The 1,153,433-nt window shown below is 39.0% G+C and overlaps 3 protein-coding genes and 1 non-coding gene across 16 annotated transcripts; 2 read left to right on the plus strand and 2 right to left on the minus strand.

The window, feature by feature from the left end:
* The first annotated feature begins 41,396 nt into the window (after window positions 1-41,396).
* On the plus strand, window positions 41,397-931,636 carry MACROD2 (mono-ADP ribosylhydrolase 2). Of its 7 annotated transcripts, none has more exons than XM_051613305.1 (19): window positions 41,398-41,652; window positions 46,051-46,167; window positions 66,297-66,404; window positions 233,177-233,206; window positions 315,667-315,783; window positions 558,435-558,556; window positions 634,228-634,258; window positions 661,540-661,613; window positions 838,403-838,484; window positions 852,629-852,670; window positions 859,703-859,786; window positions 872,666-872,728; window positions 876,095-876,163; window positions 885,858-885,935; window positions 887,888-887,962; window positions 888,580-888,681; window positions 918,763-918,846; window positions 925,660-925,728; window positions 927,648-931,636. In XM_051613305.1, exons 1-18 carry the CDS (start codon window positions 41,607-41,609, stop codon window positions 925,719-925,721), a joined length of 1,386 nt encoding a protein of 461 aa, XP_051469265.1. In that variant the 5' UTR covers window positions 41,398-41,606; the 3' UTR covers window positions 925,722-925,728; window positions 927,648-931,636. The 7 variants fall into 7 exon arrangements, with proteins under 7 accessions (XP_051469268.1, XP_051469269.1, XP_051469272.1 ...); XM_051613306.1 differs by having other exon boundaries at window positions 927,652-931,636; XM_051613308.1 differs by lacking the exon at window positions 859,703-859,786 and having other exon boundaries at window positions 41,397-41,652.
* Window positions 145,875-158,036, minus strand: FLRT3 (fibronectin leucine rich transmembrane protein 3). 2 transcript variants are annotated; one of them, XM_051613301.1, is made up of 3 exons: window positions 157,903-158,036; window positions 149,546-150,289; window positions 145,875-148,455 (listed from the first exon to the last, which is right to left on the minus strand). In XM_051613301.1, exon 3 carries the CDS (start codon window positions 148,408-148,410, stop codon window positions 146,461-146,463), a length of 1,950 nt encoding a protein of 649 aa, XP_051469261.1. In that variant the 5' UTR covers window positions 148,411-148,455; window positions 149,546-150,289; window positions 157,903-158,036; the 3' UTR covers window positions 145,875-146,460. The 2 variants fall into 2 exon arrangements, with proteins under 2 accessions (XP_051469261.1, XP_051469262.1); XM_051613302.1 differs by lacking the exon at window positions 157,903-158,036 and having other exon boundaries at window positions 149,546-151,153.
* LOC127383429 (U2 spliceosomal RNA) lies at window positions 449,186-449,377 on the plus strand. The gene has a single exon (XR_007889197.1). It is a non-coding gene; the product is annotated as a U2 spliceosomal RNA (small nuclear RNA).
* Window positions 931,637-1,009,704: 78,068 nt separating the features above from the next.
* Window positions 1,009,705-1,147,826, minus strand: KIF16B (kinesin family member 16B). 6 transcript variants are annotated; one of them, XM_051613296.1, is made up of 27 exons: window positions 1,147,730-1,147,826; window positions 1,134,107-1,134,176; window positions 1,133,100-1,133,213; window positions 1,128,866-1,128,982; window positions 1,124,627-1,124,724; window positions 1,124,031-1,124,140; window positions 1,123,269-1,123,411; window positions 1,121,746-1,121,914; window positions 1,121,431-1,121,562; window positions 1,118,014-1,118,189; window positions 1,115,907-1,115,972; window positions 1,112,855-1,112,914; window positions 1,086,917-1,087,036; window positions 1,086,335-1,086,386; window positions 1,084,978-1,085,115; window positions 1,081,925-1,082,007; window positions 1,081,635-1,081,723; window positions 1,074,908-1,074,940; window positions 1,074,509-1,074,562; window positions 1,071,626-1,072,981; window positions 1,068,121-1,068,279; window positions 1,067,168-1,067,273; window positions 1,066,735-1,066,785; window positions 1,059,314-1,059,436; window positions 1,052,235-1,052,324; window positions 1,029,106-1,029,189; window positions 1,009,705-1,011,119 (listed from the first exon to the last, which is right to left on the minus strand). In XM_051613296.1, exons 1-27 carry the CDS (start codon window positions 1,147,774-1,147,776, stop codon window positions 1,010,961-1,010,963), a joined length of 3,999 nt encoding a protein of 1,332 aa, XP_051469256.1. In that variant the 5' UTR covers window positions 1,147,777-1,147,826; the 3' UTR covers window positions 1,009,705-1,010,960. The 6 variants fall into 6 exon arrangements, 5 of the variants coding, with proteins under 5 accessions (XP_051469256.1, XP_051469257.1, XP_051469258.1 ...); XR_007888883.1 differs by lacking the exon at window positions 1,009,705-1,011,119 and adding an exon at window positions 1,047,268-1,047,389 and having other exon boundaries at window positions 1,029,133-1,029,189; XM_051613297.1 differs by lacking the exon at window positions 1,074,908-1,074,940.
* Between the last annotated feature and the right edge of the window lie 5,607 nt (window positions 1,147,827-1,153,433).

Genomic DNA, 1,153,433 nt, shown 5'->3' on the forward strand with positions numbered 1-1,153,433 from the left:
GCAGATTTCTGTGCTGCCCCCCACCCCCGGCGGAAGGATTGTGACAGCAGTGTCTGCTGTGTTGGAGGATGCTCTTCATGGCTGTGATGGTTTTTCTTGGTGAGATTGAGCTGCTTCACAGTCCTGCTGTAAGGGTGGGGATCACTGCTGCTCCACGCATAGCTTTTATTTTGTAGGCTTGCTCCTTCCCAAGGGATGAGGTGTGTTTCTTGGGGAGCTGCTTCTTGCTCCACTCTAAGTGTTGCTGGATTCACAGCTCAGCAGCATTGGAGGAAACTATTGTCGTGTGCTGGAAGGATTAAGACAGGCAGATGTGTGTGTGATGCGCTTGGAGCCCTGCCCAGTGAACACAAAGCAGATGATGGATTGGTGAGCTGCTGGATAAGCCACGAGCCCTTCCTTCTTCCTGTGCCTCTATGGTCTGGCTCTGGCAGAGCTGGAATTAGTAGCTGTGCAGAGGCTTGGGTGAATTCAGCACAGCCCCAGCTGCTCAGCTGAGATCAGTGGCTGGTCATAGCAGCAAAACAGACCCAAAAGTCATGTTAAATAGAAACTGAAGCATGATGAAGAAATTGAGGTGCTCTTCTTTTCACCCCCCTTATTTTTATGGTAGCCTGGCAGCTGCTCTAAGTTACGCTGGGGTGGCCATGGCCCAGACGGAGGTAGCTGGGATGTCCAACACTCCGGTGTTCCATCGTGCCTATCCATACCCATCCCCGCTCGAGAGACACCACTAGGGGCCAGCATTGGTCATCTGCATTTAGGAGCTGGTGCCTGGTGGTATTCATCCATCTGCCGACAGAGCTGGACAAAAGCTGAGGTTTTGGGACAAATCTTCAGATCCATTTGAACATGAGACTCAAAGAAGGAGCCAAATGGGTGAGATCCTTGGCTGGGCTCCACAAATTCGTTTGACTTCCACTGGTGAAGGAGCAGGAGATACCTGACTCTTTTCCTTTTTATCATCCTCCACTGTTAATTAAGAGATTTATCTTATTCTATCATGTAGGTTCTGCTTCCTGTTCAACTTACAAAGAGGTTTGATAATGCATGTCTGGAGAGAGGAGACAGAAAAGTTGCTGCTGGGGAGGCATGATCAGTTTTGCTGAGAAGGAAAACTTCACAGTACTGGAGTGATTTCCCTTTTGGAGTGAGGAGCAGCACTGTTGTGGAATATGCTGGAGAGGAAGCTCCGAGGGTCTTGTGCCTTTCCTGCTCTAAGCCACATGTGCAGCTGGAACAGCTTCAGCCCTGGCTGCATTTCAGGGCAGGTTAGAAAAACTAATTGGATCCAAATGCCCTGATTTGTCCCCTCTGAATCTGGAGTATCTGAAACCCAATGGGTGGTTTGGAGAGGTGAATGCCTCTTGTACAGGTCTGAGTCCTGCAGGTGAAGGACTGGACCTGGCTGAGGGTCCAGCAGGGACTCTGCCCTGCATGCCCAGCATCTCAGGTGGGGTTTAACCTTTTGCTAAGGAAACTCCAATCCAGGGTGTGTAATGGTTGGCAACACAAATCTCTAGATGGTTTTGGAAATAGTGGTCTGCTTTCATTTGTGAGTGCCCTTTTTTAAATTATTTTATTTTTTTAAATAAAAAAATCAACCAGCCTTATGAAGTGTTAATCTGAACCATCTCTTTCCTACCAGCTTAGGGGAAGGGCAGCCTTTGGGGCATTTGCTGTAGCAACTCCTTGCTTTTGTTTTTTACTTTCTTATTTCACACCTCTGGGAAGATTGTCTTCTAATGCTCTTGTTTTGTTTTTGATGAAATGGAGTTGATGGCAGAAGCAAGCAAGAGTAATATTTTCTTGATCATGGCTTAGGCAGAAGAATGCTGCAAGTGACTGACTCAGTGATGAGCACTCCTATTTCTGAAGAAATGTGTGTTACTGGTGTCCAGCCTTTGGTGTCGGGTTCCCTTGGAAATCCTATAAAAAGCTTCCTTGAAGGAATTTGAGAAATGCAGGAAACTTGCAGATACCTTGGGGATACTTGTAGGAAAGCAGTGCATGGTTTCTAACTGTGGATAATGGATGTGGAGGCTTCAGTGTGTCATGCTGGGACCTCTGTCCCTCTGAGCAACTGCCTGGTGGCCCCTGTCACACCAGATGGGTCCAGAGCTGGGTCCTGCTGCCAGAGCAGCCTGTCTGCAGCAACTCATCTGCAGGAAAGGATTAACAGTTTCCTTGGCAGGTGCTCTTGAAATCACCACAAATCTCTTTGTATCACTTTGGATGTGCTCCTCATATTTATTCAGCATTGCTGGCCGGCTCTAGCAGCGTGTCCTCCAAGGCTGCGTGTATGTTGGGGGAGCATGTGAGCATTCTTAGCTCTATCTCTGACCTCCTTCCCACCTAGATTAATCTCATGACCTCAGACTTAAATCTTTTTCCCCTTATCCATGTGCCTGCACAGCTTTCAGAATGGTGCTGCGACCTGAAGGGCACAAAAAGGTTGCTGTGCAGCTACAAAACTGTGGAGGTGGTGTACCCTGCCTGTGAAGATCTCTTTGGGATTAGATCGGTTCATGTTCTTCTGAGCAAAGTCTGTGCCTAATTTCCAGTTTGTGTCTTAATTCAGCAGCATTGAATTAGTAAGCAACTGCCTAAAAGCTTGACCATGTGTCACTAAAGTGATGGGGGTTTAGTAATTTCGTTACAAGACTCAAGATCTTGGGTTTTTTTTATGAGGATCAGAGCTGTGAAGGATGATCCCCAGATCAGGGCTCCAAGTGAGCCTCGTTCAAAACAGGCTGGTCCCTGTAGAAGAGCAGGGGATCCACTGGTAACAGCGAGGTTTGCGGAAAGTTCTCAGATTTATATAGGTTTGTGTGCATAGTTACCAAGGCAAATGCAAGAGAAGGGTAAGAAGCACACACAGACATTGTGTCCTGAGGAAGTGTTTGGTTTGACTTTTTGTGGCTTGTTTGTAGGGCTCTGTGAGAACTTCTCTGCCTTTGGATGAGTGTGGTCTGAAAAGGGGGAGAATTTCCTGTGCCAAGTGAAACCACTGGTTGACAGAAAGCTCTCCTGCATGGTAGGTATGGTCAGGGTCACTTGGGTGATGACACTGGTGCTCTGACTCTTCCCTTGTAAGAGCTGTTGACAGCTTCATTTGTTAGAAGTGACTTCCCAGCTCTGGATCCCAAAGGAAGGGGTTGGTTAGAGAGTGGTTGCTCAAACACCAAGGCCAGTTCTCTTGAGAGAGTCCTTCTTCTATGCTCCTGTGCCATTCTTGATGGATGTATGGGCCTGAATGTTGCCTTTTAAAAGAGCTAAGTTTTATGTTGTATGGCATCCATTAGCTACGTTCAAGCCAGGGGCTTACTAGCAAGTAGGAAAACTAAGTCATCAAGAAGCTGCTTCAAGTGGCCTCAGTCACTTGGGTCATTCTAAGAGATTCCCCAAAAGACAGGAACCATGCTGTAACTCAATAATCACAACTACTGGAGGGATTTTCTTCCCTGGACTTGTAAAACCTTGCCCCATGTGTGCAGACTGCAGCTCACACAGAAGCTTTGCATGCTCCAGGATGGGGGGGAGCCCTGAGGGGTGTGTATGGGGGAAGGAAACAAAGACAACCAACAATCTGCTGAAGCTGAATTGCTTCAAATAGTAATTTGAGTAAATTAATGTGATAATCTGTGTGGATAAATTTAGCCCATGTGAAGGGAGGTGTGGCTTCTCATCCACACTGGCCCCTTCCTGATCTGTGTTTGGTGGCAGGTCTGTGCTGTCCAGGGGGTACAGGCCAGGGGGATGTTCTCTTCCCCTGGAAGATGAGTTGTACCAAGGCAGTGTTTGTGCTCTCCAGGCTAACTGAGCTGCACACTGAACATTCTTGTCTCACATGTTCAGTGTGGCAGGCAGGTGTCACAGCCCTGCAGCATCTCTCTGCTAAAAGCAGATGCTATTTCAGCCCTGGCTGTGGTTTTTTTTTGTTTGTTTGTTTGTTTGTTTTTTTTGTCAGTGTTGTTTTTTTCCCTGTGTTATCTGGCTTCATTTACAGACACACATGCCTAGCTGGGCCTAGATTTGAGTTCTTGGGCTTCAGCATCTTCCTGAGAAAATATCTGTCTTCACCATAACCAAAACACTGGGTTGTCACACTTGGCAGAGGTGCTCTGGTTGGGCAGCTCCCAGGGAAGGAGGTGGAAGGACCTTACAGGGCAGCAGTGCAAGTTCTGAGCTTGCTGTTCTTCTCCAGCAGCAATTTAATCCCTTCTGCTTGCCATCTGAGACACACAGACTGATGTTGGCTCTGATTATGGCTGAGACTCTCATAGTGCAGTATGCCTGTGTGACAGCCTCTCACCTGGGCAGAACCAGGCTCCACAAGAGCAGGAGCAAACCTGGGGTCTGCAAACACCCTTCAGAGCTCAGGTCTGAGCTGTTCCTCTGGACAAGAGTGGACTTCAGGGGAACATCCTGGTCTTCATGCTCAGCCTCCAGATTCAGATCATTAACCCTGAGGTTGTCTCTTCCCCATAGCACATCCTGGACTTCAGCTCAGCTACATGTAATACACCTGGTGCAGCTTTTCCAGAGGGAGCAAATGGCTTGGTGCAATGTTTGGGTCATGACCCTGTTTGAACACTGCAAAAATCAGACTGAACATCATCCAACAGCACACAATCACAGGACAAGGGGAAATGGGCACAAGCTGGAGCACAGGAGATTCAAGTTAAACATAAGGAAAACCTTATTTACTGTGAGAGTAACAGCACACTGGGACAGGCTGCCCAGAGAGATTGTGGAATCTCCTTCTCTGGAGACATTCCAAACCTATCTGGATGTGTTCCTGTGGGATCTACTGTAGATGATCTTGCTCTAGAAGGGGGGTCAGACTAGATGATCTTCAGAGGTCCCTACCCCACCCTGACCACTCTGTGATTATGTGATGAAACCAAGTGGGCAGAGTATTTTGGCCACAGTGCTGGAGATCCCAGCCTGGAGCTAACTGGGAGGTGCTGGTCTCTGCCTGTACTTGGGTTTTGGGCTTGCCTTGTGTCAGGTTTTGTCTGGGGCTTCACACCTGTGGAGAAAGGGCAAGTGGGATGTTGTGAGGAGAATGCCCCTGCTGATAAAACCCTCTTCCCCTTGTGTTCAAGTCCTTAACCTGAGTATGGTGCCTTCACAGCACTTTTGTGCTCTGGGAATAACATGAAGTTTTGACTCTCTGACTAATACTTAAGGCTGCTCTCCCTGCCAGCCTGGTTGCTCTCCCTTCATTTTTTATTTCTTTTTTTTTATTTCAACTGATCCCAAATCTAGTCCTTGCCTTGTGCAGAGTGACTATGGTGGGTGGTAACTCCAGTGCTGGTGTTTCTCTTGCTTGTATGAGTACCAGAGGTGTTGGAGCTGTGCAGGATGCTCAAGGTTTGCTGCCTAAATATTGACCTGATTATTTGAAAGGTCTGAAGTGGTCTACAGGGCTCGGAGCTTCTGGGACTCAGGGCAGACAGCCTTGGTGTGGGACAGGACCCGTGTCTGGGCTCTGCTCTGGTTACAAGACCAGGAGCATCACCACTGAGGTGCATGTAAGCCCTGTAGACTGGATGTGTCTGCTGGAGAAATCTAAGTGGAAAATGTTGTGTTGAACTGGTAATCTTGCAGTGAAAAATTACCATCCTTCCAGGGACATATTGACTAATGCCTTAAGAAAATTATTATTAGGTAAAATGTGATATTATTTGTACTTTGGTAGCAGCAAGGCTCTACTTAGCTCTGGTACTCCTCACTGGCAGACACATGAAGTAAAAACAACAGGATGAGGCTGGACCACAAATGCTTGTAATTCTATTAGCTTGTTGCTGAGGAAGCAAAAGGGTGAACTTCAGGGCTGGGGAGGTAGGAGGTGAACAATTTTCTCTGGAGAGCTTTCCAAGCATGGCCTTTGGATATCAGAAATACAAGCACCCCCTCAGGGTGGTCACAAGGTGGCCTCACTCTTTTCAGTGTGCACCTTGCCACCACATGTCCTGGTGCTCTCCTTGCTCTGACATCTCTGAGTTACCAGCCGGAAGGGAAGGTGCCATGGCATTCCTGGAGGATTAGTTTGGAGACAACATGAGAAACTGTAACCCCACATTACTTGAAAGCCACAAACTCTAGGATTTATGGTGGGGTTTCCAGGAAACCTACCACAGCAGAGTCCCATGCATGTATTGTAACATGCTGGGGGATGAAAGAAGTGCAGGAAAATTGTGAAAGCTCCAATTCTGAAGCATGTTGCTCTGCACATGGGGAATAGCATCTCTGACTTCCTTGAGAAGGTTTGTATGGATGTAATGACACATGTGATTAAGATCTTTGGAAGATTCAACTCACAACAGAGTATGTTGTGTTGCTTAGTCAGTGTGAGCTGTGGGAGTCTTGCAAGAGTCATTACACCAAAAGCTGCACTAAAATAACTCCCCAGGCTGGATCATTTCCAGGCAAAATCACACTGAGTCACAAGGAATAGCTCAAGCTATACGGTCTTTTCAAATGTATTTATTCATAAACACTTGGGGTATCCTGGTTCTTACTCAGTATCTAGAGCAAAGCATCCTGTAGGGCTTCCAAGGGGCTTGCTCCAGCTGGGACTGGAGGTGTGTAGATCTACTACAGTGGGTTTATTTTTTACTACCAGGGTGTTTATAAACATGAGAGTTGAAGTGGGGGGTATGAGAGACTGTGATGTAGAGGACAACTAGTGGTGGATGGGATGTGATCAGCACAGGTTCATGCCTTGCCTTCTCATCTCAGCACCTTTAGAAGTATTTGGAGTTATGTGATGGTACCTGGTGGCCTGGGCAGGATCTTGACTAACTGTTCTTGGGCCATTGTAGTTTATCTTATGGTTCAACTTTCAGTGGATCCAAAGCCCCATGAAGACAATGGATGGGCATCAGTCAGCTTCACCTGATGTCAGATCAAGACCATCCTGGGATAAAAAGGAAAAAGCCCTTGTTTGAGCCATTTGTTTCTTCTGTTGGCTTTTCACTGTGCCCCCAGTAACTCAGCCAGGGTTTCTGTCCTTCCCAGGTTCCCAAATTCCTTTTTCTGCCTCTTCTGTTGATCTCTTATTCTTCCAGCTCTCTCACCCATGATCATCACTTTCCCTCTTTAACACACAGCTTCCAAGTTCACATGTATGGGGAGGAGTTTGGGTTGGAAGCAGTTCATGGAGAACTTCAAACAGTAAAAATCAGATGAATTAATGGATGAATGAATGAATGCATAAAGGGTGGTGTTGTTGCTCTTACCTTTTCATCAGTTTTATTTTGCTCCCAGCAGTTCATTTTGCAGCTGCTGGTTTCCTGCTGAGGGTCAAACTGAAGTCCTTCTGAAGATGAGAACAAACCGCTGTCGAGTTGCATAGGCCTGGTAAGGTCTGAGGTTGACTGCTGGCAGAGTAACACTCATTTCTCTTGATGTTCTTAAACTGAGAAATACAGAAACCTTGGAGGCAGGAAATTCCTGACCTGAGGATCCCCCAGCAAGACTAAGCTAAGATTGTAAAATACAGCATTAAGATACATTCAGTGGTGGTTGTCACCTTCCTTGGAGACATGGGTGTGGTCCCCGCGGGACATGGGGAGGAGGAAGGAGCATCAGCTGCTGCTGTCTTCCTAACCTAGATGAGCAGCTTTCAGTGCTTTGCGTCTATTTGGTTGTAGAAAAATAGATGCACTGGTTCAACTGAACTATCCTGTGTCAGTGCAAGAGGATGTGGTCTCTATCTTGAGCCCACTGTGTACGAGACCCTTCCACTGACACGGATGTGCTGTGAACTGGCCTTGTGCTGCAGGAACCTGTGTGCCTGCCAGATGCTGGAAAAGATACGCTGCATGGGTTCTTTGTCCAGAGTGAAGAGCTGGGGCTGTTCAGCCTGAAGAAGAGAAGGCTCCAGGGAGACCTTAGAGCACTTCCAGTACCTGAAGGGGCTATAGGAAAGCTGGGGAGGAGCTTTTGACAAGGGTGTGTAGTGATAGGATGAGAATGGCATCCACAATTAACACAGGTTGGTGTGGCATACTGGACTGACATTAAGGTCAGAGACCCATCTTGAACCAGAAATGTTTTTCAGGAAGAAATATACCAATTCAAATTAGTAAAGATTCCATAGGCACACTTGGCAAATTCTGATGAAGAATGGGAAAAGAATTAATAGGGTGATGGTGAAATCTAAGTCCCTCCTCTGTACAAATTATCTTTTTCATTAAAAACCAACCTATCAAACAAACAAACCCAACACAAAACCATCGAGTATTTGATGTACTCTAGAATAAAAATGTTCTTGACATCTCAATAACAATGGCCTTATTTCCTGTGTAGGCTACTGTGAACTGGACGTAGTCCAGTAAACTGGTTGCAATGGCTCAGAAATTGACATAATCACGTAAACATAAAGGTCAGGAACCCACAGATTAAGCCTGAAATGGAAACGGATATGGAATCTGGGATATGTAAGTTTTGCCATGTATTCCAGCTTTTTTCAGTAGCTACCATCTGGAATTAAAAACATCAGTGATGATTTCAAGATTGGAAGGGAAAAATCTACAGCAGCCCCTGCAGATACTATAGCAAAGCTCTTTCCATATACCTAAGGAAGAAGTACTGTACCACGTGTAAAATATTCTTAGAAGTATTTTTTTTTACTTTTGATTTGAGTTTAATCTTCTGTAGATAATGTATTTTTTTGTAAGGAAGAAACAGTTCTTCAGAGCCTTTAAAATGGATTAAGGGGAAAGATGAGTGAATTATTCACGTATCATTTACAGCCCACCATCCTGCACAAGAGGGAAAGTTCAGAGGAAAAAAAAACAAACCACAACAAAACAAACACATGTACAGTTTGAAAGAAGATGCTGGGATGTGAAATAAGGAAGAGATAGAACTTCATTTCCATAGTTTGCGCTCTGAAATGTTAGTCAAGTATAAAGGAGAAACATGCTGAAGTACTTGAGGGACTCTTGACCAAGGCAGTGAAAGCTTCATAGTTGAGAGTCACAATATCTAAAGATGACTGCAGTATGGCACACTGTTTCTTGCACAGCTATAGCAAACTGCTGTCCTAACAATCTGTTATTATACAATTGCAGCTTAAATTGGTACCTAGTACAGAACTCCTTGTTGGTCATGACATTTTGTTTCTTATTGATTTTCTCTACTTTAAAACTACAGGAAATGTCTCAAAGGAATTACAGGAAAAGAAACTTTATTTTTCAGGTTGTCTGCAGGAGACTTGAGCAGGCTGCCAAGGAAAAGCTTCAAAAGAAGCCTTGCTATGTGAGGTACTATAGGAGTGTGGAGCAGCTGTGGAACAGAGAATTACCATTACACAAACCTTCTACTTTCTGGAAGTAAAATTTTAAAAGCAGTTGTGATTATTTAGTCGTTACTGAAAAAATGCCTGGCAGAATAAAGGCTACCAGTCAATACTGTGAAAATTGTTCAGTCACACTTGTCGTTAAAAGTAATAAATACTTTCCAAAAGCAGGTATGTGTTTTGGATGATGGAGGTAGAGAGGATAAAGGGAAAGTCAGACACAGCAATAATGAACTTCTTTAAGTGGTCATCCATTTATTGGCTTTCATCACTTACCAAATATGCCTTAAACTAACCTTTCAGTTATTTTAGTATTGTGACCCCTCACTGAGACTCATTACAGCTGAAGAGTCAGTTTGCTGCAGTTCAAGGAGCCCAATGGTGAGACCACTGCAGTTTCAACAACCGTTTTATAAGCTTGGCATGTGTTCTGCTGATTTGTTTTCAGCATCAGTGGGTATCATCAATGAACCTTGCTGGAAACTTTTGATGATGTAGAGTACTCTTTAGGCAAGGCTGCATGTTCTGCTGTGGGCTGGTGGTTGTAGAACAAGCTCGCTTTCTGTCACTGCCCTCTTCTGGAGCTCACCGGGTCACATCTGTATTTCTTTGTTCCTTTCATAACCTTTCTCTTTTCTGGTTGTTTAGGCTATATCTTCACAATCCTATGAGGCCTCAGTCCACAGTGCATCACCCCATCTTAATCCTTAACCCAGGCTTGGACCCTGTGCGGGGGGCAGGACTCATGCAGTTGTATGGAGCAAACTGAGTGCTAGAGTTGGCACAGAAGTGTGAATGGCAGGACACACAAGTTCCCCTTTTCAGCAGAGATGTGTTATATACTGGACTTGGCTGGACATCACTGGAATTGCTGGAAGTGTTAGGGATCTCTTGGTAGTTCCTTATCTAGCAAAGCATTTTAGGCGTATCAGTAATCTGCACGAAATTAAGATGTTGTCCATTGATTTTGGCTTAATTTTCAGTAACATTTATTTTTTTAATTCCTCAATGAACTGCAACAAGACCAATAAAACAAATAACCAAATGTTATGCCTTTTAAAAAACTAATTTCCTGACTCTGATTATGATCTGTGTCATGCTTTCTATAAGTCTGAGTATTCCTAGTGAATACCAAGGACCATTGTTGCTGAATTTAAATGATACCTGAAATGAAAAAAATATGACACAAATGGGGAACTTGAAAGAAGCAGAAGACCAACTTTTTTTTGTGTAACTCGTGGAGCTAAGAAGGATGGGAGAGAATGGTTCTTGAGTATCGACTAAGGCCAGTGCAGGGACATGGTTGAAGGAAAGAAATGCATGACAAATCTTAAAAATATCTAGTGAATTTGGAATAAGAGGAATTTAGATATGCCCCTTGAAAAGCAGGAAGCTGTGCTTGTTAAAATTGGTTGTTGCTTTGAGTTGCATTTCTTGGCACTACTTGGCACTACAGCTTGGCCAAGTAGTGTCATGGCACAAGATGAATTTCACCACAAAGTGGTTTTCTCTGCAGCTCAGTGTTGAGGGGAAACAGCTTCACTTCTGCCTAAAGGTCAGCCTGCAGAGGGTGATGTTAGAAAAGACTCTGCTTAAGCAAGTTCATTAAAATTTGTCTGGGTGTCAATAAAATGTTTCAGCTTTGCCCTGAGCAGCCCCTTCCTTTGAAGTTATTGTAGCTTCATCATACAAAGTTTGTTACTGGGAGAAGTATTTAGAATACACACATTTATAAGGCAATTTTGATGCTACAAAAAACTCTCAGGAAGTGAGATACTAAGGTTTATATAAAAATGAGGACTCTGCTTCCATAACCAGGTTTATGGGATAAAAGTATAATTTGTCTTAATGGGTTTAGTCTGTATTTTCCTGTGCAATCTCCATCTTCTTTCAACTTTAATAAAATCTTTGTCCATTCTAATTCAGGTTCAAACTGCAGAGAAATTTTGCTTCTCATTCCATCATCCCATCAAGTGGAAATAAGAGTTATTTAAAACTCTGGATTATGCTTTAGCTGTGGGAGTAGCTAGTAAAAATGGCCTGCAAATCAAGGCTTCCTTAAAATATACTCTCAGATGTTTGTTCAAGTTGGACCTCCAGTAGGTAGCAAAACTGAGGGATGAACAGTGCAAAAGAGACTCAAGCTTCTAGTGTCTGAAACTTTCATAGGTGGAAGAAATAGCTGGGGTTTTGGTAGCAGCTTTTTTCTTAATGTTTGTTTCCTACCCTCCCCCTTAGTTCTACCTCTAGTTTAGGGACATGTGTCCTATCATGAGTTCAATCTGAAGAACAAGGTTTTTTCAAGGGCATGTAAGGATTGGACAAGGGGGAATGGTTTTAAACTGAAAGAGGGGAGATTTAGTTTAGATCTTAGGAAGAAATTCTTTCCAGTGAGGGTGATGAGAATTGTTCAACAGGAAGTGGAGCAACTTGGTCTAGTGGGAGGTGTTCCTGCCCATAGCAGGGGGGTTGGATCTAGATGATCTTTGAGGTCCCTTCCAACCCAAACCATTCTATGACTGAGAACAAGACAGATTTCTTGTAGAAACTGTAGTTACAAGCTAATGCAGATCACTAATATGTGTGACAAGGAAGTGTCACAGCAAAGTGGGAAAAGGCATCCAGTGTCAGAGCTGTGGCAGGATGAAACCAAGAGGGGCAGCTGCCCCAGGTGTCTGTTTATGGGATGCATCAAATGAAATGTAGGTAAGTGAAATTGTTTAATGACAAAAAAACCTGGTGCACAGAAAGTTGAATGGACAAGTCTGACTTCAAGGTTTAAAGGGAAAGAAGCAAACGGTACTGGGCCAATAGGTGCCTTCTTTCCACCCAATGCCATACAAGGCAATTTGCACCAACTCCTTTGTAGTGGTATGCAGTCACAGGGTACCAAACCAAGCCAGGTGTGATATCCCACTCCTTTGAAATGCAAGCTTCATGTGGAAAAGCAAAAGGCAAAATGAGTGGAGAGCGAGCCCTCACTTTGGAAAAGAAATTGTTGCTCAATCCAAGAGTGGGCAAAATTGATACAAATCTTTGTTTGATTAGCATGTACATGAGTAATTTACAGTAATTTGTCTGCCTTTTCCCTAGTGCTTTTGTTCTAAATTGTTATTTTGCTCTGGAAAAGTGAGGCAGCGATCAGCTGCTCCTCTGTTATCCTCTGAAGAAAGAGTTCTGCAGATGCTGAATTGCACTCAGAACACTGGAGAATGATCACCATGATTTACAAGGAAGCTTCAGGTCAATACCCGGCAGAAGAAGGGAAGGAACAAGTTCTGATCAGAAAAAGATAACTGTGTCTGCCTGCAAGTTAGACAGGTGCCCTTGAGGGGACAACACACAGGGATCACAAGTTCAATCAGCTCCAGAGATGTGGTAATGACTAGATGGGTCATTTACCTAAGTAGTCTATCAGTAGCAATAACTGTTAATTACTGCAGAGCTATCAAAATGATGGTCCTCTTTTTTTTCCTTCTTTTCATAGGCTTCCATCCCTTAGCGTATTAGAGAGCAAAACAGGAAAGCCATTCTATTTAATAGCTCTTAAATAAGGTGGAACAATGAGCTTGGTTATAAGTAGTGTTTATAAATGGTATTAAAGAATAAAAAAAACCCCACAGAGGACAGTCTACAGCTATTAACAGAAATTATTTCCACTCATGGGCTTGGAAAGTTCTTAGTCCAAATGAGCATAACTTCTTACATTGGAGTGAGTGGTGTCACAGGAGATTGATAGTCTTTCCTTTTGAGCACAGGAATAAAAGAAGAAAGATGGGCATTCAAATCAGGGTCATCAAATGAAGGGTAGACTCATGCCTAACAAATCTGGAAGTTGAACCTGCCTGAAACAGAACCTGGCACAATGGTCAAAACAAGTTATTCAAAGCTGCATGGTTAAAGAGGATAAGAAGGCAGACAGTTGACACCCATTAAAGAGAGAGCTGTTCCGGTGTTGATAAAACTGGTCTGTTCTCTCCAACATTCAGCTGGGATGCAAAAGACTTTTATTGGTTCCCAGTTTTATAAAGACAGCCCAGGCTGCCTGGGCAATTAGTTATTCAAACTCTTCTGTGATTCCTGTGTGAGAAACTGGTGTAATAGTTCCTTTGCTCACAGTCATGTGCTGGTAACCAATGGAAAAGATCACTACTCAGGTGCTTTAACTCCAAGCTCCATCCACTAAGAGATAGTTCAGAGAAACAAGAATGGATGTTGACTTTCTGTAAGATTTGCTTATGAAATATGTTCTCACTGGAAGCCATTGAGCAAAACATAGTTTGATGCGCGGTTATTTGCTTGATCTAACGTTTATTGAAGTCAGCAGAAATCTTTCACTGGATGTTTAATGTCTTCCACCTCCTTCTTGCTGTGATGCTTTATGGACAGGTGACCAGCTAAGGAAAAATGCTTGAGAGTAAAAGCCTTTGGGAAGAGGCAACAAGAATCCAGAAAAACTAATCTGCAGAGTTACATAGTTTGTAGTTTAAAAGTAGTCATAACCCTACTGTTAAGAGACAGTGTTAGTTTAAGTACCGTTGCAGCCATTATGATTCAAAGATAGAAGGGAAATAAGATTTATTTAAGATTTATTAATTTATTTTGCGAGGCCCACTTTAAATGTATTTATTCTTACTTCTCTTGTACTTATCCCCATAAGTCAGAACTGCAGAATAGAGTGCCCAAGAACCTGAATGCTGACCCAATAAATCTGTGTTTCATCAGGTAAAGCAATTGAACTGTGCAGTTGTAATTGCCATTATTTGAACTTCTGGAATTCTTTGCTTGAGACACAGCCTTCACTAGATAACACTGTCTTAAATTTGTCTTATTTTCCTACAAAGGTTGATAATAGCCTAGAATACAGTCTGTAGGTAAGAAACTGAAGCAGGAGCAGCATGTGGTACAAGAGTGTTGTGTCCAGCTGCAGCCCACCCAGTTTTACTCCAGCACAAGTAATGGTTGTCTTAGCAGATTGCTTGTTGAGAGCTCAACACCTTAACCTCTACATGGTGAGTCTCACTCTGAGGACACCATGTGTCCTCCTTAATGTGCACGGATGTGGGCAACACTGAGTGAAGCCAGGGAAGTATCCTGAAATCGCAGGATTTTGTTTTGATGGGAATGAAGAGGATTTCAGTTTTCACCTCTCCTGTAAAATAAATAAATAACTAGTGTAGTCTTCTTTATCTCCCACTCCTGTTCTGTGATTCACATATTCTGACTTATTTTATTATAAATAAGAGCTACACGATGAACTTCTCTGGTCGTCCTTTTGTGTGTTCAGCCTTTTTTCACATCAGTGCTTATTTAGGAAATACCTGGAACACAATGTGTAATTACTGCAACAAATTCCACAGTATATCCACAGTGTTTGAAGGGAATTTATTATAATCTATTAATTTTATCTTTCTGCTAATAGTTTCTATAGTGATGTTTATGCCTTTAAGATAAATTAACTGATGAACCTTGTTTGAAAACTACTAAAGACCAAAATTCCTAAAAGGCCTTCAAATTCTACAGTTATAGGATTTTTTCTGAATGAAGTAAGGAGCAGCACACAGAGCTCTTCAGGTAAGACCCTTTCTGTACTGCGTTTATCATCAGAAAATGTCTTTAGAAGTCTGCCCTCACTTGGTATTTATTCTACTATCCATTATGTGTTATCTTTAGAACTGTGTTTTCTATACCATATTATTGCGCAGTGATAAATGGTTAAATATAATGATATATAGGAATTATATATATGTTGCCATGGCTTGTCTGGTTTGTACAGATAAGGAAATACATGAAATATATTGTGTTCTGTTACTTTCGACATTACCATACTCACAGTTTAACAGCAGCATTTTTGTTGTGTAGATTTTGTACCAGGGAAGTTGCTTAGCAACCTTAACTCCCAAGATAACGATGTCTTGCCGCCTGCAATTAAAGAATGTTTTTTTCTCTATTCTGCTTATGATATATCTAGCTTACTTATTTGCTTGTTTGCAAACTCTGTTTCTTATTTTTCATTCCAAATATAGGAAGGTATGTGTACATTCCTTGAATAATTTTATATCTTAAATTCACCACATAGTCACCTACTCAAGCGAATGCAAATAGCACAATGGTATCATGGAAAAACCCACACTGCACAGTAATGCAAAGAACATAAAATGGAGAAGCAGTCTTTAGAACTACTACTGATACTGCTGAATAAATCCTTAAAACCTTTTCAGCAGAAGTGCCTTGCTAATAACCGTGGATAATGCTTTAGTTCTCTTGATTTAATTCTCATCTTAAATAAATAAATAGAAAGCTATGGGACTTGCCCATATGCAATGCTATACTTTGGAACTGGTCCAAAAAATGAAAGACTATACTTTAAGTGGTAGCAAATGCCTCTTGATACTGTGAGTAGATGGATCAATTAGTTTAATGGGATTTATGTTAAGTCTGCTGGACCTCAACACTAACTGTATTCCAAGCTAGTATCTGAAGGATGGCACACATAAAAATGGATATTGGGTGATATTATCCATTTAATATATTTTGAATTATTCTGTTAATTCTATTTAGCTTGTCACCATAGTTACCATTACAGAAATTAAACAAACAGGAAAAAAATTAAAATTAATCCATCCTGAATAAGATTCAGGTGGGATCCAGAGTATTATGCAGTATCTCATCTAAGCATTGCGAGCTATGTTGAAGAGTGACAGCTCTTCAGCTAATAGTATAACCCAAGTCAACAGGCATGGAAGCAGAGGTTCTCTCCCCAGATTTGGTGTCTCTATCATAAATTGCTTTCCAGATAGAACCATGTAGGAAGTGGTGGTTTTGGAATGGAGGCCTAGATAGGAGATGGTGATGTAGATTGTCTGCTTCCAATTGACTGGAATTAAATCACTCATACTTCACAGCATGGAGATTTGTAACCAAATTACTAATATTGGTATGGAACTACATGTATGAGACAGCACCAAAAGTTAAAGCAAAGTGTTACAAGACTGAGGCTCATGTTGACCTCTCAGCACACTGCACCCAGGACACTGTACCCAGGACACTGTACCCAGTAATGATGTTGAGGAATATACTGTTTAAATCCAAACGAAGAAGACTGCACTATGATACGAGCACAGCACCAGTGCTTCCTCAGTGCAAGCCCCTCCATCCTAAACCCAGGAGGATAGAAACAAATTGCAGCATATCACTGTTGTGGTTTTAACCCGACAGGCCACTAAACACCACACTGGTGCTCACTTGCTCTCCCCGCCAACATGGGTCAATGGCTTGTTTTGTGCTTCAATATTGCTTGCATTCTAAATCTAATTAACTTCATCCAAGAGATGCGAACAACTCCTGTAAGTATGACATTTACCTATGGTTTGGAAGGGCTTCTAATATATCAAGTTGCATGCGTTTCCTAGCCATTTATTTTTATTTTAACATCATTGCTTAGAAATGCAGGAATTCTGATCTAACCGAGCATTTGGAGTAGGTTTTAGTTACTGAACTTGATTGTAGTGTTGGGTGTGTGAAGATGTTACAGAAGGCAGGAGGGCAAGGTATCTGTAGCATGCAATTATGGTACTATCTATAGCAAACTTATTGTTACAGTAGTTTCCTTAGGCCAATAATGTAAAATCTCAGCATTTTGCAGAGAATTCCTGCTGGATCAGTCTGGTATTTCTTGGGTATTTTTGTAAAGAATACTTTAAAAACCAGTGCTGCTTCAGTAGAAGTTGGAGGTTTTCCCATGTAGGATGTAGTCCCTCTACATGAAGCACTAGTTTGAAATGTCTGCCTTTCAGGTGTGTAACAAATTTGAGACTGTTTGGTGCTTGGTTTGAACTGGAAACCCTCTCTGCTCGTCCTATCATTTCTATAGTTGCCAGGGGATGTGGGGCAAATTAGAAGTGTTCTTCACAAGAGAATTCATGCAAGCAACATGCAATACCAAGGCATAACAGGAATATACAGAAAGGTAAATTAAAATACTCTCTTAGTGATGAGGAAATCTGGTAAGTTTTGTTCACGTTTACTTTGTCTCTTACACCAAATAAACATGGTTATACTGGTAAATCTTTGGCATCTGGAGATCCCCCTTTGCTTGAAATGAAGCATCAATTAAAATGCTTTAGCTTATGCTGGACTAAATATTAGTCTGTACAAAACAGTATGCTGAGAAGCATCCAGGAAGTTACTAACAGATGTACAAGACTGAGGATCTCATCCATGATAATTATGAATGAGATTAATAGAATCTGGAGCATCTGATTTCTTTTTGTAATGAGATCCCCAGTGAGGACTTCACAGTGGTGATGTTGGCTGGATCTGGAGTTGGAAATTACACTGAATTATAGTGAATTGTAATGGGACGTGAATCTTGTGTGAATCACTAGGAAACAGCAACTGGGAATGACACCGTATTTTTAAGGGAATCCCTATAACCCATATAGTTAGTGCGTATCTAGTCACAAAGGAATTTAATGCAGCCCAAAATACTACTAAATGATATCTGGTATGTAAGAAACTTGAGCAAATCAGAGAGGCTGCATTGTGATAAGTTAAAATATTTTCAATTATAGCAGGAAAATATTTCCCGCAGGAAAACATTTCAACATTGGTAGGATTTAAAGACAAACTTGCAGCTTTAATAGCTTAATCTAGTTTTCAGTAGTAGTGTAAGAACATCTGAAATACCATAGAAAAAAACCCTCTTACATCATACACTCACTCAAAATTCAGGTTTAAAAACTTCATGGGGAATCATATTTAATATTTAGTTACACACTGCCAATTATCTTTGGAACCACAGAATAAAATGGAACTCTAGTACTTGTCACAAAAAGTGACATGAAACAGCCTATTCCAATATGAATGAAGCTCTGAACATAAGTAATCCTTCTGAAGAATAAGAAGGAAGTACCTTAAGGGTTCAGTGACTCTCATTAAAATTAGTTATTCCCAACACTGATCAGGAAATACGATCCTTTTAAAATGATCTCAAAGAGGATACTGTCATTTTGATGATTACACATTACCCCAATTTATACTAAGATACATGTAAAAATAAGCTACATCTTACTACTATTCAAATATTTATTAGCTTTCCAGATGAGCAGTGCTAATTAAAACTTTATACACTTAAAAAGAAAATTTAGAATAGTACTTTTAGCTTGGCTTTTATAAAAAGCATTTTTTTTCACCAAAATGTCATATAGCAGCACAGCTGCAGTTGCATTATGTGCAGAAGGGCATAATAACTGACGAGTAAATCAGGAGCTACTATTTCCACTGAATTCAGATTTCTCATTACTTATTTAATTGGCATCAGTGAAGTGTAATTCAGAATTGTGGGGTTCAAATTAAATTATTTAATTTGGATTTTTCCCGAGGCCTTTGAAAGTCAGATAGAGAGAGCAGAAAGAGTATAGAGCACTGGTCTGAACACCAATTGCAATTTGTTCCACTGGCTGGGAGCTAACTGCAGTACATTTTTTTTGGCAACAGAGATCTTTAAAGTTCTGCTTTTCTTCTCACACTCTGAGCAATAGGTTCAACTTAATGTGACTATTACTTGATAACATTAAAATTAACTTCAGGTTAGGGTTAATAACATTAAAGGAATAAAAAATATTAGCTAGAAGGTTACTTTTAGAGAGAAAATGTCTAGTTCAGGCTTACATAAAGCCTCTGGTGAGAGGCACTTTGCATTTATTAAAGCCAGAATTGGATTTACACTGAAACCTAAAGGAAGCCACCGGAAAGGCCAGTAAAAGACTGTCAGATTACTGATAACTGGGATCAACCTTTACACCAGTGGAAGGGGAGGATGTTGTGAGGTAAGAGCAAGCAACTGAGGTACAGATGACTCTTTCTTTTGGCACCAATGCACTGCCAGCTTAAACTTTGTGAGACTATATGATGGTTTACTTTGGTACATAGGAAATTCTGCTTGAGGAATAACCGGAAGAGAAAGAAACATTTTCCTCCATTTCACCTAAATTCATCACCAGTAATTCCTCTGGTTGAAAACATATTGTTCGGAAGCCTGATATCTGGGTCGAAAGGGTGTGGCTTTGAAAGCCTTGTTTCTACCAGCCCCATGGAGTTTTTCTTCGAGGAGAAAGACAACAGAGTGTGTACACATGTATGCGTGCCCCTGTGTGTGTGTGCTACACAACTGCCTTGTGCTTTCATAGTCAGGTGGGCTGTTCTGGGGAATAAATGTAAAAGACATATAGACATGATGCTTAGGGACATGGTTTAGTATTGGACTGGGTAGTGGACATTAGCTTAATGGTTTAACTTGATATTAAGTGTCTTTTCTGTTTCTGAAAAGGAAGAATAGATGTCAGATGCCCTGAAGCTGCTGGTTTCAAATGTTTGTCACTAACTACAACAAAATTGCTCATTGTTGCTATTACTCAATAGAGGTGACAATAGACAACAGTACTGCAAAAGTTTAAGTGGAGGTGTGTTTTTCCTCTTGCAGGGTGCTACCGCCACAAGTGCTCTCTCTGTAGAGCATGCTGTGTGTCAGACAGCAGCTCTTTATCAGACAGTGCCTTAGGTACTAAAATCTTTCACAGCAAGTCTTATATTCTTTTTAAGCATGCTAGATACTTACATTTCTTTCCATAATAAAGATGAGTGAGGGTATGCCACCATAAAATATTTCTTGAATTGTTTAGTAGATGTTTGTGCTGCAAATGGCTGCTAGAGAAGTACAAATTGGTGTCTTATTATGAACATCACCCTTCTCAATCTACCTTCCCTCATCTTCCAGTTCTAAATGAAATTTTCAGCTATTTTTGTGTACTTTTTTAACGATTAAAGGTTAACATTACCCTGTATATTTATTTGGTTTTGTTATGTTAAAACCTATAACTATTTTAAGCAGGGCTTATATAAAGGATTAGTACTTATAAAATCTATTAAAGTTAAATGTAATATTTTATTCAGGTATTTCTGTGCTTATCTTTTTTTTAGCTAAGCCAATTTTAATTGAATGCCACTGGTTTTAAAAAGCTTTATTTCAATACATAGTCTTTGGCATATTTAATGTCTTGTTTTCATAGAGTTATTTAATTTGTAATAGTAGTACGTTGATGCAATACAAATTAATAGCATTATTTATAATTTGGGCAATCACACGAAGATAATTGCATAAAGTAACATTATCTTATGGATTTATATTCTAAAATGTCACATCTTATCATCACATTCACTATTCAGTTTATACCATATTTGATTTTTGAGAATGGTCGTGTAGCTCAGCCCACAGATTGGGAGGTCCCAGACCACTGTCCAGTGTTCACCAGCTCATGTATACTTGAAGAAAGCAGTTCAGTGCGGTCAATGCTCATCTGGATCTATTCCAGTTCCTTGGGTTTTTTTACTTTTTCTGTACTTTTTGATTTTCCTTTCCACCTTTTCTTTTTCCTATAATTATTTGATTCTTCCTGCCTTGCTTAGGGAAGACACTTCAGCCTTGGGAGCAGACTTCTGCTTCTCCTTAAGAGGACACTCAAAAGATGAGTTAAGAATGTTTCTGAAAGTTTACGACCAAATTAAGTATGTAGAATACTTTCTAGCCTCCATTTACTGAGTAGCACAGAGACTTCTTGACCTGAGTGTCTGAGTGTTTAATAACCCTCAGTGGTTTTATTTTCTGTGAAGTCGTCAGGTCTCCCCTAGCACTCGTTAGCTGTGGCACTCATGGTACCTTTTGGCAAGTAGTTAAACCTAACTCTCTGATATTCAAAAAAACCTGTTTTGTTTGTTTTCAGCATAGCTCCTAATAGCTTAGTTGGTCTCCCACAGTTTTTGCTTGGAAGAGGCAATGAATACATGGTCTCTGTCCAACCTCTCTATACCATTCATGATTATGCAGAGCTTTGTCATATCCCTTCTTCATTATCACTTTTCCAGACTAGGAAAAAAGATGTATTCGACAAATTAAAAAGAAACAAAAACAAACAAAAACAACTTATTAAAAAGTTTCTAAAACTTCGTGAAAACACTACTGCTTATGAAAGACACTATCCATTCTGTAGAATGATGAACAGGATTCTGCTTTTCTCCATGATTAATAGATGGTGGGGTTATCTGCTTTTGTTTAATAGCCTTTATCATCACTAGCAGGGGACTGTCACTTCTACTTGCATGGGTTACTCCTTAGCCTAATGAGGTTTGCTGTGGTCTGCTAGGCAGTTCTGGAGACAAGCAGAACCACCCAGATAAATTACAGCACTACTAATAGCTAAGAGACATTTTCTTTTTCCCTATCTAATATCTTACTGAAGCAGCTTTAGTAAGAAATAGTGAACAGAAACAGACTTTTCAATGTGTTCAAAAGTGCTGTCAATCACAATAGGAGCAATGTCTCTCTATCCAACTATCTGTAATTACTATTCAGAAAATGACATGTTAATTGAATCTTCTTAAAGACACAGAAGTCTTTGCTGAACTGGGAAATAACCTGCAATCTCAGCACATGACAGTAAAGTAGAAACAAGCAAACAAACAGCATCAACTTGAAATAATGAGAAGAATTGCACTGGCAATGTGTTACTTGGAAAAATCCAGCAGTTCATTTAAGTAAGAGATTATTATTTTTTGGGGGGTACTTCAGTATAGATTAGATTACATTAAGGGAGAAAGACTGTGATTCTGGCTTTTGTCTTTTTTAATAGCAGTAATTGCCTTTCTTTGCTTAATTTCACCATAAAATCACAGAATGGATGAGGTTGTGTGGGACCTCTGAAGCTCACTTAGTCCAACACCCCTGCTCAGGCATGGTCCCACAGAGCAGGTTGCCCAGGACCCTGTCCCGTTAGGTTTTGAATATCTCCCAAGGATGGAGCTTCCACAACATGTTCAAACACCTTCACACAAATAAGCATTTTCTTGTATTCACACAGAGTTTCCTCTTGTCCTGTCTAGATACCACTGATAAGATTGTGGCACAGTTTTCTTTATAGAAGGTCAGTTGTAACAGGAAAGACTGAAGTGTTGAGTAACTTGGTCTTTGTTGTGTCCTTTGTGAGCAGCTGTCTCATGTTTTCCCTAGGCTTCTTTGTGCTGCTGATCTGTTTGTAGAAGCCCATCTTTTGGCACTTCACGTCCTTCAACAGATTCAACTCCAGATGAGTCTTGGCTTAAAAGTAACATATGATTTTAGATAGATTTAGCTAATTCCGAAGCCTCTTGCAAAATAGCCTGGTTGTAGTAGAGGTTTCAGGAGGTTTCAAGTTTTACAGATACTACTTGGTACTTCAAGGACCAGAAGTTTAAGAAAAGTAAAAATGCAATTTGCAAACCAACACAATTGTTGCTTTGGACCTGTTTCCTGAAATGTAGAAAATGAATTTATTTTCAAATTAATTTATGCCAGCAGAGCAAATCAGGCTCTCCTGGGCCTGCTAGAGCTGACAAAGCACTTTAGAAATGTAATGACCCATATGAAAACTGAAGTAACTCATCATATTGTTCAAACTGTCCAACTCTGGTTTTTGCCTCTCTGTAATTTGCCCTTAAAAGAATGCATGATACTTCCTGAGGAGACAAAATGTCATTATCACTCAACTTAGCCAGAGCATATGTGAAACAGGCAGCTTACTAGAATTAGCTTGTATTTAACATAAACTTTGCTAACTATAAATAATTGATTATTGATTAGGCAGTAAAAAAAAAATAGTATAGATGTTTTGGCGCTCTACAAATGCTAGGACAAAAAATTCCATTGCCTTACAAATCCTTCCGACATCCTACAGCACTGAAAATTACTATTGACCAAACATAGATCTAAAATCTCTGCATGTCATGGTTAAAATGTTATTTTTTTAAGAGTTTAAGAAATTGTCATGTTTTTCCTCTGTGACTATTTTTTCATTGTGATGTGCTGACAGCACATACTCCCTCACTGAGTCATTTATACCATGAAACAATCTATAATTTTATTTTTTAAAAACCCTTCTGTAAAATACATATTATACTCCAAATGGCAAATTAAGTAAACAATGATGAATCGGGCCCACATTCAAAAAAACACTCAATGAAAAGTTTAAGCAAATGCTTAAACATTTTATCATATGGAAACACCTGTAAGAAAGAATTCAAAATTAACCCTGTTGGGGATTCACATGCTGAACTGGGAAAAGCAGGTCATGTTTGTAGGGCAAAAATGTGAGTGCTTACAAGTTGAGTGTAACGCTTCTGTTTACTGATGGATTGATTCATTGTCCTCTTTCACAGTGATGGTAAGGAAGATGAGATTGGGGAACACAGTCCTCCACACTGGAAAAGAGGTATTCCCATCTGTACTTATATCTATACTTATATCTATACATATATGCTTTTCTTGTAACTTGTAGTTGATTGGTGCATGCATGAAAATTTTTATGTACATGTGTGTGGAATGACTGTTTGCTATGATTTTCATGGTGACAATCCTCATTTTGATATCATTAAATTGTTAATAAATACTGATTTAACTACAAAGGATATCTGGAGCTGACATACAAAGCAGAAGTTTGAGAAAGTGAAACTTTGTTAAAGACTGTGCTTTACATTTTTTAAAGACATCCGTTTTAGAAAATATTTGCAATGCCATTGTCTTATGCTGTCACCATGCTTTACATAAGCCAAACAGCATGTGAGGACAACTAATTCTTTCAGCCAAGGCTGTTAACTTGCAGAGGGGTTATGTTTTTCATTCTTAATCTTTGGATTTCATTCAGTCTGTCCTGGGTATGAGAAGAGAAGAAAAGAAACTATGCACCATTTCTTTACAAACCGTTTTTATTTTTGAGGTATACGTATATTTGTGGGTATTTCTAGAGATCATACATCATTCAGAAGAGCCATAACTGAAGTGAAATGTCACTCAGTTCTTGACTTTTGTTCTTAATATATAGGGTATAAATTAAACAGTCTTGTTATGCTGCTGTGTGAGCTACTGAGTTGTATTTGCAACATTTGTTAAGACTGAAATCCCATAAATAAAACATCTAAGACTTCAGCTTATCTGCTTTTGAGATGGCACAAATACATGCACATATTGTACAAACTGAAGGAACCTGAGCTTCTTAGATTGAAGAAAAGTAGGTTTTAATCGGTAGCAGCAAATAGTGTGATCATCAATAAAATGTACACTGTATGTATTGACTTTTAATAAACAAGAAGAATGGCCCATTTTCTGTTGAGCAGAAGGGACTTCAATAAGTATTAAAAGTTTCTGCTTTATTAGCACTAGAAATTTAGTAATAACAGGTATGAGAACTCCAGTGTTACCTTTTAATGATATTTAACATTTGTTAGATTTCACAGAAAACAAAAAAACAAAAGAAGGAACAATTGTGTAGTAAAAATTTACATCTTCCATTGGTTACCACTAATAATTTTGCATCTGCAGAGTTTTTTTGGTTTTGTTTTGTTTTCTTGATTCTTGAATTATTCTCATTTGAGGAGCCTGCCCTTTTCCAGACTAACGTGTTTGTTTACATTTAGCACCACATTATTTCATCCAATCGACAAGTTTCTAGACTTTACAGTCATGTCAGGAGCACTTTCTCTGAGGAGGTGGGTTGGTCAGAGTTTACTACTTAGTAATGTGTTGTGAAATATCACCATGTCTCTACCTAAATTCTAAAGCCCCAAGTGAAACTATTCCCCGTGCCATCGTAGCTGGGCCACCACAGAGGTTCTTGGCCCTGGCCACTTGCAGCAAGCTAAACTTCTAGCCCAGGTGGTTAATGTTTGCAGGTTTAGAGGACTTTGCTCTAGTCCATTTAGCTAAACCTGTGATGTGAAATGTCCTCACTTCAGAGCAAGAGGATTTTTTTGGAGTAGTGTTCAAATGATTCCTTTGGCAATTATTAATTTTGTTTAACGTGGTATCAAAATAGTGTATTTAAAAGTGAAGATCAACCTTTTTATGATCTGTTTTCTTCTACTTAAAAACACTGTGTATCTTCTTTTCAGTACAGTCAAGAGCCTCTGACTTAAAGACACCATATAGCTGTGAGTTAAAATTTCTTAGGTAGGGAATTTTCAAAGACAGAATAACTGATATCTACTCTATTGTTACTGACTTATATCAGTCCTTACAAGCATGACAGGCACTGTGTAAAAATGTTCCCACACACTGTGTGAAATGTTGCCCACATTTGGTGACATCCTTCATGTGTTTCAAGAGTCTTACATTCCTGATTAAAGTTCACTGAAATGCTCCCAAACTATTGTTCCATTTACTGTAAGTGCCATGGCCATCACAATCACTGAAATGTTTTTTTCTAAATGTTTGCATGATTGTATTTCACATTAGCCTGACTTAACTTACCCACATCAGAAAAGTTTTGTCAGGTTTCATTCACTGCAAGTCAGTATAGCCTCTGCTGACAACCTGGGGATATATACAGATCTAGTGAAAGAAGATATATGCCTTGATTTATTATTGCTGGAATTTGACCTATAAGAAACCTTCTGTTTTTATCCTGCAGAAGCCAAGGAACCCAAATTCTTTTTTTCCTTATAGTTATTTTCTTTCTCTCATATGAGCTGAGAGCTGACTTCTGAAATATTTCTGTGGTTCTGAACAGCAGTGTTGTTTCCTTTTATCAAAACAATACACACGGTTTCCCACCCTCAACCCCCTCCACACACTGAAATGCTGTCCATGACTATTGATAGTCTTGTTAATGGTACATTGTCACTTCCTGTTTATAGCTAGTCTTTATCTGCTTTTTCTTCCAGAAGGAAAAATCTTTTCTATAAAGGGTGAATATTGTAATTCTCTGAAGAAATAAAATGTCAGCATCCTCATTATCATTTCAACAGAATTTGAAGGACAACATCTTGTGTTCAGGTAGTTCTTTATCCCATTGGTTATGCCAGTTCCTTATGCAATACCTTTCAAGGTACTAACTACTCTGTGAATTGGAACTTGACATCACTTTTAAAATTACATTTAGGACCATGGATGGTATTCAACCAGCATTAAAGGCAGACGGCACTTTTGTCTGCAGCAGCGACCCTTTGGGACTAAAAACCTGTCCAGACTTCTCACTAATCCTGCTCAGATGCAGGAATTTACTGTAAGAATCTGACAAGACTCGAACATCAGACCAGTTTTGACAGTTTTATACAGTTTTCTTATGTTAGGCTAGCATACAAAAATGTGTCAGGTTCATGCCAGTGTTATAAACCCGTAGATATTATTGCTGAATCACAGCAGTATTTCATTTTAATAGCATAATATGAAAGTTCATATAGAAGACAATGGCAAATTAAACGTAGAAGGAAATGGAGACAGATCTATGAGGCTGGATAATACATATGAAAAAATCTGCTGGCAGACTTATATAAGTAAATGAGCATTTTGGCAAGAATCAACATTACTGCTTCATCAAGCAGTCAGTTGTACTGACAAAAGCACTTTGATGTCAGCCTTGTTGTGTCTATACTGGAAGGATAGTGGAGAATTAAAAATAAAATAAAATTCCCTAGTGTTTCTAAGTTGGAACTTTTTTTAGAGTGAGTTTAAATTGATTTTGCCCTAAATAATTACTGCTTGGATTTTTACTGTCTGGGCTTTCATTTCCTCCTCCTGTTCATGATTTGCATTCTACTGGCCTCCTTAATCTAGTCTTTAAATTTCTATCAAACTAAGATCAAACTTTCATCTTGGTATTGTAATATTAATATGCTTTGTTGTTTTCAGCTTGGAAGTCTTGTTCAAGAATATGTGTCATTTATATTCAGGTAAGACTTTGCTTGCACCAAGAAGTTCAAGTGCAGCACCTTTTCTATTCTTCCCTGCAATGTTTTTTACATTTTAAGCATGTAATCATTCCAGATCACCTCTTCTGTGGCTTGTGTAAGTCTATTAAAATCAAACTTGCTCTAGGTAATAAAGCTGAAATACTGACTGTGACCCTTTGGAAAGATGTAAAGAATTTATCAGGAAGTGTTGTGTTCCTTTGGCAATGTCACAATTAATTTTCCTTGTGACATTGTATATCTAGCATCTATACTGCCATCAAGTGGCCAGGGTGAACTAAAATACATTCTGTTATTCCGTATTTCATACAGAAACTATTGTGAAGTTAAGCAGATATTGTCATTATAGAAAGGGGAAAATTGCAGAACTTTACTGCAGAACTCTGCTAAGGCAAATATAGACATATATTTGGAAGTCCACTGTTAATCTAGCATTTTAACTTCTCATCAATGCTACAGTGTATACCTTTTGATGTTCCCTTAAGCTGTACGTTTAAGCAGAAAAACAGAAGTATAAATCACAGTTTATCTACAAGTTAATTGTAGCTGATGTTGTGATTGTTTGAGGTGAATTTTACCTGCTGCATCTATATATATTGCTTAGTGTTGGGAGACTGATAGAGAGTTGTTCTGGCAGCTCTACTTGAACTAACCTCATTACTCTTGGATTTTTCCCTGAGGCTATTTCTACCCCATTTTGTGCAACTAGAGCAATATGAAGAGACTGAAGTTTTGCAGAGACTTGAGTCTATGACATGAACTACTAATTTACCTAACTTTTTTTGGTCTAAGTAGCTGTTTCTTCTTACAACTCACCAACTTGTCCAATTAGGTTGTCAGAAGGAACATTTTATTAAGGTCTGGGAAGGCATGTTCAAGGTGTTTCTTTTGTGTTTGATTCAATTATTTTTTGATTCAACTCTTTGTGTTTGACTCAACTATTTTTTGTAAAAATTAATGTTATTTCATATTTTTTTACAAATTTTAGTTAAAAATAAATCTCAAAAAAGAAATAATAATGAAAATGGTTTTGTTACTTTTATAGTCTATAATGGTATCATTTTTTAAAATTAGAATCTATATTTTGTACACAGAAAGCTGTTACTATTTAATGAACTACTAAAGTCCTTAATGATGACTATAGCATTTATGTTTCTGTTTACAATGGCATCTACCTATCCAGAAAAGTTAGCCTTGTTTTCAAAATGTAACTTGAGCAATTTCCAAAGACCTAACTAAATTACACACTGGTTTATGTGGATCGTCTATTGATAAATTTGTTTATGACTCCACATGTAAAACATCAGCCAAAAAAATGTTCAGTTTAAAATATGCACAAGTCTATAGCAGAAAAAAAGAAGCAATAAAAAGCTTATGGAGCACAGCCTGATTATACTGTTCATAGATAAGAACCTTCTTTGATTGTTTCTTACTTCAAATAAAAACACTGAAATGCAACTGGATTTAGACATAATATAATATTTCAAAAATTCACTGCTAAAATCATTACATCTGGAAGCAAATATTTGATAAGCACTTCTTACATGCATCACAGCTATAGTTAACTTGAACTTGAACTCAGGAAGTGGCACTTTCACAAATCAGGTCTATGGGATATTGATTTGGATATGAAAAATGAGCAGATACAAAATTAATGACCACTTTGCAAAATGCAGTTGCTTTCAAATATTGTGGGGCAATTCTGGCTGTATTTGGTGAATTTCTGATTCCACCTGATAGCTAGTTTAAAAACCTGGACTGATTTATCAGCCTTTTAAGTACTTTTCAGTTTCTTGCCCTATCGGTAGCAAGAAACAAGATACTGACACTATTTGCTGTTATGTATCACAGCAGCTTATTGTATTCTAATTTTTCCAATAATAATTATATGTTTCACCACAATTATTATACAATAATTTTAAGAAATTTATTGAAAATTGTGGTTTGCAACCAGCTCATGAGAGAACACTTACTGTAAGAAACAGATTTTAAGTCATAGGATTTAAAAATTACCTCTCATTTGTTCTATGTATTTTAAATGCTGTGTTCAAAGGTGTTTCGCTGACTGCTGATGTACTGGTGACCAGCTTCCAGAAAGATGGATGGAAGATGAGAGATGTTTGTGGCTCAGCTAGTTACTAGTGAGTCCATCTGTAGTAAGATGTGTGGTTATGGGAAGGAGCATAATTTCTGTAAGGTAGTGGCCATTTACCAGATTCCTTGCTGGGGTCCTAGGGACAAATGCCAGGCAGTTTATCCCACTGACGGCCCTTCTCACCCCAGAGTACATGACACAGTGAGTGGGCTTTGCTGCTGTGAAATGCAGACTTGCCATTGCCTGCTATTTCTGGTGACAAATCACTTGGGAACTCGGGGCCCTCAGTGTGTGTGGTGGCCATTGTTGGACAGCCAAACTGTGAATGCAGGCAGCTGCACACTTGAGCGTTTCTTTAGCTTGTTTCTTTAGCACCTTTTGCACATGTAAGCTTCTGCATGGAAGCTGCCCTCCAGAGACACGTATCAGTTCTCTCCCACTACTCTGATAATTTATAACAGCTGTGGGTGTCTCCAGGGCTATCAGCTGATCTCTGTCTTGTTCCTGTCTGCTGTTTCCCCAATGATCATCTTGGTGCCAGATGGAACACTAACCCTCTAAGTCAGGCTTAAGTCGAGAAACATGTTTCCCTGCAGTGTGCCCCAGAGAGTGACTAGAATTACTGTCATTGCTTTGTTATCTTCCAGACCTGGAAGGCTCTGCGAGTTGTTAATACAAGTGTCAGCCATGCTGTTTGCTGAAGGATGCCTCCATCCAGGAAATTCAGGATGCACACTGTGCCTGCCCCTCGCTTTCTGCCATCGCTCATTTACATGAATATGAATGGTGTGTGCTTCTTCCTGCCAAGCTTGGCCAACCTCAGTACAGTGGCACACACTGGACTATTAAACCAGGTTCTCAGTTCCTGCTGGTCTCCACAGCGTTGCTTTGGGTCGCTCCAGATACCACCACAGCCTGCCTTGAGCCTCCTGAAAGCCGCTTCCCAGGTAGGCACTTAGTGCCCAGGTCTGAAGGTTCCCTGAATTGTCAATGTGTGGGACTCCTGCCTGTCCTCACTACCTTTCAATAACTGGGCAGATGTGCTCTGGGTGTTAGTAAAAAATAATGGTATTAAAATTTTTTTTTCAGATTTATTGGGAGATAATGTCCCCATTTATAATGGATATACAACACAGTTTGTGACTGTGTTGGAGGGACTAAACCTTCATCCTGATAAATTATGCTTTGAAATGTATTTACTTGTTTTGAAACATTATATCTCTGTGGTTTTCAAAAGAATGTTTTCTGATTCTGAAAATAAACAAGTTAGGAGTAAGAGGGTACATTCTGTTATAAAACTGTTTTGTTTCTTTTCAAACATAATGTATTTGGGAGACAAATTTTCTTAATTTGCTAACTAATAATGTCATTCTTTTTCTTTAGAGATAATTCTAATTACTTAATAACCCCGTAGGATGCTTATGAAAATCTAAGATATTAGATTCTAAGAAGCACAATACAGACCTCCAAAAGCTGAAATTCATTTTCCAACCTATAACAGAAGGCAGAATGTAGTACACAGCTGTAACCACCTCCATGAATAACTATAAAGTAGTGTTTCCTGGTTAGCCAGCCATTTAGCCCCTAGACTGCTATGCATGAGAAGGGAGAAAGTCTGCATTTTTCCCAGAATGGATGATTTGGAGACTGAACTATAAATCAGCCTTACCTGTACTACTTCTTGTATTTAAGTCCTGATGGAATTGCAACAAGGATATCAGGATCTTTGCAAGCTTGTAGGTAACTCATGGAAGAGGATACAAAATGCAACACCTTCTGCCTTACTGTACAGCCAGAAAATGATCTGGTGGGAGGAACACAGCATTGTAGAGCTGTGGTGATAAGGCTACCAGATCACAGAGGTCATCAGAGGAGAATGAACTGTGACCAGCATTATAGTCCTACCCAGCTCTTAGCAGGAGTGAAATGTTTTATACTCCCTGCTTTCTCTAACACTGTGAGCACCTAGACTTTGGATTCACTGTAATAAATGAAATTCTGTATCCATGGTAAATAATTCACTCTCAGTCAAAATAAAAGGTTTTCCTGGTAAGTTCAATATGAGCAGAATAGAGCTCATAATACTGTTCTTGACCAACTTGAGGTAGGGGAAATAATAACAAACCTGTTTCTGACAGGTCAGGAAATAACCTGTGGATTAGGTTTCGCTACTGAAAAAATTAGCACTGACTTGGGAACATTAGGAAAAGCCATTAATATACTAGCAAAAAAAATAATGTAATAAGGTAAAATGTATATTAAAGCTAAAGGTGATGACTACTGTAAAAACATGAAAGTTAAATTTAAACATTTTGTAGGAATTGTGATATAAGTATCCTGCTTTCCTAGCATGTCGTACACTATAACATCAATGACACAGTAATGTGCTATTTAGTAATGCAAAGCAATAAAGCACAATTAATGGGGAGATGAAAGAAGAATATGGAAAGGAAAATGTATATATGCTTCTGCAGTGCTGGAAGCATTATAAGAAAATGAGCACGACTGTGTTGTATTTACAGGGGATAAAAATAGAGTGTACTGCTAATGGAAAAGTGAGCAATAAACAACATGAAAGGTTAGCTGAAGCAAACAAAACGCAAGAGAAGACAAAGAGTAAAATAAAATGAGGAAGAAAAATGATCTGAAAAACAACCATGCCATTCCTGTAACAAATTTGAAGGACAACTGCCACCCCTCCCCCCCCCCCGCTTTTTTTTTTTCCATGTTGGATTTCATGCCAGAAAAAAGATACAGTTCCTTGCCTAAAAGCCGTGCAGCCCAGTGTGAAGTCCAAAGCAAAAGACAAAATGATGTAGTGCAAGAAAGGTATAGAGTAATGGTGATGTGTTCATCTAATTCTATGTATTGTGGTACATCAGTCAATTGAACTGAAACTCTTTAAACTGTTTGGGTGTTTTTGTTGGTTGGTTGGTTGTTTTTTGTTGTTGTTGTTTGTTTGTTTTTTAAACTAGATTCTAGATGAAAATGCAAGAAGGATGGTGATAAACAACAGCAAACCCAGCAGGAGTTGGAACAGGTTGGCCAAAGAGGCTGTAGGTTCTCTGTCCTCAGAGGCTTTCAGCACCCTGATGAAAATTCAGTGTGACTTTGCTTTAGGCCCAAACTTGGACTACAGACCTCCCGTGGGACCCTCCAGCCATGATGAGAATTTGTGATCCCTTAATTTTGTACAACTTATGATTCTGTATATATTGCAAGCATTCTTTTGCTCATGTTAATTAGCAGATGTACTTTTGTAATTGAAAAATGCCTTGAGAAGAGGTTTGCCTCCGATCTACAAAAGGTGCATAGGAACTGATTAATTTAAAACAACAGGATCAATCAGAAATGATGAGAATAGGTAGCCATGAATAGGTGTCATCATTTGGAGGGGAAGAAAAGCCAAAACAAACAAAATGGAAACTCGATTAGTTAAAAAATGAATTGTTATTTATTGTTATGTATGGACTAAACATATATTTATAATGATATAATTCCACTGATTGTGATGATGCATGATATCTCTTAAAGCAAAAATAGTAAGTGCATAATGCTTACATTCAAGTTAGCCTAGATTTCATCCCTATTTTTTACTAGCTTTGCATTATATATAATTTTAAAATTTTGACTTGTCTTTCCAATTCTTACATCTTTTATGTACTCTCTGTGGTGATTCTTTCAACTCTCAATCATATCTCTTAGCTTTTTTCTGTCTGGCTAAAATTGTTGTAAAAGACAAAACAGGTAAAATAGCAGAATAACAAAAGTGGATGTCCCCTCTGGTGACATCTGGATTGCCTCAGTGGAGAATATATAAGCTTCTTTCATTTTTGACACTTGAAAGCTTTCTTTAATAAAATCATTTCAGTCTAATTCTATATAGTCAGCATGTTAGATGTCTTTTAAAAGCACTCCTGCCTTTTATTGTTTTTAGCAACCAATTAGTTCCTGGCCCAACCAATCACAGTTGCTCAGCTGTATACTGGGGATTTGGCAGGCACAGCAGGTTGCAATAAATCACTCGCTTTCTGCCCCTTGCAGTCTTAAAATACAAATCAAAACATAGATGTAGATGTGTTCAGTGACAGCGGAAGAACCAAAACAACAAAAGGCATCTGTTTACCTCTTCTTATAATCACCCCATGTAAACCTTTCTAATGCCAGGATGTTGTTTTTCTGGAAAGAAAATAAGCAACCATGTAAGGAATTTTATAATTAGGAAATATTTCTACTGCTACCGCAGATTAATACTATACTTTCCTCTGCTAGATCTGATCACATTTAATTACCTTCTGTCCCTGCAAAGCCACTTGATGGTGTAAGTTTCTTTGTTGTTAGAAGGTTGTACACAGCCAGCAGAGGTCAAGTTCCCAACAGTGACAGTACATCAGCAGTGTCAGTTGAAGTCAACAGAATTACTTTTACATACTTAAAAGTATGAGCACATGGTTAAGCTCTGTTTTTTTCTTTTTTTTTTGTCCACTCTTCTTTATTAAGGTCACTACGACTGTTTCATGCTATTTGTGCTTTCAATCTCCATTTTTTACTGAGGACATTGTAGGCTGAACAGAAATTCCACATTTTCAAGTGGCATACTGAAAAGTAATTTCCTGCTTAAAAGCTTTCCTCTTTAATAAGCACTTTCTGGATTACATCTGAGTTTGTTCTGATATAGAATGACTGAGACTGAAAAGTAGTTCTGTTTCCACCAGCCACTGGCAGAGGCCTGAAAAGGTGTGTGCAAGCACTGCCATTACAAGTACAAACATCAGAACTGTGGCAAACTGGCTAGTAGCTGAGACCAGGGTGCAAGTTCAGCATTCCACGATCCACTCCATTGAGTCAGCTCCAAGGTGGGACACACTGCTTCCTCTCTGAACCAGGAATTGTTGCAGGAGCAGAGCACAGTTTCAGCCTAGATCAACTTTTACCTTGTGTTTTTATCCCTTCTACATGATGCTTCCCAGAGAGGAGCCCAAGTTGAACATCCCGTTCCCTTTCTTTTGGGTCTTCTGCTGCACATAGAAATTTGGGTCACAGTGGTTCTTTTGGAAATGCTGGAAAGCCCCTTCTCCTTTACAAATGGGGATTTTGATCACAGGATATGGCTGGTTAACATTCACCATATTGCAGCAGTCAGCTACAACACAGTAGCCAATGCACTAATTAAAACATGGATCAGTCTCACATGGCATACATAATCACATCTGATACTTCTGAACTGTAATTAAGTTTTGGGACTTCTGCAGAGTTTGCAAACATGCTCCATTTGCCCTGGTTTCAGCTGTGATAGAGCTGATTTTCTTGTTAGTAGCTGGAATAGTGTTGTGTTTCAGATTTAGTATGGGATTTGGTATGAGAAGAATGTTGCTAATACACTGATGGTTTTAGTTGTTGCTAAGAAATCAAGGACTTTTCAACTTCCCGTGCTTTGCTAGTGTGTAGGTGCACAAAAGCTGGGAGGGAGCATAGACAGAGTGACAGATCCTAATTGGCCAATGGGATATTCCATATCATGCAATATAATGCTCAGTATATAGATGAGAGTTGGCTGGGAGGTCTGGCTCACTCTCTCTTCTGGGATTGCAGTTTTGGGATTTCCTCTCCTCTGGGATTGATAATCAAAGATGACCTGGGCGCTGATCAGTGAGTGGTGAGTTGTACTGTGCATCACTTATTGTTGTTGTTGTTATTATTACATTTCAATTATTCAATAGTTTTCATATCAACCCAAAAATGTCTATCTCACCAATTCTCTCCCCCACTCCCCAGGGGGACAGGGGAGGGTGAGAGAGCAGCTGTGTGGAATTTAGCACCCTACTGGGTTAAAACCACAACAACATTGTAAGATCGAACTGTGTTAGGATTCTCCTGTATTGGAACAAAGTTTTCTAAAATACTTGACTTTAAAGCAGGCCTGACTTCAAAGGAGCTACAAATTTCTCTTCCAAGTGTTTGTGGTGGTCCAGCTAGTCAACTAAAGACAAGTGTATACCTAAATACTAGAAAAGGGTAGAGGGTAGAGGGATTTAGGTTAGGCATGAGGAAGAAATTATTTAGTGAGAAGGTGGTGAGACACTAGAACAGGTAACCCAGGGAAGTTGTGGCTGCCCCATCCCTGGAAGTGTTCCAAGCCAAACTGGATGGTGCTTGGAGCAATGTGGTCTAGTGCCATGGCAGGGAGGTTGGAACTAGATGATCTTTGAGGTCCCTTTCAACACAAACTGTTCCATGATTCGATGAAAATAAGAGTCCCTTAAAAATGTGTCTGTATTAGATTATATAAATAATTATCCCAAATTATTTGTTGATTGTTTTACTTCTCTACTATAAAAAATGACCATTTCTAGATACAAGTATAAACTTAGTGGATAAAAGATGTTACACTAAAATGCCATGCATCTGTCTACTCCTGAAATAATACCCATAGTAAATCATATAAACAAACAGATCAACAGTACAGAATCACTTTTCTCTTTGTTTGAATAGTTTAGTTACCACATTATTTGATGGATCAAAATGTATTTCCCTGACAAAATGGATTAAAATCATAAAGCTGTAAGTCACGCATGAGTATACTGCCTTTCATCTTTCTCTCCAGTCACCCAGTTGGAGAAATGGGGCTTGCAGTTACTTGCCCCCTCTTTAGCTCATTTGCCCAAGGCAACAAACCAGAGAGATTGCAGGTAACAGTTTATCAAATGCTTGTAGTCAGTTAATTTCCTCTCTACCTGTCACTAAGCATCATTTTATTAATGGGACCTTGACCCAGATGCGCTAGTAGCTCGAATGTTCAGAAGTTAGGATGCCACTGTCAAGCAAAAGATGGATGATGTGCATTCTATGTTTTAAATGCACGTTAGCCTATCTGAGAGTGAATGTGCTGATAAAAGGTGACATTTTATCAACGATAGTGCGGAAGCCTTGTGAAAAAAACTCGGAGCAGTTTTACCAGGTGATATGACTGGACTGGAGGAGAGACTTCATGGTTAATGTACAGGGGCTGTAAGTCTGCATTTGCATCTCCTGGGGTGAAAGTGAGCATTAGCACAGGATTTAATCAAAATTAACAAGACCGTGCATAACACGCAGCTTGCTAACACAAGTATGCTTTGATAAGTAAGAATAATGATGGTTGAAATACATTTTTATTAAATATAAATAATGTATAAACCAATTTTAGTTTTTTATCTTGTTCTGTTATTGATGTAATGAATCCGTTTTGTTTAATAGCTACTGAAATTATACATTTAAAAATGTATTTTCACATACATGAAGATGGCATTTTGTCTTAACATGTGAAACTGTCCATAATGATCTGGTCGACTATTTTTTTTTTATGAGGTAGAAATTGAGGAAAATAATCTTAATCTCAATGAAAATTTGCATTTAAAATGTTTATCAGTTAATTAAAATTATACTTATGAAAACTGAAAAATATTTAAGATTTTTAAAGATATCCTAATTTAATCTCTACCTTTTCTACTGTATTCAATGAAAAATTGAATAAACAGTGTAAATACTGATGAAATAAAGGACCACTTTCTTTTGTAGGCAATGGAAAGGAGTTACAATTAAATGGACTGCTTTCTGTTCTTCTAATTTATCTTAATTTCAGATTTTTTGTTTGTTTGTTTCATGCCCCAGCATTTAACTTTATAGCAGTTTAAGAAGCTCATGAAATTAATTCATAACCATGACAGCTTCTAGTTAAAAAAGACAAAAAAGTAACATTTTAGTTAAAAAGGTTGAAAAAACAGTTCACCTGTGGATTCTGTTTGCAGCTTGTGTATTATTTTTTCTTTAGATTTTTATATAATAATAAAGAAAAAAATATATAAAATCTGAAAAACATGAGGCACACATGACCATACAATCATTTCAATGCATTATTTAAAAAACAAACCAGAGAAACAATACTATTTTTTTTGGTAGAATTTCCTGCAAATATGTGAGTTTTATTATCTGTATAAATACGCTTTTTGATGTATAAGGAAGTAAGAATTTATTCATGTGACATGACCTTTGAAATTAACGTACCTACTTTACAGGTAATGGGTAGTTCATGGGCTTATTTGAAACTGTTTAGTGCAGCAGCAGCTTCTGACAGCTGCTTCTGTGAGTAAGAAGATACACATTTTCTTCTTGCAGCATCAGTTTGCCACACCTTAAGTGCCCTTCTCTCTTTTTCACAGAATTTTTCAAATGTTTTTAAAACTATGAAGGTCTGGAATGACTGACTTCCATTCCCATCCTCTCCATTTCACCAGCAACTGGTATTTTCATTCTTCCTTTAAGATCTGCATCTCAGACCAAACCTTCCTCTCTTTTGGAGTGCCTTGTACCCCACACCACAACTGACCCCCACAGAGCCATCGCTCATCCAGTGGCCACAAACTGCCTCCTCCAGGGACCAAAATCTGCTTGGCTTTGTTCTGCTTTAGGCTCAGCATAGGATCTGCCATGACACTGCCTTTCTTTCACTCAGGGTGGCTGATTGCGATTGTAATGCTGCGTAGGTACCTTAATGCTAGTTTGGATGGATGATCCAGCAGTTTAAATTGAAGCTCTAGCTCTCCTTTGGTACATTTATTAACTTATATAGTGTCATATTCACTCTTGTATTAATTTACATTTCTTATTGGATCACTAACGGGAACTCTCTAACCAGTCATTACTTTATCCATCTGTTAAATGTTCATTTTACAGCTATTAGTAGAAACCTATATTCTGCCCAGGCTATATATTTCTGAAATGCTATTTTTGACATTTCCCAGTATTCCTGTCTTTTTCTGTAGAATGTCACCAGTGTGTTCACTAGGTTTTGGATGGACTAGATACACCAAATCATTAGAGAAATACCTCTTTCCTACAGTCTCATTTTCATGTGGTTTCAACAAGAAATTTCTAAACTTTCCAAGTATTGCTTTAGCTTAGCATCTATACAGCTCACCACAGTCTTCTCAGAAAAATGATCTCCTGTTTGGCAGCCTGACTGGCTTTCATCCAAGAACAGAAATGCTCCTTTTTAGATAATTTTTCCAACCACATTTGATACTGCTGATCACTGCTCTCAGAATCTTCTCAAAGATCACTGTCTTTGACTTCCATGCTTCCATGCTAGTGTTCCTGCTCTTTTCTAGCCATGGAACTGGTGGTTTTTGTGTAGACTTGTCCTCTGCTCTTCTCCATTAGCATCTCCTGGGATTTCTGTTCATGCTCACTCTATGTCTTTGCTGTAAACGTAGCAGTGTTGTCCTTGAACAATCTCATCCATTTCCATGGACAGTTAAGTGTCTGCCTAGAGTTAATTGCTGGATTGTGTTACACAAAATTAGCATTGTGACTTAGCATCACCCTGCGTTTAGAACACTATCTGTTGGGAGACAGTCCATGCTCGGTAACAATGGGCAAACTTTCCATTTCAGGTTACATTTCTGATCACAATGTTATGAAAAAGAAAATAAAATGTACTTACATTTCATGTTATGACTCTGTGTGTGCTGATCTGTTGCAGGAAGAAAAAGACAAAGTCTATGTTTTGTCCCCTGCTTTCCTTAGATTTCATGGCAGTGTGCTTGTCTGCTGCCAGCACCTCAGGAGCAGGATTATTATTCCTGTCATGTGGACATTTTCTTTCCTCCCTTGACTGAGAGCCACAAACTTGACAGAAAGTCTTTGTGCTTTTGTCCCTTTAAAATTCATTCATGGTGGGCATTACAGGGAAAGTCATTACAGCCAACTAGGGGAAAACATCTTTATGAAGAAATTTGGTGTGTTCCCCAAACAGCATTTTCTACCACCTGATTTCCCATATAGTATTCTAGTGCTGGCTGTGGGTATTGCATGCTGGGAGACAGCTGTGGAATGATTATTCCTGTTTCATATCTACAAAGCTGAACATTTATTTCCAATTCAGGAACAGCGTGGAAGACCTACCCAAGTTAGCTGTGAAATTAATTATAATCTTACTTGACCTGGAGGATCAGTGATCTTTGGAAGGTTTAAGGCCTCCAGAATCAACAAGTGTAAGAAACAAAGGACAGGTCATGTTCACATTGAAGCCACTGACATAATTTCTTATTGGAATAGATTGAACCACCAGCAACTGAGGGAAAAAAATAGTAAAATGTAGTTAAAATTTTCTTACTGGAATTGAAACATTTGAACATGTTTATTTTTAAGTTGAAGAAAGTTTCACTCCTATCTTTTAACTGGTCAACCATTTTGGTGTTGGTGTAAATACCAAAGCCTAGTAAAGACCAGGCTTCATAATTTCTTTCTTTTTATATGTGTACATACTTTATTTTCCAAAATGATGACTACTATAGCAGCTTTTACAGATGAAACTTAAGAATCCATACAGATATCCTTTACAGGAAGAGAATTTTCTGTCTCTTCCCTTCTGGTCGAATAAACATTGATTTATAAAATGTGGGACAGATCCCACAGGACACTGGGATATTCAGTGACTTCATAAATATGCAGTGATGTGGGATATGGGTTCAAATATATGCTCCCCACCACGTAAGCAAGCATGATTCAATCTAGCATCTCTTTCTTCAATGCCTCTCTACTTGTTGGCTTCTTTCTCATTTTTACCATCAAGAGGAGACAATCTGCTTGGGCTACCAAAGCATTTCACCTGTGCAAAGTGAAGAAACCAAATGGAGATAGAAGGTAACAACACACCCTTAGGAGGTGACCTAATAGAAATATTGAAATATGTGTTGTAAAGAGGAATCTTCGCCTGATTTGTAACTGGTTAAAAGGTAAACTCTGAACGCTGCTTCACACACATCTCTAAGTGCCATAAGACAAAGATTTTGCTGTTAGGAATAGTACCATGGCCTAAGATTAATGGTAGCAGTACAGGTGCTAGCTAATGTGTTTACCAGAAACCATGAGAGAAGCTGAAATGTTGCTACGTCGCACCTCACCTTTCTTTGTTACAGGTCAGCCAAAAAGTGCATCACCAAAGAAAAGCCTGTTCTTGACCAGAAGGCGTATGTAAGATGTTTCTCATGTGCTTTAGCTGCATATTTCATGTGGCCACCGTCATGTGTCCTTGACTTCAACCAGACACCGATGTCCCACCGTAAACTACTCTTTATAGAGCTGTGCTGGCTCGTAAGTGCTCGGGGGCAGAGGAGGGTCGTGAGGGGGTTCCCGTTGTGCCTGCCCCCCGTAACTCCCGTGGAGCTGCACCTCCCAGCTCCCGCCGCGTTCCAGGGCCAAATCCCTTCCCTGCCGCGAGGAAGGGCCTTTGCCTCCACTAGGATGTGCGTGAAGCTTAGAGGATCCGTACAGCTGCAGGGAAGCTTTTAATATTTATTTATGTAGTCAGTCCACGGGAGTCTGCCTGTTGCTTTAGAGGAGGGAAAACATGACCCGGGTAAGGCAGGCGGAGGCTGGAAGAGAGACCGAGGCTGCTTCCTTGACCTTCGGCCCCGGGCAGGACGCGGGTGCGCAGCGCTGAAAGGCGTTTCTGGCGGCAGCGGGACCAGCGGGTCCCGGCCCGCGGAGCCCCCCGCAGGCGCTGCACCCAGCCCGGCGCCTGTGTTCCAACGCAGCGCCGCGACCGCTTCCCGCTCGTCCCGAGGCGCCGGAGCCGGCTGCGCTTCCCTTCCCGCGGCGGCGAACGGGGCTTGGGGGGGTTGGAGGGGAACGCGGCGGACGCTGGCGGGAGGGAGCGCCCGGCCAGGCGGGGCGGGGCGGGGCGGGGCGGGCTGGGCCGCCCCTCGGGCCCGACCCCCGAGCCCGACCCCGCCGGGCCCCGACGCGGTCGCTTAGCAACGGCCCCCGGCCAATCGGCGGCGCGCTCGGTACCGGCCGGCAACCCGGAAGCAGAGGGCGCTGTGCCCCGCCCCCCCGGGAGGAGGCGGGGCGGGGGGCGGGGCGTGGGGAGGGGCGTTCCCCGCGCGCGCTGCCTGGCCGCGGGGCACCGGGCGCTGCCGGCGGCGCCGGGCGGAGCGGCCGCTGTCGCACCCAAGCACCCCCCGCCCCTGCCCGCGTTCCCCCCCCCCCTCCCCCCGTTCCTCCCGCCACACACACGCAGAACTCAGCGCCGCCGCTCGCCTCTGCCGCTCAGGCTCCTCCCGGCCGGTGCGTTCGCGGGCCCGGTCCGGCGGCGGCGGCGGCGGGCGGAGGAGGGGGCTGCTGAGCGGCGTCTGCCGGAGCCAACGGGCGGCGGGGAGTGGGGCGGGCGCTGCGGGGGTGTCGGGTTGGAGCGAGGCGTGCCCCATCTGACGGGCGCCGTGTGGAGCCGGGCGGCGGGCACGGAGCGGGGAGCGGCGGCGGAGCGCGGCGCAGAGGCGTCGGTAGCGGTCGGCTCTGGCTCTGGCTCTGGCGCGGCGTCTGACCCACCCCCTCGTGAGCCTGGGGAACCTGCAGCTCAGAGGCGCCGCCAGCCACACCACCATGTACCCCGGCAATAAGCGGAAAAAGCTCTGGCGGGAGGAGAAAGGTATTAACGCCCTCCCGGCACCGGGCCCGGGCCGCCCCCTCACGGTTCTACCTCGCGCCGACCCACGAAGGGGGCTAGAGGGGGAGCCCCGTCCCCTCGGAGCCGGCGCCCGCCCGGGGGTGCCCGGTAGCACTTCCCGGGGCTGAAGGGGCGGGCGGGGGGTGCGCCCCGCGCTCCGCTCCTGCCCCCCCGGCTCTCCCACCTGAAACACCCCCCGGTGCGGCTGCCGCGGAGGGGGTGGGGGGGGGGACGCGCCGGGCGTGCGGAACTGGGGGTGTCTGCCCCCCCCACTCCGCTTATCGCCGGTGAACTTCGTGAGGAGACGGGCCCCGGGGCTGAGGGGAGCGGGGCGGGGCGGGGGAGGGAACAGCCCCTCTCCTGAGGGCTGCCCGCCCCCGAGTCACCTTGTGGAAGTGTTTCAGGCCGAAAAGTTAAGCGCATGCACTTACAAACTGCGTTTTCTTATTTTCAATGCGTATGTTTTCCAGGAAATCTATGGTTTAGTGGCACTATTGGCGTCATGCACCTGAGTTTAGCTGCTAGGGTGGATCACCCAGGGTGAAATGTTTGGGGTCTGTGGGCTCTCAAACACCCCCCTGCCCCATAATAAATATTTACGCCTTATTATTTTTTTAAGGGTCCCCACCGGTGTAGTTTCAGTTTATAAAACCCCCCCTGTCAGACTCCAGAGCATGAAAACCGTGGGACAAGCATTTTATGCAGACCTTGCCATTTCGATACTTTTTATTGATTACTGTGGAGAGCAACGTAAACGTTAAGAGAAACTGATGCAGTGGAAGTATAATATTTACATTGGCTAGGAGGAAAGCTTCTTGCCTGCTGTGTTCACAAATACTCTAGAAATATACAAGGAGGAGAGGAAGAAAAACAAAAACACATCAGTGGGTCATGTTTTGTTTCTTGTCTTCCATCATAGCTATGATTGTGTTTCAAGCCAAGAAGGCAGAAGACTAATTTGAAGGACAGGATTCATCCTTTTTGTCTGTGGCAGAAATCAAGTGCACGTTTCTGAGGAAGAATTCTTGAAACGCAAATATATTTATCTTTTTGTAGGTTAGCTGCTCCTGTCAAACTCTTCTCAAAGGAAGTGAGTTTTCTTGTTTGCTTCTTTCTGTCATAACTGCCTCACAGAGCACGTTTCAGTAGTTGAGATGAGGCAGAAAATTTTTATCAGACATCTAACTTTGTTTTCAACAGAGAATATAGAGCTAAATCTTTTCAGGCATTGCTTGCGTGTGATCAGCTATAACTGTCTTGTCTCTTTTTACGTTCAAAAAATGGTGGTTTTGCGCAGGGGGCAGATGGGGAAGGGGTTCTGGTAGGCTCTGGTGAGCGTTCCCATTACTCCTACATGTCTGTTCCAGCTCTTCCGCTGTCTCTGTGAATTCATAGCCTGGCATTTGAACTTGAACTCTGGATGTGGAGGGGCTGGAGGGTAAGCTGGAAATGTGAGCTGTTGGCATTGGTTGTCTTAGCCACCTGTGAGGCTGGTGGTCTCTGTCAGTATGGGGATGTTACTGGATGCAAATCAGAGCTCATGACTGCTAGTGAGATTTTTCTGTCTGGGGAAGCATGTTTGTGAGTGCTAGCTGGCCAGAACTCTGTGTCCCTTTGCTTAGTGAGAATGAACAGCATTTGCCAGTCTTCTGCTCCAGTAACTGTTTCTCAGAGCCTTGCTGATGATTCTGGCCCTGGGTATTTTGAGTGAGGAGGGCAGAAAAAACTTTGGTATTTGTTGTCATTCCTCTTTAGCTTGTAGCCCTCTGTGACTGTTCTTGCCAAGTACCTCCTTTACTAGAGAGGAAAACTACAGAAACTTCTGTTCTCACTACCCAGATTATAATTTTAAAATAAAATCTCTTGTTAGGTGTGCCTTTGCCTTTTGCAGGTGCTTCTGACCCCCTGTAAAGCTGGCTGTGCTCACTGGTTCTACTCTTCCCATTGAGATCTGAGTGCCATTGTTCTCTGCCTTTTATATTCTGAAAAACTTCCTTTCTAAAAAGAAAAGGCACTGACTGCTAAATATTAAATTCAAACCCACTGATAATACACTTGCTTCTCTTAATTACCTTCTTGGTAATTAAGGGTTGGTCCATGTTCTCCCAGGGTGGATCTTTCTTGAGGACTGATGAAACAGAGTAGGAATAGGACTGGAGTGGATTTCAGAGTCTTAGGGCACAGGACTGGTCTGCCTGCAAACTTTTGAAGCCACTTTGTAAGGCTACAAGCTGAAAACTACTTGCAGCTGAGGCTGTTGGAAGTGTCTTCCAGGAGGTTTGTGTGTAATTAAAACTTGGTTTCCAATCTTACTGCTGACTCGTGAGAGCAAAGTTCTAATAGAAGCTTTCTGTAGAGAGGAATGTGTTTTGAAGGTACAGAAGTGGCTCTGTAACCCCTTCAGCAGTCAAGGCAGTCAAATTTACCCTGCTTGTCAATCCCTCAAACCTGACATGCACAAACACACAACCTCTCAGCTTTGCCCTTCTGTAGTACTTCTGATGTGCATGTTAAATACTTTGTGTTTTGTATGCTTGAAGATTAAGTGCATATCTGTTGTGCATAGTGGTGATCCTAATCACATTAGTTTTACTTTTGCATTTGTAAATATATATTAAGATGCCCAAGCCTAAAAATGGGAGAGAAATGTGTGCTCAAGACCTGCCTTTGATTATTGGACTGTGCTGATTGCAGCCTGCATAATGAAGAAACTTTGTTTTGCAACTAAACAAAGAAATGCAAAGCCATTGAAAGTTATTTTCTATCTTTTCTTTTTTTCAAGGTTTGATCTGAGAAGCCGTTCCCATGTTCAACTTGCTCACTGCTCCTTTCAGCTTCCTGTGAAAAGATGTTTGTCTGTTTAGTCCTTTATGCTAAGGGCGAATAATATGGGTCTAGCCCTCTCCTATACCCTTAAAAACCCTTGAATAATCAAAGAGCATTTTTTACTGATTCATATGTCAAGAACCATTAGTATGGTAGTAGTAGGACAGTGTCACTGGTAAAAACAGGCCCAGAAACTTGATTAGTGTGTTAAAGTCCTGATATACTCTATTGTTCTGGTGTTTTTTGTTTTTTTTTCCCTTCCTTTTGGAAGGGGAAAAGCTCTGCAACTTGTGTTGTACTAAGTGTTGATGAGCTGGGGAGGGAGAAGTATGTAGCTGCAAAAAATTGGTCTAAGGTCTTGCTGAAGTGTTGGTTTTATCTGCAGTGTTGGGTCATTGGGATGGGTTTTTTTTGTATCTTAGAACTTAATCCATTTATAGCAAGATCTGAAGAAGAGTGAAGTTGGCAGTAGCCGTCATAATTGTACAGTCTTTCAGGCTTTACTTTTCACTGGATGCCTGAAAAAAAGATGTGATGACTTGCTCAGGAGAAAACAACCATCCATATGTGTTTTAGCGTGGTAACCAACTGTGTCATATTAACGCTCGGTAGAATAAGAAGCTCTAAAGCTTAACCCATGCTGCTCACTTTAGACTCAAGTTCTCTTTTGTAGCACTTTAAATCCAGCAGATGCAGTTCATGCTGCTCCTGCTCTGCTTTTTAGAAATGTGTTTAACCAGTGGAGGGCAGGGGGCTTTCCTGGCACTTGGCATTATGTTCAACCCAAGTCTGTCAAACTTACATTCTTGTATTAATTGCTCTCGGGTATCTAACAGATACCTTAGTGTTTTATACAGCTACTGTTTTTTGGTCCACAGTGGGATTAAATACCACTGGAAGCAAATGACAGCAGTTTTCTCATGCTGAAAATGACATTGTTTGCAGCACAAAAAAGCCAACCAAACAAAAATGCCTTTCTTATCATTCCAGCCATCTAGAAAGTGACATAACGTTTGCTTTAGCTCTAATTTCTTTTGTAATGTAGTGGTGCTCTGTTAATTTTGTGCCATGCTCCCTGCCTTTGCTTGCTGGCATCTGTAAACTTGTTTCAGTAAAAATGTTTCAAAATGGATCTTCCTAACTTTTTTTTTTTAAAGTTCTGGTTTACAAATACAGAAGCTAAGGAGTAGACTTCAATACCTGAAAAAGTTCTATAAAACAACAATTCCTTAATAAACTTGCTGTTAGTTACCCTTGAATTAAAGTGTCAGGAAGAAGAGGCATAGTAGTGATGTGGGGAGCAAGTCTGGATAATTGAGAGTGGTGAAGAGGGTTTTCTTGCTGAACTGGGATATCCAGAAATAGGTGCATTCAGTTGTTTAGATGCATAGTGTTCAGCTGCTGTTACTTGTAACTTACTGAATCACCTGTGCTTGGTTCCCTCAAATGGGACCTAATTGTAGGAGGGAACACTGATTGGTCACTACTTGGTCAATGTGCAAGAATATATGAAGGCCTGTAAAACTTTTTTGTATTCCTCTCTGCCCCAAACAGAGCGCTTGCTGAAGATGACCTTGGAAGAAAGGCGCAAAGAGTACTCAAGGGAATATGTTGCATTGAAAACTATTCCGACATGGATGGAAGACTTAAAAAATAAAAGTGAAAATGATGGTAAGAAATATTTTTAAATGAACCGTTCTGCTTCCTCTGTCTGAAGTTATTTCTAGGAGGGAAGAGACTTAGAATCAGTGTTGTTACTGGCAGTGGCAGCCTGACATGGGGACGAGTACTTTGTGGGAAGGGAGGGAAAAACCCCAACAAAATTTCTTAAAGCCTTGTTGGAGTCCTCAAATTCTGTGGCAGAGTCCTAATAATACTGATACCCTTAAGTGTGTAAAATAGCAGTTGTCTTAATTTCCAGATACTCCAACAGTTGGCCATGTCTAATGAACTTTGTCTTTGAAACTTAGTGAGTACAGGGACTCTGAACAAAACAGTGTGCTTGCAGGTGCCTGAAAAGCAGAGGGGGAGTGTGCTAGTTGTGTTCTTTTCGTAAAAATCCAGAAGTGGGTGAAGATTGGATTTGGAGTTTCTCTTGAGAACAGCAGTTCGTACTCATGGTCCTACCTACTCTCTTGGGCTAAGGAACATCAGCCTGACCTGGATTAACCCCGCTTCTCTTAGAATGTGTAGTGTTACCACAGTTATCACCAGTAAAATTGTGCAAGTACTTGCAGTGAAGGCTGACCAAAAATAAGAATCTGGTTCACTTTCACTGAACTCTGTATTCTGTAATCAAGTAATTGAATTCTGACACTAATTCTTTAACAGTGCCTCATTCTCTGTCTAGTTCTCTTTCAGCCACGAAAGTGTGTGTGTGTAGTGAGGGACTTTTTTCGAGCTGGTTTTGTCCTCTTTTTTTTTTTTTTTTGGTCTTGTTATCGTACTTGGCTGAAGGGTATTATTTTTTGGATTTTTGTTGAGTTTTTTTGTTTGCCTTTTTTTGAGGGGGCTTGAAATAGGAGACCTCAAATGTTTTCTGCTGCTGTAGATAGAGGATTAGTTTTCTGACCCTTTTATTGTCATTAAGGGCAAATACTGGCCCTCCCATGTGAACAGGTGTGTAGGGTAGTCTTGTGGCTGCGGGTGAACATGGTCTTTATGATAATTCTCCAGGTGAAAAGAGGCCTGGAGCTAATCACCTGTTTTTAATAAAATGGAAAAGCTGTAACACCTTTTTTTAGCACAATCTGGAGGAGATGACATATTTGCAGATGCTATTGTAATAAACAACTAATGCTATTGTCTACTCCTAAGAGGATCTTTAATGACTTTTGAAGTGAAAATATGTCAGATTGCTGAGGTCTTCAGTGCTGTTGAGTAGTTGTATTGCAACTGTATCTGTAGACCTCTTTCTCCTGTTAAAGTAGGTCTTCTATATCTTACAACATAAAGAAGCTTGTTCATCTAGAAAACAAAGGCTGCAAAAAATAAAAAATTACCTCACTTCTCCAAAGTTCATTTTGAAGGCCTTCAATTCATAGGGATATGCAGTGTATCATGTGTAGGCTCTCTATCTGTTCTAGCCCAAACTATGTTTTTATTGTGACTACTCTCAAGTTCTGTATAACATGCTAAAAATTCCCAGATCTTGTGTTACTTGGGCTGCTGAACATGACAGGGTGTGGATTTACACTGGGATTGCTGTTACACTTCCCATAAGCAAAATGTTGGTGTCTAATATGTGGGTATTGTAGTAGTGGTGGATTTCTTTTCTTGTTGTTGCTCTTGCATTCTTTTTGTTAGTACCCAGTACACTGCAAAAAATGCTGGAAGGCAAAAGTTGTGCTGAAACACACTTTCTTCTGTGCTACTTGAGGCTTTTGTTAGACTGTACATTCAGGAGAAAATATCCATAGTCACTTGTTTTCTTTGATGTGCTTGTTGTAAATAAACCATGTGGAATAGTGAACTAGAGGGTTAGGATGCTGAAATGCCTCTGCACTTTAAGTGATCAGTGCAATTAAATATATATAAAAATGTGGGTGTTACTGCATCTGAAGCTTTATTTCCTTTAAATGTTGACCCTGCTCTGAAAGTGTAAGAGGTGTCTTTTTAACCGGAAATACTGAAAAAATAAGGATTTAAATCTTCTTGCTGATGAGAACTGGGACATACTGAGGGCAACTGGTACAACCTAAATGAGATTCTTGAGAGAGCAGGTTGAGCCCCAGGTATGATGAAGTTGGTGATGACTTGACAGTGTCATACCCAAGTTCTGATAATCTTTTCAAGTGAAAAGCTGCTTCTTGCAGTGACAAGCTAAAGAGGTCTAGAGGGGGGAGATAAATAAAAAAAATACTCTGTAGGCCTGACAAACCAGAACAGCAATTGATGGGAAATGTGGAAAAAGTTCTTTACCATTTACTTCCATCAGTGTATACAGTGAAAAAATGACAGATTGATTAGCAAAGTGTGGAGTGGCTGTTCAGGAAGAGTGATGAGGAGAAATCAAGAAGAGAACCAAGAACAAATAAAGTGAAGCAGGTGCAATCAATCAGCCACTGCAGTAAGAAGCTGTAGAAGGGGCAACATCTGGGCTGGCAACAGTCCCCGTAGATACTCAACTGAAGATTAAGGGTGTTTAGTACTGCACATATTTTTGTACTGACTGTTAGGAAAAATTGCATGAACAATACAAAAGCTTTATGGTACTCATTTTTAAATGTGAATGACTCACTGGAGGGTGTTAGGAGATTCCAGTTAGGCACACATTTTTGTTATATGGAAATTTAGCAGAAGGTTATTGAAAAGTCTGTACCAAATAGTGGGAACTGAAATGACCCAAAAGCTTAATGTTGGGAAGGAACCAGTCTGACCACTGTGATACCTCTGCATGCTCTTCATTGATGAGCTTGAGCAATGTACCTTAGCTTGTGGAGGACAGTGTTTCTTTTCTTCGCTTTGGTATGAAATGGTGTTCAGAACTGAATTCTGAAGAAAACTATTAAAGCTTGGACTAAGCTGATGTTAAGGTAAGTTTTGGCAAAGCTGGAAGGCTGTATAACAGAGGGAAGTGTAATGTAGTGGCTTCTGAGGAGTGAACTTAGGGAATTCTGAAGGGCAGCTGGCAAGGGCATTGTCTTTTTTTATAACAGCAAAGGTGTTTGAAAATATTTGGAAGTTGAAAGCAGCTGTGTATTGTTTTTGCCTTTGTTTTGCTTTTCTGTGACTAAAACAAAAACCTAGGATTTTTGCAGGTTTTAAGTTAATGTGTGGGTTTTTTTGTGTGTGTGTTTTTTTTTGTTTAGTTTTTTTTTTTTTTTTTTTTTTTTTTTTGTGCCTGTGTGAGAGCAATGTGGGTTGCAGGGACTACGCCTAGGGCCTGCCACTCAAACTGTGGGAAGCCACCTGATGTGGGCATGTTCATTTCCAGAAGGATTATGTTGTAAACATCCCTGGGTTTTGGTATGCATCTTGCCAGGCTGTTCAAGTGGACCTCAGAAAGCAAATATCAGTTCTTTTTCCTTGCACTGCTGTTACTGACAATTGGTCCTCTTCAATACTGGAGCAGATGGTAGGAGTGGAAACAAGTTCTAGTTCTTGAAGTAGTTGTGTAAATATAAAAGCTTCCTTTGTTTTTACCACATTTATTAAGGAAATTGGAGCTGTCCACTTCGGAAATGAAGAATAATCTTGTTATGCAGGGCTGCATAGCACATATGTATAGTAAGTCATTGTTCTTCCCATTTCCTATCCCTCAAACATACCAAAGATAGATACATCTTGTATCTTCTGTTATGTACTTCAAAGCAGCTTTCCCCCCTGCCAGCGTGCAAATAATGGACTTTTTTTTTTTCCTCTGGAGTTTGTGTATCTTTATTTAAGTGCTATTTAATATATACCACTTTAAGCTAGACACTCATCATGTACAGCCATACTTATGTTTTGTGATGCTTGGTGGAAAAAAATGCCACTGTGTAGATTAATAATTAAGAGAGTTTTTTGAGGTTAAATATGTATACTAGCTTTTTCTTGGGTACATAGTTATTCCCAAAGACATATTTACTCTTCAGTGGGAATGTGAGAGATGACTTCAGAAAACTTTCTTGAAAGCTTTTTGAAAAATGAGGGTCTTGGGAATTCTGTTGTCACAGCGTTTTGTGTGTCACAGATAGAAAAGTGTTTTGTTGCATTAATGGGATAATTCAGAAAATGGAATGAATTAGGTAGGTAGTAAACTCAAGGCAGCTGACAATCCTGCTTACTTTCAGAGGCTCTGGGATTCATTGGTATAGCAGTGGTGCCAAGAAAATAGCAAATTCAGGTGATGGTTTAAAGATCTTTTCTAATGGTAAGAACCACTTTTGGATGAAGTCACAATGGATGGACACGGTAACTGTTTTTTATTTTTAAGATGAAGGGACATGAAATGTCTGCAGGCTTGCTTTGTTTTTTTAAGCAAGTCTCTATGTTTAGATGTTTTGCCAGCCTTTGGATTTTCTTAATCTGCTGTATTTTTAGAAAATAATATGGTTCAAACTGTATTCAAATTAATACACTTTAACACTGAGGGGTTTATGTATAATAGTGAGATTTAGATTTTAAAAAGTGCCTCTGTACTACAAATCTGTAGCTTTCTAAGTATTCACAGTGAATTGACACAAGATAATAAAGATGAAGCGTCTAGATGACCCACTCAAAATGCTTCATGCTGGAAAGAGAAAGTGTGGAGCTCCATTGACCAGCCTTTCTTGAGATGGTTAACTAACCACAGGTAATACTGGGTTCTTCAGGCCATTTCTGTGTGTCCCTGTTTGATACCATGTGATCTTTCCTGGAGGAACCAGGATTCAAGGTGGTTCTCATCAAACAGCCTTTGGAAAGTAGTGCCATTACTTAAGCTGCAGCCAGATGTCTACAAGTGAGAAATAGCATCTCTCTAAACAGCTCGTTATTTCCAGGGAGTTATACAGAAGAAGAAATAATGTTCTACTAGAACATCAAGATTGTCGCAAGTTGCCCAGCAATCAAGGAGTTAGCCTTGAAGCAGCTTTGTGAAACTAGTACACTTCAAGACCGTTCCCTCACCAAAAAACCTCCATCAGCTTGCATTATTTTTTTTCCTTATGGTGACTTTAATAAAAAACAGATTTCTAGCTGAGTGACAAAGGTGAAAGTAAATCGAGACATCTTAGCTCAGTATGATGCTTATTATCTGTCAGTCAAAGAAAATGGTGGTTTTGCTACTGCAACTCTTTTGTTTGGTGACAGTTCAGCAGGGTTTTTTTCTGCTGAGTTCATGCAGAAAACTGCAGTAACTTGCATGCCCTGGTTCACGGTCTCCTGCTTTTAGTTGTGGCCTTGAATGTGAGATCCAGCTTCTCTTAAATGCTGTAGTTGGTTTTGTCCTCACTTTCAATATATTGGCATGCCACGCAAGGTCTTTTGAAGAGTTTTGTGTTTAAGGTTAGAAAGTTATGTCATGTAAATTCATGTGGAGATCACTGCTTATTAATAGCTTTGTGTAATAGCTGGGGGAGCTCCACAAAAAAACGGACGTCTGTGGCTTCCGTGAATTATGTGGAGATCATAGTTAAGAAGTATTTTGAATACTTAGGTAATTCTGTGTTTTTTGTGGAAATAGCTATAAACCTGTTTTCCCATTTCTGTTGTCTGTCCATTTTATGCATGTATTGAGGAAGCAGCAAAGGAACTAGATTGGTAACAAGAGCAAACCATGTTTGCAACTTACTAGTCTGTTCTAAAGGTGTCCAGGAGTCTGTCCTGTGGCATAGTGCAGAGTGACTTTAAGGCTGAGGAGGCTTATGTTTGGCTACAAAAGATATCGAAGGCAGCCAGAGCAATAGGGAGTAACTGGAGCTCTGTGTGTTCTGCTTCTCGCAGGTTGTTGGCAGCCCTCTGGGGATCTGTCCTGAACAGATGCAAAGCTGCAGAATGTTGCAAATCTGACCATGGGATCTACTGACCCCACACACATTTCTGTCTTCCTAAACATACACTTCATATGCTTTTCCAAATATACCTTTGCACAGCACAGAAATGGGAAAAACTCTTCAGGTGCAAACTTACTAGAGTGTAAACTTAAAAGTAACCTGCGGGGTGTGTGGTGGTTTGTTTTTGAAGGAAAGTATTTGTACCTAGTTAGTAATATCCTTGATATAAGTCAATACAGAAGTGTGTTTAATATGGCGGGGCAAAAAACTACAGTAAACAAAAGAACCAATATGTATTTGATTGACCTTGTAATTCCCTGGTGAGCTGCATACATATAACCTTTATAGGATGGATTAACTGTCAGAGAAATGGTGCTTGTGTTAGTTTTCTATAAAGTACTGTGGGGGGGAAAGAAAAACCTGGCTTTCAGTAAGTGTGAGAGGCTATTATTAAAATGTAAAAAAACCAGCTCTGTTTACACAGTTTAAGAACACATAATCCACTGTGGCTAATCCTTTCTCTAAGAAAGTAAATCACTTGTCTTTGATGTAATTAAGATGATGACTTCTTTTTAAGCTGCTGTTTCATGTTTTTTTAAGACGTTAATTTTCACAATGTTAAGCTTATAGAGGTCCTTGATAGAGTTATCATTTTGTGGCCCTTTTGCATGCAGCTGAGAACCCTCTTATCTACAGTGGCAGCCAGCTCCTTGAGGGGCAAGACTTAAGCAAAGGAAAGGATCCTGCTGTCAACAATAAATCTCAAAATAAGTATCCTTATAGAAGCTCCACAAGCTCTCAACATGTTTTAGAGGGTAATAATAAGTGGAGATGCAAGGGGAAGTTAAGCACTTATTTCCAGAAAGAGTATTTCTAATGTTGTGAGTGCTGGTGCCACAGGTCTGGACCAGATTTAAAACTTCTGAGCTTCTGTCCTATGCAAAATGAGAAACAATCCGTTTTTTTATTTTGTGTAGCTACTGAACATGGCTCTGCACTGAAGTGTTGTACAAAGGTCCCTAAGGAAGTCCTAACCAGAGTTAGAAAGTCCAGATGATGCAGTGTGCTGTCAGCTGGCAGGCTCATTCAGAGTGTGAGGAAGGATGGCTTTAGCACGTGATGATGTGTTGTCAGTCAGTATGTGCTGTTCCTCAGAAATTGCTGAGAAAGTGTAGGGTTTCTCAAGGTCTAGCTTGGGTTTTTTTAATGGCTGACTTGTCTCGTATGCAAGACTACTAAGTGAAAGAAGAAAAATGGCAGCTATTTGAGTGGGATAGCTTAATGTATATAGGGAAAAGTAATAGCCTACGTCTTGGTTTCCAGTAGTTTGTCTTTATGTACATGTCTGCCTTTGCTCCTTTATTTTTTTTTCTTCCCCATTCCACTTCTTTGTGTATAAAGGTTGTGGTCCTTTTGAGCTTGGGGAGCTCCTTTTGAGCATAGAGGATTGCAAGATCAAATCCCCAAATCAATTTCTTGCTCTACAAAGACAGTTTAAGTCGTCTAGTTTTGTTCACTGTGGTACCTTGGCTAAAGCCATAATCTATAATTTATGATGGATTGTAGCATATGTCCTCACAGTCTTTTGCAGACAGATGTGAGCCAGTGTGCCAGCCTGACTAGAAACCATGCGTCTGTGATTAGATTGAGGCCAAGATCAAGCTGTTAAGTTGTACCCTTGTCACAGCTTACTATTATAGACATGTTGCCCTTTTGACTGGCTACTTAACTTTTGGATATCTTCAAGTGCAGAAGGAAAAAGCTGATGTCTTCCTGCAGAAGACTGGGAGCCTCTTTTGATAAAACAAGTAAGTGACTAGTGTGGCTTGTAGTTTAGATGTGACAGGTATTTCTAAATGTGCTGAGCTATTGATTGAACTAGGATTTGCTGTCTGGGGCTAATATTAATTAGTGATCATACAGGGTAGGCCTATCAACTGCTGCTTGCTGGATGTGGGAGACTTGCATTAAGTCTGAAAGTTCACCACTACCTGAGGGTACTGGTTTAACTCACTTGATAAGATAGGGGGATCACTGATGCAGTTTAAGCTCATTGAGATCTCTGGTTCATATTAACCAGCTTTCATGCATAGCTGCATTTGCTTCGTGCACAGTTAAATAGTTGATTATACATGTGTTAAAAACCCAATCACTGGAAACCAGAGAAGCTTGGCTTCCTATTTCATTTCATGAGAGCCTGACTGATCAACACATAGAAATGTTTCTAACAAATCAACTAATGTCTGAATAAGTTGTTGTAGTTCTTCCCATGTGATGTGGCTCTCTCTGTGAGAGGGCACCTAGCTGATGTGCAGCTGAAAACTCCAGCTGACATAGAATTCCTCAGCCCTGTAGGAGGTTCTGCATAAATGTAAAGTTATATTTGGCACAGCTTTAAAAACTGTGGAAGTTACCTTTTTTTGTGTGGCTCCATTTAATGAAGAGACATTTCTTTAAATAGGGAGGAGAGGGAAGCATAATATTTATACACAGAACAGGTACTGAGACTTGCAGCTGTTACATGTTGGCTTGGCATGTTTGCAGAAGTGTGTGTCACAAGCACCTTTACCAAAGTTTCCAGATGTTTTATTTTGTGGATGGGATGCTCTAGAATGCACGTACCGCAACTCTTAAGCGTTGTGCTGTTATAGCCAATAAGTTTATTTCTGAAAGTGGAAGTAGTGATCTATATGCACCTTTTCCCTAATAGCATCTCTAGGTGTTCATGATCAAACACTGAGTTAGAGGAGACTGCTTCATAGTTTACCAAGAGGATCCTGTCCAGAAGACTCATTCCATCTGTAATGCAGATATGAAGAAAGTGTAGAACTGGTTGCACAGCTGTCTTCTTTTAAAACATTAACTATCTTATCCTTCCCTTTGCTTTTTCACAGAGCTTGTTTATGCAAATACGGGCCTTTTTTATTGTCTCTTTGGTACTGATGGATAGTCTGTAAAGGTGTAAAAGTTACATGTTTTTAATTTACTGCACAAATATGACTTGTAGTCAAAGTTCAGCCTGCATTGGATTTAATCCTGTATGCTTAATGTCATAGTTTCTGTATGAGTAAGGTAATCTTTAAAAAAGACACTCCTCCCATGCAAACACACCAGTGCTATCCTTTCATGGGAATACTTAATGAATCTACATCAACTGAAAGCAACCCCCAGGCTTCATGTAACTGTCACTGAAGGGATGGATCAGTTATATTTAGAGAAGTAGAGTTCCATTTTTCCCCTTTTTGCATTGCTCCTGGAAGTCTTGGAGGAGACTTTTTGTATGTGTATCACAAATAACTAAACCTAGACAGAATAGGTGATGCACACCAATGTGTGCCTTATATTGACTGAAGAAAGGCTTTGAGGTTTGGTGTATGTTTTTCCAGGTAGACATGTGGAAGAGGATAGGGCTCAGTCTCCTAGCGAGTCTCTTAACGGCTTGTGAGTTTGTATTATTTTGTTTTTCAAGTCCTTCAAGTATGCAAGTATGACTGAAAATGCTAGAGGGTCTTGGTGGAGTCCTCTTCAAATACTGAAGGTTTTTCTTACCTTGCTGTTTGGATTGAAGCCCTCTGGTTTCTTAGGGTAGCAAATTATATGTGGTATCTTGGGAAATAGGAAAGGGGAAATGCTGGAAGGTAAGCACTACCCACCATGCCTAATGTCATATTGTTGAAAGCATTATCTTTTGTGCTTGCATAAAACTTACCTACCTGTCCCCTGGTACTCGAAAACTGAAGTTCCTGCTCCCATCTGTAAGCAGTTGTCACTATATATTGTGCAGAGAGGTTCTTGCATGACAATGCCATGTAATATTTGCTGACAATTTTGCAGAAGCTTCATAGCTTGCTGGTAGTAACTTGTTGTTTCCAAGCTGCACAGCAAGTACTACGAAAGACTCTAATGCTCAACTAGAGAAGCTGTTGCTTAGCAATGGTGTAGGGAATTAAAAAAAGCAGAGAATGTAGAGTAAAAACTGTCTGACTTCTTAGTAAGCTAATGAATGAAAGTTAATGAATTTGTGGTTTCTCACTGTAAACTTAGTTAATTCTGCTTGATGCTCTGTGCTATGCACTCCTGTTAAAAATGGGTTTTCACTTCTTAGTGAATAAGCAGGTACTGCTGAAGAACTGATTCCTGGTTGCTTATGAAAAGGCATTCATTTTCCAGCCAGTTTCTAAAGCTGAGTGAAGGAATACTGTGCTGCTGATAGTCTAGGTTTTGGATGATGTGTGATGCGATGAACAGTGGTCTAAAAGAGTGAAGTTTGCTTTTCCTCCCAATTTTTGAACTTCCATTCTTAATGAAAAGCTCTCTGTAGTAGAGGAAAGTTAGAAAGTAGGAAGTGAATCAGAGATGACACAGTGTAGTTCTTGCCTCAATGAGACCTTAGTTGACCATTTAATGTATTTCTCTACAAGGCACACTACTGTTCTGGAAGAAGGATCTGTGTACTGAAATTCTTGTTATCCCTCAAATTGAGGTACTCATAATCGGGCTTTGCCAGGAACTTAGCAAATATGCTGTCTGAGGGCATTTTTCTTCCAGTGTATAGTCACAAAGTCTCAAATGCCTCTGAAGGTTCACATAAAAAAAAACCCCAAAACAAACAAACATAAAAACCACAATAAAGCCTCTAAACCAAAGAAGACAGTGACTGAGTTTCTTTAAATATACAAAGCACAGCTCCTTCTGGGTCCTAGCTAAACCAGCAGCAGTTCCTGTGGACCCTAAATCGTGAAATCTCAAACCAACAGAAGCAAGCATAGCAGCTGGATGCTGAATATCCAAGTAAACACACAAATACGCTGAGGCTTCAGCTTACTTACGTTGTGTCTTTGCTGTCACTGTGTATGCCATTGAAGTGAGAAGACTTTGATTTATGAATCGACAATTGCGTGTCCCTGCAGACCTGGCTGCATCACAAATAAGAATCGAAAATGTATTCCTTTTCTTGTTCTCCTTGTTTGTTAGTAGTGCTTTCTCAAACTTTGGTCATGGGTACTTTTTCACTCCATACCAAGTCTTCCATTGCTTTACAAAAACTTCAGAAAAAGGACATGCTTCCTCCATTCTCTCTCCTTCCTCTTCTCCTGGACTTAAATAGATTTTTTTTGTCTCTCTGTTTCGTTCTTAGGGGACATAGAGAGTTGTGTGGGATAGAGGAAAAGGTTAGAACGTAACACTGTAAGGACTATGCAAGACCTCTGGACACAAGAATAACTGCATTTTGCATGAGCCTTGTGTGGATAGCTAGGGTTGACTAGCAATTTCTAAAATAAATTTTCATGGTGCACCACTCTTCAATGTGTAACTGTGTTTGATGGCTCTAATTCAATCATGTGACTGATAGGTAGAGGCTTGTATTTACAGCCTTGTTTGTGGGCTGCTGATAACCATATCACTACATTCAACTGGGTCCAGGTGAGTTAGTTCTCGGCTTTTCGTGGCAGCTTTAGAAGGGAGTATTGTAGCACTTTTGGACTTGGTTATGGTGTGGTTTGTTGGAGGTAGGCTCCTCAGTTAACCAGGAGGCATCAAGTCCATGTCCAAATGGAGATATACCTTCTGAAAAACCTTGAATGGGAGGTACCATGACCTCCTAACCTTGAAAATGAGGCAGAGTGCAACCTCATCAAATTTTTGAGGGGTGCAAAAATGGGAAGTGGATGCATCAGATGAGCCACAAAGATGATTAAGGGGCTGGAGCATCTCTCCTGCAAGGAGAGCCTGAGAGAGCTGGGGTTTAGCCTGAAGACAAAATGCCCCAGATGGGATCTCATCAATGTTTATAAATAAATGATGGAGACTGTGAAGAAGATAGCTCCAGACTCTTCTCAGTCATACACAGTGGCAGTACAAGAAGCAATGGGTGCAAATTGAAAGAGGAAATTCTTTCTGCGCCTAAGAAAGCACATACGTACTGTGAGAGTGTCTGAGTACTGGAACAGGTTGCTCAGAGAGGTGGTGGAGTCTCTGGAGATGCTAAAAAATTCAACTGGGAAAGGGTTTTGGGCAACTTACTGTACATGACCCTGCTTTGAGTGGGAGGCTGGGCTTAATGATCTCTAGAGGTCCCATCAGACCTCATCTGTTCTGTGATTTGTGGTGTCTGTATGCCTCATAAGCTTCATGCTTGGCTATAGTCCTTGGCTAATCCAATTATGCCACTTTGTAATTAGCTGAAACGGAGCATATTGGCAGAGTGTGCCGCCAGGGAGAAGGTGGTGGTGTTCATCATCAAGAGCTTTTGACTTGCATGATGTGCTGCATTTTTGGCTAGGTAGAAAGTGATTAGTCTGCAACAGATGTTTCGTCCTTGTGCTCAGGTTTGGATCTCGCTTAAGTCCAAAAAGTGATAGAACAAATGTGTACTACAAATCTGAAGTACTAGAGTGCATCTGTGAATGCTTCCCCCCTGGTGATGGAACATATGGAAATAATGCTTATCTTGATTTAGATAAGCAATTGCCTTTCCTGTATAACCATCCATGGTTAGTAGGAGTAGGAGCAGGCACGTAATCTTAAAATCTGTCTTCTGTAATGCTCTACAAGCTTATGCAGAAACAAATGGAATGGAAAGCTTTGTTAAATGTGAGGTTAGTAATTGCTAATAATTTGTAATTTTTAATCTGCACAGGACACTTGTAAAAACAAAGCAGTAAAAAAAAAAAAAAAGCACTAAAGGGAAGAGCACACAGAGTGTTTAGCCAAATAGCTGCTGTACCTTTCTCTCTCTGTGGTCAGATGCACTCTTAAAGCTCACTCAGCTCCTTTGGGTGTTTTTTTAGCAGCCCAAGAGAAGTGGAGCAATGTCCCAGTCCAGCCTTTGCTGAGGATTCTCCTAGGAGTGGAAGAGCTGGCTCTTGTCTAGGGTTGATGTTTGGACTCTTGTCCCTTGCTCAGGTTTTTTTCACAGTGCTGTTTCCAGATCATGTTGTAGACTACTGTTGGAGAAGCCTTCCTTGTGGGAATACATATTTCTACTAGTAGCTGTTGTAGCAGGGATGAGATAACAGGCAGACTTATTATTTATTTTTAACTTGGAATTAATTTGCTTCCTTCAGCTGTGAATTCTAAAGCTGACTGTACATGGTGAAACTCTCCCGTTTTCAGCTTTGTTTCTTGCAGTTCAGTCTGTTACTCTTGTTTTTATGAACTAGAGGAGAAAAAACGTTAAGTTGCCTGACTTGTTAAACAGAATTTCATTTTAATTCCACAAGCCTGTGGGTGTAGCTGCTATAAATCCTTTTCACAGGTTCTTTGATTTCCCCCCCTTATCTGCTTTTGCTCATGGAGTGCCAAGAGCCGTTTTCTTTGTCATAGGTATTGCTTTATACTATGGGCTTTTAATAACTTTTTTTAATATTTTGTGTGCGTGCTCTACTCTTTCATTATCAAATAGTTTTAAAATTAAAAAATGCCTTTAACAGAATCTCTTCCAGCTGTAGGTTTTTCTCCTGTCTTTGCTTGCAAGCTCTTTGGTATTGCTGTAGGGATTTCTGTAATTGGATGTCTTGAGACCTGCTTCAAAAATTAAGGTACTTTATACTAGGCTTTTAAAACCTGGGTATTTTAGCAGTGACTGAGTTTCAAAGTTGATGATACAATTAAGTTAAAAATGAATGTGCCATCCTTTTTTATCGCACCAGCCAAGCACATTCATGCCTTTTATGGGGACTCCCTCTAGTGAGCTGTTCTGAAATTACTTTTTCCCCTTAGTTCTGATGAACTTTGCATTTTCTGTCCAAGTCCAATGTTTGTTCACTAAATCTGATGCGATTTTCTGCATATAAGGTCTAAGGGTACTTTTCCTTTAACTTGAGCTAGAAAGACCTGTAAGTAAAGCCGGAGGGACAGGACTGCCTATTCGTTGTGCTTGGTGTTAAGATGTCAGCTGATGAACTTCATCATGCTTCAAGAAAAAATTGCCTAGAAGGAGCTGAGAGACACTTGGAGCTTGATTAAAGGCCCAAAGGATGTAACCTAGGAGAAAAAGCTGAGGTTGAGTTGGGTAGATGGGGATGGAACATGGTGGATCTGTAGAGAAAAATGGTGGGGGGGGACAAACATTTTCAGCTGGTTTATGTTGAAGATATTCAACTTCAGTATGTTCCTGAGGCAAGGTGTGGGGGAAGACGAGGATGTAGAACATTTTTGGTGTCTCTGCTGTTTTGTGTCTTAAACAGCCAAAACAAAACAGATTTTGGGAAGGATGAAACAGGATCAACTCCATCCTTTGTGCCTGTGTTTACATAGATGATTTAGTGGCCATTGACTTTGCTTTCTGATAGGAGCTACAGTAAGCTTGTTTACAATACTAAAGTTTAAATAAAATAATCCAAAGCAACCTGTCTATTTATGCTTCAGTTATGTGTTTGATTTTTTTCAGTATTTTGCTATGTTTCCCTAGCAGATGATGCTTCTTGATTTTTTTTTTTTTTTTTTTCCTGTCAAAATCGCCTCAGAGAAGGGATGGGTAAGTTCTGAATTAAGGCTAGTTAGGCAGAGGAAGAAAGTCTGAGAATTATTGAGATCAGAAAACTGGCAGAGAGGCTGAGTACCCACTAGGGAAAAAATTCAAAGCTAAGTCTTATGAACTACTTTCATGTTAGGTGTTTCCTTAGGGTTCCTTTAGGTCTTCACCTGCTTGTGAATATGCAGATTTTTTTGCATGCTAGTGAAGTTGCTTTACACATCAATGCCTCACTTTGTATATTTAATTTATTTCAAATGAATAGACTTGAAAAGTCTGTAGTTATGTCTGCTGTCACTTTATGGTAGTTTCTATTGTGTGACGGGAGTGAAATTTAGAAAGGCATTTGAAAACTTTGCGAATATTTCATTTGTCCTCCTCTTTAATAGTTTTCTATGTACCAGTTAATTAATTTATCTTTATATGCTTTTGTCATGCACACATAATTGTTATGAAATATGTGAAATATTAACGTGCTTAAAATGCCGTTTGAGTCCATTCATAAACCTCATAGTTCACACAATGTACATAACTTTGCACAAATATGACTTAAGGAAGAAAAACTAATAATAAAAATTCTCTGTGGGAGAGTTGGGAGAGAATAAAGATGGCTGAACAAGTGTTGATCATCTCTACTTTGCGGGGGTTTCTCTCTTTTTATGAGGGTCTGCCACTAAAAGCCTTTATTTTTACTTTTTCAGTGGCGATGGACATGGGCTAGAGGTAGGGGTGAAGTCCTGCTCCAGAGGGAACAAAAGCCCAAGAAATGGTCTCCCTGGGGGTGTACAAGCATAATACCCCCCAAATAGCAGAAGCTATTGCTCATACTTAAGCCTGGCATGGTCCTATTTTGACAGCTGTTTTAGCATTTTACTAATCCTGGCTTGATGAAAACTGGTGATCTGAAGGCATTGAGGCTGCTTTGTGTGCATTTGGTTTTTCTTGTGAGTCAGGAGAGCTATGGCAATGAAGGAGATGAGGGCAGTTCTTCCAGCAGGGAGGAGCCTTTATTCCAGCAGGGAGGAGCGAGCCTTCCTTCCTCAGCGTTCTTTGTTGTGCGGCTGGATGATCTTAAATATCTTCTAATGCCTCTTGAATTTTTGTATAGCTGTGTTTGGATTCCTCTGGAGATACTTCAGAAAGATCAGTCTTCTATTCTGCTTGCTTGTCCTGAAAGCTACTTATATTCACAGTCACAGACCAAACAAAATATTTTCATGTCTGTGGTGGCTCCATCTATAAGTGAGACGGACTTTTGTTTTGAGGTAGTGTGTTTTGGGGTTTGTTTGGTTTTTGGAGTTTTTTGTTTAGTTTTTTTTGTAGGACTGGAGTATATCTGAATTTTCCTGGCTTTCCAGCTGTTCTGCCTTCAAGGGACATTCTGGACAACGAATGTGGGGACAAATTCAAAAGTTCTATTATCTTGGCAAGTAGGCTTTCTTATCTCTAAAAACTTGGGCCTAAGAGAAAGCCAGGTCCAGTCAGCATGGGTTTTTGAAAGGCAAGTCCTGTTTGAACCTGATCTCTTTCTATGACAAGATGACCTGCCTGGTTGATAAGGGAAAGGCTGTGGATGTTGTCTGCCTTGGCTTCTGTAAAGCCTTTGACACTGTCTCCCACAGCATTCTCATGAAAAAACTGGCTGCTCGTGGCTTGGACAGGTGTGTGCTCTGCTGGGTAAAACACTGGCTGGATGGCCGGGCACAGAGAGTGGTGGTGAATGGAGTTACATCCAGCTGGTGGCCGGTCATAAGTTGGGTTCCTCAGGGTTCATTGTTGGGATCACTTCTTTTTAACATCTTTATCAGTGAGCTCGATGAGGAGATAGAACGCACCCTCAGTAAGTTTGCAAATGTTGGGAGGAAATGTTGATCTGGCTGAGGGCAGGGAGGCTCTACAGAGAGACTTGTACAGACTAGATCAGTGGGCCAAGGTCAGTTATATGAGCTTCAGCAAGGCCAAGTGCTGAGTCCTGCACTTGGGCCACAACAACCCCATGCAATCCTACAGGCTTGGGGAAGAGTGGCTGGAAAGCTGTCCAGCAGAAATGGACCTGGGGGTTCTGATGGACAAGTGTCTGGATAGGATCAAACAGTGCTCAGGTGGCCAAGAAGGTCACTGGCATCCTGGCCTGTATTTGAAATAGTGTGACCAGCAGGATGAGGGAGGTCATCGTCCCTTTGTATTCAGCATAGGCGAGGCTACACCTCTAATACTGTGTCCAGTTTTGGGCACCTCAAAACAAGAAAGACGTTGAGGTGCTGGAACATGTCCAAGAAGGGCACCACCAAAGCTGGTGAAAGGCCTTGAGAAACAAGTCTTATGAGGAGCAGCTGAGGGAACTGGGGCTATTTAGTATGAAGAAAAGGAAGCTGAGGGAAGACCTTATCATCCTCTACAACTACCTGAAAGGATGTTGTAAAGAGGCGCTGGTCTCTTTTCACAAGTAGCTGGTGATAGAACAAGATGGAATGGCCTCAAGCTGCACCAGGGGAGGTTTGGACTTGACATTAGCAAGAACTTTGTCACTGAAAGGGTTGCCAGACATTGGAACAGGCTGCCCAGGGAGGTGGTTGAGTCACCATCCCTAGATACGTTTAGAAGTCATCTAGATGTGGTGCTTGGGGATATGGCTTAGTGCTGGACTTGGTAGAGCAGGATTAGTGGCTGGACTCAATGATCTTAAAGGTCTTTTCCAACCTAAGTGATTCTGTGACTCAACTCCTGCTTTGTGTCTTGTGCTGAGTAGTAGGTTATGTAGCAACCACTTCAGAGGATTTATTTGTTGAGGATGTATGTAAAGCTGTTTCATTAATAAGAGCAAGGAATAATCTCATTGCGCTACAAGTGCAAGGTAAATCTGTCACTGCCAGGATTTTTATTAATGCGCTAGTACATTCTCATGGTGGTATGTCCTTTGCAAAATAAGCAACGTCTTGGAATTGCTAGTTTGTCCTCACTTAGTTCAGCTACCATGGATTACAGGATAATACCTACAGCATTTCAGTTTCTTGGGTATATTTGAGGACTTGGTGTACTTTGAGGACTTACTGCACTTACAATTCTGAAGTTCTTAGTTACTTTGCGAAGAGGCTTTGAACTGAATGAGTGCAGATTGTGCAGGGTGGGTTGTTGTTTTTTTTTCTTTTAATCTGACAAGCAGACAGACATGTGTTTTGTGAAGGAAAAGATGGGAGACAAAGGTGGGAAGCAAATGTAATGGCCAGGAATGACTTCACTGTCCTTGCCAGGATGACTAAATCAGCTACAGGAGAAGAAAATATCCCAAATCAGATATCTGTTTTGACTTTGTTAGAAAACGTTGTCTGCCAGCCCCAGGGATCTGACAGATGGCAAAAGAAAAACAGGCCTCTCTCCTCCTGTATCAATTTGGATGGTATTGGGATTACTTTTGGAACCAGCAGCATATCAGTGGGCTTGTTGACTGTCTTTGTGAAAAAGACTTGGGTCTCCATGATTTCTATAATGTTGAACATCCTTCTGTAACAACCAGAATGCAGCAAAGCAAGCGTGAGCTCAAATCCTCTGTTAAATCAGATTTTTACAGACAGAAATTAGGGTAATCTATCAAAGATGTACAAGGCAGCACATGGTTGTGCTGCTGAACTGTATTAAAGATGCGGTCATCAGGGCTCTTCCAAGAACTGTGGGGCAGGAAAGGGACTTAATGAAGAGGATGTGGTAGATAATACCGAAGTATTGTTGGGGTTTTTTGGTAATTTTTTTTCTTTAATGCATTTCCGTGGGGAAGAAGTCTCAGGAAAACCACTCTCAAATCTATTGAGTATTTGCAAAGAGGGAGAACTAGAGGCAAACTTGTGAAGGCTGTGGAAGACAGAAAGTAGGGAGGCGGTGCCAGTGTGAGCAATGTTAGGTGACCTTGCTGGTGAATTGACTATGGGACATCTTTATTTTCCCTCTAACTCAGAAATCGGGGATAATGAGAATTAGCTTTTTTTTTTTTTCTTTAATTGTGTGGTAACTGTTTTGTTCCTGGTGGATTGTTTCTGTGAGTTCATATCATATTGACACAAATACTGTAATACCTAAACTGTAATTTCTGTTTAAATTGTTTTAGTTCGGAGAATTCAAAGTGTTAGATTTGATGTTAACTAGTATTGCACTAACTCGAGCAGAAGGCGGAGGATGACAGTGTACATTTTAAATTTGGCAGGGCTCCAGCAGGGTGCTCACTGGGGAGGGATGGGGAAAAAATTCTCCTACTTGCTGGCAGAATGCAGTTAATGTGAAAGCAGATAATAAATCAGACTCTGTAAATTGGGCATAGAGGCTGATTTTTATGTTAATGCAACTCAACAGCTAACTGCAATGGTTACCTTCTGTGGGGAAAATGGTTCAATACTATAACATTTAGGTTGGAGTGATAAAAATTTCTTATTATGATAATAAACACTTGATACCTTTCCACTGAAACACTCTTCACTTTGGTTAAGACACTGAGGGTGATCTGGTGGCAATGGAATAGTTGCTTTAGGAGCCAAGCACAGAAATTAAACTCCTGAAATACACACACTTGAATACAAGACTACCTTTATGCTAATGCACAACATAGTGGCAACATCTCTTTAGCTGGAGGTGGCATGGGTTTTGCATTAGACAGGTGACAGCTGATCTAAAGTAGCATTGAGTGAGGCAAGTTATTTTGGAGTGGTTGAGATTAAACTATTTCTGATACAAGCGATTTATGCTGAAGTTAGAAGAGCAAGATCTGATATAAATGTCTTATTTCTACTTATGGTTGCTTGTAATACTGACAAATTTGAGTAGGTAAATTTGGATTGGTGGAAATTGATTAAAATTGAGGTTGATGTAAAATCTAAAGGGCCAACTTTGGATCTGTGATGTCTTTTTACATTTAAATAAATTTCATTTGTTTTGAATATTGATAACTATTTTCCAGTTAAGTTGTCACTTTAGCAATTCAGTTCAATTTCTGGCCAATATAAGAACTCAAACCTCTCAAGACTTGGCTTGTGTCAGAATTAATTAAAAAAAGCAAAACACACCAATTAGGCAATCTTTCCTTCTCTGTTTAGTTATTTGCTAATGATGTAGATGCCTAACAATGTAAGACTATGTTAAGCTTTTGGCCAGTATGTCTATGTAGAAGTGTTAGAGGTAAATGAGCTGTTATGTAGATTGATTATGATGCAAATGAAGTGAATTGGTGATACAAAAATTAAGAGCTTACCAGAATAGAGACTATTATAACACTGTTAAGGTAGCAAATTTTTTGAAAGCTGATGTATGTTGTGGCTTTATTTCCCTTCTAGTTGAACAGTTTAAGGTGGCAGTGCGCCAAGTTCAAATTTGCTGGTGTTTTTGTTCACTTTTCTTCTCTCTACTACCAGCTGCCAGGGCTAGTCGTGAATTTTGGGGCTGTTGGCAGTTGATGTGCTTATGTGTTGTTGTAGGCATTCAGAATAATTCTGGGTCGGATGGAAGTACTGCTTCAGTAGGAGGATTATTTTAACTAACTTTTCTTTTTTGTAATTTATGCTGCTGCAGTTACCAAAGAAAATTATGTGATGGTTCTAGCTCAAAAAAAGTGCATATTTACATATTTGTTTTAAATCTAATGGTAAGTAGGCAAGGAACCGGTGCTTCATAAAGAGTTGTATTTGAAAACAAAAAGCAAGTGGTGTGATTTTCAGGTGAACGCTGTGATCTTTGTGGGTTACCGGTGCCCTCTCGAGGTGAAACTGAAAAATGCAGCAGTCTGACAGCAACAGAGCAAGTGGAACGGCGGGTACCTGCCCTGGGATTTAAGGAGTCATCTCGGCCCCGTGTTTGTAATCCGGTTTTACTGCTTTCTTGTTTTGTAGGTGAAAACGCTAAAGAAGATCTGCAGGGGAAGAAAAATCTGAGCGAGAAAGTCTCTCTGTATAGAGGTGATATCACCCTGCTCGAGGTGGATGCCATTGTTAATGCTGGTAGGTGGTTACCTGTTTTACATTGTTACATCTCATGTTCTTTACAGTGCCACATGGAAAGTTTGAATTTTGCAAAGTTGCATAAAATTGGTGTGTCCTCTGGAAGTCTGTTGGAAACTACATACTATTTCCCATATGTTTCTATATTGCATCTGTTCATCGTGTGGCAGGGATTACTGTGAAACTTTATTAGCATGGTCACCAAGAAAAAAAATAGTGCTCTTATATCCATCTTTTGACTTAACTCGAGTAGCTGAGACTTCACACTTCATACTGTAGAAGACTGAACTTTGATAGTAAGCTCCTACAGTACATTCCAGTTTGTTTTTAGAAATGAAGCCATTTGTGGACTAGGTAATGTGAAAATCTTAACAATAAGGTGATGGGAAAACTGAATTTGTATTGTATGTGGGTTGAATATTTGTTTTCTTCTAGGGAGATTGTATCTTTACAATTTTTGGTCATGACCTGCAGGGTTCTAAGTATTTTAGTTACCTCTCCTCACTTAGCGACCATGTCTGCTTGTATGCAGCTGAGGTGAAGAACTGTGTGTAGCATCTTCTTGTGACAAAAGCAGGGAGGGGAAATACCCATGTAATTAATTTCTTTGTTCATTAAATTATAATAAGGTAATTTGGCTGGTTGGGCGAGACTATAAGGAAGTTTACCCCCACACACACGTCCCAGCCAAATCTTGCCTGCACTCCTGACCCCCAAGAGAATATGGTTTGTGTGTCTTGAGAGTGGAATTTTTTTCCCCTTAGTATTTGGCTGATACTGTCCTTCGTTTTTAGGAGTATGATTAATTTTCATTACCTAATTTTTGATGGTATTCATTGATTGGAGGAAACATACTGTAGTGTCTTCTCTGAGGTGGAATGAAATGCAGCCATTCCCAAGGTTGTATTGGCCAAAACTGTGTTTGCTTCCTACAGTAAAAATCTGTGTGGAGACTGGCTCATCTCTGTAAAGAGTGGAGAAAGGTTTGCTTGTACAGTGTGGAAGCTGTTAAGCAACTCTCTTGGATTGTTTGATGTTGTTTCTCTCTGCCTAACTCCCCTCTTGACAGTAGATGCCCTGCTGGGTTTTGTGGAGTAGAGGTAGAGTTCTTAGTTATCTGGAAGTGCAGTTATGCACTCCATTAAGTAATGAGGATGGTATTTCCATGCAAAAATTCTTAAATTATCTTCTAGTTAATTGATGCACAAAAGCCTTTCCAAGTTGAAGACAAACAATACAGTAGCATCCCTGTAGTAACAGGATTCCCCCTTCACAGTGTTGGCAAAGCCTCTGAAGCTTTAGTCCTTTAATTTCTGCCCCCTCCCCCCAATTCTTTCAAGATGACATTTACAATGGTGCTCTCACTGAGTTCCTTACTTTATTACTCTACAGTAAATCAATATTAGCATGCTTCTCTCAGTTTATATTTAGATTCTTTGTTCCTGGGCCTCCCTTGAATTACAGGCTAGAGCTGGTTGCAGATTAGCTTCAGAATGGGAATGCTTTGCTTTTCTTGATTTAAAAAGAGAGGGAGAAAACCCCTTTATATGTCCTGCATATAAGGCTACATCCCAGGCTGCCAGTGACATTATCTACCTGTAAACTTGTTTTCCATCCTGGTAAGGGACACATCTGAATACAAATGAAATATAGACCCCAATTAAAATCAAAATATATTCATTCATATGTAATTTTGAGGAAGTTATTTAAGATCACTCAAAACCACACAGTAAAGCTGGGTTGAAAAGACCTAAAGGGGGTCATAAGACTCTTCAACTATGTAGAATGTGACTGGCAAGAAGAAAGTTGTTGCTTCTGATGTCTTCTGTGAGTTAAAGAGAAGTTTGATTTGGGCATAATGAGAGATTCAGATTAGACTTTGGCAAAACTGTGCTTATTGGAAGGGACAGTGATACTCCACGGTACAGGGCTGATAAATAGCAGGAGCCAAGGCATTGGTATGGGTAGGTTTTTGAGATTGTTCTAGCCCTTTTTCTGCATTTTTTAATAGTGCCTGAAGTCTGTACAGTACATTAACGATTACAAATTTTTAATATGCTTATATTAAAATAGTAGCCTGTTGTTACCTTGAAAAATCAAATATTCTTTATGTGGCAATGCAATAATTAAAATGTAAGTGTAAGCCTTTGGTTTGCTCATGGTTTCAGGTTTTTTATTGTTTTTTTTTTAAGTTAAACCTTCTAAAGTTGTTGTGGAGGATAGCTGGAAAGCTAAATGAAAAAGAGGATGTTTGAGTTCAAGAGCCATGTTATTTAGGTAAAAAATCCAGTTGCTGCACTGAGTTTTTTTTTTTTTAAACAATGTTTAAGTGAAATTGTAGTGTCTCTTGGATGTTATCTGAAAACACACTTCTGGGTTCGGCAGCACTTTTGCAAAGAACTCCATTATTTTTGCTTCTGCAATTTAAATTAAGCCTCAAAATGATAAGGCAAAAAGTAGTCACAGTATTAGCTTCTGTCTGTAAATAGAATAAAATATGCAGCCTGTTGAACATGGAGTAGGAGACAGACCTTTTGGAGGTAAATATGTGCACATTCTCTTTATACTTAAAGCCCTTTGGCTACCCTGAATGCTAACGATGGACACAGGAGGAAGATTGAATATACCTTCTTTCTTGAGACTTTCTCTCTGAATGTAGGAATTCCATTAACTATCTCCTGTAATAAATAGTTTAACGTACAGTAAGTCATAGGCAGATGAAAGCCACAGGAAGATGCTTTGAGCTGGAATGTTTTCATTTACATTTCCTTACACAAACAACAAAATCTGCCTTAATTAAAGGGATAGTATGGCAAATTCTGGGCCTGTAGTTCCAGGTAGTTCAAATTGTCTCCAGATTTGTGTACAAACACATTGGCAAAACCCCCTTGTATTTTTCTAGTACCTGCCTGTGAGGGGTAAATGAGGCATAAGTGGATTTGCCTGATTTAACAGGGATGTGAGAATATGTGTGGTAACTTGCCTGTAGCTCTGACTTGGTACAATGTTGTCCTCCATTGGGCATCCAGCTAACTCAGTTCAGAATATGGCCAAGTTTTATTTCTGAGGTATACTATATAAACACTTATGTTAAATTTAGTAGCTTATCTTATGGTCTGAATTCTGTTTCCCATTTGGATTTTTCATATATAAACGAGACAGTGATAGCTGAATTTCTTTTGTTTGGCTGACAAAGATGTTAATGGTGGTATTATCTAGCTAAATGCCAAGACATCACTGATGAACCCTACTACAGAGGGATCCCCTTTTCTCCAAATTGAGTGTTACTTCACATAAATGTTTTACAGCTCTTTTATCCTAAAAGAGGACAGTTATGGAAACAGTGGAAGTAAAAGTTTGTGTCTTTGCTCACTCAAAGCAGCCACTTTGACATCATTTGTGATCTATTTTGAGGATCTGTTTTATGGCCTCTGAAGAGAGTAAGAGTTAACCTGAGATGCAGTGTGATAGAAGACAGCTGAAAAAGGGAGCTGATATGCCATTTTGCTAAAATTGATGTCTATTATCTACCCTTGTAAATGTGTTCTTTCCAGAATGGTTCCCTATAACTTCTTAGCTACTGATTGCATTGCAGACAGGCATTAAATTAACTTCATGTTTTGCCTAAGGTGCCCCACTATGTTAATTTATTTTCCCCCTTTTTTAAAAGGGTTCAGATAAGATTTGTAAAAAAACCTTGCGTTTATATCCTTTTTTGCGCTTTCAGTATCATGCTCTAAGGATGGGAGCAGGCTGGCCCTGAGGCATGTACTTGCTGTATAAATCCATGATAACTGGCCTTTTTAACAAATGTTTCTGGATGTTGCTGCATCCTGATGCCAAAAGTGCTTCAAGCACTTGGAAGCCAGATAACCACAATTAACTGACTTCCAAATAACCTTTGAGAATTGAACTTGGGCTGTTGTGTTAAGGGAAGGGAGTGGAGGGTCATTCAGTCCATCTAGCCCTTTCCTCTGAGCTCTTTTAACACTTGCTTTATTTATACTGCAGGCATTTCCTAATAGAAAGTATTTAAGTGAAATACTAAAGCCACAAGATTTGTAATACTACCGCTGCTGCCTCACCAGCTCCCTCTACCTTTGTTTTTTTTATGTGCTTTCTCCAAGGTATGATACGGATTTAGGGAGCATGCCTTTCCGCTGGTGGTTAGTTTAGCAGCAGTCCAAAATAAATGGTACATGTCTTGAGTTTTGACTCTAACAAAACCAAAGGGTTTCTCTCTGAGTCTGCCTGCCTGCTGCCTCTGCTTGCTTAAAGTTTGGATGGTATGATGTGGCTTAAGTGAGTCTGTTGTAGAAACACTGGTCATAACTGAAGCTTTTGGGGCGTACTGGAAAAATAAAAAGTATTAGTTCACCAGTCATGGAGCTTATTCTTCTTGCTTACAGGCCTCTTCAACTATGTTGTTCTTACAGAGCAGCTAATCCCAAATCCAGAAACAAGCAGTGAAATTTCAGAAGGTTTGAAAAATAAATTGTACAATATTTGTAGTATCAGCTTTTGTAGTGTCAGTAAATGCTAAATTTCCTCTGCCTTTTTAATAAATGTAGGGAAAGATGTCTTTTTATGTCATATGCAGTAACTTTTAAATCTTAAGTAAATAAGGGAGTTGCATTTTTTGGAGTGATAGTGATAAATAAGTCTATCAAAGAAACTTTGTGGCTCCCTTTGAACTGTACTTGGTTCCAGGAATCATATCTAAGCATACCAAATTTGGGGAGAAACTATAACTTTTTTAAGGGAATATTTTTTTCCATATGAGAAAACAAATGAAATAAAATCTTACTCAGATGAATAGTAGAAAGAGTTAGTGAAGAAAATAAGTATTCAACTTTTAATATCCTGTAGTTACTAACCTCAGATGCTGGAATTTACTTACTGAACCTCATGCTGTTTAAGAAGAGGTTTCCTCTACAGGAAACCATCCGTGAATCTGTAGTGAGCCACTTCCACTGGGAGTGCTGGTGAGGCAGGCACCCGCTGAACAGGTTTCATAGCTTCCTGGGCACTTTATGCAGGAGCGTAAGGGCCAGTCAAGGAACGCACAGGGGAGGATCTCTTGGCTCTTAAGAAGCAAAGATGTTTTCCAGGAGTGAATTACATCGGAGTCTTACAAACAAATTTGTAAGAGTTTGAAATGCTTGTCCTGCTGTACCTCCTTGTTCCAGTACTGGAACTGTGTGGAATTGGAAAATCATCAGTTAGGAATACACCATGTTTGCTTTGCTTGTTGCAGAACTGGTTTTGACTGGAGCCTCTGCAGATGATGGAATAGCTGGTTTTGTATTAAGGGTCAACTTCCCTAACACAACTGTGTTTAAGTGTTCTAGTGTAACAGCAGTGTCTTCCTCCACCTTTTCCTAACTGGAGAAAGCAACAACTTTTTTTTTTTTCTGGATTCTTCTTTTCCCAGCTTTGGCCTTGAAGTATAATCCAATTGTTTGATTTTATGAGGCATCCCATTTTTCTTAAGTCCAGAATTACACATCTAGGTAGAAGTAGTACATATTGAAACTGGGAACTGAATATATTATCAGTGAATTACCCTTAAACCAGTGTGTAAGTATAGATAGTGGCTGAACTATGCCTTTCCACATAAACAGCTTGTTAATGTGCAATCAGTCACTGCAGTTGCCTTGAACTTGGTGCTTAATGAACAGGTGGGGAAAAAGGATGGATTCTAATCTGGAACAGATATGACATAAGGCAGTTTCACTGATTGCTAATCCATTTCATTTGGCAACTTAATTTATCACACAAAATTCTCATCTTGTAGCTTCTGAAGTAGAAATTACTTCAGAAGCAGCCTGACTGCATATTATGAAGGTCTTTGAGTCAGTCTCTGGGCCTGAACTAGTATTGTGTATGTACTTACTCTCCCTGTTTTTATTTTGCAGTGACCAATAGTTCTTCCTCAGGAGCTTCTTTGAAGTTCTCCTTCAGCTCTGAATTCACTATAAAAATAAGTTCTTGCTATTGAAAGTGGACTCAAGAAAAATGTAAATCAGCCCCCTAAGTTTCTTGTAGGATTTTTCCATGGGATGTTTGCATTTATGAACATTGACTTTGTAGAAGTTTTTTGGTTTTCTTTTTTCCAACTAACTAAACACGAATGGTTGCTTTTTCTGGACACTTCCTAGTGAGTTTGAGGTCTAGTAGTGTTTTTTGTAAGCATGTTTTAAATGCTTTATCTCTAGTGTACAGATAAACTGAAAACTTGTATTGAAATATCTTGCATGGAGTCATCTGGCATCTGCCTATGTAAATTACACTGTTGTAATTTCCTCTAGGAGTAGAACCAATAATGCTAACAAAGTGTTGTTAATTTGGTTTTCATCTTTAGTGCAAGCAGACTGTGGTGTTAATCAAAGGTTTCTCAAGTTAATTTACATTTGGTGGCAATTACACTTGTGTGTAAAGCCCCGGACTAATTTATATATAGTCCCTACTTATTCATCAGAAGAGTCAATGTTAATAGTTGAGGGAATCATTCATTCTCAATTATGACATCTGTGAGTGAGTTTGTTACTGCTTTCTGTGGAAAATACTTTAAGCATTGCTGGAAAGCAGTAGGCATGGTTAAACTTGCCCTCTGCTTTTGGTTTAATCTGACTTCAGTGTTGTTCATCCCTTTAGTGTAATACTCATTTGGATGAAAACTAAGAATCTGTGTAAAGCGAGAGTGATCAAGAAAATGAAACCACAGGGAAGTACAGCTAGAGGCTAAGTTTAATTTAGGTGGATTACTTTAGCTGCTGTCTCAGTCAAACACCATTTGCTCAAAGGATGTAGCAAAGGCTTAAGATAGCGAAGACTAACTCAGAAATATACTGCAGCAAGATTGTGACAATATTCTTTGAAAATGTTTTGGGTATAATTAGTATGACTCAAAAAGAAAGGCAAAAGAAAAAGAAAGGATTAGCAGTGCTGCAGATGCATGGCAGAAAAGAGTTGGGTTTTTTTCCTAGTTCTGCTGTGCTTTGGGAGGGGAGAATCAATGGTGGTGAAATGTTTTCAGTACCAATATATGTCACCAGTGTGCTTGCAGTTACATTCCTTAGCTAAAGGTGATGGCTTCTGGGTGAGTCTGAGCCTCAGACATGGGCTTGTGTGTTATTCTGCAGAATCATATTTTCACCTGTGACCTGAGAGTCTCATGGAATTCTCATGGAATGAAGACCTAAACCTGGCATACCTACAAGAAAAGCTTTGCTGATCAGCTTGCCATATGGCCAGACACCGCAAGCAGATAGGCACTTCATGTTAAGAAGCAGTGGGAGCTGAACATTCAGTGACTTATTGAGAAGCCATAAAAGAAGCAATAGAGAAGAAAATATACTTCCCTTTGGAACAATGCACTCAAGAGGTTCCTTAAACTAATGGGTTGTGGACTGAGTCATCAGATGCACAGCAAGTTGAGGTTCAGAGCAATGCTATTTCACTTTACATGTTATTCCATGCTGGTATAAAAGCCTAAGTAGAGTGAGATGAGTGTGCATCTAAGAATCTAATATCTAAATATCTAAAACAGACTCCCCAGAGAAGTTGTGGATGACCCATCATCATTGGAAGTGTTTAAGGTCAGGCTCGATAGGACTTTGAGCAACCAGATGTAGTGGAAGTTGTCCCACAGAGCAGTGGGGTTGGAACTAGATGATACTTAAAGGTCCATTCCAACCCAAACCATTCTGTGATTCTATGAAATAACCTGGCCCGAAGTTAGATGGCCATCTGTCCGCTTTGACTGGTTTCAGCATACTCTCTTAGTCTTCTGAGGATCTAACATAAAATGGGCAAGGTAGACATTCTAGTAGCCTGATCTAATCTCATAGTCTATGATACGTGGATTTATTTGACCATCTTGCCATCTTCAGTGTTTATGCTTTCAGGCCACTGTTTTACGCAGGCTAGTTCTCTATATTTCTTTATGCATCCATTATTGAACGATTTATTGTCTCTGATTATTTCTAGGCTCCGTGGGCAGTAATTGTATAAACCATGTGTGGCTGATATTTTTGTTCATAAGAAACCCTAAAAAATGCAAACTGCTTAAGGGCTTTATGAGTACAAATAATAAATTTCAAGTAACTGTGGCACTTTCTGGAGTAGAGAAAGAATGAGTGGAAGTGGAGGACACTACTTGCAACATTTGTGACTTCTCAGGTTTAGAAGTAATTAATTGTATTGTAGTGTTTGTGCTTGAGCTCTTTGATGCTCAAGTTTGTGCTTGGCCGTTCAAACTTAGCACGTTTTATCTCTCTACAATCAGGGACTGTACATGTTGCAAGTAGTACAGTCAGAGCTGTGTGGGCTCTGCTGGAGATCCAGGTTTCTATCAGTGTTGGGTAATTAAGGGGAACAGTAACAAGCTGTGAAATGTCAGGCATTTCACTGTATTGTCTTTGCTATTAGCTTTTCTGTCCTCTGGCACTGCTTTATTTTATCTCTTGTGGGGTGCTAAGTTGAAATCCTTATTCCTGTTAGTAGAACTTCCTTCCTATATTCCAGGACTGTGACTAACCATCAGACCAATTTGATTATTTATCTTTTATGCCACGGTTACCCTGGACCTTTTTTGTCTACACCCTTTCTAGAGAAAAGTAGCAAATTATAGGCAGAGCACCTGCAAATTTGCATTTCCGAAGTCTTTAACTTCGTGTAGTTGCTAAGTATGACGTGTGTGGGATGCCATGAAGACTTTCTGACTGCAGGTGGCAATAGTGCCACTGTTATAGTGAAATTACTTTTTGCCTGTATACCTTAATTTTCCTGGACATAAAATCAGTAATGACTTGAGCAGAGGAAACAAAATGCATGGATTCTAGGACTGCTTGTTGGACAGGCCATCGATACAGCTCGTACTTACTAAGTGTCTACTCCATTTAATTACTTGTGTTTAGTGTGTTTGAAATAGGAGACAGACATGGTTTGGAAGAACTGTAAGCATCTGTTTTACTTAATAAAGGAAAATACTCAGGAAGGACCTTGCTATCAGCCCATATCATCCTACGTTTGACAGTGCAACTGTCATCTAGAGTGCACTGAGGGAGCAGTGTGTTGTAAGAAACTCAAGGTCATTTTGAAAAATTCTTCTTTGTTTAATAGTATTAAATCCACTTTTAATCAGGACTTGTGTGTGTGTGTGGAGATTATCCAAAGGGTTGTGGGTTAAGTCAGCAGTTGCAGCAGTGTGTTATACATCCAGGTAGGCATGCAATATGGTGTTTTTTCAAGCTTTTGCATGTTAAAGAACCCAAACCAGTTGAGCTTCTAGTAGTTGCAGAAGTGTAAGGACACACAAGAGAAGACTTCTTTGAAGTCTCTTTCTGTGATACCTATAAAATCTTGGCAGCAGCTGGTCAGCTGCTAGGCTAAGATTATCCATGTAGTGTTAATATTGCCCCCTCATACTTCTCTGTTGGGATGGATATTTGCTCTTTCCTACCTTTCTGTTGTAGCTATAAACACGTTGGGATGGAGTAGGTTGTTCTGGGTTTGCACAGATATTAGCTTAACATGATCCTGGACAGTGTAAGTAATACAGTAAAGTTAACATGGAAATTAGTATTTCTATGTATACGGTAATCCCACTAAATATATGCAGCTAAGTATTGAATAGGGGAAGGTAAAATTTGATTTGAGCAAGTAAACCTTAGGTTTATTATATCTATCTCACTAGATAATGGGAATTGATATTAAAAAATGCTGTTGTGTAGCAGTCTGGCTAGCCCTGTCTTCTCTTCCTTGTCTTTTGGCAGGAGGCATTGCTTTTGCTTAATTCTCTTAGCTGCTGAGTAGAAGACTGATGCTGTGTCTTCCACCCTTTGTTATGACTTCAGATTTGTGTAGTGTTTTGCCCTTTGCTGCAGATTTTGAGGAAGCTTTTCAGAAATGTTAGTCACTTGAAATACGGTTTAGCTACTTTTTACATAAATAATTAGGGAATGTGAAATATAGTTTAGGTTTTGTTTTGACGTGTGGCTATTAGAAACTGACTTTTCTGACAAAAGGAAGACATTTCTGTGGCAAAGCCAGAAGTTGCTTTCTTTAGGAATTCAGAATGTCTCGCTTAAAAATTAGCATTAAGGGGACAGCTCGGCTTTAAAAATCTGGACTCCAACCCCCTTTGTGTCACCTGTTGCAGTCATAAAAATTAGTAATGGCAGCTAAATAGACATCAAAGCATGGTGAAGGCTTGTGAAAGTGATATTTGCTTGTTAAACCAAACACAATGGCTGGTGTTGTTTGCATCATGTGCAAGTAATAGACACTTGTACGTTTATAGATGGTTGTTTAGAGTTCCTTCTGAAACATGCTGTGTTGTTCGGATGTATGTGGGAATTGTTTTAATTCCAGTATTGAGGATGATGCAAAGCCCTATGCTTGCTTCACAGCAGTGGGATGATGAGCTACTGCTGCTCCTATACACCTTTGATTGGCTCAGAGGTGACAAGAACATTCAGGTTTAATTTTAGTATCTCCTGCCTAGATTGTCACTTGCACAACATGCTCGAACGACAGAAAGGGGACACGAGTGGTTCCACTCCTTCCTCCTTTCGGGTACCCTGTCCCGAACACGGGCGTGCAGGCTGCAGAGGAGCTATTTGAAGCTTTGCGGTTTCTCCCTTGAGCTCTGCTGGAGGGCTGGCGGTCTCATAAAGAAGAGATTACTTGGCTCTTGTAGGAGATATGTTGAAATGGCCGTTGTTCTCAGCTGGCTTCAGCAGGGATGCCTTGAAGTCTGGGGCTTTTATTGCTTTTTGTGTTTGAGTAGTAGAAATTTGTGGAAAAATACTGATACAGGAAACTTTTTACGTTTAGTGCTCCTTCTCTCTTTGGTCTTTTGCATGTCTATACTACAGTAACTTTAATCTGGTGTACAACGTGAATCACTTAAGTATGTCTCTAGCACCCTCATTTTATGCTTTAAAGTTGGCTCCTGTAGAGTAATAAATAGTTAATATCTGGTATGTTTACTTGTAGGCTGTCTCAAAAAGGTGGCACTGTCAGCTATATTTGATTTGTATGTAGAATGTTTTGCATTGCAAATTCATGTTAGAAATGCTTTTAAATTTAAAGTGTGAACCATATTGCTTTTTTCCAGGAGAACTCTACTCTTGTGTCATGTGAAATGACTTTTTAATTAAGAACAAGATGGTACTGCTTTCAGTTGTATCAAACCAGGTTATAGAAGAATGTAAGGTCTTCCCAGTGACTTGATATGCTAGATAATATTAACTGGCAACCTGTTTCCTTTATGTTTCTAAGAATTTGTGGTGCATAGCCTATTTCAGAGAAACTCGTTTGTTTGTTTGTTTGTTTTGTGTTGGTTTCAGTTCTCTTCGAAGTGATTACATTGAGCAATGTGGTCTGGGTCACTACTGGACTAGTTCTGAATTTCTGCAAGTTGAGCCCTGATATTACTCTTTTTGAAATAAAAATAAAATTTTATAATGACTTCCAGAATAGTCAGTGAAAAAGTGATGGGTTTTATCTGCAGAGTTCGTTCCCAACTATATTGGGAAAAGTAACAGAAATCCAGAATTTATGCATAACCTCTTACTTCTGAGGTTTTGCAACCATTTTCATTTTAGGTCGGCCTTTACTTTAAAAAATTAATCTGCCCTGGGAGAACAGTGGACTAGGACAAATACAGCAGTTTTGAGTTTTCATTTGTTTCCTTGGGTGAAGGCAAATGCTCCAAATGCTGGAGGCCAGATGATTTTTGCCTTGAGTCACAGCAGAGCCTTGCCTACCAGCAGTTCTAGCCTAGGCCCTGAGCCAGCTAGTTGTAGTTTCTTCCCCCCCCCAACTCTTTCTTTCCCTATTAGATGGCAAAACCCAGCATTTCAGAGAGGTGAGTAACGAGCACTAGGGCTGCTTCACCACAGTGAGCAATTTCTCTACCTTGCGTAAAAATGAACCTGCTTAGGAGGCCCAAACTTGGTGTATTGATAGGGCTTGGAGCCCAAAGGCTCTTCAGATCAGGAGTTTACAGCTTCAGAGACTGAAACTCCAGACTAGTCCCCAGCACCAGTGATGGATGAGATAAAATTAAAGAAGTAATTTTTATTTTAAAGTGACTCACCTGACAGACAGCACAAGGAATCTTTTCAGGTGGGAGTGTTTCTCCCTGTTATCAGACCTCTTTACCAAGGACACAGTGCAAGGTTTCAGTTCCCTAGTCTTTTTTTAGCGCCTGCGTTGCAGGGTTAAGTTATATCTGGCTTCTTTTCCTCCATACTGGCAGCATCAGACTCAAAACAGGATTTGGGCTGTGAAAGTACAGTTTAGCAATATCTCTACTGCCTTCTGTTTCCCACCCCTTGTGCTAGCACCCAGCAGAGCAGCTGGTGTTGGCTATAGCCTCCTTTTCTACCCTTTCCACCATTTTCCATCTTAGGGAGGAGGGCGTAAGGTGGAAGCACACACAGTGTTGCCTTTTCCTTGTGTCTGTGAGCTGTTACCAGATGTAGCCTCATCGCTGCAAACATGTCTCAAATTATGACCTTCAACTCTTGGTTTCAGCAGCCATGGCCACCAGCAGTTGGGGAATCTGTGCTGGTGTTTTAAAATCACTTTTTCTTATTTGTGCTAGTGCCAATTGTCTAGGAAATCTGAGTTTTATTCTTACTTCTTGTTGGCCTCTTTTAGAGATCCAAGGCTGTTCTGCTCTGCCTGGGGGTGAGAGTGAGATGGATGGCTCCTCGGTGTCTTTGCTATAGACACTGTGCCTTGAGACCCTGCCCTGAGCACTGCTGGAGTCACTTCGTATTTCATAATCCCCTGCTGACAATTAAGTCAATTTGCTGGTGCAGGCGTGATGGAGCTAAGCTAGGACATGTTCCTTTTTCAGTCAGGATATGGAGTGAAAGACTTACTCTTCTGCTTTGATTGAATTGAAAACTGAAGCATATCATTATCTGTCTCTCGCTTGGCATGTGGATCAGATTTATCAATGGCATTGCCACCCTTCCTGTACTCCCTGCTTGAGGGATCAAGGCAGGCATGCATTGAGTTTGGTGTAGATGGATGATGAAGCATCACCACTCAGCAAGAAAAGATCCCACCGTGAGCTGGGGAGCCTGGAGCTCTAGCTAAGGACCTGCTTGTGGGAGTGGGGGAAGGATGTGGCCTCAAGATTCAGGGCTTCAGGAAAAAGGGACAAGCAGTTTGGATTTCTGCAAAATAAATAGTCTTTTGTCCAATGTGGTCTCTAACTGGATCAAGGGATTTAAAAAAAAATAAAAAAAAAATCCCTGGCCAAATGCAACATTCCTCCTCCTATACGTATTGCTTTGGCTTTGATTTTTTTGTTAAACATTATCTTACATAGTCTTGCTAAGTATATAATTTAGTTAATATTTTCTTGTTGTGGCTTGAGTTTAATTTTTCTTCAATCCTGGCATTAATACAGTGCTGTGAATTTGGAAATAGTCTGGTGAAATGGTGAAGAGTTTAAAGATAAGTGGAATTTTGGGTGCTTTCTGGTTGTGATGAAATTGGTTCATGAATTGACTTACATCTTTTTCACTTGGGGTTATGTTTTTGGACACAGGATCTTTTTAGTTGATGTTTATACACTTTTAGCCTAGTAATGCATTCTCAATACCTCTACTGCAACATGTAAAGTGTGTGTATACTTGCAGTCATTGTTTCTTGTCTTTGATTTTTTATTTTTATTTTTATTTAGCACAGGTTTAAGTGTTTTTTTCCAGACTACCTAGGTAAATAGTCTGCACTATGAGCAGGCTCTTGTGTCACTGGGTAGATTTGAGTTTTATCCTTTAACCTGGGAAAAGCTGCACAGTTTCTTAAATTCTAGTGTAGGCGTAGTCAGGTTCACTTTGAAAGGGTTGTTCACATGCAGTTTAAGGACATATGCAAGTCTTGAAAAATGTGTTAAAGGGCTATTTCTCATTGAAGTTTTTTTTTCCCCCCCAGTATTTAATAAAAAGGCACTAACTTTTGTTCTCTTTAAAAGCTGCTCTCTAATCACTGTAGTTCATTATTTCAGCTTCAAAGTGTAGTCTGTACAGAGAGGCAATGAGGTGTATCCACATCTAGAAATTAAGCAATAATCATGTAGTTTGGTGTTTCAACAGGCTTTGTTCATTAGTAAGTACAATGATCCATTGTAAGTACTTGCTGTAGTCATGATGTTCTTAACAGTCTGAAACTTAAACTCTCCAGAATTATTTTAAATATATTGTCCTGAATGAAGCACTACTACCAAGTGAACCAAAAGCAAATCTGCGTGTCTTACTGTAATGGTAACTGTTCTGCAGAGTCATTATGGGAAGGATGTCTGAAATCTCAAATGGGCATGGCATAATCCTTAGAAAAGCTTCTTTAACTAAAACATATTTGAAGAAATTGAAGCAAGAGAAGAAAAAATGAAAGCACACCAAACATCATGAAAAACAGCAAAGGGGAGAAATAAAACCAAAGTGCTGCAAAGTAGTAGGAGAAGGAAGTTGACACTCAAATATAGGTGGGCACATGGAGAATAAATTGTTAACGATTTGGTGGGATTTAATTATTGAAGCTCATTTTGCAACTCAAAGGACCCAATGCTTAATGAGTAAGACAGTGCTTATAGATTGTGAAGCTTGATCAATAAGGCCATAGGAGATGAATAAATGGATGCTTTCAGAATATGAGAAGATGAAGGAATGTCTAGATGTGCGAAAGATGTGAGTGGGAGGAAGTGAGAGAAGGTCACTTGACTGGGGTGTTGTGGACTTGGATTATAATTATACAGAAATTTGCAAGTTTCTCAGCAATAAAAACAATTAACACTGTACTCTGAGAAGGATCTGTGTGCTTTAACTCCTCCCCTGGAAACTGCCAACCCAAGACTATCCTGGGCAAGTGCATGAAAATGTGGAAGTCAGACATTTGGTGAAATTTGTCACCTTTCTGACTGTAGTGAAATACTGTATGTAAACAGTTATTATTGGTAGTGTGTGCAAGGCAATTAAGAAGTGCTTACACAGGTGAAGAGGGGGAGAAGTAGCCTGTGGTTTCAGTTATTTTTGGTTTGCCAAAGGACTGTGATTTGCAGTAACTATCCATCTGTGAAACTGAACCACCTGCAAATAAGCTGCTGATTTTCAGCTATGTTTTACTGTGCAGACTGTACTTGTAACCTAGAAACTGTTCAAGAAGATGCCATGATCTGCAAAGAAGATTTCTTTAATCTGATGGTTTTTTGGAGGGGAGTGTCCTGGTGCAGCCCTGCTGGACCTGGTGTGCTGCATGTGCTGCTGTGGCTTCTGCAGGCAGGTACAACGCTGTTGTCTGCTGCGTGTTGGTTCTCAGCCAGTAAGACAGAGCGTGAAGCCCTAACTCCTGAATGATTAACTATCTGTGTTTAAATCTGATCCAAAGAGACAGCAACTTGCATAATAACCACAGTTGCCTACATGTTATATTGGGAGCAAAAGGTCGGTGATCTCAGACCAACGCTGGTCTTTCCTTGGCCTCCTAACAGGCATTAAATGTTTTATAAATGGAGGCAGAGTTCAAATTACTGCTGTTTGGTTGTGGGTTTTTTCCTTTTTTTTTTTTTTTTTTTCTCCTCTCAGTGAGTGCAGCACTGAATGTATTTAGTTTTATTGTGGAAGCTTTGTGTCACTAGAGTGTGCTGCACGCCCAGCCCTGCGCAGCGTGGGCCGCCTGCGAGCTGTTCCAGTGCTTTCCCTGCTGCTGGGCGACTGGGCATTTTTCGTTATGTTGCTTTGCTGTCGCCTGGGCAACTTGAGCAAAATCCCCTGGTATTTTCTTTGTGTTACACCCTACTTCCCTGCCAATGAACAGAGCTGGTGGCTTGTTAGCCTGATACCTGGGAGCCCCAGGAGGACATCATATCATTAAGCATTATAACGTCCCTATGGCTGCCTTTATTTTGCCGAGTTAGGAGCCTATACGAGGTTGCCACGCTGATGGCTTATAAAGAGCTGGTATCAACAGCATTTAATTAAACCCTTTATAGGTGCTGTGGTGTAATGTTTATGGAGTTGGGTTTTTGAGCTTTGTGGTGGTGAATGTGGGGAGGAAAACACAGATGTGCTGAATAGGGCTATGCCTTGAAGAAAGCATGCCATGTATACAGTGCTTGGACATTTGTTTTCTTTACCAGAAAGTCTTAGTTCAGCCTTTTTAAAATAAATGTGGTCTTTTTTCCATGTTTCTGCAAGTTATTCTTTGATGGAGACGCACAAATTGAAAGGGGGCGGGGGGGGGGATTGTGGGGTTGTTTTTTTTTTTTTTTGACATTCAATGCTTTTCTGCTTGGTCAGGAAGACTTTGTACAGTTGAATTCTTTTCATATTTTTGGTGAAGGCTGAGGCAGTCTGGATGTCTAGCTTGAGGACAAATCCAAAACTGTAGAAATGTAATTAAAAGATTTTTTATTGCTTCAGCTGTCCTGTCTTATTTTAATTAAGTTCATCCTCTGAGGAAAATTGCACTCTGAAATATAGTGGGAAATCCATAATGTCTTCTCTTCTTCTTGGATGAGGATCACGGTTGACAATTCTCCTCTGTGGACATACTGTCAATTTCTGCCATAAGAATAAAAGCTCAGCTGTGCAGGGGGCAGTTTGTCCATGGCTGAAGTTGTGAAGCTTCATACAGAAACGAGGGCAATTGGCTTCCATCTCAAGTGTGAGATTAGCCTGTATTCTGTATAAGTAAATGTGTATTTTTAAAGTAATTACCTTCCAAAACCAAAAGCCTGCCAAGAAAAATACTCTTATGTGTACGTTTCTGTACCTATACACTCTGCAAAGAATGAAACAAATTGCAAAATTCTGCATGTTGCTTACTGGTCTACTGGAAGACAAGCTAATCCGAGGGCAGCATCTGTCTGAGGATCCCTATGTACAGAGCAGGATTACCAGCAGTTCCTTGCATCAGGTTATTGTCAGGACAACCTCTTGTTTTACCTGTAGCTGCGTGTGCTGTTGCATGCTCAATCTCCTAGCTCATTCTGTGAAGCTGGCAGGCCACCTTGTGCAGTTGAACAGAAGACTGTGGGAAATACGAGTGTGGATTAGGACAGCTAGGAAAAAAAACCTTCTGCTGAAGGGTCTCCTTTCCTGCCCCCTCTGATAATTTTGACTTAGGCAAAACCAGGTTGTTCAGCTATTTTCTCTCTCCACTGAGCATGTGGATGAAGTGACCAAATCAGACTGGCAGACTCTTTAAGTGGGGTTAGTGTTTTATAGCAACGTGATAACATTGTTTAATCTGGAAGTAGTTATGGCTGCTAATATGTCTGGAATTTGTGCCAGATGGTCATTTTCTTGTCTAGAATGATTCAAGCTAAACCTGAAAAAAAAAAAAAAAAAGAAACCCAACCCTACAAACAGGTCTAGCAGCTTCACTGCTCATACAATACATGGAGCTGTTTTGTCTGGTGTCTTTAATTGAACGTGGTGAATGTAGGTTTGGGGCACCAGCTCTTGAAAAGTAAAAATTCTCTTTTCAGGCCAGTGAGGGATGAGTCTTTCTTGCTAATTTTTGCTTCTCTAATATGAGAAGTAATTTTTTAAATTATTATTATTGTTGAGCTATATGGTAAGGTTGGAAATCTTCTTGGAAAGCTAGCAAATGGAACATACTTGTGAAGAGATTAAAGTAATTATACTGCAATGCTCCACTAGTAACAGAGAGCAGTCTGGGGTAAAATTATTTGGAGAGATGCCAAAGCCGAGTTTGGTTCCATTTTAAGCTAAAACTAATTAAAGTTGTCAGGTCTTACAGTGGTCAAAGGTTGCTTGGCTGCTACTTGAAATAAATGAATCTTGTTTTCAATCAGTAACTCAGCCACATGTTTGCAGCTGTCTTCCTAATAAAAAGTACTCCAAGAACCTTCTAGTTGTTGTGTGTATGTTTACCTTTTTGTATGTCTATTTTAGCATGTCAAGTGGGATGTTCTGGCCACAATATGGAGTTACCTGTCTTGCCAGATCTACCTATTAGTCTTTTTGTCTGTGCCTGCTTGTGCCTTTGTTAATTCATTTGTGAGGAGGAATTCTTATGAAGAAACTTCATCAAGAGGCTGCTTTAAGACTTGCTGTTTCAGAAGAGCTGCTTTCTGTATGTTTAAAACAACTCTACGAGATTCAGGAGAACACATATGGATACCTAGAATGTAAAGTCTTATAGACTGTTAAATTTTATAAAATATTCCAAACTTTTCAAATGTCATATACCAAATACAGTTGTACCTCAGAAATTCTGTTGAATGAGATACCAAAAAGACAGCAATGAGCTTGCTAATTCCAAGGGGTGTAACTATTCTGAAACTGGGTTTGTTTATTTATTTATTTATTTAAATTTCTAAATCATGCTAAATTTGTTCCTCCCTTGTGCAAATACTGATACATAATCATTCAAAAAAATACTTATGCCACTTTCAGGAGTTGAGAGCCTTTACTCACTGCCAGCAGTTTTTGTGCAAATCTGTGTAGGGGATATAATACTACATGTAATGAGAACACATTGCCCATATTTTCCTAAAAATCTGAAGTGATTTAAAAACAATGGAGCTGGTGTTTTGTGGTTTTTTTTTTTTTTTTTTTTTTTCTGTAACTTGTGCATTGAGGTGGAGCTAGGTGTACATACTCAAGGTTTGATCTCAGAATGTTAAAACTGAATTTTGCAGTCTTGCGTTGTGTAATTGGGACGTAAAAAGTTTGAAAAATGCATTTTCCAGTGTCCAACTTGATGCATTTACATACCCAGTTCTGGCTTTCTGTGACACAAACCAGCACAAACCTTTGGAAGCCTCTTCACATAAACGTGTGGGCACACACACACATGTTGAAAAAACATAGCCAAGCACGGCATTCTTTCATGCTTTTCTTGCATGAGATGTAAAATCTAAGCACTGTTTTTCCATCATAGTAGGGCTCAGGAATGGTGCTGGGCAAATATTTGAGTGACATTGATGGGTTTGCCTGAAAAATAATGTAGAAATAAATTTGTTTGTATTGCTTATTAGTCTTAAGGGTTTTCCCTCCAAAAAGAAAAAAAAAAAAGTGATAATTTTTAGAAAGTCCTTTGAAGTTACACTATTACATTTAGTTGGATTTTTTTGTACATGGGGAGGATAGAGGTCTGAGAAGATGCGGAGTAAAGAGGCTGATACCAACCACAGCTACTTGGTAAAACGCTGGATGTATTTCACTTTTACATACCACTTTGAATAAATGAACTTTTACCTCTAAAGTTTCACCTAGTTCTTCTGTACACTTACCATGAAATTTAGATGTCAGGCTTGACTGGCTAAATTCCAACTGGGATAATTAATAATTTGCCCTTGAAAAGGCATTTGTATATATATATTTTTTCTCACCACCAGCCCCTCCAGCCTCCCCCCAGCCTGAGCAGCTTTGAAGTGACACTTCCAGGTATACTGTGTGTGTGTGTTTTACTATGTGGTATCTATTGTGTATGAGTATAATGAGAAGTGTTGGGACAAGCTTGAAAGCATGATGTCAGTTGACTTCCTGTGCTTTTGGATGTCTCAACCCTGGTATTTCACGCAAAGTCAGTTTAACCCAATACCTTTTGTATTAGTCTTAGGGAGTTAAAAAAAAAAAAAGGCAAAGTCAGTGGATATTGCAGGTTGCAAACAGGTGCTCTTATGGCTGTTAACTACCTTTTCATATATGAAAATTGTACACATCTGAGATCAAACAGGTTGTGTAAGACTTGCTTTGATTTTATAGCGTCTGTGTATAATTTTAGCAATAATGTTTAAGCACAATTATGAAATAATACTGTTTCCTTTCCCGTGAATTTTTGTTGTTGTAGAGCTTACCCTTATAGTGAGCTTCTATATCTGTCACTACTCCCAACAAGCTTTCAACACCAATTACAGAGGAGAACTATTCAGCCAGACTGGAATGGCAATCTAAAGCGACGCTAATGAACCCTGTGGGATTGGGATAACTCTTAGTTATAGAAGGTGCTTGCAAGGCTGGGCTTTAGCAATTTCTTGCCTCAAACGCCAAGGAAGGCAAGCCATTTGAGCAGAATGTCAGTTTATGAACCTTCCATGGAGATGACTCCAGAGTGGTCAGTGTGTAATGTTAAAAACTAACAAAACCTTTTTACTGAAAAGGCAACAGTGTACTTGACCAAGTGTGTTGAGAAAAGCAGGGAAGTGCAATTGCTGTATTTAATTTTTTGGTAGGAGAATCTTAAAAATATGTATTAACAATTTAAAAAGCTGTACTAGAAGCATGTTAGATGGGATGCTGTCTGCATGTTACCCTGCTGAGGGAGTTACCCACTGCTCAGCTGTGGCAGCTCCTCCGTGTCTCTGTTTTCTCCCTTTGCCCTTGCAGGAGAAAGGCATGGTTTGACCATAGTGTCTGTGTGTGACCTGTGTTTATAGATGTGGGGAACCTGGGCTTCTAGCATTGAGCAGCAGCCTCTAAATGCCAAGTTTCTTAATGCAAAGTGTATTTTAAATTGTTTGCTGCTGTTGCTGTAAAATTCCTGGACCAACTTCTTACTAAACTGCTATGCTTTGTGCTCAAGTGCTGTGGGAGGGAGGCCTGGCTGCCCTTAGCCCTTCAGAAGAATGGTGGTAGCTTTGGTGTTAAACTCCTCAACCTCTAAATCTTCTTGTAAAAGTGATTAGACAGATTCATAGTCAATGGGTCATAAATAGATAGTAAAAGGACTGGACATAAATGTATGTTCTAGCATCCTTAATGGAGCAGTTACAGATGCAGGGGGAGTGCAAGGGGAAGGGACTGCAGGCACTTGCTAGGCTGTCATGTTCTCCCTGAATGTTGTCCCCTGTTGCTCCCATCAGGGAGAAAATCCTGGGCTAGACAGACCATTAGTCTTACCCGGTAGGACACGTCTTCCTCTTAATAGTATTTTGGAGTAGGCATCTCTTGCTCTTAAAAACTAGACTGCTCAGGACAGGTTTGTTTCCCCTCTTTGCCTCTGTCATCAGGAATAAATTTGAATTTGCATAAAAATAAGGAAGAAAAGCTTCTGCACTTACTTCTGATAGCACTGACATAGGAATAAATGTCTTAAGCTAAGTCCGCCTTCTCTAAATATTTTATTTTTCCTTTTATGTTCACAAGCTGCCTCGTAATGACTGACAGTTCAATTATTTCAGCAACATGTAGCTATTTGGAATGTCATGGAGTGGCATGTGTATTTATATAGCTACACTCTAGTAAAGCAGTGACGTGAAGCTGTATGCTCTGTTCCTAGAAACAGGAATATCTAAGCAGGTATAATTTAGTGAGCTGAATGTGGTACCTGTTGGGGATTTGCTGTTGGGTATATTAGTAAGCAATAACTATTAAAATAGATGTGCAGCCACATGCACACACATGCATTTTTCAACACAGCATTTTAGTCAAGTGCTGAGTATGTAGGAGAAAGTATTACATTGTTTCTGTGTACGTAGTGCTAGAGTATTTTCTTGCAAAGTTCACAGTGAATTGACAGATATTTTTTTTTTCCAAATTTGCTTTCAAAGCAGCACCATGACAAATTGCACTTGCCAGTCTGAGTTGCTAGTGATATCTGGAAACCTTATGTTAATCACTAAGACCCACAAACCCCTGAACAAGCAAAGAAATCAAATAAGTAATGGATTAGCTTGTTATGCTGTCCTGGATAACTCGTTTTCCAGTGTGCTTATGGGGATTGGTTTCTGCTGCCCACCAGTTATTTAATCCTGTTTTTAACAAGGAAATTTGGTGGAAAAAGCCAAGTCTCCTTTTCTAAATCAGGTCTTTATTGTTTATCATGGAACAATTAAAATGAATGTGAATATCTGTTTATGAAGGTACTAAAGCTTGTAATAGCTTTCTTGTTTTATTTGTGGTTTAGGATTTTTGAGGCCTACCAATGCCAGGTAGGAAATAAAAGACTTCTGAAGCAGAAATTGCATGTTGGTGTTCTGTAATTTTTGTTGTGTTTTTGGAATTTTGGGATTAAACTATGATTATCAAGGAGACAGGCCTTCCAACAGTGCCAAAACCGGTAACTCTGGTGTTTAAATGGCATGTTTTGTTTCATCAGTATAATTCTTTAACTTTGAATACTCACATGTCAAAAAAAAATTTTTGAGAGATATTACATGCACATAGATTATTGTTTTTATCCCAGACTACTTCAATGTAAGTATTGAGTATTTCACACTGAGACACAGGCTTTTTGTTTACTACTGGTAAACAGTAAATATTACTTCATGTTTCATACCAGTGCTTGAACAAATAAGGTTCTACTGCTTTATGGTGAAAATGCCCCAAAGCTTCCAGGTTGCAGCTAGTGAGAAAGGTCATGTTTGTCCCTGAGAACAGATTCTTTGGCACTTACGGCTTCGATATAATTCTGTTATTACCCATCAGCTGATCAGTACCTTGCAAACAGAAAAATCCCAGGCTGAGGCAGAAGTGAAACTTGCACTTTCACTGGTCAGCCTTAAATGAGGTGGCTGCTGCCTGTCTTGAACAGAAATGCCTTTGCTTTCATCTGTGGTCTGCAGTGGAAGGACAAAAGGGGGGAGGCTTTCAAAAGCCATAATGAGAATCAGGAGCTGAAATCCCATTGACTTTTAATGAAGGTTAGAGGCAGACACTTTTGTTGTGCATCAGAAACTTCCCTCTTCTTTCAGAATTGTCCAAGTTGCTGATGGTGGACAAATGTGCCTCTGCTGTCTTCTGGACTCCTTGAGGAACAAAAGTGATCTTGAGTTATTTTGTTAGCTATCTTGCCCGATCTGAAACACAGATTCCCTTTGCTTTTTTTCATGAAGAGCAGTCTGTAATCGCACACACATCTCCATCTCTCTGCTGTATGTGTTACTGAGCCATGTCTCTCTATAGTAAAGCCACTTGAAAAATAAAAGCATGAAGTACTCACTGCCTGGTTACTTTGTGCAGGAGCACTGGATACCATGAGAAAACAGTTAAGGTTTTTCTGAAGGTATCTTGTTGTTCTGTTCTATGGGATAAGTTTTATCTGGTGGCCTGCAAAAGATACTGTGAAGATCTCTTTCAAGCAGAGTTGGAAGTGCCTTCCATGTACCTACATATAGCTGTGCTTACAGGAAAGGTAGCTGAATACATTTCAAATGCTTCTTCATTCTTGGAATGGCTGGAAAGGTCACGTCCCTTTTTTTCTTTGATAATATGTGAGAATACTGTTGCAATTCATATGTTTTACAATACTAGCAGTCACAACGTGGGAAAAAATACTGCTAGCATACAGAAGCATTTAGAAAAATGTTTTTAAACTTTTGGATCCTTGTCTCCAGTTATGCTTTTTCCATGCTAAAGGAATTTGCTCCCATGACAGGGTCTGGTTAACACACATGCTTGCACAATTCACCATGAAGTGTCCAAGCAACTTACTGACTGTCTCTGGTGCTTATGGAGTAGGGTCACAGCCTCTCTGTGTAAAGGGATGCGATGGAGCAGTATTGTTGTTAAGGGGAGTATATGGGAAATGCAAAGACTGATTTCTGTGGGACTTTAAAGTATTCCTGGATACAGCAGGGATTTAAACCTAGTTTTAAATGTTCTTTTTTGTGCTCTCTGAATGATCAGCTCGTTCCTCTGTCTCTGCCTCTGCGGGCGTGTTGTGCATTGTGTGCCATAATCTCTGAGAATTCAGGACCAAAAGAGATTCTTAGCTACTTTTGATAAGATTTCTGATCTCTCATTTTGTGTTTGAAGAGATTTGTTTGTTGTTTGTTTTTTTCTTTTTTTGTATCATTATAAGTGCCACATTTGGTTTTAAACCATGAAAATATCTGAAATTAGTTGAACTGTGGAGAGTCTGTTCTCTTTCAGCGTTATTTTGGGAGTTGAGCAGGAGATGGATCTGCATGTAACCCTCATGTATTTTGAAAAAGGTCTTTAGATGCATCATGGATGAAGCTAGAGAGAGTGTGCTTTTTAAAAAGTTTATCTTGCATAGTTACCCCATGGATGGATGTACGATCTATACTTCTTGCAATGACTAGACTCTTGTCCACCGTTGTGCTTGTGGCTTTCCTCCACAATTTGATAGTTGTCTTCTTTATTGTGCATATATGAAATGATGAATGATTACTTTATAAACCTCTGCCAATTATATCGTTAAAAATTATTGGAAGCAATGTCTGCTCACCGTTTATCTTAAGTTGGACTTCACAAATGCTGTTGTCCTGCCTGAACTGATATTTGCCGAAGCTGCTCTTCCACATGGACCATAAAGAAAGGTCTTCTTGCGGGTGCGTCTGCTTACCTTCGTGTGTATGTTGCCTGTGGATTTTCTTTTATTGTATCAGAAAATTTGGTATCATCAGAGCCACATGTACCTTCTATAACATTATGAAGTAATCTGCATCGCTGGTTGTTCTTCCTAGAGGTTAGAGTACATTTCTATATCTTGAACAGTTACTACAGGAAAACTAAGCTGAGGTCTCTGATTCTGGCTATTAATATTACACCCTTCAGCTGTTCTGTCTGTGTCTTTATAGTTATGTAACTTTATTTTTGGTTTATTCTTTCCATTATATAAACTTTTGTCATTTTTAAGAACAGATTATGAAAGCACAAATCAGAAGAAAATAGTCTTGGATGCTTCTGGAAGAAGCTGAACATAAGGGCAAAAGTATGGTAATATCTTTATCACTGATTTAAAAAAAAAAAAAAAAAAAGATTGGAAAGGAGGAGACAGGGAACAGTTTCAACCACCTGAGCAATGTTTTCTTTGCTACAGCCAGTGGTGTCTTTATACTGAAAACGGACTGTAACCTCCTGTGTTATCTGAGTAATCTGTGCCTTATGTAACATTTGCCCAAAACCTAAACCATTTTCTGAGTGTTTTGATAACTGAGAATATGACAGAAGGTTATTAAAAAGTAGAGATCTTTAAAGTCTCCAGAATAATTAAAATGCATAAACCACAAGTAAGTAGCAGATGGCAAGCAAGTGGTTGAATTAAACCAATAACTCTTTAAATACATAACCTTAACAGCTAACCTTACAGACATGGCAGACTGTAGTGCAGTTCCTACCAGCATTGTTTTAATGATGGCAAGAGCTAAAATGCAGTTTTAGAGACAATATTAAAGAAAAAAGTCATTAGCTTAGTGAGTTTTAGATATGATCACATCTTCCCTCACCCATTTCACTTGGTTTTTGTTCTTCTGGCTGGTGTTTTTCAAACTTACATCAGCTGAAGAATGGAGATTTGCTTTCTGTTAGCTGGTGAAATTTAAAATTACAAGATGGGCAGAGTGAGCCCTAAGAAGGCTTTAGGCTGAGGCATTGTTTGCTGCCTTTATGCCTAGCTGGTTATTGTATTTATATTCTTACATGTTTATACAGTGATTTTTTTCTGATTTTCATGTGAGAAGGCAATGACATACATGCAGTTTCAGCGGCTAGTGTGTTATTTTAGCATTTATTTTGGTTTTGGACTTTGCACAGTAGCATTATGGGCTAAAAGATGATACTATTATTTCTGTTCTTTCTAAGATGGCTCTAACAGAGGGCCTGCTTCCAGGAGTGGTATCTGGTGGATTAATCGATTGCTATGACAGCACATATGGTGTAATAACTGTTCCCTGCCTCTCCAGACTGGAATGTGCAAACATAACTGTGCTGTACATGTACTTGTGAGTAGGAGAAACAAATTTTTTGCTAATTCTTCAGTTCAAACTATAGAATAAACAATTTAATGCTACTGCAGCCATTAACACTATATATATTGTCACAGTAACAAGAACACCTGAAATAATGCAAGTATAACCTGAATTTTTTTAATAAAAATGTTTTAATGGAATTTTATCTACTCCTTACCTCCATAGCTTATTGAGAAGTAAACTCTGAGAAGATGCTTTTGCTGAACCCACCTCTTGTCTGCCAGGTCCCCGTTCTTTCTAGCCTTGTTGACTCCTTTGGGTATCCTCATCATGCTGTGTTGTGTTTTTGATCCGTCCCATACCAGTCTTCAGGACAGATGCCGCACTCATTTTTATGTATATAATTTCAGCATGAGGAGAAAGAAGGGGAGGAGTAAAGGAAAGATTTCTATCTATCCATGTGTGAATTCTTTTATATGCATGTGAGCATTAATTTTCTCACCTTTGTTTCCTCCTTTCAGTCACTTCACTAAAAAATACGATTTTATTAAAGACAAAAATCTTGAAGGTAGTACAATAAGTTTTCCTCAAGGCTTTTATGATTTTTTTGGGGGGTGGTAACTTGAGCTGAGCATAATTCTTTGATCTTGTTACATGTCATAATTAATGGGATTTATCTGGAAGCCAGACAGGTAGCCAGGGTTTTGGAAGCAGAAAACCTTTGTAAGGGAGAAGTTAATGAGACAGAGACAAGGAGAAATGTGGTAGCAGAAGCATCTGGTATAGTTTGTAGCAGTTTTCTTTGTGCTAGTGCTGCTCTCTGCTTCCCTTCCAGTCCAGGGTGCTGTGCCAAAAGGAAGAGAAAACATGGTTTAAACCCCAACCTCCTTTGTGTTTCTGCCTCTTAGGAAAAACGAGGAGCTCAATCTGGTCACAATGCAGTTTCCTCAAAACAGAGATATTTTGGTAGAATGGTAATTTTTAAGACATTTTTTCTTAAAGTTTGTATTACTTAATAAGAAATCTAACCTTTCCAAATGAGAACAGGATTTGTGACTACACGTGTGCTTCTCTTAGAGAAATCTTTTCAACTTCAGACTTCTTGGTGCTTTTGCAAGAAATCAACAACAGAAATGTCTGAATAATTTAAAACCATCTTTAAAGTAATACATATTATGACAATTTCCTGTTCAAAATTTCTGTAGCAAAGCAAGACCGTACTCTTAGAACTGTGATGCACAAGTTCAGTACAATACCAAGGTGCTGCCCCAGCATATGTTAACTGAAAGCTAGCACCAAGTAGTGCTTCTGTTATGACACTATTAAAAATTACACAAATATTTCCTATTCTCTCTAGTGGAAACTCTTATTTTTGCTACCTCACAATAGGAATGCTTAACGAGTCATAACAATATCATTGCCAGATACTTTGAATAAATTGTTTTCCTTGAGAAGGAAAATGTTATCAACAAATTCAAGTGTGTTCTGTTATGCCAGACATGCAAGTAAGAAATTTGAATATGCATAAATAATTTCCCTTGGATTCCTAGTGAAGCTGACAGGCAAGAAAACAAATGGCATGCGTTTTTATTCATTAAACTCATTATTTAATTGAAGAATTATTAAAAACTTTTGATACAATGACTACTTCTTGAACCTTATATTTGTATCTGTCTCTTAAGTGTCTTTAATTCTATGTAACCCTTTTATTCCCCAGCCTCTTTAAGTATTGTGCGTTATCTGAATCCAGATCTGTGGGATCTGAGTTATGCTGAATGTGTTCTTCTGGTGTTCTCTGTGCTTTTGGCCATATGGGCATCTTTATTTTTCTTTTGTTAGTCTGTTGGAAAGCCTTACCTCTTACTGTAAACAAGACACTTGCTTTTTTCTTAATGTATTAATTTTCACTTCTCTATAGATGTTAAAATCCACACAAATGGAGAAAAAAAGTTTATTCCTCCATGATGTCGGTGGAGGTGAGATTACATTGTATTGAAAGCCCAGGAATTCTAGAGACTCATCCTAGGCAACCCTGGAAATTTGCCCCTTGGAGTTAGGAAAAAAGTTCAATATTTTATTTTATCTTAATATACTAAGAAAGTACCTGTTAGCATTTAGAACATAAACATCTTGATATAGCTGCAGTTTACTGAGCTTGTTTGACAGCTGTATATAAGCTAGATTTTCCTCTTCATTCATAGATCTTGTTTTCTTCTTGGTCTCTCTTCCTCGGTGAGATTATGAAGTGGCATGTTTATATATGGCCAACATTGCATTAGGATGTAAATACAAAGAAAAAATTCCTTTACAACTGAGCTAGATTTGAGATTGCAGTGTAATGAAGGGGGATGGGAATAATGGTAGAACTTGGTCTTTTTAAAATCATGTTGGATTTTCTTGTAGCTGCTTTGTATTTTAATGTTTTGGCTTGGTTAAAATGAAGCTAAAGGCGCACTTGATTCTCCTTCAAATCTCCTCCTGGCCTTCTGGAAAGCTTTTGTTAACTAGTGTTTGGTTAGCTGATAACTGCAAAACTCTGGCTTTCAGGTAAGCATGTGCAGACTGTTAGCTGAGCCTCAGTGCTCAGTGGTCTGCATCAGTAGCAAGCCTCAGGATGAAGTTCCCTAGTGCCTTGGTGGTGGTGAATTTCCCTCTGTCAGGTTTTTCTTGCCTCTTTGTGTTTTAACCGTTTTGTACAAGTAACCACATTCTTTTGAGCTACCTGTGGTTTGAATTCCAAGTGTTCGGAAGTCACCATGGTAGTTTTATTCTGAAAATATGCAGTTGTCTGGGTGACAGCCTGGAGAGGTGTTCCTGAGATGAGAGGCGGAGGGTGAAGGTACATTGTGGATATAACGAAGCTGGGGTGCACATCCACGCATTTTTTACAAGCATGCGTGCAAAGAGAAGTTTCGGTTTGGAAATGGGAATAAATTTGAGAGAGCAAAAGTGTCAACTAGATGATGGGAGCTTTCTCCTGAGCAAAATAGTTGTAGCAATAATGTGAAAGAAAATGCAACATGCTGCTTGCACCAGCTCTGAGCCAAGGCATGATCTGACCTAGTACAACTTCTGCATCTAAAGCAGCTGGGCAGGCTAATGGCATTTGCATTTTTTGCCTTGAATAGCAAGTTATTCAACACACACGTTTGTAATTTTGGAGTGCTTATTAATAATGGAGTCAAAACTACTCCATGGAAAGCAATTTGCTACAAGGTGCTGCTGTTGTAAGGAAGGAAATTCAAATACAAGACTACGGTTCTGTTCTTTCATCATTTAACCTGTTACAGGGTTGAGCTCTGGCTTGATTTGACGGATGAGATGGTCATTAGCCAGGTCTTCATAAAGCATAACAGCAAGTGAAGTTCTGTATATCATAAGCAGAAATAGTGTCCCTTCTCAGGCAACTTCCCAGACTTCTTGTGAGCCACCAGGTTCTTAAATGAGTCTTGAAACAGTGCAGTGCTGAAGGAATTTATGGGATAGGTTTATAATCAACTGGTAATTTAATTAATGTAGCATCTTAAATACTTATTTTCAATTTAATTTTTTCCAGATGTTTGATTTTAATGGAAGTCTCTTTAGTGACTCATGAAGAAGGTAACATCTGGGGAGAGCAGTTAGGGCAAGCTTCCGTGTGGAAGTAAAGCAGTGCTCCCTTAGTCACAGGCAATCCTGAGATTTGGGCAGGTTGCAAGTATTTTTACACATATACATGTATATACACATAAGAATAAAAAAAAACAAACTACTTTGTTTTAAGTATTATGTAGATTTTTAGAACAAAAAACCCCTACAACTGTCACTAGGCCAGTGTTAATTGCAGTTTGTACTGGCAGTGATTTTGTGTGGACTTGGACAAAAGCACAGTGGTTGGTTACAAGTGACATACACAGAGGTCAGCTTTCAAATCGGTCAGCTTGGCCTAAATACAGCTAAGCTTACTCCAGTGTTACAGTAAGAGTTAGCCCATAAAGCAGGAGAGCTTATCTGAAGTACTGCAAATAGGATGCAAACCAAAACCAGAGGTGTTGGATTTTCTCTTGCTGTAAACTCTTCTTTTAATGTGCCTTAAAGGTCCCTGTGATAGAGGCACGTGAGCTGCTCATTTGGGAGTCTGGATGAGAGCTGGCAGCAGCCGGGGCAGCTAATGTGATTGAAAGACACTTGGCCTGCGTCTGTAGCGGTCACTTTAAGAGAATGTTTCATTTATTGTGTTCACTCTATTCAGATGAAAGATTGAAAAGCAGAGTCTTTATGGCAATACCTCAGCAAGCTTTTGCTTTTACATTACATTGTAGAATTATAGGACAAGTTATCTGCATTTTCTATCCATATGCAAATACTTTAAAAAAAAGCCTTGCAATATTGATTATCAGTCTTAGATGATCCAGCTGCCGTTTCTGTAGTTTGTGTGGCAAAGTGATTTTATTTGTATGGGATTCATGTTCTAGGAGAGGCGGTGTTAGGGCTTGTAAATGGTAGCGCCAACCTCAAAAACTAGTAGGAAGTGCTTTCCTGAAGTCCTTTACGAATGGGATAAGCAAAGCACTTCCAGATATGTTAGAAGTGTTAATACAAAGCCGGGGGAAGTAAAAAAAAAAAAAAAAAATCAGTTTTAAAAAAGGTTTTTGTAAAAAGCATATTTGTCCATATGTTTTAGATAGGCTATCTATATTTTTGTAGAAAACTGATATTAAATGGAAATTCAAGCCTTGGCAGCTTTCTTAACAAAAGACACTTGTGGTCTTGAGCTCTGAGGTCCCAGGACGGTTCCATTACTGTAATTCCACAGCGTGAGCTTTAAACGTATCTGGAGATTTTAATGGATCACATGGGAAGTAAATCTCTTTGTACCTGCCTTAAGCCATATGTTAGTGATACAAGATGTTGAGCTGCCTATCTCTTTCACTCGATCGCAGCTGTGAGCTTCCATATGGGTTGGTTTTTTGAGCTGTAAAGGGAAGTTTCAGATTCCATTCTTCTCCCCCATTCTAGGCAATCTCATGCCTTGTAACTTCAATAGTTTAATTTTCCAGAAAAGGAATTTTTTTTGATACAGTTCTAAATCTAATGATGTTTTAAAAAGTGCTTTATGACTTTTAATGTGGTTGCTTCGTTCTTTTGTTTTTGTATGCTTTCCCTGTTGTTGATCGAGTTCCTTTGTTCTTACTCTTTAAATAGCATGCACAAAACCTATTTGCTCCCAATTGATATTGCTGAATATCGACACAAAGTAAAATTAAACATTAGGTTTGAATAATGGACTTGTTTTTCATACTCCTTGTTTTATTGTTTTCTAATATAACTGTAATCAGTGAATATTGTAAACAATTCATATAACTGTGAGATAAATAAAACAGGATTGAAATTTTATGCATGATGGGACACACAGACTGTTAATGTCTGAGATGCAATTTATTTTTAATAAACTCACAAGTCCCATCTGCAACTCTAACCACTCTTCTGAACGCTGCTTGTGGCTTTTATTTGTTTTTCAGAAGTCCATACCAGTTACTTCACGGTTCCTTCAGGGATGCTTTAAATCACTGGTTGCACTCCTACCCGGGAAATTTGAGGACTGGTGTTCTTCCTCAATAACCTGGACTTTCTCTGTTTGCAATTCCTGGAAAAATTATTTATGGCCAGTAATTAGCAAATCTATCATGATAAAGGAAGGCTTCTTCCAACCAGAGTATCTTGGTAATAGCTGTAAACCCAGTCTGTCTCCTACATGTAAGTGGCATAGGAACTCAAGGCAGTTAAAAATCTTTTTAGGCTCTTTTCTCCCCTCACCCCACTATTGGTTGAAGAGTGTATTTAAAAAAAACGAAGGGGGTGAGGAGGTGGTGGTGAAGGAAGTGCTTAGAAATACACTTCACACAGACTGCAGGTAGCAGGAAGCTCCTTTCTCAATACCGTATTTTAAATATCAGAGAGAAGGAACCTTTATAGAGAAATTTTTAAATACAGTGATGACATCAGGGGCTAATTTTTTTTAATCCTTTTTTTCTTGGTAAGGAGGAAATAGCTTTGTTGAGAAGATGTCAGTGAATGAAGAAAAAAAACCAAAACAAATAGTGAGGAGGAGTATGATGAGGCAAAAATGGCTAAGGGGGGAAGGGGAACCGAACAGGTCAGATAAAGGATGAATGTTGGTGAGGAGGTTTAGAGAAGAAAAGAGGTTGATGAAGTTTACTTCATTCTTAAGGATGAGGTTATTTCAGCCAAAGATGCAAAAGCTCTTTTTTTTTTTTTTTGGTGACTTCTGTTTCAGGGAAGAATGGCTGGAAACTTTTGTTTCTGTAGAAGTCTTAATTTCTTTTAGCATTAAGCAATATGAAGCTTATCCTTTTAAAAAGAAAATCAATGCTGTTATTACTCCTTTCAGCAAGATGCAAATCATATGCAGTATTACCAATAGAGTTTATATAGGATGCTCTGTACTCATTGTCTTAGGTTTAATGAGCTGGACTAATTATACCATGCTATTACTAACCAAGTAATAACAAAATTGAATATTTTTTTTTCATCTATAAGATGCTATGGGCTTTTTCTCAGATTTAATATAGCCATGTAATTGCACAGTGTTGTAGTTCTGCAAGTCATTGGAGAGTATATAGGCTGTAACTGTTGTTGAAAGATTGTGCAGCTTCTTCTCCACTTTGTCCACACTATCAAGTCTGTACTTTGACTTCTGAGGAATAACCTTGACTGAAAATAAGCACAGAGTTGCTGAATTTCAGTTGTCTGGTGCATGTGGGAAAGAAACCTTTCTCAGTTTCACATTTTCATTTCCTGTTTTATTTAGATGAGGCAAAGGCAAGCTATGATGTTTCTGTACTGATGTACCTTTTTCTGTAGGCAAAATAGTATGGATGGAATTTACCTCAATTCCAGCTCTCCAAGTCAGCTGCTTCGACAGGTAGTGGCACAAGAGTGCACCTCCCAAAGGCAATCCAATCTTTCCTACAACAGGTGCCTCACAGCTGAGGTGGCATCTCCTTTGGAATTACTGATGTTTCTCCATTCCCTGTAAACACAGATGGAAGCTGTTTAATGAAAATATCTAATTTAGACCTTTGTCTTAGTCTGAATGCATTAAATGTAGCTTCTTTCACTTCTTCACCTTCAGTGAAGGTCTGCAACAACTGTCTGTTTCAGTCTTATTTCTATTTAGTTGAACTGGGCTTCAGTGGATGTTACTGTGTTTCCATTGAGATAAGTGGCTGTTTCTTCAGGAACACCACAGCCTTTGAACTGGGACGCTTTAACATTTGTTCTCCAGGTACCTAGAGGGTGGCAGGTAGACTGGTGTGAGCAGGTACACGTGGAAGGGTCACAGAGGGGCTCAGATGTGGCTGGTGGTAACCAGGAAATCTGTCCTACAGTAGGGATTTTGAAGAACTTGAGTCTGTAGGGTCAGGAGGCTTGTGTGTTTTTCTGGCTTTGATCTGGAAGTCTGTGTTAGTTGATGTGCCTTGTGCTATTGCTCTTGAGACAAACATGTGATGCTCAGTCCTGGTAATGTGCTGTTGCGGGGTAGTTTTGCTCTTAGCTCTGTGTGAGCCAACTTAAAAGTCTTTTTTCTGTAGCTTAGATTAAGATTAATGATTTTGTCATATTTTCTGTTACTTCCCTTTAAGCGGGAAGTAAAACAAAAAAGCAATACCCTGTAAAATATAATCTTTCTTTATTTCCTTTTAAATAAGAGTTTGTGGAGCAGCCAAGGTTATTTAAAATACGTCAAAGAATGTATCATGCAGGAAGAAAAGCCACCAAATAAGTGGATTTAGAACAGTAATTTAACCAGCAGTCAGTTCCTTTTGAATGTTGACCGATTAATAACAGTCTGAAGTGTAAAACAAAGCAAAAATTGCTTCCTTTTTCAGATGTTGTATGAAATGGTTTAGGTTTAAATTTTGAAACACACTATATTCTTTCTTCATTGAGGTAGAATCGGTAAGCCAAAGGGCAAGTTGGCCATTATAGCTGTCTTTTTAATCAGCTGAAGAAGGCTTAATTTTAGCAGCAGTATAATTTGTCTGGATCTTTTTCTCCCCACTTCCTTGAAGAGTTGGCAGAATATGAATGACAGATACTCTGCAAATAGGTACCTTGTATTTCACACCATTAGAACTAATGCTGCTGTTGCCATAATGTTACAAATATGCCTTCGATGCATCTGTTTTCCTGGGACTGAATTCCAGATGTTAATTTACTGTCTGCCATCTGTTTGGTTTTGGTAGTTTTGTCAAGTTACAGGTCAAAATTACGACTTGCTTGCTGTCAAGAGAAGGCCAGCATTTTAAACACCCTTATCTTACACTGAATGTTTTTCTGTAATTGCAGTCTAACTGGCAATTTTGCCTTTACTTGCTGGATGAAAAGCATGCATAGCTTGAATCTGCTGTAATTGTGTGTGACCTGTCTTGTGTGTGTATTCTCTTTGGCTTCTAGTGTGCAAATCTTACAGGATAAGCAGCTCTGAATTTTATTCTTTCTCAGCTTGTAGAGTAAGTATGGTAATGCTGGGAAGCAGACGATGACCTTCTCATTTTGGAGAAGTGTTGAAACTCCTCCTTGATGCAGCGATCAAAAGCAGTGTGTCACCTCGATTCTATGACTGTAGTAAATGTTGGGTTTATTGCTAAGTGAAAACGTTTTCAGCTATTAACTATGGAATTGTAAACTACACTTCCGTGACAGCAACAATGAATGTCAGGCTTACTCTGAAACATGGCTGAATGATATGTGCTAACAAATAAGCCAGGATGATTTTTTTTTTCTTCCTAAAAGCTTGCATTTGAATTTATGTAATATTAGTGACATGAAGCCTTACTTGGAAGCTCATTATAGTTCAATCATTACCTGATGGTTCAAAAGATAAGTGCCCTTAATCTCTTTTCTGACCTATGTTGGTAGTTTTTTTTCTCTCCAGAATTTTTCTCTGCCCACCCCCCCTTTTTTTTTGTTGTTGTTGTTTTTGTTCATAGTCAGATGAAAAAGTAGCAAAGAAAGGGAATAGTTGAAGAACCAGATGTTTCTGTGCTGTCATTTTTGCCCTGAGGACTGTTGGAGTCTGTGCTGCTCCAAAAGTGTTAAGTCCTGAGGTCAGGTGCAGCAGACGTGCATTCATGAGCAAAGCAGTGCATATGCACGACTAATGGGAGTAGTAACAGCTCCTTTAATTTAGCTTATGAGCAAGTCTTCACTGTAATTTATCATCCTAGCATTGCAATAAATCCTGTTGCTGAAATTCTTTAAAGCTGCAAAGCAGCAGCTGAGGATGCTCAGTGCTGACAGGCCTGGGTTGTTTCTCACTTGGTGCTAAGCACTTCTTAAGAAGTGACTGACTTCACTTTTGCAAGATTTGAATCCATTTTATCTCTGCAATATAATGCCACACATTGAATTTTAAAAATATTGTGTTACAAACACTACAGACAGTTAAAAACACTTTAGTAGTTTTTAACATTTAGCTTCCAGAAACTTGAATTTACAACATGCCTCTTTTTAGACATATTCTTTTTTTCCTGGCCAGAAATATGTTCCAATATTTTAACTTAATTTCCCTTTCATTTAGAAAGTTGATATTTGAAACACTATTTTGAAATGGACAAAAGTCTTGCTTAGAAACCCTCAATAGTAATCAGTTTTGGTGGGTGCTTTTAACACATCTCTCTGCCATTGAGTTAACTTAATTCATATATATATATTGGTGGTGTGAATGGTTGTGTAAGAAAATTTTTCCTTCCATTAAAACACTTTATGCTTAATGTAACTGTGCAAATGAAATAATGTGAGTGACAATTCTTTGCATCTGAATTTTTTTAAAAGGGAAAAAGCAGTAGAGCAGTAATGTGTCTCTAATGTATTAGGGAATGAAGGATTGTGTTGCGATGTGTTGCAAAAGAATGTGTTTCTCAAAAGGCAACAAAAAACTTCTCTATCACTACTTCTATAAACAAAAATCTGGGTAAGCAGGTGTTCAGAACAGGAAAGCACTTACAACAGTATAATCAGCATTTACCTTTTCCTGTTTCTAGGTAAGAAACTAATACTTGTTTTGATGTAGTTAAAATGGGATTTTTTTTTTCCAGAAAAGCTGAAACACTGGTAAAATAGGACCTTGTTTTCCTTCTATAGGTTTACTTCCATCCTTCAGGTTTAGTCTGAATTTTGATATTCTTGCTGTTACTCTTATTCTTAGCAAACTTCTTAAAACTCTTACCACCATAAAACCTTCTGCATTGGGTTTCACTGGCAGCTAAGAATCAAAACTTGGAGCGATCTGTATGGAAGGTTTGTGGGATCTGCCTCCAAATTTGCTGGTGGTGTTTGTCAGGAGCTGCGCTCCTGCTTCCTCTTGCTGGGCAGCCATGGTGCCATGCTCTGGGTTCATCTCCTTTGACTGGGATGGTTCCTGACTGTTGCAGGTTCAGGCTGAGCATCTGGCTTCCAGTGCTTTGTGATGCTGTGAACACCTTGTGTAACCTTGTTCCTTAAAAGTTTTCCTCCACTGAACCTGTGATACTCGATCTCAGCTTTGCTCTGTTGCACCTTCATGCAGTAGCATTCTGCTAAAAATGCCTGTGGGTGACTAATGGTTCCATGTTAAAACCCTGCAAAGAGATGGAGGAGTTCTGGCCTGCTGAGGCATCTTGTGTCCCATGAAGCAGGTCAGGATGATTTGAAATTTATCTCCATATAAACTGTGGTCATATACAGATACTGGCACCAAATTCAGTTATCTTGTGCATGTAGTGGTTTATCCAAATGTATATATACTGATAATTGCCAGTACTGACTTAATTGTTATTTCCAGATTATTAAGAGCTAAAATCCACTTGTAATTCTTAGGATTAGACTGGGGATGTCAGTTATTAGGCAGCAAAAACCCCCAAACATCTAAGTTTTCACTTAAACAATTGTATGCACTTTCAAACCCAAATAAGATGAATAAATCTCCATGTAACCTACATTTTCCTGCAATGTTGCAAGAACGATGAGATTTCTAATGTGGTTTTTGTTTTTCTCTCCTACTGTATGTTCATTGTATGTTGCATTAAGTGTAAGCAACACTTGTTTAAAGAATTAAAAACCCCCAGATCATGGAACTAGAAAAAGTTATCCAAAGAAATGAGGTGCTTGTTGCAGGGAGTACTTTCTTCCTTCCATTTAGCTCTTTTCTGGAACACAACTGTTCAGTGCTGGATGGCAGTGCTCTTACTCTTGTTCAGGATTTCAGAGTGGGGATGGTGGAGATGAGAAATCCAAGATGATGAAGAAGGTGGACAGGTGTCCCTGCCTCTGCTTCCCTTTGCTTCAGTTGTTTAATTTTCCCCCTTAGATCGTAAGGGTCTTAGTCCTGCTGGTTTCTGCCAGTGTTTATGTGGGCATTTGAAGGCCTAATATTTGTAACCTTTTCCATACCTTGTTACGGCCAAGTTTTCAGTTCTGTAATAGAATCTGATCAAGAAAGCTTGTATAAGCTTTAAATAAATTCATACACAAGGAGGCATTTGTTCTAAGTGTTGAGGAAAAACCCCAATAATTTAGTAATGTTCTCCCCTGCTCATTCTCCCTAATTTACTCTTGCTTGTTTTCCACAGCTACCAAACACTGTGTTACAAAGCAAAAAACAAGGCTTGGACACCAGGAATCAGGGCCTCAGGGTTATTGTTGAAACACTTTACCATGTGTCTGTGTCCACCACTAAGTTAGATGGAATTTGGTTTCGGTTGTGAAACAGGAATTTGTTAGCCTCTTGTTTTGCATTTTTGTGCTTTTCATGACATTTTGCTTCATCATGGTAATTTCCACAGATTGATTTTAGGTTTGTTTTGATATTTTGTTTCCTAGAGCTAAAATGAAACCAAATTCTCTTCTTATGTATCTTGTTATGTTGCCAAGTAAGTATAAAAGTTAGTAAACAGTTTTCAGATCAGACAGCTTTCTCTTGGTGAGCATGAGCAGAAGCTGTCATCAGGAGCTGCTAGAGCTTTTCAGTGGTGATTGTGACACATAAAAAGCTTCAAGTATTGTGTATTTTTTGGCAAAAAAAAACCCCACAGACTTTTCTGAGGGCTCTTACTGATGTCCCTAATGGTGCTGCTACCAGCCAGAGGGTTGGGGTAATACTCCTCTTTGCTGAACGTTTTTCAGATAGAATTTGCTTGAGAAAAAAACTTGTTTGCTGGTTCTAGTGCATCCTAGTCTGTTGGTTTGTAGAAACTGCATAAATGGTCCTGTGAGTGCAAAGGGAGAGGAGCATGCCAGATACCTAATGTTTAAACTTCAATTAACAATTGTTAGTGTTTTTCCTTTTTTTTTTTTTCTTTTTTTAAGAAATAATGAGGGGGGTTGAAGAATCTTAAAGTATTGGTGACTAAACAGTATTACAAAAATGTTTGGATTTTATATGAAGAGAAATATAAAAGTAGTCTTTTTTTTAATTATTATTATTTTTTTCTTTCCCATAAAAGCGGCTGGTACTGCTTGTGCCAGAGAACCTGGTGCCAAAGAGAAGTTCCAGCAAACCCTACTGAACAAAAACAGTAGGGGAGAGAAAGGATGACTCATAGCAAGTTACAGTAGTAATAAAAAGGAAAGGCAACTCTCCCGAACTTGAGTGAGAACATTTTGAGACAGGGATGTTCCTCAAGGTGCCGTGATGCTGATCCCCATGAAATACCTTAATAGTGTTCAGCTTCTTTGGGAACCTGTGGAGAATGCATTTAATGACTATGGATATGTGGATGCAGCATTTGTCTTTAAAGAAGTAAGGCTATGTAGTATTAAATCAGTATGAAATGTTACTTTAAACTCTTAAGTTTCTTAAGAGTTTTTACAGACAGGTACAAGAAAGGTTGAAGGTAGTGGGTGTGTTTATGGGGGCGGGCAGGGAGGGTACTGAAGTGGGAACTGAATTTTATCAAAATCCCTGAAGACTCAGCGAGGTATTCATAAGATTTGACAGAATGATCCCACGTAGGGTAGGCGCTAGCAAAACCCTGAAGTGCCACATCTAGGGGATGTGACAAAACATGGCAGATTTCTAATGGTCTATAAAAATAGATACTGAGAGGCAGCGTATGCTGGTGACTAGATCAGTGAATTTCTCCTCCCTTAATAACGGTGCCCTGAAGGCACCAGTCAGCTTAGTTTCAAAATGGTCATGATCATTAAAAGCAACAAGCTGCTTCAGAAGTATATTGAAATTTAGGATGCTGTATTTCAAAACAAGTAAAGAAATTACAAGGCTAGAGCAAACAAGCCAGGGGGTGCAGTACCAGGTTGTAACTCTTCTTCCTTATGAAACAGTCCTTGATGGAGCTTTTCAAGTGCAGCCTAACAGCATATTATTTCCCATAAAGCGTCAGTCAGTAAAGAATGCTTTGACAATAATGAAATCATTACCTTACTAGAATTGAAAAATGCACAAGGGAAAGTTATTTTCTGAAATAAGTTGATTTAGAAAAAACCCAATTTAATGCATTGTGCGACAGGTGATGTTACACTTGCAGTACAAATGCCTAAATACTGAATTTAGCATGAAATAGTTGTATAAAGCAGATGAGAGGAATAGTATTAAGGTAAGCTAAGTCTGTGACACACAGAGGACAGCTTATGGAGTGTTTACATTAGAATTATTCCTATATATGTCTGTAAATATATTAAAAATGTGTAAGACAATGGTTATAACACCCAGAAATGGCATGATGGTTATGATTCTCAGTTAATTGTTTGATATTATCACTTTTGCAGTATAACTTTTTAAATTTCAAGTGTTTTAAACAGAAAGTCACTGGAATGTTTGTTCTTGCACAAAGTGCATGAGTGCTAATTAAAATAGCAAACTTGCAGACAGTGTTTATATGACAGCAGTATTCATGTTGAAGGTAGTACCATTAATCTGTAATGGCTGCTTTTGGTTTTGAAGCTTGATTACTACAAGGGCTTGCGTAATTTGAAGAGCAGTAGCTTCTTTTACCACACGTAACTTCTGTTACACATCTAATTAGTAATAACAATAGATGCATCAGCATTTTAAAATAAACGTTGTAGTATCTTTTGAAAGAAATTAAAATTTCCCTTGATACAAATGTTAAACTTTTCTTAGGCTGCTTAGTGTATTACAGACAGTGAAAATTTGTTTTAGAGTTTATTAATTGGGTAAATAATGATTGGTTGACTAGTCAGAACTGTTGCCTTTTATATCCGTAGGGTACCAGAGTTACCAGCAGCTTGTTGCAGCGTTTCCCTCTGCAAGATCACACGCTGATCAGCTCAATTCAGCAAAGCATTTTGATAACACTTACAAGCATTGTCAAAACCATGTGTACAATAGCTTATTTTTTACCGTGGTGTCTGTTACGGTTCTAAATTAATGAATTTTCTGAAGGAAGTTTCTTACCTGCAAGTAAATGCACAGTGTTGATGTGTGACAGTGCTCCTGCAGCACTGCTTTGGCATCTTTAGACAGGGAATACTACCCCTAGGGACTACTCAGCAGTTGAAGAAAAATCAGTTGTCTTATATATGTTTAAACTTGTAAAAGCCATCCTAGAAACATGAGATATTTTAACTTTCTCAACAATTTTATTGGAATTCCTATTTTATCTGTCTTGCAGCAACTCTAGGTAGTAGCACCTGGAATTGATGGTAATTTGATGTATCCTGGACTCTTAAATGTGAGTGAGATGTTTATCGTGTGTATGCCTTTAGTTTTCGAATCTTTTGGGGTTTGTGGATGTGTAGTCAGTCTGTTCTAGAAGCGTTTAAAGTTGGTCAGTCAACAGTTTGCAGGATGCAGAAGGGTGGTAAAATCAAGGTGTAATGGGTAATATAAGTAATATAAGAGGGTTTTCCAGTTCTTAATGATCTAAAATCTCCAGGAATTTCTCTCTGGAGTGTTCATTCAGAGGTGCATTGACGTATGTATGTTCTTATACCCAGATGTTAGAGTGCATGTTTCCATCCCTATGTCTCCAAAATGGCACCTTTATGCCTTTCCTTCTCTTTTTTTTTACCCCTGGTTACTAACTGGGCAAGAGATGTCTATTCAATCCTGGCAGATGCTGGTGCATGTATGCTACTTTGTAAAACCAGCAAGATGTTAAACTAGGTCTCTGTAATCCACACGGACTTGGTGTCTTGTTGCCAAACGTATAACTAAATACCTTTTAATCTCCGTGCTGCTGAAGTTGCTTAACAAGCTTGAAAGTTAGTACAGGGGGGAATGATCACAGAAGTCACCTTCCTTAGGGAAAAAGATTATGCTGCCAACAGCTTTGCTTGTTCTATGGTCTAATACTTTTCTATCAATCAGAAGTGTATTGTTTTATAAAGTATTACAGCTCACTCAGGCATAGGTGTTTATTTACTGCTTTGTGTTTAGGATCACTGTGCTATTCAAATACTCTTTTTCTGCTCTTTTTGACCCTGGTTGCAGCTGAAGTTCTGAATGTGAAGACCTGCTTCAGTTTGGACTAATATTGATTGCTGCTGCTCTTGTGTGGTGTACTTGCTTCCAAATGGAATAAAATATAGGAGGTTGTTTCTTAGACCTGGCTTATCTCTTGATACAACTATTTTCAAGACCATGATGAAAAACAGCTGTTCTGAACTGCCTTGGCCAATATCTTTCTCTTCTTTCCATGGGGTAATTTTAGAAGGTGAGGATCCCGAAGACTGCCAGTAGCTAGAGTTCTAGAAAATGCAAAAACAATATGTATCTCCAAATTTACTACTTAAAAGCAAAAGAAGATCATTACTAACAGTTGTTAGTTCTATATTTAAGAACATGGTTGCTGTTTTTGCAAATGATTTCTGGAGGAAAAAATCATTACAGTTGAAAATGTACATTATTAAATATCTACTGAATACTCAATTGTATGTGTGTTTTGCAGGAAGAGGACATTTTAAAAAGCTTAATGCTGTAAAGTTCATGATTTGTCCTCATGGTTTCCAGGCTCTTTCACTTATATATTTTGTCATTCGTCAAAATTCTCAATTATCTCTAATGTTTTTGTAATTCCTAAGGGAATAGGGGATACAGCGCTGATTGTGGCCCTGGATCTTACTCCTGTTCATGCATAAAAATTTCTATTTCCCTTTCTGAGGGAAAAGTTTATCAAACTTTTTCAGCATTAGTTTAGGAAAATTTCTGATACTTAGTCCACCAGATTATTTTCTCCAGTATCATCAAATGTCATGAAATTTTCCTTCCTCAGATGGTCCTGAGGAGAATCTGTGGATTTTTTTCAATAGCCGGGTCAATTTATATGTCTCAAGACCTTGTATCTCTCAAGCTTGTTTGGCTTTCATAGTCATGCCAACATATTTATCAAGGTAGTTACAGAATTATTATTATTATTATTATTATTATTATTATTATTATTATTATTATTATTATTATTATTATTATTATTATTATTATTTTCACTTCAGAGTTACTTTTATTCCTCTGAGGGAAAAAGCAGAAGAAACAAAGCAGAGGAAACTGACAATATTCCACAAAACCCTGAAAATAAAACAGCTGCAGCATGTTCATGTGTTACAGGAACTCTTGGCTTTATGAATTAACTCCTTTACCAAACTGTTGAAACTGATTTATTACCTATGAGAAGTACTGACCAAGACTGTAAAAATCTGAGGTCTTATTTCTGTAATGCAGTAAAATATGTGGTTATGAATAAGCTCATGAATTTACCTTCCCCCTCCTCCAGGGCATTTAAAGATAACAGTGTGTCTAATTTCTCTTGGTAGCTTTGTCTGTCAGGTAGCTCAGGGGCAAAAATACTTAATTTGTTGACTGTAGTATGTATATAATATCTAGTTTGTGGAAATGGGCATGTCAGTTTAGTAAAAATGAGTCCAAGATCATCAATTTTATTCCTTACCATCTGTTAAATCAGCTTCTTTGTTTACCATGCTATGTCTAGGAAATAGAAGTGTAAGAAGCTGGAAAGCTGTTAGAAATCTTAATGTCAATCAAATAAAAATAACATAATTCTATTGCTGCAACAAAAATTAAAGCTTAAGTCCTGGTATGCCTAATTGATCAGTGCAAATACATTTATCCAGGAGCCACGACTGTAGCAGCAGTAGCTTGTTGTAGTGAAGATGGGTCAATTCCTTCCTCAAGTCAGCATTTCTCTGGACATATGGTGGGACATATGGCTCTTGCAGGACTCCATGCCTGGGTGTTAGCTGGTGATAGGTGATGAGCTCTGGATGTGCAAGAGCGAGGTACAAACTGCACCTCTACCTCTGATGGCTTTTTCTTTCCCCACACCATCAAGGGAAAGTCTTAACTTGAATTCCTCAGTTGCTCTTTTTTTGGCAAGAGAGAAGAAGGCACCAAGATAGCTGAGACAATCTCTAACTGGCCTTGGTAACTGGTTCTACCGTCCCTGTGGCAGCAAGCTCTGGGGGTCCCCGGTGTGCTGGGTGAAGAATTGTTTTACTTGTCTTAAATGAACATTTTCATAGGATTAAATGCCTTTAGCTTTGTGCTGTGCTTTCGGCCTCTCTACTACCTGTGCTGCTTTACAAACCTGGACTGTGTAGCACCTCCACCTTTTCCTTTCCAGTCTGCAGAGTCCCAGCCTTCCCAGTCCTGTTGTGGCAGCATGACTGTATGTTTCAGCCACATAGTTTAAAAATTACAGCTTGCTAGGTATTGTACAGGACTTGGGCAGCATTTAAAGTCAGTGTTTGCTGGGAGATAGCAGCAGTCAGACTAAACCTTTTCACCTAAGAGAATAAAAGCCCTTATAGAGTTATACTTTAGAGATTTGTCAAGAATTAAAAATTGCTTTTAGGGAAAACTCAGGAGATTTCAGATGGTGAAAACATAATGTAAGAGTGAGGCTAAGCCACTCTGTGTACATTTCTAGAGTTATTCTCAAAAAAGCTTCTGTGGCTCTGGGGTTCTTAAAACCTGAAAAACATTCATGGAAGTGGTTGTGTTAGACATTAAACTGTCTGGCATCTCTATAATTTTCCCCAGCACATCCCTCAGATATCAGGTATTGCATTATGTGCACAAGAAAGCCCGGACCCTTTTGTGGCTGTTTTCCCACAGAATACTGAAGGCAGACAACCTGTAGAACTGTGTCTGATCTACAGTGAGTTGCACAATTTGAGGTTTAAATTATTAGTTTTGTTTCAGTCTAAAACATGCCTGCCTTTGGACAGTTTTACATCAAATCTTACAACCAGCTTTTTTTGAGGAATTTTGTTTCTTTGCTGCCCTTCTCTTGTGAAAAATGCTTGTTTTGGTTGTTGTAGTTTTGTTAAATTTATCTCTCTTATATCCCAAAAGCCAGGTGGCCAATGACTAACTGGGTAGTCTGCAGGAAGAGAGTCAGCAGGTCAGTGAGACAGGGTTCTTGTCAGCTGTTTTGAGTGAGGCTTGTGTGTCATGCAAGTCAGTATCTTCTCAATTTCTAGCAGATTTCTGGGGGTTTTATTCTGGTCTTAGGGGGTTATAATTGTAGTGCATTAATTTTTACAATAATTTTATATCTGAGCGGATTAACAAACATACTTTTCACTTATTGCATTCACTTCTTTTTTTACTCTTCTTTTATCTTAAGCCTTCTTCTATTTGTCTCTCTACTTCCAGTCTTGTCTTGCTGTGTACTTAACTCTCCCTTCACTGTCTTTTTCTTTGGCAGTGACTTCATCCGTTTTCCTGCATTCCAAGTTATTTTAACCAGACGTTTCATTCTCCATTTCTTCATAAACTGGCAATTTATACTTCACATTCTGAAACTTTCCCAAAATACATGTTTGCTAAACCTCTTACCGTTGTCTGTGCTCCTTTCACTGTTCATCAGGCCTGAACACGCTTACATCCTCTCATGTATATCAATAGTGCTTCTGATTTTCTAGCTCCAAATACTGTTTTGCTCTGGTTCCCTCCTGCTCTGCTCCACTTCTCTCTAATCTTATGGAGGAGTGATGTTAGATTGGCTTTCTATGCAAGCTCCTTTCTCTAATTTCTTCCCAAGAGAAGTGAGGAAGAGCAGAAATGGATTTTAGCCTCTTGAGGAACCTCTGTATCTGTGGAAAAACTAGCTCAGCTTCAGGACTTATTAAGGTTTTGCTGATTGACCAAATGGAGAGCCTTGCCCTGTAACTCACTTGGTCTGTCAGGGAAAGCTTTTTCCAAACATGCTTGACATTGGAAAATGTGAAAAACTTTTGCATGAAAACATATTTTACATTATGAGATATAAAGATAGGTTCTAGATTATTTGCATAAAAGTAGATAAAAAAATTGAGAAGAAAGAATCCTCTACCTTATATGATAATTTGTTTTAAGATAGGATAGAAATTACAGATCTAGATGAATTTTATGTATTCATTACTAACTGATCAAGTTGTAAGTTGCTTCTCTCCCTTCTGGATAGGCTAGGTTCCATTCAGAAATTTTTATTACTAATATTAATTTTTCTTCTGGAAAGCCTATTCAATGGACTTTGAGATGCATTAAAAACTTAACATTAGGGCTTGATTTTTATTGGTTTTGTTGTTGTTGGGATTTTAATTTCTTAATATTTCTTTTTTTTTACTAAAAAGGCTGTAGGCATGTTGGTTTTAGGGTCCTGCTGCAGGGCAGAGCTTTGAGTTGGGTCTGCACAGGCTGTGATGAAGGTTGGAAGACTTTGAAACAGGAAAAAAAGGCATGTTTTACTATAATATAAACAAGAATAATTGACTGTTCAGACAGAAGGCATGGGAAGGTGTGAAATAAATTAAGATGTTCACATAAAAATCCCTCCTTGACCATTGTGTCATGGTGAGTGGAATAATTCTCCCAGCCTTGATTTCAATTGCTTGCTGGCTTTGTGGTGGCAAGCCCTTACCTGGAGATATGGTGTGCACTTCTTTTAGTCTTCTAGTTTTTAATAAGGATGTGTGAAGAGTTATACTGGTCAGTCTGTGATGGACTGCTGTGGGATGCTGAGCAGAGAGCACACACAGTAATATATTTTCCTGGAGCAGTCTTTCAGCCTCTTCTGCCGGGTAGCTCAGAGACTGCTTGAGGAGTACAGGTGGTCTCTCTGGTTTTAGTGTTTGTCATTTTTCTGCTGTGAATTTATCCAGCCACTTTTTGAGCCTATACTACAGCTGAGCTGTGTACCCAGTGGTTTCTTTTGAACCACTTTTTACTGATCAGGTGAGAAAAGAGTAAATATTAGCAAACATATCTAATTGTAGTCTTTTTCGGGTTTTGGTTTATTTTCTTCTGAACTTTCTTTGCTTAGCTCTTAAGCTTTTGAAAGGTGGTTTGTTTTTAGTGTGTGTTTAACACGAGTTGATGAGGAAATGCAGCCATCTGAAAAGGACTGGAAACTGAGAAAACCTAATACATTGAGACAGAAAGGAAAGAGAATGAGTTCTGTTTCTTCCCCTCCTTGACTCAGCTTTCTACTTCAGTAGTAAATTGCAATAACAATGCGAAAGCAGAGCAGCAGCACTAGAAAGAAGGAAAACTAATTTGGTGAAAATTATTCTCCTTTTGGTAAATAACTGTGTCAAAATACAATTCCAAATCAGAAAGGCATCTGGTGTCATGGCAGCAATGCAAGCAGCATACATCTAAGAGGAAAATACACAACTTATCTGAGGGACTCGATCCCTTCTCTGTCAAATGCAGACTGTTTTATGTATTTGCATTGGGTATTTTGTTCTTAGTAAAATAAATGTGTTTAGCAATTTTTTTTTGGTGAAACAGCAGCCTTATAGGCAGCTTTGCAATTACAGATCGACAGTGTCCCTATTCAGCAAGATTATGTACTTTGTTGCATTTACTGGAGTGACAATACTATAATGTGTCTTTTTGTCCAAAGCATTCTGAGAAGTGCTTAATCATGTAATTGGTGTATACAAGGGATAACTGTAGTCTTGAGTAAAGAATTTATTAAATTATCATAATTTTAAACTCTTCTGAAGGTAATTTAGTGAATATTTTAACACTAGGAAATGCTAGGAATAAGTAATGTCTTTCTCTGAAATTTCTACTTATTTCTTAAAATTTTGGAGGGAATGACTTCTTTTTTACATGGCAAATTCATTGTATTCCTTGTAAATACAAATACAGCCTTTCCTATTGTGAAATGGGCTCTTTGGCACTTTAAATGCATGTTTTGTCTTCTGTGAGTTTGGAGAGAAACATTTGTTTTTTCAAGTAAAATGATACATTTGAAATGGGCAACAGATAACATTATTTTTCCTTTAAAATAAGTAACAAACCCCCCAATCTGCAGGTATTTTTTTTACTTTGAATTGTCTTTGGGAAAGAGGAGAGAAAACACACAGATATCTTCAATATATCAGTATATCTGATCACAAAATATCAGATGCATTGAAGCAGAATAAGAGGTCATCTTTGTTTCTAGCCATTTTCTGCCACTCTTCTCAATTAATATGCTAACACCACAAAAAATTGTCACTGACACACTTTAAAAATCTTCAGCTGGAGGCCTGTTCTTATTTAATTCATTTCCCCTTAAATAACAGCATCTAATTATGAGCTATATTAAAGTTTATATAAAAGAGGAAAACTCTGATGTAGATGAAATAAAGATTTCATTTTATAGGCTTTCTGGGGGCTACTGTTGAAACGGAATAAGAGTAATGACAATCAAAAAAACCGCTCTGACTTCAGGGGTCTTTTCTAACACTGGGAGCTGGACATATTGAAGTTGAAAGGACTTTTCCAATTAATGTATTTTGCTCATGTGTCGGACAATGCACTAAATAGCCAATTAATTACAGATGTTTCAGCTTGTGTGGGTTTAGGTCAAATAATAGGGGAAGCTCATGCCTCTTTTTTTTTTCTCCTCTAAAAGCCTAGTGAGAAAATAAGCACTCCAGTGAGGGTAGGGGTAGGTTAGTTAGGTGTCCTGGACCTAGAAGTCACATTTGCAGTATTGGGCTAAAATGGTTCTGTTGTGTATGTGAGGGTTTTTGCTCTTTGGTGACTTCTTTGCAATGACCTTGTTCCTAGTCTGGACAAAGGTTTGAAGAGCAAGAGTAACACTGAATTAGGGAATTAGGATAGGTAAAAATCTGCAACTTATGGGCACAAGATGGAGCCTAGAAGGTTTAAATAAAGCTAAGGAAAAACTTGTGAGGGTAACAATGCTAGAACAGGCTGCTCAGAGAGGTTGTGAAGTCTCCTCTGGAGGCATTCAAAACCTTTCTGGACATGTTCCTGTGTGGTCTGCTGTAGGTGATAATGCTCTAGCAGTGTGGTTGGACTAGGCGATCTTCAGAGGTCCTTTCCAGCTCTGACAACTCTGACTGTATCTTAAAGTGGTTTTTAGAAAACTCTGCACGGGATAATTCCTCATTATTTCTCTTCATCAAAAACTTATTGTATTTGAGCTTTTTCATCATAAGATCTTACCTTTTGAGTGAGAGTTGCCATATGGATGTAGCAGTTATACTGCCCTGCCTATTTGCAGCCTCGAAAATAGCTGAGCTTTGATAATGTTGTCTACAGATTTAGGGAAGAATCCTAATATCTTTGAGGTATGAAGTTGGCTGCCAGCCACTTCAGCCTGCGTTCGTACCTGAAATTGAAAATAACATGAATGAAGGTGTTAAAAAAATAGGCTGAATGTTCAGAGAACTTTCTACATCTTATTGGTATTTTTTTCAGAAAGTATCATCCTCCCAAACTGTCTGGGAGCCCAAAATAAAGGCTGTTAGTTTTTACATATTTATTGCATGCCCTGCCTCACCCAAAGGCTCTGTCTCAGGAGAAATACTTGAATTTTTTTCTTCTTGCAGTATGACTGTTTGCAAGGCTAGCAATTCCCTGGATGCTGACTATACTTTTCACTTGGCCTATAAACTATATTTTGCACCCACAGAGCTAAAATATGTGCACCTTCTGCACCTAGGTACAGTTTCCAACTCTCATTAGCGAAGACATTTGGTTTTTTTAAAAAAAATGCTGCTGTGAAATAGGATTTTTGGGTTTTTTTAACTTTAACTGGTGCATAATATTCTCCTCTACCCTTCAAACTTTGAGGAAAGTTTCCAGTTGGTGGCAGATGGCTGATTAGGTAGAAAATGTGTGAATGATCCATATTAATAGAACTGTTTGTGGCTGAATCACATTAGTACTGAACTAGCTTGTTGTGATCCTGAGAGAGGTTCATAATGCTTGTTATGAAATGTTGAAGTGGCAAATTAGCCGTTAGGATTTTATAGCTGACATTTTTATTAAATGCTTGTTGCGGGGTGTATTGGCCTCAGAAATTGATGCGCTAAGGGTATAGTGTTACTGTTGTCTTTAGCCACCTGAGAATGTTATTCTTAGGATGGGGGTGGGGAGAATCAGTGATCATCTAATTAGATGCAATATCTTAAAAGTGATGCTTGGGATATCAATATATACTTGTATTTTTGCTCAATTTGAGAGGGACAGTTACATCCTGTTCCCCTGAAGATGTGGCTGGGCTTTGTTTAGGAGACACAGGTGGGGAATTCATGTATTTCCCTGCAAGATCAAGCTATAGGACTGTTAGGGCATGGGATGAGGTTGCTGAGCAGAGGTTCTCTGTTTGAACCGGAAAACACAAGTGTCAGAGCTGCTTTTCCCTCTGTTTTGTCCTGTGGGCTGGGCAAGGCTGGGGACAGCAGTAGACAGCTATATCGTGCGTTGCTGACCACTCAAAACAAAACTATGTGGATGTCTAAAGCTGCTATGATCAACAGCGGATGCAAAGGTGTGGTTTCCAAATTGTTGATTACTGTGGAGATCGGTTGGTGATTTCAGGACCTTTTTTATTTGTTGTCTTTATTGTGTGAGGAGCTATTTAGCTGATGATTGTGGATATTGGAAAAAGCTTGGAGTTCCCAGTTGCTTTTCTTTCTGTAATGGAAAAGCAGGGTAAAGGGCTCAGGAGTGATTCTGGATCTGAAAAATTGTGTTGGAACAAATTAAGTGCCTCTCAAGTGCAAAATAAATAGGTATATATTGACGTCATCTACTATTAAGCTAATAAAAATATGTCTGCTGCTCAAAACCCGTTTTATTTTCTTATATCTGTACCTTCTAAATAGGTCTGGCTTCAATTTATTTTGTTAACTTAAAAAAAATTGTTTATTTGGACATTAAAAATTGAATTGTCAATTCCATTATCCTCCTTGTGCACTTCAATTTCAGGCTTATTTGCATTGATGAAGAAGTGTTCCAGGAGTTGTTTTTTTTTTTTAATTGTAAAAGATCTATTGTTACATGCAAAACCTATGCAGAAAGTTGCATAGTTGCTAATAATCTGGGATTTCCCCAGTGTATGTTTTTTGCTTGCTTAGAGTATTTGCAATTAGAAGTCTCCATCTCGATGGGATAATTAAAACATAATTTACCACTTGGAAGGAATGGGTCTCTTTGGGCAATCTGCACTACTATTGGTTAATTATTACTAATTTTGGGTTATCTGATACAGTTCTTCCTGACTTGACATCTGTATAATGTACAAGCTAATGAGAACAGAAATTAAGCCTGATAGTTGACATGTCCTCTCTTTGATTTGAGAGAGTAAGGTGAAAAGAGATGAAACATAATTGTCAAAGTGGGACTTCAGCATTACCGGAACCTTTATAATATGCACAAAATTTGTATATAGATACATATGTAGAGAAAGATACATGTGATTTAGCAGCCCTTCACTTGCTTTTTTGTCACATTAGACTACAAAATCTGAGTGTTATGGTGGACTCTGCATAAGTTTAAAACCTAGTTGCTGCGGGACTTCCTGTATAATCTAATGTTTTCGCCTTTCTTTGCAATAAATAAGGGGTTTACCTTTACTGTTCCTATGAAAAAAATTCCATTTAATGATACACAATGATGTTTTTTATATTATTCGCTTAATGTATCTGATTAACTTCTTCATTTACAAACCAGGCTGGATTGTCAACCCCTCCCATTTACTGTATATGGTTCAAGGAGGTGAGACCCTGTGGCAACTCCCCTGGGTCACTCCTGTTGCACCACTCGAGTCCTTGCCTGGTGTTACACCTCGTGAGGTTTCAACACTTCTCTTGGTCCCTAAATGTTTAGCTTTGTCAATATTTGTCTTTGTCAAAGTTGGAACTACTCCTGGAGCTTATATTGAGCCATGGTGAGGGTGGAGATTATGGGATCTAAAAAGATTTCAAAGTATTCCCTGTGTTATAACGTGCTGGCCTTTTTTGTGATGGGTGGCAGGCAAGGGGAGGGAAGAAAAAATAGTCTAAAAGTTTGCATCGTATCAATTCCAGCAAACTCAAGCATCAGTGTGAGCTATTGGGGTGGAAAAAATTTTTGGGTAGCCAGAGGTCAAGGGGAGAAGCAGAATTTGGGCCCTTAAAATCAATGGCAATGAGCTGCTGTTCTGGTAGCCAAAGGGTATTTCTGGTATTTATTGATTTATTTTTATATAAGTTTTTGTATCTAACGAAAGTCTTAAGTGGCTCCTGAGCACGTAGAGACTGGGAGTAAATAAATGGAGTGCATGTGCAAAATAAATTGTATGTGATTATTTTAAAGCAAGTAAGTGAGATACATGAGAAGACCATTATGGGAAATACTGATCTGATGTTCAGCCTGGCTCTTGCAGCTCTTATATGGTGGTAAAAGGTTGTTTTATTTAACTGAGAACAGGTTATTCCAATTAGCTGTGAACATGGACAGGTTTACTCACAGGCAAAAGGCCACCTAGCACATTTCGGCAGTAGTCTGCCTATGTAACTGTGACCTTTATTGATCCAGAAGCATTATTCCATTTTTAAAACATGCTCTATTTTGCCTTTGTTGACTGCAGAGCAATAAAATCATGTTACACTCTGAATTTTTCTTAATGAGAAAATAGCCATATCCCAATTGTGAGAGGATTATTATGATAAATGGGCAAAATCTGCTCTGATCTCAAAAAACTAGTTTTGTTTGGTTTGTTGTGGTTTTTTGTTTGTTTGTTTGTTTTTTCTATTCAGCAGCCACACAACTCACAAAATATGCTGGCAGATGCAAACAAGCAAGTTAAAAAGCCCATACAGTAAGATTGCAGCAGAACTTTTAAAAAAGGGGGGAGAGCAGCATATGAAATGCAGCCATCTGTCTCTGTGTTACAAAGCATTCAGTCCCTTGGAGAATGTAATCATGGGTCTGGCTTTTTTGTTGCTGGATTTTTATACAAAATTGTCCCCAAGAAAAATAGAATTAATTCAGAATAATATAAAATGACTAACTTGTGCTACTGTAAATTCCCTGGAGTACAGCCACAGAGTTTTAACTTCCATTGCTGTTCTCCATCTCTCCAATGGCATTAGGTGAACAGTGGTATCTGTGGTAGCGGTTTACTTAACCCAGTGGCTTGTCGTTAAAAAAAGCTCTTTCATGCTTTTGTCAAATAGTTCAGTATATTGGAACAATTCTTTTTGAAATGTCAGGTAGATTCTCAGTCCTGCTGCTAAAGTGATAAATTGCTTTTGGGCTTGCCAAATATTAATTATAACTTTTAAATAAAATTGAAAGACCAACTGAATTGTATTTCTTACAAGGGGAAATTTCAGTATTTAGCTTAGAATTCTGGAATATAATTTTTAACCTATTTTTAGATAAAATAATTGCTGTTTTGAATAATACACGCAAGTATATGTGAATAATTCAAATTACCGGTCTCTTGTTCCACTTAGTAATAAACGACTTAGTAAAAATAAGTTTTAAGACTTAGTGTTATAGTGGAACTGAATCAGGTCATTTTTACTTGGACCATGGCTCAATTACATTGCTGTTCTCAAGACAGGATTCATGGTGTTGCACTGCTCTGTATAAACTATTTTATTGCTTAAGTAAATTAACTTCTTTAAAAATGAGGCTTCTCAAATAAATACAACATAAACAGAATCTTCTTGTTTGGAAATAAGATTGCTTTTACGTCCTTATACTGGTTTTAAACTTTTACGTTTCTGGATGCGGGTGGTGTCAAGTTTGGAAGTGGTACTAGGATGTGTCTTGGCAAAGAACCTAATCATGTAGTTAAAGGAAACATAGAGGGAGTGAAGTACAATGATCTTGAAGTGCTTTTTACTCAAAGAACTTGGTAGCATTCAGCATGTTATTAAAAAATAAAGAAGTTGGGTGTTATTTTGTATGTAGCTATTATTCCCCCTGAATAATTCTGTCATTTATGTTAAGAGTTTCACATCAATCTCCTGCCCTGTGTTCAGACTGCATACTGTCAGGGTTTTCTATTCCTAAAGTTTAATGGGGTATCTGTAGTAATCATACTCCCTGAAGTAATAATATTCACTATCTAAAATTCCTGTCCAGCTGTTTAGATTTGCTTAGCAGCTTTTTCTCAGCTTACAGCTGTGCACCCTCCATGCATGTTTTCTCCTTTCAGTACTGGGCTGGAGGCACAGTAAGCCCAGGGAGGTTATATGGGATGGAGGAGAGAGAATGGGAGGCCTTTAAAACATCGATGAACTAATCTGTCTCAAATTCCAGTATCAGCCTTTGCCTGACTTCGGGTGACCAAACATCTTTTGGTTGACAGTAAGAAGAAAGATCTCCCTTTTCTCCCCATGCATTCAGAATCTTTTGGCTGCTACGAAATTGATCACAGAATCCTAGGGGTTGGAAGGGACCTCAAAAGATAATCTAGTCCAACCCCCATGCTAGAGCAGGATCACCCAGAGCACATCACACAGGAACATGTCCAGGTGGGTTTTGAATGTCTCCAGCGAAGGAGACTCCACAACCTCTCTGGGCAGCCTTTTCCAGTGCCCTGTCACTCTCACAGTAAAGAAGTTCTTCCTGATATTCACATGGAACCTCCTGTGCTCCAGTTTGCACCCATTGCCCCTTGTCCTGTCACTGGACATCACTGAAAAAAAGCCTGGCTCCATCCTCCTGACAAACCCCCTGTATTTGTAAACATTGATGAGGTCACCCCTCAGTCTCCGCTTCTCCAAGCTAAAGAGACCCAGCTTCCTCAGCCTTTCCTCATCAGGGAGATGTTCCACTCCCTTAATCATCTTTGTGCCTCTGCACTGGACTCTTTCAAGCAGTTCCCTGTCCTTGAACTGAGGGGCCCAGAACTGGACGCAATACTCCAGATGCGGCCTCACCAAGGCAGAATAGAGGGGGAGGAGAACCTCTCTTGACCTACTAACCACCCCCTTTCTAATGCACCCCAGGATGCCATTGGCCTTCTTAGCCACAAGGTCACATTGCTGGCTCATGGTCATCCTCCTGTCTACCAGGACCCCCAGGTCCCTTTCTCCTACACTGCTCTCCAGCAGGTCAGCCCCCAACCTGTACTGGTACATGGGGTTGTTCTTCCCCAGATGCAAGACTCCACACTTGCCCTTGTTGAACTTCATCAGGTTTTTCCCTGCCCAAGTGTCCAGCCTGTCTAAGTCTCTCTGAATGGCAGCACAGCCTTCTGGTGTGTCAGCCACTCCTCCCAGCTTGGTGTCATCAGCAAACTTGCTGAGGGTACATTCCATACCCTCATCCAGGTCGTTGACGAAGATGTTGAACAAGACCCGTCCTAGTACCGACCCTGAGGGCCTCCACTAGTCACAGACCTCCAACTAGATTCTGTCCCATTGATTACAGCTCTGACTTCTTCCTTTCAACCAGTTCATGATCCACCTCACTACCTGATCACCAAGCCCATACTTCATCAGCTTATGTACAAGGATGCTGTGGGAGACAGTGTCAAATGCTTTACTGAAATCGAGATAAACCACATCTACCGCTCTACCATCATCTATCCACCTAGTTACTTCCTCAAAGAAGGCTATAAGGTTGGTCAAACATGACTTACCCTTGGTAAAATCATGTTGACTGCTCTTAATGACCCCCTCATCCTTGATATGCCTAGAGATAGTGCCAAGAACAAGTTGTTCCATCGCCTTTCCAGGGATGGAGGTGAGGCTGACTGGTCTATAGATACCCAGGTCCTCCTTCTTGCCCTTCTTCTAGACTGGAGTGACATTTGCTGTCCTCCAGTCCTCAGGCACCTCTCCTGTTGCCCACGACTTACCAAAGATGATGGAGAGTGGTCTAGCAATGACCTCCGCCAGCTCCCTCAGCACCCTTGGGTGCATTCCATCCGGACCCATCAATTTATGGATGTCCAGATTGCTCAACTGATCCCTAACCCAATCCTCATCTACCAAGGCAAACTCCTCCTTTATCCTGACTTCTTCTGGGGCTTTAGGGATCTGGGGCTCCTGGGCAGAGCCTGCAGGAGTAAAGACAGAGGCAAAGAAGGCATTCAGTACCTCTGCCTTCTTTATATCCTCTGTCTCTAGGGTACCCACCTCATTCGTCAGTGGGCCTATATTGCCTCTAGTGTTATTTTTATCTGCTATGTATTTGAAAAAGCCCTTTCTATTGTCCTTGACCTCACTTGCAAGGTTAAGTTCCAAGGAGGCCTTAGCTTTCCTAATTGCCTCCCTACATCCTCTGACAACAGTCCTATATTCCTCCCAAGTGGCCAGCCCCTCCTTCCATGATCTGTAGATTCTCTTTTTCCACTTGAGTTTACCCAGCAGTTCCTTGTTTAACCATGTGGGTCTCCTAGCTCCCTTACTTGATTTCCTACCCAAATTGATGGTTGGCTTTGATCTGTATTTTAAATATTTGCCCATGAGTTGGGCAGTGAAACAATTTCCAGTCTTTCTTTCCAGTCACTCGTAAAAGTTTTCTCTTGGTCTTGCCCTGACTAGGCTTGGTTTTAATGTCCTCATTAGCTTATGGTAGACAGACAGATGCTGGTGATCTGCAGCCTTCCTTTTCCTTGAAAAATCATGTCACTTTTGGTGGGGTCTGCTTGTATGCTCTCTTCCAGTCTTCCAGTAGCAGATGCTTATTTTAAAAACAAATATTAATACATTAGTATGCAATGCTCAGAGTGGCAATTTGAGAACACAGTTAATGTAATTTTCCTGTTCTGTAACACTTGTTTCTCTTGTATGCAAACTCTGGTGGAGCAACTGTGACAATCTTCTCAGTCGAAGTTTGAATATTAATTCTGCACAGTGTATAGGAGCTGGTAACAATGTAGCCTTTAATAAGGCTGGCATTCAGAAGCATTGAAGCATAACTGGCACTGTCTTGAGAAAAGATGAAATCTCTCACGTCACCAAGGGGTAGCTGAAGTCAAGAAGAATCTTGCCAGCTTTTATTATCTCCTTGGCAGTGTCTTTGAGTTGGTTTTGTTGGGCTTGATCAATATTCCTCAGGAACAGGCAGGGTTTCTTGCATTCACCAGTTAAGATTTTCTTATTAATTCAGTTTGCCTTTTTTTTTAAGAGACAAAATCAGAACACCCTTTGTGAATCTCAGGGAAACAGTCCCCTGCCATTAGAGAGTTTGAGTTACATAAATGCTAAAGGGAGCAGAGGTTAATTGTTACGTAGCTTCTCTTTGCTGACAGCAAACAAGATATTCTGTACCAAAGATGTATCAGTAAGGATGTTTGGACACTGAACTCCGTCCAGTGCTGAGGTGAAACTTGTTTTATATGATAATTATTATACTTCTGCACTGGCTACTCTCAATATTTTATTTCTGTGTTGTCATGTTCCAGTTAACTTAGACAAATTGATGCTTAACAGTACATTAAATTATTTGACAGTAAGTTTTGTCTTTTAGTGTGAATTTTACCAGTAGTTTGCTTTTTTCTGGAAGTTATACAGTTATTATTATTATTCACAACTGTTCTTAAAAAAAACGAAAACAGCAACAACCTCACCCCCCCCAAACTAACAAAGTAATAAACCCCTAACTCCCCTCTCACCACGAGTAAAAGTCTTTGCAACATGACCAAAAGTAAGCAAGCAAAAAGCAAATACCCAGTACTGTTCTTTAAAGGACCTTTTTCAGTCTTTGGGAGACTTTCAGTGATACCGGCAATAGAGCCATAATTTTCAGTGTATTAGTAGGCATTTTTTAAAGTTTTTTTTTAAAATTTTTTTTTAAGAAGCTTCATCAGACAGGTTTTCAACCTAACCAGTTAAGGAAACTGGGGTGATTTCTGAGTGCTTTCTACCGTTAGTGATTCCTTCCAGTGACTGGAGCTGCTTACCTGGAGAAAAAAGCAAGCAGAATTTGGTCTGTTACGAATTTATAAAAAAATTAAAGGACTGAGTCTTAGCAAAACGTGTGCTCTGTCGACAAGTGCAGAAAGGGAAACCTTTGGGTGCAGATTTGGGTGGAAAAGGGACAGTATTTGCATGATACCATCAACAGATTTCCTGCAGGACATTTGGGATTAGTTGATTCTTGTTCTGCTAAAGCTGTAGCAATGTTCTGATTGGTTACAGCACTGCTTGGAAGAAAACCAAAGGCTTGAATTATTGAGAAATCTCTGAAAGGATTCTCAATTTGAATTGAAGATAGTCAGGCCAAAAGATTTTCTGCACTCTTTCCAAATGTGTATTGATTTCCTGCTCCCCATGCGGAATATGAAAGCTGCAGTCATTTCTTAGTTACACGGAGTATTGGCCTACATTCAGAACAGGACAGATGACTGACAGTGGAGCAGAGCTAATCTGTACTGTAACACGTGGCTTGTTCTTTACAAAAACAGGCAAGTAAGTGATCTGTTGAGTAAGTTAGGAGAAGAGAAGTCAAGGGACTTAAATTACTACCAGCAGCTCTGCTTTTAACTCGTGCCGCTTGGTACAAGTGACTTCAATTCAGAGTGAAATACTGTTTTAATTAGATCGAAGGTAAATTCTCTTGGTTTCCGTGGAGCATGGTTTCATGCTCTGTAGTTTCTTGTTTTTTTCAAATCTGATTCACAGGTGAAACAAATAATATAATATTGAACATCATCAACATTATTACACTGCTACCAGCAGAGAAGCAAATAAAACCAGTTGTGGCTATATGCATTAGGGCTTTCTTTATACTGATGCTTTACTTGGTTATTGAATAATATTGCATTTTCTCATTTCCACTTTAAAATCCATTGTTTTAGTGACATTTTATTGACTTCTTAGAGTTTAAAATATTTGCTTTCTGATGAATTTTCCAGTGGTATTTGTACACACACAACTCTAAAGTACTTGTGTGATGCTATCTTTTGCTTACTGAAAAGAAAACAAATACTGAAACTTTTTCAGGAAGTACATGTAGTAAATTACTTAATGCTGTAAGTACATAATTAGTCTTACCAACTATCAGGAAAAATTAATACATTCTAATCTCTGTACAAGTGTTTCCAGAATATGATGTGATAAACAATAGACTTGGGTTCCCCAAATTAAGGTATATCCAATAAAATGCTATTGAAGATGATTGAGAAATTGCTGGTGGTAGAGGGTGGAGCTTTGCTGTAGGTAAATCTTATAGCAGTTTATATGAATTTGTAAATAAAACCCATCTTTTCCTTCTCTGCTCTCCTAGCCTGTAGTGCAGTCTAGGCAAGTCCAACTGGTCTTTCTTCTGCTGTTGCACATCTGTTTCTAGGCTCCAGCTAAATTTCACAGTATGCAAAAAGTACTTTACTTCCAACTCTGAGAAATAAAGAGAGGAGAGGTTTGCAGGTGCCAATCTACAAGTTTTTAGGGTGAAAACAAAGTTATTAATTGTTACCAAGGAAAATAATAATCTAATTTTTCATAGTGTGGTAGCTTTCAGTTACTGCTAACTGTTGCCTGCTTTGAACAAACCACATAGAAGTAAACAATTATGTATAGAAATATTCAGTATTGCAATTTTGTTTTTCCCTAATCCTTTATTTGATTTGCTATTTCATGTTATAGAAATGTTTGAGATTACAGAAACTTAGAACTGTGTAAGTAGGCAGGTTTTACAAATTCCTGTGTAATCTTTTTTGCATGATGGCTTTACTAATACGTGCTTAATGTCTGTTGTGGAGTTCATTGCATTATCAACTATGCCTGTGCTCTTGAAATGTTTTGCTGAGCTTTTTTTTTTTTTTTTTACCTTTCTACTGGCTTTTGCTTCCCTTTTCTAGCCAGTCTGTGCCAGGTATCAGTTGTCATATTCAGGAGGAAACAGCCGCATCATTGCTGGGATGCCAGAGAAGAATGCCAGCAGTTTGTATTGCAGCATGATAATATGATGGGAATCAGTCCATCGCTGGTAAAAGAAGTGGGCTGGGTTCTAGTTTTATTATAAGGCTGCTAAGGCAATCTTCTCCCACTTGTTGACTTTTAAAGTTTGAAGAAAAGCTGCTTTGCTAAGAATATTTGAATCTACTCTTCTTATTTTTATAACAAAATAATTTTAAAATCAACACTGCCAACACAGTTCTAGGAAAAAGTGGTGTTATGTATTTCATTATAAGTATCTTGAATAGGTGAAATGCATGTTTATTTCAGAGATTGACTGGGTGAGGAGGCAAAATAGTGGCAGAAAAACTTCTTAATAGACAGAACAAAGTCTCACACCCAGCCTCTTTCTCCAGTAGTTTTCAAACTGCTAAGTTTTGTTAAAGAGTTCACTGGGGCTGACTGGTGCAGAGATGCTTCTATCACAGATGGCACTACTTGTGTCTGCATTCAGAAGTGAGGTTTCTGTAGAAATCTTTCAGGCAAATGAGTATTTCCTTTCAAAGTGCCTCTTGGGATTAGTATCTTCCAAAGAGGATCATGCTGAAAACCACCTGTGTGGTGGTTTTAGCTCTCTCCTGGGGAAAAGGGTTTCCTGGATTCCCCTGTCCCTGGAGGCATTTAAACATTTTTGCCTTTAACTACATCAACTGGATATAAAAGAAAGTATTAATACATTTTATTATCCTTTTTGACAAAATGAAGGAATAAAAGTAAAGCCTACTCAGATAAGGGTTTGCCATGTTGTAGTTGTAGGGAAAGTAAAAGAAAATCCATGAATGAAATTTGTGGTTTTGTATTTTCTTCCCAATGTAAAGGCTAATCTCTTTGAATTGACAACTTGCTGCCTCACCGAGAAGAGATTAGTCTTTTTGAATTCCAAGTCCTTTGTCTTGGAGATGTATTTTATATAAATATTCTTCAATTTAAGCTATTGGCTGGAAGGTTGTAATATGCCATTTAGAAAACAATGCTGGTGAAAATACTGGGTTTTTAAATAAATATGCCTGCCAGTATGGCCATGTATTGGACTTTGTGCACAGCAGTCTGGTGCAACTTCAAAGCTCTTTCATGTGCAGCCTTAAAGGATAAGAGATTAATCTTTTTCCTGATAGACAAAGAGTTCTTATTTTTTCATCTTTTTATGGGACCTTATCTAAAAGTCATCAAAGTCTATGGAAATCGCTCTATTTACTTCAATGGGAATTCAATGAGGAACATGATTTCTGTGGTCCAGTGTTTTTAAAAAAAAAAACAGCACAACAAAACCTTTGCAGCACAGTCATAATTGCATCCAGATGAGTTTCTTTAAGCAGTTGTGAAGCAGCTGGTGGAAACGCCTTGATCTGACCAAAATTCAACATGCCACTTGTTTCTGTATGTGGGAAAATCTGACACAATCTGGAAGTAATTAGTCTGGAACCACCAGCCCCCCCTGAGCAGTGCTTTTTAAATGAATGGCAAAAGGACTAGAAAATTCTTAATACAGAGTATATAATCTGGCGTGTGCTGTGGAAGATGTTTTTATCAGTAACTTGGCTTTTAGGGTTTTTTAATGTGTTTTTCTGTTTGTTTGCATCAAGCTGTATGTGCAACATGTTGAACAAGGGTGGTTGTCTTCCTGTCATTCTGCTTTATTCTAGTCTTCTGCATGTGATACACATTACTGAGTGTTTGGGGCAAAACCCTCAGTTTGCATTAATATATAGGACACCAGACTTGAATTTCTAAACAAGACTCTAGTTTGATGACAGGGGCACAGAAAAGCCTTTGCTTTGCTCTGGACAGTTTTCCAGACCCTAACTGGACCCTTTTTTGTGTTTCTGCTGAGGAAATAAGAAATACGAATGGGACACTCATGAATTAAACTAAGCAAAACCAGTTTGATGGTGAAATGGAGATAAACATGTACGTAAGGTTCCACAGGAGGCTTATTCCTTGTGCTACTCCTCTGTGATGGGATACGTGATGATTCATCCCCCAGCACAGCAGTCATGGGGCAGAGCATCATCCTGCCTCTGACAGTGTTCAGTAGGAGCTGTTTAAGGAAGACAATAAAAAAGACAAAAAGCTAGTAATAGCTCACCAGAATTATGTTCTTATTTTCCAAAACGGGCCATAAATGTATCTCCCCAATTTAACTGAAATTATTTGTGCTGGTTCAAGTAAGGGAAATATGAAGGCAGTGGACCTATATCTTTTTTTCAATTAGGTCAGTGCTGAACTGCTGAGCTGTTATTGCTTGACCAGAGACCCTGAAAAAATTGGTTTGAGCAAAAGTAAGAAGCAGCAAAAAATGTAAAATTATATGATTTTTTGAGAGGCATTATGCACAAGAATGGAAGCATTTTTAGATAGGTTTTTTTCAGTAGTAATGGGACATAGGAGATGTATTTCATAATATAAAATGGGAAGAGAGAACAAAACAGGAATTTGAGAAAAATGCCCTGATGGAAAACCAGCAAGATCTCGTATACTCTCAAGCTTATGAAACAGAGAAACAAAATTAACTTTTTTAATTCTGTCATGATTAGCTGAGCTGTAATGTAATACAGTAAATCTCTCAGCATTATGTAATAAAATTAGTCAAAAGATGACAAAAGCATAAGCAATGTCCTAATGAAAAAACCTTGCAGGACTCCTATTTAAATTGGATTGTGCCTGTTTGATTTATGCTGCTGTGTAAGTACAGTTGGCTCAAGTGGTTGTGGAAGCACAGACAGTAACCTCTTGCTCTGCATTTGCGGTTCCTTTTCTGTATTTATTTGAAGTTTGAAAATAAATTATTAAATATTTTAGCAGGATTTTCAATTATATGGTACTGGGAATAGAGAGGTCTGTTGTGCAGTCTGAGAATATAATTAGGAACAAGCAAAAAGTAATATTTTACTGTAAAATGGTAGAATTGCTGAATTGTCTTGAGCTCACTTGGCTCAGCTTAGATGAACATAAAACCCATCAGCAGAAAACTTTTCACTTGAGCAGTATCAATGCATTTTAAAAGGAAGCATTCCCCTGTTGTAATTTGGATTGCAGGCCAGGGCTCTGCATGTGTTGATATTTCAAAAACCAAAAAAATGCAGATATCTTTTTTTTTTTCAACATCATTTCTGTTGCTGTGATACTACTGATGGTGGTGACTGCTTTGCTCATGCATACCCTGCCGAAGCCTGCAAGCCGTGCAAACCCCGTTAGCCACTTTTTGAAATAAACCTCAAACCAAGTTATACAGATGAATATTTAATTTATAGCTGTGAAAAATGAGAGGAAACAGAAGTGGCTTCTGTTCTATGCCAGTTCCTTGCTTTGTGTATTTCTGCCTCCCCGTGTGCTGATAGAAATACCACTTGATGCTCCATCACTATGTTGTTTTCAGCTGTAGTGTGCAAATACCGTGAGTGGTTTTGGTTTCCAAGACTCTAGAGTGCTTAGCTCTTTCCTATTTTGATTTGATATGACAGATAGGCTTGAAGCCTCTGTTCTGAACAAAAGCTCGTGGATGTTGGAAGCTGCTCTACTGTGCAAGTTATAAAGAAAATAGCATAATGCAGTGGAAAAGATAAAAGAAGAAATACATGAAAACTGAGTGCTTCTTTGTAAAATACAATAAATTTAAATGAGGAAAAAAAGAGGATTGACTATAACCAGACATAATGCTACCTGCTCTGGGGTGGAATAGGATGGATGGTGTGCTCAGATGTCTTCCTGCTTTCAGTTTGCTTGAAAAACTATTAGACTTACACAGACTTACAGAATGGTATGGGTTGGAAGGGACCTCTGGAGGTCATCAGGTCCAACCCCCATTCTAGAGCAGAATTGCCTAGAGCAGATTACACAGAAACACGTCCAGACAGGTTTTGAATATTTCCAGGGTTGGAAACTCCCACAACCTCACTGAGCTCTGTTACTCTCAAACTAAAGAATTATCCCAGGTCTGTTAGCCTTTCTTCATAAGGCAGATGCTCCAGTCTCTTAATCATCTTAGTAGCCCTGTGCTGGACTCTTTTCAGTAGTTCCTTGTCCTTCTTGAACTGGGGAGTCCAAAACTTCACACAGTACTCCAGGTGGGGCTTCACCAGGGCAGAATAGAGGGGGAGGAGAACCTGCCTCAACCTACTGGACATGCTCTTCTTAATACAACCCAGGATACCCTAGGCCCTCTTGGCTGTGAGGACATGTTGTTGGCTCATGGTCAGCATGTTGTCCACCATGACTCCCAGGTCTTCTTCCTCAGAGCTGCTTTCCAGCAGGTCAGTCCCTAACATGTACTGGTGCATGGGGTTGTTCTTCCCCAGAGGGAGTACTCTATACTTGCCCTTAGTGAACTTCATTAGGTTTCTTCCCACCCAGCTCTCCAGCCTGTCCAGGTCACACTGGATGACAGCACAGCCTTCTGGTGTGTTGGTCACTCTGCCCAGTTTTTGTATCAACGAACTTGCTAAGGATACACTCTATCCCTTCGCCAAGGTCATTGATGAATGTATTGAACAGGACTGGACCCAGTACTGACCCCTGACCCCTGCAGGACACAACTAATCACAGGCTTCCAGCTGGACTCAGCCCTACTGACCACAACTCTCTGGGCTCTGTCCTTCCTTTCTACCTTGCTCTCCAGGCAGGCCAGGAAATTCTGTGTGGTCGCAGCAGAGCAGTTAGGACTTGCACCACTGTCCCGACTGACAGGGGATGTCTGTAATCTCATTGCAGAAGGCACACCTGTATGGTTTTAGGGCTGCATCTTAAATGGAGCAAGTATGGGACTCGCTGTTGGGTACTATGTGCTCTGTGGGAGGTGGGGATCCCTCATGCCCCAGCACGCCGAGTGCTGTGGTATTCCGAGTGGCGTGTCCCAGCACAGCCCATCCTCACGTTGCCACCATCTGCCAGGCGAGTACCTGAACGGGAGCGGGTGAGAGGCAGCGTCTGGCTGAAGATGCTTTCTGGAACAGTGCAGGGAATGAGGTAACCTGGCAGGATATAATGGGATCCATGTGACTGGAGTTGCTGATTCCAATATGCTGACTTACATGCTGATGTACATGACAAGCTCCCAGCCTCCTTTGAACCCTCCACCCTGGCCTGCGTTGCAGAAATGCAACGAGTTAATGCTTATCCCTTCGTGGTCTTGGTCCAGCCACCTGCACCGTATGCATAATTTTTCCATAAAGGATGACTGTCAGTAGGTATATATGATCTGAGTTGAAGACAGTTGCTTGTATGCTGATTTTTCATATACAACTGCTTAGCTAAGTAATTTCTCTAATGAAAGCTAGTGGTTGAATTAGGCTAATTGTTGAATTAGGCTATTTGTTGTGTTTTGAGAATATTTCTTAATGAAGGCTCTGATAACTGGTATCTTATTTTCCTATTGTTTGATTTCCTTGGATATCTTGTGTTTGTTAATATAAATGCTCTTAAGGAATATTTTTTTGTAGTATGACAATACTGTTTACATACCAAGTTACAGATAAGTGTTTGACTTTTTATGAGTGCTCATTGTTGGGTGAATCCCGTTTAAAGTCGGTGGTAAATCCTTTATTATCAAAACTAGTGCAGTTAAGGCAACATACAAGCACTTTTGAAAATTGTGCTAAGAAGGTGTCTGCTTGCACAACTGACAGGATAACAAGCTCATTGCTTCTATTACAATGCTAGAATTCGGCTATTTGCATAAAATAAGCAGTAACACTAATTTACAATTCATGAATAAGCCTTTCAGGCAGTGGTTTCAGACACGACTGAAATTTGTGAATGCTTCTCAAGTAAATTGCTGGTTTTGAGCACATTTTGTTATTTATCTGGAAGCTGAAATTGTACTCTGATGCCCAAGCCCAAAAACAGAATGCAATTTGACATTTATGCATAAATGGTTCCTGAACAAGGATGGTCGGGAGGCGCTGAAACGATTCTCTATTTAGTTGTGCATATAATAGGTAAATTCTGCACTTGCATTCTAAATGTATCCGTTTCATTAATTAGGTGGCTATAAAGAGAAAAGGCCACAGTTAAGAAGCGTGAATCAAGATGGACCTTTTTTTTTCAGTCAGTATTTAGGAGTGTTGTTAGTACTGGAGAAGTCCTGCTTGCTTTAGAGCTTTAAGATACTCTGGTAGGTTTAATAGGAACTCCTGTGCAACCTCTACGTGACTAAATGATATTGTAGGAACTTTTTCTGTGGTTGCTGTGCTGGTCTTCTGGATAAAATGTAAGATAAAGCATGAGGTGGGGCCTGGGAAGTGTCAGGTGGTGGCGTTCATAGGCTGCATCAACCTGTCTCCCAACAGCGGGATTGTGATATTCCCTGATGCCAGGAAAGTAGTGTGAAGATGAATGTAGGAGTAGTGGCAGATGTGCTGACTAAAGAGCTGCATCAGGAGATGAAGAGCTGAAATACAGATAGGAGCTAAAGTCATGTATGATGTCTATGTGATAAACATGATAAAAACTTGCTGAGGAGCAGCTTGGATTACAAAGAACTTTCTGCCTCTTTAATTTCTCATGATAATGAAATGGTTCTTTTTTATTCAACATCTTTCAAATAGGGTTCTAATTAAGCAATAACTAATGAAATATGAGATAAAGCTTCAACAAATCTCTGGGGGTGAGACACGTGTCCAGGGCAAAGTCCAAAATAGTTTTATAAAATCTGTGTTTGACACGAAGCAAAAATAGTTGTGGGAGAAACAGGAGACAGATTCTGTGAGTGCAAATGCAGGTTGAATTAATTTTCTTAGTGTTATCCTGAAGTGAAAAGAGTAAAATTAAATGTATATCCTTTTTAATGTGGTTGCTTATATCACCACAAATTTTTTAAAAATGCGTCTGTAACCAGATAAGAAGATACTATCAGGCACTTTTCATTTTAATTAAGGTTTGACCTATTGGGGTAATATATATATTTAAAGAATTAATTAAAATGCTGTTCACTGTATAAGAGATATCGGTATAGGAAATTACTTAATTGCGGTATCATAGGGGATCTGTGCTTTGCAGGCTGTTTTGTGATACTAAAAAAGCATATGGATGTGGATGATTGGAACCTCTCGGGAGAACCAGGATGGCCGCCTTTTCACTTGAGTTTGAATAAAAGTAGTCATTGGTCTTGCTGCATCTGTGTGTGTCAAAAGAATTTTATTTCAGTTTTTGTTTTTCTTCAGGGTGGGTGGCTGGCACAAATGCTCAAAATACTTGAGATAATTTGGCATAATTTGATTGCATCATGGTGATTCTGTATCCTGCAAGAAGGGTTTTTAAGGTGGTTAAAATACCTTTAAAGACTAAAGTCTTTCAACACTGTTATTCTTGATAAGCTTGTATCACTGCAAGTTTATTTTTTTCATTCTGCTGAACATAGGAGGTTACTGTTGGAGTTTTTCAAGGATCTAAGTGATGCCTTATTTAACATTTTCATTACAAACCTTTACAGAAGAATTAGAAGTATGCTTAATATATTTGCCAACTCCAAAGCTGAGAGATGTTGGCAAAGCCAGGTGAGGGCTGGATTATTACGTGAGAACAACTGCTTTCCTCTGCTTTTAATTGGTTTCAGGAGAATGTTGTGTACTTAAGGACGCATGATAGTAATTTCTTCAATAAGCTCAGCTTCATCATTTTGGTGCAGAAAAGAACTAAGGTGTCCTGCTTGTATTTAGGAAGATGAGTTTAAACTGCCACAGGTCAAGGAAGGGTAATTAGGATGCTGGTGGAAAGGCTGACCAGCCTTTTTATGAGTATCCTGGAAAAGACTGGCTTCAGCCTAGAGAAACAAAACCCGAGAGGAGGCAGGAATGCTCTCCATATGTATATGAAAAGAGAGGAAAAAACAAAACAAAACACAAAGTTATTTAAGCTAAAGAACAGTTTCAGGGGGAGGCTTTGGGTCTAAATATGGAATCCACTTAGGCTGACGGGCAGGTTATTTCTCACCCCCAGTTTGGTGCTTCCCCTTGGACACAGTGCCTTGAGCATTAACTAGTCTTGGCAAACCCCAAGGTCAAGTGGTGGAAGTAACTCTTGTGAGAGCACATTGATCAGGGAGCTTGCTTTAAACAATTTCTTTAAAGAGAAAGAACAAAGCTTCTAGGGGAGAAGTATTTAAAAGTTAACATAACTTATAGGCAGCCCTGTCTTCCTTAAGGATTTAGTGCTGCTCTTTGTGGTTGCATGGATGCGCCAGACTTCTTCTGACACCTCTGAGTAGGTGCCAGTCTGTCAGATTAGCTCAACTAAAATAAACCTTTCTCCCACTCCCTGCCTGCTATCGGCCCTTTGAGAGAGAATTACCTTTGAAAATGTGTTTGTGGGGCATTTATTCTGGGGTTTTAAGCTGTTTTTTAAATTAGCAGAAAGGAGGTGAAAAGTGTTGGTGGCTTTTAATACTGTCATTTAATGATCTCATTCTTTGAGCCAGTGTTTGTGGATGGTTTATCTTGAGCCATTCTCTCCTTTCCTTGCCTGTTTTCTATGAAAGTCTCTCCTATTGTGTTAATCCAATAACTCTTTTAATGTACGTCAGTGCAGAGTATTAATGAGCTTTTATACTATGCTTATTAGTGTTACACACATTTATTTCTTAAAGGGGGGGGGGGGAAGGGAGTGAAATAGAAAATATTGCCTTGATTTGTTCTTTTATTTCCAACAGTAGATGTGTGGAAGTTGATTTTCTTATAGAAAAAAACAAATAAATAAACCTTTGATTAATCAGAGCCTTTTAAAATGCAATTCCAAAGACCAAATGTTGTGGTACTTGCCTTCAAAAGCACTTGCTGTAGGAAAATTTTAAAAATGAAGTTGCTGTGAGATAGGTGTACCCATAATGAGAATTTTACAGGACAACTTGCAAATAAAAGGAGAGCTTTTACTTATCTTGTGCATCCTCACTATGTTCAGAAGTGCTGATGAGCCTCTGCCTGCAGCACAGCAATGCGAGTTTTATCGTTGCCTCAAAAGGCACCAAAATTAGTGCTGATGGTTGTAAATGTAACAGGCTTGGCTTACACATGCTGGACTTGGTGTAATATGTCCAAGTCTCCATATGGGTGGCAGGTATAAGAAAACTTCTTGCATAGCCTAGAAGGCAAATAGTAGGAAAGGTACACAAGGGGTTCAGTGAGAGGAGGGTGGTGGCAGTTCTGCGAGGCTCTCAATCTTGCCTTCTTGAGCATCTGGATTGCAGAGCACTCTAGTAATGCTCTCCTTTGGAGTTTTTGCTATTTAATTTCCTCTGGCAGCAACCACTCCAGCACAGTGTTACTTCTGGGAAGATAAGGTAGCCCTAGTGCCATCACTTCCATTTTGTTTTTAGCCACAGTTATCTTAGCAAACAAATGGTTGAACACTGCAGTTTTGCTTTATCAAATGATCCTGTAATGCTGCAAACAAGGAAAAGGGGAAAGCTGAACACATTTGAAAGTAGCTTAATAAATGAATATTGTAATTTTCTCAGTCTTTACTTTTGGATTTTGGCTACTTACCACAAATTACTTGGAAGAGCTATTCATTTTACCATAAGAAAATGGTGCTGTATACAGAAAAATACCTGACCATGTGTTTGTATCCTACTAATGAAATTTAATTTAAAGGGAAAAAAAAATTAATATACATTATACTTTGAAGAATATGGAGAATATGGAGAGTAGATGGATTTAGAGCCCTAATTTTCTCATTTGCACGATGGCAGTGCATAATACATGCTTTTCAGAGTTCAGGGTAAGTGTCATCTGAAGAGGGCTCTTGAATGGAAAAGTAAATACCACAAATTTTGCAGTGTTAAACAGGTGATCTGATACAGATTTGCATGGATTTAAGTATTTTACAGCTGTTTTCTAATCTGGTCAGTACATTTTATGTTCTTCTGTCATATTGTGCTGATGCCTTCCATTGCTGCTACCTTTCAGCTAAGACTTACTGTCAGGCTGTAAGGTCTCTTTCAAACAGATTACTTTTTAAAATCACTAGTGAAGAAGCAATATTGCAAAAAGGCCTTAAAAAGGATATTTATTTTTTTTTTTAAAAGAACTTTTTCTGGACACAAAGTGATTTAGTTCCATACTCCAGTTCAATTTTAAAACCCTGGAAGTTAGTCACTATGATGGGCAGGAGTTTTTTTTCTTTCTTTTTCCTTTTAATTTCCTGCTAGTTTTAGTCTAGTGTGAAACACCTGCGATTACCATCTTTGCCTTTCACCATGTAGGGCATGTTTTTCTTGGGGCAGGTACAATGATTACACCTGCAAAACTGACAATTTAGCAACACCCCCCCAGCATTTTGCAGGATTCAAAGAACTTGCATCATCAGCATATAAATATGTACCACAGGTATTAAGTAGGTGGCAATTCTTTGACTATTAGAGAAATAGCCAAATCTGTGTTAGCCCCCAGGAGAATAAGATTTTAAAGCTCTTGGATGACTTTCTACTTACCCATGTATCAATTGGCTGCCTCCCTGTTGTGCTTCAGCAGTTCAGAGAAACGCTGGAAGATTTTCATATGCTGTGAGTTCTGTGCTGAGGTTTCTTGTCTGTGGACTCGCAGTGCTGTTGTGCTCTTTCAAAACAGAGAGATGCTTCAGATCGGTGTGTGGTGTCTTAGGATTGTTGATGGGGCTGCTCTTCAGATATCTACTGTGTGCCTTGATTGGGTGATGCCTTAAATTTATAGCATTTACTCATATTAGGTCAACGGGAGGCATAATGCCCTAGAATAACCTTGGTGTTCCTCTTTAATTTTTCTGTGAAGAGACCTAAAACAAGAGGGAAAGGGAATAAAATTAAGCCTTGTAGGAATTGGGTCTTCTCTTTCAGCAGTGTCTAAAAATCCTGGGAGGAGCTGAGGGCCACTCCTTGCCTTCCTGCTCTCACTGCTATTGAGCCTGAGGTCCTTTTAATATAGTGCAAATGTGCTCAGCCACATGGTAGGTGTCATGGAGATACCTTCATGTTTGCCTTTTTTTGTGAGTGTGTGAGGTAAAGCAAACTTCAGCAATCCCTCATGGAGAATACATGTGACATTTCTTTTGGACATACTCCTTATCCTCTTTCTTATTCCTTTTTGTTTTCAGGACATAAGTGACACTAATTTGTACTTTCACAGTTGTTCTATCTTGATTACTGAGCAGGCAGGATGATATGAAGATTAGCAATGACGTTTTGGAAGACCAGATGCTTGCCAGTGTCTTTAAAATTCTCTACTTTTTCGTCCTTGTCTGATCAAGCCCCAGGGTGAGACGTCAGAGGCAGCTTCCTACAAATGCAAAAGCAGTAGAAAATGTGATCCCTGGCTTGTTCATCAGATTAAATTTCATCCTAATTTTTTGTTTGTAAATGAAAGCTGTGCGTTGACCAAATCTAGCACAGGTCACACCACCTGCTGGAGTTGCTTCTGGGCAGGGAAAAGAAAATATTTTCCCTCTCAGTTCCATCATTGTAGCAGGTTGTGAGACATGGGAACAAATGCCTTGGCAGGTCTCCATTGCCCCTTGATGCTTGGCATGATTATTTCTCTATCTTCAGAAATGCTGCTTCATTCCAGGGAAGGTTTGAACGTGTCCTAGATGCATTCATCAGCTGATGGTGGTGGACCCAAGCATACCCAGATATGAACTGTGTTTTAAGACATTACTGTTGTAAGACATTTTCCTATTTATTGTCTTTAAGCACCAGTTTATGGCAGGGCTGTAGAGATTTCTGTGAATGACTGACTGTGCCTTTTTTATTCACTAACTTGTGAACCTTAGAGAGGGCTGTGACTTGGGCATTTGACATAGGATCATGCTGGACCTACTAAGCAAAACAAAAAAAAATATTTTTAAGAGCCATATATTGCTTATCCTGAAATTATTTTGCCTCTGAAATCTGCATCAGCCAATCGCTGCAGAAGTTTTGCGTAATCCAAACCAGGCTTGTGTTAATACTTCACAAGTATCCTTTCAGCCTCCCGAATGAGTTTTAATTGATCTGGAGGGATTAGACTGAAGGATAAAGTTAGTCTTTGTTAGCAGGAGGAGAACAATAGGTAATTTTTTTTTTTAAAGTAAAATAGTACTTAATGTGGCAGTGAGTGCTCTCTGTAGCATTAGGTATTTTGTGGAGGAAAAATAGAATACCTGTCAAAAAAGTGTTGATCACTGCAGCTTGCCCAGAGCTAAACTCACTGTAATAAAGCTTCCCAGACCAGAACAGTGTGCCGTTCATACTGTCTGCCTCCTGAGTTGTTTTTGCAGCATATAAACCCAAACCAACATCTGTCAGATCACAAATGTCTGAAGAGTGGTGTGGTGAGGCACCATCGAGCTGCTGGAGCTCCTGTCCTTTGGAGGAGGTAACAGCAACAGAGCCTGGAGGAGCTGAAAGAGTGGAATTAAAAGAGCTTACATCCTTTCAATTTGTACCACATCAGTGGATTGAAATCACTTTGATAGATGCTTTTTGAGGATTTCGCAGGCTTGGTTGTTGTTTGATTTGCTTGTTGTTGTGGTTTGTTTTGGTTTTTGTTATTTATTGGTTTGGTCTTTTTTTTTTTTTTAATCTTGGGAACTGTACATTGGGTTTCATGCCCTGAAGCTTTGCAGCAACACTAGCATTGTGTATGAAGTGGACATTAAGACAATCAAAGCTATACTTACCGTATCAGCAGGGTGCTCCTTCACTGGACACAAAATACAACCCTCAAATCAATATCAAAAGAAGAGACTCCCTGCCCTTACCAAAGTGATGAAGTTGCTTTGAAAACAAGGTGCCTTTCTTGCATGAGCAGCTCCACAGGTCCTTTTGTGAAGATAGCTGGGTTTGGGAAGGTCTGGGGGTTTTTTCCCATCAGTAGAACAAGGAATCTACCTGCAGCGTATCACAGCACACTTATTTTCCTAATGAGCATCCTAGCTAATGTCTCTCCTTCCTTTCACTTTTCTTCCAGCTGTAATAGCCTGAAAACTCAAACTGTCAAATCTCTTTTTGTGCATTTCATATGAAATGACCAAAATGATACAAATGTTAAAAAGTCCCTCATAACACAGGGAAAATGGGAAGATGTTGAACCGTGCTGTACAGACTCCCATTTTCTTCTATGCAGAGTATGTATTGAAAAATACCAAGGGGGAGGAAGGCCTTAATTAAAATGTGCTTATGATACATAGCACTGGGTATGAATTCAAACAGGCAAAATCTCTAAAATTTATTTTGCAGGTAAAAGTGGGTATTATGTCAAATCATCCATGCTTGAAAACTAGGGCATTTGTTTTTTGTGTGTTTTTTGGTTTTTTTGGTGGTTTTTTTTGTGTGTTTTTTTGTGTGTGTGTGGTTTTTTTTGGTTGGTTGTTTTTTTTGTGTGTGGTTTTTTTTGTTTTGTTTTGTTTGTTTGTTTGGTGTTTTTTTTTTGGGACCAAGTCTTTTGGACAAGAAACTTGGGACAAACTTTTTTACAAGACCAGTCCTCGTTGCTGCTGTCCTCAGAAATTTGGGTGCATTTGGCTCCTCTTAATGCCTCTGACAACACCCAGGTGCACTGATCGGTGCAGCCCCATTGTCATCTGTTGGGTTCCCAAGCCAGCAAATGATGAAAAAGACCTGAGCACTTACTGAGAAATACAAGCCATGATAAACCAAGTAGTTATTCTTATTTTCAGTATAAGTCTATTTTCAGCAGTAAGGATGTTGTTTAGTGGTATTGCATCTCTCCCCCAAATTTCTGTTTAATTGACCTTGCTCATTTGGACTGCATCCATATAAATATAGGGCAGAGGAAAACAGCATTTCAGAACAGCTTCATAGGAATATATGATTTTCTCTTTTTTTTCTTTTTCCCTTAACATCTGGTATTTTTAAGCTCTGGTAATAATGGAGACTTCCAAGGTAAATATTTTGTGATGTGCCTATCTTGGATTTAATTGCAAATTCTTAAGGTGGGTGTTTAGCATCGTTCCACTGTGTATCAATAAGTACAATTAGCAATTAAGAGGTTCTTACATGCAAATCAGTCATGTTTACCGAGCAAACTCTCTCAATAAGCTTTACTTAAAAAAATAAAAGCCTAGAAGTAGTTATAGGCCTGCTGCTACTCAACCTTCTTGACCCTTCAAGGTCCTGACAGTTTTTGTTGTAGTCAAAAGCAGCAAGATGCGTAACTGGGAGAGTGGAGGGGTCTGGCTGAGACAGCTGTGGATAAACTGCTTATGTCCTATGTGCAGTTCCATCGCTGCCTTTTCTCATTTATCTAAGGAAATTGTGTGAGGTCAGCAATTTACCCCCCCACACTGGGGTTCTGTACCTGACTTTTCACTTCATTTGGCTGCCAAGTGCTCTATTTCAGCAGCCAAAACAACTCCCAAGATCTGGGAACGCTGTGAGGATTTTTCTTAATTTTTGTTTTATTACGTTGTAGTCCTTTCCCTATCGGGGAGAAATGAAAATTATTTTAGTGGATGAAGTAGGTAACATGCTATTAAGGAGCTGTTAGAATAAAATAATTGCTTTAAAGACATTAGACCCAGAGGTTCAGCATTATCAGCTAATGCCCTACAATTATGTTTACTTGCAGAGTTAGCACTTTCCCTGTATGTGGCTTTCTATCTGTTAATGAGCTCCTGTTCCTTGTGGGCAGTAAACTTTTCTTGTCATGCTTCAAAAAATAAGTATCTTCAGACACTTCTTGTGAGGATTATTGGAACCAGGTAAACAAACAAAAGACCCCAGATTCCATAGTTGTCCACATTATCGTGTATTTATTTAGACTGTGTAGAAAATGAAAACAAACTGAGTTTCAAGTTTATTTTCTATTAGCAGAATGCAATGAAAATAACTTCTGTTTCTAATTCAGGTAACTTAAATAGGGGATGAACATATACATGGAATCAAAAAAATATGTATTTATACTGGCTTAGGTTTTGCATCTACTTCTGGAGTAAGTTATAATGTGACTTCTTCAATCAGCATTCCTGGGTAGAAGAGTTTACCTTTTTTAAAAAAAATATTTACCATTGAATCCATGCAAAAACAGCACTTAAATTTAAGGCAGCCAAAGTAGCACCACTTCGTGTGGTAGCTGAGGATGATGTGTAGGCAAGGATGCTTTCTCTTGCTCTCTGTTTGAGCTGCTACTGCTCGTTCTAATTAGGAGACAATTTAGCAGGCTGAGTTGGACAAAGACTTAGATTTTATGTGGCCTGGTGTGCATTACCCAGCCTGAAAGATTTCTGCTTCTATTCCATAACTATGTGTGTAAATACAGCTGCTTACGTGCATCTCAAAAGTAAAAGTGTCTCAAATTTTGAGTGGGATCTTACAGTGGTGAAAACTGCTCTTATTACCCTAGTGCAATTCTTGCAATAAAAGCAAAATTTCAGGTTAAAATCCTGGAAGGTGTTATTGTGAGGAGAGATGGAAGAGGACAGGTTATGGGGAGTTCTTTTACTTCACCAGCGCCTGCCTTAAATATGTAGTGATGTGGGATAGGTGTTCACTTAAAATCATCAACCAATTCACTTTTGTATCCAATGAAAACGGGAAGATTTGGAGTGAAATAATTTTATACCTCTTAATTAAAAAACAACAAAACAAAACAAACAAAACCAACAAAAAAACCCACAACAAAACAAACAAAACCCAAACCCAAACAAAAAAACAAAACAAAAACACCAAAAAAAAACCACAACAGAAAACAATTCAAAAGTCCCAAACTAAATAAATCCAATCACCACACTCCCAGAAAACATGTGTTTTCATTTGGCAGGGGATAGGACCACTGGATGAAATCAGTATTACATAAAGCAGATGTGCCTAAATTAAAAGAAGTTAAGCTGTGCATAATATGTACATTGTTGCAGGCTTTTGTCAATGATGTTCCCACAGTTCATGATTAAAGAACATCACACAGTCCCTTGATTTTGAACAATTAAACCTTCCATGGCTGCGTCTATAGATAGATATTCCTTAAGCTTAGTAAGGGGACAGGAGCGTGCACTAGCACTTGGCTAGGATCCTCTCCCTTTTTTTGATTACTTAAGAGGGCTATTCAGGACAGAGTATCAGCCTATATGAATACTATCAACCAGCTTGAACAAGTCAGATTATTTAATTAGCCCTAATAAGATGCTTCTATTTTTATAACTTATTTCTGTGTGCTCTTGCTAAGAGTAGAAGGTCCAGTTTCAGATTTCAAATTTTTCAGCTCATGTTGTTAATTTTGAGGGGTTTTATACCATGACTCCACTGTGTGCTCATGCTAAGAAAACACAAAGGGGCTCTGAAAAACAGTTGAAGTTGGGTAATAAACTTCTGCAGTCCTGACCTGCAGGTTTCAGGTGTAGGATATTTATGATGTTCATGCATGGTGAACATTTGCTGTTTCCAAAAGGTGTGTTGTGCACTTTTGCCTTAGACCACTGATAATCCAGAGGATGGTTATTTCTTTATCACCCATTTTGTTCAGATGTTTTTCTTGCCCCTAGGGCAGGAATGTTCCCCAGCCGTCATTTGAAGACTGCTGTAAAATTAGTGTCTTGCTTGATGTCAGGTGCTGTTAAAATGCAGCTGATACTTATTTTGAGCTAGATGCTCTGTCAGTGTTTTACCGAGGTCCATATACTTAATGTAGTTTTATGTAATTATTTTTTGAAAGGAGCAGGAAATAATTTTGTGAAGTAACAATTAAATCAGATGCACATATTTAAAACAAAATCTTTTAGAGCAGCTGTGTCCAAAATCTGATACCTGTGTCATGAATGTACCTTCAGTGTGTTTGAAAGGGCTCTGATTTAATCACAAGGGTGGGACTCCTGCTCTGCCCCCCCCCAAAAAAAAAATTAAATTCATTTGCAAAGAAAAAATATGCTTTCAAGTGTCAAATTTTCAGGTCTGAATTCAGTCAATGGGTTTTTCTTTTCTGGCTAAACTACTCCTGACTAGTTTCAAAGAATAAACTCCCCAGTTAAGGAGTAATTTCGTGCTTTGTAAAAAAAAACCACAAAAACCAAACCACCAAACTTCACTGGTGGTAAATGCTGGTTTGTGGCTTGAAGCTTTGGCTGTTGTTCTGGTGTCAGTGAAGAAACAGTTAATTAAACAAAGATCAGTCCCAAGGTGATGCTGAAACAGTATATGCATTTGGAAGCAAAGTTAGGGTGTTTCAAAAGCAGAGGGTATCTTTGTGAATTATGGTTTCAGCCAATACTGTCCAAAACAAATGTGGTTTGGATAAATCCAGGCAGATGACATCTGCCAGGTCACATTTCAAGATCTTCTCCAACCTTAGTTGCAGGTGAACAAGCAAAGAAGCATCCTCTTACTTAGCAGAGAAGTCTATGTACATGCTTAGAGTGTTGTGTCATAAATAAATTATTTTTATAGCAAATAAGGCTTTATAACTTTTGCTCTTGCTTTATTGCATTTGCTGCTCTACATTCAATATGTACAGCATTGGCACAATATAGCTTGCATGCTGGCTACTGCATTAGCAGAAGAAATAAAAACTGTTCCAAGACTGTGATACTTTGATACTGGTATTGTTAAATACCAGGAGAAAAAAAAACAAACAAAAAAACCCCCAACAGTTGTTGCATTTCAGGCTGTTGTACAAAATTAGGAAATAATAGCTTATAAATAAAGCAAGTTTAGTTCTGGAAGATACCAAGATGAGACAAAATTACTGTGGTTTCCAAAGTACCAAGGTTGTTGGTTTTTTTTGAGTCAGCTTTCATGTTAAAACAGAACTGTGAGCAAATCAGGATTAACAATATAAATAAATGAAAAAACAAGGGGCTTAGGGGGTGGAGAAGAGGGGCAATAATAAAGAATGAAAATATACTTGTACTATTTTAATATGGAGGATGCTGATTAAATTAACTCTGCACCTAGGTTTAGGCAATGTTGAAAAAAATTCCCCTCCTTGCTTCACAATTGAACATTGAGCCATACACTGAAATAACATGGAATTAAAAAATTATTTGAGAGAAATTTAATGTAGATTAATGTTGTTTTGACAAATGTGTTGAGTAAACTGCTCAATGTAGTAATCCGATTTGCCTACGTATGTAACTGTCTAATAAAACAGATTTATGCGTGGTGCTAGAGAGCACTGCATGCAGTAACTGCAGCACTATGATAAGCAGGAGAGCCTTCAAGAGATAGGCATGACATGGAATAGAATAAAAATAATTTCTGTTAAGTATCAAAAGAAAAAAATGAAGGAGTCTAGTTTAAAATTAATAATTCACTTGCCAGTTTCAAGCACATTTCAATATTACGCATGTTGCATTAAAGTTGCTGTAGAATGCAAGGAAGGTCTTGGATGCATGATGTGCCATTTTTTCCCATGGACATAAATTGTGGTAGGTGGATACTAGCTCTCCCTGCAAAACTGGCCTGTTGCTTTGCAGTGGACTGAATCCCTTGTCTAGTTTTTTAACCTCTTTCCGGTGGAGATGAACCAGCAATAACTGAGCCAACCTGCTGAAGTTGCTTTGGATTTGTCTCACAGTACATAAATTTTACATGAAAGGTCCTCATACTTAACCTTCATATGCAATTAGCTCCTCCTCAAACGGCAACCTTTTTATAGCCAATATGATCTTTGAGTGGCATAACCCAAGACGTGCAGCAGATGGTACATACCATTACTGGGCTACCTCCACTGAGGTGACTCAGAAGAGGTGTGGAAGAGTACTCATTGAGTTTTCTTTTACCCCTTTTACAACACAAATTTGGAGTAAAGTAGGAGAGAGGTTTTCATGTAAATAGCTTGAAAATCCAGCAAAACTTAGTGACTTTTGTTATGGGAGAGCTGATGGCAAAGAACTAGTAACCTTTTGCCAGTGACCCAGCCATTAAGTGAATCTTTGACAGAAGAGGTTCCCTGTATTCTAGCTTAGATGAAAACCAGATCTGTCTTCTCCACCTATGCTTGTTTTCCTTTCCTGCTTACTGCTTGGGAAGCCTTTTGCGGAAGAACATAATAAGGCTCCTCATACTTATTGTTGGCTTTCTTACCTTTCCCTGGATTTGCACCTGATGGGAAAACAAAGCAAAAATATTTTTTAGTGCATTACACTGAACTGAGCACATAATTGCTTAGTTTAACATGCTCCTTTCTGTTACTTTTGGTATATTGGATCCAATCAATGCTCCATTTCAAGGAGAAGACATGATCTGTGTATGGTTGGTAGGGAAGCACAGTGCTGTTCCTCCACCTGGGGCTCCTCCACTGCTCAGGAACTGCAGGAGGCATTTCGGAAGGTGAGGTTAAGGAAATATTACTGTGGCACAGGGGGTTTAGAAAGAAACTTCTCTAGGCACATACGGAAAATGAGGATCAATAGAACTATGTTACTGGTAGTTTTGGGTATGTGCAGTTAGATGGAGCCCTGGCAGGAGACTGTTTGCAGATTGCTGAAACCATCAGTCTTGGTGTTGGTCACTGTTTTTTCTTGTCATCTTCCATCTTTTGTGACTCTTACGGAAACACACAGGCCAAATATTGCTGAAATTCTCAATTAGAGAATTTTATATTAGCGCATAGAGAATAGAATTGTGTTTGGTATACATTCCTTCTTTCCAAGTTATTGTTCAAAATATTAAGCCTTTTTTCTTTATATTTGCGTTTTCTGTTGGAAAAAAACAAACATCTCAAAATAATCTCAGAGACTTGTAACTCTGTGCCTTCTATCCCTTTCATTATTGACACACTTGAAAGTTGTGAAAACTTGTTTCCAAACAATTAATAAAAGAAACCCTGCAAGTGTGATACTGTCAAGCTGATCACAGAAAAAGGTGAAGCTCATGACCTGAAAAGTAGTAGCTTCGGAGTAAGTCTCCTGTCAGTGCACTGAAGAGGTGCAGCATTATTTTGAATTTTTCAACTTTATTAATCAATAAGACCAATATTTTTCATAGTGAAGTTAAGTATGAAAAAATGGGTATTTTATTTTTTTCCTTTTTCCTTTTTTAGTTTTTAAAAGCTTGATACATGTAGCGTTGGATCAAGGCACATACAAGACTGGCCAAAGGGCGTACAAAGCACTTTGGTTTTTAGTTGAGAAACAAATGATTATGGCAACAAAGAATGGCTTGGGGTTTAAACATGAAATAGCTCATAGTTCAGTAGGAAGGCAGAAAGAAACATGTTACTTTACAGATTTATCAAGGAATTTCTGACAAGTGACAGTAATGGGCAGTATTCCTGACTGTAATGGCAGTATATAGAACACATACCTGTATACTGTTTGTGTATACACTTTCAAACATATTTATTCCCCAACTGTCTGTTTACCTTCATGACTACAGATTTTGAGATCTTGCTTATATTGCCTGGGTGGTCTTTTCTTGTCCTGTTCCTTTTTAATTTCTGAACTGCACTTCAGCCCTTTTTCTGTTTAAAGCAGGTTTTAAGTGTTGTCTCTCTCCTCCTGCCCTTGCCTCCCAAATGCCTGTGACCATCCATCACTGTTTTCTCTGTAATAAGCAGACCACTGGTTTTAATAACCAGAAATTGATCCCTAAACGATATCCACCCCCTTGGTTTGTAGAGTCTAGTGCATAAAAAAAAAATAAAAATCCGTGATAGGAATTTGATTATGCTTTCCTCCAGGGATCAATTTCCACCCCCCCTCCATGTGTCAATAGCTTCAGTCTCATGCATGTCATCGATTTGATTATTTTCTTTTAAATTGGATTTCACCATTCTTGAATGGATATATCCAGACAGCTGATATTGCCCATTACTACACGCATTTTTGTTTATTGAATATTGTTGTGGTTTACAGATTTAATAGACCCAACATTAGAAGTTCTCTGTGTCTTTGCAACCACTTCTTGATTTTCCTGATTTGCCAGGTTCAACATTATTTTATTGATACCAAAGTGAAAAATGGCCTGTGCTTACACTTACAAGGATCTCAGATGAATGTTCTGACTGCTCAACACGGCAAGAAAATTCACTTTCACAGTCAACAAGTCATCTTACTCAGTAGAACACAAAAGTTAAATGGTCTGTAACTTCAATATTAGCAAGGAAAATACAGTACAAATTACTAAAAAATACTAAAATATAGAATTGTGGTCAGGTTTCCCCACTACATTAATCGCAGCAGTAGCCTGAAATTTGAAACTTTTAATAAAAAGTTCTTAAATATAAATTATATGGCAAATGTACAGTACATTGCTTTGTCAGTCTTTTAATCCAGTGTTTTGCAGTAGAACAGCAACCATTAAGTCAGTCTTTTCTCGTTTTCTTTAAAAAACAAAACAAAACCAAAAAAACTAACAAAACCCAAACCAGTCTTTTGTGTCCTTCAGTATCATGAGTGTGAATGATCTGAATCTGGAATACCACTGTCTCTGTAGCTCCTGTTACTACTGCTTTCACTGTGGCTGTTCTTGTACAGATTCATGCCGTTAGGTGGGAAAATGGTGTGTATTACAAATTCCTCCTTGGACACTTGGTCGTTGGTTATTGGTATCATCTGGAAAGAAGTCTCCCTGATTTCTAGGATGGAGTTATCCTTCTTGGTTCCTGCTTCGGCGTAGTCGTCTTTTCTCCGGCGTCCCTTGCTGTAGGTGCAGTTCCGGGAGAACAGGGACCCGTTTCTGTGGATGTACCAGCAGACCAGGGCCAGCAGCGCGATGGCCACCAGTGCTACCGCACCACCGATGATGGCAGCCAAGGGCAAGCTGGAGTTTTTGTAAGGTTCTTTCTCCTGCTCCCGGTTGAGGGTTGTGGTAGGGTTGTACATCTTAAGAGGTGCTGTCTCAGTCTCGATGCATTCGGGTGTTTCGTCGGAGAGATAGATGTTGCTGGTTTCCATGGGAACCATGCACACACGGTATGGTGATTCTGGTTCAAGAGCTGTGAGCAAATAGTCATTTCTGTCACCTGTAACTATAGTTTCAGTTATAGATCCAAAGGCAGGGCTGTGACCCATCTTGAGCCAGCTGAGTCTTAAAGCAGTCATTGGTAGTGCAACTTTCCAAGAGATGTGAATTGTCTCCGTGCTTACAGATTTCACAAATATAGTAATGACTTTGCGTACTGGGCTTGCTGTGGTTCTGTAGTTTTTATTTAGGTTGGGAGTCTTGATGTCTGGTTGTTTGGTCACAGATACTGGCCAGTGTCCCTGGGCTGGGTACAGTGTGTTTGGTACCGCAGTAGTGATTTGGATGGTGCTTATCACGCCATCGTCCTTACAATCAAATAGTTCTGTGTTGAGGTCTTTGATAGCCATTCCACGGACTTTCTCTGGTGCCTGACACATCAGTCCCCGTACGTTAACTTTTAAAGGCAATGACTGTAACCAGTCGCGCACCCATTTCATTTTGCACCCACAGTGCCAAGGGTTGTTGCGAAGAAACAGTTGAGTTATGTTGTCCAGATCATCAAAGACACCCTGAGGTAAATTGCTAATATTATTGTTGGACATATCTAGTCGATACAACTGCCTTAAGTAAGAGAAAGCATTGGCCGGCACACGGTTGATGTGGTTCTCTTGAAGATAAAGCTTTCTTAAGTTTGTTCCTGGCAAATTTACCGGGGCAGCTGTGAGCGAATTGCGGACCAATGACAGTTCTGTAAGATTGACGAGATTCATGAAGACTTTGTCTCCTAATCCATGATTATTTAGAAGATTTCCGTCTAAAACAAGGCGTTTTAGATTTGTAAGGTCTTGAAGGGACGGCTCTGAAATTGTGGAAATACGATTATCATCCAAGCGTAGCTCTTCTATCGTTTTAGGCAAACCCCAGGGAATGGTGCTAAGGTGATTTCGAGAGAGAAAAAGAAGTCTGAGATAGATGTTGTCCCGGAAGGCTCCATCCTCGATGCTAACCGCAGAAACGGAATTATCATCCAAATGCAGTTCTTCCAGATAAGGAATTTGTGAAAGTGAATCATAAGTAATGGTCCTTATGTTATTCTCCTGCAAATGCAGTTCCTTAACATACTTAGGGAGGTTAGTGGGGAATTCATCTAGGCTGTTGTGGTATAAATAAATTCTTTCCACCCTAAGCAAGTTCTTCAGTTCTGAAGGAATCCCAGCATTATTTATTTGATTGTTCTGAAGGAAGAGGGTAGTAGCATCCTCTGGGATTCCTGTAGGAATAGACGTCAAATCGCGATCATTACAATATATGAAACCCACATCACAGCGACATACTGAAGGGCATGGTTTGGCACTAACAGAATGAAGTGCCATGTCAAGGAACAGCCCTATTTTAGTCCAAACTAGGAAGATGCTCCACGTTACACTAATCATGGTCAGGAATGATGAGATTTGTATACAGTTCTGATCTTCAACAATCTAAAAAAACCAAACAAACAAAATTATCCAGATCATCAGTGAAGAAACTGCAATGAAAATTCAACATTACAGCAGACATCTGAAACAGACATATTAAACCAAAATTCAAGCTTGCAGACATGTTTTTACTTTCTTTTCCTTACATCAATAAGTGTACCACTACTTATACTAATTCAATAAAGTTAAAAGGTTAATCTGCATAGTAAATTGACTTAAAGTAAATTGTTTTGCTTAAGCGAAGGCTCTTTCTAAGGATTCCTTCACATTTCATGTGTAGAGACAATCTTTGTTCACAGATACCAGTTAAGTACAGAGCTGAAGTCACACCAGAGTTCAAGTAAACCATTCTATATCTGAAAGATAAGAAGTAATTCCTAAGCCAGCTAACTACCCCAGGAGCCCTGAAGTGAACTATAAACTCCTTACCAAACCCACAAGTTTAGTGGTAGATATTTTGGAGGTTCAAAAAAGTCCTTAATGGCAAGGCATTAAATGCAGACAAAAGAGCAAGGGTCAGCTAAAGACTTTTTTCCCCAAGGTTTTCCAAGTGGTCAACATCATGTTGTCTGTCTTAGAAATACTGCAGCCTGGTTTACTTGGTTTTTGAGCTGGAATGTTCAGAAAGGTGAATATTACAACTGGTAGGTAGCTAACAAACTGACGTAGCTGGTAGAGCTAGGGCTTTCTAGTTGACTGGATGGAATATTTTGTGACATGCCTAATTTAATGTTTAAATATTTGCCATTCTCAGAAGTCTTCTTACTAAGCAGTACACAATAAGAGTCTATCTGGCAGGTTTAACCACATTTTCCCATCTTATTAGTTCAACCTGTGCAGGGTAGGGTAATATAAATTAACTCTTGAGACTGAAATTTGTAGTCTGTTTGTATACTGAGCTCAGATAATTAGCATTTTTATAGCTTTTAAGACAACATCATTCAATTACTATTGTAATTAGGGTTGTGAGAACTTCTGCAAGATGACCTATGCATGAAGCAGTGTCATGACCTCTTTCTCTTGTGGGTTCATATATTAATTGAACTTTATTCTCCGAGGCACAGAAAAGGAAATAAATTAATATTGATCCTACCGTATTTAAAAGTATGAGTAAATTTTGTGCTTGAGGATATCCAGTAAAGGAGTGTCTTTCTCGTGAGGCACTCTTTTGGTTTACTCCATGGAGCTGTTTTTGTCTCAACTGTGTTTACTCAGATGGTCCTTCTCGGTGGTGTGTTTCCTGGCTCCTGGCACGATACTCAATGAGCATTCCAACCAAGATTTATCATGGTACATAAGCACACCAGGACAGGGTGGAGAAAAGCTTCAGCTTCCCTCTATTTTTGTCCTCGTGTAAAGTCTGTGAATGAAGAGCCTCTTTTGTTTGGTTTAATGCCTTTAGCAGGAATTACTTTCTTTGTAGCTCTTACGAACTCTTCTTTGCAGCGTAGTAGTCGGAGGTGGTAACTTCACTGCCCCGTGATGGAAACTATTCATTATGCTGAGGCTTGAAGGATGGTAGCCCCTTCAGAAGGTCAGGAAAGAGGCTACTTTTTCCTCTCCAGAATTATCCAAGTATAAACTTTGTACAGTAGCTACATCCTGATAAATCCACACAGCGAGAGAACCATTTTCTGACTCTCACTTTTTTAACACTTCTTCCAAATTCGTAATGCAGGAAAGAATTACTCCTGTGCTGCAAGAATGCAAGTTACTCTACTGCAGAAACAATTCAGATGGTTTTCTTCATTAAAAAAACCAACAGAACAAACACACAAAAAATATTTTCTTCCCAGAAAACTCCCCTTTTATAGCTTTCCTTGAACTCTTAGATTTCCTGCAAAAGTAAAAACAAACAAAAAAATTGGAATTAGTAACAACCAGAGGACACTAGTATTCAGAGTTATGTTGCATCCCCTATATAAATAATTATATGCTTACTGACTAGCACATCTTCTTTTCCCACAATACTGGTATTTCAGAAAGATACAGAGCTCTTAAGTAAAATGTTTTGCTGTTCAGTCTCAATTTACAGCATTTTTTGCTGGAACAATATTTTGCTTTATTTCAGTAGCAAATAAAGTCATCCTGAATTGACAGACAGTTAAAAAGTATTTGTAAATGATGGTTCCCACCTGATTACAAATGTCAGCCCTGCCTCCTTGGAGGAGGCCAGAATGGTTGCTTCCTTTGTGTTCTTGGTAAACTGAGGTAGGTGATGATGTTTTCCTTGGTTTTAACTGTAAAGGGAGCTAATTACCATTCAGTAGTTACTGGATGAACAGGGAAATGGTTTGGCTAAAATATGGTATTAATGTTTTACATTTGCAGGAGGTTGATTTTGAATTTGGGGACTAGCTAAGTAAGCTTCTGCATCAACTCTTTGACAACAGAGATACATACATGGATTTTGTCCATTAAATGGCCTTCACTTGTGGTCTGAACTTCTACACTATTGTACGTCAGTTTGCACTGTGTAAGTGGTGTTAGATTAGTATTTTAGCTGATTTTTCTAACTTAAAGAAAAAATACAAAAAAATTAATCTTGGCTGTTCCTATTTCTTGAAGAACTCTTCATTACTTGGTTATTTTTTATGGTATTTTTAACCGGGGCTACTTCGTATCACTACTCCAGAAAGCATCCAGTGAGATAACAAGTCTGTGTTCCCTGAGAGCATGTGGTTTCTATGTCTGAAATAGAAGTGGGTGAATCTAAAATGAAAAAAATCCTTAAACCTTATTTGCTTCTCTTTTGTGACAGCATGGTGTCCAGAGAACTGAGCACAATCCTTGGGAAGAAACAGCATGCTGAGTAATGCTTGCTTAGCTGCCTTCCTAGGAGCTTAACTGGAGTAGCTTCTGGTCCTTCAGAAAATGTTAAGACTTAAAAAGAAATAGTCTGTTTAAAAACACTCTTTTTTGCAACTTGAAGCAGGTCCATCATGAAATAGCTCAGTCATACTCCTGTAGCAGCAGGAAACACGCAATGATACAAAATTATTTACATAGATAAAAATTATGCTGCTCTTTTTAAGATTAAAAAAGTTTACCATTACAAAGGGGGGGGAAGAAAAAGCCCCATACTTAGAGATGGTGTGGCTGTCGAGTGAGGGAGGGGTAAAGCCTTTTTTCCTCCTGATGCTGTCTTCATGCTCATCAGAGCTTTGTTTTTGCACCTTGTTTTCAGCAATAGTGTAATGAAAATAGTAACTTAAAATGACAGAACCCCCACTGTGACATAAATAAGTAATGTATGCTTTATTTAAGGCAAAAACTCAAGTCTGTGTGGCTACATTTTAGAATATAAGGGAATGCTTTTTTGTTGTTACTTACGTAATTTGGGTAAATTATGCAATCATTGTAAAATAAACCAAAAAGGCTCCATATTCTTGCAGGGTCCAGTTTTCTTGGTGTCTATTACTGAAGTGGGCAAAGAAGTTCAAGCTCTATTCCTGAAACTTTATTACAAACAGCTGCGTAAGAGTCTCTGAGGAACTAAGGTGAAGTTGTGATAAGAGGGTATTTTCTGAAAGTATATTGTGAAGCAGGAATACGGATTTCTTAAATAGGCATTTGAAGGTTACAATACCTTTTGAGTACTTGCTAAAAAAAAGCCAAACCCAAACATGAATTTTCTTCAGAGCTTTTAGAGCTGCAAGAAACATCTTAGTCTTAAGCAAAACAGAAGCTCTAGTATGCATATATTATATATACACACACAGAAGAGAAACTGAGTTCATTTGTTTTACCTTCCCAGCACATAAAATGTTTCCTCTTTGCTCCATTTGATAGTCATGCTTTCATTTATTGCCACTATTATAATAGCAGTAATGTGTAGGATTAAAATAAAAGCACTAAAGCTCATTAAGTTCTTGGAATTTTTTTATCCCTTCTCTCAAAATTACATGAAAACAAGAGAAAGAAAAATAAAGGCAGGTCTCTTTGGAGAAGACAACAGTGTTTCAAAAATGTGGATTAAGACTATACCCCCCACTCCCTTTTTTTAAACTTAGAATAGTTTTCTTCAGGTTTTGATTGTTTGATATCTAGCACTTCCCTTTTATATCTCAAGCCATAGCTGAAAACAATGTTTTTGCATATCAAAGGCTCCAGGGATCTGTCTACAGAGAAGGGAATCCTGCTGCCATGCTCCAACTTTCCTCTTTTTCAGCTGTCTCTAAATATTCCCTGACATCCAAGTCATTATAGCTGATCCGGCAGGATGAAAAGAAAAGTGACCCCCACTGGTACAGACACTGTCCAGGTTTCTGCAGCATCAAATTGGGAGGCTTCATGGACACATGGTTTTGAAAGAAGCCATTGTTTTTGAACAGAGCAGATTTTAGAAAGTATGTGCTAATATTCCCTTTTAAAAGCAAAAAAATGACATTTTGGTAACAAAAGTAACACTAGAGCAACCAAACAGCAGCTTTTTTTGCTTATCTTTATGGCAAGTTGAATGTTTTCATGAACTTTCCTGAACTGCATGGTTAAATTACTTTTCCTGGGACATTGCGTAAGCAAGTGTATTACTACAGATAGTGGTAATGTGTGAGCATCATGCCTGCACTTACTGCCGTGGTACAGCTAAGCAGGGAGACATCTTATTTTGAAAAGTTCAAAGTGATTTGCACTATACAAGAAAAATATACCAAAGAATATTGCATTTACTAGAAGATACTGAGTCTGCCTGCACTCCCTGGCCTGCAGGCAATGGTCAAAAAAAAAAAAAAAAAAAAAAAAAAAAGGGAATAGTTTTTGTATATTTGAAAAGTTAGGAGTTAAAAAAAAAAATAGTAATTGCCAAACTATCTGTTCTTTCCATGCTGATAAAAATTGCATAAAATCAAGACCTGCCTCACCTGAGGTCACACAATGCTTATTTGAATTTCTAATCTACCTCTGTGTTCTCCAGCAGGAACTTGGGTAGTTCAGTGGCTTCTTGCAAACCATCAAAGTATCAGGGAAAAAGGAAACAGCCCGGTATTTTTAGTTTGTAAGTGACAAGAGTATCACTTCAAGTTAATATCAGAATATGCATACTTGATAAGCCTAACAATTTTGCTTAACCTGTGTACTTACATTCCAGAATTACCTCTCTATTTGTTTATAATCAGAATGTATCAGAAGCATAAAATATGCTTACCATCTTTTAAAATACTTGTGAAGTCTGTCTACTGCATATATTGTCAGTTTAGCTTACAGTGGTCGTCAACCTGCCTCTTAAATAGTTTCACCAACTTTTGTTTTTAAAGTTTTTAAGTGCTAATCTACACTTAAAAACAATGCCCATGCTTTGTTTTCTTTAAGTGTATTACTCAGGTTAGTTGATAGTGACAGCAAAATGCTTTCTAAGCACCCTGTCTAGGAGCTGCAATTTCCACGATCATCATATTTCAGGAAGGTGCCCCAGTCTTTTGTTTGGTGCTAGGCAAGCAGAAGGTCCTCTAGATGTCTTTCCAAGGGGTAAAGAATGCAAGGGATTTTGTTAAAGTGAGAGTGAGTCTTTCAGTCAGGTTGCATCTCTGTTCTGGTGAAATTTGAAGGTTTTTTCTTCTGCTGGAGAAGGTTTTATTTACTTGTAGAAAACTGTATTCCCCCCTTGTCTAGTAGTTAAATATTGCTTTTGTCTTCTTAGTTCTAACTCAGGTGTCTTAAAAATGCGAATTTTGATGTGATCTTCCCTCAAATGCAAGTGACTGACTGAGAAATGAATTCTGAATAAAAGCTTGACTCCACGCCTAATATGAGCCAAACCAGTATTTGCTGTAGAGGATGAAAATTAACTGAAGAGTTTTTCTCTTCTGAAGTTTACTTTTAAAACATCTCCTGGTTTTGAAGATGCTAGGTTGAGAAGATCCAGACTATTATGATATTCCCCCTCCCCCCCACTCTCTTGTTTTGACTACTCTGCTTCTGCAAAGGTTGCAGGTTCAAAAAGCACTTTGAGGGGGAGTGTTTCTTGTTTGGTGTTTTAGTGCTCTGAGTTTAGCCAATTATGGCTTCTAGGTTTTCTTTTGAGAGCTGCTGCTGAGGTAACTTGCCAGTGCTTAAAATACAAGAATAGAGAACAAATGCTCCTATTGTTTCAAGGTAATGTTAGGGTTTTTTCCCTCTTGACAAGTTTAGGTGGAATTATACCTGATAGGGAGGTCCTGGCACAAAACGTCTGGCATGTAAAAATAACTACTCCAACCCTGGATACATTTTCACTAGTTTTCTTTCACTTTTAAAACAATTTCTTGCTTATCTCCTGGTTACTAAACTTGCTCCTCAAAACACAAGACTTGGAAAAGAGTGAAGCTGTGAGATTGCTTGAATTCTTACAGCTCCTGAAAGGGGAGAACAGTGTTTGTGGTGATGTAATATATTTACTGAACACTCCTCGAGGTGCCTGCCCCGAGTGATATTTGGTCATTTATTAAAAATAAATGTAAGCAATCACATATTAATTCTTCTGTGCACTCCTTTACTTTGAAGTGATTAAGGAAAAGAACTTCAGAAATAAGTAGCCATTAGCATCCATGCTTCCTGCTAAAAGGAGACAAAAGATGGCCATCTACCAACTAAAGCCACTTCAAATAATTGCAATGCCAAGTTTGCAAACTCCAGCTATGGGTTTGATTACTCACTGTTGCTTTACATAATATCTTTCAACTTCAAATTACTGGTTACAAAGGGAAAATGAAAAACAAAACAAAACCCCAAACAAAACAGAAACCTAAACCAAAACCCACCCAACCCAGAAATGTGTCTTTATTTTGTTCTTGCTATAAAACGTATACACTTTATTTCTGGATATTAAAAGCTTGCTGAGAGTTTACTACAGAGTTTTTTTGCCCACTGGGGGGTGTTACACGCTACAAAAACTGCTTTTAAGGGCCACAAGTCAGATGGTTTTTGCTGCTGTCCAGTTTTCTCTGCTTTAATTACAACAAAGACTCCTGTTGAGAAGAACAGAGGCAGTTTCCAAAGGAGGGGGAATAAAAATAAAAAAATTCAAAAGAATCACTCTTTCAGAGTTTGCAACAATCTTATTTCCCATGCTGATTGTATTAACTACGGTATTTATCTGATCGCTCTCCAGTTAAAGCAAGTGGTACGAATGTGCAAAATAAAGAATTAGCATTTAAAATATATGCCATGGGTTGTCACTGATTCTGGTATACAGGAGGAACACAGAAGGGAGGAAAAAAATGCAGCTTTTAGAAGTGATTAAACGTAGATGGAAAAATAGAAAAGCTTGATAGCAGCATGAATAGAAGGATTAGAATAACCTCAGTATATTTTAAGATAATTGGCTTTTTATAAACCCAGGTATACATTTTGTTTATGAAATATTTGAAAACCTATCTTAAACAGGGCTGTATTGTATGCTTTGGAATAAATTAAAGGAAACTCAAGAGTTTTTGTGGTTTTTTTTTGTTTGTTTTAGGATGTTTTTTTGGTGTGGTTTAGTTTGTTTGTTTTTTTTAAGGAAGGGCACTGAAACCTCTTAAATATGACCTAACGTGTGTCATATATTGAGAAGGAATATACATACTGATCTTTCTGTTTTATAGCAGATAATTCTTTTCTTTGTACACTTGAATTGACAAACGCATTTTTCACTCTAATTCAAAGAAATGTTCATTAGGACGCCATATCCCCAGGCAGTAGATGGTGAGCATAATTGATGCTTCTATCTTTTTGGGCAGTACATTTTAGGCAAGGAAATTGGGGTCAGGATAATGAACTACTGGTTTTCCATTTATTATTTTTTTTTTAAGTCTGAACATTTCCAACCTCTTGTTTCTATACTTTTTTTTTTTTTTGTCTGCTCAGAGGATTTAATTGAAAATCAAAAACGTGCATAATCTTTTTTTAAGTGGCAATAAGAAGAGGCATTCAGCAGACGTGCTCGTTTGCGGAAAAATACGATTTAATTGTAATGTAATTCTGCATTTCGGTGCGAACCTGGTGTACAAAATACTCCGCTGAGCTCTGTTAACTGACCAGAATTGATCCCTTGAAGAAGGGAAGCGACTTGCCTTCAGTCCCAATTAGCAACCCATGGCTCACAGCACTCCACGAATTAGTTAATTACACGCGCTCCTCGTCGCGTTTTGCAACACTCCTCGCAAGTTGGGAGTGGATGCGCCAGGGTTGTGCTCAAACCCCTTTGCGGCCGGAGAGATGAAAATTTAGGCGACCTCAAAGAGAAGGACTAAGCCAGGAAGGCAACTGTCTGTGCAAGGAGCGGAGCTTTTATTCCTCAAAGGGGTGATCTTGAAAACTAGGCAGGAACCAAAAAAAAACCCCAAACCAACCAACCCACGAAGAAGAAAACAAAACCCAAAAACCAACCCCCAAACCAACAAGCTGTGCCTGGATGCCGTACGCTATGGCAGATGCTGGGAAGCAGGAGCGCTGCGCTGGGAAATGCAGGGCTATTCGGGCTCGGCTGTAGCAACTAAGTTGCAGCTCCGAATTGTGTTGGAGGGAACCGGGAAATCGGGAAAAGGGAAAGACTCCGGCACGTCTCCCCGTCGTGAAACGGTTTTCGGGGCGAGGATAACACAGAGATGAGGTGTGCAAAGGAAGGAGTGGGCGAAACATTTATTGGCGACCCATTTATAACTGAATTTGCCGCTCCTGTAGGCGGGCAGACAATTCCTTTATAAACGGAAAACAGCAGAAAAAGTTGGTTAAAACTAGGCAGGGCCCTTCAGGATGTCAAGGAGGATCAGCCGCCAGCTCTTCTCCCCAAAGAAAGTGGGGCGTCTTGGAAGGAATTTGGGCCTGTTGCATTCTTTCTTTTAACGTATGTGCGACCATTTTGTTCCCCATCTCCTCGCCCGCAGACTTTGTGCGTGAGGAGAGACAGCACCACCGCGCTCGCCCCCCGCCCCCCCCCCCTCCCTTTTTTTTTTTTTTTAATTTATGCAGCAAGGAGGGGGGGAAGTTTTACAAACCAGGGGAGAAATGCGGGGTAGGGGCAGGAAGAGACCTTCATCCCCTACCTCGCCCCATCGAAACGAAGGGCTTGGGTCCCAGGGCCGGCGGAGCGCAAGGAGCCCCGCGGGGTAGCTCTGCGCGGTCCCTCCGCGCTTCTCTCCGCTCCCGCGGAAGGCGGCTTTGGGATCTTGCTCCCGGGCAAGGCTGGCACCGCGCGGCCGGTTTCAGGAGCAGCCCGAAGTGCGCGGCGGAGCTGGGTGGGCAGAGGCCGGCCGGCTGCTGCCCCCGCCGTGCCCGCAGGGGTGGCCGCGGCGTTCCGCGCTCCTGCGCGCCCTGCCGCGCAGCCGGCGGGCAGCTCCCCGCCGCAGCGCCGCGCTCGCACCCCGCAGCTGGCGAGGGGGTGTGCGCGTCTGCCCAAACTTCCCGCCGCACCCTCCTCCAGCTCCTCTCATCCCCTCCCGTAGCCCGATCGGCGCAGCTCCCGCGGAGAAAGGGCTTCTCTCCCGCACTTACCTGCGGGGGCGCGGAAAAAGGGGGCGATCCCTGCTTTACAGCGCGGCCGCCGCGGTAATTCCAGTGACGGCTGGAGCAGGCTGAGGGCAGGACGGAGCGGCGGGCGCGGTGCGGGGCGCGGAGCGGGGCGCGGAGCGGTGGCTGCGCTGGCGCGGGGCAGCCGCGGAGCTCGGCGCGCGCCCTCAAGTCGCGGCGGCAGGCGCGAGCCGTCGGGGGGCGGGGCCAGACGTCACCGGGGGCGGGGCCGGCGGCGGGGGCGGGGCCGGCGGCGGGGCGGCCGCTAGGGGGCGCAGCAGGCGGCGCCACGGGCGCGCGGGGCGGGGGGAGGGGCGGCGGCGGCGCCCGGTCCCTGCGGGACCCGGGGAAGCGGGACCCGGGGGGGGCCGGGGCGGCTGCGCCTGCGGGGCTGTCCTGGCTGCTGCTTCGTTCCCCTGCCTTGTTTGTCGGCGGAGCGGCGGCGGCGGCGCCGCTGCTGGCTGTGCTGGGCGGCCGGCGCGGGCGCCCCGTCCCCTCAGCGCTGCCCGTTCCTCCCCGGGGGCGGGAGTCGGGGTCCCCGCCGGGACCCTCAGCCCGCCCGCCGCCGGGCGCTGGATCGTCGGAGGGCGGGGGGGGGGGTGGCTGTGAGGGGTACACGGGCTTTTCCAAAGAGAAACGCCGCTAAGTCGGTGTCGCCCTGCTCAGCCGCTGCGGGGAGAGCCGGCCCGGAGCGCCGCCCTCCAGACGCGGTGGCCGCGCCGCAGCTCCTCGCTGGCGGCGTGGCAGGCTGCGGAGGCGGCTGCGGCGGGTTTAAAGGTTTGTCGTGAGGTATCAGCACCTCGTGCCTTTGGAAATCAGCGAGTGGATAAGCAGAGCCTGGCTTTGGTGCCCCACCCGGGACGGCGCTCCCTTGGAGATACCTTATCACGCCTGGCGAGACGGAGACCCAGGAGGGCAGGGGCCGGGCCTGGCAGGCGTCCTCAGGGATTTTCCGCTGGGAAATAAACTTTCTGCTCTTCTAACGAAAGTAAAGCTTCACAGCAGTCCCAGGACAAGCTAGAAAATATATTCCCCAGATGTTTTTTTTTCTTCATAAAACATATTTTTACTTTATTCGTAGCTTACTGACTTAGAGAAGTAGCATTGAATTTGGCAGATGCAGTTGATGTTTTCCATCAAAATGGGGCTTTCTTGCAAGGTAGACAGCCACTGCCTCCACCAGAGTCCTGTTCTCCTTAGCACTTAGGTGGTGTTGGCCATCTGCTGCTTCAACGTGGTGTTCTTCCCTAGCACCAGGAGCTGATGTCCAGGGAATGGCAGGCTCCTGGAAACCGTCTCGGCTGGCCCCAGTTGTGCTGTGGTTGCACTTTTTGCTGGTATCAAGATGTTAAATCTAGAGAGAGCTTGGTTTCCTTAAGGCCTATGGAAATCAAGAGAAAGTTGCATTTTCTGTATAATGTTTGCATATTTAAATTCCCTTTGTTTGCCTTTTGAAAAAAACAAATACAGACAAACTAGAAACTGTCAAATCTTTTATCAATAATACTTTTCATAGATTTTTGAATGCTGCGTGGTGTATTTGATATTTAGATGTTTGAAATATTATGTGCATGCTGTATTTATTCAGCTAATTAAAAAAAAAAATAAAAGATCCCAGATTGATTTTACTTGAAGAATGAGGGAAAATACTTTTTTTCTGTCTAGCACTTCAATTCTAATCTTTCCCCAAGGAGAGTAAAACCTAATAATAAAATTGACTTCAAGTTAAGGTACAATTGTCTGTATTGATAGTTCTGGCAGAGTGAGCTGTGCCCTAACCAGCTCAGTATATACAACTGTATTACATAAAGATCTTATATGTGTGGCTGTATGGATACGTATGTACATGTACCAGACAAATATGGGTACCCTTGGTTTTACAGCGTCTTGTCGTGTGGGCAGAAAAGTGGGCTATGGTAATGCAGAAGGCCTTTTGAGATGCTGTGAATATCCTATAGATTTTTTTTTTTTTAACTGAGATTCTGTTAAGATTATAGTAGCATTTAAAAAAAATAATCACGTATTTGGTATTTCTCATGCCTTCCTTAGTTGTATTAGTTAACAGATTCCAACATTATGTTGCTGTGCCATTTTTCTAAGCCATAATTTATATCTGTGGGATATTCATAAGATAGAGATATATATGGTGAGGATTCAGCTGTCTCCGTTTTATTCTAAGGCTGGCCCAGTGCTTATGGCACTGGTTAGAAATTACAGTAAATATTCCTGGAGAATTCCAACAAACGTGAGAAATAATTAGATTTTACCAGGTCACAGCTGCACTAGAGTACTGAAAGGTCTTTAATGTGCTGTTGCAAGCAGATTTTTTACTGTATTCCTTTGTGTAAACTCCATAAATATATTTCTTAAGAACATGGATAGCCTTTAAAATACTCTTCACAAAAAAAACCCAACCCTGTTGGATGTGGAAAGCTGGACTATGTTCTTTATCTTCCTCATGAAAGACAGAAATTCAGGGCCTCTTGAATTCTAGGAGAATGGAGAAACTTCTCCATTGGAGTTACTCATATGTGGGGAATAAAAATATACACGTGGAATACAGATGTATCAAACCTTAGGAATATAATGAGATACTTTAATTGAATTTCTGAGTTAAAATTGTCTTTTAACTGTATTTTGTTTATAAAATTAATTAATGCTACTGACACAGAGATTGAAGTTCTTGTCAGACCTATAGGGAAATTGCCTTTCAAGGACACCAATCTTGTTAACTAACACTTGGTGGGCTGAGAGAGTTTAAAAGGTGACAGATGGGAAATTCAGAGTACTTACACTACATAATGTGTTTCAAAGAGTTTTAATGCAAGTTTATAACACACATTTGTAAGGTGTTATTAGGTCAATGTCATAATGATACTGCTGCTGTGGGTTTTTTTTTACTGAGCACCCTGATGGTAGGAGAAGAATCACAGTTCTGGGAACTCCCTCAGCCAAAGGTTGACCTAAGTGGCTCTTGCTGTGACTTGACAGGCGTTTTGGATCTACTTTGTCTTGCTGTAAATCAGGTTCCAGTCATAAACGTTTCTGGGCAGGACATTTATGAAATGTTAAGAAACCAAACACATTGACCAGCAAGGGAAATTGAATCTGAGATCACTCATCCTCAGCACAGAGAAGGGGAGGGCTGACTTCAAACATTGAAACTGAACCATTGCTTCTTCAAGCTTCTCAAGGACAGATTTCTTATAGATAAAGCTGAGAGTAATAGTTTGATAGTCAATGAAGTACCCTGAAATGAATGTTAGTGGTTTTTAGCTTTAGTCTTTTATCAGGCTATATTGATTTTTCAAAGCAGGCTGTCCCAAATCCAAGCCAGGCATTGGTTGATTTGTAGAGACATCTAAGAAAAGAAAGCTCTTTAATATATGAATCTTAGTATGTTACATGTCCTGTAAGGTTTTCTGGTATTTTCTAATTACAGTTTATTGGGAAATACAAATTCCAGTTTTTATTAGAGTTTAATCTTTAAATGTTCTGAAACAATTCAAGATTAGAATCCAGTTTTGGATGCATTCCTTCAAAAATAAATGCTGGTCAAATACAGCTTTCAGCATTGTGTCAGTATATAGAGTACTTTCTCAAAGTTGGTGCAGCAGCTCTGTGTCAAATGTAACGAAAATGAGAAGGTAATCATGCAAGTCAGTTCACAGGGGAGCTAAAGAGGTATGAAGAATCCAAAGCTAAATACTTGTTTAAAATTAGGTGGGCTCAAGAGTGCTTTTTTACTTTTTTTTTCCCTGAACCAGCAGTGTTTAAGAGATAATAGTTGTGATTATTCTTTTGAGCTGTCTGTAAGGGAGATGAGACCACTGCACCTGTGCTTTCTGCCATTTCTCCCTCTCTCCATTCTCACTCCCTGTGCTTCTTTCCAGCTCTCCTAAACAGCCCAAGGGAAGAGCCCTGTCAACTCAGAAACACCCCTGATGCAACCACATCTCTATTTTTCCTAAGGCAAATAAACACTTTTGCTTATCAGATCATGTGCTATTGATAGCAAAATTAAGAAACTTAATAGGGTACTTTAAATTGCAAAGCCTATGAGTAAGGTATTTATTTTTTATTATTTACAGAACATACAGAACTGGTTAAAGAAAACTGTCTGGGTGAAGTCCATACCAAGAAAGCTGGCTCCTAATGCTTAAGGCTCATTGCTTTTTGTGTTTAGAAGGCAATTTTCTCGATTTGTTAATTGTGAAACCATGAAGTCACCATGACAAAGTTTTTGGGAGGAAAAGAGAGAACTCCCTTCACAGATACGAAGGATATTGAGTTTACGCTTGCAAACTTTACAAATAAGTGATGGACTTTCTGTATGCTTTTACTTTCTCACAGAAAGGAAAAATTGTGTTCCCCGAAAACCTAGAGGTTCTTAGTAACATCTAGTATGTGTGAGGAAGAATCCTGTAGAGGACAAATCTGCTGTCCTTCTTCCCTGAGGGTATTTTTTTATATTTGCAGATTCAAGTTTTTATGGATGCAGCCTATACTGAGCCAAAAAAAGCAGGAAATCCATTTGTGTGCCTGCCTCTATATGTCTCTCAGTAGTAGAGAAATACTTTTCCTTTTTTTTTTTTTAATTCCAGAAATATCAAAAGAAAAAAAAAATTAGTGCAGCTTTTGTCCTGAATTCTTTTTCTTGGAGTTTTAATTGCTCCTTATGTGACAGCTGCCCAAAGCTGGCCTTCAAGAATAGAGGTATGCAAAGCAGCAGTGATTTGTGGCTTGCTAAGAAGGGGCTTGGGGTGGATGACTTTTTCCTGTCCGTGTTCCTGTTTAGCCTGTTGGTTTTGTGGTTTCTTTACTGCTCCGGCTGTTGAATGTTTCTAAATACTGAGTGGGCATGCGTTTGGTGACAGTTCATGTTTCTTGTTGGATTCTTTGGATCTAGCAAGTGTATATCTGTTTAAAGATTGAATCTGCTTTCTCCATTACTCAAGGAATTGGGCAGTTTTCAGGAGACATTTTGGATGAAAAATCTGGGCGCTGGAAGTTAAATTATAAAATATGAAGAAGTTATCCAAAGTGCACTTAGATTACAAGTTGTCTTGAAGTCTTAGTTACCTAGATGTGAGGGTTATTTGACTGAGTGTGATTTCACTTCACAAAATTAAGACCAGTTCTCAAATTAAATATCTTGATGCAAAATGAGATGCTCTTAAACAAAGAAGTATTTTCACAGCTAAGGTTAGGCTCTCTTGGTGATGGATTTTATGGTGGAATTTTGCCTCTTCTGAGGTAGATGTTTAAAAAAATGCATGTAGTTAAAAGAACAGTTGTATTTTCATATGCAGTTTTCATAAACCTCAGTTCTTCATAGCTATATAATGAAGCTTGAAATCTTGGAAGTTATTTTCAGGACACCAAAATGTTTTTTTTCATGGTCCTTTCTTTTTATTTTGTTTTACTTCCCCATAGCCCCAGAGTTTTTGCTGCCTCTCTCTTTCTTCCCACCATTGTCAGCCTCTTTCTGCCAGTCTCTCTGCATATGCCCTGCCTCACCCACCTCCTCCTGCAATGCCCAGTAGCTGTTGTTCTGCACATCAAACCCACACAGGAGTGTTTGCATTCCAGCTCTTTGTGCATTGATCTGCTTGCTATGAGAAGCTACTTCTGCCCAACTCTCTTCTCTCCCTCATTGTCCTTCTCCTTTGGCCTCCTTTTACATGCTAAAAAGTTCCTAATTTTCTGTCCTTCTCCTTTTGGTCCCAAATTAGGTGAGCAGTTTCACAAAGGCCTAATCTTTTAAAATTACAGTGTCCAAGGTTTATGCAGATCTATAATGTATTAGTTACTCAGTTTGAGTATTTAGGATTCTTCATAAACTTAAAGCAATTCTGTGGGTATAGTGCTAGTGAAGGGTTTTGGTGGTGATCTATTATCTCTAAAAAAATGTATACCCCTCCACTTTGCATGTAAATAAAATAAAAGCATTAGCATGCTATTTGGGCCAAATGCACCACCTGAGTTGTTTGTGCTGTTTGTGTCTCGTCTGTGTTAACATCTAGCAATAAGCTGGAGTCTGTGCAGTTGCTGATTTGCTTGTGTAATGCCTGGGTTTGAAATTACGAAAGGCTATGTGCCAGTGTTGAATATATGAATAACTCAAAAGTGTTTATTCTCAGGAAGGACTAAGTTTACATTGTCTGAACAGATTTCGTTTAGTCCTAAGTAGGGGTGATTATTCTGTCTATTCAGCAAGAGGGGGCGTTTCAGAAAGGGCTTTGCACGGCAGCAGTTAATGCCGTTGGCAGAAAGTTGCAAGTTGATTAAAAATGAGTTAACAGAGATTTTGAAATTTCCCTGGCCATGAGGAGTGTCGTTACATTTGATGAGATTCTGACTCAGAAAAAGGCTATATATGCAGAAACTTTATCTCGGTTGAGAAGACAAGCCCCTCTGGTATGAGAATCGACTCCGCCAGCACCATCTGTGTGAACCTGTGGAAGCTGGCTTGTCTTCAGCATCTGCTGGCTGAATGTACTGTGGAAAGCTCCTTGAAGCTAAACAGAAATAAAAGTAGTTGTAAGGCATGTGTGTATTCTTTCACATTTGCTTTTCCTAGTTATAGATTACTCGTCCTGATTTTACTTTTTACCAGTTAAATTTTCTCTAGAATGTAACTGGAATGTAAAGCACATTTAATTTCTAAAGTGTCTGCAGGCTCAGCGGAGGCATACTGTCTCCTCTGAGTCTCAGAAGCACATTTGTGTTGGAGGGCTTCCCAGGTATTGCTGGAGCAGTCCAGCTTCAGTTTTCATCCATGTCCCTGTTGCAACACCTGGAGACAATGAATGGGAACACTGATGAGTGGAGAGAAGCTCTCCCCTGCCTGGTGTCTGCCCAGAGCCTGCTGGTAAGCAGGGAAGTGAGGAGAAGGTCGGTGACCTGGGAATTACTTGGAGCAGCTGACGGGCACACGCTATTTACTTGGTATACCTTGCTGCTACTGAGGATGAAATTCCTTGAAGTGGTGAGAGACTGAATTGTCATGGGAAACGGGATCTAAAAGTTATTTCAAGCTTAGTATCTGGAGCAGTGTTCTACATTTTTTTCCTTCCTTAATCCATTTTTAATCTCCTTCCTCTTTTTTGGTTTTTGGCTTTTGGTGAACACACACTAATTGCTTCTGCCAATCCCAAGGCCTCAGGGGAAATGTTGGGAATCCTGAAGAGAAACAACCTGTAGAAACCCATAATAATAGAATCACAAAATTACCAAGACTGGAAAAGACCTTTAAGATCATCAAGTCCAGCCTATGACCGACACCACCACATTGGCTAGACCATGACACTAAGTGCCACATGCAGCCTTTCCTTGAACACATCCAGGGACGATGCCTCTCCCACTTCGCTGGGAAGTCCATTCCAATATCTAATCACCCTCTCTGTGAGGAAGTACTTCCTAATATCCAACCTAAACCTCCGTTGGAGCAGCTTGAGGCTATGCCCTGTTGTCTTGTTGCTAGTTACCTGGAAAAAGAGACCAGCCCCCACCTGACTACAACCTCCCTTCAGGTAGTTGAAGAGAATGATAAGGTCTCCCCTGAGTCTCCACTTCTCCAGGCTAAACAACCCCAGCTCCCTCAGCCTATCAGTCCTTTCACCAGCTTTGTTGGTCTCCTCTGGACCTGCTCCAGCACCTCAATATCCTTCTTGAAGTGAGAGGCCCAGAATTGTACACAGTACTTGAGGTGAGGTCTCACTAGTGCTGTGTAAAGGACCTTCAGCTCTGTGACACAGGAGAACAAAGACATTTTGGCTGAGCTGAGGTTGTATGTGGCCATCTGTGATGTGTGGCATGCAAGACAGATGTCTTGTCTGAGACAGTGACAGCAATGGCTTTGTTACTGACAGGGTCTTTCTGACTGTGGATGGTTCAGACAAGTAAGAGATTGCAGAAGGCAGGATGGAAATTGTGAGATGCAGCAGCTGTGCATTTGCTGAACATTTTCATCAATGTCTTGTATTTTTTCTGAGTTTCTTGTTTTTTGCTTCTCCTTAAAAGAAAAACAGGCATACCCTACCTTTCACATGCGTAGTAGAGCATTTTTTTGGCTCTCCTAAGAGTGGTTACATTATAGTAGCTTGTACCAAATTCATTGATGGGGACGAAGATTTTCAGAGCTGCTTCCCAGTCCCTCACCCGTTTGCTCCTCCCTCATAAAATCCACAGCTCTCCATTGAAGGCTTGTGGCACCAGTGCTGGAGGCTTCATCTTCTTTCCCTTTGGAAAGGAGTTGGAAAGAAGGTAAAAGGCAGACCCCAAGGTCTGCCAACCTGGCAGATAAAGTGAAAGGCCTGTAGTACAGTCAAATAAGTGATGCCATGAAATAGAGAGATCAGTGATACATGCTCTTAGGTGTTTGGCTTTTTATTTCTTTGCTAGGTTGTCTGGATGGGTCATAAAATCAGAATATAAATACATTTCTAATTTTCTGGTATTATGACAAAACTTGTAAGTGCAAAACTCAGTTATACATGTTGCTATGAAAGCAAAAACTACTTGGTGGTGTCAACCTAGGGCAAGTTGGACCTATGATTTTAGTCAAATATGATATGTCCATGGTCCTAATTAAAGTGTTAATCTATCTGTTTACAGATAATCAGGCTTTCAGCTACAGTAACGTGTGTGAGAAATATTTAATTTCCATTTACTGATGAGAAAAAGGAATCTTCTTTTGAATGGAAGAACAGACCAAATCCCCTAATTAAAACTGGAGTAGTTCTTGACCTTAACAATAGTTTTAAAATAATGCATTTCTAAAAGCACCAGGAGTGCCTGAATTAACACATTTTTTATAGTTGTTGATCACCTGATACATATCTCTGTATGTCTTCTGATAGATTAAAAAACATGCAAGATGCTCGTCTGAATAGCAATGCAAATTTATACATGAAACTTGAAACATGTTACAAGTAAAATGACCATACCGTCCCCTGGGATGCAAAGTCTGATTATTGGAAGCAGTGCTTGAAACATTTGCTTTTGTAGTTTTAAAGCACTAAAACCAGAAGTTTGCCTTGCAAATGCCAGCAGATGCAACACCCAAACTCCAAGAGAAGCTCAGGAAGAGCTGTTAACAGCTGCACTGGGAAATTACCTTCATATTTAAATATGAACACATCTAAAAATAACCCCAATGAGAAATGAAAACGCTATTTGTTGTTAGCTTGCCTAGCATTTGTCTTTATTTCTATTTTATGTTATTTCATGTTATTGTTCGTGGATATAACAAAGCCCGTTTCATTTCTTCCTGATCATTTTTCCCAGGGGATGTAGAGAGGCTCTGATTGCAGTTGTAAATTCTTTAGCGAACAAGTAATGATTACTATGGATTGTTCAACCACAATCATTTCAGGCCTGTGCCGGGCCAGCTCTGTGCTCTCTGCACACCGTGGAGCCTAGAAGCATATAACAGCAGCGATTCAGGTTATTGAGTTCAGATCCCTGATATTCCAGGCAAGCACATCCAAAAATGGGCTTTAACAATACAGCTGGGCTGTTATAATGGCTGGCTGCTACCACAGAGGGCAGCCCCAGCTCTGCTTTTCCATCAGTACTTGTGTTTGGCCAACCCTTCAGTTAGCTCTGCTGCCAGAAAATCAGGCTTCCTCCCAAAATAAAACATGTTCTGCCCGAGCTGCTTTTCCATCCAGCTCGTGATGGAGCCAGGCAAGTGCTGGTGTCTGTGCCACTGCAAAAAGCAAGCAGGACAATCCTCATCCACTGCAACTTGGTGGTTAGGACAGGCATGCTTTGCTGTGGAGCTGAAGCGTGCTTTTGTGGTTGGCTTAATAGTCCTGCAGGTATGCTTTTCAGAAAGATGAAGAGTCAAGTTTCAGATCTGAGTAGAGGCTCTGCTTAGTATCTGCAGATTTAGTGGCAATCCTCTGCATGTGTGTGTGCGTGGAATGGTTTCAAGGGGAATACATCAGCTGGAAGAGCAGATGATCCAGCTCTGAATGACAGCCAGTGACAGAGCACGTCACAAATTGCTGCTGGCTCAGTTTTACTTATTTGTTTGTTTACTTCAGCATTCTGTGCTGCCTGCAAAACAACTGCCAAGCACGGCTGCTTACTAGTTAGCTGTGGTCTTCACCCAGCATCAGTGTGCACAATGTGACTTCAGCACTGCATCTGTGAACTTCTGCCTTAGAGCTCTTGTATAAACTTGTTCATAGGAAGCGTGCAAGTGTGGCATATGCAGCTATCAACTTTCTTATGGTTGATGTCACCTGTCATATTACTACAAAAACAGTTTTCTTCTTTGCTTTTTAATTTCTGAAACTAAAAAATACTCCTTTCTGTAACCTGTAAAGCTACGTCTGCCATATTTTTTTAAGTGATGGATACCAAAATATGCTGGAGCTGTTACTGTGGAATTACTTTGTTGTTTTCCTGATGGTCTTGAAGGTTTTAATATGTTGGCAAAAGGCCTCGTCGAAGGGATTGTGGTATTGGCATGGAAACTGGCAGTTTCATCAATCTGTGTGGCAGCTGTTCATTTTTTCATGACTAGCAACGCTTTGCTCTCTCGCAATGTGGTGCTTACGTTCCTTAAGATTTCAAATAGAAACAGTCTCGTGGGACTATTGATGAAACATGGAGCGTTTATTATGGTAGTCACCTGAGCAGTGGGGCTTCTGCTTGGTAGCTGAGGTCAGTACAGTTCATTAATCCTATATAGCCAATACGAAATCCAACTGCTTTCTCATCCAAGGGTGTGCAGGGCTCTTTTCCCTCTTAAAGATGAAGAGAAGTTATTAACATGGACCATTAGTTCACATAATCACAGAATGGTTTGGTTTGGAAGGGACCTTCAAAGGTCATCTAGCCCAACCCCCCTGTTTTTAGAGTGACTGCTGGAAAAACATGACTGTAACCAGTGTAAACCTGGAAACGCTATGGAGAAATGCAGGAAACTAGCAGTTTGTCTCGCTGCCAGATCCCAATCTGTAGAGGACTGTAGAGCATATTTATATATGTTGCAAAGAGCCAGGAGAATATGGTATGTTTCTTGCATTGTCAGTTCAGCTAGAAAACACGTTAATGTGTTGTGTTTGTGGTAAAAAGCAGAGGTAGATGAGAAGGAAGGCAGCCGTGGCAGACAAACCGTAAGTCATTTACAAGAATAATGATGAGGCATCGCTGTAACAGGCACTGACCTGTTGCTGGCCTGGGAAGGATTGTGCCTTTCCCCTTTGAAGCTGTACACGTTGAAGAGTTTTTACCTGAAAACTTGAGAATTCTGTTGAATATCCTTGTAACAGTGTAGATAGATTTGCATTTATTTTTGTTTCATCTCATGGCAGGAATATGTTGGCCTGGTTTATAGACATCTTTTTGAAATTGCAAATTAAAGTTCCTTTAAAGTGTTTGGATTTACAGATTGCGAGAAGCCTTTTCGAGTTTGCTTCAAAAGTGGGTGTTGTAAATTTTGCAGGCATTAGTGTGTTGTTTGGAAGACAGATGTTATTAGATATCTTCAAATCATCTGACATTTTCTGGGTTAAGAGGGAGAGCACTGCAGACAAAGGACTTTTAAAGCCTGTGCTGTCAATCTGTGTGTCCCATTGCCTGCCAGCTTCTTCACCTCTTTCTACATGGTTTAGTCATCCACATAGTGGCGTGTCTCTTTTAATGTGGGTTTTGTGTCTGTTATTTGAAAAAGAGTTAATAGAATAAGCCTTTTAAAATTTTAAAACAATTACTTTGTAATAGTATATTGCAGTCATCTGCAGCACAGAAAACAAATTGGTTAGGAGTACAGGAGTAAATAATCTGCTAGAATAAGGAAAGAAAAAAAAATAGAAGAAAAATGGAAATATTTTATGGCTTCTAGAACTTTTTTTTTTTTTTTTTAAATTGGGTGTAACTACTTTCCTCCCTGCCTCTGCTCTGCACACATATGCACATATACTTTTTCCTTACATTCCAAATGTTTCTGATCAGAGCAGCTAGTTGGAGGCAAAAATGTTGTTAGGAAAATACCAATCCTAGAAATGGCAGCTATTGAAAGATTAGAAGTGACTGAAAACAAAATCTTGTAAAAGAATTTCTAATGTATTTGTAACATAATTTGCTGCTGTTTTGCTCTGCTATGGCATGGTTAAGTACTGAATTTGAATCAGCTTTTAAAAGAAAATGCTTAGTTTCATTCCACAGCACAATTGGCAACTAAATAAAAGTTCAGACTGGATTTTTTTTTCCAGCCCTCTTTTCACACAGAAAGAAAAATGTACATAGTGTCTTTTGTATTTTGCAGAGAGGAAGTGTAGCACAATAGACTGTTGGGGGAAAGCAATTCCAATAATCAGTTTTCTGTACTACTTATTACGACTGGTCAGGACTGGGTTTTAATTAAATTTTAGGGATAAAGGACAATAGTGTGCACTAAGGATGGCGAGTCAGCTTAAACTTAGAATTTCCTGGCTTTTATCCATTTCTGTGCCAACTCAGTAGTTAAATGTATGACTTCAGATGGGATTCGCTTGTGTAGAAAGTAATAACTGCAGAGGTTTTAGAGTTTTTCAAAGAGTCTCTTTTGACTTCCAGAGTAAGTATTTGTTCATGGGTGGGTATTAGGAGTGTGGCACCTGGTAATGTCCCCCTTCTGTGCCAAACCTCAGCACTCTGTGCTTGTAAAATAAGTTGGCAATTTTGTTAGTTTTAACATAAACTTAAAACACAGTAATTTCAAAAGGATAGTTTGTTAAGAGCCAATGCTTTTTTACTCTTACATGTTTTCTGTCAGATTCAGAGATGATGGAAGTAACTTAGTGTGCTGTTAGGACATTGAGTGTGACCTCTCCAGTTTTTTAATTTTTTTTTAAATTTTGTTTTGTATCAGAGCTGTCACAGGCACAACTTCAAAAAGCATCTGACCTTCCAACGTGAAATGAGGAATCTACATATATCTTAAATACTAACTGTTGATTGCCCTCCAAACTGCCCTTGCTATTAGAATCTGTTCCTCCAGTTTGTGAGTTGTCTGGCTTCGGTAGCACTGGGTGCTCTCTGCAAGATGAGGAATCTACTTGATGATAGTTCTCATGCGTTCTGGGTTTTAATGGCTGCAGGCAAATTCCTCTTAACTTGCTGTTGGATGTGTGTATTGATTACATTCCTTCACTTGCCCCTCCTGAAGCAAATTTCCTAGGTTTGTAATTTCTTCTTAGAGAGCTTTTCTAGTGCTTTTCTAGAGCCATCGACATGCTTTCCCCAGGCTGGATACAGCTGCAGCAGGCATAGCTTCAGATAGTGCTCTACCAACAGACCATTTGAATTCTTTACTGATAGCATCCCTACTTTTTGCACAATTTTTGCCATGCTTTCTTGTCAAGCTGACAGTCTACATCCTTTGTTAAAACCAGTTTTGTAGAATTCTGACTCTCAGATACAGCTAGAGTATTAAAAAACCAAAAGCAAAGAGGGCTTTCTTACAGACAGGGTGGAATTTTGCTATTGTATTCTTGAACAATCACAAGAATATTGTAGAGTCTCGAACTGGTACTCCTGTGTGTTTTATTAACGAACAAGCACCAGTGTTTCAGCATCTACTTCATGGAGCATGATATTTATTAGAAAACTGAATTAAATAAACCAATTTTGGAGAACCGCAAAACACAATATTGGAATCTATTTAATATACACACTGAGAAAGAGGACACGGCTCTGAAGACTCTCCCTTTATACTTTTATAGGTAATACGCTCAGCTAAACTGGCAGGTTATGTACTTGCTATGCTCTCCATGTGCATTATATTAGTTTTCCAGCAATGATGTGAGAAATGAAAAAAAAAAAAAAACATGACAAGTCAGTACACGTGTTAGATCTTTTTTGTCTTTTGGCTTTTGAGCTGGTGTTATAGGTCACATTAGTGGTCCTAAACAGTATGGGTGGGGATACCTAAAATTTGAAAGGCTTTTAGACTTAAAGACAATTTTTTGTATATTAGTTAATTTTAAGCTAGAATTATTTTCATTGACTGTGTTGTAAACCACTTGAAAAAATGGAGGCACCTATGAATGCTTCTGACACATCCTTAAAGTGAATACTGCTAGCTTCAACCTACGTAATTGTATAAACGATGTTAATAAGCCTAATTATTAAGACTGTAAATATTTAGATTAGTATTTGTCATAGCATTTTGTTAGGGCGAGTTCCTATACGGTATTTATTCTGAATCTAAGGCATATGCTGCTTTTGCACAGATGTTCAAAATCAGTGTATTCAGGTTGCTTATTCCCACTTACTTTCATGAATCATTTGAAAAGGGAGGACGGAAAACACTGACAATTTTATCAAATGCAATCCCGGAAACAGAGTAATAAATAGTTTCTGCACACCCCCAAAAGCTTATATTAACAATAAACCTGGAGTGAGAATATTAAATTGATACCTGCTACCCATTTTTTCCTGTGTTTGTGCTGTAAATGTTACATGGAAAGCTACTGAGTAATTTTGCTCAATGATGGGTTATATATATTTGCTTTTAGAGAGACCAATTTTCTACTTTAGACAACAAAAGCTCTACTATTTTTTATTATTATTATTCTAATAGCTGAAAAATTATTTCAGCTACTCTTGCTTATCATATAACAATAAAGCTCTAGGGCAATTGACCTGCTGACCTTAATTCCCAGGAAACTGTCACATTTCTTCTTTATTCCTTTGTTCAGCCTAACAATGTAACCCAAAATACTACTGAGCTTTAGAGTTTCTCAGCGTTGTAAGGTCAAGCTTTGGTCGCCATAGTTACAGTTCAGCTTGGCGGGTCAGAGGGCAAATAGATTAATGATGTCAGACACATCTTTAAATGGTTCTTACACCGCTTCGCCGTGCGGTAAGCAGCTGAGCATATTTGATATGACAAAGGCCTTCTTAAGTCTTGCTAATAGGAGGATCCTTGGAGACATCTGATGGAAAGGTCCTTTCCGCTGTGTGCCAGCGTTCAATATTGAGCGGCGGTGGGCATCGACAGGCTCTTTTGGGTCACACTGTCAGAAGAATATTGCAAAGAGTGGATAAATAGCCACTGCTCCCCTACGCCTTTCTTTCTGGGCATCCAATTCTTTTGTCCAGGATTCAGTCCAGTGGTTAAAAGCCCCAAAGAGGATGTAAAATAGTAAGCTGGAGGAATATATTAGCATTCTTGATGAAAGACGTGGTCTCTCCTTCTCAGCGGTGAGGTGAGGCTCAAGCCAAGAGTGATGTGGTTTGTGTGCCTGCTTTCTCTTAGTTATTAAAAAAAAGCCCTTGTTCATACATGTAATAGTTGCACAGATATTAAAAACATACCTAAGTTCTTCCTTGAGATAATGAGACTTTTTAAATTAAAAAAGGAAATATGGCTCACTTGATGAATTATACGGGTTCCTCACGGAATAGGCCTTGGTGGTTTGGTCTAACATAGCACGTTTGTATCAGAATTCAACCAGACTACGCAGCTATATGATCATTTAAATTTACAAGCAAGAAGCTTTTTCCTTTTATTACTCCTCTTACTACTTGCACACCTGCACTACTGCAATGTTTTTTTTCTGAGAATGGTGCATGTTGCACAGAAATGAGAAGCTGTGGATGACCTTATGTCATTGCTATTTCAGTTGAAAAAAAGAAAAGCACAAACCAGAAAACCTCCCAAAACAAAGCAAAGTTCTTCCCTGTGCACTTTATCTGAGTATCTTCAGCAACCACCTGATTTTGAAACACTGTGTGAACCCTAGGTTTATTCTTGAGATTAAAATGTAACTAATAGCACATGTAAGTCACCAAAATGAATAAAAGGAATAAAATTGTTTATTGTGAAGTATGTAAATAAAATTAATATTTTCCATTACAAACACATTCTACCCTTAATCAAAGTGCATCATCAATTCATCATTGGGATAAGTGACAGCAGGAAAGTAAGGACTGTTGATACTAAACACATTTAGATTAAGAGTGGGGTCAGAGCCTTTCTTCAGCTGAGTGTGCTGATGCTGGTGGATTGAAAAGTAGCATCAATTCTGAGAGAGTCTTGGTTTCACAGCCTTTTCTTGTGATTGGTGGAACTGTGTTCTGTCTGTGTTTCTTTTCAATCCACTGGAGTTACTTGTAGCGGAAGAATTTGAAAACTTGATGATCAGCAAAATGAATGCTGAACTGTCAGGGCTTATTCTATTGTGTCATATTAGGGGAATAAAAAAAAATAAAAATCTTTGTTCTTTAAAATAACAGTCATTAATACATCTGCCTCTGAAAGTTGTTGCTTTTAGGATAGTTTTCCTAAACCTTTTTTGTCTTCATATTTGTTATTTAACAGATTGCATTCCTTTCAATCTGAAGTTCCATGAATGTAAAGTTGTCTTTATACTAATGATAATGAAGAATATCCCACTCTAGTCAGGTTAAAATACTTTGTTGTTGCTGTTTTAAAGGAAAAGAAGGGACTCATTTTCTGTTACTGCTTTTCCAGCCCCATAGGATATGTTATAATCTCTTTCTTTATAGCTTTCTGATTGACTTGGCCCAGTGCAGTTTCCTTTTCTTCCACAGAACAGTAATGTAGTACTTGACAGTTATATGCTGTCCCCTGTTTCTTCTGGTCGCAGTGCTCTTCTCCCCCCAGCCCAAGTTCTTTCATTGGTGTTCTCACATCTTCCCTGGTGAAAGCACTCTGGTTTAGCACCTTTTTTTCCAGACCCCTCTGGAAGTAAGTTTCAGTTCCTTCAACTCTTCTGTTGTATGAATTCTTGCAGTTTTAGTAGAGTTTTGAAGGCTTTCAAATGTCAGCTGAGCTTAAAAAGTTAACTGCTTTGTCTTTGCCTTGGGAAAACTGCAGGGTCTCATGTATTTGACATACCTGGATGTACTGAAAGCTGTACAACTGTGACTTAGCCCATGATACACAACCGAAGCGGAAGAGAATATTTTAATGCATTATATTTGGGGCAGTGATGTCAACACAGAAATACAATTTGCATCGATTGCCAATTTTTGATAGAGCACTATGTACTGAAGGACCATTACTGTTCTTTCTACTGGGACATCTACAGGTGCCATCCTGGGACAGGGAGAATTGGTTTTAGTGTTGATCTCTTAATGCAAAGATAGTCTCTTGGAAGATGAAGAAAAAGGAGCTGCTGTAAACTCCTTCTCTGGTTTCCTTATAGCTCTGTACACCTTTCAATGCTTTATCAATAGAGCAGCTCAATAATGGTATTTCTTAATGTGTCAGATACTGAGCTCATGGTCCTTGTGTCCTCAGGAAGTTGTCAGATACTGTTGCTGCAGTTATGTTTGGCTGCAATCATTTGGTGATCAGTAATGACACTGTTCTTCATTATCATCATTTTGAATGAGTTTTACGTGATTGACAGACTCATATAATTAAAAAAGAAAAAAAACACCAACCCCCAAACTTTAAACACTACCCAGCTACTGTAACGTGCTTGTTATGTGGAAAAATTTAAACATTAAATTCTTTTTTATATGGACGTTGAAAATGTAACCTAAGATCCATTGATTTCTAGAACCTTACCATATGTGCTTCACTGGATAACCTATTTGTATTGCTAGGAACTATGTCTAAAATAGTAGTATTATTCCATAACACTAGAAGAGAAAAAAGGTAAGCCTTAGTTCCTAGTAATAAAATGTATTAAAGGAATTTGCATCTCCTTAGTTGATGAAGAGTAATTCCCTGCTGGAGGCAGACTACTGGGATATAATACAAGAATTGTAAACCTGATAAATATTACAAGAGGAAAAAAAACGTAGTAGGGATCTCTGGCTACAAATTTGTGTGCCATATCCTTCCAATATAGCCACTAAATCAGGGTAATATGCTAACTTAATAGTGAGCTTGTTTGCTAGATTTTGATTAATTTGTTTTGACACACATCATAGCCACATGTTCTGATGGACTTTTTGTCTTCATTAAACACCCATATCCTTCACTGGTTTCAGCCACTGTATGAGAAATGGCAGCATGCACATTTGCCAAACTCCCTTTGTGCTGCTCAGTCATAGAATCATTAAGGTTGGAAAAGGCCTCTAAGGTCATCAAGTCCAACCGTCAACCCAACATCACCATGCACACTAAACCATGTCCTGAACTGCCACATCTACATGTTTTTTTAACACCTCCAGGGATGGTGACTCCACCACTTCCCTGGGCAGCCTGTTCCAATGCTCGACCACACTTTCAGTAAAGAAATTTTTCCCAATATCCAGTCTACTCAAGAGATTCCTTGAAGTGACTGACAGCAGAGCATGCTTTCCCTTATTGGCTGTCCCCTGCTTTGAACAGAATCATGGTCCATTCTTTTGCAGCCACTTTTATTTTAGCTCTATGAAGCCCCTGTTCTTCTCATCCTCTTTAATATTTCCCCATCGATAGTCCCCAAGTGTGAGCTTTGATTTCCAGTGAAACTCAAGTCACTGTTACTAGCCTACATCTTCCCCTATGTGCAAATAATTCTTCCTTGTGGTCTCTGGGACAGCCTGTGCTCATCACTTCAAAGGTCTGGTTTCTTTCAGGGAAACAGTTGATAGGGATGGAAATTTCCACAGTCCTTTCCTGATATTAGTAGATGAGCTCTGATTTATGTGAAATACAATTCTTCTAGTTTTAAGATTTACCATTTGTGAAGTCATTTGTGACCAGGGTATTATTAGATTAGGTATCCATTTTCTTAATAAAAAACTTGGATAAGAGGAGACTCAACATGAAGATTCAGAAAGGGAACTGTTAAAAAAATACTGAGTAGTATAATTACTTTTTCAGGATATTTGGTTTTATACTAATCTTACTGTGCAAAATGGAATTGCTCAAGCACAACTAACAGTGAATTTTAGTCTACTTCTGAAGAAGAATTTTAATGTGTTGTAATGAAGTAACTTCTGATATCTCCATGTTATCAAGTACTATGATTTTCTTTTTACATTTTTGCCACAGCAAAGGCGATCATCCCTAATTTTTCTGTAACAAACCACTGCTGTCCTCATCACTGCAGGAGAGGAAACCAGTTGAAATAAAGTTTTTACAATTTGTGCATCTCTAAAATTTTATTTGGGAAGCTCAAAATGAAGACTTTTCAATGTGAAGCACATTGTAATTGCTCTGGACTTAGAAAGTGGTACAAAAGTAGTGATTTCCTAGAAAATCGGGCCTGTGTGGCTGCATGTGAGGTGTTGGTACGTGGATGATTGTGTACAGCAACTTTAAAGCTGTTTACCAATTTAAGACAAATGTCAATTACATGATGGGGGGAAACCTGTAGTAGCCAAATATACTGACTTGCTGCTTTTTTAATATGAAGTTTAAAAAGCCACTTGAGTGTCGTGTCTGATCTGATTGTCTGCTGTTATAAATGGTGTGTGGCAGAGTGGATGTAATTTGTGTATAAAAATGAAATGAGTGCTTAAGGGTAGAAAGTACTGTGGCTTTTTTAATATAAACACAAGCATAATTCAGGCTTCTTGTTGAGGCCTCTCTTTTTTCTATATTCAATCTCATAATTTACTGTGCACCACTACTTAGGTAGTGTTTCATTTTAATTCCATTCATAGCTAACATCTTCATTTTTGGAAAGCGTGTGAGATTTCTTTCTGCTGAAGAGCTCTTTTGAAGTGCCCGGGAATATTACTTGCAGCTGCATAAATGGTTTGGCATTGGTAATTTGGTAATTATGATCTCATTTCTCAAAGGTATACAAGGGGGGAAACAAAAGGGGGCTTTCCCTAATCCTGCTTACATCCAAGAATGGCCAAAATAAATCAGAGACTATAAAAACAATAGTAGCATAAAAAGAGAAAGTCAAGAGTTGGCAAGGAGTTGCGGTAGGTACATTTCTTTGCAGATGTTTAGAGTAGAAACTAAATAGTGACATACCTAGTATTAAAAACTCCAATATTTAAAAAGTTGATTTAGAAGCAGAGTAAGAAACAGGAAGCATTTTTCCCTCGATATAGCTGGAGATAGGGTAATCATCTTAGAGAAGGCTTGAAAATCAAAATGCATAAACAAAGTTCAATTTAGTTGTGCATGTGTGTCCTTTCAGCTGGTAGACCAAATTATTCTGATTGTTCCTCATCAGATTTTAGTCCTTCTGTTCTGTGCTGTTTATATTAACTTCCATTAACCTACATGTTTTGAGTGAAAGTTTAAAATGGGCTATGAAAATTGCTTTCATCACTTCTGAATTTTAAAATAAGCATCAACACTGGATTACTCTGTTCCTATAATAGATTAGTTTTAATCCACAGTAACGTAACCCAGAATGACTGCATGCTTTTAGATGGGCATTTAAATGTTTAATTTTTTATTTCTCTCAGTGATTTTAATAGATTTGCAGCACATGGAAGAAGGAGTTGTGTTTATCGAATCCTAGAAATTAGATATTTAGGAGTTGTTGCTTTTGCCATTGAGATATCTTGTTGCACTTTAAATGCACTTACAATAGTAAATCTATAAATTGAATTGCCTGAACTTGCTGCTTCTACGTACAGGTTAGCTTTGAGTTTGAGTCCACTTCCCATTCTTTCAAAAGAATCAGTGATGAATATAGTCTGAGGATGAAGGTATATGTATATGCATGTATTTTAAGCATTGTTGTTGGCTGAATAATTCATGTGAAAGCTGCTCATAAAGCTTGGCTAGTAATGTACCTTTGAAGGTATTACCATCAATATCTGACATGACTTTGATTTCCACTAATGATATGTAACCAGGAAGACTGCTTAATCTGTCACTGTGTATAAATCACTGCATTTGGGTGGTCAAGGAGACCACTGTATTTGGTAGTTTGGGAATGTAAATCCTTAATCCATCACTGGCAAACTGGATTTCTAAGTGCTGCCTTTATATGTTCTGTTGTAGGTCTTTGTTTATAATGTGTTCGATGGGTTTGGATCTAGTAAGAGGTGAAACTGAGCAGAAAAGCATTTATTTAATGCTGAAATGCCAGCATGTAATGCTCATTTGAATGAAGAGAACTAAAACATAGAGCAACAAAAGGTGAATAAACTATAAATGAGCTATGAGCTACTAACCAGCTGTTAAATTCCATTTTAGAAGCAAAACAACATAATGCAAAGGAAAAAAAATCCTAGGCTGCTCCTGTTGGAAGAGAGCAAGAGGAATGAAGAGGATTAAGATTTCAAGTTTTACTAACAGTAAAGAAAATAGCCTTAATGTTTTTATCTAGTAGAAACTGTCTTTTGTTTCCAACTAAATATAACACCTTGGAAGGAGACACAAAGAAGCCAGAGGAGAACAGAGCTGTGAGCAGTAAGTGGGCTGAGCTTGAAATAATTAAACTTTGTTGGAAAAAGATACTTTTGGAGGTTATTACAAAAGTTTTGCACAAAGATGTAGGATAGTCTAAATGAATTCAAGCCTTCTGTATGTGTCACACAAAATAAGTCTCCTGAAAAATAAATTGCTGTTAAGTACTGTTTGACACTCTGCAATGTATTGAAAACTGGTTAAAGAATCACAAGGAGACTAGTTGAACACAATGCAGTCAGTCCATGGATCAATTGGCCATTTGCATTTTTCAGAGATTTATCATTATATATGTTGTTTCACTGCATCAGGCTGAAATGACGGATGATAAGTAAACTTGTTTACTTTGAAGATAACACTTAGTTTGAAGAGTTCAAAAAAAGCTGAGGTATAAAACAAAGTTAAGGAATTAGAAAAGGAATTGTTTTCCTTTGTGGAAAGTGCTTTTTGCATCCAGGGGAATAACAAATGCTTGGTGAATAAAAAAAAAACAGGGTAGCAAGTGCTCAGTAGAGATGGTGAAAAGAGACTTACGTAGTAAATGATCAAAACAATGAGATTAACTTCACAACTTGGTTGTTCTACAAAGCTTTTAATGTTGGAACATTTTTCCATAGCAGCAAAAAGAATTCAGATACTCGTTATACAAGCCTAACAGGCGCTTTCCATGCTGAAATAGGCTACTGAAACATACAAAGGAGTCTACCGCCATAACTAGCCAAAACTTCTGGAGCTTCCCATTTCTCAGACTCAAGACACTAGGAAATTAATTCCTAGCTCCGAGATCTGCAGTAATATCTTGTCTCTTCCCCCATCTCTATGAAGGGGAAGATGGTCTGAAGGTAGTGTACAAACGGAAAATTGCCAACTGAAGCCCTCTTTGGAAAAGAGCTACAACTATTGACTATTTACATCCAGTTGAAAAGTGAAGTTCTTGTGTCCAGGGCTAAAAGTGAGCTAATATGAATTTTTCTTTAGAAATGAGAGGGTGAAGGATGTTAAGACATGGATAAAGAAAAAGTATTGAACAAAACTTAAAAAGCAAAACAACAGTGCAGTGTCTTAATTGAATCCTATAAAAACATTTACTTCAGTGTGGTAGTTACCCTTTTATTGTTGTTTTGCAGTTTCTAAGATGTTACAGAGAAGCCATTTAATTTCTATGCTAGAAACATAGCATAGGTTTTCTGTTTTATGATTTGTATTACTGCTTCACTCTATTGAAATCTTGTCTAAGTTCTTTAACCAGCACAGATCTGTTGAAATCTAAAAATCAGGTCTCTAAACAAAGAAAGGACAAATACATTTTCCAGTATGCTAAAGCAAACATCGATTAAGTAGATGCATGGCAGTAGAAAACCTGAAGTGAGAAAATGTTTCTGATTTTGAGATGCTCTTCTTTTGGTCTGTAGGGGTATTTAGCAGTTTGCGGGAGTGGAGATTGTGAGGCTGTGTATGTGAAAGCAAAACCTGAGCACAGGTTACTTGGTTCTCACACCTTTCTGACTTGAAGTGAAATTATTTGCATGTCTCAAAGAACCAAAAATTAATAGGCCAGATTTCCTTGGTTTTAATAAAAGTGGACTGCTTTTTTAATTTTATTTTTTTTTTTTAAGTGACTGATCTATACATATCTCCTTTTACAGTATTAATAGAAGATTTAAAAAATAGAATATTTTCTTCCCTCTGTTCTAAAGCTGTGTTTGGAGTGACTTTCTGCGAGGTCTTCAAAGACCTATGGTGCATGGTTGACCCCTCGCTCTACCTGTGCAAAGCTCATGTACTGCTCCCATTTTCAGCTTCCTCTTTGTATTTGTAATGTGAACTTGTAACAGAGCTAAGAGTGCAATTTTACACAGACATTTGGCTGGCTTTTTTCCCCTGCTTAAACAGAAACAAATATTCCTTCTGAAGTTGGTGACAAGGTGCTGTGTGTATCATGTAAGTACTAGTTCACAACAGTAATTGCTACTGTGTGACAGTTTGTGAAATGAAACCATGATTTGCCAGGTTTTCATGGACTTTGAAATTATACTGGATCACCAGTCACTGCTGATTAGTGCTTCGCAGTGCAGAATTTTAAGAAGAAACAAGGCAAAGATGGGGTTTCTTGTGACAGTGAGATCTGAGCTGCATTAGCTCATATTCAAGGCAGGCTGGTGAAGTGTTCTGGAGGAGCTTATTTCTGCCCCTGGTGAGCTGCTTAGTTGAATGAATACATGATTCAGTTCTTGACAGCTGTCAATCATGATGTCTCCTTCTGAACCTCTGTTTTGCCTCAGCAATCTTCATCTCTGGTTTTGTTCAATTTTTTTTTGTTGTTGCTTTGTCTCCTGTGCTCATTTAAGTTCTCCTCTCTGTGTTGCCTCTTCCTTTAGAGTGGTAAACCTCTGATCTCTTTCCTGAAGTCTCCTCCAAAGATATAAGTAGTCTGCTGTTCTTATATTCTATTTTTTTTTTTTTTTTTCTTTTTTAAAATACAGAATCTGCAGGACAGATGATATATTTGAAAATCTGAAAAAGTGGTCTAAAGATGAATAATGAAGTTCCCTTTGTCCAGAATGACTAATGAAAGATAAATAGAGATTTATATAAAAGATACCTCAATTGGGAACTGACTGGCTGAAAATCAAGATGAAATTGTTAAAATGGCTATGAATGTATCTGTCCAAACAAATTTTTAAATGCACTTTGACCATCACGTAAACTGAATTTTGCTGACTTTTTTTTTTCGAGGAAAAAACAAACAAACAAACAAACAAACAGGAGAAGGGTTGTCTTTGAACGTTTCCCGGAGATGTAGCCCAGATTAAACTTTTTGTATGCACACATCACAGAACCTGCTCTGCAGCTTATAAATAAAGTATTGTTTTTGTAATGCCTAAAAAGTGGAAATCTACAATAGTTTCCAGGCTATTAACTGAAATTAGAGATGTTTAATACTTAATTCTTTTAGGCTGATTCTCAGGGTACTGTAGTAGATTAATCTTGCAATTTTTGTAAAGAACTAAAATTATATACATCATGCTATTTATTGAACTGGATGTCACATGCATTGTTTGTATAGATAACACTACTTATACACTAAATACATCTTAAAAGAGAAATAAGTTTACTCCAATGCTAGAACACTAAAGCCAGGAGGCCTCGAGTCTGTCCTCATATGTGCTGTAATTTTCTGACCTGTTGTGTGCAGACTGTTAATGTTCATTTCCTTGGCTTAAGGAAGTGTGGGTGGGTAGGTAACATTTAAGTATTTAACAGAGAAATTAATTAAATGAGTAGCACACTGTAATTATATGTACATCTAATGATGTTAATTTTTTTATAATACTTTACTTGCTATCTCAGAAAAAAACTGAATGTTATTGAGGGGAACTGGGCTTAAAGCCTTAAAGTCTGTCCATTTATTCATAATAAAGGACTGCCTTTTCTATTACTGCACACAAGAGATCAGGCAAAGCATAGTCACCTTACATTTAATTTTGAAGTTCAGCATAATATTCAGTATCTTTGGTTGATTCTGATTTATAGAAGATGAAATTAGCAGCTACACAAAGAAACACCCACCCTATATTTATTCAAAACTTGAGTATGCAATTTAAAAATAATGTGTGTGTTCTGTTGTAAGCGTTACAGTATTTCTAAAATAACAGAGAATTCTTGTGCCTGTGGAATCTTTGAAATGGAAAAGGAGATTTTATCTCTCCTCCTGTTCTGATGCTTATGCACTCCTCTGTGTCAGATTTGCAAATGTGTCAGATCTGGTACTGGGTGTTGCTAGGTGGCACAGATGATAAAAGATGAATTTTCAGTATTTCTCTAAAAGATTGTGTTTGTGGTTGAACTGTGTGTATTGGTGTGTTTTTTTGTTTTTTTTCTGGGGGTGGTGTGATGGTGGGGAGGAGGAGAGGTGCTAAATTCAGGTTTATAAAGCAAATAATAAAATATGTTCACACTTTCAAAAATATAATAAAAATGGTAGTTTGGCCAAAAGTGTGGTTGTTTTGCAAATTTCTCTAACATGTTTATTTGAGAGTAGAGTGAGCTTTTTCTCTTGAGTGTAAATTGTCAAAACTAAGGTGACATAAGTCTTGGAATTGCTTTCCTGTAGATGACTACAGATTATAGTTTTACAATACATGATGCTGTTTTCTGAAATGATGGGCACAGAATACATAAGGTTGAAGGGGACTTCTAGAGTCCTGTTCCATCCAAGTTCAGTTAGATCAGGTTGCTGAGGGCTGTGTCCAGCTCAGCTTCCCATGTCTTTAAGGATGGAGATTTTACAACCTTTCTGGGCAACCTTTTCTAATACTTAACTGGTCAAATGATGAAAAGTTTTGCCTTATAACTCACAGAAACACCCAATTTATGGAAATCTAAGGTGGCAAGTACCAGGATGTCTTGCAGAGGATGGATAAATGCACACCAGAGTGTTTCTTACTGGTCCAGTTCCATTCTTTATGGCATGTGAGGTTTCTTGTCAGAGCAATGAGGTAAATGGTTTGATAGTCCATGTTCAGCATCTGCTCTTTTGGCTTCTTTGTTACGGGGAGAAGATTGGTTGCACTCCAGCTAAGTTGATCATAAAAGGAATGGAAGTCCTTTTTATTCCTGAAGTCATGACCAGCTCGACTCAGGAATGCTGCATCAGGTCCTTGACACATGTCTGTGAGAGTTTTGGGATTTGAGTGGTAGGATCCACTGATCATCAGTCCAAGTGATTTTGCTGCCTGCACTATCTATGATAGTCATCAATTGTCAGATCAGGTCATGTTCCTGCTGTAGATGCTGCTTCTCCATGCTCTCATTATTCAAACCTAAATGATTTCAGTGTATGTGTTTATAGCAAGACGATGTTTTTTTCTGGCATCATGATCTGTGTATTTTCGTGGAACTGCATTTCCACAGTTCTTAAATAGCTCGAGCTTGCTGGGGTGGATACTTTGCCTCTCAAACTCATGCTTTTGGATGAAACAGTTTAGTTCAAGGTAAGATCTGTCTTACCTCTCCCTCTGTGTCTAACCTTTAAGCACCTAAATGTGAGCTACGCATCTCTCAGCTTTCTATTGCAACCGAAGGAGAGAAATAAATCACAGCGAACAATTCAGCTTGATCAAATTAGGAAAAGAAGATAAGTTAGAGTAATTGCTGTCCTAAGCCATTTGTTCCTTTCCATTATCTATAGGAAACTTTGACAGTTACATTAGCTTGTGGAAACCTTGCCTTCAGTGACTGAAATCCCACCTTGCTGTTTTGTACTGCACTTCATGTATTCTGCTTGCTTAATTATGGATGCTGCTTTTAGCAGGCAGCAGTTCTCTCTGCTTCATGTCACAAATTAAGTGACAGATATGATTTGGAAAGAGATTTTGGGGTGAGCGATGTGTTATGAATTAAATGATTGAATGTATTTTGATGTGACAGTTACATTGTCTAACTAGAAATCAGTATTTTCTGAGTTCTGAGGAAAAACATGCTGAAGAAGGACAAAAGATAGCACTGTGTAAAGGTAGCTGAGAGCCCATCAGTGGTTTGAAATTTCCAGACACAAAGACTATGCAAATGTTGACAAAACATTAAAATAAGAACTTGTGAAATGGTGTACTTGGTCTGGATAAAAATCAGACTGGGTTTAGCTAAGCTATTTCCACTTGATGCCAGACTTGTAAAGAGAAGATATGGCAGGTTTTGTGTATTTGATGGTTTTTGCTTTTCTTTTTTTAGGCAGCTAATCTTCTGAACTGCTGACACTAGTAGTCAAAAAAGTATTTGTTTGAAACATGGAGACTGGCCAGTATTTTTTATTTAGGAGTAAAGGAGAAAGAAAACATAATGTAGAAGCCTGAATCTATTATAGGTTGTTTGGGGCATTATTTATTTATTTATTTATTTTTTCCTTTCATAATATTGTCAACTTGGTGGATTGATGGCATGGAAACTGCATTGTGTAAGGAATAAAAAAATTAGATGACCAGTTGCTACTCAGAGGCAGAAAGAAGGTGCACCCAGTGCTAATAATTTATGAGATAATTCCCTGCAAACTCTGGACTTAAAACTGTACTTTGAGATTGGGGTAAGGTTGCTGCAATGCTCCATTGTTCAGGAGGAAAGAGATTCTGACTTGTGGTTAGGATTTTATGTTTATTTTAGAGCTCTTTAAGAGTATGATAGTATTTGGAAGATACTTTAGTAGCAAGTGAGGCTGTCACATATACATGATAAAATGCATTTTATTATGTGCTTTTGCAATTCACCAAATGGATAACCCTATGTTAAGTGTAGAATTTATAGGTAGAAAAGCATTGCAAGAATATAGCTCAATATTCAGAAGTACACCATCTATAAGAGGCAATGAAAACATGTCTCAGTGTTCAGAACTGCATTCATTCATAGTTCATCATCAGCAATTGTGAAAGTAACTTTTACTGAAACACTCTGATTCTTTTCCATATTAGGATGTAAGGCCTCCTAAAAATTTATGTCACTTTAACGTTTTTGCAGTTTTCCATTCTGTCTTCAGTAACTTACAGGGAGGTATATTTTTTTTCTCTTTTCCTCGTGGATGTTTTCTTTACCAGGAAGGAAGTGTTGTGCTCTCAAAATGTTAACCTTTCCAGCATCCCTTTGTGATATTCATGCATGAAGATTGTCTCAGTGTATAGTCACCTTATCCCCCAGGAGCTACAAGAAGATATTGTAAGAACTTGGACTAAAGCTCCTGAGTCCATTGTTATAAAGCTGGTGTTCAGGAAGGCAGACAATGCTTTTCCATACACTGGCAGGCTTTTTTGGGCTGAGTCAAGGTGTGCTGGTCACAGGAGAACTGTTTTGACTAGGAACATCTCCAATCAAAGACATCTCTGAAGGTGTAACTTTTGTGTTTCTGAATGAAGAATGATCAAATCAAAGCTTATGGTGAGTTCTTGATTCATTCCATGACAAAACATCCTCTGACTTCACTGAGGTCAGATTACATTTCAGGTATTAATAAAATCCCTAAAAATTCCTACCTTTTTATACGTTTCAAAAACTAAATTGAGACTAATAAACACATTTTTATCACGGTGGCAATATAAATTAGAGATTAAAAAGGTAGATGGCTTTTCTATTTTATGTTAGTATTTAACTGACTCCACAGATTTTTGTATATATAATAAATGAAGGGGGTTGTCTGAAAGATTCAGCTCAGGATTTTTGTAGTTCCTACTTGGAAATTTTCTATACTGGATTTAATATTGGAACAAGAGTAATAAAGTAATTTTAAGTAGCATTACAATTTTGTGATGTCCTTTATTTTTTTTTCCAATGCCCTAAGAGTAACCTTTCACTGCTTAAGAAAAAAAAAAAAAAAAGGAAAAATAAAGTACCTGCCACAGAAAAGTAAAAGCCATCTACTGTATTTAGATGTGTTTTAAAGTCATCCAGATAGAACAGCCTTTTTTCTTCTCTTGGTCTGCAAGATAAATACATTGTAAACTTTTGTTGTTTAGTTTCATTACTGGAGTTTGCCTTGTAAACTTATAGATGGTGACAATGCCTTAAAGATGCTTTTAATTTACCTATTAGTGAAACCTCAATCTCATTCTGACTACACATTTCCGGATTAGTCTGAAGTTTATTGAGCTGCTTTATTTTAGGGAAAAGTAGCATGTGGTCCTTTCAAACAACACATGTAGCAAATATGATTTTTTATTTACTGGTTGTGCAAAAAATAAAGCATATGCAGTTGAGTATATTAGCTCAGTTTTGTAAATGGTTCCAGGTGGTGAAGTTGTGGAAAGAGAAAGTGCTCCATGATTCTTCCTGGGGGAAAATGATGAGCTTTGCAAGTTACCTCTCCCTAAGTTACCTCTTCCCTCCCCTATACAGTTGTTAGGATAGTTTGGTTATTTTTTTTTGTAGTATTTGCCTGTTTTCTTTAGGTTTTGTTTGTTCTAATTGGAACCAGTGGAAGCTTTCCCCTTTCTGTTGGTAAGAGGAAATTGTTGACTTTTTACAGTGCTTCCATTTATCTCTTCAGCTCTTGCCTGGGGGTGTGTGTATGTGCATGTGTATATTCCTTTGCAGATCTGAATTATATTTTCTGTCTGGAGATCATAAGTTTTTTTGAAGGCAAAACAAAATTATTAAACTGAAGTCAACTACATTATTTGAAGCTGCTGTATGTGTTTATCCTTGTAGTGTTTAATCCTTGACTTTGCCTCAGGCTACTAACCCTGGCTGGTTATTAATTCCTTAAAAGTGCCCTGAGCCTAAGTTGCTGCTGTTATGACTTGTTTGGGGCTGAAATGAAGTTGACGTTTTTCTTAGCTATAACATCTTCTCGCTATAGTGTCACAGGATCAATTGGTTACGGCACTGTTGCTATTTCACCACGTGCCTTGAAACATTTATTTCTCTGACAGAATCTGTTTAGACTTCTCAAGTTAAAGTTTAGTCTATCAGGGATGTAACCTATTTCAGATCTTTTGGAAATACTTTCACTCTACAGATCCTAAGTGGCCTGTTATGAAGAAACCAAATTTTGTGCTATACGAAACAGAAAGAAACCCATCAGCAAGATCAGACACTTAGGTCATTACACTGTAGAAAGAAGAAAACTGTGAAATTGGGGTGAAACACAGTACTGTTTTAAGTGTTATAAACTCCTTTCTGTATGCATTTTGGGGCTGACTTCATGAACTGCTTTAAAATGCTCTTAGGGGAGAAAAGTTGGGCCATTTTGTTTTAGTCTGAGATTTTCCTCTGCTGAATGTGTAGATAAGCTTCTTCCAAGCTGGAATGTAGAGTTTTCTGTTTTAATAGAAGCCTTCCTATAGAAATTGAGTAACGTGCTGTAAAATTACTGATTAGCTTCAGGAGCAGCAAAACAGCTTGGTGAATTATCTCCTAGAGCTAGAGCCATTCCCTTCCTCGTCAGCTGGCACTGTGGGGTGGCCGGCGTAGCGCAGGCGATTTGTGCTGCCCGGCACCCAGCTTGACTCCGGTTGACTCAGCGGTCATGGGGGGGACGTGTCAGAGGAAGGATGAGTCTGAAAGATGTGACAGTGCATGGAGCCTCTCCTCTCCCTTGCCTGGCACGCAGCTGAGCTGACGTCCTGGGAAATTCCTGCTGCTGTGGGAAGCCTGTGGATCAGCGTGTGGCTCTGTGAAAGCCCTGTGTAGGATAAGGGGCAGAGCCTAGCTGCTGAAATGCTTTTATGAATGTACACGCTGTGTGTGTTAGACATCTGTTTCCATGGGATCTTTGAGACGTTCTCTTGTTTTTTGGGATGAGGTAAAAACATCTTTAAAAGTGGGGGGATCACTTAAACACCTTCAAAAACCAAAACATACCCTTCCCCCCAGCCTAAATTTTTTATTAAAAAGGAAGTTTTGTCTCTGAATTCCTGTTTCCAGAATGAGTGCCTGGAAAGCTTGCTGAAGAAATAAAATCCCAAACTGCTTCTGCTGCCTTCCAGGAAATCATGCCTAGCAGACATCTTGGAAGAAAAATCACTTTATTAAAAAACAACAACAGAAGGAGGCTATCCATTACCACCAACAGTAACATTTAGCAATATACTACTCCCATAGTCAAAGATGACCAAAATATATCATACTTTTAAGTGTCCTGTCATCTCTAGCCACCAGACCATCTTCTAGGTCATGTTACAGACTTGGCAGATAACTTGGTTTCTAATCCTTTTGTGAGGGAAAACACGGAATGTTATTTCAGTGCATCTTTATATCAATCTAAGAGGAAGACTTAAGTATTTGATGAAAGCTTTTAGTCTGATACTTTACATTTCTTATATTTCATTGACCTATTTGCGTCTTGTTCTATTTGTATCACATAACTGTAAAGCTCCCTCTGTTCTTGTAGTGCCAGAAATGTTTCATATTACCATTTAAATGGTAGCGTTAATAATTATAGATAATTAAAGCAAAGCCTGTGTGAAAAACGCTGGATTTCTGTGAATATTAAGCCAAGAAATTATTTAATGCAATATTACGGTAATGAATATAATATGAAGTAATTTCAACCATGCTAAACAACTTTATTAACTATAATCCATATTTGGTATCATCTCACCATTTTCCCTGTTATGACACTTGTGGGAGACAAAGCTAACAAGATGGTCAGCAGTCTGTAATTAAGAGGCAAGTAGTGCTCTGGCATGGGACTTCCCAAGCAGCTATTTTTCAGTCAGTGAATATAATTTCTACTTTTAAGTTTGTTTTCAACATTTTATTTTTAATGTTGTTCAACAGCAGTGTAATAGCTCCCTGAAGTCAAAATGTGAGATGCATAATGCTATTGGTATGAAAGCCTTTCTGAAATTAAAAGGAGACATCCAATGGCCTTTTCTCTGGAGGAAAGGAAAAGAGTGTCTCCTTTCATAGCTGCATACATTTTCCTTAGACCAGAGCAAATAACTTCATTGCATGGGAGGAGAAGGGTCTGGACCAGATCTGTAATGCCTCCTGAAACTCCTCTGCCCACCACACAGCGTGGAGCTGCTTCTGCCACCACCATCCTGCAGCAAACTTTCTCTTTTGGGTGGTGGCGATCCCAAAACAAATTAGGGAAGCCCGGATCGAGGTGATAGAGGCTGTAAAAGTGATGAAGAGGCTAATTCAGATAGCTGTTATTTCTTATGCATTAAAAGCTGTGCATTAAATGCTGAAAATGAAAGATCTTAATCTTAAGAAAGTAGAACAGATTCAGTTTCAGTGCTGAGTTTGCTTCTCCTGGCTGCACAGAGAAATCTGTGAAGATTTTCAGCAGAACTGGGCTCGGTGTCAAGACATTCTGGAGTTTGACTTGAGCTATGCTGATCTTGTTTCAGCAAAGTTCCCTGCTGCAAATTGAGGTCCAGCTCCCTGAAATGTGCAGCACAGCCTGCGATACCGAACGGAATTAGCGAAGGGTTAAGAAGCAGGAGTGGTCCGGTAGAATAGCTAAAATTTCCGTAGTGCTTCTTGTGTTGTCAGAGCCACATTTACAGCATTTATGCTGGCGTGGGAGAAGGCAGGGAGCTACTGGCAGGGAGACAGCACATCACAGCTACTCACAGTGTGACCTAACTCTGCACGGTGGGTGGGGGCAGGGACGAGAGGGATGACACACATACGTTGCTTTAAAGCTCTGCTAGTGGGGGGGGGGGGAAGTGAGTAATTTTAGTCCTGTCCCCACCCCTACCCTTCACAGCCCCTCTCCGCTGCCTTGCTTCAAGCGCAGCCCTGGAGGCACAATCCAGTTGTTTCAGGAGGAGTTCTGCTCTGGAAAACATCCTCTTTCTTACTCGATGGTGCTGCCAAAGATTACGGAAAGCCTGTATCTGCTGACTCCAGAGACAATTTCTTTTACGTTTTCCACTATCAATTTCTATGGTGATGCATGGGCAAAAAAGAACACATCTTGACTTTCAGCTCCAGATCTATTTTTACAAGGCCGGCTGTTAAAGACAAACAACAGAATGCATTTTCTTTTTAAACTGAATGTATGTGACATTGAAGGTCAATGGGATGTAATACAACCAGAACACTGATGTCTATGTACACAGTTGCTTGTGGAGGAAATTAAATGATTTAATGACCTGACGACTTCCTCTTCTATCTTCCCCAAATGAAATATAACCCTCTTCACCGCTTCATGTGCCTCTCAGCCCATCCCTTCACCCAAAACCCCCTGAAGGATTTTGTCTGTGAAATCTGCATCTTCCATTACAATTGCCAGGTGCAGCAACTGGAATTCCTGAAATGTGATTCAGGGGCATTGTGTGACCACTGCTGCCGTTATGCAAATGGACATTCCTTCCTTTGCTCATTAATATCAAGCAACTAAGAGAAAGATTAAAAGGTACCATGTGCCTCAAAGCCTTTTTTTTTTTCTTTTTCTTTTTTTCTTTTTCTTCCCCCTCCATTATACTGTCTGAAAGAAGGAAAAAATAGTGCTGGAAACTATTGATGCTTCAAACCCTCCTCCAAGGAGAGGGAGAGGAAGGGAGGGAGGGGGAAAGAGAGGTGTGGATTTTTTTATCAGAAGGTGCTTTTCTCGAGGTGCCGGAGATAAAGAGACTGACATTCTTGCAGTGCTCTAAAGGGGTTGGAAGAGTAACTGGATTCTGAATTAGGTAGTTCACTAATGTGAGTGTTTTTTCCAGTCCAAGTAGTTCTGCCTAGTGTCTCGGGCTTCTGCAACGGTGTTTTTATGCCACTTAATGTCTCAGATTGGTACTTTTCAAACCAAAGAAGATGTGAGTTTTGTAATATCTTCATCGTCCCTGCTTTTTTTTTTTTTTTTTTTTTTAATAAGAGGTTCAGTCCAAGTGATGCTTTTGATTTTTGGGAGGTTTTTTTGGAATAATCCTAATTGTGTTATTATATGGTTAAATTTATTTAGATGGAAATAATGTAATGCAGCACAGAATGTATTGAGATGCTGGTATTTTTTTTTTTTGTCGAGTTTACAGTCTCTTTTCCAATGAAGGCTATGGTTTCATTACAGTAAGTTCCTGCTTTGGATGCAGAGACTTACGTCAGATCCACCAGCTGCTGCTCTCTCTACAGAGGCAGTGTGCCAGTACCAAGGATTAGCTGGGTTACTGTTTGTCCCACCAGTTGTTTTTAAAATCTTTAGCTGCAGAAACATTCTTGTGTGTCATCCCTGCTACTCAGTGCCTGATGCCCTCTGTTCCCATCCTCCTTTTTTTCCCCCCAGGTGATCCATGTTGCTCCCACTTTTGGTATTCAGTTATTTGCTTTGGAAAATACTTTTGTAACTGTATTTGTGTTTTATTATAAGCTAACAAATTTCAATATAAATATCTTTCATATCTTGTCCTGGAGGATGACTTTTTGGGAATGGGTTTCCTTTGCCTATCATAATGGCTACCGTATTCAGATACTGTCATTAAAATGCTTATCATAGGGGGTGAGTGACTCACTGATAATTATAGAATCACAGAATGGTTTGGGTTGGAAGAAACCTTAAAGATCATCTAGTTTCAACACCCCTGCATGGACAGGGACACCTCCCGCTAGACCAGGTTGCTCAAAGGCACATCCAACCTGGCCTTGGACACTTCCAGGGATGGAGCATGGCTCTATTGCAGCCGAGGCTGGCAGGGATTTGCCTTACAGGGGCTGCCTGAAGTACCAAGTGTGTGTGTTTTCCCAGAGGAGCTGATGCTGCAAGTGGAGGATCCCAGAGCTGAGCTCCTGTGTGGCGGGGCTGGAAGCAGAGCTATACCCCTCTTAGTGTTTGCCAGCTATTTGTGTGCTCCCCCGAGAGCACCTTGGGACATGTCGTGTGTTTCTTTCTACTTAAGATGCTTCTGCAGTCTTCAGCTCTCCCCCTTGCCCAAGTTAATTGTGACAGTTTTGGAGCAGGCAAATCCTTTAGGGCAAACAGCATGAAAGTTAACGGAGACCATGAACACTTGGATGCATTTGCCGCTGTGCTCCCTGCAAAGGTGACGGGTTTTAGCCCAAGTTTAAAAAAGAAATAGGAATTGCAACTGCAGTCCAAGCCAGAGCAGTCAGTCTCGACTGACTTATACCAAAGGTGATAGTGTTGAGCCAAAACACATGTAGGAGCTGAGGTGAACCATAGCTGAGGGAAGAGAGGCTGCAGTGCTGTTCCTCTGCTCCAGGGCAGCTGCTTCCCTCCAGGCTACGGGATTTAACTTCATTAGCCACACTAGGTCAATCGAAGCGTGCCTTTAAAGATCTACTGAAGATTTATTCTCAAAAGGAGGAAGAGCATTTTGAGGCCTATAAGATCCATGCTGTGAGCATAAAGAAGAGGGGTGTCTGGCAGGAGGAAGAGCATAGCCTGGCTGGGGAAGAAAACATGACAGGTTTAAGATTATGGTTTCCCGCTTTCCCCCTAAAACCCCTTTATTCAAACCATGTTGTTTTTTTATCCCAGTGCACAATGTCACCAGGTGAGTACAATTGTGATGTTGGGAGCCGCATCATCTTCAGTTTCAATCTTTGTCAGCAGCCATATGTGATAGTGGGATGTGTTTATATTTAGACTATGTTAGTATGTGTCCTGAGTGAATGAAAAGAAAAAAGCTTTTGTTCTCAGCTCTCCTGGGTGCTGCAGCTATTGTCAGCTCTGCAGAGCTGCAGATGAGAGTCCTCTAGCAGTAGGTGGTTGAACCAGCAGCAGCCTATACGTGGCTATACAGCCCTATGCACTGTAAACATTTCTCCTATGGTTCTTGCTGCTACTCAATGTGCTGGGCTCTGCTGCTCCATCACCTGCTGCTGCTGTGCTGCTGTGCTGCTGAGCTGCCCTAGTCAAGTTGTTTCCCCTCAGAGAGCTCCAAGCCTTCGCTCCCCACACTGGTCTCTTGTGATTTTCAGCAAAGAGCTCACAAACATCACCAGGTGATTTTTTTTTTTTTTTTCTTTTTATGGGCAAGCACACTGCTTTGGCGTTCATGTATTGGTTATCTAGTGGATGTGTCCTACTCAGAGGACTGTGCACAACTATCCCACTCTGTTCTCAAACAAGCTGCTGGATTTATGATAACCTGAGGAAGCCAAAGTGATAGTAATGGGAGGAGAAAAACCCCACCCTAACTCTAGTTTAATAAGTACTGGACATCTATACAGCTTTAAAACATATATAGATATTATAATATTTCATGAATATGCATACACAATTAAAGAAGGCCTGACTAACCTTCTTCTGCTCCCCTTTATGGACTACTATGTAGTGCAGAAGCCAAAAGATTCCCATATTGTGGTTTGGTTTTTTTTATCCATTTCAGTAGTATCTCTGTTAGTATGGTACCACATAGGTTGTCAGTGCTCTGAATGACAGGAGGAAAAGTTGATTGTTTCTGATGCTTTCAGAGCTGGGACCTACTTAGCAGGCATCCTACCTAGAAGATATTCTTTACTTTGTCAAGTGCCATGTTCCATTTTGTAAATGACATAGAACTGTGATGGCCTGTGTGTCACTGGCTTTCTCTCGAGGTAGAAAGTAAAAAACGCTGCTATTTTCTGGAAGCATTTCATTGTCCCTTGCACTGATGCTGCAGACTGTCTAAATGATGCCTCTTCAGATGTTGGAGAACTGATATTGCCATGCCATTAAAGGATGTTCTCTGCTGAGGAGAGAAAAATATTCTTTCTGTCCTTAACAATTTTATAGATTACCTTAAATATCAAATTAAGAAAGTTGAAATGAAGGCATTCATAGAAGCTCCCCAGTTCAAGTCATGAAATTTAACTATAATGGTAGTCTGAGTTGTGGTAACTAGATCATGTTAGCTTATGTTTAGGTGCCAGTTAACAGCATGATCTTGACAAAATTATTTTATTGTTCCCAAAACCCTATTTTTATTTAGTTGTTGTCTGTGGTCAGTAAAGGCACTCTTTTGGTGATTCAGTGAATGGTCATAATGGTCCATCTTGTCTGTATATTTTTTTCTTATTTTCTAAGGCTGTCTTAGCACACAGATGATCAGCAACAGATTAAGTGCTGCTTATGGGTAACAACTGTGAACTAGGACTTGATCCAGCAAACCATTAAGCGTGGACCTCGTTTCATTGACGTCAGTTGTGACTTATATATGTTCTTAAAGGTGAACATATGCTTTGGTGCTTTAGTGAATCAGTCTGCAAGGATCTTTGTAAATTAATGTTAGGACTGTCATTAAGAGGAAAAAGGTGACTTTTCCTTAGCAGTTCTTCATTGGCAGTGTCCAGCAGAGCTTTTTGGAGACACCACCTGGAAATTATTTCTGGTTTTATTATGGGAGAAAAATCTGACAAATTTACTTGCATCCAAAATTCATAATTCTAGTCTGACTTGGCTCAAAATTGAGGAAGAGGTACCTGTGTCTGGCTTGGGCAAGTGCTGCTTTGTCCTTGATTGAGGTCTGTGGAATTATTATGTGAAAAGTTTTGTGGCCTGTGAGAGTTTCATGCTGGTTGCGGTTGGACTCATGCTTCCTCCACAATGAGAAGTAGTGCTCTCTCCAAAATACATAGCTAGTCCACTTCCAAAAGAAATATTCCTCACGTTACCAGATTTTGTCCTTATATTCTTATAACACAAAATATAGTCTGCTCCTGGCACATTTGTTAAAAGGAAGTATTCTCCTATTTAAAGGTTGGTGTTTCTGAACTTTTTTTTTGCAGTGGGTAATCAAGATGGGGCACCTAGCTCTTCCACTGTTCAAATACATGTTTCTTCTGTAGACTTGAGAAAGCTAGGGGAAAATAATTCCCTTTTCTGCTGTGTGAATACATTAGAGTTTAGCCGTGTGCTTAGTTATAGTGCAGTTCTTGAAATAAAATACGCAGATTCATTAAACACCCGAGAAAGGAAAATGGTGCTTATTGCACTATAGGATGATAGAATCATAGAACCATTCAGGTTGGAAAAGACCTTTGGGATCACTGAGTCCAACCATCATCCCTACTCTACAAACTTCTCCCCTGAACTATATCCACCAACACCACATCCAAACAACCCTTAAACACATCCAGGGATGGTGACTTAACCACGTCCCTGGGCAGCCTATTCCAGTGTCTGACCACTCTTTCTGTGAAAAAAAATTTCCTGATGTTCAGTCTAAAGCTCCCCTGTTGCAGCTGGAAGCCATTCCCTCTTGTGCTGTCGCTAATTACCTGTGAGAAGAGACCAGCACGAACGTCTCTACAATGACCTTTCAGGTAGTTATAGAGACTGATGAGGTCTCCCCTCAGCCTCCTCTTTCTCAAACTAAACATTCCCAGCTCCTTCAAGCGTTCTTCGTAAGATTGACTCTCTAGGCCCTTCACCAGCTTTGTTGCCCTCCTCTGTACTCGCTCCAGCACCTCGAGATCTCTCTTGAATTGAGGTGCCCAAAACTGGACGCAACACTCCAGGTGTGGCCTCACCAGTGCTGAGGACAGGGGGATAATCACCTCTCTACTTCTGCTGGTCACACTATTTCTAATACAAGCCAGGATGCCATTGTCTTTCTTGGCCACCTGGGCACACTGCTGGCTCATATTCAGCCACTTGTCAATTAGAACCCCCAGGTCCTTTTCTGCCAGACACTTTCCAGCCACACTTCCCCAGCCTGTAGCGTTGCCTGGGGTTGTTGTGGCCCAAGTGCAGGACCCGGCACATGGCCTTGTTGAAGCCCAGACCATTAACATTAGCCAAATGATCTAATCTATCCAAGTCTCTCTGTAGTGCCTCCCTATCCTCATGCAGATCAACACTCCTGCCTAGCTTGGTGTCATCTGCAAACTTAACTGATAATGCACTCCATGTCCCTATCGATATCATCACTAGATATGTTGAACAGAAACAGTCCCACCACTGAGCCCTGAGGAACACCACTTGTGACTGGCCGCCAGCTGGATTTGACTCCATTTACCACCACTCTTTGGGCCCAACTGTCCAGCCAGTGCTTGGTCCAACAGATCACATGCTCATCCAGGCCATGAGCAGCCAATTTTTTAATGAGAGTTTTATGGGGAACAGTGTCAAATGCTTTTTGGAGGTCCAGATAGACAATATCCACAGCCTTCCCTCATCCAATAGTTTGGTCATCAGGTTATAAAAGGAGATCAGGTTCATCAGGCAGGACCTGCCTTTCATAAACCCATGCTGACTGAGCCTGATCCCCTGGTTATCCTCTAGATGTCTTCTAATAACACTCAAGATGATCTGCTCCATGACCTTCCCTGGTTCTAAGGTCAGACTGATAGGTCTATAGTTTCCCAGATTCTCCTTTCTGCCTTTCTTATAGATGGGTGTTACATTTGCTACCCTCCAGTCCACTGGGACCTCCCCAGTTAGCCTGGACTTCAGGTAAATAATGGAAAGTGGCATGGCCATCACGTCTGCCAACTCTTTCAGCATGCTTGGATGTAGCCTGTCCGGTCCCACAGACTTGTGTGCATCTAAGTGGTGCAGTAGTTCTGTGACCTACTGCTCTTTAATTGTGATGACCTCATGCTGCATTTCCTCCCGGTCTGCTAGCTCATGTGGCTGTATATCCATGGAACAGCTACTTCCACTACTAAAGACTGAAACAAAGTAGGTGTTGAGCACCTCAGCCTTTTCCTCATCCTTTGTTGCTAAAATTCCCTTTGCATTCAGTAAAGGATGAAGATTTTCCCTAATCCTCCATTTGCTGTTAATGAACTTATAGAAACATTTTTTATTATCCCTAGCAGCTGTAGCTACTTTGAGCTGTAGCTGTGCTTTGGCTCTCTTAATTTTCACCCTGCATAGGTTCACTTCATCTTTATAGATTTCATGAGTGACCTGTCCCCTCTTCCAAAGGTCATAGACTCTCCTTTTGTTCCTAAGGTCCAGCCAAGAGTCCCTGTTTAGCCAGGCTGGTCTCCTACTCTGCTTACTGTTTTTTTGGCACACGGGGACATCCTTTAAAACTTCTTTCTTCAAGCTTGACCAGCCTTCTGGAGTATTGTGTCCAGTTCTGGGCCCCTCAGTTCAGGAAGGACAGGGAACTGCTTGAAAGAGTCCAGCGCAGAGCCACAAAGATGATGAAGGGAGTGGAACATCTCCCTTATGAGGAAAGGCTGAGGGAGCTGGGTCTCTTTAGCTTGGAGAAGAGGAGACTGAGGGGTGACCTCATCAATGTTTACAAATACGTAAAGGGTGAGTGTCAGGAAGATGCAGTTAAGCTTTCTTCAGTGATGACCAGTGATAGGACAAGGAGTAATGGATGCAAATTGGAGCATAGGAGGTTTAAGGTGAATATGAGAAAAAACTTCTTTCCTGTGAGAGTGACAGAGCACTGGAACAGGCTGCCCAGAGAGGTTGTGGAGTCTCCTTCTCCGGAGACATTCAAAACCCACCTGGACGCGTTCCTGTGTGATGTGCTCTGGGTGATCCTGCTCTGGCAGGGGGTTTGGACTAGGTGATCTTTCGAGGTCCCTTCCAACCCCTAGGATTCTATGATTTTATGATTCTGTGATTCTTCCTGGACTCTGTTATCCTTCAAGGCAGCCTCCTAAGGCACTTTGTCAATCAGTCTTCTGAGCAGGTCAGTTTGCCCTCCCGAAGTCTAAGGTGGCAGTTTTACTAACCCCTCTCCTTGTTTCTCCAAGGATCATTGGTATCACTTCAGTCTTTAGTTTATTATGGATATGAAGTTACAACTCTACTATCAAGTAATGTTCTAAAAATATGCCTAAGCTGAATTATTTAATATAATTTTCCTTTAAAATGTCTTAGGTATCTTGTCAGTATTGCCTAGTTGTCTGATTTTGCTTTTTAGTACCAATAAAGGAAGTTAATTGCATGAGTTGATACAGAAAGGATTATTCAAAACAGAAGGATTAGAAATAAATTCTTTCTCAAATGTTTTTAAGACCTCAGACCTCACATATATTGTGCAATAATTTATGAATATACTCACTTTTGTGAGAGAATTTTTTTAAAAACCATGTTCAAGCTGTTTTGTTTTGTCTTAAATGAGTGTTAACACAACTGTGTAGCATTTTAAAATATAAAATTCAAGTGTTTGGAATCAAGGTAGCAGGGATGTTGCCACATATTACAGATGTTAGTGTGCAAATACATTAAAAGAAGAGAATTACACTTCAAAACTGAAATTTATTTATTTGAATATTATTTGAAGGTAGTGCAGATACAGCACAATGGATAATCTACAGCATGGTTGGATGTAATGGCTACAGTCTTTTTCATTATCAGTTTAGTATTGGGAGACTGCAGAGTCCTAGAAAGTTACGGCTCTAGGAAAAAAAAAAAAGTCTTGCTTTAATCTCATGTGTGAAATGGTTATACTGGTGACTTAATGGCTTTTAAAATTCCACCGTTCTTCTCTCAAGACTAATACCCTCAGAGACCAGGTTTCAGGAAGAGATGCATCAGCTTACAGGAGGGCTCCTTTATAACTGCTCAGACTGGGAAGTCAAGTCAGTAACCCAAAGGGGGAGTGTGAAATGGTATGGAGAGACTATTTGGCGTATAAGAAACAATCTTGATATTAAGCTTGTATAGTTTATGTAAAAGCCATAGCTTCTTAGAATATTGCTGCTTTTGCACCTTGATAAAACAGCACTACTAGAGTGAGTTAATTTTACAATGTTGACTTTTTGGAACAGCACTTGCAAAAGCCATGTAAAGAGAATCCAGGTGAAGATGTTGAGTTAAACTTTGTGTTTCTTTTTGCCGTTCAAGTTGAAGGTGGCAATTAATGCAGTCTTCTTGATCTTTTTGCATTAAGTCATTCAGCATAAAGCATGAAGCTCTTGATTCAAGCCTCAGTACTGGGAGTGATTGCTTCCTACTACACTGAATAGGGCTGCTTCTGAACTGCAACTGTATCTAATCAGCAGAGAGTGGGCTGACTTCACACCAGTTATTGAAAGCACATTTTCATAAGGCTTCTTTGCTGATAAATATCCAACCAGGATTCTCTTATAAGTTGTAGTATGCATTGCTATTGAGAAATGTTTAGAAATGCATGTATAGCACCAACCGTACAAATAAGGGTTTGTAATACTTCTTAGCATATTCATTATGAATTCTTGAAATGTTAAGTTATCTCTGTCCTACAGTATATCTGTGCTGAGCAAACTGTGGCTGGGGGCCAAATGCATTTTACAGCTATCCAAGGCAGTCTTGTGACCAATCAATCAAGTTTACACTTAGAAAATACCCACAGTGTAAGCACCTAAGGCACTGTGCATAATCCATACTAAAATAAAGACGATATACTATCTCTGAATAGCGAAGTCAGGTGGAATTAGACATGTGCCTTGGAGGTTGTAGTAGATAAAGGAATCCAGTTCTGTAGGAGGAGTTGTTTAACACGTGGTACAAATGCACACAACTTGTAAAGTAGTTGCACTTTTGAGCTGTGAATGGCAAATGGATTGAGTGTGTGAAGGGACTGAAAGGATGGTGAGTAAGAAGATTGTATGAACAGGATGCAATGAGGCCACTGCAACTTCTTCCACAAATTGATGTTTAGCTGTGAGGAGAATACTGTCCTCTCCTCTGTCACAACCACTGCTCCATGAGCTTCAACTATAACTGCAATTTACCTGCTGTTTGATCAGGGGAATAGACTGTAAGAGTGGACAGCCCTCAGACTTAATGGATTTTGCAGTAGCAGTCCTGTGTATTGGTAAAGTGTGCAACTTGGCAGTGTCTTTTCTTTAGAAAAAAGGAAACAAACTCCATGTCATGAATGAAAAACATTCAAAAAAAAAACAAAGGGAAAAAAAAAAAAAGGAAAAAAACCTTTAGTCCACAGTGTGTCTGGATACTGTGGTTTATGAAAGAACCAATGAGATGAAGGGCATTCCCCTGTTTTGATGACTTTGCACTGACAATGCACCCTCCCAGCATTACCCTCACTAGGTGTCTGCTTCCTTTCCCAGCAGGGAGGGTGCTGGCCATGGGAAGTGGAATCAAAAGTAAGGTTGATCCATGCTGTGCCACTGCTTGCTGTTACCTGTCTTGGGCATCACTGGCCAAGGTCCTTGGGTGGCTTGTGATATTTGGCTCTGTGCATAAGCCTGATCTCCAGGATCTGTCCTCCAACCAGCATCTCCACTTCCTTCTTCATGTCTTCCAAGCCCCCCACTTCTCCAGTTCAACTAGCCCTTCTGCAGAAGCACAATGTATGATCTGCCTCCTGGTTTGCAGTTCTGTCTCATGTCTCTACCAGCTGCAGCTAGCAAGTAGCAGGTTTATGTTTCAGCATTCTAAAGTTCAGTTTTGCGCCCCCCAGTTATCTGCCATCCAATAGCTTTTGCAATTGAAGCTTCCTTTTTTTTTTTGTTTTTTTGTTTTTTTTTAATTTTCTAATGACACCCCAGCACTCAGCTAATCGTCAGCTGTGCAGCTTTGAGCATCCAGCCACTCTGTGTGTGATGGAAGGAAAGCCATGTTGTTTGAGAAGAGGTGAAATGGTTCAGACAATGCAGAATTTATTCTAATATATGAATCAGGTATTTAACATGCAGGTAGAAAAAAATTGCTTCCTGTTCAGCTAATCCTTAGCTGGATAATTGACAGCCTTCTGGAACTTCATTTCTAGCCTTTTCAGCTTTTGTTGATAAAGATGCAAAAAAAGACAGACACATACAAAAGGACTGTATATAGCATGTTATTCATTTTGTAGAGCTAGAACATCTAGCTGAATGTGCCATTCATTTACTCTGGCACTAATTCCTGATGAGGAACGTAGCTACAAGTTGGCGTATTTGCAGGAGCACTGAATTCTGGCACACAGTTGCTGTTGTATTAAAAACATGGTGTGCAGTGAGTCTGGAGAGCCTTTGAGAGTGAGTTATCAATAGAAACTATGAATTGCATTGTTTTTCTCATTACATGCAAGGTAAAAAAAAAAAAATAGAGTAAGCTATATATGTTACCAATACATACATATATATATATGTTACCGGTAGTGGGCAGTTTGTGGCATGGATTGTTCTCACAGAATGCATCAGCAACATTGAGCTTATTAAAAAATTGTACTCAAAGCTACTTTTAAAGTCCATATGGTATCTGTTGTGATTGCTTTAATAACAATGGTGTAATTATGGGTATTATATCTTTATAGGATTGAATGTGCAACAAACATTGCTTTTTAGCAGCAAGTTTTCATAAGAGATGACAGCTGTTTTAGAGCAAAAATTATAGCTTTTTTATTGTGTGTGTACACTCGAGCTGGGCGAAAAATAGCAGAAGAATGAAATCTGCAAAAGAACTATTTCTTGTTAAGTGTTATTTTGCAATAAAAACGCTAGTTGTATACTAATGTACAATAAGAATGGGTTGATTGGAAATAACATATTTTTGTAAAATAGGATGCTTCAAAAGGGTGCTTTTAACTGCAGAATCTACCGAGAAGCAAGTTTTATTTCCCCTTTTCTTGGAGAGAGAGGAGGGCGATGATGGGGGGAGCTCCTTCAGAACTGGAAAAAGTTTGCTCAGCAGTGGAAAGTTGTAGTGGAAAATATGGAACTGAAAGAAATGAGTAACCATCATAACTCCAGAGCAGGGTTCTTCTCTCTTCTCACTTTCTGGTGTTTTTTCTAAATCTACACTGGTCTGAAGGAGTGTTGGGTACCACCCAAAAGTTTCAGGTACTTCAAGCCTTTTCCATGCTGTAGTCTCAATGTTGTCTTTAGGATAGGTGGCAAACAAAAAGTATTTTAACAGGGAGTATTTTCACTGAAAGTATTTACTTGTCTGAGAAATGTGTATGACTTATAGGTTTTAGCAACTTGTTGAACATTACAGAAAATCCAAAGTTTTACCTTGTACATTGTTACTGCAGAGGCAATCCCCCTCTCACAGAGTTGAAGAAATACGAGGTGGGAGCTAGTAAAGCTCTGTCAAGGAGGTGGGGGTGGAAGGGAATTCAGATGGGTGTCCTCATTGCTGCAGATGAGTGAGACTGTGGTTTCCAAGACCGGGAGGGAAAAGGTACATGCAATATGGATGAAGAGACATTTTGTAGTGCGGCTTATAAAGCATTAACATTCAGGCACAAATACTGTACAGATACAAATCAGGATTCTTGCATATGCAGGAAGGGACATCTGTTCCATATGAAGGATCTTGGCATAAAAGGAGTTTTCAAAATATTGTAAAATTGTTAAAAACTGGCTCCCCAGCAGAAATTAATGTAAAATTTCTGGTGTTTGCTGTGAGTGTCCCATTGATTGCATATCATTGAGATCTAAAACTAGGAATATGAGTGACAACTCAGATTTGCCCTGCAGTGATCCTGTGACAACACTATTGGACAAATTCCCTGTAACAGAGAAGAAAGGTTGATCAGAGATAAACTAGGCTACAAAAGCAACCTCGGTAAATCTGAAAATCCTGAATGCTGTGTAGGAAAAATAAACATGAACAGAAATTCTGTGTATTTCGTGTTTAGGTTGCATACTGCATTCCTGAAGCTAATGTAGCTGTGGACACACTGGACCAAGCACCGTTGCCTGGAAGGCTGCTGGATTATATATTATAAAGACTTCTAGCATCATATAATGGGAATCATGGCATGGTTTGGGTTGGGAGGGACATTAAAGATCATCTAGTTCCACCCCCCCTGCATGGGCAGGGACATCTCCCACTAGACCAGGTTGCTTAGGGTGCCGTCCAACCAGGCCTTAAACACTTCCAGGGATGAGGCATCCACAGCTTCCTGAGGCAACCTGTTCCAGCATCTCACCACCCACATAATGAAGAATTTCTTCCTAATATCCGACCTAAATCTCCCCTGTTCCAGTTTACAGCCTGTACCCCTTGTCCTATTGCTATAAGCCCTTGTAAAAAATCTCTCCCCAGCTTTCCTGAAAAAAAGAAAACAAGGAGGAATTATGGGGAAAAGGAGAATTCAGGGAGCAGGAAGGTTTTGAGTTACTTAAAAGCATCATTACTGGCATGGGCTTGGAGTCTAGGCTCAGGCTGCATTCACCTCTTGGGTTTTATCCAGATTTAAACTCTCTTAATTCCGTACTGGCATTTGCTTCACTTCTATGCAACTGAGTGCAACAAGGGTACTCTTGGTTTTGAGGAGCTTTTCTGAGGGCTGCCACACAGATTGAAAAGTGCAGGCCCATAGAAGATGGGAGTGCGCGACCATTTTCCCAGGCAGGGGCATCTTAAAATCTCTTTCCACTGCATCTCAGTCCTGTGTCCCTGCTGCTGCTGGGCACCTGCTGGGATCCCCTAGGACTGTGAACAGAGCAAGCAAATCCTCGGGAGACTCCATCTGCACACTGCTGGTGCCTTCCTGTCAGGAAAACAAGTGTCTGCTTTGAAATCTGGCGGCGGAGAGTCGGCGTGCTCTGACAATTGACATGGGCAGCAGAGAGATCTCTCTCCTGCATGGAAGAGATCTTTCCAGATAGCGCCATGGAAAGAAGTATGGCTTCATGATGGCTTATGAATGTTTCATAAACTTGGGACTCCTCGCAGTTTTGTTAAAAAAAAAAAAAAAAAAAAAAAAAAAGGAGTGAGTTTGTTTTTTCCTTTTTGGTGTGTGTGTGTGTTTTTTGTTTTGTTTCATTTTTTTTTCTTTGGTAGGTTTTTTTCAAGATAATTTTAAACATAGTGATATGCCAAATCCTTAGAAAAGTAAATACTGACAGACCATGTTGTATCTTTTTTGTGATAGAAATTATTGTCATCAGTGTGAAAACGTGATGTTGACTATTTATGCAGTGATGGTTGTGCTTAAGTAGCTTTAAATTGTCTAGATCTTGTTAATCTATCTGAAAAAACATTATAAAACGCAGTGGCATTTAATGGTCTTGGGTTTTAGTCTGTGGCTTCATAGTTTTTTTATTTTTTACTTCTACCAAAGCTGTGAAATGGTTGCTATCTCATAATTTTATGGAAATGCTTTGTAAATTAATAACTGTGTTACTGAGTTTTGTCTGTAGTCTCTGATGTGATTTAGAGCAGAAGTTTTAAAAACATTTTGCAAATTGCCAGAACTCATTACCTAATGCATTGAATTACAGATGGAAAGAGATGCTGTAATGGGTTAATATGAGTATAATGGCTGATCCTATTGGGACCAGGCCACAGTATCTTTAAAATGTGTGCGACCTAAGTATGTGAAGGTGTAATTTTGAGGCCCTACTCATTCCAGTGTTGGCATTTGCCTGGAAATTATTTTACTAAATTCCGTAATGCTTTGCATAGAAATCCAATAAATATGGTTATGTTAGACAGGAAAAATGATTATTAACATCAGCAGGTTTTCCAGTGGCATGGATGCCTGTTTGCATTTTAAAAGACTGAAGGACTACTTTTCGTTTTGGAAAATGTTCTGTAATCAAAAACTTGGAATTTCTAATGGAAAAAAAAAATGGAGCTGATGGGAAATTTTTGCTTCTAGGAGAATAAAATTATACTCTTTTAGCATGAAATATTTGGAGCTGAAACAGCTTCCTAGATCTGATTTTTGCGAACATAATCCTGTATTAAAAATACATATGTGTATCTAGATCAAAATGTTACACTGAAATGAAAACAGTAAAAAGTTTTTTCTTTTTCCAGAAATGAATTTCAGAAGCTTGTGACTGTCTTCTGGCTTTATTCCACTTCAGAATATGTAGGGATTTAGATGTGGAGTACTTGGCATAACCGAAAATATAATTTCAACTGAAATCCAGACTTTGCAAAGCCATCAGATAAACTCTAGTTATTAATTTATTTTTTTTTTTCATTTCAGACTTTGTAAGATGCACCTTACAAAATGTCCTAGAAGCATTGGCTGATTTGGTGTTATAATTAGGATTTGAGAGGTTAAGTTGTGTTACCTAGAGAGATTTTGGACTCTAAGGAAAATCATGTATTTCTAAGATGATACGGCAAGTTTGCTGAATTCTACCTACCATTGGTTTAGCACTATTAATGTTCAGGAGTACTTGGTCCGTCCTGGTTTCCTAATTTAGGAGTTACTCCAAGACGTTATAACTGTTGCTACTGCAGCTGCTGCTGATTGTCTTTGCTTTGTGTGAAATTGGCGTTTGCCAGTTTTGAAGAATGATTTTTAGGAAACAGTCAGTCTTTCAAGAGTTTTTTTTAATGATGGAACTGACTCCATGAGGAAAAAAAAAATCTTGTCAATGGCATCTGTCCAAATTTTGTAGGTGTGTAGTGTCATTCATTAGGCTGATCCAGGCCTTGCTAAAGTTTCCACTTCAGCTGGAAGACTTCCTTTCATTTAACTGATGTTAAATCTACTACGAATGAAGACCCAGCAAGCTTGTAATTAAATCAATGTAAGCGCTGAAGTCTCGTTTGGCTTCTTGGCATAGTCATCTGTGCCTGAGACCCATCTGCAAACTCTGTGGTGGTGAAAGGGTGTTGATTGATGCCACTGTAACACAGCAACACTTTATGCTGACAGGAGAGGACATGCAATAGGATCAGACCAGACTTCATTTACAAAAAAACTGTATTTCATCTGTAGTAAGAGAACCTTTGACGTTGCAGGGGATGTTTAGGTTAAACAAACTGCATAGTTATCAGAAATCAGTTTTCAGGGATGTATTCTGGTACCAAAGCTTGTCTGCTCTTAAATTCTGAAGTTTGTCATGGAGAGTCTTGGTAGAATATGAAGAATATTGCTGTGGTATAATACAAACACTAGAAGGGATTTGTAGTGAAATGTTGGTAACCACAAAAAGCAGAGAATTTTCCTCTCCAACTTCCCTTGCCCAACATGGATTTCAGGGGAGAAGTGCCTGCTTGACATGATACAAGCTGAGTTTTGCATTTCTGCCTTTGTGGCTTGAGATCAAATCAACACCTCTCTTGTCCTCAAGGAATGGATATTGAAAAAAAAAAAATCTGCAGTATAAAATTAACTGGTTTGCTTTATTTTCAGGTGAGTGCCCAAAGTAGTACTTTAAATGGTTGATGATTTAATGATCAGAATTATCTGTTCAGTTGAAATAGCATGCTGTTTTAAGGCCTGGGTTTTTTTTTTTAATCTAATCTGTTTAGGCTAGGAAGGAACTTAAAAATGAAACAACATCAGAATCTTAATGCAATTGCAGACAAACACCTGCATATATTCCCACTGAGTAATTCTGCTACTTAAATATTCTTTGCTCTTCTGGTTCTGTATCTGCCTGTGATCTTCAGGATGATTCCTTGGAGATCAAGGAGTCAAGCCAACCAACACAAATATAAAAGTGTTGACAGCAGAGAAGAAATCTGCTTCTTTGCAATCTCAATCTTGGGTTTGTCTGAGTTTCAGCATTGTGCAAACCACTGAGGACTGGGGGTATGACCACTGTTTAGATTTGGTTTTTTCTCCTGAGCGTAACACAAATGTAAAAGTATAAAACCTTATCTTAAGCTAGTGTAGTCCTTTTCATCACTCTTATTTACTTCTTACTTACTGGTTGGTTAGACTGTTCATATTTGTTTTGACTCATAATACTTATTTTAATAATAACCTGTTTTTTGTTTTTTGTTTTTTTTTCATTTGTCCATTCACTGTTTGGAATATTTTTGCTTTGCCAGAGAGGTTGTTAGCCCAGAAACACTATGGGAAGGCAAAACATCATAGTTTCTTTTTTTTTCCAAAAGGCAAAGAATCTTGATTTGTTACAGATTAATATACATAATATTTAATATAATCTAAATAAAGGGTATATCAGTAACAGTGACAATGTATGAACAAGATTTGTACACAATAAAAAGTGTGTACACTTTTATACTTTTTTAAGTATAAAAAGAAAGTTATATTTTATAATGTAAAGTTATTATATTTGTATATTTGCGTGCAAGTTTCCTGTTTAAAATTTGGTAAGAATATTCAAGTAAGGTTCTTTAATATGTTAACATTAGAAGTCTTGTCTCATATTTGTCAGGTAAAATTTGTTCCCTGCAATAGGAAAGTAACAGGCATTTTTGTAATTAAATAACTTTTTTGTTTGGTATCTTTTTCAAATTCGTTTGTTTTCATTCTGCCATCCGTTAGAGAGCTTGTAGAGATGATTTGTGTACTTGTACCTGCTTAAAATCAGTATTGAGTTTGTGTACCATGGACAAAAGAAGTGATTCGATTATTCAGTTGTAAATAATATAAAGGGTTTTTTGGGGGTTTAAGACTTAAAATAAAACTGCACAAAGAACAGAACTTGTTTTCACTGACTTCACTTAGCAAAACAAAAAAGAGGTGAGGATCAGAGAAGATTATTGTATTCCTTGAAAACAACCTGTTTTTTTCCTGCTCCCATGAAAATTCTATTTGCTTCTAACTATCACAGAAGATAACCTAAGTTTTGGCAAAATTGCTTTGCCTGGACTAGAAGTGATGCTGCTGTTTCATGTGGTTGCCAGTTGAAACCACGTGCAGCACAGGGGAGATGGAGAAGAGAACATGGCCCTCCTTGTTGGTGAGCACAAGATCCAGCAGCACTCCTCTTCTAGTCGGCTTATCCACCATTTGCTTTAAGAAGTTGTCATCATTGCACTGGAGGAACCTCCTAGACTGTGAAAGGCTGGCTGTGTAAGTCTTCCAGCAGATATCAAGGTAGTTAAAATCTCCCATAAGGACCAAGGACTGTAGTTGTGAGGCTGCTTTCAGCTGCCTGTAGAAAGCCTCATCAATTTCCTCATCTTGATCAGGAGGTCTGTAGTAGACTCCCACAACTGTATCACCCATACCACCCTGCCCTTTAATTCTTACCCACAGACTTTCAACTTGCCCCTCATCAGCCCCTGCACAAAACTCGATACATTCTAGCTGCTCTCTCACATAAAGAGCAACTCCACCACCTCGCTTCACCCACCGATCTTTCCTAAAAAGCACATAGGCATCCATGGCCACATTCCAGTCGTGTGAGCTGTTTCTTGTTGGAGACTTAGATGCTGTATCTGAAAGTAAAGCAAATAGAGGTTATGAAGCAAATGGACCAAAGTGTCAGTGACATGTTTCTAGATTGAGGTCGCACGTCTCAAACATTGTGAAGAGGCTCAAGAAAGCAAAAGGTTAATTACTGGTGGTGTAAATGGTGTTGGTGTGTGAGGTAGCAGATTAACATCATTATCTTGAACATGGCTTGGGAAAGCTGAGGATTGCGAGCTTCATGTGTTCTATGAAATTTATTAAGAAGTGTAATAAAAAAACCCCAACCTCTAACACCTGCATAAATACCTTTAGTCCCAGGCTGGGAGCATGCAAAAACCAGTTTTTCTATGCAATGGCTACTAAGCTTGTGAAACTTGTTGCCAAAGTGTATTGCAGATATTTATGGTTTAAAGAGAGACTGGCTGAGTTCATGGACAAGAAAACCACTGAGGATTATTTAGAAACTGCAGTCAACTGAGGAATTCCCTGAGCTGAAAGTGTATGGAGTATTAGGAAGAATAATCATGTTTGGGAATACTGTGCTTGATTATCCTGTTCTCTTACGTTTTCTGGGTCATCTTTTCATGGCATCTGTTAGAAGTAGGATCTCAGGCTGGGTGGATCTTTGATTTGAAATAGTAGTGCAGTTCTAGTGGTCTTTTTCTTGCAGAACACCATCTGCCATGTGTGAAAGGCTGGTTACAAAAATAAACCAGCAAAAGGCAGGAAACACAGTCTACTAGAAAAATCCTATGGTGGTGTGCGGGACAAGGTCAGTAGACCAGTCATGTGTCCATCATGTTGTCTGACTGTGCTCCTCTCTTTCTCCCTGTGGAATAATGCTGAGTTATCAATGAGAGGGCAAAGAATTTCTTGAAGGAAGAGCAGGGCAGGACCTTGGAATCTGTGCTCATCTGGAGGTTTGAAAGGAATTGCACAGTCTGTTTCTTATGCCATGCTCTGGCTTATGGTACAAAAGGCATGGGTGGGAGCATCTGGAAGGCAGTGGGGGGTCAAATAATAGTATTGACTTTTGTGGAGTGGCTTGCACTCCTTCCTCCTGATTACCTATCGTTAGCCCTGAGTCTGTGCATGGCTGCTCTCGGTGCCCCATGGGAAGCAGTAGCTCTTCTTTCTTTGGGCTTGGGCTTTGTCTCATTGGTTCCCAAGCTGGTGTATGGAAAGGGGAGGAACAAGTGCTTCTCCTGAGGGCAGGACCTTTCAGATCTTGTTTTGCTGCTTCTGTACGAAGTGGCAGGCCATGGGTTTTTTGCTGAGATTAGCGGACACGAACTTGTCAGCAAGGAGCACTCATTTGCTGGAAGCAGGCCATAGAAAAGGCAATTGCAAGAGGCAGGATAAAACATGATCCAGTAAGAAATTGTATATAAAAAGCAAAGTGGACTTCAAACTCTCTGTGAGCCTCCATGTTACTACAGAAGAAGCCTTACAGAGAAGCAGTGAATATGTGTACGGGATCATTCTTTCAGGAATAAATGACACATATGGCCTCATTTTTACTTCAGTCAGTTGCCTTATGATACTGGCCCTCAGTCCTGGAGGATCTAGATTTCTAGAGGCAGGCAAGGTATTGATTTCCTCTCCTATCTCCTTGCAAGAATAGGCATTATTTTCGATCTTTTTATTTTTCAGTTCCAGAAGCTGTAAGTCTGAGAAGCGGTGTATAGAACTGGAAGTGTGGAGGTCTTTGACTTCCATTTGTCCATTGGATTATTTAAATAGTAGGATTAGGAAACAACCTATTAACCTTTCCACATTGAAGTATTGGTTTGATATGGCTTTGCAGATTTTAGGTCATGTTAAATGATAATTTTTACAGAACCCATATAGAATCCCTATTTCATTGTACAGCCTTAGTACAGTGTGATCCAGCCCTGACATCACAGAAATGCATCTCTAAATAAGTGGGGTGAGGAGAGGGTGGGGAGTGGGCTGCAGATTTTATGCAAGCCATCACCATATTGAATTATGTGGACAAAGCCTTCTGTTCAGGGCTGTCGTGGTGTGGAGGCATCGTACAGTGCTCCAGTGGCACTTGCCAAAGATGAAAATATCATCTGCTTTGTCCCTAGATGTTGTCACAGGGATCTTTCCTCTTGACAGAGGAGCAGGCAATACAGTCACACTTAAAAGGCTGTGATTCTTTTTAATGGTAAGCATTAGTTTAGGATATTTTCTTTTCCACATCACTTTTTTGGCAGTATGTTAGGACCATTAAGTTGTTTACGCCTCTACTTAGTGAGAGAGGAAGCAGCAGCATTCAGTTGACAAAGGCAGTAAAGTATTTTCTTTTCAAGATCAGAAAGGCAGGGTTGCTTTAAAAAGAAAATTCAGTAGAGAATTAGTATCATGAAGTGAAGCCTAGATAACACTTATAATACTTAAGATACATATGCTTGGGCAATGACTTGTATTGCAATGATTTATGAATTTATGGTTGTTTGTAGAGGCGTGTTATAATACTTTAATTACAGCTGATAGCGCTGAAGCCAACAGCAAAAAATAGTGTCATGGAAAAACAAGTAATCAGGGTCTTAAACCAAAAAGCAAACTCAAACCAACCCTCTCTATAGGCAGTATTTTTAACAATTTTTCCATTGTTACACGGTGTGGATTCAGTATTCAGTCCAGAATAAATGATGCTGAAGAGAATTTCCTAGATTAATGTATACAAATAATCATGCTCAATGCATGTTGAAGTATGGGGGAATATCTGTTTGTAAAACTTGCTCATTCTCTGGCAATCAGTGTTTACTCATTTTAATTAGAGAGAATCTAAGATTCTCATATTTTCTGTGTTATGTGTTGAAGCTTAGAAAAATCTTAACTATTTGGGCACCTAAGTAACACTTTCTAATTTCTGTCTAGTTTCTAAACTTTGCTTGTGATAATACTGAGATTTCGGGAACAATGTTTTTACTGATTGTGATTGGGCTTGGGTGATAACTCGTTTAGGGACTCTCTTATATCGAGCCCATTGAAGTTAATTGATTCTTTGTGCACCCAAGACGGATTTTACTACCTAGTTTTAGGTATGGATGTTAGGTTAACAAGAACAGAACACTTATTAAGTAACAGTGTATATACTTGTAAATAAGCAGCTTTTGTCCAGTGTTAGAGACATAACTTCTGGAATACATTCTTCATTGCATCCAGGATGTGGATGAAGGGAGGAGTACCTGCCTTGGAGCAAAAAGTTTTATCTCTCCATGTCAAAGGAGAAAGGAAAGACACAAATTAAATAAATAAATAAATATATATATATATATATAGAACCCAAATGATATGTCTGCAGCTGGCAGTTTCCTAGGAAGACTGCTGAGAGAAATATTCTTGCCAGTTCTGAGAAATAATATTCGCTTTTGAATCACCTGGTTGTTACTGGATTCTTATTTGGTTAAACAACCCGAAGAAACTGGAATAAAAAGCCTTTCTGTATTTTCATCTAAATAACCAAGCTTTTTTATTTTTCTGGAAAGGACTTTGGAAAGTGGACCTGAGCATCTTTGTTCAGCCTGACCTAATCACCAGAGCAGGTTTTTAATTGACTGCAAGGATGAGGCAGCATGATAGTGTTAAGAGAAATGGTGTTTAACCCTCTAATCCTTTCAGAGCTGGTGGTTTCGAAATTCATAGTCTTTAAAGTCATGCTTTTTGAGAGTTAAGATACCAGCCAGGAATTCACCCAGCTAATGCTTTCTATTGTATGTGGTTTTATTCATGGTGTACTGTGTTTAGTTAGTGCTTTGCTTTCACTACCCAGTTATTTCACTTCAAATGAATGGGTTGTTTCACTGCTGTTGCAAGAGGCATCTTTTTGTGTGTCTTAAATGGGCAATGATGAAGTGCTTGGAGTGCTCCAAAGGCTCCCCTTTTTGATAATGAAAATAACAACCAAAAAATAGCTACAGGTTTTTAAGCGTTTTCCTAGTAGCCTTAGCATTAAGGTGAAAATAATTGAAGCTTTTTCATTGTTCTGTGTATGTGGCTGCACCTTGTGCTTTTGGGTGCAGGAGAATGAGCTGAAGGCTGGCTGGACCTTTCGCTTACATTTGTGCTCATTTGTTCCTCATTATGACTCTTTATAACTCTCAACGTGTTGGTGTTTCCATGGCAAGGGTGCTTGAGAGTGCCATGTTTTCCTACATAAAACTAATAACATCAAGAAGGAGAAAAAAGGGTGAAGAATTGAGTTTACCAGTAATTTATCTTTTTCATTTTGAGATACTGTGATCACCTTTTCTATGTCCTGCTTCCTGATGGGCAGCACACAAGCCATACCCATGGAACAAAGCACGTTTAGAGAGTAGTGCTGAGGAAGGACTAAACCCTGGTTGACTTGAGACTGCAAAATCCTGCAAAATAGGAGCAAACGTGCCAAACACTGTGTAAACATGATTTCTGTATTCTCCTTCATGTCCTGGTTAATCAGTAAAGAGCTGATAGTGCTGTGGAAAGCAGGAGCTGATGCACACTCTGCTGTGACTTGCCTTTCAGTGACTTGAGAGCAGTGGCAAATGTCATGAAATAGCGAGTTTTTCCTTGTTTGTGTAAGCTGTTTCCATTCTGTGTCATTTTCCTCACAAGTGGCATTTTGAAAGCATTGTGTTTTGTATCAGAAGTACCTGAACAATTTTATTTCTGGATGGTTTATTTAAGGGGAAAAATATCTTCACTGTACTCATTGTAGAAAAACTTACCTGAAACATGTTGACCCACTCAAAATAAAACTCTCTTTGGTGGATTTGAACTGGGCCTCCTGAGCACTTGCCTTTCAAGATAGACTGCATCTCCTATAATCACAATGCATTAGCTCCTTTTAGTAAGAGCTGCTTGTGTTTTCCTTTAAAAGAGCTTCTGGGCTCTTGGACACCCAAAGTCTACTGGCATCAAGAAACCACGTCTTCTGTGGCATATGGAGGTGTGTTAGGGAGGCTGATGATACCATATTCCTACCTGGAGCCAAACGGCACATGCCATTTTCTGCAGGGTTGTATCTGCACTGTGAATTTATGTATCTGCAGCTGAATTTATGTCGTAAGACCTCCAGTTCTGTCCTTAATTCAGGTTTCTGCTGTCTGCTTCTGTGGATACAAGCTAGATCTTGCCATTGGTATTCCTTCATTAAAATATAGTATAAAAACAAGACAAATTACCATAAATAAAAAAGCTTGGGGGTTTAATGTAAATGTTACTTATCAGTTAATGTTAGGAGACGGGTTGTTGTTTGACCTGCTGCCCTTGAAATGCAATTGCAATATAGGATTTTGTTGTTTTATTGCTGTTAATTGCATAAGCCAGTGGAAGAAAGGGTGGGGAGAGTAAACTTAATTTGAGAAGAGAGAATTCTTCTGAGACAAATCTTAAATCTTTCTGAACCAAAGAGGTTAAAATAGTACTCACTGAGCAGTAAATTTAACTTTTTCAGTATTTATTTCCTGTAGGCTGATTAAATTGTCTAGTCTCAAGGGAGCAAGTTTTATTTCACATTGTGATAATAATTGGTATTCAATATCCAATTTAGGTTGTTTGTTTAATAATTCAATACTCTTGATGAATCTTGGTAAGTGAAACTTTTTGCATATACATCTGAGTTGTATTTGAAAAGTGGCTTAATGTCAAATCTTAATAGTGCATTTGTGCGGTTATATTTTAAGTACTTCTGTTTTTCAATAAATACTATAATTTCATACGTATGTTTAGAGTTTTGTAGTGGTATTGCCAAGATTTATGAGACACCAAGGGACAAACTTTAAGTGATCTATGTGGTGTCCAGTAAAATGTTCTTCAGAGCTTTATTTTTGAGAGGGGAAAAAAAAATAAAATTACCATAATGCTTATGAAAAGATAATGGGTGTTCTTCAATCAAGAAACTTCCTGGTCTCAGATGACTTTTTAACTCCCAAGCTATCAGATAAAGTCTTCTAGTTAGTAGCTACATTCCCTCTCAGGAGAAAGCCCTGATATATTAATTTTAATCTGATTTTTTCTTCACTACCCAGGGGTGTGTTGTAGGTATCTTTCAGGAAGGAGTACTCTGAAAGATGGAAAGCAGATGCAGGCAGTATTTATTGGGTTATTTTCTCTAATGTGAGTGTTGCTTGGACGGAGCCTGCTTTAGGCATTTGCATCTAATAGCTGCTTGTTTACATATTTGCCTTCTTTATAACTTAAATCACTCTAATCTGGTTACTGGGAACTGTATGTGTTGAAACTGAAAGGCAAAATGTCATATCACTGAGGAAAGCTGGAGAGCAAATGGCAAGAGGGCAGGTTGGCAGAGAAGCTTCTGGAGCAGAGAAGTGGAGAAAAGCAAAGTGGTTAGGGAACATAGACCTAGGGGGTGGAGAAAACAGCTGGGAGAAGAGCTGAGGAAGAAAGAAGTACCTGGGAGAGGACACGGTTGTGAGAAAATGTCATGTGTAGAACCTTGGAAAGAGATGAAAAACATAGGGATTAGGTTGGGGGAGGAAACCATAAGAACTTGAGACGTGCAAGGGCTGAGATGGGATGTCTTTCATGAGAGAAAAACTTGGTGACAAGTAGTGCTTGTTGGCTGTGATTAACAACGTCTTGTTCAGGCTTAAGGTTGTTTCTTTGCTCAGAAGTAGCAGTTCCCAAAGGGTTGCTTTCAATTCAGTACTACAGATTGTGGTATTTTAGGCACAACTGTTTATTTAAACATATGTGCAGTCATGGAAAGATGAAATGGTCATGTAAGACAGTCCCTTGAAGGAGTCTCAGAGAAGACAGAAGTAATGAGTAATGTGAAAGTACAGCTGCTAACTGGAAGTTGATACAAGCTGACTTAAACTTGTGTTTGTGGATGAAAACCTGGTCTGAATCAGTCTTTAATGTATTTCCACTTATTTGTGACAGTATCCTCTAAGTGCTTGAGTTCACCTGCTGTACCTGCTGTGTGTTTCTACTCAGGGCTGACTTCTTTTCTAACTTCAGAGAACTGCTGTGCATAAAAACCTGAGCTTTTCTACTGTGTGGTTTGACTGTGTTGTACCAAAGCTAAAGTGCTCCCAAAGCCACAGCAACCTCTTACTCCTCAAGATTTTGCAAACTGCTTTTGGTGGTCCCTTATTCTCCTCCAGAGTGCAGATCTCCAGCTCTGAAAATACCTGTTGTGAATGCTGCGTAGCCTATAGGTCAAATTCTATTTCTGAAGCTGAAGAAGGATATTCGTAACCATTGACTAGATCCCTCATACAATCAATGGCAAGAGGGAGATTGTTCCACAGGATGAGAAGTTCTGTGGCCATATCCACTGCGTGCTCCAACTTGCTTTTTGGAAGGACTGATGCATATACAGGTAACCAAAGAGAGCAGTACATTATGCTAACGTGATTATTTGTGAACATTCTTTGAAATGTAATAGTCCAAGCATTGTCATTTACAAATTCCAAATTTGCTTTCCCCTCATGTGGCTTCAACAGCATTACTTAAAGTTGGCTGGCTTAGCAAACATTTTTTGTCATTATGTATCATATTTGCTGCTACATTTTTCAAGTGTAAATCATGGAAAAGTAAGAGCATTAAGCAGTTGAATAGTAATAAAAATATCTCAACCTGATGTCCTAGAAATGATGTATATACAGCCATTTAAAAAGAGAATAAAACAGAAGAAAGAGGAAAGGAATATAAGTTAAGAAAAATCTTATGTGTTCCTGGCAGTTTTTAAAGCTCCTATAATTTTTAGTAGTTTTCTTTTTCAAGAAATACTTTTTCAGTTTAATTTCATAAGAAGGTGATATTATACAGAATTTTTACTTTCGGCTTTTTTTTTTTTTAAACTGCAGCTGAGTAAATGGTCAGAGTATTTATTGGTGACCAAAATAAAAGCTAATAATTTAGCTTTAAAAAATATTCGTTTGGGATGTAGAGAATTTTCTTATAGTTTCCAGACTTGAAGAAGATGTCCCATGAATAAATAATATTTTACATCTTCTCTCATGGATTTAGTTCCTTCTGGTGAGCTTTTTAAATGATGTGTGAAAGTGGAACATATAATCCTTTTTCACTGTATTTTTTTAACAGAATGTTTTCACATATGAGTGCAATACCATTCAGAAATCGTCATAGTCTGTTATTAAATAGATTATGTTAATAGAGGATTCTTAATGCATTTACCAAACATCTTAATTAATATTGGTAAAACCTGGTATATACCTTGGGAAATAATGCAAGATTCAGTTCCAGCTTGTTGGCTCTTTATCAACCCTGCTTAAAGCTGCTGGCCATCAGGGTCTTATGCCTCCCATGCCTGTACTTAGGCTTTACCTGTTGAATATGATTTTGATGACAAATTTAATGAAAGTTCATGTCTGGAATAAGACTTTTACACCATGGCAACTATATGAAAATGTTACTGCTCTTTCTGCACTCATTTTCTTTTACTGGCCAGAAAAACAGTTTGTGACTGGGGACTCCCAGAAATTTGTGAAAGCAAAGAACTGATTTTTGTTGAGGTGGTTGTTTTTTTTTTCCTTCACTTGATCTGTAGGCCCAGTGCAGGTCAGAAGTCCCAAGATGGAAAATATGCATATATTAAAGTTAACTAGAGCTCCCTATAGATAAATAAATAAAAACCCCCAAAAAGCCAGCTTTGACAGAAAGATATATAGAACTTTTTTCCTCCTCAATTGTACCTCTACAGTGCTCTCTCCTAGCAGGTTAAATTGAGCCCACTGGGGTCATTGGGACTTTTTTCCCTATAAAGACTGTAAAAACACCTACTTTCCTCTAACAAAAGGCTCCATTTCTGAAAGCATAAAACTTCTCATGCTCTGGAGCCAAAATCATAACTGGAAGCCTGATTCCTAAAAGCACAGTTCAGGGTTGATGGGCATTGCCAAGTGGCAGCAGATCTTCACTGGCATTGCTTCTTCCCTGCCTGACTCCCAGGGGTCATCTGGGCTGGGTTCTTCCTGGTGAGGGTCCTGGGTACAGAGACCCATGGAAGTTTGCTGACAGGGGGTGTAACTAGCTGGAGGGGGAAGGTCAAAGCATCTATTACTGGGACTTCTAGTAGTTTCCAACAGTAACTTCAAGAGGTATTAATTTTGTCTGTCAAAACATACTAAAACAGTACTTAGGACCTGAAGATAATTAATTCAAATTACAACAAGGCTAAAGTTACAGTGATGGATGTTTTGGAGAATGCAAGAGGGGACTGAAGTTATATTTAAATATGAATCCACTGTGAAGCTGTCATAAAACCCCTTACAGTAAAAAGTGAAAATGCTGAGCAACAAGATTTGTTTTCTGAAATTAAGCACATATCCAGTCTTCTGCCTCTACAGTGTTTCTCAAATTAGGAATGTCGGTCTTTTAAAGTCTGGCTCTTTAGTCAGTATTGACCCTCCTGGCAGTTGTGGCATGAGAGCTTTCCATGCAGCTCTGAAGTTTGGCTGGGTCCCTCAGGAGGTCGGTAGGTATCATGGAAGGGGCTTGAACATCCAAATGGACATCCTCTGAAATTACTGATTTTGAAGAACAGGAAACACAGGTTAAGTGCATTTATTCTTCTCAAGAGTCCTTTTGGTCCACCAGTGGTTGAATTTATATTTATAGAAGGATATTTTCCTTGCTGGATGCAATGTATTTCAAATCTCAGCTTCAGTGAGATGGCAGTTGTATAGTATATATCTTAATATATATATATATATATAGTGTGTGTGTATATATATATATATACAGTTTATATCCTTATGTATAGCATATATATTAATATCCTCTCTGTTATAAAACTAACATGGACTGTTTAATTTCTAGTTCAGCTTTTTTTCTTCATTTTAAAGAACTATCTTAGGTGCTTCTTAATTCCTTTTCTCTTAAATATTAATTTGGAAATTGTTATGGTGGAAGTTATCACCTGATTGCATTAATAACAGTTGACTTCATCCTGCCATATGACATGCAGTTAGTGTGGGTCTTGATGGCAATTTTCATCAACTTGTTACAGGAAAGGTACTCATGATGATGATAGTGGTATCACCCACTAACACATACCACTGATTTTTATGCTGTTTCTTGTAGGACCTATTGCAGCTTATTGCTGCATAATTCTTTAAAAAAGTGTCTCATAGATACAAACATTTCAAGAGGTGTACTTAAATTTTGTAATGTAAATTGAAAATATAGATACATTGATGTGTTTTCTGAGGGAAAAAAGAGACAGGTTTTTTGGCAAGTGTTTTGTCACAATCTTGCTTTATTTGCTTCCTTGTGAATCATGTTTTTTGTTTGTTGGGTTTTTTTGGTTTTCGTGTTGTTGTGCGGTGGGTTTTTTTGTTTGTGGGTTTGTTTGTTTTTTAATGTCCTCTGATCCTTTCTTCTTACTCTGTTTTCTAGTTGTTGAGCTTTCAGAGGAAAACCAAATTTTATCACAAACAGATCAGGCAAAAAAGCCATCAGCTAGGTAGGACTTACTGCTAGTAGGCCCATGCTTCTGGAAAATTTAATTATTTCCCCATTTTATTCATTGGAGGTTTTCTGCTTCAAAAGACAGAACCTTCAGGTTTTGCAAGGTACTTCTCTGCAGCTTTCCCCATCTTCTAAGAGAAATCTAGGAAAAACTTGGGCAAGGATTGAATAAAATGTCCTCTTAATTATTTATGAGAAAACAACTGGGCGTGGGTAAGGACATATCTAAGTCTAGAGCTTTTTAAAGCTTTGATTAAGGTGTATTGTCCTATTAGATACACTTGATCCCATTAACACCACAGCCTTTTAAATGTTTAAAGCCATGTATTTTTGAACAAAGGTTGTGAAAAACTAACTTGCATTTATGTAAGTTTGAGAATTCCTCACCTGGGGAGTCTGTATCTTGACCTCCTTGATTAGATAGTCCCTTCAGGAGAGCACCGTAGACTCAGATGCAGGCATGGTGTGTTTGCTGATCAAGGTACTACCACTTTCTGCAGTCCTTCACAAACTAAGGGAATTTTTAAATGCTTCATGGCTACAGGTGTTTTGGCACAGAAGAAGACCTTGGGAAAAGCATGTATGTTATCTTGCAACAAAGTGCTTTTTTAAAAAAGAACATAATTGTCTAAGAACATGCATCGTTTGCCTTTTGGTAAAGTTTATATAGTTCACCTTTCCGCGTTTATGTGCAGATTCCAGGATACCAAGTACTGCCGTATTCTCTGCTGCAGTCTTCACCCACATTTGGATTTCAGAAGGTTCCTTTTTGGAGAAGGATTACAATTTTTGTCTGTTGCAAACCAGAATTTCACTTTTCCTCAATGAGTATTATAAACTACAAAGCTGGCTGATTGGTGAATTCAGCAAAAATAGAATAATTTGTTAAAATATTTTTTAGAGTTTTTGAGTGCTGGTGTCTCTCTTTCTAGCATCAGTCTTTGCTTCATAGCAGCTGGTTTTCCACTTTTGACTGTGGCCACAATGTCTTCCAGTAAGAGTCACCAGCATGCTCCTACCCCTTTCTCATACAGATCAGATGGCTTTGCAGTATTAGTAGAATGTGAACTAGCAGTTTAAATGAGATTACTGGGATTAGTCATCTGGACAGGGAAGATTTAAAGTGGCCTTGATTGAGGTCCTTAAATTTATGAAGCTGACAGTAAAGCTGTTATAGCTAAAGAGGAAAACTGATTAAAAGAAATTAAGATGCAAGGAAGGAATGGGTTTGGTTTATCTTTTGTGCATTTAAAAATAAATAAAAGCATTATATTACCTAGTATTCTTTTGATCAGCCCAGAAGCTTGCTTGTGGCAGGAGATAAGAGAAACATACTATGAAATAATTACTTTTAAAAAAATGAATTTATGATGCTAACAAAAACTTTTGCTCTGGAAATCAAGTGGAGAAGAACATGAATACTTAACTCTCTCCAAATAGTTTTATATGATAGTATGTGTGTATAACAAGACTTGCTTGAGACCTTTTGTCTCAGTATTTTTATATAAAATAGAGTATTTCAAAGAGTAGTTTATACTTTTACTCATTTTCTGTTTCAAGGATCCATTCTCCCAGTGTTATTCTTCTGTTTGGTTTCCATCAGTGTTCTTCTACACTTTAGACGTTTATCTCCATGTTTTTCCATGGTTTCTCCTTTCTTAGTGTGGACTACTAGAATAATTTTGTTTTAGAGATGTTTCAAGAAAAGAGCATGGCTCCTAGCCTCGTTTTCTCTTGATGCAAAGGGACAGCTCCCTTGTGCTTTAATTATTAGCTTCCTTCTTTTGGTGGGAAAGAGAATTAAGCCGTCCTGGGTGGTGCATGGTTTGCTTTTTCCCTTGCTCTCTGCAGCAAGCGTTTGACCAAAAGGCTGAGTAGGAAATACAGCTTAAGATTCAGTGGAGCTATGCAGGTCCTGTGTAATAAAGGCCTTGCAATACTGAAGTAATAAACTCTTCCTCCTCCCCTCAGCCCTGATTTCACACCTTGAAAGTTGTCTGGGCTGAGTTTTAGTCTTGGCGTGTGGCTGGCTGTTTCCTCCTCCTCAGTCTAAGGAATGCTGTTGTCTAAGGAATGCTGTTGTCTAAGAAATATTAGAATTTGTCATTTATTTTCGGTCATTTCCTCTCCCTCCTGTGCAGTATCAAACTGTTGCCACTTGGTCTTCTTGTGCTACCACGTGTAGCTTTGCTCCTTTGTTCTGGTTTAAGAAGTAAGGGGTTTTTTTTCATTGTAATTTTCAGTAATTAAACTGATTAGAATTAAACTGGTGGGGAAACTGCATTTGATTACACAGGCAATTCAGAGGAGGTAAAACTCATCTAACTAGGTTCCTTTCCAGCCTCTAGGCTTTTAATAGCAAAGTTAATTTCCTAGAGGAATATGGGCTGATTGAAGAAAAAACTATAATCATTAATTGCAGTAGATTTAATTTCTTTGAAGTATAAAGAAAAGACTGCCTGAGACTTTAGGGGAAGAAAAGAGTCCTGCTTCTGCACAGTCACTTATTCCAGCCAGAGAAGTATGTTTTTGCTGCCTGTAACAAATTTTGGTGAAATTTTTGAACTGTTTATGGCTTTTTTACAAATTTGTGGGATATGTATAAATCTTGTATACATAAATATGTATTGATCTTGTGATCTAAGAAGTAAATTATCAGGACATCTCTACCTGCATATCATAAACTTATGCTATGTATTTAACAGTGCAGGTTTTGGATTGTAATCTGTCTAGCTGATGCTTCAGGGCCACAAGATCTTCTCTAGCTATCCACTGAACTGTTTCTTTGCTAATGTGGTTATAGAACATGAGATTGCTATAGCTGCTTTTCAAGAGAAAATAGAATTTTCCATATCCAATAAAGTGTGTATGGGTTGGGTTTTATTTAGTTGTTGGGTTTTTTTCCCTTTTTTTCTTTTTCCCAATTGTCATTTAATTTATTTCTTCCTGATGATTAGAGCATGTGAGTGGTGTTTTGGGGCCTCTCTCTATGAATTGCCAGTAGAGAAGTAATTTTATATAGTGCTTTAGAAGATGATTCATCTTTTTATTTTATGAGCAGCTATAAAAACATACCTTACCTGCCTTGCAGATGTGCTTAGATGTAGCAGAAGATGCCTGTCTCCTTTGACATTACTGTCTTTGTATTTGTACAAGCAGCATTTGTACTTTGCTTAATTCTGTCGTTTTCTCAATGCTTTTTTCAGAAGTACTCTGCTGACTCATAAATTGCACTAGTAATATTAGAATAATGAAATGAGGTGTTTGCTATGCACAAATTAGATTTCAGTATCCCCGTTTGTGTTTCCTAGATGTGAGTACATACTAATCCTGGAGGCAGAAGGTCTACATGAAAGGTTGGAGCTTCTTAAGATTTTGAATTTTCCTGATACAGAGTATAGAAGGAATAACTCATTAAAATACCAACTTATTGAGAACATTTTTAAGAAAGTTGCTCTCGATGGGCTGAATACATTGCAGCATTTAAGAGAAAAATGAGTAACCTTGGAGTGCACACATTCATCCTAGTGTGGTTTTTCTGCTACATGTATTTGTCTCCCTTTTTGCCTTACAGAAAGCTAGGTAAAATCCAAAACACAGAGGTGCTTATCTGATCAACACTTTAAAAATACTCAGTAATAGGAAAAAAAAAGAAGGAGCAGCATATTTTAAAGTGATTAATCAGCTTTCACAAATTTATCTTTGGTCTAATTATCTGTATAAATTGTTTGTGGGATTATCTTTTTAGCTTTGTTTCCTCTGTCTTCAGCTCTGATTGGTGAGCCACAGTTCTTTTTATTGAAGCTTTCAGTGAGAATACCTCCAGCAATTAGGTGCTATGATGTACCAAAAAGCTTGTGATTGAGTTGTGGCCCAGGTGAAGGGTCAGACTTGTTCTCTTATTTGTTTTACATGGTGGTACTACTCTTGAGTCAACTGGCAAGCTAGAAGCAAGGAAAGAAAATGTTAGCAGAAACAGCAAGTTCAAGCAGTTCTTGCGGTTTTGGGTAGTGGTTATAGCTGAAAGGATTTGCGGTAGAAGTGCTTGTGGTGATGATGATGGTAAATTAACCACAAGTATCTTTGCCACAAGGGGATGGATTCATATCACCTGTCTTGGGTTCACATGGCAGTGATGTCCCCAGTTGCCACCTGATAGTGACTCCCTCTCCTATTTGGCCATGTAGGGAAATTGGTCTTCCGCCTGCAGTCTTCGGATCTGCATCCAAAGGTCGTGTCTGCTCTAGGTAGCTCAAAAATATTGTCTAACTGGGAATAGCCCTACGGGGTAAAGTAGCACAAGCCCTGGTTGATATGGGCAACATTTCCATATCTAAATTTGACTGGTGGAATTAGCCGGAAGCAAGGATGGGAAATTTTAAGGATGACACCTGTGCGTATATCATGAAGTTATTGATTAGGTTTTGCAGCTTGACAGTTTCTCTTTCTACATGTCATTATCAGTGTCCAACAGTACAGCCAGCCTGGCCTCCTGTTGAGCTTCAGAGAAAATGGAAGATTCCTGCCCACCCTAACCTCAGTAAATTTTACATCAAAGCCTTAATACTGCCGCTGCCAGATATTATCTGCTTGAATGCACAGTCTTGTAACAACAGTGCCTATTTACTGTATTTGTCATTATTTTTTGGCAATAGCTTTAATCTCCTTCATCATAAGAAGCACCTGTAATCTTAGTGTTAAAGAGGTATCTTGGGAATAGAATGAAGCTGACTTCTTGCTTTACTTCTCATGTGGTCACCAAGGAGCTAGTACAGAGCTGATGCATGGGCAAAGAAAGTGCAGGGCGATTTTTGGTAGGCAGGTAACTGAGCAGTATGGCTCCAACCTGATGATTCTTGAGATAAATCATTAACTGTGAGCATCTGCAGCTAGGAAAGATTAGAAAACCCCAGCAATCTGACAGGAACAAGGAACTGTCTCACACAATCTGAAATCCTGTTAGTTTGGGGAAGAGGAGGCTGAGGGGAGACCTCATCATCTCTACAACTACCTGAAAGGTCATTGTAGAGAGGTTGGTGCTGGTCTCTTCTCACAGATAATTAGCGACAGCACAAGAGGGAATGGCTTCAAGCTGCAACAGGGGAGGTTTAGACTGAACATCAGGAAATTTTTTTTCACAGAAAGAGTGGTTAGACACTGGAACTGCTGGCTGCCCAGGGAGGTGGTTGAGTCACCATCCCTGGATGTGTTTAAGGGTCATTTGGATGTGGTGTTGGTGGATATGGTTTAGGGGAGAACTTTGTAGAGTAGGGATGATGTTTTTTTAGTTTATAGATCATAACTGGTTTAAACAATCAGATAAGACAAAGTTTGGATAGTATACTTGACAACAGCATACAGAAGTGTTTGAGACAGTATTCTGATGGGCAGTATAAGAAGTCCAGTCTGTATTTTACTGTATTGCATTATTCCTGGTTTGACTGAAATATCCAGGTTACTAGGTTTCACTTTCCCTTGTAAAGGAATATGTGACTATTGTTAGACAAATATTTAGCACTATAGCAACAGTTTGGGCCTGTGTTTGAAAACAAAAATAGTACAGTAAAATACATAAGCAGACTCTCTGTTTCTTCTGTCATGTGTCTCACACTGACCACAGTGGGAGCTGCTTCTAATGTCAGGTTGTACAGAGAGAGGATCATTAGAGAGGTTACACAACATGTTCCTATGCAGAGCATGCTACTTTCGCTCAGCTGGATACTTTTTAAAGTAGACCTTACTTCAGTGCTTTACTTGCAGGCTCTTCAGATCCTACGTGTCTGCTCTGGTTGCTTGCAGGAGCTTGTAATTAATTGTCTAAATCTTCCTTCCAGGCTGCTCTTGCAAAAACAGTGCAATAAACACCTCGCCTTCCTCTAACTTTGTGGCAAAATTTGCAAGTGAAGTCTTGTCTGCATGGCTGGAAAAAAGTGCGAGGGCTGTTTTGGTAGGGCATGAGGTGTGCCTTTATCCCCCCCCGCTTTCTGTTTTTTTTTTTATTTTTCTTTTCCTTGTTTTTTTGTTGTGTTTTTTTGGTGTTTAGTTTTTTGTTGGTTTTGTTTATTTGTTTGTTTTAACTGAGTATTGTTCATGAGTCTTAATACCCTAAGAAAAAAACGTGGTGTGGGCACTTACGACCTGAAAATACGTTTGCTGAGGTCAGCCCTACAGCTGTAGCCGGGATTGACCTTACTTTGACAGCCTTTGAGTAAATCAGGAGCAGCACAGGGTGTGCCTGCACCACAGGCTACATCTGTACCACAGGGTACCTCTTACTGCTGGTTGTTGTATGGAAAAATGCACCGTGCTGCTGTCAGGGCGAGGCCCCAGGTAGCTTCTTTTCAGCCTTTGATTTCATAATGAGTTAGGGTGTTTTTTTTTCATTTGGTTGGAAGCCTGAACATTGAATATTAGCGTTTCAAGACTGAAATATGTTCATTTTTATCACCTTTTGATTTCTTTTTTGATTTGCAGAGCATAATTGTTGCTTTAGTAAAACTTTGTGCAATCAGACTTTTTCCGTAGTGAAATAAAATATGATGGAATTATTTCCTAGCAAAAGAACTTTACATGAAATCTTGTGATTAGGAGCACCATCAGTACCATACCAATGTTTTTCAAAAAGAAAAAAGGAAGGAGAAAAGTCTCACAGGGTAGTTTTCCTGTGTACAGGTAGACTTTGAGACGTTCAGGGCTGCTTGTAATTTTGAAAAGACAAAAGCAAAGAAAGCAAAAAAACACTTGACTAATTTTTTTCTGTCTTCCAGATAATATGTTCTGGTACTTTTGGGATACTACAAAGATGCATGAATTATATAAAAGTCACCAATTATTTTGAAATAATTACTACCAAAACTGCTTTTCTAATTGTTCAGGTAGAACCTAGGACTACCTCTTATTCTATTTTGCGTAGACTTTCAAATATTGATGATGACTTGACTTAAATGGATTAATTATATACTGCAGCATTTTGATTCCCTTTAATGTTACATTTAGAAACCACACAAATGGCCCACATTATGAGATGAAAAATTGGCTGTAGTAGACGTGAATAGTCTGCCCTGAAATAATGAGTTCCTGTTGCTTTACATTTTAGCTATATTTTAAAATACCTTGATGATCTAGAAGGCAGCTTTATGTGGTTGAGCAAACCACAAATTGACACACAAAATGGATGAAATCTTAATTCATAGCTTTTGCTTTAGCATCTGGTGGTGTGTGTGAAAATTTATCAACCTTCATTTTAGAATGAAATTATTTCTGTTTTGTGCCTTCCCCATATTTGCTGGAAAGAATGAGAGGGAAGTGAAAAACAACTGTGCCTTCTGCAAGGGAGTTCATGCAAAACATGACGATGAGGGACATTTTGGTGCTTACCAGCCAGTTTTAGCCTTTTCTAGCTCCTTTCCATTCAAGCTGCAGCTTCTGATTCAAAAAGTCTGTCATCATTTCCCACCCCCCCAAAGATGAGATTAGCCAGATCAAACAGGTTCTTCTAACTGTCCTTCATGAGGCAGTGGCAGGAAATATTTTCCTTTTGCATCCCTTTATTTCCTTTGATTTGGAGTAGATGTTTCTGTCTAGCTGGAAACAGTACCAGTGGATGAGTATGAAGGGTATTAATTTATTTTTTGTGAGTGTGTGAACTACTGTTTTTTCAGGATTTCACCTGAAAATGTTTTGTGGAGTTGTGTTTGAGACTTTAGATCTGATGAATGCCGTTCTTAAAAACAAGTTCATCTGTGTTTTTTTGGATATTCTTTCAAGTTACACTTTTTGCTGTGTTTGACTCACTTCCCCACCAAGAAGCAATTGTGGTGATAGGAGTCCTCAGGCTATTGTAAAGTTTAGGCTCCTCTTAAAGTTGGCGCTGAATCTTCAGTCCATGTGGAAGTTTATTGAGCAGAATTTAGGAAGTACTCTAGGCCGAACACCTTCTCTTTGTGTTTTTCTCAGGATGTGTTAGACAACTTCAGTTTCTGCTAATTTTCTCTCACTCTGCATTAACACAATTACTGTATTTCACTGCAAGGTAAAAACGTGTCATCATGGTCCTTCTGCTTTGAAGGTATGCCTCCAACGTACTCTAAATTTTAAATGCTATACTGACAGCTGTGTTCTTATTTCTATACTGTTGTCACAGTACACTGCTGATGGCTGCTGTCTTGCCTACGATGGTTTTTCTGGGTTTGGTGGGGTTTTTTTAATCACTCTTCATATCAGATTTCAGAGATGCTTTGCATATGACTGATTAAGCTTAATGGGTGCAATATATAACTTTTAAAAATAGTGTTCGTGCATAAATGCACATTATATATAGAGCTGGTAATGTATTAGAAGAAGAAAAATAACTGAAAAGCTATGACAGTTATGATTTCCTTATTGAATTCAGAATATTGTGAGGGCAATTTCCTTGATGGGATCAACTCCAGAACACTTACTAGTATGCTGATTATTATTACTTTTTTTCCTTAATCTATCTATGAAATACCCTTTACAAGCTTGAAATTGGAGATAATGACTACTTTATTTGCAAAGGTGGCAAAACTTTGTTTTAACCATTTGTTCTCTATACAGAATTTGTGAGGAGGGAATATAGAATAGCACAGGTTGTTTGTCAAGTAAACCACAAAGCTATTTTATTAGTTCCAAATACAAAACCTGTACTTCTAATTGCACAAAACCTTCTGTTAGATCTCACTTATCTTTTAAGCAGGACAAATTTGTTGTATGCACTTTCAGTATCTGGAAAAAAAAGGCATGAAAAATTAAATCCCTTTCTTTTTTCTCCCACATCATCTGTCTTGCTAACAAGATGGTGGGAATTTCATAAGAGGAATTGTTGGATTCTTTAGGTGATGTTTCTGGACCGTCTTGGCTCTTTAGAAAGGGAGCTAGAAGTTGGTATTTTTACAAACAGTAAAGTAAGATTGGGAGGCTGTCACTTCTGTTTACAGACATTTTTTATGGGCAGAAGAGAAAGGGATTTCTTAATATGTGGGAGCTCAAGTCTTTATGTGCTCTCAGTCCCCCGAAGCAAACTCCAAAATTATTGAGAGCCTTTGGGAACAGAGCGTGTTGAGGCCAGGTCTTTGGGTGATGCAGGCATTGCTCCAAGGAGCTGTGGTGTGAGGGCCAGGGAGTGCAGAGCAGCCAACCCTCCCTGGGGACTGGCCCACTGCCCTGGCACTTACAGCCACCTACAGGAGGCTCCAGATTGTGTGTGAGTCAAAGGATTCAATCCTAGTTCCACTAATAGGTATTAGTCCTGAGGGGCAAAAGCCCTTTCCAGGTATAGAGAGAAGCAACTTTCTTTGTAGAAATCTTCTGCACTGTACAAAAAAGTTAAGTAAATTGCTGCTGCCCATATTATGGAGCTGTTTCTGGTGTACGGTTGCATGCAGGTGATCGTCACACCCTCCATATTGAGGAAGTGTCTGGAGGTTGTGTGTACAGAAGGCATATAGATGTCTGAGGATACTGATATTGGTGCTTGCTGATGTGTCTAAGTGTTTCAAGTCGGTCTTATTTTTTAGGTGGGATGATTTTCTAATTTCTGGTCATCTCTGCTTTGCATCATTAGGCACTTACATGACTTTGCAAATCTGGCCCAACCTGTTAATGTAATACTATTTTACCTGTCATGATTGCCATGGCTTTGTTTGCAAGGAAGTGTTTTGAGTGCAGTTAACTGTAGTGGTGACTCTACTGTAGTATATTGTATGTGACTGTATTTTATTTACTACATATACTTTGAAATTATTTCATGATCTTGAAGCCTAAAGCTTTTCACTTAAAGGCACCAGAACACGTCTTGTGTTAAAAATGGTTGAGTGCCCAAGGTGCAGTGTTTACCTCGCTCTTCTTTTTTCTTTCTGCTTTCTTGAGGAAAGATCAAACAAAATGCAGTGACAGGTAAGGATGTGTCACAAAACATGTAGAAGAAATGTACTTCCTCTTCTATAAATTACTGATACTGTGCTCACCAGCTGCCTATTATGATGTTTTACTGGCAAATAAAAATGGTGTCTGAGGCAATAGAATATCTTGCATCTTACAACACTGCGAGTTATAAAGATGTCTTCTTGAATAAATTTCCCAATTAAAAAGTATTGACAAAAATATTTAGTCTTTTTTACATCAAAATAAGCTGAAACATCTGCTGCCAAAGTCAGACAATATCAAGTAATCTTTTAAAAGTATATTTTTATTATACTGACAGATGCATGGCTGCATGACATAGATGTCAATTTAAGTTACTAGTGCCATTAATACTTGACAAAGACATGCTCCCAGAAGAATTATATTTTTAAAATGTTGTCAGATGAGTATATGCCAACAAAAAATATCCAGAGTTATTCGGCTGTGTTATTAAGAAACCTAAAGGCTTGTTATCTCCAGAGACATAAGAAAAATTGGTATTTGCATCATTTCTGTTTTCTAAATTCCACAGAATTCACAGAATTCTGTGTCTGCAAGTGTCTGTTAAGGCAACCCACACATACATCCTTTTCCATTTTTTATACCTTTTGGCTTACAGCACAGAAAGATTTTCAGTTTTGTTTGATGTGAACTTCAGCATTCTTTTGCTTTCCACAAAATTTCAGGTAATCCTACTTCTTGGCAAGGATGCTGTTGTAAAGAGAATATTGAGGAAAATGTTACGACCTGTGCCAGAGTTCCTGGTCTGCTTATTCAGTCAAAAAAGTGTTGGAAATCTATATTATTTAATGTGTTAAGAAGGCAGAGATTTGAAACATTCACGTCCAGTTCTTCTGTGTCAAATATGCTGGTATATTCATTATTAAAATTTGTACATTTTTAGTACATTAGTGCATTTTAGTAACCTGAGATTTCATTGTGGGCCTTGCGTAACGAGACACTAAGCTTACTTTAAATTCTTTATTCTCAGGTCTTTTGTTTTCTGTTGTGTTTTGTTTGTTTGTGGGATTTTTTTGTTGGTTGGGGTTTTTTTGTGTGTGTTTTTTGTGTGTGTGTGTTTTTTATTGTTGTTGTTGCTTTTTGTTGTTTGTTTATTTTGTTTTGTTTTATTTTTTTCCTCTCCCCACAGAAATTGTTTGAAAGGAGTTTTATTTCTTGGAGCGAGAGTGGAGTTTTCTGGGTGGATAAGACCAGCATTCATGGAATTTGTTTAGTAGCGCTGTCCTGGTGCTACTTCTCTGTTAAAAAGAATAAAAGTCTACTGAATTTCTTGTTGAATTTGAGGTCATAAACATCTCATTAAGGGCTAAATCTTTACACTCAGTGATTAGAGACTGTTTTTTCTTTTAAATGGATTTTTTTTTTTTAATGCGGATTTTTTCTTAGAGATGATCTTTGCAGAAATACTTTTTGCTTCTAATGTTTCTAATGTAACTAATAAAAGAAATCTAGAACTAAAAGGCTGAAAGCCATATTACTACTTCTGGATGTATTTCTTTTCACTGTATTGAAGCAGACTGTAAGGATGAGATCTGTCTCAAAATGCAGAGTTCAAGACTCCTTTTAAAGTAGTAGTGATGAGCAGCAACTCTTGTGCGGTGATTTACTTCATCCTGAAGCTGCTATTTAAAATACATCACGGGATCTGGTCACCACATATGGCTTTTTTATTGTTTTGTGGGGTTTTTTTTATATTTTTGTTTTTACTGAAGCCTGTGTTACTGGTGCAGGCAAAGATATTTAAATTTATATGAGTGCTCACGTCGGCTGCCTCTTGCAGGCCTCCACAGAAATGCTTTGGATGGGTCTTTATCAACGTGTATTGTATTTCAGTTTGACAAGAGAGTACGTAGTCTGCTGGCTGCCTGACCACTCTGTGTTACCTCTCCCCTTAGTATAAATGAGTACATATTAAAATAATATTTCAAGGATTCTATTGTGAGTGGATTTTCAGAATTAATGTCCAGGAATCTAGTGTAGACCGTAGTTTGTAAGGAGGCAATTTTAGAAAGGTTGGACAGTTCAGCTTGAATGGGTAACATGGAGAATTAAATGAAGTGCAAGAAGTCTTTACTTCAGATTTCTCCAGAGCCACTCTTACTGTTGTTTGTTTCTTATACTGTTCTTTGCCTTGGTAACTTGGTAGCTATTCAGTCTTCCTCTTTCCTCCCACCTTAAGTCTCCTGTGTCTTGAGACTCTTGTGCAGCTCTTGAATGGAGAAATAAGAACAAGACATTACTCAAGATGGATTTACAAGTTGTCTGCAGATGTTGTAATGCTGTGCTACTGAAGGCGGGGCACGCCCCGAGTCAGACGAGGCAGCTGTGCATGTTCACATTGTAGTGGTGCAATCAGGGGGCAGTTTGAACTGTTGACAAGTTTGGAGGTTGAAAGCTCCTAGGGTCCCACTGCTGGTTGCTCATAACTACCCAGAGTTGAACCTCTACCACGGGAGTCCCTCTCAGTGTGTTCTGCGACACTTGATCATTTGGGAGCACTGTTGGACAAAATGCATCTCTAGGTTAACATGAGGCTGTGCTGACCTTTTCTCTGAATCCAGGTGAAAGTCCCCCAGCTCTAACTGTGGAAAAATATTAATTAGGTGCTAAGTGACAAGTTACTTCTTTAACAGTAAGGTGTTTCCAAAGATGGAAGGGTATATTTTACTGGGCCTTTCAAGTACAGCCTAAAAAATATGAAAATAAAAGTTCTCGCTTTTTGAGTGGCTCATTATCATTCTGAAAAGGACACTGTAAATATAAATCAATCATCGTCTTTCTTGGCATCATAGGTAAACTTGTTTGATTTTCCTTCTAGTATGCAAGCATAATTCTTTTTTACAAAAAGTGCTTATGAGTTATTACTGCAATTTCAATAGCTGTATTAGATGCACTGCAGCCAAAAATCTATTTGAACTTTTTTTGCTGTTTCTATAGAGAAGGGTGTGATGCTGACATACAATATATATTATTAACAAGTTTTTTTAAATATTGGAAAGATTAACATTGTCAGGAAAACTTAATGAGAGAAACGTAATCCTCTGAGAAGCCATCAAACGAGAGTTTGCAGTGGGGATGTTGGCTGGGTATCAGAAGAAGCTTTAGTTTTAGCAGTGGTAACTTTGGTTACAATGAGGTATAACAGGCCATAGCTGTGTCTCTCAAGTCACTCAAACATAATAACTGAAATCCTAGAATTTGAATAGTTCAAGAATGAGAATGGTAATTGTAGGTGTATTCTACAGTGCCAAAAAAAAAAGAAGAAAAAGCTTGAATAGCAGTCTCATGGCAGTAGAAGATGCTTTCTATGATTTCCCTCTGCTTCCTAAATAGAAGAGTGTAAATTCCTAGCTGTTTTTTTTCCCCATCACTTTCTTGTGACTTTTACATAGAATATGTAACAGTATAACATATGAACACTGGAAAACAGCTGCTTTATTCTGTGTATCTTGCCACCTATCCTTGTCCTGGAGCAGAAATGGTTTGATATATTGCTTTTCCTTTACTCATCAGCAAACAATAAGAAATACCTGTGTCCAGTCCTCGTGCTTTTGCCTTATACTCTTTTGTCTGTATTACGATACAACAGGGATTTGTTTCCCACACACCTAAAGGGTGAATACTTTACTCAAGGCATGTTTAGAAGCCTAGGCTTCCCGTATGTTTTTGCCCAGGCAGTGAAAGGAAAATGTTTGGCATGGCTCCAGTTGTGCTAGCTTAATTTGAAGTACCATCTTGTATCACCATGCTTTGAAAATTGCTTTCCATAAGTGATTTAACCATTTCTGGGCTGGGTAGCTGGATGGATACAGTACAGAGGCAATTAAGAATACTGAGTAAAATCCAAACTTAATTGCATACAATGGTGAAACACCCTTCTATATAAATGGGGCCAAGTTTTCTCATTGTCATTGTCAAAGATCCCATGCCATAGAAAAGAAGGAAAGCTAGTCAAAAGTTGCATCAAAGTCTATTTAAGTTTCCCTATTACTGCTTATTTATTAGGTTATATGTTCAAAGATCCTGCAAAATAATGCAAAGGTAAAGACTGTGATTAAAATTTAAATAAATGATTGTTTTTGCAACAGAAGTTTTTGGGTAAGTGGAGAGTAGCAAAACCAACAGAAAATCTGTTGTGAAACAACTTCTGTTTTGGTTCTATCTGTATTTAAAGAGCTCAATGCTAACGATTCTCCTTTTGTTCTTGCAGCTAATTCCAGCCTTCTCGGAGGTGGAGGAGGTGAGTCTTTATGCAGTATTTATTCTAAAATAAATGTGAAACAGATGCTGAAGAAATACAGTGTTTGTTGGTTATGAAACAATATGTGAAAAGTTCAAAAAATGGAAATGTAGAATCATTCAATGAGAAAACTCACCAAAGCTGATGTTTTGTATCAGTAGGCAGGGTTTGTGACTGCTGCTGAATCTGATTTTCCCACTGGATTAACTAGAGCTGACCTCTATAGGGGGCTGACTGAAACATAAAGGAAATTAACTGCTTTGTGTTATGATGTGTTTAAGTATTTAGGATTTTTAATTTATTTCAAGAGAACTTTAAATTTGTGTTAAATAAACAGCTTTAAAAGAAATGTTAAATAATTAAAGAACAGTACGAAGTCATTTTAGTGAATTAATGAGGCTTCATCTTTGTACTTCTTTTTTTCTTTTAACTTGGTAGATTACCCTATCCTGTTTTCCAGAGTACTCAAGTAGATTTCAATACAAATGTTGGGTGCATGTAAGAAATGCTACCAACCTGCCTCGTAGTAAGACAGAGATGCTCAAGTGCATATAGTGGGTATTGTCTGTAAATATATGGATGCTGTTTCATTTTAGTTGATTGATGCTATTTTGCTTGTGTAATACTGTAATACTGTGGCTGTAAAAGATTATGTGAGTGTTAACAAGTCAGGAAAAAAACCAAAACAACAAGCCATAAAGAGCTTGATTTCAGTTTTCTGTGACTTCCCCTGCCTCCCAGAGGGAAGTAGAAGATTTCAGTTCTGGAAGTTTCACAGTGCAGGAGCGGGTACAGGCAGCGACTAATCTTCCTTCCTGGCTGGAGTTAAAAGGACTTCATGATCAGAGCTTACATATGCAAGGGTAAAGGAAAGGGCTCTGTAAAAAGACAGAAGATGGCTGTTGCTTGTGAAGCTTGAGGATAAGTTGTCAAAGTTTTTGTTCTAATGGCCTTAACTGAAGGAGCAGCCCTTATTTGTGAACCATGAAAAAGTGCTGGACAACAGTACCCAACTGTTCATGTTTCTCAGCTGTGTGTCTGGACATTAAAGTACAAGGAAGCCTTTCCTGATAATCCTGTTGGATTAATCTGTTTATTTTGATTAGAGTTAGTTGTTTGCAGTATACCAAATTTTTCTTTGTTTAAAAGATAATCCTTCAAAAGGTAATCCTTCCCTGGCCATTCATGTTCCTGCAGAGCCATCTACGTATGTCCTCCTAAAAAAAAAATAAATAAATAAAAAAAATCAATGCAAATGTTCAAATTCCAATCAGATTCCCCGAGCACTGCTGCTGCTGCAGGGATTTGGCTATTGACTTTCTGTGGTATTTATTCAGCTGGACCGTACTTCAGGAGTTGATGTCCGTTTAGCGTGGCACTGGGTAACGTGGCTCTCCCTTTGTGGCAGATGGGATGAGTCTGTGCTGTGGGTCAAGTCAGGATTGTCCCTTTATTTTATGTGTTAAAAGTGGGGGAACTTCAATCAACCTAACTTATCAGCGATTAAAAGCATCACACCCCTCCCCTCCTGCCCCACCCCCTTTCCCTCCTGCTCCCCACCTTCATGGTCTCCTGCCCTTGCAAGGCAGGCTGAGGTGATGGCAGCACATGAGGCTGGGCTGGTGTACTGCTACACCTTCTCTTCTGCATCTCACCTCCTTGCCCTGGCATTGTTTTGGGGCTTTTGCCACTAATTCTTAATTAACTTTCTTCAGCAATCTCAGGAGGCTCCTGTGGCAGGTTGAGTTTTAGTGTTTGGTGGGTCCTTGGGGAACTGGCTGCAGGCGGCACAGGGCAGCCCCGACACCCTCCCACTGAGGAGGTTTCCCTGCAGCCCCCATGGCCAGAACTCCACAAAACAATCCCGGAACCTTTAATATCTGGTGGAAGGATAACAACATATACCCTCATGCATGCAGGTAAATACCAAATTTTACTTTTTTATGGCTTAGATTTGGCTGCTGATGGTTGAGGCGCTGCGCTTGTGTTCCAGAGGTGCCGTGAGCGGCTCTTGGGTAGGGTGGCTTATGTGTCCTCTGAGCGCACTGGCTTAGCTTTTCCAAGAGTTCTGAGGGAAAAACCTGAAAATTTTGCTCCCAAAGCAGTCCTGAGTTTGGGCAGCCCCCATGGGGTGTCTGTGGTTCCATCCTTGGGTGCATGTGTTGGCTGTGCCCTTTCAGAAAAGGGAAGGGAGCAGGGAGTCTGCAGGCCAGAGCTGGCTCAGGGAGGCACCCACCTGGTCGACCCACCTGCCTACTGCAGGAGCCCCTGCTCCTTGGAAAAATGACTTGTCACTGGCAACATGCATTTCTCTGTTGAAAGGATAATTTTGTTTCCAGTTGAATGGTTTTGGATTTTAAATTCTGGGTATATTTTTTCCTTTTTTTGTTAAGAAGGAAGTGGTGGCAGCACTCTGTGAGAATTATTGCTAGTGAATTATTAAAACTTTATTATATACATAAACACCAAAGCCTTCTTTTGATTGCAGATGCTAAATATTTATGATAAAGCATGATACCAGTGTAGATTCTCCAATAATAGGATTCCAATCTCTTCAGTAATGCTCTTTAATTTAATCTCTCTGTCACTGCTGGGGGTATGAATACGTATCTTAGATTTACAGAAAATGGAAAAAAAAATTACGCTTGTCCAAGCTCATGCAATAGGTTTTATGATTTTGAGCTGCTTTGGAGCAGCTAAATGTTTGAATTTTTTCAGAATTGAATACAAATTAGTTACAAGTAGTTATTTGAACACTCTGATCTAATGTTTGCAAAATAATCGTATTTGTATCTGAAAGCCATCTTCTGGAGGAGAACTGTTGAGGAACCCGGCAGGTGACATTGTTTGTAAACATAATGCTCTTGATTGTAAGTTCAGGTGCTGCTGGTTTTGGACTGCTGCTTATCATCCCTGTGTCACCTTGGAGCCACATCAGGGCATCCACGTACTTTGATTTCCCAGAGCCAGAGCAGTGATTTGTTCTTCCATTCCCCATTTAAATCCTGTCTATTCATTTTCATGACCATTTGGAATGAAGAGATAAAAGCACAAAAGATACCAGAAACAATTTTTCACAGAACTATTAAATCATAAAATCGAGAAAACCACAACAGAGTCTTAGAAAAATCTTTAGTTTAATATAGATGTTGAAGGTTTCTTTCTGGTTTTCAAATAACTCTGAAGTTTCCAGGATTTCATTATGAGTTTGGTGAGTGAGCCTTTTTTCTTTTTAATTCTTTGCTGGTTTTAATAATTGATTTTTAATTAGGAGGCATATTTTGTTTTCAGATCTTGATTTATCACACATTCAGCATCTCACTGCTTATATTAACTTGCACAGATCATTATGACTTATTTGGGGATCATGTATTATTCGTTCTATTATGTTCAACAGTGCAAAGGTGAAAATTAAGAAAATTGCCTGCATTTGGAGGGAATGAGGAAAAAACCAATTGATATTTTGAGAGAATGTGCTGCCTTTTAAAAAAGGTATAATGAAGTTTTGGCCATTGAGAAATAGATATGCCCTACTTTGCGTGGCAGTTTTTTTCTTTACATTTTTTTACAACCATGTCAAGGAATGAAATTTTGTGATTTCATGCACTTTGTAATGCAAAGTGAGCAATAGCTGAGATTTCTCCTCCTCCTTAATGATTTTAGGTAGTCTGTGAAATTTTGTGCCCCACTTTTTTTTCCATTTTTCATTACTTTCCTTGGAGTTAATTTTTCCTATACTTCATTTGCTGATGGTAATCAGAGTCTTGCTGCATGCAGATTTCTGGATTGGCTTGCTTTCTTTGACCTTAAATTGAGGGTATATTTAAAATAGTAAGCTAGGGAGTTTTTCCCCCCTCATAAGATTTTTTTGCCTATGCTGAAGTTGAGGAAGAAGGCATCATCATTTATTGTCCTGTTGTGAACATAATTTTTGTTAGCTTTTTATCTTTAAAAACTTATTCACCATCTTTTGCAATCATTGTTTGGACCCATTTTAAATTGGTTGCCCCAAAAGATCTGTCCTTTTTTGTGTTACTCTCCCTCTCTCTGTTTCTCTCTTTTTTTAGCTAGTGTGACTGTCTTTTCTTGGGCTTTTGTTGACATGAAAAAAAATTAATTCCTATATAGGCATAAGTATGTTAGCATATCTTAAATGTAGACCAGACCTACCTCTCCAGTCTGCCAAGATACAGTTTGTAGGCATGTAATTTTCAGCAACTGTTACAGCATGGCGAGCTTGTATTGTGTTCACAGAAGGGAACTGGGTTTCTCAGTACAATGTTGGGTAGACTCCATTTTAAAATTGGAATTTGCTTGCCTTCTTTATTCACCCTTACTCCTCTGTGTTAGATTATAGAAATAGCAAAAAAAGTGTTTTCTCCTGCTAGAAAAAAAATTACCACAGACTCCTATCTTGGGAAGCTGGTTTATCAGGAGGGAAATGAGCTGTTCAGTGGCTTGAGTCTTTTGCTCGACCTGAGCACAAGAAAAATCACATGACAGAGGAGATGGGCTTTGTGCAAGGGTCAGCGTGCCCCTTCAAAATGCGAGCAGCTGTGCTTGCCTATGTGAAGGCATCGAGTGCCACATCAGCCCCATGGCCTATCTGAGATAAAGGCATGGATCTGGCAGATAGGACACAGGGTTGGGTGGGCATCTGCACCTTTCCAGAATGACAGCTGAGGGTCAGATATGCCACTTTGGGACACCTAAAGTGCGAGGTACCAGTGTTTGAGTATCTGGGTTGTGCCACTGGGGCCGAATGATGGTGGAGTTGTTTGTTTTCAAACATGGATATAGCAGGTGTGTAGCAAAACCATCATGGCTGCTGCTAGTGCTATAGAAGCAGAGGATAACTGCTTGTACGGCGCTGCTACAAAGTTGCTTGTGTTTGCCAGCCACCCTGTCTATTTGTCAATTGCAGACTAATAGGTTCAAAATGTCAGTGATTATCTAGTCAGTAGTAGCAGGAAGGAACAGCAAGCATAAATATCTTTTCTTAACATCTCTACCCTTGACTGGGGATAAAGATTTTATTCTTATGGCTGTAACTTAGATGTACTACTAACCATTTCCAGCCTCCTTTTGATAGTTAAATATAAAAAAAATAAAAGATTTTTCAATGTCTGAATAGTAACTTGACATCAGCTTCCATGGCAAATGAATATTCATGATCTTGAGAAGTGAAAATTATACAAGAGAAAATTAGAGGCAGGGGTGAGACAACTTGCAAAGCACCCCATAGCAATGTAACTTGGGAATGCTTTAATTATTAGACTGGCCCCACACTAGCCCATTCAAAATGTCTAACAGGAAGAAGACAAGCCTGTTTTATCCTGAACCAGGATGAGATGCTCTCTGTTTTAGATTTCACAGGGCTTGGTATTTACATAATTTAAAGGCAAGCGAAGCAAGGGTTTAAATCTAAAGTTCAAATTTGTGCATGACATGCACATAACATGAATGCGTCCCTTGAGAGAAGAAGAAAGAGTTTGGGAAAGGAGCACTGACAGGATTCTTTCATCAGGAAAATAAGCATTATTATTTTGTATTTTTTTGTGTCAGTCTGTTGGCATTTTCTTGTATCAAGTCAAATATGTTTGTCAGTTTGGGGTGTGCTTGTAACAAATGGCTTAATGGAACAAATGTGCTTCATCTGGGATTTCAGCTAGCTTCAAAAGCTTTCAGTTGCTTTGTACACTGCGTCATCATATCATAGGTATTTAGATAATAGCTATGAAGGTACAAAGATTTTCCCAGCAAATAATGATCATGTACAAGAACTGATAATTTAAGGCAAATGGCCATTTGCCTTTGTTGCTAATTAATCCCTTTCTGCTAGAAAATTGCTGCTGCAATTCTGTAGGGTTGTTAAAGTGTTTTATCTCTTTTCACTATTTGCATGCTGCTCTTGATCATCTCTGTAAATCGAGTGGGTTTGAGAGGGCTTTATCCACCAGTTCCCCCACTGTGACAGTACGTCAGCCAATTATAATGTTAATATTTATGCATTTTTGTATTTCTCTCTGTACAGCTGCAATACTAGTTCCATTGGTAGCCCTGTACCTCAGGGTAGGCTGTAACCCTTTCAAGGTGTTTGGTTCAGCCCAAAATCCTGTTACTATTTATGAGCTTTTTGGTGGATCAGATCAAAGCAAATAGATTTCTCTGTAATTTAACTACCTTTATAGAGTTCATTCAAACTTCCTATATAAGCAGAGTCTTTCTTTACAGGTCAGTTATTCTTGAAACATTTTTTTTCTTTCTTCAATCTGTGAATAACTCTTAATAACAACTTGAAATTTAGTCTATCCAGGCATACATACTAAGTGCTGTGCTCCGCCTTCTAGCATTGTTGCTGTGATAGCTTAATTAGGCATTAGAAGGTGATGTTTTATTTTTCATTCGTCAGTCACTGAATGCTGAGTCCACAACATTCTGAGCTCCCACTTAATTGTGAGGCCTTTTTCTTACTCAAATGGACATTCACACTGACTCTCCTCTTATTTAATTTTGGTATGAGGTAATTGCAGTTTTATGTACACACAACTTAAAAATGAACATAAACAGTTACTGCCATATATATATAAGGCTTTCATATATACATACTTCTACGTATATGCATGTCACTATATGTTTGTCTTGTAGTTTTTTTAGAAAGTCAGACTTAATGCTTGTATGTGCATACGCATGCTCTTGTGTATAAATAAAAATATGGCACTAGCAAAGACCTCTACTTCCTCCTGGTCATTGAAAATTTAAGGTGCTCTTGATAAACATCCAAGCCAAAAGGCAGGCAGTTATGTAAGGAATATATTTCTTTCTTTTTTCCTTTTTGTTTCACGTTATGAGACAGAGCTGCAGATCAGGATGAGAGATCACAAACATTCCGTAATCCACAAATACCACATGATGTATAAGGCAGTTCATGGTATATTTGTAAAGTGAATTGGACACAGGCTCTAAAAATGTTCAACACTTTTTCCACATATAGAAAAATACATATATATGTCTCACACGGGAGTCTTCCATGCAGAAAGTATGATTATGTTTTCTTTTATGAAGGTGATACTCAGGCATGTCTAGGATACTTCTGTTGAGACTCTGCCCCTGTAGTTGACGGTGAAGAGCACCCAGCTCCCAGGGTAAAAATAGAATCTGGGAGTGCAGGAAGCAGCGCCTGTGGCTGTGTGCGACAATGAGACTATAGTAAGTCAGGCATTTGAGTGTATGTATGTGCCAGTCTACACCAGACAGTTTTTAGAATTAAGCATTTCATTGACTTCCTAAAGAAAAATCTGTAAATTGGGACACCTGTCAAAGTTGCTCAGTTTCACGCCTAACAATCCTGACAATGTCCCTTTTGCTGAGGTAAGAATGAAGCCAGTGCTGCAGTGAAGACAGGTTTTGTTAGGCTCAAACAGGGGGGCGGTGTTTTTAAATCTCTTTTTCAGATTTAAGGTCTACAGCTATTTTCCTGGTCTTGTAACAGAAGTACTGACTGTTCAGTAGGAGGAAAATGTGAAATGCAATTTAAAAACAATATTTGTTTTTACAGCTGGAATTAAATAAATAGAATAAATGAAAGAAAATAATGATGGAGGTACTTGACTTGTAGACATAGAGGCATTTTTGAATATCATACCATTTACTGAAGCTTTCACAATGGCATGCCTAAATACAAAACAAAGGCAATCAGTGGAGAGGTCCTTGATAGTATCTGTAAGCCCCAAGCTGTTTACTTTATAGATTAAATGCATATGAATGATATAGGTGTGAGCAGCAAAGCATGGAAAAATGGCAACAAGATTTGTGATCCTTGTTGGTTATTCTTTTTAAAATGTTTCTGTGACCAATGAAATGAAGATATGGGCATTGCATGACATTAACGCTTCCCCAGAATGAGGGAGAAGATAGCTCTGGCTGCTGGCGTACTTGGAAACTCACATTCCCAAAGGTCGGAGACTGGAGTTTGTCATCATCCTTAGTGGCCCACCTCCCGTAATGGAAAGAATTTACAGTAGTTTCTTCTTTCTATTTCCAGTGAAGGCAATTACTCTTACTTTCAAAGAAAATCTTTAATAAAACCCAGGATTAAACTACAGAGGCAAGCAAAAACCAAGTATCAAAATTACAGATACTGCGGAGTTTACAACACTCTTCTTGCTGCGTAGAATGAAGGATTATGAAATCAGGTCTGCATTCACCTCGCACCTTCTGTTTCAGTTTTTCAGCTCTTTCCACAGAGCTTCACTACTCATTTATGAGTCGCTCTTTGCTGATCAGATTTTTCCAAAGTTCCTTTGTTCAGTACAAAACGCTTACAGATTATAACATGCAGCTTTTCAAAAGCCAAGAAATTCTCCAGCAGAGCAGCTGGCAAGATGGCTGTCTTGGAAAGATCTGTCCTTCTTTGTTTTCTGTATGCCTATCCTTGCAGTTCTCTTCCTTCAAGTTTTGAGAACCCTCTATCAAACAGACAGTATGAAGTGGATTGAACTTTTGGCATAATAAAAAAGAAAGAAACGTGGCAATTGCTAATGGAGGATTAAAACTCTTATATATCTGGAACTGTTTTTTCATAGAGGTTAGTGGAAAACCTGCAAATACAAGTCTGTTATTGCAGTTGCTCATCTTTTTTAACTGATAAAATCGGGGGGTAATGCAGCTTCCAGTTGCTAATTTTCATTCTCATGCCATATGAAAAGCTACAAAGTAGGCTGCTCCCATGATTTAAGAAACAAGTAAGGAAGTTCTCCCCCTCCACTTTCTAGGGCTTCAGGTTTAGCCTGAATCAGTATGTGAATTAACTTAAGACTTTATTTTTAAAATCACTCGTAGTGGAGGAACAGTAAACTGGGTTGGGAAGTAACCATGATCAGGAACCGTTGTATGAGCTTTATTATCACAGAATCTAAATGTTTTACTTTGGTGTATTTATCCTAATTGCTCTGCAACAGAGAAGTAATGTTTTCTCCATTATACAGCTGGGAATATGAGACAAGGAAACCCCGTGTTTTGCAAAATTTCCAAACAGAAGAGAGCAAAAATCAGCTCTCTGAAGGCAAAGTGTAGCTCACTGGGGTTTCATAATGCCAATATCAGGTTTGCAAATAGGAATTTTTATTCCTATTTGGAAGGAAGAGGATAATTTTAATTTTAGCAATAGTTTCTGGGTAGAAGCAGGATGATACTTGGAACAAGAGAAGATATACTCTACTGAGAACAACTTTCTGACAATTAGGCCTTAACTGGTTGTACAGCAAATTCTCTAAAGGAATGGCAGAAGGAGCACCAGCTGAAAGTTACTGCTTGAAAACCAGTTTTACAGTAATGGAGGTAAAATTTGAATATAGGAAAAATATGACATATTTGAGGCTACCATCATTAGTAATTCTAAATAAATGGCAATTCATTGTTCTTATTTGGGGCTTTTGTGTATGAAGTTAAAGAAAGGCTGTTTACTTTTATTTTGAACCTGTGTAATATTCATAACAAAGCATTTTTAAATCTTTTTGATGACAAAAAGAGTTTTCTGGATTAATAAAGTATTTAATTTTATTATCTACCAAATCTAGCCTCTTCCAACAGCAGAATTTCTATGATTCTTCCTGTAAAAATGCTGCCTTCTTATTATGTGTAAAATAGTTGGGTTTTTTTCTTTACAAAGTCACCGTATTTACAACTTTTTCCTTGTTCTTATGTAAATGTCTTGTGATGTGTAGGATTTATCATTCAAGTTTCTTTTAAAGTTAATTTATCTTTTTAAAATTAAAACTAGTATTTCTGCCATTTGGACTGACAGATCTGTAGTGTTGTAGTTTTGGCTACATATACAATAGCAAAAGAACTAAATATTTTTTGTCACTCTTCTACTGTTACGGTTCAGTCTGTTCCTTTTACATTGTCAGCCTGTTTCTCTGGGCTTCAAAGAAGCATTTGCTTTAATTTTTATTGGACAGGGCTGCAACTTAGGAAACTCATGTAAGCTTCACAAATCGTTCACAAACGTAGATGATTAAATCAATTATGTCTTGGCTGAGTGATCTATGAGTGTGTTATACCCACACAACGTTAAAAGAATGTTATTAAGGTGCAAAACCAAGTACTTAAAGTTAGGAAGTTCCAAAATTAAAGTTGCCTGCAGGCTTGCAGTCTCTATGCATAAATGTATTATGAGATTGCCTCTAACTGTACAATTGCACTGTTTTTTTCCTGCTGGAGCCTCATCTCAGTCATTCTCTTTGTTCAAAGCATAACCCATGTTTTACTTTTTGTGTACTTAAACTCTGGTCTGCAAACCAGTATTTGTTATGGCACTTACCAGTTTGAGATACGATTTCATAAGTAAATTTATTATTTCATAGATAATATATTTATCTTTCCCAAAACAGTGGTGCTACATGTAACAAAAAAAACCCCACAAATCTAACAAAAAAAAAAAAAAAGGAACAAAAAAAAGCACAAAAGTTCAGAGATTAATGTCAGAATTCTAATGTTAAGGCCCAACAGAGGATTAATTTCTGTAAAGAAATGAAAGTCCTTAATCAAAAAGTAGGTCTGGTAAATTCCAAGTGATTCTGCAAACTGGAAGTTGCACATTAGTTCAGGATGTAATGTAACCTTGAGATTCCCACCTTTGTGTGTATTTCATTATTTTTGTTTTTAGCAAGTTTTAGAGTGTGATATTAAAAAGGTTTGCTTTCATGTGATTAAGGAGCAGAGAGCTGACAGAGAGAGGAGTGATGGGTGTGGAAACAAATGTGAAGGGGAAGAGATGAGCGATAACTTCCTCTGTTGCTGGGCAGACTGTAATGTGAGACCCTCTTCTCAAACATGTGGGGACTGGGGAGTGAGTGTCCCCTTTCTAACTCCTTACCTTAATGTCAGCTTCTAAAACTAGTCTCTGTGTCTAGCCAGTCACAGTTTTTCTCTGCTCCTGGCTCACTGTCTGGTTTCTTTACTGGGAAAAGCACCAGTTTTAGTCCCAGGCCAATTCCCCAGATTCTCCTTGGAATTTGTGTGCCCTTGCCTTTCCATCGCCAGCTTCACTCTTACGTCTTGTCCTCATCACAGCTTTAGTCACCAGTCCCCCTCATCTTGAATGATGCCATCTGCCCCTAAACGCAGGTAGCGCCCCTTCTCCTTCCTTTCACCATTTTGTGCTGGGATGAAGGGAAAATTGTTCTGAACAGGCAGTAATTCGTCAAGCAAATAAAAGAGAACTGCCCATTTCAGAGTCACTACGAGTGAAGAAAAAGTTTATGAAAGCCTACAGTTACGGTTGTCGCATTTGTTTATCTTTAAATCAGTTTTGATTTTGAATGGGTAGCCCAACCTAGCTGTACCATGGTGGTCACCCCATCTGCTATTCCATTGCTGTTAGGAATGAAGGCAGTATTGTTGGTATAAAGGGATAAAACCCCTGGTGTTACTACCTTCTTTGTATTTCTTCACCGTTGATGATTCGGCAATAATTTCTCCACAGGGATTATTTGTTCAAGGGTGGGGTCTCTGTTCAATCCAGATATAACCCAGCTGTGGTGGAATTTAGCCTCTTCTCTGGGCTTACAAGCAATTAGTGCTTCAGCCAGGCTTGCCTGCCCTCCCAGGGAACAAAGGATTCAGCAGAAGTCTTGTCCCTTGAAATGACAGCTGGACAAAGAATCAGCAAATTTATCAGACAATTATTTCAAGTCACTTTTTACAGAAAAGAAAAGTAGCATGACCTCACCATGGACTGAGATGAGATCTCTTATAAGTTTACATGTAGATAACTAGTGGAATGGGTGTCAGACAAAATGAATATTCCTAATAACACCAGGTATAGATAACAGTCGTGTGAGTTTTGAAGGAAATTTGCTCTGATGACAGGTCAGTTTTTCATCAGGAGCTGGAAAACTGCAAACATATGATTATTCAAATAAGATGATATCTGCAAATAGGATATACTAAGCAAATACTATAAAGTTCATATGCAATATTATGATCTCCTCCCTGGAGAGTGGATTTAGCAGAAGCAGTTGGATTTTTTTAAACATAAAGAATGTGGGTGTTTAGAGGAAACTGCTTCTTGATAAAAGAAAATAGTATCAACGCATATCAAATATTAAATAAGATTCTCTCTTTTTCAAAATTAATTCCCAAATTTGGGTATTTTACTATAAAATTTTAACAGTTGTGGGATGTCTCCCAGAAGACCCTTCATTATGTCTCATTATTACAGCATATGTGAGGCGATAGTAGCCTTGGTTGCCGTAGCTCCCTATTTAATCAAGAAAAAAATGTTTCATGGCTGCACAGCTGGGTAACTTTATGTATCTATAGTTTTCTGAAGAAATAATCGTATCTATGCCCCATAGTATCTTAATGTGAATTCTGCTTCAAAAATTCATAAACCAGACTTGCTATTCTTTCTTTCTTGACTACATGTTAAAGTTTAAGGTCAGACCACAATTTTGCCTAGAACCTCTCTGGGTTTTCTTAATAAAGGAAAGGGTTTTTTTCCCTTTCGCAAGGCCAAATGTGATTGCAGGGTTTCAGCACGGCAGCACAAGGAAGGCAGAGTCCACACTGGTGGGTGTGACAGGTTTGCCATCACCCATATGGTTGTATGTTTTTTAAAAAAAATCTGAATTGTTAATTAAATTTTTTTCTTTCATTTACATTATTTAAAACCTAATACTCCTTATTGAAGAAGTTGTATCAGGTCTTCTCTGAAACTGCGATCAAATAGCAAATATTATCTAGCTTTATGTGCTAGATTTAGTTAAATATCTGCCCTGCCATGGGAGACACCATGAGGAAGACTTGTTTAGCTTTGCAGTTTCAGTGGTAATGTTTAAATAACTTTGCAGGCATGAAATATCCAGGAAGGCTGCAGCAGTCTCTAGGAGCTTCTTAGAGTGCATTAATGCCCTAATACTCAGGGAATATTTACAGTTTAATAATTGAGGAAAGTTGATTAAATACACAAAGCATTTAAATACCCATTTTAAGACCACATTAATTCCTGGCAAATTAAAATACCTTGGTATTTAGAATCACAGTCTTCTAGCAATAAGTTTGGGCCTTAAGGCCATGTTCCCATTCCATGTGAAGTAGAACAGTTGCGTTCACAAGGCTATGACATAGGTGCTATCGAGTGTGGTCTCTCCTGGTGATGGGATGTGAAGATTTGTGAGAACCATTCCTCCTAAGATGGTGGAAGACAACTGGAAAAGTTACTGGTTTTTTACATCTGTGAGGTTAATTTCTTTCCCTCATGTGCTGTTCTTTAGCAAGTCTAAGTAAGAGCATCCCAACTATTTTAAAAGCTTCTATATATAATCAGAGGAAAGTAAGGCTGGATCAGCCAGTATCAGTTTGGCTCAGGTCACTCCTGGTGGATGCTTCTGAAACTCTTCCTTATGTCCTTGCTTGTGACTCTGAAAGTTCTGTTAAGCACTTTCCAGTGCATCACTATCTGATATTATACCATTAAAGCTTTTTCCATGGAATTTTCTTGTTTGCTTGTTTTTGCTTTGCTTTGTTTTGTTTTGTTGTAGCTTTAAGCCTAAAATTAAAGGATTCCTATTGCTTTGCTGGAGTGGTGGGGGAGCTGTTTTGTCATTCATAATGTCTCATCGGTGAGAAAAGCAGGTGCCGCTGAAGCAGCCCACAAGGCTGAATGATGAAGGATCAGGACACATAAAAAATTTGTAGACTCATTAGTTTGTTTCAAGCTGTCCAACCTGGTTTTGCTTTTGTAGTGCAAAATGTCTGTAAACAAAAGTGTACACCTTTTGGCTTTCTGGAGAGAGAGGGGCAAGATGACGGCAGTACCCCTGCCTTTGTGAGTAGATCTGCCCTGGATGCAGTTGCCCTGAAGTTACAAAAGGGTACCAGTGGCTTTCTCTTCCTCATCTGTGGGAATAAATCAGACATTAGAGTTGTAGGCTTGGCAGTTAAACATTTCCATTTGTAGAACACTGACATACTAATGATGGTAATTTTGCATTTGTTACTACATGCCTAATCTAATTAAGTTTTTCTTAGGATACAATTGTTGTTTTTTGTATTTAATTATGTAAGCACCAGGTGCTAATGTTAACAGTAGCTGAATTCAGAAGGAAACCTTTTATCTTTGTGTTATGCAAGACCTTTTTTCTTTAATTTTGCAGTTAAAAAAATGCATACAGTATTTGGTTATTTCAAGGAGTTATATCAACATTTCTGATTGATACACATAGGAAACACTAATGAGGACTAGAAGTTTATGTTACTCTCAGTTCAAATGTTTGTAAGCTCTACATTTTTTGTTTCAGGTGTTCAACAGTTCAGACTGCTTTTCCCAGCTATACTGCTGATTTTGAGCACTGGCAGAGTTCCCACACTCCAGGACAGATCTGCCCCTGTCTGTTGGGAAAGGTCTGAGCTATAGGGGTCTGTTGTCTGAATTGGAATTTTGTGGAGCACTGGTAAAACCACTGCTGTGACTGCCAGCCTGGCTGCGAACTTTTTGCCACCATTTCATCAATGCTTGTTGAAACACTGAGAGAGAGTTTTCCATAGAATTCCTTGCCTGGAATAATAAACTCAAGTATTAGTTTTAAAGTTTAAGGAGCTGAGCTTTGAAATTATGTAAAAGACTGCTCAGAGGCAAGTGACTCTCAAAAGGTTTTGAAATTATAATGTTAATTTTTAAATAAAGTGCGCAGGAATGGCAGTAAAAATCTTCCACTTGTAGACTGGTAACTATTTTAATCTATTAAGTAAAGATAAGTAAAGCTTGCATTTTCTAGTTTCTAGTAATTCATTAGTAATCTACATTTACATACATTTGGCATTAAGTATGACAGAAAAATTAGATAAATGATCGATGCATGTTTAGTCTAAAGTGTAAGGTACACATAAAACATTCCCTTTACTGACAAATGACAATTGTTTAGAGAAGCTTTTTTCAGCCTTTTCTAATTTGTGAATTATTATGCATTTTATAGATGTATGGCCTGTGTGTACTGTGACTTTAAGCCTGCTGCCAGCATGCTGCCTTCTTTTAGTTACCTTTCATGGTTTCCTTCAAAGTGGGCTTTTAAGCCCCCCATGGACCACAAGACAGTAGTAGTGATCCGAAACATGCTACCTTTCCTTTAAGGATCCCCACAACCTACTGAGCTTAATGATCACTTTTCATTGGGCTGTGAAGTATGGTTGTAAGGTTGAATGTGAAACCATTTTTAGTATAGGAACATAAAGGTTCACATTTATACTGGTGTAAGATTGACAGCTTCCATTATTTTTATTCTAGATCCAGGTGAACAAAAAAGCTGTGTCTGACAGTTGGTTTGAATTCAGCTTTCCAGTGTTGTTAATTGTGGAGATTTCCCCCATACCTGCCATTGTTCTTAAACACCTCTGTTATTTCAAGTTCAGTTTGTTTCTTACCCATCAAGCTTTAATTCAAACTCTACTCCTTTGCTGGTTTATCACAAAATTTGTTCAGAGGCTTCCATTTATTTAAGATTGTCTTTTAACTACTACTGATTATGCATTGCATCAAAGAAAAGTGGTTGAAAACTTTAAAACCACAAATAAAATATACATCAATGGGTTACAGTAATGAATGCTAACGTACTGTTTCTTCAGAAAGAGCCCATTAGGGATAGAAAACCATGTTTCAGGTGACATGAAAAGTAGTAAGTTTAACTTCTGAGAATAGCTTGCTAGGGTTAGTGATCAGGTTTTACTAGAAGTTCATTTTTAAAAGATTAAAATAGGTGTATTTAGTATTAGTTCATAGAAGTCTTCGAGTCAGCATCAGGATTCATTACAGAATCACGGAATCATCAAGGCTGGAAAAGACCTTTAAGATCATCATGTCCAGCCTATGACGAACACCACCACATCAGCCAGACCATGGCACTAAGTGCCACATCCAGCCTTTCCTTGATCACATCCAAGGACGGTGCCTCCGGCACTTCCCTGGGAAGTCCATTCCAATGTCTAATCACCCTCCCTGTGAGGAAGTACTTCCTAATATCCAACCTAAACCTCCCCTGGTGCAGCTTGAGGCCATGCCCTCTTGTCTTGTTGCTAGTTGCCTGGCAAAAGAGCCCAGCCCCCACCTGACTACAACCTCCCTTCAGGTAGTTGAAGAGAGTGATAAGGTCCCCCCTGAGTCTCCTCTTCTCCAGGCTAAACAACCCCAACTCCCTCAGCCTGTCCATATAAGACTCCCCCTCTAGTCCCTTCACCAGCCTTGTTGCTCTCCTCTGGACCTGCTCCAGCACCTCAATATCCTTCTTGAAGTGAGGGGCCCAGAACTGCTCACAGTACTCCAGGTGAGGCCTCACCAGTGCTGTGTACAGGGAGAGAATTACAACCCTACTCCTGCTGGCCACACTATTCCAGGTACAAGCCAGAGTGCCACTGGCCTTCCAGGCCACCTGGGCACACTGCTGGCTCATGCTCAACCAGTTGTCAACCAGTATTCCCAGGTATTCTCTGCTGGGCAGCTCTCCAGCCACTCCTCCCCCAGCCTGTAGGGCTGCCTGGGGTTATTGTGGCCAAAGTGCAGGACCCTGCACTTGATCTTGTTGAATTTCATGCCCTTGGCCTCAGCCCATCGACCCAGCCTGTCCAGGTCCTCCTGCAGCTTCTTCCTGCCCTCCGGCAGATCAACCCTCCACCCCAGCACGGTGTCATCTGCAAACTTACTGAGGGTGGACTCCATCCCCACATTCAGGTCATCGATAAAGATGTTGAATAGGACTGGGCCCAGTACTGATCCCTGGGAGACACCGCTGGTCACCAGACACCAGCTGAACACAGCTCCATTCACCATCACTCTGGGCTTGGTCATCCAACCAGTTTTCAACCCAGCGAAGGGTGCACCTGTCGAAGCTCTGGATTGCTGGCTTCTCCAGGAGGATGCTGTGCAAGACTGTGTCAAAGGCCTTACTGAAGCTCAGGCAGACCACATCCACAGCCTTCCCCTTATCCACTAGGCAGGTCACCCAGTCATAGAAGGAGATGAGATTGGTCAGGCAGGACCTTCCTTTCCTAAACCTGTGTTGACTGGACCTGATCCCCTGGCTGATTTCTGCATGCTGCTTGATGGCACTTGGGATGATCTGTTCCATAATCTTGCCAGGCACTGAGGTCAGGCTGACAGGCCTATAGTTCCCCGGATCCTCCTTCCGGCCCTACTTGTGGATGGGCATCACACTGGCCAACCTCCAGTCATCTGGGACCTCCCCAGTCATCCACGACTGGTGATAAATAATGGAGAGCTGCTTGGCCAGTTCTTCTGCCAGCTCCCTCAGCACCCTAGGATGAAATTATTCCTGATGAATTCTTAGGATGAATTCTTCCTGGCAATCAGGCTGGCCTGCACACTGATGGGAATAATAACTTTAATTTAGTTCCTAGAATTTTTTTTGCTTTTGAATGCATTTTTCTGTTATTCCTGTTCCAGGTGTTGTGGTTTTTTTCAGTACAATGATTTATTTGGGTGATAAGAAACAAGACTGCAATATTTTGGAAGTTGATATAAACTTCCATGTAGGGATGCTTGGAAAAAAAGAAAATAAGACTATCTTGCAAAAAAATATGCTGGCCTCATTAGGTGCAAAAGTGTCTCAAATGGTCCTTAAGCAGCACTTTGGCTTCTCCAGCTTCTCAGCATGAAAACATGTCTAAGTAAGTTATATTATTTCAGGACACTGAACAGCTTGCTTCAGATCCAGCAACCCTGTTTATTCTTTGGTTCTGTTTTGTTTTGGTTTTTGGTTGTTGTTGGTTTTTTTTGTTTCCTAAATGAGTAATGTCACTCTGCATTGTTTACATTTACATTTCAAAACAATTAAGCTAAAACAGCTTCATAAGGTCTGGAGCTAGCTTCTCTCAGGGAAAGTTTTACATTTAGTTTCCAGAGTCAGGCAATAAATAGACTTGTTTTTGGTTGTTGTTCTATTTTCCAATTGAGTGTGATTGTGTATGTGTTAATCTTTCTGAAGAGGTTTGAATGCTGTTTATTCCAAGTTGTGCATATTGGCAAGGATACTTATGTATGATTTCTGTAGTGCTTTAATTATCTTCATGAGAACAACAAAAAACTGATTTATTATATTGCACTGAAATACCTTTTTTTGTGAAAAAGCAGAGTAGAAAACAGTAAAAGCTGACTTAACTTTGGTTACAGAATCAGGTACAAAGAACATTCAGAGACTTTACTCCTTGTATTTTTCTGTGTTCTTGTAATGTATCCCATCTGTGATATATATGAACAACTTTTCTAGCCTGAACTGAACTTGATTGATAACATAATAGTATTGTTCTATTGCTTAGTCACAAAAATATTACAAAATGTAGGGAACTTTAGGCAGACCTAGCATTGCTATTTAAGAGACCATCATGCTCTATTTCATTCCTTCCCCAGATACATCTTTCATCAACCTTCTCCTACACAGTTGCAATGCATGTTGCTGAGTGTGCAATCCCACATTTCTTTGCTACCTGTTATAATAACTGGCATGTCTTTCTCAGTAAGTAAAGCTTTAGAAGTAGTTTTCCCATGAGGCAAGCCACTGGGGTAAAAATTTAGACAAGGCTGTAAAGCTTAAGACCTTCTCAGCTTTCTTATTTTTGGATCCTGATTCTGTTTTCTCCTTGTGGGATTAAAATAGGATGCCTAAGGTGGCTGTATGAATGAGCTGCCTTCTGTATAGCATTTCTTCCTCCTGTCCTTACTTAGCAAGGTGAAAACCTTGCTTCAGCCAAGAACATTAAGTGGTTTGTACTAGATGGTCTGTATGTACTCTTGCACATATGGGATAGAGCAGATCAGAACTGTTGTGGAGCTGCTTATATGGCTGTCTGCCATAAGGACCTGCCATCCATGGCTGTATGGAGACCTGGTGGATCATGCGCAACAAAGGACAGCAGTTTTGTTTCCTATGTATGTTTTTCCCTATACGTATACTGCCTGGGCTCTTTAAAGCAGGAACAATACCTTAAAGTGTCTGTCTCTCATCCTTTGTCCCGAGCAAATTCCTTGTCAAAGAGTCCCAGAGTGTTTTCACATCCCTCCTACTTACCAGGAGACAGAGCTGGTGTGCAGCAGAGCAAATGGGGGCTCAATCCCTTCCAGCTTGAAGGAGAAACTAATTTTCCTTCAGGTGATTGTCATGCCTGTTTCTGAAGGTTGTCCCTACAGAGCTCAGTGACAGCCTGCTCCCTGGAATTGTTAAGTGGTGAGCAAAGACAGGCATCAGTCTGTGCAAGTGATGCTCTTGGTTCCCAGCAGCAGTACGGTCACTTCCCACATTGCCTGTGCCTGCCCCTCAACAGCAACAAGAATGATCAGCGTAATTCCTCCACTGGTTTTGCAAATGGTGCAACCACAGTTAAGAGGTCTGCTGTCAGCAGGGGTTTAGAGGGCCCCGGGTAGGATTTAGCCACTGTTGCTTATACAGTTCAGAATAATTTTCTGCTCCTTTGATAACTCTTGATGTGTTTTATTGAGTTCCAGTCAAATCAAGTTAAATGTTTTAGCACATTGTCTTTCTGCAGACTTTTTACAGAAGGCAAGTGTAATCTTTCTTAAAAAGAAAAAATAATTCCCCTTTGATCTTTCCAGGGAGATTACTTTATTCATGTGAAGTGACCTGGCTCAACATTTGATAACTAGTGTGTCACTGAAGGTTCCTCATTATGGTCCAAGCTCGCAGACCACCTGGAGTGCTTCATTATTAATGTGAACTTCAGGTTAAATTTTTAGATCAGTGCAGGTGCGTTTGGCACTATTCATTGCAGGCTGGTGACACATGCCTTATGAAGGGACAAGAGTACGTGAAGCTGAATGTGTCCAAAGGCATATGGAGCAGTTAGTGTTTTGACACCAGCCGTATAAGGAGTGTAGGGACTGAGGCTTGAGCTCTATGTCGGTTATAATCTAACTTTTGCTTTCCTTGGCAGTCGTTCTTTGATACACAGGCACTTAATCTCAGCACCTGGAGAAAAGAAGTAGAGAAGTCAGAGAGAGAAGGATAAAGGGGAAGCCACACTTCGGTTATAGCCAGTAACTTGGGAAAAGCTTAGTTCTTATTCCAGACATGAATGTATCCTTGGATGTAGATGATAGTTACATGGCAACCGGACACTGCAGCGCCCTCCAGATTGCTACTGGTTGTAGTGTAAGATGTAAGTAATCCTGTTGATGCAGCTAAGATGTTGTTAAGATGAATTTAGGAAGAATCTTGCATCTCCTTGATGGAAGCTTAATTTTAACTGTTTTTTGCAGTAGTTGCATAAGCCATCTAAACTCTACCAGCCATCCATTTTGCCTCCTGAAATCAAATAAGTGACTTACTGAATTAAATCTCTGATCTTAACTTGTTTGGTTTACAATCTAAATAAATAAAAAAGCAAAAGATAACAGAGTCTAGTGTCACACACAGAGCAAAGAACAACAGAGCTTTTAAGTTGCAAGGTTATTAATTGTTTTCCCTGCATTCTTGTTTGTGCGTTATTTTGTGGGGTTTTTTTTTCCTTTTTTTGGGGGCGGGGGGTGGGTGGGGGGTGGAGGGAAGAGTGTTTCTCTGGGGACTTCTCTCTCCTTCTGTCTTTTTTTTTGTTTTGTTTTAAAACAAATATGGAAAAAGCAGAAGTGGGAGGAGAGGTGGATTCATAGGAGCAATGGAGCTGGAAGGACAAAGGGAGGCTCAAATGAGGGGGAAAAGAGTGAAAGAGAGTGGGAAGAACAGGAAACTGGAGTGTGGGATTGAGAGCATGGGGAAATATGGGCAGGCACAAATTGCAAAGAGGAGGAAAACTCCTAAAATGTGTTACTGTTTTCTTTGAAGATGCTAGCCTCATTGCAGTAACATAGCCTCCTTTTACTCATTGAGCACCAGATACTGACATTATCTGCTTAAAACAAGTAATAAAATACATTAATGCTTTTTTTATTAAGAGCTAAAGCTCCAAAAGTTATTTCCTCAACAGACATCTGTCTCAAGTGCTGAAGGATTAAGGGTTTTAAAATCTTAGACAATTGTATATAATTTGTGTAGCTGAAGTCTTCCTAGTAATTTTACTCGCATTTAAACTGAATATATGCTGATTGTTTTTGTTTGCATATGTCAAGAGCAGTGCCCTGGTTTTCTAACAAGGTATCATAGCACCTACTTTAGTTGAGTTGAAAATAGCATGGAGTCTGAAAATGGGAATGCAAAGTAGCTCTGGGCTAAAATCTGGTTCTAATGACTAAGGGAGTCGTCTTTGAATTGGAAAGCTAATAGAAAATCAACAGATCTGAGGACACTGTAACCACCAGAGACTAGAATTTCTTAGAAGTGGCAATTTTTTTAAATTACAATTTTATTAATAAACCTATTCCATGCAGTAGTTCCAGTTGTATCTGAATGCATCAGAGTTGACAAATCAAAGTAAGGATATTTTAGATTAATGTTTCTTGTTCTGGCTAGTAGCACTAGAATATACTTCATTCTGGTATGACCTGGCTCCTGAATTTTTTTCTTTTTTCTTTTTATTAAATATAAATCAGTGAGTTAGATCTCTAGGCACAGAATTTTTTTATTTTTTTTTAATTTGCTGTTAATATAGTGATTTTCCTTTTTGGACTTGTTTTCAAATATGTGGATATACCTATCTTGTAGCATTTTAAAGGGCTAAATTGCCATTTAAAAGTTTAAAGTCATCTGGAGATCTATTGAATAATTAAAAATGAATTAAATATACTAATTAATGTTATTTTATATCTGTTACCATATTTATGGAGAGACATCCAAGCATTTGCATGGTGTATTTAAAATGTGTCTGGTGAATGTCCCACATGAAATAAATTCTTTTCATTGCATTTTGGAAAAGTACATATTTAATAGTGAAATGCTTTGCTTATGTACTTATGCAACTTCAGTGTATAATATGGGTCCAAAGGTCTTTAATTTATTATAAACATGGGACTTTAATGACAAAATAATGGTGCTGATGTATCCGTAACCTTGGGATTAGATATTAGTAAGGTATCATATCTTTCAGCTCTTCCTTATGTGATGTGACATTGCTGCCCCAGACATTTTTTCCTGCATGAGCAATCAACATAAATGAAAAATAGAAAGCATTCACATTAAGACAAGAAGCAGTGTTACTTTCAATAAGGTGACTTCAGAAAACTGTCACACAGATATTTCACTGGAGACATTCTGGTTTGACCTCTACCTCTTCATTCCTTTTATTTTTTTTTTTTTTATTTTTTTTTTTTTTTATGATTAAACAGAGGAGAAGAGGTTTGTGAAAGCCCTCGAGAAAACTGACAGTTCCTTGTAGAATGTAGCTTTCTCATTTCCATATATTTTCCTGCAGGAGAATGGCTCTCTAAGAGCACATTAGCCTTCAACCTTGGCAGGTGTAGAAGTAAATCTGTAGTATTATGATTGAAATGTTATACCTGCTTATTCTAAAACTGACATGATAGGTGACAAATGACAGAGGTATTACTGGGTCAGGTGAAGTCTTTGTCATAATCCCTTTTCCCCTAACTTTTAGCTGTTGCAGCAAAGAGAATCCTGTTTCAAGGATTATTAACACCACCTGCTACAAAATTCCTTTGGGAAGGACCATAGTGCTTTGGATTTGAACACTGACTTTGAAACTTGGAAGAAAATGGCACAATCTCTTCAGATACTGCAGTGACTACTTTGGTTTTTTTATAAGCCTGTCTTCCCTCTGTGAAAATGTATTATTAATGATAGAAATGCCGTTTCTCCCATTTCAGTGTAAAAGTACATTACTTTTAAATTAATTCCTTAAATACTCGTGTTTCGCAGGATTTAGATATGCATTCTGCTGCAATGAATTGTGCAGCATGGTTTAACTGATCCCTGGTTTGAAAGCTTTCACAAACAGAAAGCTCTACCTCTATTGTAGAGGAATTTTTTACTCGTCTTTTTTCTCCAGCACAGTTTCCTTTTTTTATGTTTTAATTCATGTCTGGTTCATCCATAAGGCAGATTCTTCTCTCAAGACTGCCTGTGGAAAAATTATTTCTTCCTCTGTAGGACTGACTACTTCTGCCCTACTTCTTTTGTAACTCTCATACACACCCTAGGAAGGAATACAGTGCCTTCCTGACTGACTATGGGGTATGTGGCTCATCCACTGCAAGGGTGATGGGCCAAAGAGTGGACATGTACTTGACAAGAAGCCTGAGCACCATATTTGATCGCAGTTCATCTCCCATTTTGGCTTTTGAACTTTTTCAAAACCAGCTGAGGGAAAGGTATGCCTCCTTTTAATTGGCCAGTGGCATTGACATGGTCGGTTTCCTGCTGGAACAGCCTGAAGCAGAACAGGCAGAGCAGAGAAACAGGAGAAGCCCTGGGCTCTTTTCATCTTAGTCTCTGATTGCAGATCCCCCTGGAACCAAGGAGTGAATCTGTCCCTTTGTATTTTTGAGTGAAACGAGTGCTGATTGATTTGTCAAGTGTTTACATTCTCAGATGAGTTACTGGAATGTATAGTTTGATTCATATTCAGTACCACAGCAATGCCTAGGAGTAGCTTCATATAGTACAATGAAGAATGTAGTCATCGTAGGAGAATGTGTGCATGGAAATCACCTTTCTGAATGTCTTTTTGGAATCTTATTCAGCCACCTGTCTTTTAATTTGCTTTCTTTTGGGGAAATTTTTTTACCTTGCACTTTAAAAAAATGGAATGTTGCAGCTTAAGAGTTGGCCAGAAGGACCTGCTTCTAAAAAATAACTCTGAAGTGCACTGGAGTTAATTGCCTTTGGAGGGTGTATCTGTCCTTTCTAAGCTCAGATGCTTAGTAACTAAGCCACAAGGAGGTTTTAAGTCATCAAGAAGAGGTGTGAACAAATGCTTTGGTTGGTGGCACATTTATACTATGGAATATGTTGCTTCTGTGAAAATGAATCTTAGAATGTCTTATTTCTACATAAATGTTCTCTCTCTATCTCAAAATAAATCTCTTGAGACCCAACTACCTGTATTTTGTTCTTGGCTGGGCATTTTATTCTGCCATTGCCTGTCTGCCCCTTCACTTGTTTTGAGATACAATTTAAAGGGTTAAACTTACACTGTAACAGGCTACCCTGGGAGGTGGTGGAGTCACCATCCCTGGAAGTGTTTAAGAGAAATATAGATGTGGCTTTTAGGGACATGATTTGAGCATTGAATGGATAAATTAGATTATGCTTGGTTGATTTACAGTATGAGTGGACTTGATGATCTTCAAGGTCTTTTCCAACCAGGGTGATTCTGTGATTCTGTTGGGTAATCTGTAAGCTTTTTAAAGATGAACCCACTTTCCACAATTTTAAACAATGAAACCTAAAAACAAAGCCTTTTTTCACAGTTTTTATGCAATAGGTAGGTGCTGTTTTCTACTTTTACTGGTTACTAATGTACTTGTGTTTCTTGAAAGGTACTTTTTACCATTTGAGGCATAACATATTCTTTTTCTTTTATTTCAGAAGAGAATTTGTGTAAAAGAATCTTAAGGATCAGTTGTCATGATATGAAGTGAATATATTAAGTTGTCATTTCTGAGCTAGTCTTGGAGTCTGTCTTAGAAATTAAGAAGTTGAAGCTATTTTAAAACAATTCTTGCATAGTAGTTGCATTTACTAAGCAGTGGCTCTTTGCTTTGGTGAAGGCAGGGAGGAAGAATGTTTAGGGGTTTTCTTATCTTGTACATTAATCACACATGTTTACAATCAGGGAGACTGATTAAGGACATTGCTTTTCCAGAACAGAAATAATAGTTTTTTAAGTTTTATTACTATCAAGCTACTAGTTAACACAAATTTTAGGAATACTAGAACTAATACAAACTTCAGTTGCTTTGAAGTTGTGGCTTTGAGTTTGGTTGAGAGCTCAAACAAAACTCTTTGCCTTGCAGTTTGGGCATATGAAACCTGAGAAATAATTACTAATTGTTATTTGTTTGGAAGAAACCTGACTGGATATTACCAGATTGAAACTTTGGGGTTTGTAAATGGAGCCAAGAATGCATGGCCTTTAGGTGAGAAAGGTGAGGATTGATAACCCAAAGGCAACACAGATATTAAACACCAGCTTGAGTTTTTTCCCTTTATTTATAGAAACATCAATGAAGAGGGGGCTTGGGGTGGTGTAAATTAAAAACATGAGTGCTAAAATGTAGAGTTTGAATCTCTCCATTGTCTGCAAGTCAGTTGGTGGTAGTGGCCTGAGACTTAGGTAATCCCTTGGTACTGGCTTTCTTTGTGTTACTGGTTTGTGTGTGCAGTTATCTGTCTATCTATCCAAATGTGTTTGTGTGTGTATATAATAAATATAGATATAAGGATATACATTTAGCAGATTTCAGTTCAGTTTTCATGCTCTCCCTTTGCAAAGGGATGTTGGCTTAGTCACAATCCTGAGTGAAAGATGTGTTACCAGGAAGATGTTACAAGTAATTTCAAAAATATTTCAGAACTGTTGATTAAAAATATCTAAAATGGCTGACTTACAGGACTTGCAAGAAGCAAAACCACAATTCAACACAAAATTTGAGGAGTGTTTTGAGGTGATGGATGGACTCTAAAATGACTGACAAGCTACTCAGCATGGGCCTGATCTTTTGAAGTCTCAGAGCAATATTGCTTTTTGGGCGAAAACTTTTTGTTTGTTTATTCCATCTCTAGAAGCCAAGTTCTGGGTTTCTTTGAGAGGTCAAAAGATAACTTAAAACTGCTGTCAGGGCAGAAGTGTATTCATCCTCTGCGGGTTATCTTCTCAGTGCTGGCGTGAAAGCAGAATCCTGTTCTCTTCTACCTGTGTTTTGTAACAATCTCTTCCTGTACCTCTTGAAATACTGATGGTAATATAAAACACTGAGATTCATTCCAGATGGATATGGTGATGTCCATATGTCAAGGTACGTTATTTAGGAAGCGAGGATAATTCATATATGAATACCAGAAAATACTAAAGGATATATTGTTGCTCTGGTTTTCCCAAGGCAGAACAAAGAAGGGTAGTGTGTCTTCCCTCTCCTGCTCCATAGAGAGAATAAGGAAAAGGGAAGATGTTTGCATGATCTGAGAGGAAATGGGATTCTTATTAGACGAAAGGCATGAATAAGATGAAAGGGAGTACGTGTGGTACTTAAATGTTATCTGGCTTTCTGCTGGGTCATGGAATGAAAAGGAGGCCTTTTGGGAGGAAGCTGTGAGGCAACACAGCCTTTCTGGGCACAAGATCATCGTCTTGTGTCTGGAATGATATCTGGAACAATATTTCGGGAAGTAACTTTTTAACTTCTATTAAGCATCCCTGACATGTTAAAGCAATCACGTTTTTTCATTTCATTTTGTTGACAAACTATATGAGAGTATGTTGTTGCAGTGAAGGCAAGCGTGTAGCACAAATTTGCAACTGGCTGAAATCTGGTACATTTTAAGACATCTATAGCTCTCTAATGACATTCACAAACAATAGCAGGCATGATTATAAGCAAACCAAAACCAGTCTCTTCTGGTCACTTCCTATGTGTGTAGAATTTCTCTCTGCATTGGATGTGTGCTGAACAGATTACTTTCTTTGTATAGTACAGTAAATTTCTTTTAAAAAATACAGGATTTGAAGAGAATGGCAGACATATCTTCATTGCCAGTCTGGAGTGTGCAGTTTTTAAAATGGAAAGAAATATCTCCTTACTTGCAAAAAAATTAAAAAAAATCCCTTGAAACACAGGTGGGGAAAATAATTAGTTGCTGTACTCCATACAGATATTTTGATGACCAAATCAGATGCAAAATCCTGTGTGGTTAGTTTTTCCTTAGAGTTCTGCTTCCATTCCCATACCTTAGTACATAACACTTCATGATACATACAATAATTTGTGTTGGAGTAATTGATTTTAAATATTAAAAGATAAAGAGAGTACTGATGCTCACCCAAGTTTATTTGGCACATACATTTGTATCTCTTCCATAAGTGCTGTAAATAACAAAGGGCAAGTCATTCTCTATTTCATTAACGCATCTTAGCTTTGTTATTTGAAGTTCCTGTCTTGTATATGTAATGAGTGAAAAAGAAATGAGACTTTGGGGTAGATAATGTAAACACACACCATTTCTGTGGTTTAACTGAAATGAAATGAATGCTTTGTTTTGTAAAAAACTAATTATTGTTATACCTTCTGTGCATTCAGACTCTTAAGTCTGTCCTGGCCAAGCTTGAAGTGCCTTCATTATTTCAAGCATCAGTTTTTATACAATGTAATATCTCATATTGTAAACACAAAGGTGTTTAATTATCTGCTGACTTGCTCATTAAAAAAGGGGGAAAAAAAAGTTTTCACCTGAGTCTCTTGATGTTTGTAAACTTAGACATAGGGACAATTTAATTTTGGTACTTCGGACTTCTTTGTGAAGGTCCATTCTCATGACATGTGCTACATGTAGGTAAAATAAACTGAGAATTGGGAATAAAATAACTTAACAATAACACGAAGATTTGCAAATCAGTGCACAAGCATCCCCAGTTGTAACCTTGTCTCTAATTCTTAGCTCTTTTGCCCTGGATTATTTTCCCATCAAACCAACTAGGAGTTCTACCAAGTTCTTGTTTCTGTCTAGTTTCACTCCCGTACCCCCAGGCTGTTGTGATTCAGTCCTTAGATTAAGTAGTCCAGACATGTTCCTGAACGTATTGCATTTTCTTGGCTGAATCTTCATATTAAAAAAAATAATAATAAAAAAAATCTGAACTGTAAAATATAAATTTATGTGAATTTATTAACTAAATTCTGGACCTTGCAACAGATTTAAAACTTTTTTCTTTGTACTGATGCATTTCATCTTTCTTTCCATCACAAGTTCCGGAACTGAAAAGAGACTTATATCTTCGTCCTGCGTATCTTCACTTTGCATACTTCATTACTGATGGTTTTCACCACTGTCTGTTTATATTGTTATACAAAACTGTGATTACAGAATGATAATTTTGGGTAGTCCTGTGCTCTGGGAGTTGATGACTAAAGAGCCTGTTCACTCAACCAAATATCTGTTAGCCTCACTTTTATTCTCCATTCTTGCATTTTATTTGGAAAAACAGAAGAAACATTCTCTTTGGTTTGAAATCTGATAAAATGGCCTAAACGTAATCAGCAAGTAGCATATTTAGATAAGCTTCGTAATCCTAACAGAAGGAAATATTTGTAATGTGTTTTGATTATGTCATCTTGAGATGACTGAGACTACTTTGCAGGAATTGCCTTTGGTCTCTTAGTGGCAATTAAGAAGCTTTCTTTGCCCTTGCCAAATGTATAACATATGGCAAACTAAACAAAATACTTGTAATTTTAGAAATATCACCTACACTGTCAAAGTTTGACATAGATTTTTTTATTATTTTTTTTTTAAATATATGGAGTTAGTGTTATGCTATCTAGTTCATGTCTTTGCTGTGGAATGATATAGTATATATACACCTGGAGTGCTGTGTTTGGTTCTTGGCTCTCCAGTACAAGTGAGAAATAGAACTTAATTGGTTTTTGAAGGTTTTCCTGCAGCCTGGAAAATCTCAGAAGCTCCACACATGTTGCAGCTACAAAGGATTTTCTGATAATTGGCCCTGGGATTTTAAAAACACAGGAGTGGTAAAACTGAAATACCTCTCATACTACAAAAGGATTCAAGATGCCTTTTTAGCACCACACATTTCTCAGTTTGCTTCTTGTACACAACAGTCAGTTTTAGAGAGAAGAGTCTAGAGAAATGTGTCAAAACCAAATATATTTAAAACCTGATCTTTGAAAAAAGTTTGACAGACCTGGATTTGTTTTGTTGTAAAGAGAATAAATAACAATTGTTTTCCATGCTTGGTAATATATTAGAAGAAATAACAACTTAAAGTTGTAGCAAGGGAATTTTACTAAGAAGAAATCTCAGCTGCTATATAGCAGTTAAACACAGAATAGGCAGAAACGCTTTTAAAACATTGAATAGATAAAGATTTGAGAGGGATGCCATAGATATTTTAGTAGCAGCAGAGAGTGGCTGATGCTGGACTGCATGACTTCTTGAGGTCTGTTCTTAATTCCTATGAATTATCTCTGTAGAAATTTCTCCTTATTTATATCAGCATATCAAGAGTGACTTTCTTTTTTGGGGGTAGAAAACCCACAGTTTTTGAGAAATCCTTCACTCATTTCCATTTATGTAATTGGTCATCCAAGCATAGGAATTGTCAGGTTATATAACTGAGCATTACTGATGCTGGATATAAGAGAAAATAAGAGATTGCCAGAATTGCATTAACCATTTCAGGTGTAGCCTTCTCAGAATGCTTTGTCTGGAACATCCCAAGAATCAAACATATCTTCAGTATGCTTTTCCAGTGAAATAGAATTAAATACCTATCTTTTTTTTTTTTCTTTTTTTTTTTTTTTTTTTTAGAATACCAGCTAGCTAATTGTTCTGTATAATATTTATGAAGTTACAGTAGAAAGTATGTTGATCAACAGTATACAGTATAAGCACGTGAAACCACAAACCCATAACCTTGTTCTCTTCAGCAGTACACAGGACTAGAGAAGTACTTTTAAACTCTTTTCTTAAGCTGTCCACTACATTTAAGGGAAATGGATGATGTCTCAGTCATCATTCTAAATATCTGTATAATTAACAGTTTTAGTTTCTATCTAGGTGCTTATGCATTCTCTGTGGAGCTGAACATTCTCAGTGAATCTTAGAAACATTTTGCATAGTCCTCTGGTCAGTGTTAAGTGTTAATATGTGCATAATAATAAAAGACATTCTGATAATAAGCTCTAACTTTGCTAGTAACTTTACTGTCAGTTAACAGATAACCTCTTCTATGCGAAATCCTTATGGGTGCATCTTGTTATGGATGGAACAGACAAAGTCAAGCCCATTTAAACACTGCCTGAAAAACCTTTTTCTTGGGTTGTGTCAACAACAGCCTGATGTGTTCTGAAGCTGATTAACTAGCAGCAGATTTAGGTGCTGCTGAAATACTTTCCTTATGCATGAAAATTGATACGCAAAAGATACACTTAGGTCAAAAATCCAAAGGCTTGAAAAAAAATCTTATTTTCTTTGGGTCTGCCTTAATATTCTTCCTTCTTTTCATTTTTATCCTATATGATTGTTAGGCTTAAATTTTAGAAAGTGAAAGCATTGTCTTCGCTGTAAATACTGGAAGTTTCAGATATCTGCTGTGAACTTTCTCAGCCTTTAAATCAAGGAGTAAGGACTCATTAACAGGTGAGCAATGTCTTGCAGCTTTCATGAAATATTTAAATTAAGAGAGATTTGGTCATAAAATACCACTAAGTAGTGTTTCAAACAATCTGAATGAGTGTTGTTTTTCTCAGAATCAAGTTTAACTCCTCTGTTATCTGCAATATTATTTTACCACCTTTCTATACCGTTATCTCTGAAGCATGGAATAGAAAAAAAATTTACTTTTTTAATTAAAAAGAGAAAGTATTGAGTTCTAGAGGACCTGAATCTTCTGTATCAATCACAACAACCTGCACACTGCAAAAAATGCCTTTTTCTCTGGGGATATCACTTGTGAAGATGAGTAATTGCTAGCGTGGCCTATCTAAAGAGATGAAAAATTATGTTATCTCTTAATATTGATCCTTTGTGTACAAATATGTATGCTTTTTCTACTATATTGTCAGGAAGACTTGAATGATTATGTGTAGTATTAGATCATTGTGTACAAAGAAGAGACATTAGCTTGTGAGTCATGAGGAATTACAGAAATCCAGGCTGTGTGCTTAGTGAGGAGTGTGTCCCACATAAAAATTCAGAGTTGCTATACTCTGTCGTTGGCACTACTGTGCTGCTTCATAAATTGATTTTTTTTTTTAAATGTTATAATGATATTCTCTATAATAGCATTTTCACTTGCTTTATATGAACTGAATATGTTTCCAAAAGTAAAATTGCCCAAGGAAGTGTTTTTAAAGCTCATACAGTGGTGTTGCAAACTTCAGTCCTAACTTAGAAGTATATTTTTTTAAGTATGAAGGTAGTTCAAATGTCCACGAGCTTTTGTTCCTATTAATAACGGTTATATATCCATTTCAAAGCTAGACTGAGGCAACTACTTGGTTTTAACCTCTGTAAGGTGCTTAAGCCTTTCAAAAAATTGGGACTCAATGAGTTAGAAGGTTCAGTGTTTCGTTACTTAAATCCTGACCCATGCAGATTGCACCCATGGTTTTCAGTTCTGAAAGCTTTATGCCATAGGCACATTTAAAAGGTAACTGTAGCAGACTAGAGAACTTTGATTTAAAATAAAATAGTATGCTGTTATTCACTCACAGTGTCAGATGTCATTAATCTTTATGCCAGTTTTAGAGGTTTAAGAAAAGCCAAGCACCCAATTACAAAGAACTTACAAGGTACTTAATGCAATTGTTTAAGGAAGGGTGGCAGTGGGTGGGTGAGTGGGTGAGTGAAAGGGATGCTTGCACAGACCCTTTCACTAGTGATACATTCTATGGAAGTACAAAATCAGTATTTAGACAAGTGATAATTCTTTTACTATTACAAGCCTTATTGCATAAAATATTTGGAGGTAAAAAAAAAAAAATATCCAGATTACAAATTTTCCCTGTGACTCAGTATTCAAGTTCTCTTGTATCATATAGGCTCTTATTAATGTTGATCTGTGAAGTGCAGAACACCTTACCCTTCCCTGAAATGGAAGAAATGCAGAAACCTAAAATACGTCAGGAGAGGTTTAGAGATTGATGAACTCAATATCTGAGGAAAGTACTCAAGCATCATCATGAGATCAAAATGAAAGGGCAAGAAAAAGAGCTTAGGTCAGCTTTTAAAATGTAATATTCGTTGCCTAAGATCCCACTCCTTCATGCTTCGATTTAATCTGTCAGGGCAAAAGGGCAAAGGTTTTCATGATTGCTGGGGAGGGTACAAGATGCATGACAGAGCAATTTGCTGAGTTTCTCTGGATGAGTGTAGACAAAGCTTGCATGTCTTTGCTCTTTGTCTCTCTGACAGTAGCCTTTAACATAGTCTTTATTGTTCACTTTTGGGGTCACTGAAAGGCATTTATAAGGTATTTTTGATGCAGAAAGCACATTAAACTGTTTTCTAATTTGTCTTAATTGCTTGTCTCACTAAATGGTTAATTCACATTTGTATGTGCTCAGCCATTTGGAAAAAAAGGTGTTTGTTCATATATGAGATCTCAGTAATTAGCAAAAGTCATTAGAGGTGCTAGTGTATGATCAGCATTAGACCACCTAAGAAACCCCTTTTTTTTCTCACTTCTCCTACTTTACTTTGAAAAGTGCTAGATTATTATTTTATAATTTGTACCATTTTACTGAAGTTGTACTAGAACCTTTTTCTCCTTGGGGAAATACTTGGTCATTGGAGATTGTATTTCTTGATTTTGCTTGGTGTTGGCACATGTGGTAACCCTTTGTTGTGCAGTTAAAATCCTGGGCACTCAAACTGGCCTTCAAGTTACAAAACAGTATGTGTCTTTCTTCCAGTCAATCAGTGTGGTAGTAGATAGAGGCAAGTATGTGAGCATAGCTGCATGTCTAAAACATTTTCTTACTTGGTCAGAACACAGTTATTTCTAAGCCACGAGAACTGCAAAGACAGAAAAAGGAAAAGTGCTGGCTTTTCAGGTTTGTAGATTGAGGCATTGATCCTGCAGTTTAGTATTGCCAAACAGGAACTTTCCAAGCAGATGCAATGGTCTGTTCCCAAAATTAGTTGTAGGTTTGGAATCTAAGTCCATACAAAATGTGTTCTTGGTTTAAAGAGCTGAATGCATTTGTACAGTCTGCAAAAACAGGTTAGAGGCTTCATGTCTTTTGCTTCATTTAATGCAACTTTGTTCTTTTATTACAGGAGAGGAAGTGTCTTGCAAGCATAAGTTTAATTTTTTTTATACATCTGGCATATGATAGTAATGCTCAGAAAGTCATTTGTAGTAGCAACAAATGTCTTAAATCAAGGTTAATTTTGTTAAAGAATGGCAAGACTGCTGGTAGCCATGAAAGCAGAGAGGAAAATACTTTGCTGTTTATTTGGGCAGATACCTAAACGCAATCTTCGATCTATGAGCAGATTCATTCTTGTTGCAGTTTTGAGCAAAAGAGGAAAATGACTAATGAGGCTACAGTAGGTAATTTTATGGTCCAGGCTTGTGTCATCATATTAAATATGAGTAGTAGGCATTTAAAGGAAATTATTAAATTAATCACAATATTCTAGATCTGATCAGTGATTACTGACAGCTAATGTAGTCATGCATACAGGACATCAGTTTGTCAATACTTCAGACTTGGGGAAAAAAGCATTATTTGTTGATCATACTTTAGAATCATCTTAGAATCATCCTCTTCCTCTCCCCTTCTCATAATAACTGCCTATTAGTGTTTCAGTTGCTTTGCTTGGATAGAAAAAATACATTACATAGCCTATAATGCTTTAGACTATGCACCTGTGTCTGGGTTGATCTCCAGGCATAGAAAATGACTTGAGCAAAGATCAGCACCTGAACAATTGAAACTACGTAGTTAGTGGGTGGGCTCAGCTCTGATGTTTTACAGGTTTTAATCAGAGTTTTGGATTACTGAGCTGAGTAGTGCTTCTCTTTTCAGTTACCTAATTTTGGCTTGTGTTTAGGAGTTAGAATTTTACCAGTTTGCCAGACATGATGGAGTCTTCATAGCTCTGAACATTAAAAGACAAATAACAATTATTAAACAATGCTAACTTGCTGATTTTGGAAGTAGCAGTTACTAGCCATAATTTTGGTGAGCATCTCATATAAATTCAGCCCTCTATTACATATGTGCATATATACATATTTCCCAGCATCATCCTCAGCTAACCTGCTTTTGTACAAACACCCCTGCCTACATGCCCAAGAGGAGATTAGCATGAAGAACCTTTCCTCTTGTATTATTTCTCTATTTTACACTGTCTGAACATAATTCTATTTTCAGAAATGTCCCAGTTTAACAGAAATAGCTGCTTATAAGAAATGCAGATAATTTCAAAACCATTTATTTTTTTTGCAGAAATCACAGGGGCAGTGCTTAAGTCCTTTAAATAAATGGAAATTGAGTATTTTTTTTTCCTTCTAGTATTTTGTACTGCATCTTGGGATAAAACAGCATCCAGGATTTTAACTAGCTTTATGGTTTGTTATATCTTTGCTATTATTCTGTTATTTTTGGCATGCTTTCCTCTACTGGTGCTTATGTTGACATTTATTATGATTAGTTTAAATGAAGGTCTTAACCCTGGCTCTATCCTTTTAGTGGCATTGCTTATGAAAGACTAGGAATGGCAATTGTAGCTAACTATGCAATACATTTAGGTACTTTGTATTTAGTGTCCATAAAAATGTATTTCTTTTCTGAGGTAAATGAACCATGTACATTATGTGGGAAATCCATGTTCCTACATTCAGTTGCTCAATGAAAATTTATCTCTTTAGTAGCACTTGTGTTGCACTGAGAAGTATAAAGCTTTTAAGTGTTGGTGCATTCTGACATTGTACAAGGTTTAGGAAGATTGTTCTGTTGCTTCTGCTTCTATATCAGACTGGTGACTGGTCACTAGTGGGGTCCAGATGGGCTCCATCCTAGGCCTAGTCCTCTACAACATCTTCATCAATGACTTGGATGCAAGACTCGAAGGAATTCTAAGTAATTTTGCTGATCATGCAAAACTGGGAGGAGTTGTCAACTTCCTTGAGGGCAGGCAGGCCTTGCAGAGACCTCAACAAGCTAGAGAGATGGGCAGTCACCAGCTACATGAAGATTAACAAGGACAAGTCCTGGATTCTGCAGCTGGGACAGGGCAAACCTGGTGGTAAGTACAGACTAGGGAACAAGTGGCTGGAGAACAGCGTGGCGGAGAGGGACCTGGGGTTCCTGGTTAATGGCAAACTGAATATGAGCCAGCAGTGTGCCCTGGCAGCCAGGAGGGCCAACTATGTCCTGGGGTACATCAAGCACAGCATTGCCAGCCGGTCAAGGGAGGTGATTGTCCCACTCTATTCTACGCTGGTGTGGCCTCACCTTGAGTACTGTGTGCAGTTTTGGGCACCACAATATGAAAAGGGCATCAAGCTATTGGAAAGTGTCCACAGGAGAGCCACAAAGATGGTGAAGGATCTGGATGGGATGTCTTATGGGGAGCAACTAAGGTCACTTGGTTTATTCAGCTTGGAGAAGAGGAGGCTGAGGGGTGACCTCATTGCAGTCTATGGCTTCCTCACAAGGGGAAGAAGTGGTACAGGTACTGATCTCTTCACTCCTGTGACCAATGACAAGATTCAAGGAAGTGTCAGGAAGCTGAATCAGGTGAGATTTAGGTTGGATATCAGGAAAAGGTTTTTCATCCAGCAGGTGCTTGAGCACTGGAACAATCTCCCCAGGGCAGCGGTCACAGCAGCAAGCCTGCCTGAGTTCAAGAAGTGTTTGGATGATGCTCTCAAGCACATGGTGTGATTCTTGGGGTGCCCCACGCAGGGACAGGACCTGGACTTGATGATCCCTTCTAACTCAGCATATTTTATGATTCTATGTTTCTATATCCAGTGATCCCATTTCAGAGTGGTGGGTTTGTTTTTCTTAATTATTTGTAAAGATGAGTAAGTGATATTAAGATGTTCTGTTTCATTCTTTCTGGATCCAATTTAGTAATTTGGTTATTGAATCCCTGTGACTGTTACTAATATGGCATGAATTGAGGGCATTCAACACCTTGTAGATTTAATTGCTTTGCTGTTCCCTGTGTCCATTTTCATATAGAAAGTTATTTTCATATATTTTTCTTGAGAAACTAATTATTTAACAGAAATTCTGTGCCCCTATTCCTTGCTTAGCAATCAAAGGAGGATGTTTCAGAAGTCATTGCTGCTGATGGGTTAAAACGTGGATTCTCTTTGGAACACTTGCTTCTACCTGAGGTTTCTCTTGCCCCCTGGCTTCCCATGTAAATGTAAATACATTTGTAATTTATTTCCAATGTAAATACATAATAATGCATTTCCATACATAATGTATTTCCAGAAGTATATGTCTGTCCTTTTCTCTCCTCTGTGCATGTTTCCTGTGTTATAACATGGCTTTTATTTGTATATAATGGCTTTTATAGAGATAATTACTTTTACATATATAATAAAAATAATGTATGGAAATACATAAAAATGTATTTCCAATGTAAATACATTTGATTATTTTTGAAGACATGCTTCCTCCCTGTCCTTTGCTATTCTTAATGTTAGGGAAACAGGCATGTTCGTGTGTGACTAGACAGTATGTGGCTTACTTCTACCTTTACAGATGTTTTTGATTTGAGTGGTATTTCCATTTGTGATTAAACCCTAAGTGTTACGGTAAATGAGTATCTGTTTTAAAATTATGACATGTGGAATCAAATGATAACATGAAGATCTTGTATTTATTTGAAAAGTTGCTGCTTCTTGTGCCAGAGAGAGTGGCTTTCTCAAAGTGGGCTGTGAGAGGGAGCTTTATCCTACCATGTGATATGAATGTGACATCTATAGCATTGCCTTTCTCTGTGTGGGCTTTACCCATTTCCAACAAATCCTGAAAATAGGAACCCTGAATAGATAAAGTATAAAAATGGTCTTAGTTTTTTTAAAGACTGAGATATATAAACTGATTTTAAAACTGAATGCTTGGACTGTTGAAAGTCCCCTAAAGAACTGCGTGCTTTGATTTTGGCTGCTGCCTCTTTCTGTGTTCAGTTCAGGGAAAATCAGAGAGTCTGCACAGGTATTTTGTCTCAGGTGCCTCCTACTTGAATTGGAATCTCCTCCTAGGTCAGCGACTCTTCAGCCTTCCTGGAAAACCATGCTTCAGCTTCTTCCTGCATTGTGCCATTCCTGATTTTAAATCACTCTTGTTTGACTGATGTATAAACAGGTGAAGGATTCCCCTCTTCCCCCTTTGCAACTGCGATTAAAGAAAAAAGGAAAAATACTTAATCTAGCTTCCTTTCAGAGGTTTTACGAAATATGCTTCAGGAAGACATATTTGTTCCTTCACAACCTGTTTAACTGATCAGAGAATAAATACACTGTGTCACAGGAAAATGGAGAGTAGGTATTAGTTGAGGGCACACTGTGCATTCAATACAAGCCAGACATTTTTTACATGTTTGATGTTTGGCAAATGAGTTAATTTGCCTATCATTTGAAGAAAAGTTTGAAGAAGAATACTTAAGGTAAGTTGGTTTTGATTTTCAAAGTGAAAATGCTCATTTTGATAAAAGCAGATCCTTCATATACATAGCTTACAGAAATTATGTGTGAACTATCTGGATTAAATGAGGAAAAGCCAAAGATAATTCTGTAGTCCTACGTATCTAACAGAGCTGGCATTCAGTTACCCAGAGAAGACTATAAGCTTTTCTTCAGGGGTAAAGCCTGGCATTGCAAAGTATCCAAATTAAACATCAAGTTAGCTAATGTAAGGAGCCCTTCATTAAATCATTTAAATATTTGTTCCAGTATGTGCTTGTTGATACTACATCTGCTTTCTGACTTGCATTGGAATTTTTTTCAGCTGAAGATGAAAAAAATTAACTAGACTCTGAACAGTTGTCTGTTCAAACTTTTTTTGGTTTTATTTCATGGATAGAGTGTAAAGAAAGAAGAATAGGGAGGCTGGAAGAGAAGTTATAGTCTTGAGCATAATACATGATAACTCCATAATATTTTTTTGGCTATATCACTTTGTCTGCAACTGTAGGTTTTGACAGTCTAGTACTGGCTTATTTTATGGTTATGAGCTGAACAGAAGCCTCCCTGTTCTCTTATAAATAAATCTGGGAGTTCCTAGAGAAAATAAAAATCTATGTACCAAAACCCATTTATAACAGTTTAACTTTTGACAGCAAAGGATATTTGTCTCCAGTAAAACACTGCTGGCTGATTTCGTTTAGTTAAAGCATTGATTTGGCACAAAATAAATTAAAATGACAGATTATGTAAACTAATCCAAAAATTCAAATTTGTTAATGCATCCTGTTTATTTTGCAACTTGCAACCTGTTCTGCATAATTTTTCTTTTTTATAGCAAAATTTGAACTTGATAAGTAAGTGGGAAATGAGCTAAGGAAACCTGCTAGTGGGATGATTGAGGTTATGCACTAAGTCAGACTTCCCTCTGACATTGGAGAAATGGCATAACATGTTTCACATGATTAAAGCCAATCTACCAGTATGCTTGAACTGAATATTGTGCCATTTTAGAGTAGTGTGCACTCAGAATGTTTGAAAATGTGAAAAAAGTGAACATTATGAAACTAAAAGAAACAAAACACTATCATGTTATTAGTATCCACGAGGAAAGGAACCAAAGCTGTGTAACAGAAATGGCTTATGATAAGTACAGCTTTTGAACTAGATGATTGTGGATGCACCATTTTGATTTTGTGTGATGGCTGTATTCTGGGAATATCATCTGAGATGTCCCAGGAGCTTATCAGGCTCAGACAAATAAAAGCCTTGCTACAAAAAAGAAAATAATGCAGGGAGGGGAGAGGAGGACAGACATAAGTGTCTGGAAATGTCAGAGATATTCTCACAAGTACTGGTGGCCAGTTTTCTACTGATTTGTATATTTTCTGTTTCAAGTGTGTTTGATTTATTGTGTTGTGGAAATAATACCAATTTTACAATAATATATTCTAACGATTAATTATTAAAGCCCATTATAAAGGATGGTATATTCTTAACCTTATCTTTAATTTACAAAGGTCGTAAATATATCTGAACAAGGGCAAGACTATTGTCTAGAAAGCAGATGTGAGAGCCAAGAACTCTGGATCTCTTCCAAGAGGTTGTTCTGGGCTGTGGACCAGCTCTACATCTAATAGTAAAAATTGGTTTTCTGGGATCTGTTTGGAGTTGAGTGGCCACTTGACCCTGAGAGGAGTTTCCTCGGTCTGCCGTGGGCAAGCTGCATGTCTCACAGCCCTTGCTTTAACCCAAGAGATTTGCTCTCCTCTGGTATTGCACAAATGGCCTTTTAGCATTTTTTTATTTTATTTCTCCCATTCTCGTCTGTGAAATATGCCATACCCAAATGGTGTTTGAAAAATGTGTGGTGAAACCTGGTGACTATAATTTTTCAGCAAATGTTTTGAACAATGCTAAAGCAGTTTGGAAAAACCTTTTAGCATACTAATTAATTTCCAATATTAATGTTTTCTCATATATGAAACAGAGACTTTGTTTGATAAAATAAAAGATCTTATCTGCAGGAGTCCATGTTTCTCTTGTAGCCGGTGATACAAGGTACAAGGAAGTGAGTGCTGTGTTTCCCAGCTGTGAGTTAGAAAGAAAAACATTTTTAAGTGTTCTTTTTGTTTTAACTTGATTCCTATCTATGAGTTTGTTCTTGCACTTTGAAACAATTTCCTTCATGTTATCAGTAGAGGCTCCCTAATTAAAAGCTTCTAAAATGTAACATAAATTAAATATAGAGGAAGGAGGCAAGAGTAAACAAATGTTTATAACTAGCCTGCTATCAGTCTGGGGTGTAGCTGGTTTAGATGTATGGATGAATAAAGCTTAAAAAACAACCATAATGTAGAAGCTGAGGAAAAAAAAAACAACAAAAAACAGAAAGAGAAAGCTGGAATACTGCCTGAAACAAAAAGGCTTGTATGATTCAGGAATTGGAAATATGGACTGGATCATTAATGATGTATTTCCTGCCTTTCTCTCTTAAGGATATTGGAATGAGTGAATCTAGATATATATAAATATTCTTTGAATTTTTTCTGTTGTTTAAGTGATAGAAAGTGTCAGCCTTCTTACTGAAAATGGTAACTAGATTTTTTTTTTTTTGTTATCAAGATGGAGACTTGGAGACTTCACTGTGTAGTGAGTTATTGCTTCTGACCTAGCTCTTACTCTGCTCTATAGCACTGAAAGTATGCTGAAGGAGGGGTGAAACATAATAAAGTAGATCTCAGTGACAGTAATTCTGAAGCAATTGACACAAATTATTGCTGTTTTAGATAGTGCTGTGGCAGGCTGGAATCTCATTTGGGTGCCTTTTAAGTTTATCCCCTCTTTTCTGCAGTTGGGCAGAATATCAGCTCAAGACCCCAAGGGCCATGTTAATTACAGCATCACTTTGCAAATTTATTTCCACTTTTTCTTGGTAGTAATAATGTCAGCAATGTATTTTAATTTCTTCATTTCAGATAGTGATGATTCTGCCAGAAATAGTTATGTTGTAATTTCTTATGGTCAGCTAGATGATGATTTTGCATATTTATTTTTGCTATATTTTTTCTTAACAAATGTAGGAAATGGTTTATCTAGTAGTCCTTGAAGAATAAATCTGTCTTGTGGCACAGTGGAAAATATAAACTTCTTTGCACTGTCCAATATATGTGCCAAAGAGAATAACCAGTAATGAGAGAAGTACCTGGCAGAGATACAAAGAATGTGCTAATTACTTTTGATGGGAAAATTAGATTTTAATTTATTTAATGTCTTAATCTGATACATTCAAGACATTTAGTAATGATAGGGAAAATCAAGAGCAGCTTCACATTCTGAGGAACCATCTATCAGAAGCTGCACTGAGAACACTAATATTTAGTTCTTTATATTATTCGAATGAGCAGCATCAGCATTTCTCTCTATTTTTCAGGGCTTTTTCTATTCCAGTATTTCAAAAGTTTGGGTGGGCTGGGAACTTGGCAAATGCTCATAATAATTTATTAAGTAATAACTGTATCCTCAACCATGCTGTGACATTAGTGGCACTAATATTTCACAGAATCACAGAATCTTAGGGGGTGGAAGAGACCTCGAAAAATCATCTAGTCCAACCCCCCTGCCATGAGCATCCAGGCAGGTTTTGAGTGTTTCCAGAGAAGGAGACTCCACAACCTCTCTGGGCAGCCTGTTCTAGTGCTCTGTCAGTGTTTTGCCTTATGCTTTCGTGGAACCTCCTGTGGTCCACCTTGCATCTGTTGCCCCTTGTCCTATCATTGGACATCACTGAAAAAAGCCTGGCTCCATCCTTTTGACACTTGCCCTTAACATTTTTGTAAACATTGATGAGGTTGTCCCTCAGTTTCCTCTTCTCCAAGCTAAAGAGACCCAGCTCCCTCAGCCTTTCCTCATCAGGGAGATGTTTCACTCCCTTCATCATCTTTGTGGCTCTGCGCTGGACTCTTTCAAGCAGTTCCCTGTCATTCTTGAACTGAGGGGCCCAGAACTGGATGCAATATTCCAGATGCAGCCTCACTAAGGCAGAATACAGGGGGAAGAGAACCTCTCTCAACCTACTAACCACACCCTTTCTAATATACCCCAGGATGCCATTGGCCTTCTTAGCCACAAGGGCACATTGCTGGCTCATGGCTCCTGTCCACCAGGACCCCTAGGTCCCTTCCCCCCTATGCTGCTCTCCAACAGGTCAGTCTCCAATCTATACTGGTACATGGGTTTGTTCTTTCCCAGATGCAAAACTCTACACCTGCCTTTCTTGTATTGCATTTAATTTCTCCCTGCCCAACTCTCCAGCCTGTCTACGTCTTGCTGAATGGCAGCACAACCCTCTGGTGTGTCAGCCATTCCTCCCAGTTTAGTGTCACCAGCAAACTTGCTGACAGCACTCTGTTCCCTCACCCAAGTTGTTGATGAAAATACTGAATAGTACTGGTCCTAGTACTGACCCCTGAGGGACTCCACTAGATACAGGCCTCCAACTAGATTCCGTCCCATTGACCACAACTCTCCGACTTCTTTCCTTCAACCAGTTCACAATCCACCTCACTACTTGATCATTCAGACCACACTTCCTCAGTTTAGCTGTGAGGATGCTGTGGGATACTGTCAAATGCTTTACTGAAATCAAGATAAACCACATCTACTGCACTACTATTATCTATCCACCTGATTATGTCCTCATAAAAGGCTGTCAGGTTGGTTAAACACGACTTCCCCTTGGTAAACCATGTTGACTGCTGCTAATGACCCTCTTATCCTTGATATGCCTAGATACAGCACTAAGGATAAGTAGTTCCATGACCTTTCCAGGGATGCAGGTGAGGCTGACCAGTCTATAGTTACCCAGTTTCTCCTTCTTGACCTTTTTGAAGACTGGAGTGACATTTGCTTACCTTCAGTCCTCAGGCACCTGTCCTGTTCCCCACAACTTCTCAAAGATGATGGAGAGTGGTCTAGCAATGACTTCTGCCAGCTCCCTCAGCACCTGTGGGTGCATCCCATCAGGACCCATGGATTTATAAATATCCAGATTGCTGAATTGATCCCTAATGCAGTCCTCATCAACCAAAGCAAACTGGTCCTTTATTCAGACTTCTTCTGGGGCCTCAGGGGTCTGGGGCAATATAGACAGGGAAAAAAAAAGGCATTCAGTACCTCTGCCTTCTTTATATCCTCTGTCACCAGGGCACCCGCCTCATTCAGCAGTGGCCCTATATTGACTCTAGCGTTAGTTTTATTTGCAATGTATTTGAAAAAGCCCTTTCTGTTGTCCTTGGCCTCTCTTGCACAGTTTAATTCCAAGGAGGCCTTAGCTTTCCTAATTGCCTCCCTACATCCTCTAACAGTCTTATATTCCACCCAAGTGGCCAGCCCCTCCTTCCATCATGTGTAGACTCTTCTTCCTCTTGAGTTTGCCCAGCAGTTCCCTCTTTAACCATGCGCTGTCTCTTGGCTCCCTTTCTTGATTTCCTACCCGTTGGGTTGCTCTGATCTTGAGCTTGGAATAAGTGGTTCTTGAATGTTAACCAACTATCTTGGGCCCCTTTACCTTCTAGTACCATGCCCCATGGGATTTTCCCTAGCAATTGCTTGAAAAGGTCCAAGTTGGCCCTGCTAAAGTCCAGGGTCATGATCCTGCTTGGTATTCTGTTCCTACTGCACAAGGTCCTGAATTATACCATCGGTTGCTGCAGCCAAGGCTGCCCTCAACCTTCACTGCTTAAACCAGGCCCTCCTTGTTAGTGAGTAGAAGATCCATCAGCACTCCTTTCCTTGTTGGGTCATCCACCATTTGCATCAAGAAGTTATAATCAATGCACTGGAGGAAGCTCCTGGGCTGTGAATGGCTGACTGAGTGGGCCTTCCAGCAAATATTTGGGTAGTTAAAATCTCCCATGAGGACCAAGGCCTGTAATTGCGAGGCTCCTTGCGAGCCTTTGCAAGGCTGCCTGTAGAAGGCTTCATCAAGTTCCTCATCCTGATCACATGGCGTATAATAGACACCCACAACAGTATCACCCATGCTAACCCACCCCTTAATTCGCACCCACAAACTTTCAGCTCGCTCCTCACTCTCCCCTGGCCAGAACTCAATGCGTTCTAGTTGCTCTCTCATATAAAGAGCAACTCCACCACCTCGCCTTGTTGACCTAAACAGAACATAACCATCCATGACCACATTCCAGTCACGGGAGCTGTCCCACCATGTCTCTGTAATTGTTGCCAGATCATAACCCCTTGACCACACTGAGATCTCCAACTCCTCCTGCTTATTCCCCACACTTGCATGTATTGGTGTATAAGCATTTCAGAGGGAGCTGAGCACTCAGTTTTTGCTCTTGGGGAGTGGCAGGCTTTCTGATTCTCAAAAATGCTAGCACACTGCCCCACAAATGCTGGGCTGCTACACTCAGGGACCTCTCTAGCATGTCCAGTTACATCCCCCTTCCCCTTCAAACCTAGTTTAAAGCCCTGTCAATCAGCCCCACCGTCCCTTGTGCACAGACCCTCTTCCCCCTTTGAGAAGGGTGTTTCCCATGAGATGCCAGCAAGCCTGGTGCTGTATAGGCCACCCTGTTGTCAAAAAAGTCAAAATTGTTGCAGTGACACCAGCTATAGAGCTGTGTATTAACAGACTGTATTTGTCAGTTCATTCCAGTGTCATTGCCTGCAACTGGAAGAAGAGAGTAAAAGAGAACCTGTACCCCTGGATCCCTCACCACCCGTCCCAGTGCTCTAAAGTATCTTTTGATTGTTCATAGACAGCAAGTCTCAGCTTGCTCTCCACCTCCATGGAAGATCAATATTGGGTAATAGTCTGAGGACCATACTAACCTAGGAAGTTTACTAGTGACATCCTTAGCCCTTTAGCAGTGCTAAAGGAATTTTCATAATTGTATCTTAAAGGACAATGTGCAGACAGTTTGGAAATACTAATTGCTGTGTACAGATAAGGAAAATGAAGCAAAAATATTTTGTTATGTCTTTAATGGTGAGCTGTTTGGGGAGCTAGCATTAAATTAATCAGTACTCTTATTTCCCATCTGTTCCTCTGGCAGCTCTGTCTACAGGAACTTTTCTGTTTCCCCCAGTTGTGGTAGAAGAACAGAGATTGATGTATGGAAAAAAATGCAGCACTCAAGCCACACATATTGGCTAACAGTGGAGTGGGCTATTGGGTGTGTATGTGAAGTCAGCAAGAAGCTGCATGGGACCACTAAGAGAAGAGATAACACAGGAGGAGAAGAGGGAGCAGGACACTTTGCATGCCACTGTGCTCTGTATGATGTGGGTTTGGGAAAGAAGAACATCCCTGAGATGAAACAGGCTCAGAAAGGAGATTGAGTTAGCAGGAGCCTGTAAAACCAGTTGCATGTGCAGCTCTCAGACATTGGATATGTTCCTAGTTGCCTCATTCCCACCATTTTATATTCCAGCCTATCTGATCCACAGCTGTGTGCTCAACATGCTCCCTTTCATCCATCCTCTCAAGCAGTCTTTTTTGAGTCTGATACAAACTTTATTGCTATTTCCCTTTACTCTTTTTCTGACTTTGTTTCCATATTTTCTTATAATTTATTTTGGCCTTCTTATTATGTCCTTTCTTATGTCATCTTAATTGTTTTACTTGCTTAATAATTTCCTTGCCCCCTTCCAACTGTAGAAAAGGAGCATGCATAGCTCGCTCAATATTTGCTAACCATCGTATTCCCTTTGCTTGTATGTTGCATTGGCAAATCCTTCTGTTTTGTCAGCTCCTGGGAGCTGGGAATGACTACTATATATCAAACATTTAGCAAAGGAAGCTATAATTTCAAAAAAGGTTTTATCTATCAGTATGTATTTGTGTATTCATAATTCTCCATCTCAGAAGCACTCAAAAAATACAATCCTGTGCAGTGCCAGGCCTTTCCTCCAAAGGCTCAAAGCTCTGTCAGCTCTCTCTGACTTGAGGGCAGGCAGCAGGTTAGACTTGCCCACATCAGATCACTTCACTGTGACAATTTATTTCAACATGTTTAAAGGCAAATCAGCATAGCATGCTTGAAGAATCTCAGCCATAAAGTTTTAAATATGTATTTTTAGAAGCTTAGGTTCCCAAATTTGATCTTGGTTTCATGTCTATGTAATGAGTCTTTAAAAAAGTGTGTGGGTATACCTATAGATAGTCCTGACTTGACCTTCTTTTGTCTATTCATTACATAAACAGAATATTAGAAAACCCCCAAACCTTCCAGGGCATCCTATGTTATTATTTGCATAATTAATAATATAAAAATAGTCTAAATATAGTATTTTATAAAACATATAGCTGCTTGAAAATAAGCTTTTTTTCAGTACGTAATTTAGTAATAATAGAATGTTAGTATAGGGTATAAATAAAGACCATAGGGGCAAAATTACTTGACCTTGATTTTCTAACTGTACCACTTGCATGAATGCATTATTCATTTGTTATGGTCAAAATGAAAAAAGAATCTGGAATTGTTTTCATAGCCAAAGGAAAATATGTGAGCGGTAATAAGAAGACTGGCCATGTCAAAATCTGGAATCATTCTTCAAATTTGCTTTGAAAATTAAGCTTTTAACACCAAGCAACTGGCTCTCTCAAATATCTTGTTTCAAGGAAAATACAGCAAGTAATAAAATGCAGTATCAAATGGCCACTGTAACTAAATCTAGTTCTTCCCTCAGTGGCCTCAGGACAATTGGTTTAAAGTCTCCTTTAAAGAAAAAGTCTATAATTACTGTTGCAATTGTTTGCATTACTTCAGATGTAGAAAACGTGCTTCCTCCTCCTTTGTCCTTTTTATGGCTATTTTAGCTTCATCTTTCAATGTATAACTGTTTATGTCTAAGCATATTGTCTGTACTGTTTTAAGACTGTAAGTGACTGAAATGTAAATTGACACATTTTTTCAGAAATTGAACGTCATCAAAATGTATTGTACCACAAAATATAAATTTCACATTTTGTTCTCAATGTACAGAAGTTGAAATTTTTACCTAACAAGTGGTCTGCTGATCATACCTTTAATGATATTGAAAAGCACACAATAATAAAAAAAAAAACACAAAACCTGTGAAATTTGGTTTTACTGGAAATTAATGCTCAACATTTTTCAGGACTGAGAGTCCTGGCAGATCTAAGCAAAGCTGTTTCTGCACAATTGCTGATATTTATAATCTACACTAGAGAGGAGACTGTTTTATGACTGTTGAAAAAAGATCAACACTAATACCTAACAGATGAGTTGTATCAGGAGAACAATATTTGATCCTGAAGACCTGCTGATACCTTGTGGAAAAGATTTGAAAAGCGGTTCAGAATAGATCAAAGAAGAAGGCTTCTAATGACACAGGTTTCAAAACTGTATGTGTTGTTTTAATGGACTATTAATGAGATCTCTTTCTCTGAATTAGTTATTCCACACGTCAGTTTATTTGGTTGCGAGTTCTATTGGAGGATAGGTTTTTACTTTGTTAGGATCTCAAACAGACTTCTGCTGTGTATTGGAATTTTTTTAATGTGTCTTTGGAAACTTTTGAGACAAATAATTAGATTTGTTTACATAATTAGGTGAATCTAAACCAGAAAGTCTATGGTGAAAAGATCACTTCATTTGTGCTGAAACTTTCAGGCACTTCAGGATGCTGTAGCCCTGTAAGGGAGGTAACCAGGCTTAAACAGCTTGGAACTGAAGATGAAAAGGAATTCAAAGGCAGACAGGTGGAAGTTCATTGTTCGTAAAATATTTATTTTGTTACAGTGTATGAAAGTAATGGATTTTGGGGGGCATTAAATCATTCATATTCTCTTTAAAGGTTCTTCTTGCTGTAATAGAAATTATTTTTAAAATACATTTGTTGAGATTTACTAATAGCACAGGGCATCTCTAGCTACTTAGGTACTCTTGTGGTTCCCATCCCAGACAAATGGAAGGATGTCTGTGCCTTGCATATATTAATCTCTCTTGCACCAAGAACTGAAAGACAAGGCCAATGATGGTCTAAGATGAGGGGTCTTAAACTTGATTCTGTCATTACTAAACAACTGTCCTACCTGCTGACATGATACCAAAGGGAAAATGGTTAAAATGTTTTCAGTAGTGGTTATTTTTATAAGAAAGCTATATAATTCAAAGATGGCTTGATCCTTTGCAAACAACCATCTTCTTATAGCTTGTAAATTTACCCATTTATTGTTCAAAACGTAATATTCATTGCTGAGTGTTTGCCAAGCTTATTAATTTTTCATATTTTTCATATTTTTCGGGTAAAATGGCTTTTCACTTCCCAAGAGTAAAACTAGAAACATTATTTTCCTTGAATAGCACTAGTACTCTGAATTTTAGAGTACTCTGAATTTGATGTATGGCTTCCAGATGAGCATTTGCCCCCCTCAGACAGTGTTTTATTACTTGGACAGGTTTTAAGTAATAGTTGCATTTTCAGACTTCTTAACATTTTAACAAATATATTCAGTAAAGAGGGCATCCTTGTGGAACGTTGTCTGCTTCAGAGATGAAAGAGACTTTTTTAGGCAACTGTGTTTCCATGCAGTTCACAAATGCAAATAATAGTGCTATTTCATTAGTATGTAAATAAGCTGAGGAATCTTATTAAGCACTCAGATAATTCCATGTCAAATGTCATGACTTCTACCAGGGTATTTTTATAAATTGGTTTTCATGGCTGATCTTGAGATGCATTCAGGCAAAAAGTAAACTGAGAAGCAAACAAGCAGTGGCCTCATGCTGAACAGCAAGAATTAAATATTTGAGTAGTTAGAGTATTGTCCAGTCTTTGAACTGAGTGAGGCAGATGTTATTTGGGGAGAAGCAGCCACCCAGGTACCATAATGGAATGGACTGAATTAAAGCTTTATGCATAGAATTCAAACCAGCATTTCCTAACTCTCAAGTGGTTCTTCATACAATAATCGTAACATCATTTTGATGTAAAAGTTAAACATTTTCTATGGAGCTGGTGATATCTCTATCAAACTGTGTGCTGAAGAGATCCATATCTGAAAGTGTAGGGAATAATTTGCTGTTATTACACATTTTCAGGTGCTTTACCCCTGTAACCTCAGTCCTTTTTTTTTCTGCTTGTACTCTGCATCTAGATGTTTGCCCTTATAAAGCACATGTCCTGTCTGTGAATTTCCTGTTGCTCTCCAAGTGCTTCAAGTCAAATGTTTCTGAATGTTTTCAGTGTGGGCCATGTTTTAGCTGTACTTTAGGTTGTAGATTCTTTGCATTCCACTTCTGACCTTTTATACAGCCTTTCTTGTTTTATCAATACTTCAGCAGTTACTCAGAAGGAAAATAAATATTTCAGGAGTATTTTGCCCTGCTTAATGCAATCCAACAGTTGGAGAGTTGCTATCAGATAATAGCAAGCTTATCTAGAAACTTCTTTGTTAAGCACTGGTGATATGTAGGTGACACTATGAGAAACTGTGCCATAACTGATATTTTTCCCAGAGATACTACAAATTTCAGGTAATGAGCAAAGAGTGTTTCCTAAGTTGTCTAAATTAGTTACATGCATCAATGCTTAACAGGAACTTTTTCATCATCACAAAAATCTGGCTCTGGGAAAGAAGTGTACTCTTCATTCCCGAAGGTAAGCTGCTGATTGAATGGCAGACTTAGAGCCAAATGTTGCCTCATCGTTGAAAAAGCTTTGTTAAATTGAGCTGAATCCTGCCTCTTGTGTAAGCCTGAAAAAATTAAAATATTGTTGACTTTGTGTTCAGTAAATCAGAACTTCTGATAACAGAGCCCACAGCAGCATAAAAATGTCCTTTGCTTTAGAAGAGAAAATGTAACCAGAAAAATCTGTTGCAGGCCCTTGTTACAGCTTCAGGGTGTAGATAATAGACTGGGTTAGAGAAAAAAATTCCCTTCCAGGCAAATGACGATTATGTTTTGAAAGCACCTGAAAAAAACACAAAATGTGGTCAGACTATATCCCTGGCAGCTGCTTAACAAGCTCAGTTCTAAACCCCAGATGGTGTATCACTTAGTCTTTAGGCTTTGTTTTAAACTTTTGATGTTTAAAATGGGTTAATATTTCTGCTTTTTGCTTACCTGTGCATGACTTTTGAGGATGGTATTTTACCTTGATACTACAACTTTCCTGGGAAGTGCATTCTCCATTATGCTGAATCATAGAATCACAGAATGGTTTGGAATGGACCTTAAAGATCCCCTAATTCCAATCCCCCTGCATGGGCAGGGACACCTCCCACTACACCAGGTTGCTCCAAGCCCCATCCAGCCTGGCCTTGAATGCCTCCAGGGATGGAGTATCCACAACTTTGCTGGGAAACCTGTGCCAGTGCCTCACCACCCTCAGAGTGAAGAATTTCATCCTAATGTCTAATCTAAATCTACCCTCTTCCAGTTTAAAACCACTAACCCTCATCTTGTAACTCCATGCCCTTGCAAAAGTCCCTCCCCAGCTTTCCTGTAGGCCCCCTTCCTCACATTGCCATTAGAAATAAGCTTTAAAAATAATGTGAGGTAGGATTCCCTTCAGCAGAAATTTGAAAAAGGCGAGGGTTACTGAGGGAGCAAATGGAAACCTCCTCTAGAGTATCTTTATTCTTTTTCTGGGTGATCTCCACCATGGACTGAAGGTGAGGACAGGGTCTTTGTCTCCTCGGCTGGGAGTCTCTCTGGGAGAAAGAGCAAGTCCTCGTGCCCCAGGCAGTCTCTGGCAGCTGTGCTCTCTCCCCTGTGTTGATGAGGAAGGTTAATGCAAAGAAACCGTAATTTCCTGATTAATCCATTCATCAGCCATCTTGGAAGCAGTTACTACCAAGTTTCTCCCATTAGTCTTTTCCTTCTACAAACAAATGCTTATTACAATTTTCAAACAGTAATTGTTAAGACTTTTTTGCCATTAAAAAAAAAAAAAAGCTTTAGCTCCCTTGATGTTCTCACTTTGAAGAGGAAACTTGTTAGTTCATCTCTTCCATCTCGTGGTAGATTCAGGATTATCCCACAAAAGCAGTCATAGCTTTTTGTCCAATTTAGTGCTCCGCTTCCCCCTGGAGACTAGACTTCAGACAATAGTCTAATGCATCTCAGTGGCAGCTACTTTGTGAGACTTGCCATATAAATGCCTGGATTTTTTTAATGCACTGTGTCAGCTTATGATTCATATTTAAAATAAAGATATTACTTTACCTGTATGAGTAACAACAATTTAAAAAGTAAAAAACCCCAAAACATAACAAAAATCCCTCCTTAATAGTCTGTTCTTAGAACAGTTTCCAGGACAAGATCAGATTAGTAGAATTAGGACTGGTTTTGTTCGGTTTCCCTGAAAGATTCTGCAATACTTGAACTGCACAATTTCTTTGTTTGCAGAGATTTGTGTCTGTTTAATTCAGATTAGAAAGAAAAAGGATCTAGCAGTCACATATTTGTAAAAATTCACCTCTTACCCTTACCTCTTTTGAATGGTAGCTACTTTTTTCACTTTTTTGGGTCAAAATACATTTTCTGCTGGAAAGTTTAAAATTTTTATTTGCCAAAAAAGATCTGGTTTATGTGCTCCTAAGTAACTTACATCATCCTGTGTCAGAAGATCTTCCAACTGCTTAATTATAGGTGTTAATTATGAACCTTATTTCTGTCTCAGCTTTTCTGGACTCAGGTTTTAACCACTGGACTTCTGCTTTGTTTGATATATCAGAGTCTTTTCATGTCGGATATCTCTGTGTGTGTTGACAGGGAGTGGTGGGAGGACAGTATGCTCTTTATTTCTTTATTTCTTTATAAATTTTCATGTCCATTGGGGAGAAAAGTTTACCAGATTGATACCCATTTCTCTTCTTGGCTTCTGATGTGGTAAAGCCTCTCTCCAATGTCTTGGCTTGTTACATCCCAAGCAGTAACAACTGATACATAGCACTGGATCCTAGAGTCATAGGCCTCAGCTGCTGGTTTGTTTGGTTTTAAGCAGGCATGTTGTTCTATTTTTTTTTATTATTATTTTTTTTAAGATTCTAGAAAATGACCTAGTATTTATGTGAATGTTTGTATAAAATACTTAAATTATGATTAGGAGATGGGGGAAGGGGCAGTAAAGTTTCTAGATATGTGTTCATAGCACTTAATTTGATGTTTTCTCATCGTGTTGTAATCCATCCCCTAAGGATTTAGTAAATGGCAGTGACTTCAGAGTCAAATGATGTTTGGGTAACTCTTAGCACAGGAGTATTGCATAATGCTGGACCCACGGCACCTTCCAGATATAGACCCACAGCAAATAGTTGCATATGATCTCACCTGAGTTTTTTTAACTTGTGGAAAAGTACAATGCCATGTGATAAAAAGGAAAAAAAATATGCTAGAAGAGCCTGAGGAATAGTTTGGAAGCTTCTGACACTTTATATTGTAATGGACAGAAAAAACAAGACAAGAACACTTTTACCAGCTCCTGCATGAAGGGAAGAATGACAGTTCACACCATTTTTGTCACATAACTCTTAGTGGAGAGAAATTACAACCTAACTAAACCATACCCCCCACTGCTGCTTCTGTGTCCGAGACAAAAGAGATTGTTGTTATGGAAGGAAAAAGTAGTCTTAGGCTCTTCTGTTTTTTTTTTTTCTCTTTTTTTTTTTTTTATGATAGTAAGGGAGTATAGCTGTGAACAGATCTGATGACAACATCTGGAGAAATTTTTTTTAAAAAAAATGCATATTTACCTTCAACCTGTAGTCTCTTAGAATTTTAATAGCGTTTCTTTTGATTATTACATTATTTTTGTAAGGATTCTCACCCTTACAGACATGCATTGCGATTTCAAAAAAGGATGCTCAGCTTCACTGCAGACCGTTTTAGATTTGGATAATCTGTGATTAGTTTGAATTTATGTACTAGTGAACTTGTCGATATGTCTCTGAGAAAATCTTATTCCTTTACTACTGATTTCCTTTAATTTGAGTCTATGGGATTTTTTCCTGTAAAATTATCCCAGATGTTAAGGTCTTACAAGGCAGCTAAAGACAAAATCTCAGTAGTCACTTTGAAGTCAAATCACATTTTCCCAATCAATTTAAAAAAATTAACCTACAAATACAGATTTATAATCAAAATGCTGGCAGGACTTTATTCATGGCTGCATAAATACCACTGCTAAGACATAGTCATAGAAGTATAGCACTACCTGTTTGTAATTTTAGATGCAGTTCTGTTTGTGTCACATAATGAACTGAAGCAATGCTGCAGGTACTTAATGAGGTTAGCTCCAACTTATATTTGCAGAAGTCTTCTGCAGATGTTATGGCATTTAAGTATTATTATAGTGAACTGCTACTGACATTGTTACTCTTAACAGTAAAATCAAAACAGGTGATGATTGCTATTTATTTGAAGTGGGGCTTACATAAATTTTTGCAGAGATTAATGTTTTTTACAGTGTCTTTTTTCAATCTAAAAATTGTCTTATTATTGTCTTTATTCTGAAATATGTTATATTTATTTCTTTTTCCCAAATGACTCATATTCTACTTCCAGTCTATTCTCAGCATTAGCTGGGCTTTTTTTTCAGGGGCAGAATGTCAAAGGGACTTGTAATGTCTGGCTGGCATTGTGGCCCTTCTCCTAGGTCTCCCTTTCCCCCTGCAGGTGAGACTCCTTTTCTCTTCCAGTTTCCAAGGCACAATTGTCCGTTGGTCAACAAAATATTGGTGGAAAGCAGGTTTGCTTGGGTTGAAAAGATGCTTTTCTCCTGGCAGCTTTCCATATCCCTGTTATCCAGAAGTCTTTCCCACTGGCCAACCTTTAGTAGGACGTTACCCTTCACAGTACAAACACAGTCCACCTCCTGTACCTACTATGAATTTCCAGACTGATGGCAAATGGCTCATGCTGGCTGTCATGTTTTGCCCAGTAGTGCATTAGGAAGACATCAGCTTTTAAGAAATAAGTATTTTCTGGAGTAGAAGAAAAGCTTATGGAAAGAACAGTGCATTTGAGTGTGGTAAAATGCCCTAAATAATCCTGTGGTCATGTAAATTGGATTACAGTGGGGGAAGGGAGAAATGAAGTTGTTGCAAGCCTGTGAATTGGCCAGGGCTGTGAAGGGGATCTGCCCAGCAGCAGAGCCTTTAAGCTCAAAGGCCACATTGTATTTGAATGTGAACTATAATATCTCACATCTTAAACAGAGAAAACTTGAAGTGATTAGGAAAGACAGAACAAAAATAAAAAGGATTTATAGACAATCTCCCCCTTTGTCCTAGCAGGCAGCTTCCTGCTTTCAGGCTCTGTTTCAGTCAACTCAGTGCCCTCAGATACCAGCAGGGTGATGGGAAGAAGCATTTGGAGAGCAGGCTGTCGGCCCCATGCCTCCTGTTGGAGCACAGGCTCACCACCTCTTGCTGGGGTCCCCCCTTTCCTGTCTCTCCCTCTCCCTGTGCCCCTTCGTAGCCTTCTAAGGCAACATGCCACAACTGTAAACTGAGAAGTAAAACAAAATAAAATCCTGCCTCTCAAAGGGGATTCCTTTCAAATCAGAGAAAAGGTTGGGAAGATACCTCTTTTTGGTGTAAAAATGCTTTCAGGTAGCAACAGTTTGTCAGAATGGTTCTGCAATAGAGTATCTCTGAAGGTTTGGATTAGATACTAAAATTTCTGGCAAAATCAGTTTCTTGTAACACAGTTGTGGTTTCCCTTTTTCTGCATTAAATCGACTGTTCTTGCCTATTTCTGAGGATACACATGGACTGTGGTCACTGCAGATTTTGTCTGGACATTAGCAAATAACTGAGAGCTGCTGGAGCCTGGAGTCCAACGTAGCCTGCAAAATCCACTGAAGAATAAGCACCAAACTGGTTAACATACTCCTTGCTCTGTGCTGCCAGGAGGAGCTTAGGCCTAACACGGGGATATCTGTGCACTGCACTGCAGCACAAGTTGGCTACTAAATTAAGTTCAAATCTTTCTCACTCAGTTGTTTCAGAGGACAGGCAGCCTCAACTTTACCATGTACCTGCTTGCAGCTCCCCTGGGTCCCAAGTGTCCTCCTGCAAGAGCCTTTTGCAAACCTAGCACTGCTGCTTTGCCCAACTTCCCCAATTTCAGTAGTTTCTATCTACATTATTTTGAGTGAATTAAATGCTGTGAATTCTAATTTTCATGTCTAGTGTCTGTATTTCAAGTACTCGTGAATGTGCCAAGTGAATGTGTACAATGTCAGATTTTTCTTGGCCGTGTCCTTGGCTTGTGCATGTTGCAGGGGAGACAGAAATTTCTCCTAAAGGATCTGGAATAATTAGTTTCCTTTGGTTATTTTACTTTTTAGTTATATGTGGCACAAGGCTAATCCTTACAAAAACAGATTTTTGCTTTACTGTAGAGATGGAAATTCATTACTTCACTGTTGATTTCTGTGTCTGGCTGCTTTGTTACGTCTGTAGTCAGTAGAAGTTTTTCCCCAAAGCATATAATGACCATTATATCTTCTGCTACCCCTTACGAATGACATCCAAATTAAACTTCTATCACTGTGCCTTGTTGAGTACTATTAGAAAGCATTACTGTAAGGATGCATTCCATAGATGCAGCTCCTCCAAAGTGCTATTAATGTGACTGAAGGATTTCTGCAAGTGAGCCAAAGGTGGGAGGGCTGTAAAAGGGAGAGAGAGGAGTTTTGACATTTCTACTTATTGTCAATTCAGAATTTAGCTGTTGCCATGTACTGGCCTCTGCTTGGCCTCACAGAGCTTTTCTCTCCTTATTATGTTGTAAGGCAGTACTATATAGCTTCTCATAATGCACCCATCACTGATCCCAAGTTTTACGATTTGTTATACACAGTATGTTTTGACTACTTACAGATTTTCATTATTCCTAAATTGCCTACATTTTAAAACGAGGTGCAGGGTTGTGAGACAGAATATTCAAGCACTCGTCTAGATTTTGAATAATAAACTAGATCAATGATTATTTTTTAAAAAAGCAGAAAAGAACATTATCTACAGAAGGAACTGTACTCGTGGGCTCTTGGCAGCAGCATGTGGATCTCTTGCTTTTATACCTATGAAACTAAATTCCAAAACATATATTAGGTTTGCTCAGCATTGCGCCTTGTTTATAGAGCTTTTTGGTGAAAATTATATACCCAGATGTTTGATCATCAAGAGGAAGCCAGTTTAAGCACAAATTAATGCAGTGCTTTATTACTAAGTTTTTAATTCTCAACAGTGGGCCATTACAAGTTTTGTTTTCTTTACAATATAGTTAGGTATTGATTAAATAGAGGGTTAGCTTACACATAGAAATATGAGAAGTTGGTAAGTCACAGCAAGGAAAAACAGTAGGAAAAAATTAGTGCACGTTATAAATAGAAATAAGATTAGGTAGCTGTTGTTGTCTGATGTTGAATGTGGCTCTTTTTTGCTGGTGGAGATGTTATTAGGTCTGTCTCCAGTCTGTTTACAGAGTCTGCCTGTGTCCACGTATCCTTATGAGCAAAGCTGAAGCATGCAGCAGTGGCTCTGAAAGACCTGGGACACCAACAAGGCTCAGCTCAGACAGGTGTGTTCAACTGTTTCAGAACAGGCCCTGTGTTCTTATCATGGCCATGACGTCTGTACAATGTCATGGTCAAGTCTAAAAAGCCTTGCAAATGGGTATCAACTTGTAAGTAGGACTAAAATCCAGCCAGTTCACTTGAATGCCATTTATTTATGGCAGCCCCTTCATGCCATAGTGGAAGCCTGTAGCTTTCAACAGTCACTGGACATACAACAATGTGTCTTTGGGCCATATGTGCCCTTTCTGTGTTTTATTGCAAGGCCAGGTGGTGATACCATGTTAAGAGGGTGCATGTCACTCCATCGTCCCTGAATCATCAAGATCCCATGGCTTTATGGCATTTTATACTAGGCTTAGTCAGTGACATTGTCCCCTGCTGGCCGAAGCAGAGTGAGACAGATGGCAAAAGCTATTCTTTTGTCAGGAAAGCTGAGTTGAGATGGGAAAATGGAAGGAGAAAGTGTCAGTATAAATGTGTATGATGGGGAAACAAAGAGGGATAGAAAATTCTGGCATACACAGGTCAAAAAAGCAGGAAAAATCTGTGTCCCATATCTTGGTTTATGTACCCCAGTAATTTCAGAAGATCTCTATTGCAGATAGTTTTTCATTGCTTGTTTGTCTGAAGGCAGATGATCTACTGGTAATAATCTCACTGTCTGTATTTGTTTCTAGCCTTGAAAGTCAAAATTGGCTTCATATAAAGATATTGTGCTTTTGTGCATACAGATTGCTCCAGCATCAGCCTTTAGTTTTCTAGGGAGTCTAAAGCGTTTTCCTCAGAAATTGGAAAAGCAGTCAGAAATGGAGTTAATAAATGAGTTGCAGTATCCGTGGCTATATAAACTCACCCAAATTACATTTGTACTACTTTTTCTGTCCTCATGGAAAACTAAGTCACAGGTCATCAGGTCAGTGAGTACTTTTGTTGCTTCCCTACCCTGACACTGCAGAAGCCTCAGACAGATGGTGCTTCATTGCTCTGCAGCGTGTCATGGAAGTGAAGAATCCCACAGGCAGCACAGCTCCTGATACCTGCCTAACTATTTCCTGCCTCAGCCTGCCCATCCACCCCATTCCAGCCTTCACCTCTACTTTCCACTCCATCACTCCCTAGTGTGATTTTGTTTGTGATTCACTTTTTCATAAAATAATCCAGGAACAGAGCAGTTATCTCTACACATTTATATATACGAAAAAAATCTTCAGTGATTCCCTAGTATCTCCATAACAGGTCTTGTCAGTCTTTTTATTTTGGTTGTGGGTAATTTTCAGCAGTGCTATTGGAAAATCTGAGCTGAGGTTCAGTATGTTCTGGCAGTCAACAGCAAAACTGTATTGCATTGTCTCTTTTTTATACACTTTTGTCTATTAAGAAAGATTTGGCATTTTTGTTTGACTCCTTCCCCACCACCCAGAAACATACCTCAGCAGGCTGGCTGGCTAATCCTACATAAGTAATGGACTCAGGTTAACTATTTAGTTCAAATATTTAAAAAATGTTACCATTTAAGAACAAGCCTGTCTCGCTTGAGTCAGCAAAGCAAAACACTGGAAAAGTGTACGAGCATCTGGAAATAGTGGATTGCATTGGAAAATCTGGGGCCATCCCAGCTATGTTTTTGTCTACAGTGTTCATATAAATTATTAGAAAATAACTTGAGTCTTACAAAGTCTAATTTTATTAGGTTTCATAGGCCTTCTTGAACCTTTTTACTTCTCTCCTGATTTCCTTAAGTCCAGACTTTTATGGAAGTTATTTCTATCCTGTTCTTCCACCCCACCCTTCCACTGACTGCTTTAAAACAAGTCAAGCTTTTCTAGCACATGTGGCTTTCTGTGGTTCAGCCATGCTCCCTCGAATAGTGATTGCTTTACCAGATCAGTTCTCTTGGAAAGACTTCCAAACGGTGATCTAATAAACCTGATATGTTAAAATACTTAAGCATTCAACAAGTGTTTGGCGAGACAGAAGGATGTTCTTGGAGTTAATATCCACAGAATATAGAACACGTAGCGTCTTACTGTTCTGACAGTGCTGTACCTCATTTTATAGTTTGCTGCCTGTAGATTTTTTCCCCAGTCTTGTTTTTTTCCTCAGTTTGCAAACCTAATTTCTGAGGTGCAAGCATGTATATTGGGCAGATTGCACTTCAGAAGTTGCTTTCTCCAGCTGTGCACTCTCTGTGCTTGTTTGGCCAGTGAGAATTTGTACTAATTTTATACATTTACTTTAACTGTATGCTTGGCTGATTGACTCTGTCACTGCCTGACAGCTTTCTGCAGACCTGAGGGATTTGGGAAGGCCATCTGGAGGGTGGAACTGCTCTCCAGCAAACCCAAGCTTAGTTCTTCTTCTTCCCAACCTAAACCAAATTGATTGTTTCCAAAGTGATTGATAGATAGAAAGGAGGTAAAAATCTTAAAAAAAATAGAGTATTTTCACTGGGAGATAATTCTAGGTACAGATGGAATCCTACAGAAGACCTGGGGTGTTAGAAAAGACCGGTTTTATGTCGTTCTCTTCCTTGATTTTGTATGTGTGTGTACATATACATTTTAATACATATATGTATATATAATGTCTCTTGAAAAAATGGAGTTAAATTTTCCTGTCCCTTCTGTATTGGCTGAGGAGTTGGCCTATTGCCTTAGGAATCCCTACATTTTCCTGTCTTCACCCAGATATCCTCATTTTGTTCCACTGAAAAGTGCTTTGCCTCTTCTAGCACTCATGCCCAATTTGTAGAAAAGTGAGGGTCAGCAATGGTGAGCCCAGTAAGCAGGGGGTGCATCTGTTCCTGTTGCAAGACTGCATCTTACCTGTTGCTTTGTTCTGTCAGGGGTCCTTGCCTTGCTGGGAAGTTCTTGTATCTGACTACTCTGCTGCCTCCGATGTTTGATAAGGATTTGAAATTCATTTAAAATTGCTGTAGCTCCCGGTGGTTCTAATTAGTGACTCTGGCACTGCTGTTCTCTCAAAGCATAGCAGATACTGAGGTGCTGTCAAGGAATTCTTTCTGCCAGCAGCTTGGAAGTAGCTAGCTTATTGGAGCAGGCTGCTGTAGATCTTAATTTGTATACCATCCATATCCAGGGAAGAGAGAAGGATCAAATACCAAGTATCAGTAGTTTTAAGACTATGTGAATCTTGTATATAACAGTTATTAGTACAAGAAAGGAGGGGAAAACATTTTCTCTGGGTCTGCCAAGCCCAGCAGAGGAGAGGGGACTTGTGTGAGGGGCAACGTGCTGCATGAGAGTGGGGAATGGTGAGAATAACTGGTGCTGTGGTTAGGAGGGAAATACCTGTACTTAATGTGGGCTTCAGTTACATGTTGAACATACATCATATTTCCTCTTTTAAACTCATCACAGGAATTTCACCAACTCTCTTTGCATAAGTCTCTACAGGCATTATGCTGTAAGTAGATTTTGGGAACAGAGTGAAACATTGTAGTCTAATAAAACATTTGATGACCTTTATTTCTTATATTTTGATATGGTTCTTTATTTTGTAAGGACCAAAAAGTAATGTCATAGTTCTAGCTATCACACAATATCCTTTTTAAGAATGTTCTAGATAATCTAGAAACTATAATCCTTTTTCCAGTGTCTTTAGTATTATGCAGTATACTCAAAACTATAAATAGTTTTTAGGATGTTAGACTGCACTGTTTGTTTTTCTCCTTTCCAGCGTCCAGAAGTTTTGGAGTTTGAAAACATGACTGATTCGTATTGCTTAAATATGTTCTTTTCCATTCTCTGGTCTTCATCAGTGTTAACATTGTGGTGGTTAATAAAAATGCAACCTAAAACGTCATAACAGCATCAGGTAGGTAATAGAGGTTCAAGCTGACTTGATTTCTTCCCAGAAAAAAATGCACAAGATGGTGAAATGGAAGCCCAGACAAATAATTAATTATTGACTTTAAAAATTGAAAGCAAGAGACAAGCTACATGAAAATAATTAAGTCCTGCCTTCAGAGAATGCTATTTATCCACATATAAAACAGTAGTGACTTGTGTTTCTCAGGAAGAAAAGACAATCGCAAATAGTGTTTTCCTACAAAGCTTTCATTCTGAAACATTTTCTGCTGAATTACAAAAAAAAAGGTGTGAGTGAAATATTACAGAACACAAGAACAAGGTGGATTTAAATTAACAATAAATTGTCACTATCAATTAGCAAATCCTATCATGTTGAAAATCTACTCTAATAAGTGAAGATTTTTTTTAAAAAAATTTCCCTTCTCACTCTCCAGTTCTAAAGAAATTAAATAACATTGACAATTCAGACACTTGGTAGAGAAAGCAACCTGGGTGATTAATGTGTTTAGTTGTCTGACTGACATTTACACAGCTAATTGTGTAGTGATGATGCTGCTGTAGTAGATCTGAATATTAATGGAAGATTTGGTTGAAGTTGTTTGTTTAGGAATATCACTGGAGAAATAATAATGCTTCATCAACTTTGGATTTTCATCACAAGTTTTATAACACATCATGGAACTTAAGTGCTTTTATGACTTGTAAAAAAAATTGCTTCAATATTTGACGTTCTGTGCTTCAAGGAATCCTGATTGGCAGTTGATTAGCCTTTTGCTCAAGTCATTATCTTCTTTAGTGAAATTAGTTGGCTAGAAAATTGCATTGTAATTTATCAAGGGAAAAGTAACATTTCTAAAGCTCTTGAGAGTATGATCCTTTTTTATTTAGTATATAATATAAATTATTTCCCTAGCATGCTCTTTGAAAATGTCCTATTCATCATTTTATAACAGGTTGTATTATATTATTGTATTCATTTCATTTCAGTCTTTAATTGAAACTAGATGATACCTGCATTTAACTTAGCTCATGAGTAACATTGAAGGATGTGTGTCCAAGAAACAGTTTGGTCTTGAATCAGAGAAGCATTGAAATTTGCATTCAAAAACTAACCCAAATATTTGGAAGACTCCTCTCTTATTGTATTTAATGCAAGTGCTAGTAGTCAGATCTTTCTCACTTTAAAGGAAAATTTTGTGCAAAAATCATGTTAATGAATAATGCAGAAATGTTACAGTGAGGTGAGGAAGATATATTTGCTAAAAAAGCATCAGTTTTAAAAAGTCTGTAGTGTAATGAAAACAAATAAGATGATAGTTCTGATAAATGTTCCTCATTACCAAAGTGCAAAGTATGGTGCCTAAAATATTCCTAATTAGGTGTTTATGGGGGGAGTGTGGTGGACATCATCTGCTAGAAGCAGGAGGTAAGAATTCCCTGCCTTGGCTTCAGGGAGCTGGCTTGTCTTGTCCTAGATGCCTTCCTGCTCTCCCAGGTGACTGTGAGAGCTCACCATGCAGATACCTCTGACATGAGGCAAGACAGAGAAACAACGAGGCAATAGGAACTGTGTTCTCCTGAAACAGTGGGTTTCCAACCAGCTCCCTTCCAGATGCCTGAAATTTTGCATGTAGAGATTGACCAGGGCTGGAGTCTGGAGCCTGTCCTGCCCTGGACTATAGGGTCTCCAGTGGTTTCTTCTCAGCAGTATTTCTGATTGCTGTACAGCATAATTCAGTTTGCTTCCCTTCTCGCTCTTGAGTTGTGGATTAAAACCAGTTTTCTGGGGTGTTGTGGCAGGCAGTGGAGATCATGCTCTTTTCGTTGTAGTGATTCTCCGTCAATCTCCAGCCATGGCTTCTGGTCACATTAGGCATATTTTGGCACACTGAGTGTCACCAACTTAATTAACTTCGATTTGTGATACAGTTAACAATACGCTTTTTTCTTTTGGGTGTTTTCCTGCTTTCACAGCATGCCTGCTTTTAAATGGTTTAAAGCAGCATCTTAATATTAGAATTTCCATATTAATTAAATATATAATTAATTGGAATGCAACCACATGTGTACCATATAAAATTAGCTACTGTGCTGTTACTATCCGGTGGAAGTTAATTCCTAGCTTGCTTGTAATCTTCCTACACAGAAAGACAAAAAAACATTTTATCATTGCATTTAGCGTTTCTCCTGTGAGATGAATGTCTGAGAGAAAACACACACGTCAGATGAAATAAGAACATCCTTTGTATGTGGTTTAGTACCAGTTAACTCACTGGACATCCTTTAAGACCTTAATTAAAATGATGTTTCTGTATGTAGTTTTGTTCCAGTATTGACAGATGTGTCTGCCCAAGATCATTTAATGAATCACCTCACCATTAAAAATAATGGCAAGCACTCATAACTTGTGTCTTCTAACTTCCTTGTGTCTTATGTGGTCTTATTCTTACTTGACTCCACTGTTGCTATTGTATGCTGCTATTGCCCAGTGTCTGATAGATGAGTAGCAAAAATAATTTGGGCAGAAACAAGTCAATCTATATTGTATTTACTGTAAATGGTCTGAAAAAAGTTTCACAAAGTTGCCTCCCTAGTTTGAAAGTCAGAATTTTATGCAGTTTGTGTTGCAGCTTTTGTATCTTTTTTTGCTTTAATTATTGTTTTTATAGTAATAGCACAGGATTTTTTCTTAATGTAAAAAGCTTAAATTTCTGGCTCCTTAATAAAACATACCTACATTACACTCGGTACAAAATATTTGTCAGAAGGAGTAATTAAAATTAATTAATGCTTCTGGTAAAGGAGTAATTGTCCCCTGAAGGTATGGAGCACTGGACTGGAAGATGTTTTTTAAGAGCTTCCAACAAAGTAAACAAAACAAATTTCTTTAAAAGAAAAACTGCTTTGAAATTCGAACCGTATTATTGCAGCTTACCTCTCAAGCTTATTGATCACTTACTGTCTTAGCAAAAGAAACACTCCAGTCTCTCCAGGAAGCATTACTACTAGCTGTCCCTCTTGGTGGTCATGCTCTGACCACACGATGAAGTATCACTCCTCATGCATAAAATATAGGACAGAGGAATTGGTCATGTCTGTTCCTCCACCCCCCAGATGTTATATTATGATACGCTTACTAGGAGTAATGCCACAGCCTTTAATTATTTACTAAAGTCATTGTAGCAGCCAGCATAATGATGATACTCTGTATCTGTAGTTCTTCTATCTGAGGAATGTAAAGTACTTTACAAACATTAGTTAAGCAAGTATTATCTTTCCATCACTAGTACTAAGTGGCCCTGCTGGAATAATCAGGCTGCTAATAACTGAAGTTGCTCTTATCTCCATTCACATTTAACATGCTAAAATCATTGACATATTTACTGCATGCTCTTATTTTTTTATTTTCCCTGTACCTTTTACTTTTTGCCTTGCTTCCTTAGGGCTAGTTTTGGGGGAGAGAACTGGGTTTTTAAAGAATGTTTATTGACTAAATGTGAAACTGAAAAAAAAGAAAATAAAATAAGAAAAATAATCTCATAGGAAGGTTGGGTTTTTTTGTTTAATAAATAGTTTAAGAATTTGTAAGACTTAGGTCTCCACAGTTGGTCTCTCTAAGGCCTTGTCTCAATGCGTGTTGCAGAACAGCTGGAGAATATGGTGCTTTCTTCGATGTTTGTAGAGTTGCCAGAGCTCCTTTCAGACAGAGGGGGAAATGTAACTTAAAAAATTGTTTGGCAGTAGTGACAGGCGAGCACGTATTGTTCTAAAGCTTCTTTGCAATATTGTGTAACTCTTCTGTCTAGGAAAAATACAAAAGCTGTAGACAGCTTTTATCTAACCTGACAGGGTGCAGTAAAATACGGTACTCACAAGCTCAGGAGGTGCTATCTTTCCAAATGCTGCCAAAATACATTGGTGTGCCACAATACAGTGCTGCTTTATTAAACTCTAAACGAGAAAGTGGGATGGGATTTACACGTTTCCTGTCTCATTATCCAGAAGTACCTCTGTTCCCTTTCTTAGGGAAAACCATATTCAAACCTCTTTATGGTCTAAAAACTCGTATCACTCATTTGTATCAAAAGTGTGACTGAGCAAAACCAACAGAAAGGTTTTTCTCTTTGGCTTTGCTGATTTTTGTTGATTGATGTACTGTAAACTTTGGTGTTGATAGGTCAGGAAGTCATCTGGAGGTCAAAGGATATCTTATGGCCATGAGGAGATGTGCATTTATTCAAGCAGGAAAAAAAATTCTGATTCTTTCACAGCATATTTCTAATTTTTTTGCCCTGACAGACATCAGAGTAACATCATAATACTGTGTTTGGAAAGACAAATGTGTGGGACATCTTCTAGGTTGTAACCACAATTATTTATGCCTGTCCTGGAAGGATTTTCAAAATCTGTTCCTCCAGTTTCTGCAGTGTTTCTGAATTTTCTGGGTTGAAGTAAAGGTATGTGAAAAGATAGCACTTTCTGTTAGATTCCCATTCCTCATTGTGCTTGACAAAGGTTACCTACTTTATTGTGTAGCAAAAAAAGAGTGTATATGGGAAAGTTTATGCCTAAAATTTGTACTATTTCTTCACCTTTGTATAATTGACTAGAAGAATAACAGAAGCTCTGAGACATAAGGAAAAGAAATCAAATTTTGTGTTTTCTAATCTTACACACATTAAATTTCTTTTGCAGTGATTTTTAAGCTGTACTGTGTTAGGTCAGCTATGTTCCTTGCCCCTTCTGGGGAATCTCTGCATATATTCCTGAGTGTAATAACATGTACACTCTTTTTTTTTTTAAGCCTTTCTTTTCAGTATTATAGAAGAATTATATTTATGCTTTTGGGAACTATTCATGCTTTTGATTCACTAAAGCAGTCTTTGTATGAACAGATAGCATTCATCATTTGCTTAACAACTGTCAATTTATGTGCTAATGTCTAATAATCAAAAGGAAAACATTTGGTTATTTAACAGTGCTACTTGACTGTAGTCTTGTAAGAAAGACTGTATAACTATATGTGTAAGACACACATTAGCAGCACAGGTATTTAGGAACAATTTATTTTTTGGAAAACAGGTATGTTTGACAAAAGTTTAATTGTTGTTTTCCCATACCTGTGCCAAGCAAAAGTATGTCCTGCTGTTAGCATGGTGCTTTTTGTGTATTCACCTAAGTGTCGGCATTCAGGAGAGAATGCTCACAAATTCCTCATTTTTTAAAAGACCTTTCAGATATCCACATTTACCCTCTGCAGTGTACCACCTGATAATGCATCCAGTTTTGGGACTTTCGAAAAATTATGCCTGGTTTTGTACGTTGTAAATCCATTTCTGCTTTCCTTTGGAGCAGGTTTTGTTTGGCTGTGTAGCGAAGCAGAGTCTAGACCAGTGTAACTAAATGGAGCGCAACAATTGGGGAAACAGTGAAGTACAACAATCAAACCTACTGCAGCAGAAATGGGAGCAGAGCCATGAATACCTAATTACCTGTAGTGATGACTCTGCCCCATACAGTCATTATTTTTGAGTGTGTTTTAGCAACGCTTCAATTTAAACTCTTTCACAAAGCTCAAGACAGAATGTGTTTAGAAAGTACCATTAAAGGGTATGGTAGACTGATGGCAATGTGGGTGATGGAGGAGTCTTACATATTGCAAGAAGTTGCTCTCCTTCTTGTTTGCTGCATCATGGGAACAGTTTATTTCATCCTGGAGATTAATTTAGGAATGTATTGATGGAAATATGACTAGTGATACTGACGGTTGGGTCTTCTGGCTTGTCCTAGCATTTATACTCAACAAAGATCTTGACATATTAATCTCTACTCCCTACCTCTCACTGCAGTCCCTCTGACTTGCTGTTTTGTTGTTGTTTTTGAAGGGATCAATCCCTGGCTGATACAATATTACTATTAAAGTACTTCTACGATGATTTAAGTTGAAGTATAACCTGAGGCTAATAAGTAGAAGGAGGTTTAAAGAGGAAGGAAGGGGCTTTTTTTTTGAGCTGCTCTGCAATGGTCTTTAATTTCTCGCAGGATTCTGGAGGTCCCTGTGGCCAGATTGACTACCTGAAGTCCTATAGATGAGCAGACTGGTTGGACTGCTGAATCATTATGGCCTATTATGATATATGGATGGTGCCAAATTTCAGACTCAGTCCCTGTGGAGTTACTGAAGAGCACTGTCTTTTTTTTGAGAAACACTGCTAAAATGTGCCTCTGTTTGCACGGGAGACATATATATCCTGGTCTGTGGGAATTAAAACTTAATTAGGCCAAGTTTCTCTGACAACCCGTAATAATTGTGTTCTTCTTTAAAACCCGCAGGTTTATGAATAATACAAGGGAATGATTGAACGTGGCTATCGAAACTTTTTTCTTTTCACTTTTTATTCAGTGCTTTCCTGGGGTATCTATTTGAAGTATCAGGAGAACATTCTTAGTTTCACAGCGATTAACTCTATGGTGTCTGAATAAAGTACAGACGCTGGCTTGTGGTGCTGTATTGTTGCTTTCAAGTAGGCTTGCAACACTAACTTGTCTGGTATTTGATAGGGAATCTGCTGACCATGATAAAATGTTTGGACTGAATGACTTCTTGGTCAATATTCTACCAATAAGTGCTAGATGTAGAAGTTCAAGCCCTGATGTTCACTGAGTCATCTTGTCAGTCACATCCATAATCTTTGCTGTGTTTCATAAATGTCACCGCAGGTGCACACACTTCACTTACTCATTCACAGATGGGCAGGTTGTTGTAGTGAAACCTGGGGCTCCTAGAAGCCAAAGACAATTTTGTCAGCGATTTCTTGTGCAACTGGAAAGGAAATATGTGATAGTATCCATTTGTGCTTTGTTTATGCTCCATCCTATATGAGCAGGATGCAGATTTTGTAATCTTCTTACTCTGGTTTCCTTGTACTGTGTCTTTCCTACTATTAATTAATTCCCAACATGTTATTTAATCTACTGTTTGTTTGCAGATCTGTTTGTCAGAAGGTTGCAAGTTTCAAAACAAGTGGCTTTCTGCAGATTTCTGAAAGCTAATGCCCAGAGAGAAGCTAAAGCCTCTCTTAAGATGGGGAAATCCAGGGAAATTCAGCTTTATATATTTTGTTGGCATCGTGTGCCTGGCCAATATTTCCGATTCAGTATAGCAAGGGGGGCTTTTACCCTGCTGGCACAACAAAAAGACCCAGGTTGGAGGTGTGGAAGCATTGAGAGTAGAGTAAGTGAAGAGAGACCAGAGATGTGGGGCTTTCTGGAGATACTGGAAGGTATTTTCCTAACACACATCATTTTACCCTCAGTTTCCCTCTCTATTTTTCCCTATTTGCTGTCTGTCTCCTTTGTGAAGTATATAAAATCATCTAATAAAAAAGCTGTGTAAATTCTTGAGGAGTTGTTTTAATGTGATAAAAACTCTTGCATTCAAATGTCTGGTCTGTAAAACATTGCTCAGTGAGATTTCTATTCAAAACAAATATCTCTTATCTGTGCTGACATGCTCACAAGGCATTAGTAGCGAGGGAACAATATATTGGTACCTGACAAAAAAAATCCTATTAATTTAAAAGTAAAAAAATTAGTGGGAATTGTAGTTCGGTAGAGAAAACGGCCTTTCAGGAGGTTGTGAATGTCACTTTCACCCTTTTATGACAGTTGAGCCAGTAATCAGCTATATACAACTACATTTTGTAGAGTAATAGTTTTGGAAATGTTTTTGTTGGCTTGTTTATGTAAATGCTTTCAATGGGCAAATAGATTTGTTCAGGTAAAATGATATTTAAACTCCAGGCTAGTGTGAACTAATTAAAAATCATACTGTGAAGTAGGTCAATAGATCAGGAAGATGGCCTTCTAATTACAAGAGGTAGTTATAAAAAGACTTGTTCTTGTTGTGAAGGAAGAGCAAAATTAAGAAAAATAATTTAGATGTGAGGAAAAGAATTCAGAACCCCAGTCCTCTGCAGAAAGCTGTTACAAGGCAGCCCTTCCTTTTATGAATCATGCTAGGTTATGCATAGAGATTTGAGGCTTACCATTGTCTCTCATTAAGGATCTTTGCACTCATCCCTCTGCCTGCAGTGCCGGCCCATGTTGTGCATACCTCAATCCTCAGATAACTAATAATGGTCTGGCCTCCACAAGCGGAGGTCGGATGACAGTATTTGGTTCTGGTTTGTATTTGCTGTCAGCTTCAACCTTTCATCCTCCTTAGTACTTTAGCTACGCCTATTTTTTGTGGTTCTTGCTATCACCACAAATAGGTGCCTGGCCAAGCTGAATAGGTGTCATCTTGGGACTGTTTTTGACTGAGCCTTTTGTGCCAATTATTGTTTAGCTTTCGTTCTTCCATCTTAATAATTGAAAAACATTTATTTTCAATAACAAGTAGGTGTTGAGTGTTGTTTTACCCTGGAGCATAAACATAATTAGTAAAAATAATAACAGTAAAAAGATTTTAGATGGTAGAGCAGCTTCTCAGCTTTTATTGTAGATTTTCATCACTTCAGAAGGGCAGAAGGCAGATCTGTTTCAACCATGCTTTTGTTCTGGAAAGTTGAGCAGGGGGTTGGACTGCATAACCTCCATGGTCCAATCCAGCCTAAATAATTCTCTGCCTCTATGAAAGGATATTTGTTGGAAATAAAATAAGTTAATGCTATTAAAGCTAGTAAGTATGTCGATTTATTGGGGTGAAAGGCATCATCTTTCCACAGAACTGTGACAAGCTTGTCTTTACAATGTGATGCTGGTAATACTGAAATGTGAAGTATTTGTGGTGTGGGATTTTAAGTTAACCATAGGTCTTCTGGAGACTGCCTTATAAACATATTCACTCATTTTGCTTATTCAGTTTGAAGTGAGGTGTGTGTTTCACAAGTACTTAGCTGTGTAACATTTTATGTATAATATTAAGAAGGCAGGGAGAGCTTACTTTCTCAATCATCTTCCCATGAGAAGAAGCTAGAACCATGGTGTTATATTATTTGTGTAAGTCATCTTGATGCTCTGAAAGAGGTTTTCCATCATTCTCTCAGTCTTGTTGCTTCCCGATGCTTCATCCTTAACATCACCAGTGCAAGCAGAACATATTAGTCATTCCAGGACAAGGCTTGTTTATTCTTGTACCCTAAGGTGACTGCTGAATGTTTTTGTTCTGCCATTGCTCAGTTGTTTGTTTGTGCCTGTTTACAATGAAAAACTTAAGGGATCAATTATCCTATCATGCTGACTTCTATGTGTGGCTGGTGCAGGGTTTGAGTTAGATGTTAGTTAGTTGTTACTTACTGGAGGATGAGTCTCACATGCATTCCACGAAAAACGGGCATTCAGTCCATGGTCCTGACAACTAGCCCAAAAGAAAAATAAATAAAAACCAAATAAATAAAACAAAAACCCATCCCCCCTACCAGGAAAACCGTGAAATGTGTATGTTGTTTATACTACAGGTTCTCAACACCAGTTGTTTTGCTCCACAGATGTGCTTTTATTGGTCCTCTGTATTTGCTACTGAAGTTGTACCCAAGTTTTTATACAAAAATGTAAATGGAGCTTAGCATACCTTTTGTATAGATGGCAGCTCACAATACCTCTCCAAGCTTCCTTGCCAAGTTTACTGTAGTTTCTTTTCATAATCCTGTTAATGAACCTTTAAAAATTTTGAAAGTAGGCAGACAAAGCTATTGTCAAAACTACACTTTCTGACAGTGTGTGGGGTAATATTAAGAATTACATTAAAATTTATTATGCATTTGATACTTCTGTTTTTGCTTGGTTTTGTATGGGTAAAGAGTCTGTTCTATAAATTTTTCTGGAAAGGAAGCTGATTTAGAAGTGGAATTTATGCCCTGGATCCATCACTGATACAGTCTTTGGAACTTCAGTATCTTCAGCCAGTGTTACATATCCTCTCAATTTATTATTTGACATATTTGTATGATTAGTTCTTTCTAACGGTATCAGGCTGCATTTTAGATACAAACCATGTATGGTTAAAAAAGCCAGTACATTTAATGAGTCTGGCTTAAAGGTTTCAATCTAACTTTTCAGGAACAGATTAACTCTGTTATTTTTATTTCTCTGCAAGCTTTTTAAACTGGAACTTCCCACCTTTTTTGTAGAATGCTAAAAATATACCTTGTCCCCCTCCCACCTCCAACCCACCCTCCCTTTTCTTTTAATGAAAGCTGGAAAGGAAAATATGGAGGCTTAAGGATAATGCCAAATATCATAGGATACTTATTGTTCAGCCTTTCTACCTACAATCATATGTGTTTTCTTTAAAATCTATATTTTTATATATTGGACATACGCACATTTGAGTATGTTTACTGCAGCTTTTCTGGGCTAATGTTGAGCTGCTTTTTCCTTTTAAAGTTATGTCTCAGTTCTCTTGTATTATTTTGTTGATACTGCTCAAATGGCAGAGAACTTGAGATGCTTTGGACACATTGTCATTCAGAATTACCTCTTAGAAATTCAGTTAAAACGTTATGTATCCCTGGAATATAGCTATGGAATTGTTGCTGTTTACTCATTAATTACTGTGGACTACAGCTCACACTGTTAGCACTATGGCTTGTTTGTTACATGTGATGATCACTTTATAAATGTCAATAAAATAAGACAAAAACCTCTAGTGCAACTGGAAGTAACAACTCAGTATTTTCCTCATTAGTTCTGGCAGCAAAGTAGTCTTAAAAAGCAGTGTGCAATAAAATAGCAGCCAACTGAGTCCCACACTGTGGCTATAATTACATATTTTTGCTTGCTAATCAGTAGAATTTTTCTGTGTACACTATTATACTTTAATGGTTCTGTTGCAACATCAAATTTACTACAATGTTCTCCTGAAGAAAATGGCACATAATGATTTTCTGTTTACTACAAGAAGATATTAAACTAAATAATATATAATGATGCTGCACAGATTAACCAGCTCTTAAGTCCTTCTGTTCCTTATCTCTCTTTTAATAGTATTTTAGGTCAAACATAAAGTTACTTGGGAGGGAATTACCAGAATTACCGAGCTGGTAAATATAGCCATGAGTGGGATATCTTGTTTCTTACTTGAAAACTATTAGACTGTAATTTTAAGCTGTGCTTAGTACTTTAATTTCCCTTACCACAACTCATGGAGCATAAGGAGGGTTGCAGCCAGCTCAGATAAGTAATAAGTTCATTAATTACAAGCTTACCTTTCTTGTAGGTCAAAAAAGCTTGTGTGGGACTTGAATAAACAGGCTGTTGGGGTGCAGCCCTGTGGAGGGCTGGTCCCTGTGCAACTTTTGGATTCAGAGTCTTCCATTCACTCTAGAAGTCGCTTGCTATTATCAGGCTTTGTATCCTTCTCTGTTTTTTAAAATTATTTCCGTCCAAAGTGATTACACTGCAGAAAAAACAAGTAGACTGGGCAATTTTTTTTTCATCTAATGCTCTTTCCATTTTTTGTTTTTATTTCTGACCTTAAATAAATAAATAAACCAATGCTAAGGAGTTTTTATTCCTTTTCTTCTTACGCATGGTTATGGAGTCACACAAATTCCACTTGATCATTATGGCAATATCTGACAGTCTTAGGTTAGTATAATGCTTTTTCAATTTACCTTGGAAACAGGATGTTAATGTCAGACACAATCTGTCCAGGAGTAGAAATGGAAAGCAGGTCCTGATGACAGCAGCTTGCCCCCTTCTACTCCATAGACAGTTAATTATGTGTGAAGGTTGTGCTGATGTCTCTAATATTTTTATAGATTTGTCAGATTCTGCAATGCAATCTGACATATTAATGAGAGTAAATTTCTTCTGTATTTCTGCTGTATTTTTATTTTCAATATGAGTCTGTGTCAGGATATGATGCTGGTTTTATGGAGGCAGTTGTATTTAGCGTATGTATATTTTTGCATGCTGTTGGAAAACATTTGATATTTCGACATTGCTGAATGTTGATTATGTCCTAGATCTTTTAAGTTATCTTTTGGCAAGGATTTGTCTTAGATGTGTTGGACATATGATTTGTCATAGTTTCTCAACAAAAGGAAAGAACATTTGATACTTTTTATGGGTAATTACTTCACAGGCTGGTTGGTTTTAAAGCACTCACTGAGAGAACCTTGTTTGTACATAATTTTCTGGTTAATCTTGTGTTTACCTTTTTCTTCTCTTGTATTCATTCCATTTGAATACATTGTAATGTGCTCAATTGGATTTACCTATTTCAAGACAATTTTTTAATAATTAATACTGTTAATTATTCTGGCTTGAAACAGCACTCTAAATTGAGAGGATGTTTCTGTGATTGCAGACTGAGAAGTATCTCAACCAAGTTTTCTCACTTCAGTGGTTCATGGTAAAAGTAAATTAGCACAAGTGAAAATGGTCCAGGAAATAAAAAACACAGCCTCTACTCAGTAAATAATTCCTAGTATTCCTATAGCCTGTTAAGCCTTACTGCAAGCAAGAGAATATCTCCTTGTTGATACTTAGTCTTACTCCTTTTTATGTTCCAGCTGCTGCCTTAATTCCAAGTTCCTACAATCCCTGTGTTTTTTTAAGTCCTTTTTGAAGTATGCCCAGAACATGACATATTTTGCTTTGGTAACTAACCTTTCCTCTGTTACTTTCTTCATCTTCTATCTGCTGTAGGTAATGCATCACTTAAACCTGCATGAGGATTCAGAGCTGTTGCATGGTCAAGCTGAACAGATATGGGTTAGAGGGACAGGGAGGAGTTGACAATTAAAAAAAAAATTAAAAATTTACTCATAGAAGTATTTAGAATGTAATATTTGAAATCATAAGTTAAGAAAACGTTTTTCTGGCAGACCTGCCCATCTTTATTTTGCAAGATTTTTAAGGGGAGTGGAGCGATCTGGCTCATGCTCAGTGTCTTCTCCCACGTCTTCTCAGAAGCTTTAATATATTCTTTTATTCTAGCAGTGATGTATAGTGTTAGGTGCTTGGTGCACCCTATAGCTAAAGAGAAACATCACATTCTCCCATGTCTGGTTTCATCATGTTTAGTTAGAAGTCATATTTTGCTATAGAAGCCTTCAGATCTCAAATCTGTGAAGACCTATGTTAGAATGCCTTTGCTTCTGTGTTCTCTGTGAAGAAAAGATCTGGGATTACATCCCTTGCGTTTCAGTGGGAAAAAAGTGGTTAACTGTCAACATTTTTTAAAATTTATTTTCAATATACCTTTAAAACTCTTAGGAATGACATGCCAGCAGCCTGTTGGACTGTGACAATACACCACAGTTATAAAGCTCCCTTTTACACAGTCATTTTACAATTATTACTTGGTAGCCTGCTCTGTCTAAATCCTTGACCTGTGCCTGACAACTACTAGCTGATTGTAGTGAATAAATTTGTATAATCACTGTGTGATGAACGCTTAATAACTGTACTCCAAATATGCAAATACCTATTCTAGCTTAATAGAATTCATCTGCCATGACTGGCCCATGCACTTAGTATTTTTGAAACGTTTGCAACTAATAGAGCGTGCCATGGCAGTTTCCTGTCTTTTCATGCAGAGCCCTAAAATGCTGAAACCTACAGAGAAGGAAAAGATGCATTACCAAAAAAAAAAGCCAACACAAGAAGAATAGTTATCAAGCAACAGAGAGGAAGTGCTTGTCTATGTGTGTTGTAAATGGGGGAAAAAAAAACCAAAACAAACCCAAAAAAGTTCCTTAAAGACTTTTCAGTAAAGACTTTTTCTGCTTTCATTCTGTTTTTCTAGATGACTAGCATGCTTTTACTCAGAACAATCTGCAGTATTTATTTCCCTGCTAATGGTGCTCTCCACATTACACAGAAGACTACATAAAATTGGAAGATGCAAATCCAAATGCACGTATGAGTCTGAGATGCTTAAAAATGCTCACAAAAAAAACACAAGGAAAAAGTATGTCCAGAGTAATACAGAAAAGACATTTCACTCAGGCTTGTGAGTTGCCAGTACTGAAGTACTGGAAGAATATTCTGTTGAAACAGTGGTCATTTCATTCTCTGATTTTGCCCTCTTTGAAACATTTTCCTATCGCCATCATGTGAGATAGGTTGCTGAGACAGATGGACAGTGAGGCTTACCAGTTTGTCCATTTCTGTGTTCTTTATTTCATTTGCATGCAGCATCATGACATTAGTAAATAACTTTTAAAAATAAAATAAAATCTGAATGTCATTGCCCTTTCAGGCATGTTTTTTCATCTTTTTAGATACTTTTGTCTTTACTGTTTCGTAGAATATAATTTCATGTTTCCAAACAGTGGAGGAGGAAAAATAGATTCCCATAGTTCTAGTCTCTAGATGGGAGATTGATGTGATGGTAGCAGCCTAATGTCGTCAACAGCTTCATAGCCATTGTGGCAAAAGAGAGATTCAGTGAGATTTAAAACCAATAATGTGGACATTTACTGTGAGTTTCTCCTGTGCTTGAGGGGGAAATCACAAAGGTTTTTGTTTAAAAAAAGAAACAAGTGAGCAGCTGAAGGGAGACTGGCACCTTATTCCAGGTGAAGGTGGGCATCAACTTTTCTGTGTGGAATTAGAAGGAAGTATTAAGCAGAGCCTAATTTGCAAAGGGTTGTGAAAGTGGAGGGGAAAAAAAGTCAAAAAATGTCATCTCCCTAAACATTTATATCATTTAAGTTCAAGGTGGTGCAAAACCCTAAATAGTAGGTTAAAGCTTAACTAACAAAATTGTATTTGTATCCCTAAACAAGATAGTGCAAAGAGCATAACTAACCCTCAAAGTTTCCTGCCTTTTCAGAGGAATACAGCTATATTTTTTTTGACATGGTCCTATTCTTAATCTGTTCCACACACTTTTTTTTTGGGGGGGAGCAGGTAGAACATAAGAAGAGGCTATGATGTATGAAGTTGGGGCTCTCAGAGTTTTTTCTGTGACAAAGAATGTGAGTCCTGTATTAACAGCACATGGAATCAAAGATAAAGTAGGCATCCTAGCAGTGAAATATAGGTAAGACTTTTTGCCCTTCCAGTCTGTGCAGTATCCAGCTGAAAATGAAGACCTGTGACAGCCCAGGAGGCTGGGGAAAGGAGTTTGGAGTTACCAAACCCATTTCTTCAGGGTGATACCACATGAAAAAATACTTGCAGCTTGGGAAGCTGGGAGGAAGCAAGTTCAGCTGAACATGAGCTAAGTTTGGTTTAATAGCATACAAGAGCCTGAAATTTCACCAGACCTCAGCTCACCACTTCTCCTCTCAATAAGCAGCAACATGCAGTTTTTCTGCTTGCTGCAGTGAGGTATTTAGCTGTCCCATTTCCATCTGTAGAGGAGTGTGGTGTGTCAGGTGTCTCAACACTAACACAATTAAAAGGAAGCGAATGGTTGTTTCACACATGCCTTAATGTCAGCATTTTGGACTGGGAAAAACTGGAAAAAACACTATTGGACCTTTTCCTAGTTCTTTTTTTTTTCCTGCCAAAAATGTGACATTCAGACAGGTTTATCAGACCCGTGTTTCTCTGAGCCCTTATGCTGCTTGAGTGGGCTGACAAAAGTGTGAATCCTATTGACATTATAACTCTGTCTACAAAATCGGAGTGGAGCACTTGGAGACTAAGAAAGATGGTGTCCTAAGTTTGAGAAAATGAACACTTTCTTTATTGCTCAGTTGTTTGTGGGAGGAATTTATCAATCATCATTGCTAACATGACAGAAAAACTTTTACTTGGCTTTTAATATGAGTTTCTGATATCCCAAGATATTTGACCAAAAAAAAATCTGCCAAAATTTGTGAGTTTACTATTGTTTTGTGTTTTTGTCAAAGAAAGAATCATTGGTTGTGTGCAATAAATTTAGAACACTTAAAATTTAACAGATCCATGGGTGAGTGAGCTTTATTTTTAATAATTGTTAACTTTGTTATTTCCGTGTGTCTATTTGCCAGTTAATAGCACAGACATTGATTACATTGGATCTTTCATCTGCTTTTGTTATGCTTGAATGTAAACTACATCCAGATTAGGGACAGTCTTCTCTCAAAACAACCAGTGGGTTTTAAAATTTATTTTCTTGCACTTTTCACCATAGCAGGCAAAAACTGACATGGTTTTAATGCTGAGTTTGGAGCTAACAGATATTCTAAAATACCAGGTTTCCTGTGTATCATTTTACAAGAAGGGCTTACACGTGCTGCTGTTGCGAGTAGGTTTTTTCATTACAGTTTGTACTGGAATAATGGTTTTATTACATGTTATTATTAATTTTCATTAAACTCACTCTGCCGTGTGGATTAGCAGTTGGAGCTGGGAGGACCCAGAATTTTAATTCTGGCTTCCAGGAGGCCCCTTGTGGAATCTCAAAATTCTGATTCTTAAATATAGATAGGCACCATACAGAGAATATGAATTGACATATTAGGAAATCAGTAGCTTAAACGTCAGGGCTTTAAACTCTCAGTTTTGTCTTGATTTAACTCAGGTGTAGGCACTAAGAGTTTCTGAAAAGAAGAATATTTAAGGAACTATAGATTGTCTGTGATGAAACGTGGGCCTAATTCAGTTAAATAGCTATCTCAAAATGCATAGTTCACATGTTGTTTTGGTTTTTAAAATGGAGAATGTTAGGGCTAAATCAGATGATGCTTTGAAACTCCTTGAGAACTTGGCTAGAAAGTAATGTATAGATGCTGAGTATTTAAAATTAATTATGTTGGAGGCCTATAAACCAGTGCATTGATTAAAAATCTTCGGTTCATTAAACTTCCCAATGGCAGAGGCCATCTCCGTAATACAAACTGCCATTTCTAGCAGCGGTGGCTGACTGGCATCTGTGTTGTAATCTTTTTAAGATCCCCACCTTTGTTCATTAGACCAGCAGCTGTTGTCTCTTGCTGGGCAGGATTTATTTCGCCTTGACATCAGTCTCTGAGGTGCAGTTGCAACTTTAACAGTACTTGGTTCCTGTGAACTTCCTACAGATACTTAACCAGTTGTGCAGAATGAGGTTACTTTAGGTCGTCAGTTGGGGTTTCTTGTTTTTGTTTTTGGTTGGTTTGTTGTTGTTGTTGTTGTTTTGTTTGTTTGGCTTTTTGAAGCATTTCATTATTTTGTGTAGGTTTTTTGTTGGTTTTGGGTTTTTTTGTTATTTGTTTGTGGTTTGTTGTTTTGGGTTTTTTTAATTATTATTATTATTTCTTCTCTTATGATCTCCACACACATCCTTGAAATAGGCATTTTTGAAAGGTCCACAAGGGCTGAGGGCACATATGTCGCACATGCATTGCAGTCTGAGCAAAACAGCTTCCTCTAGTGTGTCCTCAGCAATGTATCTGTTATAATGACATTTTTCTGTTTTTATTCACTCCTGACATTTGCCATGTGGAAGAACAGTTCTGTTTCATAGATAAATCATGCACAGTTAACTTTCTTAAATAAGGAAATCTGAATTTTCTAGTGAAAATGAGAAATGAAAATCTGGAAGAGCACCAGAGAACAGGAATTACTATGAAAAAGAAAAGAAAAGAAAAGAAAAAAAAAATCTGAAATTTAACATGATAAATCTGCCTATGTCGTTTACATCATAACTTACCCAGACACACACAAGGTCACAAAAAAAGTTTGTTCCTTATTTTTCCCAGCAGAATTGGTATTTTTTTGCTGTGTTGTTTGGTTACCTTACCCTTTTTTTATTACCATCTGCACTGCAAGGCTAGTTTTGCTGAGGTTATTTTTTTTGAAGCAGCATCCCATGATACCCTTAATTCTGGGTTTCCTGCGCTTTTGCTTCATTTGCAATTTTAAGAAATTTTCTGCAAGAAATAGATTTATTTTATACAGTACATCAGTAAATTAGCTCGTTTTTACTGGGTAACTTTAACTCTCTAGTTCTCTGAAAAATATGGTTGATTTTCAATATATGAAATAAGAAAAGATTTAGCCTTTTAGCATCCTTTATTGTGCAGTGTAGAAAGATGTTGTCAGAGGTTTTAGTATTCTTGTTTAGCACATTGTTTTTAGTAGACTCTAATTTTGTCTAGGAAATTTATTTTGAGACTTTTATTTTGTCTTTGTCCATGGAGTTGTAGCAATTGCTTTCATTTGTGCAACCAATAGCATTGACTGCAGTATCTTTGAAAAGTTTTTCTTCATTAATGGCTCCTGCTGAATTGTTGGGAGAACAAAATGCTGTCCCTAGTGGCTCCTAAAACTTACGAATGCATGCAGTGAGATTGCTAATATTATTTTTACTGAAAAAATGTTGGAGTAGTTCTTTTAATAGCTTTATGCAAGCATGAAGAACTTGAATTGTAGAACTAAATCTCAAGCTCCTTGAGCTGTTCTTCAGTCCTCAAAATACAGTTCCTGTATGCACGACCTCAAACCTAAGAAACTCCTTTCATGTGCTCATCCAGCCAAGGCATGACCAAACAGTAAATATAGAAACCCCATTGGTGTGGGGTCTCCACATGTGACAGAGCCATGAATAACGGTATCACATTTCTAAAGGCAGATTAACCTGCTGAAGTCTTTGCAGTCATCTGGAAGCAAAAATGTTTTATGCTTTCCCAAAACATTTAGGAATATTTCTGGGAGCATTAGGCAGCCTGGCAGCCTGCTTGTTGGGAGGGGAATGCAGAAGAGATCAACCTGTGAATGTTGGCCACCTTGCTGGTGGCGCCAGGCAGGACTCATTTAGTATTAATGCTGTCAAAGATCCTTAGAAAGATCATTCAGTTTATAAGAATGACACTCATACCAAGAAGCACACTGTCAATAAGGACAGTTAGCAGCCCTGACTTCAGTGCATTCAAGTGTTAACCAGTACTTAAAAAAGCTGATTAATCATCATGCAGGCTGGAGGTGGGATTTCTTGTCAGTTATGTTTGATAGTTTGGACTGTGCGGTTTCCCCATATCTTTCCTGTAGCTGTGAAATAGCAGGTCACTTGTGTATATAAATGACCCAAAGTAGATCTATGATTTTCATAACCTTGGACAGGAAGGCAGCCTGTAGAAAAAAAGGCATGCTGTGAAGCAGAGTGATAACTTCAAAGTAGAATGACAAATTTTCATTGGTTGCAAAAACCAGTGAATATGCATAATTCCTTATCAGTGTCACATGATGCAAGTCATATTTGACCATAAGTGCTTCGCTTTTTCAGCCAGTTGCACAAAGAAATTCCAGGGAAGGAACAGTGGGATGTGATGTATCATTTTCCAAATCTGTTTTGAAGAATGCAAATGAACATCTACATATCAAACTGATGATACAGATGAAGTATCTGAAACCAATATATCAAAGATTCTTCACTTTCCTATAAAAGTAATTTGGCAGCATGCCATTATTACCATGTAAATCTCTTCCTCCTTACTACACAATGTATCTTTGGCTACCATTTTCCCCCTCTGAGGTTGTTGCCGATATCTGTAATTTCTATGAAGTTTCCACGTTAATAATGCTTACTTCTCTGTACACTGACATTACTCGTCAGTGCACACTTCCAGAAAACTAAATATCTCACTTGAACGTTTTGTGCATGCCCATTCCATGTTTTTTTTTTAAATTAATACAGCTGAGACATGTTTTATCAGAGGCTGAAGTATCACTTTTAGATGTGCTAATCTACCATACCTTTGCCAGTTTTTATGCAGGGTGCTCATATCTGGCAAAATACTACACTGTTTGGGGTTTTGCTTTAAGAATTAGCAAACTTGTGTTATAGGTTGGTATTATATTATTTGATTATTACATCATTTTATATATGGAAATGCAGACTATTTCTAGTATGCTTTATTGATTTATCATATTAAATAGAAAATGCATACGTAGATCAGAGGTCATCTCACTACACAAGAATTTAATAAAGTATGGTAGAAAGAAAAGGTCATTCAGAAAATTGTAGGTGGTTTGGTGTTTGGGTTTTTGGGGGTTTTTGTTGGTGGTTGTTCCCCCTCCTTGATTCTTCTATGCTATCACTCACTGAAGTATATCAAATGCTAATGTCTTTGTTTCCATCTATGCTTGTCTGGAGTATTCAATCATTTTCTTTTATGCCACCTTTGTAAAGGAAGTATGCACATCTACTTGTTTAGTTCTGGCAGATGTCTTCCATTTTTCTTGTCATGTGTCAAAATTGGTTATGATAGAATTGATTTTCCTCCATTAAGAATTTATTTTTTTTTCATTATGTTTTAATCTCTCTGGAGACTGCTTTGATTATAAAGACTGGATGTGGACCTGTGTGGAACCAGCTCCAGGAAATCAGTGATAGACCATCCACGTTGTAGCTGTATGTGCTTTAAAAGCATGCTTCTTCCATCATGAGATGGTTTATAGATGGGGAGCTGGGACCACCTATATGTTGGCCATCACAGCTGATCTCGCACATGATATGTTAACATATTTGGTATGTTAATGCATTGCAGATTTAGAAGTAGTGGTAAATCTATGCTTTTCCTGCCCTGCCAGAGGCAGTGGTTCCTTTTTGTGGGTTCTGTTGTTTGGTCGTGCTCTGAGCTGAACCTGGGTTACAATGAATGGAGTTTGAGGGAAAATAAGTTGATTTATACAGGTGATTTGGTTGAGAGGGTAGCTGAGCAAATCGTTGTACAGAAGCTGCTCAAGGCAGAGTGCCTACTTGTTAGGAGCACACGGGTGGAAAAGATTAATCCACTGCCAAAGAGAATAATTGTATGGACTTTAGCCCTTATCCAGTACTCCTTAAGGTGAAGGACTTCTTCCTCTGTAAAGAATCATGAAGAAAGTTCCAGTCCTAAGCATTAGTGCTGTTTTATGTTAATGTCACAGGAAATAATGTTGGTAAAGATTGTGGTGGTGCTGCTTATAAAAATATACTTGAGGTTTCAACACATACTGGTTTACTTATCCTGCTTGGTTTGGAAGAGCATTTAGTAATTAAGCTAAAATAATTAAATTGGATATTATGAGTACAGGATAGATTTCAAGCATTCTTTTTTTCCCCTCCAGGTTACAAAATATTATTCCTGCATTAGTATCTTGGAGTATTTTTGAGCAGAGATTTTTGGTAATTTAAAAACAAAAGTTCAGCTAAGGTAGAGTAAGAAGACTTGACATTTTGGCAGACACAGTGCACAACAAGCTTATGACTGGTGGCTTGGCATCTGCATTATTTTCAATATCAACATTTTAGAAAATTTCACTGAAAGTGCAACATGTCATGATTCTGTAATTATCTGTCTAGTATAAAGTATTTCAAAATGACATTTTAAAAATCAGTGGCACCATGTCCAGGATGAGTATAGAGTATTACAAGGAATTGCTTAGCCAACTTTACTGTGTAATCTGAATATTAACCCTGGCATAGGACACCTCAAAAAAGTCAGTTGAGTGTTCAACACTTGGTAGAAGGTGGCTTCATTCAGATAAAGATGTCTGGTCCTCCACTTGGGGATACGTGGCTTCAGGGAGATACTTAACACCTTACCAAACTAGCGATGACCTTAATGCAGAAAGACCAGTTGTGGTTTCCATTCCAGCTTCAAAAAACATATTGGGGGGGGGCCGAGAGGAGGGAGTTACCTGGTCTCCCTGCATCCTGGTGGGCAGTGAATGGTTGCTGTGTTTGCTGAGTACTCAGACCCTCTGTTTCCCCCATCTTGCTACGCTAGCCTGGAGAAAATAACTCGGATTCTGCTCTGAACAGCACATGAACTTCTCTGGAAAACCCATCTCCACTTGCCTTTTCAAACCTTTGGTGATTTAATTGCTTCAAACATGCTGTTGGGAGCTACTGTGACTTTGAACTAGTTGAACCTGAAATAAAATATCGAATTATGCACATCCAGAATCTTCCTTTCTTGTCACCCTGAGGATTTGTTTAGCCTTTATACTTAAGTTTATTTTACCTTTTTTTAATTTATATTGTAGTTTATGTGATTATTTCTCATCATTGACCTTTATCATTGCTGCTGACTTCAGGGCCTTACTGTAGTTAGTAAGTTCATGCATGCAGTATTTCCCTTATTTTTTTGTTGTTTCCTTTTTCGTCAACTTTTTGCAATAATTATAGTAAATTATTTCTTTGATTGCATGTTGAGAGGGCAGAAATGCTGTGCCAGCAGCCTTTTTTTATTCTTTGCTGCTGCTACTATTCTTTTGCTAGCTCCTGAGGGTAATAAGATCTATGCACTCCACTAATTTTTGTGCATACTTAGCTGCAATTGCAGCCTTTAGTAATTATTATTTAATTAACTCCAAAGTATTGCATGAATAATGCAAAATTAAGAAATGTAAAAAAGATCAAAACAGAGGGTTTTTTTATATTTCAAATCCATATGTGTTATTTCTTGGAATTTTTCTATAAGATGGTGACATGAAAAAGTCTGCATAATTGTAGAAATATCAGAGGTATGCAGTGAAAGAGAGTTTGGCATTTAGCTGGGGATCAAATTTGTTTTCATAATTTGTAGTCGGACTTTCTTAGAAGCTTGAATAAGACCCTTTTCTAACATTGAAATTTTAATTCCAATTTACCTTTCTAGGTGTTTTCAGTTAGCAGAAGTTTACAAAACATTATTTTTAGATAAACTCATAGCGTAATTCAAGCAGATAAAAATGCATGTATTTGGTATCTACTGATAGATCAGTAGGTCTGCGCTGTGAATGTAAAAATGAGCAGTAAATGTGATGGTGCATTTGTGTGAAGGCAAAATAAAGATTGGCTTTTAATAAACAAAGTTTCTGGGCTTGCTTTTTTAGTGGATGGCTGCATACACAGAGCTGCTGGGCCCTGCTTAGTTGCTGAATGTCGCAACCTGAGTGGCTGTGAGACTGGACAAGCAAAAATTACATGTGGATATGAACTCCCTGCAAAATGTAAGTCAGCCCTTTCTCAGGGTTTTCCTTTTGTTCTTAGCCCGTGGAGCAGGTATGCATTCTTTGTTTCCGTGAAGTCTAATTCAACAAGGTACTCATTTTACAAAATTAGCAGTGGGACTTAAAAACACGTGTTCTGTAATGATGTCTTCCCCTCAAAGCAGTTCAGGCTTTTCTAAATGATTATTTCACCTGTGTTATCTGATGAAAACGTACATGTCTCTAAAATATAATGCATGTTTCATGTTTATTTTTTGCAAGCTGAAACACATCCTTTCATATGCATATTAAAAGATGCGAAATGTGTTATGAAGTATAAACAAAATATACATTATCATACTTAAGATCCACGGAGACAATTTTTGGAAATGTTGCATATTTCATATTCTTCACACAGATTCCTTGATTGTGAATACTCTGAGAACTGAGGAGATCAAAGTGATGTATTGTGTTTTCAGCTGCTACGTAGAGGCTGATTGGCAATTACTGTGAAGGCATCTGTCACACTTCGGCTTTTGACAGAGTGCAGCTCAGAGCTGGAATGTTTTTGCTCTTTGAAAGCAGAATTGTCAAAATTCTCTTCCTATTAAAAATAGGAAGGTGGCTATTTGACCTTGTTGAGTAGATGCTGATCATCTTGGAAAAAAACCTAGCATATTGACAACAACTTGGTTGGCCAGTCTATTATGTAAGAATAAAATTTAGGAAATCTCTGCAAGTTAGGATCTTGCAGTATAGTAGTATTAAAGTATGATGATACAAGTACCAAAACAACATTACAAACAACATATTACTAGAATTCAAACTCTCTTTTTTTATATGCAGTCTGCACCAGGAACATGGTTAATTAAAAAAATACGTAGATCTGCTCTCTTAATTTGTTATACACTTTTTCATATAAAAGCAAATGCTTTCTGCAGTAGAAGGTATTTTCTTAGTTACCCGTGGCCCTTAGAGCGTTGTTCCCAGTCATTTATTGGCATCTTCTATGATGATGAGAGCTGTCAGTTACTTCCTTGACAGTGCTAATTGCTATATACAGCAAAACTCTTCTATATTCTATACGTAGTTTTACCACACGTTGATGATTATTTACAAAAGGTTAATTTGACTAGAGGTAATGGAAATTGTTGAGAAAGATTCAATATAGTAGTTACATTGGGTTTGTATATGGCCAAAGTTTTCACCAGATTTCTGTAAAATGGATTGGATTGTTAGATAACACAGTGTAATTTATGGGGAGTTTTTTATGTTTAATGCTTCATCTTTAAAAAAAGCATCATGGGAAGGACAGAAAAGCTGCTCATTCATAGCTGCATAATTCCTATCATGTGTTTTAATGAGAGAAATTAAATGCAAGGTGTCAAAGCAAAGAGCACTGGACTGTGTTAGAAAGAGAAAGGGTCATGTCTGTGGTGTGGTCTCCTGTTAAATTCTGTAGCAGTTTAGTTGGTCTTTCCCAAGTTTGGCTTGTAGGACAGGATTCTGTTTGAAGATAATAGGAAATTTTTTTGTTATGCTCCTTATAATAAGCAAAACAAGGAGAAAACCCACTATCACTTGCAGTTGGAAATAAAGTCTGTAACCAGACACGGAGAAAAATCAATATTCTGCTTAATCAATACTCTTAGAAATGGAAATAGCATCAAAAACATGTTTATTGGTATTTGATCATGCATCAACATGAGATGGGAAAGGATACATTAACTGACAAACAGGCACAGGGAGGGAAACCTACAGTTCACATGCAGAGGCTGAGAATTAGATACTCTTGATTTCCTAGATTTTTTCCTTAAAACTGATTTCTGTTCTCTTTAGAAGCTTTTGGTTGTCAGCTCATTAAATGACTATGCCTTTTACACCATCAGTCTGCAAGTGATCAAAGAATCAAGACTCCATTTTCATATTTTAAAGAGCTATAGATCCACTGGATAGCTTTTGGCTCTCAGTGTCATTTTGTCATAATAGCATGACAGTTTAACTGTGGAAACTATTTTACATCTGATTTTCGTGATGAGAGCAGGAACCTGAGAGGAGGTCTGGACTTCCCCATCCAGGTGTGCTGTGATGCAGTTTTGTGTGTCAGCAGTTTGTTGAAGGTTCTAGGTGAATGGATAACTGCCAGCTTTCATAATGAGTTTGCTTTTCACTTATTCATTTGTATATAGGAGACCAGCTATAATAATCCATTAGCAGTTTGAGTGGTGCAGAGATTATTTTGTTGTCTCTGCTCTTCTCGTGATTGTAATTGGATGAATAATGGTAGTAATATTTCCTAGCATGGTGAATTGGTTTTTGTTTGTTTGTTTGTTTGTTTTGTGTTTGTTTTGTTTTGTTTTTTTGTTTTTTGTTATTTAACAGAATTGTAAAATGTTGCCATTCTATTTCCTAACCCTGAGATTTCCTCATCTCTATTTCTTGATCTTGAAATGCTTTACTTGAAAGTAGTTTTCCAAAATCAGCAAAGCTGCTTTGGGACAGGGCAGCTTGCGTGTGTGCTGTATGATGTGGGACTTGGGCTTAAGCTGAGGACTTCATGTTAAAGGATTTAGTATTTAAAGATCATGCAGTATTTGTTTTATAGACAACTTGAAGGAAGTGGGAATTAAATTTAGCATTTCAAGGGAAAATATGCTTTGTTGGGATGCTGGTACTTGGTAAATGAAAAACATCCTTTCTGATGTACTGTATTTTTATTGAGTGCTTGGCTGTATTTACTTAGGTTAAATAAGAACAGGTCTAATAAACAAGTTTATTCACAAACAAAAAATGTCTGACTAAAAATGTAAATATTTAGGGTATAGACTATCTTTCTGTGATTTTTTCTTGTTGCATCTGAGTCAGAGATCAGTTTGTGAAATACACAAGTAACAGTAAATGTTCAAGGAGAGAATACATAAAATAGTCCACTTTTTTCCTCATCTTTTGTATCCTGATAGTGTGAACAGGCCAAGATTAACATGTCTATAGCCTAGAGATGTTGCCTTATGCCCTTAGGTGCATATTTTTGAATTAAAAAAAATAGTCTGTATGAAAATAGAAGTGAAATCAAATTGAGTTTTCTAATTGCCAGTTAATGTAACAGTAAGTTTTACAGAAGTGAGTGTAATCAACATCTGTCTTCTGTGTTTTAAAAGCCAACAAAAAGACCCACCCAAATGCCAACCAAATTATTTGCTGAATACATAATTTTATATCATTGTTTTTTTAAACACCTGTGCAGGCACACAAGTTTTCATAGCACTTTGGAGGACTGAAAAAGGCAGTGCTTTTTGCTCTGAGACATTTGCCTTTATTGCTCTCCTAGACCCATCATCAGTTACTTAACTTTGTGCTTCATATCGTCTCTTTTAAAGAAAAGTTCATTCTCAATGTTGTACAACTGGTCTTCAGACACTGAACAGTACTTTGATACAGTCATGGTTTAACTAACAGATGATCGGTATCTGTTTAAAGCTCTACAAATGCTTGTTTTCTTTCTCATTTCATTAATAGTCTCAGTTGGCTCTACTGGCAGATAATGGTCTGAATGTAAATTGTGCTTATGGGTGGAACCAAGGGTCCATAACAGTCTCATGGTTTGTCCTCTGCTTGCAGAGGTTCACTATTAAAAAAAGATCCTGTTAGAACACATTCAAAAATACAGTTCTGTTCTGCAAGATATTTAACAGGCTTAAAACTGATAGAAGACATGGTGACCAGACCCAACACAGGTAATTGCTGCCCCAACCTTGGTGGGAAAGGACCCTCAAAGTAACTTTTTTCTATTGTTACTATGTCTAGTAATAATTTCTTTCTTTTTCTTTTTGAAAAATATTTCTTAATAAAAACCCTAAACCTGGGAAAATAAAATTTTACATCCTCTCATATACGATAGAGCCAACCACTGATAAACTAAATCTGACAGGTAGACTTTCAGTGGAGGTACCATGCTGGAAAAGCTAGACAGTTTCTAATATGTTAGTTTATGTTGTTAATAAAGTTGTAATATTTAGATTAAATTTTTCTGTTTCCTTGATATTTTTAGTATTTAAGTGCTGTCTTTCAGGAAATACCATACCACATATAGAATAATCTTCTGGTCCAAAGTCACTGTGTGGATCAATCTGGAATAATAACGTGAATGTACTCTCAAAGACAATTCCTACTGTGAAATAAGTAGTTAGGAGGAATGCTAGTCTTACACGCAGTGAGAAGAATCAACCTTTACATTTGTTTAATCAGATTAAAAAGTGGAGATTAAAAAGTAGAGATTAAAAAGGGTACTTCTATTATATAGTCATAGTCTTCTGTATTTAAAAGTTTAATATTAGGAGGGCATTATTTTAAAATAAGGCTGTAAGGTAATGATTTCAAATCTCTCCATATTTTTTTGGAGATGGCTTACAAAGCTTTATTTAAAAGGTTGATGACGCAGAAACAGAACTCCAAAACTCTACTCCAAAATTGATCAATAGGAAAAATGGGGCATAATATTAAAGAATATTATCCAAATGTCCAGGATTCCAGAAAGAACTTAGTTTACATACTTCTAAAACCTTCATTGATGTAATAATATGTAAATTTTGTTTGAAACTACTCTAAATTTCTGATATGCAAGCATCAGAGAGATACTTTCTTGTGCATGGTTCTGATATGCATGATTGTTCAGTTTGCTACCTCCGTGTTTGTTCTGGGAAGAGGTAGCTCTGGGAATTGAAAAAGAAGGCATTAAAAAGTGACCAATATGTGGACAAGAGAGGATTGCTTAGACAAGACTAACTTGGCTCCTAACTCCCAGTTGATGAAGGTCCTTGATCTTCTCCCACAATTGCTTTTAAACATTTAAGTGAAGTGTGCCACCAGATGCATAACTAGACTGAAGTTTCATGACATTTCAATTGAAAAAAGCTGCAGATAAGCAGCAGCATTATAAAGCATAGGATGACACAATCAATAATATAAGTGAAGTTTCATACACATTAGGATAATATTCCAGGAGGGATGTCTTCATATTCTTTGTCTTAGCTAACTAGCACCACGTTACTGCCAGCATTGTGCCCAAACTGTGTGACACCCACTGGAAAAAAAGATATTGCCAGAAAAAGCTCTAGGTAGGTATTTCCTGAAACAGCACTGAAGTACAGCAGCTGTTTTCTATCCCTTTCTTGTATTTCTTAAAATTTTATCATTGCTGAAGTATTTAAAGCTAGACTTAAATTAAGCAAAGCAAGTTAGTATTAATCAAAAGTCCAAGACTCCTCGTTCTTGAGAGGTATTTTTGTTGTTTAGATTTCTTTGGGAAAGGATTTTCTTTATGGTTAACAAAACCATTTACCATTTATTTGTGTTCTTTTCTTTTGAGTTGTGTCTAGGTTTGAAAGGGGTTTTTAATAAGCTTAATTTATGTATTTTATGACCATTTTGAAAATAAATGCGGTAATGTCTTTATTGTGTTTGGCCTAATTGCCTCCAGTCATCTTAATGACCTGCTATGTTCACCATTACCAATAGCATACATTGCCTAAGCTGTAAATGTGTTGGAAAGGAAGTAACTAATGATTACATCTTTGGTCTTAAAACCTGCTTAGATTTTAGAGAGGGTTTTATGGTATATTATAAAGCATTATGGCTTGTCTCTCCCTTCTCTACAACCCCTTCACATATACACACAAAGGGAAAAGTTAGGGCTTGTAGGGAATGATGGGGAATGCATTTGTCAAATTCAACTAAACAAGTTCAAACATCTCTTCCAAGTTTGCTCAGGGTCTGTCATCAGTTCGGGTAGAAAAGGGATGAGAGCTGTAGCTACCAGTTGAAATGTGTGGTTATGAATCAGCAAGCGTCTTCCATCAGAAGGTTTTTGTCCTTGGATTTGAGCAAAGCTCATACATATTTTTTAATGGATAGATTCTTTAAACTTTAATTCATGAATGGCCCAGAATACACGTTTGTCAGTGCTCTATGTGGTGTCATGGTGCAGTTAACTTATGGCATGTACTGCTGGAAACCCTCGTTTGACATCACATTGTTCATTTAATAAATGCATACATTGTGGATAAAGGAAATGCTTTGCTATTGATCCACGCTGCTACATCTAACTCTTCTTCTTTTGAGCATCATTTGTTACAATCTCATCTTTGAACACTGAACTCCAGTGCAAAACTGGCACAGACAAATTAAGAGGAAAAACTGAATCATTTGCTCAGTAATCAAGTCTAACATGTATGTTAACACAATGTCATGGCAGGTGATAGAAACGTGATGCCATCAGTTTCCTTCCCTGGCCATTTTTCTGTAATTCTGGACATCTACAATTTCTGCAAAAATTGTAGATTGCATCTACAAATTCTTGGCGTTACTGAGAGCACTTACAGAACTGATCTTGCAGTTTAGTGTGGGTGGTGACTGGAGTCCATGCTGTATGGTACTGGTGTCAGCATCCAATGTGCTGATGTTCACCCTCTGGATGCCCCCTTGATGAAAGAGGGTGTAAGTTATGAGACGTAAACACTTTCCTAATGCTTCATTTATGTGTAAGGTGCTATTTAAAATATCTCCTAATTTGGTGAAAAACAATTTGCACTGGAATATGCCCTTTCATTCTGGTGACATATAGTAATTTCTCAGTTGGCACTGGAGCAGAATATTGTGCTCCTTAAAGCTAATAGATTGTATTTCTTTTGTATTTGAATATAGTTGGTAATTTTTATAATACTACTAATAATAACAATATTAAGTCCAATGCGTAACTGAAAAATAAACAAAATTCTGATTGCTTCAGTCACATAGCAAGCAGAAGGGGTTATAATGGAGTTGTTTATGCTCCCTTAACTGCAGCAGTTGCTGCTGCTCCCACTCTAATACATTCTCTCAGTAGCCAAAGCCTACACTACTTAATCTTCGATGCATGAGATTTTGTCTGCCTGAGTTTTGCTTGTCTCATTTTAAATGGTGATAGGAATTGCTTACTGTAGTAAAACACAACATTAACCTCATAGTGTGTTGGCACTTTGTGATTTATGCTGGTTTAGTCTCTGAAAAATATGCAGCCTGTCTCCCAAACCTGGATTTAGCTTATAAAATATGTTGGCACAAGCTTGAGGCTTGAATTTGAACACTGACTGCTGATCCTCCATCTCCCTAGGGTGGGAAAAAGGTTTAAAATTGTAGCCTCTTGGAGGTCATTAACTTCTTATCATTTCTTCAGATTAATAATAATTATATTATTGTAGCTGGAACGTTTTAAAAACAGTACAGCCTAATTTTCTTTCATGCATGCAAAGTATAGGATTCCTTTTGTGCTGAATCTGCATATTCTTCAGCCAAATATATGACAAATTATTTGCAAATGGAAATAATCAGATCATGGGTCATAAAAAAGGACATAACTATTTCATTCTACTTTTTGAAAAAGCAAAAGGAATAATATGGACATGAAAGGTGCTGTGATTTTTTTAGTTATCCTTCACTTGCTCACAAACCTCGCTGTTTACTTGAGGTTTAAAGCTGCTATTTTTATTTTTATTTTTTCTGGATCCAGTTTGGAAGAATCTTATGGATGAAGAGTGGGACTGTTGCAAGAGTAGTTCTTTACCTGTAATCTAATTCCTTTAAACCAATCTAAAGTGGATAGGCTGGGAAGGTTATGTAAAAGGTTTTAAAAAAGATCTTTGTTTAACTGAGCACAGGAATCTTGAAGCTGTTTCACATAAAGTAAATGCACAGACCAAACCACGTTTTTTTGATGAAAAGTGAGGTCAAACATTCAAAGCATTTCTCTTCAGGAAAACGGCATCAGGTGTGAGACTCCAGGGCATAAATATTGTTTTAATTGCTTTAGGAAAGAATCTAATTACCAATTAACCAGATAGTAAAAAAATAAATTAATTAAAAAATAAAGAAATTGGTATTATTTTACATGCTGAATACTGAAGATGCTGTTTCATTACTGATGAAAAGATACCATCATCCAGGATGTTTTGTCTTCAGGAACAGGGATCAAAATTGCATGGATTTTTTCTGTTGTTTTGCAGCACTAGAAATGGATGATAAATGAGTTCCCCATTTATTTAGATTTCTGATAGTATCCCCCTTTTATTGACATTGTTTCCACTCTCAGTTTTGTATTTTTTTTAGTTTTGTTTGAAAGACTTTGTACAAAATAGAGAGGATACATTAGGTTTTCTTTTTTTTTAATTTCTTTCTAGACTTCTCAGTTTCTTTCCTTTCATTTTTGGTATTTGTGAGTTTTCAATGAAAGATTCTTGAGTAATCATCAGTAAAGCTGTATCTTCTTACAAAAAAAATTATAACAAAAGGAAAACCAAGTGATGGAGGGGATGCAATTACATTGCTATTTATCTATATAGAATCATAGAATCATTAAGGTTGGAAGGGACTTTAAAGATCATCAAGTTCCATCCATGAGGAGGGAACCCTACCACTAGACCAGGTTGCACAAAACCTCATCCAGCCTGGCCTTAAAAATCTCCAGGGATGGGGCATCAACAATCTCCCTGGGCAACCCATTCCAGTTCCTCACCACCCTTACAGGGAAGAATTTCTTCCTAATATCTAACCTAAATCTCCCCTCTCTCAGTTTAAAACCATTACTCCTTGCCCTATCACTATCTTCTCTGATGAAAAGCCCCTCCCCAGCTTTCCTGTAGGCCCGTTCAAGTACCAGAAGGCTGCTATAAGGTCTCCCCGGAGCCTCCTCTAGGCTGAACAGCCCCAACTCTCTCAGCTTTCTTCATAGCAGAGGTGCTCCAGGCCTTTAATCATCTTGGTGGCCCTTCTCTGGACTCTCTCCAACAGGCCTATATCTTTATTGTGCTGAGGGCCCCAGAACTGTACACAGTATTCCAGGTAGGGTCTGACCAGTGCAGAGTAGAGGTGTGTTTATATTTTCTCTGTGCATGCTGGTCAGTGCTGCAGATTATTTACACTACTGTGTGACTTGTAAATGTTCTACCACTTACCGTTTTCTGGATAAATGGAAGTATCTTTAAGGTTAATTAGCTGATAAGGAAAAATAGGTTCATCATTATTGATTTCTGGCCATTTTTAGAATACTCTAAAAAGAAATGTTGTTAGTTTGTAGTGCCTGCTGCACGGGGCTCTTAGCTTGCTGCATTAGGACTCAAGTTGTAGTGTTGGGAATACCAAGGAACTTTCGAATGCATCATCCATAGGGCACAGCAGTCAGTGTGATCTGGGCTTTACACCTTTTCTGAATGTCTTTGAATATTAATAAAAAAAAATGTAAGAAAAGAGACCCAGGGATAATCCAAGTGACTGATAACTGTTCTAGGCCAGGTTTAGGAGAAAAGTGTATTAATGCAAGGTACCGTGCTTTCAGTGTAAACTTTTTTATAACCGTTTCTGCCCACCTGCTGGTTTGTAGGTGAGTGTAATTTGTATAAAATAATTTACACAGTAAGAAGCCAGAAGAAAGTGTTAATTAAACAACTGTCACCTACTTTGAATTACATCTTCTACATACTCTTCCTTAGCTATTTGTCATGCTGCAAATCTCTCTTCTGGCTCCTCAGGAAAGTGAGTTATACTGAATTTCCTTTAACCTCGGGCACAGTGGTCTGAATTCTACTGAATTCTGATTTCTAATGATGTTTCAGAGGGACGGACAGAGAATTGTCTGACCATTTTAATGTTTCAATGTGGCAAAAAAGAATGTGTTTGATAAATCATTGCACACTTCTAAGTATGCTTCCTATTTAGTTTTAAGCAAAAATATTTGGTAGCATTCCAAGGCTTTTCCAGGCTTATAAATAAATAAATACATAAATGAGAAATGCTTTGCAACACTAAAAATAGCCCCTTTGATATCTAATTATATGTATGCCTGTCTGGATCACATTTTTTTTTTTTTTCAACTTTATTACTACTCTTTCAGTTTAATTTTATACGGTGTTTGTATTAGAATGAAAACATGTGGGTTGGTTTCAAGAAAGTAAGAATACAGTGAGAATATTGTTTAATATCTTGTAGCCTGCATGGGCTATAAACAGCAGGTCATCAAGACTGTAAGCTGTTTAAAGTACCCATGAACACAAAGGAGGAAAGAGTTTCTCATTGAAGCTTTTGTTTTAACAGCCACATTATTCATTTTTAATTCTCCAGTAGAACTGGGTAAACTCTGCACATGTTACATGTGAAGTAGAGAGGGGGAAAAAACCCCTGAGACACTGCAAGGTATCATGGATGGCAAAAAATGCCATATAATGTACTCTGAAAGCCTGCAGTTTTGAAAATCACAATTCATTCACATAAAAGATTGCATTTGTGTCAGGTGTAATCCTGTCAGAGGTGTAAGGTTCTTTAAAACAACTTTTTTTTTTTCACAAAGTGGAGCAGAAATGTTTCCAGAGATGACTGTTCATTTAAAATTAATTTGTTGTAATACAACCCTATTCATGAGAAGCTGAAAGTGAAGTTAACACAAAATTGACTGGGGAGCCATGAATATCGTTGGATTTCTTTCAGTTTAGAGAGTTGAACACAAACAAAGACACAAGACAAGTAATTTTAAATCAGAATCTTACTCTTGGCAATGAAAGACAACTTCAGAAAACAAGTTTTGGCTTTGAACAATTGGCCACAATTTAACAATAACACTGCCTCCCCAGGATCCCCCCCTTTTTGGATGTTTTTTGAAGGGCATAAAAACTCCCCTCTTGTGGTTTATTATTAAAGAATATTTATTACCTCTCTTGCTTAGGATTGTATAAATGGAGATTGCATTTGACATAAAAATTAGTTTTCGCCAAGATGGTTATTTTCCTCCAGATTACAAAAGAAAAATAAACAAGACCAAAAAAACGCCCAAGCCCCCCAAACAACAGCAGCAGCAAAATCTTGTTTATGTTAAATTTTTTACAGTGCTTATGGTTAAAATCCTTGCAATATTGTCCTTGCCTTCCTCTCTAGTTCATGCTTCTGAGATAACTTAGTTCTTTTATGCCACAGCCACCACTTCGGCCTTCCTTGGATTTGCTGGTTTTGGCAAGAGAAGGGACCTATCCCACAGCCCAAACTGGGGGATGTGAGAGAACATCTAAATTACGTTTGATCAACAGGAAAGCTACTGTATTAGCTTGGGAACAATTAGCATAGTAGTAAAGAAAACTTGTATACAGGTTTCCCCCTGTGGGGAATTCAAAGGCGTCAGAGAAGAGGCAGAAGATCTCTGTAGGAGGTCTGTGAATCTTACAGATACTTGTATGTCCTATTGCAGCTACAGACCCACGAGTCCTCTTTCTTTAGGGAACTTTTACTACGCAATAGGAGTATCTGGATTTTTCTCCTTTTTAAAAGAAAATAATAATAAAATTATATATATAAGTTCCCCAGATACATTTTGTCAAGTTGATGTAATTTGTAAAACTTTAAGATCTCTAAAAACACAGTAAGATTTTTTTCTTATTTTTTCTCTGTCTTGTTTTTTGTTGATTTTAGACAATGCTTTGTTTAGCTTTTCCACCGGATGGTTTTATCAAAAAGAACAGTTAGTTCATGGGTCAGAGAATCTGTTGTGGTCGTACATAGAGGGTGAGGCTGAAAATGAAAGAGGACTTCTTTGTTCTTTTTTTTTCGTAACAATATTTTAGGGGCTCAATGACTGCAAATAAGCAATCAGAGCAGCAAAAATGAATAAATCCCCTGTATGGCAGACACAGCATGTTCCGAAAGGAAATCCACTAAGGTGGGACAGGGCCTCACCTCATATACCAAAGGGCTTGTGGGAGTTCGGTCTTTGTCACACATCATGACACTATTCAGTGTGTCATGTGTTCCTCTGGTGTATGAAGAAATTGTAGCTGCAAAGCTTCTTCTGCTGCTGTTGCTCTCCTTCTCCCAGACAGCTCGTATCTGCACTCATGCCTGCAGGGATGCAGACTTTAAGTGCCTGTTTAAAAATAAAAATAAAAAAAACCCTGTGTGTAACCCACATTAGACAAGTGGGTCAGCATGACAGCAATGGGAAAGAGAAAGTTTCCAAATCTTTCTAAGACTGACTATGTTTTAATAGAAGAGGAACTTTTTATTATTATTATTTTTAGGCATTTTCTGTGCTTAAATGCTTAAATGATATTCTTGGAATTAGTTCCAACTGTGGATGTGACTTTCATGTTGTAGTAACTTACCCACTGAGAATAAATTGAGGGTATCAGTGCATTACAAGTAATCCACTGAAATGGCATCAGTTGGTAATAATTTTCTGTCACTGCTGTTCAGTGTTGGGTTTGAAGCAGAAGTGTATAAACAAATGGCTCTGTAATCCATTATGTATTCTAGTTCCTTCTAAGAATCCCATTTTATTAAATAAATGGCAATTCCTATTTGGTGCAGGTGTGGTAAGTCCCTGGCTTGTATTTTTTCAGCAACCCACCAGTAGGAGCAGCCTGAGATTTCGATGTACCACTGTAAAGTGAATGAATTGTTTCCTAATCTGCCCAGTCTTTCAGGAGATGAATTCAGTGGCTTTAAAACTGGGAAGGCTTTGGGTGGGGCCAATTGCACTGAGCCCTGCTCTGAAATGAATGCCCCCAAGGTGGTCTCCTCTTAGTATTGGCAGCATGTGTGGTTCACATGTTTGTTCTCCTCCCACACTTGCCTCACTTTTCCATACTGTTCAAGCAGCCAAACATATCTCCCAGCCCATGGCAAAAGAATTAAATGGGTTTCTTTGATACTGGGCCCTGCATTTAACTGGTAGCTCCGGGCTATCCTTAATATAAGCCAGTACTGACGCTCTTTTGGATTATTGTGTATTTTATTGGAGAAATTGTAGCAGAGATGTGCTGTTGATGTTTGGAAAACAATGTATTTACCTACCAATGTAAAAGCACTCCTGATGGCTTGCAATAGCTGGATACTCAACAGCAGGAGCTGTGATTTGGCTTCAAGCCCAGCATCCATCATATCTTGCACCTTTAGCTCCCAAATTGATAAAATGGCAGGCGTGCAATTAACAGATTTAACTACACTGTCTCTTATTTAAATGCTGTGCCTGGCAAGTATATTATCCCTCCCCTCCCCCTGTAGTTTTGTACTCCTTCAAACATTCTCTTTTGACCATTTCTTGGTCAGTAATTTTTAGTAGTAATCTATTATTATTATTATTATTATTATTATTATTATTATTATTATTATTATTATTATTATTATTATTATTATTATTATTATTATTATTATTATTATTATTATTATTATTATTATATCTTTTCAGAGCCTGATAAAGCATCCTTGGTCAGTTCAGTGTTTTCCCAACCATCTCTCCCCCTTTCTCAGCTGTCTTTCCTTCTCCATTTGTTGTCCAGCTTGCTTCTCTTTGGTGGGAACTCTTTTCTGATTTTAGTGTTTACCTCTATTTCTTCCCTCCACCTAATGAAATAAACCTTTCCTCTTTGAACAAAGCTGGGTCTAAATCTTGATCTTCATTAAAATCAGACTGGTTTGAATTAAGGTGTATGATTTATTCATACTAAATTTAAGAGAAGCATCTGAACTTGAGCTATAGGGAGGTGGAAGTGCTGTTATCCCAGAAGCAAACAAAAGGAAAACTCTTAATGCATCATGTGTCTGTGTAGCTAGGCTCAAGCATTTCCAGTTGATCTGCAAACATTATTTTCTCATATAAACCAAAGTGTTAATTCAGGCCATAGTTAATTCAGAACGCAAGTTCAGTAACTAATGATATTTAGTTTTCTTCTTGGTTATCCGGTTTATTTTAATACATGCATCTAAAAATGATTGACATTTCTATTTTACTGCATGAGATGTGGTATGTGCAGTAATACTCTGTTCTATATGGACAGGCAATGCCCCCTCATTTTTAAAAATCACAACTGTTGAAACATTGCTTGTATATCGATGAAACCATACACATTTTAAAATGCATTCCTTCTGCTTTCTTCCTATCAGATGTTGAGAAATGGTTGATTGCAATTTCTCAAAGTTGCAAGAACTAGTCTAAGCTTGCCTTCTGATCAAATAAAGTCTTAAGACATAATGCTTTACAACAGGCCAGACTCCATGATTAAATACATGGAGTTTTAGCTTGTGAATACTTGACCAAGTAAATGCCATAATCAACAGGAATAGATGACATGTTATGATTTGATGGGTGTGAAAAATCCTTCTTTATGAAGGCATTTGTTAGTTACTTTCATTACATGAGTTTTATCTGTGATCAGTCTCATAATATGCATGGTATCTATACCATTATCAGGTTGTTTTGTTTTTTAAAGAAACTGTGGCTTTTTAGATGGCTGTGTTTTGGGTCTTCATGGAGAATTACGCGTTCCACTGGTGGGCTGAACAACTATTTCTTTACCGTGCCTACTGTAACATCAGTCATGACTAGTTATCCTATTAAATGTGTCTTGAGACTTTGACCAAAATCATTCTATACTCCCTTTTTAAGTGATCAATGTTTTGGAAAACTAGAGAGACTTCTTTGTTTCTTAGCTTTTAGTCTGAAACAGCATGCATTTCTTCATTCTTTAAGTGTGAGGTTTCTGTGTAACCAAGGATTGTGAGATTTTTCTTTTGTACATTTATGTTTGAAGGTATTCATTTGAGGGTAATTCCGAGCATAAAGAAAGTATCTTGCGGCACAGTGGATGTCTGCAGGTGTTCTAATCTCCTGCTGTATCACTGTCTGGGAGATTTCACCTTCATGTTTAGGGAGTTCATTTGGGCTAATCAGGATTGGCAACTCTCTGCAAATGAGATTGTAAATGAAGCTTGAAAGTGGAATTTATTTTAAAGAAAATATTTGGATTAAAGAGACTATGATATATTTATAATTCTGTTTTCCTTTTCCAGCTGAGCATGCTTAAAATTTTCGTATTTTGTTAAATTATATTAACATTTTAAAAAGTGCAAAAGAAATTAAGGTGGGTCATTAATACATCCTGCTGTGTTTTTTTTTTCCTGAATATCAGTCACAATACATTCAGAACATAATTGTAATCTGTGGAGAATTCAATCTTAACAAACAAGCTGAGAAAGAGATGAGTAAATCAGTATTCCTTTTTCATTTTGAAGTGTTTTCTAGAGAAGAATTTTCCAAAGGGAATAAGGTTATGGGTCCCATTAGGTAGCTCTTTTTTTAAGAGCAGCAAGAGATGTTATTAAACACTGTTTCCCCAAAGTCCTTGCTAAACTCAGTGAAGCTGGCTTGAAAACTGACAGCACTTTGCCCTTCATGAGTAGCTGGCTTATCTTTATGTTTCTGAAGACTTGTGGAATTTACTAAATCCTTTAAGGAATAAATGGGATATACTTTATATCTACAGATTTTTATCTATTTCCTTTTCTTTTATTAACATTACATCAGCATGCAAGGTCAGTAAACTAGGCATAGGCTTTCTCTATTACTGCACCGTGCTGGCAGTGCTGTTCTGTTCTCACAAGCACTCTCAGTTCTCTTTCTTCAAGTTTCTACTTGACTAACGAAACATTTGCATTGCTCTTTTGCCCAGTTCCTAACAATTCCCTGAGGAGCTGTTTTCACTTTCTGTAGAGCATTTACATTTTATCTTTGTAAGAGAGGAGTTTTGGCATCTGTTCTTTTTTCTAACCTAATGGGATTGAATTCGGAGTTACCTACACAACCATTCCTACATTCCTGCATAAGTATAAACCTTCAAAATACATGGAACAATGACCTTTACATATCAGAAGATTAACTAAACTGGAGAACAATAAGACTTAGTGAAGCAGGAAACCTTAAATGATGTGGAATGATTTTTGAAGCTTATGTCAGTTTTGTTAGAGCTTTAATTTTGCATTCCTGTACTTTTCAGATTACTTGACAATAGTGAGAAAATAGTAGGGTGTACTTTTTCTCCTTAGAGAAAGACATTGAACAGTTCAAAAAATAAAAGTAGTGTCTTGGTTGAGAGGAATGGGACCTGTTATTTGAGACTTCCAAGACCAAGAAATTTCAGTTTGCCCTCTTTGCAACCTTGCAGTTGCCCTTTTCAGCAATCTGAACAAAGTGGTGGCAGAATTTTTGTGCTTGGAAAGCCTTTTTGGGAGCTTAATGTAGTTTGCAGGTTTTCTTGTGACATTTAAAAGCAATTGCTTAGGTTGTGGCAGTGACACAACCCTTATTTATGCAAGCATGGTTTGGTTTTCTTTCTCTGGCTTGTGTCCTTCATGTTAAGATGGTTATCGTGGAGTTAAATATGCTGTCTGCATTAATCTATTTTGATATTGTGGATGGCACTAAGATTTTGTATGTTTGTACAGCATACGGTCCTGTTCTTCATATAAGGGAATTCTTAAGGAATTTTTCAAGTACATAAATCAGAACAAATCTTTACGGAGGATAGCAATTACTGCCATTCAAATAACTTTCCAACTTTATTTTGTTTTTTTCTCATTTTTTTCTGGGCTTACCCAGCCAGAGCTGATGTGTGTAGTTAGAAAATAATGGAAAAATAATATTCTGGAATGGAATTACCTCTTTTTGGACAAAACAAACAAAGCTGGAGGGCTGGAATTAAAACTGGGATAGCTGGGAAGAAAGATGTTTTGTTAAGATGTATAATTTTGAAGGTATTAATTCTTGACAGCTTGAGCTGACATATTTAAGATTGCTTCCTACAGTAGAATATTGGAAGTTTCCAATTCAGTTTGTCAATACAGAGGAAACAGTCAAAGTAAAGGAGAATTGCCCTATGTGAATCACTGTCCTGAGAAATTTGAAAGAGTGTTATTGAGATGCATTATTTTCTCAGCAGGGAAAGAAAACTTGCCTTCCTGAGACTTATATGTCACTTCCTAAATACCTTGGTAAAAAACATGCATATATTTTCATTTATTTGTGATCGGGACAGAAGTGGGAAGTCCCCATTCATCCCTACTGCACTCAACACAATATCTAAGAAGGCTGACGGGTCATTTAATTTGTTTTCCTCTTCTATTCTTTAATTATATTTTTTTTTTCAATTCATAAAAGAGCCATATGTACAGCTCCTGTCACTTTTTGTGTGTTGTGTTCACTTCAAGCAAACCTACATTTAAATCTAAAACCCACTCTGAATTAGAAGGGGGCTGCACTTATATCAGTAGATTTTAAGGATGGAAATAAAAGTCTTCAATAGCTTAAAATTTTATTGCCTAAATCTGTTACTACATACTAATTCTAAGCACTCCAGTACTGATTTAAGATCTTTCTAGACACCTTTTCAGAGAGATTGCAGAATGAGTACCTGAGTACTAGGCCCATGGGAGAATCTGGTCACGAAATAATTTTTAGATTAAAAAAGAGGTCACTGTGGAGCCTGAAAGTCTTGCTTAAAAGGTGCCCTGGGCTGAAAATTCATCTAAATGATGTCTACAAGCATCAAAACGCCTTAGAAAAAAAGTTGTAGCTACTTAGTGTGGTGCATGCTTGATGGAAGATGTTGCTGTCAAACCTCCAAGTCTACATTTTCATTGCCTGGGAGTGTCAACCTAGCTGTATAAACTTCTAATTAAGGCCTTAAAGCATTATGTTGCAGGGCAAGAGGGGGCAGAGAAGAAGAGATTGAGAAGAAGAGTTGAGAACTTTGACCAAATATAGAATTTAGGCCAAAAAACTTACCTCTTAGCTCCATGCTGTTCTCAGTCTTAAAATTCAGTGACATTTAAAAGGAAGAGGAATAATTCGGTGCTATGTTGCTGCACGAAAATTTCAAGGAGGGGTTTCTGTTTTGTGGCTCTGTGTCAAGAGTTCTCTTACAAAGCAATTGTTTAACAAAATGAGTGGAGAAGTGGTTGAAAATGCGGGTACGTTGAAGCTTACTACAGTAAACTATCATTAAATGATCAAGATAATTTGCCCTGTGTAACACTTCTCTGCCTGTGGTGATTTTCTGAACACCAAATCCTGTGAGGCTCTGGGTACCTCTAGAGCACTGCTAAAAATCTCAACTGGCTTTACAGGTTCTTGGCACCCTTCAGGAGTGGATGGAAGAAGAATGTACTAAGCTTGTTGTAACAGAGCAGTCTATGAGTGCATGGAAAAAATTCTTCTACCCATACCATAACTGGAGATAGGGTGTGTCCCATGAAGTTTGGGGTGGGAAGGATTGTTTCCCAGAGGCGATCATCATCCTCCTGCTGCTGCCTCTCCCCAGAGTGATCTCAGAAGTGCACATAGGAGGAGACATTCATTATGTCTCAGGTCTGTTGTCAGAGACAGCTTTTGTGAGTGGCTGTAGGGATCTGCTGTGGAGTTGAACTCCTTTAATGTGTTCACACTCTGCCCTGTGGTACACATCCTTTGCATTTGACATCATGGTGTACTGCTTGGCCTCTCAGCAAGAGGAGTAAGGTAGTCTTCCAGTCTTCATTATGCCCCATTTCAATGGGAATAATAAATAATCCAGTATTTTAAATACTGAATAGGATTTAGGCCTATTTATGCATTCATGTAGGATTTCCTTGTTTGTATGTCTCCTATGAAGACAGGCTGAGAGGACTGGGGTTGTTCAACCTGGAGAATGGAAGGCTTCGGGGAGATCTTGTAGCGGCCTGAAGGAGGCGTCCAGGGAAGCTGGGGAGGGACTTTTTCAAGGGCATGGAGCAATAGGATGAGGGGTAGTGGCTTTAAACTAGAAGAGGGGAGATTTACATTAGACATTAGAAAGAAATTCTTTTGTGTGAAGGTGGTAAGACACTGGCACAGGTTGGCCAGAGAAGCTGTGGATGCCCCATCCCTGGAAGTGTTCAAGGCCAGGTTGGATGGGGCTTGGAGCAACCTGATCTAGTGGGAGGTGTCCCTACCCATGCAGGGGGGTGGAACTAGATGATCTTTAAGGTCCCTTCCAACCCAAACCATTCTTTGTATTTCTCTGATTCTTCAAGGCACAAGGTTAAAAAAAATTGAAAGGTACATATTTCCCCAGCAGGCCACTCGTAATGAAATAGCAAACTTTATATTTATATTGTAAGTAAATCAAACTTTCAGACATGTGTCTTCATGCTTGTTTCCATGTTTAATAGCTGAGCTAAAGGTTAAAAAAAAAGGGTTGCGTCATAATTTATTCAGCATTTGCAGAAAGTTAGTTCAGCTTTAAGGTTTCTGTACCAACATGCTCCAACTCTGAGCTGCATGACTGACTTCAAACCAAGGGCTTTGTGAAGCATGGAGGATCATGGTGTATTGGAGATAACAAAGCATACCACATTATAACATTTCCCTTTCTTTTCCTTTTATGCTTTCGCAGAGCAGAGCAATTTTTTCCCTAGTGTTTATTGAGGGAATCAGTGATTAACTTCCGGAAAATAAAATTATTTTCTTGAAAGACATAAGTACTTAAACCTAGTACTGAAGCAGCAGGTGAAAAATAATAGTGAAGCTGGTTTTAATGTGGGAAGTGGAGAATGCATAATTGAAACAGTGTGATGATGAAAGGCATTATGTGAAGCTGTCAGAAGTTGTTATAATACACTAATTAACACACTTTGCACTCTTAGCCTATGCTGTTTTGTGCTAATATTTCTTCCTCTTTTGCCTTTTTTATTCCTTAGCCTTTTTGCAGGTATTTGGAGGCAGACAGTTGTATTTCCCAGATTTTGCTATTTTAAATGCTTCTGTTAGAGGAACCTGTCACCTTCCCAGTATCAATTTTCCTCTGATAGCAGGAGTTGGTTCTATGTATGAATTTCATCCATTGCACTGCATTTAGCTAGTAATGCTTTAGATGTTTTACCATGATCTTTAAATACCTCAATTTGACATTATTTAATTTTGCCATTCTTCCTCCTTTATTCTCCCTAACAGGCCCACAGACTGTGTAGTTTAAGGGCTGCTACAACTTTTCAGTACATTTCCAGGCTTCAAAATACAGAAAGCAGGGTAGAAGCAGCTGTCCGGCCTTTTCTGACTGGTCCACACTTTGCAAGGTTCCATTGATGAGCTCTTCATCCCTTTATGTCCCAAGTGATTTATAGCACTGACAGGGCTTCCCTCTGCTCAGATACATTCAGCCATCTGAGTAAACTTTGCCTCAGTTAATATTGTCTGAATGGAAGAACCAAAAATTAAAGAGGAAAATTAAGAAAGCTCCACATGTTGAAATAAATCTTGTAAGAGAATAAACACAATGAAATCAGACTCTTACTTCTCTTCCTGATGATGGATTTGAGATGGGAGCAGTTCTTTCATTCCCAAAGAGCAATCGTGCTTCTTTCTGAGGCCAAACATGGAAAACTTTTGTACAGCAGGGAGAAAAGCTTTCAACAGAAGATTCTGTTTATGGAAACCATTGTGCAATCCATGACTGTCGCAGCTTTTCTTACTCCAGTGGGCATGCCTACCTACACATCCCTGCTGAAAATACGGTTTACAGTTAGTGCCTTAGGCATATCTTTAGTGCAGTGAACACGTATAATTTCTAACATAATACTGTGTGGTAACTGTTGGCAAACTGTTCACTCCATGATGGAAGCCAACTCAGATTAATTGCTTTTCGATGTTAGGAAATGGCAGCTCTGAGAGGTACAAGTTGTCCCATGTACTTCAAGAGGCAAGTTACCATCACGTTCAGGCTAGTTCCTTCTGTAAGTCACTGCCTTGGATGATCCAAGAACATATGAGTTTATTGGAGGATGCTGCTTGGGGCAGAGAGTCCTTACCAGGCAGGGAACAAGGTCTGGCCTGTGAAGGTGTAGCCTGGAGGGATGTGGGGTGTCACTTCCACTTAGGGGTACTGCTGGAAGCGTGATTTTTCCATGGGCTGTGGCTGCTATAATCCATTCCTGAACTTCGACACCGATTGTGAAATCACATTTCCTCCTCCTTATGTTTTTGCATAATCATGTGGGAAATCATTAGATATGCATCAGTCCTAGTGCTGCTTCAGGACTTCATAATTTCCCAAGATCTTAGGGATAAGGTGGGGCTTTTCAGCTGAGATCCTGTTTTTCATTGAGTTTAGCAAAATATGTCTTACATAGGTGAAATTTTGCAAAAGCACAAAGGAGCAAGTATTGGCTGTTTGTGAACAGCCATCCTGAAATCCAGAGCTTCTGCTCCACCCAAGAAACATATATTTTCGTATTTAAGTTTGTATCTTCCCTGTAGTGCTGGATTTGGTCTCTCAATTTGCAGACTTATTTAAGTAGTAAGAGAAGTGCAAAAATTACTTAGATCCTCATCTTCTTTTTTAATGTGACCAGAATGATTTCTGTAGGGAGACATTCATGCAATTTTAATTTGGAAACTTTTTGGTGCTTTGCCTAACACATATAATCTGAATTATACCTGAAAATTACAACTGTATTGGAATGTTTATCTTTTAAAGTGAACATCTGTTTTATTTGCCAAAGTTGTCTTTAATACAAGATTGATTTCTATGTATGTCATTTTAGATCAGTTGATTTGCTTTTCTGTTGTCAAGGCTTGCAGCTCAGTTATTATTGGCAGCTCTGGAACACTTTTATGATCTGCTCAGTAAATTGAGCATTCCTCCTGGGTAGTTTTCCATAGCAGCTGATACAGTGCGTCATATCAGTTATTTCCTACTTTAATGAATATTTGAGTCAGAAAAAAATGGAATTTACCTGGGCAAACTTGATTCCTTTTCTTCTTGCTTAGTAAATGCACTGTATCTACCAAACTTAGGATATGATCAAATAAGAAGTTGATAAAAAGGACATTAATATTGAGTCTCTGAGATCAACCTGGCAGGTGTGTGGCATGCTGCCTGATGACAAGCTAACTTTTCAAATGTACTTTAACTACAAGAATTGTTTCTTTTCCTGGTCAGTCTGTGCTATCCACTTGCGAAAGACAATTTATTCTTTCCTTTTTTTTTTTTTTCTTTTGGTAGAAAAGAAAGTAATTAGCACTAACCCTAGAAGAAGATTTGCACTTATATAACAAATCTATTAAGCCATCAAAATGAGCCTTCTGAATCTTACTGTCTCATACTTTCACTAGCACTGTCAGATATTTATAGTAAAAGCAATTATGTTTGGAGGGGGTGGTGGTGATGGGGACAGACAGGATGGAAAGTGGTTATAAAATGCCATTTCTCACAAATGGTAGATGTCAAACAAAATGTAAAATCTAAAGGTGCCATGTAAGCTCTGTTCTCAGAACCTTTGTTTGGAAGACATGAGTTTTACTGACAGCATATGACAGCAAGCTTATATTTTTTAGGGTGGGCTGAAATGTGTCTGAAACCGATGGCAGTCAATCCCAGCCATTCACATCTCTGTTTTTCACATTTTGCTGCAGTTAGAATGAAATGAAAGAGGCACTAAAGAAGCACAAACGAAGTAATTGGAACCTAATCATGCTTAATTATTAGCCATGTGTTTAATTTTAGGCATATAAATAGGCCTGCTGAAGAGAAAAGGACATACTCTTTTCATTACCTAATACGACTTTTTAAAATGTATGCTCTTCAAGTAGTTCAATGTTTCTGATATTTTTACAGAAGAATCCTTACAGCTATCCAGTTAAACAAGATTTTGTTGTTAAATGGACTTTAACTGTTTGTTATGTTTGTAGCCATATTTTACTGCCACACTTAAGGTTTATATCCAGATATACAACTGCTTTTTATTTATGTATAAATTTGCAATCTGCTGTCATTTTTTTCTATCTTTAGAGTCATTTTGCCTTCATTAAATAAGAATGATTAAAACAGCTTCAATTGCAATGTCCTGCATATTCTTCTTCTAAAACTTTTTAAGGATAGTTTTTCTGTTCATTGTTTCTTTTCCTTCAAATTCTTGCTATGGGAAAGATCTGTATCTGGGGGACATGACTAGCATAGACCCTGATCCTGCAATGCTGTCTGTAGAAGAACAGTAGCAATGATTATTGCAGGTGCTGTCAACTACTTGAAGTAAACAGCATTAAAAATGAAGCATGCACAGTTTCCAGAGTCAGAGCTGCCAATGGATGGACACATCCATCAACTCCCGTTTTTTAAAAAATAAGAAAAATGTTTTACTTTTTGAGTTTCTGCTGAATTGGCTTTGTCAGCTCATCCAGCCCTTTGCTTGCGTGGGAGGCCAGTGAAGAGCAGCCTGCAGAGGGAGGCAGGTGTTACAGAAGTGTGATGGTTGCCTTTTCAGCTGGCATACTGTGGTTTGAACAAGGCAGTTCAAGAGCTAATGTCCTGAGTTCTTGCAGTTTAAGCTCAGCAACTAAGGTGCTCATGACAGCATCTGTAACAGCATCCCTTCTGCACAACTTACATGTAGTCATCCATCACTCTGCACAGAAAGTATTCTGTGCCTGTGGAGATTCTGAGAATGTGCCAGATACTGATAACACCAGTAGAGTTTATTACTTTTACCTACTGTCTCTAGAATAATCTTCAGTCTTTGTGACTGTCCATCTAGTCTCTTAGAGAATGTATTGGACATTGTGTGCGCATTAAGTGGTGGAGTTTTCATCATTTAAACAAATGTATTAGACTGTGTTCCTTTCTTGGAACACTGTGTTTGGTCATATTCTGGGGTTTTTATCTTTAAAAATGTAATGCCATCTTTCACATGCCTTGTTTATTGGTCCACACACAGGTGATGCATAAGGCACATGGCACTCCTCCAAGGACCGTGCAGAAGGACACGTGGTTGACACCCCGCTCAGCCACACCTCTCTGTGGTTTTGCTTATTGGTTTATCTGCATGATACCAGTGGCATGAGATGTAACAACTTGCTTCTGCATTTCATGCATTTGTCTCTTTCATACTTTTTCTTTCCCTGCTGCAAAAGGGAGCATATGTTCCTCACTGGGTTGCATTAATGAGTTTTTGATGCCATTGCTAAATGTAGCAGGTGGAAGAAACTTAACCTAGATTTCTGTGAATGATTGCTAATTTCTTACTTAAAGAGGACCTGTTGATATATCAATTTAATTTTTTTCCCTTCAGGCTGGGTGCTTAATTTTGCCCAAGCACAATCACTGTTGTGTCACTAGGTGTTTGAAGCAAACAGTGAAGTTTTTATTCCTGTGCCAGGTATTGGCACAGGTAGAACTGTTACACGAATGCAGCTTTCTGCTTGGAGTGTCCACGTTAGCATTAGATTACACAGTTACATCAGTAAAATACTTAGCTTCACGTTGCCATGGGAAAAAAAAAATTAAACAATAAAGAGCTGTTTTTTGCATAATAAAGAGTAAGATTTTTAAATGCCTTTCTATGTTTCTGGCACTAAGTAGATGGTATTTTACATGGATGGTTTCTGTTTGCAGAACATATTATTAGAGCAGAAGTGTGTTGCGTTTGAGCTTAGACTTAGGTCTCCTTTTAACCTCTGGAGATGTATGGCATAAGTTTTCACTTCTGAAAGTTCATCTGTGCTGACATTCTCATTTTTAACTTATTAGGAGCTCCTGTAGCAGAGAGGCTGAGGTATGCTTTGTGGTCCCGAATTTATGTGTCACTGGGGTAACAGTAGAGCCTTGAAAACTCCAGAGGGCTGAGTTTCAAAGAACATGGCAAGCCAAAAGGTTGCCTAAAATCATGTGTCCCTGCACCTAACCCCATCACCCCAGTCATTTTCAATTGTCCATAGTCATATGCTTTTCAGTCTTGTTCAATAACAGGTTTGCAGACCTTTGACATCTCTATTTAAAAATGAACTGACAGCTTTCCAACAACAGCTGGTGAAGGGCATTTCTAACTGTTCATTATGAAATGGATTTTTAAAAAGCACATGGTTTCATATTTCATAGTTCGTCTTTAAGTTCAAACTAATATTTACTGAATTATTTTGTTTCTGCTTGACATTGATTTAGCTTATGTATAATATGTGCTTTTTACATTACTAAACATTTCCTTACGTGGGAAGTGTGAAACCAACAGTCTTGGCATGGTATTTCAGCATTGTGAATAAGTTTTGCAATTGACTGCATTGCTTTTAAGATGTTAGCTACATGAATTTCCTCAGATTGCTGCGGCTCTGATTTTTCTAAACAATTCATAGAGCCCATGCACTTGATTGCAATTTTTAATTGTTTTTTTTGCAGTTTAAGCATAGCAAATTGAAATTGGGGCGTCCCATTGAAATACTGTAGCAACTATCAGTAAACTTTCCCAATACATTTCTTTATAAATAGGTAATTTTCTTATTAATATTCCTGGTTAATCTTAACAACTGAGTATAGAGAGAAAGTCAGGATTTTTTTGAGTCAGCTGGTAATGATTGTACAGCTTTTTAAACAAGGAAATAATTTCATAGTGTAAAAGCCCACTTACACATTCCTAAATGCAAATTTTAAAGCTCATTTCCATCTCAGTATTCAGATATTTCCTGAGATTGATGACTGGCACTTTTTGACAGTTTCAAATACAAGGCTGTGTGTTTATGAAAAATCTGAAGGCTTAAATTTACAGTGATGGCAGTAACCACCTTCTAAGCAAAAACCACTCATCTGACTGCTCTGATCTTCAATCACTGGTATCATGCTATTGAAAGCTCCCCAGATATGTCAGTTTGCTTTCAAACTTTGATCCTTGACTCTTCTCTTGAGTTCCCTCAGGGCAACATTCCACTTCTCTGACCATCTTGTATGTAAATTGTTTTCAAATGAGTGAATTAATCAACATTGCAGAACCTTAATTGAAAATACAACTGATGATGCATGTCAGTTCATTCAACTTAGAAATATATTTTAATTTTTATGTTCCCCAGAGAAATTAGCATCTCTTTCTTGAACATTTCAGACTGATATTTTTAGATATTTTAACCTGAAAAGTGCCAAAATGATCGTCAAATACCAACTTTTAACTTCACTTGTGTTAAAGCCCCCTAAAAACATCTTAGAAATATTCACCATAATTTTTCAAAGATAGCTGAAAAATCAGGAAGAAGCTCCTACCAGAAGATAAAACAACTAACTCTGTTGTGATGTGTGGTCGGAGATACTGAACCTCAAAATGCCAGTTTGGCCATATTCCCAAAAGGAATTTTCAGGTGTTGCAGACAATAATTTCTGTAGTGGTACTTTCAGGAAACTAATTGTGGCAAAAGTGGGAAAACATAAAAGTAGATCATACATTTCTGACAGAGGAAAACTTCTTATCTAGAAAAACCTCTCAATCAACACTGACCTCTGCAGCTGTGTTCTTCACTGTTTGTCCCTGTTTGTGCACCTTTTTTATGTGCACCCTCTGCCTGGGGTGTGCAGTCGTTGGTGCTTCAGAAGATAACAAACACATTTTTGGGTTTTGCTTCAAAGAAAGATGCAGCAAGAGTGGCAAAAGCAAACAACAAAGTTAGTAAGTCCTTTTTTGAACCCTCCTGCCTTTTAAGAGGCAATGGGGGAAGGGTCATCTGTGTCAGCTTGCCTCGTTCTCTGCCCTTATGAAAAGCACTTAGATTTCTGTACTCAAAATATTAGCCTTTTTATTATACTTGCAACGATTATCTTTACTATTTATCATGTGTAAGGTATATATGCATTGTTAATTGATCAGACAGCCATGGTAGGTATTATGCTGTCCCTAGGTTTTTCCTGAAAGGTCTTCCAATGAAAACAAGTATCCATGTGGTAGCCATGGGAAGGGATAGCCCGGTGACTAAAAAGAAACAAACATTTTAGGTCAAGTATTTGACATTTTTTTCCTGTAGAGTTGTACCTCTAGGTTGTTGTGATCGCAGTTGCTGCCAGCAGCTTCAAGTAATTCCTTCCCCCACCTCTTTCAGTATATTAAATAAATAAAGTGGTTCATATGACTCGAACAGCTGTACTAGGAAGGGTTGGGGTTTTTTTCAAACTTTTCTTATTTTTAAATTGAAGAGCTTATTAAAAAAGAAGTACTTCAGTAAGTTAAATTACTTAATGCTGCACATCCTTGGAACCCTAATCACTTCCAGATGGAGCAATTCATACTTCTTAGAGAGCACTAATTTTAAAGTGAATCGGGGTTTTGGGTATATGCATCTTAGAGCACCCTTGTACATTGCAGAGCCAAAACCCTTAAAAAATTAAGCAATCTAGTTTTGAAAAGAAGTACTTTATTTTTAAACTTTATTTAAGTAGTTCCCATTAAAAATAGATTTTATTTCCTGCTGCTTTTCATGTGGTACTGATACACAGTCTTTTGAAATTGCAGTAAACACAGAGACAGGGAGTAGGAAATGTAATTTGGTGAAATACCTTAATTTTTCCTCCGGAAATTAACCTCTGTCTAGGTGAAAGTGAGATATCTTTACAGGTACCATTTGAGGCGTTTAATAAAATTTGCTGTCTTTGCTAAAATTCTTGCATTTCTCATCACACATCTTGTTTGCAGTTTCTGTTTTCAAGTTATCCTTTTAGGGTTAATTACTTTCAATAATTAACCCAGTTCTGTTTTATGGGCTTGAGGATATGAATATATTACTTGCTCTTGCAGCATTTGGACATCCTTTCTCTAAAATCAATGCAAAATCACATTGTCATGACTTGCTGCTTGGCCTCTTGGGGCATTTTCTTACAACGATTTCTTAGTAATCTGAACATGATGCAGCTGCATCTTTTCCCGTAACAGTATTACACAGGCTGATATGCACTGAAAAGTACATGGTGGTGTCTCATCCTAAAATGTGTACTAGAATGTTGTCCCTAGCCTTAAAGAGAGCATTGAGAGAGTCTGTTTCTGCAGTTGAAAAGTGTAAATGCAAAGTAAATACACCTTGTATAGTCAATTCTGTTTGAAATTGTAGATGTTTCTAACTGGGAATGTCATATTTATTCCTATGAGTGTGACTTCAAAAGGTAGATGCTATGGTAGTTAACCCCACTGCTCATTGTTTCATTGCTGACCAGAGGAAACAAAAGAACAGTTTAACTCATCTAACATGTAAAATACATCTAGCAAATGCTAAATCACACGTTCATTTTGCTGTTCAGATGTGTGTAAAAAAATCGTAATGTGGAATTCTGCCTAATCTGATAGATGACTTTTTATGTTAGAAAATGATAGGCAACATTTTTCTCGTTGCTCAGAAGAAAAAAGGGAAAGCAGCAAAGAACCTGAGTTGTACTCAGAGAAATCAGATTTTAAGGACCAAGTGAATCATGCTATGGTCCCTGGCACATTGATACCGAGATAATACCAAACACATTTTGACATTTCTTACCTTGTGACATTTTCTGTTTGCATGGTGACCTCTTGGACAACCAAAGGGAGGTTCCAAATGTGTCTTCAGTCCAAATTGATGATGATTGTTAAATATCGAGAGATTTTTGTTATCTGTAAATTTACATTCCATGTTTGCCTCTCACAAATTGTCATATCAAAACTAATTCTACATGTGAGTGGGCCAAAATACAGTGAATCCAGCTCTCAATAAATTTTAGGAAGTAAAGTTTTCCTATGACTGTGGGCTAAAAATGTTTCCTACTATTACAACCAATTTTAAAGTTGTAGATATGACATATTTTAATGATAAGGTATTAGGAAATAATTTCTGAAAGCTACTGTATCTGTCCTTACTATGTATCTATAACAAACTCCATGTACAACTAGTGGTACATACACCTGGAACATTTCCCTCACTTTGAAATTGTTAAATATAACTTAAGCAAAGCTGGAAAGAAAATCTGTGAAAATGATCTTGCTACAATAATGAGGTGATAATAACTTTAATGTTGTGAAGAGTAAAGGAAAAGAGCAACAAACAATAAGCACATCATGAAAGCGAGTTTAGACATGGTGTTATGTTTGACAATCTCAGGTTATTGGAAATACCCCTCATTTTTGGATTGTTGTTGAAAGCTGTTTTCTTTCAAAGGTTTATAGCAAAACAAAAGTATGTGCCTTGATGCATATTTACCAAATATGTTTATAAAAGCTGACGCTGTAAAGTGATCTAAAGTAAACCCATTTTTTTTTCCTGGATTAGGTCTTACTCTTGGGACTCAAGATTTTAGAGTTGAGCGTGTTGGTTCAGTGTAGAATTTACAGACTTGACAATTTGCTACTGCTCATTTTATGAAAGCTAGATTACAAATGAAAGACTATGTATTCATGTGATATGCAAAGTCTAGGCCTGCCTTGCCAACTGGTCAGCTGCCAATTAGAAATTATGCTGTAGGTATTTTCATGTAGAATATGGATAACATACTGCATTTTCTGTGTTTAATTTATTAAAGTACAGTGCAAAGCAATATATAGTCAGCATTTGCGTACTTTAACTGCACAGTAGGCATATGCTTTTGTTCTAAATGTAATCAAAATTATGGTATCTCAGATAACCACTTAGTGAAATCTATTGGCAAAGGCTACAGTTTTTATTGTGATGACTCCATTTTTACATGTCTTAAAACTAAATGACATTGCTGTAGCTGCTGATTTTGGAGGCAGCATTCCTTTCCTTGGAGTGTTGTGCACAGCTGCTTTGTGAAATAGATAACTTGCTAAGGGTGATGGTACTCCCACCTTTGAAGTTCATACTAATAACACAGGTAAAAAATTAAATATCGTTATCCTAATGCTCTTCTGCCTGTTTCTAGCACCTGCTGCAGGGGTGGCCATGGGTAAGTTCGCAAGTAGCCCCATGACTCAGATTAAAATGCCTTGATGTACATTGGCAGCAGTTTTCTAGTGTCAAGAGTAACATCCCATAGGCATGGCTATAGTCAGCATATACTCTCTTGGAAGATCATTAAAGCATAGAATATGAGGCTTAGTATAGTTTTAAAAAAAATCATATGCAAATCTTCCATTTAGATACAGTATAGGTACAGGGAGTAGAAGATTCTTGCATGATGCCAGCCCTTGTTCCTCCATAAATTAGCTTAAAAGTTGATGCAAAGTTATCTTTGAAGATTCAAACACCAATTAAAGCAATAGCAACATAATCAGTCATTACAGCATACTGTATTTTAATGACGTGAAGAATTTAAATCTTCTTTTTCATCTTTGACCACACCTCCAAATACTTTATTTCCATCTGGGATGTCAGACATTCAAATAGTTTTCAAAAGTTGATCTTCTATTCTTGAGGGCCAGAATACCTCCTTTATTTCAGCTATTCCACAAGAAAATATTTTTGGGAGAAATATTTATGCAATAAATATTAATGAAATATTTATTTATATATATAAATATTTGTTGGTAACTACTGTTGTCTGATCTTGACTGCCTAGAAAAGAAGTGCTTGTTTCACTTTTCACCTTCCTTTAAACTTTGCTTGAGATTCCACTAGAGATGGTATGAGCCCTATCCAGAGAAGTAGTTTTACCCTGTGGTCCTGACACACAATAAAAAAAAAAAATGTATCTTTTGCAGTCAGGGTAAATGTTGGGTTCTGAGCCAAAATCTGTGGGCTTCTCTGGCCTCTCCATAGTGAATTAAAACCCCAAATGTTTTCATAGCTATAACCTTGAGCAGTTGTTTTGGGATAGGTACCAATAAATATAATGGGTCCACTGGGAAGAGAACAGAGCATTTTCAGATTTATGAAGGGGAAAAAATCAATAGTCTCCCTGAGGCTGTGTAAGTCATGAGTAGCACCAGGATTTTTATGCAAAGTTGACAATATCATGAAATATAAACCCTTGGTTTGGAATTTTACCAGAAATTAAAGTGGCATTAAGAAGAAAAGTAAATGTTTTGGCATATGTATTAAGAAGGTGGTTTGTATTTCTTATCATTTTGCACTGCAAATTCCTTTTAACTGAGCAATAAAAGACAGTACAAAAAAGATTTAGGAAGAGTTTAGTTCTCAATGCACATGTCTCTGAGTTACGTCTTTTCCCTCCCAATTAGATATGTCTGTCTCTGAGGAATACTCGGTCCATAAATGACAGGTCACTCAGACTGTTCTTTACCAAACTGGATGTAATGGAATGAGGAATAGATGCTGGTTTTGAAAAGGTTGTACATGGTATTCAATTATAATAGCATTTAATTGCAAATATTTATATCTAAATACACAGCAGTGCTGTGAAGTCACCTGGTGTTCCCAGGTCTCCCTGACTGATTTGCCCTCCTCTGCTCTTGCTGGTTTGTTTTTCCATTTTGTTGGGGGTTTTGTCTCAAAAAAGGGAAAAGAAAAAGGTACTGCACTCAAGATTGCATATATAAACACACATACATTTGGAGGGAGGTATAGGTTCTTTTGAAGCAGAAGAAGAAGCAGTTCTTTGCACAAAACAGATCAACTTTAGTAGAAGCTCAATACATGAGTAGCATGAATTTTACTGTAGCATGAATTGATCGGTACGTGCTGGAAATTGTACTTCTCTTTAAAGTATTACTTCCATAAGGCTGACCTTATGGCTTGAGAATGAAACAAAGGGAAAATAATTCTGTACTGAAAACTTTCTGTTTCACTGTTGCTCTTATGAGTTCAAGTCCCCTTGCAAAAAAAGTACCACATCAATATTTTTAGAATTACAAGTTTTCATTTTCCCTTATCTGTTGTAATATGGCTAAAGAGGAGCATTGTCTGTAGGTGTTTCATTACTAACTGCTTTTATCCGCATGTTGGCGAGGAACTTGGGATGACTCCCTGATGGTACTCAGTCATGTCATGAACATGGTGTCTCGTTTGAAGACGGTGAGCAGATTGCATTGTGGAAGTGTTGTATTTGTTTTCCCTTAGTATATTACAAATTCAGAGACTATGGTAAAGATCCCAGAACAAAAATTAAATTAAGAAGTACAAGTATTATATTTCTGCTGTCCTCAAAAAAAGTATGTTCTTGCTACTGGAAAATTAAGAAGCTTAAGAGCACATGAGAGTCTGGGTTTTTTTCACCCTTTATCTACGATGAAAAACCCTTCAAGGAGGTATTTATTTTACCTATGGGCTGGAAGTGAATCCTGCTTACTCCTTGTTAGTTATGTTAATAGAGGTATAAATAAGAAGCCCTGTGTAATCTATACTGGCATCTGTGCAACAGCTTTCTGGTGGAAGCTTTAGGCTGGGTTGCCTAACCAGCAGCCAGCTGGCTCTGCCCGCGCAGGTCGATTCATGTGGCCAGCCTCCTCCTGCTGCCTCCCTCCCTCCCTCCCCCCACAGTCTTTGAGGTGGGCAAAGATGGCTTGATATTAGACATGTTCGCCTCCGTGGTCCCAGACAGCTGTGTTGTGTGTGGATATTTGTCTCTCTTCCCATGTGAACAGTGTTTTAAAAGAAAAAGGAACCTGTGCTCTGGATACAGTCCTCTTCTCGGCAAGCTGGGCTTTGCAGGGCTGGTTGCTTCCACCACAAGCAGCAAAACTCACCCATCCTTACTGCTTTGGCTTTGCAGAGTGAAGGGGAGTTTTGCACTATCCATCTCCTGGTTTGGCTATGTCTGTGGTCCAGAAGATTGAATTGTAGTAGGCTCTGTTTTAAATATAGTACCTGCATGTAATTGGAAAAGAAAAAAAAGATAAAAGGTCCCAGATGTTTGGGATGTGCACAAAGTTTGTATATGCACAAGTGGAAATAAATTTAAACTTGCAGCTCCAAAGTAAACAGATATGACTGTGAATATACACAGGGAACAGATCAGTTGAGCTTTACATAGTCATTTTTCAAGTTAAACATGCTTTAATGTAAGCCATAAATTTCATCATATGAATATTTTTATGAGCTGCATTTCATCCATTTATTACTCTGGAGTTCCAGATAGTGACAATGGGTAAATACAGTGCCAGTTCACCTGCATGTTGAGACACTGGGAGCCTTCTCTCTCCTACACATTGTTTAAGCAAGGATAACAAATTACAGGTATAATTTCCGACATATTTCAGTGAGATTTTTATTTGATGGTGCAGCTGCCAAGATTTTGTGCCTAGGTCCAGGCTGTGGATTTCTGACTTGGGATCAAGGTGGAGTTTATAGGTTTTGAATGTTCAAGTATTGTATTGATGGCAGCTTACCCACAGCATTTTCACCTATTCAGGATGAGATTTTACTTTACTTGGGATTTTGACTTTCAGTTTGTAAATTAAAATAATAAATTCTGAATCTCTGAGCCTGTGGTGCTCATGAAGCAATAGATTACACTGTAAGTAATATACATTACAATAATTTGCAATAGATTTTAGACAGATAACTGTGCATATGCCATATTATATACACCTGTGTTATTAAAAAAATAATAATTTGGATTGACTAAGAACCCTTGAGAAACAGGGTTGTGAAAGGGAGCTCTGCCATAGTTTGTCTCAAGCAAATAAATATCTCAGTTCCCTTAACATATTCAGGTGAGGACATGGAGTCTGCTGGGAAGGCTGTGGCCTGGTATGGGCCAGATTCATGCTGTCTTTGGGTGCTTAAATGAGGGGTCTGAGCCCAAGTATATGCAGATGTGAGCGAAGGAGGTACACTGCCCCCTCCCTCCCTTCTTCTTCCCTCCCTTTTATTGAAGAGAGACAGGTAAGTTGATCATGTAAGCATATTCATTAAGTGTCTGATGGTAGGATGAGATAAATGCCACCCACAGACATGGTCAAAAGACAATTTGTTATTGGAAGAGTCTTAGAGAATGGCAGTGCATGTTGGACTTAATATATTTGCCAAGTCTGTTTTCTGTAATCATGAATGTAGAAGAAAATTTATTTTCTGATACAGAATGTACTTTGGAAAGACATCTTATGTGCATCTAAATGCAAGCAAAGTGGGAAAAACTGATTTACAAGTAGCTTTTTATCCACTAAATTAATGCTTTATACATATGACTAAATGTACTGTATATTTAGAAGGTAGTTAATGTTTTTCCTACATAGCAACCTGAGAAGTAACAATCTCTTTTGAAAGTTTTGCCACAGATAAGTACATCATGGCAAGTTTCAAGACCCAGTGTAGCTCCCTACATTTGGTTTTCCTGTTTTGTTCTTATTAGTATTTTCATCATTAACTTTAAATTGATCAAAGAAGACAAGTTCTAGCAGCCATGAAATAAAGTGCTGGAAGCAGTGAATGCCTTTGTGAGTGCTGTACCATGGCAACCCTATCTGTGGCATGTACCGAAGCATTGCAAGTGGAATTTTGGTGGATGAATGAACTAACTCTAGTATTAGCAAATGGTACAGAGCTTTGAATGTGGAGTGACCTTGTTTGCTAGGCTTAGCACCGTGCCTGCTAGCTGTACAGTAGATTTCTAATACTTTTATTTTACAAGAGTAGTAACATGTCTCACTTGTGGATTGATTACAAAATCGCCGTGTTTCTAGAAAAGGGGTTGAACTGTATCATGTAATATTTTTCTTTGTCTTCACGCAGAAAGAGATTATAATTGCTTTAAAACATCATGGTAACAAGAAGCTGAGTCTGTAAATCTGAGAATAACATCCTCCCTCTGCCCCAAATATCCAAACCTTTTTATTGATTGTTCTTCATGTCTTTATGCAGGGAAATCTACTGCACTATTGCCTTCGGTCATTTCAGCTTCTTATATCTTCTACTAGTGCTACATTGAAAGATTTTGTCATACCAAATAAAATAAAAATTATATTCTGAATTGGAAATGCTTTATGGTCCTTGCAGTGGATAAAATATGTTAATTTGTGTAAATACTCTTTAGAGGGCAGATGCTTGCACGGAAAGTAAGCTTATCTTCAAAGCTGCATGTCTTTCATTCTGGCCTTCTTTTAATGCACAGTTTAAATTTTTTAATATGTCTTAATATTTGAGAAGACATTTTAAAGGAGACATTTGAAAAAAAAAAAATCCTAGCTTTTTCATAAATATTCATGGTTTCATAGAAAATCTTGTAACTGAATTGCTATATTCTTTTGAGGTTTTGTGTATTCTTCCACTCCCAACCCCCCCTTTTTTCCCCCCTTTATGCTTCATTTCATTGCTATAGATTAGCAAATTAAGAATGGTAGGTTAGCTGAGCCATTATATGCTTGACATCGAGTCTGGTATGTGGAGTGTTAGTCTGCTCACTTTTGACACAGAAGTTTTATGTATCTTAATAATGTGATAACACACAAAAAAGTGAGTTAAGCAGAGCTAATAGGATGGACTATGTGCTTCCAGGGTTTAGAGTATAATTTCAAGTATTTATTTGTCTGTCATAGTTATTTACCTTATAAATAGAAGTATAAGCACATTGCATTTGAGGTCACCAGCCATAATACTGTGTTATATGATAATTATATTATGAAGCAAAATATAGTGAGAAAACTTTTTCTTTGGAAATACTCTGTTTGAATGCTTATTATTGGAAAGTAATTACTTCAGAACTCAGCTGTTGCATTAATATTCTGAATCCAGTGGTCTTTTAACTTAAGCTAGGTGATAGCTTGCTTCCCAGGCACAGAAAAGTGGACTATTTCTGATTCAGGAGAAGCTGCTTTTTTTTTTTTTTTTCAGATTCAATAGTTTTTCTCATTGAAGAGATGACATCTAGCTCTTCCTGTTTTTAGGAGAACCTCTTTTACTAGAAAGAATTTGGTAAGATGCCAGGTAAATCTGAAATAAATGTCAGGTGCCAACAGCTGGACAATACCATTGCAAATACTGACCTGTTAGAAAAATGTAATAGGATATATGCAGCAAAATACACTGATACATTTTCCTTACAACAAAATACAGGCATGTATAATGTTAAAATCATTCAATATTCATTTTTCAGGTTTTCAAGTCTACACCTGCAGTAAATCGGTACACTGTATCATGCATAAAAGATGGACTGTGTAGTGTGATAAGAGTAATGAATTTCACATTTCCTGCTACGAAACCCACAGAGCCTGGTACCAAGTGATCATAAATAAATGACCAGTCAACAGCAATGTCAGTTCCTGTAAGGAGAACATTGGGGTAAATAAATCAAATGTTGTTTAGGACATTTTTCTCAGTAGGAAAGAAATACACAAGTGCTTTCCGGATGTTATTCACTGCTGATTATTCACTGCACACTTTTATTCCATCTCATTCACTGAATTTCAATGTGTTAGACATTTAAAATTCAGTCAAATGCTAGAGAGAGAGGGTAAAAATGGCAAAGGACTAGGAAATTCAGATCTCACCAGAGAAGTGAGTATATAAAGCTGAAAGCTGGCAGCACACTATAATAGCAAAGACCTGCAGTTCTTTGTCCCTGGTCAATAGCTTAGTCAAAAAGACAGCTTTGCATGTGCTACAAAGATGTCTTTTAATAGTGTATTCCCCTTTTAGAGATTTACCCTTCTTCCCCTGTCTTTTTTAGCATTTTCTCCCTGTGCAATTTGCTTTCCTATTGCATATTCCTGTTTGAGTAACATATATCTGTGCTGTCATTTTTACAGCATAGGCTCATCAGTGGCTTTCTTTGGGGCAGAATGGGAATGGCTTTTCAAGTCCCAAACTCACCTGTTACTGCTCACCATACAGTGCACTGGATTGGAAAATTATTATGCAGAAAGCTTTATTTTAGTTTTTTTTTGCCATACTTTAAGTTTCTAACACCATTTCTAGGAGAGATTATTACAGGGTCCATGAATTTCAAACTGAGTTTCTTGTCCTTCCAGTTCCTTATTTTGACTATGGCCTTGGGAAAGTCCAGTGATTTGTCCCTGGTCACATCTACGGCTACAATGGAATGGGATGTCTTGAAGAAGTGAATGTAGTGTGTATGTAATACAAAAAAGTGTTTGTATGTTATATACACTGACCTGAAATACAAAGTGATACAAGTCATCCCTAGAAGTAAATAATTTTAATTTTAAAAGTATTGAGCACAAGCTTTACATACCCTGGGCTTGTGCAACCTGTATCCATTGGCATAGAATTCAGTGATGAAATCAGGAATGAATCTGAGATTCAGATTTCTTCCTCTGTTGCAGATGAGTCACAGTGGAGCACAGGGTAGTTGTGGTCAGGTCTGAAGTTTGTCCATACATGTGTGTATTTTCTTACTGTTTCAGTTCATCAGGATTCTTGTTTAGTGCCTAGGAGTTCTGACTTCTGCCCATTCCCTTTTTTGTAAGCGTGGTTGAAGTTAGCAGGGAGTCAGAGATGAAGAGCTTCCGAGATGAGTTGCATATGTAAAAAGTCACACCAATGATGGCCCTGTCATCAACTGCTCTTCTCTTTCAATAAATAGACCAAATTATGTAATCAATGTGTATTAAGAAATTGCCTGCTTCTACTTCTTTCAACCGCTTTTGGGTAGAAAATGTCCACTCACATTTATGTGACATGCTTATATAAAATTGCTCTGTTTGCACTCTGCTGCAATGCTACCAAAAGAGATGGTGTTGAAATTGCTTTGGAAATTCCACAGATTGTTCTCCTGGCTGTTTAGATGGTAGTTTCTTACTTGTTGAAACATCCAGCTGTGCCACAGCAGAGTGGAGGCTTCTCTTGCTTGTTTTTTGTTGCTGTTGTGTGCAGTATGGATCCGTGAAACCAAGATAATAAAGATTATTGAACCTAATTCATTGTGAAAACCAGATCTGTGTCTTTTTATGTTGAAAACTGCAAGCCTATGGAAACTACCGGTGTAAATTATAATACGAACTTAACCTGCATCATCTGTTTGTTTGGATTCACTGTTTCCTTTTCATTAGAAGCATATGTTACATCACCTTTACTTGATTTTACAGCAGGAAAGAAGCATTCCCCTTAGTCAGCAGATCTTCACCATGGGGCATATATAGGTTATGACCTCCTGTACCCTGTTGTAATTAGTACAAATGCTGCTGTAGCACAATTTTTTCTGGATGCCAAGGTAAAATTATAATAATAATTATGATAAAAATACCAACTTTCAGTGCAAGGCTTGAATATAACAGTGATGCTTAGGTTGATGACACACTTAATCTCTGTCTTTCAGGTTAGCTTTAACGATGCTATGGGTTAATATAATACTAGATAGATGAGTAAAATTATTAGCTGTACTTCATTTAAATAAAAGTTAATAGCTAAATATGGATAAGCATAAGCTGGATATAACCAAAGTGATAGGAGAGGTGAAATGACTTGAGTAGCATTATTCTGGATGTATGTAAAAAGAATCATAGCAGTTATGTGAAAGCTCAAGAACAGGAGGATCCTTTCATCTTAGCAGAAGATATTTAGCCTCTGAATGGGAAACTTAAAAATGAAAAGGGATGAAGAGATAGCTTTAACCAATTCTGCAAGAGGAAATAAAGAAAAAACTGTTGAAGAGGCTATTGGGAAGGAAAAAAAGTACTGAAAAACAGGAAAGTATGAACTTCAGTTGATAGTGGAGCAGTGACAGTGGCGCTGGTATTTGGAACCAAAAGTGATTCAACAAGAAAGAGGAACAATTGAATTTTTTCCTGCTCAAGCATATAAGCTAGTGGTCGCCTATCCAGGGTATGTTTCCTGGAAATATGTGAGGTGGCAAGCAGATGAAGGGGAAAGGAATGTAAAATGGCCTGAGAAAAAATTATTCTAGTTTATTCTGCTTTAGTATGGTACTTGAAAAATTAGTAAACTAAATGGAATCATGATGTAAAATGAAAGAGCAAGGCAGACCTAAGTTAACACATTTAAAGGACTTGATCCAATTTTTTGCATGTGTTTAAGAGCTTAGTGTATATCCTGATGCATCTCAGATGAACACTCGTTGATGTGCGCTAAAAGAAAATAGATTAAATACTCTCAAATTTTCAAGGAAGGTAATATTTTTTTAGCTGTGAAATCTGACTGCCAACATATAAAGTTTTCCTGTTAAGTGAAAACAGAGCAAGGGAAAACAGAGGTAAAACCTCTTCCATCAAACTCTACTGTATCGAAGCATGTAAGTCAGGTCTTCCTCTAACATTTGCTTAGTGAATGTTAGTGTTTGAATCTAACAGAAGACCTGGGTGCACAAAATGTTGTCACCCTTTATTGTTGCTGTCATTTTCAGGAGAGAAGCAGAGTGGAAGTAAGAATGGCCTAACAACTAAGTACCTCTGCACACTGTCATAACCAGAACCAGAACAAAACATGGGAGCGCATTACACTTTGGCAATAAACCACCAAGGCTTCAGAGAGCTTTAATAGCCCCTCAAAATCCTGTCATTGCCATCAGACACTTTAACCCTCATATGCCATGACTTGTGGTTTTGTACCGTAAGACGTTGACAATGGAGCAGCTGTCATTTGCTGGCTCTCTGCTACCAGTCTTTGAATCTGAAAGATACTTGGAAACAATAGCAGACTAAGTAGTGCTGTTTGGAGGAAAAAATTCTGACTTCTACATGTGGTTTATTAATGTTGACAGAAGAAACGCTGCAAGCATTAAGGAATTGCACATTCAATAATACCATAATGCATGCATGTTTGCTTTCAATATTTTAGAGTAGTGAAAAATCAGTCTTGATTTTAGTTCATAAGAATTGTAAACTTTTTGTTGACAGAAAATAGATTGCAATTAATTTGGAAATATTTTGATATTTTGCACACACACTTTTTTTTTTTTTTTTCACGTAATGAACAGAGGAGGAACCAGGGTATTTACTTCAAAAGTATCTTAAGTTATTTAGGTGCTGAATTTTTTTAGTCAGTAAAAACTTTTTTACCCAGAGTCTCCACCCAGGTGATCTTAGTATCTGGGTTAGATATGAGGTGACATAACAGAGAATAAGAAAACATTAGGCCTGGGAAAGAGAGAAGACATTTACATAAAGTAAATGAAGCTCTTTGATTGCACTTGGTTACACAAGATAATGGGTTAGTGTGGTCATTTCTTCGGGGAAGGATTTAATTTTTTGTTTATGAATAGATTTAAAGAGCAGAAGACTAATGCTATGGCTCAAACTGTTCAAACTGAAAGGGAGGATTTGGCCTAATACAGTTTGATAGAAGCATCTACTAAAATGATTCAAAAGGCTTTTTTTAAATTCCTTTGATCATGTAGCTTTCAAAACATAATCAAACCTGCTCTTTGGTTTTAAAGTAGGGCATTATCAAAGAGTATGTGCTGCATACCATCTTGCTTCCCTGTAGTCAACAAACTGCATTGCTTAGTCTTGACTTGGAAAGATGCAACACAGGCTGGAATAGTTTCTCTCCGTTTTTCTTGTTTGTTTATTATACCCTTAAAGTGTTGCATTAAAGCAAAAAGAGAAACTCCCCCACGCTTGGGGGACTGTCCAACTGCTGCCTCTGGGCTTGGCATTCCAGTACTGAGAGAAATGCAATGCTACCTGCATGGAGAAGTAACCTTCATGTTTCTAGTGTGCCAATATCTCGGTTTTATCTGCTTTTGCATATCATGTTTCTCTGTTTACAGCTCTGTTCTCTCCATGGATATGCGCTTCTGCACAGTCTAGCATTCTGTAGACCTAACTCTGTCTTTGTGAAACAGCTTTCTTTGCCTTGCCGTCCCCTGGGCTGCTTCCAGCCTCTTGAGAAAAGAAGTGTTTACGCTCCTTATCACAGTGAACTTTAGTTTAAACAACTAGGTTGACTGCTGCTTGTATGTTGTGCAGTTGGAAATCCTAGTCATCAGCAGTAATGACCTCTGTGTCTTGGGTGTTTAATTCATGCATTAAATAGAAAGCTTTTCTGTGCTTGCTTCAGTTTTGTGATCTTACCACATGAAAGGGATTCTTTGCACTCATGAGATCTTGTGGGCATTGATCCATAGTCTTTATCTGTGCACATAGTTGCTCTGAGAGAATACAAGAGTTGCAAAGCTTGTCCTTTAGTACAATCCAGACTAGCAGGTATGTTTGTGTTCTTGGTGGATGTGTTTGTCTGATTGCCTGGGTGAGATAGTAGGTTTTTAGATAGAGTCTGTATCCAACATTCAGGCATGTTTGACAGAGATAGTTTGCTGATCCTGCCCATCTCCACAGTAAATACATTGCTTTTTGTATCTCTTCAAGAACTAAGAATTTGGAATTTCTGAAATGGTACATTTGGCTCAACTTTGGAAATAACCCAGTACAAGTTTTGTGATTTGTTAGGGCTAGTATGCAAACGGGTGGCTCAGATATGGGTGATTCAGGAAGTGTATCAGCTCCTTTGACTAGGAAATTGTGGACCACTGTGATGGGAATGTGCTATCAAATTTCAGGAGCCACAAAGCAGCATTTATTTTTTGTAAAGTGTTATGCCATTTATCATTTAACAGCTAAAAATCAAGCATTAATAACAAATAGTAGTCAAGCCTTAGCTGTACTGTACTATACATATGCTGCTGTGCCATTGGTTTGATGGCTGCAAACCATGACAGCTCTTTGTCCCTCAGGGTGAGCTGGATTGGCCTGGGAGCTCTTCAACCAGGAAAACCAGTGAGTCCCACCTTTCTTGTCCAGCCTCCATTGTGCATTGTTGGTGTTTATATAAACTTTGTCCACACACTGGGACCAATCTCATTCAAAGGATTATGTCCTCTTTTCTGAGGTCAGAACTAGCTTGTTCTAGCACGTCCAGACGGTTACTGCTTTCCTAGTGCTGATCCGTTCTGGCCTCTTCAGATGTATGTTACCTATTTTCAGACTGGATTGTAGTAATGTTTCTCAAAGGATGTGTCAGACTGAGTATGACTTATGACCTGCTATGATTATCTTAATCATACTACTTTTTCTTTCCACTCTGCCAAGCACAGATACTACAGCATATTTCAGTTCCTGCCCTATGACATGCCCTCTTGTGGTATTTTTGGGGCAGAGGGCAAATGAGATGTGTTCCACAAATAGGCCTTATGCTGCAGTTGAATAGGGATGGCCTGGAAATTATATGTACCTCCTGTCACCTACATCAGATAGCATAACAAAGGAGTTTAGCTGCGGCGTCATATAATTTCTAATTGAATGGGTATCACATGGGACTCTTCCCTGAAGACTACCTACACATTTTCTTTGAGATCCAATCATGAGATCCTTTACTGAGGAGACACCTGTTGAGGAGCTGAGCAGATGCCTTTGTAATCTCTTTGGCTGTCTAAAGTCATCAAAGGCATAAACTTACATCAAAAGAACATTTTGCCTGGGTTTGATTTTATAATTGCATGTCTTCCTAGATTAAAACGTAACAAAGAATATTCAGTATGGTCAAGAAAACAAAACCATGCCAACCTTGAGTTGCTCAGACTACCGAGCCTGTTCAGTAAAAGGCAAGATGTGAGATTTTTTTGCAAAGTGTATGTAATAGCTTATACAAAATAATTGTGCATAAAAAATAATTTTAGGGAGGCTCTCTGATGGGTAACACCTTGACTTAACTCAGTTGACAAGAATCAAATTAATAAAGAGATTTGGTGCAAGCATAAAATATATTAGACTTTGAGTAAAATATATTGGACTTAATCTCTGGACATGGCTTGTGATGAAGGAATGGAACTGAACAGATCCCATCTGAGTCTGTGAAAGAAAGGGAAACTCTGCACCACCTCTGACTCAAGAAAATACAACTCAAGTTTTATCTAAGCAGTGGGCAAAAACACAGTTTATGGAAACACTTAGTACAAACCCTTGCCTAAAGAGCTAGATGCTATATATTTGTCAACATTGTGGCTTATATGTATTACAGTTACGAAGAACTCCCCTCATGTGGACTTCTCCTGTCTCTGGGGCTTTAGCATGAACAGAATTCTAGAGCAAGAGCATCAGGATTCAGAATATGCTATTGCAGTCTTAATGTAAAGCATGGGCAAAAGTTTTCTTCCCTTCATTTCCCACCTTTAGGATGAAGAAGCATGCCCAATAATGCAGTCCTGGCTTGTTAGTCACTAAGTCTTATGAAATGCTGCAGGACTTCAGAAAAGATTTCCTATCAGAACTCTTTTAACTTAAAGAATTCTCTCTATTAAAACATAAAGCTTCTTGGTTTTTATTAAATGTTTCAAAGTGGAATGATTGCATGAAACAGAATTTGCCATTTTCCCAGCAGAGCCCTTTGAGAATTTCCAAAAGGCAGTGTAACTTCCATGAACTGGATGCACTGATATAAATTTGGTTGTTCACTAATCAGCTCTGTTTATGAACATAGATTTCATAAAACTTACTCTCTGTAATGGTTTTTCACAGGATCACTGCTTCGCTGAGGCTGTGATACTCTAAGATACGAAGGCAATATGTATTATTCAGTAAATACTTCCTTTGCTTCATAAAGAAATATAACCTGCTTAGCATTTGCATGTCATTACCCTGCTCACAGCTGTTTATGAGCAATGCTGCTGTCTCAGCTCTGGGAACAAACAGGTTTGGGCATGCATGTAAATGACATGGTTTGTTCCTGTCTGTTTCGCAAGCCAGAATTGTGGAAGTATCTTCCATTCTTGGCTTGACTGTTATTCTCTGTAGCAAGCCTTGTTTTCCCAAGCAGATTGTTGAAATGTTCTAATGAGCCTCCAAAGAACATAAAATATGTGCTCCCATGGCTGCACGTTTTCTAGTTCAAAAGCTACTTCTCGTGGCAGATCCAGGTATAACAATCTGAAGCAATCTGAGATAATTTGCTATGCTGTTTGCATGTCTGCACCCAGAATGCACATCTGCTTTGCTCTTGTCTTATAACAGCAGTCTTGGCTGAGACCTGGTTATTAAAGTAAAGATTTGGACTGACTTACTTTTTTAATATCCACTCATTTTCCTTCCACAGTAAACCACTGATAATAGCTTCTTCTGAAGTAGTATGCAATAAACTAAAAAGCAAATTTATATATGTAGCATGGTGCTCAGTAATAATCACAGAATCACACAGAATCACACAGAATGACAGGATCTTAGGGGCTGGAAGGGTTTTGAATGTTTCCAGCGAAGGAGACTCCACAGCCCCTCTGGGCAGCCTGTTCCAGTGCTCTGTCACTCTCACAGTAAAGAAGTTTTTTCTGATGTTTACGTGGAACCTGCTCCAGTTTGCACCCTTTGCCCCTTGTCCTATCACTGGACGTCACTGAAAAAAGCCTGGCTCCATCCTCCTGACAAATCCCCTTAACATATTTGTAAACATTGATGGGGTCGCCCTTCAGTCTCCTCCAAGCTAATGAGACCCAGCTCCCTCAGCCTTTCCTCATCAGGGAGATGTTCCACTCCCTTCATCATTTTTGTGGCTCTGTGCTGAACTCTTTCAAGCAGTCCCCTGTCCTTCTTGAGCTGAGGGGCCCAGAACTGGACACAATATTCCAGATGCCACCCAACTCTCCAGCCTGTCCAGGTCTCGCTGAATGGCAGCACAGCCTTCTGGAGTATCAGTGACTCCTCCCAGTTTAGTGTCATCAGCAAACTTGCTGAGGGCACACTCTGTTCCCTCATCCAGGTCATTGATGAAAATATTGAATAGTACCGGTCCTAGTACCGACCCTGAGGGCCTCCACTAGTCACAGACCTCCAACTAGATTCTGTCCCATTGACCACACTCTTCGAATTCTTCCTTTCAACCAGTTCATGATCCACGTCACTACGTGATCACCAAGCCCATACTTCATCAGCTTATCTACGAGGATTCTATGGGAGACAGTGTCAAATGCTTTACTGAAATCAAGATAAACCACATCTACCGCTCTACCATCATCTATCCACCTAGTTACTTCCTCAAAGAAGGCTATAAGGTTGGTCAAACATGACTTACCCTTGGTAAAATCATGTTGACTGCTCTTAATGACCCCCTCATCCTTGATATGCCTAGAGATAGCGCCAAGAACAGGTTGTTCTGTCACCTTTCCAGGGATGGAGGGGAGGCTGACTGGTCTATAGATACCCAGGTCCTCCTTCTTGCCCTTCCTGTAGAGTGGAGTGACATTTTCTATCCTCCAGTCCTTAGGCACCTCTCCTGTTGCCCACGACTTACCAAAGATGATGGAGAGTGGCCTAGCAATGACCTCCGGCAGTTCCCTCAGCACCCACGGATGTATTCGCTCCGGACCCATTGATTTATGGATGTCCAGATTGCTTAATTGATCCCTAACCCAATCCTCATCTACCAAGGCAAACTCCTCCTGACTTCTTCTGGGGCTTTAGGGGTCTGGGGCTCTTGGGAAGAGTCTGCAGCAGCAAAGATAGAGGCAAAGAAGGCATTCAGTACCTCTGTCTTCTTTATATCTTATTTTCAGAATAAAGTAGCTTTATTTTCCAAAGTTAGTCTAAGTCATAGCAACTGAAGTTAGGAGCCTGTATGCTATTCAGTTTTGCAATGTGCCAGCTTCCTTGCATAGAGTGAGTTCTCTGAGAACGTGGTCTTTGGAGGCTCACAGATGTGCTGTATAAATTTTGTTTCAGGAAAAAAAAAAAAAGGGTTCCTCAGATACGACTCCTCTTTCCCATGCCACAGAGATTATATCCAGCATAAATGGACACCTGCCGAATTGTATGTTATCCTTATGATCAGAGCAGCCCATGTCTCTTAACTTGATGCCTCAATAACACATGTGACTTGCTTGATTGCTTATCAGCTGGCTCGCTGTCCCAGCTTGCTGCCTTTGCTGGGTCTCTTGATCCCTGAGGGAATGTGAAGGAGGGAGAAGGTGTGGCTGTTCCCATCCCAATGACTTGAGTCCTCTCAAGCGCCAGCTGGATGGTATAAAGTATTCAAATAAAATGTTGAAGGGTAGGCGGTGACATTTTTTCATATTTCTAGAATCCTAACTTAATCAGATAATAAATACTGTATGTGCTTCCCACTAGTACACCCTGGGCTGAGACAGCCAAGTAAATGTTGCAAATACCTGGCTTTGTTAAGATGGAGACTTTCTCTTTGAGACATTTTGCCGTATTTGTGAATGGAAAATAGCTAGTGACAGTACTCTTGTCAAATGAGCTTAATTCTTCAGAATTAGGACTCTATTTTTGAAAATAAAATTTCCAGTGGCAAATTCTGAATTTTTGATTTTGCAGAAATGCTTTGCTCAACTCAGTTAAAAAACTAAGTGTTCAATAAAATCAAAGACACAGTAGGTGTTTGTACTACTGTGGTTTCACAGGAGAACTCAATTACTTCACTTTTTTGTTGTTTTTTGTAGATCTACAGTGCTTTATTTTTGTAATGTACCTGTGATTTAGGGCCCTTTCTCAGCTTTGGTAGAAAACAAAATTCACAGCTTCAGTAAGCTGGCAATGTGGTTCTTACTTTGTCACCTATTTGAAGGTGTGAAATTATTTTTTGGCAGAAAAAAAAATAAAGCTTCAATATTTCTTACAAAGAAGCATTAAACTTCATATATGAAGTATCATGACTATTTGGTAATAAGTCAGTACCATGTGCTGCTACACTGTGGTATTTTGAAAACAAAGTGTGTTATTTCATTCTCCGATCAAGATGAATTTACCTACATTTCAATAACCCTTTGCTTTCTTGGAATGTTGTACAAATGGTCTTTTATAAATACTGTCCTTAATTGGACAGAAAGCAGCAAGTGCTGTGGTGATTGTGCTTGCCATCAGAGAGTCTGTCCATGTGGATCCAGTTCATTGGAGCATCCATAGCTCACTCAGACAAAACACAAGAGGTATCAGCTTCAATTGTTACTTTTATGAGTTTTTTCTTAATCTTTCCATTTCTGTGGTATCTCTTCTCCTTATAATTCCCACACCTTCGCTGCTTTTTATACCATTCTTTGAGCGGAGTTAACTGCAAAGGGATCACAACCTCATGTGAATCACACTTGCTTCTTGAAATGAATTAGAGAGCTGGACTTCGCTGTTCACCATCTGCTTCATGCTTGTTACACATGGAAGAGTACTTCTGCTAAACATATTCAGAAAGATAAGATTTTTAGTGTGATTTCTTCAAGTCCCTTGACATATCATTAAATATTGATCTCAAACCAAATCTTAAACAACAAAAGAAAGTGAATTGATTTTAAACATTGACACAAAACACGTTCTTGGCTGTGTTAAAAATTTCAAGTGAGTAGAAATGTTTTTGGAGGGGATTCTAATTTTACCTCTCTGAATGTTCTTCAGAAATGAAGAGAAAAAATGTTTCCTTGCGGGAGTTGAGTGCTGTCTGTAGTATAAATCCGATGTATGAGTATATGGTGAATAAAACAGTGAATGTCTTGTGAAAAAAACAGCTCTAACCAGAGATGAACATACCACATGTTTCAGTTAGGAGTGTGAATAACTCACTCTTTCAAAGGTCCGATATAAACTCTGTATACATGCTAGAGTACAGTGCATCACCAATATGTAAATAAAAGAAGAATTATTTTCAGGGATGACTGTCTTTCTGTATTTCAGATTAAAGTAATTTATTAATGTGGCATATACAGTTAAGAGAATCTTCCAACTATCTGTAATTTTCAGAGATGTTAGTTCAGAATTATTGTGTCTACATGCAGTGGCATTAATAATATCTCTCCAACACTTCCAGTAGTAGGATATGTGTAGCCTACAAAGTGCAATAGCTTGATAAAGAAGTGTGATGTTTATTAGGTCTAATTGTGCATATTTTTTAAAAGCTGTTTCACATCTAAGAAGAGATAAATGTTTTCACACTTTTAACGTTCAAACATGGCACACTGTCTTCACACCAATTATGCTGCTATTTCCTATGATGTGACCTTCTCTTTAGTTTTAAGCTTCTACTTTTTACTAATTTCCGTCCTAAAAATTAAGTAGATACTCTGCTTAAAGTTTTTGTAAAGCATTGAAGTATTCTGCGTTTGTACTATTTTACTATGTGTTAACTCAGGTACTGGCTTTTTTGCCATTAATGTGCCTTAACATCTTCCTTGAACCTAAAATTCAAATTGCATTCACTTCTAAACAGAGTAATACTTGTGAAAAAAAAAAAAAATTCAAATGACTGTGAGCTTTTCAAAGCAGGTATACAGTTGAGGTTCACTTATTATTCATTGTACAAATTACACTTAGGTGCTGGATCATTAAGTGGTGTATTTTATTGCAGAAAAGCATGGAATTTCCTTTTGTATAATAAGGAACTGGCATTTATTTCCTTTCTAATGCAAGTAGGATCTTTCTTAATCAGATTTTCATATCTGATTCAATAATTTGTATTTTAATATCTACATAATTATGTTTCTGTTTAGATTTGTATCTCTTCTAAATATAATAAAGAATAAGGATGTGATTGTAACATGTTTTACATATGACATGAATAAGGAAGGAAGAAGGAATGGTAGTTTAAAAAAAACCCCAAAACAACAAAGTTGTAATGCTAAATTTTATAGTGAAATGTAGGTGACATTTTATGTTGTTGAATCTGGGTATTAAGCCTCTGAGATTTGTTTGTCTTAGTCCCTTAAATACTCACATTTTCTCTCAGGACTGGTGGCTTATAAGAAATAGTCATGCACTCTCATATTTTGGCGTAACAAACTCCACCAGTCCTTTCAGAGTAATGATTTTCTGAATGGTGCTGTCTCAGATGTGGTCTTCACCATTTTCTTTCTCTTTGAGAGGGCAGGTGAAGCTGAACTAAGGCAGCAGAAGTGCCTGAACACTGTTGGTTGCTTTGGTTGCAGCGGTGAGGGATTTTTCAGGAAACAGATGGCTAAATGCCAGCCATGGAAGAAAACATCTTCGTTTGAGGGCATAAAGAGCACCTTCCAACTTTGATTGCAGCTGAGTGTAAATGAGGGACAGAGCTCTCCTGTGCCATGGGTGCAAAAGGTCAAACAGCCAGTGAATGAGAAACAGAAATCCAGATAATGTTTTGGGGAGGCAGAGAAACTGAGATGGAGTCCTTGGTTTGTGTGTATTAAAATAGGAAGGCAGTCTGAAGAAAGGAGAGAGGAAGACATGCAGGAATGGAGACGTAGTATATTAGTTAAAAATACAGCTTCAGTGGTAGAATTCTGATGGAAACCTAGGGAAGTGATGGAGAAAATAAGACTACATGAACATTAAAGACATACTTCTCTGTGATACCCACTGAAGTATTTGGCCAAAAATGTGGGGGAAGAAACTGGTTAAAATATGTCACATCTTCAGTGAAAAAAAGGAAGAGGATATCATGGAAGAGAAAGAATGTAGCAATGGATGCAAGAATACCAAGAGGAAGAGCACACTAACATTGATGAAAATGGTATATCAGGTAGTGAAGCCTATGGAAGAGATAACATTCTGCTAGTGAAGAGCAAACCTTATTTTCCTGCTTTAAGTGAGTCTAGCAGTTTTCCTTACAAAACTCTTCTTCAAAATGGAAAATAATCAAAGGTTGAAAATGTTACAGCACATTCAGAGGGCAGCAAAAAACCAGTTATTTGTGAAGTTGATTAAAAACCACAATGCCATCAGTTTGGGTGCATAGTGGTATGGTAGTGGCAAAGGGGAATCACTTAAGGTCAGTAGAGCAAGGGGAAAAGGGTGAGGTGTTGAGGATCATGGGGGGAAGGAAGAGATACCAATACTTTTTTTATGGAAAATGCCCAAATATCTTAGGGCTACCTGCAGTCTTAGATTTGTCAGTCATGACAAAGACTGTCTTCAAAAAACACTAGATGGAAACCTAAACTATTTTTGAAGAATAAAAACATAGAAACACAAATCTGTCCAATTGCAGCATCTGATACAATAAAATAAATATAAAATTCCCACAGAGACTGGAGAAACGCTTAGTGAAATATAGCACCACTGAAGAAAAAAACAGACCAGCAGATGAGCACAGTCAAGGTCATAACTTGCATGCCCAAATGTGATCTCAGAATACAAGTTTAAAATTGCATAGTTATGAATTGGAGAAAAACTTTAAATCCTCCATCTTCAGTTTGAAGAACTAACGCAGAAAGAATGTTCCCTTCCTTTTTCTTTGAAGGATAGAAATCTTCTGTCCCTCACAACAGAAATGTCAGCTTTGTAATAAACCACAAAGAAACAAATGGGACTTGCCATGGATTCCAGGGGACCACAAGAAATACTGTCTGCGTAGTGTTTGCTGAAGCAAATACTAAGTGATCCATTTCTACTCATGGTTTCTAAGTGATATTTTCATGCTAGCCTGTGACAGCTCCATACTTAAAAAATAAAAATAAGAATACAAGCAGCCTTAGTAATGAGTGAAAAGAATATGGAAGTAACTTATTTGGACCACACAAGTATGAAGAACATCTCGGTTAACAGGAATACTAAATAAAGTGGTACCACTGGGAGTTCAGAAAATATGAAAAGGATGTTCTTACTGGCTAGCTTGTGGACTAAACCACAATATTTAATAATACCTTTTCCAAACATAAAATCTTAATGAGAAAAGCTTGTATGGAAGTCTAGAAGAGCTTGTTTTGGGAGCATGTGTATTTTCTCACCCCATTCTCTTGTTAAATGGATGGCTTTCAGTTATTTTCATATCACAGAAATGCCATATCAGATGTAAATATCCAATATTTTCCTATTAAAGATGTCTAGTTGCTAAGAGGCAACTAGAAAAGGAATAGGAAAAACCTTAAATACGTGCTTGATATTCATTTATGCAGTGCTGGAGAGCCATATAGAAATTATAGGAAGAAATTAATTAGAATCCCATAAAAATAAGTAAAATCTGTTCTTACAAAAAATTTCTCTTATACTCATTCCACTCTCTATTTGATACAATTTCACTACTGTTCTATCTTAGTTTCATAATTTCATGGTTAAGAGGGTTCTCAGTCTAGGCCTAGTAAAAATTGGGTGTGCCTGTACTTTTCTGCAGGGTCAGTAGACTTGAACTTACAAATTCTCAGGCCATCATGGAAAAGGACTGTTACAAAGTTGTTTTTTTCCTATCTCTAGCAGTTAGAGAAGCATCTAATGTCTTGCATCAGATAGCTTTTCTGTAAAAGGTAGTATATTTTATTTAACCAAACAGCTTCTGGCTTGGAACAAGGTGGTAAAAAAAGCTGTGTTTTCTAACTTCATGCATGGAGAGTGCATAGAGCCAGTCAGTGTGACTGGGCCAGTTCCCATCTCTGAATGCTTAGCAACTTTTCAGCTGGGAATAATGAGCAGAATGAAGTGCCTCTCTGCCATCCCTCCTGAAGGTCATTAAGTTTCATTTAAGAATCAAGGATATCGAGTGGGATGGTTCCATGAGTCTCAGGTGTAAGAAAAGTGAGGTAGCCATTGTGGGGCTGGGAAAGGTTCTGGGGTAAGCAGATTGAAATTGAAGTCTTCTATGAATCCTCTAATTTGTTACTCAGTTTTGAGTTTGGTCTTTGTTTGGCTGTTGGGGGTATGGCTATAATAGACATTTTTGTAATTTCTTAGTCTTTACTATTCTTTCTCTGAGCTTTGTTCAGGAATAGCACATGTGCTATGGTTATGGCAGCAAGGATGATTTCATTTTTTTTTCCTTAAGGATCTCTCTTAGCCTTCTATTTCTCATAAAAGGATTATTTTGATCCTCATCTTTGTAGATTTATTTGTTTAGACTATGCTATATGTTAAGAGCTTTTATTTTCATCAGAAGACTAATTTCAGATATTGAAACCAGTAGATACTCTAATTCCCAATGGTATAGAAGGAGAGATTAAAAAGAAAACAAACCTGTCTGTTACCGTAGGACCAAGGTCCTCTTCGCTAGCCAATCAGTATTCAACCAGTAATTCTCTTTTATTTAAAAAAACAAAGCAAAACTTTTTTTTTTTTCTTTCTAGTTGCAGTTAAAAGTTATCCACATATCCAGCTCGCCCACAGACATTATCATGACTTGTGAATTGTATTAGTCTTTAGGTGGAGTTCCTTTTTTCTTGGTTCCTCATTTGTATAACTTATGGACAAGGGTGCACTCATGATGCACTTCACTTAAAGCCTCCCTTCTTTTTTGTGTGGCACAGCAGTGACCAGCAGTGCCTGAAAACAGTAAGTCTTTCAAGACTCTGATAAGAGCTCACTGTTTTATCCTTTATATAGATTTTTCCTCCAAAAACAGGTTTTCATCATTGGTACTTGGCATTGCTGCTAAGTTGTCAGTGGCGGGAAGGGGAAAGAGTTCAGCACGGACATGAAAAATTAATTTGAAAGTGCATGATGTTGCATTAGAAAGTTTAGAAGCAACATTGCGTGGATAGATTATTCTGTGGTTACTGGCATTTTATATGCTACAGTAATAAATGCAGATGCTCCATCTTTGTCTCCATTATGCACACTGACATCTGCCATAAAGATTGTTTTTGCTTGCTGAAAAAGAGCTTTTTCCAGCACCCTTAATAGTGCACAGCTACATTCTAAAGTAAGTCTTTTTCCATGTTACCTGCTTTCATTAATGACTCTGGCAGAACTTTATTCATGTCTCCCAATTCAGAAATTTAACGTGTTCACCTGCAGGATATTGTAATTCAGATCAGTGCAGGAAAGTTCAAGTTTAAAAGTTGCAAGTAGACTGTTTCACTGAATGTGTTGGATGTGGATATAGATCCTCTGTGTACACTGAATAGGTTGCAGGTAAAGGCGAGTATTCTGTCTTGCACTGAACATGATGAATGTAGGACTTGAATTCCTGGATGTTGAAAACACGCATTGTTTGAATGGACAGTTATACTGTAGCCATACTTTGGATCTCTGCTGCGTACCTATCCACACTGGTAATTTTCTTTGGTGCCTGCTGTGTGCCAGATGGCAAGTCTAGTAGAGGGGGAATTCAGTTTGAATCTATGGCCCAGGATTTCTGGGCCACTAACTGAGACAACATAGGAAATATCAAGGGGCGTCTATTACCTGTGCTCACGTATTTTTAAAGGAAAAAAAAGAAGTTTTATCATTTCATTAGTTTGCTAGTCTTTGGTTTAAGAAATAAATACAGGATGTTTGTTTGCATACAGAGTTAATTTTCTTGAAGGGACTAATTGCTGGCAGCCACCTTGCAGTGATGCAGGATAGCTGCTCTGCTTTTCCCACTTCCCTGCTGGCCATTTTGAAGGTGAATGGAGCATTATTGATTGGTCATGGTCCAGGAGCTGCTTCAAGTTTCTTACAACTCAACAGTCTGGAACTGAGCAGTTTTCCTTGGAAAATGCCAGTAGAATCTCTCTTGCAGTGAGAGGAGACTTGATAACATGACTCTGTAATCTGGTGGACTGAACAAAGGACTACTTTTGTCTCTGATGTGAGCTTCTTTTTGTAGGATTTTCAGAGTCGCACAAGCCAGGCCTTTAACCCTGTACAGCCAGAGTCTAGGGAAGCTGAGTGCTTGCAATTTCCACTGGAAGCAACGGAAGCATAGCAACTCTGAGGAAAACACGCTGGTTTTAATTTAGGAAAGTAAATAGAGATAATGAAGCTATTTGGGAATATATAACTGATCTAGAATCAATATCCGTAGTCTTTGAGAAGGGGCTTTAATTACTGTTAAAATCAAGGATGGAGCAGAAAGACTAGTACTAAAAGGACGCTTAAGCAGGGAATGGAATGCTTTGAAGAACTGTTGAGTTTGTCAAGAATTATGCTATATATTCTTCTCCTCAGCGTCCTGAGGGCCTTCACACTGTCCCTTTGCATGCTCTTGCCAATCAGGTGGCATGACCCTTTAAAGGTAAAAATGGCCCAAACAAGAGGTTGGCGTTAGTATGGGGTTTGAAGAAGAAAAAAGTAGAAGATAATTGATTCAGAAGAGAAAAGGGAGTTGCAGAAGCTTAGCTGCTCTGAAACAATCTCAGTTTTATTACATGGAGTAGATTGCAATTCTCAGTGACACACCTCTGCTTCTTTTCTGACTTGGTTCTCTGCAGTCATTTCTAATAAAACACTGAAAAATTACTTTTAAGGCCCTCGAGGGGTGACGAGGGACTATTGGGATTTACAGTGTTGATTAATAGAGTATGAACTGTCAAATCTGAGAGGCAGCTATCCAGAAATGCTGGGAAGATTCCTCTGACACACTGAGTTTGAATACTCATTAGCTGTTTAGAATGTTTGTAATAATAATAATAATATAAGTTTAGTGTAGTCCTGTGTTGAAATGCTACAGCGTTTTTCAAGCTGTTCTTGACAAAGCATGTGATCATGGATCCCCCACAGCATGTAGTATTAAGGAATACATTTCACAACATATCAGTTGTTTTAACAATCCTGCTACCTTGTAATTCTCCCTTCTGCCATTAAAGCAAAGGCCTGGTACATGCATCTTTTTCATGCTTCACCACTTTTCATACAGCTTTTAGAAAGAATGGTATGGGTTTTCAGAGTGTCCCTTCATTTTAGGAACAAAATGTGCTTTCTGAGTAGCACAAATCTAAATTTAAACATATACCCCAGTGAAACGGGCTGGAAACATCAGCAGGTGTTTTGCAGAAGAACAGCAAAAGACTAAATAGGGACTGTGCCAGGCAAGTACACAGGGATGAGAAATGCCAAGAAATATTTCTTTCGGTGCTTTTCAAATTTAAGTAAGCTGGTGTTAGTCTAATTTGTACTCTGTATGTGAGAAAGAAAAAACATTCTGCTGACCTTTCCTTACTTATTTATCCCATAATTTTTCAGTGCATAATCTATGAAGCCTAAACAATGAGATAACATAGAGCGTTTTCCTATTGATTTCTTTACTAGAAGTCTGATAGTGTAGTACATACCGTACTTGTGGCATTCAAGATAAATTTAAGAGCTACAGATCTAACAGGTCCTGCTAAGCTAAAAAGATTCTGGGGCATGAAAAGACTGCAGACTTCCTGTGATGGGCTGACATGGGTATGGAGGTATGGTTAATGTAAAGTAAACATTGGGACTAACCTAAGTGACTGGAAGCCTTAAAAAAAAAACACATAAAAAACCCAAAACAAACAAACAAACAAAAAAAAAAACAACACAAAAAACCCCACAACCCTAAAACTAAAAAAAAAATCTCAACCTTCACCTTTCATTTCACTCAGCTTTGTTTTGGTACAGAGCAGACAAACATTCAGGAAGAAGAATTTATCTTAGAAATGTAACATGGATTCTTGCTGTGAGAAATTAAGGTGTTTTGTTTTTTTTTCTTCCACAAATAGGAAAGTAATAGAAACTTAGGAGTATTTTTGCTTTTCAAACCAATCAATAAAAATGGATTTTGCATACAGCGTACTTTTTAAAATGGCTTAGATTGTGTGTACAAGAAGCACATGCTGTTAGTAATAACTACGATGTAGAAAGAGATGTGGGGAACTGCATTTGGTAAAAGTGTAAAAGAAACATTTGAATTATTTGTTTTTAATTGTGTTTACCTAGTGCCCCATGGAAGGAACTTTGCTTAAGATTCATAGAGCAAAATAAGAAACAGGAATAGTCCCTCTTTTCAATAAGAATAGCTGCTGATTTGTCAATAGAGATTAGCAGCTGTAAGTGGCTGTCATTACTAAGAAATATGTAATCCACTGAAGTTGTTTTATTGTGATCAGTTTTGAAAGTTCAGCATGTGAGATATGGTGTGAATTTTAGTCAAGTACACTGGGAGGACAAGCTGCAGAAGGTTTGAGTGGAGGAGTGTTAGAGCTTTGATTTTTTTCTTAAGGGATTGCACTTTTGAATTAAAAAATACCTGGACATCTAAACACATTGGGAAATAAACTTTTGTCTTAAATGTAATATTATTAACCTTAAGCACATTCTAGTATTTTTGGTGACTTAGTGGTTTGTTTCTCTTCTTCAAATTCTGCTTGGAATTATTTAGAATGAGGTTTTTAATGTAAACTTATTCAGACCAAAACAAACAAAAAAAATCCCATAACTGAAAATCTTGTACATTTTTGACAGGCGTAGGGGTCAGAAAACAGAGAATAAGAATCTATTAAAATTTACTTTCCAGTAATACTTGAGCCATTGTGGATAAATACACTTCACTATCTCTTTGCTTCTGCAAGTTTCAAGCTGTTTTATGACAGCCATTGCAGTCTGTGCTTAATGCACATATGCAGTTTGCTAAGAGGGAAAGTTACAAAACCGGAGATGAATTTTGCCATGATTGACCTTGGACTCTTAATTGCTGGTTAGTGAAGGAACACTCCTTTGAAGTGCAAAAGCGGTCACTGTGTTTATAAAGACTTGGACTGAACAAGTGGGAAAACAATCTCTTGGATATTTTTCATTGAAAAGCTGATCTCTAAATGATAGACAAAGAGCAAGCTATTCAAGAGTTTCTTCTCTTCTTATTCTTTTAAATACTTCCTATTATACTGCATTCCTTATGTTGTGCTTTGGCATTTGGAAATGAATGCCATCTCATGTGGTGACAATAAGGCCAATTCAGTGCCCTTCTGTAGGACATTAGGCTGTATGTTCTGCTACATGTAAGGGATTAATTAAATAGCTGTGAATAACATATTTGAGACAGAAAGGTCACTGTCAGCACTTCGTGTGCTTATGCTAACCAGTTAAGTTAGGAGAAAAATAAAACAACCATTAAGCATAATTAAACGTGAATTTGAGATGCTTCGAAGTAGAACCAGTTGTTTTCAATTAATTAAGTTGTTTTTTGTTTTTTGTAAACAGTTTCCTTTAGACTTTGTTAATGACAGAGTATTTCCATATTTTTGATAAGGTATTTTCTTAGCAGCCTGATCAGGTGGCCATCCTTTTGTTGCATAATTGCAGTTATAGCTACTTTATTTCTGTCTATATTGTCAACTGGTATCTACTCTAAAAAAACCCCACAAACACATTGGGAAAAACACCATGTCTAAAATCCCTTTTGGAAGAAGGTCTTATCTCAGTTGCTACCATTTGTGTAAAGATGAGCATAAGACAGAGGCACAGAAAAGAGAGCGATGGGTAAGAACTACTATTCCTATGCTGTGATGAGGAAGTCAACCCCTGCGTATCTGTCTGTGTCTTGGCCATGTTGATCATGCTGTGATGTTCTCTTGCTTCTTCATTGTCTTGTGCCCCAGCTCTGTTCGCCTTGCCTTGTACAACTGAAACCTTGCATGATTTGTTTCCCTGTCCTAGCCAGAGTTGACTGCAAAGGCCAGTAAATATCTCTTGCTTGCTAAGCCCCACTGTTGTGGCCTCTTCAAGGTCAAGTGGTTAAATAACAGAGAGGGTGCACCAAGAAAGGAAAAGACCCTCTTCTTCATGTGCACCAAGCTTCTTCTGTACCTGGCCTTTTATGAGCCCTGTGATGCCCGTGTGAAGCTGCACTTAACAGCACAGGTTCTCCTGCACATCTTCATTCACAGATGGGCTGCAAATTGCAACCCCTCTTGTGCATCAGCTCAGTGTTACAAACTGGATGCTTTCTTTTTGATTATTGCTGGTATAAATTGAATACCACTCTTCTGGGTGCTGTAAAAATGGACAATAAATGGCAGTCTTTGTCAGAAAGAGTTATCAGTCCAGAATATTTTGTGGGTAAGTGATGAGGCAATAGACTGCTAATGCAGAAATTGTTCAGGCACATGGGAAATATTTAAGTACTGCTGTCATGATGTTTTTCTATGCTCAATTTACTGGTATTATTATGTCATACTGGTGAGTTCATCACCAGGCCCTCTTATATAGCTCTGTGTTTATAATAATGAATACAATTTAGTTTATGTGCTTTTCTTTGAAATTATTTAAAATTTTCATATTTATAGTGCATTCTTTTGGTTTTGTTTTTCTAAAAAAGAACACCAAACAGAGCAGAAATCCTGACTGTAGTTTGGGAAGGTTGTTTGCCTCCATTTTTAATATGTGCAGATGAAGATATTCGTTATGTGTATTCAGCTGGCTTTTTCTCACAATGACAGGTTATCACTTTAGTACTATAGGGTAGGACTTTAATTGCATTCATTATGTTTGGTGGAGGATTGGCTGGGATAGCCTCTAAGGATTAAAACTGTTTTTCTGGATGTGAAAGAATCATTTGATAATCTGCCAGAGCACTCTTGTTGTAAGGGGAGGTTTTCCTGTCAAACTGAAGAACCACTCAGATAAAAAGGCTTTCTGTACAGCTATCTTTGGTTCATGAAGTCATTAGCTTAGGACACCTGTATCTCCTAGCACTTGGGTTACCTGGTCTGCATCAGATACTTGTGCTGATGTATTAAACATTTGCATTTCAATCCTTGAGGTCATGTTAACATTCTTTCTTATCATGCCACAAATACCTCATCAGAGGTTGTTTTGGACTTTCTTTTCATGGTTTTCTTCTCCAGTTGATAAATAAGTCTCTTGACAAGAAGAGCTCATTTGGTGCATTGTAACTGGTAGCTCTTATTGGTTGTAAAAGAGAAGCCACAACTATAGAGCTGTTCTTCGTCTTCTGGAACTTCATGGGTTACCCAAAAGTATAATTTCAATCAAAACAAAGCCATAAGGCATGCAGAAAGTACCCGAAAGATGCATTCATTATTTTTGTGCAAGGGAAAGAAAAGAATTAAAAACAATCTACTGAAACATAAATATAATAACTAATTTATGTGTATAATTAAGTAATAGCTAAATTAATAATTAAGACAATGGCTATTATTTAATAGTTCTTTTTTGGGTTTGTGTCTGTTTTGTTGTCAGTACAAGAAGAAAATACGTGTTCTGCTCTCATGCAATGGGAGATGATTTTGATAGTTTCAAAATTTTGACTTCCTTTTTAGTGGAGGAAGACAGCATTTGATATTAAGCATTAAATGAATCTGACCTTGTTTTATTGAATACTGCTGATAGACAAGTAAGTTAAACTTTTATATGTAGAAACTTGCTCTTAGAGGAAAGTTCTGCAATGGTGCAGTCAGACTCTTGCATTGCCAGCTCACTGGAAAAATATTATTTCATTTATGACTTTTACACTGAGTCTTTGATGCAGTATGTAAAATTAACTTTTATCTCTAGACAAGATCTAAAACGTTTCCAACAGTTCACTTAAAAGGGTGGGGGAAAAAGAATAGTGTGTTAACTAAGAAGATGACATACTGCCTCAGGCAGTCTGCTTTTCTGTTGGCTCTAGGAAGAATTTGCTGTTTCCTAAAGGTCTAATTCTTTATAAGAGGTTTGTGTTTTGTTTTGATTTTTTTTTTTGTTCCTTTTAAACAATACCTAGCTGTAGTCTTCTCAGGCATTTTATGAGCGCCGGTTGCCAAAACAAAACCAAAAAAGAATAAAAATAACCCATATTTCTGGCTAAGGTGAATCATCTGCCAGCCTGACTCATCTTTGATTTAAATACAGTGTTTGATCTGTGGAGCTCTGGGGAGCATTCTGAACCCAAAACAACTGGAATCTGTAAGAGAAAACTGATCTGGTTTTAAAATATGGGAGGTGATGTTTCTCACAAGTGCTTTTCACTGAGAAATGATAGAAGAATAAAGTTTCAGTAGCACTCGAGTGGTTAAGCTATCATGTATCAGACAGAAAGAATCTAACAGCTGTCTGCCCCAAACAAAGGGCTACTTCTCAGAGTTTGTTTAGGGCCACCTTATACCACAGGTCTCAGCTTTACAAGTGTATTTATGGACAAAGAAATGTAGTCTCCTTCGTGACACTTCAATAATAGGGAATGGCAAAAACCCTGCTGTTAGCAAAGAAGTTTTTCAGTGAAAAAGTGAACAAGGTTTGAATATAGTGTGACTTCATGCACCATGCCTCTCTGTTTAATAGGCACTCCTAAGGACTTTAATTTCAGAGCATGCAGCTAATCAGAACTCTGATGCTATTTAGAAAATCACCATGGGAATGTCTACAAATAATAACCATTTCTGCACAAATTAAAATATAAATTAACTTGTACATAAACACTGTCATCAACTTTAATGCTGAAAATGCTACTGAGCTTTAATGTGTTTTTCTGTCCACTTAGACAGATATTGTGCCCTGATTTATTCTCAGGCATAAGACTGGGCCTCAGTCTCTGTTATGTCCTCGTGTGGAAACTGATCCAAGGCCCGCAAAAAGTCTTACTGAGTTGTGAAATTTGTGTCTGATACCCATCTTTTTTTACTGGTTTTTAATGAGGATTATTTGGTGTGAAATCCACTTCCTTGCATGTCACAGAAAAACATTTTAATTAGGAATTCTGAGTTGTTTTTCTCAGCTTTGTCTTCCATGGCACCTTCCAGTTCCCATGAGGTGAGCCTAAGGTTGAAGGAGTGTGGGAATAGATCTCATGCCACATCCTGATGCATCCAAAGGTTATGTTGATGGAGTAGATGTACGAGGCAGGTTAGCAAAGCTGGACATATCTGTGATCACAAATTTTACTCATAACTTGTGTATAGAAAAAATAAAATCCTTTAGTGATAATGTGATAAGAGCTGGAAAAAAGTAGGAAGAGGGAGGTGTATAAGGCAAAAAGGGAATCAGAAGTATCTGTATTTTGTCTTCCCTGTGTTTCTGTAGCCCTTAAATCTAGCTCTTGAAAGGTCTCTTGCCTTTCTGTAGTGGTGGAATGAGCCACGTCTACATCTCTGTTACACTTAGCTACTTGCAGCCCACCCTGGCTGGTTTGGCACTCCTTCTGTGGCTGTATGTTTGTCTAATGAGTTTGTGTAGCTTAATTTTAAAATAGGGTGTTATTATTTTAATAATAATTAAAGGAGACAAAATGTTACAGACTTACCCAGGTTTATTTAAAAATTTGGGATTTTTTAATTATTATTTTTTAAATTCCAAATCACAGGAATGCCATCTTCTGGGACTATGAGATTCCAAGTGCAGCCAGCACTTCATTATCCCTGTGCAAAACATGCAAGGTTACGCTCGCATATTTTTCCTGTGTTCAGGTATGGCCTTAGTGTAATGAGTTACATTTTAGGGAAGGTGGCAGCAGAAACATTGGCATACCTTAACTCAATATTCTGCACCAAATGATGAAAAATACTGCTGTCCATGGGAATTGGTTTCCTCTTCTAGTGATGCTATTCATCATGGATTAAGGTATTCTCACTGTGTGAAAGGTTTCTCATTCATTCAGTCCATAACGAAACAGTAATAAGAATGCATGAAACCAATGAAAATAATGGCTTCTATCACCTAATAAAGATTTTGTGTTCATTTAACTAGCTAGAAGTGCTTGTTTATCACAAGAACATTGTGTTTAACTTGAAAATGTGGTCTGCAGTTATTTAACCACACATTCTTTTTGAGTGAAAAGGGACTACCATCATTTTTATCCACCTTTTTGAAGGAGACCATCTTCATTTAAAGTTTTGTTGGTCTGAATAATTGTGCTTTGTAAGGTACAAAACTAAAATGTCTTGGTCTATAACTTTTTTGGAAATGATCTGCTTGTATGAGATGATTAAACCAACTGGCCAACTTGAAAACCTCTGACTTGGCTATTAAGTGTGGTTTATGTTCAGCACATAGACCTAAGATATTTTTCAGGTAACTGTGGACCCCTTGCTTGCTTAGGTTACCTATAGCATAGGATCTCAGAGGGAGCTCTATTTGTTGTATCTCTAGGAACCAGGGGGGCATTAACTGGAAGGGTCAAAGGGTAATGGAAGAAATAGTCTCTGCTTGCTGTTATCTTGCGAAGTTCTGTGGGAACCAGGGAAAGATAATACTTGCTCCCCTATATCTGTAGGTGGTTTCTAAAAAGGTAACCACAGTGTTCTGTGATTAAATAAAAGATTAAATGTAAATACAGAGGCCAGCAGAAATGAACTTGCTCAAGCTGCTAATGGACAGCCATGCTCCATTAAATGACCACATCAGTAGCATCAGGTCAAATTCTTCTTAGATGAGTAAAGGTCATAGAGATTGTATTGCCTAATTGTCCGACTTCCTCTTTGCACACACTGTTGTTATCCTTTCATGTACTCCAGAAGAGCAGTTACTGTCTCTGGGACTTGGCTATGTGGAAGATAGAGCATGGAGACACAAGATACAAGGAAAACTTCAGCTTTATGTGATATGGGGACCAGCTAAATAATTCTCCAGAGTGTTTAAAAATGCTTGCAAAATACTTGAAACCATTAAAACCAAAATGTGTAGCTTTCTCCAAGATACATGCATGGTTCTTTAAATAGACAGGAATATGTATATCTTCCCTCCATGAAGGATTTCTATGCAGAAATTTCATTGAGCCATTCTATGTATTATAATTTTTTTTTAAAGTAGAAATAAATATAAATCACAAAGGTAGTCCATGATATGTTATATAAAAAAATCACTCTGACAGAACAGAACATAATGAAGTTAGTTAATGTTACATCAGAAAACAAGATGATGTTATGCAAGAAAGATTAGATTTGCTTTTTGACACCTACAATGTATTTGGTATTCATTCTAGATAGCCACATAATGGTTGTGAGGAAGAACAACAGAGGTATCAAAAGCAAAAAAGAATAAGGGGAGAGTAAAGATGGAGTGTTTAAAGAGATTATATGCTGATGGTTTGTTTGTTGGGGTTTTTTTCGTACTTTAGTTTTAGGCTTGTGAATCAGATTGGGCTGTGATAGCACAATGTGAACTGAGTTATTAGCCATGTTAAATAGTGTGACTGTGAAAAGTTGAACAGAAGAGTGAAGTTTAAGTTTCTTGGTCCAAAGGATACCAAGTAGCACTTTTAAATGGAATACTGTGCTACACATCGATAGTCTTGATAGCCTCAGTTCAGCTTCCAAACTACATTTCCTGTCTTTTTCTTCAAATTATTTTAAAGCTGGCTTAGAACTGGATTTGGGGTAAATTAACTGATTGCGACTTCAGACTAGAATCCATACATGAAAGCCAGATGATAATGCAATGATTAAAACTACATATGTGCTCATACGTATATTTTGAGATACCTTATCTAAAGCATATTACCAAGAGGATTCTAAAAGACAAGTGTGTCCTTTGGGTTTTTGAGCCTAAACCAGGTCTGAGTCATCACTGAGGTTGTCGTTCACAAAGCTTTATTCCAAGTTGAATGAAGTACAAGGATCCTTTTGATACTTGTGGCTAAAAACACTTTCTGTGCATCTATCTGTAAGGGTCATAGGGCACGTTGAGCCTGATGCATAGGTAACAAACCAAATACCAGTGTTATGCCCAAAGCATTCTGCATTCTGGCCAACTGTGTAGCTGTGTAATTCATCCCCAGACTATGTGATTTTGAAGCAAGCTTGATGTTGTTGACAGCATCAGTTATTGCTGTCACTTGATTTCGCTAATGCTGACGAGGGAGCTAGGTTTGGATAAAACAAAAGGAAGAAGAATTGTTCCTGTCTTTAATGTTACCACAGATGGCTCTGTCCCTTTCCCCTTTGCCTTCAGTTATTCCAGGTCATACAGTAATTCAGTCTTCCATTTATTTTTTTTTTTTATCTCCTTTGCAGTAAGATGCATTAGTGAACAGGGCCACCCTCTTGTTTGTAAAAGCCCCGCAGTGGAAAATATTTAGTAAAATTCTACTATTGTCTTTCTCACTTTTTAGTTTTTATTTCAGTTTCTTTTCAAATTACACTACTCCTTTTCCAGTGCACCACTTTCCATATATTAAACACTCCAGTTCTTTAAAATTGCTTTGACTATTTTATTCCTTCACAATGAATATGGTTATTAAAGGGACATGCCATGCATGTTAAACTTCTGCTAAACACAGAAGACACTTTGGGGAAAAGCATTAGACCATTCCCAATTGCAATTAAGAGAGAAGACTAAACCTAAAACATTTAAACAGTTGATGAAAACTCTACCTTCACTTTGACCCTCATCATATGGTTTCTTACTTCATTGCACTACACTGAAATTTGTGATGAGTCCTATTAAACAATTGTGCATTTTTAAAAAGTTGCTGCAAATTCTTACAAAAAGCTTTCTTTTTTGTTTGCTGCTGTTATTTTTTTTTTCTTTTAATTCTAAGAGAATTCTAATCTTCCCCCCCTCCAGCATTTTGATTCACAATGCTTCTTTTGACAGGAAATTACATACAGCTTGTGAATAAAAATGTGTAATTTCTAATATGTTTTTGTTTAATTGTTCAAGGGAAAACAGACTTGAAGTTTTTCTATCATATTCACATCCATGAGTTACCTCTTGCTGTGCATATCCAACAGGAGTTGCCTAAACTTAACTAAGAAAATAATGTTGTCTTTTCAGATGAAAAGAGAAGGGAAGAAAAATTAATTTTGTGTCTCTGCATTGGTGATTTAATAAATAAAATTGATGCCAAGTCATTCTTGACTTTGAATTTTCTCCATTCCCCCGTTAAAGATTCTTTCTTACTTATTTTGGCTTCTCTGATCTTAAGCCAACAGACTTTGTCTTTTTTTTTAAGGTTGGAGGTTAATTGGGAAAAGCATTTCTTCATTCATTTTCAAAATCTTCTATCTGATTTTTCACTTTGTGGAAAGTCTTTGAACTCCTGTTGGAATGTCAGATCTCTAAAATGACACATTCAGGGAAAAAATCTTTTTTTTTCCTACTTCAGAGGTTGGGGCAATAAATTATTTTTAGACCTGTCCCTGAAACCTGCGCAGCTAATTCTACCTCCTTCAATTACATTGGCCACGAGTCTCCAATAACTTACCTTCTCTTTCATGGAGGGCAGGTGACCTTTTTGACTGATGGAACAGCACACATGAAGTCTGTCAAAAAGAATGTGTCAGTGGCCACCAAAGAGGACCTTTCTTGGGCAAAAGAGAGAGAGAGAATTGGGGAATGTAAATGCCAGCACTGAGGTGGCTGCAGGAAATTTCTGTCAGTGAGGTTGATCAGAAAGTCATGCTTTTGTAACACTGTAAAGACTTACTGGGGGAGCAGTGGCTCCTGCAGGATTAGAACCTACAACCTGCATGTGAATGTTGTTACCTATCAACAGCCTTGGAAGAGGGGCAAAGGATGTGACATAGCACCCCATTATGTTTTGGCAGCAAGAAGTGGAGGATTAGAGTATCCCTTAAAATGCTGTTGAGGGGATTGCAGGGGTGGAGTAGTTTAACTAATTTTTTTTTATTTATTTTATTTTTTTTTTTTAATGCAGTGCTCTTTAAATGCTGGAATGGAATTTTTTTTTTTAGACCTTAGGAAATTCAGAATTAGTCTTTAAGTTATATATTTTTAAGTTTTTCTGATTAATAAACCCTTCACACAAAGTTGTCAGTTGCTTTTTTAGGAGAACCATGTTTTCAGAGTAATTTTGTATTACCCCTACTATTGTTAGTCTCTTTTGCAAGCTAAATCACAAACGTTTTGTAGATACTGTATTTTGTAGTTGTGAATGCATCTGACAGGATAACTACTAGCAATGATGGACTTCTCTAATCTGTGTTTTCTAACGTGGGTCTTTTATCTTGTCTCTGAAATGGATTTTTTTTCATATTATCTGCTAGACTTTCTTGCTGTACATCTTTGGCACACAATAATCCATAGAGAATTTCGTTTAAGACAAAATAGTGACTCCACAGAAAATAAGTGGAGCTTTCTCCTGTGTAAGTGGTAATTGAGGTTATGGCATGGCATATTGCCTTTGGCAGAGTTCTGTTACTGAGAAACTGAAACCATGATTTTGAGGCTGCTGCAGTGCAAGCAAAATGAATTAATTATTAGAGACATAGGAAGAATTAGAGGAAAAGAGAACGGCTTCTTGAGTGAAATACGATGTATTGACTTTTGGAAGAAGAGAGGAGAAGAGCAAACAACTTAGTAATGAATAATCCAATTTCAAGTAACTAATGTCTTCTTCGCGGATCTGCAAGACTTTTTCTGCTGGTCACGTTTGCTCTCTGAAGTCTAGCAAATGTTTCTTACAAAATTTTATTTTGTTTCTTTGGATTTAACTGTGACTTTTGAGGAGGGGCTTATCAGATATCAAACCACTGATATTACTGCCTGTAAGTTTGTTTTAAAACAAGTGGAAAAGAAAGAAACAAAACTTATTTGGTAAATTAGAGGAAAATACTGGGCTGAATAGGAAAGCATTCTTAGTTTATTATTTAAAGGCCGTGGAACATGCTGTCGAAGTAAATTACAGGTATGTGCCCCACTCATTTGCTGAATCAAGTCTTTCTTCCACAGAGGGATATGATATATTAATTTTGAGTTTTTCTTATCTGCTTTGGAAGAATATTTATAGAATAATTGTGGTCTTGATGGTCAGGTAGTGAGGTGGATCATGAACTGGTTGAAAGGAAGAATTCTAAGAGTGCGGTCAATGGGACAGAATCTAGTTGGAGGTCTGTGACTAGTGGGGTCCCTCAGGGGTCGGTACTGGGACCGGTACTATTCAATGTTTTCATCAACAACCTGGATGAGGGAACAGAGTGTGCCCTCAGCAAGTTTGCTGATGACACTAAACTGGGAGGAGTGACTGACTCACCAGAAGGCTGTGCTGCCATTCAGCAAAACCTAGACAGGCTGGAGAGTTGGGCAGGGAGAAACCTGATGAATTTCAACAAGGGCAAGAGTCTTCCATCTGGGGAAGAACAACCCCATGTACCAGTACAGGCTGGGGGCTGACCTGCTGGAGAGCAGAGTAGGAGAAAGGGACCTGGGGGTCCTAGTGGACAGGAGGATGACGATGAGCCAGCAATGTGCCCTTGTGGCTAAGAAGGCCAATGGCATCCTGGGGTGCATTAGAAAGGGTGTGGTTAGTAGGTCAAGAGAGGTTCTCCTCCCCCTCTATTCTGCCTTGGTGAGGCCACATCTGGAATATTGTGTCCAGTTCTGGGCCCTCAGCTCAAGAAGGACAGGGAACTGCTTGAAAGAGTCCAGCGCAGAGCCACAAAGATGATGGAGTGGAACATCTCCCTGATGAGGAAAGGCTGAGGGAGCTGGGTCTCTTTAGCTTGGAGGAGACTGAGGGGTGACCTCATCAATGTTTACAAATACAGGGGGTTTGTCAGGAGGATGGAGCCAGGCTTTTTTTCAGTGATGTCCAGTGACAGGACAAGGGGCAATAGGTGCACACTGGAGCATAGGAGGTTCCATGTAAACATCAGAAAAAACTTCTTTACTGTGAGTGACAGAGCACTGGAACAGGCTGCCCAGAGAGGCTGTGGAGTCTCCTTTGCTGGAGACATTCAAAACTTGCCTGGATGTGTTCCTGTGTGATGTGCTCTGGGTGATCCTGCTCTGGCAGGGGGTTGGACTAGATGATCTTTCAAGGTCCCTTCTAACCCCTAAGATTATGTGATTCTGTAATATTTGTTTACAATCTTGGATGGTCTCTGCGTGAATTTAGGTCCATATAAAAAAATAACCAATCTCTTGATTTTTCTACGTCTGCTGATGTAACTTTATACCTTACAAGCTGTCCTCTAGAGATGGCAGGGACAAGGGTGGATAATAGCGACATGTACAATATGTACCTAACCTGATGGTTTCTCATTTTTGCTTATCTTGCACTTCATTACTTTTTTGTTTTCCCTTTTTTTTATATAGTTTTATTCTTATAAATTCTCATTGAGCTCAATTATCTTGATCAGACATCAGTGAAGTTACTATTTGTTATTTTCTGAGGGTTGAGGTATGCTGAGAGTCCCCCTACACTGGAAATATTGTTGGTTTTGTCATTTGTTTGTTTGGGTTTTTTTTTAGTCTCCTATGAGTATCCTAACATCTCATCCTTCTCACGGTTGCAAAACACTAAGTTTTGGTAATAGGAAGATTATCTGTGAATATCACAGGTGGATCTGATCAGTTCAGTCTCTCTTTACTGTGATAAAAGATGGTGCATCCGCTATCACACAGTGTGATTCCTCAGCCTTCCACAGTAATTGGTGCTTATGGTTAAGCCTGCTGCCTCTGCACTTAGTATTTTTATAATGTGAGAAAGGTTTTGTAAGAATAAAATAAGATCAGATTTCCATGTTGCTTATTAGTAACATCTCCTTGTTTTGCTCATTATTTTTAAATAAGAGGGATATATATCTATAGCTCTCATTTATATACAGCTGTAATTTTCACCATGTAAGAAAACCTGAGTTTCTCAGAAAATAAGAAAGGGCAAATGTTATGTCTTAGAATCCTTACTATATCAAGTAAAACTGTGGTGGTATGAAATGTAAGTAACTGTGGTAGTAAAATAGTTAAGAACCACACTAGAGCAGCGAAGAGAAGAAAACTTTTGAAGACTCTTGTCCTGAAATCAAGGTTTAAAAAAACCCCAGCACTCAATTTCTTTACGACGTCAGAATATGAATTTTGTTGAAAGTCTGTTGGACTTGAGCATTTGAAAAGGGTATCTTTAAAATTGTGCGTGACATATAAAGAGGTAGTGTAGATGTTTCAAATGCATATATTAATATGCTTAAGTTGGGTTAAAACTGAAATTCTTAGAAAGATTGAAGAGGTGTAATGATCTTCCAAGTTCTTTCTTTTTTTTTTTTTTTTTTAATATGCTTGATATTTTTATAATAGACTATAGCTTACCTTTCTTTTTCGTGGTGCTAACACGCTGAATTGAAAATTATGGCATTGCTCAAGGATGAGATGGATTGGAGTGCTTTTTATTACTGAATGTTCCCAGACAAGATGTTTTAAGTGAACTGGGTAATGGAGGTAAATTACATTATATGGGGTGCTGGCTGTAAGGTGATCTTTCTATTATGCCTTCTAATAAAACAAAATTGCATTTGAGTTGTAAAATGATAAAACAAATGAATAATTTCAGCATGTAAACAAGTGAAGTTTTGACTGATAACTAAAACAGAAAATCCATGAAGTTGAAGAGATGTTTATTTTAAGATATTTGATAGAGGACATCCAGTCTACTGGAAGGCTGTCAGAAGACTCCAACTTTAATTTTGAAGGAGCCTGAAGAAATGACAGATACAAACTAGTGGCTCACCAGAGGTCTGTAGCCTTTTGTATGGATATTGCCTATGTCACAGTATTGGAAGCAGAGCTTAAAGGTTGAAGTGCTCTTGAACCATCTACAAATGTTACCAGTTTTGAAAAAGGAAAATTATGCTGCCTTTACTGGATCAGACAGACGATACGTTTAGCCTGCTGTTGTGTCAGGAGACTAAGAATATTCCCAAATTTAAGAATATCCTTCCATATTCCAGGTATTTGTAACAGACTTGTTCTGCCAACAGTAGTGTTTGATTTTTTTTTTAATTAACTCTTCCAAGATTTTAGTTTCCTGAATGTCTCCTGTTGCTTTTGAACTCGCATAATGCTTCACAGTGGCAGCATTCTGTCACATTTTTTCACTGTTTTATTGCATCTTTAATAGAAAACTGTGGCCCTTTGTTTTTCTTCTGTTTGGGTGTTTTTTTCGGCTTCCCCACTGCCTGTTATCTTTGACTCCAGCTCTTCCTTGTGAAGAGGCAGTGAACAGCTGCTACTTAATCACCTTCTCCAAGCCACTCAAGTTGCTATGATCCTTAATCACAGGGTTGGGGTTTTTTTAAGTAATAATTACTATATTTGGTATTTTAAAATATTTTATATTAATTAATGAAAAAGTGGGGTTATTTTTTGTATACTTAATGTTTCTCTGTAGGGGTTAGGGCCATGTGCTGAGTTCCTGGAGCCTCTAGTGGGGTTTGAAGGAAAACTTACTGGAGTTCTCTGTTATGAGAAGAGGGTGATGTCCATGTGTTCATATAAACACAGGTTATTATTAGACTGCTAAAGCAGTGTGTAGAGCTCCATTTTCTTTTGTTTGGTTTGTCTTTTTTCACAACTCCAAGGTAATACCTTTGATCTACTCTTGTGGTTTATCTTGCACCTAGGAAGCAGCCAGTGCTGTGTTTTCCCAGGTGAGCTTTACCTGTGCGGTGCTTGGGAGTGAGGTCCATCATTTACATAGCAAGCACCCTTTCTTCTTAATGCAGTGCTCCTGCTTCTGTGGTCAGATAACTCATTTTTCAAAGGGAAGTACACTAGAGTTTATTTCCATCTATTTTACATCATGTGTGTTATGTTTTACATCTCCATTAGTGTAATTTGCTTTACATTTGCTTAAATATGTTGGCTGTGAGAGAGCCAGGCATCCCTCATAATGTGACTTATGAAATATCTCTTGGGATAGTAAACCCTGATAGTTACAATTACATGCTCTGTGGGATGGGATAGTTTTGAGGGCTGCTAGAGACATCCTGAAGCCTCCAGTACTGGATAAGCTGTCATTTCTAACTGGCATTGAATAATTTGGACAACAACCCACTTTAATAAATGGCACATCAGTCGGTAGCCACAGCAGAGAGGTCAATGCCACGTGTGGGCTTCTTTCTGACTTCTATATTGGTACAAACTTAACCTTCTCAGAATACCTCTCTGAAGAGCAAACTTTAGTCAGTGGTAGGTGACTCAATCTTGCTGGTTTTGTAAAGAGTAGAAATGAGCAGCAAGATAGGATAAAACAGTTGTTTTCACAAAATCTTCATGACAGATTTTGGTAGTTTATTTGAGAAGGATGGCAGGCAAAACAGGAAAGGAGGAAAAAAAAAAGAAAAACAACAAAAAAACCCAACAAACCACTGAGCAAAGAGAATGCTAGTCTACAGTTCATGGAATGGACATCAGAAGTTCTCATGGTTGTCTTCCTCATCCTGTGATACTTCTCTTTTCATAACATATTGCCCCTGACAAGGATATGGTGTGTTATTTCATAGACAAACTGGTTTTCAAAATTGTCAGGAAATATTTTTAAGATTTTTTTTTTTTTTTTTAATGGAAATGTGATTGATGTGTCCCCGGTTCACCAAAGCACATAAGCATGGGCTGAAGAGCCTGGTGAGAAAATGTCTGATAGAGAAAGTATTCTTGTCATCTAGTTTAAAAATCTCTTTTCCCTTTTGCTGTTATCCCATTTTCCTGGAGATTGTCATCTTCTAGGGGCAACCTAATATTGAAGGCAGAGGAACACTGTAGCATTAGAAGAATTGGTGTTTGGGCTGACTTTGCAGGATATCATTTGGAAGAATTTAGTGCCACTAAGCTGCAGCACAGTGCATTTTCCTTCTCAATTTGCTTGTGCAGAACAGTTTGAAAACTCGTCACTAGGCCCCGAGGATGTGTATTTACTTGGCTAATTATGGGACACCCACGTTGTTAGATCAGAGTTGGTCTTTACCACCTAGGTAGCACATGCTGTATTAAACAAGGCTTTTGATCTCTCTGTTACTTGGGTTTTAGGATGTTATGCCTTGGTGACCAGATTGAGAGGATCTTCATTTGCCTTTCACAGTGAATTTATGGCCCTTGGCCAAATTAAGTTCACATATTCTCCCAATGCAGTATGTGCATGGGTGTGGAAGCACAGATAGAAGTTCTGGCTTTCCTATAATGGGATAATGGAAAGTCTGTAGGGAATGGGACAATCATTTCTCCATTATGAATGGGCCTAGGAAATGAGTTTTCAGTTTCACTAATGTAAATCTTCTCTATGCCCACTCAATTTACTATCTGCTGTGCCTCTGGGTCTGCACTAAGAAGGGCTTCTGCACTTGTGGAGACTGATTAAGATTCATATAAATAGGTGCTTTCTGTATGAAATGTATTTTGGCACTGTATTGACAATGAAATATATTACTCTCTTAGCCTTTAACAGTTGAACAAATTTAAGTAAAATTATGGTTCATTTTTATAAGGTGATAAAATGAACGTAATTGGGTTAATATCTTAATCTGACAGCCTGGAATTAGATTACACATACCTGTATGCACAAAATTTGATTAGAGAAAATGAAATTTTCCATTCCACGCACTCCTTTTGTGACCTTTGGATACTCCATCCTGTTGCCTAGAAGGAGCCAGTTCAGACCAGCCAGTCCAGATCTGATGGTGTCATTCATTCCTCCCCTCAATTGCTTTTTGTCTGTAGTATTTTCTTACTGTGAGAGAACATTTGGTTTGCTTTAATATTCCTAAATAAATTTCCTGTAGAAATGGCAGTAACATGAAGAGGGTTTTAGTACTACTTTGGCAGGTGGCTCTCAGAATAATTTTCTGGCAAAAAAAATAAAAGTTGAGATGAATTTTGAGATACTAGCAGTAGTTACTTTGGCTTCCTAGCTTTTTGCTGTGTAGGCTTATTTTGCTTATAGTTTTTGTTTCAATTTATTTTTAACTTTTTAAAATCAGTTTTCTGTTGCAAAGACCACCACAGTGGGGTTGGTTGCAAAAGCCTGCCCAGTCACCGAGGGGTCAGCAACTCCTGTCGTCAGGGGTACAGAAGCAGAACAAAAGCGGTCAGAGCATACTCCTGGACATATTGAAATTATTAGCACTGTTTCCTTGCCTGACAAGTCTGTTTCATATATTATAAAGTCCAAGGACAGAAAATAACAGGTGAGACGCCAAAGCACAGCTTGGTGAGTTTTGTGCATGGCGTCATAAGCAATGGTCATTGTTTAAGTATTTGTTGTCACTAATAGTTGCTGATCTGCATATTACTAGTTTTTTAATCTAGGGTGGGTTTTAATTCAGAGATGATACTTCTGTGCTGAGTATCCAGGTCCCACAATAAATAGTAGATAGTTCGTTGACTAGAAAAAAGATAATTAACCTGGCTTGCTGTGTTGTATCAGAACCTAATCTCGGCTCTAGAGAAACTAGACAGGTCCAAGAGCAAATGTTTTTGCTGGTCCCTCTGTTTGCTGCTGCCAGACCAAATGGTGAGAGGTACTGTAAGGCCATATAAGAGCAGCAGTTTGGGCAATGTTAGTCACAGAGCTGGGTTCTCATCTACATTTTCAGACAACAGGAAGTCAGAGTTCTGTAATAAGTCATATTGGAGTTATATTTCAGTCTAAGGTGACAGTCATTACAAGAGTAAATATGCAATCTGATAGAGAAGTGAAATGCATTCTTTCAAAAGAATAAAAACCTATGAAAGAAGGATGTATAAAGAGGCATTTTAAGACTTCTGGACCACCTCCACAAAAACCCAAGAGTCTGGTTCCTCCCAGGAAAATAGGAGGTTTGCTCCATGGATTATATTTTTTGTTTGTTAGAGCACTGCCTAGACTGCATCCACCTACATCTTGTCACACCCCCCCCACTCTTTCACACACTTCACTGTCCACTTCCTTGTTATTCTAATAGTTTATTTTGGTTTCTCTGTTGAATTGTGCTGAGTTGTGTTGATGTGCCTCCTCCACATGCTGCTTTGTAGCCACTCCTTTTCTCTCTTAAAATATTAAAGTATTGCCCTGGGACTGCCAGGTTACATTTCTGACATGTGCTTCTGATAAGGCATAGTAAATTAATCTGAATTAATTTATTGCCCCTTCAGGTTGAAGCACTTATATGCAACTAATTTAAATGTTGACAGCTGTTTAAAAGCTTAAATACCAATTGCTTTTCCAGGAAAAAAAAAGTTTTAAATTAATCACTTAAAATTCAAATGCAATGTCGTCAAGTTTAGTGATTCAGTAGGCTATTTAAATACTGCATCAGATTAATAGATTTGGAAGCCTCAAATATTCAAGTGAACACATTAAGGCACCAATGCTCATTACTTAGGCTTTTAAGGATAAAATAACGTCAAAGCTGAAGGTTGGCAAAAGTTATTTTTTATAGGACAGTGCATCAGTCATTTGGTTTATGTTCAGGAGATGCAGTAGCCCTTCACCTACATTATGAATGACACTGTATTTCTAGTGGCATGTGCTTGGATGTGTCACAGTGGCAAGTATCATTTAGGCATTACATGAAGATTATCCCTGTGCCCTGGAGTGCGCCAAAGGAAGTTTATGTGAAAGGTTCATCTTATGTTCTAGTGTGAGTGAACTGTTTCATCCTATTCCAGCTCTTTTTCTGCCTGTAGGTCTGTTAATAGCAATTTTATTCAGAAGAATCAGTGACAGTAAAATGCTGTGGCATTCTTCTGGTTTTATTTTTTAATTTGCTTTTTCTTCCTGTCTGTTGCTGTGCAAGCTATGTGTTGCATAGCTTCTATCATAAAGCAGGTTTGCAAAGATTATTTAATTTTGAAAGTTTTGTCCAGTTTTTAATAAATACTTTTACTGTGCTTTTTAACAGATAGTATGTATTACCAGTATTATAGTATTACATGTGTCATTGTAAAACCCACAAGGGAATGCAGATGAAATGGATCTCAGAATTTCAGACATTTCTAAATTCCTTATTCTGTACAAATTTGTATTGCTGATAAAGTGCCTTTCTGTGTAAACATATACTGAATCTCAGGTGCCCCAGTTTTAAAAGAAGTCTGTTATCATGGACTGTTGACCAGTGTATGATGGCAGCTAAAACAAAAAAAGAACTAATTGCTAGCTTGCCTAAGCCATGGTTTGCAACTGTGTGCAGAAGATACTGTAATGATGAATTAATTAATTATCTGTTTGCATTTTGGATGCTTCTAGACATGCTTTCCCTGAGAAAAACTGTCAGAACTTAATGATTCACATTTAGGCAGTGAAAATAATTTAGAGGCACAAAAAGAATCTTTTCTACAGAAAGACTCAACAGATTATCGCTGTGGTGGAAGGTGTAGAAAACATTGAACAGTTGTTATATACAACACAGAGGTGAGAACTTGGTTTGTGCCACAAGAGGAAACAGGTGGGAGAAGTTTAAGGAAACTTAACAAGCTGCAGAAAACAAAAGCTGATCTAAAAAATATTACTTATTTTCTTAGTTACCACTTTAAAACATTAAGTCAAGCCCTTAAAAGAAGTAAAAGCAAAAGGTGGGAGGAGAGGTGGTAGATTAGACCTCCTTAGGGTCAATAGTTACATGTGGAGAGAAAAGCTTCTAAAGTTACTCAATGTTCACTCGAATGAATGAAACCACATTTCCTCTGAGTACATGTCCCTTGTCACCTGAACATCCACAACGAATTGACACCAGCTCCTTTCCTTCTCCTCCCCCGGACTGTGCAGGAGACCCTTATCTGGGTCACAAGGCTTTGGCTTGGGTGAGGAATGATTTGGTTGATATGCCTGCAAGCATGATGTGATTGATTGGCTGGGTGCTGCCAAATGGGATGTGTAGCTGCAGGCTATGTATGGCCTGTCTTTCCCTCAACAGATGCATGAATTCCAGTGTTTCTTTAGGTATGTCAGCTGGCTGTCATGATACTCTGGGAATATAATTGTCTCTAGACTTCCATGCCCTTTTCTTTTAGTGTTGATGAAGTTGCCCAAAAGGTTCAAAAGTCACGTTTTGGTGGTGGAAGAAGGGAAACTCTCAAGGCCAAAGTGGTCACATAAGCCTTCTTGCTATGTGAAACTAGACCTAAATGAGAGAACCTGGGATTGCAAGTAATTTAAATGACCCTGCTTCGGGGCAAAATACAAACTCAGATTACATTCACAATGTGGAGAAAACATTTATCTTTAAGCATAACGTTCTCCCTTAACTGTGCCCATCTGGTTTTCTTGTATCCTCCTTGGAAACATTTGGTATTGGCCACAGTTGGTGAAGTGGCACCAAAGTTGAGTAACTGGGGTCATACTGTCTGGCAATTCCTAGACTGCTAAGTCATTCATCTACCACTTTGCCCTTAGTTATCCTCATTAATACATCTTACAAATACTGTTTTTTTCTAAGCAATTTTGTTGTAGATGTTGAGAATTTATTTACCGTGTGGTATTACTTCCAAAAGTTGCTAAAAGTTGAATCTCAAACCACAATGCTCTTGCATTTGAGAGCAGGAATGGCTTGTGATGGGATGGGAAAGTGCCACTTAGGTACCTTCCTTTCTAAATGTGACTGAAGAACAAACTGAACAGCAGTCACTGATGTTTCAACTTAGCATATGTTCTTTGTTGATCCAGCTCTCTACCCTTATAAAAAAAGGGGGAAGCTAAAAAAGATGCTGATAGGCCAGCGTAGTTTTTCTGGTCTGTGATATGTGCCAAATTTCCAATGATCCAACAAAGCCATCTGCTTTCACATTTATCAAAGGTCAGTACTTATGAATTCTAGCAGCACAGCTGAATTGATTCGCTGACATGAAGGTAATTATGAGCTTGAGTCAGAGTCAGGATGAAGGTATAGCAGTGAAACATTCTGTATTTTGATGTCAATCCTTCATGCTGTCTGGACCATATTAAACTGAACTGTTGTCAAATCCTGTATTTTCTCCAGAGTATGTAGGCTTAGGTGTGCACAAACCCAACAAACTTTTCAGATAAAATTACTGACTTATAAAGAACATCTACATAATATTCTTATTTTCCAACAAAACTAGAAAGTAAAACAATATTCTGGAAAACCTGAAGCATTTCTTTGAAAAGGGAAGGACCCAGTAGATGTCTTTCTGGCAAAAAACAATGCAGCAACTCTTAATTCAGTTATTAATTTTAAGGCTTCCAAGCATATAGATTGTATAATTACATTTGCCTGTTAAATTTCATTTATACAATTAATTTTAATAACTTTTATGATAGAATATTTTATCAGTTAAATTTTCATTATTTCCTCATGTAAAAGGAGGGGAATTGGGTTTTGCTCTGGTGGTTCACACATTTGTCTCTGGTTACTCTAGAATTTGAAGCACTAGAATCTTTGAATGCATATTTTAAAATATGAAGTTATGTGGTTTAGAAGTATCACAGACATATGCTAATCTCCTCCCATAAATAGGGTAATTGTAGCTTCAGAATGTAAGGTTTTAAGACTGAAGGGATGTACTAATATCCATATATGATCTACCATCCATGCGTGAGAGGCTGAACGTGAACCATCAGAAGTTCCTTGATTCATTGATATTATTTTATTATGTAAATCTGTTGATATCATTCCCATTCTACAGATGAGGAATAGAAAGCAAGCTTGACCTAGTGGATATAACATAAAGGTGAAAGGCAGTATGCTGGTGCCCTCACATGTTTTCTTGATTTATTCCAGTGCCAAACAAGCTAGGTTATTTCCCTCTATTCTTTCCTTATAGAAATCTCCTGTACCAGTTTGGCCATGTAGCCTCACCTAAGTGCTTTGTAGAAGTTGTTTTCCCTATAACACAGGGTATTTCTGGGAGTCTTCAAAGAGTAAGGCCTGAAATCCATTAATTTGCTCTTGAGCTTTACTAAGTATGACATGTCCTGCTTCAGAAGGAAGGGAGAGATTAGCTGACACACTAATCTTTACTGTAATTCCTAAAGCCAGAAAGGAAAGATACAGTTTTTTCTCTATATTGTCCTTCATCATTATCCTTTGAAGAGAAAGCTTATATAGTGTTTAAATTCATGAAGAGCTATGCCTCCATCCCAATGTGAACTCTCATAAGAACAGCCCTTGCTCAGTCAGCAATAAAACATTCAGAGGTAAGGATTACTTTTCCTTCCTTCTGATTTGCTCTAGCGAGAGAAAAGCTAAATCTATTGCTCAGATTTGTTTCCTCAGCAGATCAAGGCTCTTACTGTGGAAGCACACCTCATCTTGCAACCTAGTCAAACCCAAGAATATTTTGAAAAACAAACACTGAGCAGGTCATCCATTTGTGTTCTTCACAAGGTAGAAGACTACCCACCCCTCTGATCAAAGTTGTCCTTTTGTCACAGAATTTGCCAGCTGACAATGCTCATTTGGCATACTTCAATTACTCTTTTAGAAAAAACATTTCAGAGCTTGGAAGGCATGTCTGTGTAAAACTTCTCCATTGGTCAGAACTGAGCGGAAGTTTTGCTGTTGACTTTAGTGAGGTCAGGATTGCATCCATTATTTTTTAACACTCTTAAGTGGAAAGACAGAAACTCTTCCTGTCAGTAACCGTTAGTTGTGGAAGTGCGCTAAAATTATTACTAGAACTTTAATGGCCCAATAAATCAAAGTGGTTGGAATTATGAGGACAGCTGAAGATCCTGTCAGTGTCTGACAAACCAGGGCATCATGATTCCTCTCACTGTTTTTCAGCATTTATTTCTTCTCTCCAATACCACTCACTGCATTCCTCTTCCACACTCCCCCCTGCCCCATGCCACTTTTTGGGGGAAGGAGAGGGGCACAGAGGGGAAGAAACAAGACAAACCTACACTGCGGAATTAAAATTCTATCATGATTGTTTTTTACAGATTTAAACCATGGTTAAATATGTTGCTGTAAAATATAGCTGTTGAGTGGCTTTGCTTCTTGGCTTTTCCTTTTTCTCCTTAAGTTTTCTGCTTGATTGGCTAGAATTCAGTGACACCTCTCATTAGGGCACTGTGGTTCATTAGACCTTAAAGAGGCATCACTGAAAATTGAATTGACTGTGGTGTGATTCTCTAGTTGGTGCGATTAGTAATTTTCTGATGTTGTGCTATGTCCTTGGCATGCATATGATTTCTTAGAGTTAATTTGTTTAATAGTTAAACCCTGAATTGCAGAATCAGCAGTGAAACTCTATAAAATGACAAAAAATATAATGATCTTTAATCCCAAAATATTTTTCAGAAATTACTCAGATAATTTGTACAAAACAGTAATATTCACACTTGAGTTTCTTCATTGTCTTTTGATTTGAGAGACTTGAATTCCTTAGACTTGCCTCTGCCATTAACCTGATTAGTAATTAGAGAGGAATAAATGCCATCATGAAAAATCAGTCTTTAAAACTTTTCTCCCCAACCCCTAATAAATAGAATAATAAAGCATAATTATGTGGGGTTTTTTTAATCAAAGTTGGCCACATTTGCCAGAGGACCAATGTGATTCTGCATGTGTATTTCTTTGACAGTAAAATTAAGTCTGTCCTGACTTGAATCATGAAATAAAATACATGAAAAGGGATGGGCTCTAATTAATGGAACTAATGACTGAATTGGTGAAAATGGCAACAAGAGAAATGTTTTTCTTATGTGCAGTCACAGAGAATTCTATTTGCATCTGTGAGAGGACTGTTGTACCTATAGACATGGTTTGCTGATGAAACGTGGAGGGGGAGATCGTGACATGATGACAATTTGACCTAGGAACTGGTTCCTTTTTGCCCTCTAGCTAAAAATTCTGACATTTCATGGATTTATTGCTCCTGGAAGTGGCAATGTCAGAACTTCAGTGGAAGAGAAACACGGGATGGCTCTTCCTAGGAGCAAGGAGGAATCTGTGGTCTGTGTGGGACCTGGCTGAATGTTCCGGTCCAGGGCTTGACTCAGATGCTGCTGCAGTAGAGGGAATTAAGGCAATCCTGCCAGAGTGTCCTGCAGGACCAGGGCACCAACAGCTCAGTATTTGACTTCACACTTCTTTACTAGTTGATAGACCTTGTCCTGCACTATCTAGTAACTCTTCGCTCTCATAACTTAATGGGCAATGACCATATTTGCCTTCTTGATATTTTGATATTACAAGAAATATTCATTTTCTTGCTGGTTTGTTTTGGTTTTTTTTTGTTGCTGTTGTTGTTTTTTATTTAATGTAAGTCTGCTAATTGCTAAGAAATTTAGGGGTAATACATAGCTGTACATAAACCAGGGAGGGAGGTTTTTGAGTCAGATGAGCTGGCTCGAGGAGAGCATGCAAGCTACTGCTGTAAATACCAGTATTGTTTAAATTTGTTATTATTGAGCCTGAGAAAGAATACTGTAGCATTATTGCTGGGATCAAGTAAACTTAGGTTTATCTCAAATAATAGAGCAATAATAATCTCTATTTTAATCTGTGTGCTCTGAAAGGAAACATCATGCAAAATTATTGGGTTTTGTCCCTTGAGGAGGTAGAGCACACTCATACAATGACATATTTAATCAAAAAGAATATATTTAATAAGAAGGATTTATATGACCAAAAAATGTGACCAAATGACATGGGAACTGCTTAGAGATATCAAGACACAAAATTTACACTTTCTATTCCATTTCTATGAAATAAGTATTTAAAGGTCAGGAAGAAAGGCTAGTATTTGCATTTAAATTGGGGTGTTTTAAGCTGAAATGGTGATCGCTGACCTCTATACTGACTCAAGTGGATTTTGTTTTTGTTTTTAGGATTCAGAAAGAGGCATCAAAAAAAAAAGCTGAAAATACTATAAATCAGTAAAATGCTAATACTAGCTCTCAGGCTCTACTTTATTGCTACCTATTTGCACAGACTTGGTCTTCATCAAAGTATTCTCTGCTTTATGTAGTTCTAAGTAGATGTTTGGCCTCTGCAGTGTAACCAGCATAGAGTCTTCTGAAGGTGAATACTTTAGAAATTCAAGGAATCTTACTAAGAAAATACTGCGAGTAATGGCAAATCGATATCCTTAAGACCTTTGTTCTCTCAGAGCATGCACATGTCTCAGTTGGTGTATGAGACAACCAAGAAGTTTATGCTGTTTGATGCTGTTCAGCATAATATATATGAGGGAGCTGAAACCTTCTCATTGTGCACAAACTGGTGTTCCAACTCAGGAGTGTCACACAATTGTCTCAAGGATGCAGGTTTGATTTGAAGCATATTTTTTTGTTCTGCTTACTCAGTGCTGATGATTGGGATGTTGGTAACCAGCAGCTGGTCACCTCAAGACTCAGCTATGTGTTTCTCTCTGGAGCCAGTAGTGCTTTTATTGTGCTATGTGGTCAGAAGCAGAGGCTTGTTTCTGTCATTAATTTGCATTGAGTGGACATATTAATGCAGCAAAGATTGTTTTTCCCGTTCTCCTCTTGATCTGGGATAGGTGTAGGCTAGATGAAAGGTGATGACACAGCTGTGACTTCTGTGCCAGTTCCAGCTTGGGTCAGACAGTGTTAATACAGAAGCCAGAATCCTGATGTTCAGATTTGCTGCTGTTACAATGCTGACACCCATTCTGCTGATAGCACTTCAGGTAAGACTTCGAGAAACTTGTCTGCATGCAAAATTCTTGAGGGAAATTTTACACCTCCTACAAGTGTGTGTGGAAAAAATACCACATTACCTTCTGAGGACTGCCTCTGAGATATCACCTGCATCATCTTCTGAGCTGTCAAGATTGGCAGCAAAATTTTCACTTGTTAAAGATCTTTTGCAGTACAGGGGTCTGCTGTGTTGGAAATAACACATGGTACACAAGAAATGCATATACAATGTACAACCTAAAATAGATTTAAAATAAACTAATATTTGAAGAGAAGCCTGCTTTACTTAACACTTCAATGAGTAACTTTTTTGCATGCAATATATTGTATTGTAGATAATATCTGTAATTAGATAGCATTTAGTCTGTATATTTTCTCTCTAAATACATGCTCTGTATTTCAAATTTGCTCAAGAGGCAGTTTGAGTAGTTTCATATATTTCACTGATGAGACCTTCCTGAAAGCTTCAAGCCTTAAAACCACATGGTTGTGGCCTTTTTTATGACTCTGATATATGAAATATCCATATGAGCTAATGTGAGCTACCTGGCCAAACTGGCATATGCATGTAGTTTGAGAACTAGAGGAAAAAAAAATCACAGCAGAAGTTTTTATTACACCTTGATAATGATTATGTCTTAAGACTTATTGGTAATAAAATACTCAGCTAGAGATATGACTTTTTAATTGATCCTGCCCTTTTAATAAATCATGTGCAGTCTTAAAGATTCCTGTTGACACCGACGTCAGCAGGGGTGAAGCCTTAGCTCTTTTCTGCCACTGCTCACCTCAAAAAAAGAAGAAATCCTTCCTTGCTCAGTCCCCAGTTAGGGGCAAAGCAAGATACTGAATTTCTAGTTTTTTCTGTGCTGCCTCATAAGGACTTCCTAATCTGCCAGGGTGACTTTTTTGTTTGATTGTTTGTGGAGGTTTTTTTTTGTTTGGTTGTGGTTGTTTTGTTTTGTTTTTCTGAAAATGCCGCACTGCGGTAGTCTCTTGGTCTTGTGGTACTGAGGTATCAATATGTTTGTTAGTCAGAAACACACTTCCTTTCTGGAACTTGACTTTTTGAGCCTTGCTGCTCTAGAAGGGAGTGTTTCTCTCCTCAGGCTGTTTCTTAATAGTTAGTTGTATTTACTAGTTATGCTTAATCCCTCTTCAGTTTCTGATGTCAGTTTTGTAACTAGAATCCTGTCTCCCCATGATGGACTTTATCTTCCCTTATTACAGCTGAGAGATGCCAGTGCTCATGGGTGAAAAGTCAATTAAATGAAAGTTTGCAGCATCCTGCAGTTTCATTCCCTAGTGACAAAATTCTGACTAAAGAGATGCTGGTTGAGTGCTGGTGTAGTCTATTTTTGCTTTTAAAGGAATGGTTTTAAAAGGAATGAGTTTACTTTGAATGTATGGACCATTGCATCTGTATGCAAACAAAGTAATTACTTGATTTTCAGTTGTAGAAGGAGTTAAACTGCAGAAGAAATTCAGAATATTTTGATATATTTGAGCTCTTCCACCTTTATTTTGTTATATTTTTTCATACCTCTTGATGTGGCTTTTGGGATAATAAAAAAAGGTAGAGGTTCTTCATAGTACACAACTCATTGTAATAGCAACTGGAGTCAGCATAAGTGTTCTTACAGGTAAACAAGACTGACATCTTTTGAATAGGAATTTAAATTAGTTCTACTTTTCAAGTTTTGAGCATCAAATGCTTACTTTTGACCTTGGGCTTAACTGCTGTGAATTTTTTTTTTCTGGATATTAGTCAGTGTGTCTGTAGACCAGCATCTTTAATTGTGTGACAGGAGGTTATGCTGCTCTTACTAAACAAGATGTGCTTGTAGACATAAAATCTCTGTCTATTAAAACTGTAAGTACATATTTCACAGTCAGGAAGTACCAACATGTTTTGTCTTAGCTGAGGAACGTGAGACTATTTAAAAACCAAGATTATTAGTATAGATGCTTCTAAATTCAGGGCTCGTTAATCAATTTTACAATCAGAGCAGCAAAAATAAGAAGTGTGTCATCTGGAGCTGTGATTATTTCCATCAGCAGGAGCAGCAGTTTAAAATATGACTTGTGTAACTAAGGTAATAAGTAGGAAAAAAAAAATCCCCAAAGACTGTAAGATTTTAAATTTGAGGTTATATAACAAGTGGGAAGCAGCCAGGAAAAGTTATGGCTCTTGCTTTTTGCAGAGCGAAAGGGTGAACTTTTGACATGCTGACTTACACTCCTCATCGGAATATACCTAGTTGGAGATACACTAGCTTCGTATCTCATGACATTCAGCTGGGACCCAGTTATTTCTTTACAGCTATGGCCAAATTCATGAGTCAGAGGAATCCTTCCAGTTATTTCAGCCAAGCCCATTTTTTACAAGTGACACTAGCATTTTCACATTTCTGTTGGGGACATTTGCAAGGGGAAGAAAATAAATTGAGTAATAAAAGTGAGAAGATAATTGTCATGAAAATGAAATGGGGAAAGAGAAAAAGTGGTTTAGACAAAAGGAGGGAGAGCCAGCTATTATGTTTTCTCTGGTCTGCTTTCATTAATGTGGAAATCAACTTGCTGAAGGAATGAGAAACTCCTCTGTTAACCTACAGGGAGGAGAGATAGCAGACTGCATTTGCAGTGCTGTGAACTTGGTCTTCCTAGCTTAGTTTAGATTTCCCTAGTGCTAATAGCATAGAAAACAGCAATAAAGATGGACTGGCTGCTGCTGCATCTCATTAAACCCTCTGCTGTTTAAACATGCATTGAGCAGATCCAATTGATACTAAGAGGTTATGTCTGATTGTGATCCCATAATGACCTACAGATTTTCAAAGGCCATCAAGGAGAGAACAGGAAACTGAGGATTCCAGTGGTCCCTGTAGTACAAAAGGGCCCAAGAATCATTATATTTTTATGAAAGTAACCTAAAGAAATACAGTGCTGTAGGAAACAATATCATATGAGAAACAGCAAGGTAGGGAAAGGGATTCTCAGTTTTAATACTGGAAGCAGATTTCTGTCCATAGGCCATAGCAACCTGACACGGTCCTCTTCAGCCTTCACTCAAAGAGATGCCTAAGTCCTGAGATTGTATTTTCACATCATGCATCATAAAAAGACACATTTCTTTTGGTATATACTTTTAAAATATCTGAAACAGAGTTTCTGATTTATTTTTTTTTGTGTGGCATTTGAGTGGTGTTTTGAATACAGATGAGGTTTGGATTGTGCCATCAACTTGTGCTAAACTGAAGTAGATCTGTCTCATGTCAGTGAAGTCACTGACTTCAAATTTTGCATATGTGACCTTGCTGAGGTTTTGAGATTTCTCTAAAGGTTTTTTTTTAAGAAACAGAATCACAGAATGGTTTGGGTTGGAAGGGACCTTAAAGATCATCTAGTTCCACCCCTCTGCATGGGCAGGGACACCTCCCACTAGATCAGGTTGCTCCAAGCCCCATCCAACCTGGCCTTGAAAGCTTCCAGGGAAGGGGCTTCCACGACCTCCCTGGGCAACCTGTTCCAATATCCTTACATTCACCACTTTTACAGGAAAGAACTTTTTCCTAATGTCCAACCTGAATCTCCCCTCTTTAAGCTTCAAACCATTACCCCATGTCCTCTCACTATACACCCTTGTAAAAATCCCTATCCCAGCTTTCTTGTAGGCCCAATAACTTTTTATGGCCCAATACTTAAGTATTTTCCAATAATTGGGAATAATTAAGTGCAACATTGCCTGTTGTTGGATGAACATGTACACCATTTAGACTGACTGCCATAAACAGCACAAACATGGCAGTCTGTGTGGTTGTCTCTGTAATGATAGGCAATTTCATAATTTTCTTTTCAGTGATGTTTGAAAACCATAAACATAGCAAAACATAAAACAGTCACAATACACAATAGTGGCAGCCTACTGAGAAGATAATAATGATGCAATTAAGGGTGTTCATAGTGCTTTCTGACTAGCTTTCTGACCTTTGTAAATTTAAGAAAGATGCAACAGCAGTAGGGACATACATGTTATAAACTCTTTCAAATAAGTGGCAAACACCTGAAGTGTGCATGACATGCAGTTTTTTTGCAATTATGAAGATGGTACAAATCTCATTTGCTCAGATATGTTTTTTACCTTGTATGGACATGATTTTCAAGGATGAATAGTCACACACTGTCAAAATAAACCACTACAAAAATTAGTCCTCTACCCCTCTGCTGATCTGAAGAAGTTTTGCCTTAGTATTCATCTTCATAGCGTTGTACTTTCAGTTCCCTTTAAAATGCACTTAAAAAAAAATTGACAAAGCTTACAGATTAAAAGGTATAGATGTAGAGAGATGTATAATGATGCTTAAAGGTGACAATTTCCCACTATATCATGTCTTTGTTGTACTGAGTTAAGCACCATCTGTTAAAATTTTCTTAATGTGAATGGATTTACGTTCTGTGAAGTTTCAAGTCTCCTTTTTACTTCATATTCAGCTTTTAAACAAATCTACTTGGTAAGATGAGGATTCTAACTTAGTTTGGCAGATCAATAGAAATTTATGATTGTCTGTCTCTTTCATCTTCCTTTTCTGCCAGTGAAAATGCTGTTGTGTGGAGATTGTCAGTCATCAAGTAGCACTAAGATAGATTTCCTTATGAGTTTTGGCTGTTGGCATAACACAGAATGGTTTCAGATCCCTCATTACCCACATACTTTTTGGTAAAAAAATGGGACTTGATCCCTCCCCCTAAATTTTAAATTATGGTTTTTGTAATACATGCTAGATCTTTATAGATCTGCTTACAACACAAGATCCTGATGTGTTCATATGTGCTGTACAGTGTTTTCTTATGCATGACAAAGTTTGATTTAGGAGCTGGTAAGCTGGAATGAGGACATAAGATTACAGCTACCAATTAATGTTTTATGTCATTAAAAAGTTTCTTACAACGCTTTTTGCATGGACTGGCAAGGAGAATGACACACACTAAAGAGTAGATTTAATTAGATGTCAGCTTTGCTAAGCTAATTTATTTAGAGATGTATCTGGCAAAACGTTGCATAGAGCAGTGTAGGTTCGTGTTCGTATCTGACAATTTTAGTAGGGCTGCCTTCATCTGCTTTCACTTCCTGATCTGATTTCTGTCTGTGGTTGGTCTCATCCCTGTGACAGGCATTACAGCCCAGCCAGAGCCTTTAACTTTTGTCATCTTCACCTTTCAACTGATTTCAAAGAACCAGATTTCCATGGAGAAGATACTTGGCCTGGACATCTGCCACTTGCTAATTGATTTAGTTTAAGCAGAAACATCCTGATCTGCCTGGATAGATACTGAAAGCGGTGGTGATGGTGGGGAGAAGGAATTTGAACATGCAGGAGAAAATTCCCTATCCTGACAAGCCCATCAAGCTCAGTGAAACTGTATCTTATTGGGAGCCTGTGGCTACAAAACTGGTTTGCACTTGAAAGAATACGTATCTGTTCCTTATACCTTGTCAGCTGGGACAGATGATGCCTTGTCTTACTTAGACCTCTTTCAAAACCAACTAACTTAAACAGAACCTCAGGACACAAACCATAAACCAGAAAAGGGCCATGACCTCTTTCATCCTACTTGACCAGCAAATGCTGCCCTGTCTCTGAGGCTGCACTAATTATGCTTTCTCATTTCAACTTTCTATTGTGTTAAATGTTTTTTTTTTTAATTAAAAATAAATAGGTAAAATAACTCCTTAGAAGTGGTATCCCAGGAACAGGATCCTTCAGGCTATTTTGCTAAAGTTAGGCTTGTTTTCATCAGTTTTCCTGGAGGACATGGAGGATAGATGTCAATTCTGTGATCTCAGTTATGTATGTTAAAGCTAAAGGAACAGTTAAAAGGTTACAGCTAAATCTGACCTTAAACCCATTTGATGTCCAAATCTTTCATGTGTTAACAGGTCCTCTCAAGTGAAGGTTGCTTCTTCAGCAGCAGTAGTTTTCCCCCATCCTTATAGTGCTCACTTACCTCGTAAAAATACTACATTCAAAGTGGAAATTACAGGACTGTAGACTCTAAGCTTCTGGACAAGTCAAAATGAGTCCCCTTAAATAGTTCTTTGATCCATTTCCTATCAAATGCATATTTTAAGGCTGGAATAGATGTTTAGACTATTTATCAGGACAAGATTTCTGTCCAGTATGTGTTTTTCTTTCCTCAGTGGTTACATGAGGAGTAGTTCTGTTCATAGGTGATTTCTTACTTCTTATTAGGCCTAAATTTTATGTTTCTTCATTCAATCCATTACATCCAGTAATATATGCCTTCAGATAAACCCAAATAACCTATCTTCATCGTTTCCATAGACATCCCTGATAGCTGTGGAAGCTGTTAAGCCCCACAACTACTTAAACATTCCTTAGCCAAGGAATGGATTGAATTTGTTCAGGAATTGTTAGCTGCCCTGTTCTGTACAGGTCTTGTGCTACACCAAAGTATGTCAGAAATGTCCAGTGTTTCATCAGGCATTGAATTAAGCAAAGTGACTAATTCCTGTCTCTCTCATTTGTTCCCTTACTCTGTCACCAGTGGGAGGAATGTGTGCAGGACGGAATTTTGTTGGGGGGGGGGAATGGTTGGGTGGGTGTCTTCTACTGCTTTTCTTTAGTGTGTGTGAGCAGTGGTGTGTCTAATTAAGTGCTAGGGTTTGGTATGCAGTTATGAGTTCACTTTATCACTGAAAACCTGTGCCAACCCCACTGTTTTTTAAAATCTTACTTCATGCCTTAGTCTTGCCAGCCCTGGAGTCTTAGGTTCTTTCTGAACATCCCTGCAGTTCATCTGCATTGTTTGCAGGAGTCAGTGTGGTGTAGAGGTTAGGTAATAAATCTGGGTTCCTGGCTCTGGCTCAGACTTCCCATATGATCTTGATAAATCATTTACCCTTATTGCCTCAATTATGAAGCCAAAAGAGGTAATATTTACTTACCTCAGAGGCACTGTAAAGTTAAAACGTTTGAAAGATCCTCTGACTATTTCTCTGGCTACTTATGTATCTTTTATCTTTGCCTCCATACTGAACTTTGTCTTTGGTGTCTCTTTTTTCTTCCCCTTTTCTCTCTGAGTAGCCACTGCTCATTTTCTGCTATAGTTATTTTCTCGTTAGTGGAGGGTGATGCTTTGTGGCTCTTGAACGTCTTCTAGAACATTTTGTTATGCTGCAATTTTTTTGATGTTTTTTTGTCCAAGCTTTGCACAATTGTAGCTTTGTAATGTATTTCTGCTTTGCTTGTACTACCTCATTGTTTTCCATTAAGTTTTCCTATAATGGTGCAACAACAGAGTACCCTTTCATATCCTTTACTATAGCTTTTCATCTTTTACTTAAACTTTTCATGTTAGTGTAGGAAGCATCAGTAGGAAATTGTACTATATTCTCAATTAGGGAAAAGTAAATTGTTGAGTAGTAATTACCTTCTTACAAATACATTTGTATTCTTAAAAAAAGGAAAAAAAAAAGAAAAAAGTAAGTTTTGAGGTAGAGCAGAGATGCCTGCTTACCTGAACTATTTCAAAATGGTCCTGTTTGTGCAGTTGTGTCATCAGTGAACAAATATTTTATATTCCTCTGCTAATGCCTGTCACAGGGATTATGTAAAAGGCAGATTAATAAACACTTGTGAAAATGAATATACTTGAAATTTGAGTACTGTTCTTGTTATTTGCACATCGATCTTGCATAATAGATTGTTAAACTGACAAACCCATTGCTGCTTTTTTTTCTTTTACTTGAGACATGAACTGCAGTCTTGTGGTTCATTATTGCAAAAGTATTTTGCAATAAATCTGGGGCTCATGTCCCTGTATTTATTTTTGTAATGAAAGAATAAAATATTCAAAATATTTGTCCATTTTAAGGAGATTAGGGTGCATTTTAAATGAGGGTTATGCCTATTTAAAATATACTAATGAAACATAGAGACAGATTAATCAGAATTGCAGGTGGAAACTTCCTTGCTTCTGGTCATTCAGTGAACAGGTCACAGTCAGGCATTTACTGTGAAATAGGCAGTTTTGGTTTGTGTTTTTTGTTTTGTTGTGGTGTTTGGTTTTTTTTTAATCTCTTCCCCCCTGCTAGAAAACATCAGACTCCATTTTTTCAGTCTGCATTCCATACTGTCCCTGAAATAATGTGGAGAAATACTTATTTTGAGTTCAGAGCCTGTTCTGAGTTGCAGACTCATAGTCATACGTCTCATTAGTCATAATCAGCAGACTTCATGAGACATTACTAGAGAAGTGATTTAAGCTCTTCTCTCCAGGTTTAGACACTTCCTGCAATCTTTCAGCTTCCAGGGCATGTGGTGGAGCCTCTTCTTAACCTTAGTTCTATCTCTCTGCTTTGCAGACTCTGGGATTTAGCTCAACATACCTTACAATTTCAAAGGGTTTTGGATCTCAGGGAGCAGATTTATACCTACAGAATCATGACAGGCACTTTTCTTTTTTTGCAAGAGGTCTGTTCAGAGGTGGTTCGTTTAATGATCCTGACTCTTGCTGGAGTTCCTATTTCTCTACAACTCTCCCACAGCTAGGAAGTCTGATAGTTTAGCTTTTGGAAGTTAAATCAATAGTATACATTCATGAGGACAGAGATCCACAGGCATTAGCAGGAGCTGTTCTTCTTCATATGCCAGTAACTCTTGTGCCTTAAATGCTGAGTGAGGGACACTTGCTTGAACTAAAATGTATGTGGGAGTTCAGTGCTCATAGTTGCTCCCTCTTCTGTAGTGTTAACTATAAGGTATCAATTAGAATAATTATTATGCTGTTTAAAAAGCACCTGTTTTTTTGAATTTGCACTTTAAAAGGCAGTGATCAAGTTACTGCTTTATTAATGTAGAGCTGGTGAATATACTAACTAATGACTTCACAATATGATGTGACGTGAATGTTCTATTAATGCAGAGGAAAGATTAGGCTCTCATCCCTGTCAAGTAAGAAACCAAGGAATGATAAATGGGCGGAATAGTTATCCTAGCTCCATGCAGTTTCATGTAAGTTTGAGGTACCACCCTGATTGGAGAGTTATTTTTAGAACAAAAAAAAAGAAAGTGAGGTAGCAAGTGCCATGTGTTAGATCCCCTGAATGATAATGTATCAGGACTTTCCTAGACACACAGGACAGGAAAGTCTTGATGTTTAATCTTCAGTATCTCTCACTGGTAGCTACTGCAGTGCAGTGCTGTGAATGAAAGTAAATACCTTGATTTTCAGTAAACTTGAGCTTTATCTTACTTTTTTTTTGTCACTTAAAAGGCAGTAAAGCCCCCTGCAGTGAAACTGCATCTCCCAGCTGATAGGAAGCTATTCTGTAGCATTTACGCTACGGCCTAACTTAAGGTCTTCTCTCCTTCAGGTACAATTTAATAGAATGAATACTGCAACCATTTGTTCCAGAGATATATTCCGGTAAAAGGCTTCCTTATTGACTTTTTTTTTTCAGTGTTCTCTTTCTGTAATTTCTGTGAAGTTTAATTATTAGCCTCAGGTAACTTGGTTGAAATCCAGACTATAAGAAATGGAGGTTTAAATTGAGACTTGTCTTTTGAAGTGTTGTCAAATAGTTTTAATAGAGGTGCTATAATGTATGTTTTTCTGTTTGCAATGTTGGGCAATGAGACAAAAATGATAGCTTCTGTTGGAAATTTTGTACATGAAGTCAGAGTGCCAGAGCAAATGTCTATGTGATTAAAGTGGTATTGAAACATTATTAAAAAGCTGTAATTTGAAATACTTTGTGCTTTGTTTTGCATATAGTCAATCTACAGTGAAGGCTAGTTATTTAACGTAGTTCTGATACTTGCACTCTACTGAGGTTGAAACTTTTCATTGGTCCCTGTTGGCTTTGGATCAAGCCTTTCGTTTTTAAAGTATTGATTAAAAGAGAAACTCAGCATGAATGGGAAGCTAAGAAAATTAATACAGTGAATGTAGTGAATTATAAAGAAAAAAGCAACTCCCAAAAGATTGCATCCACAAATGTAATTTGTCCCTTTCATTTGATGAATCTGGTTCCAGGTGCTTATTCAAAAGCCATCTAAGTAGTGGCTTTGCCTGCACCTACCCAAATGCCTTTTTAAATTTATTTCCTCTTTACTATTTTTCTAATAACTCTGCTGTTTAATAGATTTTGTTGTCCTAGTATTTATTAAATTGCTATGCAGTAAAAAATGTGAACAGAGGAGATTTAATTAAGGACTGCTACAGCTGTTGAACCTTAGACTATAAAATACTGTAGCAGTGAAGACTGTCAATTACCCCAATAAAAGATGAAGGCCCTACTGAAGAACCAATGTTGTAACTTAAAATGTGGTAGCCTAAGAGGGAAATCAGAATGGTTCAAGGTGCCTGCTGTATTCCTGTCTTTCCTAAATCACAGTCCTAGATAAAACAAATGCAGGTTTTAAAAAGAAAAAGGGAAAACAGAATTGAGTATCTTCTCAAACAGCTCCCTAAGGTCTGCCATATCTAAATAGTGTGAATGGAAATTGCTGAATGAAATGAATGCAGCCTGTTGGACAAATCATATGCTGATTTACCTGGATTTTTATATCCTTGGGAGGATTGAGGCAGAGAAAACAACTAAAAAATAATAGAAATCCAGAAAATATATCGCACAAGTTTGTGCAAGCGTGCTGTGTTTCAAGCCATGTTGATTGCATGGATCAATGATTGTGATTTAGAAGCTAAATTTCAATTGAGTAAATGTTTTATATATCCCTTAAGGTGTTGGGCATTTCAACCATCCAGATTAGTAAAATAAAAGCAAATTTGAAGGACATCTGAAATTGCAGTCCATGTAGAAAAAGAGTAATGAAGGTATTATTCATCACCGCACTGCTCACCAGGAATACAGTAGTTTTTTATCTACAGCCAGAAATATAGAAGACAAAGATGCATTTTAAGGATGTAGTCCTGGTCATGGTTAGCTCTCCTCTTACACAATGTGGCCTTTTTCCTGTGCACCTTTTTCCTTTGGCAGATCTACTGTTTCAGAAAAATCTATAACCCTCTTGACAGAGAAGCAGACTGCTGTTAAATCTATCACTTTATTGGGCTGCAAGTGAGACCTCTTCCTCATACACTGAGGTCAAACAATCCTTGCCCCAGTCTTTAGGTAGGGAGAAAAAACTGGAGACACTTACTGTGCAGAGAAATCTTCTAACAGCAGAAGACCATATATTTTGCCTTTTCATTAGGTCAGCCATTCAACTAGTGGAATTAAAATGGTGGGGGAATAGAGCTTGGGGAGAAAAAGAGGAAAAGAGGGAAGAGTACCCCTATGTACCGTTTAATTATTCTGAAATCACTATCCATATATTTGAAATACATTTTACAGGCTTAAAGTTCTGTCCTGTTTGTGTGAATGGCCAACATGAGATGCTCTTACTATGTGTATATGCTTAACAAATTAGGAAACTCATCACTAAAGTTTCTCCTAGTATCCTACAGAAACATCCATCTTGGCTTAATAGAGATACAGTGATATTGCAAACAGATAAAATTGAATCTAATACAGATTTATTTTCCTACCCCCGAGATTAACCTTATTTCTGAAGAAAACAGAAAAAAACATGAAAGTAGACACATAGATGCAAAAGCAGTCTCATTGGGTGCATCTATGCTGCTAAATAGAGAGGGGAATGAAGCAGCCTTGAGCATTCCCTCAGCTCTGGTTTGCAGTGTTCCAATTTGCTCTCTCAAAGACCAAGCCTGAGTCTGGCTGGAGAGATGACCTGCTTCAGGAACTGCTTCAAAAAAAACATGCAAGGCTGCAGCAGGCTGGGCTCCTTCTGCATGGCTGGACCATTCCTGCTGTGTCTCCAGAAGACATCATTTTATGATTTGAGTTAGTCCACCTTTTTCCTGAGAGAGCTTGCTCTCATCATCTAATGTGTCTGTAAAAGGGGGCTTTTTTTCCCATTTTGATACCTGATGTAGTGGCTTCCATTTCTGGAAACCTGTGGTAACCTTTGGTACTTAGGTTCTGCTTTCTAAACAAGCATGCATACACACACAAAAAAAAGATTAATAGTTATTTTTCTATTCAGAAATTGAGCTCACCTTTTCTTTCAAAAGATTTGTGTTAAGCAGTGGTTGTGTGTTTTTGTTGGTTTTTAGCAATTTTGTCATTCCATCTGATTAATTATGTTTCAGAGTCATAGGCAGAGAAGATACATTATGGTGATGGTCAGGTATCTTTTAAAAGCTTTCTTCCAGTTTGAGTTTGTCTGGCCTCACTGAAAATTCTGGAAGTCACATTACACAGTCTGTGGTTTTAAGAAGAGCTGGTCAAGAATTTTCCAAGAGAAAGGTTTTTCTTCAAAGCACACCAATGCCTTAGAAGAGAAATGCTTTCAATAAATGTATTTCATATGGAGCTGAATATGTAACTGAGATCTACCAACTCACTGCCTGCTTTTTCAGGTTTAATTATTTCTTAACTTTCTCCTGGTTTATAGAGATGATCAGTGAGTCATGTCTGTTTCCTCAACTCTCTGCAGTTAACTTTTCAGAGCTCAGTGAAAGGGAAGAATATCTACTCAGTAACAAACTGTGGATAAATACTTGATAAATAAACAAACTTTAAAAAATTAGGTTTTCTTCATATCAACTTACCAAGCCTATTCAACAAAAGGAGTATTCAGAAATTAGTGTGTAAAATTTTGATACGCAATCAAAAAATATACTTCTGATTTTTTTGTGCTGTTACTCTATTTTTACTGGAGAATAAGTGTCTCTGTGCATCCCTCATGATGTTGTTGAATAGTATACCAAGGAGAATACATCTAATAAATTAAAAAAAAAGTTTCATTCCTGTATTCAAAGGGGAATTTAATGAGTTCTTCATACAGTAAACAGTAGTGAGTTTATGAACAGTCCTACCATGCTTGTGGTGAAGGCTATGTAAATTACCCTGATGCATATTTATTCATGTACTTCTTGTGGGAATATATTTAGGAGCCTATAAGCATATATCAGAATTTGTTACAGGGAAGGAAACTTACGAGGAATGCTTATTATCCCAAGAGTGGAATTAAGGTGAAATTAACAAGTAATTGAAGTTATCTTTGATCATGATTTTTCATTCCCTTTTTTTCCTTACTCTAAGGAAGTGAGTATTTTTGATGTTCAGTAGAGCAGTACAGTGCTGCACAGAGAAGCATAATGCTGAATTTTCATAATAATGTTTGTAATGCAAATGAGGGACACTTCAAAACCAGGTTGATTAGCATTTCTTAATAAAAAGCCAGTCTCCTCCTTTTTCTTCATTAATTCTATCAGCAGATTACATAGCTAGATTTAACATCAGTAAATGTGAAGTATGTGGTGGCTTCTCATGATAGAATTATTTGGTGGCTCTAAATACTTTCATATTGTGTGTTTAAAACAGTTCCTCCAGCACTAAAGCTTTACAGTGAATTAATGAGTAGCTTGTCACCTCTGGGACCTTTCCTTTGAAATCCAGTCTGGCTTAAAGTGAACTCCTGCCATTTCAGGCCAGCAGCTGGTAAAAGGTTAGAAAATGAATGAGCTCCAGGGACACTGCTGAACTTCCACAGGAGCATATATTTACTTTAGTGCTGTTTTTCAGAGATCAAACCGGGGGAAATAGCTGCTGTGCAGTTCCTCCCACAGACTGCAACAGCCAGCCAGAGTATTCCCCCATCACAAGGCTCTCAGTGATGTGCTTTGCTCTCCTCTCCATCCCTAGCTTCTGCAAGGGCGGCATGGCAACTTCAGCAAATAAGCTGTGTTCTCCTTCCTATGTGTCATTTAGGCTTAAAAAAATTATTTTTCTCATCTTTTTAATGGCCAAAGCTTCTGCCTTTTCCTGCTTGTCTTTTATTTAATTTCTTACATGATTTATTATCTTCCTTATCCCCCAAATCTTGCTTTCCCCAATGTAGTATTTTTTATTCTCTTCTTGTCAGTTGTTTCCCAATGGGAGACCAAAAAAAGCTATCTTGTACTCCACACTGGGTGCATCTTTCCTTCCCTGCTAGACACCTGTGAGGAGCTCTCTATTGTCCTTTTTTGTTTCTGTTAGGGACCCTTCAGAGAATGAAATGCTTGTTGTGCTGCTTTGATTCTAGAGGAGAAACCTGAGTGTCATTGTATGAACTTTAAGTTCAGAGCATCAGGAAGAGCAGTTGGTGAGTGTAAGTCTCTGCCCAGTTGTGATTCCAGTTGAGCATTGCTTTGCTGGTCAAATTTCTTTTCCTAACTGCATTAAGCAACAAAAAAAAAGCTTTCAGTGACAGTATTTAAATAATACATGCAACTTATGATAAGCATTCCAATTATACAGCTGAACTCAGAAATTTAAAAGCTGTGAAAGAGCTGAAACTTGTTACTTGTCCCTGGAGAAGAACTGGTTTAGGGATACTTTAAACTGTTTGTATTTTTATGTCTTAATGCTGTCTTGCTTGTGTTTTCCCACATGGGGCTGGGTCATTGTGATCAGACTACTTAACATCTTGTCTGTACTAAGACTTCTAAGGATTATTTTTTTCTCCAAATATGAATGTAGATAAAATGTCTAACACTTCCTCTTATTAAGATGGTCCTGGAGTCTCATCTTTGTTAGTAAATCATCTTGACAATCTTCTTCCTTTCATGTGTGTTGATTTTGATGAGGTGATTCATCAAAAGCCCGTTATTAGCCATTTCTTAGACCTTCTGTCTCAGGCAACCACTTGTCATTTTATCTGGCTGTGGATTAGTGCTCAGCAATCAACCCAAACCTTGCTGCACACCAGGCAGCTCTGTCCTCTGATTTCTCTCACAATTCTGGGGCAGTTGTGTGTAATTCCCCTTTTTCAGTAACAGAGTCGTTGTAAGTCAGCATTTAGGATAAAACAATGATTTGCACTATCGATGATTGCTTAACCTCTTTGCCAAAGATACTGAGTCAGATTTTAATGGTTTTACAAATAAATGTAGCTCCAACAAGCTGCATAGTTTCACAGCCCACCAGTTTAGTTTAATTTGTGCACAGAAAGTTATATTGATAGCTTTTGCTGTATTCTTTTTCTGTTTTTTTAATTTGAGAGAGAGTTATATTATTTTTTAAAGTATTGTTGCTAAATGAATGGAGTAAAGGAAATTAATTTGTGGAAATACGTTAATTTAGAGAACAGAGCTTTTTTGCCTTCCCTTCTCCCCTCTTTGTTTTTCGTTTTCAATTGGAAACAAAGAAAAGTCTGAGTTGGAAGGGACTTCGGGAAGTCATGTGGTCTGATATTCTGTTGCAAGCCTTAAGATTTTAGGCCTTTAGATTAGGTTATCCAGGACATGACCATGCTAAGCCTTGATTATTTCCAGCAAGGAGATTCTATCAATTCTCAAGCAGTCTATTCTACTGCTCAGTTGCTCTCACAGTGAAGAATTTTTTTTCTGTATCCAGAAGTACTTTCACCTAAAGTGACTTGTGCCCATTACCTCATGTTCTGTCAATATGCATCCTTATGAGCAGAATACTAGTGCTCTCTCTCTGTAACTACTTTTTTTAGGTATTAGAAGATAATAACTAGATCTTCTGGGCTTTTTCTTCTCAAGTCCAGTTCATTCAAGTTATGAAGAAAGTTTTCCCTTTCTCGAATCATCCTGGTGGCCCTTTGCTGGACTTTACCCAACTGTTCAGTGTCTCTCTTGAAATGTGGGGTGACCGAAACTGGACACAGTATTGCAGACACGTCTTAGCAAGTGCTGAAGAGACTACAGTAATCGCATCTCTTGACCTGCTGCAGTCCAGGCCATGGTTTGGCTTCATTGCCTCAAAGGTGCTCTGCTGACTCCCATTCACCTTGCTTTTTACTAGAACGTGCTGCTGCTTTACAGCAGTGCTATTTTATGGACTTTTATATGTCCTAATTTGTACAACTAGTCCCTAACTCATCTCTCTTCTATGACTATAGGTATCTCTGGCCTTTTTAGTGTGAGTTATATTGGGTCATCAGTATTGCAACAAGAGTTGCTGGGAGTGTTTTCTGGAGGGGAGGATAGGATGTCTACACACCTTCCCCCTTCACCTCAATGCCCCCTGACAGTAGTGGAAGGGAACTGGTGCTATAATTTCTTTGTGCCTACAGGAGAAATCTGGGTTTTGATCAGAAAGATACTGTAAGAACATGAACTATGTTGCATAAAAATGCCTGCCTGGCCTCAGACAGAAGTGCTGTTTGCAGAATATTGGATGTGCCAGGCTCTCATCCTGTCTGGCTTGTTTTCCTCTCTCTTTTGCAAGCTGACCTGCTCACTTCGCTCATTCTCCAAGCCAGGCATGCAGAACCCAGCTCCAAATCCAGAAACAGGGCTTTATTAGCATGACTTCAGCTTCCTCAGCAGGGCCCAAGGGCTCAATGTCATTATTGGGGCAGTTTCCAGGCCTACCTGGACTGGAACACCAAGCAATCTCCAGTCTGTTTTGAAAGATCTGCTGTACTTCTCAGAGGGCCTTACCTAGCAAGGCAAAACTAGAGAAGGAAGCAAGAGGAGGCACTGGGCAGCCCCCATAACCACCCAGTGTTGTTTATCCATCTTCTGCCACTGCCTGCAACAGCTTTGCTAATGAAGGTTTTCTTGGGTCATAGTCAGCAGATTTAGCCTTTATGCTGCTCTGTCAACAATTATGTTACCAATGAGTGCTGCCAAAATTTTTGATCATTTACTGAGTCGACAGTTGAATGTATTTGCTCATTGGAAACAGGGTTGCCGAGCCTTCAACACTGAGTGTAAACTAGCTCAGAGTAGGGAGTTGGGAAGGGTGGACTGTCCAGCCACAAAAGTAACTCTGCCGGCTCACCGAAAAAGAGCAGTGATGTAGCTTCTGCTCTTGCCTGTCCTTTTACTTGAAAGATAACAGCTGCCTGTGTTGTCAAGTGTCTAGACAGGTTTCCAACATGGTAAAATAAATAAGGATTTTTTTTTTTAAGAAATAAATAATTGCAGTTATTATTGATCATGAATTGCTTTATACCTGAACTACTTTTCAGAGATTGTGGCTCTATCACTGCCCTGTGTTACTTGACAACAATTACACAGTACTCGTGATAGATGGATGATACAGGGCCAACCTCTCTGTTAAGCCTGTGGGCTCTTTGCATGATTGGATTAGGTCAGTTCCTAATGGGATCTTTTTCCATATCATGAGCCAGACTCAATACAATGTAATCAGAGAAGAGCAACCAGGCTGCTAGCACTGCTACTTGTAATGAAGTGAAAAATCAACTTCACTTTTTCTTAGTTTGTTGCAGTAATTTATTTTAACAATTAAAAATTAATTCAGTCCTGAACCTGCTAGAAAGTGATCATGGTGTTGCTGAGAGTCAGAGCTTGGAAGATTTCCTAGCTCCCCTTCAAGCCAGTGGAGAACCAAGCAATGTTCAGCATGGATTCTGATAAACTGAGAAGCACTCAACATATTCAAAGTCTGAATTCTTATTAGATGTTCAGAACATGACTCTGAATGGCTTTTTATTTGTATGGAGGAGAAAAAATGAAAATATGTAAATATGGCAACTTTTAATTTAGGCTTGAGAGGATACTATCCTAGCCAGGTTATTAACATTCACCTTTGTCCAATGGTTTGATCATATGGCTTTAAATAAATCATCAGTGAAAAAAAAAGAACAACAGAGACCATTACTCTGTTAATGCTAAAAACCCAGTGCTCTTTGTCAGTAATAGAGCAGAAACAGTCCTTCTTGTTTACCACTTCAAGTTTTCCATTGCCTTTTCATTTTTCCTTAATACTGAAGTTGGAGCATGTTCAAAATCATACTAACATTGTTTGATGAAAGTGAAATATCCACAAGTTCAATGTTGAGAAATAAGACTAATGTGATTTGTTAGCTGTCCTCCTGGAAGCACTGCTTTGCTTCCAGATAGAAAGGCTAAGGAAAGTAAAACAATTCCCCTATATTCTACTAATATTGTAATTCACGTGTCTGACACTGCAACAGAGATTGGCCTAACCCAAGGGACTGTGGCCTTTGTAGGCTACTGAATTCTAGTCCAACTTGTGACTGGTGGGAAGGAGAAGACAGATGATGTCATATTCTGTTAATGACACCAAAAAAAGATCTAACATGTCTTATTTATCCTGACCACACCTTTACCTGAGCCAGGCAGGGGGATCTGTTAAATGGAGGTAGTAGCTAGACCACAGGGAGGAAGAAGGCATGAAAGTATAGTCATGTGTTTGATCTGAAGCTACAGGAATGCTGGAATATATTGAACTAGGTAGGTGATAGATAGTGAATTCATGCTAAGAACAGATTTTGGTAAGCAAAATAAACTCCTCCAATTAGTTTCCTCCATGACTTATTTAGATTAAATTTTCAGTAGGACTTATATCTGGGCTAATAATGGAACTGGAAGATCAGTTTGTAACTGGTGAGTCGAAATTGTATCTGGAAGGGCATGGTAGGAAGTGGGATCCATTTCATCAATTTCTTAGGAAATTAAGTTTTCAATTAAAATAAAATTAATTTATCTTCCTAGAGATAGGCCTGTAGCGGCTTACATTTGGGAGATTATCATCAAACATCCACAAACAGATGGCTCCCATGTTTCTTTACTTATAACCTACCCAAGCAGGAAAAAAGAATAATCTGCACTACTGGAGTCTTACTGGGAGCTGTAGGATTGAAAAGAATTGGGTGTCTGTGTGTAGGGGGTTTCCTGCTGCTCAAACCTATTGGAGTTATTAATGAAGAGAAATACCTACAATCAATGGTGGATGAAAACATGAGGTGACAAAAGCACTCAGCTGAAGTCAGCAAGTTAAACTGGTTTGTCCCAATGACATACCTTATTTCACAAAAAGCTTATTTTTGTTTCTCTTGGGAAAGGCAGGAAGGAAGGTTACTTTTTTCCTTTTTCCTTAAAAAACAAATGCACCCACCCCCCTGTCTTCCCCCAAAATACCCCCAGCCACTCTGCAAAATGAAAATAATTCCCAGGAACAGTATTGCTGATCTAGAATGCTTATATTGACTTCATTTTACTTCTGCTGGGATGAGGGAGGAGAATTTTGAGAGAAGCAGCTTGGTGTTCAGTATCTGATATTTGAAAAAAGTCAATATTCTGGAAGCTATTGTTAAAGAAGCTGAATAAGCATTTTTATATGTATGTTTAGTAGTGAGTGCTGTGGTCTAATTTGGAGGAAATTACTTGATCTCCTGTTGAGTTGGAAGCCCCCAGCAGAGCTTGGGAAAGGTGTGAAGGTTGAAGTTCTCCATTTCAGGATCCCTCTGCTGTTTCTCTAAAATGTTCCTGTCACACATTTCCATATTCCTCTTAAAGCATTTGCTAGCATGTGCAAAATTTCCAAAATGTCTCATTCCATTGAAAATTATTTTCTTTAAACCAAGGTTAAATCTTTTCCCATGGATCTGGGGTTTGATTTATTTTTGGGGAGGCAAGGGTTTGGTAAGTGCAGTGTTTATATTTGCTCTCATTTGGTACTGTGTAGACATTTGGGAGTGCTCAAACCTCCTCCTCATCCCATTTGCTCACTTCCACAAAGCTAGAAGCCCTACAGGTATGCCAAACAATTTTTAAGCAGAGGAGAAAAAAGAAAACAAAAACCCAAGTGTTCCTACTGCAGTTCAGTGTGAACAGCTGGAGGTGGCTGACAGAAAATGGAAGAATTCAAATAATCCCACATTTGCATTCACGAAACCATGGAAAGATAATTTCTCTTCAGAACTACCCAGTCCTGAGATGTGTGCAACCAGGGCAGCAAAAAAGATTGAAGGCAAGGCAGAATGGAGGCAAGAACTGACCAAGATTGTCAGTTTGGTTAAACAGAAAAATGTGGAAGAAAATGTAAGGGAAGAATATTGAAAGAAAATATGTTGAAGGATAAAAGCTGGCATTGGAGAGCAGCTTAATGCATGGAAGTATTGATCCAAAACATGCCCTATAAGCTTTGCAAAAAGATGTGATGCTTTAGTTTCCCTGGAGCATACAAGTATGATGATTTCTGAAACAATTCAGACCAAGGGGAGAAAAATGCATCTTAAACCTAGTAGAAAGATGAAGCTTCTGTCATTTATTAAACCCAAGTTGTTATGCATTTCACTGTACCTGAAATGCAGTCCTGATCTGGGAATTGCTAGGATCTGGGACCACAGATCTGCCTTGCTGTGGTCATCTACAGTCTCAGAATTTTTGTGCAGATGAATGTAGGAAATGCCTCCAAACTGGCACATGCTGTTTTCTAGATCAAAATATTGTAGAGAGGACAGATAGTTACATTTATATAAAACAAACGAACAAAAATACTCCTTGAGTATAATCTCAGTCCCAAATAATTATTGAGTATTGATATTGATTTAATAAGAGCAGAATGGAGCCATTTGCAATGAATAATATATTAAGTAGTTAGAATGTGAAGTGTTTAATAAAATAACAGTAATTATATAAACCAAGCTAATAGCAGTGAAGCTGTTAGGAAGCGTGTGGAATTTGATACATTGGTTTGCTGCACTATGAATGTAGTAGGTAGGCTTTTTTGGTTTTGTTTGTTTTTTGCACAATAATCTGAATGTTTTAAGTTTTTTGTTTTGTTGTTTTTTGTGTTTTGTGGGGGGGGGTTTTTTGGGGGGGTGTTGTAGTGGTGTTTTGTTGGTTGGTTGGTTTTGTTGTGTTTTTTTTTAAATTGCTTTTTCACAGAAAGAGAACACCACGTAAAGCATGTTTTTTTCTGTGGTTCTAATGTATCTTCATACCATGTTTAAAAACACCCACACAGTGCTGCATGCGACATGCAGAGAGCTGAGATTTCCTTTAAAAAAAATTGCAGTTTTAAGGGCTATGCTGAGATTGCAACTTTTTTTTATATAAACTTGCACCACAACATGATATAATAAAAAGGGAAAAATGAGAGTGGTTCTTCAGCATCTTCTGTCTGAAGGTAGCAGCTAACAATATATTTGATTATATCATTATACAATTTGCTGTTTATTATAAGGACTGCATCTGTATCATTCAAATACAGCTTGAAGCCTATTAAAGAACTTTGTGTTCTCAACTGCAAAACTAAACTGATTCTGTGCCCACTGGCAAAGGCTAAAGTCTCCATTGACAATATGTAGACTTGGATTTTGTATTTCTTTTACAGCCAAAGTTAATGCTTTAATGTTTTAAAGAATATATTAGTATACTGACAAAATGCCCTTTTAATTATTTTATTTACAACTCAACATGTTTTCAAATATTTAATCCGTCTTTTGCTTTCTGGTGTGAAAGTTAATCTGTTTTCTGTTACTAATATATTTTGAGATATACAAATGCTCTTTTTCACAGATGCACACATGTGCAATGGAACAGTTATTTAATTATAAAACTTGGAATGCAAACTCAAGCCATAGATGCCAAATCAGAATTTTTTTTTTCCACTTTAGAATAAAGGCGGCAAACCACTAACACACAAACACCATCTTTAGAAAGATTTTTATGAAAAAATGTTTTTACAAATGTAATTATTCACCATTCTTCAGGTTATTAAACTAGTAAGCAAAAAAAAACACCACCAAAAAACCCTTTTCTGGAAATTGCAGGTGTTTTTTCTTCTACCAACTTGTTTTCTTTTGTGTATATTAAATAGGGGAAGACATATAAATAAGCTAATGAAATAGCTGGAAATGGATTTGCATGTCACAGAAAGGAGGGCATACCATTCCCTTCTGAATCACTGTGATGAATGGTGGGCATGGGGTAGATGAAGTGGTTGCTTGTGCTCAGTATGATCCATAACCTGAAACTTCAGAAAGCATCCTTAATTATGACAACTACAGAAAAAGACACACTCCTGTGGAGAGCAGGACAAAAAAACCCTTGGGTTTTCTCAGAATTTTTGTTGTTGGTTCCTGAACCCGTTTGGTGTTCTGCCACTAGCTCAAAGCCAGGAGCCATCTGAACAGCTGTCTGGTGTCTGAGAGATCTGCTGGGCAGGGCCATCAAAGGCAGGACCATCTTGCTTTTGTGGGAGTGTGAATTCAGGGCCCCCCTCTCTCTCCATCTGTTGATTTCCCAAAGCGAAGGGAAATTGTCTACCATTTTCCAGCCCTCTTCCACGTCTGGTTGAAGCTGACTAATGGCTTCCAAACATGTTAGAAGACTATTTCTGTAGAAAAGAATGGAGAGGCAGATAGATAGGTGGAAGTTGCCTGTGTCTTGTCTTTTCTAGGGAGCCAATATTAAAACAGGGTCCGTATACGCATTATAAGAATTCATCTAGGCTTTGGGTCTCATCTTGGGATGGGTCCCTTGCCCTGCAGCCCATGGCGAGATGGTCCTGTGTGTGTTTGATTAGTATGAAATTAAATTACTATTTTTTCCCCAAGTTGAGTCTGTTTTGCCCAGGTCCTTAATAGGTGAAGAACCCTCTTTGTCTTGACCCATGAGCTTTTTCCTCCTCATCCCAGAGTGTGTGTGTGGGGGGGAAGTTAAGTGAGCAGCCATAGGGCTGTTCCTTTGTTGTCGTGTGTGGCCCAAACTACTATAGTTGTTTTATGGTAGAATCCAGCCAAGCAGAACTCTGGCTTTGTCAGCAAAGATCAATTATAGAACCATAGAATGGTTTGAATTGGAAGGACCCCCTTTTAATGGATGGTATGCAAAGTGTGCTCTCCTCGCCCAGCCTGGGGCAGCTAAAAGAGGTGGCAACAGGTAGACACACTCCACTGAGTTACTTAATTTCTTTTTGTTGTTAGTAACAGGAATGTTTAAAAACAAAATGTGCCATATGCGTAAGTCTACATGTTTTCTGTGGACCTAGTCTCTCGGTGGCCGTTCATAATTTAGGAACTGACATGTTCAGTTTTATTAAACTAGCCTGAAAATAGAGAACAACTGTTTAAGACCAGAGCTGTTGACCTTATATTTCACAAGCAATAAGATTTTATTTACTGTAGTTACTGCAGGCTTACTAAAAACTGAGGAATTTTTTTAAATACTTTTCCATTTCTGGTACATAATATGTCGATGCACACACTGTTCAAGTGAAAACCAAAAATAGTTTGAGAAATATGGAAGTAGGCTGAAACATCTGCATGCACATGTGTTGTTTTCAGCTCAGACTGTGAGTTTCCAAGCGGAAATGTGCACCAGTTTCATTATATATTTGTTTTGTTTTGTTTTTTTAATTTTGGTTTCATGTATCCTTCAGGACACAGATAGACTTGTGGCACCAATAACACCCTTAGAAAAGAAGAGGAATCTATTGCAGTCAAAGAGTGGCTGAAATATTTATTTTTCTGTTGTGTTAATATTCATGTCTACACTGATGATTCCTGCCTGTAGTTTTGCTGTACTATAAAGTAGTAGTGCTTTCACCTTGCATTTTATTTACAATTTCACTTAGACTTCAGGAATTTTAGCTTTTCCTGTGTTTGACTATCTGAATCCTCCTGGTAAGGGGAAAAAAATCCCATATTAATCATAACCTCAAATCAAGAGTCAAATTATTTTTGGTTTAGGTAGGCCCCTAAAGACTTTGAAAACCCTGTTAGTATTTTGTACAGGACTTGATTGTCTCAGGAGTTATATGGAGTGACTTTTTTTTCTTTTCTCTTTGGACTGCATTATGCTTCCTTGCCAAAGTTAACAGATCTGAGACTAGCAGGGTTGGGTTTTTAAATTTGGTTTTTGTCGAGTTTTTTGTTTTGTTTTTCTGAAATTTAAAAAGAATGAGAAAATACACTCAAGTAATAACATAGTTTGCTGTAAAGATAGGGTGGGGGGGAGGGCTTGTTTGTTTTATTTGGTTTGTTTGATGTTTTGGTCTTTGTTTTTTTCCTTCTCTCCCAGAATGAAAGAAAAATAACTGAAAATGAAAGCTTTCATTCATCTGAAATGTCCATAGGCAATTGTAGGGAATGACTTTCACTAGGTTGCTGCAGTTGGGGAGCTGTACATGAACTTGAAGAGTCTGGATACTGCGTAGGGATTTTGGTCAGAGCTTTAGTTATGCTTTACAGGAGGCTTTACTAGGTGTTAGGTGAAAAAAGCAAATGGGTCCTTTTTACTAGCAAAGTGTCCTGTTCGAGTGTATCAGCAAATTCATGGAAGGGGAAAAGACAGAAATATTCCATGAGTTACAATAAACAACAAATAGAAGAAGAAAAGAAAGGATTTGGTTTGATCAAAAGGTTATTTACATTTTCACAGTGATGAAAACTGCCTCAGGAGGATACCTACAGATACACTTCTTTTGCATGCATCTGCCTTTCATGCTGCCTGCATACAAAGTACATACAGAATAATTTATTGCAAGTTTCAGAACTGATCATCTGCATAAGCCTGTCAAGAGCACAACATTAACTCAGCATAGAAGAGAAAATACAGATTTGTTTTGATCTTTCCATGACCTTGCTGGTAGTGGAGATTAAAATATAAATTGTGATAACTTTTTTGTATTTCCTTTTAATTTGATATGCCTTTAAGCAAAGAATAAATGTTCCTATAGCATAACTGAATTCTGAATTCCTAAAATATACTTGTCTGCAATTCTTTTCTAATCAGAAAATTGTTATTCTGTGGAACTAAATGACTAAAACAAAGTCTGATGGAAAAGCAAAGGAAATTGGCTCAAAGGAGTTCTTTATTATACTACTGCAAAACCCATTAAGTGAGTGTTTAATTTATACCTCAGTCAAGATACATGCCAATAGTTTAGGTATCTCCATCTTCTAGAATTGTCTAGCTCTTCCTTCAACATCCAAAGTGGCAGCTAGATTTTAACTAAACTCTCTTATTTCTTAATGGATGATTAATTACTTGCCAAAACAATAATGATGTTAGATTATGGACTAATACTAGGTTCTCTTATGCACAGATTTATAGCAAAGAGGCAGGAGGTCTAAGTTCTCTTGTGAAATATTTTAATAGTTTTGATTCCTTTGTTCTCCCTTGTTGGCACAGAAGTGTATCCTCCCTCTCTTGAGGGTGAGCTGGAAGTGACACTTTTCAAAATAACTTGGCAGATACACTTTCAAAACTGTAACTTCCTTATGATAATTTAATTATTACTTTTTTCTTCAAAGAAACCTTAAATCTATTTGCATATTGTCATGCATATTTTTATCTACTGCTTTTGGAGTTTGAGCATAATATTAGAGAAAGCTAACAGTGTAAGAAACATCTAGAGATTGTTACTTACAAATGTACTTTTTGGTATTACAAGTGTGCAGTTTTTAAAATAAAAGCAAAATATCACCAAAATGCTGATTTTTGTGTTGAAGCTGTCAATAATTTAACAATATAAAATGCATATCCTGTGTATTCACACATAGCATATTCACACATAGTAATGATGGACTAGATTATAATTATAAAAAATATATTTCATAAAATTGTGTGTTTAATGGAAATGGATTTTTATTGTAAAATATTTATTTTATTGAATGGATGCCTTTCCTTCTTCTGAAAGGTCTGGGAGAGAACATCTGGGACTAGTAAGAGTTTTGATAACAGTACAGATATAATTAGCATGGCTTAAGTGTCATGTGTTTTGATCAGATTTTTTCCAAGATTTCAGGTTACTTGTGTTTAATGGAACTCCTCTTGATAGTAGCAAGAGCTGAATAGGTAACTTATTTTGATTAGGTAGTTCTCTTCAATAGTACTATTTATTTTAATACTACTTTCTGCTTCAGTGACCGTTTTTATGGCTATCAGAATATATATTTCAGAACTTCATCCACCTTGAGGGATGTCATATTACAGGGAGTCTCTCACAGTCCTTGCTGTCCTCTTTGCAGGATTAACTGAAGAGTTAATTGGGTTAAAAGTTATTTGGGTTCCAGAGCCTAAGCCACAAGTCGTAGGCTCCTCAAGCGTCTTTACCATCTGAAAAGTTTCGTGATGTTACCTTTTTGTTCTTTTATATGTATTTGAGGACTGATTGGTGAGATTTAGTGAAATATTTGCAAAATTCCACTCAAATTTCTAGGACAAGATCATTATTCTGGTAACTTTTTAAATATGTCCCTCCATATTTGGCTTTATCTGTATACACACAGGCTCAAACACTGTATATATTCACATCGCCTTCTATGTGCAGATACCTGTTTTTTTAACATCAAAGTAGCGATGCCTCTAAAATATGGGTTTTCCTGTATTATAGAAATTTGTAATTAATACAGAAACACTTGCAAACTGAAATGAAATAGTGACAAAATTGGAAAACAGTAATGTTACAGTAGTACAATCTCTACATAGTATGTAATACTGTATATACTGCATTACAAGTATTCCCCTCCAAGGGGAATGGCAACACGCCTTTCCTTAAAACTCCGTAAAAGTTAATGCCTGACGTAGCTGAGTGTTTTTTCAAAGACCTTTGTTCAAAACTCCAATACTGGAGGACTCAGCTGAAAATAGCTGTGTGACATGCCTAAAACAGATTCAGACGTCTTTGCCAAGCATAAGGAAAGACCTGAATACCAGGATTACAGATCCCACAAATCCTCTGCTCAGTTTTACAGAAGGATCAGGCAGTTTATGTATTCAGTTAATCTATTTTCACTTTAGTGTAATGACTCACAGCTGTAGCCTGCTTCACTGGCAGATCAGAAGCTACACCATAATATCTGTGCGACCCGTAGCATTTGTCTTGGAAGGCTAATTGTTTAGCTTATGGCATGTTTTATTCTCCCAGGCTACACTTAAATAGAGCCCAGGCAACGTGGCCCCTGCTCCCCTCCAAGAACTCTGCCTTGCCCATGGCGCTTGCTGCCTGGACTGGAAGTGCAAGCAGAGGAGCCGGGGCAGCGCAGATTTATCTCATCAAGTTCTGTCTGGATGTTCTTGTAGGTGGTCAGTCCACATATCTGGTGAGGACTCTTCCACAGATCCTTTTCAGATGCTTACTAAATGCTTGAAACCCTTTCTTCTCACCCCGGTTGATGCTGAAGTGGACTGTTCAGCAGGGCAGGCAGGTCAGGCAGGTTTTCTGACTTGTCATTATCCAAAGTTAAGAGGATAACCCAGCCTCCAAAACCACGGTGCCTCTTTTAGATCTTCAGTCTTTTATTTTTAAAACATTCCTCTCAAGCTGTGTTATTTCATTTAACAAAGAGCAGTTTCCTTTACTGCCATCAGTATTTGAACGCATCAAGGGCCAAGGCTGTCTGGACATCCAGTGGATCTACATTTCAGGGAAAATAATTTCAGAACTTGGCTGCTGGTGTGCAGCACCTACAGTAGTTCAGCTGTCATTTGCGGACTGTGTTCTGCAAAGTTTCATGCAACTGCAGATGGCTCTGATGGTTTGCTGTGCCAAGAGGAAATTTGTTGAGGAGCTCAATGAAGTCTCATCAGGTAACTTGAAAATTGGAAGATTCTTCTTTTCTAAGAGGAAAAATGTTCAAATCTTTCAAATTTTGAAAGATTTGTAACACTAAAAGATCTGTATCACTTTGAAGGATAGGACCAAGTTATTTAGGCCCTTGTGAAAATTTCACATTGAAGCTTCAGTTTACACTGGCCTACATTGAACTATTGTGGGTGGAGAACAGGATGGGAAGGCAACAACTGCCTGTGTTCTGCCAAGGAGCAAAGAGTTTCACTTCCATTGAGCCAGTATGCACCTCAGGGTGCATAAACTTCTACATCAAAACACAGTGCCTGATGGGCAGGGCTTGCCTAGAACTTATTTGGATGGAGGTTTTAATCAGATCATTCTTTCAACATTTGCTTATGGAAACAGGAGATCTGACTGATAACTATTGAAATACGTGTGTATGACTTAACATATGCACTCTACATGCAACCTTGGGATCTGAATTTTATATAGGTAAAAAAAAAAAAAATAAGCACGAGTACATAAGCACACGATCTTGTTTCCTGCTTTCCTGGGCATATTTTGGACTCCATTAGCTTTTGTCCACAAGTAATTAGATGTACAGTCCAGAAACAAGAATGCTCTATTTCTTCTTTTATCACTTTGGATTCAGATCAGGTCACTTGGAGCTCACATTTAATGCAAACTTCTGCAATTAAACCCTTCCCCTGGTATTTGACCACATGGTGTCATGCTGCAGCGTTGTTTACTTAACTGCCTTACTTTGCTGGATGGCAAGTGTTTTATTAGGCACTGTTATGAATTTGTTACAGTGCAACTTAGCCTAATGAGGTCTTGTCTCCAGTCAGGACAGGTCTGCCTTGCTGGCTGATACGATTATCTAGGTAAAGCCTCAGTATAAACTGGACTAGGAAGTGTTTTCCACACACATTTTAAAATACAGTTTATGTTGTCACCAAATGTCATACCTGCAAGACTTGGTAAGATTCATCTAGTAGCTCAGTTGTGAAATACTGCAAATGATGTTTCATTTGAAAAGTTCAGACAATTAATTTAACATGTAAACAGTAATTGTTTGGAGAGGTACCATGGCTATGTAACATTGGTGTCATTCTTCTTTTATTGTGGTAAACTTTAGTATTATGTTGTAAAGGCAGAAGCATGCTTTTAATTTGAACTGTAGCAGTAAGTTGAAACATTGCCTTCTTGGTATTTGAATTAAGTTCTTGCCTTTGATTTTGCTAAGAGAGAAGTTAGTGGTGGGAATCATTTTAGAGCATGTGATTCAAATTCATTCTTTGGCGGGTACCTTGAATTAGGGTTTAATCTAGAATTTGGTACTGCTAACAAAGGTGAAATGTAATTATTTGCCATATGGTACCTAAATTAAGCACTAACCACATGCTGAAATATTTCTGTAAAGATAACCTGTGTTTTCAATGTTACTCAGTGGGAAAATGCTCTGACTTCCCTACGAGGAAAACAGGCATTTTCAGCTTTTGTTTCCACGTTCAATCTCCTTTGCCTACTTTTTCAGACTTTGTGTAAATCTTTGAGTCTGATTTACTGTATCTTAACAGGAATGAAATGTAGATTTCTAGAACACTAAGATACTTGGTAAAGGGGCAACTTAATATTTGGAAACATTTTTCATCTTAGTAACTGTATGTTCTGATGGAATGGAATTATTTTTGTTGACTTTACCTTGTCTCTCTTTTGTCCCTTTTTAAAATTTTTCCTACTGTCTCTTTTAAATTTGCTTCCTTGATGGCAGAATTTTTGTAGCTGTGAATCACTGAGCAGTGAATCTCTTTTGCACTGTTTTCACCACCTTCTAAGGCTTCCATGTTTACACTCTGATGTGCAACTTCATCTGTTATCAGACTCCAATGCGCAGCAGACGTGGCTCGATGCATGAAAAGGCCTTGGGAAAGATATAGACTATCACTGTAGTGGGTTCCCCTCAGCCAGCCTTTCATGTGTGAAGCTCACACAACCTACTGCTGAGAGAAATGGCCTTGGCAAGTCCATTTCTCTCCGCAGCAGACTTGGAGTGCAAATACCTTGCATGGTTGAGCTACAGAGAAACCCAAGTGTGACATGAAGGCCAGAGTATTTCATCATCTGGGCCAGAGTGTGGCAGTACTTTGTGGCCTTTTTCTAAAAAACAAAACAAAAAAAACCAAAAATCCTAAAAACCCCAACCCCCAAACCCTTAGTTCCCTCTCCCTGGGAGCTGCTAGTTTATTTTCTAGAAAAACATCTAAAATATTTGGTGCTGAACTTCCTTTTAGATGAAAGTTGGAAGGAGCTTTACAAGATATGTGCAGAAATTACTGTTAGCGACAGATGTTTAAGCTTTAACTAAATGAGGCATTCTTTAGCCAGATGATATCGCTAGTTGTTATGCTGAAATACTGATCTAGAATTATGAACTCCTAATCCTTTCCTCAGGCTCCCACTGCTGGATTCCAGATGTGGAAGATGATGTGCTGAAACAGTGCTGCCTCTTTTCCATCCCTCTGAGTTTCATTTCTTTCTCTTCTGTTTTGAAATTCATCTCTTCCTCTAAGATATGATTGATTGACTTATGATTTATAAACATTATCAGTAGTAAGCAATATCCTGCCCCAGCACCCTCATTTTTATATGATTGTATGTATACAAGAAACTAGCAGTTCTTCAGCAGTCTGAACACAATTTTTTCCTCTGCCTCATAGATTTCAACTAACAGGTGCCTTTACTACTTTTTAGTAATCCCTTTGAAAATCTGTTTTTTTTTTTAAATGGAGTATAGGCTGATTTTTAAGTAGCAGCAGCATTAAAAGCCAAATATTTTGTACCACTTTCCTAAATGAAGATGCTCCCAAAACTATGGACAGGTTGCTCATTTTATGTGTTTGATTCCAAGTCTCTAATAAATAATTCCAAGACTGTAATAAAATTATATTAATAATTCTGAATTACTATTAAATATTAGCAATAATTATATCTAATAATATACTTATATACGATAATATACTATATTGCTATATATTAGCATTTATTACCCAGAATATTTTCCCCAAAGCAATGGAAATATATTGCCTGCATAGCATAATTACAGGCTATGGATTCCTTCATTTGATCCTGTTGTAGGGATTGGTTAGTAGGAAATCAGGTGTATCTCTACTCCAAGGACACCTTTGTGCTCATGTATCTGCACACGCAGAGGTAAACTAGGGTTCAAGAACTGTTTATATTTGTTCATAGCCGGTTTTGTAGCATGCTGCACAGCCTGAAAGAGTACGTGATATATTTGTTTTTTTAATATACTGATTTACAGTGCTAGGTAACTGTCCTCTTTTTCCTTCCTAGTTCCTCCAGGAAAACTAGCCCCATAACAAAAAGGGGGGAGAGGTACTCAAATGAGTTTCATATTGCAGAATGGATGCCCTTAAAAGGATTTTATAAATTTACGGCCTCTATCACCTGAAGTTCTGCTCTTTCATAGCATTACAAAAGGTTGGCTGCTGAGTTGTGTGTTACTGTGCTCTACTTGAGCTGTTTGGAATATTACTTTGAGAATTGGAAGGGCTCCGGGGTGCTAAAACTGATTATGAGATTTTTCTTTGCTTGACAAGATGAGCAGGTCCATGTGAAGTATAAGGCAGTTAGGTGGATTGATGGCAGACAGGTTTCAATCACAGATTCATGTTGTGTTTTGCTCATCTTTGAGGTGGGATGCCAGTGAAATTGACTTTCAAGAGGATAATTATAGCCCAATCAAATCCTCAGATTAGGTTTCATGACTTCTTTTTTTTTTTTTTTAATTATTTTAAAAGGCATTCCTTCCAGTGACTCAATGTATTCTGAGAGTTCTTCGGAAAGTTTATCATTTGTCTGATGAGCAAGGAGCAAGAGGTAGTAAATTGAGCAAAAACTCCAATTGTAAAAAAATCTTAATTTTAAAAGTTGTAGAAGTTGAATAATGTTAAGCATGCCCAGTCCATACTGCTAAATTATTCCATCTGTTAGTAAATACTATTCTTCAGCATGTGTTTGACAGTGGTTTTGTTGCTGATACCTTTGTCAGGTAGCAGCCTCAGCAGGCTGGTAAAGAGATCCTGGCTTATAATTGCCCACCCCAGAGATAAACTTCCATAGTCAAGTACCTGACCCCCTTGAGAAATCAGGAGTTAACTCTACTGATGGAGACTGTTTTGAGTGATAAAATAAACCCCTTTAGCTAAGCAGGGTAAGTGCTGAGACCAGGCATAGCCCTTTTAGGAAGTTACAGCTATACATTCCTCAACAGTAACACCATATTCACAATTCCCTTAGTATCCCGTTTACAAGACCATTTACAAGTCTCTGACCATGGAAGCTGGGTAAGGACTTTTCTTAATCTACTTTCTTGAGAACCATTTGCTGTGGTCCCTGTTTTTCATTTGTGCGCTGCAAAGTCTCAGTTCAGGCTCCTGTTGCTTGAACTGTCCCTCTTGCCAACTACTTTGCACTTCCAAGTTGAGTCAACTCAAAACTGCTTCTCCCGGGATCAGGTTGGGCTCCTGTTCAGCCCCAAAATCCAGCTCCTTGCATAGCAGATTTGTCCTTTCCAAACCTCTCCCTGGAAGACTTTCTGGTGTGATGGGAATATTCCGGTAGTACCCAGACAATCCCCTCCCTCAGTTTTGGATAGACTGACATCTTCCACTGAAGTTCCCAGTAGCTGGCATCCCACTTCTGCCCTCTGGGGCTGGTGTTTATCCCATCCTCTTTTCTGGTGTTGCTGATGCTCCTCACCATTGTAAGGCCAGAAGTGATGCTTTAGACATTGATACTCTAAACACACAGTTCTGTCATTTAAGACACTTCCATTACTATGTTTGGCTGTAATCATTCTTTTGTACCATTCTAAGTTTTTTCTACTCATCCTACTTCTTAAATTATACCATATCTGAGTTGTAGGAAGCTGAGTTTTAACTGAAATGTACCCAGTGTGATTCAGCAGTGCCCTGGTATATGAATTGGTAAGTTTTATTATGTTGAAGTTTACTTTTGGTCTGAAAACTAAACTCCCCAAGTGCCTTTGAAGTAATTCTGTTAAGTTCCTTGAACAAAGTCTTGTTGCTTAGAGTGCCATCGTTGTTCCTTTTATATACATAGAAGCACAGTTCATGTGCAGAAGGTGTCACTGAGCCATCTGAGCACTTGCTGCCTAACTTCAGGAGAAAGCGCAGGATTTTGAAACCAGGCTGAAAGAAAGAAAATTTGAGCTGTTCTTGCTCAATTGCACATGCCTTCTGTGTGGGGCTCTGGTTTCACCACAGCCCTGCTCTTGGCTGACACCTGCCTGAGCATGTGGCTCTGCCCCTTAGGTGGTCCAGATCAGATGCATGTAGGAGCTGTGGTCAGCAGAGAAGTGTTAGAGAAATAGGAGATTCTCCAATTACCTGCCCCAACCCAAAAGGATGGGAGCCTATAGCACTCTTTCTACAATAGATAGAGAAGCTTTTGGTATCTGCATATGACAATGGGAACAGAAAGATCAGTGGAAAATAATGTAGCATTTCACTTTTACACTATCTACAATGGTCGACATTACCCCTGGAACAAAAGGCAATTGAAGTGTACCAGTCAAGATCCAGTTCAAGCAGTTTCCATGTTTTTCTTCCAAATTCATTGTTTGGCACTGTGTAATCCTTTAAATACAAAGCAGTTGTTTTCATTTGTAATGTTAGTTACAGAAAAATTTATTATGTATTTGTACTTCTCTGCAAATATTCAAGTGCTCTTCTGGAAGAAGGTATGCAATAAATAACTTCACCTGATACACAGAGCAGGCATTAATTCATTTAATAGTATAATAACAAAGCATTGAACTAAAATTCTTGCAGACTTTCAGAAGTTTTTTTTTAATTAGATGTTCCAATACTATGTTCTTTAATGGAAAACTTTCCCTCCTCTTGGTATATATTTCTTCTTATCTTAAAATATGGCAAAATATTTACAGTAACTACAAAACAGAGGTATACAGAAGAGAGAAAACAGATCAATATTACATCATTATGCTATAATTTAAAATATTTACATGCCATTTAAGAATAGAGCACCTCTGCTATGAAGACAAGCTGGGGGGCTGTTGGGGCTGTTCAGCCTGGAGAAGGGAAGGCTCCAGGGTGAACTTATAGTGGCCTTCCAGTACCTGAAGGGGCTACAGGAAGGCTGGGGAGGGACTATTCACGAGAGAGTGCAGTGATAGGACAAGGAGTAATGGTTTTAAACTGGAAAAGGGGAGATTTAAGTTAGACATCAGGAAGACATTCTTCACATGAGGGTAGTAAGGTGCTGGAACAGGTTGTCTAGGGAGGTTGTTGATGCCTCCTCCCTAGAGGTGTTCCAAGACCAGGCTGGATGAGGCTTTGTGCAGCCTGGTCTAGTGTGAGGTGTCCCTACTCATAGCAGGGAGGTTGGAACCTGATGATCTTTAAGGTCCCTTCCAATTTTAACTATTCTATGATTCTATGAATACTGGCAAATCTGAGTGGCTGACAATATATTGTGGTGCTTCCATTAGCTCAAGTTGGCAAATACCAAAATAAAGAAATAGGTTTTTTTAAGGTTCCAGTAATCATTCCAAAGTACTTTAAACTCAGGTTTGTCAGAAACTGGGTAGTTTTATTATTATTTCTCAGTGCTACTGTTATGTTAAAAAAAAAAAAAACACAAAAAACAACCAACCAAAAAAAAAACTAACAAAAAACTACAGTTTTCTCCTCAAGTAGGCTTAAAATACTTAATAAAAAGCTTTCAAGTCTACACTGAGAGAGGTACATAATCAGCAAGGGGTTGAGTGCATGACTGACAGAAGCAAAGCCCTTGAACTGAAGGAGTCACTACATGAGCTGGCATGAGCAGCAGCCCTTTATGAATCTTCCTAGGCCTCGTTCCATTGAGCAACTGTTTTCGCAAACCCAGACTATTCTCTCTGCAGCCCCATTTTAGCTTAGTAACAATTCATTGCAAGTCTTAAGACTTTTTATTTTATGGACATACTCATGCTCTTAAAAGTGAATGTAGGGATAGAATTGGAGAGGTGACAATTTTGCATTTCATTTGTTTCAATGACTCAGATTAAATATCATGCATATAAATAACAAATATTTGTGTGTAGCTGGCTGTTTTTCCAAGACTTTGCAGGCTGGGCTTCATGCTTTCTAACCAGCTATAATCTCCCTGTCTAGCTACAGATAAAATACTGAAAGTACGTAGAGGAGGACATCTAATGATAGGAGGAATTATCTTCAGCATTTCCCCCTTAGGATAAAACTGCACTTTTCAGTTTTGAAAAACTAATAAATTAATGTTTCCCCTTTGATTCAAACAAGAGAAGTCCTCTGTCCACTGCATAGAATCTGGCCCCAGAAGAGGTGCTCTCACCTGCTCTGTAATGGGGCAAGGCTGGCATTGAATTCTGTCCATGCATCACTGTATAAAAGTACCTTGTCAAAAATAATCAAAATTAGATCAGATTCTTGGTCTGTAGGGATGAAATGTCAGAAGCTGGGAAATTTCCAGTGAAATAACTTGTATATCATGCGGTGAGATACGCCTGCACATGTTGGTGTGTACAGTGTGAACACCCACAGATCTGCTTTTATTGCCTGCTTTCCTTCAGTTGAGATACTGTGAAATCCCACTCAGAAGGGGGCAGATTTTATGACTGGATTTTATTTTATTGCTTCTGCTTCTGCATTTGCTCTCTATTTTTTTTGAACTTCCTATATGTATCTGTGTGAGGTGTTAGAAATTTGGGAATAAATTTACAATTAATCTTGAAGAAGCCTTTGCAGTGCAACACTTTGCTTCAGGAAGTTTTCTTGGTCACACTTTCATGAAAAAGTGGAAATAGGTTGAAATACTTACAGAAAATATTCTGGTGAGAATTTATATTGTGCTTACTGTTGATTTTAAGCTGTGGATAACAAAATTGTAGTATCTCTTACAGCACAGCAGTTACTTCAGCCATACACATTCACTCCTTCAAGACATCCCACCAAGATTTTTTTTTGTTGTTTTTTTATTTATTATTTCTGTGTCTTTTAGTCCACTCTTTGTTCAGAAGATGTGGAGTGTGCTATGTTTCCATTCCTTTGCTCCCTGGAAATGTTAAAACCATTTGCCATTCTAACTGATCCTTTCTTGGAGTGTTTCATTACACAATCTCGAGTTGAGCATTTTAAAGTGAAGTATTATTCTTGATCTCACTGCGAAGCAGTAGGGAGTCAAACCGCAGGCAGCCAATGTCAAAATCGCCTCTTCTAAAGGATTTCTTTTTCTAGTGTGAGGGCAAAGTGCATTTAGGGCTGTGTTTGCTGATCTTGAAGCTCAGGATGTAACGAGTAAAATGACAGAAGAATACGTCCTTGCAAAGAATGAGTGGGATAAAATCTACGCCAGCTTTGGGAATAATGGAAATGAGGCACAGCCCAAATAAATCAGACCTTTAAAGGTTGCCGTTCCCTTCAAAAAGGTTTTGATACAGTATGAAGCTTCTAACAAGCCCTTAAGAAAAGACAATTAGGGTACTATCCATAGGGCTCAGAATTAAAGGTGTTCAGACTGCCTGGAGTTTGACAGCCATAGAAAGTATTTCTCATTTAATCTATTTAACTTGAATGAAAGTGTTTTCTTGCTCTTAGTATGTGGAATATTTAGTTATTAATTTGGTTTTATACTGTTTTCACTGCTGAGATTTGAGCATATTGTGGAAAATTAATTATCTTAACGCATACCACACTTATGAAGTATTGATTTGCCTTTTCCAGTTATAGAAAATTGTACTTTTTTCTCCTCTTAAATTTAATTTATTTCTTCAGAGGAGTTAGACTGGAAAATGCTGCATGAAAAGCCACTATTTTGAAAAGCAGCATGTAGTGAGTGGGTTTCTTGAAACTAATTTGAAATATTTTGAGCAGCCTTCTTTCACAACCACCTCTTGTAATGTATCAGTCCCCAAAGAAATGATGCAGTGCATCTTCAGCTGTTACAGAATGAGGAATGACTGTGTGAAGGTTTGAAAGACGTTGATGAAGGTGCACTTTGAGGGGCCCGGTCTGAGGAAATGTAATTCAGCTGTTTCCCTTTGGTAGCTTAGGCCCTGCGAGAGGATGTCCTTCATGACTAAGGTGGCAATGAGGTTTCTGTGAATAGTCACATTTCTTACACTTGTTATGTTTTTTTACTCTGCTGGTGCAGCTGTCTTTTGCTTTCTATGCAATCTTCTTGTCCCTGACTTTCAGCATGTTCAAAGCTTCTTCCTCTCTTCCTGCCTTCATGTAACTGAACTGGTTTTTTATTTTATTTTTTTCTTCATTCTAGAGCTTCTGGTTTTGGAAAAGGAAAAGAGAGATGGGGATGGGAAGGAAGTGGTCCGTATGGTACATGGGAGTTTTTTGGTGTGCCTTTATGGTTGTTTTCTGTTTGTTTTTCCTTTTTTCATAATGCAAATTTTCTTTCTACTGAAATTTGTAGTTTTAGGAACTGTGGGGAAATACACATGTTCACTTTAATCTTTCTCTTGTGTTTTTGCTTTCTATGCCAGCTGTCTCTAGACACCTTTTGCAACTGGCACAAGTCACGCATTGGTGCTGCTCTTGCACATCCTTTTGCATTTACTTTGCTGCTGTGTGTAAGGAACCTTCCCTCTCCTCCCATCTCCATGCTGTGCTTTTCCTTTCTCCTTTTATACCAGATTTCACTTGTGATTTCTTTAGCAGACATATGAATGCTCAGAATTTCAAAACAGCCCACAGCTGCAATTAGCCATTTGTCAAGGTGTGCATGAACCAACCGGCCTCTTTGCTGCAGTGGAGTCCTTCAGTTGGTCTGCTGACACACCACAAACTTAACCTCTTAGCTCAAGGAATGAGAAAAGTCCCACAGCAATAGAACCCTGTCTGGGTAATATACAAAAAACCCCCACTGTGTGTATACACCTATTTTTTTTTTTTTTTTCTTCCTCAACGTAGAGTTGTTTTTCCCTTTCATCTTAAGTGTTTCTAAAGGCAATAAAAGCTTTGTTCACCAGCAGTTATAAATTTCTGGTGTGCCACACCCCCAATTCAGTGCTTTTATGCTTGGGCTTGTACAGCTGGAACCCCATGAGGCATTTTCAAGTATCTTCTCCATCCCACTCAAGCAGTTCTCATCACTCCAGAAATGTCTTTCTTTAGCTTATAGGACAGAAGAACGAGCTCCTTTCAGAGCTTAATATACCTCTGCTTCACACAGTAGCTGAAGGGGTGCTGAGGTAATGTAATGAGAGCACAGGCAATCCAAGTGGGAAGTAAAATACATTTTCTCTCTGTGATGTGCTCAACCTTTTCTGCCCTGGGGCTTTAAAACTGAAATCTACTCTTTAATTTAGCGTTCTCCGCCTGTACACTGAAATGCCGCTAATGATTCGAGAGAGTTAACAAGAGTGTAGCAAAAATGATATGTCAGATATGTCTGAAACCATAACAGTTCTTAGAGGTGAGGCAATTTGACTTATGTCAATGGATTTTGAAAATATAACTTTCTGTCTACTGGAGGCCAGAGAAGAGAACGTACTGAGTTCATTTGTGTCTCAGTACTTTTACAAACTCCTTATTAAATCAAACTTGAACTAAAGGTTCATTTTAACAAGTTAGTGTGCTATTACTCTTATTTCTTTAAAATAGCAAAATAGAAATTTTTTCAAATTTAGAAGTAGTTTAAAATACCTAGATTGCTTCAAAACAGAGACATCTTTTGTTGTATTTTGGTTGGGTGGGTTGGTTGGTTTTCTGGTGGGTTTTTTTTTGTTTGTTTTTATTGGTTTTGGGTTTTGGGGTGTGGGGTTTTTTTTGGGGGGGGGTTGGGTTTTTTTGTTGGTTGGTTTGGTTTTGTTGTTTTGTGGGGTTTTTTTCTGTAGAAGTGCTCCTGGGGAAAAAGGCTAGGATTTGTGATTCAATAGCTCAGTTACTCTTACAAATGTGTCACGTCTGTCAGTTCTTCTAATTTTTACAGGGCAAGCTTGTCATGCATCATGAGAGGGTACACGTTCCTAGGAGATTATTATCTGTTTCTAGAAACATGGCAATTTATCATGATTTGTGATTCATAGAAGTGGCTATTTACACCACCTAAAAGTGTTGAATAGGGCATCTATTATTTACCCTATTTTTTTTTATGCTGTAAGTAAGTTCATGTATTCAGTACAATATTTGCTTTTCATGACACTTCAACATCCGTTTCTGAATGATATCTTCAGCTTTGTAGAGAAACTTAAATCTACTTTTAAATCTACTTTGGAGTTGGAAGCTAATGCATGTTAGTGATGGCATATAGTACCATTTTAAGCTCTTCATGTGTCTTTAAAATAAGATTTATCTACAGTAGTTTCTTTCTCAGGGGAGTACAACTTAAATTAGCTCTTAATGATCCAAAGGCATTTAAAATTGGTCCGTAAAGTCCTCAAAAAAATCCACCAACTCAGAAATCTTTCAAAGCCAGTTTACTTCAGCATTACTGTTACGGCTAATAAAGCATGCTTTCCTGACAATTAACTGTTTGGTCAGTTTGTTTTTTTCTTAGCACTGCCTTTACTTAGCTCACAAAATTAGAAGGAAAAATACACTCCTGCAGTATAATTTTTTTGGTGCAAGTCAGCTGGAGATGCACTTGGGAAGCTGTATTTCTCAGAAAATTGGTTTGTTTCTGAAGAGAAGGCTGCAACTAAAAGTGAATCCCCAAATTATCCCTGTCCACAACCACATGCCATTTGGAGATTTGAGGTGTGCAGACAACTGTACCAATAGGTCTTCACCACGTAGCCAGTCCCTGTCTGGCTTCTATAGCAGATGGGCTCAGCTCTGGAAGCACTCTTGAAATTTGTCCTCATCAAGAAGTCTTTTTTTTTTTTTTTTTTTTTTAAAAAAAAAGAAATGTATTCTTGAAGGCTGTTCCCATCTTTCCATGGGGCTTACATTCTGATCATCATTTTTTGTGTGTGTGTGAGAAAAGGGAAGAAAGGTTATGAAAAGCCAGCGAATTGGTCAAGAGATGCTTGAGGAAAGGCACAGCATCTAAGCTTTTCTCCGGTGGTGGGTGATTGTTATTGCAGATTTTTGGAGGTGATATTGCAAAGGTCCAAAGACAGGATGCTCAGCACAGTGGATGATGCTTTGGGAGCACCACCTTGCCTAGTAATTGCCCAAGTGGTTAATTCTGATCTGCAGCTGGGGTTGAATCAGTTTTAAGTTGTAGCCAGCATTTACAGATCCATGATGTGAAGCAAATGGGAGTCAAATGTCGTATTAGATGACGCTGTCAAGGCAAAGTGAAAAGTGTATCGGTGCTATCCCATTAACAGCTCGGTAAGTAAATCCAGTCTCTTAAGTCTAAACAAAATTTGCTTTGGTCCCTAATTTTGAGCATACCTTTATTATTTGTAATGGATTGAAGATGACAGGAGATTTGTGTAAGAAGATTTTACATGATTCTAATGAGAATCTGAGTCCTTAGTGCACGACAGAATCCTACACCATTCACGGAGTTTAAGATGGTGTTAATGTTATCCAAGATGATTTACAGAGTACTTTAAAACGGCTAAATGTTTCTTCGTGATGTCTTGGGAGACATTCTCAGTCTTGCCGAGGGAGTTTGCGCATTCACCCGCAGCCCTTCAGCCTTCACTTCTGCACCTACGCTGGGCACACCCCGTCACCACCGCACTAACCATTCAGCAACGAAGCCAAACGGCAGACTTAAAACGTGGGTTTAGACGCTGCCACCAGCGTAAACCAGCTTGGATTCGGGAGAACTTCAATCGGCTCCACGTTCTGTCAGCGGAGCAGCAGCTGACCACCGGTTCCGGGACAGAGGACAACCACCCCGCCGCCGCTCCGCCCCGTGCCCCGCCGTGAGGGAAGCGTCGCGGCGGCGGCTGCCGGGCTCCCCTCGGGCCGTCTGGCCCGGCACAGCCCCGTCTCCTCGGCCGGCGCCTTCCCGCGGACCCTGGCCCTGGCGAATGCCCCGCTGAGCGGCCCGCGGCTGCCCCTCCGTCCCCCTGCTGCCCCTCCGTCCCCCTGCGGGCAGGCTGCCCGCAGCCCGGCCCTGCCGCAGCCGCGCACAAGCTCCGCCCGGCGGGTGTGCCTGGGAGGGATCCGGTGGCGGCGGCTCGGGCAGCGCCTCCGCGCTTCCCGCCGGCAGCGGCACCGTGCCCGGCCCTGCCCCGCACCCCCGAGACCCCGCGGGTTCATGGAGGTAGCGGCCCCGGGTCCAGCAAATACTGTGACAGCAGCGTAGCAGGTCTCGGCGATCTGGCAGGAGCTGGGCAGGGCCGTGGGGGAGGCTGGAGGAGAGCACTCCGTGCTGTGCTCGGGCTGTGCCGAGACGTGGTAGAGGGACAGATACAGGAAGATGAATGTGAGCTTTCTAAGCCCGGAAAGCAAAAGCAGAAACCCTGCGTGCCCTCCACGCTGGTACCTCCTGCCTGGCCCCACGGCTGCTTGGGGCAGGGCTGCCGGCAGCATCTTGCCAGCCTGAGCACACCCGCCTTGGGTCCTGCGGAACCGGAGCACCTCAGGCGTTTCTCACGGTGGAAGGCAGCAGCAGCTAGTTGTAGTTGAGGCAGTTGTGTTGATGGCTGTTCCTGCAGATACCTGCTCTTCTCCCAGCAATAGCTTGGTTAACTCCTGTTTGGGGGGATAATTGCATTATCCTGTACGTAGCTGTGAGCAAGTGTAAACTTTTTCAATGGCAAGAAGCACTGCATGCAGTATTTAATCCTTATTACGTATGTAGCCTGTTTTCAACAGCTTTTTCAAGGCCTTTTCTGTTTTCTTTGAGCATATGGACACTGCTGAAATTATATATTAAGAAGGAAACATAATTTTCCCACTACCTCAGTAGTAGGCTTTGGTTTCTGGGGTTTGTAGACTTGTATAAAATTTATCTTATCTGTGTCTCATGATCTGGTGACTATTTAGTAATAATGGTCACTCAGTGTGCTGGGACACCATGCTGTTTGGTAATGAGAACTCCTGGAGTTCTTTGAAGGCAGCAATTAATCATCATAGTGCCAATTAAAAAGGCCATTAGCAATACTGTCCGTTGCCATCAATCCTGCATAGGTATTCTTTCTTGAAGAGATGTATGTGTAATGCAATCAGATTTGCACACATATGTGTACTTCTTTTTCCAGGTCAGTATGACCTGGCAGAGTGATTGGGCAAAATATGTTGGCAGAGACAATTCATATTCTCTGTCTTACACGATATAGTTAGCTCCCATATTTGTTCTAATCTGTTAAATCAGGTTTTGTTTTTGTAAGTGGACATAATTCTTCATGTGGTGCAGTTACACTTAAGCTGTCATTGGGGTTGCACTGCAGTATTATCAGGGTATGATTTTAAGACCAGTCTTCATTAAATCCTCTCAGAACAAGGACTTCATTTTCCAACAGTTCCTACTGGGGAGCTGTGTGACAGTTCGAGTCTCCAAGCACTTCAGCAATATAAATACTTGTGGGTGGAACAGGTAGCAGCGGTGTTAATGTTTTAGAGCTGTGCTCTGCCAGAGGAATGGAACTAGGTGGGAAGGATCTGTGATCGCTGCAGCACCTTTATCAAGAATCTGGAATTGAACTCAGGATTTTTCCCCACTGTTAGCAAATACTTTAGGAAACACAGCAGCAGATATGTACGTTACCATCCTGTTATCACAGAAGATAATCTGCTGCCTTTGTAATTTACTTCAATTGCTTAGGTATCAGATTTTTGATAGGTGGATCTTTAGAATTGATTATATGCCTGTCGACATCAATGTGCTGCTCCATATGGGGTATCAGTTCAGCTTTGCAGTTAAACTAATTAATTAATTAAAAATCCAAACAACCACTTTACATTAAAAAGTAACAATCCAAACAGACATTTCAATCTTTTTCCCGGTCTCCAAACCCAGAAATTACATGTGGAAGCTATGCATTAAAAGAAGGTCAGAGAGTTAAAATCCCTTGTATGCTTTTACGTAGTCTTCTCCTTTGAGCATGAGCATAATTCAGTTTTTAATGATGTGATTATAGAGCCCAACAGATTTTTTGATTGCAGAAAAGATGATATAGCTTTAGGAATCAGGCTTATATTGTGAAGGAGCTCCCTGTCTCATTTTCTTCCCAAAATCATGAGGTGAGAGTCTTGTGAAGGGTAAGAGACAACACTGTTACTTGTCTCATTTCATAGCCACCATCGTTGTCTCCTCCTTGGAGGACCTGGCATCACTGCATCAAGCAGACAGCACCTGCCAGGGGCCCCATTCTTGGAGCAAAGAGACAGAGGCCTGAGCAACTGCAGTTCTTATAGCTGTTAATGAAATTAGGGGAGTGACGCTCTGAGCCCCATAAAGTGACTGAAAGTGCTGAATACATGTAGTGGGTGGACCTGCTGGCTTTTCACATGGGTGTGCAAGGATCTTGGAGTCAACTGACCTTGGTGTACTCTTGTATGCCTGCTTTTATCCAGGAGAGGATAAAATGCGTTTGTCAGATGGCAGTGGGAGACTTTGCAAACAGCAAATAGCTTTGTTTTAAGTAGTCACATGCTAGCATGCTGAGCACCATGAAAACTAGGATGGTATTAAGAATTTTGCATCCAGAGCAAAATCCAGAGGGAGTTACAAGACAGCCAGAAGTGACAATAAAGCCAATTATTAACTAGTTTCCTTTCATTCAGTGTTGGTCATTTATATTGGGGCAGGGAGAAGATGCAGCTGGTGAACAAATGTTGGGAGTTTAAAAGGGTGAAATTATAAATTAGAGTCTTTGTAATAATAAAGGAGCATAGGACTTGTATCTATTAAGAGCAAATTTAAAAATGAAGCCTTTTTCCTGCCCTTCCACTTAAAATCATACGATTATCTTAAATCCCAAAATGTGGCTTTATTGTTCATTTCCTTCTTACCAAAATGTAAAATAACAGGAGCTTTGGGGTTTTAGTGCATTAAAAGAAGTAATCCTTTTTCATTATAACTTCTGGTAGTGTTTTAATTAAAGGTATTAGGAGAACTGTCATGTGCAACACATTTTAAAATTCTTATACAGGGTGCTAGGAATATCTGAGAAAGGGATTATGTGCACAACTTGTCCACTCACAGTGAAGTAGATCACATTTTGTTATTCTTGACGGTTTATCACCTGCAACTTGATCATGTGGTTTTTTTGTGGCTAAGAGGAAGAGTGTCTGTGTGCGTGTTCTTTGTAGTTCATAATCTGTTTAACAAATTGAGAACGTTTTTAGCGGAGTTCTGTGTTGGTTTTTCATGCTGAAAGAAACCTCATGAAAGAAAGCTACATAAAATTCTGACACACATTTAAAGAGAAGACCAAGACAATTATCTATCTGGTTTTGTGAGTGCTTTCAATTTCTTCCTGGTTTTGTCCCAACACTTTTCCCCATCTCCCTCCCAGGTATGCTCTCATGGCATGTTTCAGCCTGTGTTCGGATGTGCCACATTCAATGAAGGATTTTAAAGATCTGGTGGGTGACATTGTTCTGTTGGAATCGAATGGTGTTACCTGCCTGGCTTCCTCACACTGCACTGTCTGCATGGTGACCTGCTACCCTTCTGTAAATTCCATGAACTTAAGAGGGTAATCCAACAAAATTCTTTTCAAACATTCTTTGGTCTGGTCTTTGACGTTTCTTGCCAGTATCTTTTCTTCTGTGTTTTTCTCAAAGCGTTTGCATTATGTCACTACCTTGTAAAACCAGGTATAAAGTATACTATGGCAGTGACCATGAGCAAAACAGGGAGGCATGAAAACTGCGCTGCTCGCTGTGTAGAGTGAAATGTTTTGGGTTTTAACCTCCAGCATTTTGAATGAGAAGAGGATGGAGGAAGGAACTGGGGAGCTTGTCCCCAGGAATTGCCACGTAACATGTATTTGTATAACTTTTGAAAACTGTAAGATTTTAGGGAGATGTTTTAAAAATGGAATGATGTTTCCATCTACTCCTTAGCCTCTGTGTAAGACAGGAGTGTCACTGCTTTTAACAGCTGCGTGTGCAGCTGACCTGGATTTGAATGGAAAAATCATGTTGATTGACGTTTAAACAAAATGTTAATTTGTTTACACAACATGTGGTCTGGGTTGACTTGTTTAGATCACCAGATGCCTAGAAAAGCCAAAGTCTTTGGCTGTTGTAAGGAATTAGTGCAATTTTTGCTTTGTAATATTACGTTTCTTCAGGAGATCTGATTCACTTGTAAGATGTATTTAAAGTAGGGCTTCTTACTTTCATATTGAGTTTAATAAAAAATAAAAAGTAAAAATATTTTTTTTTAAAAAAAGGTATCTAAATTCAGCTGAAGTTACTGGATGTAAGCACATAAAACCGATTTATTATGTGAAGTGGGGTTACTGGTCAGAGAGACAAGTGCCCCCTGAAATAACAGCATCTGCTGCCTTCTCTGATTGACCAGCCATTCTGAAAGCTGATGAGAAAATCTGTACAAGTGCCCCTTTGTTTTTTTAAGTTCTCAGGATCTTACCTAATTACAAGGTGTTTAGAATGCCTGTGGCCTAATTCCTTTAACCCAAACAAGTAAAATCCATGCAGGAATCTGGGTGTTCCTAGGTTGTTTTCAGACAGATGACTCAATCTCATGTTTAGTTAACAATAACACAATAAATTTAAATTTATATTGCTATGAATGTATAAAAAGGAGCATAAAATAAATTAATTCCCATGCTCGGTACAAGTGTTATTATACTCAAAATTAGGCCCAAGTGCTTCATCAAAACAAAATTTTGTCATTTATTACATTAAAACAAAGTGTTTGTCTTGCATATTTGAAGGTTTTTCGAGTCCATGTGCAGAAATTTCTGTCCATTATTGCACAGCATTAATGAATGCCTCTAGTTCATTTGGGATTCTTGTATACAGGAAACTATTAAGAGATTGTATGAATGAATTTTCCTAGAGTAACTGGAACAGTATTTGCTTAAATGTACATGTCCTGTGGAGGTTTTGCAATACCAGCATTTCAGCAGAAAGCTCAAGGTGAAATTTATTACATCAGGTGTCTCAACTATATAGAGAACTGTATAACTATATAGCACATAAGTAAGAGAATAATTTGAGAAGTAACTACAGATGAGTAGTTTTTATAATTTGTATTTGTTGAGGTGATACAAGATGCAAAATCTTGTAGGATTGTAGGATGAAAGGATTTCAAATAGTGCAGTTTGTGAGCTAACATCACTGAACTGGGTCTTTCTACTGCACCATCTAATTGATCTAAGCACAGAATACAGAAGCAACATCTTTTCAAAGTATTCTCAGTTACATGGTTTCACTCTCTCCACTAGAGAATGTGTGTGTGTATATGCACAGACAAGGGCACACTCTCAGACATCTCAGCAGACAAAACTAGAGTACCAGTAATTTTTTATTATGTGGTCATTGTAATCCCTCAGTTATTAGCAATTTGGCAGCTATCAGGAGCAGCTTTTGTAGCACTTTCATTCACTGAGTGAACTGAAACTCTTAGTTTGACAGAAGGTTTCAGAGAAGCCCAGAGAACCATGTGGGAACTGATTTAAAATCCCAGATAACTCAGGGGGGAGGAATAAAAAAAAAATAAAAATACCTTCCTTGGTGTCAAGGGTCCCTACAGGGAGTTAGGGAATGTAAGTGCACTTTTTGTTTCCTTGTCAATGAGATGAAAATGGAGCCCTTTCCCTAAGAAAAGTGGCCACACTGTAACTGTTTTTTGCAGGAGAGCTTGGTGAGGGTGCTACAGGAAGCAGGACAGCACTCTGGTGTCTGTCACCTTCCTCCCCTCTATAACTGCACCTGAAATATAGGCTGCTGTTGATAAAGAGGCAAGCAAGTTTTAAAAAGAAACAAGTGGGAAGAGCAAATATCTGGCACTGAGTTTATTCCCTTTATTACTTCTGCAAAATCTTGGGAAGCCTCTGATAATTCAGTTCTGGCAAAAATGTTTGCCCATTTTTTACTGTCTCATCCTCTTTCTTTTGATATGTTGAGCAAAATGAACAAGTGTAAAATTGAGGCCGGGACAGAAGAGGGGAGGAGAAAATGAAGAACCAGTCCTAGAGAGTGAGTTACACAATGCTAGCCCTTAAAACCCAGAAAAAAAGCTGTTAAAGTTGCTGAGTATGAAGCAAACTGCCTGGGTCAGCTTTCCAGCACGACAGCAATAAACATATGACCAATAATTCAACTTGACAGAGGAGGTGTTCAAGAATACAAATATCATGAATGCTCTTTCTGCTTAGGCACCTGAAATGCGATACATAAGCCTGGGCTTCCCTGACAATGTGCTGTCTCTCCCATCTTCTCCTGTGATGAGCATCTTCCATGAGAAAGTCCAGCCTTTCTGATCCCATTAGAGAAGAAAGACTCTATCTCTATGGTCCTGTTTGCAACCTGTGCACCCTGTGAACCTCACCGTGCTTGGGGGGTTTGTTAAGAGATACATTGGGACCCAATGTGTTGCAGGCAGACTTGTCATGGATGGAACCTCATTGACAGAAAGGATTAGCTGCAACCGAGAGGTAAAAACAAGTCACATTTTGAATTAAGATTGCAGCACAAAATCTAGATTATTTATTGGACAAGAAGATAGACAGGGCTTTGTGTTATTAAAGATTCTGTACCCTAGGAAATTGGCAGTGAATTCAGCCTGGTGCTGCCAAACTGTACTTCAGAATCTGAGGTTTCATATGAAAAAGGGGGGGAAAAGCAAAACAAACAGAAAACCCTCTATACCCTGCAGCTGCAGAGAAAATACTCAGAAACTCACTGGGACCAGAGTTGTGTTCTTGTCTTGAGTCAGCAATCAGCTTGAAGCAATACCTTTGAGAAGAGCGAACTGTACTGGTCATTTCAATGCGTGCAAGCTATGAAGGCTGACATGCTTGTACAGCAGCTACCTCATTTCTGTGCTTTTTTTTTTTTTTTTTCTTTCAAAAACCTCAATGTAATGCATGCTGTTTAAAAATGTATTTTCTTGTGATACAAGAAAAGAACCAGAAGGAGGGTTTATTATTTTTCATATAAATTAGAATTAAAGTGAAACTTCCCTGCCTTTCTTCTCCCCCTGCACCCCCGGGGCTGGGGGGAGGGGGAGGTGAAAAGCAAGCAAGCAAGTTTTCAAATTGTGGAGAAACACAGAAACAAGGGATATTTTCTTTGCCCACCGGAAAACGCTTTAGTCATATCCGGACTGTTGAAAAAATCAAAACAAAACCCCGTTCTTTCACCTAACTCCTACATTCTCCCTAGTGCCATATGCCCCACTTACAATTATCCAGCTTTTAATACATTCCACTTCTGCTCTGACAGCTATACAATGTACAACAGTTGCACAGAGTCAGAAAGCAGATCTGTGAAGCACAAAGAATAAAAAATTTGGTGACAGTTTAAAAGAAATGTAGTGAAAATGGAAGTAAATAACATTAGTAAAACTGGATGTTGATGGTATTTTTTTGATTTCTACATGTCCATCTAACCCTGCTGTCTCAAATGTACCTGCACAGTACTGTCAATTTCCCTTTTGGCATCAGCTCCACTGAATTTACGTTTACCAGGCTGCAAAATATGGGGGATTTCGTACCTAGTGCTCCTGATCACCCTGAGGAACCTGTTAATCAGTGGAACAATTGTATGGTTACATGACTTGCATCATGTTTGAGCATTGGAGCTCAACATTGGAAAAGCTCTGTAATTGCTAATAATTAGTACTGGATAAGCCTCACAAGGTTTACTTAAGAGTCCCCTCATGTCAGATTCATATCCAAAGCGTATCTGAAGTATCTGAATCATTTAAGGATCTGGGAGGTAATACTTTGTCATTGTGTAAGGCAGAAGACTTTTGTATCAAAGGGCACGGGGATTGTGAAGTAATTACTGGCTCTGCATTTAATTTGAGTCAATGAAAATGCCAGAATGATTGAAGTGTTTATGCTGAAGATCAAGGAGTTGGATTGGAATAGGATAATCAAAACCAGGGACATCTTAAGTTTTTTAACATTTCTTAAGGAGATTATAATGGAGGACTGTGAGAGTATGGCAGGGGAGTTTTAGAAGGAAAATCGGGATCAGAGGTCACACCTGTGTGAAACGATGGTTTGAAAATGACAAGTGAAAATAGAAATATGCTTGGTGGTGGTGATGAATGGGTTCCCTGACCTGAGGAGGAAGACTAGAAGTGGTTTAGCACTGTGGAGATGGTAATTTGATAGTGGCAGTTACAGGTGAAAAAGTTTGCTGTTAAAAGTAAGGTGGAAAAAATGACTGGCCCAGGGGGTACTCATGCCCCTGGGCCTCGATTGCCTGGGCAGCTGTGCTTTCCTACAGTGATAGTTATGACACTTGTAGGTTGTTGGTTTTTCCATACTTTGAGTGTGATTCTCTCATCCCTATTTCCTCCAGCATTTCCAAGTATGCCTTTTACTTTGTTGTTTGTGCTTTGCTTTTCCTCAGCTCTGGAGTATGCTCCCCGCCCCAACACACACACTTTTTCTCTGGCACTGCTGAACTGTTCAGCTGGCCTTGTAAAGTTGGTAAAATGATGGGCAAGACTCAAAGTCAGTATTGCAATACCTGGGACTTGTACATAGAGTTTCCACAACGTGGTAGGTGGCATCAGTCGTATCTTGCTTACAGATCTCCTGCATCCCGAGGGCAGGGAAACATTTGCCAATAACCTGTAGCTTTGCCTCCTCTGCAAGCAGTAAGTGCCAAGAGTCTCATCAGCCTTTTACATGCTAAGAGAAAAAGCATGTTATAGGCTGTTGGCTGTTTCTGTTCAAACGTGAAGCATGGGTTTTGAGGTTAGTAGAGGTCTGTTTGCCTAGAAGAGGTTCTGATTGAGATTAATTATTAAAATGTCAATAAATACCACATTTTGAAAGGTGATAAACTGACTGTTAATGTTGAAGGCAGAGCTCCAGGCAAACAGCAGCAGCCTGAACCACCTACCTTTACCTACCTTCTACCTCCATAGCACTCGGAGTGAGGAGCCAAAGCAGCCCTGACCCCCAGAAAGGTGTTCTTAAAGGCACGAATAGTCAAAAGTGCTTCACAGACAGCATGCTCATGGATTTTGTTTTGTTTGTGTGTGGGTTTCAGTAATACCTAACCAAGTCCCTTTTATGCATGTGATATCAATCCATTTTTCAGCTAAAAATACCTAAAACATTGCAGTTTAGTGTGATGTTGGGCATTGTGAAGCCAAGTTTTATTTTGTTTTGAAATACTGAGTATGGAAAGTAGGAAAAAATAAACGGTGGAATGCCATGTTTGGTGTAGTTCTCTTCTTCAGCATTTCTTTGCAAAAAATGTAGTAAAGATTTCTTCTGAAGACTTGATTTCAAAATAGAGAAGCTTTCAGATGTCTGGTCAGGGTTTAATTGCTTGTCCACCCGGTCAGGAGTTCCCTGCTACTTGCCAAGTTCCTATCTGTGTGCTTTCACACCACAAGTTTAAAGCTGATCAACTCAAATGACCCATCTGGGGAGCACTTGCATCCACAGGTCTCCCTCCTTCCTCTTCACTGGACTTGAAGTCTGATTAGTGTTTAGGCATTGCTTTGAGATAATGATAATGTGCCTTTTAATTAGCATCAATATTTCCAACCTTTTGGGAAATAATAATATTCTGGTTTTTTACTCCTTGACTGCTGACAGATGGCCACTTATTAAACATAATTAAATTCTTACATCAATAATTTTTGTGCTTTTTAAAATATGTTCATTGTTTATATGAAGTGATACACATAGGAGGAAGGTTTTTCACACCGGGTTGTGCAGCCTTTGATGCAGGGCTGGGACAGCCTTTGGTGGAGGCCGTGTTTTTTAAGGCATTTTAGGAACAATCTCCACATCCTTGTTAACTTGTCACTTCAGTGTGCATGTGTATGTTAAAAGGGGCTCTTGTAGGGAAGTAGCCCAAAGTCTTTTGAGACATAGCTACTATTTAAACATTTAGAATCTTGAACTTCTGAGATGCCTGTGCTCTCATGCTCATGTGCAGAAAATATGAATTCATATTGCATATTTGTGAACGCTGTGAAAACGTGAAGATTAATTCCTCTACATTATTGCATCAATGCTTTATTTAACTTGATGCATTCTTGGCTAGAACCTCCAATTTGTTATTTGTGAAACTTAGCTTAATGGGTGTGATTATGATCTGCATTGTGTCCTTGCTCATCTTAATAGCAGTTTTAATTTACAGGAAGGGACAAAAATTATCTTGCAGAGTTATCAAGCGGTGTTTAGGCTTTCTGAATGCTAATTAATTCAGAGCTCAAATGCTGTACCTGCTGTTTAAAAGGCTGGCAGCTTGTATTCATCACCTGAGTGACAGCTGTTCCTAGCTTTTTTTACTCTCAGAAGGGCTGGGGGAGATTAACTCATTCCATGCTAATGACTGCCATATTGAAGTAACAATTGTTATGTTAAAAATTAAAATTTGCAAAATTGTCTTTAACAGATGATTTTGACAGGTTTGGTAACAGTGTATTGTTACGAGAAATCGCTGAACATTTCTCCAATATGCTTTTAATTTTTCTGGGCAGAAAAAAAAGTCTCCCTGACATTTGTTGTCAGAACCAGATCCTCCGAGTAATCTAGGAGAGAAAAAGTAAAATACTGCTAATTCAGATTTGAGCATTTATAGTCAGTGTGAAATCTGAAGAATTTTTCTCATGGAGTCAAATCCTTTTTTTAATATTTACTGTCAAGGAAAATATTTATTGGTTGCTGTTCAATTAAATGTTCACTTAAGCCATTTAAATGTCACACAAAATAGTAAAGAACAGTTTTATATTTTATATGCGGCATTCAGAGATCATTGGGTTATTTGTTAAACTAGACTACTCCACACTAGGAAGAAAATGGTAGTCTTTGGTAGTAAAAAAGGGGGCTTAAAGGTATGCAAGTAATTTAATTTAATCTGAGAAGGAGTATCATACAGGATAGTGCAGATGTTCATATGCAGGTTTGAGAGGATTACACAGTTTGCCTGAGTGATTGAACTGAGATACTAATATTGGATTACATTCCTTCTTTTTCACAGGGGAAGCAATAGGTAAAATGTATGTAAATTCCATCCCTCCATTGCCTCCTGCCCCCAGTCAAAATATTTAAATTATGCTACATTTTATTTTTAGAGGAAACATGAGACAAATCAATATTGTCTCATGTTGAAGGGTATTGCTGAACTATTGATACCAAACAAAATTCCACAAAAGCTTCCAGTTAGTATTTTAGGGTAAATTAAAGGTTTGTTCCCTTTTTCTACTTTAAAGACCTATAAAGTCTGGTATGTGTTTTGCAGTGTTAAGTGTTTCAGAAATATGGCAGTGCAGCAGACATGTCATAATAATTATAAAATTTTCTTTCGCATTTAGGAGGCCCTGTATCTTTGGGGAAACACAGGGTGGACTTGACTAATGCCTCTGGGGTTGCATTCTGCTCACATTGTTTTTTACGCATTGTGATTCAGTAAATCTCATTAAGCACATGTTTAACTTCCAGTGTTCACTGGAAGTTCTGTTGACTTCAATAGCAAATTAAGCACATGCTTAAATGTTGTTCGCAGCCTTAGGGAAAGCTTATTAAACTAAAGAACAAAGTTTTGCTATTAAAATACTTTAACTCATTAAAATCCAGTAGATTTGCTGATACGGATTCACTGAACACTCCATATTGAAAGTAAAAGAATTACCTTATAGTTGGCGGGCTCTCTTGTGCAGCATAGAACACCAACATCAGTGTATTAGCTGGGTATTTCTGCTGTAACAATACATTTCCTTTTACTTTTTTTGACCTACTGTTCTATTCTTACAAATAATTAGTGATAATAAGGAGTGATTGAAAATGGGAAATAAAAAGTTTTCCAAGCTTGTTTACAAAGTGTTGAAAATGAAGACAATTTTTAAGACATTATTATCTTGTTCCAAGTTACTCAAACATCTTTTGTTATTACCTATTAACTTCAAAAGACAGTTTTTAGTTTCTACACACAGGGATGATTTTTGAAGCTTTAGCAGTACTGGCTTAGTGCTCTTTGTCTGTGGATGTTTTCTGTGTTAATTTATTGTTGATCTTGATCCAGAGTAATTAAAAATCATGCTTTGGCAAGACTGAGATGTAGTCTTTGAATTAGTGTGTAAGGTGCTCTAATGAGTCCAGCAAGCATTAAAAAAAAATCCACTGGAGTATGGAGTTCTGTCCTTAGTATGTTATTTATTAAAAAGTGCCTCAACTTTTTAGTTTTCTGAAGTATTTTCTGTAGAGGGAGATGTTTTGGTCTTTGATATCTGGGAAGAAGGTTCTAAAATAACCCTCTAAGGATGCAGAAACCAGGAGACTGCTTAAGTGTTTGGGGTGAGGTCTAATGGGGGCAGCAGGAGGTTAGACGGAAGATTATTGGGTGTTTTTTTCTTTGTAGGTAGTTTACCGTAGAGGAAGTATTCAGACCAAGAGAGCAATATTTTGGAAGGCTGGACATGACATCATTAGCTTTCCCAGGTTCCTGTCCTGGAACAGTTACTATGCAAAACTATGAGCTTGTTGAAATCTTGGAGTGAGTTATGTGGGGTCTGCAGTCTGCCTGCAGTTTTTTTGGAATAAGTGTGACTGGTAAAGCCCCATAATTATTGCTACTGCAGTGTTAAAATCTTTGGATGATTCAGTCTCAGTGTGCGCTCTGAGTCAGACCAAGAACCATTGAGTCTGCAGATTCATGTTTGCTTCTTGACCTTTTGGCAAAGATCAAATGTAGCATATGTTTTTATCAGTTTAATATCTGTTATGTCCTCAACTTGGGGATTTTATATTAAATGAGTTTGGGGACTGGGAAATGTACTAAGAGCTTACTCCGTCCTCTCCATGCATGAAGCCAGCTATTACTGTGTTTCTAGAATGGTATGAAAAAAAATATATATCCAAAACAAAGCAATAAAAAAACAGCAAGTCCCCTAATGACCACAAATTAGTGCAAAGGGAAGAGCAGGAACAGAGCAAGCATAGATTATGCATCTCTAAAGTATTCTCTTAATCTCCATCTATTTTCAGCTCACGGGTTTTCCTGAGTCTCAATAAAACCCCTAGAAAAATAAAATAGCACTTCTGATTGCATTTTAGTATTGTTTTAACTGTCTTCTCAATCCATACTAATACCCTTTTGTAATGTCCAGTATTCTAGCATCAGATTGTCACCTTCAGCACTGGACATTAATTTGTACTTAGCTGATACAGTGAGCCTGCACACTCAGTCCATCAGTGATGCAAGTTTCTGCATCACTGTTGCTGTTTATTTTCACTGATGAACTTATAGGTGCTGTTTTTCTGAAAAATGAGATAAAATAGTAATTGGAAATAACCACAAAATCCAAAAGAGAAGAAACATACTACATGGTGGTGAAATGGTGCATACAGGATTTGATTTGGTTTGATTAGAGACCATTGGAAAGAAATAGAAGCGATTGATACCTTTGAGGAAACACTGCTGTCACAAGTATTTAAGATATTTTTAGAAATAGGCCCAAAACTATGGAGATCTGGTGTTCACTTGAACATTTTTTATTCATTAAATACCACCTTATGCTGTTTGGTAAACTGGAGGTCCAGAACTGCTCATACATATTGCAGTCAGTGCGTGGCTAATGAAAGCTGATTTTATTTGGCCTATGCCATAGTTACCACTGAGGTCTATGTAACGCAGCAGGTGATGACAGGCCTGGTTTATGACATCTTTTGAAACAGAATCAAGCCACTAAATGCCAAGTTGATGTGACAGGGTGAAAACTGGAAGTAGTATTAGAAGGAAAATGCATACAGTTCAGATAGAGAGTGATCAAAATAATTTCTAGACAATATAAGAAATTGATTCTTCAAGGATTTCTTTCCAAGAATGTGGGGTAATACAGAAAGGAGGAACCTGTGTCATTGTAAATTAGTGTCCTTGAGTTAAGTCTCATTACCAGGACACCTTCAGTTTTTTAATTATTTGACCTGCCATGATTAATAAAAATAATTTGCTGTGACATTTTTTGGTGGTAGCTTGGTGTACTATCATATTAATTTCAATAAAATAAATTATTACATTAAAAAAAACACACAAACTTGATGTTCACTGCATTTTCAACTGTTAGATGATTTCTTAATAATTATTTATGGCTTCAGTATTTAAATTAGGACCTGTTAAATAAAGCCAAGGTTTGGGGACAGGGGAGGAATAAGTTTTTGTTAATTGTAACTATTTCATTGTTGCTATTTAATGGAAAAGGCAATATTTTGATTCTTAAAACCTGTTTAGAAACAAAAAATACTGTCTACAAGATAGAAATCCACTGCAGCAAAAAAAATCATCTTATTACTATGCATGCTACGATGCTTACAGGTTATTGTCAATATACAGTGTCTACTGGCAAGGAAGCTTTTGTTTGTCATGGGAGCAAAATGATTGCTCCTCATTTTTCTCGACTGCTGAGTTCTTTAAGTGAAAAACATTTTGATCCCCAAATAAATATTGATTCTCTCTTTTCTCTCTCTGAGAAAATTAATTTAGTGTGAGTTATATTCACCCAGGTGAGGTAAGGGCAACTCAGAAGCCCACAGGCTACTTAAACCTGTGAAAAGGCTGGCATTTAAGAAGTGTCTTCATTACCCCTAGGTCAGCTCAGATATGTTGGTTCTTTTGCAGTGTGTCTCCTGAGGCAGAGCAAGGGAGGATTTGTGGGCCACTGGTCTGTAGCAGTAGGACTGCAGGCTTTCCTTTTTCTAGCCAAAAAGTAGTAAAATCTATCTGTCTTCATTCCTCTCCACCTCCACCCACTTTTGAGTGGTTCTGTGCCTGAAAACCAGGTGCTCTGGGTGAAACCAAGGGCACTGCTGCATTGTGCTTTCCAGAGACAGCCTTTGGAGAAATGTACACATCTGCATTTTGCTCTGCTGATTTTTAGCATACAGAAATCCTTTTCACAGGGTGTTGGGGGAAGATTAATAGAATCGTAGAATGGTCCCCCCTGCATGTGCAGGGACACCTCCCACTAGACCAGGTTGCTCAGAGCCCCAGAGCAGAGAGGCTGGCAATAGCCAAGTCTTCCCTTTATAAATATGTTGAAACCACGGGAGAGAGAATGCAAAGCATTGAAATAATGCACGGGAATACATTTACAAAGCCAAGCATCTATTGCTATGGACACCCTTCCACTGACAGGGGACATGTTCATCCTTGGAGAGGGGCTTACTGGCATCTTCTTGATAAACAAATTGAAAGACTAGGGAAGAGCAATGGGGAGATTTGGACAGATTTCTTTAGAGAATTGCACACTTCCGCTTCCTTCTCTTTGCAACTTGCTTTAAGATGACATTATTGAGAGAAACATCTGAGCCCTTGCAGATGACTTTGTGTGCCTGTTCTGTTATAGTGTTTGGTATCAGTCTGTGTCCATGTGCACCCATATCAAATTCAAAGCATAAGCGCATGTTACTGAAGAGATTATGTAATGCAAGTGCAAAATTGCTGCTGCCATGACTTAAAAATTAACTTTCATTAGTCAGTTAACAATTAGACCAGATTGCTGGATTCTCTTTAGAGAGTGTTGTCTGTGGTCTCTTGATTTTGCCATTATAAAAGCAACAAGTAGCATTCTACAATTACTCTAGTGGATTTTATTGCAATATATAAGCTTTGGCACTTGTGAAGTCTGTGTAAGCTTGTGACATGCTGAATCATGGGATATTATGGTAAAACTGTTTTCTTGGGTTTTTTTGTGCTGTACTTTGGTCTTTGTATGGTAGCATTGGCCATTTCATGTTTTAAAGAGATGAATAAAAATGACAAGGATAGTATGTCTCTAGCACAATGTTAACTGTACATCTCCAGCACAGTGTTACCATGCCTTTGTTTGAGTCAGCACTATTGAATAGATGTTGAATTCACATTTCATTTAATTTCATTTTTTATTTTTGACTCCTCATAGTATCATTTTCAAAAAACTTCCACCACACACAAGAAAACAAAAAAAAACCAACAAAACCAACAAACAACAAGAAACACACAAAACACACACACACCAAAAAATCCCCAAAAAACCCAACAAAAAAACACAAACAAAACAAAAATTACCTAACATGTAAATTTATCTCACACACTTTTGTGCCTCAGAGCATAATCCTGCCACTGACTTTCTGAAAACAATTAGGATTGTTTAAGAAAGGTTTTAAGCTAAAATGGGGACTTTCATATGACCTGTATTATCTGTCCTCAAGGGAATGCATTTTGTTAAAGTGGCAATTCATGAGATTCATTACTAATGTCAACGTTTGTTCTGTTGTGTGAAGTAACAGAATTAAAGCACCAGAAGAACAGAACACAAGCAGTGGAACGTTGCTGAACTTGTAGATATTCCCACATAGGTAATTTAAAATTTGCTGGAACAGTGATATGAGTGTTTGAGGCATATCCATGTGAGGTGTAAGAAAAACAAGCCTTAAGCGACTTAGCTGTTTCCCTCAGAAGGATTTTATCTAAAGAGGAAGATGCAATATTTATGTGCAATACCAGCTGGGTATTTTTAGAATTATATTTAATTCCTTTATAGTAAGTCTCTGCATGATTAGAGAACAGATACAAATCAGTGACAGTTTGTCCCATTTGTATGAAGTGGTCTTCCAGGATAAAATTAGAATTTATTTCCTTCTAAATGAGATATTCATTTGGGAATAAATTAATTAAGGCCGAGCTGATATGTATCTGTTGTTGTTCTGCAGTCATGACATGGCAAAACACTAGGTATCTACATGCAAAACTCATTTGTACATCAAAAAATAAAATGCCTGTGACTTTTGTTTCTAGAGCTGTTACATGATACTTTAAATAAATGACTGAATTCCATGTTCAAAATACCCAAAGTTATCATATTTTATTATTGTTACTGTTAACTTAGGTTGCATTAGTGTAACAGCTCTTTCCTCCTGAGACAGGGAGGTGGTCTCTGTGCACTGTGCCTTGCCTTGTTTACTGCTTTATCCATCCTATGACTTTAACAGATAAAGATTAACATAATGTGTAAATCAATCATCCTAAAATGGCTCTCAGTTCAGGGTTCCCTAAGTGATCTTCCCTGCTTAGTGGGACATACTTGGAGGTTTTATCAGCGGGAGTAAGATACGAGTTGCTTAGTTACTCGGTACATGTTGAAACATTGGGAAGTTTCCTTGTTCCTCTTTGATGGGAGATCACAAATACATACTAGCAAAAGGTTTGAGACTGTGTTTGAAAGAGTTATTTAAGAAAACAGGGACCTGTACATGAGCTTTCCAAGGGATTGTAGAAGATCCTTGATGTCTACATCTGTATGTTTAAACACAACTGCTTTCTATGCTTAATACAATCATCCTCTGTAATTCTCTGTTGAGTATTTTTTCTGCCTTAAAGTTAAGCTAATTGCAAAATTGTTTAATATAAGAATATTGATTGTAAATATATGTGTTCTTTTATATGACTTTTCTGCAGTCTTAATAACGTGGATGAATAATCAAGTGCTGAATCTTTAAAAAATGCTTTTGAGAGCTATCTTCAAGCAGATACTATGAGGAATGAATATAGCCTGAGCTTAATAGTAAACTTTTCCCTTTACTGACAGTACTGACATTTACTTGTTTCTAGACAAATAGAGGAATCATAGCTAATGAGTGGTTTTGATCATTTATGGTGTTAATGCAAAACCATGGCTCATATATTTTGGCCCTGTACCTCTGAATTAATTGTAGAAGTCTGAAAACCTAAAAGACCATGTTTTACAAAAGCTTGTAAACTGCTCTAAAAGTTGCTCCATGCAGTGGGCTTTAGCCTGGATAATAACTCACTGGTGACTGTGGGTGATTGCATATGGAGGGTGTCTGCAGGGCAATCCATCATCTAGTGGGCTTCTGCTGGCACATAGCATTCGAAGCTGAATATTTAGTAACATTTTTTTTTTTTCACATGAAGCTTTACCTATGGCTCTTGCTGTGAGTAAAAATGAGTGGTAGCCTGTGATCCCAGTGAGTGGTTCACAGCAGGCTTTTTAGTTAGATGGTTTCACAGCACTGTGTCTGCACTTCTTACTGTCTGCTTGATTGTCCAAACATTGTCCATTAAAGCAAGAAAAAGAAATGTGGGTATGTGAATGAGGGAGAGAGGAGATGCTAAATATGGAAAATCAAAAGGGAAGCCTTGACCAGATTGAAGTTGAGAATACTCGACTTGTTTTAGCATCCCTATGTTTTTGCAGAGCAATGTAAAGGATGATGGTATTTCAAAGCGTGGGGATTTATACCTGCAACATGTTGTTGGATACTGGAACAAGATTTTGTTTCTGAAGTTGGCTTCCAATAATCAATTTGGGAATCATGATGTTTAAATATTTCTCTGGGGAGCAGAATTAGACTTTATGTGTAATTCAGCTAAGGTAGCGAATTTAGTCTTGAGCTTTCATGGTTTCTGTGATTTAAAAAATATTTTGCTGCATGTAGGGCTTTTTTTTTTAAAAAAAAAAAAAAGAAAAAAAGTTGATATCTAACCCCAGGGCCATGTATAAGCCTTCAAGTTTAACCTTTTCTTTTTACTTGACACTCTAGAAGAAGATAAGGGGGGAGATGCTGTCAGAGAGTTTACATGGAGGAGAGGATGGTGGTGGTGAAGGCGATAATGACTTCAGCTCTGATTTTCTTCTTCTTGCTGCAAAAGGCATCTGTATTCTCTGCTGGGTGCAGCCTGCAGGAAGCTTTCATTCCTGCAAACCACAAGTCAGTCAGCAGATCATCTGGAAAATTAAAGAGATATCAGACCTGGCCTTGTGATGACCTATTTTTTTCTTTAAAAAAAAAAAAAAAAAAAAAAAAAAAAGTGTGAAAGGGAATGATGGAAAGAACACAAGGAAGGACTTAGGTATACTTGCATCCGCAGTATTGTGAAGGTAATACTGTATCAGGTGCCACGAGCTCTCAGCCAGCCATGGCTTTCTTTGTCTTCCATTTCACATACAAAGGAGAGCTCATTTGAAAATCTACTGGCAGCTGGCTGGAGCTTCAGAGGGATCATTGACAGTGGTGAAGGAGTAAGACTGAATGTTTCTGGGGTGAGATTAGCTGAAGTCTTCCTTTATTGTATAATGGTTTATTATACCATTGTATTCAGGCAAATGTGTATAGTGTAACAGTATGTCACTTATTTTGTCTAGTAATCAGACTGTTCATTTTGTGCTGCAGAAACAAATGCCTTTTTCAATTACTTTTACATGCTGCATTCTTTAAATTAGATGTTCTATAGGCAGCATATAAACCACTCTCCAATATTATTTCAGAAAATGAATAGCACATGTGATGGCCATGCTCATCTGAAAGAGAAACTGCAGAGTGACACAGGTTCTTGTTATTTGCTTCCTTATGAACAGCTCCGAGTAAGTGTCTGTTCTCAAGAAATACACATTTGCTGCATTCTGGCTCAGGAAGGCTGTGTGTCTATTTGACATGCTCTCAGTGGAGAATTGCTTATCCATGCCTGATCCTGACTGGTTTCACCTTCCAAGAGAAACTAGCATAGGTCAAAAGTTGGCAAGATGGATTGAAAAGTGTTTCCAGCTGATGGAAATGCTTTTGGTATCCAAGTGGGGGAATTTGAAATATAATCTATTCTCAATGGAAAAACAGCAAATAGTCCATGTTTCAAAATGAGCAAGCTATTCCAGTATCTAAAGTGCTGACATACGTGAGTTTTTTCAAATTAACAGAGACTGTGGATCAAATAATTTTACATGAAAGGAACAAACACAAAATAATCTTCTTTAATGGACTGCAGTTTGCCAAAATAACTTCCTTGTTTCCTAGTTCACTGCAGTTCTAATAGCCACACCTGTATGTGAATGTCTCATGACTCCCCTTCCTCCTCCAGTTCTTATGTTCAGTGATTTGGCACTCCTAGTTTCTCCTCTTTCCCTTTCTAAATTCTTAATATTTTCCCTTCTGTAGTTGAGTCTTTCCCTGTCTTGTTTGAATATTCATAATTCCTATTTTTCCTTTTTTCTCATCTGAGTTTCTTTTTCCTGTTTACTTTCTTCACTCTTGCCTGTTCGCTGTTTTTTTGTTCTTCCACATATGCCATTTCTTCACAAGTAGTTCCCATATTGTCCAACACTTTGAAAGAACACATGTTCTCAGTTTTAACCTGTTCCTCTTAAGTGGAAGAGAGCTTGCTGTGAGCTTAGGAGAAGAGCGTGTCTTGTTGGACAAAGATTATTTTATTCCTCCTTGATTTTCTTAGATGTTTTTCTTTGCTCTCCATTCCTTCTGTCTGTCTCTGACTGCAAGCAGGGTGTAAGGCAAAGTAAGGGTCAAGTGTGTCTTATTTTTATGATGAGGATGTGAACCAGAGACTGAGCAACACTGAGTACAATAGCATAGAAGTACCTTACACGTGTTCGTTTAATATAATTTCCCCCTCCCCCCCCTTTTTTTTCTTCATGTTTATAATGATTATATTTTTTTTCTCTGTGTACCTCTCCTAGCTCAGGTAAACAATTAATTGATCTTTAGTTAAATGCTGTTATCTTCTCATTTTCCTGGAACAGGAAGCTCCTTAGATATAGGAATTTTACCAGGAGGCTAAGCTGCTCTTCATGGCTTTGCAGGGTTCATGAAACCTCTTGCTACACCCATCTTCCCCTTCCACCTTCCCTGCCGTTTGCACATCACAGATCTCACAGTCAAATGGGTGTGTGCACATTTCTTGTGTAAATTCAGAATTAAACAAGGCAAGGAGCCCTTACAGTGTTGTTTTTTTTTAATTTTTAAAATTAATTTCAAAATTTAACTTCTCCTGACAAGAGCAATAAGCGAAGACAAATTTCTGTAGTACAGAGGCAAACTTGACTGTCTTGAGCAAAATTCTCCCACTATCAGCTAACTACTGAGACTAAGTGGACATTCTAACAAATCCTGTTACAATGGGTCAGGCACTGTCTTGTTGCACTTTCTTGTTTCAAGCCTCGGTAGAGGTTTATTTTAACGCAGCCGTTTTATGGTGCTTGGAATGTCTTCATACTCTGCATTGCTGCTACTGTAGATAATGAATGACCACTTGGTTAATGTTTGACGGCAGTTACAACACACATCTCCTAAAGTTAAGTGTCCTTATGTCTTTATATGAGAACTGACCTTCAGGGACAGTAAACATATTGTTTGGCAACAAGTTAATTACAGACTTTATCTTCCAAAAACATTCATGTCACGGGTAGGATAATTAAGATGTCCTTGCAAGTGAAAAAAGTTCTTGAGTTATAGTAATGTTTCAAAGTAGGTGTTAGAAACCGAGGTCACACCAGTATTACAAGAGCTGTGTACTCATGTTATTTTGACTAAATAATTCTCCTCTTCAGGCTATAAAAATGAAAGATGGACTTAACTGATACGTATGGCAATGTGTTCAGCAAGTCTGTGAAAAAAACAAAGGGATTTGGGTTGTGTGGGGGTATGATGATGGGCAAGCAGAACTGATTGTGTTTGATTTACTGGGGGATTGATTGCTAGAGTTTATTTTGGTTTTCTCCTCTTTCCTCTATTTAAAGCCTGTATCTTTTGTTAAATGGTTAGGATCATGTTGGCCCTTTCTAATTTTGTAATGTGAACTTCATGGTGATAAATAGCTAATTATTTGCAATTGAATTAGGCTATGAATTTAAATATGACAGAAACAGATGTACCGGTGATTACCTTCATAGCAGTGCTCAGGGGATCTAAGTTTAACATAGTATAAATACCTTCTAGACATGTTATTTCTGAAGCAGAGCAGTGCAGCTATGGAAGATTCTCGTGGAGATACTAATTAATTTTTTTGGTATATGATATCCTTCAGGCTGATGTATCTCAGATACGATGTGTTTTGTTTCATTTTTTTTTCCTGCAAGAATTTGAGGAGGTGGTAGAGGACTGTCCACTAGTGAAAACTGAAGTTCTGGTTCTGGAGTACTGAGTCTCTAAGCTGGAAGCCTGTCTTTTGGATGAAGTTATGCAGTATTTGTTTCACAATGTACATTTAAAAGAGGTGCATGGACTCTGCACATGTTCTCTTTCTCAAAACCTGACTCAGGAGATTGATAGGTCCATTAATCAGATAATTTTGAGCTACTGGTTTCAGTTTCAGATGTTCTATTTGGAAACTTATGTTCCAGCAGAAACAAGTAATTCCTTTTTTAATAGATAGTCACTTTTTGTACAATCAAGTAACTTCAGAATGAGTTTTATTTTCTTCAGTAGAAGACATTTAAAATAAACAAAACACTCTCCAAGTGTAGCTACAATGCGTGGCAGCTGATGAATCATAGTTTGCCAAAATGTAGCAGGAGTTTGAATGATTGAAACACACACTTGGAGATCTCTTTCTCTGTAATAGTCTGTGATTAGAATGGTAATAGTGAAGCATCCCAATGTTACAGAATTGATAGAAAAATGTGATCTAAGCACAAAGACTTAGATTGATGGAACTATGTCATTCACGTCTAATGCAGCACTGTTAACACACCAGTTCTAATTGATACTATAATAAAGAATATGCCTAGGCTGTGTTTGTACAAAGTGCAAGGTAATGGAGTACCACCTTCAAAATGGTTAATTTTTAGGTTGTCTCCGTGGCTGTCTTGAAAGTGAAATCCCTGTATCTTTGCACTTACGAAAATATCATCCATAGATATTTGGGCGTGGAGTGCTCAAGCAAAGTCAGATAATCTCTTCCAGATTCCTTCATTATTAAATGGCTCTGGAATGTGATTTTTACTGTGCAAATCAATTCAGAGCTTCCATATTTTGAAATTAATCTCCAGCCCTCACCTTAATGCTTGTTCGTATTTGTTTTACCTTCTGCAGTACAGGAGAGTTGAGTACGTCTGTGGATCTCTCACTCAAGATGTCATATATCTTAAAATGAAGTTATCAGTGAACATCGCATACACCATGTCATGTTTTTGTTTTCATGTAAACTGGATAGTTTTTGGTGAGCGAGCTTTTCAGTTTTGCACGTTTTAACTTCTTAAATGTGTGGTTTCCTCTTTGATTTCTTTTTCTGGAAAATTCAGCTGTTATTTTCAAGTTCTCTGTTGTTTATGAGGTTTACTTATGTATTCTATTCAACGCAGTATGGCTTTGTTGAATTTCATTTGAGGTGATATTTCTGCATAAGTGTGTGCAAATGAGTGTTCTGATAATCCCTTTCTTTTTAAATCAACCCGTTTAATACTTGCTCCTGTCACTGTTACATGGAGAGGAGAGACTTGACCTATTTTTTAAAATGAGCTCTTTAGCTTTGTTAGCTAAAGGAACACAGAATGTTAGAATTTTAGAGTTTATTTTTTAATTAAGACAGGTGCCATTAGGATTTGCTGGGGTATACATGGATGATATTTTCCCTTTGATTGTTATTTCTGGCAATGGAACTTAGTGGAAATTTTTTTCTTCTTTAGTGCTTCCTAACCTTCTTAGTGCTCTTTGGCATTTCACCTGCAGTGCAGGCTTCAGTTTCGCTGCATAAAAATTTTGTGGAGACTGCTAGAATTTATAGATTACTCCATTTCATATGCATTCAAGCAATAGGTCTGAAAGTGGATTCATATATGATTATAGTTATTTCTAACATGACATTTATCACAGAACTCAATTATTAAGTTGTTGGCCTTGGGAAAAAAAAAAAAAAAGTATTTTCTTAATGTTATTCTGTATTTAATGGCTTTGATGGTACTTGTTGCAGATGTTTCAAATTACTGTTAAAACGTCATTATCAGTGATAATATACTAATGCAGTAAATTGACATAGGGGTTGACTGAATGACTATTGCAATATATAATTAGGTTGGTGTAATATGATACATTTCCACTGATCCTACACAGCCTTTGAATGAAATCTGAGACTGAATTCCCTTGCTGCATTGTTACCATTCCCTGAGTGACTGCTACCATATTTTTTTAGCATTCTTACAGGATGGTGTGTGCACATTAAACAAATTCCATGTTACACAGCTACAAAGACATTTTCTTTGAAATTTTCTTTTAATCTTGATATCACTGGAAATAATAATACCTTTACAGAGTTAGCAGAATGTGTATTGCTGTCTCAGTCTACTAAATCAGAACAGAATATATTGTGTTTATATATAATCTATGTACTGTATATTATTAGTATTTACAAGTACTAAGCCTTTTGAAAGCTATTGTAGTGTATAAACCATATAAACAAAAAATTGTTTGCAGAGATATTTGTCTGCAAAGTGAAAGACTGATAGTTTAACAGGATCTTTCCAATAGCTGTCAGTTTCTTGCTCAGGGTTTGATAATTGAAAGGTTTGTTATTTTTTTAGAGTTGGAAGATGGTTTCAATTATCCAAAGCTAGTGGAATGTTTAACTACCCTTCTGCTATCAGTGGACTTGTTTACATTAGGATTTTGACTAAATTGAGATTGCACGTATCCAGATGTTATCTGCCCAGATGACTTTTTCATTTGCTTTGGCAAAGGATTTAATGGTATATCGCTACCATCGCTTTGTCAGTTTTATGTTATATATTGCAGGCTACATTTAGACTTTCCTTTTATAAATTTCTTCCACTGAATTCTTAACTCCATAACTTTTGCTCTTCTTTCCTAAAGATGAATCCTCATTTTACGATAGGCTCACCTGAATTAAGATTATAGGATATGGAATGCTGTATGTTGTATCCTTTTCATGGCTGTACGCATACCTAAGCAAATGTAGTTTTGTTTTTCAGTTTTTATAATTCATTTCTTTGAGTTTCATACACATTGGGGATGTCATCGCTCTAGACTGTAGCCTTGCATTTTGCCTCCTATGGAAAACATGGCATTATTAGGCTGCCCAAGGTGCAGTGTGGGAACCAAACTGAAATCAAGAGATGGGGCTTTTAATCCTCACTGCAGGTTTTCATTTAGCTTATCATGAAAAAAGCCAATCCCAAAATCAAAAAGAAATTTTTCTTGTTCTTGATCTTTGTCTCTGCTTTGCTGTGCTAAGGGGCAGAGATGTGTCTGAAATGCATCCACTCTGTGATGTCCTTCAGCAAGATAGGAAGCTCTCCACCAAGAACTGCTTTCTTCCCAGTGCCCAGTGACCTATCATGCCAAAGGCTTGTGCAGAAAAGCAAAGGCTCCTTGTACGAGTGGCTTACAGCAGGGTCAAATTTCCAGAGAATATCAGCAGGGAATTGTAGAAAACATTAGCCAGGACTACTTAGAAATAGAACTATAGTATTGAAAAATAGGAATGCTTGAAGAAGAGCATCCTTTATTTTGTTACTGTCATGTCATTTCTCAGCACTGGTGGGGGCTGGTGGTGAGTGTGTGGAGGCAGATATTTCCTAGTCTAGGAACCTGCTACATAGGATATGCTAGGTTGAGAAGCAGCTTGAATAAAATACTCAGTTTTTTATGTCTTCAGAGTTCTAAAGGTATAAAGTGGGTGAGTTCTCAAGATCAGCAGCGTTCAGACATAGCTGCAGCCGACAGAGACAGGCGTTTGAAAGTGTAAGATCTTAATCTACATCCTAGTGAACCTTTCTGTTGAGTTGTTTTACCTCTTTCAACCTTCAGGTTGCAAATTAAAAAGAGTTCGTGCTGGTGCTCATGTGACTCACAGATGCATACATCTTACATTAGATCTGAATGGAGTTTCACTTATTAATGTTTATACAGACTGGGTAGATCTAATCCTATTTGCAGGCCTTTAAAATGCCAACCTTATATTTTAAGCCTGGTTTACTTTAACTGCAGTATTTAACCTCAGAAATGTGTTTGTGGGATTTTTTCCTCAATGGCATTTTAAAAAGTGTGAGGTTTTAAATCTGTAAAAGTAATGAAATTTTATATGCTCTCTTGCATGTGTGATTTAAGCAAATCTTTGGTGTCACCATACACAGAGAGATTTGAATCAAGCAGATTTAATCATAGTGTTTATTTTGGTAATGCCTGAACACCAGCCTTGCTTGATAATGTAGAATCAAATGGGGGTGGGTTTATAATCTCATGTAGTAGCCAGGGATGAGTGATTGTGGTAGAATTTTGTGGTAAAGTCCATGAACAATTGATGTCATAAAATACCAGACTCGTCCCAGTTTGAATATGGGAGAGAGAAAAGAAAGGAAGAAGAAAAAATTATTACGAAGGTGTAAGATAATTGAAAGTAAGTGTGACACTGATGAATAAACAGTGAAACCGAATGGAAGGGTAGAGGCAGGGAGGCGAAAGCAAAGATAATCTTCTAAGCAAAACAGCAGTTAGCACAGGAAAATATATCAAAACTGCAGAAAGTTATGAACAACCAGAAGTGTACCTCTTTTTTGGTAGCTATTGTAGCCTTTTCTAGTTGGAGAGTGGCTCTGCTTCTCTGTGAGACTTTTCCCCCAGGCCAAATGATGATGAGAGACTAGGCATTTGCAATTAAGTATGTGCTGTTAATAAATTATTACCAACAATTAGATGGTTTTAGATGTGTGCCTACAATATACATGAGGCTGTGCAAGAGGTGAATGCAAAACTACTTCCTGTCTAATGACTTCACAGCCTACATGACAGGTACAGAGAAAACACATTGTGTGTTACAATGGTGGTGGTGGGAGCTTAGGTGTACCTTTTTTACTTCCTTTTCTTGAATTTTATAAAAGAGGAGGTGTTTGCCCAATATTGTGAGTGAGTCATATTTGCCATAGACAGTGAAGTCACTATATAATGGCCTGGTATCTCTGTAAGATTTGCGAGATTAAAGAGAATTATTTTTAAAAGGTGGATATGAAAAGCATAACATGAAAATAATCTTATGTGTATCTTACAGCATCAGCTGAGTGGTTCTTTCCAAACATGAAGTGAGGGTGACAAGGCACTGGAACAGGCTGCTGAGGGAGGCTGTGGAGTCCCCTTCTCTAGAGATTCAAAACCTGCCTGGATGGAGTCCTGAGTGATGTGCTCTAGGGGATCCTACTTTAGCAGAGGAATTGAACTAGATGATCTCTAGAGGTCGCTTCCAACGCTGACCATTCTGTGATTCTGTGGGAGCTAGTCTGCCATGTTTTGTATAAATTGGAAAAATACCACTTTTAGGTACAGGAGCAATAGCAGAATATAATAAAAATCTGAAGAAATCAAATTACCCTACTTTTTTTCCATTGGCCTTTCTGAGGACACATTTGTTCTGCGTACAAATTTTTGGTTTTAAGAGAATGGTGTTTACATTTTGTTTTTATAGGATGATTTTACACAGAGTAGGGCTGGCACTTCTGGGCAAATGAACATAGAAACAAGTGTTAAAAACTTCCCTCTCCCTCATGTATTTTTACAAGGGCACTGATCAGGTGCTTGGCGTTTAGCTGCATTGCTACAATGGCTATTGTGGGCTGGCCAGAAAGAGTGAGCAAGAGCAGGGGAAAATTTACCAGTGCTGCTTTTCAGGTCAGCCAGACTTCCTTCAGGATCTCCCAGTAGATGATCCTCCTCTTTGCTCCTTGCCTTGTATATCATTAATTTGGGCTGAATGACTGTTTTTTAACTGAGTTCAGCGTTAGCTGCTCATTCAGAGAGCGAGGCCAAGCTGTCAGCCTCTGATCTGTTTACTGTTATCAGATATCTTCTCAATTGCTGGTAATAATTTACTTAGAACAAAACAAAATGTGGACTCTGCTTAAAACCTGAGGTTCCCATGTCCACTTGCTCTGCAGAGATGGGAGTCGTGAGAAGAAAGGGGATTTAGCAGCAGAGAAAAAAAACAAAACAACTAGGATTGGTGGTAGAGTCGAAATAGTTCAGAAGTATTTAGAGGGATGAGATCTCTCTGGCTGGAGGAGAGAGGAACTGCATTACATAGAAGAAAAACACAGAGGGTTCTGCTAATTCCAGAAGGCATTCAGGAGTGAAGAAAATGAGGGATGTTTGGTTTATTTTTTCTATATTGTTTTATCTCTTGGTATATGTAAAGTAGAGGTTCATAGGACCTTTATACAAAGCTGTATGTTACATATGTCATCCAGGCCTGGCTCCTGGAGACAGAGAGGCACTTTAGCCCAGGGTGCTCAGGAGGAAGGAGCTGTTATAAAAGAGTAGATTTAAGCTAACAGGTTGTTAATTTTTATGAGAGCTGCTGTGAAGAACTAGGGGAGCTGGGGATTATGTCTTTCAGTAACTCTTGCCAGGGGACTTAGCTGGTACTAACTTACACCAAAGGAAACTTGAGATCACCTGAGTGCATACCATGTCTAGTTATAACATAAGAAGTGCAGCTGACACGATTTCCCTGAAAACTTGACAAGTTGAAATAATAGTGGGAGACTTATGGAAAGAAATATTGTACCAAGAACTGCATGGCTGATTGCATCAGTACTTTTATGTCAGTAAGTCTTCACCATGAGACATGCATGAAGGCTATAGAGCATGTATACACATATGGTGGCATACACATCTTTTTCTTGTGAGGTGTCATTAACAATAACAGCTTTTTCTTCTAAAGGTTTCTAGAAATCATATATAAATAAAGTAATCAGTATCAGAGTCCAGCTGAAGCAGTGCCATATTTCCAAACTCTAATATTCAACTCACTCGTTTCATTCCTGTTAACAGGCAGACAGGATTACTTGGAAGCAAGAAGGCACAAACTGTTTTTATTTGAGGAGAGAAGGTAAATTATACAGTATGACTTGAGGAAAATTCGAAGAGAATTCAAGCCTTAGAACTAATTACTTTGCCTCTTAAGTCTTTGAATTGTAGCTCACAAAAGCAAAATGAAACAAAACTCCATTACCAAAACTTTATAAATCAAAACAGAACATGCGAGGTCAAGGGATTGCCAGAAAACAGCATGTTTCAACCTGTTGTAGATCAGTGAAGTCTACCAGCTGTAGTTCACGATGTCCTGCTCCATTGACGTGACCACTTCCCAGTCCCATTTCACAAAATGAGTTCCCTGGTCCCAGGTAGGTCTCAGTGCAGTTTTACAGAGATGTCTGCATGGAGATCTCCGAGCCTTTGACTAGAAGCCGCAAAAAAATTGTGCTCCCAGGTGACTTCCTAGTGTCCCCTTTTCCCCCTCTCATATTGCTTTAATTTGGGCTTTTAATAAAAATGCTCTTAATTAGATTACATATTTTTTTCCACCATTTCATAATTACACTTACCTATATTTAATATTATTTCCCATAGTAATTTTTAACTGAACAGTGTAATGCAAATGCAACAAGAACAAAATAACATGTATAAGTTCACTGGCTGACATTTCCCCTTATTCTAGAATGGGTGTATAATTTCTTTACTCTTCAATTCTTCTTTTAAGTTTCACACACAGACTTTTAGGTTTTATAGAAACTACCAAATCAGTGTATACTTTCTGAATGCTTTAGAACCAGGCGGTGTTCGTATTTTTCTCTTGAGTTCAGATCCTTTTTCACCTCTTCGTAAAAGTGTTTCCTTAGTTCAAATTTGCTATGCTTGTCTCAAGCATGTGAATGTTGCCTTGGATCATTTACAATGAACAGCTGCAAGGAGATCTCAGAAAGAGAGAATATGCTAAGTAAATTAGTAGTTTTAACTGCACAGCAGTCAGCAGTCTTTCATCTGCAATATTGTGTGCTTGTCTGTGAATTCGGGAGTAAGTAAGTTTCCATAGCTCCAGAAAGCTCCTGGTTTTGATGTGTGGAATTCCAATGAGCAGGAACTTCTGACAGCAGCTTTTCCCAATATTTAACCTTCACAATGTCAGTGAAGCTGACAGATTTTTTTCTTCATGTCACCCCTAAAGTACTTTTTTTCCGCACAGTTAACAGTCACTGTTTAGAAACTCATTGCCTAAAAGTAGGCTTTACTGATGAACTTGTGCTCATCCAGAACACCTTAGTATGAAAACTGGATCCCTTGACCTTTTTTACATCAAGAGGGCAGGTGTTACAAAACCCATATTTTATCCATACAGCTGTTGTCTTGCCTAACACTGGTGCTTTAACACCACTCTTTGATCTTGGAGGATTTTAGGGTAAAGTGACAATCATAAATCTTCATATTGGTAAAATTCCTGATATATAGTTGTTACCTGCGCTTTATTTTTCTGAACTTTTTCTGGTTAACTGCACATGAAATTGAAGGCATTTAGGAGGCAGAGTGGATGGTTTTGGATTGTTTTTTTGTTTGGTTTGGAAGTTAAGACATTTAATACATTCGTGTCATGATAGTATATGCCATCATTTTGTGGTAATTTATGTAAGGTATAAAATATGTATGTTCTCAACTGCTGCTCCTTTTTGAAGCACAATGAACTGGTAGGGGTAGGAATGTGGAACAGGTTTGAAAAAAAAGATACCATTTAAAAATGAGCATCTTTTGAGATTGAATTCTTTGCAAAATTTCATTGTTTCATCTTTAAAACTTTGACAGCAAAGAAGTTCTGAATTCCTTGGACAGATGATTTAAAAAGTCTGAATTGAGCAAAACTTATCCCATGACCTACCTTCCATGTTGGGTGTCAGGACAGAGCAAAATCTCTCCCTTTTGACTAAGATGCTGGTAATAAAGATTATATAAGATACATTAATTTGTGCCAACTTTGTGAAACTTCTGAAATACACATTTTGAGAACATATATAGAACATAAAGGGTGCCTAGCCACCCTAATAAACTCTCCTCCCCTTAAAAATATAGTAAATCTTCTTGTTTAAGTATGTACTGAGATATCATTTATCATCCTATGGTTTACCTGTCATTTTACATAGGATCAGCAGCATGATTCCCCAGTATTTTATCTGTAACCATCAGAAAACAAGCTGATTTTCAGTGTCAAAAGCAATACTTTCATTGTGTTGGTAACTAAAGGGGACATTTTCGGTTATACCACAGGCATACATAGTTAAAAATACGCTTTATACTTACTGAAAAGGTTTGGCTTTGAGAGAAAGAGATGTGTTTTGGAAACTTCTCCTATTAGAGTAGCAGGTGGGATGGTTCTGCATTAGCACTTCTGGGCGTTTATGCTGTATTTTGCTCTACAACTGTTAACAATTACTAACAGAAGCACCTGCATCTGTGGAAGAAGAGTTATCCTAAACCAGTAATAGTTTCAAAATCTGTCATTTTTCTGCTAGGAGGCAGGATTTGAATGCAGGATTCCAGCTGCTAATGGATATTCAGGGCCCTTCCGGATGGAGTCTTGATTAGTGGATGACAGATTAACAGAAGGGCTGTATTTTATGGTTAGGGAGGTTAAACAAAACTCACGTTGCCTTTTGGATGGAGGGGAAGCAGGATCATTCAGAGACTTCACAGGAAGCCAGGGGAGGGGAATGCCATAGTGATTGATGAAGGTGGTCCATTATCAAACACTTAGTAAAAACTTTTATTTCCTCTAAGTAAATCGTATAGCTCATACAGGGCACAAGTAGATAATTAATTTTGTTGTATTTTGCTGGAAATATGTCAAACAGTATTCAAGTTAAAATTTAGGAAGGGAAATTGCATAGTGTATTTAAGCCAATCATATGGTTGATGTTTCCTTTGAATTTAGCAGCTTTTATTGTATGGTAAATAATGTTTTGTTGGAAATGAAAAAATCTTTATGTCAAGATCTTTTAGATTTGCATATTCAGGCACATGAAATAGAGCTATGTGTCGAGTTTTTTTCTGTACAATGATAAGTAAATAGCTTGATTATTTTAATGTAACTTTTTCTGGTTTAAATAGTTTTTGTAAAAAAAATTATCTATTTTCATTTAATATTGCAATTTCCTTTTATTCTTACCAAAACAGCATTTAAGCATTATTTAAGGAAATTATATTTTCTTACTTGCTGTTAGCATTTGAGGCAATTTCTGTCCCTTAGGTAAGGAAATCCAAGCTTGGGAAATAAAAATCTTGTATGTGCCACTTATTGTGAAAGTGTTTTTCTGGATAGGGAAGCTGCAAAGGTGTTCAGAGTCCAAAAAGTCATTTGACAAATCCTTCCTACAAAAATGGTACGTGCAGTCAGCCATGGGTTTTACAGACTGCACAGCCCCCAGGAAGTGCAGTTGTCTGGCATGTAGAAAGGGATATATAATCCCTGATTGATACAGGTAGGGCTTGTTCTGTTGAAGGGCCCTGGAGATCAGAATTGAGATTTTCAGCTTGAATAGATATGGATGGAATCTTCTAGGAACATAAGATATATCCATGACGGACTGTGAAACAAATTAATCCCTTCTGCTTACAGAAGTGCTAACAAATGTTTCTTAGCAGCCACATTTTGAACAAGCTTGAACCTTTGTATTACTTCTAGGTATGCCTGTATATAGCAGGAGACCCAATATGGTGCATGTCTGGGTTGAGGGGACCCTGTCTGTGCATAAAGGATTGAGTTTTAAGCTATTTTTAGGCTGGAGAACAGCTGTCTGTAGGGAATTATTTTAGCCAATCATCTTAATTATATTATAATTCAAGCATGATTCTAAGCTTCACATCACACTGGAAGGAAGGGTGGAGGAGGTCCTAGGTACTGGAAAGGGAAGACATTCCCTCAGTGTCCTCTAAAAAAGTATTCACATCAGCCTTGTTCCAGTTTATTTTGTGCCAGGTGTTCCTTTGTGAAAGAAACTGATATTCCTGGCACTCCTGAATGATCTGGTTTTGCACATCTTCTTTTTGACACTGGAATAACTTGTAATCTGTGAGACAAAAGAGAGATCAGGTTTAGCTCCTTTTATCTGACGCTGTGCTCTGTGACCCACGTCTTGTGGCAGTTAGCTGGAATATCCTAAAGCAGTCAGCCTCTCTATAAGCTGAAGTGTGCTATCAGCTGAGGTATTCTAAACCAAATGTTGGTTATGTGGGTGAGCTGTGTAAGAATCCAAAGTAAACCAGAATCCAGGGATTAAAATGGGCTATTGCTCTATTATAGAATGCCAACCAACTAAAAGTTGCCAAAATTCAGGTAATATTCAGTAGTGGTCCACTGTGGCTCTATACAAAAGCTCCCTGCATAGCTTCTTGACTCGTGTAACAGAGGCCTATACTTAATCTCTAATAACACTTAAGTGGCACTATAATGCATTAATTGTTAAAGCATCATTAAAGATACTTAAGCAACTAGCAGTATTTTTGTTTTCTGGATGGAGAAGCACAGATAAAGGGAGAGATTGTTCATCACACAGGAATTTTAGGTGATAATTTCCTTTGGTTTTCCCTCTTAAGATTCTTCCCTATGTCCACCGCACCTTTGAAATTTCTACTTGAAAAGATTTCCCTAGAGCAGGGTGTAAATAATGCAGTGAGGAAAGTGCTATGCTCAATAAACTTACGGATTTTCTTGTCACAGATGAGGAGCACTGCTGGTGGTCTCCTCTGGTAGGTTGTTGGGAGAGTTACGAAGGAGCAAGAACTTCCCAGACATCAGGCAGGGTACTACAGAATTGGTCTTCCCTTGCTAGAATTGTAAAGATCTCTGTAAAATCAAAGTGACAATAGGTGTTTTTCAAGAGACTGGCATGGGCTTTTGCAGCACAGCAAAGGTATTCACATGTTATTAACTTGTATATTTTTAAGGTTCTTTTAATACTTCAGGAGAGATGCACAGATTTGCAACTGACACCCCAAAATCAGTGGTCCACAGGACTATCCAGTCCCTCCCTACTCACAAGGAGTCCCTGGAAAGTTGACTGTGTTTATTTTCTGTTTCAAGACCCACACTCAGGCTGCCTTGCCTCTGTGCAAATGCTTGGAGTATTTCAGGGTTGTCCTTCATGTGGAGTGAAGACATGGAAGGAGAAGATAGCAAAGTAGCCTTCCTTTTTAGTGCATTCCCTGCTCCCAGTCTGTTCTAGCAGTATAAAGTGCAAGACATTAATTTAAAAGAAGCTTTTGAAGAGGCCAGCATTACAGGGTGATGGCCAGGTTCTCACTGTTGTCTTTGACCCTATTTGACATCTAATATTTAGTGGGGCTTTTTAAATTTAAGTGACTTTAGCTTTATAACTTTCAATACTTCCTCCCAATTAGGAAGACCAGGCCTTGAACTTAAATACCTACTCTCAGTTTATGCCAGTTGGTGGTCCTTTGGGTAACTCCTGACTTAAATTTCCACAAAGATTTTTGGAGGGTCAGTAAAGAAAATTTTTTACTTGTCTTTTTTGGTTCTTTTAAAACTGACCGCCCTGTAGATCTGTCATTAATATCAGGAGGCATGCAGCATAAATTTTATTGCTTAATGTAGTGGAATTTCTAATACAAATAGGTTTTCTCTGCGTTTGAGATGAAGTGTAATACTAAAACAATGAGCCTGTTGCTGTTATATGATCATTTTGTATCAATGTAGTTACTAAAGATTCCAACTGACTCAGGCCATTAGGACTGTTAAAATTACCTGATAACAGAACACAGACCTGAAATACATGATAAGAAAATGACAGAAGATTTTCTACCAATAAATATTCAGGACTTCAGAAGTCTCTCTAAACTCTCCAGCTTTTCTATCCAAACTGATTCAATCTCCAACCTACAGAATGTATAAAATTATGTTGCTCCTTCCCCTTATGACAGGTCTTCATGCCCATACTCAGCCAAACTTCCATTCCAGCTAGTGATTTCCTAAAATTTCTCCTGTTTCCATATTCCCCACTAATGCTGCTTTCAGTCTTCACTCAAATAGCGATACTCATTTCTATCTTCCACAACTTCTTTGCAATTCTTATAATTTCTTTTTGGTAGAAAAAGACACTGTGAGGGATAGGACTGTAAACAGATTTTCCACATTGGTCTCCATTTTCTGTTAATTAGATTCAAACTGGGTTCCTCATTTTTCAGACTCTCCAGATGTAAAATATAAATAACATTTTTTGCATCGATTTTGCTATGTAAGTAGGAGACTTTCACAAATAGTAATGAAATAATAAAAGTTCTTCTATATAAAATATTGTCTAAATTAGAAATAGTTAGAACTTCCAGCCCTAAATAGCTGATTTGTTTCTAGTTCAAGGAGTTTTCAGTGTAACTTGATTGTAGAATGGCAAAGTGCACCTGAAGAAGATCCAAACGTTAGTGCTTCAAATTGCCACCTGGTGGTATTGCACATTGAATGTATTACTCAGGGTGTAGCAGAATCCTTAGCAGCTTGAAAATTAAATATGGTGTAGATAACAACTTTTTTAATGACAAAAGATGATCTCCATATTCATGAGAAATGTCATAATCTTGGCTCAGTATTTTAAATTTGTTATGTTCAGAAATGCAAAAACCATGAAGATTTTGCAAATCGGGGACTGTTTAGATTTATTTATATGCAACATATTTGTTTCCTTTGTTTTGACAGCTAGCCCTACACATTTGCTTGTAAATAACTTAAAAAATCAGATCCATATGACTTCTTTCAGACAACTTCTTTAAAATCTGCTTAACAATAAGCATAAGGAAGGATCAGATGGTTCGAATAAGTTCACTTCTGAATAATCATGTATTTAATTGCACTGCTAAATTGAGCAATGCCTTCCAGTCAGCAATAGCATGGAAGAGTGTCTCTGCTTAACTTCATGTTCAGATGTATTTTGAGCAGGGATATTTTGTTGACTGTGGGCTGGCTCCCCATGCCCAAAGGAGGCAATTGATCTGAAAGAAGGAGCATGGTGTGAAGAATTGCTTTTCAGAAAAGAACTGTGGTCTGTTTTTCAGCATTACTGTTGCAGATTGCAGTGTCTGCACCTGGAAGTTTAGGAGTGAGTGTGCAGGATCTTGGGAGTGTCATAAGTTACATGAGACAAGCTAAAGAGGATGAATTGGCAAAATCTGTTACAAAGTTCTGCAGTTGTGCAAGTAAGGGACAAAGGGGACAAATGGGTCTTTTGTGGAATTAGGAAATAATAAAAGCTGCTGCCATTTTGTGGAGAGTGGACTACTTGAAAAGGGTGGTGGGGAGAAAGGACCCAGGTGTGCTTCATAATTGAACAACTGAGAACGTGGTCAGCTGCTGATACTGTGCAGCTGTGAAAAAAGATAAGAGCAACAAGGTAAGAACTTCAGAGAACAAAGGGACAGTGCTAGGAAAAGTGAGCTTCTGGAATCCTGTGTGTTTTTCTGGTCTTCTGCTTTCCATAGAGCTCTCTCTGGGGTAGATAAAGAGTTGTTGGACTGCTGGAGAAGACAGATTATTGCTTTCTTGGAGAAGTGAGAGCTATGCCTCATTACACGATGAACATACATCAGGTAGAGAGATGGAAGAGAAATGCTGATGGTAGGGTGAGCTGGCCCTCTTTGTCTGAAACTGGGAGAGACTCAAAGATTTAGGCTCTGGTGTTGACTTGAAAATTTTATGTAAGAGTTTTTGTGATATTGCCCTTAACGAGTAGATCTGTAGAGGCCACTCTTCTCTGCTTCCATGTACTAACTGGGTATTCATATTTACTACTGCAGGTTGCCATGCTGATAAAGGAAAACTACTTTTCAAGAAAGTAATGTGTGAAGCCTTTTCTACATACTGCAAAATGTTTAATGAATGTGTTCTTTGGGTGTGTTTTTCTGCTCTTACCTTTGCTGAGGAAACTTAAGCTTAAATTGGTTTGGATGCTCTTGTAAGGTGGTTTGAGTTTAATGGGCGAAAGATTAAGGTGAAGAATAGATACCAAAATAGCAAATAGTTATGTTAATTTTTACTATATACTGTTGTTTTCTGATGTAGTGGTGAAAGTAAATTATATATCTAGTTCAATAGAGTTATGCAGATCTGCGTTCTCATACTGTACTTAGAGTTCTCTGCAAGTGTTAATTTAAAAAAAGGGCAAAAACAACAACACAAACCACTCCAGTATAGTTAAGTGTGTTATTATGCCCTTCATTCAGTATTTTTCTTTCTGCATGAAGTCATTTCTATTATTTGGCAATCATTATGTGGTGTAATGGAAGAGAAGCTGAAACATTCTAAGCACAGAGTTGTTTTTATAAAGAGATTTTTAGAAAGAAATGGGTTGTGGCAGGGCATTATTATCTGAAATACATCAGCATACACAGAGTATCTTCTGTATTTAGTGATACTGCAAAAATATTCATAATTAAGTGTGTGATGCATGGAGTAATTCCTAAGGGATCCATTTCATGTAATTAATTTCCAATAATTGTGTTACTCTGTAATATCATATTACACAAGAAGATAAATACTCTGAGTGGTAGTTGTAAAATATAAATGGGTAATTCTTCAGTTCTTTAAAGAGAATAGATCCATACAGAAATGGCTTCTTACAGGGCAAGTAATGCAGATGAAATGCTGCATGCTCTTTGAGGAAGTAGTGCTGGGCTTCTTCCAGCATGTCTTTATTAGGACTGCCAAAGAAATCATGCTTTGAGTCAAAGTATAGTTTTATTTATGGTTTTGGTTCCAAGTCATAAAAGAACTTGGCTTTTTATTATTTTCACCTTACTTTGAAATTGCAGTACATGAGGATTCTTTGAAGTAAGTTTACTTATGTAAGCTGCTGAATATAACATTTTTTCATTAAAACATAAGTCGTCTGGCTTACAGTATATTGAAGTTCCTTGTGTGTTCTGTAATGGCTAATAGGAGGCCTGATTAAAAATGCAGAGGGCTTGTCAGACTGTGAGAGGTGATTTACACAGCTTTTGGGCAGAGACATACTCTGTTCACAATGTTTTTTTAAATCTTCTATTTCACCCCACCCACTTTTCCATTATCTTCTATAGTGCTAGTAATAACGGTGAATATATTGTGAATGTCAGTTAAAAGCCAAGTCTCTGTCTATTATAACTAATGAAAATATATTTAATTTAATATACTTGGTTGGAGATATTAGTTTCTGACAGTAAATGATAGCTCACGCTAATTATGGTAATTATCTTTTGAGTAGAGTGCATTCTTTAAGTCTGAGGTATTACTGGTATTTGAAACTCAAAGATATTTTTAAGTTTATAAAAAGGTGCTAAGCTTATTTTCAGGGTTGTTACGTTGTTTGCTGCTTCTAAGAGAGTGGAGTCCATCACAGCTCTATAGGCTGGCAAGGAGGCTCTGCTGCATTCAAAATTACTTGGCCTGCGTGGGAAGGTGGAGGAAAGATGGCATAAAGAATTGCTGGGTCTTTCCTTTTTCTAAATATTTTTGGTTTTTATCTCCTAATTTGCACTGTCTCTTTCATATGTGTAGGGAGTATCTCAGGATAAAGGGAGTATCAGCACAAGTGATTCAGTCATTTGGGATCATGAAGGTCCTCTTCTGGCATATGGAAAGAGGTGAAGGATAAATAGAGGAGAGAGCTAAGAAAATACAGCTTTCATGAGCTGTTAGAATCTAAACCGAAATGCTCTGGCTTTTCTTTTGTTCCTGCAAGGGAGAGAGGAGCTCCCTTGAAAAAATATTGCTTGTATTCTTGTGATGAGAGCTGGGAGAAGGTGGGCTAGCCCAAATTTGTGACAGAAAAGGGAAAAGTAGCCTTTAGTTCTGCATTCTAAAAGTTCATGCTAACAAAGATGTCAGAGACAGTCCCTGTGGCTGTTGCTTAGCAGACAGGGAGAGCTGTACTCGTGCTACCCCTGCTCTGTTGATCGCAGCAAGGTGACTGAACTACATAGTTGTCCTGCCGAGAGGCTTTTTTCCAGCCTTAGTTTCTTGAGCCTCCCATGGGGAGAGGTGGAAGGAGGTGTTTAAAATGCTCCTAGACTGATTTTTAAGTGAATACTTAATCAAGTCGGGCACCATGGTTCAGCATATGAAAGTGTTGGCCTGGTGACACCTGGTGTGCAGTGGCTCCTTGGGGGGTGTGTGTGTATGTCCACAGCACTGTCCTGAGCCTGTGCTGTTCCATGTCATGTAACCAAAGGATGCTCTACATTTCCTGCTCTGTAAGACTCTTTCCTACAGTGAAACAAAACAAAAAAAATTACAAGCCGATTTCTGTTATAAATCAAGAGAAAAATAAAGCTCGTCTCTCCATGAAGAGGGAGGGCGAAATCCAGCCAGTGTTCTCTCGCTCCTTTACACAGCAGTACAGCTGTCAGAGGTTATTAAATCTTTAATTATTCCAAATTGCTTTATATAGTTGGCTTTCAAGTATATATGATCAAGTATTTGCTTTTCCATTATGCTGCTCATTTCTTTCAGAAAAGTTCGTCTCATGTTAGCAGTTTTATTGCTTTGCAAGCACACTATACCTTACTAATACGTTCCCATGCTGTTCTTAGGAAAAAAATCTCTATAAATCTAAATTTATCAATTACTGATTTTGAGGTGTATATTTTTAGAACACCAGAGGTAATGCCCATAGGATGCTGCTGTTGTTTCACATTCTGCTCTTTATGGTAAGTTAAATTATTTCAAAAGTGGAGTGGGAATTCCCAAGCAGTCTATAGAAAAATGTCATCCTGAAGCTGAATGTGTGCTGGTTTTCTGATTAAGAAGCCACCTGGCTTAAAAAATTTAAGAGCAAAACTTTTGGCATAATGTGACCACTGAGTTTGGTGCATAGCTAGTCCAATTCCAAACAGAACTACTGTCTTTAAAAACAGGTTTGGCTAAAAATACAGCTAAATATTCTGAAGTTTATGAAAAGTAGTGTTTAATCTACAAATACATGTCTATGCATTTAAGTTTGCTCATTGGCTTATTTAATGGTGATCAATGCAGTCAACAAGATAAGAAGTCTGAGATGTTTTACCACAAACTGAGGGCTGATATTTTCTCCCAAAGTGCATTTGACTCAATGTTGAGGCAGGTGGTTGCTTGATTATTTGGAGTTAATGGGAGAAGCTCAGTAAATAGAAAAAGAAGGAAGAGGAGGAAGGAGTAAGATTGAAAATAAGAGGAGGAAAACTGAAGGAATATTCAAGGGGAAGCAGAAAAAAGTTGAGATGAAGATAAACTGAAACAGTGAAGGCAAGGGAAAGCTGGAAGTAAAGACCTCCTTTTCAGTGTGGGAGAATGCAATGCCTGGGCTTTCATAAACAGTTCTGCCACCTACCCTCTCCCAGCTGGTACCACCATCTATTTCTCTTTCAAGGACCAAGTCAACTTGGTGGGTAGACACTGAATATCAGGGAACAATTTAATATTCTAGATGGGAATTAAGTATTTTTTTCTCTGTTATGCATGATGTTGGTGGCAGCTCTGGCTCTCCCAGCTTGGACCCCAAGCTGTGGGTTGCTTCTACTGTGTGATCAGATACTCTGAAACAGGCTTTTGAACACAGCTGAATGTCCTTGCCTGCCACTCATCCTCTTGATGAATTCTGCCGGCTGGAAATGCTTCTAGGGTGAGGGTTGTCTGCTATTGAGCAGCTCTTAGGATCAGAGTTACAGAGCTCGAGGAGATGGCTTGTGAAGTGTTGGAATTGCCCGTACATAGTTGTAAAAAGCACTGGAAGGTAAGCAGTTGTAAAGCTTGTGTTTGTGTGTGGTTGGAGGGAAAAGATCTGGTGTGACATCTCTTCTGTCTCCCTGTGCGGTGAATGTGTTAGAGGTGAGAAGAGGACTTTGAGGATGGGAAGCAATGAGCTCCCAGAAGTGAGAACTTCAGTGTTTCCATTTGACTTAATATCCTGTACTAATGATTCTTTAGCTAAATTTGAAGTCCATTGGAAGCTGGTGACAATTACTGTTTTTAATATTTCAGTTCAATTCACAGAACTTCGGAACAGCCCCATAGTCAAAATTGGGTTATGATGGGGACATTTTTTAAAGTATTTAATTTACTGTGTCTAGAGATATATTTAAAATTCAAGGTATTTGTGAAGATAAGTAATGGTAGAGACTTGATACATATGCTCCCTGATTGTTTCCTTGTGGGGACATGTCAGAAGAGAAAATTAAGGGTTTTTTTGTCAGACCATTTTAACTTTTTTTTTTGAGCTTGAAATTGTTCCAGTTTAGTAACAGATGAAACAGTTCTCTTTGTGAGTAAACAAAGAAAGTGTTTGCTCCTCCTGTGATAGTATGTTTTGGTTTCAGCTTCACATGTGGTTGTCTTCCTAAAAACACCAAAATAGAAAAGAGAACAAAAAACCCTTTAAAGCTTAGCCTTTTTTTAATCCTAAAATAATGGAAACAATAAACTTTTATCTTGAAATATAGCTGTTTTCTACAAACTAGTACAAGAGTAGAAGCACAAGAGGAAAGCTTTGGCTTAATATAGTTGTTCATAGTTGCTCTCTGTTACCTAAGCAGGAGTAATGCTTTCAGCTGACCTCACCTGTAACTTCTGGCACATTTACAAAATAAGAATTTGCTGTATCCTTTCTTAAAATCTTCAGGATGTATCTCAGTTACTAAGACCCATGCTGCCAGTCTACTCATAGTTGCTTAGGACAAATACCTGAATGCAAATATCTTTCTAAATTTGGGGTTTTGACTGTAATTTTTCCCCCTCCCTATTTTAATCAGTTCATGATAACCATAATTCACATATAGTAATGCACATCTCAAGCTATCAGACTAATTATATTCTACGTTCTTCTAAAAATTTAAAAGGATGGAAATATTTAACAAGCATAAAGAGTACTTTCAGGATATTGTCATGCCTTTGTCCAAGGTTCCCAATTTGACAAAATGTGTTTAACTAATGGAAGAGATGGCTATTATAATGTGAAAACAGAAAACCTAAATATTTTGTGTGTTTCACTTATGTATGATAATAAAATGCTGAATTCTGCAGTAAAACTATTGGATTTAACATACTTGCTTGAGAAAATGTCAGCTGCATTTCATTGTTCAATTTAACTGCAGTTATAGTATGGTAAATGAGATGAGTTTTGTAGATAAAATAATAAATATTTTTTCTTTGCTCCTTCCCTCAAGGCCATGGAAATTCAGAAGAATTTCAGTTCTGAAGTACAGTGGGTGCATGTGCATACCTATTTTAAGGCACTCAGATTTTAAATGCAGAATGCAAGATGAAACTGTAGGCCATGCGTTCTTACGTATGCATCATTGGCTGTACTTTTGCAGTTTTATTACTCTGAAAGAGTGGTTGCCTTGATTATGTGTAAGTTATGAGAGCTGAATGATTCTGGCAAGTTTAAAATATAAAAGCAATATATTAAGGTAACTGCATGTAAATTCCTAGTGTGCATTCATTTAGCCTGTTGCTTGAACTAGCTGTTGGATGACTAGTGGATTGCTTTGTATTAATCGCAGATTCAGAGGTGAAGAACAGAAAGCATCTAGAAGCAGTTAATTCATCTATTCATCCAGCCTGAGCAGCTCTTAAAACTTATGCAAGGCTTGGCTGCCTTGCTGGTTTTCATAATGCAAATAAAATGTAGTATCTACATTAGCTAGTATTTTTGGTAAGAGGCCAAAAGGAGGCATGCATTTGTTTCTTAGTAAGAAAGTAATTATTGTATAATATCCTTTGACTACATTGGAATTTTACAGTAGTTTTCCTACTAGTTAATGATGATGATCTGCAGAAGAATAATCTTTCCTCTTTTGGTGGGGAAAGTTTTGTGGGAGGAAGAAACTACTAGCTGATATCTTTCCTATACATAGTCACAATGCTGTACAAACCTGTTTGATGTTACATTGCTACTTTCTCCCAGCTGCCCACCCACCTGTTATTTGTGAAAAAAATCATTTACCAAATGAATATCTAAACCCTGTGGCACTAAAAAAAAAAAAAAAACACGAAAAAAAACTGGTAGCCAGGAAAGACTATCTAAATGCAGGGGAAATAAGTGCTCGATACTTTTGATAATGGTCTGGCCATCATAGGCCTGACATTTCTTAGTTGGCAAGATGGTGGAAAGAAAAGCAAGCATTTAGACCATCTGTATGTCTTTAAAGTGATTTGGAATCCAAGACATCTGATTTCACTAAAGAAACTAAACATTCTCAAGAAGATAGTAGTAATAACGGGAGCTTATAGGTGATCCTGTTTTATTTTTCTGAAGTCTAATGGGAAACAGCTCATCTGAAAGAGCTTCTGTTTTCGCTAAGAATAGACACAATTTACTGAAACTGGAAGACTTAACTGCAGCATTCTCTGGGCCTAAAATGCTTTAATTTTCTTTAATGAATTTTCCCTTCTGCTTTTCCCATACACACACATACTTTAGCTTGCAATGGATCTCAGGGTGGTGTTGCTTTTTGTACAGTTAACCTTATTGTACCTATATATTTTTCTTACACATGTACTATAAAGATTAGAATGACCCAGTTTTTTTGAAGAATAACAGGGAAATGATGCTCTTAAAAAAGCAAACATACTACCTGTTCTTAGTAAGGATAAATATTTCTATTAAAACTACTGCAGTGCTTTCTAGCACTAGCACCTAGCTAATCTTGTTCTGCAAGACTTGTGGCAGTGCCTTTTCCAGCGGCACCCAGCAAACAGGAATGTTCTCTCTCCTGTCACAAAGTACTGTGCAAGACAGAAGCTACCAGTGGCTCCTTACCACTGCTTAAACAGTCCACCTTAAGGGACTGAAGTGTCATCTGACTAGAAATTTAAATATTTGGGGGGGGGTGGGTATTCCTAGTTGGTTGACCCATCATTAGAAGATGTTGGCTTCTGGCAGTCTGTATGTGCAGCTTGTATGTATGTGTTGTGAGGTGTTCAATTGTGTAAATTAAAAAATCCTTATCTAGCAATGCTTGCTGTGTCAATTTAGGATGTTTCAGAACTTCATGTAGGTAGATAGTTTGTGGTTGACAAGCCTGTGCTGTTGCCTGTACGGGCACTTGAAGATGAATGTGGCAAATGTTCTGGAGAAGTTATGAGTACAAATATCTTTCCTGTTACTCCTATACTGGTAGTAGCATCTTTGCACTGGGATGTAAACAATAGGTCTAAATTTGGCAATCCTAGTAGTATGATCTGGTTAGTATGAAAAGTAACTTGAATTAGTAATTTCTGAATCTCTGCATATATAGGTCTGTAGGTTCTTTTGAAAAGGTATCAGGAAAGACTAGGAAAAGACTAGAATTTTTTATAAATAAAGCTTTGTTCACAGTATTTAAGTTACTTTTTCTACTGATAAAAAAAAAAACTTACTCTTGAATAAACACAATAGTTCCTGGCAGGCAAGTTCTTCAATACAGCATCTGGCTGGGAAGCTTGTTGGAATGATAGTTTGGCTTGTCAGGAATGTCACTGCTGAATGAAAATTGCGTTTTGGGGTTGTTTTTCTAAAGACAAATACTTTGTCACCAGCAAAATGATCATGGCCTTCACCTGGGTTATGGTTGTCCATTGAAAAAGAAAACTAAAAAAAAGGGGTGATTTGGCTGCAGCATTTGTCACCCTGTTGATTGCTAGGGTTGATTCATTTGATCTGACTGGCTGGGTGTCCTTTTTCACTGCTCCCTGTGCATCCTTCCTGAAGCTGAGTGTTTAGTCAAAGAGGACAACCTTCCCCAACAGAGACCTACTGTTCACTGGTTAAGGGTGTACAAGGCTACAACCTCCTAACAAGCTAAAGGTCCAATTCTAGGAGAACGTAGGGTAGTCAAGCTGCCATGACTGCAGACGTATCCAAATGAGGCACTACATGGGGCAGTCTGCCATTGCAGTTTTTCTCCAAGGCCAGTTTCATGAGGTTCATTAAGGCCAAGTGCTGGGTCCTGTATTTGTCACAACAATGGCAGGCAACACTACAGCCTTGGGGAAGGGTGGCTGGAAGGCTGCGCAGCAGAAAAGGATCCGGCTCTGCTGGAGGACAGCCAGCTTAACATGAGCCAGCACTGTGCCCAGGTGGCCAAGAAGGCCAACAGCATCCTGGCCTGCATCAGGAATAGCAGGGCCAGCTGGGAGGAGTGGCTGACACACCAGAAGGCTGTGCTGCCATTCAGAGAGACTTAGACAGGCTGGAGACTTGGGCGGGGAAAAACCTGATGAAGTTTAACAAGAGCAAGTGTAGAGTTTTGCATTTGGGGAAGAAAAACGCCATGCACCAGTACAGGTTGGGGGCTGACCTGCTGGAGAGCAGTGTAGGTGAAAGGGACCTGGGGGTCATGGTAGACAGGAGGATGACCATGAGCCAGCAGTGTGCCCTTGTGGCTAAGAAGGCCAATGGCATCCTGGGGTGTATTAGAAAGGGTGTGGTTAGTAGGTCAAGACAGGTTCTCCTCCCCCTCTATTCTGCATTGGTGAGGCCACATCTGGAATATTGTGTCCAGTTCTGGGCCCCTCAGTTCAAGAAGGACAGGGAAGTGCTTGAAAGAGTCCAGCGCAGAGCCACAAGGATGATTAAGGGAGTGGAACATCTCCCTTATGAGGAAAGGCTGAGGGAGCTGGGTCTCTTTAGTTTGGAGAAAAGGAGACTGAGGGGGGACCTCATCAATGTTTACAAATATGTAAAGGGTGAGTGTCAAGACGATGGAGTTAAGCTTTTTTCAGTGAAGACCAGTGATAGGACAAGGGGTAATGGATACAAGTTGGAGCATAGGAGGTTTAAGATGAATATCAGGAAAAATTTTTTTACTGTAAGAGTGACAGAGCACTGGAACAGGCTGCCCAGAGAGGTTGTGGAGTCTCCTTCGCTGGAGACATTCAAAACCCGCCTGGATGCCTTCCTGTGTGATGTACTCTAGGTGACCCTGCTCTGGCAGGGGGGTTGGACTAGATGATCTTTCGAGGTCCCTTCCAACCCCTAGGATTCTATGATTCTATGATTCTATGAAGTGTTTGTGCCCTTCTGGTTGGCACTGATGAGGCTGCACCTCAATTGCTGTATTCAGTTCTGGGCCCCTCACTACAGGAAGGACATTGAGGTGCTTGAGCATGTCCACAGGAGAGCTACCAAGCTGGTGAAGGGTCTAGAGAACAAGTCATATGAGGAGCAGCTGGGGGAACAGGGGTTGTTTAGCCTGGAGGAGAGGAGGCTGAGGGGAGACCTCATTGCCCTCTATGACTACCTGAAAGAAGGTTGTAGGGAGGTAGGTGTTGGCCTCTTCTCCCAAGTAAATAATGACAGGACTGGAGGAAGTGGCCTGAAGTTGCAGCAGGGGAGGTTTAAATTGGGCATTAGGAAGAATTTCTATACTGAATGAGTGATCAGGCACTGGATCAGCCTGCCCAGGGAGGTGGTTGAGCCACCATCCTTGGAGGTATTCAAGAAACGTGTAGATGTGGCACTTCAGGACATGTTCTAGTGGCTGAAATTGCACGAGGGTTTTTTGTGGTGTTATTTGGTGGAGTGTGTGTGGTGGTTGTGTGTGTTTGGGGTTTTGTTGCATGTGGGGTTGTTTTGGGTGTTGTGTGGGGGATTTTGTTGTGTTTGTTGGGGTTTTTTTTGTGATGGATAGAATCGGTGATCTCGGAGGACCTTTCCAACCATGAGTAGTCTGTGACCTGTAACATTATTTAACTGAATTTTTCATTGCAAAGAAATAATGAAAATTTATTGAGTATAAAGATAAACTAATCTCACGTTACATAAGGGCATAATTTTGTGGTGTTTTTTAATAAGGCTAACCTTGTAGTAGTAGAGTATAGAAGTTTCTATTGGTGTAAGACAAAATAATGAACTACTTTGGGCTGAGTAATACTCATTCTTAAAAAACACAGCCTTTCATGGAGATGACATTTTAAGACAGAGTTCAGTTCCCTACTCTTTCCTCAATTTCTGACCCAACATATAAAATAATGGGCCAGCTACACCAGCAACTTAGGAAGGGCTTATTATGTGTTGCTGGGTTTTATCTAGGTTAGATCATTTAGTGTTGTAGTTTAAAACAGTTTACTGTATTATAGCTTAAGAAGAAAGAGCAGCCATGACATTATATTTTAAAACATTTGTAATTGTGTCCTCATTTTCAAAGGTATAAATGCATTGAGAGGGGGAACTGCATGTTAGTGAGATTAATAGTATTGATAGAAGTTCTCTAGCCTTAATCAGTCCCTGGAGCAACTTAAATCTATATATAATGAGCATTCTGGAAACAGTGTCTGCTTCTGCTGTTGGAAATCAGAGCTTACAGGATTTTTGCTTTTGTAATTGGTGTGATGTTCAACTTGAGTAAATATCATTCACATTAACCTTGAAGTAAGAAGCTTCAAGTTGTTGATGATGATTTTTTTTCAAGTCTTGAGTGTTTTGTTTTTCATTTCTTCGTTTTTTATCCTAGGAAAATGAAGTTAATAATGTTTTCAATTTTTTTTTTATTATTCTTTGGTTACAAGAGATTTCAGTTATTTATTTCAGTTGCTTATATAAGGAAAGAAAATTAAAAGCAGGTGATATCAGCTCTATTGCTTCCAAATACACCTTTAAACAGATGCTAGGGTGGCTGCTGGGTTTATGGGTTTATTGGCAGACAGCAAATGAATTTCATCCCTTCTCTTCACTGCTTTGTCCTTCATTTTCCTCTTAGTTGTGCTTTTCTGGGCAGGTATAATTGAAGTGTACAGCATATGAATGTTACTGATGGGCAGCGTGGTGATGTGATACAATCTGCACATGGCTCCTGACTTCCCTGCATATGAATTTGTCAAGTGTTTTACAGTTTCCCCAAGAGAGGATTTTTTGAAAATGTGAATATATTTTTTTTAAGCAGTAATTGAGGAGAAATAGCTTATATTTTCCTGTCTTATCATATCCTGTTTCAGGAATAAAACACCCAAACTTTATTTAAGCCTCTGAAATACACTGTAAATGGTTTTAAGTAGAATATAACACAAATTGCTATCTAACTTCTCATCACTAACATTGTCCATTGGGCTTTGTGTCTCTTACGTTTCCTTGGAGACATAACTCAAGATTGTATTATCTTCTGGGGTTTTTCTTGTCTTCCCTGCATTTCTTTCATTAGCTAGTCCAGGTGTATGGATCATGGAGGATGTAAAAATTGTCAGTTATGTACTACAAGGTAGTCTGACTGATTTCACCTGGTGTTATGTTTGTTCTGTTACCTAAGAGAATTGTTCCCTTCTTCACTGGCTTGTTTTCTGCTTTCCCTTCTCAGCATTCATTTTCTATGTCTTGATATGTTGTTCTTCCCTTTAGTGGATTACCTTGTTTTCTCATTTACCTCAAGATATCTCCTGTGTTTGTCCTGTTGCAAAATGTGTGCTCACAAATGTTAATCATCACAGTCATCCTTTTAAAAACAGGAATGATCACATTGGATTGGCTCATTAACATGTAATATAGGATACACCACCTTCTTGTTTGGTTTGATGTTTAGTGACAAAAATATATGGAAGTATGCAACATCTTTAGTATATATTTAATTTGGAGTAGATGCATAATGTTGAGGGTTTTTTGGTTTTCTCTTGGTTTTATGTTTTAATGGATTTTTCTACCCAGTTGGTGGCCATATTTAAAGAAAAGGATTAGGTTCTTGGTTATGAGCTAAAAAATTGCAAATAACACTTCCATTAAAGAATTTGTTCTGAAACACCCAAATTTTTAGTCTATGAACTTATAGTTGAGCAATTTTGCACATTTACTTAATTTTTAATGTGGTATGATGACATTTTAACAATTGCTGTTTCTTAACGGGAAAAGTCAAATGCTTTTACTGAATCATACATGGTATGAAACTTTCAGCAATAGTATCATGACTGAAATTGGTATATTATTTAAAAAAAATATAGGAAGCTGTGATTTAGTTATGTTTACAGAAATCTGAATGAGGTGGCATTTTTTTCTGGTGGTGTCATGCCATACTGGAGAGCATTTGTGCATGCAGTTATGCTATTAACTTATTAAAGCTAGTATGAAATTGTAATAGAACAGAGTTAAAATTGGACTGGAATCTGTTTTAATTGTAGTGGTTGGCAAATTACAAATCAGATCTAAATAGCTGGGATTTTTTTCAGCTTTACACTTAGTTGCAATTATTCCCTGTTCAGCCACATTATTTGCTTTTTAAATGCACAGGAGAATAATGTTGGGAAGTTATAGACACTTTTAATAGCTTATGTACACATAAATACTAAAGAAAATTATTACTAACATGAATAGATTTTAGATCAACCTCTAGTTAAAATGTATAGATATGGATGTCAGACATGTATTTGATACATACTGCAGAAACCGGCATCAGATCTGTTAACTATTAAGGTCCCCTGATCCAGTGGACCATTGGATTGGATGAGAGATTTTCCATCTGTTTTGGGTCAGTGTTTGCAAAGACCAGGGGAATTGTTTAAAGTGGTGTTATTTTTTGTGCAGTTCACATAGACAAAGTCTGTTAATGTCTTGTATCATACCAGATTTGAACAAGAACCCTCCTTGATTGTTTTGCTGGCACTCCTATGAATGAACTCTCTGATTATGGAAAATAAGCAGTTGTTTGACCTTCAGAAGAAATGCCTGTGGATAAACTTGTGTCACTCATAAACATGAGGATACTGCTGAGGTGGCCTGTCCATTTCTGCACTGTGAGCTGCAGCAACATTAAGCAGCTCCCACATGAATTTGCAATGGAAAACAGAAGATAAGCTGGGAGAATGTAGCCTCAACTCATTATTAAAGCAGAAGAGAAAAAACAAAACACGAAAATGTTTCCCACAAAAAGCCACCCTCTCTGTTCTTGGGACTCATTCTTTCTCAGCTTATAGAAAGCCTGTCATATTGCATTGTAATTCTTTTCTTTTAATTTGTTGTACATAACGAACATCCCAATTCTTTACTATTTCAAACAATGTTTGTTTGAAAAATTATAATTAAATTTTAAAAATCCAATAGACGTTGTGATGAATAAATGCTTATAAAACACTCAGGACATGTGGGGTGCTGTTACCAGTAGAAATAATTTAATCTGGGTTTTTTTTTATAGTAATACAGGTTTGTGTCCATATTATTCAGAGTAAACTGTTGCAGTCCAAGGGGAGATGTGGTAGCTGAGAGCTGATTAACATCCACTTGTGCAAACCGAAGGTGCTCAGGTTCACCTGGGTACCTTACTGCCCAACTGGGGATGTGCATTATCAGCACTACTCTCTCTTGCTGCTTAATTATCTCTGTGCAGAGCTGGAAAGCGAACACAGGAAAGAAAAATGTCTTTGCACAGCAATAATCAATAAGGCCAGCAGTATTTTAGGCCTCTGGTGATCACAATTTAGTTGTTTTGAAAACAAACACAATAAAGACTAATGATGTAGAACTTGCCATTGGCTGATTGTTCCTGACAACTCAGAAGAAATTGTGTTAGGAATGGGATTAATTAAATATTCTGTTTATCTGATTACATTAGTGAGGGTTTGAAATACCAAGTGTAAATTACACTACGCAGTTTTAAATCAATGGCAAGCTTTACTTCCCTTCCAGATTACATCTCTTGAAGAGTTTGGGGGTCTCCACATACCCTGTCAAGTCCAGTTCCACTATAAACTAATGGGAGTTGAAACAGCTCCGTGGCATGTGCTTCTGGTACAATACTGTACTGTTTGGTTAAAGACACTAATGACCTACGTTTGAAAAATTAGTTTTTTTGTGATTAAAGTGGATAAGGCTAGAAGAGCCAGTTTTATTTTTTCCATACTTTCGAGTAGGGTTAGAATCATGGAATGGCTGGGGTTGGAGGGGACCTTAAAGATCATCTAGTTCCAACTCCCGCTAGACCAGGTTGCACAAGGCCTCATCCAACCTGGCTTTAAACACCACCAGGGATGGGGCAACCACAACCTCCTTTGGCAGCCTGTTTTAGTGTCTCACCACCCTTACACAATAGAATTTCTGCTTAATGTCTTACCTAAATCTGCCCTCTGCCACCTTAAAACCATCCCCCCTCATTCTATCACTATGCATCCTAGTAAAAAGTCTCTCCTCAGCTTTCCTGTAGCCTCTTCAGGTACTGGAAGGCAGCTATGAGGTCTCACCAGAGCTTTCTTTGGGTTGAACAACCGTGACTCTGTCTTTCCTCATAGGAGAGGTTCTCCAGCACTCAGATCATCTTTGTGGTCCCACTTTGGACTCGCTCCAAGGGCTCTGTGTCCTTCCTGTGTTGAGAACTCCAGAAGTGGACACAGTATTCTAGGTGGGGTCTCACTAGTGCAGAGTAGAGGGGCAGAATCACCTCCCTCGACCTGCTGACCGTGCTTCTTTTGGTGCAGCCCAGGACATGGCTTTCTGAGCTGCAAGTACACAGTACTGGTTCATGTGGTGCTTTTCACTGACCAACACCCCCGAGTCCTTCTCCTCAAGGCTTTTCTCAATCCGTTTTCTGCCCAACCTGTATTTGTGCTTGGGATTGTGCCAACCCAGGTACAGGACCTTGCACTTCTGTACTTCATGAGATTGGTATGGGCTCACCTCTCAAGGTTCCTCTGAATGGCATCCCTTCCAGAAAGGAGGAGAAATAGAGACATTGATATTAGTTTTCTGCTAATCATATTGGTTGGACTATTGGAAGGTAGTCCAGGTTTTAAATGGACTAGATAGTACAGTCTCATTTTGTGGAATTTAAATGCATTTATACTTCTGCTAGAATCATTTTTCTTTGCTGGCTTTCTAAGGTAAGTCAGAGAAGTGATATGGGGATAGTCTTGTATGGTAGTGAGGAGTTACAAGGCTTACTTTGGGGAATAAATTGTCTAGATTAAGGGAATTACTGATTGGCTAGTATACATCTTGCCCAGCAAGTAATATGTTATATTCAAACTGTTTTAAATGAAGAGCTACACATAAATAAGTTAAAACTCAGTAAACATCAAAGCTGCTTCCTTTGAGACACCAAATAATATGTCTGAGGACAGATTGGGAGCAGGATGTGCTCTCCTTGGTGTATTTGTTGCAAATATCACAACACATTAAGAAGTAATTTTGGCAGAGTTGCTGAACTGCATAGCAGCTGCTGTGAGGGCAAAGGCAACAAGGATGTAAAGCACAGAATCTTCCAAGTAACTCTCAACTGGTTACTGTAGTGAGGAGTCATCAGGATTGCCCATAAGGAGCTAGTGTCTAAAGGCTTCAAAAATGAACAGTATTTTTTGGAACTATATTTCACTGACCACTACTGCATCATCAGTGTGATGGAGTTTCAAACAAAGTGCACAACTGAGTTTATTACTAGGAATATTCTGCCTCACTTTGGGGGAGTTATGGGATGACAGTTCTATTTCAGTGCTTCTGAAGCTACTTGCTCAGAACTATGCTACTTATTACAAAGAACAAATGAGAGTGTGTGCAGATGCAGAAAGCATTACTTGAGAGAAAAAAAAAAAGTGTAGGAATTGATTCCATTGAAAAGAAAAGACAAGGGCAGGTCTTTTAAAAAAGTTTTCTATGGGCCACAGATGTTTACCACAGGTTTTCTGAGTGCTGCCATCAGGACAGTGTGATCTGAGGTCTATATTATTGAGGGTATGTTTTCACGGTTATTTGCAAGCAAACTTGAACAAGCTCTGCCCATTTTCTGAGGTGGCTGGAAGCTCTCTGACAGTGCTAGTTTGCTGCCAAGGCCTGATCTAAGATCCTTTTCTTCTTTCTCTGGGAAGTCAGCTTGACTCGGAGAGTGAGCAAGGAGAGCAGTCTTCACTCAGAATGAAGAATGAGCTCATGTGTTCTGAAAAAACCCATAACTTCTTAGACTACTTGTTTAGAACCCTATGTTTTTGAGAAGAAGTTTCTCATCTTCCTAATTAGAACATTTTTAGAATGTAAATTCTAAAGACTGTAGGGTTAGCACACTGCTAAATTAGATTATTTTTTAACAAGTTCTTATTTGTTGGCTGAATTGTGAATATATTTTAATTCTGAAAACTGAGTAGGAGGGGAAAAAACATGTTGGGATTTTTGAGCTGTAATTTTGGCCTTTTGAGATGTTAAAATTCACAGGACCTGATAACTTGGAGACTGTAGTGCACAGGGCTGTGCATGCAAAGTGAAGCCTCAGGCTGCACCCTACTACTCTTCCAGGCTGGTACTTGGGTGAGAGGAAGAAGGCTGATTTCATAGGCTGGGTTTAGTGGTCAAAACATAACACATTTCTGCATTTCATAACATTTCCATGTACTTCAGAAAAATAGTGGAAGGAAGATTAATGTGCAGTAACCAAATTTAGTTTATGTATGCAACTTCTAACACAGCTCCTTGATACCCTGTTCTCTCTTCAGAGTGAGTCTGACTTTTATAGGAGCTCTCTGAAAAAGAGGCTTTTTTGGTCTGTTTTTCAGACAAAATCAAGTAGTACTCACTTCAGCAGGACTTTTTAGGACATGCCTCAATCACTTGGGCTGAAGTGTGTGTAGTACTCAGCACTCCTTGCAAACCAGTCAGATGCGAACCATCCAAGATGCAAATGGGTCAAGCAGGTCCATGCTCACCTCTTTCAAGCTACAGTGCTTTTTCCGTGCTTTGGGAGGTGACTTCTGAGTCTACTTGTAGGGGAACCATCTGCGCTGTTAGTAATTTTGTTAATTTAACTGTTACTTTTCTATGTGTTAATTTTTGGGTTAAAGTTGTAGTGGAAATTGTAGTTGAAAATCGTATAGAGGACTTCGTGATATTAGAGACATTCTGGGAATTTCACTTCTGAAACTTTTAACTTGAATATAAAATACATTTTCCAAGCAACGTTCTGTTGGCTTTGCATGCAAATATTTGCCTTTGCAAATAACTTTAATTATTGGAAAGGTATTTTTTTTTTTACTGTCGTGGTTCAGTTAAGGCCAGCCTGCTACCAATATGGAAAAAGATAGATTTACATAAGCCTCAAGTGTTTGCTTCTGTGGTTTGACATCCAGCGTGTGCAATATCATTTATTGAGACAATTAGCTTATGGCTTGTTGGTTTGGGAAGGCTCATGTTGAATATTAAGAAAATACTTAAGGAAAATTCATTTCAGCTAAAATATTTAATCAGTCACATCTTATGATACTTTTCCTTGGTAATCTGTTTTTCCTAATGTACAGGAAAAAAACCCACCACAAAACCTCACCTTTATTTCAGAAAGTTTTCTTGAAGCATTCTGCTTCTAAACCAGGCTTTGCAAAGTAAAAGACAGACAAGTTTCCTGGGAAGTTTGCATTGATTTTAATTTAGTAATGTGACTAAATTGAGTACATTTTTTCATGGAATTTGTTTTTTGTTGGTTTGTTGTTTGTTTTTTTTAAAGGTGTTGTATCTCAATGTGCATTTTAAAATGCAGTAATAAGTAATATGGCTGAAAAATGCACATTGGAATTAACTTTGACACTCTTATTTGCTTTATGTCTAGCTTTATCTTATAATGCATTATTCACTGGTAATATACAGACTACTTTATTAAGGCTTAATCAAATGCATTTTATCATAAGTGTCAATTCAATATTTTGCTATTGTATTTCTGGTTTTAAGTAGTGAGCTTTTTGTAGGGGAATGATAAATGTATAGCAGTTTGGTCAGGAAGGGATAGTTTTATATTGGTATTTTGTAAAATTATCTGTAAACTGTAGTTCTACATTCTATTCTAAAATGCCTGTGGATTCTGTCTACTTGATTTGCTTATATGAAATTTTACAAATGAAGGAAGTAAAATGGCTGATATATTTTTATCACATTTAGACATGTTGGAAAGAGGGGAAGCATATCTGAATGTGTGTTAACCCATTTCAGTCACTGCAGATTGTGTTTGCATTAAAACGAATAGGAGTTGCATGTATGCGGCATTTAGGGTGCGTGTGCAGTGCATGATTTTTTAATGTAAAATGGGGACCAGGTAATTGTGTGTGATACTGCACACACCTATGTAATGCTCTAGCTAAGAGATACACGTGGCTCGCATACCTGAGTCTGCTTTTTGAACTCTTTGGTTGGTTGAGCTTCTTATATTCAGAAAGGTAAGTTCATCTGCCTTGAGCTGACTGGATAATGTACAGCAACAATTAGTAGCTGCTGTGAATCAGAATCCTGGCCCTTTTCCCTGCTTTCCTAGCACAACCTAGTTGTGCTCTAAAAACTGTTGGACAATTAGCCCCATGTAGAGCTGCAAGGAGACTGTAGTTTTTGCAGGCAGGTTAAAATGATAATTTTTAATTTTCAGTACCTGAGCTGAAGGCTTCCCGTTATCTTCCGTTCAAAATATAAATAGGTTAAATGGTTAGTTAACTGTCTCCCATTTGAGAAGCAAGAATTAAACGGTTTCCATGTCACTAATCAATTTGGTTTGTTACTCCCATAAATTTACATTTCTCTGCAGTAACAAAGACTCGTCTAACTACAAAGCATGCTTTAAAGCAACTGCTATTTTTCATTAAGAAGGACCAAAATATAAAGCAGCCCATTTAGCTGGGCTAATACCAAACCTTAATATTTCTCTGTAAATTCAGCATTAAGCTTCACTAATGCTGATGGGAATTAAGCACATGTATGGTAAAGAACAGACCTCTGAGGCTGCAACAAACAGTTTCACAAGCAAAACAGATGATGTTCACTGCTAATACTTTTTTTTTTTTTCTCCCCAGGCTGACTGAACTGTTTGGTAGGAACACACTTCATGACAAACAAAGCAGTATTTATAGGAGCATTAGGAGGTTTATAAGCTCAGAATCAGTTCAGCAGTTGCAGTGTAGCCAATTCTGGCTCTTTGGTCTCAGTTTTATGGCCCTGTAGATGTGGCACCTAGAAAAAAAATAGGATATTCATTCTTGAAGAAGGGTTGGGAGGTGCATAAGTATTATTTCTTATTTCATTTGTTGATAGAGTAGAAGTTAAGGTAGAGGATAACTGACCTGTCTAGGGCATGATGCAGTTATGTTGCAGAATTGTAAAATAACAATCATGTATCCAAGTGCCTCTCTTCTGTCTCAATCAGGCTGTGCTTTGCTACTGACTGTGTTTGTGTTTAATGACCAAAAACCTAAAAAGCTTATTTTAAAGTGCTGCTGCACCAATCAGATTCAGTCATGCCATTCCCAAATACTTAAGTCTTTCTAAATGAAGCACTGCCTGTTGCAGAAGCAGCCTATAACTGGTAATAAAAGGCAGTTTAGATATGTGGCCTTTTATTTCTTGCAAATATACTACCAGATTTTTTTTTTTCATACTTTCTTAAATAAATAATAAAAATAAATACAAGAACCTTGCTTTGAGCTACGGGAGGAGATAGAGAAGAGTTAAAAGTTGGCATACTTGACTTTTTCAGCCTTATGAGCAATATCCACTCTTAATTGATCAGTTTGAAATACAAAGTTAGCAGATCTGTACGGTTGTCAAGACAATATAAGCTGTAAGAAACTTGGATGGCTGTAGCTTGAGGGTAATGAGAAGAGACTCCTGTGCTGAGAACATTGAAAATATGCTTTACAGTTTAATAACTCCAGTTTCAAAATTGGAAAGAGTATTTAATTGGTAGAAATGGTGAATTTTCACTTTGCATTTTATAGCATTTTTTCATTTTGAACATTTTAAAATGCATGCCAAAATGCCTTCTGATACAGGTTTTAATGTGTCTGACTGTCCCCTTTTTGGGAAAACACACTTGTGATAGAATAGGTGGCTTTCTTAAACTCATGCTTGGACTTCTTCAGTTTAGCTAGTAAATATAGGTTTTGCTTTTCTGGTAGTTTATTGTTTGAGAAAACACAACAAAAATCCTGGTTTCTTGGCCTGAATACTAGGGATGTACTCTAAGGTGCTCGGTATGTCTTTCTGTGTTAACTTTGGGATGCTGAATTTTAATTTGGGATATGTTGATATCCATTCTGATTTTCTTAAAGACTTGATGCTTCATTACAAGTGTTTTCTCTGAAAACTCAAAGGCATTAAAGGGTTGGGGAGAGAGATGAGTCTAAAAAGCCATAGAATTATATGGAAAGTTTGGTATGGCTTTTTTAGTTACATATATTTTTTTTCCTGGCAGTCATCAACCCTTTGTATTGAAAAAACTTGACAGATGCAATAACATTTTCCTTGCTTCACCTACTTCATTTTTATAGCTTCCAAAACTTCAGTTTCACTGTTCCTTATAAGCTGGCACCACAACACAGCATTTAAAGTCTCTTAATAGATGAACATTTGAAAGTTACTATGACCTTTTTTCTCTTCATGCATTCCTACTAACACTAATGTACTTTTAGCCTACTTGTTGCTTTTAGTATTTTGCCAGTGGGATCTAAAGAGGTTTTCCTTTAGCTTTTTTTTTCCCTTGTAGAAAGATTTTTTTTCAGATCTAACTGGTTTTGGATGTGAAGATGCCTCTGGCATAACCAAATGTTCGGGTTTTTTTCTTTTCTATATTGAAGTAAAAAGTAGTATAAACCTAGAGTAGTGATTGACTGAAAATTTGCTAACATGTCAGACTTCTGATTCAAGTTTAGGCAACAGATCTTTTTAGCTTGAATAAAAGAAAACAGTTTGTAGTTGCATGTGTGTATATAGACATTAAGTCTATCTGTTTAAAAAAAAAAACACGCTTTTTGTTTTCTGTTATTTATTCTGGACTCATTTTGAAGAAATGAGGAACTTGCTTGACCCGTCTTGCAGAGAAATTAATGGTTCTCTTTTTTAAAAAATGTATATAGTTCCTGTAAATTCATGTTAACTGTCAAAACAGTGTCACAGTTGCAGTGAAGGGCTGGGAAAAGAGAGCAAGTTTATAATTTGAAGTAGGATGGTTTTCTAGGATTTTCACTCATTATTTCAGTATTTTCTGTACACTAATCTTCCCTTCCTGACCACCACCTATTTTCCTGTTCTCCACTTAGTCCCTCAATGGGAAGTGCTCATGCTGTTGTACCCAGTTGTGTGAATTGCATCTGTGCACAAATACACACATTTCTGAACCTTGTATTTCAGAAACCAACTATTATTAATTATGCGTATAAACACAGGTATAAAATATTATAAATATCAAGACTATGGCATTTAAAATAAACAACATAGAAAATATTCTTCTTGGGAAGGCTACTGTCCTTTCAGAGCAAGGAATCCTGCTCTTAGTTCCAATGGCTTCCTATGCTGAGGATCTCTTTCGTGTCTTCAAATCATGAGCCCTTAAATCCTGGAAACATAATCTACTATAAACAATGGCAGTACTACCCTTTAAAATGTGTTTTAAAAGATATATAAAAGTCCTGGAATGATTTGGAAATGAAGTACGTTTTCCCTTTGGGATGTCATAATTATTTTGGAGTCTTAATTTGTTGTTTATTCCCTGCTGAGTTTTTGAAATAATAGTTTGTTTTCTTGAGGTTTCTCTGATGGGCAAAGGTGAATTAGGGTATTTGATCCTCTGGCTATAGCTGCTATTGATATGACAAATAGATCAATTTGTGTTTCTAATCATGCTGATAATGTAGTATTCAAATCACTGATGACAAACAAACAGGTACATTGTGGAAGAAAATAAGTCGTCTCTTCAAAAAAAAGCAGAATGTTTATGAGATTTTTTCAGTCATTATACTTTGAAATGTAACATTTATCTTGGCATTCAGTTTCATTCTGTACTCTTGAAGGCCCCTCTCTCATTTATTACTTTTAGCATACCAGAACAAATGTCTTTCAGATGTGAAAAATCAATCATCTCAAAAATGTCTCCAGTAGTTATTTGGGTGGATTAATGCAAGGTGTTGGGGGAGTAAGGTTGAAATGAAATGTCATAATTGAGCAGTACAGGTCCCCAGAGAAATAATAGTCAATTGATCATGGTTCTAGCTTGAGAAACTTTTTTAAACACTAAACAGGAAGAAAAAAAAAAAAGCACCTTGCCAAAAAAAGCATAAGGAAGAAACTCAGTGATACACAGTACATTAGATGCTGGAATGAGCACATGCTTAATAGAGTTCACAGTTCTTCACTTTTCAGATTCTTGGTTGTTTGCCCTGAATCTGTTTTCAGAGCTACTTCACAGTCCTCTAGAAAAGAGAAAATTAAGCCAGTAATAGGCTTACTCTGTTATCTCTAATGCTTTTGAGTGTCAAGTCCAAAATCTCTCTCATGAAGTCCATACAGTCTTGGCTCTTGCAAGGGAGAAGATAAGTAGTGATGGTCTTGTCAAGTGAGAGTTGCAGAGAAATAATTTTTTTGCTAACAGTTTAAATCATTTGTCTACAAATATTAAGAGTTTTAGCTGATTTGAAGTAAGATAAAATCCCTTCTGTGTATCTGAGGGGAGGTTGTCCAGATACCAAATTCTATCTAATCTTTTTGCTCTGTAAAATGCTAAGGAATACCTCTTATGAAGGAGATCACCCACATTCACACTATTCTCTGCATAGTCAACTGAAATTATGGAAAAAACATTACTAACTCCTGTCACATTCTGACTGTTGTCTTAAGTGACTGAAGCTTCTTGAGAAGGAGGAGTGGGTCATTAATATTTTATTGATAGAATAATGTATTATTAATATAGCATATTTTGAAAGCCGAGGAACATTTTATTATACAAACATAACCTCTTCCCTAGTATTCTGATGGTCTTAATTTAGTATGTAGATGGTTTTCCCTTTGCAGCATACAAATATACTTAGAGAAATGAGATGTGTACCCGTGTTAGGATTTCTACTGCATTTTTAGTGAAGGGAAGTCTACATTTGCTATTATATATGGATCAAACACTGAAGCTGATTTAGGGAGAATAAATATTTTTGAAAGCTAGATGTGTTTGCTGGGGGAATGTGGAAATAGATTAAATTCTGATAAGGCGTGGAAACTTAGATTTTAGGGCCAGAACAAACATTACGGTCTTGTCATACATAAGACTCCACTGTAATATGTTCACTGTAGTGAATCTTGGAGATTCATGAGGATGTTATGGTTTTTGTTTGTTGGTTTCTTTGTGTTGTTTTTTTTTACAACTCACAAAAGCCCATGACATGGGTTTGCTTAATTTGCATTGTAACGAGCCATTCCTTTTCCAGAAAGTGTCAGTGAGACTAAAGCATCTGTATGCAAACTACCCACAGGTCGTATTCTATGATACCTGAGAGCTTTTGTGGAAATTGGGAAACTAATTATCAAATGCCAGTTGTCACTGCTGCAAACTCTGAAGACTGCAAGAGAAATAATATCCTAATATAAAACACAAAGCAGAACATGACAGGTGCTTCAAAGTTAACCCTGAGTTGAAAGAAATTTGGGGGAGAAAAAAAGGCATGTTTGATAGTATTTTGACATTAAATTAATTCACGGAATTGAGTTATGCCTTCTGTCAGTTCTCTAGTGCAGATTTAAAAGAGTATTGTGAGGGGGAAAAAGGGAGTAGTGCAAGGCAGGGAGAACAAGTGTTGATTTGGGAAGTCAGTATTATATACCTTTTCTCAATGCAAGTTTAACAGACCTCTGAAGAACTGTTCTGGGGATGGACTTCTAGGTCAAAATTTGAAGTTGGCTTATTGTGAATATTTGCTACAATATTCACCATATTAACTTGCACGGGGAAAAACTTCTGAGTTTTGCAGTATATAAGCTATACATCAGGGATGTAAACCAGACTTTTTAAAGTTCCTGTGCTTTTTTCCCATTTTTACCAGGAATATTCTGGGGAAAACCTTGGTCCCTTTGAGTTAAATGGCAAAACTTTTGTCAAGTCTGAAGTCAGAACTTCATCCCCTTTTGAGTTTTCTTTTTAATTCTTCTAGTCCTCTACAGCCATAGAAAAATGTGCTGTTGAATACAGTGTATCTTAAAACAAAACCATTGCAGAAGATGTTACTGTGCAGGCTTTCCTAGATGATAAATATTTAAATTAACTGAGAAAGTTGTTCAAGTTTGCTAAATGGTGATTTTTCTCCTTCCTTGCCCTCAACTCACTTGTATGTGGATTGTCCTTCTAATTGTGATATCGCTGCACTGACTTTGAGATCTGCATTCATTTGGGAACCATCTCAAAAGGAGCACCGAGCAATCAGTATTTAAATTCTGTATATTAATTTGGATTCAGCATTGTCCTGCCAGCATGGCTGAACACGGGGGGCTTAGGCAGCCATATATCATGCATCAAAGTATCTCCTTCAAGGTGAACTGTAGCTTCTGTTTGTGAAAAGAATTTATAAATTACCAAAGATAAAACAATAAAATTCAAAACCAGTAACAAATTAAACAGTTTTGTTTGGATGGTTATTCAGCATGGATCATTAAAATTAATTAGAAGTATGTGCTTATTTTGAAGCTGTAAGAATTCAAAGCAGATGGGGTTTTGAAAGAAAGGTTAATCACCCTTTCATTATCTTTCAAGAGTTTTAGAAATAAGTGTCTTTAATAACCCTCAGTCCAGCTAGGCTCCTTCAGCTGGTGTGCCAATACTGTAGTGATTCTATGTAGCATCCTTTTAGATGCTTTACTGAGTTTTCTAACTTGCAGTTAAAAGCTAAAGCTTTTGAAAATATTAATCTTCCAATTAATAAACATGGTATCTTTGAAGTTTATTAGGAGCCTCCAATTAGAGAATGCTCGCTGTTATGGAAGAAACCATGGCATGTGAGCTGGACTAATGATTTAAGCAGTGTAACAAGTGAGTAGAAATGTGAGAATATTAAGATGCATTGCATTGCACCAAATCCAACCAAGACACTAATGTGTGCTTTAAGCTTGCCATTGCCAAATTGAATGAAGGACAATTTGCAGATTGCTCAGGTGCTTAGTAAGTAAAGAAAAACAATAAAGACCACCATTTAGGATACCCAAATTCTTCTTTTCCATTTTAGTGTTCGTATTGTTCTCATTTCCAAACAGCCATTCTGTAATTTTCAGATGTTGTTTTGTCCTGTTAACTAGTCCGGCAAAGGACACAGAAATTTTGTTCTTGATACAGCTTGGTATCTGAGTCCTGGAGGTAGTGTGAGGGTCCAGACCAAGCACTGCTGGTCATCCCACTGTCAGGCAATGACTGGGAAGCAGTGTAGTCGTACTGCAGCACCTTCAGTGGACTGGGTGTCTGAGGAAGCTTTTGGCTTCAACCTGGGTCCAGTTTATGCTTAGTCCACCAGTTGTTCCATTTAGTGGTGTGTTAGTTTATTCACAGAACCTTCTTACACTTTCATGTCTTTGAATTTGAAATATTAAACCAATAGAAATATTCCTGTTGCTTCAACATATGCCTCAGCAGTACTGTCTCTCTAGTCCCTGGCCTTTCTAAACAAATGGCTTGTGGTCAAGGGGTTTTTAGGCAAGCCAAACTCCTTGCTAGAAACCCAGGTATTGGAAAGCTCATAGAGTATTTTCCTTGTCCTACTTAGTCTTCCCTGAGAGACTGTAAAAGAAGCCTTTGCTGTAGGCTGCTGAAGATGTAAGCTGTCACTACACAGGTACCCGCTCACTTCCCAGAGGACTGGAGATCATAAACTAGAACTTTAAAGGTAAATCAATGGCTCCTATAATCTATTAATTGATACTATGTAAGTTTAAAGGGAACGTTCAAGTGAGTGAGCTAGCCAAATGTTGGTGGGGAGCCTGGGGAAGAACAGAGTTTTAAAATAAAACAGCTTTTACAGATGAAGCAGCAGGCTAGCCCGGAGTGTTTCTTTTTCATTGTGCTTGTTCCTTACATATGCATGATCTTTTGAGGAGAAAAAAAATTAAAAATCTCAGTTCTTCTGTTTTAAATAATATCTGCTGTTAGTACTCCTTTAGTATGTTGGGAAATAAGTCTGCCAAAACCAAGACCAACTTTTAATATACTTTTTTCTATAAGTAGAATTAAGATAATACACTCCGACTGTAGGCTTTTTCACTTGCAGTACTCGTAACCTCAGCTGTCAGTTCAAACTGTGGAAATTTACAGGAACTTGGCCCTATTTAGGGTTTATATCTGAAATATTTTTAAGGTTGGGAGAAAGGAATTTGAATTAATGGGATTTTTGAGAGTCTGTGCTTCACATAGCATCTTTTGGGTAGGTGCTGGGCCAGTACTTTATTTCCTTATTGTTTTAGGAGGCTACATAGTGTAAGCATGAAAGGTTATTTGTTATGGACAGGAGTACTGTGGCCAGTTCTGGAGCCCCTAACACATGAAGGACACAGAGCTCTTGGAGTGAGTCCAGAGGAGGGCCGTGAAGGTGATCAGAAGGCTGGAGCACCTCTGCACCTCATATGAAGACAGGCTAAGGGAGTTGGGGTTGTTCAGGCTGGAGATGAGAATGCTCTGGGGAGACCTATTAGCAGCCTTCCAGTACCTGAAGGGGGCCTGCAGAAAAGCTGGGGAAGGGCCTTTTTACAAGAGCTTGTAATGAAAGGATGAGAGGGAATAGTTTTAAACTGGAAGAGGATAGATTTGGGTTAGACGTTAGGAAGAAAATCTTTGGTGTGAGGGTGGTGAGACACTGAAACGGGCTGCCCAGGGAAGCTGTGGCTGCCCCATCCCTGGAAGTGTTCAAGGCCAGATTGGAAGGGGCTTTGAGCAACCTTGTCTAGTGGGAGGTGCCCCTGCCCATGGAAGGGGGGTTGGATGATCTTTAAGGTCTATTCCAACCCAAATCATTCTGTGATTCTATGACATCCCAGCTTCTCTTTCTGTAGGAAATTTTGAAAGATGTAACACAGTTGGATTGGTAAGATTCAAGGTTGGGCATAGCTTGTTCCTTTTGATCTTTGGTGACCATGTATCATGCATAAATCTCTTCAGTATTTTCCTTAATGTCCTGGATGATGGAATGGAGTGTGTTTCAGGGTGGACCATTATCACTGTGAAAGGCAGAAGTGGAATTCAAAGTCATCTTAATTTAGAGAAGCAAACGGAAAAAGTTTTGTGATGTTCTGTGCAGATGGGTGACGTGCTTCCAGCTTTAAATAGCAGAAATCACTCACCCAAATAGCAGATAGGCAGGAGGGCTACAGGTAGGATCTTGAGATCAGTCTGATGAGGAGTCAATGAGAGCCTCTTGTTAAACAAAGACAATAATTTGGAAGTAGAAAAGGGGTAATGGCCTGCCAGAGGTACCAAGTAATTCTCCCAAACTGTTCAGCTTTGACAAAGTCTCAGCTATGCTAGTTTGGAACGAGAATAACCATGTGAAGAAAATGTGAAGGTGACTGATCAGAGGTCTAGAAAATATGACTCAATGAGGTATGAACAGGAAGAGATGTTTAGCCTGAAGCAAAAAATAAACGGGATGTAATATTTTAATATATAGTCTTACACTAACGTAAAAGGGAGTAATCTGGTTTGCCTTTGTTGAAGAAAAAGATGAGCATCAACAGGGTAAAAGCTAGAAAGTTAAAGCCTAGGAAGAACTGCCTGGTTATAAAAATAGCAAACTAGGGGAATAAAGCAACATGGAAAGGTGGTAGAGTTTCTGTCTTTGGGAATCTTTAAGGACAGTTAGATAAACATCTCGGTTTAGCTTATCTATTTTAAAGCTTGGAAATAACTTCTCAAAATCCTGAGCAGCCTTGCTCTAGGGCTGGGAGCTAAATTCTGCCTCCGTTTGGTGTGAATAGGGTTTGTGTACTGGCAAATTCCTAGGAGTGTGAGAAAATGACTGGCTTTAGACTTGCAGAAATTTAGTATATTGGGTCACTTCGCAGGTTAGATGCAGAAGAAATAAAGTGTTTACATCCCTTGTAAGTGGTAATAGTTTTGCTCACAACTAAAGGTGCTTTCTTGTAGCTTTGCAGGAGAACCTTCTGCTGCAGTGGATTGCAATCTGCTGCTTGTGTGTAGGCCTGAGGAACTACAGAGTTATGTGCAGATGCAGATTAAATTATGGAAACTGGCTTTTGAAGTATGTCTTTAACACCAAGAGTGTAGTAACCTACAGGACTTGTGCACAAGTGCTGACAGAGAATAAATTTGATAGCCTTGCCCATAGGTGAGCTCCTGATGGGCTCCCTGTAGTCAGTCAGATTATTCTAAAGATAGCTTGAAATGGATTGTGCTTTTATTTCATTGAAGAATGAGCTGAAGTTCATTGCAAATACAGCAAGTAAGAAGGTCAGACACCTTGCTGCTTCACTGAAGAGTCTGATTAATCAACTGTTGATCTATAGTGAGAGGAACAATGTAATTAGAAAAATGGATTAACTGTAAGTAAGCTTAAATCACAGTTTAAAAAGTTGAATAAAATCCTCTCGCAAATTAAATTCAAAATTGTCGTGAGCCGATATTGGGGGGCTACCAATAGATTTGGTTTGGTGAACAAGTTCCTTTAGAGATTAAGCCTTGTCTATATATATATAAAAGAAGGTTGTCTATGTTTGATAAGTGTGGTGACAACCATGTCACCCTTCTGGACTTCTGTAGTATGGATGTTCCTATGATGGCAGGGTGAATGTTGGCAGGAAGGGGAACAAACTGTGTCAGTATAATGCATCTTAACTGTGCAACCACAGCTATTATGCTGGCAATAAAGACAATCATTTCTGGAAGGAAAAAACTCAAAACCCCACCCCTAAATCCAACAATCATGGGTAAAGAAAAATGGGATGCTGCCACCTGTCCAGAATGGGTTTGTGTGCCCTTAAGTGCTGTGTAGCTTGAGCAGGAGTGATGCAGCGCTGTGGTGGCTGGGGAGCAGTTTTATCTCTGTTCTCTTGGGCCCAGGAAATGTGCATTTTGAGGTTAGTTTCTTTGTGATTCCAAGTAGCTATAAATGTGAAGGGAATGTAAAGTGAATAGTGTGTGAATACAACTTACAAATGAGTCTTTTCTTAACTGTTCTCTACCTCACTATAAGCCATTGCATCTCCCTCTACAGCAGAGTCTTTCCTCTGCCTCATGATTTCTTTTCATTGCCCTGTTTAGCTTGAAACTTGATGGCTTTAGGAAGGCAGATGGGTGTCTCTTACTGAAAGAGAGAAAAGTTTTCATTTTTTTCCCTTCTTCTGAACAGGAATATGTAGCTATAAATGCTATCCTACCTGACTGAGAATCAACATTGTGGTTTCTCTCCTGCCTGACCCTGAGGAGATCTGGCATGTTATGTGCCCAGCCCCTCCCTGATAGAGCCTTACATTATGCAGTGAGTGGCCCAACTGTGGCAAATTTAAAGAGTCACAGGTGCAGCATTTAAAGTAGTCAGCAGAAACTGCAGCACTAATTTTGCTGTATGAAAGACCTGAAGGAATAGCTTGCAAGCCATTTAAGCTAAAAGCTGTAGGAGACTCAATTGGCTCTCTCTGCATCTCAGGATTTGACTTGTATTTTGGTAGTGCTCAGTATTTTTGGAAGCTTAGCCCAACTTTGTTTCTGTTGTCAATAAATGTTTAATTTTATCCCTTTTGCATCTGATATGCATCATCTCTTCACAAGCCCAACCTACTTACTCAGCCAGTGACAACATCCAATCCTTTTGGTGTGTTGCTTTCTCAGTTACCAGCACAGAAGTAGCTGTGGACTGCAAAGCCTTTCTGGTTACTAATGTGTGACTGAACTCTTTTAGTCTCTTGCAGAATTATTTTTTTCTTTGTTTCTTCTGGTCCTTTGTTCCCAACTGTCTTCCAGCAGGAGCCCTGTTTTATGTGCTGATGGCAGAACATCTCCCTCACAGCCTGTTTTTTCATGTTTCACTTATCTCGCTGCTTTCCCAGACTCTCTTGCCCTTTTCTTTCTTTGCCTTGCAACAAACTACTCATCTTTCCCCTCTTGGCCTTTTCTATTGTTCCTTTCTCTTTTTTGGATTTTTTCCCTGTTTTGTTGGATCTCCCTTGGCCATTGCCTACTCCCCAGTGGCTCCATGTGTTTGTGATTGTTTGCCAAGTGCAGGACATCCAGTGGGGTTGGCCAGCATGTGTTTTTGCAGCTGGTGTGTAAATCCAGAAGGGATCATTTGGGTATGGAAGTTGCTGTTTGCTTGCCACTCTGTATGCATGAGTTGCCATCCTGAGCATAGGCCCCCTACAAGAGCTGGGGGAGAATGGGAAAGGGACTTTGAAGCGGTCAACTCTTTATCCATAGTTTAGGGATTATGCCCACAGTGGGTGGGTTAGATACACAAATTCCCAGCTCTGCAACTTTTATCTCCCCTGTATCTAACAGTGCTAAATTCCAGTAGGCTTTCAAACAGTGAACACACTTTTGTACTGAAGTTTAAGTCAGTTTTAGGTTAGATTAAGCCGTTTTCTGTAGGGGAGAGAAAGCATGCAAAGATCTTGAAAGGTCACAGAGTGGGAGGTGATCAGAACAGACTGTTCCTGCAGCTGTGTGCAAGCACCAGGGGAAGAGAGTTGTATGGGCTGACTCAGGGCAGTGGGATTTCATGGTTCCAAGTTTGTTTCTTTGTAGCTGCAGTGGGTGGTGGATTGATGGCAAGAGCTCAGAATTTACTTGCTCATGTCCTCCTGCAGTTCACTGCCCTGACATGTCTAAGCTTTGGGCAGTGTTATATTTTGCTATGGTGACTGATTTCTGAGAACCTCTTAACACAAGGGGAAGCCATCGGGTGTGATGGATTTGGTATGTAAGTTGGGGGAAAGTAAAGTTCAATGAATGGTTTTGAGGCGAGGCAACTGATGTTAAATGGTGTTCTGTTACGCCTATGACTGTATGATTAAAATCACAGTTTCAAATCCTCAAATGCAGTGGCCAATTGCTCTTAAGTTGGGCCTGTTTTTGTCCTGGTCTCTTCTGCAGCTGAATAGTCCTTATTTTGTAAGGGCTTGGTAGGAAACTGTTGTGGTTGTTACTTGAGAAGAAGCTATAGGTGGCTTCTGGCACTCAATGGATCTTAGTGTATGATGCTAGTGACACAGCTGGTTGATGTCTGCTGAGAAAATAGCAGTGTTTGCAGGCAACAGTTGGCTGCCACAGGCGTCTCTGGAAGATACTATCAAAATGAACAGCTGCCCCAACAGGGACCTTGGGGCAGTGCAGGTTCAGATTCTCTTTAGCCTTATTCTGCCCAACACTATGGCAAATGGTTCTCCTGTTTTGATTCCAAATTAAGTCACTGGATTTTCACAATTATCTACCATCTGAAACACACAAAGTATAATTTCTAACTCAAATGCAGTGTGACCAGAAAACCCAATGCCTTTTGTTGTGGGATCTGTTGTTTTCATCCAGCATAAGAAGTTTCTAAAATATGAGACGTGTGCAACTGCTTAAACCAAAAATTTTAAGATACATTTCCTACAAAATGACATTTGTTACCTTATTTTCTTTAGCTGCAGACATTATTTGAAGTTAAATCTGGCTGTAAGTCTCTGGAGCTGTAGATATTTAATTTCCATTTTCAAGACATCCCACTAAAATCAAAATTCAGTGTGATTTGTGATTGCTTAACTGTGCAACATGCCTTATTCAGTCGTGGTTCCTATCATGTTTTTCAGCCAAAAATTCTGTTTACGGTAATAGGAGTAAAGTAATTGTGCATCCTAAGGGGTTATAGTACTCTATAGTTGATAGTTTCTAGTTCTTCCTTCCTTTTTTGTTTTTATTTTCTTTTGAAATTTAAGGTGGATAGGCCAGAACAGCTACACTGAAGCAGAGATTTTTCTTGCCTTTTTTTAAAATTAGTATATTTTTTCATTAAAATGTGATTTATTGTCTGATTGACTTTTCTTTTTCATTATTTAGGGAAGGCTGCCTTCCAGTTTTGGTTAAATACATCACCTTGTTTTTTTGATGACAAATTAAAGGGGGCCCTTAACACATTTTTTTTCTTCTGTTTTGCTGCTCTCTTTCATTTCTTGATAGGTACTGAAATAGAATTGCTAGGGAAAGCACAGAAATGTCATGTCTGTGCAATGTACACCAAATTTGGCGTATATCAAAAAAGGCTGAAGTTCTCACATTTGAGTGAATTAAATTGCTCAACATATTTGCACAATTATTGCAGCTGAGTTGAGGGGAAAGAGGGGAATGTTGGTCTGCTGACCTTGCAATTGCAAGGTTAAATCCCCCTCTGTGCTGACTCAGACATGGGATGGTGGCAGCTGATTAGTCACTCATGTATGCCAGTCCACCTGTAGTGTTACAGCTAGCAAATTAAATCACGCTGTGTAGAAATGACAGCGGCTTTGGATTTTAGGCCAGCAAACATCAGCTTTAATGGAATCTCATGTGAAAGAAGCCAGGTTTGTTTTTATTTTTCATGTGGGGGTGTGTATGTGTATTGTATTTTCTTAGTAATATTTTTCTAAAAAAAAAAATTAAAATCCACACAAAAGAAACCGATTTGGGTTTGGTTTTCTTTTTTTTTTTTGTTAAAGACAGAACAGCAAAAGAAAAAACCCCAGACAAACAATAAACCCCAAACCCTAAAGCTATACATATCCAAGACTAGAATTCCTTCTTATTTTCCTTTATTAAAAACAAACCGCAATCAGTGGGTATTCTGTGTAATAGAAGAAACAGCAATTCTGAATACAAGGTGTTGTCTTCAATGTACTTTTGCTCACACACTAACATACAAAAGATAAGGGAAGAAATCAATGCAAAACCATTCCAGTAACTAAATAGATTCCTATTAGTTCCCAGGCGATTGATTTTTACTAGGCATTTGTGTATGTTAACTGCTCTTTTGCTGTGAGTGGGGTAGTATTTCCAATTAGATTTTTTACTGTTAATGATTTACTAAGCGTGTTATTGATTATATTCCACACAAGAAATAGTGGGTGGAAAAAAATAGAAAAATGCATTTTTCTGGTCTCAAGTGAAGGCTGAATTTTTCTGTTATGCAGTTGTTGCAGATGGCTCTTCTAATAGCTTGATTTTTCCCAGTGCCATTGGTTTTCATGATTAGTTTTGGGTTTCTTGAGAAGTTTATACTTGAATCAGATTGACTTCATGGAACAATCTGCTGTATCATTTTAGTGATAAAGAGAGAGCCCATAGAAAGTGTGGAAGAAGAACGGTTTCAGATTTTACATTTGCATTTTCTGCTTTTCAGGTAGTAGCATAAGTCCTGATTATACTTTGTCAAATAAACTCAAGGTTACTGTGTTGGAGCTGTGATGCATAGTGTAATGCCTAAAATTAATCCAATTTCCTACTGTAGGGCACAGGTACTAACTTAGCTCCTTTTAAGACTTGTATTTATAATGTATCATTAAAAAGAAAATAACACTTTGTATGCATATCTTGGCTGCTAAGCCATTTGAGTTTCAGCAAATGAAACTGAAATTTTAAGCCACTAGAGGTGACTAAAATGACAGTGACGATAGCAGGAAAGTCTTGTGTTGCAGTAAACTGAGTCTATGGATCCTGAAATAAAAGTTCGGTGGAAAAGCTGATGGGAAAAGTAGCAGAGCACAAAAAGACAAGCTGCACAACTGATTCAAATTAACAGGCTGGCTGTGGACATTCATGAGAAAAAAATGCTAATGTAAGCAGTGTAGAAGAGGAAACCATAATGGAAAAAAATACCACTGGTGTTGTGACTTCTCAAGTATACGTGAGACATGTTTTCTTCTGAAATAAAAGAAGTGTTAGTGGTCAGTCAAATAAACTAAAGTGTTTTGGGATGTCTGTGAAAGCAGGAACTGAATACCTGTGGTATCTCTGCAAAAACCAGTCTTGGGTGTGTCATGACTGGAACTCCCAAAATTTCCAAACTATCAATGTGAACATGCTGTTTGATCATAACGTGTATTGAAGGGCAAATGCAATCAAAAACCATTATACTGTTTCACTGGGTACAGTAAAACAATGTCAACTCCAGAGAAATTTTTCAAAATAGCAGCTGTAGAGAGGATGCAAATATCTGTTACTTGCCACGCACCTGTGAACGTGTGTCTTACAGAATGTAAAGAATTTGACTGTGGGAAGAATGCCCTTTAGAAATATAATTGGCTTTCTTGGCATGATATATAGGAAGAACTGACATGGCATCTAACAATTTGGGGTATGTCAGTTATATTGAGGAGTGAATAACGCAGACTTTCTCAGAGAGGTGCTTCTGAGTTTATAATCTCACTGTATATGCAAAAGGTGGAGTAGTTTTCCTATGAATTCGACTCAACAATTGGAACAATTGGGGGATAGTTTTGAGAACAGTGATTGAAGTTGATCAGGCAAGACATCCATCTTGTAAGAGATGCCACAGGGGAAACTTCCCAGTGGCCTTTCAGAAAAAGGTGGCATAGTTCAAAGAGCAGTCAGAGGAGTCTTTTTGGCATCAGCATAAACATTAAAAAAATGACAATTTTCTCTCAATTAGATCATATAACCTGGCCAGTCTCTCATAACACTACTGAATTTTCTGTCTTCAGTGTCTCAGGTCATAAAATATGGAGATAAAGGAAGATGATACTCAGTTAAAAAACGTTCTATCTCTATGCAGTCACTAAAATGGTAGCATCACACACACTTGTAAAGCTGTATGCATATATACAGCATGAAAAAAGGATATGATATAAATAAGTTCTTTTGTTGACTGTTAAGTAAAGATTAATTTTTATATACTGTATTTGTGATTTCAACATCGATTATTATACAGGTTCTGTGAGTTTTATGACTGAAGTCTGAATTTTGAGGGGAAAACTCACTTGCAGGTGAGAGATAAATAATTGTTTTGAAGCATTTCAATTCACCAGTCTTCTGACCACTGCAAAACCCCCCTGGAGTCCCAAGTTTTTTGAACTGCTGTTCTGCTTCTGTTTTTCATAAACGCTTGTTGATCTTGTTATGTATTCAAAATGAACTTCATTTGCACCGTACATAAACTACACAGCCACAGATAGTGGAGAAATGTGTGAGGATTTATTTTTAAAAATGCTTTTCAGTTTTTATGTAAACAGTCTGCGATGATCAAAATGAAAGGCAAAGCATAACCCAGATGAAGGGTCAGCATCTGTGTAAACTTTAGTGCCAAGCACGTTTGGCTGGATTTTATCCTCTGCAGAAATACGTGGTTTTTATCATGTGCCTTTACAGCATTTAAAAAAAACCCAACAAACCCCAAAACTCCTTAACCCTGAATCTCTCATTTTAGCTAGTATAAATACATTTGTGTAATGAAGAATTCGAAGTTGACTTTAGATTGAATTTAATCAGAAATCTTAACAGCCACCTACATACCTACGGATGAATCACATGACTAGTTCTTGGCTCAAAGCAAACAAACTGAGAGTTAAGACATGACCCCTATTGTGTTACAGCTCTGTAGCATACAGTTACCCCACATCATTCTGTGATTTCACTTTTCTGTAAGAATTTAACAGCTGAATAATTAACCTGTGTTTCAACCTCTGTGTTGTGTATTAATGTAGTGAAGCTGATGGCTTTAAGCAGAGAAAGTACATAAAATGAGTTAGGGAAACCTTTTGAGTAAATTCTGCTTTAATTGGAGAGGATTGTAGAATAAAAGCACGACAACAGAAAATTCAGTGCTTTAATATCTTAAGTTAGATACCACTGAAAGTGTTAAATGAGTAGAAATGTATTTTCAAAAAGCTGCTAGAAAAGAGTGTGTTCATAGGATAGCTCCTCCTCTTAAACAGCTCTGCTTTTATCCTTGAAAGGTATTGCATCAGCACAGATCAAAGTCATCAGACATATGTTACTTTACAAATAATGTATCTATTTTCTTTTTCTTCTAAAAGATATGCCAAATAAAGAGAGTTAAGCTTTTCAAGACAATTTGGAAAAGATGAAACTTGTCAGTGGTGCTGAGCTGCCAAAAACAAATGATATAATGTCAACATTAGAAGAACAAACTATTCCCCAAACAGTCTGTTGGGCTTTTATGCCAATCAGACTGCACTATGTTTCATTCTCAGATACGATCTGTAATTCTATGATAACTCCCCCAGATGGTGATAAAAATACTCCAGGTAGATCTTAAGCGCTTCAGCAGCTCAGGTTGTGGAAGAACTAGGGGTCCATGTTACACTGGTGTAGGTCACCCAGCATTGCCTTTGCTGTTGATGACAGCAGCGCAGCCAGCCTGGCTTCTCAGTAGGTCCCACGTGTCTTATTTGTTGCTTCTGAAAGTGCAGACGGACTGTAGGGGCTGACACAGCCCGGATAAGTGTCTGTTTAGCATCCAGGCGTATGAAGAGTGGGTGGAAACGGATCATAATAAGATTAAATTCCAATGAGCTTGCCTTTTGCGTCTCTTGCCATGTACATATAAGTAGCTGAAGAAAATCACAAGCCATCACCCTTCAAGGATTCATCTCACCCCCCCGTCCTTTCTATTCCTACCATTGCATTCAGCTGCAGCATTCAGAAAAAAACTAAGCACCCAGCTTTATGTGTTATTTACATGGCTCAACATAAAGGAAAATGAAGCCTTTGCTGCTGCTGCATTTGTGAGACTATGCAGTCGCATTAAGACATCTTCTCTTGTTTAAAATACAAGACTGGAAGTCAGAAGATGAACTGCTGTCTCAAGCAGAATTGTGCTAACATGGTAAATGTGATGGTTGTCCAGACAAATCCCATTTTAATTCTTTTCAGAGATTGCAAGGAAGCATAAGGAATTTATACTTTGCTGAAGTTGTGCAGTTTATGATGATACAAATTACCAGTTGATGCTGATGAGAAGTATAGCTGGACAGATGAGAAGAAAATTGCTAGAGGGATGAGGGAAATGTATGGCAGTATGGCAAAGTGTGTGGTTTTGTACAGAGATGCTTTGGTTTCATTTCCCAGCAGCAATCAGTTCAGAGAAGCAAAAGTATTTCAATTACTTTATCACAGATGATGCCTGAAACTGTCTTTAAAAATTAAGAAAGAAATCTGGTTGGTTTAGTTGAACTCCCTGGAAGTTTAAATATAAAATCTGTTACTCCACAATATTTCCCAACTCTTTCCTGTGTGCATAATTTGTTATTGTAGGATTTCTGAAGAGATTTGACTCAGTCACTTGACTGTTTTGCAAAGTGAAAGGTGGCGTGAAAACATGAGCTTTTCAAGAGAATCTCTAAACAAAATCAGACTTCAACAAGAAAAAAGAAGGGGGAAAATACAGCCTATACTTAATATATTCAGAAGCTCTAATGCTTATTTAGCATTTAGAGACTGTTTTTCCAGGACAGAAGGCTGAATGGGCTCAGAGGAGGCAGATGTGGCATGGGGAAATCTGTCTTCTGTGCTGTAAAGGTAGTCTGATCCTTCTTTAGCTATACAGTTTTTAATCATAAGGAAATTTCTGATACCCTAAAATTGGGAGATGTTCTCCAAACATGTAAACTAGGAAGGGATAGTAGTGTAAGTCCAGATTTTTTATATGTGCATAGTCTGAAGCAATTCACTGTAGCTCTCCTGCTGATTCATGCTGTTTGTGCAAGTTTGTACTCTCATTAGTTATTTTGCAATAGTATCAAAAAGCATTGGGTTATTTTTGTTTGAAATTTCCATTGAGTTATTGGGCAGCTTTATGAAACATCCAATCCTGAATCTATGACTTAAAAGAATAGTATGAGAGATGAATTGAGATGAGAGGAAAGTCCAGAAATGCGGCACAAAGTAATTTAAAAAAAAAAAAAAATATTATGCATAGCTCAGGTTTAGTTTTGTTCTGAAACAGTACAACATTTTGCGAAGAATAATAGAACTCACATTTTTGTACAGTTGGCAGTTTTACATACTTGGATTCTGATAGTTTCATAAAGTAAAACACCCCACAGAACCAGTTGAAAGCAATTACTCAGATTGTAGCTGCAGAGAAATAGATTGTGCTTGTGTGTCATAATGTGAGAGCACATCCACATTTTTATTCTAGGAAAGTATGTTTGTGATTACTTGTTTCATCTCTTACTGTGCAAAATGCTTTGTTGCTCTCCCAGCGCACATATATGGGATTGTGTGTGACAACTGATACCACAGAAAGGTATGCATTTTTGTGCATAGGGAGATGGATAAAAAGTTCTGTTTCCCCCCCACTTACTGCTTCCTTTCATCCTGAATGGTGATAGGAAGATTCTTGACACCTTCTATAAAAAAAACAGAAAGAAAAGTCTGGATCCCCAACTTGTATTTGGAAGCAGCCATGAGGAGGACTAAAGGGAACACACTTAATAATTGTCTTAATGCCACTCACAGAAGAGAATGATCTGCACTCCAGGCAAGATCGATAGGTAGCATATCCCTGTTCATTGCACTGATCCCCTGATCCTCTTGCACACATCCTTGTTAGTCAGGGTCACTTTCCTGTGATGAGTACCCAAGTCCTTTTCCATGATTGCATTGTAAAACCAAATTAGTTATTATACAGGAAGTTAAAAATAAAGAAGGGAATTGAGAGCTTGGTGCTCTTGCAAGAGTGGATGAGCTAGTTCAGGACGTTCTCTCTATGAAGTGCATTTAATACTACGTTTACTTGTTATGTAAAATAGATGTAAATTTATGTAAATACACACACAGAATAGCTTTGACCCTCAGGCTCTTGGCGAGATGCCAGCGTGGCCCTGGGTACTACAGCACGTTCAATCTCTATATCCTGGCAATTTCCTGGGATTATATTATCATTTGATTTTTAATGCGAGTTTCAGCCACTTAACAGTTTGATTGGTTTCCCTTTTACTACCAGCTTTGCTCATGCAGAAGTAAACAAACATATTTATCACCCATGGGATCAGTAAGTGCTAATAAAGTTGCTGTTGCTTGCATTTTCAGTTTGGTTCCATGACAGACGCATTGTAAATGCACTAGTAGTGTTGTACTTGTGCCTCATCTCAGCAGAAAAGGCAAAGATCTAAGCCCAGCAGCAACACTGGTGTAAGAGCATCATGGTGGCTGGGCTGCCTAAGCCCATGTGTAGCCCCTGTCCTGTGGATCAGCTCTGTGAAGGATTCCTCGCTGGCCTGGGGAGCTCCCATAGTTTGCTGAAACCAGCAGGGTTGATGGCACTTCCAGACCGATGTTTTAAATGGCCTCATTCCATTTTAGTTCCAGTAACTCTGTGTTTACAGGAGAGTAGAAATGAAAAGTCTAACAAACTTCAACAACTCTGGGTTTTTTTTTTTTGCTTTTTTTAAATGCTGGCTACGGTGTGCCAAAGCTGGCTTCGTTTCTGGAAGGAATACTGCCTGTCTTGTTACATGCAGGAATCCTGTAATTACATTTCTGAAAGCATACTTACTTGCCTGTCTTAAGTGTGTTCCTCTGGGATTCCATAACAATACATTAATTTAAAAAATTGCTCTGGCATGTTATGTCATCACAATGCAGGACACTGTGTCACTCACGTTTGAATGTTTTAGGGATTCTAATTCCTAGTCTTAGCTATGCCATTTAAACAAATTGTTTGCTGTTCCTAGCAGATTTTTCCAGTGGATATTCTGTGTTAAACGTTTTAGGTTAGGGATTTTTAAAGCAATATTTACCGACGTAATTAATTGCTGAAGATTAATAGGAAGTTACTTTTTTGCAAAAGCATCTCTGACTGTGCTGGGTCTGAATTTCTTGCAAGGCAATTTTTTTTTTGTTTTTGCAGTGCAGATTGCATTAGAATATAAAAGTAATTTCCCCATTAATGTGTGATGCTTAATTTATAAAACAAAATGTCTGGTTTGCCCATGGAAACTATTTCAATTATAGGCTCTCACTTGTGTAATCAAATATGTAAAATAAATAAAAAGACAAATAAAACATCCCTTCTCCCTGCACTCCAGCCAGGAGTTTTAATTCCTTTTAAACTGGTAAGTCCACTTGTATCTTCTGATTTTGTAGTTTCCTTTGATTGTAGCATTACAGGGTTATCAATATTTTCTGAACACTGACTGTTAGTTTTGTATCATTCTTCTTCCATTTTCATTTCCCAATTGTTACTCGTGATTTTGCTGATCACAGACCTTACCACAGGCCTTGGGAAGATGACCAAGCCTGTTCTCAAATATGTCAGAGTATGCTGTTATTCAGAAACACATACACAGGATGGGTTTGTCAAGCAGAAAGATTGCACTGAGTTCACACATGCATCAAAAACAATGTACTTAGTATCAAGTCACCCAGAAAATACTGAAAAAAACCACTTCCGTGAAACAGTTGTGAGAATAAAAATTTAAAAAGCTGTTACATCTCATGATCATGTTTTTCACCTGAGGATGCTTCACGGGTGCCTTTGTTTCACATGGGCCCATGACTCCTGACCTTCACCTGTTTGCAGCACAGTGTCCTGTGCACTAGTTCAGCCATTCTGCTGAAAACTGCTTGAAATGTAAAATGCTCAACCTGATGATGCTGTGGAAGTGCCTCTTTAACCTGTAGTCTTCCCTGTGCATAAGGAGGGGATTTAGAGCAGGAATAATACAGGAAGGGATTTTCTAGAATGGTTTGTCAACCGATATGTTTCTGTTAAGCTTTGTCACAACTGTGATTGATATTTACAGTATTGAGATGTTTCTTAGAAAAAAGATCTTGTGTGTACGCATGTACTTGGATTGTATTGCTTTTGTGTGTCTAGTAGCTGTAGATTTCTTGTTAGCCTTAAAGGTCACCTTCTAAGTAAGCAACTTCCATCTTTACCAAATGAAAAAAATCTATCAGTAGAAATGAGGTAGAAGATGGGAAACCATTCCAAAAAGTGTGAAAAGTGCAAGGCAAGTAGCTTTAAGCTAAAGATTTTGAGATTGTTTGAAAAGGCAGATGATAGGATCCGTTAGATTTTTGAGCTCCCTGTTGGGCTCACTATATTTTCCTAAAAGTTTTCCAAATAATAACTCACAATGAAATTGAAAAGTGTTTCTGTCTCTTTCTGGCTTTTTAGAGCTCTGATGCTAACAATGACATCATAGTAGCATTACATGTTAGATAGAAGTAGTGTACAGGGAAGCACAGCGTAAAGACTTTTTGCACAAAAGGAGAAACCCACTTTAACTGATATAAAAGGTTGTGTTTTACTGCCCTGGACTTTGATTGCAGAGTCCTGTAGCATTCTGTGGGCACAAAGTCCTCTATAGTGCTAAAAACGTGTTTTGTAATAGATAATTTCAATGACATTTTAAAGAAATTTATCTTCAACTCTTGCTTTTTTATATTTAAAAATTTCATTTTCTTATCATATTTAGACATTTAGTCTTAGTGTAGTTCTTAAAGGAAATAAAATTATCTTTGTAGGGTGGTGGTTGTGTTTCCTTTTAAATGAAAAGGCTTACAGAGGTACTTGATAAGCAAAAGTGCTATCTTCAGCTGTTAAGATTGGTTTGAGCAGGGTTGAGCGGAATAAATTATTAAGGTGGAAAAGAGAAGATTAAGATTATTTAAAAAAACTGATTCATTTGTGTTGCCAATCAAAGTTGTCATTGGATTGCAGTTATGAATTGATTAAAAAGCTGTTACATTGACCTTTAGCTGTAATGCCTAATACCGCTCATTTGTAGTAGTATTAATGTAGTAGCTTAACTTGGCTCTGTGCCTATTGATGCCAATCTGTCAGTCACTCTTCCCCTTTCTCAAAACACCAAAAAAACCCCAGAGCCTCAACCTAGTGACAGATGGGGAGTTTTTGCTTTTTCTGTAGGAGTTTGTTTAATCGAGGCCTCCGGGCATGTCTGACTTCAGGGATCTTACTGCACGGTCTTGAACTCTAGGCTTTTCAAGAACTTGTTCCCACTAAGGATTTTCCCTTCTTCCAGATACTGCTTACCATGTCTTCTATTCCTAGTGGGATAGTGTGTGCAGTGCTTGACTCTGAACTCTGTTATGAAGGAACACATAAGTTGGCAGTGTTTTCTCTTTCTTTTCCTATCGATTTGCTTTCATGTGACCCTTTCTTTCAGTAACTCGTTTTCTTTTAGACTTCACATCAGGGGAATTGCAGAAGAGGAAGAGGGAATGTACTTGTGGTGTAAGCCATGCTTTGCTCTGATTTTGAACATTGTTAGGATCAAAAGTTTAAAAAAAAGTAATAAAAAAAGGTATTTCCCTACAGTATTGTCCTTGTGATAGCAGCATTTAATGACCTCATTTAGAAGACATGTATAGGGGTCTTGCCTAATTGGTGATTTTTGGTAAAGGCCTGCACTGCTTTTAGTTGTAGGGTTTATCTAGTCACCTGTGGAAGTATTATTATTTCAGACTCTACAGAGAACATTCATTCCTCTTCACCTTTGTCATGCTGCAGTGTTTGGTCAGGAATGTGAGATTTGCTCTTGAAGGGTAATGGATAGAGTAGGGACTGGTGAGAGAGTAAAGAGAGATGGTAAAACCTGTTATATTTTTCAGACCTGAATAAATTGTCTTTAACCTTAGTGTAATTTGTTTAGTTTCTACTATTCCTTGTTGTTAGTGTAGATTTCTCTTATCCCCATGCTAATATAAGATTATATGTATTATAAAGAAGAAAAATTTCAGCAGTTGTTATAATGCCTTAGTTATGCACTTGAGTTAGCCACAGTCTGCTTCATTTTATTAAAAGATAAAATGAGGTGTTCCTTGTGAACCACTAGCAAGCTGCTAATTTGTCTCTCAAATGTACATGTCATTTGGCCTTGAGAATAGAAATAGTAACCTTCTGGATTTGTTCAGTTGCAGTACAGAAACGTGTGTTCTCTAATTGTTCACTTCAGGATCACAGAAACAGAAATGTGATCTCATCAATATGCACTTGAGGCTTAAGAGCTCCATGCTGTTACATCTGTGTATTTTAGGAAGTTTAAAATAGGCTTTGCAGATGTTGGGAGTAATGGAGTATGTTGTTTACTTTTTATTCATTTCCATCGTATGTCGTACTCTATACATGAATAGTCAATTATATTGGAGTATATCTTCTGTAAGGATTTCCTGTGCTTTCAGTGTGTCGTGTTTATAAATATTTAACTTCTATTTGTTAAATTTGGGTTCAGCAATATTTCACAAGGGTTTCTTTTGTACGCAGGGAAGCACTAATTTGTTTTATAGGTACCAAATCCTTGAGCTATTGGTGGTTTTACCAGTATGGATCTCTTGCAATAGTACCATAATGCTTCTAAAATAAGACTTTTTTAAAAAAATACATATTCAAACAGCCAGAAATCAATACCAAAGATCAGCCTTTGTGACTTGGCTTGTATTGCTGTGATTAAACGGATGTTCAAAATGCTGCAATTTACAGCTATAGTGATACTAACAAAGATGGAAACTTAAATGTAAACTGCTAACTTACTGCTTTTCTTTAAAAGTTTCTCTTAATAGAAGGTCAATGTGACATCAGTTTTGCTGGGCAATAAGTCTTTTGTAATACTTTGAATGTTGCTTCAACATGCACCCCAATGTGGAAATTAATTATTATTCATAATACTAAGAAAAGTTAATGTATGTTATGCCTGTTACATACCTGATTGATGCTGCTTTCATTACTGCTTGAATGTTCTTTTACTGCCACAATAATGCTTTCTTCTTTTACATGAGTTTCTGTTGCAGTAGGTTTCTACTGCTCAGGTTTACATACACGTGCTGGACTAAAGAATAAAGGAGAGACCAAATTTAGCCACAGACTTAATATCTAGCCTCACTGTCTTTTTGGTCCACCAGCTATTTTTTATAGGCAAAATGTCCCCGTAGCTGAAGGTAGTAAAGCTGGAAGGATGATGTTGAGCTGATAGGTTTTTAATGTGTCTCCTCACATTATTTTAGAAAAGAACAAAATATAAAACTAGGATTTGCTGTAGGTAGGATCAAATTTTCTATACTGATTTTCCTAGCAACTGCAGTTTGGGAAAGAAACATTCCTATCTTGGCCAGCTGGAACTGTAACTTAGCATTGGACTGTAACTTAGCATTCATTGTGTATTTTTGGTGTCCATGTGTTCATAACCACAAATCTTGTTAAATTAGATCCAGCACTTGCACTTAAGTGTGCAGTATATTATCTTTAAAATACGAGTTGTTATGCATCTACATATTTTAGCGTACAGTCAGACTTTAGCGTCTAAGTGGTCATCCTCGATGCCAAATTTTGCTTATTGGTAAACTCATTCTAAGCCACAAATTTTTTTTTTATTACATAATATTTTAGGTATTCAATATGCAAACAAAGAAATGTTTAGGTTCAACTTTCTGCCATATGCAAGACTTTTTTTCCACACATTCTTAATCTAAAATTTGGAGGCTCTTAAATTCCTAAGCAAAATACTGTTAGCACTTAATATTTAAAATAGACACATAATGTGATTGTTTTATTGTCATCAACATATGTCGCTTTATAATTGTTGTGGCTTGTGCCATGGGTGAGTTAGGAGGTGGCAACCATGACTTTTAATCATCTCATGCCTGTGTCCCTTTTTCCTTTTTTTCTTCTTAGTTACAAAAAATATGGGCTCTTAGAAAATTTTAGACTAACATCATCCTTGTGTCCTACTGTCTCCTAGGATTTTTTTATTGTAATATGGCCTGGTGAGAGGGGGGAAACAATATAAAAGATATGTTTTTTTTTCTCTGGTGTGGAAGACAGCACTAAAGAAATTAGTGGGTGACTTCAGAGTCTTTTTTCCTCTCCAGTCAGGGACTTGAAAGTATTTCTTTGAGGGTTACTGTATGAAGAAATCTGTGCTTGAAAGGAGGAGCCAAAACCCTTAAGCTTACAAAGAAAGGAACAATAGTCTGGGTAGCATGGTAAAATAAATAAATAAAAAATAAATAAAATTGCCAATGTCTTCAGAAATTAGAGAGGCTTAGTTATCTCTGGACAGTTAGTCTCATTAGTACTCTTGCAGTGCCGTATGTAGACTTTCCAGTGAAATTCAAGGAGCTGATCTCAGCTTCTAACAAATAAGTAGTGTTGCAACTTTCTTGTAAACCCTCCATTTTTGTCAGAAAATTGTTACATTTACTATCTGTTATTCAGTAGAAATATGTGGGCTGGAGAGTGTTTGTGGTTTGTTTTGTTTTGTTCTAAGCATGAAGAAGTCTCTAGAGCATTGCTCTCAAGACTTTTGGCTTTGGAGCTGGCTCCCTATTTGGTCCTTCTGCATGTTCTTGAAAAGCAAACTTTCTCTGAGGCTCGGGAAGCCTCAGAGAGGAGAATGGGATAGGAATAGGGGAATGGATGTCATCATGTTAAAGCTAAGGGTCAAACAGTTCTCCAGATGTGTAGCTTGCAACATGTGATTGTATGCTGAAAGGATTGAATACTTAGAATTGCAGCTCATTAAAACCTTTGTTGTAAGAAGTGATGTTATAGAAAGGCAAGAGGAAGAGGGACAGAAGGTCCTAAGACAACCTTTTTATTTGGTTTATGAAAGGGAGATCTTGCTTGACCAGCATGACTTCTTTCTGTGACCATGAGACCCACCTACTGGAGGATGGGAAGGCTGTGCACATTGTCTGCCTGGATTTTGGTAAGGCATTTGACAGCGTCTCCCAGAGCATTCTCCTGGAGAAGCTGGTGAATCATGGCATAGACAAGTGTACTCTTCATTGGGTAAAAAACTGGCTGGATAGCTGGGCCCAGAGAGTTGTGGTAAATGGGGTCAAATCTAGTTGGTGGCCGGTCACCAGCGATGTTCCTCAGGGCTCAGTTTTGGGGCCAGCCTTCAATATCTTTGTCAGTGATCTAGTTGAGGGGATTTAGTGCACCCTCAGTAAGTTTGTACATAGCACCAAATGGGGTGGGAGTGTTGATCTGCTTGAGGTTGGGAAGGCTCTTCAGAGGGACGTGGATGGGCTGGATTGATGGGACAAGGCCAATTGTATGAGGTTCAATAAGGCCAAGTGCCAGGTCCTGCATTTCAGTCACAACCACCCCAGGCAATGCTACAGGCTTGGGGAAAGATGCCCAGCGAAAAGGACCTGTGGGGGCTGGTTGACAGTCAGATGAACATGAGCCAGCACTGTGCCCAGGTGGCCAAGAAGGCCAACAGCATCCTGGCCTGCATCAGGAATAGCACGGCCAGCAGGAGTAGGGAAGTGTTTGTGCCCCTGTACTCGGCACTGGTGAGGCTGCGCCTCAAGTGCTGTATTCAGTTCTGGGCCCCTCACTACAGGAAGGACATTGAGGTGCTTGAGCATGTCCACAGGAGAGCTACCAAGCTGGTGAAGGGTCTAGAGAACAAGTCATATGAGGAGCAGCTGGGGGAACAGGGGTTGTTTAGCCTGGAGGAGAGGAGGCTGAGGGGAGACCTCACTGCCCTCTATGACTACCTGAAAGGAGGTTGTAGGGAGGTAGGTGTTGGCCTCTTCTCCCAAGTAAATAATGACAGGACTGGAGGAAATGGCCTGAAGTTGCAGCAGGGGAGGTTTAAATTGGGCATTAGGAAGAATTTCTATACTGAATGAGTGATCAGGCACTGGATCAGCCTGCCCAGGGAGGTGGTTGAGTCACCATCCCTGGAGGTATTCAAGAAACATGTAGATATAGCAGTTCAGGGCATGCTCTAGTGGCCAAGGCTGTGGAGTTTTGTTTGTGGGTGTTATTTGGTGGAGGGAGGGTGTGTGGTTGGTTGTGGTTTGGTTGGGGTTTTTTTTATTTTTTTGTTTTTTTGTGTTGATGGTTGGACTCAGTGATCTGAGAGGTACTTTCCAACCATGTCAAATCAGGCTTTCAAAGCCTGCAGTGAAGCAAATATCTGACATTTCCATTACGGGCTAGCTCTGCTACTGGAGCAAGCTGAATGTACCCAGATCTGCTACAGTAAGACCAGATTTGCTCTGGAGGCTGCTCTGGAAGTATCCTCCACTACAGAAAACAGAATGTCACCCTTAATATTTGTAATTGCAAAGTGCAATAGTGACATCCACAGACAAGAGGCATGGCAACAGTAGTTATGCAACAACTACCTTTGTGCCTTGCCATGATGCATCTCCCCAGAAATAAGGAACAATGTAATAGTCAGGACCAGCTTCAGCTTCCCTTCTTCCTCTTTCCAGATAGATAGCAAAAAAATTGTGTAGGGATGCTACTTATTTCCTACTTCCATATAAAGAAGATTTGAGGAATAGTAATTTCTACTTTCAGTCTGAAACATGCTTCAAAAGATCAAATGTTTTAATGTGTCTTCAAGAAAAAAATTATTAGCTGGGGAAACAGTGCAAAAGCTCAACTGTGCTTAAAATGTAATATATGCCATGATGGCACTAATAATTTTGTGATATGTGGCATGATTCCTTTAATCACCGATGAGAACTTTCATGAGTTGTTAACATTTTCTTTCATTTGTATGGCAATGTCATTCTCTGTTTTTTGAGGAAAGAATAACCCTCTGTTGGCTTATGCAAATAAATCATCTCTTAATGCACTTGAAACAAAATGATTCCCAAGGAAGATGAGTGGCAAATCAAACTGGCTGCAAATGAAAGTAACCTCTCAGACCAGATTTACAAATGTTTTATTCAGATGAACAAAGTGTCTTTATTTTAGCACTTTAATCCATTTTCCTTTTGCTTTTCTCCAAATAGTGCTGTCATCCTGAAATGACAAGGATTGATCATTAAATTACCGTTGTGTAATTTGCCTCATCACTCCTCTGTAGACAGTGTTTGATTGAAAGTTCAAGTCATTTGATGAGTATTGCTAATACGGAATTTTTAAAGATTTGGGCAATATATTACAACATTTAACAAAAATGCAAGCTACTTGGATAATTAACATTTAATTAAGAGCCTTGCAAAAGAATCAAATGTTATTTCTAATTAGTGAAAGGTTTGTATTCTTAGTGCATCCCAACATGATAGATTTTTCCCAAATTCTTTCTGTAGCTGCTTATTTAAAATTCTAAATGTTACCTTTAACATGGATAGCTTTTGTAGTCAGTGTTTTCTAAGTCACTTAAGTTTCCCTTCGCTATTAGTCTACCATGAATTATTTTGGGGATAATGTTTTGTAAATATTTATGTAGTATTATCATATTTTTCATGCTATAACAATGTAATGGTTATGGTTAAAAAAAGACGACACTTTTTTGGGGGGCAGAAGTTGTCAAGGTAAGTCAATGTGTTTCTGTGGGACTGTCCTCGTCGGCTGTCATGGATTATATAAATGTATTTATACCTGCAGTACTTACAGCAACATTTTTTATTGGAAAGGAAAAATGCAGCAAGTAAATGTTGTATTGGTTTTTACAGTTTGCAGAGCTGAAAGAGAGACAATTGGTTGCTTTTGACTGAATGTACAAGCTTTTTTATTTCCTTTCCCTGAACCTTGCTTTGCTGAGTGTATTGGATTGCTGTCTCTCTGCCAACACTGCGTGTGTTTCCATGTTCAGGAGGATTTTTGATGATCCAGCTCTCAGCTGCCAGAAGCATAGTCAATGAACTGATGCTCCCAAGGTCACCCGTAATGCGTGTGGGTGTATTTCCTCACTGTAAACTGTGTTCACAGCCATCCCAGGAAATGGAACTAGCTTTGATTTTTGGCTTTGGCCAGAGCTTCAGACAAATCTGCCTCTTCACTTATAGCCAGGGAGAGAGAAGGCTGACAAATATGAGGAAGAAAGACGTAGAAACAATGCAGTTTATCGGACCAGTGGCTTTAATTAAAATCCCAGTGCAAAGTGTACCAAATGTACACTGCAGTGTTTATGCTAGAGTTTAGTTAAAAGCACATTTAAGCCCTCATTTGGTAGGCAGTTGGGGTTTTAGGAGAGGGAGAGTTGATGCTGGCTATATAAAAGATTCATTTGTATTTGTAGTTTGCAGTCAGCAACGTTCTTACACTGTTGGTTTTATTGGTTTATAATATTTACTTCTGATGCCAAGTAAAGGAAATGCTAAATGTAATGAGGGATTTTAAAAACTGTTTGAAAGTAAATTGCTGTAAATTAAATTCAGTTGTCTGTGAAGGCAGAAGATTAAGATCCCCATAGATGTTTGTTTGTATATGTGTGAATATAATGTATGTGTATTTATTAAGAGAGGACCTGTATTTTTGTCTAGGAATGCACACACATATGGCCTTTGTTTCTTTTTTTCTTTAAGAATACAAGGTAGTTTTGTATTTGGACATATTGAGGGCAAGCTTTGTGCTTAGTTTTGCACGAAGGGAAGCAGATAGCAAAATCATTGTAGTCATCTGGTCTGACTTCTTATGCCTCTTTCTGTGCAATGAAGGAAGTGTTTGGGCTGGTTTTCCCTGATGTGTAAAATCATGTGGTGCAGGCACTAATGTTGACATTAGCTGCTCCATAAAAGAGAGCATTATATTTGCCTGTCTGTTCACAGTGGGCTGCATATAATACACAAGGCATAGCCTCACCAGTTCGGCACCCAGACCCGGGCAAGTAATGTTTATCTCAGTGATGTTTTGGCTACAAACCCCTTTGAGAGTCTAAGTAACTCCTAACATATCATATACTCTCATATGAACCTTTTTTTCAGAAAATAAAAACTACTGAAAGTCCACAATGTGAAATCTATAGGTAGCTGAGGAGATGTAACCAGACAGCTGTAGGCTGTTTCTATTGATTTTTTTCTTGGTTTAAATTCAGGACCTATGACCATACTATCACCCAGTCAGCAGCACAGAAGGGCCATGACCTTGTTCTTGCTGAAGTCAATGGGAGTTTTGCTGTTGACTTGAACAAGAGCGTGAGTCCAAGGTGAGAGAACTGGCTGCAGATCTTTAATAGAAAAAGCCTAACACTTATTATTTCTTTTGGGTAATACTTAACTGTTTAGTTTTCTCTCTCTAACATCTACACAGAATGAGAGTTGTTCCCTGTGGGAGTTCATTGCAAGACTAAAGTTGAAGTTATATACTGTTGCACAACGTTACTTGGCTGCTCTTATAAGGATTTTATTAATTGGCATTATTATTTTAGCTGTTATAAATTACGCTGAGAAATTGATATTTATGGAAAGCTTTTTTCCCAGCAACATAGTATTATTTGTGCATTTAAAGATGCTGAGCACTGATGGTTGCTGAATGTTCCTGATAATCAGACCCATCTCTGTGGGAAAATAGTTAAGCAGTGAACTGAATCCAGAGGTAAGACACTGCTGTCTGTATCTGTGCACTGGAGATGTGCATCAAGAATAGAAATAGTTTTTTGAAAGGGTTTGTAATGATTTTTTGGGGGGCTATGGGGTCAAACTTACTCCCAGTAATTTTTCCCTGCAGTCCTGTGAAAGGTTCTTAACCTTCTAACGTGAGGATTCTCCTGTATGACCCTGAAGGGGCCTGTTCAGCAGCAAGAACCAAGATTATTCTTTCTTTTTTCCCCTGATAAACCACTGGCAGAGATATGATCCATTGAGAGAGGAGCTGAGAGCTGGCTAGATGTTTTAGCATTTCTCTAGCTATATTGGCAGTTGTTAATTAAGGGTCTAAATATGCCACCTGGGACTTGATAGGATTGAGACCAGGATAATTATAATGAGATCATGATTCATCTGAGGTCCTTACCCTGCTGCTAGAGTATGGGGCCACATATGACTCATTCATGGACTGAGGTCCAGACTTGGAAATGTTGTTCACATCAGAGGATACTTTTTTAAGGTGAAATTTATACTTTTATGTTGTGTCTGTATTTGGCTGCATACAGGCTTCCTTTCTGAATTTATGGTGATCACAAAAAAAGCTTTAATAAGCAGTCTCCTCCATATCCTACTTCACTTCTGTTTCATTTGGCTACTTGCTACACCCCTTCCATTGTCTTCAAGTCCTATTGTGGCAGCTCCTTGGTGAACAACCATCTCCTGGGATCAGATACCCTTTTGTATAGTGTGAACACAGGAGCTTCTACAGTATTTAAGGATAACTCTGCATTTGGAGAAAGAAAAACTAGGGAAGGTCAGCTCTGCCTAATGCAGCCTGATTTATTTGGTTTGTATTTTGAAGATACCTTGTCAGAAGGACTAGAACTTTCTTTTTAACAACAAAAAGGGGGGGTTGGGTTATGGAGGAAGGTCATGGGACTGTGCTATAGCTAAAATTGCTATATTAATATTATTCAAAGTAGTTTGCTTTAGTCATGTTTGTTGTGGCTCAAAGGGACTGCAGAAAGCATCCTATTGCTGCTGTACCCTCATCAGTAGGACTTGGTGCAGCATAAAGCACCATGTTATGTTTTCTGTCCTTAACTCTTGCTGGTATTTTGAAGAAGGTGAGCACCGTTTAGTGTTCATTTATTGGAAAAATAAGCAGGTGTATGCTAAGTGACTTGCCCCAAACATGCAACCTGTCAGTGCTAAAGACTAGAACAATAATTGGGTGCGTATTATTTATACACATACTTTTCACACATATATGTATATATATTTCCTAGGCTGCTTGTAAGAAAATACAGAGGAGAGGAGTCTTAGGGACTTGTTTGTCCATAATAATCTTTATCTTTGGGGTATTAATTTTTCCAGTTTTCCTTAATCTAAGATAAAAGAATGGAGTAACTTTATAAAACATGTTCCTGTGTTCAATGCTTGAAAGGAGTGGAAAGCATCCTCTGAAAAATCCTGGCTGTTCAGAAATCCAGTTCAGTTTCAGTAGCTGTATGTGATCCACAGCTTTCCAGTTTTACTTTCAGGATGTGAAGTTATTGACAATCCTATACATCCATGAAAGGACAAGTGAATGAATTGTTATTGAGGAGTGCTGAAAGAAGTGATTGTCATTGAAAAGTTAGAAAAACGTTGATGTCAGGATTGACAAGGAGGTAATTATACTTCAGTAGCTTCGTATGCAATTGATGTTTACTGGCAGGAAATCTGGAGAGTATTTCATAGGCCTATAGCCTGCCTTCTTATTCACATTCTCTGTTTTCTGGTCTCGTTTGTCGCTTTCATGTATGCACACTTGTAGGCATATTCTCTTGGGGTTGGGGAGGGGGGGAGTGGGTGTAGGTTTAGAAAGCTGCAATCCTCTTTCTCCTTTCACTGGATGTAAAAAGATTTTTTTTTTCATTCAGATTAGAGCTAAGTTCATTGGAAGTCATTATAAATTACCAGAACAACACGGGCCCTACTGTGACATTTCATGGGCTTTCTGTGCCTTCAGCTATCTGTAGTTTAAGCACCAGGGGCAGGAGGGGAATTCTCAAAGTATGCAGTGTTGGTGTCCTCTTTTCTCATCCTCCCGAGTATTTATTAAGGCACTTGTCAGAAAACCACAAGCATTTGGCTTATTTCCCACAAGGACATAAAAATAACAGAGAGGAGTGACTGGAGAATCAGTGTGATATTTTTCGTTTTATTTATTGATTAAAATTTTTCAAGGCTGGAATTTGCTGTGACTGGGAAGTTTCATATTCTGTCTGGTGCAAAGCTGTAGATTCTGGCACCCCAAAAATCTTCCCCACTCCTTTCCCTGTGTGTCCAGGAATTCATGACATTTTCTTCATTTCCAAATAAGAAGGCTGTCTTTATAGTATTATGTGAGTGAAAAGGTTTTCCTCAGAGCTATCTACTTATTCATCTTTTTGGAGTTTTTAAAATCTTTATTTGGAATACCTTGCAGCTGCAAGATGTGTATGGGCCAGCACCAGTAGCAAAGGAACCTAGAGATTTCTTTATTGTATATTTGACACCAATATCCCCAGTTTGTTTATGGAGCAGTTACAACAGTTGAATCTTGCTACTAAACTGGGCAAGAAGATGCAGGTAATCATCTCTCTGTTTAGTGTACCAAAAATTATGTACTTGCTGTGGTATGATAATCACTTCTGGGAAGCTAAGGAGCAATGGGAATGCCCCTGTGATGAAGGGCTGTTTCAGATGAAACAAAAAAAAGACAGCAGCTTGGCCAGAGAGACCTACAAAGTCTGAAAAGCTTGAAAGCTGCAGAGCAATTTCTGGCAGTGACACCTTCCCCAGGCTGTGGTTTCTTATGAGTAAAGAGCAGGTTTTGTTACTATTCTTCAGCCAGCCAGTTACTTGAGTGCTCCTGCCTGTGTGCCTGGAGTGCTACACCAGGACCTGTTTTTCTCCTCAAGGTAAAGAGCAGCTTCAGTTCCTGCTATCCTTAGTAGAAGACCTTCTCTCTTTCTTCAGAGTGCTGAAGAGTGGCAACAATCAGGGTTTGGTTATTTATTTGGTACCAACACTGGAGAGACCATGGAGATAAAGTCATCCCAGTCCTAAGGGGTCTTAGTCTTGTTGTGCACCTGCTATGGCAGAGGTTGCTTCTTGGCTGCATTAGGTCAAGGCTGGCTAATGCAGAAGCGTGTCCTTTGCCTTTATGAACTGGAGTATGAAAAACAAATGCTGAACCATGCTGAGTGTCTGTAATTTCTCTCAATGGAGACACAGGTGCCAGCAGTTCTCCATAAGTGGCCTGATAAAACCAGTGCCTGGCAATTTACAGACATGTATATCTGTGGTGCTAATTTTTAGAGGTGCTCAGCACCATCTGCTCTCATAGGACTCACCTTACTGAAGAGGAGGTTAAGTGGCTATTTAATCACGGTCTGTAAGTACCCACTGAGGGATAAGATGTCTGGAACGAAGGACTCTCTAAGCTAACAGGCAAAAACACAAGATCCAGGGGCTGCAAGTTGAAGTCAGCAAAGATCAAACAGGAAATGCAAGACACAAATTTTTAAGCAAGGGTAATTAGTCCCTGGGACAACTTGCTAGTGGTCATGGTGAAACTGTCCATCACCACAAGCCTTTAAATTGCGTCTTAAGCTCTGTTGCAATCACAAGTAGTTGGGCTAGACAGAGAGGCTTGGCAGGGAAAAATGCTGACCTGAGTAGGGCAGGAGGTCACCTGTAACCCTTCTGACTGTAAAGCACTACACCTGGAGTCTGGGGTGCTCCAGAAAACCTAGTGCCAGAGGAGAATTCTTTACAGTGCATCTCCAACTTCTGCAATGGGCTTTCATTCTCTGGTGAACTACAAAAGTCTCTTTGTGTGCAGGAGATGTATAAGCCCGATAGATGGGCAGTTACATTACTGAGCTGGGAAATCACAATTCAAGTCCCTGATCTATGTCAAGCAGGGCAAGTTTTTTCATCACAAGTTGCAAGATTAGACAATATATAGAATTGAGTCCAGCCCTCTCATATTCTTAGCTACTGAACTGTCAACTTAAATACTTTAGGTCTACTCCTGAAAGCCAGTTTGAAAAAGTATGTCTCTCTGAAATGATTCAGCTCCAATGAAACATGAAATTTTCATTAAAATTTCCAATTAGATCATGTGCTCAAGACTTGTGAAAATCAGCTTGGAGTGAACAGGAAATGAAACAATCACATCATGATTCGGGCTGGAAGAAGTTTTACTATTTCATTTAAGAGATAATGCAGTTCTGCAAGTGGAGGATTAACCATGACAATCTTCTTGGGGGGTGAGGAGAGATGTTTTGTTGGGCATTCAAAAGCAAGAGGCCAGCTGGGGCAGGCAGTGAAAGGTCTTTCAGTTGCAGGGTGCACAGTGAATAAGGATGCAGAGGATCATGGGAGAGAGCAGTGGAGGAGGGAAGGAGAGCGTTGTGCTCCCTGTGCACCAGCTGGGATTGCTGGAAATGGTTTATCAGCCTGTGCTGCAGATGGGTTCGGATCAGCGCGTGCAGTGCCTGTTGCCATCCGGGAAACGGAGCCAGAGAATATGAACAGAAAGACTGAGATTGTACCCTCTTGCTCCCAGTATATAGGATGCTTTACACTAAAGTAATTATGATGCGTTTTTGCTTGAGTCCAAAAGTGCTTAGGCTTGCGTATGTTGTTCTGTACAGGGTGGTTACCCAGGCTGTGTTTTTGTTTAGTTTGATAGTATTTGGATTACTTTCCTGACACTGAGGAAACATCTGCCATGCTAACTCCCTGAATGTGTAACAGCAAGGATGCTTTCTGCTTGCAGCACGAGGATTTTTTAACTCTGGTTTTCTGCATCCATAGTGATCACCCCAGAGCTACACCCTCTTTTGGGTGGTGACCCTCCCCCTTTGTCAGTTCCCTGAATCTGAAATCTGCATACACATGGGTAGCCCTTCATCGGATCCAGTTGTTGGGTCGGCATTGTCTGGGATCTAGTAATGCATTATTCACAGAGGACACCAGCCACCACCCTCCCTGAAGAGTGACATGAGGGTGGGGAAATAAGTTAAAATTCAACCTTAAGACAGGCTGAAAAGAAAAAGAAAAGCCTGTCTTGGTCTCCTCTGCATTTCAGATCTCAGTCACTGCTAATTGCTGCCTGTGGAGGGTTTAGCTCTACAGGCAAAGCATTTTCCTTATCAATGTTGCTACAGAGCACAGGGGCTTTCTTTAAAGCTTTAAAGAAAATCAGGGGGGTTTTAGAGATGCAAGCTTTTCCCAGAATCAACTGTCACTTATATGTTGCGCTGCTAATACTAATAAGTTAATACCATATGTGCTTGGAAACAAATGCTCTTTCATTAATACTGAGAAAGTCTGGAGGCTATTCGATTTGTATGCTTGTTTGATGAAATTACAATATATCAGTGGTCAAAAGGATGTTACATGGTAATTTACACAACACTCGGGGCAAATCGGCGAGCAGTTTTAGCTCTTAGCATTTTAGCGTGGTAAAATGTGCAGCAGTTACAGTATTTTTGGTTCCTTAATTTGTCTCTGAAGTATTACATGGGGTTTGATTTTGCACAGGCAATTTATAACTCAAATATTTAGGTTTAGCCTTTCAAATGTTTTGGTATGCGTTTTTTCTATGTGTCTTAATCATGCCTGAAACAATTCACAAACTTTACAAAACAATTTAGAAACTATACGTGCAAGGAAAGCTCTAACCTCAATAGTGGGATGATTTGGATATTTGCAGACAAGATTTGTCCTGTGATAGTGGGAGAAAAATCATGCTTGTCCACTCATCACAGGAAAACTCTGTTGTGGTCTTGATGTCTGGTCTGAGCCAAATTTGGCCTATATGTTTTTAAGACAGCAGCTATGTTATTTAGCAGCACACTGCTTTACCTCCTAGTTGAACACAGCCTGACCTTTTTGAATAAGATGTGACAAGTATAACAAGATACAACAATAAGAGAAGATCAAGAATAATATCTTCAAAGGCTGCGTTGGAAGTCTCCATAGAGGTCTTCAGTCATCTTTTTTTCATCTCCCTTCCACAGACAAATATTAGAATAAATTGTTCAGATAAAATGTGCCCAGGGGAAGGGGGCACACATGTCTTCATGATGAAGAAGAAGAATATACACAAACAAACTTGACTGTGGTCAGGTAACCACAAGTAATTTGGACTAGCATCTGGCATTTTATATGTATGGGTTTCATCTGCAACTATTATTGTCAGGGGATTGGGATGGAGAGGGAGGGAGAAAGGACTAGACTTGATTGGCTTCTGTATTTTGGCTAAGAAGACTTAAACTTTGTGGGAGACATCTGCTTTATTTCACAGAAACAAAAAGCAGATGGGGAAGAGGATATAAACCAGACAACAGTGAGGTGCAAGGTTGCTAGGGCTAGCTGTGTCTGCTGTTGAGATATCTGTGTATTTCTTTGAATAAGATAATAGACAATTAAAAATTTAATAAGATTTATATTCATTACTAGTAATGCAGTTTTAATTGTTCTAGTATTGCCTATGTACCAGACTTACAGCAAAATACTTATTTTTGCTGACATACATTGAAAAAAAACACTGGATCAGCAGTAATAGGATAAATTACTCTGCTTTGGAAGTGTATGAAAAAATACTACAACACTGCCAGTAGCATCATTCGAGTGGGTGTTTCCATTTTAAAGCCCACTGGGAAAGAGTTCCTTCTGCCAAAAGATGCTTGAGCAGACTTAACCCATCTTCCTGCCAGCTGGGTATAATCTGTCACCTTCCTGCAAAGCCCAGTGCAGGTTTTACCTGCAACAGTTAAATCCTTTCAGCGCCCTGGGCAGCTGAAGTCACTGCTCAGAAATTTTGGTGACCTGATGTTTTATTACTGTTTCTGCAGAACTTTAATGGGAAACATTTAGCGTGAACTTCTTGCATTAGGTTTGCTCAGTCATATGCAACAAGGCTTTTAGGAAGAAAAATCTTCTTTATCTTCATAATAAATGTGTGCGTGTGTGTGATGAAGAATTAATGCACACATTGAGGCAAGCATAAGGGATATATATATGTGCATATATATCCTTTATGTTCCAATATCATGGTATGTTTTTAGATGAGATAGACTTGCATGATTCTGAGCTAAACACATTATGTTTTTATTAACATCCTAGTCATATTTATAAATGCAATCACTGAAGTATGTTTAAAGATTGTATCTAACCTATTTCTAGGCTAATGAGCATTTTATATGCCATACTATTTTAATGATAGTACTCTAAATATATTGGCTATTCCTTTTCAAGAAAAATGAGTAGTTAAAAAACTGAAAATACTGTGACATGAGAAATGTGAGGGTTTTTTCAGTGTTCTCACTGATTTTAGTTGGCAATTGTTAATGAAACGCAAACATCCAATCTCTGTTCAATGTGAGAATGAAATATGACTATTACATAAAAACATTTAATTCAGATGCTGTTTAAGCTTGTCTTTACTAGCAAAAATTGCACGTTTACATTGGTTTGCAATGCTTTGCAGCCTTTAAAAATAAAACAAACCACAAAACAAACAAAAAAACCCAAACCAAAATATCACAAATGTAGGTTCTTGATGTTTGTAATCTTAAAATACTATTAAATTTTGCTACTACCATAAATACTGTATTTCTGCTAGTAACAAAAATGTGAAAGGTTTCAAGGTTGTTGGACTCTGGCTGCTCAGGAAACCTGGATATTAATTCCTGAATCACACCTTTTGCCTTTTTTTTAAACCCAAGCTTAACTTGCTCAATGAAAAGTAAACTGAGTGTCTGCCAGAAAATCCCATGAGTTTAGGGAGGGAGAAGGGGACAAAATGTTGTTGAGAAGTGGGATGGGTGGAAGGGAGTGTCTTAAGATTAATAATTTTTTTTCTCTCCTTACTATGTGCAACGAAGTACTTTACTAGACTTGGCAACTCAAAAAATGTTCTTCCAGTAGAAAAATGAGCCACAATTGCTGAATATGGGTGAAAAGAATGTCATCAAATTAATCTAATTCTGCACAACGCAGGGTTCATTTCTATTCAGGAGAATTCTGGAAACTGGCTGCATTTCAAGCTATGTTTTAATGCAACTTTTTGGCTGCCTGCCTTCTCAGAAAGTCAAGGGTCACTGCTCAATAATTGAGTATAAATACAGTCAGTGCAGTAGGCCTTTGTTTCAGTCATGCAGAACCAATTTTTAGTTTGATGGTATCACTGTTGCATACTTTTAATTGAAACCATTGTGAGAAACACTGACATAAATCTCATCATTATTCTGTTTTTCCTGTAAGCTTATGATACTTGTCTGACTTTGTTTGATATTTCTGTGATCACCAGCACTAATATTCAAACATAGATGTATTCTCAAGTTTGGGAATTGGGATAAGAACTACCTTTTGATGATTAAAACCAGAGTACCAGAGAGTACCAGTGTATTCATTAGGCTGTTAATCAAATGCTTCTGCTAATGGCAGTTGTTACAAAGATTTAATAGGTTTAATGTGGCGCTGTGGTACAGCCCTAGCAGCCCTCAGTGCTCTTACTGAACTAAATATTTATCCTGGCAAATAATCCTAATGTTTATTCCCTAGCTATTGCTTCCTTCTGCTCCCCAGCAAAAGGCAGCAAAACTCTAGTGTGTTGAACATTTCCCTCAAAACAATGTATTGAAAATAACAAGAGCTTTCCTTGAAAGTCTGATTTTTTTCTACCCTATTAAAATTAACAGTTCCTGTTAATAAGTCAGCTCTAGAAGATATATCTTTTATAAAGATACCCTTTTCATCAGTAACTTTTTATTGTTAATGGTTCTTGTACAGAAGCACTTAGATGCCAGAGAAGGTGCTGTCAGCATAGTTCCTTTGTATGTCCCAAAAGGTGAAGTAACTCATACCATGTCCATAAGTTTTGCTGGATCACGTGTCTGGAAACCTCTTCCCTATGGCCCTAGTAGATACTCACCTCCCAAGTGGAGGGTGAATTTAGAAAATTAATGCAGTCATAGAGAGAAGAAAACTTCTTTTTCAGCAAGGGTCAGGTTTTTGAAATTCATCCGCTGCTTTCTCTCAGCTTTGTGAGTGAAATGGTTATGTGGGGTTTATCTTGGTGACCTCTTCCAGCCCTCTCAATCTTAAAAGTATCTCAGGAGGAATTTCAAATGCAGGTCTACAATATTGTTACTAAGCAGGGAAATGTCATTTTTCCTCTCCTGCTTTTCAAGACAGATGCTGAAGTGCAGGGGAGACAGAAGGACACAAGCTTTTTGCTGAGTGCTCCTGTTTTGAGGAAATCTTTTCTGATCTGTGTATTTTCAACCAGCCTCTGTGGGGCTTGGGGGATAGATTTGTTCAGTGACCTGTCCCAGCAAGGAGCCCAATGCAGTAAAGCCTGTATTCTTTGCCCCTTTTTTTAGTTGGAATCTGAGTAGGTGGGTAAAGCTTTCTTCCTGTATTTATATGTAGGAACATAAATCTGTTCATTAACTGATTTATAGCTCTTTTACAGACTATTGCGATCTGAGCTCTTTAATTTATGAGATAAGGTGATAGAAATTAATAGCAATATTTAGCTCAAGTGATGGCAGCTAAAATGCTTTCATATCAAAACATACCTCTTCCTTTTGTCCTCCATGCATGCCTAAGTTTCTTATATTGTCTTATATGACTTTCCCCTGTAACAAACCTGGAATTTCAGAACTGATGCAAGAATACAGATAATTGAATTTAACATTCACCTTTGGGTCTCCTCCCTTTTTAAACCAATCTCACTGTGTTGTCTCAGGGCAAACCAGGGCAAACCTGCTTATTCCCTTTACTTCTGCAGTAGCTAACACCTTTGCCTCCTCCTACTGCTTCCTCTTCACTCTGTAAATATGATTTAAGATAATAAAATTCACCCATATTTCTTTACCATCCTATTCAGTTTGAGTGGGTGACACTCCCTGATGGACAAGTAAATTCCCAGGTTTGTTTGAGTGCTGAGTATATTGTTAAATATTTGAATGTTCTCAATATTTAATCACTTAGGTTTTTTCAAAGGCACACAAAAAAGCTGTCAATCCTTTTGTTTATTTATAAGTAATAGGCTCAGGTAGGGTGATTATATGTTGTGTCAGTAGCAGCACGAAAGGAATGTTTGGGAAGACTGTGAAATGTAAATTTGGTGAACAGTCTACCAGGAGGGAACAAAGGCAGGGATTACAGGAAAGAATTTGCAAGGAAAAATAGATTAGAGGGACTTTGTTTTACTCATTACTTTCTGTTCCTTCAGGAGATCAGCTGCAAATCACCCAAAAAACTCAAGAGTCCACTTGCAGGCTCTGGCTTGAAACTGTGTTTGGTTTTTCCCACCCCTCCCTCCAATACCAGACTCATTGGAAAGAAAAAGTCTATCTGCTGTGTTCTTAGATTAGTCTTCCAATATTGCTGTTGTTCCTCCTTGGAGAAAGCTTGACCCAATCTCTGCTCTGGCCTGCATGAGGTCACATGCTATCTGGGGAAGCATATTTCTCTGAAATTTGTGTAGTAAATGGCTAGGAAAATACATACTGATGTGAATTCCATGAATGGGCTCGGTTCCTGTAAAAGGGAAAGCAGTGGCACGACATGAATAGCATGAGATAGTTGGGGTCTTGCTCTGTTTTCTGCTTCTGAGTACTTTCAGGCTGGGGAACACTTTTACCTTCTGTGGTCTTTGTGGGCATGAAGTCTTAAACTGGACCAAGCGTTATTCTGGAATTACCATGTCCCTGTCTCACCCCCCTTCCCCTCAATCCTTTGTCAAAGATCCCTGACCTTTTTAGGCAATGCTAAGTGTATTTTCTAGGAAGTGTTTTAAGCATCTTGGCTAACAGTGTGATGAAGGAATTTTGATTCCAGCTTCAAGGAGCTGCAGAAATCTTCTCAGCACCAAAAAATCCATCAGGCCTAAAATCCCCTTTCCAGCTTAGCGTAGTGATCAGGCAAAGCCCCGTGTCAATCACTGAGGAACACCCAATTACAGCATGAATCTCCTATTTCCATCAAAAGTAATTTATCGAGTGGTTTGGCCAGCAGTGTAATTGCAGTTTGAGATTCACATTAGGTAATCTGAGCAGACAGGTAGAACAAATTAAAGAAATAACATGGTGGAGTGGGGTGGGTTGGTGGAGCATAGCTTTCTGCTCCCTCATTTTCCCTCCAACTCTATGAACACCAGTCTGATGGACCCTTTGAGCCTCATCTGCTTTGCACTACCCCTGCTTTCATGAGATGTCACTTGGCAAATAGTTATTGGGACTTCCAGTTTATTTCATTGGTGGTTTTCTTAAATGACTGACTCCTTTTTGAAATTGTATGTTGATAAATTTCATGTGGTTTGTGTTCTGCAACAATACCTATTCTGTTTGGGTTTTTTTTGTTTTATGGAGGTTTTTTGTTTGATTTTTTGTTTGTTTGTTTGTTTGTTTTTTCTTGTGCCCTTATTTTAATTCCAGAGGCAGTTTGTGTTGAGGAGGAAGGCCTGCCATTCTCTGCAATACATACACTTCTAAAACCTCTTGTGTCTTAATGCACTTGGATATATGCAAGACCAATTCAAGTTTTATTCACTAAAAAGCGCTAATTTTCAGCTAGCTTTGAAATTTTGGGTTTACTTTCAATTTGTGAGGCATAATTAACTTTTTTTGTTTCTGTGTTATCAAATTAGTGCAGCTGAGTTTACTATAAATGCAAATGAAGTTTCTGTTGTAAGATATGTAGCAATTGAACTTAGTATTTCAATTGTCTGCTTTGCATTTGGCTATGTAACATAAGAAATAATGAATACATGATACAATCAGGTGGTTTGACATAACCAGAGGTAATAGAAAGGCTGACTGAAGTATTTGTTAGTAGGAAATAAAGTATTTCAGTCTTTCCTTGAATGAAGAACATAGAACAGCATTATTTATATCTTAAGGGACTATAGTTTAGCTTTCAGTGGTCATCAGACTCTACATTTTTTCTGCATGATATATTGCCTATAAATTACCTTGCTGCTTTGTTTGCACTAAGCAAATAGAGATTGGTAAATATACTATTATTCTTGTTAGAGAAACCAAGCTTAATAAAAAGTAAAGACTTCATACAGATTGAAAGATGAGTATTGAAAATAATTTAGTATTCCAGTCCTGGCATACTTATCTTTTGATGGGTTTTGTTCACCAATTAAAAATGAAAAAACATCCTACTTTTTTCTTTTCCTCCCCAGCATATAGCAGTGTCCTGGTTTGAGCCAGGATGAAGCCAATTTTCCTTCTACTGTTTTGTTGGGTTTTTTTTCCTTCAGTAAGCTTTCTTTTAACTAGTCTTGTGACCTTGAAGACCCAGCAGTTAGAAAAACATTCCACTGTTATCAGTTTTAGGTGGAACACTCTGCTACTAGTTAAAAGAAAGCTTACTGAAGGAATAAAATCAGTAAAAGGAAAATTGGCTTCATCCTGGCTCAAACCAGGACAAGCAGGAGTACTTTTTTTGGCTTCTTGTGCTTGAAATAAAATCCAACTTTATTAAAAAATGTGAGAACCCACAAAAAAGCCCCAAAAAACCCACATGCCATGAAGAAAAACAGAGGAGAATAAACATCACTAGATATTCAAAAACATTAACCATAATTTATTTCAAGCATTGTAGTTGTCATTCACATTTTTTCTATTGAAAAGACTGTATTCATCTATTGCACTGACTCTGTGCCTGCAAATTATATTTTGCTGGTACTGTACATTATGAAATCTGCAACTAAGGGACATACTTGCAGGCAACAGTCCCATGCAATACTTCAATATTCCATTCAAAAACTAAAATCACACAATAGCAGAATATGCAATAGCATAGCAATTTGAATTTAGTATGGATTTGGTTAGACACATTTTATTTTACTGTTAAAGCCTAATTTTGGATCTAGATTGTTCACAGAGTAATGTTTACCAGCATTCTGTCATGTGGGAGTTTGTAAGAGAAGCCTGGGATGGGCTCAGAACTTAGACCTATTAAAAACCAAGTGACATTGTCATATTTGATTGTACTGGATCTTACTGGAATTTCACTTAAATTTACACTGCTGTCAGACTGCCATTGGGCGTATCCCCAAAGATACCATATTTTATATGATGTCTGAACTGGAGTGGATCTCTTTGGCTTTAGTGACTCTTGACATTTTTCTCTGAGTGCATAGTTGTGAGGTTCTATGTGCAAGCTCTCCTTAGGCATTCAGTTTAGCTTGTGCTTCAGGGTGGAGAGTTTTTGTTGTTGTTTTTTTTTTGTTGTGGTTAGGTTTGTGTTTTGTTTTTGCTGTTTGTTTTGGTTTTTTAAAGCAATGTTTGTTATTTTGAAGTATGGGACTACCCTTTTCTCTGCATGTTGGGGTCTTAAGGAGTAAAACAGCATTGTAGCCAAAGATCATGATCATCCCTCTGGCTCCAATGACAAGGTTTTGGGGATCTTAACATCTGTTGCCTATATCTTCCCAATAATTTTGGTACTGGGCAGGGGTCTACTGAGCAGAAGAATAGTGCAAGACATGAATGATCTGTAATTGTGAGCCATGCAGAGAACCTTGCATCTAACAAAGGGCAGTTCTGTTGGGGACTTGCTATGGTAATTATTTCTTCTAATTACTCATAAAATAAATTGTCTTAGCTTCACTCCATCTGTGCTGGAAATGTCCACAAAACTTCCTCCAATGTGGACAGAACAACAAGCTCTGCATTTGCACCAAGGCAGCTGGTCCTCTACATTTGCCTTTTGTTGCAGAGCTTTGAGTTTTGAAATGAAAATAAAAAGTCTGCTCCTGACAGCAGGCGGCTGTATTTTCTCGTAATGGCTTGAAAAATTCCAGAGTCTATAGATGTAGCTGGACATGGTGTGGAGATGTTTATAAATGGTTTTGCTGAAATCAATTCTGGTGCATGGTGGTTCACTTTAATGTAATACAAAGCCAGTCAATAACTACCACTCTAGGAAATCTTGCATTGAAGAATTATTTTGTTTGGCTTCTTTCTGTAGTAGGAAATATTCTTTTTTTCTCAAAATACGGGTCAGGTTCTTTCAAAGGGATGCCCAAATGATGAGGGGTTTGGGTTGGGGAGGGAATGAATAGAATCTTCAGAGGCGTGGTAGCATAAATACCTATTTTTACTCATAGTCAGCAGATGTTTAGCTGTTCCCCAATACCAGATGTTTTAGCAAATGCTGAAGTCGGAAAGGGACAAATCCAGCTCAATTTCCAAGTGGCACATGTGAACCCGTGAACTCAGGCCAATGAGCCCTCAAAGCCAAAGACATCTGGCAAAAATGCTGCCATAAAGCCAAGGAGTAATTGGTACAGATCTGAGCTGAGACTCCAGTGCTTCAAGTGATCCCAGCTGGGATGTGGGCATGATAATAAAGCAAAACATCTTCCATCACTGGTCATTCGTTCTGTCATTCAGCAAAATGCCTCAGTCCTTCTGCAAGCACTGAAGTTCATTATTGTAGAGCTTCCCTAAAAATACAGGAAAGAAACACTTCTTTTTTGGGCATATCAACATTTTATGTTATGGTTATTTTCAAGGCTTTATATGATTACCATGCTGGTAACTTTCCATGTGTTACATGGTCAGTCCTTGATGTCTGAACCCTGTAATTAAGCATCTGTCAACCCTATGTCATCATCTCTAGGATAGCATTGTTTTCTGTATGCTCAAAATGTTTTGTCTTTCAACCTCATCCTTCTAACTGTGAAGTTCTGTTTCTCATTATGAAGTCACCATGTAATTATTTATAATAGTATTCTACAATATAATTTTTAAGTGAGCATAAATGCACAGGAGCTTTTAAAAAGAGTTTCAATAAACATGCTCAGTCTAATAAATCAGGCAGTAGTTATCAAGATGGTCTCAGTTGAGTATTGAGAGTTTGATTGTTGGCAAGTGGTGAGAATACTATAAAACTAGTTAGCGCATGAGAAGAGGAAAACTGTTGTTCATCATGGTATCAAATAATGGTATTTTTCATTCTGCCAGGGCTAGTGGTCCAGTGTTGTTAACTGCTTCAAGCTTCTCTGATTTCTGTTCAGTCTAACCATTTATTGATGTAAGCTATGTTCACTATTCAAAGATACAATGGTTCAAGAGTGGGTATTAAATTACTAGATGGTTTTGCATTATTTTGCTGCTTTGAACTGCTCAAAAGCTTGTTCAAAGATGTTCTTTCTAGAAACCTGTTTTTATTATATACGTAACCCACAAAAGTATGGGGTGTGGTTTATTTTGTACTTTAAATTCTATTAAACTGGTCAATATTGAACTGGATTTTAAATTGAATGTTGAATTTCAATTTTATATCAGTGTCACTGGTAGATACACATACTTGCATCTGATGCACTCAGTAGTATTTAAACGAAAAGACATGTTTACATGTTCTGTTGGACTTGTGTGTATTGAGAGTTGAGTGTCTATTTCAATATGTGGATCAAATCTGTGGAACTGACTGGTTTCCATGCTGCTTACAATGTCTAATTTAGTTTTTTTACTCATAAACAAAAGAAAAAAAGGGGCTTGTTTCTTTGGTTGTTTTGGAATACAGGTGCTCTTTAATTTATTTTCTGAATGCTAGATATGTGCAAAGAAACAGTTTTAAAGTGTGTAAGTCTGCTGGCTTTGAAGCATCAAAGAAAAACAGGATCATGCCTGATTCCCCAGTACTCTGCCCTGCTTCTGCCCTTCCGTAGTTAGTTTTATTTTCTCTGCAACAGCTGTTTGGGCTGATGTGAGTCAGTGAAATGCAGCAGAGCCCAGATCTGACTATGAACGTGGCTACCAGAGGGTTGGTCATGCCCAGGGGCACTGCAGAGTCCTGGTGGCCTGGGCTGTGTCATGCAGTGAGGTGATTTTCTCTTGACATGCCAGCCAGGGAATTATTCTGTGGAGGTATTAACTCAGTGAAGAGAATTGACCTCCTGCTCTTTAGCAGGAATATCAAGTCACTGGATAATAGTATTGTGTGCTTCCACTAACAAGGAGGTTGATTTAAAGTCTTATCAGTTGATGCTCCCACGTGGACCAATGCCAAGGAGCCTTCGCTGAGAAAACTACAGAGCTAAAATGGAAATAATATGCGCTGGGGGGAATAGCAGCTGTATAAAAATATTCATAATGGTCTGTGTGTAAATAACACACTGCAGCATCTTCTGAGGAATGCATATTGTGGGTAATAAGGTAAACACATTAGGTTAACTGTTGTAGATAGAGGTTATATGGCAATGAAGCAAGCCCTTCTGTCCGAGTAACTTATTATATGGCAGTGCCTCATAGATGCAGTCTCGCTGCACTACTTCACATGATGTCGTTTTACCTGTAAGGAGTAGAGATGGGTCTTTGCAGTTAAAAGGGAAGAAAAAAGCCACTGTGCCTGTGAGGTTCCTCACACAAGTCACAGGATGGTTGCAGTAGAGATGTAATGATGGAAATGGGACAGTTTGCTGGACGAGTCCTGCAGAGGAGGTAGCCTGAGTGGCAGCTGCTGTATTTGTTAGACTTGTCTGTCTGCAATAGCATCCCTTGGCTGAGAGAGCACATGGATCTTGGTTTATATTTGATGCCTTTTGGCGCATTGAAGGCTGCTTTGTTAGCTCAGCTGGTATTACTGAGCACACTGGCACAGGACCCAGTGGGGCAAACGTGGCATGCGTGTGATCGGGACTCACAGATTGTGTCCACAGAAGACTGAGTTTCTTCTTTCTCCTTACAGTCACTTCTGACTTGCTCAGATAGGTGATGACTATCCTGATGCTTTTTCAGCACTCTATTTTCTGAATTGTTTGCTTTAAGTACATAATAGCTTACTTCAAGCCAACAAAAATAGTTCAACAAATTCATTATTTTCTGTAAATGTTTTGTTTCAATTTTTTTACTTCTCCTTAATCTCCCACTCCCCTTGTTCTCTCACTTTCATGTAGTTTTGTTATAGTTGCATATGTTTATAGCCACCTAGTAATAAACACATAGTAGGTATTCTCAAATAGTTCCTAAAAGTGTGTCATTATTTCCCACTCGTTATTATAGGGATAGCAAGGATAGATGGCAGATAATGGCTTGATGGTGTACTCAGTCCTCTGTGCGTTCGCAGAGAGGCATAGAGAGATGTCAAGTTTTGTATGGGTGTTCAAACTCCAGACAAGAACAACTGCTTTAATTGCTCACTCTCCTTCATTCATCTTCCCTTAAGATACTGATACCAAATCCCATTCCTCTGCTAATCTCTTTACCCACCTTATATTAGATTTTGTAATCGCTCCAGAACTTTTACAAGAATTAACAGATCATCAGACACTTGAAATCAAAGTGCTGTTTCTTTCCAGTTGGCTACACAGTGCAGTCATACAGCATGAGTGTCATAAAGCTTTTAGCAGTGTAATGGAAGAGAAAAGGAAGCAGGAAGAAAACATGCCAACAATGCACTGAGTGCAGCACCTTATTCTGGTGTTGCAAGGCGTAAAATACTGCACCTTTCAGCTAATAATCTGGAATCCCGTTATCACTGAGACATAAACCGAATTGTTAGTGACGTACAGGCTAGATTATTCTACCTACTTTTTGTACCCTATATCCAAAAGTTGACACTTAATTTTGTTGTCCTACAGTAGATAAAGTTTTACAACAGCAACAAAAGATTAAAATGATATTAGATTGGGGACGTTCAGAGGATAAGCAGTGTTGTATCATAGGAGGGAACAGTAGTCAGCTGTGTTCCGATCTGGGAGAGAAGCATTGAAGTGCTATTAATATTTAAACCTTTTAGATTTTTTTTAATAGTTGATAACATTTTTTAAAAACTGATTATATCTCTGTAGTAAATTTTGGTGTCAAAGGGTGCCACAAATAGTATTACAACAGCAATTAACATGGGAAGGACTGTAATTTCATCTGCTTTTAAGGTATCTTCTTCAAACACTAGTACAGCAAGAGTAACAGATCAGATTAGGTTTGCATGTGTGGCAATAAATTACTGCATTGCATAAACACTCTCCTTTTGATACTGAAGAGGACAGTGCAGACTCTTCTCTATCACAACACAGCTTATCCATATTTATTTCAGCTAATATTTTGATTCAATGTGGTAATCACTTAAATATCCTAATTGGCTAATTTTATTATTACAGTCGCTGCTAATGTGCTAATTGTTTTATTTCTGTGGAAGTTGTAAAAATGATACTCAATATTGATTTGTTTATCTTCTGCTCCATTTATTTTTATTAAGATAGGGTTTGATTTAATTCTGTATTTCAGAAAATGGTTATTATATGTAAGCATGTCAGTGAAGAAGAGTAGTAGCAGAGTGAAAAGGGAAATGTGCCATTATACAGAGGAGATACAAATACAAAGTAGAAATTTTGGGTTTACATTAATTTGTTGTACGGTTAAAATGTGTCTGGCTGCATTTCATTCATCTAGGTTCCTTGCAATAAAAAGCAAAAATAAAAAGTTAGTCGGTACAAACTCTCCAGGGTTTTAATGTCCTGGTTTCTGGTCAACAAGGCCCAACTGACTCTGTACTCCCTGAAAGACATCATCCCTTTGAAAAGGCTCGTATAACTGTGCCTAATTGCTGAGAGGGTCTCTCTGCACAGCCCTCAGCAGTGGCAGGGAACTAGCTCCCCAGAGCGAGGATGCTTTCCTTTGAGGAGAAGCAGGGGAGGAACAGCTTCTCATCAAGATGATATTGGGTGAAGGTACAGAAACTTCTAAATTCCATCGGGGACTGGATCCCTCAGTTACAGGCAGAAAATTCACACAGCAACACTGTTCCATCAGTTTACTACATTTTTGCTACACTAATTATTGTGACGGCTGCATTAGTTACTCCATAGGCCAGTGCTGACACTTGTAGTGGTCAAAAGCAAGTAAATGCTGAGAATTTGCTGTTGTATTTTTGTCTGCTGGCTTAATTCCCATAGAAGTCACAGAAATACTGCACAGAAATCAAATAATGCTGATGTTTAAAATAGAGCCCATGGTGAATGTAGGTCTGTAACACTTTCCACATTTTGCATTTACTGGGTCAAACCTGGGACTGAGACTCACAGTTTTGAGTCTCTCTGGTTGTAGTTAATTCTGGAAGCTTTAACCAAACATTCAGCTTACAGTACAGAAGGCGCCCATGGATCTGATGTCTCTGTAGATAGTTTTCCCTTGGTTCAGAACTATTAGTGACTGTCAAATGGTTAATTTGGACTTAATGTATAATCTAAATCTTTGGGTTTTGAACTTACCATTTAGTCATGGAAATAAGGAAGGAATTTGAATTTACTGAAACCACAGATAAGACTCAAGGAGCAAGTTAAGGATTTGGAAGGGTCAGATGTATAAAGTGTCTCAAACACTCTCTCCTTTAAGAAGCTATCAAAATGAAAAAAGCCTCCTTTAATGACACATTGTATTGGCAATTTTATTACTTATTGGTTAAATGATTAGTTTAAGTGCACTGTTTTCTCACCCTTTACATGAGCTTAGAGGTGCATCAATTACTTCCTTGCAATCAGTGGCCTTTCCACGTCACCTCTCATGAATCTCTAAAAATCCTTGGACTGTTTTTGCTCTTTTTAAAGGGTGTTGGTTTCATTCTCTGAAGCAGATATCCCTCCTCTCTCAGAAGTCCTTTTGAGGGTCAAAACGTAGTGTTTGTTATGTTTTTCTAGAAACTGAGGAGTTTTCAGGTGGGAAGTTTTCAGGATAAATTGCATTCTGTCTTTGCAAGTATATCAAGCACGCTTCTATCTATTGTTTTTCTTTATAATTGTACTTTTTAATGAAATATGTTGTTTTTAAATTCTCAAAGGATGTAGGCCATGGTGCAAGCATTTAATGTCTAAGGCTATTGAATCTTCTTGTAAACCTTTCTGTGGCTTTTAGCGACACTGGAAACCTATGAAAAATGTATTGTTCATTCAGAGACTTTCGGAGGAAGTCTCTTGCTTGTCAGCTTTTGTGAATTCAGTAGAACCTGTCCCCTCCTGTCTGTATTGCAGTGTACCAAAACATTGCTTCCATTGGAGCAGTCCTCCAAATTTATTTCCATCCAAAGCTATATCGACTTTATGAGCGTTATCTATTCCTAATGTGAAGTTTCAACAGTATGCACAGCTCATATCCACAGTAGTCATCTATCACTTGAAAGAATGCTTTAATTAATGGAACCCTAATTTTAATGAGGTACTGAGCCATGATCTTGTAAATTCTGTGGTACAGAGAATCACTTAGTTCAGGTTCACTTGTAACAATCCTCAACAGCACAGTGCTTTTTATGACATTGTTTAACAGATTTTTATGTTAATCTAGGAGCTCTTTTTGGAGTAACCATGTTCTTTTCCTTGTAAGCCTATTTTGAATTAATTGTGTTATGTTTTTTGAGCAATTATACCGTTGCTTGCCTTCTGAACAAAAACTTCTGTTATGTCTGAACTATTCACCCTTTGTCCACCCTGGGGACTCCAGGGGGATTTCCTGCTCTACAATCCTTTGCAAAAGCATCTTTGCTATAACACCTAGGCCAGTCAAATTCCATTATTTTTCACAGAAACCACTCGTGTTTTAACAACTGCTATGAAGTGAACAGGTTTTGCTGCTTCCCCCACCTCTTCCTCTTGTGGGAGCTGGGCAGGAGGAAAAAGCAGCTCTCAGCTCCAAGTTTAATACCCTGGCTGAGATGCTTTGGTTTAAACTTACTGTGCTTGACAGGAGACCAGAAGGTAGGAAGTGAGGCAGGGAGGTTTTGATGTCAGATTTCTGTATCCTTGTGTCTGAGCCAGACGGTCACCAGTCCTTGTCTGATCACAAGTGACAGCAGCATGTTGAGCTGCTTTAACCTGTGACAAGTGCTCCCTGCTCCTGAGGGATAATTCGGCAATGCTGGAGATGCACCAGAGTCTTTTTCCTTGAAAATACTGCCTTGGTGGCTCTGTAGCAGTGTTTAAATGCTTCCTTGGTGTAAGGGGCAGCCCTAGGACGACAGTGCCTGCTGACTCCCTGGGTGAATTTAAGAGTGAATATCTAATGGGGCACTTTCCCTGTTTTTTTAAAGTGTCATCACTTAAAAGGAGCCATTCAGGTTGTTGTGACAGTGATTTTAGTAGGGCTATTAGAAAGACAGGGCTGCCCCACAGAAACAAGAACCAGAAATGTTGAGATAGTTTCATGACAATGGAAAAAAAATAACATCAATCTGATGGATTGTAAGCACTAAAATCCCAATTGCTTATCCATAGCAAAATAGAAAATTCAGAGGGCTGAAAGCAAGGGAGCCACTTTTCCAGGTAATAATCACAGTAATCTAAATTACTTGTGATATGTTTGTGAATAATCCAAATGCCCCAATATTAACTTTTTTAACAACTTCAGACCTCTATTGTTTTTTTAATACTATTTTTTTAACAAATTGATATATCATTTAATATTATACTGACTTAAAATTAGTTTCCTTGAGCATATAACATTGCATTCATCTCTATACTATCAGGATTCACATTTATACTTTGGATTTTTGTTTGCATTTTTTTTTTAAATTGCACTTCATAGCATTTTAGTTCAGCATAATTGTTTGACTTCCCCATGAACCCTGTATCATATTATCAAGGATCTGCACTTCCAGAGCTTGTTAACTGGGGCTTCTGTTCAAATTATTAGTGAATTGTTCTGTACTAAGATCAGCAAATTATAAGTAGTAGTTTAGTTTGAAACTAAGTTCTTGCTATTCAAGGGCTTTTAAAAGAAAACTCGCATCAGCATTCAAGTTGCTTTTCAGACTGTTTATTTTAACTGATGATGCGTTTTCATTGTGTTATTGTCCTAGTCATGTTGTGATGAGAAAACAGAATTAGACCTTCTGGTACCTGTGTTTCAAACCCTGTATAAGTGTAATTCTACCTGACTTGTTCATCAGCTGCTAATTGAAAGTATCAGCAACACTTTCCGTCTTAGTCACAAGCTCGAACAGTTTGTTTATGCTTTTTTTCAGGATTTAGCAGAAATGAACATGTCCTTACTTTGGCCATCCCATTTCAAAGGATGTTACTGAGTGTGTTTTTCTTGGACCTGAACCACTGTTGAACACATAGCTACTCAACTAGTTTTCACAATCTGTTGTCCTGTGAAGTAATAAATGGCCCAAGTTTTCTACACGCTAATTAAAATTCCATTTCTTATGAATTCCGTAATCGAGAGCAAGTCATTATGTGCTTTGTTGATTCTTAAGTGCAAAGATAATTGCAATGGGCAGCATGAAAGTGGTTTGATTATTGCCTGTCGACTCTTGTGAATTCTAATAGGTCTAATTGCATGGCATCAATTCATCATCTCAGCATCACTTCTTTTTATTATTAGCTCTCTGAATTGTAATGTGCTCATAAAGAAGTGTAGTAGTATATCAGGGTTGACATGGTACCTGGCCTATTGTAATTTTCCTTCCTTACCTAATCTTACTATTGAAATTAGAAGTTTATTAGACAGTCCCCCTTTCCAGAAACTAGTTTTAAAAATTGTCTTTGTGAAGAAAAGGTTACTGTCTTCCTCTGAATTTGCATGTGTAATTTGTCTGCTAAATGACAGTCAGTCCTATTTTTTACTTTTCCAAATCATTCCCATAAATCCTGACTGTAATGGGTTGGCTGCGAAACATCTATCAAAAGCTTTATGACAGGATTATTTGTTATTGCTGAATATTATTTAGATGAAGAGGAATCTGTAATGAGGTGAAGTTCCCAACAAAAACTTCATTGATTGAGAAGTAGAAGAAAAGGAGTTCTCAGATTTCTCAGATGTAATAGAATTTCATTCTTTGGGAAATTAGGAAAGCAATTGGTTTTGTTGGGTGGTTTTTTGTGGTCTTTTGTTTGTTTGTTTGTTTGTTTTTTCCTTTTTTTCCCCTTAAAGCAAGGATATGAATTCAGAAAAAGTTGTAGCTAAAGATAGCTGTAGAGGAAATCACAATTTTGTAACATAAGCTTATATTACTTATTTCTGAAGGGTTTCCTCTAGAGTTTTCTTATCTTACAAAGATACCTTTGTACTTATGGTAACACTTCACCTTTTTTCTAAAACTTGGTGAGTGTAGTGCAATCACTGTCCTAGATTGCTCATCTGTTGCCTCTTCCATCTGCTGCTGCAGCGCTGGTATCTACAGACTTCTCAAAGTACTAATAGTCATTGCTGCAAAGTGACCCAAGTCATGCTGCAGCCCAACTATGGTTAAGCACTTTACCATGGAAATGGCACTGATGATGCAATCCATTTTAGCTTTTTCCAATGGATAGCTTTCAGACATGGGAACTGCATTGAAAATATTCATGTCTGTAAGGTCAGGAGGTTCACCATTAGTAGTATCAGACATTTGGCTTACCTTGGAAAAAAAAGATTGCAGAACATACGAAAGCACACATCTATGTTTCTTTTGCTGCTGTGTTTCCTGACATGTTTTTACTTGCTTGACCACATATTGCTTAGCTGGCAAGGTCAGCCAGATTGTTTGCTGCTTTATGTGCATTTTCTAGCTTTTTGTAAACAATAAGAGCTGACATTATTATTGAAGCAAATGGTTTCACTGTGAAAATATCAGTATATTTTACTGTCAGCCCAGGCAAGGGGAACATGATGCTGTGAAGTGCAACTTTGCACACAGACTTCTAAACATCCTACCTAATCCTCAGGCTGGTGTGAAAGTGAATGAGTTTGCAAACATGTGTCCTCTTTTGCCAGAGAACTGATGCACTGAGCTTGTGGGCACAGTGGGTAGCAAAATAACCATTTTGTCTCAATAACAAGTGCAATAACATTTACAAATATTTTTTTCTCTATATGGTTTTCCAGCAATTGACCAGTTCCCCACAGCAAGGCACAGCCTCATGTTTGGAAATGGCATGTTGTTCTGACACTTGTGACCCTTGCAAGCTTTACTTTTGCCACTTTATTGGTTTTGTTTGTTGTTTGTGTTTTGTTAAAAAGGCTTTCCTGTGTTGACAAATAATGGTACCACTTTTAGTCCCTTTCTTTCTCATTCTCAGTTCCTAAACCACAACAACCTCTTAAAGTGACTTGAGTTTGAAACTCCCCACTAGGGGATTATCAGTAAATTCTTGTGATATGCCAGTGGGATGCTACAATGCTCCTTAGAACATAAGTTGACTGTATTTACATCTGCATTTCTTTTAACATCGAGGCTAAGCTCCTGACTGTCCTTCAGCAGCTCTTTTAGGTCGTTACATGACTTTCCAGACGGTTAAGTACTCTTTCTAAATTGAGCTGAACAAGGTGTGACACCAGTGTTTTTCCAAGGGCTCTTCCTAGTGATGTAGTTTGACACAGAGAACATAGCAGGGCGATAAGCCTCTGTAAGTTTGCAACACATTTTATCTTGACAGAAAAAAAAAAAAAAAGTAAAAAAAAATTAGTTCCCTTACTTCTTATTTTGGTACACTTCCTCCTGCTGCAAATTCAACTATTTACAACTTCCACTGATGCAAAGCATTCTCAAGATGTTTTTCAAAGCGTTTCTCACTTGAATCCACACAAGCATTATATATTGTACAAAATATCAGGCCACAAATTTCTTTAAATATCCTCGTTGGAATAATTTTGTTTCTCTGCTTAGCTTTTGTATCTGCTGGCACTTCTAAACATATTTGCTGGAGCCTTTTATCTCCTTTCCACCTCAGTGGTGCCTGCCCATGTCATTGCTGAGCTAAGCTGCCATGTAAGCAGGCAGCTGCTGTACCACAGCTGGCCAGTGGCCTGGTCAGAGCTCATGAGAGGGTGTTTATGCCTTACTATTAAATATGGCTGAGTTAGATGTTGTGACACAAAAGCAATCCAGATAGTCAAAGGAGTAAAGATGGATGGTGTTTTCTTGTCAGCACTTTGTTTACTTTTTGCTGTTCCTCTCCTCTGGTGCACGTATCTCTGAGCTGGAAGGGAGCAGAGATCTGAAGATTCCAAAGCAATGCTTCTAAAAGCTCAGTTCTGCAAAGGTTTCTGAAAGAAAGCTGAAATACTGAAATAGTTGTTGGTTAATAATATAAACTAGCCTGTTTGCTCATTTTGTTTGAACTATTTGGAGAAGTAATAGCTGTTTATTAATAAAGCATGCAGGTAGCAGGATTGAAGCACTGAAGTTCTCTAAATCTGTTGTTTTTTTCTGTAGTCTGCATCTATGGTATAGTATAATCTATGTAAATAAGCCTTTCCATCCCTCACCCTTCCTCCCATAGGTTCAGGCTTTCTAATGCCCCCATCATCTACTAGGCTTGCTTTTAACACAGATTGTAGAGCAGTGAATTCTAATTGCTAATGTTTGTTTCATTGCCAGACAATGAAACTATCTTTCAAATTTGAGAGCATCTCTGGGGAAGAGACTGAGAGGAAATGGTCGAAGGAATTTATCATGGATGCTTGGCATACACTGCATTCCCACAAGTTGGTATCTGGAATATGTTGATATCAGAAGGGCACTTTAGCGTGGTTTCAGCTACCTGAATTAAAATAAAATTGATTATAGAAAGAGAGATTCCTCTTCTAGGCATGAAGTCTCATGTTACGGTTCAAAGAGCTGTCCAGTTATTTCACTTATCACACTTACATGAAGCAATTAAAGTGGCACAGCCAACCTGAAATCCAGTCAACTTTAAAAAATTAAACTTAGATTTAGGTAGTGCATATGTCCCTGTTTCCAGTGATTGTGTGTGTTTTGTGAGTTTGGGAGAGAGGCAGTGATAGTAAATTTGATTTTTTCCTCTTTTCATTTTTTTTGTTATGGGCTCATAAACATAGCAGGGGAAACCATCTTTAAGGGAAGTGACTGTAGGCAGAGGTCTGTGAAATGCAACTTGCTCAAAGTGCAGAAGAGGAACACTTAGGGTGAGGTAAATCAGAGAGACTATTTTTTCTTGTTGCAATAAAAAGGTAGCAAAAGTGAGATTTTTTTCAATTATGCCACTTAAAAGATGAAGTAATGAAGATTCATTCCTTCACCATGGAGAAGGTGTGCCAGTGTTTGGATTCTTCCTTATCCTTAAGGAATGATCTCACTGATTCCAGTGGGACTGCTCCCAGGCTTGAAAGCAGTTTGGAAGTTCAAGCTATAAACACCATGTTTAATGCTTATGAGGAAAATACAGTATCCCCTGGATAAAATGCAGTCCTGTAGCATGGTTCACATGTTTCCTCAGCTATGTATTTTTACACTGGGGACATGCATTTTAAGAAATATTTAATGGTTTCAGTCTTGTTGTTTCTAACTTCCTCCTTCTGCATCCACTGTGTTTTGAGAGGTGATAAATACTACTAACAGGTTGCTCAAGGCTCTCCTGTCTGTATTCCCAGAGCAGTGTGTTTGTGTCAAGGAAAATATTAAACTTCTCTTGCATGATTTCTTAAGTGTTAAGTGTTCAAACTTTAATCGGGCTGATTTAGCTACCACTGGTTTCTTTAGAAGATACATGGGGAGTGCCTGTAATTTAATCACTATTTTCTTAAAGACATGCAAAATTCTTAGCAAAGGATATATTTTCTGATGTGAAGGTTACATAGATTGGAGAAGTGTCACATGAAAAAATAAGTGCTCTAATTCTTGGAGATGGAAGAAGTTTGTTTATTCTCAAGAAAAGGTGTAAAAAAAGTAAATAAAAAACGAGCATGGTAACTTTTTGTAATATGCCATCGTTGAGGAAGAGAGGCACCACATTGAAACTACAAGTATAATAAAATTTTCCTTAAAACTTTAAATTATACTTTATTGCCACTTTAAGAAGCCCATTAAAACTTCTTAATAAGGAAACAATTCTTTCAGTCTGATTAAAAAGAAAAATATTTTTACCTGAAGTGATCTGATTAAAAACTTTTTACCCCTTCATTAGACACATAAAAATGGCACTTTCCTCTCCTTGCACCTGAGATTACGTTGCTGCTAATGTACGATTAAGGATTATTTAGTTTGGTCTCCTGGAAACTTCTTACAATCACCTTCCTTTCAAAGGAAGATCAGAGTTTTCTAAATGTTTATGCTGACACTTAAATTTCACGTGAAGGACAAATATTTTGAGTGATTCAATAGTTTCAGAAAGGGAAAGAAAGCCTTGAAGTATTGGCACAACAAGCCATTGTTCTGCCATTTGCCATGAGAATGATTTGGGTCCTATTTGTATTCAATACTCAGTTGAAGATTTCTCATGGCCATGGAAAACATGACATGTCAGAAAAGTTTTTTGGTATTCTTTTTACTGTGGTTCTCTTGGGGTGACTGTTGTTTCAGTGTCCCTGCAGTTATTTTAGACAAATAAATATGGTTTAATAGGAAATGTTAGTAATGTAATCAGAACAGAATTTCCACAGAAAAAAATCCTTAAAATAGAAAATAAATGTGGGGGGTTTTTTCCTATTCCTTGTTGTTAAATTATTATAGCACTCTGTAGCACTGTTTGGCATTGAAGGGAAAGTGGAAGAATTCCAGTTCTGAGAGTAAAACTTTTCTTTATAAAATTAGCCTGCTACCAAGTTTTGTAGTGAGGCTGAATTTGGGGGTTTTGTGTGTTGTTTTTTTTTTCTTCTTGCCCCCTCCCCACCCCCCAAAAAAAAAAAAAAAAAGGCAAGCATATCTGTCCTTAAATTGCAATGCTCAGCAGTGGTAACTAAATCAGCTTTAACAGAACTGGGTTGGACACTGAGAACAGCTCAGGGGTCTGTGCGTTAACCAACTGAGAGCATTAGCTCATTTACAATTTCTGTGTCCCTGTAATGAAATTCCAAATGTAGAAGTGAAGATAACTTAAATACCAACATATTTGAAATATTTTTTGCATATTTTTATGACTTTATTTGTATTGCATGTTTTTTAGGGTAATACTTGCAAGCTCCTCTTTTGAATAAAAAATCAAATGTGGTTAAATATACCTGGAATTTATGTGGCTAGCGTTATATCCTTCACCATGCTGTGTATCTTGGTTTGAAGTTTTTGTGGAATGGCAGACTGAAATTCTCTCTTAATTAGTGTCTTAAGAAAAGAACTCTAAAGAACTCTCAATTTAAGAACAAAGTGGTGAAAAGCTGACCTAAATATCAGACGAACTAAACCCAAACTTACTCCCAAACATCTTTTGATGCTCAATAAACAGAAGTAAAGAGAGAATCTTTGTGGCTTGTACTTTCCTACATACATAAACCAAAAGGCAGATCAAGGCATCTTTGTCTGTAGCTTTGTCCACTTGTAAAGAATAACAGAGAAAGGTAGGGAGCATTAATTGGGTCAAGGGGGTCACTTGGTATGTGTTTTCTGAGCTGCTCTATGAGGAGAGTGCTTGGGGGATCCTCTGCTGCTACAGCAAAATGAGGTTTGCCATGGCATGGTGAGGACAGAATCTGCTTGGGGCAACATAATTTCATTTTGTCTGCTCTGTTTTCCTAGGTATATTAAGGACTTTGAGTAGATGATTTGTAGAGGGGAACGAGGCTAACATTTGAGCATTTCTTCTGCAAATGCATCAAGTCCAGATTAGAAAAGAGAACAGAAATAGCAAGTCATGGATGTTATAATTGCATGTTAAGTGATGTTGTGTTCATTCCATGCTCATTTGTATCACATCACGTTATGAATATCCCAAATGGAGCCATTGCCTTTTAGTTTTACATGTAGGCAATTATTTCCATTGAAGTTGTGGGCCCGTCTGTCTAGTCACTGCTGTGACATCTGTCATCATAATACTAAATTGCTTTGTAAAACCTATTACTTTGGGATATAGTATAGTGTCTCTTAATTGCACCACTTGCCTCCCCTGCCTGAACAGAGCCTACTTTTGTTTCCGACATTAATGGCGAGGCCCTGATGGCAGAGAGATGCTGCGAGTTCATTGATGGGAGGGGAACTGCTCTGGGATTACTTGGGCATACTTGTGTTTTATGACGAGCACGAGTGCCAGAAATGCTTGGGTTTTGACTTGCGTGACTTAATTCTCTGGCCAGCTGTAGAGGCAATGGTATAACCACTGCAAACAAGCTCTCTGTGTGTTTCAGCTTCCCACAGATGCCAAGCGATCCCTCTCTGCTAAATGCCGGCTATTGAGTGCAGGCTGCTGCTGTTCCCTGAAGGATCTCTCAGCCTCGGCAAATCCTGCGCCTCTCCCTTTGGGAATATTGTTTTCTGACTGTCTCTGCTGTCTTGTACTTAAAATATACAGCTGATGCACAAAGAAGGATGCTGGTTAATAATTTACAATAAACATTCTTTACATTTTCTTGGGCAAGCAGTGCCGTTTAGGTGAAAAATGGCTTAAATATTTCACACTAATGACTTTAGGTATCATAGCTTTTGCAGCTAATGAAACATTGTTTGGTTCACCCAAACCAGCTAATTAATCGCTGAAAGCAGCTACAAAAGGTGAAAATTTCAAACTGTGCAGTGCCTATTGTTTCATGCCTAAAGAAGTGAGACTGTCTCTTATGCCACATGTATCTATAAAAAGCAAATAAATACTTCCAAACTGAAGAGTTGTGTGATACCTAATCAAGTTTAGTATTTCATGATCTGTAAAAGAGGTTGTCTTGCATTTAAAATATTCAACTCAGTTATAATCTAGTTTTTGAGACACATATTAGTAACTAAATTAGGCTGTGGTCCTGGAGGATTCATTTAAGTTGAACTTAAATTGACAGTTGTTTGTTATACACTGAAAATACACATTTTATATGCAAGTGCATGTAACTAGAAGTAGGAAATGAACAAGCTGAGCTAATTTGTATACCGAAATTTTAGGCTATATGCATTCCTTAAGAACAATGATATTCAGATTGTACAAATATTTGTAGCTAATTCCATTTCCCATCAATTGAACCTCTGCTGTCCCTTTTCAGCACCAATGTGGTGGGTGCTTATTGTGTAAATCAACTGATAAGATTTACAAACAGAGCCCTAAAAGCTCTGACTTTTTGTCAGGTTTAAATTGTTTTTATTTTGATGGAAACACAGTGCAGTAGCTTCCTTCTTTAAATTCATTCAGCTGCTGTTGTGATTGACAGGGTACATCTTCATTATGTAGTTTGTTAGATGGGCAGATTATGGCTCCAAATAAGAGAAATGATTCTGGCCGAGGTTGGCTGCTTCATTAACAGTGTGAATGCACCACATACGTGTCTGTAAGGGAAGAAATGAGAGAAACTTATTTGTACTTCTTCATGTGTTTTGGAGAAAAAAGTAATTATGCTAATATTTTTTACCATCTAGTCTCCCATTTACAAAGAACAAGGGAAGAGTAAATTGCATCAGAAGTAAATTACCTCAGTCCTTCAGGCTTGTTTTTGAGGCACAGTCGCTTCCCTTCATCCTTTTGCAACTGGAAGTTGGGTTTTATCTTTGCCCACACTGCTCTGTCTTTAGCAGTATGGATAAAACATCATGGGACAAGTATCATGGTATGGTATGAGCTGACTTCACAAATGAAGAAGACTAGAGAAAACAAGCTTCATTGGTCTTTTTACCAAAAAGAGCAGATGAGGTTACATTTTTGACTGGCCTACACTGGAGTTTGAAGGGAGAGTCACTGTGCTTTTGAAGTCTTGATGGCTGAGTAGTGACAGGGATGCTTTAAATGCCCAAGAGCCTGTTACACCTCCAGATTAGTTTGTGGTGTACACAAGATTCAGTTGTGTGCTTTCATTATGGTGTTTCAGGGAGAAAGAGGAAAGCACCAAATAAAAAAAGCAGCGATGATACAGAGGGTTTGCACATAAGGTGGTGGGTGATTGTCACAAGCCTGGCTTTGGCTGCTGAAATTTCTCACCAAATGCCCGAGAGTCAAATGACTGAAAAGAAAGAAGTAGATCCCATAAGCTGTCCTTGGATCAATCACATGTTGCAATATGAATCTTAGAAAAGCCACTGTAAAAATAAAATGTTGTTTCTGCTCTGAAGGAGCTCCAAAACATGGTTGTACAACATAGATATGTGTTGATACTTTCTTTGGACTGCCCATACCTTCTCTTTGGAAGGCTTTCTGTAGGAAAAAATATCTCCTTCCTTTAAAAGTATCTCTTTAAAACTAAGCAGCTTCATTAGTATTAAAAGCAGTTTGATCTATTGCTGTGGTCTGATCACAGAGGAGAATATACCTTCCTCTGGGGCTCTCCACCTCTGTGTGCTATTAGAAATGTAAGCAAACATCCCTGCTCTGTGTACACAGAGAAAGTGATTTACGAACATGTGGATTGCAGCTTTCTTTTTAATGAAGTTTCTTATCAATGTGTTTGGCTGGAAGACTGACCATAGTAAATCAGAAGCTTCAAAGCAGTGCTGGCAGCTTCATTGGACATAAAAATTAAAGTACTACAAATGGTGAGTGTGGCATTCTCAGAGAGCTGACTGTTCCCAGTGTTACTCTGTTTTATGTGGTTTTAAAGAACAAAAAAATACAAGACAGTCTGGGGAAATGTTCATATCCCTTGCTCCTGCTTGACCTCAGTAAGTAATGCTCAGACAGGGAAGGGGCTGCAAGATGGAACAGGAGTTGTTTGGTAACATTGATTTCTACCAGACTTTTCCAGCCAAACGGAATCTTTTGGGAGTGTCTCTGCATTTCCTGCAGTTGAAAAATCTTCACATGATGAGATCACTTCTATTTCATGCTGTTGGGCCTCTGCACACACAGTGTATCTCCAGCCTCTCATCGTAATTGTCTCCACGGCCAGTGCTCTCATTTGCATCGCCCTCCGTGATCAATTTGCCTTCTGCAGTGAAACTCATCCCTTCACATATCCTGCAATGGTTCTTTGCTGTCATTCAAGTCCAACCTGGATGTTATTTGCTTCAGAAGGGCTGTGCACTTCTCTAGGGTGAATGCTTATTCTGGCCGTGGGTCGTAGACTGGTGTGGAAGGTGACAAAGTAGATTTTGGACATCCATATTTGTCCTCTCCAGTAGTGGTGGAGGTTTGTATTTGGGTGGGGCTGAGAGGTCATGGGGGTGACAGGAGTAACAGGGCAGCAGCTCTGCCCTTTTGTTTTGTGATAGACAAATCACAGAATGATTTGGGTTGGAAGAGACCTTTAAATGCCAGCTAGTAAAACCCGCTACATGGGCAGGGACATCTTGCCTGTGGACCTCCCCCTCCAGTGCACCCACCCTCCTCTGTCCTCCATCTCTGTTGCATGTAAATTTCTCTGGCAGCTGGGTGAGGGGGAACGTGCAAGCAGTAAAGGAAACTATTGTAACAGACAGGCTGAAAGATTGACACAGGCTTTGTAGATTATATTAAAAATAAATGGGTCTGCTTCAGCCTGTGAAGTCTGATCCCCACATACTAACTGCATGGGCTGACAGGGGAGAGCTGTTTTATTTTCTGGTTTGTTTGCTTTATGCCTGTATAATCTCAAAGGATTTTACCTGCCTGCAAATCCTAATGCTTTGTGAAACAGCTTGGGCAGAATAATGTATAGTTTGGGCAATGTATGGTTACACTGATTTTGTTGATAATGTGTACAACAATAAATTTATTACTTTCTTGTTAATCTGCTGACGGTGGCACCTTATTAATGCTTGCTCTGCTAGTAAAATCTTACTTTGCATTTCAGAATCATAATGTTCCTAAGAGAAGCAATTTTTGCCAATGATACTCTGTAAAGAATTAAAAAAAATTTTGATGTCTTGGAAACTGATTCATAACCCTTTTCAGTGTCCAGTGTAAAGAGCCACCTATGATGGGCTTGTAAAATCTGAAACACGAAAGCTAATAATTGCATTAAAGTTACCTAGGTACATGAAGTGTCTGATACAGTGATAGAAGGTTGGTAATGAGGCACCATGCAACTGCTAAACCAGAAAGTTCAGAAAAAAAGATTACAAGAAAAACATTTCCCATTCATTGAGTTGAGAATTTTTAAAATTAATGTTTAGTAATGGACAAGTACAGGAATAGAGTTAAACATTTACTGAGTGAAATGCATCTAGAAAATATACCGAGGGGAATTTTATATAGAAAGACCCAGGCAAGAATTTGATACTTAGGCTGTTCCCCAAAACTCCTCCTTATTGTTAAATAATAAATAAATAATTTAAGCCATTAAGCTTCAGCTTTTAAGCAGCTGCACCTTGAAATGTATGTTAACTCAGCAGAAAGAGGAAAATATTTTATGATTCTTTTATTCATAATTTACAGTGTCTTTTGAAGTTGGTTTTATAGTCATTCCCATATTTGCTTTTTGGCTGGTGGGGGTTCTGAATTTGAAAAAATAAATCATGGTACCTCAGATGTTAGTGTCTAGAAATGTAGAATGACCTTGACTGAGATCAGGTTCAATAGAGCATTCCTTCCCCCTTGGTCAGTCATTGAAGTTTGTCTTTTTAAAAAACAAAGAACAAGAAAGAAAAGAAAAAAAAAAGGTCAAAGTTTTTTTCTTTCTCTGAATTTGCCAACAGCCAAGTGCCAACACTTCCAAATAGAAACCTTCCTTTGGAAGTTCCAGCCTGAAGGAAACTGCTGCAGTCATGGTCTGAAATTACAGTTCCCTAATTCCCTAATGGAAGTACTCACACAACTTCATCTCTGCAAGCCGAAGCAAATTGTAAACTAGCTACGCTATTTCTTTTTTTTCTAGGTCTTAATACTTTGCAGTTTATTATAGTAGCTAAAATGTGTAAAAAAATGTCACTTTCTGAACTCCTGGGTGAAGCCATTCTGCTCGTTTCGACTGCATGTGATTGTCCTGCTTGTCAGTGAACAAAGACTCAATGCCTACATGATGGTTCAGTAGCTGGAAGTACTCTATGAGGGTTTGCTGGAGTCACCGTCTATCAGTGGTGACATTCAACAGAAATTATCCAATCTGCCCATCCTGTTCCCACAACTGGAGAAAATTACTGTGATCAAAATGGAAAGAAGAGTAGTTAACCTTTTATTTGTGTCTCAGTAGAGTGTTGCTTCTGTATCAGTTGCAAGCTTAGCTCCTGTGGGTTTCAATTTCTCATCTCGGCCAATTGTGCTGTGTTTCTGGGCACTGGGTGTCTCTTGACATGCTTTTATTTGCTGAATATCAATAATTTCCAGCTAATGTAAAGAAGAATTTTGTAAATGTTCAAAACAGTATGCCTTGGAACATAAACCATCTTTTTAGTGGTAGAGACCAGGACTTGACAAATGATGTCTTGATTAAAAAAAAAAAAACAAACAAAAAAAGAGAAGACAGCCCCTGCATTTTAATGTTAGTTTGGCCATTTTCACTTGTGCTTGGGTATAGGTTGGAGGGAACTAATCAAAGACAGCTTGGACAAAGAATAATGATATGAATTCTGTAGGATTTCTGAGTAAATTAAAATATTTTGGAGTGTAACAACAGCAGATGTTGCTTGGAAACCTGCCCCATATGGGACAGAAAGACAACCTAACCAATGGGAGCAGCAGTACCGCAGTTGAAAGCATTGGCCTAATCCCTTTTTGTGGCAATGTTGCAAAAAAATAGTGCCATTGTTTATTGCTGCTGCTGTATATTGTTGGGGATGATAAGGAAGGAAAAAATAAAATATGCCTGCCACCATAACTCATTCTGTTGTGTTTACATGTGCTCGAGAAGACTGATGTTTGAAAAGTAAATGTCCTTCCCTACTAATCAAGTCGGAGGGGCCGGGGGGGGAGTGGGAATAATTAAAAAAGAAACTATAATTTGTGACAGCTTCTAGTCTGTAATTTATTTTAAAGGGGTTTTGTTTGTTTGTTTGTTTTGGTTTACTTCTGGCTTTTTACTTCATTTTTCTTATAGCACCTTCAAGACTTTGATTGCAGCATATGATTTTGATGAGTCCAGAGGCGTCATACCTAAGATATTCCCTGACTGTACTTTCTCTTTTTCTTCATTAACTTTCTTAAAACAGAATATTTTGTTTTATCACGTGGTATCTCGGTCTGGTCTGACGTGAGGGGAAAGGAAGTTTTTTGAATGACTAATGCATTCATGGGTCACTACTTTACTTCTCTTAAAATGGCTGCTGAGAAAAGATTTGGTAAAAAAGGTGACCTGTGTATCACCATCAAAGTTCTGAGGTTTTGTGTAGTGAACTTTTTCAATGAGAGGAGCTTGCAGAGGTGAGAACGCTTGTACAGTGTCTATAGTTGTACAGCCCTGAAGACTTAGGATATTTATGAAATTATTTCATATACCCTTCATGTGGATTGCAGTACATGTATAACAAGCATTTAGTGCATTTTTCTTATTTTTTTCCTTCAGTCCAAATACTTAAAAATCAAGCCTTTACTGGTTTTAGTTTTTATTTAATTATAGAAAATATGTCTTACTAGGTGGTTTCTAGCTATCATAATTTTCTTACAATATTGATCCTTCCTTTGTGTCTAGGTGCAATACAAAAATGGGTTGATTTGCATTAAATAAACCACCTTAGGATCTCTAACTTGTTTCTTGCAGATGTGATTCATACTGTTGGGCCAATTGCAAGAGGCCATCTCACTGACACGCATAAAGAAAACTTGGCGAATTGCTATAAATCATCTCTGAAACTGGCAAAAGAAAACAACATCAGATCAATTGTAAGTACTCTATGAGAACACTCTTTTTCTCGCCTAATTTTGGTCTTTGTTTTCGTGCTATAGAATAATTAGAAATAAAATGGCAGCCTTCCAGAAAGATTTCTTGCTGTATATGAAGTGAAAAACAAAAGATTTTCAACATAATTTGGCCAAAATAGTTGCTAGATAAAGAGATGTGGTTATTTAAGGAGATCAGGAAAGCTTGCCTTGTAGTAGGTATAAAAACAACTGAACCAATAAGAAAGGGAGGGGAGCAGTTCCTGTGGCTTGCTTTTACACAGTGCTATTTATTAAAAAGAGACCTAAGGAGCCACTTGTCCGGTGGATAATGGCAAGTAATGTTGCTTGCTGAATAGCTGAGAAGTGATTAATTTCTTGCTTATTCTGCCTGCTAATGTTTCTTCCTGAAAATAAAGGTGTTGGTCAAGTGGCAATGTTTATAGCACCCCCTCAGCAAAATCCATCATAAAATAGCACATTATATCATCTTGTATTGAATGATAAAGGTTCTTTGATTGCTTGAAATACCTGTTGCACACTTATATCTTAAAAGGCCAAATTTTCAAAGTCCACAGAGCAAAAGAGCTGATCCCTCTCCAGCTCTGGAACATTGATTCTGTGGCTCAAACTGTAGCAGCTGAAGTCTTTAGATATCCCTCAGCTCCCTAAATTTTAACCAAGAAGGGAGTTACCACCTGGGCATGACTTCACACCTTTTGGGTCATTTTGGCTGGTTATGTGATAGCATGAGTGTTTGGCAACTTAGAACACACAATCTAAAAAATGTTAATTGAATCAATGCTGTTTTATGGGGGTGAAGAACTCATGGAAAACTATTAACATCCAAAAATTGCAAGTGGAAAATAACTCTTTTTGAGGAAAGGGACAGGACAGGCGCAGGGCTTTGAGCATAAGTTAGATGTACCCTTCAGAGCCAAAGCTGAAGAATATTGCTTACTTCTTTCTGTTTGGAGTAAACTGTGCTCTTTTTCTGCTGCTGATGTCCTCTCTGTATGTCTCAAAATGCAGTCCAGTGAGCCCTCTCTTTGCCCGTATCCAGCCACAAAGAAGTTGTGGAATTCAATTTAGATGTTACTTGATTTTTGTTTAGTTGTTGTTTGGTTGGGTTTTTTTTTAATACTATGCACAAAAATTAGAACTGAAAGCAACCTCGTGGTGGGGGGGATATGTTTTTAACCCCTCTCTGGGATTGTTTAAACATACAAGGATGTTTCTCTGTTTTGCTGTGGTTCTCAGTGGAGGCAATAAGATCTCTCTTCTATTGCTCCTGCATTCTTCCTTGTTCCTTCATTTAGGCTCTGGGCAAATACATGCTGTTTCTGAGACATTCAGGGTAGTAAGAATAAAGTTCCCTGGGGGAAGGGAAAGAAATGGTATAAAAAAAGTAAGAATATTGAAATAACAAATTAAAAACTGCAGTGGGCATTGGTCAACGCTGGTAGTGCTTCCCTCTGTTGCACTTCTTTGATTTTAGGACATTCTAGGTGGTAGCTTGATATTTAACATGGAATAATAAAGAGTGGACATTCTCATGGGTTTCATGAAAACTAGCCTTGATAATTTAGTAAGAAAAGATGACTACAGGAGAAATCATCCACGGATTATTTCCTTACTGGTTAAGAGCCGTTGACTGTGCACCTGTTTGAGTTAAAAAAAATACTCAACACCCAGACTTGCAGAACACAGCTGCACAAGCTGAATGAGAGCCAAGAGCCATTCATTCATACCAGCATTAAGAAGCTTAGCAAGCAATATGGATTTTAAAGTCCACATGACAGATCATGGACTGTTCTGAAAAGCCCTAAGTCCAGTGATTTCAGTGATGCTTTGGGAAGTGAAGGCTACTTGAGTGTCTACCCTAATGAACAAATCAAGCCTGGAGCAAAGTAAAATGTGTAATTCATTCAATTAAGGAGCACTATATTACTGTGAGGCTGAAGAAAAGAATACAAAATGCAAGTGGGTTTCACAAGATCCAATACAGTAGATGTAGAGGGAAAGGAAAGAAAATTAATAAAAATACCTCCAGACTTCTGAGGCTGCCAGAGACCCAATAGAGGGAAAAGAAGTACTCAAATTGACTCCCAATAGGCAACATCTTAGTGTGGGCTGGATTGTGGCAGCAGATATATTTGCAATAGGGAGAAGATAAAAACTGGAAGGAAAAAGAGGTTAGCTGTGTAAAGAAAGGAAGAGAAAAATCAGCTGTGATGACTGATGGAACATTTTGGTGGCTGCTTTAACAAGAAGATGAAATGAGCATGGGGAAGAGGAAAATGAGAAATTTTAAAATAGGTACTGAGTAAAAGGAGGAAAAGTAGTATGATTAGGACATATAAATAAATAGACATTGATGATAACAAGCTGTAGTATACTAAAAGAAATAACTAAACCAGAAAGCATTGGAGTACTAGCAGTTGTAGCAAGTGAGAAGGGAGCAGGATAGCATGCAAGGATTGTGGCAGCATGAATGCATTACTTCAGTCAGAAAGAACAGCAAGTCTGGGGGCTAACTCCAAAAGAAAGGCAAAACCCCCACAATTCAAATGGTTTTGAACAGGTATTGTGTAATAGGAATCAGAATTGCTGGAGGCATGAATGAAAAATCATGATGGATGGCAGTGTATCAAGTTGGACAGAAGAGCACAGGGTGACTCAGGGTGCTCTGCTAAATGCAGTTTAATTTAACATCTTTATTAATGATTTTTGAAGAGTACACAAACAGCTCATTAATTACATTTACAAATGATGCTACATTAAGCAATGTTGCAAACACTAGGAAAGGACAGAGATATATGAAGACAACTGATTACAGAGACTGCAAATATAACCTCATCCAGCATCCGCTACAGCAACAGAAGGGAGTTTTTGCCTCCACTTGAGTGGAAGATAGGTCAGAACCAGAGCTGACAGTTACAGTGTAACTCGGCTTGGGAAAAGATGAAGTAGCATATGGTGGGGAAAAATAACCCAGTTCACAAATAGTCAAAGGGAGAAGTGTGCTGGAAAACCAGCATAATGAGGAAGTGGTCTTGAATAATAAGCCTCAAATTAGATATACTTGGAGCAGTCACTTGTTTTGTTTCAGTATTACATGTTGTTGAGCTGCCTGTAGAGAAATGATGGTGTAGAAGTTGTCATTTCTGTTCAAATCAGACTGGGAGAACAGGAATAAGGTTCAGAATAGATCAAAACTCACTTGTGTGTGTATCTAGATATTTTGCATACTGAGGAAGGGAAGCAATGTTCTTGAAGTACTGTGTGAATTGTGAGATGCATCTTTAGGGAGGAGGGGGAAAGAAGAACATCATTGTGTGTGTGAAAAAATGGCAGTTAAATGATGTAGCTGATAATAATTTGGGTTGTTTTCATGTCCAGGGTGTCCAAGCATGCATGAGAGCAATCTGTGCTAACTCTTGGGGGAGCACTGAATTCTCATCTGAAAATATCATAATCTCAATGCATAAAAAGGTAGAAGATGCGATGGGTAAAACCAGAAATGAGATGAAGGAATATAATGAACTGCCAGTCAGCCTGATTGCCAAGGTTCATAAGTTACGGGCAGCCCAGCCATGAGTGGGGATTTGCATAGCTGTTAAGGCAAAGAGAAGAGCCTCAGGAGTAAGTCTGATCGTCTGCAGGATTGTTCAGAGAAGTCAAACAGCTGCTGACATTTGTCTCCCACACCCTTTTTCTCAGACTTTTTCTGTTCAGTCTGAGGTTTTGAATGCCGTATCAATCATTTTCATACAGAAGTTTCTCTCGGGTCATCTATTCCATCCACTTTTCAGGTTACCGAAGTAAAGTTTGTGTTTGTGTGTCTGACATTCCAGAATACGTGCATCACTTTTTCTTTTGCACTTGTTTATGTAGCTGTGCCCACTGTAGGGCACTTGAGCTCCTCTCTGACTGTGTGGTCACTGGCACTGGGTGAATCCTTTGCATTGGATGAGTCTGTTATTTATACAATCTTCTGTCTGGTTGAGAGGATACTTGAGACATTGTTTCTGTTTATCTTCACTTAAGTCCATACAGACCAGTGAGAGAAAAAAGTCTTTAAGGTTATACAAGTAGTTTCTTTTTGAAGTGAATAGCTAGCATTTAACCAAATTAAGTTTCTTAAATGTTCAGATTGTTTTCCTAATAATATAAAAAATTGGATTTTACGCACAGTGATTATTGCTAACCTATATCTATTAAATCTCTGCTGCTTGAAACACTGGGAATAGTTTACAGGCACCAAGTAAAAGAAAAAATGGTAAGAATATTCCAGTTGATACTTTTGCTGTTTTCCTGTATTGGTTTGCTAAATAAGAGTCTTACAAGCCAATTAATTTTTGGGTTATCAGGCAGACTAGGGGAGTTGTAATCACTTTTTTCAGTCCCCTATTCACACATTAGTGTGAAGTTACTCTGTGTGCTCTGACTTTTTAGGAGGACCTCCTGCTTGTTTTACTTTGCATACCTTGCTTTGAAGCCTTCAGATACCCCGGAACTTTTATGAACATCAAGCACTTCCTTACCACATACTTTATTCAGTCTTTGCTTGTAGTTGAAAAGATGTCAATTAATTTATGCCAGTCAAAGCAGGGATTGCAGCTAAACAGACACTTTGTGAACTACACAGAAATAATAATAAAAAAGATGCTGTGCATTATTGTGGCTGGGAGCTGCATCAAAAGGGCAGAGAGGGGAGGAGGTGCTGCTGATCCTCGCCCAGAAGGCAGGGCCAGGCCTCCTCTGCAATGGTGACAGAAATGGAGAAGTTTTATTTGGTTCTTCCAGCTCTTCTGTTGTTCAGGACTTCCTTCAGCACTGCAGTTTTAGGATCACTTCATATCAGCAGGGGGTGAATTGTAAAGCTTTAACAAGAAGCATTTCTTTAGACTGTGCTCTCTGACCTCCACCTCTAGGGAGAATTATGACATGGGGTTGGGGGAGGTGGAGGAAATCCTCGAATAATGTGGCTTTGTGAGTTGCAGAAGGAGGCCTGTTTACCACCAACAAAAATATTAACATGGCTAAATACAAAATACAGATTTTTTTCTATTGATTCCCTACAGTCAGGTAGGGAAGAGTTCATGCTATTTTAGTGCTGTACTAGATTAGTTTGCTGTTATATAAAAAAACACACACCCAAAATACCAGTCTGTGTTTCTGCATGGGTGTTTTTGCTATGAAAGCAAAAGGTGGTCCTGGTGCAGGAAAAGCCTCCTAGCGGGATTTTGTTTCTCAACACAACCAGTTTTCTCCTTCTGGCTAATGGATATAAAGTCAAAAGGCTATCTAGAAATATCTCATAAGGAAGAGGACTTATTCAAGGGCTGACTCGCTTATCTTCAGGGCAAGTGGAAAAGCCATTGCTTGGCAGTGGGGTGGACAGTGACCTGTAATGATGGGATATTTCTGGGAGAGTAGGTTGTCCCTTTTGACTCTGGATAAAGTGGGTCCCTCCTGTGCACACAGCCTTGGTTAGGGTAATTGCAAAATTACGCTAAATGAGGTCGAGACATGCTTTTTCAAAATACATGTTGTGCATCCATTTCTGGGGTCTTAGATCAGTGTGCACGATGCACATAATTAGCTGTGCATATGCAGTCCTTCTAAATTAAAATATTATTTGACGCTTTGTTAGATAAACATTCCTTTCACATAAATATTAATGTACAAGGAATTCCAGATCATATCCTTTACTAGGTCTTTTTCCACAGACAAGGTCATTTGCTTTAATTGTATTTGTTGTCCTGGTGTTGCCCAAGTAAATACCAATACTAATATAACTCATTTGTGTAGAAACACAAGCTATTAATTATCCAGAACATGTAAGAATAGATCAAGAAAAGCACCTGCCACTTACCTATTTATAGAATTTAAGAAATAACTGAATTGTCCTTTTAATTTATTTAAGTATTTGTCCTCAGCTGTAATTATGGATTTTAAAAATAGACTTTGCAGCTCTTCATTGATATCCTCGATATTTGTATTTACATTTGAAAGGAAGGTGTACATCTGATAGGCTGCACAGATTCTTTGAGCCTAGTTTGAGTGGAGACATACTTAGCTGCTGTGATGCCTGAATCTTCAGTTGTAACTTAAGGACTTAAATTTTAAATATCAATTTTAAACCCAGAGTGTTCTCAGCTCATCGTGTTCTAAATTATAAAATTCATGAAAGAAGGAGTTTTACTTGAATTGTAGAAAGGCACTTCGAATGGTGTATTCTTAATGTATTCATCTAACACATTGTTTTACAGACTTGCCTTTACCTGCCTTGTTCTCTTATGATGCAGAATTATGTTTTAGGGAAAAGTAAAGTGATATATTTTTTTAGGTTTTGTTGTTGTTTGGCTTTTTGGTGTGGTTTTTTTGTTGTTTGTTTTGGGTTTTTTTTAATTTTATTTTTAAGGAAGCTCACTTCCTTCTGAGAATGTTGCTGTAGCAGTGAGTTATAAATCTGAAATTTCTAAAGGATAACTTTATCATCTGGTTTTCTGATACAGATTCCTATCCATCAATCAAAAGAGTTGCTTTGGAAGGAAATTTCTGCAGCATCATAAATCCACTTAATTTGTTTCTTTGAAACACTTATTTAACTTGTAAACTATGATATGACTGATCTTACAATTTCCAACAGAGTTTTATCCTCAGCTTAGCCTTCCTCCTTTTTTTGGCTTGTTAATTTTTTTTTACTTTTCTTAGATATTTTTCCAGATAATATCTTCAAAAAATGAGCTACAGGATTAAGTTTTTGAGTTTGGTTAAGTACCACATTGGCTTTTTAAATCTGCATCAGGTGATGAGGTTATGATCTTTCGTTTTGGTTACTGAAGGTGCTATAGCTGGGCATACTTCTTTTAACCCAAGGTGAACCTGGTGCTGTGTTTTACGTATGTTCCCAGCATTTCTTCCAAAATTACCTTGGCAGATTGAATTGCGGTCCTGTTTCTTCAATAAGGATTTCATTAAATGAGATGTATCCAGCAACAGCAATTGCAAGTTGTTACACCCATACAGAGATATTCATTCAACTGGGAGAGACTGAGAACAATTGTAGCCCTAGGCAGAGGTTCCTTAGAGAGTAAGCTGGAGTTTGTAGTGGATCGTGCACTGAAGTGAGTTGACAACGTCACCCACCCTGTTGTAGGGAAAACCAAGACAGAAGCGACTGTGGAGTGAGAACAGGAGAGATCTAGCTATTGCTCTCTGTCAGTAGAGCAATCTGGACTGTTGAGTCTAATATGGGGAATTGGAAGCAGTTGTTTAGCTAGAGATGGTTAGGGAACTAGAAGCAGCACCAAGAGTAAAGAAAAAAGTTTTTCAAGTCCAGAGAATAGAAGACTAAAAGTGAGAATAGGAAGACTAGAAGAAAAAAAAAAATCATAAAAGGCTAATGAAGAATAAAAGCTAATAAATCATTATCTTACTGGGTACAGAATAAGAAGTATCAGCCTGAATTTAAAGGAATGGAGTTTTAGGTTAGAGATCATAAGGAATTTCCTGGTTAGAAGGAGGGTAAAGTGTTGGGAAACTTGTTCAGAAAAATTCGGCTCCATCAGTGGCTGTGCTTGGGCCACCACTAGCGTTTGTTGAAACCCAGATTCTTAACACATTAAGCACTGCCAGAAGCCCAAAGGCTGAGCCCTGGCAGCAAGGAGATCTCCAGGTAGCCTCGTCATGGCAGGAGCTGCCTTTTCAGTACAGAGGCAGGCAGACTGTTTAATGCTGCAAACAGAATTCCTTTTAAAAAAAACAAACAAAAACCAAACACACACACACACACAAACCCAACAAAACCACAAAGGTTTTAATGCTGTTGTGTTTTTATTGTTTTGTCATGGTCACGCAGTTGCACAGTTTTTTGGGTTTCTCCTTGCCAAGTTGTTTTTCACCTGCCAGTGTGCCACTGGGAATGGTTTTCCATATTGAGGTAATTTTGTTTGATTTCTGTTTCTCCTGCTATCTGGCTACCCTTCTTTCTCACCATGGGGGGTTTTGTACAGACCCCGAGAAGATAAACAGCTCAGGGTGCTTATGCTTCATGCAGTAACATTCTGAGACTCGTGTACACTTTGTGGTTTTTTTAATAACCCACTCAATTGTTTTTTCTGCCACGGAATGGTTATGTATTCAATATACATTTCCTTGGAGGAAGCGGATTTGTTTTACTTGATGCTCGAAGCAGATTACAATTTTTGCTTTCTGTGGCCAAGAGTGGCAGGAACAGCTCGGAGGGTACATGGATCAGTCATTAATATGTTTCATAGCTACATACCATGTAGAAATTATTCTGATGGTGCAACCTGATGTGGTTCCCCCTTCCTTAAGTATGATATGATGACTCCTGAGTAGGGATATCCCCTTTTTTTCTTCTTCCCAACCCCATCCTAGATGTTCAGAAGTGTTTTGAGTACTGACAGGAACAGGTACAGCCCCAAACCAAGCAAGTGCTTGAACTTGCTCCCACAGACAGGTCTCAGGATGCTGGGGCTTAGATATTGCACCAAGTGGCATTAACAGAGGACAAAAGCCACTATTGCTCTTTCATCTGCCTGATTCATCTCCTTCAACCTGACCACAAGCTAGTCTAGATAGTATAAAGAAATATCAGCAGGGATTTAATAAGCAAATTGCATTACTAAGAAGTCTCGGTTCTTCATTTTGTTATTCTGTGATGTCATTTTTGTAGCTGTTCCTGCAACAAGGTGGTTTAGTAATGGGAAGAGGGAGAAAAGTTTTTGTTGGGTTTAATAAAGCAATGAATATAAACTTGAAAAAAATCCTGAACCAGAGGAATAAAAAATGAAAATGTTTAGGAATAAATTCTGCAGGCTTGTGTATGTGATTATTTTAACGTGATAATTCACCCATCACCCTGTAGGAATCCTGTGCTTAAAAGGATGAAACTTTCTAGAAACACTGCCTGTTGTCTCAATAATTGGGAAACTGTCTCATTAGGGAAGGACAAAGTAGAAATCAGTCAGACAGTGGACCAAGACACTGGTTATATGAAGCAGCTCATAAAAACTAGGGAATGTTAGAAAGTCTACACCATCCAATGCAGGGAAAGAGAGAGATTTATGTTTCTGTACAGAGGAAATAGTACTGGGTGAAAAAAAAATAGACTACAGGTATTCTTATTTGCATGCAAATCTCGGCTGTCAGGATTCTTGTCATTAATGAATAGCACGTTCTCATAGTGGAAATTCATAGTGAAAGCTGATGGCATATACAGATTCCTGACAAAGTCCATAGAGCTGGTGAGCTGGGGCCATCAGGATCTGGGCAAAGTCTTTCAACTTCACTTCCTTCCATTGACCTGTTCCCTGGCATCTTGTTTGCAGTTTGTAGGCTCTTTGGGAGGGCCTGTGTTTGCTCTGTAAGGACTGCCTGTGTGTGCTGTGAAGGTGCAATCCCTGTTAAGCCTTATGGGATTCACAGCAGTAGCAGTAGTGGAAAATAATGGTTGCAACAAGGTCAATTTTCTTTTTTTGACACTGCCTGTGATGACACTCTCCATCACCAGAAGTGAAGTCAAATTCTCATGGAATTAGAAATTCCTTATTCACAGGTTTTTATGCCATAGGTACCCTCCATTATGCCTAGAAATGTAGAAAAGGTTGTCTGGCAGATAGTGACTTGTCACAACCAAAGTTTTTTCCTTGCCATTTAATGGTGACGAAAAGAATGCATGATACTGTATTTTAGCACTGCATGGTGCTCACAAGGTCCCTGTCACTTGGCATTTTTCATCCCATAATTTTGAGACACTTTTGTACATCCTGCTTGTTCAAAGATTGCCTTAATTTATCTATACAACGGAAGAACTATCATGTGAAAATTGTACCTGGTTTTTGACATGAAATCAATCCCTTTTCTCAAATAACAAATTAAAAAACTGTTTTTCTTTATATTTACATAGCTAATATAAAACAAAAAATAAGAGCATAAATTCTTCTGTGTATCAGATGGGCATCATAATACTTAACAAAGTTAAAAAGAAATATTTCATTACAGCGTAATGTCTGTTTAGGATCAGAACAAATATATTAGAAAGCAGTTTTGAAAAATAAACAGAAGGGGCATGCTTTCATGAGCCTTGTTTACAGGTCATTAAATATGTTTTCCCTGAATTACTACTAGTCATTTGGAGCCACATATGTTATACAGAAATAATATAGTATGTCATAGCTACCTATAAAGAAATAGCATTGATCAGTAGTTATGTAGAAAATGTATACCCTTACCTGAGAGGTTTTGTAGTATTGTTCCAGTATGATGATGTGACATTATCTTTCAAGGCCTGTACAGAGTAAAACCAGTGTAATTTCATTAATATAATTAAAGTAATATGACTGGTACTTTGGTATTGTATTCTGATGAAATAATCATGTCTTTAATCAGAAAAGCTCTCTCATCAAGCAAAAACTACATGCAGTCCATATTCAAGTAAACAATTTATCAGCCTTATTTTTTTTGGAGCTGACTTGCTTATCAACTCCTAGTGATATCTGCCAATTAGGACTGAGAGATTTGTTCATGGCACAAATGAAAGCAAATATAGCATATAGAGTTAGTAATTTTGGTAAAGAAAACTGTGATAGAAAAGATGTGTATTGTAGCATAACTTCCTGTGGTTTGCCATAGAAAGACATCGCAGCAAGGGGGAGAGAATATTTTTAAATTAGGATAATTACAAGTAGATTAATGTTTTATTTTACCTTGTTATGACTTTTCTAAAACGTGTTGAAGTAATAAGGCAATAACACACTCGATAACACACACAGTAACATTTCTGTAGGCTGCAGATTGCTTGAGTGTTTACTTTAGTAGTGGTCTTATTAAAAACTAGTATTCTTTTCAGATTGTAATATGGAAAATGTTACACTGCAAACCTTTTCTCTTTTTAAGGAATGGTGTATTACTAGTTTTTATGAGTTGCTGAACCTTTCTGAACACACACTGGCTGGATTCAAGTTTGATTAATTAACTGTCAACTTGTGTATACTCCACACAACCATGCACTTCCAGAAGAGAAGCAGACATGTTTTTTATTCATACCGAATGACACTGTTTGGACAGAAACCTTGGATGACAATCTCAACTGAGAAAATTTAGATGGTGTTGGGGCAGAATTATCCACCTACATGTCCTCCTTGAACAGATGATCCCAACTGCACATAAACACAGTGCAGTTATTTTCCTGGCTTATGTGAGAAAAAGGAAAACTGCAAGTGTGTCAGAGCCTATGTGAAAGGTGGGAGAGCATAAGCCCAGCAAGTTTTTATATTTATTACCTGTTAATATTCCCTGTTGTGGAATGCATCCCTTCCCAAGTCAAGCACAGTCAGTCAGGCTTTGTGCAGGAAATTTTGCTAGCAGAGTAGTGATGGGAATAACCTTCCTGGTTTCTAAGATGATGCTGTTTTAATGTGACCGCTCTATGCTCTTCATTTTTGCCTTTCCTGGATTAATCTCTGGCCACCCTTGTAATCTGCTTCTTTGTGTTTTGGCATGTTGGAACCGAAATGTCGCCCCTGCTTGTAACGTCCCTGAAGCTGAACATCCTACTTGCCATTAATGATTCTGGACTACTAAAATGTTTTTGAGACTGATCTTAAATCTCCATCTCCTGTGCAATTCTCATTGATGTCCTTTCAAAGTCCTCGAGTGAGCATCTTTTGCAGATCAGAGTTTTGTTTTTAAAGGCACACAGCAATGCAAAGCATTTCTTTATACATTTATTTCAAGCAGACATTTTAGTTCAACCTTTTCTTATCTATTCTTCCACTCTCAAACACACCAAGACTAAGTTTGGTGACAAGGACAAGCTCAAGACAAATGTGAGTCATCAAACAGTCATTTTTTTTTTCTTTCTGCTGAATTAATGTCTCCCTTGCATTCTAATTCCCCTATTTATGCACCATGTTACCATATTTGTTTTTTTAACAGACTGTTCTCTAACCATCCTATCATTACTTACTGCAATCTCAAGTCATTGTTGTTGTCTGTAGCTTTTTTGCTTTTAAGTGTTTTTGTGCTTCTCTTTGAGCCTCAAAGTGTGTTTCATATTGTTAAATTCCATAGGACATTTATTTATCTATTTCCCTAATCCCTTTCCATCTCCCTTTTGTTCTGTATCCTGCTGTATCTTCATTCTTTCACCCCTTTTGAATCATCTGCAGAATCATCAATGGTCTTTGACTGTCAGAGCTGCTGTGTTGCATTATATAGAAGAAAAGTTGTATCCAGACCTTAGACAGCAGATACAGAAGGGTTCCCATTTATCTCATGAACATGTCTTTTCTCCGTGGCCCTGGCACAGAGATCAGGATGTATATCCATCATATTTAATTTCAGGACTTCACCCCAGAAGCTAATGACATTAATGACAGCTAATTCTACTTAGGCCTGATGGTGGTGGTGACTACAGCTTGTAATCAGATGTTGGTAACAACCCACTTGATAAATTCAAGGACGCTGAGCCAAATCACCTACTGCACTGTTGACTTTAATTAAAATTGCTAGTGATGGATGTTTTTAAAAGCAGGAACTGCTGGTGTTCTCCATCACTGTTTATTGTGCATCGTTTCACTGGTATGTCTATTTCCTTCATTTATAGATGGAAGGGGAGTATTTTGCTTTTTTCTGATGAGTTTGGTCTAAGCTGGATTCATTTTTAGAAGGCCTTGTCCACTGTCATCAAGATCACCTGCCGGTACCAGAGACAGTTGAAATAACTGATCCCATTCTGGCTTAAATACTCATGAATCTTGACTAAAAAGAGATCTGTCATAGCTGCACCACCTGTAGTCCATGAACTGGGTACCTTGGATGTGTTAATACAATTTATCATCTTACCTTTCATTTGCAATTCAGATGTACTTTAAGTAAATGAAACCATTTTTCTTTATTATCTTCTTGTTAAGAAAACCAGCCCTTGCATTTTCCCCAAGTGTAGGGGCTTCTCTGAATAAAAATGCAACGTATCATTTCACAAAATGGCATTCTTCTGAATGCCTTTGTGTTTAGTCCTGCCAGAGGAGGGAGAGCTGAGGTGGTTTATAAAACAAATGCGTGCACCTCACAAGTCTTTATGAGGTAGTTTGGGAAGAATAACGGAATACTACACATATGTCAGGGAGATTTTGGTTAAGTGGCAGGCTCCAGAAAAGGCTTTGGAGTATAAAATACAAAGTTTATTCTCACTAATACCTAAGTAACAGCTTGGACTGAATAAAAGCATTTCCAGCTAAATAAAACATTAGTTTGGGCTGAATTGTGGAAGATTGTTAAAGGTAACAATTCTCTTGTAATTCTGACTTGTGAACAGTACCTGTTCTTGTGGTTAAATCCAGGAGTGAGAATACCAAGTAGGCAGTTATGCTCAGGCACGGACGAAACATAAGCATAAGTCAGGAAAAGCCTGAAGGCGAAGGCCAGCTTACAAATTTTGTGAACACTTGTGGAGAGGGCTAACTAGAAGCAGATGCTTTATTCTTTGGAGTTAAGTGGCACCAGTGGTAGGGATTAGGAAGGCTGAAGTCAAAGCTTTCTTAAAAGAACTTATATTGTACATCAGCTAGATAACCATTGCATATATTGTCACATTGTCAACAGGCGCTTGAGCTTACAAGGGCGTGGAGCGATAAGACAAGGGGAAGAATTTCAATCTGAAAGAAGATTTAGATTAGATATTAGGAAAAAAGCTTTCAATGAGGGTGGTAAGACTGGCACAGGTTGGCAAGGGAAGTTGTGGAAGCCCCATCCCTGGAACTGTTTGACTTTCAAATAAACTGATGGTAAGTTTGCTTCTTTCCAACTGTTGTGGATGAAAAACTTGAACTCAGCTGAAGATATTGGACTCAAGATCCTATATTTTGTGTCTGAAGTAAATCTCTGAGGGAGAAGCACCCAGAGTTATTTCAGCTGGCATAATGACTGCTATCAATAAGTAATAATCAAATCACAGACTGGTGAAGGGAAGGCCATGTGAATATTCTGGTGCATTGTGCATCACCTGTTGATGTCAGAAAACTGCATTAGGGGAAATGACCAAAACGGCAATATTCTGCAGCTGAAGAGTACCAAAATGTTAGGTGTTCTGCAAAAATATTTACATATTTTCCTATAAGTTTTCATTTCTAACATGACATGAACCATTGCATGCTTGGGGTTTCACTGCAGAAGTGCTCAGCTGTTGCAGCCATTTAAATATGCTTATTGCAGCTGATGGTCCCTGGCTGCCAATCGGTTCAATGTAACCAAAGTTATTAAAGGCTTATGGAAAGTAATAATTGAAAAGACAAAAATGCTGATATACTTTGAAAGCTAATAGGCAACTTTTGCTGTAAGGCGTAGTGAATGACAAAGCCCCAGCAGTGGAAGAGTTGGAAATAATTGGATGTGTACCAAGGTCTAACGGGAGGAGCTAGGCCTTCCTCTCTCTAAGTGATGCTCTCTCTGCAGGGAAATGTTTGGCGTGGGTAGATTTCAGATTTGTAAATTGTATCATGTAATACAGTGTGCACAAAGAACCAAGGATGATCTAGTGTTTGTTTTATGTGGCTTGCCTTGGTTTTAATGGAGTTTTTTTGTAGCAAAGTAATATGGAAGTGTGTATGATTGGTTGAAAGGCTAGTGTGTGAGAGCTGTGTGGAGGAAGCTTTGTGTACTGTTTTAATGACGGAGGGGGTTGAAAACCTTTGCACGCTCTAAACCTTAGAGACATTCTGCTCGTGGTGTCCAGTGTGGAAAAAACACCCTTAAAGGGGATAGGAAATTAAATCTAGAGAGGCTCTGATTGTGGAATAGCTGACAACAACAGCAAGAGTGAAGGACAAAGTAATTTAATAAATAAATAAATTAAAAGCTGGGTTATCAGATTAGGTAGATTGTCTGCTTGCAAAAGATAGTTTGAGTCGCATTACCTTGGAACTGGAAGGGGGCAAACTAGCTAGCAAGTGTTGCATTTATTATTGTTATCATTACTTTCAAATTAATTCTGGGTCAAGGTAAAAGAAAAGCTTGGATGTTCTGGGAGAAGCCTTAGGAGATGACTTGAAGGTTGCAGCCTCTATCAAAAAGGTTAGAAAGAGAGGCTAGTGAGGAAAGAAGAAAAAAAGGAGGCTCTCTGAAAGGGAAAGGGGGAAAGACAATAAGGTTTTACCAACTAAATAATATCACGGTACCATTTGGAGATTTGTTTATCCCTTGTAAAAATAGATAAGTTGTCGAAGAAGATGGTTCCATGCAAAGCAGTGGCAGGAGTGCCCTGATGACCCTATAGAGGACACAGACATACATAAATAAGTACATGGAAAGTGAAGTTTACTCTTCTCTGCATTGTGCAGCTGTGGTGAAACAGGTATCTCTGAATCCTAATTACTCACTTTCCACCTGTTACTGAACTGGTGTGGGCTGGAGGAGTATGGAAGTCCACAGGGACCCATGTAAAAATAGTAGGGACTGTCAATGGAAATCATAACCTGCCTCATTAATGCAGCCTTTGTAGCAGTGGGAGAAAAACTGTAACTTGTCCCTGGTATATTTGGACTCAGTAATTAGCCAGTGACATTGTCAGTGTTGCACTAGTATTTTTAGAGTAGCTGCAGATGAGCTGTTCTTAGGTAACTTGTCTCTCCATTGTACAAACTTAAGCTTCAGTCCATATCAAGCTTTGAAATGAAGCAGATGGGAGAAAATCCTAGACTTTGCTGAAGCAGATGGATAGGAAAAGCCTGAACTAACAGGATGGCATATCCCAAGCATCAGTGACCGAGCATGCTGCTGAACAGTGATGCTCACTCTTAGGGTCAGAGTGATTCCCCTCTTGGTGCTGCTCGAGCAAGCCTCAGTACATCATAGCAGTGACCATGACCATCTTCTGCACTTGGACTATGTGAGTGCCAAGGGGCTCTCAGTGTACAGGCCAGCACATGGAGCTCATGTCTTAGCCTGCTCTTGAGTCTGCTGGAGTGCTGGCTGCTCTTTCATGGGGGGAAAAATGTTTTATGTTTCTCCATTCCCATGCTCCTTCTTTTCTTATAGTTGACCCAGGAGGTTGAAAGAGAGATTACAAATACATTAGAAGCATGTTATTGTAAGACACTGAAATGCATCTTGTCCATTTTCCCAACAGATGCAGTTTTCCACATCTTTATTTTTGTGGTTATATAGGTAACGTTTAAAATAAGGATATTTTTGACAAGTCTTTTTATGATATTACTGGTGTTTGTAATGTGAGCACAGTAGCTTAGCCTGAAGTTTGTGGTTGGTTTTTTTTTTATATTGTTACCCAGATTAATGCAACAAATGGAGAAAGGCTAATTGACTTCCCTTGCTCAATTCATCAGAATGCTTTTGATAATATTTGGCATCATTTTGTTAAACATGATGGAGAAGAGAGAGTGGTGGAATGTTTTGTTCTTCCTGGTGTATTTTTGTTAAGTGTCGAGGGTACATTAAGATAAACTACAGTGCTAAGTCTGAGCAAGAAAGTCCTAAATATCCAGTGAATTACTCCTATTTACATTGAGAAATTAACCATAATTAGCATTCAAGTTTAATGATACTGTATTTGTGAAGCGGATAAGGCCTCTGGGAGTGCAGTTGCAAGAAACTTCTATTGTTTACTATATGCAAATATAGCCACTTAACTTTAATTAGAGGTTGAAACCTGGAGCAATTATCAGCAGTTGCTTTAGTATTAATGAGCTCGACAGAGCTGTCCATCATGGTGTTTTATATGATTGAGAATTAGAATATTGAATCCCAGTTGATTCACTGTTCAAAGAACTTGCAGCCTTCATCAAGAAAAGCCATTTCATTTAGTATGCTAGACATTTCGTTCATTCCAGTTGTTGGAAAGACTGAAGTCCTTATAAATTTGTGTAGCCATGATTTTCTGAATGGTGATTTGAGAATATATGAGAAAATTTCTTTTAAGGCCTACGTTGCCAAGAAATTTTTTTTAAAATAAATTATTCAAACAGCAGTTATATAATCACAATATGAAATTCAGTTTCTTGGCATCCAAATAATACAGTTTGTGATAAGTGTTGCCAGTTGAGTTTCCTCACAAAATTAGCTGATGTCTCCTCTTGTGTGATGGCATTGGATACTTCCTTTCACATTCTGGTTTTAGTAGAGGACAACAAAAGAGATGTAAGCGAAAGGGAGAAAAAGCTTATAATGCCTGATGCCTTTTTTTTTTTCTATTTCACTCCCTGTTGAAGCACTAACCATTAGTGACTTCTGTTGCTGCTCTTTAATGTCTTTATTTTTAGAAAAAGCAGCTTTTGTGTCAAAGAAGTAAAAAGTTTCCAAGGAAGATCTATATAGAGGGGAAAAAATTAGAAAATGTCACTTGAAGTGAGCACTTTCAGTAAATTCTGTTTTAAGTTTTCTATTTTCGGACTATTTCTTTGTGAAACAGTTCTCCCTTCCACAAGCCTTTAAACAATTAGAATAGACACTCTGTTAAGGTATAGAAATAAAAAAATACCTGTAAGAAATGCTTTGTAACTTTTATTGTAGTTTGATAGACAGCAAGATAAAATTGTAAACTTTTGCTTTTGCAGGTGGGGCTGAAGGGAAACCCCTGCTGATGTTTTTAGCATCTCTACGTGTTCCTTGGGAAAAAGCTTTGTAAAAAGCTTTACTGTATTGGATGACAATGCAATGTCACCTCAACTACTGACCATTGGGTCATGAAATCCTGGTTTAGTCCCATGTGTATTTAAATACTAGAGGTTGTAGTTTCTTCAACAGAGATGAGAAATTGGAAGCATTTATAGAACATTATTTTATGAGTTGCTATGGAACAGCCCCAAGTTTGAAAGTGCAAGATGTGGCAAGCCCTGGGAATGGCAGGGCAGAGGAGAAAACATCTTTTTTTGGATCCTGCCCTGTCCATGGGGATGAGTGCTTAGTTTCTTGCTTGGATGGGGAATGGAGCCCTTGTGTAAGGGTGGGTTTTCCCTCATGCTGTAGGTTTGGGTTGTCTCCTGTTCCCACACTGCTCCAGACCAGCTTCCACAGCCTGGTTTCACGCTTAGTACTGGAAGGATGATACTGAAAAAAAAAAACACCTTGGTTTCCAGGGGGAAGGACCATTATAGAAAGTTTTAAAAAGCTAAATAACAATGCATGTTCTAGATCAGTATTTTTGACAGCTAAATACTGTGGGGAAGATCTCATGCTGAATCTCAGTTGTTGTAATTCAAAGTAAGCTGGGAGCTAGATGGAGAAAAATTATGAATCCGTTATAGAGGTGCTAGTACCATCTTTTTCCTCCAGGAAACAGAGCTTAAAAGCCATGTGCTTTTTAGTGAAGCCATGCTTTTAAATTTATTTCCTAGATGAATAGAGTTGAGGTTGACGGGCTATATCACATAGACATTCACTAGGTTTTATTAAATTGGTTTGTTATGCAGCTGTGTTGTATAGGAGAGGTACTATATAGCAATATTCTTTGCTATTTCATCTTTAGGAGAAGGCTAGTTAGGGATCATCAAGTAATCCAGCTGGGCAATTAGAAGCCATTCATTGCTAACGAGATCTCAAATCATCACCCGTCCACTTCTGGCCTGTAAGTCACTGTTCAAATTGTCCATAGTGGGGCCAACTTTGGTTTAATTCTATGTAATGGCAATATGTAATTCACACGAGGTCTGGTAATTTGATTTAAGTAACAGACCACACAGGCTACTAAAGGATAAGAGACAGTACATAAGTTACTCACCTTAATGAGGCTTGTTTGAGCTGTTCTTTGCCAATTTATTATTAAACAAGGAAAATTAGATCCATTTTGCCCCTCTGCCCTCTGACTTAAGAGGAAATGCAAAAATTGCGGCATTTATCGTTTATTTATTGATACTTTCCCTGCTATTAAATTTATAATAACACCATATGCATTTTTCAGTACCTAAATTACATACAGCTTTATTTCTTCAAAGGTTTGTTTTCCCCGTGTTTTTCAGCAAGGAAACTGTGATTTAGTCTTGCCCTAATTCGCTCTGAAGGTTTTATGTGGTTACAAGAAAAGGAGAAACTGGTTTTGTTGTTGTTGTTTTAAATGCTGCTAAGGTTTTTAAGTATTTCTGGCATGTAGATAATTTACAATTATTATACATTTATTTTTTTGTATACCAGAGCTTACAGTAATACTTATTTAACATTTGTTATATTTATTTATGGTTCCTATTAGTTATTGTATTCACAAAGATAAAAGACCCATAAATTACCAGGGAATCAAAACCATGTTAAGCTGTATTTGCTCATCCAGTCAGGCAATGTTTCTGCTGTTGTTCAGAGCTCTTGTTCATGTCCCATTACTCTTTTATATTTATAGCCATTCATCAGCAACAGCTTTCTTAAAATTTTACAAATAGGTGACACATTTAACATTTCTTAAAGCCTTTGAGCAGCAGTATTTTTTGGTGGTGAGCTGTTTCATTTTCATGCTTCACCCACTTCTTTTGCACTTTTGAAGCCTTGGTGGCAGGAACCTCGAGGGTGGGGAAGCTTTGGATATTTTTTCATTATGTTTTATATTATTTGGAAATTGGAAATAGACTTTAACATGAACATTTCTTTTAGGAAAGATTATGTCCACTCTCTGATCAGATGTGAACCATACCAGGCAGTATGGCAGCCTGATGCCTGATGGCAGCAACCATCACTGTGTAATAAAGTTTGGAAGCAGGGATTGGATTTGCTTAGATGCCATAGGCATTTTAGAAGATATAGTCTTACTTGCACTAGATGTAACTCTTTGGATTTGCTTGCATCAAACCTCTTTTACCTAAGTGGTAGCTCTGATAAGTTCCCCAGTAAACAACCCAAGGTCATTGCAATTCATTCCCACCATTCCCCTCTTGCTGTGGAGCAATCACTTCAAGGCACACGCTTGTGATTTAGCAGAGTCAAAGAGAGATGGGACCGCGCAGCTGCTTAAATGTGCCTTTGATCTTCTCTTTCTTAACAACAGTGCACAATGGTAATTACAGCTCCTTTTAAAACATATTAGAGAGGTAGGATAATAAGTGAAAAGGGAATTTTCAGTCATTTTCAGTGTCGATGAATGCGTTATTAACTCCCAGTGATTTTGCAGATGCTGTTTCTGCCAGATGAGCCTGAGTGAGTGGTGCTTGCCAGATCAGCTATTTCAGGAACTCCGTTTTCTGCACTCAGCAAGGGATGGTTCCAGTCAAGTCTACTTGTAAATCTGAATCTGGGAGACGGGGTGTCTGTTTGGGCTGCCAGGATATTATGTTACCCCAGCTCTGATTCTTTTGTCTAGGGCAAGACCAAAAACCCTGCTAGCAAATTCCCTTTTTGATTAAGGCAGCCTTGGCTGGTTGTCTCATTTCTGCATCATGGAAGGGCAATTAGCTTTGCAGATGTGTCTGGATGAGGCAGTGGAATAGAGGAAGGCTGCTAAGGAACAGACCCTTCAAAGACAAAATGGCCCACCCGTATGGATACTGGAGTACCAACACCCATGCAAGTCTGTGCGACTGACTGGGGCAACTTCTGGCCTCCTTTATGTTTTGCAGCGTATGAACTTTAAATAGAGAACTTGCATGTCACTGTGACTCCCTCAACATAAAAATATTAAAATATACCAATCACAGGGCAAACAAGTATGTTACTTTAAAAAAAAAATAAATAATCATCTCGTATATTCAAATCTAAAAAATAGCAAGTTTTCAAAACTTGTCCTAACCCATAGTTTTGCATCGGTTTTGTTTAAAATTATTTTGACTTTTTAGAAAATTCCATGTCTAGTAAAGGCTGTAATGGCATTCCTGAGCTCATAAATAGTAACACAGCTAAGTGATCAGTTTTAGTAGTTCCTTGGCAGTATTGCATACCTACAACATGTGTACATTTCTAAATGACTTCAGTAGAAAGCTAGTCAAACTTAGCCATACTCTTTGAATGACTAACTTCTGCTGAACAATTTTTGCTTGATTTCTCATATACTGTCAGAAATGACATTTTGTGGTTTTATGGAAAGTTATCAAAACTAATAGCTTTTCAGAAGAACTCTGCTGCTAAAGGATATGATAAGATTTCCATGATCTTTTTAAATTTATTTATTTTTTTCTGGACAATATTGCAGGATTAAAACTGCCTTTTTCTATTTCGTTCAGTAATGACATTTGTAGCTCCTAATATGCTTTAGTTATCATTCTCGATATGTCTGCGTGGATGTGGCGAAGGAAGAAAATGACAGCCAGTCAAAATGTTCATGTGATGCTGCAGTGTCTTTGTTCTTATTCCATTAGGAAGCTGAATCTCAGATTCATAATTTGAAATTTGTGTGCCGTAAAATTGGAAGCAGGAAAAGAATTTCTTGAGCAAACGAATAACATAACAGCACCTGTAGCAAGATGATGATTGCAAGCTGTTCCCCATGTTATCTTTAAAATGTTGATTTTTAGATATCCAGCAACACCTTAGTTCCCAAGGGATTTTTTTTTTAATCAGATCAGTTGTTTATGTGAATGTTTCTAAGAGGACTTCCTTTGTTCTGAAGTGTTTTCTTGTGTATCCCGATGTAAAATATTTTGGGGATATATAATTGTAAGGAAAAAGTTATTTAATGTTGCAACTAAGTCAAGTAATTTTTCTAATAAATTTTTTTCAAAGTCAATATTAAAGATATGGAGGATATGTTTTCTGAAAAGAAAGCTTTGATCAAATTTCTCTTGTGAAGGTAGTGATCCTTTTTAGGATTCACTTATAGAATTCTTGCTACTGGAAGATGGCAAAAACATTTTAACAGGGCTCTGTTTTGAATTTCATAGTCTTCTCTTGGAGACTAAGGAATTTAAATGGAGTTTAAATCCTTCCTCCTTAATTTTATTTTTTTTCCTTACTAATTTCTACTTCGATTTAGTGTCTCACTCATAATGTCATTATTTTATTTATTTTTTTTCACTCCTCAATATATCCAAGGTATAGAATCCACTGAAGTGACCCAAAAAGTTTACAGTAGAGTGGCTTCAGGAGGAGAAAAAATAAATTAGTTTTACAGCTACCACAATAAGCACTCAGCATATTTGATGTGCAATTAGCTCCTGGTTTGAGTTGGTAGCAAGAACATTTCCAAGGAAACATCCATGTTCTCACTGCCATTTTCTCCTGGTCACTTTGAATACATAATATCAGAATAAAAGTCATTAAGCTGGTTAGAACCTACTCTTGCCAGTTGTGCACTGTGGGGTGAGTTATTTTTCTATAGTTTTAGTTGTTTGTCCTGTGTAACCATTTTGGCTGTCTGGAATTTTTATACAAGTAGAAGGGGTTCCCTCCCCACTCCTTCTTTTTAGTAGGCAGGATATACACTGTTCTGCTGAGATGGCCACAGTGTTGTTGCTCAAAACCGGTGTTCTCTGGATCTTGACTTGCAAGTGTGATATTTTGTAATCTGTACTTAGATCAAGAGACTGATACCAGGATATTATGCATTCCACCTGAGACATTCTTAGGTATCACATTATTGTATGGGATAGATGAATTTTGAGGTGGATTGAAGTTGCCTGTTCCCCGTATGTTATTACTGTTAACTAAAATGTCAGCTGGTATAGAAGCCCATTTCATTAATGGGAATTTGTTGTTGACTTCACTGGTATTTGATTTCAGTTCATATTAAGCTAAAAGTGCTTTTAAAGAGATCTGCATCTGTCCTCTATATATTCCTTATTTTGGTCACAATTAATAAGCACAGTGTTAGGCAGGGTATTGAAGCACCTTGGAACTTAACACACTGTATTTTGCTGTATTTTGCTTCCTTTAGACCTGAAGTGACAATGTAGAATAATAAACCTTTCCAAATTTGTATCAGTTTTTGTTGAGCCATCTGGCTCATCCTGTAAATAAAATATGTACCAATCAGGAAGGCATTTATAGCCCTATCTAGTGTTGATGCTCTTAATTTGAAATTTTTGTAAATTTAGTAATGTTTTAATTCATAGTCCCTTTATCAAATTGTACTATTCTTGTAGCAGGAGTGCCAGAAAGGTGTTACTGAGTCAGAACAGAAATCAAGCTAACTGTCAATATCTGCTCTTGATGAGTGGCCAAGAGCAAATACTTGGAGAAAAGTATAAGGAAAAGAGAAGCAGGCAGTGATATGAATATTTTTTATCATTGTTTGCTTTTCTTAATCTCTGCTAAGCTGTGAGCTGGTGTTTTTGCAGAATTACATCTAACTCCAGGCTCTTGTTTCTGAGTTCTAATAGCTAAATTACAGCTTATCATTGTGTAAGTAAAGTCAGGAATGTTTTTTCAATGTGTGTCATTTGTCAACATACTATTTCATCTGCCATTTCATCACCTGAGCAGTCAATTATTGTGGCATCTTTCTGCAGCTGTTTGCAGTGGGACTTGTTTTTCAGCTGCCTTGAATAGCTTTGCCCAGGCCCAAGTCCCTGCCAAAAGACAGGGCTGGTGGTGGGCGGACAGATGCTTTCTTGGTTGCTGCTGGCAGACCATGCTGAGCCTTAAAGGAATCAACAAAGAGAGGTGGTGGGATGGTGGTATGACTGTCCTGAGACATTAATCTTAAAGGTTGTAACTCTTCAGAATATCTCCATGAGGGCTGGATTGCATCTAGCCCTTAGAATGCAAGATGTTAGCACTTCCAATGTTAAGAAATGCTTTTGAGCTCTGGTAAAACGTCCTTTGCTTGCTTTCATTTCTTGGCTTAAATTTTTGAAGTAGTTAATCAGAGCATTTTTATGGTGTTGGAGAGGGCTTACTGGCTTTTTAGAGTGCTCGTCATTTGACATGCCCACTAGAATTGACTGTCCGTTTAGTCTCATTTCACTTTTATAGGAAAGGTGTTCAGGAATAGAAACAATACACACTTGCAGTTGCTGGGGTTATTTTTGTATGGGCTCACTCTTCTGATGTTAGATGCTTCTTTTGACAGGTCATAGTAAAAATCTTCCAGATTTTACAATTTAACAGTTCTTCCAGAAATTGTACTCCCAGTTGCACTGCTGTTGGCTCTGAGAGATCAGCATGCCTTTTCTGCTCTGAGCAATGTTCAGGCTGTTATTGTTGTCCATGCTCTTTTCATAAAAGATCCTTTGTCATTGGGTTGCAGAAAATGTTTCTTGACACATCTTTCCTCCATGGCACTGGCTAAAGGCATCTTTGGTGAGCTGCTTGTAGTAAACAGGGTGTGAATTTTGGTAGGAGGAAACTAAACTGCTGTCAGCTTTTTCAGACAGATGCTGGTGAGAGACATTGGGATGTCTGGCTCCCAGCAGGGAGTGCGAGTCAAGGAATGAGTGCTGGTGTGAAGATAAGAAAGGGGTTTGGCTTAACATTTACTTTTTTGTCTCTCATTAGTGTCTTAAGAACATTACTGCCAAAAGATTATTTGTCTCCTGAGAATAAACGCTACACATTTGTGGTGGTGGATTCTTGGAAAGAAATGGAATAACATGCCGTTTAGGCAGCCTCATTAATTCTTTTAGTATTTTTAATGAGGGGGTGCTGGGTGGGTTTTGTTATTTTTTTTGTTTGTTTAAAAAATATTAAATATGACCCTTAAGATGGTCTAGATGTTTTGTTTAAATATTCTGCCCAGATCTGGCTGTGTTTTGTTCAGTGTGTGCTTGGGGAGAAGCAGCACTTTTTAAACTCCTTAGAGAACATTCCTAATCTGATTAGGATTATGAGGATTACTTTTCTTTTTAATTATTTTATTACATGCCTTCCAATAAACTTTCTCCTAATCGTATATTTTACAGGAGGGGTTAGGAAATTTTATGAATGGTGACAGATCATTAAATACAAAGCAGTAAGAAAGGATGTGTTTGAGACCTGGGACTGTCTCTAACTGATGATGTCTTGCTGTTAAACAACTAACTTTAAATAAAAAAAAAACAACAACAAAGCCTTCTTCTCCATCTTCCCAGGCTAAGTGATGCTTCAAAACACTATCAAGGTGTTGTATAAGATTTTTTAAGTTGTTTAAAGAATTATAAAGGTTTAAGAGAGTTTATTTGGGAGAAAAAACTTAATGAGTACTTTAGTCATGTAAGTGACTACCATGGGACATTTTACTTTCTCAATAATTATTACACTTTATTTCCTTTGACAATTAATCTTTTGCCAGAGAACACAATTTAAATATCAGTTTAAAATATTGTTTTAATAATTTTCCTGTTTTTATTCCTGTTATTGGTAAATCTTAATAAAGATTTTCACATTATTAAGAGTTACATTTGTTGATAATTAAATGCAAATTTCATAATCTTACGGCTTTTAATTTGTCCTGAAATGATGTGAGAGAATTAGGAGGTTGGTGTAATACTCATAGTCAAGGACACACAGTTTTAAATCTGGCTCTATCTTAGAGATTTTGCAAAACTGGTGATTGGGTGGCTTTCTAAGATGCATATAAATCCTTGCTCACTGTCGGAAAGTGATAGACAGAAGGTTTTGAAGTAGAAACAGGTTGTGACAAAGCAGTTGGCAAGAATATTGGATTTTGGAAGATTCATTAAAATCTCAAAATCTGATCTCACAGGCAGGGAAAAGCTGTTCTTTATTTCTGAATGATTTTTGAAGGACGACAGAAAGATGCAGAAGTTGAACTGCCTTATTAATCACACTTTACTGCTGCTTTACCCACTGGAACTCAGATAGTCAGAGGGGTCTTGCTGGTTTTGTACTGCAGGCTCCCATGTCGCTGGACTTGGATGTTAACAGTTAACATTTTGGCCCAGCTGAAAGCTTTGGGAGTTTTAACTGCATCATGATTCCAGTGATGGAGAGATTTGCAATTCTGTGTTGAAAGATTAGGGAGGGGGTAGGTTTATTCAAGCCTCGTTATTTTTTTAAATTAACCATTTTGAGTTCTAATTCAGTTTTTGGAAGGAAAAAATGGTGATTGAAAATGCCATTCTAGTCCATTGAGGTCTTGTACTGAAAAAATACGGGGAATGAAAGTGGCTGTCAAGCAGAGTGGGAAGACATAATGAAAATTCTACATAATGCTATTTCATGAATAGGCATCACAGAAAAAAATAATCTTCTCTACTAATAATGAGGAGGCCCATGTGGATGTGTTTCTCTTTCATTCAAATGTGAAAGAGAAACAGCACTTTATACAGTTTCAGTTCAGAAAAGTCACTGGGTTTACTGTTCCTTGCCATTTTGAGGCAAACGTTGCAAATACAGCTTCAGAGATTTCCAATTCCTTAGTCTCTGAAAGAGACTCTCATCCCTGATTTACTCCCAGAAACATGTACATATTGTCTTGTGTTTAATATTAAGAAAATGTAAGCTTTATTGAAACAATTGGCAAGAAGGCTGTTAAGTCATGTACACTTATTTCCAAACTGTCCTGTGGTAGTGAGTTCCATAGAGCAGTCTTATGGTATTGATAAGAGTGTGATACTATAAAAAAAGGGAAAATAGAGTAATAATTTGCTTTCTCTGTATATTAACCACCCTCTTGTACTTCAGTAATCTTCCTTGTTATGCATATTCCTTCCGACATATGAATACACCTAATATTTAAATCCATTTAAGATGAGCCAGCTGGGACACCACAAGCAGTACAGAAGTGCCGTCTGGGCACTGGCACAGGCTGATTTGCTCTGCTTCATTGCACCTAACACTGTGCAATGTAGATTCAGCCTCAGGTAAACAATTCCCATCTTTTCAGTCACTTTTCATGAGACCTTTTCCAGGCAGTTCAGGAGTCCGTGAACCCTCTCTAATTCTACAAAATACTTTTGGTGGTACTTGGTGTGCTCATAACCTCTCAAATCATCCATGCTGACACCTGTCTGCTGCATGCCCCAGTGTTTCCAGTATCTCAGACTACTTTCCTTATGGCAGTGATCCTAGTTACCATTTTAGCAATATCAAAATACATAGCAACTGTTATGAAATATTTGTTATCTTTAACTCTGGGTTACCTTGATTTTATTAATGTCAGTCCATGAACTTTATTCGAATGCTTAATGTGGTCTAATATTCTCAGATAGTTTATTCCTCTACTTTATTACCTTTCCTTAAGGCTAAATCTGCTTTCTTTCCTATTCTGCTGTATCCAAAAAATTGTTTATTCAGAGGTCAGTATGCACTCACTTATGCACAAAAATCTGCAGGGTAGGACTGGAAACAAGGGGAAGATCTTTATCAAGTTAGGATTTTTAAAGATTTAGAGGAATCTGAAATATAGAGGAAGCCTTTGTCACAATTTGCTGTATTCCTAAGAAGGGAGTTTCCCAATGAGTTATAGGTGAAACTATGATTTAAGTGAGGACAGAATTGCCAAAGCAAAACCCTTTCAAAAATATTATCTGTATGGATTTCTAGAGCAGTAGCAAATGTTGGTGAGGTCCCTTGTGCTTTAAAAATCACAGAACACATTAATTTATATTTAGACATGTTTTTAAAAGTGCTTAAAATGTAATGGTCATGTTTTGTATTGGGTTGAAAAAGTGCAACGAGGGTAAGCAAGTAGATGGTCCACCAACTTCCTTCTTTCGCATGTAGGCATTACAATATATTGCTTCTTTCTCAGATAATACTGTGTTATTTTAGAGGTGTTAAATTATCAGACAGCATTTTGTGTGGAGAGGTGGAGAATATTCATCTTGAGTTGCTTCAGTATTCTAACCACTTTGGAAGTGAGGAAAATGAGGTTATTTAAAATACTATATACTATAAGGTAATCCCATGACCAAACATATTTTACGGCTTTTTCTATTCAGAACCTTTCAAAAATACGAAAGAACAATGTAAAATATTAATACAAGGTTTGAAGGATTGTTTGTTTGAAGTTGCAGCGTTCTGTACTAATAGAGAGTTTGGAAGAATTACGCTTTTAATTATGATTTGTGGCCACTTAACAATATGAGAAACATAAGAGTTGCATCAGCATGATGTTATTGATGGTATGTGTTAGAAGGAATAGATCATCCTCTTCATTACTTATACCAACACTGTGCAGCTTAAGATGACAGGGTAGGGCGGAATGACTTGCTGCTGTAACATGGGAGGACTTCAGAAGATGCTGAGGTAGTTCATAGGAATTCCAGAGGTGATTCTTTCTGGGAGTGGGCCAGACCATGAAAGCTTCTGTAGGTGTTACAGCTTTCCTTTTTTAGGCCTGTTTTAGTATCTTTTTTTCTCCTCTAAGCAGCTGACGACTGTTGGTAGGTTTAGCCTGTAAGCTAGCTATCCTGAAGCTGGGAGGAATGTTCTTAATATCTCACAGTTTCATTTTGGATTTTCACAAAGGCAAATATCCTAGGCAATCTGCAGGAGGAAAACCAGTGAGAGCTGGAAAAAGCCACCTTTGTAAACACTTTGATTTAGGTCATGTTTTCCATGCTGATGTGAGATGATGGGGCAAGAGTAACAGGAAAATGAGGTGGAGGTCCTGGCATGTCTCCTTGTTGTGTCCCTACACCCTTCCTTAAAGTCTTGCTTGAACCAAATTAAGTGCTTAAAGGGTTGCAGTGCTTTTGGGAAGGGATTGATGATTTAAACTCTTGGGGAAGCTCCCTCTAACATTTTGTACTAGTTCATAAATAAATTATTAAATTCATAGTGGTTTGCCATAGGCATAACTAGTAACTTCCACAGTGACACATTTGGATATGAACAAAGTCATGTCACTATTGCATGTCTGCTTTTCACTCGAGTTGATGCATCTGGATGTACAATTGATAAATTCTTACTAGGCAGGTATGTTAATTTCTCCTCTGTCTTTTGGAGGGGGTGAAGAGGACAAGAGAAAGCTCCTTCCTATGTAATTCATATAAATACAAACACAGTAAGCAACATGAAGTGATTAGAGACATAAAATTACACATTGTTCACCTCTAATATAGAAAACATGAATGTCTGCACTATGGAAGTTACTCCTCTCAAAGGGTTAAAAGACAATAAAAGCCTCCAAAGCCTCACTTCATCTCAAAGCCAAATTTCTGAATTGACAATGAAACTATAAAGAAACATGGGTGAGATCAAGGCAAAATACAGATTGTCTGGGTTTTTTTCTGCAGGTTCCTTGTGACATTTTTTTCCTGTGTTAAGTTGGGCACTGATTTTCAGTCAGTGATCCCTTGTCCACATACAAGGAGTGGAGAAAATGAGGCTGGAGATACTAAGTAGAAAAACCACCTTTGGTTATTATATCATACCTACTTGGGCATTACATCACTCTTGAGAAAAATCTCTTTATTTAATTTGTCATTGTTCTTAAGAGTTTTGTACCTTCCCCATGAATAGTTTCAAAAAGCTTACTGAAATCAAAATACTGTTCACTGGAAAACTTAGTTACTTATCGCTTAAGAATACTTTCCAGAAAAATGTCATTTTTCAACTCCCAGCTGTTTTGGTACTGAAGAAGTTGAACAAAAGGATTTTTTTAAATTGTATTTTTGTGAAGAATGTGTTTTGACTGTTCATGCAAAAATGGTTGAATCAATTTCTTCAAAGTACCTGGAAAAATTCTGCTTAGGACACAGCCTGATAGGTGGAAATTTCAGACCATATTGAAACTCAAATGATCTTAAATAGAAGTGCTATTTTTTAAAATTATTTTTTTTAGGCAGTCTTAAAGCTACTGCTCTGCATGCTCCTCTATCTACTATAAAAATTCTGAGGGAATTTGTTGCTATATTAATTTGTAAAGATCTCTGAAGGGATTGTATTAAGCTAAGTAACGTGCTGTATGGGGGAATCAAACATTGAGTAAAACTCTTTTAGCTTAAATAAATGTATTAAAATGAATAAGGGCAGTAGATGATTTAGGGTAAACTCTCAAACTCAATTTTTAATCCTTTTTGCCCTTCTTCCTTTCTGCCAGTTGCAGACTGCTATGAAACTGCCAGTATCTCTGTGATGGAGTAGCTCTGTGGGCCATCCAGGTTCTGCTTGTTCAACTTGTCTAAATTTTTACAGCCATTTCTGTAGCTGATATTTTCTGACTGTCTCCAATATGATTTAAGTGGCCTGTAATGAGTGAGTTTGACAGTATGAATGGATCCTCCATCTGAAAAGGTGAAAGTTCTTTGGTGCACACAGATGTTACTATAATCATTAGAAGAACAAAATACTCTTTTTTTCCACTTCAGTTTGCAGGAGAGGTTCCCACTCTGGGGGAGTTTTATGTTTACCAAGATGAACCTACACCACTTATGCCCACCTTTATAGATATGCCTACTTCAGTGAGTAACTCGGCCCCAATATACTTTGCTGCTGTTACCTGATGCATGATTAGAAAAGGGCCACCTTAGCAGTAGGTTGTAGTGTTAACAACCTATTGATGTTCATGATTTAGTTTGAATCTCAGAAACATTATCTAGGGGGATCTGAAGTCACAGACAGGTCATTGCTTTGTCAGTTATGGTTGGACCATTTCTCTGCACAGCTGCAAGAAGCTTTTCTTCAGGGAAAAAAGTGAGGCTGACATTCTGGTGCAGACACATACTTCTAGCAGCAAGAGCTAGACTCCAGCACTGCTACATGGTGGTTTATGATACTAGTATGTTTATGTAATGCATCACACTATTGTATCCCCGTGGTTTCAATGCTGAACTATTACATTATTATAGATGTTTCTGCAAAATCTGTATTGAATGAGCTTGTTTAGTCAACCCACACAGCATTTGTATTTGTAGACTTGTCTTCACAAAGGCTCGTTTCCAGAATCTCAGCAGAAGAGACCAACTGTATTCCTTGGCAGTATCAACAATGCATTACAACTCTTCAGAACAGTGTTACCTTGCTGAGGCTTCAGTAGACCAGTCTCTGCATAATTTGCAGATGTCTAAGGTAGTCTTCCAGCCCACACCATTTAGCATCTTTTCTTTCATACTTTAACATCTTCCTAATCTTATTTCTCTTTGCAACTACCTTCAACACTTTAACACCTCAGAGCTTTTAAAAATTAGTTTTATTATTAAAGTACAACTAGACCATCAGAGCTCAGTTGTTGTCCCTCGCTCTAGGTTCAGTACTGAGATAGGACTTGCCTTAACTGCATCAGACTTAATGTTCTTCCCTTCCCAACCCTAACAATGGTGTGTCTGGGTGCTTCAGAGAGACACTTAGAGTAAAGGTATATACTTACAGTAGAGTATATGCTGAAAAGGAAGCCTTTCCTAATGTTTTGGCAGATTAGGTTGAGGATATTGCTGTTTCTTTACTTTCTATTCTTAAATAGAGGAGCCAAAGGCATTTTCTTCAAACCTAATTTATTTAATGTGCAGAGAACTGGGCAGCTGATCTTTAAGAAACTCCTAACAAATCTACTCACAATGTGTCTAAGCCTCTGCCAGTAATTTCTAGCTGTAAGGTTGGGATATTACTTCTTTTTTCCTCCAAGGTTGAAGGTTGGTTAATTAAAACACTTGGATAATGAAATGTTGTAAATAATTAAATTGCTCAAAAAGCCAGTTTTCTGAAGTATTTCTAGGTCTCAGTTTGAATTGAAACAATTGTTTTTCTGACCAGAGAAACCTCTTCCCCCCAAGCAAAGCTAGATGTAGGAACTCTGCTTTAGGCTAAGCAAGAGTCTCATAGATAGGATAGGCTCCTGAGCTGTGAAAAACGCGTACTTACCTGGTGCTGCAGCTTTTCTCTAAACCTTAGGTGGTTGTGTCAGCCCCTCCCTCAGCTTCTCCTAATACCTACTGTTTTACTTATTGCAAGTAAAAGAATATTAGGATGAATATTTGGTATGAATATGGAGAGGTAGACTGTGAAGCAAAAGATGAGGGATTTTTTCATATATGGGAGACCCAGGTTCCATGTTACAGTCTGTCCACGCCTCTCTGAGCATATTGAGTCATCCATATAAACAGGAGCAGCTTCAACAGGACATGTTGAGTGACAGCACCCCAATGCCTCAGTGTGTTCAGTAGAGAAGCACTCCTGATATATGTGGAAAAAGGAATTTAACTGAACTGCTTTCATCACCTTATGTTATATGTGTTCTTCTTCCATACTAAGGGGACATTTACAAAGAGAACATGTAAGAAATTGCTTTTCGTTCTCATCAGCTTTTAGAAGACCTTTCATGTTATTTCTTTTGTGTATCTAAAGTTTCTAGTCAATTGTAGCAGAAAGCTTTGTCTGTGTTATAGAAAAAGACAAACGTGAGTTAGAAAGAGGTGTCAAAAAGGCCAACTCTGGAATTGGCCTGCTTCAGTAAACTACCTCGTTTATCTGCTGTGTGCTGTCGTTATGGCTTCATCTATGGCTGGAAAAAACACCTGTTTTTTGGCAAACTTGGATATGATTGCTTGCTCCATGATGCCTTCTCTTTTTTTAGTCTCAATACAGTCTAGTATGCATACAGTTTTTTGTTAGATGTTGAGTTGCTTTTCATTTTGGGCTTAATTGAAGACTATTACATATTAAAGGCACCATTTTACTCCCTCCCTGAAAGGTACTTTTAAGATGCTAAAATGGAGTATTTACTATCTCTTGTACTTGTTTAGAGTTTTCCTTTGGGGTGAAAAAAGGAGCTTTTTAAGAAGAAAATGTGTGTTTCATATAGTGAAGCAAATCAGCCTCTAAGGCATATTAATGAGTCTAATTACTAAAAATTATGTGATACACAATTGTTTTACTAATTTGGGAGGCGCTGGTGTTTTATCTTGACTGGGATAAGCAGTTTTGAAGACATTTAAGGCAGCCTTTACTTCAGGGGAGGAATGAATCCAGTTTTCATTTATTCTTTCATTTGCTTTTGGTTCTGGGCAAATATTTTTAGATTATTGTCAAACAATTAAGGTATGATTCTGTTTTGGTTATCACAGAATATTAATTCCCTAAGATACTATTGTACACAAGTGAAGGTTAGATAGGTTTGAGTAAAGGGCAGATGTCTTTCAGTGATGACTGGCATTTTTTTTATGATATACCCTAGAACCTTTGTTCTAATATTTTCAAATCACATGGAGAAAATATTGAATCTAGGTTAGAGACAGGCAAATAGTTATGACCTTCATTTGAGGCATTAAACCTTTGTTTTGGAACAAAGATTTTGTTAGGCTGAAGTGCTATAGTTTGAATTTAAAATGACGGAAGCACTGAAGTCAAGGATAAACTAAAGCAAGTACATTTATTCCCTCTCCTTGTGACTTAACTCACATAATAGACACTCAAGATGATGATCCACAAACTTTCTGGAGGAAATGGCTACTTTCAGGGTCTCAGCATTTAAGGAAAAATATCATCGTTCTTTGTTGTTGAATGTTTTAGAGCTGAGACATGGCAGTTTTATTGGTTGATGTGATTTGCTGGAGCAGCTGCAAGGTACTGGCTGTGCCTCACCAACCATCAGCTGGGAACCACCGACCCAGCACTTGAGAAGCTTTGAGGACAGAGGGAGGTCTTACATGGATTCCTTTAAAAATGGGAGATATAGCTAATACAGTGTGTATTCAATTCCTTCTTTCTGCCAGTGCCTTTGTCTCTTCAGAGCCTCAGTTTCACTGGCTTTATTTGATCCACTTTTTTCTTTGTGAAATTACTTATCATAGCTCAGAGATGGAATTAGTGGTTGCACATTTTTTTAGATCTCATATTTTATGCCCAAAGAAATAATTATTCCAATAGCTAAGAAATGCCTAGCAATTGCATGCCTGCAGTTAGCCTTTGACAAATGATATGCAACTATTTTTTCCTCTCAATTGGTTGTGCATGGGCTGGCTGTTCCATTTGATGTGATTCTGTAGAGGCAACTTTGCTGATGTTTCTGCACCTATTTCAAAAGGCCAAGCATCTTTTTCATTGTCTTCACTTACTGTATATCTTAGCTCCAGCCTTAACACCACAAATCAGATGCATAATTGTATCTCATTACTTAAATCACCAACCCTTGTTAACTACACAGGTGGTTGTTTTTTTTTTTCCATGACAAGACCTTTTATTATTAGCCATTATCTAATAAGACAAATCGAGTAACCTGAAAAGAGGTGAGCTAAAATTTGCGTAAGGAGTACCCATAAATTTAGCTGTATGAGTGCAGCGGGTGAATGTGGCTGCTTTTTTCAGCAGCACATTGCAGAAGTAAAATTGGTTCCAAATCTCTTTCATCTGTTTTGAGAATTTCTCTTCCAAGTTTGCTGTAACTTTTATTCAGTTCCTTTTCACTTGTGAAGCTCAACATGAACCCAAAATTAGCGAAGGCCACATTTTTTTTTTTTCTTTAGACTTTTCAGGCTGAAAAGCTGTATCCGGATATCATTATGTATGAATATGAATGTTATATATAACATGAATGAGATTGTACCTGATGGATTGATTTATTTTTTTAAAGAAACAGTGTTTTACTAATGTGCCATACTGTCAAATGAAAGGTAACTACTGAAGCATTGAAACACCATAACATAAAAAAGAATATCCTAGTCTTGTAACAGATAAGGTAAGGAAATGTTTCAATGCATGATAACATAAAAAAGAATATCCTAGTCTTGTAACAGATAAGGTAAGGAAATGTTTCAATGCATGCTTGGAGCAAGTTTCTTACCTATACCCATTTTTTTGAGTTTACCTCCCTCTTTCTGTGCACTTTGGCATCATTCAGAAGGAAACAGAAATGGAATGAAACATTTGGAAGAAACTTCACAAGTCGGGTTGACTTGGGTTACTTTTCATGAAGCATTCAGGAGAAGAAATATTTTCTGGCTTTATGCATTCATCATTTACATAACATAACATCAGCAGATTCATTCTATGAGGCTAAAATATGTGAATTATTGCAGTATTGCTTATGGGGAGAGAGCTCAGCACTGGCCAGTCAAATAGGAATATTTATGCTCAATTCAGCTGAATTAGACTTTTATATTTCTTCCATCTTGGTATTAAGCTATCTCATTGCTGTGTACAATAGAATAGACTCAGTTGGAAAAAAGAAATATTCAAAACTTCTTTGGGAATGGCTGTTGGGAACACACAGATACTGTTCCTGCATAGTCATGGCAGTTCCAGCCACAACCTACATGCTCCCTTTCTAATTTTCGAGGTAGCTTTCTTAGTAAAGACTTTCCTCCAGGTTTTTAAAACCCTCCAACGCCCATTAAGTAATATCTAAGCAACATCTAAATAGTCTTGTAGAAGTGAAACACTTACCTTGGAGCTTGGCACGTGCTGTGCTACTTTTAGTCCACTGCTATTTGTTTGACTGTTTGTGGTGGTGGTGATGTTGGAAGTAAAAATACTGGTATTTTTATGAATAGTGCCCTTTTCTCTGAAATAAGATGTGTGTAAATTCTGTGTGTGAGTCAAGTGTTCATGGAAATGGGGAAAGAAAGGTGCTGTTGAAATTTTACCTAGCAGACATCATAGTGCCATATCATTGTTAGATTTAGTTATGCCTGTAATAGTGCCAATGAATTGCATTTACACTTTGTGCTTGTCGTGCATACATTCCCCAATACTTTAGCCATGCTTGATGCAAGCAGTTAGTTAGCTTCTGTATAACTGTTTAGTCAAACTGTTGTAGACACTACTATGAAGAGAAAGAAGCTTAAAAATACAAAATAATTTACCTGGAATAGGGGGTAAAAAACCCATGTATGAACATGGGTGTGTGTTGCATGTTTTATTCTACTGCTAGTGGATGTTAATTTACCTTATATCAGTATTAGAAAATAATTTTAGTCAAGGATCTAGTTGAAGATTTCCAAGTATGTTATATTCATAGAATTGCAGGATGATTTGGATTGAAGGGACCTTAAAAACCTCCCTGCATGGACAGGGACACCTCGCACTAGACCAGGTTGCTCAAAGTCCTATCCAACCTGACCTTGAACATTTCCAGGGATGGGACTTCCACAGGTCCTTGGACAACCTGTGCTGTTGTCTCACCAGCCTCAGTGAAGAATTTCTTCCTAATGTCTAACCTAAATCTGCCTTCTTCCAGTTTAAAGCCATTTCCCCTTGTCCTATCACTACCTGCCCTTGTAAAATGTCCCTTCCCAGCTCTCCTGTAGCTCCTTCAGGTACTGGAAGGCTGCTGTGAGGTCTCCCTGGAGCCTTCTCTTCTCCAGGCTGAACAACCCCAACTCTCTTAGCCTGTATTTGTAGGAGAGGTGCTACACCTCCCTGATCATCTTTGTGGCACTCCTCTGAAGTCCATTGCAATTCTACCCTGGCTTTGTAAAAAGTGGATAGCGCAGTGCTCTGAAGTTACTGCAAATCCTTCTTTTAATGTTTTTATGGTCAACAAGGAATATGATGTTTTTCAGAAGTTCCCCGAAGGCTGTGAGAATAATGCTGTCCTAGATGTTGCAGCTGAACATCCAGTTCTGCAGTGTTTCTTGCAGGGCTGTGGTCTACTATATTGCTTCTATAATGCTCTGTTGTATAGTCTGTGGAGATCCAATGGTGTCTGCCTTTTCCTCATCCTAACCTTAGGCTGTGGAGTGAGATGGGAAGACAGCAGGGTGCATAACAGAGATAACTGGATTTGCTGAAATCTCAAAACGGATTTCGGCAAATCTGAGTTTTAATCTGTTGGAGTGTGGGAAGGAAATCTATACTTCAATTTTGGCTTGGTTGGTGGTTTGATGTTTTTATTATCTAAGCAGTTACTAGTTTCTTCTATTTCTGTTGTCAGGCTTGCCTACATGTACATGGTAAAGCTGCAATAACAACTGCTCCCACAAATATGAATGGGTTTGTAGGGCACCCTCTCTCAGGGATAAATATGTGGTTTGTATTTTAATACGTATTACCATGTTAAATGAGTGTGAAGATCAGAACTCTGACCTCTGAATAGACTACCTTGAGTACTTGTACAGAATTGGTAGGTTTTTGTGTTCCTTAGAGTCTTATGTTATGATGTTATGAACCATTACAAAAGTGGAATTATTTTTCCACTTTACAACAATTTGCTATAGATTGTTATTGAAGTCAAGGGCTTAAAAGTTTGAAAAAGATCTTCAGAGCTGTTCAAACTATTTGTCTCTCTAAGGGACAGTTAGTTATTTAAAAAGCATTTATGTAACTGTCACTAATGAAAATGGAGGATTATTTTAAAAAAGGAATTCAGTGTCCAAAGTCAAAGTTGGGGAAAAGAATGTTTGTTGTTGAGATAGACATATGAAATAAGCAATAGTGAGTAAAAAAATTTTGCATTACCCTTGTTCCTGAATATGTTATAACTGTAAGATTCATGGTATCATCCAGAAGCAGTTCTGGCACTTTTACTCAATTGATTAATTCACTGTTGTCTGTTTGTGCACTTGGACGTGTACTAGAGTTGAGTGAGTATTCAGAATAAAATTGCTCTTTCTCTGTAAGGCAGTAGAAATTGGAGATGATTTTTCATACTAGCACATTTGTATGCTCCCCTGATAATAATATGGGGGGTTAGGGATTACATAAAAACCTGATATGTTAGTACTGTCTTATCTTTCTTTTCTAAAATGAGGCAATGTGAGTTTTATTTTTCAAAGTGGGGGTGACAATCGCTTCAGTAAAGCATAGCAGAACTGTGCTGACCCAGCACAGTAGTGTGGTTCATTAACAGAGGCTCAAAGTGCTCCCATTTTTATATCAATTCTCAGTAATATATTGGAATCTGTAAAAGCAGATAAGATTTATTATTTAATAATATGACCTTATCCTTTCCAGTGGCATATGAAACATGTTTGACAAAGTCTTGTTCAGTGTTGACTTTTTTCTGCATGCACAAAAAGCAAACTGAAGTTTTAACTGCATGGAGTAGCTTCTTGATATAAAGAATCATTGCCAGGGGGTGGAAAGGGGAGGAAAAGTTGTTTCTGTGTTCTTGGGGTTTTTCCACATGAAATCTGCCTACATTTTTAATTAAAGTTAGTTATTAATGAGACACATGCAGACTAAAATTAATGTGATCTTTGTAGACTGGAGTGCAGTGCTCTCCCACTCTATAATTAATGACTGTTTTTCACATAATCACAGAGTAGCTGAGGTTGAGCAGGACCTCTGGAGATAATTTTTGTCCAACCCTACTAAAAATACAGCCACCTAGAGCAGGTTGCCCATGACAATCTCCAGTTGTGGTTTGAATATGTCCAAAAATGGAGACCCACAACCTTGCTGGTGTGGTATTTGTTCTGGTGTTTGACCACCCTCATGGTAAGTAAATGTAATTATAGCAGATAACCAGTTAATTTTTGTGCAAAGTTTATATTTTTTGAAAGAGTTAATTTAGGATGGGAAGAAAATGTACACATTATAAAAATCAGGAGTTTATAAATAACTCTTCAGAGGTCTAGAACATTTCCACTGTGGTTATTTATGTTACCTCCAACTAAAATCTGTGAAAAGCCTACTGTCAGCTTAGGTGGATGCTTGGGTGAGACCAGAAGTCTTGAGCCTGTGGAGATAACTGAGTCACTCTTGTCCTTTGAAACATGAAACAGGATACCAACTTCAGCAAGGTATCATTTAATTTTTTTATTATTTTTTTTTTCCTCTCCACTGATAAAACTGATTAATTTTATCAAATTTGCATTTTCAAAATAAATCATCAGAACAGCTCTTTTGACAAAATTTCCTTTGGGATGAGGTCTGTCTTTTCAAGTCTATGTCAGTGTGTTACAGGTACTGTTTCGGACAGAATGATTACAAGTTATTTTGTTATGGAAGGAGTTAACTGATTTCTGATGCAAGGCTTACAAGGGCTGCAGACTACCAAGAGTAATTTCTGTTTATTAGAATGAATCCTCGAGGTCATTCTCAGCATATCAAAGCAGAGATCTTAATTAGGATAAGTTCCAGGTCTTAAAGAAATTGATTGTGATAGCTTAGGAAATTTTAAAAGATCTGAAGAGTGTGTTGTACTTAGCTTGTCAGTCCTGGAATTTTTGATCGAATTATAAGAAGAGTTTTAATGTTTGGTTTTTGGGGGGGTTTTTTGTGGGCAAAAGAGACAATTTTGTTATGTATTGGTTAAAGAATTATGCTTTTGCTTTTTTTTTTTTTGCCTTTTTTTTTTTTTTTTTTTAAGGCTTAATCTGTTGAAGTCAGTGAGAGAAGTACACATTATTAAAATAACTCCTGCATTCCTCCTCAAGGCTTTCCAGTTACTGTGGAGCTAAAAATCCACACATACATGGATTTTCTGTATAGGTATTTATATATAGACAGATCTACATTTATTGTAAGGTTATAGTGAGACTTGTGCAATGTACAGACATAACCTAGTTTGGTTTTCTGCTTTACATTTAAAATTATTGTGTATAATGATTTTGCCAGTTTGCTCCCATTTTGTTTAGCCCAATTTTGATCCTTCAAGAGAGGAAGAAAGGGGATCAGGCTGTCAAAATGATATGCAGTACTGCCAGTTTTTCCATAAACGTTAGGGTGGTTGTTAGTCCTTGACTACAAGAAACTAAATCTTCTTTTCATCAGAAGAGAAAATGAATGCAGGAATGTCAGCCTGGGCCCAAGCTGACATTTGTCGATGTGGCAGAACCACCACCTAGTTTGACACTTTTTACTTACCTGATTTGAAAGCCATTTAGAACTGAATTAATAGGTGTGCTTTAGATGAAGATTTATATGTACAAGCGAGGCTGTATGAAGAGTTGGCCCATAGCTGCTGGCGCTCTGCCTGGGGCTATGTAGGAAGTGCCCTTTCAGATCAAAGAGGGAGTCCATCTAACTCAAAGTTTGCTGTCTGGCAGCTTCTTCAGAAGAGCAAGGAAAAAAGCCTGTGGCACACAGTTAAGTGATACCCTGCCTGTTACCTACTGCTAATCCCTTATTAGCAGAGGTCAGCTTCAACTCTCGTGCAAGAAGACATTGCATCTCTTCAGGAGTGCTTATAATGCCAGATATCTTGTGTTCAAATTTATTGTTTGATATTTCTGTATACATTTTATCTGTTATTTTCGGTCTCTTTCTCTTGCAGTTATTTCCATACTGTATTCTCTGTTGGATAACACAACAAACAAGCAGCAATTCCTTTGACATTTTCAACTGTTTTTCAATTTAATTCACTGCCACTTTGATCTCTGAGAGGGACTAGACATTCCTAGTACATCTTTCCCATGTAATGTATGCTTATGTCATCTTGCAGTTTGCGTGCTTTCGTCTTTCTCTGTGCTTCCTGTGCTGTCCCACAGCACAGCAACCAGCAAGGGCTCCTACCAGATCAGAGCAGTGGAAACGATTCCTGCTCTGGCATGCAACTTAGGTCATGTATGAGAGTCCAACATCAGGAGTCACTTGCAGGCAGATCCTCAAGGCAAGACAATTCTTGTGCTCTTTTCAGTTCTATTAGAAGAGACCATTCTGCCTGTTCCCTGTGTCATTTTGTGTTGTGTGTGCTGGTTTTGAGATGCAGGGCATGCAAACTCCTGCAAGGTACTGCTTCCCATCTAGAGGCATGGGACAATGATATCACATATATTTTCTCCTTACAGAACACGTGTGGACCTAATTTGTGGATTTTTCTTTTAAGTGATTATCTTTCTCATCAATAGTATATTACAAATGATTACTTACTGGCAAGAGAAAATAAAGTTGAGGAGTGTAGAGTTTCTGTTACTGTTATGAAAGTACAGTCATTTGGTATAATTATTTTATACTATAAAGCACCTATATTGTCTAGCTTCACTGTTGCTTTCTCATAGTTCCGTTTGATTTATGGTACATATTGAGCCCCATTGGAATTCTGCTGTACATGAGGATGAATATAAGTTGTTGTTTTTTTCATTTTGAACTAGACAATCCTGCTTACCATAACTTGCCACTATTAAATTCTGCAGTATCCTCTGTGTATTTTCCAAGAGTCAAGCCTATGGTGGCCAGCTACGTTTTGTTCTCAGGAAAGGTGTTAAAATGATGAAAGAGCTCTGCTGCCCTGAGTGTGCCTCAGCGCATAGTTGTGTAATGCTTCTCCAGGCCTTTCTCCTCCTCTATAAGAAATGGAGGGGAAATAACAGTATACTGAAGTTTATTGAGAGCTTTTTTACAACTGTTTATGTCCTGCCTGCACTGCATCTGAGTGGCCATGCAGTAAGGCTGAAAGGGGAACATGGAAAACTTGAAAGCTTTAAAAATAATTAGAGGGGAAAAGTCTGGCATCTGGTGCAGAAGAGAAGGACAAACTTAACAGATAAATTTCCAACTTCCTAATCAGCAGTAACAGCATGTTGCTGCTGAACCAGCTTGGTTCTTTATTATTTATGGCTTATAAGTTATTTTAAAAGATCTTCATAGTCCCATTTCATTTCTGTCTTTTCTATAACCACTTTTCCTCCACCGCTTCATTTTCAGCTCTGGCATTTCAATTGCATGGCACACCAAGAATGCTCTTAGTTGCTGTTTTATGATGGAATACAATGATGCTCGGTAGCAAAAGCACATTGTGTGTAGATCTTAGGTGATAAATTTTGTCTCACACGTTGGTTTTGAATATGTTGGTTTTAAGAATGAATGGAGAGCGAGTGAGCCGAATACGGCATTAGGAGGATGTAGCAGCTCAGCCAAATCTATTACTGACTTTACTAAGTGACAGAGGCAACACCGAGGCAATCGGAGCAACTGTCTGCTGTGCCTGCCAAGTACCTATGAGTTATATTGCATGCCAAAAATACTTTCCCCAGCTTGCCGTGTATTTGCTGCAATGACTAGAGTCAAATGCCGGTGCTAGAGCAAAATCCTGGCGGGTAAGAAAACCAGTTTGGTAGTTCAGTGTGAAACTGACACTGAGAAAGGGATCAAATTATGTTGATGGACACTGTTGTTTAGGGTGGACAGAAGATCACTAATTTTCCGGCTTGACTTTCTTCAGCTTCAGTGTGAACTCCAAGCTTTTCTCATGCTGCTCATTTGGTCTCTTGTTAGCACTTCCTTACCATTTTAAGGAGTTTTATTTTTGCCTTTCTTAGATTTCCCTCCTACTCTTTACAATTGTTTGTTTGGCTAAAAATAATATTAAAATACCCTTAACCAGAACTGATGTTGCCTTTCTAATGCAAATGATTGAGAAAGTATTTGTTGCTGGGCACCTTTCCCAAAGATTTCTTTCACCCTGGGTTTAGTTTTGGCTGAAGTACAGAAACAGCTTTCTCCTGTGTTTTATGATCTCCCTTACCTTTCTGGTTATGACAGTCTCCAGTTTCCTTCCCCTTCTACTTGCCTATTGGAAGTATGGACTGTTACTTTCTCCAAGATCACCGTCTCAGCGATTTCTGCTAGGTTTGCTTTTTTTCTTCTGCCATGCCCTAGTGCTAGCCAAGAAAATCAAGCATTTTCCCTATTTATATAGCTATTTCCCTAGCTAGTGACTGTCCTACTTCATAGCTCTTGGCAGGGAGAAACTTATCCCAGATGTGACAATTCTTGGACCTGTAAACTTCCTTTCTGCAGCATTTCGCCAGAGGGACCCAGCCTGACATTTGGGTAGGGATGCTGCTCTTCACACACTTGGCACGTGGTACCAGCAGTCCCCAGCCCAAGCCTGGCTGTGCCTGGGCTCTGGAGAGCCATGCAACATGTGCAGAGTGGTAGGTGCTCCAGGCTCTGCCCCTTTGTCCTCAATAAAAGGAGCTGTGACAAATCATGTGGGTTTTGAGGTCTCTCCAGCTGTCCCTACTCCTAAGCATCTTTGTTGTTATTTAGGTTTTTCAAGTGAAGACAAATGAAGTAAATTTGATTACAGTGAGTATTAAATACGTGGTAGGAGATTGGATATAAAGTTGTGAGCAGATATTAACGTGATGTGCTGTTGCTGTCAGCAAGTCCGTTGTAGGCTCTGGAGAGCGTCCTGCTGCTCTGCTGGCTGTTCCTGCATCCCTGCCTGTCCCCACTGCCAAACCACAGGCTGAAGGGCTCGCAGAGTCACAGCTCTCTGGGTAAAAAAATATCATTTGAGAAGCAAGGGTTACACAAATATCCAATTAATATTGTGTCCTTGGCACTGCACAGACATTAAGTGTGACAGTTAATTGGAACGAGTGATGGGGCTGGGAGAAGAGATTTTGACTGGTGTAGCACTCCCCCTGTGCCGATCGCTCATCCCAAGGGACACTGCCAGAGAGCCGGCAAGAAACGAGTTGGTGGGAATGAGAGATCCGGAAATTGTGAGGAGCACTCACTAAACTGGAAAATTAAAAGGAAACTCTTCTTTGTGTTTTGTGTGTTATATACTGTGTGCTAAGGGAATGGAAGGGGTGATATAAATTAAGTAAAAAAATAATAAAATAAGGCAATGTCATGCCTAACTCCAAGTCTCTGAGATTTTGCTTTTAGTGCTCACAGAACTCACTTACTGGCTTTTATTTCCTTTGAATGCTATTTTTATTTGCATTAATCTTGACTACTTTCAACTTTCTCTTTCATTTATTGTAAAAATTTGCAGGATTTCATAAAATTAAAAATATGCCCATTAGTCTCTGTGTCAACACATCATATTCATACCATGTCATAATGTCAGGGCATATTATAACTGGGGATTGGTTTTGCTCCATTCCCAGGCTTCTGCAGAGTGCATACAATATGACTCCAGTGCTTGTGTAAACCAGTGCTTTGTGATTGAAACCAACTGTACCTGGGAAGTATGTTGTGGAAGAAAATGACATTTTAATCCGTTGATTGTTAGTGATGTAATGTAGAACCTATTTGTGTTTGATCTGATTGTTTGTTACAGAAATACAGAGGTAATATGTGAGATGTAAACGCTGCAAATTTTGTATAAATGCGGGTAAGACCTTGTCAGATCTACTGAAAGAGACCGATGTGATATTTGGAAATGAAGAATTTCAGTCCACAATGTAACAGCTGCAAAGTTTTTATCTTTAATGTCTCAAGTTGTGTGGCAATGAAAATGAAATCTTTGAGCAAGAAAACAATTTCAATTAACTGTGCTCAGTGTTCTGCAAGGAGTAACTAATTCAAATGAAATACCTGAAAATTACTAATAATCTCCTTCAGATCTTGCTTAAGGAAAAGAAATATACTGCTTCTGCAGTGAAAAGGCACTGATAAGTACAAGATAAGAAACCAAGGAAGTATTCTCCAGTAGGGTTTGGGAGCCCTTCTCCTGCTGAGCTGTGGGCGAGAGAAGCATTTTAGCAGCCAGTTCTTCCATCTGTACTCCAGCAGGCTGGCAGCCAGGGGTAGAGCTTGATCAACAGCCTCGAGGGAATATGGCTTACCCGCCAATGAGTAATCTGTTTGGCTGTTTTGTGTTTTGTAGATTGATTGATTTTATTTTTTTTTATCTTATTTTTTTAAACTGGAAGTTGCCAGAGTAGCAGCCCAACTGCCAGCAGTCCAGCCTTTGCCAAATAATTTGTGCTGGCATCCAAATTATCTGGAAAGTCCAATTCAAAAAACAGAGCTGCAGGCAGGAGAAGACGAGCATTGAAGACATTTTGAAATTGTTTCACTGACAGGAAAAGATTTTTTTTTTTAATTTTTTTTTTTTGCAAAGGAATATGATTCTGTTACATTTCTGCCTCGTAGAAGTGCACAGTAGTTTCCTGCACAGCTTATGTCCTCCAGCAGGGGTGCAAAGCAGTGATTTAAGCAATCTTGAGCCAAAGGAGGAGGCCTTGTTGGAAGTTATCCCAGGAGAAATCTGTGTACTTGCAAGCTCAAGAAGAGTGGATTGGATGGTTTGGTAGGTGGCCTTCCTTCCTCTGGAGCCTGTCTGTTCCCCAGCCGTATGGGCAGCAGGTTTCCACAACATGTTAAGTTTGGATTTACTGAGATATTGTGCAGCTTAGAATTGTATATTAATTAATGAGAGAGCAGATTGAATTATAGATGAACTGAGCATTTTTTGCCAGACAGATGAGCTAAGACATTGGGGTAATGAGAACATGGATGTAGGGGATATATAAGGAATGACGTGGGATATGACAGCTGTAGAGTGCATGCCACAGAAGCTGGGTTCTTCTGAAAACCAGGAGTTCCAGAAGGCCAAGGACTCGAAAGCTTTGGTTTCAGTGGTGAAGGGAGTTCAGTTCTGCATTATCTTTAAATGTCAGAAATATTTTTGTGGTGGTGCTATGAGTCCATGACCTCTTTTAGAGGAGATGTCTTCTAGCAAATCCTAAACAGTTAATGCCTTGTAGAAAGCGACACTACTGATGTCCTGTATTTTGGTTTTTACCCCTTTACATCAAAGCTGTAGCTTAAGGGACATTTCCCACCTATGAGAGAGGATGGTGGCAATCAAGAAAGGTGAAATGTCCAGGCAGAACTGTGAATTTTGCATCAAGGTATCCTGAACTGAATGGTGCTCTGGCTTTCTGGTGAAAAGTCTCCCATGTGACAGGTTTTTGTGTGATTCAGTGCTAGTAATCTGCAGGCTACTGACTGCATGTCAAGCAACATCTGTTCCAGTTTACTTTGAATGGAGCCAAGTTCTGCAGCTACCAAGACCTAGTCTTTGGTACACAAAGTTTTCTAAACTAATGTCTAAGGCTCACACCGTAGCAAATCTTCTTTGGCACATTAGCAAAGTTTTATATGCCAGCTTGTACTAGCTTGGCAGAGTATAGAAGCTTGTGCAGTTGAGCTTAGCAAAACATTGTGTTGGGACTCAGTGAACTCTTTAAGTATGCGCTTAACTTTATTGCGATTTAGCAAATCACATAAGAACCTTAATACTGGGGTCAGCAGTGGGCTGTAGTGTGGGAATTGAAAGCATTTTCACCATCAGAACTCATGTTGTTTCTTCCCAAAAGAAGAAAAATACCAACAGCAACTTCTGTTAATTCACAGTTTATTCAGTTGCTACGGTAAGTGTACCCATTTCAAAAGGCTTATTACAAAAATACTGTAGGGGATAAAAAGTGTCTTATATTTTAAATATGGAGAGCAAATAAGATAAATTCTAAAGGGACATTTACTTCGGCAGGAACAGTGGGGTTTGGGTTGCAGTGATTACTGTGTTCTTTTCATTGTGCTTCTGGCTAATGTAGTTATTTGTTATAGCAACAGAGAATTTGTCTAAAAGGAGATGTATTATTGTATGTTGATTTTGGCCAACAGAGTTCTTTTTAATAATTTCCTTTTGTTTGCATGAACGTACGGAGTGCACTTTACTGGTATTTCCAATTGCACTCTGCACTGGGCAGTTTTCTTTCATTTGTATGCTTTCATTTGTGGACTTACAAATACTGTCTCTTGTGCCATATTATTCATTATAGGATTGTTTTTAAGATTTGGCATTTTCACCACTTTTGTGTGTGTTGGTTTTGTGTTTTGTTGGTTTTTTTCTGTTCCATTTGGCATCATTATGTACTCATGATTATTACCTGCATAAGTCAGCTAAGTATTTCTTTCCTTGAATGCTAATCTTTCTCAATTCTTCACCCACTAAGTGTGATGCTAATCATATTGCTAACTGGTTTCTGTGAGGCTGCATGCTGAAAAACATTTCACATTAATGGGGTAATTGAAACTGTAGCTAATGTATTGGTCAGAGTTGATAAGCTTTCTAAAGGCTTCTTGCAGTGATCTTACAGAGAGATCCTGTAGCAATTATCTTAAAGAATAGGCAATGTATGTAGTGAGCTATTCAGATTGGAAATTCAATGCTTCATGTGCCATTTGGGGTAGTTATTCCATTGCTCTGCCTCTTGTGGACATTGGATGGGCTATTGGCAGAGTAAAGTCTTACTTAAGCAGAATAAAAGGCACCAGAATTTTGTTTTGTCCTGTTCTGAATGGTTCTTATGATTCAGTGCATCCTGTGGACAAATTCTGGTTTTCATCTGTTTGCAGCTGGAAGACTTTTTAAAATTTGTTAAATGTAAAAGTTTTCAGCTCAACTGAGAGTACTGAAAATCCTTACATTTTAAGGATCCTTACATTATTTTTACTCATCTGTTTTTAAATTTAAGGGATAAGTTTGCTGCTGCATTACCAAGGATGAATTTGGCTTTCTGTGTAATGTCTGTGTTCTCTCTGCCTCTCTCTTTAGCTGCCTACGTAAGCCAGTTGCCTGAAATTTTACATGGCTTTCAGTTTATTCCCTTGGGGAAGTCAGGAAAAATGAGAAAGGTACAATCTGTCCCTCTTAAATATAATTCTAACCAATAGTGCAGTATCATTCTAACCTCTTTGCTGATTCTTTTAGAAGATAGAGCAAATTGGTTGACATAGAGATTACAAATTGTTTTGATAGATTTTATAGACTAAGCTCTCATTCATAACACGAGCCCGAATCACTGGAGATAGCAGTGTGGAAAATATTGGATGTTGTCCTCAACTTTTCTTGAAGAGCTAACCTGAAACCAAGAAAACCTGTGAAATGAAAATTGTACCAGTTCCACTCTCCAATTGTGGGCTTTTATGCCAGACCTCTGCCTCTTGAATAAGTAGAATAACCCACAGGCTGGTGGGTAGGAACAGGGTGGGAGGGGACTTGCAGACATGGAAGTAAGGAAACAGGGATAAAGACTATAAAATGAACTTTGGATGGTCCCCTACCAAAATTGTTTTTTGTTTTGTTCTCAAATTCAAGTTTTGTGTTTCTCCAAACTTTATTCATTGAAGTTTTTAAAGCAAGATGCAATAACTTTCCAGCGCTATCATCTGGTAAGCTACAATTACCAAGTGCATAATGAATATTACTTGACAAAGTATTATGGATGTGTTACAGCATGATCAGAATATATTATTATAGTGGTTATTTCTGGGTTTGGACTGCTGTAAACTTTATAAAAAGTAATTTTCCTTGAGATCATGGAAAAAGGAAGAAATTGAAATGTGTCGTTACTTTAGCATCTACGGTTTTCCTAATGAGACTCCGTAGTTTGTTTTATGTGGATGATATATGGATCAGGACCCAAAATACTTCAGAACTTCCCTTTGGCGTCCCATGTGTGTGCTGGACTGAGATGTGATAGAAGAGACATCAGAGATCTCTGCATGGAGGAGCCTCAAGGATTGCCAAGGTGCCCACTCATGTTTGGTCAGAGGAGCCTGCAGAATCGTTGCAGCCATCATAGTACTTCCAGCTTTTCAGTGCAGTAGCATGTTTTGCTTAGCTTCATAAAACAAAGATTCATAATAATAATGTCAGGCATGTGGAGACATTTCTCAGTGAGCAATAATGAAAATAAGAAACTCTAGCCCCTGGGTGTTGCCAGGAGGAAGGAGAATCAGTACTATCTGTGTGCGGTCAGAGGCTGAGCCACATGGTATCACATGAGAATGTGAAGGCTTTCCATTCTCTCTGCAGTCTTTCTTCATAGTCTGAATCAAAAAGGGAGACAGTAGCACTAGGAACAGGCATTGGTAGGAGTACAGACTCCAGCAAACTACATTTTGAGTCAGGACCAAATGATCGTGTCAGACAATGTCGTAGTTTAACCCCAGCCAGCAGCTAGGACCTGCACAACCAGTCTCTCACTCACCTCCCAGTGGGATGGGGGAGACAAACAGAAGAGTAAAGGAGAGAGACTTACGGGTTGAGATAAAGACGGTTTAATAAGTGCTTAATAATTTGCTTACACAAATTAATGCAAGCAAAGCAAAACAAGGAATTCATTCAACACATCCCATTGGCAACCACCTGTTCAGCCATCTCCAGGAAGGCAGGACTCCATCATGCCTAATCATTAACTTGGGAAGACAAATATCCTCATTCTTACCACCCCCCCTTCCTTCTTCTTCCCCTAGCTTTGTATGCTGAGCATGATGTCATGCATGGTGGAATGTCCTTTTTTCCATTGGGATCAGCTGTCTCAGCTGTGTCCCCTCCCAACTTCTTGTGCACCTCCAGCCTACTTGCTGGTGGGGTGGGGTGAGAGCAGAAAAGGCCTTGGCTGTGTATAAGGTCTGCTCAGCAGTAATGAAAACAACTGTGTTATCAGCACTGTTTCCAGCACAAATCCAAATCATAGCCCCAATGCAGCTACTATGAAGAAAATTAACTGGATCCCAGCCAAAACCAGCCCAGACAACTTCTGCCCCATAGAAAGAAATCAGTATTTTCAATCAACCAATGATAGCTCCTGTAATCCTCTTAAAGTGTCTCCCAACCATAGAGAGCTAGCACCTAACAAGGCCAGAGCTCTCCCACTACCTCTAGAAGCATGCTGAATATGACTTTGTCATGACCAGGACAAATTTAGTCCTACCTAATCCTGTTAACCTTCTCCACAATCTAGATTGATGGCTGGAAGACAAACAGTCACAGTCATTAGGCTGACCCTGAATAGAGTTTTTTGCTCAACACTTGTATGAATTACAGTAAAAGTGATGAAAGATGTTTTGTCCTCACTGCAGTACTCAGTTGAACCTCCAAATACTTTACTTCAGGATTTCCCCTCCCCCTTTTATAAAGATCTGCTTTCACAAAGTCCTTTTGGAAGAGCTCATAAAATATGAGCAAGAAGTAGTTATTAACTGATTTTCTTGATTGTGAACACAATTGAATACAAATTTTGGCACTGCAGACACTGTATCTTTTTTCTGTCAGTTCCTCTGAAAGAGAAATTTGTCTTTACGTTAGGCTTAGCAAAGTTCCTTTGACATGTAATTTCCAAATTTCATTGAGACAGCACCTCAGATCATGGCCTGGGAAGGGAAAACCAAGCTTTGGAGTTGTTCTCACAGTTATTTCACTTTGTTGCAGTAGCTCGTCCTGTCAAGGTCAAGAAAGCTTACTGCTCTCAGGTTGTTAGCATATCAACTTGCAGCAGAGCTGAAAGGTAATCTTACAGCTCAGTGGGGATTTTACAAGATATTTACAGTATTTTAAGGCAGTTATCAGGAAGGCATAAATGTTTAAAAGAGAGAAATGTTCAGGGACAAAAATGGGAAAAGTTAAAACCATCTGTGTTCCTTAACTAGATGCTTCTTAATTTTCTTTAACTAGTTGTCTTCATCAAATTCAATATGTTTTTTTATTTGTTTTGGCTTTTTTTTTTTTTTATGGGGGAAGTAGGAATACTTAGGAACAACACTATTGATTAAGGTAAGATGAACTTTAAGACCTCAAAGTTCCAAATTTCCATCCATTTTTCACTATTCTTTTTGGCTTCTGTGTCAGCTTTTCTTCATTCTTGCAGGCATCCTGTTGAAGAGCTAATTTTATTCCTAGATGTAGCAAAAAAAGCAGCCAGGGTTGTATCTGCTGGCAGATCTTGCATTAATGAGGGTGTTTGCTGCTGCAGAACGTTTCTGGTGCAGACACTGGAGAAGCCGCAGCCAGGCACGTGTTCCACTGTATGCTTGACAAAAAATAACTTGGAGCAATTATCCAGCAAGAGCTTTACAGGCTGTGCACCAGTTCGTCCTTTCTGCATTTAATAAGTATGCTAAATAAATAATGAATCCTGGATCCATTGTGGATATTAATGTGTGTTGTTTCCTAAGATGGAGTGGCAGCCTGAGAAGATCCCAGCAGAATACTGTACATTAAAGTCAATACAAAAGGAACAGCTACCGATAGCATGCAGACTTCTCTCTTTCTCCTGTAAGCTTCCCAGCTGGAGAAAACTGTATGTTGTAATTATTTCTACTGCATTTACTTTGTATTTAACTTTTTCATTTTATTATTTAACAAAGCATTACTGATAGTTAAAGAAAACCTGATACCTACTTGTGTCCTAGCTGGATAAGATCTTGGTTGTAAAATTATATATCTTACAGATCTCCAGTGTTGTTGAACATATACATAAGGTGGAAAATGTGCTATGTTGGGAACATGGATTTATAAACACACACACATATAAATAACAATTATATATAATCGTTAATCATATAATCTATAATTGTTATTTTATATAGCAATTTATATTATTTCACTAATAATGGACAATGGTATACTGGCAAACTAAGTCAGGACAAGACTTACCATAACTGTCTTCTTTCTAACATTGTCTAACATTTATATAAAATAACTATTATCTAAAATAGTAATAGAAATTATATATAATCAGCAACTTCAATAGAAAACAAAAAATTAGTATAACAATGATATATAATTATTATATATAGGAACACTTCAGAAGAAAAGAACAGAACTTTATTTTTGCAAGATGAAGGTTAGAGAAGACAATTTTTTTATGTTTATGCTGTTTTACTTTGAAAGCCTCTAGTTACAGGTGACGCTTTGCCATCAGTAATAATCTCCTTGAATATTTAGTCTTTTTGTTGTCCTTCTTCCTCAGGTTATTTTTTTTGTGTTTATCAGCTATTGTGTGTGTGTGAAATCTGTCCTTAACTTTTTTTAAGATGATTCTTTAGTTTCTGTTTCTTCAAATACTTGCTGGAAGAGCATAGAGAATATGTGATGTTAGATTCTCCACTACACAGATTGCGTTGTATCTCCCCCTTACTTTTAAGGGACTTCTGCTAACTTTGTTAAAATAATTGAGACAACTATGGTCTTCTGCAGAGACACCCCCAAGTCCAAAAAGGTTGCTTTTTCACTAAAAAATATATGGGATATTTTGGAAAAGAAATGTTATAGTCTTAGACATTATCTTGTATCCATTAGAGGTTAAAGGAACTGTTTGATCTGTTTTCAATAGGCAGAGATTGAGAATGGAAAGGCTGGTGTGGTAGCAGATTAGTCAAAGATGCAGAAAGAATACAGAACAAAACAGGTTTGTTACTTCCAGTAAAAATCTCAGACATGATCCTTGCAGCAAAGGGAAAGACTAGTCTACAACAATCTGTTACAGCTAAAGATGTGGGATCTTGACAGCCAATATCACAGTCGCTCAAAATGTTACCCTGGTAATTATAAATCCTTTCCAAAAGATGCCCAAGTCTCTCTACAGATCATCTGGGGAAATATGAACTCTTTTTTGGAGGTTCCCTTTTCCAACAGTTCAGGCAAATCCCAGGCTCTGAGCTACAGTTGTATACATTTCAAAGCCTTTGCTGGGCTTCTGCCCTAGCAGTTATTTTGCTGTCTTTTTAGCCACCTATTTTCTAGCTTTACAGTTCAGTATGAGCTGCGGCAAACAAACCACAATAACAACCCTCTCGCTTGTTAGTCATGTCCATCCTGCACCCTTTGCAGACAAAAGGAATAGAGACGTCACTTCCCCGTTTTGTATAATGAGGTTTTTCTGTCAGTGTATTCACCACCAGACACTCCTCTGGCTGGTACAGCTGCAATCTGTGTGGCCTGGCACGTGAAGGCTTTTCATAAGATCTCTGGTGTGTGGGTCTTGCTTCCAGGAAAATGACGTATGGGGTCTTTTTTTTTTTTCCCTCCTCTGTAATTAAATCAGCCCATGATGATTATGTTATTGGCCTGAATGAAGAAAATACATCATCTAGCAGGTTGGTAAGATAGCAAGAATGATTTCTGTTGTCCCAGGTATGAACCAGAAAAAAAACCACAAAAAACAACATCATGAATGGGCAGCAGAATACTGGCAAATTAAGTCAGAGCAAGCTTTGGCATAACTATTTTCTTGCTAACATCCAAATGGCAATGACACAGTTTGTAGAAGAAAGGTTAACTCGTGTAACCATCTTTAGAGAAGGGACAACTTAGATTAAACTACCTAAAAATAGCTCCAAGTAGTAACCTGCAAAAATAGGTTAATTAAATAGTGAATGGGCATTGGGAGAACAGACAGGGACTAATATGATCATTAAGTTGACTCTATGCTAAATTTATTCAGTGGCAGAATTCACTTTTTCCCCAAGGTCAAAAAATTATAATTCAGGAGGGCAGAGAGTTGTAGGTCAGCTGACATGAATCCCCACTCCACTCCACAGCACAAAGTCTTTTGGGATAGTAAGTGTGTGTGTGTATATGTATATGCATTTAATAATACTACATTAAAGTATTATAATTGTAGGAATTTCTGATCACTATTGTTATTTTAAAAATTGATTTATCTGTTGTTATATGGAAAGTTAATGTCAGACATCAGTCAGATTACAAGAATGGGTCTGGTGGAGCCTGCAGTGTCTGTAACTTAAAACAATGGTAAAACACTTGGGGAGGAATGTCAGCCATTTGGAGTTATTCCCATTTTACTGTATTCATTGTTAGTTTTTCAGAGGTATTTTGATTTTAATGGTTGGAGCTGGATGTTGATGATGGAGCCTGTAAACTTCAGCTGCTCATAGAAGATTACTGATTTTTATGGCTGTTGATACATTTGAACCCATGACTAGCAGACCAGGTAAGGGAAGTGCGGTGCTATCAAGCAAGATGTTATTCAAGGAGAACAGCAGGAGATAAATAACAATTTTGCCAATTTTTTTCTCAACTTGTTTTTATTGGAATCTTCTGGTTTTTACTGTGATCTAGCCAGCAGCACAACATCTTTGGCTTTGCCTTATCAAGTAGCTGTGGAGCACTTACCCTGCAAGGGAAGTGCTTGTTGATTATGTGATTATGTAGTGTTTCCAGATCTAAAACAGAAGAGCACATCTGTTATAAGGAAGCTCTCTCAGGTCTTTCAGCTGGTGACAACTCCTGCAAGAAGGAATAGAAGGACTAAGTGGAGTTTGGTGAGTCTGGGACACTGATGATACTCACTGTTGTAATTTAGGATACAGCAAAGGCTTGGAGATTTGCTCAATGCCTCCCAGGGGTAGAGAGGGAAAGCTTTAGAATAGTTATGGCTGGAAAAGACCTTTAAGATAATCAAGTCCAACCATTAACCCAGCACTGCCAACACTTTATAGTTAGAAAGGGAGAAGTGCTATTTGCAGATACAGGTTGTGACTGTGCTGGTGGTAGACTTGGACATGCTTGTTTAAGAGAGCTGGAAAAAAAAAAACTTGTGGGTGTGACCAAATATGGAAATAAGTAGATGGGACTTTTTGGCCAAGGGGTTTAGCAGAGTGGCATCAGGGTTGCGTGGAGAACATCTAATAGTCATCTCTCAGGCACAAGTCATCACACTCCATTGTTGTGTCACCTTTTAGTCCTTGGTGAAGGGCTAAAGCCTACAAAGGCCTCCATCTGCTATGGGGTAAGAGCTCAACCTGGCTCAACCTCCCAGTCTTGGCTAACACTTTACAGGCATGGGGACTGCTGAGCTGAGAAGTTGCCTCCTGCTGTTTGTTTGTGTCTTGTTAGGGCAACAGGATTCTAATATGTGTGGGTTTTTTGGAAGCTGACGAGATTATGTTAATGAGGTCCCTGATTAATGTTGCTGATTTATTACATCATGAAAATGACTCTGCAAAGCCCCAGCCTTGGGCTGATCTGTGGAGAACAGATTGCTGAAAACGAGTGCTCTGATGAGGGCTACTCATCTTGATACTTTCAAAATATGTAAACTCAGAAAACTCTCTCACAGGTGGAAAACACAAAACTATCTCTGCATGCCATGAAGTTCCATTAGCCGAATACAGCTAGTATGGGAAACTTCCAAAAGGGTATTAGAGGTCTTTTTCCAGAAAGAAACAGTGAAGGAGAAAATCTACAAACATTTGTTTTATCAAACATAATCCAGCTGTGGTAATTAGATCCCAGTAGGACGAGTTCTGGGTTGCTGTTTGTTTTTTTTTTTTAATCTCCAACCAAAGATTGATGTACAGCTTGATGTCATCGCTGCAAGGATACAAATAGAAATGGAGTATTTAATACAGATCAGTGTTGCAAAACCAGAAGCAATCTAATTTTGCACTGGGGAGCATACCAAAATGCAAATTAATCCTAAAGTGTCTTGCCTGTGTCTTCTGCTAACAGGTGAGAAGATTTTTGCTTTTTTAAAATTTATTATTATTATTGAAAATAGCTGGATGTTTTCTTTATTGTTCTCTAACCAGACATGGTTGGACCAAAACCTTTTATTACAGCAAGTGCTGCTTGTGTTACGCTGTTCAATATAGAAGGCAGATGATGTGTTTACCATTAATGAGCAGCTGATGGACATCAAGTTTTACTATTGAAGAAGAAGGAAATTTAGGGCTTCACAGAAACTGCGGGAGATGTCTGATTAACTCGTTTACTGGTGTTTGAAATCACCAAAAACACAAGAACTCCAGCTCACACAAGCTGCTGCTTGACAAGCGACAGAAACTGAGCATCTGGAAGTGGGACTTTACACCATCAGAGAAGCAAGTCCTTGAGGAGGTAGCATGGGTGAAACATGTGGGCATGGAGCTGAAATCTTCCTTAAACTGTTAGAGTTAAAACTGTAGCTTTTAGGAGAAGGTTCAATAGGGGGACTTGTTTCTTGTGCTTTTTTGTTTCACTGGTATCTGTGTCTTAGAAATTTACTCTTTTTTCTCTGGGAATCACATTATTTTGAAAAATATTTCTGAAGTAAACATTTTAAAATTGGAACAAAGTAATTTCGACAGCAGAAAATGGGAAAGCTGGCTGTTGTTAGGAGGCAGCTGTATAAGGTATGGGGAGCAAGCAGAGCTGAGAGCCTGAGCAGTGTTGCTGTTACTTGCAGGCTGCCTGCAGCCTCAGCATCTCCGACTGTGTCATCCAGCCAGGGTTGATTAGCCAGGCAGTGCTGGGTCAGTGCTCAGACTGTCAGTCTGGAAGCAAAACCTGGAGCTCAGCAAGAAGAGTGTTTCCTCTACCACCACTGTCAGTACACAAGCATAGGTTTCATTTCATCGCTGCTGGGAGCAGAGGAGTTGGTTGGGCCAGCCAGTGAGCAATGCAGTTGTGTGATTGATCACTGCAGGATTGCCTTCTAGGTCAGCCAAGCTGAGGGACAGATGTGTGCTCTTTCCAAAATTTGTTCTTCTAATCTGTCTCTAAAAGGCTTAGATGTAAGGGCAGCTCATCAGCGATCAAAAGAAATAGAGATTTCTCCCTGGGTGTTACAGATCCTATAGTAAAAAAAGGGGATGAGTCAGGCAGCTGTATGGCCAACTCTGCTACTGGTGTATTTCACATGTGAATACCCAACACTGGGAAATCAAGTTGCTCATCTTTAAACTGTGATTTGACGATAAAACAAATTTATTTGAGGGGCTCTCACTGCTGCCACAACTGTGCAGTGAACAACACTGTTCTGGCATAAAATCCTTGCACTGGTTTTGTTTTGAAAACCTTGTCATATTAGGTGCTACCTTTCTGCAACTCACTGATTTTAGGCAGGATTAGAGTCCATCTGCTGTAATATAGCCAGCTCTAAGTCAACATAAACTTTGTATCCAGTGTTCTGGCTCCTTCAGGGGCAACACAGTCATGTGTCCATCAGAATCCCGGTACAGTTTACACCATTGTTGGAGCCAGACATTTACAAAGCCTTTATAGCAAGCCTTGCATGGTCACATGCATGGTTTGGAGAGTCAAGAAAGTCAGGAAGTTGAGGCAAGATGACTCAGGAGATGCTTCACATAATATAGTTAACGCACATGACTTGAATTGTGCTTTTCTGAACTGAATGAGTTAGGGCTCAGCAGAAAGAAGTGCAGAAGTAATTAATCTGTAAAAAATACAACCAAGGGGGAGAGTAAATGAATAAAAAACTATGTAACCATCTTAATTCTAGAGTTTTGTGGTTTTATGAGTGTTTGCATTGACAGCCTTAAAAAAGATTTCAAAACCTATAGTTTTATAAAGAGTATTACTACATTAGTTCCCAGGAACTAAGTGGTATAATTGGTAGCTCAGAGAGCTCATCTTTCTAAAAATGTGTATGAGTGGCTGAATAAAAATTATTTTGTGTGCTGAAAGAAATGCTTTGCAAGCTTCACATACATGTTTGGAAATGGTCTTTCCAACACTTGTTTCCCCCTATATCTTTAATGTCATAGCATGCTTTTATAGCAAAGCCTGTTTATATGTAAATAGTTCCTTGATGGAGAAATCGGCTTAGTGGAGAATATGCAGCAGCCTTCCCCGGGCTTGCAGGTTTTACAGGGCCAATAACATCTCTTATCATGATATGCTGCAGATAGGTTCATTTGAGTGGCATATTTTTAGTATTTAAATCCTTGGAAATTTTGACCTTTTTCCTTCCACTCCTGTCAGTAAGAGACTACTTGAGACAATAGCTCACAGAGAAATTGCTCCTAGATTAGGGTAGGTTCTGCTAAGCCTAGTACTGCAGTTCTGGTAGCACCAAGAATACGTTTTTCTTAAAATGTGCAAGATAATGACCTATCCAAGGTCTAATTCTTGGGTCAGGTTCAGATCTTTTGTGTCCAGCTTGAAACAGAAGAACTGTCTGCACTTCCAGTACCTCTGCTGGATGTACCTCAGGCTAGGGCTTTTTGTGCTCTTTTTCTGTAGGGTTTCCAGATGTACAGAAAGTTTGGTGTGTTTATTTTCCCATTGTGTTTTAACAAAATGTTAGCTGCCTGTCCTTAAATTTTGGTTGAGGTTAGAGCATTGGTTACATGATTGTTATTTTCACATAGAATGCATAAGCCGGTTTCCACTTGGTTTCTTCATCAGTTACTGTCTTTTGGCGAGATTGAAAAATCATCTTTTCTGTGGCTAAACAACTTCTGTGTATTCAGTATGTGTGAAAAGAACACTATATAAACACAAAGGCAGCTGCAGTTTAATGTTTTATTGGTACCGGAGACTGAGTACACTGCATAGGTGCAGTCATTCAGTTCCATGTGTGACAGGATTGACTTCGTCCCCACAGCAAGAGCAATTGCAGAGGAGGGCGTGCATTCCTATTTTTATTTCAGCAGATCACTATGGCATAAAGGCCAACATTGCAAAACGTGAGCACTTAAGGCTTCAACACAGCAGCCTCAATGCCAGGAGACACGAGACTGGGCCTTTCTTCATCCCCAGTTATTGTGGTGCTGTTTCTTCAGCTTCTTCCATTTTGGCAAAGTTCTGGGGTCCCTCTCCGAGTGTCATATTGCCTTCTGGCACTAGGCTCCAAGCACAGTCTGTGGGAAATACGCTGCCAGCAGCGGGTCCCTACCACATACAGATACTTTCCCTTCCTGGCTTGTGGAATATGAGGTTGATGGTTTTTTGTTTGGTTTGGTTTTTAAGGCAGAGGGTTGCCTTATTCTAGTTGTTCTAGTTGTGACAAAACTTCATCAGGTTATGCTGTGTTTCTTGTAGTAATTCATAGCTTGGACTTGGGATTTAGGCCATTATATATGGATTTCATGGCAAAGTGTAGCGTCTAGCTTGTGGTGAAAAACATTGTCAGCTTTGTTGTGGAGTAGAATTAAGTTATTTACTTGGGGTTTTTTTGCATTTAAGTAATTAGGAACAGAGCAGGTAAATGTCTTTTTTTTTTGTCTTTTTTTTTTTCTTTTTTTTTTTTTCTTAAAATACAAAAGAATGGACCTTCCTGCCCTTCAGGAAGTGAGGTAAGACATTTTGCAGGAGAGATGTGCTAGTATTTTATGAAGCAGGTTTGCTACTTGATTGTTCTTGCAGTTTTTCTATTAAAATAAAATACTGGTAGATTTATTCTTTATGATACCTGTGATTGCAGCCAAATGCTCTTCAAATCCCTTTGATTTGACAAGTGTTCTTAGAGCAAGACATATATCCTCATGGGCTTTCCCCCTCTGCCCTCCTCCATCCCCCAATTTTCCTTAATTGGGCTTAATATTACAATTCACAGACGAGGCTTTTCTGGAAATGGCAATCCTCTACAGGTGTCCTGTAGCTGACATCACTATCTTGATGGCACAACCACATCCTAGAAACTCTTGGGGTTCAGGACCTCATGAAGTATTGCAGCTGCAGGAATGGACATAGGGAAGGGACTACAATTTACCAGATCACATACGTTTTTTCTCAGACATGCATTATGGAGTTGGCCACTTTCTGTTCCATACCATAATGCTTAGGCTATACTTGTTCTAATACAGTAAAACACATCAGTGTTGAAGTTAATTATGAGTGAAGTGGCAGCCAAAATCCTGAATTATATTAAAGTGGGTTTAGCTTAATCTGTATGTTTTAATGCTCTGCTTTTTAGTCCATAATGAATTTATGGGTTGTCTTTACTGACCCCAGCAGCTGAAGAGACCAAATCAGTTAGAGATTATGCTTTTTTATTGCTGGTGTATTTAAGAGTGCTGCCTAAAGAGCAGAAGCCCACTGAAGAGACAGCATTGGCTGTCATGATTTGAGGTAGGCGCAGAGTAACACCAGGTCATGTTTTGTCAAGTTTTTGGATGCTGATGTAAAAAGAAAAGATTTTAAGGAATAATTTGAAGGAGAGAAACAAGACAGCTTTGTGCCTTACTTTTTGGCAGTCAGCAGAATTACCCCAAATATACTCCACGTGCAGTTTAAACACCAGTATTTTTCTATTGCATTAAACTGTGTACCACTGTTTTAAGAAGAAAAGGCAAAGACCTTTACCAGTGCTATCTATTCTGTGGCCATGGCATCGAGCAAGCTGAAGCCATGGTTGCTGTCACAGTGGTTCAGGTGCCAGGGAAGGCAGTGGCTGATGTTGCTTGGAATGTATGGACTAAGAAAGGTCAGGGAGCACTACTCAGTAACATGGAATGTTCAAGCTATCTCTCTCATTTATTATTAGAAGAGGTTAAAACTTGACTGAAATGTTGTGTGTTGGCCTCCCTCTTCTGTTCCCTTCAACTTGTGCTTAGCATTGCTATTTTTGCCCAGCTCTACCAATCTGTCCTGGGCAGTGTATGCCCCCCTTAACTGAGCTAAGGATGAAAGTCTTGTCCTCTGGTAGCCCCAGAGATAGTCTCATGCTTGCTTTCTGGCACCAATAGACTAGGAAGGCTTGTGCTGCAATGATAACCTGCCTTTCATTGCCAGTAGACAAAAAAATAATAATAAATTCCCAAGATAAAGTTGATAGCCTTTGGAAGTTATAGATTAAAAATCAATTAAGAGATGAGACATGAATACAAAGAATTAAAAAAAAAACACATTATCTTGATGAAAGAGGTTAACAGTAGTGTTTGGGGGGTGGGAATCTGAGCTAGTTTTGCTCCATATGTTTACCAGCATTTCCAGCAGTGCAATAAAAAGGGCTATAATTTGGTGATGACTCAGAATGACTGACATTATATATATAAACTTCCAAGACTTTAGATAAAAATTGCAGAATCCACAATGGGATCATGTAAACTAAATGACTAAAATATGGATGGGTTCTTAATTAGTTGTATCTCCTTGGGGAACATTTTTCTGAAAGTGTTTTTAGTTGACTTTTTGAAAAGAGTGCTGGCTGCAAAGGCAAATAAAATGCTCAGCTCTTAAGAAGTGGCCAGGGCTGATATATTTTTTGGGGGGAAGTGGATAATGTGAATGCTGCTATCAGGTGGAACACTGAGATACAATAAAATGATACAGCAGAAACAGTATGGATCTGTCAAATATTTAAAATATTATGACAATCAGCGTATTTAATATATTAATGAGAGTTTAAAACATGCCTCTTACACATAAGGCAAGAGGACTATAAGAATGTAACATGGTCTAGTATTTTACTTCCCCAATTCAGAAGGCTGTTCACTGTGCAGGGATTAAATCCATCATAAAACCTCCCACGGCAGCACATTGGGAAGAAGCAATGAAGGCCAAAGAGACAAAATCTTCACAGGGAAATTGAAAATGCTTCTTTGTAACGGGAGGCAAATCCTGCAAAATTATGGAGGGTCTGTAGTCCCTTTTATGATTAGCACTGACTAGTGTGATATGTGGGAAGCAAGAGCACATTGCACAGCAAACTCCCCTGCCTGCTGCCTACTTTCCAGGTGGGGGGTTGATCTGAAGAGAATCCACAGCAGAAAATAGGATGAAAGACTTGCTCTCCAAAACTCTGTCTCAGGCAGGACAGAGTAGGCTGGTGGGCTGTTTCTGTGTGATGGAGATGCGAAGCTGGACAGGGACGTTTTACAAGGGTATGTAGGGGTCAGACAAGGGGTAGTGTTTTCAAACTGGAAGAAGGGAAATTTATATTAGTTATTAGGAAGAAATTCTCTAGTGTGAGGCTGGTGGGACACTGGAACAGGTTGCCCAGGAAGTTGTTGATGCCCCCTCCCTGGAAGCATTCAAGGTCAGATTGGATGTGGCTTGGAGCAACCCTAGTCTACTGGGAGGTGTCTCTGGCCATGCAGGAGGGTTGGAACTTTAGGGTCCCTTTCAAACCAAGCCATTCTATGATTCTTCCCTCTTTGCAGAAAAGGTACTGCAACAGTCCCATGCCTCTTACATAGGTCCTTTTTAGGACCTGTTTTGGTTCTGACCTTTGCTGACTCAGAAGTCTTGGTAAAAGGATGAGGAGATGTTCAGTGAGTAGAAAGAGTCTCATGTCACTGGAGCAGAAGGGTGCAGTAAGCACTAGCTGGTATCTGGCTAACGTGTGCCATTCTCCTTGACAGGCAGTGGAATGCCAGCAGCTCTATGAGCTGCATACACCTGAGCCAACTATTAGCATAATGATCCATGCATTCTGTTTGCTGCTTTAGTTGTTCTGATACAATTTGTTGTTTTCACAGATTTTAGTCTATTAAAAACCACCTCTCCTCCTGCCAGCTTGTCTATAATTTTCATGGTAGTTATACAGAAGTTTTGTTGAAGACTATGAATGGCCATGCTGGGTCAGACCAAATGTCTGTCTCATTTGGTGCCCTGCCTTTACTTTGGTGAGAACTTTTAAGCTTTTGAGGGCAGTTGTCAGAACACTTTCCTAGCCCCAGCTTTTCATTGCTCAGGGACTTCATAATCCACAAATTTTATCTTACTGCTATAAATCCTCATTGTTTTTTTCTTAGATGACCTTGTAATATTGATTTTCAGCTCTCAAACATTTTTTTGTGGTATGCAGTCTGCTTTATTCAAGGAAGCTTCTCCTCTTGTTTGTTTTGAACTTGCAACAAACTGGTTTCATGTCATATTCCCTATTTTTTTGTCCACCTGCAATTTTGATTTGAAGGAACCTTAGTTATTGTTGTTACATAATGTACCATCACTATGTGCTACACTATAATAACAGTTTTATTGTGTTGGTTATTTCATTGTAGGGTTTTGCTGATGTGTAGAGGAGACAATGCATACACTTTAGCTTAGATTTTTTGCTCATCTTTTTAAATCTTCAGTTGTTTGTTTTGTTTTTCTTTTAATATAGAACTAGAGTCTCAATAATCTTTTTAAAGTTCAATGTAGTGTTACTTAGTGCTATATTGCAAATTATTTAGGATTTTAATTCAAGTCTACAATGTGATTATTACTAAATATATTTCTTCTCTTACAACGGGATAAGTCTTGACAATAACAGTAATTTTTGAATATTACTTTTTCCTTGAACTGATGGTTAATAATGTCAACTTTTAGGGAAATAAACACTTCGTGGATGTGTCTCCATCTACTGGAAAAATACTCAAAAGGACCTACACATTTTGCCCATATATGATCTCCTCTTTTCTAGCTAATATGGCAACAATTTAGAAAACATGGGTGGTAGGTCTGTCAGGTGTGGGTGGCAGATGAATGAGCCCCAGGTGGGGAGAGTAGGGTTTGAGGGAGAGAGGTGGAGAGGGACAGAAAGGGACAGGGTGACACTCTTTCCAAAGTGAAATGTGCAAGAGGTCAGAGAAGTGTGGCACTGCCTATGAGAACAAGAATAAAATCCCTCAACTAGTTAATGGAACATTTAAAGGACTGGCAAAACAGATGGTGCAGAAGTTAAAACTGTACAGGAGCAACTTACCTTCTGTGGCAATTTCAGCGAGACAGTTATTTCTGTGGTTGTTACTCTATCATTCAATCACAACATGCAATTACTATAGCAAACCTTCTGTCACATTGCGCACGTTTTCACACTTGTCAGAGGAAAAGTCATAGATTAAACAATATGGTTTAAGTACTGTTTAGTTACGAATTTCAGAACTGTATTGTAGCGCAAAGCAGAAGGATTCTGTAGAAGCAGATCTCAAAAGAACAAGAACCAGGGGAGTATACTCAGGAAGAAAAACAAGTATCATTGGCCATTCAGATCCCATTTGTACAAATGGAAATTTCTCCATGTTAATGCCTTTGCATCAGTCTCAAAACACAAGCAATTAGAGCCCTGTTGTGGAGAAAAAACAGAAGAATCGGGGCCTTAACACTAATGTTTCCCTCTTACGCAGTCCTTACTATAGCACATGGTACACAACTTTTCAGTTATTTCTAAATTCTCTTCAACGTGTTTGCAAACAAGAAATTGTAAAATCAGCTTCTTAAAGCTTTAACATCCACAGATGCAAGTTTTTAATTCCATTAATTTTCCTCATTGCTCTGGGATTTTTTTTGTGTATTTTTTTTGGTTGGGTTTTTTTTCCTCCCCCTATCCCATGTGCTCTATTAGTCCTCCAGAACTGGTATCTATTTGGCAAATAGAGCTGTTAAGATGTATATATGCTGCTTTTGTGTCTCATGCTAAATGGTTTGCATGAATGATAAAGTATTAGTAATGCAAGTGGTAGCTCTTTATGACGTTTCTTGAATAATAATGTTGCTCGGGTTTAGACCTTTTCATGCCTGTCTTTCCTTTAAGGAAAAAAATAATTCAAAGCAACAGCACATGGATCTCAATATGCTTTTTTAAAAAAAATGAAAGGGGCATCTGGGGGCAACTCGACCAGAAGAGAATGGGGAATCAAAGCTATAGCTATATATTTCTGTTCCTTTTTGATTGCTCTCTACAGTTTTCTTCATTTGGGAAATATGTATTTTTAAAAGAGAGAAATTATTATGCCTTTTCCTCCAGTTTTGCCACTTACACTGTTTTAAAAATCTACATACTAGTTATTTCCATACAAAACATTTGAAAATTTGACAAGGCATTGTTACTTTAATCCAATAGAGAAATCTCTCTGGATCATTATATTAAACAGTAGGACACAGAAATTTTAAGCCACACTTCCATTTAAAATTGTTAACCTTGTATTTTTGCAGCAGCAGCTATTGAGAGAAAGATTAAATGCCTGTAATAAAATGAAAGCTGGAAGAACTTTAAGAAAATACACATATTTTCTCAGTTGCTTTTTGATTTGGTTTGCATTTGTTTTGGTTTGGTTTTTTTTTACTTTTCCAATGTGTGTGCTGGCCTTTCTTTCATTAACATTGACCTTTTATTGAGACATACCCTGACACATTTGCTGCTGATGCCAAGTGAAGTGTTATGCAGATTCATTTGAATTGGTAGAAACACTGCTGAGGTTACTCAGAATGAACCTGCAAACCTAGATTGGTCTTCCTTCAGGACTCTTCATTTTCTGAGTGCCCTTTTGAACACATTGCCACTGATTTTTCCAAAATTTTATTTCAGACAGTGTGCTGTTTTAAATTTTCTGAGCCAACTTCACTGTACCAGAAATAAGACATCCAGAGTTGTTGACCTGTTTTTGGTGCAGCTTAACTTGTTTTTTTGTGTCATTCCACAGCAGTTTGAAAAAGGAAAAATGGGAGAAATAGGATTTCCATTGGAGTTGAAGTTGAGGTTTTCTTGCTGCCTGCAATGGCTCTGACTCAAGCCACAGATGGTGACGAGGTTCCTGGAGCTGCTGCTCTCCTTGCACAGGCACTCCAGCAATGCTGAGAGCAAGGAAGTGCCTTATAGGAAAAATTGTGAAGTGGATCTGAAAGCAGATGTGCCACAGCTGTAAGGGAAGTGATAATGGAAGCAGTGAATTCAGAACAGGCGGGTGGCATCAATCTGTCATTGGGGGTGGGGTGGAAGGATGGAAAGGAAAAGGCTGAGTGGGGTGACGGCAGAGAATAAGTAGTGAGGGGGAAATACTGTATTGAGGGGGCTCACGATAGTCAGAGAAACATCTGTAGAGATTATGCCTGGGAACAGTAGAAAATAAGTTAAAAAATACAAACAACCTCCTTGATCTTTAAAAAGAGTCTCAAGTCATCTTTATCATGATGTATCTTACCAGCCCTCCTCAACAGAATTACAGTTGCATAATCCACAACTGCTGTTATTTATTCTGGATAAAGAAGGCAATTTTGACTGTGATATTCCTTGACATTTCCCAAGGTCTACTCCTGTCTCATACCTTTCATCATCATGTACTTCTTCACGGCAATCAGCAGCTCTCTTTACCTCTCTGAAAAAGAAACAGGCATTTCCGTCGCTCACCCTGGGCCAGAGTGACACAGATGTTACAGGTTAGGGGAGTTCAATTGCATAGCCCTGCTCCTTTTCACCTGGGAGGATCTTTGATGTGTTGACAAGGCTGGAATCCAAATAAGACATTAACCCACTGTATCACAGTGGCTAAGGTGTCAGGAAGGAAATAAAATAGTGTCTTATTCAACGAGGTATCCTCCCGTTTTCATTTTACAATCTGTGTCAATGGCAGGTGGAACTGTTAGACCTGCATTAAAATTACATATTACTTATATAAATGGGAGCTATAAATACCACAAACAGTAAAACTGAAATTGCACTGAAGTTCAGGAGACTGTATGTCTAAAACCTACAAAATTAAGGACATTTAGAGGAAAGTCTCAACCTCCATCTGCCCTTAATTTACCTCATTATTCTTGGTTGTCAGACAGTGATCTCAATGCTGTGTTAATGTCATTTAATGGCTTTTTCTTGCAAAGCTGGCTCAAATCTGAATCAGACCACAGTAAAAGGTACAGCCATATTTCCATGGGTGTGTTGATTGTGGTGAAGCAGTAGAGACAGGCTAACCTAGTGTTAGGAATGGAGCAGTTATTGTCACTGCAGTCAGTAAATACTTTTGTAGCTCAATATCTCCTTTAAAATGTTTTTATATTAATATAGTCTTGTGGGTTCTTATTCCTTTTTCAGTTTAAAATTATTATAAATGTAAAGTTGGTATTGATTTGTATATGTGGCACAATATTGATTTGGATCAAGGTCCTACACACCAAATTTGAGCTTGTTAAGAATTTATTAGCAAATGTAATAACCTGTATGCTGGATATGCTAATGCTGCTTTAGATGTGTCCACCCCTACCAGCCTGTGGGCTCTGGCCAGGCTGGTGACATCTCTGTCTTCTGAGCACAATGTATATCTTGGCATTTGTATCCCCTGGGGTGGGAATCACACTGGGCTACCATGAGCCTGCACCCTGGGCCGGCAGATCTGATTTTCACAGCTGTGCTCCTGGAGATGAGACCAGTGCACAAGAGTGAGGGTACTGTGGAGTTCTTAAGTTGTTCTTTTGAGAAACAGTGTTTTCACTGACCTGGAGATGCCTGCTTAGCACTGGTGTGCCTGTATTTCTGTCTGAGGGAGGATTTTGCCAGACAGACCTTTTCCTGGACTGTTTTAAGCTCTCCTTTGCCATCACACCCATGAGTCTGATTACCATACAGAATGATCTCATGAAGCTGGAGAATTCAGGCCCATCATTTTTCATTTTAAGTAATTTTGTTTTGCATCCAGGTAAAGAATATTCCTGTGGTTAGGAGTAGAGAGAGTTCCTGAATGTGCTTTCTGGCAAATCTGTATGGTTTCCCATGCTCAGGGACAGATTTGTTTCACCTAAATTTAGCTTAGGTGTCTAGCTTCACTCTGCAGTCAGCAGTTCCCCACGAGAGCCATTCATTTGACCTGAAACAGCTGAATTACCCTCTTTATTAACTGTAGAGAGAATCTTAGACCAGAAATCCAGCCTTAAAATGGCTTAACTGAGATGAAGCTGAATCCTAGCATGTCTCTTAGTGATACACGTGTAACATGAGGTCAGTAGGTCCTGCAGGATCTTGTGAGCAGAATATGCTGGCACGGGCAAGAGGCCCAAACCCTGCTGGAAGATGGCTTCTGAGACTAAAAAATTGGAATCTCTTAATACAACAGATTGTGGGTTTTTTTGAAGTGTGATTAAGCAGTATTCTTAATCTTCTGAAAATAGTCAGTATCCTTCATTTAAAAAAAAAAAAAAAAAAAAAAAGTAATAAGGGCTCTAGCTGTGTTGCTCTTGTGAAGGAAGTTGCATATTTAAGCTGCTCTTCACAAAATAATTAGACACTGATAGTTCAGGGACTCTAGAGGCAAACACTAACTGCTCCATGCTCTGCAGTGCTGAGAGGCTGATGCAATATGGGGTATGTAGGTGAATGTCCCTTTGTCTTTTTGAAAAAGGCAAGGGAATTTTAAATTTCTTGCTCTTTGGCATGAAGGAAACTTGTAAGTCTTCTATACTGAGGCTAAAAGCACATGACATATGTGGTTCAAAATTAGTTTGTCATTCATTCCGTGCCTGTTTTGGTGTGAGTTGGTATAGAAAGAAAAAAAATTAAACTAAATCTCTTCTAAGTTCTCATTTGATGTTTTATTCTTTCTTCCACATCATCTGCAATTTTGCTGCTTCAACTGGTGTTTCAGCTGAAATGGTTTCTGAACATCCTAGGCAGATGCTGTCTTAGAAACTCAGTTATATGCTCCTATCTAGATTTTTTTGCTGTCTGAGAGGTGGACTGAAAACTGTCTGAGTGTCTGGGATCATAGGGTCATGGTCAGTGTCACAAAGTCCAGCTGGAGTCCAGTCAGTAGTACTGTACCCCAGGGACCAATACTGGGGCCAATAATACTAAAGATCTTAATTAGTGACTTAGATGGTGGGGCAGAAAGCACCCTGGGGAGTTTTCAGAAAGTACAAAGCTGGGAGGAGCGGCTGATACACCAGATGGTCATGCTGCCTTTCAGAGGCACCACAACAGGCTGGAGTATTGGGCAGAGGTTATCTCATTAAGTTCAGTGGAGGGAGATACAATGTCCTGCCTCTGTTGAGGAGTAGCCCTGTGTGCTAGCATGTTCTGGGCGATGGCCAGGTGGAAAACAGTTCTGCAGAGGCAGCCCTGGGAGTCCCAGAGTTCGACAAGCTGACCATGAACCAGCAACACATCCTTGAGGAAAAGACAGCCACCAGTCTCCTGGGATGCATCAGGAAGACTCACCAGCAGGGTGGGAGAGGTGATCCTTCCCCTCTACTCAACTCTAAGCTCCACAGTACGAAAGAGATACAGACATACTGAAGTGACTCCAGCAAAGGCCCACAAAGATGATTAAGGGCTTGTATTGCACAGAATGTGCTGAGACTGTTCAGCCTAGAGAAGGCTCAGCAGTAAGATGTTACTGATGTGTATCAATGCTTGATGGGTGGGAGTAAAGGTGAGCACCTCTTCTCAGTGAGTTCTCTGAGTTGAGTTCTGTCACACAGCCAGCTGGCAATTTACCTCACAGTCCGCTCATCTAGCCCACAGTTCCTGAGTTTCCTAATTAAGATGGTATGGGGTGAGAAAGCACTGGAACAGGCTGCCCAGGGAGGTTGTGGAGTCCCCTTCTCTGGAGATATTCAAGACCGATCTGGATGCAGTACTGGGTAATGTGCTCTGGGGTATCCTGCTTTAGCAGGGGGATTGGACTAGATGATCTCTAGAGGTCCCTTCCAAATCTGACAATACTATAACACTCTACTATCTTTCAAAGTTCATTGTAGCAGCTCATTTCAGTATCTTCAGAAGTCTATTTTAAATTCATATAAAGTTAGAATACACAGGTAATCAAAAGGATTTATAAATCTAGGTAGTGATTCTCAGGGTTGTGGGTTTTTTTCTCGTTCTCATAACTGAATGTTCTTTGGTTGAAATTTTAACTATTTCAATAAAAATTAAACAAAATTATCGCTCATTTCTCATTGCCACTTTTGGGGCAAACAGGTCATCAAAGGAAGAGCTTCCTCCACAATCCCTTGACCTAATTAGTTTGGTTAACAGGAAATATTAAAGATGTTTTTGGACTTCTAACCTCTCAGGTGGCTCCTTTCAGTAACTGCTCTTTTGTATTAAAAATCAGACATAGAAAAACAGCAGTCTTTGTGGTAACTGTCTGGAGCAGTCTTTAAGAGTGATCAGCAGGGAAAATTTGTGGAAGTCCTCTGGAAAACTGACACACATTTGTTTTTAATTTCTTTGGTTTTTGAGTTACGATGAAGTGCTCTATGCACTTGTTGCAAAGAATTTTTACTAAATAGGAGTCCTTCAATCAGCTTTCATTAGCTTTGGAACAGGTCCTCTCTATAATAATTTGCCACCCAGCTGTTAGTTTTTCATTTTAAATTTAGTTACTGCTGTGTATAATTTTTTCTAAACTCATTGCCCTTTGATTGTGCAATATTAACTTAGGTTTTGGTAAATAAAACTGCACGGAATAGTCTTGAGATATGGAACAGAAAGGATGTTTCACATTGGGTCTGAATGTGAACTTCCAACTGTAGTTACTTTACTGGCATTTTCTCAGCTATTGGCATATTTAAGAACCTTCATATAGCCAGCATGTAAACTTTCAGGCATGTAAAGTAGCTGGACCCTTATGTTTACACCAAACAATTCTCTCCAACTTTTTTTGGCACTTGCATGCATTGTGTTTCTGCCTGTGCTGAACAACTGGGTGTTGTAGCTCATGAACCTGCCAGTGTATGAATGCCTGAAGGTTTGTGTGTGATCGGTCATATTCAAGACACCCATTTTTGAAATGGTTTGGTTGATAAGTTTGATCTAGTAAAATCAGAAAAACTTGACTCTGAATATTAGATGTTATTGATATCTTAAATATATATGTGTATACAATCTAAGTATTTTCTGCAGCCTAACAGGTACAACAGGCCCTGAATTTTATATTTGTATTATGCTTTTTGGGGTTAGGTGATTTTTAAGAACATGCTGTTTTGAAAAGCATCTAAGGCACACATTTTTTTAGGAGCTTTGGCAGATGAACAGGATTATCAGAGTAGCTGATACTGTGAAGTTAGTTGATGAACGCTGAAAAATCGTGCTATAACTGGGTTCAGACTCTTTAGGCTCACAGAAATTAAGTTGGGGCAGACTAACAGTCGTGGCAAGGGGAGAGGAGAAGTAATTTGCTGGTTGTCCTGGTGCTAACTTGCACTGCTTGATGCTAGGCTTAGAGATGGATGGTTAGGGCACTTATGTCCCTACCTCTGTCTCTGAACTCTGCAGGTTGTCCTCCTGTTAGACTGGGTGCAGATGGCACTATTTGTGGTTGCACAGCACAAGGCAGTGTCTGTACGATGAGATGATTTAATGTAAAGTGGGTGTGGAGTGCTGGTGTTAAAGCTGCGCTAAAACTCTTGGGCAGTGGTGCTTTCGTGCACACCTAATGTTACAGTTCTATGAACTGGCTGCAGAGGTGGATGCTGCCAGGATGGGCATGGATGAGCCTGAAGGGTTTCCAGGTTTGACTCTTTCTGCTTGCATGTTGAAAATAATTATCACAGTGAGTCTGGAGCATGTGCAACTGATAGCTAAATATCATTTTCTGATACTAAAAGAACTGAAAGGCATTTGTCTAAGTTCATCCAGAACCATGCCTTCTCTGCTTGTTTCATATTCCACCTTGACAACTGTAATTCACCTCAAAATGTCAGCAATACCTAAGGAGGGTAAAGACTACAAAATGCACATCAGCAGCCAAGCAAGGCAAATAAAAACCATTATGTTGAACCACACCAAGCTCACTCCCATCTTCCCATTCTCTGAGTGAGATCCTGTACGTTCCCTGCCATTGTTGCACCTCAACCATGTGCTCGAAGTGATACACGTACACCACTGTATTCCACACCACACCTTTCAACACCTATTAGATTCAAATCAGAAAATCTTGCTGTGAAAATAAATTATTCATTTTTCAAACAATTTATACCATTTAAAGTAGCTTACTGGCAGAAAGCATAGGCTTTAGGCAGTAAATACTTTTTTAAGGTAGACATGACAAGTTACAGAGGTAGTAAAGTGCCAAAGAAACCAGAACGTTATTAATCTATGATGTTCTACAAAGTTATTACAGATATGTATTTACATTACAGTTAACTTTTTGAAAGCTCGCATGAGAACTTCAGGTGTGAAAAGTCCTGTATTATACTTTTAACTCTACTCAGCAGAACTCAATCTAGCATAGGTAGCTTTATCTTGTTAACCCTCTGCTTTACCTCTGCAGAGTCCTTCTAGCATTCAGCCTCCTGCATCACAGCAGAGCAGTGTTGTCAGGGCTGCTCTTAAACAACTGATTTTCTCTCTGCCCACTCACCTGCTACTTCAGTTCACGAGGCAATCACCAACTGTAAGACAAACAATCTAGCAGAGGTGCTCACTGTACTATAAGACAAGAATACCTACTGCACAGAAGAACTCATCTTACTGTAGTATTTTGAAATAAATGAAGGAAGCTGAAGAACAAAAATATGAGGCCAACTTTAAAAATAATAAACTGAGGCACTATAATAGAGCACAGTTTGGATGAGTTTTGGGCTAGAGTGGCAGGAGTGGGGCATTTTTGTTGAAGCAAGGATTCAAGTTTCTCCTTATCTGACATGGAGTGTGTTTTGGCACTGTGGTTTTTGAAGTTTTGGATCTTTCTTTGGTCTGGGTGTTAGTGCTTCTGTAAGTTCTTAATGCTACTAAGGCAGTGTAGACATAGTCTTTCAAAGTGGAAGGCAAGTTAATTATTTTTGGTCCATAAAAAGCAAAGAGAAATAACTGTGTATAATTTCTTGGCAACTATGGAAAATACAGTTGCACTGATGAGCTGGTACTCGAAGCCAAAACCAGAGGCAGCTTCCCACTTGCTGGCAAATAAGAGGGAGAAGGTCAGAAGGACAGACTGTGAATGGATAACTCCCAGTGATGTCAGGGGGATAAAGGCAGGCAGCTCAGGAACATGTAAGGCTTCACAGGCTCTGGAGGAAGATGACGGGAAGGGAAATAGCCCAGCTGGAGCTGATACAGGAGGGCATCATCTTAATCTAGCAGAGGCTGGCTGCTACCTCAGATTATGTAAAAGAACGGAGAGATGAAAAGGCAGTTTCTGGAGATCAAAAGGGAGCAAGCTGCTTGTTGAATAAATCTTTTCCCAGTGTCAGTTATCTGCTCCTCCTCTAGCAAAATGCCTATCGCAGGTCCCAGAGCATGCTCCCATGGAGCATTTTTGCTGCATCAGTGCTCCACTACTCTGCTCTTCAGCTCCTCCAGACTGAGATGCTGAGAATGGTAGTCTTTAACACCCTCAAGTCTGGTCAGATGCAAGGTTTTTTGCAGTGGTGGCACAGGCCCTAGGAAGCAAGGAGATTTACGAAAAAAAAAAAAAAAAAAGTCAAAGAAAGTATAAATAATAGGGCAATATATTTTCCTTTTCCCAATAAAATGTTTGTTACTTTGAACTTGCTAGAGAATTTGTGGTGTTGTCTTGCATGTAACACCTTCAACTACCTCCAACCCAGAGATATTAAGGACTTTTGAGTTTGTTGAACCATTAGATAAAAATTGTTACTACTTGTAATCTCAGTAAAAACAAAGACTTTTTAAAAGTTTGAGTTATTTGTGAAGGTTCAGTAATGCAAGCTGCATAAAGGAATCACTTTCAAATCTGAGTATTAGTCTGCTTCATGAGGTGATGCAGTGAAATCAGAGAAAGCTCAATTTGTGTTTGATGTTATTGTTGTCTGCTGTGCTATGTGATGGAAGAAAAGTGCTTACCTTGTATGTGGCTTGATTGTGGCAGAAATGACACTGGGATGCCGGTGCAGAATGCTGAGCGCTTAATATGAAGGAAGTCCTTGCTCTGTGGAAGCAATTATTAAGACTGCAGTAGGAGGCATCTGGTCATGTGGATGTAGTAATTGTATTCCTCTACTGTGTAAAAGTTAATACATTGCAGCTCTGTGTGAACTAGAACCCCTTGTTGCAAACAAGCCCTTAAGTATTTAAATACCCAGGTTCCTCTTACTGAAATGTCTTAGGGTCCAACTCGGCCTTCACATGATAACTATTGTAAATTTTCCTCATGAAACTGCATTACATTTCATCCTAATTAGCACTGCTGCTGTAGCCTTAGTAAAGAAACAACAGATTAAGAAGTACCACATCCTTTCCTACCGGAATTAAATCAATTTGAGTCTTACAGTATTCACACAGCTGATTTAATTTGGCTGCTTTCTCTAGATGATGGCAGCAGTGTAGTAGTAGGAAGCTATCACCATTATTACGTGTTCTACTCAAGAGCTGTATCCGTTTTGAGTGCTGTCAGGGTAGCATTTCTTATTAGCCCTGAAGCAAAGCAAACAAACTATTTCAGTAGCAAAAGAAATTAAAGGTTAGTCAATAAATAGCAGTTACTGGCAACAAATTAAGATGAGAAATGTTTTATTGTGGAAATAAGAATGAATGATTTTGTACTGTGAAAATGATTTTTTAAAAAAATTAAATCAAATATATAATTAAGATATTATTATGCACAGAAAAGGTTAGAAACATTAACATATTTTGTCCATAAGCCAAGTATTGTACTATGTTGAGATCCATGCTGTGAGTTCCTCGTTACTGCTCTGCCAGTAATTTCAACCTGGCATCTAGACTAAATTGTCTCCCTAGGAGCTCAGAGGAAAACAGTTGACATGTGATCTCGGGCCCGGGCCTTTCTGGAATGAATAAAAGCACTGTCACATTTTATGAAATTACATCTGCTGGTTGTCAAAGTTATGGCACAGACCAGTATTTGGAAGGAGCTTGTTCGGATTTTACACACCCTTGTAGCTCCGTTCAGATAGGTTTCAGCTGCGTGAAAGCAAGGTAATGATTGTGACGTGTCCACACGGTAATTTAAAAGTACGTGTCTACAGGGTAGTTTTAAAGTAGGTGTTAAGAAACACGCAGAACACACGAATTGCTAGCTAATGCTTGCTGAACAGCCTTGTAGTAGTGGGTTCAGTGAACGAAGGTGAACAAATGTGACAAGTGTCTGCCATGCAATGCTGAAAATGAAGTTGTCTAATCTCCTCTTCTCCAAGAAAAGCTGCAAAGGAAGTCCAATCCTCTTGAGCCCACAGGCTTCTCCCCTTCAGGCACTCAGCTCTGGGAGCCCCAGTAAACACAGCTGCAGTGTGAGACCTTGACTGTGTGTGCTGAGCCCATCTCATAGTGCAGCAGCCAGTCTTGTAAATCCCTTGAAGATCACCATCAGGCCTTTAAGTAGATGCATCTTGCTTGGATTCTGTATTAGACACATCCTTTGTGCAGGTGATAAATCCGTAGCAACACAGGGGGAGCTGGTGCACCCTGCTCTTTCACTGCTTGAGGTTGTAAAGCTGCCCCAAGCCTATGGTCCTGGCTGTGGATGGCTTTGCCAAATGCATGGCGATCTAACGTCATCGGAGGTGGTGCTGCTTCTTGTAGGTACCATGTGTGGTGGTGCCTGAGGAGCCGTGGGATTGATGGGATTTCAGAGGTCCTTCTGGACTGTTTCTCCTTGCCCAGAGTTGTGAGACCAGTAGGAGAAGTAAGCTGGTAAGAGTATCTAAACCATGTGCTCTTACTGAAGTTGTGGAAAGGAAGGAAAACAAAACACTTGTTTGGAGCAATTATCTCTTAAGATGTGAAACTTCAACAGTGGTGAATTTTAAGTCTGTTGCTAAGCTGGACAAAATCATCCTTTATGCCCCTTTCATTCCTGGAGCATCTGTTGCCACCTCAGCCTGAGTTCTGTAACCATGTGTGCATTATTTTTTTTTTTTTTTTAAACTCCATTCCTCATTTCCTTAAAGAGATGGTGCATTGTGATTTATTGGGTGCAAACTACAAAGCTAAGTATTTTTCAGGATGTAAGTTGTAGTGGTTGTGAGAAGGAATGAGACTATAATTCTCCCCCACTTTATTTTACTTCAGTATTTTCAGAGGGGAGGGGAGGATGTATTATTTCCATTAGACCTCTCCTTTCTTAATCACCATTCCCTAATTAATTCCCTGGTTAAATATAAAGCAAGCATTAGCTTTGAATAATGTTTTCCTGTGTGATTAAGTAGAGAAAAATTCCTTTCTTTTGTATGATGACTCATCGCCAGGGGATCTGGGGGAAGCCTGAGGGTGGATATTTGAGACTTCGGTCCCAGGTGCTCTTGTACCTTTGAGCTGTGTTTGCTGTCAGTCCAGAGGTGGGAGGCAAAGGTGATATCAGATATCAACTGCACACAAAGAAAATTGTCTCTCTTGTGAAACCATGTCCCTAACAGGGCTTTCGTTTCTCCTGGTGGGAAACTGACTCTGGCTCACAGAAATGCAAATCTCTAGACAACACGTACAGCTAGGAGAAATGGAAATTGTCACTCTTGCTGACACGGTGTCTATAATCATCTCTTGTTGCATGATGCATTTTCTTTGGTGTCCAAGCTGGACTGGAAAATGTACCCTTTCTTTTCACCTAGCATCTTCTGGTTCCTCTCCCTGCACCAGTCTGCAAACTGTTGACGTCTGCCAGTACAGCTGTCTTTGGTCCCACCATAAACCACATGTCTAAAAGAGCAGAGGTTAAAAATAAAAGGCTATAAAACAAAAAAGGAGGTTATAGTGAATGAGACAAAGAGGCAGGGGAGGGAAGGGCAGGGTTTAAGCTGGCCAAGCTTATTTTACTACTGAAGAAACTATGACTAACTTTACGCAGATAATGAGGTTTTTTTCTACCATTCTAGCTTATGGCATTAATTTTTAGCTCAAAAGGCAGTTTTAATAATGATTCGCAGTTCAAATGTTGCTCATAGCTTAAGATGAGAAAAACAAAGTGGTTTTATTAACATGGCAGCAAGGAAAACATATGGAATATGTTTTTCATAATTAAATGAAAATGCCTGTGAATTGACTGCCGTAACAGGGAAGGCTACAATGTGTAATCTCTGGGTGTTGAAAAACAGGCATTTTAAAAATACTCTTGGTTTTGATAAAAAGTTCAGCAAACAGAAATCCCACTTATTTCTTTTTCTTTAATTTGTTTTACAGGCATTTCCCTGTATTTCAACAGGAATTTATGGTAAGTAAGAGCTTGGATGTTGCTCATTGCTTATTCAGTTTTTCATATTATTACTATTTTAATCAGTGATATTTCGTATCAAAAGTCTTGTCAGTCATTTTGGCTTGCTAATCTATGTATGCTGTGTTAAATAACAGAGACTCAAAATCTTTGAGTGTGACTGGATACTAGTGTGCTGATAAGTAGGATACTTAAAACCCTTAGCCTGTGAGCTGAGGCCCACAGCTGTGATGACACTTCTGCAGCTCCACTAACAGTTAAACACACTGCTGCGGCTTCAGCAGGGGAAAACAGGAGTTTGGCAAGGTTTTCCATCCAGAAGGCAAGCAAGCAAGATTTACCAGTGTCCAAGGCTGGGGAAGAAGTATGTTTTCCTCAAGCAACCTTGCTAGAATAACAAGAAATTGTCTTAGCTCCCTTGAGTTGTGCTTTGACATTTTTAGTTTATTAATTTACGTTCAAATTAATACTGCCTGAAGAACTGGAGAGAAAGATTTATTATCAAAGTTGGTCACTTGCTTTATTGTACTCTTAACACAATCCACCACTAATAGTTAGCTGCTTTTTTAGGTTGGCATTGCAGAAGAAGTGGGCATGAAGGATAAAAATTACAAGCTGCTCAATATTTAGAAAAAAATATGTAGACACTTGAGAGGACATGCAGATCCCCAGGGAACAAAAATATTTCTTCATTGAAAAATTATATAGGGCAATTTTTCTTTCATTTAAATGCATGATAATGATAGGATTACTTGTACAATTTAAAGGTTTTAAAGAACATGCTAAGGAGCAATAAATAAAAAAAAAATGCCGTCATCTAATAGTCTGACATAGCTGCTGCTGTGCAAAAATAACATATAGTGATTTTTAGAGTAATTTGCGTTTTGACTAATCAAATACTGCAAATGTAGAGGGGAAATGTGATGGGAATATTTAGGGTTGTTTCCTCTTTTTTAAGGACCTCTTATTTAAATTTGAGTGATGATTCTAAATCTGAGTTAGGCTTCATAAGGTAGATCTGAATTACTTTGGGTGCTTTATCCTTTTCTACTTGAACTATGCTTAAATTATTGCAGAAGAACATGCAGATGCCATTTTCACAAACATTCAAAGATGCTGAATGTGAATCAGGTTTCAGATAAAGCTCTCCTTTGGTCCTTAGTTCAGGTCTACCTCTTGAACTTGCTAAGGAGCTCTGCATTTTAGTTCTTGACTCTTTGGCTTAAATCTTCATCTTTAACATAAAAGAGTTTTTGTTACTAGTTTACAAAAACAGTCAAGACATGGTGCAAATATATGGAAGTTACCTGTAAGTAGAATGTACAAATTTCATAGTTAATTTAATTTTAGAATTGACCTAGTTATTAGAAAAGGTCTCAGCAGGTGAGGAATATGGTGCCCTGAAGTCAGTAAAGAAAGTTGGACAGGATCTCTGGTAGGAATCTTGAATTTTCTTTTCCTGAGGTAACTGACACCATTGATTTTAACTGGAATGCTGCAGCATTGCTGAAACATTACACAGTGTGGCAGATGCTTTTTCAGTAATTGTTTGCTATATTTTCACCTTTGGAAATGAATTAAGACATTTTTATGCTAAAATACTCTGTTTTTCTGAAACTGTTTTTTTGTTGCTGTGATTGGTTTATTTTGGGAATACAATCTCTGATTGAGATTACTGTTTATGTTTTAAGAAATACTTTCTCTATTCCTCATTGGAAAAAAATACTTTCCCTTTTTACTGACTCTCAGACATACTACCTGAGAGTAGCAATTAACAGTCAACCCTGCATCAGGCTTCAGGTGTCAATATTTTCAAGAATGTTTGATAGCAGTTACAGTGCTAAAGTGCTGTGTGTTGTGTTTGAGATGTTAAGTACAACCAAAACCCGCAAAGTTATGCTTTCATCTTCCTGGTTTTCTTGGCATTTTTCCCACTATGCATGCCCATTCCTGTAGATAAAGTCAGCGTCTAGACAAGCAAGTAGATCAGCTTCATTCCTGGTGTGGCCTGGGTGATGAGTATTGCTTTATATATTGTGCACTTAACACTAGACTATCCCAATAAAATGTTATTGAAGGAACATGGAGCCTTGATTTCTCACCTCAGACCCATGCCAACAAATGCTGTCCCTTCAGAAACCCTTGGCTGAGAACTGAGTTTCACATCCAAATGGAAGTGGACAAACTTGCAAGAGATCAACTGAGTCTATCCAGTTTAAGAATCTGGATTGCATTCTGCTCCAAATGCTTGTAAATGCTTAGATTGGTTGACCTTTCTACTGTTACTGGGAGAGAGTAGTCACAATTCTTGGGAGGGCAGTCCTTTCCTGTCTGCATCACTGCAGAGCACTCCTTTTCTCCCATAAAAAGGAAACTGGGAAGAAACAAGCAGGCAAGCCTCTTTCTGAGGTTTTGGCTAAAAGCAGATTGCTTTTCATGAGCGGGTGTTGGATAGAGGAAAGGTCTGCCTTTCTTCCTCAAACACTTTCCTGAGGCTCCATCTCTACCCATAGCACAGCGGAGGTTCCAGCTCAAACAAGTGAAAGCCCCAAGAAAGCCATTTGCTGTTAAGGCAGTGTGCCAGAAGTCGAAACTTGGATTTTAATGTGCTCCTATTTAAGAAGTGCTGGCAACAAATTCACTCATTGGGGTATCTCTGGTTTAAAAGTCTGATAGCTTCAAATGAGGGATTGAATCTTTAAAAAATGAAGTAGAATGCAACCAGTGCTGAATTCTTATAAGAACTGCAAAACAAGTAAGGGTCTACCCATAGGTGCTTTGGAAAAAAAGAAAAAAAAAAAGAGGTGTTATCTTTCCTGAGAGATTCCTGTCACCTCTAATATGCCTATAAACTGCTAATCAGTCTAAGAAAGCAAAGGTTGTGAAGACTCATATAGCCATGGATCCCTGGCTTACTCTTCTGTTGCAATAAATGCTTTCCTTTATATGAAGAGCACGAAGTTTAACAAACAAAACTGCTTCAGGAGGAGCACAGAGGACTTGTGTCACTCCCATGTCGTTAGGGAGGTGCTGAAGTATGAAGCAACAGATCCTCAGTAGCTGCTCAATAATACTCCAATGTGAGCAAGACTGCAATCTTAACCTTATCACAGCTTTTCTGTAGGCCAGCTAGATTTTTAGGAGGTTTCTAACATTTTGTCTCTTTTCCCTTTTCAAAGCAATTTTGCTATCAGTTAAAAAAAAAATAAAAGTGATAAAAATAAATCTACAGATTAGTCCATAGACCAGAGGGTAAAAAATGTTATTTTAGGCTATATTGTGTCAGATTATCATATTACACATAGTAAAACACCATTTACACATCCACTTTCCTCATTATTACTATCATGTTATATCTGAGGTACTGCCAGAAGAGATGGGGGAAAAAAGGCAACTTTCTTCAGTAGATTTTATGGAAGACCAACTCATTATCATTTCTTTAAGAAACTATTCCCAAATTCTGGTGTTTGCAGCCTGCAAAGTGAACAAAGATGTCTGATACAGTGCTACAAACGTTATGAGCTGCAAAATTAAAATAAGGCTCTGCAGATGGGTATGAGAAGACAGGAATTTTCATGTTTGTCACAATACTCAGTAAAGGGAGAATTATGGAATGGACTACATATGGAAGGATTTGAAGATGTTATGGTCTATGCACACCTATTTGTTCCCTTCTTACTGTTATTTTACAGTAATATGGGGTTTGGCTTCTGTTCCTAGATACTTATGTTGGCAACATAAGCTGCTCTCTGGCAACATAATCAAGTATTTTAATGTTATTTTAAACTTGATGGAGGAAAAAAAAAGAAGGGGGAAAGATAAAACTTTAAAAGAAATCTCCATTTGGTGGTGTGTTTCTTTTTTTTGCCTCTACATCAGTGTAGCTCTATATTTTACCTTAACTTGACTTTTACTAAAATGATATTGTATAACCTTTCTGAGAAAAAAGATAGTGGCAGCTCTTCAGTTTTCTTATTAGGATAGATTTGCGTTTCTTTTAAAAATACAGAGAGAGGAAGGGAAAGAAAAAGACCAAAAGCCATGAAAGTGCAGAATGTCTGCGATGATTTAGGCATTGGAAACACACAGGTTCACCATATTTTAAACACCTTCATTACATTGAAGCAAGACTTGTTTTATTAGAATCAGGCCACTTACACTTGTCGGTTTTGGCCTGGTCATGGCAAGAAATTGCAAGGTTAAATTTATTATGTGTTGCTAAAGGAGAGACTGAAAAGCAAGCTTAGAAAGCAAGAAAAGGGGAAAAAAAAGTGTAAAAGTACAGCATGTCTAGGAGATAGAAGCACATAATATGTTCTCAAGGCAGGAAGCAGGGAGGTATCACAGATCCTGTGCTCTGCCTCTGTCTGGGGAGAGAGGTCCCTTGGTCTAGCGCCAGCTCGTGTCACAGCTGTCCTGACCTCGAGTTTGTCCCCCTCAGTATCCAAAGAACAATCCCTCCTGCCAATCCACAAAGGGCTGGGAGTATGTCCATCAGCTTTTCTCCCCATGAGGTGATCCAAGATAGGTTATAACAAGGGATTAACTGACAGGTGCGCTACTGAAGGATTATAAAAGCCTTCTGAAAATCTGAGTCAGAAGATGAAAAAAAAGTGTTTTCAAAGGCAGAATGAATTCCTGACATAGGGCTAAAGGTTCAGGTAATCTATTGCCATCTCTCCCATCTGTTTCTTCTCATTTTTTTGTTGGCATTTCATTTCTAAGATACGTATTTCTTTAATGAGCAATTTTAATAAGGCTTGCACTGTGATCTTTCCAAAGAAGGAGTTAGCTGCAAATTTTTCAGAGCCACTATACAGAAATGTATAATCAGTAACCAAGAGGCAGTCTTGTATCTCCAGTTAGATGCTTTGAGTCCCTGTACCATCATGATGTCCTGATGCTGTATGTGATCACCAGCATTTTAATATTGTGATGTCAATTATGGTGACCTAGGAAACTGGATATTATCATATACATTTTCTGTGATGCGGGGGTGGGAAAGAAAGGAAAATGCAGTAATTGTCATAAGGAAAATTCTCATTAAGAAGATTGTCTCTAAACTAAGCAATTTTTTTTTACCTATTCAGCAGCTCCTCACCCCTGCCCTGTGACTGCATCTACTTTTTTGACAGTACTGTGTGGTTTTAACAGTCATTCTTTTGGTAACTCACTCGGAAGTTGATTGTGTTTTGTTATTTAATCCCTAATCCATGTAATGTAATATTTTAGCAAAAATGATGATATATGATAACTCAGTTTTTTGATGCTTCTTATGGGACTGAACACCAGTTAACTGAGATTATTATTAAAATCAATAACAGTAACAGCTATGAAATTACTATTATAATGTTCAAGTAATCCTAGAAACCTAATTACTACTTGTATAAAAATTTGTCGCATGCATTATTTAACAGTGTTCTTATTTCAGACAGTGTAATGTCCAGGATACTAATTGGTCTCTTCCCACATTTTAAATACTAAAAAAATTATTACTGCAAAGTCTAAATTGATGAGCTCTCAACAGTCTAAAATTAACATTCATATGACATATTTAGCAAGGAGAAGCTCAAACTTGATTCTAGACAAGAGACTTAATAAGCTCTCTTTTTCAGTGGAAATTGACATTTTATGGATATTGTACTTAGTCTATCTAGAATTTTATCTGTTCTGAAGTTCTTGCTGACTGGTCCAACTTATAGCTTTTCCCCTGAATACTAGAGGACAAATCCTACCCTTCATTAAAATAGCATTTAGTGACTGTCCATAAAAATCTCCCTTCGAAGCTTAGACTGTTGAACACTGAATACTCAGTGTGCTTTTTTGCTCTTATTTAAGTGGCTTACATCTTGAAGCTCCTAGCATGCCTCATGTCTAGTTGTTTTTGCAATGATCTATTTAGATCCCTGCAGAAAGAAAAGCCAGTAACATCTCCAAAGTCACCAAAACCACATTGCACTTTGGGTTTTTTTTCTGCTTTTTCCTTTCACTTTCAGTATTTTTTTCCCCAGGCAAACTATTCTTCAAAGCATAAAGTATGAAAGAGCTGGAAAAGATCTCTGGCATTCAGAAAACATATTGCTGATATCACAAAAAGGGTTTCAGCTGGTCAGATACAACATTTGCTTTGGTATTTGTGGTTTTCCATTAAAAGAATTAAAAATGTCTCAAATATCATGGTGAAAGTTAAAACTTTATATTGTTATATACAAACTGTATAATTTAATTCCCTTTTCTAAATTTTCCTGGTTGATGTCAACAAGATAATCTTATGTATTCTATGGCCTAACAATTAGGAAAAGCTAAAGCTCTTCAAAGCTAATTTGTTAAGAAATTAATTTAAGAAAGAAAATAAAAATACATGGACCTTGTCATGCAGACATTAAATTAACATGATACATAAAGTATAAAATGCTTCTTGGTAAAAATCATTGCTCTCCAGATTTTTTCTTTGATGTGATCCTGCCCCTTCCTGCAGAAAACAGTACATCTCTAAACTAAACTTGAAGCCCGATCTATTACAGAAATTCCATTGTTTGCATCAGCTTTAATGGGCATGGAACATACCACAGCATTGTGGAAAAAGCCAGCAGCAGATGGATGCCTGTGTTCAAAATTACACAGTTTCACTTAATTTAGCTTTAAATGTATGTAAAGGAATTAACTGCCCCAAGATAACTTAAATATTACTGTCTCAAAGAGTTTAGAGGCTACTAGCAACTAATCTAATTATTTGAATACCATGGAATCATGGAATTGTCAGAGTTGGAAGGGACCTTTAGAGATCATCTAGTCCTGCTCCCCTACTAAAGCAGGATCTGCTAGAGCACATGACACAGGACTGCATCCAGGCAGGTCTTGAATATCTCCAGAGAATAAGACTCCACAACCTCCCTGGACAGCCTGTTCAATACCTATTCAGATAATTAGATCAACCAGTTAAGTGCGTATATTGCTACTCGAGCCTACGTCTCTACATTTGTATTTAATCTTGGGAAGTGCTCGGGTAGTAAAGACAAAGATGTGCTCTCTTAGAGTTCTCTGAGGCCTCGAGTAACCTCATCAAAATCTGAAATTGCCCCTACTTTGAGCAGAAGATTGGACCAGATGACCACCAGAGGTGTCATAGCCCTTCCATCCTGGGTTTTTCTGTGATTCCAAGTTTCTTCTATGTTTTCTTCATTAGCAAGTGAGATTCATATCCGGGAATCATGCCATTACCTCAGATTCCTTGATGAGATCCCATTAGGTGCTATAGCAAAGCAGGTTTTCCTTGCAAAAAAGGAACATTGTGGTGTTGTGTGTGTCTTTTAACCATATTTGTGATTAATGTAGTGTGACAACTTGGTAATTATAAGAACATATTTTTCATGCCTTCCCCATTTCTACAGAAAATGTTTTATATGAAGTATGTTACCTTTGAGTTTAAACACATTGTAAAAAGATGGACAGCTAGTTTAATGGTTTCAGTCAAATTTCATGATGCAACTGAGCTTCCTTGAAAGGAGGAACTTAGTATAAAATTTATCTAGTTAAAGAAGAATAGGTATAATCTTGACAGCTGTAAAACTACTCCTGAGTTTGAAAACTTGCACTAGCGCTGATGTGTCTATTAGCAGGGATTTAATTTACCTGTGCCCTGTCACATAACGAATTTTAGTAATTTTAGTTAGGCAACACACATTCTCTTTATCAGCTAGAAAAATATCTAAAAAGTGCCTAGCATAAGATTTCTAGCCCTACGTCATCACCCACAGTCATTTTAATACTGTACAGTTGTTTTATCCGATGTTTACAAATGAAAATTGTTAAGTGTATTCAGTTAATATTGAATCAAATTCATAGCTTAAAACCTATTCTATAAGAACAGAATAGTCATGCTAGTCTCTGCTTGTGTTGTCATTAAACAGCTTTTAAAGCCCCAAGACACTAAAATGGACTAGGAATAATATTTGTGGTGTGACATACATCAATTAGTTTTACCACAAAGGTATTAACTGTATCTTTTTGAGCTTCTGTGACTGCATTACAAAGTAAATGCCTCTAGGAGAACAGCTTCTGTTTCTCATTCTTTCCTTTTTTCTAGTGCACTTTGATAGGCCTGGCTAGGTCTGACCACAGAATATTAGGGAGCTGTCCCTTATTTGTCCTATTTTTTGTTCTCCATAGCAGACATTGTCTCTTGCTGTGTATTTATACGATACATATTGTAATGGGCCTACTCAGTGTTGGATACCCTAAATACTACTCCAGTACAAATAATGAAAGTCAATGTATACATACATTTACTTTCCATTACCAAGATCGTCTCTCATTCATATGTTTGGTGTCTGAAGGTCACTTCAAGAAGTGTGGAAGGAAGTATGCTTGAGAATGTTAGGACTTTTAGCTGGCCTGTGAAAGGTAAAAATGTACTGCTGTGAAAGCAAATAAATTCTCTTCCTCCTGAAATGAAAGAAAAGATCAACAGAATAGACCTCTTAGTCTGAGTCTCACCGAAGTACCTGAAAGACAATTTAAAGGTGTCTCTGCCTCCAAGGGTCGTTCACTGTGTTGTCCTTTTTTCTGCATCTTTGTTAGATAGGAATGCTGCCATATATCATTGGAAAGGGCAACTGCCTCTGAGGCAGAAGAATGATAGCAGAGTCGGTTGGTTCAGTGCAATGAATGACTAATCCTGTTTCTAAAGCCAGAATCCTGTTTATAAGACGTGTTCTGCAGTTCTGAACACCACAGATCTTGGTAGTGCTTGTGTTAATGGAAGGCTGCCTTGGGCCTGGGAGAGAGCTTGTGCTGCCTTGTCTTTAGGATGTATTTAAAGCCACTGCATGTGCTGCTGGAAACATATTCACATTTCTTCTGTCTGAAGATGTGATACCCAAGTCAATAGTATAAAATACAATTCAATACAATAATGAAAGGAAACATCTGTTACAGTGGTCTGAATTTTCTTAAGGGAAAAGATACTTTTTAGAACTTAATTTCTAAGATAATAGAAAATTAGATTTGTAGACTTGCTTTGAATTTATGCAACTTGAGTAATTTTCAGGTGGTTGTACCACTGCATAAATTGAATTGCGTGCATTACTGGGGCTAGGGTATTCTTTCTCAAATTCCATATTAGTAATTATTAAGTAAAAATCAGGTTGTTGTATAACCGTTTCCTATATCATTAACTATAAGAATCTGATTATTGAATTTAGGCTAGTTGTCTATACCAGTGAAATATTAAACAGCTTGTGAGAACACATGAGGTTTACTGCAGAGGAACCGCAGCGAGAGTCAAAGTTTACTTTTCTCTGAGTGCTGTTCAGGAGAAAGTTTGAATGCTTTTAAGAGTTTCTGCACAGTGTGGAAACATTGCTGGTTTTGTTTACTTAGCAGTAATGGTATACATATTAAATTCCCCTTCAGGCTTACTCAGGGTGAGGCATCCAGAAACAAATGTGCACCTTGTTGAACAGTGTTAAGTCAGAAGTTCAGTACATCTTAACAAGGTGACTGCAAAAATAAATGCGGATGGCCTTTTTGTGGACCTGCCAGGCAGGCAGGAAAGAAGTCAGCTATTTACTGAAGAGCTGGTTAGAGAGAGGGGTGGGAAAAGTCACCTTCTGCTTTAAAATACACTTTGGGTCAGGTTTCTGCTTAATAGAGCTGAATTCAGTTTGTTTCTGGGCTGTCGCTACTGCAGAATAGCACTGGTTCGAGGGGTATTCTGTGAGAAGACTAACTGTAATTGGCAATCCATTTCTGCATTTCCATGCTGTAGCCAGCCTTGACAAATTAATCACAATCAAACCCAGGCTGTGGGAAGGGGGCGACCTGTGTAGCACAGAAGAAAAATGAGGCCTCATGCTGGCATGACAGACTAATCTTTCAATTCACCCTGTTAGACTGAACGGGGGGACTTGTTGGTGTGCCTGTCACCAGCACCACCCATAAACAAACTGTTCACTCCTGACGCTGGGGTTTGGCGGGTGTGATAAAGGTTATTGAGTGCTACCCGGCACCTCGTTGATCACTGCCCAGGGATGGGGATCACCTGGATTAGTCCTGAGGAGGAAGAGTCACTGTGCGGTGACTTACAAGACCTCTGGAGAAAGCACAATCTAAATTATATTGTGAGGAGTGATTTTGTGTCTAATCCCATAGGAACCGAAATTGCTCCTTGGTTTGGGAGGACGTGTTATGGCTACTGCACAAGAAGCCTGTCACAGCAACAATTAGGGCTAGCGGGTCTGAGCGATGGTAGCTAGTCTCTGAAGTTGTTGTCCCAGGGAAGAGAACCAAGGTTGGTTCCAGGTGGAAATGAAAAACCAGCAGCCTAAAGAACTAGATTTATTCTGTCAGCTATGGAAACAACTTGAGATATTTTGGTAGATGTTTCAGTTAGCTTTCTTCTCGTGCACTTCTTGGAATGGTGCAGCACATGTATGGCTTCTAGGGTTATATTTGGACTATGAGACCCTATTTTGACTGGCCTACTGTAATAATGTTCTTCAGACTGCTATGATTTTAGGAGTTCATCTGGAAACTAAAATGGAAAGGGGTAAATTCATGCTGGAGTAAGTTAATATATCTTGCTTTCAGAGAAGCTATAGTAGTTTGCTCTAGCTGTGAAATACTGCATTGCATTAAGAGGAATAGATGTAGCTTTTTGTAATTGACCCTATTCATTTAGCCTCTAACTTCAATGACTTCACCAGAGGAGAAATCTGGTCCGATGTCTCATACCTTTCTTATCCTGCTGATTTTGGGCAGAGAAGATACTGTTATCTTAATTTGTCTTGAAAGAGTATATGGCCTTTTGGAAAGAACATTATTTTAAAGTCTGACTTGTAAACGATTTGTGTGTGTTGCTCTTTATTCCTGTCTATATTCCTTATATATGAGAGTGGAGTGCTTGTTTTCCCACACATTACTAGGTGATAAACTCTATAATTTTCCAGTTCAGTTTTGGCCAATACAGTGTATCTCTCTCTCTTTCCCCCCTCCCCCCCCCCCATTTCCTTTCTCTATGTTTGAAATAACTCTTTAACAGAAATAATAATGTATAATACTATTTCTAGGTTAATAATTTACTGCATGTGGTGCTGTGGCAGTGGAAAACTTTCTGTCCACTTTTATTTTCATTTCTTTCTGGAATAAGAACATTGAACCTTCACTTGCAAGGAGCTGGAATTATCCCATATGGCAAATACCCTCTTTCATCACACATTGTGACTTGTTCTGTCAACAAACAAATTCTGGTTTGCTTAGTCAAATTGAGTAGCTTGCACAGGTCACTTGTTGAGGAAGGTACTGTTCCATGTGAATAATGTTATGCTGGTCCTGAGTGGAGAGGGACTGGTTGAGACATCCCTGAGCTAAATAAGACCCAATATAAATGTCAGCATATTGTTACAGCAGCAGCCAGGTAGCATGTTTTCCATATAATTTCTTCTTTTTCTCAGTATTTCTGATAAAAATATATATTTCTAAAATGGTGAGGAGGACAATGTGAATTATTGGGCCTTCTGATGAGAAAAATACACAGTAGGAAGATCTAGAACCTAATCTTAAAGTGAACAGTTGCATCTTTAAAAGGCTATGGGTAAATGGACTGTTCCAGCAGTGACCATTGTGTGGTGCATAGTTTAAGCTTTATGTACCAGTTCGTTATCCAATGTTGGGAAAAATGAGCATCAGTTTTATGCAGAATGCATATCAGCATAAATTGCCCAATGTAAGCTCTGAGCTGTAGAGAGTGCAATCATAATAGCTTTTCAGCTGATGCAGTTTTATGGTTTCAGAACATTAATCATTTTCTTATGCCTTTAATTACCATAAGGTAGTTATATACTTGTGTCCATAATAGGTGCTAAGCATTATGCCACTAATAGGTTTTTAACCATTCTTTTCGTTGTAGCTAGTAAACACAATATAGTAGACCATTATAAGTCCAGAACATTTTATTTTTAGCCAAGGGCCATTACAAACATTACTGCTGTAGAGTCCAATGACATTTTCAGCTATATTTGCTAGCTGATAGTAGTCTTCTGGGGTTTTTCCCTGGCTTTAGGAATGAGAGAAAAGAACAATTCCGTTCCTAAACAGGCATTGCTTAATTAAGAGAAGATAATTTTTGTCCCTTTAAGAGAAACAAAGCCAAAGTGAGAAAGAAAGGAAAAACCTGCCTTTTCTACAGCAAAATAATTACAATGTAGAAGAAAACAGGGATGCTCCTTACATGCTGACTGTGCTGGTCAGTGCTTTAGTAATATTCTATTATATTTTGCTGTTGACTTCATAAGTTGTAAGGCATTAGTTTTCAGTAAAGCAATGGTTTACAAAGGAAGATCTGAAATTTAAAGCTCCCGTCTAATTAGAGCTGCCAGCCATGATGCAGGTAATGAGGGTGCATATTGGTAGTGCATCTGTGTCATTCCTAATGAGGTTTTTTTAGGTTTTGGAACCTTACACCGGTCTTCTTATTGTGTGGTCTGATTAATGAATTGTCACCATTTTATCAAATATAGGTAATCAGGAGCAGTAATTATATTTACCCAGCTTGACAACCAAGAAACAGAGAATGTAAAACTAGACAAGTGAATGTACAAAAATCTCTAGCTATTTATGTGTATACACAAGGTTTTATCAGCTCCTTTCAAAATTTTACACAAGTGGCATGGAAACATTTAACTGCTCTGCTACTGAATTCCTTTAATAATGCCAGCATATTCAAAATTGTCTCACCAAGGGCAGTCACTGATGTCCTAGTTGTGGAATTTCTTGCTTTTGATGGTAAAGAATTAACTTCTGAATCCTTTCTTAGCTTGTTTCATGTTTTTAAGATTTCGTTTCCTAGTGATTGACCTTCTTCTGAGTTTCCCATGATGATTACTTGGCATTTATGCTGACCTTAACTAAGCTGAACACTTTCTGAAACAGAATAGATATAAATATTTCTCCATCAGCACTTATGTCAATAAAACATAGACTTGTAGTTCTTAAACATATACTATGTTTAAATTACATACGATTTCCAGAAGTTATCTGCTTTAAAAAAATTACATTATTTACATTTTTTTTTTAAGTTACATGTATTAAGTAATAGACCAATTTCTGAAAATTATTGAAGTTTCACAATATCAAAGTTTATGGCTAGGATGAGGTCACCTTGATATTTGCACTGCATGTATTTCAGCCTTGGCTCCACATTTTATCATTCTTGGTGTCTGAAGTTTTCTCTTACCTCCACAATTTTTTTTAATCTACTTATTTTTATTATTTGTTTTTATGACTTACTGTCAACATATTTCACTGAGTTTCTACTGACTAAACAAAATGGTTCTGCCTGAATTTCATGTGTAGTCTTAATTTTGTAACTTTTAATGTATGATCCCTGCTATTTAGGTTACTCTGTATTTATTGCTTGTTTTTGTCGCTGCCTACTAAATACATTAATGTCTCTGGATCTGTAAATTATAAGGCTCCTCTCTTCCTCTAAAATGTCAGAACTTGTGATGAAACACTCTTCATCTTCCTCAACAAATCTCAATATCCACTTAGTAAACAATAGGAGGTAATCATGTGCTTCAGTCCAATCTGTCAGTGCTTAAGACAGTATCATCACATTAATACTCATTGGATGCAGTTATTTAAAAGATACTTTGCTTTAAAAAAAAAAAAAAAACACAAAAAAAAAACCCCAAAACCACCAGCAAAACACCCAAGGAATCCTATCTAAGCACTACTCTACTACTCCTGTTTCCACCTGCTGCGAGGGTGCCTGGTCTTCAACAGCTCACTCTACGGTTCCCTTGCCTGCCCCATGCCAGGAGTCACAACCGCCTCGGGTCCGTCAGTCGGCCTGTTTGGGTGACTGGTTGCTAATGCATTCTGATCCCAAGAAGCATGGCTGGAAAAAAACCCTAGATTGAAGTTAATCCACCCCACTTGATTTGGACCAAAGGACGTTCACATAAATATTTCAGCCAGCAGGTCTGTGTGGAGTAGTTCCTGGGGAAAAAAGAGATGAGCTGCCTGAAGTGGTAGCATCTTCCCGTGTTCAAACTGTATTTAGAAAGTGATGTCTTTCCACTTTCTGAATTTGCTTTGCTAAAATTAGCGTGAGGTGGGTTGTGTTTGTTTTTGTTGGGTTTTTTGTTTACAGAATTTTTCAAAAGTATCTCAAACCTTTTGAATCATCAGTTATTTTCAGTGTGTAACTGGTGGTATTATCCTACACTTACACACGCACAACATGAGAAAGCTGTATGTGGAGTCTGATGGGAACCAATAGGAAAAAAGATACACATGAAAATTTCAGCACAAGAAATATTCCAGAAGCTCACACATGTAGTTTATTCTTTTAACTTAGCACTGTTACTGCACACAAGCTTATTCTTCAAGTAGTGCTCTAACCAATTTTCAAACTGTTTGCAGAAGCTAGTCTGTGTGCTATCCTTAGCATTTTTTTGCCCTTCCTGCTCTTCCAATCTGTATAGACACATTTTTCCCTAATTCCTATTGCAGAGTGGGTTTCTTAATTCAAGTTCATTTCCCTTCTTTTGGTGTTTGTGTGAACTAAGATACCTTGAAGCAATTAGTCTTTCTGTTTGTTCAAATTCTTTTGTGTCTTAAAGGTTTGATTATAATCTCAATTTTTTTAATGAATACAAATCCTCCTTCTTTGACCCCTGTGAATTTCTGAGGTTCTTCTTGCATTTGGATGTCCATCACTTTTTTTCCTCTACTCCTAGAATTCTTTTAAGTTAAATACCAAGTGCTGGACATATGGTGGTTTTAATGTGGCTTGATTAGTATGTATTACAGTGTTAGTATAATTTATTTATTCTTAACTATTTTAGATAGCAACTGCACTTGTATTTGCTTTTTGAAATAATTTTAAGTAATGATGTTCATACTTTGAGTTGCATAACCCTACAAACTTTCAGTCCATTATTCTCTTCCTGCCTCCAGGTAAGTTTAGTAGCTTCTGTTTACATAAACATCAACTGCATGATCTTATTTTGCAAAGCTCACCTGTAAATACATATAATTCAAATAACCGAAGGTATCGATCTCATTGGTTTTGACTCACTGTCCTGAGAGTTTTCTTGCTTTGTTGTGGAGGTCCTTTCTTTAGCAACTGATTTATAAAAAATAACCTTGTTTCTTGAAGCCTGACAGTTTTTAGTTTTGTAAATCTATCTCAAAGTTGAAATACATTGCTTCCTCATCCCTCCAAAATACCTCTTTGCTTGTGAAAAAGTTCTTAGGGAGCTCTCACCAGCAGAAGTATCTTGTTCATTCTTATCCTTTTCAATAGTTTTTCTGCATGTTATTGTGACTTCGTTTTGCAGTCTTTCAAATTTATTTATTCATTGGTGAATGAAAAAATAGTATAGGTAGAATATTTTATGTTAAAGAAATATGTGGTAATGTGGTGGGTTGACCTTGACAGCCAGATGCCCACCCAGCCACTCTTTTACTACTCCTTGCCAGGACATGGCAAGGAATTAAAAGGAAAAACCTTGTGGATTGAGATGAAGACAGGGAAGTTTTGCTAATTACCTTTGTGGGATAAACAGACTTGACTTGCGGAAAATGAAATTAATTTATTGCCAGTTAAAATAGGTTTGGATAGTGAGAGACAAAGGCCTTCCCTGCACCCCCTTTTTTCCCAGGCTCAGTGTCATCCCCTCACTCCCAAATCCTCTCTCCCCACAAGAAGGGCTCACAGGGCTGTTTCTAACACTTTTTTTTTTTTTCCCCTCCTCACCCCTCAGCACCTGCTGAGTGCTGTTTTGTCCCTTTCTTAAACCAGTTTCCCCCAAGGTACTGCTGGCATTGTGTGGAGGGTCTGGGCTATGGCCTGTAATAGGGCTGCTGGAACAGCCCTGGGCCCTCCTCACAGGGCTCCCCAGCCCCCTGACTGTATGGCCTCTGTGCCTGCACACAATGCAAGAGTGAAAACTTAGCCAGAGACTAGGAAACATTATGAAATTTTGTTGTAATTTAGACACATTCTTTGCCATCTTCTCTGTGGTTGCTGCAGTAGGAAGAGGAGAGTTTGTGAAATGCCTTTTGCAATTTTATGGCATAGAGCTCCGAGAGGCTCTTTTCCCCCTCGAGGGTTAAGTCCTAGTAGGAGAGCTGAGGTAAAACCTCTATAAATGTAACTGATTTGCCCTGAGTTCTCTAGATTTTGTCCTATACAGGGATAATTTTCTCTCCTTCAAGCAGTTTTGGGGTTTGTTGGTTGGTTTGTTTGCTTGTTGGTTTGTTTTTTTACTGGTTTCTGTCCCTGGAGATGTGAGGAAGACTAGATAAATTGCTGAAATAATCCTGGTCTGACTCAATATTGCAGTGGCATTTTTCACAATCTGGAGATGTGCAGCTGTCGTGTTAATGCAAGCTATCTTGAATGTAATTGTATATATAGAGAGGAACCTTTGATCTGATAAAATTAATGGAAATCACATTAGCCAAAGCTGCTCCATAATCTCGACTCTTAATACATTTGGTTTCGATAATGTAAAAAGAATGGACCCACCTTCTATTTACATTTCCACTAATTAAGTGTCCCTAGTTTCTTTCATTGCTTAATAATCAATGACATTTCTGCATCCAATATATTTAAATGTTTTTCCATACACTTGTCAGTACCTGGGATGTCGTGTATCTGGGAGGATTAGTTGTATTTGGCTCCAGCGTGGAGATCTGCCACAAAAGTCTCATTTTCCCCAGGCATAGCATGGGTCATCTCATGCTAAGCATACATACAAGGTAAATTTAATAAAGTGCTGGAATAAACCACCCTTTTGCTGCCACATGGCCACATTTACAAGGAAATTGAGGTGGGAGGTCAATATTCACTTAAAGACACAGGTTGGAGATGCCTAGATTTTAAGTGGAGGTCTTTAAATCTCGCTTGTCTGACAGGTGGTAAGAAATTTACATTTAAATTGTCCGTATCAGCTTCCTATTTGTACTGGGTTATTGGACAAAAGAAATTTCTTAGTCGTTCATATCCTTCGCTGTTTGATCTAACCAAGCATAGCATAGACTCCTTCTTTTCAAATATGGGCATTGCTTCTGACTGCAGTTACTGTAATTTGCATTGGCATTTTTATTTCTACTATAATTTAAATACTGTTCATAATTACATGGAAAATGTGTTAGTTTTGGTTATTTTTCCCCTGAAGAATGGCCCCTTGCAAAATGAAATATGTTTAATTTGAAGCTGGATTTACCAATGTTGGTCTAACCAGACATGTTGAAGTCTGATAAACCTTTCTAGACATTGGGAATTTCTATTACCTGCTAAAGCAGAGTGCATTTGCTTCTATAACGATATCAAATAAATAATCACACTGACAACTTGTCAGAATACATGCTGAAAATGCTATTAAAACAAGTGTTAGTGAGTCTTAAAGTTCATATCGAGGCTAAATTGGATTTGAATTTGTGGGATTGGAAGTGCCATTAACTTCATTTTTGGTTGAAGTTTCAAGACTCAGTGAGTAAAATCCAAATTAGTGATATTAACAGAAATCACATTTTTAAAAAATACGTACTTGACAATTAATGCTGTAATCCTATGATACACTGACGAAATCTGGGTATTTTGTTTATCAACTAGTGGTTTTGGGTTTAAAAGGCAACTGATGCTAGGGGCTGATTGTTGGTCAAGGGAAGTGTTGCAATAAGGGGGTGCTAGCACAGGTGTATTTAATTAGCATGTGAATGTATGAGTTTTTAAAAACAAAATGTGGAATAAAAGACTAGGGTTTCCAAGAGATTGGAAATCCCTCTTGAACGGTTGGATCAGATGATCCTTGAGGTCCCTTCCAACCTGGTATTCTATGATTATGGTACTTTTCTATTTTACCCATTGTTTGTTCTATACTCTTTAGCACATGAGAACTTGCTAAGAGCATCAGAAGTATGAGATGGACAGTTGTAACCAGTCAGGTTTGCCAAAATCAGAGTTTTAAATTTCAAGTTTTCCTTATCTTTGCTATAAACTGTTTTTTGCATTAATCCAATCCCTAAAACTCTTTCTAATAATATTTCTCCTTTTGTGTATATTGCTGTGATATCAGGTAGCAGAACAAAGTTTTCAGTACAGCACTGCGAGGAAGTTTGAATAGTTGTGGTTGGCTTCCATGTAATTTTTCTTCACAAAGTTGCTGCAATACAGCCTGAAATGAAGTTATGCATTTAGAGTAGATTGGCTGGTTGTTGATACATCCAGTAGCATAAAATCAAATAAGGTGCACTATGACCCTTGCTGTATAAAAAGAAGGATATGTATTTTCAGATGGAGCTAACTCTTTGCTGGGCAAATGACTTACAGAAATTAAACAGCATCTAAGCAAGAAGGAGAAAATACTCTTAAAAAATTAAAGCAGAAAACGTTGAGATAGTGCAATGATGTGTCAAGTGAAGCATCCTCTACAAGCACTTGTTTTAGCAGCATTCACGTAGTGGGTGTTGAAAGTAGGATGAAGTGCCCTATGGTACAGTGAAGAACTGGAGCCATTAAGCATAAAAATTACAATCTTCAGATTTCTTCCTCATCCCCTTCCTTCAAAGTGTAGTCGTGTTTTTGGACTCTAGATTTTCAGGAAATACTTCAGTTTTGAGCGGTTGTAAATTTCTTGAATACAATAGTTGCTGGTCTGTGTGACCCTATAGTGTGGTTTATCACTGGCTAAATGAAGAAGGGGGAAAAAAATCCAGCGTGTGAATAACAAACACAAACCAAGAATCAATAAGGTAAGTAAATCAAATATACCTCTCACAGCATCTTTCTTTTTCACCCAATCTGCCCTATAATGCATTTCTATATCAGTGTTTGGGGGAAAAAGATAAAAGATCATCTTTACATCTTTTTTTCCCTCCCCTCCCCCCCCTTTTTTTTTTCCTTCTCTACTAGGAGCAGGTATGTGTTGTTTCAGCTGATTTTCTTTATGTAGTCTTAGGAAACCTTTGATTTCCCTTAGAGAGGAGATGAGAACTGTGCTTCAGTAGAAGTAATGTCAGATTATTATTTTTTTTTTCTTGTACTCATATGGCCTTCACCAAGTACTCTGGTTTTTTTTTGATAATCCAGCTGGGTCCTTGGGTTGCAGTTGTCAGAGCAATTGAATGTCGTGGAAGGGATTTACAGGGTAGACTTGGACTGGCAACACTGGCCGTTTTTGTTACTTCATTTTTCGCTATTTCCTATGTATGTTTGATTCCTCTGAAGTTTCTGAGATTTTTTATACTGTCATCTCCCTTAATTTTGCTGTGGTAGCTTGTCTGCCCTCACAGACACATACACATGTATCCCCAGGTCCTAATGTGCTGCCTAGTCTAGTCGAAATACTGAGAGTTCCAGCGAAGCCAACAGCCCTGATACTGTTTCTGCCACATTCAGCCCTCCTCCCCAAGACTCTGTACCCCACCTTGCAGCAAGAGGCCCTGTGCTCCCTCCCTTCCCTCCTCTTGTTCCACCCCCAGTATGCTTTCCCAGCTCCCGCTGTCTGCACAAAGATCCTGTCAGCAAGAAGAAGAAAGAGCCTCTCATAGCAACTTCTTGCCATTCTCCACCTGCCCAGCCTGTAGTGGCAGATGGATTAGTAGACATCAGGGACTCCAGCAAGAAGAGACACGTTGAGAATATCTCAACTTCAAGCAAGCCTTCAATTAGAGTTTGCAATCAATTGCAAGATGCATTTCCATCAGGCTTTGTGAGGTCTAGGATCGTTGTTCCTATTGCTGAACAGCAGATCTCTGGATGCTTAGGCTTCCCTCAGTGGTTAGGGGCACTGCATGTCAGGGAAGACCTGGGATAGTGTCAGTGCAGGTTAAGCATTTTTGCCTTAGACCACATTTTTTTTAGAAAATCTACCAGTTTCTGGTGGAATTCAGATTGTGTGGATGTAGAGGGTTTTGTTTGGTTGGTTTTTATCTCTTGCAGCATTAGCAAGGCATTTCAGAAAGGTAGGATTGATTCCCCACATATTGCTTCAGCAGAGAACATCAAGGCATTTTTATTTAAATCAGTGGGTAGAACAAATACTTAACCTTGTTGGAACTATACCTACAATGAAGCCAATACCCCATTGCTGTTCAGTTCAGTGTATGATGGGAGATTTCACAGTTGACTGGTGTTTTACACTTTGTTTCAAATTACTTTTACTGTATTATGTTGCCACCCTAAAAACTTGTTTACTATATATGGATAAGTAGAAGATGAACTACTCTGCATTAAGGAGCTCATGTACACTTTGAAACCTTTTTCAATTAACATTTTTCTGTACAACACTTCTTTCTGAAATAGTTCTGGATATGGTGTATAGTGTGTTTTAAGAAGAATGATGTACTTGAGCTCAGAAACAGCTTCATTCAAGTGTCTAAAGGGCTGTGTAATTTACAAAAATGTTGCATATACACTCTCATAGGTAGATTTTATAATTGTGAAACTACCTGTGTAAGTGTATCTCTCAGTTGCATTTGCGTTCTGTATACTTTCTCTTACCATATGAGTGCTAATTGCCAGAGTAGAGAGATCTTTTCCCTTTCAGTGTTGTGGTGTTAGCTTTCTGCCGTTTCCCCTTTTATGCTCAGTTTGAAGCCTTAATGTTCCACATGGGCATTACAAATACCCTGACAGACAGCAGAGCTCCATCACATAGCACACTGAACAGCACAGCTCTGAAGCTTTCCTTCCCAGACAGTCTCTTGCTATATTTTTACAAGATGGAGAACCTGTTTATCCATTATGTGGTCCCCTTGCAAGCATACTCCCTGTAAATGCTGGAAAAAAGAATTTAACCAAAATCCTAACGTCTAATTAAAAAAAAAAAAAAAATCTGTTGATAGCTGCAGAAGAGTTAAATTCTTGCAGTTATGAGGCTCTCCTGCAGAATCCTGGTGTAATACCTTCTGCAGTAAAGTACTCACAGGGAAGCTCAAGTGTAAATGCATTTTCAGTAAAACTTCCCCACCCCCATGCTAACAAATATCAAGCAGCTCAGTAAACTTAAAATCTAATTTTTCTTTAGTGGAATCCAAAGATCAGGTAGTACAAATCTCTGTCTGCTCACATGACCTAAATAATTATTGTATATGCCTATACAATTTTATGATGTCCATGTAGTAGAGTGTGAAGTGAAGCACAGTATGAAATTGTGTTTTTTCTTGCATCATAGCCACTTTCTCGTAACTGACCTCTCTCTGACTGCAACCATAAGCTGAGTCCACGTTTACAACTTGTACAGAAAAAGTGACTGAGGGGTAGAAGAAGGTGGATTACTGTGCTGATCAGACAAGAGACCAGTGTCAGTCGGCACAGCAATGGGTGCACACTGGGCATCTTGTCTGACAAACTGAGGCTGAACCAGCCCTGTTGTCAAGAGAGCCAGTGCATGTCGGCCTGCAACTTGTCTTGGATTTGCTGACTTGCATGAGGTTTAAAATGTGCCAGGATTAATCCTGGTTGACTTAACCAGGGATCAAAGTTACCCATTGCATTTCTGTGAATGAAGAAGGGAACTCTCCATTGTTTCAATATTGTACCTGCTTTGTGTCACTGCATCACAGCAGTGACATTCTGTTTCTTGGATTACTTGCAAGATGCTTATTTTGAGTTTCTTTATTAACCATCTTCTACCAGCTGCCTCTTTATCATGTCGGCAATTGAATGCAATTGGCAATCATTCTTCAGGAACTGGATGTGTTTTCCTCTTGCTGCTGAATTTTTCACTTGAGGAAAATGAAAAGGCATGTTCCTTGCTTGAGAGGAATTGAGAGACATATAAGAATTTCTTCAGAAGAATGATTTTGTTTATGCATTTAGAAAATGTCTCATTTTTCTTTCTTTCATATGCATGCTAATTAATTACTTTAGCACAGTGTACAAGGAATACAGTGAATATGTGCAGCTTTGTTTCCTGGGGTAACTAGGGTAACAGAAAGGTTACTGGCTCTTCATAGTACTTAATTTCACTGTCTTTCTAAGAGTTACTTTTTGAGTGGACAGCAAATAAGGTTTTCTCTGGCTGAATGAGTTCAATAAGGCAAGGTAGGCTATTTAGCAGAAGATTCATGGCTCTGCTCTTTGGTCTTCAATGCAGCTGATCCAGATGAGGGCACTTTTTTCCAGATTGCAAGAGTCCACAAAAATTATCAACCTAACAGCTTGTCAGCTTGTTTACTCAATCACCATGTGACCATGGTTATATTAAAAAAAAAAAAAAAAAAAAAAAAAAAAAAAAAAAAAGCTCAAAAATACCAGCAACTTAAGCTTGTTAGTAGAATAGTGCCATATCTGCTTCTAAGGAGGCCACATTTAGCATGGTAATGGGAATCAACCCAGCATGAGCCAATTCATTTTGACTACTAAAATACGTCTTTGACAAGATGATTATATGGGATCAGTTGCAAGATTATAGTTTCACAACTGAAGGGCGAGTGAATGTATTGAGCAACCCCACCTCAGGCACATTGGGCTGTGTATCTCATTTGTTTTCTTTTTTGTCATAAAGTGATAAGGCTGAAGTGTTATGGTTCGTGTCTTATCGATAGCTCGCCTTAACCCACGTGACCATCATGAAGCACGTTATCCATGTCTGTTGTGATTCAGAAAGCATTTGTAGCATCAATAACAATGCTGAGTTTCAGAATATATATGGAAGAAATGGTTAGTGCCTTTTCCTTTTTCTCTCTCTCTCTTTCGTTTCCTTTTTTTAAAAAAACAAACCTGGAAAATGTCTTTATTTTCAACACCATCTGTTGCTGATAATTCCCACATAGCAAATACTTGATGAATGGTGGAAATAACCTGTCATACTGCAGAGGGGGCCTTCGGTACACTTCCATAGTTTGAAAATGTGACTGTTGGGCTACTATTTGAAGAGCATCCTTTACATATTATTAAACATAATTGACAATTATATAAACTAAATAAATGGAAGCTACTATATTTTGACAGTCATGTTGATAAAACAATGGGACTCCGTTTTGAATTTGAAACATGAGAACAGTCTGTGAGCTGTTGCATCTTGATATATGCACAAGCATGCCAGTGTAGATACTTTCTGAGAAAGTATGAGCAACACATAATGAGTATTTGTGTTGATGTACATTTGGTTCTTTTCATGATTTGTTTCAAAATGAAGCCATTACAACTGGCAAATAAGAATATTAAGATTGTGATGTGCTTTTCAGAAATCAGAGCGAAAGAAACATATTTTAAATGAATGAAAACCTGTCTAGCATTTTGTCTGTGATAACAAACAAAGATGCAGACCTTTTTTACCAGGATGAGTTGATTTACGGAAAATATTAAGCATCTTGGTTAAACTGACAAATTGTAACACCCCTGCAGCTACTGAAGTGATTTTCTGGATTGACATTTGCTTGTTAATATTATAACCTAACATATAATCTGTTATCATCATCTTCAGCTGTATAATATTAGAGGTTGATTATTTAGTACTTATGCTTTGTTAATGGGCTTTTCATGGGGAGGTGGCATTACCTGATTCTAAGTTAGACATTTTTAATAAGATGCAGCATTGGATTGAACACAGTAAAAGAGATAAAGGTACCAGCATCTCCATGCTATTTGGGAGTCCCTTTAATAGATTTCTATTAATTTTATCTCTCAAAGTCCATTTTGCACTGTTATTCATTCAAGAACTTCTAGTAAACATTTTTCAGATATTTGCATAGACAAATAAGGCATACAGTAATAGACACAGTAGTGTGAATGTTTCTCTGCTACATCTCCCAAGCACAAAGAGCTGAGCATTTACACTGGAGTGTCTAACAAGAGGGAATTCATCGCATATTTTCTGTAGTTTTACATTCTCGCCATTTGCTTTCCAGGGAATAAATACAAAATGTAAGGGGAACTTCAACATTTATCTCTACAATTACTAGTTCCTCTGTTCTCCATACTCTTCTCATAAACAGCACGTTCATTTATTATCAAATATTTCAACATAACTCTGTCAGATCTTATCATGGCTTTTCTGTAAAATTATAACCATGATGACTGTGATTACTTGCGCAGTGTGCAGCTTGTTCCAGCAGCCATTTTTCAGGTCGTTGCAATTTCCAAGAATAAGGTGGCAAAGTCATAGAAAGAGGTGCAGAAGCTCTTCAGTTTGAAGACCTTTAAAGGCTTTTCATAGGCTGTTGCTGTGGCTAGTACCTGTGGCAAGGACATACCAAAAGCAGTGGAGTTTAGATGAGGTATTTTTATGTGATGTTACTAGGATGGGGTTTTTTAGGGGAGTCTATGAAGGCATAGTCATTCATCTTAGGGAGTGAATGTAATAGTATATACATCTACTACCAACATGCAAAGAGGAGAGGAAGTTTCTAAGTTGAGCTTGTGGCTTGACTGGTGCTGGTACTCAAATCAGTGTTAAAGCTGGCATTCACTTTTCTAAAGGCATATATAAAGGCAGCTGTCCTGTCCAGAGTGACATTTTAGCTGTGAAGCAACTGGGCAAAGACATGAGAGCTTTTGTGACAGTTGCCAAGCCAAAATACTGGCTTTGCCACTGGAGAATGTCAGCTCAGCCCAAGTTAAAGGCCTGTGGGTGAGTGGGTACAGGTTTCACCCCATACCTATCCATGACATATGACCTCTTTCTCTGCCAAATAAACCCAGTCGAGTCCTAGAGAGGACTGTGTTTGCCCGTACCTTACAGCTAAGGCATCTTTGCCTTTTAGTGCCCTTGTTCTGTTCAGTATTCTGGAGAAGCGCTCACTGCAGTAACATGGGCCAGTGTCACTCTTATTACTTTACCTGTTTTATCTTTTGTGAAATTGAGCCTTTAGCCAGAATTGCCTGAGCTGCTGCTCCAGCAGTCGGTTAACTGTGAGGCTCCTCGAGCTCATTTCTCTCAAGTAATTTGATTCCCACGTGCTCCCTGAGATTGCTTTTTTGCTGAAAGGAAAGTGGAAAGGGGGAATGGGTGTGTGTATGAGAGCTGGCCAGAAATGTTATGGCAGACAAATGTAGCTTAGACATAAAAACAATGCAAAAATATGTTTAAAAAGATCCCGTTTCACTTCATCTCCTTTTAACCCAGTCCTATAAAACAATATTTTTTTTCTGTTTGAGAATCAGAGACACAGGGTCTTTTGTGCTGATGCCAGGTATGGAACAGGGGGATAAATTCCATCCTGCTCCTGCTTAAAGCTAATAAGGTAATCTTTTCATTAAAATTATTAAAAATCTGTATAAAATACTAATTTTGTTTTTTTTTCCCCTTTGATACCTGATCATAAAAAGCATCTATGGATTTCACACTATTATCTGAAATCATACACAGAATTCAAGGCTTTTTTGTTTTGGTTGCTGAACTACTCCCTTTACACTGTGGTTCCTTAGGAGTAGTTGAACTCCAGTTTTCTAGATATGCTTCTATTTAAGATTGGTTAGTAGGGCAGCAATTTTCTAAATGATGTACAATTTATAAAGAGATTCTATAAAATCGCCAGTGCTTTATCGCAGTTTTGGGCAAATACCCTGCTGCAAGGGAGTGAACAATAAGCCTGCGAAGTTAAATCTTGTTGGAAGGAGAATTGTTCTAAAATAAACCATTCAGTGTGTAAACAACAGTGTATCACTTGTCTGAAATATGTGTTTCTCCCTCTGCATGGTCTTCATTGTATGTCCAGGCAGATCTACAACACTCAGGGTACAGAACTTCTGTTACAAAGTCCTTGTTTGTTAGATAGCATATATCTAATTTAAGCAGACGGTCTGCTTAGAGGTCTGTTATTTTGCATGATGAAAATGTGAGGCTGTTGGAAGTCCCTGCTTTGGGTTTCATTAGTGTTCATTAGTTTGTGTCATAAGACATATGCTTTGACGAGATCAGCAGCATTATTAAATGTCATAAGAATTTCTTTTCCCAGCAGCAGCACAAGTATCCACAGTAACACTTGCAGGTTCTTCGCTAATTTTCTGTCTGGCAAAAAAGTATCTGAAAACATTTTAAAATATGCTTCATTGAGAAGTGTATGCAAAGGATGCACATGCTAAATGTCAGCATTACTCAAATATTGACTATATGACTTGCTACTTTTGCTGGATAGTTGTCACCCATCACTTCAAAACAGTGCACATGCTGCTGGACAAAATCCTTGCAGAGTCAAGTTAGAAGGAGTAATGTTTTGGGGATTTGATTCGTCAGTGCACAAGTTCTGAAAAAGGGCTAAAGCAGGTATGAGTTTGGAGGATAATGTGCGAGGTCAAAAAGCTGGATACACCTACTAATTTTTGCAGCATTTGCATTTTCATTTATGGTGTGAGGGTGATGTATGATGTACAGAGACTCTATGTATGCAGCTGTGCGCCAAATTCCACTACGGTTTCTGTTGAGCTGCGCTGCTTTCTTGTACGCTGTGCCTACAGCTCCACCTCTTCAAAGACTCTTCTATTAATCTAACCTACTGAGAGCTATTCATACTGCTTATGGGTTTTTATTTTTAAATCCTCACAAAAATGATTTGCTGCCCCCAAGTTAGGAATTTAAAGGAAAATTAAATTGAGGCTGCCTAAATAATGAAAGCATCTTTAGATTTGATAGATAGAGACCATCAAAGCAAAAAGTCTGTATCCCTGGAAAGATTTCTGACATTGTTTAATGCTGGGGGGAGTTACTATTGCTAGTATATCATGCAGCATAAGGCTTGAAATTCATATGCTTAGGCTTCATGAATGCCTAATTTCCAAAGTTGTTAATTATTTTTTAGGTAATAAATTAAGAGAGTTCTAACTCGAACATTTTTATCCTTATATGGCCTATAGTGTTGGGGCCATAGTGTTGTATAGTTTTACTGACAGATAGATTAAAGAAAGCAAGCCTTAAGAAATGCCTGAATTTTTCTTGTATGCCATGAAATATAAGCTTAGTATTTGTTTCTGTGATGTATGTGTTATATTGTTGCCTGCCTGGTATGACACATGTATAGCTCTCTATTTTATCTACTTCCTTTGACCTTTGGAGCTTTCCTAACTAGAGTTTAAAGAAAAAAATATTAAAAAAAATCCAATAACCTATCACTGGCCCTATTTTCAATTTGTTTAGCTGGGAAAAAAAAAAAAGTAATTTGTGTCACCTAAAACCTTTATACCAGTCTGTAAAGACAGGAGTTGACCAATTCTGATCTCAAAGAACCCCAAAAAGTAGGCAAAAAAAAGTTCCAGATTTTTTTCTTCTTATGAATGTAAAAAAATGTGCCTTTTATTTATCTGTTGTTTCTTCTGTCTTTAGGTTTTCCAAATGAGCCTGCTGCTGTCATTGCCCTAAACACTACTAAGGAATGGTTAAGCAAGAATCACAATGAGGTATGGAATAAAATATACATTACCCAAATTTGTTTGAGATTATGGTCTTTGGCTCCAAGACTGTCAAAAGAGTAAACATAGGCTTGAGCCTCAAAGTCTTTTGTTATTTAGTCTTAAGACCAGTGAAATTGGGTCAGGAAAATACAGGCGAAGGAAGAGTGCTATATTTAAAAGCAACACTGGAGTTGAAGGGAAATACCTTTGTTTGAAACCATACTGTGTGTTTCCTCTACATTATAATCTTTCCTGGCAAAGTAGAAGACTGTTCTCTTCCTCAGCTGCTTCTGAGCGTCAGAGTTTTTGTGTAATAATGAGGAGATTCTTGGAAAGGAAATGTATATAACAGTTGTCAGTGGAAACAGCCACCAAAGGTCAGTGGTGTTCCAGGGGTCACTTTACAGTAAAGAGCTATATGATAGTATTTTCTATTTTCATTATTTTTTGGGTTGCTTACAGTTAAGCGATCATTTTCCTTGGAACACTCACTAAATACGTGATACTACTGTGAATTTTTACAGGACTGGTCTTCTTCCAGTGACAATATAATGGTGATTATTTTTACAAGACAAAAAAAAAATGCTTTCAACAGAATGATCTCCGTAGCTCCCTGTTCCAGTTTGTCATTTTCTGGTTTGAGTTCTTAGCAGGCTGATAATTCCTAGTGTTGAATGGGAGAAATGCAACAGAGAAGTGACAGAGCAAATAAAATAGTCATGTCTTAAACCGAAGATATGCCTGTTTCCTCGTGATGACAGCCAGCAGATTTTAGACAGCTGGAGTTGTTAAGTATTTTTGTCTGAAAATACTTTACAAAGCATCCAGTGGAGAAGCAGTGGGTTCAGGGACATAATTAGTAGTGTTTTTCTTCTAGCAATATATTCAGAGGGCCTTTCTGTCACAAGAATCTGATACATGAGGGTATGAATTTAGCAGTGTTATGTGGTTTGTTTTGGTTTTTTTACCAGCTTTGAATTGAAAAGAAACACTATGTTGAGATTTGAATGGTAAGCTGATGTTTTCAAACCCAAAGCTATGCTAAGGGCTGCATACATGTTTGGACACTGGTTCTTTGCAGCACTGAGCATTTGGTAGCTTCCTGTGACTTAGAGATCTGTGTCGTGAATAATGTATTTTGGTTAGACGGTCTTTATTAACACAACAGGTGCCTAGGTGTCAACACCAAGGGAAGACAGGGCGGGAGGTGTCATATTGGGGGTCTGCTATAGGCCACCAGACTAAGATGGCCTTGTTAAAGAGGCCTTCTACAGGCAGATAAGAGCAGCCTCATGCTTACATGCCTTGGTCCTCATGTGGGAGTTCAACCACCCCAGTATCTGCTGGAGGGGCAACACAGCAAAGCATCAACAATCCAGCAAGTTCCTGGACTGCATTGATGACAACTTCCTCCTCCAAATAGTAGACAAACCAACAAGAAAAGGTGCTTTGCTGGACCTTGTTCTCAGAGATGGGGTGGTTGATGATGTAATACTTAATGGGAGACTAAGCTGTAACAGCCATGACATGGTCAAAATCAGGATCCTTAGGGCAGCAAGGAAGGAAGTTTACTATCTTCAATTTCATGAGAGCAGGTTGGGGTCTCTTCAAGGATCTGCTTGGTGTAGGGTACCATGGGACAAAGCCCTGCAGGGGAGCCAAGGAAAGCTGGTCCATATTCAAGGATCACTTCCTCCATGCCCAGGAGCAAAGTACTCCAGTGAAGAGGAAAGCAAGCAGGCGAGCCAGGAGGCCTGAATGGATGAGCAAGGAGCTTCTCCACACAGCTAAATGTAAAAACAAGGTATACAGAGAGTGGAAGCAGGGCCAGGTATCCTGGGGGGAGTACAGACAAGTTGTCAGAGAAGCAAGGGATCAGGTAAGGAAGGCCAAAGTACAGATAGAATTGGACCAGTCTCACCTCGGTGCCTGGCAACATCATGGAGCAGAAGGCTCTGCTAAGGCACATGAAAAGCAAAAGGGTGATTGGTGACAGCCACCAATGGCTTCACTGAGGGCAAATCCTGCCTGACTAATTTGGTGGCCTTCTACAATGGGGTCATGGTTTCAGTGGACAAAGGAAGAGAAACTGACATCACATGCCTGGACCTGTGCAAAGCTTTTTGCACAACATCCTGGTATTGAAACTGGAACATTATGGATTTGCCAGGTTCAACTACAAACACTGAATATGCTTGATTCCTCCTTTTTCTCTCTCCATAAGAAATTCCCTTCTAATTCTTGGACTTCTTGGCTGCCTAGCTCTAGACCTCCTGTTTTGCTCTCCCTGCAAACTCCAATTTAATCTGAATTATTTTTTATAAAAGTAGCTTACAATGGATAGTGAAAGGAGCCCAGGCTGTCCTGAGTGATTGCGAAACAATTAAAAGTTATCCTACTGAGTTTACATCACAGCTATTTTTCAAATGTGGACTAGTATAGCTAATAGTTGTTACATGTTTCCTAACATCCTGAATTCCAAACTCACCAAACTGAGGTCTCATGCTGTTTGATGAAGTTGAAGACATATATGTGATGCATTTGATGCAATTATTACATATCAGTGAATACAATGGTTCAGAGCTCATTCCCAAGGTTAATTTTCAAAGGAAGTGGAGTACTGGATTTCAGACAAGGTACGTTTAAGGGTTTACTTATCCATAGCTCTGTACTTTCTTCTACAAAGCTTCTCCTTTTTGTAAGGATTTTCTGCAATCTGCTTGCTTGAATTTTAGGCTCTGGCATACTAGCATGTTTTACATGTAATAAATAGGTCAGCAGCAGCTAAGTAAAAATACTCATCAATTCAACTGAAGGTAGCAGTAACTTCTACAGTGAAAGGCATCTTTTTGAAGCACACAGTTGTTGGGTTGATGGGGTTAGCAACATAGTTCATCTGGTTTGAATGAACTGACATAGATCTGTGCCAGGTGTCAATCTGGTCTCTTATATATTGTGTGCATTTACTCCCTTGGGTTAGGTTTTGGGCTTTGAGTAATTATGCTATACATCACCCAAACTTTTCCCAAAAGTATCTCGTTGTACAGCAAAGAAAATGAAAGGGACTTTCTGTGTCTCAACAACGTAGTCTCCTCTTACTGCAGATAGCCATATGATATAGTCCTTTCTGTAAACTTCTGTTGTAAAGATAGAGCAACTCCCACTACACCCAATGAATATTTAAGTTCTCATGTCCTAGTCCAGGAGCAAAACCTTTAATGGTTGGCCACGAGGCCAGCTTTTCAGAGGCCTGCCTATGTTTCACTCCTGTTATCACTAATCAGAACCACTCCTCTGACACTGGCTGCACTGTCAAAATGAGTCAGCGTGTCCTGCTAACAGCCTCTCCTGAATGAAAGAGGCCTCCTGCACTTGACTGTGCAAGAGTTCAATCAATCAAAGTCAGCTTCTTCCCTTCATTCCTTCTTGTGCAATCTGCTTTGCCTTTGAGAAATCCTGTCTAGGTTCTGCTCCTTTAGTCCTAAAGATATTTGGTGGCCAGTTATCCTCCAGTAATGTCTGATACTGGTTGCCCTAAGATCTCAAACACTTGGACCGTAGAATGTGAATTGATTGAATGAATGCAAGAAGTATAACTGTCTCACTAGGGAATTTGCCTACATAGAAATACACTTGGCAAAAACAGGTGGGTAAGTAAAATGGAAACCTGACAAATTTCTAAGTCTTTTGTTGTGCTCTGCAGCAGCAGTTTCTTATCTGCCTTCCTGCATCCCAGGAAACTGTGACAAATTTGTGAAAGATAAGGCAATATTGTTTTCTGCTCTCTACCTTCCTGCAGTACTTCTCTCCTTTGATGCTGTAATGAAGATTTTATCCACACTAATATTAATTCAAAATATAGGTAAATTGTTGGCTATATTCCTTAGTCAGCCTCAGGTCTGAAAATACAACCTAAATTACCCCATTCTTGCCAGCTGTGTTAGAGTCCTACGAAGTACTCTGTCACAGTATTTACCGAAAAGTGATTTACATTTAATAAAAGGTTTTCTTATTCAAGTCCATTGTTGTGCTCGACCCCTCAGGTGTTTGCATAAAATCTTATTAGCATGCTTAACTCCGATGTCTCTCAGATGAATGTCTCATTACCATGCAAATGGAGTTAGCTTCTTTCTGAGGTTAATTGTTACAAAGCAACACAGAGAGAGATCTATTGTAATTTACTGAACACAGAACACCAGCTAGGCAGGGCATCAGCCATCATAGTCTAGCAGCCCAAAACTTAACTACATGGAGTCCACTAGGGAAAAACAACAGTAATGTAAGTAGTGGTTTGGACTTAGTTGTATGTAACACACAGGACTGTTCTGGTCTTGAAATGCAACTCAGTCAAACTAATTTCTGGCCATGTTTTAAACCAAAGTCTGCTGAGTGGCAGCCAGAGGGCAAATCTAGTTTAGAAGCTGGTAAATGGTGTTGTACCCTTAGCATAGAAATCCCTTGGAGCAAACACACAAGAACGGCCACAGTCAGCAGTACTAGGTTAATTTACTGCAGACCACCTAGGCTATCTCTTTAGCAAACTGCATTTTCACATTTCACAAAGTGTTTAAAAGTTTAGTAGAAATCTTCAGTCCACAAAATAGAATTGGATCCCATCCTTTACAAAATTATACACTGGCATTAATTTAAAAATGCACATTAAGCTCTTTGAATCAGAGAATCACAGAATCTTAGGGGTTGGAAGGGACCTTGAAAGATAATCTAGTCCAACCCCCTTGCCAGAGCAGGATCACCTAGGTTCAGAATGTTTCTTTCTGGCATAATTTGAGATACTGCCATCTGATTTCCCATAATGACATCACAAAAGAATTGTATCATCTTTTAATACTGGACTGTCTATGTTTTCGGGGGTGGTGGGGAGAGTGTTGTGTTTGAGTTTGTTGTGGTGAGTATCTTCGAACATTTGTGATGTTAGAAATTGTTATTTGCTTTTACTTCAGTACCATGCTGTTTCTCAAAAGGGTGAAAAATAAAAAATGCTCTGTGTATGCCTTACCTTATGTCACTGACATGAAAAGCCTCAGGACTTTTTCACTGCTCAAGACTTTAATTTAACAGCACATTTAGTTCAAAGTATTGTTCTTTCTCTTGCACAGTGTCTTACAACATTTATTACGCACCCCAGTAGAAGAACAAACAGGGAAGTGCAATTGCAATATATGTTCTATTGAAATAACTGATGCAGATTAAAAGCACATAGATGGAAAATAAATCAACAAATTCCTGATTCCTTTTCATTTGAATCACTACTGAAGAGATTATTTTTTTCTCATTTTGCCTGAATGGTATTTAGATCCCATGGTATTTAGATCCCTGTATTTCAGCAAGTAGTTATGCATCATCCCACTGCCAAAAAATATTTCTACATTTCCAGCAAAACAGAATAAGCAAAATCCTGGTATGGTTGAAATTAGTGGAACTCTGGTTTTGAGGATCAGGGGTGGGGACAGGTTCACTTTTGCTATACTTTTCATGGCAAAAAATTTCAGAAGGAAACACCTGGTTTGTCAAGTTAAACACACCACAACATGGGAGCCATGCACTTGTGCTTCATTTTGAACTTTGCTTCATCCAAATAACAATATTTTCCTCTACTGAGGTAGTTAAAGTGAAATTTCCTCTCCTGTTCACATCTCCATATGCATGTGTTCCTTGGTGGTATGCAGGGATTGGCCTTGCCCTCACCAGCAGGAGCTGTGGGCATATGAGAGAGGTGAGGAAACTCTTCCTGAATGGGGACTGTGGATATGACAGGAAGGACTTTCATCCTGCTGATAAAAGCAATTGATTTTCTAAGGATGGGGAGAGCCTGTATCCCTCCTCAGAGTAGAGAGTTTGGAACCTGATGATATTTAAGGTCCCTTCCAACCTTCACCATTCTATGAATTTATGTAGGAATTTAAGGAAAGGAAGATCTGTGTTAAGAAAGCAGAGCTTCATGGGTTATGCTGTTTTTCTTGTCCTCGAGGAGCTTTTCACCCTGATTGGTGTCTCCTGGTCAGGAAGGGCCAGAGCAGGACAGTGAGGAAGCAGCTTCCTCTAGTGTAAGAAGCAGCTGAGAGGTTCAGCAGGACTTAAACCAGCTGTACTCTGTTTGCCGCCTGGAAAGCCACTGCCTGGGAGGACAGAGAAAAGGGATTTGCCACTATTGCCACAAGGCAGGGTAGTGTATGTTTGCCTCAGTGAGATTTTAAGAACACTAGGGCTTTATTTTAGGATCAACTAACATGACAGCACCTTTGTGTCATGTGCAGCTCTCTACAGGTAAGTGTGGCATTCCATGGCATCCATTTGGGTACCACCTTAGTCTGGCTGTATCTATGCTATGCAGTGTTATATTGTGTAGGCATATACCAAGGAGGTGTAGGACAGCAGGGTGGGACCATTTCTGATGTCTCTCCCTGCAAAATCGGGTCAGGCAGCTAATAAATAGTTGCTTTTACCTCCTGAGCCCATGAAAATATCAGGGCAACCCAATTTTGATTTTTCTGCAGGCTGCTTGCCTGAAAGATCATTTTATTATTAATTTTTAAAAAATAAGTTCTCTTCCTCCCTCCCTTTGGTGGTCTCAGCGACCTAATTTTGGCTCTTTGTTCTTCAGAGACAATTAAATGAAGTGGCATCTTGAGATGAGGTCTTGTCTTTATCTCTAGAGAAGGATGCAGATGGAGACAGTGTGTCTTGGAAAACGTTGTCTGATGCAGATTCCTTTAATGAAACCTCAGTTTATATTCCCTTGGGCAAAGCAAATAAGTTTCTGCATTTATTACAAAAAGGAGTGGAGTAACTAGCTCACAATATTTAGTTAATGAAAGCAAATATTTAAAAAAAAAAAAAATGCAAACAACTCCCCCTTAGATAGTATTACTTTTGGTTTTGCTTGAGTAGTTTTGATGCTTATAGTTTTACAGTTGTCAACAAAACTCTATGCATAATTTTGAAAAAAATAGTATATATTTATGCCTAAGGTGATATCTTTTATGACAAGTTTGGGCCTGTGGTGACATGTATTTATTTTAGAGTGTATTTATTACTCAGAAATAAAGCTCTGAAAATACAGGTTTCGATTGAAGCCACTGACAGCTCCTCAAGGACAGTAAGGGTGCTGATAAAAATTCAGGCGGCTATTTTGGTAGCTCTTATATGCCAGTATCATTTGATTAACATAATCTCCTCCCCTCCCCCAGCACCGTTCTCCTGGGTAGGTTAAAAAATGATCTCCTTTCTATTTCTACATTCTAATTAGGTGGTAATCATATGCTGCTCTGATTGAAATGAAAATCAGCCATCATGCCACTGTCATCTAGCTGAAGTCGAGGAAAAAAATGCTTTTCAACTTGTACAAAATTAAAATGATTTACTGGCTCTGTGTAGCTGCTCTCTCCCTGGGCTCAAAGAGATTCAGAGCTGTCCCCAAAGCCCAAACCTAACTATCATCCCAAAAGGCAAGTCATTTTCTGAACTGATAAGTAAGCTGCCAAGGCAGCAGTGCTTTCTTACATGTTCTTCAGACTACTATTCAGGTAGAAGCCTGATAAAGCAAAGAAGACAAAGCCTGTCTCCATCACGCATGATACTTTATTTATTAAACTTTAAAAGCTTTTGTTATTTTTTATACAGCTATTGAGAAAAAAGCAGGAAGGCATCCCTTGGTAGGAAATGTTAGAGCTCCTGATTGGTGTGAATATACCCTGTGACCGATGTCCCATGGGACTCAGTTGTGACCCAAATGAAAAAAGGAGGGGGAGGAGTTGAACACATGGCTTCCTGACACCCTTTCACCCAAAAATTTTTTGAGGTTCAAAGAGATCTTCTAGTCATTAGATCAGGGTTGAGATTTTTACTTGTTTCTTTGAGTTTTTCTCTTGATTTCTGCACAGTTGGAGGGGCTTGGATAGTGTAGTGACCTGTGTGAACAGACCTTAAAAATAAATAAAAACATTGTTGCTTTTCTGTTACTTCTTGCACGACAAAAAAAAAAAAAAACACAACAACAAAACCATTATAAAATCAGTTTGTTTCAGTATTGCCTGCCAGCCATAAATCCCAAAAATTTCAACTGGCCTGTCAAATCAGCCCAAAGCAGTTGATGTCCAGCCTTCACTCTGGGAAGATTCAGTTGTTGTTATTACCCTTCCGGATGCTCTTGTCTTTAAATTGCCTTGTCTTCCTCACCCCATGGGTATGTAGGAATAAATAAATGAGGAACTGCAATCCATGTGGTTGTAGCGAGATACATGGGTAAAATACTTAATGAGTAACAGAGGAATCGATGTTACAATCTTTATTTTGCTTCTGAGCCCTTCATTTTAATAAGTCTGTTGTGATTTAAGTTTTGCTGTACTTTCATGCCTGTCTGAACTATATCTGTGGATTACAGCTGGACCTTAGCAGGAATTGAGCTAAGATTGGGTAAGAAGGTTTGTCTTTGACTCTATGGAGGTTTGCAAGGAGGCCCTCATTATGAAGGCAGAGTTTTGGGAGACTTGCTGTGGAAGCTGCCTGTAGATGATGAACATGGCCAGGCAGTCACCAGCAGCAGATAAGCCATGTGGCCAGCTCAATTCTGTCCATGATGCCAGTCAGCCACCCAGGCCTCATCAAGGTGCTGGCAGAAACCAGGGGAAGAGTCCCTTTGGCACAAGCCCTGGGCAGGGAGCCCAGTGCCCAGCCCTCTACTCCACAGCTGGCAGAGGATGTCTTTGCTTTGGGTATTTCCATCAGCCACAGGGTTCAGTTCTCTGAACTGGCACTCGGGTGATGTGTTCTCCAGGCTTTGCAGGCCAGAAACACCAGTCCATGTGACCTGGGCCCCTCCAAGTGCCCTGGAGGTGGCTCTGGCTGTGCAGCCCGGCATGTGCAGGAGGCAGGCATGGCTGGGGGGGACAGCTGCCAGCTGCACCGCCTGCCCAGCCGCAGCGCGCGGTGCGGAGGGAAGGGAAGCTACTCTGCTGGCATGGGCAGCCGCCCTTCCCCAGGAGCCAAGAGGACACGCTTTGTTTTGCTGGCACTTTCCTGGCATCCTGCGGAGCATACGATGTTTGCTTTTTGGTGTTCTGTTTCCAATAAACTCACGTAGCTGTTTTGGTTCTGGAAAGCTGCCACTTCTGTTTGGTTTAAATTCAGTTCTTTTGCCTACAGTTTTCCCCAAAGCAGAATGTCCAGCATGGCATGTGAGAGTAAAGATATATATACATAAAATTTATATATAATAATATTAAAAATGTATTAGGCAAATCTTATACTGGAGCAAGCATCAGCTCACCTTACAAAGGACTAAGTGGGTACAAGCCAGCTAAGTATAAAGGGAAAAAGTTATTTAGTTTTATTGTCTTCCCATCTGAGATTTTATCTGGCCAACTCCCATCATCATCTTCAAGCATGTTAGCCATCAGCAGTAGTTCACAATCATATTTCTACTAAATGAAACCTCTTGTATTCTAATAGACGAGTGCATAAAGAACAGAATGAGTTTACTGCTGCTAGACTACAGCATCTTGACATATAGTTTCAGATATACGATTCTGACATTTAATAGGTTAGGTGATATTTGCCACATACTTCATAGGTTCTGCATTATACTGTACAGGTGAAAAATGGGTTGGTCTATTATATATTAAATGACGGAACAGATGAGAAGATCACTGTGGATGTGGGGGAGCATTGACAATAGGAACCTGTGGAAACATGGGAATGATGATGGGCTTTCAAGATTCCCTGGCAATTAATACAGAAAAACTTACTTAAATTCAACTGTGAGCACAGCTTTAAGGACGTGTAGTGCCATCCTACTTAAACTTCAGGAGATATTGTGTGATTCTTTCATTTATTTGAGATTAATGAAAAAAATGGAGGATAAATTAGGTGAGCTATGAAATTCTTCAGTAGGAATAAACAGTGCTTCCTGAGAAGAATTATTAACAAAGGCTACAAAAATACTTGCTCAGGTTCTCTCCTTGCTCTTAACTTGATCTCTCAGGAGGTATGAGAGTGTAGGTGAATTATGCTAGCATAGGCTGCTTACAGCTACTAAATCTAAATTTGATTCATTTTTTGAAGTCTTATTTTTCCCTTTTTACAGTAAAAAATAGGACAAATTTATTTAGGTTTAGCAAAATAACTGGAAAGTGATCAGTGGTTAAGAAGACAAGTACTAGCTGCGGGTTAAAGCAGAATTAAGTAGGTTTTAAAGCACTATAATTCTACAGTTGAAATGAAAATTACCATGGCACAGAACACAGATTTGACTTGCAATTATGCCTTGCAAATCATAGAATGACAGACTGGTTAGGTTTGGGAGAGGCCTTAAAGATCATCCTAGTTCCACCCCCTCTGCATGGGTCAGGGACACCTCCCACTAGACCAGGTTGCTCCAAGCTCCATCCAACCTGGCCTTGAATGCTACCAGGCTGGGGCAACCACAGCTTCCCTGGGCAACCTGTTCCAGTGTCTCACCACCCTCATAGAGAAAAATTTCTTCCTAATGTCTAGCCTAAATCTATTGCCTGTTTCTCTCCACTTTGTTGTGTGTCTTAATCCTGATTCAGAAGTGCATTTTAATATTACCAAAACTGAATTTGGGATGCTTTTATGAACCAGAAGTATTGAACTTTTCTGAGCTGGTATATTTGTCTTGTCTTTGTTATTAGACTAAAAATGCCACATGCTGCCTGTACTCTGTAGTACTTCAGTTAGAGATAAAAAATCCTAAGAACCTGCTGCTCAGAACATGTTCATCCACATGATCGATGCACACTAAATCCAAGGGGACAGGGGTCTCTCTGATTTCTTCTTCTTGCAAGAAACTAGGGTCTTTCATGAACCCATCTCCAAGTATCCTGGATTTGTTGAGGAGTGAGGAAGAGATTTTTCAGTTTTCTATTCTTTTCTGGACTCTCCCATCCAGCTTTTCCACACACAAGGGACTGTGTATTTAAACCTCAATCCAGCTGCATGTTCTCTGGTTGAAGTAAAGGGTTTTATATGTGACTTTCAGCCTCTTCTGCTGCAAATTTCACTTTTCATGTAAAGTCCCTTTGGGTTTTGTAAGCCAAAAGGTTAAAAAGTGCTAGTCTTTTATTTGCATAATCAGTCTTATACTTGAGTTGAGATGTTAATGTGTAACTTCTGTTTTATTGCTAAAATACAGCATATTTGATTAATTTCATTAGTTCTTCTTACTTTCACCTTGTTTTGCAAGAGTACGTGTCAACTGTCTTTTCCATGTGTGGAAGAAGTCTTTGAACTTGCACTGCTGCTTAATGTTTTGAAGTGAATGAGCAAAATTTGCCCTAATATGAAACCAACTTATCTTATAGCACTTTGAATCCCCTGCATTTCTTCATATCCATCAGATGATCATCTCTTCCCTGTGGACATTTAAACAAACATCTTCCTTTGGGGACTGCCCACTGAAAATATGCAGTCTGTATGACGATAACCTCACGATGGGGAAATGTTTCAGAAAGCAGAACATACTATATGCTTTAGTTCTTCTGACTTTTACAGTGACTCTGTTGCCTCACTGCTCTCTGTTCCCTGTTAAAATCTTTCCCTACAGACACCATATTAAGTACATTGTAAATATTAATATTTACAAAGTAAATATATTTCCCTTCAGACAGTTGAGGCACGACTGCCCATGATTTTTGTTAGATTATATCAACATTGACACAATTTTAGATAGCATAAGTGCAATATCTAATTCATATGCATACTTAAATTTGTAGAATACCCTAGGCATTTTTTCTAGTGTAATTTTTATGGGGCATATCATATGAGAATAAAATCTCATAGTAACTCCAGGTTGCTTATGCAGGTATGCTTCTCAGGACGGGGTCTGAGTCTTCATGGAAATTTGGAAAGCGCCTGCCACTCTGTTAGTACTGGAGCTCCTTTTAGCAAGGCAGAGTTGTGTATCTAAAAACCTGCAATATCAGAGATTATCAAAGATGCTTCTCATTCAAAGCTCTAAGTGTGAATCTGGTGGGTGCACTTCTATAGACTAGCGCTCTTCTTCAAAACTCTCCTGATTTTTAGCAGAGAGAGCATTTTTGCAGTGAAAGAATTTTTACATCACAGTTGCTAACAAGGAAGGGCAGGCATTAGTATCTTTAATGATGGCAGTGTTAGTATTTGCTACAGGGGGTAGATGAAAAGTCTTGACTTCACTCCCGTCTTGAAAGTGCAAGTATTTACAGAAAATATAGTTGTATATTTACTAGCACTTGTGGCATTGTGACTGTGGTGTTTCAGATTCTGTAAGACTCACTTTGAGATGGAGATGTATGTGGGGGACAATCCCCATCATATGCAATTTATAGCCATGGTATTATAAAAATAAATCTAGCTTGTATGATGCCTCCATATAGCAGAAGCTGAGAGGGAAGTAACTAAAATTTTTCAGAGACTATTAAAAAAAATAAAGAGTTCTTTATAGGCAAGTAATAACATGTATAATTATTGCTTCAATGTCAGATTGCTCGGTGAACTGGGATTTCCATGTAAATGGTCAGTTACCTGTCTTTATTGGTAATTTATTATTACCTCCCATGTTTTGTATGTAGGAAAAATGGATCCTCCTTTGTTCCAATGAGCTAAGCCTGACAAAAGATGGCAGATGTTGAACCATGGACAACCATGAAGAGTGTGTATGTTTTTTTTCCCTTTTGGTCAGGACTAGAAATAAGCAGGAGCAAGGTAGGCTGACACTGTCTTTTAGTTAGCATATTGTGGGAACTTTAGGAGTGAAGTGCTGAGAAGCTATTTGAACCAGGTTTCTTAGTTCCCAGATAGCCTAGTTTCTGAAGGTTGCTGGTGGCAAAAATGGATTTTGGATGTCCTATATATGTAAAGCAGTTGCATAGAATAAAAATGAATTCCTGATACAGGAATCTGGCAGGTTCAGTATGTCTTGCTTTCCCCTGATTTGTACCTTCTTTCCCTTTGCATTTTTTCCCTTTAAGTCATCACTGTTCTGCCCTGAGTGAGTGGTGAACTTGTCTCTCTATATTTTGCTATATTTGCCTGGGCATTTAACTGGGTGCTTTGGATCAGGAGAGAGGAAACAAAGACTGTACCCTGGGTCTATCTTGTTTGCTGCAGCTGTTGTTCTTAGGTACCGACTTCAAGTCCAGCTGCTCCTTATTGACCCTGTGGGAAGTGACAAGTTGAATCAATTATTTCACATGCACATTCTCTGTTGGCAGGACTCTTGAGAGTTTTATAATAGCACAAATGATGTTACTTGCTAGTGCAAAAGAAAGTTACAATTGGGTGTAGCAATTAATATACAATTAGTAAGGCATTCTTTTTTCTTGCCAAGTATTTTTCTCCAGTTATTTTTAGATTTGAACTGACTGAGTAGTTAAAGATTTCTTTTCTGAAAGGAGGAGGGGAGCAGTATTTTTTTCTGCATTAGCTTTGATTTTTCCTCCTGCAGGGACACAGAGAAGCACAGACAGCTGTTATTTAAAACAGAATTGAACATGAAATGCTATCAAACCATTTACTATCTCTGAACTACAACACAGCAGTCCTATGTTTTAATGATGTATGGTTGTTTGTTATGAACTGCATTACTGCTCAAGCTTACATTTGTTTAGAAGATTTGAACATAATTAGAGTGTATGTCTAGGAACAGTCTATATGTGCCTTTTAAGGCATTTTGGTAATTTACTGTTTTTGCTGCCCAAGGTAGTGACACTGCCCAGCAGGATGCAAGGAGGGAGGGGTTGAAGCATGTTGGGCTGTGGGTGTGTTGAGATGTCAGCATTATCAGAAATGACAGCATCTGTGAGTGAAAGAAAAGAGTAATCAGAAACCCTCTTCAGCCTTTGGCACCACCACTGAGGCTGCCAACAAGGGTGTCAATTTCTGCCAACTCCTGGAGCATTTTTTTATGGTGGTGACACGTGTCATTTTGGATCTAGATCGAGCCAATCGGTGCATCTCACACCGGCCACCAAGCAGCCCCAGCTGCTCTCTGCTTTCAGACTCTCATCACCTGGGCTATGTTTGATCTAATGATGTACAAGCAAAAAAGGCTGTATATTTTAGAATAGACTCCAGGACTGTCATATCCCAGTTTTGAACTAGATTAATTAGCGCCCATGTAAGTAATGCCATATACAGTCATTTAGAGCTCTTACCTTTTTTCCAGATGTTTTATTCTAAATGCTCTAGAAAGTGTTTTGAAGGAATGTTCATTGGTTAATGAAAACATTTATGAATATAAAATGATAGATGGTGTATAATTTATGAAACTTCATCAAATTAAAATATATGAGAATTACAGGGTTATACTGGCTGGGTGGCCTCTGTGGGCTGTTGCTAAGAGAGGTCAAATTGGATCTGTGATCTTAAAACACTCCTGTACTAATTAACGTGATAGGAAAGTGTTAGAAAATGCAATATAATTATTCATAGAACTGGCTCGTAATTTCGTTTTCAGTTAGTCTTCTAGCGTGTTGCCACACCACAGTGCTTTTCTTTAATAATGAAGACATTTTGGAGAAATAGTATTAGCAGCTGGTTGACTGTAGTTAATTGACATATTACAGTATTCCAGCACATTCTGTCAGGGACTGCTGTGAATGGCTTAAAGGCTTCTAGGGGGAAATAAAGCAGAGATAACGAAAGATAAGTTATTTTAACTTAACAGTTCTCAGACTCTGTGTATCATGATTGTACAAGACAATTTACTAAAATATGTAGAGACTTTTGATTTAGAAAATAATGGTGTAAGGGACTTAAAAATTTTTATCTGTGGAAATAGCACATAAGCTTCTGTAGGAGTAGGGCAATGCACTGAGCTTTAGGATTCTTTTAAGATCTGAGTGACTAAACGACATAAATCCATTTGCTTATGGATTTAATCCAGGCTGCTTTGTCAAAAATTGAAGCAATGAATTGACAAGGAGCTTAAGAAATGAACTGTATATGTAACTGAGTCATGCTAATTACTGTCTTTCCCCCCTGCCCCCCATCCAAAGTTAACAGAGCTTAAAATGAACACATCTTTGTTTTTAGAATGAAGACTAAAGAAGAGAGCCAGAGTGAAGCTGGGGAGGTTACTTAGCAAGGCTTTCACCTCCAGCTCACTGATTCAAATCCAGACCATTTTGTTCATGTCTGAGAGCTTTTTGGCCTTTGCTCTAGTTTGGCCTGTGTAGAATGAAGTGGAGAAATGTGGCTTTGGTCCCTATCACAACTGACATGACTCTAGTTGTATTCATGAACATTATGTATTTAAAGAGTGTGATTCTGCAGTCATGGCATCCAGCTGGAGATTTTGCTTTACTCTCCAGAGAAGCTGGGATTAGGCACAAAGTAGAAAACAGCAGACTGGTGCTGATAGTTTCAAATGTTCATGGATGTATAAAGGAATTTCTTCTTAGATGTGCTTATTGAAGGAAATGGAAAGTGACTGCTTCAAAGGAACTGAGCTATTTGATCATGGAACATTTTATTGTACAGTTAATTACGTAAATAGGCTGAACTGAGATAGAGCTCTTAGTGACTTTTTAGCTGTGTGTATAATTAGATATACAGAGCTGTTTCCTTAGCTAGTGTTAGCCTGCTTAGCTCTATTTAAGTCAATTTGCATCAGCTGAGAAGCTGGATCCTGGAATTTAGGGGGAACCATTGAAGGTTTATTATACCAGCGTAACACAGAGCCAAGTTCTGTACCCTAAGGAGATTTAGGCCGAGGTGCATTAAGTAAAAAAAATGATGCCATGTTCATTTTTAAAGTAATGATGGGATAATCTCAACCTTCAGCACTTCTGTTTGAAGCTTGTTAGAACTTACAGCAATTTCATATGCAGGTGAAGAACCACCATGATGTTTTGAGGATGAACTTGCAATTTGGAAGGAAATATGTTGTGGAGAATTTTGTCTGTAGGATGTGTTCAGAAAGCAAAAAATAGCAGGCATGGGAAAGTTCGACGAGGGAGGGGAAAAAAAGAATGACCTCTAGAAAAGCATTTCTCACAGAGTAGAATAGAAAATGAAGAAATGGTAGCTGATAATGAACAACCAGGATACAATAACAGCACTCTGAATGCTCATGTTTTCCATTCTTTCAGAAGTGTTTTGCATTTGAAAAATACAGTAACTCTCAATTTACAAGCTTCCAGATTCTGATTTTAAAAGATGACACTAAAAATAACAGCTTTCCCATGTTATCAGAATTTTAGTTTGAGGCCAGTGATACTCTGATGCTTCCTACGACTGAAAACAAGGGGATCCCAAACAAGTAGAGGTCTCCTGCATTAATTAAATTATTTTCAACCAGTTAATCCTTCAAAGCTGTTCATGGATATTTTTAGCACTATAGGCCTTGGAATGCCCAGTTTCTTGCAGTCTGCTTTCATGCTCATCATTGCCAGAAACAAGGTTAACAGAAGCATTAAGAATAGTTTAGAAAATACCAATGCCTAAGTCACAGGGAGTAAAAGTCCTCTTTTGCTGAATTGACATAGATATGACTGAGAGACCTTAATTCAAGAATTACAGACTTCCTTCAGCTGAGACATTTTGTCATCAACATACATGAGGTGGTGTTTCTGTGGAGAACTTGTGTAACTTTTCTCTCAGCTCTGTGCACCCCATGAATTGCTGCTTTTCTGGCCAGGACAAGAACTGACTGGTCAGTGCTTGAGTCTGGCATTTTGTGGGGCAGTTAACACACCCACAAATAATGGCTGTTCTAATTGTGTTCCATTTGGAATAAGAATAAATATAATTCCTTATGGCATAAATAGTAAATTCTTTTGTTAGTTCCTAAATGCTGATACTTTTTAATAATCTCAGAATAGTCACACAGTTGTCAGAATTTTATTCTCATACACGGGATGGGAATGGTTCATACAACTTTTGAAATTATTTAATTTAAATTTCATAATTATGTATGGGAATTCTGTAGTATCCTACATTCCTCTGTGGTATCAAAGCAGTTTAGTTTAAAAGTTTACAATACACCTAGTGATTAATGAAGTTACAGTCATTTACCTCAGAATGAATTCTGCTTTGAAAAGATGGTTTGCCTCACTCTAATTATTTCTGTATTGTCCTTCTTTGCATCACAAGCATTTTACTGCTCTTCATCTTAACATATTAAATCCTCCTTGCTCATGCATGAATCTGGACAGCTGGATGCCACTAATGCAGCAGCTAGTGCTACCCAGTGGTCTGTAATCAACGTTCTGTTGCCACACATTAGCATCACACTGCATGCCTAAAAGGGCTAAAAATTTGATTTGTGAAGCAACAGCTGATTAGGAATAATTAACAAAAAGATTGGAGGGTGGTGGATATTGTGTAATGCTGCTTCCATCCTTTGAGCATCCAGCAAAGAGTGGCATATCTCTGATCTGTCAGTGTGAACGAAAATAGATTAACCAATATTTAAATGTTTTTATCACTAATAATTTCTCAAAGGCTGTTTAAAACCAAACACATTTAATAACATTTAAATGAAAACAGAGGTAGAAATCATCATAAACCTATAAGAAGATCAAACTTCATTTTAACAAAACATATAAATTTGTTTTTCTGCAGTGTTGAGACAACGCAACATGCAGTGATAACTATATAAAAAGTACTGTATTACTAAATGTACCTTAAATGCCTTGCTAAATGGAAAAGACTCTCACATACTGAGACTGATTTGTAAAGAGACACAGTTCATTTGGATGCAGAATAAGATATCCTGGAAAGACTGAAGTTGCAACAGGCAATCTTCAATGATTTCAGTCCAACCTGTTTGTATCTTCATAATAGGTCCGTTTCTTCAAACTGCTCCATGTGCATCATGTAGACTGGTATGCAAGACTGTTTCCAGTTCACAGTTTTGGATGGGAATGCTTTTCTTCCTTAAAAAAAACCCTAACAAACAAACAAAAAAACCCCAAACATCAAAAGTCTCTGTGAATCCCACAGTTCCTCTTGTGTGTCTTTACTCATCCCCCATCCTGGGGGCCTCAGTAGTTTTTTCTGCTGATCTGCTCTTCTTGTGCTACAGATTGACCAATAAAGGAAGCAATTATTTCTGTTCTTAGTTCCCTTGCTGAGCTGTGATTTTGAAAATATATCATCTTTGCTGCCTGTATTCAGCTGTTATCAGTGCTAGAAGAATAATTCTGTTGGGAAGCACCCTTTGCTGATATTTTGACAGTCTTCCTCCTATTTCAGATTCTTGACCACTCAGGCTAAGATTGGATATAAACAGCAGTTTGGAGAGTGGAAAATATGGCATTTCCTTGTTTCAGTAATGTCATGAGTCCAGGTATCATTATAGAATCATAGAATGGTTTTGGTTGGAAGGGACCTTACAGATCATCTGGTTCCAACCCTCCCTGCATGGGCAGGGACACCTCCTGCTAGATCAGGTTGCTCAGAGCCCCATCCAAACTGGCCTTGAGCACTTCCAGGGAGGGGGCATCAAGAACCTCCTTGGGCAACCTGTTCCATGATTTTGGTTTACCCAGAATTGCTTTTGGATTTTATTTTTTGACATCAGAAAAAAGGATGTGATATAGCTGTGCCTGGAAAGGACCCATCTGAAAAGGATTAAAAATATATTAAAAAATTATTTTGTCATAAAAATGTTATTTTTAAAAAAGTATGTGTTAACCTCTTCCTTCTGTCATGGTTCCACAGACAAATACTAAAAAGGCAAAAAGTATGCTTTAAAAATTATGAAGAAATATTAGTTGCTGCACTCTCAGCAATAAACCACAAAGCGAGGTGAATTACAGAGCTGTTGTTGCTCTTCTGAGCTGGCTATAGGCAGAGAAGCCTAATGCAATCAAAGTGTGCATAAATAGCCTACTAATGGACAAACTGCTTCAGTTTGTCATTGTAGTGGACATTATTAAGATAATTATTATATCCTTCATGACTTGCTGTTCTATTGTGCTGTTATATAAATCAATCCAATCTAACTAATATGTTTTTAGGGACAATTTTAATCTCTTCTTGCAAAAAGGGTTTATCACAAAAGGCAGTCTTGTTAAAGGCTTGTCACTTCAGAGATCTGGTGACAATAAACGCTTGGCTGTTCGTTTACTGGCAGGTCACGTTTCAGCTGAAAACAAAAGCAATGCAGGAAGTGGCAAGTAAAAAAATAGGTTGTCTAGCTTGGTGCCTTGGTTAGTTCTATTTCTTGTCATTTTGCTTCAAATCATGTCAAGTTGAGCTTAAAACAATGTCTTTAGGACGTTCTGTTCAACCTTCAAAAGTTCAGCAGGTGCCACTGTAACATAAGCAAAATGCAGATCAAAATCCAAGTGGAGATTTGTTCTTGACCTAAGTCTTTGTTTACAGCCTGTCCCTTTGCTAATAATTTGTTGGATTAATTGAAAAGCTGAATACAAGATTATAAGCTGAGATCATAGTTCTGTGTTTCAGCAATAGTGTGCTCTTTTCCTGCTCTATGTTTCTGGTGCAGCTTTGAAGTACTTTGTGTGTTGAGAGTTGTGGATTGCCAGCCAGGGGCCACATGCCACTGAGACAGCTGCAGTGGTGGACAAAGGCAGGGTTTTGCAGTGGTGTACACAGATGTTTTCTGGGAACCTAGTTACTTTGCTAGATCACTCTGAAAGGCAGTATAAATGAATCTGTGTTCTGCTGTATTAGAAATGTATCTTTTGTTTCTTCCAGAAAGGATTCCATGTGACCTCTCAGTTGAAGTGTTTGTCATACATGGTTGTTGATGTTTTTGTCTTGCATGAGGTATTGCCTGCTTAGGTGGTCAGGGAGATTCATGGAAAGATGCTCTATGTTGTACTGAGTATAAGAAGCTGCAATCCTCCTTTCCATGATGATAATGATTGTATGAGGACACCTTGAATGAGGATTTTGTTCAGATCAGTCTGTTGTGGTCTTTTGCTTGTCCAGTGAAAATGAGGTTGCTATCTTTGCAACCAAACCTGCCTTGCAGGGTATTTGCCAGCTCTCCAGGAGGATCCTGGCATATGTAGTCCTCTGCAGGGATTCTATTTCCCTGCAGGACATGGTAAAACTCTGGACTTAAGGCAAGGTATTAGAGCTGAGTTTACCAAGAGGCTACTTCTGCTGCAAGGATGACAGCACGGTGTCCTAAAGTTGGAGACACATTTCCAAGCCTCCAGGATATGGTTAATTGTTCGCTATGTATGTGTTGTTCCTTTTTTCTGCCTCTCCCTAAGCTGATAAGAAGCCTTCAATATACCTACACAATGTATAAAAAGTTTGGTGAAGAAAGTCCTCTTCCCTCTGGTTTATATTAGTTACGTGTGCTGTATTAAAAACCAGAGAAGAGTCCTTAATAATTCGTAGACATCAATGTACGTTTTGTGCTTACATGTAAATAGTTAAGATTGATGATCTGTGAATGTGTCATCAAACATGATTCAACTTTACACAAGCAGTGAGAGGGACTATGGATCATTACAGAGAACTTACAGAACATACTTTAAAATATGTTACTCCCAAGTACTCACTAAGGTTGCTGAAATATAATTGCTCTTTGGGGGTAAAGACGCCATATGGACTTTTGGGTCTCTTTTGTCGCCATCTTGAATATACTGTTCCTATTTCACGGGAGTATAGAAAAGGATTTTTTCAAAAAGAAGAAAAAAGCCACATAAAGTTGCTTATTTGTAGGTACTGATAAAGAAATAAATCCCAAAACATGGAGTTGCATCAAGAAAACAACAATAAAGGGGACCTAAATGTTTTCCAGATGATTGCAAACAATCAGCCATCCCTAACTTTTGTTTCAAGTTAACAAGTACACAGTTAAATATATTTCATCTTCTTTTTTTTTTTTTTTTTTTTTTTTTTGGGGGCAACATGAGTCTTTCAGCTATTCACTGAGCTTGTCACATGGGAGAAGAAATATGACAATGTTATGCTGTCTTAGGAAGGGAACAAATTTAGTGGAATTGAAACACCAGTGAAAATCATGCTGGTGAATGTATACAAATGATTTTGTGACTGAGGTGGTTTGAGTGACTTGCCTACAGCAAAGTAAACATTACAGCTCATCTTTACCTTAACAAGATGAAACAGTTGCCATATATGTGGAATGTTAGCTTTTTTTGTGATTTATCGGTTCATTAATCGCAGTCTGATTAATCTTCATTACTTCAGAAATATCTTTTGGACTAAACCGATCCAGACCTTAATAATGATAGGAACTTGTACTCCATCATTGTAGTATCAGTCATATGTGAGATTTGTGACTTTATAGAATATTTGTCAATAAATTTTGCAGATTATATTATTTCTGGGGCACTAAGAATCAGTCAAGCAGTGCTAGCTGATTAGTACCAGTTCTAGATATATATTTGAATGATTGAAGAAATGACAGCAGCAAACTGGAAAAAATAAATAATATAATATCAAAAGTTAATTATTTCTATGGCTTTTTTTTTTTTTCTGTGAAATTCTTTATCTGTGTTTTCTGAGTTCAGTGATATTCAGCTGTTATTTAGAATACAATAGATATAGATTAGCTATGTTATAGCTTTCAGTAAAAATACATCAATAGAGAGGTCACAGGCTTGGTCACAGTGGAGCATTGATGATTACATTTGGTAATGCCTTTTGGGGAGCTGGAGGCCTACGGTGTTGTTTGGATTTTTTTTTTAGTTGTACTAAGACTCTGGGTGATGGTTTTGAGATTTTAGGTCTGTTAATTGCAAAAATACCTACAATTTTTACATCTTAAATGGAAAAATAAAGAATTACAATTTACGATGTGCAGAACATCCCAAGTACTTTAATTCTTAAGAGAAGACAGCCCTAGAAAATAACATCAAAAGCTCTTCTCTGGAATTTAGAATTTTAATAACAATTTGCATCTTCAGAATGAAAGTGGAAGAACATGAGATATTGTTTATTATTGAAATTATAAGCACCACGAAATTACAATAGGCAACAAGTTTATTAAGGCAGGGCTGCCAAAATGCTCCATGTGACAGCTCCTTATATTTGTCAGCAGCTCTTCTTCCAGAAGCATGTTGCTTTGATGAACAAGTTCAGCAAATAAACACTAATGTATTTGCATACAGCAAACCAGTAGTGACTGTCAGTCGTTGATAAAGATGCATCACCCTCTGGTGTTGTTATTCCTTATGCACATGGAGGTGAACTGGGAATGGATAGGCTTTTTATCTCTTCCACATGTGTTCTTTTTACTGTACAATGACAACATGGCAAGATTGGGCACTTTTCTCATTTTGCGACACGCTGAAAAGAGTCAATTATTTCCAGTGCTCCAGAGGCTGGTCTTCTGTAACAATATTTTTAAAAAGAAGAAAACTACTACATATTAAAGGGCTCAATGTCTTCAGTGGTTTTTTGTACCTCCCTCCTCTCCCGTTTTCCATCATATAAGTGAAGAAACAAAGCAGCAGCTCTCTGACATTCTTCATGAACATTCATTATAATACTATCTTCAGCTTCCAGGGCTAAGAGATTACAAGGAATGTGTTAACCATTTTGGCTTTTTGAAAATGATTCATTACTAATATGATCGAGTAGGAGTACTGAGTCAGCAAGTGATGGGAGTACACATCAAGAGTTTTCATTTTATTTCAAAAGAAATATTTTATTTCATAAAGCACTCCTTAATTATGGGTAAATATATCTGGGGAGCATATAGTGGTGAGGTCTTTATCTCAAAACTTCCTTTCCTGGTGTGAGCAAGGCAAAAAAACTTTTCTATCTTGAATAAGAAGTTATTTTGGGGAACAAACTGTGATTCGTGTAGCACAAAGTTATGAGTTAGCTTATTGATTCTTATTATGTAGGACAAGATACCTTAAACATTTAGCACTTGCCTAAAAAAAGCTTTAACAAATGTTATTTGTAAGGGACCTCAGTGCAATCTCCTTCCTGAAGAAGTCCTAAATGAAGGATTATTATGGAAGGATACTGCAACAAACTGATAATTAGTTGTACACACAGATTTCTAATTTAGTTCCCATACTGATTCTTTTAGAAATGACACAGAAAATATTTCTAGCATATGCCAATTTAAAGTCATACCTAGAAACCAAGCTTTACCATGAAAAAACCACGATGTTGCGTATGTGTTTTTCACTAACATCAAGGGTCTTTAGAGATATGTTGACAGGGAAGCTATTTAAATCTAGATGTACCCATTCTACTTGTTGTGATAGAAAAGCAGGTTTTCCAAACAGTGGCAGAATTTTACTTCAAACTTAAACTGTAGAACAGAATATATGAAAAAAGAGTTTTTAAAAAATATGTGGAGATAATACACAAATGAAGAAGGTTTTTACCACTGAAGTACGATTACAACATCAGTGCCATTCTCCAGCTCCTGTTAGTGAATCTTGGAATCTTTAGCATGAGTGAAGACCTGGCCCTATGTGTCATTTAATATGTTGCCCATACACAGAGACAGAGGCTCTTTTACCCTATCAGAGTACAGCAGTGTACATCCCTGCAGTTTTCCCATTGTAGGACTGTATACTACTACATTTCATGAGAGAACTGGACAGTGTTGTTGGGTTGTGTCTTGGAAATTAAATTTCCTTTAATGAGTGGGTGGTTATGTGCTATGTTTTCCAGGGTTTTGTTGGGGTTTTTTTGTTTGGTTTTGTTTGGTTTGGTTTTGTTTTGTTTTGTTTTTGTTTTCATTTTAACCATTGCAGCCTGGGTACAGATAAGTTAGCTTTCATATCTCAGAGTGAACAGCTTGAATCAACTGAAGTCATATTTTTATAATCTTGTACAATTTGTATTGGTAACGAGCAATATATAGATGTTCAGGCCTATTCTTGATTATGAATTTCAAAAGCAATATAGCATCTGCTTTAAGCAAATAAACAACTGAGTAATTTTTTTAAAAACTGAAATTTGTGCAGCTTAACATATTTTCTCTTTTTGTTGTGATGACGGTGAACATGGTTTAAGAGCATGGTTTTGAGACAGCGCCCCTTGGATCTAAACACTGACAAATTTGCCAACTTTACTTGTACTGTGGCTGTTACTGCTATATTGTAGGAAGTTTTCCATGCTTCCAGACAAGGTATGCAAGACCTTTTGCAATACTAAGCTAATGGTAAGGAGGATGTTTTCTGCAAGCATTTTCTTCCTCTTGGTACTTACATCCCTGCTGCATGACAAAAGGTCATAAATGGACAATAGATTGGAGTCATGAGTGAATTATTCTCTTTTAGCTACAAGTACGTTACACTATTTTTATAAGTTCCTGAAGGATTATTAAAACATCTCTTGAGACCTAGGGGAAACTGCTGATGTTTTGAGATAGTTTTCTATCGTTTTTTTATGCATCAGTTTAGGTGGATACAGCTTGTAACTCTATCTGAAAAATACAGATAAAACTTATATCTGGATTGTATGGGGCAGAGGATGTTGTGGTTTTGGTCTTTTGTTTAAAAATACTTTATCTTTCTGTGCTGTAAGTCTCCATGGATTTGAGTATGTAATGAATATGTTTTGATAACTCTGAACATTGTCTGTTGTTCTTACAAGAGGGCATGATGCTCCAAAAATAGAGGGAAGTTTTAATGGACATTGATTGAAATCAGTAGCTGTTTCAACGTAATTTTTTCTAGTAGTTCAAGATTTTACCCCAAACAGTTGCCTTTTTATTGGTATGAACCAAGTGAACACACTTCTCCCTTTCCTGCAGCTAAAGCCATGTTTTGTACAGATAGAACAGCAGAAGGGGTAATTGCTCACATTTGAGAAGAAGGTTGCAGCTGACATTTGCTATCAGTTCACACTTCAAATAATCTGTTGCAAAGGGTTCAATTTTCAGTTGTCTCTCAGAGCATTCCATGTTGCTGAGCGGGATTGTACTGAATGGCACTGTGCAGGAGAGTTTCCCTTTTCCCTGAACAGCTGAACTGCAAGACTGCTCACTGCAGAAGTTTTCCTCAGTTGAGTTACATAAGATGGGCATGCAGTTGAGCTACCTAAGCTGTTGGGGGATAATCAAAGTGTTCCTGTAGTGCCTTCTTTTGCCTCTATTTAGAAGCAATGTGTAGGTTGTATTGTCATGGGATGATTTACTTTAAAATACAGTCTGTTTTCTTCCCTTGCCAAATTATTAATTTTTTAAAAACCTTTACCATCCCTGTGTTGAGGGTAACATGAACTCTACAAGAAATCTCAGTTACAGAGATGTCTCTTAGGCAAAAATTTTACGTGTCATCCAATGTCAATGCTGCCCTCGGTAAACTTAGTAAAAATCCCTGCTGGTTTTACTCTATGTTCATTCTCTTACCAATTTGAGATGCTTTTATAATACTCTTATCATCTTCCAGGATGCAAGGGGTAGAGAGTAACATCTATAAAAATACAGTGATTCAATGACTTAGTAAAAATGACCAAAATTTTGATTGATTACCAGAGGTTTTGAAACTTTGCTGTTAACCCTTAAGTTCAGGATAACTGCAGTGTGTACAGGTAAACATTTCACACATGCCTATGTTACTCAAATGTTCAAGTCTTATATTTAAAGCATATCTCCTGCATATAGGAGTCAGAGTCTCATTAACTTTCAGGGAGAAGCCTCAAATTTTTCCATGGGAACTAGTGTCCTGAATGACGAAGTAACCTTTGGAAATGAACCAAAGCTCCTAGACACTGAAGTACTTCAGTCTTACTTCAGTTGGACTCAGATACCTCGCATGGAAATACAAACATGCCTGAACTGCTAAGACTGTGCCTCAGAGTAATTTTCAGCGTATATCTACTGTCACTTCTAGTCTAAGGTTGCTTCCACCCTTGTCATCCTGTGCTGGTGCTACTACATTGTAAGCTGGTTTGTGGGCACCATGCCTGGGAGAAAACCAGCGTACCTTAAAGCAAAATGATAGTGCTATTATTTTAGAAGGTCACTGAACATCTTTTTGGTGTCTGGCATTTATAGATTAAATGGAGAACTCTTCAAAATGACATTTCAGGTAATGAAAACTAAACCAGTTTGAGACCTGGTACATACCCATACAGAGCTGAAGCAATGCCAAATCATGTCAGTGCTTTTCTGTGGGATCAGTGACATTTAAGACCTGATATTAAAAATACCCATCAGAGTCAGAAATTCAGGCTTTCCGCTAAAGACAAGTTGGCAGTCGTTACTTTGCAGTGCTCTAAAGGCAGTTTTTTCCAAATCTTTCAACTTGTGTTTGGGTTTAGAAAGTGCTCTTCCTAAAATGGTTTTAACTGACAGAGCAGATTTTGTGTGACAGGTATACGTTGTTCCCTTGGGCCTATTTGGCCATTGCAGTGGTTGACATCTATAGTTGGTAACTGTCAGGCTCCTTGGCATGGATGATTGCTTTGGTGCAGCAAGAACCTGGCATGATTTCACCATTTTTGACTGCTTCCAGTAGCAGATAAGCCTGGACTAACAGATGTGACTGCATCATGGATGGTCTCAGAGGAATACCAAGTATAAATCACTGATCTGTTATGTCAGGTTTGTTTCCAGGTTGTCCACAGCCCATTTCCAGTACTGGAACAATCAACATTGTTTATATGAAAGAACTCATTCAAACGTGTTTTATTTTGAAAGCAAAGACCCTCTGAAGTAGCATATTGTAATTTTTGTGCATAAAAATGAAATGCGACTGGAGATTTGACTCAACTAAAATGAGTTGTTTGTATTACTTAGGACAGAACAGCCCACTTAACTCTTATCTAAAAAGCTTCTTACTGTGAAACGATCTCTTCAGCAGAATATATGCTAAATATTTGATAGTTAAAACACCTTTCAACCAACTACAGTGTACTGTCTATTGCACTCTGCTGCTCAAGATTTCTTTACTTGTTTTATGAGTTTCCTGAATTTCAGAGGCACCAGTATATGGCATGTAATTTATTTATTTATTATTTATTTTAACTGAGTCTTGCCAAATTCAATTAAGCTATGTATGGAAGTGGAGATTTCCACACACACATATTATCCCAGTGAAGCAGTTATTTAATTTGTCCTTTGTTTCCAAGCAGGCAGAATTTTAATCAATATATTTATTATTAGGGAGACTTGAGCTTAAGGAGAAATCCAATGAAATTATGTTCTGTTCATTGAGAAAGCATTTATCATTTGGCTATGCAACTATCCAGGATGCTGGAAAATTATTACTTTTGGCAAAGGTACAGGAAGCACATTGAAAGATGAAAGACTTGCATGGTATGCTCACAGTCCAGTTAATACCTATGTCCCTGTACATCAGTGGTACACTGTAAATATTAAGCTGCAAATGGGCTACAGGAGACCTCTGTTGATCATCTAATGTAATCCTGATAAACTCTTTAGTTCTGCTTTGTAAGCAGATCTCGCTCTTCTACACTGTCATCCAAGCTCCTCTTTTTTCTGAGTTTTACGAAGAAAGAGAATAATAAGGTATTTTTTCCTAAATTTGATTGTTCAGAGAATTGACCCCTCAGGATTGCAGGGCACATGCACAACAGCTTGGGGGAATAAAACTCTTGCCTTTAAGAATCCATGGAGCACTTGTCTCTTTTTGTCAGCAGGATTAAGCCCATGAAGCAGACAAAAGCAGCCAGCCCTTTACATCTGTTTAATTCTTACTTCTCTAATTTGTTATTTAAATAATCCTTTTTCTTTCTGAGGGGTCATAACAAAATACCTAAATACTTGACATAGGCTTCCCTTTTCTCATTATTAATATTAATTATGTCCTCCATCTTGGAATATATACTGCAATGACAACCATAGCAATTATATAAGTGATCATCTGTAAAATATTATTAGATATTATTTCATTAGACTTTATCCTCTAAACTTCCTCCTCCCTTCCATTTCTGAGTATTGTTTCTTGGAAGGTGTTCTAGTCTATCTGTCCTTTTCAGTAAATGACTTTTTTATACTGACTTTGCTTTATGATAGGATAGCTGCATTCCTGTTTTCGTCTAAGGTTGTTTCTCTCACTCTGTTTTTCTTTTATCTGGACATTTTCAGAGTAGATCTTTTATTTTCGTATCAGGTTTCTTTTCCATTGCTACCTCTCAGCCATTGCAGATCTTGAACTGAATTTAAGTTATGGCACTAAAAAAAAATATAAAAAATCTACAGCATTAAATTGGCTTCTGGAGTCTTGAAGGAACCCCGAATGTGGGGTTTTTTTCTCTTCTTTCTAGATAATACTTTTAAGACATGGTACAGAAAGCTCTGACTGGATAATGTTCACTTCTTTCTTCCTAGGCAGACTTCCAGCCAAATGTTTCTTGCCACTAAGAAGGCTCAACTACAGATAATGTCACAGAGAAAGAGGAGCTGCAAATGCTCCTACTTGTCTTTCCCCAGACTGCAAAATGAGTCAGATTCTTGGATGAAAGAACCCAGAAATTCTTCTCTTGAGCCAGAAAAAAAACTTCTAAAAGATCCCCTTAAATGCAAAATATATTCCACTAACGTTTCAGCTCACCACCCTGCCATCCCCAGTCACTTGCAGAGTCAGCTAGCAGAGCTGCACCACAAGGCGCTAGAGCCATGATGCCTTTTCCTGCCCACCCCCTGTTGCTGAAGGGAGTCAGCAATATTTTTAGCTTCCCCTTACCCATCGCACACAAGAAAATGGAAGAATCAAAGGAAATACTATCCTGATGCCAGAAAGGAAATAACCAGATGTTTCTCATCAGGAGCCCGATTAGGATGTACAACATCTCTGAGTAATACAGGGCAACTTCTCTCTGTGTTGTCAGAACACCTGAGCTCTTCTCCGTACCCTCATTGTGATTCCTTTGCTGAATCCTAGTTTGGTGGTAAACAAGTACACTGGTTCAGTATCTCTGCGGGTGTTATGCAGTTACCCGGCTTTATGATGCTGGTTTTCACTCCACAGGTGGGGTTGGAAACTACAAGGTATAGCAGTGGGATCTATTGCCATGAGCAGTCCTGGCACCATTGTTTACTGTGCCTTTTGCTTGAATTTCATATCACATTTTCCTCTGCCTTTTTTTCCATGTCCAAATATCAGCCTTTCCTTAATTAATCTTTCTGAAAGCAGAATCAGCTTTAGGTGTTTGATGTGAGGAAGTGCTGCTTACACTCACCATCTCCTGACATGCTGTCCTCTTCTGATGGATGTCAGTGGAATGATTCCTAGACGTTTTGCCAGAAGCAGCATCTGGCTCTTTGCCACCCTCCTCAGGCACTATATTTGCAGCTTTGAACTTGTGTCTGTATGTATCACACAGTTAACATGTCACTGTCTTCCATTAGCTTTCTAGACTGCTGTGCACTTTGTTGGCGGATTCCAAAGGCGACCTTTAAATTTTCAGTAAATTGTAGTCTCTATATGGTGAATTTTTGAGAGTGTAACTTTCAGGGGGGCAGGGAGGAAGGGGATTCTCTGTTTTTATCTGTCACATTGCACAGCACAGGAGTTCAGGTCACACGTTCTTGTGCTAAATTAATAGAAAGATCTATTCAGAACCATGGGAACACTGTCAAAATTTCTGCATTGCTTTTACATGATGTTACTTCCTGATACAAACATTTCTTTTTTCTCCTCTGCCCCATATAATCCTTAAGCAATCTACTGCTGTATCATATGCACAAAGGGTCTAGAACTACTCCATTTGCTATCCCTAAATAACCTTTGTAATACAAACATCAGTGTTACTTCTGGCAGCAAAGGCTTTCTATTATGAAAGGCTTGCTTAACTGTTGTAGGCATATTGATGGGAAATACCTTACTGTTTGACTAAATTCTAATTCTGGGTTTATTGCCTTGGCACATGCTAATAGGCAGGTATTTTTAAGGAATCACAAGATGAAATGAATGTTGTACACCATGGTCTGTTTTCTGTATATGAGGATGGGTTTGAAAAATTTGTTTAAAAAAAAATGTCATGTGGCTTATTCAGCAAGAGGCTTAATGCCTCATGGCTGTAGAATCATTTTGTTTATCTAAAATGAATTATGCATGAATTTACACCTAATGTAAGAGCAGCACCAGGTGTGATGAGATCAGTATCGATTGTGGATAAAATTCAGCTCCATGCTAGCATCCAGTTGAAGGCCCATACATCAGTTAAGTCCTAATTTCAAGTCTTAAATGAGACTAAAGTGGTTCACGGGTTTTATGCCGTCCCTCTGCACAGGAATGAATTTTACCCAGTATGCACACACAGAAGATACATGTCAAATGACCTTGATGCCTCCGGAATATTTTTTATATTTTCTTTTGATATTTTTTCCTTTTGCTAACATATTTTTGTTGTGAATTTTGCATCGATTGCTTGCCTTGAAGCCTCAGGTCCCAGCATGTTGTAAGAATCTTGCTGTCATTGAAGAGGAAAGTTTTTCTTTTGTGGTGGCTATAGAGGAAACTGAAGACCCAGTGTAAAAGATTAACAAGCCCAGAGACAGTGAAAAGAAACCCCAGTCTTGTAAAAACATGACATAAGAATGTAGGAATGGTCACAATGACTAAAACCAAATGTCAGGCTGGCGCTGATCTGTTTTTCTGAGCGACTAGTGGTAGGTGTTTTGAAAGGGGGGGGGGAGGGAAGGTGATACAATAGGTTATTTCCCACCTCCCGGTTCTTTTCTGCCAGATTCTATCAGTCATTGTTTCTGGTACTTTCACAGATTTATTTTCATTTGACTGGCATCATAAGGTAATTAACTTATAGGAAAGTACTAGATGTGCCACCTCAGGTTTAGGATTGGTCTTGGCCCGTTTGTCATAGCCCAATCCTGCCTGCAGAAATCAGAGATTGATATGTATTTGGATTATGTTGGCAGCATGAAATTTATTTGTTGCTGATCAGTGCCACTAATGAAGCTTCTTTGATGTAAACAGAATATTAAGTATTTATTTGTGTATGTGCCAGAGCAATCACAGAGTTTTGACACAGGCAAGCTAGATGGGAGCTTAGATAAGCACAGGAAAATAAACACTTCACACATTGTGTAACTGAGGGTCTCCTGCTATCCCTTACTCTAATTGTAGGGGATTTTACTGAGTGAATACTGAGTAGGGGCAAGAGCATCTGACTGTGAGTGTTTATTTTCACAAGCAGCTCTTCACACTAATAAATCCTCCACAGATCCTCAACAGGATCTGTATATGAGTTTTTGCACTTTCATGGGTAAATAGAATTTTATGCTGGTTGCTCAATATGTTATTTTTTGTTTGTTTAATGTTGTTATGAATGACTCGCTGAAGCTGCTCACACTTCACTCCTGAGAATGGGACTTTAGTTACGTATCTGCTGACTGAAAGAAGAGTCCTCACACAAATTTTGTACCCTTCAAGTTCCATTCTTTAAAGTTTTACTTAAGGAACACTGATAGCAAGAGAGCCAAGTGCTGGTACAATTTAAGTAAAGAAAACAATTGCTAATCCCATCAGCCAGCTAGTCTGGGGAATGGTGGTTACACATGGAGTTCTTCTGCATGGGAAGTCTATTCTCTTAAATAGCTTCCTAGTTCCTTAGACATTGTAAAACTTTCAACTTTAAGTCTTACTCCTCTGACATGTCTTTCTTTGATGCCAAACAGGACACTAACCCCTCAGTAGCTGTGAAAGCAAAATGAGATACAGTCACAAAGCTAAACAGAAACCTCTTGTTGCTTATTATTTATTTTTGTACTTGTTAACAGAGCCAAGTCTATTGCTCAGTTGATAAATAGCAGAAAATACTTTTTTCTGCCGCAATAAAATTACCTATTTCTTAAATATGAAAAGTCAAAAATCTTCTGGGTTTTTTTCTCAGTCTCCAGCATATTTAGGAATAGTTTGCTGAGAATATTTACCATTCATAATTTGTGGAGTGCTGATTGGACTTAAAAGTCACATGGTGATCTTGATGTTACAGGGTTGAATGAAGAGCCATCTCAGCATGAATCAGAAATTCAGCATGTAAACATATTGTAGATAATTTTCTTCTGAATGTTTTATTAAGATCATAATGTGCTGTTGGTGAGTAGCACTGAGAGTAAACTCATGTGCCTTGGATTTTGTGGGTAATGAGCACAAAAAGGTGTTCAGAAATGTATCATGGAATGAATATTTGCAGCGAATATTTTCTACCATTAATTCCTACTTTGGCTGTAAAATTGGATTGAATCACTCTGATTAACATTTCCAACTGTAGAAAGATAATTAAAATTATATAATGCAGATTTATAGTTAGTTTTCTGATGCTGTAGTTTCAGTTACTCAAAATACAAATTAATTGTGTGATCCTATTAACAGTTCCATGTTTTATCAATACAATTTAATCTAAAAGCCGTCGCAGTACAGTAGCCTGCTGGATGGTGCTGTGAAGATGGTATCGTAGGAAGGGAGGTTTGTCTTAGTTAGCTAAAAATAAATAACTGTGACTTTAGAAGTCTGATGACATTTCAGGTTTATGGCCTATGCTTATCTTGTTCAACGAGAATTCTATACCCAAAGCAATTCTGCAAATTAATTTGGGTGTACAAGTGTGATATTTACTGCTCTGCAGAGTGTTCGTGTGGATACCAAGTATCTGTTTCTGTCTGAAGACAGTTTACTTGGGATCCAGTGCCCTGATTTTTATTTCTCAGGAGTCATAAATGGAGTGCTCACTTTCGTCACTCTTTGAGACCTGCTGATGAACTGTGTCTTGTTCAGTGAAGCATTCTGACTCGGAGGAGCAAAATTAAAAAGGGTTATATGCGTCTGTGTTTTCCTTCAGGCATGTCAGGAAAACAGCCATTCTGGGAACATCATAAAAGCTTTACCCATCTGTCCATTTTGGTTCGTTTGGGGAGTCGTCAGTTCTGGCATCTCAATGAATAGTGCAGTAATGATACGATGCACGCTAACAAGATAAATTTCTTGGATGCTGAAAATGTGATGCAAGTAGTGGATTTGTGTCATTTTTTTTCATATGGAAACATTCAGATTTATGGATTCTTGCTTGTTTTTCTGAAGTCCTTGTTTATATTGATGTGATTTATTTACAACAAAAATGAGCTTGCTGTGTGAGTTGTGTCAAGTAAATAGCAGGTTTTGATATACAGCCCTCTTATACTTTCCCTATTAAATGTAGTATGTTATTTATGGTTATATGTTTCCTCCTCAGTGATCTTGAGTAGTAAAGTGTGTAGCACAGTGTAATAGCTATTTTTAACTTCTGAAGACCTGGTTTAAAGTTAAAGCTCTTTTTTCTGAATGTCATGAAATTGATAAATAGTATGTATACAGATACACAAACACTTTTGAAAAGTATATTATGCACTCTAGAAAGTTGTTTCTGAGGGACAGAGAGTTTTCTTTTAGTAGTTCGGTTTTGCGAAAGGATGGGGCAGTGTGGGGAAAGCACTGTTCTCCAGTGACTGCTCTTCAAGCTGTGTGTGTACCAGGAATAACTATAGGAAAGTCAGCATTTTCAGTGGCATTACTCCAGTGCTGTTGTATCCCCAACCCAGCAAAGTACTAAAGCATGTGTATAAGTTCTAGCACATGACTGGATGCCTTGCTAACCCCTCTGAACATGTGATGGAGTACATTGCACAATGTAATTTCAGGCTTGCATCGTTCCTTTAGATATTGAATAGCAATAAAAGCGGAAATAAAATGTAGTAGCTTTATACGGAGAATCAAAATTCAGCTGCCTGTCCAGCCTTTTATCTTATTTGGTATTCTGGAGTGGCATGAAACACTATTTGTTGTTATAAAACATAATATCCATGTATGTAATATAAATATTTATTCTACAGGAGAAGCAGCATATTGAACCAAAGCTGATATCCCTCATCTCTGCGAAGCTCTTTGTCTTTTGGGCAGCAAAGGAGGTTTAAATCTTTTGGTTTCTTGATTTGCTATCGTATTACCTTCAGAGCATATTTAGCGTACAATTTTTTTAATATATGCTGTTCACCATGCAGAACATCGTAAACTACTTTACAGTCAGAGATAAACCAGGAAAAGAATTTGTTAGTTACAAACTGTGAGTTGCAGGCAGCCAAAGAGGGAAAGAACAGTGCATTAAGATGCAGTAAAAAAATGAAAGTTGAAATTTAAAAGTAGTAAAAATGCTAATCAGCATGGTGAAATGATTCACTGCAGCCTCTTTTCAGAGATGTGCACTGTAGCACAGTGCTTTCAATGCTGATATTTGCAAGTATCAGCATATGTTGTGTAGTGTATGTTTCTAGCTTCTGAATGCTGGAGTGTGGATGTGAATGAGACAGAAAAAGAGCAGCTCTGCTGGGAAATTGGATTAGATCTAGGGAAAGAAAAAATAACTCAGAAGTGAATGAAAAATATTAATTGCTATATTTATAATGATCACAAGTACCTATTCACTTTTAAGAAATCTGCAGTTTATTCCATTTTTTTGAGGTCAGAGTTGATATTTGTCATGAACTAAAGGCTTTGGCAAGCTATTTATTTGTTTAAAGCATTTTCCCACATGGATTAGAATTAAGTTTTCTCTTGTGGTCAAAAATAATGTTTACTCCATATATATCAATAAAAACACCTCACACTCAGTTTTCTCCTGCAGTCATGGCTTTGCTGAAAAAGATAACGATGAACACTGTTCTTAGCATGGCTGTTATTTTAGTGCAAAGAGGCATGTGGGCTCTTTTATGCAAGATGTAGTGTGTATGATCCACTTTTGATTGCCAGTATTCTGCCAGCTTGAGAATTCCGCCAGACAGTGGTCCCCAAACTACTAGATGTTATTACCTTTTTTTTTTTTTTTCCCTTCTATGGATAGGCAAATGGTAGAGATGTGATTCACATAGAACAAGAAGAGTCTTTAAATTTAATCCCTGAAATAAAAAGGAACATCAGGGGAACAGAAAAACATGCAGTCGGTCTCACTTTCAAAGTATGTCATTATACTACATGTCTTTGATTTCCTCATTTCTGGGATCTAGCTAGAGCTCAAAGCAGGAGGGACAAGCGATATAAGAAGAGCTGTTCTAGTGGGATTATCAGGCCTGTTCTTTTCACTTCAGAAAATGGTGTAAGTTAAAACTTCTGGGCATTTTCTTTGAAGAAGTTTGCAAAGTTTTGGTACCTATATATTGTGTCAGGAAGGATACACTAAACCGTATTCAAACAAAACTTACCTTCAACAGTGTTATATCCTTGAATGCTGCTTTTTAAAAAACTAGTGCTTTCAAAAAGAAATCTTAGTACCCTTGGTAATGTTCAGGGATTTTTAATTTCAGAGTGCTTGGCTGTAAATGGCAGCATAATTTAAAATCTCAACCCAAGTAACAACATAGTACATAGTTTTACTAATCAAACATTTTTCTGAAGATGTACTTTTTAAAATGGAGAATTAAAAATTGCTAGCAGAATTAAAATTAGCTTTCCACTTCAGGTTATCATCAGCTGCATTTCTCAGTAAGTAGAGCAGACTTTTATCATGTTTTATTAGTGTATTCTATATGAAGTTGCATAAAAGTGACATGTCTGCCACCAGTAGACCAAAGCTGAAGGCTGTCATCACCACAATTGCTTGATTTCCTGAAATCAGCGCTTTCTGCACCTCTTCGTCAGTGACAGGGCTTTGCCTTTGGATAAATATCAAACAAAATCATTTGGCACTGAAATTAAGATGGCAAAAGTGCACAGAATGCTCTTGTGACATCTTCAGATAACTCCTTAGCCTTTGTTGTTTGCAGTAAATTATTTAGCAGTAGTTATCATTAAACTGGCACACAGAGTGACTTTGAGGTGTTTTTCCTTTGTAACAGTATGAACCTAGGGGGCTGTTGAGAAGATGAAAAGCAATTTCAAGACAAACCATGGTGTAGTAAGACATATTGTAGAATCTCTTCCAGACATCTCTTTGTTAAACAAGTACCAGTTTAGTGCCCTGAGCATTTATTATTATGTATTATTTTATATGATCACCATTCAGATCATTGTGCCCTATAGCTTGAAGTCCCTGTTCTAAAGAGGTAACAGCCTTATTTCAAGTGCAAGTGTGGTGTGAAAGGAACAGAAAGGGAAAACAGAGCATAGTGCAGACTAAAATTGCACTGTTACACTGGCTATTTGTTGCATGATTGTTTGCAAAAAAAGCTTTTTTTTTTTGGTCAGTCATCCCCAGCTACTACTTAGCCATAACTGGTCAGCTGTTGGGTTTTTTTTCCAGCCTCAAAGTAGAGGTGAATCTTGTGGATGGACTTGACATGGGAGAAAGCAAATGCCACTTTATTCAGTTGAGCGACTTTTTTCTCTTCTGGCCAGCAATGCTTTGGAAAGAGATCTATGCTGGATCATGGCATCACTATTTGCTGTGTGCTGGGACAGTAGGCTGGAATACAAATGCAATTATCCTTTTGCATATCTTTGACACATGAAGCTTTGACAGCAAACTGCAAAAAGTACTTTAGATTTCCCGTGGTATGGAGGTGATTGTCCCTGGGAAAGGCCTCCTATTGACCAAGGGCAGGAAAATAAACCCTATTCAGAAATTTGTTTCATTTGGCTACCCCAATTCTGTTCCAGGTAGGCTGTGTCTTCCAACACTGTAGCTAGATGTGGCAATATTGCCTTATTTAGCAGGAGTGACTTTCTGGTTTTGTTACTTCACTTTTTTTCTTCTCTCTCTCTATCCTCTCTACCATCGCCAGGTTTTGCACTCCTACTCGGGTAGCAGTAGCTCAGAGCTCTCCTACATTTTAAACAGCTTTTTCTTGCCATAATGGGTTGGTGTTTCCTGTTTCTTAATTCAACCTTCCTTTCCCAGCAATGACTGATCACACTTTTCACTTTATAAGTGATTCTCATCCTGGCTTAGTTCACACATTGAGAAGCTATTTCAAACTGTCAGTTTTAGCTGCCCAAGTTGGCAGTTCTCCTCCTGGTATAGATTAGTTTCATATTCTCGGCTTAGGATAGATTAGTTTTATATTTCTGACCCAGCAAGATGCTGCCTGTCCTCAGCTACTGGCGCAGTCTCTGTTCTCCTCTCTCCTGAAAGAAAAAGGGGTGACCACAAGAAGGCAAAGCAAGGCAGCATTAGAAGTGCTGCTTTTTTTCCCTGAGCAATTTAGTCCGACAGTTGCCCTGAGTTATTTCCGGTCTCTGAGAGGTGCAGACTTTGATTTAGTTAAGTGTCTCCTGTCCTGACCCTTCCTTCAAACAACCTGGCAGAAGGCTCCCCATTTCTGCTTGCACTTGTCTCGAACGTGTGGAGGCAATTACATTTCTGCTTTTTTCTGATTTATTTCTTTTTTCTCTTCCTTCCAGGTTAGTCTTACAGATGGTATTCAGTTGGTCTGTTTCTCAGAATAAGTCTTAAAAGCCTTATGCAATCTCTACTCATACCAAGTAATTTCTCTTCTGTGAGAAACCCTGCTGATTTCCATATCACTTTCAAAGTAACACATTCTCAGTGTGCACATGCATAGCATCATTGCACTCATTAATGTTGACTACATCATGGAAATATGCTTCTCTGAAAAAATTAAAGCTAGCACAGATACGGTTCAAATGAAGACATTCACTGAGAAGGTAGGGCAGAGACAGTGTGCCTCCCAGGAATTAGTATATGGAAATGAATATTATCATAATGAAGGTGGAAGCCAAGCTATAAAGTCCTTACATAAATGCCCTGAAGTCATAGGAGCCAACATAATCTCCTTTCCAGAATTCAGAATGACCTGATAATGTGAAATAACTTCTCTAATAGCAAGGGTTGGTGATAAATCTTTTCAAATCAGGGACAACCAATCAAAAGAGGAAGACAAAGTGATCTAGCCCACTACAAACTTGTTAATTTGTTCTGAACAATATTCAGGGGTTTTTTGAGCAAGAAAGGAAGTGAAGAGTAATTAAAGGCACCAAAGTTAATGCAGAATTGGGATAAAATGCGACCATGACTTTATCAAAGACATTGTTTCAAATATTACTTAATACCTTTGATAATGTGCTCGACTTCCTATTTGAAGGGAAAATGTTAGATCTTGCATGCATTTTCATAAAGTATATGATGCAATGTTACAGAGGAAATTTTGATTAGCTAAAGAAGGTGGAGAATTGTAGAAAACTGTATGACGACTGGCCAAGGTTGGGGAGGTGATGAGATGTCTACTGCAAGTAGTGGGCTAGAGAAAGGTCACAGTTCTCAGACTTTGGCCGTGGTTTTGATTTTCTTTCTTAATCCCATTGATGGCTTTGCTGTGAGAGTTAGATGAAACCAATGGAATGTGTTGATGAAAGTTGTGGAGCTTTTTTCTGTCTGTAACAATGATGGATAAAATTGAAGACTTAGTAACAGAAATATGATTAAATTTGCAGGGCAGTTATACGTAACACATATTATGGTTAATAAAAAATTCTGCTGTATTATGTGAAGTCATCAGCTGGAAATAACAGAGAAAAAAAGATTTGGGATTATTAAATCACATAATGACTGAGAATGAGTGATGTGATGAAGCTGTGGCTAAGGCAAAGACAGTCTTAGTAGGTATGGTATGAAATATTCTAGTAAAAATAGTGACACGGTCATGACGTGAAGATACTAGAGAAACCTGGCCCATACTGTTGTGATTGCTTGTGTTTAAGAAGGATAAACTCAGACTGGAAGTGGAAATCAACAGGGAGGGCTTACTCATTGAGAGGAGAATTAAAAAATTGGCTTAAACACAGAAAAAGTAAGCTGAGAGCATATTGTAGCTGTCTTGTAAACACATCGGGCAGGTGAACAACAAGAATGGATGCTGAGGCTGGAGGATAGTGCTAGCAAGGGAGCCAATGGAAATAAACTGGCCACAAATGAGTTGAAGCTGGCAAGAAGACGTTCAACTGTTAGAGAAATTGTGAGCAACCTGTCTAGCACGGGACAAAATGGCTTCATTAGATTTAGACAGAGCTTAATCACTTTATGTAAGGGGTTTAATTACTTGGTTGCCAGTGGCAAGAGGAAGCTAAAATCAGAGAGGTGGAGTTGTAGAGTCCAGGTTGCTCTTTATCTAGATTTTCAGTCAGGAACACGCAATGCTTAAATGTTAAATCTGTAGTTAAGCAGCCAGACACAGAGAGTCTATTTTTTTGAGGCTTTGTTTTCTCCAGGAAGTACTGACATCTGCTTGGATTTAGTGAGGTAGCTGTAGAACTCAGGCTTTCGCACAGATACCTCTGTATTTAAACACATTGAGGAGTTTTGACACCAAGAAGAGCTGCTGCAGCAGCAAAACATTTGAACATCATAAATCTACAGAACTGAGCCAGATGTGAGGTTTCAGAATCTGACCTTGGTGTTTTAACAGAAATAAAAATATTCTACCTAGTCTGTTGTTTCATTAGTTAATATTTATAAATTAAGTGCATCACTACAATCTGTAAAGAGTCACTAAAATGTTACTAAAATACCATATTTCCTGTGTTGTTCCTATCTCTACAGGATGCTGCTACAGGGTTATAATTTTCAGAGGGACTGTTTGCAAGTAAATATTGACATTTCTGAATGGCCATATTCCAGTATTTGTGTGTTTTTTAAAGGCATGTAGTGAGTGAGGCTCACATGCTTTAGGAATATTCAGAAATACATTTCAAGCAGCTTTGTAAAACGTCTGTAAAATGTTGACAGTGATAATTCCTCTGACCATAAAATAGTATCTATCTGAAAATATCTTTTTCAGCACTCCCTCACCCTTTCCCATTAAAATACAAACACACACCTCCTCTCCAAAAAAACCCCAAACCCACAAAAAAAACCCCCAAAATCCCCAACTCCCAGAAATAGAGTTTTTCTTCCCAGAGTGGAAGAAATAAGGAAACAGACTTCACTGTTCCTCAGTTTCAAAGTCAGGATTCCACTGCATTGGAACAGAATCTTAATCAACAATTTAGATGGTGGTTAGCTAGAAAAAGGATCCACTGCCACGAATATTATCCTGCACTCAAAGTGGCAAGAGCAGAAGTTCACTCAGTCTTCTGCTCATATGTTCTGGTTTGATTATTGCTGAATCAAAGGGCAGCTATTTTTTTTTTTTTTCTCTTTCCTTTTGTTTCTACACAATTTCTTAGTATGAATAAGGAGATTTGAATAAGTTAATTTAAATCAGCCAAATCTTGTGCTTGGACTAGATCCCCCCAAACTTCCACGTGTGAGCATTTATTCCAGATGTTTTACGTGTTCCCAGTTTAGTATCAATGGTGAGTGATACTGAAAAGTTACTTGCTACACCAATTGCTGTCTGTTGCTATCTCTTTAAATTGTACCAATAAAGATATTCAGAAAGTATATTAAAATACAGCCCCAAAGCAGTAACAGTTTCAAATAATGCATTAAGAAACCTTAACACATTTTACTTGCTATCCTTCTAGGTTGTCACACTCAGCGTAACTTTGACAGGCATTTGACAGAAAGTGTCTGCAGGTCATCTTTTGTTACAGGCTGTAGAATATGTAGAAAAATTAAAAATTATGAAAATGTTGCATCTTATCCCATGAGGGATTATGAATGAGTCTGCCTGTTTTTTCCAGTACCGCTTCACCCTCTGCATATTGAACTATATTTTTATTTTAGACTTCCTTATCCTCCTGCAGCATCTGATTGCATGCATCTTGCTGTGATATTCCACAGAAAAAAAAGCTCTTAACCACTTCATGTCCTGTTGAGGATTTTGTACCATGTATATAGCTGGTAAAAGCCTGGTAGATCGGTACCATAATCCTTGGCTAGCAGAGGTACAGATAGGAAGGACAATGATAGATTGCTCTGTGGTCTGTAATAAAACCTTTATTTACAGATGGTATTTTTACAGTTCTTTTTATAAATGATTCAATGTTTTCAAATTGTCAGCAGCTCCACCTGTCAGTTAACCTGTAACCTCCTTAATAAAGGCTTCTGAACAGAACACTTAAGAAATTCAATTTGCCATTCAGAATTCCCAAGAGAGGTTGCCTATAGGTGAAAACTGAAACGATAAAAGTTGCTTCTGAGGACAACTTGTGAATCTCCTAAGTTCTATAGTGACTGTGTGTGGGATTCTATAATTAACTCTTTCAGAAGAAAGTTCTGTTATGTAGGCTAATAACTTGGGTGTTGTTCTCGAGGGATTTTATTTGCTTGTTTTGTTTTGTTGGAATTGAATAATTTTAGAAGAAGGCAGTGTTGGAAGTGAATCATCTTGCATGATAATGTTGCGAACGGCTTTTTTGTGAATCTCAACAGGACTGGCTCAAGCATTTGAAAAATGGCATTGAGACTTTAATAAAAATAAATGTTATTGCACAGATATGGCAAAATGTCAAGGACATGTACACTGAAGCAGCATTAATGAGGGTGAACTTTGCTCATATGCAGGTTTTTTATAAAGAAAATTTTGAAAAGGCATGTTTTAAACCATTTTCTTTTAAAGAAAAAAAAATTGGAAAGGGAGCGAATTTTTCACTCTGGTGGTAAAATACAGCACTTTTCTCCTTACAGATACATGCTTCACTCTGTTCTTTGGTTCCTGTGGTCCCATCCCAAATGCAATACTTCAAGATGGAGAAGATCATAATTATTACTAAAATCCTCATAGTTCTTAGTAGTTCATTTTCTGAGCCATGGTTTCCCATCCCTTCCCATTTCACTTTCAGGACTGGCATCAGGAAAACAAGTAGAAGCTGGCAGATGTGTTGGATGGTCTCAAGGCTGCTCCTTTCAGGACCTCTACTTTCAGATGAGGTGGCAGCAGAACCAGTTGTGTTCTTGCAAGCCCTGGGGAGCAACAGAGCATGATGACGAGAGCGATAGGCTTTTTGGTGATGCTGCTTATTTAAAAGAGGAAAGGAGAAAAGAAACATATCATTGTGACAAGAAGATGTCACATCTTGCATTATTCTCCTTTTCTCTGTGTTGTTGCCTTATGACATTTTTTTCTAGTGTTTCCCATAGGGGCTTTTTCTGTAGTGGCCAGAAATAATTATCTTTGCCTCTGTGAAATTAGTTGAGTACTCCAGTGCCAGGTATCCATTTCACAACACATAAAGGGTTATCGTTGTTGGCAGTAATTAGTGTGCTGTCGGCAGCCTCACAGGAAATGTGAAGGATTGAATGTTCAGGGGGATTGGTCACCTCTTGAGGTCTCTGTGGAGAGGCATGTTGGCAGAGCATTAAGCTCCATGTCATAAAAGTGGATGAATAAGATTTCCTTTCCAGGCTTTTGTCATTTATTTTAGCTCTTTTCATTTTTTTAAACGCGTAGAAAATAAAAAACTTGAGATAGCATTAATAAAATGTTAATCGGGGGCCATTTGCATTCTGAAAGCCTGTCTCTAAGTTTCAGTTCTAGGGGCATTCTCTTTTTAACCTCTGCTTTATTCTCAGTAAGTGAAATTACTTGTCTTTTTATGTCAAAGTCCCTCTGTACCCATTAAGGAAGAAGGGCCAGGTCTTCTAGATCAGTGGTGGATGTCTTGCATGTCAGCACAAAAGCCAGCAGCTTGTTTTCTATATCTACGGTTTAGATTTGTGCATTGTTTGAATATGCAACAGCAAAATTAACATATAATGTCCTAACATAAATAATTTAGGGATGACTGATTTCAAGATATGTAGTTGACGTTGCCTATTATGTCCCATTTTATGACCTGCTTTCTTTTGCTTAAAAGTTTGCCGAGCATTCACTAGCTACAGGTTGTGTTTTTTTTCCAGAATGCACAGATGGCATGTGCTTTGGACAAATCACAGCTAAGTAGAAAAAAAGATGCTGTTGTTTCAAGGAGCTTCAGAAGGATGTTGTGTCACACCATATGTAGCAGAATCGAGAAGATGGAAAAAAATTATGGATGCTTGTAAAAGAGAGAAAGGATCATATGGTGGCCAAGAAAGCTGTATTGAGAACTAGTGTCTGTCTGGGCCTATGAATGAGTCATCCTGCATGACTTTAACAGAACTTCATCACATCTCTGAGGAGAAATATCAAGGTCTGGACTTCAACAGCTAAGCAGCCAGAGTCTGCATTAGTGAGAAAGCTATGTTACCTCACATAGGATGCTCAAAAATAGTAGATGTTACATTAGCTCATCCTCTTGTTGTCCCCAGTTCCCCATAAGTTGTATTACAGTATCACTTGTTCGCTCTGCTGGCTTAAAGCCATGAATGTCTCTACATCTGGGAGAAACACTGTACTTGGACACTCAGGAAAAATTAACACTGTTAAAGAATATTTTTAATAGCAGGAGTTGTGGGTAGTAGTACTCAACTCTTCTTGTTCAGAGGTACAGAATATTAAACCTGCACTTATTTTGTGAACATTAGTATTCTGTGTACTGGTTAAAGAACAAACAGTGTGGGAAAATATAGTATATGATCATATACTTGTATAATTCAACATATTTAACTCCTTCCACCTGAGTGCTTTAGCGGACTTGGTGTGTGTTTAAGGCAGTAAATGGAGCAAACGGGAAACTTGACATTTCCTACATGGGGATATAGCATACAGAGGACAATGTCAAGAGCAAGTTACCAAAAGTTTGTGTGGGTGCATTCTTGCAGGGAAGGAGTGGATTATCTCACTTCACTGTGTAGTGCAAGCTGCCAAATAAATGTTACAGTCTTGCTGAATGACAGGACATACACAAGAAGCGTGTGCCTGCATTAAAACTTCCAGGCTATTGAAATGATTTGCTACAAGAACGCGACATTCATTCACTCACCTTGGGGAGAGTCCATTTGACATGTGGGAATTTGTTAAGAGCACAGCAAAGCTTGTGTTTACACACGAGGACAATAGAAAGGGATTTGTGCATTTAATACCTATTGTTGCTCTTCCTGATCTGAATTCTGAGTGGCTTCAGTTTTGCCTATTCGACTACAGAAATGTTTTCCTGGGTACTGAATGAGCACAGGGCCCCATTTCTCAAGCTATGGGAAAAAGATTGATCTGGTATGAGAAAAGTAGAATGGAGCAAGTATCATGCTTTGTACAACTTACTCCCTGTCAGATGCACATTGCCCATACAGTTAGTTGACAACACCAGTATCCACCAGGTAGCTACACTGAAGCTTCTTTTATTCAGCCCCTGGCAATACTTGGAGAAGCGTCTGGAAGATATGATGAATTTGCAGGGTGTTTGCTTCAAAAATCTGTTTTGTTCGGAAGGAGCAAGCAGATGACTCCTGAGACAAGTGTGATACATTTTAGTGCTGTTTCCAAAATTTGAGAAAGGCAATGGGGGATACAGGGTAGGATGTGGGAGGACACATTTCTGACCACGTAGGCATAACACTAGCGAATCTGAAATGTGAGAAAAAAATGTAATGTACTAAAAACCCAAAATGTGTCACCAAGAGCCTTTTTTAACCCCAGGAGAGCTTTATTAGCATCATGTTTGGCCAGAGTCAGATCAGGAGTTACATGTTTGTATGCTTGTTAGATGTTTTGTATCTAATGCAGTTGTAGTGATTGATACAGGAGCACTGCAGTAAGTCACAGAAGGGAAGCAGGGAGAGGTTTCCTTCCTTTGTGAATGCAAGGAGAGTTGCTCAGTAACCAGTCAATACTGGCATTGTGTCTTACAGAGACATTTGCATCTCTAAGGGAGGAAAGCAATGATTATTTTATTAGAAAAAATAGATGAATAAGACCATCTTCTGGATAAGGAGAGATTAGAGTGCATTTTGAAATGAAAGATCAGATCTGTCTGGACACCTGGGAAACTTCAAAGGAGAGATTAGCTATAAAGGCTTGCATCCTCAGGGAAGATGGAACCACGTGAGGCTGAGCTCTGACAAGTGCTTCCAAGGGTTTTCTTTTATTGGAAGCACTCCATGGGGAAACTCTCCCTTGGAGGGAAATTTTCTGACAAAACTCAGATGTAGGCGCTCTATAGCAGACAAAACCTCAGGCAGAAACTACGCGCAGAGTGTGAAACTGTGGAGTGAGAGGAGATGTATAAGGGAGACAGTATAATTAATGCATTGCTTTCCTTTAATTTCTTTACCTGTGTCTCTTAAAAAGTTGTGTAACTGTCCTGCTTATTTTGAATATTCCAAATACAATGGTGTTCTGTTGTTGGGTTTTTTTTAATTAATCTTAAATTTGCTTTAAACTGTAGCACCAGTTTAGCTGTGTGAGCCAGATGGGAAATCTTAGTACTGTGGGCGACAGGAGAGCCAGGAGTGTTGCACAATGAGCCTGGCACATGTTTCTAAAATATTGGGGTGCCTGCATGAAACCAAAGTCTTCAGGGAGCGGGTTGCACATACTGTTAGTCTGAATGTTATTTTTCTCATCTCGTTCTTGTGCTTTAGAAGCACAGTATGGCCAAACCACTGAGCTGGGGGATATTCTGTGATTTATCTGGATTTGGTTCCAGCAAGTGTGACTTAAAGATGATTAAATGGACTGAGCTTTTGGCTGGATTCTATTATAGTTTCATTACAGAAGTTTGAATTGAATGTAGTAAAAGGCAAGCTCTGCTTTTACCTAGGAGCTTTGTTATACGGAGAGGGCCATAACCTACAACTCACAGTTTGTTAGAAAGGGTCTGGTAGGACCTTGAAGTGAAAAATATGTACATGGGTAGCATCCTATCATGCTGTTTTCTGTTTGAATTCATTCAGCCTAGAAAGGCTGAGACAAGCTGCTGATTGTTTTCTAGTCTGCCTTGTCAAACCTCACTTTGCTTGTGTGCAATGTCTTTCTGTTAAAAGCCTTAGGATTTGCGAGCCTTGCTTTCCCAGATTCACCAAAAACAACTGTCCTTTTCTAGTTACATCAGTATTAGCCTGAATTTACACTTTTGCTGCTTTGATTTGAGCATTATCTTGTGAAGCTATAAGAATTTGTGTAGTAAAGTATGTTTTCTTCTTTATTTAAAGGGCATTTTGAGTTTTATTGGAAAAGGTGTTTGTGCTAATTGCCTGTCAAGCCCTAATATTTCATTTTTAGTTCTTCTGATAAAAACGCTGCATGCTTCCTCCCTAGGGCAAACAGTCACGTCATTGAAACTAACATGTAATTTAAAGTAAAATAGTGGATCTGTAAAATGATAAATACTGCTTTACCTGCTGTGTTAGGTGTATGCTGTGGACCGTCCTCACCTATCTAGGAAGGTAATGTATAATATTCAGATAGAGTGAGCAATGTTATTAGGTGTCTGTCAATGTGGTAAACCTATGATGGGACTTGCAAATACCTATTGTCCTTGTCACATTATGCATCCCTAGGTTTGTAATAGATATATAATGAGATAACATCATAAACATATTTTCTGCTAAAACTGTCTTTTATGGCAGTAAAACAGATAGGGATGTGGGCTTCCACCATGCAGGTACTCACTGCAGTCTGACATTAAGTTGTAGAAGGAGACAATAGCACTGTTTTTTTGTTATAGCAATATGGATGCTGGCCAAAAGCACTTAGATAAATTGATACATGCAAAGCTCTAAATCCTAAGCATTTAGACCAAATTAGTCGTATTTTGATAAATCCCTGTTGTTTGTTTGTAATACTAATCTTTTATCGACATGTGCAGCCAGTTTCATGAGTCTTTTTGCTTTTCTCCATATTTCTTTTTTTAAAAGGACAGTGTTTCTTTCTCTTTCTTTCTTTCTTTCTTCTTTCTTTCTTTCTTTCTTTCTTTCTTTCTTTCTTTCTTTCTTTCTTTCTTTCTTTCTTTCTTTCTTTCTTTCTTTCTTTCTTTCTTTCTTTCTTTCTTTCTTTCTTTCTTTCTTTCTTTCTTTCTTTCTTTCTTTCTTTCTTTCTTTCTTTCTTTCTTTCTTTTTCTTTCTTTCTCTCTCTCTCTTTCTATTTCTCTCTCTCTCTCTTTCTTTCTCTCTTTCTCTCTTTCTTTCATTCTCTCTCTCTCTTTCTCTCTCTCTCTCTTTCTCTCTTTCTATTTTTTATTGGAGGATATTTGAAAAATTTAAAAGGTCAGTTTTCCCTGAAGAATGTGATGTGGTCTGGCAAATTTGCACCTGCACTGTTGCAGTGTTGCCTTAAAGGCAAGTTTATTGGAAGAAGAAAACAAGTGTGCATTTTTAAGGCATTTATGTATGTACAGAGGAACTTGAAATGGTCATCCAGAATAAGCCAATGGGTAATGATACTCATGTTAGGGCTCCTTAGTTAAGCTGCTTGGAACTCGACTGGCCTCAGGCACAGCTTACTCATCTTGTTAAGGAAGAAGGAAAGTCAGTGTACATTTTCATAACCCTGAAAGGAGTCAGAAATTTTTAGGTGTTTCATCTGACCTCAAGGCTAATGCTACTTATTTTGCACTGTATAATCGTAGTTACTGTTCCCCAAGGCAGCAAAGACAGTGTGGAAAGCGTGTAAAGTAGCAAAAGCTGAAGTAATGAAGGACCCTAATTTTCCTACATTTTCAAGGTGATCTCAGAAATTCATTTTTAAGTCTGTTTTCTTTTATAGAGTTATACAGAGGGATCTTATTTTTTAAAATATTATATGTTTTTTGAAGATTGCTTTCCCTAATCTCTGGCAGGTTTTGGGTGCAGAGCATGGATTTTTAAATGGATTTCACAGGAAAATATCAATGTATGCCTCAAGTCAAGGAAAGGGTGAAAGACATTACTTGAAAAATATGATCCTAAAGACCTAAAGGAGACTTATAAATATATTTATTTACATGATTTCTGCTTGGAAGCATCTGAAGCTAAAGGACTTGTGATCTACCCTAAGTCTCCTGTTTTTTTTTTCCTCCTGCATTTTGCCTAATGTTGCATATATGATGCAGTTAGGAGAATCTTAACTTCTTGCGAAGGACAGACGAGGCTCTCTGGGATGTCATGCTTAAAATCTGGAATGAGATTATTTTTATTGCTGGCAAATGCAGCTAAAGGGCATGGAAGAATTTAGTTGTTCCTGATAGAACTATTAGCCCGGCTTCCAGATTTCTATCTCCTCACTGAACCAGGCTTATTTTCTTCATTAAGTTCATAGGGTAACTTATTTTAAAACTTTCCTCAGCCTAGCATTTAATTAAACTCCATGCTCATAAAATGAAATGTTGTTTGAATTAGAGTTTTGCTAATATGAGATGCTTCATTTTTTTTCTTTCTTTTTGTTTTGTGTTGGGTTTTTTTGTTGTTGTTGTGTGGTTGGTTTGTTTTGTTTTTACCCTGCCTGTAAATATTTGTCTAATCTCAGATGAAAGTAGAATTAGTGGAATTGCCTGTTGATTTTCCAGACTATGAAATGTCTCTTGAAACACCATAGTTGAGATTTTTTCAATATGTTCCATCAGTATTCGCAAAAGTATAATTCTCTTTAATTGCTCATAGCTTTAAATGTTGCTTCTGTTCTTTTATTAAGATTACACATTGTTTTCCGTGTGTTCTTTTACAACTTTGTAGTATTCTTTTTCATATTCCTAAGTGATTTTGAAAACCCAAATGCCTTGCACAGCATGTTGCTGTCTATATGAATGCTGCATGCAAGCGGTGGACTTCCCATTAAGTGCATCACATTTCCATCAAGTTCTATCAGAAAATATGATGTAACCGCTGTCAAACCACTGGTGATCCTCTTTGGCCCACACTTCAGTCAGCACTCGCTCATCCAGAGACACTGATGAGTATAATTTTCAGAAGGACAGTTGAGACACTGTTGTCAGGTTTTCTTTCTGGACTCAAAGGACTAAAGAGTAGCTGTGTGGTGGGTGCATCAGTGGAGTTGTTCTGATTTTACTCCTATAACTGAAATCAGAATCTGATCTCACTTTTTCTACTCTGCTGTCTTCATGAGAGTAGGGAAATGTTATGCTTGCTAGTCATAGGTCAGAGCTCATCTGTCTACACTGAAAAGACATTTTTCACTCCGTCAAAAATGTTGCAGGTTTGCAAGCAGAAATAACTGTTTATTGCAGAGAACGTGTTTTCTTTGCAACTGCTGAATTTCTCTAGTACTGACCTAGGGCTGAGTGTCTGTTCCTCATCATCTGCTCAGAGTATATCAAATATTGGGGACAAGATAACAGCTGAAATTAGAAACAAACTTTGTCAGGAAATTTTTCTTCTATGGTAAATGAAATTGTTGGAGATGCTTCCTCTCCCATATCTATGTTCCCTACAAATTTTTGATTTAACACCATCCTGAGTTTTCTTTTTTTGGTGTGTTTTATTATTAGCAAATGTCTATTCACAGTTGTGAGATGATTTTCCTTTGTGAGTTCATCAACTTGTATTGTTGCATTGCTGTTTTGATGACTGTTGAAGCTAATGTTTCAGGCCCAGGAGGATGTGCACCAGTGAGTAATCCCAGCTCACTATTTGAATTATGTATATAGTTATTGGCAGCTATTTCCCATTTAACAGTGTACTTCTGAATAATGATTCTCCTGATTATAGACTTTCTTTGATATATAAAAATTTACTTCTCTGACTAGATTGTAATTAAGTGGAGAAGCAAGTGTGTTTAGTTACTTATGTTGCTCAGATATGTAATGATATACTATTTGAACTTGTAAACTTTTCTAAGGCCTTCTAATTGAAAACTGTTCAAGGACACTAAGTTTATGACAATTGGCATCCTCTCTGCCTCTCAATAGTACCGTTAACACCTTCCACTATATTCCTGCTATGTGGTTGTATGGATCTGTTCTGTCTTCTGCTTGAGTTCAGTTTATTGAGCACAAGTGAGCTAAGTGACTACTTATTACCAGTTAACCTAACACAATTGAACACCAGCTTTATCGAAATTCAGTGCTTAATTAATTAGAAAGTGAACTTAAGATATGGAATATGAGCTGACAACCAGCTCTATGTCAGCAACAGATTTTCTTTTTCATTCTACATTACCAAAGAGGTACTTAAGGTTGAGGCTGTCCCTTGGGTAATAAAATTGTTGCCTGTTGGCTGAAAGGTACAATGAATTATTGAATGTGATCTATCTGCCTATTAATAGAAAAGTCCTACTAACATAATAAGGCCAGTCCTGAATGTGGAGAGAGGAGTGAGACAGGAGTGGCTGATGGTTATGCAGCTCTGTTTCAGCTTTATCGTTGCGAAGTTGCGAAGCAGAACTACTCTTGGGACTGTTGTCCTCCAGTTGTGTAACTGTGTCTTCAGTCATTGCTTCTGTTGCTGCTGCACCCTATGTCCTCTGTAAACAAGGGTCATGGCCACACTTCTGCTTGTCAGACCACTGGGGGTGCACACTGCTTGACATCCTTAGCCTTCTTAACGTGCAAGTGACTGAAACACCAACATATCAGTAAGAACCTTAAGTGCAGCTAAATTTTTGATCTAATGACTCATGTCTCAACCTTGGAACTGAGACATATCACTTGGATTTCAAAACAAAGATATTTTTGCACTCAAAAAAATGGAGTTGGATATACATTGCAGCTCACAAGCCCTAACTCCACCTGGAGCACTCGATTCCCAGCAAAGGTAGCATTAACATTCTCCCACATGGGCTACCAGCACATCAGTGCAGTGAGGCTGGATATTATATTATACCTCTGCAACTACCTAAGAAGGCCTAGAGAATGGTCTGCATTGACCATGCTTCCTTTTCCCCTGGTGGAAAGAGGTGATATGGTAACAAACAGGATTCTGCAAGCGGGGGTGACACCAGTGATTTACATTTGAGCATTTGACTGGAAGACAGAGAATCTGATTCTCTTCTAGGCAGCTGCTCCATAAGTACACTCAGATATGAGAAGGAAGAAAGTGTTTAAAAAAGGATATGTCTCGATATATGGCTTTAAATCCTTGCAAAATAATACCCAGTCCTTTTATATTTCCTAGATCTAATCCACACAAATCACAAAGACAGTAACATAGAGGCAGTAACCTTGGATATGGCCAAATGACCTTGTAAGAACAGCAATGATATTCACACTTTCAGATCTTGCAAGGTCAAATATGAAGTGCTTCAAGGTGCTTGTATGGCCCCTCACCAATCTTAAACAATGGAGGCAGCAAACATAGCAACTGCAGTATCATCTGCAACAGATGCAGTATACTATATTCTTGGACAAATTCCCTCACAAAGAGCCCAAATAGGGCTGTGAATAATTATAGGGGAACAAGTAAGTATTACAGGGAGCGTGGCCTGCAAGTTGAACGCCAGGAACAAAGAGCTAGATTGCGAGGCTTTGTGATGAAGAGTGACTGAAAACCCCTGCTCAGTGGATTGTGGATTGAAAAGCTCTGCCTGAATTGGCCACAAATTTACATGATGATCAAAGGTAAAATACATTTAGCTGAAGAATAGCAGAAACACCCTTCCATTTTTATAGGAAGGATGGGAGATGGCACACTGCAGGCAAAGAGATGGAAAGTAGCCAGAGTGTTGCAAATCGCAGAATCAGAGAACCATTCTGGCTGGAAAAGACGTGTAAGATCCTTCAGTCCAACCATTAACCTAGCTCTGCCAAGTCCAGTGCTAAACCATGTCCTAAGCACCATGTCTACATGTCTTTTAAACACCTCCAGGGATGGTGATTCAACCACCTCCCTGGCAGCCTGTTCCACATACATGTTCCGATATATGCCAGGCTAATGCCTTTTGGTTTTGTTTTGTGTTGCAAGTAACAGGGTGTTTAGTTTGGGCTTTAAATAAAAGCCAAACACTACAATGACTGCAGCAATTACAAACTCTTACTGCACTGGGACTTAACTGGTACCTGCTAATATGTTAGTTTGATTTACAAGAATAAAATTACAGGGGGTTTTCACTTTCACAGTGTAGAAATAGATAAATGGACTGAATAGATGTTGACTGTTGAGTTGCAAAATCAATTATAATGCATGGAATTGTATGTAGATATTGTTTTATTATTACAGAGTCTAGCATTGCAGATAGGCTTGGCCATCCTTTGGCCTAACTAGCCACACTATCTCAATCCCTTCTTTCCTTTCTGTTGTCTTATTAATTATTCCTATAGGGGAAGTCTTTTAATTTGATTTTGCAAGTTAAGGTATTTCCATATGACAATTTGTATGAAAACTCTTCAGGCTGGTCTTGTTAACACATACACCAACCTAGCAGTGATTTTTATATATAAAGTCCTATGATGATGCATGTGATATATCCTCATCCCACATAGCAGAACTTGTTGCACTGTTGTTTTTCAACATGAAGTGTCTCTTTTGCTACTGTTTGTTTAAAAATGCTGTATAGTTCAGGGCATTTTAGCTAAAGGTCTCTTCTCAGTTTGCTATGGAATAGTTTTTTTGAATCTAAGCTCTGGACTTTCACCAGTTCTTACTTTCATTTCATTGCTGATGTTTTCAGCCTCTTAAAGCTCCTTCTTCCCTGAAATACACTGAAGATTGATTTATCTGACTTTTGAATTATGTCAAAATAATCTGGTTGATAATCACTTGCTGGAGTGCTATTCCTATAGATGAGTATTTTCACTAATACTGAGATAAATACTGCAATCCTTTTCAACTCTTAAGTCTTCATTTTATTTTTTTTCTATACTTCATTGATATCTATGATCGATCTGACTTTGTGTAATTATATACAAAAATCCTGATAAGTGAGGGTGGGAGCACTGGGTTCCCCACAGGTGTTTCTGACATACAGTGTTAGATCAGATTATTTTCAAAATATCTTAAGTATTGAATGATTTTATTTCTTGTATGCTTTTGGTTGAATTAGTTTACCTTTCAAACCATTTTTGGCTCCCTACCTTCTCAGTGGTTCAATAAAATAATTGGACTGGTTCTGTAGTGAGAGAAACAGCTGCTTTTTACTTTCCAAAAAGGAGATAATATGAGCAATCATCAGACAATTTTGAAAGAATTGAAATTGCTTTTGGCCAAGGCTCTAATGCACATTTAAAACCTCTGTTCTTAGAAAACTGAACATGCGTTATGTAGGTTAAGCATCTGACATTTTCATTCTGTGTGTGTTAGGCCCTTTGAAATCTCCTAAAGTAACTTGCAAGGTTTATGTGCAAGCTTTATTGAATGTAAGCTTTGAATTGCTGAGTTCCACATCACTGGACTCCTCTCCCATCCACAAATGCAGGGAGTGCGTGTTTCTCTTACTGTGCAAATCAATGTAGAAAACTTATCTTTTTGATTTAGACTTTACTAGATGTTGAATTTTATGTCACTGCTATAAGTTCCAGGGGTGTTTTATCTGCTGATTAGTTTTATAATGTAAAGTGCCTGGTGATGCATTGCATAGAAGATGCTATAAAAATAGTTTATGGTGTGATAGCAAGGAGAAATGTGGGGAGCGCAGATTCACTTTATTAGATGAGCATGAGTCCCCAAGCAATCGTTTGTCAACAGTAGTTAAAGATTAGTTTATCTTTAATCATTGAACCTTTAATAAACATGTTTTTAGCTGAAGTAAAATGGTTCTGTTGAAAATAAAGGGAATTTATATGTTTGTGTTGGGTTTATCTACTGAGAGAAAAAAATTGAATGCATCTCTAATTTTCACCCTAAATATCTTTTCCGATAATAGTGTTGAGGAAAATAAAATCTTCTTTCTCCATGTTATATAACAAAGTCCTTTCCTGTATCAAAAGCAGCTGAAATTAAATGTGTTTATGTAGTTCTGTTATGTGCATATTATATTTAATAGTAACTAAAGTACAGTCATTCTATATAGAAAGAATTGTTAGCTGCAAGCATAATTGTTTCTTAAACCTATTTTTCAAGTGCAGTTTATCATATTGTGGCTTGTCTGGTAGTTATTGTTTTCGGTCCTTATTTGACTGTGGTCTTAGTAAGAATCTTGACAAAGTCAGCATCAAAGAGGAACTTTGGGACTTGGCTTCTGTACTGCAAAGCTCTTCACAAATATTAGCCAATGAACTTCAGTCAGTCCTGGTAGATGATACTGGCATTATCATCTTAGTTTGACAAATGGGGAACATAAGGCTCAGACAGCTTTAGCCTAAGTATCTGAACTGACAAGTGTCTTTCCTCTGGCTCCTTTGGCCTCATTTGGGTGTGTTTTTTTGACAGACTTCAAAAGTGTTACAAGGATTTCTGAATCTTGGGAGTAAAGCTTTTTCTAAAACCTTTTTTAATGTAAGCAGTATTTTCACAAATGGCTGTGTGACCACACTGCAACATGTTGGGTTGAGGTTAGAGCTCTGTGCAGGAGAGACACATTCTTCATATGTGGGTTAGCTTCTGCTGAACATAATGTATATCTTATGTGTGTCTTGTCTTCAGTGTGGTTTTTGTGTGAATTTTTTTCAGATCATTAGTGACATAAAATTGTTAGCTGCAGATAAAAGGGTTATTTTCGGATGGTTTTTTCTGCTTGTGTTTTAGGGACAATTTTGCTCATCCACTATTGCTGAAGCCAATGAAATTAAAGGAAAATGGCTTTCAGCAAGAGAAACGTGCATTAACTCTCAAAATACAGAGAGATGTGCTTTGTTTGTGTGTAATTAGATAACTAGCACTTGTGGCTGTGATATCTGATCTTTATATCAAAGATGTAATATGAGACTGCAAAATAATTAGAATTTTAAAAGTAAAGATTAATGTAGTGAACTGCAATCTCATGTCTTTTTTTCATATATGTATTGAACTCTGGATATAACTGTGGAATGAATTGTGACAAGCTATGGAGTACTCTGATATTACAAACTAGCCTCAAAATTAATCAATGAATCATATCTTAGTATTGATTTCAGTAAAACAGTGCTCCCAAAGCAAACATTTTTCAGGTGACAGACATGCCAAGTTTCCATGGTTTGAACAGCAAAATGCCAAGAGGGGCACAAGCCTTCACATCATCTACAGAGGTGGGAGTGTCTCACTGGTACTTGGGAGATGCTAAGAGCAGCTCCACCTCCTCCTTCGCAGGGAACAAAGTGCCAAACAGCTGCATATTCCAATGGACATTAGGCTTGTACAACCTTTGAAAACCTCTTACTGGTGTTCACTTAATGTATCTTCACAAGTAAATGTGTAAATTTTTTCTGTTCAGTTGCTGTGCCTCCAACTGACAAGTGGTTTTCCTTAAGGTGAGATACAGGATTTCTTCCCTGGGGTCTATTGTTGTAGTTGTTACTACTTATTTACCTTCAGAAGCAGTTTGTTTCTAGTTAGCTTATTGGAAAGGCATTAAAACACCATATTTTCCTTTGCAGTTCTAGGTATCTAAGGAGGGTGGGAAGTAGAGTGGGGGGAGCAGTGCTACATCACTTCCATATGAGGGTTGTTCAGAGGTAACTTCTGCTGAGGGTTTTAATGATACGGCAAGTATTTAATAGGATCTGTTTATATTGCAGATGTCTAGTTAATGAAAAATAAAAATGTGCCTATTAATTACTAAAAGATAAATACCTGCTGCAAGCTACCAAAATCTACAGGAGAATAGTTGAAAAATATTAACAATTTTGAGAAGAAATACAATAATGGGAAAAACAGGCAGAATTTGAAGAAAGCAGCTGTCTAGTAAAGGTAGCCTCTGCTGAGGTTAAAGGAAGAAAGTCATCTTCCTTCATATTTTCCATTATGTAAAATATGGAAATTGTATATGCATCTGTCATTATGCATGTAAAACTATATAAGTTTCAAATTTTGGTTTTAAGTGACTTTGCTTCAAATTCTAAGAATTGTAGTGCAATATAAACAGTTTTTCCCTGTTTCCGAAAGGAGGATGAGTAATATGTGTTATTTATGAGACTGAGAAACAGTTTGGTAAGTGTTCAAATTGATCATTTATCATTTTCTTACAATAATAATCTCTAACACAAATTCAGTGCAAGCCCTCCTGAGTGGCATTGTTATAATAATTGAATATCAGAGTTAATGAAATATTCAAAAGGTTCCCTTCCTCGTTTTCTCTCTCTCGCTCATCTCTTAGTGAGATCAGCAGTTAATGAATCTTGAGGTAGCACAATTGTTCTGTTACCCTCTCAATATATATGGACTTTCCGTAGAAAGGAATTTTTTAAACCTACAATTTAATATCTTTTCATTGTCTAAGAGCTGTCTCTTGCTAAAAAATATTATTACTATGTATTGAAAGGCTTAGAAAAGAAATATGCTAACAAAAGAATATCTGATTTGTTATCCAGAGAATAATTTAATATGGGGGGAATTAGAAAATGTACGATTCAGATTAAAACTTGGTTTTCAGTTGAATCTGTGACAATTTTCTTTTACAGTAAAAAAAGATCATGACTGCTATTAAACGGGTGCTTGCAAGGCAAAAGAGGAGGAAGTTTTTTAATGGATCAGATCCTCAGGGTCTGCAAGTCAGGCCATGGGGTTTCTAAAGGCACATTTATGCAGTTGTTTATTATTCAGTTTACAGTACTACATGTGCTCCCTACCAGAATTGTCAGATACTGCATAGAGACCCTTTATTGAATAAATCCTGTCCTGGAGGTCTCAAACTTAAGAAAGGAAAAAAAATAGGATGAGAAAGTAGCAATTCTTGTTCTGCTACGTCTGTGACAGTTTGGCAGCTCTGGTGAGCTTGGGGAGAGATTTGGGCGCTGAAGTCGGGTCTCCTGCATCCCAATGCCCCAGGGTGTGTAGGTCTGTCTGTCTTTCCTGTAGGGCAGGGTACAGGGGCAGGACCAAGTTGCTTATGGAGTTAGTCCAGTGTTCCTCATCACTCTACCTATGAGACCAGGGGAAGCAATTTGCCTCTTTTTTTATTAATAATACTGATGTCTAGGCTGTTTTTGCACATTATTATCATCCTCTCATGCAGTGAGACTGCACCACCTGGGTCTCTCCCAGGCAGATTGATAACATTGGCTTATTTTAATCCTCTCGGTGTTAAAAGAGAATCTCAGATATTTACAGCCATTGTTTAATACATATCCTGATGAGATTTTTGTTCTGCCATTCTCAAGATTGATTTGTGCCCTGATTTCTGTGGCAGCAGGACTCCTGAAGCTACTCTAGTCAAAGAAGCTGCCAAGCTAAGTTGCACTAGTTGTGTCATCATTTCATTCCTGAGAAGAAAAGCATTTTTCTTCAGGAAGTTTGCTGTTTCTCCTTTATTAATAGAAAGAACTTCTCACATGCTGTTCCTCTCATGTTCCTCTCATAACACTTGCTCTGTCATGTCAAGAGTCAAGCAGAGGAACAAAAGTGCAAGTTGCTCTCAATGAAGCTGAGAAGAAAACCTTCCCATTTTCCTCCAGTCAGGTTTACTGAAATAGTTGTGCCTCTTCACTGTTCTTTACTGCCTTGCTGCAAGTGGTAGCACAGTTGTTTCTATGCCATTAGGGACCATGAACCCACAGTGAGGACTGTCCACTGCTACCAGCCCAGCAAGGCAGCACAGGGCACCTACTTCAGACCTTGCTGTAGGCAACGAAGTCTGAGTACAAAAGGGAACAGTGAGGCAGGTTGACCTTCAGGCACTGAAGTCTTGTTGCACTTACCAGGGGTTCTCTCAGTTATCTGCATGACTATATCTCTGTGTAAGATCAAGTCACTTAAAGCTACACTTGGGCGACAGATGTAGGACAGAAATATGTGCGTCTCTTCGGAATCACACAGCTAATGTAGTACTGTGAGAATTTTAGGCACTGTAGTTAAATTTCCAATTAAAATATCCCTGTAATCATGTTATTTGCAATAAAACCTTGTATGAAGCTATTAATCTTGTTCAATGGAGATACAGGACAAACTTTAAAAATCTTTCTAAACATCTGTGCAAATTTAAAATAGTTCAAACTTTTAGAGAATGTATAACATGTTAATAGAAGATTTATGATAGACATTTTGCCTCCCTGTCTCTGGGAGAGGTTATAGACGTTTTTTGATGTGGGTGTCTGAAGTCGGACACCTATGGGATCAGCCTAGTTTTCAGAAGGGCTAAACACCTACATTTCCCACTGAACACTGAAGGGCTGTCAAAGTCCCAGTGAGAAGCACAAAGATTTTTAAGACTCTCTTACTGAAGTGTGCTTGGTAAAATGGTTGTAAGACAGCTAGTACAGCACTTGTGTTATGAAAGGCTCAATCTCTAGGGTGAGCGGCTGGACTCACATTTCTCTCTTCAGTGACTGTCAGCATCTCGCAGTGCTTTGGGGCATATACAGGTCTCAGACCTGTGTAAATCCCATCAATCTTTAAGCACTGTACATGCAAAATGTATTTTAGGTAATTCTTCCCTTGCAGATCCCAAACAGATGAAGATTCATGAAATGGTGAATGCCTCTCATTATTTCCAAGCTTGTTTTTAATTATTCTGATTTACATAAATATTTTCAGTATGTCTTTATATTTGCTATAACAGGATCTGAATTTCCAGCTAACAAGAAGAAATCTGAAATTGTCAGAACACACAGTAACTTAGTTTTAAGCAACAAGCACTTGGTATAAGCGGATGTCTTAAGGTGCAGGAAAAGAAAATAAGTGTTTTGATATAACCCTCTAATCCAGCTGTGAGAACAAATAATATATCTTCCACTTGGCAAAGCTGGCAACTGAAAAACATACTTGAGAATGGGGATTTATAGCAAGATGACAATTTAATGAATTTTTATGGTTTCAGAAGGTTTTCCCCTCTTCCTGATTATTATCAGAAGTAGTATAGTAAACAAAAATTGTTAGCCTAATAATTGCTAACACATCTTTTATAAACTTCTTCAATAACTTTCTCATTTTCTAAACCCACTATATTTTAACACCAAACATCTAAATCTTAAACTGTCATGACAGGTTGTTTCTCACAGCTAGTACCAGAATGAACACTAAAAGTAGGAAGATATTCTTCAAGTAGCACATCCAGTTGGAGAAATGAAATACACAGTGCTGCTTGAGTCTTTTGAAATATTTTAAACATGGGTTTTAAATGAGTTAAACTGATGGATAAAATATGAGAAATGGTGAGAAGGGCTCTATACAGTAGGGGAATTTGTAAAAGCAAATTCTCAGTCCAGTCGTACGTTCAGGGTCTCTTTTATGTTTCATATGTTTTTTAAGAAAGAAAAGATCAGGCAAAAAGACCTGTTAGTCTTTACAAGACTGTTGCCGTTGACATTATGTTGACATAATCCATATCTGCAGGTATTGGTGTGTGCAGATGTCACCTATGAATGAGAGACCCAACTGAAAAAGCAGCACACTTGTGAAGTTACCAAAAAGTTTGAGGCATCGTCCTATTGACTGTAGCAATTTTCTACCACTGCCCTTGTGTATAATCATAACACTTAGCCTAGCATTTGCCAGATGCCAGTGATCCCATCATCCAGATGAAATAAGCTTTGCTGTTAGTTTTCATGGATTGTGGTATCTTAAGGAGACTGCAGCCAGATGTTACAAAACCATTCGCTTTGGTGCTTGGGTAGAGTCCTGTACCAGTATCTCATGTGGGATTGTGTACTGTGTGTCCGTAACTTGGCATGAACTTTGTCCATGGCATGGCTTGGAAGGGCTTTGGACACGGTCCATAACAGAGAGAAAGAAAATTTGCTGGTCTCTTTAGGAGCCTTGAGGAAAGAGTTAGACAATCCTTCAAATGGATCTGTAGGTCTTGGAAGGGACAAGAGCCCAGCAGCTACGTTGGCAGACTGGTCTCTGGCCCTGGCTTAGGGGCCACCAATCTGTTACTTCTGCCTCTGACATTTGACTCTTGGAGCTCCACCTGCCCTGGTCTTTATTCTCTTAGTTTTCCCTTTCCTCTTGAGCTGGGGTTGCAAAGAAGCTTGCTGTTCTTCTTTCCTGACCAGTTTAACGTCCCAGTTAGCAAAACCATCTCAGCCCACAGCCATGTATATGTTGAAGTGTGTCTTTGACTTAAAGTGTATTAACAGTTCTGTTCATCCCAATCTGGCAGTTCCAGAATTGGGTCTGCTTCTTTTTAAGCCTCATGAATCACAAAATTTAAATTCATAGTGAAAATTAGAATGAAAATAAAAGAAAATATGGTTATTGTAAAAGTTTCCAGCAACAGTGGAAAGTTTAGTGAGCAAAGCTCTGATCAAAAGCCAAATTTAAAAGTGAATTCAAGTAAGAAGCTATGAAAATGAAGAACAGTTCTAATGTTTATCCGAGATAGCTCCAGAAATTATTGGAGTGTCTTTAATACTGGCAGAGAAGGCCCATACCACTTTCAGCCACATAAAAAAAAATACAGCAAAGGGTAACCACTGATATAGCACACTCATGAAAAAATTACATTTTGAAAGGTATAACAAAACCTTTATAGACTAGAGATTTTATTTAACAGTAGAAGTTATTGCTTATTCTTTAAAAATGTTCCCTTCAAGTGAGATATTGTATTTTTAGCCTTTAACTTTGAAAGGCAAGCTGTATGTCAGTTTTAAACCCACCTGACTAAAAATGATCATAAATACCCATTTCTTCCATGAACTTCTGTACATCTAGTTCAGTGGCCCTCAGCCTTAGAGTTTAGAATAGGAGTTACATGTGGTCCTCTCTCTCCGTATTGAAAGATTACCTGACACTGAGGCTTGCTGAGACTGTCTATTTGGACACCTGCATTAAATGAGTATCTGATGGAGTTCGGAACCATTACTGCTGATATGGATGGAAATTATTAATGAGTTTCTGAAGAAATAAGGAAAAGAGAAGAGAAATTGCTGGCTAGGTAAATAACACTTGGAAATAGAAATTGAGACTATAATTTTATGCCTACAAATACTAGATCTGTGCATCACCACATCAAATAAAAGTACAGATTTCATCTCATCTGATATAGACGTATGATCAAATTACCTGAGAGACTTGTGATATGGAGCTTATGATAGCTTAAATTATTAGGAATGAGGATGCAAACACAGATAATTCCTAATATGGCTTGATGTGTTCTGTGGGACTGTTCATCTATCAAAACAGTTTTTGACTAGTGTGATCTTGTAAAGGAAATTTATTTCATTTAGTCTGCATCATGGAATTGGAGACTTCCTTAAGCTAATGATGGATATTCAGAAGTGGGTCTTTCTGTATTGCTTATCCTACAGCTCTTGGGGATCTGTCTACCCAAACTATTTTTAAGATGGGGTGTGTTGTAGGATTGTCCATCTTGGCACAAGGTCTGTACATAGTGCAATAGTAAGGCAGTGTGACAGGCAATAGTGACAGGCAGGTAGTGAGATTTGTAGGTTTATTAGGAGTGCAAAAAGCCTTAGACAAATATATGTGTAGCATTACTGCTGTGGAGAGCATTTGTGGGAATGGTGAAATTGTCCACTTCTCCTGTCTGCATGCAGGAAGCAAATACAAAGCCAGGTAAACAGAACTTCAAAAAATAAAATTAATTTAAATACCTTGAGGTTTTTCTGCTTTATCAACATTTATTTGGTTTTGCCCTAATTTTTATGTAGATTGCAAAATTGCTAAGAAAAAAAAAAATTACTTTAGTTCAATCTTTAATCCCTGATTACTGGTATTATTTTTCTTTGTGTACTAAGATCTGACTCAGGTTATTCCTTTGGAATGTCAACATTTGGTCAGTAGCAGAAGAGCCAAAGAATTTCCTGAAACACTAGGGAAGTCTACTTAGTATGCTATGCAAGTGAATATGCTGAAGGTAAATTACCAAAAATACTACAGGTAGGAATCCAGAGAGGAGACTAGGTACATAAAAATATGTAAAGTTTCAGAAGGGTGCCTGATGAAAGCATAAGGTAAGTTTTACAAGCTAATGTGAGTAATCTGTAGATTTATAAGCACTGTAAAGCACAGGTTGATGTCCACAGCTCAAACAGAGGAATCTTTATAACTTCTAAAATAGGAAATTGGCTGCTAGGTTGCAGAAACTGGAAATAAAATTTGTTACCCTTGTTAATGTCGTTAGTAAATAGCCTTGGCTTTTTGCCTATCTCTTCTTAAACCACACTAAATAGAGCTTAGACTTATATAGTCATAGTTGAATATCCTTTCTTTATTGCATACATTTAATGCTCAGATTTTGCTTCCTGGAGAGCTGTATATCGTGTTGATTTGTCTGTGCATGACAGTGTTAAAGTAACATAAATATTCATCAGCTACGTAGAAAGTATATTAGAAATCAGCGTTACTATATTAACTTAAAAAGCCTAGTCAGTAGTCTCATGATAATTTTATGTAAAGTCAAATTCTTATATCTTTTAAAATGCTCTGAATATATATTCTTACTTATTGAAATTGTCTGTTGTTCTGCATCATACTTTGGCCAAAGAATTTTCCAAGAGTCCTACATGCCAACATCCAGTTATTTTACATTAATTTATAAATAACATACAATCAAATTTTATTTTCCAGTTATCAAACTGGACATCATATGTGCAGATATATGTACATATCTCATTATATTCAGCTGGGTGCATACAGGGGTAAACCATGAGACTGAGCTGTTTAAGATGCCCAGTTAGATGTAAAAAGAAAGAGGCTGGTCTTTGCAGGGTGAGTCCAAACATCCAGGTCAGCCATTTCTTTGATCCCTTGTGGGGCAGGCAGAGCAGTGGAAGGCCCTTGGATGGGAGGGCACAACTCATGTTGGATCTGCAGATCTCTTCAGAATCTTGTTTGACATCAAGTCTTTTTCCTTACAAAGACCTCAAAGAAATTTAATGTTTTGTTTTTTTTTTCTTCAAGGGCATGTAAGTTCACATTAAGAACCACTGATTCTAGATAAACATAAGTGTACAAAACACAAATATATAAATAATCAGAATGAAATTGCAGACACAGTGTGTTGCAGAGTTCATAGCAAACATTTGCTGATGTGCTTACCATTTCTCCAGGATGGCATGTGTTGAGTAGGATGGAAAAACCTGTTCCTTTCTAAAAATAGCCCTGCCTATTTTTAAAATTTGTATTATTATTTTTTTTTAACCAATTGGAGCATGGTTCTGTTCTGAACAAGGCACAAGCCATTTTATTCTTTATCTGGTAATTGTTCTGTATGTTTTTAATGATTAATGCTGACCTGCAGTCTTTCTGAATTGTGTGAGGTAACATCACCTTTGGATCTTGAGTTCCACCAAATGCTGTAGTTCCTGCTTTCTAGTAAGTGGGAAAGAAGGAAGGACTGTTTCAAACAATCCAGACATTTTTCACAATATGGAAATAATTGCAAGCAACTAATCTAATTGGCAATCCAATATTTGCTGCTAAAACACACAAACCAAAGTAACATACAGAGCAAGGCATATAGCTTAGTCCTTATCTTACTGTGGTTATTGGTTTATGGGCTTATTTAGAATTTAGCTTGTGTGTTTAAGATAGTTTCATATTGCTGTGTGAGGCTTTAAACCTGGTTTCCATTATGCTTTCCTGTTTATACTCAGGATCTTAAAAACTTTTCATGGCCTTTAACCTGGATGACAATGCTGGGGACTCATTACATGGCTGCCTAAGCACTTTCTCCTTATATCAAAATGATTTATATGTTCTGTACTTTTCCCATTTCCTTTTTGGAGAATGCCAGAAAGGGAAGACCAGTGCTACACTCGTTGTGATTGATGCTATGCTTTTGAAGACAGATGGGAATTATTTAATGCTAGGGTACTTTCCAATTAGCTCTCTATCCTACCCGACTTTGGAATTATCAGTTAGTTTTGTATGCCGAGTTAGCTCAGCAGCTCCTGTCACAGGCACACGTAGCAGCACCAAGAACTGAGAAGCTGCTATTGAATCCTTTTCAGCTGATGATCATATCACCTAAACTGGATTGGTTTTCCAGATATTTATCCAGGAGTGATCCTTAATATTTAAGGTGTTTGACATCACTATAGAGCTGCTAACCTTGAGGAAGTGTCTCCCAGATCAAGCTGTTAGAAGTGATCTTCTTCTACTAGCTGATTTTCTATTCCTGATGAAGGGATCAATCACACTAGATGTGATTTGGTATTCTGTCCTCAGTATTCTACCCCAAAGCTTAGCAAATAAAGTTGGAACACACAGAAACAGAGGTTTTAATAACTCATAGGTGGTCAGAGACTTCTCACTTTGCTTTTGGAATGTGGCACTCCAACACCCCAAGCACAGATTAGGGAAAATCCCAAGATATTTCAGGCAGTAGTGCTCTTTGATGTTATTTCCAGAAACACTAGCTCCTGAAGTCACCATTTTAACAAATGTGTTGGATGATAAGTCTGATGCTAGGAAACAGTTGCCCTGCTTTTTAAGAAGATGACTACTATAAGTGAACATTGAAAATCTGTAACAGTTTTTAAGCCAGACAATAGTCTGTGCAGGGAATAGTGAATATTGCTTCACTGTAAACAGAACACACAAGATTTTCTCTCTGTCGATAACCCAATATTTTACATAGTTTCATTCTCTCCAGCTCTACCTGATGATAACATTATGTCATCTGGCCAGAGCATGCCATTTTAAGAACCTGTCACTTTGTAATGAGAAATATGTAGAGCTTTGAAAGAACCCAAGTACCTGGTGTGACAGCCAGGCTTTACATGCTTTACTGGGAGATTGTATGCTACTGTACTGGTTTTATAGCATTCCTCTCATCCAAAAGGTTTAGCTCATTCTTTATTATCATTATTATCTCCCATTCAGATTTACAGTTGCAGAGACAATAGTTTGAGTAAAATATTTTCCTAGAAATATTCTTTCCTGTAGAAGCATATTTAGCAACGTCTTTGTTTGCATGTAACATATATTTCTGCAAGTATCCAGAATAATATGATGTGCTCCAGCACTTACTTGAGAAATGAAACTACTGTTCATGAGAAACAATGTAATTCTATATAAGAGGTATTTCTAGTATTTGTGATAAATAATAGTGATTACTCAGTTTCACTGCTGCATAGCCATTCTGAAAAGAGACATTTTCCTTTTTCATGAATAGAGAGATATGAATACCACTGATAAATTCTCTCTTTATTTGCCTGAGGCAGTATGCAATTTATATATGTAGATTGTGAGAACTAGTTACATTTTTTACTTTCTACTAATCAAAGTGAAAAGACTGACAGGCAATGAGCAAGGGAATTTATCAGTCTTATTTCCTACATTAGATTCAGTGCTATCCTTTGCTTTATTAGAGTGGTCTCAAGCAACAAATAATATTAAATAATTAAATTCTCATTAGGGAGTGGATTGTTGGGGAAAATGTTGTATTTCTTTAAGGGAAAGAGAGAATAATGGATATGCAAGTCTAGAAATCCCAGTGAAAGAAAGTCCTTGAAAACGAATGCTTCTACAGTTCTAATGAATGAGCTTATCAAGTATCACCTACATTTGTGTAGGTACTCAAGATTAATTATTTTTTAGCCAATCTTTTTTTTTTTCCCTTGCAAATATTAATTATTCTTTTGTTCAGCTAATCAGGTAACAAGTACCTGCCCATTGTCACCTCAGTGTTAACTTAAGCATTGCACTGAAATAGAAGAATTTCTTTAAGCTTATCACATGAAAAACTTAAGTGACTTGAAATTTTCTTATATCTTCATAATCCATTACTTATCTTTCATTGCCTAGGAAGCAAAATACACCCATTGAACTCAGCTCACCCAGAAGATTTAGGAAATACCAGTACTCTGAAAATTGCTAGTTAAGTCTATTTAGATTCCCTCTTATTATGCAGACATACTCATTTTACATTCAACTCATCTTACTGTACTATGATTTTTATGCCACTCCATCTACACTGTTGCTAGGACTCAATTCACAGGCTTCTTTCAGCAGGGGCTTTAGGCTGACTCCAGCTCTGTCAAATCCAGTGGGAGTTGTGTCATTGGCTCCTGTAGGACAGAATTTACTTCATAACCTTTAATATTTTTGTTGTCTTGACAAATAGTATCCTGTCTTGATTTCCAGTGTAAGCTCCATGCTATACCAATATGTAGAAATGTGTACATTTCTGGTTTACTTGTAAGGTCATCAATTATACCCACCATGCTGATACGAGGACACCTGCCCCAAGATAGTAAATACAGTCTCTGATTTGTGTATTTGAGTATAGTTGCAACTGCTAAAATGTTTTCTTCTTATGCTACTTATCATAAATAGGCTTGGTGTGGTTAGTGTTCCTGACATTTATCATGCATTCAGGTGTGTCTTACACCTGGATTTTATTTTCCTGCATTTGGAGATGGTTTGAGTTTACAATAATTTTTTAAAAAAAGAAAAAAAAAAAACAACAAACCCAAAACCAAAACAAAACGGGGGATGGGGAAAGAAAATGTGTCTTGTGCTTTCATTTGTATTTATTCATATCTGGAGTCTGAGAGAGGTTTTTTCTTGTGCTGCATTGTGACCAATATATGAGTCCCTGGATACTGTCTGTTTAGGCAGCTGCTTAATAGTTGTCCTTAAAACCATAGCTAATGCCGTCAGTTTTTCAGAACACCTCCTCCACTTCCACAGCACTAGCACTGCAGTGTATTTACACCTACAAATCCTTCCTGTTTCCTTAGCTCCCAGTGCTTATGGCCTGGTAAAGCAGTCTGAACAGTCTGCAAAATACAATTTTTAAAACCATGCAGGTAGATTATTTTTCTCGTGGTCTTACTTATCAGAACTCTCTACATCCTACTTTGGGTTAGTGGAGAAAGTCAGGCCTTTTTTTTTCATCATCTATCTGTCTCCAACCACCTAGTCAGGATCTGGCTGCAGAATTGCCCTCTAGAGCTCTAATTTAATCTGATAAAGAAGATTTATGGATAGCTGTGCCTATCCTCCCTTAGCTGCAGGGGAGAAAGAAGTAACAGCCAAGCTGCACATGCCTTTCCGAGAGTTCATGGGCGATTACAGGTGCGATGTCAGGTATCAGATCTCTGACAAAGAAAATCACAGAATTTATTTTAAAAGCTAAAGGTTTCTAGAAGTACTCTAGAAATTTCAATAGACCACTGTAGGTAAACTGTTAGGGTTGGTGTGTTTGTAGGTTATTACATTCTGACTATTTAAACTGGTTGTATTGGTCTTTGGTTGTGAACACCCAGAACTGCTGTGGCTCATTCAAATTGCTTCTCTGGATCAGGGTCTTCCTTGCAGGGCAATGTCACTGCAGGTGTCTTTTTTAGAGGTCTAGATACAGTCTAGATATATAGACTGTGTTTCAGTGTTGGAAATGTAGTCCTTCTCCCTATGTGTTTTTAACAAATCCTTTTTGTTACAACAATCATCCATTATAATCCTATTCCCATCTGATCGCGTTCAGCTTCACCATCTCTTCTATTTGCAAGTTTGCACTTGGCTAATGTCAGTAGCAATCACAAGCAAATTCATGTGGCCTCAACACTTAGACACCTTCCAAATCCACACATTCCTGATGATGCTTATCTCCAAAAGAGTTGTGATTGGATGCCAGGATGTATCCTAGGAGATATGCTCGGCCTCCCAAAGCCTTGCAGTTTACGTTATTAATGGCTGGGTTGTGGTTTGGGATTGCTTTTATCCACAGAGATCATGGAGGTCCCGATTATTCTTGCTCTCGTCTCACCAATTCCCATTTACCCCTCTAAGTCAGAAATTTTCTAAAGAGAAACAAAAGCATAGGGAGTGATTTTCTGTTCTTTAATGGGTATTTGAAGGGGAAAAAGATTTAACAAAGCTTTGTATAGGCAAGCACTAAGTGGAAATCAATTCATTATAACCGATGTGTTAGAAAGGGATATTTTCAATACCTCATCACTTTAGATTAGGCAGCCTATGATTTTGAGTCATATGCTGAAACAATGTAATCGTAAGTTTTATTTTGATCTAACTTTATACAAAGGAATTGTCAAATTGAAGAATTTCCACACACCCCCATCCCCTTTCCTTTCTCTTCCTTCCCCCTTCTCCTGTTTTTTTCAGGAAATTGATTGTGTCACTTCTTTTTTTAAAGGTCTCTTTCTTTTAGTGATTCTGACTGCTGCTGCCTGTTTTGTGTATTACAGCATCCTACAGGAAATGTCTAATTGTCAAAATAGCAGCAGACAAGAAATTGTTCAGTTTAGTCACATTGAAATAGTTTTTTTTGTCTATGCCTTGTTTCACAGGATCTCCTCTTTGCTTTATTACCAGTGTTCGTTATGTCAGACAAATGCTCATGTACTGAATAGAGGTAATTAAAGATCAGGTCTGTCGTGTCTTGGCAGTATTTATTTTTTTTAATTCATAGAGAGTACTTGTACTTCGTTAAAATACTGTGCCTGTTCTAGAGCTACTTACACTGCTTCATGGTTTTATATTAGCTGTGAGTTTCCCTTTGGCTGCTCCAAATCATGGAAGTTCAAATAAGTACTTCTGTTAATGTGACAAACTGTGATAATACGAGATGAAAGTTCTTTTGTTATGCTGTCCACCAGAACCAATGCAGTTTCTGCATTTCATTGTAAAAATCCCCCACTTTGTTGTAGTCAGGGATTTACAGCTATCAGATCGTAGTACATTCCTTGCTGATTGGTATGTTTGGACTGGTAAGGCACCACCAACCAGCAATTCAGATTGTACCATGTCACAAATAGGGACCTGCTTCCTTGATGGAAGTGCCTGGATGTCTGGGTTTTTAATGCAGTTCACTTTTCCATGTTATTTGCCACTGTGCAAATAGGATAGGTATGTCCCAGATGTGTTCAAACAAAGTGCCCCCATCATCAAGGTGTCCACCTATCATGGGTGGGTGAATTGGGTCATCGCCAACTTGCTGCTTCTGCAGGGACAAGGAGAGCGTGCATTGCAGGTGCCATCTGCAGTGTGGAGGGTGCACTTCGCTCCAGCTTGGCTCCTGCAGGGTGCCTGCTGCACACTCCAGCATTTGGGAGCAAAGAAACAACCTGACCTCAGTGGGAGCCCTCTCTCCTCTAAAAGGCCAATACTGCTGCTGGGGAGGACAGGGGTTCCCAGTGCTGTTTTGGTGCCATCGCTGCTCAGTGGGTTCCCTTGGTGCCCATCAGGAGTGCAGGGAGCCCTACTCCTTTCACATCACTATGTGCCAGTTAGAACAAAACCAGAGGGGATTGTAGGATGGCAGAGTGCTGCACACAAGCACATTTTCAGTGCTGTCTTCACCTCTAAAGAACACAGATGAAAGTGGTATCACACAGACCTTGTTAAAATGGGGAGTGGGGGGAAAGGTTCAGGATCTGATATATCTGCAGCTCAGTGTTGCAAAACATTTTAGCATCTCTTGTGAAGTGCTGGCTGCTCTCAATTCTCACTTACTTTAATGGACATTCAAGGCACTTAGCACCTTGCAGGAGGCATTCAGCATTGGTCCCTTCCTAGGTCTTCACTTACGCAATAACCAGCTCTGCAAGACAGAATAAAAGTTTCTTTTGACAACCCGCTGTGATGTATGGGTCCAATTACTGAAGTCCCCAGACTCATGTTGGTTCTGGAAAAAAATTTTTTAATAGTAAAAGCATAATCTAAACCAAGGAATTCTTCTTTATGCTACATTCCCTCTAGGCAAAAAAAAGTAAATATAGGAAGGAAAGGAATTAATGGACCCTATAACTCATATTTGTTTTGTTTGTTCATATACATTGCATTACTCTCCCACACTCACTGTTTCTCATCATTCTTTCCCCACTCCCGGCTCTCCCTTCTCTTATCGTATTTTTACATCAGCGTAACTTTGGATTTCGTAAGATCCAGTCCTAATTTAATCTAATGCCAACAACATGGACGTTGGAGATGTAATTTACACCATCAAATTAAACTAGGGCCAGGCACTTCTCTGAGAGCTGCACCTGCTTTCTCTAGGCTGTATTTAGTGGAATTTTGCCTTTCATGTTTAATTCATATTCCTTCTGGGAAAATATTTAGTGAGCTAACAATTGAGTTTAGGGAAAAGGGAACTTAGTACATGTTGAAGTTCTGTAATGTAGATAAAACATTTTCCAAACATTTTAGATATCACAAAATGAGTTTTGAATTATGTGAATTTCTCCCCCTGCTCTTTCTCATTATTAAATCCATGTTCCTTTTCCTTTTATTTCCATTAAAAGCATATATTTTTCTGCCCCAGGGAGGGAACCAAAAAAAAAAAAAAGGAAAAAAAGAAAACCTCACTATAAAAAACCCCCATGAACAAGTAAGATTTATAACTTATCCTTCTCCTCTGGAACAATGCTTCATCACTGGCCCTTTCCTGTTAAAGCAGAGAAAGAAATAAATTTTGTCTCGTGAAGTAGTCTGCCATTTACAGCATACAACATAAAAAGTTCTTAACTGCATGCTCAGAGATGTATCAATTAACATATAAAGAGTTTTAAAAGTGCATTATTTGTGGCTTTGAGGATTGCTTGATGAGCACATGTTGTTATCTGAAGTTAATGTAATTCAGTCAGGACAACTCTGTTTCTGTGGTTCTGCATGATAAACCGGCTCATGCTTATTGTCAGCTATATTGGAGCAGCTTCCTCCCTATTTTTGACACAGATCAGGAAAGGCAGTTAGATGTCCTAAGGTACGTTGGATTAGGAACAAGCCATCTCTGCTTAGAAATGTTGTTTGTTCTCTCACCACCTAGTTTTTCATCCTTCCATTTTTCAAGAGCAGTTAATCCTTGGCCACAACAATATACTTTCTATTGGGCATGAAATAAGATTCTGTGACCGTGTGTTACGAGCTCAGTCTTGAGAGACAGCAGGCGATAACAGGAGGAGTTTCATGGTCAGTGCGTGGGGCAATGACTCCAGCAGGCTGAGGTCCTTTCTGGCTCTCTCCCAGATTCTTTGGGATTTCTAAATCAGATAATCACTGTTTCATTGTTGTCTGTAAAATGGGGAAATAGTATAGACTTACACAAAGCACAGGTGGTCAAAACCCTCTCATCTCTCAACAGTGTTGTGTTGATTGTCCATGAGAAAACTAGGATACATCGAATTTCAAGTCTTTTTTTTCCAAAAGACCGTAAGGCAATTTTTTACAGACATTTTTTGTCTCTCTTATGTGAATGAATAAGAAGTTATTTGCATCATGTATAATGCAATGGGTCAATGCTACAGTAGGGCAAACGTCTTTGTTGATCCTTTAGCAATAACGAAGAAGCTACCAGACTTCTGTTGGTAGATCTCAGTATTTTTGAGCTAAGCATACCTGTAATTGGATTGGATGAAGATACCTGGTATAAGTGCCTAAAACTCCTAGAAAGTCTGAGGTCTATAACAGAGGAAAATATGGTTTTAGAAATTCACTTTGCAATTCATTGTCAAAATTATGCTCCTGTGTGGCTGTGACTTTTGCAAGGTCTTGTGTCAAAAATTATAGATGCTCAAATTGCTGGTAGCATCTGTCTGCTCTTGTATTCCTGCTCAGCTAAACATCCACTTAGAGCATGTACTTCTTGGTGGGAAACATAAGAATTCAAAGGGTGAACTTAAAATTTCAGGATCATTTCTTTGTTTTCTGGAGTAGAAGGAAACAGCTTGTGGAACCTTTAAAGAGGTCATTGCGGTAAATCTCAGAAGGACCAAAAAAAAAAAAAAAAGGAGGGGGATTAAAAAAAAAAAAGCAAAACCAGAAAACTGAGGAACAGATTGCTCAGCCTGTGGCTGGACTGGTACAAGCAATCTGTGAAAGATTTCTCCAGAGGAAAAATCTTGAGACTTGAGCTGCTGAGCAACACAGCATAGAGCGGTGAACTGAAAATTGTTGAAGAAGCAGAACCTATACTGGGCTTAAGACAAAAACAAATCCCACACAGTTCTGCTGTTTCTGTAATTCTTCTTTTCAGGTGGCATCCCCCTCTGCAGCATTTTTCTGTTAGAAATTAATATCCTGCTGGGCTAGAAGTGGAATTTGTGAAACTTTTACAACTGGGACTGTTATGGGAGCAATCTGGTCATTTTTTGCTTTTAGTCTACCACAAAACTTCTCAACTGCTTGGACTTTGGCTTATCTGTATGTCCCACTTTCTCAGAATTTAAGTTATAAAATAATGGGTTAGCTGTTAAAAGCCTGTGTCAGAGGCTGTACCTTGGAGTCCCAAACCAGAGAAGGAGCAGCAGTCTTGTGGCTTCATTGGAAATCACCTATGTATGAAAATTATGTGGTTCTCTTGGTTCATCTTGCAACACAAAGTTGATTCCAGATGGAAATCTGATGCAAAATCAATACTACAATACCTTCCCATTTTAATGCAATAATGTTGTTTACTTCCATAACCGTAATGCTGCCAGAAGCACTGTGTTTGCCTGATGCCTCGCCTCAGGAGTGAGGTATGTCCTCTTCTAGAGGACGCACACAGCTGGAATAAATACAGTGACTTGTGTAAATTGTGTCTGTGCTTGATACAGTTTTGATTGTCTGCAAGCTGACACTGAATGGGAGAGAACTAGCAACTACAATAAAGTGCTAATGCCTTGGTTTGGCAGAGTAGCTCTCTGTGCTTGCAGCCTGGGCTGGCAGTGGCTTCAAGTTGTTGGGAGGATGGTCCTAAGATAATAATCTCTGGGCTCTCTGGGTGTGTTGGCAGGATGAGTTAGCCTGGATAAAGCAAAACCTGGATAAACATGTGAATTGAACACAGCCACTACATCCCCCTTCAAAATACTGGCAGCCAATTTCTGCGGGCATGAGGGCTGACTGAGCAGAGAGGCAGGACCGTGGTTGAATGCCGACGGCATGAGCTCTGTATTCTAAACACCACAATGTTGAACCATGGCCACCAGCATGGGAGGAACATGGGCGCTTGTTTCATCCTCAGCCTAGGAAATCCTCTTGCTTATTACCAAGTGCTGTACATTAGAGCTTTTTGCTGTTGGTTTCATCCTCACCTCCTCTTAGATGTTTGCCCAAAGCTGATTTTTTTTGAGCTCTTCCACGGGATGGCACTCTCACAAAATTACTGGTAGGGTCATTTCTTTATAAGTGGGATGTGGGCAGAGCATGTTTCTGTTAAGTAACGTGCCACAACATATGCCAGACAGGATTTTATGTTCTAGACACATCCTGGAACAGGGCTTTTCTGTTGCTTTTTTTGTGTGTATGAGGTTTTTTCATTTTTTTCCCACCTCTAGTTTTTGCCTCTGAGCTAAACAAGATATTCACATTCTTTGGAGAATGAATCAAACAACACCCACTTCTCATGTCATTGAAAATATATTCCTGATTTTGCCATTCAGTCTTCTGAAATGCCAAGCTTTGTACACAGCTTGTGAGCTTGCACAAGGCATATCACTTGTTGAAAGCCTTATCCTCAAGTGCTTTAAAACTGTCTGGATCATTGTTGTTCACCCTGTTCTCAGACTGTTTGAAGAAAATATCACTTTTATTTCTAATTAAAATGCCTGCAGATTAAATAGTGTGAGCTTTTGAAAGGCTTCCATAGGGATCTGTGCCACTTCCAGTAGATATTGTCAAAGGAAGTCAATAAGAAATGACAGCTATGTCATCTTGTATCTAATTGCCTGAAATACATCGCTCTCTCCTCACTTTCTTTGTGCATCTTTATGATTGAAGCACATAAGGCTTAATGCATTAGGGGAGTTTCTTTCAGGAAACTATTTCTCATAAGAATGAAGTACTACAATTCTGTATAGTTAGAAAATTGCAACAGTGCTGTCACCTCCATATTTTTTTTTGAGGGAGAGGGAACAATGGTGTTAAACTGTTGTGGGAGTTATATTGTCTGTTGTTAGAAACCTGTTTAAAGAACATACATAAGCGAGGGTGAGCTCTCTCTTACCCAAGCATGTTCTTCAATCCTTGCCTCAGCTCCTAAATAGTCACATTTTCCAAATTAATTCTTTCTTTCTCCTTTACTGGTTGCTGCAATCTAAATGGCTGCCCCTCATCCTGTAATGAGGGGCCACTGCTACTTCTCTGTAGTACCTCGTATCCATGCTGTGTTTAAGGCTGGAAGATTTTTAAAATAAAAACTTTTTCTTTAGCTAACCACTGAACTGAAACTCTGGTCCAAACATCATCTTCTGTTTTGTTTCCAGCTATCTTTTTTCGTTGGCTCTCCAAAATTCAGTTGTGGTCTCTTCATACCTGTTTGGGATGCTGCTGTAAAGGTCACATCCTTATCTCTCACCTTGACCATCTTACTCCTTTTCTACACCGCCTTTTTCTAGCACAACAGATGGACATATTCACTTCTGTGGCCTTTTTTCCTTATGATTTCATACTGATAAGTCAGCTGCTCAGCTGGGCCAGCCTGTCTTTTATATTTATATAAAATATAATATTTATATTTCATATTCTCCTTCTTCTCCCTGAAAACGTGTTAAAATTTGTTAAACCCTTCCTTAAAAATATCCTTTGGCATAATGCTCACAAAATCGTTGACATCTCCCCTCATCCATCTGTTGTCTCCTATCTTATAATGAGGCTGTAAAATTCAGGGGGATTTTTTTGTGTGTTCACACATTATTTCTTAAGTGAGCTTTTCCCATGCCAGTGACCTTTGAAGTATTACAGCAACTATTGTCAGGGCCAAATAGGCTATTGATAAATGAAGGGGTTTCTGCCTGTTCGTTATAATCAAGGTCTTTGCCATTAGCATCCCCTTTGTATAACCTATATTTAAATGACACTAGGGGGATGTTCCCAGATGGTGAGAAGACTGTATGTCCTTATGATTTGCTGAAATAGAGTGTACATAGCATCCCTGGCACTCCAGAAAATACATCTCATAGTAACCAGCTGTTCTTCATTCTATGAGCAACAGGCTGAGATTTGCTGCTGGAAGCATAAAATCTCATCATTATCTATTTGAGGCCTAATATAATCTACTTTCTGCAATTCAGTAAGTTCTTGGGAGGAAGAGAAGTGAGAAGTGAGGAAGTGAGAAGTGTGTTCTTGGTGGAATTCATCACTGAGTAAACAAAACAAAGCTTGCTTCTTTTTTTTTTTTTTTTTTTTTTTTTTTTTTTTTTTTTTTTTTTCCCCGATTAGTTAGAAGCTGTTGTGCCCTTTTTATAATAAGCAGGCATTTGTCAGTTGCAGGTGACACCAAAATCAAGATGTTTGCAGTGTGATGATGATTCTCAGATTTAGAAAACCATATGGCATGAAAACTGCTGATCTTTTTCTCTGAAATGTAAGTGACAACAATGCCATCCTGTTGTACAGTATGATCAAAGGCCTTTTACTAGCAAGAGTCACATCTGCATATTTTCATTAATTCCCAATAACAGCACACATCTGGAGAATTTTACATGAGCAGTACAGTTCCTCCGAGGCATCCTGAGAGTATCAGATGTACTCGGTCAGTGTGGGACAACTGAGTAGGGTGTGCGTTGGATGTCCAGTGCATGTCCCTCAGTAGTACACAGAACACAAATGTTGGTCCTGTTACTGTACTGCTGCAGCAAAGAAACCATCAGGAATCTGAAGTGAAATGAAATAATATTATTTGTTAAAACCTACTGCGGCCAGTTCTGTTGCAGTTGTTACAAAAAAAGAAATCAAGTCTTTCACTGGAGTCTGAAATAAATTAGATGTGATTGCATCATTCCAGGTGTTTTTGCTTTATTATCCCATGGTGACATTTGCCAAAGGCATGATACAATGGCATTAGACTGTGGCAAGTCAACATCATCTACACAGAGTAAAGGCATTCCTAATTCTCATTCCCCCATCTTACCTCTAGTCATAAACCCTTTATGTCTATCCATATGCCCATTTCCCCCCCCCTTCTCAGTCTACTGTTTTTTGTTTTGTTCTCCATCACCCTTCCTGGTGGAGTGCAGCCTATTGCATACAGGCTGGAAAACTCTTGAAAGGTATTTTTTGGTTTTAAGTTTATGAAGTCTACCTCATTCTGTAATGAGCTATACCAGTCAGGCAGGCAGTGTATTACTAGCTAGAAACTAACATGTATATTATTAGGATAAAAAATAAGAACTCTTCTTCTCTTGACTAAACTTAAAAAGCTAGATTGAGCTCTAATTCCTTTGAAAATAGGACATCTTTATCCATCTTTATCCACTATTTTAGCAGCATTCTTTAAATTGTCAGAATGGCTTCAGCTATGGTTACCTTTCTACTCTGCTGTTTCTTACTAGTATTATTATTAGGTCTACATAACTGTTGAGTATTATTTTCTAAGACTGAGCAGATTAATATCATCAGCCATAATTCTGTGGGTTTCTCCTGAAGCCTTTACTATAATTAAGATAATGATATTTAAAGTTAATGTTTATTTCATACTACTTTGTATGGCAAAATATTATTAGATGTTTGGCTGCATGTGTAGGATTTAGTGTTTTGAAAGATGCGGTAATTCTGAATAAAGCACTAGTTTAACTCTTAAGAGTGACTCTGAAACTTCAAGCAAGTGTGCCATGAGCACACCATGAAATTCGCTAATACGGAGTGAAAAGCCTCTCTTACATTGCCTCCACTTGAGGAATTGTTTGTCCAGACTAACTGGAAAAATTAATAAAAAAGTAATTATCTTTAAAGTTAGAAAATTCCCAGAAGTCTTGTGTTAACTGTGCTAAGGTAATCTTGTAAATATTTATCTGTCTTATATTTGAAGATAATAAAGAACATTTTCTTACCACACTCTGCAGTGCAATGGGGGCTTTCCCCTATAGGAGCTTGTTTATGTTGTCCATGTAGACTCCTAAAACCTGAGATCCTGAGAACACGGAAGCAGATTGCAAGAGTATGAATTCACTTGGCTATCTTGTGGCTCTATTCCTACCTTTTCTATTTCAGACGGCAAGCACTGGAAGTGTTGATATCTTATGGTCAAAGTTGTGAGAAAAAGAAGTTGCCTTCATGTTTCATGCTGACATTTTAGGCCTCGCTTGATGCCGTTTGTTTTCTCTTTTAGACAGAACTTCTCTATTTTTTAAATGTTAGCAGGGATAAGACACAACCTGACAACATGAAGTGCACCTTTTCTGTATCTCACTTGGCATGTTAAAAAAAAAAAGAAAGAGTAGCAACACTACAGGTAATATAAGGGTCAGAAAGCAAGAGAAGAGAAAAAAGATTTAAGATTAAGTATGACAGCTTTTATCAAAACCAACTGAGTGCTGATTTAATTACTTAAGTACAATAGTAATAATTCAAGTTTGATATTATGTAAGACATTTTGACTATTATGTCTTTGAGAAAACCCTTTATTTGTTTTCATACTCCCAAGAACTCTAACATGTGCATTCTTAGTGAAGTCTTGAAGGTCTCACTTTTTCAACCATTTTAGCACACACTGTCTCTCTCATCCATTTCACATTTCCAGATACGTCCCTTTTGAATACTTCTATCAATATGAAAAAAAATTTCTCCTTTTTCTGTCAAGCAGTGATCCCTGCAGATATATATCCTTGCCTTTTTTAGCAGTGTTGAATACTGGACCACATTTATTTCTGTGGAATTACTCTGAAGGTTGATTTTTGCATAAGCATCACTCTTTCTCAGAGTATTCAGTTAAAATCTTCATCTCTTATATTGGATACATCATTCAGCTGTGTCTTTGGAACTCGCTTTTCACCTCCTAGTTGTAGTTTACTTAGGCTTTACTTCCTAGCTTATTTAGGCAAAACAGTTTATTTTTCTGTGACAAATCCCACCATAAAATTTCAACTATCAGGCCGAGCTGTAAAACAAAACCACGTAACGCTTAGGAGAGGGATTAAAGGGGTTTTTTTATTATTTTATTTTTTAATTACAGAAACAGTAATTACTTTATGTGAAAAACAGCCTTAAGTATTAACATGAGGAGAAAAGGGAAAATAGTCTATGTCTGTATTTTGCTTTCTTCAAGTACATGGGCTTTTGAAATTATCCTCTTGTAGAAGAATGTGGAAAAACCATTCAGAAGCAAAGGGAAGGATGGGTCGTTTGCTGTAGGACCTTTGCCTGGTATGTGCAAGCAGCTTGGAGAAGAACCCAGATTTTTGACAATTGATTCACTGAGGTCAGTTATTTCATTGAGTTAGATTCTCATAGATGACAATCTCAATTCAGGTTGAAATGGATTCTGTAACCACAGCTCTGTCGATACCTTTATTTTTAACAAGGAAAGAATCAGTACAAATATGTAATAATTTTGTGTCCCGAGACTCAGGTTTTTTGTCATTACTCACTGTTTAGATTCCAAGATAATACATTATATAGAGTATCTCCACCTGGGCACGTTAGTAGTTAATTTGGGAAAATCAGTAACTGTTAACATTGAGGAGAGGAGTATGTCAGGTCTGAGCTCCTCACCAACCACCATTTGTGTGAAATGATCCATTTCTAACTGGGATGAGCATTTGAAAGAAAGGCTGTGTACAGACATGGCGTATAGAGGCACAGGAGCTGGCAGTGAGGTCTGGCAAAGTCTGCTGGTATGTTTTCAAGGCAGGTTGGTCATCTCAGGGATAATCTGTTCTGTTCTCAACAGTTTAGTCTTAAATCTCTCTGCAGTTTTAGTGTGTTCTCCGTTTCAGGCCAGTCCTTAAACAGAAATCATATTCTCATTGAGTTTTATAGCAGTGAAACTGTGGTTGTGGCTTTATTTCCTGTGTTTAGCTGTACTTCAAAGCATTTTGCCAGAATTGGCAAAACATAGGGAAATTTAAAATAAAGGGATAATAGGCCATCTGTACAATTTATCTGGATAATGCACAAACATGCCTCCCACCTGAAGATGATTATATGATCAAAATGACTAATTAATTTGGGCTGTTAAAAGGTACAATTAAGATTTTAAAAATTAGACTTACAAATATGTTTCCAGCCTTGCATTTTGCTGTAATGGAGGTTTTCCTTTGACTGAAAAAGAAGTTCAGCTGAAAAAGGAGTACAAAAAGCACTCTCCTATTTTATGCTAGGCATGTCAATTTTTGACCTTTTACATGTGTGTGCAAGAGGTTGTTCTCCAGTGGCTAGGGAAAAAAAGGGAAGAGCATGAGTACTTCTATTATTACCAAATGGAACAAGTGTCCTTTAGCTCTGGTGATGGAAAGACAAATGTTTTAAAGATAAAGGATAAAGAGTCCAGTTATGGTGGCTTCACTAGTAAGTGCATTTGCATATAAGCTTTATGTCAGTTACGTATTTTTTAAAAATACAACCTAACCAAAGGGGGGGAAGAAATATTTCAATCACAATCTCTTCAGTTCCAAATAACCAGAAAGGCTAGAAAAGTATTTAAAAAAATACAATAAAATGGAAAGTCCTCTAACATTTCAAGAACCTTTGCTAAGTGTTTTAATAGAATCAACGATGTTTGCCAGCTTGTTGTCTGATACTTAAAATCCTAATGCATCAGAAATGGTATCCATTTGTTAAGCTGTTTATTTTGAAAGTTACTGAAATTGGATGTTAATTTTTACTGACCCCTTTGCCTTTGATGAGGAATGTGCAGGTTACTTGAACTGGCTATTATGTTTTTAAGCTTCCTCAATAAAATTCGTTGTCTTTGTAGTGTAAAAGACAGTTTCAGCTGTCTTGTTCTACTTGCCATATATGTGCAGATATTTAAAATGTCATGCAATGGGATATATGTTTACTGTGAGATTTCTCTGAGAATTGTTCTTGACAGTGGTAATGGGCTGGTTTTAGAGGAAAAATTACTTTGAAATATAAGGCACATTTAAGATTGAAATGGCTTCTTTTGTGGAAAGAGCTGTCTAGGAACTTCAGTGCTGGTGGTGTTTTTGAAAATATGTGGAGTTCAGTAGACCCTAATAGCAGCAAATTATTTTTCGGTACGTGTCTTTTAAGAGTTCTGTTACTCTCGTTTTCCTCCACTTTCCTCCCTTGATTTACTGGCTTTGTGTGTGAGATTCAGTACATTTGGGCAGATGCAAGCAGCTGGAAGTAATAGAGTTAGAGCACTTTGAAAGGCTGAATTTTCACAAGTGGTTTGGGGTTTAGATGCTGGGAATCATTATCTGGTGCTTGAGAATAACATTTAGAGAACTTGCTCTCATGACAGAGATTTGAAAGAGGTTATTCATGGGTTGTATTTCACTTCTAAAAAATTGAATAAAATTACATTGCATTATATTTTTAAATGAAGAAATCTGATTGAGCCACGCAGACACATTTTAAAATAATATATATTCTAATGGCACAAATCGCTACTTTTATTCCATTTATTCAGAGAAACATATGCTCCCAGAAGCTCTGGAGAGAACCTTTTTTCTTGCCAACTATCTATAGTATAGTGAGTGTTTCCTTTAAACTCAAGCCAACATCCCATGTAAACATGATAAAGTTAGCTATGGCAGTTTTATGGGGGAGCAAGAATTTGTGGTCTTATATTGTGCATTTTTTTTTGTTTCTGTGTTTCTTCCATGGCTATCCTTTTTGTCTCTGGAGGCTGGTTTCATTACTTGTCATACAAACAAGTTTTCCTTGTTTTATCCATACCTCTCTGTGATTCCATGCCCTACACTGATTTTATTTTATGTTTGCTTTCAGTAAAGTTTTTCAATCCTGACAAAATCTTGAGGGGAACCTATTTATAAGGCACACAGTGCATTATTTCCTCATATTGTGTCCTCTTCTTCTTTATGACATGTCAGATGGATTACTTTTTTCCTCACTAAGAATAGAGGGAATGGAGCCACCATAAAGCAGAATAACAGGCCCAGATTGTTTCCAGTGGATGTGTGTTTGTTGTAATTACCATTCTAGCTACAATGCACCAGTTCTCACAATAAATTGCTCTGGAGTTGTGGGCAACGTGTAGCACATCTGGTGTTATCCTTTCCTTAGCTGTTTTGCTGTTGCTTCTGGGGCTGAAATACTGGCAGTTTTTCCCACACCTGTCTGTCTCTGCTCACAAGGCACGTTGTAGGAGATTAGTGCCATATCAACTACACACACTCTTTGGATACCATTGTACACTGTTACTTTCAAACAGAAAACAAAAATGTATTTGACCTCTAAAGATGCATGAGAACCTGTGCTGCATCCTTGCCTTCTCCACAGCCCAGCTAGCACGTTACTGATACCTTCATCCGTCAAGCTTTTGTTTCTAAGTATCTTTCAGATAAATTCCTACAATTCAATTTTGGAATAAGAGACCATTAAGAGTTTCAGCCCCTCCTATCTCTATGAATGAACCAGAAATGACAGTTTTGGCCTACTTTAAAATGAGCATGTCTCAGTATAAATGAATATCAGCTTTTTAAGAAGACGATCATCCAAAGCAACGTCTGCAGGGACCTGGAAGCTAACAGGTCTTCTGTGCAGGATTTATAGAGCAAATAACAAAATACCATTGTAGACAAAACTGAACAGACTCTGGGATAAAGCTGTGGGGGATACGGTGAAGTCTGGAAGTCTTCAAAAGAAAAGGTGAAATATCATAACATACGTTTACTTCTATTCAAAATATGTGTGGTTTTAGTGGAGCTGCAGCTGTGTAGGTGTTCATATTTGTAGTTGTAGTGGCAGTGTATGTTCAGAACCATTTTTTTGCCTCTCTTACCTAAAAAGAGAAGATATCCAGGCAGGCATTATTATCTAGCTCTATGGTGATCCATTTTGAACTACATTGTTGGGGTTTTTTTATGCCCCAGGCTTTGAGTGGGTCTGAACATGTGACTTTAGAAATATTATAACCACCATGCTGCCTTTGTTAAAAGAGAAAACATAGTTACACTGTGTTATTTGAATATCTACTCCATGGATGTGATTTAAAACCCACCTTGTAACAGAACTTGCAGTTAAGATATCACTTCCATGTGGTTTCAAAATGCTATCAGGATAAATCTTTTACTTCGCTATATGGACTGAATAGTCTCTGGGGTTATTTCTTTCAAAATTTGGTGATGATTTCTATAGTTGATATATTCTACCTAGGGAAATAAAAAATGCGAAGCAAAAGTTGGAATCAGCAGCTGAAATGGTCTCATTTCCTGCCAGACAATTTGCCTTTGGTTTGTATTGAAGTTGATGTCAGTCTAGAAAAAAATAATGCTCTGGTTTTACATTGCAGTTCTTTAAAAATAATTACCCTTATCTTATATTCTGTTCAACTCTACTGCTCCCAGTTTAAGAGAAATTGAGGTCAGAAGGCCCATAAATAACCATCTGGTCAGTAACAATACAGAAGAGTGATAGTATTGGTGTTCTCTACAAAATTTCAGGTGCCAGCTGTCACCTGAGGTTTGCCTACTCTACTTATACAAACAAATTCATAGGAATGTTTTGGTTTCCAGAACATTTTTTTGTTTGCATTTGGAGTATAACAGGATGAAGACATTCTGCTTTTTGAAGGAAAAAATAATATATATTATGTATATCCTAATCTGCTTTCCCCTCAGTGCTTTTGCTACAGAAAATCTTAGTCAGTTTTGTTTCTGCATCCTCAGTTTAAGTGTGTTTACAAGTCACAAAAGGTCTAGCTGGCAATGAAATACTCTGTGCCACATGTCGTTTTGATTTGGTGCTTCTCATTACCACGTTGAAAGAAAAATAAAGCCCAAGTTGCACAAGTAACAGATGCTTCTACCCATACCCACAGTCCATTTACCAGTGTTACATTAGACATTTCTCTCTTCTAGGGACCAGGCAATCTGAATTTTCCATGATTTCAAGTTCCTAGCATCAGAAAGCAAATGTTCATAACAAACAGAGCTTTTTACTTAGACTGCAAAATTCTTTCCTGAAAGAATGAATGACTCATTTTCACTGTTCAGCTTACAAATGCTGTGTGGATGACATTCTTTAGATTGATGCAGTGCTGCCCAGCAGATTGCAAATCCTTCCCACCTGTGGGGAAGTGCATGGGAACAGATTAATTTTGGGTCCTGGAGAGGCCATGAAATGCTCTTTAGTGGAAAGATTCAAGTGCAGATTGTGGTTTGCAGTGTATCCTAAAAAGAAGTGGTCAGGGTTTGGTGGCCTCGAGATGTCATTATAGATGAGGAACATTTCCACAGATGAGTCATCACCATTTTACTGTCAGCACATTCAACTCCTGTTGCTGCCAAGTCACCTCCAGGTAGAGTGGTTTTACACTGATGGTTTTTGGCCTTTGGAAACACTTTCTCGTTCAGGGGAGGTGCCACCATTTGCACATCCAGTTCATCCGCTCTTATGTGAGCGTTATTGGCTGATGATAAACACAGTTAATTGGATCTCAGGCAGACCTCTGTCTCTGTCCAGTGTAACTGCTCTTCTTTTGGAATTGGGGGTTTATTTGCAAAGACTTCAGTGTGGGATTATGCCATCGTTGGTAAAGCCAAAATTCAAAATTTGCATCGTTTATATCAATCCCTTTTTTAGATATAAAAAAGAGCATATATATATATACACATATATTAAAAAAGCCTCTCTTATGTAAAAAGGTCCGATTTTAAGTCTCTCTCAAAAAGCAGCCAGAAATTTTTTCTGAAGGCTGACTCTGCTCTGAGCTGGGTTTTGATAGTTACCTGGTCAATACAGGTTAGGAGACTTAAGTGGCCACAAAGGGTAGGAATCACATTATTCACTGCAGTGCCATTGGGTACAGAAGCTGTGTGCCCTGAGCCAGGCTAGACTGTGGGCTATGTAAATAGTGGACAGAAATTCTGCTGCTTTCTTTCATCTGTTTCAGAAAAAAATGAGATAGATCATGAACAATCACAGATAGACAATTTGGTTGTACGAAGTGATCTTTGAGAAGGACATCAGTACATTTTGCAAATATAATTGTAAAGTGCTACCCTGTGCATATCCTGTTGTATATGCACTTGAATCAGAATTCAGAACTGTTGAAATAAAATATTTCTAAAATGAACAAATAGCTTGTAGTCAAATTGAGATGATGTTGCTTACTTCAAGGCTATCTTAAAACTCTGTGGGTGAGGGGAAGCAAACAAGCCACCCAAACTCCAAATGCTATTAGCTGCAGTAATCAATCCCAGAAGATATTTGCATATACAATAGGACTGGCTCTTTAGAAACTAAGCTCAGCTGCTGCCAAGTAGGATGTGCTAATTTGCATTAGCAACTTGATTGTGTAGCATTGTTAGAGGCTGCAGTAGGATTGGTGTCTGAGAAGCAACAAGAAAACTTTACTGCATTGTCAGATGGATGTAGCTGATCTGAAATCAAAGTGTCTTTGGCTTTTATATTCATAAATGTTTGCAACTTCTTCATATCCTATTTTTACTACATTTAACTTTGAGACAGGATGTAATTTTTTTTGCTGAGAATTGGGTGTTTAGGAAGATTTCAATCTTTCAGCCTACTAGAGTGAATGTGTTTGAGATGTCATGAAATAGAACTTTTATGGGTATTGCTTACTCAGAGGAGAACAGCACAGCATGCAATTCCCTGGAAATATGCATCATCTAGAGTTCAAGTTCCTCCAAGTTATCTAAATCCCATGGCTTTGAAGATAACTAATGATATAGCTTGTAAGGTAAAGAGACAGCAAAATGACTCAATTTCAAGAAAATACATGTTTCTGCAGTGAGTGTCAGTATATTCCCTTTCTTTAAGGACACAGATACATTAGCCATTAGAAGACAATGTGTTGCTCAGCAATAATGGCAGGCAGAAAATCATCCTGCTGTTATCCCACTTCATCACCTGAGCCCTAAGCTACAGGAGAAAGCTATATGGTGCTTCTATTAAATTATCAGATTTTTTTTTCTTCTGGTTCTGGCTTTTTGGGTGAGATTGTGTCAATTATATGCTACAGAATATAGAACTATGTAACATGAGATGAAGTATTAGAAGCTTAGATGCGACTGCAAATTTGGTATTGCTTATTCTGGTTTCCCTATACTGGATTTTCTGTCACTACCAACTTCTCTCCTTTTATTGAACACAAAATTACAAGTTTTCAAACTGGAATGTGTCTTACTTAGTTTGGTTTCTTTTCTGCTTTTTCTAAAATACCTGTGATCCTCAGTAGAGCATTCAGGTGGGAGCAGCATGCTGTTTCTGTGTCACAGAACAACTCAGGCTGGTGACAACACGGTCAGAAGTTAGGCAAAATGGTTAGGTTTCTGGAGAGCATTATTTGTATTATAGCAAAATATCCAATCATTGAAGTTTGCACTGGTATATAAAAACAAGTATCTTACAATGAGATATTTAAGATTTTTTAATGAAAACTTCATTTGGTATTTTTACACTTGCTACTTCAGGTCAGTCAGAATTTTTTTTTTTTTCTTTTATTAAGCACAGCCAAAGGTTAACTTCAGCTTTGAGCACTAAAATGTTGGTTTATGTTATATGTTTAGTGTTAGACGTGCAAGGTAAATACTGAAAGTTCAGAGGCTTTAGACTCAACGACTTTAACTTGAGTGAAGGGAGGTAATTACAGCAAATTGTGGTATTGCTGGATGGCCAATTTTATGAAGAGAACAGTCTGTTGGAGAGTAGGCACATGCTCTTTTATGCTTTTCTGTGTTTCCATTCTGCACAGGTTTGACAGAGGTCAGTGGTGAAATGGGCAGAAAATCTGATAACCCTCTTTGCCCTGAAATGCAGTGGCATTGTTAGAAAGTCTGGGCAGAGGATTTCAGGATCTTGGGTCATTAATTCGACTTTTCTGAGCAGTGACATTTTAAAAGTATTTAGGTAAAGGAAGGGCAAAAAAGCAAGGCTAAGACAGCTTGGAAGAGTTTAGTTTAGTTTTCTCAGAATTTATAATAAGTTAAACTTTTCAATTTGGGGCATTATTCTAAAAGGAGTTTGGATGTTTTTATATAGTTCTTAGTCTCTGAACAGTTACATAAAACTTCTTTTTGAGCATTGGCTTTTTTTGCTTGCTTTGTTTGCAACGTGAGCTTAGCCTGGCTACACTAGTCAGTAGCCTTTGAGAGCATCCACACATATTTATGTACTCTGAAGTTTGAAAACATCAGATCACTGGATGACACTGAGGTTCTGGCCAAGTAAGTGCACTATTGTTGTTCCAAATGCTAGCCAGAATGATAAAATGCCATTGAAAGCCTTCCCCCCCCTCCTTTTTTTTTCTCCTTTAAGTCCCCATTAAACTAAAATACAGAGAATATAAGAAGTGTGCAGAAGCAGATTCTGCATCTTCCTATGAATTGTCAAAACTCACATTGAAATGAACTGTTAGAACATACATTGGAGCCAGGAAGTTGGTGTTTCTTTCCGGATGCCAAAATTTGCTTTCTATATAAGGGGGAAATTAGGAAGGAGGCTGAAAGAGCATCACTCTTTGGTGAGTCGTAAGTGCCTGCAGTATGGAGAGGGACTGATTTTCTCCAGGAAATTTCCCAGTTCCTGTGGGCACTCTTTAATCCTGTGTGTGTGACTGGAGAAGCTGAAAAAAAAAATGGACCTCCAAGGACCAGGGCTTGGGAGCACATTTTTCTGCATGTCAGAGGGCTTTCCGTGCTCTGCCATGTGATATTGGAGGTCCATGCCATACACAGGAGCTCTGTGACCACTGGTGTGGGCAACCCACCATACCAGATTTTTTGCTGGTATATGACAATAACAGGTATAAAAATTCTCCATGCATTAAGTATTGAGGGTATGTCTTTAGATTAAGTAAAAAGGACAAGTACCAATTTGAAAACTAGGTGCATAGAAAGACTTTTGAGACAAAATGTTGTTTGTAACACCACGAAGTTGACAGCTGTTCATCCTTCTGTGAAAGGTGTTGGAGATTGTGCTGATGCACAAACACAGGGAGGGAGAACCTCCCTCAAAGAAAACATCTAGTGTTGCACCAAGGAATGTAGAGGTTGGATCCCCTAGAGCATGAGTTCTGGGAATTGACCTTTGCTGCCTTATTAAAATCTTCATTGCCAGTGCCTCACACCTGGCAGGGAGTGACTAACTGGGGATTGTTCTCAAAGAGTTGGAGAAAGTCTTGGTCTGTGCGGATGCAAACGAGAAGCACTGAGCGGCTGCTGCAGAAGAGTATGCCCTGCAGCCAGCCACACATCTGTTGCTTTCACCAACCCTGACCCTGGTAAGAGCCTTGTAGTGTGCTCTCAGTACCCAAGACAAGATTGTCTGAATCTGATCCCTTAAAGGGTAAACCTTCATTAAATTAATTGATACTTATCTTTTCAGTCAATGGTTTTCATGCTTTTAGGATTATTATTTTTATTTCTGTCAAGAAATCAACTCTGGTGTACCAAGGCTTAAATATGTTTATCGGTGTTTTTTTTTGTTAAATCATATACGTGTTTCTCTAGATGCCTTTTTTTTTTTTAAGATTAGGAAAGTCTCACTTTTAATCAGTAATTTGAAATTTGACTATTGGTTTATATATTCCCATTCAATTGCTTATAGTTATTTAAAAAAACGCCAAACCAAAACCTCATGTTTGTGAAACTAGATATAGATACCAAACAGACTCATTTTTAAGAGGAATAAGTACCAATAGAGAACTTGAATTAAAAAAACAGTGTTTCCAGGCAATTAAATACTAACTTCAGACTCAGTAATTGCAAAACCAGTTAATGAGTGTACTGTATACATGCCAACATTGTAAATGTTAGCCTTAATAAGGTAAAAGGCAATAGCAACTCAGCAACTGTAACATTTAAAAGAGAATGATTTCCTGGCACGTAATAATTTTTTAAATTGTCCTTCTGTTTCCTGGGATATACATCAGTGTCACTTTACTGACAGTTAAAGGGCAGGGTTACAAAGTGAAAAATGACAGCTTGGTTCTCAAAGTGAAAAAGTATTTGGCATGTGTGTCCAAGAAACAATGTGATGGGACATTGTGAAAGCCTGACCTCAGCAAATTGAATGGCAGAATTGGCACTGACCTTACCAGAGTACCAGGATATCCTTTGTGAGCCACTGTCTGCTTTGATTCTTTTCTTCATGGAGTAAAATTGGTTGAACTGCTTCTCTTGTTATATATGTCTGTTTCCTGTTCACGTGGCTGTGTAAGTACTATATATTGCAGCATATAATAATTTTTGTTGTCCTGAATTTATTGAGGTGGTGGACAAGAGGCATTTTTTTTCTGATGCATGAATCTTTATCATCAATTAAATGTGCTACTTTTTGCATTTTTACATTCTGTTTATCATATGCAAGAGAGATATATTGCTGTCTTCTAGCCAAATGCCTACCAGTTTTTGTTGAGAAGGGTCTGGGATCACAGCAAACATGAGTCCCTTTCTGACTTTTAGTTTTTAAAGCTGGACACTGGTCAGCTATACCTAAAGGTTTTCCATCTTTGGGAAGATGGTTTTACCCTCTTTACAGCAGTTATCAGTTATAACAGTTCTGATGTTTCGCTCTGCTAGATATAAAATATGACCTGAAATGCTGCTCTCTTCCAGGTCACTGTAAACAGTGTATTTTAGAGCTGTCGAGTCCCTGTATTTATGCTCCCATCCATGCTCTTTTATTTATCTTTATGACAAACCTTTGAAGTTCTAGCTAATAAATCACAAATGCAGCAACTAGTTTTAAGAAGTACAAATCTTGGCGATTTTATTGGTTCCATAATTTACCCAGTCTTTTGGTTAATGCCAACAAAACTGCCTAGCTCCGGATGTTTTCTAAATCAGCGGATGCATCCCATATCTAGATCTGTCTTACAAAGATCAAGGGTAAAATACCTTAAATAGAAAAGCTCCGCTCAGTATTGGTCTAACTGAACTATTAATTTGTCCCAAGCTTTTAAAGTGGTCAAAGTGAAAAGCACAGTATCAGTACCATCCCCACAGTCTGATCTTAGCTGAGCTTTGAATAGATATACTATAAACAATAGAGGCCTCACAAATCATTAAGTTAGGAGAAGTGAATGCTGAACAGGTGCTTTAATAGTTGACTGTAAATCACGTTATTTAAAAGATGCCTTCTGTTATCTGCTACGTTGACCTTTGGAACATGTTGCAAAGGCTCATTTCTTTTCAGGGCCACCAGTGGGAAATAGATGTGTCTGCTGACTGGAAGAGGAGGGTGTGAGTCTTTTGTCTGTACCTGTACACAGTGCTCTTTCACAAGCACTTCCACACTGCTTAACTTTATGCTGTTAGTCACAGGGTCTGGATTTAAGCACATTCTCTAATCTTTCTTGAAACAGCTTCTGAATTGTTGTTGCAGTTTATATGGATGCTTTTAGATAATTATGAGGCATACATGTAAGCACTGGAATATAACCAATTAGAGAGGTAAGCTTTCCTTTGCTGCTGCATTTCTTTGTGGTAAACTTGAGGAAAAACTACCCTTTTTTATGACTTCAAAGCTGTGAATAAAAGATCAGCCAACACATAACTGTGAAGAAACAGAAATGCTCTGTAAAGTGCAGGCTCTCTTGGGTTTTTTTAAAGCAACGTATGAAGAAACCATTGTAGCCAAGTCAAATCTGTGGTGGCAATATTTTCAGTGATTGGTCTCCGATGACTCTTGGTTGAGAGTGTGATATCTGTAGCAATTCTTTCTGTAGCAGTGCACAAATCTGTTGAGTTTGAATGAAAACAAACCCAGAACTTAATTTTCTGTCCATCTTAATTGTGTATCACCTGGAAAGGATTCAATGTGCCTGTTGGCTTTGTAAGTGAAGAATCAGTTTCTGGTATTTGTGATCGAGCGGACGCGAGGTCAGCTGAATGTATCAAACCCTAGAGAGTATGTAGTGTGTGTAGGTGAAGATCAGAGACAGCCACGGTTGGATGTCCATGACAATAACTAGCCAGAAAGATTGCAAGATGGACTAAAAGAGCAGATACTTCCCCCCCCGCCTTGAGCCTTGAGATGTTTTCCATGGTGGCAAAGGCTCCCACTGTCAGTGCTCTCACCTCTTGCATTTTTTTCCAGAAACTGCTGCCTTTTCAGCCCTGGCATGGGAGGACAAAATGGCCAGGTAGCATTGAGCTCAGGGGAAAGTACAGTAAAATACTACCATGTTCTCTGAAGAACAGGACTAGAGCTACAAATAGATGTGTATCTGAACTGTTCTGGTATGGGCTGCTTACTGCCGTTGCTGCTTCCTTAGGTGAGATGGTAAAGGAGCTGCCCAAGCTGCATATCCCTTAGGGCCAGAGTTGTCTGCTGAAATTCTGGGCTCCTCCAGCAGTCTTGCCTTCTGCCAACCTGTAAATGCACCTGAGTATGGAAAGAGTGGTGAAAAGCAACTGACACTGACAAGTTGTGCATCATTAACCACCCAAAATCGTGGGAGAGCTGAAGCTAAGAAAATTGCCAAATGCCCTTGGGGACTGGAATCTCACTTGAAAGTCTTATGCTGATTTATTACTTAGTAATTTTCCAAATTTTTCCTGATGTTTCTTCCTTTCCCACCTCCCAGCAGAATTCTCTGTCTTTTAAACCCTGCAATTCAGTAAAGCAACCCTAAAATTCAGTGAAGTAGGATTACCTGTGAAGATTGCTCTAGGGAAGTGATCAACTTTTCCCGCATTTCTGGGTGGGGACTTGGGTGGTGGTATTTAACTTTTAAGGAGGAATCCCTGGATAATTGAAAATGGCTCTTTTTGCTACTGGCTGCACCTGAAACAAGCAGAGATAATGGTAATTAATGGTTGCTGTACACTTGTATACAGTAAATCACTATTATGCCATGCTTTTAACCTGCATTTCTGCTAACAGGAAAACAATGCAGTATTGTTTTCAGTGAAGTTCTAAAAGCTATAGGAACAGAGATGACCATCTGGGCCAAACCAGTAGCCCAGCTTATCTCACTTTCATCCCTGACAGCTGCAGAACCTGAAACTAAAGGTTGTTTCTCTTTTTAAGCACGGGGACATCTATGCAAACTAATCACTCCATCCCAAATTTTGGCAAATATTCAGTGGTTCTCAGTGCTGCTTTCCTGCAGGTGGTGTATCTAGGACCTGGTTTTATCTCAGTGGCAATGACAAGATTTTTGTTTGGCATCTCAGTGTAACATCAACAATTTGTATGAACAATCTCCTATGGGAGGGCTGAAGATTGCTGAGAATTCTTATTATGATGAAATAAAAAGTGGATGATCAGACAGAGAGCGGCAACTAATATTACTTGGCCAATAGTTTCAACCTGAGAAATCCTTGCAGATATCATCTGCCCTTGCATTTTAACATTGCAACAAGAGTTTTGTTTTTAAGTACAAATAGTGGCCTTGAGGCACTTTGAGGCCATTTATATGCTGCCTTTTTATCTTGCAGGTTTTGGAGAAAATTGCTTTGGGGGATTTTCTGAGAGTTGTAATATTAATTCCTACTGCTGCAGTTGAATCAAATATATTGTCTTGACATGTAGTCAAGATTAATTTCAGAAATGGGGATGTTAGTGACTTGGCAATGCTTAAGTATCAAAGTTTTAATGGATTTTCTTCATTTTCAGATTTAATCACCACGTAGTAGGAATGTAATTGATTTTTAAGCATATTTTGTTATTGACTCCAATTGAGAGTTCATTTTAAAAATCAATAGCATGATATGGCCATGTGTCTCTCTACTGTTTTCTGCAGTTTGTGCAAGGCTGTGTATAGGTCATTGGTTTGTATTAATTCTATGAAGTGGTCATGCATACTGTTTATATGGAAAATACTCTACTGACTACAGTTGATTTATAATTTTTGAATATCTGAAAGAAAAAAATGTAACTGGAGGTGAATTTACTGAAGCGCTTGTTGATTGATATGGCAGATTGAGAGAAGGGAAACTGCTTGGCCCCGGCTGCCACTTAGCTGACAGGAGAGCACTGGTGAACTAGGTGCAGAGTTCACCCTTTGCCCTCAGCAACCCACTGTTAACTTGGGTGCACAAAAGGTCAGTGGGACCTTAGTGCAATTTTAGGATCTCAGCAAAAGTCCTTTTGATCTCCTTTCACCATCACTTATCGTTCTCTCTAGAACTGCACTATTTGTATTTTTCCCTGACTTCTCATATGTGGGTGTCTGACATCACTTCTGACACAAGCAGATATTTTAAAGATGGGAGAAAAAGTACCCCAAGCCATTGAGTTTATTTGCTTCAAAGTTATGCTTACCATTTTGGGTTGTAAATTGGGAGAACAAAGCAGAAGGTAAATTTTGTGTGTCCGTAGCTTGCTTTGGCCTGTAAAATACAGGTAGAGAAGTAGAGATTGATGTCAATGAAGTGTTAAGTAAGAGATAAAATTTTCATAAAATAATTTTGGGTAGGGAATTGTTTGGTATAAAATAGCTAAGTGAAGGAGTTTGATGATGGATGATAAGAAACAGATTGAGATATTTATCCTTAGGGCAGGAAGAGAGAATGGATAGATGTAGGAAATGGTGTGGAGGATTAACTGCAATTTGAAGAAAAGGAGGAGAGGGAAAATGAGTGGCGATAGTTTGCAGCAATGATTTGTATCACAAAAATAATGTTTCCAACCAGTGTTTCCCACCCTGAGGTTTTCAGGGTATAATGATTGGAAATGCTGCCTTTACTTTGTTTTAAATAAAGATGGGTGAATGCAGAGAAGTAAAAAGTCAGAAAATCATCTCAGTTTTTACAAGCAATGAACTTTTTGCAGACATGTGAATGTACTAGTTTTGTTGCGGGAGGGGAGGGAACAGAAATAGGGAAAATAAAATCTCATTCTGCGTGATTTGTGCAGACTGATTAGATTAATGGCAGAGGTGAATGTTGTCTGGTTTGGGGGTTGACATTTTAGTAACAAAAAGTGTGTTATTTTATCAGCCTGGCATTCCCTACAGTTACTACAGTATCTCACAGTCTGCTTTAGGGAGCACCATAAGATTTAGTTGTATCACGTGCAGCATAACACTTTCAGATTCATAAAAATTTATTGACTAAATCTTCTGTATTCATATGGGACGAGATTCAAGAACATACAGATATATTGTGTTGCTAGTAGCAACACAGTAAAAGGGGTTGCTAAACTTCACCACCTGTCCATAAGATGTCTGCTTTACCTGTAACAAATTTGTAAGAAACTGCAAGTGCCTAGCTGACATTTACTGTTTCCAGTCCAAGGACTGATGCCTCATTACTTCCTCCTGGGACTTCATGTCCATGACAGTTTTGAGTTACTGTAAACAATATGCTGAAAAATCTGCTCATCATATTTTACTGCCAGTAGCCTTTCTTCTGTAGCCTTTCCTGTTTGTGCTTCAGTGGTGTGTAGTGGAGGGCTTACTGGCACTCTTATCTAGCTACGTTTTCAGAAGAGTTCATTATTTTATAAGAAGCACATCTAAAATGAAAGGTACTACATTTTGCAAATTCTGTCATTGCCGACTATTCTAAACCCTGGTGTTAATTCACATTATTCATCTTTTTTAAAGCAATATATCAGAGCTTTCTTGTAATCATCTTGATGCCCTATTACTACCTTATTGCATCTTTCCTTCTAAAAGTGACCAGCAGAGACAATAATTAGCGGGTTTTGGAGTGTAATAATAAAACTTATCATTAATGAAGGGTTTATCCCAAATATTTTAAGTGATGTCTTGTAATAATATATAGAAGTCAGTGGCCTTGCTTGCCTTGAAAACTGCTACTGAATTTATTTTAACACCATGGATAAATATTAGTTAGAATACCAAGAATAAATTAATTATTTTATCCAAGATTTTTCAGGCAGAAGTGATGCTGCAGCACAGATATTTAATCTCCTTTTAGCATTTATCATGAAGTGCAGAACTTCTTGGAGAGTAATTTTGAATTGTAATTGTTGACAACTGACTTAAGTTGTTTTAGTGCATGCATAGATTGCTCAAATGGCTTGGGGGAGTATACTACCGAGCATTTAAGAAATGATAACATCTGGAATCCCTGTTTCACAGCTTTTATTGCAAGGCTTCAATATTATGTGTGCCTTTAGATAGGGTATATACAGTACAGATAAGACAACATCAAGTAAGTAAGACAGCAGTCACTGGGAAAATTCTTTACACAAATAGTCCCCCTATGAGGCACTTTTATTTGCCTGAAAGCTCTTTTATTCTAATGACTTTTCTGCTCAAGGGTCTAAAGAGGGTAGGATTAGAAATGTGAATTTAAAGACTGCTAAAAGCTCTCTGCTACCTCGTGGTGTGGACTGCTTCCCTAGCTGTTTCTTTTAGCAGTTGGGGATGCTTTGTGGTGGTTTAGAGCAAGGACCTGCCCTGAGTTCTTCAGTGGATGTCTTTTCTCCAAGAGAATATCTCATCTGGGTACAGGTTGCTGAAAGAGACTTCAGGTGGCTAAAATAGGCTATTGTGAATACTCAGCTCCTGGGATCCTATTACCTTGTAGATTCACATACTTCCAGTACTTGACCTGTTCTCACACATTAAGCTTCACCTGTGAGAGACAGAAAATAATCATACCGAGATTGGTGTGAAATAGTGTGTTGTAAACTACTGTCCTAACTCATTTTCTGCTGTCTTTCCTGCAGAGAACGGGCTTGATTTAAAACATCTAGAAATCTGACAATGACATACTATACTTTTCACTTTTTTGGTGATAATTTTTAATGTAACTTTGTAACTGATTATTTTAAGCAATATGTTTGTTAAATGCGCAGATTGAATAAGTTGTTTCAGCTTTTTTCATTACTGTAGCGTAACACAGCCTGATGAAAGATCATTTCTCAGGTGCAGCAATGCTGGAAAGAGAACTGTCAAGAACTACATCCAAAAACCAGCAAGTTTCCTAGTAGAAAAAATGTATTTGTACTTGGGAATTCAGGTATCTCTCAGGAATCATTACCTTGCCTGGTTACCCAAGTTCTTGGTTTTGAACACAGGCCAGAGTGTAATTAGCTGAAATTAATGTGAGGATAGTGTTAGAAATTAGGAAAGCAGCTAAGAAAAGAGGAGAAGGGAGACTGCCCCTCTCCAATGGAAGCAATGAAGTTTGGGGAAAATGTTAAGCACATGCATCTCTGACAGCTATGAAAATGTGGAGCAGTCACTTACACATATAGCAGGTCTTTCTATTTTGCACATACAACCTCTTCAGGGCTTAGAAGAAACCATTACATCTCACCTAAATGCTAGCACCAGAATTATGTCTGAACTTTCTTTGGACCAGAAATCTTCCCTTGTGTCTGTCCACATCTGCTGCAATTTGGCTTTACTCTAGCCTGCTCTGTTTTCTGAATGGATTACATACAGGGCACACACATAATGTGATTTCTATGAACCAGCCTTTTCCTCTTTACATGTACAGCTTGTGCTCCTCATGCATGACATTTTCTTCATTCTTTGGTTCCTGCAGACCTGATACTCATTCTATATAGCTCTGTCTCTGAGGACCATAATACCAGAAAGAAACTTTTCACATCAAGTTTTTTTATAGACACAAAGCTAAAGAGCTGAGGTGGATTTGTGACCCTTTCTGTGTAAAGTAATCTGTAGAATGGCATGATGGTTTTGAAAAACCCAGTCATCTCCGTGGGTATTGGTAATACAAAAAGCACATTTAATAAGTTTTTCAGGAGCCACTTTATTACCTTTTCATTGTTCCTAGTGGTAGCTTACTGTAATAGACTGAGCATATAAAACACCCCCGGGAACTCCTGTGATTAAATTGAATTTCTGATAATGATTTGCACTGTGAACTTAAGAGAATCATTTAAAGCCCACCTGTGAACCTTTACTTCCATATTGGAGCAGCTATTTCACAGAATTAGTACTGAAACAATGTGATGACTCAGGTGAGTAAGTGCTTACAGCCTGGACCTTGATCTGTCTCTGCTTGCTTCTATAAAAAGAAATGGGATACTTACCTGTCTCACAAATTATTGTGGGGATTGGCTGTCTGATATTTAAGATCTGTTAAAACACGATTTTTCATGGAGGAAGAACAAAGGAAAAGGCTAATTACAAATGTTCTTCTTTTGAAAGATAAAGTAAGCCTGCATCTTTTCTGTAATTTCTGGGGGTTTGTGGTTTTTTAATTTTGCATTTTCTTCTTCAGCTAATTTATCTATGGCAGCATATATTTAGAATTAAACATGGATTTTTTCAAATTCACCAGCCAAATACCAAAAATACAAAGGCACATGGTTTTGTTTTTTCTGGCTTGGTGCCCTGCTAATTGTGAGAAGCAGAGAATGACACACTGAAGACAGGTTGCTGTGTGAGGCAGAATCCGCTTTGTGCCTGGAAGGGCAACTACATGCAGCAAAATCTGCTTTGCAGTCTAGTTGTTTTTTTTTTCTCGCATAACTAATGCATCTGATACTGAAAATCTGATGCAGAATGTTTCACAAACAAACCCTAGAGGCTGCATGTACGCTAAAATAGCACTTTATATTTTGTTTACATCCCTTGCAGAAGACTGGTATGATATAAATTACTGGTTGAGAGATCCTATTTCTGTACTTGATTTAGACACATCCTCACTTTAGCTTCCTAGTTATGGAATCTTAAAAAAAAGTAAAATAAGAAGCCTTAGAAAGTTTTGAGCAGAACTAACCATTGCTTTATACTACTGCCTTTAGCTCAAGAAGACACAGATAACAGCTCTCACCCTTAGAAGACAGGCTGAGATCTGTTTGAAGATTTTGCTGGCTGCACTTGTGACTCAAGCTGAAAAAATTCAGGCATCCAATAGTTACTGAAGGGACCGCCCATTCAGCTTGACAGTCCCACATCTTCTTTTCAGACTCCTGCTTTGTATCAGCCTTGCTGATGGTGAGCTCCTACCAGGTGCATTTTGTGATTAATGTGTTTGTCCCATTGAATAGGGAAGTAGGGAATAAACTCAAACATACCAGCCACTGTGTCTGTAACACTCCTTCAAGGAGAAAGTGCAATATTAGTAAATATTAAGTCCTGACTAGTCTTCCAAAGTGGCATTTAATCATGAGACTAAGTTTCCCTTTAATCTGAAGGGGCAAGGAAAAGGACAGGTTTGGGATGTGTTCTTTCCTGAAGATGAGCTGCACTAAAGGAGCTCTGTTAAAGCAGGCACCTTTATGAGTTGTGTGGTTGTATCTCATTGTAGTCTGATCAGAGGAAATGATAGGTGGGTGTGCAAACACTTTTACTTAGTTATGGAAGGCAGATACATGCCACAATGCAATGAAATACAGTTCAGCTGAAAAAAAAAATAAAAGAAAAACAATAAGAAAAAAAAAGATAATTTGGATTCTTGGTGGCCCAGTTTGAACCATTCTCAAAGCTAGATTCAAGTTCATCCAACTAATACAGATTTTACTGAATGATGTGCATACTAAGGCAGTGGACAATTCAGAAAGGTATGTCTGGGCAATAAGGAAACAAAGGCAGATCACAGAGACAGGCTTGTGAAGGCTCTCATGAAGGCATCTAGTGAATTCCTTGATCTGACTCAGTCCTAAGTATCCTTATGTCTTCTAACCTGTATCTTGAAACAACCTTCCACTAATGTGGATTCTTCTGTTTCTTTAGGCTGTTCTATTCCAATGGTTAATTGAATTTACAGTGAGGTAATTTGAATTTGTGTTGCTGAAAGTTCAGCTGGTGACATCTCATTTTCCCAGACGCATGAAGTGTTTGATGATCTCTGTTGTCGTGGTTTGGGTCCAACAAAGAAAAGTCCCATGGCTGCTCATTCAACTCCCCACACACACACACACTCGGGAATGAGGAGGACAAAGCTCCCGGGTTGAGACGAAGGACAAGGACGGTTCTTCACTGATTAAGGTCCTGGGCAAAACAGACTCAACTTGTGGAAAAAATAATAATTTAATTTCACACTAATCAAACACACACAGGACACAGACAACACACAGAGCAGGGCTTGCGTATGTTACCCCACCCCTCCCTTCTACCCGGGCCCAAATCACTTTGTTCCCAATTTCTCTACCTCCTTCCCCCCAGCAGCACAAGGGGACAGGGGATGGGGTTTAGAGTCCATTCACAGGCTGGTGGTTCTTGCTGCTCCTTCCTCATCAGGAAGAAGGATTCTTTATAGTTCTTCCCTGCTGAGGGAGTCACGGGCTGCTTTGGGAACAAACTCCCCTCGTGCCGGGGTCTTCCAAAGCTGAGCAATCAGAGTCCACAGGCAGCAAATCCTCTGGCCACAAAATCCAAGTCCACTGGCCAAGTTCACTCCCCCCCAGCACCTTCAGGGAATGTTCCACTACATTCCTCCATGAGTGCAGGGGAACAGCTTGTCATCTCACCATGGGTGGCAGTAAAACTTCTGCTCAGGCACCTTCCGCTTCTTCCTCACCAGCCACCAGCTGTTCTTTCGTACGTCAATTGCTGAGGTGCATCTATTGTCCCTCTCATGGTTCTTTGGCTGGGTTTTGGAGCAGGGGGAGCTGCTTCTTACTGGAGCCACTCCTGGGGCCCTTCCCCCACTACCAACAAACCCACCAAACCAGAACATCTGTCTGTCCAACCATATTTGAGCATGTTGCTGGAACATGTTCCTCAGTCATATTTTTGTCGATTGATCACAAGCACACACATTTCTCTAAGCCTTTCTAAAAGCACATTTCTAAACCTTTCAGCTGTGTTCTTCTCTGGACATCCACCACTTTGCCTGGTGTTATCTTTTTTATAATCTACCTGAGACCTCATAATTGTTGGACTAGTGATAGAAATGGAGTAATTGCTCTGGGGTATTATGAATGACACTTCTGGTAATGCATTCCTGGGTTAATGTTTTTCATCCTTTGTGGCAAATTTTGCATCACATTGTTTATTCACTTACCCTGTGATGCACATTAAAATCCTCAAACCCTGTTTTCATAGTCTGGCACCTGTGTGTTGTAGGTGAAGTACTCATCTTTGGTTTCAGACTGTTTCTCCAGTTTAGCAAGTTTTGTTTTCTAATTTCATCCTCTAAAGTAATTACCCTCCCTCTCAGTTTTTTTATTGGGCAATTTTATATGTGCATTCATTCCATCACGGATGGTATCAACAGTCAAGCATCAGAGCCCGGAACAGAGCCACTGATGCCTGTGTTGGTATGTTTTCTAGTTTTGCCAGGAAATCACTGGTAATTGTCCCTGAGAGTAGTTTTCCAGATAGCCCTGCACCTGTTCTGTTATCGCTTCCTGGTAACCTACATTTCTGCAGTCTGCTTAGGAGCATATCATGTAGAATATGTAAAGAGCATGACTAAAGCCAAGGTAGATCCTATCCAATGCCTTCTCTCTAGATGACTGTAGGAAATTAGGCTGATTTGACAATGTTTGTTTTTTGCACCTCTATGCTGGCCATCCTCAGGCATTTCATTATCCTCTAGATGTTTACTTAGGGATGGTTAAATGTTTTTTTCTGTATTAAAACCTTCCTGTTTTATTGCTCTGTAATTTCCTAAATCCTCATTTTCTTGATTTTTTCCCTTCCTTGCTTTCTACTAGTCCTTTGGGATTTTTCTCATAATCCATTAATTCTTCAGGAGAATGGTCAATATTTCCCTGGACTCTCTGGGATGATTTCATCAGACTCCACTGACAATTCTTTTACCTGAATATGTTCAAATATATTCTTTCTCATTTTTTTCATCCCTTTTCTTTGTTATTGAAAATAATTGTGTTAAGTGTTTGATCACAATGGAACATTTTGTGAATAGTGAAGCAAAATGCATTAGTTGTCTCCATTTGTCCATTACTTTAGTATTTATAAGTAAAGGACCTTTCCTTCATTTTTAGTGCTCTTAATATATTTACAAGGTCTTTTTTTACTGCATCTTTTCTTGCAGCATTTTATGTTCTTACACCAGAATATTGTAAAATCTCTGTTAGGCTAATAACTCATTAGTTCGGTAACTGTAACCAAACAGGAACTGTTTTTCATTCTGCATGATAGTTAGGAAAGTCTGAAAGAGACACATAGAAGATGCTCTCTACCTCTCTTATTTTTTTCTTCTGGCCTACAGGTATGCTGGAAAAGAAATGCAAAACAAATGCCCCCCAAAAAAGGGGGGAAATACATTTCTAAACTTGCAGTTTTGCCATTGTCACTCTGTGGAAAACTCTTTTTGGCTCAAAGTCTGCATGTTTTGAGGGTGGTCATCAGCTGTACTCATACAGAATCCTGTGAGGACTTGGAGCGTAATTGTTTGAGTGCTTTTCTCTGTGGCATTTCAGCTATTTACAGCTTTGAGCCACAATTTCCACCCTTGCTTTGGGTTCATCACCTCATCACTTTGCCAATTTGCTACTTGTTAGAGGGAAATCATCTCAGTTTTATTTAGGAAGGCGATTTTGGCTTAGTTTTTCTCCATGGAAGGGGAAACATGTGGCCTCTTGTCAGAAAGTGACATTAGTTCTTAAAAAGGAAGTGGCAAGAGAATTGTGTATTGCAAAAGCTGTATATTTTGTGGACATTCCAGAATGTCTTCCGTTGAAATCCAAACGGTCAGGCTGCGTGGATGGTCAGAGATGAAAGGATGATCCGATAGCAGAGAGAAGGTAAAAGAGAAGTGTAAATGATAGTTGAGTCTTTAACTGTATTTAAAGTGGAAACTGTGTGTTTCCTAAGTGTCAAATGTAGGAGAGGGCAGATCCAAATAGGGATGAACTGATGAAGCTGCATCAGTGTTCATGGCACTCTTACCTGAAAATCTTGCAAAGTTTTGAGTTTGATACATTCAATCTCTTGAGCTTTGCTTTTGTTATTTGGAAAAAAAACTAACAATCTTAGGGTGGAACTGTCTTGGTCACAGGAACTAACTTACACCCTGGACAAAATCAGTGTTATAAAACTGTAGTCTATGCATGAATGAAAGGATATAATTTTGTTATGTAAGCAGATAAGTAATGCTCGTGTCAGTTCTGATTTTAATTTGAAAAGAGAAAGAAGCACTTTGAATGTGTAATCAGCTTCTTCAAATTGTCTGTGAAACTATGACCAATCATAATTAATTTTATTTTGAAAATTGCATTCATGGACTTGAATACATTGGATATTATGGATGCTACATAATAAGAAAACAAAAAAATCAAAATACTGTTTTGATGGAAAACTTTCCAAAAGGAATTGTGAAAATATTTTCTTTTTGGGTGTATGGAAACATAAGAGACAGAGATTTACTTCCTGACTAGGTTATGTGTGTTTTGCAGGTTTCAGTACTAGTGATTTTTTTTTTAATTTTTTTTAAAGTTTCTAATTTTTTTAGTTCTAGCAGATGTGTACATCAAATGTTTATAGGAGAAAATATTTTCACAAAAAATGAGGTCATGTGAAGTAGTAAGAATTTTTATTATGTCTCTTTATGCACAAAGCATTTGGTTTTGAAACACTGTGGGCATATAAACATTAAAGAAGTAATGTTGTATATTCACAACATGATGTGTCTATCACTGCTCTTTGTTAGAATATCTCCCCAAGTGATACTTGCAATTCTAGAGTTCCTAATAGTTTACTCAGCTTTAGACTTCTGATGGCATCCTGGAGCAGTGATTAAATGTTCTGCCGGGACTATTTCAATGTTTGGATTCTTGAATGCTGCAACATTACTCTTGGTTTATTTGCACTGCAGTTGTTTCACCTTCCCTTATTATTTCTTCCTTCCATCACTGGAATAATAGAGTATAATTCTCCTAAGAATTAGAATGGTTAAAAAAAATATTGTTTTCTCAGATGAGCATAGATTATAATGTTGAAGAAGACGATTGTGCTGAACTCATAGGCCTTCTGGCAGAGGCAAGATATGAAAGGAACTCTGACTTCAATTTCTTGACTTAGTTTTGAACTGGAGTACATCTTAGAAATTCCATCACTGTTACATAATGTCACCGAAGTTCCTGTGACATTGTTGTTAACTTTTGCATCTTAATTCTAGCCTCAATTTACATAACTTCTTTTTGTATCCATTTTCTTTAATCTGCAAGGTTAAAGACTGTATGGCTGTATTAGAAGGTCATGTTTGGTTGATTACAGAGTCAGAACGGAAGAGTTAATGCAGAGGGGAAAGGAACTCTGGAGACATCCTGTCCAAGGTGCCCATCCAAAGCTCTGCTATGAGCTGCATCCAGTCAAGTTTTTAATCTTTCCTAGGGTATAGATCCAATGTTACAGATCATCTATCCAAACCACACTGCAAGAATTTGACTACAGGATACGATAGTGAGTGACAGTGAGGAAAGCTTTGCTGAAATGAAGATCACCAATATCTGCTACTTCTCCTTTGTTCTCTGAGTCATAGAAAGCAATGAGGTTTGTCAGGCAAGATTTACCCTTTGTGCATCCCTGACAGTTTCTCCAGTCTTGTTCTTCTCCTTCAAGTGCTTGGAGATGGATTTGGGAGGATTTGCTATGTGATTTCCCCAGGAAATGAAGTGAGGCTGGCTAGCCTGTAGCTTTCTCATCTCCTCCTCCTCCTCGTCTTCCCTCTTGGACATGGGCACAAGTGTAATAAGTTTTTGAAGCTGATGTTGCAGTGGCATCAGGTGGCTGACCAGCACCCTTAGTCTTTATGACCAGCATGTCCTTTTCACTTGTTGCTTTCTAGGATAAATTCCTCACTCCCTAAGTGTAGTCTTTATTCTTTGTGGATTTACATTCAGTAGCAGTAGGGCAGAGGTTTGGTCCCTTTTGGCCTCTGCTTGGAAAATATCCAATTCAATTTAAAAAGCTGTCAGTTAGCTGATCTTTCATATATTTAATGTATTACATTAAATTTGGGGTGTTTTTATTTCTTAAACAAAATATTACACAACACCAAATCACATACCTCAGGGCACTTGATCTTCTCAGCACCTTTAGCTTTGGTAACCCTATAGTGTGTCATGTCATAAGCACGTACCCTGAATTGGCAAGACCATAAGCACTTTTGATTGATATGGTCCTTCTCTAATTACTTGCTTATAAAAGCTATGTTGCTTGTCCTGTAATTTTGCCCTGGACTGAATTCAGGTGGCAGGTCTCTCCCTGCTTACATCACTAAATGCTCTTTTTGCCATATTAACATGTTTGTTTTCTTCCAAACCTCTGAAATTTCCTTAGTGTTCAAAGATTTGTTCAAAATCAATGTTGATGGTAAAAATTGCTCCTTGACAAATATTTTCTAAAGGTTTTGGCCTGAAGCTCATGCAGGCCTGTTGCTTGCTGCTTGAAAAATGTCTAACTTTAGAAGCTTCTCTTCAACATCACCCTTGGTTACATTTAGAATGAAAAATAAATATAATAATTAAATGGCATAATCTTATGCCTTAATTTTCAGATACAGGAGAGAAAAATCTATTGAGTGTTGTACCCTTTTACATCAGTGTTGGCAACTACTAATTTTCATTTGCTAATCAACAAGAAAATTTCTGTGACACTCTCTTTTTCTAACAGGTTTTTTTTTCAAAAACCCTTCTATTGCCATCTCAAATAATTGCCAATTTCTTCTGTCTCCTCTTACTTTTCCTTTAATTTCTACTTGCAGTACACCTCTGTTAAGTGTCTTACCAATGTATCATGTCACAAAAATAATATAACTCATTTATGAATATACCTCTACACATAGTTGCATTGCAGGTTGTTGCAGGGTGTCATTTATGGATGTGTATATCCATAGACTGCATCTTTTTTCCCCTCCAGGTTTTTAACAGTTGCACCTTTTTACTTTGTATAAACCATTCTGAGTATGTGTGCATGTTTTTTCATTGAATGCTCTCTCTTCCTTGTGCCATTTTTTTTTTCTGTATATAGATAGCCTTCTTTGTGAGTTATGAGGCAGTTCGTGACATTTATTTAAACAGTTTTTAAATATCTGACACATTTCTTACTCAGACTTCTAATTTTCTTCTTGGTACATAAACTTTTTTTGCTTTTGGTGAAATCCTGAAAAAGCCTCAAACTATTACAGATTATTTTCTTTGTACAATAAAAATAATAATGTCTTGATCATTTCCGTTAAGACACTCATGCCTTTTAAATGTGGACAGTCTATTTTTGTTTTTCAGGATGACATCTAATGCTGAATTTTTATTGGTATAGACTGCAGGTTTTGGAAATTCTGAAGAAATTGTCCCTGCAAAGTATGGCTGTATTAAAAAAAAAATTACTGCAAATTAACTGTAAATATTAGTTGTGAAATTACATTCATCTGGTGTTCTCTGATTACCTGAGCAGGGTTTATGTTGTTTCCTCAGCCTAGGTAGCCTGTAAGTTTTTTCAGGGAAGCAAGAAATTTGAAAGATGGATAGAGTTATTTTCTTCATTTTTTCTTTGTACTCTAAATCAAAAGGTATAGCAGCACATGCTTTTGATTAGCTAATAAGCAAACAAACACAAAGCTCCAGGCTTCATCTTCTGGTATGCTAATTCTTGAAATAAAAAAAAAGAGAAAAAGAGCAATGAAACTCTCTGTAAATGGAAAGCCCTGAATGTCTGACAACAATACACTTGCCAGAGTGCTGAGAACCATTTCTTATCTCAGCAAATCCTTCCAGTCTTGACTGTCGTATTAGCCAGTTTTATTCTTCATTGCTTGTCTTTGATCATCTGCTGCATATTCCCATGGGAGAAAGTTATGCCCATTTGCCTGTGAGCTACTTGCAATGTTTAATGAGTATCTGCACATTCCATCAAGGTTTTAAAAGCACTTCTGCTTGGATAAATTGAGCAATCCTTTCATTAGCTTTATATGTGCAGACTTTCTGTTACTCTCAAAACAATAAGGCATTACAGTATTTATTTTGTGGGTGGACTTGCAAATTGCAATTTCTTTAAAGGTTATTTTTGTCAATGTTTTCATTTCAACTGGATCAGAAGACCTAGTTTATACCAGTTTCTGCCTTATAGAGTAATGCTCTCTGTGTTGAGTCCTTTTCCAAACAGACAACAAAAGATTACATTTGTAAACACTAGTGTGTAGCATGTTGAAGTAAAAGATACTTATTGATTGTGACATCTGACAAGTTATATATCAACTATTTCCTAAAAGGGACTAATAGTATTGTTTGCACTATCTGCCTTAAAGTGGTATAATTTTTGATCAATCCTTAAAAGCAAGTGCAGAACTTGCTATTTTAATACAAATCCTTCAATTAATTCTTAAAAAAAAACCCCTAACATAACAGATTGATTTTTCTCATTTCTTCTTGCCTAGTTTTGCAGTTTAATGGTGTGAATAGTATATAGGTAAAAGTGACCTAAAGAACTGCAGTGTAGGCATGTGCTGGATAAGTCTTGTGTCCATTGCATTTTATGTTGGCTGTTCATTTCTATCCTTATTTTCAGGCTGCCTGTCTATTTGAAGTTCCTCAGTACCTGCAAATTGTTCCAAATGTAGTTAAAGCTGTCCATTTGTGACAGCAGTATTGATTTCTCAACAATTGTTTTGTTATCACGGCAGATTATGATTTTAAGGAGGAAGTATACCCAGTAGTAGCAGGTGGATCCTTAGCCTTAGGAGGACCTCAGCTTAGCACTGGTATCTTCAGGATAATTAGGAAGTAGAGGGAACAACATGGTGAGCACTGCAGGCCCTGTTAGCAAGTTCCTGGGAAGAGCAGGAGTACTTTTTGTGCCTTAATTCAAATATTGAAGTGCATTTGTGGTACAAGCACCATTTAGAAATCAGGGCAACCAGAAACAGAAACATTAGGAGTGAAGACTGTTTCTTTTCCATTCTTTTGTCAGGGAAATTTAATTTTGTGAGTAGGTTGAAAATAACTTTTTGTTATTATAGAATGACATGAAAACAATCCTTAAAGGATAAAATGCATTCTTCTTTAGAAGACATTTGGGACAAGAGTGTGGACCATTTTCAGTTTTTATTTAAAATGAAACCACCAAAGAGTCTCTGAATGTTGTAGTATATCCTGCTCTTTGCAGTGTTGGCACACTGGTGGGAACAGAGGCCACCTCTTTACTATGCCAACCTTGAGTGTATTGGAACCTCATTTCTGTATCAGTTCTCTGTGTGCAGAGCATGAAGAGCTCCTGTATAAAAGAACAGGCTCTTACCTGTAGTGAGGAATAAAGAGTAAAAATGCTGCTTTGAGATAAGCTGGAGTTACTATTTTCTCTGTGTGCATCTTGCAACCTGTGAACCAACAGACACTGCTTCTTTCTTAATAATTGTGGAGGGCAAATGGGAAGCTGTACAGCAACTATAATTACTCGAGGGCAGGGGCCAAAACTTCCTAAAGATCTTTTTTGTTGCTCCAGTGGAGTGGGCAGCTTGTCTTATGTGTGTGCAAGAGAAGGATGTTCTCTAGATGTGGCAGATGCCATGTTGTTTTTTCATTATTTCTTCTATGCCTAATTACTGAGGAAAGCTCCAGAAACCATTAATGCATATGCATGTGGCTGATGATTTCCTAGCGTGTGTGGACTGACAGCCTCACCCAGCTCCCTCTTCAGGGAAAGATGAAGTAGTCTTGCAGTAACGAAGAGAACAATGAAGTAAAGTTCTAGGAAATCAGTGAAGATTTTCTGGGTTCTGGAAGTACAGTAAGACAAGTAGAGTTTGGAAGGGGTTAACTCAGGGCTCAGTACAGACCCCACTAGCTTAAAAAAATTATTTAGCTTGGGTAATACATAACTTAGTCTTTCTTGGGCTCCCTCCCCTTCTTGGAGGGAAGTAGCTGAGAAAGGGAGGAAAACCTGGCCAGCAACACTGGAGCAAGGAGCAGGACTGGGACTGGCACATGTTTGTCACTGCACAGATGTGAGAGACTAAATAATGAGAACAAAGGAACAATAGGAATTTCTGAATATGCAGGCAAACAGGGATCAGAAGGAAGTAAGGAAGGAAGGAACAATGGAAAAAAGATTGTGGCAAATCAAGGGGAGGAGATCTCTAGAAAGAAGAAGTAAGTGATACATAATAGAATAATCTTGCATATAATAAAGATCAAGAGTGGGAGAAAAAAATAATTATTATAGTTTTAAGGAATATTACGAGAGTGTCTTTAGTGATACAACTATTATTTATTTTCTTCACATAGACAAAGTATTAGGAAAAAAAAAAAGCTATTTCCTCACAGTAAATCGACATGTTTCATCAACTGCACAAAACTAAGCATGAATAAGTAGAAATACAACATAGTCAATTGAAATAGTATACCTCTTAGTAGATGATGCATAGTTTTCTTACTGAAAATTCCACAGGTTATTGTTCTTTATCCATTGAGGACATACTCAAATGCATCAGTTGCCTTACACTAGATCAAGGTGGTGAAAGGCTTTTCAAGAACCTCTACTTTCGTATCTTGAAAACGGAGCAGAAGAGGGGTGTCCAATCTGCTAGTTCCAGATAAGTCAGAAGTCTGCATGACCAGCAGTAGGCAGTTCCAAAATATTTGGGAGGAAATAATATGCAATTGTTATCCAGAAGGATAAAATAGATTACCTGCAAGTAAGAGCATTTTGTTGCAGAGGTTGCATTCCTCGATATGAAGAAAATAAAGTGGACACAGCTTTTCTCACCCTGTATGTCTAATCTGGGCATTCAGATAGAAGCCACATGACAGTTTATTGACAGTTTAATTTTATTGCAGTGTGTTTGTTCTTATATCCTAAAATAAAGAATAGAGAAAATAACCAATTTCAGTAGAAAATTATTTCCTTAGCACTTTGTAGAATTGTAAACTAACTGAAAGCAGATGCAGATATCCTGCTGTAAGATAGGCCCCTCTTTCCCACCGTGCACATACCTATAAGACCCCAGTGTTTCAACAGCAGAGCATTCACTTTTCACTAGTTGCTTTAGCCCACGACTGCATCCTGGCAAAGACTCCCCATCGCCCTGGTGGTCGGCTTGTTACTATTACAACCCTAGGTGACAGGACCATCTTCTTCTACTCCAACATCATGTAATGGTTTTGCAACTCAACTGCGGATTGTAAATCTGCCTGGTAGGCAAAGGAGAGCACGTGCACAGACTAATACCTACCAAAATTAACCGTCGCTGTCAAAGTCTGCAGTGTTTATCCATGAGGAAATCTGGCAGCCAGAACTTCACTGAGCTGTGATGCAAGGGATCTCTGGTGCTGTGTCTACAGATAGACTTCTACATCATGCAGCTAATTTCAATGCTGGACCCTTGTTCTTCTGTCAGACCTTATTAACTTGTGTAGATCTGCAAATTTGCCATCATCTAGCCAGTTGCCTGTTGGAACCTGCTCAAGGCATATTAAGTATAGGTAGTGCTGGCAACAGAGAAATAAATCAAACAATACTGTTCCAGTCAAACACAAAGCTTTATTACTGCTCATGATACAGTGAGGAAAAAGAGTTCATTAATTGGAGGATGGAGCTCATAATTCAGAAAATCCAGTTGTCAAATCCTCAATAATAAACTTGAAATCCTAGTTTTAGTGTATATTCACTGGCTGTCCTTCACTTCTGTGATACAGCTTAGCCTCTTTCTCATAAAAAAAGATAATTTATTAAATGTATTTTGAGGTATATGGAAACTGTTTTATGTTACAGCTGGAAATGTTTTTCCCTTCAAACTCTTCTGTTACTGTATGTGACAGCTTCTCCAGTTTTATACCACAGTAGATGGTATAACTCACTTCCAAGATAAAAGTATTTTGCATGTGTTCATGATCTTTAAAAAGGCACATTCCAGATGTTCATTAACTCGTTGACTACCTCCAAAATAATGATGTAAATACTGAGGTAGCCCAGCATTTTTTAATGTAATATCAGTGGTCTTCCACTACTGGCACAGCAAGGGTTAACAAAATCTGTTTCTTTCCACATGTGCTCTAAATTCCATCTATTAACTTGGCACAACTTAAGCTTTATAAAATAATAGCAAGATGCTGCTCAACAAGCTTTATTTATAACTGTCTCATCCTAATATTGCTCTTTAGTTGTAATTAGTAAAAATAGAAAATTATGTGTCACTAGTCACTTTCAAATTGATTTAAAGAAAGATAAATACATTTCAAAAATCTATAAACAGATCTTCTAGTAAGACTCCCTTAGCACAGACTTTTACTGATGACATCTCTGGCTGTTGCCTGAACAATTCCATAATTAATTATTAAAAAAAGAAAATTCCCTTTGATTTTTAAATAAATGCAATGGCATAAATCCTAAAGTTAGCAGGTTTGTGTACAAAGATTTCCTGCCTTAACTTGCTCCCTGCTAGAGATGAACATCAGCCTCAGATCCCAGACCCCTACCAAGAGAGGAATGGTTGATTTCAGTTGCCTTTAATTGGATTCATTGGCATGGGATCATTATGTGCAGTAATTCAAGGTGGGATTTAACAGAACATTAGCTGCTCTGCTTTAACTCTTATGTGAACACATGAGATATGCACTAAGAGTGCAATTGTGCAGTGTGGCCTGGTGGATGTTACAAGTTCACTTGATGAACTTCAGTTTGCCTCCATTAGTGTGACAATGCAGAGAGTGTCCGTTCTTGGAGATCCTTGATGTCTGCTGCATTTTGGGCCAACCCTGTGGTACCACTGTATTGCCAGGTATATATGATGGGATCCAGATGCAGGATGATATACAAGGAAGATACAAGAACAGTAACAATCAGAGAGATTTCATGGGATTAGGCTTTAATTCATTCTTTTGCATGGAGTAATTCCCAAGACTGTCGCAGGAGTGCATTCAGGCAGGTAGCAGTCAGCTGGCTAGAGACACTGCTGCCAGCATGGACATTGCAGCAGCACTTGCCTAATGACTTCTCAGTAGAAGCTATAACTTTCAGAAAACTTTTCCTCTATGGGAACATCTTTTCAGAAACAAAACACTAGGGAAAGGCGATCTAAAAAGGGAACAGTTGGGCAAAATCCTTCCTCTCTTGGGCTGGGAAGAGTTTAATACTGTTGCAGATATGCAGAATCGCTAGTTAACTGTGCTGTATAAACGTAATTAAACCACCCTGAGCACATGCCATAACAACTTCACAACATATAGCTAGCTAATGGTGAAATCTTTGTAGAGTGAGTAAAATTCAACTGAAGAGAAGACAGAAGTCTATAGATCAGAATTTAGGTACTCATTATCCATTCATGACAGCCCACTGTCCCTGTGGATGTCCTTCTGTCATACCTTGGCAGGTAAACTATGTGTTAGTATTGTTTATGTCAGTATAACATTGATTATACTTTTTTTAAAAAAAAAACTTTTTTTTCCTCCCTCAATTGCCTCATTCTGATTAACCTACTGAAAGAATCCTTGGCAGTGGTTCTGAGGATCTACGACAAACATCCCCAATATTAATGAAATGGTCGAAGTCCTTATTATACTGCTGGAATGACTATTCGAAGAGCTAATAGAGGCAGCTGTAATTTCTTCCTTGTGGAAGCCTGTCTTGATTTCTTTCTTTTGCTTCTAAAGGGTAAAATAAGCTGAGAACAGCAAAAGATTTAATTGGGTCACTAATTAAATGTCAGGCATGGGCTGCCTGTTAAAATCGAAGGTTAACCGGCAGTAAGAGCATTTGTGACAGAAAGGATCCAGTGTCTCGAGATATGCAAACTAAGATCTGTTTTATAGAGTATGATGCTCACCACACGCAAAATGCACTTGTAGACTGATTATAGCTAGTTTTTCAGTTTATGGTATTGCCCAACACAGAGGATCACATAGTTTCTTTCTTGGCAAGTATGCCTTTTAAAATCAGGATATTAAAAGATGCAGTAATTACTATGCTGAGATTGCTGCTATCTCAGGACCTTATTTTTGTTCAGATTCTGAAAAAGAGATGGGTTTTTGTTTTTTAAAGAGCTGTTAAAATATAATACAGAATTAAAGCCTTGTACTTTTTTTTTTTCATTGGAATCAGAAGTGGGCTTATTTGTGCAGCAGTACTTAGGAATTTGTGGTTCATGTGATGGAAGAACCTGACACTCTTTAATATATTACAGAGCTCCATTTTGGCATTGACTAATATCCCCATTTTATAGATGGGGAATAGAGTACAAAGAGATCAAGGTATGTTGACACTCCCAGTGGGAGTTCAGTGTAGATAAAAGCTTTAGAGGGGCTATTTAGCTCTGGAAGTGGATGGAGGCTCTGCTGAGATTTCCCTTACCCTGTTTTTTGTCAAGGTAAATGAACTTTCATGCCAATGTAGCTAGGACTGCTAGTTCATGTGCATTTCTGGAAGAAATTTGAAAATCTCACATTCTCTTATGCAAAAGAAATAAAATCTTTTTCTTTCAAGAATGAAACTATTCAGAATGGTTTAACTTGTGATAATGTTGATAGAAATACTGGGAATTATAAAACATGCTTTTGTACATATATTTATAGGTATATATGAATACATACTTGTGTGTATCTAAAACCCAGTTTCTTATAAAAGAGAAGACATTGAGAGTGAATGGCAGGTGAATATTAGGATTTTTAAATAATGGTTTAAGAAGCTTTGAGCCACAGGATGCTGGAGAAGACTTTATAAACCTCCAGATCATTAAAATGTATTTCAGTATCATTTTACTTCACTGAGTAATTTTTTAAAAAGAGAACAAAACCACCTTAAGACTCTTAATTTTGCCCAATGCTTCATTACCATCATGATGGTGGGCAACAAATTCTTGAAGTCCTTGAATTAGCTGGGTAGTGTATTAGTATTAATTGGGTGAAACAGATCAAGTAATGCCAGAAGACATTCAAAGATGACATTCTTGTAGCCTCAAGGTAAGTTTATTGTAGGCTGAAAGCTTTTTGCCTTCATAATGTCAGACTTGTGGCTAGTTTGGCAGTTCATCTATTGTTGATATAAAATGGAGATCAGATGGTCTGTTTTGCAAAGGCGGGTGACCTCCTTTGATCAGAATCCCCAGAGTTTACCGTCAAGCCTGTGTTTCCACTTAACAGAAAGACAGCTGTCCTGAGGAGTTTCCCACTTGTTTATCACACAGATAGCTTTTGGGGTTGCTAATCTACCCTTTCCCTCTCCTGTCAAAAACTCAAGTTGGTGATTGAGAATAAAGCCTTAATGTTTTATACCAAACCAAGTTTTCCCAGTCTTTTGAAAACTACTTTTGAGCACAAAGAAAAATGTGTGTTCATATTTGCAAAGTTGACAGTCATATTCTTCAGTCGAGACACAAAATTGTTCCTCTATTTCTTCTGAGCTGTGAAATCTGCAAAGGGAAAAGTTCCCCCCCGCAAAGCCTTGCAAAGCAAAACCCAGATTAATGAAGGCATCTTCTCAATTTTTGCATATTCTGAACTAGACAGGTTTTAGTAGAAAAGTGTTAGCTCAATATAACAGAACTGCTAGGGTTGCTACCATAAAGTAAAGCATACATTTGATTGCTTTCCTGGGTCAGGGACTACTGATCCATCATGTTCAAATTGGATCTCAAAACCTGTGTAAGTGCCAAGTTGTTCCAATATGCGCTCCAAATGTGCCAGGTTCTCAAACCTTTTCCCTGCAAAAGCAGAGAGGAAGGAAGGATGGCTCTTTATAAGAGAAAATGAGTTACAGCACATATATTAAATACACAGTCATCGCATTGTCCTAGTCAGATAGGTAAAATCAGCTCCCCCTGTACCAAAATTGTTTACTCACAAACTCTCACCAGAAGGAATATTTTTACCCCACTTTTTTGTCTTTGTCCCAAAAAGACTGGGAAATAGGGCAAGCCCTAACGGAGGTGATGGAGATACTGCCTCAGATGATGAATTCTGATTTTAATGGCTGCCAAAAGAAATGCAAAAGGCTTCTGTGGTTTGGATTGAAAGAAGCAGTAATCCCAGTCATGTTTCCATAAAGGTCTGAGCATCTGAAAAGGATGGAAAAAGAACTACACAAAAACATTAAACTAGCCTGTACAGACGGCAGTTCCAAATTAAGATGGCTGTAGGGCTCTGAGGTCATATTAATCTCTCTGTAGCTCTGACTCATGAAGTAATTTAGGCTGAAGACTTAGTAAAAACCTGCAAAATCTGACAGTTTTTACATTACAGATCACTCATTGTCAGACCTTTATTCCTGCTGTGTGGTGCTCTACTTCATGAACACTCATGCAGAAATCTATCTGAGATGTATTAAATCTGTCTCAAGCCCTATTAAAATGTTTGGAAACTGGAATTTTTATGTTGAAGTCTGGCTTCTTTCAACCTCCAGGTTTTCTCTGTAGGTAAATCTCTGAAAGTTCATCCTGAAGTTGAACAAAGCTGTTGTGAATAACAGCTCTTGCTAACAGAGAATTACAGCGTTTTGCTCAGAGGTTGCCCCAGAGCAGGTCAATGTATTTTGGAAGAATCCTTGCGCCACTTACATGATCAGTCTTTTCCACCCTTGTTCCAGTGCTCAAAGAAGTGCAGACTGAGGTTCCTGCTAAAAGTCACAGGTGGGTTGGTTTGGTTTAGTAGTGTGGAGTTAGTTTTTCACTGTGTAAGACCCTGGTGCATGGTGGCACTAGATGACAGACCTCTGTAAAGAAGTGTTTGAGACTGGAGACTTGTGGCAGGGGTTGTTTCAAGATTTTTTTTTGTCATGAGTCTTAAGCAAGTAACCTATAAAAGAAATTGCTTTGCAATTTTTGCTAAACCCCTTGTTCAAGTGATATACATAGACAAAAGAGCTCTTTTTTTTTTGTTTTAGTTTGAAAACAAGGGATCAGAGTTTTTCTAAGCTCTGGTTTTTCACAATGCCTAACAACTCTTTCAAAAACTGGCCAAAGTTTCAACATTCCTCCCATCGACTTGATTTTTTACAGTTATGTAAATGACTTAAAAATTGTACCTAAAAATAAATAAATAAATAAGAGACATTTTTATGAAATGCTTCTTCAGTGGTGATGAAGTGGCTGGTATAGGAAGGGTACAGGTAGATTTTTAGTCCATTCAAGACTGGACGGCTACCAAATATTAAGAAGTGTGTGAGTTCTTTTCATTATTAAAAGGAGGTTATGATCTCTGAATGCCTTTGGTGTATAGCATGGGCCTCAGTTTTTCATCTGTGTACAAAAGATAGAAAGCTTGGTGTGAGTATTGTTGCTAATAATGAAGTTTTTACCTGGAGCATGATCTGTGTTAGGATAAAAGACCGAGTACTAAATATGTAATGCACATGGCATTGAATTGGTTAGTGAGACAAAGTTTGCATTCAAAATCCTCTGGATTTGTGATGCCAACTCTATTTTTAAACTGTGATAAGGCATCATATAAAATGTAATTGAATGTAGGTGTTCTTCCACCATATGCACAATAGGTTTTTCTCCATATTAAAATACTTTGCTTATTTAACCTACTCTATTGTGATGTTGCACGTGTAGTAAATGGTTTAATTCCATCTTGTTCGTTTAGCACCTGTGACTTTGAATGTTGAGCAGCTCAGTGCCCAATAGATGATAAAGAAATCAGATTATGAAGAAGAGAGGAGTTTGTAAACTCTTCATTAGAGAAGCATCAGAGGTCTGAGTTCAGAAGGGAATGTAAAGTGAACTTTCTTCCTGATTAGTGAAGTCCACCTGTTATTACTTGACAGTGGGGACAGATAATATAAGGGATAAATATTGCAATTTGGTAAGATGCTTTCTGCTTCAGGAAAGCATGACAAATTAGAATTACTGCATACCATGTATTTAATTGCATTTATCATGACATCTAACAGATGCTGGGAGAAAATGGGATCGACAGTTTTGTGTCCCAAGGGAAGGTCAGCTCACACCAGATGCACTAGTTTTCTTCCCCCTTTTTATATCATAAAAAATGTGCTGTGAATTGATTTAAATCTTACTTGAATCTCCCTAGAGAAGTATGTATGTAATAGTATTTCAGCTTTACTGACTATATAGGTACCATTCATTTACCAAAGCTCATTCCACCATGCTAATGAGGTAATCTTATTCTGAAAGAACTCCATTAGGAGTAAAGTTCACATATACAGAAGCATAACATTTCTTAATGGGGTATGCACTACCTTTTGCTAGTGATCACAGGGGAGTTTAAAATAGGAAAGAATGCGTTTTTGCCAATTGTGTATCTTTTATATGATTTACTTTATCAAAAATGCAAAGCTTAAGTGTGGATACAGACTTAGGAACAAGAATGAAAATTGCTTTTGTAGAAAAATATAAAGTGCAGCATGATGTGTTTTGCAAAATGTCATTACTGTAGCAGCAGAAAGAAAAATGTAAACTTTAAGACGAGACAAAGCTGATGGATGGTGTGTTATCAAAGATGAATGTTGACACCTGCCTATCTTTTGATCTTGAATAAAGCATCTACTCAGATCTGAGTTTTTTTAATCCTTACTTTATAGGCATATTCCCCACTAGATAGCTGAAGCTCTATCTTAAAAATAGCAATGGTTTAAGAAAATATATAATTAATCAATGTGTTCACCTTCAAATTTCAGGCTATTGATAACAGGGCAAGTTACTATATCTCTGCTTAGATGGAAGTTAAATCTGCTGGCTGCTGTCAAACATTTAATTTGATGAAAGAATGACTTTACAGATGGGTCCGTCATTTTCGGATGCCACCTGGGAATTAAGTGTTATGTAAAGGTCAACTGTATTTGTAGAAATCTGTAGTGTCTTGGTGCTTGGAGAAAGATTTCCTAGAGAAACTGTTTATTAACTCTGTGGTGTGGTATGCAGCCTCATACTTTTGATCACAGAGAGCAAGTGGCTATCAAAGAGAGGGCAATGCAAGGTCATTAAATTCCTTTTCACGCTGAGTAATCATACCCTCTGTGGATAACTAGTACCCTGTACTCCCTGTCTCGCAGCAGGGTAAATTACAGAATCCCGACAGGTGCACTTATTTATTTCAGTGTGTCGATCTGCAGGTCAATCATTTGCTTACAGCAAATACAGGGTGTGTGGTTGGCTATTATTGGGCGTATGTCCCCTTTCATCCGACATCACCAAAGTGTAAAGATGAGATCCTCATTTTGTTTCCCTTCTGAAAGGGTGGCTGTCTCTCAGGCATTCAGTCCTGTTTATATTCAGTCCTGTTCATTGTTTATACGATGAACAGTATAAATTAAGGTGGCCAATTCTGTTCAGAAATGGCTGTCCTTTCATGACTGTTGGCCTTTGATGAGTTTTGATTATTTATTATTTGATTTACCTGATCTATGTAGATGACAAGAATTTGGGTTTAATTGATCAAATAGTTGGTAAATAATGTTCCCTGAGTCTTTTGATGATGTGAACAACTAGAATTATTCTTTGAAAGAGTCAGGCTAAGAATTGGGAATACTGAAGATCATCCTGATCCAATGGATTTTGCTGTAGGTGTGAGTAGAAAAATTGATGACCATAATTGCTAATTCTAGTTTAATTACTTATCTAAATCTGAACTTGAATAATGTTCTCAGCAGTAATGGGAATCTGATATTTTCTAGTGAGTTTTCAATGTCTTTCCAGGCCCTCAGACAGTAAGTACTCACAGTCTTTATGTGGAGTGAATAGGGAGTTCTCTCTTTCTTGCAAAAAAAAGTTGAAGAGGATTCCTTTAAAACACCCGCTTTTGAGCTTCTACCACCCTTGTGCAAAGACCATAGGCAGTGTAATAGGTAAGAAATTGACTGCAAAAAGGACAAAGCAGAGCTTAAGTGAAGTTGGAAACTGGAGGTCAAAAGCAGACAACTCAAGCCACTGTGACCACTCAATTAATAATAAGCCATATCCAGCTCTGCATTTCATTGCAAGGTAGTGTTCTTTGAAGATGTGGCCTAAATCCATTGTGTCCTTTATGTCTTGTTTGCATTTTTTTTTTTCTCATGGAAATTGAAGATATAACATGGTAACAAGAAAAGCAACTCTGCAAAGTGAGTATTACAGAATTTTAATAGTTTTACAAAATCAGTTCTCAGTTTTCAGCCTGCAGCAGAAATTTGATTGACTGAATTATACGTGTTCAACACCTCTGACAACCAGGGCCTTTCCCCCATGAGAAATGAGGAGACCATCTGGGAAGACTTAATCATTCAGGGCTTTCCAGAGGGAGTAACATGTGCATCATTTGTAGACTCTTCCTAAGGGCTTTGTTGTTGCCCTTTTCAGTAGATGTGGGGAGCAAGTTGTAAAGATGTTTACTTGACGAAATGAATAGTCATTAGCTGATGTTGCCATAAACACATCAGAGGGCATTCCTTGCATTAATACTTCTTACTGCAAAAACTCATCAGATCTCTCTCCTCCTCAATTTAGCATTTAGAGAATGTGCAGGGAAAGAAAATTACTTCCAATAATCTACTTATCCAGCCAGAAATATATATAGCTCCAAAATGAAAATGAATGTTTCCCAATTTTTTAAAAAGGTTTTTTTTTGGGGGGGAGGATGGGGAGAGGGTGTTGTTTGGTTGTTTTGTGGTTGAGATTTTTTTTTTTTAGTAAGTGATATACGCGAAACCTTTGAAATTACTTTTTATTAGATGTATTTATTTCCTGCTGCAACAAAGATTGAATTGGTTTTATTGTTTGAAAGTGTTCTCGTTTGATCTAATGACAGGTTTTCCCACACTTATCAACTGTAAAGGATCAGGACCTTCTGTTGTAATGGATTTTTCTCAGAAAGGCATGAAGTACTGTTAATCTAACCCGAGTGCTTGAAGTTCCTGGATTAGATTCATAATCTGACACAAACCAATTAACCTGATTTTACTCTGGGCTCATAAAATATGAATTATGCTGAAGTATTTTGAATAATTGAATAATATATGTTAATTCTAGCAGTATAAAATACAGGCAAATTAGTTACATTAGGGGAGAAAAAAGCCTCGAGGCTGCAGGCAGCATTCTGGGCCTTTGCTGTCCTGCCTGGTTTTTGGTTCACTGACAGTACAAACATTGATTAATGCGTTCAGTAAAGATGTGACAAAGGTGCTGCTGCTGCTGCCTCATGTTTGTCTTCCCTATTCACGACACACTGAGCAAGATATGGAATCTTGTCCAAAAGATTTTAAGTGATAAAACATTGCAGTCATGAGAGAAATGTACTGTGAATGGCATCTTTTAGTTGTGATTTCTGCCTTCCATCAGCAAGAAATGATTGAATCTGCCAAATGAGAGAAGGCTGCTGAGCCAGTTAGGGTACTACTGAAATGGATTTTGATACAGATTGCTGCCTGTACAATCAAGGATTTCAGAAGGGATAGAGCACACTGTATATATCCTGTCTATACGCCATTTCAAGTACCGTGAGGGTTCTCTGTGTTTGTGGTAGCTGGAATTGGTATGACGTGACTTTGCTCCTATCTTGAAAAACAAAAAATCTTTTGACACACCAGAATATTGAAAAAAGAACAGAAGTTAGTCTCATAGCCAAGCTGAGTTTTGTGAAAACAGAAATAATATGAAAGCATGTGAGTGGGAAAAAAAAAAAAAGGGAAACCAGAAGTAAAGGAGCTTTTGAGAGGGTATGTATGTCATGCTGCAGTTACAGCAGTCATGGTACTGTATATATGAAGAAAAAAGGCCTGTGAATTGATGATTAAGGAGAAAAGTGCTGCAGTTCTTTAATCACAGCGATCTCCTTCACCTTATATATGGTCTCCTCACTTACAACATGACTGCTCACACAGAAGGATATCGTATGTTTTGAGTAGCTGCTTCAAAGCAGAGCCTTAAAAGTGGCAGGTGAGTTGCGAGGGGTTTATACCCAGGGAAATCCCTGAGAGTGCTTTTAAAAAAATCCCAAAGGGCAGAAGCACAGTCAGGTATGTGGAATACCACCTAGGTTGCGCAGGTGGTGTTAGCGCTTCTGTCTCCCAAATGCACTCATACTGGCTGTACAGGATCTAAAGGGATTTGTGACAAATCCCATCTTGCCACAGTTGCCTCTGCTGAGATTGCTGGGCTAAACTTACTCTTATACCAAGGCTTATCATCTGGCTTCCATCTTCTCCTGCCCCTGCTCAAGCTTTTTACTCCTGCCATGTCTAATATGTAACTCTAGGAATGAGCTCAATCAATCAGCTGAAGCAATCTCACACCAGTGCCACAGGCTACAAAATATTCAGGGAAAGGAGGGGTCCTGTGGGCAAGCTGGCCAGTGTGGATGCACACAGAATAGTGTTGCCATCTGCACTTTATATTGCTTCTCGATTCGTGGGCTGATCTGGAAAACTTGTTTTAGCTTCTTCTAGGCAAATTAGGAATCCTTTAAAACACTTTCAGTGTTTCTGAACTTTTTGTGAGTTTGATACAGGTAAATGACAGATTTGTTTTACATTTCTGTAAGTGGTAATAGCATTTCAAAAAGAATGCAACTGAAAATATTACGTGGCAAAATCCTGGCATAAAAAGAAAACTTGGATTCATGTAGCATTCTCTTAATTGCTATCAAAAGCCATGATATATAAAGTCTCAAAAGCATCTGGAAATGTGGAGAGTTTATCAACAGGAAAATGCTTTAAAAGAGCATATAAAATAAACACAGCTTTTTATTCATCTCTTGTGATTTTTCTGGGAGGATTAAGATCTCTCTTACATCAGCAAGTGAACATCTCATGAGGTGTATTGTTACCAGGTTATTGCTTCTGCAGAATCTTTTTTGGAGCAAATCTGTTTTTACCATGACCTCAGACTAACCATATTCTCCTGATTGGTGGCTCATGCAGAGAAGGTTTCTTCTTTATTACCTTTGTGTCAGCTCTGTGCTGTTTTAGCAGCCTAGGAATGGAAACTTTTTTCTGGAGGGCTTTTGTTTTCCTGTCTCCCACCTCTGCTTGCGGCAGGTGGTCATTGGAGTGATGTTGGTGGATTGGGCTATTTGTTTGTAAGAAGAGACATGAGGCCTTCAAAGGATCAAGGGCTAGGACTGTGATCTGAGTAAGACTATTAAACAGGAAAGATTTAATGGAGAAATTTCCTGGTGGACAAGCAGAAATTTAAAAATATATTAATTTCAGTAGAACTCCTCTTTCAAAATCCCTAAGCAAAGAAAATGCTGAAATTGTGGAACTGACAAACATGCATCTTGCCCATTTCCTACGGTCTCTCCATTGCTCACATGGAAGCCTGGAAGCAGCTGGCAGTGGCCAGAACTTAGGAATGTTTCTAACCAGCATTCTAGTCCTGCCATTTCTCTTTTAAGCTCCTACCAGGGAAATGGTAAGGTGACACATCACCACCTCCCACTGTGGCTGGCACTTATTGATGCCCTAGTGACTCCATCCATCGTTTATATCCTGCAAAAAACAGCAAAAGCTTCTTCCCCAGCTGCTTGAAGATGATATTATGTTTTGAGAACGCAGGACCTGACAGCAAGTATTGCAATCTGCACTTGTCTTTTTTTACAATAATTAGCTATCTAATTCCATGTCCAAGCCTAGTTGATGCATTTGCATTTGTAAGCAATTAGGATTTATTTGAAGACATGCTGTTTTAATGTGTTTCCTTCACTTTCTGCAAATTAATTTAAAAATACATTTAATTTGAAGCAATAAAGTAAAAACAAAAACCAAACCAAAACAAACACTAATCAAAACCAAAAACAAAACAAAACAAACCCACATAAATTACACTGAACATATTGATCAGTCCCAACTCATGCTGCACTGGCTTCTGCAAGCTTTCATCATGGAAGAGTTTGCCTTGAATTCTGATGAACTTACCTGAGTGAGATTCACTCTCTCAAGTAATAGCTGGAAGAACATTGTGGACCCATTAAAAATTCAAACACATTTGTAATAAACTTGCAGAACCTAAGTACCAATTACAAGTATGTACCTGCCTAATAATTTGTTATACCTAAATTGTGTCCTCCAGTATCTGCCTTTTAGTCTAAATGCCAAAAATCTCATTTGTCTTTTTCCTAGGCTGGATGGTCAACACAGATCAGACAGAATAACAAATGGTAACATTACCCTTCTAAATTAATATAAGGGAGAGAAAATGCAATTAAGAGTGAGGCAGGAAATTGTTAATATGTTTATAGAATTATTGTTATTGCATTAGTGAAACTAGGTTTTCATCTACTTCTGGCTTTCCTTTTGATTGCAACAGTCATTTGAGTAAAGCGGGATCAGATATTGCTGGCTTTTAAAGTTGTTTCTGTGCAGTTGCAGGCAGGTACATTCATGAGCAAGCAAGTGAAGATAGGTATATTATTGTAAAGGAGAATATTTTCAAAGTTCAATTGTGATTTACCATTTTGAATGATGTGGTTAAAGATTCAACTGTACGAGTTACTGAGAAAAAGCTTTACTTGGTTTTGTATCTGTTCTGTTTTGCTGTTTTTCCTTTTCTCTGGGGAAAAAGGCAACATCTCAGGGATAAAGACTTTGTGTCAGACAAGTCATAGATGCTGTTCATAACAAGTTTCCTTCAGGATGTCCCTTTTCACCAGGATTTTCATAGCATGTTAGAAAAAAAGGGGAATACTCTGAAGCGCCAGGGCTGCTGTAGTCTGATTTGAGAGTCCAGAGCAGAAAGAACTGAGAACGGGAGAGGATGAGCAGCTCCTCCCCAAAGCCACTGGAGTGGTGGATGCTCCATGAGCTCTGTCAGTAGAGGTGGGTTTTTTGCCATGAGTCTGGAAAAACCCTTGGCCATAACTGCTCTGCCACTGTTTTGCCTCCGCTTCAACCAGCTACTTAACTTGTAGTGTAAAAATATTCCCATTTATTTTTATGTGACACTGTACATGTGGTTAGACCTTAAAACGTATATTTTGAAAGGACTGCCTTTTGGCTTTGAGGCTTTTTTTTACTGTGGGCAACAACAGCCAGGGAGTAAACTTTATGAAATAATATTGCCCACTGGCGGTGAAGGAAGAGGCAGACAGAGTAAGTGTTTTATGTCATTGTGACAGCTTTCCAAGCAGCTCATTCCAACCATTTAGACCAGGAGGAAAAAGCATTACGGTGTGCCTGAAGGAATTTTATGTACAAAACCTACATATAAGTTCATATTAGAAAAGATTACATATATTGAACAAAAAAGCTGAAGATCTCAAAGGGCTTCAGTTTCAGTACCAAGCCCCAGAGAGCAGGTATAACAAATGTGATATTGCACATGCCATCATTATACCATTCAGAAGCTACCTACTGAAGAACATTAAAATGGCACACAGTCTTTAAAAAAGCAAACTTTATTATGGTTGCAAAGCAGTAAAAATTAAGAAATGCCAATGTTAAGATCATTTCTCCAGTATGAGTGCAGCTGCCTTGTCTCACTTGTGCTCTGGATTGCCACGATATCTGCATGTGTAGGAGGCTGCTGAAGAAAGGTTGTATGAGCCATTTATTTAATACACTTCTTAACTGTTTATTTAACATCTTCCTGGCATTCTTTTTTGTAGGTCTTTAAATGTAGCTGCCTGGGGTTTTAAAAGAAGAAACTGTGATGAGACATCCACCTGATGCCTTTTGTTACTCATCAGGGCCCTCTGTACTTCACTAAGAGAGGAGCTGGTAGCAGAATTCAATGTTAGCCTTCATGTGATGCAGCATTAGAGAGGCATCAAAAAGCATCTCAGGGATATTTGCTGGTAGACAAGTATGATGAGATGCTATGATGACTTCTCCTCCTGGAACCCTGCAGGAGAAACTGCCTGATCCCCTAACCTGGACTTTTTTTGTGTACCTGTATTATTCCTGCCCTGTTGGTTTTCCTGCTGCCTGCTCAAGCCATGTCTTTTCTCGTGAGGCTCCCAAGTCTTTTCATGGTCATTGTACCCAGCCTCAATCCTAGTCTTGCTCTCCGGCTTCATGTTTGTAGCTCCCTTCTTCAGCCAGTTTTAGTGTGATACCAGTCCATCTCACCTGTTTGTTTTCTCCTCTCCCAGCTTACATTTACACATGGAGGGTATACCTGTTTACGTGGAACAGGGTCAGCCCCCTCCTCAGAGCTGCCACCCTGGCAGATCAGTCTCCCCCTGCCTCTTTCACAGAGTCATCTTCCACATGCCATTTTAGTTTCTCATCAACATTTTTTAACAGTTTAAAATTAGACACAAGTAGTGATTGACACTGGATAAACCTTCCTCAGTAAGCAACATTTAGAAGTAATGTTCTTGGCAGAGATTTGATAAAACCACCAAGCAAAGTAGAAGTGTGAACCCCAGTTGTGTTTTGATGGTTCAGTGGACCCACTGCAGTCCATCCTGTTTGATCTGGATTTATAACTATTTGAGCAGTTAATGCTACCGAGGAGGTTATTGGCTGTGTCCAAATATAAAGCTGAAGAGTAAATATGAATGGGAATGTAATGTGTAACATGGATAATTAGCTTAGAGCTAAGTGATCATTCTGCTGTGTCTGTTAAATTAATTGGCAACATCTTGGTGTATCCAAACTTGCATTTCAACAAATGGCAAGCAATGAAAAAAAGTAGTTTATAAAAAAAATGAGTACTTTGAGCATTTATAGTTACGTCTGATCTGTGATTGTCGAGGTTAACAGCTGCTCCTTTTATTTTTGTGGATTTTTAAATAATAAAATAATGCCCTGTTCCAAGCAGAGGTTTTTGGAATGATACTGGAACAGATGAAGAATATTAGGAAGTTGCTAACTAAATATAATAGAGGAGGTATGCATTTCGATGTATTAAATTTTGTGAGATTATGCAGTTGGCATAGCATTAAAATGGATCCTTGTTATTAAGCTGTCATCCACAGAAAATTATTACATGTAATATTATCATTTATTTGCTTTCTAATTTGGCTTCAGACAAACTCTGTTACCCAAATATTCATCTAACTTATAAAAATGTCGAGTCAGTATGAGCCTGCTGCTCACTAGGACTGAATGAATCCTAGGTGTTCACTGGAGAGATAAAAGGTATGTGTAGTTTGCAGTCAGTAAGCAGGCAGAAAGGATAAGGGATTCTCTTCAGAAACCTTGAAAATGTCAAGCTGCTTTAAACAGTGTGCATATGGTAATAATGGTATTTTAATTAGAAAAAACGACATCTCTATCCCACTGCTTGAAGGGACCACTTAATATTATGAAAAAGCAAGATTGTGTTTTCTGTAATCATTATTTTTGAGAACTGGCTTGAACAAAGAATTTCTTTCATTGGTCTTTATAGCTCTACATTGTGACTAGGGAATCTACCACCCCACAAATCCCCTTTATTGGGAACATGCCCTAACCACCAACTCAGGGACTGAAAATGTACAGATCTGGAGTGCTTTGGTGAGCACAAGTTATTATTTTTTTCTTTTGCTTCTGAAATAAATAACATTTTTTAGTTTAAAAATGAAGGTAGTTTTTACCAATCTAAAAACTGAGAGCATGCCATTTTAGATATTTTCTGTGTCTTACAGGACCATCACAAGATTTAATTCTATATTTAGTATTTTGTGTGATACTTGGAACATGCATGTGGTAATTAAATGCACAGAAGATACAGGAAGAAGACTTATTCTATTTTTGTTTTGTACAAAGTATAACATTTGTTAATAAGTTCCATATTTCTAGGTGTTTTCATTTTTGGTAGAACTTTCATAGTATTTAAAAAAAGAGCTATGAAATCTTCAGCCAAAGAAAGGAGCTGTGCTGTAGTCTCTAGCACTCAATGATTGTGTTTGAGATTTGGGTTAGAAAGCTGGGAACTGGGCTGACACAACTGACTCACATTTTCCATGCATGTGGTAGAACAGATGTCAGCATAGGGGTGTGCACAGGAGATCCTTACTTTAGGTAGCAGTCCAACTGCACCAAATTACAGGGAAGGCTGAGCCAGGTTCCTGCCACTTGCTTTGATGCCATGCTCCAGCCCGTTGAGCCACAGCTGAGGATGTAGGCCTGTCAGCCACGTGTCAGGAGAGTTCCCCGGGGCAGGATTTGGAACTGTCTCAGATAAATAGCCAGGGAATTTTTGCTTAGTGCTTTGGGTTTGCATTGTTCATGTGTGGGACAGCAACATATGGTTATTCCCAGCTCTGGAATAAACATGATCTACAGAGCTAATGAGATGCAATTGTTGTCTTTGTCCATTACTTCCATAAATATTAAATAGTTCTGTGACTGAGTAAACTGTTCTCAAGTTGGCTAAATAATGATCCCAGGAGTCTCAACAATCCTGCAAGGGAAAAAAACCCATCAGTTCTGTCCTGTCCATGCGTATAAAGGCATGGCAGTCTTTGCTGTCACCTCTCTGCTGCCATAGATGTTTGTCCACAACTACTTCTGTTATGTTTGCTAGAATAACATTCAACAAGATGCTCCTGTAATGACCATTCTGTTGAGAATAACTGTGTATGTGCAGGGAGGGCTGTTTATCTGGAGAGGGCATAGGAGATGGCAATCTGGTGAGAGCATGGCCCAAGATGACAGATAGCTTACAAGTAGCATGATGTGACACAAATATCAGACATCCAGAAAGTATGTTTTTGTTTTGAAAATCTTGCAACTTATGGCAGTTTGGCACTCTCTTTTTTCTGTTTTGGATGAGTATGATGAAAAGGGTACATTTCAGTTATCTGTTGTTAATTTAGTATCCATGGATAATTCATAACTCACAAATCTCACACTATTTATATTTTTTGAAGGCTCATACAATCCCATCTCCCAGATGTAATACAATCAGGGCACGACTTCAGAAGCTGCTGCCATATCCTCTTAATTAATGTACAATTTAAAATGTGTGTGAGAATAATGGATTAGATGAACACAGATGCAATCAAGGGAGATGTCAAACATCTAGCTAGCAGTGAAGCTCAAAAGGCAGAAAAAAAGTCAACTTCAGCTTCATGTCAAGTATTCTGGATTTTTTAGATTTTATCTCATGAAGCAACACATGGAAAAAAATGTGCCAGCATTTGCCAGAGGAGCAGTAGCTGTACGCTTAGCACACAGCAAAGTCTGCATTATTTCATACCTGTTTCAAGGGAAAGCATTTTATCTTTTATTCTATGCTGCCTCAGCATAATAGCAGTGCTTCCCATGTAGGTCAAGAGACCATGATTTTGTTGGTCTCTTTACCCTAACATCAGAAGTGTGTAAGTGTTAGCTTATTTGAGTCCCAGTGGGGCTTTCTTTCTGGTTTTTTTATTTTTATTATTTGGGTGCAGAGAGGGTGAATGAAAGGTCTTGCTAAATATAAACTGGAGCATACAAAGAAAAAAAATGTGTACTACAAAAAAGATTCAAGTAGTGCTTTGTGTGATAGCTATGTTAAGCATCAGTAGATAACACAGTGCTTTTCACAGTAGGTATCTCAGATCTTTTTGCTTCTTTCCCCCCCCCCTTTCTCCCTGTGATTACACTGTATTCTTTCTCTGCTCTCTTCCACACCTCTTAGCCTTTCCTGACCCGTGTGATATTGAAAGTACACTTAATATATGAAACACCCTCATGCTAAGGATCAGTCACCCTAATGCACAGCACTTTCTTCAGGTTCAATGGTAGCAGAGCTGACTCTCGGACTCTTCTATGGAATTGCCTCCCTGCTGCCAAACCAGACTTCTTAAGTTTCAACAGTGCATGGAGGGAAAACAGAAACATCCAGGGTAGTGAGGCTAGTGCTAGGGAAGGTAGCATCTCTGCCTGCTCTCTCTGTGTCCCACTCAATCTCACCTAAAGATTTTCACATGTCAACATCTCAGATAATCTTGTATATGCTTCCGTGAACCAGCAGCTTTGAAACTCAGGCTTTGTTAGTGAAGGTTCAGTCAATAAGATTAGGAGAAATTGTGGTTGCATGAGTTCAAGGCTTTGGTCTTTAGGCAGCACTGGTCTCATACATCATTTTCTTCTACCTAAACTTGAGCAAGGCTTTTTTTTATAAGAAGGAACACTGTGTGATATTTTGTAAAATGCCAAGTGATTATTTTGTAAACTTCTCAGCAACAAAATGAATATCAGTGGCTCAGCTGAACTAAAAAATGAGAGAATCTAATATTTGTTGTAAATGAGAGAAAAACCTAAATAACTCTGTGGGCTCTGATGCCCGTTTCGTTGTAGAAGCATATTGCCAAGCTTTCCTGCAAGCAGCATTGTGCTGAACAGAGAGCTTAAAGTCACCCCTACATCCATGTGTGCTCAGAACTCATGCCTGGGTAATGACGTTCAATAATTGAAATTGTTCCATATATATGATAATAGCATAAATCAAGATCATGTTAATAGGTACTGCAGTGCAACTGGGAAATTTGGGGTTGCTGGTTAACTTTGTGTGTGGGGCACAGATACCTATTACAATCTATGAAGAAGCAACAGTTAAAATGAGAGTGAGTTTGAGTAGACTATACTCATGTCAGGTTTGTTTTCCTTTTTAAAAAAATTATTAAGTGCCTTCCCTATGTAGCGACTTCAGCTTGAGTTTCAGATTATTTTTTTTTTTTTAATCTTGTAGAAAAGAGAAGCATTTTCCCTGAGGTAGGCAAGGCCAAAATATTGGTTATTCTAAAATGAGACTCTGAAAATGTTCGTATCTCAGCAGATATGACTAAGCCATTAAAATTGCTACTTGGATAGAGAATTTGGCCTGTAGATGGTCCTTCCACAAGATTCCAGATACCTCCGCTTTTGGCTTGCCAGACAGTGATTTCTGCCTCTACCACCCTGCAAAGCAGCAGTTTGACACTCCTGGCTCCGGCCTCCCTTCTCCTCACTCCAGCCCCTGAGAAGTGAAGAATGGCAATGATGGAGATTACAATTAGCCTTTCTGATCCCAAATCAATTTAACTGTGGGGCTGCGTTGGGATGGAAGTAAGGAAGCAGTCAGGGTGGGTGGGAGAGCACTGGCTTCCTTATTTTAGCTATGCAACTCTGTAATGGCTTGTGCCCATGAGCCCAGGTTTTAAATATTTGTCATTGCCTTCCCCTATAGGCTAGGATTAATAATGGCCAGGTGAGCTATTGCATTTTAAGGGTTTAACGTAATCCAGGGTCAATGTGCCTGCATGTCCACAACCACACCTGTTTGCATACATTGGTTTTCTTCAGTTAGAATACACCAAAATATTAATTCTCAGAAAAATAATGAAATTAGCAGTGTTCATTTAAAAAAACCCCACACCTGAAGTAAGAAAAATGCCTAGTATCTGATGCATCTGATTAGACGAGATTATCAAAGCCGAGAATGAATGCTTATAAATAAGCATATGAAATATTCTATTTGTATTAATATATTAAATTTATATGTATATAGTAAACATTAAAGGTTAAACCATATATTAAAACATACTCATATTACGTACACCTCCATGTAGGCATTTACTGTAAATACTGGATCAGATGCAGAGAGGTCAGTTACACTGAAATTATTTGCAAAGGATTTCAGTGTGTTTGTGCCATATGAGACAAGCAGGATCTTTTCCTTACAGCTGCTGCTTGCCGTGTTTTGGTATTGACTCACCTCTCATACCTTGAGATGCTGACAATAAAGACAAACGAGCAAATAAAATACTCTGTAAAATATTCTGCAGGAGACTTGTCGCTCAGTGTAATGACTTTCTGACCGTATAGACACTCTGTGAGAGCTAGTGCTTGACATGCCTATCTTTGTCTGTTAGTGTAAATTTTAATTTAGTGGATTAAATTTGTATTGTTAAGTGGCAAGAATGTGTGTTACTGGAGTAATTACTGTAAAGCTATTTAATTATTGATTTCCCCAACATAGCAGGCTTGACATTTTACCAGATACAACGAAGGGAAAGATGTACATTAACAGGATAGATATGGAACAAAGAAACATTTTCAATAGAGACTTAATTCATTTTAATAGATATACAGTAATTACCTAGGAAGCAAGACTGTTTTCTTCATTGTGACATTAATGATTTGGAAGAAATGACACAGAGGTAATGTATAGGTATATTATGACTGTAGTTAAAACACCAGGGTTGGCTTATGAGAGTCTGGAGGACATCAGCCTTGGCTTTAAAAATGCATAAAACCTTCAGATTTACTAATCTTTTTTCTTTACCACTAAATAGATTTTGGTAATAACACAGATTTCATTCCCCTGCCCCTATCCCTCTCACCTTTAAATGATGTCTCTATTTGAATTACCCAGGAAAAAAGGTATTAACTTTGCTCCTAGTTGGAGAGCGCAGGGCCAGGGGGGTGTGGCTGGTCTGACATGGCTCAGTCGCAAGTGGCTGGCAGTCCCCTGCCTTCTTCCTCGCTTCCATCTCAGTGAGGGACACCCCGTAAGTGCTGAAAGCTTGAGGCAGCCCTGCTAGGAGTTGAAAGTGCGATTTCGGGGATCCCCAGCCATTTTAAACTGACTTTGTGGGCTGGCAAGCTCTCTCTTTTCACACAAGCACCTGTGTTGTAGTTCAGTTACTCAGCCACAGCTCTCCTGGATGAGATAAAAAATAACTGCTCTTTCTCTCGGGAGAACAGCAGACCATCAAACCCAGAAACAAACAGAATGAAGACTGTGCCAAAGAGTCCTGTATCTCTGTGTGTGAACATCCTGGGGCTATTAACTGAGACAATCACTAAGAAGAACCTGAATTGCAGCAGATGCTGTCTTTTCCCTCATTTTCTAATATACTTTTGTTGCTTTCCATTTCCTACATGCAGTTACACCAGAGTTGATGTCCCTAATGCAGGCCCACCCTGCAGGGCCAGTGCAGCCCAGCAGCCATGGCAAAGCCTGGCTCAGCTCTGGGCTCTGGCACAGGGAAGCAGAACCTGAGCTGCCATTGCAGCCTTATCATCCCCCCCATACTCAGCTGCTGGGGCTCATCACACAGGCTCCAGCATGTTCCCAAATTCATATAAATCACTTTTAAAAGGATTGTTATGGAGGAATGTTGTGCTTGCTTTGAAGCAAGTTTTAATCATGCAATAGGCCATAGATAAGAGCACAGAAGGATGCTCCAAGTGCTAAGGTTTATCTAGGATTTGAGAATTTTTAACCTACTAGGATGTATTCATGTCCAGGGAGAGTAAAGATGCCTGTAACTGCTGTGACTTCCTCTACAACTGATGGTATAATAAAAAAGGTAAACCTGTCTGTCTGAAAAAAAAAGCAAAGAGCAATAGCAAGGCGACCTCACTTCTGATATCTGTTGATAATTGCCTGGTTCTAAAACAGACAGTCCTCCAAGCAACCAGGGCTATGGGGCTTTCCTCCTAACTGCTCAGTGCCTGCATCGTATGTTTTATCATAGCAACACTAGGCTTTCAAAGAGTTTGGATTTTGTTTTGGGAAGCTGTGGGGCAGTCTGTCTTACTTACCCCAAGTAGGTAAGCTGTGGAAGCTGAGGGAATGTGACTGAATTGATTTCATGCCATATAGTAACAAGTCTTTAAATCGTTGGTTTGACAGAGACATCTGAAGTTTCAGTAAGTCTGTCCGTTGCTTGAACTATACTGCTATGAAAAGAAAACAGGCTGCACAGAGGCAAAGACGAGAAACAAGACAACTGGTGCTTGGGTGGTATTTCTGACCCATTGCCTTCTGTGTGTCAGGTTGGTACCTGAGTGCCTGTGTGGAGCTCCAGCTCCTCATAGGAACAGGCCATGCTGTCTGCAGCCGAATAGGGAGTTGGCAATGGGTTGCAGTCTCCTTTCAAATACACACATGCAATTTGCACTGGTGTTCAAAACTGCATAGGTTAACAGTAGGAAATGTGGAACAGGCTATGGTAAGATTGTTGGCTTCTGCACTTCATGTGGAAGTGAAATGGAAGATTTGCTGGCACCTGCAAAGGTTCAAGCCCTGACTGAGGGCAGCAGATAGTGAAAACCACTATTACTGTACCGTGCATGGTACAAAGAAATAAAAGGCCAGATTGTAGCTAGGCAAGTTTGTCTTTATGCCTTCAAAGCCAGCTACCCAGATTGTACATATTAGCAAGGGAAAGAGCAGGCTGCTTGCAGCTGCCGTGCTGTTTGCAGCTGGGTTTGTAGGCAGCACTCTGCAGGGAATATCCCGCAGAAGGTCTCCTCTTTGGACTGAGGTCTCACCTTTCAAACCAAAGGGAAAACCCATATGGCCAGCACACCCTCTTGTGACAGACGTTTTGCATCTCTGACAGCTGAAAAAACATTGGTTTTTCCCTGTGTCTCTCTTGAGATGGATCAGTTCCCTGATGCCATTTGCTGTGCTCAGGGTCTGGGCTTGCTGTGGAGGGTGGTGCAGGGCAGGGCTGGGAGACGAATGGTGACACTTGTGAAACACTGCCACCAAATGTGAAAAATGACCTTTCCGTGGGGCCAGGATTTGGGAGTGACTTCAATCCCTCCTTCTGAGATTCATGTGCTTTAGGCAGGCAGGCCCGGAGGCACAGCTCTCCCTGCTGCCCTCCTCAGGGTGAGCCACAGCTGGCTCGCAGCCCCACAGCGTGGAGGCCATTGTGGTGGCTGAGAGGGAGAGGCACTGAAAGCCATGTCTCTGTTACTTCCTGCCGAGGTCCAGTTTCCGTGGCAAGCCGGAAAGAACATGACACACCAGTATGATGTAGATTCAGTCCATGTTTATTAGGCTGCGTGCAGATTATATAGTCTCAGGACAGCGTGTACGCCGTCCACGTGGCAGAGCAAGGTTTTTGAGTGGTTAGTGCACACTGTTTACATGTCCCCATTGGTCCCAACTCCCAAACCCTTTATCCAGCCCCCCATCCTCTTTACCACACTACCCGACTGCTGTACATGACCTTCACTAACTAGTTCCCACAGAATGGCCTTCACTGTTTCTCTTGTTATCTAAAGTTTCTCATAACCATTCAGCACAGCTAGGGCCCCAACAACTTCCACTATCAGCTTTCCGTCAGGCTTTTGTTTCCCGGACTGGTGGGAAGTGTCATTGACGCCATTAATTTTCGTCATGAAAACACCTTAAAGGAAGTATTTTTTCTTTTTTTGTTTGTTTGTTTGTTTGTTTTGGTCATTTTGCACACATTCGTACGTTTTACCATACTTTTTGTTAGGCTTGTCCTGCAAAGTAACCTGGTCAAAGTGCTAAACTCATGTAGTATGGATGTGCAAAATTCTCTGTACAGGCCAGGCCTTGTCCTGTAGGCCCCACACCCAGTGTCTCAGTAAGTTTGGTGCATTACCAAAACCATGACAAGCTCAATAATAACTCCAGTGAGATACAAAGTCAAATAGTCAGCAGCCTCCTGAAAGACTGATGCTAATGACATGGCTATCTTGTGGATAATGAAGGTCAGAAACGAGGACAGGGTCTGGGCACCATTATATGTATACTGCAAGTCAGGGGCCCTGCGTGTCAGTATCCTGGCTTGTCAGCAACGAACTGACCAGTAGTAAAGCTCTGCATGTTGCATGCACACAGAAAAGTTTTATTTCTTTCCAGTCTTTAGTATTTTAAAATAATGACATTGTGGAGCTTTCATATTATGCTTTTACTAACAATGGGATGATGTCATTCTTAGCCAAGTAGTGACACTACTAGAATGATTACTCCATTCCTAAATTTAATTAGATGATGATTTGTTTTACAGCTTGTAAATTATGATTTATTAAAGGCTGGAGAAATTTAATGTAAATATGAATTTGTAAATAAGTCCTTAGCTGCTACAAATCTGCCTAAATCTATATCCATAAAGACCTGCTGAGAATAAGGGCTAAAGACATTACAATCCACTACACTACACTCATGCTTATTGTGTTACTGTTCGTTAACTTATGGAACTATGGATATCTCTTACAAAATGTCCTCTAATTTTGGTGCAATCTAAATTGAAAAACCGTATGATTAAAAAAAAACACAAACAAACAAACAAACAAAAACCAAAAAAACATAAGTATTTGGAATACACATATCTTTGGAGTAATATTAGTTTTTACAAGAAGAGGGAACAGAAAATTTTATCATTGCAAAGAACTTGACAGGTAGTTTAATAATATTTCCACCTGTGTTGTATATTCTTGGGAAATATTAGGAAAAGCCAAGTGTTTTTTCTTTGTGAATCCAAGTCTGCAGTACTCAAAATAATTGAAAAATTAGGAAGCTAAAAGTACATCTCTTATTTCTCGCCATCTGTGTGAATGCCATTTTTTGAAAAATTAAAACCTTTACTTGACTAGGAAAGCTATCTCAGTGCCACAGCTGAATTTGACAGTGTTAGTCAAGATAGCACACTGTTGTGGAAAAGTAATTCCGCATTTTTAGGAGGAAGATGTAAACATATTGCAAAAGTTTCTTCTATTTTGAAACTTTTGAGAAATTTCAGAACTAATCTTTGCACTTAAAATGAACAACCCTTGCTGGATTCATCAGTGTTTCCTAGGATGGAAGCAGATTTTTTAATGCTGTATGCTTGCATGTAATATGCTGCATGCTGAATTTCAGATGTAATTCCTATAAATTATTAACAAGAAATCAGTGAGAGAAAATACATAGCAAGCATCTTCTGTAAATTAGTCTCCTCCATTCAGTTTTAGTTGTGCCTTACTTTTGCCTTGACCTGTTTCAGTGCCAGTGATTTAACAGGCATGAAGGGCCAGATTCCCAGTTTTTTTAAGGGGATTCCTATTTAGGCAAGCTATGGAAGATAAAATTTTAATTTTGGGGTTCATGTGTTTGTACTGCATTACTGCCGTTATTTCCATAGGCAAGCTTCTTGATTGTTTTTTATTTAGGGTAGAGGCTGTATCCTCGTACAGGTCAATGCATTTATGGCACAATGGATATGTATGAAGAAGGAGGGAAAGCTGTATCAAAAAAAAAATAGTATTTTTTTTTCTGTTGTGCTCTAAGTTTTTTACCTCTCTGATGTACATAAATTGTCAAAAGGAAACACTTGAGCTTTGAAGGTTGAAGGGCTACTGCAATTGTGCAATCTATTCTCTCATCCACTTGCTCAGTCTTAAAAATCTCAGACTTCCTTCCTTCCTTCCTTCCTTCCTTCCTTCCTTCCTTCCTTCCTTCCTTCCTTCCTTCCTTCCTTCCTTCCTGCCTGCCTGCCTGCCTGCCTGCCTGCCTGCCTGCCTGCCTGCCTGCCTGCCTTCCATCCCTTCCCTTCCATCCCTTCCCTTCCTTCCCTTCCTCCCTCCCTCCCTCTGAAATGTGTTTGAAATGATAAATAGTATTCTTTGAGGAGATATCTTTTTTTCCTCAAATGGGACTTGTAATGTTCTTTAAGCCCTACATTTTTCAAATTGCTCCTGCAATTTATTCATTAGAAATTCTGCCTGTTTTTTTGAACTTTCGGTCACCAGATTGCACCAGTTTTCTGTTAAATAATTTAAATGTTATTTAAACAGAAAACAAAGACAGTTGAATTATTTGGATAGAAAATCTTGGAAAGAGGCAGTGCAATGCACTTAAGCTCTATAGCAATAATCACTTTAATCAGCAATCAAATATGCATTCTTAAATCTCAAACAGTAAAAAAAATCTGCCATTTTGAGGGTGACATATCTCTCCTTTCTGTTTTGACATTCATCTGCATTAGTGTACACTTGTTAAACTTGTATATCTAAATCCTGCTTGTCAGATATTCTGGAATCTACTTGCGCTTTCACCCAAGGCTCAAGTTGCACCACTCTCAAACCACTTAACACATTTCAAGTGCCTAAGTGCTAAGGAAGTCTTCCCTCCATCACAGAAAGTGCTGTGATTATAGCTCCCCAAAAGTACTTTTAGGCGTGCAATGGACAATTTAATAAACTTGAATGCTAATAATAATTAAATAATGCTGCTAAAAGCAAGGTGGGCTTAAAAGGGATCTTTCATTAGAATACACTTAAAACACAATCCATTTCTGCTCACAGAAGTCATTCCAGACCAACTACCCTGGCCACAGAGGATGATGTAGTCAAACCTACTTTATAATCTTAAACTTCTTTTCTCTTTTTGGATTTCTTTCTGAGCATTTCATCCTTCTATAGGTTTACCCTGGAGGTTATTTGATAATGGGGGTGTACTGCATTTCCACATGATGAATTTGTTTCAAGGGAAGAAGAGCAACTGATCATCAGTCTTAGCACAGCTCTGCCTTACTTCTGAAATGCCGGAGACATGATTTCCAGCTGGCACGTGCACACCCAGACTTTTCAATTACTTCAGCTCTGAGCATTAACAACTCAATATAATGGCATCTGAGAGTGTTTATCTACTGCAAGATCAAGCTGTTTGGACAGAATTATGAAAACAGTTACTTATGTAATCATGCATTTGCTTACAGTACAGTGGCTTTAAAGACCCTCAGTGCTTAGCTCAGGAGTATACTAAAGTGCTCTCCTGAACTGGAGCCAGAATTTGTACCGAAAACCCCTTGTTCCTCTTGCCCCTAGGTGGAGTATAAAAATGTTCTCTGATTGACAGCATTTCACTAATTTAATTGTATTGCTGAGCATGTTGGTTGAACATACATAGCGGCCAAAAGGTTATGTACACCTGAAAGATTCCATCTCCTTTCCTCCAAGAAAAACAGTACTGCCTTCAAAATTTAAAGGAACTTGATATTGATTTGAGTGAGTGGTGTTAGACTTTCACAATAGTTTTAATAGTGTTGGGCAGATTAGTTCACTTCTTAGGAGCTTGCTAAATCTTTGGAGCCAGTGATGATTAGGAGGAATATGTGCAACACAGTAATGAAAGGTTGTTTAAAACGTTTGCTCAACACCTGAATTCAGTGACCTTAAGATGTGCCTGCTAAAAATATGAATATCTTTCCTTCCAGTTTGTGCTTATATATGGAATTTATTATGTATTTGCTTTTGCATTTGTGATATATCTTACTTGCACTACAGCTAGAATCCCAGACAGTGAAAACACCAGGTCAGACACAATATGAAAGGACAAGATATACAATCCTTTCCGTTATTCATAAATGCAGCATACACGGGACCTAAACAGATACTCCACTTAAGAAATGAGAAATTTATATGGTTGACCTGATTCATTAATCATTCAGAATGTCTGAATATATTTATCCCAGAGGGGCTAACTCGAGATGTAATGTTTTGTCTTATTTTATTTCATGTCATTATGTTTATTATAAGTTGTGGAACTCCTTTGGAACATAAATTGCTGTCAGTAAATTAATAACTTGTATTGAGATACCCCAGTGTATGAATCCAGTCTTTGACCAATATAACCAGATTATTTTCATTTATGTTAAAAACTGATAGGAAGCAGAAATGATGGCATGGTAAATCTGAACAAGAACTTTGTTATGGAAATCTATGCTTATACTGCTAAAACTCCCATATGTCTGCAAAAATTGTCACAAAACCAATTTGGAATCTGTAGTCTGTAAGGACTGCTTATGTATTTAATTTGAAACTTCTGTTTCTCATAATTATTAGTTCTTCCATACTTTTTTTTCCCCTTAATGGTAATTGCCATATAACCAAGACATTGTTCCTTGTGTATTTTCTTAAGGTCTCAATGTAAACCATGATTAGTGGGGAAATTTTTAATTTAAGCTAAGTGTCATGCTTAGCTTAAGTAGGAGTTCCCTTTTATTTCCACTGGGTAGACATCAAGACATTTCAGGTATTCACCACACCAAATGAGAAAAGAATTGAGCATTGATGATGCTTTTAAGTTCCCTTTTCAAGTAAATGATGTTCCAGAGATGTTACTTAGCCTTAGAGATTTTGGCCCAGATGTAAGATTATTAATATATTTTTTTTAAGTTTAGTTTGACTTTATTGACTTTTGGGGGTCTTTTGGAAGAGTGAGGTGCTGCTCAACAAAAATACCAAAATGGTGTGCATAGCAGTGACTTGCTAGCTCTCTTCTAAAGATTTAATCCAAACTCGATTCCAGTGATGAAATGTTTTTAAAGTTGTTTGATTGACTGATAGCTAGACATCCTGTGCATGAACTGCAGTGGTTGCTTTTGATTACAGTGAGAGGTTGGCATAATCAGTTAATCTTTGATTTCTTTGATAGAAATGTGTTTTGAAAGTCTGGTTTGGGAAGAATGTACCACAATCTGCTTTTGCCATTCACAGAAGCATTTCAAATGTTATTATAAGGTAGTTTTTGCATTTCTGAGCTATATTTTCATGCAGCACTTGTCCTACTGCTGGATCTAGAGGCTGCTGAAAGTGCTCTGAGGAGTATGTGCAGGGACTCTTTGGGCAAGATGAAGCCAGAAGCTTCAACCTGATGCTGACTGAACTTTCATTCATATCAGTTCAACCTCAGATCCATGCGTTTGAATTTGGAACAGAGTTTGATGGTCCTGTTTGAAAAAAGGAAAAAATAATCTGGGGGGTTTGAGTTTGGGAACAGCAGTGCTGCTTCTTTTCTTCTACTTATAAAAGACTCCCCAAAAAGGTTAAGACCCATTTCAGCTTACTTATGAAGATGGAAGCTCTTCTGATTAGGTATTGTTAACAGATCACACATGTTGACCCATGGGACAGTCCTTCTCCGAACAAGCTATGAGATGAAACTGATAAAGATGAGCTGTAGCCAGCTCTGGGCAGCAGGCAGCCTTCCAGAGCCCCCACACCCCCAGTCCCATACTGTTTCTGTTTACTGCTTCATTTTTGGCAGGGATGAGCATGGGGTTTTATTCCTATGTTTCTTTTTGCATTAAATTATTGTTACATTTTGAGGTATCAGTGCTCTTATAGATAACATGATACTGAAGAGAAGTTAGATTTTCAGTTGGCAGTCAGAAATTTATTGGAGCATCTCTGAGGAAAGGCTGAGAGACCTGGGTCTGAGAATACTGAGAGGGGATCTTCTGAATTCTTATAAATACCTAAAGGGTGGGTGTCAGGAGGATGAGGCCAGGCTCTTCAGTGATGCCCAGCAACAGGACAAGGGGTCAATGGGCACAAATTGGAACATAGGAAGTTCCATCAGAACATTAGAAAAACTTTACTTTGAGGGTGACAGAGTATGTGAACAGGCTACCCAGAGGAATTGTGGAGTCTCCTTCTCTGGAGATATTCAAAACCTTGCTGGACACAAATCCTGTGCAACCTGCTCTAGGTGAACCTGCTTTACAGTGGAGGTTGGACTAGATGATTTCCAAAGGACCCTTCCAACCCCTACCATTCTATGATTCTATGATTTACTCTTTGAAAAATATAGTTAGCTCCATTATGGTTCAGTGCAGTGATCCAGAAGTGGTGGGAACAAGGCAGAAGTAGATGGGACTGTTGTTGTTTGAAGGTTAAGTGCCAGCACTCACTGTGTTGTCTGCTGTTCTTACAGACTTTTGTGTGGAATGAAGGCTGTCTGCTGTGAGCAAGTAGAACAAATGCTGCGTGAATTTAATTCATTCTGAAAAGCATATATAGTAAAATACATTTGTTTACTTCATGCTGTGGAATGGGGCCTTTAAGTCTGTTTCTAATTTATTCCAACTTAGAAATATGAGGTAAACTCAGAAATCATGCATTAATAAAATCTCTTTATGTTCCCAGCTGGCATGAGAAATAACAGTTGTGGTTCACTGAAAATGACTTTGGGCCAACACTTTTGATGTGATTTTAGGTTTTATTTTCAGCCATGCAAGAACTCTCCTGCTATGCTTTCTTTTTAGTGTTTTATGAGCAGTTAGTCTTTTTGTGTGTCACTGAAGAATGAGTAAAGAAAAAACTCCCAAATTTCTTTTTCTGTGTGCATTAGAAAAGCCAGGTCTATCCAGTGTTTCATCACCAGCAGAAGAGCTGGTAAAAAAAATAAAATGAAAGCACACATTTGCAAGTAGTTATTTATGGAGCAAGCAGTGTTAGGAAATGACTTGGTTTTATCTAACAGCAACACTTAGCCATCAAGAAATAACTTCAGTTTCTGAGATCCTTCTGTGCTGAACATCAGTGTTGTTTCTGTAACCATTTTCCCTTCATTTGTCGCCCTCTCCTCAGCACGTGTATCCTTCCACTTCTTTTTTATCCATCTTTGTTGGTTTTTTTTCTGTGCATTTCATGCTTTCTAGTGTTGCCTCGCATCTTTATTTCTCCACTTTTAAATACTTTCCTCTTCTGAAACCTGTCTGTACTATGAATTCCAGCAGTTCTGTGACTACCCTAATGGCAAATTAACATTGCCAAAAAGAAAGATCTGTACGCTGTAACTCAATGATGTTCATGTATTTGTATTTTTAACAGTAACTATTATGCCTTGTCAATTTGTACAACATTTTGCAAATGAACTTGTTCATATTGTGGAATATGGAAGAGAAGAGGGGCATGATTAGTATGCAAATTGACCTCTGAAATACAAAAAAGTACAAAACCAGACTCTCATTTTCAATAAATTGTCATATTTCCTCTGGAAATACAGAATATTGGCCAGGAAAAGAGACAGTTCTATGCTAAAGAGGGAATATTATCTAGTAATTAAAATGTTCAATAGTTTTTTTCTTTAGCTTAGTATACTGGCTGGGTTTTTTATACATTGTAGGGTAGGATATTTTATAGAAAGTCTATTTTGCTTGATGTTATTGCTCCTTAAATAAATTATGTGTTTTCTTCTGTACTGATAGAACACTAACATAGGCACTTAGTACATCCCCCATCAAAAGCTCTTCAAAGGCACAAAATGAAGTCCATTGACTTCAGCCAGGTGTGACTGTCTTTTTTTGCCTCCTGAAGGAGGAAGATTTCCTTAAACAGCATCGGCATTGCTGTCCTTATAACCGCTGAGCCTGAGTCTACATGGCTAATGATAGGGTATTCCTGCCTAAAGTAATTCTCAGACATCCTGTAATGCTCATCTCTGAAGTCAGAGCCATTTTGGAGTCAAGGGTTGTTTCGTCCCCAAGTGTTTGATTCTGCTGCTGCAGCCATTAATGCCACAGGCAGTTATTTGTCTCACTGACTGTCAAGTTAACCGTCATTATTTGAAAACATTGTCTCACTTGAGCTGTATTATCTGTAGTATCTTCTAAATATCTGTCTACAATCCTTTTGCACTATTTAACTTGAAACTGCAATGCACATATGAAAATTGGATTTCTTGTTGGGCAATCAGTGAATCAAGCTTTTGTTGTACTTCAGCATATCATGACAGAAAGCAGGATTTTGAAAAATAGCACAGGATTGGTTTACCTTTGCTGTCAGTGATGAAACGCCCCTTTCTTTTCTGAACACTTCCAGAAATGCCCCACATCTGAGACACTACTGTTAGTGAATGCCAGCAAGTTCCACCCAGAATAGTTATTCCTGGTGCTATTTTATTACTGGATGCACTAAGGGAGACATTTTTCTCAGTAAAGGAAATTCCGATACATATAAGTTGAAGTATTTTGGGAAAATTATTTGCTAGGGGGAAAAGAAAAAAGAACTTCTCATATTCAATAAATATGCACTGCATTTAATTCTCATTCAGCAAAATAACATGATGAGGTTTTTTTTTTTCTTTCTTGCTCTTATACGGAATGACAGTTGTTTACGTAACAACATTGTAAAATCCTGCTTGAATTCTGCAAATATTTCTATTGAATAAGGCTGGAAGTTTTCTTACATATTGATTGCAGTTCTCTCCAGCTTTACTCCAGACTTCTCACACAGCCTTGGCAGTGGCTTTATCTTTCTCCATCATAAATTTCCCATATGTAAAATGAATAGAATAATTCTTACCACACGGGGATCCTTGTGGCTTAGTTCATTAATGTGTATAAAGCAATAAATAGAAAAAGGCACTACAGAAGTTCAGAATATCACTATTTGATATAGCTGTGAGTCTACAGGCAGTTAGTTTTTACAGACCAGAGGATGATAGGAATCACATCAAAGCCACAGTGCAAATTTGTATAAATGCAACCTACATCTGGAGTGAGAACCAATTCGTATGTTACGTTCCCCAAAGAAATATTTATTCAGCTGCAGAATATCTGTTGTTTTAGGGAACATCAAAAATGATAGGAGTTTATGACACTCTACCAGCAGTAACCTAATTAACTCATTATTGATGAAACACGTCAGATGCGGGAATCAAAATAGTTACATCTGCAGTCCCAACTGAAGACAATACGCTGGGAAATAATATAGGGTCAGTTCTTGGACTTGTGTTAAATAACATGGATTTGTTGATTTTGGTGGAGCCACACTGATTAACCACAGATGAGGGCCTGCGCTGTTTGAGCTGCAAGCTAACAGGGAGTTGGACTTTTAAAAAGCAAGGGTATTATATAATTGAGCTAAGTCTTTAAAGTCAGCCAGTTTCACTGGCACAGAGTTTTACAGAATATGCTGTCCTGGAAGAGAAATTCTGATTGTGAAGTGCTGGTGAAGTACTGTGTCTGTCTTTTTGTCCTCTAGGTCGATTAGACTTGGAATATATCTAGCAGAGTATGCTGTTAATTACTCTCTATTAATCTTCTGTGTATATTGTGGGTTTTAATGCTTTAGTCACTTGCTTTTCTTTTAACAAATTTACCATAATGTGCTATTGAGTGCATTACATTTATCTTGCAAGATACACTTAATCTAATGCTAAACTATGCCAGAAGGTGAGTTGACTGAGAGGGAAATCTACAACATCTACACAGGGCATATCAGTCTCTGATGAGGATCCTTGATGACTTGGGATCCTTGATGACACAGGCTCCTTGACTGTGAACTTGAGAAAACAAAGCAGAAGGAGGACAAAGTCTTGGATACAGGTCAAGAAATTCTGACACTTGAATGCATTTTAAAAAACTGCTCCAAATGACTTAAAACAGTACTTGTTCAAAATGTCGGTTAGAGAGCAATCACCATGCAAGATTTAGGAAGCAGCTTTGAGAGGGCTCAACATAGGTGAAACTTTCTGTCATTGTAAAAGCTGTGTCATGACTTCATAACTTATTTACTCACTTAGCATTCAGTGTGAAGGCCTCAAATGTTAACTCCAAACATTTAGACCTTCTGGACCTTTGTTTATCAGAACATAAGAGCTTCAGAAATATCAGTAGCACATTTTGATTGTTTCATTGTGTTGGACTGCCACCTCTGATCTCCCTGATTCCGTCTTTGGCTGTTCTTCCTTATTCAGGTTATTGATTTGTTTGTGCAACCATGATTTTTTATAGTATTACTTCACACTATTAAAGGACTTTATATCTCTTGAATATTGAGTTATTTACTCCAAACTCAATCAAATTGCTGTTATGAGATTTTGCAGATAAAGAGATGGACACTTGAGGACTGTTTTCCCCAAGAGTGATTTAGTGGCAGAATCCAGGACTCTCCTGGCTGTGGGCTCTGAATTGCATGCTTTGTTGCCTTTCATAAATTCAAACACTCCCCATTCAGCATTTTGGTTTGTTGGGTTTTTTTCACTTTTACATTTAGTTACGTACTTGATGACTAGAAGCGGTCCTGAGTAAAATACTTCAGCAGTTTCTATTCTCTTTATTTAATGATGTTATAATAAATGTCGTATCTCTTCCGGTGGTGGTCTTTCAGACACCTCCTTATTGCTCTCTTCCTTTCTAAGGAAGAAAGCCTAAGGACTTAAAAATAGCTACAGAAGTGTCCCTTAGACAATGGTTTTTATAGTGCATTTTGTTCCGTTTTCCTTGCAAAAGTATACTCAGGAATGTGGACCAGCTAGTAAAATAAACAACCCCTGTGTACTTTGCCTTAGGATGTGATAACATCAAAGGGCAATTTATGGCTCTGTTTGCCAGGTGTCAGTTTGTTCACAAGGCTAATTGAAGTTGTATGGGAATATATATTGGTTCAACAGTGTAAAAGATCAATGAATTAATTTGTTGTAAGTTGCTATCATATCAACAATTTAGTCTTTTGCAGCACTTAGCATGCAGAGTTTATGTGTAGTGGTCCATAAATGAGCACTGGAGATTCATACGGGCTAGTTATGCTGCTAATTCTTTCAGTGTTTTAAAATAGATTCTATTTTGGTCTACTTTTTAAATATTTCTTGCCTATCAGGATTTAGATACAGGAAAGAAATCGGTAACATGCAGAATGTGGTGGCTTATGCAATGCAGCACCATTCCCATTGGCCCTGCAGGCTTGGAGAAAAGACTTGGCATGCAAAAGAAGTGTGGCTTTTTTGTACTTTGGAGTGGCTCAGTTTTTACTTCTGTTGTGGCAGTAGGCAGAGGAATGGGCAAAACAAGAGCTTTGCTTGTTTTCAAGCCTCCATTCTTCCCTTGCAGCCACAGGTGCCACAGCTCCAATGCACATAGCAGTGCAACAAAGGGTCCCTGCAGCTCCCTGTGAGGTGAACATGCAGGAGCTGGTAAAGGGATTCCTGCCCCATCTACCCAATTCTGCTGTGTTAGGAAACTGCAGGGTTGGGTCCAGTGCCCCAGCAAGGCCAACCTCCTCGTGTTCACCATGTGTCACAGAGCTGGCATGCAGCAAAGGCAGCGAGAAGATGGGGCTGTTCCCAGGACTGCTGCCACTCACAGCAGTGGCCATACCATGGCATTGGCCACACGATCCCAAGACTTGGCATTTGTCAGCTGAGTTGTCCTGTCCTGATGTTGCTCTGGTGCCTTGGTTAATTTAGAACATGTCTACAGACACAGGCTGGCTGTGAATATACTTGCAGCCAGAGGTGTGCGCATGTGTGAACATGAGAGGCTTTCCCCTATTTTAAAATACTTAGATGCACATAAATTATCTATTTCTTCTAATTGATGCATCATCTTATAAATCTTTTCAATATTTGCTGTGTATTAATCTATTTTCTAATGCCTTTTCAGTCAACATATTTTCTGAAGTTGGTCTCCAGTGGCTACTCTGTGCATATGCAATTATCATATTCCCAGAATGAAATAATTTTTGAAATGTTTTTCTCTTAATGCCTGCCTTTTCCTTTAGCACTTTTTTTCAGCTGCACCAACAGTAGGATTTGCTATTAGACCAAAACATATTGACCTTCTTGTCATTGTGTTTTTGCATCTTCCTCCCTGATTACACCTAAGCACTACAGCTGGTTATCCATATTCATGTTGCTCTACCACAGAAAAAAATAGTCCATCTGCATAGACTTAGCAGTACATTCCCACCTGAAAAAGAGAGCTTTTCCCCATCCATCAAACTGGGAGCATACTGTCCAAACCAGTGACACACACTGCGGTGTTGTTCTGGGTATGTCATTTTAACATCCTGGCATGCATGCAGTGTAAAAAGAAAACTCAGAGAAGAGAGTCTGGGAAAATTAAGGAAAACAGCCTATAATACTAAGGAAATGAAGGTTCAGAGAGCTGAGGGGATATATATGGCCACACAATGAGCAGAAAAAGAGGTTTGAAAGGTGCCACTAGGCCAACAGAATTGAATTAATGATACAATAAATTGATCATCCTGATAAGCTGATCAGAGCACAAAACAAATAACGAGGTGTCTGTAATTAAAAAACAATGTTCAAAATTAACTGACCTGCATTTCTGATGCATTTCTTACCCTTGCACTAAGCATGATACATTCTACTGCTTTGCAATGTGCCTTTTAAAAGCTCTTCATGCCAGGAGAGGAGGCAGAAAAACAAAAGCCAGGCTTTTCTTAGTGGGAAAGTTCCCACTAACTCGGGAAGTGAGAGAGTATTTGCTCCATTCTGGAACTGCACCTGGACCACATGAGCACAAACTGGGGACTGGAGAGCCTGCTGGACAAAAGACTGACATTTCCCATGTTTCTGCTGATGTAGTGGGGTGAAGTCATGGAGTCATGACAACTGCTTCTCTGCTGACTGTACAAAATTGGTGTGGACCAGGGATAGAAATAAAAGCCACTTCTGCTGCATCAAAAAACCCCCGTATATCTCCCAGTGCAAAGCCTAGCTACCTCTGTTGGCTTATGTCTAGAGCTTCAAGTGTCTTGGCAGGAATGTTCCTGAGTGATTTAGTCTATAAACCTTGCCGAAAATGAGTGGAGCCGAAGGGCTATGGTTGCTTGGGCAGTTCAGAAAATGTTATCCTGTAACATTATCCTCAAAGATCAAAACACAAAATTGGATACACTAGCTTAAATGAAATTACCACTGCGTGCCAATCTTTTATCTGTCACTTTGCTCCAGGGCATCATCTGTTGTGGTCTGAAGAAATCTTTCTTATTTTCCCATGCTGTAAATTGTACAGTAAGGGTCAAAATCTGGTCCAGGGCTCACCATTATCTTGGTTACAGCTGAGTTGATTAGTATGTGAATTAATCTTGCTAGCAGCAAAATTTAATCTAACTTGTTTTGAAGCATCTGGCACTGACACGGAGACTGGACCCTCAGTCTAACACAGCAGTTCCTGTGTTTCAGACCTGAAGTTAGGATACTTTGGATGTGTGACATGTTCAGTGGCCATTTATTAGCAGCATTACTGCTAAGTGCAATAATTCTGTTGTTCCAAAGCTGGTTTGAACTAAACTCACGGCATTTAAGAATTCAGAGTTTGGGGTTTCACTACCGTTAACTTGTGTACACATATGCCTAATTGCAAAGCCACATTTAGGTTTGTCTCAAGAGATTTCCTGCTGCACAAAGCTCTGCAAATACAATTCAAAACAAGCAAAAAACCTTAATTCTGACTTTGTTAGCTTATGACACCTCACCTTCCATCTTGCATTCACCAATCATCCCCTTTGTCTCCCATCTCTACTCCAAACCTGCAGTCCATAAGAGAAAGAAAATTCCACTCCCTTTTCCTCAGCGGTCCAGAGAGTGGAGGGGGTGGGAGTGGAGAGCCCTGTGGCTGCTTGGTCAGAGCAGAATATGCAATGTGAAGCCCCATGGGCTCCTGGGTATTTGGAGGGGAAAGGGATAATAACCCTCGCTGGGTTTCTCTATTTATTATTGAAAATAGTTGTTAGCATATATAAATAAGTAATATTTCTCCTTACCATCTTAGTTGTTCTGTTTTATTCTTTCAGCTGCTGTATTTTCTTTTTCATCTCTCTTTTGTTCTATAGTTATTTTTCTTTTGGTCCTCTCATTCCTTTGAAATGGGTGGCAAGCATTTAGTTTTGATGCCCTCACATCTCTGTCCTCCTGGTACTTTTGATGCCTTCACATCTCTGTCCTCCTGGTACTTTTGGGGAAGGGAAGTGTAAGGGAAGGAAATCCTTTCTCGATGCTCTTGCACAGAAGGCACAGGCTGGACAGGAGCTGCATCCTGTCCCAAGCCACCAGCTCTGAAGGTTAGTCCCTGTACATCCCTTTCCTCCAGCAAAAGCTGCTGCTGCAGAGTATCTATGGCATGGAGTCATTGCCTTCATTTCACATGCGTGGTGTCCAGCTGAGCACAAGAAAAAATAGTACCTGTCTTTGCAACACTTACAGTCATTTTGACTTAACTACAGGGGACCCTTTATTACTAATGACACTCATTTGGTAAAGGGGGGGGGGGGGGTTCCTTATATTGACTGGTATCAGGTACAGCTGTTTATCAGGTATGGATGCATACTCTTCCTATATTAATGTGTTTACACATAAGTTAATTAAGCGTGACTTTCCTTAGTGTTTCTACAGGAAATGAACAAATTAGATATTTTTTTTTCCTTTTTGCGTGAATTTTGCACCTGAAAGGGAAGTGCTGAATCAGAATCTACCACAGTAAGAATAGTTTATAGCAGCAAGGCAGAAATGTCCCATATAAATATAGTTAACAACTACTTCATATATCTGAAGAACTTTAGAAGGGTTCAGCTGATATTTTATATAGTAGTGACATGACGAAAAAAGCTTATAGAACATTAATGATGTTCAACACTGGGGCCCTGTAACACGTCTCAGACTACTTGTCTTGAAAAGTGGGCTTTTCAAAGTGTTTTGGGGAACAACAAACTCCTTTTTTATGAAATTAAAAAGAAAGCTTGAGATAAGAATGTTAGAACATAGTGCACCTGTTATTGTGTACGCTGATGGTCTCACAGATGGGTGCAGGAGTGGGTGCCCATGCAGAGACCATCCTTCATCATTACTCCATAAGCAAGCAAAGAGGTTTGTTGCTTTGTGCCAAACACCTGACCTGCCAGGTCTGCACCTTTGCTCTTGTCTACATGCGAGACCACCTTTGGAATCAGCTGCACAGACCTTCTGCAAGGTGTCATTCTGGGTATTACAGAGCAGTTAATGCTGCCTCTCATAAATTTGCATTAGATATATTTGAATTTTCCAGTTTATGATGTTAGGTAGGGAATAACAATTTTGAATTTTAAAAGCAGTTATCCCTTTCTCTGAATGCATTTGCCTTTATATCCTCAAAAAGAAAAACAATCTGATTAACTACATTGTTTTCTGCACAGTGCTGGGGATTTTAGTGTTTTAGTGACATTGTTTGGTATTTAATTAATATAAACATAGAAAGGAGACATTCTCCCTAAGGAAAGAACTTGACTAACTGGGCTTCTCCACATTAATTCAGAGCATTAAAGTGCTAATGCTTTTATAAAACTGTTTTTTGACCTGCATAGTTTTGGGTAAAATTAGAAGCTACTGTCAATGGCAGTAATTTCTCCATATAGAAAAAATGGTGTTTTCGCAAAGCTCAGTTTTAAATGGCTTATGATGCTGCTTAAAAATTCTGTGTGAAATAAAGTTATGGGGTTAAAGTGTTGTGCTGCAAGTGTTTCACTTATAAATGTTTAGTGCTGGGAGTGATAGGTTACTGTGCTCGGGTGAGAAGCTGTAAATTGTTATCTTGCATTAACTTTATCACCTTTCGTTGCTTCTAACCTGAATTTTCTAATGTCAAATCCCAGCCTTGGCAGAAAACATTGTGTTTTATGACTGAAAGGAATTTGGTAGTAAATCACCTCTTGCCTGTCAGCCTCCACCCACCTGCAGAGGATGCTTTCAGCAAGACACAACAGTGCTCTCTGAGGTCCCCAAATTCTCAGAAGACATCTCTCTGCCTCACTTCAGCCCTCTGCCAGTTTTTCACATGCTGGCTGTGCACATTGAGCTACTCTTTGTTCCTTCCAACCAAGGAAGAGGGCACTCGATGCTCTTTAGGGCTGGCATTTGGGATTCCTCCCTTAGCTCTCCCTTCTGACCTTGGCAGTAGTCATGATGCAAAGCCATGCTAGAGCTAGTCTGCACCACTATCTAAAAGGCTCTTTATCAAGACTTTATTGATATGTTTATTTTTAACAGTCTGTCAGGTGTAGGCTATAGACAATTTTCCTGGATCCATTTTGGGTGGGATTTTTGTTGCACTGTGGCTTTAAGAACTTGCATTTGTTTTTATTCTCCTTTTTAAAAATAAGTTTCTTTTTTTTTTTTTTTTAGGCTAATGCATACAGATTTATTTTTTTTAATGTACTAAAGATTTCCCAAAATATGTATAGCATTTTCCTTATGAAAAATTACTACAAAATTTAAGAGGTAATGGTAACATTTATGCGGATTTATTTTATTATTTTTTTTTAAACAAAGCTCAAAGTGTTATGCCCATGGGATAGAATCATGAGATGGTTAAAAATATATATAAAAAGCTTGTCATGTTCTGATAAATTCTTCAGCTTTTCAGACTATTTTTCTGTTCAACTCAATTAGTTCAGCTAAAGGCATCTAGAGGCATTTTCCTTATAGGAATTTATGAGACTATTTATCTGTTAATTCCTATTATTATGTTGCAGTTACACATAATGATTAATTTTTCATGCAGAAAGCTTAACATTTTTCCTACAATGCATCTGATGATTTTTATCATAATACAACACTTCCGGAAAAGCCCAGTACAACTGAGTAATAATGAAATATATAGTTTGTGTAGATATTTACTAGATCTGTGCAGCTGCTATCCTGGAAACAAAGAGATTTAATGGTGAATATGGCACTTTGTAAATTATGCTTCTTACAAGATGATTCTGCATTTCTTGGTATCAGTTGGTCATTCTTCCTGCTCTTGATACATCAGTGCTCCTCAGCAGTGACCTAGAATTGTCCTATTGGTTTTTTAATGTGCTTCCACTTGTGAAAGTTAAGAAAGTATATTTATTTTTTTCAGTAGGAGCTAGAAAACAGTGTTGCCCACTTTCTTTTAATTCTGTAGTAATGATCAACAAATAGAGATGTTGCTGCATTTTTGTTTCCATTTTCTAAGTTTTCCTATTTTCAGTAATTGCTATTCTTTTGGAGATTTTAGATGGCTTTTGTGTTTTGTTTTGTATTTTAAGAAATTGATGATAAATGACCTTTAGATCTTTTGGCTCTAATGTATTCCAGTTCTAATGAGCTGCTAAAGGAATAATAAGTGCAGTAAACTGTGTTTGTCACCACTAACGAGGATAGAGAGGACTCACTTTTGAGAAAAGTTGAACTAATTGACTTAAAAATAGTAGAATGGTCCTTGTGGGTAGCAGGCTACAGGCAGTCTTTTTTCTTACTTAAGTCAGAACTTTTAATATGTATACCACTGCATGTGCATAATCTGTGCTTTGCATTAATTATTGGTTCTGCAGCAGTTCTAGAAGAGGGTGGCAATCTTCCAGTTAAGAACTTTGAGACATTGCTTGATTTTAAGATTAAAGAAACTCCATGCAAGTAGAATTTCTGGTAACTGTTACCCTATCCAAATATTACTATTTCTGTATTAGAGACAAATGGAATACAGCCCTGGTGCCTGTGACTTTAACAGAGAAATGCCAATTTAGAGCAATTTAAGATCTGTCACATCCTTTTAGTTGTGCTTTGTTCTTTTGCATTGTGGAAGCAATGTTGATTTACATCATTTATGCTCTATGAGGTTGAAATGTCATATATGTTCTTTTGCCCTGTGTTTGTAGCAGAGGACGAAAAGGCAGGCAATTAGATTTTTTGTCTTAACTGGTTCCCTGCTTACATTTCTATGGCTCACTTGTCCTGCTCTGTGTATGTGTTTGTTTATGTATAGATAAGCTGTGTGTCTCTTCAGGCTGATGTGACATCTGAAAATGCCTTTTGACATCTTCAAACAGAAATTGCCAGTGTAGTGTAACGTATTATCAGTTTAAAGCTGAGGGATCCATTCCCAAAAATGTGAAATCTGCACTGCACATTTTGGAATTGTGGCAAAGGCTTATACAAGCCACCCCATTTAAGCAGTAAAATATAGTGAATTTGTGAGCTTCTGCTCCATAGAGTCAGACCTGGACAGGATGGGAGGTTAGCCTGCTTTCTCAGCCTGGAGTGAGCTACCAAACTAGGGGTGGCTCACGTGTTGCACTACCCAACCATTGTATTGGAATAGGTTGTTTCACACATTAGCCAAAATAAATACCGATAAATATCATTACAGACATGTGCTGATTTGCTACATTTGAATTCTGAACTTCTGAATACCTGTTCACAGGATGCCTGATGTTGTAAACTCTCTAGCAATCCTTGGATTGCATTTAGTAGCTCACAGCCAGCACTGGTTGTTGTTTCCTTCTTGAAAAACTCAAAGGCAGATTGCCTGCAGTGGTGTAGAAGTCTAGACAGCAAAGCAGTGGTAGAAGAGAGGATGCTGACTGTGCCTAGCCATCAGGATCTTAATATGGACCACAACCATCAGACATTCTTTTTATTTGTAGACTGTTTTTACTGCTAACTCAGCAAATAATGTAAAAGCTAGGCAGATGCTTTTGACCTGCACCCTTGGAAATGTGAAATCATGCTACTAATTTCTGAAGCCAGACTTAGAAGTTTCCTGAAACACTAAATTTGGCCTGCATGGTTCCAGTCAGCGTGGTTCGAGCAGTTCCCTTTCCTTTGCCTTACGTCAGTCCAGGGTGACTGGGGATACATTTTAGAGGCAGTATGCAGGAGGAACATACACAAGCCTGTTTGTCTGTTAACCAAATTTAAGCACATACCTCCCAAGTACCTCTTTGAAATATTACTCTCAATTTAGCTCTTTGCTGCAGGTGTCAAGCAACAAATTTCAGATCCCGCTTGTGCTGACATTTGCTCTTGGGGAGAAGGAAATTAGATTTCTACTAGTCTGAAACTAGAAACAAATGTTAGAACTGAGAGCAGTTTGTTTGAGCTGTAAGTTATAAGACTGCAAAAATAATGAAGTTGGTAGCTGAAGCTGCTTTTTTGCCCTTATGTGCAGGACAGCTGAAATTATTCCTTCTTTATTCTCGGGTTTTCTTTTTTTTTCTTTTTTTTTCTTTTTCTCTAATGTGTAAGATAAAAGGAGGGACTTTCTGATCGTAGTTTCTCTCTTCAGAATCATCTGTTTTTTTCACGTTCACCTCTGGCTAACACTGGAGCAGGTTTTCCTTCCTTTCTGTGCAGCTTGGCACAGAGGCTGAGGAAAAGCTTTTTCCCAATTTGCATGTCCAAAAGGCATTACAGGTTGGGGGCATTTTGGTGCCCAAAGGGAAGCAAAGAAACGCTGGCTGTGCAGAAAAGCTCCCCCACGAAATGAGAAAATAGTGCCAGGGTGGGTCACACAAGTGAATTCCTGGCTTCTAGAGCGAGGTGGTTTCAGGGACCTGCATGAAACCCCATCCCTCACACATACATCCGGGTGCAGAAAGTAGAATTCAAAGTGCCCCAGGATTCCCACTGTCATGGCAAGTTTCTCCTCGCATGCACTGGGAACAGCTTGGATGATCCAAGCCAAGGAAGCCATGAAGGAGCCAAGCTCCTCCTGGGGCAAGCAAGAGCATCTCATGGGTGTCCTCTGCATATACCAGTGCTGCACTGTGTATGTTAGCAAGGATTGGGACCATACTTTCCACTCTGATGAACAGCTCTTTGCTGTGTTTATCGATGTTCCTAGTTTATTTATCAAGCCATCTGCCAAGTATGGCATAAAGATTTTGACAACAATATGTTATGAATTGCAAATTCTCTTCATTCCTTCACATCTGAAACAAGTCTGAAAACAGGGGAATGAGGACGAATAGGTCCTGCTTTTATTTAATTGAAGAGAAAAAGGAATTAAAAAAAAAAAGTTTGAAAAAATGTTAGAAATCGTTATCTCATCTGCATGTGGATCCTTTAAAGCAGTGTTAAGTTTCATAATGACTGTTTGTTCACTGAGAATAATTGTCCCATCCAGCTTGTACGTGTCAGGTTAGAATTAGTTTATAATTCGTTGAATGTTAAAGGGCAAGTTTAGTCCTACGGATGGTTTTTTTTCTGTTTTTTATTTAACCTATAGGGGTACATATGTCAGAAATCTTGTTAGCATATAGGTAATAATGCTTTATCCTCTTCACCTCATCCTAGAGGCTGATTTTCATAAATACACATTTCTGCCAGGAGATTTAAATACTCTGTCTTTCTTCTCCCACTGAAATTCATTATAGTATATTTTCAGTAAAATACCCAGCATAATATATGTTTTGTTTTTTCAGTAGTTACTGTAATTAGTCCCCAGCCACAGGCTTAGAGCAGACGATTAGAGAGAGCATAAGTAACGAATCCTTAAATATTCCTTAACTGTTGGGAGAAGGCTTTTCTTTGTTTTCCAACAGACATTTCTGTGGTACCAAATTATGACAGAATTTGCTGGGCTTAGCCAGTGAACAAATTTGACATGTCTCTTCAGAGACACTGCCCTGGATATTGGTTCTGCTGTTTCTGTTTGCAAATCCTGTAGCATTATCATTTTTTGGAGACTGTCAAAAATCAGTGCTTTGACTTTTGAACTTAAATATAATTTTACAAAAAACTGATGTCTGCTGGAACTTTCCTTTTTTTGGTCAACAAAAGTTAGAACTTAAAAAACCAAAACAAAACCCTGGCAGTCCCAATCCCCACCAGCATCCTTTAGCCAGTTTGGATTTGGTATTATGGCTTCTTTTTGGCATTGGAAGCTGGTGGCTACATCCTCATGCAGTGACTGGCTTAACCTTTATGATCCATATGATGACCAGGATTTGCTGGAATAGATGAGACAAACAGAGAAATGCAGTCCAAATAAGTAGTGAGAAATTTTCGCTGCCTCATTTGGTTTTATGGACTAAAATCTGTTGTGGAATCTGGTTCATGACTGCCACCAAAATCTCTGGCAGCTTCAGAAAAGTAATCAAAAGCATCAAAAGAAGCAACTTGTTATTACCTGAGCTTCTGAAAAGCTAGGTGCTTCAAAGTAATCTCAGACTCTTTAATATCTCAGATTGATGCATGCATTATCAGGTAAAATTATTATAGTCCTCAGAGATGATGCAGTAGGAGAGGACAGCAGAATTTCTGTAGTGCTCCCTGAAAACCTCCCCAACTTCCCGTAACCCTTGAAGGTGCTACTCACTCCCCTAACCAGACCTGCAGCTCAGAAAATCCGTAGCTGCCTTTGGGCCCCCTCCCTCCTGCCATTTGCCTTTAGGGCTGGGACATCTTCATGTCCCCTCTGTGAATCACAGCTTTTGGGTCTTCTAAATGTATGCAGACCCTTTTGCTGCACACCAGAGAGACCTCAGGTCCGATCACATGCTTGGACAGGTGTGTTTCAAAAGGACTGTTAACTCTGCAATTGTCCTTTCTGGCATGAAGATTTCCCCCTTGTTATACTGCAGAAGGGAATGTAACAAATACTTATTTCCTCTTCCTCTGACCTTGTGATGACTTTTACAGGATGGTCATCCATAAATAAGGAATTTGTCTTCATTTAATACCCAATCTTCAGAAGGGAAGTTTTCTGGCCCTTTGCAAACCAATATGTAAATATTTTTGGCCTCTCAGCCTAGTTCATGCATATTATCACCGCTGCAAGAGCTTCTACATTAAAAAAAATACATTGGGTTATTTTTAGTGTGTTTTAAGCACCTTATAATTATAGTTGACCTCATGTTGAATGTCACAGGCTTGCTTAAAACCAAAATATTTTAAACAGTCTAAGAAACCTCAAAAGGATGGTATAGGTTGCTTTTTATCAGAGACAGTAATGTAATGATGAAAGGAGATGATAAGCTCAATATCCCTATCAGCCAATATCACAGTGAACAAGGTGTAGACAAGGTGAGAGACATGTATGTATCCATGGCTGCAAAAGCACACTGATCCATAGACTGAGCAGCCACTGGCATCAAAATAATCCCCCGAAATACTTCACAGCCCTGATACTACTGTAAGGAGCATACCGGTCTCCTCCTGATTAAACCCCGAGGTTTAAACCTCTTCTGTGTGGAGGCTCTCTGTGCATTCTCCCAGACTATTTTTTTCTTGTCCCTTTTTCTTTAAACTTTTTTTTTTTTTTTTTCCCCCAAGTTCCCACTGTCAGGCATCATCACTCAGCTTTCCTGAGAGCAACATGGAGCCATATCTGCCTGTGCTTGATCACACCAGGCACTAATGAAGCTTAGCAAGCAGGACATCCAAAGCAGGACATTAATGTCATCTTAAAACCCTCCCACTGTGCCTCCCTGAGAAGAACAGTGGTAGAAAATGTTGTTTAGATGCCTTTCTGGTGCAGGAAGCAAAAGCACTAAAAAGACTGCTGACCATCTTCAGGAGATTAATGAGTCCTTGGTGGAGAACTTGGATATAAATCCATTTATAGGGCAAGTGAGGCAGAGCTAGCCAGCCACTCACAGAAACAGGTTGGGGCAGAGGCACAGAAATATCCTGTTTGTAGGAAAATTGCAGATGGAAGATGACTGTTATGCTCTTTGACGTAAAATAGATATTAACAGTATTTCAGATTATAAAACTAGCCAATGCACTGTCACAACTGCTTTGAAAGGTGGGGGTAAGCACGGGACAGCAGTAGGATTGCAGCTCAGGCAAGTAGGGAGTTAACAAGACCTCAGTGAATGGAGCCATGCTGCTCAGGAGGAAAGGTGATTAACAGCCAGCAGTTCTGTTGGAAGGTAGAAAGTATTAAACATAGCAAACTGTGGGAGTGAGTCCAGAGGAGGGATATGAAGATGATCAGAGGGCCAGAGCATCTCTGCTATGAAGACAGGCTGAGGGAGTTGGGGTTGTTCAGCCTGGAGAAGACTCTGGGGAGACCTTAGAGTGGCTTTCAAGTACCTGAACGGGCTATAGGAGAGCTGGGGAGGGACTTTTTACAAGGGCATGTAGTGATAGGACAAGGGGCAATGACTTTAGACTGGAAGAGGGTAGGTTTAATTTAGACATTAGGAAGAAATTCTTCACTGTCAGGGTGGTTAGACACTCGCACAGGTTACCCAAAGAAGACGTGGATACCCCATCCCTGGAAGTGTTCAAGGCCAGGTGGGATGGGGTTTGGACCAAACTTGCCTAGTGGGAGGTGTCCCTGCCCATGCAAGGGATTTAGAACTAGATGATCCTTAAGAACCCTTCCAGCCCAAACCATTCTACGATTCTATGAAATACTGAAGAATTTAGGACAATTATTTTTTCTTTCAAAGAGACTCGGGCCAGGGGCGGGGGGAGGCAGCATAAAAACAGTAAGGGATACATAAAAGATAATGTTGAATAAAGAAGAAATTGTTCCTAGACTAGCCCATCATATGTATGACTGTGCTGTGCTGGAAGCACCATTCATTTTGATGCCCCATCAAGGCAAAGGAAGTTGATGATGTAGACATATGTGGATTGTCTGGACTGTGTATAACAAAGAGCAGAACATTGCTTCTTATAATTAGTGCTACTTAATATGTAAATTTATTCACAGAGCCAAAAATATTGTGAATATATTTTAACTTGGTACTTTAAAAATAGGCTGAATGAAGTAAGGAAAAGGTACTGTCAACATTCTTATCTATGCATACTCATTGTAGAAGCATATCTTTTCATAAAGTGTACATCAGAGGCTCAGGGACAATGCGGTACCTCAGAAAAACTCACATAACTTTCAGCATGGTGCTTGATCCATGATTTTACCTCTTTCAGCTACTTCAAGCCCATCAAAAATCAGACTCATTAGCATGTCACTTGACAACACATCAAGTGGTTGGCTTCTAACAATGGTATGTTAGGAAAAGCTGAAGTGTATATATTTAAATTAAAGGAATACTGCAAAGCAGTTAAGATTATTTTACAAACACTTCTCAGCAAAGCAACACAGCTGGAAGAAGGAGATCTAATACATAAGTGTTAGTGTCTGAAAATTAACAAGAATTATTTAGCCCATTAGCTTGTTAACCAGGTGCTCCTTGCACTTGGCCTTATTTTCTAAACTCAGGCTATGCCTAATATTTACTTGCAGGTAATGAGGTAATGTTCTTAGATGCAGAGGACACCTAATTCTTTCTTGGACTTCTTCCATTTTCAGGCTTTGGCAATCTAACAGCCTGTCAGAGAGAGACATCTGGAATGTGATTGTTATTGGAGATGGCTGAAAATCTCTTGTTACATTGCTTTTTGTGCAGAAGATAGGGGGATTTGTCTCATTTAAAATTTGTGGAAGGTATCTTATTTTCTTGGTTAAAAGCAAAAGTCTCTGGAAAATACAGCCTCCCTTCTCCAACCCCTATCCCCTCGCCCCCCAGTCCCTTTTATTTCCCTTTGGTTGGGGACAGAGACTAGTTTTTTGGGCTGAAATATTTTAGCTTGGGATTTATAGGGAAAAAGCATAAATCTTCCTAGAAGGAGAAAACACTTCAACAAGAAATCAGTTAAAATCTGGCTGCACTCACACATGTTTTCCCTCATTACTATATCTGAGCATCTAGGAGAGTTTTCTATTTCAGTACTTCTACTGTGACCTCAACTTGTTTCACTTTATTTTGCTGTTTTAAAGTACAACTTATTCTTAATTGTTTTTTTGTTTCCATTCCATAATTGTGCTCTTTTTTAGTCAAGGCTGAAAGGAGCCTCAGCACAGCATCATAGCTGTTCCTTTCATCAGTCCAGCCTTTCTTCTGGCACACTGAGCTGCCTTTCCAAAAATACAGCTCAATTCTGCTTCCCTTATGTCCATCAAATAGGCCTTTCTTTTATGTACAGCCTGAGCCCTGTAAACATGGACACTGCAGGAGTTCCTTTAATAAATTAGCTGTTACCACGTTCAAAACTTTTAAACGATAGGGTGTTTTTCTGCAGTGAAGGAGGAATTTTCATCAGATGAGAAGTTGTTCTCATCACGCTGTGAGTTAGAGTTCAGGAAACTGCCACCGGTGTTATTAGCAGCAGCTCCCCAGGCATGCCAAGGGAATGCAGAGATCGATGTTTAACCCTTATGCTGCCCTTGTTTTCCTAATTGGTCAGCCAAATGAGTGCAAGAGAAATCCATACACAGCCACTGTGCAGAGAGTGAAACAATTTTGTCTCCAACAGGTCTCAATCCTAGCAGTGCATGCAATCAAAAGGATTATTTTAGTGCAACTGCTTTTGTTACTGAGAGTCAGACCCAGAGGTAGGAGTCAGCTTGGATGTCCCATATCTGGTCTTATTTGCTTCCCTATATCACAGGCTTTGCAAAGCAGCTGTAAACAATGTGCCTGTTGCATTTGGTATGATGTAGTTGTTAGAAATAGATTCCTGCAGGATTAGAGGTGCAATCACAGTGCCTGACTCCTGAGACTTCTGAATAACAAGTCTTCGTATTGATTTGCCTCTGTGGTGAGAAGTGAGGCGATCAGAGGAGATGGACATAGATAAGCACATTTCTACTTAGACATGAACTGGTTTGGGTCTGCTGAAAATCCCATTGCTGTGGAAGAGAAAATCCTCTGTTGCTTTCCAAGCTATTAATCTGTTTGTGATTACTTTATTAAAAATTCCTCCACTGTTCTTGTAAGACTGTCATGTATAGGGTTAACCACACAATTATCTCCTGGTACTTGCTAGCTATTTTTGTTCTTTCTTACTTATTTGAACAATTTGCTATCAAAGACTAAGCGATGCAGTTAGATAATGGTCACAGGTAATTGCTTTAACAAGAGAGTCACCAGTGAAATTGCGGGTTTAATACCAGCCTGGGATGACCGTTCCCTGTTGAGCCTTAAGAAAAGCAGTGTCATATTATGGTAAACCTCACCAGTTTCAGAGGAAATCATGCAAATTCCAAGCAGACTGGAGTTTAGCAGCAAAAGTCGGGCAAAAGCCACAACTATTTCTTTGTAGAAGATCCAGCTGTGTATTAGGTATAATATGCCCAGGAGTGGTCGCCTCTGTAAATGGAAAACAGAAGGGGGAAACGCGTGTGCCTGCCTAACCTCTTTTCATGCTAATGAGAAAATCCTTGGCCTGTGTTGGTGTTTTTCTTGGAAGGCCTGTTGGGCATCTTGCATGGTATATAATGCAGCATGTCTGCTCAAATGTGGTTTATGGAGTGAGTGTTCTTTGTTTATCTGTTCATAGAGATTTGGCATTGTCTGTTGGGCTTATACAGTATGTGCCTTTAAAAACAGTACCTCCCCAGAAAAAAAACACCAGAAAGCAGAGACTGAAACAGCTTCCCAACACATCAGCATTGGTAATTCAATACCACCACACCATTCCTTTGCTGTTATATAGACAAAAGAAGTAGAAAGGACCCCACAGCTTGAAAGCTGATGCTATTTTGGTCCCTAACAAAAGTCTTTACTTTGGAATATAAGAGATATTTGTTAAACTACTTAAGGAGTTAATTTTCAGGCACTGAAGGCAGAGTTGACATTAAAAAAAAGAAAAAGAATAATGTTAAAACACATGTCAAGACATTTTTGTTCTTACAGGAAATTAATAGTTTTTGGATGCTGGTGCAGATTCAGCATTAAAGAAGAAAACAGCCCAAGGGGCAAATCCCGCAGCCTCTGTATCAGGGATGATCTTGCAGTTTAATGTGAGGTTCTGCCCTTTTCTGTTTGCAGGCTTATGTGGAGAGAATCTGGGTTTTTCTGCTATCTTTTATTATTGATTTCCCAAAATTAGAAGTATTTTTCTAATAGAGAGGAGGCTTAAAAGCAATCAATAGTGTTTATCTTAGAAGACAGTCGTTCAAACTGCAGTGGAAGGTGGTATAATTCACCCTTTCCCTTGTTACCGATTGTCTCATTTAGTGTAGTAGCTGTACAACAGCTCCAGGTTTTAATGCTGTAAATCCCTTAATTGTGCACTCACCAAATGTGTTAAAAATAATTTAAAAGTGTTTGTTGGGCATTTCTGACTCTGTCTCCCTCCTCCCGCACTCATATTCTGCTTGCAAATCACTGCAACTTAAATATGTGATTTGTATTGGAAAGATTGGTTTTTTGGTTCATTTCACTTCATTATCTTTCAGCAAAGCTGTGACATCCACTTAGATATCTTTACTGCAATTGTTTCTTGATGAGATCAGATTGCCCACTGCAGCTATATGACAATAACAGTAAGATAAAATTCAGGCTGCCTTGCTTCCTTTTGATGAGCTGCTGTAGCCTGGCTTCAGAGAGGGGAAAAAAGTAAAAAGGATAGCACATAAAAGAATGATTAAAAAAAAAACATTTTGCAACCAAAATTGCTTTGAATTAAAGCAGATTGAACCTTTTAAACAGACACAACATGAATAAAAGTGAAGTAGATGGTTCTGAATGTTACAACAGGATAAAAATCCAAAACACATAAAAAGTCCTAAACCCAGTATTTTTTATACTTGCCTCATTTGAGTAGAGAGCACTTTTCAGTTCCTCTGATTGAAAATATTTTTAATAGCTACTTTCTTTTGCCAGACCATGTTTAGTAGCAGGCTTTAAAACCTGTCCATGGCTGTACTGTTTACTGTAAAGTGAGCATTTTCATTTCAAGTTGTCCTGATGCTAACTGCAGGAACTGTGTCTGCAGCACTTCCTCACTCACCACCTCAAATCATGGACTTTCAAATCAAGCAACACGCACTCACAGGAGTTTGCAACAGGCAATATTACTGAACTAACTAACTTTCCAGGTAAACTTATGAGGTCAGGCTGAAACCTCATCTGGAAAGTCCCACAGAAGGTTTCCAAGGCAAAAGGCAGGATCCTTTCAAGATTATTTTAGAGTTTTCTTGACACTTTCTTCATAGGGAAGGAAAGGTTAGGGTAGTGGTAGGTTTTTTGAGTGTCAGATCCAGCAGATTTCTGGTACATTGCTCACTCTGTGACTAGCAGCATCACTGAAGATCATCCTCCATGTTTTTTAGTGTTACTCCCTAGTGCTTCATGACAGGCTCCATCAGAAGAGCTCTGCAAGTTGTGAGCTGTGGCATGGAATCCAGTTGGAGGCATGTAGCTAGTGGTGAGCCCAATGGATCCTGTCCTGTTTAACATTCTCATCAATGACCTAGTTAAAAGGACAGAGTGTACCCTGAGCAAGTTTGCTGATGGTGCCAAACTGTAAGGATTGGCTGATACACCAGGAGGCTGTACTGCCATTCAGTGGGAGCTGGACAGGCTGGAGTGTTGGGTGGAGAGGAACCTCATGGAGTTAAAAAAAGGGAAAGGGTAGGGTCCTGCACCTGGGGAGGAACAACCCCATGCACAATTATGGGTTAGAGGTTCACCTGCAGAAAAGCAGCTCTGAGGAGAAGGACCTGGGAGTCCTAGTGGACAACAAGTTAACAATGTACTCTTGAGGCCAAGAAGACCACTGTTATCCTGGAGTGTGGTAAGAAGAGCATGGCCAGCATGTCAAGGGAGGTCATCCCCCCCTTTACTCTACCCTGAGGCCACACCTGGAGTATTGTGTGCAGTTCTGCCCCCCTAATTCAAGACAGACAAAGAACTACTGAAGAGAGTTCAGTGAAGGGATATGAAGATGATCGGGGGACTGGAGCAGGCTGAGAGACCTGGGTCTGTTTAGACTAGAGAAGACTGAGAGGGGATCTTATGAATACTTTCAAATATCTACAGGGCAGGTGTCAGGAGGATGGGGTGAGACTCTTCTCATGGTTTCCAGTGACAGGACAAGGGGCAGCAGGCACAAACTGGAACACAAGAAGTTCCATCTGAATGTTAGGAAAAAATTCCTTACTTTGAGGGTGACAAGAGCACTGGACCAGGCTGCCCAGGGGGTTGTTCAGTCTCCTCTGGAGACTTTCAAAACCAACCTGGACACGATCCTGTGCCACCTGTTCCAGGTGAACCTCCTTTAGCAGTGGGGTTGGACTAAGTGATCTGCAGAGGTCCCTTCCAACCCCTACCATTCTATGATTCTGTGATTCTGTGAAGTAGCAATACATCCTTGGGCACATGGCAAGAGAAGCACAGCAGAAAAAAACCTCATTCCCAGAGCTATTCGTTCTGCTGCTGCTTCAAATCCTCAGAGCACCTTTCTGGATGTTTCAGGAGAAAATGACCCCACTCTGCAAAAAAACGCTGCCTCGCTTTTCAGCACAGTAAAGAGAAAATATCCATGGAGAGACACTTACATAGAGATAATGGCAGGAGGGATGTGATCCATTGTTCTCTTCTATGGAGGCAGAATTGTGCAAAGGCCGTTGTGTAAAGACTGACACAAGTCCCCTCCTGATCAAAGGAGCCTGACTGAGATCAGTTTGAGCAGGTCAGAGCCAGAGCAACCTTGCAAATCATATCGAGGAGTTTCAACCTAGGTTGTGTGTCTCTTGTTTGGTAGCTGTCTTGTGTTCCTGTACTTCTGAGGAATGCATAGTGGGATTTATATTATTGCCATCTCTTGTGATATTTGACATTTTTCTCTTAGCCTGAGTTTTGAATGCATATAAGATGCAGATTTAAATTTTTTTAAGCTTTTGCATGTGTATGCTTATAATACATTTTAGTCTTTGTAGTTGGAAAATGGATGAAAATATGACCTCAGTTCCTAAAAGCGGAGAAATGACAAGGCAGAAGAGATACTTACAATTATTAGTTTGTGAAATGCCATTGTTTTTAAGCTGTTGTCATTTTTTTTTATGGTTAAGGATGTAAATATGGTGGTCACAGCAATAGTATGTTTTCAGTTCTGTAGACAGAATGAGGCACTTATGAATGAAAAGCTGTGTTAGCACTGGAGAAGCTCGGTCATCTCCAACAGCATCTCTTATTAGTAGATCATCTATCACTCCAGTGGTATCTCTTCTTAGTAGGCAGAGTTGCCTTCTGAGAAGGAAGATGCCGTCTTCATTCTGTAAAATAATCAGAAAATATTGGATGTCCTCCTCCTTCAAGAAGGCATCATCTTGCTGTAAATCAAGAGGCAGTTCAAACCATCATATACATCCCTTGAAAACTGGCATTTGTGGGAATGTCACATTTGAAACGTTATAGTTATAGGGCTTCCATTATATGTATTATAAATCCACATTTTAGAGGGTTGTAATTTAACTGTATACAGTTGTTCTCCTTTGAAATTTGGCATAAAAATCACAGCCCTGGAGCAGATATTTTTATAACAGAAAATACATGAGAAAATTGATTTGCCTTTTCAGAGATTTAGACATGTTCAAGTTGTTGCTCAGCTCACTTATAGATGCAAAATTTGTTGGTGAGTTACCAGATAGAAAAAGGTGGAGCTTTGGGTGGGTGTTACGTGATTTGCAGCAAGTAATAATTTGCCTTTGATAATAATGAATAATGCAAATACAGGGACATGCCAGGTGGATTTAACATGGGATTACTGAATGTTAGAAGCTGAAATAGAGTAGTCTCTGAGATCAATTTTGCAGATGTTCCATGATTGCTTGCAGGCGAAGTCAGAAGTAACAAGTCTGAATTGAGCTGCTGGTATCTGTAGGTGTTACAACCAGGACCTGGGAAAAGTGCCACAAGTTACCCCAACTATGAGATCACGGACTCCCCATCCTCTGGGCACTTGAGGTTGCAGAGATGTGGGAATCAGTAGGAGTTATTGAAAAGAGGTGCTTGTTAGTCTCATGTCTATTATGGGAGTTGGTTGTTTCAGTTGAAATGGTTTATTTACATTTGCACGAGCTGAGCTTTTATTCTTTCTTCCCCTTACACCTACAGCAGATCAAAAGGCAGTGGAGAGTATTACCTAAGTCTGTGGAATCCTGACTGTACCCTACAGATTTAAGACCAAGAATTACTGAATCTGGAGAGCGACTGCATGAAAGCGAGTTACCAGATGAGAGACTTTGCTGCTGTAAATGGCTGTAGCCCCCTGGCAGCTACACTCACATCAGGACCAGCTCCATTTGCAGCAGCCAACTCTCCTCTGCCCTCCCCGCATTTTCCCTTTCTCTGTCTAGCTAAAATGAGATAAAGCTGTTGCTTTGTGAGTGGGGAATGCTGAGAGCTCACCACAGAGCCAGGCAGAATAAGAGCAGGTGCTGAGCAGCGTTTCCAGCAGTTCAGCTCCCTCTTGACAGGCTGGGTGCACCCCTTGCTTTTGAGCGCTGGGCCTCTCTGGAGCCCGGCTTGGCAGCTGCTCCAGATTGAGTGCTGCTCCTGTAAGGCCACACCATGCTGGGATCCAGTATATGATCTCCCTGTGTTTACCTTATGGATAAGATATGCAGTGGAGCTGGCCTGGAGTGGTTTGTAAACTTACTCTGTAAATACTGTAAAGTGTTTCATCTGTTCAAAGTCAGGCAGTTCAAATATCCTTCCTTTTCTTTCTTTTTAAAAATCTCTGAATTAGTTTCTGAGTTTCAAGTGGAGAAAATAGATCCAAGCATTATAGGTCAATGTTAACTGCATGAGATATTTCCCTCTCTTGGTTTTTTGGGTTTTTTTTGTTTTTTTAATTCTCCATTAGTTCAATAATGGTTTAAAAAAAAAAAAAAGATGTTGAATAAATATACTTTTCAGCAATTCAAAGTATAATAGGGTAGTTCTTTATAGGAGATGGGTGTGGTGCATTACAGACAAGGTCCTTTAAAACTCTCTCAATCTGAGAAGAAATTCTTGGCTAGGTTAATCCCTCCCAGACTAATTTATATTATGGGTAGACATGTGTTTAAACAAATACAAGGCATGCAGAAAATATCTCCTGATTTGAGAGTTACAACAATGATGGAGCATATCACCACCAGGTCAGCCAGGAAGCCAAAACCTCTGGAAACATGGGGCCAACCTGAGTGCCGGTGGTACTTAGTCCAGCTGTAAGTCATCACCATTCTTGTTAACTAATCAGAACATGAGAATGGTGAATTTTTGTTGGTTTCTGATTGTTTTAGTCTTAGATTTCCTCTACGAACGTGTTCACAGAGAAGCAATTTTGTCAAAGACGGAATAGCCAAGCGTACATTTTTCAAGGCAAGTGAAACAGATGTACTTGCAGGTATAAAATATGACCTTGTGAAAGCGCTCTGTAGTCTCCCTTGGGAAGGAAGACTCATGATTATAGCATCTCTTCAGTCACAAAGAATAAGACGGGAAAAAAAGCCCAGACAAAGTATGGTCAGAGGGGAGGAAATCACAGCGTGGGGATAGATAATGAAGATGGTGCCTAGTTCTTGCGTAATGGTTTTCACCAGGAGATAACAAAATAATTTGAGAGCTGCAGCTCTCACAAAGGTGAAAGGGAATCCCAATCCTGTGTTATATCTATTAAGCCTGTTGCATCTTGTACAGATCAAAGAGTTAAGTCTCAGCTAACACTGGTGTGAGCCGCTGTTCTCAAATGTTTGGGGCGAGAATGAAGAAAATGTAATAAAATGTTTGCTGTCTCGCTATACAACGTTAATTACAAAGCTGTGAAAGTACCTTACACCTGGTATATATTGTGAAGAAATTAGTATTGAATGTGTTGCAGAAAATTTCCAGCTGAAACCCGAACAGGACCATTTACAGATGCTTCACTGAATAGAAGTGCCAAATCATAGGTTAGGTTTTGGCTGTGGACCAGAAATACTTTCCACAAGAGATTATTATTATGTATGATTCATACAGTGAGTCCACATGTGTAAAAATAATACTGCTTAGCTCTCAGTGTTCAAAGTGCTTTTACATTTTCAAAGAGCTGTGCAAACATTAGTTAATTAATGGCATAAAGTAAGTTACATCTTTGTGCATTTAGCATTGACATTTTGACAATAAATGGGTTTGGAGACTTTATATGCATCAATGCATTTGAGCAGTTAATGTAAATTGTGCTAATGTTCTCAATTGTATTTGAGCGGTATCTTAGTAATTTAGATGCTTTTTATCTTATGATGAGCAGATAGATGGAGTGAAGGTTATCTGTAGATAGCAATGTACCATAAATAAGGTATCTTCTTGTCCTTTCTAATAAAACATAAATCTGCACTTACTCGCCTCTGTGGCTTGTGCATTGTGATCTGCCACAGAAATAAACAGTAAGGCATCATTAGAATTCCAGCTGCGGAAACCAAGCTCTGTTTAGAAGATGGATTTTGTGGAACTGGTGTGCCCAAGGTTAGACATCAGGACTTGGTAAAGTGCTGGAACAGCTGCTGGCTATTTCCAGAGAACTGTCAGCCTATTACCATCTATTAAAATTAATTTTAAAATGATCCCTTAGAGATTAATTTCTTTTTTCTTTTTTTCCGCCCCAATCCTCATGAAAAATGTTGGCATACAGTTGACATTTATATCCCAGTGGCTTTTTTTTTCCTAAACAACCTACATTAAAGTTGCAATATCCTCTGTGGAAGACATTTATCAATTGTATCAAGCTGGCTTAATGACCTTTCACATGAGGACATTTTGGCTGAATCAGAGACCAAGCTCACATGCCAATCTATAATCACATGGGCTCTCAAACGTGTATCTTCCTGCCTGGTCTCAGACTCTCACAAGTGCAAATATCCCAAAAACACTTTCTGAAGTGCAGCCATTCCCCAAGTTGACCCAGCCAGCAGCTCTAGTTCTTGAGTTCTTGGGAAATAAGTACTTTAGATCAAATTTTCTTGTCTCACTCCTCATTGTTCCTCCTGATCTCCCTTCTGAGTACCAAAAAACCCTGCACAGGATGTATTTAGAACATACAGACTCATGACTTGGTTTCTTTCAGGATGCTGGCAATCAACCATTGCAAAATCTTCTGAAAATAACTTACCATTCTACAGTTAGTCTTATTTAACACAAACACACCTTATTTTATGGTACCTACCTAAGTGTCTCAGGCATGAATAGGGTGTAATTGTGATTGTAAGAAGTGACTTTCTACAAAACTATAGATGTCCAGATGGAAAATGATGACAAGTGGGGTCCCTCAGGGGTCCATAGTGGGACCAGTGTTGTTTAATATCTTCATTAATTATATTGACAGTGGCATTGAGAGCACCTTCAGCAAGTTTGCCAGTGACACCAAGCTGGGTGGTGTGGTCGATATGCCAGAGGGATGGGATGCCACCCAGAGGGACCTGAAGAAGCAGGAGAAGTGGGCCCAGGTGAACCTCATGAGGGTCCTGCAACTGAGTTGGGGCAACCAGAGGTATTAATACAGGCTGGGGAAAGACATGCTAGAGAGCAGTCCTGTGGAAAAAGACCTGGGGGCACTAGTAGATGAAAAGCTGGACATGAGCCACCAATGTGCAATTGCAGCACTGAAGTGGCATTGAGAGAAGTGTGGCCAGCAGATCAAGAGAGATGATTCTGCCCCTCTACTCTGCCCCAGTGAGACCTTACCTGAAGTACTGGGTCCAGCTCTGGAGCCCCCAACACAAGAAAGATGTGGACTTGTTGGAGTGTGTCCACAGGAGGGTAACGAAAATGATCAGAGGGATGGAGCATCTCTCTTATGAAGACAGGCTGAGGGAGATGGGCTTTTACAGCCTGAAGAAGAGAAGGCTCTGGGTAGACCTTAGAGTGACATTCCAATACCTCACAGGCCTGTAAGAAGGCTGGGGAAGACCTGTTCACAAGGGCATGTAATAGTAGGGCAAGGAGTAATGGTTTTAAGCTAGAAAAGGGTAAATTTAGGTTGGACATTAGGAAGAAGTTCTTTAATATGAGGGTGGTGGATCACTGGAACAGGTTGCCTAGAGGGGTGGTGGGGTCCTCATCCCTGAAAACATTCATGGTCAGGCTTGATGGGGCTCTGAGTAATCTGTTCTAGTTAGAGATGTCCCTGTCCCTGCTTATTATAGTGGAGTTGGACTAGATGACCTTTAGAGGTCCCTTCCAACCCAAGACATTCTATGATTCTATAAAAATTAACAACAAAACTTTGTGTAGGAAGAAGATAAGTAACTTTTTTTTTAATTACCTATACCTTATCTGGCATCTGTCTGACTCGCAGTATGTAAATGATCCTGGGTTGATCTTTTTGGAAGAGAAACTGGAGTAAGCATCCTGAGAATGGAAGTATATTTTTCTAGCAGTACTGGAAATTTAATAGCTTCCTATTTTGTCTGGTTTTGTCTCTTTTTGATGGTAAAAAATATTATCTCTAGCATTAGAATGAGAGACATAAAGTATTTGAGAAAATCAGCCTTTGTCCTTTAAAAATGGTCTTTTAATAGCTTGCATTGATGAGTTTAATTTGATCTATAAATGACAGATAACTTAATTGTAAAACATTTTCTTCAAGGAGAGAGATAAGGTAATATTTACATAAATGAGATTCAGTCCAGGTATTAGTGCGAGCAGTGATTTCAGAGCTGTTTCAAATTATGTGGTGTAGCTTATATTCTTGGGAAAGCAATTTTCAAAAATGTATTTTTAGAAGGAACGTTTTTTTATCTCTAATAAATTTTTTAATAAGAGTTTTGTGAACTCCGTGTATATATTGTTCTTTTATAACCTGAGGAGCAGGTATGTTACCCCTTCACTTTGCTTCCACTACACGAGTTTTAATCCCCTCGATGGGAACTAATTATTAACTTTCCACAGCAGTGTTATCTCTACCTATGTTCTCCCTCAAATAAAGAATAGAGAATACATGGAGCTGCTGGGGAGGAGAACGTTCAGTATGTTGCAGATGATCACAGGGACAGTGCTGCTAATACAGGTTTAAGTGAGCACTCTTCATCCCTAAAAGTGCAGGTTTTATGACACTTCAGGAAGTTTTGGAAGCCTAACTATAGTCAGATGAACTTGGTGTCCAAGGTGCTGCTGTTGTCTTCTCACCAGGGTGGGAAATGCTCAGCTACACTGATGCAAAACGCCTTTGAAGTAAATGGCTTTTAGATAGAAACTAACATGACTGTTAAAGTAGGATGAAGGTGAGAATGATTAAAGAAGCGATAGCATAAAAGGGGAATGCCCAGTACGAGCTTCCTTCAGGAACTGCTCTCAGTTGCATTAGGTTTGAGGAATTTCTATATCAAATAATGTATTTTGCAAAGCTTACTAAGGTGAAACCTTACAGGTTCTAGGTGTATGTATAATTTTGTATGTGGGGGCTGTCTGGCCTCTTTTGATCAAAATACTTAAATAAGTTGGATGTTAAACCAACTTTGTAAAATCAAGCCAGTTGTTTTTTTTCCTCTGTCATTATTTTAGAACATAACATGAAAAGCCCAAGTGACAGCAATCAACAGCTGTAAAGTACCCCAGTCCCCAAGGTGAGGTAAAACCTTTGCTCGACCTCAGTGAGAAAATTGTTGCAGAGCTTATCGTGACTGCAAATTTACCCTGTCTGTAACAGCACACTTAAAGACTTATTTAAGCCGTCATTTGCTGCTTCTAGGAACAGTTTCTGCAGCTCAAACATTTATTGTGCATCCTCAGGAGCCTGCTCAGGGCTTCTCAGCAGCACAGCCAAGAACAAGGATTTCTATCCCAGATATGAGACACCAGCACACTCCTATTCCTGCAGCAGGAGGGGACCCCCACTCCTGCAACAGAGAAGAGCAAGGGAGGCAGAGCTTTTGGGGACCGATAGACATGTGGTTCCCACTGTTGGGGGACCTGGTGACTTCTCATAAAACCTTGGAAGTCACTGCCATCTCCACCTCAGCAGCACAGCAGTAGGGAGCTTTGCTTTCCAGGGTGTGAATTCCCATTGCTCTCGCTGCTGGTGTCCAGCCTCAGGCAGTTCTGCCTCGTCCTAGTGCCAGGTCTAGCATCCAAACCTAATTTACATACCTGTCTGAAGGGTAGGAGGTACCATCACTTGGACTCTCTGTGTGATTTTAAAACCTGGGGCTGTTTTATGTTCGGAGTGTCACAACAGCAACAAATATAATGAAAAGGAGGAGATTACATTTATGTTTTCAAGTGTATTCTTTTCTCTTGAGTGGTAGATTCCAGCCAAGTAGTGCTGATTCTCCTGCTGTCCCTGGAAAGGAGTAGAAATTGTATTGGTAGATAATACACAGTATTACAACAAAACTCGTCAAAACATCAAGAATAAAAGAATTTTCTGAAGTGATACCTCATCCTCAGGGGATCCAGCAAAGAGCTTTTGGTGTTAGTGGAACATGGCATCTTCTGGAAATTAGTCTACCACAGGTTGGATGACAAAACAGCCTTAGGAGGCTCATAGTTATTGGGAACTTCAGGGTATTTAAGTCCAAATCTTACTAAAAAGATAGTAAAAAATGTAGGGTGTAAGGTAAAATGTGGTGCCAAAATTTGGCCTATGGGATTGCAGCGCCCTGCTCAGTTGTGTGCCATGAGACCACCTTACTCAGTGGAGATCCACAGGATATAATGATGACTTCTAAGTAAGCTGATTATTTACCTCCTCAAAACCGCATGGTTGTTGTAAAACTGCCTATCAGATATTTCTAGAGTACTATCCTTCAGAAGCCCTTATTTAACGCAGTTCCATTTGCATGCATACCCTCTCTTCACATTTGCCATTTGTCACTGAGATAGCAAATTACATTCATCAGAATCCATTCATTCCCCCGGTTTCGCTGAATACAGGATTATCTTGGCTGTGTCAGCTGCCCTATGACTGGTAACTGTGAAAAATGGAGGTCGCCTTCAGATATTCCAAACATGTATCTTCAAAGGACAGTAGGTATTAAGCTGGAAAAGATGAATGAGCTTTATGTCATCATGTTTGTGTGGCATAAAAGTGAATTGTGCAGGTTGATGGATATCTTGGTAGAAACAAATGCATTTTTAAACTACTCTCTTGCCCCTTTCCTGACAAGTTTTAGTGACCATCAGAAGAAATATACTGAGACATTGCCTTAAATCCTAGGCTGATTTTGCAGTTTTTTTCACCTTTAGGAAACTGAAAAACTTTTAGTTGTTGAGCAAAAAACTACATGTGGACTGTTAACTACTGGTTATTTTATAGTCTGTGTTTATATTATCACTACAAGACTATTTTGTCTTACTTGTCATATAATCCTGCAATATGGAAGTAACTGGGACACATATAATTTTATTGCTGACCATTTGTAAATTCCTGAGCAAACATTGTCATAACTTCCTATCTGAGATCCAGATTGCTTTGTTAGGACAGCCACTCTTCTCATCTGGTAGGTGCTTTGTTCATACAGAAAAGTAACAGTTCAGCACAAAAAGTCACCAGGTCCCAAAGGAAAAGCTCTCACTGTCCATGAGTAATACACTGTATTAGAAAGCTATTGAAGACACAGAGTGGGTTCTCACAAGGAAAATAAGTAACCTTTGAAAAACCACCAATGTAATAGGGAAAAAGACTTATCGTTCTTGATCTTACAATATGTGGGTACATTGAGAGGATATGCCAGAGGAGAACTGGTGGTGTGTAGTGAAGCTTGTGAAATTTGCTTGTGACCATTGGCAGGATTATTTTTTTCTGTAGCATCTTTGCTTGAGAGAGAAAAGGAGAAAAAATCCTGGGGTCCTGTTCTGGTTCTTCTGCTCTTGTTCCCTGTGACCTTGGGCACATCAAATCTCAACCTGGAGACAAAGATCCATAAGAAGTATTGCAAGACTGTAATGTTTATCTGTGTATGGTATCTGTGGGTAAAAGTGCTTCTCCACTGGAAAATATCACAGGTTTTAGTATGTTTCAGTAATACAGAGATAGGCTGATGCCACAATGCTAACTGCAGTGGTGTGTCTGGCACCTGTATGACATGGGGAATAATTTGCCCTCATCTGTTGAATACAAGCAGAGCTGTAGACATGATAGACAGGAAGAGTTGTTCTGACTGTGTTTTAAGTTTATCTTGAGTTTCATTGCTAATGTGTGGTTCAGTGAGTCCTGCATTTTGTTTTAGAGGCAGGGATTGCTGCAGAGCCTGATGCAGTGTTCCTTTGGGATGTTGTTTGTGTTAATATTTTAAACTTGTAATAAATTTCTAGTGGTTGGTTTTTGGCTTGGTTATTTTTTTTCCTTTGTGTTTAAATTGCCTTTGGAGTTTTAATTATCTTTCACTCCAAGCAAAGTGTGCTTTCACTCATGAAGTAGGATATTAAAGCACTAATAACTCTTTTTTTTAACTTCAGTAGGACCACTATAAAAAACATTCTACTCTATTTGTGATAAGCATAAATCATTTTACAATTCATGAGTTTTGTATTATTTTTTCTTTCAATGACTGCCTAAGTAATATGATGGGTTAAATAAGAGTTGCTTCCTCACAGCTGGTCCTGAATGGGCATTTGCTCTTGATGTGATATAATGCTCCATTAGTACCATTACTTGCAGGAGGTTTACAGTAATGTGGATTTTTAGTTAGATTTCTGCATTGGATTCAAAGAATCTCAAAACTCAAACCCATGAAAATCAAAGATCTGTGTCCTGAGAGAGCAGGTATTTCCCCCTCTACCCTCAGGACTGAAAGGGTAATCTAGAGATTGCCTGTTTGCCTGAAGCTGGGCTCACTGGGGTACCTGCAAGTCGAAGTAAATCGGGAAGGTGTTTTGGCTCAGGTCTGCAGTGGATTGGAAGCTATGCCAGGTGTAAAGATCTTAAGGCTAGGTGAATTGCTTTGTGAACATCATCACACAGTTCGTTGATTGTCAAATTCACCGTATCGCCAGTCTGACACCTCTGCCCCACTTAAATCTTGTTATGAGAACAGAAGTGGCGCCGAAGCTTTGTATTTGCCATAAATACTTGACTGAAGTTCTTTTTGAGAGTAATTCTGCAATTATAGACCATGATGTCATGCAGAAAGGAGCAGACAGTCAGCTCCACACTTTAATGGTTTCTGTGAAATTAGTAATAATACTAAGAGGCTGACTTTTAATTTATGGTGCTGTGAATCAAGAAGTTTGTATAGGATCTGAAGCATTCACCTTTGGAAGGAGTGTGTGAAAGCTTCAGGCTTTGTCCACTCTTTGTTCCCAAATGGGGTGCAGCCCTCTCTGCTCTTTCTTTTTGGTCAGGCTATCTGGACAGCTGGCCAGATGTGCATGGTGCTCAGGAAGGCAGCGTCTCTGGCGAAGTGACTCACAGCTGCTGTGAGGGATATGGCAGATGCCTGTGTTATTTTACAAAGCTGGTATTTCCATCTGTTAGTTGGTTGCGAGGATTACCAGAGGATCAGGTCAGGCAGAGGGTAGTCTGAAGGGCAGACTCTTGGCATCAAGAGCACCATGTACCAGTACTTTAAGGAGACAGAAACAAATCTCGGTCTCTTTGAAGTTTGCTTCTGTGTGTAGTCCATTAATTGTCCATTTGCCTTCTGCTTGGTGCCTGGTAGGGAGGAACTCTGTCAGAAAACCAGAAAAGAGAGAGATGGAAAATGGGGTCCCTGGAGGTAAGCAAAAGAGAGAGATGTGGACTTCAGAACAGCAAACTGAGCCCTTGCCATGGAAATGGAAGAAAATTGACACAGTGTGCAAGGAGCAGCGGGAACACTTGTAGCCTCATCCTGTGGTGCATTAAAAAATCTCTTCTTCCTTATTTATTGCTTCCCACAATTGAGATTTTGATTCTACGAGAACATGTCTTGGAAACCTGACCCAGGTCTGGTCAGGTGCTGAAAGCCAACAGGGCTGCCTTAGCAGCTGTGGTCCAAACAGAGGGAAAACATGGGATTTTGGTACAGTTGAAGGTTCAGGAGTGCTTCCTTACAGGCACTCTAGTCAAGGAGACTTAATAGGTACAGACAGCTCTGAATAGTGACTCTTAAGGATATGTTTGAGAAAGAATCTGAATATTTAGGTTAATGAAATTTGATCATCAGAACTTCAATTCTTAAAGAGGCAAATGTTATTTCTGGTGTTACAGAGTATAGGCACCAATCCTAGCACACTGAAGTAAATAAAAAGTTTCCATTTGGCTTCGCTGAGTTTTGAATTAAGTCCAAAGAATGTTTGATAAACTGAAAATGTTACAGCAAGCTGCTGGTGTTCACCATCGCCATATAACAATAGGTCCTGGTAGGATCAGACAAGGGCATTTTCATAAACAGGATTTGCTACACAAAGCAGCTTCATTCTTTGTTGTTTGTTACCATTAATTTGATTTGGGATGGGGAAACATTTTTTACAAGTTAGCATTGTTTTTCTATCATGTATTTTCTGGTAAGATTTAAATTATGGTGAAACTTGTTGTCACATATAATAAAAAGCAGTCACTGCCTGCTGGGTAAATACCTTGGTACTGTGGATATGCATTAAGTACTTGGGAGTGCTGAAATGCAGTTGGGTTTATTTTTGTTGCGAGTCGTTATTTTGTTAGGACACAAGGTGGAATGACCTGGGAACACTCATTAGATAAAATAGTCTAGAATGTCTTTTGATCAGTTTTCTGCTTCAAAATTGTGCTTGATAGATACAGCTTGGCACCTGAGTATACACACAGCTCTATGTATAACAACATTTGGCATGTCCTGTGGATTGTGCTTGGCAATGCCTCTTTGTAGCGAAGCGTAAGTGCATGACTAGGTATTACTGTCCTCTAAAACAGATTGGGAAATGAAGTCAGAGGAATCAGATAACCTGCCAGAGGCCACAGCAAAAGAGCTGAGATAAAAACAGAGGCGGTTTCAATCCTAAAATATATATATATATATATAGGTAAAGCTGTAGAGTATAAACTGCTATGTCAGTGGCTGCACATGCAGATGTGTGCGTACACATGCAGCATCCTCCCCCCTCCCAGCAATAGAGGAAAGGGCCCTTTAGGGAACTTGGGGTGTGCTTTATTTTGCTGGGAAGGCAGAGCGTTTTTCCTATTCAAAGAATCCCTAAAAAAGGGTGTAAAGTTGCCAGAAGGTATCAGCAGAGTCTTGTTTTATTTTGGCCTTGGATGTGGCGAGGCTTGTGGTCATTTCTTCAGGCAGTGCATGTCCATCTTGTTCTGTTTGCCTTCTGCAGTGTTTGGTTGGCGGTGGCTGTGTCAGTGGAGCTGCAGCTCCCAGCTCTGCTCTGAGGTTTGTGGGACCTTTGGCAGCTTTTTGGCATTCCCATGCTGCACTGACAGTGCACTCCCTGTGCACCTGCCTGCTTCAGCCTCCCATGGAGCTCTTCTAGACCATTAGTACTCTGTGAGTGAAATAACCCCAAGGTGCACTAACCCACCAATAAACTTCACACTCACTAGATGCAAAGTGCTCTCAAATTCCGTGGGGAGAAAAACAAACAAAACTCCATTGAAAAAAAAAAAATCCACAACAACAACAAAAAACCAACAACAACAACAAAAACCAGCAGGAAATATTTTTGCTAGCTCTTTTGTATTAAGATCAATGCTGCTGCTTTTAAAACAAACGGTGCTTTTATACCCAGTGGAGGAGTTTTCAGTCCATGAGATTTGGCTGTATCCTTCTGAAATCCTGGCATTAATGATTGACTCTGGGTCCATTCCACTGCAAAACAGACTGAGCCCTGTGAGCCATGCAGAGCCCCAGAACTTTTCTGATACTTATCAGATGCAGCAAAGAAAACCACCAGGAAAGTACCCCCCTTCAAAATTAAATGGAGCCTGGCAAGGAGAGCAGGGCCCAGGAAGAAAAATAAATAAAAAATAAATAAATATTAAAAAAATCAATGTACTTGCAGCCTTGAGCTGTGAAGCTGCTTACCAAGTGAACAGCTCATGCAATTTAACTCCCTTCTTCCTGTGTTGCAGGGATCTTAATTTTGGAGTTCTTTGATCCACCTATTCATAGCTGTGAAGCGAGCAGAATTTAATCAGGCTCTGACAGGAGATGGCTGATTTTAATACAGGCCTCCAAAAAGGAGCTGTCAATCAAGGATGAGCTTTAATGCCTTCAGCTTGCAGCTCCTTTAAACTTCTGCTGCAGTTGAGTGGTGCTTGGTCAGCTGTGGAGGAGCGAGGCACCTACAAAAGGCACTAGGGGCTCCTTGGGCATGCACAGGGGGTGTTACTTGGGGGCTATACCCTGTGGTCTGTTAAGGGGCAGCATAAAATATAATCAAGAAGGCATTTCCTAGCCAAAATGAGAGGAGAGATTTCCTCGTTGAATCAAGAGCATCCTTCATAAGTGCACATCCCAAAAAGCCTGCTGAGCTTTTTTGAGCCTGCTGGCAAGGCAGGTTTGGAGTCACTTGGATTAAACCTTTCCTTATTGTAGCTGGAACTGGAACAGTGAGGACAAGGGTGACTTTCCATACCTAGTTTTGAGTTATTTTAGCTGGGGATGTTAGATAAAATAGTCAGTGACTGGCAGGGTGATAGAATATGGTTTAATTTCAGATTTACTATCTGCCAACACATGCCATTCAATCAGATAAACACAGGATTTCAGCTGTCATCACAGTATCTTATGCATACTTTAAAATAGTGCACTTTTTCTCACACCAAGAAGAAATTGAACTGTTTTATATATAGGATGTATATGGTCAGGAGGCTAGAAATTTTGAAATAGTCTGCCATTTCTAGAGAGATTCCTTATCTTTAAATTAAGGAATTATATTAGAAGTAGTAGAAATTTTCAGGATTGCAGAAGTTTTATCATTGTCAGCCACACAGAATAAATAAAAGGGAACACCTTGAGAAGCTGAACTGTATAAAATGAGGGAAATGTCTTTAGTATTTACAGTACGGTATATGAGACTATATAGAGAGCAAGATGACTCAGAACTTTCTTGCGTGGGGATATCATTCCTCCTCTAGTATATAAGTTTCCTTGCTCTTTTGTCTGTCCTGGTTCACATAGTGGTCCTATCACTGTAATGCCTGGACATCTGCTTTGCTTGGGAGGCAGAAACAGGAGATGATAATCTAGCATCACCCCAGCACTATCCTAAACCAGTTTTCCTAATAAATGCAATTTAATTGTTCACTGTCTAAAGCTTCCCTCACACAACTTTACTTATGTGGAAACTCTCATACAAGTAAAATGTGACACCTCTTTCTGGTGCTCTAATTTAGAGATTAGTGAGTACACAGATCAGTATGGCTTTTTGGCTTAGCACTTGTCCAGTATTTGGGGTTTCTATTATATCCCTCATGAAGAGTAGCTGATGACACAGCCTAGCATATTTTTAATGCCTAGCCTGGTTTGTTTACAAGGGATGCACAGAACAGCTTGTTTCTGGGAACATCACGTGAGCAGACGGCAACAGGCAGTTTTCTTGCTCACAAATCTGCTGAAATGCTTCCCTGGCAAGCAGTGGCTACTCCAGTGCTGCCCTGCTGCTTTCTCTCTTGCTCACAGCCTCTTCTTCAATGCCCACATACCCAGTACCTTCAGTCTCATATTTCCTACCTGCTTTGCTCTTTAAGGTTTTGTAGTCAGCTTTCATTCATTGATGCCCTTGTTAGCAACTACTAGCATGTTCCAGCACAACTGATTCTTGCCTGCTCTCCTTCCTTCTGTGTTCTACCAGGCTGCTCCAAAAAAGAGCTCAAAAATGACATCCCGAGCTACTCAGCGTAATTGTATCTTTGAAGCCAAGACTTGTACTTTACTTTGAAGAGCAGCTCTAGCAAAAGGAGAGCGTTTTCTACTGCAGATAAGGGAAAGAAGGCTTTTTTTTTTTTTTTTTTTTTTTTTTGAGAGAGCATTCCTCCTGCCGGTTTCCCTGCAGGGGGGAGGCTGGTGCTTTTTCTAGCATGTGTAAAGGCGCTCTTGAGGAGCTCTGCTCCGACAGATCGGCTTATTGCCCATGGAGACACAGGGACAGCATAATGTTGGGTTTCCTGTTGCTTGGGCTTCATCCCTTTCTGGTTAAGCTCTCATGCACTTCCGAGAAAAACTTGATTATTGGGTTGCAAGTCCCTCAGCTCAGCCGTGGGAGGGTCTTTTTGACTTCGAGAACTCCCTCCTGGAGCTGGGTTTTGGCTGCAGAGGCAATTAGGCAATTTGTGCTGGGCTGTGCAAACAGATAAAGAAATAGCAAGGCTAGAGTGAAGTCCAGTGTGGGTGTTTTTCAGTCTTAAAGGCTTTGGATTTCTGTTATGTGGGGTTTTTCTTGTTGGTTTTGGTTTGGTGTTTTTTTTTTTTTTGGGGGGGGGGGGGGGGCTGGTCTATTAAGAAAAACCTTTCACATACAATGATCTGCCAAACAATTTATTTTGAAAACATTGGTGGGTGGCGCATACATTATGCACTGTGGTTTCATTGATATGCTCAGCCTCGCTAAGTAGATGGCATATTAAATGTTTTATTTACCCCGTGCGCTACCTGTCATCTAATCAGCTTTTGTTTTTTGCTGCATTCTGCTTGTATTACAGCAAGAGTAAGTGGTTTAATGTGAATTAAAACCACATGAAACCTTTTAAAGCCATTTTAAAATACTGCATGGTTTTGCAAATAGGTTTGTCGGACAAGGATTGGAAAAAGAGCTCTTTGCTTACCCATTTACTGTTTTGTATGCTTATTAGAAGCCACCCATGTGACACTTTCATCAAACATTGCATCCCACTACTCATCTAAAATGCCAAAAGTCATTTATACTAAAGAGTTTGCATAAACAGGAGGCAGTTAACAAAGAATACAGTTGTGAGCTGTGGTTGCAAATGTTATTTTGTAAATTACAACACAGATGCGCAATGAAGTCAAAACATGAATCCCTATGATGTTTACTTGTTTGCCTGGAGCATAAAAGCTTGTAGGCTGAAAAGTTTATTTTTGCTTTTATTAACTATTGTTGCCAATGTTTATGGTTGCAGTCATTTCACTGTGAATAATTTTGTTTCTTACAGGTGGATCGTATCATCTTCTGTGTCTTTTTGGAGGTTGACTACAAAATTTTTAAGAAGAAAATGGGCGAGTTTTTCCCTCTAGGTAGGTATAATAATCACGTGCCATCTGACTTTAAAAAATAATGCTGCAAAAAGACAACAGTTGGCATCCTTTCTTCTTTCCCTGCCAAAGCCAAATATTAAAATGTGAACTTTCTTTAAAGATCTAGCGGCTCTGATCCTGGACAAATGCAGCCATTAAAAATTTGTGAACCAGTAAAACTATCTTTGATACTGCTTTTGCAAAATCAAGGCCTGTCTTTGTATGCTCAGTACAGCTGGTTTCTTCATTCTCTGCTGTATCCCTGTCTCCTTCAAAAACCTGGTGCGTGACACTGGATGAAGTCTTAACTCTCAGAAGATTTTTTGCACTGATGTATATAGCTCCTAGTGTATATTGCTTTTTTTCCATACACTTTCTACATGCTTTGCTCTTTCATTAACGAAGCTGGTAGGGTTTCTCTGGGTCTGAAAAGATGCTGCAGGGGTTAGAGCCCAACTGTGTCTGAATGAGAACTTTAAACTTGAGCTGTCCCTGTGCAAGAATGAATGGGAGAAAGATGGCTCCCACTGGAGCACTTGGGAAATGTTAGCCATTCATCTTATATTTCACACAGGAGGTTACTTTCTAGAATATAAGAAAGCCTGGTGGATAGTAAATTTGTTAATCCCCCTCCCCCCCATATGCCTGTGATTTATTTTTATCATGTATCGTTAGAAATCTGTGCTCAGGGTTTTTTTTAATCAACTGTCTCCCATTTTATTTTGTTTTCTATCGCATCAGTCCTAGTGTATGTGACAAGATCCAGATTTTAGTATTTTTTCACATATTTCAGAAGTGGTGGTCACTTAAATACTCCCCACACTGTCTGTCTTCTTGGTGGAAAGGTCCTTTGAATAACAGGAGGCAGAGCTCTGGTATCTTGTGAGTCTCCATTAATACTACAGGACCATGTTGTCACAGTAGCCACCGTGGCTTTATCCTCTTGCTTTGGCTGGTAGTATGGAAATGGTGAGGTTTCTGTCTCATCTTACTAGAACAAAGCTTTTTGTAGATGGCTTTGTAATCTCCAGTTTGCAATGATTGGCAGCTGAAACTTAAAAACCTATTGAATTATTCAGGTAGCATAGAATGGTGTCTAACCACTTAATAATATTTTTATCTGAAGCTCACTGAACATGCATTTCAAAGGCTGAATTCATGTCTAATCCATTCATTGTGTGATTCTAATTTTTTTGGCAGTGTACCCCTACACATAGGATAAAGTGGCAGGACCCTACTTACTGTTCCTGGCTCTGTCCCTGCCCTTCAAATTAAGTGAGAATAGATTACAGTGCCAATTTGTCAACAGAGCATTAATACTCACCTTCATCAGTAAGGTCTTTGAAATAATGGATTAAAGCCTGGTATTGTTGTCCTAAATGTAAAGCCCTCTTGGGTTTGAAAGCCTGAGAGGCAAGAAGATGCTTCAGAGATAAAGCATGGCAAGCCTAAGGGGAAAAGTGAGGGAAATGGGAGATATTTTTTTTTCTTTTGGGGGGTTTTCCAAGCCTGACATTGTTGAGCTCCTGTCTACAGAGGACCTGTGTGGTTGGGTCTCATGTTTTTATAAAGACTTACACTTGCATTATGCCACATTATATAGGTAATCAGTTGTACCATCATTTTAATAGTTTGTTTATTCTCATGCATGGCAAGTTTTTACAGGGTTTTTTTTTGCTTGAATTTAAATTGGGAATTTTATATGTGACCATAGAGAGGTGATCGTGGTGGTCACCCTCTAAGGTGCAGCAAATCTAGTGGTTTGTAGGTATGTGACTAGGCTAAACATTGATCCAATACTTACTCAGCTGTCCTGAGAAAACTGTTTCAGTTCTCCGCCACCACAGTTTGGTATAGATGATATAGCCATTGGTATAGCCATTTCCATAGGCTCCCTGCTGTAATTTTCTCGTTACTAACAATTGTGAATACCAGTTTTGATATGCCTTAATGCCTTAATGATGCTGGTTTCCAGAAAGAACTGAGCACCTCCTGGCTAGAGAGATGGAGTTTTAAAAGGAGCTTGTAAAACTTAATCCCTGACTCAGTGAAGGATTTCCTCTCAGTAGTCAGTGATTTGGGAGACCTGATTTTAACATCTTGTGTCACCACAGACATCTGGTATTCCCTTAGATGTCACTTAGATCGTCAGCTTCTGAGGAGAAAGCGAGAGGCAGGAGACGTACACGCTACCAAAATGACTCCCCGTTAGTTAGTATCCCTGAAGAAATGAAAAGTATTTGGGTCTCTCTCCTGGACGAGTGCCCTAATGATTAATATACAGTCTTAGGCTTTCTTTGCCATCTGGAATTGACAGTTTTCTGCAGGATACCAACACTTCAACAGATGTCAGCTCAAGTGAGCCTCATCCTAAATTCTTGATAACCTACTGGTAAGAACATCAGCTGAAGGTCTAGATGGTGATCACCAGATGACCATCATGTCTGCTGCTTGTTCCTTTTTCTGGTCTCTTGTGAATTGTCATCTGAATTTAACTTAATAGTCTTGGAGGAGTTACCAGCAGACTCCCCAACTGTAAGGATATTCCATCTTTTCAGAACTGGTTTCTTGAACAGAGCACTTAGTCCACAAGACTCTGTGTCAAGGAATTAGATACTGTCTCTACCTTTGGCAATAAATTCCGAGGATCTAGACTGTGGAAGGAATTGCCAAAACTGGTGTTTTTGAGGTATTTTTAAATGAGTCTATTAATGTTAAATGAAAGTCTTTAAGAAGAGACTTCCCCTAAATCTAATTTGCTATGACACCATCTGAATATTCACAGGAGAGAGTAACACTGAGACATTATTTTAAGCTTAGAGAAGAAACATGGAGTTGTTTTTAAAGTGTATCTTGCATTCAGAAACATGAAGAAATACATCTGCTTTAATAGATGTGAACAAAAATACTTAGAAAGAAGAATATATTCATGGAGTTATATACATAAATAGTTATTACTTTGAACCTGGTGCATTAATAAATCCAAAAAGACGTCCAAGTGCTTGAGCTAGTCAAGATAATGAAATGAAGCTAGAGTTACACCTCAGTGCATTAGAGTAAGTGGAATGTAGATAGAGGGAAATTGTTCCATTAGTTGAACATATCATTAGGCATATTTTGCAAGTGGTATGCCAAATAAATTAGTTGAGTAATAGTACTGATATTAAGACAACTGCCAAGAGCCTTGTCATTTGCAAACTTTAAATAAAAAGGGAGGAGATACAGACTTCTAAGTAATTTCCTATCTTAGGAGTGTAGCAAATCTGTTCAGTAACAGACCGGTTGTCACAGTCTTAGCATTTCTATTTTGATCTCAGTCATCAGTAGCCTGTACAGAACCCAAGCCAAAGCCAGCATGCTCCACGGGGGAGTGCCACTTAATCTTTAACTCAGACTTAGGATCTCATCCTAGTGATTTTCCAGAAAAGCACTGTTTTAAAAAATAAACGGTCACGGTCCACACAGAATTTCCTGTTGAACCTCTGGGGTTTTGCTGAGAACTTTTTGTATGTCCTGGTAGAAAAAGAGCAAGGGTGGAAGACTGTTGCAATAGAACAGCTTACCTTCTGTGCTTAGCACATTAGGTGCCACTAACAGTGATAATTTTTTTTTCTTTTTAGCAATTGAGTTTAATCTTAAGGCCATTCTGCCTTGAGCTGTGTTGCGAAATTCTCTCTGCATAATCCAAGAGACTGCCTTACTACATATCTTGCAGGCAAATAAAATATCGTTCCCTGCAGTTCTGGCTGAAATGTGTAGTTCTTGCATCACTGGATTAGTTGCTACAAGTACTATAAATGAGCTTTCCGGGAAAACAGATGATACTCATGCTGTTTTTTCTCTTGGAATTCCTTGATTCTTCTAACAGAATTCTACATGGAGCCTAGGTACTAAGCATTACTTTTACTGCTAAATATATATAAGACTGACCAGGAAATGGTATAAAACCAGACCCCCTTGAAAAGCTAGATTTGCCAATATTTACCTTACAGTGATACGTTCTAGGATGCTCTTCATAGGAGTAAAATGAAGAGTGCAAACAGTTGCCAGCTGGAGGCAAAGATACTTTTTTTATTTTCCTCCTGTACACTGACTTAATATGTCAGATAGATATTCTTGTAAGGACCTTTGGCATATATTTCTTTTTTTGTGGTGGCTGTTGTATATTGTGAAAGGTTTATCTTAAATTGCAATGCTTAAAGTATTTCTAAATCTACCACCTGTTATCAGTGGATTGGAGAGGGGAATAATTTTTCCTGAAAATGTTCTTTAGACAAAAATAATGTTATAAAGGGTTCGTACTGTGAAGCTGCAGCATTCAAGGTTATATTACACTCTCACTACTTTAAACAGTAACAAAATTACTTCACTAAAGCATCTCTAAAATTGTTAGAGAGAGGACAGGTTTGCACTTTTATTAGACCAATTGATAGATGGAGGATGCAAGCTTTTAGACTCTGTGTCCTTTCAGAGTTAATGAAAGGATGCTGAGCCCAAGAGCTTTTCTCCTTTTCTTTTCTTTTCTTTTCTTTTCTTTTCTTTTCTTTTCTTTTCTTTTCTTTTCTTTTCTCTTCTCTTCTCTTCTCTTCTCTTCTCTTCTCTTCTCTTCTCTTCTCTTCTCTTCTCTTCTCTTCTCTTCTCTTCTCTTCTCTTCTCTTCTTTTTTTTTTTTTTTTTTTTTTTTTCTGAGCCACATCAGTTGGTGTTAGCAAAAAGGAGAGAAATTGCTTCATCTTGAAAAAACTTTCTCTCCCCTCTATTCCAGGTTATGACGTTTAATGCATTTTCTGCTTTAATCCTGGTTGACAAAAACATTTCCCCCCCTACCCAAAGCATATGGATAAGAGCTTCTCTCTTTACATTAATCCTTCTGTTACTTCAGGAGGATGCACAGCATCCTCGTTGTCCATAAATGTGCAAATATATTACAATTGCAGAGAAAATTCCTTGTTAGAGATCTACCAGGCTTGGAATCAAATTGGAAACTGTCTAAATGGCTGAATGAAGGGCTTTGTATTAAAAAGGCAGATCTCTGCACTAATACGTGAGTGAACTCTTAAGCAGAGATTGTCATTTCTGTGCTGGTATTGAGAAGCATCTCCCTCTCCACTTCCTATGGCAGACTTCACCAGGGCTGAAGAAGTCTTCAGTGTGAGCAAAGGAATCATAAGTTAGCTTTTAGTAAGTAATCCTGTATCAAATGGGTAATTCGCTTGATAAATTTAGCCTCTCTATTTGCATTTGCAGTGTTCAGGAGCCGATTCGTTTCCTTAATTCATCACCTGAATGTATTCCACAAAATATTTTTCATGGGCTTTATTTTACTATGTGGATAGGTGCCAAGTAGTTTACGGGAAGTACCTGATATTCTCCATCTGAGACTTCATCTGGGTAGTGATTTGCCTCATAAGTCACAAGACTCTGGTTTTCCTGACTGGTTCAGGAAGGTGTGCAAAGGCCCCTGGGGCTTGGAGCCCCCCCAGAAGTACACGTTAGGGAGTAAGATCCCTGTGGTCATCTTTTCCTGATCAGTGAGGGCCACCCTGAAGGTTTTGGTTGCTGATACTTTTTCTGTCTCTGCGCAGAGTTTTCAGGTTGTCATGTTCACAGCTGACAACCACCTGTGTTTTTGCAGGTTTAAACCAGAGGTAGTACAACTGTCATCTTGCTCTCTTCACCACTTTTCTCTGCAAAGCTTTCAAGGCACTGTGGATGGGCTAGATCCCTGCCAATGACGTGGAGCCTAAATCTGTGTCCAGACGCCTGCTCTGTGTAAGCAAGCATGTGTGAGGCTGAGCAGAAACTGTGATAGAGCCAAAGTGACCAGGCACAGCAGAAGCAGACCGGGATGTGGTATCACAGTCTCTGGCTTGTGCCCTGGTTGTGGGCAGGATCACCTGTGCTGGAAGGAGAGAAAAGAGTCTTGCTTTCCCTAACCCTACAGCCCTGATAGAGCTACAGTCCTTCCTGTTGTATTGGGACACTCAGGTGACTCTCTGGTTTCTCTAGCTTGTGAAACTTTGGATTCAACCCTTGGAGATCCTGCTTGGGTTTTTGAATGGCAAATGTGCAATGAGATGGTCCATGACCACACATCCCTTCCCTTTCCAGGGCTGTGTGTCAAGCCATTGAGAGTGTACCATGGTACCACTGGGTATTCATGCATTCTCAGCCATCTGGCCTGCTCTGGACTCCATGTCAGCATTTAATGTTTCCCCAGATAGGAAATCTGAGGGGGTAGTCTTGTGTTCAGGCAGAAACAAGTGAGGATTCTTCAGTAGGAGGCAGCAGTGATTTTGTGAAAGCTGTAGCATGCTGACAATTCCACATGAGCTGTCTTTATATTGGAGGATGTAATTCTCAGATGGCTTCTGCAAGACCTGTAGCTGAAGGACTTAGTTCAAAATGGGAGAGGCACAGCCCTGCTGTTTCCTATGATGGTTCCTTGTCCCTCAGTACTGGAAGCACTACCCATATGTGGGAGCTGGAGGAGCCCATGCACCGAAATAGGATGTTGGCTTTGCTCAAATTTTTTCTTGCAGCACCTACAGATCCTGATAGAGTACAATCCAATGTAAAAGTTGATGGAGTAAAAGTTGTTCACAATCATGAAGTTTCATATAGCCATAACACTTAAAAGCTGTTCATTTCAAAAAATGTGTCTGAAACAATTTTCCATGCGAAATCTCAAGCTAACTAGAAGCTAAAGGTCTTTGTAAAAATGTGAAACAAAGGTGTTCTATGGCTATTTGTCTTCATGTGCCATGGCAATCACTGTGCCAGTCCTACCATACATTGAGGTTGTCTGTCTTAGCCCCTTTTGCCAGTGACTCAATCCTCAGGGTGGTCTGTAGTGCAGGACGATGAAAAAAAGGCAGATCAAGAGCATTACTTAGGAGGCAGAGTGTGTAATTGATGGCTCGGAGACTTTTTTCAGCATCCTAAGAGCTTTGCAGACCAAGAGAAGTTCCTGTTATCTTAGAACATGGTAGTGGGTTTCCAGTACCTAATAAAATGTTCATGTCCTACTTTGGTTTGGCAGAAGCTTGTGATATTGTCTGCTGTATGGTCTGGAAAATCTTTTGCCTCCTCATTCCTGATAGCAGCAGTGGTACTGCTTGGAGCAGGATATGGACAGATGATGGGACTGTAGCCTATTTCAGTGCTGTTGTCAGGAGTTTTTCCTTTGCTAAGTGGAGCCCCCTCTTTTCTCCAGTAGCATCTTGTAGCCTTTTTCCTTGTATCTTTTCCTGAAACTGATGGTGGAGCCTGCAGTCAATCCACAAGTCAGGGAAATGGCTGTTCCTATGTATTTGTCCACTCACTCGAAATCCCTGAGCTCCCCAGCTTGTGGGAGACACCTGGATGAGGGCTGTGTTGCAAAAGCAAAGTGGCAGGCAGTGAGGATGCCCTTGAAGGCACAGGGGTCATGCAGCTGCAAGGACCAGGCTGCTCCATGTGTTAACGGAGTGGGAGAGCACAGGGAAGGTGATGAGTGTGGTAATTAGAAAGGTGAATATGGAGCAATTATTTACCAACTCTTGTAACACAAGGTGTCCCAGGAAATGATGAATCAGGACTGAAAAAAGCAAAAGGAAGTAGTTTTTCATCCGACATGTAGCTAGGGTATAAGAAAACTTGCTATGAGTTGCCACAGAGCCTGTAGGTGTTAAACATAGTGTAAAAGAGGATTAGCGCAACCAGCAGAGGACTGGTCCGTCAGTGGCTATTAATCACCACAGTCTGTATGTAACCTTAGGCTCAGGGAGAGGCTAGAGGGGAGGGGAAATGTATTGCTGTTCTGTTCTGCACTCAGTCTTTTGCACACAGATGCCTGACACCAAGAGGTGAAAGAACAGAGGCTTTTCCTGTATAATGTCTTATGTGAATACATCTTTGATCAGGGATATTTTCTTCCCACTGTGTGTTGCATATTGTGACATCCCATGTAAAGCATTCCAATTGCATTTTATATCATGCTCAAAAATAACTTGCCCTCTCTGGTCACTGACGCTGAGTCACTTCACGTGCTGGAGTGCTTCTAATTGCAAAGGATGCAGTTCAAGTGGTGTTTATCATCTTTGATTGCCTCTGCCGTAGGGTACTGATGAGATATGGTTAGAAGCTTGCATTTAGAAATGTTTTGCCATATGCAAAACACACCATTTTGTGTGTGACTACTACATTAGCTGTGGGTGAGAAGTCCACTTCAGCACTTTTGTAAATAAAACTCAGTTGTTTTCAGTGTTTCAGGGCAGGGAGGAAATAAGGAAGTTTTGAAATAGGTTCTTCTATAAAAACTGATGTGTATTTTCCCAAGGAGTGTCTAATTCCTTTTTTGTAAGGTAGAAGCATCTGGGAAGTAGAAATCCAAATCTGATCCTGGCTGTGAGCACCATTTCCTGCACTGGAACACCATTGTCCAGTTCACTCGCAGTGGGAACAGCAGCTACCTCGTAGCCTTTATATGCAGCTGAGGCTTGTATGGGTGTATGTATTTTACAGCAGATCAAGTGATACGGCACATAAAAGAAGCCATCTATGTGGTGACAAAAAAAAACAGTGCCTAACTTCTTAGGAGGTTGGTACTAAGGATTTCTATTTGATATGGCTTCAAAAGCTACAAAGACATTTTACATTCGATGAGGCTCCAGTGTTGTGGGACTGGTGTAACTAAGCAACACAGGAAGAAAAACTGTACCCGTGCTGCAGTAAAGCCAGGTTGTGCAGAGTGTATCAGTGGAAGCTTCTTTATAATCAGACTAAAAAAAATGATTAAACTTGCTTAGTGTCAGGTGGAGGTTTGTGCAGTGCCTATTGTTCTATATGCACGATTGCATGAATAAAAAATATAAAGGTTCAGAACCAAAAGAAGTCCTGTGTCTTCTTCCAAAGCAGAAGAGTGTGCTTATTTGTTATGGAGCTTTTGGTTTACTTTTTTAAAAAAAAAAAAAAAAAAAAATTCCTGTTACAAGCACTGAGGATGAGGGAAAGCTTTATGGAAAATATGATTTTTTACAAGTAGATGTGAAAAGAGTCAGTTCTGGGTTTAGTTGATCTCATCTGGCAGAGATTTCCAAATCTGCTTTTCCTCAAAGAAAATGTTCTTTTTTTACTGTGCTATTGGTTAGTTTATTGTATTATCCCAGTGGAGAAATGAGGTAAAGGGATCAGAACAACCCAAAACGCTCATGAGCTCCTAGGTTACTGTGAGCTTTCTTTATGGTTGGTTTTCATCAAACCCTAGGGTGTTATCATGTGGTTAACTATGCCACAAAAAATGTTACATCTTTTAGGCTGAGATGGATGTACACTGCTTTGAAGCTCCTGTTTGGTAACAGCAGGGGTCATAAGCAATCAAAAAATGATTTTTACATGACCAAGGATTGAAAATGGATGTAAGACCCATAATCATAAAGCTCCCTAAGGATGTTAAGATCATCAAATAGATAGGTGGGTGAAGCTTTGGGACAAAGTTTTGGAAAGACAAGTGTAGTGGAGAGAAATATGGAGACTGAGAACCCACTTGGTCTTGTCAGCTGCTGAAAACATGATATTATCATGATTTAGACAGTTTGTGTCAGGAGGGTTCCCTGGGCCACGCTGCTCCCCACTCCATTATGGAACAAGAAAAGCTTCTCATCTGAGCAAGCAAAGACTGCCCGAAAATGGGATCCCTTTTCCTCAGTGTTGTGACACTGTTGTACCACACATCCTCTGTTATTGTAGTGGAAACTGTAGAGGCAAATGATTAAATTACCTGCCAGGCACATGCTTGAGGGTAGGAACTTTTTCAGCTGGACTACTGTGTTTGTTAAGCAAATAAGCTCAAGGGGATGGCTGCAGCTGTCAGTGCTAAAAGGTTTTATGGGTTGGTTAGTTGGGGTTTTTTTGTCTTGTTTTGGGAAGTGGGGAGGGCTGCTTGGGGTTTATTTGGGTATTTTTGTTTTCGTTTTGTTTTGTTTTGCATTTGGTTTTTTGTGGGGTTTTTTTGTGGGGTTTTTTTTTGTTGTTTGTTTTTGATGATACTGCATCAGCAGTATCATCCCCACCTTCAGCCTCCTGTGCAGCTCTGGCCATCTCTTTGCTCTGCTTGTCAGGGTGTTTGCATACCAGCTGCAGAGTGGAGTTTGGTCAGGTCCCACAGTTCCCTCCCAACCACTCTTATGGTTGTGTTGAGGACCTGGAGCCACAGTTGCAAGGAAGGAGCAAGCTAAGACTTGAGGGTCAGCTGGAAATAAGGAAATGTCTGAAAATCAGGAAACAGCAGAAAGTGCTGAGAAAAGGAACAAATCCTGAAGGATGAGGCAAGGCAGCTGAGGAAAGGTTAGAGGAAGGCAGGGAGAAGCCAGCAGCATGCAGTGCCATTTGGGGAGCAGCCCAGGATATTTGCCCTGAATGCAGATGAAACAGCAACCTGCTGCAGCAGGGAGCTGGCTCTGGTGTAAGAGCTCTTCAGTGCATGCACAGTTAAAAATAAAAGGTGTTTGTATAGCGTTGGCTCTCCACTTGCTAACATGAAGAAGAATGCAAATAGAAGCGTGAGCAACAAGGAGGAGGTGGTTTAATGGCTTTGGGGATTAGCAGCAGCATTTAGAGCCTTTCACCTCTCTGTTCCTAACATAAATCTTAACACAGATTGGTGGCTTTAGCCATCTGGCTTATGTTCACTTGTATGCAGTGACTAGTGAAACAGAGAAAGAACCTGACCAGCAAGTCAAAAGAATAAAAAAAAGGATATACCAGAATAAGGCATCTTCTTCTCCTGTGTCAGTAAGAGCAGGTATGGTGCAATTATTCTGTTTCACAGAGCTCAGCAGGTAACAAGGGAGAGGGGAATGAAACAGGAACAGGTATCACTCAGTACATGACTGCCAGGGAGCCTGTGACTTACACAGATGCGTATGCTCTGAGGAACTTGCTCCCAAATGCAAAGCTCTGAGATCTTTAGAGGTACAGTTACCCCAGACAGTGTGAGAGTTAGAAGACAAGTTTCAGTCACAGGTTGACTCTCAACTGTAAATTACTTTATGCTTGACTGGAAACTGTTCTCGCATACATCACCCATCTAATACCTTAATTTTATATACTATAGCCCCATTTATAAGCTGTAAAATTTTGCACTCTCAACCATATGACACATTTTGGATTAGATGGCTTCTTTGTATCCTAAGCCTTCTAAATACTGATGCAAGTTTTCTTTGAGATGGACTGGCCCTTGCAGGGAGTTGCTCTCAGTTTTCCTCTCACTCCCAGGTGCAAGATCTGACATTCCTTTTTCCAGCCCAGTCATCTTGGTAGAGCTTCCCACAATTCAGGACTTGAGTGGGGAAGCCATGTGAAAAGTCACCATTCTGCTTCTGCAGGCAAAAGAGTAACCAAGAGAGTGGGTACATGCGTGCTCACACCCCAGCATCTTTTCCTAGTCAAGTATTTTGCAACAGCTCTTGATTAAGGGTGAGAGTTACAGAGGAACTCGCCTCTGGCCTTTCAGATAGGGGAGTTTGGGCAAGAAATACTGATTATATGTCTTTAAGGAAATGTTTACTGGTGTCAAAGATTCACTCTGTGGTTTTACTTAGTTTTGCTTTGGGATTGACTGTCTGTGGTGCATTTTTCAAACCAAAGCAAACCTCTAGAAGGCTTCCTCTAGATGAGTTAAAAAAAAAATACATATAGGGATCATTAAAGAAAACCCAAACAAAACCTCTCGATATTAGAAATATAATTCACAGCAGTCTTGGCACTGATTTTGCTTTATATTAGGCATGCAGAGCTTCAGTTAAAACTATTTTTACTTGCACTTACTTCTTCAGGATCCGTAACAAAGAAGCTCCTTGTAATATCATTCTTTTGGTGGGGAAGCGAATCAAGTTTGGTTATAGATTTCCAAAACACCTGTTTTTTATCTCAGATAATTGGTTTAGGCATAAAGAGTTCTGACAACTAAACATGGTATTTATCACTTCAGCCAGCCACACCAAGGTCAGGGAAAGAGGGACCACTTTATATTTGACTGGGAATCGCTTCCACCAGATGCATTAATAGTGTGAGAGTAAGAATTACAGACACATAAAGTGACTGGGGAATGTTGTGTCCCAAAGAGAAAGTCAGAGTCAGGTCTAGATTGGGGCAGAATTTTCCAAGGCACCACAGTGACCTAAGAGTCATGTCACCAAGTAGTTGGGAGCCAACTCCCATTTTCAGAAGTGACGTAAGGACTTTACTGCCCTTCAGTGAGACTTAGGATCCTTTTCCTAGGGAAAAAAATACTACAACAACAACAAAAACCCCACAACCTTTAATTTACAATTAGTTCACAAAAGCAGTCTTTGCCTCTTCATAATTATAGTGCATAAATGACTTCACTACTTTTTAATAACATCAGATTTCTTGTCTGTGTCCATTATCACCAGCTTAGAAGCTATTCTGTTGCTTTGGGAATTTCATATTCCAAGTCACTTACAGAACTATAATTAAGAACTTCCATGGAAGACCAGGTGATGTATGTTTGTTAAGATATTATATTCTGCTGATTTAATGTCAAGTCTTAGATTAATTTGAAATTTTATCATGCTGGTTTCATTATAAACACTTCCATGGAAAGAACATGCTATTGGAAACTGAATAATTAATAATCTCTTTGTTAACCAAATGTTTTCTGAGTGGTTTGTTGAAAAATGTCAGGATGCCAGTTAAAAATCCTGGCTCTGTTGAAGTCAGTGGCAGAATTCCCATTGACTTTAACAAAGTTTTTCATTTTCTCAAAATTTTCTTGTCAAAGCTCCTTAAAGCTTCCATGTATGAATTTAGATCTGTACAGTAGGGATCCAGGTGCCTTTTTGATCTCCAAAACAATTGTTAGCAGAATAAGGACAAAGAAAGTAAAATGTGCAGTGACTTTTTTCGGTCCTGATATTTTGGGCTAGGCTAAAGGGTATTTAAGAGAAACGTGACCTGTTGTCATTTAGTGGCTTCTGAAAGTGCTGTCCCCCAGATCATGTCTGAATGAGTTGGAGGGGGGAGAAGAATGGATGCAGATCCATCTACTGTAGATTTACAAGCATCCATGAAAATTCTCACGCTCATGATTTTAATGCTTATAGCAAACTAATTCCTAGTGGAGACCTCTATTATTAACCAACTGTTCTGTTCTCATGCCACTAAAAGTTTCAGGCTTCAAATCCTGATGAAAGTAGAGCTTAATCCTCAGAGTATGTGACAACATTTGGATCTCAGCAGTTAGTAGTGTAAAGATCTGACCATGTAAATTAGGACCTAAATATTACTGTTAGTTTCCATTACCATTGATGATAATATTACAAAACTCCCTTGGGTTCAAATAGCGGTCATGTTATGCACACAGGCAAGTTTGAAAGATGTTAAGCTTTAGAGAAGAAATTGTCGGCTTGCTACAGAATTTGCACATGCTCAGGTCCATTTAAAAGGGCATACATGGTGCCTACAGGAATTAGGAACATAGCTGACATAAACTTCTGTGGTTGATGAGCTCTCCATGAGATGATAAAGGCTCTGCAGCATTGAATTACTTCAATGTTAACTAAACCTAGGAATTTTAGTATTTTTTTTTCTTCATTGAAACAACTTGTGGTAAGAAATTCCTTTGTTACTTAAATGCAACTTTCTGCAAAAGGAATCGGCTTTCTTCATATATCATAATAATAATCACAAGTGTTCAATTCTTGGCTAGCTCAAGTTTGGTCTTAAACCAAAGTCCTGTCTGAAAAATTTACAGTAACTTCTTTATGTGGTATGATTTCTGGATAACGACTTCTTGTCTTAACTTCGCCAGCTGTTCCTGGGAAACAAAGTAAACTGAAACTTAACAAACCAAAAACTCAGCTAGAAAGGAGAATGTTATTTCATTTCATACAAGTAGTAATTTCAAGAATTCTGTAAATTATGCATCATTTTATTCCCTGCCTTTATTCCCTGCATTTCCTGTATCTGGTAGTAACAGTCTAGTATCAAAACCTTCTTTTCCCATCCATCTCCAGATCTCACTACAAAATGTTAAATGGGAGGAAGTAAACTGAGATATTGGCAATCTGAAATATTTAATTTTAGATTTAAATTTAATTTCCTGGTATTTTAAGTAGTAATTGTCTTTCAATTTTTTAACAGATGATGCTAATGAAGAAGGGACTGAGCTGAGTGAAGAGACGGGTGAGTAAACAATATTTTATGCTAAAATATTTAACTTTTCCAAAGCATCAACCAAACTGAAAGAATTCTTGAAACTATTTGCCTTGGTTGTGATAAGCAGTGCCAATCATTTATTTCCTATGTTATGACAGTCATCCCCAGTTTTTAAATGATATAGGATAAACTGTCCCTGATAATAAATAGTATGGTGAGAATGGCTGAGACTACCTTTTTAATGTCATCATTTGTTATGAACGGGTGTATTGGGTGACACTCTTGTTACTTTTTACTACTAACTAGTTTGAACATGAATGGGAAATCATTAAAATTCTGCAGTCTCTTTGTCTGTAGAAAGGTGTGAATACAGCAATTCTTGAGTAATTTGCAATTCCGTATGGTAGCAAAACTCTCCTGCAAACTCTTAAATATGTTGAACTTGACTGGACGATATTTCAGAGGACTATTTCCTGGTCCTTCTAGTTTGCTGTTTAAAACAAGTGTCAATGCTTTTGAGGATGTGGATAGAATTGAAATGGAAATGATGGGTAGTGAAATAAAAGAAAAAAAAAATGAAAGAAAGGCCTGAGGAGCAAGAAAAGGAAAGAACAGAGAGGGAGACTCCTTCTCCCATGAGGACAAAAGCTTCCAGTCGGAAGACTTCTGTGAGTTTTTTTGTGGGGGGCTTCATCCACTTAATCTTCTTGACCAGGCTTTTTATAGCAGGCTTCTACCACAGCACCCTGTGTTACTTTCCTTGCTGACCTTCACCTAGAGGTTCTCAGTGGACATCTGGTCCATATGAGACTTCAATGCTGTGAAGGACCTCCTTTCATACACAGGATAGCTCCCCCTACTCTTCTTCTCTGCCTCTCCTACCTAACCCCAGCTAGTACCCATCTGTGACAGTGCACCAGGCCTGTGCACAGTCCCCCAGGTCACTGTAACCATCACAGCCCAGAACTTCAGATCTTCTCTTACGAAAAGTTTTGGGATGAGGAAGGAGAGCCACATGGAGAAAGGCAGCGATATACCAGCCAGAAAACAGACATGAAACCTTTTGAAGTGGTATGTTGTCTGATTAAATTGGCAAGATTGTCCTAAAGACAAATTAATTGTGATGATTTATACAACCAGTTAATTAGTTTAGAAATTAGAAATACTTGAAGAATGTTGCATATGCATAGATGTGAAAACGGATATACACAGATAGAAATGTGTTACACTGATGGATTAGCACATTCTTCTATGGCTGTTCTGGCCCATTGGTTTTATTACATATAATTATAATTACTTTTTGGTGTCAAGATTACTGGATAGGAACTTTAAAAAATTTTAATACAATTAATGTGATTGATGTAGTTGTACATGCATACATAAACGTAGAAAAATCAAGACTGTCATTATACAACAAATATTTGCCAAAGATTATCCTACAGCTGAATTTGCAGTATTCATCTAACATTTCAAATTTCGTTTTTTATCGTTATCATGACACATATACTTTTAAAAGCCCAATTATTTGCATTTTTTGTTTGCTTGCTTTTATGAAGATTATGCAAATTAAATTTATTTTCTTTTTAAGCATTTTAAATGAGAATTAAAAGGAAGTACATGTCTACTTAATAGTCAGTCTCTTCTTTCTTGCCTTGTATCCTTCACAGCTTCATTAATTTAGGTGAAGCTACATATCTGCTCTGGGAAATTTTCACTGAATTAAGTCATTTGAGGAAGATATTTCTCTGCTTGTCTGTTTCTTTGTGCATATGAGATAGATGAGATAATGCCTTTCCTCACATGTTTGCTTCTAGGGTTCTGTGGGCTTCAACAGCATGTACTTGGCTATTTCTTTATCACTTTGAGATAATTTGGTAATCAGTCTATTGATTGTCAGCAGTCAATACCTACATGGCTAAAGAGAAGTATCTTCTGTATATCTGCTCCAGTAGAGGGGCAGATATACAAAAGTTATGTCATTTTGACCTATGGACTTTTTTATGACTGTAGGATGCATTTGTAGGAATGATAAATACATACATAATTTCTGCATTGGGGGGAGTTTTATTTTTTATGAGCAGATTTTTAACATTTTGAAGGATCTCTGCTTATTACTGTTTTAAGGCAAAAATAGAGTAGCAACTCTGAGTCACTGCTTCAAGATATTAATTGAATAATCATTCTTCATTCTATTTGACTTTATGGGTCATGACTCCAGCAGATGGAGTCAGCAGTTGGCATCTATATTGATGACCCTGGGTTTTGAGCTGTACGTATCCAGTCTGCTTTGAGGTTATTTCTCCAATTCCTGTGTCTAGGAGAGGAAATATTCAAAATTTCACCCAAATTCCTATGCCTCCAGCTTCCTGTTGGCTAGGTGTTTCTGAGGGCCAATACTGAACCGAGAGAAAACACGCAGAAGTATAGGGACACAAATAAGATGCATTGTATCTGTAACAATTTATGTTTCAAGAACGTAGTAGATAGAGGTGAAGCTTACAGAATCGGTACTAATTTAAACCTGGTGGCAAGAATTAGAAGGGAAAAGCTATCCTGGTCTGGTGTCAGCTGAAGTCAGTAGGAATGTGTCCATTGACTTCAGAGCACACCAGATTAGGTCTTGGGAACAGCTAGAGAATTAGCTGGGAGTAAGGAATAACAGATGACCAAATGTGTGTATTGTTGAGAGATGGATCCATTATGAAAGAAATCTGTCTTGTGTTTCTACCACCTTGAAGTGCAAATATCTCATTACATGCAGAAAGGCCTTTCTTTCTGTGATTTCTCTTCAAAATAAATAAGGGAATATTTCAATTACATCTGCCAGATAATCTCCATTAATATCTAAACTAATACTGTAAAATCAACAAGCATGCGTGATCATTTTAGTGAGTTAATCACATAACGTCACTCATATATTGGATATACTAGAAGAAGAAAAACATTAAAAAAATAACCTAGTTGTATTAGATATACACACTCAGGACCACTCTTTTAATGGCATTTTAGTATTGGAATTTTAGCCCATCAGGTTGTTATTCTGGATGCTGTATCTTGTGGCAGCTGCTGACTTAACAGCACCATTTAATTCTAAGCACTTTGATATTCTCGTGTGTCATACATTTTGCTGCTAGGACAGCTTGGGTCAAAAGGGCAGATATAGTAATAGTGGATATGGACCTGTGCAGTTCTGCATCTCAGCTTTCCTTTATCAGTTATTTCCTACATAAGCAAAGAAAAGAACCAGATGAGCTAATAGTCTTGTCTACCTTTAACTTCAGTGATTTAACACAGTGGAGTCATGATGCTTAATGTTTTAAGCTCCATTAAGGAAAGGTTGTTCTAAACTTTAAGTTCTGAAGGACTGCACTTTTTATACCCATAGATTCACATACACATGCACAGAAGCATGCAAAATAAGCCCTAATACTGCCATAATTGTGTGCACAATTGCAGTGATTACATGTGGAAATTATAGAAGCAGGTGCTAGAAAGAGAAGCATGGTCCAGATTCCTACACAATAGTACTGCATTCTTATGCAATGACATAAGTTAAGTCTCTTACTATTCAAGGAAAATTATTTCAGTTCTGAACCTATATTCTCCTTCTACCTGTTCAGCTTTGCTCTCCACCAGGTGCCAAAACCTTTTGACCTCATCTATACGAATGTTGCCACACTACTGTCTGTGTAATTTCCCATCTAACCATCCAATAATTGTTCATAATAAATGTCCTGCTGCTTATCCCATTTCTATCCTGAGCATTCTAATTAACCACCTGTTAATTACTTCAGAAGCCACAGCCAGCTAGGATGGCAGGATGCAGGATCTTGTTCACACTAGCAAGGGAAGTCATATTATAAACTATGCTGTAAAAATAAATATTTTTTTGTACATTCATGCATGCTGGAACACACTTTTTTGTGAGGGAGACTTTTATCATTTTTTCTGAGATGAAAATAGCAATCACTTGCAACCACAGAGATCTGGAAGTTGTGAGAGATTTTGGGAATAACTTGCTTGGAGACACACTGTGAGATTTAAGTGGCTTGTTGACCCTCTGAATTAGCCTATAAAGAACAAAAATTTCTCCCAGTGTTAGAGCTCAGAAACCCTTTTGCACAGATAATCATTATTAGAAAAGCTTTTAATATGATCAGCTCAGACACCTGTCTAGGTGAGCTGTTTTTAAACAGAAATTTGCAGGCAGAATTTCTGTAATATTTGGCTAACTGTTCTGAAAGACATACATGTTGGAGAGCAGACAAGGTTTAGAAGTTGTATTTTGATCATAATAATAAGACATTATTTTGGAGCCTGCATAAATCCTTTTCTGTCTCTGGAATGAGGGAAGTCTGCTAAAAAGTAGTGGAAGTGTGATTGAAACCTTGTTCTCCTGAGACAGTGCCTCTAAATCCTTTTGCGAGCATTTTCAGGTTCTTTGTAGAGTGTAAAAGATAAATTATTTTGAGATAGTAACAGTTCTGACTTCTCTGAATGTAAACTTCCTCTCTCTCTGTCTTTGTGCTGTCAATTAAGATGTTGGTTGTATTATCTAATGAATTCAGGTACTCCTGAAAGACCTGACTGGACATTTGCACTTAGACTTGATTGACATTTGACTTGTGGGACTGAAGAAAGCCTCACAGATTGGTTAGATGATGAGAGGAGTGGGTGTTGATTGAACCACTCCTATTGATTGGATTCCCTGATGTGAATCATCAACCACAAAAAGGGAATGTAGCACGTAGTTCATAGTGGCATTAGAACCAAAGAAGCCATACATCAGTATCATCCACTGGAAATATTGGTCATTTTTTAAAAGAAAGGGATAGTGTTGCCAGGGACCATCTTTAAAAGCTTGGTTATTTTCAGGATCTCTCTTTTGTATTGAAGTTCTTGTTGAACACTGCCACCATTGCTCCTAAGTAACCCCTTTAACAGGTTGACAAATTGTGTCTTTATTTTACCCCACAGTATTTTCTGTGATTACTCCTACATTCTCACCATTCTAGAAATAGATTCATATAACACTTGAAAACTCATTTCCTCAGAATATTTTATTTGAACTTCAGATTCAGATGAGAGTATGTGATGACATGACACATGACGTGCCCTATGTTAAGCCCTGTCCAGCAAGATCTACACCCTGATACCAAGCCAAACTTCAAACCACGGTCTTCTTTGCAGTAATTTGTTTTATTTACTGCTCTCTAAGGACCTTTCATGCTCTGAACAATATGGAATTTTGTAATGAAACAGAAATTCTATTCTGGAAGAAATTTTTAAGAACAATATTCAGTTTGGCTTTTTTGGGTAATGTTAATTTCTTAAAATTAAGCAAGTGAGATGGAATTTAATGACTCACTCATGTGAATTCCTGCCAGCTTCCCAATCTGTGGCTCTTCTTTTTGGACATAAGTACGGTAGAATAAACAGGTTACCAGCAGGGCAGACAGATAATGTTTCTGAGTTTCCACAGCTCCATGCAAAGCCAATGATTAACTCCCTTTTTGTCTCTTGAATGAACACAGTATCTCCTTTGACCCTGTAAGTTCCCTTTCCACATCTTCACATACTTCTTTCATACCTTCTTTTTGGAAACTTCTGACATTTTGGTTCTAGATATGTGTAGTTGGAGAAGGATAGGAAATAAAAGGATAATATCTACAGGTCATAGCAGAGCCAAGTCCTTTATGAGAACTCTGGGCATCTGATTGCTGAGAGCTGTTTGAAAATCCAGCAACATCCAGAGCAGATGATTGTTGAGGTATGTATGACAGCAGAAGAGATGGGAGTTTTCAGAACACTTAAGCAGTTTCTAATACACATGTAGATAGCTTTCTTTCCCAGTTGCTATTAGCTAATCAGTTTGAGGTAATACCATGATTCTTATCTTCCCACAGCATGGCAATAGGGGTAAATCAAGTCAGCTCATATGTCTTCTTGAATTTCTAGCTTACAAGTGGTCAAGATTTCTTTCCAGCACACAAAAAAGTGTGTTTTCTTTAGGCTTCTCTTCCACCCAGGCCCTCAGTTGATCACAGGGAATCGAAAGGTTTGACAGAAAGTCAAATGATAGAAAGTCATTTTGCCATCACAGTTCAATAGAACCAATAGCTGCTATGAATTGAGTTTTAATTGTCTTCCATTCTCTGCTTTCACGATGAAGCAACAATGTTTGAAGAATGTTTTAATTTGTGATCCTGCTTTCATTAAATGTCTTAATTTGCAATACTTTTTATTACTAACTTCCAGCTTGGCCTCCCTTTTGTACAAACAGACTCTCCGTGCTACCAGTTTGTGCCTTTGAGGTCTGTCTTAACAAACAGTAATTTCATCCTTTATGTTAATATGACAGGATATCTTGAAAATGTAGTAGGAAAAGTTAGTCTATTCTAAGGTTTGACCAACTGATATTAAGCACTGTGAACTTCAGTCCCTACAAATAGGCTTCACTGTCCTCAGTTACTGTTTTTACTAAGAAGGTTTTCCTTTTCCTCCATCTTCCTGTTGCTTTCTGGCTAAAGGTTTGTTCAACCAGAATATTTCTATCTCATAAAGCTTTTATTTCCTTAACTTCACTATCAAACTTGCTTCTCTACCTTTCATTTCATTCCTAATTTCAATCAATATTAATTTGTTACTGTGTCATGACATTGAAAGGCGAATTGCACTGAGAGGGAAAAATCATTTTGTTCAGATTATTTCTCCATGGTTCCGTAATACAGTATAATATATATTACATTAAGAACTGCAAATTAGAACATTATTAATTTTTTTATTTCTGCAGAGATTAAGAGCTTGTGAAGAAGTAGGTTCTTTTAGTGTGAGCTTTCTTCACTGCTGTCGTGTGGAAGTTAGGGAAAGTCCAGCCCAAGCTGAAAGATGCCTGATATGACTTAGAAAAGATGATGCAGTAATTAATTTTAACAATAGACACTGGGCACTGAATGGAGTTCTGAGATAAAATATGCTCACAGTTCCAGTATGACTCATAGTAATACCTGATACAATAAAGCAATTTCAAAATTTATTTTTTTTTTTTAATTTTTAAAGAACGATTGGAACAAAAAGGCCAGCCTCCATCTCCCACAAAGAGCAAAGCAGAGCAGCCTGAGGACCTGCAAGATGATGCTGAGGGTAGGTGGTCTGACAGCTTTTCAGAGCTATTAATCAATTTTTCATTTTGGGGGGAAAGTTTTACTCTGAATTCTTGGGAAAGAACTGGAAAACTTTCTTTTATGAATGTTGTTTGCACATACCTAGAAAGTTCCTTTTGGCCTAGATCATGACATTGTAATTCTTCTGAAATATATTTCATCTCAAGATAGATTCAGAATGACAAATGCTGTTTTTCTGTGATGGGCTGCTAATTACTGCTGGTATAGAATGAGAAATGCACGTCTTGCAGGGCTTGGGTTATAGTGTGGTTGGTTAATTTGGTCAGGTAAATCAACGACCTGCTGCAAAACATGAAGCAATAAAATGCTTGCTTTCCTTTTCTACAAGGAAATTTCCCTGTATCCCTTTCCACTTCAGTTGCAGTGTTTATGGCTCTAGACCTTATGCACTGAATTACATCTATCCATGGTCAGAAGTCACAGGTGTTTAACATTAAGCCTATAGCGATGTTCCTGTAAGGGTGCTTTGCTGCACTTGAGTCTTTTCAGAGCAACTTGCCCATGGGTATGGACGTAAATGTGTTCTACATTGTTCTAAGATTGGATCAAAGTATCTTTTCTTAATCTGTATCTCATTGGAAGAGCTGTTAAAAGATGTTAACATCAAAGGCTGATTTTCAGAGTGCAGAGTTTCATGTTGCTTTTATCTGTGTGTAAGAGCAAAATGCCCCAATGCTGGAGAATTCCCCTTACATGAAATAGTTAAAAGGATGAACCTTAATCTTTAATCCATGACAGTTCCTTATCATGGATTCTTTTTGACCTTATGTTCCTCAAATGACATGGCTCATTCTGCACCTCAACCGGTGGCTCCATGATCTTCATCGTTTTGACCCAGCACTGTGCATTCAGCTCCTAAAATATTCTGACTGGGGTACAGTGCGAGTAATAAAGAGCAGAAAAATGTTAACATCTATCACTTTAAGTAACTGCTAGTAACATCCTGTCACTAACATTGTGACTGGTTGTTAATGGCAAGTACTTAAAGAAATAGCTGTCATCGCCTGGAAGGTGTGGGGAGACCCAAGAAATCTCATCCTGACTGCTCTTCTTTCCTTTCATGCTGCACTAAACCCAGCTGAAATTAAAATACCAGTTTTATGTTCAGATTAGAGAACTCAGTGATGACACACCACATGTGGATTTGTAGGCAGGCTAAACAGCTTGTGGGATTGGGGTGTCATTTTCCATAGTCTTAAATAGGCAAAACAAAACAATGGGTTTTATGATATATTTCATATTGGAGTGTGGGTAAAGGCTTTCACTGTATCTGTGTCAAAAAAGAGGGGGGAAAAAAGTGTTGCAAGATTGTAAGGTTTTCCTTCCATTGGAAAAATAACTGTTGTTGTTCCACTATTTCTGTGGCTTACTAGTTTACTGTGCCTGTCAGTGTTTCCTGGTGACCTACAGTTCACTTCTTGGAGCACAAACAAGTGCATTGGAAGAGTGAAGTAAATAGCATGGCAATAGAATGATTGCATTACCCTCGAGCTGTAAAATGCCTGAACTCCTTGAATTTGGTGCCATGCAGTAGTTTTTGCTGATGCAGAATTGAGGCTGATAACACATAATCACTGCTGCAGAATTTAATCCAGCCAGTGATGGAGTCCTCCTCTCCTTAGGCAGGAATCAGGTCTGTAATGTTTAGGATTTAATGTCTAAATTAAGCCTTGATGGTGGTTGTGGTGGGAGGGGGAAGGTAATTAAAGTGTTTGCTGAGGAAGGCTGGAGAAGCAACCTGGGTCATATTTCTGTGGCATTACCTGAGCCCCTGTTTTGAAGAGGAGTCAAGTCATTAGGCACCAGACACTGAATTCCTATAAAGCTGGCAAATGGGTAGAGTCTAATGTAACACACCTGTGAGCCATTCCCATCTCAGTAAATGGGATTTGCACGCAGTTGTCTGAGAATAGGATTTAGTTTCTACTGTTCTAATTATAAGCTGTTGGTTTTGACTACTTAAAATAGCTTTTAATGGGGAGCCTTCAAGATTACGAAAGATGTGAATCACAACTACATGTCTGAGTAATTTTATTTCTATAGGAGTTTGTCTTCATTTTTAAAAATCTGCCTCTTTCTTTTTTTCTCTTTTTTTTTTATAATTTCTTCATCTTCTTTTAAAATAACTTCTGAGTAGCTAATGTGCACAAACAGTCTCAAATAAAACACAGGAAAACCAAACTCTGCCTGAGGTCAATTATGTTGAATTTTCCTCATGGTAAAAATTGAAGTGCTTTGTGCTCAGCATATTTTAACTTTAGGATAGTTCACATGCTGTGGATAATAAAATTATTTATTTTTTTTTTAAAAAAAAGCAAACAAACAAACCCAACCCATAACCCCTAGCTGTTAGTAATAAAGGCAAGTCCAGAGATATTTATATTTAACATAAGATATTATGCTCTTCTTGGTAACGACCAGATATAAAATACTTTGCAAATATACACTGAGGCACAGTAGGATCCAGATATTTTTTCCTGTTTAGTTGTCAGTGTCCTTTTAGACTGAAGATGGGAATACAACTTGCTATTTTAACAGCCTCATGCATGCCCTTGTGGCAGTCTGTAAAAACTAGTCCACCGAGTTCAGTAATATTTCTGCTGTAATATTTTTCTCCCACACAACAAGCTGATTCATTGGCTTGAGGTAACGGAGCAATATCTTTTCAGTACATGTAAAAATCTCCACAGAAGATCATGGAATGCAAGCTCCTTCATTATTACCCTCTCTGCAATCAAGGAAAGTCAGATAAGTGGCTGTATGTAAGGAGCTTGTTTTGCAGTAAGCTAAAATAAACACTTGACATGCTAATGAAAGCAGTTTTATACTGAAACTCTAAAGTATTAATGGTGTCTGTTATTATGCTATTAGATATATTGTTCTCTGTCTTCAGACCATTGACAAAGAAAAGCAAGTGTGAACTCCACAGCACATTCTCCTGTCAATGGTTGTATTCAGTAGTTTTTCATTGTAGTGGGGGTTGTTGTCTGGGAAAATGAATAGATACATGGAGAAGCATTATTTACTGCAGGTTCCCTTAATTATTTCAGATTTGACACATGCAAACATACAGTGTAATTTTCTTTCTTTTCCTCCTCCCCCACTTTTCTGGGAGACTAAAATCTGCTGGTCATAATTTTGCCTTTCCTCTCAGTCAGGTGCACTTAGTGATTGAGTGATTGTAAGTCTCAGGTGAGAAGAAAATGTTTGGCTCTGAACAAAACTTAGCATGTCTTACTTCAGGAGCTTCATAACACAATCCTAAAGGAATTACGTAGACAAAATGGCAGTACTGGTCACGGTGTAGCAGCCATGAGTTAGCACAAATGCCGCAGGTCACCTGTTCTCATCCTTGCTGATTGTCACCAACCCAAAGCAAACCATTTTTACCAAGGTCTAACAAAACAAAAAATTTAAAATATTCCTTATTTCTCTTAGCTACATCCCCAAATATCCTTCTATATGTGCTGAATGGCAAGGTGTGTGATACTTGATACTGGGAGAAGCAAAACTGCCCTTTCCCTCCTTACGGGATTTCTCAGCGAGATATAAAATGGAGCCTGCCCAAGAGCTGCCCCATCCGTTACCATCATGGTCTGCAGGTGATCAATATTGTACCAAAGATGACTAATACATCTAACAGCAGCAGCATAAATGCCTGATCTTTCTCCTCCTCCAGGAGAAAGATAATCAATCCATGCAGCAAAAGCCATTTCTGTGCCTCCTGAGGTCAGGATCTTCCTTTCCCTCTCTCAAGGGATGTGAAGGCAGAACTGGAGCTCTGCAAGTTGTCTTGCTCCAGCCCCTCTTGTAAGTTTCTTCCAAAATGAATGACCACATCCTTCCTGATATATTGATTGGTCTCACGTGATCACCTCAACTGAGGCCATTGTATGTGCAAGTTTCTGGTTTGTTGGAATTGCTCATTCAGGATGAACCTTGTTCACTTCGTGGGAAGGAAAACATTGAGATGGATAAGTCAAGCCAGGAAGGTCACAATGAACACAATGAATCACCTTTAAGATAGTTGGTAGAGTTGGTTTCTTTGCCTGATGGGGTCATCACACTACCAACCCTTGAGCTTTCAAGGGCAACATCAAATGTCTGAAATCTTGCTCAGCAGTGTCAAGAGTTGAGGCTCACCAGCAGCCTCCTGCCTTGGTTAGAATCCATTGAGCTTCTTTCACAAGCAACATCAGTCTAGTGGTTGGAGTACATAGTAGAAATGAGGCAAAATGGCATGTTATCTTGATGATTTGTTGGTTCAGCAGGTCATGGCAATTAGGTAGGATGCTTACTGAGGAGACACCCTGACTCCTCTTCCCTTTTCCCAGAATATTTTTGTCCAATGACAAAAAGTGCATAGTGTTGAGACCATAAAATCAAACTAATTTTACAGCCTAGTCCTTTACTTGTTAGCTTAACATAAGGCTTCCTCATCCTTGTCCTCCTTATAGGACAGGATTTTTGCAGCTTTGCTGCTCACTCTCTAGTTTCATGGAGAGAGGCACAGTGTATACACCCACAAAAGTCAACAGTGCTTGGCTGGTGCTGCTTTCCTTCAGCGTGGTCTTAATCCACCTGAGGCTAGGGGGGTGCGTGTTACCATTACACATTCAAAGCATCTTTTCTAAGGGCCTTCTAGTACTATGCAGGCCTTATTGTCTCTCTTTAAGGTATGGATTAATATTAACTAGATTTGACTTCTGATTAGTTTTTAAATCTTCCTCGGTTTCTAGCAAGCAATTCTTCTATCATTTGAGAAATTGCAGCTACATTTCTTCTTTGCGTCCCACAGGGCAGTAATTTTCTTCAGTAAATTTCTACTGCACTCATAATCTACTGAAAATGAACATCTAGACACATAATTATACTTCAAAAACACATGCTGTCTTATTCACCTTAAAAGTGCTACTTCTTATTAAAATAGCTTAGAAGTCACTGTATTCTTTTTGCCACCAAGCCAAATCCTTAAATAAATTTTAAATTAAGATAAAAGTACTACAGAAGAAATTCCCTGGGAAGTATGTGTATCAAACATATCTGTAAAATGTTTCACCTTAATGCAGATTCGTTATGTTGAAAGTGATGCTATTAACCCCTGTCCACTTTGGTTGATAGCTTCTTTTTTCACTTCTTTTTGAAGTCCATCATCTGTCTTGACTGATTACAGCTCTCAGAATATCAGGTGATCACTTTCCACTTAGCCAGGGGAAAACCAATACGTTATTTGTATTTTTATTTGTATTTTCTCTCCAAGCAAACCCTTCTGAAGAGATTCTTTGTTGTTACTGAAGTGGCTTCTACTGTTTCATTAAATTGCCATGCAGTGGCTACACAAGATGACTTTGAAAATGCAGCTTATTTTGGCCTCCATGGGTGACCCATGGTGCTGTTGCACTGACCATTTACCCATTTGGGTTTCTTTGAGCAGCCAAATGCACGTGTGTTTAAACCATACCAGGCAAACAATTGCAGTTCCTGTTTTCACATTAGATGCTTCAGTCGGTTTTCTTTCTCCTAAGATGAGCTAAGGTGCAAAATACTACATTACTAAAGTGACTACTGCAATATTGTCAGAGAAGAATTATACACAGTGACAAACCAGCATACCTGCAGGGGATTAATCTGTCAATGAATTAATTTCTCATTTCTGACCATGATGTGAGTAACAGTAAACCATCGTGATTATTCAGGTCCTGTGTGGAAGTCAGGGCTAGTCCCTTAGTTCTGAAATACTGATACAAAGTAGTGCATGTTTTGTTTCATGTTTTGTGCTTTTTTTAACAAGTCTCTTCTCCAGTGTGGCTTCTCTGTCCATTTCTTCACTTGATTATACTGCTGCACCACATGATCTTGTGACTTGTATGCAAAAAAAAAATAAATAAAATAAAAAAAAATTATATAGGTCTCATGTTTTGTTTTGAATGTGGCTTGGAAAAGAAAGCTGTGCTGCAGTTCTTAAGTCCTGTGTAGTTACATAGTCCCTATACCAAGAAAGTATGAACAAATAGTAAATTGAAGTAATAACAATAAAATTTGAGATTGCATTATGCACCTTTCACATACGTGGTCCATTTCTTTCTCTGTCTCTTAAATAGGAGTGCCTCTAGGGCTGGCAGTCAGGACTCTTCCATTCTGCTCTGAGCTCTGCTTTTGCTTGCTCTTCAACATGTATCAGCTCACATGAGCAATTTCTGGCCATTTTTGTATACTATGATGAGAGGGATAATACCTGTGCAGCACCATGTGTGTATTTTTTGCATCAATATACCAGTTGTGTCTTGGTCCTCTATACAGACTGTGTATGAAGGTCTAGGCTGTGATGTCCATATTCTGGTTATGTTGGAGAGCTCAAGCTTCCAGGAGATGTGTGCTTACATTTGTTTTGAACAGTCATGGTTGCAGGTTATCAGAAAGAGCAATGATCATCATCTTTGGCAAGGACATTTTGGATGTGTCTTGCCAGACACCTGTATTGCAAAATCTGAGTCACACTGTATGTCAGAAAGAAGAATTATACACAGTGAAAAACCCATACTCCCGCAACATTCCCAGCAATGTTATGTATTAAGTGGCTTAGAACAAATCTGAGTGCTTGTATCTTCCAAGCACCTAATTTGATGCTGTAGCTGTTGTCCCCTGGTTCTTCCCTAGCCAGGAAAGGTATAATGAAGCTGAATTACTTGCCTTGTGATTCACGGAGGAGTAAGGCAAGGGGAACACGCCTACTGACTTCACTGGGCTTTACATTAGGCTCCTATATTTCTCAGGACATTAAATAAGTGAAATACAATAGTGTTATTTTTAACCTCTGAGATAATCCCCACGAGGTACAGTTTTCTCATTCTTTTCCCACACTCTCTGACAATTCCTGACAAAATGCTGCATGAAAATGAAAACCTGTTATTTATTAGGCTGACAGCTCTGCTAGGCTGGGTGCATCCACAGCAGCGCGTTCAGGTCTGTGGCTGCAGTGAAGGAAATGGTTGAAGCAGCACAGAGGGAAGAAGTCTCATACCTCCTTTAAACAATTACTGCAGATAACTCTTTGCTAACCTTTCATAAAATTTAACCCAAAGGGGTTATATACATATAGTGATTAAACCTGACCTAAATCGTAATTTAATTAAAATAAATTAAAATGCAAACTGAAAATGTTCAGTAACCTCAGGCCATCACCCTGATGCTTCATTTTAATGTGTTTGTAGTTCTACAATAATAGCCTTTGTGTGTATGTGCTTTTTGGTTTATGTCTGATATATTTTTGCCCCTGGAATAGTCTGAAAATGGTTGCAGGCTGTATGATCTTGAGCGTATGTATGGATATATGTGTGCTCTCTCACATATTAGGAATTTCACTGAAGTCAGCATATCTACTCGTGTGCAGAATGTAACAACTGTAAGATCAAGGCTTATTTTTTTAACTTCTTAATTAGTTTCCCTTGTATGCTAGAAGGACCTTCACATCATTAGTAGGATTACTATGACATTATTTTTGTGCTGTAAAAAACACAATTCAAAACTGACATTGTTTATCTGCCAGATCTTGGGTTGCATTTGCATTTGTCATGGAAGCATGGCCCAGCTTGGAGAGAGATTTGCAGGCCAGACCACGGGAGAGATTCACAGTCGCTGGATACCTGGATGTCCTGTTTAATGCTGGGCTGGCAATTAACTAGCTGACATATGCTCTCTATTAACCCCTCTCCCTTCCCCTAAAGGGAAAGGAGAGAGAATAAGGGAGAGAGACCTACAGGCTGGAAACTAAACTACACAGCTTTAATGAGACAGTAGTGATGAGGAAGAAAATAATGATACATGTACAAATATATACAAAGCCACTATCACTCTCCCTGCCCCGAATAACGCTGACTCCCCACCGGGGCTGCAGGGCAGGCCCTGGGAAAGTCCCAGACTGGGCTCCTGAAGTCAGCAGCAGACAGGAACTGGATGCAGGCAAACATGGATTCAGGAACACATGGATCGGGATCAAAGGCAGATGAACAGGTGGAGTCCTCTCAGGACACCAGCCACAGACGAAGACAACTTGACCCTCATGATCCCTCAGATTTATACTGAGTATGATGTGTGTGGGATGGAATACTATGGTCAGTTTTGGTGACTGTGGGTCTCAGGTGTGACCCCTTTCCTCCCTTTTGTTTCCAGAGCATAAGGTGTTTAGCAGAACCAAGCAGTGGCCTTGGCTATGCATAACTGCTATCCAGCAGTAATTATAAACATCGAGTGCTAGGAGTCCTAGAAGCAGACACTGACTGGAAAACATGCCATTAGTTTCAGCAAGTGCAGTTACTTGGAAGAGACTTAACTGAAAAGTAAAATTACTAGAAAGAAAATTGGTTCTGTCCTGGCTCAAACCAGGACACTGGAGGACCAAAGGATGCACCCAGATTCACATGGTAAATTTTCTGCAGGGATATAAAAGGGTCAAACCCCATGCTTGGACATGTGGCACTTATACAGATATATGAGAGTGGCAAACAAGATGTGAGCCTGAGGTGATGGTCCTCATCTCTTTTATTACTACTCCTGAAAGAAGGAGGTTGTTTGAAGGAACTTTACTTCATTGACACACTATGGATGATGTAAGTACAGTATACTTTCTCAGTAGTGAAAACAATTTATTAGCATTAATATCTAACTTGGAGAGGTAGAAGTAGTCTGGTTTATACTGGCTATGCAGAATTTCTTCCTTCAACTATAAATACATTATCTTAAATTCAGTTTTCTTCTGGAAAATGTCTTTTTTGTGCCAGCTTTTGAGACACTGACTTTAGCCTCAGCTCTAGGTACATCACTGACTGTCAAGAAAGGTACTGCTGAAGAGGAGTAGGTGTGTGAGCAAACCTGGCACTTACTCAGCTCTGAAATGGGAAGAGCCAAGAGGCCAGCAGGCTATTAATATTTTTTACTTGCCATGTTTGTCACAAGAACAGTGAGAGATGTAAAAGCCGTGTGCCTCCAGGCTTTTGCATTGAAAATGGGAAGAATACTAAAACCTACTCTGGCGCTGCTGCTAAGAGTTTGTTCTCTGGACTTTCATAGGGATCCTGTCCTAGCCCTCTCCCATTTGACTTCCAGCTTTTTATTTATCATTTCATCTGCCTAATTTTGGGGCTGCTACCGTAGCTGGTTTGTGAATGTGTGTGCTAAATACCTCTCCTTAACATAAAGTGAGCGGGCACTTGCAGAGTATCTGGTTTTCTAGTTGAGTTAGAAGTGCCTCTTGCTCTGCCAGCTTACTGAGCATGCTGATTGATCACTGTTTAGCCTTTTTTCTACCAAACATAAATGAGGATATGTATCATTGGGAGGGGTGTGGGATTTTCTTACTGATCCCATAGAAAAGGGCCAAGAGGAGAAAGCAAGTGCTGACCAGGCAGTAGTCAGGTTGGCAAGGGAAAGCAAACTGTATCTCCAGAAGTGGGTATTTTGAGTCTGATGTGCTTATTTTGTTTGTACGGTGCTTCTGTAATTCTCAGACTCTGCTTTTTTAACACTGACTGCCATGCTGGGGAAAAGAAACAGATGTTGCCATTTGTCTTTTGATGTGGCTCAAAATAATTTACATTTGCTGGCCTAAAATGACATGACATGTCATTCGCCACTTTTTTCTATCTCCTTTGGAATGAGTGACAGATTGCTGTTCAATTACTAGTATAATAGAAAATCAGATATTGTAGGGACAGCTTTTACCTAAAGGAAATGCAATTGCCAACTGCTGCAGCAGTGGAAAGAGAAGGATGGCAGGAGCCATCCAGTGGAAAAGACATTTTTATTATTAATGTCATGGGCAAGACTCAAGGGAAATGCACTGGGTCTGGTTTTTCTGCCAGGAGAAAAGGAGAGCCAGGGGTGAATAAAAATATGGTGAAAAACTGGCTCGCTACTCTAGTAAAATATATTTGCAGCTTTTTGCCTTGAGCATGTGCTGCTTAAAGCCTTTCTATTTGCGCTGCACCCAGCTCCAGTGTAGAGCAATAATTACAGAAAGACTCTTCATCAGTAGAAGGCACTCGGTGAGAGGGTTATTAGAAAGATTATTATTTTTTTTAAATGGAAAAAACTGTTTGCCAGACACGTTGGGATTAGTCATTTCTCCACCCTACAGTTTGCTTTTTTATTGGTGTATTCATATTCCACTTCCTCCCTTTCTCCTGAGATGAAGAGATTCTCCAGGCCAAGCAGAGCTTAACTCTTTCTTCTGCAAGTAATTTATTTGAGGATCACTTGTCCTTAGAGAAAAGGTACTTTCAAAATGCTGATCAAGATACATTTTCGTGTCATGATCCAGTAAGTCTGTTGGACTGAAGCAGACTACAAGACGTGAAACTTCTGCTTAGTCTTTTACATTTTTCTTTCTATAGAAATAAAAGGAGGTGTTCGATGGAAAACATGTTAAGAATCCAATATCCAAAGCATGTTGAGAATCCACTGTAATTATCATTCTCTTATACCAGTTTTAACTGTAAATGTCCAGTGAAATAACAGACATAGGGCTGACTAAATGAACTGATGAATATGTGCTTTATCTGATAATCTGATGAACCAGAGAATCATTGAAATTTTCTTTGGTAGTTTAAATTTGGTCTGAGTAAGAGACTTTTTATTAAGAGATGTAGTCCTTTGGCAATAAATATAGATGAATCCTTGAAATACCTGGTTTTAGCCAAATAAGTATTGTCTGGAAGCGCAGTTTTACACTGTGAATGCAGTAAGGTAACTGCTGAAATTATTTTCAGTGATATATTGGTAGTTACCATTTATGCCTGACTTACTTTTTCTGAATGTAAAGTCTTTCTGTGTAAAATGAAACCTGTTGCACTTGGCCGTAAGGAAATCCTTTATGCTCAGGCATCACTTGTTCTGCAGTGATGCAATATTCTCTTTGGATCTAACCGAATGGGAAATATTTTTCAAGTGTCACTGCACTGTTGAATGTATTTTCTTGAAAGCACTGTTCCTTTCTGCAGCTCCTCAGCTAGATGACTTTATCCCTTTGAAACACAAAGGATTTTTTACCTTATTAATTGCTTGCTGCAAAGCTTGCAAAGAAAAGTTCATCTTCTAGTACAGCTGACTCCCTGTTTCGCATGCAGTTCTCCTATTGTGTGTGGACAGGCAGAATCCTAATTTGAAAAGAATACTTTGTGATTTCAAGCTGGGAAGGGAAAAAACCCAGCTGGTTTTATCGAACTATTTTGGTCATCCGTGTAATGCAATTTTTAGCAAGCTGGAGCTCACTAATGTGCCAAGAAATCACAATAGCTAGTCATCCATTAAGGCTGGTAAAGATCAGTACCAAGAGTTACCAAGAAGGAGGGAGGCCCGAGTCCCCCCTGACGGCCATCAGCCACTCTGTGCCCACCCCTCCCCTTTCAGGTGGAGTGTCAAACTCCATCTCCATCTCCTCTCCTCCTGAGAGCAGCTCTGTGCAGGGTCAGCCTGGGAATACTTCTCCGCTAGTCCCATCTGCTGGATGCCAGGATGTATTGCCTGCTGGAAAGTGGGAGAGCGTCACATCTCTTTAGCCTTTAAATATTAGCTGAATGCAGCATGCCACCAGATGTACATTTCCTTCTGAAAAACACACGCTTTCACTGTTTTTCTTCCATCCATCTAATTGCATTTGGGCTACTGCTGTTCCCTTCAACGGCCTCCATGTGTTAAGTAAAAGCAAGGTGACGGTGCGAGGAACTTTAACTGTGCTGCTTAGAGAAGCTGTAATCAGAAAAAAACAGAAGCCAGAAAAGATCACAGCAAAAAATATGTGTATCATTATCAAGCCATTTACAGGCCTAGGAATGAATTTCCTTTCTCCCAGTGTATATATGCTCAGCAGTCAGTTTTTCAAATGCCTCATTAAGGCTGGTACTCAGCTGTTCTTGTCGTCTATCTCACCGTGCTGCAGAAGAGGGAGTGTAGCCATCACATCTGATCCAGAATGCTGCACCACAGCCTCCAGTATTATTATGAAGCGTTCTCTATCCTTGAACATACAGACTTCCTGATATGTTTCTGATTGGGCCAAGCAAAGGTTAAGAGAGCTTGATGTCGTGTCCATAGACGTTCCCCAGGGAATTACTTTTCTCAGTGGTAGTTCGCTATTTGGTACCAGCCTTCACAAAGGGAGCTGGAGGGAAGGAAATGGGTAAAAAATGTGAATGCAAAGTAGTGAAGAAAACTGAGATTGGATGGGAATGTGAAAAGGGAGAAAATGCATTCAGTTCTAGCAATCTTACTTTGGTTTATTTTGCTCTGATCATTGCAGTAATTTGCGATACGTTTGTATACTTTATGCAACATGGGGTTTTGTATTTGGCTTTAAAATAAAATTCAGGCAATTCTGGCCCTCCTCTTCTTACCTTCCATGGGCATTAAAGTAGGTTCTGGAAGTCGGAAACACAGCCACTTCAGGGATCTTGTGGAAATGTTACTGGAGGAAGCTAATCCTAGAAAAAAATCTTTATAAAATACAGAAACTAAAATCAAGCAATAATTTCACCTATTGCAGATTATGTTTAGGGAAAAATATCCCTATTTGGTACACAGATATTTCCAGTGTGCCTGTTAAGATAAAATCTTTAATCTACCCTTCCTTCCTCAGCTTGAGATGTGAAAATTTGACTGTTTTAAATGTAACGGGTTACATCTGCATGTTGGAGTTTTTTTCAGTTTACCTTTATATCTTTTTCCTTCTACCACGATGCCTTGCTGTAAATTAACAGTATGTGCTGAACCAGTTACAATTACTGTGGCTGCTGCTGTTACCAATAAAGTGATGTATCATAAATAATTTTTATGTTCTTCTCAATAGGTGGTGACAGCACTGAGGAGAAGCAAAACGCTGAAGAAACCAAGGCCCAGAGCCAAGAAGCAGGTTTGTGCCCAGTTCCTTATAGGACTGACTTAGGTTTTATACTCCTTGGTGAACAATAACCTTAGTCAATGCTATTGACAGAGAATGTTTGTACATTTTCAGCAGATTAGCTCAGGTCTTGAGCAATTCACCCATTAGAGACCGCAACTCCATTCATTATGAATGAATGTATTGCAATGCAGGAATGCAGACTTCCCTCTTTAGTTTACTAGCTCTACATTCTCCCTTTAAGGTGGACTACCTCTAGCTAATCCTCCAACTAGAAAGAAAGAATTTTCTCTCTGTCTACAACAGAGTACCCCTCTGCATAGAATAGAAATGGTGGAAAAGGAAATTTGGAGAAGGAGTAAGCAGGCTTCCTGTGCTGAAAACTGTACTTCTGAAGATTTTAAAGGGTATTTTCAAATTTTAATAAATTGTCTACAGATCTCTCAGAGGGTATGAAGATTTAAATCCATACAGAAGGAGGTTGCATATACTGAGAATGAATGTCAGAGTTCAAGAGCAGTGGGTTTTGCAGTTGGCATGCTTATAAATAATTGTCAGTTCAATATTTTAAAATACATCTCTCTGTTCACAATAGATTTTCTACTAATTTTTTGTGTTTATAATTGTATTTTTCATCCTACACAACTCCATTCAGTGCAAAAGACAACTATAATCAATTATCAAAAGAGCTGAAGTGACAATTAAAATGTCTTAGGATTTCTCTTTGCATCTTATTGCACTAGCACGTTTGTCTTTTTCTTATTGTAGTGCAGGATGTTGCCTATGCATACTTAATTCACAGAACATAAAACAGTTTGATTTTTTTTTTTTAATCAGACTTGAAGATTTTTTTCCGTAGGCAGAACATTGAGCTGAAGAAGGCCAGTCAGTAAAAACAAAAAAAAAATTTGAGAAGGCCGAGATCCTTGATTTACCTGATTTGCTTACTGCATTGTGGCTGTTTCTAGATGAGGGATTCTTTTGAAGAGGGTCTTTTTTGTTTGTTTGGGGTTTGTTTTTTTATTCCCTATGCATTGGGCACTGCATGTGTGGAAGTGCACTCCACATTTTCTGCAACTACGAGTTAACAGCTGGTGCTGTCTGCAAGTGCTTGAAGTCCTTCTGTATTTCATGTCCTCTTTATCACCTCCTCTTTATGTCCTTGCATGGGGGAAGTGGTGGGATGAGAAGCCACTGGCACACAGTATTACAGAATAAAAAAGATTCTCATGTACTTCAGCAAGCTTTGGACCTAGGCCCTTCATCCTCCTCAAGATAAGCATGCAGTGGTTTGTGGGGGTTTTTTTGAGTGCTGGGGGACAGCCACATTTCCTTTCCTGGGTTTTTCTCTTTTATGCTAGTCAGAGTTTGAAAAGATGAAAGGGACAAGGAGAAGGGGATAACAAATTGCTCTGTCTGAATCCAGGCTCTGGTTTGAATCTTTTACTAGGCAGCAGGATACCTTTGCCTGAGCGATGTTGAGCTTTTAACTGTACCAAGTAATACTGCTTGGCGCTAGCTCACCTTGGAGCTGGTACTGCTGGGAGCTCCTAGCTCCAGCTGCAGAAGTTCCTGTGAAACCCAGCTATACTACTGCCTTCAGACCCCAGATATAGCCCATTGTTCTTGTCAGGTGTATTCGCTCTGGTGGGGTGGTATTTTGATTTGCAAAACCATTCAGTTGAATGTGATACATTTCATTTTTCCTGAGAGAAGTAAGGAATCTGTACCTCTCTCAATTATTACTTTGCTACTGGAGGTGTCTTAGACGTATTGTGTTTTTACCCAGACTGTCATTATGACTTGTTATGTTACGAGCTGTCAGAGCTGGTTTATCAGAGCCACGATATACATTCTTTTGCTATCTCATACTGGTAGTCATGTTTTGTTACTCTCATGAAGAGCGTCAAAGAAAAGATCCAGACATTTCAGGTCCCAGATCCAGAACATACCATACTTCAGGAATGCATTTTAGGTACATGCCTAAAGATAGTGTTGTGCCTACGCATAGTCCATGAATCACCTCCTCAGCCACAGGCACACAGTGTTACAGGAAAAAATTATTTGGCTTAACGTTTATCCCTACTGGTTCACATAGTGATAAGAACACTGAGGTGTACAATTACATTAGTTATGTTCTGCTAATGAGTTGCTGCTGACTTCCACTCTACTCTTCGTGGAGACAAAACATCATTGGGAACTTTCAGGATTGCTGCTTCTGTGCCCTTTCTTGGCAGTAGGAAATTACCTGATTTTCTAAGATGTGCAACTGTATGCCTAAAATGTTTCAAATCACTAGGAATGATCATCGTGAGGAGCAATCCTATCAAATATTGAAGTTCTTATTTGTATTTTCTAAACCAAAAGGTAAAACTTTCATCCGAGTGTGACAAATCACAAAGTGTGTACTTCTATATTGTGAAAGAAAAGATAGGAGAAAAAAATAGAAACTGGGTATGAATACCAGTCTATTACATAAAGATGTATATATTCTTACTACACAATAGATGAAAAAGCCACTTGTAATGTACAAAGGCTGGCCTGAAATTTTTCAGCTGTTACTGTGTGTTTTTTTTTAATCTGGCCTCCAGTCTATTATCAGTGAACTTCACAGTTAACTGGTGGAAACGCAAAATGGCAGGTGGTTTAGAGATCTTATTTCAAGTTGTTAAAAATACTCAATGTCTATATTAGGAAAAAAACCTGTCATCAGAGATGAGTTCTTTTGAAAGAAATCAAAAGGTAGAAATGAAAACAAAGGCTTTTAAAGGTTTTTAAATTATAAAAAGTACAAAAAGAAAGTAACAGTGAAAGTTAAAAAAGTCTATTAAACTCAGGCACTGGTTTTATCTATTAACTACACCAGTTCTATCCACATGCTCAACCACTAAAAAACTCCAGGCTGTAGATTTTTAGGGTCTTGCTATATTTCAGGCCTGATTCGTGAAAGCTTCTAATTCAAGAAAGCATTTGCATGCAATCATTTTTATTCCAATAGGATTTATGGACATGATTAAAGTTAAGAATAGCTTAATTGTTTTTTTCTCAAAATAGATGGATTAAATGAAAAAAAGGAATCTCAAAGCAGATAGCAACACCAGCCTACCCATGAAACCAATAGCTGCTGCTCTCTCTATATTATGAGGAATTGAAATATAGACTTGATCTGGCAGTATTGTAGTGTAAGTTTATCCCTGGCTCATGGAAGACAATCAGACCAGTAATGGCTGGTAAAGGCAATGTGAATGGATGGAAGCCCAAAAAATCAAATTCAGATCTAACATCTTGCTTCAATAAAGTGTAATGTTTTTTTTCAGTAAAGTTCATCACTTTGCTATCTAATGAATAACTTCTCTTTCATTTCCTTGGTTCTCATAGATGAGACAAAACCTTCAGCTGTAGCCAGCCTATCATCATCAGAAGAAAGAGAGCTGAGTGAGGATAAAGGTACAGATTGTAAATTGCATTTCAAAATATCCAATCCCAAGAGGACATTTCATAAGGCCTGCTTTTCCTTTGTCTGGAAATTGCCAAAAATCCCAGTTAAACAATACAGAAATAGGTCAATGCTTGGATTTTCATTTACAAAAGTCTTTGTAATGAAGTACTTGGCACCAGCTGTTGTGCTGGTAGGACAGATGTCATGAATTCCAAGTCCCCTTGTTATAGAGGTAATACTAAAATATCATACATGACATATCAGAAATAAGCCCAAAGCTCGGGCTCACTGGGATGGCTCACAGGCATAAAGTTAAGTGTGCACATTTATCTTGGCAATATTAACTCCCTATTCAGTGCTCTCCTGATCGGGAAAAAGAAAAACACAATAGCTATAAACACATCAAGAGGAGACAGGAGGAGATGAAGTCATAATTGAGAGGGAGAAAGTAATGTTTATCTTCTGCAGACTGTGCTGGGCATTCAGATCATTTAGTTTGTGATAAATATTTAAAAGTGTCACTGGGCCAAATGACAGGGAGTTTAGGAAACAAAAAAGAGAGATTATCCAATTTAAATGTTTCAAGCTGAGATTCTTCCTGTGGAGTTGTTGGTTTACAGATAGGAACCAGTGCACAGACATACTGTTTTTGATACTCTTCTGATATCATGCTATTAATTGCTTGTGCTGGTCTACAGTTATGGGCATTTCAGTGGGGGTACATCAGGAAACAGCCTGGGTGATTTATAAAATGTTCGCTACTGGTAATTGAAAACAGGAGTTATGCTATCTATAATAAATACAGTCCATCAGTGCAGCCTTCAAGAAAGACTAATAGAAAATTTTAATGCATTTTACTGAGATAACATAATTATTAACATCCATTAACTTATTTATTTTAAAAGATTTAATGTTTAATTCAGCATTGCTGCTTGACTCTCTTCTCATTTTTCTAGATAAGTGTGACGGGGTGTGAGATCTTGCCCTTTTGTTCCAAAGACACATGCTAGAGAGCCAGCATACTTACCTGATTATGAGTTCAAAGCCTTGTGCAGGTTGATTTAAGTGCTCTCTTAACTGATTGATTGATTCTGCAGAGAAGAAAAAAAAAAACCCAACCACAAACCCTTGCAGAAGCACTAGCTTTTGCTTTTGGTATCTTCATAAAGTCATTGCAAGGGTAGTGGAAGGCAGAAATAGTGATGGATTCAGGCCCAGCATAGTTGGTGATTTCTTGTCATTCATTTCTCTCTTTTGCTGACATTTGGCCTGTTTATGTATCCTGTATCTCTAAGATGCCCCATCAGATGTGTTTGGTTTTTTTCTGTTTTGTAATGTGAGGGTCATGGTGAAGCATTGGGTTTGGATTTTTTTTTTTTTTTACTGCCTGCAGTCTTACTGAAGGTCCCAACATTTTGGTATTGCTTGGAGTACATCTTATGATAAGCTTTTCAGTGACCTTCTCAATGTGTAACCACTCCAGTTTTTTCACCCATTTTATTAGTTTTCTCAGGAAAACTATAGGTGCTATAGGTATCACTTTCCCTGTAATATGCTAAAAGGATAGCGTTTTCCTCTCTTCTCTTGAGAGGCTGACAGAACAGATAGTGCCCTGAGAAATACAAGGGGCAGTTTCTCTTTGATGTCCTGCCACTCCTCAAAAGTAAGATGGAAGGCATCTGGTAGGGAAAAGGAAGCAAGACAGACTCTCCTCCATCTATTTTGTATGTAAAGTCATACAAAAAGAAGAAAGAAATGGTGGAGAAAAGAACATGTAGGGATTTACTTGCTAGGTTTTTTTTTTAATGTAACCAAGAATTTTGAATGATGAGGTGGCCACGTTCACCAGCCCATACTTTCAATCCATAGTTTTAATTCCAATAGGAGATTTTAAACATTTTAGTTTTAGATTTTGAGTTGTTTTAGAATTAATACTAGTGTTACCAAATACTTGCTACTGCTTGGGAAATGGCACTTTTACAAAATCCTGGCATTTCTGAAAACACCTGCTGCTCCCAAAAATAAATTTCAGCCTTCAAATTGTTTGCCCACTGAGTTAACACAGCTAAACCTTGCCAGGTTCTAGAACATACTAATTTCTGTAATTTATCTTCAACTAAATGAACTGGATGAAAAGCATTTAAAGAAATTATGTTTTTCCAGTCCTTCCACCTAATTACTGCAAAAGATTTGTGGCAAAAAATCTAGGCTACATATTCCCATAATGCATAGTTTACACCACTTGGAATAGGAGGTTTCCAAGCCTACTATGGAAGTATAGCTATAGCAGTCTTTCAAAGATCAGGTCTGGTGACTGCACCAAAACAAGTGTTCTGTCTCCAATTTGAGTTGACTAGTAGTTTTTCTGCTTGTTTTCTACTATTTCTGGGATTAGAATATGGCAAACACATTTACATAGTTATTTGTTGCTCTAAAATGTGATGATATTTGAAATGGATCCCATGCATCTCTGCTACTGTGAAATGGTAGTATTTTTGTCTTACCTGAGTCATCTTTATTAGGTGTTGTTTTTAAAGAAAAGGGGGAAGTTTTGTGATAAGTGTGTGGAGCAGTGTAGGAATCATGGTTTGAGTGGCTGCATGTCAAATTAAAACCTACTGTGAGATTACAAAACTCATATTAATGAATATCTCTTGTTATTCACAATAGAAGAGACATTGTCCAAGGAAAAAAGTCCACATAGACCCTGTTTGCATGTGGCCTGTGAGCAGACTGAATTTTTTGAGGGCTCTGTCTGTCCTTAGAAAAAAGCAAAGCAAAACAAAAAACCCCAAGCCAGAACAGTCATATTCCAATAAAATAAAGGTGTTTGATATTATGCAGTGGAGGTATCCTCTTATTCCAGCCTGTGCCAAGTTTCTGTTTCCACTGTCTGGAATTACCATAAAGAAATGTGGCAATTTTACCCTTGAAAACTTGCATGCATAACTATTAGCTCTTAGGGGAAGAGCTGACATCTCTAGGCAGCACCTTTGTAGTGCTTCATTACTGTGCATGTGGAAGTATATCCTTTATATACAGCATATTTCAAGTTAGAGATGCTTCTCTTTATGAAGTGTAAGGGCAGAACAAAGTGATTAAAGTAATTAATGTTTATGCAGCTGATAAAACATGTATCAGGCTGCACTCAGCCTAGTATGCCTGTCCATACAAGATTATGCTGGGACTACAAACACATTTTAAATGGACCATTGTATATAGCTGTGGTTTGGTTTGAACCTGTGATAGTTTTTTTTAAAGCTGTGTTGTGCGTGTGTGTGTGTGTGTGTGTGTGTGTGTGTGTGTGAGAGAGAGAGAGAGAGAGAGAGAGAGAGAGAGAGAGAGAGAGAGAGAGAGTATTCTCCATCTTCATCTGCATTACCTGTCCTACAAATTACTATTTAGCCTGACTTAATTCAAGGGCTTTCTGGCAGAAGAATTAAATAAGCAACTGGATTTAGTACAGGTGAAGAATGAACTCCCTGTTCAGTAATCATGGCAAAGTTTCTGTGCACAATACACTGTTTTTAATTCATTACCACTTAATAAGAACTGAATTTTCATTTGAAGGTCAAATAAATTAAATCATATGCTAATTAATTTTAAAAATAAAGTAGCAATTAATTATTTCCAGGTGTTAACCAAAGTCTGTGCTCCTATGGGAGCGCCATTTAAAGCAAGTCACTATTTTTCTGCATGCTCTGAAATGGAGTCAGATTCAGTCAGCTGGAGGGCTTATGTTGTCAGAAACAGAATTAGGTATATGCCTTGTCTAGGGGCTAGCCCTGAAAACTCACTTTGTGCAACCCAGAAGCCTGTGAGTATCCTGCCTGTAAAACATAATGGATATAAAATTCCTGTTTGGCCAGCTGTAGTTTTCCCTATGGAAAAATCCTGGTGTCTTAAGGACATAAATGATTGAGAAGGGATAAACTGAAAGAGCATTTCAAATGTAGGGGAGCTGTGCAAATCGACGTAAATTAGACATTGATAAGTGGGTGAAAAAGATTGGCTGAAAGGCCAATATGTTCAAAAAGAGGTGTTTAAAATCAGCTCTTAAGTATATATTAAGACATCTAAATGAATGACCTGATTTTCACAAGTGCTGAGTGCTCAGCAGCTACCAATGAAATGTTTTTACTTCACCCTTGGGCTATGATTAGACCTGGAAAATTTCAGCCTGAAAAATTTCAATTATAGGTAACTGAAAGAGAACCTTTTTAATGGAAGAGATTCAACACCCCCAACCGGAGCTGTGGCTCTGCATGCCAGCTGCAGTGATAACATTTTTCTCTCCCTTGGTTAGAAGGATTTATTTGAAAGCAGATTGGCTAACACAAGCTAAGTGGTGTGATTTGGGTTGTTTTTTTTCAAACCAGGTATGTAACCATCACCATCCAGCCAAGTGTCTGTTCCCCTGATACCCTCTATAATGTTCGCTTTGAGCTGCACACCATGAGGCTTATTGCCTTTTCCTTTAATCTGGCCTACCTATAGCATTATGCAGCCAGATGGGGTCCAGCCCATATTTCTCTCTATCCTTCACCAATACAGGCAGCTGCAGCAGCTGACACTAATCTACTTAGCTGTTTTATTTAGATCATACTTATTTTTTAAGTGTTAACTGACCTGGAGCCATCCAGCTGTGCTCCCATCCATCTGATGAGAGCACCTACTCCTTCCATCTCTCCCCCTCAACCCTTGCCTTCAGCTGTGTGACATCATCTCCTGAGAAGGGTCTAACCAAGGTGTCCAGGTTTTTTTCTCAGTTTTTTCCTTATCCAGAGCCCTGTACAACAGCCCCTGCCCCTGATGGCAGCAGCAGGATGCCCATAGTTACGGTACCAGCTGCACTTGAAACTTCTCTGTAGTTGAGGTTAGAGGAGATGCCCTTCTGTCACCTCCAAGCATGAGTGAGAGGGAGCACGCCTCAGTGGACCCCACCTGCAGAGATGATCTGCCTGGTCTATTACCCAAACACTTGCAAAAATATCTCTACAGGTTGTTGCACCTAAAAAGGTCTGTTTTACCAAGCCATATAAACTTGGGCTCCAATAAATCTAATCTGTCATATAGATAGATTAAAATGAAATCTTGGTGGATATAAAAATAACATTTTAAAGTCAAAGCTCAAGAATCTCTCCCTAACTTCTCATAAATCACCATTTTATAGTACTTCATTTTAACACATTTTCCTCGGTTTATGAGGCAAAAGAATACCCTAATCATGTGGCAGCCTCCGTGCACACCATTACCTGTAATTTTAGACGCCTGCTTGATTTCTTCCACTCTGGAAATATTCCAGTCATTTTTCACAGTATCATGCTTAAAAAATAAAACGCACTGAACCTGTTTCTTTCATAATGACCAGCTTTTTCCCTCTTTAATCTTCTTCCAGCTCCCTAAAACATGGTGATTTATCTAGGCTGTGTGCAGGACCCAGGTGTGTTGCATATTAGAAATGACTCAGTAAATAAGCCATACAGAGTAGCTGGGGAAGTGAATTTTAAAAGATCATTAAAACCACTTAACATGCAGATCTTACCATTTCTTCTCTTCCTTAGGATTTGCTAAAAAAAAAAATAATATGAATGGCTTGGAAAAACATGGGCATTTATGCAGTATTTAGACAAAATAGTGTCTGATTATTGGCAGGAAGGGTGGGATTGATAGTTTATTGAAAGCTATGTGGTTTTCTTGGAGCTGAATTTAAAATACAGTTGATATATTGGAACAGTGAATTTACTTGGGGAGTATTGTGGTCAGCTTACTTAAAGTCCAGTTTTTTTCTTCAGGGGTTGCTAAAGGCTGGGGCTAATTCCCAGGTGCGTTCCAGCATACAGCCCTGTGAGACATTTGTTGCAATACAATTGAGGGGTGCAGAGCCCAGTGCCCCTGACGTGGACACTGCCACTGCAGCCACCAAGTAAAAGCAGGTTTGAAGGATCTAAGGGATGCTCAGACTTCAATGAGCACTTCAATGCTTGATGTACAGTAGATAAAAGTGGCCTATCTTGGGTTCATTTATGTCATTAAATGTCATGTTTGCTTCATTCATGAGTGATGAATGGTGACATTAGGAACTGTGCTCCAGTGTAGTATCAGAAATACTATTTTCAGTCCTGCCTGGAGGAATGTTAACCCTTACAGTCCCAATCTCTGGTTATCCAAGGTAAATTGTCCCCAGCGTGTGTTATCAAAAAATTAAACATACTGCGCTGTGAAATAATATCCTGACTTGGATTCTGCAGTGTGACCTAACAGATAAGTAGCTGTATTAGGAGAAGATTAACACTGTTTAAAAAGTCAGGAGTTAGTTCCCTAGCCAATTAGAGTTGAATGAAGGCTTTAGGGATGGCCAGAGCTTTTGCAGACACTGGAATGATTTAGAACTCTGATACTGACTTATGCCCACTTGCATAAGGCACTGAAGTGCTAAGTGAGCACAGAGGCCAGCTGAGCCTGTGGAATACCACTACCCTATCGAAAACTTGCATGCAGAAAGTAGTAAATCATCAGTGGGAATCCCACTACTGCTTTCAAAGTGAAATGGAGGTGGCACTTGTGCATCGCAGCCTATTTGGGAACAGCTTTTTTTGACCGGTCGGTCTTACACTTTTACTCTTGTTTGGCTCAGATTTTCTTAATAAATCTGGTTTTATTCCTTTGCTTTATTTTATTCTTGTTAATCTTAAAAGTAAAACTATCTTTGGACCTTTGGGCTGGAATATTTGATCTAATATTTGCATTTGAAAAGAAGAAATCTTGGACATGGTCTTGACCCTAAAGATTTTGAAACTCAGAATCTGCAGATTAATGCAAAGACTGATTTCTACTGCTGAAACAGGAGTGGTGGACTGTTGCAGCTAGTCAGTAACTCCTGTCCATGTTCCACTTTTTTCAGAAACATGTTTTACAAAAAAATACCAAACAAACAATACTTGAGCACAATTAGCATTGTGTACTGCCTGAGATAATCTGGAATTCTGTGCAATTAAATTGTTTTCTCAAACCCTGGAACAATTAGAAAACTGCTTATGATCACAATGAAATTTTAACACACAATTACAATCCCGTAAGAATAAACTGTGCAGAGCCAGCTGTGGGAATGTGAGGAGATGTGCCAAATGGCATAGGTGGTCTCCAGGTGAGGTGGCCAATGCTGATGCTTAGCACAGCTGTGAGGTCAGACTGCCAGATGTGCCAAAGAGGGGAAGTAGCAACAACACCCCATACTGTGTGTAACTGTAGTTTACCATAAGCTACACGATGCTCTGCAATTTAGATATTAGGAAGAATTTATTTACTGAGTGATCAGGCACTGCAATAGGCTGCCCAGGAAGGTGGTGAAGGTATTCAAGAAATGTGTAGATATGGCACTTCAGGGCATGCTCTGGAGGGCATGGGCATGGTGTGTTTTTTTGTGGGTTGTGTGGTTTGTTTTGTGGGGTGTGTGGTTGTGCTTTTGTGTTTTTTTTTCTTTGTTGGTTTATTATTATTATTATTGTTGTTGTTGTTGTTTGTTTGTTTTTTCCCCCTGGGTGAATGGTTGGACTCAGTGATCTTAGAAGTCTTTCCCAGCCATGAAAATTCTGTGATTCTGTGATGGGACACATACATCAGCCAAGCACAAGGCTCCTTAAGCTCCATTTGTTTTTATTGACCAAAGCGCGTAATTGCTCTTCTGATGCTGGGGATTGATTTTTGCATGAAATTGGAGTCATTCCTCATTGTGGGAGAAAAGGTGGCACCTATGGACTGAGATTAAAGGCACAGGTCTGGGCGTATGAAGTACTGTGCAGTAGGATAAGATAGCTCTAAGGGTCTGATGGAACACAGCCATGTGCATCTCTCCCACCCAGACCAGGTAATATCACACTTTATCATCACTTTTGGCTGTTTGAAGGGCTGTGTTCAGCCCCTGCCTGCACGCTGCTTAAGGCAGAGGACTTCTGATTCCAGCTTGGTCGGTACAGTTCCTTTTACAAACATCCAACTAAATCATACAGAAAAAGATAATCATTTAGAGGATGGGGCTACAGGTGGTGCAAATCGTGGCTTGTTTGGTATCCTGAAAGCTTTATCAAAAACTTAAGCAAAGCCAGAATTTCATTCAATGGGTTTAAAGTTTGCTTGAAAAATTCCCTACAGATTTTTAGTGCTACTCCCATTTATACCAAGAGGTCCTTCAACTTGCTTTTTGATTAAACTTGGAATTTGATGAAATTCTAATTCAGCTCTGATTTGGACTGATAGGGTAATCCCTTGTAACTCATAGCACAATGTGGCATCCTAATATGAAAGACCAACACAGTGGTCCAGCTGATAGTAGTGAGTAGAGTTCTAAGTCAACGGTAAGGTGAAAAAAAAGTTCAGCAAGGGCAAATTTTAACAGAGTACATCAGTGAGATATTCTGCTTTCAAACTTGGATTTCTAAATTTATTGTCACGCTACAAAAGAAGTAAGAAGCTGTGCAGGTAATTAAATATTTGCCTTGGGGGATTATTTGCAGTTAATTAAAGCCACACACTTCCAGTGCATACCTTTTCTACAGATTATTAAATTTGGATCAGATGTTAACAACCCAGCTTTCTCACTTACCCATCAGAGATTATTCTTGGCAAGTTTCAGAAGCAGAGTTTTACAGGGGCATCCTTGGGTATATTGTAAGATTTGCTCTTCTATATTGTAGAAAGAGACAGAAGTAAGAAGACTATCATAGTGCAATTTACTATCATGCACTGTTACTTAAGTATTCCATCTAGCAGCATTTTAGAAAGTGTTTCATTCTGGAACACAAATAGTGATTGTCTGTTACTGTTATGATTTCAAGTGTACTTACCCTTATAGTTGGCAGAAATGTCCAGCTAGATCAGTAATGGTTTTTAACAAGAATCAAAGAGAGCACTTTATCCAGTGAAAGCTGTGTGTTATGCAGATGAGCAGAGCTGAAATGGGTGGCTGTGAGGCTGTGATTTCCTGACTGCAGTGGAATGATGCATTTCTCATGCACCCCCATGCAAAAACTAGGGAGTGGCTGTTGTCAGAAAATGTCGTTCGACACAACAAAGTAATGCCATGTGTTTGTGATGACTGCATATAGCACAGGGATTGGACTTGTGCTTGTCTGATTTAAACTTCCTGTGCCACTGATTCAGGCTATGTCTTTGGGTAGTTAATTTGGCTGGTTTTCTCCCAACAGGAAAAGCAGTCTTGGCCATGTTAGTGACCTTGGGAGTTCTGCCTTCACTTTAAATGAGGCTAGGATCTGCACTAGGGTTTACAGGACTAAATGTTTGTCAAGGTTGTGGAAGATCAACCATGAGAAGTGCTAGTGTTGTTCTAAATAAATAAGAAATCACTTTATTTATAAAGTAGGTGGTTTGTGCTGTTTCTCAGAGCTTTGTGCCACTCCATTCATTTGAAATAAATGCTGCTGATTATTCTTACACATCCTTTCTTGCCAGCTTCTGATTTAAAGTTTGTACTGCAAGAAAAAACTGCTCAGTAACTGCAGAGTTTTTTAAATCAATTTGAATAATTGAAACCCACAAGTCTGTAGTTAAACAGATAGAAAATCTGTCAGTGTATCATGCCAGATATGAAGGTAGCACCTAAGGGCTACCTGTGTCTGAAATAACTACCAGACTCTTCCAGCATGAAAACTGCTGCAGGATTTTGTTTGTTTGCTGTTTTCTCAGACTCCCTGAAAGACTCCAAAGGCGCACAGGAGAGTGACCCAGTGCATCCTATGGGATATGAACAAGATCAAGCCGAAGGTAAAGTTTTGTATCAAAACTCTTTAAGACAGAAATAATGAACCGGTTGGGAACCTTAGTTATTCCAGTTTCAGCATCCAGTGGTTTTCAGCCTGACCTCTACTGCCTTAAGAAAACGCTGTCAGCTAGTAGAAGTTGTGTGCCAGCCAGTTGTGCTGCAGTCATCTCTGGCATTGCTAGAAAAAACACTTCTCCAAATATGTGGACTTAACCATATTGATCCTGGGTGCACAGTGTTGTTATCATTATCATTTGTTGTTCCAAATGCCTGTGGGGTGATTCTGTTTCTTCTGCTAAATCAACTGTCAAGTGCTAGCACTTTGCAACAGCTCCTATGAGGATCAGTGTGTCAAGGCTGAGATACAAAAGTAGAAAAAAAAATAGTTTCAGGGTCAGTTTTCACCAGCCATTTAACATACTTAATGCTTAGAGTTTGTTAAGTGACATTTTCATATGTAAAATAATTCCAACATTGTTAATTTAATATAAAGAAAGCAGTATTTGGCTGAAAAGGACCATGGTATATGTTAGGTTTGTGTTCTGTTCTGATGAATTTGCTGTTGCCTGCATGCAGCCATTTGTCATGGTGAGGTCAGCCTCACCTCCATCCCTGGAAAGGTGATGGAACAACTTGTTCTTGTCGCTATCTCTAGGCATATCAAGGACATGGGGGTCATCAGGAGCAGTCAGCATGGTTTTATTAAGGGTAAATCATGTTTGACTAACCTCATAGCCTTCTATGAGGAAATTACTAGGTGGATGGATGATGGTAGAGCGGTAGATGTGGTATATCTTGATTTCAGTAAAGCATTTGACACCGTCTCCCACAGCATCCTTGTAGATAAGTTGATCAAGAATGGGTTTGGTGATCAGGTAGTGAGGTGGATCAAGAACTGGTTCAAAGGAAGGAGGCAGAGAGTTGTAGTCAATGGGGTGGAATCTGGTTGGAGGTGTGTGACTAGTGGAGTCCCTCAGGGGTCGGTGCTGGGACTGGTGTTGTTCAACATCTTCATCAATGACCTGGATGAGGGTATGGAATGTACTCTCAGCAAGTTTGCTGATGACACCAAGCTGGGAGGAGTGGCTGATACACTGGAGGGCTGTGCTGCCATTCAGAGGGACTTGGACAGGCTGGAGAGTTGGGCGGGGAGAAATCTGATGAAGTTTAACAAGGGCAAGTGTAGAGTTTTGCATTTGGGGAAGAGACACCCCATGTACCAGTACAGGTTGGGGGCTGACCTGCTGGAGAGCAGTGTAGGTGAAAGGGACCTGGGGGTCCTGGTAGACAGGAGGATGACCATGAGCCAGCAATGTGCCCTTGTGGCCAAGAAGGCCAATGGCATCCTGGGGTGCATTAGAAAGGGTGTGGTTAGTCGGTCAAGAGAGGTTCTCCTCCCCCTCTATTCTGCCTTGGTGAGGCCGCATCTGGAGTATTGTGTCCAGTTCTGGGCCCCCCAGTTCAAGAAGGACAGGGAAGTGCTTGAAAGAGTCCAGCGCAGAGGTACAAAGATGATTAAGGGAGTGGAACATCTCCCTGATGAGGAAAGGCTGAGGGAGCTGGGTCTCTTTAGCTTGGAGAAGAGGAGGCTGAGGGGTGACCTCATCAATGTTTACAAATATGTAAGGGGTGAGTGTCAGGGAGATGGAGTTAGGCTCTTCTCAGTGATGACCAGTGATAGGACAAGGGGTAATGGGATCAAATTGGAGCATAAGAGGTTCAAGGTGAATATTCGGAATTTTTTTTTTACTGTGAGAGTGACAGAGCACTGGAACAGGCTGCCCAGAGAGGTTGTGGAGTCTCCTTCTCTGGAGACATTCAAAACCCACCTGGATGTGTTCCTGTGTGATGTGCTCTAGATGACCCTGCTCTGGCAGGGAGGTTGGACTAGATGATCTTTTGAGGTCCCTTCCAACCCCTAGGATTCTTTGATTCTATGATTCTATGTTAACAGGACAGCAGAATCTTTCTGCAGAAGAGGAGGTGAAAACTGGGGCAGATTCCCAAAGCTCCTGCATGGAAGTAGAAGGTACTGCACATGCTTTGAAATCAAATAGCAAAATTGACAGGCAAAAACACTAGTTATTGCTTGGATATTATCAATATTCATTAAGTTCCCGTTCTTTTTCCAAAACAACTAAGCTAAATCTGTGGAGGCAGATCTTATGGTAACTGTAAATTCAACCTGTAGCAGAGGAGTATCTGTGGATACTTGGTGATAAAAGCTGAATTTTTAATGACTATGACTGCTAGAGAAATAAGTTAACATTGCATTTCTTATTCCTGATGACAAGCACTTCAGCCTTGTACGTTTGGGGCAGGGAATGCCAGCCCAGCAAAACACTCTGGACTATGTGTGTCTCTGGGCTTGTGAGGAGTCTCAGTGAAGGCCCATGCTTGGAGTCAGGCACGTGGGGGTTTTGTGCTAAATCCCAGAAAGCTCAGCATCTTGGAGGATCAAGGCCTTGCCCTCAGCTAAAGCCCTTTGGATTTCCCTGAGACAGCTTTTGTATCTGTACGCTTAGGGAAAAGGATCCTTTTCCTCTGCCAGTGTTTTTAATTATAATCTCCCTAGTGTCTGTTAATCCTTTTATGTCCATTCTGAAAAGCCTTACTGTTCATCTCCTTTTTATCAAATTTATTCAGAGTCCTTGTCAAACCAAGAAGACACAACAGAAGTTAAGATACCTTTGATTCATGGTGCAGAGGAAATAGAAGGAGGAGGAAATGAAGAAAAAGAAGAAGGAGGTGAGGCTACTTATATAATAAACTAAAACAGAGAATGCTGCTGGGCTCATGTTCTCCTTTTCTATTGAAAGGAAGCAGGGAAAGAGCATGGAGAAGCTTTCCCCGGTATGAAAAATCCTTTTTTGCCTATCCTTGAATATTGCTTTGATATATTGGACTTGGAATTGCATAGGAAAATAAGTGCAAAAAAAGCACATACTCAGGTTCTAACGTGACTTTAAAAGAAACACTCCTCATAGTTGGTTTTCTCTGTTAAAGTGCATAAGGCTGATTGAACAACCAGTTTATGTCCATATAAGTACCTTTTTGATCACGTTGGCTAGAAGCATCGAGAGTATTTGCAATAAATGGGTATGATAATTATTTGTGAGGTTATAGAGATTTTACTGGTAATTAACCAAAACTAGTAGTTCTAATAAAGAAACCATTATTTGGAGGAGGAGCACAGTCTTCCTGAAGCAGTAATTTTTTCTGGGAATAAAGTTTTTAAATCCTTAGTAATGCTTTTGCAAAGAAATGTATACTTTTAAGTGTTGGACACTTCTGGAAACCCTACATTCACCTCACCATTTGTAACAGGCACATGGTCATATAAAAAGGAACATATTGTGTAAATCTCTGTAAAGTAACTGCAAGTTAATAATTATATGGTCATTTGTAGAGCAGAGGGATGAATTTCACAGTTCCAAATTAAAATACAGACATGATTTTTATTGAAAATTCAGGTCAATACTAACTGTTTTATCCTAATTATGAACTCCTTTTCCAACTTAACACCACCAACTTAATTGCAAACCTATATTAGTAATATTGACACTTCACTGCAAAACCGGGTTAATAGAAACTCTTTGTTCATATACAGCTAAACAGCATCCTCTCCTTTTTTTTTGTTATTGCCTATCCAAGTTGATACTAACCACATCTCTTTATTATCAGTCATGTTAATAGTATTGGGTTTCTGCTTTGTTACTGATGGTGAAAATGGTATTGATATAATCCTTATTTGAAATCCAGGTGAGTGGTGTTGTGCTACCTCAGGTGCAAATCCAGGTTATACAATACAAGCTCAGTCTGCTTGCAGATACCAAAGTCATGACATTAGGTTTCCTTCTAATAGCAATTATTTACATTTTATTTTATGCCTCATTCAAAGCAAACTGGACAAAATGTACTTTCATTTTTTGTATATTTCCTTCTCTTTAATACTTTAGTGTCCCCTACAGCTAGTCACTGTCATTTCCTTCTCAGTGGAGAGATTATATTTCACCATCTGTTCTACCCACTATTAAAATATGCAACATTTAGGAAATGGAGGTAATGTCAGAAAAGGGTTGTTCTTGGGACTTGCCTTTTTCCTGCCCCTGATTTAAAAGGTGGAAGTACTAACTAAGTAAAAGATTCTTTCCAAACATTTTGGAATGTGTTCCTACCTGCAGGCTCAGGTATTGCTCCTGTGCAAGATTTGTCTAATCCAAAGTTTGTTGAAGTTCATAGAAGGACTCTTACTGATTTAAGTGAGCTTTTGGTCAGTTCAATAGTAAGAGGAGATGAAGTGTTGAGTCTACCTGCAGGGCAACTGCATAGATGTTCTGCTTAGCTTCTTTCGAAAATTCTGTCTTCAGGTCAGGGAAAATAAATGGGTGCTTTTTCAGGGTTTTGAGAAGGAAAGGTATTTGAAGCTGTGCTTTCTCAAGGTTTTGTGCAAGAAAGTAAATTAAGGCTTTCCCTTGCTTTGTTTCATTCTTAGGGGTATAAGAACATGTAGAGCACCCTCAGAGCTCATCTTGCTAAATGCTTCCAGTTCTAGTGGCCACATACTTGGCTACATGAGTTTTGAAAGTTCACCACAAAACAAGGCAGATCTGGACAAAGAGAGGTAAAAAAAGAAAATTATCTGAAGTTCAGGTTAATAAAATGCATTCCCCAAAGAGAGACTCCTCTTAATGGAAAGAGATTACCTGGCATAAAACAGAGTTCTAAGAAGGAACATTATTTCACGTAACCCAAGTGCTACCTCATAAACTAATTAAGTTAAATAGTTATTCAGCAGCATCCATAGGACATTTGATATATGATGAAATAGCACATTTTTGTCCAAGAACATGTGAAAAAAAAGTTAACATAGGACTGTTTGTCCCAATAAATAGAAATACATGAATCTTCACAGAATCACAGAATGTTAGGGGTTGGAAGGGACCTTAAAAGATCCATGTAGTCCAACCCCCCTGCCAGAGCAGGATCCCTTAGAGTAGGTCACACAAGAATCTGTCCAGGTGGGTTTTGAATGTTTCCAGAGACGGACACTCCACAACCTCTCTGGGCAGCCTGTTCCAGTGCTCTGTCACTCTCACAGTGGAAAAGTTTTTCCTTATGCTTTCATGGAACCTCCTGTGGTTCAGCTTGCAAGCATTGTCCCTTGTCCTATCATTAGACATCACTGAGAAGAGCCTGGCTCCATCCTCCTGACGCTTACCCTTTACATATTTGTAAACATTAATGCCCCTCGGTCTCTTCACCAAGCTAAAGAGACCCAGATCCTTCAGCCTTTCCTCATAAGGGAGTTGTCCGCTCCCTTAATCATATCTGTGGCTCTGCACTAGGTACAGGCCTCCAACTAGACTCTGTCCCATTGACCAAAACTCTCTGACTTCTTTCCTTCAACCAGTACACAATCCACCTCACTGCCCAATCATCCAGACCACACTTCCTCAGTTTAGCTGCAAGGATGCCGTGGGAGACAGTGTCAGATACTTTACTGAAATAAATCTTAGACCTATATGCATAGCCAAATGTAGCAACTACAATACCTCAAACTACCTGGTCTTTCAGTTCTAGTTCTGATCTTTTTTTGTATTACCAAGCTCATTCTGGAGTGAAGAGTAGCACATAATCTGCCTCTCTCTCTCTCTCTCACCATAGGCCATTAGATGAATAGGAGTCATCTGTGACCTGTCCTGTCCCCAGCACTGGAACTGTGGAAGCCACTAAATGACCAGCAAAGATCGAAGTCCCTTTTCCAACCTAAAGCTAGTTTTCTGCTTAGTTACTGGCTGTGGCTTTGAAGCATGCTAGGAATTTTTTCATTGATGTGGTTTTGCATGGAAAAATGACTGTGTCTTGCTGGTTTTGAGATGTGTCTCAGTTTTCACAAACTTCTGACAAACGATAGGTAAAACTTCTGATCTAATTGGGCTAGTTTTGCTACCAGCTCATCTATGTGTTTTGGAATATTTTAGGGCTTGTGAGGTCCTTTTTTTATAGCTCATTTGGCTTCACAGCTCCAGGGTCACACTGTAGTGCCTATTACCAAGGAGTCATGGATCCTGGTGTTTTCAAGGTTCTGGGGCACTGGAAGCCCAGAGGAATGAAGAATCAAAGTCTTGGCAATCTCACTACTGTTTCCCATTGCCAGGAGCAAGAAACAAGCCAGATTACCCTGAAGAATTTTACAATGTAAGGCACTGTGTGTGTTTCATAAAAACCTGCTGTTGCTTTTTCCAAAATCCATAATAAAATATAGCATGTGCCAATTTATTACCTTTTTTTCCTACTGTAACTTAAAGTTCAATAATTCTAGGGAGCAACTGAAGAAAGACAAACCAAGATGCCTTTTTAATTATTCTTTTTCCAGCTACTATTATGCAGTTATTCTAGTTCACAAAAGAATAATGAAAATCTGTGTTTCTTATAAGATGAGGGAATATTGTCAAATCCCTTTATTAAAAGGCAGAGTAAGTGGTGATCACTGGCCTATTTGCTGACTAGGTAAGTGTACACACTTTTAATAGATGGTTTGGCAGTCCCTTTACATGTACACTTGGAATTAGTCCTGTCGTGTTGTAAAGACCATGCATTCAGCATTTAGTTGTAGTTTTAATCAGCACAGGTTTTGCACAAAGCAGTTTGCAGCACATGGTAATAAAACTCATGTTTATTTGTGTGAATGTGTAGCCATCTCTTCCTCCAAGCCTGCTCTCTCCCCTCTGTTTTTTCCCATCTTTTTCTGTCTCCCTTCATCAAGACATTAGATATGATGATTTCCCTCACTGATCATCTCTGGAAGTTGCTTAACTCTTTAAAGAATAACTTTTCTGTCAGAGCACTGGAATATAAACAGAAGTAGCCATTATTTCTCTTGGCTCACTTTGGGCTAAAACATTTTGCCTTGTTGTGCTATTTAGAACATGATTCAAGCTTGACCCGGGATGTTTCTCCATCCAAGAAACAAGTTTAGAGTGGTTGGGTTGCATCTTCCCTGGGCAAAGGACACATTTATTTTCCATGGGACAAGTCCAAAAATGCAGAAGCAAATTGTTGCTGAAGCACTATCAAAGAGCAGATGCCACAATTAATGCCTATAAAAAGGATAATATAAAGTCTCCAGGGATTTAGCTTAAGAGCAGGACATAGCCCCTTACAGTTGGTATTTCTGTGCTAGTGCATCTTAGCCTGCTTGAGTGCTGTGTTTAGGGCACTGTATTGACCATCTGTTTTTTCAGTATGAACCATGCAATGTTAAGGCAGGTTTGGAAGGGGGCTGGGGGAGGTTTTACGGTTTAAATAGCTGGCAGTAAATCTGAATTCTGCCTAATTTCTCTACTAGCTAAGCCCAGCTTTGCTCAATAGACTTTGATACATCAATAGCTGTGTAAGTCTGTAGCCATCATTTTATCCGTTCTGCTCTTAACCAGCTGGATTTTCACGTCATTTACCCATCTGAACTTGAGCAACTGAGATAATTTTATGACATAAACTTGGGGAGAAATAAGTATTGCAAAGCTGGAGAAAAAGGCTCTCCATTTTTTATAGTTTCAGTATCAAGCACTTGCAGGATTTTACATGCATTGGTACAGTTGTAAATAATGTCAAAATAATGACTTTCTTTGATATGACATTGTGGCTATGAAGAAACCAAATAGTTCTTGAGAAGTCTTTTCAGACAAATCTGACATCTTTATTCTTTAGTCATGGCAACTGTAACTACCTTTTATTTCTTACCAGAACTTCTTTTCAGCCTCAAGTGGAGATGGATGAGACATTTTGGAAATAAAGGTGTTTTTTTTAAATCTTCCTTATATATTTTTTAAAACCTATTTTCTTTTTGTCTGGAAAGAAAAGAATACAAAGTTATTTTGAGTGTTGTGACTTCTGAAGATCTAGTATAAAAGCTCCAACTTATTTTATTCACTTGCCCAAAAAATAAAACCATAAATATCCCCAATCTGATACAGTGTGTTTGATCACAATAACAATCCATACTAAGTGGATCAGATGACACTTTTGGGGCTGTTACAGAATGGTCTGTCCCTAAATATTAAATATATCTTTAAAATCTGTTTCTGACAGGTATTGATATTTGGCAAAGAAAAAAAGATGCACCTTTGAACTTTTTGCAGAAATGTTGGAAGTACTGTGGAACCAGAACATTGCAAGTTAGTCCTAAAACTCAGATGTGTAAAATTCTAAACTATGCAGAGAGGCAGATTATTGCAAAGCAAGTAGCTGTGAGTAGTTGGAGGTACATGGTAACAAGATTATCACTGGAAAGCCAAAGAAGTGCCTTTATCCAGGGGACAGCATTAGGTTTTAAGAAGCCTCACTTTACCTGTCTTTATTTTCTCAAGAATGTTATGAAATTCAAGTGAACTTTGCAGTTGCAATATAAGCCAGATGAGGAGCTTTTGCAACCAGGTTCTTCTTGCCCGCCTGCTGTGGTCAATCTGGGGTGGTCCAAGGGCTGTTTGGTCTATATCTCCTGGTGAAAAGCACTTTGCTTTTTTGAAGACACCATAGCTGTGGAGGAAGAGTATATCCAGGTAATTTCTATGCCTTGTGAAAGCAGGAAAGGCCATAACATTTTTAGCCTAGCATAAAATTACTTTTGAAAGGGGAGCAGCATTTTTTTCCAAGTTTGCAAATGGTATATTGAGTTTCATGAATGCACTTAAAACGTCCTGCATGGTTATGGGGCAGCTCTGTTAAAAGCTGAATACAGGTGAGATGGACCTGCCCATGAGTCGCTCTGTGTGAGCATGTTTTGTGCTTCACCCAGATGTCACAGCTTGCAGAAGAGGCATGGGATTTTTGGTCCCAGTGTCCATGGTTATATTTATGGTGACTTTGTCAGTTCTGAACTGGGAAATCTCCAGGGTCTTTTATCAGCAAAGGGTACTTGCTATCAGCAATTACCTCGCTGATGGTGAAGGATCAGCAAGATTATTCAGAGGGAGCATTTCTTCTGTGGATTGTGTGCACCTTGTCCTCCTGTGGGCTGTCATGACCCAGTGGTATGCACCACTATCAGCACCATGGAGGTGATGGGCTTTGTTCATTTTCTAAGCACGGACTGGTGCAGAAGTCCTACCACATCCGGCAGCACAGGCTGCCCAAACCTGACGCTCCTCTCCAACTCTGAGAGAGGTGGCAAATGGCATACAGGCCTCCTGCAGGTCTTCACTTGGGGTGCTGCTTGGGCCATGCTGAGCAGCACTGTGCACTGGCAGGATGGGATGGTTATTAGGCTGTCAGTAGTCGGCTCCAGGTATTGATTTCAGTCTCCCAGGGCGAAAAAGTCATATTTTTTCCTGCCACAGAAGGAACCTGTTTCTTTTCATTACTCTCTCTATATCAGATTCTAGCTTGGATGTATGTAAAGAATAGGTGGTACAAGATCAATTTTAAGTTTTAATTATTTTTCATCTCTTTCAATGACAAACAATATATTTCTTCTATGTGCTTTTCTAATAAAAAGTAGAAAATGTAAGGAATTTTTCAGCTTAAACACTTTGCCTGCTGTCACAGTCACTTTATGTTATCAGTTTGATGGCAGGGTACAAGATAAAAAGCCAAAAGGAAAGAAAAAAGAAAGAAGAAAAGGAAATACTTTAAGAATTATAGTGTTTAAGGTTTATTGTGTATATTTGATTGCTTTCTTAATTTCATTTTCAGTAAGCAAAGTAGAAATACTATTTTGAATTGGCAATTTTTTATCTCATTTTAAAATATAATCTCTTTGTTCTTGCTGAAAGTGTTGACAATGAGGCCTTTGTTTAGTTTAATTAACTCATGTTATAGTACTGAATTGAAACACACTCAGCATTAGATCAACTAAAAGAATTTTTAGAACTCTTTTCCATATCCGGAAAATAAAAACAGATTAAAAAAAAATAATTAAATCCTCTGAGAAGCTAGAGGAGAGACTGAGTTTTTTTAATGGAATAGTTTGAAGTCCCATTTTCATTTTTTTTTTCCATGGTAGGAATGCCAAAAAATATAAAGTCATGAAATCCCACTGAAAGCAGATGTTATGAAGTCATTCTAAGCCCTCATATGTTTATAATAATATTACATGATGTTACATATTTTGTACCTGTGAGCTACAAGCCTTAAAGAGCTTTAAGATATTGATAATGCCCTTTTAGCATATGAAAACTGGGAAGATAATGGAATCCATATTTAAAGTGGTGGTGTCCAAGTCTACTAGGTGTTGGTTTTAGCTGAAATCTCCAGAGAGGCAGTGGTGTCTTACACAAGCAAAATGTAGATCTCTTTCAGATCACCTCAAATAGCACCCAAGGAACAAGTGAAAGGAATATGGGAGAGACACTGGCATCTTATAAACTTTTTCCTGCAACATAGTGAAAAAGTAGGTCAAGAACTGGACAAGAACTGCACTGTTTCACATGGCATCATAGTTAACAGTATATCTGCAAATCAGCTTTGATGCTTCCAGGGAAATGGCACCATTTTACATACACTCTACAGCTACAGACGTGTCTGTTTGAACGGTGAGCTTAACTCCTGCTTGCAAGAGTATGAACTGTGGTCTTAAATTAGAACAGGTTCAGCTAACTGATGGAGTGCAGGGGGCTACACAAGGAATGGACTTGTTCCCTCGTGGACAAATCTTATTTTCTTTTGCCCTGTCTGCTGCAAAAGAAGGCATTGTTTTGCTATGCACTGATTAATTTTGAAATCCTACCTCCTTTAATAAAGTTTGTTTATGAGGGAATATGCACAGATCCAACTGACCTGGCCCTGGGAACTGGAAATTCTGGACTCCCCCTTGCTTACGTTATGTATGAATGTACCAGGCTGCCTAGGTCATTGCACAGTTTTAGCGCTATTTTTGTCACTATTTATAGCCATTTCATAAAAGCAAATGGCCACACACTTAGGGCAGCAGGGAGAGCAGTGGCACTTGGCCAGTAATTTTCATGATACAGAGTGTATCGTGAAAGGGGGTGTGTGGTCATAACTAAGTGTGGGGAAAGAAACAAGCAGTGGGAGTGGGGAGGGGATGATTTGGGAGAACTGTCTCTTATTCCAAGTACAGAACAGACTGATTCAAAGAAAGCAGCCTATGTCCTAGGATAAAAATGTTCTCTTGTTTGTTCTTTTGCGGGAGTGGGGGAACAACATTGTCCCTTCTCTGTCAGTAGCTTTATTGCTTTAGTTGTGCCCTGAGGTGAGTGAGTAGTTAACTCATTTACTTACTCAGCGTACTACCAGGTGAGTCAGCAGGCACACTTTTTGATTCAGCTCTGCTTTGCGCATCCCCACGGTGTTGACTCTGCTTGGGAGGTACCCCACAGCTTCAGAGATGCCCTTGATCCTGGTGCTTGGAAAGGAAGGCCAGTGCTGTACAAGGAAGGGCTGTCACACCGGGAGGGGAATAATGTGTCTACAACTTGTAGACTGGAAGTTGCCTTGATAGGGCATGACCTCGACTGAGACTAAATCTGCTTCTCACTTCTGCAGACCGTAGGCAGGAAAAATCCCACCAAATCTCGTTCAGATCTTTGAAACATCACCTCATACCTCTGAATCTCATCTTCCTTTTTTCTGCATGTTACTCATTGTTTTTTGGCAACAAGTTTTCTGTCCCCTCAACTTTCCTTATGCAATTGACAGGTGAGCGTCCTGTCGAGCTTTTCCCTTTCTTGGTTGGCTTTCTTCACATTTCACCTCCAAATGAACATGTGAGGTCACCACTAGTGTACCTGGCCCATAGCGTTAGCCCAACAGCCCAAGCTGACCCTGTCTCTAGTCACCGTACATTATCTTCCAGCAAGGAAGCTGGCAGTTATCTCACTTCCCACCTCTCCGTGACTACATATGTATCTTAATCATGCAGTGGTATCTGAACATATGGGTGCAGGAGTGCAGCTCTTTGGGACTTCCTGTTATTTACGGAAAAGCTCAGCATCTTGTTTTCAGGGTCTTGCATGAGCTGTGGAGATCCTTTCCAGGAGCACTCCTGTGTTTCTAGCTTCAGTGAAACCAGTCCAGCAAAGCAGGTGCTCTGGATTATGTGTTTTGAGTTGCAGCTATAGACAACCTATGGGCAACTGCAAAACCATCTAGTTTGGTTTGAGAAATCCAAGAGAAATATGCAGAGTACAGAATGACATTGTCTTTTATTTACCTATAACCTTGCTGGGATGCTCATAGTGTAATTATTCCATATGTTATTAGCCCCATTATTTGCTCAAATGTTTATTAGGGGTTTTTCTTCCAGGTTCAGAATTGACTTGTGACTTCTGTCCTGAGTTTTAAAATCCATAGCTTTCTGCAGCCAGAAAATTTGAACCACGAAACATCCTTTGCTATTATTTCACTGGTGCAGGGTCTTTATCCTGAAATGTTTGGACATGTAAGCATTTTGTCTTATTACTCCTCTTTGCAGATGTGCAGCCTTGTTTGTTTGTTATTTCCCCAATCACTGGTGTGAAGGGCATAGCTCTGCAAGTAATCATAGCTAACGCAGAGGCCAAAAAAGCCTTTATTCTATTTACAGCATCCTGTCAAAAAACACTCAATACCTGCATTGCTTGACAGCCCTTGAAAGACAACATATTTACACGTTCAACATTTTCTCTGTGGGGGAAATAAGCAGTCACTAACAGGTTATACCATTCTTATCTGGATAGAAAATCAGTTAAACTGTGTTCTGGATTCTAAGGAGAAGTCGATAATCTTTTCTCCGCTGCCCCCTGCTTACAGCTAACAATGGTATATAGTTAGGAGGTGAGGGTGGTAAAGTCACTGTCTCGGTGGCTGGAAAAAATTGAGATTCCCAATTTATGGCCAGATGCTCTTATGGTTACAAGGTGTTTCATCAGTTAAAATGCATTCACTGGATGTGCTTGTATGATCTGTCAGCTTGAAATGTTGCACAAAAGCGTCAAAAGAGTACAAGTGGAGATACCTCAGGTGCTTCAAAATAAGATGTCACTGTGCTGAAAAATCAGTACCTAACTCCAGCAGTTCCATTCAAAGAAATTAAATTGGCTGATTCTTCCAGCTGTCCAGGCAACAGGGAAGATTAGCAGAAAAGCTTGCAGACGAAACAGGGAGGTAGTCAGCAGGGTGGTGCCTTAGCACCTCTCCCTCTCTGGGATGCGGGTACCCAAGGGTGGCACCTCCATCAGCCCAGGTCCCAAATGGTCTGGAGAGGATGGAAAACTTAGCAGGACTTGTTCTTTCAAGTGTACAAAAGCCACCCTGCCTTTTGTTTTGCTTATTCCTGAGTGTTTAAAGGGCTCCACAGGTCACTTGTTTTTGTTGGTGGTAGCCCAATATGCGTGGGAAGACTGGGAGGGGCTTTCCCTCACAACTATCTTGCAGGCATCTCTAGGATGCGAGGGTAAAGATTTGACCCTTTCCAGCATGGAGAGGGACTCAAACTCAGCTTTATTTCCAGCATGCTCTGATCAGCAAGGTATGAGGGCAATGGTAAGCACTGGCACAGTCCCTCTCCCTCAATTGGGTTTGGATGCTCATGGCTACTGCAATCATATCTCAGTTCAGTCATTGGCCCTGGCTTTTGCTATCTCACCTCACAGTGACGTGGGACACTTCACAGTGTCTTGGTGTGGTCTGTACAAGGCACACCCTGTCCTTTTGGATACCCGGAGCTCCTCACTGGTGGTTGCATTGGTCTGCAAAGCTGCAGCTCTAAAGAGACCAGAGTTGTGATCCCATTTTCTGGGGCCTCCTCCTTGGGACTGTAAATATTTTACAGTTCCTCTTATATGAGTATAACTAACAACTCCCACACTGGTCTCAGAGTGGCAAAACTGGCATCCTCTGTAGATGTGTAGATGCTTGCACTCATAAACCTGAGTCTAGAACTACACCATCTGCCCCAGAGGAGTAGATAACCACACAGTGGTACTGCAGGCCCTCAAAGCATCAAGGGCCGGTTGGAGCAGAGCTGCTCTTCACGTAGGTGTCCAAAAGTTTGGATGCTTTTTTGCTTGGTTTTGAATCTTCTGGTCCTGCAACACAGGCAGGTTTCCTTGAAAAAGGGAAAAGCCCTTAAAAATATTTCTGATATTGCCAGATTCCAGAATTACATAGGATGTGGAGGGGAATAAATTTTCTGGGTGCAGTTTTACTTGTAGATCCATCTGGCTCTTGTGTGTGTATGAGCATGAAAGTGTGTGAGCATGAAAAGCAGATGATAATAAACACATATATATCCAGTACCTATCTAAAGGAACACAAGTTATCTTAGAAACTGATATATACAGAGATCACAGAATCTGCTTATGAAACTGTTCCCTCTGGCACTAAATGCAGCCAATGTTTAACAGTACTGAATTAAAAGTGGGCTAGCTTAAGACACAGGAACTCTTTCCAAATGAACCTTCAAGAGGAGCCTAGTGGAGAGAAATTTGTGTTGAGATTTGGCCAAAGAATAGGGATAATGCTATTTGTTCCTCTCACAGCTGCTACAGGACATTTAACAACCACAGGTAGTCAAGGCCTCGCTTTTATATCTGATCCTGGATACCATCACAGTGCAATGCATTGGATCGCTGGTGCCGCTTCCTTCTTTTAATGAGGTCTCCCATCCAAAGATGGATATAGCCTGCTTGCGAATCTGACTGGATCACAGCACACAACTCCAATAATTGGAGAAGAATCTGCATGTGGGAGAGAAGGGAACCAGATGCACATGTTCACATCCCAAAGTGAGAGTTAGCGTTGCGCTGCTTTTTGGCAGGGGTTTCGTCACAGCTTCTGGTGTCAAAACCAGCTTGCTCTTTGCTAGCCTGTGCCTGTAGTCAGCTGTAGCTGTATCCAGCTCATCTGAGAGGAGAAGGCAGGGGAGGGCTCTTCATTTGGATTGAGCTGGCATGTTCACAGCTTATGGCTGACAAACCGGTTAAGAGCAAAGATAGCTCAGATTTTGCTCTGGTGTGCAAAGTTTGCCCTCTGAACACTGTGGTTTTTCTCTAGCCAGTCTTAGAGATGGGAAAACACAGATGAGCCTTCACCAGGCCTGAAGAGGCTGGAGCACATCAGCTGCTTGCCAGATTGGTGAAACACCTGGGGCTTTCAGTCTACAACCTAAATGCAGGCTGTTCACCTGGATTGCCAAGTACAAGAGAAGCTTCCTTCTGGCTGGGGGGTGGTATTAATTTAGAGTGCCATCTGCAGGGCCTTGGAGAACAGTGATCAGAAGAGGGGGGGTCATGGAAAAAGGCTCATTCTGGTGCAGGGGCCTCACTGCCCCATCTATTACTTATTATTTCTAATTAGCAGATATATCTTGGGGAAAGCTGCTCTGATTTGTCTTCTCGCAGATGCTTTTCTTGCTAAGAGCTGTTGTTTTTGCTGAGCCTCCTAAGCTTGTTTCACAGGCTTTCACAGGCATTAGGAACTGTAATGGTCTCAGTGCCCCAGTAATTAAAGGAGTTCTGTACTTCCTCGCTGCAGAGTGCTGCCCCTTTGTCCTTCCTCTTTCTCCTCTCTGCAACGCCACTGCCAGATGGTCAGAGATTTTTCACCCTTTCAAAAGCTTTGTGTTTTTCCCATCTCATCAAGCATGTCTCAGCCATGCTTAATTAGCTTAAGACTTTTCAGCCCCCCTGATTTGCCCCCCAGGAGATCAGTTAAGGACCTGAACAATTTCAATGAAGAGCTTGGAAAACAGATCCTTAGGGGCTAGGCATAGCTGCAGGAGAGTGTAATGTTATTTAATGTCAAGGACTAGTCGTTTGTTCTTTCTTCTCTCCTTTTCTTCTGTCTGTCTGTCCTCCCATCCATCCTTCTGTCCCTCTTTCCTTTCCCATTCTTATTTCTCAGGATATTTAGGGATGCCTCTTGATTTTGGGCAGTGTTTGGCAGCATCTGATGGCTGCTGGTATTCAGAGGAGGGCTGTTGCCCTTAGGCCAGCACCAGAGTACTGTTGCTTTTAACCTGTTTTAATCTGTTTAGATCCCCCTGAGTAAAAAATGGCAAACATAATTGGCTAACCAGTGCTAGGAGACTGTTGGATTGGAATATTTTGGTTTAGGGTTTTTGTGTTTTGTTTGTTTAATTCCCAGACTTATTTGAGACTAGCCTGTAAGCTTTATTTACAGATCAGAGCAGTTGAAATGAAAGCTTGGTTAATTAACAGAAAAATAAATTTGTATTTTGCTTTGTCTTTGACATTGAACAGCATTTGCTTCTGCATTGTCACGTACGCACTTCTATTATTAATCTCTGAGCTCTAGCTGCAAATATGTTTTTTAAAAAAACAACACACAAAACACAACTCTTTTCCTTCTTCCCTCCCTCCTTATTATGCATGAGAGAGAGCTGTTCGAGCATGTGAAGCACAGATTTTGTGTGGGATGTTGAATACCTCAGAGGTACCTGTGGACATTTGCCATGTAATTGAATTCAGTGTCTTGTGTTTCACGTTTACAGGCAAACGAGAGCACCCAGCCATCAGGTGTTTGTATCACTATAATTAAATACCTACTTATTTAGCCACTTTGGAGATAAATGTTTAGATATAATTAAAATGGCTAGATGTAAATACCTGAAAATGTCCTTGGATGGACAATGTGGGAGGGAGTTTCTTCATAAACAACAGAGGACATGACCTCGATTACTGTTGTTTTCTCCCTGACCCTCCTCTTCATGGTATATATAAAGGAGATGTTGCTGGGTACACACTCCTCAGAAGAGAGCAGCGCTTTATATAAGGCTAAATTGAAATGCTGCTCTTATGCTATTGCAATTCTTGGTACTTTTTAAGCCATCGAGGGAAATAAAAGGCAAAGAGTGTGTCTAAATGAATGCACGATGTAGTTTTGTGTCACAGGGAAGGCCCATAACGTTGCTACCTCCATTTGAGTAACTCAGGCTGTCGTTAAACAAAGAGGACTGCAGCTCCCTGGTGTAATGACATTGATATTTACAGACCATGTGGTAATCTTTGAAGTGCTAACTGGCTTATTTTGAGAGAGATGCTGCATTTTTCTTCTATATTTGTTTTCCACGAAAAGGAATGTTAGTATTTTTATGATGGCTGGTGCTTAGTTGAGCTCCTCTGTGTAAAGATAACAAATGAGTTATGCGACCTGACATTCTCCCTGGGAACGTGCTTAGAACGAAGCAAGCCAGTGGCATTTCAAAGTCTGCTTTTAAAGCAGCTGGTTATATACTTTGTTCATCACAATTGCTAGGAAATGCCATTTCTCTGGTATTTTTGCGCTTTTTCTTAATTGACTACGAGGTAGGAAGAGTCTTTGGGCAAAGACCCCAGGACCCAAAGGACACATATGCAGAGTGAAATTGCACCACTTGAAGCTGCTCAATGCTTTACAGTATCCCTGTCATGTCGGATAGCTTGAAGTAGTCAGGTCTGCCGCAGCCTTTGGAAATGAAGTGAGCTCTAACCCTTCGAGAGCAACTGCAGCAGGGACAAATTGCCAGGCTCACTGCACAATTACTGTCTCACTTGTCCTCTTGCTGCGTTGCTGCTGGGAGTTGCTGAGGAGGCACTGCCCTAAGCAGCAGGGGCTCCCCACTTACTCACTGAGCAGCTCTGCTGCTGGTGATGTGTATCCCCACATGGGAGTTGGGAGGATATGTCCATAGGGAAGCTGGAGGAAGAGACAGGAGGCTGGTCCAGCCTTGGCTGTGCTCAACCAGGGTGGCCGAAGACACCAGAGAGGCTGCCACACAGCAGCCCCCAAAGCCTTTGTGGCAAGGTTTGCACAAGTCCTGCGTTTCTACAAAATACTTTCTTTGAACCAATGCTATACATCACTAGGAATTTTGTTTTGGCAAGAAGGCAACTCTTTTTCCACATTTCATGGGTTTCTTGTTTCTGGAAACTTCACAATTTTGTTGCTATAAACCATCATGCACTTAATCTGAGTGGCCCACTAGCAGCCCTTGAAATACAGTTTGAAATAAAACCAGCTGAGGATAGAAAACCACCTTTCCCAAGGCCTGATATTCCAGTAGCCTTTGTGTGGCCCTCGGGAGGGGTGGCCTTTGGTTATAAGCTGGGCTCTATCAGCAGAGAGCCAGCTGCGCATGACCACGATGGCAGCACTCCAAGGACTGAACTTTAATGATGAATGTCACAAAATGCTGCTACATGGGCTTACTCTGGGGAAAGTAATTCTGTTTACAGTACATGATCTATGTCACCGGGAGTCCTTATCGTTTCTTTCAGCTATTTGCAGAGTTCTTTCGTGTTTGGGCTGCGGAAGGAGCTGCATTAATTCAGAGTCAGTAAACCTGAGGACAGGCAGAAATAAAATTAATCTGAACTTTTAAGCTTGCTATGGCAAGCGCTGCATGAAAGTGAAGAGCAGCTAAACTGAACTTAGCAATCTTTAATTTGGTGCTATTTTCATCATACTTTCTATTGTACTTTAAGTGGTACAGTTAAGTCTTCTCTTGCATTATGAATTGCTTCTGTATTAAGGAAATTAAACTTAAGTTTGATGACAGGAACAGGCTGAAGGATAACCAGGATCTTTTTAACTGTGGTTGTTGTTACTATCATCATTAATCATTACTGCCACACATCATGCAACACAGTTCTTAAACTTGCACTGGTAACGCTGTCCAAGGTGCAGTGCACAGTTGTCTCTACCCAAGGAATGCACAGCCTAAATTTCATTGCTTTGCATCAGGCAACTTGGAGCATCCGTTCCGTGGATTTCCAATGCAGTTGTACTGCTGTCTTATACACGTAACATCTGTGAGCAGCAGGCTTTCTCCAGCTCCAGCTGCTTACAGAATGACTCACTTAGCTCTGCCAGAAATACTTGTTGCATGAATGACCAATAGACACACTCCTAGGGGCTTCCAGCTAGCTAGTCAGAAGCACTTCTGTCTTGGTCCTCCCTCGTGAAAATTTTTACAATCAAAAAATATTAATTTCCTCTTAAATTTTTGAGGCTTTATAGGTTTTTTTTTAAATTTTTAACAGAAATCTCTTAGCTTCAGTTCATAGTTTTGGCAAGAGCCAGCACCTTTGTCTGGAAATCTTAGTCTTCTCAGGCCATGTTTGTCTGACTTCCTGGAAACAGGACATTTCCCATAAAACTATCTGTTCTTTTGAAAGACAAAAAAAGTTATTTGATTCAGGAAGAAGGTTTTGTTGGAAATATTTTGATCAACTCCACATGTGCCTTTGCTGTTAGTTCCCCATGCAGCAGGACCACCCGCTGCCTGTGGGATGCAGTAGCAGTGGTGGGTTTGGTGTGGTGTCTGGGTTGCTGCTGACTGCCCGGCTGGTCTCCAGCCTGAGCCAGGCACTTTCACAGGCTTTGATGGGCAGGAGGCAAAGCAGCCAAAACTTCTTTGAGGTGCTACATGATGTGGCATGACACGGAGACTTAACCTCTCCTCCTCCTTCACCCTGCTTGAGGTACATTTGGGGCTTAAGTGAGGTTTTCTTTTTTTCAGCTATTGCATTTTTGCAAGACCATATTCCTTGAACAAGCCTAAAACCTGTGGCTATCATGTGTAAATGCAGGTTAGGCTCTGCCATGCAAATTCCTCATCAACCTGTAGCACACAGTACTAAATCAAAGTTAGCTTTGCACAGTACTGGCGAATTAGGGCAGGTCTTACCAAGCTGAAGAGCAGTGGTGCTCAGTGCTTAGGACCCTCGTGAGATTTTCAGTAAGTGCTCAGCGTTGTTACAGTTTAACCTGGAACAACCTTAATTACAAGGTCTGTTTCTCCCCTACCACCCCAAATGGTCTCTACACCTGATGATTGAAAGGCTGCAGCCTTTTAACTTACAGCACATGTCATGTAGGGACCTCTTTTATGTGCTTACATCAGAATAACAGGATAGCTAAGTAGTAAAGATATTTATCTAGATTTGCTGTGAACTCAACTCTCTAGGCAAAGACCACCTATTTTCTGTGTAACAGGTCCTCCCCTTTTAGAGTATTTAAAATAGATTCTATGTGAAATAGCCATGCAAGGTGTTTATTCTGTTTCCTTGCTTTCCTTGTATATGTAAGAAACATCCTGTGCACAGTTACAAAAAGAAGTTCTTTGAGTCTCCTCAGACTGTCAGATTGATGGTTTTTAGTGCACTGAAGTGTAGTAAAAAATGGAAACTATAAAACAATATAACGTGAATTGTCTAGACCTCTAAACCTACTCAGGAAATCAAGCTTGTGGAATTTGCTATTGACAGGGCTGAACGTAAACATGGTTCAAGGCCAGTGACTTAATTCTAGGTGACACCACTCCTAATCCTTTATGGCTGAATCCTTCAGTTTTATCTGTGAGTCTGGGAAAGCGTCTGTCAAGGCTGAAGTCGCTTGCACCAGGAGATTAGCAATTTTTGCATTCTTTTGGAAGCTTCAGTAATTCCCATAAAAGTAACTGACACCAAGGAATTTGTGGAGACTGTGGGCAGTGACAGTCCTTATCCTGGTCCTTATCCTGGTGTACAAATTTGTGCAGACTTGGACCATAATGCACATCTGTAGCTGTCCTCTAGCTGTGGGTACTTAAGGGAGAAGGGGGAGAAGAAGGGAAGAAGAGGGGAGATGTTGCTGCTCATTGACCCACTGTATCTTTTTTTTTTTTTTTTTTTTTAAGTCAGGAATATTGAAAGCAGTATAATGAAAAGGCTTTGGGCATCTGCAATTTCATGAGCTAAGAACCTCTTCATTATGAATAAATCATAAAACATGGTCCAAATTCAGCAATCTGAAGGAATTTAGCTTGAGGAAATGCTTTTAATGTGTGCATGTCATCTTCCTTTAGCAGGACAAAAGTCTGCTGCTATCAACTGCTGATACAATTATTCTCTTCTGGCTTAAGACCTAGTAAGGGTCTTGACTTTGGTGCATAGATCCCAAGTATAAGCCTTTAAGTTTCCTGGCACCCCATAGGCAGGGGCATGGAATTAAGAGAAGGGCTAAGTACTACAGCATGCCAGCCTGGGTTTCAGTACTTCTATACAGCATGAGCCATTTCTGAGTACCCCACAGCACTGGCCCTGTATTTTGGCTGACCTTCAGGACACCTCATTATAAGTAACCTGTGTTAGTCGTCAGTTATTAAGAGGATTTGGGGAGATGTTTAAGACTTGCTCAATAGCTTCAAGGAAAATTACAGTTATCTTGTTAGACTCAAGAGTCTGACAGTTTCCAAGACAGATAACAGTTTTATTAGCAGTTCTGTAAATTCTGTGATGGGAAAAAGAAGTCAAAAGCCATATTGTTAGTTGCAATGTCATTGAGCTTTCTGAGCATGGGTTAGAGAGGTGGTGTTGCTCTTAGTGCAATGAGAAGTGGCTTTGAATTTTTAAGTCCGTGTTTAGGATCCCAACTAGGTGGCCTGATTTTCAAAAATGCTGAGCACATCCCAAACACCATATGAAATGAGACCTCTGAAGCTAGCTGGAGCTGCTGGGTGCTTAGAGCTTGGAGCTTTTGAAAATCTGAAACACGTCTAAAATCCATTTTAAAGAGCTCCTAATGTTAGTCACCTAACTGTTGAAAATATTGGCCTATGTCTGCTGTCATCTAGAATGACCTGTGTGTTAAAAGAGTGTTTGATTGAGAGGGGGGTTATGATCTCCAGCGCTAAAGGGAAAAATCCTGGTCTCTTTGAAAGCACATTTTCCTGATAAGAAATACATTGAGACAAAACTCAAAGTTTCCTTTCACCCCATGCTTTGTCTTTTTCTTTTCTTCTTTTTTTTTTTTTTTTTTTTCTTAAAGATATTTGTTCAGTCTCTGTGTTATGTGGTGTGTACTTTTGGCCTCCGTTTTCTATTTGGTGCCCTGAGAGATAACATGACTTTGAGGAATCTTTAATAATTTGGAGTGAAGGCAAAATGGTTGAGGGAAAAAACATGCCTAAGCTCTCCAAATGACTTGCTCCAGTTTTTACCCAATGTAACAGCAGTGGTCTAGTTATAAGCCAGGCTTTGTCTAACTTTCTATCTGTTTTGAATTTGCTTTCTTTTGATGCAAATAACATCTTGATGTGTGTGAAACAGAGAACGTTTCTGACCCCTTGTTCTCCTGCTTATAAATTTGCCAAGTCACTATTAACAGCAGGATAAGCCTCTTCAAACAGTGGCAAAAAACTTACATGAGGAGAATAAAGCTGTTTGGGAGGAAAAAAAAAAAAGCCCTCAGTGCTTACTCCCTCCGCCTAGACTGAGCTGCAAATCTGGTAAATCACTGGCCCTGGGTGGCAATGTTGGTAGATGTTCATTGATGAACCTGTCTGGGAACTTCTCTGGAGTGATTTACTGTGGCACTGTGTGCATGTTACTGGCTTTTGGTTTGCCCACAACTAGTGAGTCCTTGTGAAGAAGAGAAGCTGGCTCTCTAAAGTGTCCTGCAATCAGAAAGCTGTTCTTGGGTGTGTCTGCTACCTATTTTTTGTAGGTAACTGACAAGAAACAAAGTGGCCTTCTTCCTATTGTGTTTATCACACTCCTTGACTGTCCTCAGGGTCTTTTCCCAAGCTTTTTCCCAGACTACAAACTGGAGCCACCTCCATAGCTAGAGAGCTAGGTCAGGGGACTCAACAAAATCAAGAAAGGGAAAGAACATTCAGAGGGTTTTTTAGGTTGGGGTTTTTTTTGTTTGTTTCCTGCTTTCTTTTTTTTAAGTTACTGAAGAAAGAGAAAGAAATGTTCAGCTTTAGCAAATAAGCCAGATCCCTGCTTTACAAAGCTGAGGTCAGTTGGGAAGTACTCTGAAGCTGTTTGGAGGGAGGATTATGATTGTTACTATTCTTTGCATTTTGTTATCTAAATGTAAATTCCTGTCTCAAATGTAACATCCTAGTTAGACCCTAGAATGTATGAACCAAACAAAGGAGGAAATGTGAAAAATTTGAGAAGAAAAATCTGCAGCTCTGTCTTTGTGTAATTCTTACTGAGAGCTGATAAAAATGAAAGACAAATCAAAGGCAACAATAGCGCTGCACATTTTATCTCACACCCTATGATGCATATTAGTGTTGTTTCACATTGTGAGCCAGAAAGAACCTTTACAATTTTAGAAAACATTGCATAATGGCTCTCCACAAGGAGAGAAGCAAGTGTATGACTTCCAGTACTGACACATTTTCCTGGCCTGCTTTTCTGGAAGTGCTGTTTTGGGCAAAAAATTTTCTACCCCACACTGTGAATTTTTAATTTGGCCTTAAAATTTTATCCAAGAAATTGAGCAAATAAACCTCATTAATTAATAATCTAAATCCAGTCTTCAGCCTAGCTAGGAAATACTGACCAAGCCAATGAACATCTGGTGGTGATATGCTCCTGTGGTGCAGATGATAACACCCAGGCTAGTGGATAACTTTTTTCTAAAAGCAAGCCACAGGAGTAATCTTTTCCATTGTGTTTTGGAAATACTCTTGGCTTCATGGGAGGAGGTGAGTGTCGGGAGGATCGGTGGATGTTTCAAATGTTAAATACCAGCTATACTAGCACTGTCTGGTTCTGCACCTCCCTCGCTCCCCAGAATGTCAGTGGTAAAAAAAGGACTTTTAAGAAATGCTTCTGCGATGGGTAGAAGGGCATGATTGCCACCATGGAGCTGAAATGCCCAGGGCAGTAGCTAGGTTTAGGCTTGTCTGGGTTTGGGAGTAGGTGGCATGTAATTCCCTCTAGCTGCACTGTGATTTGGGTCTTCTCATGTCTTGTTTCTATCTGCTCTGTGTTCAGAGGAGGATGTGGTTATTGTCTGCTGGCATCAGGCAGCTGGAGGGTACAGCACCCTTTGCTCTGATGTAGTTCTGCTGTTTCCTGGGGAAACAACTTACTCCGCGTCATCATTGTAAAATTTTGCTTTTTTATTCATCCAGTTATCAGTAGAAATTAAAAATGACAGCCACGTTTAGGAGGTAATATAGCCCTTGCAATATGTTTGCTTTCCCTCCCATTCCTTTGAGGCTGGCTGGTGCTGGCTCACTCACTGCTGTAGAGGAAGATGCCAGGCTTTCACTGGAGAAACAAGAGCAACAAACAGCATTAACAGCATCCTCTGACAGTGAAAGCCACATGAATCTCCAGAAGCCAGATTTCAGTGATGGCTTCTCTCCACAGGGCACATGGAGCTTCCCGAGCAGAATATGGGGAGCATCACCTGGGCAACATGTCCAGCACCACCATCTATCACTTGTCTATTCCCTTCTTTACAGGGGAAAACAACTCCCAGCCATTTATTTATGAAAAATGGTTTACTGACCTTGAACATAAACATACACACACATAAGTGTGGCCATGTATGTGCTTAAATAAAACATCTGTTCCAGTTTCATATCTGTTTTCACCATCCAGGTCCAAATCAACAGCTCTGAAAACTGGAATAGGTGAGAGGACCTCAGGAGCAAAATTAGTCCTTTATAGCAGATCTGTGTTTATCACTACATAGTTAAAGCTGACTGTAAAATTTTGGCTTTGAAGGAGTCAGAGGAGAGCTCAGTTAAAAAAAAAAGAAGTCTATAGTTCTTTAATTGTTTTTGAAAAATGATCGTTACTGAACATTTGTCTCAGTAGGGGATAAAGATATGAGAAGTATCGTCTGTAAGGTCTTCGTGTTAGTGAGTGCTGCCCTTTCCTCTTCTTTTCAAGCAAATGAGTTTCATATTACATTCAGTTTGGTTTTAGGAAGCTAACAAGTTTCTAAAAATTAAAACAGAGTGCATCAGGAGGTGATGGCCGTTAGAAATGCAAGTACTCTTTCCAGAGAGGAAGACATTTCAGCAGGTTGTGTTGCATGCTCTACCTCTGGTTATGCAAATGTTTGTTGAGGTTTTGTTTTTTGGTGGTTTTTAAATTGGGGTTTTTAAAATTATTTTTTATTTTTCATGCACTTTTTTATCTTTGTATCACAAAATGCTTGAAAATTATGGTGTACCTGTAAGGTCACATCTATTAGCAGAACTTTGTTGAACTTCATGTGCCTCTCATTGTGAATATTCTGTTTTATTTTAAGCTTCAAAATTTAGGTTGGGGATGCTGGATGGGTAAAAGGAAGAAGTCTTTCTCCCATGCTATATATATAGTTACTGCCTTTCGGGTATCTCCATGCACCCTCCTTATTTACCCTTCTGCTGCTGTTCCATGCTACTTTGAAGCTCATTCTTTATATACTCTGCAAGTCTTCTTGAAAAGGAATTGAGGGGGAAATTTTCCAGGGCTTCTCTTTGACTCAGCAGTAATCTCAAGAAGCAGTAACCCTAGAAATAAATGGTTTCAGCCATAAGGGTAAGCAGCCTCATCTGTACATTGTCAGAAACTCACAGAGAGGCTCCTTTTGTCCTTTGTGGATGACTTGCTTTTTTACCCCATCATCTTCTCTGCTCTAGCTGGGGAGCAAGGACTTTGTAAAAGATTAGGGCATTTGTCTGAATGTTTTTTAACATTTGGAGGGGACTTTTCTAATTTCCAGTTCTTGGGCAGTTTGCTGTTTATGTCCTTCCACGTTCTACCCCTTTCCTGCCCCACCCTTTCCTTGCAATTTCTCCTCAATACTGTTTCTGTTTGCTCTCCACACCTACCTAGTTCTCAAGCAGCTGCTTGGGGCTGAGGACTGGCCCTATCTCTTCTGTTTGGAGCAGCTCCTTTGGAGAGGATTGGAAATTTTCTTTCCCCTTTCTGAAATAGTGTGGCATTCTGACAAATCTGGCCTACTTATGAGATCCAGGACCTCTTTGCTTTCACAGTCTATTGCTTTGCTGTTGTTGCCTCAAGATTGTTTGAAGCACTCAGAAAATACGGTGAATGCAAGATTGAAATGGAATAGGGGCACAGTGTGTGCTGATGGAATATCCAGCAGCAGCACAAACTACAAAATTGTTTGTGATGGAGGGGGTAGCAAGATCTATTAAAGCCAGGATCAGTTCTTCCGATCTTTTCTTCTTTGGCTCCTGGATCGGTTCTCCAAATTCAGGCTCAAGTCCTCACCCCAGATTAGTGGTGCAAAGACAAATTAAATTTACTGTGCAAGGGCAGCTGGATACAGACTAGGTACATGGTAATGGCCATGGTGAGTGTGTAAAGAAAATAATATTGTGACGGGAGTGAAGGTGCAGGTATAGTCTGGCTGCCATGAGTCATTCAGCAGGCTTGCTCCCAAGGCTGAGGAGAAGTCTTAGGGGAGACCTTAATAACATGTACTAGTACATAAAGAGTGGCTACCAAGAAGATGGAGACTCCCTTTTTACAAGGAGTTGCATGGAAAAGACAAGAGGTAATGGGTACAAGTCACTCCTGGGGAGATTCCAATTGGACTCCAGAAGAAAACTTTTCACCATGAGAACAGTTAAGACATTAGAGTAATCTCCGAAGGGAAGTAATGAATTCCCCTACATTGGACAGTTTTAAGACTCAGCTCAACAGGGTGCTGAGCCATCTCATTTAAAATATATTATTACCTAGAAAGGCTGGACCAGATGATCCTTGAGGTCCCTTCCAATCTGGCACTCTATGATTCTATGAAAGCTGAGCCTTAGGAGACCAGGAGATTTCCTGCAGCTTACACCAAAGGGTCCACCGGTGCTGTTATTTCCTCACATCTCCACAGTGTCTTAGAGTCAGGAAGCTAGTGATCCAGGAACTGAACCAAAGTACTTATGAGTTTCATAAATGGTTGAAAGTGGTGGGGAAAATAACAGAACAGGAAAGAAAGGTAAATAATCATGCCATTTCTGTCTATTCAGGAAACCTTTGCTTTTCATAATACCACTGAGCATAGTGTCTGCCTCATTTGTAGGCAGGAAAATGGAGAACAAAGGCTTTGGAAGCTGATTGGGACAGGTGATCTACCAGTTTGAATACCACGGGGCAACATTTCAGTTGTGTTAACAGCCAGGGATTGAGGAATGTGATGAAAGCTTCTGGGTGCTCCATTTGAGACATTTCCTGCTGCAGGCTTCTTCCATGATGAGAGCTATCACAGAAAGAGCATCTGGAAAACAGCAACATGACCTCTTACACAGTTAAGGCTTTGTCAGGGAAAAAAAAAAAAAATCAAAGAAGGCTTTCCTTAAAACGATATGCCCTTGTATTCATCAAGAGCCTGCTGTGTGCAGGTTTATCCTCTTGTTACAGAGAGACAAAAGCTACAAAGAGCTCCTGATGGGCATTAGTGATTTTAGAGACGCCCAATTTGTATGGGTCTTTGGGACCATATTGCTGAGAGACAATCCTCGCTGCACTCCCATTCCCACCTTTAGGGAAGAGGAGGCATAATGAGATTTACTAAGAGTATGTTTAATAAAAGGCTGGAAGGGGATAGGGATAAGTGGATCTTAGACACTTTTAAATCGCATTAGAAAAATTGTAGTTCAGCTTGAGCTGGAAATAACAGTGGCTGGAAGTAGTGCAATGCCTTTAGGTACAGCTGCGTGCACAAAAACAGAGAGGTGACTTGATGCACAGGACACTGGAGGGAGGGGGAACCTGACTGCACTGGGTTACTCTGGGAGACAAAGCCAAAAGGCCAGAAGGAGAGGGTAAACTCTCCATTTGATAATGAAGAGGCTGCAACCTGAATCCTGACAGCCCATGCATGGCATTAAGAAATGGTACTCAGTGCCTTCAAAAGCCTGGCAAAGAGGGCATCCTGGCGAGCACCCTCTCCTCTGAAATCTGCATGCTCGAGATTTAATTTTTATGGTGCCTAATTGCTGGGTTGTTGTTTTGTTGGTTGCTTTTTTAATCAATGTAGAATTTTCCTGATCTAACAGATGTTTGTTGTTAACGAAGCCATGCTGAACAGTGAGGGTATCTTTGAGGCAGTGCTGTTCCTGCGGCTCAGCGCTGTCATGCTCGACCTGTGCGTTGCAGGAGGAGAATGAGGGGGAAAACTGCCCACGATTGTGAACATAACGAAGTACAGATGGACCCACTGTTACTGCATTGGTTTTAGAGCCCCAAGAGCAGCAGGTTGGGTGGTTTTGCATGTAGAGCCATACAAGAAGCCAACAGTAATCTGGTCTGGTTAAAAGGGTCAGTCATTCCCGATGGAGGTGTTGAACAGGAGTCAGATTGAGCCCTTGTGTCACAGACAGGTTCAGTTTCTGAGTGAAGCAGCATTTATAATGCTACTGAAATACAGCAGTAAACAAAGTACACGAAGACTTGACAGTTACATTAGCAAAGAGCTACAGTAAAATGACTGTGAAGAAGGAAAAAAAAACAGCTCTGGCTATTTGCAGAGCAAGAAAAATGGAACTGATTTTGACAGATAAGACAATGCAGCTGTGAGTCAGGAGAGCTTTGTCTGTCTTTTTTGTTGCTGCAGATAAAAAATGGTGCCTTCAAATTTTAACCAGAGAAATCTGGATTTTAACAAGCCTCCATCTCTGAGTGTTCCAATTAGGGGAAGCATATTTACAGCTAAACTCAAAATAATAAATTTTATTCAGTGAGTATGAATCAGGGAAGTTTGGATCATTCAGAATAGCTGCAATATGGTTTTCATATTGCATAATGACAGAGATGATTTTTTCAAATATATAACACGAATAGAAGCAACTGCTTTACAAATAATTTATGACTAATGAATTTCTCCTGGTTGCAAATTGTCCATGAGCTGGATAGTGTTTTATTGGATAGACTGTGGCAATACCCAAAATTGCTGGCCAGACAGATGTTATTGAAATAATGACCTTGCCATTTTGCCTGTAAAAACAGTACTTGTCTGGACTGTTGTATTATTTATAACCCTTTTCTTCCTCAAATATTCAGAATTATCTTAGGGCTAGGATTTCTCACTTAGTTGCAAGACATAAAATTGTGGCTTCTTTAGGATTTAAGTTACCTTGGTGTTGCCTGATTGCATTAATGTATGCATGAAATCTGGTTTTCTGTTTGTCTTAAAGCTGGTCTATGAACTTCTAACAAACTAGTAACTAACAGCAGAAATCCAGTGTCCTGCTTCAGAGCCCACTTGACAATCACTTCCCCACACTCAGTGTGAGGTGTTTGCCAAGACTGGTCTCAAAGGCTGGCTCTGCCTTGAGAGCCCAGTCTCCCAGGCTCTCTCGATAGTAGGCAAAGAGAAATAAAATCCCTTAAGGTGGGCAGCTCAGAGCAGAAGCCCAGTTCAGGTGCCTTCCAGGAATGATTCATTGATTCTTAGGAGACAATGTGGGGATTTTGCATTTAATTACCTGGGCGAGGAGCCTGCCTCTCTCTCCCGATTATAAAGGTGCTCTTCAGTACACAGCAAAGCCTTGCTGATGATCAGGTAAACATGAGTTTTATGGATTGGTCTGTGTTACGGCTTCTAAGCCTGCACAGTTGCCTGTTTTTTTCACTTGAAATAGATGTAAACCTTGTGCAAAGAGAAGATGAGGGTAACACTTTTTACATACTAGTATTTCTCAGAGGTGTGGAGAATAAATGTCTGACCTCTGTACTTGAGCACCTTTAAAATTAATGCTAATGTACCAATAACCACCACATCTTCATTTTAATCTTCTGAATTGTACATGAATTTGGAACCACATTCTCTAGAGAAGGAAAAGTGTATTAGCTGTAACCACATGGAACTAGTGACAGATTGTGACTATAAAGGAGAAAAAAATATTAAATAACAGTACAGAGATTTCTGTCTTCCTGATATATACTTCTCCTATGCATTTCAAAAGACTGGGAGCCATCCTTGCCTGCACCAGAAGCCTGCTGTTACTTAGTGCTAGGCTGGTTGTGTAACCAGCCTGCAAAGGGTTCAGGTAATGAGCTCTGTCATGAGCACCATTGGAAATGGTAATTGAAATTGAAAGTAGTGTCTCCCAGGCTCCCTCCCTTTCAGTACTTCTTAGCTCCTGCTCAGAGACCTGAAATACCTGGCTTGTTCTTGCTCTAACCTGAAGCAATCAAAACAAGGGGGTAGGGGGAGGTGTCTAGAACAAATTGGTTGTCAAGGTGGTTTTGGTATTGATTGAGTTCTGCTGTTTATGTGAAATGGGCTCATTTCTGTGTGGCACTTGGTTTTACTGCACAGTGGGGAAAAAGCTTTTTGGATACTGCCCTCTCCACATGCACAACAGTATAGTGAATGCTCCTGTCCCCCATCCACCATAAGAACCAGGGAAGAAATTAGGGTTTATATTAACCAAGTTTGAAAGTCTTCCCAAAAATTGGGTGATACAATGTGTAAGCCTACTCCCAAGGTTTGCAGTGGTGCTTGGCTTTGTTAAGGTTTAAAATATCTTCTCCTTTGTTTGTCCCTGAACATTGAACATATAATTTTGGTGTTGACAGTATCCAACAATCAGCATAAGCTATAAAAAAAAAAACCTGATACAACCCTAATCCCCTCCTAGAAGGAATGGGAAATCAGCTACTCAGACTTGGAAAGAAGATGAAAAAGCAGAACACACATTAGCCCTCCTCTGACAATGTTTATGGCTCCTAACCTCTTAAAAAGTAATTTTCCAAATTTGCTGCTGCTGCTGTTTTTCCATCTTCCAGCCCTTCTCTAGAACTGTCCACCCCAAGAGGTGAACCTGTAGTTTTTGGTGTGGGGGGTCCTTGACGCCTTCTGCTTTCATCCTTGCAGTGGTAACCCTAAGTAGCACACGTGTGCACAAATATCTTCTCTTTAATCAGGCCCTGTCTTCACCTAGAGCCATGCCAATAATCCTTTGCACCTGTCAGCTGCATGAGAGGTTTCTGAAATGGAAAGCAAGAAACCTTTCAGCAGCGTGGTGAAGCCAGCCGTGCCGGCGAGTTAATGGCAGATCTTGGGATAAGGCCTGGGCACTTCATTCCACGTCTTTAGGAACTGACAACAGGAGAGTGACTAGGTATCACTAGCTGTTAGAGAATGGGGAGCCAAGACGTAGCCTGTCATCCTGCATCTGCTTTATGTGGTCAATAGACAGTGTTTTAGAGGAGGGAAAGTCAGATTCAGAGGCACCAGCTGTCTGTTGGAGTGTGTTGGCATTTAGCAAGGATCCCAAATCCTCATGTCAGACATCTGAGTGTCTGGTTGGGAAGGGCTGTGTCTCCTTCAGGCTGCACTACTGGTGCGACAGTTGATTTTCCAAAGTTTTGCCTTCCATAGAGCTGCTTCCTCCAGCTAACCTGAATGTAGCACAACTTGAATTTCAGTGTATCTTTCTTCATTAATCAGTGCTTTCACAGTCACACAAATTTCATATTGATTTTGCTAGGAGAAGGCAGGCAGGGACTTTGAACTTTCCTCCTCGGCCTGGTACTTGACAAGTTCCTGCCATGTGTGCACATTTTCACAGTGTGGTGATGTGGGTTTGTCCTTTGTGTGAGCCAAAAAGAGCTGTGGGTGAACACTGGGAAAGCTTAGACCTGTTGGCCCGTAAGGAATCTCAGGAGAAAACCAAGCTCACTCTCCTGATATCCCTGGAGAAGCATCAGGGATTTGACACACCCACAGAGGGGCATCTCAAGCATTCACTGGCATGCATTCACAGTCACAAATGTTCACAAGCATTTTGTCTGTGTGGGGAGATGATTTTAAACTGGTGGTAAAGAGGGGGAGCTAGTGATACAAGGATCCACTGAAGGGTTTCTGCAGCAGAAGTAAGAGCTATTAAAATGATGGCTACCATCTCCATCACTGCAAAGTCATTCATCACACTTTCCCCTCCCCTTGCTGACATGGCTAATTGAGCTTTCCGGTGCCTATTTTTTTTTGTTGGTTTCTGTATGTGCTGGGTCTTTGTTGTAGCATTTCAGTGCTTGGTTGGAACATAGGTAGTGCACTGTAAGTTAGAAAACTAAAATCTCTGTGACAGTGTATTGGCTTGCAGATAATATTAGGAGGAAAACTGGCTGAAAATTTCAGTGGTAGATACATGTATATGGACAAAATAAATGTAGTGCTCTCAAGTGCAGTTGAAAAAACCCACCCTAGATTTCCACAGAGAGGGAAACATGGTGTTTGTGGGATGGCAAATGTTTCATCTCTGTTGCTGAAGAGGTAAATTGTTCCAGCTTAAGAGTGAGCTGTTTTTGAAATGTCTCAGTCCTTACCACACTTTGCTGTCTCATAATAACCACCCAAATGTCTGGGTCGCTTAGGAACCAGTAGCCTGGCATCCTGTAGTTCAGCCGCAGGGTATGTGCAACAGGCTTTATAGCAGCCACAAAAGCAGAGAAGTTGCATGATGGAAATTAACTAAAAATTGCCTTCTCAGCACTCTAAATGGCAGAATACTAGAAGAACAATGTATGAAACAGCCAAATCACTCCTCTTTTTTTTTTTTTTCTTTTTTGTTTTTTTTTCCGCATTTCAAATATTGTTTGGAAATTGAATCTGAACTTCCAGACAAGCCTAAGGCGGAAGAGATAAAAATGTTGAGTTACAGCAGAAAAAAAGCATTTTCCTAAATTCAAATTCTAGTTTGTGTCTGATTACCCATTGTATTTTTACTCTTATTGTATCTATTTTTATTCTTCTAGCCAGAGAAACTTTAAAAGTGTGATTAGGTCCCCATGATACATTGCATTTTATGAACAGAAGGTGTTCTTCAAAAATTATGAGAAAAGAATGGCAAGGAGGCAGAAGCCATGATGTGGTTTTAACAGTCCCAGTTAGAAAAGAGTGCAGATAGCTACAAATATTCAAGCAATTATTTTCAAACCATGTTCCTCCCCCTATATCCTCTGGCCTTTTCTCTAATGGCTGCCACTGAACAGACACAGGGTCTATAAAAGTAAGAGCATGCCAGAAGAAAAAAAAAAACAAACAAAACAACAGGCAAACAGAGTCTGAGAATTATACATTAACTGGGTACTGTAAGTATTGATTTTTGTCCTTGTTTGGCTTGTCTTACAGGGATGCAAGGCGAAGAGGAAACTTCTGGGGAGCCTATGAAAGTTGACCTTGCATGCGAAGCAGCAGATGTTTCAATTAAGGATGGTAAGTTTTTCTAATATTTTAATTGTCCTGAAGTGGATCTGTAGCAGGCTTTTCTTGGCTTTGTTTGTACACTTCCCCACAAAAAGAGGAGTTATATTTATAATTTCTTCAACCAAGTCTTCCTGAGAGCTAACACAGTCTCTACTGTGTCAGAAGTCTGATGGAAGAACCTTTCAGTGCCATAAACCTGGTTTCCTAATTGTCTGGGATTATGTGTTCAGTTGATATGTGTAATCCACCTGCCTTTTAACTAAGTATTGTAGGCACACTGTAATTTTGGTCTGGATATCAAACTGGCCAAGATGTATGTGTTCTCATTCAGGAAGGTGTTTGTGAAGATTTCTGTGCTAGTACCCAACACCATCACAGGGCAAACATTGGCTGTATACTCACTGAACTCTAATGTTTGCCTCCTTCTAGCTTGGAGCTGATTCCCCTTCCTCCTTCTTCAGAGTCCATACATAGCTCAGCCTGGTAGCAGATGGAAGTTCCTTCACTAGGACATTATCTGTTGATAAAACTATTACAATTTGGTGACCTAGCAGCAGTTCCAGGTTTATTAACATTATCAACCCTTAATCTCCTGACTTGGAAATTATTATTTTTTTTACATTGACCCAAGTGAGCAGATGACCCAACTGTCTGGCAAAGTCCTAGCAAGGGCTGAGTACCAAGGCACTGCTGAAGCTCTGCAGTGCATAACGTATGTGTAAACCAACGAAAAAACCACCTGTCCTTCTAGGTTCTTCCTGTGTGTAAAGACCAAGAACAAGAGGAAGTCATGTTTGACCAACCTTATAGCCTTCTATGAGGAAGTAACTAGGTGGATAGATGATGGTAGAGCGGTAGATGTGGTTTATCTTGATTTCAGTAAAGCATTTGACACTGTCTCCCACAGCATCCTTGTAGATAAGCTGAGGAAGTGTGGTCTTGATGGTCAGGTAGTGAGGTGGATCATGAACTGGTTGAAAGGAAGAAGTCAGAGAATTGTGGTCAATGGGACAGAATCTAGTTGGAGGTCTGTGACTAGTGGAGGCCCTCAGGGTCGGTACTGGGACCGGTACTATTCAATACTTTCATCAATGACCTGGATGAGGGAACAGAGTGTGCCCTCAGCAAGTTTGCTGGTGACACTAAACTGGGAGGAGTGGCTGACACACCAGAGGGCTGTGCTGCCATTCAGCGAGATCTAGACAGGCTGGAGAGTTGGGCAGGGAGAAACTTGATGAAATTCAACAAGGGCAAGTGTGGAGTCTTGCATCTGGGGAAGAACAACCCCATGTACCAGTACAGGTTGGGGGCTGACCTGCTGGAGAGCAGTGTAGGAGAAAGGGACCTGGGGGTCCTGGTGGACAGGAGGATGACCATGAGCCAGCAGTGTGCCCTTGTGGCCACGAAGGCCAACAGCATCCTGGGGTGTATTAGAAAAGGTGTGGTTAGTAGGTCAAGAGAGGTTCTCCTCCCCCTCTATTCTGCCTTGGTGAGGCTGCATCTGGAATATTGTGTCCAGTTCTGGCCCCTCAGTTCAAGAAGGACAGGGGACTGCTTGAAAGAGTCCAGTGCAGAGCCACAAAGATGATGAAGGGAGTGGAACATCTCCCTTATGAGGAAAGGCTGAGGGAGCTGGGTCTCTTTAGCTTGGAGGAGACTGAGCGGTGACCTCATCAATGTTTACAAATATGTAAAGGGCAAGTGTCAGGAGGATGGAGCCAGGCTTTTTTCAGTGATGTCCAGTGACAGGACAAGGGGCAGTGGGTGCAAACTAAAGCATAGGAGGTTCCATGTGAATATCAGGAAGAACTTCTTTCCTGTGAGAGTGACAGAGCACTGGAACAGGCTGCCCAGAGAGGTTGTGGAGTCTCCTTTGCTGGAGACATTAAAAACCCACCTGGACAAGTTCCTGTGTGATGTGCTCTAGGTGATCCTGCTCTGGCAGGGGGATTGGACTGGATGATCTTTCAAGGTCCTTTCCAACCCCTAAGCTTCTGTGATTCTGTAAAGAAATAGTGGATGGGATCAGTGTTCTGGTGTGTAGGTTTTGGTGAGGCAGACCCCTTATCACTCCTGTGATTTAACCTCTTCAGCATTGACATAATACACATTCAAGGCATACTTTTTTCATCTCAAAGACAAAACAATTGTATTATTTTTTATATTCGTTAAATAAAGAATCTAATTCTGATTTCCTTTTCTAATGTCAGATTGTGCTGCATTATTTGAATCAGCAGCTGATTTACATACTTGGCCTGTAGGGAAGTTTTTGCTAGAAGAGGAAAAGAAAGCACACATAATGCATTTTTGTTTTTAAAAAACAGTAGAGATTATGCTGTTATGAGTAAGTGTGCAGAATAAAGCCAAACCTGCCTTCTCTCCTTATCCTCTGAACAAACAAACCAAAAAGTCATAGTTACATAAAATACTTGAACTTCAAGTCCTTGGAATGATCCAGGCTCATCAGTGAAAAAAAGAAAAAAACCCAAACAAATTTACTAAAAGAGTATCGTAAGGGATTTTCCACTGGAAACAAAAGAAACTATACTGCTCTTGTAAGGTATGCCATAGCACAGCACAACTGGATCAGGTGACAGCTTCTGAAACGATGTTGTTGATAGGTTTCTTTGTTTCAAATCTTACTTATCTTTTAAGGTCTTGTACAGGTAACTCATAACTTCCTTTTCTGTTAACTTTCTTGGTTGTATAAAAGGAAAGGAAAAGGGTGTTTGCTAAGGCTACAGAGAAGTACTCTGCTGTTCAGGGAAGTCTTCGTTTCTCTTCAGCTTAAGTTGCTATTGGAATTATATTACAGGGTGTTTTTTCTTGTGGACATACATTATGGTTTTTTTTTAAAAAAACAACAACAAACAGAACAGAGGAAGGATCAAACTCCCCATACTCTGTTCTATCTAAAGGGTTCAGTTTTGATGAAGGGAAGCCCTAAATTTTTTTAAGGTACTGGGTACTAGTTGAGATTAAAAAAAAAAAAAGGTTCCATTTGACAGTAATTTTTATGTAAATTGCCTATTTTTTCTCTGGTCCTCTTTCTTCCACCCCAGGAGAGCTCATTGCTTCACAGCTGAAAGCACAAGCATGTATCATCAGGTACCTTCTGACAGCCTGGCTCTTGTGTTCTCATTTCATGTACGATGTCACAGCAAGAAGTGCTATAGAAATGCAGACAGTTTAGGCAGCTCAGATGGACCTCAATATTGGTTCATCTAGTGGGCAGGGCCGTAATAGTGATATATATTAGAAATTACTATTCCTTGAAAGCTGGGCATGATTCTCCATCAGGACAGCTGTGAGAGGGTGGGTGTGTAAGCCTGAATAGGGACATGTGCAGAGAAATACAGGTTGCTCCTGGCAATCCCCATCAGCCACCAGGGTGAAGACCTCTGCATGTTAAATTTCATGTATCCAAAAGAGATTTACTGGTGAGTATTTTTTAATGGTGACAAAGCTCACTTTTGGAGTTTGGTTATCTCAAAGGTGTTTCCCTGCCAGCAGCCTTTTAAAATAATTTTTCTTTTCTTTTCTTTTCTTTTTTTTCAGCAGTACCAAAGCTTTAAAGATTTCTATGGTAGATGTTAGTTTCCAGCTGGTATTAGGCAGATCAAACTCTTACTCCTTTCATAATGGGGTTACTTATTCACTTTTTTTATTTCAAGCCTGTGGAAGGCTACATCCTGACTTTTTTTTAATATAAGCACCATCAACAACCTGACCTTCACATGATACACTAAAGCAATATAAAAGCTAGATCTCAACAGCTAACACCGTTGTGCTTTTTATGGCATTAATGTAACATGCAAGAAACAATTAACTACCAAGTAAGCAGGTGCACGTGTTTCATATCCTCACATTCAGGTTGAATTCCAGATGGATGGTTTTCTTTCCGGGCAATCTGGAGTTACAGCTGAAGGTGCTAGAGCCAAGTTATGTGGATGCAAGGAGGAAGCATGGTTTAGGAAGTGGGTGAAGAAATAGGTTATGTTTTCAAGTAAGAGTCTGACTGAGCTCCTATTTAAATCAAGACAGTAATCATTTCTTGTCATCTGCCATCCAGGTCTACAGCATCATATCCTGGGGTGGGGAAATGCACCCTCTCTCTTGCAGATGATGCTAAACATAGTTTTCCTGTCTCCCATTTGCCAGCCTTCTCTGCTTAGATGCTGCACTGTGGCTTCTGGCTAGCTGACCTTTAAGCACGTAGCTTTCAAGCAAGGGAGAGGCAGGATGCCTTGCTGCGGACACATCCTCCAGCTCAGCCCAAACTGCAGTGCTTTGGTGGATGTTAACTATTTGCTGGGTTATTTCTTCTCCTCTTGAGGGGATCTTCCTTGCTTTTTTGGGGGAAATCCTTCCCTGGTCATAACTGGAGAGCTGCTAAGCAGCTCACAGATTGACAGAAGAGGGCCAAAATATAAGGGAAAATAGACAGGGAAAGCACAGAGGAATGTCTGTTTCCATTGCACAGAAATGTCCATTTCTGGATTAAAAGCCACACTTGAGGCTGCAGAAGGGGGAGCAGGTAAAACTGAATTTAGGAGGTGTGCTGCCTCCTTGAACATCAGGTGCTTCACTGAGCTGCTGGCTGTTGTAGGGTATTAGAGTATGTGCAAAAAGACCGCTAACGTATGTTAGCAGTTTAACACCTCTCAGAACAGAGTGTAGTGGGGAGAAGGCCACTTTTGGCTTGTGATGTGGTTGGATGTAGCACGCCTGGGGCTGACAACATCGTTCTGACACTAACTCGTGCTGAGAGGCAACGAGGGCTGTGAGTCACATCCCCACTGTACCCGGTGGCAGCAATTCCATCTGCTCTTGCAATAGGTGCTTTGCTGCTCTGCTATTTTCCAGCTAAATATAGAGGATTGTGTAGGTGGCCTTGTAGTGACATCTGTTGTTGGGGTTCGCCCTGTGGTTGGCAGAAGCTTACCCTTCAGTTAGATCTTCCTGTCCCTAACAGAATCAATGCAAAGAGCCCAGCTTAGTCACAAGCACACAGGAAAAAGCTAACAGTGAAACCTGCCAGTGCCTTGGCGCTTGTGAGCCACCTCCCCACTTCAGCAGGCATGGTGGGTGCTGTGTGCCCTCATGATGCAGGATGCCTGGCTGCCATTTCCATTGCAAAACACTGAGACTTGGTGATTCCTCTGTCTTCCTTGCTGGTGGGGCATCCAGGTCCCACACCTCCACCAGGGCTCCCCCATGCTTTCACGTTGCCCTTAAAGCATTCCCCAGCATTTTGCAATTTGACCCCCTCTGTGTGATGTGCTATGGGCATGACATACAGGAGTCAACTGCTCATAGCTGTGAAAAAAGGAAGGAGAAGGAGGCATCTGGGATGCTGATGGAGCCTTACCTCAGGTTTCAATCAAGCTGTAGATCTGCAGGAGATCTTGTAAAATGTGAGTGAAGTCTTATAGTATTTTCAGAGAAGGCAGCCAGTGAAACTGGACAGCATAATGAGGCTGAGAAAGGCTGCTGCCGTCAGTGCACAGCAGCCTTCCCTTAATGATCTTTCATTAAGCATCCTGTCTTTGCTATGCAAATGCATTTAAGAATACAGCGTGGCTAAATGTGATGTGCATCAGAGCTCCATAATCAGGAGCGGATACATGTCTTATTATTCATTGCATACATCCAGGAAGCCATTACAGTGTCTGTTCTGCATATGGGTGATGAATAATTTACAAATAATTCATCAAAACCCCAACAGGTGTATTGACATGATATTGACTCGAGAGAGAGATTGTACTGCCTGGCTGGAAGTAGCACGCTTATTGATTTTTGGCTTTTCTCTCCCTCTTTGCTCCCATCTTCCCTTGGTTTCCAAATCTTCCATTTGAGGTTTTTCCCCCATCACCCACATTAAATGACTCATAATCTGAAGCTGATACCACAACATAAAGCAAGGTTAAAGAAAGAAGAAAAGTCTTAATATAAATGGCCCCATTCAAATCCATTGCAGAACAAATGCTAAATACTAATCTTAAAAATATACGTGCTGAAGTAACCCTTTTATATTTAGCTTAGATAGCACCAATTACACCTGCCTTAATTTAGATGGTATTTTTCACAAAGATCACACTGAAAGGCGTTTAAGCCATCTATTTGTATTATTTCTTATATTTTAGTAATTTAAATGAAAAAAAACCAAACAAAAAAACCCCAAGAAACTAACAAAAAACCCCAACAGTTTGGTTTTGTATATGGATAGTAACAGGCAAACTAGTATGTGTAGGAGTATAGGGGCATTGTGCCTGGATCCTCTCCTAGACTGCAGCAATTTAAAGTTCAAGGACACCCGAAGGCACTGTCAGCATCTCTGTAACTGGAGATGAGTCCACGTTAGGACCACAGCTCAGCTGTGTCAGGGACTTTGTCTGAAGCCTGCAGATGTTTGAATCACAGGATCAAGACCACTTAGCCCAGTGAAACTCTAGATCACCCTTTGGAGATACCTGTCTATCTACCTGTGGCCTACAGAAGCAGAATCCTTGAGCTCTCGAGGTGGGCACCTTGGTTGGTTTCAACACAGACTGGATGGGTGTAGACCAAAGGGAAAATCGAGATCCAGAGGCTTTTGTTTCTTGTGATACTAGAGCCCACCCCCCAGCAGGGCTGCTCGTGGAGGTTTCCATGTAGCTGCAGACTGGGGTAGCTGGCCTGGGAGACATTTTTGTGCATTTACAGCCTGGAATTTTGAATGCAATAAATGTACCCTTTGGATTAGAAACAGCTATTACTTGATGTGATAAACTTTACAAGTATCACGAATAGAATTTGATGACTGTCTTACTTTGTTTTCAGCTGAAATGAGTAGTCAAGTTGAAAGTATAAATGATCCTACGGAAACAAAGCAGGAAGCTTAAGTTACAGGTAAGATCTTTATGGCTGTTTTTTCCCCACCATTTTCCATTCAGTTTCTATTTTAAAACTTGCTTTAAAAATTACCTTAATTAAAGTTGGAATTTACAGGGGGAAAAAATAATAATAAAAAAAAAGGAAGACAGAATACAAAGGAAAAGAAATTTTATAATATGGCCCCTATTACACCAAAAATGAAATTATCCAGTAGGCTTGATTTGTCAAGTAAGTATTATAGTAACAGTCTGCAACTGTAATGGGTTTAGACAGTGCACGGTCCTAGATCATCAGAAGGCAAGACAGCACGGAGATCAGGAACAGAAGAGTAACCGAGTGAACAATTTTTGGCAATGCTTAGCAAAAAGACAGGCAATTTATACTGGTTGGAACCAAGCTCAGTTCTGTATGATCTGTATTCTGGAAACAACAGGTTCACATCACGAGGGGTTTATTGCCCTTGGCTCTCTGATGCCTAACGTCACTTGTAGCAATACCACTGAAAAACAAGACAAAGTCAGCGGGCTGCCTCCTGAAGCTCTGCTGCCTTTTGGAGCTTTTTATGGCTTTAAAAGCTAAGTGATAGCGCTATGGCAAGAATGCACAATGGTTGTTGTTACTGTGGAGTTTGTCACAGGTGTAAGCAGCCTTGCCCTAGATAAAAATGAATATTTTGGTAGGGAGACAAAAGTCCGAGGTTTGTCCCCGGTGACAAAAAGCAGTTGCCATTTCTCCCTCACGAGTCGTTTTTAAGTGTTAATGCGAACTGCTTCCTCAGTGTAGGGTTATCGTGAGATGACAATATCAAATACAGCAAGATGTGTTGTTTATGCTTGTAATGGGATTTGGTGTACCTCAAGACTAAATATAGTGGCTTTACAGTGGCAGCAGCTGTATCACAGAGATTTAAAATACAAGGTCTCATTACTGAGCGTAGTTCTTTGTCCTTGTCAGCATATTGATGGTGTGCTGCCATGCTGAAGGAGTGAGAAATGGGCCTGAAGGGGTCCCTGGTAAAAAGTCCTGAACCGAGACTTAAGCTCACCCTCACCATATATACAGCTTCCACAGCCCTTCCTTCTCCCTCGCCTACCTTCAGGTTGTATGTTCTGTTCAATGAAAAAAGGAAGAGGAACTAATGAAATCATCACTGTTAAAAATACACGGCAAGGTTAATGCCCTTCCAACAGTTTAAAAAAGTATATCTGACAGTTATGATGATCATACGGTCTGTAGGCAGCAGTCCGTGTTTCATGCTGCATTTTCCTATGCAAAAAAATATCTGAATGTTTTGGGCTGGAGTAGTTTCTGCTTTATGAAGGAATAATGCCACAATTAGCAACCAATTAATAATTCCCTTCAATTCCCCTGCAGTGCCTGGCTCCGCCAGTGCCTTTCTGAAGCAAAGGGACCTGCACTGGGGCTCGCCACGTCTTGCCCAGCATTTTAATGGCACGCACATGATTAGGAACAGGCATTAAATCCTCCACAACTCTCTATCAAAGTCATTCTGACACTGTTGCCACTGTTTTAATTGCAAGGAACCAGTGTCCAGGGAGGATTGATCAGCCTGCTAAACTTCAGAGGCTTTTGCTAGGATCTTTCAGAGCTGAGGAGATCCCTTTCCTCACTATGTTTAGTATTTTAAGGTGGTGTTTTTAATATACGTTCTGTGGCCTAGCACCAAAGCACCCACCAAAGCTGGGGGCTTCTGGTCTCGAGCTTGGTAGCATGGAGCTATGGAAAACCAAGAATCCCAAATGAGCGCAGCAAATTTGCTGTAGTGATAATAGTGACTGTTTTACATTAACCACGTGGCATGTACACATGCTGCACATGTGACAGAAAGATAGGAAGATAACTGGGATTCTGTGCAGACATTTGAAATTTTGCTTATTTTTTTTGTTTTTCTCTCTCCCCCACTTTGGGTGAAGGCAGGATGCAGGAGGGGAGTGACCTGAGGAAACCCAACGGGTAGGCGCTGACATCCTACGGCATCATTCTTGGCAGAAAAGAGCAAACAGAGATGCTCCGCGGGTTGGGAGGGAGGGAGATTTGGGGAAATGACTCTTTGCTTTAATTTCTCTTTGTTCTTCATTGCATTTTGTTCTGTAAGCCTGTTGGAAACAAACACAACTTCCCAGTTATAACAATGTTTTGCATTTTTCCCTGCAATTACAACAGTTTCTTCTGAACCGTGAGTCCCTGTCTTATATTGGGTCTCTTTTGCTCCTGCATCATATCATCAGTAGCCTGCTTCCAGGCCCACTCCTTTTCTAGCATTTTTATCTTCTTTCCTAGTTATGGTACTGTCTGCAGGCAACCTGTGGAACCCAGATTATTCTCTTCCTGTCCCCCTCTTTTTTTAAAAACTGTTCCCTAGGATATGCTTTGAGAACATAAAATGCCACAAAGGATTACAATCTGCACACACTGATAAACAGCCATCCTCCTTGTGCTAGAGATTTGAAAGACTAGATGCTCCAAAATCTCAAAAATGTAGAGACAGTGCTGCACGTTGCCCACCTCCAGGTTTGTCAATCAGCAGCACTTGCTGGCACCCACCAGCAGGTCCCTGTGTCCAAACCCTGGCTGCTAGAAGAGGCCTTGGCTGGATTCCCTTGAGTGCATACTAGAAGCAGAGCTTGTGCATTAACTCTTTCATCCCGATGCCTCAGGATTGCCCACAGCTCTGCCATTCACCTTTCTCTCTGGTCTGGGAAAGCTAAACCATGACCAACCTACGCTGTGTCATGCCCCTCTGTGGGTCCTGCGTGCCAATAACATGAGTGGCTTCAAACAGCCGGTGCTTAAAATCAGACCTGCTGTTTTCTGGTTGGCTCCGTGCACCTCAGAATCAGGGCTGTAAGGTATGACCTTCAGGAGCAGGTAACAACAGATACTTCCTCAAGCCTGCAAGGTACAGAGGGTAACAGGCACTCTGCATTCAAAGTGTCTTTAAATACGGCTCCCGGCTTTAGTAACTTCACACAGTATCATGTGTGAGCCCTCATCATATTTTCTACTGCATATGCATGATTTCTTTCTTTTTTTAATTTATTTTTTTTAAAGCAATTAACAGTTATTTGGATAGGAACGTCTCACCATATGTCAATTGTTCTGCCAGCAAATGCTGTGCTGAAATTTTTTAAAAGGGAACAAAAGGGTTTTGCATACATTTTGCAACTATCCCATAGCCAAAACTGATAGACAATACACTCGATGGAAGAGCACGCAACCTGTGTCCAGGGTGTGATGTGCCACAAATGGTATTTTAAAATGCTGCTGATAATAATTTTATCATTTTAGGCAAAGTAATTGATTCTGTTCTTTCTCCCCTCCTCCCCCCTTTCCCCCAGATAAGCATGAATCTCAAAATAATTATTTACTAGCTGGCCAAAAAAATAGAAAAGGAAAAAAAAAAAGGAAAAAACAAAGTAAGATGGATCTCTGCCTTCTTCTGGTCTGGGTTTATCCCAGCAAGAGTAGGTTTGGTGATAAATCATCTGCTGGTATAACAGTGAGTCAAATGTGGCTCTAACACACCTAGCACTGGCTATGGCTGTTGATGGCTGCTTGTTAATTCAAAAGGATGTCAGAACAAACAAGGATTTCCAAGAAAGAAAAAGTAGAAAAGCCCATATTTCACCCAAAGAGTACAGCCCCTAGAAAGCCAACCCGCAATCTCCCTACATGTGGCTCTGGCACATTTACATGTGTTGGAATCGGAACAGTATTTTCCATGTGCCAACTCCCGTGGTGTTTTAACCCAGGTGGCCACTAGTGCCAGAGAAGATCTTGAAGAGCTTCTTCATCAGCCATTTCTCTCAGAGGTTGATGAATTCATAAATCTGAATTGGATCATCTGTGGGAGGAGTAAATGAGCTGATGTAAGCCTAGGAATAGGGTTTATGATATTGCTGAGTTTACCTGCATTTGCTAGATATCACTCCTCTGGCCTTGGTTCTCCTCAGAGCATCCTTGAAGGAATTCCTTGTTCCCTTTTAGGTGTCTCTGCTGCTTTTCTTTCCCATGCCTGGGGTCATGCTTGACAGAACATGTCTTTTGCAACATGAATTATTTTTTCCTGGCTGTTCCTTCTCCTTATTTCGAGCCAATTGCAGTTTTGCAGTGGGAAGCCTGCAGGTAGTACCTCTGCATGGTCCACATCCCATGTTTCTGTATGGTTTCCTTGCTGAGTGATTTTAATTGGAACAGTCTAGGGGAAAAGTGGATAAATACCTTGGGAGGAAGTGGAATAAACATTTTAGGTGTCTTACCTCTCAATTCCCCTTTTGTGCAATTGCTTTGAAAAGACCAGGATTGAAGAGCTCCCTCCATTTGGTAAGTGAGGGAACCCACCCTACAACAAACTTGGTGAGCTTGAGTCTGAGCTGTGCGAAATGTCGAGGAGATCTAAGGTGGCCATGTCCACAGCCAGAGCTCCGCAGATCTGCGATAACTTCAGTCAATGGAGTATGCAATCCCCTCAATGTAGCTCTGCTCTTGTTTCCATCATGCTTGCCATGGGCAACATTAACAGAGCTGTAGGCTGCTGTTAGCCACGTACTGGATGTCCATCTTGCCATCCCCAGCCTTGGTTTTAACAAGGGAGCCAAAAGGAGAGCCCCTCAGAAGACTGGCTGCCAATGTGTGACCCATCAACAAGGAGACAAAGACTCCTTAAACTCCTTGTGAAGACTGACTGATAGTTTTCAATAAAAACTTAACTGCAAAGATGCATCACACTCTTTAACCCCTGACAGTCAGTTCATTGCACTTTTCACTTAACCTTGGTTCTCAAACAGCAGCGAATCTTTGAAACTGTGAAATGTTTACCCAAGGATGCAGCAGCAAAGCGTGAAGCCCAGGTAGGAGGTGTAAAGCAAGTAAACGTAGGAGTTGATTAAGTCCTTACAGGACAATTTGCAGCCTCGTCTATATCTATCAATCTTCAGGTGGGTTTTGGTTTGAGTTGGTGGGGTTTTTCACTAGTCATAATGCGAGTATAGTTTGGAAGCCTGAGTTCTTCAGCTGTGTTAGTAGTCAAGGCTGGAGCTGCAGAAATGCCGGGAGCTGGTTGCCTAGAACAAGTACCAAACCAAGGATCACCCAGCAGGGATTTCTGTCAAGGATTTTGGTTTAAACCTGCAATGTGTCTGCAGGAATTGGCATAATGGGAATGCATACAAAGTATTAGGCTCTGCTTGGTGGTTGTTTCTCCTGTGTCTGAAAGCACTTATCCCTACCACAGTATTCATCAGGCTGGTGACTGCTTCAATGACAAATGGATTTCCTTCTATACAGACGTCCAAAGGGGATGTTTGAGACATAATCTGTAGTAATGGGTCACACGTTTGCTGCAGCTAATTGCCAATCTTTCTATAAAGCGCTGAGAAAGCCTCTCTCTGAATTAACACTGTTCTGCTCTAGGCACTTGAATAAAGATATATTAAAAACAAGCAAACAAACCAGACTTTTCTCTATATGCAGTGCATGCTGGCTTTGCTTTTAAAATTACAACTTAGCAGAGTATATGGATCTATTTTCTTGGGGAATAGGGGCTTTTATCATATTATTCATCCAGTCTGAGCCTTACCCTGACACTTGTGATATAAAGGGAAGTTTTAAAAAAACCCTAAAAATTAAAAAAGGTAATTTTCTTGATCCAAAAATGTGTTTTTACTTTGATGCGTAGAAATTTAAGCTATTGCTTGCAAAAATGTCTCCTAATAAGTAAGTGGTCTGGCAGCTATATGAACACATGCCTCTACTGTTAATTTGTCATTTACATGCTGAATGTCCCTCCGGGACTGTTTTTTCCTTTTGTCTATGCCATGTGCTGGAAAACTTAACAAACCAATGCCTTCATACTACCATGTTTGTTAAAGCAAAATGTTAATAAAGCTTGTCCTGAAGATGAGGTGATACTGCTTGTGTGTTTATTCCCTCCCTGTGCTGATTGTGCAGTGGTCGCTTTGGTTGTCAGTGTTTCAGTTTGGTTATGCAACCACCAGCATGTTCAGCCAGGTCCTTGTTTAAATTTATTCTTCACTTGATAGAGTCTTCTGAGAAACAGTACCTCAGAGGGATTTTTGGATTACATCATTGAAAGGTAAGAATGAGGACTTTGCATTTCAGAGGGGAAAAGGTCAGTGGGTTGGTCCCATCACTGCAGCAGAGATGTTACAAAACCTGTCCCAGCAGTTGTACCAGTGCTAAATCCCTGGCATCTATCATCTGTCAAAGAATACGCCCACATATATGCACTCCACAGGTATAATAGAGAACATGCAGGGTACGCGAGATGGTACCTGCCCTTTCTGCTGTCACTTACTTCAAGACTGAATGGGTAGAAGATATTGTCAAAATGCGGAAGGTGGCTTTTTTCTTCCAATGGCACCAGATGAAAGAGCTTGTACTGCCCCTGCTTTACTCTTCTTATCCAAGGCCAAGGATTTAATTGTTGGTAACCAAAGTTAGGGGGCTGGCTCTCTGTGTTCAAAGCTCTCCACATAATGGATTCCCTCTCTGAAATTTGACCTTTCCTTTGCCTGCAGCCCTTTGACAGCCAAACAGAAGAGGACAAGGCACAGGTGATGTGTGGCCATGGGGGAAAGCCTGTATTTGTGCTTGATGCAGGACCCAATTGCCATGTGTGGTCTTAGTAGCAACAAGCTAACCTGAGAGTGAGAAATAGCAGCAACAGCTGAACACAGCAACTTCTCAAATTCAGTTCATCAAGACCTCTGCTTTCACTGTCTCTGAAGAACTGTAAACTCTAGAAGGAGGTGCCTGCATTCCCCATGCTTAAGCCTGTTTCTGCAAGGGACCATTTTTGTCTAAGGCAGGTGTGTATACTTAAAAGGAGAAAAACAAATTTTTCTCTAATCTAGGAGCAAGTGCTGGCCATCTCACTCTTGTTGAATAGCACAGGGCTGAGAAAAAACCTCCATAGTTTTGGAGGGTAAAGAAAGGTACTTGTTTGAGGCTGATCAGACACTCACAGCAATGGGTGTTTGTCCAGATGATGTGCATTAGGCAAAGAGCAGGTGAGGCTGCTAGGATGAGATGAGCAATAAATAATCCTTAATTATATACCTGTTGCTGCTGGCCAAATTGACACCTTCGTTTCCAGAGTTTATTTTGAAAAATGGTGGATTTGTGCCTGGGGAAGTCTTTTGCTGACCTGGTAACAACTGAGGTCACTCTTAAGTCTGCATAAACAGAGGCTAACTTACCCCTGTTCCTGCTCAGCCTTCTTGGGAGAGATTTTCCCATAGGAATCAGGTTGTTTTTCAGGATTTCCATGCTAACCTGCCCCTCCTCAGAGGGTTCTGTACATGCTTTAATTTGGCTTTGATTCCTCACCTCCGGCTCCTTTTGCAAAGAAGCATTCAGAGGGGTCTCGCTGACCTTGGTCTATCAATGCAAGGTGAAAACCGTGCTTTGGGATTTTAATTAGACTTGGGGTTTTGGGTTGGTTTTTGTTTTTTTTTCCCCCTGAAATAAAAGTGTCATTTAAATACTCTAATTTTTCCTTCCATTAGAATTATCGGCAGACCCTTAAAGCAAGAGGCAAATCACTGTTAATGCCTTCGGAATTCACTGATAAAACATTCCTCGTAATGAGTTCCTGTAGAGTTAAAAAAAAAAAAAAAAAAGCAGATGAAAACGGTGCCGGTGGAGGAGGTACTCAGGGAGGCTGCTCCATCTGGTGGCAACTCAGGGCTTCTTGCCTGGGGGGCACTTTGGATTGCAGGAGTCAGCTGCGGTTTCCCTCCCATCCGTTTAAACCTCTCGAGCCCTCAGCTTCTCCTCTGTAGACGAGCATTCGCGTGTGTGCTGGGTTGGTATCAGAAAGCAAGGTTAGTGTTTGTGTTTGCTCCTGAGCATTTTCACATTCCTGATGCGAGGACTTGCACTGCCTGAAGCCAGCTCTGAATCCAGCTCGTCTAGCATGCAGGAGGCCTGCACCCCCAACGACTGCATGCATGCTCCGAGCTGAAATAAGCCTTGCCTCAAAGAGTTCAATTAGCTTTGGGAGACAGCAGTGCTGGCGGAGCTTCACAGGGCTCTCGTGACATCAGGTGCGCTTGCTCAAAAAGATCCTGGCACCCTTGAGAGATTTGAGGGCAAGCAGGACCCAGTCAACCTAAACGGTTCTACGGTATAGGGTACTATAGGCCATCCTGATGTGTCTGGACACGTCTCACCTTGAAACAGTACCACCAAGAAGACAGTATTGCCATAATTTGGCTTTCATCAGAAAGACCTGCTTGATAGAATTGTCCTTCTGTATGGAAATGTAAGCCTAAACTAGATTTTTTTTAATTTGTTGTTGTTGTTGTTGTTTCTATTAGCCTTTCCCTGCCATGCCAGGAAATTAGTTTTGAAATGAAAATGTAATTATTTTCAGAGAAAAACAGAGCACAGGAAGATCGAATTGTGAGTCAGTCAAAACAAGCAATGAAGAGCAGCAATCCAGCAGCCCTCTTGAAACTAAAACTCCCTTCTCCACCCTGCAAGTCACATCATCTCCACTCCAGAGGAGGGTTGTGATTATTTTTGCACCAAACAGTGAAACTGAGGTGGCTATTACTGCTTTTCCCCAGTCAAAGCAATTCAGATGAGGAGTTCAGCTTCTGAGCTATGAGGGCTCCAGACATGTCTGTGCTGGTACAGGTGGAACAGTGCTTGGTCCCCAAGGAGGGCAGCAGGGGAGCTTGAGATCAGCTCTCCTGGAACAGCAGCAGGGGGACTCAGGCACAGTTTTGGGACCCAGGCCTGGCAACAGTTTGTCTGAGGAAGGCTCCAGACCAAGCACAAGGACAGCCCAGGAGCCAGCATTGACCTTTGTCTGTTGAGACAAGGAGGCCCCTCCTGCCAGTGCCATCACCTCTGGCCTTCTTTTATATATGAGGAAATTAATCTAAAATGTGTGATTTAGATAGCATGTACACCAATACAGAATATTAGATGTAGTATATATATTATGCAGTATATATGCTATACACTACATAACATACATTACACATACATCGCATGATGTGATATATACTCTGTATTTACTATGTATTAGATGATGTCTAGTAGTACATTTTTGACAGTACAGGGTATATTATTTACTGTATGTATACTATAATTAAATTAGATAAACTTTGTACTATAGAAAATGTATTTCAGATCAAGTTTTTATACCTTCTGTAAACAATAAGGCTGTAATATAAATATATGCCATGTATGTAAATGCTATATAACCTATAGCATACAAAGAAAATACTATATACCAGCTATCTGCTACAAATACTATGTCGTAGAGCACATATTATAGATAATACATGTATTATATACTGATTAATAGTCAATGTATGATGCATAACAAAATATGTTCTATAACATAAAACACTGTTAGTGACATTTTATGTAGTACATATGGAATTTAGATCCTTTATTTGTATACAACAGAATAGTCTATAGTATTATATATCATATTCTGATATGTGTACTATTCCTATATGTAATATATTGGTATCATGCTTTATAGCAATTATCATTCTACATTGTCTGTTTCTCTAGTATGACATTAGCATTAATGCTAATCAATACCTTACATAGCATTATAGATAACACATAATATAATGCAGTATAATAAATTACATGTAATTAATATATCAAGGGTTACACTGCTATTTAATATGAAGATATACATTACATTAATATACTATACAGTAATAATATAGCTTGTATTGCATAAAATTATAAAATTATATAATGTGTAATATTTATAGCATGTATATTGTTGTCGATGGTTTTGATGGAGTGTATCAGTTTAATGAAATAGGGGAAAATAGAATATATCTTACCTAGCATCTGTGGTCTCTCAAAGACTACTCCCACATATGTATAAGCTGCATGTATAGTATAGAATATGCAACACATACTAGATGTTATTGAGGAAATTTGTACAAAAGCACCATTTGCTAGATGACACAGTGTACAAATAAGCTAAACTGTGTAACATAGCAAGTGCTGCATGATGTAGTCTATAAGGTCTAGGATACACTCTTCCTATCATTTAAATTATATACTTTGTGGTTTGTACTCAGTATGCATAGAGCATGCTATATACTATATAAGGAGTATCTATTGCGTAAATACATCATTTATACTATATGTATGCACTATACAGAATCACAGAACTATCATGGTTGGAAGAGACCTCTAAAATCACCTCATCCAACCACCAACCCAGATTGCAAGAATGGGAATCTTGCATGATACCACTACACCAGTATGTGTGTGTGTATATATATGTGTATATATATATATATATACACACATATATTTGTATATATATGTGTATATATATACACACACACACACACATATGCTGGAATAAATACACCACATACTGGATGCATAAACATGGAATATACATATGTGATGCACAGCTATGGGAACTTTGAGAGACAAGAGAGCACAGAGAAGATAGGTGATAGGTATAATTCTTTACGTATGTATAGGGGCAAGGCAAGGGAAAGAGTGAGATGGTCTCACCCTAATCCTTGCAAAGCCCTGACCTACCTGGCAAGCACCTTACTCTGGCTGAAGCTCGTCAGCACATGGACTCCAATCCCCAGCTGATGGTCTTTGCACCACAACTTGAGCAGTGGGTATTTGAGCTGCATGAAACTACAAGCTGTGGTGTTTTTGTTCTTTTACATGTCTGGAAAAGAGATTGTGTCATTGATTTGTACCATGATCTAAAGACAGAAAAAAAGTTTTAAAAATTCTGATAACAAGAAGTGTAGGGGGTTTTTTTATGTTGGTTGGTTTGTTTCCAGTCAAACCTACTGACAAATGTAAAAGATGAAAGTAGAGCTTAATGTAAAAAAAACAAATAATAAAAAAGGCTGCAATCCCCTCTGGGCTTACTCTGTCATACAGCACAAATATGACAAAATCTGCAATACAAATAAAATTGTCTGGTGAAGCTACATATTTGTTTCCTCTCCTGCTGCAAAAGGAGGCCCTGGAGTGGTTTTTTTCCACCCCTAAGCTGTGTTAGTTCATACAGTGTTAGACTTGGGGACAGGAAAAAAAGTATTTAGGCTGGTGAGCACCATAGCAGCCCTCAAGCTTGAGCCAGCCAGGCACTAATCCCATCACAGAGCTAAGGGCTCTGAGACAGCAGCCCTCACCCAAAATTCAGGCCAAAGGCCTATGGGGAGGCTATAGAATTTGGGTAGAAGGCAGATGCAGGTGGCTGCAGTCTTGGGAAGGAGAGGAAGCAGTGGAAACATGACAGCAGTGGGCAGGGATGGAGAGCCAGCCAAGGAGATGGCAAGGCAGCCCCAGCAGCAAGACCCCAGAGTGCTCTCCACCAGCTATTAGCCAGAAAGAGATTTGGATTTTTTTTGCTAAATGTCTGACTGGCATTGCTGAGCCTCTGGGAAAAGGCTCCTTGGAAGAGGAGACTTGGAGATGGAGTTTATTTCCAGGCCTGGTGTCTGAGCCACGGGTGAATTCAGCCTTACCCAAAACAGGGAGGTCTCCTCTGCCCTTCCACACAGCTTCTGCAGAGCTCTGATGCTATTTTACCATCACTAGCCCCAAAACTACAGCCAAAATTTTGGGAGCTGTGTATCTTTCACCAAGTTGTATTTGGCTGTCTCACTTACTCCTACTCAAACAAGCTGAGCAGATGAACCAGCTACTTCAGTTCTGGCCCCCATGGACTTAACAAAAGTGCCCAAGACAACAGTAGTGTCACAGGACAGCAGCAGCTCTCAGCATCTCCCAGAGACTGTTAGGGAAGTGTTGAAGGCAGCAAATGCCAGTTTTGGTTCAGAGGTGCTACAGACCAGCCCCTTCACTCAAGCACCCTACCCCCAAACACTTCTTTGGGCAAGATGATGTCCCAAAGCCATCTGCAAGGCTGATGGACTGCCATGATCCTCTTTCTCAGCTTGAACTTGGGGATAGGTCTTGTTTAGCCCAGCATGAAAAGAGAGAAAAGGCTGTCTTGCAGACACTCAGTTGACACAATTTAATACTTGCTGCATACAGTCAGCTCAAACATAATCCTGTGGCTCTTAATGAATGCAGCACCTCAACCAAAATAAGACCCAGGCACATATTTTGATTTACCTGTTACTGCCTTTCTGTAATGCAGCATATTTCAAGGGCATGAAAACATAAGAAGGATCAGGAGCACCTATTGGTCCTGAAAAGCCACGAACTAAGATTGTTGAAGTGGTGTCATAATCATTAAACCAACCACACAAAGACACCCAAAGTTTCCTCCCCAACATAGGCAGGGGTGGGGAGAGAATAAGGGAGAACACAAGGATCTCAGAAAATCCACATTCATTACAGTCAAGGTTGCAGTTGACTTTCCTGCCAAAGTCTCACTTGACAGCCAAGCACAAGGTGGCTTTTGAGGTTCCAAGAGCTCCTGAAGAGACTCGGGTCACTGGGAGGACACTGGTTTGTAGAGCCAAGAGGCTGGCCAGCCCTGACACATCGATGAGGTACAGATCCCACAGCCTGGTGTCTGGCTTCAGGGAGAGCAAAAGTTCTGCTAAATCCCTGTTAAAATGCTATCAACACCCCAGATGGGCCAGGAGATGTTCCTTCCAACACTTTCTGCCTGTTTGGCTTTATTATTACTGGGGGGCTTGAGGGGGAGAAAATAACTGTATTCCTTTACATTCCTTATCTCCATATAAATAAGAAGATGTGAAGGTACTTACATTAAATCCTGCTAAGTTCTTATCCTCACTGCTTCTGCGGAGTGGTCAGTGCCACAGGCTCAGCATGCCTTGCTAGTCAATGTCTTCTTTGCTTGGGTTCCATTCACCAGCTTCCAACATGTTTGCATATCAACTCCTTGGGCCAATCTCATCCTTGCTGGTGGAGGATGACTTGAAAATGTCCTCTCTCTTGCAGACTGCAAGCAAGAAAAGAGACAAAGAGAAGAAGGCAAAACAAAAACGAGTCATAGAAACAAACTGAGTGGCTGGAAGTTCCAGCCTAGATGTCAACCTTTGGACCTGGTACAGACTGATTGTGCTGTGCACTAAGAGCCATGATCTGTCAAGGAGGTCTGGCACGTGGCCTTGGATATGAAAAGCAGTGGCAGGAATACATGGAAAAAAAAAAAAAAAAATCCATATAATTAGTTAGCAAGAGCGGTGGAGCTGGAGATGGACAAGTCATTTTTCTTTCCCCTAGTGCACAGTTTATTCCTCTCTCCCTAGGTTTGAAGATGTAACCAGGCATCTGATCTGGACTTTGCAGGGTCTGTCTGCCCCACAGCAGCTTTAGGCTTGAGCTCCTTCATTTCAAGCTGCTTCTGCTCTAATTACAGCATCAACTTTACAACTGTGACAAGCCAACCTTTGCTAAGGTCATACACTGAGGGCAGAGTTATTAAGTGTTTGAAACATGGCAACCATTTCTGGCCAGGTTTGTGGTGCTATCAGGGCTGCAGCAGCACAGTTGGTCACAGCTGCTGCCCCTCATGGGGGCAAGCAAAAAAAAGCATAGGGGAGCAGGAAGCAGTTTTGTCTTGGCTTTAACATATTCCGCACAGCTGAAGGTTGCACCATTAAAAATTTCTCTTCAGTAAACTGCATTATAAGTTTGGCAAGAATTTTTACCGGAAGCACCACCAAAACAGCATGAAAATTCCTCACAGATGAGAGGCAGGACAGATGGCCTCCAACTGCACCAAGACCAGTTTTGGACCTCTGGAAGGGCCGGGTGGTCCAGATCCTGCTCATGTGAGCTGGGAGAAGAGCTGGCTGCAGAGACTATCACTGGTTGGCCCATCAGTCACACCGGGCTTCCACAAGCACCTCTCCCACCATCACATGCAAACAACCAAGCAACTCCACTGCTACTCCAGAGGGCTCCTTCTCCCTCCCTACTTCTGCTGCTCCTGTTTCCAGCAACCACCAGCTTTGCTAGAAATCAGTGAACCTTTGCATCTGATACCCAGAGGGAATAATAAATATACAGTTTATGTGCCCAAGACCACAGGTGTCTCACCCTCAAATCACACACAGATCAAATTTTGTTGTTTCTTCTCTTCCCTCATCTTTGGGAGAGGGGCCAAGGTCACAAGATGTTCTCAGAGAAATCAAGTTTTCTAGGGAATGGATCTGGGGCTCTTTAAGCACCTCACCAGAAATTTGACACACACTTATAGACCTGCAAAGCTGCAGAGACTCTCTGCACACACAGGCACTTTTATATAGTTAATAAAAAAAGAGTTTTAACACCCATAACAGACCGAGAAGCAGCTCATTATCACTTACCTGAGGCTAGCAGGAGATGTAGCATCACAGCTCCCATCCGAAACACAGTTCCCACAGATGCTCCTGGTCCAACTCAGTGAGGTAGAGTTGGACCTGGACTCCCAGGTCCCCTCTTCTCCCCTAAGCTTCACACTAGGAGAGCACACCCAAGCCCAGCTGCACTCCCACCATAGTGGAACATAATCTGACTAACCCCCGGGGCCCTTTAGGGCTGCTGGAGGTGCAATGCAGGCAGGCACAGAATCTCCCTCAGCTATGGCCACATGCCCTGACCCTGCCTTACCAGGTGCTGCCTTATTTGGGGGAACTGCTTGCACCTTGGGAGCATGAGCTCTCCCAGCAAAGCCCTGGGGGTTGATTTGTTGTTGTTTTTTTTCCTCTGGAGGCAGCTCTTCCCTTTATGGCACTACCTGACAGCAGCTGGGAAAAAAAAATGCTGCAAACAAACCTCTAATTACATGCCAGATCTCAGGGATCCATAATGGCCTGTGCTGGTGTTTTCATCATAAGACAAAAAGAACAAAACCTTAAAAAACCCTGTTCCCTGGCAAGTACATATAGATAAAGGGAAGTATCTAAATAATTATATTAAAAAGCACATTTCCTTCCATGCAATTGCCTTTGAGGATTTGCAAAGCCAAGTGCATTCGTGGAGTAGAAGGGGAAAAGTAGATATTAAGATAATTACAGCTTTCTTCAAGTAGTCTGCTTAAGAGGCGATTAAAAAAAGACATATTTGAGAAAATCCTCTTGACTGTAACCTCTGTTCGAGTCCATCTGCTGCTTTCTTAACCCATCCTGGCATGTGCGGGGGAGCAGTGGTGGTGGTGTCACTGTAGGAGATTACTCAGCGAGGGTGATGGGACAGCTTTCTCCTCCAAAAGACCAACCTGGCATTCCCACAGCATGCCCAGCTTCCCCTCCTGTTCCTGCCTTCCTCTCCTATGTGATTTCCCAGTGTCACACTGATGGCATTTAAATATGTATTTAGAATTAAAAATGTTTGTTATCCAAAATTGAGCAGTTTCATAAGGAACCTCTTCTGTTACTTTCTGCAGAGAAACAACAAATACTTTGTTTCATACTTGCCAGAAGGGATTCCTTCATAGAGAATCATAGAATGCCAGGTTGGGAGGGACATCAAGGATCATCTGGTCCAATCTTTCTAGATACTACTATAGTTTATATGACACTGCTCAGCACCCTGTCAAGCTGAGACTTAAATCTGTCCAAGATTTAAGGAAGGGCTCCTTCCAAGGGGTTTGTTTCATAACGTTTGCTTGGTTTTTGCTCTTCCTTGACCCAGGCCACCCTCAGTAACAGACCTCCATCCACAAGCAGCTTCAAGTCACACTACAGGGCCAATGTCTTGTGCATCGCCCCTGGTCCAGGAGCATCTACCTGGTTCACATCAGCTTCTACCTGCAGATGAACCCTTCTCCACCCACCCCCCTCCAGGACATGGACTTCAGGAGCCCAGGACATCAGAGAACACAGGCATCCATCAAACCCATCCTTTGGATCAGATTTTGCTGCCAAGCAGGGAGGGCTTTTGTTGATGGGACAGAAGAGGATGGGTTCTTTAGGAAGTCATCCCAAAATTGCTGCCCCAGGTCAGTGAGCAACTCCTTCTTCAGGAAGATCATGATAACAGAGTCCCTGTTAGGACAAAAATGATATCACTGATGGAAGCTGACAGCCTCTATAAAATTCTCATGCATGGGTGTGTTCATATATCCAACAGGGAATATTTGACCCTGGAGGGTGAGGATGTGCAAGGAGTGATGTAGGCAGCTTGTCACAACCCTGCCTACATGTGCCAACTCCGGGAAGCAATGCAAGAGCTGGTGGCTTATTTATTGTCTGGCTCTTGACTTGCTTTGGTTTTTTATTATTTTTTTTTTTTTATCTTGTGATTTTTCAGTTAACTTTTTCATTTTTTCCAGGAGCACAGAAGGAGTCAGACAGGACTAAGAAGGGATGCGCTGCAAAAGAAACACATCTTGCACCATTTCATCATCTGCTGCCCTCTTTGGCACCACAGAATTGCCAGTAATAGAGTTATGAGGCTTCACAAGATGTCCCCACTAGCGCCATGTGCTTAATTCATGCTTATGTTTATCCCAGTTTTCCTGAATCCCAAATTCGTTTATCCCACATTCCCAAAAGATGGGGAGTATGTGCTCTTATTTATTTATTTATTTATTTATTATTTATTTATTTATTCTGTGACTGAGTTGCATGAGGCTGAAGTTGGTGGTACCACAACAAAACATGTCAAATAAATAAATAAATAAAAACCCATCCAAAATATGGAGGGTGGAATTCAGTGCCACGGGATGAAGCCATGCACAGAGCCGGTTCTGACCATGATTCACTCCTCCTGCCTTCTCGCAGCTTTTCCTCCAGGATAGGGCTGGCATAACTTTTGTGGTAGATTTCATTAGTGTTAGACTAACATTACTGAGAGCAGCTGACAGAAAGTGAAATCTAATTGTTTTAATTTGCCTGGTTATTCAGCAAACAACTGGTTCTGTGGCACTCACGAGTCCCTCATTTCCCACCTTCAGCCCTTCATGGTGATGCCCACCCAGGCCTTGTTCCCCACCCACAAGCCTGCATCTCTTCAGCTCATCTCCCATCCCCTGGCACCCAGGCTTGCCCTCCACACCCACACTTTTATTTTATTTTATATTTTATTTTATTTCGTTTATATTTTATTTTAATGAATCAGCTTGGCAGATACAATAGTCATTATTTCCATGAACTAATAAGGAATGCTCCAACTGCAGGGTTTTGTTTGTTTGTTTTGGGGTTTTTTTGTGGGTTTGTTTGTTGGTTTGTTGTTTTTTGTTTTGTTTTGTGGGGTTTTTTTGGTGGGTTTGTTTGTTTTTTACAGGAAACATAGGGAAGATACAGACACATTAGAGTTACTCCACTGGAGGGTCTGTATCACCACATCCTCCATGTTCACAAAAGATTCCTGGAGAGTTGAATCTACATCAAAGTGACATTACATTGGAGATGCTGTGGCTCAGTTGAAGTCTGTCTCCACCCTGCATGGGATTACATCTGCTGAGGGAAAACTTAGCTGTGGAACATGTTTCCTAGAAGTTTTTGGTCTGATGGAGACCAAGACTGAGCTTTTTCCTAAGAGGTCTAGGAGGACTCTCAGCTGCGTGTCAAGGAGACAGTAGCTGAAGACCAATGGCACAAGCAAACGGAGATAAACATTTTAATATTGATACAACCAAGCTACACTGAACATTTGTTTGGAAACTGTTAACAAGGATCTGAGGGAACCTTCAGCTATTTGCACCACAATGGGGACCACGGAGCATGCTGGCCATGCAATGGCATCGCTCTGCTGTGTGCTGCCTCGCGCCTGTCTGCCTTAAGTTGGACACCCTTTTTCCTCTGCTGGTTGATTTATCTCCTTGCCCCGGGGAAAGAAAAACCCATTTGTGTACTTTGGTGTTTCTGGATGGGAAAGGTATCATTTCCAAATTGCAGCAATCCAGAGAAGTCGCAGGCATTTTCTGAGCCCACAAAGCCCACGCTGCAGTGTGCGATGCCAGTGCTTCTGCCTGCAATTCATTTATATAATAAAATTTCAATAACAGTGCCTGATGAGTGCTCAGCTGCTCTTTGCCTGTGCTCAACTGGGGAATCCATGATTAAATATCCAGCATTAATCGGACCAAGCACTGGCAGACCTGAGCACTGAGCTCAGAACTGGTCTTTCCTCTTGTCAACTTGGGCAAACACTGAAACAGGGGATGCCAGCACCCAGGAAGCTCCTCTGGAAGCAGAGACCAGCAGATGCCTGTGTTGGGATGGGAATGAAGGGGGAACCCAGTCCTCCACAACCTGTTGCTCCAGGGACCACCGTGCTTCACAGGGCTGGGGGTGTATCTCTCGCCATTTCCAGTTGTATCTTGGGATGCAGCTTATGGATTTATTCCCCTGACATACATAATCCTCAGAGCACAGGATTGTGCTCTGGATTGTAACAGGGTGAGTAACAGGAACATTCATGAATACTGTCAAATAGACAGAGTAAAAATAAATAAATATATGGGCGCATATATATATATATATATTTTTTTTTTTTTTCTGTTTTTTCCACTTGAAAAAGATGTTTTGTTTTACTGAAAAACACCCCATCTTCTCTTGCAACCATTCACCATGACAAATTATGTGGAGGTCCACTCGGTGTGGTACAGAGGCTAAGCAATTATCTCCTAACTGACTGTAGCACAGAGTCTGTGGTCCAGTCCCCTTCCCAATCCCACTCTTTTCTCCAGCCCAAGGGCCTCAGCAATGTACCAGAGGGCTTTAGGGGCCAAGGTGCATTCCCCCATTGCTGGGCAGGCTGTTCTGCTGAGGACACTGGAATACTGAGGCAGCACGGAGTGGGAGGCAGCCCTTCACCTTGCTGCTGCACGTGTGTGATACTTGTGCAGGAGGTCATTTTCTTTTCATTTTTGCCATCTCCCCATGAAAGTAGTGAGTGTGAGGCTAATGTCTCCCTTCCAAATTTCTGTTGCTTTCTCTCCATCTGCTTTTATACATACATGGGGTAATCATAGATACATAGAGCCATTTTGGTTGGAAAAGACAACCCAGCACTGCCAAATCCACCACTAAACTATGTCCCTCAGCACCACACCTACATGACTTTTAAATACCTCCAGGAATGATGACTCCACCACTGCCCTGGGGAGCCTGTTCCCGTGCCTGACAACCCTTTCAGTGAAGAAATATTTCCTATTATCCAATCTAAATCTCCTCTGGCACAATTTGAGGCCATTTCCTCTTGTTCTATCAGTTGTTACTTGGGAATAGAGACTGACCACCACCTGGCTACAACCTCCTTTCAATTAGTTGTAGAGAGAGAGAAGGTCTTCCCTCAGCTTCCTTCTCTCCAGACCAAATATTTCCAGTTCCCTCAGATGCTCCGCACCCTTCAACAGCTTTGTTGCCCTTCTCTAGACTTGCTCCAGCACCTCAATGTCCTTCTTGTAGTGGGGGCCGCAAAACTGAACACAGTACCTGAAGTGCTGAGTACAGGGGGACTATTACTGCCCTAGTCCTGCTGACCACACTATTTCTGATGCAAGCCAGGATGCTGGTGGCCTTCTTGGCACACTGCTGGCTTATATTATACAACCAGAACCACCCTCTGGCCACATTTCCTCTTGCATGAAGCTGAACAGCTCTGTTGGGTAGCCATCCTGACATGGAATGCTCTGTGAAATAATCAAGTAATCTCCAATTAAGTGCAAGATGACTGTATTCATTTAAAGATGTCATATTGATCAGAGCTAATGCTGAGTCAATCAATCACTCCAATTCAAACTTTCTGCCTGGGAATCGATACATGCAAATAAAACTGCTAGGGTCTTTAGGTTATGTAATGTTTACCAAAACCAGTGGGATCTGAAAGATCTCAAACCCAAAGTCCAGCACTGGCCCACCTGCCACGTTCGGGAGGGGTGTTTCATCATGTTTTTACACCTTGCTTTCATGACTGGCACCTTGAGTCTTAGGGGTTAGGAGAAGGCAAGCAGACCCAGGGGGGTGAGGGGGATGAAACACTGAATTTCATTAGACTTTGTATTATTTCTTCCAGCCTTGGCAGGAGCTGTGGAATCTGCTCATGGTGGCCTTTAGAGGGACAGCTGGAGAGGTCTGGTTATTCCTGTAGGCAATGCCCTGCAAGCCTTGCCTTCCGAAAGACCCATGCTCTCTCCTCTACGTTTCCCTGCAGGCAGCTCATGGTTGGGGAAATAAAACACACTGGGGGATAATACAGGCAAGGAGAGAGCTTACAGAGGGGAAGAGAGAGATATAGAAGGGATGAAAAAGAGGACAACCCTTTTAAGAACAAAAACTTCTTAGAAAAGGCTGGTTTGAAGTCCAAATCAGTCAGAAATAAAATAAAATAAAATAAAAAAACCAAACAAAAACAGCACAAAAACCTTTCACAGCTTCACAGGATTTTGAAGCCATTATGATGAAAGATACACTTGGAAGTTGCCATCATCTCATTATCACCCATCTCCACTGCTCACTGCTTTCAGGCTTTGTCCTGGTCACCTGCAGGTGAAGGAATCCCATTTTGAAACAAGGGACAGTCTCATTTAATCTTTCTTCTCAAGGAATGGTGGCGACCCCTTTCTGATGGTGACTTTACCTCTGGTCTCTGCAAGGATGCTGCTTCTCAGGATCACATAATCACAAGCAGAAAGTCCCTAATAAGATCCCCCACCACCCTGATGCATATGTAAATACCAACAGGAGCCTTTCAATACCTCCAACATACTGCTGAGAGGTAATTGGAGTGTTTCAAATTTTGAAATGTCAGCAATTAAAACCAGACCAAAATGGGAAAGGCTTTTTGTCCTTTTCTTTCCTACTTTCTCTTTTCCCTTTCCATGTCTTCTCACAATTTGGGGAGCACTGGAACTTTAGCTGTGAAATTAAAGGCAGAAGAAGTCAGCAGGCTGCTTGCTTAGCCATTTTGTGCTGGCTTCTGCTAAGAGTCTCCAGACAGGCTCCTGTTACAGCTTGGCAATAGGTTATTGTCCCTTTTTTATTCCCTTTGAAGGAAATCTGCCTTTACAGGGGCTTGGTGACACCGGGGGAGACCCTGTGAATGCTCAAAGCCAAAGGAGACTGGGCAGTCCCAGCTGCTGGGAGAGGGTGAGGCCATATTTAGTTGTGAGTTTTTTGTTTGTTTTTTACAAAAGGCTCCTTTGACCACCAACCAAATGTCCTGTTTGAACAGCTTCTCCAGGCAGCAGATTGGCAGCTAATCGCCAGGCAATGAGCTTAAATAGCCTTGTGACAGAAACAAAAGTGTGGTGAGATGTGCTAAAAGCCTCCGTGATAGGCTGTCTCAGCATGCTCAGGCTGCTGCTGGGGGCATTTGATGCAGATTAACCTCGGATGAGGTGTTATTAAAGACAAGAAGAGTGGACAAAGCCCAGGGTCATGGAGCTCATTTATCTTTGCATGCCTCCTTGGGTCCATTCATCAGTTGCTCTCCTGTAGACAGTGTCTTTGAAAATGTTCCCTGAGCTGGAGTAGGGCAAAGCCACATCCACCTCAGCACCTGGGTGACATGATCACCAGCCCCACTGGGACCCCCTGGGTGCCAGCAGCTGTGAAAGGACAGGACCTATGAGCTCATCCGCATGGTCATGTGGGTGCCTCCAGGCTGGATTTTGAGCCACCATGATCTTGATATGGCAGCAAAGCTCCACTTGTGCAGCTACAACCTCTCTGCATCACCCGGCTCTCTGGTTTCTGCTCTTCAAGACAGAGATTGTTCCTCTCTTGCTTGCACAGGGTAGATTATAACCTAATTATAGGTGGGATGGCAACCAGAGAGCACAAGCGTGGCCATGCATAGCCTTTGTGAAGCCTACAAGCTGGATCTCACTCTGGCCTTTCAGCTTCTATATCTGTGAGAGGCAGGTCTGACTCTTTCTCTGGCAGACACATCTTTAAAAGCAAGCAACTCTTGGGAAGGACCCAATATTACTAGTATGCAGTCAGGAGGGTCAGAGACACTGTGTTGTCCTGATTCTGGATTTTATGGCATTGGACACCTGGGATTTGTTGAAGTTTTGGTTTAGGGCACCTAAATCTGCCCCTAACCCTGAAAGTGCCCATATTAGCAGGGTTGTTTGCTCCTCCTTTGTACCCATGTTCTTCAGTCCTACCTGATTAATTCCTTAGCACATCTCCGTGCAGGGACAGCTGATGGTCTGAGTGGGGGAAGATCCCCTTCAGGCACCCAAGGTGTGTGATGGAGAGTGGCTAATTGGCAAGGCCATGAGACCTCCTGTGCTCACCTCATGACCCCAGGAGTGCCAGGGCCACTCGGAGCACAAGTAGTGTGCTCATCCATCACCTTACTGTAGGGCACTGCTAGGAGTTTTATGGCATTAAAGCATCACGGTACAAATGAAGCCCTAAGAAGGGTTGGCCTAGTTTGAGATGTCTCCATAGTGCGGTGGATGGTGACAGCTGGTGCCAGTGCTGGAGGCTGAGCAGGCACTTGGGAAAATGACTTCTGGTGCTTGGGCACAGGACTATGATGGCCAGGCACTGTGCAGTTACCCTGTTCTCCTTTTATGTCCCTGTGAGAAAAAAAAAAAAAGAAAAATGTCTTGACTACAGATTAAGCTTTTATGTCAAACTCTGCTCAAAGGTAAGTTCTACTTAGTCTTAGCCTGCAAAAACATGAAAGCATATTCGCAAAAGCAAACAGCACAAGCAAATGCATAAATAAGGTTGCATATGCATAAAACAGAGCAAAGAGCAGCAAACAAGGTGATATTTCCCATCTTAGGAAATTACAGCATTGACACGATCATTTTACTGATTTGAAATACTAAACAACCAAGTCACCTCTAATTAAGTGGAAAGCTGCAATATTCATCCCAACGCGCCGTATCGATTACAGCGTGCTCTGAAACCAATCAATCTTTCCATTTTAAGTACCAAGCTGCAAGTGAAGCAGCAAACATGCACAATGCTTCCTGACAGCTATTGATAACTTCACGCCCCGTTTCAAACCCCTTTCAAACACCCAGCAACCAAAAAGGTGTTGATCCCATCATTCCAGTCCTCCACTGCTATGTGCTCCATCCACTTTCCCCATTTCTCTTCCCTTTCTCCTCACTCTCTTTATTTTGGAGGGATTTGCAAGGCATCCAACTCTAAATCCATCTGAAGTGAGGTGAGAAAACCCAAGTATGACTGTTGGGCTTTGCGGGAGAAAAAGACCATTAAGACCAGCAAGACCAACCATTAACCAGGCCCTGCCAAGGCCATCACTAAACCATGTCCCTCAGCACCACACCTACATAGCTTTTAAATACTTCCAGGGATGGGGACTCAACCACTGCCCTGGGCAGCCTGTTCAACTGCCTGACAACCCTTTCCGTGACAATTTTTTTTTCCTAATATCCTCCCCTCTGGGTCAACTTGAGGCCATGTCCTCTTGTTCTATCAGTTGTTACTTGGGAGAAGAGACCAGCCCCCACCTGCTGGCTACAACCTACTTTCAGGAGGAGACAGCAATAATGTCTCCCCTCAGCCTTCTTTTATCCAGACTAAACACCCCCAGTTTCCTCAGCTGCTCCTCATAAGACTTGTGTTCCAGACATTTCACCAGCTTAATTGACCTCTTCTCCTTAGTGACTGGTGATAGAACAAGAGGAAAAGGGGTCAAGCTGTGCCAGGGGAGGTTTAGATTGTATATTAGGAAAAAATTATTCACAGAAAGAGTAGTGAGGCATTGGAACAGGCTGCCCAAGGAGGTGGTGGAGGCACCGTCTCTAGAGGCGTTCAAAAAACTGGGAAGACATGGCACTTCAGGAGATGCTTTAGTGGTTAGGGGTTGTAGGGTGGATGGTTGGACTTGACAACCTTGAAGGTCTTTTCCAACCTTAATGATTCTATGATTCTATGATTTTATGATTCTTTTCCCTTCCAGTTCAAGTTTAAATGAGAAGGCAGGTCACAGCATTCCTTGGAAGCATGCTAGAGGAGGTCTTGCTGCAGGTGATGAGCAACCCCAGTTTACCTAGTGTGGGCTTCGAAGTGGCTACAAGTGGGCACAGTACTGGACCCACCCGAGTCCACTGTCTGCTAGGCAGGAACAGCAGCTTTCCGCTTTCAGGAGAGCTTTTGTCACTCGCGCTACTGAAGAAAAGGGTGTTTTCTTTGTGCTTCAAACAGTTCCAGCTCTGCAGATATCAGATGGAAAAAAAATTAAAAAGCCAAATGCTCTGATATCTGTCTTTCCCATTTTAGGCCAGCTGCCTTGATTTGGTGGGGAGGGGAATTAACTCCTCAGTCTGAACACGTGGGAGTGGTTAAAAAAAAAAAAATCACCTCTGGCATCAAGTAATAATTTACCATTTGAAACTTTTCTCTAGCTCATTTCCCAGGAATTTGCAATCTTATTGATTACAAGAGTGTGTTATAATGCCCTAGCATTACACTAGCCTTGAAGTCTAGAAAAATGAGCAGCATGTTATGATTTATCTTAGTGAATGCAGTTCTCTCTCAATAAATTATTTTCTCAGTTGCAGACTCCAGTGAGAAAGTTGCTGCAGTTGTTTAGAAGTGCCAGATAATTAAGAAAAAAAAACTTTAATTAACCATGTAGAGGAGCAGTAAATGCTTTGCTTGGTATTAGCTCCCATCCACGGAAAGCTGGGAACTGGAGAGAGGATTATTATTTATTTATTTTTTGCAAGACTAATTTTTGCTGTCAGAGATAAACTATTTAAAAAAAATCGATATTAATGAGAAGCAGATAGTGGAAAGGCTATAAATCTGATCGTGCTGTCTGCACCATCTTCCTGACATGCTGTTATTTCCTTTAAAAAATTACAATGAAGTAGGAGGAAAAAAAGTTTACAAATAATAAATTAAAAAAAAAAAAAGGAAAGAAAGAGAAGGGGAGAACAGCCCCGAGCCCAAGGGCTGTGCTCACAGATGGGCTGGTCTCTTTGCCTTCTAGCTTGGACAAGGGTACTAGAGTTCCATGTGCCAGGCTAAGAACTTTTCAAACACACCATATGTATACTGCTGATCTGATTCCGTCTTCCAACAAAATGAATTACAGAGGCTCCCTCTGGTGCGAACTGGGCGCGTTCTCAGGTTTCTTTAACTTTAAAGCCTTGTGTTTTCAGCCAAGGCTGGTCCCCACGTGCTTGGCGTACAAGCCTGCAGCAGAACAAGGAAGAGAGGAGGCCAAATGGTGGAATGGCAGCTCCCCAAAGAGGCTTCTCTCTAAAGAGCCCTTCTGCCTACACTGGTAAGTGCCTGCAGGGGCAAAGCCAACGGCTGGAGAAGTAGGGGGTGGGTGGAGACACCAAGAGGTCCTTGATGCCAACCAAGAACAAGATCCAAGGGGTGTGCATTCAATAAACCTGCAGGAAAGAGAAACTGGATAAATCTGCTGAGTTTGGAAGAAAGTTCTTGCATGCATTGCCTACACAGACAAGAAACCAAGCTTGAGATGCACTGGAAGGTATCTGCCATGATCCGACAGTTGAACATCAAAATGAAGATAATACAATATCAGGTGCACAAATAGGCTTTAATTTAGGTACAGACCAGCTGGTAAGAGTTCTAACTCTATATTTGTCGTAAGCTTATAGTAGATGCGATAACTAGCCCTAAACTACAAAAGAGAAAGATCAAGAAAGGAAATAAAGAGTTAAAGGAAAGTCACCACCCACAGCTCCAGTGGCATCCTGTTGGCCTCATAGTAGAAGATGGGGGTGGTCCAGTCCTAGGAGGTATCTTGAGACTGGCACTCTTTTCTTTTATACTCAATTCCTAGGATGGGCCACGACTGTCACCCAATCACTGTAAGCAAAATTCTTTATCACCTTGTGCATTCCTTTGGTCCAATTATCCGTATCTTTTTCTGCCAAGTTGGTGATTTACATGAAACACTCTTTGAGTGTCAATTAATTCAAGGCCTGGTTATCACTGGATGTCCTTGCTCAGTGCTAGCTGTGGCACCAAATGTGAGCTTCTTTGTCTCCAATCTCAGCACATCCTACACCAAACTCCCCAGTTTGCAGTTTCCTGCAGCATTTGCCACATTGTTGACACATCATGGGGCTTGCTGAGTAAAATAGCTCGTTGGGTTGCCGAGACATCTTTTTAGACCAGCAATAAATCCTGCTTAACTCTTAGGTGTCTCAAGACAAACACCAGACACCTAAATGTCTGAATATACTGTTTATCTCTTGGATTGTTCGAGACAAGCACCATATATCTCTAGTGTCACAGTATCCTGAAAGACAGCCCTAATTCAGACCATCTTAAAAGCAACTGACAGACTCATCTGGACTTCACCCATTCTGGAAAAAGTCCCTGAGAAAACTTCTTGAAAATGTCACTTACTTCCAGAAAGCCTCTTAGAAAGACCTTCTAGATGTTGCATTTGGCAAATGGAGAAGCTATTGATGTGCTGAAATGAGACACCCTGCAATGATTTAATTAACTTCCTGGATCTTCAAATAAAAATATGAAACAGTTAGGAAAAGGAAGATCTGTACTTAAGATATTGTGAAATAAGCACTGCTTTTCATGGCCTTTACTAAGAGACCCCCATTTCATTTCTGATCCTTCCATTAACTGTCTGATTTTGGATGAGCTATAATACTTTGCATCACAGGAAACACACTAACTTGTTCGTGTTGGTGAAAGCCTTGCAGAACCTTCCCTAATGGGAGTTTCGAGTAGGCAGGTTCCTATGAATCCCAGAGACATCACTACATAGCTTATTATAAAGATGTCAGTCCTCAAAATAGAAACTGTCTCTTCTGGTTCTACAGAAATCTGTCAAACTTTCCTGACCAACAACTATCTGGTGATCCAGTTTGGATCAATAATAGTAATTTAATCTTATCTCTACTGCTGTCTTCTGTGCAAAGCACATCAGATCCAACAATGCAGACCCTTTGGCTGGCCTGAATTGATAAGGGTCCTTTCATGACAAGAAGTTCATACACAGGTCGTGAGTCATGTTTTCCTCCAGATTTGGTTATCTTCAGTCAAGATGCCTGAAGATAAATAATTTGGTCAGGAAAGTACCTGCTTCAGGCACATGCGACCCAAAGTCCAGAGGAGAAATTTTGCTCTTTGCTGAAGGCAAAGAAACCCCTGACATCAGTGAGGCCAGACACTCTAAAGGATGTTTGGATTTTTGGAGTCTTATGTGATGTACAACCACACTATTAGCCGCTTAACAGACCCTATTTATTTGAAGCTGCTGATTTGCCCAGGGCTTGTTTGTCACCAAGGTCCTCTGCCCAGTTCTCCAACAGCCCCTGTGGCACTGCCTGGGTTCCCGTTTCTCGCATGTATTAGGAGCTCAGATCTTTTACCTTTATTTATTCCTCTGACTTTGTTCCATCCCCTGCTTTGGTAATCTTTAACTAACATTTATGCTTCTTTATTTCCCCACTGCAGACCATTTAATCATTTCCACTCTGCTACGATGTTTTATACCTCTGGTTTCTCTTCTTTCTTTTCTTCTTAACTGCTACACAAAAATAGCCAATGCTTTCTTTCATTCGTACGGATACATCTTTTTATTCCCACTATGTTTTTCCCTGACCCGCATGATCTGCCTACAGTGCAACACTTAAGGATGCAGGCATCACTCCTAAGGCACCCTTCCTGTCCTCCACGCTTTCTTTTGCTTCTCAGAATATCTCAGCTGAACATCTGCCTCTTTCATTCCTCTCCTATGGATACTGAACTTTAGATCATAATGGTCTGGAGTTTTCTTCACTCTGGCTGATATTGCTGATTGCTGCACAGCTGACCTGGTAAATCACCCAAGAAGAATTTGGGAGGTTGGACCCCATTTGAGTTTATTTTTGGAGACCTCAACGAGCAAACAAGATGACCCATAAAATGGTAGTTGTGGCCCAAACACTGTCCCTTTCTTAGGCTGTCACTGCTCATCAACACAAAGCCAGTTCTCACACACCCACCTCTGGGTGAGGTGCCACCTTGTCAGCAGAATAAGTAAGTGGTTGTATATGGATAAAAGATTTCCAGTGACTCGGTAAAATCTCAAATCAGGTCCTAGCTCTTTCCACCCCACCACACCACCTCCCTGTCCAGCTTTTCCACATCCTTTTGGTTGGTTAATCTCTTCTGAAGTGCTAGAAAAATGCTTGGTGGTACATTACAGCCACCACTTTCAGGAGAACGGTACATGATGCAAGCTGTGCCAGGGGAGTTTTAGGCAAGATATTAGGAAACATTTCCTCACTGAAAGGGTTGTCAAGCATTGGAATAGCTTGCCCAGAGCAGTGGTGGAATCACCATCTCTGGAAGCATTTAAATGGCATGTGCACCTGGTGCTTAGGAACACGGTTTATTGGTGAGCTTGCAGTGTTAGGTCTAAGGTTGGACTGGATGATCTTGGAGGTCTCTTCCAGCCAAAGACATTCTGTGCTTCTGTGACAGTTCTCTGAAAGGAAGAGATTTTAATGAACATATTTTAGTAAAATATGCCTGTTTCCCATGGTCTTATAGTTATGATTTTTTGAAAACACCGGACTTTCCATGAAATAACACAGGAAGCTTATTTCATCCAAGAAAGTGCTTGCCCACCTTTAGTATGAAAAATTGCACAGGAGAAACTGTGGCAGGCACAATGCAGTGCTTCTGTGGGCAGCACCAGGAACAAAAATTACCCCAGAAAAGTTGGGGGAGGAAGTGCCCAAGGACTGCAACAAGGCAGCTTTCCTGCAGATAGAATGAACAAAAGATTACATAAAAATCACCCCCCCCAGTTTTATTCACTGTTGTGATTATTGCAGGCTGTGAGGAAAGGCCCACAGCCAAAGGGAAATCTCCATAGGTAAAAACTGGAGAAACTGAGTTGTTTCCTGCTCCAACTAGAAAGCTCAAGGCTTGGGAGTGTAGGATTGTGTATTTATCCTTTCTTTCTTGGTTTCAAGGTTCATATTTAAATTCAATTTTCACAGTGTCACATCTAGGCAAGCACGCCAACGCAAGCTGAAGAGACAATAAAAGTGCCCCAGAAACGTACAGACATGAGAGACTCCACATGAATGTGATGCCAGATCAATACTTCAGAAAGTTTAGCAGGTTATTAAGATAAATGATTATCATGAGATTGGCTTGAAAGTTTGCAATACCCACAGAAATTTAAAGGCCTGCTTAAATTATGGTGGCAAGATATTGCTAGTTCAGAAAAGTTCTAATGACAAAGAACATGAGAGGGAGGATAGGCAGGAAAAAAAATCAATAAACACCTGTGACCTAGAGCTGGGTTTTCAATTTAGTTTTAAAGGAGTTTGAAGGCATTTGAATCCTCAGCTTCTGTTGAATTACAGTGTTTAAAGCATTAACATAGTGATACCTTGATTCTACTAGGAACCACAGGAACAGGGCGAATCTAAGGTATATTTGATAGGAAATGAATCTTTATAAAAGGGTAAAAAGGTGTGGGTTTTGTTTTTTTTTTAATGGAAGGAAGGAGGTTTTAGGTAAGAGTAAAAGAGGGGTGCAAATTAATGAAGTAAAATAACTTTTTCTGTCCTTGTGGTTCTTTGTGCTGTCAGTAGAATACCATGGGCAATTAACTATTTTAAGTCCCAAAGCTGTTTGACTTGAAAAAAATTGTAATAATTTTGTCTCTGATGAGGCATAGGTCAGATTCTACTAAAGAAAGTCTATTAATCCATTCTTACTCAAGAGATAAATCACACAGCTATTTAACTGCCTTGCCATGAGCAGTTCTCCCTCTGTTTTGATTCAGAGGTTCTGTAAGATTTTAACATTTTGATGTTAAAGAAAGAAGGTATCAAGGCTTTTAGCTGTGCAACAGAAATACCTTATATCTTTGTTATGTGGCATGCGATGTAGCCTGAAGGTTTTAAGTAAGCCTGGAAGCCTTTGGGTTAACTGGGTTTGCATTGTTTTCCTTTTTAGAGATGAGATTTCAACACAAACCACATTTTCTTCTTTGTTTTCCTGGCAATGGAAACTCCTTCAGAGAACTCATTTCTTGTGGAACATGGAGAATCAGCCTCTAACATTTAACAGGTTTTGGATACACCATTTGGAGCAGTGGTTTGCTCCCCAGCCCTCCTTTCAACAGCTTTGTTAATGTGGGCACTGAATGACAATGCTAGAAATTAGCTTTAAAGCATGCACTGTGGCATGTCCTGCAAGCTCTAAAACATCTCAGGACATCTTTACCTGGATGCATTATATAAAATACTCACCCAGAAGAGATCTCTTCTTTCCATAAAGAGAAGACACAGAAGAGAACTTGATTAAACTTTTGAAGTTAAGTATTATCCCATGTTTTCACCTGAAGAACTACAGCCTGAACCAGTTTCAGATGTGGCAGTATCAGAGAACAGTTAGGAAAGGGAGAACATTGCAAAGGCCTCCCCCACAGGTATCCAAGATATGCATGGGCTGTGCCCTGCAAATGAAGTGTTTTTTAAAAAAAGTGGTTTTGTGGTATCCAGAGGAGGTATTTGCACTGTAATAGTGCCAAAGAAATAACTAAAATTTAAGTAACGTTGCAGGAACAGCCAAATTTTTATGGTGCAAGAGCTGCTATTCAAGGTCGGTGATAACTAACTCCAGTGTTTAAGATAACAAAAACCATGCAGGTTTAGAGATAAAATTATATTCTGCATAGAAAGTGCACAGCCTTGCACATGAAGCCCCTCTGGGCACTACAAAACAATAGTAACATCAAAGATGCTGTTTATGCATCTTCCTGGGGAAAGGAACTGGTGAGAAAAGCAAGAAGCCCTGAGATGTCTCTTTGTACTGGAAGAGCCTCCATTTTATATCCTCTGCCATCAAGAGGATGTTGCTCCTTACAGCAGAAGAGGACCAGGGCTCAACATGGAAACCTCATTCCTACCTGATTAATCTGTCCAGATGCTCAGCTATTGAGTGTATGAGAGACTGCCAGGAGCTTCCTCAGGACTTCAGATGAGAGGTAGATAATCCACAAACGAAGGGAGGACTATCAAGGTGAGTATGGTCCAAGGTAAGTAAGGACATGAGACATTAGCACATGAAAACAGAGAAAGCTGAAATAACTTTGAAAACAAAGACTTGAAAAATATTGGGAAAATCAAGTAGGAAAGACAGAGTGAAAAATGCAACCATCAAGAAGATAATGAGGCATAAATGGCTGTCAGAGAAGAGAGAGTTCCAGTGGGTGGATCAGATGCTTATGACAGAAAAGTCAAAACATCCAAAACAAGTGATGAAGGGGGAGCTTAGATCTTCAAAGAGTGCCAGGCCATTCACTGGAAGACTAAGATGCTTTGAAGCAAAGGAGACAGTCAGCAAGGTATTCAGAAGGAGTGGGGAGCAAGCAGGAAGGAGACAGAGATGAAGTCAAGGGTCAAAACCAAAGCACAGCTCTGGCAGAGACTAAATGAAGCCCACGTTTCATGGGAAGTGCCACCAAAAGCAAGGGGTGCAACCTTGGCTTGTCCATATCCATAGGCATGTTTGTTGGCAGCAAAATTGGGCTGATTGTTAACAAAAGGCAGATATGAGCAGAGAACCAGAGGGAACATGGGCACTAGAGCAGTGATAGATATTTAGATAGAAGAGATAAATACTGTCTCACCAGCAGTAAATTTTAAAGGATCAAGGTACATCCAGGACTGGGGAAAGGACAACACCAGAAGTCTTGAATTCAGGACCTTCTTGCCTCTGCTGTTCCTCTGCCCTCCCCAGCAGCTGCAGCCGGCATACTGGGAGGCCTGGCATCTCCACACACTTCATGGCCAGTGCAGGGAAAAACTGCTGGAGTTCTCAGAAAGCTGCCCCACCATCATCCTGTAATGAGACATTTTTACAAGTGTTGATTTTCTGCCCACTAATTTCATCCAGGCTTAATTAAAAGCAACTAGAGAGAGCAAGAGAGAGGGGAGGGGGGGAAAATAAAGTTATTGGACTTCACGTTCCAGGGACCCAAGCACAATTTGGCAACAAAATGAGGCTCTTGAGGGTTTTTTTTCTGATTTTTTTTTCCTTATTTTTAATGATATGTGCTAAGTTTACATTTATAGAGCTGCAGCTCCCTGGCACTGTCACTTCCAGCAGGCCTCATTACAGCTCTCACAGTACATGGCCGTTAATACTAATTCCATAATGACAGCAGAGCACTGAAGTAAAATTTAACAGTTCCTCAGTTAATCATTAAAATTAGCCTATCTCAGTGGATGCTGGATCTTCTAATGTTTCAGTGCAATGCAGTTTCAGGTAATAAATGAAATGGTGAAAGAGGTTTTTTAATGTGTTATCACCCCACAGAGGGCAATGGAAGTGCCTCCATACTGGCTCAGAAACTTTGGAGGGGGCTGTGCGAGTCCTTTCCTTCCCACAATGGCTCACAGGGTGAAATCTATTTGGACATGGCCACAAGGCACTGAAAGGTCAAAGATGGTTAAACAAATCCAAGATAGTCGGAGCACATGGCAAGCAAACAACCATGCTGTATTTTTCTGATGTACTTTCAAAGGTGATGACAGGGAAAGGGATGAAAAGGAAGGTACAGCACAGATCAGGTTGATCTGCATTGTCATTAACCCCACCAGACACAGATGCCTGGGGCTTTGTTGGTTTTTTTTTTGCTTCAGTCAAATTATTATTATTTTTTATTGTCATTATTGTTATTTCTTCTTATTATTTTATTTTTATTTATTTATTTTTAATTTTATTATTCCTAAATTGGATGGTCTTGCCTACAGGTTGAAATGCTATGGCATGATCTAGAGATTGAAGTCACCTCAAAGCCTGGGGGGCACATTAAAAAGGCTCAGGAAAGGGACAGATGTCTTATGAAGTTAATAAGGAAATCTTGCCAAAAAAGGCTTTTCACCGAGGGGGGGAGGGAGAAGGGGAAAGAAAAAGAAGAAGTATTCTATCATTGAAAAGACAAGACTGGCAACAGTAAAAGATGAAAATTTTGTTCTTCTTTATGAGTAGATGGCTGGTGGGAAATCATTACTACAGATACTTCAGAAATAATCACCTCTTCTCAAATGTTGCTTCTTAAAAGCTGTAATTTTCAGCTTTTCTTAAATAATGGCCTCAAAATATTTGCTCCTTTCTAGAAGAAAACCACCAAGCTAAGTAACTGCCAGGCTAATAAATACTTTGAGTTTTGGTCTAGTTGCTCCTTTATGAGCTATCAGCTTTAATACTGTCACTTTGAGCACTGTGGCCACACAAATCTGTCTGTGCTCCATAGAGGGATGATTTTATTTTGGAAAACCTTAAGGTAACTCATCCCATGAAGCTGGGGTGCCTACCTCTGCATCCTAATTGCAGATGTCACCTGTGATAGTGAAAGGGAATGCTTCAAGGCAACCCCTATAAATAAGTGGAAACCAGAGTAAGGTTTGAAGTCAATACATGGGACAGTTGTGGTCCTGCTACTGCCCTGTGTGTCCTTGTCTTTCTCCTCTTCCTCCCTCTCTGTCTCCTGCCAGTAACAGCCCAATGCCACCAGCCAACCCAGGATTTTTTCCTAACCACTGCTGTGAGTCCATGACCAAAAACAAAGCTTGAATTATTTTGCACAGACAGATGCTAGTGCACATTGACCAGGGTTTCAACTGACTGCTAATACCACAAACTGTGCTTGTCTCTCTTCAGCAACAAACTGCATAGGAAAGACAACAGCAGAGAGGAGAACTGCTGGAGCACCTCTCCTATGAAGACAGGCTGAGAAAGCTGGGGTCGTTCAGCCTGGAGGAGACTCCAGGGAGACCTTATAGCAGCCTTCCAGTAACTAAAGGGGCTACAGGAAAGCTGGGGAGGGACTTTTTACAAGGGAATGGAGTGATAGGACAAGGGGGAATGGCTTTAAACTGTAAGAAGGTAGATTTAGGTTAGATATTAGGAAGAAATTATTCAGTATGAGGGTGGTGAAACACTGGCAGAGGTTGCCCAGGGAAGCTGTAGATGCTTGCATCCCTGGAAGTGTTCAAGGCCAGGTTGGATGGGTCTTGGAGCAACCTGGTCCAGCAAGAGTTGTCCCTACCCATGCAAGGGGTCGGAACTAGATGATCCTTAAGGTCCCTTCCAACCCAAATCATTCTGTGATCTATGATTCTATGAACCATTCGCTGGCTGTTTGCAGGAGATTGTTTATTGCTGGAAATAAATCTTGCCATGGTGTTAACTGACTGCCTTTCTTGTTTCTATTGTCTTCTTCTTCTCCACAGTTTACAGAAAGATGTTTGATGTAACAGATAACACTTACTTTGCTTTCAAGTTTCTGGGGGCAAAGCTGGTATCATCCTTAAGCTTTCCCTGTAGCATCTGCTCATAACAAACCTGAGCAACTTGCAGATTGAAGCCAACCTCCCCAGCAAGGCAGGAGGGTTACCTTTCCCTTGCAGGTGACTGCTGCAGTCTGGCAGGGATCAACAGACACAGGGCCATGAAATAAAGCTTCATGGAAGAGCTGGACACCTGCCTGCAGGTGGGATTAGTTGGTTGGTGCTGCAGTAAACAATGAAGATTTCCTCAGGCTCTCTGCTGAGTGCCAGACACTCAAAATACTTTTTCAAAGAAAAATTGTGCTACACCATCAGGAATGGGGATAAAATAATAATCAAACATTGTGTGTAATGACCAGGGAACAAGATCAGAGCCAATTGTGTAGCTGTGAGGCCTTCTTTCGGCAGCAAGAATAAAACAAAAATACATGAATAAGGCTAGTTAACTTCAACCACCTAAATGAAGATTATAAGGACAAATATTCCATTCACATGTACCCTTTCAGCAGCATGTTTAATTTGTTAAGCCCAAGTGGATTCATAAAGTGAGCCCCTTTATCTTCATTAAAACTGATGAGAATGAATTGCAAGATGTGGCATTATTATTCTGGTGTGATTCACTCCCTATGCAAGCCTCCAAAGCATTAAAGAGCCCAAGTAAGCTGCAGCACAGCCACTTTAGGCTTTGCCATCGCCACCTTGACAAACCTGAGCCATTCTCTCTCTCACTTCGGGATACGTTAGAGTAATGGCAGCCCAGAAGCAGCAGCAGCAAATTAAAAAAAAGGCAGAAAGCTCTCTCACTTAACAGGGAATTAGGGGAATCGTTTTTCTGTTTTCAAAAAGAGATCACCACAAACCCAGCAAGCAGATACAAAAACCATTCTTCAGCCTTTGCAAAATATTGCTTCACATCCCTCATTATATGACAAAATAGGTAGTTAATTCTTGAAGCCACTCTTTCTAGGCTTACAAGGATTTTAATTAACATTTTCTTCATTATTAAGAGGCAGAGCTGTCTCATTTCTTGCTCTCAGTTTGCCTGTAGTATGTACCTTCCTTTTGGTCTCTCTCCCCTGTGCTGACATTGCTTCCACAGCTTTTCAAGGCTTTCTGAGAAAGCTCATTACTTGGGCTATCAGTCTAAATTAGGCCAAAAAATAAATTTAAAAGTAAGCAAAGCATGTAGACAAACTGCTCCAGCTAGTGGGTGCCTGTGGCCTCTGCATAGCATCTCTGAGGCTTATAGGCATAACCATAAGTCTTGCTTTATAAGGCAGAAGATCTAGTAAAGGTCTTATAGGAAACAGTAATGGGCTGTCAGCAATGACAGTATGTACCACGGCTTCAGGAAAAGGCATCTATGGGAACGTTCCAGGATTAAGGTTATGTGGACAAAGAGCAAAATGCTATAGCTGAAGGAGGAGACAGCTTCTAGCAAAACCTGGCCCTCCTAGTGAAAGCCTTTGGTGAAACCCTATATGAATCCTTAAACAGAAGGACAGCCCACTGAGCACAGTGATGCTTGGTTTTAGCTGGGCACCAGGAGCTCACTGTCAGTCAGGCAGCCTTTCCTTGCCCAGTGTGCAACCCCAGCAGTGAACTGTTTTTGCCTTCTGGGACACCACTATGGTCTGGTCACCTGAAGCAGCTTAAAACAGTTTGATCTGGCATCTTATCGGGACAACAGCCTTGCTGCTATTAGTTCAGTGCCACAGCCACTCCCACCTCTAGCTTTCTCGAGATGAACTTGAGTTAATGAGCAGATGACCCAGAAATGGTGTTAAATGCAATGAACCTATAGAGTATATTAGACCTTATATAGTTTCATCAAATCCATAGACTCATTCTGCACAAGCAGAACAATTACCATTTAAGACTTCGGCTCTTGGCTGAGAAAACATCCCCAAACTCTCAATCAGATCACAATTATAGCATCTCAAATAAAACTATGAACCCCTAATCAATGTCTCTATGTACTTTCTAGCCAAGGATACAACCTCATGATACACTCAGTCATTCATCAATCATCTTCTTTTGTTACCATTGTTGCTTTGAGATCCTTTGGGTGAAGGCCAGGGGGAAATGAGGTCTCTGTCGAGCTTTTAACATGATCCGTACATACTGACTTCCCAGAATAGGGAAAGAGACAACTTTCTGCAATTCAACAAGCTGGTACCATCCCTCCCACCCTGGATTTGGGTCTAGAGAGGGTGAATTACTTGGGGATCAGTGAATCATAGAATCATAGAATCATAGAATCATAGGGGTTGGAAGGGACCTCGAAAGATCATCTAGTCCAACCCCCCCTGCCAGAGCAGGGTCACCTAGAGTACATCACATAGGAACGCATCCAGGTGGGTTTTGAATGTCTCCAGTGAAGGAGACTCCACAACCTCCCTGGGCAGCCTGTTCCAGTGCTCTGTCACTCTTACAGTAAAAAAATTTTTTCGGATATTCACCTTGAACCACCTATGCTCCAATTTACACCCATTACCCCTTGTCCTATCACTGGTCATCACTGAGAAGAGCCTAACTCCATCTGCCTGACACTCATCCCTTACATATTTGTAAACACTGATGAGGTCACCCCTCAGCCTCCTTTTCTCCAAGCTAAAGAGACCCAGCTCCCTCAACCTTTCCTCATAAGGGAGATGTTCCACTCCCTTAATCATCTTTGTAGCTCTGCGCTGGACTCTTTCCAACAGTTCCCTGTCCTTCTTGAACTGAGGGGCCCAGAACTGGACACAATACTCCAGATGCGGCCTCACCAATGCAGAATAGAGGGGGAGGAGAACCTCTCTTGACCGACTAACCACACCCTTTCTAATGCACCCCAGGATGCCATTGGCCTTCTTGGCCACAAGGGCACATTGCTGGCTCATGGTCATCCTCCTGTCTACCAGGACCCCAGGTCTCTTTCACCTACACTACTCTCCAGCAGGTCAGCCCCCAACCTATACTGAGACATTGTGTTGTTCTTCCCCAAATGCAAAACTCTACACTTCCCCTTGTTGAATTTCATCATGTTTCTCCCCGCCCAACTCTCCAGCCTGTCTAAGTCTCTCTGAATGGCAGCACAGCCTTCTGGTGTGTCAGCCACTCCTCCCAGCTTAGTGTCATCAGCAAACTTGCTGAGGGTACATTCTATACCCTCATCCAGGTCGTTGATGAAGATGTTGAACAACACTGGTCCCAGTACCGACCCCTGAGGGACTCCACTAGTCACACACCTCCAACCGGATTCTGCCCCATTGACTACAACTCTCTGACTCCTTCCCATCAATCAGTTCCTAATCCACCTCACTACCTGATCACCAAACCCATAGCTGATCAACTTATCTACAAGTGAAGCTGTGGCCCAGCTTGCATCAAATATAAATTCAGGAGTCTGCCCCACAGTAGGAGCAGCGCTGAGCATGGGGCCCTCAACAGATGTATTTTCAGACCATCTCTGCTCCTTTGGCTGCTCCCAGACATGAAATGAAACAAAGCTGCAGCAAACAGAAGTCTAAGGAAAATGCCACCATAAGAGAAATGCAGTAGAGGAGAGAGTGGAGATGAGCCCATATCCAGCATTTCCCCAAGAGAGACACAGACATTACTGCAAACTGGAGGTGCAGTTCTCGTAATTCTCAGTGAGCAGAAATTAATCCATTGCCTCTGAGGCTTGGGTTCATTTTGCTGTTGAGAGGGCAGGTGTCCCCACCAGATCCTGGTCATCAGCTTTTGAGCAGCTCCTCCATACGTTTCTTTTTCCTCCTTTCTCAGTTTTGCTACACTCCCGACAGCTGCTGCTTACCCACGTGTGTCTCACTGGTGCACGTCGTGACATCTGTTTAATGTGCTGTCGAGGAAGGACGGGGAGAAAAACAATCCCAACAGACTGGCTATTAGTTCTTGAGGAGCTAAAGGCTCTTCCTGGCATTTCAATGACGGAAGGAGACAGCTCTGTTCTTCTTCAGTGCAACTTATAAATATGGATATGAGGAAAACTTCAGAAACAAGAGGCAGGGAAGAGCAAACAGGCCAGCTCTGACCTCGGGGCAGACATGCGCTCACTTTGCTGGGTGCATTAAATCTGTAAATAGATGTACATAAGCAGGGCAAGGCTTTTCCTTCACGTGTTTGCTTTTTAAAACGAGAAGTCAATAAACTGAATCTGTGTTTGGCCACATCATGACTCCTCAGAAAAAATATTTGCACATTAAAATCTCTTGTCTCTGCAAGAAAACTTGGTGGTAGCTTCCTTACTGGCACCTCTGGGCAAAGCAGGGTGTAGCCTTTGGGCACCAAATATCAGATGAAGGTTAGATGATGCCATCTCCATCCTCAGAGGGATCCTGAATGGCTGAGGGGATGGCAGGAGGTGCAGAAACCTCCCATCCCCTGAGGCAAAAGAACAGGCAGGGACGCAGATTAGCTTACCAAAATTAATAGTTAGCTGGCTGAAAGACCTAAAGGCAGCACTTAGTGCATGCAGGGAGAAGCCCATGCTGGGGAGCTTTAATTAAACTAAGCAGCTTGCAGAGCAGCACTGCAAAACACTGGATAAAAAAAGCATGATGCCAGGGAGTTAATACCATAGACCCTCACCTGCCACCTTGCCCTTCTTCTCCACCACTGTGCAAAGCCCAGTTTCTCATTCCCCCTCAGGCAGCTGATTTAGATCCCATGGCAGCTGATGGATGAGGAAGTAGGTTGCCAGGAGGAATCCCAGCCCAGGGCTGGTAGCTGGAGCGCAGCAGGGCCACAGACACTTTCCCTCCCACCACCCTGGTGCTGGCTGACAGTCTGGGCTCTCAGTGCTGGCTTGCCCCCAGCTGGGAGCAAGGAGCCAGAATCCCTCTGTCTTGGATCTTGGAGCTTGCAGAAATGGATTTTTTATAGACCGTCTCCTTTCAGACAGCACAGCTCAGCTCTCTCCAGATTCATATAATTTTGTCCTGAGGCTTTTCTGGAAGTTTGCTTGGCACCAGCATTTTTGCTGTCCTTTCCTTGCCAGCTCTCTGAAGACGGGTGTTCTTACTTTGATCCACTTTGGAGACCCACTTTGAAAAATTTAGACCCTGGCTTTGCTGTTATTTCATTATGTTTTATAGATACTGTTGAAAAAGGGATTTTCATTTGGAAGCTTCGTCCTTTGCTTATAGAAATGGAGGAGACCCCACAATTCTTACAAATAAAACCTCACGGTGTAAAATAAACACGGGCATTCACATGAGATTCCACTTTAGTACATGACATCCATAATTTATCAGTGAACTTGGTGTTTTTACACTGCAGCACACTGCAGCTCCCGAGTGAGCCTGTGGATTATGTGATTCCTCATGGGCAGGATCTGACACCTGAATATTTAAGGTGAGCTTAAAAAACTCAATATTTTACCTCTGCCACCTACCACAAAGCATCATCCTCCCAAGCTCGTGGTGTCCCTACTGCTGGGGAGGGGGATCCAGGATTCTTCCAGAGATACCTAAAGTGAGGATTTGCTAAGGAAAGGGTTCAAAATTCATTTCCCATTTGTTTTCATGGGTCTTGATGGTCACAGGGAGATGAGCTCAGACATAGCTGGTTCAGAGTCAGCAGGCACACAGTGCTGCTTTGTGCTCCTCTGTCCCATGCCAGACAGCAGGGAGGACACATTGCCCTTTTTGGGGTTGAATCATCCCATTTAGTCAAAAGAGGCACTGAGCATCAAAACCATCTCCTCTGTTGGCACTGACGGGTCTGAAGGCAGAGAGCCTGGACAACACGGGTCACACTGCTGAATCCCCTGGTGCTGGGTGTCATGATGTGTGGGGTGAAGTTTTCCCACCAGCATGTGGACCCATGATGTGATGGATATCAGAGGTCACTTTGGCCATGACGGGGCACATTGGACCCAAGGTGACCATACCAGTTTGTCCTCCTTGTGCTGCCCATCCATGGGAACCTTTAAAAAATCAGTATTTGGCAGGAGGAATAATTACTATCTTTTAGCTTGCCCACTGACATCAATACTATCAAAAAAGCCTAAATGTATGCTCTCTTTTCTGAGGCATTACCACCCTGTAACGCAATACCTTTGGCTCATATTGATCCACCCATGGCAGATTATGCACAGCTGTTGACAGATAAGACTGGAAATATGAAGCAGTCCCCTGGAAGTGCTGGTACCATACAAAGCCCTTATTGAATAGCAATCTAAACATTCAGGCTGCTTCTCTCAGATAACATAATCTTTCCCTGCCTTAACACCTCTACAATGAAAGGAATCCATTATGTCTATTGGTCCATATAGATTGGGTTCTGCGTTTTGGGAAGCTTAGCCTTGTTCCTTCATTATTGGGTGATCAATAAACCTTTTCAGTTGGAGCATTTTATGGTTATGTGATGAAACACACCATGTAAATTTGGCCTCTGCTCATCCTCTGTGTTGTTCTTTTTTTGGGGGGTTGGATTCTTTGTTGTTGCTGTTTTATGACTATGAATTAATTACATAAAGGAGTCCTGAAACAGAAATCCGACCTGTCTTCTCAGAAACCAGGTATTCTTTTTGCTGCTTATAAGGAAAAACAACAACAACAACAAACCAACAACAAAAAAACCCCAAGAAACCAACAACACAAGAAAATAAAACAAGGGGGTAAAAAAAACAACAACAAACAAAAAACAAAGGGGACAATAGCAAAACCGAAATCAGCTGTAAAATATTTCATATTTTCATTTTCCCTGAATTAACTGTTACTCTTCCCTTATTAATAAGCTACAGAAGAATTGTCATAGCAACAGAGGCAGCTCATTGAGGAAACCACAAGTGAAACGAGACCCTGACCGTACAGCGGTGCCTCAGCAGTGCCCTGTGCCAGTGGGACTGGAGCAATGGGCCAAGGGTGCAGCATGAAAGTCTCTGCACACTGACAGCCTAAGAAAAAAGGTGTCAGCAAGCTCATCACACCAGTGTGTGGGGCAGTGGAGGCTGCTCCTTGTTCTCCTGGGGCTTCGTACCTTGCTCTCCCTTTCTTCAGAGGGTTCTGTCACTGCCTCTTATACACCCCTGAAAAGCTGCTCCAGCTGCAAAGAAGGTGATGAAAAGAGTGAATTTAAGCAAGAACCTTTAATAACACAAAGCCCATTAAAAAAAAAAAAAAAAAAATCATTGAAAAGGCAGTTTCCAGATTCCCTAGAGAATTTGCCATATTTCTCCAAGGTCAGCATCATATCAAAAGTTTTGTATTTTCTTTTAAACCAAATATGCTGGAACACGGTATGGGTTTATCTTGTTTTCAGAAGGTTGTTCTCAGTTTACGAAAAAACTTTGTAGGTGAGGGAAAATTGTGCCTTGAGTTTGGATTAAAAAAATTCAGCATTCCCCAGTTAAATTTTATTTGAAAACAAATTACTGAGTGCTTTTTATGGTATGTTTTTTCAAAAATATTTTCTGCAGAGGAAAAGCCTGACCAGTTCTGTGGGGGCTGCTTTTCCTTTGTGTCCCATGGACCACTGCCAATCTCAAACACACATAAAAAAAACCCACGTCAGATATTTAAACCACCATAAGACTAGTTTAAAAAGAGTTTTAAAAAGCTAGGGAGCAAAAAACACAACAATAAACCAGGGACTAGGGTTTCCACATAGTTTCTGACTTTCAGGCTTTGTGTCTGTGATGTTTCCCAGCTTTTATCTGCAAACATGAAGGGTAAAAACCTGGAAGGTGCAAGGGATGTGGGCACTTATTTTTTGTGCCCAGATTTCCATGGTAGTCAGGCTTTTGTGGGGTGAGCAAGCCACTGTTTTCTAGAGGTTTAAAGACATTTCTCTGTCACCCTTCCTCCTCTTTCAGTAGATCACCTATCTTAGAAGAAGAGGAGCAAAAGCTAGGATGTTTTACAGATTGTTTTTGCACATAAGTGAGATGCTCGGTGATGGCCACATGGAATCAACATCTTCTGCCTGCAGCAAGACCACCAGTGGCATGGGGGCTGCCCTTTAGATGCTGGCTGGAGACAGGCCAGCTCAAGTGCTGTGAGGAGAAGCCATTTATTTCTCCAGAGCTTTTCTCAAATTCAGATAAGGCAAAGGACTATCTGCAGAAAGCTGTCTGTGAGGAGCATCCTATCAAGCACGACACTTAGGTTGGCCATCTGTATCCCTGGTCTCCATCACTCGGCATTCATTTACAGGATGGATTCAGTGGAAGCAGAAGACCCTCAGCTCCTGCTTCACCTTGTTTGGCTGCTTTAGGTTTCCATTTGGTGGCAGGCATAAAATGTACTTTTTATTAAATTTCCAGTGTCTCTTGAAGTGCAAATGCTCTGAGTGCTTTGGTCCCAGCCCCAGGGCTAACAAAGGTTGCTGGCAGCATCCTGCACCTCCAAGAGCCTTTCATTCCTCCAGAGCCTTCCTTGCCATCAGGCCTGGATGTGCTCTGCCCCAGCTCAGCCTTCCCCACCCTGCACTCTCAGCATGTCAGCGTCTTGCTAGCTGCTTGTTTTGTCCCAGCTTATAGAATCAAAATGGCTTGGGTTAGATGGGATCTTAAAGATAATCTAGTTCTGATCCCACGGCCACCTCCCACTAGACCAGGTTGCTCCAAGCCCCATCCAACCTGCTCTTGACTACTTCCAAGGATGGGGAATTTACAACTTCTCTGGACAACCTGTGTCAGTGTCTCACCACAGTCATAGTGAAGAATTTCTTGCTGATGTCTAACCTAAACCTACCCTCTTGCAGTTTAAAGCCATTACCCCTTGTCCTATCACTATATGTCATATAAAAAGGCCCTCTGCAGCTCTTTTGCAGGCTGCCTTTAGGTGCTGGAACTAATAGCCTGGATCTTTAAACCACACAGAGAAAAAAAATTCATCTATTTGTAGGGTGCCTTTATTTTCCCTCTTCTGCAAGTGGGTATGATATAGAAAAGAGCTTTTAACTTAATTCTAACTTGGAAGATAACAACTTTTGAAGTCTTGATAGTTTTTGTAAAAGATTATAAGATAACTTTTTTTCTGATTCTAGTTAAATTCCTAGTTATTTGTTACTAACACTCTGGAGGGAGGGTGAAAAATTGGGACACTTCAGAGTAGCTTAAAATTCACCATCACAGAATCACAGAATCATTTAGGTTGGAAAAGACCCTCCTGATCATCAAGTCCAACCTTAATCAAACACAAATTCAGAAGGAAAAAGGAGCAGTGCAGCATTGCTGATGAGATGCTGTGTGAATGTATCACAGCTTAGTCATAAAGATTTAAAGACCACCCTGCCTCCCCTTCAGAGCCTGGAAAAAGAGAAATAGAAGGCTTTTCAAGTGTATCTGAAAACATTTTCAGGCTTCATCTTCTGAAAAAAACAGCCTGTGAACAACTGGATGCACAAAGCTGTTATTGCCAGTGATGTTCTCAGTCTCTGTAAGATAACCATGGCTGCATGCAGATGAACATCAAGGTGCACAACAGCTACGGGAAAGGATGAATATCAGCCTAACACATGCAGCTGCAATAATTACATCACACTAAAGAAAATGTCAGGGAGACTCGATGAAGTGTTAAAGAAAATCGTTTTCCAGGCTTTACTGTGGTAAAGCAAAAAAATTGAGAATGTGCCCAAGAGTCATCAATTCAAGAATAATTTTGTATTTCTCTCAGAGAGTCTGAGAGAACAGCCCTGGAAAGGACTTGGCATCTCAAAGTTTCTCAATGGGTGGTGGCAGAATGCCCTAAATCCTACAAATGGGAAACCTGAGCACTCGTGCGCCAAGCCAGTAATTGACATTAATATTATATGTGTACTATTTGGAAACACTGCAACAGAACTTGAATTGAGAGGCTGGGAAAAGGTTGCATAAATAACCCTTTCCCATAAGGCCATCCATGGCAGGCTGCTCGTGGTGGCAGGCTGTGCTTGCAACACACAGCCTCGTGCTTCCAGAGAGGGCAAAACCCCATAGTGACTCTCTTGAGGGATCTAGCTGTGCAAAGTGCCACAATGAAGAGGAGAGGAGAGGAGAGGAGAGGAGAGGAGAGGAGAGGAGAGGAGAGGAGAGGAGAGGAGAGGAGAGGAGAGGAAGAATTTTAATTGGAAGAGACATAAAATTATAATCTAGTCCCATAACTGGCCACTTTAGGGCTGACTACAAGTTGAAGCATGCTCTTAAGGGCCTTGTCCAAATGGCTCTTAAACACTGACATGGGACACCACCTCTCCAGGAAGCCTGTTTCAGTGTTTGACCACCCTCTCAATAAAGAAATGCTTCCTAATCACAAAATCATAGCATGGTTAGGGTTAGAGGGGACCTTAAACATCATCTAGTTCCAACCGCCCTGCATGGGCAGGGACACCTCCCACCAGACCAGGTTGCTCCAAGACCCATCCAACCTGGCCTTGAACACTTCCAGGGAAGGTCCTTCCACAGCTTCCCCAGGCAACCTGTGCCAGTGTCTCACCACCCTCATGCTAAATAATTTCTTCCTAGTATCTAACCTTAATCTACCCTCTTTCAGTTTAAAACCACTAACCTTTTTCCTGCCATTACATGTCCTTGTAAACTGTCCCTCCCCAGCTTTTCTGTAGTCCTTTCAGGCACTGGAAGGCCACTATAAGTTCTCCCCACATCTTTCTCTTCTCCAGGCTGAACAACCCCAACTTGTTTAGTTAATGTCCAGTCTAAAACTCTCCATGTTATGCCTATGGCTCTGTGGCCCTCAGGATCCCCCTTTGCTAACAAAAAGAGTACTCATGTATGCTTGAGAGTGTCTTCAACATCTTGTGGATGCCAACATGCAAAACAGAAGCTTGACCAAGAAAACAGCATTTGCATCAGGAGATAAATAAAACTGTGTTTGAAACACAGCAACAACTCTGAAGAACCATCTAAATTCTAGAATATAAATGAAGGTGAGGAGCTCACAGTCAGGTTTCCTCTCTTCAGCACCCTGTGGGGCCATCCCAGCCCAGACTGGGACATCACTAGAGTCACCAGAGATTTTCAGCAGAGCCTGATTTCTTAATTTTTAATGTTGTTGGGTTTTGTTTTTTTTTTTTAATCTTCCAGCTATAGTGGCAAGTGATGAGAAGAGCCATGTCAGAGGAGAAATTTGGCATAGAGAAGTGGGGCCTTAGATAGTCAATAGAGAGAAATATGGACCTCAAAGTGATAGCCTGTAGTCTTTAGCTTCAATGTATAAATTAGGCTCTCCCTCTACAAACCTTCAAAATACGAAGGTGTCTCTCCAACAGGTACTTCAAATCCCAAGTTAGATACTTGAATTGGATCCAATTCACAGTAGCCTATACCAACTCCAGCACATATATCAATCTCTGCTATTCTACTGCTAGTGACAAAATTACTGCTGAATAATGAAATACATAGATGTGTGACAGACTAAACATAAATATGGATAAGTATTATATAAAATATAATACAATAAAATAGAAATATTGTATTACAGAATTACAGTGTTATATAGGCACTAACAACATTCTGGGCACAATCAAAAACAACATAGTGGTTTTTCTGTGGTTATGAAAGACATACTGAATCCTACAGTGATTCATTAAACTGGCCCTCAATCCAGAGTGGTTTGGTGCTTTTTGCCCTGCACTGGGTTATTGTTTGGCTAGTTTGCTTGTAACAGCTGATTAACTGTGACATAAAATACCTACAAACCATTAGCCCTCCATAAGGCACTTTTAAGTGCACTCATCCAGTAATTTGTGACCACTTTGTTGGAGAAAAACCCATGTCTACTAGGAACACTTCTAGTTGCTTATTTAAAATCCATAAATATCTGTCTCTTGAAATTTTCTCTTTTCCAACTCAATTGCTCTCATATTCATGGTAAGTGAATTCCAAAAGACTGGGAATAAATCTGTTTTTTGCTTTTAGGTGAAGAAACAATTTCCAGCTGTATCCACCTAACTCAGCCTCTCAAGAAAAGGTCCCTCTCCCCTAGGCCTTGTTCACAGTAAGTGCACCCTCCCGAGGTCCCTCTCAAGGAACACGACCTTTTGATATCTTGCCTCTGCAATTCTAAGGCTGTTCACGCATACAGTCAGGAAAATTAAGTTAATTAATATGGACCTAATGTGTGCAATTGTTTCTGCAAATTAGTTTACGAGTACTAACTGATTTAAAAAAATAATAATGGAGGAACCGGTGCTGCAACATTTGTTTCACAGAATCATAGAACGGTTTGGGTTGGAAGGGACCTTTAAAGGTCATCTAATCCCACCCCCCTGCAATGATCAGGGACATCTTCAGCTAGATCAGGTTGCTCAGAGCCCTGGCCAGCCTGACTTTGAATATTTCCAGGGATGGGTTTTCTACCATCTCTCTGGACAACCTGCTCCAGCGTTTCACCACCCCCATTATAAAAAATTTCTTCCTATTATCTAGTTGTCGTGGTTTAGGCCTAACATGACAATACAGAACCAGCCACGTGGACACTCACTCACCCACCTCCACCCTCCCCCCCACACACTCACACTGTAGGGAGGACAAAAGGCAACTAGAAGCTCATGGCTTGAGACAAAAGGCAAGGCGGGCTCACTCACCAATTAAGTTCTCAGGCAAAACAGTCAGCTTGGGGAAAAAATGATAATTTAACTTCACACTAATCAGATGCATGCAGGACACAGACAATACACAGAGCAGTGCTTACATCCGTTACCCCCACCCCTCCCTTCTTTCTGGCCCCAAACGACTTTGTTCTCAATTTCTCTACCTCCTTCCTCCCAGCGGCACAGGGGGACAGGGGATGGGGTTTAGAGTCAGTTCACAGGCTGGTGGTTCCTGCTGCTCCTTCCTCCTCAGGAAGAAGGATTCATAGAATCATAAAATCATTAAGGTTGGAAGGGACCTTAAAGATCATCAAGTTCCAACCCCCCTGTCATGAGCAGGGAACCCTACCACTAGATCAGGTAGCACAAAACCTCATCCAACCTGGCCTTAAAAACCTCCAGGGATGGGGCATCAACAGCCTCCCTGGGCAACCCATTCCAGTTCCTCACCATCCTTACAGGGAAAAATTTCTTCCTAATATCTAACCTAAATCTCCCTTCTCTCAGTTTAAAACCATTACCCCTTGTTCTATCACTATCTTCTCTGATGAAAAGCCACTCCCCAGCATTCCTGTAGGTCCCTTTCAAGTACTCAAAGGCTGCTATCAGGTCTCCCTGGAGCCTTCTCTTCTCTAGGCTGAACAGCCCCAACTCTCTCAGCTTTCTTTACAGCAGAGGTGCTCCAGGCATTTAATCATCTTGCTGGCCCTTCTCTGGACCCTCTCCAACAGGTTTATATCTTTCTTGTGCTGAGAGCACCAGAGCTGTACACAGTACTCCAGGTGGGGTCTCACCAGAGCAGAGCAGAGGGGCAGAATACCTCCCTGGCCCTGCTGGCCACACTGCTTTTGATGCAGCCCAGGATGCAGTTGCTCTCTGGGCTCCAGCACAAACTGGTGGCTCATGTTGAGCTTCTCATCTACTACCACCCCTAAGTCTTTCTCCTCAGGACTGCTCTCCAGCCATTCTCCCCCCAGCCTGTATTTGTGCCTGTGGTTGCCCCAACCCACATGCAGGACCCTGCACTTGGCCTTGTTGAACTTCATGAGGTTGGCACTGGCCCACCTCTCCCTCTGGATAGTGTCCCTTTACTCTTGGATGTCAACCACACCACACAGCTTGTTATCATCAGCAAATTTGCTGAGGATACACTCAATCTCATTGTCCATGTCTCCAACAAAGATGTTAAACAGCACTGGTCCCAGTACTGACCCCTGAGGAACACCACTCGTCACCTGCCTCAATTTTGACATTGAGCCATTCACCACAACTCTCTGGGTGCAGCCATCCGGCCAATCTCTTATCCACCCAGTGGTCCCTCTGTCAAATCCATGCCTTGTCAGTTTGGAGACCAGGATGTCATGTGGGACAGTATCAAACATATTGCACAAATCCAGGTAGATGATGGCAATCGCTCTGCCACCATCCACCATCTCTGTAGCCTTTTTGTAGAAGGCCACCAGATTGGTCAGGTATGACTTGCCCTTGGTGAAGCCATGCTGGCTGTCACCAATTGCCTCTTTATTTTCCATGTGCCTTAGCAGGCTTTCCAGGATGGATCTGCTCCATGACCTTGCCAGGCACAGAGGTGAGACTGACCAGCCTGTAGTTCCCTGGGTCTTCCTTCTTCCCCTTTTTAAAAATAGGGGTTATGTTCCCTTTTTTCCAATCAGCTGGAACCTCACCAGACTGCCATGACCTCTCAAACCTGATGGACAGAGGCTTAGCAATTTCACCCGCCAGCTCCCTCAGGACCCGTGGGTGAATCCCATCAGGTCCCACAGATTTACGTACCTTCAGGTTCCTTAGATGGTCACGAACCTGTTCTACACCTATGGTGGGGTGTAATTCATTCTCCCAGTCCCTGCTTTCACCATCTGCGCCCTTTGTGTTGAGGTTGGAGCACTTGCCAGAGAAGACTGAAGCAAAGAAGTCATTGAGGACCTCAGCCTTCTCAATATCTTGTGTTTCTACCTCATCCGTTCCCTTCAGGAGAGGGCTTACACTCTCCTTGGATGTCCTTTTCTCCCCAGCTATACCTCAAGAAGCTTTTCTTATTGTTCTTAACATCCCTGGCAAGATTTAATTCTAACAGGGATTTGGCTATCCTAACCTGATCCCTAGCTCCTTGGACAACCTCTCTGTAATCCTCCCAGGATACCTGCCCTAGCTCCCACTAAGTTTGAGCTTTTCTAGGAGCTGCTTACTCATCCATGCCGGTCTCTTAGAGTTTCTACTTGATTTCCTCTTAGTTGGGATGCAATGCTCTTGAGAAGGTGATCCTTAAATATCAGCCAGCTTTCATGGGCCCCTCTACCCTCCACAATGTTATCCCAAGACACTCTCTTGAGCAGATCCCTGAAGAGGCTGAAATCTGCCCTTCTGAAGACAAGGGCAGTAAGCCTGCTGTGAGCCCTCCTTGCTGCCCTAAGGATCTTGAACTCCACCATTTTGTGATCACTACAACCGAGACTGCCCTTGAGCTCACCAGCCCTTCCTCGTTGGTGAGGACAAGATCCAGCATTGCGCCTCTCCTTGTTGGTTCCTCGACTACTTGGAAAAGGAAGTTATCAACCTTGCACGGTAGAAACCTCCTGGATTGTTTGTGTTTAGCAGAGTTGTTCTTCCAACAGATGTCAGGGTGGTTGAAGTCTCCCATGAAGACCATGGCTTGTGAATGTGGAGCTGCTCCTATCTGTCTGTATAGTGCCTCATCTATATTATCCTCCTGCTCAGGCGACCTATAGCAAATCCTCACTGTGATGTCACCTTGGCCTTTCTTCCTCTTAATTTTAACCCATAAGCTCTCTGCTGGCTCCTCATCCATCCCCAGGGAGAGTTCCATGCCCTCCAGCTGGTCTTTGACATAGAGGGCAACACCCCCACCCCGTCTCCCCTGTCTTTCCTTCCTAAAGATTTTATAACCCTCCATTCTGATGCTCCAGTCATAGGAGCCATCCCACCAGGTGTCAGTGAGGCCAATGAGATCATAGCCCTGCAGGCTCACCCTCATCTCTAATTCCTCCTGTTTATTCCCCATGCTGCATGAATTTGTATAAAGGCATTTAAGCTGGGCCTCCAGTAAGGCTGCCTGACTAGCTGACCTGACCACCACACCATCCCTAGGCTTATCTGTAGTAAGAAGGGCTTTATTCCCCACCCACTTCCAACTTAGTTTAAAGCCCTATCAATGAGTCCTGCTAATTCCTGCCCTAGTACCCTTTTTCCCCTGTGGGACAGGGTCTTACCATCCAATGTCAGCAGGCCCAGTGTCCTGTAAACCAAACCATGACCAAAAAACACCAAAGTCCTGTTGACAGCACCAGTTTTGGAGCCAGGCACTGATCTGTGAGGTCTTCTTGTTAACCCACTCATCATTCCCCAAGACTGGAGGGACAGAAGAGAACACAACTTGTGCACCTGAGCCCTTGACCAGTCATCCCAATGCCCTAAAATTTTTCTTTATCACACTCAAACCTCTTTTCTTCACCTCATCACTACCCACCTGAAAGATCAAAAGAAGATAATAGTCTGAGTGCTGTATCAGACCAGGAAGTTTCCTGGTTATATCCCTTGCCCTGGCTCCAGGGAGGCAGCATACCTCCCTGTGGGAAGGGTCTGGCCAGCATAAGGGACCCTCAGTTCCCCTCAGAATGGTATCACCTCTCACTATCACCCTCCTCTTGCTCTTCTCAGAAACAGTCCTAATCTGAGGAGTTGGTTGCTTTGGTAACTTATTAGGAGCAGTCCTACTGCATCGAGCTGGCTGCTTCGGCAGCTCCCTGGATGGGGCTTCTTCAGCATCATTGTTTGACTGGTCCCCTATCTCCAGAGCCCTGTATCTGTTCTATAAGGGCACCTGGAAACCTGGGGAGGGTCCGGTGAGAATTCTTCTGCTACCCCAGCAGGGACCTGCTTCCATTTCCTCCCCATCCTCTCCTAATTCCCATCCTTCCTCCTGGTGACAAGAGGACTGGGGATCTTCTACCTCTTGTGAAGTTACCATCTGCTGCCTTTTCCCTAAGGATGGCAGGGTGCAGGTCCACCAATCATTTACGTGGTCGCAGTGCACACAGATGTTGTCTTTACTGTCACCCTGTAAGAGTACCAGACTCAGACACTCCACGCAGCCCTTCACCTGAACAGCTGCCTGCCTCCGAGGCAGATCAGCCTGGGTTCCAACATCGCTTTTAACTGAGGCTTTTGAAAGAGCGGAGACCATCTCCCACTCTGCCTTGCCTGCTGAGCCTGCCCCAATGCCTCCCCTCACCCTCGCCCACATGCCCTGTTCCCGCCGCTCCGTGTGCAGGCCAGTCGCTGTCTCTGCTCGGCTTAGATCCCTGCAATTTGCCATTAAGGCAGAGCACGAGCTGCAGCTGCGGCCTCCGCTCGCTCTCCTCCCGCTCTGAGGGAGCCCCCACGTTTCAGCGCCGCGCGGTTGTCCCAGCGACGCCCCAGCCACGTCACTCTCTCTCGAAAGAGCGGCTGAGCCCTTCCGGGTCTCTCCGTTCTCCCATGGGCTTCCCTGGCTTTGGAAACCCCCCTTACAGTCCTTCCCTGCTTCCCCACAGGGTCCCTCCCATGGGAGAGAGTCCTCCACAAACCTCTCCTTCATGAGTCCTTCCCACGAGGTCTGAAGCTGCTCCAGCCTGGGCTTCCCACAGAGTCACGAGCTGCTTCGGGAACAGTCACCTCCTCTGGTGCTCCATGACTGCAGCTTCAAATCCACAGGGTGCAAATCCATATTCACCCCTCCTGGCACCTTCAGGGAACGTTCCACCATGCTCCTCTATGAATGCAAGAGGACAGCCTGCCATCTCTATGGGCAACAGGGGAACTTCTGCTCGGGCACCTTCTTCCCACTTCTTTGTCACCAACCTCGGGATCTTCACCTCGGCACAGCTCTCACCTCTCCAGTACAGCTCTTCTGCTTGCTCACTGCTCAGATCTTATAGCAATTCTTCCATGTGTTAATCACAGAGGTGTGTGCATTCATTGTCTCTCTCTAATGGCTCCTTGGCTAGCTGGTTGTGGAGCTGGGGGTTACCAAAGAACCCGTCAGGCCTTCTCCCACTACCAAAAAACCTGCCAAACCAAACCAGCACACTAGTCTAAACCTACCCTCTTTCAGTTCAAACCCACTACTCCTTTATCCTATTGCTACAGGCCCTGCTAAGAAGTTTGTGCCCATCTCTCTTATAAGCCCCATTTCAGTACTGAAAGGCAGCAAGAAGGTCTCCCTAGAGCCTTCTCTTCTCCAGGCTGAACAACCCCAACTCTCAGTCTGTGTTCACAGAAGAGATGCTTCAGCACCCCCCAATCATCTTTGTGGCTCTCCTCTTGACCCAACCCAACAGGTCCATCTATTTCCTGTGCTGGATCCAGATCCGGATGCAATGTTCCAGGTGGGGTCTCACCAGAGCAGAGTAAAAAAAACTTTTATTACAAACAAACCTGACCCCATTATAGCCCAAAGTATTTCTTACTGCATGGGAAACTCCAGTATTGACTAAGGCTTATAGCTCTTGTTGCCGTCAGTGTAAACTTATTCAAAGAGGAAGGACTAAATTAAATTATTAAACAAGTCAACAAGCTGAAAATTTACCTTTTCCTCTAATGTTTCTGGCAATGGCTAAATGAACTACAAAATCAAACACATCATAGTGAATTAGCAAAGTACGTTACAGCAAAAATTAAGTTTAATGGCACACAGCAATTGCCAAGATTTTTAATCAATTCTTTGCAGCCTGGGTCCTTAAATGTTTAACAATGGAGGCATAATATAAAGAAGATTAGCTCAGAACACAAAAGGAAATTCCCTAGTTAAGTCAGCAACATGGAAAAGATTTTTTCCCCCTTCAGGACTGTCTGTACAACGCTACTGCATTTCACACTAATTTAAATTGGAGTTTCAGTACTGCTTAAATTAAACCACAAAAACAAAACATAACTGCAAAATATTCTCTCACATCCCCCTACATCTTTGAAGGTATGAAATAGAGGACAGGAAAATTACCAGGAAATAATCCAGTTATGGGCTCCCCTTTCACACCAACACAGTCCTTTTTGGAAGAAAACCAACATATGGTGAGGTTCCTAAAAATGCTACAGCTGTTTGCAAATTTTACATGCTTTTTTATGTCTCCATCAAACACATAATTTCTTTACTATGTGAGGTTTTCTCAGGAAAATGTCAACTTTTCTGCATCCTTGTTGTTCTCTAGTTAAAAAAACAAGGTTTTCTGGTGCCAATCTGGCTCATCCGGTACCATCAAACACCATGATGGACATAAGGGGTGCAGGTAAGACACAAGGCGAGACAACGTATACATTTTTGAATACTGTTTTCAGTATCATTTAGGTCCTTGGTCTTACTAAATGCTGCTTTACAGCAGAGGACGTCGGTGGTGTCACCAGCAATTAACGGAGTTACATTGATGGGGGCAACAGAGGGACCAAAACCAGTTTCTGCAGCAATAGCAGAGAAAAGAGAGAGGTAGGGCTGAAGGCAGGGGCATTTGTGACAAATGTCGCAAAGGAGAGAAATGATAAGAAGAGACATATTTGCAAGGATGGAAATATTGAGATTAGTGCTGTGACCACTGTGGGACTTCTGAAGACAATGGCATCCCTCATCATGAGAAAGGGCTACAGGTACAGCCTTTCTGCCCCTACTAAATTTTATGATCTACTTGAAAAGCCAATATCATTAAATTGCCTATGTGATCAAAAGCTGCTATGCAAATCGAAATACTGGCAAAACAGAGACATGGGAAGAAATCTGGCTGCTAACTTATGAAACGTGGCTCCATTAAGGTCAGGATAATATCAACGGCATTTGTCAGTGACATTTGGCACTTGCCTGTTCCTCCTAGGATTCATTTTGGCAGATTTGTGCTGGTTTACACACACACACAGCTCTGTGCTTCCGACAGAGGTGAGACAAAGACCTGCCCTGTGTCCAGAGAGCAGGGGGTGGGATGTCCAGGGGGATGATGCTCCAGTGTAGGCTCACCCCACAGCCCAAGCCAGCATCAGGGCAGCATTGGCTCTTCTGCAGATGAGCTCTGCCCGTGTGGAGCTGGGCATTGAAGCTGTGCATCCCAGCCACTGTCTTGTGCAGCCCTCGAACAGCGGGTTCGTCTTGCCTGTCTCTCACTTGCTCGTTTTTCTTCCCTTATTGCTCTTTCTCCCTGGTCTTCCCTCATTTAGTGTGTTCACACTGTTTTAAAGCTAGTATCAGAGAACAGATTTTAAATTAATATTTCAGTAGAGAAAAACCTGTGAAACAAACAAAAAAATGAAGTACAAAAATTTCACTTTTCTTTGTCCCCAACTACTTCCTGACTGCATACTAATGTGAATGCTTGCAGTGTTCTTGAAAATGTTCTTGCCTCTCCCGCCAAAAAAAAACCCTGGTGAAAAACAAAACAAAACAAACCCAACAACAACCAACGAATCAGCCAAACCCAAATGTGCCTGCTTGTGTTGCTTATTTGAACATTATCTCTCATGTTTGTAGCATTATGGACCACAATGCCCAGCAGATGGGAGTACCATTGCACCACAGCTGTGGCCAGGGACACTTGAGGTAATCTCAGCCATATACAAACACAACCTAAAAGGCCAGATTGGTCCAGAGTAGCTGAAATCCCAAAAGAAAACCTGCAAAGCAGATGAATCTCCTTGGTTACATTCATTTTTTCTCTGCCTGCCTCCTCCCGACTTTTTGCACATGCCTCGGTCTCCAAGGTGGCTTTTCACTGGAGCTTGGGGCATGTTTTAGCATGTGGATGCTCCTTCCTCCTTGTGAAGCTGAAACCTTCTTTCTCTGTTCATTTCTCCCACTACTAATAGTTTATATTTATTTAAACAAATCCTCAGTTATGCATCCTAACGACAAGTGATGATTCACGAGCAACAGATGTCTGCACCAGCACTAACAGAGCGGCATTACTTGCTGCATACTTTCAGGTGCCAAAGTAACCAAGTTTATTAACCATCACTACCAAGGCTTCAGAAGCTTAAAGGTAGGTTTTACTGCTGGAACACCAAAAGGAGAAACAATTGAATAAAAGCCTGTGAAGGCATTGTTAATAAAACGTATAAAATATATGTCAAAACTTAACTTCCCCCTGATGCAGAAAATTAGAGAGGAGGGTTGACTAGTCTTGGGTTGTTTGTTGTTGTTGCTTTGCTGTGTTGTTTTTTTTCATTCTGATTTGTTTGGATTTAAAGATTGCTATTATGAGACTCAAGAGCCTTTAAAATCAACAATCAAAGCTTTGATGCCTTTTATTTATTTATTTTTAGGTAATTCTAAAGGTATAATGAAAGGTTTGAATCTTATTTCAGAGATGTAATTAAAAAAAAATCTCTGCTTCTAAGAAGGTCAATATAGCTTGCTAAACAACATTGATTTGGGGCATATTACTGATGCACATAGTGATTTTTTTTTAAGATAACTTCCACCCCTTCAAGAACTGTGTCAGACATAATTTGATTGGCAAATACCTACTCTAAATTAAACTCGCACAGTAATTACAGGTGCCTCATTACAAGTTATTGGAAAATTATTCAAAATGCTGAAGCAAGTCTGAGGACAATATAACAGGTTTTCTTCTACTTCACTTTTTGAACTAAATGTTTGTTTGTAGGGTTATGGAGGACAGGAGGTCCCTGGAGCAGAAACTTGGTACTACTCAGCTTCAAGAGACTTTGAACATTGATTTGCACAGGACAAGGATTTTAGCTCTGGCTTTTTAATCAGGCTCTTTTACCAAATTGGGGGGTTTCTTGTCTGCAGATTGGGGCTGATAATATGTTGTCTATCTCATGTAGCATTATTGCACTCAATTATTGCTTCGCAAGCACTTTGGAAGCTTTAATTGAGAAGGTCGGGGTGTTTTAATTAATCATCATTGTATTGCCCACAGAGAATACCAAGTTTGGAGGGGGGACCACCACTATGGATTTAGCTGTCTGATAAATCTGCCCCATTGATTTTGGTTTTGCTTAGTGGGCAAACAACTGGGGATTAATCTTCTGCAGGGTGCAGGGACAAGCTTGCAGCTGGTGCACAGGGCTCCCTCAAAGGGATCATTGGGATATTATTCAAACACCTTTAATTTCAGCCTGATTTGGTCTACAGGTGGGGACAGAGGGTCTGACTTGACTAAGCACTGCTTTACAACCAGAACCAGCAGTTTTCCAGCAGTAAGGTAACCTTATCAACGCAGGAGCCTGCCTATTGCGTCTCCCCCCTCAGCTCTTTCATTTTATGGCTCATTTAAATGATTCCACATAATTATTTCACTGGAAACACAGTTTCAGCTGTACCTTTGAAGGGAAGGAGAGATGAAAGCATTGTTCCCACCGAGGTGAGGGATTTCCAATGGCAGAGCAGCCCTTGCACAACAGGGACACCTTGTTAGCAGCTTCCATGGAAGAATAAAATCCAGCTTTCACTGCCTTCTGTGATCCTATGCCAATGGGTGCAGATTGGAAATTGTTTCATTTAATCACGGTAAATAACACATACAGCTGCAATAATCCTAAAATAATCACCCGCACCAAAGGATATGGCCTTCAGGAATGCTGCCTGAGAACGCTGACTAGGTGCTGCACACAAGCATCACCCCCCTGTTTTGGGGGCCTAAGCCTCCTTGCAGCTCTCTTAGCCAAGAATTACCAAGGACCCTCTATTAGTTAAGGAGCAGACATAAAGTGATTGGTTCCACTGCCACATCTAAGTAAATTCATGGTCTTAACCCTCATTTTATAAAGGTGTTAATGAGCACTGAATCATGCTACAAAAGCTATTATTGCAACTACATACAGCAAATGAGCTGCCAATTATTGCTCCAATTTTCCAGCTCAACATAGTGGCTTTGATGGGTTTCAGTGAGATTATGTTGATTTTCCTCTTTACATTGTTTATTTCAGCGCACAAGTGACAATGGCTCCAAACTCCAAAGCCTGACTCCCAGCAAGCTTGCAAACATTTAGGTTTTGTCCTGTAAATATCTCCTGATTGCTGTGTCCAATGGAGGGAACAGTTCTTTGCCTGAAAAAAGACTTGCAGGAGAGAAGGGAGCTCAGGTGCAGATGTACACATGAGTCCTCTCTTCTGGGCTGCATAGGAATGTCCCATGCTGGGAACTCCTGGAGACCCTAGAGGTAGGGACTCCTCAAATGGGACTTTCCCAAATGAGCACCCGATAGTGGGGTTACTCCTGAGCTGATGTGCATTTGCTCATCCCTTGAAACATGTTCGCTTTAGAAGCCTCTGTGCCCAGGGGGCTGCCTGTCCTCCCCATGCAGCCAAGAGCTGCACAGCACCCAGGGTCTCTCCTGTAGCCCCCAGGGGACCCTGTGTCATGCTGAGCCACCCTTGACTGACCCACCTGTACATGAGCACCTACGTGGGATGAGCTTGCAGAAGCTGCTATTCCTGCATGAAACCAATAACATCCATTACTGTCAGGAGCAAAATTAAATAATTGCTTGAGATGCACAGGAAATGAGACTGCAGGATGACCCCAGGGCTGGTGAACCTCAAGGGACTTGCAGCTGCATTGTCATCCCTCTCCAACACGCTGCCTCAAAGCAAAGCCTGAGGCAGAGCCTGAGTGTAGCATTTCAGAGTCAGAAATCACTCCCCTTTCTCCAGCCAAACACTGGCAACTATGAGAGAAGCAAGTGATGTTGCTTCATTGCAAATGGAAACTGCTAATAGCTGTGCACTCATTGAGGTTCACGAAGGTTTGATGAACTGCATAAAAAAAAAAAAAGGTAGTCCACATTGTCTAATTCCCTGTCTTTCCCAAAATGAATTTCAAATAATTTCTATTCCATGTATAAAGATGTAAAATGTATCTTGTTATTTGACACTTCAGCCCACGGTACAAGCACCTGTCAATTTGAATTAGAGAATCTCCACAAAGTGCCAGGCAGAAATTTAGAAGAAAACAGTGTGTCACAGTGTGTATGATGCTACTTTCTGCTCATATAAGGTGAACATTTTTAACCACCCTAAACACTAAGTCTCAACCCGAAGGATGCTCACAGGAGTATCAGATATGTGCACACACATATGGTCCTGGTACTCATCCCAGGAGAAAAAGCTTATCCCCTTGTCACACACCAAACTGGATTCACCCTCTTTAATGGAAAAGAGATGAATTAATGTTTGATTAAGTTAAAGATTTGAGGAGTGGCAGTGAGAAGTAACACTGAGATACCTACAACTGCCTTTCACTGCTGCAGGTGCTCACCCTCCCATTTCCCCCCCAGAATGCTCAGGTGCCCCAAAATTGTAACCTGCATCACTTGAACTAACAGGTAGTAGGTAATAGAGAAGGGCTCTGGGAACAAGGCCAAGGCAGAATCAGTTACCTGCACAGGGATCCCTTTCCTGGGGGGCTGGGTGGAGTAGCTCTGGGAAGAGAACAGGACCAGCACATGAGACTGACAAAGCACAGGAAAGCAGCACTTCCACAGGGAGAGACTCATCCCAGGTTTATCTAGTAATTACATGCATCCTTTATTCTAACTGTTCAGCCTTTCATTCATATTGAGAAAAGAGATTTCTGTCAAACAGTTTGCAGCACTTTTTTTTTTCCTGTTTTTGATAAACGACTTCAAAGAAAACTTAATCTTTTAAAAGACAGTTAATTCCCTAATTAAGCATTTGTCTCCCTCTCTCATCAGTAAAACCAGAAACATATCAAGACAAATTACCCGTAAGCAGATGCCTGGCAATGGCATCTTTTCCTCCTACATCCTCTGAACAAATCCAGTTAACGGCAGCACAAAGTATGAGAGATAACACCTGAGCTCTCTCCTGACTTGCAGCAGGAGCAGAGATGTCTTTTCTCTTCGCAAAGTTTTCCATCTGCTCCCTTTGATCATGGAGAGAGAAATGTGTGGTGGAGATTAACTGTAACTTACATTCTTGCATGAGGCTTCACTTCCAAATTAGAGGAAAAAAGGAGAAAAAAACCCAAAGGGCCACACACCAGAATTAGAGTTTGGAGTGGTGAGCAGATACCCTGGCAGGGTGGAGGGATGTGGGTGCTGGGGGAGGGAAGAGCTTGGGTGGTTTTAGTTCTCCCTTGCCTCAGTTTTGGTTTGTAGTGGGGAGGGGATGCTCTTGCCTTATATACAGGACTGGGAGAATAAATGAGACTGAACCCAGGGATAAAATCCTAGCTTTTTTGTAGGTTGCAGGCTGCATGAGAAACTCCCTAATTTAATTTTGCTGCATAATTCGAGTGAGGTGCTTCACACAAGCAGAAAGTTTGGCTTCGAGACTTTGAGAATCATGAAGAATATTCACCAGAACCGGAAGTGTGATGTTTTTGTGCAAAGGCTCCTGGCAGATCTCTCCTGGCCAGCCATTCCCAGGTCATTACTCGGAGAGGACAAAGGGAGAAGCCACTGCCCAACCACAACCAGGGTTTGGGGTTTCTCCAACAAGGCAAGGGCTCAGCCCCATGGAGGCTCTTTCTGCACCTCCTAACCCTCGAGAAGTGCCTCACTTACCTCACAGTGACCCGAGAAAGCCACCCTGGGCACTAATAATATACCCCAGATGCTTCAGCCCCACTTGCCACATCAGGGCAACATGCTTGCCTTGTCTGAAGTTGAGACCTGGCGATCAGGTCCTGAACTGCCATGGAAACACACTGCCATCAGCCTGCAAATCCTTCCCAGTAACACTTTTAGAGCCCAAACCATGTTTTCGGTAAGCACCGAGAACCAGCTGCCTTCTCCCACCACAGAAGCCAAAGTTCAGCCAAAGTGCCATGAGATACAGCTACACAAGGGAGGAAAGAACACCAAGGAGTGTGTTTGACCAACACAGAGGAAACAACGCAAAGGAGTAGGTTTGAGAAACAGGATAGTTGGTGAACACTCTCTAATTGTTGACAAAAGAGACAAAAAGCACATACCAACCGACACTATCTCCACTGTGCTACAGGCTGCAATTAATGAGACATCAGTACTGAAGCTAGAAAGAAATGAAGCCAAAAAGAAATTCACTGGTTAAATAAAAATTAAGGGAGACCCAGAAGAAAATTACCCCCCCAGTCCTTCCACTCTGCAGCCAGCCTTGGATAAGCTTGCAAGGAGAGGGGCAGGAAAAACTTGAAAGGAAAACAAGCCCCAAAATTCAAAGTGATGCTTCAAAAAGAGCCAGAGAACTTTCAGGTTGTCCATCATTCTCATGCAAATCATAACATCCTGCGGCAGGTGGCCAGTGAGGCCCTGGAAATGAATAGCACATCTGCGTTGCTAACATCATAGGAGACAACTTGCACAGATTTATGCTCTGCTAATGAGTGCAAGGTGTTGGAAAGCAGTGAGGAGAGATAATAGCTGTGATGAGCCAAGAGCTGGAGCAGGGTTGGGCCTGCACTGAGGGTAGGACAGATCCAGAAGGGAGAAGCCTGGACAGGTTCCCAGCTTCAGCAAACACTCATCCTCCAAGAAGCAAACTCTTGGTCAAGAGCTAGGCTACAGAGGGGGATGAACCGCCTTAGCTCAGTTCTGGTCCTTAACCAAACTCAAAAAGAAACATAAACCAGAAAGGAAAGTAACATAAATGGGATTGATCTGCCACACAAATTGCCTCCAAGAAACCCTGATCCAGGGCTCAGCAGTCAGTGACCATCTTTTCTAATGGTCTTTGGGTGCAATGACTGTGTATCCTATCTTGTTCATTTCTTGCCAACCCAGAAAGCTATAAAAAAAATCCAAGAGAAATCCATTTGGTTTAGACAACAGGAAGACAACAATGCTCACTGATTTCCCAGCTGTTGTGGAGACTAGGCATATTTTCAGTGCATTAAAAGACACAAATGCTGTTTAATCAAAAAAGTACTATTAGTTAAGTTTCTAGAACATGAGAAATAATTTGTACTTGCGTTACTCTAACCTCTTCCGGTTCAAACATTAAGGTGCCAGCCTTCTCAGTGTGTCAGATTCATACAGGGAGTCATAAAATCGCAGAATCATAGAATGATTTGGGTTGGGAGGGACCTCAAACATCACCTAGTTCCACCCCCCTGCATGGGCAGGGACACTTTCCACCAGACCAGGTTGCCCCAACTCCCATCCAACCTGTCCTTGAACACTTCCAGGGATGGGGCATCCACAGATTTCCTGGGCAACCTGTGTCAGTGTCCCACTGCTGGCGGCGAGGGAAGCAAGCAGTCCAGAATCAATGTGATTGATAAAGCAAGCTTCGATTTATTGAATACACAGTGTTACTTTTATACCCTTTTCCAAACCTACATGTAGTGAATTCATTGGATAGTAACCACGCATAGTGAATTCATTGGATAGTAACTACTTGTAGTGATTTCACTGGACGGCAACTACTTGCAGTGATTTTACTGGATAATAACACACATCTGAGTTCCAGGGTTCTTCCTTGTTTTCTATCATTCTACTTCTCTACCTTGTCCTTGAGTTAGTTTAAGCTAACAGAGATTGTTTATACTTGTGTTAGGCTAAAAAAAGAGATTGCTTGTACAGCTGCTGTTTGTGCCACACTCTCAAGGCCTCTCGAGGAGATAGCAGGGGCCCATGGCCCTGCTGCTCAAGCCATTCTGCAACATCCCACCACTCACATACTGAAGAATTTCTTCCTAATATCAAATCTAAATCCACTACCTTTCAGCTTGGATCCACCTCCCCTCATCCTAACTCTACATGCTTCTAAAAAGCCCCGTCCCACCTTTTCTGTAGCCCCTTAGGGTACTGGCAGATGCTATGAGGTCTCCCCAGAGCCTTCTCTTCTCCAGGCTGAACAGTCCCAACTCTCTCAGCATGTCTTCATAGCAGAGGTGCTCCAGCCCTCTGATCATCTTCACGGCCCTTCTTTGAATTTGCTCCAACAGCTCCATGTCCTTCATGTGTAGTGGGGTCCAGAGGTGGGGTCTCACCAGACGAGAGCAGACAGGGAGAATGACCTCCCTTGACCTGCTGGCCATGCTTCTTTTGATGCAGCACAGGATACAGTTGGCTTTCTGGGGTCTCCAAGCACACAGTGCTGGCTCATGTTGAACTTCCTCCCAAGTTCTCCTCAGGGCTGGTCTCAATAAGCCATTTTCCACCCACCCTGTATTTGTGCTTAGGATTGCCCTGACCCAGGTGTAGGACCTTGCACTCAACCTTATTGAACTTCATGAGGTTGGCATTGGCCCATGTCTCAAGCCTGTCAAGGTCTCTCTGGATGTCTTCCCTTTCCTCCAGCTTGTCAACTTCACCACATGCTTTGGTGTTATCAGCAAACTTGCTCAGTGCCACTGTCTATGTCTCTGACAAAGATGTTAAACAGCACCGGTTCCAGTACCAGCCCTTGGGGAACACCACTTGTCACCAGTCTCCACTTGGACGTCAAGACACAGACCGCAACTCTGAGTGCAACCATCCAGCCAATTCCCTATCTACCAAGTGGTCCATCTGTCAAGTCCATGTTTCTTCAATTTAGAGACCAGGGTGTCACATGGGACAGTTTGAATTGCTTTACACAAGTCCAGGTAGATTGCATCAGTTGATCTTCCCTTATCCACCAACGCTGTAACCCCATTTTAGAAGGACACCAAAGGCCTCAGCAGTAGCCTGAGGGCCCTCACTGGCACCCCATCCTTGTAATCTGGGTGTGTCATCCCACAGCTTGTCAAAGGAACACCTGGTATTATCCCCCTCCCTCTTCAAGTCTATATACATATATATGTGAATATATACGTATAAAATATGCATATTACAAAATAAATTAAAAACATTGCCAACTAGGCAAAGCTCTTCTGTATTAAGAGACAACAGCCTGATTTGCTCCTGTACAAACCTGATCCTTGATCACCCCCCCATGGAGTGAGCCCTGCTTGCATATTGAGGACATCTCATTGTCTGTCCCAGCGTACCCATGTCACACATGTATGCACTTGGGGGCCGAAAGGTGTCCACATGGGAGCAGAACTAAACATTGGTTTCATTTCCTGCCTCTTTGCCCTCTTCCACAGTGTTGGCACAGCTGCACAGCTCTGTCCCGTACCAGGCAAGTGGGATAGCTGCTGGATGCCCTGGCGATGGACACCTCAGACCAAGGGTGGCTAAGGTAAGCATTAATGTGCCCGTTGCCCTCAGTAAGATGCTCTGTGAACCCCTGGCAGTGGGAGATGTCCAGGCTGGTGGGGCAGCAGACCTGGAGCATGGCCCTACTGACCTCCTTGAGCCGTGGTACAAGAGCTCTGGTTACCACAGAAATGATCGACCAGCATCTTTTTTTTACACATACTTGGGCTGGAAAAAAAGCAAATTCTGATGTTACTGTTCATTTCTTCATAAGTGATCCAAAATCCATTCCCTGTGTGGTTTGACTATGCAGTTCACTTTCACCCGGTACACACTGCTCCAGCTTATCCCACCTATGTTATTAACATAATTAGTATAAAGATTTACACAATCTTTAGAAGACTTTCTGCCATGAACTTAATTTGCCTTCTGTGTCACTCATGGGAAATCAAGGGCTGAGATAATCAATGAAGTTCACAGGAGTTCCTGAATCAAAAGAAGTCTTGTGAGAAGAGTTTCTGTGTCAGGATGCACTTAGGTGTTAATTCAGGCAAACACATTATTTTCTTTAGCCATGCTAACCCACACACTTGGTGATAACAACCTTCATGTTAGATTGCTTTGACCGATCATGTGCTCAGGATTTGCAGAAGGATGGATTCCAGTCTTGGCTGTTTGCCACATCAAATAAAATGAAAAAGCAATTTATACAGCCTCTTGGAGGAAAATGACAGCACTCAAAGGAAAGGTGCTCAAGATATAATTTAATTTAGGTGTGATGAGCTTCACATATCTCTCCTGGGTAAATCAGTCAATGAAGTTTCCATTTCATCCATTAGATGAGTTAGACTGTTTTAAACTTAAAAAAAACCTCAACAACCCCAAAACATAAAGCTCTTGCAGAGCAGGACAGGGGATAAGGTCAAAGATATTAATAAAGATGGCTAAAACAAGATAACACCTAAAAAAATGGTAAGGTACCATCAGCCTGGGGCACACTGAGAGGGAATTTGTACCAGAGACCAAAAGAGACTTTCAAAGAGCTGAGAGGTGCCTTTGATGTGAGGGAGCTGGAGGTGGGCTTATTCCCTGCCCCCAGAACCTACTCCCCTTTTGCTGACTATCTACTGGATGCCACTGCTTCCTTCCAGAGCCTCCATCAGCTCAATGCCAGACAGTTTCATAGAACCACAAGATCTGGAAGCAAATGTGCACAACAGGCATGTGGGAACAGGCCAGAGTTGCACAAGAAGGCACCTAAAGCCACAGTGAAGCAATAACTATGTATCTCTCATTCATACGTGATGCAAAGATACTGCTGTCACCTGCAGGCTTCGATATACTAAAGCACTTCTGGTTGGCACATGGACAGTGGCCAACTCCATGAACAAGAGAAAGGACACAAAATGCATGGGCAAAATAAAAACAGACATCATTAACATCTCTTTGTCCCCTTCCTGGAAGTGTTGAAGGCCAGGATGGATAGGACTTTGAGCAACCCTGTCTAGTGGGAGATGTCCCTGCCCATGCAGGGGTGCTGGAACTATACAATCCTTAAGACCCCTTCCAACCTAAACCTTTCTGTGATTCTATGATTCTTTCTTTAGGGTTAGAGGAGTAAAATATAAATAAAATATATTTCACTTGCATTTAGTTCCCCATTCCCCATTCCTGCTGCTGACTCCTTCAACACAAGTGCTGCATTTCCTCAGTGTGAAGTTCAGTATACACCAATTCTTTTAAAGGGACCAGTGTCTTAAGAGGGGGAGAGAAAAAAGCACCCCAGCAAAGCTCATTTGTGATTACTGCTGCCAGAGGAGGTCCATGTCAAGTGTTTGCCCAGCTAATCAATCTCTCCCTGCAACAAAATACCTCGAGAGTGCAGAAGCAAACCAGCAATTTGACCCCGCTGAGATCCTCCGTGGCAGTAAGAGACAGTAAAACACGAGGTGCCACCTCATTTTTCACCTCTCCTCACCTCCTCTGCCCACAGGGGACTCTGCAGCTTCCCTCTATGTTGGAATATCGAGCTGAAGGTAAGGTCTGCTCAGGCAGGATGAATAATTAAAGGTAAGTGCTTAATGCAAACATTCCCTTCAGCTCTTTCATTGGGCATTAATCAACCAGCTCCTTGATTACTAATTGCCATGTTGGCTAGGGCTTTTTCCCTCTTTGTATAAATGCAAGGCTGACATTGTTATGGCCCCTGCTTGATGTGTTTTTACAAACGGAATCAACATAAACCCAACCTGAGCAGGGCAGGTGAACTTCAGAAGAGCCAAGGAGGCAGTGACGTTAGCAGCTACTGTCAGCTCATGTGTGAAGGAGAGAAATAAGAAAGGGGGAGGTGGTGTAAGGAGGGGGGAAGAGGGATGTTATCCAAAGAGATTTTAGGAAAAAGAGAGAAATAGGAGGAGTAGACAAAATGGGAAAAAATCTGTTAAAGTGGTAAAAAAAAGTGGTAACATCACCAAGGTACCAGGAGTGCCTTGGGAAGCAGCCTTCCTTAGCTAAAAATGCCATTTTAAGCAAGACCCTTGGAGAAACAGAAAACCAGGAAGGGTCTCTGAAGTCTCTGCTGTGAAAGCATGCTTGGGAAAACTGAGCATATGTTACCCAGTGATAAACATCCCTGAGCAGGCAGAGAATTAACTGAGGAGCTCACTGTGCCCAGACGCATAATTAACCAAATTCTGAACGAGCCATTTAGGTTGGAAAACAGCAGAGCAGCCTAAACACGGCAACAACAAAACATCTTGCTGCGAGAGGGGGGTCACTAGATGTCATGGCTGGACTGGAGCTGCAGGGTCTTGACCACGAGACCCCTGTGGGGTCACTCCTTGCTGGGGGCTGGAAGGCAGCAGGACCACCAGGAGAAAGGGAGAATGTTCTGGGGTGGTTTCTGCCCAGGATGCTGCACTGCCAGAGCCCTGAAGTAGAAAAGCCTGGTTTTGAAAGTGAGCAAGTGATACAAGGCTTTTCAATCTATGTGTGATCAGGGACAGTATTAGTGTGTGGTAAGTCTAGGGATTGCAGACCAACAGCACTTCGGGATGATGCAGTTCAAGAAGCAAAGCTCTGAAAGAACCTTCCCACACCTCTGCTGGCACAAATGGGTTTTTCTCCTCACCTCACTCAGCCCCCAGCAACTTCCAGGTCTTTCAATTGTATTTTTGAGACAGTCTTGGCTCTCTCAGCCCCTGGTAAGGGCCAAATGTCGAGCAGTTCCTCTGGCTGGCCTGTGCCACACTGTGAAACCCAAACAGTAAAGAAATAGGACTTGAAGACTCATAGCAAGCAAAAATTCATGTTCCCTGTTTGAATTTCAGGGCCATTATCTGACTGAATCAAATTGCAGTGCAGTTTGGTTAAGTAATTAATTTCTTCACATGCGCACAAAATAAGAAAGAAAATGCTGCTGATACCCTGGGTTTCAGGAGGCTCAAGGCATTTGCCTGTTCTCCACCCCACTAGTCAGTGTTCAGTGCTTCAGCCACAAGCTCGGCTAACCCCATGCTCTGGGCAAGTGTTACATTCTCACAATTTTCTCCTGTTTATATTCTTAGGAACAACTTAAACTTCTAAAAAGCCAATCTGCCAAGCATCCAGAGGGACAATAAGCACCTGCCTAGAGGTTTGCAATGTTCCTCAAAGACTCTGGTAATTTCCCAGGAGACAGTGACTAAACACGTTTGGCCTCTCATCTGCAGCCTCCAGTTGAATCACCTTCAAAGTGTCAGCTTGGGAAAGCATCCTCTAGTCTTCTCTTCCTTGTTTTTCCACAGGAGGATCAGCTATGCAGCTGAGCAGTCTCCTTTCAGATGTACCTGTCCTAAACCAAGAACTTGGCTTCAAATCCTTCCTATTTCTGCAAGAGACGAGATTCTGACCATGTTGTCTTTGGGGTTGGGTCAGCCTCTTGGAAGATTCATCTTCAGCTCCCAGGCTTACCTGCACTTAGCACTGCAATCTCTCTAAGGTGTAACAAGGACAAGATTTGGGTCAAACCCTTAAGGTCCCAAATGAAAGTAATTTAGGAGCCCATAATAAACTCATGGAGAAGTTCTCTAATTTTTTAAAGAATTTTAAAGAAAAACCTCACCAGCTAATTAAGCATCCCCTCCTGAGCTCTTTGACTTCTGTTTTTTATCAGTCCCCATGCTGGATTCCTCACTGTGCATGCTAATGGTCGTCTCTCAAAAGTGTGGTTAATTCTCTTGACACCAAGTCCAAAGCATTATTTTTTAGTTAAACAGACATGCTGCAATAATGAAATTATCTAAGACAGTAGAAAAATAAAAGGTTGATTGTGTTTGTTTGGGTTTTTATTGGGTTATTTTTTTTTTGGTTGGTTGTTGGTTTGTTTTGGTTTTGTTTGGTTTGGTTTTTTTAGAAAGGCAAGCTAAAGAAGGCCCAGCAGATACAATAGAACAGGAGAAAATATAACTGCCTGTAATGGTTTCCAACCCTGGCAGTGTTGGCAGTGTGAACGCTGCTGTAGTGATTTACAGTCCTGCTGTAGGGAGCAAGGACGTGATTACATCCCTGGAGGTGAGCAACACTAACAGCACAGCCATGAAAATCTTGGCTCCTGTCTGCAGGACGAAGAAGGGATTCAGAGTGTCTCAATAAACCTAAGACAGGTTTCTGACCAAATCGTTAGGAACTATTAAGCGGGATGCATTCTCCCCCCTCCACATGTCTTCCTCTGCCAAGGCTGGCATGGCCAAGTGGACACCAACCACCACACTTCACTCCCAGCAGGACAGCAAAGCCGTTTACCACTCTCACAGTTAATAGCACTGACTTGGCATTCACACCACCTGCACAGACACATCCCTGCTCCTTTTCTTGCCTCAGAGTCATTTGCATGGGCTTTTTTTCATACCCTCCTAATTCTGCTTTTAGGTGAAGGGCTTGGCTGTGCTGTCAATCATGCTTTCATTCACATGGTCCCAGAGAGGGAAACCTGCTGCATTTTAATAGGCTCAGGTAAATCTTCTAGAGTCTGAACATTTTATCAACTTCTGAGCTTCATCTGCTCACTGATCTCATCCTTTCATCTCATCCCATTCATTCACTGGGAGAATCCACCCTTCAAAACTCTCCTGCTCCCACCTTTCCCACAGCTGCACCGCACTCTCTGCTGTTTTCTCTAATCTGATGCAGTTGGTGATATTGTTCACCTCGGATGTGTGGGCAAATCAGACCTTAATCTCAGCAGATAAAAAGACGCCTGCCCAGCTCCCAGCACCTCTGCCTTGTGATTTTATCCAGGAGGAGGTTCAGAGAGGCAGTAACCAGCATGCTCTCTCGAGATGATTTTGCAGACTGAATCAACTTTAATTATGGTAGCACTTGAATTAAATATCCCCCTCTTCCCCGAAGTACAGCTGGGGCTCCATTTGCTAGGTGGGTGTGGGAAGTGAGAGCAGCTGATTACAGCCACGACTCACGTTTGGCTGCAAAGGGAAGCACCTCCTGCTCCCACAAAACCTTTGCACACAACTCCCTTTGCATGCACAGCTGTTCATGGGGTTGCATTTCCATGGGGGAGTACACACACAGGCACACATATGAAGTAGGCCCTGAGAGTATAAGTAATATACTCAAACATGCATGTTGTGCTTTGCTTTTTAAACGCGTGGCCTCATAAGTTAAGGGGAAAAAAAAAAGGTGGGGGAAGTGGGGTGCAGGTGATTTAACCCAGCCCAAACAAGACAAGAGGTGAGTTCTGGGTGCTTCCAGCTGAAAGGCTCTGAGGCACAGGGAAGGAGCTGCCAATCTGTATGAACACAGTATAGTGGTGGTGCAGACCTCTCCCCAGGCCACACTGCAATGTCAGCACCAGCCAACATTGCTCTTGTTTTAACTGCAAGTGCAGTAGGCTGGAACAACCTGGCACTTTCTGACCTTCCCCAGCTGAAGAAAGGGAGAGAGAGGCTTCTATCTACACTGACTGGTTGTGCAGTTACTGGTCCTCAAGTGCCCTGTCATTGCAGAACCCACTCGTCACCTCAGCACACAGAAACAGCTCATGGCAAAGACAAGGACATTCCTGCATCCGTTTCTGCCATCTACTGCCAGTATTTCCCCAAATTTCTCTGGCAAACAACATTTTATTCCTATATGCATTTGCCTGGAAGCAGCTTGGCATTACTCAAGCAAAGATCATTTTTTAAAGTTAGCAGAAGAAAGGTGCTCTGTTTTGCTCCCAAACTGGGTATATTATTGAAGACCTGTGAACTAATCCAGCTGGGGAATATGTAGAGCCTCTCCACTTCCCAGGGGATTTCCTTGATAGGCTTTCTTAATATCACCTCTTGGTTGCCAGTTCTTTTCTGTACTCTTGCCCTTTCCCAGATTAACTTTTGGGCAGGGGAAGTCCCCAGCCAGATAATTTTGTGGTGAAATCACTGGATATTACAGGCTTCTATAGATCCCAGGGAGAGCAATGCGTGCGTACAACCCATCACTCATGGAAAAGTGAGACAGAATTAAGAAAAATCACCAGAGAAAAATGAGACTGAATTAGCTGAAATTCACAGTATCAATCTATCACAAGTGTATCACAAGGGACAGAGTTTCATATGTGAAAGGGCTTTTCAATCCACGTCTGAAGGGTAGTATATAAATGCTACAGGTTATTTAAGTCAGCCTTTCAAGTAGTATAAATTGGCGAGGCAGCCCTAATATTAATCATGAAATAAATGTTAAGTCAACCTGAGTTTTTGTTCGGTTTTTCAGCCTGCAGGGTCACATTTGTGATCATTATTCTTAAGTCAGGAGGACTAAGGAAAAATAATAGAATGCTTTTTTGATGAAAGCTGATATTCACAGAGAACTGAAGAATTCCTGACACTGAGATGTTTTGTAACTCCCAGCTCCATGAGACACCAAGACTGCTACAAGGCTGCATCTCCACTTGCAAGCAAAGCCTTCTTGCTTCATCCTCCTCCTTCCAGAAATGTTACTCTGCAAGATCTTCTGCCATTCCCTTTGAATGCTCATTAGCCTACCTTAGGTGTGTGTGGTATACTATGGTAACTAAAGCAATATTTTTTTTTCCTCCCAGAAAGCAGCTTTATGAAAAGAGCATGATAAATTATTTACAAGACATAACAAAGCTAATTCTTTCTTAGACACACACTCAAACATTCAGAAATGAAACTCTTGGAGCACAGCGACTGCTAGTATGAATCATCCTTCTCTCCAACCATTTAATTACTCCAGGATTAGGAGTGCATAAGCTATGCTCTGCACTTTTATTAATGAAAACATCTATTATTATTCTTTTATGTTGAGCAGCAGCACACCTGGAGGCCTTCTGCAGCTGAGCCCTTTATGCCTGCACCCAGGCTTAGGAAAAATATGCCCTGAAACACTTTTGGATTGTGATGGATTCCACTGCTAGTGATCCTGGTCTAATCATAAAGCAACTTTGAAATACTATACATTAAAAAAGAAAAAAAAAAAGTTACGTCCCACAGGAAACTGCCTTTGGGCATATTAAAGTGATAGGAGTGAACGTGTCTTGCTGAGAAACAGCACTTTGAAGTTGCTCTCAACTGGATAACGAACTATTAAAAGAACAAATGAGTTAAGCCAAGTAAAATGCACAGGCGTGCCCACAGCACCCTTCATCTCTGGAGCACACTTCATAAGACTATTTGAAAAGGAAGGAGTCCTCTCCATGCAAAGGAGCACTCTACACCAGATCTGCACAGCACCTGACTGCTGACAGTGTCAGCTTGCAACCAAAATGCAGTGCCTGCCTGACAAGCTCAGAGCCAGATGGATCACATGTATCAGACATGCAGTCCTAGATTAGGAGATGCCTTGTGCTTGGGTAGGAAAAAAAACACTTAAAGACTCATGTCAGCCTTGTGGGTGCTACATGGGAAATATCACAATACCTGCAGCCTAAGCATTTGCCAAATGGAAGAAAGGTTTAGCCCAAGCCATAACAGAATCACAGAAATAGACAGAATGGTTTGGCTTGGAAGGGACCTTAAATGTCACCTAGTTCCACCCCCCTGCATGGGCAGGGACACCTTCCACTAGACCAGGTTGCCCCAAGTCCCATCCAACCTGGCCTTGAACACTTCCAGGGACAGGACACCCGCAAGTTCCCTGGGCAACCTGCGCCAGTATCTCACCACCCTCACAGTCAAGAATTTCTTCCTAATATCTAACCTAAATCTACCCTCTTTCAGCTTGAAAACATTCCCTCTCATCCTACCACTACATGTCCTTGTAAAAGTTCCTCCCTAGCTTTCCTGTAGCCCTTTCAGGCACTGGAAAGCAGCTATAAGGTCTCCCCAGACCCTTCTCTTCTCCAGGCTGAACAACCCCAACTCTCTCAGCCTGTCTTCATAGGTTTGGTGTTCCAGCCCTCTGATCACCTTTGTGGCCCTTCTCTGGACTTGCTTCTACAGTTCCATGTCCTCCCTGTGTTGGGGACTCCAGAGCTGGACACAGTACTCCAGATGGGGTCTCATGAAACACAGGGGAAGAATGACCTCCCTCAACCTTGCTGCTCACTTCTATCTGTCAACAGAGACATGTTTTTCCAGGCAGTGTGTCAGAGCAGGAAACAGGCACATTCTCCAGTCCCTGATGTAACCACTCTATTAATTCTCATCTCCCTTGCAAGTCTGTCACTAATGTGATAATTGCTGTTGCGTCCCTCTTCCAGGCAGTGGATCTCACACACAGGTCAGTGCTTGCATAGTGACATTACTGAGATGGCTTCTGGGCTTCTCCTTCCACCCCACACAGGTAGGGCAAATCCATAGCAGATTCTCCTTGGGGCAGTCAGGGAAAGGATTTCAACTTGGGAAAGGCTCCCTGAGCCACACAGCCCATTACAGGGCAAGCTACGTGGCTCTCTGAATAGATAATGAATTACCCTGGAGAAAAGACAGACACTATTCAGACAGGCAGGCTTTTCCTTTTTAAAATGAAGGGGATTGCACTAAAAAAAAGAAAAATAAATAAGAACTGAGGTGAGAAATGGTAAATAATGCCTACTGAGACCCTTCAGGCTGTGTGGATGACACTCAAAAGGCCGAGTCACCTGCAGAAATGTCACCTGAGAGAAAAATACAGACAGGAATCAAAAGCAAAGATGTTTGGCCCAAGAAGAATTAGATGAAAGCTACAGGCACTCCAATTTGAAAGGCATTCCTTGAGAAAGGATACCAATGACTAAATCCTTTCCTTCCAATTTGACAAACCAACTTCCATAAGACAATATGTCCAGAAAAACACAACACTGAAAACAGAGCAACAGAGAAGCCACAGAAGCCCACGACATCTATTTTTCAGCTCTGGACATCACTGTGCAACTGTGAGCAGCAGCAGGGGAGGTATAAGGAGATGGCATAATGCTTGTTTGCAGAACTTTTATTGCTAATTGACATTTCTGGAGAGGTCCCCAGACAGTCATGGGCAGTGCTGGTTGGCCGGGCCACAGAAAGCAGTCTCATGCTGCAGCCTGTGCAATACCCAGATGGGGGCCATATTTCTGACAGAGACTCCAGCGAAAAAGTAATGAGTATAAACATGCCTAAGTGTGCTAAATCTGAGCAAAAGCACTTGCAGCCAATCTTTGTTCAAGCACTATGAATGCCTTACAAATTGCATACTTCCTTTAATTTCCACAGTTGTGAGATGAGCTAAATCCCTCAGGGACCATCAAAGCATTTCATTTCAGAAATATCAGTGTATACAAAGGAAAGCTTTCCTTTCAACCAGACAGAATGGCTTCAGAAGATCATGAATGTTTTGTTATTCTTTGCGTTTAGCTCATCCATCTAGGGAAGTAACAAGGTGTGAAGACAAACCTTGTGACTGCAGAGGAAGGTTATTAATGATTTCCCTTTCAACTGCTTGCTCAGCTTTACCTTTGCTAGAAACGATTGCTGACAAAAGGTGTCATCTCGACTCAGATTAATTGCACTCACATTAATTACTGGCACAGACCAAGGCTGACTGTGTGTAGCTTTGTTTCAACATATCAAGCCTAACGAGCTTTAAGGAGAACTTACTGTAATGGGACAGCACATGGTTCTTCTAGTTAGATCTAGATCTGCTGACCCTGTTATTCACAACCAAGTAATGCTTATAGTGTGATTTGAACCATGATGGTCTGGTTCTCAAATCTTTTTTCTCACATTACTTCTTCTCTATCTCAACTTTTCCTCCCCTCCATCATGGCATGTTGTCCCCAGCTTTCGTAGGTGACTTGTGGCAGCCCATTTCCCAGCTAAGAACCCTGCAGGAGCAATGCCCTGCTCTGCTGAAATTCGGTCCCCTAAAATGCACTGCTTTCAGGATTGTATTTCCACACAGTGAGTGCCTCAGACTCTATAAAACATTGTAGTGCTGCTGACTTCAACTGAGCTTCGGCAGCAGAAGCGGCTTGAGGATCCCAGCCAACCTCGACAGTCCAATGCAATGAAGACAACAACTGTATCCAGCTACCACAGGGGCCAAGGAAATCTGTGTACACTGTGCTGGCTACAGCCTTCAGCTGACCTGCCTTAAGGAGGATGAGCTGGCACCATGCCAAGAGGGAGGTGACCACAACTGGGTCTTGGAGGTTTTCTAAGGCTGGAGTTGGAGGTTAGTGCTAATTGCACCAGCGGTAAATTTTAACTTGGTTCAGCACCTGCTTAATTAGCTATGAAAGAACATGACAAGCAGAGATAGGAAATCTAAGAGAACCTGTACCATTAGCATTTCTCTCTAATCGTAGCCAAACTCAACACTGTAGTGATGTTGCAAGAGTTCCTTTGCCACCAACCAGAGGGAGCGTGCCAAGCCAAAGTCCTGCAGGAGATACTCCCCTTCCCAGTGAGGCTCAATTCGGAGATCAGAGGAGCAGAGACAAGGAATTTGCTCTCCTTGCCTCCAGCTGCACTCTGCTTAGAGAGGCACAGCACCACTGAGCCCTGTCAAAGCTCTTGACAGGTTGAAGCAGAAGTCCTGAGGCCTGAGTGCTCAGGGTTTAAAAGGACTTTTTCCACTACAAAAAGCTTGATGCTTGGTAGGACAGAACCAAGAGCTGATCTCACAACAGGCAGAATATCTTGCAGGGAGCTTGTAAATGTAAACAATTTCTCAGATAGACAAAGGGGAAGACATGGGGATCAGAACAAATAGTCTGGTATTTTCTCATCTTTTTCTATCTTAATGACTCATTAACTTGCACTGCCAAAAATATAGCCGGCCTCTATTGGACACCCTATGTAACAGAGGAGACCCTGCCTCTGGCCACGTCCTGCCCAGCCTCACCATCTGAGTTTGGCATGACCATGAGATTGCTCTGCAGAGCCCCAGACTCCAAACACAACCACAGAGTGTTCCCACTAACAGTTTGGAGCAAAACCCATCCATGTACAGTTCTGCCTGAGACCAGTCCTGGAGACTAATAAATAAACCAAAGAGCCAAGTCTACCATCTTTACTCAGGGCTTACTAAGACAAAGCCCTCTAAAATAACCTACATGCAAGAGGTCTGGGGCACCTCACAAATACATTGTGCCTCCAGCCCCCAGGAGAAGACATCCATGGGGCTGAAGGAAACTGACAGGATCTGCTTTGCATCCCCTATGACCCCACACAAGCTTCTTCCCTTGGGCTGTCACCCAGGAGCACACAAAACCCAACCCCCCCAACACCCAACCCAGAGTAACTCCGCTGCTTTGTGATGTCCATGCAGCCTCGTTAGCAAGGCTTTTGTCAATATGCTTGTAAGCAGCAAGAAGGTTAAATTAGTTCAGTTCATACATATTTAAGTACCACAACCTGCATTATCAAAGCTCAGGCTCAAAATATTTGTAATGGCACAATTAGCCTCAGGCATAGTATCTCAGTAGTATCAGCAACTGTATGTATTTATTTACAAATGACACAGGAGGGAATTAAATGTTGCTGTCGCTGTTGTCAGGGAAACAATCTACTTCTAAATTTTTAATTTTTTAATTTAAAATATTGTATTCTAAGCAGGGATAGTCATTAAAATTATATGAGGAAAAGGGAAAAAAACATCTCTATCTACCTATGGTGGAATTGATGTACACTGTAATTACAGCAGGTTATGGAGGGAAAAATGTAGCTTTCATGTGAGACCACAGTTATGAATGTTTCTCCACATTACTTACACTTACTGTTGCTTAAGAAGGAGAAAATTTATTCTGCATGTGTAAATCCTCAGCAAAATCTGCAGGTTGGAATGCATAATTTGCCTCGTGTACTGCAATTTTTATGTAAATACTGGGATCATCACCATAAAAATGGTTGCTCAGTAGAGACAGATTTATAATTATATAAATGGTAATTTGTGTAGTTTAATTTAATAACTAATATCCTAATGTAATACTTTCATAGAATTGGTGGTACCGGGAATGCTCTCTCCTTGAAGAAATTCCTTCTAAAGCCTCCATGATAGAGATGAACTATCAGATCTGTCAGGAAAATTGCTGCAGTATCTTGTCAAGGCATTTCTGGAGAAGTAAAACCAGGCAACTGTAAGAGGAATACAGCGTATTTTGAATAACATATGGCAACACTGCCAGTCTCCAGCCTTACAAACCTTAGAATTACTTTTAATCTGTGTTTCACCAAGGAAGAAACAATGCATGTAAATCTTTTTTCGACCTCACTCCTCCAAAAACTTAAATGGCTGAAGATGTACCCTCCTCTGCAAATCCAAACTGCCCTGTTCCCTCCCCTGCCCATCTCCCTGTTACATCACATTCACATTGTCCTTTTTAAATTCAAGTGTTATTTTTGGCAAGAAGGCAGTGCTGTGTTCCATGTCCCTACCCAAGCAGAGCTGGAAGAGGGGGCAGGCAGAGCTTGTCCTGAGAACCCCTGCACCCTTGGGGTGCTCCTCGCCAGCTGGCCATGGCTCTTATGCACCATAGGGAAGGAGCATTTGGTGATGGAGTCAGATGGAAAGCTTTTTTTTTTTTTTTTTCTCCCTGGCCTAATTGCATTACCTGAGCTAATAGCTAGCAAGGAGGGGCTCTCTGGGGTACCCCTTATGGCAGCTGAAATCCTGGCTTTGGTTTCTCAAACATGCAATCCATCTGTCAACAGCTCTAGCACTGGGAGCAGGGATGGCAGGATGCCTTGGAGCATTCCTCTGCTCTCGTGTCCTGGCATGGCCTCCAGAGTGTCACAGAATCACAGAATGTTAGGGGTTGGAAGGGACCTCTGGAGATCATCTAGACCAACTCCTCCTGCCAGAGCAGGTTCACCTACAGCAGGTTGCACAGGATGGCATCCAGGAGAGTTTTGAACATCTCCAGAGATGGAGACTCCACAGCTGCTCTGGAGGGCCTGTTCCAGTGGCTCTGCCACCCTCAGAATAAAGGAGTTCCTCCTTATGTTTAGATGGACCTTCCTATGTCCAAGTTTGTGCCTGTTATCTCTTGCCCTGCCACTGGGCACCACTGGAAAAAGACTGACCCCATCCTCCTGACACATACCCTTTATGTATTTATAAGCACATGCCCTTACCAAGAAGAGCAGCTGCCATTGTCCCAGCATTCCCACATACACGCTGTCACACAGCCAGACTGGCTCTTGGGGAGGAAACGTGCCTGGAGCTGGGAGACTTGTGGGACAAAGTGGCCAAATCCAACAGCTCTCTCATAGGCAGCCACTCCAGACCAGTATACCCAGTCTGCTCCAGCCCCCATGGAGCCATGGGTACCAGACACACCATCCCACTGCAGCCACACTGAGATTAGAAACCTGGAGGAATGTTTTATAGTTAACAGTTGTTTTTGCCCCAAGGCCTGTTAACATGGGATGATTCTCTCTTTAATTACTGCTGGCTCCCACTCCCAGGCCCCTTTTTCCTTTTCCTTTGCAGCTGTGAAGTAATTTGGTTTTCTCCAAAGTCTATCCCTAAATAAAAGACTTAATAACATGTGTTCTTGGACATTTTTGTGGCGGGGTTAGTAAGTCACAATACTAGCTGTGATTCTGTAGATTAAAGCAGAGGACATTAAATAGTGGCTAATGGGTTAACCCCTTGGTGTCAAGAGGTTCCCAGCTTCAGTGACTTCCATTTGATAGAGTTGGAAAATCTTTGACATTCTGCACCAAGGGGTTAATTTGAAAAGGGATGAGAGTTCAGTTTCAGTTACAAGCTTAGGTTTAATAAAGGAATGAAAAATTTAGGTTACTTGGAGACCAACCAGTGTGTAAAATTGTCCTTGAAGGTGCATTTCTATATGAAGGTGAAAACAGGGGGTTTTGAACATCATAAAGCTGGAGGTACAGAGACAAAATACAGAAACAAATGGGTTCTTCAGCTTGTTCCCCTCCCCCATCTCTGGCAGTATGTAAGGGGACAGTAAACAAATTACACCAAGGGAATGAAACAGGATCAACACAACATGTGCATCTAATCTCCAAAAAAAAAGCAACTGAAACATGATTTACTTTTAAAAAGGGCTTGGGCAAAGGAACCAGAGGAACTGAATGTCATGAGAAAGCCACAGAGAAGCCACAGAGCAGCTCCTTCACCACCACTTGAGGAAAGTTGTAGGAAATAATCAGTGAGTGCTGAGCTTCATCAGGCCGTTATACCTGGGGAAGAGGTGTTAGACCTGGCTCTTGAGGTGCACAAGTGGTTCCAGCACCTTCCTTAGTCCTCTTCTGCTGCCACCCCACTGCCACCACTAGTTTCCTGCATTTTGAGTAGATAGCTACCACAGGAAGGAAAGTTTCCACCTGAATGGTGAATATTGGCCAAAGTGCAGACAAATCATAAGCTCACAAAACAAATTAGTTACTGAAAGTTCAGTGTACCTCCAAGAAGAGAGATACTGACCACAAAATTTTCAGCATAGAGGTCTGTGCAGCCTCAGTAACCACATCCTAACCTCTCCTTCCTGGATAATAAATCACTCAACCCAAGAAGGCCCTGTTCTCATTGATTTTCCAGTATATCATCTGGGCAGTCTCACTTACCAGCCTTGTCAAATTCATGCTGGAAAGGTGTTACAACAGTCTTTGTAATGCAAGAGTGAAAATCATTACATGCCTTTTGTCCTGCAAGGTGCAGGGCACCAGATGGGCGGCTAATAAAGCAGCTTAACTTGCCCTGTAAAATCTGCATGCAAAGGCCAAACGACTTTCAAACGCCACCCCTAATTTAGATCACAGAATGAAATACAGGTTGCCAATACAGCCCCAGTTAGGACTGGGAAGCCCACAACACTTCTCACTGACACACTAAAACCCCAGTCCACCTTGAAAAGAAAATGGGGTAAGTTAAATCCTCTTGCACAGGAGATGAGCTGTGCTGAAGGATGATCTCACTTACTTCATGTCTGAGCAATTCTGGTTCCATTCAGTAGATAATACTATGCAAATATTGTTGCTACCACAAATTAAGAATTTTGTTATATATTTTTTTCAGAACAAACACTTGTTTTTGGTTTGTTAGTTTGTTGTACATTTTTTGGCCTGCTTCCATTCTGCATTGCCTCTCCAAACAACACCCAGTGCTACTCACACAACAGATAAAAGCCAAAGTCTGGCACATAATTAAGATGTTAAGAGGTAACTTCATCTGGACACATAAATCCGAGCACCTGCTCATGAAAGCAGGTGCCAGAATCAATACGCTCGGGCAGCTTGGAAGCTTGTCCAAGACTTTGATTTTACATGGTGTGGAGCAACCTTTCCATGCTGGAGCACAGAGGGTGTCCGCCATACCTCCTGGAAGCTTTCTCTTCCCAGAACTGGCAATTTCTTTTATCCACATGGCACTAATGAACACTCCCAAGCTCAAAAATGGACAGATTAGAATACAGGACAAACAGAGATATGTATCTAATTGTTCACACAGCCTTGTGGTAACCTTTCAGAGGGCAGTATTGCCCCTACATTGTCCAGCACTCTTCCTCTGTTGCTCAGGTACTAAAAGGATGAGAACTAGAGATAGTTATGGGTGGAAATGTGCCATGGCTTTTTTTTTCAGTAGTAGTACATTACCTTGTCTCCTGAACTCGATGGAACAACAGTGATTTGCTATGCAGATGGTTTCAGTTTAAGAATAAAAGACAAGCATGATGCAGTAGTCCTGAAAACACACCAAGATTTCCCAGGTCACAAAATAATATTTTTTCCAGCTGCTTCCTCATTTTTGAGATTCTGATTTCTGATGTAATTTACAATACCAAAAAGCAAGAACATAGATTTTTGCAGAATGTGACAAAAACCTGGTTTTAATGTCTGATCTTCCAATCATACCTTAATGAAAGAGAAAAACAGATTACCACAGAGGCAACCCCTGTCTCAAGACAACATTAAAACGGGTTAACATGAAGAAAATACCCTGTTGGGAAAGGCTGGTGACAAAAGACAGAGTCCCACAAAGACCTCCTGACCTAAACAAGGAGGTATCATTAAGTGGAAGGCTCCATCTTCTCAAACACATTGTCTGAAAAAGGCTCATGTCAAATGTTAATTACAATGGAAAAGAATATTGGAACGATAATGAAAAAGTACAATACCCCCAAAAGCTGTAGCATCTGAGACCTTTGAAGGCTCAGAAGTTCAAAATATGTAAAAGGATCAAAAACTCATGTTCCACTTTGCTAGATCAGAAGATGATAAGGTAACTATCTCTTTTCAAATAATAAAGGGTTTTTGTTTTCTTCAACTCTTCCCAGCACATTCTTCTAAACCGTCTGTAAAACAAGAAAACAGAGGAAATAATCAAAAACTTAGAAAGAACGAGAACAAACTGTTTGGACAAAAAACGTTATGAGAAGATAGAAGAAGCTATCGAAAGAATCAGAGAAGGACTTTGAAAAAGTCTGTAGACTTTTTCCTTAGACCTTTTTCTTTTTCTAAGGCCGATTTCGTAACAACAACAACACCGCCAAAACTGTGTGAGGGCACAAGCTGTGCAATGGGGAGCTGAGACTTTAGCTGTCAGTGTGATATTGGAGAAAATCAACAGTGTTTACAAAGAAAATAAAATCCTAAAGAGGAAAATAGAAAAAGGGCTTCCCATGCTATCACCAGCACTTTTGCTGAGACAGGAGGCTAAAACCTCTAGTCCAAAATCTTGCCCCCATTTACTAAAACACTAATGTGATTTCTTTATAAGACTTTACCACACACCTTTTTAAACTGTTTTAACACTCAGTCTCAAGAAAACAAAAGAACAGCATATTTTGTGATCTGGTACTCTTGTCCAGTTGAATAAGCTCTTTTACTGATTTAACCACAGCAGACAGGATGGCATCATGGAAGTTTACCTATTTCCTGTAAAAAGCATTTTCAGGTCACAACTCACCTTCCCTACCTGTTTAGGTTTTCTTTTTCTGATCAACTTTATTGTCACAGTTTTGAAAAAAGTGCATTCACATTAACATTCTGGTCTGCAACCAAGTATAACAAAACACTCTTAAAATAATTTAAATAGCGGCAGGATCCAGTATATCAAAAATTCACTTCACTGCCAAGAAAATATTAGGACTTCAGCCGCTTAACTGGATCTCAGGGCCTGTGCAACTCCATAGATCTTAATTCCTCATGAAGACTTTCCCCAAAAGAACATCTTCTGTTTCCCATGATGAATCTGGAAGCCAGTAAGTTTTTAGTCTTCAGCTTATCAAACTTCACCCCCTCCCCCCTATCCCCACCCCGTAGATCTAATGAAGCAAACAAACCCAGGGGTGGACATAAGAATCTTGCCAAGTTAAAATAATTAATTTCTTCCAATTCTGAAGCTTCAGTGAAAAGATAAATCAGCAATCCAGCAGCACATAAAATTTCAACCTTTACTACAGTCTAGTACAAACGCATTTCTTATTCTCACCCACAGGGTAGGTGGCATGGACAATAAACAGGAAATTCTGCAACAGCCTTTAAAGAATGATTTGGTCTGATTGTCTGGAGCAACATGTTTAGTGTCCCATGTTTCTGTGATTATTTTTTTTTTTTTTACTTTTACATATTTTGGTTCCTCATTTTATCTGTAACAACTGCAAAAACTTGAAGTAACCAGCCAAGCTCTACCCAAGTGCTTTTCCCCTGCTGACATTTTCAGGACAATTCTGAAGACCCTCATCACTAACATCATCACTAACAGCAGCAGCTGAGCATGTTTCAGAACTGACCCTGTGGGCTCTCAGGATAGGGCAGCTTGTGATACAAGGGGACTGCCAGGTGCCATTTAGTGGCAGTGCTTTGGGGGCTGCTCTACCTCTTTCCTATGAGAAGCAACATATTCAGAGGAAAAGCAATTCCAGTTCAAGAAGTGAAGGGTCAAGGCCAACAAGAAGGCTTTACCCAAAGGTTTTTCACATCTTGATCAAGTTGTCATGCAGAAAAAATAGCCCAGCATCCTCTCCAGTGTGCCTTCTGGTCTTTTTTGTGCATCTCTCTCTATGAGAAATTGCTGTACAGTCAGCAAGGATAAGAGCCAAGTGGTTTGGTGACTTCAGTGGAGGCAGACCTTCAGTTACATAGGTAAGAATGATGGCCTAAGTATAGTCAAGCACTTAAATACATGCGTCGCTTGAAACATGAATAGTCCTGACACAGAAGTTCAGGTTTTGCTTAAGGACTTTGCTGATACATAGTCCACAAAAACCCAATTACAGAGGCACCTTGAAAAACCTGTGCAAGCCCTGGAGATGACTTTCAAAATGTTTTTCAAAGTGTCAATACTTTGAAAATAAAGCTGAAGGAGAATTTGAGAGCCTGAGGATATTTTTACAGAAATGTAGTTCGAATGTCTTGAAAATTTCTAATAATTTCGACAAGCATTTCAGCTTCTATTGAAAACTTATGAAGTCTGGGTTTAAAGACTGCAGGTTATAAAGAGCCATCATATTTTTACCAATGAAATTATTAAAAGATGCCTCTTAGTCTAGCCTGAGCTTGAGGTCATTGATTAAACTCTGAGTACTACTGAAAGACAGGTAAGAAGGTGGAAAAAGCTGGTAGCCTGGGGTTGTGGTCCTAATTGCATGCTTACTCTTGCACTTCTGCAGCTTTTAACTTGATGACATTTTAAATGGAGTGATTAATCGGCCTTTACTTTGATATTTGCAATGTACACATCTAATGCTGCAGGCCAGCTAAACTAGCCAACATAAATTAGCCACCTTTTATTGGCAGGTTTATACCACTAGAGCAGCTGGTCCTCCCTGAATTAATTTGTACTGCAAACAGGAACCAAGCACACGATTTCTTTTACAGTCATGTGAAAAATCCAAATATTAATATTTTTCACTTGGCTTAACTCTCTGTCTAGTTGCGTTTTTCTTAAAACAGGTTCTCCAAATCCAAAGTGACACGAAGCATGGGCCTTACCTCTGGGAGTCCTGCATGCTCAGACCTTCTCACAGACCAGCACTTGCCATGTGGCACACCAGAGTTTCGCTCATTAGGCTCTGTGCTACTTGCCATGGGAAGGAGCTTGGCACCAGTGGGTTTTTTTTTCAGGTACAGCATTTGCAGACGCGGGGCATGTGCAGCAGATGAAGAAGCTTGCCATTGCCTGGGCCTGCCAGGTCCTTTCATAGAAGTGGCACACAGGAAAAAATGTTCTCTAGTTATGTAAAATTAATTTTTTAAAACTCTTTAGATGTTTAAGATGATTAAGGGAGTGGAGCATCTCCCTTATGAGGAAAGGCTGAGGGAGCTGGGTCTCTTTAGTTTGGAGAAAAGGAGACTGAGGGGTGACCTCATCAATGTTTACAAATACGTAAAGGGTGAGTGTCAAGAAGATGGAGTTAAGCTTTTTTCAGTGATGACCAGTGATAGGACAAGGAGTAATGGATACAAATTGGAGCATAGGAGGTTTAAGGTGAGTATCAGAAAATTTTTTTTTTACTGTGAGAGTGACAGAGCACTGGAACAGGCTGCCCAGAGAGGTTGTGGAGTCTTCTTCACTGGAGACATTCAAAACCCGCCTGGACGCATTCCTGTGTGATGTGCTCTAGGTGACCCTGCTCTGGCAGGGGGGTTGGACTAGATGATCTTTCGAGGTCCCTTCCAACCCCTAGGATTCTATGATTCTATGATTCTATGATTTTAGCATTAATTCTTTACCTCATTCCATTGCAATGAAGTAAGAGGGGGAACAGGCCAAGGAAGAAGGAGAGATAGAAAAGACTTTCTGGTTTTGAAGTGAGATTTAGGGTCAAAGTGCCCAGGCCAGTATGAGCATCATCAACACTGTGCCCAATTTCTGCCTCTGTGGAGTACTCATATGGGCCAGGAAGGTAAATGCAGCCAAGTGAAGTTACTGATCTTCCATCAATGTGTGAAGAAACACCAAACACCAGCTACTCAGCTCACTGTAGGAGCCAAGCAAGAATCCAACAACTGCTTCATGGTTCAGGAAGGGCGAGCAAAATGGGAGGACCTGGCCTCCTGGTCAGGGGAATGACATGCGCACTGAAAGGCCTTCGGAGAGAATGGAGAGCTGCAATGCAAGCACAGGGCCTGGTAAGGATCACATTCTCGGATCCCTGTTAGTGATGAAGTTAATGCTCCAGTGCACGAGTGTTGAAGGGAGACTGGAAATGTCTGGGAGATGGTATGAAACCAGTGTGAGAATCAACATGTTTGATTGGAATGCTTAGCTTAAAATCCTGGCTCCCAATTGAAGGTATTAAGGTGCTCAAGTCAGGTACAGTCAAACATACCCAAAGACATTTAAATCTATCCTGACGATAATAGGGCTCCAGTGGCTTAAAAATTTTACCCTAACTTTTGTTGTCACTGAAATGAAAATAATAATAAAAATACTCTCAACATTAAATTTATTCATTCTCTTTTTTTTTTTCTTTTCTTTGTTCAATTAGAAATGCTTATTGTACCAGGCTAAGCTAAGTAATGAAACCAAATTATCTTTATACATCATATTAAATGTAAAACATTACTGGAGAAACTTCTTTACTGTAAAGGTGATAGAGCACTGGAACAGGCTGCCCAGAGAGGTTGTGGAGTCTCCTTCTCTGGAGACATTCAAAACTCACCTGGATGCGTTTCTGTGTGGCCTGCCCTAGGTGATCCTGCTATGGCAAGGGGGTTGGATTAGATGATCTCTAGAGGTCCCTTCCAACCCCTAACATTCTATAATTCTATGAAATAATAATGTCACCAGTGTTGTTAGTTTAGATTTTAATAATAATTTTCTACAACACAAAATAGTTTGATTACCAACACCTACCAGTGGTCAATGATGGTAACTCACAAATAATGCTTCACATTCCTAACAAATGGCACACAAAACTTACCTTTTATTATGCTTTTTAATAACTGGAAGTTGTTCAATTCTGTTTGTTATACAACCAGTTATACATTAAAATGTACAAATACTCAATTCCAGTCACAGTGTATATATATTTTTGGATCTGCAGCAATATAAAATGAGTTCTACTTGTATATACATGTGCAAGTCTGAATGAGTCCTGAGTAATTTTAAAGTACGATTAGTTTAATCCTGCAAATTCCAACCAATGCAAATAAAACTCAAGATTTAAAGCATGATGTTACTGTGAAGATATTTTTCAAAAAAAAAAGAAATCCAGCACTTTGCATTAGCTTTATGCATAGCTCTGAGCTCTGTACAGTGCACAGTACCCACTTCCAGTCTGGGTAATTAGAAAATCTGAAAAGACACTGACCGCATTCTTCAGTAACTATTGCTTCCTCTGCTTCTTAATTAATGGCATGTGATTCATTCTGCTTCAAAACAACCAAGTGTGGAAGACTTATACAGGGTTTAAATTATATTCTTTCTGCTGCATATATTTTTATAAACATTCAAGTCACCCAGGCCCTTTTCTTCTGAGGAAAGCTATACAATTATACAGTCAAATAGTTAAAATGTATCTGGGAGGAAAAAAAACAACAGTGGAGTATAAGCATTACCTTAAATGCCACAGTATGCAGTAAGGAAATGAAAGGGGAAGTGTTCTTGAAGGAACAGCTTGGACAGAACCGAAAAGCTGCTCAAAAACCTTCTGTCAGCATGACACACTGCAGGGTAAACACAAGAGAGATGCTCTCGCACCACCAAGAACAAATTGTCTGAGCAAATGGGCAGGACGCACTCCCACTAAGGAGTGGATCCAAACTCAGCACAAGAGTCAGAATCTTTGTACAGTATTAACAGAGAAACTTAGACAAAAATGTCTGTTTACCCAATGCCAGGAAAATGCAGGCACTAATAAGAGAGCTGGTAAAGGGGACAGGCTAGCAGTGCAGTGTAGCTGCCTCTAACTTCTGTCAGTTTTGATGCGACTTCCCAGGTACGGAGGAAGATACCTTTTGTTCTTCCCCTCATTTCTCTTGCACCGCAAAAGTGAAGGCACTTCTCCAACTGTGCTCCTCTGGACATGAGGGTCCTGGCCCAAAAGTTAGCTGGTCCCATGGCTGCTATAGTCAAAAACGCCTTTCCTGAAGAAGGGTGAGAATTCGCAGATGGTGTGTTTTGACAGAGTTAGCCCCACTTTATCAATGTGCAGCGGAGATGATGGAGATTTCAGCATTGCAGAGAAAAAGCTCCTGAGGTATTTCTGTGGAACAAAATGCAAAATGGCATAAGGTTTACTTCATCAATTGATTAGGACCACTTTAAAGAATTAAATGAATAGTGGTATAAGATCTCCATGGACTCCATGAAAAGTCCTTTTAATGACCATCAGCATTTAAATCCATCCGTTAAACACATCTACTGAAAGTCTGCATTAAGCTCAGGAGAGGCAGAAAAGAAGTATTTTCCCCTTTCTTCCCCTGCCAAGCTTAGGAACTGTTTTGGTCTGTGCTTGTGTGATGCTTTCTAGTTTATTCTGTAGTCATGTAATGCTTTCTGCTGCTCATGACCTGCTAATACTGCTGTCTAGCATTACCAAACACTATAGCAGGTGCAAACCTCAAATTCATGCTGCAGAAATTTCACTACATATGGATGCAAAAGTCCTTTAGAAATATTTCCCTCATCAAGCCTCCACAATCCTCGCACCAAAAAGGATTTATTTTGACCAAGCCCATCTGCACAAAGATCGCACAACTTCCATTTTATCTCAAAACCTAAGAGCATCTTGTCACTGAAGTGACACCTAAACATATTTTTTAAGGTCTAACCTATAAAAAGTATTCCCTTTCCCGAAAGTTACTATTTACCAGCAGCTGTGCAACTTGCATCCACTTGTACCTAGAGAAATCATGACAGATGTACATTAACACAAAGTCAGTTTTCACAAACCTGATGGTGTTTCCTTTACAAACAGGTTGAATTATGACAATCATTTAGCATGATTTAGTAAGTTATATTGAGAAGTTTTGAGTGAAACACAGTAGGTAAAATGTTCACCAGACATACTAAAAAAGTGCCCACTGTCATCCAAACAGTTGTAAGACAAATCTCATATGGAACACAGGGATAAACTCCTTTGCTCTACTAAAGACTTCCCACACAAAAAGATAACTCAAGAAATTATTCACTGATCTTGGATACAATGGGAAATACATCTGCAAGACAGAACAGCACAATCTCCTATGAAGAGCACAAGGTTTAGTTATTTGAATGCAGCAGCTTTTGGGTCATGAAAGTGGTTTCATGTTCAGAAAGCAGTCCTAATTACTCATTCCCTTCTGAAGGAGAATTCCTCCATAGTGTAACAACCTGTTATCTATTTAAGTGCCTTGGAAAGCAGCTGTATTAATACCACAGAAAGCAGGATAACAAAACAACAACAACAACAAAAAACAGCTGGCACATAAGCTATTCACTTGGCAGGATTGGCGAATTTTGTTTTTTATTCAGATCTCCCACAGGTTGTATTAATGTTCATGAAAAAAAATTCATTACAGAAATGCCTTCAAGATGAATTCCAACAGACTAAGAGGTAATTTAAAGTGAGCAACAGATGTCATATCAACATTTATCATAATTAGTTCACAAACTAGGGCCCTTTAAAAGAAGTCCCAATCCAGTAATGCCTGAAGGATTAATATGGTAGAAAATAAAATGTAAAACATGGCATCCTCTTAAGAGTTTTAGCACTCTGCTGAAAAGTTACTGCAGTAATTCCGGTTTATGGCTACTGAAGGCTCAAAGGTACCCAAATATCTCACCGGAGACACTGCAAGACCTATTGCATTCACCTTGACATGTATGGCCAGATAATTGACCGTCATGCCTTTCCTGTAGAGCCATTATTCATTGTTTTGGCATGATTGTTCTAATGACAGAGGAAAAACAAACACCCTCTGCTATATGCATACACTTACCTGACAGGGAAACACTAGGAAAAAACGGTATACTTATTCTTTTTTTAATCTTTTTTTTTTATTTATTTTTTTTATTCTTATACTTATTCTTCCAGATCTGCACAAACAAACTGCTCAGTGAACATCACAGATTCTTTGAACATGAAAAAGATTCTTGGAAAATGGCAACAAGCAGACTTTACCAGAATATAATGGTATTAATTTTGTATGAAGGTTTCCAGCCATATGGCTTGGCATGATGTGCTCTTCTACAACCACCTCTGAGCAAATTAGGCCCCTTTTAAATCCCATATCTGCATTTGCCCTTGTTTGCAATGCTGATGTGTTAGCATAGCACAGAGCTGACATGCCCTTGACAGAAAGAAGCTGTTGCTTCAATGAAATAAATGCTCCTCTGCCCAGATATGCTGGCTAGGAGTTAAGTCCTGTAGTGAGGGAAACAGTGATTGATGGCAGAAGTGTTTGCTCACACCACAAGCACATGCCTCGATTAGAGGTGTGGCTGGGCAGTAAGGGGGAAGGCTGCAATGTGGATGACAAAGTGGAAGAAAGCGGTAGGAGAAAAGGAGTGCTCCATATTGGTGCGCGGAAAGATGCTTCCCAAATTCAGATGAGATAGAGAGAGGATGAAAGTTACAGCAAGCTGGGAGAGGAGCAAGTGCACATCAATACCAAGTGCCAGAGATGACAAAAAGAAAACTTGCTTAGAGATCCAGAAGGGACTTGGCATGGATTTTGTTGTAACCCAGGAAGCCACTGCAAACTGCTGAAGTGGGAGCAAGGCTACATGAAAGGGTCTCCTCTGTCAGGACTCAGTGAGCAGGGGAGAGAGCTGTTTTCAAAGCTTTTATATTAAATCCATTTCCAGCAGCAGATATTATTTTAGTCTATTTACAGAATAATGTTATTTGAGCTAATATGAGGTGGGAAGCAAACTGGTATCTTTTGATGTGCTTCCTTAAAAAAAAAAATTCTCAGCAGGCACTGGCAAGCTCAGGATGCCTTCATAGAAACATATCCAAATTTTATCTAAATCAGTGCTATGACTTCCTACCAGCAATTCACTGATAGCATCTAAATCATTGCCCCTACTAAGCAAAGCACTAATTTATAGCAATTTTACTTTTGTTAGGTTTGTGTGATTACCTTGGAAAGAAAAAACTAGACAACTGCTATAAATATTCTAAAAGGCTCAGTTTTATTACTCGTTTTAATTTGTTAGCCTTGCAAAACTCAAGCCATTTGTTCTGGATTATTTAGTCTGGTAATCAGTGTTCTTCCAAATGCACTTAGGAGTTTTATTTCACTAACAGTGTTCAACTTGCTGCGCTCCTGGTGTGCTGGAAAAGATCCTAATTATAAATTTGTCAATGTCTGAGTGTAAGGGCCCAGGACCCTGGCACCGTAACAGGGATGTAAAATGGGCAACTTTCAAACCAATTGTGTTGGTTGCTCAGTTTAAACTCACATTCAGTAGCACTGGTACAGAAAATGGAAATACTCTTTGACATGTACAACACTCTTAAAGACTGAAAGCCAGGTTTACAAAAATCCAAAATAGGAAAAGCAGTGGTTTTGCCCTCTTGGCACACATTGCAACCTTCATGAACTTGAACTTAAAATTTATGACAGTCATACCCACAAGCTTTAACTTTGTATTTGAAGTGTTTGCAAAACAAACAAGACTGGAGAAAGTGTTGTGAGACCCAAAGGTTTCTCTTTACTTACCAGTTTGAGTAGTTTTCCCTCCCTTTTAATTATGTGAATAGCAAAAAGACAACCATTTAAAAAGATCATTAAAAATAATTCTAATAGGGTTCACCTTTTCTAGCAGTAGGCCAGCATTCATTTCGTGCTCAATCCATCAGCACAGCAAAGTCATTTTAATGATTTTTGCACAACTTTGTGATATGGAGACCTCATAATTTTATACATTTTAATATAAATCCATAACTTAATTTAAAGTTATTACAGTTATTACAATCAAAAAGCTTTCTGGAATGTGAAAGAGTTCTTATTATCCTTTCAATTGTGGCATGTTAAAGAGGAATTCAGTTCAATGACATTGTTCTCATAATATATTACAAATGCGACAGCCTCAGAGACCAACAGCAGAGCTTAGCAAGAGTTGGAGTCTTCATTAAACTCTGGTGTGTTTAAAAACTCTTCAGCTCTGGTTCTTCCAGAAAGTGAAGCAACTTTGAGCTTTCTGTCTTACATTGCTGTTTCTAGCAATTTCTTCAAAAAAGTCAGCATTGTAAATTCTTTAAATATAACACTTTACACTTAGTGTAACAAATACCACTTTATCATAATTTGAGAACCACAGACTTTAATAGGATAAACCTTACAAGGCTTTAGGGATTTTTAAAACAATAGCCTCTTTTCTTTGAAACAATATCTCCCTTTCAACACCTACGCATCAATGTGACCCTCAAAAGCTTTACGACAAGGTCATAAAGGTCACCGGTATCAGAGGCAGGACTAATTAACTTGCTCCTCTAACTTCCAGCATTGGCTCCTCTCTCCCTTCAATACAGATGCTAGCGTCTCCCAGCACCAATCACAAAATTATTCTGTTGACTAGTGTTAAGTGCTGCAAGCTTTAACTCAAATACTGGTTTGAATTATTCATAGAGCAAAGCATGCACAGGTATCAACAGCTGTTTTCTGTAAGATAGTAATATGATTACAAAGAGGCAGAATTAAGCATATTCCCTTACGCTGAAAAACCACATTATGCTGCAATTAGGTATTTGCAAAGTAAGATCTTCCTGAGGAAGACTCTAGCTCAAAACAAGCAGACAGGAACATGCTTCACTTTTAATCTGTGATCACAAAAATAAGCATCTGCTTAGAAGAAAACACATGCAAAAGGAGCCTGCTGTAATGCAGAAATGGGAGTGCAACTCCTGCCTTTGTCTCCTAGATAGAAATTGTTTGGCATATGCAAAGGAAAATGTACATTTGGGGAACCTTTCCCAAATTAACCAACTTTATATTGGACCTTTCAATTGGTGTCTCAAAGAGGAAAAAAAAATATTTCCGGGGTGGTTTATCAAATACAAAATGCTACAGAAACCACCAGCTATCATCACTAACTACAGTCTACAACAAAAAAAAGCCTGCCTTAAATAGCACTGGCAGGAGTTGGTGTCCCACACCCCTTCAGGCTGGCAAAGGACTCTGTATGGGGTGACGTTATATATCCCATGGCTTTTTAAAAAATGTTCTTACTGGCAAAAGTCAGAGGGGATTAATACAATGTAGGGAAGGTAAACTGGTGCTACAGGCTGTGGCCTCACAGGGAGACTGCAGAACACAGGAACCCTTAGGAAAAGGCCTGCAAGACAAGTCAGCTATGCCTCATCCGGGACACAGACCACATCTCAAACACTACACAGTACTGGATTATCTGGGCCAGGTGTAGAGGACAAGGACAGCCACTACTCAGAATATAAGAAGTTTCTTTATGAACTGATTTCCAAGGGATCAAGTTCTTTTATGCCAAATACCCCAACAACACACAGCAAGCAATATTCAAGCTGTCCAAACTGAGGTGTTTTATCCAAGCAGTGGTCTCAGCAGGCTCCTTCTGTAGTCTGCAAGGATAGCTCACCCCTCCAGGTCGCAATTTGGTTTACCACAGTTAAGTTTCTACCCTGTGTCTGCCACTCAAACCATCTACCCTTCCCTTGGGGACCACCAGAGGCTAAACTGGCTAATTAGGAGCAAGTAATTGACAGCATAATGCTCTAATAGCTCTCTAAAAGCAGTTTCAGATCCATTTCTCCATTTGTTAACTATAAGCAAGCAGAGGAAGAGCTGGCAGATAGCAAGAACATACAATACAATATTTGGAGTACAACAGGTCAAAAGAATAATAAAATCATTGGATCATAGCATGGTTTGAGTTGGAAGCGGCCTTAAAGATCATCGAGTTCCAATCCCTATGCATGGGCAGGGACACCTCCCACTAGACCAGGTTGCTCAAAGCCTCATCTAACCTGGCCTTGAATGCTTCCAGGGATGCTTGATCATATACAGACTATGACTAATATCTTCACCTCCAGGGATTCCAGGTTCAGATCGACTCACTAGCTAGAAATAGTTCAGAAACATCTGTGTCTTCTGTGGGGTTTTCCTTTTCTTGGTGTTTTTTCTGTTTTGTTTTTTTTGTTTGTTTGTTTGTTTGTTTTGTGGGTTTTTTTTGTTTTTGTTTTTGTTTTGTTTTTGTTTTGTCTGCTTTGGTTTGGGGTTTTTCTTCTTATATATATAGAAAACAGGAGGCTTCAATACTTTTCCCCAAAACCTTGATATATATTGCAAGACATCATAAAGCAGATCTGAGTAAAGTATGTGAGCAGGACATTCTATGATATTCAATATCTCAAGTAGTATTTCAAGCCCTTCAGGAAGTACCTAATGTCACCTCTGGATCTGTACACATTTATCTCCTGCACACACCCTCAAGTCATTACATGCAGCTGTGATTTCACAGCAATGAGAAAAAGACTTACTGCCTGGGAGACTACCTTGTGCCTGAAGGATCTTATTTCTGTGAAAAATTTGGAGAGAAAGCTTCTAAAATTATGATGTGATCACCTGGGCCACTATCTTTTGTGGAAAGACCAGGGTAGCTGGGTCCTCCTTACGAAAGCTACAGCATTAGACACTGTCAAAGTTGTGCAAAGCTTCCTTGAGGAGTCAGAGGTAACAAATGTCTCCAGAATGTATCTATCCCATAGGTACCAGAGACCTTGTTCTACTTGCACATGATTTGTGTGAGCACAGAAAGATTTTTCAAGGGAATAAAGATAGATTCACTCATGTTTGAAGATGACAAGTCATCATCATGTTAGTCATAACACTAAAGGGGAAGGGGAGGGTATTTGCTTCAGATTGGCAGATATTAACTAGGCTCAGGGCTGGATTAACTGGCTTCACATTACACAAGCCAAGAATAAAGGACTGACTTGCTTTAATCAAATCCTTCCTGTTCCCTTTGATTAGGCCTAATCAGAAGCGAGGTTGTTTACAGATAATGCCTAGTAGTCACTAGGGTGGGAAAAATATAAAAATAAATCAAGAACATCCCAATCAGTATCACCTTGAGTTTCTGAGTCTGTGTATCTTACACCTCTGTGCACAACTCCACCCCATGCACCAATGATTTCCATCCAAAACAAATCCTACATAAAGATTTTACATATAATTCTACAGCCCTGCACAAAGCACATCACTGGCTTTCCTGAAGCACATCAGTGTTAAACGTCCAGGTGTCTCACTGACAAACTTTGCCTGCATAAATGTCTTCTTACCACTGGAAGAAAGCAAGTCTGGCAGGACAGGAATCAGTACTGCCAGGGACGGAGCAGCTGGGTGCAGCTTTGGCCAGAGCAGAGAGTTTGCTGCAGGGTCCAGCTGCCTGTGCCACGGGCAGGCTACACTTCTCAATAAATCAGGATTTAAGAGTTTCATAGAATTGTTTTGGTTGGAAGGTACCTTAAAGATTGTCTAGTTCCAAACTCCTTGCGTGGGCAGGGACACCTTCTACTAGCCCATGCTGCTCAAGGCCCCATCCCACCCAGGCTTAAACAGGGATGGGGCATCCATAGCTTCCCTGGGCATCAAGTGCAAGTGTATCTCCACTCACACACTAAAGAATTTCTTCCTAATATCTAATATATCCTCTTCCAGTTTGAAACCATTGCCCTTTATCCAACCACTAAATGACCTCGTAAAAAGTCCCTCCCCAGCTTTCCTCTAGCCCCTTTAGTTACTGCTAGGCTGCTATGAGGTCTCCCTGGAGCCTTCTCTTCTCCAGGCTGAACCACCCCAACTCTCAGCCTGTCTCCATAGGAGAGGTGCTCCAGCCCCTGACCATCTTCATGGTCCAAAAGAAATAAGACAAGTATGGCAGATTATGCTAGATTGGGTTTTTCTAATTTACTAATAAATATCTGTGCAAAGTGACTGCGATACCCATATGTAAACTCTTGTTAGACTGAACGTGTTTGCTAAGGAGCTAGAGATAGGAGGAGACGAGATCATAAGCTCCTACAAAAAATTAATGTAGCTTTTTTGCTTGTGAACAGATTTACCTATATGGCTCCCAAATGTTAACATGGCTGTAAATACTGGATCTAGAAAACCAGATTTTTACTTTGATAGCAAAGGATTTAGCCTCTGCTTTTGTTGAAGCTACAGAACTAAACTATGGAGACTTGTATTCTTGCCACTGCAGTGGTACTGACACTGCAGCAATCTGTGTTGGTGTGGACTTAACGCAAAGCAGAGAGAGAAGCAGCATTATCACTCACACCATTCCTTTGGCCACGTTTAGAGGTGTCTAAGAGACTCCGGAACAAAGTGGGTGTAAGAATCAAGCTCTTTAATTAGCTAAATTACATTTAAAAAAAAAAAACCAGGACGTACATTTTTCACCCCTTGGAAAATTCTCCCTACATTTTTATGCACAGTGTAACGCAGATGCCTTGAATCAGGGTTAGTTTCCTCCACAGTTCTACAGGTGGAAAGCAGATTTTACCACTACATCTCCAGAAGCATTTGAGTGCCACTAAAATTTCATTTTACCCCAGGTGGTACTGAAATTTACTTGAATTCATACACCTTTTTGAATATACGTAATGTACAAGCATTCTGAGAGATGGCAGTTATGATTCAAGGTGATATTACTCTCCTAGGTTTTCAAAATCCAAACTATTCATTATAGCTATTTAGAACATTTTTCTTTGCAAGTCTAATGGCATGAACACATTATGTTGAATTACTCTTATGCTGCGTCAATTGAATTAACTTCTGAAGTCAGTCTACAGCCCAAATTACCATCTTATTCTGCCTGAAATTCATTTAAAATCCACAGGACTTAATATTTCTTACAATGCCTGCATGCTAAAAAGCTTATATTCATTGGCTTTAAGTAGCTCCAATGAAAATTGAACTGTAGACTGGCTGTTTAAAAAAAAAAAAAAAAAAAAAAGGGCAGCAAGGGCTGTGATTTACAGGTGGTCTATCAGTTGAGTCTTTTGGAAGTGAAGAGCAGTATTAAAAAAGATCAAAAGAGACCTGACTAGTGAAGGAATCCAATCTTTTCTTTGGAGCACAAGTCAAAACAAGGCCTGTCAGAAAGAACAACAGGACTAAATTTACCACTCATCCCTGGGCCAGCAGTGAGAGCACACTGTCTGCTGCAGTGGCCTTGGCAAGCAGCTATCAAAGCACTTGACGTGCATCATCCTCTACTTCCTTTGGTGAAATCAGATGCTGGAGGATGACTGATACACTTGCTTTGAAAAGACAGCACCAAGGAGTTCAATGCAGCATCCTTAGTCAAGAGCTCCCTTTATTCTTCTGCTTTATTCTGAATGTGGAGAGCCATTATTGGAGACCAATAAAGGTCCACAACTTCAAAAGTTGATTTGTAGGAGGATGTTAGGAAATTTATTCTGAACTGACAGCAAAACACATTAATATGTGGAGCTAAAGGGGTATTCAAATTATATGCTGGCACCTATTTCTAAACTAACTAAATCATGTTAAAACACACCTCCTTATTTTCTGACACTGAAATCTCTAAAAATGAAAGGAAAAAAAGGCCTCTGAATTGCACATCTTATTTAATTCTTTGGATGCAATGGAGATAAATGTTTTATCACAAAATACCCAGTTTTTGATGCAGGGATTTGAAGTTATGCACCTAAAGAAAGAAATGCCAGAATTATGGTATTGTTATGGATATTATGTAGTTACCTCTAGCAAATTCTGCAAAACAGGATTTCATACCTGATCTGGAATAAGGCATCGAGTTTGAGCATATGAGACCAAGGGGCTGTTTACACTCACTCTTCTTTTGTGTCCAGCAGCCTTTGGACCAGAGCTTAAAATGAACTAATCCAAAAATAACCCCAGGCTTTCACTCCTTTTAAACTACCATCTTTATCTTCTATTGCTATTACAAGAATAATGTCTTGCATTTGCTGTGGGCCTGGCTGAGACTCCACAGCATTTAATCAAAGTAACGTTTTATTGGTATGGAATCAATTTCTGATATACACAAAGTCCTAATTTCTACTTCTTTGTATCTAGTGATTGTAATCAATACAAAAAAATTATTTATACACTTTTTGAAGCCAACAGGGCCTCACACAAAAAGCAGCACCACCCAAACCAGAAAAATAGAGAAATATTAAATTCTTCATTCCTGACAGTTTATCAAACTCCTTTTTGTGTGCTGCTGCTTCAAAGAAAAAAAAGCCAGGTGCCTTGGGCAGCCCCGATGATGCACTGAAGGTTGGGACCCTGATGTGTGAAATTGCTCTCAGATGGTCAATTGCAAATTCTTACTGTCTGTAGGCAAGGCAAGATGTTAGTGTTGCTGAAAAACAGGGGATTTTTTCTTAAATTTTTTAAATGGTTACTAGAGGTTATGAAAGGCACTTGGTGCAGCCTAAGTATACCTAGCCTAGAAAATTATCCATGACATGGATTTAATTTAGTTGATATTCACAATATGGCCCAACCACACACACTCTTCTGTGCTCCTGCTGCATCCCTGTTCCTCTAGTGGAAAATTAAAACCATCACTCCAAGATGCTGCATTCTGCAGTTCAGACTATGGGTATGAAACAATCTTCTCTAGGATTATCAAACACTGACATTTGCAGCAGTTTGCTTTTGCAGCAGTTTGCTTTTGCATCAGCAGTCATATCTGGTGTACATTAATATCCGTGACAAAAGGCAAAGCTTCCTTTTATCTTTCAATGATTATCAAATGTATCCTGAATGCTTTCTAAAGTCCAGCTCACCAAGATGCTTCTAAGAACAGCATTTACAACTGCACTGTCAGAGGCAAACATTCAATCCGCAAAAGCCAGGCTGTGAGAAGCTGACTTGAAAGCTCTTCATAAAAAGCTTTGGTATTAGGGCTGTTGTTGTAACCTGATACTGGAGCCTAATAATTTATTTTTAATAATCACTTTGAACCAACACATAATCAGTAGCTTTGAAAGGTCTTGTGGCTGGTGTCAGAGTCAGGAAAAATCAGACAGATATGGTAACCCTGAACCCACTCGACAGGTTTTTTGCAACAAAAACATCAATTCACCTGTGACTAGCAAGGAGCAAGTTGTCTCAGTTAAATAGATTGAGGGATGAGACTGTGAAACAAAGGTCAGTGGGATGTACTCATGAAGTCCATACTAAATATTAATGATAGTAACAATTATCTAAAATTTCATTTACGTGTTTCTGTCCTCACAAAGGAAAACCCCAAGAAATGAGGTCTCAGACTTAAACACTTGGTTTGCCCTAATTTTTCTACAAATATTTTGAGGTTTGTTGTTTTGGTTTTTCAGGTGTTTCTTTTGCTGGTTATCACTGAGGCGTTAATTCTGAAACTAATAATACTTTCACATAACAAGAATTAATTAAAGTTCAATGAAAGGTGTTATTTCTTAGTAGGTCAAGAGAGGTTCTCCTCCCCCTCTATTCTGCATTGGTGAGGCCACATCTGGAATATTGTGTCCAGTTCTGGGCCCCTCAGTTCAAGAAGGACAGGGAAGTGCTTGAAAGAGTCCAGCGCAGAGCCACAAGGATGATTAAGGGAGTGGAACATCTCCCTTATGAGGAAAGGCTGAGGGAGCTGGGTCTCTTTAGTTTGGAGAAAAGGAGACTGAGGGGGGACCTCATCAATGTTTACAAATATGTAAAGGGTGAGTGTCAAGACGATGGAGTTAAGCTTTTTTCGGTGATGACCAGTGATAGGACAAGGAGTAATGGATACAAGTTGGAGCATAGGAGGTTTAAGATGAATATCAGGAAAAATTTTTTTACTGTAAGAGTGACAGAGCACTGGAACAGGCTGCCCAGAGAGGTTGTGGAGTCTCCTTCGCTGGAGACATTCAAAACCCGCCTGGACGCCTTCCTGTGTGATGTACTCTAGGTGACCCTGCTCTGGCAGGGGGGTTGGACTAGATGATCTTTCGAGGTCCCTTCCAACCCCTAGGATTCTATGATTCTATGATTCTATGATTCCATTATTGCATGTTTTCGTTAAGAACCAGATTATTGGAGTAAAACCAGCAGAATCTCACTTGCAAAGGGGAAAGTCAGACTGGCTAGATTTAGAGCCCTATTAAAAAAACAAACAACCCAAAGACCTAAAAATTATCAATTTCAAAGGAACTCACGTGAGCGTATGAACTAAAAACAAAACAAAGCATTTGGCTTCCATGTTAAAGAATCACATTTTGGAAGCTACATTTTGACTGTAGGGAACCACAATACTTCAGTCAGTTGGGTGTCTATGATGCTTTCTCCAGACTGTTCTACAGATAAGAGAGCAAATTTGAATTATGGAGTTCATACAAGATTTATTTCTGCCTCTTGCATTAACACCTATCATTGAAAACCTCATCAGATGACATCAGGAAGTGAGGAGGTTAAGGACAATTGTACTATTAATTTTACATAAATTGAGTGTGTCTATATTTTAAAGAGGATAGAAGTACCAATAAAAAAAAAAGAATTAAAAAAAAAAAAAAGAGCAGAGATGTTGCCAGGAAAATGTATGGGCTCCTACAGAACCTGAATCACAGAATCACATTATTGTCAGAGTTGGAAGGAACCTCTAGAGATCATATAGTCCAAGCCCCCTCTAAAGCAGGATCCCCTAGAGCACATAACCCAGGACTGTATTCAGGCAGGTTTTGAGTATCTCCAGATGAGGGGACTCCACGACCTCCCTGGGCAGCCTGTTCCCCTGCTCTGTCACCCTCATAGTGAAGGAAGTTTTTCCTCATATTTAAATGGAACTTCCTATGTTCTGGCTTGTGCCCATTGCCCCTCATCCTATCACTGGGAACTACTGAGAAGAGTCTGGCTCCATCCTCCTTGTACCCACCCTTTAGATACTTATAGGCATTAAGAAGGTCTCCCCCTCAGCCTTATCTTCTCCACCCTAAGCAGTCCTAGCTCTCTCAGCTTTAATTCCCCAATCATCTTTGTTGCCCTCTGCTGGACTGTCTCTAGTAGTTCCCTGTCTCTCTTGGAACTGGGGAGCCCTGAACCGGATGCAGTATTCCAGATCTGGTCTTGCTTTTCCATACAGTTAGAGGCTGATTTTATTTCATTCCCTGAACCTGCAAGTGGCAGCAAAAAGAAGCAAATGATTCCTACCAACCGTTCAGCTGTCTGTTGGTGCATCACCCATCTGGGACTTGCTTGTTCCCCTCTCCTGCCCACAAACAAACCTAATGAAATGCAGCAGCGGGAATAGGAAACAGGAAACAGGGAAACAGATACAAGAAGACAGGCTCAGGCTTGGGGGAATTTTTCCTTTAAGCAACAATCTGCCGGGATTTTATCAGCATAATAATTGTTTCTTCCTAAGCACGCTGGTGCCAGGAAGAGCAGAAAAGAAAGGCTTCTGACCATGAAGTCAAGAAACATGACTCAATCTGCTGTGTCAGCTCAGACACTCCTGCCCAATTTTTCTGGCTGAGCAATGGGGCTAATAAGAATCTTCACTAATACAACAAAGAATGAGTCTAAAAGAAGAAAAATATTCAGGGGAATGATGAGATACAGAAATGTAATATCCAAAGAAGCAGGCAGTTCCAGAAAACTTTTTATTGTCATCCAAAGATCTAGCAACTCACCAAGGAATAAAAGATATTTTGCCATGAGAACACGAACAGATATGTTCACTGAATCACGTATTTCTTGTGACATGCACTTCCTTTACAAAGTTTTTGCTTAAGAAATAAAAAAAGGAATTTACATAATCTGATTTTATTTTTTGAAAGAATCCCATACTCTTATCTATTGATTTCTAATTGCATAAAAGGACAGATACACACTAACTTCTATTCATTAACTTTAATCAAAAGAATTCTTGGCTGTTTCATTTAAGGCGGATTTAATCAAGCAAGGTTGGCTCTGAAGTGAAATTACAGTCTTTAAACTGTGGAACAATTAATTTAGAGTTTTGCCCTGCAACAGGTCCCTGACGAAACATTAATAGATTTCAATTGGACATTTTAGATAGGCAATTTAAAATACAATTTGGGTGTTTTCTCTTAAGATATAAAGGCAAAACCTTCGTGCAAACTTGTATGTTATTTTTTCCAACCTCTACGAAAATGTAAGATATTCTTCAGAAGATTTTATATTATACTAACAAATGCTAAAGCAAAAAGTGTTTACATTGCAACTATGTATCATGCTGGAGATCAAAGACATCTCCTCAGGTTCATCTCACAGAAAAAAACATTTCACATAATGTGCTTTCCCACCAACAAGGTATTGTGAAGTTTTTTGGTTATTAAGACTTTGTACCAGCTCAGATAACTAAAGTATATAAAGTTTTATATATACTCTGCATTTATTGTGACTTTAAATCACAACCCCCATCATTTGGGGCTCTCTGGAGTCTTTTACTCCAAGTAATTTCATCTCCATTATAATGAAATATGTCCACTTCTAATCTCAAGCTGAAATGAGGTAACTCTACATGACAACCTTAAAACAAAGCAAACCCTACAGCCAGCCCCCTCGATTCTAATTGCCTTGAAAAGTAAAACAACCTCCCCCTGCTCTTCCCAGCACTTCTCCTGTGGAAAGAATCCCAGAGGTGACGTGTAGGAAAAAACAAACTCTTCCTAAGGGATGTTTTGAACAATCTTTTCATAATTAGGTGCACGGAAAATTGCCCTGAATAAAGCCAGAAATTGCTGTTGCTCAGAGATGACCTGTGGAAAGCACTGGACTAGCCACAGGTATACTATCTAAAATCAATTTTAAAAGTTCAGGAAAACCAATGGGAAGTCACAGCCTAATCAAGACATGTAAACATCAAATGTAAAAACTGGAAGAGCAGAGTAATTTTCTTTGTCATCCACCGCAGTCATGACAGCTCTACTAATGATCTTACAATACAGAATACTTGTTCACAACATTTAGACTGATATTTGTCAGGCTATCATCTATTTTTAGTCAATAAAGTCAGCTCAGATTTTTGATAAAAACACACATTTTTGTTGGCCTGGAAGCTGTGCTTTGCTTTTTCTAAAGATGCTGTATTAGCTCATTAGCTCTTGACTAACCATGTGGAACAATCCAACAAACTTTTATATCATACTACAGTTATAAAAACACATCACCTGCAAGGCTTAGATGAGACTGCAAGAGGTTTTCAGCAAAATAAGGTACAGGATCAGGTATGAAAGCTAAATGAATACAAGCCATGTTTCTGCTTGTTACCAAGGTCCAATGCTCTCACCTTTTACCTGATGGAATTCCCATGGGAGAAGTGCACTGCAGTCAAAAAGCCAAGAAACCACATCCCTTACAGAGGCAATCCAGCCATCTACTACTTTCTTGTTAGCTCACTGAAGTGTGTTCAAGGTTAATACCAGACTGAAAGCCACAAGGCAGTAACAGCCAATGTTTTAAATTGAACTGGTGCCTGTGCCATCTTCCACTGTTGCACTTTCTCTGCCTGCCAAATACTTCCCCAGTATAACTCAAGATACGTCTTAAGGCTTCAAAGTATTATGTGACTTTGGAAACCACCACTGCTTTAGATAGTTTCTCCCACTATTCACCAAGAGGGCTGCAGCTACATTAGCCAAATCTCTCCAGCCACTGGCAAAGACAGAGCAAACTGCTGCGAAGCAGCCAACTCTGAAGGCAGAATTATTGAATGCCTTCTTTACTTCAGACTTCACTGCAAAACCAACCCTCTTGAATCCTGGATGCTAGAGGTAAAAGATAAGCTCTGGAGAGAGGAAGATTCTCCCTTGCTAGAGGAGGACCAGGTTAGAGGCCACTTAGCCAAACTGGACATCCATAAATCCATGGGCCCTGATGGGATGCATCCACGAGTTCTGAGAGAGCTGGCAGATGTTATTGTTAGGCCACTCCCCATCATCTTCTAGAGGTCATGGAGAACAGGAGAGATGCCTGAGGACTGGAGGAGGGTCAGTGTGGCTCCAGACTTCAAAAAGGGCAAGAAGAAGGACCAAGGGAATTACAGGCCCATTAGTCTCACCTCCATCCCTGGTGTTGGAACAAATAATTCTGGACATCATCACAAAACATGTGAAAGCAAAGAAAGCAATTGGGAGAAGCCAGCATGGGACAAAGTGTATCCTCAGCAAGCTCACTGATGACACCAAACTAGGAGAGGTGGCAGACATTCCAGAGGGTTGTGCTGCCATCCAGTATGACCTAGACAGGATGGAGCCCTGGGCAGAGAAGAACCTAATGAGGTTCAACAAGGGCAAGTGTAGAGTCCTGCACCTGAGGAGGAAGAACACCAGGCACCAACACAGTTTAGGGGTGGATCTGCTGGAAAGTAGTTCTGAGGAGAAGGATCTGGGAGTCCTGGCAGATAGGAAATTGTCCATAAGCCAGCACTGTGTCCTTGCTGCCAAGAAGGCCAGTGGAATCCTGGGGTCCATAAGGCAGAATGTAGCCAGTAGGTCAAGAGAGGTCACCCCTTACTGTGGAGAAGATAAGGCTGAGGGGGAGACCTTCTTAATGCCTATAAGTATCTAAAGGGTGGGTACAAGGAGGATGGAGCCAGACTCTTCTCAGTAGTTCCCAGTGATAGGATGAGGGGCAATGGGCACAAGCCAGAACATAGGAAGTTCCATTTAAATATGAGGAAAAACTTCCTTCACTATGAGGGTGACAGAGCAGGGGAACAGGCTGCCCAGGGAGGTCGTGGAGTCCCCTCATCTGGAGATACTCAAAACCTGCCTGAATACAGTCCTGGGTTATGTGCTCTAGGGGATCCTAGAGCGAGAAGAAAACACCATTATTAGAGATCCAGACATAAGGGGGTTTTGACCAGTTTGTTTCATCAAATTTGTCATGGTAAGAATGGTAAGACATGCTTGGCTCCCCATCGACATACGGCAAAACATATTCACATGAACTGTGGACACATATTATTACTACAATGTTTGCAAAAATACATAGATAATAAAGTTTTAATTACTTAATTTAGTTAAAACAGATACAATTTAATTTTAAGCTAAAAACTTGCTATTTAGAGAGCTGTAAGTACTATATGACTATGATCAAAGCATCACTATACACAGCAGTTGTAACATTTAGAAACATTATAATAAAATCTGATAGTAAATCAATGCAAGGTCATAAAGATCAAGGGATTAAATTTCTTACTGGTACAAAAATACGCAAATTGAGTACTAGACTGGCATGTGGCCATGCCTTTATGCCCTCTATGGAGGACATGAAACAAACAAAAAAAGATTACATTTTGTGCTAGATGTATGACAGACTCACATCAAAAGTCAGTGAGAAGATGTTTGCTGGTAGATCAAAGAAAAAGTGAAGTACATTGAAAAAATCTAAATAGTCTAAGAAAAGATTCAATTTGGAAGCAATCTACTATTACATTAATTTCTCTAAAGCACTACTTAATGCTACTTTAGCTCTGCAAAGAATATAATTCTTAATGACTTGCATGATCAGGTAATCCCTACATGGCTACAATACAGCTGTGGGGTGCATGGTTTAGTCTTTGTTCGTGTCTCTTCTTCTTTCCCAAAAGCCCACCTCCTGCCTCTGGGCTGCAGTAACACATGCATAAACACAGAAATAGAAAGACCTGATGTGTCTGAGAGAAGTCAAAATTGTGCCATCCACAATGGCATTGCAGAACAAAGAAAATCTCAGAGCCTCATAAGCTCAGTAACCTTGTCCACAATAAAATCAATTGTTAAAACCAAGTGAAAGAAAAAAAATACGTTTGGAAAGATGGGTTACAAAATCAAGCTTGAAGATGCCTAAATATTGCTTTCCTTCTGTCATGAGATATTTGGATATAGTAACTATGATAAAATGGTAAATCTTCAGCTAACAAATTGCATTTAAAGTAGCAATTCTTTTTTTTAATCTTATCTTACCCAGAGACCATCTGTCTACAGTGAACACTTACCTCACCCACAACCTTTCCCCTTAAATAAATGTACCTCCTATGAATATCTCTAGAAAGAAGCCTTTTTTCTAGGCTAGGATTAATTTTTTTTTTTTAAGGCATGTTTCATTACTTTGCAATCTACTGCTGCCATCTCCTGTGTTACATGAGGCAAGTTACTTCATACTTACAAGCAGGCTATCTAACTTTCACTGTATGGGAAGGGTTTCTGTTGGTCCAGCAGAGAGTACTCCACCTAAATACATAGCAAAAGCCTGCTAAGGAGTTGGCATTACCTCTAAGTGACTCCGTCGTTCTGCAATCACTCGTTCATCCTTGTTTCCAAAGAGCTTCTTCGGAGGGAATTCTAAAGTGGCAAGCTGGAAGACATTAAAGGATGAAGAGGCATCAGAAGTGACAAGCTAAAATGAGAAATTTCTCTTTAAACTACGAAGCAACTGGGAAGAAGAAAATGCCAAGTATTCATGAGCTTCACTATATGCTATTAGCAAATACCAAATTATACATTTCTACTGATGTTATTACTACCTGGTCTGTAGGTACTGCTAAGATAACAACACATTTTGTCCTAAGTGACAGACAGAAAGCAGATTTAGGCATTAGGCTTTCCTCACATAAAGATTACAAATTTACAAACTGAATATGATGTAATAACACATACTAAGAAGTAAGATAGATCTCTTCAGAAATTCCATGTATCTTAAAAGATCACATTCAGTCTCTTAAAAGCTGTGGTCTCCAACCACAATGAGCTGCAGTTAACATCTTTTCTTATGTTCTATCATAAACCTAAGATTATTGGTGATAACTATCACTAAAGTTATGCTGTGGAAGATGGCATTGCTAGACACTTGATCTGGCACCTGCACAGAACCTGAAGGACCTTTCACTGTGCCTTTAACTATGACATCTTCCTTCATAGCAGGGACAGGCTAAAAGCATGCATCTTCCCTGTGACAGCAGCTAAGAAGATGGCAAGTAGGACCTCTTGAGCTGCAACTTAACAGTAGAGCAATCAGATTCAAACCTGCGTCCACGTTGAAAGCTGATAGCTTTCATTTCTGAAGAGAATCCACAAGAACAGGCAAAATCCCATTTTATCACACTGAAAATGAAAACAAGGTAGCAACACAACTAATAAAAAAAGCTACTCAGATTGGTCCTTTTAAGAGTCTTCCACAGAGGTATTCAAAGCTATCTTCTAATTTCTTTTTGATCCTCTAGTAATTGTGTCAAAATACACTGGTAAGGGAGATAACCAGGAAACTGCCTTCCTTTTTCTTGTATACCAACAAATAAAATGCTTGAACAAATTCCAGCCACCTATATCTGAAAAACACACAAAAGGCTCAAGAATTAGTAACAAGAACCAATGAACTGTCTCTGCTAAGCCACTGCTGCTGGAAATGATGCACAGAAAGCAAGTCCTCCCCACATAGTTTGTGTTTGCACTAGAAGGCACATCAAATGCAATTTTTTCCTGGCTCTCACTGTAGGAGACAGAGATATGCAACCTCCCATTGGCACCGTTGGAGCTGTCCTACAGGCGAAAGCCCTGCATAAAAATGCCTCCTGCATGAATTCCCCTGGTTATTTGATGATATTGAACTAATAAAAGGGATGCATCATTTTTTAGTGTATCAGCACATACAGGACTGTAGAAAATTTATGGCAGGTTACAAGGAGCAGAAATCTGCTGAGTTAAATGAGGAACGTCATTATTAACACCGAATGTAAGCATCTTTAAAATACAGAGGAATTCAGCAACAAAAATAATTCATTCCCATTCTCTGGTTCAACTCCAATTTGTATAATTTTAAAGACATGCCTAGACAGATTCAAATAAGCAATATAAAGTGATGTGAGGCACCAGAGGAGATAGAACAGGGTTGGAGAAATTTGAGGAATATAACTAGGGATGCTGGCAAGACTGATGCAGAACGGACATCTTTCTCGAACATGGTTACTTGTTCATGTTGGCAGGACAAGTAGTACACGGCCAAACAGTATCCTACAATTATGTCCTTGGGACCTATCTTCAGTGCATTACTCACTCCTTAACCTATACAGGATTAGAAGTGCTAATATTTTCAAGGACTTCAAAATCCTGCCCCTGCAGATATCATATTTTATTAAAAAGTATTACATCATGTAACTCCCAGTAACAAGCAAGGTAGAACAACTAGCTCTGCAATCCCCTCCTGGCCGTAGGGAGAGTGGTTTTATATTTATTAATAAATACTTTAATTATATAATTTTTAAATGGTGTCTGTTAAAAACAATTTGCACTGATAAAAAAGCTACTGCTATAGCTTCCTCAGACATACTCTGTAGAATCAAAGCAAGGTATCACAACTCAAATCAGAAATGCTTTCTTTAGCTGAATTAAGTTTGATTTTAAAAGGCATTTTAGAACTGATTGTACAAAAATTTGAGATGGACAGGTCATGGACATGTCATGCAGGTCATGATGCAGAAGGTACACAATCTCTGGCCTGCTGGAACGTTTGTGTTCCACTCTTTCCCAAGCCTCCTCTGGCTCCTCTTTTAGCCAAATGATTGGCAGATGTCCACCTCACAAAAAAAAATTAAAAAATTGAGACCATTTCCATCACACAACAGATAACCCCCCCAACTATATGACAGAAAGTCCTCCAGTGTAAGTACCATCATTACTTCAGCAACTCTTAGAAGCCCTAAATTATTCTAATACATTCCACTCCACTACCTGCCAAGAGCCTAATCCCCACCAAAATGAAAGAGACAGTCAGAACTATTTAGGCTTGAGTTTCAGGCTGTCCAAATGCTTTTGCAGACATCACAGCACCAGTTACCACCCAGCTCACAGTCAGGAAATTATCTTTGCAACAATGTGAACACAGCCCTCTATGTGACTGTGTATTTTCACTACAATAGGAAGCTGATCCATTGTAGTGTATTGATATAAAAATACAATATTATTACATTTACCAAAGGTGGTGTGCTTTTATATATATATATATATATATATATATATACACACCATTGATCTGTCACTCTTACAAAGTTACTCTTTTAGTGTGGAGAAAAGTATGGCTCCATGAGTTCCACAAACATGCAGTGACGATAAAATGTTTTCATCGTAATTTTGGTTTATAGAAAGAGAAGACAAACAACCCAGTAATATGAATATATTGAATTAATTATAAATGTTGTCATAATTTTCTATAAAGATCCTCTATCCCAATTTAACATTTGACATGGAGCCTCTGAACATCATTGTGTACGGTTCAGATATGCAACCATTCAAAAAATATCTTAATTGTTTAAGCCAAAGTGCAGTAGCAATTACTTAAAAAAATTCATCAGATTTTGTTGTTATGAGTGCTACAATGGCCTTAAGAAACCGCACAGTAACTTCAGATGAGATTACCACTGCTACAGGCACTAACCTGTAGTTACTGTGCACACAGCACAGTAGGTTACTGAGCTACATCTGCTCTGTCACTTAAACATGTAAGAGATGTGCAGGTGTAGATTTTGCATCAAGATGTTTGCCTTGGCTCAAACATTATATGAGCACTTCACACTATCCAGGAGTATAAGTTATTATTTTAGAATTAAATGGCCATGTACCTTCTGGCTCAAATTAATTCTTCACCTTGACTATGAGATGAACATTTTGCAGCAATACCAGGCTTAACAAGGGGACTCTACAGGTAGCAAGGTAAATTATTCTGCTTCCCTGAAATACTTCCCCCTGCTCTCTCTCCCTGTCCCCCTTGCTGCAGTGGCAATGAAAGCATCTGGCAGACAGGCTTTTTCAGCAGGGATTTTTTTGTCTTTCTTTTAGGGCTGCTGCTGAGGTGATGTGTTTGCTGTCAGGAGAAATTAGGAGATATATTCCCCCGTGTGACAGGAGGAGAGAGCTTGAATGTTTTCCTGAGAAGCTTCTGCACGAAGTGTATAAGATTTCTAATTTTTATTTTGGCTACAGAAGCATTTCCCTACTATACTTAACTGGAGCATCGCTGCAATACAAATTCCATTATATACATAGGAGTGTGCACACATGTGCATACACATACTATGGGCAAGGCAGCGACAACTCTTAGATCTAAAATGCAAAGCCAGATGATATTTTAAAATAGCAAAAAGACACCTCAGAACTGCATATCAGCATTCCTAATGTCTGTCAGACATTAAACTTTTTACGGTTAATGATGTTTATCCTACCTGGCAATCGTTGCTAGGCAGTAGCAATCTTAGGGAGAGATAAACAGTCATTTGCAACTTACTCCCTAATTTCTTTATAATAAATAGAGGCTGTGCTTTGTTTCTAGGTCTTGTATTACTTATGGGCACATTATTTGTCTGTGTCTCAGCAACCTTACCTGTGAGAAACCATCTGATACAGCAGTATGTGTGAGATTAGCATGATCAAGTTTAGACAGTACTGGATCCAGTCCTCAAGGGGAAGGTGCTTCATACCTAGTAAATGTTATTCCAGTACATTTCAAATAGCTTAATGGATTCTTATAGGTCACTCACATTTCAGCCAGCAGACTGGATTTACAAGGTCATCAGCAGGTGCTCAATGCAGGTAAGAGTAGATGGGATAACAGTATATGACCCTTTTTCAGTCACCCATTTTATCTTATGTACAACTCTTTAAGATTCATCTACTTCTGGAAACATTTACCTAACAACACCTATATGGAAGCATACTCTTTAAAAAAGTGAAACCACACATCTTCATAGCCTTCAACTACTGAGCCCCTGGAAGAGATGCAAATTTGGATACTGGCCTTTTGGAAGCCACGAGAGTGCAAATGAAGGCTTCAATAACATGAAAGGCTCTGCCTAGGATGGAATGTACTCTCACTTCAGGACCTTTAGAAAACAAAGCTGTCAGCGTTTCAGGGGTGTCCCTTAATTTCTGTTATAAGTTGGAGACTCTTCACTGACATTAATTGAAATTTGCTAGGGACCTGCTGGATTTAGTTCAGTTCAGGGGTTTTATGATACAGTGGCACATAACATCTTAATAAAAAGCCTTGTATGGTACTTTGAAGGTGATACTTCAATATATTGCAGACCAAAGTAAAATACTACATAATACAGTCATGTAGGCTTGTCACTTCTGAAGCATGAAACTGTTCGAAGTGTTATGATCCCTAAACATTAAAAAAGGTGCCATTTTCTGACATCAAGCAAAAATCTACAGGATTGAAACATCTCATTATTTCTGGTGGGTAAAATCTATGTTTTAGTGCCTACAATATGGTGAAAGGTTTTTTGGTGGAGTTTTTTGAGAAGAAAAACCAGGTAGACGTTGAGGGAGGCTGAGTCATCTTTAATCTTTCATCCCAAATTCTCTTTGTACTTCAATGTTTTGATATATTTAAATGGGGGGGGGGAAGGGGAAAAAAGAAAATTAAGGAAATGCTAACTATTAAATTAAAAAGTCAGTTTTCTTTAACTCTCATGTTACTTTTACAACTCTGAATTTCCTCATTTTTCAAAGGGCATGTCTGACTTTTGATCCTTTGTACCAGAATTCTCTGTCACAGATGAGAAAAATCAAAGAGAAGAATGTGGTGCAGTTTTGTAGCCAGTGTGGCTGCACCTGACTTGATTTTGCAGTGAGTGATGAAAGAAAAAACTGTCCTACTTTTAGTTTTTGAAGTTTAAACAAAGTAACTTAGGCCTCAACTTCTCAAGGTGTATTAAGACACCCTGACTCTAAAGAAATTAGGCAAAAGCTGTAATCTTAACCAGGAACTTGCACTAAATATTTCATAATTTGACAACAAGGTAAAAAAAAGCTCAACTTATAATTTTTTTACTAGTATTTTGTCTGAAATAAACTACCTATTCTACACAATTTCATAAGAGAGCCTTTGGCAAAGGGAAAAAGATAACACTTAATGAACAGAGTAAAGGCTACTTCATAATTTCTGCCAAAAATAATCAGAGATCAAAAATAAGACATTTTAACATATGCTATCCACTAAAAAAGAAACCAACAAAGTAACTTAAAAACTACAGAAGTCACATTTTCAGGTGATATAGCTCAAACTATTTAAAGTTCAAATGATGTTTTCTCAAATATGAATAAAACTCTTAGTTTACTCTCCTGTCTTTCATCATGTAAATCCTACAGTGCTTTCCCGATACATATGCTATAGGTAAGTGATGCCCTGAGAGGGCAGGAAGATTAAAGACAGTATTTTCCATTATCAACTAATTGAGGAGAGGGAATATCCAGGGGATTATTTTCTGGATATTCAGTTTGTCACCTACTTTTCCTCTTCCATTTTTAATAGTCTCTCTTCTTTTTCCACCACTTTCTACATGTTCTCCCCCACTTCCCAGCTGTCTCATTTTATTGCTATGCTTTTTTACCTCTCCATGAACTACCCAATTCTTTTTTTTTCACTCCACTGTACATTTGCCATGTCAAAATTACTGTTCTGACACCATCCACCCCAATATTTGCCAAAGGGATTTTATATTCTCAGAGGCAGGACACCTGAGCAACTATGGATCAGCCAAAGCTAAGGTGGACCCATGTCAACCTTCTAATGTAGCGAACTCCTCAGAGAAGACTGAGCTGATTTTCAACAGCAACAAAAGCTATTATTATTATTATTACTGTTAGTAGTAGCAGCAGCATATCTAGGCTCATCCCTGCTGCCTCTCAAGCTCCTCCATCAGAGCTACAGGCCTCCAGCTTTCTTTTGATGTCTTGCCTCACTGCCACAGGCTGCAGTGCCTGGATCTCACTCAAACACACAAAGAACTGAGCACCTCCCTCCTTCATTGAGGGAGTGTACTCTGAAAAATCCTAAAAGTCAGCAAATACTTCCCCTCTCACAATACAAGACACCATATTGCAAAGTGATATATTGGAGTTTTGGGTTTTGTTTTTTTTTCTCTCCTGGTATCTTCCAAATACAACTAATGTCACAACTTGCTTTCCTGTCCCTTTACAGCACAGCCTCTTCTCACAGAGCTGGGGCTATTCTGCCCCATGTACATGAGAATATTATTTTATTCCTGCTTTCTGTCCTTTTTGCTCTCTGTCAAAGGGTCACCTGCCCACAGAACTGCCTTAACCTTTGCCCTTCTGGCTGACAGGATGTGAGGGACCAGCCCTTAGGACCTATGCTTGCTGGAATTGGTGTCCTACCCCATTGTAACCCCTAAACAAAGTCTCGTTTGCATCCCAAAAGGCCTGCCTGAGAGGATGGAGACTGCACTGATGGTCTCCATATGGCCTTTGGCTTGCAGGTACAGTGATTGAGATAAGGATGGAGGGGTGGAGGGGGCAGAGGTCCACTCCAGCTGCTCAGGCTTCTGACTCAAACACACTTGCTCATCCTTGCGAAACAAGTAAACTGCCTATAAAACAGGGGGCTGCAATGATGGGCTTCAGGAGCCCCCCTCACACCAACACTCCCCCATTGGCTGGCCCAACCGTGGACGCTGGATCCAGGACTGGTGACTTTCTATTATCTATGTCTCTAAACTTTTCTTCTACTTCTCTCTCTCTCTGTCTTCCTTCCTATCATCATTAAGTAACTCAAGGCCTAACCATGATTATTTTCTCAGGTTGTGCAGCTTAAACATACATGTATTGTACTCTCGTGATCTAATTGTCAGCCTTTACGACAGTGCAGTCTAAGATAATAACTGAAATATCTGTATTCCTTCTATAGCTAATTAGTAAACCTAATATTCAAATACAGACCTTGAGTGTCATTTCACCTTAATCTAATCAAGGGGTATTGGAAGGTCAAGCATTTTCTCAGACTGTGACAGTTTAATCACTCTCCCTGGAAGGGCCAGGTCTGAGACAAAGGCTGGATCCAGCCACACCTGGGCTCCTCTCCAAGAAGGAGTTTAGAAAGCAAGGGGGTCTGATCTGAATTTCCCTGGGTTGCCCTACTCGGGTCTTGACACAGGAGCAACCCCTGGTTTCCATGTTGCTTTTCGTCTATCCCCTAGTGCAGGCAGCCTGGTGAGCCAGGTTCACCTTAGCCCCTCCAGAACTCATCCCATTGAGGCCAGAGTGTGCTGGAGACCCTGCTAGGGTTAACCTGCCAGGCAAAAAATTCTGCAGCTTTCTCACTGTCCTCAGACTGGATACAATTCCTTGCTTTTTTCCTACTTATTTGTCTGAAGCATCACTCATATATAAATAGGTACCTCCTCTACATCATCCTTCCCCTGCCCTACTGACACTAAGACATGCCAAGAAGCACAAGCACTTACATTTCCTCCCATAAATGTATGCAGTTCTGCTGTGAGTCCCCTCAAAGTCTGGATGCTGTGACTAACCACCCCAGATCATCATCTCTGGATTCATCAGTCCATGAGCACCTTCTCAGGATGCCCAAGTTTTCACAACTCTGTTGTCTCTAATTCTGGGTAACCCTCTTTGAACTTTTAAGGTTTTCCTGACATACTTGACAGTTACCAGGCATAACAGGTTCTCCAAAGAACATTTCCACTTCATCTGTCACCAAAGAGGGATAAGAACACAAAAAAGAAATTCACCTCCTGTGAACCTCCCTGAAACCTTCCTCTGACAATTACCAAGTAAAACTGGATACCAAAGATTTCTCTTTTGCATTTCATTAACTGTGCCTCACTGTCTTTGAATCCTGCCCACCTACCCATTGAACAATCCTCCGTAACTATCAAAATGGTTTGAGAGTTCTCATATCTAAGTTTCTCCTTTAAACAAGCAGGCTGACCTAGACTCAATATGCATTTTTGGAGTTATGGTCAGATATGGAGGCCACTGTTTATTGCATTATTTTAACTCCATTTAGTCTGCTTCCTGCTATTGAGAAAAATCAAATTAACTACAGCTAAAGAAGCTACCTTGCCTTACAAGGGTGTTTTTCTTTTCCATAAAGCAATTTCTAGAACAGTCAGAATAATAACATTCTGAAATAGAGCCATAAACAATGGTCAATATAATATTTGACAAATTACTTCATTGTTTTGTTCATTATTAGTACAATAGCATTTAAATACAGAACAACTATAAAAACGAGCTATAGGATGTATCAAAGTTCATGCAAACCTTTCACAGTTCTATAAAATTATGCAGCTTTGAGGCCTTAATCCATCTTATGAAAACCAGAAACTAATATAGCCAGGGCATCTTTCTGAATATAACCCACTACCTGCATAGCTCAGGATTATCAGCCAATGAAAGAGTGACAAAAATTGGCCCTAGTGGCAAAGAAAATATATTAAGTTCTCTATGCAGGCTTCAGAAAGGCAGAATAAGATGGTGCAGAAACAGCATACATCAACCTAGAGGATATAATTATCCCACAAATAAACCAGTCAAAACCAAGTAAAAAACAACTACACGTTGTTTTTGACATATTTGGAAAATAAGCATGAAAAAAATTAACATATCACATCCTTGCAACCTTGATTTTGATCTCATTTGTCTATCCTTTGCCCCAAGATAGAATTCTCCAGGGGAAAAATACCAGCATTGTGTGGCAGACCATGGTTTAAGATAAGGGTATGTCCTGACCTGGAAAGTCTATGAACAAGTTTACACATACTCTTTAGCCTTTTAGCTAATGATTTTGAAAATTACACATTAATGTTTTTCATGTAGTCTCAGGTCATGGCGTTCAGTTATTTCTTTTAAAAAAAAGCTACAAATGCTGGCAAGGTCATCTCTTCAAAGCTCAATGCATTCATCAGTCTTCATCAATGTGTGGCTCAAGTGCCACTTCTCAAAAAGAAAGGAAAAAAGGAATTTTCTGGTGCTCTCTGTGATGCTTATTTTCATTTCAAAAATTATTCGTGATTTGATTAATTATCTTCGCATTGGGATTTCTAGCAAGGTTAAGGAAGCAGCCCTGCAACAGCACAAGGTGGACCACGCAGCAGACACCACCTTTGCTGTGGCTGCATTCAGCCTTGCCCCACTCTGCACCGCATTCCTGCCTATGCCACGTTTGTTAGCAGGTCACTTCAACAGCACACCCACAAGTCTCAATACTTTGAAGCAACAGTTCAGAAAGAATTCACTGTAGCAGTTTAAACAGCTCTTCCCCAGTTTGCTTGTTGCATACGAGCTCATCTCAGTGCCATCTGGCAGCATTTATGAAACATCCCCATCTCATGTGGCCAACTGACGCCATAAATTTCAGTCACTCCTGCCTTTGAGAAATGCTAATAATGAAAACTCATCAAAGAGCAGCAATAATTTCTACTGCTGACTAGATGGATGCCTTTCTGACTACTCAAAATTAATGGCAGATCTCAGGGTCTTAAGGCACAGCTGTCACAGAGAAATACACCTGCAAACAAATACGCAGGATGCCTCTAAGTTTGATTTGCTATAGAGACAAGGCAGCAACTCACAACAAACTAGACTGATTAGAAGGAGAAGTCAGCTCGCCTTCTGCGTCAGTTAATACCATAAAACCAGAGAAAATGCACTGCAAGTACGCAAATGGGAAGCTGAAAAGGATCTGCTTAGTCCCCCCTCCAACAGAAAGAGTGATTTACAGTCATATAGGTTATACATAAATTTTCACTTATGTCTAGTCTTGCAGATATTATAGAACTAGCTGCTTTATCACAGGATTAAGAAGTAGCTGTAAACCTCATACAAATTGGGATTTTCGCCCACTATCAATGCTATCACTAAGTAAAGCTTAAAATGACAGATAACTAATGAATTATAACAAACTTAGAAGATAAGTTTCTCAGGAGTTTTCTTGGCAAAGGATTTTGAATCTGCAGGACAGAAAAATGGAGACCGGTGTCAAGTTGTGTTACCCAAGGGTCAGTACTGAGATCAGTGCTTTTTAACACCCTTGTCAGCGACATGGACAGTGGCACTGAGTGCAACCTGAGCAAGTTTGCCAATGACACCAAAGTGTGTGGTGAGGTTGACACCCTACAGGAAAGGGACACCATCCAGAGGGACCTTGGCAGGCTTGAGAGCTGGGCTTGCACAAACTGGATGTTCAACAGGGCCAAGTACGAGGTTCTGCACCTGGGTTGAGGCAATCCCAAGCACAAATACAGGTTGGGTGGAAAATGGATTAAGAACAGTCCAGGGGAGAAGGACTTGGGGGTGATGATGGATGAGAAGCTCAACATGAGCCAGCAATGTGTGTTTGCAGCCCAGAAAGCCAACAATGCCCTGGGCTGCATCAAAAGAAGCATGGCAAGCAAGTGAGATGATTCTACCCCTTTAAGTCACCCTTGTGAGACCCCACCTGGAGCAGTGTGTCCAGTTCTGGAGCCCCCAACATAAGAAGGACATGGAGCTCCTGGAGAGTCCAGACAAGGGCCATAAAGATGATCTGAGGACTGGAGGACCTCTCCTATGAGGAAAGGCTGAAAGAATTCAGGTTGTTCAGCCTGGAGAAAAGAAGGAACCAGAAAAGGTGGAGAGGGAATTTTTACCAGGGTGTGTAGTTATAGGATGAGAGATTATCATTTTAAGCTGTAGAAGGGTAAATTCAGGTTAGATATTAGGAAGAAATTCTTTACTGTTAGGGTGGTGAGACATTGGAACAGGTTGCCCAAGGAGGTTGTGGATGCCCTCTCCCTGGAAGTGTTCAAGGCCAGACTGGATGGAGCTTTGAGCAACCTGGTCTAGTAGGACCATGCAGAGCAGTTGGAACTAGATGATCTTTAAGGTCCCTCTCAATTCAAACCATCTATGGTTCTAAGGAAATCAACAATGGAGACCAGAAAGAGCACTATCAGTTTTATGAACAATACCTTATTTAGTACTGCTGTTGAGATCCTAGAGGCATGGACGTAGACGGGTATAGATATTTGTTTCCAAATTTAACAGAATTTCTTGATCAAGCTCTTGAAGATAAATGCTTAGCAAATGAGACCCATGTATATACCACATATACATGGAAAACTCAAAACCAAGCTTGATTAAAATGCAATGATACTGAAGTAAACATCATTCAGAGTGGGTGAGAAAACAGGGATGTGTTCACCTATTTCAAGTATTTGGGCTTGGATTACATGTCAGTAATTTCACAATTATTGTCTGTCAGATTCCCCAACAAGGACCACATCACTGAGTCCATGTACAAGTGATGCTGCTTCACCTAAACAGGTTGTAGTAACCCAGGAAAGCAGGGGTGAGCTACAAGATCACTTTTTTTTTTCTTTTTTTTCTTTTTTTTTTTTTTCAAAATCCTTACAATGTGTTCTAGCACATAAAAACCTTCAGGTACAATCAGAATGGAAATTATGCTAGTCTAGCTATGTAAATAAACCCTGCGATACAGTAGTTTGCCATTATTTTAACAGTACTGGTACTATTAAAAAATTGAGCTGAAATTGAAAATAAACTTATACTTACTTATTCCCTGATCTAAAAATAAAATTATAATTGGAGCTGGAATTTACTGTTCAGTGAGTAATTTAAGGATTTAAAATACTGCTAAGTGTTGCTATAATTTTTTCCAAGAAAAAGGCATAACGAGACTAGGACATCCAGTATTCAGATGCAGTTTGAAAGAAATTCAAAGTATTCCATAGAAAATACAGTGTACAATCAAACAGCAGACAGACTGTAGAACACAAATCATTGAAGCATCATTAATGCCCAATAGTACCTAGAACTAAGTATGACAGAAAATAATATTCAATTCAGAAGAAACTGGCCAAATAGAACTGTAGCTTTGATTCTTTTTAATGTTCACAGCATCATATCCATGTATAAATAGCCATAAATTAACTGAATGTTCTAAAACTTTTTCCCGAAGTTTTGCACCTGTGCTAAGTGTGCTTTTTCATCTCCCTGGCACTCACATCAAGGATATCCCTGTAATAAATTTTGTTTGCCAGACATGGCCAGACAGATTGCCCTCCACATGCTTATCTCTGGCTTTGGTTCTGAAATACATTCTACAGTGATCTGACCAACATCCTCCACTTTCAGTCTTCTCCTCTTGACATTTTCAATTCTATACCTACAGCACAATATTGTGCTTGAGAGAGCCACTGCATCTTTATGTTTATTTTCATAGTAAACCACAAGAGATTGTATTTTATTGATTTTTGTCATGCAGAGATGTCTAATAAATTTTACTGCTTGGGCTTTCTTGCCTTGGGCTCTGTAGTAGGACAGACAATTCCTTCTTATAAGATGGAGCCTTCTGTATGTTTTGTGTTGCAGATGGTAAAAGACTCTTCCAGATTATTTTTTTTTTAATGCATTTACATTACAGCAGTCAAGAAAATATTCTGAGAGTCTTACAGGAAGATCTCATCATGAATACAAAACCAAAGGCTTTTAGAAATTAATTTAGAAACTAAACTATCAGCCGCACAGGTCTAAAAGATTTGTTTTGTTCCTTTCTTCTAAAGTCAACCCATTTTTAATTAAGAAACAACATTATTTTCACTACATTGAGTCTGAAAGCTCATTAGCAGTATGATAAACTAATATTTATAAAAGTCCCTTAGATAAAAAGTGTCTCCTGCAGGTTGTAACAATACTACCCATGATGTTGGTTTGGGGGGGTTGGCTAATTTTTGGGTTTTTTAAGAAAATTTGCCATTTAACTGATCTAACTTACACTAAAAAACAGTATATTTACAACTGAACTCTGCAGTTACAATTAGCGGCTCTTGATGTTTCACTAGTAATTGGCCTCTCTTGAATGGGCCCTGGACCTCATTTGTCACCTCACCTTGCCAGCTGATCTCTGACTGCCAACAGGAGCAGTTACTATCCCCATCCTGGTCCTGCTCAGGTACTGCTGGACTGTGCCCCAGCCACCAAGATCCTTGCTGTGGCCTGTGCAGCAGCCACACTCAGCTCCCGGCTTGTCTTCCCTTGTGGAACAACCTCAACCTTGCTGCTCTGTGGCAGCTGTATAGGATCCTCCACTGGGAGGTTCAGGGCAGGAGACTAACCTTGAATGCTTTGAAATGCCACATAAAGGCATCCATCTCTCTATAGTAAATGCAAATGGGGCCTATGGAGACAAGGAACCATGCTTCAGTTTCACCTTTACACTGCAACAACTGTTGTCAAATACAGAGGCAGAAAACTTTCTCAAGAGCTTTTCTTTCTTGCAGATTAAGTCAATCTTACCTGAATGGGGCTTCCATCAGTTAACAGTCATCAGTATCTCAATCCTGTTTAGATAAGAAGTCACTCATTTGCTTAATACAGCAATGCTGTATTTAATGGTGGATTTTGCAGTGTGCTGGGTTTATGGTTGGACTTGATCTTAAAGGTCTTTTCCAACCAAAACGATTCTATGAATGCCAAAAGAAAAGTAAAACATTCTTACCGTACTGCAAAAGCTACAACCTGTATTTTCCTGTTCATTCTTCCAGTGGTTCCAGATGAACTGAGAGAGGACAACCCAGTAACACCCTGCAAAAGCTGCCATGTGAAGCTCGGTATAATCCTCCAGATTAGGAAGCTAATTAAGTTTATCATAAGAGCTTCACATCTGCAGTTCTGTCAGTAACACCATCTAAATGTGTAAGGAAAAAATGCACCAGGCAGCAGAGTGTTTTTGCTACTATCTACACTGCCTGCTCAAAATTAACCTGGGTATTTTCACAAAAACTAAAGCTGCAGCTGGGTGATTATATCCTAAATCAACTGAAATCGAATAATTCTACTTGAAAGGTCTACTTAATCTAGCAGCATATCCCTGACCAACACAGTGAGAACAAGTCGTTCTTCACACAACCCTTAGAAGACAGCAAGATTGTCAATAACAGCTAATGATTAATGGAGCAAAAGTCTCACAGTCCTCCAAAGCCAGGCAACCACTAAAAAAAGGGAAAAAAACACCACCACCAAAAAACAACAACAAAAAACACCCAGTAAAAACTACAATCCTGCCCCCTGCTTTTCACTAAACCGAAAGACTAAAGAGACACAGGGTTGCAGTCTAAAGCACTCCACAAGTTCACAGTCAGGAGCTGTCAAGAAACAGCTGAAACTCAGCGAGCACCTAAACCTCAAGTTACATTGTCCAGAAATTTTTCTTCTCAGAGGCATTCCACTCTTCCAGATAGCTGTTATCAATCTGAAACTATTTTACTGATAAACCAACATGAATATTTTTATATAATGCAAATCTACTAGATAAATGAGCAGAACCTTGAAAATCCAATTATCATGTAATCAAGTAATTATTATGTCAAATATTTTGCGAATTATGAGATTAAGGACTGATCTCCTAATGCTTCTTTTTTCAACTTCTACTTTACTAATATATAAAACACTTGCACAGCACAATCAATGAAACTTGACATTTGATGTCTGCTTGCTAGATAATCTTGTCTCATGATGAATTTAGCAGAACACCTATACAGCTAATGGTATTTTCCCAGAGTTCTGTTTGGAAATTCACAGATTTCATTAGCTACTCTGGACAAACCAAAAAAACACGTTTCATCATTGACCAAAACACAGGAGGGCGGAAGTAGAAGGAGAGATTGAAACTGTATTTCTGCAGAATTGCCTGTACCAAGCTAAAAAAACTTTGCTGCACAAAGCTAGCCTAAAAATCAATAATCAGAAATTAATCCCAAAGTTGGGCTTTTGCAGGGCTCTTGCACATTCAGATTCAGTTTTATGATGAGAAATTCACACGCTGAATTCATTTTCCAACTAGAAACAGATTGGGAATTGAGTATTATGCTGGAAGCAAACATACCAGGGGGTTTGCTGTGTCTCAGATGCTCCATGCCTCGTTAGCAACTATGAATTCAGAGGGACCACATGGAATAAACACACATCCCCCTATAATCAAACTTGCACTGAACTACATGATACGGTTAGCAGTGATGTTTTTCATACTTTACTTATGGGAACAAACTCTCCTGTTTTCCTGGTGTACTGAGCAAAGTCCTAACATTTATTTTTTAAAATATCAGCAGCCAAAAGTCTCGTGTTGCAGAAAGAAAGCTCACATGAAGCATTTAGGGATCTATCTCTTAAATCACTTCTGCAGCTAGTAGCAAACTAAAACTGATACGGAAGTACTACACAGATACACCTGCAGGGTTCCAGAATGCTGAGCATAATATAATTAGGAAGGAAGCTGGAAACTTATGTGACAAAATATGCTTCCTGTGTTTGTACTTCCTGGCTGGTAAAGGTGACAAGAATACGAATCTAAAAATTATCTATACCATAATTACTGTAATTTGTACTGAATAAAATTTAAGGCTATAATCACATGCTTCTATAATAGTACTGTAAGGTTTACACACAGGTATGGATTCTAAAACTTAGTAATTTATTCTTCTTTCAATATTTATGGAAAGATACATTACCAAGGCTAACATAGTTTCAAGCTAGAAAGTAAAAATTAGTGTCTGCCTTTACTGTAGCATTATATATTTTTAAAATTATGGCTAAATGCTTTTCTATAGACTTACAGCTCTGCCAAAGGTATTTTTTTTTTGTATACACATCATGACATTTGCTATTTAGAAGCACATCAATGTTGCAAACAATTTTCGTTTTAATCTGTGCCCAAATGTACAGTTTCTGCCAACGAAAAGAGCTTTTAGACTGTTTATGCATTCTTGGTTCTTGTCCTAACATTGTAATTTTAAATTTGTTACTCTTATTATGTTTTTTCCGTTTTATAAAAACAAAACTATAGTACATATTCTTAATTATTTTTAAAAAACAACACACAACCAAATTTGCTAGTTAGTATCCAGAATCATCCTTCCAGTCCAGGCAGAACACAACAAGTTTATTTCTTCACTGGATCAAATTTTTGAATACAGTAATAAATCTTAAACTATTGTCATAGACGATGCTCACTACAGGCCATAAAGTTCATAGGCTCTAAAAAGAACCTGAATTAAAGTTCCATATACAGACAAAAACCTAAACTTTCTTAAATAATGAGATAGCATTTGTAGCAAGATTTGTACCATCACATTCATTACTGTATGTTACACCCTGCTCTCTATTACATGTAACCCCTGATTTCAATTGCTCATTGGTCACAGGAGTTTCTAAACATCAATCTAAACAATCACTGAAATTGTGAATGGATCAGGACTTTGGTCACCACAGGATCAAGGCTTTGGCATAAGCACTGAAGGTTTCAGAACAAACTAGTTTTAAATATCATCTTAGAAACTTTTAGTTACAGTGGCAGCTATAGTGCTTTATACTACTTAGAGTTGAACATTAGAAGTGTCCAGATGTCCAGAATTTTGCTTTCAATGTAAGCATGCTACCTAAATAAACAACTACTGATGCCAGTAAATGAGAAAATCCAAAGTTAAAACCAGCAGAGCTTCATGTTGGCCAGCTCTAATGCAACAAGCTTTTGACTTCTGCTGCCAAAGCAGCTCTGAATCTCCAGGAGCTCACCAGTTACATGGAAACTGGCTCACCAGCCCTGCAAGCCAAATACCTCAAAGTTATTGCTTTCTCACCCTTTTCCCTTTCAACATAATCCCAGGAGATTAACACAAATTGTACATCTAATGAAACGCTACAGCTGCAGAGTTACAAACCAGGACTGGAGCTGCCAGACAGCAAAGATCCCAGCTGAAGTGCTGCCCTACGTGCTCTCCTCAAGTCTGCTGCCTCACTGCTCTGATCCTGATTTCTGTATTTGTTTTTCCTCCTTAGGAGGGAGAATTTTGCATCTCTGATAAGACTTTTTAAAATAATTTAATAATTATACAAATACATAGAAATTGCCTAATTACTCCTGAGACTATCAGAGTGGGAAGAATAAAAATCCCCAGATGCCCATTAACCATTACTTCAATGTTAGTAAAAAATTGCATTTCTCTGTCAATGATCCTAGACAATGATCCTGGAAATAATCTCTTCCAGAACCTAAGGACACTCTCCTAAAATTAATGGCTTTACCTCAAACTCATCCCTTCACCATTATCTGTACCAGCATTTCACGTTGAAGATTTCTTCCACGTATTACTTATCAAAAGCACCAGATGTATGGACCACTTAAACATAAAACAGAGGTCCCTTCCCCTTGGCAGACACCCAAAAGAGGAGTATGGAGGTAAAAGGAAAGGACAACGAGATCAATGATGCTCAAATGAACAGATCATGCTTCTTCATTCATTACTGAATTACTCTTAAACAATAAGTGGTACTACAGAAGAGTTTAAAAAGAACTTAAGAGAGGATTACAAAACTGCCACCCGCTATATTTTAATAGCAAACACATACATAAAGTTGCAGGCGGTATGGATGGAAGAAATGGGAAGTGGTTTCACTGAGATACAAAACATTTATTGCATCCCTTCTCCAAGATACAAAAGACTTTTAGTAAAAAAAGGACACACTACTTTGATATTTGAAAAATCTGAAATATTGAAAAATATTTTTAAAACAAGCTTGCAACAATTGTTCTGTATTCAATATATATTAAAAAAGATGGACATACTGTTTCTGAGAGACTTGAGAAATACTTTCTGCTCTTTGACTTTCATGACTTTCATGCAGTTCTTGGAAAGCCTCTTAGCTCCTTCAGTTGACAAGAGACTCAAGTTCATTCAGAATGATACTCTGTCAAATACAGAGATTTCTGATAAGCAGAGGATATTATCTTCAGAAATAAAAATAAGGAATACATGACTCTCATCACCACTACTGATGAGAACACTCCAGAACACTAGACACACACAAAAAGTGGAAACATGATGGAATTTTTTCTTAACAGTTATAAAATACAATTTTTACTGTCCAATGTTAATGCACCTGGAAAACCCTGGCATCCAAGCAATAGTCTCTTTTACTCTAACCTCCAAAATTCATTATATTGATGTGTTACCACAATATATCATGCACACCCTTTTCCTCAGTGGGAACAGCAGATGGGAGTAGCGGCAGATCATCTGGTCATTTTGTTTTGAAGGTTTAAGGTTTTGTAGATGTTTCCTGCTGTTTCAGATAGGAATTTTATGCATCCACTCACTCTTTTAAGATGACAAAAAACAGACAAGCGGAAGCGGATGCTGGCTCAATTACAACCTAAAATTCTTTAGTAATTCTAAACAGTCCTTTTGTGCTTTAGGCTCAAAGATACAAATATATATTTATATACAGAACCCATATATCAAACAGAAATAAACAAATTGTTACATTCTTTTCAATTAGCTAGAAGTCGATAGCTTTAAAACTCCTGCACACATGTCCTTATCTCCATGAATGAATCTATAAACACAAGCACACCTTTTAGCTTTTCTTTGGCAGCTTGCTAGGGATTTGCTAATATTTTAAGTCAAGAATCACTGTTTGTAATAAAAATGCCTCAATAGTAGATGCTTCCCTTAACACCATGTAGATTTTTACGCACATGGAAAGAGGCTCCAAGAAGACTGACAGGCAACTCCCTAAGCAGAGCCTGCAGTGAAAGTCCCACAAAACCTGGACTAGATACCTGGATGCAAGCAGGAATTGAGGACATCCACATAAATGAGGGACGACTTAAATTTTGACTTCACGTAGGGAAAGACAAATAGACAACTATTCCTCTGCTCTCCTTTGGAAGAGGGAAGATACCAAGCGGCAAGAAGAGGAAAGCACTGGCCATCACAATAGTGCATCACTCAAACTTGCTGAACTCACAGAGACGGATGGAACAATGACTTTTCCCTCACAGCAAGACAGAGATCAAGAAAGGAATGTTTTCAACAGAAACCAGCACCCTGGGAGTATTTCAAAATCATTAACTGATAGAAAAAGATAAAGGAGGGGAAAAAGGAGAATCTTACTCTGAAAGTTCTCCATTAAAAAGCTCATTTGCTCCTGCTTCTGACTAATCACAAACAAAAAGCATATTCATTACAGAGACTACTGCAACTGAAAGCCAAGCATGGTCTTAATTAAAATTCCAAAAATAGTAAGAGACTCATCAACAATCTAGCAGTGTAAGAAAGCTGAAGCTGGGCAAATGACAATCATGCAGACCTAAACAAAACAAAACAAAAGGGACTGTTAAAATGCTGGTATTTATCTGCCCCTGGCACAGTCTCAGCCCACTGCAGCCTCTTCAACCTTTCAAAATTCACATGTGACACATTTCAATTAGATTTTAATTTGTCAGCAGCCACTTAATTACATTAGAAGAGGAGTGCAGGTATGTAAAATATATGGCATACTGGAAGACTGGAAGACATTAGACAATTTCTGCTTCTGAAAAAGATACTTTTTTTTTTTTTTTAAAACCTTCCCAATAAATCAGTTTGCTAATACACTCACACTCCTTTGGGATTCAGTGGCAGCAATATAAAATGCAAGATCAGCAAATTATTAAAATACTGATGTAGTAACTCAGAGCTGAGCAACTAATGAGCTGTAAAGTTCACTTCTAAAAGCAGGACACTCATACATTAAACACATCCACAGTATTTTTGCTGTTCATTATAAACATTAATTTGGAGTTGGAAGGTGAACTATGCAAAATAAAATTAAACTGTCATGGATTCTGATAAAATTGCTTTTAAGAATCAGCTTTCTTTGGAATAATATACAGTAACTAAGGATTCAACTTTGATAACTTTAGCATTAAAATGCATTTTTGTGTCAATGACAGATGAGTAGAAACAGACAGATTATTTTAAATTTACCAAACAAACTGAACTCCTACTCACATTGCAAAACTAATCCAAAATGACCATAAATTAAGGCTACTTTAAGTTAAGGTAAAAATACAGAAAGCCATTGATCATTCACATATGCAACAATGATAACATTCCTTCAAGGAAAACAAACACCAGATCTTTACTGCAGCACGCATTATGATGTGTTTCATCCATCATATGTTCTTCCCCTCTGATAAAGACAGACACAGTGGTTTGTAGAAATGCTGATGAGTAGAAGAAACAAACTACATATTAGATAGGTTTCTTCTGCCCACAAATTTGCCAATTCCTTGCGGTGTACTAAGTCTCAAAGCAGGAGTGAACACAACACAAAAGCCTATACTAAGTAAAATAGAGAAGTCATCGTCCATGCTGCATGAGTTTCCAAAACAGGTATTTAAGTGACAGTAATTATCTAAAAGCAGTAAATGACATGATCAAATGCTTATCTCACTTCTCCTGAACTTCAGTGTGCTTTGTGCTTAGCAAAGATGGGCACACTTGAACCTCACTGATAATTTATTGAAGGTTTTGAAGCGAAGGCTTGATAAAGGCTAGAAGAAGAGACTAGTAATAACACGACCAAACATTTCGTTCAAGCCGATTAGAAGCCAAAACACATTACCGAGCTCATTCAAAGACTACAATATTTTAGGGAAAGTTGTATCACCAAACTTGTAAGACTTGGTATTTGCCCCAACATACAAAAACTGTTGAGAGAGAAACAGGTAACTTAATAAAACATACCACAATGTGTTTCCTATGTGGAAATTTATTCGTCTGCATAGTTAAACAACTCCTTTACTGAACTATATGTGAATCTCAATAAGTTTACCTAAGACATGAACATATGGCAACACAGAAGTGTCAATAAGAAAAACTGAAACATTAAACTGGAGAATGTATTAACCTCACAAGCATGATCATAGAGGGCAGAAGCTAATAAAATTTAAAAAAGGGGGGGGGGGAAATAAACTTGATTATAGATACCTATAAAGTGAGTAGCACAGAGAATGAAAAATTCAGATAAAATCCACTGGAAAAATGTTTAACTATTAATTACAAAGAAAACAACTTCAGATGGAAAGTCTTCAACATGAAAACTACAAACCTTTGCTTTAGGCTAGGATGTTTTCTCAATTATATGGATGCTGGTCTTTATTTTGACCTGTAATACCACTCCTATGTTCTAATGGCTTTCCAAAACAATCAAAAACCAATAAAAACCCCACTCCCTCCTGTAACAACAAAAAAGCTTGACTTTACTGTGAATGACAAATGCTTGATTCAAAATGGTGTTATTAATAAGCTACAACACAAAGGACATTTTAGTAGTGGCTTTAAGAATATTGGGCTCCTCCTAAAGCTGATGACTACACACAAGAAAAGTTGATCTCCCTCTGACATATCTGTAAAAGTCAAATTCAATTGTTCTTCAATATATTGTCAGGACTGGTAACAGACTCTGAAAATAACTAGTTTAATATATTTTCCAAAATAGGGAAGATAAGTCTGTAGAGGGATTCAGGTGGCCCTTTTCTATTTCAACTGGATGACTGCCTGCCTGTTTTTTCTATAGTTAGATGCAATTAGGATATTACTGTTGATATAGTATAACTCCCATCCAAGAGGAAATGCCAATTTATTGAAATAAAAAACATTAAATTAATGGTCCTTCACAAGTAGTACCTTTAAAGGTTTTCTTTCAACAAAGGCTTTTACATTTTCGGTCCCAAATAGATTTTTACATTAAAAAATATTCTGTCAATCAGAAAAGATTTTTCTTTTCCCCTTTTTAAAAAAACCAACTTTCTTAGATATTTGGTGTATGGCAGTTGGGAGTTGTACTAGATGACCTCTAGAGGTCCCTTCCAACTCTGACAATTCTGTGAAATTTCTGGTTTTCAAACTGTTCTGGAATGGGAATGATCTTAAGTCCTAGAATTTGCTGAAGACACAGATCTACACATTTTACTCTTTAAAACTCAAGGTAATTCCATGCTCAACTAGTTCTTAACTTAGCGAACACATTAATGAAGACCATGAAAGTGTTTACACACAATTACATCTTTTTCTCGAGCATATCAATGTTTTTTATACATTTTTAATGTTTTGGTTTTTAATATATTGCCCATTAATATACGGCCCAGGCTTCTTTACTTGTGCTCTCAAGTCAGAATCACTTTCATTGCTTGAAGGATTTATTTCTTCTAAAAGCCAAAGAAACAAGTAGAAAGGAAGCAAAATGTAAATAATTAAAAGCTAAATGTGGAAACCAAGAACTACTATTCTATAAATGCTAACTCAAATGAACTAAAGCTCTGTCAGGCACAGCTCCTCATATGCTGCATGCTCAGTCTCCAAGGTGGTCAAAAAGATCAATTTTCCACTTTGCAGAAATCTGGAAGCCACTATTATAAAAGGGTATCTGTGGAACAATGCTCTTCTTTTAAATGAAAAGTTGTCAGGATTACATGATCTGACTGCAAGTAACTTGCAATGAACAGAACAGCAACCGGCAGGAAACACTGCCAGACAGCAGCAAAGGGAATTAACAGCTAGAGGCTACACATGGAGCCGCAGTTTCACTGCAACATCCATTCTGTGTCTAGCAGCCTCGGAGCTTTAAACTACTGCAGGGCTTGCCAATCTTACTAGAAGCATATGGCTGAGAAGAATATCTGTTTTGAGCAAACAACTGTCAAAAGGCTTATTTTAAGTCTCTACCTCCACCCTTTTCTGCAAAAGAAGTTTTACCAAAACTTACCTCTGGGTACTTCAGTTTTAAAGTTTTATGCATTTCTCGAAAGCGACTGTACCGCCTGAATACTGTCCATGTCTCATCCAGGACTGTTATCTATATCAGACAACATAAAAAGAAGAAACAGAAGTAATACCACACAACGCACAAGACTAAAACCTGTGCAGTATACAAGGTTATCAGATTAAAATAGACAATTCTTAGTTTCCTTAAATCCATAAGCTTTTATAGATTTACCTACTTTTTTATTTCATTACAGCAACAGGACTGCATTTAATAAGGAGCACTGATTGCAACGCAAAAAATTTGGTGCATTTATTCCTTATTCCAGAGTCATTCAACAAAGATGTAAACACATTAAAATGCCCCTATGGTTACTTGATGCAGCTATGCAGCTCTCAGCATGAAAATCAGTGGTTGTTCCATTAATGAATGAAGAAAAAGTGTAGTGTAGCCTCCCTATATATTCATAGAAATGTATATTCTCATATATTCATACATGACTAATAAATTGCCCATTTCTTGGACACACAGAGTTCATTACTAGACAGAATGGGATTTCAATTTATAGAGTAAAAAATATATATATGCCAGCTTCACTAGAAGATAATCCCTTAAAAGACTCTCAGCCTGTGATATCAATATGTTGTTGAATATCCCATTTATACAGCAGGTTTCATTAAAATCAACAGAATTACTCCAGTCAATAAAGCACATAGCAACAGGAGCAAAGGGGCAGGGCAAGCCAAACTTACTATCAGTTATTCACTAAAGCCTCACTGGAACTGCGAAAGCAACAAACATTTCCAGGAAAGAAAATTTTTCACTGTCTGAAATTAGGCGAAATGAAAGAAATTTGTGAGTGGGTCATAATAGTGTCATGACTGGAGCCTTTGATTGTACAAGTTTTTCTGTAGCTCTCGTGATCCAAGAGGCAATGCTGCAGAAAAAGGTGGGCATTTTTCTACATGAACTAACAGAGCTGGAGAAAGCCAACTGGCGCTGCCTAAATCCAAGAAGACTTGCTTCTTTAATCTAAAAGGCCTAATGTGATATTATCTCTGCCTAGCTATGACTTTATGTATAAATAAAAAAACCCGAGCATTTTTATAAAACACATTTCACAAAGACACAGGCTTTTTGATGTTAAAGTGACTTTTAAAATTAACTAGTTCACTCACTACTGACTGTATCAGGAAGTTGCAACGGTTGCAGTGAAGCAGGATAACCAAGTAGGAGAAAAAGAAACCAAAGCAACAAAGCCAGAGGAAACCAGCATCCCAGCGCAGTTGTTGACAACTGCTACCTTGTGATGGTAACAAGCTCATCTCTGGTCTGCCTTTCCCTATCCCTGCTGCCTTTGCAGTACACAGAACAGGGAAATTGGGGGAAAGTGTCTAAAGACACGAGGAACTAGGTTTTAGGGTGGTTCTTTCCCTATTTTTATGTCTATTTTAACTACAAGATGTAAGTAAAGAAAACTGGCCTTGCCAAAACTTTTCAAAAATACTACAATGTAAGTGCTTCTAGCACATCTCCGCAATGCAAATTTATTATTTCTTATAAAATTCATTTCTTGTGTCAGCAATAGGCTTGACTGCTACCAGGAGGCCTGTATGATGGACTATAATCCCTCCATATATTGTTAACAGTTTCTCAAACTCTACAAATGTTGAATGGATTGAACATACATAGGCAAATTTAACTAGAAAAAACAAAAGTAACAATTTAGGATTATACATATTAAACTGATCTCAATTAACTGATTAACCATTTTGTTCTTTAAAGAAAAGTGCTTTGTGGTTTCAGTGTTCAAGTAAATGTCTGAGCGAAATAGATAATCATAAAGATGTTATTCATTCCTGCTTTTTTTTTTTTTTGCTTTAATTCTGCATTTTAATAGTTCTGAGTTGTGAAATTTTGCTGTGATAAATTCATTTGTACATGATCTTTATTCAAAAGTGACCTCTTTTTTCCCCTAGGGTTTTCACAGAATCATGCCTTTAGGGGAGCAAGTCAGCACAAAGCATCCAGGACTCTTCAGCTGCACAGCCTGGGGGAGAGCATGTATGTCAGCTTATCATTCAGGTTGTTAGCTGTGCATCTGGCACCTGTCTAGGTGATAAAATGGTACCAAAATTACCTAAATCAAATTGCCTGCAGCCAATTATTTATTAGCCTTCTCCTACCAAGTTTAATAAATAACTTGTTAGAGATGGTCAGGAAAGAAAACAGCAAAGCCATATATTCGTGCTGCCTATGTTCCCTGGTCCCAGGCTCTGCCTGACCTGACTCAGGGCCTATAATCCTCTTAATTTACTTTCCTGATTCTTGTAATGAGAGTAGCAGGGAATACACTGCAAAATTTTACTGTTGTTACTGCTGATATTATTGGAAACTTAATTTCAAACTGAACAAAGTCTCAACCAGTCCCCAAAGCTCAACAATAAGGTTATTAGGATCAATAGGAGAATTACAGTGAGCAAGAGCATTTCCAGAACAGGGCCTTTTACTTCTACAGATGATCCAACCAGTTTGGGCTAGGATTCTTTTCTTCCATTTAAAAAGGCTGCATGACAGACTATAAAAGCTTTATACATATGGGACTGAGATACATGCAGACCTTTTTAAAAGCTGCAAGCAAAGCAAATTTGAAAAGCCCTTTCCTTTTTACTTGTAATTGGCTAGTATAGTAGAGTATTTTCTTAATAAAATATATATATATATATGGTTGAGTAAATCTTTAAGAAGGTTTTCAAAATACTCTTATCTGGACACTTAGGCAAACCTAGATTTGACTCAGAATTGTGGCAACTGTATTGAAGCACACCATTTCCTATGTAAAACTTAGAAATTTGAAATGAGATTCTACAGTCCTTATCTTTTCTTCTGCATGATGACTGACAGAAAACAACCTAACACATTTTCAACTTACTTCATTGTAAAACATGCAACAGAATTTGTTCCCCTTCTGCCCCATAGAAATAGAAATAAAACCATAGGGGAAAGAAAAAAAGAAAGAAATATTCCACTTGATTGTGAAGCAATCAGAAAGAACATGCTCACCTCACTTAACTGGGCTGGTTAAACTGTCTACATTGAGAAAATTCGTATTTCTTTAAACAGACCTTGTTGAAACTGTTCATCATCTGAAAAGCTAAAACTTGCAAGATACTAAGAGATTTATGCAAACCAATTTATTGGAACCTTTTTTTATTTAAATAATTATTGATGGTATTAAGCCAAGAGAGTTAAGGAAAGATCAGGCTTCTTTTTTCTACATTAGGTAGATAACTATGTATCAATGAGAACTACCTCTGCTTTACTCCAATTCTGCAATCGGTCACTGAGCTGAGAAAGAAACTTTTAATAGAAAGATGGACATTTTGTGCAGACCCATCAAAGCATTTGGCTGAACAGAACTGCGACCAGACCTGGAGAAAAGCACTGCTTTGGGGTCCATCTGCCTGGATCTTCCCCTATAGAAAACTCAAAGATGACTGAAAGGCCTTGAAACACAAGAAAAGCAAGTTTTGAAAGAATATCAAGCAGGTTAAATAAAAGGAGGGAACTCAGAAAAATGAGGGAAAGCTGAATAAAATCAAGAAGTCTTATCTACAACTTTCCCTCCTGTCAGAGGATCCCCTGCAGGGCTGTGCTTGATTCCAGGCTTTGCTGCCATCACCTGCTCTTAGGAGACTCTGCGTGCCTCTATGTGAGCTGGAGTTCTCCCTTGCACGCTGCCTGGCTTCTCCTTCTGCCATCCATAGGTAGTGTCTGCACCACAGGCACCATCTGTAGCAGATGCTGATGGCCTTACTGATGCAAAATCTCTTCCCACACACTGCTTTTAGCACAGCCTTTTCTCAATATTCCACGTATCACAATGACATGAAAGGAAGTGGAGAATGTAAGAAGCCTTCTGGTATTCTAATTCAGCTCTAACATAAATATGTTTAGATCTGATTAAGCTACTACTCCTTCATCATGTTTTTAAAGACAACATATAAAACTGTCATTCAAGTGGAAGCTTCTTTGGAAATGTCTATTCATACTGAATACTTAATAGCAGACCAGCACAAAAAGGTCCATGACATCTCTTGCTGCAAAAAGAGAACGTGCTACCTTAACTCTAATAAAATATGGATTTGTTTCTATTTTAAACTCTCTCCAATAGGTTAACTCATTGGAGTCACCCAACATCTTAAGTAGGATCAATACTGAGTAGAAGAACCTGGGTGGACAGACCAATATGCTGGCCCCTTCCCAAAAGTTATATGTCGAGATGGACAAGATGCAGAACCTGCACTAAAAGAACATATTTTTGGATGGTATGTTAGGATTGAAAGACTTAGGAACTGACTGTGATGCTGTCAAGAAAAGTGGAACTCACTCTCTCTCCTTTGGCATATAAAAGAATTAATCTTTACTTTTCCATGGCACAAAAAGAAATGTATATATTTGTCTTGTATATAAATGTGTTATATTTGTTCATCTATACAGCAATATACCAGGATTTCACTACAAATGCAATGACTAGAAACATCTGCTGAAGAAAACACTTCTGAGTTACCTAGAACTCAAAGTTTTACAATTCAACTCAATCATCCCTTGTCCCTTTGTCTGATTTCAAAGTGCTGTTATGCCCACTACCCATGGTCCCAAGACCAAGAGGAACCTTGGTGAAGAAAGCTTATTTGGGAGCTGGTAAAGGAAATGATATTAACAATGTCCCAGCCCTTCCCCAAGACTGACACATAAGCTGGCATGAGATCACCTGAAAATAAACTTGAACAGAGTAAAGCAAGGCTGAAATAAGGAATTATTTCAACAACTGACATTGCATCCTGACCCATCAAGAAGAAATTAAATAAAAATATTCATGTTTTCTCCTCCTTGCTCTGTCTTCCTACTTTCCTAATTTTTAAGGCAAAATTAAAAAAAATAAATTAAAAAAATCACAATACCACATATTCCAATTTCCCATAGAATAAAAATAACAGCAGCTAAAGATTAATACAGATCAAATTAGAGTTGGGAGCTCTCCAGGGGAAAGGTTTAACATAGAGAAGTTTGTGGAAGGTCTGTAGAGTGTAGCTTGGACTCAAATCCTGACCACAGCAAAAGCAGCCCACTGTGACATAGAAGGACCTGGAGGTAGTGGAAAAAGCATAAACAGTTGATCGATTTGTGTAAAGGAATAACTGAAACATCCCAAAGACATCCAAACTAATGTCCTTAGCAGCATCAATAAAAATATTTAGTGCTCTAAGGAAGTTGACAGCAATGGAAGACAATTATCAAAGTGATAGCCCATTTCCTACCCCCTATGTCAGCCATTTCTTTGCTTTGAACTTCATAAAAGCAGCAATTTCTTTTAGAAGAAGCCTAGATATGGCATAGGAAGGAGAGAAAAGATAGTACTGGCAAGTACAACATGACTCTTAGCCAGAGCATCCACTCATTCCATGCTATTACTGAGGACAGTCTGCAAGTCTTGCTTCTCACAGAAACAAAATACAAGCCACGGAACTGCTGGAGCCTAGTTTCATATGTGTTTGTATAACTTCTTGATCTAGACACCTGTTCTTTCTGGTCTTTCTCCTTCCCAACATTTTTCTTCTATTACATTTGCTTCCAGGTAAGTCCAAGTCTTCCTGCACATATTCTTCAACTGTCCCTTCACCCTAAGATCTTGCAGGGTTTTAGGGATGAAGAGAGAATAATTGGAAAAGAAAGCCTTACTTACTAAAAAGAAAATATCTTTTAAATGTATTTACCCTCATTAACCATTACCCAGTTTAGTAAATCCCATGTGCTGAAAACAGTTGGTGGCTAGAACAATCCTTGGGGAAGTTTTGCATGTGCTTACTCTTCTCTCAGCATCTGTATGGCTCTAGGCTTTCACTGGCCCCAGAAAATTCAAAGGTCAAAAGGCAAAGAGAAGCATTCCATCCACAAATCATCCAGTATGTTTTGAGATTAAAATTTAATCAGCTCAAACAAAGCTAAGATTGCCCATCTTAATAAAAGCCTTTGTAAAAGAGAATATGAGCATAGTTCAAAATCAATCCTGCAGACTGCGAGGGCAGGTCACTCCTTCAACTTACACCAGCTAACGAAGCATCTGGCAGCACATTCAGCCAAGCAGGCTGCCAACTTTGTCTCTGATGCTATGTACATCAGTTACGCTACATGTCCACATGCACTGAGAGCACATTTCCAATTAGACTTCACATCTTGCTTTGAAAAAACACTGGCTTAGTACCAGAGGAAACATAATGAACATGTATTTCCCCTCCCCCCCAGCATTTCTGCACAGAAGATTGACTGAGGAAGCCACTGCCGCTAGAATGGGAGAGGAAGCACATAACAGTTTGGAGAAGCAAGATCTTGGAAAAGCAGGGCGGAAAGAATCAGAACAGCAAAGAGCCTGAAAGGAATCAAACCTTTGTTGTGGATATGTGAAAAGTACTCTAATTATGCTTTCATTACTACAGATAAATAATGCAAGTCTAATAGTTTTCCACAACTGACACTCGCATCTCAATAAAGGGCTTCCCTATAACCAATATGCATTTAATCCTCAGCTCTGCAACACTTTCAACTGAATTATTTGATACTGAATCTGGAACTGCTCATGACATGAGTGTGACCACCAACCTCCTGTGAACAATCAATATACTTGGAAAATACCTGTCTTTGTAGTATCTTGTATTCTGCATTCCTTCTCACAGCTCCTCTAATTTAACAGTAGCAGGGTCACATAGACAACAGAAAGAAACAGAACCAAACAACTGAACTTAGTGGAACAAAAGCTACATTTCATAGGGACTAGTAAGATGATTTCTGGAAAATGTGCAGATTGTCAGGTGAGTTTCCAGCTGCTGTTTCCATCTGTGTTAACTGTGATGCTGTCACAGTGAGCATCGACACCTGGACAGAGCAAACTAGAAATTGTTTTGTTTTAAACAAAGGGCATTTTTCTATTATTACTACTACTATGATGCTACTGTTGTACAAATGCAAGCAACATACATACAGAGACCCCAAATATCAAGGATAAGCAACTGAAAAGCACTTACCTTTATTTCAAACTCATAGTGTTCATCCTTTCCCTGCCCACACAGGACATAGCGTGGAATACTAATTTTAATTGGGTCCTTTAGGTCGTCTGGATTTGCTCCCAGAGAACGACAGACCATCCGCTTTCATGTGCATACCAAATAGGGAGAACAAAGGAAAACCAAAATCACTACATAAGGAAAAAGAGAAAAGAACTTCACTAAAAATGAGAAAATGTTCTTGGCCAGAAAAGCAGGGAAAGAGAGAATGGAGAAGGCAGAAATTATTTTAAAAACTAAGGAATTGCTTGAAAACAAAGTGGATCTCCTCTTATAAGCAAGACCTAGCATTCTGTTACGCATAAAAAAATGGAGGTGAAGTAACTTTAATAATAGTGCTTATTCTTTGGAAAGGCATTTTCAGTGTAGATGTGAAAAACAAGGGAAATCAGAAGACTCTGTATGAAGCCTCTTTGAAAAAATAAATATATTAATCAAGTCTCCACAGCCAGCCATAGGTTTTGTATGTCAGCCCTACACCAAAGGGGCCTACAAGAAAGCTGGGGGGGGATATTTTGCAAGGGCATGTAGTGATAGGACAAAGGGGGAATGGTTTTAAGCTGAAAAAAGATAGATTCAGATTAGATATTAGGAAGAAGTTCTTGGCTGTGAGGGTGGTAAGGCACTGACACAGGCTGTCCAGAGAAATTGTGGATGCACCCTCCCCAGAAGTGTTCAAGGCCAGGCTGGATAGGGCTTGGAGCAACCTGGTCTAGCATAAGGTTGCTGTCCATGGCAGGGAGTTGAAACTAGATTATCTTTAAGGTCCCTTCCAAACCAAACCATTCTGTGATTCTATGATTTATAAAACAAACCTGTTTACAACCTTATGCAGTGCTCCAGGGGATGTAAGCAATTCAGAAATCTTAGACTTTTAAATAGAAACTCATTTTTATAGTTAACTAAGATATCCAGAACACAATAATCCATTGTCAGAACAATTTCCTATTCTTCTCTTTAAGTTACATATAATAAACAGAAAAATCAACTGGGATAAATTTGCATGGTTTGGACAGAAAGGTCTAAAAGGTATTTGCAATGAGGGTACATATTTTTGCAACTGAAATATTAGCACTTTGCAGTGATGGTGTCCAAAAGTGTGTTTATATTTAGCGATGCTATCCCTCACTTATATAGACACTGTATCCTCAACATTTCAAGCATTTTCAATCCCTTAGCAACTACCACAAGACATGTGGCTTGGTCAAAATTCTTCAGGCTTGACCAACACTCTCCCAGTACTAAAATGTAGCTCTCACTTCTGCTCACTGAAACTTGGTCTCTCTGTAGCATCCCCTGGTGACATGCGATGCTGTGTAGGGGAGAAAAGTTTGAAACTCATTCATAAATGCCTCTCTGAATACTGTCTGTTACAGACAGCTTTTTGGCAGCCTTTTTGCCTGGCTCTTGAGAAGGGAAGGCTGTTTTTCATTACTAGTCAATTATAAATGCCAGTGTCATTTCTCCTAATGTTAGCATTAAAAGTAGTGAAAAAGAAAATACAATAAAAATGAATTTGTTTCAACTAACTGACTTTATCTAGAAAATGTTTTTCACAAATTTCTTTCCTTTTTTTTTTTTTCAAATATTAAACAGTTTGTATTTGAATAAAAAACACATTTGTTTACACAAAAAAATATTTTCTCTTCTCCATTTTGGCCTTCTTTCACTGCTCCCCATGTTACTGGCTTTTCAACTAGAACTCACTTCTGGCATGTAAAAATGTAAGCAATTCTGTCCCTAGGGGAAAGAGGTGTTCATTGCCTTGACAATAAGATAATCTGTTTCAAAACAAGAATAAAACCATAAAGTCACTCTTAAAGCCACCTCTGTCAACATGTAATTTATTGGCAGTAATTTTCAGAGAACTATTACAAATAGCTAATAGTCAGGGAGGAAAATAATCTCAAACAAATTGTTGTGAAAAACACGTCCAAATACATTAAATAATGTTCTCTAGTCATGAACATCAATCATTATGTTATGTTTAATTTACAGTAGAATAAAAGATATTGCTGTGAAGCAGTTGTTTCCTAAAAGTGCAGAATACCATTGAAGTGAGATTTGAAAACAAACACAAAAGAGGAAACTCATGTTATCTGGAACATACACCAACACATAAATTTGGGGTATAATCTGAAGAGGAATTATTTGCAGGAATGTGCTGTCATTTAGCAGCCTTGATTGAGTCAGCCCTCCCAGGTAGTGCCACTCAATGTTAACTTTCAACAAGGCTCAGAAGACATGCCTTGGTGATGCCAGTGAGGGAGCCACTCTTGAACTGGACTGACATGAGGTTATGCTCCAACTCATAGCTACTCCACCTTCTGTGAGGTATCTGTGTATATACTCTTTTTAGAAAACAAAAATCTTACCTCAAAATAACATGACACATTTTGCTCACCTTTGGACTTCCTTAAGGTAGCAGAAAGTTTTATTATGATAAAAAACCCCTTAATTCTCCATCTAAACCAATCTTGATCCTTCCAGACACAACTTCCTCATCCAATGCAAGTTATTTCTTTCTAAATCCCACATGAAATACATTATCCTTTCTTAACATATGGCAAGAACAAATGGGAAATGTTCTTATACTAGTAGAGAGACTGAAGTCTAACTCTGTCTAGTAGAAGCTTGCACCTCTACTGGCAATATGCTTACAGAATTTAGAATTTCAGATTAGACACCACTGTTTTTTCTGCCAAGGACCATCTTCCTCAAACAAGGCAGATGGCACACTCAGGCAATAGGATTCAAAAGGTATTAAGCTTCCTTTACAAGGGAGAAAACAAAAGATGGGAGACAACAATTTATTTATTCTTTGAACAACTGACAGAGGTACTGGTAAAGAATAACCTTGTACTCAGCTAAAAGCAAGCCTCAACTAAGGGAAATGTTCTACTGATCTATTATTTATTGGAATGTAATATTAAAGAGACTGTAAGAGATGCAATCGCAAAGCACCAACAATCGTATTAGTAAGCAAGCAGAAAAAAAGGGAAGTCAGGTCAGGCACATTACACGGAGAGAACCCCATGATTAAACATACTCCATCCGGCAGGCTGATCCCCAGCTGCTAACCATCCATTTAACAGCATGAGAAACCTGTACACAGACCATAAACCCCAAAATGTTTGTCCTACCACAGGTATAGTAGCATAACCAAAGGTTAAAATGCTATTTACAGCAAAACCAACACCTGTTTAAACCCTTTAACCACATTAATTTTCACATTGCATTTTCCTTAAACACTCGCATCAAGAGACTATGAAGATTTATTCTATATTGGACAAGTAGAAGTTAACTTGTACAATATAAATAGGAATGACATAAAGCCATGCATTGCTTCCCTGTACAAAAAGGAAGGGAGGAAGAAATCTAAAAAGAGTATTGGAAGTTCTCTGTATTTTTCTTCTTCAGTTACATGGCTTCCATATTGCCTACACTTTCCTGGCCCCAGGCAAAGGGGGGCAAACCCAAGAGAAAAAAGATATGGCAAATCCATCAACTTCTGGCAACTCAGCTAACATGCTTAGAATAAGCCAAACATGACTCCTTTTGCACCTGTAACAAAGTTTAATGCAGAAGCTCAATAATCCTTAATGCAAAACTCTGAAGCAGAAGCAAATTGTCAATGCTATTCTTTCCAAAATTTGAAGTATAAAAGCTGTATTAAGAACATACAGTGAATGTACCATAGGAACCTAAACACGCCTTATAGTTCAGACAAAAAGTAGTATTGCAGATGTTTTGAAACACTGAGATCAAGGATATTAAATAAATAAGAAGCATGAAAAACAAAGATACTCTGAAAGATTAAGGAAAAGGCAATCAAAGAGGAATGGAGAAGACACTAATGAAGACAGATAGCAGATGGAGGGAGCCAGAAACACAGCCAAAATGGAAATCAGAAGGCACAGCTGTAATTATAGTTCTGCTGCACCTACCACATAGGATAGAAACATTTAATTTCCTAACCTTCCCTAGTAGATGTTATGTACAGCGCATTTGAGACTCAAAAAAATAAGCACTCAAGTAGTAATGATTTTTGTTAAGATGTGTGCACACACCCTACATTATTCCCTTAGAGGCTCAAAGGACTCCTTTGCTTATAGATATTAAAAAAAAAAAAAAATATCAATATTTATTAGCCTCTTATTTTGAACATATATAAATGTATTTGGATTTCAACACCTAGTCAGATGCATAAGTAGCCAAATGGCTTCTTCACTTGAACTGAATGTTAATTTCCAGATTTCCGGAGGGATATGCAAACTGCTTTGAAGAACTGATGGGATGACTGTCAGTTGAGTATTTGTTTCTTTTTCACAGTATTCAGAAAAAACAATTCCTGAATCAGATCCAACCTTGCTTCTTCTAGAAAACAGAAGCTCAATTTTTGTGAAATTATCCTTGTCTGGCAAAACTACACATCGGATATCATTCAAACTGTACAACTGAAGGCTGTCAAATTGTGATCGCTGGCATGAAGCATCCAAAAACTTAGGTGCAGGATAAATGATATTTTCCCTTAAGAGACCTATATGAGTAGCTGAAAGAACAAGAGCTCTATGCACAGTCTGCTTAGCACACTCTGCTTTCACTGAGGTATACAGCAGTACACGAACATCACCTAATGAGGGTTTAATACTTCCCATATTTTCATGGAGTAAGTACACCAAATCAGCTAATTCAGTTCTAAATTTACAGGACAATCGTACTCCATTTGAAAACACTAAGTCATTTACTTCTGATGTCCAGTCAAGTGAAAGCTGCATCAAATCATCTCTCAAGAGCTGGTGATTTAAATAAACAGCATCATCCATTGTAGGAATCAAAACGCTGAGTATGTCATGGCAAATTCTTTGAGTGAAGCTTTTGTTATAGGTAAATACTGTGAGTAAACCATCTTCAGCAGAACACAGAAGACTAATACTCTGTCCAGCAAAGCCAACTTGAATCTCCTTTATTGTGACAATGGGAACCTCATGAAACATTGCCAAGGAACTCTGGCAGATGTCTTCTTGAACTGATGAAACAACATACAGTACAGAGCTGAACAAAAGCATGCAAGCAGGTTCTGGATCAGGTGTTCTGGGATTGCCAACAGCAAGCCAATAGATACCTTTCAACTCCGCCATTCTAACACAAATTTGAGGAAAAGAACAGGTCAAAAAATCCAGCACTTTTTCCAGAGAACAGACCTGAAGCTTCAAAAAGACATCAGGAAAATGCACAAATTTTTGTCTCAACACAAGGCTGTTTTCCAGCTCTTCATTTTTACAACGGCAAGCAAATCCTTCAGAGGGTTTTCTCACACAGCCATCGGAGATTCCTGTGCTTACAGACATTGCAAAAGCCTCTTTCACAGGGGATTCAGGCTGAACGACATTTTCAGTATGAGCGTTGGTGTCATCAGTAGCGTGGGACGTGTCTTGATTCATATCTGGCTTGAAGAATATATTTACCCGCAAGTTTTTTACAAACGGCAGATTTTTAAGTAGTGATACTGCTTGTGTGTATGTCTCACTTCTGTCACACAAACTTCCCAACTCCTTAATTTGTTTAGAAACCACTGTACTGTTGAGCAGCTGGCTACTGGCACCTTTGTAAAGGCAGGAAAGCTTACTGAAAAGATATCCCAAACCATAGGTGTGCTCAGGACTCACATTAAAATGAGAAACTATTGACTTAAAAGAAATCGAATCAGAGGCTTTTTGTGTTGGAAGCTGCGAATTACTAGACTGGTCTTCGATTGGTGGTTGCTCCGTCTTAAACGGGCTGTTTTCTTTAGAATTTATGATCTCAGAATGCACATTAGACTGAGAAAAGAGAAGGCATGATATGCTGTTAAAGCCAGCCTGCTCATTAGCACCCATTAAGGATGCTACTGGAGACAGCCGTTTCAAGTGGGAACAATCAGATTCAGTTCTTGAGCTGTCACAATTCAGAGAAGTAATTAATTTATTGTCAAAATGATTGAAATTTTCACCCTTGAAGTGCAAGTAAGCCACATTATTTAAGTCATGACTTCGTAAAGAACTAGATAAAACATTCTGATACAGAGAATTCTTACTCTTTAAAGTATTAAGATTTTGAGAGTGAATTGAACTACTTTCAATGTCACAACAACAAGCAAAGCTCTCCTGTTCTGAATTATGCCTTTCATTCTCAAATGCCTTCTCTGATGCAAAAGGGCAGGAGATTCTTCCAGAAGTGGAAAATAAATCCCACATCTCTGTATATTCCTTCTGTCTCTTATGGTCTCTTATTTCTGTGTTTTCTCCACACAACTCAGAAGCACAATTGCCATCTTTAGACATAAATGGAAAGCCATAATGTGGCTGCCACTGCTGACTTTTCTGTTAAAAATTTCAAAAGAAGAAAAGAAACATCTTTATAAAACCTGCTAAATTGAACATTTCTTAAATTGAGAGTTGATTTTGGTTAGGTTTGTACAATCATTCGGGATTCATACAATCATTGTGCAATCTCTCAAAATTAGAGAGAGAAAAAAATCCAACAAAAGTGATTGAGGTCTGATTCAGGAATGGTTGATCTTCCCAGCCCCCCTTGCTTTTCCTTTGTACAGTATCCATTTCACGTGGTTTACATTTGCTTTACTGAAAAACTGAAGGGAAGTTGGTGATGCAGAAATTTATAAGCCTCAGGTGATGCAGAAATTTATAACACCTTTATTATTATTTTTAACACATGCACACACACAAAAAACCCCTGTACTATCCAAGGTAGAGTGAAAAGTCCAACACAGTTTAAAAGTAATAGTGCTAAAGTCCAAAAAAGTCCAAATTAGAGGTGTTGCAGTCTTCCAACTATTAAGGTTTAAATCCATAAAAGTATTTGGGATTTACTCACCAAGCCAAGCAATGAATTCAAGCAAAAGTTAGGCCACCAAATACAGTGAGGAGGGGTGTAAGCCTCAGTTTAAAAATACATGCATGAAACCTTAATGACACATGCAAATTTGCCCAATGCTGCTTGCTGATATCAGACATTCAGTAGCGAGTTCATTGTGAGCCAAAAACATTAAGTGGGATTCTGAACTCAGACAATCTCTCCTCTTTAAATGCTTTTATCCTCTAGAAATCAGGAAAGGGATACTGTTCCAAATTAAGAATCATGACAAAACAAGGAAGAAAAATCCACAAATACCACCACGTACTTTAAATAAGGAAAAAGCTATGCCCAATCTGAAAAAAATCACTTTAATTCCACCTGGCAAAATACATTGCTGCCTCTATTAGCCACTAATCTTGCTGTGAATTCAAAATTCTAATTACACAGCTAAACATTAAGAAATTTAATTACAGGGCATGCCATAATTTAAGACAACCATTTCATTCTGACAAATTATGACCTACCTCATACTTCAGCTTGCGCTGAATAGTGCCATTATTAAGCCTCTCATTATCCTAAGAACAAAAAAGGTACAGGTGGTTATTAAGAGTTCCTTTCTTGTGTATGTTCATTTAAAAGTAATTATAGAAAGATGTGTTATTTTTAAAAGCCAAAAAAAGCTATTTTCTTATTGATATTTATTAAACCACTGGCTCAGAAGTTAATCAACCCAGTCTTTGGATTAATTAGGTCACTAATTTTTAAATGAACATTTGTTTACAAGTACAAACAATTACTTTTTCTCTGGATGGAATTTTATCAATGTATTTTACAGACATAAAAATAAGACTTCATTTTATCTGCAACCTTCCTATTGGCATTACTGAACAATGAAACTAAATCAGTGGTTACATATGGTGCACTGAAGGTCATGATTTCCTACCAATCTCCACTCACCTTTAAACTTTCTGTAGACCAGGACAGGCTAACATCATTATCCTCAGCTTTATGATGAATATTCTGGAGCCTCCTCTGCACTTCTTGTTCAATAAAGGCATTTATCCTTCAAGATACAGAAAATTTAAACTAAAGCATACTCTTAGATAAAAATCAAGACAGGCTAAAGAGCTTTTTAAAACACTTATGAACCTTAAATACAGCACAACTGTTAACTGGAGGACTTAATGTTAGACCAGTTTTATCTCTCCTTAAGAACCATGGACTTTGGAGCAAGTGTTCATTTAACAGGCAAAGGTTAACAATTAGTTATCACAATTAGACAATTTAATGGACCACAGGTTAAGCCACTGCTATGTGTCCAGCTCTAGAGACAAATGACATGAAGGGTAAGCAAGATGAAGAAGAAATCCAACACTGGGGTTGCATCTTTAGTTACTTATTGCTTTGCTTTTATTACTTCTATAATATTGGCAACTAAGGCTAACAAACGTTTGATCTTCAAACAGAAGGAATGTTCCAAGAGTTGATACTAACAACTGCCTGTATAAGTGTAAAAAGAACAGAGAGGAAATCGATTTAAAGTGAGACCAGGCAGCTGCCCTGTTAAAAAAGGCTTAAGACATTCTCATTTACTTTGTTGCTTTAACTGCTTATAAAGCAATACCACACAGACAAGTAATTGTAAACACACACACAAAAATAAAATACATTTAAGCCTACAGTTTCACAAACCTCTATTCTGAAACAAATTGCATAGGAGCAACAGATCAGCCTGCTGGTTATTTAAAGTAAAATACAGCAAATTAATTTTATTTCCAGGCTAGACTTTCAGTACAATGACAGCATTTAATTACAATCCAAGCCTGGCAGAATGATCTTTCAAAACACTTATTTTCTAAAGCTATTGTTTGCATTCACATCAAAATATTGCAGAAATACCGGCTACCTACCTATCATCAACTAGCGGAGCAGCGGGTAGCTGTGGCTTTGTTGGGCTGGTAGGGGAAGTGGTATGGGAGAGTCTCTCTTCTAAAGTTCCATGATTTCCTTTCTGACCACCATCACCCTCATATATTTCTTGCTTCAGCTGCTGAATTTCCTGGTCCAGGCTATAAAGAGATCACTTTGTTTGGGAGTTGGTTCTCATCGTTCTTATTGGAAATACTGTACTTACACTGGGACACATGTATGTAAGACTGCACATACTAATATTTATGAAGTTATAAAAATAATAACTGCTACTTAAGCATATTTATATAGGAAAAGAGAGATCACTTGAAAACATATTACAACAGCAGTATTAAGTTAAATAAAACAATTTCAGTAACTTCCAATGCAAAAGCTATCTCACTTAGCACATTAAATATTAATTCATAAGACTTAACCTATCTATTAGGATCACTTGAATTAACTTTCCTCATTAGAGAGCTCTACCAATGACCTCAGTTATTAGCTTCCAGTGTGAAGTAAATGAATAAATGGGGGTAGGGAGAATTAAAATCTCAAAATACAGTACTAATCAAAAAACCAGACAATCTACAACAATGATGCAGCAAAACATATCTATGAGAAAACCTTTAAACTGTGTACTATACATATAAATCTTATTTTCTAGTCTCTCCCTTTGTCTATACAGATTACATATGTAAATATTATACATATGTACATATTATATACATATTTTAGAATATTTTCTATATTTTAGAAAATAAAACATGTAGTATTTATATTAAATATCCCTAATAAAACACCTTTTGAAATGGAAAATTCCTCTTTTTTTTTTTAACAAATTAACTGCATACGAGCTAGATTTTTTGCACAGAATACATAAAATTTGATACTGTATTTTTGACTGAAAATGCCTGAGGTGTCTCGCATAAAATAAGAAGCATTTCCTGCAATATTTATCACTCAAATTAAACTATACTATAACAAAGTAATCTGTGGAACACACCTTCCACTTTCTCCCCATTTCCATTACAATTTTTTCTTTCTAAAAGTAATTGTTTTTATAGAGGCTACTTGAAAATGAAAGAATAAAGAAAAAGGTCATAACATAAAAGATGCAAATTTGGAGTTCTACCACTTATCCTACAACTGCATATATCTAAATTGAAGTACAATGCTACAACTACTTTATTCTATCTGGGAGGTTAAAACAGATAATTAAAGAGATGACAAATGCTGAGGCTTAAGTTGCAGTAAAGGAGGCTGAGTTGTTATTTCACTTTTAGGGTAGTTTTTTGCAGCACTGCCAGAAGCTGGGTTTTTTTATTAGCAGCAAAACAATTGTGTATCTGGAGGGAAAATGGATGGGAGACAGCTCATGGATATGGGAGAGCACTTGCATCTATGGAAAACCAATGTAACCTCAAAAATCAGAATTATATTAAAGTAAAAATGCTTATCTCTTGATTTCTAAACATCCTACTACAAAAAGAAATCCCTTCCTCTGGCTATAAACTTACCAGCCGTGTGATGTACCCATCAGAGAGTGCACTAAACAGCACCTCGCCACTTGCGAATGATACGCCCCTTGTTGCAAAGATTACTCTACATTTGCTTTATATTTATTCTATTGCCACAAACCTCTGCCACTGAAGACAAAACATGTATGCTTTATTCCAGTACAAGCTAACTTCAAAGTATCGTTTTGCGAGTCATCCCTCTAGGTGAAAAAATCTGAGCTAACATATTATTCGAACTGGAAAATAAGATTTTATCTATCCAGTTATGACGAACTTTCAGTCATATAGAGCATTTCAAATGAATATCGCATTAGAACACTTTGATATGAGCCTAAGAACATCATCACATAATTAGTGCATCACACATCTAGAGACCAATTAAGAAACATATATAATTCATATGCTTCCTATAGCACCCAAGACATCGCGTACTGTGAAATGTAAACTCAAACACAACAGCAATGAATAGCCTGAAACATTTAACACACTATCTATCGCGTATCTTAAGATTTTCTTCTGCCTCAACATTCAAAAAAGCATTCTGAATTGAATTAGTCAGGCTCCTGGGCAAATCACTGAAAGACTTCAATGCTTTATTGAGTTTGTGCAAGAGGACTTTTAAGTAAACAAGAAAAAAAAAAGGGGGGAGAAAAAAACCAACCAAACAAAAAGTGACCTTTTCCCTTTCTTGCTATCTTTTTGAAACCTCAGTTTTGTAGCTAACAAATTTGTTTCACTTATCACACAATCCAGCAATCTCTTGAGGGCCAGCTGAGCTGTCTGTTTTTGTGGAACCTCCAGTTGTTTATAGCTGACTTTAATCAAGCGAGATAGCGAAGAAAACGAGGTTCAACAATGTTGAGATGTTGAATGTTGAACATTTTGTTCAATGCTAAAATGGGACCCCTACACATGGTGTAGAAAGGAACAATTCTCTTCTGATAATGATTTAAAAGGGACACAGAAGAGCTCTTCCATTTGGCTACAGGCAAGTTTTATGGGGGGGTTTTTTAAGTGTTTTTTTTCTAATCAGGGATCTGTCTGAAGGGCTTTTGAAAGAAGAGTCAGATGTTAGTAGAACATTTAAAAAAAACAAATTACAAATGTTACCTCAAGAAAAAAAACACTTCATTGTTTCACCAGTAATCACAGGTTTTAAAGCTCTAGTAGTTGCAAATCAGACAGCACATTTAAAAATGGCAACTCTGTCCTTTTTACATAATGTATAGATTAAATGCACTAATCCCAGTGGATTTTAGCTCTGGTCAAAAATAAAATAAAATATTTCTTTCACATAGAAAGATCCTTCCTTACCTTATTCCCTGTTCTCTGAGCCTCCCATACTTGGGCTGAATGTCATGCTACCAGGTACCATGTGTATAACTGATGACATTGCTTCTACAGCTAAAATGGTTTGTCACACAGGGCTGTTTTATAGCCTCTGTATATTTTCCAACAACCTTAAAAAACACCACCAAATTTTCATGGATATATGGCTAGACCTTTACTTAGGTCTGAAAACAGTAACAAAAAAATCGAACATTACAATTATTTAGTCTGAATACCAGCAGAGTTTAAGTACATTATCAGTTGAAAGAGAAAGCAGGCAGTCTATTGTAACTATGTCTCCAAATCTTGAACAAACATCTAGCTTGTTACTAATAAAGAAACAAAATGTTATACATTAATAATTGAAGATAAAAAAGCTGTCAGACCATACACATTTTTCTAAGGTCAGGCCATAATGTTGGCAGAGCTTTCTAAATAGGTAAAACAGTTTAAGTATTGTGATGGCTAATGGAAATACTATACTGCTGAGGATGGGAGCAGCAATACAGAGTTTCAATTCTAAGTAAACTACTTGAAACTCATCAAGAAAGCTAAATACTGGGACACAGAACAAGTTGCTGTCTCAACGTCTCAGGTATAAAGCGGTTCACTTTTTTAGAGACAGATTCTAATAGATGGAAGCTACCACCACACTTACCGTTCTCTGTCTTGTTCAAGGGCTTTCTGCTCAGCCTCCAGACTAGCCTGCAGACCTGCCTGTTCATCACAGCTGTTGTTCAAGGTGGCAAGCTTCTGTTTCTGCTCTTCAATTTCAAAGTCTATCGTTGAACGACGTTGCAAAGCAGAGTGCCTCCTTTCTAACTTAGCAACAGCTTGCTCCAGTGCCTCCCTCTGCTGTTTTTCCCTTGATTCAAGGATTTCTTTTTCCTTTTTCCGAACCTTTTCTTCCTGACGAGCTACATTGGCTGTGAATTCAAAGGTTTCTTGTAGCTGCTGCAGTTGATTTGTGCTAGCTCTATACTGGGCAAGCTGCTCTTCTTTTTCTTCTAATTCTTTCTCTATTTGATAGAGAGTATTATCCAAACCCAACAAGCCCCTATCAAGGACTTCAGAAGCTCTTTGTTTTTCTTCCAGCAGAGCTGGCAAATTATTACTCTTCAGGTACTCAAGCTGGCGTACTTTAGATTGGAGCCTGTACTCTGCTGACTTTATCTCGTCAACTTCTTCAACCTTGAGTACAGCATCCACAAAGTTTTCATCATCTCTCTTGAGTTTTAAATGTTCTTCATGTGCAAATTTTAACTGTTCCAGAGCTTTTTCTTCATCAGCTATTTCCTTTTCTAGGTGATCCATTTGTTGAACTAAATCTTTTTCCAAAATAGTCAACTGTTCCAGCTGTTTCTTTTTAAACTCTACAAAATCAAGCTGAGCTTTTTCTAACTCTTCACTGTTTTCATCACCTTCAGATCGGGCTTCCTTGACTTTCAAAAAAGATTCCCGAATATCTTCAAGATCTCTTTTCTCTTCTTCAACTCTTTGTACATCCCCTCTCTTCAGGAGCTCTATCATGACCTGCTTCTCCCGAAGCTGTTCTTCCAAATGGCCCACCAGCATCACCTGCTCCCTTTCTTGTTCTTCAAGTCTCTTTTTTTCCAATTCCAGCTTAACATACTGTTCATCTTTTTCCTTTTTAAGTTTTTCTAGCTCACGGAAAATCTGCATTTTCTCTGCTTTTTCGTTATGATTAAGTTCTTGTAGTCGCTGCAACTCCTCTTTGACTCGGGCAAAAATTTCTTCCTGCTGCTTCTTCTTTTGAAGCTCTATCTCCTGTTGTTCCCGTAATCTCTCTTCTTCAAATTTTTCTTTCTCAGCCAGCAAATCCTTTAACCTGCTCTCAATGTGAACACTTTTCCGTTTCAGGCTCTCTTCTTGTTTTCGTATTTGCAGCTGTACTATTTCTGTTTCTTTGCGCTGTGACTCTACTTCTTGCTGCATTCTTACAAGTTCTGCTTTGTCAGATCTTTGTTTTTCTTCCATCTCTTGTATTTGTTTCCTACAGTAAAAAACGTAAATGCAATATTTCAAACGTTTTTGGTAGGGGTTTTTTGTGTTTTGGTTTTTTTGTTTGTTTGTTTGTTTTTTCAAAAGACAACATATCCCTGAAAATTTTAAAAGGTCTGGACAAGAATTCTCCAGTATGTGTAATGGTTTCTCTTTTTTTCTTTTTTCTTTTTTTTTTTTCCCCACAACGTTAAGATCTTACATTGCCTGGAAGTCACTCAAGAGATTAATATAGTTTATTTCAACTTAAAATATTGTGGATATATTAAAATACAGGAAGGCATGCTATTTATCATTTATTTTAGTAGAAAATTAGGTATTGGTTCTGTGAAATCCAATAAAAATATTTATAGAACACATCAGTGCACACAGTGAAGAGTAAATAATATATATATTCTTCTGTATACATACATTTGTATATAAACAAAATTGTATAAAAGGACTTGATTAGAAATTTGCCTCACCAAATTGAAGTCAATTGATGAATTAAAACAATGTCTCCTCTTTAGATGAACCCAACTGAATTGTGGACAAACAGGATTACAAGCTTAGGAACAAATGTATTTGAGAGACAAATTACTTTAAGACAAATTATTATGTCCTGGGCAATGTCTCTTTTGGAGGTTCTAGGAGATTCCAAATGAAGACAGACTGAGACTTGAAGGTCAGCACTATCCCATAACACAATTGCTTGAACACATGTAGAAACAACCTGCAAGGCAGTTGGTACTATGCAGGAAGTTGAAGTCAGATCCATTAAAGCACAAGCAAAGCAAATTCAGCACAATCTGAATTCAAATCCTGTTCGGTCCTGTTGCATCACTTTCTGAATAGCATCTATCTTCTAATACTTCAGAGTTTCAGGGTTTTTCTGCATTTACTTAGCTTAGTCCACCTATATCAACAGCCCTTTCAAAAATGGAGCAAGCATTCTAAAGCTAAGAAGGCAGAAGGTGTCTTTCAGCTTATGAATCAAATCAATAATGTCATCTGCAACAACATGAGAGCTATTACTTCTAAAATCTTAGCAGGTAGGATGAGCTAGAACAGTCAGCTCAGTTTGTCAGCTGGCAACAATACGTTCTTCTGTACTTCTAATTGATTTCAAAATAATGCTAAGTATGACTGGTAGAATGTGAGTTTTTCAAATCAAGATTCAGTCCAAAGGCAACTAAACCATAGAAAAGATCTAAACAAAGAATATATTTTGCCATCTTTTAAAATAACACGATGAAAATTAAAAGTGGGAGTTATATATTACATTTGTATAATCTATACTCCTCATAACTTTGTGTTTGGAATTTTCCTTGCTAAATATCACAGTTAGCTACAATTCAGCTTGTTTATCTGTTCTCAATCAAGAAAATAACCAAAATATTAATAAAAGACCAAAAAAATAAAACCATTTATATCAGGATCCTCTGCTTGCTGAGTTAACACTGTGCTTCCAAATTAATGATTTAAGTCTACAACATGTATCTATATATACATATGTGAAGACCACAGAAAATAACATTACCTTTTACTTTCTAATTTTTCAAGCTCCTCTCGTTGCTGCCTCTCAAACTCTAGTCTGATTTAAAAACAGGAAAACAGTAAAAAAGGTTATTTCCCAGTATCACAAAAGAACAGGAAGATGAAATGCAATTCAGTGTCTGTTTAGAAGACTGTAACAATGGCACAAATCAAAAGTTTTATAAAACTATTTGCTACAACAGAAAAAATCTCCTTCATTAGGGTGACAAATTAGACATCATGCTGTCTGATGCAAGCACAAACAGAAAAGTAAATTAATTTCTGGGGAAAAAAGCTATTTAAAAAGAAAAGTTAAACAAGACAGATAAATGATTAGCATAACCTCTGCAAGTTAACTACATCTGAACGTGGCAATCAATACATAGAAATTGAATTTCTCTACCTTAAACAGATCGGTCCTTTTACAGGGAAAAGACTGCCATGGGAGGCAGGGGAAACAGAGCGATCAAATGAGAAAGGAATTGATAGAAAACACATATTAGCAGTTCAGAATATTTTAAAGTCAACAACAGTTTGTTTTATTACAGGTTAGATTCATAGAACATTCATCACATTACTATTCAGAAAAAAATTAAATAACTGTTCTTTCTAAATATGATTTTCAACTGCCAACGGTAGTTAATCAATGCTCATTATCCTATGGTTTATTAACTTGGCCGCTTCTGAGAAGGGAAAGAGATGTAAGAGTATGCTTTGGCATGACTGTAGTTCTTCCTTTTCCTCCCAAGAAGAAAACCCAACCACATTGCTATGATGTAACCAGTGGGGTTAAAAAAACCTCAAATTCCTAGAAACGTTCAAGTACAATCTCATTTATCTAAACTATTTTGACCATGTATTTAATTTGCTATGGTTCTGAATAATTACAGGAGAGTATTTAATGCTGTTTTAAACATCAGTTCTTATTACAGTTGTACCTAATTTATTTTAATTGCCTTTTAAAGACTTGTATTTTTAAAGACAATTCTTCTGAGTAAAGTTTTTCTACACATTTTAAAGTGTAGAGAAACTATATGTGGACTGAAATATTCAACCAAATACACAGTTATTTCAGGCCTGTTACTGCTTAATAGGGTTGCTGGTTAGTGAGGTAGTTCATAAGCATTGAAGAAAATCCAAGACTGCACCGCAAATTACCTTCAAGTATGAGGAACACCAGTTTACGACCACAATTACACAGACAAGTTTTTTTAAAAATAAGATACATTTAGTATTTCTTTCTAAATAAATACAAATGCCTGTGACAAAAAGGAACTGCCCTTGCATATGTGCAAAAAATACACCAATAATCTAATGTTTATAAAGTAGTTTGAATGAAGCTTGATTCCTACAGGCTCAAGAAGTATTTTTTAAACTACTGAAATACTGGAAAAAGACTAGTTTAACATAGTGCATTTTTCCTTATTTCTCATAAATTAAAAAAAATAACTGTACAACACCTAAGAGATCAGGAAACATAGATTTATTTATTTTTTTAACACAACTCCAGACATCCAGAGCCTTCATGTAAATGTCCCACCAAGAGCCCCTTTACATTTTCATTAAGAGTATGTCTAGGATGGGCACTATCTCATTACTTCAGTCCCAAGTAATACAGATCCCAGGGAATATAGCTGCGGTTTATGGAAACGCAGGCACCCGTTGGGTGCTGTCAGATGCAGACCATCTTTGCTCAGACAGCTGGCAAAGATGATTTACAAGTATTCCCGTGCCTGGTTAAGCCATAATGAAGCAGAATGTTTCAGATAAGCTAACATAATGTGCAAAACCCAGAGCAAAAACCTTTTGATATTTTGACTGTCCGATAAAACACATAATTTGGCAAACATTTTTATATATGCATTAAAATCTTAACTAGCTTTTGACTGAGATCTGACACATGGAAAATGAGCCATCATAGCAACTAGTCTGATGTAAAAGAAGGTCAGTAGAGAAAACTCTGGTTTTCTCTTTGATGAAGTGTCTCTAATACCTTCAACAGCGGTGTCACAACAACCAGCTTTGCCTTACACTGAAATGAAGCTGGTAGTGCTCAAAAGGTTGTTCTGGAAGGAGGAATGAACTATGCAGAAATGGTTATTCTTCAGCGAAAATGGCTGTTTCCCAAAGCCACATATGGATCACCATCAACACCCCAATCAACAGCTTCCACACGCTACACTAAGCTCTTTTAAAAAATGCAGGTTTAATGCATTATACATAAGTAAATGCTCCTATGAAGTGGAGGGTAATGCAGTCTGGTGTTTTGCTGCTACTTAGCTTCAGTGGTGCCTAAGTAGGTGCGAGCTCCACTGAAGGCTCTCCTATCATGGGGTTACTCACAGTGCCTCTATTCTCTATCAAAGGCGCTCATGTTGCAGCCCTTATTTCTGCAGGAGTAATAATGATGCCTGTCTCCCCTAGCCGGCTGCTTATTTTCTCTATACATTTAGGAATTCAGCACTTTTGAGACCATTACCTGAGCAGTATTTGCTTAAAACAGGTTATGAACTTAGGACAGGAGAGAATCTGGGGAGGCAGGAGAGAATCTGGGGAGGCAGGAGAGAATCTGGGGAGGCAGGAGAGAATCTGGGGAGGCAGGAGAGAATCTGGGGAGGCAGGAGAGAATCTGGGGAGGCAGGAGAGAATCTGGGGAGGCAGGAGAGAATCTGGGGAGGCAGGAGAGAATCTGGGGAGGCAGGAGAGAATCTGGGGAGGCAGGAGAGAATCTGGGGAGGCAGGACAGGATGTCAATGACTGCAGAAACTTTGTTTTTATAACTAGTAAAAAAAACCCTGAGGAAAAAAAATAAAATAAAATAAAAATAATCACTGGCTCTAACAAATCTCTGCCAGCTTTACAAAGCACAAATACAAACATGATGTTTTCCAGTTTAGTCTACCTGTAATAAAAAAAATCTTTTTCACATAACCTCTACTCCCTTTATTAATGTGAGCACTACAGTGAAAAGGGGAAAATATTAGCTTGAAATTAAAAAAGAAACACACAGATATTAAAGACTAGAATCTACTCTTTCCTCTTTTGTAGATCTACCACAAAGGAACCTAATCTGATCAGTGCTATATTAAATAGACACCATTTTCCTGAAAAACGTGGCATATCTACTGATAAGAGCAATGTAGATAAGCTGCAGAGAAAGGAAGTCAGTTCTACTAGCACAGTACTACAATAGCTTAATTTACACAGCACAAAAGTGCGATCTGATATTACATCTGTTAGGAAAGACTGAGTACTGGCAGGACTACAAAGATGTTACAATGCTGCTCAGCAGCCCAATTTACAAGATTAATTTGAAAAACACAAAACAAAAAAACCCAAGCTAAATCCATTACAAGATCAAGGTTTCTCATGAGTGGGTTTAGAGTTACAGTATAATGTAGTTTACAAAAGGTCCACAAATGAAATCTTCAGCATAAATCTATGTGCAAAATTCTATTTTATCGAAAGCTTATTATCTGAAGCAGTGTTGCATGACACCAGATTAAAAACAAAGACTGGGAACAAGCAGAACAAAGAATTTTATATGTTAAGCTGAAATTTTATGCAACTATCTCCACATATGGGAAACCAACAACAAAAAGCCTACACACAACAAAAATCCCTCACAAAGGCCACCCATCTGAAAACACAATTGAAGATAACACTGATTTTCACATGGGAAAGATACAGATACAGTACACAAGACACATCATTTATCTGCTTTCACAACCACTGAACGTAAATATCCCCCAGGCACTTCTGCCATTGATTGCTAAAGATACTAGATCTTACCAGCTGTTTATTGCAACCTAGAAATTGGAAAATTAGCTGCCAGCCTTTATATTACCAATACTGAAAACTGGAAGAAAAAGTGGTGTTGAAAGCACTACATTAACAACAGATAGAATGCTAGTTGGCTACAAAAGTCACACACAAAACCCCCAGATGGACAGCTACTGAATCAACATCTACACTGCTCATGGGCAGTGTATCATTATGGTATGAGAAACTGATACGATAAAGGGTCATATCAAAGGACCACGTTCTACGTTGCTCCCAACTTAAATAAATAAATAAATAAATAAATAAATAAATAAATTACTAGCCAGATTTAGTGTAGGACATTTTTTCCATCTGTACGTTTCTAGGAAGCAAGATGCTCACCCCCACCTAAAGCTTTGGGTGTAATTACCTGCCTTTGATACCCAGAGATGAGACATTGAATATTTTACCCAGGCTGAAAAGACAGTCACCACTGGGAAGAATAACCACTGCAGCACTGCACCTGCTAAGCAGCATTTCTAGCTGGAAGTACAGAGCTCAAGCATTCTGAAAGCCATTTATCGTTTACAAATACAATGCCATTGGCTTTTCTTATTACTGAAGCCTAAATGCTTGGGGCCTGCTTTATTCAGAACACATTCTTTTCTTTAACTGTGCCTTTACCCCAGACACCTGTTCCCCTTAAAGTAGCACTTCCTGCAGGATTAACTCTTAGGGACAAGCTCACCACATGATCAGAAAAACCCCAGTGCTGCCATGAAGGAGGAAATAGAGAGAAAATGGAGTTAGCATCAACATAAATTTTAAATTGTCATGCAACCATAGCCTAAGCTGCAAAGCTGCCCTTGTCAAATTGCTGTCCATAAGGATGCATCAACTATGGACAAGGCTTTCCTTTACTGATTTATAAGACCAAGGCTCAGTTAAACTGCAGTGCAAACTTCAGAGCCTACCTTCTCTTTGCAGCATTCATAAAAGCAATAAAAACTAATATTTGAGGGATTTTTTGCCCTGGGTTTGTTTTTATTATTATTATTATTATTATTATTATTATTATTATTATTATTATTATTATTATTATTATTATTATTATTATTATTATTATTATCATTGCTCTAGGACAACATCCACCTCTGCACTTCATAGGTAATGTGTATTACTAGATATGGCATTTATTGTTTTAAAAAAAGTTAAAGCATCTACAGATAGGGGTATGAGTTTTAACTATGAATATGCAACCATGAGCTTCCTTGCTTAGAAAAAAGAAAGTGTACATAACAGTGACTATGGAACAACCTCAGGCAGGTTCTATTGCTCACAAACAAGTGACAGTCATGCAGACCTGCATTTCTCCTGTACTGTAAACGTTAAGCATAATCCTTTCTTGAGTTTACAAATTAAGCAGGACAAAATATCTATTCCTGCAAGCCAGTTCACAAAGACTAACTGAATGCAGACTAGCAGGAGAAAATCAATAATTAACCCTCTGCTCATAGTTTATAGCTTAACAAAACACAGGCAAGAAAGCATTCAGGAATATGAAGAGTATTTCACCTAATCCTATCCTCAATTTCAACCGCACTGGTGCTCTCGCAGCCACACCCAAGAAAGCAAAATAGAAGTTACAAGAAATGTTAGATGGGGGAAAATGGTAGTGTTTCTATAAATTGCTGCATACATTGATAATGTTGTTACTCATACTGTATGACTTCCAGGAAAAGGCGGCAAGATGTTTGAAGAACCAACCAGGAAAAAAGAAGCTATATTCTACAAAACATATAGAAGAAAAAGAAGAATTTGCTGTAATCTACTCCAGCATAGAGAATCAAGTAACTCTCCAGACTTTTCTTTTTCTTTTTTTGTTTTAAGGGTCACACAATCCTCTCTATAAGACACAATCTGCCATTATCTGAAGACAGTATGAACTCCTTGGGCAGGGAATCATTCTTCAGCCTACCTTCAACTGGGCCTTGCCCATGTCGTTATATTTTATGACAAACCTGAAAGATTAGAAGTGAGGCAATGCTTAAACAATCTGTCCTACTCTATGCTGACTGCAAAGTCAAGGTCAGCACTGTGCAGTGTAACACAATCATTCATAACACTATTGGAGCAGAGTAACATTATTAGCTGGGGGTAGGAGGAGAAGCCCATGGTAGCTAATCAATAACCAGAGGTAACAAAGAATAGCTGGGAACTTTCCCCAGCCTACAAAAAATACAATACTAGCAACTGCCACCAGAAGTTTTTAGGTCAAACTATCTGAGAAGCTAAAGAAATTTTTAAAAATACATATACTTTTTTGACCTTCTCTTTCATCTCTGAAAAAAGACGTAAATTTATGAACAACTACCTCACTATCTTGAGATTTCTGTAGGTAGTTCAGTAGCAAAAGATTATCAATCACATTTGAAGCAGTGTTATTACACATATTCACTGTATTTAAGACATTGTTTAAGTTATTACTTGTCCAATCTTCCCAAGTTCTAATGGATAAAGAGCAATCCCACAGTAAAACTCAGGAATAGAGCTACACTATCCAAGCCTGTAATTCAATTTACGGCCTATTTTTCAAAACTTTGATGGTTAAAGTGCCCCATCTCACACTCAATTCAAAACACAGGCACTAGCTATTAAAAAAAAAAAAAAAAAAAGAACAAAACTCCATCAATTCTCTGTAAGTCACTTGAAGAACACTGGTAAAAACATTAAAAACAGCTTCCCTACAATAAGCAGCCTATGTTATTCTAACTGTATAATAAAACTGTTCTCCACATCCTAACTTGGCCACCTACTAAGAGCTCTATAGGTCAGAATATAAGACATTAATTTCCCAGCCTTTTTATGCTTCTATTGGTATTATACGAAGTCAAGAAACCTTAATTTTCAGTTTACAATGCATTTTTCACAGGAAAAATAGTTAACTTGAAATTCTGAAAAAAGCATAAACATATAATATGCTGTGTCATTATTGTGTTCAACTGCCTTGGTTATAATGCAAATGTTTCCCAGACTCCAGCTACTACAACTTTCTTTTTGTTTCTTTCAGTGTGGTTATTTGCCGGTGCAGTTACTTGTCTTGCATTTAAGCAGAGAAATCCCAGGAGAAAACAAGTTCTAAGCAGGATGGAAACTTCCTCATTGTCTCCTCACCCCATTTGCTGGCATGGACTAGTTCAAATAACCTTTCTGAAAAGTTGTGGCTTCATTGAGAGGCCCGTCACTTAAAAAGCATATACTCTTAACCTGAGAACAAAATATTTTCTATTACTGCCATGTGGACCATTCAAACAACTAAAATGAAGAATGGCTGCAACTTTAATAACCACATTCTACAATATACTCACCCTGGATTATAAAGCATAACTGCTGACAGGTTCTCACAAGATTTTGAAAGATCTGTCATAGACAAGCTGAAGGAAGGCAGCAGTCCACTCTAACAACAGACCATAAAATAAATGCATTAGACAAATACTGATGTGCTTACAAACTCTTACTGTATTTCATGAAATAAAACATTTAACTACTGTATGTGAAGCAAATTTTAAAAAGTATTCTACAACAATCAAGGTAGGACTATATTAACAAGAAAATTGTGAAAAGGTTTAAATTTTCCCAAACACTTATTTAACCTCACCTTTCTTTTTTCCCTTAGCTTAGCAGCTTCTTTGGGGTGGTTAAAGCGAAACATATTGGTTCTCCCGAGTAATATAACAGCACCTGATGAGAAAAAAACCACACACCATTCACTGACAACATATGGTACCTGAAAATGCCAACCAATTTTTCAGACACACAATATGTAAGCAGAGACTTCCATTAAGCAAGAACAAAATGAAAATGCATTTTGACAATCCAAGTGTGTAACAATGCACACAGTTAGACTAACTGATGCATATAGTTTATTCCTCACTCTTCCAAATTAAAAAAAAAAAAAACAACCACAAAATAAAGCCACCACGTGTTCATGCATACAGTCATGTTCATAAAGTTTAGCTAAAGAACAAACACAGGCAGAGGAAGCAGTTGCCCAGTTTGACTGATGCACTTTTCAACAGTGAGACTCTCAAAGCCACCAGGAGGTACCAGATACATTGGGAACAACCATAAATGTGACTAAAAACAAACTTGTCCATCCATTACTGATCGCAGTCAGGTTTTAATGCACGTACACTGAAAGCTCCAGATCTCCTTAAAATTTGTACTTTTCACTTATTCTTTTCTTCTCTGTGTGGAACAACACTGAAGTTTATCATCACTCAGAACAAGATTATTAGACTTGTCTACCCAATAGCTATTTTCTCTTGCATTGAATAATTCATATTGCTCAGTGCACATCCATTATTTGATTTAATCAGTTAAGGTGCAAGTCACAAATAATGAGATTCTGGGCAATTCTTACCATATTTTAAAGACAATGGCACCAAGATTAATACTTTCATAATAAGAGGTATATTGTCAGTGATGTCTCACTACTGTCATAACATGGAAGTCTTCCAAGTTAACCATTACAGAATCAAGCATTTACCTCTCAGTCTGTGTAAGGAATTTTTAAAAAAGGATTCCATTACATCCACAGTATGAAAAAAATGCACTTAGACTGGTCACTACAAACAAATTTTTACCATATGAGAATGAAATGCTGTCCTTAGTAAGGAATGCTCCTCTTAAAACTAGTTAAATTATGAGTATCAACCCAAACAAGGTCATCCAGCCTTGGCAAATAGACACCAAAAGCATAATAGTCATGACATGGCTTCTTGCTGCCTTCACAATACCTCAATCTTGGACCATAAGAACAGCTTACCTCAGTCTAACCTTACAAAGAATTACCTTTCAGAAAGCTGTATGTAGGTTTGTACTGCAAAGTCCTTTTGACCTCTTCAAGAAGTGTGCTGGGTGTAATTTTCTGTAAGCAGATCAAAGGGGATCCCTGACAGTCATGACTGCTGTAGTGAAAGGACTAAAACTGTTTTTACTCTACCACTGCTTCATATGCTCACAGTTGTCCCAAACATTTATCTGTTCCACTCTTGCTGACTGCCCGGAGGGGGATTTTGTGACAGTGAGGATTTCTACAAAATACCTTCAGTTACTTTCAAATGAAGATAAAAATACTTCAACTTTTTTTACTACTTTACTAGGTGGAAGAAACTTTAATTAAAATTTCAGAATTAATACAGATATAAATGTGCTCCTAACTTAATGAATTTAAAAGAAAAAAGGAGAGAGAGGCTTAACAGCAAGCACACTACAGTCAGATGACAGATCATATGAACTCCTAGGTTTCTCTTTTAGCACTTCTCTGAATCCTATGATCATTTCTGTATTATTCTGTTACTAGAGAAAAACTCTAGAAACTTAATTCCCATTTGGCAGAAACTTTGGTAAGCATCAACATCAAAGCCTCCTTAGGAAAAAAAGGTCAGGACAAAAGCATGTAGTCAAATATGTCCTAAGCACCAAGCCTGTCTGTTGTTGTATAGAGCAGCTCTCATTGAGAAAGTGCAGTATAAATGTCTTGGAAACATAACTGGATTTGCTATGGGGTTTGCTTTCCATTTATTTACTGTAGGCAACAATTCTTATTCTCCTTGAATGTTAAATGGCAAAGAAAAAGGGTTTGTCAAACACACTGATAGTACTAAGAATAACAAGAAAAACTAAACAAAAAAGGCTTTATCATTTGTGGAGCTCTGATCTCGCTACTTAACTGGTTGACTCCAACATATAAATGACCAGAGTGCATAGGAAAAAAAATACATACATATATAAAAGAATGCCTGCTGAAATGTCATCAAGCATCTCTGACCTACACAGAGCAATATTTTGGAACTATGCAAACAAAGGCATCTACAATTAAGATCTTACCAACTTCTATAAGTCACTTTTTAGTTTTTAAATTATTTTTTATTTTAATTAGCAAACTATAAAAACAAACTGTGGGAGGTCAGCTTAAGTACAGAAGAGTTGGCAGCTTGGCCTAAGAAACAGAAAACTTGGTTTAAGCTGAGGATAAATTTAAGGTAAAGGACAAACTCTTAACTGTGAATAGTAATTCAGTTACCTCTAGAAATCCTACCATATGTTCTTAAGAATAAAAAAAAAATTTAGTAAGTTAAATGTACACAAAAAGGCCACATTAGCCAGAATTCACAAATGCTGGAAGTAATCTGGAGAAGGAAGTGGTAATTAATTACTATGCCTCTTTTAGGTTTTCCTTAAACTCCATAACAGTCTAAAAACATATTTTCAAATAAACAGTTATTAATGATGAATGGAAACATTTAAATAAAGCTTGAGGAGCAGGAGGAGGTGTCTCTGACATTATTTCAGTCCTACAGAGACCAGTATTCTTTTTCTTAACATCACAGCAACCTAAGCAATCTGGCATGGAGCTCATTTTATGTATAAACTTTGGATGAAATCAAATGCTAACTATCAATTCATACTGAAGAGAATCAAGTGGCTTAAATTACTAAGGAATTCTCTTTCTTTTCAGCACATGGCAAATTCTTGGACAGAACAAAACCTCCATAGCTCTCCTGATCATTTTCAGCTGCAGCCGAGAAGAATGGAATTAAAATTAATTAAATAATAATCTCTTTATATGCACACAGATTTTTTCAGTGCTGTTGCCAGACAAAAAAGAAGATGCTGTATCCAGAATGACATTAAACTGGGTAATACCTTGGTTTAGGTGTGTGGCCTCTGTAATCTGAATTCCATTCACAGAACACTGTGCTCCATTCAGTGGTATTAGATTCACAGTACCGTTGAGATTTTCAAAGATGCAATGCTCACTTTCCAAATCAAGACCATGAAGAACTAAATAGAAAGAAATAACATAATTAGTCTCTTAATATCTAGTAAGGCTAGCATGCTGGTATTAATTTATTTAGGACACATTGTACCACATATTTGACAGCATCTTTTCTCTTTATTCTGGACAATGTTTTTTTCCTTCCTTCATCACATCCTGCATGCCTTAAAACATTGATATTATTTATTGTTTTACTGTAGTGGGAAGAGGCCAAGGGCTTGGCTGCTTGGGTCTTTTTTTGGTGTAATGGTCTTTCCTTCTGTGTTTTAGCCCCAGATTAGTAAATTCTTCCTTCCTTCTGATACCAAACACAAAAGTAGAATTTATGTATTTATAGAGACAAAGGTTTTTTTACCAGTTTCTAGGAAATAATGAAGTTTCCTGACCTTAAAGCAACCATGCTTATATCTGAAAAGACAGGATCTAATCTGTGCTTGTTGACTAACAAGGACGGCTGAAATAAGATTCTTATGTTCTATGATATCCAGTCCTTTTATCAATCAATCATGCTACTGTCAATTCTTCAACTAATGTATGATTACTTCTACTGTATCATTTAATATCATAAAACCATGCAAGTTTGTTAGTTTTATGAAATTAATATAAAAATTTTAAGCCAGGCATCTTTTGACCCACAAAAATATAAAAAACTAAGTTATTTGACTCTCGGTCTCTCCCCTGAGAATTAAAGGATGATATTTATTTAATGAAACTGTCTTTAAGCAACAGGACAGTATAGGACTGGCAATTAGTTGCTCTGATAAGAAGTAAATAAGCAAATCAGTAGAAGCTGCCTACCTCCTTTTTACCAACTTCCAGAATATTCTTCAACTCAAATCTAAAGTCCAAAGACTGCTTTAGGTATAACAACACTGTCATTATGCAAAGGTTAAGAGAATGTGCAGTAATTTTGACAGGTGCTGTATTAAATAGGATAGTATTTTTCAGCATACTATTTCAAGGGAAGCAAGAAATAAATTAGTAGCAACTGTATGAATAAATTTTAAGCCCACCAGCTACTCTTGAAGTCATGCTCTCCAAAGCAAATCCCACGTAATACAGCTCTCAAATGTTTTAAAAATTAAAACATGCACGAACATACAGACAACCAACTGAAAAAGGAAGAAAAGTATGAAGATTTGTTCACATATTGGAACAGGAAAAACAGGAAGAACAGGAAAAACAACTGAAAAAAAGAATGTAAATAAATGCCAGATTCCCTACCAATATCTTGTTCTGTCACAGCATCTTCTCTACCAACATATGTTTGGCCCTCCTAATTAAGAGAGAAACATACATTATTTTCAGTTGCAATTGCCCTTCCTCCCTCACAAAGATATGTTATCCTTTCATTTTCTCAGAGTAATCTGAACCAAATATGTTTAAACATACATTGAAAAATAATCAGGTAGCATTTTTAGAACGCTTTCACAGTCATTATTATGCAACATTATTGGCAAATTCAGCTTTCAGTTGCCCAGCACAGAACCATCTTTGTAGCTTTGAGACAATCTAGATTTGGATTTCAAGGCAAGCTTTACAATGAGATGAATGAAAAACCAATATACATTGGTAGGAATATTAAACACCTATATCTGGTTAACCAGTTGACCTTTGGGATAAACCTAAAAAGTAAAGTAATAGATATTTTAACTGAATCAGTTGCAACCTCGTAAGAGCTTTTCTTACTACAGCAGAGAAAAGTAATGAGCACTATATTTAGATAGCAAACTAATACTTCAATTTGTCTACTGAAAAAATCACAAGGCATATAAAAAGGCTATGGAAACACAGATGTGTATTTACCTTCAAGTGGTACAAGATGATACCAGTACTCAGAAGGTCATCATCAATGCCAATGAGATGAGGCAGTTCAGAATCTAACACAACACCTATCCCTTCTTTCCTCAGAGCCAAAGTTTGTTCCTGTAAAGGACAAAAGTCTATTAGAATACGCAAGAAATACCACTCTCCCTTCTCTTTCAAAACCACATTTAACGTAACTTCTTCTCTGTAATATCACCCCCAAAAAAGCATTTTTAAAAATATTTTTTTTACATTTTCAGTGTAATTGTTCTACTTCCATTGTGCATTCCAAGCTTACTGTTCAGGCAATCTGTGAAGGTGTTAATTGAAAGAAACCCAACAAACAGCTGAATTATACCAGATAAGGAAGATCAATCAGAGCATAACAAAGTAGCGTTGTCTGAAAGCAAGCTACATACCACCTTGCATAATGGTAAGGAGAATTTAAAATTCCTCAGAATTCAGTATAGCTGAAGAATAGAAAACTGGAAACTCTTCGGTAATCAATTAAATAAATCGAACCTTGTACAACAAAATTCCAGACATCTGAGAACTCAGTAAGCTTAAGCAGTTACAACATCATCCAGTGTAAGCTAAGCAATAGCACAACAACTGCTAAGCATAGGAAATTTTCGCAGCATATAATTTCAATTCTTCAAAATTCCTTTGGTCAACATTGTACAGCCACCTCTAGGATGAAGCATCATTCAGCAGGACAAGTCAGAGACTTCAACCTTGGATAAAATACGTGATGTACTGATCAGACAGTCTATGCAAGAAATAAAAAATTAACTATAGCTTTGAAATATGTTTTAGTATTTATAAAGTTTATTTTTCAAGTTGAAACCCAGTCCTACTGGCTTCTAGGCTTGGAGGATAATGGCAACACAGACTGTGAATGTGTACACACACTGCCTGTCAAAATGAAGATGTTGTTCTAGGTAGAACAGCTAAGCCCTTAGGAGCCAAGGAAGACTGACAACCCAAGGACAGGCAACGTCAGCACTTCTGTGTATTATAAGGCTCACAGTTTTCTCCAGGTGTTAATAAACACAGCATATATATTTTCTGACAGCAGCATGACTACTCCTTTTCCAATTCATCTGATTGCCTTTGCCAGAGACAACCAAGACAGTACACTGTAAGAAAAGACAGATAGATTGTTACATGTATTCTCCCAAGTACAGCAACTTGACAAATCTGCTAGAAGAAAACAGATCCAATATCTCATTTCCCTGCAAAGTACAAATGTCATCAACATTGATACTGCTTAAAAAAACCCTAAGTATATATGCACCTGGGCAGATAAGATAATGACACAACATACAAAAAGACACTCCAAAACAAAACTAGGAAATCCTGCTCTGGTCATGAATGAATTAAGAAGCTCTTTGGTTTTCAGGAAGAAAGCAAAAAGCTGTGACTCATGTTGTCCTGCATCTCCCTGACATTTAAACTGCACCCAGCTATTCCTTGCTATTCTAAGTGGCACCTCATAAAATCAAAATAAAATAAAAATAATTGTTCGAGTGAAAAAGTAATTTCAGTCCAAAATACCTATCACATATTAAATATTTATTGAGTGGCACCTACAGTTACACATAATTTATAATGTTCTCATAAGATGAGTTGAAGACTTAAAACACTGAGGACTGGTGGCCATTTACACAACTGCTGGCACCTTTGATCCAATGGAACTGATAAAACATTAAGAGCTGAACTTCCCCCCCCCCCCCCAGCATTACTAAGCATTTGCCAACATCCCAAGTTAAAAATACATATCCCAAGGTGTCTCACTGAGTGAGAAAAATATCTCACAAATAAAGAAGAAAAAAAAAAGATTCTTTCATTTTCCAGTCTTTTAACATTTAACCCATTTTTACTATATACATAAATAAAGCATGTGCAACTGTGATTTAAAAGAGATGTGCTGCTTATTTATTCAGGTCTAAAATTAAAGAACACAAATTCATCAAGTTTCTAAACCCTTATCTTGTAAATTACTATCACTCATACACAGAATACACCCTGTTGATGGAAGCATTACAATCATCTCAGCTGCTATCCACTGCATTTAAATACAAAACCTTAAAGAGGTATCTGGAGTAATTGCTAAACTGTAATAATTTAGCTTAAAATTTACTTCCAGATTCAAAAGCTTCTTCAAGGAAGCCTCCAAATGACAAACTGTGCCCTTTTGCCCCAAACCAAAAACCACAGAAACCCCATCAACAACAGATCTTTATTACTCTGTTCTCCTACAGAGCGAGAAAGATAAGAAAAAGACCAGAAAGAAGTAGCCAAATTGTCCCTCTTTCATCCTTCACAACATAGGAAGGATGTTTCTAAAGGAGGACAGACCTCTTTTGAAAGAAATTGAAGGTCTAAAAGCTATTATAAGGCAGAGAAATTATTTGGTTTGAGCCAGGATGTGATTCATTTGTGCAGAACGGTTTTAAGAAGCAGTGAATCCATAAGTCAAATGACAAGGGCAGGAAAGGTCACTGTGCCCACTAAAAAATACTAATTCAGAAAATTTATTAAAACCTCAAGGTACAGTTTAAGGAAGTAGAATATACCACATGAATCTTAACTTCAATTATGCTCAAAAAGAAAACTGTACACATACTCCCTCAGTACTTAAGATGCATTCATGAACTGTCAAAAACAAAGCAAGCTAAGTATTATCCACAAAGGAGTACTCCAGTTAATATAAATGGCTACTGTGTGAGGAGAAAGAAAAGGTTTTCTTCTTTAGGAGCTGATAGATTAAATTGACTCATTTGAAGAGTAGAAGCTCAGAAAATAATTCTGAGTCAGTATGTAAGAAAAAACTTCCTTGAGTCAAACTTAAATTAAGGGTATCATATTGTATATTTTAAATGATGGTTTCTTTAAATTCAGCTCTGACTCAGCACTCAGAAATATCCTGATAACAGTAAAACTTCTGTGAGAGATGTAAGAGCTATTGTGAAATCTCATCCCTTCTGCACTGATGCATGGAATTTGCTGTAGTAACTGATAAGAAGACATTTCCAAGCTCACAGCCAAGATGTGTTCTGGTATTTTAGGAAAAAAAATCTTTATGTAAAGTACCTATTTGAGCCATAGAGTTAATCTTCATCATATAGAACTGCCCATGATAAAGACCATCTCTAAGATACAGGTGATTTCTTTAAATGTGTTTCTTTAAATGCAAACACAAAAATGGAATCACACAAGTTTACTTTCTTAACAAACAGCATATCGAATTACATTTAAAAAGAAAATAAGCCCAAAAGACATTTCCAACATTCCTTGACCAACCTACCAGTAAACTGAAACATATGCTGCTACTGGTCCAGCACACAGTATACAGAATTGGCACACTTCCCTTTTAATGAACAGAACCTCTTGGAGAACTTTAATTTCTGTTACACTTTCCACTGCAAAAATTCATGTTTTTATTGAAATATTGAACAGTTAGCTATTGGCATGCAGCCCTGAGAATACACTCTACAGACACTTTCAGTAAAACATAACATTATGCTGGTTAAGTAAACTGTCCAGATGTCTATATTTAAATTATGCAAAGATGAGTAATACCAAATTAAAGAAATTATGGGTAAAAATGTGCAATGGCAAGTCTTTGCATTAATATTTAACGGGCCTATACTAGAGCAGATTCTTATGCTAACAGGTACTTTGGGCACATTTGACTTCACTGAAAATATGCTCTTATACTCTGAGTTCACAAAAATGCCTGAAGATACTCAGCAGCCCAGCACTAACATTAAACTCTCTATAAAATAAACAGATGTAAACTGTACACACGGGAAGTTCTTAATTCTTAATTGGTTTTCCTCTAAGTTATGTATTCAGTACACTTTAAATACTCTTTAAATCACTTGAAACAAATGTTTCATACCTACAGAAAGAAATATTCCATGCTCCTCAGAATTCAAGGGCACCTAAAATGCTGATTTCCAAACTCAGCAGACAGATAATATTAATGAAGTTACAAAGAGAGGAAGAAATACATGGATGAAGCAGCCTCAACTGATCGCTCCATTATCAAGGTGGGTGAAAACCCAGGACTTCACTCACTGCAGTCAGAAATGTATATATTCTCCATCTCAGAATGGCAGAAGATAGACGACTTAAAATTACACGGTTTGGATAAATCCAGGAAGTTGCAGGTTGTACTACTGAATTACAACAAAACAGACAGGCCTTCACCAGGCCAACCCAGCTGATGTACGTGTGCTCCAAGAGGGTTACATTGCTTGTGTTTCAATGTTGACCCTTTCAAAAAAGAGCAAATGAGGCATAACTGCAGGGCAGCACCAGAACCAGTATGTACAAAACTTGAGAGGGGGAATTCCCCAAAAAGCAGTACTCACTTGCCATTTCTTTCACAATGGAGTAGAAAAGTATACAGTGGGAGCTCAAAACCGAAAAGCAACCCCTTGTTAAACTGGAGGACACTGCCGATGTCAATAATTTACATAGATGGAAGAAATTAACTGGAGAAATCATGGGAAAAGGGAATTATTTGAACAAAGGCACAGAATATCTATTGACTGTGGTTCCTAACTCCAAGAATTGCAGAGACAGAAAACATGGGAAGTTTTCTGGAGAAGGATTGCTATCCACTTGCCCTGGATTATATTCCAAAATCAGGTACTGTTGAATAAACACAACTTCACCTACAGGGGTATTTAATCTGAACCAGTATAATTTGACACAATTAAGTGCTTGTATCCTGTCTTCTGAGAGGGTAAAACAGTTATTATTTTAAACTGAAATTTGTGGTAAGCCAAAAAAAAAAATATATATATATAGATATCCTATAATGATGGATTAGGCAGGATTTTCTGCTTTTGCTGAATTACTTTCCAAGAGATCTGTGCAGAGAAGGGGCAAACATGGAAGCAGCACCTTTGCTGCTTCCTTTCATGGCTACCTCCCCAACTTTTCAATGTGTGAAAACTTCCAAAATTCCTGGTATTTTTGAGAGAACAAGAGGAAAAATTCTTTCACTGTTTTTTTCTTTTTTACTGTCTGTCTTTACTGAACCCATTCTTCTTAGTTTCTACAAGGTCTAGCCCAACAATCTTACAGACACTGCACTTTCATTTATATCATATCCCCTCTAGTAATATGTAGCTTTCTGATTCTTGTCACAAAGTACAGCAATGATACCAGTGTTATCTACATTCATAGCTTTATATTTAATAACAATGTACACTGCAAGTCTTATTAAGAGGATAAAAATTCACATTTAAATTGCATTAGATAGTAAAATCCTGTAGAGATCCACTCAAAATCCTGATGACTAAAGAAACTAAACTTCAATTTACCACCACAATTTCACCTGTAAATCCTTTCTGCATTTAGCAAAATGCATCACAAAAGCCAAACAAGCTAAATTATACATCAGTGATGTTCTACAGAATAAAACTCTGGAAGTAGTTTAGCTCAATTAATTACTAGACCTTCCATCACACAACTGAAGTACACAAGCTGAACTATTCTGCAATTTCCATATTAATATGTTGCTTTGATATTGTAATTAATTATCCAATAATCAGGAAACTCAGATCAACAAGATATTACCTTATTATTGCATGCATTGTATGTACTCTACAGAAGTCTAATTTATCTTTACAGTAACAAAATTTCCTAGATATGTCACTGGGGTACAAGATGATTTTATTTTTCCTTTAGCACTCTCCATACATTTTAGTGTTTACCTACATTAATCAAATACTCTTGTGAAACATGGAAGCTTTCAGCTCAAATGGAAAAGTATTGCTTATCATCATGTTTCCCCCCCCCCTTCTTTTTCTTTTTAAACAGGGGAATAATTTGCCTACTTAAGTAAGACAGATGATCCTCCAGCGTGCAATTCCCTTCTTATGTAAGCTGTAAAAATGTTGTTTGCAACTATATTAAATTACATACAGCATTGTAAACCATGGAGTGTCCTTCATAAAAACACCTCTCTAACTTTGGGTTTAGACTTCAACACGCATGCCATTCTGCATGACTCATGTAATTGCTAAAGCCTGATGCAAAACCCACAAAGTGTTTCTATTGCATGTTTTTTGGGGTCTGAGCAAGTGCTTGTAAAGCACCAACGTGTTCCTACATCAAAAGTCTGCCTAAGTGCTCAAGCAACAGGCAGTCTTCCAACTACGGAATAGGATTACCACTCTTGTACAAAACAGCTGTAGATCATGGCCCAGTTCCATGTCTACATTATTTCTTTACCCTTTTAAACACAAGCTTTTTAATTGTTGTTTTCCACTCAAAGCTTATTCCCAGTATTTGGGTGTTACAGTCCTCATGTTTGGAGAGGTTTTTAATGGATTAAAAATAGCAGGATTTAAGAGGAATACACTGCAGATTGACTCCTGTTTCCATTCACAGGAATTATATGATTAATTCTAAATGCAATTCTTCTGAAAGAAATGTGATACATAAACAGATGGACTACTCCTTTGAATTTTCATTGCATTACATGCTCATTATTATATTTACAAAGAAGACATGCCCAGTTATTAAAGTTGTATCCACAATATTAAGAGGCGAGCTCACCAAAAATTAAGTAAACAAAACACACCAAAAAATTACTTTATTAGTTCTGTAATTTAAGTGGAATTTCAGGAGCTTTACCTCTGTTTAAAATATCAGTGTTTCTCTTGTCTGAGGTGAAAGAACTGAAAGTGACCTCCTATGTTACCAAGTGCGGTTCCCAAATACCATAATAAATCACTCTATAGATTACAGTCGAGCTCTCATCCTTTATACAATATAATGTAAATTATTTTCAATTATTTCATCTGAACTTACTAATAGTCATTTTATACTGATGTATTTTGCATCACTGTTGACATTCAGCAGAAATAATTTTCTTCCTTCTCTGGAATTTATTCATTGACATAGTTACTGGGAGCTGTCAGATACACTCTCCTTACTGTGGTTATACCAGGCCAATCCCCGAGCATCTCCTTTCACATGACTGGACTCACCATACCCTGGTGTTTAATGCATCCCATCTCAGGGTCATCGTCCTTGACCTTGACAAATTAGATGCCATGTTCCCAGTGTCTATGTAATTTTGCCAGTCCTGGGTACAACAGCACCCCTATTAGTCACTCACTGCCCAAAACATCTATCTGATCCTCCAAAGGTTTCATTTGTCTTTCATGCAGGTGTACTATCTCATGACAGTCAAGTTTCATGCCATCTTCCTCCCCTTCCATGGTGTATTAATAAGTTCTTATTAGTCCCAATGCTTTTGCAATGCAAACTATTTATCATCAATCACCCTTCTATTATTCTGATTCTCAATTGTCCCATCTTCTGCAAGACGCTCTACTAGACAAATTATGTCTCCCACCTTTAATATCACCAAACTTCGTCAGTTAACACACCTAAAGAAATTGAACAGACCAATCCCCAAAACCTGTTTTTTTTTCAGGAGGTGGTGTTGGAGCTCTACTGCCAACTTCTCTCCCATCCCAGTACCATTGCTTCCATCATGTCCACTGCAGAACCACTTTTATTTTAATTTAAATTCTAATCTCCACACTACCTAAATAAGGAAATAGTTTCCTATGTGTCCCAGAGTTGCTTCACACATCCACAAAGATGAGAACTAGTCCTCCAGCTGTTTCTAGCAGGGATCACTGAAGGACAGAACCAGATCCAGCATGTATGTACTGGGCAGACAAACCAGGACCAGCTAGCTCTAGAAATGATCATACTGCAAGCAACATTATAAATATTCATTAAATAGGAAATTACTACTTTGAAAACAACATATTTACAGGGAAGAAGGTAGTTACAATTGTTACAATTCTTAAAAGACAACTGGTAGAAATAAATATGCCATTTTAAAGAAGTCTTCACCAGAAAAACATTCCTTGAAGTTTCCTCATTAGTCCAGCAAATATAAGCCATTCAGGATGCAATATGAATCTAGGTTTTGAGTCCTTCCGCAGTTTACTTCAGCATAATGAAGGCAGGTAAGAGTAGCAGCTCTGAATTTAACATTTGCATGTAGCTTTAAATGTTTAGTTCCACTAGGTAGTATTTTAACAGACTCTTTTTTCTTCCATTTTGAGAATAGAGTTTATAATGACTTTTCTGGTAGTTGACAAAGGTATAATCACCTTACTTTTTCCCCAGAAATGATGTGCTAGCTTTCACTAGGTCAGTGCCAATAAATATGAGTTGTCACATATGTGAAGTTTTTTATGAAAATAACAGGACTACTTAAAAGGTCAGAAATTGCAAAAATATATATTCCTTTTGTCTCAAGGCAAAAATTTGAGGATGCTACAAAAAGAAAGAATAAAGTGTCTTTAAAAATATCAGTTTGATTATGTGTACCCAAAGTATAAAATAATTGGTGCTTTAAGCTGGCACAAATGGCATCAGCAACTTGCTGCTTATCATGAAGTGAGTAGGATTGTGGACACACTTTCTTTGTAAAGTTGGTAAACTCAGTCGGGGAAACAAAACTTTTCTTATCAATTATACGCATCTTCCCTTAAATGAAATGAAATAAACCCTATCTAAAACCAAACTCAAATTCTATCATTAACAGTAAACAAGATACATATATGTACATATAAATAAAAACTCTACATATACACAGTGTACTGTCACTTTACTTGAATCTCTAAATTGCAGTATTTACAGCATAATGATTGAAAACCAGGAAAAGAGAGACAACTTTAGAAATGAAATAAAAACAAACAAGACATTCTAATTTGCAAGTCAATATAGTAACTTAACTGCTTTATAGAACAGCATAAGGGGATGCCACATGCTTGAACTGTAATCACAATAGAAGGACCTCTGATTTTAATTAGAAACAATAATGAATCACATGTATAGATGCTAAACAAGATGAGAGCACCCATTAAAAAAAAGCAGGTCAAATACAGAGGATAAACATGCATAAAATGGGGGAAAGGACAAGATGACAAGAGTATAATTCCCAAAATACACCAATGAAAAATATGTACTGTTTGATAGTATCAAAATTTCCTTTAAAAATTGTATAAAAACAATCTATACTGTAAAATCTATAGTCTGGCATCAGTCCCTAACACCAAGGACAGAAGAAATATCATATCTAATGGAAGAAAAAAGTAAAAAAAAACCCAAAACACCACCACCACCAAAACAAGTAAAAAGCTTAAAACGTATTTCATAGCCAAGATAGACATTCCAAATATTGACTGAAGCGTAAAGTTCCCATTAAACTTTTTATAAGTTCAGCAAAATTGAATCAGAAAAAGACAGAACAGGGGCGAGACTCTTGCAAACCATGTAATCTAGACTGCAGTATATTATGGCATTCTTGGCAGGCTGCAGTTTTGCCCAATTTGAGTATTTTTTAAATTTAGGTCCCATTTAGTCAATGAGAGTAACTTAGCACAGCTCTGCCAGCTACTATCAGAAAATAACACTTCCTTTAAAGATACAAGCCTGTGTATATTTGGGGAGAAAACACAAAGCAATCTACCCTAACCTCAAGAAGCAATCACTGACCTTCGCACTTTGCCGATTGATTTGAACCCTAACCTGGAGAGCAGTCCTCTTTTTTGCATTCTGAGCAAAACCTCCAGGGGACTGCTTTTTGTCAGCTAAATTAAAATAATAAAAAAGAAAGTCCTGTTCACCAAAGGAGGTATGACTTCTATTATATTTACATGCTGTAAAAAACGAGGCAATTTTTTCTTCTTCACTGGCAAAGCTTTATATTATTTTTCATACAACCCTACTGAGGCTTGGAAACATTCATGCACAAATGCTGCATATCACAGCATCCCTGCCTCTCACTTGACTTCTCAGTGACTCCTGACAGGTACTACTGCACCTCAAATTTATAGATCTGGTGGAGGTAATTAATTCCACTATGTAAATGAACTCAAAGCAGAAGATCAATGCACTGAGTACAATGTTGCACTTTCCAATGTCTTACAATGACTGACAAGTAAATATACCAATCACAATAGATAGAGGGCAAATCCACTCCCAATCCTAAATCTCTAAGGCAGCAAAAACATTAAGAGTTTCATATTTTCAGAAGTTAAGTAAGACCTCATAATGGGTCTAATGTCAACTATTTCAATAAAAAGCAGACTGGGTGTTTGGAATATTCATTTAAATGCTTCCTTAACATAAACTGTCAGCAGCAGATTAAAAATACCTTTAAAAAACATTGCCAACCTGGACGATGTGCCATTGAAGTCAGCTTGAGTTTAACATGTCCAATGTCCTTTCTTAATGAAAATCAGTTGACAGGTGGATTAAGACCAAAAAAGATCACTGGTAAACAAAAGCTAAAGATCTCTGAAACTGTGTTGAGTTCAGCACAGCTTTCAGTATTGCTTTACCAGAAGCAATCTATGGCATTGAACATTTAAATACTTTTTAAATGGAGATAACTCTTAGATTTAATATTTTAAGTAGCTTATCTTGGACAAAGCTTCAGAGATTTAAACATAAAACCAAATACAACCAAATTCTCTCCCAGGCACATTTCAATTAAGAGTCTTAATGAGTGTCTTAAATTCAGCTAATCAATTCAGGTCTTTAGAGACTAGCAAGTTGAAAAGGAAATAGCCAAAAGAAAATTCCTCAGGAAGAAACCCTCTCAGATTTCCCTTGGTTAGGGATCCAGTAAGAAACAATTTCCCTGGGTTAAATGAATCTTTAACCTTAAAATGCTCCTTTGCCTTTCTGCTATGCTCCCTATATATGACTCTAACTCCAAAGCCACCAAAGTCCATCAGACCACTGCCTCCTGCCCTCCACATCTCAGAACACTGTGTTGCATTTTGCAACCATCTATTGACTAAAACCTGAGAAAGAAACAATGAGAGACCAGGATGTGCTCATGTAACTAAAGACTGTGCAAACAGAGGAAAATGGCAGAGAGATTACTTTCATTCAGCTGGACATTTTTAACATCTGCATTTCAGCTGCCCAAAAGCATGACTTTTTTGTCACATTTCAGGTGCATTTCTCATTGCAAACAGCTTTCCTTGCAAACATTAAGTAAGTTGATATATGTAACCAAAAAGACAAATCTATTTGTGCTTTCCTATAGGGGCCAAGGAAAAACTCAAATGAACTCCAGAGAAGTGAAACTATATGCCCCTCTTCTTTGACACAGATAACTCTCAGTTATGTGACAATCACTCTGCATGAATGTAGGACTGATTGTTTGCCCCAAAATTCAGAGTGTCCCTGCAGCATGTAATCAGTAAATAAATTAGTATTGCAGAGCAAGTGCCTTATCAATTTTCCAAACTCTGGTTTTCTAAGAGTTCCCATTAAAAAGCTGTCACCACAGAAGCTGCAGAAGCACATATGATGGGTGGATCCCACTGGAAGAAAAAAAAAACAACAACAACACCAAAAACAAACAACAAAAACACAACAACTAAGGAGATGTCATTCCTTCATGCAAAAATGTAACCCACAACTGGGTACCCTGATTTTTTTTAAATGCTTCTGGACAGCTTATCTTGCTCCTTACAGCAAGCTTTCCATAAGGACTAGGGAATCGGATTTTGAATTTGTTCTTTTGACCAGAAATTCTTCTTCAAAACAGACATGCCATTCCCATATTCAATTGAAAAAAAAAATAAAACAGGAGAGACCAGTCATTGTTTTTTCCCCCCAAGATTCAAAATACAGTATTTTTTTGAGTCATGTCAACAACCTTCTTGGCTTACCACACCCTTGTGCTGCCCATCCAATATCCAATCAACATCAGAGGTACGATACTATAGCCTGAACTCAGGAACAGAAATGAGGGAGAATTTTGATAAGCTTATAAGGGAAAGTAATAAGCCTATTTCACTCCTTATAGCATCAGACTGCTTCTTCACACAATTAAGGACAGAGCATCTTTGGACTGCTACAAAATATAAGTAGTTAAAAAACTGTTCTTTATAAAGAGTGTTTAAATGTAACCCATCTCCACATTTGTTTTATTATGCTGTGTGAACAGAGCCACAGAATCAGAACTGGAGGTGAAATGAAACAGTTGGAAACAAAAATAAACTTCCAGCTGTTGACAATCAATGATTTGGTGAAGTGCTCATGCAGAAAGAAACGCAGTTTTTAACAGAAATTTGCCATGCAGAAAACCCAAGAATTGAATGAAACTCATTCAGAACAAATGCTTCACCAGTACTTTGTCCAGATGCTGCAAACAAGACTTTTAAAGAAATTAAATGTAAATATTTAACGAAAAGCCTACAGAGGTTAACATTTTGAAGACAGGTAAGTCTTTAACTGGTCTTATGTCTTCTGGATTTACGTAAGGGTAAAAACTCCAGATGTACAAATGATGATATTCATGGATGAACTACTTTATCAGGTCAGAAGAAATTGCAAATCTTTTGCTCAAAAAGTTCCTGCAAAACAATGAGACTTCTTTCACACAAAAGGAAATTGTGTTGGGAAAAATAAAAAATTAACTACTCCATAGTTCTAGCTAAGTCCTGTGTTTTCCAAGTATTCACAGAGCCAAATCCACCTGAAAACAAATGGAAATTAGGCACCTAAAATACTTTCAAGTACTAACTGATGTTTCAGTACCTAAAATAGGGATAATCTGAAACACTAGCACATTACCCTCCAACAAATAAAACCGAACCTGCACTCTCTTCAACAAGATTTTATTGCATGAGTCAATCACCACTGACAAGATTTTTTATTTCCTTCCAGGAAGACTGGAGTGGAAAGAAAAGGATATTAAGTTATATTAGATTGTCAGGGCTGAGCATTCTCTATACTATATGTCTCAATAACATCCTCATACTCAGAGAGGAAAATATATAAGCTTACCAGAGAAAAAATATTCTGCATAATAAAGCAATCTTGCTATGCACCAACTAGAAAAACCTACAATAACAGTGGCAGAAAAATGATTTGGAAACAACACAGATATGTTCACAGTGCTTTTCACATTTACATTATGGGTTAAAGTATCCAAGCTGCATGCTGAAGAAATGGAATGGAGCCACTCCTTACTTCTGAATGCTGCATTGCCTCCTGGAAGACAGGCAGGCATTTCATCAACCATATTCCAGACCACTAGCATATACATATTCATCCTGCCAATATTAGGAAATATTTGAAACGTTTGTCAGGAAACATTAGAAATATCAGCATTAGGAAAGTTATTATATGATGGCTAAGAATGTAACAAGACTTCTAAAAGCATAATATTTCTCAAAAAATAAACAAGAAAAAAATAACTTCTACTGCAACACACAAGAATATATTTACTGTGTGGATGAAAGAAAGAAGCGGTTGCAGAGGAGAATAAAATATTTCTAAAGATTGTGAAATCTGGTTTTGGCTTACTAGCAATAATTCCTTAAAAGATGAAGGGAGAAGCAGAACTGCATATTTAGCTTGTTGTGTTTTGGGTGGGAACTGGTTACAGGGACACCCTTCTTGCTTTGCTGGCTGGCTCCCTTACAAAATACTTACCACAAAGTGATCAGCAAGGACAAAACACTGAGCAGCTGCTGAAAGAAATCTGATTGTGTCTAATTGTGATTGACAAGACAATTCAAGGGTAAAAAAAATAATTCTGTCCCAATAAAACAACTTTCAAATATTTGAGATTTCCATTAAAGTGACACCCTACACATTGACTAGGAAAAGCTGCTTTGCTCCATATTGTACCAAGAACCTCCTCATCTCCTTTAGTGGGCACCTGCTTAATAAGCTGGTTTTGTATTCTGTAAAGCTACATACACAGCATCAAATTTCTATCCTGTGTTTTACTATGTTCAGCTTGACACACGTATGGTTTCTGGAATAACAAAACAAATTTTGAATCACCTGCCACAGAAGTGGCAGGTGCTGTCTGGGAGGCAAAGGGAAGGTAGAACGAAATATGGAACACAACACAAGTGATGAGGCATACAGTCTGTCAGCTGTGGACATGCCAAAGTTATGTTTTGTATTATGCCAGAACTTCAATAAAATGCTTTTGAAAATTAAAAAAAAAATGTTCTTCCTTTCTAAGCAATAAACTAATTATCTACTTAATCATCAACTCTGAAAGGGGATATCGATTCCCTCATGTGTACATATGTTAGATAAAGCATAAATTCCCACTACATCTTCTCCTTCAAGTCAATGACACAAAGAAATAACACCATCCCTCTGGCTGCCAGAGACTGTTTCAGTACAGTTAAAACTTAAAGTTTAGTATAATTAAGACACTTTAGTCTTATAAGACAACAAAACTTCTATCCAAAGCCACAAAGAAAACCACAACTGAGAAGAAACTTCCAAATCAGATTTTTTGCTGGCTCCAAGAGCTTTAGGCCACACCACCCTCATCAATTAAAAAAAAACCAAAAACATTAAAGAGTCTGCAACAAACAAGATTAGAAAACTAGTTTTGATGTGAACTGCTTACTGTGGACACGCAGGTGCTTCAGCAGCAGCCCACACAGGCATCGACTGCTCTCCGAAATGAATGTCAATTAAAAAGGCAGACGCAGAACTGCTCAAACAAGGAACTGCTAAGATAGTGAAGCTAAAATGATGGAAAATTAATGATGTCGTTCCTTTAAAAGATAAGGGAATTACAGGAGCAGTTCTTAGGCTCGTAAGGTCAGCTTAGCTTTCCCATTTGCTTCCTTCCCCCTCAAAACCGATTGCCACACACTTACTGCTGACACGCAGCTATTAACACACAGAAGCCATATTATTGCAGTGGCACCCCAAAGCACCACTATACTTAACATGCTGCAAGAATTTCCACCAGAAGCCTTGGCAGATTCCAAGTAATTTTACAGCAATCCTGGCCTTCATTCCTAGAACTACAAGGACAAACTTAACAAGTTGCAGTGCCTGCTCCTTGACACTTTAGAGCTTGTATAGACAGAACTACTACTGACATCTGAGAAAAATTCCCTGAATAGAACTGCAGGATTTGGCTAATTGTAAGTAGAGGTGTCTGTATGTGTGCTCAAGCTTCCTGGACACTAGCCTGCAAAATCCTGTTTTCCAGTGGCTTATAAAACTTAAGCCATTAAAGCTGCCGTTTCTCATGCTGGAGCATCTGCTGCAGACTGGCTTCTGCTCCCACCAGCTTGAGTTTAAGGGAAACTGGGAAACTATTCTTCTGTTTCAAAAAATGAGGCCCACAGAGCATTCTGCTATGTCTCCACTGGAACAGGTTTCACCTCTTCACAGCCTCCTATGTTTGACCACACTGAGCATACATTAGTTTTCAAGGAAAAAGAAGTCTACATATGGCAGCATTGACACTCAGGGCAGAGAACAAGATTTTCTTGCCATCAGTGATGCTTTCTAGCAGGAGGTATTACACCTTCCAGCTAAGAGACAGCAACTCTGCCCTTGATATTCTCCATGCTGGTATCCAAAACGGAGAAATGGCCTGGCTGGAAGGGAAAGATGTAGGCTATCTTAATTCACCCTCAAGTCCCATATGCATTACAATAGTCTTTAATTACATGATCATATATTTTCTACAGGACCCATGAATAATTCATTCCATAGACTGTACTCTGGGAATGAATCAAGAGAATGCAGTGAACTAGACTATTATCTACAGGACTCCTACTCATTTGCTGCTAAAGCTGGATGATGAATGAGTCATGGAATTATAGAGGAAAAAAAAAAAGTAGTCTCATAGCTAATACATTTATTAATTTTAAAAGCTATTTCATTTCTTCTGTGTTTCTTAGGGGACAGGAGAATTAAGAATTGTTTCACTTATCTGGAATTCTGTTTTGTTTATTTACCTAGAAATTAATCTTTACTTCTACAGATTACTTTAAATCTATTAGTCCATTTCACAGGACCAAAATGTGACCCTTACTATTGAAAGAAATAGAAGAAAGGAGTAGAAGTATGTATACTAGTATGCAATAACTACCAAGGAGAAAAAATGGACTTCAGGACTAGTAATGCAATAGCAAAGTCTTTTGCAGAGGAAGATGCATAGGCTTGGTTGCCAGCATGTTCTTGTCCCTAGGAGCCCAGCTACTGAGGTAGCGTGAATGAACCTGAAGAGACACCTGGCAGGCAGGGACTGGACCTGCCTTCTCCTTTGTTCAGGAATACAGCCTGATTGCAACAGCAGCAGATTTGTGCTGACATCAGTGGTTAAGACACCTCTTAGCGGATTTCATTAAAAATATCATCTCTGTAGTTGGGAAGAACAAAGAAGCAGCACATCATTCCAGTGGCACTTCTGCCACAGCATGGCTGTATGCATCAAGACCATACTCAGCTGTCAATTAAGACATTGTCAGATGCACGACACTACCATGTACGCAAAGCTACCAGAATCATGCAGTAATAAACTCCTCGATATACTTCCAAAAACACCAGCAGAATAAAATGGTTCTAGTATTTCAAATCCAATATACATTGCTATTAGAAACTGTTCTTTTGTGAGGGACTCAAGATAAATTTACACTTTTAATCTAAAATGTTGATGTTTGAATCCTTCTTTACCCTTCCATAACCAAGTTCAATGAGGAATTTACATTTTGTCTTTTCTCCATCTCACTACTATTCTGCTGATCCTTTAGAAGAAACAGCTTTCAGGGTATATTTCTTCTTTTTTTCTACGGGCTAAATCAGGAGCTTCCACTGCTTTCAATTTAGCTCCCCTTCCTGCCACAAGAAAATTAATAGAAAAGCAGACCAAATGCCCAGGAGGAATTGTTGAACAAGTGGCATCTGAGCTGTAGAAAGGATTTCAAAAGCAACTCGCTCTGTCTGACTCCCTCTCATTTGAAAACCGCCTACGAGCCCTAGGGATGGATTAAAGCTAAGCATGGCCTGGATAATCTACAAGTGCAGGGCCCCAGTTGTAAGGAGGATGGCAGCAAAATACTTGGGAGTAGGGTTATTCCTAGAAACCAAAGGGCCTCTTTTGGAATGCACAGCCTGGATCAACCAAACTATTCAACCCTGCCTTAATCCATGGCTGGTGAGCTGAGAAACGGCTGCCCCCAACTGTGCTACTCTTGACGGTCCAGGTGGTTTCAAGTGGGAAAAATGGTTTAAAACTGAAAAAAAGAAAGAATCAGTAGCATTAGACATCTCTTGATCACAACTTTCCAGCAGGAGCTTAAAGTGGCCAGACCACCGCAGAGTCATCACAAGCAGCTAAACAGGCTGCAAGTGATAAAGGAGGTTTCTTAATAAGATGGAACACAGGTGGCAGACAGACTTGAAATCAGACTATTTCTTCTGAAATCTACTTTTGACTGATGCACTTAGCATCCCCCAGGTGGCTAGGACCCTTTCAATACTGCTTCTATTAGGAAAAGCGCTACAGTAGATCAGTGGCACCAGTTCCCAATTTAGTATTTTTTCTTTCTCAGACAACAGCAAGCCAATGCTTACAGTGGACAAAGCACTGCAAAAAAATCATTGGTGAGAGAAAAGCAGTAATAGCTGCTCTCCTGAAGGAAAAGCAATGTGTATCTCAGGACAACCATATAACCTCTTAAAAAAAAAAAACACAACAACTTCTGTTTGTTTGCTTTTATAAAAATTCCCTCTATTGTGTCTTTTTTCTTCTCAGTTTGCATTGACCTAGGCATACTTACCAGACTGAAGCAAGAGAAATGATCAGGTAAAGTAATAATCATCATTTAATAATGACATCTGTTCAGTAGTACAGTAAAACAATGTCTGTTTAAGGCAAAACAAATCACGTTTGGATGAACTCTGTCCAAAATCAAATTCCAAAGCAGAAATCTGTGGGCTGGCCAATATTGTAAAGATCCTTGATGAAAAAAAAAAAAAAAAAAAGGGGGGGGGGGGGGGGAAATAATAGGTGGGCGGGGAATACGATGTTTTCATGTCCCTGATTCTGAATGTTTCCATGTCCCTGATTCTGAATCAACCTCTGAAAAACAAAGTCCATTTGTAGAGGGAAGCTATGTGACATTTAGCAATGCCAACTTATGCCAACTTTAAATCTTCTGAATAGATTATTTTATGGACTACAAGCACTGCCAGTAACTGCTACACCTGGGAAATAAAGAAATGATGCAGAAGGCCAGGTATAAGAAAACAAACACTAATATATTACTTGTCATTGCTCAGGAGGCATGTGGGTAAATCCTGTACAAGGACTGAGAACAGTAAATACTCCCTTGTTGTCAAACAGCTTTCTCAAAAAACCCACCAAAAAACCACAACAAAACATGGAAAAAAGCCAATAAACTTATTGAATTTTAATGTACTGAAATTCAATTATAAAACTACAGAAGTTAATAATGAAGAGAAAAATATTAAAAGAAACAGCTATAAATAGAATCTGCCTATCTTTGCCACTTGGTTTTCAACTGCAACATCCATTAAAAGAAAAAGCAAATAGCAGACTGGTTAAAGATCTGTATGGCCAACAGCCTGTTTGCTTTCTTTACTATATTACCTGGTCAAATAAAAGATACTACCTCTCCCATAAATTGCTCTTTTTTATCCCTAAAACTTTAGAGCTATAACAGTTAAGAAAATTATGCATTTTAAAGGTCTTAGCCAAAATAATTTGTCAAGCATTCTTGATATACAGTCATTTTAAAGAGTTGAAAAACGTACTGACAAATAATTGCAATAATTTTCAATGTACATAATCATGTTACAGTGCATCCCACCTGTAAGTTGTTGTTCAGAAGCTTTTCTGACAAAAGTTATGCAGGTTCTTTGGGACTTGCTCCTAAACCAATGTTTTGGCATTCTCACAATCTTATTTTAGTAGATCCGAACAGCAATGAAATTCAAGATACTGCAAATCATTTTGCCTTAAAATATCTGAATTAAATTTGAATTAAGAATGCAGAAGAATCTGATTTTTGTATCTGCAGTGACATCTAGTGCAAAAAACCAAAATGACATTTAAACAGGCTTCTAGAGAATGTGAAGTTTTTCACAATCATTGTGTGATATCTGACTGAGAGAGACAAGAATAACTGGCATCAACCCTTTTAAAACTTTCTTAGTATCTTGTCTTCTGCACAACATTCACAAGACAACTGAAGGGGATCTTATTAAGTATAATACATTAATAAGAGACTATATAATGCAAATGTGCATTTTCTGTTTACAAGCAAATTGTCTGATAAATGTACATATATTCCATAATTGTTGGAGGGCAAACAACTCTTGAGAAAGTAAACATACTTAGAAACAGAGTTGGTATTCTATTTATTCTGTCAGCTTTTTCAAAAGATAAATTCCGCAGCAACATGTGACTTAAATTCTTTCTGCCAGCTCCCTAGATATGCAACCCTATTTTAATTCTGCAATGATTTTTAAACCTCTACCTTAAAAATTCAAGCAGAAGACATAACTTGTAGACAGGAAACAAGAACAAGAAGCATGCAAGAAATGTTGTCTAATATAGAAGACAATTAAAACAAGTTATAAAATAAGAAATAAAATTTGCTAAAATGGAAGTACAGATTTAAGTCTCCTGTTAAAAGTACAATTATGCTCCAAACAGACATTCTAACCAAAATGCAACACCAACATGTCTAACTAGCAATGATCTTATAAAAAAAATTCAGTTACTGAAATGCAAAAGAACCTTAGAAACAAGTGTTATTCCTGCCAAACATACAAATAAACACATATGCCAAAGCTGAAAAAGAACAGTTTAAATACAGTATCATGCCTACATGAGTTTGTATATAAATGCACACCATTCCTGTAACTCCCTTTTTTCATTTGAGTTATAAAACATAAGCATTTTAGGACCTGTGTTCCAGAGGCATGTGTCCGGAAGTCTCAAAAAGTTAGTTACTTTTAAAAGGCATGAATAAAGCCAACATTGGCATCTTTTTAAAAATCTTCATAATATGCAATTTTCCAATATCAAACTTACCCAATGATAAAATTATTGAAGTGATACAAATAATTACAAATATCAAGCTATAGCTTTTTGTTCATGAGATAATTTTATATAGAAGCATATATATCTAAGAAAAAAAAAAAAAAAAGCTACTCATTAGTGATCTAAGTCAAATACATTATGCCTAAGATTCCTAATCTTACTATGGAGCAGGCACAAAATTCACATTACTGATTCCCAAAGGCATTGGAATAGGGAAGTATTATCACAACTACTGTTTTTTTGGACAAGAATTGCATGCCACGACTCATGAACTACCATCATTACTAGTGATGTAGTAAGTGCTTTTAAAACATTCTACAGTTTGTTCTTCAGGAACCCAGGAACTTACACAACTTCTCTACTCTACAGCTATTAAAAAGCGGATTTAGCAGGCACAAGAATTTTATGTGGAAGTAGCAGGTGTTAACTGAGAGTACTTTTCACTGGAGGACTGAGCATGTTAAAACAAACACATGGCAGGATGAAGAAAACGAATGTTCTTTGAAGGGCAAAGTACTGGGTTAGAACACAAAACAAGCAAAAAGAGGAAAAGGAGCGAAGCTAGCGAAGGTCAATAGGAAGTAACAAAAAGGGTTAAAAAAAGTTACATATGTGCAGCCTTACAGGCAGAAGAACTGAGATAAAGGTGTATAAATACCATTCGGCAACTGTGGTTTCAAAATTATCTGGAAAAGCAAATAAATGTAGACTAATGCAGCATTTATATAGTAAACAGCAAAGCATTCTTGACAGAGTTCACTATGGTATACAAGCCAGCAGGAAAGGAAATTACTAGAATCAAAATCTATTAGCTTCTGCCACCCTAATCAGCACCTCATAAAGAGCAACACAATTACTTTTGAGTTTTGGTCTCCTAGTTACTTTGCTGGATATAGACAAGATTCATAAAGAAAGAAAATTCCCCTTTTTAGATCAGTATGTCTAATAAAATAACTGTTTGGTACTACTCTGTATTTATTGATCATGGCAAGTTAGGAGTGTTTCACCTTCCCAAGAAAGAGGCATGATTTAAAAAACAGGTAGATATTAATGCCTGAAGATAGACGTACCAGCAACAGTAAGAATGACCACTGTTAAAGACATAAAAAGGTACAATTAACCAGTACTCAACCAAAGGGCACACAAAAAGATCAAATAAAATAGCATTCAATAACATGTTTACACAACATACAGTAAAGTACTGCAGCAGAATTAGTACTATTGACACAAGCAAGGCTGTGTCACTAAGTCTAACAAGACAAAGCCATTTGAAGCAGCTACTAGTAAACTATTGATCATGAGAACACACAAAAACAGACCCTGACTTTTAATAGACATCTCTCTGCATCCTTTGACATCAGTTGAGCTCTACCACACAAAGCTAACGACATTATACTCAACCAACAGCATAATGAAATAAAAAATAAATCTACTTACAACTAAAAAAAAAAGCAAAAAAAAGCACCTAAATACCTTAACACTAGATTACAGTATTTATGACATATCAAAGAAGGCAAAAGCTAAAAGTCAAACCAATTTCTACACAAACAGTAATGAGGAGAAGAAATTTAAAAGGATGTTGGGAAGATAAAACAGTAAAGAATTATACAAAGGAGTACATATTTTTAAAAGATTAAAATAAAGGCTGCTAAAGGTTAGGGAAAAAATTGAAACGTGCACAAAAGATGACAAAAATACGATGCAGTAAAAGAAAAAATATTTCTGGGAGAATGACAACACATGCAGTCAAGTATAGCAGCCACATCAGATGAAGTTTTGTACCAATTAAATCCTCAGATAAAGACAAGAATCGAAAGTTGGATAGGTTACCCTAACATCTTAGAAAGCAGCTGAAGACATTACAGACCCCAGCATTGATCCTTAACAGAGCAATACAAAAAGGACTAAAATAAGGAAAAGAGCAAACAGTTTTTCTTCCCTCCTCCTCTTCCCCTTGGGGATATGTATGGAAGGGTATTTGACAGAAGGAAAAAAATATAGAAAGATTCAGTAAGAGTGAGATGAAAGCAAATCCTAGCATGCTGAGGTTGCAAGACACCTGAAGATAGAGAAGCAATTTAGAGAAGTGCTGTTTTGTAAAGTCCGATTCTTTTGACAGCTGGTGACATTCCAGGATAAAACCCACAGCCCATGGACTTCAAATCACACACTAGCATTTTGGTTTTCAATGCATCATTCCATAGATTTGCTAGGTTTTCAAGGCATCATTCCATGGATTTGTTAAGTTTATTAGGCATTAAGATATCCTCTCTTCAATTAAAAACAGGGACAAAGAACAACTTGTAACATTAGGTTAGTATGGTTAGTGTCATGTTGTATCATGGGGGGACATCAAAGATGAAAACAAACATTACCACCGGAAAAAACACCTGTCACTTCAGACAAACAATGCCAAGAAGCTGCCATGCTACACAGTAAAGAACACTTTGTATGGAGTCAGCACACATTTAAAACTCTGACAGCATGCAGTGTCCGCTGTGTCCTAATCTCAGTACAAGGAAAATGGAAGGATTTGGGCTTTAGGTGTGAGTTCACAGTAATTCAGACTCCAGAAGAAGCCAGATTGTTGCCCTGCAAAAGGACTTCTTCCAGATGTAAGAAGCAAAGAGAGTGTACTATCAGTATTACCATCACCAGTCCACAACACGTCCGATCTGACAACAGCATATATGCAGGATTATACAAGATGTTCAGAGCTGACAATGATGTTTAGCTGTATAGACACTGCACCAACTCCAGAACTGACACATTTCAAGACAGGGCACTCCAACACACCCAGCCTAAAGATGTAGACTGTGAGGGAAAACTTAACTTCAGGTGAACTGCATAGAAACATCAAAGGAGATAAAAGCTACAAGCAAAAATAAGGAAGAATGCTGGGATGTACATGTCAGCTGCACAAATGGCACTGTGCCAACTTAAATAATTGAATTTTAAGCTGCCAAATACTTTTAATCAAAAACTTGCCTTCACATGCTATTCTCTCTTCCTTGGTATTTTCTAGCTGGATAGTATTTTCCACTCTCTATGAATTATTCTCAAGGCAGCATTCAGATGTTGCTAGTCTAATTTTATACTAGATTTAAAATAATTGGCAAGGGTGAACAAGTTTGAGAAACATCTTCCCTGTGAAACAGTGTGCATCACTTCCTTGTCAGACCTGATGAAAGCAGTGTATTCAGTAAAGGCCAGGCAATTTTTTCCAGCAGCATCTGTTGATCTAGTAGAAGACACCAGCCCTATGAACCTTCCTTCCTGTATTTTACAAGGCTTACGCAAAATCCTATCAATTATTTTTGGGTTTAAACATCAACAGATTTTCCCCATCCGCCTGTGATGACAATTCAAAACCATGTAAACTAGTATTTAGAGCTTAGAATGAAAACGCATAACTACATATAACAGAGTAGGAAATCCCATTCAGCTACTACTGAGGGTATTTGCAGCTGGCAGACCTACATGAATTTTCAAAATCAATTGTCTAAAGAATTTGGAGCAAAAAATGCTAGGGACTGAAAAACAAGGCATGTTTTAATTCTCCAAGCCTGCTTCAGGGAAGGAACTGAAAGGCAGCACCTATCTCAGGACTGCAATCCCAGGGGGAGGCGAGAAGAAGCAGGTTTTAAACATAAATATAAATGTGAAGTTCTAAGCACCTTAATGAATAATGTCCTGAAAGTTACTGGATTATGGCATGGAAAAAGCTGCAGTTGTGACTGCAACAAATTGGGACATATGAAGACTGTCTCATTTAACCAAGGGTGCCGAGACATTACAGTTTTACAAACAAACTGTGTGTATGGTCTCTGTGTGCTAAAGGTTGTTCATCAATAATGAAACAAAAAAGCCAGTGGACTTATAGGGAGTCTGTTACAAGAAGCACTATTGCTCTCTGCAGGTTAAAATCTGCTTCCCAGTGACTCAGCCTGGCAAACTTCCAAAAAGCACTTTTCCACTCGTGTGCTGGTAGTGATTTCGGGAATCATTAAACAAGAAGTGAATAAAACTATGGATAGCTTTAGTAAAACAGTGTAAAATAAAACAGTTCAACCAAGAAATCTGCTGCATATTTTCAGTTTTTTGGGGCAAGAAAGTTTTATCAACTGCCTTTAACTCAAAAGTGAAATTATAATATATATTCATGTATTCAAGTATCAGCACATAGAAGTTCAAAACACAGAAGCTATGTGAATTAAACCAAGAAAAGCTCAGTACCAGAAAAGTAGAATTACAGCTTCTGTGTTTAAGTTCTTTATATTCAGCTAGTTACACAATGCAGCTTTCCCTCACTTACATTAATTGTTTAGTTAACACATCCTACAATTCTTTCATTTCTGTGCAAGAATCAGTGTATTTCCAACATAAAGCTTTAAGAACTTCCCATTCACTACATCACTTTCACACTTGAGCAAAATTCACAAATTGTTCATGTAACAATGAAATTCACAATCCCAACGTGAGTCAAGTGAGGATTAATAAAGTTCTATGTATGAATAGATGCTTAAATATAATAAAATATCACAGGAAAAAAAAAAGTAAAATTGGACCCAAAAGTATCTCTGAGGAATATGCAAATGGCAATTCCCAGTTCAGTATCTGGACAGGCATAAAACAGTCCATTCTGTCACACCATCTGCTAGGCAGTTACCAACCCTGCTCTGTTTTCTTTGCTATTTGCGCTTTATTTCTATTTCTAAGCATGAAGCCATTCAATTTATTTGGAAGTCAGATAAAAGACACAGTGGTGAACTTTAGAGGAGTAAAAAAGTGATATAAAGGAAAAAAATCAACTACAAAAATAACATTTCAGGTCAGTGATCAAGAGAATTAAAAATTTTACTTCTAAATGCTTGCTTGAATTGCACTACAAACAAGTTTATGTTCAGCGTATACAGCAAGTCATAAAAGCTTTAGCTTTGTTTTAAAATGTTTTACTTAACAGAGTAGTTAAAACATTTGGCAAAAAAACGTTAGTCTATGTAATGGAAAAGGAGCTGTGGGAATTATTCCACTGTGTCTGTGTGTGCACACACACATGCATGTGCTTGTACCCATGTATGGAATTATAAAGCAGCCGATTAAAATATGGCCTCAGACTATCAACTTAATCACAAGCCAACTGCCAACATATAATCTGACCAGTACAACTGGACAGCAAAAAAGCAAAGGTACGTGTAGGGAAGACAAAAGTCTCAGCCTACATTATGCAAAAAACACAGTGCAGAAATCACCAAGCTGCCCTCTTGGATCTGTACTAAATCTACAAAACTCAAGAGAGCACTGTGTCGATTTAACTGCTCCAAAACTAGTCTCGAGTCATATAAAAAGAAAAGTGCAGGCCAGGCCAGCTTACATGAACCGGTTGCAACAATTCCTGTGCTTGGGTCTCCAGAGCATGCTTAGGTAAGATGCATCTGTTTGGTTTGATGAAAACCTACTGGAGGAGATTCAGTTGCAGAAATTCCCTTGAAAGTTGTTTTTCAAGTTTACAAGCCATTTCTGACCAAACTGTGATTCTGAAGGCCAGTGCAAAAACCTGTATCCACTACGCAGCACATTCACTACAACACTCAATGTAATATAAAAGGTGATTATTCACAGGTCTTGATACAAACACCAAGGGGATGGAGAAACCTACTTGTGCTTGCTGCCCCAGGTTTTCTTTGTTTGCAATCCAATAAAAGCATTCACCGTTCTAAAGATTTCTAAGAGATACACTGTTCTGCACTGAGGTTACTATGGTGAAGGAAACAAAGAGTTGTGCTCATTTTTATTAATGACTATTTTAAATATTCAAAACCACCACTGTGCCTGAATATTTACTCTTAAAATCTCTAAAAAATTAATTCTTTAGAGTAAGCCAAAACATTACTGAGAAAATATTGTTATTAAAAAAAGCCAGAGAAGGTGACTTAGGAACTCTTCGTGAAGGAAAAACTCTAAGGCTAGTTCAAATGGCAAGTTTAAAATTTATTTCTTTTCCTTACTTTCAGAATATCTTGGGTTTCATTCCACTTGTTTGTCCACTCTTTGGTCAGCTCTTGTACCTAAAAAAGAAAACAAATATTAGAAGAAAAAAAAAAACAAACAACCACAACATATATTCTAAAGTCCTTAATAAGGCATTGTTAGAGAAGTACTAGATATTTGTGCAATTTTTTGTGAAGTTTGGTATTTCAATTTAGAATAACACTGTTGCTTCTGCAATAAGTCACCATACCTACAATTTCTATCTCTCAAAAAGAAAATTACAAACCCCTTATTCATACTATAAAGTGAAACGAAGGACAGGGATAGCCACTTGAAATAATGGCAGGCATTTTCAAATAAATGAAATCATTCTGAAGTCCTTCATCAGTCCTATGAAGGCTACTGCTAGAGGTTGATCCAGTAGCTTTAACAAAATAACAGCTCCTCCTTACAGCAGAGATACACATGTTCATGCTGAAATACCCTCTGGAAATTGCAGAGGATAGTGTGCAGAGGAAGAAGCAGACAGGCAGCCTTCAGGAGAGAATTAGAGCAAAGTTTGATGCAACACAAAAATCACACACTTGACTAAAAGCGGCACAGAAGTGTGAAACTGCTTGCAAAGGCATTACAGACAGGGAAAGTGTCAGGTATGGATGCTTAGTTTTTTCCTGCCTTTCCTACTCATCCAACTGTCCATTTCGTAAGTTACCTTTCATAGTTCCCATACCAGTAAAGGCTGTTTTCATTTCAGAGTCTTTCAGACATTTTAGAAAGCAGTATAGAGAGGATGCTTCAGGGAGATCCACTCAAAGCTCATTAAATAAAACATTAAATAGAACATACATATAGACACTTTTTTTATAAATCACCTGATTCTTAAAAACATACATAATCTTTTATGTGAATTCACCTCAACTGCAGAAAGCTGGGGATAAAAAAAAAAACCAACAACAAAACAAAAAACCCAAACCCAGCTCTGTCCCCTTTTTTCTACAGTGGTTTTATACGTAAAGTAATAAAAAAAAGCTCATCAGTAAATTTCCTCCAAACATCTCCACATTTGCTTCCTAGCTGTCTTTGCCATCTACAGCTTAATCAATGGGAAATAAAGAAGCTTCTTATCTCTATCTATATCTCAGTATTTCAGAGAAAAGTAAATGTATCAGATCAGTCTTAGTGCTGGTAATCAGAATGTTAAAACAAAAATAATTTAAAAGATTAAAGAACCATGTTCTTATACAAGGACTTATTAAAGAAAGCTACCATATATTTGTCAGTTTGAATATGGTGATAAAGTCTTTAGATCTGTATAAACAAATTAATTATTGTACTCACTTGATTACAAAAGCAGCTATAACCAATGCAATATCTGCTAAGAATTTTCAGAAATTATTACTATTGTAATTATCATGACTAGTAATCACATAACCTTCTAATGAGGCTGACAAAAGATAATAAAATATGCTCGATATACTCCCCACACAGAGGGGCCAACACTTCTGAGCAGGACGAGCAGTGATTACTGTCAGAGCATGAATAACATACTCTAATTAGCATACAGTCAGCAGTTTATTTTACTGAGCTACTCTTAGATAAAAGCATTATGTTTGTGTACAAAAATAAAAGCATACTACACGTACTAACAACAATAACATTCATCTCTGTTCCAGCAAAAAAAAAAAAAAAAAATAAACCTAGTATGAAGATGGAAAAAAAAAATCTGCAGCTGAAGGCTTATACTACAGTTATACTACAGTTTAAGGTCCTACCTTAATTATTGAATACAACAAAGTAAGGATTCCTGCATACACTAAACAGAGTTGTAAAATGCCTTCCTAGCAGAAACTTGGCTTATGGAGAAGCCTGGAGTCTACTTCGCAGCTATGGTTCATGCTGGAAACAATATGTGTATTATTTTTGTCATGAAGTATATTTTTAATGTAGCTTTTCACTGAAAAGTATTTCTCTATGTCTTTAAAACTGGTATTACCAAAGGGAATCCTGAGAAGTGCAGACAGATAACTGCACTCATTACTTTGATCAAACAGGATTCTCAAAGCAATGCATTAATTCTCTAAATGTAAAGCTCTAAGAAGCATAATTGTAAATCTTACCATTTAAACCAGCTAAGAAGCCCCTATTTTTCAGAGGCATCATATCTATATTTCATTGTCATCTTGTTGACCATATTCAGAACTAAATATTTGCTATCATGTAGTCAAATGACTTCAAATACTCTCCTCTTTTTGCTTCCTAAGTCTGAGTAATACTATTTTTTATGACCAGTTTGCAGTATCTTCAAAAACAGACAAGTGTAGAAAAAAGAATTAACACAGAATGGTAAAGAATGAAAGATCGTAAATTAGAGAAATGAAAGTACCATTATATCTATATTCTTTTGGATCCTACAAGTTTAGATGAACTATCTGGGAATTTTTCCCAGCCTCTACATTGGGCTGGATTATTGAAGCACCTTGGTGTGAGGCACACCATGAAGTGCACGTAGATCTTAGACTCTCCCCAAAAAAGAAAGATAATTCAGCACTGAACATATTTGTCCATATCAGATTTAAAGACTGAAATTTTCTGAAAACCTACCCTAGAACACGAGTTACTGATTAACTGAAAACATAAGGGAGTTGACCATAAAGCCATAAAGCTTTTACTGCATATTCTACACAGTGAATGCCCTGTGACTGTGATTACAGGTTACTGATTACTCTGATTTAGTGACCTTCCCCTCTCTATTCTGTTCTATTTACAAACATACTTTTTAGTAAGGCAAGAAGGCCTGGAAACAAATATTTTCATTAAATAGAACTGCTGTATAAATATCAAAGATGCACTTTGTTCTTAATTATAAAGTTATCTTACATTAGCAGGATCACAAAATTACAAGTTCACACATAAGTGTGTGTCTTTTTTTACAGCACCAAAACAATTCTGTTTGGTGGAAGAAAATCCAGTTATGCACCAAAAAATTCCTGAAAATTATGAACATTTGCATCCAACCCCCCCCCTTTCCTCTTTTTTGTTTAAAAACTGTTTTATGAAATTATGACTCACCCTTGCTTCATTCTGCTGAAGCTTTTCTTCCATACTTAAAGCTGTTGGAGAATCCAAGAGTGCAATCTAAAATTGTAAAAAGTAAATATCATCAAGTTAAAAAAGGAAGAAAAATGTAACAATTTCTGGTGAAATCAAATGAAAAAAATTTAATTGTTCAACTTTATTATTTAGCATGAAGTATTTTACACTCCAATATACATAAATTTACCTTGAAATACTGTAAACAGAGTAACCAAAATCCTGTCAAAGCAGGTATTTCAAATACAAATAATTTGTCTGAGTGCATTACTCCCATTCACTTTATATACAGGGGGTCACACACATGCAGACACAGATACTGAACCCAAGTTTATAATGGGTAATTTTGATACATGTATCTTTATATTTCTTTCAAACACAAAAATTTATTATGCATCAATAATTAACCATTTTGCCATAATACATACATATAACGCTTATCTTTAATATAAATATTTTAAGGTAACTGGCCTTAGAAAAAGGAAAGCTACTACACAACACAGACACCACACAAGCAATACTCATTGTTATGTGACCTTCTACACTGAATCCAGCACTACATTTTGGTAACCAGTATCTTCAGCGATCTACAGAAGCATTTGCAATACAGTATTCTGGGAATATAACAGAAAATCACAAAAGAAATTACACAGAGATTTATATTCTACTGTGCATACATAACACCACCTGCTGTTTTACCAACCATCACAAATTCAATTAACTTAAGCAAGTTCTCTGTTGTCTCCCACACAGCCATCTATCACATCCTGTAACTGAACCAGATTTATTTTTGTGATATCCACTGCTTTACAGCTTGGAGCTAGGTCAAAGCATTAGATCTTCAAAGAGGTCCAAGTTTCGTCTACTTCCTAACGCCTAAATCAAACTGTATTTTGAAAATAAATTAATTTTCCCCTCCCAAAGAATATGGGAGAAACACAAGTATAACAGAGTAATTCAACCACATAAAGAGTTTTCTAATTGTTTGTAACAAAGTAGAGCTCTCTGCTTTAATCATCTACAGTACCTAATACTGCTTCCAACTGTGGTCCCATCCCCTTTTTCAGCAAATGTTTTATAGCATGAAATCTAGCCGAACTACTACCCTTCTACTAAAAGTCTGCAATGAACTGATATTTCACATTGCACAGCCCATCTAAAATAAAATTAGATAGTTCTATAAATAAATCTGAAGTATCATTTCAGATACTTCCAAATCAAATTTGCTCAAGTATGAAATCTAGCCCTCCCAAGTGATATTATTAAGAAGAGATAGTCGGTCTGAGCCAATTGCATATTCATAGAATCACAGAATGTTTTGGGTTTGAAGGGACCTTAAAGATCATCTAGTTTCAACACCCCTGCACGGGCAGGGACACCTCCCGCTAGATCAGGATGCTCCAGGCCCCAACCAACCTGGCCCTAACACTTCTACTTTCTTATTGTTAGCTTGGTTTCACCGTCCTGGAAATAGACTAAAAATTAAGCCTAACTGAGCTTGGGGAGGAAATTTTTATAGTGGTTAATACTGATGAACAAGAAAGGGAATTCAGCAAAAGGGAAGTATTGTCTAACATTTCCTTACATCACTGAAAATAATTTCACATATTTAGCATGTTACATATTTTCTAATGTACTGTGTAGCCAAAACCAAAATGTATCAGTCAAACCTATCCATACTCCTTCATTTTTATATTTATGCATCTTAAATACTTTATAAATTCTGTCTCTTAAGATACTAGATAAACTATGTCTTCAGTCCAGCAGGCTAGACCCAGGAAATAGTTACCGCTCAGTCTCCTCATGCTGTGGTGATTACCTTCTCCACAGCACACTGCAAACAAACTCTGATTACACTGAGAGAAAGCTAAAAGATTCGGGATGACAACTTTTCCCCCCTTACGTTAAAAGAGGTAATCTACTGGCCACATGGAAACTGATTCAATCAGGAAAATAATATTAATTCATAGCCTCATAGAGCTTGTTTACTCAAATCAATATAATGAAAGATAATTATCTCATTACATTCTAGAAATAGATGTTATAACTCAAGGAAAATCACACATAAATTTCAAGACAAGCTAACCTGATTCCCTTGAGCAAGCAGGGCTTTTAATCGGGCTATTTCAGCTCTCAGCTCACGGATCAGTTTGACGTTAGGATCCTCATTAATAGTAGGCTTGTTGATGATGTTTTTGGCTCTATTTGCATAGCGAAGTGTACTTAAAGTTTCTCCATAATTGACATCGGCAGGTGAAATAGCTAAGGAGATGAAATCAGAAACAGTTTATCCAGCACCGTATGTTCCATTTAGTAAAGTTAGTTTATATTTAAAAGTCAGATAAACTTAATATGGATGAAGAGAAAGAAATATATGATTAACCAGTATGGCTACAATTTGTTCCAGCTCTTCACCTAGCTCCACTGCTTTCATGCTTAAGCTTTGCTTAAGCAAGCACTGTATTAGAATAGTGTATTATTATAATCAGGTCCAACAATCAAGCGTTGTAAAGAAATTTTGCTGTCAATCTTAACATTTATATTTTTCTGGAAAGTATCAACATCCTATATAAGTACTTCACAGACTCTCTGTAAAATATTCATAAGAAAAGTAATTTCAAGTAAAATCACAGTAGGTCCAGTCCAAGTTTTGAAGGAAAGTGAAACAACATTCAAGCCTAAAGCAGACACGAAAACCAAAACAAGAGAAGAGCTGCTATAATCTGCAAACATAGCTGTTTTGCTGAGCTGCAGACACCTGGCAGCACACTGAACTGCCACCTATCTGATGTATCAAGACAAACAAGTATTATTTCTAGAGACAACTTAACCAGGAAAAGCAATTGGGGTTTAAATGAAAGTGCTAATGCTATCTTTCACCTAATTTTCCTAACAATATACAAGATGCTCCTGAATACAAAGATATTTACTGCATCCAAACAGATGAGCAAAAACACAGAAGAGAACACCACCATCAAGAAATTATGAGGGATCAGAAACCTTACTAATCAAAGTGAACAAGAGATCCAGAAAATCAGACAACAAAAAGCCCTGAAAAAAATAATCAAGTAGGTGAAATATTCTGCTCTTCCTTATTCTCTCAACAGCAATAAATATTCTTTTTGTGGTAGAGACTCCCTGAACTAGGGGAGATGTGCTTGGCAACAGACTATACCTCCCCTAGCTCATACTAACACTTCCCTACTTTACCTACTGTCTCCTCTCCACTACTCAATAATTCTCTTTCTGGAAGGATGTTACAATATGTTACAGAAATATGACAAATCAGAATTGGATGTCTTCTTATAAGAGCCTTTCCTACGGTTTGAGGTGATCTTCCTGCTTTTTTTGTGTTTAGTTACAGAAAGGTAGGCCAAATGCATCCAGACAGCTTGTCAGGCTCTGTTAGGCAATTCAGCCACGTTACCAGTAGAGCTACTGTTGGTGAAAAGATCAACCATCAGGACTCTGCCAAGAAGCACCATTATTAATAGATGAGGAAGTAGCTGAAAAAGCAGCTGTGTGCTGTAAGCATTACTATAGGCTCACTGAAAGCTCACTGTGTTTCTAAAACTTCTCCTTCCAATCCCTCTGACAAAAAAACCCAGTTACTCAACAATGTTAAGTGAAAGATGTGGACCTGTTGGAATATGTCCAGAGAAGGGCCACGAAAATGATCTGAGGGCTGGAGCACCTCTCTTATGAGGACAGGCGGAGGGAGTTGGGGTTGTTCAACCTGGAGAAGGCTCTGGGGGAACCTCCTAGTGGCCTTCCAGTACGTGAATGGGGCCTACAGGAAAGCTGGGGAGGGACTTTTTAAAGGAGCTTGCAGTGAGAGGACAAGGAATAATGGTTTTAAACTGAAATAAGAGAGATTTAGGATAGAGATAAGGTGGAAATTCTTCAGTGTAGGGTGGTGAGACACTGGAACAAGCTGCCCAGAGATGTTGTGGGGGCTCCATCCCTAGAAGGGCAGGCTGGATGGGACTCTGAGCAGCCTGTTCTAGTGGGAAGTGTCCCTGCCCATGCAGGGGAGTTGGAACTCGATGATCTTCAAGGTCCCTTCCAACTCCAAACATTCTGTGATTCTGTGAAAGAAAGCATCAAGAAGAAAGATGCCAGCACAGTGTTATGTAGACAGGAAAAACAAAGCAGAGGCTGGTCCAAGATTCTCTTTTAGTACTACTGTGATCAGCCTGAGGAAAGAAAGTGGCATAGATCCCACAAACATCCCCGAAATCATGCAACAAAGGAACTGCTATACAGATAAGCAACTGAAGAACCAGAACTTGATCCAATGCATTTTTATTCCTTTGATTCAGCTCTTCTACTATTCCCAAAAAAGGACTGCATTGCTTAGTCTGGTTTTAATTTGAGCAGGAAAGAACGAGAAACATTTCAGAGCTGCTCTTTTCTTCAAGCCTTACACCTCCAACTTCCAAAATCCTCCCCTCACCTTAAATAGCCTTCTAGCTTCACTTGGGGTTTTTTGGGAATGGAATTCCCATTCCAATTTGTTAAAAAACCTGCAATATATATGCCATAGGTAGGTTTTTAAACCAAGTGATCCTTACAGAGCTTCCTCTGAGTAAAAAGGATGCTGTAAGAACAGTTTGCAAGACGACTGGTCATAAATAATTAAAGTTTAGACAAAAAGTTAAAATTCTATGTGCATTCAAAAAGTAGGTTAAATAAAAATGATAGTCTTACCCACAGAATGTCAAAAGACATCAGGTTGTTTCTGCTGCTAATGCAATAAAAATAACACAGTTTTGGAAAAGTAAACTGATTCACACATCAGTATTGACTAGATGCACAAAGCTGGAATATATTTTTTAACTGGAGATCAAAGACTGCAACCTGGAGCTGAAAGGTGTAAGGGGAGAGAAGTACAAGACCTTATCTAGGCTCAGGTTCGAGCATTTACCATGAGCAGCAGAGCTGTCTGGAATGCAAATGAACCTCAAGAATAAACAGGAACTATTGAAATTTAACTGGTCAAATTAGCTAACCATTCCACTGTCCATCCATCAAAGAATCACAGCAGTGAGGCAGATGTCAGAGCAAACACAGGCGATTAGGCACATGTATTTGGGTGATCCTTATTTATGCAAACAAATGTGTAACAATTGTACACACACAATCTGGATGCCTTGTTACACCGGTGACCAAACAGTCAGTGGTACATGCACCCAAATATCTGACCTATACATGAAAATTAAGCTCTTGAATTCTGCAGGCAGACCTGCTATTGTTCCTGACATTACTAAACAACTAGACTTCATACACACAATGAGATTCTATGTAATTCTACTGCTGGAAGAGGTGTTCTGCAGAGCCTACTTAAAGGCAGAGTGTTACTAGAAGACTCAGAAAGAAGGAAATCATTACTGTGTAAACAATGTTCTGCCTTAACAAAGCATCTGGAATCTAACTATTTACAGCCACTCCTATTAAGCATGAACTGTTCAAGATGCAAAAAAGTAATTTAAAACACACTTACTGGCAATCATAATCGTTTTAGAGTTTCCTCCTAGGCTGTCTTTTAACAGCCAAGTCAACACAGAGTCCCTGTAAGGCACAAACACTTGTTTCTTCTTTGAAAGAGGATTTGTTGCATCCTGAGATAAATCAGCTGTGATGTGGGGGTAGGGAAAAAAAGCACAATTATGTATTTTCATTAATTTTCAAAAAGCATATGTGTTAGATCAAAATTCATGTAAGTAAAACTGAACAGAATTCTAAGTAAACAAACAGAAAGGTATTTAACAACTAAAAGAAACCCCAAAACAGACAAGCACAAAAATCAGAGACTTACCTAAGGCAGAAATTACATTTCCCAGAGTAACTAGAGATTTGTTAATATTCCCTCCTTCCTTTAATCGAACCCCTGTGGCACCAGTGGCATCTGCTCTCTCACTTCCAGCAAGATCTACTAAATGGATCTTACTAACAGTTTCACAAGGCATTTCAGAATCAAATTTAGCCTACAGAGAAAAAAATAGAAGGAAAAGTATGTTAAGCTATCAAATTACAAAATTTTACTGATTCCAACTTAGAGGCCTTTTTCATCTTACAAATTAATTTAACTTGTTTACAATAGCAGAGCTTCAGAAGACAGGTGTATTAGAGGTGCCACAGAAAGTCATTTGATCATGAATTGCTGCATAACTCCCACTCATGTAGCTACTACTTTAAATCGGAATATTTGCAACTTTCTAGCCACTTACGCACATGCACTGAAACCTGTGAATTGGTATTTGCATGATGCACAGTGAGTATGTGCTGCATTCATTTTATTAAACTTTCAACACTTAAATATATATTTAGCTTTCAGCGAGTTCTAGCATACACAGACACATTTACACTCAATTTCTCCCCCTGCTTCCAAGTTCAAGTAAGTAGCAATTGCAATTTTATCCTATGATTTTAACTGAGGCTTCTTCCCAGTTTTTATCTTAATTCATGTAAGCCAACTCAGATTGCCTTATGTCAAATTTCCTTCCACTTTTACAGCACAACAGTAGAAAACCATTTTGCTGCCTGCCTCTCATCCTCTTCTGAAAGCTTTGTAATGAGCAATTTATCATTTGTGAACAGCTGGTGCATGGGATTTTGTGCATCTGTGTTTTTGGGGGGAGACATGCAAAGTTCTGTCAGAAGAGTGAACCACCTCTATGCTACCTTCTCTTCATCTAGTAGGGTATCCATGGACTGCCTAAAAACGCCCCTAAAACAAGATGAAGAGCAGGAGTCATTAGAAAAGGAGTTTACTACATATAAAAAAGAAGACCTTACATCTCCATTGTAGCATCAGTAAACCAAGGAATATAAACAGGTTTAATAGTAACGAGGATTCAGCAAGAAAACACTGAGAAAATATTTCTGCGTGCTATGATTTCAGCCATGGAGACCGTTTTTTTTGTAAACCTTGGAAAACATCAGAGCATAAAGGGTATTTCATAGAATCACAGCCCATGTTTGACTAGCTGAAGCCTCCTCACACAACATGCTCCTGACCCACTCCTGTCACAGCAGCATCATGAAACACAGTGGCACTGGTCACTGTTACCCAGTCTGAACTCTCAATAATTATCTCCTCAAAATCTATTAAATACCATTTTACGTGATCACATTGCACCGTAAATTTTAAGGATTATAATCACTGATAAACTTGTTTATAATTCCCAAAACAGTATTTTCACACTTTTAAATTTCCCTGTCACAAGACAACAACATAGTCATTATCTATCCGTTCTTGCATATTTGACAATCTTGGTTTTTAATTATCGTACGAATTATAGAATGTAAACACATATTAAGTCAGGGGGTTTTTGATACCTGAGTGAAGTTGATTGTGAAAATGGCATGTGACCTGCTACTGACATCATTCATTCCAGTTGCAGCCGTTGTTCTATTTATATTTCCTGCATCCATAAGTTCCTCTACATCACCGTAATTTTGCACTAAATGTTTAGACAAATCTAAAGAAAGACAGTGTTACACTATGCTCATACGTGCACTTGATTTTCCTGACAAAAAGATTGAAATTATCCTCACTACTGCAAAATATTGCTGCAATTAGTGTTTATTGTCATACTTGTTTATCACTTAAGGAAAGGAAGGAGGCCTCATGTGAACAATGGAAAACTTAAATGTTTACAGTAAATTAAGAAAAAAATATGCAATCCTAAAGTACTAAGTGCAATAACAAGCATAATCCCTCAAGAGACATGAACCTTCCCTGGCAGAGGACAGATTGTGACAATTAGTTCCTAACAGGCTTTTTTCCAGCTAAGCATTAGAAACTGGTAAATTTTAGTCAACAAATTCTTAAAACCAATTGCATCCTTTAATATTATTTTAAAACATGTTATAAACTCACAGATAAAAACTGCATATGTATAACAATCTTCAAATTGGGAAAGCAAGCGGGGATACAAAATGAAAGGCTATTCTCCATTAACGCATTCTATCAAAGGAAAGCACTGCATCATCATTTATATTTTACAAGATAAAAATGCCTTATGCTATTAGACATGACATTTTAGAATGTGTAAATGTAATAAAATGACAAGTGCAGAACACTGAAAATGTTTTTACCCTCAACATACGGTCCTTCTTTTGGATGTTCCCGTATTCGTAAATTATTAGTTTTTGATGACTTCCGCCTGAGAAGATCTCTCACACGCTCATTATAAATTTCCAGATAACTGAAACAGAAAGATTAGAAAACCACTGACAGATTCAAGAACCTTTTTCACACTGTGTTTGAATGCAAGATGCCTGGAGAAGCAAAGAGATACAAAGTTGGCTTAAGATAGTAATTGATTGCAGTGTACTTGTATCATAAGGAAAAAAAGCTGAAACAGCAAGAAGCAAGTAGAAAGGAAGCAGCTGCCAGCACAATCAGGATCTAGTGTCAGCCTGAAATAAAGGGTAAGAATAAGGGAGATACTGTCCAGTAGCAAAGGTATCTTCACCATCATTTAAATATAGCAAAATGCACAGCTGTTAGATTGAAGTTAGTAGCACTGCACATTTTGACTACTACTGCCAACAAAAAACAATTATAGGACTGAGGCCAAGCATGGAAAGTTATCTAAAAAGCACACTTTTCTCAGAGATAAAATAAAACAGGGTGGGTGTAACTGAAACAAGTTTGATAATCAGCAAATTATTAGCACACCAAGACCTACCTCACTTCTGTTCGAAAGGATGCCTCATTCCGCTTTGTTTTTTCACTTATTTTGCTGAATAAACCTTCACAAATTCGAGGTATTAAACCAGCATCACCCTGCAACAACAACAATCCTTATTTCCAAGGCAATGCATGCATGCACAACATATTTTGAAAAATAAAACCCAATAGCACTAGCTGAGAGTTCTAACATCCAGAAAAAAAGGAAAAAAAAAAAAAATCACAGTTTTTCAGCAAGTGCCCTCCTGCCCTTTATTTAATTGCTGTCACCTTGCCATTTTAATCCTTCTGTGTGTGTACTGGACCCCACATAGCAGCTTCAGTTCTTTGCTAGTGGGATATATTTTGCCCCCTCATTTAGTTCAAGTAATTCTAACTGCTTAAGGCAGAAACTGGCTCCTCAGAGCAACACATGAACTGCCTTATCTCAATAGTATCTTTTAGAACTTCTGTCTCTTTTCACTATGGACTTGGTAACATCTGCAGGGAATGGGGCAAGAGCCATAGACATGCACCCATGAGCCACTCTCATTCAAACCTCTAATTTCCAGCTCAGAGTCCTTCCTGTCTGGAGATGCAGCAGGCCCTTTGGATAAAATAGCATGCAATAACAAAATTAAAACTACATTCACTGTATCCCACAATGCAGCCAAAGTAAAATTGATATTTAAATTCTGAATGCTTGAGTCTGCAAAGAACTTTTATGCATAAAATGCTCAGTCAGTTTAATAAAGCAAACTGAAAAAGCACATTCCTTCTCACAGATCCCTGCAGACTACGTGGTTTACTAGCAGGGCTGCAACTATCCATTACGGGGTCCTTGCCACTTCAGCTAACACAGCAGCCAGCAGCAGCAGGATGTCATCTTCTCAATTAAGCTGGCACTTGAGAATTGAGCTTCATCCCAGCAAGGCTGCTGCTCCACCACTGATGTCAAAGATGTGCCAGACTGTGAAGCAGAAGCTAACACTGCTGAGCTATCCAAGCCTTAGCATGCAGCTCCACTCTTCCCATTGCTCCAGGGAGACATTTTCCAGCCAAGCAGCAAGGCAGTAAGTCAAAAGCCAGGGTTTTCCCCAGCAGCAGAGGGGAGCAGAAGAGTGCCTTGCAGTTCTGGTCCCAGCTGACAACATGTCGCTTTGCTCCCAGCCCCGCCCTGTTCCCACAGAGTCAGAATAGGTAAATGACCAACTACTTGCTGAGCTCACCTCTTCCACACCACTTCAGAAAGACAGCAGTTAACACTCTTTTCAGAGCCGAAATGAGTGAATGTGGCTACCAGGAATAAAGGGAGAGGACATATACATACAGATGAGCTTTGAGCCCAGAGCTGCAAACTCAGAAGTAGCTCACAAAACAGTCTGCCAGCTGCAATTTGCCTTCAGTTCAAAAACACATAAGAGATTCGATGCAATGGACTAATTCTAATGCTATGCACCACTGAGGATAGAAACGTTCTTGCTTAGAGTTAGGGACTTTGTAAGTAAACAGGAGGCAAATTAGGACAAACCAAACCAAACAACCAAGGTGAGCATAGCCCAGACACTCCAGGCACCCAAGAGTTTGGTGGGATTCTGCAGATACCTGGCAGCAGGAAAACACAAAGACAGTGCACACTCCCACACTCTGGCAGGGCGAGTGCTTCATGGGCAAAGATTTCTCTTCTACTCAGATCCCCACATAAAACATGACCCTTCTTGCCCAAGCTGACCCCATGCTGGTTCCCTCTGTCCTCATTTTCCAGCTTCCCCCTGGATTCTCTGTGCCACCAATCTTCTCCCAGGTGTCATATCTGAGCTCCTCTTCCTTTCCTTTGTCCAGATATAATTCTTAATTCATCATCCAGTCTCTTTTTTTTTTTTTTTTTTCAATCATACCATATCCCTCCAGTTTGCCCTTTTCCAGCTTCTTCCTCCTCTTAATCAGAGACTCTGTCCTTCTCAAACCAAGCATCATCCTTTGAAATAATCAATTTTGCTCTTTCTACCATACCTAACCCTCACTTGACTGTACCTTGGATGAAAAAAACAAACACACAAACAAAACTCTAAATAAAAGGAGAAACTTGCAGCTTCATCAGGCTTTTTTTGAGACAGTTGCCTTTGGTAACAGAGGAGCCTTCCCCAAGATGTATCAATCTCTAATTCCACATAAAGTTCAGGGTTCAGTATTGGAAATTCACACACACTTCTTTATTTTTTTTTAAATATAAGAAGAGGAAAATTACTTTTCTTTCATCTCATGCTTGGAAACACCTGAATAGCTTTAATTAAAATTTAAGGAAAAACATGAAAGATCCATCACAAAGTTTTAGGCAAGTCATTAGCGTCTGACACAATTTAGCAACTGCAAAGAGAGTCTTAAAATAGGAAATATTAGCTCTAATTGAGTAACTTCAACCATAGCAATATAGTGACGAAAATGGAGGAACACACAGTTGCCAGCATATTTTATCAGTAAAATGTACATCTTACAGAATGCATACCCTTTTTTAGAGACTGTATTTAAACATTTCCTTCCTCTTCACCCCCTACAGCTCCAGGGCAGAATCAGCTACACCTCTGACAGGGTTTTTTTTGGGTTACAGTTTCCAGTCATGGAAATTTGTAGAACCAAAACAGGCAGTTCACTCTAGAGCTGAATTTCTCATCAAAAGCCTGCTTTCCTTATGTGCTATCTAAACAGAAAATTCCTTATTGCAATTTGTATGTATTTTTTCTTATCCATCTACCTTTCCTGTCCTTTCTGCAGCAGCCTTCCACATCTTGGACGACTTTTACTCCTCCACATACTTCCTTTCTCTGCATACACAAGTCTGACTTTCCTCACATATTGTATTTTACAGATCTCTGATCATGTCAGGATCTCTGCTCAAGACTTATTCTCACTGATCCATATACTTCTTGAAATGATTGCTGTACACAGGATTGCAGAAGAAGCCTTCCAGAGCCAACAACAGCAGATATTGAAAGCAAAATGAGAATAGAATTCATGCTTTTTAATGACAAATAGGGAAAAAAATATTTCCAATTTAAGTTTTCTTAGAGCACTCTAGTCTCTCTGACAGGGCCATCAATTTTCAATCATTTAACTTGGTGGCTGAGTATATTTTAAACACATTCTGTACAAAGCCAGATTAAAGTATTTATGTATCATGGCAATGTGGTCATTACATATAGTGAGGCAGACTCCTAAAAACGTAACTTCTATAAATCTCTGAAATAGAAACCCACATCTAGGTCATGCAATCTTTTCTGGTTAGAGAAGTCTATTCTGCTTGCCATATTGAAGTTTATATATAAACCTACTTACTCTGTGACAAATGAAAGAAAAAGATTTACAGCTAATTTACTCTCCTAAACTAAAGGATGTGCAAACTGGCCAGTCCTACTACATTTCAAAAGAGTGATCTACCTAAGGAAGGACAAGTGGCCATAATCCCCTTTATAATTCTGCTGGGAGAGGACACCTGTAGTTTATTTTTTTCTCCAGGATTAAAGGAGAAGGAAACCTGCAGAGGTTGCCTTGCAACAAACTTATCAGTCAGCCCTTTTACACTGCTCCACTCCCAAAAGTTTAGTGGGTTGTTTCTGTCCTTGGGCAATCACTGAGGCAACTGCAAGAAACAACTTCCATTCTTCACTCACAAACTGCTAAGTGCCCCTCCTGCCATGCCTTGTTCTTCCAGGGTCTCCACTGCAGTCGTCAACAGGACTTGATCCTTAAAGCTACTGTACCATCTCATAATGGTTTGCTGAAACTTAAAATTAAGCAACTCTGGTCCCCAGTTTCTATTCCTTACTTGACAGTCTTCTCTAAACATGGGTCAAGGGCCTATTTTCAGCTTCAGACCCTTCAAAAAAGGTCTAAAAAAAGCCACACCTCTTCAGAAAAAGCTGAGCATTCATATTCTCAAAACCAGTGCCTACTTTTGTCTTGAGTGTGGAAAAGAAAATCAGCAGCAATATTTGAAATTTTTGGTTTTGCTACTGAAAATTACTGCTTTTTTTCCAGGCAGAGCATCTCTTTTTTAAACACCCTGCTTCCAACTCTAAATATCTTCCTCTGAAAGAACAGGCTCTAAAACCTGTGATTACTACTTGAAGGTATGCTACAGGGGGTGTCAGTAGCATACACACACAATTAACAATGATTCCACAAAAACAGCCTCTTGCGATAGAATAATTTCAATGCATTGCTACAGAACAAAAATGTACATTTGCAAAATACAACATACCGCATTTCCCATCATGGTATAGGACTTCCCAGATCCAGTCTGTCCATATGCAAAAACACAAGCATTGTAACCTTCAAAAGCAGATTTAAGCACATCTGTACCAAGATTTTTGAAAACCTAAAAACAAAGAAAGTTTTTTGAGACAACAGAAGCTTAGGGAAAACAGTTGTCATCAGCCATCAGCTCAGCATGGTAAATATTAAACTACAAACTACCACAATACAAGCTACTGGCATCAACTGACAATATTTACTACAAGACAGGAAATTAGTACCTCAAATAAAATACTAAATATTACTACTATGTTTAGTTCACACAGGGCAACAGTATATTTTTTGCCAGAGATCTACTTGACATGCAGTTGTACAAAAATCCTGAAACAAACGAACACTCCTTTCTATTGCTTCAATTTTTTTCAGCTTATCTCAGATACTTCATTCACTTTTCTTTATTGTTAGTACCCTTATTGTTTGTATCTTTGCCAACTGTCCTGTTTGCAAAACTCTCCGTCTTTTGCAAATATCCAGCCCCTTCTCAAAAGGAAATGTTATTGATTCATTTGCATTTTTTGCTTTGACCAAGTGTAAAAAATAAGACCATTATTTTCTCCCTATTTCCTGCCTAGCTGGCTTCTACATACCAATACCTTTTAGGCTGGCAAATGTGGGAAAGTCCTCTCTATGATAAGTGACCCTCTTTCCTCAGCTAGCCCCTTCACTTTCGCCCTTTGAAACTGATAATGTTTCATCCTTTACATCCCATAACATGGGGATCTGCTCTCACGTAATAAGCTCAGCTCCCAGCAGGTGCCTTCATCACCTTCCTCTGCCTTGCCATCTCCAGTATCCCAGATTTCTGACCTTTCCTTAACATTACCCCTTACTTCCATCCACATTGCCACTGCACAGCTTCTCTGTCAATGAAACTATTAATCTGACCATCCCAATCCAAACATATTTTAAAAAAATCTCTTCAGAGCCTTCACATGATTTGGCTGCTCATCTGTAGTATACGGGAATTAAATCAATTAAATTAACCAAGGTGTACAAGTCATTATTAATAGCAAATGGTGCACACACAGTATAATCATGCCATTGCTACAAGGAAGGAGTGCCGGATAACTTCTTCAATCATTAATGCTCAGTTGCAAGTATGTCTTTGGAATACTTAACTTGACCTTCCTGTAAGAAAAGGAGTTAAAATGCTGTAATCTTTTATAATTCTCAAAGAGGAGGAGTATAAAGATCAGCCAAATCACAATTGCCCTTTCACTTGTCATTTGGAAAGGAGCATCTTTGTTAAATTCTCCTTTCTGAGTAACTGCTCATTTATTTCCCCCCCCCCCCCTCTTTTCTGTTTCTTAATGTCCAAGATTTACCTCACCATCTTGACCAAGTCCTTATGCACTATAGTTTTGACTGAATTTTTTCTTTTAAAAATTTGTGGGTGATAGGTAGGACACAGATTTGGTGTTGTATGAACACAAAGGCTTAACACACAAGTTAGAAGAAAAGACATGGTTAGGATGGGATTTTGTCTGAAACAAACGACTGGAACACTGGTTTATCACAGAGGGGCAGTAAACTCATCAAAATTCTGTTTGTTTCTCTTCCATGATTACAAACTAGATAGCTTCATAGTAACGCCCCTCCTACTCTAATTTTTGTATACTGAAGTATATTTTACATCTACAAGGCTATTCAAAGGGCATGTAGTATTAAACAACTTCCATTTATTTTCTGCCTTTCTAATGGAAAAATATAACAGTCATGAACAAAATGCACTAGGCAACCACATTACCAGCAATCGAGATCAGTTTTATTCCATGGCAAGATGAATGTCAATGAATGACACCTTTCTTCTATGCCACTGGTGCAGTAAACTAGAAATTCTGCACCAACTCGATAAGAGCTTAACTACAAAGTCTTCTGATTAAATATGAAATGAGTAACACAAAAAAAACAATAGCTTCTGCACCATTTGTTTAGAAACAGCACTCCCATTGTTTGGAAACTGCTTTTGTTTCCAACTTGCCGCACAAACTGTAATTAAAACAACACTTGACACAGGGACACAATATTTTTGTGGCTGAGCAAGAGAAGTTACTATTCTTGCCAGCAAGGATGAGGAGGCAGTCTGGGGTTGTAGAACACATTGTAACAGCAGCCACATTTAAGATTTATTCTTAGCACCCTATTACTACGAACCATAAAGCTCACAGCTTAAAAAAAATCATTGCTCAAGGCTGCTGCAGCAATCCACGTATGGGCATTTCAATGTTTCTTTTTTCTATGAGCACCTGACACAGGCAAATTAGACTGATCTTTCCTCAACTTGTCCCACCCTGGAAGAGAGGCAAATTGGCACTGGTAATGAAAAACTTAAAATATTGAAAACCTATCACTTCTGTGTGGAAATAGGACATGAACACAGGATACAACCTGCTTACCCATTTATAATAATTCAAGTTTCCTTTGCAAATGGCAGTTTTAACAAGAACTAACTTCATTATTTCACAGCATATTCTGGGAAAAGCCTGCATTGTAACAACAACAGCCTAACAACATAATGGACTCTCTTCCTGGGATTCTTCTTGTCTAACACAGCTTTCCACAACTATCTAAAGTCAGGTAAAGAAATACCTAACTAAGGAATAAAAAAATAAATAAATATCAAAGACCTATAAACCTAGGCCACAATCAATGCTTAAGAATTTATATACTTGTATTTATAGTACATTTTGCAATATGCATTGATGAATAATCAATACTGTTTTATGGAGAGGTACTCATGTATATCAGGAAGAACTAAGAATACAGTCATCAGTTATTACTGAGATTTATATGCATTTTCATAAAACTAGGAAATATTAAACTGAGACCTTAATCAATTTGCATGAACAAACAAGGCAATGATTTGTTGTGTCTGCAAAACCACAACCAAGAATCTCAAGCTTCAGTTAGAACCAGAGCAGAAAAACACATAGAATCATGATCAAAGCTGCTTTAATTAAAATAAATAAATAACTTTCAGCATGCTCATCTTCAAGCATTTACTAAAGATCTGGTAAAGCCATAGGGCCTGAACCACCTGCTTAAAAACAGCCACTAGAAAGTAGGGTTCCAAACTTTGTGCTCAAATAACACTGCTTCTTGAATTGCCACAGTGCTAAAGTAATTAGTGTATTTCTATATCAACACCCAGATAAACACATATTTCTTGATATTTCAGAGAATATAACAAAAACTGTGTTCCTTCAAAGATCATCAGGGAGTAACAACCCAAAAAGTTTAATATACATTATCAAATGTTTGCATGAAACACTAATAAGTTAGTGAAATAAAGAAAGCAGCTTAAAAAAATAATTTTAAAAGGACCCACCAGTTACACTGATGGTTAAACAGAAATTTCAAGTACAAATTCACAAATTTCCTATCAGATAATTATAGTCATAACATATAATGGCAAAGTTCATCCTCCCCATAAATATACAAAATTGGCTTCAACTTATTGTTTCTTATTACTGGTTTTAATTGTGTGGCTTTTTAGGTTTAGACATGCCAATATCTCTGATTTTGGGGGTTGCATATAAGGTACATAAAAAAAGGTATGTATCTGACCAGCTTACAGAATATGTGGCAAACACTTGCATTATTTTAAGGGGAAAGAAATACTCTCACTTGGAGATTACAGCATCCTAAATTCCAAAATTTCCCAAGTTCTATTTTGTTCATCAAAATTACTGCCTATAGCTCTGAGCTTGATATTCTCTTCTCAGTGTGCAGAAAGAAAGGCAGTTGTCTTTTCCTAAGCCAAATACTCCAGGGAGGAGAAAGTAGAATCTTCTTTAATGTGTACCAAGACTTTTACACAAAAAAAAACCCCACTTCAACCAGATAAGAAGAATGTTTCTGCCTAAGTGAATTAAAGATGTATGCTTTTCAGAAACAAATTTTAGTGCTCAGAAAAGTTTCCTAACTTGACCTTGAAAGACAAATTAGACAAGAGAACTTGAAAGAAGGCATTTAGCCTGTTGTATTAGAAAACACAGCACTTAACGTTAGATAAGTTTTTTTTAAAAAAAGAAACAAAAGACAATTCAAATTCTCAGGTACCATGGGAATTTCTAAATTACAGAAGAAACACTTTTGATGTAAAGAAGTTTCAATTAATGCATTCAAGCCAAAGAAAAGGGAAAGGGAAAAAAAAAATTATTAAAATTCAGAAATCCTACCATTTCTTGACAAACAAAGCTGGGACTTTTACTGTCTGCTGAGAAATAGGAAAAATCATAGGTAAATGTCTTAGTTCTTTCTCGTCCTGTGTCTCCAGTACCACCTTCTGGTACCTATTTAAAAGGGAAAAAAACAACAAAAAAAAGAGAGCTGGTACAAGGTATCATGATGAAGTAATTAAAAACATTTTACAATAAACAATTAGAAAGTAAATTTAACAGCAGGAATTATTTGGATTTTAGCTTACTGCTCCTAACACCACTGTACATTTTTGTCACAATACTTATGCTCAATCAGTTCTGTATATTTGAAATTCACATTTATAAGGGATTATCTTATACATATTATTAATAGGAGCCAGAGAGACTTTTGCACTGCAAACAGTATTTCAACGTGGAGTCATAATCAAAACGGTGTTACATATATGGTGATTGAGGCTATCATCATGCTAAAGACATGACAGCCAGTACTACACTTCAGCAATATTCACTTCTATCTGAATGAGTCTAAACAAACTGCACATTGAAATTGCTTTTCATATAGTCATGATTGGAAACTACATTGTAAAATCCTATTTGCTGTGCACGATTTCTCTTGCTGAGAGAAATGTTACGATATACCATCAAAACACTATAGGAAGTGATGGACACTTTGGGTTTAGTTCATTTTCATGGGAAATCCAGAAGAAACCTTCTACAGATGAAACAAAGTTTTATTACTACCAGGCCCCTACCTCTCTTCTACTGTTGGCTTTCATCTTCCAGCTAAGTAATGTCCATAGTAATAAACCTTGGAAAAACCTATGAGATACAGCCTAGAGAAGAGTTTGCAGAAAACCATGATACAGCAAGTGGAAAGTTTAACCTGTTTCTTCAAAGGATTATTCCAAGACTGTATTTTAAAAACTAAAGGCTGTTCTCCACAGTGCAGTGAGCACCACTGTTGTGTCCAGTCATGTTTTGGCAGCTATTCAGTTAGGAATCCTCTTTAAACTGTGTTTACTCACCTTTAGGTTTGTGATTGTCGTTTTATTTTTCTCCATTGAAATAATAAACTTTGCATTAAGGTCTTTCTCCCTGAAAGAAAAATGAGACTTGAGTACGCTAAATACCATACCACAATACTTCACACTCAATATTTCCACTCAATAGGTTGGTTGCCACTGTCAACTATCAAATGAATTATTTTTTATTTCATTTTTCAGTTGTTGTGACCAATGTTTATTTATTGCTATGGGATATATTTGAAGTACTTAGGCTTGTCTCCAAATCCCTTCATCTAGAAACAAAGCAGCAGCTTGGGGAAACCTGCTTCAGAAGTTGGACTCAGCAAGGCAATTAACTGTTTTGTTCTCAATTTGATCCAAAGCCCAGTGAAGCCAACTATGTGGCTCTAAGGAAACATGAAACAGAAGGTTCCAAGATAAGCGCCAACCTTTTACCACTACCCTAGTAGCAGCAGTCCCCAGTTACCTGCATAACCTAGGTAACAGGGATAAATATTTAAACCACAAACACCCAGTATTTAAAATCTCTCTTAGAAATGAGGTAACTAATGTTTTCTGAGCTGTGATGCATCATGGCCATGCAGGAGAAAGGCTCTGCTACTAAGCGAATGTGACACGTTTGTTACTTTCCAGAGCACAACAAATCCAGGAAGAAAAAACCAAACAGTTATGTAGGAATGTTTTCATGTCCCTGCATCTATTTCACATCAGTTGTTCCAACCGTTTTCAAAACTACCATAAAAATCATTAGCTTAGTGTCCAAAACCAGCATGTACCAACCTGCTTGCTAGAGATGCAGCATTTCACTCTAGTTAGTCAAAGGAGTAACACAGGCTGCTCTCAAATGACAACCTTGAGCATAACATCTCCTGTTACTAAAAACATGCACCAGAAAAAAAGAGCCAAGAGAGGAAGACTGCTATATACACACCATACAAAACCTCACTCTGCAAATGCTAACAGACACACCTGTTCCAAAACCATCTGCTAAGTCACCTGAATAACTGGTGTACCTGACTGGTGCAAGGAAAGCAGAGGGCATTAAAGCAATAAAGTGCTGCTTTACCATATCACATGGTATCTCAGCAATTACTGGATATCCGCTTGCACACAAATACAGAAAAGAAAAATTTCTTCCTAGTAACATGACACCTGTGTTCAGGATTTTAGTGTGGCATTTTCTTCCTGGTGCAATGGATTGCTCAACTCTATGTTCACCAGCTGACTGTGCAGCTCCAGTCACATTCAGTTTTACAGTAGAAATTCTAAAGAAAACCAAACCCTCATTTTGAAATCTACACTAATGAATAAAAATCAGGCAAATAAAAGTGTTTCTTTAAATATAAACACATTATTTTCTAACTTAATAAAACATGTAATTGTAATAATCACAGCATTAATTATACAACTTAATTTAGATCTACCATTGCAAAACGTTAGAGACATGCCGTAAGAGATGCCTCTTAGTCATTTCCATGTCATCCTTAGTAGCATTCGCTATGTCAACACTTAAGAAAGTTAAATACTAAAATGCAACTATGAGTAATAAACAGGGAAACAGAGATTTTGACATGCAGTAACACAGCCTGTGTGTGACTACTACTACACCTTGCCTCCTGAGCAGTCTCTGCCTGTCTGTAACTATTTTCTCAGCAAAGGCATGATAAGTAACATGGCCTAAAGAAATGGTGTATTTGACTACCAAAATTAGTTTAAAATATAGTTTGTAACCAGCTTCCTCTAGGAAGTTTGGAAGTACTCTAGGTGAGAAGAAATTTGGGCCAGAATTATTGTGGTTTTTGTCTACATTTATTCATGCTCAAGGTGTATGAGGAGAAATGAAATGTTTGCTTTCTTTCCCAGACCTAGCCAGCTTTCCATATTACAAAACCTAAAGTTAGTAAGGAAAAACTGATACAAAATGTTTCAAGTCTACCAGCAATATATGAACAACACAAAATTCTGAAAGGCATGCAGTCATTAACTTTTGTGATAACAATAATAGTATTACTAAACGTTATTGAAGAATGAGAATTTCAGAGAGAAAAAAAAAGATAAGAAGAATAACAACTATCAAACTAGGTCTTGTAAAGCACTAACCAACAAAGGAAATCATAATGGAATTTTGCATGTTTGTAGGGAAAGGGAAAAGGAGAGGACAACCTGAAACAGAAATACTATAATCAATAAGATAACCTGAGACAAGTGAAAAGAATGAACAGGAATCATACGCTAAAGCTTCCTTATGGCATGAGACAGCTGACTATAACTTATTGTACACATAAAGAGTTTGAGAGTATCCCATAAAAAACAATTGCTTGCATGATGCCAGCCATTTCCAGGCATTCATTTAATGCAGTTCAGCAGAGGCTGATAGTCCCTTTCAAATAGTTTTGATTTCAAGTTCCAGCTTAATTAAAGGTTCAGGCTGTAAACAGCTGTATTGCAGTGTTGGGTGCCCTTCTGAGAACCTTCAGCACCAGGAGAACCCTGCTGCAACTAGCTGCTCTTCCAGCATCCATTGGCACCACCAGCACTAACTCAGCCCAGAGACAAGCCCCAGCCACTACGCAAAGACACTGCCCCTGCAAACTCCATCCCCTTTATTACGAAGCAATGTAAAAGGGTCAGCTGCCAAAACTAGTTCACAATTAATGCTTTGATGATTTACGAAAGCACAATCTGCCCACACAGCAGTGTTTAGGGCCAGCCTCCCGGCTCTTCTAGCTGCTGCTTCATACACCACGTGGAGTTCCAGGATCACAAGGGAAGGAAACAACCCATGATCCCATGGCCCCTAACCAAACTATGGAGTGATCAAACAGACAAGTTTCTTGGCACAGACACCAGGAAATACATCAGCCCAGTGCTGTTATTAACCCTCTACTATTGCTAAACTCAACTAGTCATCTAGCAATTAATTGCAAGGAGGAGATGGGAAAGAAAAAAAAAATGGGGGGGGGGGGGGAGGGGGAATCAGAAAAACTACCGCAAATAATCTTGGCACTTTATTATATAAACAATATCAACATTAGTATCAAGATACGTATAAAAGAACTAGTCTACTTCTCTTGCAATGGGATAACTCAATAAATGGCTCACTTGAGCAAAGCTTTAATAATTTATTTTCATCACATGGGGTATGTGGGTTATGAAGAACTGCCCCAAACTGAAGATAATGTAGCAGCTGGATCAAAACACAGCAGCTTCATGGAAGAAGCTCCCTTTCCCTTCCTTATGCTCTCTGCTTATTTTCAGGGTAAAGATCAGAGCAGTTTTTGCACCTCCATGGGCATCTAGTTGAAATCATACTACAGGCAGCCAAGTATCAGCAGTATCTCCAGATTCCAAGGGAACTTTCAATGACCCCTCTTCATATGTCACTTACCCAGTCCTGCACATGACTTTCTGAAGAAGCTCTCAAAAAGAGACTGGAGAAGAGCCATGAAAAAGCACTGCTACCTCTAACATAAATCAACAGGGGAAGCTTCAGAAAATTCCTTAATGCAGAGATGCAAAAAATGGTTTGACTTTTTCCATCTTTACATTCCTTCTTTTAAGGTCCTTCAATGGAAGGTTCAGTTATTTAAATAGTAGGGTTTTATTAATAAATTCTGTATTAATCACACACTAGAGCATTTATTATACCTTATCCCATTAAAAGTTTGTGATATTATGTTTCTTGTTAAACTGAGACAGTTGTGATTACCACAATACCTGTCAGACGTGACTCCAAGAAGAGAAGAGAAAGAACAAGGTGCTTTTCATATGGGGGGTGGGAGGGTAAAACTAAAAAAAAAGACAGGACAGAAAGTGCAATCAGTTTTCCCAAACAGTGTTTTAAAGTACTTCAGCAAGCCTCCAAGGCTGCACAGACCAGGACACAGGCACTACCTGAACTGCCTGCCACCTCTGTGTCAAAATGTGCCTTGATGTCCCACTGAATTACACAGACCAATAACATTTTCCTTTGTTCGAGTAACTCTTAGAAAGAGAACATTCAAGTCAACCATCTGCTCTAAAAAGTCAACTAACCACCCTCCTACACAAGAAATCCTTTGTCACTTTCTGTAACTACAGGAAAAGTAAAGTTGGTGCAATCTGAAATATCACACATCTTCTTATCCAGGGGTTTCGGCTTTTTAACTTCTTTGATGCTTATTGAATTATTTTGTAGAAATTTTTAATTTTTTTTAAATGTGACTCCATAGCTGCAGTTGAAAACATAAATCTGGTGTTCTGTATATAAAATGCCTTTGTTACGCTCTGGGTTAAAGTAACTTTCTCCATAAACATCGATAACAAGTAGTTTCAATATAATGTTGGCTGAGATCTAAAATCATAACAAGTCAAGCAATCTGATTTAGTCAGAAGACTTTCAGAATCCACTATGGCTTGAGTTACCAGTACGGCATGATTACACTGCCTAAAAATCACAGTTGTCTCCAAAGCAGGCCAAGAGCCCAGCATATCCTGAGCTCGAAGTGACCTGGTGCTGTTGACTGATATGGCTATAAGCCCATAATTAAATAGCTGAAGCCACATTTACACTAATATAGTCTAATAAAATTGTGCCTGACCTCACAGATCTATTAGTCCCTTAAGCAATCCATAACGCTGTTCTGTCACTCTTTTCCTCAGCTGAGACACACACAAGCAAACTAGATTGAACAACAAATTACTTCAGTTATCTAAGTACAAATATCTTTCAAATGTGTGAGCACACAGCAAAAAGGTTGGGTGCACTCCAAGTTCTGTATCTCGTCATTGCTTTGTATTTACAATATAATATCTTTGGAAAAGAGTCTTCATAAAGCCTATATTTGAAGGGTCTGAGTCTTCAACAATTAGAACTTCAGTCCATCAGCAATTAAGATGCTGAGTGCCACGTATGCAGTCTTCCTGCTAGATAACTCTAAAAAACCCTCTCAATAAATAACACTGGCTTTGTATTCATAGCTACTGCAAAACAGAGGACTTTGCTCTTCAATTCCGTCAGCTGTTCTTACCAACAATACCTGCCTTTCAGATACTCAGACTTCTAAGAGTCTATAAGTCCAAGGGCTCAGTTAAGTTAAAACAGCTGAGTGCTAATCCCATTTATTTCAAAATTGGTCTTAATGTCAAATAAACTAAGCCTGAGAAACTGACAGACTCACTTTTCTCTCACTTTGTTTCATCAGGAAAGTTACAATACAGAGAGACACTCATTACCTTTTTCTCTGCTGGTCTCAGGGAGCTCTCAATTAAAAACAGAATTTGAAGGTATTTTACTGTTCATTAGTTTGGTGATGGAATATGTGTAGGTAACCTGGCAATGTGTTTGATAATACTGAAATAAATTAACTATTCTAGAAATATAATTTTAATTTAAATATGCTGAAGATAGTAAAGTTTTGGGGATTAGAAACTTTAATGAGGCCATTTTAATTATGTTGCCCCACATGTGCCCACACTGCCACTGTGCTCTTGCTAGCTGGCACTGTAAAGTCTTTGTTCTTCAGTGGTAGGGAGGGGGACAGATGAAACAAGGTAACGATTGTAACCAATCCTACAGGCTTGAAAAACTTCTCACGCATTTGCATTAAAGCACTGAAAAGGACAGAAAAATAAGCACGTGTAAGCAGAGGCTGCATGTGGGCTTCCCAATCTTTTATGGTTTATGCAACATTAACTGTCAATCCTAGTCATTAACTCTCTAGTTAATGGGAACCCAGTATTCTGCTGAAACTCCTTAGAGCCCCATCCACAGTGGTCAAGTCTACTCCAGTTTTGCAGCTCAGGGACACAAGGATAAATCTCTGCACTTGGGACTCTCCCTCCCTGATATATCTTACTTGATACATGAGAACAGCCAGATGCCATTTTAAAGAGAGCATACCCTGCTTATTTTTATTCCTGTGTATAAAGTTGTGCAAAGACCACTGCAGAGGAGGCAGGAGGTAGAAAGGCAAACGCAGGAGCTACTTAAAAGTCACCCAGAGCTAGTCTCACCTTCCCATTCAAGCAAGATCACTTCCTGTAATGACTTTCTTCAAAGGAATTAGCTCTTCCCAACTGCCTGGGCTTTCATTCCTCTCGGGAGACTCTTCCACAACCTGTGCTAGCTCATTAGCAGTAATTCCTAAGCTACTGCTTAAGCTGATCCATTATTAGCTTCATTCCATCACTCCCAAGATATTATGAAGGAGCCATAACTAAATATTTAATTCTTCTTTTCAAAACTTAAGTCCTGCAAATATTTCTAGATTTGCATCTCATGATCTATTCCAGTAGTCATAACAGAGAGTATATGTATTATTTGTATTGTTATATGTATTATGTATATATGTATTATTAGTATTGTTTGAATAAATTAACCTCATTTTTGTTGATCTTTTCCAACATAATTCAGATAATGAGGTTCCAGAAACAGGACTTCAGGACATACTGATCCAGGGACTTGCTGAGGGATGCACCAGCCACAGCTTCAGTGTTTGGCTCTGCAATATATTTGCAAGCAAGAACTGCACTGTGATAGTAGCAGACTGCTAAATTCAGATTAACCACTTCTAAGCAGGAAAGCTTCAAAGATTAACCACAGAGGAAAAGGGCAGAGAAAAAAAAGAGGAAAACCGATGCCACTGAAAGCCAATGATGTTCAAAGACCATGTACTTTAGCAGACCAGGGAGTGCTGCCATTCTCTATTGCTTGTACCCCTAAGTTTCAGCTTCCTTCCATGCTGCTGATATTTGCTATTGTGGAAAAGCCTACGGAAAGTCTGACAAGTTTTTCTGGAATAACCTGACCTGTGAGATCCTAATTCCCATCCAGTTACTATCCTTGGTGTTGGCTTCCCTATTTGGCTTTAACTTCTCATTTTAGCAAAGGCCATACTCTCATTAGACCCCACTCCTTAACAAGACTGCATTTTACCTCCCCTTAAGAAACACGTGGCTGGACCATTAGCAACATAAACTCTTCAGGAGAGCAACTGCTGTGCTTTACATTTGCAATGTTCTCCTTAAACTACTGAGTAAAATAACTTTAGTATTTTTTCCCCTCACCCCACGGTTGCTGCTTCTTCCATTCCTACATAACCAAGCCTGAACTATTACCTTTATGCAAAAAAAAAAAAATATTAAAAAATCTTAAAACCCAACCATCTCCTGTGCTACTGTATTGATTATAAGATTTCTATCTCCTCATATTGATTCTTGCCACTGATAAGAATAAGCACAGTAGGCTCTTCCCCAATTTTTTATTTTCTAGTCCTTACAAGTTTGAGTTAACACTCTGCTGTGAGCAAGTTTTCACTTCTTCATCTGCTTCAACAGCAAGTTCTTCAGCCTTTCCTCAATTTTGAAATGGTCTGCTTGCAGCCTTGTAACACAGCTTACTACATCCCTTCCTCAAATACACGATCCGCACAGTTACCATTTAGAGAACCCTCACAATACATAGTATCTACATTTCCTAGCAAACACTGATAGCTCAATTGCACCTTCATTCCACAACTACAGAGGGGAGTAACAACAGCCATGAACTACCATCACTGAGACTTTTATCATCTTTGAGGGCATTTTTGTCTAATTACAAATGTTTATGTCACAATTCATTGTTGGTACCCATGCTCAAAGAACACACATTCTCAGGCTTAACAAGCAGAGCCCCCCCTAGTGCTGGTCAGGTACCATCAAAACCAGGGACCACCAGCCCCTTAAGAACAGGCACACCTGTGTGTCCTACCCACCTCCCTTTTCCTCGCAAAGTCCTGCACCTTAAACACGTGGTCATACAACAAGTTTCATTTCACCTCTCAAGAAACATAGATCAGATTTTACACTTCTTTCTCACAACCAAATGAGCACCAGTTTGTGCTTACTGTGCTGAGCTGCCAAGGCCAAATGAAAGAAGCAGCCCACTGCTCCCAACTCCACCTGAGAACCTGGCCATACCCACCAGGTATCACCAAGCAACTGCCAACCATAACCCATCTGTTAGGCACATCTTCACTTACATCAGGAAAAAGTGATTATTAAGGAGAGATGACATGTACGTTGTCATGCTGATGCTCACTCCTCTGGTCCTCTCTGTACTAGAGGACCTATCCTGAGAAGGTGCGCAAGACCATATTGTAGAATAAAACTATTTTTACTGTTCACTCCTTTTGAAGAGGTGAGAGATAATATATAGAAAATAAAATAATTTCTTAATGTACCTTTCAAAACTAAAAGCACTTTTAATGTCCAAACTAAAATTACCGTAGTATCAACTTTACATGATCCAAGAACTTGGATCAGCATCTACACCTATGGTCCAATGCTATCAACAGAAGTAGCACACCGATGAAGGTCCTTACATAATATATATTTGCATAGCTTACTTCCAGGGACAGAAATGTATCTACTCTGAACACTCTTAGAAAGGGAAAAAAAACTACTGGAGGTCATTAAATGGGTTCAAGGTTTTGGACACACAATGTGGCAAGGTGAAAAGTCACACTCAGAACAGTTAGTTTACCTCGCCAACTTGGCATCAAAGTAGATTTTTATTGGATTCAGGCTCACCCATGGATAAAGGCAGAGGCAAGAGAAAGGTGCACTCACCCAGGCACACCAGAGCCTCACCCATCCTTGCAGGTCTTTCAACTTCTTATTATAGTAGAGAAATTGTAGATTATTATAAATCAAATAGTTCAAAGTTCAAAGAATTAATGTAAGAAATAGCAAACTCAACTTGCTGATAAATGGCTTATCCGCATCAGTACTGTAGTTCAGAAAGTGACGTTATTGCAACACTTGGCCACATTTAAGCTGAGTTATATTTCTGCTATCACTCTGGATGCCTCTTAAAAGCAACAACTAACAATCAGTGCTCAGAAACAGCAAAAATTTCACCACGCACTTCAGATACAAATACAATATCTAACTATGGGCGTCCTTGCTTGTAATCACATCTTTTCTCACTCTACCTTTGTTGCACTGATATTATCCACATTTTGTCAAAACACTATCTTTATAAATCCATAAAAATGAAAAATATACACAATAACCTCTATTTTAGACATACCAACTTATCATGAGACACCACCTCATTCCCCTCTTCCCTGCATTGCAAATTCTGTAATATATTCTCCGTCTATTTCTTTTGTTTCTTAGTTCTGAAAAGCACAGATAATTATAACCTCCACACTCCCAGTAAGCTTCTACCGAAATCACTTGTAAACATTCAGAATGGAAATTAAGATTTCAACTGGCTCTTCACTGTTTACTTGTTTATCTCTTTTTGCTGTAACAAAAACACTCTAGTCACTCTAGATGTTGAAACATCTTACTTTGTATCTCTGTCCTTTGCATTGCTATATTGAGCTGCTGAAAACTCTGCTATTGATACTACAGCTTGGATTGTGCAAGCAGTTATTTTTGAAGTTAATATAACGTTGATCTTAAATTTCCCAAGGTACTCTGACTCCAGCTCTGCATGCGGAGGAGTTACCTTAGACTTACAAGCATAACTGAGAGGTGTAATAACATAAAACAAAGAGAGCCAGCCCTACATCTAATGAATAATCATGCAGAATGTGTTTGTGGATTAAAGTATTGCCATTGGTATGGCTTTTAATCCAAACAAATCCCACAGCCACACAAAAGCCTTCTCAAAGCAATAAAACATATTTTCTCTGTCTTTCCACTACCACTGTTAATCTTCTGAATTATTATAACCAGGCAGAGTGCTACAGCCTCTGCCACACATCTCTGACATCCTCATCAGTCACTTCCGTTTGTAGGGGAAGTCTAAGGAACGTATGTATGCAGGGTTAAAAAAAATTTAAAATTAAATCAAATTCTAATTTCTCTTTCATTATACTGGAAATAAGAACAGAGCTGTGGAAAAGTCTACACAGCTCATTTAAATAAACATTTAAAAACAGTGAGAGCGCTGGACAAGCATCAGGAAAAGAACTTACTGCAGTGCAAACTCACATTCTAATGTCCACCACATCTTCTGCAGGTAAGGACAGCATTTAACCCTTGTTTCATTTGTTCAGCTAGTTAAATACTATAACTAGTTTATGCAAATGCAAGTAACAGATGAAAAATGTTAAAAAATCAGAAAAAGCTTTCTTTCCTCTATTGCTTGATGAGTTAAAGGCCAAATAGAACAGAGCTATCAGGTGTAAGAAATTGAGGGGCATAAGAACTGGTGATAGTATCTGAAAGAATCACTTTGATATTTCCTTTATTAAATATTACAACATTTTCTCATACTTTAGATGGTTTTATTTAACTGACAAAAGAGTCCTGAACTGGTTTCCCTGAACACTAACTGAATTCTAGTTTTCATGCAGAGAAAACAGTACATAAAATGGAAGGAAGAAGAGATTACCCCCTCATTCTTCTTAAAAGACTCTGAAACAGATTAACATAAAATAACATACTTATTTGAACTGTGCAGATGCAGTGCATAACACAAAAGAAAAATCAGAATTAGGTTAGGCTTAACAGGATCCCAAATATCTCACACTATGTAGACGACACTGACTTGTAACCAGTAGCCCAAAGTCACCTGCCTGTTCAGTAAGTGAACAGAAAAGCACCTTGAAACTGATGACACTTCTCTATAAACCCATTTATTTTGCCCAGGAGATTACCATTCTGAGGAACAACAGCATCTTGATGAGAAACTGCATTTTCTGGGACCAGATATGGGATTTTCCAGTCAGGACCTCCAAATTCAAAGAAAATAAATGAATAGTGTCTGTTTTGGTAAATGAACCTTAGAATACTGGTGACCAAACCCACTAGCTTGCCAGAGCAAAAAATACATCAGCCACCCAACCTCACCTCCCTCCAGGTTTCTACTCAGTGAAGAAAACCTAGCCTTCTGACAGCTGGCAGCTTTTTAGCCACGTGGCAGTAATATTAAAATATAAGCACAGACTGAAAGGCTGTCTCTGCAATTCAATATTGAATGAAGGAAACCAACAGACAGATGAAGATTCACCAAGTAACTGAACTTCAGACACCACTGGTTTCAAAGATGTAACTGTAAAGCCATTAGACATCATTTTTACTAGGTTATCCAGAGATAAAGTCAAAAACCTCTAGTGTAACCCATGCATAACATAATTTGGGATGTTAGCTACTTTAGTAAGAATGGTCAAGGGCTTTGACAACAGCTCTGAAATTAAATTCCTTCCAGGTCAAGCCAGAGAATGAGAAGACTGAAAAAAGTAATTGCAGAAGAAAAAAAAATAAAATAAAAAAGACTAAAGTTTGTAATCTAAGCAAGTAATCCTTAAACAACAACCGCCTTCCCATCACATGATTCATTCCAAGATCCATGTTTATGACTTATTACACAACTAGCAGTGCTATGACACCACACAGCGCAACTGCTCCATAATGCCGGAGTCTTACCAATAACCGTTCATTAACTCTGTCTTCTCTAATTAAAAATGACTCATTAAATAAGCTGCATTATATGACTAAGCTTTGAACAAACCAAAGCAAATTTGGAAACACACACAAAATTAAATTGAACTCTAATACAGTATCACTTTAAAGATTTTTAAAATAAGTGCTGCGGAATGAATACCCAATTGGGGAAGTCCTTCAAACAGGCAGCATTAAGACACTGCAGGAACCCATGGAGAGGAAAGGAGCACAGCTGAGAGAAGATATGTACAGGATAAACCACTATCAGCAAAACATGACTACTGGTCCTGGCTTCTGGTTCAGCATACCTTCTCTATTGCAACTGGAAAAGCTACTGGACCCTCTAAGGCTTAGGTTCTCAGTTTTACAATACACAGCACGAGTCCAGCACTGACCGAAGGAGAGGAGCACGACTGACTCCAGCACTACTCCCAAACTGCAGCACTGGGTGCCTCTGAAAAATCAAGACCTAGAAGCAACATCCTGTGACACTGAATCCACCCTCTTGATAATGTTTTACAAAAACCAAGCACCATCCCATGAACGGCAAGGTTTTATCAACCTCAACTGGACAGCTCTTCACAGTTTGCTTATTTCCGTAGTCAGACATTTAGTAGCTTTTAGAGTAAGTCTATTCACAACCTCACCGACTGCCACTCAGTACATGGTGTCAAAGACAATGCTGATCACACCAGGCCTCTGCCGGCCCTGCTCTTAGGCTCTTTTCCATTATACCACAATTTTCACTATTTTCTAGTTATGCTCTGATCTAGCCCCATCTAAGTTATGCTCCCATGCGCATTCTAGACATGAGGTCCAGAGTTATTATCTGCAAAATTATTTTGCCCCAACACTTGCAAACTTCTACTCACATCTTATCAGATAATGTTTCCACTGCCTATCACAATTACAAGCCCTTTTCCTGCTCTTCTGTCTCCTAGCAGATCCCAGTTCTAGTCCACAAACAAAACTTCTCCATGCTACCAGCACACTACAAATAGCAAGTCTTAGCAAGACTTCAAATGCCTATGCTACCTGTTGTCAGGAATTTTCAAAGTAAGTGTATACATAGAAAAATTTTTAAAATGTGTAAGAATCATATGGTTAAACTCAGGGGAGTGAGGAGGGGGAGCCAGAGGATGTGAAAAGACTATTCACCAACCCAGACCTCTAACCACTCAGCTCCATCCAACTGCATAAACTACTTGAAACCAACCTGCAAAATTTTCCCCTTCTAAACTTCATCAACCTTCTTTTCATAAGGTTTGTTTTTCCCCCACTGAAAATGACAAGATATTGGCTGACTTTCAGAACTTGGCAAATTGGTCTTTTTACATACCTGAATCAGAACAAGTGAAAGGAAGGGTGGGAGCTTGATTGGCTGCCTTTACTTTTAAAGCAGTTTTCTTTTTAACTGACTACATCAGTCCAGAACAAGAGAAGAAGTGAAAGCACTGCCAGTAGAATCTGATCATTTTCTACACAGGATTCTTAAGTTATATAAATACATATTGACTCTATCGTGCATACTACGCACTTATTTCACCAAAGAAAACGGTGTTTATTTCCTGGGCCATCTCAGGAACTGGTCGATAATCTCTTGTCATTACAGCAAACGGGGCAAGCTGCCTCTTCTATACTTCGAGCTTAAGTAGCCTCTTAATAACCTTTACTATAATGGCTCCTCCACAAAAGCTGGCATTACACGAACGAACTAGACAACGTCTCTCTTGCAAGTAGGTAAAAGGGGTTTCAGTGGCTAGATAAAAGGAAGAAGTAGCTTGCTGTCACGTTTTAGAGGCCTGGAGGTACCTCCTTGGCAGGCCCTTGCCTCTTAAAAGTTTCCTACCGCCACTACAGCAACCTTTTTTTTCGTTGTAAGGACAACCACTGCTTAAGACCACAACAGACCGAACTTTACAGAGAAGGCCACACACCTTCCAGCACAACGGAGGAGCTACCTCCCAGCCCGCCGAGGAGGAAAAGCCCTGCCGGCAGAGCCGCCCAGTCCAGCGCCAGGACACCCCTGACGCCCCCCCAGCCGCCGCCGCGGTAACGGCTGTCACCGCCCGCACAGCGGCAACACCGCGTGTCACGCACCCCCTGCGAGCGGCAGCGACTCAGGGGCTGCAGCCCCGCGCCCGGGACCGCGCAGCCCTCCTGGGAGGGGCCGGGACGGCCCCGCCACCGGGCCGCACTCACCTGCGATTCATGGGCCGCACTCGCACGGCCACCTTCACTGAAGCCATGGCTCATCCCCGGCGGGCCGCTCGGGCCCTCACCTGCTCCAGCCGCCGGCCCGGCCTCGCCCCGCCCCGCCCAGCCCAGCCCAGCCCAGCCCAGCCCAGCGCAGCCCTCGCCGCCGACCCGCGCCCCGTCCGCCCGCCGGGGCCGAGCGCAGGCCGCCCCCCGGCCTAGGCCATGTCACTATGGCAACCGCCGCCCGCCCCGCGCAGCGCCCTTCCTCTCCCGGCCGGGCGGCTATGGGGGCAGCGCAGGGACAAAGTGAGGCGCAAGGCGTTGCTGCTCGCGGTCGCGGCCCCGCCTTCGGGGCGGGGGGGGGGGGGAGGAGGAAAGCCGGGAGGAGCTGGAAAACCGGGAGGAGCTGGAAAACCGGGGACGGGGGGGTGGGGTTGGGGCGGAGGCACAGGGGGCTAGCGACAGCTCCTGTGGGTGTGGGGGGCTTCTCCACCAGCCCATCCCCCAAGGTATATGTAGGTAGATATATATCAAAAGATTCGTGGATATATACATATATATATATTTATGGGGTGTGTATATGTATATACATGCATATATTTACATAAATACACACACGCCCTATAAATATATATCATCCCATCATATACAAGGGCATACTGTTGTAGGGAGGGGTGTCTGTACATGAACACACCTATATATATATATATATATATACCCCTGTATACACCCCATATATCTCTCTCCCTACATAGATACACACATCCCTGTACATATACACATCTGTCTCTATAAATACACCTATATATAGGGAGACAGATATGTCTTTATAGATATGTAAAGATACACATGTATGTCTGTGTGTATCTATATGTATCTACATATGTATCCATATATATGCATATATATTTTTTGTCCTTGGTTTTATGCATATATATATACATATACATCGGTGTTCAAGAGGTGTTAAAACAAACTGTGTACACAATCTCTTCACCTAGAGATGGTGAAGCAGTGTGCATCACAGCCAAATAATATTCATGTCTATAAGGTGATACATCTGGACTAGTGGTTTTTTACTGCTTATAATGGGGCACACAGCAGCTCTCCCACTAGGTATCAGCACCAGCTCCATCCTTTGCACTTAGTGAGGAAAAGCTGATTGCAGTCAGCTCAGAGAAAAGTGGAATTAACACCAGGGTACGTCCAGATGTACATTATGGTGCGGTACATGATGGAGAGCTGTGCCCTCAGCTGTGCTTGCAGAAGCCCAGCCTGGGCGCCCTGCCAGGATTCCTGGGACGCGGTGAGGGTGGGCACAGGGTGAGACCCCACCCAGGGATGCATCCTGCATGGGGAGCTGGGGATGGCACCAACCTCACACCAGAGCTGGTGGCAGGGCTCCCACCAGCAACGCTGCTGCCTCTACTGCCTTTGGAGAAGCAGCTGGAGCCTGGACCAGAACGAGGTCATTTTTCAGTAATGAGGAACCCTAACGAGTCCTTGGAAACACACTGGTGCCATGGGAGGGTACTACCTTCATAAGCTCCAGCAGCAGCAGCCAGGCATGTCCTCCTCCTGGAAGCAGTGGCTACAGGTCTGGCTTGTGAGGAGTAACTGTGATGAAGACAGCATCAAAAAGCAGGATAAATAATGTTATCATAAATAAGAAATATTTTTGTTTGTTTGGAGTGGTTGGTGCTTGGAAATTACACCTGAAATGGAGACACCACTTAAAACATCATACAAATGCAGCTGCATTCAAGTCACTAAAGCTGTTACTCACTTGAGAAGCCAAAAAAAGCAATTGTCAAAACACAGCAGAAGGTCTCAGACTTTTTCAGGCCTCATCCTTAGTGATGAATCCCACCAACAACAGTCTCCAAAAAGGGGAAGGAATGAAGAATGGAAGGTGACTGTAAATACACCAGCTGATAAGCAATTAGAATTGGAAATCAGTATTACATATAAGAATGAGATGTTCTGAGAAAAGGAGGAGAGCAGAATAGGGAAAGCAGAGACAGAAGGACCCCACATTTACACCCTAGAGGTGTAGGGAAGCACTAGGACAAGGTCAGAGGAACACAGCAAGCCAGGACAGAAGAGATTTGGAAGATGACTGAGTGCTGGAGGTGGTTGAAGGGAATGGGGTAGAAACCCACCAGACATGGTGGGAGACAGGAAGGGATGGAGAAAGAAGCCATAAAGTGTTGTCCCTAGAAGTGCAACAGATCAACTGAGAGATGCTGTGGCATCTGAAGAAAGAGGTCACACCCTCTTCTTACAGCAGAAGAGAAACTATTATCTGCTTGATTTGCTCAAGGAAGAGAAGAGGAGGGATAAGAACAAGAGGGGCTCTGGGATAAGGGGCTAGAAAGTCACTGGTGCAGCAACTTAAAAGAGGAAGAAATATAGGGACAGTAATAGGAGAGAAGGAGGAAGGAACAGGGAGAGTGGGAGAAGAGCGCAGTAATGAGACACAAGAGGCTTTCAACAGCCAAAAGAGACCTCTGGCCTGAGAGTCAGAGATTAAAAATCATATTGAAGGTTTGGAAATGGAAAAGAAAGTGGTGGGTTTATAGAGTGGATTTTTCCTGAATTTTTCAGCAATGTGGGAAGACAAGCCTAGGAGAAGGATTTAAGGAGGGAAACAGCATTTGTGGTGCTGAAACAAATTCCAAGAAAGAGTAGGAAGTAGTTTAAACACCAGTGTTGGAGTATCATGGACTGGTGGTCACAGGAGCACTAAAAAAGAAGGGAAGGGATCAACTGTGCTGTGCCAGACAGGAGTTACAGCAGGAGAGAAAGAATGAGGACATTGGGAATTCACAGAAGGAGCAATATTTGCTTAAAGAACAGCCCAGGACCTGGGCACCCTGGTGAGCACAGGAGCTGACACACTGCAGCAGCCAAACATGGCAGGGGGGGAGACCCCCACCAAGGCAGGGGATGAATTGATGAAAGTGTCGTGATAGCTTTAAAGAGGATCTGGAAGACATGCAACAAGCTGACATGGAACAGCACAAACACGTTAGAAAGGTAAGAATAAGCTAAAAAGTGCATGTTAAAAATAGAGGTGTGCATGCATGTGTAACAGGATGAAAGAATAAAAAGCAGTGGTAAAAAAATACATTAAAATGTAACAATTTTCAGCACCAGTTAGGGGTGCTAGGAATGCCAATCAATCTGTAGCCTAATTTGCAAAGCATCCACTAACTCCTCTCAGACAGCCGTGCTAAAGCTACTGAAGAAATACATCTGGTTCAGTAAATATTTCTCCACACACTGCGGTCTGAGGCATCCAGCCATGAGGGGATATGGTGAGCTTTTCCACTCGCACAGATCCTCCCATGAAATGGAAAACAAACACTTTTCCTCTTCCGTACTGAAGTGCCCATTGCAGGTGGGAGCTGGACCAGCTTATCACACCCACAGCACGCCTGGCATGAAGCAGCAAAAAATCCTCAGGCTCTCCCATCTTCCTGCAATTCTCGGTGCCTTGCTATTTCAGAAATGCCTTTCCTTCATCAGGCTAGGACACGAATGCTGCGGGCAGTCTCTGGAGGGCAAAGCCAGACCTGGTTTTGTCCAGCAGCACTGATGAACCCTCATTTATGGCTGTAACCAGCATTGAATGCTCAGGTGGATACGGTGTGACCCAGCAGCAGGGGCAGTGGGGATGGCTCTGCTCGGGTTCTAATTCAATATCATGCAAATCACAGCCAGGAAAGTGGGATAAATTAGTCTTCTCAATAAAGCTAAGCAGAAAGAAGTTAAATATAGCTCGAGTTAGACAGATTTGACATCAGCACTGGCTTTAGCATAGCATCAAAATTTGCTCCTTTGACCCATTGCTGTCTCTGGGCCCTCTCTTCTGCCTCTTGTTTCAGCAACAAGTTAATATTTTACTTTCAATTCTTATCAGTGCAGCCAAATTAAATTATTGCACACCATATATAATGTCTCCTGCAATTTCAGTAAGGAACAAGTAAGTTTTACAGGAGGAGGAGCCAGAACGAAGGCTGCTTTTAGGCCTGTGGCCTATAATTAAGCTGCTGGGTGGATGTTTGAAGGACTGGGGCTGCAGGAAAGTTGCTCTGTTCTCAGCCTGACTTCTTCAAAATTTGTCAGAAAGGGAGCTTTTTGAAAGTTCCATACCTAGGTCACAGTTTGTATATATCAATGCAAAAAAAGCAAATACAAAGGTATGTAAATATACGTACCCACAGGAGGTACATCAACACCCTTTCCTTAAAAACCTGGTGGAAAATACAGCTGTCAGTTTCTAAATAATAAATATTTTACCCTCAGAGGCACCTGGGCAAAGTCTGTAATCCCAAATCCAAACCAAACTCAAAGTATGTCATTCCCAAATACTCCTCTACTGCTTTGGTGTAAATGTCTTTAATGAACACACAGTTCAGATATGGTTAATCAAGCTTTTCCAAGGTTGTTATTTGTGTTATGATAAAGAGTGTCTCTCCTACCTTTCACTCGGAGTTTGGAAAGCCAGTTCCACCTATTATAGAAATTATGCTTGGACCCAGAGGTGATATGTCTGGATCTTCTGCAAGGCTCCAGCCTGCTGACAAGGGGACAAGTGGTGCTGCACCCACCTGACTCCTGACCACCATCACCTGCCCTTTCTTCTTGCTTCTAATTGACCTCTTGCAATGGACCTGCTCAGTCAGAAACATCTTCAGGCACATACCACTGGTTCCTGGGGTTGCAAAATAGGTCCCAAGCCCAGGAGATGACAGGCTGGACCTTACTAATAACGAGTGATGCAAAGTCTTTCATTCAAGCCCTTCCAATGCACGTGACGATGACCAGTTGCCTTTTCTTGTGTTCACACCCAAAATACCCTTGAAGGTCAGGAATTAATGATTCAGCCAATGGTTACATCTTACCTGTTATCATCCTCTTTTCCCATCACAGTTTGAAATATGATTCTGAGAAGGACAGAGAGACCAGGAATTCTACCTGAGAGCACCCTTCCACAATGGAGGGGATAGATGGGGATGGATGGGGGCATCTCCCCATCCCATGGGTCTCCCTGTTGAGCTGGACCTTGTCATCAGCCCCGGTTCAATTTTCTGAATAGCAAATCAGTGTTTGCTAATTTGATGCAGAAAGCTCAATGCTCACTGCTAAAGAGATGAAGAGGATCCTCCACAGCCAATATTTGGGAGAAGATATTATCTTGTGGCCAATTAATATATCAAGAAAGTTATCCTTCTCTCCACTCCATTCCAGGGAATACTTTGGGGAAAACACTTGCTCAACATCATCCTTCAGCCTTCTTCTGTGGGGTTTTTCACACCTCATGTGCCACAAAGAGTCAGATGTTATTTCTGCTGTCTTCACCAAGATATGTTGTGAACTCCTTTATCTCAGCCAGTGAAATCGCTCTCCTCCTCAGGCTGCTCTGATTTTCTCATCTGTCAAAACCATGAGGAACAAACAGCATTGCCCATTCCCAGCAGCATACAAACACAGCCCTTTTAATGCATACACACAGTTTGCTTCCCTGAGCTTATTCCCAAGCCAAGTTTTGGGTCTATATTCATACCCACTTTGCATTAAATGTGTCTGTACATCTCTGGTATAATGTCACTAGTGTACAGTTGGAGGTGCTTGCCATGGACAGCTTCTGAAAGGCATGAGTGCCCCTCTGCTAGCCCCAGAGAGTGGCCGGGCTTCACTA

The sequence above is a fragment of the Apus apus genome, chromosome 3 (genome assembly GCF_020740795.1).
Source record: "Apus apus isolate bApuApu2 chromosome 3, bApuApu2.pri.cur, whole genome shotgun sequence".
Taxonomy (NCBI): domain Eukaryota; kingdom Metazoa; phylum Chordata; class Aves; order Apodiformes; family Apodidae; genus Apus; species Apus apus.

Excerpts from the sequence above, each read along its gene's own strand:
- MACROD2 (XM_051613305.1), top strand. The coding sequence starts at position 41,607 with ATGTACCCCGGCAATAAGCGGAAAAAGCTCTGGCGGGAGGAGAAAG. Across the intron at positions 46,168-66,296 it reads AAATAAAAGTGAAAATGATG|GTGAAAACGCTAAAGAAGAT; the intron begins GTAAGAAATATT and ends CTTGTTTTGTAG. Across the intron at positions 558,557-634,227 it reads AAAACAACATCAGATCAATT|GCATTTCCCTGTATTTCAAC; the intron begins GTAAGTACTCTA and ends TTTGTTTTACAG.
- KIF16B (XM_051613295.1), bottom strand. The coding sequence starts at position 1,147,776 with ATGGCTTCAGTGAAGGTGGCCGTGCGAGTGCGGCCCATGAATCGCAG. Across the intron at positions 1,134,177-1,147,729 it reads GTGCGGCCCATGAATCGCAG|GGAGAAAGACCTTAATGCAA; the intron begins GTGAGTGCGGCC and ends TTTTTCTTTCAG. Across the intron at positions 1,082,008-1,084,977 it reads GGCCACACACCTAAACCAAG|GTGCTGTTATATTACTCGGG; the intron begins GTATTACCCAGT and ends TTTTCTCATCAG.
- FLRT3 (XM_051613301.1), bottom strand. The coding sequence starts at position 148,410 with ATGATTAGTGTAACGTGGAGCATCTTCCTAGTTTGGACTAAAATAGGG.